This window comes from Phocoena sinus, chromosome X (genome assembly GCF_008692025.1).
Source record: "Phocoena sinus isolate mPhoSin1 chromosome X, mPhoSin1.pri, whole genome shotgun sequence".
In the NCBI taxonomy this organism is placed as follows: domain Eukaryota; kingdom Metazoa; phylum Chordata; class Mammalia; order Artiodactyla; family Phocoenidae; genus Phocoena; species Phocoena sinus.
Window position 1 is genome coordinate 4,116,480 of NC_045784.1, and position 1,153,433 is coordinate 5,269,912.

General features: G+C 43.9%; 4 protein-coding genes, 1 long non-coding RNA gene, 2 other non-coding genes and 1 pseudogene across 8 annotated transcripts; 4 read left to right on the forward strand and 4 right to left on the reverse strand.

Annotated features, from left to right (window-relative positions):
- Positions 1-23,934: 23,934 nt before the first annotated feature.
- On the reverse strand, positions 23,935-24,039 carry LOC116748201. Its single transcript, XR_004348212.1, has one exon. It is a non-coding gene; the product is annotated as a U6 spliceosomal RNA (small nuclear RNA).
- A 14,576-nt stretch (positions 24,040-38,615) lies between these two features.
- Positions 38,616-50,802, forward strand: LOC116747293. The gene is made up of 3 exons (XR_004347979.1): positions 38,616-38,756; positions 39,729-39,732; positions 50,761-50,802. It is a non-coding gene; the product is annotated as an uncharacterized LOC116747293 (long non-coding RNA).
- Positions 50,803-201,047: 150,245 nt separating this feature from the next.
- Positions 201,048-201,487, forward strand: LOC116747753 (annotated as a pseudogene).
- A 1,503-nt stretch (positions 201,488-202,990) lies between these two features.
- On the reverse strand, positions 202,991-203,097 carry LOC116748151. The gene has a single exon (XR_004348172.1). It is a non-coding gene; the product is annotated as a U6 spliceosomal RNA (small nuclear RNA).
- A 48,254-nt stretch (positions 203,098-251,351) lies between these two features.
- Positions 251,352-621,674, reverse strand: PUDP (pseudouridine 5'-phosphatase). 2 transcript variants are annotated; one of them, XR_004348107.1, is made up of 6 exons: positions 621,051-621,674; positions 588,085-588,303; positions 570,317-570,546; positions 491,689-492,887; positions 340,197-340,303; positions 251,352-254,589 (listed from the first exon to the last, which is right to left on the reverse strand). XR_004348107.1 is itself a non-coding variant. In XM_032620277.1 (4 exons), exons 1-4 carry the CDS (start codon positions 621,271-621,273, stop codon positions 551,849-551,851), a joined length of 849 nt encoding a protein of 282 aa, XP_032476168.1. In that variant the 5' UTR covers positions 621,274-621,654; the 3' UTR covers positions 550,642-551,848. The 2 variants fall into 2 exon arrangements, 1 of the variants encoding a protein (XP_032476168.1); XM_032620277.1 differs by lacking the exons at positions 251,352-254,589; positions 340,197-340,303; positions 491,689-492,887 and adding an exon at positions 550,642-552,025 and having other exon boundaries at positions 621,051-621,654.
- LOC116747755 (homeobox protein Mohawk-like) lies at positions 315,261-320,453 on the forward strand. Its single transcript, XM_032620281.1, has one exon. The coding sequence runs from the start codon at positions 319,581-319,583 to the stop codon at positions 320,451-320,453; it is 873 nt and encodes a 290-aa protein (XP_032476172.1). The 5' UTR covers positions 315,261-319,580.
- On the forward strand, positions 620,102-806,209 carry STS (steroid sulfatase). The gene is given in 12 exon segments (XM_032620276.1): positions 620,102-620,656; positions 621,016-621,081; positions 717,113-717,253; positions 720,700-720,821; positions 720,915-721,037; positions 722,496-722,612; positions 722,615-722,918; positions 736,732-736,868; positions 768,225-768,362; positions 781,561-781,720; positions 789,627-789,748; positions 803,196-806,209. Coding segments are annotated over 12 exon segments (1,818 nt in total). The 5' UTR covers positions 620,102-620,642; the 3' UTR covers positions 803,570-806,209.
- Positions 650,322-653,209, reverse strand: LOC116747750 (high mobility group protein B1-like). The gene has a single exon (XM_032620278.1). It carries the CDS (start codon positions 652,443-652,445, stop codon positions 652,014-652,016), a length of 432 nt encoding a protein of 143 aa, XP_032476169.1. The 5' UTR covers positions 652,446-653,209; the 3' UTR covers positions 650,322-652,013.
- Positions 806,210-1,153,433: the final 347,224 nt, after the last annotated feature.

Consider the following 1,153,433-nt stretch of genomic DNA (forward strand, 5'->3'; position numbering starts at 1 on the left):
GTTCTTAGCACACAGTACGCACTCAAAAAATGTGTCTCAAATCAGTATTGTAAAATGAATAAAACTTATATAGAATTTAGATTTATATAAAGTTGAATTGGAATGTGCATATCATAAACTGGTCTTCAATAATGATTCCATTTAATTTTTTAAAGCATGTGTTTATAAAGGAATGTCTCTTTGCATATTATCATATGGATGAGAATGAGAGCTAAGAGTCCTTGTAGTCTCAAGTTATCCTTTCAATGTTAGTAACTGTCAAGAGTCTCTGATGTTCTGACGAGGGGATGGACCGACGAGGGAATGGACTGAGGTCTGAACTCCCCGTAGGGAGTGAAGACCCAGCCGTGACTGGAGTCCCTTTTATTGCACGTTACTTTCCCAAGTTTCCCATGAGACTTCATATCTAAGGAGCCATCAGGAGTATGTCAGCATCAATTACACACAAAGATGACGGAAGTGCTGTCTCACCAACAACCATCAGCATCGTCGCTGAACGTCCTAGTTCACGGTCTTAATTGGTCATCACCAGAGGCTTTGCCCAACACTGTAGCCACCCTTCAACTGGGTCGGGTCCTCTTTCCCCTTTGCCATCATCACTTTAGTAAAATACGGGTGAGTATGATGAAACTTACCCAGGCAGCCAGGAACTTCTCAAGGCTTGGTAGAACTAGAGGTGCTCGGGGAAAGAACTGCAGTGTTTGTGGGTAACACCAAGGCTTTCTAAAGAAAGAGAGAAAGCGAGAGAGAAACAAACGGGAGTTACAACTATTCATATGGAAGAGGGAGAAAGGACAAAAAGAGAGAAACTGGAATTAGTCACATGGAAACATTCTATAATTATGAATCATACATCACCCAGAATCCATTCAGAGATGCACAAAGAATAAAGTAAGATAACGTCATTGTCTCGCGTCTTAAACTCTCTTATCAAATATTATTTTGGAAACGCCCAGCATCTCCTTTTCAAGACTTCTGCAGCTGTGACATTCCTTCTCTGATAAGCATTAGGGGAATGGAGTAAGATTCTTTGTTGCCTAGTTTTATACGTTTTAGCTAAAAACCACAGCAGACAACTTTGAGTTTTACATATTTGGATCTTCTCCTCAAATGCTGGACATGCTTTGTGTTTGGAGAAGCGTCATCTTCCAGAAAAAGAGAGGCTTAAAGGCCAACCAATGGAACCGCCGACACCTGGAATTCTGGCTGCGAGCCGGGGCATGCGGAGGAGTTTGCCAGACCAGGGGGAGCTCAATGACCACATTGGGGTTCTGTAGAAATACTGTTGTCTTGGAATTTCCTGGGATTAGGACGTGCTGGAGAGTTCTGCTACTTTTACTTTTCTGCTTGTAGTGAGAATTTTCATCAGCTGGTTCACATCTCCTGTCTTCATTTGACAGCACTGTTGTTTCCTTGGATTTTTCTTCCTGTTCTCGGCATTTTGTGAACACAGCTTCTAGGTCTAGATCCCTTTCTACGGTGACTGTTCTAAAATGTGGTCTTTTTAATGGATGACTGTGGTGGGGTGGTAGCATTTGGGATGGGGAATCAGTTTTCCCTCCTTGCTCCGTTTTCCCCTAGGTGGCCATGCCTTTAAGGGGACGTTATTTTGATTATCTCCCCAAGGCAATGCTGCCCTGCAGCCGCTACACCTGCAGCTGAAGCCTGTTTCCTCTCATCACGTTTTGGGAGCCACAAAGACCCATGCTCAGTACCGGGGTGCTTTTAATTTTTATAATGTATATAATGTTTATGTAAAACCTTTATTTTATAATTTACATAACATTCATATAAAATGTAAAATCTTTGTTTTGTAATTTATATCCTATTCACACAAAATGGAATGGTTATAATTTATGGTTTAATGTTTAGAACTACATTGTGGGTCTTCAATCCATATTATGGACTGAAGAATTTTAATGGGAGTGGAAGTAACACACCCTCAAATTCCAAATTCTTTGACAGAACTGTGAATTTTCTTTTCATTTCAGAGTCAATAAAACCGCTCATCTTATTGAAAACTGAAGCTAGTAGGTTACACTGCTTGGGAATCAATACAATTCATTTTTGATTCAAAATGGAAAGTGAAAAACAAAAATCAGTGAATTCTGGCATGAGATTATGGGCGTGCAGTCGCAGAGCTTATTAGCTAAGAAGAGCAAGAAGTTTAATAAATAAAATGGGAATGATTTATTATCATCCATCCTTTGGGAAAAGTGTGGAAGAAACGTATTAAAAAAATAAGCAAATGTGAAGGGACTTCAAAGAAACAGCAGCCACCTCCACAGCTATGCTACCGTAACAATGTACACAGCATAATACAAGAGACGCAGAATCGGTATTTTTCAAGTGAGACATTCCACTAATATTTGAGTTCCAATATTTTGACAACTGCCAGTGATGGCAGGTGCCTATAAAACTAGAATAAATGTTGTCATAATATGTTGTTGTAATTTTACATTTATTTTTTCACAAATGGGAACTATGTTTTGGTGTTTTCCGAACAGAAAGACAAATGTTCACCATCCGAAGAACGAAGACACAGCTATGCTACAGAGAGTACTGACCTGGAAGACACGACAGCAACTTCAACCACTGGGGCTCTTTGCCTTAATACCTCTGGCTCGTCCAGTGAACAATACACAGATCAATGGTCCTGCCTGATCACCTCCCCATCATAAGCTTCACGTGCTGACTCTTCTTGCTCTCACCTACCTTCCCTACTCAAAGAGACTCCCGCGTATCTGAATTCTAAAATGCATTCCTAGTTCACGTACCCAGGGCGTTCTATAATAAAATCAATAACCCTCAGACGCACATACATCTGTAGTAAGTATCATACCCAGCGCAGCTGATCTGTAGCATCCTTGATAAATAACAAGTGCTGGCTTAGTATTCAAGAAAAAAAGCAGGTGAGTTTCTATGACTGCACCTCTTACATTGTAGAGAACTCTTCACCTCTAGAATATGACTTCACGGAAGAATCCCTGACCCATCTCTCAGGTGCTATTTTGTCCCGATGTCTTGGCTGCAGCAGGGGTTGCAGATTTAGAGGCATCTACCCCCGGCTGTAACCGTGAAAGTCACTCTCAGGAGAACATTCAATTTTCAGGAAAATAAATGTGGAAGATACAGACACCGGAAAAACGAGCAACATTTACTTTAAGCTGCAACTGCTCTTATTCTGCAAGAAGTCATTTACGTGACGGAGCCCTGTAGCTTTTCCACATTTCTAGGAATTATTCTTCGCTGAGACAACTCCCCCAGAGGCTGGAGAAGTTTGCTTTTATCGCACCTCCCTACATGCATCAGCTCAACAAAATAATTTCTACAGGTCACATTAAGTATGTTCTTAGCCTAAGTGAATGAGAGCTCATCACATTTTAAGATGATTTAAATAATTTGTAAGGCCCCTTGGGTTAAATGGCCACGCCCAGCTATGTTGTAGAACTGGGGGCGAATAAATTATATGGGGGGAAAATGGAGTTGTCATGGGAACCAATGGCTTGAAATAATATCAATATAGTCCCGCCTAGCCTGCACATGAAGGTCAAATAGAGATTTAGTTCAGGGATTCTCGGCTCAGAGCGGTAGCAGGCGTTGACAGAACCACATGTAAGTGGAAAAACCCAAAATCAGGAGGATGAAGATGTGGTCCTATTCCTACTTCCGTTATTTCTTACAGGAAAAAAAAAAAAAAAATCCCATTTTTCAGATAAGCCAACTCATTTTGTAACTCCACACCCTCCCCACGTAATTATTTCTCCTCCAACTTTCCCATCTTCTTCCAGCGCCACTCAAGCCCCTGCCCCATCAATTTCCTCTGGAGCTCAGTTTTTAAATATCACCCTTTCATCCAGACGCTGCTAACCTACTCCAGGGATGTCTAGATGCTCCTTCCTTTTGATCTGTCCTTGTTTTATCGTGTCCACTGCACTGCCTTTTATTTTAATTTTACATCTCTGCCATGCTGGGTATGTGTGTGTGTATGAGGAACATTTATTTATGCAGTAAGACGACATACAAAAGAAAACAAGAAAAGGATGAACGCAGGATTGAGGACAGCCGCTTCCCTGGAGAGAGGAAGAGAAGGAGGTGGGGTGGGGAACCAGATAACAGTATGTAGGTTATTTTTAAGGTTCCGTTTTTGTGTGGTTGCCTCTTTGACGACTATAAACACACGAAGAAATGCATGAGCCCTTTCTAGACTAATGATGAGAGTAGGTCGTGAGTCAAGACTCATGTTTCACATATGTTTTTGGAACTGAGGTCCAAAAACAAAGAAGGTGTTACATTCTTTATGTATTTTCTACTTTCCCATTGGGCAAAGCTCTTCAAAGATATATGACAAAATTCTTAGTTCCTGTGTTAATGTGGGCTAACACTGCATTTCCTCATCTGTCAAATGGGCATAATTACAGCATCTACTTCATAAAGATGTTGTAAGGATTAAATATATTAGTAGAGGAGAAGGTTCTAGAGAAAGACCTGACACAGAGTAGACACTGAAGGAAAGATAGCTCTTGTTCATGGGATTATTAAATGAATTCTGTTTCTGTCGTCATTTAACCCGAATTCTGGAGGGAGACACGCATCTACTTTGGCTCAGGGGTCCTGGAATGTCAAAGTTACATGTGGTGCCATTCTCTTGGTCTCTCTTTCCTTGATGGTCACGACATGTCAGCTGTAGCTCCAGCCATGTCTCCATCGCAGGCAGGAAGAAGGGAAAAGGAGAGAATAAAAGGGAGAAGTCAGCTAAATCCAGTTCAGGTCAAGGCACCCTTGTGGAAGCCAAAGCAATGATACCACCTAGCTTCAAGGGAAGATACATCATGCGGTCCTCTTCTACTGGGAGACATTACCACTCAGAACAAAGCAAGAGGACCACTCAGTTTGAGAGAAAGAACAATGAACGTTGGGCAGGCCACTTTCAAGAGCTCCCCGACTTCCACTCCTATCTAACCAGGCTCGTTTTATCCTGTCCAGCCCCACTGAAGAGAAGTTATAGACCAACTAAGCTTTGTTCTCTTCACCTGCAATGAACACCATGTCTTCTACAGCAAGCACTAGGTCGTGTTATTGGGAGAACTATAAAATTCTACCAAAATGCTCTGGTAGAACTATAAAATTATGAACATGTTCTGTTGGACTCAGCATTTACGTAAGTGCCAACTTATTCTGAAACTGAGCTTCCTTGACACCCAACTTACAGTCCATGCCTGTCTGTCGTTTTTCCCTTGAGGGCTTGTCAGAGAATGTGGACATAGTCTGTGAATATGCCAAAGTCAGAAACCTCTGAATCTGCAGCCTCAACGATTGGGATTTTATGGGCAAAATTTCATTTCCAAGAATATCTATTCTGCCTGAGTAATTTTCTGTGGAGAACCTCAAGCTACAAAAACATAGTATATCAATTGATCGTTTGCCTAAAATCAAGTGGAAACACTCAAAGTTCCCCCTTGTATGAGTAAGAGCGACTCTGCAAAGTGTCTGAATTGTACCTAATATCAAAATGTGAACTTTATTTTATTTATTTATTTTTTTTTTTGCGGTACGCGGGCCTCTCACTGTTGTGGCCTCTCCCGTTGCGGAGCACAGGCTCTGGACGCGCAGGCTCAGCGGCCATGGCTCACGGGCCTAGCTGCTCCGCGGCATGTGGGATCTTCCCAGACCGGGGCACGAACCCGCGTCCCCTGCATCGGCAGGCGGACTCTCAACCACTGCGCCACCAGGAAAGCCCTGTGAACTGTTTTAAATCAATTCTTCCACCGTAGTCAGAATTACGTCCGACTAATGGATTTCCACGAGAATTCTAGGAATTAATAATTTAACCTACCGCTTTTTTAAAAAAATCACTTTTACATACCACTTTTTAAATTTCACTTAATGTTAAAATGAGTGAGACATCCAGATAATTCAAAACTCATGAATGTTTCTTTTGATATTTCATGCTCGTACTTTTGTTTTCTCCAGGTAAGATTTTTATGCACCCATCCAGTGTTTCCTTTATGCAAATAAAACATGAGTAGATAATCCTTTTAACCCCTTTCTAACACAAAAGTTACTTTTCTACATACATTAATTTGCACCATATTTTTTCACCTAATATATCCTAAAGAATTTTTATATACTTAGCAGCATTTTACCTACTAGTTTTCAAACTTTTTAATCTGTCCAGTCCTACTCTGCTAAACATCATTTACCCTGCACACCAACATCCATGGCTTTACCTCTCCTGGGCATGTACTTTGCATTTCTTTCACCTAAAACAGGTTTCATTACCCTTAAAGACCAACAAAGCTAGGCTATGCGTTGCCTCTTACTACCTTAAGAAAGTTTTGCAAGAGATAAACTCCATGAGCACTTAAAAGCCAATCTGAAACATACCTGATAGTAGTCCCAAATCTAAAATGCATTCCAAACAGCAAAAACCGTATGATTTCAAGGCCCTCTGACATTAGAGAATCACAAGCCAAAATTTATGTCTGCAACACTCAAGATACGAAATCAACAATCTGAAGAATATTCAAGGTGCCTTTGCATCAATTTTTCCCTGGGAAAGGTGACAGGGTAACAGAAGATTGATTTTCTTCTACCAATTCAGTATAAAATTGAAAAAACAAACAAAGGTCATTAGGGAGCTATAGGGTAAGTGTTGATCGTTCTGGAAAGTTTAAGGAAGCAATAAGTCATGACTATTATAAAATCACGGCATTGGAGACACATATTTTCTTGCTCATGTATTCCAGAATTCCAAAACCAGGACACGTTCCTGAAAGCTGGAAGGTGACAGTTTTATGACAAAAGGACTCACTGTTTACACACCAGGCAGGGAGGATGTAGAACTCATTTCTGGAAGGGTCTATAACAGATGGAGAGTAGAAGTAGGCATAGAAGGACCGTGATAAAATCGGAGAGGATGAATCACAAGGAACATAGAAAAATAGTGATGATTTATATGTCTATCTACAGACACAACATTACGGTAGGACGTTTGCTTCATCTAAGCAAGAGTCTTTACACAACTGTCCAAGATGGAGCGCCCGATGTCTCGTGTAGTTGGTCTGAACTAGTACCCTGTGTGCTAGGTTCTCATCCAAGGTGTTCATTTCCCTTCAAAGACTGGAGACCCCTCTGTCCCCATCACTGGACCAGGGCTGTGGCTTTGCCTGGCTTCTTGGCAGTAGGTTGGTAAACAGCTCATCTCAGGACTCAGCCAACCTTGGTAGTCCAAGCAAGTATGGCTGGACCAAGGGAGGCAGCTAATGGATGCAATGAGGCTGTAGGTGAGAACATGGTTTCAGAAGGTACAGCTGCCCCAGTCATGCAATCATCCCCAGGAGAAAGAGTTTATTGGGGACAGGATGATGGAAGTGGGTACAAAGAGTTTATTGGAGAAAGATAATGAAAGAATTTGATATAGTTTATTGGGGACAGGATATGGAAGTGGGTACAAAGAGTTTATTGGGACTAGTGTGATGGAAGATGGTGTAAATATTTTTTAGGTACAGGGCAAAGGAAGTTACTATAATTTGTATAAAACAAACATTTTATTGGGAGTAGGATGAAGGAAATTGATAATAGTTTACTGGGGACAGGACGATGGGCATGGTGCAGATATTAATTTCTTAGAGCTCTCACCTGCTGTTTGCTTCTACAGCTAACTCTTGCTCCTAGTAGCTTGTCCCCTTGTGCGTTTTGTAATTTGGGTTTGTGTACTTATGATAATGTGTGCTTTATCTGTGAGAAGCCTTCTGCTCAGTTTGAGCATACATCCTTCTAAGGAAGAGTCACTATCCAGGTGCCAGGCACCCTGTGTCCTCACACACTAGGGCATTTTAAGGTAATCATGTTATTATTGTCTTGTGTCTTCTTAAATGGTGCAAGAAATGTAAGGTCTAACTTCCCAAACTCTGCAACGACAGTTCTATAGTTACAAAGTCTTGGAGGAAACACTTTTCTAACCTGGATTTCAGATCAGAAGAGTAATTTTCTTCTTCTTCTTCTTTTTATAATATTTATTTATTTGGTTGCACCGGGTCTTAGTTGCGGCAGGTGGCCTCCGTAGTTGCGGCTCGAGGGCTCCTTAGTTGCAGCATGAGGGCTCATTAGTTGTGGCATGCAAACTCTTAGTTGCAGCATGCATGTGGGATCTAGTTCCCTGATCAGGGATCGAACCCAGGCCCCCTGCATTGGGAGCACAGAGTCTTAACCACTGTGCCACCAGGGAAGTCCCCTGCGTACATTTTCTTCTTACTTCCTTGTTTTAGCAGGTGGGTTTTTCTTTTCTAGTGCAATGTTTGACTGGCAGAAGAGCCTTCTGAGATCCTGGCTGCAAAAAGGGATCTCAATTTCTACTCCATCCTTGGTATAAGATCAAGGTCTTGTGTACTCCCTTTGTTACAAGTGGAAATGTCTAATCCCCTCAAAGAAGTTTTGAGTCCTCTGAACACTCTTATTCCCTGTCCTGTTACATTTATCCCCCTGGCAATTAATTACTTCCACTTCCTTATAATCTGATGTGCTTTTTTTTTTTAACATCTTTATTGGAGTATAATTGCTTTACAGTGGTGTGTTAGTTTCTGCTTTATAACAAAGTGAATCAGCTATACATCTACATATGTTCCCATATCTCTTCCCTCTTGCGTCTCCCTCACACCCTCCCTATCCCACCCCTCTAGGTGGTCACAAAGCACTGAGCTGATCTCCCTGTGCTATGTGGCTGCTGTGTGTTTTAAAGAACGTTTGCCACGCCTTATCCAGAATTTTTATGTATTCTCCAGCGGGAATGTTGCTTTGGTAGAAACAGTCTGCCATCTCGGTAGCAACAAAAATCCTACACTTCTTCCTGTCCGTGCAACCTGCCTTTACTTCTCCTCCTCACGTTCTTGAGTGAAGGACGCCAGCAGCCTCCCAATGAACTTCACTGACTACAGACTTTTTCTTATTTCTGTCTACTGGCAATGACCTCTGACCTGAATTTTACTGAAGTTTTATTTACGTGCCAATAGCCTGCTCCAAACCTTACTATGCTCTTCCATTGTCCAATTATGGAACCAACTTTTGAGATGTCTAGGTCTATTTCAGTTTTTACGACTCTACTTGGACAAACTCATGTTGACTGCATCTCCATGACTGGGCTCTTTTTTCATCAGTCTGATTTAAGTGAGGTCTCTCAAAACATTCCCTTCTTGTTTTCAGGGCCGTTGGTCATTTTATCCTTTTCTTCGGTGAAACAACTTCTCTTCTTCTTTACTTTGGAGGTAAATCCAAATCATTCTGCGAGTCCATCCTTGTTTACGAGGCTTTTTACTAATCAAGGTAGCTCTGACCCCAATACTACCCTGAAGCATTTCTTGTAATTGCTCCGAAGGAACAGGTAAATACTGAGACTTTTACTGTTTGTTGTTTTATGGGCATTTACCTCATGCTCCCAATTAGTTTTAACTGTAACAAAGATTTTAAACAATGGTTCATTCATCACAAAGTGCCTATCCGAATGTTCACTGTACTTAACAAAAGAGCCACATAAGGCATGCTTTAAGAATGGTCTATGTAAAGTAGTTTGTAAACTAATGTTTAATGATCTCTTTTCTGAGAATGGAGAACACGGCATTTCTTCAATTAATTAGGATACTGCCTGCTAGGATTGGGCACCACTGAGCTCACAGTAGATCCATCATTCAACATGCAGTATGGTGGGCGGGGGAGGTAAAGCATTCTCCATGCTCCCAGATCTTTAGGTCCATTCTTCTCTCCAAGACCATGAGCTCGTCCAGCAGATGCACTGTGTCTCCATGTGCCGTATCCTAAACAGGAGCAGATGACACAGTATCCAAGCTAAACTTCTCTGCCATTTGGTGCCATTCAAGAAAATGTTGTCCAAATAAACAGAGAACAGCAAATCCTTGATGTTTCAGAAATCTAGAAGGTAGGTGGGCTACTTCTCTTTTAATTAATCCTCATTAAAGTTAATTCTTCAGAATGGGTTTGATGAGAAGTTGGGCAGGAGATACTGTGGGATTTTTTTTTTCTCATGAGTAATTAGAGTTCACTCTTCCCTGATACTGAAAGACCGTGGATCTACACACTTCAAGGATCATGAAACAGTATCCACATCCTATATTGCAGCTTAGAGATTCTAAAGAAGACTCATTTGGGTTGACGGAGGGCAAAAAGGAATTACTTAAGCTGATGAGAACCAAAGAATAGGAAAAAAACCGTAAGCAATCTATATTCCTTCAGGAAGGTGAATATACATAACTAACAAAATTCCCTGGTTCTATTTCCTAAAACAGAGCCAAGAAAACAATGCATGATTTGAGTTTTATAACAAGAAGTTATTTAATCCATGCCATTTCTCAGAATCTCTTTGGTCTAAAGGTTGCCAACTTTTACCAGCAGAAATCGAAGATCATATTTGCTTCTCATCAAGACAGACTGTGCCACACCGAGATGCTGAAATATCACCATTTTAGTAGGTTGGGTGCATTGGGGACCCTAGGAGAACACAGAGGAAGAAAATGATTGATTTTAATACACTGTTGGTGGGCGAGGTTGCAATCCCAGTGGCACGTGAGGCAAGCAGACACGGTAACCACAGACGTCATGAATAGCCCCGTGCAGGAAAGTGGCATGGCCGTTGTTTGCAGGGGACTCCAGGAAGTTTCTTTTGTTGGAGCAAAACTGTTTTTCAATACTGAAGGCAAAAGACATCTCTGGTAACAAAAACCCTTTCAATCAACGCTTAGTAAATGTGAAGGAAATGGACTCACGTACCGAGTCAAAGAAAAGAAGAATGTTCTAGGTTGGAGGAACATTTCAATGATGTCAAGAACAAAACAAATTTCATGAAAGAGGAGTAAAGTATGCCTGTCTTGTTAAAGGTAGGACTTAAAAAAAAATTAAATCTCTCACTACAAGGCAATTTTCCTAAAACCTCTCAACATGGGTCTACCTAAATTCTGAGAAGAGTTGTTCTAAACCTTAAGAGACAAAAATCTCCCATGTATAGACAGTATTTTATATATTGCTTGCATATTGTTACATAAAATATTTGAAATACACCTCTTATTCTCACATTATTAATTCATATTAATAACTAATGATAACGATATTGATGGCTAACTTTATATAGTGTTTACTAGGTGTCAGGCACAAATGTTTTACACACAAAATAGTAACTCACTTAATTCTCAAAAGCTCTAAGAGGTAAGTCGTTTTTTATCATCATTCTATAGATCAGGAAACTGAGGCACAAAGGTAAAGGAATTGCCCAAGACCGCAGAGGTTATAAATGATGACATATGAAACCACCACTCTTACTCATTATGCTATAACTTATTATTTAATAATAACAGTAAATTCCCTAATTACAGTATAAAAAAGACATAAATGGAAAGTAATATGTGATAATATAGTGCGTATTTTCACCATGACATAATGAAGTGGTCCAAAGCTTTGGGGGTTAAACTGCTTGTGTCAGTGACTCAACTACCATGAGCAGTGTTGGAATTCTTCTAAAATTGTTAATGACGCTTGGTAAGTTTCCAAACAAATAAACTACAATTTTCCCTCTAATTACTTGGCAGCTGTGCTCTTGGAAAATTCAGTGCCTATTGTAACTGTGCAAAAAAAAAAAAAATAAAAAAAAACGCCTTGAATTTAGATATAAAATGCAGTTAGGTTCTAGGTTCAGATAATTATGGAGAGCTTTTTTATGTAAACAAATACTTAGAGGGATATTTCAAAGTTGTGTGGGAAATGGTACAATTCTTTTTTGCTTTTTTAAAATTACGTTCTGTTTCAATGTTATGGACACTGCAGCACTTTTTATCATTCCTGGCTGCCGCCTGCTAAATGACAGTAGTGACACTAAATTATCGTAACAACAGTAGTAACAATAAAATGCCATAACCATCTTTGAAGAGCTACCGTCCTAAGGAATCAATGGCTAGAATTCAGGATGGCCTGAACTCTGCGATTCTAGGCAAAACGTTGAGTGTAGGTGCATTCTTCTTGGGGAGCTCTCAGTAACTTTCAGCAAATTCTCAAATCATAATTAACATCTATTCCCCCAAAGGTTAAGAACCACTGATCTTGGGTATTTCACGATATTCTACTCTTTCCAATCCCTTTTCCATCTGGTAACCATTCTTTCTGGTTTGCAGAGGACACTCTGCAAGTTAAAAACTTGCATGATTTTGATTTTGACTGTTGCCTCAGCATCCTCAATTTAGCATCCATCATAGACTTTGTTTTTTTTTGGCCGCACCGCGGCATGCGGGATCTTGGGTTTCCTGACCAGGGACTGAACCCACACTCTCTGCAGTGGAAGCACGGAGTCTTCACCGCCGGACCACCGCGGAAGTCTCTATTACAGACTTCTCATTTCCAGTAAACGATGCCAAACACTGCCCACAGCTGCATTAAAATGAGCTAGGACAGGTGCGGTTGAGCACCACCCTGAAGTTCCCAGATTCTGCCGTGATTTTTCTGCTGGTTCTACGTGCAATACAGAGGTGATCTGCAGACTCATCGCTCAAACATACAGTTACATTCGAGGGGCAAGCTGCAGAACCTCTTTCCCCAACCCTTTCCAGGTGCAAAGTCATGAGCACCTCCTTTGAAGGGCAGTACGCACGGCGCTGGCTAATAATGCAACTTGTGTTGGGGCAGAAGCTGGCGGTGTGGACTCTTTCTGGTCTCCGATGATGGTGTCCAGTAGTAGTGGTTATTTGGTATACCAGCTGAGCCACGGCTGCTGCCAGGACCCAGACTATACGTGAAGCCATCAGGGCCAGGTTCAGGGTAGCAACAGGACATTATTGCGAATATGGCAAATGTGTGCTGGAGAAAGGCAGGCTCTGTCTTAGTGCATATAAATATTCTGTGAATTCCTGTGATGGTAGTTTCGCCATTAATGCTATAGTATAAATCCACTGCTATTTATTTGTGTTCGGCCATTCTGATAGATACGTACTGTCCATTTCACGGTTAGGGTCTTCAGCTACCTGTCCAGATTTTGTAGCTGCATTCAGTGGGGGTTACTACGTACTGTTCCCATGTGTTACAGGTTAAATGAAGTCATTAGGGTGGGCCCTGATCCCACAGGACTAGTGTCCTTATAAGGAGAGGAGATTAGGACACAGATACACAAGGAGGGATGACCATGTGAGGACACAGGGAGGAGACGGCCATCTACACACCAAGGAGAGAGGCCTCAGGAGGGACCAGCCCTGCCCACACCTTGTTCTTAGACATTCAACCTCCAGACCGTGAGAAAATAAGTTTCTATTTTATTAAGCCACCCAGTTTGTGGTACTTTATTATGGCAACCCAAGCAGGCTAATCCACCATTTTATTGAGAACTAAAATGCAAGAAACATATATATGTGTATATATATATATATATATATATATATATATATATACACACACACACATATATATATAATTTTTTTTTCCTTGTGATGAGGACCCTTAGGATTACTCTCTGTTAAGAAATATTTTTAGTGTTATGTGTGTGAGAAGAAATCCTTTTTAAGAGAATATATAGCTCCATCAATTCAATAAAATTTATTTCGCAGTCAATAACTTTTTAAACAATTAATCATCAAATTAATAAATTTATGCTTTTGTTTTTGTGTCCCCATTTCTCTCAAGAGACCTAGTGGAATGGTGAAATTATATAGTCACCTTATTCAAATTCCTGTTAACCCAGACACTCCCGAATTCTAATTCCTTTCCTCCTCATTTCTCTCCTTTAAACGGTTAGTCGTTTACAGAGAATATCGAACACCATTCTCTGACAGTCCCCTCGTGTGCGGCCTTCCCATAATGGCATTAACCATCGATTAAAATTTTAAAACGTTCCCTTAATGTTTCACAATATTAACAAAGTCTTTAATCCCTTCTGGAAAGTTAAATCCGTATTTCTTCCTGGTGGACTGTGTGACAGCTATCGAACCAGCTCCCCAGTAGCCAGGCTCCTGGGGTTCCTCCCCGGGCATCCCTGTTGGTCCTGTCAACCCTAATAAATGAATCCTGGCTGAGAGGGATGAGTCATACAACCAACTGGAACACGGTTTTGTGTGGACGGTGACCTGTTTACACACTGTTCCCTCCCAGGGTCGATGGAGGAAGGTACTCAACACGAAGGAGTGAAATTTCAGAGTTTTGATCGGCAGTAGGACTCTCTGTGTACGGAGACTTTGAAGGAGAGATCACAGTTGCCCTAGAGAGAGTTTCCCTCGTGCAGCGACCATTCACGTCCACCCTAAAACGTGCTGGGGTGGGAGCCTGAGGAAGGCTGGAGGCCAGGACCTGGGGCAAGGAGACGATCTCCAAACCATCTATGTGACCTTGGGTAATGCCTCGAGCATCAGAGCCTTGGTTTCATCGACTTGTCTGTAAAAAGAATTACAGGCACCCTGCCTATTTCCTAGTGTCAGAGTGAAATAAAGACGTAGGCATAAAAGTGTTAAGTCCATTATAGAACATTATACAGTGATAAAGCCGAATGACTCCCTCCTAATAATAATTACTAAGTGGTACCTTTTTGAGAATGGAAGCGGGGCTGTTTTAAATTCTGCCTTGTCCTTGACGTCTGGGATCCAGTATTATTATTGTACATTTTTCAGGCATTCTCCTGGTGATTGCATTAGTTCTCCTCTGTAACTGTCAATATGCGGGCAGGCTTCCAAACTCCTCCAAATGCATGCGTTTAGGATAACCATAAATCAACAGATTTTTACTGAAATAATGAGTTCTAATTATGAATATGAAATGGATTAAAAGACAAGACATGTCTACCCAGCAGTTGACCAGATTAGTGAAAAAAATAGGACTTTATGGGGATTTATTGCAAGGATCCATAAATCTGTGCTTTAGAAGTTTGAACTATATATTTTGCACTTGATTTATAAAACCTGCTAATAAATCCAGTTCAGCTTCTCATTGAGAAATCATTATTCTAAGCGTCAGCTCCAGCTTAGTAATGAGGACTTATAAGCCTGGAAAATACGTGTACAAAAGGAACCCCAGGGTTTGAAACTAGACCAATAAATCTTTAAAAAAAAAAAACAACAGAACTTTTTAAAACAAATCCTTACCTTACAGTTGGGATATAAGCGAAAGATTCAGAATTCATGACCTTAAATAGATACAACGATGACCAGCATAAGCCATCACCTAATCTGAATTGAACACAGGAGAATTTCCGAGTGGTAAGTATTAGGAATCACAGCGTGAGAAGTATTATTTTAAATGAACGTTTAAAGAGATTTCTACTTGCAGGAGTTAGTAGGGGGATCGATGCTGTTTTGACCCCTTGCCCAGATCTTTACAGGGCAGATGGAGATCTCTTCCAGCCGTCGGAACTGGGTGCTATTAACAGGTCACAGCTGCTCTACTCTGTAGAGAACTGCCCTTGGTGGAGAATAAGTTGCCCTGCCTGCAAAGTTGCCCCCTACCTACCCACCCTGAAGACCCCACAGCCAAAGACCTCCTGACGTGGGGGCTACAAATGGTGGTCCTTCTTGCTTCAAAGCCGGATGGTACAATCTGTGCTCCAGGGGCCCTGACACCATGACATCAGACCAAGGCTCTATTTTACCAGGGGCTGGTCCTTTCTCATTCCTCTGCACCTTCCTTGCTGGTTTTTCCCTCAGTGAATCAATGGCACTCAAATTCCTGTCTCAGGTTCTTCTTCGAGGGAACCCAACCAAAGACACCAGCTATTTCCAATGATTCTTTACACGCATCCTGCCATTCCAGTTCACCTGGATAACCAACACCCATTTAAGATAAGCGGGATCACCTTTCAAGTTGCAACAAATTCTTTCTTTTCTAGTGAAGCTCCTTGGTCAGAGTCTCAAGATCTGAACGTATCAACAGGATCTTCTTGTTTTCCCATTTTGGAATTGCTCATACAAAATTCAGAGGTGACTGTAAGTGCAATTATTATCCTAAAAAGGGATATTGATGTTTCATTTGGTTTCAGTAAATGAAGCGAAGTCTTGGTCATTTGAGCTTTACGTATTGGTGTCTTTTTTTTTTTTTTTTTTTGCGGTACGCGGGCCTCTCACTGTTGTGGCCTCTCCCGCTGCGGAGCACAGGCTCCGGACGCGCAGGCTCAGCGGCCATGGCTCACGGGCCCAGCCGCTCCACGGCACGTGGGACCCTCCCGGACCGGGGCACGAACCCGTGTCCCCTGCATCCGCAGGCGGACTCTCAACCACTGCGCCACCAGGGAAGCCCTCAGTGTCTGTTTTAAGAAGGGTGAAGACGTCTCCACCTGAAGAAGAGGCTACAACGAGACACGGGCTTCCTGACTGCCAAAGACCCTGTTCCCCATCGCAACTTGGAAGCATCACTAAGAAAATACGTTAAGAGCACAAGACGTTCTGAAATGGGAACACAGCACTTTGGTAGCTAGCAAAACACTTCCCATTACTTGGCCAATGATGATGAATGTAGCTGTGCATGAGGATGCTAACAATGGGGCTTAAAATATTCAATACGTCAACAACGTTCCATACAGGAGCTACTTAAACAGATCCAAGGCTATTGGTGACGCTCTTTGGCGATTAACTTAGAGGCGTCTCACGTTTTTCGTTTGCAACATCTGTATCCCTAGCAAGAGAAACAAGATCTACAGAGCATCTTCTGTCATCCTCTTTTGGCTCTGAGGTGCACGTGCAACTATTATACAGAGATTTGCTTCCGTACATGTAAGAGCAGGAATGGATGTTGAATTTACAGGGTGAGGATGAATCTTGAATGCTAAGTTCAACATGGCGGATTTCTGTGGATATCTGTATCCTCTTGAGGCGCCATCTCGCTCTTGGGGAGAAGTGGAAACCAGTGGTGACTTCTGACAGCACGTGCTGGCTGGGGGAGGATCTCTGGACCACACTGCCTAGAATCAAAACACTGCTTGCACTCAGCACTTCTTACTTGGTACAGATGCCTCTCTGGGCATCGGTGCTCACTGTAAAAACGGGTGTTAAGAGTAACTTCTGGCTCGTGGCTGTTGTAAAGATTAAATTGTGAAGTTAGCAAATGTAGCATACTTAGAAAGCTACGTGATGTGAAACACTCTAAATTCTGTGCAAAAATATTAATCAACATACTAATTATTATATATACATTATTGTGTACTATATTCTATATACATGTATAATTCTACATATTATATGTAATTATACCTTATATATTATAGTTATAAACATTATATGTAATTATAAATTATATAGTGTTATATATTATAATTATACATTATATGTAACATAATTACAATATAATTATCAATTTGTTAATATACAATACAAAATATATATATTAACATATAATATATGAAATATACAATAATATAAAGTATATAATAAATGTACGTATATAAAAAGAGGCAAAGAAGAGATATATAGACATATGTGTACCTGTGTGTTGTATGTATATAAACAGTACATGCAGTTAACAAGTCTCTTGCATTCTTCGTTTTCAAACAATAATGACCTGACAAGGGCCTGTATGAGCTGGTACCATTTCTAGGCTCCTTGTCACAGGACATCTGTGTTCTCTTCTCACACATACTCCCTGAAACATCCAATTTTATACTCCTTTACACTGTATGAAGCATTAGATATGTTCATCACTCCACTGTCAAGATTACTCTACTCAGAGAAAGGAAGAGAAAGTCCAGACTAGAACATCTGATCATGGGAAAGAAGTGACTTAGTAAGAATAGAAAGATACCATGGACAAGGATGTAGGTTTGTTAAATTCATGGATAATGGATACTTACACTCCTGCAACTGATGCTAGGAATGAAATCAGTGCAACTCAACTGCCACGACTGAATCTCTTTATCTAAGTACATGAGCATATGCCCACGTGTCTGAACATATGTCCGAGATTCCCAGGGGCCTTAGTCCTTAAAAAAAAAAAACTTTACATTTTCAAATGGGAAGATCTCTACTATTTATTGCTTGATAGAGTGTTTGCTGATATATAAAAATGACATTTAAACAGAAAAAACCATGAAATGAATGAAAGAGGAAAATAGGAAATTATTAATTGGATATTTCTCATGGCAGTTGAAACTTAGGAGAAACTATGTCACATGAGGAAAATAATGCATGCAATTTTCCTCCTGTTCTAAAAATATGGTTTTGAAAAGATAACTTGAGCTGTTTGATATTTTTGGAATGTAGCCTTGTATGTGCAGGGAGGGGGTGAAAAGAGTTCTGAAGTGGGTGGAGGAACGAATGGTGTGATCAGTTTTGCCGTAACTCCTTCATGCCTTATTTACTTATTTATTTGGTTGCACCGGGTCTTAGTGACGGCAGCCAGGATCCTTAGTTGTGGCTCACCAGCTCCTTGGTTGTGGCATGTGGGCTCCTTAGCTGCAGCTGGCGGGCTCCTTAGTTGTGACATGCGAACTCTTAGTTGTGGCATGCATATGGGATCTAGTTCCCTAACCAGGGATCAAACCCAGGCCCCCTGCATTGGGAGCACGGAGTCTTAAACACTGTGCTACCAGGGAAGTTCCTCATGCCTTCTTTATGTTGGTTTTTAAAACATAATAGCACATTAGAGAAGTACTGTATTTTGAAGTCCCCTGTGTACTTGCCCTCAATTTCATTTCCCTTCTTCTCTTCCCAGCAAACTCAATTTGGTTTTCAGTGTCCTGGATCTCTGAATTGTCTTATCATTCTAATACATATGTGTCTGCCTTTCTATCAATATTTATCTATTCATTTTTGTTTCTTTCTTTCCTTCCATGTATCTATCCACCTACCATCTATCTAATCTATCATCTATTTATATCTATCTATCCATCCATCCATCTCTCCTTCCTTCCTCCCTTCCATATATCTACCCATCTATCTATCATCTATCTCAATCATCTATCTCATCTATCATCTAGTTCTTTTTTTTTTTTTTTTTTGCGGTACACGGGCCTCTCACTGCTGTGGCCTCTCCCGCTGCGGAGCACAGGCTCCGGACGCACAGGCTCAGCCGCCATGGCTCACAGGCCCAGCCGCCCCACGGCATGTGGGATCCTCCCAGACCGGGGCACAAACCCATGTCCCCTGCACTGGCAGGCGGACTCTCAACCACTGCGCCACCAGGGAAGCCCCTATCATCTAGTTCTATCTATCTGATCTACCTACCTACCTACATCTATCCATCCATCATGTACATGTCTATCCAACCACCCTCCTTCCTTCCTTCTCTTTTCTTTCTTCCTGTTTCTTTCTCTCCTTCCCTATATCTATCCATCTACCTATCATCTATCTCATCTCTCATCTATTTATATGTCTCTACATACCTACCTACATCTATCCATCATCTATCTATCTACCACCTACCTATTCATTTTTAAAACTTAAGCAAATGGTATCATGCTGAAGGTCACTTCTTTTATTCGTCATTCAACTTGAGACTCATTAAACTGATACCTATAACTACAGTTTATTTATTTTACTTATAATTATTCCATCGTGGGTAGTTTCTAATTTTTCATTATTACGAGCAAGTTACTGTGAACATTCTTGTCCATACTCTGTGCACATGGCCTGAGCTTCTGTGGAGTAGACAGCTGGCTGGAGAGCTGAGTGCATCTTCAACTCAACTGATGCTTCGAGAAGTCTTCCCAAAGTGGTTTGGTCAATCCACACGCCCTGTAACAGTACGGAGATCCATTTCTGCTTCACGATTTCCTCGGTGCTTGAGACTACCTGACTTAAATTTTTGCCCAACTTGAGGGAGTCTTATTCATGTTTTAACTTGAGTTTCCCTGTCCATGGTAATGCACATGGAATGTTACTGCCATTCAGGTTTTTGTCTTCTAAGTGCTATGCATTTCCTGTTTTCTGTGGAGGTTTTTTCCCTCTTCTTTTTGATGTCATTATCTGTGCCTGCGTGTACTTTTATAAACTCTTACAAACACGTATGTCTAAGTGCTATGCATTTCCTGTTTTCTGTGGAGGTTTTTTCCCTCTTCTTTTTGATCTGTCGTTATCTGTGCCTGCGTGTACTTTTATAAACTCTTACAAACACGTATGTTCATTTACTGTCATGTAACCTTTAGGTATGTGAAGACTGTCGTCAGCATTGGAATGCAAGTTTCAGATTATTATGGATTTTTAGCGGGATGTCTTTAGGATGATGTGATGTCCCCAGCCTCTACTCCCTGCTTTGGTCTTCAAGTCAACTGTGTGTCATAGACATATAATACACGTATATTCTTATACATATGAGCGTATTATAATATATTCTTGAGAGTCGTCATAAACATTTGGGGTGAATAGTCTTCACAGATTCTTGGCTTTTCTCTCTGTTGATGGTATATTTTATTTTGAGAACTATGAATCGTCTGCGTATTCAAATTAACCAATTAAAATAATTGGTTCTTTTTGTGTCTTAAGTTCAGGAAAGACTATCCCTTCACGATGCCGCGGAACTCTAGCTGTTCCGTATCTTTCCTAAATAGCACGCCTGATAAGGCTTTTCCTATAAGGACAAAAATGGGACGACCGCTTAAGAAGATGCCGACATTAAGAGGACGTTATGCTGTTGCTCTGGACTGAGCACATGTGGCTATTACTGGAAGCAGCTGCTCCATAAACACCAAGCTCACCATGATCACATTACACAGATAGATCAGGGGATGTTTCCAAAGTACTTTTAAATCGTTTTTATTTGTTATTACCCTGTGCCCTAGTTTTTTTAATTGGAAAGCATTCCCTCTCTCAGTACTAAATTCCTAATTAAATCCCCAGACTATACTGTGAAATCTGTCCCCACCTTTTTTTTTTTTTTTTTTTTTTTTACAGGAAGTAGACACCATTTGAAGGAGGAATGCGTGCATCTTAATTATGTTGTTCATCTTTGCACAACTAGGAACCCATCACTGGATTTTAGAAAAATAAATTCTCCCCAATCTTGTTCTAAAGGGTTCTAAATTGGGGTTATTGCATTCTATAATTCTATGCCTTGTGAAACAAGCTTTACAGAATTCCCTTGGCTAACCTTGAGTAATAAGACAGTCACAAAAGGACACAGTGGTATGATTCCATTTATACGAGGTGCCGAAAATAGTCAAAATCATAGAGGCAGAAAGTAGAACGGTGGGTGCCTGGGCCTGGGAAGGAGAATGGGGAGGTAGTGTTTCATGGGGCCAGAGTTTCAGTTGAGTGAGATGAGAGTTCTGGAGATGGACGGTGGGGATGCTTGCACAACAGTGGGAAGGTACTCAATGCCACCGAACCGTACACTTCAAAACAGTTACAACGGTTAACTTGTATGTTATGTGTATTTTACCACAATTTGGAATATTTTAACTCCCTTTAAAACCGATCAGTGCACTCTCATTGTACAGAGATAGCATAGGTGAGCAAAAGAAGAAATGACGTCGCCTGAAGAAGTGATTTCCACTGGTCATTCCAGCGTCCTCACGGTTTACGTTGGTCAAGTTTGTACGGGTCACACACAAAAGAAGCAGGCCCTCGCTGAGATATTTTCCATGAGCGTTTTCCTTACTGAAGATACTGCCCTGTAACACTGTGTACACTTAAGGCGTACAACATGTTCTTCTGATATATTTCTGTACTGAGTATGGCCGCCACTGTAACAACAGGTAGCACCTTCATCACATCCCATAATGATCACGTCTTTTCAAGATATTTTCTATGGAATAGTTACACTGCTGCTATTTCAAGAAGTACAGACCAGGTAACGGGAATCGAGTCCTTCGTGTGCTAATTTCTAAAAGCAGGAGTTGGAGAAAAGACAGGCATCATAGCGATGGTTATACCTGGCCAGTATCTTAGAGCTCTTCCGGTCCAATTTCAAACTCCTGGGTGTGGAGTAGAGGGGAAAACAGGTTAACGACCACAGGAAGATCGCTGGTGGGTGAAGAGGCCGGAGATCTGGATCTTCCGACCTTGGGGTTAAAACTTGCTCCACCTTCAACATCCAGAAACCAGTGATGCGTCTTCTGCCATGGCCTTTACTCATCTCCCGTCTCCTGGCACTTTGATGAGATGACACTGGACATCTCATCCATTCTTTTTCTCTATAACATCAATTTTGAGGTTCTGCAGGGCAACTGTTTCCTGACCTACTTTTTCTTTTCTTCGATACTCAATACTTAATTTGACGATGTCGACTGTCTCACACATGAGGATGATTTCTGCAAGAAGAGTTTGGGCGTGCTTTGCTTGGGGCTTCCAAAAAAAACGCACAGGAGTGTCTGTGATATAAGCTGTACCTGTTCAGCAATCTTTAAAACCCGCTACTCGGTAGAGGATCATCAATGCAAACCAGGGAAAGTCTAAAGTCCACACTGGAAACCTGGCCACACGTCTTTTATCCTTGACACTCCTTCTGAGGATTACGTGGTATTGTATATTGCTTGTTGTTTTTCTCTAAATCCTGTCTTGTCGAGGGCAATGTCAAGAAGACAGTGCACAGGGCTGCTTGGCCATCATGCCCGTGCCAGCTGATCCCACAAATCATGTGCCTTTTATGAACACCTCGGACAAAAGCTGATTCTGTCCTCATTGAGTTTAATCAGATCGGTTCCCACCCGCAAGCTCCAGATGGAAAAGCACTTGAAATGATAGTTGGGAGGCGGGGAGTCGGCTGAATCACACAAGGTAACGCATGTGAAGTGATTGCACAAGCTTTAACATGTGGCTTTCAGGGACTGTGATTATGGATGCTATTATTACAATTAAAATCACTACTAATAACATATTTTAGACCATTTTTGATACTTTAAAAATAGGTCTTAGCAAACTACAACCAGTGTGCCAAATCTAGCCAGCTGCTTGTATCTGTGTGTTTTAAGGGTTGGTGAGTTAAGAATGGTCTGAACATTTCCAAATGGTTACATTTTTTTTTTTTTTTTTTGCGGTACGCGGGCCTCTCACTGTCGTGGCCTCTCCCGTTGTGGAGCACAGGCTCCGGACGCGCAGGCTCAGCGGCCATGGCTCACGGGCCCAGCCGCTCTGCGGCATGTGGGATCTTCCCGGACCGGGGCACGAACCCGTGTCCCCTGCATCGGCAGGCGGACTCTCAACCACTGCGCCACCAGGGAAGCCCCAAATGGTTACATTTTAAATGGTTGTATATATGCCTGTGTTAATTTCCTCAACTTTGCATCTTGGTTCACCAAGTTGAATGTCTAAAATATTTACTTTTAAAATATTTAGGATTTTAAAATACTAAAATATTTACTTTAAGAAGAAGTTTGCAGAACCCTGCCTTACATTTATACATATTTAATTCAAAATGGGCATCAAAGGATATTCTACAGAACCTGCAAGGAGCGGGATGAATATTACACCCAGGTCAAATATTATTTTGAGGGCTTCCCTGGTGGCACAGTGGTTGAGAGTCCGCCTGCCGATGCAGGGGACACGGGTTCGTGCCCCGGTCCGGGAAGATCCCACATGCCGCAGAGCGGCTGGGCCCGTGAGCCATGGCCGCTGAGCCTGCGCGTCCGGAGCCTGTGCTCCGCAACGGGGGAGGCCACAGCAGTGAGAGGCCCGCGTATAGCAAAAAAAAATAAAATAAAGTATTATTCTGAGCGTTTGTACAGTAGGGCCCATGTCATTGAAGGATTACAAAAGAAATCCCCAAATATGTGAATGTGCTTTTTCTCTAGAGTCTATAAAACACATTTTGTAACTTAAAAGAGTTTCACTTTTGTTCTGCTCCAGAGATAATTTCTCAAATAATTACTAGTAAAGTGGTTTAGCTGCAGAGAAGTTAATCTTCTGGAGGAAACCATTTGTCATTCTCCTAATATTATTTACACAATTCTTATTAACGTATCAGCCTAATAACTCTCCTTTTTTTTTTTTTTTGGCCTCTAAGCATTTATTTTATTTATTTTTTTGCATTCAGAATCTTTATTTAAAAAATATGGAACGCTTCACGAATTTGTGTGTCATCCTTGCGCAGGGGCCATGCTAATCTTCTCTGTATCGTTCCAATTTTAGCATATGCACTGCCGAAGTGAGCACCTAATAACTTTCTAAACAGGGTGACGGGTAACAGGAGGACGATTTCTAATCACTCAGGAGCCGTTTAAGTCCCCTGTGCGCTTTAAAGCACAGCTACGCATTCCTCAAAGTGCTTGCCGAGAAATTTCCCTCTATTTCGGGGGCTCTGATTTTCAAACATTCACATGTGTCTGTTGCTGAAACATCTTCTCTCACCCAACACTTTAACCCCCTGAGAGAGTGTGCACAGACAATCATGAAAGGGTTTAAGCAAGAAATCAATTCTAGAAAAGACACATATGTTTGGCTTCTAGGTAACACATGTGGCCAGTTTGAACTGAAATCTGTATGAACAGAGACCCCATGAAGGTTCATCATCCACAAAATTCTTTACTCGTTTGTACAGAACTGCTGTTTTACTGAATGTTAACAGCATTTTGATCTGAACTGATAATTGTTTCTATTGCGGTTGTTTCTTCCAGGTATACTATGTCTTAGCGCTGTGCTCTACGTGCAGACATAACAACAACAACAAAACACCCCCACAAACAACCCAATCAAAATATGGGCAGAAGACCTAAATAGACATTTCTCCAAAGAAGAGATGCAGATGGCCAAGAAGCACATGAAAAGACGCTCAGCATCGCTAATTATTAGAGAAACGCAAATCAAAACTACAATGAGGTAACACCTCACACTGGTCAGAATGGCCATCGTTAAAAAGTCTACAAATAACAAATGCTGGAGAGGGTGTGGAGAAAAGGGAGCCCTCTTGTACTGTTGGTGGGAATGTAAGCTGGTGCAGCCACTATGGAGAACAGGATGGAGGGTCCTTAAAAAAGTAAAAATAGAGCTACCATATGATCCAGCAATCCACTCCTGGGCATATATCTGGAGGAAAACCATGATTCAGAAAGATCCATGCGCCCCTATATTCATAGCAGCACTATTCACAATAGCCAAAACATGGAAGCAACCTAAATGTCCATCAACAGAGGAATGGATATAGAAGATGTGGTACATACATACAATGGAATATTACTCAGCCATAAAAAAAATGAAATATTGCCGTTTGCAACAACATGGATGGACCTAGAGATGATCACACTAAGTGAAGCAACTCAGAAAGAGAAAGACAAATGCCATAGGATATCACTTATATGCGGAAGCTAAAATAGGACACAAATGAACATATCTATGAAACAGAAACACAGACATAGAGAACAGACTTCTGGTTGCCAAGGGGGTTGTGGGGTAGGGGAGGGAAGGACTGGGAGTTTGGGGTTAGTAGATGCAAACTATTCCATATACAATGGATAAGCAACAAGGTCCTACTGTAGAGCACAGGGAACTTATTCATTATCCTGTGATAAATCGTAATGGAAAAGAAAATGAAAAAGAATATATATGTATATAACTGAGTCACTTTGCTTTACAGCAGTAATTAACACAACACTTTAAATCAACTATACTTCAATGAAAAAAAAAAAAGAAATGTAATGCAGACATGTAATTTCAGGGCTCACAGGAACCCTATGATATAATGAGCGTCATGTAATAGGAAGAGGTCCGCATGAGAAGACCAAATTCTGTTTATCCATTGCTATCTGTGTCCCTATATGAGTTTGCTCATCTGTAAAGGAGAAAGTAAGAAAGAGGTGATGGTGGTACTAAAAATACCACGTAGTTGAAAGCCTAGACAAGTGCTGGAGGAATAAAATGCACCGATGTATATAGGAAAGCCTTAAAGCTGGAGTAGGAGAAAGTGAAGGAGGTCTGAAAACCTACACAGAAGGGTGTGTCGGGAAGTGCAGCCCAGCTCAGCTCAGATGACACAGTCCAAACCACCCAGATGGGGACTGCACGCTCAGATGGTGAATCTGATGTGTCAGCTTGACGGGGCCACAGGTGCCCAGACAGCTGGTTAGACATTAACTCTGGGTGTGTCTGTGTGGGTGTTTCTGGACGAGGTTAGCATGGGAATCAGTGGATGAGGTACAGCAGACGCCCTGACCCTAGTGTGGGTGGGCGTCACCTAGTCCCTGGAGAGTCTGCGTGGAACCAAAGGCAGAGGAAGGTTGACTTTGCTCTCTTCCTGACTGCGTGAGCTGGGACGTCCGTCTTCTCCTGCACTGGGAGTTACAGCATCAATGTTCCTGGTTCTCTGGCCCTGGGGCACACCCATCTCTGGCTTCTGTCTCACCAAGTCACTGTCACTTCCCCAAAGACGCCCCGTGCTTCGTCACCTCCAGCCCCATCACTCCACTTTTCATCCCTGCATCAACTCCCCTATATATTCTGCCTCACCTTATGAAATCTCAAGGCTCTCCCATCCTTCAGAAAACCAGAAGTCCCATCCTGAAACAAAAGCTGTCCCCTTCAAAGCATAAGAGGTCAGTCACCCATCCAAATCTTCATAAACGCTGTTAAAGGAATGAGCTCAGGGCTTTTGTATGCAACACCCAACACAGGATTTCAACTTTTACCTGCATCGTCCTTGAGCCTTTTAGTGTGTGTTCATCTCATCCTTGTGTGCTCCTTGCAGGTTCCTGCGTGGCAGGGTCCCTGGGTTCTGCTTCCTTGTACACCCCACCCTCTGCAAAGCCTTCCGCAGCTGAAAGGTACACAGTACGTGCCTGTCAACGGACTGATTCATGTTGTGATGGATAAGACCCATTCCCTGGTAACCATTTAAGGGCGCTGAATCTCTCCTGCTGTTAGCAGCCATTCAATAATAATACCCAATCAGCAGAGATCAGAATCTCACCCCTGGTATAAACATTTCTCTAAACGGCACTGTTTCTAGGTCTGCATGGCAGGCTCCTTAAGACAGGACCACCCAAAACTCAAGGGCACACAACGTGTGCCCTGACTGTTAATTTTGTTTCACTGCCGTGCTTTTCAGTAAAGCCTGTATTTTCACATCTTGCTACTGCTGCAGGGTCCGAGAAATACCTCCCTTGGATGGGATGGCGATTTCCATGTTAGGCTGGGGCGAACTGAACCGAGGGCAAGGTCACGGCCTGAACGCACTGGTCTTATAAGAATTACAGGAGTGGCTGTCAGCCTGGGCCTCCCGCGTGTGAGAGGTGGTACTGAGCCACGGGGACCCAGTTGGAGTTCCACAGACAGGGCATCCCCTCTCTTCCTACTCTGCTTGCGTACCTGCATCTCCATCCATTGGGAACATCCCCCATGCACCTGTGCCCTTGTCCACCAGGCGTGAACTCAGATGCACCCGCTCCATGGATTCTGAGACAGGGCTGGGGAATGTCATACAGATTATATAATAGAAAAGGCTTATATATTGCAGGTTGTCACCCCTCCTGAGGCTTTTTAACGCCACTTGGTTCCCCTCATTTTCTTGTCGCTGTTGCTGCTTTCTTTCAGTAACATTCACTTTTTGGAAGAGACCCACACACCTCTGTACCGGGTGGTGCACGTGGCAACGTATGTCATCATTTTACTTACACCCACCAGCCCTAATTTCGGGAGCCCCTTAGCAGCCTGCTTCATTCTAAAAGCCATATGCGATGTGGCCAACTCTGCTTTCCCTCTATATTTATGAACCTATTTTACTTTCAACAATTTTAATTTTAAACATGGCTGATTAGCCTTTTAAGATAATGGTGGATGTAATGGTGTGTAACTGAACATAAGGTTAGAATATTTCCTTTCCAGTCCCCCCCGCACCACCGGCCCCCAGGCTCATTCTGCATGTATCAGGTATTCGGTAAGATTTCTTTTAGCTTCCAGCTTCCAAAGAAATGCCTATGGAAAGCAGAAATGGTGCCTGAGCAGAAACATCTAAAAATTTATTTGGGCATCTCACTAATACCTGGAAATTGGGTCTAATCTAAAAATAATTCGGTCATAGTTTTTTCTTTCTGTCCTTTTGAGACCCCATCATTCTATAATCTTGAAGCCATGCTCACCAATACAAAAAGGAGTATTCTTTTTGGTGCCGTTGTTCGCTCTGCTTAAATCATCCGTTTATTCAATCCATGTCTCAGGAATTACGCAGTGGTGGAAAAGTAGCTACGATTTGGAGGCATGGTGTCTATTAAAAGTTAAGCAAGCGTTCGCCCCTCTTGATCACCAGTGACCTTTTTGTATCTAATCTTTTTCTCGGCACCTGTTAGCAGAGCAGACGCTCTTCACTTAACTACTCAAGGCTTTCTAGAAAAACCAGCTTGCCATGGCCCAACTTCCATAGAACCCAGGCTGCTAGGAAAGCGCAGGGCAATCTGGGCTTCATGCATTTTGGGCAAAGCTCTTACAGCGCACAGGTGTACACAAAGATGCTCCAAACGGGGGCTTTCCTGAAGCTTGAAACTAAACAACAAGCTCCGGAAAATTAACTGGTCACTTGACATTTCAGAAAAGATCTCGTGCAGATACCGATCTGTCAGCTGGTCTCGTTCAGAAAGTTATTGATCCAGCAGTTGTTTATTGATTTTTACAACCACTCCTGCTCTTAAAAAAAAAAAAAAAAAGGAAACAAACCCTGCAACTAACTTACTTTATCTCATATGCGAATAATCCAATTGTAAGAAAAAGCAGGATGCTTCCCAGAATTCAAATCCTTTGCATTTGTCTTATCGTTTCTCTGCTTTACAGTTGTGAAGGAAGCCTAGCTTACCTAGGAGAGGGGTCTGCATGTAGGGCTGCAGCCTCCCTCTGCCGTAGGTTTGGGATATGTACCACACGCAACAGACACAGAATTATGAAAACGGAACCCTGGGCTGTCAAACTGCATCACATCCATGGTGCTCTTGTACGTTCCTGACGAGTAATGCCTCCTCTTACCTTTCTCTGCTGCGCGCAGAATTCTTATGTGGGATTTCCCACAAATACACGTCTCGAGGGGCTACAGGAAGCGGCCGTCTTTCCCAGAGACAACCTGGAGTACTCCAATAGTGGTGCAGTTGCATTGGGTGGAGCTACCAATCTCAAGCCCCTGAACACATCTGCCCCAAGGCCAAGGGCTTCCCGTGGCCCTCTGTCCTCAAAACTGTAGCAGCCCATTGCCCCTGGAAACCCTGTTGGTGTCCAGACTTCACAACGGGGTGGTCTGCCTACTCTGGGGATCTTCTCCTGTTGGGAGGAGACGAATGGTCTGGTGAGCATGGAAGGTTTCTAACCGTCTCCACCAAGAGGAGCAAACGCTGAAAGGCACGTGCGCGTGAGAAGGTGTTCACCGAGACCGGCACGCGCGCGTCCGAAGGGGCCCTCCTAGGCCGCAGAGCAAGACGCCTGATGAGATTTAAGACAATCCAGGAGGAGGCAGGGATTGAGGGGATGCTGGGGAGGCTGGGAGTCCTCCGCCATAATCAGAAATGTGCGAATGACATTTAAGCCCACGAAGGGTCTGGGGATCAAAGGGGTGACAGAAGCAAGGCCCGCGAGCAGGATTTGGGGTGCCAGATGTTTTCATCCAGCTTCAGGGCGGGGAGAAGTGGGGAGGGCACCCAACCCTACAGCCTTTTACAAACGCTAACGAACCTCAGTGGCATGGAGGACGAAGGGCTTCGGTAGCATCCCCCATCTTCCTCTTTAAAGGGGAGGACTGAGGACCACACAGTTCATCATCTCTGAAAGAGAAAGGAATTCCACGTTCAAGATGTAAATCAAAACCCCTTTAATCCCATTCATTCGCTCCTCTATGCAGAGGACCCAAGCTTTGGAAGCATTTTCACAGCCACTCCCCCAAGCCCCCCCCCCCCCCCCCCCCCCCCCCGCCCCTGGCCCGGCACCGAGCAGACAGCGCACAATCGTTGCACATCCGATCCCTACTGATGGGGGGGGCGTGGTTTACGGAGCACGTGCGTAAATTCGCGAATAGCAGTGCATCTTCCAGGGATGCGCAGACACAGAAGGCCGCTCCCGGGAGCAGAGGCGCCTGGGCTTCAAGGATCACGTTTGGCGAAGCGATGTGCTGTGCTGTCCGGCGTTTGAAGGATCCTGAACAGCTTTACTTTCAAGGCAGAGGAGAGCGTGGAGCTTTCCAGGCCTCCCTACGAGCACGGGGATCCTCGGGCTTTCAGGTCTCTTGCTCCTTTTCCTGGCCAAGAATGCCCCGTGGGATCCTTTGAACGCCCTGCCAGTTGCAAAGTGCCCTCATTTTCATGGATGCCCTTGAATGAGCCCATTCACGGAAGCTTTCCCACAGCCCAGAAAGCCATCTGGGCGCGCCCGCTCGGGTTTCGTGCGTCTTGGTGCCAGAAAGAGAAGAGGCACAGGCCTCTGCTTGGCTCCTGAAAGCATTCCTGGGCTGGTGCGTCATGGGTGTGAGAAACCGCCTGAGAGGAACAGAGGGAAAGCTGTCCCCCCAAAACAGTCACCGAACCCACTCTGAAACAAATCTTCTTGGAAGAACCTTACAGGATGGGGAAAGCAAGTCTTTCAGAGACTTAACACTGTTTATCAAAATGGTGTTTATAAATAAGGGAAATGAACGGCAACTTGTCAAAACCCTATTTCTTCTGCAATTTTACGTCCCAAAATATTGATGGAAGGGGTAGGGCTTTTCTTGCATAAACAAGGCCACCTAGTAGAAAAACGTAATGCCTAGACTTTTCCCGAATTATCTCTGTGTTTCTAAAGTCATGGGGGACAGACGGGGGGTTGGAGGGAGCCTGGCATTTAAAGCGTATTGTCACTATTAGGAGGAAAAACAGGTTATTCATTCCTTCATTCATACAAATGTAAGGTGTCTGGCTGTGCTTAGCAGCTAAGGGGGAACCCAGCAGTAACTCGGCACCCCTCCCCAGGGGACTTTGACAAAGTCTAGAGACAGTTTCCACTGTCTGAACGGGAAGGTTGTCACTGGCTTCTAGGGAGTGGAGGCCAGGGATGCTGCTGAACATCCTACAGTGCCCAGGACAGCCCCCCAGGGCAAGTGGCATCCGACCCGGAAAGTCAGTAGTGCCGAGGTGGAGACACCCTGACGCTGAGTAAGGAGGAAACAGCCATCTCAGTCTTTAGGAGTCACTTTGGCAGGTGTCATCGTGATATCAAAACGCAGTTTTTCCTGTCTGGTGAGAACTGTGTGCACCATGCAGAGGAAGGATTATCTAAATATCCCTCATATTTAGATCAGAGATGCAACAGGTATGTTTCAGTGGCTAAAATGTGGCTAAATATGCAAGGTTAGGGAAACTGCGTTTTCTACCTAAATCCTATCTGGATCCCACCCCCTGCCCCCCAGGGCAGAGCCAGCTGGACCAAAACCCAAGCCGCTAAGACTAACGCGTGCTTTGTCTTTGTTATTCTGTTTGCTCCATCCGACCAAACTCCCTGTCTTCCTGTCACATTCCTGTGGTTTGCAGGGTACAAATATCCCCTGCTTGTTCTCTTGGCTGCTTTTGGTGTAATGTCTTTCTGAACCTGTACAGGTTCAGCCGATACACGACACATTAAATATTGTAATTCTACTGGTACCCTCTCCTCTTCCAGAAGTACACCTCTACCTTTTACATCTATTTCTAAATTTCTTGTCTCTGTGTGTATAAGGCATCCCCCCCCCATCCTTTTCCCCATATATTTCTCTCCTAATCAGTGGTAGATAGCGTGTCTCCTTCTAAAGCTCACAGACAATTTGAACATTACATAGGAAATCACATTTCTACATCACCCCGCTTTCTGAATCCTGCAGGGGTGGGACCTTTAATCGCTCTCTGCGCTGCATCGCTTCCTGCCTATTCCTACATATCAAGGATTAACCCGTTGACATGTCATCTGAGGCCACGTGAGATCTGGAAAACACGCGTGTGTCAGTCTTGCCGGCTTTTTACCTCTCGGTGAACGTTCTCTGTTGAACTGAGGCTGTCTGAGGATCTCACACATCAACAGTTCTTCCTTAGCTCTCTGCTCGTATTCTCACCCACAGAATGAGCTCCTCGCTTCCCTCTCTCTACCCAGATGCTACACAGCTTTGAGTTCCAACCCAAGGCCATGGCTTCCTTCTAGTTCTAGCACCTGTGTGGCCCCGGATGATCACAGAATTTCAGAGTTGGAAAAGGATCTTGGGTGTGATCTGCTGCTATTCTTTCCTTCAGTGGGTGAAAGAAAAGTAAGCAAGAGAATGTTATCACGTTGTCAAATATCCGGCCCTAGTACCGGCAGCTTTTGTCCCGAGCTTATTTTTGGCTGCCCTGTTGGAAGGCGGGGACGTGTCACATCCATCTTCCTCTGAAGCTACATCTCACCGCGCTGAGCACGTGATGGGTGCTCATCACTCAGGCACTGCGTGCTTTCTGTGTATGTGCTTCGTTCTTCTATGCATGCTTCTGCCAGAGGAACTCACCCTACAAACCTCATGCCAGGCAAATGGTTAGAGGGATCTGGAAATAAGCGGTGAATTCAGCCATCAAAAGTCAGATTCAAAGCGGGGATGCAAAACAATGCTCTTTCAGACTACTGCTTCTTTGTCTTGGTGGGCAGATTCATTTCTCCTGCCGTGGAAACTGCATTCGTTTGCATCAGCTCTTAGCTGCTTCCCAGAGGCAAACGGCTGGAGGCCACTGTCACCCTGAGATATACTTGCTTAAAAGTGTGCATCCAGTTTACAACCCCTCCCACATGATTCCCTTTTCCCCAAACCCAGCTACTTGCCATTTTTTCCCATCTTCTGACGCTCATTACTTAAATGTGTTGAGTCATGACTTCTGTTCTATTTCTGGAGAGTCGAGCCTCCCTCTTGCCTAAGAGTTATTCTCTTACGTAACACATGAGTTTTGACTCATTGTATGTTTTTCTCAAAGAGAATAGAGAGCTCGTGACTCAGGTGTGGTCATTCTGGTGTAATAAAATCAGTAACTTGTTTTCTAGCTCTTACGTTATTCTGATATTCAGGGCTGCTGCAAGAGCATCTGGGAACTGGTTTTAGGGTATACACGTTATTTCATCCAGAAATTTTAGAATATTCTTTATCTTCTTTAGGGGCCATGGTCTCAGCTGCCGCTCTGTCCAGTTCAGCGTCCAGCTGCCTTCGATCCCCATCTCACGCACTACAGACCTGCTCTTTCTTGAGGAGCCAGAGAAAGGAGGTCTGGGAATTTTCTCTTCGCTCTCCTTCTGGATAGCTCAACCATGCTCCTCTGAGAGCCTCAAGACAGAACCGAGCTTTCAACACCCACCCCAATGGAGAACCAGGCGTCCACTGTGCACATTTGTTATTCTAGAAATCTACCTCGAGCTTATGCAACTTACAATGCTTTTCAGGAGGAGGAAAACCACCCGAAGCATTAACATTTGTAGCCAAACCTCAGCTTGGAAGAAGCGGCCCACAAAGATGCGATCATCCCCAGCAGCTAAGCTTTGCCCTCACCTGTCCTCCAAGCCACTCACATAGTAAGTTAAAATGCATGACTCGTAACCTCCCTGCAAACAGTTCCACCCGGGAGATACACTGCTGCTGCCACTCCCCTTAAGCTGTGAAAAGAAAAGTGCCTACGTCGGCCATTTATAAAAATACCAACAAATAGAATTAATACAGCATCAGCCAGGAATCTGTGTCCCTCCTGAGCCATACTTTAGGGAAGATATACCTCTCTCTAGTTTTTACCCTTTTGTCTACGCAAACTCAATTCCTCTAACACGTACTCATGAGCCATGTCTTATACATGTTTTCTATCCCTTTACTGTGTGTGTGTTTTACACCCAAGAAAATATCATTTAATTTCCAGGTAAAGTATGAGAGAAACTAAAATGATGAAGAGAAAGACCGTGACATGACTGCAACCAATCCTGCTAACTTAGCCCCCAGTTTAACATAGTACTACTACTGGGCTTCTCTGGTGGCGCAGTGGTTGAGAGTCCGCCTGCCCATGCAGGGGACGCGGGTTCGCGCCCCGGTTCCGGGAAGATCCCACATGCCGCGGAGCGGCTGGGCCCGTGAGCCATGGCCGCTGAGCCTGCGCGTCCGGAGCCTGTGCTCCGCAACGGGAGAGGCCACAACAGGGAGAGGCCCGCGTACCGCAAAAAAAAAAAAAAGAAAGCAAAGAAAATAGTACTACTACTACTACTACTATTTGAAAATGTACTTTCATAAATAACTAACCTTTGTCATTACTTGAGCACGGGCTATCTATTTTTCGCAGGGTGAAAGGTCAAGCTTAACTGTCTGTTCGTAGACAGTCTCTTAACTCCTGTTCCATACAGGAAACACTATACCCTGTGTCAGAATTTTCCTTTAACCTACTCCACTTGTGGACCGGACTCAGGAAGCTCAACAACTACTGCAAACCACACAGAAATGCAAGAGCCGGCAATCCCAAAGAATTCCAACCTAAGACATGCAGGGTTTGTTCTGGTCAAGGCAATAGTGAATTAACTGTGGTCTTACCTATTCTTTGCCTGGAAAAGAAGACACCAAACCCAGCGGCATGAACGACCTACATCCTTGTTACCATGCAAACCATGGAACTAAAAGGGTTCTGGTGACAGGGCCAGCACATATTATTTCCAGCAAACACACACAACTGGACTCTAAAAAATGTACATACAACATCATCACTGTGGAATTAGATATGCTTGAACGGGATTTTAAACTGTGATGTAGAACACAGTAAATTCTGAGTAAGTACATTCCTACTAAAATATACCTACCCGAAGATGAAAGAAACTAACCCCCATAATTCGTGAACACTATGGTTAGTAAAGTTCCTTTGAAAATATATGGAACACAAGCATTCATAGGGAACAGAAGTGCATAAATAAGTACATGATATTTTATACTGAGAATAACTGCCTTTCAAAATTTTCTCTGTATTTATTTTACATTGGATCAATTTAAGATGTTTTATGAGAGATTCACTCTATAGAACAGAGAACTATATTCAATATCTTGTAATAACCTATATTAGAAAATAATCTTTAAAAATATCAATATATGTATAATTGAATCAGTTTGCTGTAGCCCTGAAGCTAACACAATATTATAAATCCACTACAACTTCAATTTTTTAAAAAGATAATTTATAAGAGGAACATAATAAGAGGTTAATAAATTTATATTGACTCAAAAATTAATAAACAGATATACTAAAGTTGGTTATTTTGGAAAATATGATCATATATTTTTCTAAAAATTCCCAAATTGATCAAATTCCAGTAACGAGATTTACCTACAATTACTACATTGGCTATTATTATTATTTAATATCTAATTAGTGTTAAGAAAAATAACCTAGGAAAGTCATATATGTTCTTTCTAGAAATAAATAATTGCTAAAACAGAGTAAGTTTCCCCAATCTAAATATAAAAGGGGGCAAGTTAAAAGGTTAAAATCCAGTTTTCTACTTCCAACAAAAAGTGAATGGCTCATTCACAAAAAAGAAAACTGCAGGCCAATATCACTGATGAACACAGATGCAAAAATCCTCAACAAAATACGAGCAAACAGAATCCAAAAGCACATTAAAAGGATCATACACCATAATCAAGTGGGGTTTATCCCAAATATGCAAGGATTCTTCAATATACGCAAAACAATCAATGTGATACACCATATTAACAAATTGAAGGATAAAAACCATATGATCATCTCAATAGATGCAGAAAAATCTTTCGACAACATTCAACACGAATTTATGACAAAAATCCTCCAGAAAGTAGGCACAGAGGGAACCTACCTCAACATAATAAACGCCATATATGACAAACCCACAGCCAGCATTGTTCTCAATGGTGAAAAACTGAAACCATTTCCCCTAAGATCAGGAATAAGACAAGGTTGTCCACTCTCAATACTATTATTCAACATAGTTTTGGAAGTTTAAACCACAGCAATCAGAGAAGAAAAGGAAATAAAAGGAATCCAAATCGAAAAAGAAGAAGTAAAGCTGTCACTGTTTGCAGATAACATGATACTATACACAGAGAATCCTAAAGATGCCACCAGAAAACTACTAGAACTAATCAATGAATTTGGTAAAGTAGCAGGATACAAAATTAATGCACAGAAATCTCTTGCATGCCTATATATTAATGATGAAAAATATGAAAGATAAATTAAGGAAACACTCCCATTTACCACTACAACAAAAAACCTAGGAATAAACCTACCTAAGGAGACAAAAGACCTGTATGCAGAAAACTATAAGACACTGATGAAAGAAATTAAAGATGATACAAAAAGATGGAGAGACATACCATGTTCTGGGGTTGGAAGAATCAACACTGTGAAAATGACTATACTACCCAAAGCAATCTACAGATTCAATGCAATCCCTATAAAACAACCAGTGACATTTTTCACAGAACCAGAACAAAAAATTTCACAATTTGTATGGAAACACAGAAGACCCTGAATAGCCAAAGGAATCTTCAGAAAGAAAAACGGAGCTGGAGGAATCAGGCTCCCAGACTTCAGACTATACTACAAAGCTACAGTAATCAAGAAACTATGGTACTGGCACAAAAACAGGAATATACATCAATGGAACAGGATAGAAAGACCAGAGATAAACCCACGCACACAGGGTCACCTTATCTTTGATAAAGGAGGCAAGAATATATAGTGGAGAAAAGACAGCCTCTTCATTAAATGGTGCTGGGAAAACAGGACAGCTACATGTAAAAGAATGAAATTAGAACACTCCCTAACACCATACACAAAAATAAACTCAAAATGGATTAAAGACCTAAATGTAAGGCCAAGCACTATATAAAACTCTTAGAGGAAAACACAGACGGAACACTCTAGGACATAAATCACAGAAAGATCCTTTTAGACCCACCTCCTAGAGAAATGGAAATGAAAACAAAAATAAACAAATGAGACCTAATGTAACTTAAAAGTTTTTGCACAGCAAAGGAAACCATAAACAAGACGAAAAGACAACCCTCAGAATGGGAGAAAATATTTGCAAATAAAGCAACTGACAAAGGATTAATCTCCAAAATTTACAAGCAGCTCATGCAGCTCAATATCAAAAAACCAAACAACCCAATCCAAAAACGGGCAGAAGACCTAAATAGACATTTCTCCAAAGAAGATATACAGATTGCCAGCAAACACATGAAAGAATGCTCAACATCATTAATCATTAGGGAAATGCAAATCAAAACTACAATGAGGTATCACCTCACACCTGTCCAAACGGCCCTCATCAGAAAGTCTACAAACAATACATGCTGGAGAGGGTGTGGAGAAAAGGGAACCCTCTTGCACTGCTGGTGGGAATGTAAGTTGATACAGCCACTATGGAGACCAGTATGGAGGTTCCTTAAAAAACTAAAAACAGAACTACCATACGACCCAGCAACCCCACCACTGGGCATATACTCTTGAGAAAACCATAATTCAGAAAGAGTCACGTAACACAATGTTCACTGCAGCTCTATTTACAATAGCCAGGACGTGGAATCAACCTAAGTGTCCATCGACAGATGAACGGATAAAGAAGATGTGGCACATATATACAATGGAATAGTACTCAGCCATAAAAAGAAATGAAACTGAGTTTTTTGTAGAGAGGTGGATGGACCTAGAGTCTGTCATAAGAGAGTGAAGTAAGTCAGAAAGAGAAAAATAGATACCATATGCTAACACATATATATGGAATCTAAAAAAAAAAAAAATGGTTCTGAAGAACCTAGGGGCAGGGCAGGAATAAAGGCACAGACATAGAGAATGGACTTGAGGACATGGGGAGGGGGAAGGGTAAGCTGGGACGAAGTGAGAGAGTGGCATGGACATCGATACACTACCCAAATGTAAAACAGATAGCTAGTGGGAAGCAGCTGCATAGCACAGGGAGATCAGCTCGGTGCTTTGTGACCACCTAGAGGGGTGGGATAGGGAGGGTGGGAGGGAGATGCAACAGGGAGGAGATGGGGGGACATATGTATATGTATAGCTGAATCACTTTGTTATAAAGCAGAAACTAACGCACCATTGTAAAGCAATTATACTCCAATAAAGATGTTAAAAAAAACTGAAGGGCTCAAAGTAAAAAAAAGCATGAGGCCTCTTACATAATAGAATATGTGAGTCCTGAAGTTAAAGCAGAAAAACAAAATAAGTGGAAATAATTACGGATTTGGGGCTACATCTCTTTCATATCTTCATTCTCTGAAGAGCAAATGAAATAGGATTATCATTGAATAATATCAGTCAATTAATTAAAGATCCACAATCCAAATGACAAAAGTTTAGAAAGATGAATACCAGTACTGTCCATTTATAATTACCCTGGAGCATTTTTTAAAAAATTATTTAAAGTAGCTAAGCTCCCTGTAATTCCTGTGGGTAATCTAAGAACGGATTAAATTTTCAATTATAAATATAAACATCTGTGTCAGGAAAAAAACAACTTTATAGTTTATGTTTTTCTTCTTTATTTAGGGTTGATTATAAGTCTATTTCTTTTTTTTTTATAAATTCATTTATTTTTATTTTTGGCTGCATTGGGTCTTTGCTGCTGCACGCGGGCTTTCTCTGGTTGCGGTGAGCGGGGGTTACTCTTGGTTGCGGTGTGTGGGTTTCTCATTGCAGTGGCTTCTCTTCTTGAGGAGCACAGGCTCTAGGTGCGCGGGCTTCAGTAGTTGTGGCACGTGGTCTCAGCAGTTGTGGCTCACGAGCTCTAGAGTGCAGGCTCAGTAGTTGTGGCACACGGGCTTAGTTGCTCCGCGGCATGTGGGATCTTCTCAGACCAGGGCTCAAACCTGTGTCCCCCGCACTGGCAGGCGGATTCTTAACCACTGCGCCACGGGGGAAGCCCCTAGAAGTCTATTTCTATCTTGAGAATATTAATGCTTTTATTTTTTAAACATGCCCAACTGAATTAAATCTTACATGTTCTAAGATGATGTGTCAATGGAAATAAGACATGGTATTTTTGTTTGTTTGTTTTTTGGCTGCACCACATGGCATGTGGGATCTTAGTTCCCCAACCAGGGATCAAACCTGTGCCCCCTGCAGTGTTAGCACAGAGTTCTAACCACTGGACCAGCAGGGAATTCCCATGGTATCTTTAAAGTACAGGTTCCAAAAGCCTCGGCACTTTGCCAAACTTAGTACCAAAAGGAACATGCTCGAAGCCATTATCAACACTGAGCTAAACGTCAGAGAGGCTGAACATGGTAAGATGGGGATTAACGTGTTTGGTCTAACAAGTAGGTAGCACAGCAAACATCCGTCAACACCAGCACCCATGTAACAAGACTTATTAAGGACAGCAAGGGCTGCATGAGAAGAAAGCAGCATGTGTGCACTACAGGAAGAAAATTTCATGCCCACAGATGCCTCCCTGCTGGACATCACAGAAGGGTGAACACAGGTAAGACAGATGCTTCCATAAAGTTGGCTGCTAGTATGAAAGGAAGAAGAAAACAAAATGGGCAAATGCCCAAAGTATATAGGTGATGCCCTTGAATTCTGCTGATTCCCGACGACTGACATGGTTGGGTCCCTCCAACATCAGGAACTAAAAAAGCAACCCTGAGCCATTTCAGATAAGCTACACTCAGGAGCGCTCTTTATAAAGTTGATTGTTCTGACATCTGTGATTCCTAAGACCCCGGGGACCGGGGTGAATTTAAGCTTGCCACTCCCATGGTCACCTCCATCAGAAAAGCATATGTTCCAGTCCCCGAGCATTAAAACTGGGCACTAACCTCTTACTTGATGACAACTGCCCTACCTTAGCCCATGACAAAACCATGCCAATGTCATCGACACTCGCTTTCTGCTAAGGCAGGTAAGTGGTCCTCCTTACAGATCCCTTTAGGGAATTTCTGTAGAGTCATTCTCAATGTTTGTGGCATCACACTGGCTGCTGGGACACACTTTTTGTTACTGGGCAGCTTTGAAGAGCCCTCAAGTCTTGGACATCAAGAGAATACCAACAGAACACAGACCAATCTGAGCCTTGATAAACGCCCAGGTGTTCTTAAGTGGCAACGGAGCTTACTCCACACTAACACGGGTCTGGTCTTACACTGAAAGGTAATTTGGACACGACTGGTCAACTGAACGCGTGATTCTTATATGAAGCTACCCGCCTGAGATTAGCGATTACAAAGAAACAAAATTACTTCTTGTTAAAAACCCTACAAATCTCCCTATTTGATGTGGGATCACCTAGCACCAGACTCTGTAGGCCATGTGAAAATATAGACCCCGTGTTGTCTTCCAATTTTTAAGAGAAACATAAAATCAAATAAAATCAAAATTTAACCAATTTAAATGCTAATAAATTACATTTATATAGATAGCAGCTGTCATCAGGGAAAAATGGGTAAAGGGTACACAGTATCTCTGTACTTTTCCTTGCAACTGCATGTGAACTTATGATTATTTCAAAAAAAAAAGAAGAAAAGCTTACGTTAAGAAAAACAACAAAATACGCCAAGACACATATTAATCAAACTGTCAAAAATTAAATAAAGGAAACATATTAAAAGCAACAAGGGAAAAATAACACGCAAGGGAATCCCCATAAGGTTAACAGCTGATCTCTCAGCAGAAGCTCTGCAAGCCAGAAGGGAGTGGCAAGACATACTGAAAGTGATGAAGGAGAAAAACCTGCAACCAAGATTACTCTACCCAGCAAGGATCTCATTCACATTTGATGGAGAAATTAAAACCTTCACAGACAAGCAAAAGCTGAGAGAGTTCAACACCACCAAACCAGCTTTACAACAAATGCTAAAGGAACTTCTCTAGGCAAGAAACACAAGAGAAAGAAAAAGCCTACAATAAAGAACCCAAAACAATTTAGAAAATGGGAATAGGAACATACATATTGATAATTACCTTAAATGTAAATGGACTAAATGCTCCCACCAAAAGACACAGACTGGCTGAATGGATACAAAAACAAGACGCATATATATGCTATCTACAAGAGACCCACTTCAGACCTAGAGAAACGTACAGACTGAAAGTAAGGGGATGGAAAAAGATATTCCATGCAAATGGAAAACAAAAGAAAGCTGGAGTAGCAATTCTCATATCAGACAAAATAGACTTTCAAATAAAGACTATTAGAAGAGACAAAGAAGGACACTACATAATGATCAAGGGATCGATCCAAGAAGAAAATATATCAATTGTAAATATTTATGCACCCAACATAGGAGCACCTCAATACATAAGGCAAATACTAACAGCCATAAAAGGGGAAATCGACAGTAACACAATCATAGTAGGGGAGGTTAACACCCCACTTTCGCCAATGGACAGATCATCCAAAATGAAAATAAATACGGAAACACAAGCTTTAAATGACACATTAAACAAGATGGACTTAATTGATATTTATAGAACACTCCATCCAAAAACAACAGAATACTCATATTTTTAAAGTGCTCATGGAACATTCTCCAGGACAGATCATATCTTGGGTCACAAATCAAGCCTTGGTAAATTTAAGAAAACTGAAATTCTATCAAGTATCTTTTCCGACCACAACGCCATGAGACCAGATATCAATTACAGGAAAAGATCTGTAAAAAATACAAACACATGGAGGCTAAACAATACACTACTTAATAACGAAGTGATCACTGAAGAAATCAAAGAAGAAATAAAAAAACACCTAGAAACAAATGACAATGGAGACACGATGACCCAAAACCTATGGGATGCAGCAAAAGCAGTTCTAAGAGGGAAGTTTACAGCAATACAAGCCCACCGTAAGAAACAGGAAACATCTCGAATAAACAACCTAACCTTGCACCTAAAGCAATTAGAGAAAGAAGAACAAAAAAAAACCCCAAAGTTAGCAGAAGGAAAGAGATCATAAAAATCAGATCAGAAATAAATGAAAAAGAAATGAAGGAAACGATAGCAAAGATCAATAAAACTAAAAGCTGGTTCTTTGAGAAGATAAACAAAATAGATAAACCGCTAGCCAGACTCATCAAGAAAAAAAGGGAGAAGACTCAAATCAATAGAATTAGAAATGAAAAAGGAGAAGTAACAACTGACACTGCAGAAATACAAAAGATCATGAGAGACTACTACAAGAAACTCTATGCCAATAAAATGGACAACCTGGAAGAAATGGACAAATTTTTAGAAATGCACAACCTGCCAAGACTGAATTTGGAAGAAACAGAAAATATGAACAGACCAATCACAAGCACTGAAATTGAAGCTGTGATTAAAAATCTTCCAACAGGGGCTTCCCTGGTGGCGCAGTGGTTGAGAGTCCGCCTGCCGATGCAGGGGACATGGGTTCGTGCCCCGGTCCAGGAAAATCCCACATGCCATGGAGCAGCTCGGCCCACGAGCCACGGCCACTGAGCCTGTGCATCCGGAGCCTGTGCTCCGCAACAGGAGAAGCCACAACAGTGAGAGGCTTGCGTATCGCAAAAAAAAAAAAAAAGAAAAATCTTCCAACAAACAAAAGCCCAGGACCAGATGGCTTCACGGGCGAATTCTATCAAACATTTAGAGAAGAGCTAACACCTATCCTTCTCAAATTCTTCCAAAATATAGCAGAGGGAGGAACACTCCCAAGTTCATTCTACAAGGCCACCATCACCTTGATACCAAAACCAGACAAGGATGTCACAAAGAAAGAAACCTACAGGCCAATATCACTGATGAACATAGCTGCAAAAATCCTCAACAAAATACTAGCAAACAGAATCCAACAGCACATTAAAAGGATCATACACCATGATCAAGTGGGGTTTATTCCAGGAATGCAAGGATTCTTCAATATATGCAAATCAATCAATGTGATAAACCATATTAACAAATTGAAGGAGAAAAGCCATATGATCATCTAAATAGATGCAGAGAAAGCTTTTGACAAAATTCAACACCATTTATGATAAAAACCCTGCAGAAAGTAGGCATAGAGGGAACTTTCCTCAACATAATAAAGGCCATATATGACAAACCCACAGCCAACGTCATCCTTCATGGTGAAAAACTGAAAGCATTTCCACTAAGATCAGGAACAAGACAAGGTTGCCCACTCTCACCACTCTTATTCAATATAGTTTCGGAAGCTTTAGCTACAGCAATCAGAGAAGAAAAGGAAATAAAAGGAATCCAAATCAGAAAAGAAGAAGTAAAGCTGTCACTGTTTGCATAGGACATGATACTATACATAGAGAATCCTAAAGATGCTACCAGAAAACTACTAGAACTAATCAATGAAGGTGGTAAAGTTGCAGGATACAAAATTAATGCACAGAAATCTCTTGCATTCCAATACACGAATGATGAAAAATCTGAAAGTGAAATCAAGAAAACACTCCCATTTACCACTGCAACAAAAAGAATAACATATATAGGAATAAACCTACCTAAGGAGACAAAAGACCTGTATGCAGAAAAGTATGACAGTGATGAAAGAAATTAAAGATGATACAAATAGATGGAGAGATATACCATGTTCTTGGGTTGGAAGAATCAACATTGTGAAAATGACTCTACTACCCAAAGCAGTCTACAGATTCAATGCAATCCCTATCAAACTACCACTGGCATTTTTCACAGAACTAGAACAAAAAAATTTCACAATTTGTATGGAAACACAAAAGACCCCGAAATGCCAAAACAATCTTGAGAACGAAAAACGGAGCTGGAGGAATCAGGCTCCCTGTCTTCAGACTATACTACAAAGCTACAGTAATCAAGACAGTATGATACTGGCACAAAAACAGAAAGACAGATCAATGGAACAGGATAGAAAGCCCAGAGATAAACCCACGCACATATGGTCACCGTATCTTTGATAAAGGAGGCAGGAATGTACAGTGGAGAAAGGACAGCCTCTTCAATAAGTGGTGCTGGGAAAACTGGACAGGTACATGTAAAAGTATGAGATTAGATCACTTCCTAACACCATACACAAAAATAAGCTCAAAATGGATTAAAAACCTAAATGGAAGGCCAGAAACTATCAAACTCTTAGAGGAAAACATAGGCAGAACACTCTAGGACATAAATCACAGCAAGATCGTTTTTGACCCACCTCCTAGAGAAATGGAAATAAAAACAAAAATAAACAAATGGGACCTAATGAAACTTCAAAGCTTTTGCAGAGCAAAGGAAACCATAAACAAGACCAAAGGACAACCCTCAGAATGGGAGAAAATATTTGCAAATGTAGCAACTGACAAAGGATTAATCTCCAAAATTTATAAGCAGCTCACGTAGCTCAATAACAAAAAAACAAACAACCCAATCCAAAAATGGGCAGAAGACCTAAAGAGACATTTCTCCAAAGAAGATATACAGACTGCCAACAAACACATGAAAGAATGCTAAACATCATTAATCATTAGGGAAATGCAAATCAAAACTACGATGAGATATCATCTCACACCAGTCAGAATGGCCATAATGAAAAAATCTAGAAACAATACATGCTGGAGAGGGTGTGGAGAAAAGGGAACACTCTTGCACTGCTGGTGGCAATGTGAATTGGTACAGCCACTGTGGAGAACAGTATGGAGGTTCCTTAAAAAACTAAAAATAGAACTACCATACGACCCAGCAATCCGACTACTGGGCATACACCCTGAGAAAACCGTAATTCAAAAAGAGTCATGTACCAAAATGTTCATTGCAGCTCTACTTACAATAGCCCGGAGATGGAAACAACCTAAGCGCTCATCATTGGATGAATGGATAAAGAAGATGTGGCACATATATACAATGGAATATTACTCAGCCATAAAAAGAAACGAAATTGAGATATTTGTAATTAGGTGGATAGACCTAGAGTCTGTCATACAGAGTGAAGTAAGTCAGAAAGAGAAAGACAAATACCGTATGCTAACACATATATATGAATTTAAGGGGAAAAAATGTCATGAAGAACCTAGGGGTAAGACAGGAATAAAGACACAGACCTACTGGAGAACGGACTTGAGGATATGGGGAGGGGGAAGGGTGAGCTGTGACAAAGCAAGAGAGAGGCATGGACATATATACACTACCAAACGTAAGGTAGATAGCTAGTGGGAAGCAGCCGCAGAGCAAGGGATATCAGCTCGGTGCTTTGTGACCACCTGGAGGGGTGGGATGGGGAGGGTGGGAGGGTGGGAGACGCAAGAGGGAAGAGATATGGGAACGTGTGTATATGTATAATTGATTCACTTTGTTATAAAGCAGAAACTAACACACTACTGTAAAGCAATCACACCCCAATAAAGATGTTAAAAAAAAAAAGAATAGAACTGAATCCTACTGAATCTTCAAAATTATATTGAAAAATTTTGCATATACCCAACCTCAGAAGGAAAAACAGAAATTACAAATTTATTTCTTTGAGAGTCAAGAAAAGTACAATATAAGAATGTTTATTCAGTAAGACTTTAGATGAAGCTTTCAAAAGTGAATAAATCCAATAAAAGCTTTTTTTTTGTTTTGTAAAAAAGAAAGAAAAAAAAAGAACAACAACAACAAAATACTGTGAAAAACACCTCAACACTGTTAGCTGGGAACTCTGTAATCTCTGATGTATGAAATGATGGCTCTGGCTGAACTGCCATGATATGACTGTTCTCTTTTTTGTGGTTACTGTTGACATACATTTGCTCTGGCAAATAACTGATCTCATGAAAGGTTTTACCTTTAAATTTGGCAAAAAGCATCTTATATTTGTAATGTGTACCCATGATTCACTGAATGATAAAGTGTGTGGGTCTTGGAATTCCCTACTGGTTCCCAAGGAGGCATGTCCTTTGACACTCTGTAATAGTGCTTTTTAACAAAAATATGGATTTGAGTACAAAAAATGAACTCAGGCTGTGTAGGTAGAAGCTATAAGGGACTCTTACCCAAGGTTCAAAAATGCTTGTCCAGGGCTTCCCTGGTGGCGCAGTGGTGGAGAGTCTGCCTGCCGATGCAGGGGACACGGGTTCGTGCCCCGGTCCGGGAAGATCCCACATGCCGCAGAGCCGCTGGGCCCGTGACCCATGGCTGCTCAGCCTGCGTGTCTGGAGCCTGTGCTCCGCAATGGGAGAGCCCACAACGGTGAGAGGCCTGCGTACCGCAAAAAAAAAAAAAAAAAAAAAAAAGCTTGTCCAAAGCTAACTGTAAAACAAATTAAAATTATATTTGAATTATAGACTTTGTGCATCATAAAGCAGAATTTGGGAATCCACTTTCCCATGCCAAGTCTAAACTTTGTTTCCTGCCGTGTTTATGTAATTTTCACATTTAATAAATTTGGCTGGTCTCTCTGAGGAGCTTCTGGCATCGCTATTTTTTGAGATACATTTTTGACTTTCTAAGTTTGCTCGTAAATGTGTGGAGGATTCCAGAGTTCTGCTGATTTGGATCCTGATGGTGTATATACCTTCATTTGTATATGAGAATAGCAGTTTTATCAGTTCACTTAGTTATGATTAAGGTCCGGGCCATCAGTTCCTATTAGCCAAAATCTAAAAGGTGATAACACCAGTGAAAATGGCCATCATTAAAACACTCTACAAATAGCAAATGCTGGTGAGGGTGTGGAGAAAAGGGGACCCTCCTACACTGCTGGTGGGAATGCACGTTGGTATAGCCACTATGGAAAACATACATGTAGGTTCCTCAAAAAACTAAATATAGTTGCCATATGATCCTGTAATCCCACTCCTGGGTATATATCCAGAGAAAACCATAATTCAAAAAGATGCATGTGTTGGTGGGAATGTAAATTGATACAGCCACTGTGGAGAACAGTATGGAGGTTCCTTAAAAAACTAAAAATAGAACTACCATATGACCCAGCAATCCCACTACTGGGCATATACCCTGAGAAAATCGTAATTCAAAAGGAGTCATGTACCAAAATGTTCACTGCAGCTCTATTTACAATAGCCAGGACATGGAAGCAACCTAAGTGTCCATCATCGGATGAATGGATAAAGAAGATGTGGCACATATATACAATGGAATATTACTCAGCCATAAAAAGAAATGAAATTGAGATATCTGTAGTGAGGTGGATGGACCTAGAGTCTGTCATACAGAGTGAAGTAAGTCAGAAAGAGAAAAACAAATACTGTATGCTAACACATATATATGGAATCTAGCAAAAAAAATGGTTCTGAAGAACCTAGGGGCAAGAGATGGGAATAAAGACACAGATATACTAGAGAATGGACTTGAGGCCACAGGGAGGGGGAAGGGTAAGCTGGGACGAAGTGAGAGAGTGGCATGGACATATATACACTACCAAATGTAAACTAGCTAGCTAGTGGGAAGCAGCCACATAGCACAGGGAGATCAGCTCCGTGCTTTGTGACCACCTAGAGGGGTGGGATAGGGAGGGTGGGAGGGAGGGAGACGCAAGAGGGAAGAGATATGGGAAGATATGTATACGTATAACTGATTCACTTTGTTATAAAGCAGAAACTAACACACCGTTGTAAAGCAATTATACTCCAATAAAGATGTTAAAAAAAAAAGATGCATGTACCCCAATGTTCACTGCAGCACTATTCACAATAGCCAAGACATGGAAGCAACCTAAGTGTCCACTGACAGACGAATGGATAAAGAAGATGTGGTACATATATACAATGGAATACTACTCAGCCATAAAAATGAATGAAATGATGCCATTTGCAGGGACATGGACGGACCTAGAGATTATCATCGAGATGATCACACTAAGGGAAGTAAGTCAGAAAGAGAAAGACAAACACCACAGGATGTCACTTACATGTGGAAGCTAAAAAAAATGACGTAAATGAGCTAATCTACAAAACAGAAACAGACTCACAGACCTAGAGAACAGACTTGTGGTTGCCGGCAGTGGCATGGCTGGGGAGAGACAAGATTGGGAGTTTGGGATTAGCAGATGAAAACTATTACATACAAAATGGATAAAAAACAAGGTCCTACTGTAGAGCACAGGGAACTCTATTCAATATCCTACGATAAACCATAATGGAAAATATGAAAGAATGTGTGTGTGCCTATGTACATATATACACACACACACATTACATATATATGTATAACTGAATTACTTTGCTATACAGCAGAAACTAACACAACACTGTAAATCACTACACTTCAATGTTTAATGTGACTATATACAGTAAAAAGCACGGGAGACTATCGGAAGACGTCACTTGGGAACCGGCAGTAACACTGCTTCACGGGTTAAGGTAAACTTGGTGAAGAGAAATAACACCTAATGCTCACTGGGCACGTACTGCACCAGGCTCTCTGTTAATTATCTTTATCGGCTCATCTGATTCTTTCTTCAATCCTGAGAGGGAAAGCTGTGTCCTACATTTTCTCTCAGGGAGAAGATGAAGAAATTGTGATTCAGATGGGTTAACTGGCTTTCCTAGAGAGACTCTTCTGGGTAGCTGGAACTGACTCCAAAGTTATGCTGTCAAATGCTCCAAAAAGCTGCCTAAAAAATTGTTTCAGTTATTTCTTCATCTCCTTCTCTGTTTAAAAAAAAAAAAAAAACCTCCTACCTCCTTTCACAAAGCGTTTGGGATCCAGGAATATTCCAGAAGATATGGTAAACTTCAAATCACTATAACAATATGAGGCATTACGTTTATCATTTTAAACGTACAGGCAATTTTTTCGTTTATGTTGGAAAATGTGTCTGGTGCAAGAACCAGGACTGGATCTCTTTTCAGAACGCTCTTCCTGGTGGATAAATAATAATTCCACCCAGAGGAGTAAAATGGGAGGCTGGGAAAATGTGATATGCACACAGAGGGTATGTGTGGGTAAATGTATTTCTGCTCCTCAGAGCTCCTGGCTGTAGGGCATACAATACTGTGCCGAATGTAACGTGAAAAACACACGTGTTTAAGTGCAGTTTACTCAGTCTTCCCAAACTTTCCTGGCAAAAGGGGGATTATTTTTTTATGGAATATTAATTTGTTAAGGCTGCTATAACACAGGACCACAGACTGGGCGGCTTCAACAACAGACATTTATGTCTCCCAGTCCCGGAGGCAGGAAGTATGAGATCCAGGTGTCAGCAGGGCTGGTTCCTCCCGAGGCCTCTCTCCTGGGCGTGTACACGGCTGTCTCCTCCCTGTGTCCTCACGTGGTCGTCCCTCTGTGCGTGTCTGTGTCCTGATCTCCTCTTCTTATAAGGACACCAGTCCTATGGGATCAGGACCCACCCTAATGACCTCATTTTACTTTAATGACCTCTTGAAAGACCCTGAACTCCAAATACAGTCATATTCTAAGGTCCTGATTAGGACTTCAACACATGCATTTGCAGGGTGGGCACAACGCAGCCCATCCATAGCAAATACCCACTAACACTCTTCAGAACAGTAATCCTGAGAACACACTGGGCATGCAGGTGTTGAAGACAGCCAAGACTTCCTTGAAGTGGCTCTGAAAATGGTCTGCAGGGATCTGCATTAAGCACAGTGTTTGCTCTACCATCCAAAGCAATCAGTTCCTCTTGGACGTAACTGCCAAGAGCATTAATGAGAACACTCAGGGGTTCCCATAGCGTTCCCTTATCGAGATGGCGTACCTCTTCCTAAAAATTTATTCTCTAACAAACAGACCCTTCAAACAGATCTTCCGTTTCGTGTAAAATAAGAATCTACCATCCAAATATTCACAGCAATGCCGGCACTCTGCCTGTTAACTCAGGATCACAAAACGTCTCCAGCATACTCCTTGGCCCGTTTGGTCAGCCCTTGGGATTATAACTCGAAAGATCGTTAAGTCCCGAGTTCCCTGGGACTATCGGAGGGAGAGAGATGCTTGCAGATGTGCTCTGAATCATGCACCCCTATTAAAGCAATTATTGGATCAACTATAAAGCCAGCTGGATAAACTCGGAAAGGGAAAATCCTCTTAACTTCCCTTCACCTATAATGAGTTCACGTGCCTTCTCTCCTGGAGCTCACATTTACCTGACAGAATGATGTTGAGAGCTGGCCAAGCTTGAAATTACTGAATGGAAACGTCTCATTCTGAAAGTCCACAAGACTGATTCTCCACAAAGCCTTTCTGTGGGAAATAACACGCCGTCATTCAGAAATTATTGGTGACAATAGCTGTCCGTATCACTTCGCCAGGCTACCTACTGGTGGGCTTTTGTGGTGTGTGTGCCAGTGAGTAGCAGATAAGGTGGAGGGAGATTAGAACCCTTTCAGTAAACCGTAGGAAGCTCTTGACAAGAAGAACCCTTTTCTATTCGCAAGGGTTATGAAAGCAAGTTAAGGAATGTCAACTTGTCTCTGCATTCGTAAGAGCAAAAGAGAAAGTTGAAAGTATTCCATGTGGTCCAGCAAGGGATGGAGAAGAAGTGCTTTGCACCTGCTCACTTGGGCAACCTCCAGCAGGAGACTGCAGGATGCCACTTTCAAGTGAGGTCTTTAAAACTGCACGAAACACCTGAATCTCTTGCCTTTTTTTTTTTTTTTTAACATCTTTATTAGGGTATAATTGCTTTACAATGGTGTGTTAGTTTCTGTCTTGCCTTCTTAATGGACCTAAGACATTACCCTTCCCAGGAGAACCTGGATTTTCAAACCGTTTTCTCTGTTTCCCAAAGAACAGGCTTACTCTACCACCAGTTAAGTGGAGAAGCAAGAGTGCTTTTCTTTTATTTCGTAATGCTTTTTACTGATACACTGATGCAAGAACCTGAACTCCACTTTTCAGTCATGCTTTCGCTATAAGTTTAAGCTGGGGGTCCAGCCTCAGAAAGCAAACACATTTTAGACAAAATGATCGTGTATCATGGAAAACGCTGGGAATTTAGCATTCCATTTTCTGGAGAATGTAATTTAGATTGCATTATATTTCTGAAATAGTTTTTTGTTTTTTTTTTTTTTGTAGTACACGGGCCTCTCACTGCTATGGCCTCTCCTGTTGCGGAGCACAGGCTCCGGATGCGCAGGCCCAGCGACCATGGCTCACGGGCCCAGCCGCTCCACGCATGTGGGATCCTCCCAGACCGCGGCATGAACCCGTGTCCCCTGCATCAGCAGGGGGACTCCCAACCACTGCACCACCAGGGAAGCTCTCTGAAACTGTTGAATGTAAAAATTCTCGAATCACTCAATAAGCCTCTACCATTTGTTTGAACCCACTGTATAGGTCTGTCATTTGTTTAGCCTATCTGAATTGATATGTAGGATTTTGTATGTCGGAAAATACAGTTAAGGCAAATAGTTCCTTGTGCGTACTTGAAAGACTATTTTCTTGCATGTAAGTGATCTGAAGCAGTGCAGAATATACGAAAACTACAGGCTGCCTTAAGTGTTATAAAACTGGCCACACACCAAATGCATCCGGTATTCACTGAATCAAAGGTACGTTTTATTTATTTGCCTCCAAAGGTAATCAAAGGTACGTTTTATTTATTTATTTTTCTTTTTAATTCATCTGTATTTGTGACAAATTTTAAAGCGGAATGTGACTTGAGCACTACATTTCCATTGACGAACCTTGCTCTGAGTTAATATAACGTACCACCTTGAAAAGTAACACGACATGTTAGCGATAATATTTACATTGCTCAAATCTGTAACATTGGAAATGTCTTCTCCATCTTTTATTCTCCAATCTACTCTTCTTGTTTGTGACATGACATCAAAGTTAGGAGAATCGACCTTTTCCCTTTCTTGGCGGTAGGTTTTCTCTTCATCTTCGAAGCGCGCTCTCTCTCAGATGCATCCTTTGTTATTTTTATTCTCATTCATTCATTTATTCATATATCCATCCAGTTGTCGAGCCATTCATCCATCCATTTATGTAGCATTTAAGCAGTATCTTTGGGATAGGGAATTTTACGTACCGGATAAACCCAATCATTCAAGAACAGTGCTGACGTCTTTTGTTTTTTTTTGCGGTACGCGGGCCTCTCACTGTTGTGGCCCTCGTCCCGTTGCGGAGCACAGGCTCCGGACGCGCAGGCCCAGCGGCCATGGCTCACGGGCCCAGCCGCTCCGCGGCACGTGGGATCTTCCCGGACCGGGGCACGAACCCGTGTCCCCTGCATCGGCAGGCGGACTCTAACCACTGCGCCACCAGGGAAGCCCAGTGCTGACGTTTTGAGCACTGGAAATTAAGTAGTTAAAAGCAAAACAAACTAGAGGACACATCCCAACTGAGTGTATCAATCAAAACCACATGCTGTCCAATACAGGACTGTTATTGCAGGCTCTATGTGTTGCCTTTAGACGTTGTCTTAACGTCATTTGGCTTCAGAGTAAAGATGGCTTTCAGGTACCTTTAGAAGGTCAGTGATGCCGGGTGATGGTGAAATGGAGGCAGCCCCTGCACCACAGAGAGACCTTCCCAGAAATCTTCTACAGTCAAAGGGTAAGACAGCATTCTGTGCGTCGAGAGGACCAGATGCTTCTGTGGGTGCTCTGTACTGGGTGAAACACGCACCGGGAAAGTAAAAAAACAGGAGCAAATGCAACTCGGCCAGAAGGTGAAAAAGACCTCGAGTCACTGACTATGTGAGAACCCCCCTCAGGCGCGGAGCAGTCGCGTGAACTTGGATCCTTTCCACTCTCCTCAGTTTTCTCAGCTGTAAAATGAGAACTGGGCTGGGGTGTGGGGTGAGCTGGAATAAGAAAGTACAAAAAGGGCACTGGAAGCTGTGATGATTCTGTACCTCAATCTCAGCGTGGTTTGAATGAATACCTTGTCAGACATGAGAATCTGCTGGGACAAAGACTGTTGGCCATTCTTCTTCGTTGGCGTGTATGAGAGACAGACTGTGTTTGGTTATCTCAATACCATATATACCACAACGTGTCGTACCGTCACCTTGTTTCAGAAGCTCTTGCAGTAACAGCGTCTTCTCTGTTTCAGTAACAACACACATTTAAAATTGCTTACCCTTTCCTCAGTTTCTCAAAGTTTGACATTCAAGTTGGTCAGTATAGCAAACAGCGTGGTTTCCATGGAGACTGAAATCCTTCTTTTCTTCCCATGTTTCCGTACAATTAACCACAATGCAGGTCAAAGGGCACAGAAAGCGTTATCTGTGGAACACAGCAGGTTTATTTGGGTCTTTCTTACCACAATTCCAAATGCGTCTTTTAGGATCTTCCTGGGAAAGTGGCATGTGTTGGTTATGCAGTGCTATCCAGACGTACCCTCACCTTCGATCTTGCTAGAGGCTGAATAAAATCAATGAAGCGCTAGCTGAAATCTGAACTTAGAACACAGCCCACCAAATGATGGCTTCTTATGGTTAAACAATGTAGAGACCCGTTATTGTAAATTCTAGTAATTCTACTTTGAAAAACTGTAATAGTTCTAAATGAAAAGCCACTGAAGATTATCATCAGAGATGAGGGACAGGCTTTTATTTCTGGCAATAAAACTAGACTTGGATTTAGAAGAATGAGGTCCTACCTGTGTCACTGACTCTATTTATAACTTCTAGTAGGTCACTTGAAACCTTTCACTTTCACATTTCTCATATTTAAAATAAGGAAATTGCACTAAACCTCTCTACCAGTTACTCTTAGCCTGAGATTTTTTTAAGCCTATGGTTTGGACACTTTTATTTGCAAATGAAACTGAAGAGATAAAATTCATGGTAGAAATTGCATTGACTGCACGGTGTTATACTGTTTTTCGACAATTTGCCTTAAACGCCTCTTTATAAGCAGCAGTGATATATTTATGTACGAAAATTAACTTCACTTGCCACCTCATGTGGAAAGGTAGCATTTTAAGGCCCGTATCAGAAATCTAGAAGTATCCATAAAGGATATATTCCAAATATAATTTTGAAATCTGTAACAGAAGTTCCTTATTTATCATAAAACATATTAGAAATAATTTTTCTCTGGTGATGGATGGAGACAGGGTCTGTGGTTTTACCGTGTGGTAGGCAGAATAATGCCTGGCTCCAAAGATGCTCACATATTAATGCCAGTACCTGTGACAATGTTCCCTCACATGACAAAGGGGAATTCAGGTTACAGATGGAATTAAAATTGCCGATCAGCTGACCTTAAAATAGGGAGATTCTCCTGGATTATCCAAGTGGACTCAAGAGAAGCCTAAAGGTCTTTAAAAGTAGAAGAGGGAACTTCCCTGGTGGTCCAGTGGTTAGGACTCAGCGCTGTCACTGCCAGGGCATGGCTTCAATCCCTGGTCAGGTAGCTAAGGTCCCACAGGCTGTGTGGTGGCCCGGGGTAGCAGGTGGGGCGGGGAGTGGAAGAGGGAAGCAGAAGAGGTGAGAGTGGTGTGGTGTGAGGACTCCAACTGTGGTTGCTGGCTTGGAAGATGAAGGACGGGACCACAAGTCAAGGAAGGCAGGCAGCCTCTAGGTACTGGAAAGGGCAAAACACACATTCTCCCCTACAGCCTCCGGAAAGAAGGAAGTCTTGCCCACACCTTGCTACGAGCCTACTGAGACCATGCTGGACCTCTAACCAACGGAACAGTGAGATAATGAATTTGTGGCTATTTTAAGCCATTATGCGAGTGTCAAGGTATCTGAGCAGCCATAAAGAACTAATACACCAAGCAAATGTGCATGCTTCTGACAGACTGGCCAGCTCCGAACCCAATTCCTCAGGACAATGTTCTTGGTCTACAATCCTGTTAGTCTCATGCCACGTCCCTCCCCCCAACAGACAGAGAGACACACACACACGCACACACATGCGCGCGCGCGCGCGCGCACACACACACACACACACACACAACTTCAAAGGGAGACTTTTGCCTGCACCAACCTAAATTGTGCCTAATCCTGCCTTCACCAGAATAAGCACAGGGAACTCGACTCAGTACTCTATAATAACCTCCAGGGAAAAGAACCTGAAAAAGAATGGATACATGTATATGTATAAGTGATTCACTTTGCTGTACATCTGAAATGAATGCAACACTGTAAATCAACTAGACTCCAATAAAATTTAAAAATACGTATCATTCTTTCTTGATGCGTATCTTTTGTGGAAAGGGCTTGTGTCTGAAGACAGAGACTGGAGACTTTCTTGAGCTCCTGAAAATGTGCCTGTTGGGCTATGAACGTGTGTACTGTTGGCAGGGCTGATCTTCGTGGTGACTCAACCACCTGACAGCCAAGGTACTGGGCTGATATTAGGTCCAAGATTCTCCAGAGATGATGTAAAATGGAGAAAATAGATGCTAAATATGGCTCCTGCACTTACCTGAGAGTCGCCAAGCTAAGTTAGCCTAGGTCAGGTGAGAAAAAAAAAAAAGAAAGGCTATGGGTTTCACCATAATTAATTTAATACAAAGGAACATGTTCTATTCACTACCGTCAGCACTGCGGACATATTTCGCAAACACTTAATTCGTAAATGAGCATTCTGGAAATCGACAGTTTTCACTAATTTGGACTGAGCTTCTCCATCACTTAGCCCCAAGTCATTAATATCATATTGTCACTAATTGGCTACAATACTAATCAGCCTGAGGTCAATTATACACATAATAGAACTCACATGAACATTCTACTCATCACTGGGAATCAAGTCCTCATCTTCATTGAATGATAACTAGTGACGACATGCATACTAATTGGGATATGCAACACTGAGATGAAGGGGGTAGGCAATCCCGTCCTTTATTTTCAAAGCAATCTTCTCTTTTACCACCTTCTAGATTTAAACTCCGTGACTGCGGGGGCTATCTTTTGCTTGCCTTGGTGTCTTTCAAAATGCCTACCCAGTGTCTTGGCTAGCCATGCAAATATTTAAATGGAATTAAAAGCACATGTGCTCCTTTCTGAGTAGAAATAGGATGAGGAAACAAATAAAAAATAATGTAGGCAGGTACCTTCTGATGGGAGGGGGCAGAGGCAGAGAGGGGACATTGGGGATATATGCTAAAGGCTAGGAATGAATAATAAAGATGTATTCTACACCTAATTTGATTCCATTCAGTGTGATGACAAAGGTGTCATTGAGATGTGTTTGTCCAATGGGAAGACTTAGGAAAGAAGCCCTGGTATCCTCAGTGCTCAGGTGAAGAATCCTGCTGCCTCCAAATCTCATTCATATGCAATGTTAGGTCCTCATCTAGATTAGGGTAGCTAAAATTACTAACTTAATTTTCATACAAAGGCAGACCTCGGAGATATTGCAGGTTCGATTCCAGACCACAGGCAATAAAGGAATATTTCAATATAGCAACTCACACAAATGTTTTGGTCTCCCAGGGCATATAAAAGTTATGTTTAAACTAGACTGTAGTCTATTAAATGTGTAATAGTATTATGTCTAAAACAAAACCAATGCACGTACCTTAAATTTAAAAATACTTTGCTGCTTGAAAAAATGCCAGAACAATTACAATCGTAAGGGCGAAGATCACTGATCACGTATCACCATAACAAATACACGTGATGAAAAAATTTGAAATATGGCAAGAATTATCAAAATGTGGCACAGAGACGTGAAGTGAGCAAACGGCACCAACAGACTGACTTAGCACAAACCTTCAATTTGTAAAAAGCACAGTATCTGCAAAGTGCGATAAAATGAGGCCTGCCTGTGTTCAAAAGTCATGGCTTTGATTCTGAGAACAAATAAGCAATGAAGATTTTTAAGGTAAAGAGTTGAAATCACAATCATTAGGTTATATTCTATTTAATGAGACTTTTAGATGTGGTGTATTTAATTATGTGAAAATGAACATTGAAAAAAGAAACTTGAAAGGAAATATGCCAAAAAATATTTGGCACTTATTTTAAGAACTTCAGGAGTCATGAGTGATTGTGTTTTCTGCCTTTTTTTTCTTTTCAGCACCCTTCTAAAGTAACGGGTACTGTTTGTCAAAAGAAAGTAATAATTTTAAAAATTTACAAAATGTACTTTAAAATTTTGAGTATGCAATTTAAATAATCCATGTCACTATATGAAGGACTAGTTCAACAATGTTATTTGCTCAGCTTTAACAAATATTCCAAAACTTTCCAGGACACATAAAAAACTTTGATATTGACCCAAATATCCATATTTAATGTGACAGATACACTTTTCCTTCCAAATATCTAAGGCTTATAATTTAACCCCCTAGTAACTAATTTGGTTTTCTGGAAACTTGTATAGGACTTAATTTATGTTCACAAAAACTGGCCGTAAGAGAAAAAGTGAAATTCAGATAATCACACATATTGAAAACAAACACTTTGTAAGCACGTGGATTAACTGAATTCAACTTGAAAAGAAAATGAGCAGTTTGACTAAAAGCATATAATTGTATGTATTTAAATCATTAGGTACTTATTTGGGTTAAAGGAAGGTCAAATTCAAACAAAAGGTCAAATTCAATGTGAATACCAAGAAGCATTATAACACTGTAACAATTCACCATCTCCAAGTGTCTTCTCAGCTCCTTCCTTCTTTCTCAGTGAAAACACTGGCGATGAGCTGAGGAATCTTACATGCGTGAGTGTACATCTCACACACACACCACAGGAACTAATGTAAAAGGAAGCAAGAGTTTTCACCTACCACATGTTCTCTTGGAAAGTTTTATCAGATAAATGGATTGAGCAATTTTTCTAATGATAATTATCTTTTTTCAAATATTTACCATCCAGATACGTTGTTTCTCTATGGCATGGCTTGCTCTGAAAGCCATCACTGATAATTCCAAGATTCTCCAGAGATGATGTAAAATGGAGAAAACAGATGCTAAATATGGCTCCTGCACTTACTGTGTGATATTTAAGCTTCTCCAGGGCAAGCACCTCTCTGGTTTATTTTCTGCTGTATCCACAGCAACTAGAGCAGAGCTTGGAATATAGTTCAAGAAAAACGTACTGAATGGACAAATAACTGGAGCTATCCAATAATACTTTCTGCAGTTAGGGAAATGTTCCACATCAGTGCTACCCAAAATGGTAGCCACTACAATTTTCACAGAACTAGAACAAATAATTTTAAAATTTACATGGAAACACAAAAGACCCCAAATAGCCAGCAAAGCAATCTTGAGAAAGAAAAACAGAGCTGGAGGAATCAAGCTCTCTGACCTCAGACTATACTGCAAAGCTACAGTCATCAAAACAGTATGGTACTGGCACAAAAACAGAAACAGATCAATGAACAGCATAGAAGGCCCAGAATAAATCCACACACTTATGGCCAATTAATATATGACAAAGGAGGTAAGACTACACAATGGAGTAAAGACAGTCTCTTCAATAAGTGGTGCTGGGAAAACTGGACAGCTACATGTAAAGAATGAAATTAGAACATACTCTAGAACACTATATACAAAAATAAACTCAAAATAGATTTAACTTAAATGTCGACCAGATACTATAAAGCTCCTGGAGGAAAACATAGGCAGAACACACTTTGAAATAAGTCACAGCAATATTTTTTTGGATCCGTCTCCTACAATAATGGAAATAAAAGCAAAAATAAACAAATGGGACCTAATTAAACTTAACAGTTTTTGCACAGCAAAGGAAACCACTGACAAAATGAAAAGATAACCTACTGAATGGGAGAAAAGATTTGCAAATGAGATGACTGATAAGGGGTTAATATCCAACATATATAAACACCTCATACAACTCATCATCAAAAACATAAATAAATAAATAACCAGATTTTAAAATGGGCAGAAAAACCGAATAGACATTTTTCCAAAGACGAACTGCAGATGGCCAACAGGCACATGAAAAGGTGCTAATCATCAGGGAAGTACAAATCAAAATTACAATGAGATACCACCTTATACCTGTCAAAATGGCTATGATCAAAAGGAACACAAAATAACAAATGTTGGCGAAGGTGTGGAGAAAAGGGAACCCTCGTACACTGTAAGCGGGCATGTAAAATGGTGCAGCCACTATGGAAAACAGTATGGCAGTTTCTCAAAAATCTAAAAACAGACATAGCATATGACCCAGCAATTTCACTCCTGGATATAAATCTGAAAGAAACAAAAACATTTTTTTTTTTTTTTTGCAGTACGCGGGCCTCTCACTGTTGTGGCCTCTCCCGTTGCAGAGCACAGGCTCCGGACGCGCAGGCTCAGCGGCCATGGCTCACGGGCCCAGCCGCTCCGCGGCATGTGGGATCCTCCCGGGCCGGGGCACGAACCCGTGTCCCCTGCATCGGCAGGCGGACTCTCAACCACTGTGCCACCAGGGAAGCCCCAAAAACACTAATTTGAAAAGATACATGCACCCCAACATTCTTAGCAGCATTATTCACAATAGACAAGATACGGAAGCAACTTAAGTGTCCACCAACAAACGAATGTATACATGCCTGCACATACACACACACACAGTGGAATACTACTCAACCATAAAAAAGAATGAAATATTGCCATTTGCAGCAATACAGATGGACTTGGAGAGCATTATGCTAAGTGAAATAAGTCAGACAGAGAAAGACAAATACTGTATGATACCACTTATATGTGGAATCTAAAAAATAAAACCAACCAGAGAATATAACAAAAAAGAAGCAGACTCACAGAACAAAATAGTGGTTACCAGTGGAGAGAGGGAATGGGGAGGGGTAATAAAGGGATAAGGAATTAAGAGGTACAAACTATTAGGTATAAAACAAGCTATAAGGATGTACTGTACACTGCAGGGAATAGAGCCAATATTCTACAATAACTATAAATGGAGTATAACCTTTAAAAATTGTTAATCACTATATTGTACAACTGTAACTGTACAACTGTAACTTACATAAGCAACTATACTTCAATAAAAAATAAAAACAATAAATTCTAATCATAAAAAAGCCAATATGGGGCTTCCCAGGTGGCGCACTGGTAGAGAGTCCGCCTGCTGATGCAGGGGACACGGGTTCGTGCCCCGGTCTGGGAAGATCCCACATGCCGCGGAGCGGCTGGGCCCGTGAGCCATGGCCGCTGGGCCTGCGCGTCCGGAGCCTGTGCTCTGCAACGCGAGAGGCCACAACGGTGAGAGGCCCGCGTACCGCAAAAACAAACAAACAAACAAGAAAACCCCAATATGGTAGCCACTAGTCATATGTGGCTATTGAGCCCTTTAAATGCAGCAGATGTAAGCGAGGAACAGTTTTTTAATCAAAGAAAATTTAAATGGCCACATGCAGCTAGTGGTTACCATAATGGCCAGGACATGGCTAGGTGTTTACACTTGGTATTTTTAATACAGGAATGAAATGTTTATTTTCTCTTCCAGTGACTAGTCTATGTGCATTTAATTATCTCATAGGAACACTTACCAGAAAACGCTAGTAAAGGAAAAACCAAATCTTACTTTAATACGATTCATTAATGGTGTTTGTTACCACACAGAAATTTTGATGAATCCATGTTTCTTTGGTGACATATTTATATTGCCATAGTTAGAAAGACCATCTCACTCCAAGATTATAAATTCTCCCATCCTTCCTTCTAGTACACTTTATGGTTTAATTGTTTATATTTAAATCATTGATCTATTTGGAATTTATCCTTGTGTATGCTCTGGGACATAAGATCATTTTTAATTTTCCCATGTGGCTAGCCAAACATCCCAATACATTATTCAAATTTATCTGTTTCCGTTGATTGTTTCCGTTGATTGTGCTAGCTATTGGCGTCCAAAATTCCTAAATGCATTTTGGCCTATATCTGAACTGTCAAATCTGTTCCCCTGGTCTGCCTCTGTGTCTTTTTGACAACATCATGTTTTATCACTGAGACTTTATAATATACTACAATACTACTTTAAAGGCTTTTCATCATCCTCACTGTTCCTGTTTTTCAAAAGTTTTCTAGTTATTCTTCTTTGTTCGTTTTTCCATAGGTTCTCCTAATTGGTTCTTGTTTCTCTGCGTGAAAGTCATTTATTTTTATACATTATTTTGTATCCCACACTGAATTGCCAAACGGCAGGCTAGGAAGACAACACTGCCATTCATATCACAAGCAAAGGGCTGAACTTAGTCTCCAACCTAGGAAGTGATAATTACAAGACTGGCAACCAGTAGATGGCAAAGGACATGAACTGACAGTTCACAGAAGAAATACGGGAATAAGATGGATTTTGAAGAAGAGAAGGGATGCTTGTTAAAATAATACAATTATTAAATAAGCAAGTGTAAGTACGGTAAGATACTGTTTTCAATCTGTCAGAGGTGGTGAAGGAAACAAGAGTACATCAAGGGTCCATCAGTTCCTCCAGCGGGATGGCTGTCTTTCTTATTTTACCTGCACCCAACTTCCCAGTGCAACATATGTGATAAACAGCTACACATACATCTCAAGAAGAACATTCTGTGTGCAATTACAAGTGCTTGGAGGCTGGCTTCTCAGCTGTGGACACCTCAGCGCCTTTAGAAGGCAGTTTCTGGGGAAGGAACACCACCTTGAGACCACTTTTGCTGGGACACAGCCCATAATCCTATCCCTTGATGCCGTTTCTCTCTCTTTGACGGAGAAAAGAGAACCAAGCCTGCTGTATGTGGAAAATCTGGATGTCTCTTAGCCATTTATCACCTTCAAAGCAACAGCAAATGTTTTCTTGTCTCATTTCTGCCAGTGCATGGAGCTCAGAGGAGCGGCTAAGTGTGGCAATAAAGAGGAGAGACCAGGCTGGAAGAAAGGAGACCATTTGAAACTGTGTCGCCATCAGGCAGAGAAGCTGAGTACTTGGGAGAGAGGGGTGGGATGATTGGCAAAAGAGGACCCTGCTTTTGCCCATCCAGAGTGTAAAGAAATAGTCATAACAACAACAGCAGTAATAATAAACAGGTAAGATAAACTGGTGGGGGAGCATGATCACGATACCCCCAAGATCTCATGGACGTGGACTGTGGCTTTGATTTGATAGAGAAGCCACATTTAAAATGCAGAGACCCAAGCCAGAGTAACAAGTGCACCAGAACTGCACTCTCCAATATGGCGGCTAGTCATCCCAAGAGGCAATGAAGCACGTGAAAGGCGGCGAGTCTGAACTGAGGTGGGTTGGAAGGACCAAATGTGTACTGATTTCAAAGTCTGTGAAATATCTGCTCAATACACTTTTAAGATTGATTACCTGTGGGGAGATGATAATACTTTGGATACACTGGGTTAAGTAAAGCATGCTGTTAAAATCAATGTCACCTATCTTACCTACATTTTTTTAGTATGGCTACTAGAAAATTTAAAATGACACATGTGACTTGTATTACATTTCCACTGGACAGATATCGTATGATATTGCTTATATGCAGAATCAAAAAAAAAAAAGGATACAACTGAACTTATTTACAAAACAGAAACAGACTCACAGACGTAGAGAATGAACTTACAGTTAGCAGGAGGGAAGGGTGGGGGGGGGAGGGATAGACTGGGAGTTTGGGATTGACATGTCCACACTGCTATATTTAAAAAGGATAACCAACAAGGACCTACTATACAGCACAGGGAACTCTGTTCCATATTATGTAACAATCTAAATGGGAAAAGAATGTGGAAAAGAATAGATGCGGGCTTCCCTGGTGGTGCAGTGGTTGGGGGTCCGCCTGCCGATGCAGGGCACACGGGTTCGTGCCCCGGTCCGGGAGGATCCCACATGCTGCGGAGCGGCTGGGCCCGTGAGCCATGGCCGCTGAGCCTGTGCTTCCGGAGCCTGTGCTCCGCAGCGGGAGAGGCCACAGCAGTGAGAGGCCCGCGTACCGCAAAAAAAAAGAATATATGCGTGTATACATAAAAGTGAGTCACTTTGCTGTACACCTGAAACTAACACAACATTGTTAATCACCTGTAGTCCAATATAAAATAAAAAGTTAAAAAAAATAAAATCAGTGCCATTTTATTTACATTTTTTTTTTAGTATGGCTACTAGAAAATTTAAGATTACACATATGACCTGCATTACATTTCCATTGGACAGCACCATTCAACGTGACCCACACTGATTAATTCACTTCTCTCTTCAGCTCAGTTACTCCTGGCTTTGCCCCAGCAGGCAACTCTGTGTCTCATTTGGGGCAGGAAGATGGTGTAGGTCCCCTTGGGTGTTCATGGATGCATCCCTAACTGTATCCCCTGAGTACTCCCTCTCCAGTGCACTTCCTGTGCACCCCGTGTCTCTTTAAAGCCCTGACTTTGTTCCCTTCATATCAGAAGTGTTCTCCTGAAGTCATCAGATTTATACCTTTCCTGAATCATGTGCTTTACCCCTTTCCATATATCTCCCTTCTGCTCCATACTCTGTCTCCAACATGCTTTCACCCATTACAGAACTGTCCCATCTTGGAGTGAGAAAGGAGGTGTTCTAACATCCCTCCTCCCTTTTCTCAGTGCAGAAGACTTGATCTCTCTCAAGACAAACTGATCCCCCCAGAAAAACTTCCTTCTAAAACCTTTTTCGTGGGAGTGGATGGAACACCTGAAAGATGTTGGGTGCAGGACTGGGATTAAAACCTGGGTTTCTAGAACCTTCTTCTCAAGTCCATTCTACTCCTAATCTACCCCAGGTGTGCGTCTACTTTATAAGAGTGGTGAGGACAGAGCCGTGACCCCTGCTGGGATATCCAGGGCCAAGCTCTGGCAGTCTTCCTGACACTGGCCAACTCTTCAAACAGCTACAAGGCCTTTCCAAATGAGTCGGGGGCACAACTTTGTAAGTAAATTGAATGTTGATAAGACATCAGAATTCGTAAAATTCCCAGAATATATTTTAAGCATTTCTCAAAAAAAAAAAAACACACCGTTTTTTCCTGGGAGAGAGAGATCTGGTCACTACCCTGTGGCATGTTGCCAGCTTTATACTTTTATCAATGTTGGCCTCACTCCAACCAGATCTTCTTTCCATAAATAAAATTCTATCTGAAACACAGCAGTTATTGTAACATGTTGGCAGAATTGTCATGGACTATTTTATTTTAAGGAGACTTTAGAATACAATTTTTTACATCTGGTAAACCTACAAATGGTGGGAAATGACAGTTTTTGACATCTCAACGTCTCTATCCACCCATTTGAACCTCTGCTTGGCCAGCCAGACACGACCAACGGGAGTGTTTTAATCTCCTGTTGAAATGTAGATCTTAATTTAAATGTTCCATCCAGAAGGGACCTGTCTGAAGTAGAAAATTATTGTGAGACTTTGGTTTCTAAACACCCATCTTTAAAACATAATTAGGGGGCACACATGGCAGAGCTCTGAGAAAGCAGTTACCTGCCAAGGGTATCAGAGCAGACATTCTAAAACTTTGTAAATCACAGTTAATATCATCAATCACAACACATCTCCTCCTTGTCAGATGTCTTCATCAGCTCAGGCTGTCCTAACAAAGTACCACAGACTGCAGGCTTAAACAACAGATATTTGTTTTTCACAGTTCTGGAGACTGGAAGTCAAAGATCTTCGTGTGGGCAGGTTTAGTTCCCAGTGAGGCACTCTTCCTGGTTTGTACAGCTGCATTCTTGCTGTGTCCTCACGTAGTAGGGAGAGAAAGCACTCTGGTCTCTTCCTCTTCTTATAAGGACACTAATCCCATCACGGAGACCCCACCCTCATGACTTAAAGCTAATTAAATCCCAAAGGTCGCACCTCCAAATACCGTTTACTGGGGATTAGGACTTCAATGTATGAATCTTGGGGAGGGAGACACAAACATTCAGTCCATAAAACCAGGAAAAGTGGGTGAAGACAGAGCATGTCTTAGTTTTTTTTTAATTCACTCTTTGGAAGTCTGAATAATGCTCCCCACCCCCGCGACAAATATGTCCATGTCCTTTTCCCCAGAGTCTGAAAATATGTCACCTTACATAGCAAACGGGACTTTGGAGATGGGATTAAGTTAAAAATCTCAGGATAGGGAGATTTTCCTGGAATATGCATGTGGATCTTTATAAAAGGGATGCACAGGGGTCGGAGAAGATGTCATGGTTGGAATGATTCAGGTCCATGAGCGCAGGAATGCCAGCACATGAAATACACCAATAGTAACAGGTGTATGCAAAATCTTCTAAAGCAAAGGCATCAACTAGGAATGGAGTGCTCGTTATGGATAGATGTGGGAAGGACGGAATATAAAGTAGAATTAAGCAATAAAGGAGAAACTGGTTTTAGGAAGACTGACAGTCTAGATGGACAGAATGGAAAAAGCAAATAGAAGGAAGGTAGTGTTTAAAGAAATTCAGACAGAGGAATTAGTACTTGATGCTGGCAGGTCTTTAAGTGCCAATGATAATCAGTTCTATATCCACTAAATATAAGCATAACACACAGAAACCATAGTGCAGTATCAGTGTAATTCAAAATAACTGACTGTCCATGCACAGAGAGACAGCACTGCTTGCGTGAGTGCATGCTGTGAAGTTACGATGTGAACCTCCAGGAAAAGCAGGAGTATTGGAAAAGACCTTAGCACCAGATCTGCTGAGAGGCACCTTTTTACCACGAGGGCTTCCTTAGGCTGCACCTCCTGAATATCTGTTTCTCTCCTCTGGAGTGATGTGCCCTCTGGGGTAACTCGGGGGGATCTGATCCTTTTACATCTTGGCATTTCATTCATCAGCAGTGAGGTCTTCAGCTGTTTGTGTCTTGGTCAGAATCCCCGACCTTCTGTACTCCCATGCAAGCAAGGCTATTTTTGCTTCCGGCCTTATTCTTAATCATTCTTGCTGTGTCAGAGATTTATTTCTTTATTATTTTTTTAATGTTAATGACCATTATTTATTGGGAAGTTGATCTCTGCGGTATTAAATATCTTTTTTTTTTAATTGGAGTATAGTTGCTTTACAATGTTGTGTTTGTTTCAGGTGTACAGCAAAGTGAATCAGATATATATATATATATATATATATATATATATATATTTTTGTAGATTCTTTTCCCCTATAGGTTATTACAGAATATTGATTAGAGTTCCCTGTGCTATACAGTAGGTCCTTGTTAGTTATCTGTTTTATATATAGTAGTGTGTATATGTTAATCATACAGAGATTTAAACAGTAGAAGGCTAGCAGTTGTTTAATAAGGACTCTTCAAAGGGGGCAGGGGACAACACTGATTTGCAGTGTTTGCCAGTTTCTGTGGCATCACTACTCCCACTGTGGCTGATTTCAAGCTACTAGTGCGAATTGGCTGAGTGGGGAGATGGGAAGAGAGGGACCCAGTTGTTTCGTGGGGACCACCCAAAGTAAAGCAATGCCAGATATCACTGACTGAAATCAAATCGCATAGGACCTCTTAGGAAGGCTACCTCTAAACACATGGAAATCTGAGGAGACTCCATCACCTATAGTATAATGGCAATAAACTTGTAACTGTGAGGTTCTACACTGGCTATCTCAGTATATAGCTTGGACACTCACAAAAAATGCAATGCACACAGCACAGAATCGTGCTGATGGGTTTCAAATCTGGTAGTATACACCCACCAGCACCGATGTGCATGAGATTTACAGCTTTTCTCATGCCAAGAAGTAGCTGGCGCTTGTCATCAGACACGTGAAGAGGAGAGGAATGTGGAAATACTGACAGCCTTATAGCAGTCTACTAAAATTAGAGCCACGCTCCAGGCAAAAGACAGATAATTCACGCATCAGAGTAAATCCGACTCAGGTCTCACTCAACACATTAGGGCATCCACGAACAACAAACAGGCTTGAAACACTTAGACCTTTTATCCTTTACAGGAAAATCTGGCTTCCAGATAAGCATTTATATGTGTTTTGAAAAGGCAGAAAGTCATGCTTCTATTACTTCAAAGGTATTTTCAGGTGACTTTAAAAAACCTCAAGAAAGATGTCAAGGAGTTGGATTATTCCTTCATTTTGTTGGTTTTAGAGATAGTGGTTATTTGGCTAAATATATTTCTATGTGGGGACATTACACCAAACACACATCAATGACAAAGAGCAGCCTGGCTGAGTTAAGGGCAGGGAAAATGGTGGGTTCTACGAAGTTACCACGTGCAGTGGAGACGGTGGATTCTGACGGTTGAGTGCCCCGGCACTTCAATGCAGTACCTAGACATACACTTGTTTCTTTGCAACTTTAGAAATGTTTTCTTTCCCTCCCAAGCACACACCATTCTTTGTACTCTGTACTGAAGATCAAGAACTAAACACTTTGCTTTTATGTCCCTCCCACGGCGTACTTTTAAATTAAGTTGGTCTCTGGCTATTCTACATATCGTAATCATCTGAGTTTAGTTTTCCCAACCATAAAGCCTACAGCTTACCAACATACTGTCAGATGCTGCCGAATGCTTGGAAGCCAGAGCCATTAACTTACTCGGCATGTGGATCTTCTCCTGCCTAAGATAAGTGATTAGGTCTGTAAGCTTTTATAGCAACTTGTTAGACTTTTCTTAGGAAATCACGGTGAATTTCTTTTTCTTGGTCATTTTCAAATAATATGAAATGATGGGAATTAAAAAGTAGAATTTTAGACCTAGGATGCCTTGAAATTAGGGTTTGTTTTTTTTGTTTTTTTTTTTTTGCGGTACGCGGGCCTCTCACTGCTGTGGCCTCTCCCGTTGCGGAGCACAGGCTCCGGACACGCAGGCTCAGCGGCCATGGCTCACGGGCCCAGCCGCTCCGCGGCATGTGGGATCTTCCCGGACCGGGGCACGAACCCGTGTCTCCTGCATCGGCAGGCGGACTCTCTACCACTGTGCCACCAGGGAAGCCCCGAAATGAGGTTTTTAAGACCAAGATACAAATAGGTGTTATGAAGGGTATATAACCAGTGTCTTAAGTCAGGTTTTCTGGAAGAAGGATTCTGGTGCATGTGAATTTTTGAGGGAGAACTCTCAGGACGAGGGCAGGACAGCAGAAGAGGCAGGGGGTGAGGGAAGCCAAGGTAGACATGGTCCAATGTGGAAGTGACGGTCCCAGGTGGACATGTACTTCAACCGGATCCCACAGGGAGGTCTGGGGCATGACCTGCATCTCACAGTTAGGACCATGAGCTTAGTCTGTTGTGCTGCTATCACAGAATACCATAGCCATAGCCTGGGGGGCTTATAAACCAAGATGTTTATTTCTCATAGTTCTGGAGGCTGAAAGTCCAAGATCAAGTCATTGGTAGATTCAGTGTCTGGTGAGAGTTTGCTTCCTGGTTCATAGACAGCATCTTCTCCCTGTGTCCTCGCATGGTGGGAGGGGTGAGGGAGCTCTCTGGGGTCTCACTTATAAAGACACTAATGACATTCATGAAGGACCCACCATCATGACCAAATCACCTCCCAAAGACTCCACCTCCTAATACCATCCCACTGTCAATTAAGTTTTAGCATATGAATATGGGGGGACACTAGCATTCCGTCTATAGCATCCACCTTGAGGCAAAAGTGCAACCTTCTGTTCCCCAGGTTCAGCCTGTCATTGGCTGCAGGCTGCAGGTGTCGGTGGGCTGAGCAAAACCTCCACAATGAGAATGATGTTCGCGAAGGATTTTAGTAGCGAAGAAAACTGGTTATGATGTATATGAAGGAAGAGTATACAATAGTATACAATCTTACCCAGGCACAAAAATACGGTGAACCCAGAGGAGACAGAAATACACCAAAGTGTTATTAGTGACTGTCTCTGGAAGGCACATGACTGTCATTGTCTGTAATTTTCTGTGTTTCCAATGTTTTCACAGTGGATCTTGTATAGTGAATAAGAACACACACTCAAGACGTGTTCAAAACCTTGCACAACAACACAACTAAGGTCTGACTTACCAACCTTTAGAAAAGGGGTTGGCAAACCATGACCCATGGACCAAATCCTGCCCACTGCCTGCTGTTATAAACAAAGCTTTACTGGGACACAGACATGCCCCTGCGTTGGTACCATCCATGGCTGCTTTCATGTGGCTGCAGAGTTGAGCGGTCACAAATGAAGGCCATGAGGCCTCGCCAACTCCTGCTTTACAGCACTGTTCCTCATCTGTAAAATGGGGTAACAGTCCTTATCTCACAGAATTCCTGAATGGTTTCAAAGAGAAAACGTAAGTCAAGAGCTAACTCTACAGATGGCCAATAGGCACGTGAAGAGATGCTCAACATCACTAATATTAGAGAAATTCAAATCAAAGCTACAATAAGGTACCACCTCACACCGGTCACAATGGCCATCATCAAAAAGTCTACAGATAACAAATGCTGCAGAGGGTGTGGAGAAAAGGGAACCCTCCTGCACTGTGAGTGGGAATGTAAATTGGTGCAGCCACTGTGGAGAACAATATGGAGGTTCCTCAAAAAACTAAAAACAGAGCTACTATATGATCTTGCAATCCCACTCCTGGGCATATACCCAGAAAAGATGAAAACTCTAATTTGAAAAGATACACGCACCCCAATGTTCATAGCAGCAGTATTTACAATAGCCAAGACATGGAAACAACATAAATATCCATATCAACAGATGAATGGATACAGAAGATGTGGTACATATATATATATATATTATAATAAACATAATATATATTTATTTATACACACACGTTAGCACACACACACACACACAATGGATTACTCAGCCATAAAAAAGAATGAAATATTGCCATCTGCAGCAACATGGAAGGACCTAGAGATGATTACACTAAGTGAAGCAAGCCAGACAAAGACAAATATCATATGATATCAATTATACGTGGAATCTAAAATATGACACAAATGAACTTATTTACAAGACAGAAATAAATTCAATGACACAGAAACAACCTTATGGCTACCAAAGGGGAAATGGGGTGGGGGGGATAAATTAGGAGTTTGGGTTTAACATATACACACCACCATATATCAGATAAACAACAAGATCTTATAGTATAGCACAGGGAACTATATTCAACATCTTGTAATATCCTATAGTGGAAGAGAATCGGAAAAACGTGTGTGTGTGTGTGTGTGTGTATATATATATATACACACACATATATATATATACACAAATAAATATAGACACACACATATATTTATATATATGTGTGTGTAACTGAATCACTTTGCTGGATATCTGAGACACTATAAATCAACTATACTTCAATTTAAACCTGCTGCATAAAAAATTTTTAAAATAAATAAATAAAATTCAAAAAAAAAAACCCAAACTACACTTCAATTTAAAAAAAGAGCTAACTAGGGCTTCCCTGGTGGCGCAGTGGTTGAGAATCTGCCTGCTAATGCAGGGGACACAGGTTCGAGCCCTGGTCTGGGAGGATCCCACATGCCGCGGAGCAACTAGGCCCGTGAGCCACAAGTACTGAGCCTGCGCGTCTGGAGCCTGTGCTCCGCAACAAGAGAGGCCGCGATAGTGAGAGGCCCGCGCACTGCGATGAAGAGTGGCCCCCGCTTGCCGCAACTGGAGAAAGCCCTCACACAGAAACGAAGACCCAACACAGCAAAAATAAATAAATTAATTAATAAAAAAAAAAGAGCTAACTCTACTTTCCCTGCGTGGTGGTCACATCTATCTCTGCCACTATTTTCTAACAGAAGCACAGCTAGTCCTAGTGCCCTCTTATTACAAAGAATAAAATGACACCCAGAGAAGAACAGTGAATCACTTACATCCCCGTTCATCTCCAGAGGCTTGTGGAACCAGACACACATCTGACTCTCATACAGCACCTTTTCAATCGATTCATGACCCTCATGTACTAAGTGGATTATTTATTTGCATGTGTACCCAAGGCTCCCTCTGGAAACATACAAAGTTGCTTATATAGGTTCATTAAATCTTGATATCATTTTATCTTTCATATAGGACTGATCTGCTCAAGGATTTTTTCATCATTTGTGGACAATGTGGTTTTTAAGGTAAATCCTACCAAGTGATTTGTGCTAACGATGTATGAATGTGTTTCTTCTCTATATTGTAAAAAGATATAACTTTCTGTGAGCATATTTATGTAGGAATCTTTTGCTAGAAGAAAGAATGTAAAGCACACCAGAATTCACTACTTGCGTTCCTAAAGGGGAGGGGGGAAGGGTGAGCTGTGACAAAGCGAGAGAGAGGCATGGACATATATACACTACCAAACGTAAGGTAGGTAGCTAGTGAGAAGTAGCCGCATAGCACAGGGAAATCAGCTCGGTGCTTTATGACCACCTAGAGGGGTGGGATAGGGAGGGTGGGAGGGAGGAAGATGCAAGAGGGAAGAGATATGGGAACATATGTATATGTATAACTGATTCACTTTGTTATACAGCAGAAACTAACACACCATTGTAAAGCAATCATACCCCAATAAAGATGTTAAAAGAAAAAAAAAAAAAGAAGGTACAGTATCATGCTTGGGGATTCTATCACATAATGCTGTCCTGGAGAGCAAAGGCCATCTGTAACAGACATTTTATTCAGCTGTTCCTACTATAATCACTGGTCCCATACATGTAGGCATGAAAATAAAAAAAAAAATCAATGTGGCTGAATGAAGTATATTTCCTATGTCTTTACTTTTCACATAAAAATTTCATCTGGGGAATCTTAAGTATGAAATGCAGGTGGTTCTAAAACTATATGAAAAGGTGCCTCTCAATGTTGTTCCCATTTCTGTTCCTCCAACAAGCTGTTATCTTCTCAAATAACTGAGCATCTCAGGAATGGTAAGTTATAATGGCTTAGGATGTACCAGAAGAAGGGCAGACCAGAGTTATGATGCATTCGGACATGGACGGCAGGTCACATTTGGAAACAGGGTGCCCATCTGTAAACCATGACTCCTAGATGCAAGGCACCCCCTAAGAAATCTGTCAGTGAGACAGTCCCTGTATTAAATGAGCACAATATTTTTCTAGAAGATATAAACGGTTTCAGCAAATACCTACAGTACTGGGAATAGGTGATACCTTCAATGAGTTCTATGACCATGACTGGGTATTTCTTATTTTCCCAGGTTCTTTACTAGAAAGAGAAGCAGAAAACCCCATTCACTCTCTTCTGCTTGACATTACAAACTGTCTACATTAAAAGACTTCAAAATTAGAAAAGTAACCAATAGGGACTTCCCTGGTGGCACAGTGGTTAAGAATCCGCCTGCCAATGCAGGGGACACGGGTTCGAGCCCTGGTCTGGGAAGATCCCACATACCGCGGAGCAACTAAGCCTGTACGCCACAACTACTGAGCCTGTGCTCTAGAGCCTGCGAACCACAACTACTGAAGCCCGCGCGCCACAACTACTGAACCTGTGCGCCACAACTACTGAAGCCTGTGTGCCTAGAGCCCGTGCTCTGCAACAAGAGAATCTACCGCAATGAGAAGCCCGCGCACTGCAACGAAGAGTAGCCCCCGCTCGCTGCAACTAGAGAAAGTCCAAGCGCAGCAACGAAGACCCAATGCAGCCAAAATAAATAAATTTAAAAAAAAAAAAAAGAAAAGTAACCAATAAATAATTGAAGAACTTCTCTCCTTGGTATAGGGGGAGAGGCTGGGCTTTGCATCAGCCAACCAGATGTGAGTACCATATTGGACATTGTTTTACCCTCCTGCCCCTGAAGTTAGAGGTGGGGAGAAAACTTAAGACCACAAGCCATACCAGTGAGCTGGGTGAACGGTTTACAGCAGCCTACTGTCCACACACTGAGAATATCTTGGACTCTTCCATGTCTCAGCCATCCACTGGGTGAGTGATGGAACTGCGGTGCCAGGTTAATGGTGAAAGATGGTATGGACCTGCCACAGCACAGGCATCTCAACTGAATTCAACTCAGCAAATAATTATGGCATATCTATTACGTGCCAAGCTATGAGTTAGACACTATGGGGTATTCGAAGATGGCCAGACACTGACTATGTCCTTAAGATGCTTATGAAGTTGGTGGGCGGGGGGAGCAGAGAGAACCAGGGTTATAAGGAAACCCAGAAAAAGCTTCCAAATGACTACCCTTAAAGTATGGTGGTGAGTCAATGAGGAACCATCCAGGAAGAGTGTGTATCACAGAGGGAATTGAATAGAGGAGATTTGTAACATAGGTGATCTTGAGGGATGGTGAGGAAACTCAGAGACTAGCAATAAGAGAAAGCTGCCACCACCCTGAAGCTGGAGGGTCAAAGGTGAGGAGCGATACTGGGGATCCCAGTGGAGGCTACAACCATGGAAGGGGCAGGATTTTGAGTCATGGGGGAGATACACCAGGAGAACGGTGAGAAATACACTGGATTCCCCCTTGCTCCCATCAGCCAACCTCCCGTTGGTGTCATGTAGGAGGAAGCCCGGTGCCATGGATCCTGGGAAACACTGCCTGCAGGGTTCAACCTCCCTATGATGTGCAACAGAGCAGGGAAATGCAGAGGAGGGGAGGTGGGGCAAAGAACCCCAAGGCACACAAAGATGCACAGTGATAAACAAATACAGCACGGTGGAAATCCAGTCAGAGGAGCTGCACGAAATGCGAAAAAGGCTTCCAGGATTCTAGCCTGTGGAGAGCTTTGTGTCCTTTATGACATCAGTGCAGAAATATTTCATATATTGTAAGGAAATGAGAAGTTCCTATAACATTTTTGCAAAGAAGAGATACAGATGGCCAAAAGGCACATGAAAAGAGGCTCAACATCACGCATCATTAGAGAAATGCAAAGCAGAACCACAATGAGATATCACCTCACACCTGTCAGAATGGCCATCATCAAAAAGAACACAAATGACAAATGCTGGAGAGGGTGTGGAGAAAAGGGACCCACCCCCCAGCCCCCTACACTGTTGGTGGGAGTATAAATTGGTAGAGCCGCTATGGAAAACAGTAAGGAGGTTCCTCAAAAAAACTAAAAACAGAGCTGCCATGTGGCCCAGCAATTCCTCTCCTGGGTATATATCTGGAAACAAATGAAAACACTAGTTAGAAAAGATACATGAACTCCAGTGCTCATTGCAGCACTATTTACAACAGCCAAGACATGGAAACAACCTAAATGTCCATCAACAGATGAATGGATAAAGAAGATGTGATTATATATAAATACATATATACAGTACATATATATATATATATATATATACACACACACACATATACAGAATGGATTATTACTCAGCTATTAAAAAGAATGAAACTTTGCCTTTTGCAGCAACATGGATGGACTTGGAGGGTATTAGACTAAGTGAAGTAAGTCAGAGAGAGACAGTGTACGATATCACTTATACTTGGAATCTAAAAAATACAACAAACCAGTGAATATAAACAACAACAACGAAAAGCAGCAGACTCACAGATACAGAGAACAAACTAGTGGTTACCCGTGGGGAGACGGGAGGGAAGAGGGCGAGATAGGGGAACGGGGATAAAAGGTACAAACTGTTAGGTATAAAATAAGCTACAAGGATATACTGTCCGACACTGGGAATACAGCCAATATTGTCTAATAACTATAAACGGAATATAACCTTTAAAAGTTGTGAATTACTATATTGTACACTTGTAACATATATTATTAATACTGTATATCAACTATACTTCAATTAAAAAACCCAAAAACCAAACAAAAACCAAACAAGAAAACAAAAAGTACCTATCAATATATTTTATCTGAATCCAGGACCTAGGAAAACAAACATCCAGCACACGTCTTAAGGACCATCTTTAATCGGAGTTAAGTTTACCATCTAAAACATTTACCACTTTCTTTCCCTGCTCTTGCCTTTGGCCTCAGGTCACTGTCAAATGTCATTCATCCTGATACAGGAAAAGATGTACAAAGTTGAACTGGACAAAGAGTACCCTGGTTGGTTTTATCTGCCATCTGGTCGAGTTACCTAGGTTCTAGGCTGCATCTAGACTGTTGCGTTTAGGTCTCTATAATTTTTCCAGCTGGAGGAGATCTATTTTAAGTAACAATCATAATAATTTAGCTTGGTTTCATGCTGTTTTCCTTATCGGAATGACGCAACATGTTCCACATTATTTCCATCAGCTGAAAAACATCTTGACAAGAAAAACTTGTGTGTATTCTAACTTTCTCTGGAAAGGGCTGGATAGTAAATATTTTTGGCTTTGCAGAACATACAGTCTGTGTTAGAATTACTCAACTGGGCCATTATGGTGTGAAAGCGGCCATAGGTGATATATAAAGAAATGAGCATGGCTGTGTTCCAATAAAACTTTATTTACAAAAACAGGCTGTAGGCTACAGTTTGATGACCACTCATCTAGATGTTATTAATTAAGTGCCTATACATATGCAGGTGTATCTGTGTGCAAATATCCACGAGCTAGTCTTACTCTAATAAAAAATAAAAAGGAAAGTAAGGTTGTCCATGTTGACTTTTAATAAAATCACTAGTGTTAAAAGAAGGTATTTTCCATGGACTTCCAAGGCCGCCCTTCAAGATTAAAAGTCTAATGGGTCATTCTTTAATTGGTTTTGTTGCTTTATAATGTTGATTCTTTATGTTAAACACATACATGTTACAACGGTATCAGTCAGTCATAACAATGCTCGTTTTACACACTGGAAACTAAGACTTAAAAAGAGCAACTAGTTTAAAAATCCATTGTTATTAAGGGTGAAAATTCGAATCTGGAATAAGATCCACAGACAAAAAGTTTCTGTACCTACTATAAAAATACTCATAAGGCTAGTTTTGTGATGCATGTTAAGCATTTCATGAGAAAAACAATTTAAGATCTGTTCCCTTACTTCATAATATTTAGTAATAAAAGAAGAGACGGAAACAGATGTAATTCCACTTACAAGTATCCTTAATATGGACAGTGGGACACCAAATGCCAGGACGGATATGTAGGAAATCCATCACTCATTCGGTTTCCACTCTGGGGAAAATGAAGTAGATACCTGAACTCCAGCAGCACTGAAATGACATCCCATCCACGCCAACTCAATTACCTGGCGTTTCTGCTGGAGAATTATGTGCTCAGGAAAGCTGATACGACGAGCTGTGTTTCACCACTTAGCAAGATCCAACACTCAGTTCAATGAGCTGAAATTAACTGCCTCTCCCCAGCTGGTGAAGAAGCAAGCTTCCCAGACCATTTCTACAATAGTAAGGTGAATTAATTTGTTTCCACACTCGGAGGAATCTGTCTCTCTACCCACCCAGGGCTTCCTTAAACTGCAACTAGATTCTCTCTCCTCCCTTGACTAGTTTTTAACTTAAAGAAACAATGTAGCTTGAGGGCAAATGCGGGGGGGTGGGGGGTGATTTATCCAAGGAAGAGGTGAAAACCAGCACTGTCTCAGATATTGTCAGAATTACTGAACAATTTGCCATCTGGGTGTGGAAGAAGAGAAAAGATGCATTTCTTGGCTTTCAATGATTTAAGAACTTTTTAAAGGAAGTTGTCAAAAAGACATTGTAAATGCTCTAATGTGTTCTACTTTAAGAATCTGGGTCTTGGAATTGATAAAGGAGATGACAGATTGACATTTCATTTTACACAATTTGAAAATTGATGACGTATAATTTACTGGGTTGATGTTTAATCAATTTGAAAAAATCAATGCATGCAAGAAAGTATAATTATCGAGCTCCTTCCCTCATACTGTTGTGCAAAATATAAAGGTAGGTGCTCCTTACTCTTCTAAGGAGGAGGAATGGGAACGATGTTTTGTACACAGAGTTTTTGTTTTTTTTAATGCGTACTGTTTCATTTACATCCCCAGCAATCTCAGGAGGCTGGTGTCGTGATCCACTTCTTACAGGTGAGAAACTGGAGAAGCCGCATCGCCACACGGCTGAGTTATGATTCAGAATCCGGCTTGCCTGACTCAAGAACCTGTGTGCTCTGCGTGATGTCACATGGCTTCGTGGTGGAGAGGAAAATGCACGTGTGTGCTCGTGGGAATGTATGCGGAAAGTGCACACACAGACACACACGCACACAAATGCATGACCACCAAGCACAAGAGATGGGTAGCTGCACTGGCTCTGGCAATATTCCTATCTGAGCTGGCTCTCAGAGTGGATGGAGAGGAATCAATACAGAAGCCAGTCACCTAAGTTATGAGAAGCGGAATATTAGTATTTGATGGCACTAACGCACGGGGCCGGGAAACTCAAAGAACATGGAAGCTTTGATCTGATCAGTTTGGCTGGAGCCAAGATCTGTCTTGAGATACAGAGGTTTGAGTCTACAAGGGGACAGGGATTTGAATCTTCAGCGTAAAGGACACTGGGCTTTAGATAAACATAGTATTGGGAGGAATTATCAAACTCACATCTTTGAAAGTCTCCTTAAGATCTCATCAGAGTATATTTCAGCCCACCGAAAATTTTACTTTTGTGCAAAATTATCCCTTCATGATGGCATTAGCAGAGAAAGATCCATTCTGTAACGGCTAAATTTTAGAACCTACAAAAGAAGAAGTCGTATTTTAGAGAGTGGAGGGGGTTTTGTACTATTTGATGAAAAAGTCTTAGCTAGACCCACATGAAGAAAAATTCCAGTCTAAATATATGGAAACAATTCCAACATGGAAACTGTTGGGAATCACAAGGCTTACAGAAAGTGGGAGCATTGATTCCACGAGCAAAACAATGGGCTTCTGCCTTAGGAAAAGATTCCATCCTGGAAAGGTCATTCCATCCTCCGTCATCAACTTGCTATAACTGATGTAGGATGAAGACCTACGGCTTAGCGAGCAAAAGCTAATTCCGATCTCGTGACTTGAAAAATAGAGTTCTTCTTGAAAAATATGAAGATGCTGAAACCTGTCTTGGCTATCTGATTCTCGAGTGAAGGTGACCTTCAATTAGGAATGCAAAACTCCACTGCCCGAGTGCCATCAGAAAATAAAACAATACAGAAGAAAAAGAATCCCGGGCACTACCACCTGAATAACAGATATGACTGAACAAGGACTGCTGAGCCCACTGTATCCACCCATTCGACATTTTTACCAAGAGGAAATCTTCAACAAAAAGAAGACTTAAAATTACGACATGCTGAAGGCTGTGACACTAGAAATGACCTTTAGAAAGAATGTATTTTCTCTTTCACAATCTCTTTAATAATTCAGCCAATGCTATCTCCAGTCCAGAGGATGTTTTAATGTGTGACTTAAATAAGTGCTCGATAATCTGAGTCAAAACTTGGTTGTGAAAATAAAGGCAGGATGAGAAGTATTTAGGAAGAAGGTAACACAGCACACAAATTTTTATAACTTTAAACTTGTAGGAACTTCTGCACGTTTAGTATGTATTTACAGGCAAGTCTAGACACAACTGGGAAATATTTTCAAGGATGGAAACAGAAAGCTACAGATGTTATACTGGCAATTATCTGAATTTAACCTATGTGCCTCAGTAATAAAGCTACAATATAGATTGTTGGTGAAAAGACTTTAACTGCTTACTACTTTTCTGATGTTGTCTTATTTAAAAATTTATTTTATTGAAGTATAGTTGATTTACAATGTTGTGTTAGTTTCTGCCATACAGCAAAGGGATGCAGTTATGCATATATATATTCTTTTTCATTATGGTTTATCACAGGATATTGAATACAGTTCCCTGTGCTATACAATAGGACCTTGTTGTCTATCCATCCTATATATAGTAGTTTGCATCTGCTAACCCCAAACTCCCAATCCTTCCCTACCCCACTCCCCTCCCCCTTGGCAACCACAAGTCTGTTCTCTATGTCTGTGAGTCTATTTCTGTTTTGTAGATAAGTCCATTTGTGTCATACTTTAGATTCCACATACAAGTGACATCATATGGTATTTGTCTTTGTCTGACTTGCTGCACTTAGTTTGATCATCTCTAGGTCCATCCATGTTGCTACAAATGGTATTATTTCATTCTTTTTTTATGGCTGAGTAATATTCTGTACCCATTCATCTGTCAAAGGGCATTTGGGTTGTTTCCATGTCTTGGCTGTTGTAAACAGTGCTGCTAAGAACATAGGGGTGCGTGTATCTTTTTAAATTATATCAATAGTTTTGTCCAGATATATGCCCAGGAGTGGGACTGCTGGATCATATGGCACTGATGTTGTCTTTGTTTTGTGAATATTGTGAATGGATCCCCAGATTTTGCTTGCCCAACGTTCAAGGTTTTGACAGCCGTATGGGCACATTATTAAATATATGTATGACTATATCATCATTCACATGAGGATACTAGGGTCTGAACTTAAGTGCTTGATTCTGAAAGCCAAGCATGCTCTTTTCTCTTTCACCACAACTCCTTTCAACATAACATGCATACCCTCTGTGAAAGCTACAGATGCTAAAATGTCCCAGCATAAATGCTTGACCTTGTAAAAAGGGAGGAGCATGTACTGAGTCCAAGATTTCATCCATGGAGTGGGCTGGGCATTACATGGCCATTACTATTAAATCCTTACAGCCACCCTGTAAGGTGAAACAAGTCAGCAACCTTCCAAGAAACTTGTCTGACTTCAGGTTGGTCTATAAGAAAAGTCCCATTTTGCCTCATACTATGTGTTTTGAAAACTTCTGAAAGGTGTGGTCAAGTGTCGTGTAGGTCTTACAGAAAACTGTAGCAATCTGGGGCAAGAGAAGCCACGTGAAGACCTGAGATGTCTAAAACTGAGCTACACGTTGAGTTGATCTCCAGTCATGGCTAAACTGATGCCCTAAATTCTTTACGTTTCAACGAGAAAATGTTGTCTCTGGTTCCAGAGTCAGTTAGAGGCCAATGTGTGATTCAATTAAAATATCTTGTATGTCTTTCCCTTTCTTTACATTTGTTGAGAAACAGAATGATAGAACAAGTCACTGCATACAAGCCTAACTTCCCAGCATCTCTGTCCCCACTTGAGTGTACACACATCTTCAAAGAGAATCTCGTAGAACAAATGCAGAAACAAACATTATCTGACTCCTGGCATGATTTTCTCAAAATTCCCTATGTAGGACTCTTGCCAAAAAGCTTAACCTGAGTCTAATCATGAGAAGGAAGCAACGAGACAAATCCAGGTTGAGAAGCAGTCTATAGAACAGCCGCGAACATGGACTCTTCAAGCCGGTCAACTTTTTAGAAACACACCAAAAATTGAAGAGGGGCAATCTGGATTTATAGAGGGTAAAAAGACATGACAGCCAAGTGCCAAGCATAATTATTAACTGAAGCTTGGGTTTATATATAAGTATATCCAAGTTATTTATGTATATGTGCTCTGTATCATATGTATGAGATTTTTTGATAAATGGAAATTTAAAATTTAGATATTATTGTATCCATTTTAAATGTCTTGGATGTGATCATGGTATTACGATTACATCGGAGAATGCCTTTGTTCTTAGGAGATGCACACCAAAAGTATTTATCAGTAAAATGTCAGTACGTGTAAATGATTCAGAAGGCTCTGAATATACATACACATGTATATATACGTATATAACTCATATGTGCATTATATATGTATTTTATGTATATTTTATATATAGATATACGTATGAGAGGATGCATAAGCAGAAATAGAAGGGAGAAATTAAATGTGGGAAAATGGTAAATATTAGTAGTGACTCAAGGAAGTATATGCACGTGTTCATTGTTTTATCACTGCAATTTATCCATAGTTTGAAGTTTTTCAAAATAAAAATGTTGTGGGGGTAATGAAATGAAGATCTGATACTCACAGAGAAAAGCCTAAGTGAAAGTTAATAAGTGCTTTTCATAGCAGCTGTTCTCTACACTTTGAACTTTGGTTACACCATATGGTCCACATATTTTAATATAACTGCAATTGTTTTCAGAGGTAGTAACGCATTACTCTTCTGTCTTCAATGGTGATTTTTTTTTTTTAGCTCTGATGTGGCTTCTGATCTGGGAAACATTTATTCTGAGGCAACGCCTGTGAATACGGCGGGTAATCAAAATGGCACCAGAACTTGGTAGGGAGAGAAGGGAAAGAGAGTTGGAAAATTAAACGAAGCCTCTGAGTTCTGGCATAATTCAGAGACTCATGGTCATGGGACACTGAACAAGTAATTGGATCCCTGTGCTTCAGTTTCCTTATATGCCTGGTAGTGAGTTGACACAGTGCATGTACAAGTGTGTCACAATGGTTAAGTTTGAGATAAGTAATGGGGCTCCTAAGTGTCATAGAGATGATGGGTAAAACAAACATTAGCAAACTGGGAAATACTGTCTTTGTTAGGGTCTAGACTTTTCTCTTCTTCCAGTTTTACTGAGATATAACTGACATACGGCACTGTGTAAGTTTCAGGTGTATGGCATAATGTTTGACTTACACGCATCATGAAATGATTATCATCGTAAGTTTAGTGAACATTCCTCATCGCATATAAATACAAAATTAAAGAAATAGATATTTTTTCCTTGTGATGAAAACTCTTAGGATTTGCTCTCTTCACAACTTTCATATATAACACACAGCAGCATTCATTATATTTACCATACTGTACATTACATCCCTAGTACTTATTTATCTTTTAAGTGGAAGTTTGTACCTCTGAAGCAATTAAACTGATTGTTTTGGGTATGCCATGTGTTGTCTTTTAAAAACAATTTATACCAAAGGAATTTTGAAAATAGTGGGGTAATGACAACACTAACAAATTACACTTGGATTCATGGCTTGGGTCCATTATTTAAAAGAGTTCCATTAAGTGATTCATCATGCATTTATGTAGGATTACATTTGTATGAACATATGCACTTAGGTTCACAGTGATAAAAGCTTCAAGCATATGTGTGTGGGTTTATCTCTGGGCTTTCTATCCTGTTCCATTGATCTATACTTCTGTTTTAGTGCCAGTGCCATACTGTCTTGATTACTGTAGTTTTGTAGTATACTCTGATGTCAGGGAGCCTGATTCTTCCAGCTCCATTTTTCGTTCTCAAGACTGCTTTGGCTATTCGGGGTCTTTTGTGTTTCCATACAAACTGTGAAATTTTTTGTTCTAGTTCTGTGAAAAATGCCAGTGGTAGTTTGATAGGGATTGCATTGAATCTGTATATTTCTTTGGGTAGTAGAGTCATTGTCACAATGTTGATTCTTCCAATCCAAGAACATGGTATAACTCTCCATCTATTTGTATCATCTTTAATTTCTTTCATCAGTGTCTTATAATTTTCTGCATACAGGTCTTCTGTCTCCTTAGGTAGGTTTGGAACAGGATAGAAAGCCCAGAGATAAACCCACGCACATATGGTCACCTTATCTTTGATAAAGGAGGCAAGAATATACAGTGGAGAAAAGACAGCCTCTTCAATAAGTGGAGCTGGGAAAATTGGACAGGTACATGTAAAAGTATGAAATTAGAACACTCCCTAACGCCACACACAAAAATAAACTCAAAATGGATTAAACACCTAAATGTAAGGCCAGACGCTATCAAACTCTTAGAGGAAAACACAGGCAAAACACTCTAGGACATAAATCACAGCAAGATCCTTTTTGACCCACCTCCTAGAGAAATGGAAATGAAAACAAAAATAAACAAATGGGACCTAATGAAACTTAAAAGCTTTTGCACAGCAAAGGAAACCATAAACAAGACCAAAAGACAACCCTCAGAATGGGAGAAAATATTTGCAAATGAAGCAACTGACAAAGGATTAATTTCCAAGATTTACAAGCAGCTCATGGAGCTCAGTAACAGAAAAAACAAACAATCCAATCCAAAAATGGGCCTAAATAGACATTTCTCCAAAGAAGATATACAGATTGCCAACAAACACATGACAGAACGCTCAACATCATTAATCATTAGAGAAATGCAACTGAAAACTACAATGAGATATCATCTCACACCTGTCAGAATGGCCATCATCAAAAAATCTAGAAACAATAAATGCTGGAGAGGGTGTGGAGAAAAGGGAACACTCTTGCACTGCTGGTGGGAATGTGAATTGGTTCAGCCACTATGGAGAACAGTATGGAGGTTCCTTAAAAAACTACAAATAGAAGTACCATATGACCCAGCAATCCCACTCCTGGGCATATACCCTGAGAAAACCATAATTCAAAAAGAGTCATGTATCAAAATGTTCACTGCAGCTCTATTTACAATAGCCAAGACATGGAAGCAACCTAAGTGTCCATCATCAGATGAATAGATAAAGAAGATGTGGCACATATATACAATGGAATATTACTCAGCCATAAAAAGAAATGAAATTGAGATATCTGTAGTGAGGTGGATGGACCTAGAGTCTGTCATACAGAGTGAAGTAAGTCAGAAAGAGAAAAACAAATACTGTATGCTAACACATATGTATGGAATCTAAGAAAAAAAAAAAAAAGGTCATGAAGAACCTAGGGGTAAGACGGGAATAAAGACACAGACCTACTAGAGAAAGGACTTGAGGATATGGGGAGGGGGAAGGGTAAGCTGTGACAAAGTGAGAGAGTGGCATGGACATACATACACTACCAAACGTAAAATAGCTAGCTAGTGGGAAGCAGCCGCATAGCACAGGAAGATAAGCTGGGTGGTTTGTGGTTTGTGACCACCTAGAGGGGTGGGACAGGGAGGGTGGGAGGAGGGAGATGCAAGAGGGAAGAGATATGGGAACGTGTGTATGTGTATAGCTGATTCACTTTGTTATAGAGCAGAAACTAACACACCATTGTAAAGCAATTATACTCCAATAAAGATGTTAAAATAAATAAATAAAATTTAAAAAAAAAGCTTCAAGCAATTTCCTAGAAGTTGTCAAGCAGTGGGATATTCATGAAGTGAAGTGGGGTGAAACTGAATAAGAGTAAATAGTGATTCATTAGGGGTAGAATAGTGGATACATTTGGGCAGATGATGAGATTTTACAGAGAAAATAAGTATATGCAAACTGTCTGGGGAATCGGCAGGCTATCCAAGTAAGAACTCTGCAGAAAAATCCCCTTTAGGGCGATAATACCATTTTCATAGTCATTAATTAGTTGCTTTTCTAAGGGCAGTTCTTCCATAATCATCAAGAATCCCTCTTGGTTCAAATACCCTTGAACCTTAAGACTTAGCTTTTAGTCTTTTGAAATCAGATTAGAAGACGGGGTTAGCAGACATAAGCTATTAAACAACAAGGACCTACTGTATAACATACAGAACTATACTCAATATCCTACAATAGACCATAATGGAAAAGAATAGGAAAAAAAAATGTGTGTGTGTGTGTGTGTGTGTGTGTGTGTATATATGTGTGTGTGTGTGTGTGTGTGTATCTGAGTCACTCTGCTGTACAGCAGAAATTAACACATTGTAAATCAACTATACTTCAATTTAAAAAAAAGAACAGAAGTACAAAATATAGCCACACTCTTCCCAATATGTAGCTGACTTTGTTATTTTCAAAATCATCTTTCCACACCCATAAATATCTATGAAGCAGAAACAGTATATTTTATTAATTTCTCCTTATTCCCTATTTTATTTCACCCAATCTGACTTCTGTATGCAATGCTCTCCAAATTCCATGCTTGGTATCTGATTCTATTTTAACCAGCCATGTCCAGAGAACCCCCTTCCCGCCATGGCTGGGATGTTACTTTCCTTGAGTGAGATCACATGGACCCATGTGAAGGACTCATACATAGGCAGCTGACCTGAACATCTCCGGGGCTTTCAAGTCACCCACCTACTCTGGGTTTTCCTGAGACTGACGGGGAACCACAGCAGGAAAACCAGGCAAAGCAGATTCATGTCAGCAGGGAGAAATTTCTACCAAATCAAGACACTGTCAAAGATGGATGCCCATCAACTGACGCATGGGTGAACAATATGGTGTATCCATGCAACGGAATATTATTTGGCCATAAAAAGCAATGAAGTACTAATACATACTACCACAGGGATGGACTTCGAAAACATTATTCGGAGTGAAAGAAGTCAATCATAAAAGGACAGAATAGTACGATGCCATTTACATGAAATGTCTCGACTGCGCAAATCCGTATAGACACAGAGAGTAGACCAGTAGTTGCCTAGGGCTGAGGTGCATGGGGAAACTAGCACCGGAAATAAAGGAGGCACACTGTCTTCCTGGCAGGTCATGAAAATGTTCTAAAATTGATGGCAATGGCGGTGGCACAACTCTGTATATATTCTAGAAGCCATCAGACTCTATACTTTGAATGGGTGAATTGTATGACTAGTGAATTTTATCTCAATAAAGTTGTTACCATAAAAAATATATTGAAAGCAGCCTTTGAGGCAATGTAAGCAGAACACTGAAAGGAGAAATTGGTGATGTTACTCAGTCTCTGATTTTTTATTTCTGAAGCCAATGACTTGATGTGCTAACACCTGCAAGATACACACCTGCAAGGCTTATAAAAGATGTTTATGGTGAGACATAAATGTCCACTGCTCTGCGGGGACTCTGGGTCGCCCACGCTCTAACTGCTACCCCAAGCAGAGCTGAACAATCCCGTTTATTGTCTCGGACACCTATACATGAGAAGCAGGGGCACTGCTGCCCCGAGAAAGCTGTCTAACACGGATGGTGTGCGTCTTCCTTGATTTTTTCCATGCTACAAAATGAATCCATTTCACATGCTGAATATGTAAAACAGGAAATTCAGTTTTTGGTCAATGCATTTATTTTTCAGTCTCAATTTATAACGGTTTGCTTAATAAAATTAGTCAATGAAAGGGATTTTGGTGGGACAAATGTAGACATTAGCAGATTGAGCAACGGTGACAGGCGCAATCTTACTGCAACATTAGTTTTCACAAATTTGAATTAAATGCTCCCAGGACAGTGGAAATAACCTCCGAAAACAAGAGTCCTTGGGAACAAGCTGGAAGAACGCTGTCCTAATTGGCACATTTGCCATTTACTTTTGAGTACCTCCATTACGGTTTCCTTTTCTTTAAAATGAGTCTGCTTCTGGTGTGCTGACCTCATTTTTAAACTCCATCTCTCCCTCTCTCTCTCTCTCTCTCTCTCTCTCTCTCTCTCTCTCTCTCTCTCTATATATATATATATATATATATATATATATATATATTATATAGTCAAAGGGTCCATTCCTGAGAGATGAAATAAAAAATATATATACATATGTGTTCATACATTATACATGTGTGTATATATTTTCTTATTTCATCTCTCAGGAATGGACCATTTGACCATAAAGCATAGAACAGAAAATTTTATAAAACATGATTTTTTGCTATCAGTAACCATACTCTTCATTTTAGCTGTAGAATTTTGTATCGAAAATTGGATTTGTTCACACAGAATCAAAATGAACCCATCAATCATGCTTAATTTGACTACCATGAATTATACACGCCCTCTATACACACACACAACACACGCACACATGTTCATGTGTAACTTTTTTTATTGGTCAAAATTTTTGGGAATCTCTGAATTTTGCCTTCTCTGTGCACATAACTTGAAGAAAGCATCTCTTGGGTCTCAGTTTTCTTCTCCCTCCTACTGTCACTCCCCTCCCTCTAGCTGTCTCCTTTGTTTTCTAAGGTTATACCGGAGACTCCTAAATGGTCTTGTTTTGGGGACTTCCCTGGCGGTCCAGTGGTTAAGACTCCGTGCTGCCACTGCAGGGGGCTCGGGTTTGATCCCTGGCCGTGGAACTAAGATGCCACGTGCCACATGCCACAGCCAAAAAAAAAAAGAAAGAAAATCAATTGTATTTCTAAGTGGTCTCGTTTTCAGTCCTGCCTGATCGAGCCCACCCTACCTTCCAGGGTCAAGCAAAGAAGCTCTTCTGAGACACGCACTTCACCAGGTCACGTATTAGCTGAGACACCTTGCTCACTTTCTCATTCTTTATGTCCGGGGACCAACACCCACCCCTGCAACTGGCCAGTTCTGCTCCAATTGTGTAATCCCAGCCCTCTGAGCACCACTGTCCTCTCACACTGTTTTCATTTTTCTTGAGCTTTTTCCCCTGCTCTGAGACGTTTTCCCTGGGAGTGGTGGGGTTTCCATTCCTGATTGGGAGTAAAGAAACAAAACAAAACAAAACAAAAAAGAACAAATCCCACCTAAATGCAGAGCTTGACTTTCAGCTGTTTCAGGAAGATTTTCCCATCATCCCACTGTCCCCCTCTACAGAAAACTCCATCCTGTATGGCCACCGTGCCCATTTAGATATTTGCTACGTGGTGTTTTACAGTTAGCTGTCTTTCCAATTGACCTTTGGAAAGGTGAATTTCCGTCCTGTCCTATGTGAAAGATCCATGGCCAGTGATGCTTTTCATATATTATTTGCACTCCTCTTATTCACGCACAGAGTATGTGCTGCACCCACACCTGTCAGTGTGACGGTGTAAACAGCTATCCCAGAGCTGAGTAAGAGGAAACGTTCGCATAACTTTGGCGTCCTTGCAATGAAAGAAGAAAGCACGTTTGGGCACAAGACTAACATCACATTCAGGGAGGCCTAATTCCTCTGCAATTCCTTATGTGACAAAAGGGGGGTCAAGTACCAAAACAGTGGCCTCATATGACAGTTTTTTCTCCGTGTTGCACTGATATGTGAAAGTATTTTCATTCAGTGCTGCCAGGGATCTCTGGGGAGTATTCCTTTTCTGTGCCTCCGCAGCAAATTTTCTTTTTTGAAAAAATAAATAAATTTATTTATTTGTTTACTTTTGGCTGCGTTGGGTCTTCGTGGCTGCGTGCAGGCTTTCTCTAGTTGCAGCGAGTGGGGGCTACTCTTTGTTGTGGTGCGCGGGCTTCTCGTTGCGGTGGCTTCTCTTGCGGAGCATGGGCTCTAGGTGCGTGGGCTTCAGTAGTTGTAGCATGCAGGCTCAGTAGTTGTGGCTCCCGGGCTGTAGAGCGCAGGCTCAGTAGTTGTGGCGCACGGGCTTAGTTGCTCTGCGGCATGTGGGATCTTCCCACACCACGGCTCAAACCCGTGTCCCCTGCATTGGCAGGCGGATTCTTCACCACTGTGCCACCAGGGAAGTCCCCTCCATAGCAAATTAACACAAACTTAGCACCCTGAAAGGACAGCCATGTATTAGCTTGCAGTGTCTGTGGATGAGATTTCCTGGACTAACGTGGCTCAGCTGGTCCTCTCCTTTGAGTTTCACAAGAATACAAAGTGCAGGCAGGGCTCTGTTCTCTGTGGAAGCTCTTGCTGGGGACGCATTTCCAGACTCATTCGGGCGACCGGAGGAACATAGCTGTACGAATGAGGCTGTTTGCCGGCAGGGTTCTTAGCTTCTAGGTGAGCTGAGAACGGACTGCATAATACAAGATATTGTATTTGGACGTCAGCTGATTAAATCTTAACTCCATCTGCAAGGTCCCTTCTCAGCAGTGTCTAGGTTAGTATTTAAGTGAATCAACAGGAAACATGACTCTTGAACACATGTCTTTTTAAGTTATGCAAAGATGGATATGGCTAAACCATGTCCAGAGACTCAAGAAAGCCAAAATTAAACCATGGATGGCATGCGAACAGAAGCCACAACCAAGATGGGGTACGTTGATCAGACGGGTTGGGCCACGCGACCTCAGACTGAGAAGAAATGCACATCTAGCTGGAGGGGGAAATACAGAAAGCAGTATGAGACAGTGGTTGCACCTGTATCCCCTGCTGTTCGGCTCTTCTTGAGGTGTATCAAACTTCAGGCCATGTGATATGTTCTCTTATCTCCCAGTGTTTTCCTACGCTTTCCTCTCCACCTGGGCGGTTCTTTCTCTTGAGATGTTCGTGGCGATCCCCAACTCACTCTTCCAAACCAAGGTGGTCCTCCCTTTCCTGAGACCCCTATGCTGGCCCTCTCTGGGCAGAGTGTGCCACATCATTTGCAGTGTCACCCCGCCAAGAGATCCCCACTTCTTTTACGTGTAACATGTGCGCTGGCCCTTTGTGCCTGCCTCTCTCTCCTACGCGACTGTAGCTCCCTTCTCTTTATTTCCATATAGACTTTCATTGGTTTTTGAGATATGGGAGTCACTAAATCAATATTTGTAGAATGACGTGTTATTCTCCACAGTGGTTATTATCCACATGTGATTATTATGTTGGACCTTTGGTGGTCTCGTAATAAACCAAAAGTTTAACCCATTTCTTTAGGGATAAATGATTTCGTGGGTAACAATAGCAGAAAAATACAATTTAATTTAAATATTTATGGTATATTAACACGCTAAGTCTAAGTAGGCAGAAGAGGAATGCTGGAGAAAGCCACAAGTTGACTCCAGGGGGAAATAAAAACCCACTTGTGCTCTGCAGAGTTGCAGCTAATTTGCTGTGACAAATACAATCACTTGGTGACAACTCCAAGAACAAAGGATACTGCCACTGGAGTCTTAGACCTTTAAGAGCTGAGATTACAATACACTCGACCACGAAGGCTGTGCGGGGAAATCAGATTTTAGAAACTCTCCCTGTAGTCCACTCAGGTGGTTTTGAATCAGGTCTTTGACACAACGAATATTTTACCCAGAAGAGGTGCTTACCACTGCACAAAAGCATTTTAAGTACCTTCACATCCGCTTTACACATTGGCCTTTGGTCCCCTTTGTACCTGCTTAAAGTATGAGGAGGAAACATCCATGATTTCAGCACTAGGGCAGTCAAGAGCTTGCCTACTCATTAGTTAGTTTAAGGGCTCCACCAACTGTGGGCACCAGGTACAATGACTGTTGAAGGATAAAGATTACATAGGTGCGTGTTTATTTTCTGCCGATGCTATAAGAAATTACAGCAAACTCAGGAGCTTATAGCAAGCCCCACAGCTTTTTTGAAAATTTATTTTATTGAAGTATAATTGACTTCCAATGTTGTGCTAGTTACTGCTATACAGCAAAGTGACTCAGTTATACATATATACATTCTTGTTCATCTTCTTTCCCATTACGGTTTATCACAGGACATTGAATATAGTTCCTTGTGCTGTACAGTATGACCTTGTCGTTTATCCATCCTATATATAATAGTTTGCATCTGCTAATCCCAGACTCCCAGACCATCCCTCCCCTGCCTTGACAATCACACGTCTGTTCTCTCTGTGAGTCTGTTTCTGTTTCATAGATATGTTCACTTGTGTCATATTTTTGATACTACCTGTGATATCATATGGTATTTTTCTTTCTCTGTTTGGCTTACTTGACTTAGTACGATAATCTCTCTGTCCATCCATGTTGCTGCAAATGGCATTATTCTGTTCTTTTTTATGGCCGAGTAGTATTCCAGTGTGTGTGTGTGTGTGTGTGTGTGTGTGTGTGTGTGTGTGTGTGTGTGTGTGTGTGTGTGTGTGTATCGCATTTTCTTTATCCATTCATCTGTCAACGGAGACTTAGGTTGTTTCCATGTCTTGTAAGCCCCATTTCTTATCTCACAGTTCTATAACCACGAAGGACAGCTGGTTCAACTGGGTTCCCTGCTCTGGGATCACCGGAGGCTGAAATCGAGGTGGTAGCCAGATCGGCTTCTTATCTGGAGGTTCTGGGGGAAAATTCGTTTTGAAGCTCAGGCAGGTCGTTGGCTAAATGCATGTCCTTGTGTGGAACTGAGGTCGCCCTTTCCTCACTGGCTGTCAGCCTAGAGTTGTTCTCCAGTTCTGGACCCATCCCACCCACCACCCACCCCCATTCCTTGGCTCATAACCCGTGTCCTCCATCTCCAAAGCCAGCCGCTGCTGACCTACCCAGTGTGCTTCATGCTTCAAATCTCCCTGCCTTTTCTTCTTTTCTTCTGCTGCATTTCTCTGAACACAGCCAGGAGTGGTTCTCACTAGACTGAGCTACTCAGACAATCTAGGATAATCAGTCCATCTCAAGGTCCATGGTCTTTCTTTCACCTACAAAGACCTCTTTGCCATAGAATTCATTTGCCAGAGTATGACAAATGGAGTGGCTTAAACAATAGAAATGTGTTGTCTCACAGTCCTAGAGGCTGGAAGTCCAAGTTCAAGGCCTCACTCCTTGGAGTGTAGACGGCCCTCTCCTCCCTGTGTCCTCACACGGTCATCCCTCTGTGTGTGTCTGTGTCCTAATTTCCTCTTGTTATAAGGACACTAGTCCTGTGGGATCAGGACCCACCCTAGTGACCTCATTGTACCTTAGTTCCCTCTCTAAAGACCCCATCTCCAAACACAGTCACATTCTGAGGTCCTGGGGGTGAGAATTTCAACCTGTGAATTTGATGGGCTGTGGGGACACAGTTGAGATGACAATAGCCCACGGAACATAACATACCCAGAGGTCCCATGGATTAAGACGGGACACTGGCGGCGGTGGGGTAATATCCAGCCTCCCACAGAGCTGAACTCTTGACAACCAGCAAACAATTAGGTATATAGTGAGAGGTAAAACCTAAGAATTCCTGAGATGGTTCTGAAAATAACAGTACAAGTTTTCGCGGACAGCTTCATGATACACAAGACGACCCTGTGGTTCTAGACCTCCTAACGGAAGGGCACCCCGACATTTACGTGGGCTAACTTGCCAGTTCGGCACTGGCTCATAATGGAACCAGTCAACTATGACCTTGGATATCTTGATATACGTAAAAACCCCTTTGTGTCATTATGTTTAGTTTTAAATAATCTAAGTTTCACGTTATTATTCAGGTTGATACCATCTGGTAAAGAGACCCCTGTGTCTGATACAGAAGCTCTAGCTAGCTGGGACAATTTAAGCTAAAATGGGGATTCGCTACCATTAAAGGCTGAAATTCAGTTCCTCGGAGGTACCCAGCCACCTTTCAAGAGCTCCAGAGCACGTGTGCCCGGTGGCTTTAACCCTGGGCAACAGATACAGAACATTTCCAGCACCACAGTCAGTCCTGTTGGACGGCCCTCGTCTAGACAGTAATATTATGATTTTTTCATGATGTGATTCCCTCAAGGTTACGTAACGTGATTAAGGGTATTACAATCCATATGTTGATGTCTTATTAGGGCAATATTTATGATGACTAATTTACACAAAGGAATAATTATCTACTAAATACAGACTAAAGAGACGAAGGCTGCCATTTATGTTGAGGATGCCAGCCAATAAGGAAAGGTAATTGCCGAAGATAGATGTGTCTGTCTCCTGCATCTGGTTCCACGTTCTGACAGATTTCCAGAAACGTCAAGCCGGGTTTCATCACTGATAATGGATTATGCCATGCAGACTCCCAAGCTCTTGGTTTCCAGGTGACTGCTTTCAGACGTGATCTTCTTTGAAAACAAAGTTCAAGTAAGAGCTGGCAAACTGTGAAAATCACCTCCTGAGGCAGACACAGGCAGGGCTTTCAATAAATAGAAAAAACTTTCCTTCAGAGCACGTTAGCACAGCCTCGGGCTTTTACTATTTACTCGGTGGCCAAGAGCTGCGAACCACCATGAAAGCCCTTCAATTTCATTTATGTACAGACACCTCTAAATGCTTAAATACGTTGTTTGTTTGTTTGTTTGAATTCACATACCCAACAGAGGCTTTAGAACAATTTTTAAAGTTGGACACCTCTTTAAAACAAAGGACGTTTCTGTACAAGTCCTGGTGGTAATGTATGGATTTGCCTTGGATATCCAGATATTTGAATTACTTGAGTATAAACACAGCAGTGGGGCTCGGAGAAGAGGCTGTTTGTATTGATCTACGTGACAATGTTGGCAGCTTATGGTCTGATAAATATCTGTGTGCCTGGATGTTTGGTGAACTCACTGCTCGTATTTATAAAGTATGGGTACCGTCCAAACGTACAGGCGTGTACCTAGCTCTCTGGATGCACTCACCCTACATGCACAAACTTGGTGGAGAGGGATCTTCTGCTCCATCTGAATGGGAAGTCCTGGTCCATCGTGATTCTGCCAGCCTCCCTTACTAAACAAATACAGCACTGAAGCATCTTACCAAACTCCAAATTCTCTCAACACCAAGAGATCCTTGACTCTACAAACTCAAGCCCAAGTGACTTACCCCTCTGTTTCCAGAGGTGTAGAACAAAGCTCCAAAATTAGAACTCCAGGACCTCAGATCCTAACACCACTGTCTCTCTGTTGCGTGGTTCAGTAAACCATCCAACTACTCTGAGCATCTGACAAAAACTATAGGTGCAAACACCTATCATGCAGGGTCCTTGGAAGTACTAGACAATGAGAATAAAGCACCAAGGATGCCTGCTCAGAACATACTATAACCCACGGTAGGGGTCAAAGGACATTCTCTGTCAAACACCAGAAAGTAAATATCTTAGGCTTTGTGGGCCATTCGATTTCTGTTGTTGTGTACTCCGCTCTGCTACTGCAGTGTTGATGCAGCTACAGACATCCCGTCCACAAATAGCTACAGCTGTGTCTGCCTTCTGGGGGGTCCAAAGCGAAGTTCTGTGGTGATCATCTGGAAACAAGACTAGAGCTTCCCTGGTGGCGCAGCGGTTGAGAGCCCGCCTGCCGACGCAGGGGACGCGGGTTCGTGCCCCGGTCCGGGAAGATCCCACACGTCGCAGAGCGGCTGGGCCCGTGAGCCATGGCCGCTGCGCCTGCGCGTCTGGAGCCTGTGCTCCGCAACGGGAGAGGCCATGACAGTGAGAGGCCCGCGTACCGCCAAAAAAAAAAAAAAAAAAAAAGACTAAATCCTGGAAAGTCTTTGGTCCACAGATCATGCGCACTCCTTGTACACACCACACGAAAAGAATCCTTCCAGGATACGTACGATGACGGTGACTTAGTAACACCCTTGACTCGATGACAATAATGACCGGGATAATGCTGACGAAGCTCTTGATACTTGCCAGACGTGTCATCTTCCCAACACGAGGAAGGAGATGGAAGAGCATCTCCATTTTACAAGTTCACGAAAGGAGAGGGGGACAGAGGTGGTCCGTGGACGTGCTGAGTGGTCATGTCAGGAGCCCAAGCGCTGAAGCCCTTGCACGACACTGCGGGTTAGTCAACCCTGGCTCGGACTACACTGCCCGGTGTGGGGACAAACATCAGGTACGTGAGCGTCGTAACCTCTCACCAAACGTACTTCCTGGTCCTTCGCTCACTGCCATGTGATCTTGGACGGGAACTTTACTATCCGGTGTCTCTATTTCTTTACTATAAAAGTGACAATGAAGCAACAGTATGTACCTCGTAGGGCTAGACATGAACAAGTTGATTTTTTAAACGCTCAAAAAAATCACTGCCCGTGGTCGGTGCTTATAAATATTAGCTACTAGAAGGTGGTTGGATGCATGTGTCTGCAGCTTGGTGAGAAGCAAGGACCAGGGATCTAAATTTGGTTGTCAGCCCAGAGAGATGCTACGTAAGGCCATTAGCCTGGGTGATAACTCCTCTGGTAAAGGGGTAACTAGTTTCTCCGTTTGTTAAAAAAAAGAAAAGAAAAGAAAAAAATGGAAGAGTGACTCTATGGGAAAAAGGAGAAACACGAGGCTTAAAACCATAAAGCTGGGGCGCAGAGAATCAAGCCTTTTCCAACGGAATGTCTTGTCTGGGAATGGAATGATCTCTCCACGGCTACCCCATTTAATGTGTGTGAACCATGGTCCTTCTCCCTAGTATATGGGTTTCCTAAGGCTTCTGTCACAAATTACCGCAAAATCAAGGTGTGGGCAGGGTTGGTTCCTCCTGGCGGCTCTGAGGGAGAATCTGTACCATGTTTCTCCCCCAGCTTCTGGTGGCTGCTGTCCATCTTTGATGTTCCTTGGCTCGTAGGTGCATCAATCCAACCTCTGTCTCAAGCTCCACGTGGCCTTCTCCTCTCTGTCTCTCTATCCAAATCTCCCTCTAATTTCTCTTATGAAGATACTACTCATTGGACTAAGGACCGACCCTACCCAGTATGATTTCACCTTAATTACATCTGCAAAGATCCTACTTCCCCAAAAGGATATATTTGCAGGTACCAGAGGTTAGGACTTGAACATTTTGGTTGGGGGGCCGGGGTGGGGGGGACACAATTCAACCAGTGCACCTGGTAATCACCAGCTGAGATCATGTTTCTAGAAAACACGAACAAATGGTATAAACATGAACCCTAAATCTGTAACATCAAGCCCCACTTTATCACCAAGTGAACATTATCACAGCTGGGACTGGAAGATCTAGTCCTTGGCAGTTAAGTGAAGAAGATAGGCGAGAGCTAAGACGTGGAGTTAGACCTTCTCATACTGGAGGGCCAGGTAGGTGCAGACCCGGCTGCCTGCCTGGCTGGGAGGAAATGGGAGGTGTGGATAAGAGGATCATTCATCAGTATCACCAAAGAGCACAGGAGGGCAGCCAGTGGACACAGTGCGTGCTGGGCGTTAGCAGGGCCACAGGCAATGGTCCATGTCCAAGACCCAAACGTGGCTGTCATGAGTAAAATGGAAACATCAAGGCAGGACCCCTGTCTTGATGGGTCCAGGGTTCTAAGGAAAGCAGAGAGGGCTCGGGCAAAGGTAGTGGTCGCTGGGCCTGGAGCACAGGTGGGGACCCTGTCTTGGGCCAAAAGCCAGTTATCAAAGCAGGAACGGTAGTCACAAAGGATGACAAGACTGAGTTAGAAGGTGAAGTCTTTCAAATCTTTCTACCTAAAGTGGAAACTGAAGAACAAGGTGATGAGAAGGAAAAGTAACGAACAATTGAATGTGCAAAGTCAAGGGCAGCCACATGGCAGGGCTAAGTGTTGGAGAGACTGGGGATAAATCTGGCTTTGCAAGTCTTCCTTTTATCACCAAAAGCCCCTGGGAAAGTCTTCTCTGGAGCTTTCCTGACATTCTGAGAAAGAGTCAGAAGACCATGACCCGCCCTTTGTCTTGGGTCCTTGAATATCAATATCCTGGTGTCAACCTGCAAATCAGTGTGGAAAATAAGGGCACAGCATAAATTCTTGAAAGCAACGCTCTAAAAATAAAATGCAATGGAAACTCATGTTTTAAACATGGACGGCTCTGGCACCACGGCAGCCCTCTGATATAGATGCTTTGCTGTAGGGTGAATTAATTAATTAATTTGCATCAGGCCTCCAAACTCTAAGTGCTTCTTTCTAAACTCATATGCATTTGTTTGTTTCACAAACAAGTCTGTGAAACAGAAGGCAAAGCAGGACAGCAAGCCCCGCCTTGTTTAGAATCTGCTAGATGGCTTCAGTTCGGCAATCCGTACACCAAATCTTTTGACACAGTGGATTTTAATGCTTCATTGAAACATTTATTTGTCACTGGGAGGGATCCAGAATTCAGTACTGAATACCCCTTTAAGATATTTATTTTACGCTGTGGATACACTTGACATATGGTGGTGCAGAAATTTCTTTTCGACTTTGCTGTACGACAAATTTGTGGATGTTCAAGGTCACTGTGATTAGTTATCACTGATGAGAATGTGGATTTTTATTCAAAGTTTTACTCTTTATACTACACCAGACGCTCATGATATGGAGACGAATATTCCCGAAACCCTTATCCTCAAGAAGCTTAAAGACACAGATGGGAAACACACTAAGAAATATTTACACAGTATGGTTTAGACCAGGGATCTGCAGGCTGTGGCCTGCAGGCCATATTCAGCCTGCAACCTGTTTTGTATGGCCTGTAAGGTAAGAATTTTTGAAACTAAAACCTGGTTCTTTGAGAAGATAATGTTGATAAACTTTTAGCCAGCCTCATCAAGAAAAAAAGGGAAAGGGCCCAAATCAATAAAATCAGACATGAAAATGGAGAAGTTACAACTGACACCACAGAAATATAAAGGATCATAAGAGACTACTATGAACAACTATATAACAAAAAATGGTCAATCTACAAGAAATGGAAAAATTCTTAGAAAAGTACAATCTCCCAAAACTGAACCAGGAAGAATCAGAAAATATGAACAGAACAATTAACAGTAACGAAACTGAATCAATAATTTATTTTTCATTTTTTTAGCAGCACTGCACAGCTTGCAGGATCTTAGTCCCACCAACCAGGGATTGAACCTGTGCCCCCTGCAGTGGAAGCACAGAGTCCAAACCACTGGACCGCCGGGAAGTCCCAAGAATCAGTAATTTAAAAACTTGCAAGAAACAAAAGTCCAGGACCAGATGGCTTCACAGATGAATTCTACCAAATATTTAAAGAATTAACACCTATCCATCTCAAACTATTCCAAAAAATTGCATGGCAGGGAACTCTTCTGAACTCATTCTATGAGGCCAGCATCAGCCTGATACCAAAACCAGACAATGATATCACAAAAAAAGAAAATTACAAGGCAGTATCACTGATAAACATAGATGCAAAAATCCTCAACAAAATATTAGCAAACCAAATCCAACAGTACATTAAAAGAATCATACACCATGATCAAGTGGGATTTATCCCAGGGATGCAAGGATTTTTCTGTATCTCCACACCAATCAATGTGATACACCACATTAATAAATTGAAGAATAACAATACAATCATCTCAGTAGATGCAGAAAAAGCTTTTGATTAAATTCAGCATCCATTTATGATAAAAACTCTCCTTCTGGAGAGGGAATCTAACTCAACGTAATAAAGGACACGTATGACAAACCTACAGCCAGCATCATACTCAACGGTGAAAAGCTGGAAGCAATTTCCTGTAAGATGAGGTACGAGACAAGGGTGCCCACTGTTGCCACTGTTACTCAACATAGTTTTGGAAGTTCTAGCCATAGCAATCAGAGAAGAAAAAGAAATAAAATTAACCCAAATTGGAAAGCAAGAAGTAAAACGGTCACTCTTTGCAGATGACATGATACTGTACATAGAAAATCCTCAAGATGCTACCAGAAAACTATTAGGACTCATGAATGAATTCAGTAAAGTGGCAGGAGACAAAATTAATGCACAGAAATCTGCTGCATTTCTATAGATTAACAACGAACTATCAGAAAGAGAAACATCACATCAGAAAGAATAACGTACCTAGGAATAAACCCACCTAAGGAGGTAAAAGACTTGTACTTAAAATATTTTTAATAGTTTGAAAAAGACTGAAAGAAAAATAGTTTTGTGACATGTGAAAATTATATGAAACTCTACTCTCAAGACACAATGTGCAATCATAATCTGTGGTATTTACTCAAAGGCGTTGAAAACTTAAGTCCACACACACACAAAAACACTGTACATGGATGTTTGTAGCAAATTTATTCATAATTGCCAAAACATGAAAGCAATCCAGATGTCCCCTTCAGTAGATGAATGGATAAACTGGAACATCCAGACAATGGAATATTACTCAGCACTAAAAAGAAATGAGCCATCAAGCCATGAAAAGACATGGAGGAATCTAAATGCATAGTATCAGAAAGTGAAAGAAAAATCTCAAAAGGCTGCACAATGTATATGATTCCAACTCTATGACATTCTGGAAAAGGCAAAACTATGGAGACAGTGAAAGATCAGTGATTGTCAGGGGCTGGGGGGGAGGGATGAACAGGTGGAGCACAGGAGATTTTTAGGGCAGTGAAACTACTCTGCATGATGTTATAAGGTTGGATACATGTCATCATACACTTGTCCAAACCCACAGAATAAATGACACCAAGAATGAACCCTAATGTAAACTATGGGCTTTGGGTGATGATGTGTCAGTGAAGGTTCATTAATTCTAACAAATGTACCATCTGATGGGAGATGCTGATAATGGGGGAGGCTGTGCACGTGTGACGGCAGGGGGTGTACAAAAAATCTCTACACCTTCCATTCAATTCTGCTGTGAATCTAAACACTCTCTGAAAAGTGGCTATTAAAAACTGTATGATCGGGGCTTCCCTGGTGGCACGGTGGTTAAGACTCCGCCTGCCAACACAGGGGACATGGGTTCGAGCCCTGGTCTGGGAAGATCCCACATGCTGCAGAGCAACTAAGCCTGTGAGCCACAACTACTGAGCCAGTGTGCCGCCACTACTGAGCCTGCACTCTAGAGCCCATGAGCCACAACCAGTGAGCCCACATGCCTCAACTACTGAAGCCTGCACGCCTAGAGCCCATGCTCTGCAACAAGAGAAGCCACCGCAATGAGAAGCCCTCACACCACAATGAAGAGTAGCCCCCGCTCGCCAAAAGCCCACACACAGCAGTGAAGACCCAACACAGCCAAAAATAAATAAATAAAATAAACGTATAAAAACAAAACAAAGGGCTTCCCTGTGCGCAGTGGTTGAGAGTCCGCCTGCCGATGCAGGAGACACGGGTTTGTGCCCCGGTCTGGGAAGATCCCACATGCCGCGGAGCGGCTAGGCCCGTGAGCCATGGCCGCTGAGCCTGCGTGTCCAGAGCCTGTGCTCCGCAACGGGAGAGGCCACAACAGTGAGAGGCCCGCATACCGCAAAACAAACAAACAAAACAAAAAAAAACCTGTATGATCCATCCATATCTCTGGAAATGACCCAATTTTGTTCCTTTTTATAGCCGAGTAATATTCCATTGTACATATGGACCTTACAGACTGTCATACAGAGTGAAGTTAAGTCAGAAAGAGAAAAACAAATAACATATATTAATGCATATGTGTGGAGTCTAGAAAAATGGTATAGATGATCTTATCTGCAAAGCAGAAATAGAGACACAGACGTAAAGAACGAATGTATGGATACCAAGGAGGAAAGGGGTGGGTGGGATGAATTGGGAGACTGGGATTGACATATATACATGATCGATACTATGTATAAAATAGATAACTAATGAGAACCTACCGTATAGCACAGGGAACTCTACTCAGTGCTCTGTGGTGACTTAAATGGGAAGGAAATCCAAAAGAGAGGGATATACGTGTACGTATAGCTGATTCACTTTGCTGTACAGTAGAAACACAACACTGTAAAGCAACTGTACACCAATAAAAATTAAGAAAAAAACTATATGAAACTCAAACATCAGTGTCTGTAAATAAAGTTTAATTGGGATATGATCACAGTGATTCATTTATACATCACCTGTGGCTGCTTTTGAGCTACACTGGCAGAGTCAAGCATCTGACACAGAAACCACACGACCTGCGAAGTTAAAAAACTGTAATAGATGTAGTACACCTGCAGATGTCTCTCTGTCAACTTGCACACCTAAGTACAAGTCACTGTCCAACTGTCTCTAGAATAGATCTGTTAGGAAGGCTCACACCAGAGACTTAAACAAAATGAGTAAGTTCCTTATGTCAAATGGTAATGAAAATGTGTCAAGGAAGCTGAAAGGCACACCTACGTTCCCCGCTTTGAGGCGTGAGCAGTTAAAAGGCATCCAACCGGATGTCAAGCACTGCAGCATCTACTTATCCACAAGGCAGGACCAAGACGTGCAACCCGACTGCACAGAAACATACTGGGCTTCTCCATGGTCCAACGCAGAAAAAATATATTGAACCACAAATAACGGATGACCAGATTCTCTACGCTGCTCCCAAAGATGACGAATGATGGTTTGTTGGGAGCCAAGAAGTTTTCGCCATTAGAAGATGGCCGACACCCTGCTTCTCTTCCTGCTTAATGAGATAAAAGCCCGCGCCTAAAAACGAAAGCCCGCGCTTCCAACGAAAGCCCGCGCACGCAGCACCAATGATAATTTGCCAAGTACTTCCCTTATTCTGGATCCCGCCCCCCTTTCTCTGTACTGTATAAATACAGCTACTGCAACAATAAAGGTTTGAGGCTTGATCAGGATTTTGTCTTGCCTCCATTCTTTCGCGTCTCCTGCCCCTTCTTCTCTTTTCAACCCCTACAGGTTCCTCCTCGGACTCACAAGGATTTGTCCTGCTGGTCGGGACTCCCGGGGACGCCCGGGGCCGAGCACAATGGTTTGATTCCCCAGTGGGAGTTACTTATGGGTGCAAAGCTAATCAGGGCCTCAGGACCAGGGCCTCGCTGCCTGCTCCTTGCTCAGGCGGCCAAATTTCTTTCTAGGTGAGAAATGCATGGGCCAAGAAGCATAAAGCGCACAGGTGTGAAAGGCACCTTGTTACACTGGCTCTCCTGGAGGAAATCCTCGGGGGGCCCAGCTCAGTCCTCCACGTGTCCTTCACTTGGCTTACGTGGCTCTGTAGTAAGGGGCTGGCAGGCACCATCAAGGGGGAGGCATTTCCTTCTGGGACTTTGACGAGAACAGGAATGACCTTAATTTGACATGTATAAACCACAGCAACTGGCTACCAATGGCTTAGTCACGGAAGTCAGCTCGGCAGAGGTCAACTAAATGGACCACACCAAACGGACATGTCTTGGAGACAGGAGGGATGCTGCTTCGCCCAAAATTTGTGTATCCTTACATCCAGGGCGAACGTCTTTCCAAAGCAGAGGCGCTTTTTAGAACACAACTTCAGCAGGTAGTTACTGCAATTGGCTGGGAGGGGAAAGCAAGGAATTGGAAGCAAATGCTTTCTACTTAAAAAAAAAAAAAAAAAAAATCCAGCCCCTCCCAAATGCCCTTGTATCATATTGAGACAAGGTGAAATTTATATTTTGATTATGTGAATGCTCCCCAAAATGGGATGCCACTGTTATCCATAAGCTACAAAAGCTCTGTCTTATCTCCCTTACTGAATAGGCAATGCAAAAGTCCAAATGTGATTTTGGTTCATGTATTTTTCTTTAATGACAAAGGCAAAATGGGGGGAAATGTGTGTGGTAATAATGTAGCAGCCTCCCGCGAAGTTTCTGCCACGCGGGAGGCCTGTGGTTAACAGGCGGCCTTCCTCTCTCTCTTTCCCTCCAGCAGTTCTTCCTGCTATGCTGTCCATCTCCCTGCCCACTCTGTGCTTTTGTCCCTGCTGGGTTCCTGCAGCTCCTCTGCGTACGTACGGTCATTGCTTTATTCGGCAGCCACACAAATGGTATACCCTGCGTTAGTGGGTAAAGCAGTTACATTCCTAATCAAATAAAATGAATGAGCTCAGGAAACAGACTAGATAATTTCTTGTTAAGAGCAAGCATCCCTTTGAAAAAGACCATAACATGTCTCCAGTTTTGTGTGCCAAATGGGTCTCTGAATGAGTCTAACCCATTTAGCTATTTTTCTGAAAGTGACAGGTAATGCTTCTCCAAATAACTCAGTTTATGGGGGTGGGGAAAGAAACGTAAATCATCTGAACAAGTGCATCAAGTATCAAGCATATGCCTTCAGATCTGCCGGACTGCTCACATCCAAAGCATATTCTTGTCTTCTTGGAAGGAGACCTGGATATTTGTTATTCATTCGGTCAGTTTTAGCACGGTTCACCTGCAAGGTTGAAATCAATTTTTCATCCTTTGTGTAAGTTGTACTAAGTTTCTCCTCCAAATATTTTTCAACAAGCCTTGCACAATGAAATCATAATACCTATAAATCCTCTTCTCTAAGAAGGTACTGGGATTTCACCTGCTCTTCAGTTGAAGATTTGCGGGCCATCTCCATTAGAGATGAGTTACTCTAAATAGGACCCAGGCAGTTAATCCGTTGCCATTAAACAGGAGTCAACTATATACTGTGCTGGCCTGCAGAAGTGCAGATTTTCATACTGACAACTAAACTCTGCTAAATCTACTCTGTAGATTGTTGATGCCGTATGTGTTCCTCAGTGCACAGAGCCACCTGTAATATTTTCAAGGGTTTCATTAATACCACCTTGGAATATCGGTCTGAATGTCAGAGACAGGAAATCAGAACAGTATGAGAAGACCCATTTCTACAGGCACACGTGGGTAGGAGGTAATACTTCATTCCTACGGCGAACATTCCAATTGCTTTCTCTGGAATTTATGCTTTATTTGCTGGTGAGGAAATGCCTCTTTAACTATATTTAAATGGAGGTTGCATGAATATTTAAAATGATGGTACCAGCCAAAGGAACATTTTCCTTATGGAATGAGCAACAGAGAAATTCTCCACTCGACTTTCTCGGTAGGGTGTCAAAAGCCGTAAGCCCCTTCTCTTGAAACGCTGGTATTCAACATGCTAGTTGTTAAAATAAATAGATTGGGAATAAAAAGCCTAATCCCAGTTTTTTATACTACTGCATTAAAGAGACTATTAGATAGACCCACCAAATATGGAAAGCTATCACCTAAACACTGAAACCAATTTAGCAGAATGACCACTATGATGACTAGCCTACTCTTGGAATTTTTATGCGCTGCATCCTCAGAACCCCCATGCCAGTGGATTGCGACAATTATCTCTGCTTTGCAAATAAGGAACTGAGCCATAGAGGTGTCAAACAATTGCTTGGAATTCAAACGTAAGTAAGGCAAGGAAATGGGTTATGAACCCAGGTGTGCCTAGTGGGCATGAACTCCTAACCATACCTCAAATTGTAGAGCCTGACAATATTAGGGATTTCGTAAAAAAAACTGCGGTAAACACTTAGTAAGTACCTGCTGTATACAAAAACACAGGGGAAAAGACTGTGCATCTATGGGCAAGACAGAAACCCTCCCCTTTTTTTTTTGCTTTTTAATATTTATTTATTTGGTTGTGCTGGGTCTTAGTTGTGGCAGGCGGGCTCCTTAGTTGCAGCACATGGGCTCCTTAGTTGTGGCATGCGAACTCTTAGTTGCGGTATGCACGTGGGATCCAATTCCCCGACCAGGGATCGAACCTGGGCCCCCTGCATTGGGAGCGTGGCGTCTTAACCCCTGCACCACCAAGGAAGTCCCAAGACAGAACCCCTCTGAAAGCTTATGAGGCATGGGAGAGAGAAATGAAATCAAATACTTGTAGAATATAATTTTGGTCAATAAGAAAAAACATGTAATTTAACTAGGATATACATTCTCTAAGGATTACCATTAACTATTTTTTTGTGTTTGTTTTAATGAGACTATCTTAATCCTGCATCTATAATATCAACGAAATTTTTATACTTCTATTTCACTGTATATAAAGTGATTCCTGCCCTGCCATTAGGTTCATCCATACTGTTGTTTTAGATTCCATACATGTGCATTAGCATATGGTATCTGTTTTTCTGTTTCTGACTTACTTCACTCTGTATGACAGACTCTAGGTCCATCCACCTCACTACAAATAACTCAATTTCATTTCTTTTTTATGGCTGAGTAATATTCCATTGTGTATATGTGCCACATCCTCTTTATCCATTCATCTGTCAGTGGACATTTAGGTTGTTGCCACATCCTGGCTATTGTAAATAGTGAACATTGCGGTACACGTATCTTTTTGAATTACGGTTTAAAGACGCAGATGTAGAGAATGGACTGGAGGACCCAGTGGGGGAAGGGTAAGCTGGGACAAAGTGAGAGAGTGGCATGGACATATATACGCTACCAAACGTAAAACAGATAGCTAGTGGGAAGCAGCCACACAGCACAGGGAGATCAGCTCGGTGCTTTGTGACCACCTAGAGGGATGGGATAGGGAGGGTGGGAGGGAGACGCAAGAGGGCGGGGATACGGGGATATATGTATACGTATAGCTGATTCAGTTTGTTATACAGCAGAAACTAACACAACATTGTAAAGCAATTATACTCCAATAAAGATATAAAAAAATAAAATTTTAAAAATCACGGAAAAAAATATATATATTGTAGTTACTCATCACTTCACTCCCATTTCTTGCTTGCCAGTCTCAACTTGTACATCAATTTTACTGACAGCGTCTTGCAGACAGAAATTAGAGCCATGACATTCACATCCAGTAACGGAACCCAGGGAAAGGCATGGTACCCAGTGAAGGCTGCACCGGTGTTGATGCTGACGCTGATGCTGGCACTGATGCCGCTGGTTACGATGAGGTGGATGAGGCTGACCACCACCAAGCAGTCACCCTACATTCAAAACCAAAGCTGATGGGCTTCCCAGGTGGCGCAGCGGTTGAGAGTCCGCCTGCCGATGCAGGGGACACGGGTTCGTGCCCCGGTCCGGGAAGATCCCACATGCCGCGGAGCGGCTGGGCCCGTGAGCCATGGCCGCTGAGCCTGCGCGTCCGGAGCCTGTGCTCCGCAGCGGGAGAGGCCACAGCAGTGAGAGGCCCGCGTACCGCAGAAAAAAAAAACCCCAAAAAAACCCAAAGCTGAGCTCACCGAATGGCTGACTTCTTTACCAGAGATGGGCTCGCCTACTGAGGTCTGTTTCTAAGCATGGTGGGGGAAAAGTCATCATGACCAATTCCAATTTTCTCAATTTCTGGAACAACAAGAGTTGGACTGTTTGATCACCATCAGATGGTGTCCTGGTTGGAGCTTAAGCATCACATAGAAAAAGCAACCTAAGCATTGCCATACACATCTGGAACTAGCGTATAAAAGGAGATTCAAACACTGTAGTTTTAAAAATGTCATTTATGTTGCTGGCCTCCACAGTGTAAAGTATTGGTAAGTAGTATTTCTATTAGTCCTGCTCTTTTTTTTTTTTTTTTTTTTGCGGTACGCGGGCCTCTCACTGCTGTGGCCTCTCCCGCTGCGGAGCACAGGCTCCGGACGCGCAGGCTCGGCGGCCACGGCTCACGGGCCCAGCCGCTCCGCGGCACGTGGGATCTTCCCAGACCGGGGCACGAACCCGTGTCCCCTGCATCGGCAGGCGGACTCTCAACCACTGCGCCACCAGGGAAGCCCCAGTCCTGCTCTTTTATCTTTAGTCAGGAATTGAGTTAGGGAGAGTTAGTGGTCCTGCAGTAACTGTGGTAAAATATGGATATTATCATTTAAACTGACTTCTTGCTGCTAATATGTCACTAAATCTTGTAGCTACATATTTAACCATTAATTAGGACACAGAGGTTCAATGATTGCATAATGACAAGCTTCTACCCCCACTGCTCCTGATTTTTTTAAACACAGAATTAAAGGGAGAAATCTTTAGGGTGGATAACCACTGAAGGATGTAATAGTAGGTCAGAAACAGATTAAATGTCATTAGAACCAAATGTTACTAGAGGCAAAATCCTTCACGATGATGGAATAATTTTAGAAATACAAACCCGGTAGTATGCACTCGTTTGAGATTAAAGGTATGAACGGGTAAGTGTAGGGATTTGTGACCAATATAACCAGCACTATTACAAATTTACAGGAGGTAACAAGTTACTTTCAAAAACTGCAAGGTTGAGTGTGAATCTGGGGAAGAATGTAATTATTAGCTATTCTGCCAAATGTACTATCTCTGCAAATAAAATACAATGTTATTCACGCTCTATCTTTAGTCCTCCACGTCTGCACTTGCTATGGGGTAATGATGACTGAAGGCTGGCATGATTCATCTTTCACCCCCTCATTTAAGTGTGACCCATCTATTCCTCTTCCTTTACTTTCGTTTCCTGCTTTGTTCCACCTGTAAGGTGGAAGGACCCTTCACACAAGAAAGGCTGCAGCTTCTTTTACACAGAGGGATACCCCACCTGAGTACCTTAGATTTCTTCAATTGGAAAATAAACCTTTTCTCCTGTTTTCTAAAGTAACTGAGGAGTTTTCCAGAAAACCCCATGGATAAGGCAATGCCTGAAGGCTTGTGGTGAAAAACTGAAACAGGAAAAAAAGTTTGTTTGCATTTTTCCGTAAGATGTTTCGGAAAAGTCCAAACGAACTTTTTGGCCAACTCAATACATAGGATGTATAAACAACAAGGTCCTACCGTATAGCACAGGGAACTATATTCAATATCCTGTGATAACCAGCACGGAAAAGAATCACTTTATAGCAGAAATTAAGACAACACTGTAAATCAACTATACATCACTAAAATAAATTTCAAAAAAAGATCTGTTCCATCATATTTCTCTGTCTCAATCCCCATGCTCCCCTTGCTCTGGTACAATTCTGGGGTTTGTCCTCTAGAACCACGACAGGTGGCTGTACAGATTCATCTTCACCTTGTCTTACCCTGAATCGCTCATTTTCAGCCTTTACGATTGGGCCCAACACAGCCACTCGCACCCAGCTTCTTAAGAGCTTGCTCTGCTTACAGCCTTAACATCTAGTTTCCCACTTCTGTTAAACCAAAGGAGACCGCCGTTATTTCTTTCCCTACACATGGAGTGCACTCCCATCAGCCCCAGAATCTCTGATAGACTTACTTCTCTGGCATGTAATGTATCACCCTCTGCTTCTCTTGTATCTAACAAGTCAACTTTGTAGAAGTCCAGCTCAAGAATTTCACATCAGTGTGGTCAGCTAAGACCCTACTGAACCAACAGGTGTCCAGATAACAAGAATAAATGCCAATGAACTACCCGAAGTTAGACAAGGATAAATACAAGCACACTGATTCTGGAGAGGAGTTGGCACTTGGAATAAACAAACCCCAAGATGAGATTTCCATTCTTGCAAATTTTAGCCTAAGAGCATGTCACAATGAACACTGTCAGCTAAAATTCTAATAGAAAGCCCACCACTGTTCTGGTCAAAAGAAACAGGAGAATACTCTAATTTCATTCTTAGAACATTCTCTAACACCACATACAAGAATAAACTCAAAATGGATTAAAGACATAAAAGTAAGACCGGATACTATAAAACTCCTAGAGGAAAACATAGGCAGGACACTTTTTGACATAAATTGCAGCAGTGCTTTTTTGGATCCGTCTCCTAAAGTAAAGGAAATAAAAGCAAAAATAAACAAGTGGGACTTAAAAGCTTTTGCACAGCAAAGGAAACCATCGATAAAATGAAAAGACAACCTACTCAATGTGAGAAAAAGTTTGGAAATGATATGACTGGTAAGTGATTCAACATATATAAACAGCTCACACAACTCAACATCAAAATAACAAACAACCCAATTAAGAAATGGGTGGGGGCTTCCCTGGTGGCACAGTGGGTGGCAGTCCGCCTGCCGATGCAGGGGACGCAGGTTCGTGCCCCAGTCTGGGAGGATCCCACGTGCCACGGAGCGGCTGGGCCCGTCGGCCATGGGCGCTGAGCCTGCGCGTCTGGAGACTGTGCTCCGCAACGGGAGAGGCCACAGCGGTGAGAGGCCCGCGTACCGCAAAAAAAAAAAAAAATGGGGGGAAGACCTGAAAAGACATTTTTTAAAAGAGGACATGCAGATGGCCAACAGGCACATGAAACATGCACAACATCACTAATGATCAGGAAAATGCAAGTGAAAGCCACAATCAGGTATCATCTCACACCCGTCAGAACGGCCATCATCAAAAAGAACACAAATAACAAATGTCGGTGAGGGTGTGGAGAAAAGGGAACCCTCGTACACTCTTGCTAGGAATGTAAACTGATGCAGCCACTATGGAGAACAGTATGGAGGTTTCTCAATAAACTAAAAATGGAACTACCATACGACCCAGCAATCCCACTACTGGGTATATATATCTGAAAAAAGCAAAAGCACCAATTCTAAAAGATACATGCACCCCAAAGTTCAAAGCAGCACTATTTACAATTTATATATATAACACAGTGGAATATCACTCAGCCATAAAAAGACTGAAAATTTCCACTTGCAGCAACATGGATGGACATGGAAGACATTACGCTAAGTGAAATAAGTCAGACAGAGAAACAAATACTGTATCACTTATATGTGGAATCTAAAAACTGCAACAAACTATTAAATGTAACAGAAAAGAAGCAGACTCACAGATACAGGGAACAAACTAGTGGTTACCAGTGGGGAGCGGGAAGGAGGGAGGGGCAAGATAGGGGGAGGGGAGTAAGAGGCACAAACCATTAGGTATAAAATAAGCTAAAAGGGTATACTGCATTGCACCCAGAACATGCCAATATTTTATAATAACTTTAAGTGAAGTAAAAATTTTAAAAACCGTGAATCACTACATTGTACACCAGCAACTTATAGAATATTGTACAACAAGTATACTTCAAAAATATTGTAGGGAAAAACAGAAATAGGAGAATGAAACTTTGAGGTAGTGGAACAAGCCCAAATTCTACATGCTGTTTCAAGCCTTCCTTCAAAATTCTGCTTGCTTCCCTAAAATTCACGCCCCAGGACTGCACTGCTCTTTAGCACACAGCCCTTGCCATTCTGTGGTTATGCAACTTCCTAAGTGTGTCTTCTCCTTTCTCAAAGAGGTTGTGTGTCAACCTAAGGAGGACAAGGTAACACCTTGTTTCATTCTTTTTCTACTACATAACATCCTCTATCTGCTGCATTCTCTGTAAGTATGTACTGATACACATCAGAGGCTTTACCCTAGCCTGGAACTGGACAATTACTACATCACCAATTCATAATGTAAGTAAAGAATACACAGTTCATTGAAAAAAAAATACCACAACAATGTCTACAAAACTTTCAGGATCGGAGGCAAGTTAAAACATTTGTTAAAACCATAAACGTTTTTTAAAATGGATAATCTGCATATTTGAGACCAAAAGTAAAATTTTCTGGATGGGAAACCATGAAGCCTTGTAAACATAAGTAGAGTCCTTTCCTCTGAAGTCTATGTGGCCCCCGAAACTTTGGGAAAAGTAGAGACAGCACACACGGAAACTTCACCTTTGAGTTACAATTGAATCTAGTCACCTTGTTAAACTTTCCCATAATCTTGGAACCAAGTTGTATTTTTCCATGAACTTATCGCGACTCATGGGGATCAACTGAATATGCCTGTGTGGTCCACATAAAACCAAACTACCCCTCGGAAAGAGGGGGTCACACGTCTAGTGTTCCAGGCAGAACTAAGAATCACAATTCATAACTTTATCGGCAGACACAAAGACCAGGTGGATATTTATGAAGGCTGCAACTCCGTAAGGAGCTCGAAGTTTAGTTTCACGCTTTTGATTTATTTTTCCTGTAAAGAGCGCACACTGGTGTGTATTTAGGTATTCATTCACTAGAGCCCTGTGCTGGAACATTTTCCCTAAGTCTTTATTTTTTTCTCTCGCTTCTTTCTCAGTGATCTTATACAACCCTCTGCGACACGACTTACGCCTTTGAGTTTATTATTAATAACGCTAAGAGGGTGCTTTGCACCTTCACATGAAGCTATTTTCCACTGTGGATTGTATTTATAAGCCTTGATCTTGGAAGGTTCTCAAAGACAGGAGACCTTGTTTTGCAATTTTATATTTCAAGATATTTTTACCCCAAGTGCCTGATCTACTTGAACCATCAGCCTATTCATCAACTGTAACATTCCTTTCTTTCAAATATCAAATAATTTCCTTTAAACATCATTCATGTTTTTAATGGAGGGCCACTGTTACTGTAGGTCAGATTCTAGGGAAAATTTAGCAAGTCTATAATTTATAAAGGAAGAAAGAAAGAAGAAATCCACTGCTCACAATTGAAAACAACAAAAAAGTGCCTTTCAATAAAAAGCTGGAAGCATTATGTTTTCCCAACTGCCCTTGCGTCCTTCCATGGCCATCACATTACTGTGATGAGTCTTGGAAATGAATAACTACCTGTATTACACTATCCTTTTATTTTAGGGATAGACAATATCCTCAAGCTAACTGGTTTTCTTGGACTTTGATTATCTGCCACCATAAGCAAAGAGCTCTGCCTTGCTTAGAGCAAAGGCTCAGCATCAGACCCCCATCTTTGTACAGAAGACCCAGTTCTCCAACATGATTGGCAGCTGTACTCTATTGGGGCATCGAGTCCTGTCTGCTCTCTCTGTACAGTGAAACATGCACCTCTGTCTCCAAATCTGCTGTAGACTGCATGTTTGTTTTTCCAAAATTCATGTTGAAATCTAACCCTCAATGAGATGGTATTAGGAGGTGGGGTCTTTGGGAGTGATGAGGTCATGAGGGTGGAGCCCATATGAATGGGATTAGTGTCCTCATAAAAGAAACCCCAGAGAGCTCCCTCACCCCTTCCAGCACACGAGGACACAGTGAGAAGACAGCTGTCTGTGAACCAGGAGAAGGGATCTCACCAGACACTGAACCTGCCTTAGTCTTGACCTTGGATTTCCAACCTCCAGAAATGAGAAAAATACTTGTATGTCTTTTATAACCCACCCAGCCTATGGTATTTTGTTAGAGCAGCTCGAAAGGACTAAGACAGAACCTGATGCCATTTCCACTGCTTATCCACAGATGATTACAACCAGACACCCTGTCCTCCCTGCAAGCACTGAAGGCCCTCTCTCTGTGTGGGCAAGGAGGGATTTTTGGAGATCAACACCGGTTGCTCACCTGGGTTCTATATGCTCCCCATTCACTGCAATGGGATCTGACTACAGGAAACTTGCATGGACAATACCGCCTCCTAATCTCTCTCTCTCTCTCTCTGTCCCTCTCTCTCTCTCTCTCCCTCTCTCTCTCTCACACACACACACACACACACACACACACGCACACACACACACAGTCTAGGGGAAACAGCAGGAGTATCCCCTTTTGCTTAATCTCCTGTTTGTCTATAGGGCAGACCTCCCATGAACATTTCCACACAAAGCTCCTCTTGGCTTGCTGGTTCTTCCCCCTGGCAGGAGCAAACTCTTTTAAGCAGCATGTACTTCACGGCACAATGTTGTTCACTGGCCAACTCGTGGTTAGTCCTTGATGATAACACCTCTCAGGAATGAAGCCATGCCAGATGCTACACTAAATATTTTACGTGTTTAACCCTATTTGCTCCTAACATCCATATTGTGGGCATTTCTACCTTTTTTTCCCTCTCATTTTACAGTTGAATGCATTGAGTTTTAGAGAGGATAAATGGCTATCTCAAAATGATACAGCTAAAAAATAGAGCTGGCATCTGACATTTGTGTTCTAAATGGTCCTGTATCCTTCTCACCTAGAGAGTCCCTGCGACTTAAACCTACGATATTCTGATTAACAAGTTAAGCTGTTCACTGACAAGGATATTTTGATTATTTCTGGAAAAAAATACCTTTTATGGGCACAGTCATTGCAGCTTTATGCTACCCAGTGTACGTATCTAAATAATTCAGGAAAGATCCCAGGTGAATTGTGAAATTCCCTCCCTTTGTTTTTATTTCAGTCATTCTTTGAGCGTACCACTGCAAGGCTTTGCATGTACTTCAATGAGATGCTACAGATCAACTCACTCACGCTTCCTATATTGTGTACTTTCCAGAAAATGGTATTTTCCCCATCTTCGTAAATCTAAATGAAGCCTCCTTTTGAACTTCAGTAATTCTTTCTTAATTGACCATCGTTGGTTAAAAAATTCACTGTTTTAGAAGAGTGGATAGTTCAGTAATATTCAAAACATTCTCAAATCATCATTATGAAGCAATGATGTTGGTGTTATCTTTACGGCAAAAACAGTTATGTGCCCATGGCAACGCTACACCGCCTCTTACACTAGATTTTGAATGTTGATTTATATGGCAGAGAAAATCGTATTATGTTTATTTTTTCATTTCACGTTGAATTCATCTTTTAACTAGTCACCATTTAATGTGATCCACATAAACTCATTTTTCTCCCATAGGCATATAATATTAACAAGACTGACTACTAAAAATGTATAATACCGTACAACCAATTTTGTATTTTCTAGTTATGCTATTCTCATAAAAAATCTTCCTATACTAGGTCAACGTAAACTATCGATTGGACTCTTTGTTGAACTATATGTAGAAATTTACACTGTTTTCATATTTTTAACTTTCCCTTAGAAGTTATCTATGTTATGAAATTAGACACTGCTAATACCTTTTATTGACCCCATTTAAATTTACCCAGAGAAGAATGCATTTACCTATAAACTTACTCTCTTTGAAGATGGAAAAATACAGAGGTACTATACTGAATGGGATTTAGGAGTCATATTGCACTGAAAATAAGTATCAGCTAAGCTTGCACTTTCGAAGTGAAAATGTTCCTTAAGGTTTAGAGTTTCAAGAGTATCCCAAATTTTAGAGTGGAGTTTTTGAGGGAAAGAAGAACTGTGAGAAAAACCCTGAAAACATTTTAAACAGAAATACTTTCAGTATTACCTAATGTTTCTACCCAATAATAAAGGAGTAAACATTTTTAATCTTATGTCAAGAGTTTGGGGATGACCTTGTATGGAAATATGCATCCACTGGTATACCCTTGAAGCAATGCACTTGTTTAATAGAGTTAAATGAGATAATACAATGAAACAAGCAAAAAGATGGCTTGTAGCGATTCTTGGGGCTCAAATTCTGAGAGAGGCATCGCCAGGGTCAACTCTGCTGAAGAACGAAAGCGACTGCAGGACACCACTTCCGCACCTTGCGCTGAGCAGCATCACTTTATCATATCCAATCCAGACAGCACAGACGGTGCAAAAGCATCATATGCAGAGTTTGCCCACATCCCGCTGCTCTGCTGCTTCTTAACACCTACATACGCGGCACTGATTAGTTCCCTGAAAACACTGAGATGCCGTTTTTCTCCTTTGTAAAGCACACGTATCACTGGACAAAATATATGTGAAAATAATATTTCTGGTGAAGTGTACTCTACGTATTGCATACCCAAAACCTGGGTCAGCGGTGCAGGGAACAGGAAGAAACATCCCTGACTCTTTGAGAGTAAAATCTCTAGAGGGAGGGTAAGCTCACGTCTGATCAACAACGTCTTAGACATGAAGCAAAGTTCCAGTCCAAGTCTACTCCTGAGGAATGAAGCAATGAGCACCGAATTTCCCCAGAAAACATTCCTTATGTCTCCACTGTCACCAGGAATAAGGCAGGAGCTCATGCAGTGACCAGCTGTGGCACCCAGCAGCTCACCTCACAGCGTTATGGGAAATGCACAGATTAACCCTATTAGTACCCCAAAAGGAGCTCTTGTTATTGAGACCCTATGAAGGATCCCCTCATGCAGCAGGAACTGTCTCGTCTTACGGTGTGTACGTGAGTGAGTCTCTGCACAAGCTTCAGAGGGCCTCCGGGAACCCTGAGCACTGAGGAAGAGCTGTTTAGCACTACAGTAAAGAGCTGCCCGGCAGAAACCAAGAACTGGGCTGCTCTCCTTAACAGAGCAACACGGGAAACGGCATCCTGGAGTTCGGTTTGGGTCAGAAAAAGACACTTCGAGACACTTTGTGAGAAAGCAAGTTTGCTTTTAAAAGGGTAAGATTGAGCCCCAAACTCGGTTCCTATCGACATTTATAAATGCGCTATCGACCACAAATTTATCAAAAATCTTAACTTTGCTGAAATCTTTCTTGCCTGGCTGGAACATCTCCCATCATGAGGAATTGCATGGCTTTGCCTACTCATGTGAAAACAGACAACTTTGGGGGTGGTCGTACCAACATGATATCCTTCCCGTTTGGTAAAGGCAATAATAGAGGGTATTACTTCTCTATTCTCACATGACACATTACCCCAAAATGTAGTGGCTTGAGACAACGCACATGGATTATCTCACAGCTTCTGTGGTCAGGAATCTTGGCCCAGCCTAGCTGGGTCTTCTGACCACAATCATCTGAAGGCTGGACAAGGGAGGGACCCACTTTCCAGCTCACGCAGTTGTTGGTAGGATTCCACTCTTCGTTTTTCAGGCTGAGGGCCGCAGTTCTTTTATGACTGTCGGGCAGAGGTTCCTTGACTCATGGGCTTCGCACACATGTCAATGTGTATCATCAAAGTCTTCAAGCCAAGAAAACAACAGAAGTAGTCTACTACCAAGGTGGACGTCACATATTACTTTTATGACCTCATCACCTCTGAGTATCCTATTCATTAGAAGGAAGTCTTCAGGCCCCATGCACACACAAAGGGGAGGAATTACACAAGGGCATGAACACCAAGGAGGTGGGGATCGCCAGAGCCATCCTAGAAGCAGCCCACAGACCTACCTCATGGGACTGACAAGAGTATTCGAACAGATAATCAATGGAAAACACTTAGCACTGGGTAGATAACAATCAATGCCTTAATGCTCTATGCGGGACACACATCCTTTGCATTTTGAGTTCTTTCTCAGTGTTTCGGATGCGGTTCTAAGCAAAGTTACAAGAAAATATATTGGGAAATCATTTCCAATACCTACTTCATCCCCTCAAATGAAATAATACTCACCACGGCAATCAGATTTTCTTACATCTATTTATAAAGTGTTGGCTTAAAACGATAACAAAATGAAATAAAGCAAAAAAAAAAAAAAGTTCTATGTCTGTTTAGCTCACAGGAACGATAAATCCATACCAAACAGTGTATACTTAGAGATAAATTCCAATAATGGATGACAGACAAGCGTATCTACTATACAGCTGTTTACTGCATGTAATTTTAAATTGGAGTCATCATTAGGTTTTCAAAAAGTTTATAAGAAAGTACATGGTCACAGCAGAAAACACTGAAATGGTTAATGACGCAAACAGAAGTCTGCAACATCAAGAAAAACACGTCTTGCTTTTTTTTTTTTTTTTTTTGTGGTACGCGGGCCTCTCACTGCTGTGGCCTCTCCCGTTGCGGAGCACAGGCTCCGGACGCGCAGGCTCAGCGGCCATGGCTCACGGGCCCAGCCGCTCCGCGGCATGTGGGATCTTCCCGGACCAGCGCACGAACCCGCGTCCCCTGCATCGGCAGGCGGACTCTCAACCACTGCGCCACCAGGGAAGCCCACGTCTTGCTTTTTTAACAGCTTTATGCAACTGTAATTCTGAGACCATACCATTCACCCACCTAAAGTAATGTACCTCTAGTGGTGGTTTTCAGTGTATTCACAGACGTCTGCTACCATTATCAGAATCAGTTTTAGTCAATTTACATTTTAACATACAACCCCCTAGCCACTTTGTCTAGGCGTTAACATACATTTTTATAACCTGAATTTGCACTTAATATGCAGTGAACATTCCCCACGTCCATACATATTCTTCAGGTGCATGCTTCGTAACAGCTACATAGTCACTGAAAAAAAAATCTTATTTCTCTTGATGGTCTACTGTCTGCCAGGCACTTCTTCGAGCAACGGATTTTGTCATTTCATTTTCACAATCATCTTACGAAGTGCTTACTGTTCTTTACAGAGAACTGAGGGTCACAGAGAAGGTTAAGGTTCTCGGCTACAGCTGTCAACATGGTGAGTGGATGAGATGTTCTCACCGAAGGGATTGACTCCACTTTCTTCACACGATACAGTGTCATACGGGTGGCTAAGCCAATGGTGTTGAAAATTTAATTGGTTTCAAATTTTGAGGTATTTTCCCTGTATCAGCTGTCTGATGGTGCATAAAAACCTACCCCCGCAAAGGAGCAACTGAAGCAATAATTTATCTCATAGATTCTGTAGGTCAAAAAGCTCGGAGTACCTTAACTGGGTCTTCTGGCTTAGGAATTCCTACGAGGCTGCAATTAAATGTCACCTGGGGCTGGGGTCTTATAGGTGGGAAGGATCCACTTCCAAGCTTGCTGACATAGTATCAGCAGGGTTTAGGTCCTCACGGGCTGTGGGACAGATGTGGCATTTCTTCTACACGTGATCTTCTCCACGGGACAGGTCCAAATATTGCAGCTGGCTTCCCTCAGGGCAAGCAAAGCAGACATGATGCCCAAGATGGAATCCCAGTCTCAGAAGGGACCTCCCATTATTTTGTTGTGTTCTTTGTATTAGAAGAAGTGACTTGATGCAGCTGAAACTGAAGGTAGGTGACAAAGTGAGGGTAGGAATATTAGGAGGTGGGGATCATCTGGGGCCATCTTGGATGACGCCTATCACAACAACTAGTGCACATTTGTAAATACATACATATATATACACACACATACATGTGCACATGTGATTATTTAGGAACAGAAGCAGCCAGCTAAGGTGTGTGTGTGTGTGTGTGTGTGTGATTAATATGCATTGACGAAACGACTACAGAGGGCAGAGAGGTAGCCTCTGCACATTCACTTAATCCCCTTTCTTAATGCCACCCCAATTTTTATTTCCATATCCATCCCTTATCCACATAGCCCATATACCCCAATAGAGCATAAACCTACTCACACCATGGCTGTGGTTTGCCTCAGCTTGAAGCAATCAGCACATGGAGGGCGGGCACATGACCCAAATGGTCCAATCAGAGCTCATCTTGGGACTCTAGCTTCTTAGGCATACATAGGAGCACTTCCTCTCTTCTGTGGACACAGTGGTGTTTGGTGTGATGGCTGGATTGCAACAGCCATTTGGCACTATAAAACAGAGCAGCCTGAGAATGAAGCCAACCCTCAGAGCAAGACAAAGCCAAAGGGGTCTCAACAAAAATGGAACACAAGCTTCTGGATAAGCCAGCCTTGAAAATTGCACTACAACTGAATTCAAGTTCTACGTGACAATGTATCAATACATCAATCTTTTTGAAAGCCAGTTTGAGTAATTTTTCAATATAAATTGAAAAATTTGCCATCCAAAATCATCTAAATAAAGAATAATGTCTACAGAAGCCGTCTGCTACAATTCACACAACTAAAATGCTGGGTGAGCTGAGCCACTGACAAAAAGACGCAGAGAGAGAACTCTTCTATTCTAGGTTGGGACGTCAATTAGCACTAATGTGTACTTATAAAACACCAGTTAAATCACCACCAATTATTTCTTGGGACTCAGCTTCTGTGCCCATCAAGGCATAGGGGACCTGGGAGGAAACATTCAGGGGGTGTGGGAGTGAATTTGCTACTTCCTGAAGGTCTCAGAAATGCCTAGAAGCAAGAGATAAGGTTATACTGAAACAGGACCACGTGAAATCAGAGTGGGGGAAACACAGCTTTTCTAAGAGACACTTTGATGCCTATGGAATAAGTATTCAATGTGCAAAGGGCAACTCCATTCTCAACGTTATGAGACCAAAAATAGTCATCTTTATCTCCTTTCTCCCTCTCACATTCTTCAGTTAAGGTCAAAACTTATCCGTAAACTGACCACTTCTCACCACCTCTCCACCCCAACCTGGTCCTAGCCTCCATCAAATCTTCCCCAGTTTACTGCGGTCACCTCCCTAACAAAGGTCCCTGCATTGACCTGCCACCTGACAGTCTATTCCCAACTCAGCGGCAGGCTAATTCTTTTAAAATGTAAGTCCATAATGAATCGTTAATTTCATTAAATCCCTTGAATGGCCTCCATCTCACTCTAACTACAAGTTAAATTCCTTACGATGGCGTTGAAAGCCCTACTTGGCGTGGAATCCTGGTACTTTCCAGTCTTGTCTCCACCTGCTGACTTCGCTCCTCCTATTCAGCTGTAATATCCCCCGTGCTGTTTTCTAAACACACTAACTACACGCTCGCTCTCTGCACTTGAGCTTGGGGTCCATTTACCTGAAATGCCAGCCCCCAGGTATCTGCGTGATTTCCTCACAGGATCCGCGTGATAAACTGTGCCCTCACAGGGTTGTTCATGGGGTAATTCTGGATATATATCACAAGTTTTGTATAATGGCACCTATAAATCTTTATAGTTATAAGTCCATGATATGGCTGTGGAATTATGAAGGCTCCCCTTGATCATGGGACAGATATACTCTATATTATTTTATGGTTTTGAGAAAAAATTTTATATTGAAGTACAGTTGATTTAAAATGTGTTAGTTCCAGGTGTACAGCAAAGTGATTTGATTATACACATATGTGTATATATATGTATATATACGTATATGTATATATATCTTTCAGATTCTCATCCCTTACAGGTTATTACGAAATATTGAGTATAGTTCCCTGTGCTACACAGCAGGCCCTTGTTCATTATCTATTTTATATATAGTGTGTATAATGTTTACTTGAAATATGAAGAAATATTTCGGACATGCAAAATACACATCAGCTTGTTTTGTATGAAAGATTCACTAACATTGTAAACTGAGCTGGAAAGCTTTTGCCCTTGTTACATTTCTAAAAAATTGATTAAAACTAAGGGTTTGCTCTTTATACATCTTCTGACAAGATTCACCTGTAAAACGGGGCATGGTGCTTTTTAGAAGGGGTAGAGTCTGTTTCTGACTCCTAATTCAACACAATGCTGTTCCTGGTCACCATGACCAAGGTAATCAGGGACTTGTCTCTATTTCTAGAACATCATGGGAAGTAAAGAGAGAAAGAGGCGTGCTACAGCTGGAAGAAGTCATATTCTGCAGTTCAGTGAGCAGTATCACATTTGCAGTTCGATAGCGTGAAATACACTGAGTTACCCACGAGACAGGTGGATTGGAGGACCAAAGTTAGCCACAACTGTTTGCCCATGGGGATGTCTTCTGAATAGTCCCTGTTTGTCCTAAGAGGTCAGTTCTCTAGACCAGAGTTTCCTTGGAGTAAAAATGGGTATTTGGACAAAACTCCACTTCCCAATTGATGCCTGTTATCCTAACACAATTCTAAATAGCATCCATTTTCACTCTCAAAATCATCCTCCTTTGTTTGATCAGCTACATATCATACGGGTACCTTAGAACTGGATGACTTCTACAGTTCTCTTCATATGCAAATATGAGAAATTATCTTTAATATTCCTTCCAACTAACTTCATGTGTGCAGTAAAAAATTTCACATTGTATAAATCATTAATGATTAACAAACACCATTAGTTTCCTCTTCAGGAAGTTTCAGGCAGTGGATTACAAAGTGATTGAAATTTCATGTGTAAAATTTCTACATTAAGTAGGTTTGAAGTGATTTTATAATTGTATAATTTTAACTTTCTACAAAAATTGTGTTCAGTAAATAGGACACTTATTTATTGCATATCATTTTATAGAAGATGAAAGGTAAAAATATTAAAATGTCTGGCACCAGACAAGAAGACTGGTAATCTATTCTTTTTTTTTTCTTTAGATTTTTTTTGATGTGGACCATTTTTAAAGTCTTTATTGAATTTGTTACAATATTGGCCACACTGCGAGGTGTATGGGATCGCAGCTCCCCAACCAGGGATCAAACCCGCACCCACTGCGTTGGAAGGCAAAGTCTTAACCACTAGACCTCCAGGGAAGTCCCAAGAGTGATAACCTATTCTTGATTCTAAAAGCACTACATTGCTTCTGAAACCAAAGAGGCCATGACAAAAATGACTTCCTTTGTAAAATCATGTTGAATTCCCTGAATAAGACTAACACAGTAGCAAACAAATGATCACTTTTGAATATTTTCCTGAAACATACCAAAAGAAAGTCTCCTCGTCTTCCTAACTTTGAGAGAAATAACCATGCAGCTAAAGGAGGTTCTTCTACCCAAATTTTCTCTTTTCCCTGCATTCTCTTTCACTCCTTGGCCTTCCCTAATGGAACCCATTTAAAATATGCATCTGGGGACTTCCCTGGTGGTCCACTAGTTAAGACTCCATGCTGCCAATGCAGGGGGCCCGGGTTTGAACCCTGGTCAGGGAACTAGGTGCCACATGCCGCAACTAAGAGTTCACAGGCCGCAACTAACGAGCCCGCGTGCCACAACTCAGGAGCCTGCACAACTAAATAAATAAATATTCTAAATAAATAAAATATGCATCTGTTATTTTAAAATATTAGTGCTGTCATTCCTGGGGTCACGAAGTGACAGGTAACAGGAAGACAAAAGATTTGTTTGCGGGGAGCCTGAACCAAGATGATGGAGCAGAAGGACGTGCTCTCACGCCCTCTTGTGAGAACACCAGAATCACAACCAGCTGCTGGACAGTCATCAACAGGAAGACACTGGAACTCACCAGAAAAGATACCCCACATCCAAAGACAAAGGAGAAGCCACAATGAGACGGGAGGAGGGGCGCAAAGACAGCAAAATCAAATCCTATAACTGCTGGGTGGGTGACTCACAAACTGGAGAACACTTACACCACAGAAGTCCACCCACTGGAGTGAAGGTCCTGAGCCCCACGTCAGGCTTCCCAACCTGGGGGTCCAGCAACGGGAGGAGGAATTCCTAGAGAATCAGACTTCGAAGGCTAGTGGGATTTGATTGCAGGACTTTGACAGGACTGGGGGAAACAGAGACTCCACTCTTGGAGGGCACACACAAGGTAGTGTGCGCATTGGGACCCAGGGGAAGGAGCAGTGACCCCATAGGAGACTGAACCAGACCTACCTGCTAGTGTTGGAGGGTCTCCTGCAGAGGAGGGGGGTGGCTGTGTCTCACCACGGGGACAAGGACACTGGCAGCAAAAGTTCTGGGAAGTACTCCTTGGCGTGAGCCCTCCCAGAGTCTGTCACTAGCCCCACCAAAGGGCCCAGGTAGGCTCCAGTGTTGGGTTGCCTCAGGCCAAACAACCAACAGGGAGGGAACCCAGCCCCACCCGTCAACAGTCAAGTGGATTAAAGTTTTACTGAGCTCTGCCCACCAGAGCAACACCCAGCTCTACCCACCACCAGTCCCTCCCATCAAGCCTCTTAGATAGCCTCATCCACCAGAGGGCAGAGAGCAGAAGCAAGAAGAACTACAATCCTGCAGCCTGTGGAACAAAAACCACATTCACAGAAAGACAGACAAGATGAAAAGGCAGAGGGCTGTGTACCAGATGAAGGAACAAGATAAAACCCCAGAAAAACAACTAAATGAAGTGGAGATAGGCAACCTTCCAGAAAAAGAATTCAGAATAATGACAGTGAAAATGATCCAGGACCTCAGAAAAACAATGGAGGCAAACATTGAGAAGATGCAAGAAATGTTTAACAAAGACCTAGAATAACTGAAGAACAAACAAACAGAGATGAACAATACAATAACTGAAATGAAAACTACACTAGAAGGAATCAATAGCAGAATAACTGAGGCAGAAGAACGGATAAGTGACCTGGAAGACAGAATGGTGGAATTCACTGCTGCAGAACAGAATAAAGAAAAAAGAATGAAAAGAAATGAAGACAGCCTAGGAGACCTCTGGGACAACATTAAACACAACAACATTCGCAATATAGGGGTCCCAGAAGGAGAAGAGAGAGAGAAAGGACCCGAGAAAATATTTGAAGAAATTATAGCCAAAAACTTCCCTAACGTAGGAAAGGAAATAGCCACCCAAGTCCAGGAAGTGCAGTGAGTCCCATACAGCATCAACCCAAGGAAAAACATGCTGAGACACATAGTAATCAAATTGGCAAAAATTAAAGACAAAGAAAAATTATTGAAAGCAGCAAGGGAAAAACAACAAATAACATACAAGGGAACTCCCATAAGGTTAACAGCTGATCTCTCAGCAGAAACTCTACAAGCCAGAAGGGAGCGGCATGATACACTTAAAGTGATGAAAGGGAAGAACCTACAACCAAGATTACTCTACCCAGCAAGGATCTCATTCAGATTCGATGGAGAAATCAAAAGCTTTACACACAAGCAAAAGCTAAGAGAATTCAGCACCACCAACCAGCTCTACAACAAATGTTAAAGGAACTTCTCTAAGTGGGAAACACAAGAGACGAAAAGGACCTACAAAAACAAACCCAAAACAATTAAGAAAATGGGCATAGGAACATACATATCGATAATTACCTTAACACGAAAGGATTAAATGCTCCAACCAAAAGACACAGGCTTGCTGAGTGGATACAAAAACAAGACCCATATATATGCTGTCTACAAGAGACCCACTTCAGACCTAGGGACACATACAGACTGAAGGTGAGGAGATGGAAAAAGATATTCCATGCAAATGGAAATCAAAAGAAAGCTGGAGTAGCTATACTCATATCAGTTAAAATACACTTTAAAATAAAGAATGTTACAAGAGACAAGGAAGGACACTACATAATGATCAAGGGATTAATCCAAGAAGAAGATATAACAATTATAAACATATATGCACCCAACATAAGAGCACCTCAATACATAAGGCAACTGCTAACAGCTATAAAACAGGAAATCGAAAGTAACACAACAGTGGGGGACTTTAACACCTCACGTACACCAATGGACAGATCATCCAAAATGAAAATAAATAAGGAAACAGAAGTTTTAAATGACACAACAGACCAGATAGATTTAACTGATATTTATAGGACATTCCATCCAAAAACAGCAGATTTCACTTTCTTCTCAAGTGCGCACGGAACATTCTCCAGGATAGATCACATCTTGGGTCACAAATCAAACCTCAGTAAATTTAAGAAAACTGAAATCATATCAAGCATCTTTTCTGACCACAAGGCTGTGAGATTAGAAATGAATTACACACGAACACATGGAGGCTAAACACTACGTTACTAAATAACCAAAAGATCACTGAAGAAATCAAAGAGGAAATCAGAAAATACCTAGAGACAAATGACAATGAAAACACGATGATCCAAAACCTATGGGATGCAGCAAAAGCAGTTCTAAGAGGGAAGTTTATAGCAATACAATCCTACCTTAAGAAACAAGAAAAATCTCAAATACCTGATCTAACCTTACACCTAAAGGAACTAGAGAAAGAACAAACAAAACCCAAAGTTAGCAGAAGGAAAGAAATCATAAAGATCACAGCAGAAATAAATGAAATAGAAACAAAGAAAATAGCAAAGATCAATAAAACTAAAAGCTGGTTCTCTGAGAAGATAAACAAAATTGATAAACCATTAGCCAGACACATCAAGAAAAAGAGGGAAAGGACTCAAATAAATAAAATTAGAAATGAAAATGGAGAAGTTACAACAGACACCACAGAAATGCAAAGCATCCTAAGAGACTACTACAAGCAACCTTATGCCAATAAAGTGGACCACCAGGAAGAAATGGACAAATTCTTAGAAAGGTATAACCTTCCAAGACTGAACCAGGAAGAAATAGAAAATATGAACAGACCAATCACAAGTAATGAAACTGAAACTGTGATTAAAAATCTTCCAACAGGGCTTCCCTGGTGGCACAGCGGTTGGGAGTCCGCCTGCCGATGCAGGGGATGTGGGTTCGTGCCCCAGTCCGGGAGGATCCCACATGCCGTGGAGCAGCTGGGCCCATGAGCCATGGCCGCTGAGCCTTCGCGTCCGGAGCCTGTGCTCCACAATGGGAGAGGCCACAACAGTGAGAGGCCTGTGAACCCCACCCCCCCAAAAAAAAAAATCTTCCAGCAAACAAAAGTCCAGGACCAGATGGCTTCACAGGTGAATTCTATCAAACATTTAGAGAAGAGCTAACACCCATCCTTCTCAAACTCTTCCAAAAAGCTGCAGAGGAAGGAACACTCTCAAACTCATTCTATGAGGCCACCATCACCCTGATACTAAAACCAGACAAAGATACTACAAAAAAAGAAAATTACAGACCAGTATCACTGATGAATATAGATGCACAAATTCTCAACAAAATACTAGCAAACAGAATCCAACAACACATTAAAAGGATCATACACCATGATCAAATTGGATTTATCCCAGGGATGCAAGGATTCTTCAATATACGCAAAACAATGTGATACACCATGTTAACAAATTGAAGAATAAAAACCATATGATCATCTCAATAGAGGCAGAAAAATCTTTTGACAAAACTCAACACCCATTTATGATAAAAACTCTCCAGAAAGTGGTCATAGAGGGAACCTACTTCAACATAATAAAGGCCATATACGACAAACTCACAGCAAACATCATTCTCAGTGGTGAAAAACTGAAAGCATTTCCTCTAAGATCAGGAACAAGACAAGGATGTCCACTCTCACCACTGTTATTCAACATAGTTTTGGAAGTCCTAGCTTCGGCAATCAGAGAAGAAAAAGAAATAAAAGGAATACAAATTGGAAAAGAAGAAGTAAAACTGTCACTGTTTGCAGATGACATGATACTTATACATAGAGAATCCTAACGATGCCACCAGAAAACTACTAGAGCTAATCAATGAATCTGGTAAAGTTTCAGGATACAAAATTAATGCACAGAAATCTCTTGCATTCCTATACACTAATGATGAAAAATCTGAAAGAGAAATTAAGGAAACACTCCCATTTACCACTGCAACAAAAAGAATAAAATACCTAGAAATAAACTTACCTAGGGAGACAAAAGACATGTATGCAGAAAATTATAAGACAATGATGAAAGAAATTAAAGATGATGCCAACAGATGGAGAGATACACCATGTTCTTGGATTGGAAGAATCAATACTGTGAAAATGATTATACTACCCAAAGCAATCTACAGGTTCAATGCAATCCCTATTAAATTACCAATGGCATTTCTTATGGAACTAGAACAAAACAGCTTAAATTTTGCATGGAGACACAAAAGACCCTGAATAGCCAAAGCAGTCTTGAGGGGAAAAAAATGGAGCTGGAGGAATCAGACTCCCTGACTTCAGACTATGCTACAAAGCTACAGTAATCAAGACAATATGGTACTGGCACAAAAACAGAAATACAGATCAATGGAACAAGATAGAAAGCCCAGAGATAAACCCACGCACCTATGGTCAACTAATCTATGACAAAGGAGGCAAGGATATAAAACGGAGAAAAGACAGTCTCTTCAATAAGTGATTCTGGGAAAACTGGACAGCTGCATGTAAAAGAATGAAATTAGAACACTCCCTAACACCATACACAAAAATAAACTCAAAATGGATTAGAGACCTAAATGTAAGACCAGGCAGTATAAAACTCTTAGAGGAAAACAAAGGAAGAACACTCTTTGACATAAATCACAGCAAGATCTTTTCTGATCCACCTCCTACAATAATGGAAATAAAAACAAAAATAAACAAATGGGACCTAATGAAACTTCAAAGCTTTTGTACAGCAAAGGAAACCATAAACAAGACGGAAAGACAACCCTCAGAATGGGAGAAAATATTTGCTAACGAATCTATGGACAAAGGATTAATCTCCAAAATATATAAACAGCTCATGCAGCTCAATATTAAAGAAACAAACAACCCAACCCAAAATGGGCAAAAGATCTAAACAGACATTTCTCCAAAGAAGACATACAGATGGCCAAGAAGCACATGAAGAGCTGCTCAACATCACTAATTATTAGAGAAATGCAAATCAAAACTACAGTGAGGTATCACCTCACACCAGTTAGAATGGGCATCATCAGAAAATCTACAGACAACAAATGTTGGAGACGGTGTGGAGAAAAGGGAACCCTCTTGCACTGTTGGTGGGAATGTAAACTGATGCAGCCACTAAGGAGAACAGTATGGAGGTTCCTTAAACAACTAAAAATAGAATTACCATATGATCCAGCAATCCCACTACTGGGCATATACCCAGATAAAACCACAATTCCAAAAGACACATGCACCCCAATGTTCATTGCAGCACTATTAATAATAGCCAGGTCATGGAAGCAACCTAAATGCCCATTGACAGACAAATGGATAAAGAGGATATGGTACATATATACAATGGAATATTACTCAGCCATAAAGAAGAACCGAACTGGGTCATTTGTTGAGACGTGGATGGATCTAGAGACTGACGTACAGAGTGAAGTAAGTCAGAAAGAGAAAAACAAATATCGTATATTAACGCATGTATGTGGAACCTAGAAAAATGGTAGAGGTGAACCGGTTTGCAGGGCAGAAATTGAGACAGAGATGTAGAGAACAGACTTATGGACACCAAGGGGGAAAAGCTGCGGGGGGGCGGGTGGTGGAATGAACTGGGAGATTGGGACTGATGTGTATACACTGATGTGTATAAAACAGATGACTAATAAGAACCTGCTGTATAAAAAAAAATAGAAAACACCTATTCATTAGGTTTATAGACAAGCGTGCAATTAAAAAAAACACACACACTACTGTTACCTTGAAAAAAAATAAAACAAATATCTGAATCCTGGAAAAAAAAAAGAACAAAAGATTCATTTGCGGGACTTCCCTGGCAGTCCAGTGTTAAGACTCCATGCTTCCACTGCAGGCTGCATGGGTCTGATCCCTGGTTGGGAAATAAGATCCTGCATGCCATGTGGTGTAGACAAAAAAAGAGAAATAAATAAATAAATTTTTTTTAAAAAAAGCCTTATCTTTAAGAAAAAAGATCTGTCTGCCTTTGAAATTCAGCATGGGCTACCGTTCAGTAAGAGCTACCATTATTCTAAGAATATATCTTGTGGGCAATCAACCAGGAGTAGGCTTTCCGTTCTTTAAGAATCCCAGGGGTCCCATCCCAAACGCAACGAGGGACACTCAGGCTACAAAAGAGATGAGGAGAGTCACAGCTAACTTGTAAAATGTGGTGCTCTGTGAAACTCTGCTTGAGAGGCTGCTCCTTGCTCCGATGAAAACCTGTACTTTATGGATTGGGTGGACTGTCCTTTGCCTCAAAGGCTATTGGGAAGAAGTCATATGGCTCCACTTAATTCACACTCCTGTGAGACACCCTGGGCTGGATCGTACTGGGTACTGGATACATCAATAGACACGTTCTAGGAGATGCAGACCATGGATGGCTCTGCCCTACTGTGCCCTTCTCTGGATGGTCAGAACAACAGCATCTCATTACATGACCAGCTGTGACTGTCACTTGGCCCCTTTAAATGAGGTCACTTACTCACCGTACTGTAACACGCCATTCAGACGTGCTCAAGCGTCCCATCTCAAAAAAAGTGCCCCTAATGGTCAAAAGCAAAGATGCCTGCTGCTGAGAAAGCATTGCCATGGTTTACAGATCGGGCCATGACTCAATTCTAGTCACCTTGTCTGTGGTCACATCCAGATGAACGAGGCTTGCTTAGCAGGAATACCTGGCTGTCCTCGATCCCAATGGTGTCGTAAACTCTGCCTGCAAAGCGAGTGATCTGAGTTTACGTTTGAAAAACTGCATTTTCATCCTAGATTTTACAGGAATAAATGGCAATGTCACCAGTCCCAGATTCTTCCTGGAACCATGATGTTTAGCAGTTTCTTGGTCCCAAAGGCTTATTTCTTACATCACTCAAAGTATCAGAGTCCAACTTTGCTGCTAAGATGTAGGTTCTGGGAAGTACATCAAGGGTCAGTCAGAGCGCAGTCGCCTGCAACTGCTAAAGGATTTTATTTGAAAGAAAACCTTATAGCTCTGAGAGAGTATGAATTCAAACTCAGAGGAGACACGTCATAAAGAAGAACAACAACTCTCGCAAGGATTGGGCCCAGGGTGTTAAAATTGATGTCACCTGGTCAAAGAGAGGGTGTGGATTTTAAAGTAATCTGTCAATGAGGAAAATTACCTGTCTCTTCTTTTCAGTGTCTGCTTTAGAAACAGCTTCAATGTAGGAATCAAGCCCACTCAACTGTTTCTTGTCAGAATGCCCATCATCAAAAAGTCTATAAATAGCAAACGTTAGGGAGGGTATGGAGAAAAGGCAGCCCTCCTACACTGTTGGTAGAGATGTCGATTGGTGCAGCCACTATGGAGAACAGTATGGAGGTTCTTTCAAAAACTAAAAATAGAGCTACCATATGACCCAGTAATCCCACTCCTGGGTATATATCCAGAAAAGACAAAAACTCTAATTAGAAAAGACACATGCACCCCAATGTTCATTGCAGCACTGTTTACAACAGCCAGGACATGGAAGCAACCTAAGTGTCCATCGACAGATGAACGGATAAAGAAGATGTGGCACATATATACAATGGAATATGACTCAGCCATTAAAAAGAATGAAATAATGCCATTCGTGACAACATGGATGGACTTTGAGGGCATTATGCTAAGTGAAACCAGGCAGACAGAGAAAGACAAACACTGTATGATCTCACTTATATGCGGAATCTAAACAAAACAAAAAAAACAACAAACTAGTCAATATAACAAAAGAGAAGCAGACTCACAAATATAAACAACTAATGGTGACCAGCAGGGAGAGGGAAGGAGCGAGGGGCAAATCTGGGGTGGGGGAGGAAGAGGTATAAACTACTAGGTATAAAATGAGCTATAAGGATATACTGTACAACATGGGGAATATAGCCAACATTTTATAACAACTATAAATGGAGAATAACCTTTAAAAACTGTGCATCGCTATACTGTACACCTGTGACTTACGTAACAGTACAGCAAGTCTACTTCAATTAGAATACAAATAAAAGAGAAAAACAAACCTCAAATGTTTTTGCACTCAAATAGCCCTATATTTTCCAGGGATCAAGTCCATTGTCGCTTCATTCATGAAGATGTTCCCGATTTTCCTATTTCGAAGTCAACTTTTTTCTCTAAAATCCAATATTGTGCTATTCCCCTTAAATTGCATGTTTTATACTCTACCTTGAATTATTATTTATCTGTGGGTTTGTTTTTTAACATTAACTATGCCACCATCCTGTTCCACGTTTTATTCCAAAGCTCTTAGGATAGAGTCCTGCAAGCAATACACGGAAAGACAAATAGCTGTTTGATGAATTAATAATTTGCTTCAATGAACCTTCAAATATAAATTTGGAGCAACCTGTAATTATCACCAAGTTTCTCAGATATTACCAGGCCATATAAATAATTGAAAATGTCTACATCACAAAGAGTTTCTGCTATAGCATCATCCAAGAACTCTACTTCCCTCCAATTATGAAAATGGGTACCTCAGGTCAAACCCTCCTCTGCCCTCACTAGAAAATTCATGTCTTTCGGTTTCTAACCCTGCACATCAATAAGGACTCTGCTTGAAGCGACAGGTGGTCGCATTAATCCATTCACAAGGCTTGCTGCTCTGAAATATTTGCAAAATTACTCGTGAAATGTAGGCTGCTTCCTCGCAGAAGGCATTAATCCAAGCAAAAGTCCTTGTCTAATACAACCAATTATCCTTAAGACTAAAGGATAAGCAAACAGTTCATGAATTTGCTAACTGTTTTTCCATTCTCTGGACCTTTATATGGTCTTTACTTGTTAAAGATACTGTAACTAAGGGGAAAAAAAGAACCGCTAACTTCCACTATTTCTTTTACTTTTCTCTGCTTTGTCCTTTTTTCTACAAGTCAACAGAGCATATGTAAAAGAAAAAAAAAACTAGAACATAATTTTGTTCAATGAAAAAAGGTATTTGTAGTTTTTAAATTGACACACAGTATATGTTCACTTATACATCACGTGGTTACGGAAAAGCAAGCGCTAAGGTGATGATGACGACCTGATCGTTGAAGGGGTCTTGAGAGATCTACAGGCCAGGAGGATGCACAGAGAAGTGACGTGGATGCTCTGATAAAATGGGATGGTGATAGAATGGGGTAAGTGCCGGAAGCTTTCTGTCGATGCACACAAGCATCTCCCACACTAAACACGGGCAAGAAAGGGGCAGCTAAGGCATGACAGCAGCGTGAACGTGGCTTCTAGGAAGGAAGAAGGGGAGCGGGAGAGCTGGTGTTGGCAGACCTCCATCCAAGAGAAGAGCTTACGTAAAACCTCAGAAGCAGAACAAGATAGCACATTAATAATCATTAATGGGACTTCCCTGGTGGTCCAGTGGTAAAGGATCCGCCTTCCAATGCAGTGGACGTGGGTTCGATCCCTGGTCAGGGAACAAAGATCCCACGTGCTGCGGAGCAACTAAGCCCACGCGCCACAACTACTGAGCTCACACGCCTCAACAAGAGCCCGCGTGCCGCAAACTACAGAGCCTATGCACTCCGGACCCCACACGCCACGACTACAGAGCCCATGCACTCCGGACCCCACACGCCACGACTACAGAGCCCATGCACTCCGGACCCCACACGCCACGACTACAGAGCCCATGCACTCCGGACCCCACACGCCACGACTACAGAGCCCATGCACTCCGGACCCCACACGCCACGACTACAGAGCCCATGCACTCCGGACCCCACACGCCACGACTACAGAGCCCATGCACTCCGGACCCCACACGCCACGACTACAGAGCCCATGCACTCCGGACCCCACACGCCACGACTACAGAGCCCATGCACTCCGGACCCCACACGCCACGACTACAGAGCCCATGCACTCCGGACCCCACACGCCACGACTACAGAGCCCATGCACTCCGGACCCCACACGCCACGACTACAGAGCCCATGCACTCCGGACCCCACACGCCACGACTACAGAGCCCATGCACTCCGGACCCCACATGCCACGACTACAGAGCCCACGTGCCCTGGAACCCACACGCCACAACTAGAGAGAAGCCTGGGAGCCAAAACGAAGAGCCTGTGATGCAACGAAAGATCTCGCATGCCTCAACGAAGACCCCGCGTGCCACAACTAAGACCCAACGCAGCCAAAATAAATAAACTAATTTTTTTTTATTTTTATTTTTTGCGGTACGCGGGCCTCTCACCTTTGTGGCCTCTCCCGTCGCAGAGCACAGGCTCCGGACGCACAGGCTCAGCCGCTCCACGGCATGTGGGATCCTCCCGGACTGGGGCACGAACCCGTGTCCCCTGCATCGGCAGGCGGACTCTCAACCACCGCGGCACCAGGGAAGCCCTAAACTAATATTTTTTAAAATAATAATAATCGGTAATCATGACACCTAGCAGGACCCTGTGGGGTTCCTGGGCACAAAAGGTTTTCTGTGTCCCCCTGTGTCTTGATTACAGGAAATAGGCTTCATTCAGCCCCAATGACCTTCCCTGAGTTCCAAGGGGCAGGTTCAAACAGATGCTAATCAGGGAAGGGAGGGGATGCAGAGACAAGGGAGGAACAGTCAAAAGAAACAATGGTGCAGCCTGGGGACAGGTCCTGGTTTCACAGAGGGCTGTGAATTTCCCACAACAAGCTGGAAGGGTCCTCCTTCGGATCCATCTGACATCCAACCCACAACCAGGTGGATGTTTTAGGATCTGCCCTAACACTCTAGCCCAGGTAGCTGCTGCTCATTTCCCTGTGATGCATTCGGGTTTTACTTTTGAGCGGCCAATCCAATGAGGCAACAGTTAACAGCTATAGTCAAATACGGCTCCTGAAAGGACATCCCAGGGTCTCCCTGCTGCCCTATATTTGTTTGTTTGTTTGTTTTGCGGTACGCGGGCCTCTCACTGTTGTGGCCTCTCCCGTTGCGGATCACAGGCTCCAGACGCACAGGCTCAGCGGCCATGGCTCACAGGCCCAGCCGCTCTGTGGCATGTGGGATCTTCGTGGACCAGGGCACGAACCCGCGTTCCCTGCATGGGCAGGCGGACTCTCAACCACTGCGCCACCAGGGAAGCCCCCCTGCTGCCCTGTTAATGGTCCCTTTTCTGTCTGTGTCTTATTCAACCCACCATCATCTTAGCTTGACTTCTTTGGCCTTGCCATCACATTGCATGGTTTTAAATATAGCAGTTCCCCCCAAATATCTTTGAGCATCTCATGTCGGATGAATAACTGGCTATCAAAACGAGCGCAGCCCCAACAGAACTCCTGGTTCCCTCCAACACAAACTAGGTATCTTGCCAATCTTTCCTACAGAGTGAATGGCACATCCAACCAGCAAAATAACCCAAAGTCAAGCGCTGTCTCAGCGTCCCTTCCCAAATGTGCTCACATACCCGACTGCTACCATTTTTGTCCAAGCTGCCATGACGTCTAAGGGGGTTCCTGGAGGATCACAGCAGGACTATTTGCAAGCAGTTGCAAGAGTGGTCTGTATCAAACTGTTATTGATCCCACGATTAAGAGGGCTTCCCACAGAAGACAAGAGAGCATCCAAGCTCCATACTGGCATCTGGGAGGACTGCATGACCTGCTCCCTTCCTACCTTTCCCATTAGGACTAACCCCCTTCCCCTTGTTTGCTGTGATCCAGCAAACACCCACCTCCTTCTTCTCTTCCCTCAAACAAAGCTCATGCCTCCCTCAGGGCATCTAGTGCTCTGTCTACTGGCTAAAGGCCCAGCTCCCAGTCCCTCGGATGGCTCCTACTTCGAGCTCGTACAGCCTTCTAAGAGCTCTTGATCTAAAGGACCTCCCTCACCCACCTCATCTTGCCTCACCCAGTTTTATTTTCTTTAACCACACTCAGAATGTCCAAAAGAGCCTGTTCATTGATTTGTTTGCTCCTGTATTGCTAGACCTCCCCTCCCCCACCCACCAGATAAGATAAGATCCATGGAAGATAAGATCATTTAAACTATAAGATCCATGGAAGCAGAGACACCTCCCTCTGGTTTGCTCATTGCTGTATCCCATTACCTAGAGTGATGCCTGGACTTAGAAGGCATGAGATGAATATTTGTTGAATTAATTATTTGCTTTGCCAAAAACCGTCTTCAAGTGTCTCGGCACCCATGCATATGCATTATGCATTTATCTCAATAAATATACAGCCCAGGATGATCACACTGATCCATCAATCGAATGCGGACTGAGACACCACTGATACGTTAGGGGTGTAGAGAAAGTGGTGTTTGATTCTTGGGTATTCTCTTATTAGGTAGCCTCTTGTCTGACCCATCCTCATAGTGGAGCCTAAATCCTACGGGTGCTACCTTTATTGATAAGTTGTTTAATCTAAGTTGCAATAGTCCCCCCAGATTAAATTGCATTTCAAGATCCTAGAAACAGTGCACAGTGCTTCATTAGAACACAACTTTTTACCCACAGGGTGTTATTTGAACCTGCATCACAGAAATTGGTCCTAGGTGACTCCATAACACAGAGAGATCCAATCGTGCAAAGGGGCAAAACTCAATGATTTTACTTCCCGGGTCTGAAGTTATTGGGGTCTTACATTTACTTAAGCTGTTAGAGCAATTCCTTTGTGGTGGAAATGAACTCACTTGCAATTTTATAAAAATGAACATTTCATTTCATGACATGCTCTCTACTCTCTTTCCAGGACGACCATTCTCCCGACGCTGGAAGCTGAACAGCCCTGGTGTGATAACCTGAGTTATGCAGAGCGGTGGGTCCCCCTGTCCCATCTTCCACACAACAGAGAACCTCAGCCTGGAGGTGGTTCAATAACTAATTTAACCTCAAACCTAATTCTTTTAATGATGTATCCGTCACAGCCCCTTAAAATGCCCGCGTCAAATGCAAATGCACAGCTTGGGCTTGGATTTAATTAACGTATACAGCCTTCATTTTACCTTAATGAACCACCATATAAATGGACTGAATACTTATGAAGAGACATAAATTTCAGGTCCAACTTTCTCTATCCATGAAAAATAAAGCCCAGTAAATTACAAAGTTATCGACCCATTGAGATATGTGATATTCTCTTCCCATGACGGGGTTGGGTTGGAGAAGGAGGACCTATGTTGGTACTTGGAAAGGTGAGATGATTTCTACAGAGATCTGTTTGGTTTTGAATGCACTCCCCCTTTCGTTCCCCAGTATGCCATGCTGCCGCTTTCCAGAGCTGGTCAACGCCAATGAGTATAGAAAAGAACTGGATGCTCACAGGGTCGGGGAGCAGAAAGATCTGGGTTCTGGACCCAGGTGTGTTCACTGAGTGGTTCTGGGTAAGAACCCAAATTTTGAGGACTCAGGGTTTTGCCCTTATTGACGTAGGCCTTTGATCAGGACGGTCTCAGATGTTAAACTTCAATTCCCATGAACCAGAGAGTCTCAAAGCTATTTGCTCTTGATTTCTGGGAGTCAGAACATCACGTTCAGTGTGAAAGGACAACTAAGATGGTCTGCTTTGGCTGTTACTTCATAAAGATGGATACTGTCAGAGTAACAGCAATAATGCCACAGAAAGACAGCTGAGAGTACACAGGCCTCATGGCGATGGAGCACAGGCTTATTCGCTGAAGTAAACATGCCAAAACTTAAGGGTTTGTTTAAGAAAACGGAAGTTTCTCTCTTGGATGAAGATATCATACTTGGAGTTTAGGAACTAGGGGAATATTTATTTATTCATGTAGTTTATGTCAGTTTAGTTAAGATGAAGAAAAGGGGGAAATGGGGAGGATTTACGTTCATGTCCTGGACTAAATATACAATTTTATGGTCCCTGCTTGTGTGTGAACAGGAAGGGATGAAACACCTCCTCTTCTGTCAAAGTAAAGCAACATGGGGGTCTCAAAAAGTCTGAATGGGGGGCAGGGACGTTGAATAAGTGTGTATTTTAGCCTGAAAATTCTGGTTAATGAGACATTTAGGCAGAGCTAAGCTAAACTCCGAAGCCGTGGATAGATTTTGCTTTCATGAATTTATTACTTTTTTTCTTCACCAACGACTCTTTTTTTCTTCAATGATCAGAATAGTTTAAATGATAAATTCAGATAATACAGACAAGTATCAAGAAGATTCCAAAAGTCATCTAAAATAAGCATACTCAACATTTAGACAATACCATCTCTACATGCAGATACACACCAAACGTCGGTAAGTCGATTAAATGCATAGAATCCATTTTTAAATGAGGTACGTCATATATGCTTACGAGAAAAGATATGACTTTCACAGAAGAACCTAAAGTGGAGTTAAGTTGAAAATACTGATATTCAGAAAGATATTTCTTCTACTGTACAGTCTTCTCATGAAAAAAAAATCTTTAAAAAGGTTGGAGATACTGTTTTTGTTAATGTCATGTTTTAGCTTTATGGGCAACAACTGACTTCCCCCTATGAAAGATAAAGGACTTTCTACAAATACTTTGCTGGTATCTTCTCTCTCCTCAGCTTTCCAATTTTGTTAATTTTAGTGTCATTTTGAAAAGGGCAAGTTTTGTAATAATCCAATTCAGTTGGTTTTCAAAATTCTCTCCATAATTTTACCTTGGAACTATATTAGGATGGATTCAGTACATACCAGCACCCCTTTTGATAAAGTCTCAATTTCAGAATTATTTTCCCATCATTTGTTTAAATGGTTTCATTCTTCAGTAGGTTTTTTTTTCAAGATATTTTTCTTTGATGTCCATTTTTTAAAATCTTTATTGAATTTGTTACAAGTCTTTATTGAATTTGTTACAATATTGCTTCTGTTTTATGTTTTGTTTTTTTGGCCATGAGGCATGTGGGATCTTAGCTCCCTGACCAAGGATCAAACCCGCACCCCCTGGGTTGGAAGGCAAAGTCTTCACCACTGGACCACCAGGAAGTCCCTTCAGTAGAGTTTTTAAAGATGATGTCACGGTTACTGTCAGAGGTCCTTTATAGACCAAGGACCATTTTGAAGACCACATTCTTTCAAATAATATCCATTGCTCCATTACACTCCGACATCGAACGTCTCCAGGAAAACGTCCAAGGCCAACCTGTTTTTCTCTATGTTACATAGGACTTATTTTTCTCTCCAAATGACTCTATGGTTCTCTCCTTATTTTTCCGATTTGGCAACATCACTAGGCTAGGTTTTGGTGAGAGGTTCAGTGTGTAACAACTGTTCCTAAACTAACTTTTGACGACTAGATTCAAGTGTCCCTTTATTTCAAGAAATTTCTCTTCTATCACATCTTTTTTTTGGATGCCTTTATATTTCATTCTTAAAAAAAACACACACACACAAAACTTTATTTTTTACATTTTTTACACAATTTTTAAAGGTTACACTCCTATTACAGTTATTACAAAATATTGGTTGTATTCCCTGTGTTGTACAGTACGTCCTTATAGCCTGTCTTACATCCGATAGCTTGTATCTCCCATTCCCCCACCCCTAAGTTGCCCTCCCCTCCCTCCCCACTGGGAACCACTAGTTTGTTCCCTATATCTGTGAGTCTGCTCTTTTTGTTATATTCACTAGTTTGTTGTATTTTTTAGATTCCACATGTAAGTGGTATCATATGATACTTGTCTTTCTCCATCTGACTTACTTCACTTAGTATGATAATCTCTAGGTCCATACATGTTGCTGCAAATGACATTATTTCCTTCTTTATTTTATGGCTGAGAAGTATTACACTGTGTATATATACCACATCTTCTTTATCCATTCATCTGATGATGGACACTTAGGTGGCTTCCATATCTTGGCTCTTGTAAATAATGCTGCTATGAACACTGGGGTACATGCCTCTTTTCAAATTACTGTGTTTGGGTTTTCTGGATAAATAGCAAGGCATGGAATTGCTGGGTTATATGGTAGTTCTTTTAGTTTTTGAATGGAATTTTTCTTCTGTTCTCACCTTCAGGAACACCACTTATGTACACATTATACCCTCTTTGTCTCTCATTGCAATTGTCCTCCTGATTCTGAACATCTTTATCCTTTTTCATTTTGAGTGACTGAGTCAAACCTATCCTCTGCGCTGCAATATTTTACTCTTTTTAAGTCTATTTTATGATATTCCAAAAGGCTTTTTCAACCTTCGTAATTCTTATTTTTCCTCTTTCATTTCTTTCACTAGCTTTAGCAACTTCATTTACATACTCCTCTATTGTTTTGTAATTTTTTTGGAGACATTTTCCATCTTTCAATGCATTTTAAAAGAGAAATCATGTATTGAAAATTTGTTGCAGATGATGAAGAAGTAATTGTCTGAAATCATCATTTCCTTAAGTTTATTGTTCATTTCCTTTTTGGTTATTTATATTGCTTGTTCCCTTGTGTGACCCCGTCTCACCTGCTTTCTCTGCAGTTTAGACAATTTTCTGTTGGCTCCCCTTTCATTTGGTCTTACCTTAGAATAGGTAATTAGCAATGCAAAGGGTCTGCCTTGCAGGTTTGGTTCACTTTGTTCCTTTAAACTCCCTCTTTTCTGGGTACGTGCCCCGGTCCGGGAAGATCGCATATGCCGCGGAGCGGCTAGGCCCGTAAGCCATGGCCACTGAGCCTGCACATCCGGAACCTGTGCTCCGCAACGGGAGAGGCCACAAAAGTCAGAGGCCCGTGTACCGCAAAAACAAAAAACAAACAAAAAAAACTCAAATTATATGGGCTTCCCTGATGGCGCAGTGGTTGAGAGTCCACCTGCCGATGCAGGGGACACGGGTTCATGCCCCAGTCCGGGAAGATCCCACATGCCGTGGAGCGGCTGAGCCCGTGGGCCACGGCCGCTGAGCCTGCGCGTCTGGAGCCTGTGCTCTGCAACGGGAGAGGCCACAACAGTGAGAGGCCCACGTACCGCAAAAAAAAAAAAACAAAACAAAACTCCCTCTTTCCAAGTCAGTTCTTTGCCGTTGGGAGCAGGTCTCTTTCAAGATTCAAGAGTTCAGGGAGGGCTTCCCTGGTGGCGCAGTGGTTGAGAGTCCGCCTGCCGATGCAGGGGACACGGGTTCGTGCCCCGGTCCGGGAAGATCCCACATGCCGCGGAGCAGCTGGGCCCGTGGGCCATGGCCGCTGGGCCTGCGTGTCCGGAACCTGTGCTCCACAATGGGAAAGGCCACAGCGGTGCAAGGCCCGCGTACCGCAAAAAAAAAAAAAAAGAGTTCAGGGAGCTGGTACAGATTATAGGGAGACTTTATCCCATAGTCAGTAGATACAGTTGTAAACTTAAAGTTAAGGATGCAATCATCTCAGCTTGCTTCACCTCAGGCAGCACCGTAGAGGCAGGAATCTAAGATCTATGGAAACGATGGGAGTGACAGCTTTTTAAAAATGGAAATGCTTTCCTCATTTTTATTTCCATCAACATAATTGCATCCTGAGCCTGTCCTAAGCATGTCTCTGCTAGGAGGAGGTGGAGGGAAGTTTACAGTCAGATTTCAGTGTTGAAAATAGGATTTTGCAGCAAGTGACAGAGTCCTGACAGACAGGCTTTGTTGAGAGGAAGGATTTCCATGTGCCCGTTTGCATTCCTCTCTAATTCAGGTCTCTGACACTTTTTTTCCTAGGAGCTATTGATGCTGATGGAGGACAGACTGTCAGTACCTCCGTCTCCTTGGCTAGGTTGCACACTTAGCCAGGAAGCAGTTCGTCTACTGGCCTGGAGTTCTCATTTCTTGGTTTCTTTGAAGACAAGGTTTTCTTCCATTTACTTTTTGAGAAAGGGATGTAAGTAAAACAAAAAATGCCTTTATCATATTTAAGACGAGTAGTGGATTTTTTTATTTAAATGATTCATCTTAGAAGAAAGTCTGTAAACGCTTGACTTTTCACACCTAATGATCATTTTAAAGTGGTTCCTACATTTCTACCAGAGATATTCACAAGTGCCCACAACACGTCTGTGACTGTCCTGAATGTGTGTCAGTGAATAAAAGAGCATGGTTACTACCTTCTTATACCAGCGTAGTTTGAATTCATCTTCTCCACAACTCCCAAGATCCCTTATTTCTAGCAGAATTAGCTTTGTAAGCCAACTTGCCATTCTGCACACAAAATATCTTTCCTCGTGTGAAACAGAATTGATTCCTCCTTGAAGTTAAATAAGCAAATCTATATTTGAGGAGTGCCAGCTACGTTCAATACCCCTCTCTCTCTTCTTCAATCCAACCCAGATTCATTTCCAAGTTACTGTCCTTTCTCATTTTATATCTGAGATTATATATATACATATAATTTTCAAATCATTTCTTTACATAGTTGATTCTATTGAAAGGAGTTCTTCATTTATATCTCTCATGTATATTTAGAATGTATGTTAGCATTAAGCATGCTTGGCATTCAGCAATGAGTTTAAAGTGAATCAGATATTCAATAAATATTGATGGACGTTCCATAGTTTTGGGGAAGTCTGGATGTCCAATTTGCAAGAAGGAAAGAGCCACTTTCCAGACACATTATTTTTTCCAATTTAAGGTCTTAACTGACATGATTAGTCTAGAATATAGTAATTAAGATTTGTTTGCTTTAGTTAATAGTCATGAAAGCACCAATGTTTCTGTTAGAAAATTAAGCAATTAAGATGACTATTGCTCATTACGGATGGCAATATAAATGCTTATTTCCAAGGGGGAAGAGTTCTAAATATTTCATCAAAGTGCCTAATCATTTAATTGGGAATCTTGCCTACTGATAAACAACGCTTAAATCATGCAGATATAAACACACTGCATTGTTTGGAAAATTGCATCAATGTTGAATTTGAGCTTTTTTAAAAATTTATTTTATTTACTTTTTAATTCTGGCTGCATTGGGTCTTCGTTCCTGCGTGCAGGCTTTCTCTAGTTGCGGCGAGAGGGGTCTACTCTTCATTGCTGTGTGTGGGATTCTCATTGCGGTGGCTTCCCTTATCGTGGAGAATGGGCTCTAGGCGTGCGGGCTTCAATAGTTGCGTTGCATGGGCTCAGTAGTCATGGCACGAGGGCTCAGTAGTTGTGGCTCACGGGCTCTAGAGCACAGGCTCAGTAGTTGTGGCGCACGGGCTTAGTTGCTCCGCAGCACGTGGGATCGTCCCGTACCAGGGCTCAATCTCACGTCCCTTGCACTGGCAGGCAGATTCTTAACCACTGTGCCACCAGGGAAGCCCTGAATTTCAGCTTTTAAATGGAAAGAAAGTATTCTAAGTAAAGAAAATTACTACTCTCTAAATTCCTCAGGCATGTCTAAAAATACCGAGAAAATGAAAGAGCATGTTGTTATTAGGGCTGAGGTAAGTCTGGCATAGACTCAGGAAAAGGAAAGAATACAATTTAAAAACAATCACAACTCCATTATTTGGAATTTATCCTAAAGAAATAATCAGATTTATGAAAAGACTTGTATATAAGGATGTTTACTATAATTTTGCTGATAGTAGTGAAAATCGGAAACAAGGGCAAATGCTCAACAAAATGAAATCAGCTGAATAAATTCTGTGGTACTCATCAGCCACTAACAGTCAGATTAAGATACGCATCACACTGGAAGTTTTTTAAAGTACAGCATTTTATTGTTAAAGCAGGATGCAAAATTATACATACAGTATGATCCTAAATTTGTAAACATTTCCTAAGATGTATATATCACATATCATATTTAAATATACATTATAGGGACTTCGCTGGTGGTCCAGTGGTAAAGAATCTGCCTTGCCACGCAGGGGACGCAGGTTCGATCCCTGGTCAGGGAACTAAGATCCCACATGCCGCGGGTCAACTAAGCCCACGTGCCACAACTAGAGAAGAGAAAATCCACTGCCACAACTAAAGAGAAGCCTGCGCACCACAACAAGTGCCCATGCGCTGCAACTAAAGATCCCACATGCCTCATCAAAGATCCCACGTGCCACAACTAAGACCTGACACTGCCAAAAACATAAAACTAATAAATAAGTAAATAAATCAATAAATATAAGCATTCTTGGCCAGCTCCGGTCTCCTATCTCAGGCTGACACAGCTGCTTGTGCAAGAGGAAGACACACTAAAAAGGAAAAAAGAAAACAAGGTGCAATATGGAGTATTCTAGAGTATGTCCGAAAGAGAAAAGTCCTAAGGACAACAGAAGCAGGGCATGGAAAGTGGGAATGATGTGTTGGACCGTGGAGGGAAAGCCTTGGAAAGTTCCCTGAGAAGGTATGTGTGGAGTAAAGATCCAGACGGAGGTCGTGAAAGACAGAGAAAAGAGAAACAGCAGAAAAGAGAAACTAGGAGCGGGGAACACACCTAGTGCCCAAGAGAAGTGTGGCGCCTGAGAAGGGTGAGAAGCCTTCTGCCATTTAGAGCAAATGAGTAAAGCTATCTGACACACATATTCCTAGGATCACTGACCAGACAGTGCTGCCAAGAGAAAGCTCCCACTGCATGTGCCAACCTGCCCCATCGGTCTTTCAGAGCTGCCCGATATTTGGTATACGCGCCAGCATTTTCCAAGTTACTCCCATTTCCCCAAATCCACTTTGTTCTTGACTACACAGTACCTCTGGGCATCCTGGTTCCTCTGGTGCAAAAGTTGTGGTTTCCACTCTTTGATTAGCCAATTCCGACTCGGGCACTGAAACCACCAATTAGTGTTGTATTCTTTGTCATGACACGAATTGGTTTTTATTTTAGCATCTTTTTACTTCTCTGCCTCTCATCTCAGACGGTGAGTGTTTTGAAGACAAGAACTCTTCTCAGAAGAGCTAATGGTCATCCACGAATTAAAAGGAAGAATATTTGGAGAAGACCGCAGAAATCCCAAAACCAAATCTGGAAAATGGCAAATAGAGTGCTCAATAGGAAAAAGAACAGATCACTGGAAAAAGACACCCAGAAAGGGGAGATGGTAGATGGAGGCCCCTTGTTAATTCTGCAAGTGGAACAGACATTCCTCTGTCACCATATTAGTTTATCCTCCTATTATCCCTCCACAGACCTGGTCCAAATTGCATGCATCAGGAGTCCTAAGGATGGGAAATTTGGTAGGAAAGAGGGCTGTGCGAGAACCTTGGGATGACTGGGTTTCTCAGAGATGTTTTTACTGGTCAAATTTTTGAGGGCTTTGAGGGGCTTTTAATTTTGAATATATAAGGTTTGTCAACAGGAAGGTAGATCTTTCTCCTTATTACTTGGACCACTTCATGCCTTCTCCTTGGACAACATGAGACCCTGAGACCTGAGGATGTAACCCCGAGGAGACAGGGCCCACTTTCCCTGTTCAAAGTCGCAATCCTAAAGAGGAAGTTGTCTGTGAATTTTCATCCAGTTCAGCAGAAGTGGAGGCTCTGATGATGATACATGGCAGAAATGAGGACAGTGCATTGGGCTGAGGCTCCCTTATCCTTTGTCATTTTTTAAAAAGTAATATATATTTATATTTTTGGCTGCACTGGGTCCTCGTTGCTGCACACGGGCTTTCTCTAGTTGTGGCGAGTGGGGGCTACTCTTCGTTGCGGTGCACGGGCTTCTCATTGTGGTGGCTTCTCTTGCTGTGGAGCACAGGCTCTAGGCGTGTGGGCTTCAGTAGTTGTAGCATGTGGGCTCAGTAGCTGCAGCTCGTGGGCTCTAGAGCACAGGCTCAGTAGCTGTGGCGCATGGGCTTCATTGCTCCATGGCATGTGGGATCTTCCCGGACCAGGGCTCGAACCCACGTCCCCTGCCTTGGCAGGCAGATTCTGAACCACTGCACCACCAGGGAAGTCCCACCCTTTGTCATTTTTAACATGACATGGCAGACAGTTCAGGACACTGAAGAATCACAAAATATAAAGAAATATCAAGCTTGTTTACCACGCAATTCCTCCACAGAGGCTTCCATTTACGGATTATGGGGGTCCAGCTGATCTCTAAATTAAGAGGTGGTCCAACAAGATGATGGACAATTTGAGAAGGGTCTTACTGTACACACTGATTTTTATTCTATTAAGAAAACACTGCACAACATAACTGAATTAAAAGTACTCCTGATAAACTTTTACTTAAAAACGCCCATGTTATAATTCATCGTTCTCTCAAAGGTTTCCTTTTACTGACAAGTAGGTTCAGATTTTGTTTTTCTAATGTATTTGGATTTAAATAAATTCACTCAGTAAGTTCATACTCCATGGTATACACAAGAGTCCTCTGGCATTCATGAAAAATAAAAGTATTGTAGAACACATTAAAAAAAAAGTGGGTATTGAAAATGAAAGGAAAGTTATGGTTTACTCAGTGGTCTCCAAGTACTTCGTTTAATCAAATGTTTACTACTGGTAATCTCCCCTACTCTCTCATCCCACAAGACTGTTCATTTTGCTGGTTCTGGGCTCCACTTTTAATCAGTTCGGGCACTCAGTACATGCACTTAGGGAAATAATTTCCCTATTTCTATTTTCTCCTACTGCAGCAAAAGAGGAAATGTTTCCATTTCTAAAAGTTATTTGAGATGACTTCCAGTGAAGTGGGTTGTGTAGATGTATGGAAAGTAGCATGAGTGTATTTTCCAGGGCAAGATCGTTCTCAATAAACACTCACATTTCCCCCTTGTTTTACAATTTTCAAAACCATTTCACATACATTATCTCATGATGAGATTCAATCCAAGGAGAAAATTAACTGGAAATACAGTTATTTCTATGATTTGAGCAACTCTGTTATTTTTGTGCATTTCTCTGTACCAGTGAACACACAGGGTAGAAATATAAGTAAACAATTTACAAATATTTTAAAATGCCATTTACAAAACAAACAAACAAAAAAAGACACTTTGGCTGAATGTCCATATTTCCGTATTACGAAGCAGAATTTTCATATTATTTTTGGTATTCAAGATACACAAACTGTCTCTATCTTGATGTACAGAGATTATATATATAGTTATACATAGAAATTATACATGTAAATACATTCTAATTTAATTTTTAAAATAAGGAGCAAAATTCTTGAAACGAATCTGAAGAATAATGAAGGGATAGACTTGTGACTAGATATATACATATATACATGTATATATAATGTTTTATTGGAGAAAAATTAGAAAAAATTCTGATTAAACAATTTTCCAAAAACTTCAGCCAATATTCCACGTTAGAGATAAGAACTGTAAATCTTACTTGAAGTTTTAGTTTCCCAGTCACTAAACAATATGTTTGATTGTATCTGTGTTTATAATCATATATAGTATTCTCTTATATGGCAAAAATGAACAGAACATTGTAAATCAACTCTACTCCAATAAAATAAATTTTTAAAAAAAGCACAAGGTGATACCATCACACATGTGAATTTAAGATACGGGTTATTTAATTAACCCATATCTATCCTGGGGAGGTAAACTCATGCTGTTACTTTGCTACTGTAAACCTCCTTGGGATTATGTATTTCCCTATTTGTGCTATTTTCCTTTGGGTTATATTTCTAAAATTATGTCTACAGAGACAAATTTAAGACTTTTTAAAGGCGTTTTATTATATAATTCCAAATGGCCTCCCAGAAAGGTTACATAAAATTATTCAAAGTGTCCAAGAGTACTACTCTTTACCACATAACACCACCCACATTTTCTATTGTTTCTTGTAATATGTTAACCTTGTCGTGGAAAATTTACACAGTGTTTAACTCTAAGCATTGTTTATTAGTGAATTTAAATATAAGACATGAAACACCACAAAACTCCAAGAAGAGAACATAGCCAAAACATCCTCTGACATAAATTGTACCAATGTTTTCTTAGGTCAGTCTCCCAAGGCAACAGAAATAAAAGCAAAAATAAACAAATGGGACCGTATCAAATTTACAAGCTTTTGTATAGCCAAGGAAACCATAAACAAAAGACAACCTACGGACTGGGAGAAAATATTCGCAAACAATGCAACCGACAAGGGCTTAATCTGCAAAATACACAAACAGTTCACCCAACTCAACAACAAAAAAAACAAGCAACCCAATCAAAAAATGAGAAGACCTAAATAAATATTTCTCCAAAGATGAAATACAGATGCCCAACAGGCACATGAAAAGATGCTCAACATTGCTAATTATTGGAGAAATGCACATCGACACCACAGTGAGGTATCACCTCACACCAGTCAGAATGGCCATCAACAAAAAGTCTACAAATAACAAATGCTGAAGAAGGTCTGGAGAAAAGGGAGCCCTCCTACACTGCTGGTAGGTATGTAAACTGGTGCAGACACTATGGAGAACTCTAATTAGAAAAGACACATGCACCCCAATGTTCACTGCAGCACTATTTACAATAGCCAAGACATGGAAGCAACCTAAATGTCTATCGACAGATGAACAGATAAAGATGCAGTGGGGGGCTTCCCTGGTGGCGCAGTGGTTGAGAGTCCACCTGCCGATGCAGGGGACGCGGGTTTGTGCCCCGGTCCGGGAGGATCCCGCATGCTGCGGAGCGGCTGGGCCCGTGAGCCATGGCCGCTGAGCCTGCACGTCTGGAGCCTGTGCTCCACAACGGGAGAGGCCACAGCAGTGAGAGGCCCGTGTACCGCAAAAAAAAAAAAAAGAAGATGCAGTGTGTATATACACACACACACACACACACACACACACACACACACACACACAATGGAATAGTACTCACCCCTTAAAAAGAATGAAACAATGCCATTTGCAGCAACGCAGATGGACCTAGAGATTATCATAGTAAGTGAAGTATGTTAGACAAAGATAAATACCATATGATATCGCTTATATGTGGAATCTAAATATGGCACAAATGAGCTTATCTACAGAAACAGACTCACAGACATAAAGAACAGACTTGTGGTTGCCAGTGTGGGGGGTGTGGGCGACGGATAAATTAGGAGTTTGGGATGAGCAGATGCAAACTATCATATATAGAATGGATAAACAACAAGGTCCTACTGTATGGCACAGGGAACTATATTCAATATCCCACGATAAATCATAATAGAAAAGAATATGAAAAAGAACATATATATACACGTATATATGTGTATGTATATATATATATATATATATATATATTAAAAAAAACTGAGTCACCTTGCTGTACAGCAGAAATTAACAGAACGTTGTAAATCAACTCTACTCCAATAAAATAAATTTTTAAAAAAGCACCAGGTGATAGCATCACACTCATGTGAATTTCAAAGTTTACACAGACTCACAATAGTGAGTGCTGCTAGGATATGAAATGGTGGTACCCAATGGAACTTTTTGGTGATGATAAAAGCTTCTCATCTGTGCTGCCAAATATTGGGGCCACATGCAGCCGCTGAGTACTTGAAATTTGGTTACTGGGACTGAGGAACTACATTTTAAATTTTATTTCATAGTCATTAAATTTAAATGACCACATGTGGCTGGTGGCTACCATATTGGATAGCACAGATATAGAACATTAGGGGATCGTTGGGGGGAAGGGTGTAAATTAATACCAGCTCTTTGAAACATGTACATACAGTTAAACATACATATCCCTTAAGAGCCATCAATTTCACTTTTAGGGATATATGCAAAATGGTGCTCGCCAGCATTATTTATAATAGCCGCAAATGGGAAACACATCGAATGGTGTCAAAGGTAGATTCGATCAATAAATGATAGTATTTTTTGTATCATGGAACACCTCGTATCACTGAAAATAAACTAACCACCACTCAGCACAACAGCACTGGTGGATCTCACAAATGTAACGTGAAGCATTAGAGATCAGATGCAGCAGCGTATTCTATGATTCTAGTTTTATAAATATTAAAAGGAGCCTAAAATAATCTGTGGCATGAAAAGTCATGATTGGGAGAAGTGGGCAGGGGATGAGTTGTTGGGAGAATCTTCTTGCAATGGTCAACTTTTTGACCAAGGAGATGCATACACAAATTTTTCACTTGTGATAACTCAAGCTTCGTATGTATGATGTGTGCACTTTTCAGTTATATACGCTCTATTTTCATATAGACAGTGAACACAAAGCAGAGAATGACATATTAGCAACATACTAATGACATATAAGATTATACCGTAGTGTCAGAAGATGTGAACATCAACATGTAAAGTTGTAAAAAAAAAAAAAAAAGTAGGGACCCCTTCCCTAATTTATCTTAGGTATATACAAAAGTGGTATAATAGATTTTTAGAGTGCTGTTTGACTAAGTATAACATAAAAATTGTTAAGTGGTAAGAAAACATTATGTTATTGGTTTCATTGGCAATGTTCTCTTTCAGAGAACCAGATAAAAGTGGCGTGTCATACGACCAAGCTTCTTTGGGTTCAAGGAAATGTAGTATCTACTTTATTTCTGAGGTTTCCTAAAGCAACATAAGACACCTCCACAGAGTGGGCACCATACTACAGGATGGGTCATAAACCCATCGTAAATCAAATGCTACTCCCATCGAGGGGAGATCAGAAGTGAAGGAGTTGGGAAGCAGAAGAGGTGACCAAGGAGGCCCGCAGTAAGCAGTGGTTCCCAAAGGGAATTTGACGGGTATGTAAATAGGAATAAGAAGGGAACTTTCCTCGTCATTCCATCAAAACTCCAGGGAAGTTTCTCTGTCTCGTTTTGTCGCTCCTAATGAATCATGGCAACTAAATTAACTATTTTGCCCAAGGGGTGTCTTTGCCTATGGGTGGGTAAAGACAAAGACAGATATTTAGCAAAAAAAAAAAAAAAGATTGTTATTGAAAACTAGACTTACATGTACCTTGGTAATTCATTCAGAATAGCCCTTTTAGGTTGTCACATATCTGAAAATACTACAATGATTTACTGAAAACATTCACCCCTGTGTCAACTGCAATCCGAACTCCAAGTTTGTATTTTAAATGTCGGTAGGTTTGGATTGTAGAAACCAGGAATGCCCATAGACTGTTTCACCTGAATTCACGATGCTTTGTTTTATTTATCCTCAAGTCAACTGGACTATCTTTGACAAGCTCGGCATCATGGAATATATTGTGTAAAGACCTCTCGAATCTTGAGTCGGTGTCTTTTACGATAATTACAATGTCCGAGGAGTTTTCAGACCCGGAAGGCATTCGGTGATATTTTAGCCTTGTTATTTCCATTCTTCTTCTGACAAGAACTTCACCGTATGAAAAGCACCATTGTTTTTGAATTCCATCATGATCAGCAATGGAAATGAAATCCAAAGAACGCGTAAACTTTATCCTGCTTTTTTCTCCCCTGACCTTTCCCAACTTCTGCTCAATTTGATGTAAACAAAGGCGGGCATTCATGATCATATATTATCAGAAATTTTATTCTGTGAACAGCAAAAGCAAACACACCCTTCTAGACATTTGCACTGGAACACTGGTAGGGGTCTCTCAGGATGAATTTCCCCATTTATACTTCCAATTAGATGCGTGATTTTGTTCACGTCTTTATCCCCAACTGCACCCCGGTGCGGCCCAGTGTCCACGGAAAAGCTGATGGCATCTTGGAGTGTCTGACTGAACCAGAGGCAATCCCTGTAATCTTGCTATTGTTCACCTCAGGAGTTGGGTGTGCTATGTGATTCTTGCTAATCACCTGAGGGACGTCTTCTGCAAGGGTCACAGGAGAGTGTCCTCCTAACTATCAGAGACGCACAGAAGAGATGTTCTCTTTGCTGCTACATCACATCTCTCTGGCCCGAAGCCAAGCCTGTAACTCCAAAGCTGAAGACAACCAACTCCCAAGATTGCAGAGCAGGAAGACAGAAAACACCTGGATTCCCGATGACCTCACTGAGTGGGTTGATTCTCTCACCTGAAGTCCACCTTACCCCTGGGCTTCCTGAGAACTAAAATCTGGACCTACCTGACCAGCTTATCAGACCCAGTGTCTGGCAGGTGGATGGAAACAAAAGGAGGGCAGTTTATCATAGCTGACCAAATACAGTACCTATCCCTATGCTGAAATTGTTTGAAATGAAACATTTATTTCCTAATACACTTGACCTGTTTATCTCTTAAAATACTTTTAAATAATGGGAAGGAAATTCAAGCAAGTAACAGATATTGTATGCTAAGTCCACAGATGCCCACGAAGCCCACCGATGACCATTTGATTAGCTCTATGACCTTAAAGGATGAAATTCCCTCCACTTTGATGAGAAGCAAACCAGGCTGGCTAAAACAAAAGATGATGTGCCCGGCTGAGAAGCAAGGCAGAACCAATTTTTAGAAAAGCAAATGTTTCTCTAAGATGTACTGGTTTGTATCTGACAGAATATCTACAAAACTTCTTTCGTTCAGTCTTGGCCAAACCCTTTAAACAAATTAATTTGACCAAAGAAGCAGCTTTTTTTCCCCTAAATGAAGAATGTGTCCCTGAAGACGAACAAGACAGGAAATGAGTAGCTAAAACTGTTTCTAAAGGAGAGTTCATTCATTTCATATAATTCTGGGGTAACTATCGTATCCAGGGTACTGTGCGAGGTCCCAGGAAATCACAGATGACAAGTTCCAGATTCTGCCATCCGTGGAGACAGCAGGGGTTCCTATGCAGAGAATAGAGAGCTCGTGCCCACGTGGACATTTATTTGTGCACACGGAGGCTGATTATGTGGAGCCACAGAGGTATCCTGCATCGCGAAAACCGGATGACAGGCCAGGGTCAAGTCGGTAGAGTTTGGCAAGTCCAGAACTAGCCTGTTTTGACTTCCTCAGCTGACCGGTGTATTCACAGCCTCTCTGTCTGCTATGGACTCAATGTTTGAGCCTCCACATTAAGTCACTAACCTCCCAATGTGAACATGGTTAAAATCAAGGACACTTGCCAAACAACCAAATAGGCAAAAATACGGTTCAAGGCCTAGAGAAGATGGAGAGATGATTTCTAGCTGGGGTGACTGGGGAGGTTGATTGGAGAGCAATGTGGGCTGGGTTTCTTCCCACCAGGAGGAACATATAAAGCAAACAGGGTTGTAGAAGTTGGACCTCTTCCATCGGGCGGGTCCTTCCAAAAGTGTGTTCCACTTAATAGAGACCTTAGAATCCTTCCATGTTCAAAGCATCCTGCATTGACAGCACTCGGTACGATGTACCCTTCTTTGAATGATCGAAGGCGCACTAGTTCATTCAAGGTTCTGAGAAGTCCTGCAGATGGGGATCTAGAATTTCCCAACAGAATTTCTCAAATGCATGACGAGTCATGAAAACGAGTCTTGGGAACGATCTTGTCATTATGGTGAACCTGGCAATGACTGTGGGCAGGAACGTGATATTCTGGGAGAGCTGAAATTGTGGGGAGCTAGACTCAGGGAATTAGGTGCCTGGTGGATGACTCAAGATTGGCCAAAAGAAAACACCCAAAAAACAAACAAAAACTAAACAGTGCTCAGTTTGCCACTGCTTTTCTCACTGTAACTTAGTAGATAACAATCCCAGAGATTTAACAGACTTTGCGTAAGTGTGAAATTGACAGGAGTAGAAACACAGTACAGACCAAATTAAAATAATTTCTATTTCATTTAGATGTGGCTGGTCTAATGACAAGACCCACTTTAAAAAAATCATGTTTACTTAAAATTTGTCCGACAGTATTTAAAGATAAAGACGCACATCAGCAGCAGTTTCTAGGGCTGGCCGAGAGCCTAGTCCGCTAAAGCATGACCACACACTCCACAAATTTCTACGCCAATAGAAGTTGCCACCCTAGTCTCAAAATTCTATGGAGATGGTGTCCTTTGTTGGGTTTGAGCTCTGCTTTGGTCTCGCATAAATCTTTGACTTGGGGAGGATTACTGATCTCACAACCAAAGCCAATAAGAGTGAACAAAATTGAGGTGGGCTTATTAAACCAGGAACAAGAGAAGGATCCTTACAATAGATATGATCCTTGGAAATTCTGCACGATAAATGAAACACAGAGTGGAAGGAAGAGGCACAAATATTGGAAATGACAAGGCAAAGTTGGATTTATTTACAGATGCTATGACAGTCCTCCTCGCCAAAGCATACGGGTCCACTCTTAGAAGGTTAGGCACATTGATTAGTTCCAAACTATTTTAATCTGTTTCCTCTGTCAAACGTAAGTAAAAAAATACTGAAGCTCTTGAGGCAACAGGACACAGAACAGAAACCCAGAGATGCACTCCGTGGGAGATCGTTTCCACCAGCCCCAACTCATGTTCATGATATCAGGAACCACCCTTCACCTGCGGCCCCTCCTCGGTCAGCAGGACAGGTGAAGGAATTTGTCCTTTTTTCTAACAGCCCTGGAAAACCACGGAGGATTGAAGCAGGTACGGCCATGATCTAATTGCTGCTTCAGACAATTCTCCGACTATAGAGAGAAGGTTGGCTTATGGGGAAAAGGCCAAGAGCAGAGAGGCCAGCCAGGAGGAGGTGTTTGCTCCAAAGGAGTAGAAAAAAATAATAATTATTATTATTAAATGAAAACTGTTTCTCTATTCACAGCACTTCCGACACCCAACGTGTGGCTCTTCCACACCGAGCAGGTCTCCAGTTCTCCTGGGACACCAGCTGGGTGCCGTCCACTTCAACTCTGATAGAAGCCCGGGGGCGCGCAGACCTCACGGGGTAACAACTCGGTGCCCCAGGACGGCTCCCACGTCAACCCCAAGCGCAGGGACTGGGTCCCCAGGCCGCCCACACTTGTGTCCGACAAGGCTACACACGGAGGGTCCCCGTGACGCCCTCCTCAGAGAACGCAGGCAACACGTGGCTGACTCACCCGTTTATCAGAAAGGGATGAACAGCCAGAGAGAGCGGTGGAGGACGAGGCCCGGGGGTGCCCCCGAGCGCGGGAGCTTCTGTCTCCGTGGAGTTTGCGGGGCGTCACTCTTCCAACGTGCGGACGGGTTGCCCAACCCGGAAGCTCTCGGAACCCCTCAACGTAGAGACTTCACGGGGCTGCAGCCAGGAACGACTGTCGAAAGCCTCGCGCAACGTGAGCCGCTCGAGCCCCGCCCCCTCTGCGCTCCGTGGCGCCTGGGGGCGGGGCTGAACGGGCCCACCCTCTCGTCACGTGGTTGGTTCCTCGGGGCAACCGGCCCGCACCTCGCAGGGCTACGCCTCGGCGCAGATTCGGGCGCGGCGCGGCTCGTTCCGAGGGTCGCAGGGTGCTCCTCTGGCCTGCGTCACTCAGGAAGCTCCTAGGGTTTCGGGAGCTCTGCGCCGGGAACCAGGAGGTCACCGTGCATTAGGATGCGCCCTAAATCCAATAATAAAGGTCCTTATGATAAGAAAAGAGGACACAGAAGAGGAGCCGCGTGAAGACGGAGGCAGAGACGGGACGGATGCGGCCACGAGCCCAGGGACGCCTGGAGCCCCCAGAAGCTGGAAGAGGCAGGAGGGACCCTCCCCTGGAACCTCTGCAGGGAGCGCGGCCCTGCCCACACCTGGATCTCAGAGGTGTGGTCTCCAGGACTAGGGGAGGATAAATGTTTGTTGTTTAGAGCCACCTGGTCTTTGGTAATTTTTTGCAGCAACCCTAGGAAATTAGTACAGCCCTGTAGTATATAACGGAATGTTTTTTACTCCATACCTTACCTCTTTCAGGGGTACTTACTTTTTAACTTTTAGTTCCAATTATTTTATAAAAGACTCGGTAATCAAGTGAAGGGTGGAAATTCAGATAGCACCACGCAGGTAGGGAGATTTTTGTTTGGAAGAGCGAGCCTTTGTCAGCACACCGGAAATGCTGCTACTTAGGAGAGGAGAGAGGTCCTCCTGACACCTCTGCCTGACCCCTTGGTTCACAAGCACAGGTTACAGGTGAGCTGCATGTACAGCTACAAGAACCACCTGTGGGTGATTAAACTTGCCAGATGCCTGGGATGTCCATGTAGCTAGTCCTCTAATGCATGCCTCTCGTGTCTGTATTCCTAGTTCATTTTCAAACAAGGTAAGAGAGATTTTTTAATTAATTTTAATAAAGGGAGAAATAACCTCTACTGCACAATTCAAAGAAGACATAACGGGTGTGATGGCAACACCAGCAGCGGTGCCTACACCGATGTCATTCTTTTCTTAAATTCATGGTTATCAAAGCCAGAGTGAAAATATTGTAAAATGCCGAGACGTGGATAATTAAACAATACAGATTTTGAGAAGGAGAACACCTTGATGGAATGAATCATTATGAATCAGCAGATTGAAGTATAGAATTATTTGAACTATTGAATGTAACGATTTAGTTAAACTGGGAGAAATATATTGTAGGAAGTGGCTCTCAAGATGGGGTGCCTGGACCGGAAGCCTATCAGCTGCACCTGGGAACTTGTTAGAAATGCAAATTCTTGGGTGTCACCCCAGACTTGCTGACTCAGACCCTCAGGGGAGCCCAGCCTGCTCTTTTCTAACAAGCCTTCCTGGGGGGCCCATGCCACCCTCTGCTAATATGTGGCTAGAACGGAGTCATTTACCCTTCTATCTCTGCAAGCAGTGCTCCAGAGAATACGACCATGGTAGAAAAACAACAGGACACTGCCCCTTAAGAGAATCAAACATACAACCTTCAAACGGTTTATTAAAGAGACTGGCAATTTGGAAATCTGCCTTTTGTTCTGAATCCTTAGTCACACAGATGAAGCATGTACTTGAAAGGCTGGCAGAGCAATTTGGCCGCTGATAATTTAATTGGGCTGCTACCTGGTAGAGCGCAGTTTGCTGCATGAGGGTCCCCAGGGTGATGGCTGCCTGGAGGGCGGGTGGGGGGTGGGGTGGGGACCGGGAATCAACGGTGGTGGTCTCCCAGCCAGAAGCACATGGGAGCAGAGTTGCCTCTATTAGGCTACTTATCCCCTGACCTCCAGGAAAAGTCATTAGTGGCCCCAGAGGAGCAGACCAGCTTGTTTCCAGAGCCACATCCTGGGAGCTGCGCCTCCCCAGCAAATATCTGGATGACTAGAGGGGGATAGACAATTCCAGAGAGACGATGAAAAGCGTATTATCCGTTCTCTCCACAGGAAAGAGTGATATCTATCAGTGGGTTCCATGTCCCAGTTTCACAATCTTATTTAGGTTTCAAAAGTGCTTCGCAGACCCAGCTGTGTGGGTTACATAAAACCTGCTGGGCTTCTTACCGGTGACAGGCATAGCACATGTCAAAAAGCATGCACGTGAAATTAAATTATCTCTTTGATAATGGCAGGATTGCAAGCAGAGAATGAAACTTGTTTTCTCATTCGGTTATGCCAGAAAGGCTCCATTCCACTGAGCTGTCTCTCCCCCTTTCTCATGTGGAAATCATATGGAATATTTGCATGTGTGTGTGTAGGGAGTGCTTTGAACGGTCATCTAACGGCAAGCAAATGGAAGTTACATTGACTTCTCCGAGTGTGAGAGAGAACTGAAGATAGGCAAGAAGCTGCTGGGTCAATTGCAGGTAACTGAAATTCAAAAGTGAATTCTTTCCTTTGACTTAATTATGATACAGGACAAAGTGAGGAGAAGCTTGGAAATCTTGAATATTGACATTCAGTTTAAAAACTAATGAAATTATATGTTTCAGAAATCTATAAACAACATAGATATAGCATCTCTCTTTCTCTGTCTCTCACACACACACACCTTACGTCTTTAATTTATATACATACAGATGACTGATACTATGGCTCTGAGTATGGTATTTATAATGTAATACATGTGATTTTGACTATTCTCGACATTCTTTTTCAGAAAAGGGACACAAATTGGAAATAAATTACATTTATACATCCATATACACTCTTCAAATATGCAATCAAAATGAGAATATTTCCTGTGAGACTAAAAATAATAAAACTGTATGTAATTCGAGAGGTGGGGAAGAATCTTAAAATGAACATTAAAACATAATAAAAATACAGATAGAGTCTATCCCAGAACGCGTGCATTGCTCTCCCAGAATACGGTTTCAAAGAACGATGAGAGAAGATGCTTTAGAGAGAGAGTATAATGATTTTAGGAACGAAAGCAATTCCCAGGATAGGTCTTTCAGGGGAAGGAGCTGGAATTGTACCTTAAGCAAAGTTTCACTGTCCTGTTGGTCTCTGGGGCATCCCTGGGGTGGACTAGACCTGCCCTACCCGGTTAGAAGGAGCTCATACAGAATCAGTCTAAGACCTACGTCAACTGATGGAGGAAACGCAAAACATGTACACAGTGGGATCTTTGTACTTTCTCCATCGATTAGGTGTCACTTCTTGCAGTTGATGGCTCTTTCTACCTTTTGAATTCTGGGTGCATTTTTTAAGCACCAAGAGAATGTTTAATCTATTCTTAGAATTCAATGGCCACAACAAAAACCGTATATCAAAACCCCACAGCTACCATCATACTCAGCAATGAAAAAGTGAAAGCTTTTCCTCTAAGATCCAGTACAAAGCAAGGAGGCCAACTCTCACCACTTCTCTTCAACAGAGCACTGGAAACCCAAGCCAGAGCAATGACGCAAGGAAAAGAAATAAAGGGCATCCAAATTGGAAAGGAAGAAGTAAAATTATCACTTATCGCAGATGACGTGATCATGTAAGTAGAAAACCCTAAAGACTCAACCAAAAAACTCTAAAAACTAATAAACAAATTCAGTCAATTTGCAGGACAAAATCAACACACAGAAATCAGTGGCATTTCCATATGCAAATAATAAACTACAGAAAAAGAGAATTAAAAATAGCCACAAAAACAATCAAATACTTAGGAACAAATGAACCAAAGAGATGAAAGATTTGTACACTGGAAATTATAAAATAATGATTGAAGGAAATGAAGGAAGATACAGATAAATGGAAAGGTATTTACGTTCATGAGTTGGAAGACAGAATATTGTTAAAATGTCCATACCACCCATAGTGATCTACAGATTCAATGCCATCTCTATCAAAATTCCAGTCGCATTCTTTGTAGAAATCGAAAAAAAAACCCCAACACTCCTAAAATTCATATGGAACCACAAAGACCCTGAGTGACCAGAGCAATCTTTCTCTAAGGAAACTGTGAAGAGAGAGTATATACAAATTAGGAGGCCAGTGATGAGAAGCGCCCCCCATCATTCTGGATACACTCTGAAAATTGGTACAACTGACATTCTCCCAACAAGCCCCTTCGTGGAATATGCTTCACGTTCTGATAGCCTGAAATGATCCTTTAAAAGCCAGGATTTCAAACTTGATGTAGCTATGTTATTTTAGGTAACATCTAACAGTAAATATTCATGACCGATAGAAATGATTTCCTTAAAGGAAAAAAAAAATAAATGGAAGATTTCATTGAAAATAGAAATTGGTTCTAATCCCAGAACAAAAGGGATTACATGTAGGAATATTGAATTACAATAAATTTTGGCTTCCAAGTATACTGATGGTTTGCGGATAGAAATATTTCAAAGGCTTAGGTTTTTTGTCTCTGCCTGACATTTTCAAATGAATGGATCTGAATATTTTGTAAAATTTCAATAAAGTATCATCACGAGTCTATTATTTCTTCAGATTCATTTGTAATAATTAATGAGGTTGGCACATAAAGCTCCATTAATTCAAAACAGACTCCATGAGTACAGGGGAGAGGGAGTAACTTTTTTTTTTTTTTTTTTCTTTTGCGGTACGCGGGCCTCTCACTGTTGTGGCCTCTCCCGTTGCGGAGCACAGGCTCCGGACGCACAGGCTCAGCGGCCACGGTTCACGGACCCAGCTGCTCCGCGGCATGTGGGATCCTCCCGGACCGGGGCACGAACCCGTGTCCCCTGCATCGGCAGGCGGACTCTCAACCACCGCGCCACCAGGGAAGCCGAGGATTAACATTTTGAGACAATTTTTTTTTCTCATCCCACAAATGGGTAATAAATAATGAGGATTCTGGAATTCCGTTAGGCAGATTTACATTAATCCCACTTTTTAGTTAAAAAATATGTGTTGAGGCCACAGCAGTGAGAGGCCCGCGTACCGCAAAAAAAAAAAAAAAAAAAAAAAAATGTGTTGAATTAGCACATTGCATTTATCGCCAAGGAACTTACATAAAAACCTTTCAATGTCAATTATTTCACTTTTCATATATATATATATATATATATACATATATATATACACATACATATATATATATATGAGAGAAAGAGAGAGAGATTTTGCTGTGGTTCTTGAGCACTTCTGAAGTTGTCACTAACTAGAAGGATAAGCAAGGAACACAGCAGTGTGACTGCATAAATCATACGGCTGTTGCCAAAGAAGAAATCATATCGTCTGGCATCTCCACACCCTATATCCATAAATATTGATATGTGTACATATATGACGTCATACATTCCTCCACAAACTATTTATGTATGATGTCATATCTATATATCTACATACCTCGCTATATATGCATAGAAAGATAGGGAGAGAGATAAGATAGATAGATTGCATAGATAGATCTGTCTATATATTTATATATACATATTTATATAATGTAAATATATAGAGATGTAGCTATCTGGGGACAGCTAGATCTCTATTTGTCCTATTGTCTCTGTTCCTCTGGAGAACCCAGATTAATACGACAACCTTTGCTTTTTATTCCTGAACAAATTTGAAATGTTTACATATAGTTTCGTCATCTCTTAGTAGAGATGGAGACAAGACTGCAGCATTTCTTTCCTTTTCCCTGTTGCTGACTTTCTATTAATGAGAAGCCCTAAGTAGCTCTGAGCAGGTAATTAATCATGAACCACCAAGTCAAGAGTGTTAAGCTTGTGAGTGGTGACTGCAGAGAAAAATATCTTGTGGTTGCCCATTAGAAATGCCTTTCATTCCAGGGAGACCGAATTGGGCTTTCAGACTGTTCATTCGAGTCAAGTTCAAGCCTGTGATTGCGCTAGAGAGCAGATGGGATCCAGGCCCGAGAAGGATTACTGGATAAGGCAGGAGAGACTTGTCCACGGTGGGCCGTGCTCAGAGAGGAAAGAGCGCCTGACTGGCTCCCGTCCAGGGCTCTTAAGCCCACAGCACACTCTTCGACGACGTGCGCCCTGTTCTGAATCCGCACCAAGTATGGCCCCTTGGGCTGCAAGTGCCTCTGTTTAACTCTCTTTCTTTCTCTCTCCTCCTTAGAGGAGAAAGGTGAGCTTTATCTAGCTTCAACAATGTCTAATAAATAAACCGCACCTACTTGAATCTTTCCATGATAGATGCCGTTTTCCCTTTTGAAATGGTCCCCTTCAGGTACTCTTTAAAAAACAACAACAAAAAAGGAAAACAAAATATAGGGAACGCCAATGATTCTCAGCCTTGGGGTGAGTTTGTCTGTCCCCCCCAGGGAGCACTTGGCAACATCTGGAGGCATTTTTGGGTGTCACAACCAGGGGGCATCTGATGTGTACAGACCAGGGATGCTGCTTTCCATCCTACAATGCATACGATGGCTCCACAACCAAGAATATATATAAAAAAAATAAAGTTAGTGAGAGAGTAGAAAGAATAAAAAAGGACATAGAATTCTGCCAAAAAAATTTTTTTTCAGTCCAAGGTTGAGAACCTGTTGGACTCCAATCTCCCTAAATCTAACTCACAGTGGAAGAAACATCAGAACAGAATTGATATAGTCACATAACCCTTGACGAACACAGTCACTTGTAATAAACCTAACATGTAGATGGGATTCTTGCAGTGCCTAGAATGTTTAAAACAATTTTGTACACATCAATTCAGTTGCTTTATTTTAATGAACCTTTAAAAAACCCCAATCACGTGCCAGGACCTGAGTGCACAAAGGTAAACACAATAAATAAAATAAAATAGAATCATCGTCAGAGACGTCAGAGACGATGCTTGAAGCCTGGCACAGGAAATAACCCTACACACTACAGATCTGTCTGACTTAACAACAGGGGGACTCCAGGCTCCGTGTAGCCAGGAGAAGGAACTAACTACCTTCAGGAAGCTTGAGCATCTTCAAAAAGTTGGTGCCTTGGATATGGGCCTTGAGGGATTGGAGGTACCAGATGAAAGAGGTTAAAAGAGGGAAGCAAACGCAAACTCAGTGAGTCAAAAAAAAAAAAAAAAAGCGGCATCTTTTGAGACGTGAGAAGGTAGTGAGGCTGAGATCTAACTCAGCGGGACGGGGAAATGAAACACAGGCTATATTGTCATGGTTTTAACTGTGATTGGCAGCCTGGGAAGTGCACACACTGACCTCAGACACCACTTTCCGAATGTGTGTCAGGCACAAAAGCAAGGGCCTAAGCAAATATTTTTTTCTCCTATTATTTTGCAATAAAAGAGTTGGTTTCTGTCAATCTTTGGATGTCTGGCAATGATCTCTTTCATTCACGTTTAATTTTCTTTATTTTTTAACTTCAAGAAGCGTAAGATGTAAACAGCTTTCAGGAGATGTTACACAAGCCGGGTGATGCTTCTCGGAAGCTGCATGTGGCCATGCAGGCACCCTGTTGGGTTGCAGGGGCGGTGTACTGTGGAGAGGGGTTAAATTAAGAGACAGATTTCAGCCGAGCAAGCCAGGCAACTTGGTGTATTCTCACGCGGGTATTCAGGCTACCCCCTAAGACTCCAGTCTTGCCTTTGTGTCTGGGTTAAAGATCTCCGGGTTTCCTGGGAGAATGTTTTATTCCTTTCATGAGTTTCTACAAGTTACTGCTCCTGGCCGAACAGCCCTCCCTTCTGTCTCAGAAAGAGCTTTGCAGCTGAAACCTGTCCATCAGTCTGTCTCCCTACTGCTCTGTCCTACGACCAGAGGATGTTCCTAAAAACCAGCTCTTGGTTACTTTGCAAAGTCCCAGAAGGACAAACAAGTGATAAGGACAAAAATGAGCAAGCAGGTAGGAAAGAGAGAAAGAGAGAGAGAGAGAGAGAGAGAGAGAGAGAGAGAGAAGGGAGGGAGGGAGGGAGGGAGGGAGGAAGGAAGGAGGGAGGGAGGGAGGGAGGGAGGGAGGGAGGGAGGGAGGGAGGGAAGGAAGGAAGAAAGGAAGGAAGGAAGGAAGGAAGGAAGGAAGGAGGGAGGGAGGGAGGGAGGGAGTGGGGAGGGAGGAAGGAGGGAAGGAGGGAGGGAAGGATGCAAGGGAGGAAGGAGGGAGGGAGGGAGGGAAGGATGGAAGGGAGGAAGGAGGGGGGGAAGGGGGGGAGGGAGGGAGAGGGGGAGGAAGGAGTAGCCCAGCTCCTCAGCCCTACTCTCCCCTGCAGTCTGGGACCTACCGCCCTCCTCCATCTATAGCTGTGATGCCCTTGCCTGCTTCCTCTCTCCAGCTCTGAGAGCCAGGCCACCTACTCTGCCCTCACCAAAGGTTTGTCCAGATCCGTTTCTGCACCCTCCAAGTCCAGCCAGGCCTGGATGAGCTGACCGTCTGTCATCCAAACAAACACAGGGAAACGCGTGACCTGATCTCTGCTTGTAACAAGTGACCTAAATCCAGTGGAGCCTGGTCCCATCCTAGCCCCTCCTCAACCGCGTTCTTAGTCTCCCATTGGCCACTTACTTAGCAGAATCAACAGAGGCCACTGAGCTCTGAGAACCACTCCAACGGGAATCACTGTCGCCGAAGAGGCCGCCCGCACGTGGACTGCAATAGATGCTCCTGCCCTGAGATGCCGGGCAGCTTAATGCTTTAGCCTCTCATTCACCAGACATGCTACGGAGCCACACACATTTAATGCTCTGTCGTCAAGCTCTGTATTCAGAGGAGAGAGTAGGCAGGAAGCAATGTCTCCAAGCGACAGGCTGGTAAAGGTGAGCGAGTGGACGTACCTGGTGGACAAGTTGGGCTGTAGTTACAGTCACGTCATGCCGTGTGTCTCCACATCACTCTTCACAGAACTCAGAGCAGTCAGATGTCATCTCTTTTTGGCTTGGAAAATTCCTGCAAACCAGCACAGAATTGTATTATGAGATTTAGGGAACCATTATTACCAAGAATGTGGTTTTAAAAACATTAGGTAGTAGGCTAAGTATTACACGTCCAAGTATTGCATGGTATAGATTTAGTTAGATATAGATACACAGATACATACATAGATACAAGATAGATGATAAGATAGATAGAAAGAAAATGGACAGATGGATGGATAGATAGATATGATTGGTAGATAGATAACGGATGATTTATATAGACAGGTAGATAGATGACAGATGATAGATACATAGATAGATACATAGAATAGATGGTAGGTAGATAGGTGATGGATTATAGATAGAATATAGACGATAGATAGATAGATAGACAGATGACAGACAGATATATGAGAGAACAGATGACGGAGTCGTATCCTTAATGGAATGGTAATGTGATGGGTAAGTGATTGTAAAGCAAAAATGTAATATCAGTGGAACTATAAAAAGCTATAGAATAATATTATGAAGTGAGGCTTACATGAGCATTCTCTCAAAAGACGCTCTTTTTACATGTTCAACCTAGACTTAAGTGCATCTAAGGCACCACAATAATTGACAGCAATGACAGCAAATTCCTAATACATCTCCTGCCTTGTCAAGGAAATATTAAATTATGAATTCACTCTGGACCAAAGTGAGATTAATTGTAGCTTATAGCTGGGTAACGTATCGGTATTTATTTGGGAAAAGATCCCAGGGGCTGCCGGCTTTCATTTGGCTCTAAAAAGAGAACGGTATTGGGTCACACTGTGAGGAAAAGAACATTTCAGGAAGTAAGGTGATGGGGATGGCTCTTATTTCACCTTTCTACCTTCGTTTTTAATTTTAACTTGCTTTTAAACTTAAAATAAAAGTAATGCATACCCATGTTAGAAAAAAGCTCAGAAGAAAAAAGGGATGTGCAAAGAATAAAACATGGTCGAAACCCAGACCAACAATCAGTGTACAGGTGTGTCTGTTTATATACTTAAGTATGCATATATGTGTATATACCTATTATTTTTCCACAGGTGGAAGATATTATACACATTCTTCTGTACTTCATTTTCTCTTTAAACAGTTTATCTGGGAAAACTTTCCATTTCATCATCCATATATCATTGCATCAAAGTAATCTTTTTTGCGGAGGTATCATACTTTATTTTACTAATCTTCAGTTATGTCCACCTAGGTGTTTGCAAGTCCTCCGTTTTATACATCATGCCAAAAGGAGCCTTTTTATCTGTTGAGCTGTGCACATATTTGAATATATGGGTAGCATAAATATCTAGATTTGGAATTGCTAGATCACATTTCTTTCCGAAGAGATCACGCCATTTTATGTTCCTAACAATAGCTTCCGTTTCCCCACATCTTTGCCAATACTATATGTATTTTCAAATACTTTGAGCTTTCTCAAAACAACAGGGTAAAAAAATATGTCTATATATCTATATCTAATTGTTTTAATTCTCCTGTTAATATTATGAACGTGGTTGGACAGTTTTTCTTATGTTTATAAGCAAATAGTATTTATTCTTCCATGAAATATCTGTTCCCGTCCTTGGTCCACTCTTTCTGCTGGGATCTTGGTCTTTCATTAAATTGTAAAAGCTATCAACAGCAGGCAAACGTGGCTTTGTACATAATATTTTGCATGATTTTCTACTTTTGTTGTTTCTTGCTATTTATGCAGGAATTGTTGGGTTTTGTTGTTCAGTTTATATTACCAAATTTATCAATTTCTTTGTTATAGTGTCTGGATTTTTGCTTTCCTTAGAAATGCCTCTGATACTCTAAGATTATTTTTTTTAATATTAAAATATTCAGTAAAATATTAAAAATATGTTAAAACATACCCCTTTTATGTTTAAATCTTTGGTTTGTGTACTATTTCCTTTGTTGGAAGGGGTAAACGTACATCCTCCCACCCCCACAAATTTTTAGCTGTTTGACACAATGTATTGATACATAAGGGGTGGGTGATTGTTTTAGGTGTCCTGGCTTGGTCTGAATTGCCATCTGTATTAAAAATAAAATTTTAGTATGTACTGGGGGCAATTTTAGGATTCTCTATTCTTCTATTGATCTGTCTAATCACACATCTCTACTGAACTTTTATTAATATTGTTTAACACCATGCTTTGATATGTACTATTATGGTCTACAAGTTCATATGTATTAAGTTCCCATGGAAAAACTGCGAGGAAAGTAAAAAAATTTCTTAAAAAGCAAGAGCATATATTATGTTATAGATCATCTATATAGTACTGAATAAAATTACTGAATTTTCTTCTTGTTTCCAACAGCTTTTTAGATTACATCAATGTTTTCCACACATACACTCCCATCTGCAAATTACCGCATTTCCTCCTTCCTAATTTGTATTCCCTATTTCTCTCTTTTGTCTAACTGAATTGTGCAGTAATTTCACAACAATGTTAAATCATAACAAATTGGGCATCCTTATCTTACACCAACTTTAATAGGGATCTCTTTAATGTTTCCATACGAATTAAAGTGCTGGTTCACAGCTGAGAATACTGCTTGTTCATAATAAGATTATCAGTCCTTTTTCATTACGCATTTTACCCGGAGGAGACACTGAATTTTATCAGATCGGTTTGGGCACATACCGACCCCATGGCTTTCGTCCTCTGTGACTTATTATCATGGTGCATGGCATTCACAGATATGGAGCCATTCTTGCATTTTATGAAATGAGTTTTGAGGCTCATGGTAATTTTGAAATTCAACAGTACTACAAGGCATTTATTCTTTGGCATAAAGAATATGGGTGTCAGGGCTGCAGGGAGACCCTGACGTGAGGGTCCTGGGATTCAGAATGGAACCGTGTTGAGTTATCTCCACTGTGTTGGGTGAGTTGATTTAACATCCAGCCATTTGCTCACCTGAATGGCGGACACTGGGCACTAGAAAAAGAACAAGACACAACCCATTTCTCACCTCTCGGAGCCCAGAGGTTACCTTTAGTCTCACTTTGCTCATTAATAAAGCCATTTGGGCTTGTTCTTCTTCCTAGTTCTCTAAGACTATTTTTATTTTTATTTTTATTGAGGGCTTTTAAACACATAATATTAATTATACTTCATCTGAATGAAAAGGGTGGGAACCCCCCAAACATGTTTTGACCAAATTTATTTCAGCACTTTGGAAATTTGGAGACAAAAGCCTAATTTTTTCTTTTTTTTTTTTCTTTTTTTTTTTTATGGTACGCGGGCCTCTCACTGTTGTGGCCTCTCCCGTTGCGGAGCACAGGCTCCGGACGCTCAGGCTCAGCGGCCATGGCTCACGGGCACAGCCACTCCGCGGCGTGTGGGATCTTCCCGGACCGGGACACGAACCCGTGTCCCCTGCATCGGCAGGCGGACTCTCAACCACTGCGCCACCGGGGAAGCCCAAGGGGGTAGACATTTTATTTGCACATTCCTGCCACTCCCCCTTTCCCTCCCCCCACAACGTTTGATCACATTTTCCTTTAAATGTTTCTGGTGAAGCAGACTCTGAAATATTAAACTGAGCTCCTCCTTCACAAAATGACAAAGAATACTAATTATTCCCAATGACTACCCCATTTAAACACACCATAAGAAAAATGCTGAAAAAATATAAAGAACGAATCAACTATAATTCATTGGAAAAGCATAGCATTTATAATCACTTTTGAGTGACCAGTAGTAGCGCCACCATAGTCCCACATTTTCACTTTTCAACAAGGAACATAACTAAATTCAGAATTTTTGCTTTTAGAATTATTTTTAACTTTGAGAATTAAAAAAAAAAAGCTTTATGGACTTTTCTAATACAAAATATAAATTAATCATAGTGGTCTCACGTTGCACATGCTGTATTACATCCTGGGGATAGGGTAGGAGCATGCCTGAAACACCCACTGAACTTATACCCCAGTGGAGAGACAGCAGTCATTAAAGACACGGCCACACAAACCAATAAAAAATAATAATGTGGGAAACTATGGTTCAGAAGAATATTTATAGGGATCACTGCAATTCAGACCCAGAGATCATTCTTCCTTAGCAATAGTATGAAGAGTGAAATTTCAGTGAATAGTCTTAGGATAGCCTTAGTTTAGTGGTCTAGACAACAAGCAACTGAAAATAAGTGCAATAAAGCAGATGCATGTATTCTTCTCCCCAAAACTCGAAACTTTTGGCACCATATTCTTATGAAACGTACAGGGTTTATTCATCCTTTCTGCTCATTCGCTCATGCGGTAATTTGTCACGCAGTCCTTCATCTGTTCACTCACCAGGTGCTTATGGAGTGAGAGGAACATTATCTAATTCCAGGGGTACAGGAATGAGGTCAGCATTTCCTCTGAGTGCCTAGTCCGAGAACTGGGGCGATAGATTAAAATAGTCTAGTTCTACGTAGCGGATGCAGGACGAGGGTGTGTAGAAAATGCTATGAGAGCAAGAGGGTCCAGTAAATGGCGAAGCCAGTGAGGTGTGCAGAAAGTGTCACAGTGCACCCAGCATGCTCACACGTTGCTGCTTTATTTAACTGCAACATCTGCCCAAGGACTTAGCACCAGTTCACAACTGTGGAGGCGATGTCTGCAGAAGTTGAAGGACTGGGCTCAATGCACACATCCAGCAAGTGGCCTATTCTCCCCTATCAGAGCCATCTACCTGTCATTACATGACACCACACCGATTGTGTTCATCTACAATAAGCATTACCTGCGCAAGCCATTAAGGCGAAGTCCGTAATGTCTCCTGCAAGTGCATTTTCTCCTTGATCTGTTACGTGATGGAGGTCACCGTCGGGCATTCTTTGCTCCAATATTTAATGGACGGGGTTAAAAAGGATCTGATAACACAGGGCAGTGGCATGGAATCAAACTCCGGTTGGCACATGGAGTTGTTTTGTGCAAAAACAGAAGTCTGGATGACTGCTTTTATCACCGTCAAGTAACTCTTGACTGTCTTAACGGACCTCCTTCTGAAAACGCAACAGAAAAAAGCAAACGGATGATGGTCCCGAACTGGCAGATACACGTTTCTTTGGATTCCAACTCCGCTAATGGTGACTGATTCCTATATAAGGCAGTGGTGAGAATCACACAGTGATAACAGGTAAAGGACATGGAAAGCTTGGACTAATAACGTGGATTCTGCGTCCAACACTGAATAGGTCTGACTCTCATGATCTAGCTTCGCCCTTGACACACTAGAGAAAGTCTTCAATTAAAAATTAAAATGCTCTTTACATTCCTGTGGAAACACAGACATAAGAGTTGGGATACATCCCTAAAGGGTACTATTATGCATTATTCAAGTTTACCAGGCAATCGTTTGCTTTATATAACTCTGGCTTTAGCTTTTAAAGGTAATTCTGGAAAAGAAACTGTGCTGTATTTTTACCTACAAAAGTTTACTTTCATGAGAGCAAACTAGTTTCTGGCCTAAAAATTTCATTTGAAAACAGCTGAAAGAAGATCAAGGAGGAAACGGAAAAACAATGATCCCACACTCTGTACCAACATTGCTAGATGCTTTTTTTACTCTATTATTTGAAAAAATATTTTTGAGACAAGCTATATTTTTTTGGATGAACTCCTCCAAGGTTCTCTCTGTGGTTATGGTTCTTGTTTACCACCAAATTGAGTGATAACGTTCTAGGTACAGGAGCAAGATGGGTGGGTCTTTGGAAATGACCCTTCCACTGAACCCCTGAACTTTGGGGTTCTCACCTTGGAAAGTACCACCTGATGGTTCCTCCAGCAGACCCACAAGAAATGCCCAATCTAGAAATCAAGAGCATCTTCTCAGAAATACAGATCAAAACTACAATAAGGTATCACCTCACACCAGTCAGAATGGCCATCATTAAAGAGTCTACAAATAACAAATGCTGGAGAGGGTGTGGAGAAAAGGGGACCCTCCTACACTGTTGGTAGGCATGTAAATTGGTGCAGCCGCTATGGAGAACAGTATGGGGGTCCCTGATAAAACTAAAGATAGAACTACCATATGATCCAGCAAACCCACACCTGGGCATGTATCCAGAGAAAACTCTAATTTGAAAAGACACATGCACCCCAATATTCATAGCAGCGCTCTTTACAATAGCTAGGACATGGAAGCAACCTAAGTGTCCATTGACAGAGGAATGGGTAAAGAAGATATAGTACATATATACAATGGAATATTACTCAGCCTTACAAAAGAAGGAAATAATGCCATTTGCATTTGGGATTAGCAGATGCAAACTATTACATAGAGAATTACATATAGAATGGATAAACAACAAGGTCCTACTGTACAGCACAGAAAACTATATTCAATATCCTGTGATAAACCATCATGGAAAAGAACATGAAAAGAATGTATGCATATGTATAACTGAGGCACTTTGCTGTACAGCAGAAATTAACATGACATTGTAAATCAACTATGCTTCAATAAAATAATTTTTTTTAAAGAGCATCTTCTCGGATGTTACTGGGGTTTTCTTAAAATACGGAACTTTATTAAATCTGCTTGCCTTTGAAACTAGATGGGTACAATTGAAATCTTTCCTCTTGAGATGTATCCAAGCACATTTTAATTGGAGTAAGTGACAGATCGAATAAAGAGAAATAATGTTCTGCTAACAAGCATTATTATTACTGGTATTCTTCATAAGCCTCTAGGGGATCAGGCCAAACAGATGTTTCTAATGATCACTTTCAACATATACAGAAATATTTCTGTCTATATTCTGAGGTGTTCTCTGCTTTCAGCGATTCAAAGAACACGGCCAGCTTCCCTGGGGTTATTTATTGCTTCTTTTTGCAGTTTCATGTCCCATGGAGTAAGTCCTAACACAGTGATCAAGGCATCATGACTAGTATTATTTATCTAAATAGGGAACTTTTATCCTCAAAGTTGGCAAAATGTTTGAAATACAAGTAACTACTCAAAAATGCATTGAAGCAGGTTTTTCATTTCTTACTTTACTCTGTTAACCAGACTTTAATTAAAGTAAACCCCAGGTATGAGTCCAACCTGTAGTTAAAGAAACTCATATATGAGTGCAGGTAGCTGGGGATAAGATGTAATAGCACCTCGACATCTGTGAGATTGTATTAAGTGAGTAAATACACAAATCATGAGAAATACAGACTCTGCTTCATTCAATCCTCGAGTAACTGACTGGATCATTTTATGGGTAAGGAAAACAAGGTGTGCAGAGTTTGAACAACATGCCCAGAGTTGCACCATATAATAAATAAAGCCAAGACAGGACCTTCATTTCCAAAACTGGGCTGTATCGCAAGTCACGGCGGTCACATACAATTCTCTCCCCGTCCAAAGTCACAGGCTCACGCAGGTCTGTGTGGTGTACTGGCAGGGGGAAAACTCCAAGAGGAAACAGTTTTCTCTGCTAAACCTCTTTTTCAATCTTACTTGTAAAATTATTTTATTTATAAATACTTGGGGTAAAAAGAATGCATGGAATAAGGGGAGAAGAAAATAGAAGGCATTTATTATCAAATAATAAATCCTTGGGATTTTTACGGATTAAAAATCTAAGACAGATACCAGAAAAAAAAAGGAAATGATACCCAAATGGCCAAATACACACACACACACACACACACACACACAAACATATATAATATTTTAAATATAAATGTTTATATATTACAAATATGTTGATTTATGTTTTTATATATTATACATGATGTCTAAGATACAAATGTTCATATTATATATATATATATATATATATATATCTTTTTTTGCTCACGGTGACTTTCATGTTGTATGTTTCTCAAATATATATTTATATACATACACATATATATATATTTTTAAAGGGTACTCAACTTGGTTAGTCTTAGGGAAATTAAAATTAAAACCACTACATACCAAAATGACTAAATTACTGCAATTTGGAAAGACTAGAAATAACAAATGTGGAGAAAATGTGGATTAGCTGGACATTCACCAATGCTTGCTGACCCCAAACCATATTTTAAAGAGAAATTCTCAAAATGGAGCGAGTGTTCCCTGCCACCAAGGCCATGAAAGAATCCAGTCCCCTACCTCTTTATGGAGCCAACTAAGAGAAGCGTCTAAGCAAATACTGCATTTGCTGTTTCACAACAGAAATGACAGAGCTCAGACCCAGAACTGCGTTCAGATTTAATCATCCCTAGCTAAAACCAATCACTGGCTGCGATTTAAATCAATTTTCTCTGCATTAAAACTTCATGGGAAAGAGAATTTCCCTCCTGATAACCTGCATCAACAGACAGTAAGTGAAGCTCACACAGAAAAAACACACAGGGCTCATACCATGTAGTTTCTGTCACACATACACGGGCTCTATTTTATGATATCTCTCAGCTGAAGAGGAAATAATCCTTCATTGTATCTTGCAAATGACAGTGTACAAGTTTTAAATAAAAATTAAAAAAAAAAACAAGCATGTTAGATCTGGTTTCTTTCCTGCTGGCTCTTCAGACTTCTATGCGCCCTTTGCTGTCATTCTGTAATGAGCTGTTAGGAAACATTGTGACACTTTCCACCTCCAAGAGTTACCCATCACCTTAGAGCCAAGAGGGAGGTCTGTTATTTGTCTAGGATTTAACTATCCCCATATTTCTATTGTGTGTTTCTTTTCCTTTCTGGATGCGTCAGGTAAGACTTACTTTATTATAAATGACCCATAGTAAATTTGACTTTAGCATTGGATATTGTAAAGCAAACATTTAGCTGACTGATGCATATACTGTGATATTCTCACCTTTTTCATTTTCGGTTAGAAATGACCTAGAAAAGTTATTGGGGGAGAGACAGTTACCTCTATGGGTCTCTGAAGCAGTAGCACACATCATATGTCATTGGTCCTTTCCATCTGTACAAAGAGAAACCTATATTCTTAACAAAAATTTACCCCAAGTGGTATTCGCAGCTCCTCTGAAGCTTGTATACTGGGATAGAATCTCCCTTCTCTTTTCTTCTTTTTAGTAAGAGTCTTTGCCTAATGAACAAATGGTTGTGATTTATTTATTTTCAATGTTTTGTTCATTTATTTGTTTTACTAGATTCTGAAACACCTTTTATATCAGCTAATATTGCATTAGCCTGCCTTCCAGAGGAAAGCCAAACTAAAGTGATTTAACTGGAAAACACTTATTTTTGCCAAATAACAAAAAATAGGTAGGTAGGCAGTCTTAAGGTTCAACATAGATGTTAAGGACCCAGGTTAATTCTATCTTCCTGCCACTCCAACCATAGAGTTTGGTTTTCTTCTTCATGATCATACAATGGCTGCTTCACCTCCAGGATTGCATCTGCATTCCAGGCAGACATCCTCATGAAGTTTTATCAGATAATTCAGGAAAGAAGCTCTTTCCAGCTGATACATCTTCACATGCCCTGCTACTAGCTCTTCTCAAGAAAACCCTGGGCTTCCCTGCTGGTCTTAGAGAGCCTCCCAGAGAGGAGGGGGTGGGGAGAAATTATTTTGCAAGCATCACATCTTGGACTCAGTTCAGAATCCTAGTGTCTCCCTAGACATATCACGTTTGTTTATTCCCCCATGCCCCTCTGCTTTCACATCTGATGGTCGGTTTGCCTAGAGGAGTGATTCTCAAGCTTGAATGAGATAGGACCACTTAGAAGACTTCTCCAAACAGATAAATGGATCTGTTCTCTGATGGATGGATCCTGAGAAACTGGATCTCTAATAAGTAGTAGGAGGTGCTGATGCAGTGGGTAGAGGTCAACCCTTTGAATAAAAGCACCCTCCCTCTCAATCAGCTATCGTTCAATAAAACAAAACAAAATAAACAATAAAAGCCACCTTCCTCTACCTTTCCTTCTCTACCCAGATTCTACTTATCTTTTAAAATAAGGTCAGATTTCCCGCCCTCTATGCTCCTTTCCCCAAAGCTTAGAAGGACGGCCTTGCATTTCCCCCATGCCTGCATCATGTCCTTAGACTTGATTTTGCTACACTCGTGATCAATTTCCACATCAGACCTCCACCCACAGGGTCTTACATCTTGGTCTGCTCGCTGTGACTTTCCTTCATGTTGTCTGTGTCTCCCAGTGGTCAGGGCATCTCTACGGTTGAGGGTCTTGATGGATCAACGGTGGCTGGACTGTATCAGTCAGGCCAAGAGAAAACCCTTGTGGTGCAGGCAGAAGTCTGAATCCCACTACAAGATCCAGTGACTCCCCCCAAAAAGGTGGGAGCAGGAGGTTGAGAGGACTGTTGGCAGCCTGGTACACATCCTTTCTGCATTGGATGCACAGAGGGGGTGGATGGCTTCTCTCCGTGGAGTGGGGACCAGAAGATGCACTCTGGTCCCAGCACTAAGGGTCTCCCGCAACAACTTCAGATACATCTCCTCCCCATCCTATTCTTTCCTCTTCTCCCCTCCTCTCCCTCCTATCTCCCGCCTTTCTTTTTCTTCTTTCTCTTAAAATTCTTGCTTTTCCTCCATCTCTTTCGCCTCCTCTTTCTTCTTCATATGATTGATCTCTGATTTTTTTTTTAATTGACTGATCTCTGATTTTAGCTTGCGGGGGGGCGGAAATGCAGGAGGCTAGCCACCTGGGAAATGAGACAAAAAACCCCAGCAGGTGAAGGTACCTGCACAGCAGGTTTACAGGTCAATAGGTTCATGGACAGGGTAGCCGCTCCCCTGTGGGTTTGTGGCAGGCTGGCTGAAAACTCCTGGATAACTGATGCTAGGAATCACTGACCCTGGAGAGGGCCGATCTGAAGCCTCCACCCTGCTCTGGTCCCCTTCTAACACAGACGGCACCCCGTCTTCATTGATGGATGTGGTCTTAGGGCTTCAGCCTGTGGACTAACGCTGCAGCTGGCTATTCCAAGAAGCGGAGGAAGAAGGGCTGCAGGGCTGGGCCAGTTTTTCTGCGGACCGTCTTGCTCTATTGTTTGGTTTTTGCTCCGTTCCTTTTCCCTGCAAGCGCTGGCGTGGTCTCCTGTCCGCTCCCTTCTGCCCTGAGCCAATCTGGGGTTCTTTTCTGCTTTCCTTTCCTTCTGGTGCCTGAGTGCCTGCACCTCCCTCAAATTCTTTGGTGCTACCATTCACTTTTTCCTCTTTTCCACAGTATAATGGATTTATTATCCTCTTCCTATCACTTATTTTCATTTAGAGACATTTTCCCAGGAAAGTGAGGTAAATATAGATGCCCATTCAATCAGAGTGAAAAACAGGCCTGCTTTTCTTTGAGATAAATGAGTGGGCTTGGAATCGCTGATTCAGTGAGGATGCACATTTTATGAAATGTGGGCACATACTTCCACAATGCTATCCAGGAAAGAGTGTGTTTATAGGACCTTGGGCAGGGACCGAGACTCTATCAATACTCACTCATCCTTTGGATTAATATTGACTAAGTCCTACTGTGTTTCAGGAATATACAGTAGAAAAAAATATGAATCTCACCTTCCTGACACTGATCTTTTGGTGAGAGAAAATTAAATTTTAAAAACAAATCCATTATGAACTGCCAGTATATACCTCTCCTGGGTCTGTATCTGAAAAGAAATGAAAACACTAATTAGAAAAGATACATGCACCCCTATGCTCATAGCAGCACTATTCACAACAGCCAAGACATGGAAGCAACCTAAATGTCCATCAACAGATGAATGGATACAGAAGATGTGGTACATGTATACAATGGAATATTACTCAGCCCTAAAAAAGAAGGAAATGATGCCATTTGCAGCAACATGGATGGACCTAAAGATGATCATACTGAGTGAAACAAGTCAGACACAGAAAGATGAAGACTGTATGATCTCACTTATATGTGGAATCTAAAAAGTACAACAATCTGGTGAATATAACAACAACAACAAAAAAGAAGCAGACTCCCAGATACAGAGAGCAAACTAGTGGTGACCAGTGGGGAGAGTGCGGGAGGGGTAGTTTGGGGGGAGGGACTGGGTGGTACAAACTATTGGGCGTAAGGCAGGCTACAAGGATGTATTGTACAACACGGGCAATAGAGCCAATACTTTGTAATCACTGTAAATAGAGTGTAACCTATAAAAACTGTACAGCAAGTTTTTAAACTTAAAAAGACAAACCAACCAACCAAATAAACAAAAAAACCCCACCGAATCTGGTATGTAACTATGTTATTACAAATTATGATAAAGGTCATGAGGTAGAAGTATTGGATATTATATGTCAAAAAAGAGCCCCACTCACAAATATTGGCCATTATATATTTTAAATGTTTAACAATTTTGTAGGCAAAAATTACTTAGAATTATACTTCTACTTTATCTACCTTTGACTTCTAATGACATTAAATATTTTGTCTTATTTATTTATTTAATTTCCTTTCTGAACAGGCTTCAAATATTTAATCTTCTTTTTAAAGGCTTTATTTATTTTTAACATTTATTTACTTTGGCTGCACTGGGTCTTAGTTGTGGCATGTGGGATCTTTAGTTGCAGCATGCACACTTCTTAGTTGTGGCAGGTGGGATCTAGTTCCCCGACCAGGGATCGAACCCCAGCCCCCTGCACTGGGAGCACAGAGTCTCACCCACTGGACCACCAGGGAAGTCCTTAATCTTTCTTTTATGTGAGCAACTTTGTTTACTGATTTACAGGAGCAATCGATAGATTAAGAATTTTAACCTTTTTTCTCGGATAAATGTTGTGATAATCACATTTCTTTGCTTTTTATCTACTTAGCTTTATACTCAAAATTCTTTCAAGCACACACTAACTTTACCGTCAGTGTAAAAGCTTTCTCTAACACAGCTCAAAATAAACCTTCATTTATGTTTTCTTGTCATTCTTTTACACCTTCCTAAATAAGATTCGTGTCCTCCCTGGATCATTTTGGTGTGTGGTGTAAAGTGGGGATCTATCTTTTGCTCCCTTCCTTCCCTCAGCGGTTGGAGATATTGCCTTTATATTTTCAATATCCACAAACACGGGCACACACCTACACCCCCTGCCCCGACTCCACGGGCTCATTTCTCGGTGTGTTATTTTCATAACTGAAGCTATGCTATGTTCTTGTTAACATTATTCTGATCCTTTTGTCTAGTTCTTCTAACATTTGCCCCCATCTGTAAGCACATTCACAGCAATTCTGATCCACACCTTTGGCTTCAGCCCTCTTCCACCCCAATTTCCTTTCCTGAGTTCCTTTTTAAGTTAATTTCTTGCTTGTTGGCATTACATGTCTAAGCACGTTATTTTCGGGAGAGCACGGTCTTTCCCTGGGCTTATGCTGGTACCTCTCATGAGTAACCATCTGGCTGTGGGGAGCCCTCCAGCTTCTGGGAGACGTTTCCCCTTCAGGTCAGAGGTCTGGGGTGCCCAGCACGGTTTACACTCTTCGTACAGTGGGAGGTGTTCGCAGGATTTTACTTGGCCCTGGGGGCGTCCCTTTGATCTGGAGCCTAAGATTGCTTCTTTGGTCAAGTCTTCTTCCTGTGCTTCTGTGGCTTCTGGTTTGCAGGGTGTCCTTAGACCTAGGTAGGAATTCTGAGTCGGCCATCTATCTACTTTTTACCTATCTTTCTGTCCATTGTTCTCTCCAGTTTTCCGCTTTCTGGGTTTGGTGTTACTTCCTCATAATTGTTTTTTATTTTGACAGTTTGGTTTTCTTTAGCACCCGTCTGCTGCTGTTCACTGTCTCCACCACTTTTTTTTTTTTTTTTGTCTCCCTTCTTTAATCTCTGATTTCGATTTGCTTCTCCATGACTTTCATTTCTAATTTATATAGACACTTCCTCTTGAATAGTGTGTGTGTGTGCGTGTGTGTAAGTTGAGAAATTTTCAGATAGTTACTCCTGCTTCTTTCAATCAGTTCTGGTATATAGATAATCCCTTTGAATGAGGCAAGTTTTTCAATTTCAATTTTTAGCTATTTATGTAGAGAAAATCTGAGTGGGTTCATGGAGCTGAGATGTCCAAACTCATACTGATACTCTAGCCTGAAATCTCCAAATATATTTTTAACATAATGGGGACCAAATGTACATATTTTTTTATATCCTGCTTTTTTCACATAACATCAAATCATAAGCATTGTTTCCTTCTGTGGCTACACTACATACATCAAAATACGATTATGTTCTTCAGTCAATTTACATTTTGCTTCCAATTTTTTTGGTATAATAAACAATACGACGATGCCCATTCATGCACAGAAATCTCTTAAGTGCACTCTGACAGTTCCTTTAGGAAATATTCTTAAAACTGAAATTACGTGGTCAAAAGTTATGAACATTGTAAAGACTCAATGTCAGCGCTCAAGTAGCTTTCCAGGAACATTCGAAAAGGTTTCCAATCCTACTAAGAGTATATCAGCTGTCAGCTTGTTAGCTAAAACGCTTTTCCTGTTTTCCTGCTATAACGCAGGAAGTTGTTTTTCATGCTAACAGCCACCTGCTTTTTTTTCTTCCCTTTTCATTTATAATTTGTGTCACTTGTCCGTTGTTTTGTTCTGGTATTAGGTAATTTCTACTTCTAAGTGCTCCTATAGGATGATAAACTCTTACAATATCTATTTTTTATATCTAACCATGGATTTTCATTTTGTGGAAAGGTTTTCCTGATAAATTTGGTTTCAAAAAATTTCATCATCTGGGATTAGTCAAATCAGCTATGCTTGAACTATCATGACCTGGGATGGTCATATTGGTGTCTGTCTTTATTACTCTTTGTTGTTTTGGAAATAACTGTCTGTGGGGATGCAGATATGATTCTTATAAGTGTCACAGCTATATTTTTGACAATGAAAAATTTCCTACATTTCTACTTCTATCATTTATTGCAGCTGTTTTTCTAGAGTTAAAAAGGATAAAAAAGAAAAGCACAAAAGGCTGGTTAGCTCAGTATATGACTTGATTACACTTTTTGAGCCACTGAATCGACAATGATGTGAATCTTAGTAGGTCAATCATGGCCCTTTCACTCACTTTGACTGTTTGTTTATAATTAGCAAGGAATGTCTGCTTTGGTATTATTTTCTCAAAGCCTTCAACTTGTTGGGCTTACATTGAGTTAAATTAAGTATACTTTTTATACTTTATACAGAGCACTTTTGCTGTGCTCTGTATTTTGCATTCTGTGCAGGATTGGTTACAAGAACTTAACCAACAGACACGTAAAAATGGAACCATCGGTAGTGTAAAACAGTGTTTCCCAAGGTACGTTTCTTGGACTAATTTTCTGCAGGTGAAATAAGTGTGGGAAACACCCATCTTGGAAGTTCTCCCATATAGACAGTCATACTGACCATGAACATACGCAACACCCTGGCATCTCTTGGTGAAGAAGGCTGTTTTAACTTTTTAACCCAGCACTGTCCAAACGTACTTGTCCACAAAGCTCTCCTTTCCTTGTGTATGTTGTGTATGTGAGTACGTGTGTGTAAAACACCTACCAATATCGTGAAGGATTATCAGCATACAGGCAGAATTTGGGGAAATGATTCTCTACATTGTAGCCCACCAATAACCTCAAAATTTCCCTCCTCCTTTACTGAAATATACCCGCCCCAAGCAAGATACGTTAAAAATATATATTGCAATAGATTTTTGTTGCAATGTCAAAAGCACATCTCAACCAGTTCACACCAGACTGCTTAGGTATTTTTTTAAACGCGTGTTGGTTCCCTAACACAGCCTGGCTCCGACGTTGTCACCTTCCCCAGATCCTTCGTGACTTGCAAGACACCAGCAAAGAAGATTTTTCTAGGAACCCTTGGGTCGTCTTCACTGGGAACCAACAGTCTGAGGAGACACCAGACTAAGCTTTCTATGGGCTTTTTAGGGGTGGGTCAGTTTGGTCCATATCCTAATGCTTCAGGGAAATCTGGAGCATTTCTGGGAATGTACCTGAAGTCAGGGAATGAGAAATCGGCATTTTGTTCTCCATGTAGAAGTGCACCAGCTCCAAACCCGCCTGCAGCCCAGTACTCCATCGTTACATGATGCTTGCTGGAAGTTTCTTGTACAAAAAGTAATTTTCCCTATTTGACATGGTTTTGTGTTCATTAATTTCCCCCCTGTACGCTTTGCTGTGATCGCATTATTTTCCTCTTCCAACGTTCGTATGATATTTTAATAGATTACCTAATATTGAACCATCGTCGCATTGCTGGAATAATGGCCATTTGGAAACAGTGTGTCTTTTCCGACCGGTGCATCAAGATTGCTAATGTTTTATTTTTATTGTCGCCTTTGTACGCTTCACGGAAGTTTAATTATTCTGTTTTTCGTTTGCTTCGCATTTAAAAATATCCGTGTTACAGCAGCCTGACATTGTGGAGGAAACATTCTTTAAACTACACTCACAGAGAATCCACAACAACGTGGGAGTCGGGTGTAACTGGAACTTGAAATTGAACTTGTAACTTCAAATTTTCATAGAACTCGCCCTTCAAATAAATCAGATGTCATGAAATTTGGAGGATATATTTCTTCACTACCTTGTAATTGGCATTGTGAAACTGATGAGTTTTTCTCTCTTTTATTGAGTTAATATTAGTAACACTTTTTTCTAGGAAATAAGCAGCTTATCCTACATAAATAATTTGTGGTAGTAAAGTTTATCAGTATTTCCTTTTGTGATTTATCAGTAGTACCTGATCTAACGCTTAGGTACCTTAACAAGGAATGATTTCATCAAAAATCCTCCAATTCCTGATGGAACAGAGTGACTTCAATGAGGAGAATATCTTCTTCCTTCTGTAAGGACGCCATTTCTTTGCACCTGAAAATTAATAATCTAATACTATCATGATTGTTTTCAATACTTTATTTATTTATTTTTTTAAAAAGTGAGGGCTTCCCTGGTGGCGCAGTGGTTGAGAGTCCGCCTGCCGATGCAGGGGACACGGGTTCGTGCCCCGGTCCAGGAGGATCCCACATGCCTCGGAGTGTGAGCTGGGCCCGTGAGCCATGGCCGCTGAGCCTGCGCGTCCGGAGCCTGTGCTCCGCAGCAGGAGAGGCCACAACAGTGAGAGGCCCGCGCACCGCAAAAAAAAAAAAAAGGTGGATGGGAAAAATAAGATGGAAGGCTTTTAACTCATCCAGTTGCTATTCATTACTTACTGTTTTAACCTCAAGGCAATTTTCTTAGCAGTTTCATTTCCAGGCTGTCATTAAGGAAATGATCTTATCAGAGCCCCCTTTCCATTATGTTCTAGTGACAAGTAAGTGCTGGCAGGTGTGTCTGGACAGCAGCGGTGCAGATGAGCCCCGACTATTAAACAGAAACCTACAGGAAGACCCAAGCGTTAACAAGAAACTCATTCCATGCTAACACGGAGAGTTTGACTCTTGAGAAATGCGTGAAGGAAGATCTTTTCTATGTGTTTACGTATAACTGAATCACTTTGCTGTACACTGAAACTAACACAACATTGTAAATCAACTACACTCCCATATAAAATACAGTTTTTTTTTTTTTAAAGGAAGATCTTTTAGATGAGGTCGCAGTAGCTCACGCTTTGGGGCAGCCACAAACCTCTGACCCGACGGAGTTGGGAGCAAAACTCAACTACCAACACGACATTGGAAATCAGCTATACTCCAATAAACATTAAAAAAAAAAAACCAACTCAACAAGAACAGTGTTCCTCCATTTGAGCAAGCATTGCAAACACCTGCAAGGCCCCACCTGCAGAGGTTTGGATTCTGTAGGTGGAAGGCAGGACCCTAGGAGCTGCATCTCTAACCAGTACCCAGGTGACGCTGATCCGAGAGCCACAGTCCGAGAACCATTGAACACGGCTACTTCTCAAGGCTCCTTGAAGAGGTAGGACTTTTTCCAGATGTGTTCAGTGTCCTTCCCCTCTGAAGTCATCACGTCATGGTTAGAGTGGGGCAGAAACCTTCCATGGACACGGAGAGCTACGGATTGGAACTACCCCGTAGTTCTTTAGCTCATGAATTCTCGATTACTCCCTCTGTGAATAACCCAGCGGCCCTAATCATTGCTCTTACAACGCTGACATTTCATCTTGCAGAAGGGATATTGTATTGTACTTTTAGATAAGTCTCTGTGTTCCAATAACCTTCTGGCACTCAGACTTGCTAGGTTACCTTTGCTGTAGGACTACACAAAATGCTCACGAGGGTGTCAGAGAAACCTCTTGTCCACAAATACCTCCCTTCCTAGCACTTTCTGCATGCTACCCTGACCCTAGCCAAATGTCATGCTGTCTCCATTCTGACTGGTGACTCACTGTCATCTTTACCAATTCCATAGTTGTGGGCTGGACTTCCTTCTAGGAGCCTGTCTCTTGACTCAGAATAGCTACATTTGGAGATTCCCAGGCAGACACTCTTATGGATGGTTTACATGTGGGGGCTTTGTTTTTATTTCTTCTCTATCACGTATCTACACATTCCAAGAGAGAAAATCTCATGAACAGCATTGAATCTGAGGCAGTTCAAAACCCTCATAACTCAGCTAATTCATTCCCCCTCCAAGAGGCAGTAAAACACAGGCTTCTTCATGACAAGTCTCTACAGACATTCATAGAATAGTGTAAATCCTTTCATTAACACGGAAGTTAATATTTTTGAAGTGCTCTTAAGTATTCTTATCTTATAACAAGGCCAAGGAATCTAGACTGGGTTCATAATTGACCTTCCTTTTTTTTTTTTTTTTTTCGGTACGTGGGCCTCTTACTGTTGTGACCTCTCCCGTCGCGGAGCACAGGCTCCGGACGCACAGGCTCAGCAGCCATGGCTCACGGGCCCAGCCGCTCCGCGGCATGTGGGATCTTCCCGGACCGGGGCACGAACCCACGTCCCCTGCATCGGCAGGCGGACTCTCAACCACTGCGCCACCAGGGAAGCCCTTGACCTTCCTTTTGAATACAAAGCTGCTGAAAGACTATTCTTTTCATCTATCAATACTTAACCGCTGTTATGTGGGGCTTTATTTTCCCGACCCTGTTTAGGTCAAATAATTTTGAATCAAAAATAATGACCGGGGGGCTTCCCTGGTGGCGCAGTGGTTGAGAGTCTGCCTGCCGATGCAGGGGACGCGGGTTCGTGTCCCGGTCTGGGAAGATCCCACATGCCGCAGAGCGGCTGGGCCCGTGAGCCATGGCCGCTGAGCCTGCGCGTCCGGAGCCTGTGCTCCACAACGGGAGAGGCCACAACAGTGAGAGGCCCGCGTATCGCAAAAAAAAAAAAAAAAAAAAAAAAAAAAAAAAAAAAAAATAATGACCGGGCTTCCCTGGTGGCGCAGTGGTTGAGAGGCCGCCTGCCGATGCAGGGGACGCGGGTTCGTGCCCCGGTGTGGGAGGATCCCACATGCCGCGGAGCGGCTGGGCCCGTGAGCCATGGCCGCTGAGCCTGCGCGTCCGGAGCCTGTGCTCCGCGACGGGAGAGGCCACAGCCGTGAGAGGCCCACGTACCGCAAAAAAAAAAAAAAAACACAAAAAAAAACCCCACAAAAACGAATGACTATTCAACTAGAAGATGTCCAGATAAAGAGATCACTTCGGTCATTTTCTTGAGAAACCCCACATACAACATTACTTCACTATCTTTCCATGGAATTGTTGGTACTTTTGGTATTTATATCCTGATTTTTTTTTTCTTTTTTTATCACTCTCAGTTTTCCTTTGTTTTCCTTTAGACTCCAGATTCCATGAAGTCATTCTATGGTGTATATCAGAAAGCCCTGCATACTGGAGATTGAGTAGGCTCATTTAAGGTTCCAATGACCTAGGATAATTTTTAGTAAACTTCCCTGCTCTACACAATGGGGAGGAAACTAGATTGCAGAAGATTGTATGGCACACAGTCCTGAATTCTGATCATGGCCTTGGTGTTTACTGTCCATAGAAACTTGGGACAAATTACCAATCTGACTCATTTCCAGTTTCTTCTGCTACCAAATGGTGACAGTAAGACTATTTTCTCTGTCTGCCTAGCAATTTATTTTTTCTGTAAAAACAAAATAAGACCATAACTCTACAAGGACTCAGTAGATACTAAAATGTCATATTATCACAAGCTGGGTTTTGTAGCTGGCCTGAGGCATATTCTTATGTATCATAGCTAACACCACGCTTCTAACCACGTCTGAAGAATGACAGAACAATGAGAATACCCACTCATGGATCTCTTTGATGTGAAAATTTTTCATTTCGGTCTCTGTCCATACTGGGAAATGTTTCTGCTTTTTCTTTACGCTTCCACGAAATTTTTTTTAAAAGCACTGGCTTGTTTTGCATTGTATGATGAGCTCCAAGAGTTGGGACAAATAAACATTCATGCAAACATCCAAATGGATTCATTTATTTATGGGGTCAGGGATGCTCAAGGTTATCCTTGTATCCAAGAACAACTGTTTGGGGAAAGATCATTAAACACTTTAGTACAATCTCAAAACACCCTCCTTGTTTTTCTAAGGTCGATGTGTAGACACGGAGTATGCAGCACAAGATGGTCAACAAGTGATGGAATGGGGGTTTGGATCACAGAGAACTTCTGATATGAACCACTGCTAACCTTGTATTTAGCAAGAGACAGTAGGAATGCAAACACCCCTGTGTGCCTACAAGTGATAGAGCTTTGAAGTACTCAGGTGTGTAGACTCAATTATTCTGAAGCTTTGTGATTAATTAGAGATTTAGAAGGAAGAAATGAAAGACCTTATATCTATCTAGGCTGTATGAACATACTCACCTGCTTGGTGCTATTAAGAATTTTTGTGAAAAATCTTATGTTTTCCTCCTAGAGCAATTTCACAATCTTGTATTCTCAGACAGTCAAACACCTCATTCCTCTTGACGGGCTCATTAAGCCCCCCTAACAGACCTTGATAAAACAGGGTATCTCCTTACAGTTTTCTATCATAATGAGTCATTAGGGGAAACTTGAGGAGCTCTACATTTTCAAAGGCAATACTGTATCCACGAACTGTATTTTGAAGAAAACCAGAATGTATGTAGGAAATAAAAGGAATATATAAAACTCTCTAATGCAAATCACTCTCTCGGTGGTGTATTTAAGCTCAGTTTTTACTTAGATCAAAATCTGGGATTCAAAGCCATGATTCCGTGAACAATGGCCATGTTAGAAATATGTACTGTGTTGCTTTTTTTTTGGTCCCTGTGCACATTCTGATGAGAAGTCCCCATATTTAGATTTGTTTTGTCAGTTCACTTGCACTGTTGATTATTATTATTACTTTAACCCGGGAGTAGAGTGAGTCATGATTAACGGCAGAATGCTGGGAATAAAAACGTAATTGTCAGTTGATGTACGTGAGTGGCATAAGATGGTTCCTGCTGGGAGTAAGTTTTACTCTAATGTAAAAAAGTCACTCAAGTAACTTGTGCTTTTCAATTAAACTCCGTGGCACAATAAAAGGAGCAAAATATGGCTGCTGGCATTGCATTAACGTTATGAATATACCCTTAAATGAAAATTGCCCATGTAAGCACAAACGGGTATGGGAAATCTGAGTGTAGGATGCAATTCTGAAAATTGTAATAGCCACTCCGTTACCAAATAGAGACAGATTTCAATGTTGTCATAGTTCGTGCCAGCAAGTATTAGGTTTAGAGAAAGAAGTTCGCAGTGGAACCCAAGAATTGAAATAATCTATGTGTTATGGGACATTTAACCTGGTAAAACTATCTTCTAATAGGGCACAGGTCAGAAATGTAAGAATCAGTCCATGATGGCCCACTTGTGATCACAGCAGAAAATCACATCAGTTTTTCCTTAGATCGTCTATGGATGGAATGGATTCATACAATGAAGTAGTGATAATTAATACATATGAACTACAGACCTCAACCTGAATAACTTTAGTAACACAACATTATAAACCAACTATACTCCAATTCAAAAAAAAAATAAAAATAAAATGGTAAAAAAATAAATTCTACATGTAAATTGTTAAAAAAAAATTTACCAGCCATAACACTGAATTAAAAAAAAATAATAAAAAAAAACAGCAAGTCTGGGATTTCCCTGGCGGTTCAATAGTTAAGACTTCGCCTTCTTATGCAGGGGATGTGGGTTCCATCCCTGGTCGGGGAGCTAAGATCCCACATGCCTCGTGGCCAAAACACCAAAACGTAAAACAGAAGCAATATTATAACAATTTCAATAAAGTCTTTAAAAATGGTCCACATCAAAAAACATATTAAAAAAAAAAAAAGCAAGTCAAAGAAATTGTCCAGTGTGGTCACCTTTATATAAATATCAAAAGCATGAAAAGCCAAATAACATATTTATCTTACTAGTATATGGACCTATAAATGCCTATATACCATATGTAAACCTATTTGAAGTATCTGATACTTCAAGCACATTTGAAGTTCATACAGATGAACATGTACACGAGGCGATGGGAGAAAACAGGAGAAGCACGCCTCCTTCAGCTTTGGCTGCTCAGTGAAACCTTCCGGCAGAAATGCGAAGCTGGGGCTCTGAGTCTTCAGAGAAAAGTGCCACGTGGAGGAGCAGTCTGGGACGAAGGCGTGGAAATGGGAGGGAGACCACAGCGCCCTGGGAGGTATAAGAAAGTCGATGTGTAGGGCTGGGGTGTGCGGGGAGATGATGAAAGGGGATGGTGAGAGACGAAGGATGGAATGAACACGCGGGTGAGATTTCACTCCACATTTCGTGAGTATTCAGTGTGTCCCGGGCACCGTTTAGGCGCAGGTTGGGGCGTGGCGGCTGTTCAGATCCAAGGGCAAAGGGTCTGACCTTACGGACTCGGAAGTTACATCCTTGAATCATTTTGCTTTATCTTATTTCATTTCGGACCCTCCCCATCCTCAGCCAGGCATGCTGGCGACAACCTAGGGAAGATTCAGAGGAAGGCAGAGGCCCACGGCGGGGAGGCTGCGTGCTGTGCAGACACGATGCACATCTGAAAAGAGCAGGCGCCCGGCTGATGACCAGGCAGCAAGGACTCCGATCCTTGGTTAAGACGAACCCCAGGGAAACAGGTGCGGTCAGAGGAACCCCTGGAGGTGGGAGTGTGCCTCATATTATGGTGAGAAGAATGTCACTGGACACCGAATAGGATATAATGGGGGCGAAACTTCTGATCTAATTTTGACACTTCTACTCAGCAGATCTCAGCCAAATTTGCTGTCTTTTTTTATGATAAGAAAGCGTAAGAAAGAGAAAACATCGTGCCTTGGCTAAAAAGATACTGTGGCCTTTTAAGACAATAGCATATGCACGGACACACACCACTATATTTAAAACAGGTAATCAACAAGGACCTACTGTAGAGCACAGGGAACTGTGCTCACTCTTCTCCGATAACCTACATGGGACAAGCAACTGAAAAGGTACAGACACATGTGTGTGTGTCACTGAATCACTGTGCTGCACACCTGAAACGCACACAACATTGTAAATCAACTCGACGCCAATCTAAAATAAAAACGGAGTTAAAAGAAAGACAATAGCATGCAATGAGACGGTGACAAAAGAGGAGAGAAAAACACCCCATGGTGAATTGTTTCCATTTGGTGTCAGGGAAAGGTTTAGTACGTAAGAAGGACAAGGTCAATTATAGATTCGGTTGAAGATTTAACCCAACTACAAGAAGCGGTCAGGAGAAGGGCAGCCTCAAGCGGGTTCTCTGTTAAAATTGGACTGTGTATTATATTTTAGATGGAAAAGGACACGCCTATTCAAATTACTCTGCAGCATTCCTAGTCAGAGGTGTTAGGACCAGAAAGCACCATCCATGTCCAGGGGCCTGGAACGGAAGAGGTGATGTCTACCTGCATGAATTCAAGCCTCGTGTGTGGCCAAGGGGAGGTACGGAAATGTAGCCCAAGGAAAGCGCTGGAGAAAATAAAAAGATTGATTTCTCATAGTGGACACAGATGAGAAGCAAAGGAACATGGTAAGGATGAAGGGGACGCAGATCAGAAAGAGAACAAGAGGCAAAACAGATTTCCTTCAGAAAGAACAATGGCCCCATTGGATACCATACTACAGAACTCATCCAAGGGAGGTAACACAAGCCTGGGTTATTCTGCTTACATTTTTCAAAGACCGTGGCTCAAAATATGGATGTTCATAACTATGAAGAATGAATTAAAGCATCCCCAGTATGTGACTGTGCTTGAATCGTCCATGGTGTAGACATATGCAATTGTGAGAAGAGGAAACAGGACCAACCCTTTCCAATCATTATTGTAAGAAACTAAAGGTATAAAACCAGTACGAGAAGAGCACAGCCCGGAAGGTTGCATGTAAGAATGCACACGCCAGTTGAACGTACTTATAAACTACAGTTACAGGAAAAGTCAGTAAGCCTACAGGAGCATCTCTGCCAAAGAATGGAGTCGGGCATGTAACACTCAGAAAGCTAAACACAGAATTACCCAGCGATCCAGCAATCCCACTCCTAAGGACATACCCTAGGGAAATGAAAACACCTCCACGCAAAAATGTGTACATGCATGTTCATAGCAGCATTATTCACAAGAGTCCAAAGGTGAAAACACCCCAAATCTCTATTAACAGATGAAGGGATAAACAAATCACGGTATATCCGTACAATGAAATATTATTCAGTCTTAAAAAGGAATGTAACACTGATACGTGCTACAGTATCCATGGTTCTTGAAAACACGATGCTCAGTGAAAGAAGCCAGTCACAAAAGGACACAGATTGTCTGATCCCATTTACATGAGACATGTGCAGATTTACACGTTAAATCCACAGAGAGGGAAAGCGGATTAGTGGTTGCCAAGGGCTGGTGGGGAAGAACACAGAAACGAGGCGTGACTCCTGAATGGGTAGAGGGTGTCCTTTTGGGGCGATGAAATTATTGTGGAACCAGACACTGGGGATGGTTGCACAACACTGCAAACCTATGAAATGTCACTGAATTGTACACTTTAAAATGGTTCATTTTATGTTATGTAAACTTTATCTCATTTTTTTTTTTTTTTTTTTGCGATACGCGTGCCTCTCACTGTTGTGGCCTCTCCCGTTGCGGAGCACAGGCTCCGGACGCGCAGGCTCAGCGGCCGTGGCTCACGGGCCCAGCCGCTCCATGGCATGTGGGATCTTCCCGGACCGGGGCACGAACCCGCGTCCCCGGCATCGGCAGGCGGACTCCCAACCACTGCGCCACCAGGGAAGCCCTATCTCATTTTTTTTTTCCAAATGAAGCTCTCCTGTGTGCCACAGAAATAATATGAAACAAAACCCAACAATCTAGTAGCATCTAAGGAATACAGATAAAAGCTTAGAGAGCATTTTTTTAACAGTTTAAGACAAACAAAGGAAAAAGAATACAAGTCCTACTTTTAAAATGCCAGAGAGTGAGTTGCAGGATGTTTTTTCCTGTTAATTTCAGCTTTATTTACTTTGTAACTCTTTATGGTAAGATAATTAGAGGCTTCTTGAAAATTGCCAAAGTGTTAGTCAGGAGAGTTCTGTATACCCTCCACACCACTTTTTCCAACGTTAACATTACATCATCAAAGGACAATGATAATACCAGGAAATTATTGATAGGACACCATTAATTAAATCAGAGATCTTAGTAAGATTTCTCGAGTTTCAGTGCTAGCTTTCAGTTATGAACCGGGATTCCACATTATGTTTAGGGTCTCCTGCAACCTTTGACAGTTCCTCGGTCTTTCTTCGTATTTCATGACCATGGGTGACCCCCTTTGGAAAAACAATAGTCACTTATTTTGTATCCTGCCTATGGGGTGTGTTCACAAGCTATAAAGATCTCCAAAGAAGACCTCAAGTATTTTAACATCCAGGGACTCATCTGAGAAATGGCTGTCCAGGAAACAGGCGGAAAGAAACAGCAAAAGATCAGATTCAGGGGGCTTCCCTGGTGGCGCAGTGGTTGAGAGTCCGCCTGCCGATGCAGGGGACACGGGTTCGTGCCCCGGTCTGGGAAGATCCCACATGCCGCGGAGCGGCTGGACCCGTGAGCCATGGCCGCTGGGCCTGCGCGTCCGGAGCCTGTGCTCCGCAACGGGAGAGGCCACAACAGTGAGAGGCCTGCGTACCACACACAAAAAAGTAATAATAAAATAAAATAAAATCTTTCTTCTTCTCCTCCTACTTGGAAAATGAATTCTTTATATCTTAAGGAAAGCCCTTATGTTCAAATGATTAATAGTAGTTTAGTTGCCCAATGCTCAATTTTTCCCATCTAAGATAGCCTTTTAGCCCAGAACATTTAAAACATTCGCACCTGAAACACTAATACCTCATCCATTTAAAGGGAAAGACACAACCTTTGGGAGAATATTATAATCTTCCAAGTGTTTGTATGGAGACAAAAACTCTGTATCTATGAAATTGCCCATCATTTACAGAAATATGATTGAAAATATTGGTCTAGAAATGGAATTAAAGAGCACGCAGTTTTGTGGAGTGGGATGATGGTAAATATAAGAATACTGAGGTAGAAACGAGCTTTGCCACTTCAGCTGTAAGCACTGAAATATCACTTGTACTCTAGTAATACTGGGTTGGCCAAAAAGTTCGTCTGGGTTTCTGTAAGAGGTTACAGAAAAACCCGAACAAACTTTTGGGCCAACCCTATGAGATGTATTACAAAAAGCATACTGTTATTGCAATTTAGGTGGAAGACAGCTGGAAAATGAAGGAATCAAATATTCCCAGCTTCCTGTGGAATATATGCCAGAGGTGTAACCACTGAGTAGATTCTCAGCTGAGTAGAACTTTCAAAGACATATTTCACTCTACAAACTAGAAGCTGTCCAATTTTATAATCTCCGGTGAATATTTTCATATCCCTGAGATCTGCTGAGCTTTGGAAGGGTTGATTATTTTTTCTATCCCATCACAGCTTTGGGGGAAAATACTGTTACTTTAGAGTTGATACCTTATTTATCTTGCTCTGAGAAAGAAGGATTTACATGTATTATGATGCTTTGAAATGATTAATTAGAACTGTTACAGAAAAACGGAGTGCCTGGGTTCCAGCCACGAAGCAGACAGATTACCATTGTGCCGTTTAAGTAATACTTTATAAACCCATTTGTCACCCAGAAGAGATGTCACATGTAATCTGATTCGTTGGAGGTAGTGGATTAGGTGAAATGTACTTACATTTTCAGTAACAAGCGCAAAATAACTAACTTAACCCATTGGAAAACCGCATTTTTATCTCTTAAATCTTATTACACTCCCCAGGGCCAACAGAAGAATAGGTATTTGTATTTCAACTGACATCTGGAGGGGCTAATGTCACGATTAACTACCACAAATTTTAGTCACACCAGCCCCGTTTAGGCAGTTTGCTTGACATAAGAGGACCTGTATGGCCATATCCACAGTATATAGTTATCCACATATGCACTTGTGGCCTTGTGTCAAGGAAGCGTTTCCTTACTTGAGACAGATATTATAACTAGGAAAGCATCTACAGCAAAGGCTCTGAATGTCGGATTAACCAACAGTTCTTAACAACCTTGAATGGGCAAAGCAACATGCAGTGGACAGTTGCCATATTTTGGCTTCTTAAGATCTACCACTTCTGGAGGCTGGGGAGACCAAGATCAGGGAGTTACCATGGTTACGCTCTAGGGTCTGATGAGCCCCTCTTCCTGCTTCATTTCGTGCATCCTCGCATGGCAGAGAGAGACAGGGAAAGGAAGCCAGCTGTCTCCTCTGATGTCTCCTGTTGGAAGGGAGCTAATCCCTTCATGACGGCTCCACCCTCATGACCTCATTACCTCCTAAAGGTCCAATCTCCAAAACCCATCACATGGGGGATCAGGGTTTCAACGGATGAATCTGGGGGTGGGGGGCACACAAACAATCAGTCCATAGCGGCATCTAAATGTCCTTTGTGGGAAACTGTCTTGCTCCCATTGCATGTAAACTGAGAGCAAAGGTAGATCGAGTTGGGACTTCCCTGGTGGTCCAGTGGTAGAGAATCTGCCTTCCAATGCAGGGGACGTGGGTTCGATCCCTGGTCAGGGAACTAAGATCCCACACGCCACGGGGCAACTAAGCCCACATGCGGCAGCTACTGAGCCCACGCACCTCAAAGAGAGAGCCCGCGTGCCACAAACTACAGAACTCATGCACCCTGGAACCTGCGCGCCACAACTAGAGAGAGATAACCCGCATGCCACAACTAGAGAGAAATAACCCGCATGCCACAACTAGAGAGATAACCCGCGTGCCACAACTAGAGATAACCCGCGTGCCACAACTAGAGAGAGATAACCCGCACACCACAACTAGAGAGAGATAACCCGCGTGCCACAACTAGAGAGAGATAACCCTCGTGCCACAACTAGAGAGAAACCCAAGCAGACCGCACGCCAGCACGAGAGGATCCCGCATGCCTCAACAAAGATCCCGTGTGCTGCAGCTAAGACCCAACGCAGCCAAAAAAAAAAAAAAGGAAAATAAATAAATAAATATTTGTAAAAGACCTATTTAAAAAAAAACAAAAGGCTGATCAAGTTGACCATCTCCCTTTTCGGAAACCAAATGGGACAGATGTACCCTCTCCCTGAGAGGTGGGCATCTGACCTAAGCCCCTCCATTCAGGGCATCACCTCTTGAGCACATGGCAAGGATGAGATGGATGGTCGAAACACAGTCACTGCAGACCAGTCTGCTGGAGGGAAGGCTTCCAGAGACCTCTAGAGACCTCTTGGTTACCCCCGATCCCAAGTGTTGACCTCCAACCTCACATGGATCTCATGAACCTTCTTGATAATCTTTCTACCAAATTGCAAAATGAGCTTCATTCGCTTTCAGCCAAAACCCAAACTGATACAGACATGTCCAGTTGGAAAAGATAAAAATCTGGAACACTTGCATATAACTCATCTCACGGATATAAATTTCATTCATAAAGCATGACTGTAAAGGCAAACTTTACAAGGAATTAAGTCTCTCTCATTTTAAAAAATTGATCACGTTCAACAAAACACTGGATGAAACGCTAACTCGTGTCACTTTTAAAAAGGTAAACTTTTATGTTGATTCCATGTAAATTTCAACGTGAAGATGGCTGTTGGCTGATTTGGATTAAAATTCACAATTGTGGCGTTGCCTCTGGTGGGTCAACATGAATGCCGGTTTTGGCCATCCAATGGAGGGCAGCTTCTTGTTTTTTTTTTTTTTATAAGCAGGTTCTTATATTTTTTTAATTTTTATTTATATTTATTTTTGGCTGTGTTGGGTCTTCATTTCTGTGCGAGGGCATTCTCTAGTTGCGGCAAGTGGGGGCCCCTCTTCATCGCGGTGCGCGGGCCTCTCATTGTCCCGGCCTCTCTTGCGGAGCACAGGCTCCAGACGCGCAGGCTCAGCAGTTGTGGCTCACAGGCCCAGTCGCTCCACGGCACGTGGGATCCTCCCAGACCAGGGCTCGAACCCATGTCCCCTGCATTGGCAGGTGGACTCTCAACCACTGCGCCACCAGGGAAGCCCTAGCTTCTTGTTTTGATTGCAACCGAGGATTAAAACCATGTCAGAAGATGGTACTTGTGGAATAGAATCAGAATCTCATGGTTCCCTCTGCCAGGTGACAACAGTATGTGTCAAATAACAACAGGGTTCTCCAGTGAACCTTTACTTGAGGCTATCATTCCTATTTAGTTTCCTGTATCTCCAATCTTAACCTTTTCCCCTGTGTTCTCCAAAATAAATAAATAAATAAACTAGTCAGAGAAATATTTACAAAGAGAAATCTGATCATGACCATGACTTTGACATCTTCCCATATCTTTTAGGATGAGCTCTGAAGCCCATACCATGACTTTGAGAATATGGTCCCTGCTACCGCCAAGCCTCCCCTCCCGGCACCTCTCCCTCCCGCGGTCTCTGCCCACTTCACGCCCTCCAGCCACGTGGCATTTATTTCTGTGCCTCTCACATTGTGGGGCTCCTGCCACGTGGCTCTTCTAGCCTGAAGTACCCTCAACCTCACCCCCATGCCTCCCAATCTCACTCCCACCTCCAACACCCACATTTGCAAATTTCCACTCATTCTTCCTGCCTCAGCATATCCTGTCTTTTCCCATTTTCCTTCCACATCACTGAACACCCTGCCGTTTTAGTTTCCCTGCTTCTCTTCTAAACTGTAGAGCTCACCTGGCTGTATCCTGTAGTGGAAAGTAACAGGGGTCGCTCATTCACCATTATATGCCTAAGACCTAGTGTCACTCCCAGCTCCTAGCAGGTGCCAAGAAACGTATTTGTTAATGGCACATGACTCGGCCATAAAAAATGAAATACTGCCGTTTGCAGCAACATGGATGGACCTAGAGATTGTCATACTAAGTGAAGTCAGTCAGGCAGAGAAAGACAAATATCATTTGACACTGCTTATATGTGGAATCTAAAATATGATACAAATGAACTTATCTACGAAACAGAAATAGAGTCACAGATGTAGAAAACAAACTTATAGTTACCAGGGGGTGAGGTGGGGAGGGATAAATTGGGAGACTGGAATTGATATATACACACTACTATATATAAAATAGATAACCAATAAGGACCTACTGTACAGCACAGGGAACTCTAATCAATACTCTGTAATTACCTGTATGGGAAAAGAATCTGAAAAAGAGTGGATATATGTGTATGCATAACTGATTCACTTTGCTGTACACCTAAAACTCACACAACGTCGTAAATCAACTCTACTCCAATAAAAATTTTAAAAAAGAACTGTTTGTTGTCAGCGTCCTGTTGCAGGAACAGCAAACCCTGATCTACCGATGAGCTGACAGATGGTGGGACCACCGCTATGGCCTCCGTCCATATCCTCAACCCTAAACGACTTCTGAGAGTACCACCTCTGTCACACTTGGGGAAAGAAGTCCGCCTGTTTACCAGGTATTGGAGGGTAGTTACTCCAGCAAGATGGGCTCTTTGTCACCCTCATAGAAACGTTATCATCACCCTGCCTTAAACTAGTGAGCACTCCCCATCACCGCACCGTACACAAATCCTACCACAGAGCTGTGAAAATGAAAAGGCTACCTCTACGTAAGTCAGCCTAGCACAGGACCCTGAGAACGTACACACACGTAGCTGTAACAGGAGAGAGCTACCCAGGCCCGTGGCACACGAGAGGAGCTCTCTCAGTCACTGCGAGATGGATCAGTGTTCTACAGGGATGTTGCTACCTTGAAATGTTCCGTGATTACATTCTGGGAAGCACGCTCCTTTCTGCACAGTTTTGCTACGAGAACATTTAAAATCTCTGCTTAAAAAATGGGGCCAGACTGACATGTTTTATGTGAAATAATTAGGAGAATTTGAGAAGTAGTAATTTTGGTAATTACCAAATAGTGTGATTCTTTCCCAATAAAGCATATGTCAAATTACATAAAAAAAAAATCACTAGGTTGTTCTCCCTTTAAAAGATTTTACATATGCAGAATACAAGTTTAAATATGCTAATGATTTCTCCCGGTATTGTATTTAAGTAATTGTTTTTAAAAACAAATGAGGGCTTCCCTGGTGGCGCAGTGGTTGAGAGTCCGCCTGCCGATGCAGGGGACACGGGTTCGTGCCCTGGTCCGGGAAGATCGCACATGCCGCGGAGTGGCTGGGCCCGTGAGCCATGGCCGCTGGGCCTGCGCGTCTGGAGCCTGTGCTCCGCAACGGGAGAGGCCACAACAGTGAGAGGCCCGCGTACTGCAAAAAACAAAACAAAACAAAACAAAAAACCACAAATGAGCTCATTCACTTCTTCCTGTGAAATTTCAAGCTCTGAAAGTTTCTTCTGATCTCTCCCCAGTGATTGTTTCAGACAAAAATCACATTTTTTTTTGCAAAGAAGTAGCATGGGAGAGGGTACGGGAAGTGATGCCGAGGAGTTTTGCTCCCGTGTGAAAGAAAAGATTTCTGTGCATCTGATTCGTGTAGGTGACGTTTTCCATTATAGGTCTTCTAGAAAGAGGCCTATTTGTTCTGATACGTCATCCTCATTCATCCCTGTGAACTCTGTAAGTATTTATCAGCCTTCTCATGCTTGTCCATATGTTGTTGGTAGCATGCTATTCTTGCAATACAAAAAATACCAATACAGAGCTGATGTCACAAAGCATACGGTTTCATGTTCTGTTTTGTTTATACTTCTGAGTGACAGGGATCATTACTGATTTGGGCCAATATAAATAAATGCACTCCACAGCCGTGGACAAATGAAGAGAAACTGGCTGAGGCAGGGGGAGAATTTAGGCTTTCTTCATAAATGATCCCAAGTGTCTACCTGAGCTAACTGGGAATGAGCTTCCCAGGGTAATCGAAACAACGAAAGAGACGATAAAAGTTACTCTCCTGCTATTCCAGAATGGGAATGTCTGCTGGCTCGGAGTCACAGAAACAAGAAAAGGTGGAGATAGTCTCTGTTTGTGTGAAATACAGACCATAGTCTCCACACACCTAGCTCTCAGAGAACAGTGGAGGGCTGAAGAGTTTTTGCTGAATAAACACTCCATGTCAAGGGACTGCAGTAGCCTCGTCAAAGGCTTGCTGTACACAAGTCAACGTTGGGGCTCAAAATTATGACACTGATATTAAGACAAAGAAACGCTTATATTTATAAATCATTTGAGTGATAAAGTGGTACTTCCCAGGAGAAGTAGCATGCCTACTGCTAAGGACTGAATTGTGTCTCCCCAAGTCCGTATGTTGAAGCCCTAACCCCCAATGTGATGGTATTTGGAGGCGGAGTCTTTGGGGAGTAATTAGGTTTAGATGAGGTCATGAGGGTGGAGACCCAGGATGGGATGAGTAAAGAAGAAGGAGGAGGGGCAGGAGAAGGGTGAGGAAGGCGGGGGGAGGGAGAAGAGGAGGAGGGGGAGAAGGGGAAGGAGAAGGAGAAGGAGGGGAAGCGGAAGGGGAGGGGGAGGCGAAGGGAAGGGGAAGGGAAGGGGAAGGGAAGGGGAAGAAGAAGGGGAAGGGAAGGGAAGGGGAAGGGAAAGGGGAAGGGAAGGGGAAGGGAAAGGGAAGGGGAAGGGAAGGGGAAGAAGAAGGGGAGGGGGAAGGGAAGGGGAAGGGGAAGGGAAGGGGAAGGGGAAGGGAAGGGGAAGAAGAAGGGGAAGGGGAAGGGAAGGGGAATGGGAAGGAAAGGGGAAGAAGAAGAGGAAGTGGAAGGAGAAGAGGAAGGAGAAGAAGAAGAATTCTTTCTGCACCATGTGAGGACACAGCGAGAAGGTGGTCATGTGTGAGCAGGAAGAAGGTCCTCACCAGAACTCAACCGTGTTGGTACCCTGATCTCAGGTTTCCAGCCTCCAGAACTGTGAGCAATAAATGTTTGTTGTGAAGCCACCCAGTCTGTGGTGTTTTGTTATGGCAGCCCATGCTGACTGAGACAAAATAATCCCACAATGAATTGAACACACCCACCCTCAGGTGCCCTCAGCTTTATAAATGCAGGGGTATCGGTGTTCCAGGGAGCCAGACCATATCCTGAGTTCAGCGCCCAGGTTGACTGTCTTAATAGATCCATAAACATACTGACGGTAAGGGGTGGGAGTGATCAGGGGTACTAGTCACCTGATTATGCAGAAGAAGAAACCGGAGGCCAGAGTGGTTGAGTGACACGGGTACCATCACACAACTAGTTAATGGCAGAGACTCAAACAGGACCCGCCCTCCTGACTCCCAGCCAGTATGGTTTCAACTACACTACAGCACATTAGTCCTGGGCTTTCCCTCTGTAGATGATGATGTAGAGAAGGTTTCAATAATTCCACTCACCCTGTATATGAGCAGCAGCCTATGGGGCCTTCCCAGTACAGACCACTCCATCCCCTGCCTCTTGTTTGTAGAAACACTTTCGCCTTCTAGGCCTTCCCCAAGTCCCAAAGAACAAATTTAATCATAGAAGTGAGAAATGAAGAAATAAAGGAAAACGATCAAGCAAAAGAAATTAATAATAGTTTAGTCATTAAAGAAAGCCAAGGACTCCATTCCTCCAAGGACTATAGATCATATTCCGAGCCACGTCCTTTGAGCTGTTTTGCAGATACTGAAACCTCCACCAGGGAAGAAGTCAACTGCATGCTGCCCACCGGCACGGAGACCCCAGACCGGCTGGAGCCGGAAGGCTGAGGATGCCAACTCCCGATGACCTCACCACCAACCAATCAGAACAGTGTCCACCAGCTGATCACACAGCCCACAACCCCACTCCCTCACCCTGTCTTTTAAACCCTTTCCCTGAAATCCATCGGAGACTTTGGACCTTTGGAGCATGGGCTGCTTGCTCCCCTTGCTCGGCCCCTGCAACGAACACTGCGTTTTCCTTCCCCACAACGTGCCGTCAGGAGGCTGGCTTTGCTGTGCGCGGGTGAGTGGCGCCAAGTTTGGTTCAGTAACAACCTGACAAATAAGTCAGTATGTACGTGTGTGTATGCACGCAGGACTCTGTGTATATAAGCACATCCATAGAAGTATGCACGTTTGAAAGACATGAATACAGGCCCGTTTGATAACAAATTGCCAGGAGGTAACGTTAAAAAAAAAGTCAATCCTAAAATAAGAGGAAGGTCACACCTGGATGCCTAGATCCGCTGGACTCTTGTCCCTTTCGGTGTTTCCTGCCACCAAATTGATCATCAAAAACAGAGAAACTCAACAGAACGCGTGTGACAGATTTCACTCCTTCTGTCATCAGTTTCCCTTTTGAGTTTTGGGAGACCAGACTCAGCTAACGACCCGAGAGTGTTGAATATGTACACTGTGCCATATTCTTTAAAGCTCTCACCGCACCTAAAGCTCACGACGGCCGCACAAAGGAAACACCACCCACGTTCTAGTTAGCAGATTAATAGGTCCCTCCCTCATGGGGGGCATAGAGCCCAGTAGTTTGAATTCAACTCCTTTTAATCTTCACAAGACTGACTGCCCCTAAAGCCAGAAAGTGCAGGATTTATCCCTGTGTCTCCCGAAATCACTGGTAAGCTAAACGCTCTATGCCTTGGATTGAGGAATTAAGAGCCTCTTTCTATTCTTTACTGCTTAAAAGAATGCTCTCCAAAATCGTTTCCAATATATGGGGGGCAACACGGTATGGCGGGTAAGACTCTGGGCTGTGACCTTGGCCCTGTTTACAGCACCCACCCGTCACCCCGCCCTGTTAGGTCTCTCCATGCGGGAACCTGCTCACACTGTTTCATGTTTTTGTCATCTTTGGTCTCAGCTCCTGGGGCAGAGCTGTCCAGGGATCCATCTGCCTGCTCTTGACTTTCTTTGTGAGGAAGGACTTTCTCCCATGTTGAGTCAGCTCTTTAGAAGGTAGGTCCAGGTGCTTCTGTCCTACTCAGAAAGCCCAAGGGGACAGTTTCTCTCCTCTCTCCTCTCCCAAGTTAGGGGACAGGTGTCTGACCTGAGCTACACCCATCCAGACACCCTCCCCAGGAGCCATTTTCTCATCCTGGCCTCATCTTCCCATCCTACCCCAAAACAAGGATTCCTACCCATAAAATACTCATGGGGTATATGTGAGGACACCTCCCGGGAGATATAATCTTACATATGATCTCAGGATGGAACGAAACGTTCTTTCTACTGAATTTTCAAAGGCACTGTCATTCTTTTTTGAAAGGATGAAGGCGTTCAAAGGTCTGAGAGTTCAGGCAATCGTTGGGCATCACCCCTCGGCGGAGGCTTTCATGAGCTGGCACCGTAAAGGTACACAGGCCGGCAGGAGAGAACAGAAGAAAGAGACCCGACGCAGGCTTGGCCGGAGGCTGCTTCAAGGGCCCCCTGTCTGAGACACACTGGCTCTTAATAGCTGGGGAGTAACGTGGTGACCAGGACAGAAATCAAAGTCAAGGTGGTTCCAAGGGGAACAGAGGTCAAAATGTCCACTGAGCAAAGAGACCGGGGGAAAAAGGCCAATATTCTGGGGTGGCACCTAGAGCAACAAGAAAATGATACCCAGGAAAAATGGGGGGAGATGGATTATCACGCATTTTGTTTAAAACCCACTCTTAGTAAGGCAGGCAGTGAATCCAGTGAAGGTTTGAGCATTCATGTCGTGTCAGGAAGGGTGCCCAGCCAACTGGTAAGACGCTGAAGCAGACGCCCTCCGTGTTCAAACCCTAACCACTCAGTTCACCAGAGGGGCGACCAGCTGTGGCTTCGTGGAGAGCCTTGCAAAGGTTTCCGAAATCTGGGTACGTGACAGGGAGCACGAGACTCCACGGAGCACCCTCCTATAGAGTTTCCTTTTGAAGATAAAGGATGTGGTTCATCTAGAGAGAGACAAAGCGAGAAACAGAGATCAGTAAACAGGAAGGGAGACATAGAAACAGAAAAAGACAGAGAGAGACAGGCAGAACCTGCACACATGGGAGGTCCAGAAGACGTTTCAGGCACCAGGCACCATCTCACATGCCTCATATTTGCACATAGGTTATGTTTTGTCTCAGAATTAAACCGTCAAGCTCTGCGCAAAGCATTTTTTTTTCCCCACGTGAGTTCAAACCATAAGTTTCCAACATGTGTTTCCGCTCCTCCAGCCGTGTCATCAAGCAGCCCATCTAACTGGTTACATCGATTACAAACCATCGGTGGAAAAAAACAGCCACAGGGGTCTCCAGAGGAGTTCTGGACTTAAGGAGTGCGTCCTAAATCCCATGGCCCTTGTCTAGACCAAGAGTCAGAAAACATTTTTAGTTTTTTAAGGAACCTCCATACTGTTTTCCATAGTGGCTGTAACACTGTAAAGAAACTATACTCTAATAAAAATTAAAAAATAAAAAAAAGCGTCAGAAACCACGTTGCCAGGTGATCGCGATAGAGCTTTTGTAACCCGGCGGTAAATCAACTCCGTGTGTTCGGGCCGGTACTGACGGGGCTGCCAGCTTCACACGGGAGTCCCTCTGCATGGGACTATCTCTGCCAGAAGGGTAGGGCTGCGCGCTACACCGGGGGCTGGTGTGGTCTGCACACTCAGGGGAGTGGACACCCTAGGCATGACCCTCACTGGCTGAGGATATTCAGTGCAGCTTCCCCTCCCCAGAGCAGGGTGGCTCTGAGGTAGCTACTACCAGTCCCCCAGGGAATCTGCAGTTCCACTGAGACCCAGTGGCCCACTGGGGTAGCCCTCGTGGATGCACTCATTGGTGTGGGAGGTTGAAGTCTAAGATGTAGCCCGAGATCCCTTTCTGCTGGTGTAGAGTGCGTTCCTCTTGAGAATGCGTGGAACCTGTGAATATGGTGAATATCACTGTCTCTCTTTCTCTTTTTTTAAATAACCTATTATTAGTTTTAAGTTGTGGTACAAAACACGCATAACATAAGTTGGACCATCTTAACCATTTTTCAGTGTGCGTTTCAGTGGCGCTAAGTATATTCACGTCGCTGTACCATCATCGCCACTGTCCCTCTCCAGAAGTTTTCCATTTCCCGAAACTGAAAATCCATACCCATTAAACACTAATACCACGTTCCCCCTGCACACAGCCCTGGCAACCACCATGCCACTTTCTGTGTCTATGAATGTGATCCTCTACATACTGCACTGAGGTCGAATCACACAATGTTTGTCTTTGTGTGTCTGGCTTATTTTACTGAGCATGATATCCTCCAGCTTCACCCATGCTGTAGCCTGTGTCAGGATTTCCTTCTTAGGGTTGAATTTTATAAATACTGCATTTCGCTTATCCACTCTTCTGTCAGCGGACACCTGGATTGCTTCCACCGTGTGGCTGCTGTGGACAAACATTACTTTTAAGATTTTTTTTTTTTTTTTAATGCGGTACGCGGGCCTCTCACTGTCGTGGCCTCTCCCATTGCGGAGCACAGGCTCAGCGGCCGTGGCTCACGGGCCTAGCCACTCCGCGGCATGTGGGACCTTCCCGGACCAGGGCACGAACCCGCGTCCCCTGCATCGGCAGGCAGACTCCCAACCACTGCGCCACCAGGGAAGCCCAAACATTACTTTTATAATCCTGTGGTTTGATTTCTACCCCCATGCAAAGGAATACCGAGGCTGAGGGGGTGGCGTAACTTGTGCACACAAGCCGAGAAGCAGCTTCCACACCCAGGACTGTCTGCTTGCACCCCCTACCCCTTTTCTCTCCATCTTTCCGTACTTTTTATTCCTACGGAAGGGTGTTGTTGTTGTTTTGCTGTTGTTTGTTTCAGCGTGAGGATCAACAACGTGAATGCCACTCTGTTGGCTAGGTTCCTCACTGGTTGACTTTTGAGTCCATCAACTACCCTGGGTGGGCCTGACCTAATCAGAAGAAAGGTAGAGTCAAAAAGATAGGATCCTACAGGCCTGGAAGAAAGGAAATAGCCATGATGAGAAACGACCAGGGGCTCATATGGCAGGGACTGCAGGAGCTGAGTGTGGTCCCTGGGCCACCCTGAGCAAGTTTTTGTTTTTAACCTTGGTTTGTACCATTAACATTCACACTTTCCAGAAACGTGTTGCCCTGAATGGTAGGGAACTTCTCAGGCTCCTAGATGTCTCCACTTTATGTCTATATTGTTATGGGCAGTGTGACTCTGGATGTCCCATAGGAGAGGCTGTAATCCCCCTCCCCGCTTTCCTGCCGTGATCACTGACTCACCCCGGAGGAATCGGCGTGGCAAAGGCTCCTACTTAGAATCACGGTCTCCCCAGTCAGCACACGCTGCACTAAGCTTCAGCGGGTCCCCGGCATGGACAAGTGTCCATAAACAGAACCTCGATAACCTCAGATCCTAAAAGCGTCGATGGACCTTTGTAAAAACCACGGTGCCTGTCCAGGGTGGGCGGCACGGCAGGACCTAGATTTTCTCTTTTCTCCAAGTAGTCACATACCTTGAGGTGCAAGGTGTGAAGTAATTAAACTTGGTTTTGTCGCAACATGGTTCTGTGACAAAAAATTAAAAAAAAAAAAAAGCAAGAGGGTGGTGTGAAAAACAAGCCTATTTTCAGCTCTGTGTTTTTAATCATCTGCTCTCACCCCAGGGGGCCTGCATGGGATCATCTGATTTCTTTCCCAAGCAAACAAAACAAATGAGAAGCAGTTCAAGCCTCCTGGTTTGCCAGCCCCTCATTCTATTTCCGCGTCTTTGTGCCAATGGTTGAAGGATTTCAAGGGCCTCTGGCAGCATCCCAGGGATGGGGGGTATGGGCCATATTTGGGATTTTCAAGGAAAATCAAGTTCAACAGAAAGGAAACAGCCTCTGTGGCTCTTCCAATTCTTTAGTTTGGAAGGCAGCCTATCGCCAAGACCTGGGAAAGAAGTGTTGGTGTCATCAGGATGCCAAGCATTGGGGTCTGTGTGTGCTTCCTGTGACTACCACCTGGATGTCTGTAAACAAGGGAAGTGCATCCTCTCCCGGTTCTGGAGTCCAGAAGTGCAAAATCAAGGTGTCCGGAGGCCTGCACTCCCTGTGAAGAAGGCTCTAGGGGAGGGTCCTTCCTGGTTTCTGGTGGCTGCTACAATCCTTGGTGCTGACTAGCTTGTGGCCCCCTCACTTCAATCTCTGCCTCTGTCTTTGCTTGTTCTTTTCTGTGAATACTTCTGTCTAAACCTCCCTTTCCTTCCTCTTATAAGGACACCAGTCACTGAACTGAGGGCACGAGGATGATTTCCAACCAAGACCCTTAACTAATGACACCTGCAAAGACCCTCTTTCCAACTGAGGTCCCATTCTGAGATTCCCAGGGATGTAAACTTGGGAGAGGACCCTCTGCAATCCACTACGTGATGTCCCTCTCCGTCTCTCTGTCACCTTTCTGTGGCTCTCACCTTGTCCTGACCCCCAAGGAGCTGAGAGGTCGTCTCTGGCAGGAGGAATGAAGAAGTGTGCTATTCCCAGCACAGCGTGTTATTTATAGAGTGACACTGCCCGGGGATCACATGCCTGCCCTGAGAGCCCTGGGATCACACGTCAGCCTCAGACATCAGGACAAAAGTTAAAACCCGCAGCAACGGGTTGGGGAACTGGCATCACCACGGCCGGGCTGGTGCTTCTCTGATTAATGAGGCCGACAGCAAAATACCAGGTCTTGCGTCCCCGTAACCGGGTATTGTTCTCCCACGAAAACGTATCAGCTCTGTCAGAAGCTTTGCCCCAGTTCCTTCTCTTCTCATTTGTGTTTTTTACCTTCAGGTTGGAAGGATACTTAGCAGTCCCCCTTCCCTGCTGAGTTCCTTTCTGGGAGCTGGGTCCCGGGAATCCGCAGCGCCTGTCCATCAAAGGGACGCAGATACAAAAGGTCTGCTCGGGGGCTGCCAGCCAAACCCAGGGCGGCCGTTCCGGTGCTGAGTGCACATTCAGGCTGGATTATCTCCGCTTTGGGGGACGCTGGTAGACACCAAAGGAATGTGTCTAGGACGTCACGAGATCTCGCGGCTGGTGGGCAGAAAGCAGTGGTGCTGGCAGCGACATGCCAGCCACAGCACAAAAGCAAAGAGAGACCCAGTGTATATTTTGGCCGAGGACGAGAAACCAAGGGTGATCTCTGCGGAGCCGCGGGTGACACAATTGCTGGTTTCATCTTCAGCGGGTATTGATTCAAGCCCACTGAATGACACTCAGGCATGCACGGGGGTATCACGGTGATGGAGGAAAGTGTGAGAAACGCGGAGCATTTTCCTGCCTTTCTGGTAACAGATACCTAAGAAAACCTGATAATCATAGTGATTGTGGTAAAGCTGTGGGCATATGTAGTGATTTTCTTTATAGGATCCTGCCCTTGGCTTAGAGGGAATGCATCCTTTTATTTCTCCTCACTTGGGTCTCCATCTTCAGAATCCCATCCCTCCAAAGGCCTACCGGTGCTCTTGTCCTCCCAGGCTGTTTGAAGATCAGCCGCCATCATGAACGACACAGTAACTATCCAGGACCAGGAAGTTCATGACCGACTGACTACTTCAGTGGAAACAAACGGGCATCGATGTCCTTCACCCTGGGAAGGCAACAGGACCTGAGACAAAAATTTGGGGAAAAAAAACTAGCCGAAATGCATATACAAGACCGCACCAGATGTCATCTTTGTATTTGGATTCACAACCCATTTTGATGGTGGCAAGACAACTGGCTTTGACATGGTTTATGATGCCTTGGATTACCTGGAGAAGAATGAGCCCAAACCCAGGCTGCAAGACATGGCCTGTATGAGAAGAAAAAGAGGTCCAGAAAACAGCGAAAGAAACTCAAGAACAGAATGAAGAAAGTCTGGGGGACTGCAGAGGCCAGTGTTGGTGCTGGCAACAAGAGGAGTAAAGATTCTGCCGTGGCTGTATCGGTGGAGATGTGAGCAGCCTTTTATGAGAGGATTAATAAACTAAGATCTTTTACATGCCCCCCCCCAAAAAAAGGTCTACCTGTAATCAAGTTGGACGGCTTTTGTGGCCTTAAAAGTGCTGACTTGACTTAAAGGTGCACACTCTGATCTCCCCACTCAGATCCGAGCAGATGTGTGGTTAGATCACAGAATCACCGTGTTCTATTCCCTCATTTATTCCTGCATCCACTCATTCAGTATTTTCTGAGCACATGCTACTAAGAAGTTGAACATTTATGGAGGGTCAAGCAAGTGTAGGCAATGAGCTAGGAGCTGGGAGGATAGAGTGCAGTAAGATACGTGGTTACGAGAGAGAAGGCATCCCGCAAGGTGCAGGCATTGGGGAAGTAAAGCAGGGTGGCCTGAGAAAGGCTGGGAGGACAGAGGAAAAAACCTAGAGAATGTGACTTTAGACCCAAACGATAACTGAGAGGAGAAGAAGCGAAGGACATTCTGGGTGGAGGCGTCAGCATGCCAACGGCCTTGAGACATGTAGTAGTCAGGATAAGCTAGGTTATGCTGCTAAAAAAATAATCCATAAAATATCAGGGGCAAATTGCTACAAAGCTCCATTTCTTTATATATATATATATATATATATATATATATATATATATATATATATCTTTATTAGAGTATAATTGCTTTGCAATGTTGTGTTAGTTTCTGCTGTACAACAAAGTGCATCACTATATGTATACATATACCTCCATATCCACTCCCTCTTGAGCCTCCTCCCTCCCTCCCTATCCCACCCCTTAGGTCGTCCCAAAGCAGAGCTCCATTTCTTACATCACAGTCTGATGGGAGTCATGGGGTCTCCCTGTGCCCTGGAGCTACGTTATCTGGAACACGTGGCCTCCAGAAACACCTTGCAGGGAAGAGAGGGAAGGAGGACATGTACTGGCTACTTGCCATCTGCACCTGGACATGACATGTGTGGCTCTGCTCACAGCTCAGCAGGCAAAACTAGTCCCCTGGCGCTACCTCCTTACACGGTGGTCTAGGAAATACAGCTGAGCACATGAGATTTGGTGAGCTAACTGTCTAAGCTACGTGCCATGAATGACTTGTACCCCACCAAATTCACATGGGACTGTATATCGCCGTAATGTGACCGTATTTGTTTGTTTGTTTTTCACGTTGTTCACACCTATACTGCAAGTTTGGAAATGCATATTTTCAAGCAGCCGTACAAAAGTATTCATGAAGAATGCATAATCTCTGAAAATTGTGAAAACATCCCTGCTACCAATACATTTCCAAATACAAAACTGACTACCGTATTGTTACTTCTGTGTAGCAGGAGAAGTTCATGCACTAAACAGATAAAATTCTTTAGGTGTGAATGGTATGAATGACAGTCTTCTTTTTTTTAAAATTTCTTAGTCGTTTGGGATCCTTAAGCATGCAAGCCTCAAAGAGGAGGGTCCACGAAGGAACAAGGGTTGTCTTACGGCAGCTAGTACAAGTATGGAACGCTTCGCGAATTTCGCAAATTTGCGAGTCATCCTCGCACAGGGGCCGTGCTCATCTTCTCTGTATTGTTGCAATTTTAGTATATGTGCTGCCGAGGCGAGCATACTCATGTGGCTGTATCTGGACATGGGGTTTTGCGGGAGGTAATTAAAATTAAATGAAGTCATGGTTTGATGGGATCAATGTCTCCCACAGTTCTCTCCTTCTCTCCCTCCACTGTGTGAGGACACAGCAAGAAGGTGGCCCTCTGCAAGGCAGGAAGAGGGTCCTCACCAGGAACCAAGTCATCTGGCACGTCGATCTTGGAGTTCCAACCTGCAGAGCGGTGGGAAAATCACCTTCTATTGTTGAAGCCGCTTAACCTATGGTGTTTTGTTATGGTACCCGAGCTGACCAGTTCTCTCTCACACCAGGCAGGAAGAGGCTGGCTACTTTGGGAGCTGAAAGCCAGACCGAAGCCCTGGGGGCCAAGGGAGTGAGAGAGAGTATTCCATCAAATGAAGCTGGAACAGGAGTGGAAGCCCATGTCATGCAGTGTCACAGGGCCATTGTGACAAGTGCTTCAAGCGTAACAGGAAGAGAGCAGAGGGGTGGCTTTTGCAGGTTTCAGAATCTCTCCCGTAAGCCAGAGTGGATCTAGGGACCATCTTCCTGAGGATGAGCAAGGTGGTTTAGGTGGGGGTCATGGTCATAGAGGGAGATGGGTGGGTTGAAGAGCTTTCAGGAGCTGGAGGAATGGAACCCAGAGATCGACTCTACACTGGTGTCGAGCAAGAGAGAGCGAAGGAAGTACCCCACCTTCCTAGCCAGAGCACTTGTGGCGGTGCCCTTGACCAACATGGGGACCAGGGGTGCGGGACAAGTCTGCTACTGGACACCAGTCTAAGGGAGGGAGGGTTTCCAGTCAGAGAATCCACAACGCACACCACTGCGGGTCTCTCGCTGTCACTCTGCCAACACTTGTTGTTGAACAAATGGATGAAAGCAAACAGGGACGTTAATAAAGCACACGCCTTCCCCATGGGTTGTGTTCCGGGTGAGGGTGAGAAGCAAGGAGAGAAGTGCATTTGTAAATTAATTGATGAGGAAATTCCAGTACGGTGCAGTGGTTAGGACTTGGTGCTTTCACTGCAGGGGCCCAGGGTTCGATCCCTGGTTGGGGAACTAAGATCCCGCAAGCCATGCGGCACGGCCAAAAAAAAAAAAAAAATTCAAATCATAAATTAATTGATGATTTCAAGGATTTAGTCTTTAGTAGGATGTTGTTTCGTCTTAGTCTCATTTCTTCTTCTGTGGTTGACTTCTAGTTTCATGCCGTTCTGTCACGGATTTAGTCTTTGCACAGACATGTTAAGTAACCTCTTACGTGCCAGCCAGGCACTGTGTGAGGCTCCAGGGCTTAAAAAAAAAAAAAAAGTCAAATAATATGCCCGCCTTCCCCTGAGTAACTTTATAGTCTAGAAGTGGAAAGGGACAAATAAATAACAAATCATAACGTGGTATAATGACAACTAGCATGGTGTGGTCAGGATGCTGGGAAAGAGCTGCGAAGGGGCAGCTAAATAATTAGGGTTCGGTAAGGTTTAGTGAAGGCAGACTATATTGAAGGGAGTTTTGTTGAAAGAGGAGGAGTTGGATAAAGAATGTGGGAAGGGTGGTTCGGACAGAAGAAAGGGCAGAAGCAAAGACAGAGAAGTGTGAGCCAGCAAAACTCAGCAGAGACTCATGGGTGAGGCTGCAGGTAGGGCTGGAAGCTGCCAACCCTCAGACTGCAGATGAAGAGTTAGGACGTAGAAGGCCAAGGGCGTCACTTGGGAGAACTTCCCGCAGCAGAGTGATCCAAGTTACAGCGATGAGAGTGACTGGAATGTTGGAGAAACACACTGAAAGCCAGATGGAAAGTACACTGGAGAAAGACGACGAGTGAGGAAGTTAGTGGCAATCCAGGTGGGAGGAGCTGAGACTCTGGATGAAGCCCAGGGCTGTAGACATAAAAGCAGAGAGAAGAGAGCAGACTCGAGGGATATTAGAGACAAGCACAATCTAGGATTAATACCGGGCTTGGGAAGTGTGGCGAGTGAGATAAAAATGTCCAAGTCCTAATTTCTGGAACCTGTGAATATGTCACTTTACATGGTAAAAGGGGCTTTGCAGATGGGATCAGGGCAAAGACCCTGAGATGAGGAGATGGTCCTGGATTATCCAGGTGCCCCGAAGTCATCCCAGGGGTCTTTAGGATTGAAAAAATGAGGCAGGGGCGTCAGAATCGGGGAGAGATGCAGATGGTATGGTGTTGGCTTTGCAGGAGGAGAAGGGGGCCATGAGGTGAGGGATGAGGGCATCCTCTAGAAACTGCAAAAGGTAACTGCTGGATCCTTCCCTTGGCCCTTCCTTAGGGAAGCAGTGCCAGGGACAACGACAAACTGTCTTTGACACACATGGGGTTTGACGGGGACATGCGTGGTGGGCAGCTGGATATTGGTCCAGAGTCCTGAAGCCAGATCTGGGCTGAGGATAGAGATGGGAGCCAGGCTGAAGCTTAGGCTGTTTGAGCCTGCCTCTGAATGCCTGCATGACTGCCCGCTGGCTGTAGAAAACCAAAAATAGCTGCATCTGTGCAAGGCTACTGATCAACCGTGTGTGGGCGCCCTTCTCACGCTGGCTGACACGGATGCCATGTTGTTGAGGGTTCGGAGGAAAACAGAAGAAGTGAGAACGTTTGGGGAAGCATCAGTATGCACGTGCCGAGCAGTGGTTGCTTCAAGTATTTTAACCCATCAGTCATTCTTTTTCCACCCAGACAAAATTTTCCTAGCCTCCTATAAACGCGTCGTCAAGTCCTTTGTATCCTGAACACCAGGAGAAGTCCCTGTACGTTAGGGACGGTGGCCGCAGAGGAAAACAGGCAGAAGCGGAATCAACAGAGCAGTGGGTGCAGAGGGAACAGAGCAGAGCTACGGGAAGGAGGTGGAGAAGGAGAAGAGGCCCACCTCGGCACTGCTCTATGGTCGCAACATCAACAGGTGCGTTGCCTTCTCCAATTTCAGGTTTGTGCTACATGGCTGACTTGAGGTTTGCTGGATACTGGGCTCCTGCAGGCACCCTAGTGCGCCCCCGTGTTTATTCATTTCCAGGTAGATCCTGGCGCAGGGGCGGAGGGTGGTACATGCACACACACACTTGTTTACCCCCATGCCATCTACACGTGCAACACGACTTTGTATATTCTCAGAGTCCTTTCAACTTGGGCAGCCACTCACGCTTCCAGTAGCCACAGTCACCAGGAAGCCCTACTGTCCAACAGCCAACTCAATCTGATCATTCATGCTCCTTGCCTCAGACTTCTACACCTATGACTTTACAGGCCCTGAAACAAAAGACAATCTGTAGGTTCTAACATGGTCTATATTTCCTCATTCAAAAAAAAAAAAAAAAAAAAAGATGAGGGCAGAGTGGGAAGGGAGGGCTGTGCTTCTCTCTAGGGCAGGGCTCCTAAACTCTGGCACGAGTCTGAATGCAGCCTGCCGCTGTTTTTGTAAATAAAGTTGTATTGGCATAAAACCAAGCCCAGTTGTTCCTGTGTTGCCTGTGGCTGCTTCCATCCTGCAATGGTAGATCTGAGAAATTATGAAGAGGCTCTACAGCCCTCAAAGCCTAAAATATTCACTAACCGGCCCTTTACAGAAACTGTCTGCTGATGGCCCCTATAGGGAATCGAGTCTTGGAGAGCAAAGAGGGTAGCCAGTTTCCTCCTCTGTGATATGCTTTAGATACGGCTGTTTAGTATTTGCACGATTGTTACAATATTGATTACACAACCAAATAATAGAGAACAAACTTCAAGGCATTCACAGGCGCTGAGTGGAAAGAAACACAAAGGCCAAGCCAAGAGCAATGAAAAGAGGCAGAAAGAATGAGTTCTACCCTAAAGAAGAATAAAACACTGAGAAAAAATATTCACTTCCATAAGATAAATCTCTTCCCTACCTAAAAACGTCTGCCTGGACAGCTAGACAGAAGCTTCTACTTATGTTCAGGTATGCCCAATGTGCTCAGAATCTATGTCAGGATTCTGACTCCAATTTCCTTCTCCAGCATTTTTCTCTGTGATGTGAAACTAATGAAGTCTGGCGTCTTTGCAGTTCTTGAAAAAGATTATTGTTTTCACCATATCTAATAACACCTTACGGGCCTTTTGCACTGAAAACAAAAATATATCCTTGCCTGAAAACATCGATATATATTCGACTACAGTGTGGGTATTAATTCTCTGTGTTTACAGCAGCAACTTAAAAATGATTTCACTTCCTCTAAAATTTGATTATGTATTTGAACCCAGCCCACTCCAGCCTTGCTATGAAAATGGTGTGCTATGGTACACACATGTCTTTCTGGGGCATACACAGCGTGAGAAAACGTCTGTACTGATGCTGGGTCAGACCTACCAATTTGGGTGATTTCGTATGCCTCTAATTAGTTAAGATCTAGTGAATACACTTTCGCAGTGGTTTCTAATTGATGTCCACATTTGAGTGTATGTTATGTCAGTCCTGAGAGGTGGATGTCAGCTCAGAAACTTTGGTAATATCTTTTTTTTTTTTTTCCCATTCTTTAGCTCCTGCTTTGTGCGTGATAATAGCCTTTAAGAACACAAAACAGTGCAGTAGCTCTTCTTCAGTGCCAGACCTTAACAACGATAACCCTCAGCAAGGAATTCAGGGAGAAATACACTTTCAACATTTTACAAGGTCATGGAGTTACCAGTCACGTCCATTTTTCTTCATTTGTCGTGAACGTTCTAACTGTTGTATATTACCAGGCCGTCCCCATTTTCCTATTAAAATGCATATCAGGATATGGAATCTTCAAGTATTATGGGGTAAATTTTTTTTTCTATTTCTGGAAAATGGACCATTGGGATTCGTTATTCAATGCTAATGTAAGAAAAAAAAATCTCATTTACTCAATGAAAAGAAGAAAGTGGTCATAGACAAACGTGCGTGGGGCCTGGGATTGGAGTGAGAAGGTGAAAAGCAAAGCAGAAGTGTCCATGGTACCATAAGGTTAAACAGGGGAGAGGAAGCAGTTAACACAGACAGGAGACTGAGTGTTTTTCACCAAGGCTGCCTTAGGCATATAGATGTGTCCAACTGACTCCTCACGTAATAAATTTCTCTGTTCTCCACTGTTCTTTTTTCAAAACTAAATTCTTTATCAAGAAAAATACAAAGAGTAATGGAGGGTGTAGAGAAACAGGCCAAAATAAATGAAGAAATGCAGTATGTTTCTGGATGAGATTATTCAATAGTGTTTACATGTTATTTTTTAAATTAATTCGTATTGGAGTATAGTTGATTTACAATGTTGTGTTAGTTTCTGCTGTACAGCAAAGTCAATCAGCTGTATGTATACATACATCCCCTCTTTTTTGGATTTCCTTCCCATTTAGGTCACCACAGAGCACTGAGTAGAGTTCCCTGTGCTCTACGGTAGGTTCTCGTTAGTTATCTATTTTATACATAGTATCCATAGTGTATATATGTCCATCCCAATCTCCCAGTTCATCCCACACCCCCCTTTCCCCCTTGGCACGTGCTATTTTTTTTTTTTTTTTTTCAAAATGAATGTATGTTTGACACAAAGCTAATGAACGTCACCATGGAATTTTGGGGTTTGTTTCTCGGGTCACAAAATTATTCTTCTGCTCATCTGGAAGAATAAATGCACAAAAGCGTCCTGGCAATTTCGGGAAGAAGGGCAGTGGAGGATGGGAGAGGGAGAACGAATTGTCCCGCGTGTAAATCTGCAATTATTTAAACAGTGTGATATGAGAACAGCCACGGAGAGACTGACTGATAAAAGTAAGAGGCACAAGAAGAAACACACAAAAAAGGCACGTGTGTTTTAGACAACCTGGTGCAAAGTAATGAATATCTGGGTTGGCTACTTAGGGAACAATAAAATTCATTTCCCCCTAATTAAACACCAGAATTAACTATAACTGTTAGAACGCCTACTTCCATTTCAGGACAGAACAGCGCTCTCACCCTCATAATCAAACTTATGTTCGAAACACACTTTTCAAAAAAATCATCATTTTTTATTATAAAAAAAGATTCGCGAAAAGCTCAGGACACAGAGGAACACAAGAAACTAAATTCCAAAAAGTAGCAAGCTCCTTCCAGGAAAGACAAGACTCCTGTCGGCTTTGATCTTTGTGGAAGTGGTCAGGGTGCGAGGACCCTGTTGTAGGTGTGGGTAAGGAGCAAAGAGGAGTACAGTTTTAAAGCGTGTGGGCTGACGTGTTCGATGGGAAACATGAGGGAGTCCTAGTCTCAGTACATACTTCGACCACCTGCTAAGTGTGTCCCAAGAATCTCTGCAGAGGAAAGACATAGTCTGCTCCATGTGGGTGAGGTGGGAAGAGAGAGGAGATAAATACCATGAGTTCTCGCCCAGGTTCAAGGCAGCCTCTTTCAGAAGGTAGGGATCAGGGCAGTGGATCTGATGCAAAGTGTACTCGGGCATGCCTGGGCTTCACAGGGTATTAGACAGCAGCCCTCCAAAGACAAAGGCAGTGTCACAGGGTGGGGGGACTTCTCCAATGTGAGAGACAGAGCAAACAGACACCCCGAATAGCATCCTGATGGTAAGTGGAGAGACCGATCTCACGGTTAAGAGAACTGTGCACTTCACGGAAAAGCACAGGGATATCTCTGGCGCCCTACCAGAGTCAGATCCCAGGCCTGACTCAAGATGAAGTTCCAACACTGTCCTGAAAACTTCTGAGGTCACCAGTGACGTGAGTCACAGGGTAGCTAGTGTATTGCCCCACAGGCCTCAGAAGGTCTCTTCTCCGCTTCCCCAGTCTCTCTTCTATTTGCATTTCAGTTTTCAGACTTTCTGTTGGAGTCGGAAGTGAAAGAACAAGAATGGCGGCAGAAGGAGGATTTGGAGACATAATAACTGGGAACTTTCCAGAATCGATGAACGATGTTGACGCATAGATGGATGGTGTTCAGCAAACCACAAACAGGAGAAACACAAAGGCAATGACACCTGACAATTTCCTAGACAACCCTGAATACCAAAGATGCAGAGTGAATCTCGAAAGCAGCTAGGGAACAAAAAAACGCATCATACACGAGCGCGTGACATTCTGAATTACGGCTGACTTTTCGCCAGAAGAAACAAAGAGGCCAGAAGCAATGGAAAGGTATCTTCAAGGTGATGAAAGAATAGTGTCAACTTAGAATGACAGATCCCGTGAAAATATCCTTCAAAACTGAAAGTGGAATAAAGACGTTTTCAGGTACAATGAAAATGTAGACCCACTCCACAAGACAGGCTAAAAAATACAAAAATAAAACGTCTGCAGAAAGAAGGAAAAAATACCAAATAAGAGCCCAGTTATGCTAAAGAAAAGAATAGAAAGCAAAAGTGTAAATGTCTGGATAAATATAAAATAGCTTTCTTTAAAGTATCCATGTTGTTCAAGTGTCTTTTAAGAAGCATTCACTGTTTAAAACAAAAATGACAAGAATGTTTTGTTAGATGTATAGGCTATGTAGAAGTGGATTGCAAAATAATGAGAATGTAATGGGCAGGGAGGTATTCCGTGCAATTATTCTCCTGTAAGGTCCTTATGGAGTTTGTGCATATTTCTGAAAGTAGTATAATTTTTTAAGGTGGACTTTGCTACATTAAAGATAAGTATTGGGGTGTCTAGAGAAGTGCTTTTCAAGAGCTAGAGGGTAACGAGACACCCAGAAGCTTCCTTTGTGTCTTTCCAAGTAGGGTAACTTTGTTTCCTTTTTCATATTTCTCAATTTTCCAGATTTTCTACAACAAATGTAAACATTTTAGAATAAATATTTTCAGTAAGTTCATTGTCTTCTTGAAGGGCTTTTTGTACCTTTTTTTTCCCCAGGATTGAGATCCTTTACCAGCTTGTATATAAAATGTGCTCTTCTAAATGATTATTCCAGAATTGGCCTCGAAAGCAGTTCCGAATAAAATTAAATATTGTATTAGAGTCCCATAAAACAATTCTAATTGGGCATGTGCTGGAACAAACAGATTGTGAAAGTTATTAACACATGTTTTAGTATTTTTCTTACCACAGTGCCCCCCGCCATCATCTCTCTGTCCTGCCTGTTAGTCACTTAGTTGCCCACTCAGTTATCAGATCAATGTCGCTGTATCCCAGTGCTTGTGTTCAAGACACCCTTATTTTACTTAATAATGGCTCCAAAGCACAAGACTAGTGATGCTGGCAATTTGAATATTCTCTGATTGTGTCTGATTTATAAACTTAACTTTATTGTAGATAGGTACATATAGGAAAAAAACATCATACATATAGGGTTTGGTACTACCCGTGGTTTCAGGCATTCACTGGGGGTCTTGGAACGTGTCCCTCGTGGATAAGGGGTGACAATTGTGTATGTAGATATACAATATATATACTGTATTCCTAATATATATACAATATATATACTGTATACCTAATGCAATATACTGTATTCCTAATATATATACAATAGGTATACTGTATTCCATATATCTATATCTATATATATCTACAGTATTCCCAATTATTTTCTAGATTGACCCAATCCGTCTTGACTTTTGCACCTCTGCAAAGCACACTGATAAGAATGGACTTTTCTGATATTTCTTCAAAGGCTTCCATCTTCCAGGGACACATTAGAAAATCTATTATACTCTAAGTTACCCAGGACGGTAACTGGTAAAAAAGAAATCTCTCTGTACCCCACACCTTCACTCCATCAAAAACCAAAATAGTGCTATGATTGCTCTTACCTGACCTACTTTAGTGTCGAACCTATAATGACCTAAATTCTTAAAGTCCTAGGCTTGGAAGGAACTTTGGAGGGTTTTCCCAATCCGTCCTCGTAACTTTACGCAGAATCACACGTCCACTGTGCTGGATTCATCAAGGCTACGCGAGGATTTCCCACCACTAACTTGGGGTTGTCTATCAGGTTTGAGGAAGGTGTATGGCTTTTTATTTTCTAGTCTGAAAGGTAATATGACAACTTTATCTAATAACGCTATTTGGTTATGTAGTTATAGAGACAAAGAAGGATAAAGCACAGGCCCCTTGGAATTGTAATTTTATCTGTCACACACAATAAGTCTGTGGGTACTTTATGGTACCCATTTCTAAGCAGCACGATTCTACTGAAAGCTATTCAAGAAGTACAAACATCCTTAAAAGGCTACGAGCTGATCTGGTTGCGTGCCAGCCTGGTAGATACCCAGGTCCCCAAGTTTTACTTCCTTTCCTCGGACACGAGGTGTTCACGCAATTCTTTCCAGTACTTATAAACCTGACCCCTTCCTTCATCTCAGTCACATCCTGTTCTCAGCCTTCCCTCTCTCCCCAACTCAGATCCGTGATTATCACCTAACTGGCAGGTTCCAACCATTTGCCTTCAACTCAGAATTCAGAGAACCAGCCTTGACAACTGAACACGTGGCACATGTGTCTCGTAGGCACCGAAAACTCCGTCGTGTTCAGGATGGAAGTGATTGCTCTCCTCACCAGCGTTCCTCCCCTCCTGCATCACTTCTCATGCAGAATCAGCAGGCTCCTTGGACTCAAATATCCAAATACTGTGTGCGTACATAGGTTTGTGTGTGTGTACTTCTTTTCAGCTTCGTTCAGGTTCTTAATTTCTACTGCAGACCCCCAACTTCAATCCACTGTCTCCTGCCTGTACTGTTGCAGAAAACCCTTATCTTGGTAGGTCTAATCCCCCTTTGCTTGTCCCTAATCCACTGTTTTCAAGAAAGTCTGAGGGACATTTTTAAAACAAAACTTGGATTGTGCCATTATGCTGCTCAAAATCCTTTCAGTATGTCTTTTTTTTCACGTTAGGATGGAGTCTAAAAATGTTCAGAATGGCCTATAGGCCCCACGGGATCATTCATGCCCCCACCCATGTCCTCCAAGACATCACACCGGAATAGTATAATGTTCTTGAAGAGACAACACAGCTTATACATGGGATCAACTTTAAATGTTTTTCAGGATCTAAGCAGAGCTCCTGGTGTCCTTTTTCGTAGCTGAAAATTGAACTTCCAGGTGGTCTTTGCGGAGACAAGTGTAGGATGGCCTGCTGCCGATTTCCCAAGAGAAGGCAGTCAGATTATGAGTTCAGATCACAAGCGCGCTGCAGAAGACAACTGGAACACCTTGGCACGAATTCTAGAAGCTGAAGATTCGTCATGGAATCAGAAAGACTTCCTCTAACCTGCCCTGCCCTCTCCTCGCACCATTCCACAAACACTCTGGCCACAACGTGGGACATCACCACTTTTCACCATGTAAAATACCCACATACGGGATGGAGAAAAGCAAACAAAAAGAGTCTTATGGAGATCATGCCCCCGAAACAATATTGACCACTGTACGTGTTTGCTGGGGCTGCCGTAACAAAGCACCACAGACGAGGCGGCTTAAACCCAGCAGACGTGTATTCCTGCCAGTCCTGGAGGCTGGAATCTGAGATCCAGGTGTGGGTGGGGCTGGTTCCTCCTGAGGCCTCTCTCCTGGGCGTGTAGACGGCCGTCTCCTCCCTGTGTCCTCACGTGGTCGCCCCTCTGTGTGTGTCTGTGTCCTGATCTCCTCTTCTTATAAGGACACTTTTCCTGTGGGATCAGGACCCACCCCAGTGACCTCATTGTACCTTTAGTTCCCTCTTTAAAGATCCCATCTCCAAATCAGTCACATTCGGAGATGACTGGGGGCTAGGACTTCAACATACGAATTGGGAGGGGGGCAGGACACAATTTAGCCCCTAAAAACCACTGTAAATGTTGCTGGAATTCCCTATGCTTTGTCCGACAGCCTGCCACTAAGCATTATGAAAGCGATGAAAGCGTTCTGATAAATGAGTGTGGCCCTGTGTTGACCTTTGGATTCACAGGGCAAGCTTGGAGACATAACTGATTGACCCGAATTCCTATGAATGTGACGTGGTGACTGATTTGGCTTCTGAGTGTTCCGAGTGAGTGTGTTAAGCTGTGTTGGCGGCATGTGACTGTGTGTGTGTGTTGTATAGAATGTCAATGACCATCGGTGACACCGGCTCACCATCTTATCACCTGGATTCACTCCTTCAGAACGCTGAATGAGAATGTGTCTCGAAACTCTGGACATGGGAAAATTTGTTTTCCCAAACCCGAGTCTCTGGTCAACACATTAAATAAAACCAGAAAAAAAAATCTAACCACTTTTCAGAACAAAACTTTTATTAGAAGGAAGAGTCTGAAAACATAGACCCACCGTTTGATACCTGTGCCTTCTACTGGCCATTTAATAGCTGTCATGGGGGTGCTCGAGGGACAATTGGTGCAGACTCACAAGACAGAAATGAAAATCAGGGCCATGTTATTTCCAAGCAGATGACTTTGGGGAAGAGGCACTTACCAGTTGACTGTGATTAGAAGATGAGCTAACTATAGATTTAAATAATCTCTAACCTTCAGAGAAGTCTAGAGACCATCCCCTTTTGTAAGCTTAGGACAGCTTGACAGAGAAATGCCAGTTTGGGGAAACGTAAAGACTCGCTGCCACCACTTATTAATTTTTACGAGCAAAATCGTGACAAGTCAAAGTGGCAGCTCTTACCTGTCTCGGTAGGTTAGTTAGTGCCATTCAGGTTAGCCCCCCTCTGTGAGCCCAGTGAGCACCCAGCTTACGGTTGATGAGAACCTTGATGAAATGGGTATTTTCAGAAGGATATCTTTAGAGTTTAAAGTAAGTTCTGAAATTAAAAAAAAAAATCTTTATTTTTGGAGAGTTTATCTCCTCCACCTGTACCACCTGTTTGTTCTCACTTGATCCCCATCATAATCCTCAATTTGCTGAATCACAGTTGGTTGCCGTGGAGACGACTGCGATATCACAAACAGGATTATAACTTCAAGTGCGGAATAAACAGCAGGCACACTGAACTCTTAACAAACAAAATCCTGTTATTATGCAAATAACCTTCAAATAATCAAGGGTAACCCAAAATGCATAATTTTCTTTTGTGGGATTTTTTTGTCCCCCTTGGTGTCACAAAATGCATCATCATCTGCTAAATCCAATTCTAAAATGAAAAATGTCATAGGACTTCAAAACTGTATTCGAGAGTGGAAGACCCTACTCTGTGACAACAACAAAACTCCTCATCAGTAGGTTGCTAAGAACATTTTAGCAAAGATAATGACGTGTCCAAGTTTAACCAGAGAAGCTTTTCAGGATCAGAAGGGTAATTACAATCGTGCTAACAATTGTCAAATTAGAGGTATAAAGGTAAAGGACTTACAGCAGATATTGCTACACCCAACGTGGCTTCTGAGATTTGAATAGTTGCTGCTCGCTAACGCTGACCTCCAACAGAGATTAGGATGGTTTCTAGGACACCAGGAAAGGCTCCTCTGACCAGAAATACCATTCTAGTGAATTTAGAACAACACCTGAATCGGCCACGTGAGTCAACATGTATAATAAACAGAAGAAGAATGGAAGCAATATTCACTGAGAATCTATCAGCAGGTATGGTGGCAGTAATTGTACGTAAGGTCATGGAGGGCTCACAGTCGTCTGGACACACACACACACACACAGCCACTCATTGTCTGCATTTTTATGTGATTTTAAGGTTTAAAGAGATTAAGGATCACATTCTGTCTGTGGTTAACAAGTTCTGGAGCCGGTATTTAAACCCACACTCAACAACTCCACTGCCTAACTCAAGCTACACCCCAAGGCTCAAAATCTTTGTGAAAAGCCACAATTATCAGTCATTATCACCTGGACTCCACATACTTACGACTGTTTGGTTTTGGCTAAGGAGAACATCAAACTCCTCAAAGTAAGAGAAGGAGGGATCAGTAAGTATTGGGCTGGACCAGGGACACAAACCAAATGGAGTATGGGGCTGGGAGACAAGCTGCCTGTAGGATTCGCAGCCCTGGGCAACTTTGCTCCAAGCACCCTGAGGTAAAGTGCTATAACTAATTATTTCAGGGTCACAAGTAGTCTTTTCATGCCTCTCTGAATCTTGGAGGCTGACGCAGTAGAACAGAGGCAGGCGGATTTTGCACTGAGGCTAACTCCTCTGCCATCTTGATGTGGTGTCCGTGGGCCCGTCTTCCCGTACGGAAAGGACTAGTAAAACATAACCTATAGGATAGGCATTACTTCCTAGTTCGTTTAAAACAGAGCATGAAGTGGCTTCCATTACAGTCTCGTGGAGATTTCCATTGTTGTTCATACTGAGAAATAAACGAGTTTGTAAAGGAAGGAAAGTCGGGGATTCTACTAGTGTTTCCGGACCGAAGTCTAAAACTTTCTTTTTGAAAGCGCCATTTAGAGTAGTTGAGAAATTGGAACCGTGGCCAAGAATTCATACCTCTACTAAGGAATTCCCATTCTTTGTTTAAAAATACTTATTTATGGTTTATTGAAGTGTGCTTGATTTACAATGTTGTATTAGTTTCAGGTGTTACAGCACAGCGATTTAGTTATACACACGCATATGTCAGTTTCTCTTCGGGGTCTTTTCTACTATAGGTTATTACAAAATATTGATTACAGTTCCCTGTGCTATATGGTAGGTCCTTAGTGTTTATCTATTTTATATAAATAGTAGTGTGTATCTGTTAATCCCCAAATCCTAATTTATCCCTCCCCCACACACCTTTCCCCTCTGGTAACCATGAGTTTGATTTCGAGATCTGTGAGACTGTTTCTGTTTCGTAAATGAGCTCATTTTTTCCATTTTTTATTAGATTCCACATAGAAGTGATATCATATGGTGTTTGTCTTTCTCTGTCTAACTTACTTCACTGAGTATGATCATCTCTAGGTCCATCCATGTTGCTGCAAATGGCATTATTTTGTTCTTTTTTTATGGCTGAGTAGTATTCCATTGTATACACGTACCACATCTTCTTTATGCATTCATCTGTTGATGGACACTTAAATTGCTTCCATGTCTTGGCTACTGTAAATAGTGCTGCTATGAACATAGGGGTGCACGAGTGCTTTTGAATTAGAGTTTTCTCCAGATCTGAGCCCAGGAGTGGGATTGCTGGATCATATGGTAGCTCTATTTGAAAAACTCCCCTTCTTGAGCTACAGATGATTGCCCCCGGCACTAATGAGGATTCCATTTTCAGCGCAGGGTCCCAAACTCACCATGGTGGCCTCTACACTTTAGGAGTTTTCCTGTGTGTTCTGCCACTAGATTGGCACAGCACCCAGCCCTGGATTACGTCCATCGTCAAAGGAAAGAATGAGCAGGACAAGTCTGCACAGCTGACGGGAGCCCCACCCCATGTTTCTTCAGACACCTGGTCTGTCCAGGGAACAGATCCCCTGGCCCCCTCGCTGAGAGGACGGCAGGACTCCTGGCAGGCCAGCCAGCAGGGTACACGGCCAGCGTTGGCTTTTCCTGACCACTCTGATGTGTTTGTGTAGAAAAGAATGTTTTCTGTGAAAGGTTTCAGTCGGCACTGCAGGGACCTCTGTCCCTCGGCTGCCATCGTGGGGAAGCAGGGCCTGCCCCCTGTATGCGCCCCGTGTTGCCCAGAGAACAAGGAAGGTCAGCGGATGAGCTGGAAGGGGCTGGGTGTATTGGGATGATGTGAACCTGAAGCCATCCTCGAGGATGTGCGTGAGGATGATGTATAATTTGGAAATCAGCAGATTCGCCTCAGGTAATTGAGACAGGGTGTGCACCTTCAGGTCTCTTGTATTCCTTTTTTGTGCTTTTGTTTTGTTTTAGGTGCGTCTTGCCCTGGCCCTAAGTAAACTCATGTGGCCTTTCAGCCCCTTGAACATTTCACAACCTGGCCCATACCCATTGTGTTTTCCATCACTGGTCCAGCCCCATATCCTGACCATGCTTCTTCTTCCTTTCCCTCACAGTGGTGGTGCTAAAGGCTCTCCTGGATAAAAGAGTTGCCAGTTATGAACTACCAAGCCAACATGATAATGACTGATAATTATGGCTTAATCCATACAGAGAGCACCGTGGCTCCTTAACAGCCTTATTGGGCTGTGTAACCTCCACACCCTTTATTTCACCAATTTTAAGTGTACGTTTACAGCGGCTTTTAGAGTATTTACAGGGTGGTGCAACTATCACCACAATCTGATTTCAGAAGGTTTCCGTCACTGCAAAAATATTCCTCATTCCCTCCGCCTCATCCTGCCCTCAGTCCCAGCCAACCACCAGACTACATTCTGTCTATAGATTTGTCTTTTCTGGGTATTTCACATACATGGAATTACCAAACTACACTCTGTCTCTACACATTTGTCTTTTCTAGGTATTGCTAGCCTATCACCAACCTACATTCCATCTCTATAGATGTGTCTTTTCTGGGTACTTCATATAAATGGAATCATACTATATATATTTTTTAATTGTGATAAAATCCACATAATATAGAATTTACCACGTTGACCATTTTTAAGTGAACAGCTAATTGACATTAGGGACTGTTGTGCAACTATCCCCTCATCCATCTCCAAAACTTTTTCAACTGGCAAAGCTGAAACTCTGTACCTACTGAACAATAACTCCCCCTGTTCCCCTTATCATATATGTTTTTCAGTGACTGGGATTTTTGTCAGAATTCACCCGTGGTGTAGCGTATATCGGTACTTCATTCCCTTTTATAGCTGAACGATATTCCATTGTATGGATAAACCTATTGTCTATGCATTCGTAAGTTGGTGGGTATTTGGATTCTTTCCACTTCGATTTGGCCAGCATGAATAATGGCTGCTATGAAAATTTCGCAATTCATGTGCAAGCTTTTATGTGGATAAGTGTTTTCATGTCTCCTACTTAGACACCTAAGAGTGGAAGCACTGGATCAGAGATTAACTCTAGGTTTAACACTTTGAAGAACTGCCAGTCTGTTTCATCAAAACAGCTGCACCATCTTACATTCCCAACTGAAACACGAGGGTTTTAATTTCTCCACATCATCATCATTTGTTATTGTCTTTCATTGTAGCCATCCTGGTGGATGTGATGTGGGATCTCATTATGGTTTTGATTTGCATCTGTGGGAAGGCTGATAAAGTCAAACTTTTTTTTTTTTGTTGTTGTTGCGGTACGCGGGCCTCTCACTGCTGTGGCCTCTCCCGTTGAGGAGCACAGGCTCCGGACGCGCAGGCTCAGCGGCCATGGCTCACGGGCCGAGCCGCTCCGCGGCATGTGGGATCTTCCCGGACTGGGGCACGAACCCGTGTCCTCTGCATCGGCAGGCGGACTCTCAACCACCGCGCCACCAGGGAAGCCCCACAAACATTTTTTTTTTTAATGTGCATATTAGCCCTTCATATATCTTTTTTGGAGGAATACCTGTTAAGTTCCTTTGCACTTTTAACTTGGTTATTTACTCTTTTGTTATGGAGTTATTTATATGCCCTGAATAAAGTCCCTTATTGGATACATGACTTTGCAATACTTTCCTCTGAGTTAAGTTGTCTTTTCACTTTCTTGATGGTGTCTCTTATTTATTTATTTGTTTGTTTGTTTGTTTATTTTTGGCTGCACTGAGTCTTCGTTCCTACGCGCAGGCTTTCTCTATTTGCGGCGAGCGGGGGCTACTTTTCATTGTGATGCGTGGGTTTCTTATTGCGGTGGCTTCTCCTGTTGTGGAGCACGGGCTCTAGAGCGCAGGCTCAGTAGTTGTGGCGCACCGGCTTAGCTGCTCCGTGGCATGTGGGATCTTCCCGAACCAGGGCTCGAACCTGTGTCCCCTGCATTGGCAGGCGGATTCTTAACCACTGTGCAACCAGGGAAACCCCATGATGGTGTCTCTTAAAGAGCAAACGTTTTAAATTTTGATGAATTCCAATTCTTCTCTTTATTCTTTTGTCACTTGTGCTTTTAGTGTCTTATCTAAGACATCATTGCCGACCCCAAAGTCATGAAGAAATATTCATGCTGTCTTCTGAGAGTTTTATAATTTAGCTCCTCCCATTAGGTTTATGACCCATTTTGAGTTAAGGTTGTATCTGGAACATCCAACATAGGCACCACGTATATTTATACGGGGAATTTACCTGCAGCAGCGAACCCACTGCTAATTAAACAGCACACACAAAATACACATTTTTGGACAAGTGGATATTTTATATGTGCAGGTTCCATAACCCTGACTCCCCACGTGAAACTTCATTCTTTATTTGTAATTAAAATGCAAGAGGAAGGTAGAATAAGATAGAGGTAAGAACTAAACGTGTATCTCCGTATCTCCTCTTCTCAGCATGCTGTACGAAGTGCAATTCATCTTTCTCTCTTAAACCTCTTCCATCATTTGAGAAGGCACGTATTCAAACAACAAACTCTCAAGGGTCAAAAAAATACCTACTCAAACACTTGGTTTGAATGCAATCAAAACAAGAGCTAGCCTCTTCAAACAACACTGAACATGTGCGGAATTAATAATAATGTCTTGTAGCATGAGTCCTACAACCGATTCTACCCCAGCCAAGTGTGGAAATGCAGCATGGTTTGGAAAGCAGGAAGAAGCAGCCATGGCGAAGCTGCGCAAACCACTTAGGGAATTGTAAACGATGCAAAATTGATGTCTAGTCCAGAAATTAGGCAATCATGAGTGGATTGGGCCCACGGGAAAGGCAGGCGTGTGAATCTCACACCATCAGACCCCTCCTTCACACCACTGATCACTTGACTATCCACATGATTTCAAGGGTAAATTGCCAAGAATTCTCATTTAGTTACATTACTTCAAACAGCCTATGCATAGTTTTATGATTACGATCTCGACTTGAAAAACAGAAACAGAACGGGAATGAACTCCCTAGGAAAGCTGTCCTTAAGTGCATGATTATTCCACTTTTCAAACCTGAATGCATCCTTTATTCCAGCCTTCCTACCTGATAAGAATTCCTTTCATACACCTGATTCAACAACACTGTGGAAAGTCTCCACTGTAAACCCTCAGATGCATCACCGAGTAAGGGAAGGTGCTTCTCCCACCAGCATGTCTGAATGTCAATGTTGCTAAACCAGAATCCACTTAGCTAAGTGCCACAAATCCCCCCAGATGCAGACATGGCACGTTGACATGCTAATTGGAACCACTGACATAATTCTTCTAAGAGGGAATCCACCTGGGATTAACATAAACACACTACTATATGTAAAACAGATAACCAACAAGGACCTACTGTCTAGCACAGGGAACTCTACTCAATATTCTTTAATAATCTGTATGGGAAAAGAATCTCAAAAAGCATAGATGCATGTGTATGTGTAACCAAGTCACTTTGCTGTACACCTGAAACCAACACAACATTGTAAATCAACTGTACTCCAATAGAAAATAAAAATTCAATTAAAAAAAGAGGTAATCCCCTTGGCCAACAATATTCCAAGTTATGTGGCTGCTAATAAAACTGGATCAGCTGGAGGTGAACAGCTTCATTTGGATGGCAAAGGTGTAGTCTGAGAATCAACACAGCTGACATATTAGGATCAATGTTTCGAATCACCTCCGTTCTCCTGTTTCTCCCTTCTATCCCATCTTTACAACTTTTCCCTGGGCAGGTCTATTTCCCAGGTCTTTCTCTGGATCTTGATTTTTAATCCTGAGTTAGAATTGAGGGCACTGCCCTCCACCCTGTCACACGATGGACGGCAACAGCTCTCCTGGGGAGAATGAAGGACGCGTGTAAAAATTCTACTTCATCTGTTCTCCTGAAGCCACATATTAAAGAGAAGCAAAACACCACCCCCGCTGAATGCAAAACACCAACCCCGCTGAACCCTGGAGGACGTTTTCCCCACCTGACATTTTTCTGCACTTTTACGATAACGTGCCTGCAGAGTCGGGAATGCTCATTTCCAAGAGATTTTTCTTTGTTCTATTATGACCAGTGACAGAGGGCTTTCGTCAGGGGTGTCCATAACTCACTGTTACTTGCTTCCAAATGAACATTTCAGCTCCATATCTGATCAACCAGCATCTCTCCTTCTCTTACTGAGAGTTCTTCAGAAAGAAAGCCACCAACTTCGACAAGTAAAGGTGGAAACCTAGTTATTCTGTCTTTTTTTTTTTTTTTTTCTATCTCTTGCCCGAAGATGTTTTGCAGACTGTCTACATTGGGCTTATGTATACCAGCTTTCTGACACTCTCTGGCCCCATTTAGGATCTTGTAGTAGGAACTGATGTTTCAAATGGAAGAGTTCATAATGCTGCATTAAACAATATTCCTTCCTCTTTAGAAAATTACTTTAGCTTTACACCCACGTCCTCCTTCAAGAAATAATATAGTAGATGTGGTCCATGTAGACAATGGAATATTACTCAGCCATAAAAAGGAACGAAATAAAGCCATTTGCAGCAACACGGGTGGACCTAGAGATGACCATACTGAGTGAAGCAGGTCAGACAGAGAAAGACAAATATCATACGATATCGCTTTCATGTAGAATCTCATTTTTTTCAATGATATAAATAAGCTTATTTACAAAACAGAAACAGACTCACAGATTTCCAAAACAAACTTATAGTTACCAGAGGGGAAACGGGGGTGGGGAGGGATAAATTAGGAGACTGGGATCAACATAGACACACTACTATATATAAAATAGATAACCAACAAGGACCTACTGTACCGCACAGGGAACTCTACTGAATGCTCTGTAATGACCTATATGGGAAAAGAATCTGAAAAAGAGTGGATATATGTCTATGTATAACTGAGTCACTTTGCTGTACACCTGAAAGTAATACAACATTGTACATCAACTATACTCCAATAAAATTTTAAAAAAAACGAATAATATAGTAAACTCTTGAGACAAAGGAGGCAAGGGAGAAACCAGGATCTAGGAACTTGCTGCTTTTCAAGAGTCTTTTATAGCCTGGGATTCTCTAGAGCAGTGCTATTGACCTTTGGGGCCAGATAACTCTGATGAGGGGCATCCTGGGCACTGTATGATCCTGAACTGCATCCCTGGTCTCCACCCACCAGATGCAAGAAGTACACATCCTCCACTTCTGACAATTAAAAATGTCTTCAGACACTGTCCTACAGAGGGGAAAATCAAGATTGGCTGAGAAACTTGCAGCAGTGCCTACGATGTACGGACCCAGAGGATATGTAACTCCACAGCTATCTCAAAGTTCTCCCTTCCGATATAAAACTCTTTTCCTATGTGATGCCTTCATAAAAACCCTACTGATACGTACTTCTGAACTGCTTGCCTCAAAAAGGCGTGATCTTGTTCTGTCGACTTCACACTTGGAAGACATTCAGGTGGTGTAGTGGCCAAAAATGTTAGTCACTTTTTAAACTAGAAGACCCTCATCCTTCCTTTCTAAAGGATAACCAGCTGCTTATGTTTTTTAAAGCTCTGCTGGGAATTAATGCGTCTCTGTTCAGGACGCATCCATGGTGAAGGTTCTGGAATCCCTCTGCTGTATTTTGGTGGTGGTGTTCCTCTCCAGTATTAAGAGCTGGACTGAATTTACAAGATTGCAATTTAAGGAGATTTGTGATTGCGCGGTGTTTCCTGACACGACTTCCGGCATCCAAAACGTGTTGCTTAACCAAACCAATTCTCTGATTCGCTCACTATCCCCGTGCCCCCCAGCAATTCAGTTCAATCCGGACAGCGACCCTCAGAGCTGGCTTAGAGCCCACACATGAAGGGCTCAGTCTCACAAGCCTACCCCCATCTCAGACACCAGCTGCAAATGCGGTGCCCCCAAGGCTTCTGCCCAGCCAACCATACATGGGGGGAAACCCTACATCCCCCATCTCAGGTTCAATGATTTGCTAGAACAGCTCAAAGAACCCAGGAAAACACTTTATTTACTTTTACCAGTTTATTATACAGGATACAACTCGGGAACAGCCAAGTGGAAGAGATGCACAGGGAAACTTATGGGTCCCTGGGGGCATGGAGCTTCCGTGGTACCCCTCTGCCAGCCCATCAATGTGTTCAGCACCCTGAAAGCCCCCCAAATCACACTGTTCAAGAGTCTGTACAGAACCCAACCTCCAGCCTGCCTCTCCTCTCCAGAGGTCACGTGTGGGGCTGCAAGTGCCAACGCTCTAATCATTTGGTCCTTCGGATGACCAGCCCCCATCCCGAAGCCATCCAGGGACTCCACCTCGAGTCCCCTCATTAGCATAAACTCAGGTGTGCTCCAAAGGGGCTTCTTATAAATAACAAAAGACACTCCTATCACTTGGGAAATTGCAAAGGTTTTAGTAGCTCTGTGCCAGCAGGCAAAGAGCAAATTTTTAATTAGTTAATTTATTTCTGGATATACCACAGTGATAGAAACAACTGCCTGATCCAGGGACAGTATGCGGACCCTGGACCCTGTCGACAGAAAGGACAGAAGCCTCCGCATCTGCTGATTACTGCTCCTACCACTGAGCTGAAAGCAACCAGATGCTGGGTCTCTCTTGTCCTAACACTTCATCACCTAAGTTTATCTTCCTGCAGAGAACAGACGGCTGGCTGCCAAGGCGGGCAGGGGTCGGGGAGGGAAGGACTGGGAGGTCGGGATTAGCGGATGCAAACTAGTACATCGAGGACGGATAAACAACAAGGCCCTGCTGTACTACTGTAGAGCACCGGAAACAATATTCAACACCCTGTGATAAATCATAATGGAAAAGAATACAAAAAAAAAAAAAAAAAAAACCAGTGTCTATACATGTATAACTGAGTCACTTTGCTGTACAGCAGAAATTAACGGAACATTGTAAATCAACTATACTTCAGTCAAAAAAAAATAAATTTATTGTCCAGCTCCTTTTGCGTTAGAATGAATCTTAGCCTTTGGGGAAGAACCACAGTCGTTTGGACAATCATTTCCAGACGTCAAGGCTTTAATGAAGTAACACACTGAGTCATTTGGTTGGCTGTACTTTCTCCAAAGGTTCCTTCCTTATCATAACGGCTGGTTTCAAATGAGTATCACAGACCACCATCTCCTCCTCGGCACACTATTTTAAACGACATAACATAGAACCCGACATACCATTTTTCATGTAAAATAACAGAATTACAAACAAACCAAAAAATCCCATTTGGTGGAAACACCATTCGCATAAAAGATGTATGGAAATGAAGTCACAGAAGGTACGGCAAGTACAGTTTCCAGGGGCTTCATCTACTCAAATAACTGTAATCAATGCTCAGAGTTCTTTGTATTTACGACGCTCTGCGGAAATCAACGCAGGGGAAGCACTCTTCTCCAGGGATCATGACCTTATCTTTATCCAAATGCATCTAAGTGTTAGCAATTGCATCTTCTGAAGCTAATTTTAACTATTTGTTGCCCATTTCCCTTAAAAAGAAAGAAATTATCCAATCCCACTTCTGGATGTAGATCCTCCCAACTTCAAAGCAGGATCTTGAAGAGCTACCTGTACTCCCATGTTCCTTGTAGCATTATTCACAGTGGCTGAGAGGTGTGAAGAACCCAAATGTCCATTAATGGATGAATGGATAAACTGGTATATATTGTATGTGGTATATATTGTACGTAAAACAGAATAGTAGTCATCCTTAAAAAGTAAGGAGACCCTACAGGTGCTACAACATGGATGAACTTTGAGGCTACCATGCTCAGTGCAATATGTCACTCAGTGAAAGACAAATACTGTGTGATTCCATTCATAAGAAGTAGTTGGAATAGCCAAAGTCATAAAAACAGAAAGCAGAATCATGGCTACCAAGGGCTGGGGAGGAGAAGAAAATGAGGGCACAGCCAACAGGCATAGATTTTCAGTTTTATAAGATGAAAAAGTTTCAGAGAAGTAATAGGGACTCTCGTTCATCGCCGGGGGGAAGACAAAAATGGTACAGCCACTTTGGAAGACAGTTTGGTGGTTTCTTATAAAACTAAACATACTTTCGCCATACGATCCAGCCATCACGTTCCTTGGTATTTATCCGAAGAGTTGAAAACTTATATCCACAATAAAACCTGCATGTGAATGTTCATAGCAGCTTTGTCCATAACTGCCAAAATTTGGAAGCAACCAAGATGTCCTTCAGTACAGGAATGGATACGTAAACTGTGGTCCATCCAGACAATGGAATATTATTCAGCAATAAAAAGAAATGAGCTAGAAACTTAAATGCATATGACTAAATGAAAGAAGCCAATCTGAAAAGGCTGCGTATTGTATGATTCCCATTCTATGACATTCTGGAAAAGGCACAGTGATGGTGACAGTAAACAGATCAGTGGTTGACAGGAGTGCAAGGGAGGGATGAACAGACACAGAGGATTTTTATGGCAGTGAAAACATTCTGTATGATGTTATAATGATGGATACATGTCATACACTTCTTCACACCCATAGAATGTACACCACCAGGACTGAACCCTAATGTAAACTGGGGGCTTTGGGTGATGATGCTGTGTCAGTGTAGGTTCACCAGTTGTAACAAATGTACCCTGTGCTGGGGATGTTGATAATGGGGCAGGCTGCGTATATGTGCAGACAGGGGGTATATGAGAAATCTCTGTACATACCCCTCAAATTGTATCGTAAAGCTAAAAGTGCTCTAAAAATGGTCTTAAAAATACATACATATTTAGTAGATTCACTGTTAAAAAGTTCCAGAGTTCTGTTGCACAGCCATGTGAATATACAGTACTGAACTGGACACTTAAAAATGGTTTAGATAATAAATTTTATGTTGTGTGCCCTACTACAATCAAACATTTAAAAAAATGAATAGGAATACAATGAATTGTACTTTAAACGAGTGAGCTTTATGGGATGTAAACGGTGTCGTAAAAAACATGGTAAAAACTCACTAGGAAAAAATTGTGAATTCTAGAAGGTGTTCTTATCTACTTACATGACTCTCATGTTTTTCCTGTATATGTATATGTATCATGCACATATACATATAGTTTTCAATAACTGTCATTATTCCTTTAAAAAGACATAGGGAACTTATTAGTTTTAAATACACATCAGTATTCTAAGCCTCATTTCCACGCCCTGAATTGGAATTGTGGCTTACGTCAAGGAGGAGAAAACTTTTCTTATATCCTCTTAAGCTCTGTTCTAGAGACCTGTGAATTAAGCTGACAATCAACAGATCAGCAAGAGAAAAGACAGGTTTTTACATAAAGGAGTCCACCAAAAAATGTGAGTCAAGGAGACAGAATGGGGGGCTTATACAGCATCTTAACGGGGTGGGGGATGTGCGGAGGGGCAGCTATGGGAAAACCAAGGACTGTTCAAGAAGATAAATGGGCCCTAAGGAGAAGAGATGGGGGGCATGATAGCTAAGCAACCATGTTCTTTTGGATGTGGGGCCCACCTCTAGTCTTTGGAGATAAGAGTCCATCTTCCCTAGTGGTTCCTAGAGAGGGCATTTTTGACCATGCAGTTCTTCGGAGTTCTTTGTGGAGGTTTTGATTTTAGACAGATCAAAGAGTTCAGGGGGGAAACAAAACCCCAGCTTATTCTCAAATGCCTTCAACTCATCTTTTTCATGTCTCAGCGGTGTTTCTGGACCCTTTCTCCCTAGTGGGGATCAAAGCCCCTTTGCGTAGCAATCGAGCCTTTGCATTTACCGGTGGTCACCGTCTAACCTCACGACGGCCACGGCGGCGTGCCAACACTGGGCCCCTTGTATCGACGGCACACAGTGGGGAGTTGGACATGGAAAGACAGGGTCACGGTATCGAACCCGGAGTCATGGGATCGGGGCCTGTGAACAGCATCTAGATAGGAGTCTCAGGGGAAGGGTTTTGAAGAGAGGGAAGCTTGCACACAGGACGCAGGGCTCATGTCTACAAAGTCGCTGCCAGGTGCAGAGATGATGCTGCATCTGTAGCGATGCATGGGATTTTAAGTTTCCATTCACGGCACTCAGGAGTCCGGGAAGCATCCGAGCGCGGCTGCGGTGACACGAGTACGCTTGAACGTTCGTGATGGCACGCGGACGGCACGCTCTCACCGCCCATCCTACGCTAAGATCCCCAAGTGCTGAAACCCCATCTCCCGTCACCTACGTCTGCCCCCAGGTTTCGCACAGAGGAGAGACTCGGCTGTTGCCTTCTCAGCCTGTGGCCAGCATTAGAACGTCTGGTTCCCTCGGTGAAAGACACACACACACACACACACAAAAAAAGTGCCAGAAAACGAACGAGCTGATTGCAGGTGAGCTATTACAAGACAGGGAACGTTCATTTAAGGAGGGACATCTCAGAGAAAAGGACTGGAGCCTGGGCGTTCGCAAAAGCAAGCAGACAGGGTCATTGTCCTCGGCGTGCGCCAGTGATAGGGGAGAGTGAGGCGACTGTTCCCTGGGGCTATTCAAGGCAGGGGGGGCCTTGACCGTAAGCCCAGTGCTGGAATAGACAGCGTGGGGGGGATGCGTTGACCCTGGCTATTCCGAGAGCTCAGGGCTCAGTTAAAGCTGCACCTGGCCACCTTGGTAGCCAGTCTCCAGGGTGCGCACGGAGCGCCACCTTCAAGCTTCCAGAGAGATAGAAGCCCGGGTGTCCCCAGAGGCGATTACCGTAATTGCTGGAGGAGCCTCAGCTGTCCACACGCTACACAAACTCTTCGCGTTTGAGGCTGTCGTTGAATTTGAAAATCACACTTTGAAAAACTTCTTAAAATTCCTAGCTTATGACTGATATTCCTGAGATCTTACTAAGCAGATTTGTAAGGCAGGACCAAACGTGTTAACTTCCATCAAGATTTTCGTATAGATGAGCTGTTAGGGGTGTCTTTATCGATAGTTTTCCGTCTGCCTGCGGTGGGCTTTTGATCTACAAACGTAGGAATTCACCCCGTTCCATTCTCTTAAAAGCCAAAAAGACAACTACTATATGTTCATACCTTAATACCCTATACGACGTAGTATATCCCTGACTGCATAGAACTGCCATTTTCCCCAGGCATTGATGAGAGTTGAATGTTTTCTTACAAGATTACACATCTGATATTTGGGGCGAAAGTCCACAGAATGGCTTCTGTTTCTGTCCACACAAAGGCTTCTTCCTCCCCCCGTACCCATCCGCTCGTAGAGCTGGACACTGGGGATATTTTCATACCCCCCCGCAGGACCTGTGGTGTCATCCCTTTTTGTCACAATGCCAGGCGAATTAGGATCCAAGAGAGCAGCATATTTCTGGAAGCCAAACCGCTACACCCCAGGAGAGCCAGCCAGATTTAACGGGTGACCACGGACACACATACATCCAAATGAAATGTATTCCCAACTGCCTTCTCCTTTTCTGGGTCCCCCAAATGCTCTGTCCACCGTGACATCAGCTGGCACTCGGTCTAGTGTGAAGGAGGGACAGCTGGAGTGCAAAGAGACAGCTGTCCTAACCAGGTTTGATAAAATATCTCACCGGGACAGCATTTCTTGCCGGTCACAAGCTTGGATCAGCTTGACCCCTTCCCCCAGCTGATAAGCTAAGAGGGGGATGTGTAATTCTTCCCAAGAGGCAGGAGACACTACACTTATCTCAAAACATCAGTCACGGAGGACCTAAGTTTTAAGGCGGAAAGTTAATTCAGAGGGAAACGTGATCCACGAGAGAAGCAGTTCCAAGGGGAAAGGAAAGTTCACAAGAAACAGAAAGGAAAAAAGAAAATATCAACTCTCCATGCCACCTGTGGAAGATTCCCTTTCGGCCCAAGAAGGAGACCTCATGCTGTATTCTCAACGTGTTTCAGAATTCCTGGACACTGGGCAATTTTGTGTGCATGGGTGCTTACTTGGTTGCTAAGGAGATGACACCTAGGAAAAAAAAGTTCCCTCTGGAGGACAGTGGAGAGTCGGCAGCTCCCAATCCATGTCAGGGCCAATATCAACTATGATCTTAATAAGCATTGATGCTCCGTCCTTTTCCACAACCCAATAACACAACTGTACTTGAAGTGGCTAAGCTCACGGAAGGGTGAAGTCATTACACTCATAATAAGATATAAAAAAAAATGAACACATTCTAACAGTTTTATTTAACTAGACAACTGAGGAATACAAAAGTCGACGGTATCACTGGTTCCGAGGAAAAATTTTTTTAAAGGATAAAATTATAGGCTGGGAATGTTGATGTCAAGGTGCATATGGAAAGTCAAGTGGCTTTTCCCCAGGGTGTGGGACACAGCTAATTAAACCTGATTAAGCCCAGAGGGAACAGGACAGAATTTTTGGGTCTCTAAGAAGTCTTTTGCATTGCTATCTGTCACCCACAATTTAGGGAGCTGTAAAATAGTTCAGGTAACTCAGGAAACTGCTGTGCATAGGCAATGCATAGTCTTCTTTGAAGCACTTTCCCCCCCCCCCCACCATTCTGCATCCCTAAATTCACATCCCAGGGAACCTCATTCTTTCAGATTTGATCTGTGTTAAATCCCACACCATTTTCCTTCTGAATACCATGTGACTCTCAAGTTAAACTCGTGTATTTTTAGTAAATGACACAGAACGTAAACACTCAAACGTGCAGTGTCTCTTCCAAGAAAACAATCAGACTTTGGAACTCTTAAGTGCGTTGTGAATACCCAATCTGCCCAGGAGTCTTCTTAGAACCCACCACAAGTGACTTTGAACAACCTCACTGGCGGCAAATTTATTTTCCTCATGTTCTAGTTCATTTTCTGGAGCAATCAAAAGCCATTTATGAGTAAGTTTAAAAAACAGGTGGGATGGATGGACCTAGAAATTATGATACTAAGTGAAGTAAGTCAGACCAAGAAAGACAAATACCATACGATAACACTTATACGTGAAATCTAAAAAATGACACAAATGAACGTATTTCCTAAATAGAAATAGACTTGCAAACACAGAAGACGAACTAATGGTTACCAAAGGGGAAGGGGGGAGAGGGATAAATTAGGCGTTTGGGATTAAAATATACACACTGCTGTACATAAAATAGATAAACAACAAGGACCTACTGAATAGCACAGGGGACTATACTCAATATCTTGTATATATCACATCATTTATATGTATGTATGTATAACTGATCACTTTGCCATGCGCCTGAGACACTGTAAATCAACTATATTATACCTCAGTTCAAGTATATCAACTATACTTCAGTTAAAACACACACACACACAGCTGGAAAAAAAACACTGTGGTTTCATGAATAGAAATATACTATAGAGATCTTCCTCAACTTACAATGGAGCTGCATTCCGGTAAACCCATTGTAAATTGAAAATATAAGTCAAAAATGCATTTAATACACAAACTACTAAACATCATGGTTTAGCCTAGTTTACCTTAAATGTGCTGACAACACTTACATTAGCCTACAGTTGGGCAAAATCATGACACAAAGCCTATTTTATAATAAAGTTGAATATCTCATGTAAAACACACACACACACACACACACACACACACGCGCGCGGACTCCAAGCTGAAGAATAACATTCTGAATTTAAAAGCAAGGAAAACTGTCAGTGTAGCCTAGACGGGGTCGTCCCCTTTTGAACCAGTAACATTTTCCCCCAATCTGAAGGCTTAGACAGGATTGTCAGTAACATAAAAAAGTAAACCCTATGTGGTCCGACCACTGTAACCTGTAAAGTATGCACAGGGCAACATTTGTGCTTCCACAGGAGCCGATGCTCTGTTTAGACCACATTCTTCCTGCTAAATGATTCCGGTTCTCTTCATAGCCTTGCCTCGCCTCTGAGTGACTGCACAACTCAGAAGGTTCCAAATGACCGAGAGTACTGCAAAATAATTCTCGTCAACAGACACGAAAATTCTGCCTTTGGAAATTCAGTTGACTTCTCTGCCCCACAAAAATGGAAGTCAGTTGGCTTCCATTTGTCCGTTCATGTCCATGCTTTTGACCCAGAGATAGGACGCTTCTTTGGATTGTTCTAGGACGGAGTTTAACAACCTACCACTGGTTCACTCAGCAGTAATGCGTTAAATGCCATCTTGAACATCTGTTCATTTTATATCTATCTGAGAGTCGTGGTTTTACCTTTTCTTTGAAAATTATCCTTTCAAAGACCTTTTTTTCGTAGAATGGACTTGTCTTTTGGAAAAGAAGCATAGCAAAAACTTCCCAAGGACGATTTATTGACAAAGTTCCGCCTAGAGATGTATTTCAAATTTCCATTGAGAAAACAATCACAAGATAAAACTCTATTTTATGATGCTGAGCTCCTGTCTTGGAAGAAGTTTGTCAGTTTCCTGACCTTTTTGGTTTCCTTACAGTGCAAACTCCAAACGGAGGTTGAATGTCAAGCTTGTGATAAATCTTTTTTTAAAAACTGATAATGCTTGTCAGCAAAACCGTTTTTGGTTTGCTTTGGGCTGTTAGTCCTGTCTCACTGTTGGGGTTCAGGACGTGCTACCCCAAAACATGACACGTTGGCATATGGAGTATTTTAAACTGAAGGAGTTTGAGAAAAGGACTGAAGCAGGAAGGTCACACTGATGTCTTCCTCCCACCCCACCCCCCAAGCTTGCTCTTCTTCCCTAAAACAGGTCATTAAACTCCCATGTGAGAGGCGCCCTCGCTGCACCAGGAGGAGAGAAGACATTCTCAACACCAGAGATGGGGATTTGGGGGCTGAGAAATCTGTACAGAATAAACCTTGTTAAACTAACCCTCACCTTCCCAGTTACTTCATCACCCTTTACTACCCCAAGCCCAAACCCCTTTGTCTTGTCAATTCTGCACAAATTTATTGTCTGAAAGGTATACCAGCTTCCTGCCCAGCTCACTTTCTCGGGTTTTCATTCTCTTGTGAAGGCTCCCAGGTAAACATTTAATAAAATGTGTATGCCTTTCTCCTGTTGATCTCTTGTGTCTGCTTCATTTTCAGACCCAGCTCGAGACCCGAAAAGGGCGGAGAATTCTTCCTCCTTTATACTGTCATAGAAATATTCTCAGAAGTCAGACCTCTTGCCATCATGTGGTCCTTCTCTTGCTGTTTCCTTCAAGCAGTCGGTAAGAAATCTGGCCGCGGCTGGGGCACGGGGTTTCTGGGTGGAGACCCAGACCATTAAAAGGGGACCAGCTGGGAACTGACCTGAAGCTTGGAGAAGACATCTCAGCTGCTAACGCCCGCTTGTGTCCCAGCTCTCGGGAGCCACACCTTGGTCTCCTAAAATTGCCTGGAGGAAAAGCTACGGGCCGTGTACTCATCTGGAGAAGTGGATTTTCTTCCGAACTGTCTGGTTGCTGACAGAATTCATTTCTTTGTGGCTGTCGAACTCAGAATCGTTGGCCTCAGAGAGACTCTGCTGTATCACGTGTCTTGCCTCTAAAGCTTCTCTGAAAAGGCTGAGTGAAGTGGTCAGGTCCACCCAGGGCAATCTGCCTACTGATTTACTCAACGTCTGTGTTTGGGTTAGGGACCTTAATCAGCTCTAAAATATGGTATCTACTAAAAACCCTTCACCTCTGCTACACACAACCTAATCACTGGACTGACATCCATCACATGCAGAGACCATGCCTACACTCAAAGGCAGGGACTATATAGGATGTACAGACCAGGGGGTGGAAATCTTGGGAGCGTCTGTATCATTCTGTCCCTTGCAGTTGTCAAAAAATCAGATATTCTCCTAGAGATTCTGTGCAGTGCTATAACAGGACTGAGAAAATCAGTTTTGTCTATGACTTGAGCAATGTCAATTTGATTTTAAAGGTCATCTTTCTTTTTACCTTCACCCAAAAGACTTAATTAAGCTGCAGTTACCTCTAATGAGAGATTTTGCTGGTGGCTGAGAAATGAGCAGCATGGAATAACCGTGCTCCTCTATTTTTAACAAAATTCTTCTGCTAGCTGCTAATTTGCTTTATTCTCGGTAGAGTTAACTCAGGCATTCAGTGCAATAGACTGAATGTTTGTGTCCAACCCCACCCCCCCGGCAAAATTCATATGTGGGATTCTGACCCACATGGGATGGTATCAGCACTGGGGTCTTTTGGAGGTGATCAGGTCGTGAGTTCCCATGAATGGGATTAGTGCCCTTATAAACGGGACCCCAGACAGTGCCCTCACCCCTCCCACCATGTGAGGACACAGCAAGAAGACGGCCATCTATGAACCAGAAAGTGTGACCTCACGAGACAATAAATTTGCTGATGCCTCGATCTTGAACTTCCCAGCCTCCAGAACTATGAGAAGTAAATGTCTGTTGTTTAAGCCTCCCAGTCTATGGCATTTTATTTTGAATTTTATATTCTTTTAATACAGCATGTTCTTATTAGTTATCTATTTTGTACATATTAGTGTATATATGTCAATCCCAATGTCCCAATTCATTTTTGTTATAGCAGCCTAAACTAAGATATTCAGATTCAGGAGAGAGCGCGTAACTCTTGGAGGATGAGATAGTGTACTTGTCCAAAACAGCAAAATAAAAGAACATCATGCATTGTTTGTATTTATAGCTGAGTCTCTTTACCATCATTTAAGATTTCTGAGTGAAGCACTTTGGTACTAGGTATGACTCAGGAACGGGAGACGAGAGTATAGATGGTGGGATTTGAGATCGGCGAAGGACCATATACATTTCCACTCAAGTACCTTCATTCACGGATGAAGCACTCGAGGCCCTGACATGGCAGGGCTTCCCACTGGTCACAGAGGGAGTGGGTTTGGGATGCAACAAGACCCCGATTCTCAGAATTCCAGCCCCCTGAGTACTCCATTCTGCTTCTGTCCTCTGTTGCTGAGGGATGATGACCTCATACACTGGGAGGTCTGCACAGCCAGGAAGTGCTAAACGTCGATGCTGGAAAGTAACAGAATCCAACCTCTCTATGAAACTATAGCATATCTGTACTTGGAATTCTCTGAGTGCAACTCTAGCCTTTGGACCTCAAGAGAGACAGGATGACACCTGAACGCCAACCCCAAGTCAACAATGTCAACAAAAGCAACAAGGTCATAGGGAGACTCAGCTCAAGCGATCATCAGGAGGGTGGAAGCAGCAGGAAGGCGGGCGGGGGTGTCACATACGGGTACACGAAAAAGGTGAGGGTCCCTGTGGTCTAGAAGGAGGGAAAATGAAGAGCTGGGACCACATGGTTCCCTCCTATACATTCAGTCTCGCCTTAGCACAGGTTCTAGGTACATCAGGTTCTTCACCTGGATTCAGCTTCAGACCAACCTTCGTCCTAATTCTGCCAGACTCGTGTTTCAGTGCCCGTCACGGGAATACTGCCCAGTTTGTGAACCCAGTTCTCTGCTCTGCACCGTCTCACACACCTGGGTTAACAACGCGAGCCCTGTCTGGCTCCTCACGCCTCAAAACTTTTCTTGGCAACTTGCCTAGTCACCCAGTTTCTCCAAAATGGGGGCTTTGCTTTCTTCTTGCTAATTTTTTTTTTTTTTTTTTTTTTTTTACCAGAAAAGTCCTCCTTCTAAGCCATGGTGATCAAACTTGACTATGTATATGAATCCCATTGGAGTACTTGTTAATTAAAACACTCACTGCTTTGCAGCAACATGGATGGACTTGGAGGGTATCACGCTAAGTGAAATAAGTCAAATACTGTACATATCACACGTGGAATCTAAAAAATGCAACAAACTAGTGAATATAACTGAAAAAAAGCAGACTCACAGATACAGAGAACAAACCAGAGGTTACCACTGGGGAGAGGGAAGGGGGAGGGGCAACACAGGGGTAGGGGGTTAGGAGGCACAAACTGTCAGGTATAAAATGAGCTACAAGGATATACTGTCCAACATGGAGAATATGGCCAGTATTTTATAATAACTACAAATGGAATATAACCTTTAAAAACTGTGAGTCAATATATTGTACACCTGTAACTTATTCAATATTGTGCAACTATCCTTAAAACATTTTTTAATTAAAAAACTAATTAAAACACTCCTTGCTGAATCCACTCCCTCCGCCCCACCTGCCCCATCCCGAGTACCTGACTGACGAGGGGCGGCTTGGGCTGAGAGTCTGCATTTCTAAGGGCCTCCCAGGAGCTGGTGAGGCAGCTGGTCTGGAACCACAGCTTGGGAGCCACGACGCTACGAGGCAACATGGCGTCACCGGACATGAGTTCCGCTGAAGCTAACCTTCTCCAGGTGATCGTAGCGGGTAACCCTATGCCTTCCCCACCTCCGATCTCCAATGCTGTAAGGCAGGCAGCATTAGCTCCATCCTATCAATGAGGAAATCGGGCTTGGAGCTACTGAAGAACTTTCTCTCTGCACAGAGTTTACAGAAGGCCAAATCAGGATGCCAGCTGAGTGTCTCCCACTGTACTGTCACGCCAAAGGTCAACTCTCTTCTTTTAGAATCCGGCTTCTGACAAATGTCCGTTCCCTTTCCTCTTTCCATCTCTTTCCGACGCTCCTGAAAGCAGTGGCTCACAGGCAGTCCACCGGGAGCCAGAACAGGACCCCAGAGATCAGTCGTTTTGGAAGCCCCGAGTTCAGGTTCAGCCTGTCCTCACCCATCAGAGACCACGTTGCAGTGGCTCTTGGACTACCTTCTAGACGTCAGCCAGCGTCTGTCTGCCCTTGTGAGGTGGAGAGGCATGGTTTGGAGAAGGATCCAGTTTCACAGCTTTCCCTGATTGGCAGGTAGAGCCACCCAAAGGTTAATTACGCCTCATATCTCCAGGTGGCCACAGTTTAGAAATTAGCAGCGCGGGGTGAGAAACGGGTAGTTTAGCGCTGCAGTAGCTGCCCAGGTGTCCTTTATGGAAGTTGTCATAATTGATATTTTCTGGGTGACTTTTCAACTCATGACCATTGTACATTAAAATGGACCCAAGGGCCTTCCCTGGTGGCGCAGAGGTTGAGAGTCCGCCTGCCGATGCAGGGGACAGGGGTTCGTGCCCCGGTCCGGGAAGATCCCACATGCCGCGGAGCGGCTGGGCCTGTGAGTCATGGCCGCTGGGCCTGTGCGTCCGGAGCCTGTGCTCCGCAACGGGAGAGGCCACAACAGTGAGAGGCCCGTGTACCGCAAAAAAAAAAAAAAAAAAAAAAAAAAAAGACCCTAAGCACTTATCAACGTTGAGAAATGTAATCACTCACAGAAATTCAACAACTGAACCATCTCAAGTTAATTAGGTCAACGGCAGTTTAGAACTTTGGGTCGACAGCAGCGTTCTCTGTTTGCAGGAGCGCAGAGAAACGCCCATCTTGAAAGGAGGATATGGCAGGGAGAAAGGATGCTTCCCGCGTGGAAAAGGCATTCCGTGACTCTGCGAATGAGGGAATGTGCGGGCCGGCGTCTCAACTCCCATCCGAGACCCCTCTCCACCCAAACAGGACAGACATTCAGACTGCATAGCTCACTGAAAATGACACGAGGAGAAATGACCAGAGAGAGAACTGGAGGAGGCTCCTTTTTATCCTAATTTTGTCCCTGCAGAAACTGGACCTAGCCATTAAAGGTCACACAGACTCCCTCTCTCATTCAGCAACATGTAGCACTTTGCCATTTCCCAATGCCCTGCTGTGGGGATTTTCTTCCCCCTGAATGAACCCAATAAGTTGTCAGAGCAAAATGTCCTATTTAGGTATGGGAGCACATTTGGTTCAATTTCCTACTTTCGATCTATTTTTGTTGTACCCTCATTGTGTCACAAGAGCCCACGGAGCTTTCCAAGACAAATAAAATTGTTACTCAATGATCTTGCGTTAAAAAAAAAAAGTCATACACGTTATTTATATGTTAATTACATACATATATTATTTCAATAGATAATGTATTTCTTGAGGGTAGCCTGTATCACAATTTTTTATCCTAAACACCTTAAAACAAGATTAAACTGCCACAGATAGTTAACACACTTTTTGTTTTTGTTTTTGTTTTTTTTGCGGTACGCGGGACTCTCACTGTTGCGGCCTCTCCCGTTGCGGAGCACAGGCTCCGGACGCGCAGGCTCAGCGGCCATGACTCACGGGCCCAGCCGCTCTGCGACATGTGGGATCCTCCCGGACCGGGGCCCGAACCCGCGTCCCCTGCATCGGCAGGCGGACTCTCAACCACTGCGCCACCAGGGAAGCCCCAACACACTTTCTGAACAAATGAATAATTTAAAAAAAATTTTATTGAAGTATAGTTGATTTACAATGTTGTGTTAATTTCTGCCGTATGGCAACGTGATTCAGTTATACATACATATACATTTTTTCATATTCTTTTCCATTATGGTTTATCACAGGATATCGAATACAGTTCCCTGTGCTCTACAGTAGGTCCTTGTTGTTTATCCATCCTATACATACTAGTTTGCATCTGCTAATCCCAAACTCCCAGTCCATCCCTCCCGCCCCCCCACCCCTTTGGCAACCAGAAGTCTGTTCTCTGCGTCTGTGAGTCTGTTTCTGTTTTGTAGATAAGTCCATTTGTGTCATACTTTAGATTCCACACACAAGTGACGTCATATGGTATTCGTCTTTCTCTGTCTGACTTACTTCACTCAGTATGATCATCTCTAGGTCCATCCATGTTGCTGCAAATGGCATCATTTCATTCCTTTATGGCTGAATACTATTCCATTGTGTATATGCACCACATCTTCTTTATCCATTCGTCTGTCAAAGTACACTGAGGTTGCTTCCAAATAGTGCTGCTATGAGCATGGGGTGCACGTATCTTTTTGAATTAGAGTTTTCTTTTCTTTTTTCGATATACACCCAGGAGTGGGATTGCAGGATCATATGGCAACTCTATTTTCACTGGAACAAAAGAAGATTTTAATTGCTCTGTTGGTTGTCAATTTCAATGTTCTCCCCCCTCTTCCATGAACTAATTTATCTTTATTTGGAAATAGGGTGACCATGCATCCTGGTTTGCTGAGGACTTTTGGGGGGCTTAGCATGGAAAGTCCTACATCCAGAGACCCACATGGTTGGTGAGGCTATTTGGAAAGATTATGCTTTCAGCTTTTTACATTCCTTTTCCCAAATTCTTGTGAGTTTGTTGCCCCTACACAAACTCTTCCAACTCCTGTATCTCCAATTTGTCCTAGCTATAGAAAGGAACCATGCATTTCTCTCACTGAACAAAAGCCCCCACTAGTGGTCTGGGGATCTACATCCTTTGGAGAAAAATGTGTCCGTTAGAGGAACCGAAGGAGGAGGAGATAGACTATCCCTGTTATAAACGAGAGCTAAAGTTCAAGTATTAAACAGATGCATATTTACTGGGTTTGCTGTTGACAAATAGAGTGGTAGGAGTCCACCATCTTCCTCAGGTTCCTTTTTTTAAAAAATATTTATTTATTTACTTATTTATTTTTGGCTGCGTTGGGTCTTCGTTGTTGTACGTGGGCTTTCTCTAGTTGCGGTGAGCGGGGGCTACTCTTCCTTGTGGTGCGCGGGCTTCTCACTGCGGTGGCTTCTCTTGTTGCGGAGCACGGGCTCTAGGCGTGCGGGACTCAGTAGTCGTGGCTTGCAGGCTCAGTAGTTGTGGCTCACAGGCTCTAGAGCGCAGGCTCAGTAGTTGTGGCGCACGGGCTTAGTTGCTCTGCGGCATGTGGGATCTTCCCGGACCAGGGCTCGAACCCGTGTTCCCTGCACTGGCAGGCGGATTCTTAACCACTGAGCCACCAGGGAAGCCCTCTCAGGTTCCATTTTTAAATCTGAGGCTAAATAGTGTCACTGTCAAAAATCCTCTCCAAAGATGTATGTGCCTAGTGACAGAGGCCCTGAGGAAGAGTCTGTGTGTGTCCTAACGAGGCTGTAACAAATTCCCGCAAATGCAGTGGCTTAAGACAACACCAGTGTACTTTTGTACAGTTCTGGAGGTCAGAAGTCAGATGTAAGCTTTGATATATAAGATGGATAAAAAACAAGGTCCTACTGTAGAGCACAGGGAACTCTGTTCAATATCCTGTGATAAACCATCATGGAAAAGAATCTAAAATAAGGAATGTATAACTAAATCACTCTGCTGTACAGCATAATGAACACAACATTGTAAATCAACTATAGTTCGATTTTAAAACAAAGTCGGAAACGCATCTCGCTGGGCAGATATCAAGGTGCGGGGAAGGCTGTGCTCTGGAGGCCGCGGGCAGAATTTGCTCCCTTGCCTGTTCCAGCTTCTGGAGGCCGCCTGCATCCTCTGGTTCGTGATCCCTTCACAGGCAACAGCGTAGCGTCTTCCAACAACCCCGTGCTTCCCGTGTCACAGCTTCTTCTCTGACTCTGCTGCCTTGTGCCTATAAGGATCCTTGTGAGCACATCGGCAATCCTAGATAACCTCTGCCTCTCAAGATCCTCCTCTTAACCTCATCAGCAAAGTCCCTTTTGCCTTGTAAGGTAGCCCACTGGCTGACTGGGGGTGAGGACGGGCATCTTTGGGGGGCATTATTCAGAGTCGCCTTGGCTTTGCTCAGTGTTTGCTGACCCCAGAAGACAAGATCGTGTCAGGTCTGAAAGCATCATCTGAACGGGAAAGCGGGACACACTTCCATTTTTATCACAGACCCATGTCCTTGGGGCTCTACCAAAGCTGACACTCATTCTTTTTCTGAAAACTGAGATAGAATGGACATTTAATATTGTATCTGTTTTAGGTGCGTGACATAGTAGTTTGATATAGGTATATATTCTGAAATGACTCCCACAATGAGTTAACATATATCACCTCATATACGTACAATTTTTCAAAAGATGTGGACCACATCAATGTGGACCCTTTTTTAAAGTCTGGATTGAATTTGTTACAATACTGCTTCTGTTTTATGTTTTCGTTTTGTGGCCGCGAGGCATGTGGGATCTTAGCTCCCCAACCAGGGATCGTACCCACAACCCCTAGCGTTGGAAGGCGAAGTCTTAACCACCGGACCGCCAGGGAAGTCCCTCGTTACAATCTTTTTTTTTAAGTTGGAAAGAGAGCTTTTAAGATCTACTCTCTTAGCCACTTTCAAATATACTGTGAAATACTGTTAACTATAGTCACCATGCTACATCTCAAGGACGTATCACTGGAATTCTGTGACCTTTGACCCCCTTCACCCGTTTCACCCACGAGCCCCCACCACCACTGGCAACCACCAATCTGTTCTCTTGTTTCTATGAGTTTTTTTTTTTTTTTTTTTAACATTCCACGTGTAAGTGAGGTCATACAGTATTTGTCTTTCTCTGTCTGACTTATTTCATTCAGCTTAATGCTCTCAAGGTCCAGCCATGGTGTTGCAAATGGCAGAATTTCCATCTTCCTCATGGCTGAATAATATTCCGTTTTATATATGTACCACATCTCTTTGTCCATTCATCTGTTGATGGACTGAGCCCACGTGCCACAACTACTGAAGCCCGCGCACCTAGAGCCTGTGTTCCATAAAAAGAGAAGCCACCGCAGTGAGAAGCCCGCGCACCGCAACGAAGAGTAGCTCCCACTCGCCCCAACTAGAGAAAACCCACGTGCAGCAACGAAGACCCAACGCAGCCGAAAATAAATAAATTAAAAAATAAATGAATAGATTGTGCACTTTTAATATGAGAAAAAAATTTAGGCTGTTTCCACGTCTTGGCTATTGTAAACAGTGCTGCTGTGAACACTGGGGTGCAGGTATCTTTTCAGGATAGTGATTTTATTTCCTTTGGATAAATACCAAGAAGTGGAATTGCTGGATTATCTGGTAGTTCTATTTTTAATTTTTTGAGGAAACTCCATCCTGTTTCCACAGTGGCTGCACCAATTTACATTCCCCCCAACACTGCACAAGGGTTCCCCTTTCTCCACACCCTCTCCAGCATTTATTATCTGTCTTTTGGATAAAAGCCATTCCAACAGGTATGAGGTCATATCTTACTACGGTTTTGATTTGCATTTCCTGGACGACTACTGACTGAGCACCTTTTCATGTACCTGTTGGCCATCTGTATGTCTTCTTTGGAAAAAACGTCTATTCAGATTCTCCTCTGGCACTCATTTTTAACTGACTCATTAGCTCCTGAAGCTAAGTCACGAGAAGATGGAACTCATTTCTTTATTGGTCTAAATGCCTCATCTTGCTGAACAGACATTAAGAGAAGCATCCACCAGTGACAAAAATTTTATCCCTTCATCCAAAGAGTGCATTCCCAAACTGAATATTTTAGCTTTTTATCCGACCTTCACTTAGCTGTTTTCTCAAGGTGAGATGCTACTTACAGATCTGCAACTCATCTTAAACTACTTTTTCTGATGTCGCTAAAGAAAAGAAAAAAGTCCCAAATAGCAGAAGAATGCAAATATTAGCACGCTGCTCATATTCAACTGTTTCTGACCTATAAAAAAATCTCAATTTCATGTAGCTCAACCTGGAAGTAATTCATTAAATGAGAACTTGCCATTTACACTGTCCTTCAGTATAAGAACATGAATTGAGAGAGAGGAATGATGGATATTTTGGTCTCATTGTCTGAAATGGTTTGTATTGAACTCAAGAAGTATTGATTCATTGATTTACTCATTCTTTCAAGGAAGATTTATGAATATTCACTGCGTGTCCATAAATAGGCTGTAATGTGTGGGTACAAAAGAAGGATGAACACAATCTCTACCCTAAAGAAAAGATTCAGTGTGGTCTGATTCTGGCATGTTCTAGAAAAGGTGGTGATCTCAGGAAAATGAGCACCTTTCTATACTTCTTTGCCACAGTCTTGGAGTATTTTAAGAGCCCTAGAAGATATTACCCAGCTTCTTTCTAATTTCCAGTTAAAGATACAAAAATTAGTACAGTATGAAGAAGTCGGGCTGGACATAAAAAAGAGCTTCCTAATAATAAAGCAAGTTCTTCTCTGAAAACACATAAGTTGTCTGTTTTCCAGGAGAGGGTTAATCTCTGTGTGGCTCCTTTTTGAGCACAGACAGGAGATAATAACATCTCAAGGTTCCTTGGCTGTGTTCTGTGATTCTCCAACGCATAACATTTTTACCCCCCATCCCCGTGGGGAAAAATAAAGATATGGAATAAAGCACTTTTACAACTTTGATTAACTTTACACAGAAGGACGAGATCATGCATTTGGAAGGTGAACTTGGGATTTGTAAAATGATGAGTAAATTTCGTAGCACCATAAAGAATAATGACCCTGCTACGGAAAACGGTAAAGGGACGACAAAACGTCTCCAGCTCTTCATTTTCTGGGGGAAAGAAAAAGGCTTAATAATGATTATTAGAGTTTATAATGGGATTTAGTGGCTGCCTGTGTTTTGATTTTCCAGGATTAGCGCTCGGTGCCATAATTGTAATTCCTCCTGAGCGCAGACTGCACTGCAGTCACCCAGACACTTGATTCCTTCTGAGTGCCAACCTCTGCATCCTTTTCGGGCTGATTTGAAGGTAATGAAACAATCTATGTTTGGGTGTTTTGCAGAGGGTTTTTTATTTTTGGCTCAATGTTAACTATACATTTTTCCTGTGGTAAATGCTGCTAACGGCAAAGGAGTAGAATGGATTTTCAGGAGAAAGTATTTGAAACCTGACTTGACTGTAAACAGTTTCATCTCATCTCCAATCCCCAACTCACTGTAGAGGCTGACGAGGGATAAATGGAGAGACAGACTGTATTTGCCGACGTCTATTCAAAGGCCGTCAACTATTTGACGGAGAGTACAGGACACACCTTAGGAGATTCCCCCATCTAGGCTGCAAGGAAATAGAGAGTTCTGTACAAATAGAGGCCACCTTGGGAGCACAAGCAACACAGCACCTTAAGATGCCAACTGTGGGACCCTCATATGGCAGGTCTAAAGGTTCACAGGGATGCACACTTGTATAAACTGAGTCCCTGCTTCTACTTTAGGTCCCTATACGAGTTCTCTCCTTTTCATTCTCACCTGATTTCTGTTTGGTTTGTTCATCATTCTGTTGGTTTATTTATTTATTTTCTACATATATTCTATGTGTCTTTCTAAGCCACCTTAAAACCTTTGTGGAAAAAGAGAGATAATGAATGGACGTATGGATGGGTGGGTAAGTGGGTGGATGGACGGGAGAACGGATAAATACATGGATGGGTGGATGGATGAATGGATGGATGGAAGGATAACAGGGTGGGGTGGATGAATGGATGGTATATTTATGAATGGATGGATGGATGATTGGAAAGGTGTATTTGTGGAAGGATGGATGGATGGATGGAAAGATACACAGGTGAATGGGTAAATGGATGGATGGACGGATAGCTGGAAAGGTGGATGGGTCAATAGGTAAGTGGGTGGATGGGTGAGTAGGTAAATGAATGGATGGGTAGATGGAGAGATGGACGGGTCAACAGGTAAGTGGACAGATGGGTGAGTAGGTAAATGGATAGATGGGTAGATCTGTGGATGGATGAATAGAAGGATGGGATGGATGGATGAATGGAAGGAAAGGTGGATTTTTGGATGGATGGATGGATGGATGAATGGATGGAAGGATGGATAGACAGGTGGATGGGTGGACAAATGAATGGATAGATGGAAGGAAAAAACTTAGATGGATACATAGATCAATATATGGATAGATGGATTGATAGTGGGTGGATAAATGGACAAAAAAGAACCCTGAAAGAATACACACTCAGGTCAGCAAACCTCTTGGCTAAACGTTATTTTCTACCACGTGACGGCTTGTCCCGTCCTTTCCTTCCTCTCCACCGTTAACAGTGCCATTGCTTTAGTTTAGTTTTTCATTCATGAGCTCTCAAATCAATTCTCATTCTTCAACTCTCTTTCCTCTGAGAAGCTCCTGTTTCTCATGCTCTCCTCGCTTTTACCAGAATTTAGGCACCCCCTTTTTTCTATGCCCAAATCATCTTGAATATAACTCTCTTAGAGCACATGCCATACCCTTTGTCCTCCTTCTGTCTCCTCTGGCAAGCAGTGGGGCCTCTTCGAGGCTCTTGTTTCTGTCTTATCTTGGTATCCCCACTGCTGCACATACGGTCCTGCATGTCGCAATGACAGAAGGCAGCGTGTGTTAGGTTTCTCCCGTCTACTAAGTGTCATTCCATCCCCACATCAATCATAAGTGGTAGGTATTGATGTGATTCTTATTCATAATTAAGGAAGTTCGTTAAGGTTCAGAGGGGGTTGGTGACTTGCCTAAGATCACAGAGCTGAGAAGTGGTGCAGTGGAGGCAGAAATCTAGGCTACCTGTGACTCTAGAACACACATTCTTCATGCACGATAGTGTCCCAAGTGGGTGAAAACTGGTGCTGGGGAGGCAAAAGGAATAATACTCATTTTACGTACAGAGGTCAGAAACACAGAACAGAGAAGCAGCATATCTGTTCAAACGTCATGGGGGGTGGATTGGGAACAAATGTGTGAAAAAGTGCTGTAGTGTACAATCATGAAAACACACTGAGAACTGTTCACAAGAGCCAGGACATGGAAACAACCTAAATGGCCATCAACAGATGAACGGATAAAGAAGATGTGGTCCATATATACAATGGAATATTACTCAGCCAGAAAAAGGGACGCAATAATGCCATTTGCAGCAACATGGATAAGCCTAGAGATTGTCACACTAAAGGAAGCAAGTCAGACAGAGAAAAACAAACTCCATATGACATCACTTATATGTGGAATCTGAAATATGACACAAATAAACATATACACAAAACAGAAACAGACTCACAGACATAGAGAACAGACTTGTGGTTTCCAACGGCGGGGGGAGGGATTGGGAGTTTGGGGTTAGCAGATGCAAACTAGTATATATAGGATGGATAAACAACAAGGTCCTACTGTATAGCACAGGGAACTATACTCAATATCCTGTGATAAACCATAATGGAAAAGAATATTAAAAAGAACCTATATATATATATATATATATATATATATAACTGAATCACTGCTATACAGCAGAATTAACAACATTGTAAATCAAATGTACTTCAATTAAAAGAAAAAAGGCTGAGAAACGCTGGGTTACACCATTCACATCCATCTGTGGTTGCATGCTGCCTATCGTGAGGGGATGGAAGAATGGGCTTGCCAGCGCAAGGAATGTAGCTTCAGAGATTCCTTCCTGGACCTCGGGAGTGTGGTGAGGAGACTCCCAAATGAACCCAGCTCTTGATTTATGCCCCTGTTTAATCCCTTCCTTTGAGTGTGGGCTGCCTGGTGACTTGCTTCTCTCCAACAGAATCCAGCAAAGACAATGGATGCACTTTCATGATTCCGTTACATACGAGAGTGACTTCTGTCTTTCTAGCAGACTCCTTCTCTCTTGCTGGCTTGTGATGAAATAAGCGACCAGACCACAGGAGAGGTCAAGACAAGACATGGACGGACAGCTCCAGGTAACAGCCAGCAAGGACTCTCTCTCTCTGTCTCCCTAGTCATCTGCAAAGAACTGAATCCTGCCAAGAGCCACATGAGTTTGGAAGCAAACCCTTCTCCAGTCAAGCCTTACGGGTGAAACCCCAGTCCTGGCTGACACCCTGGCTGCATCCTTGTGAGACCCAGCTGAGCCGCACCTGGAGTCCTGACCCTGATGTACGGAACCTACGTGATGATAAAAGTGTGTTGTTTGAAGCCGACGATTTTCTCGTAACAGATTACACAGCAAGAGAGCACTAAGACAAGGAGTTTAAACTCCTTGGCTTGAAACCTCGAGAAAGCGAGACCCAAGATATCAACATAAATGAAAAGCAGATTCTGTGAGTTTGTTTTCACATCACTTGACAACATCTCCATGGATCTGAAGCAGACTTGAAAGTTATGTTTGCAAGTGGTTATGTTTGACTAAAGGTGTAGGGAGACCAGAGTTTACTTGCTGAGAAGTGGCAGCTGAGTCCTCCAGAATCATCCTCCACAACAGTGCTTGAGTTGTTATGTGTGTGCGCAGATCTATATACAACTGAGTGCTAGATTTCTTTAGGTAATGGTGGTTACTTAGTCAGCCAGCTAGGACAGTGTTTTATTTGGGAGACCAGCATCCCCTGATAGATGCCAGTCAGCTACCAGCCCAGGGATTGATAGATGGAGGACACACAGGCACCCATGGGTATGAAATAGTTTGTTACACACGTAGAAAACAGCAAGAGCATTTCCCAAGGAGAAGGGCTGAGGTCTGAGCCAGAGGGAAATGACAGCAAGGTGGGAGGGAAGTTCTGGGTTTCATTGTGTTAGGTGATCCAACCATGGTGAGGGTTTCTGTGTGCACAAGTGTTAGGATTTTCCTGTCTTGAATTCCCCCACCATCTTCTAGGCAAGTAGCTCCTAATCTTTTTTTATTGGCTTGTCCAGCTGTAGGACAAAAGAGAATGAGGGAAGGGTCGAGTTTGAAAGCTGTCAGTAGTCAAACATCAAAAATGGAGTCTCATATCTTTTCCTGGAAAACTCCTGCTCACCCTTCAAGACCCAGCTCATATGTTCCCTTCTCTGATGAAGCCAGGTGGAAACTGAAATCATGGGAGTCATTCTCTCCCCCACCCCCAAAATCTTCTTAAAAGTATTTACCTTGTTCTATGTTTTAATGGAGTCAGACCCTTGATTACAGTGGCCACCTAGTGACAGGATATATTAAAATAATAAGTGAAACATTATACATGGTATGACTGGTCAGGAATGGGTGAGATTATCAAGTGTTGATCTAGACTCAGTAGAGGAAGGTGGGCGTCACCCACATGCAAGGATTCATAGGATCGCTGTCGAGACAAGAAAACAAGCACAGGAACAGAAATGAGAGCAGAGTCAGGATGCAGAATCCTTGACGTGAATCTAGAAGGCGCTGTTGTCACACTGTCCGTTTTCAAGTTCTATCCTTATAGATAAGGTGACCACACGCCCTGATTCGCCTGGGGAGGTCTTGACTTACCCCTGTTTCTCCAGCACATTTACGGACCAGTGTTGCCTTTCCCTCCCCAAAATGTCCCAGTTTGGTTGAGAGGTTGAATGCGTTTCCTCTCATCTTGCACATGCCTAGAAACCACTGTAATCAACCACAGAATCGTAAGGGATTTGGAAAAAGCTGGTTTCTACCCACCTTGATGGACCTCATCATAGAAAGCAAAGCAGTTCAACGTCCGCTGTGATTAATATCAGCGGATGATTTAGGTGCCACGAGCATGAAGAACTGTTTTATTTGTTAGACTACCTGGACGCGAAATCTCGGGGGTCTTCTAACAATAACAGCTGACCGGTGTACAGAGCTCTGTGGTCCACGAAGGACTTTCACCTATTTGTCTACACTACTCCGTGGTACATAGAGCACTTTGCCGTATTTGTCTCCATCAATCCAGAAAAACTCTGTGTGTGAGGCAAAACAGGCATTGTTATCCCCAATTTAGAGGTAAGGAAATTGAGGTTCAGAAAGGTGGGCAGAAGGACAATTTACCAAATGTGAAGGATACAGAGTTGATCCTGGGGGGGTGGGTGTTCCTATCACACAGACTTCCCTGGCGCACGCTTCTCAGATACACCTGCACTTCTAACGCGTGTCTCTGACCTGTCTTGACAGGAGAAAGATGGACATTACACACTGGATGCAGGACATGCGTGCCACACTTTGGTTGAGAAATAGCATTTTCATCATTTAGAGGATCCCTGTGAGGATTCATTACAGAAGGTTCTAATAACACAGAACATTTGCAAATGTAACTTCCCTCTTCCCAGAGATACTCAAGGAAGAAGAAGAAGAAATGCTTTTGTATTTGTTTGACTGTCCTCATTCCGTTGCCCTAAATAGTTGCTCTGCGATGCCCCTATTATTTCCTGAACCTCCACGAGCACAGCAAGGTCTGATGATGGGCCTACGGTGCTTTGAACTTGCTTTTCGAATCTCAAAGCTCAGCCATTAGAAAGGTGGCCACCACCGAGCTATCAAAGAAGACTGCCCCCGCCAGGAGCAGATCAGACATTCCTCTTACCCCAGTTGTGTGGCTTTGCATGGAAAGGGTAAGGTGAAGGGAGATAAAAGGAGTAGACCCTTCAGGGGTTACTTGTAACTTGTGGACTTATTTGGTTTACAGGAGATCTCCAAAATGTTCTCTCTCTTGGTTGCACTTCAAAAAGGACATGGCCTGTTTCCCACTGCATGCTGGACCCCCTGGGTCCAACAAAGTCATCTCAGATTTTGCCAGCCAAATCGTCTTTCTATCCACTTTATTTCTCTGTCATTACTGTGCCACCCAGATCCTGGAGAGGCCCGTGAGCGCTGAAATAGGGAGAGACGCACAGATTTTGGGTAGCTACAAATGACTCAGAGCCACTGTGTTGTTGACTCAGAGGGTCATTTACTCTGACCTCTTCTGACATGGACTGTGTATAACATACTTTTTGCACAAATATACTCCCAGTTGTCCCAGGGACGCAAACTCCCAGGAAAACCCAGGAGGCAACAGAAAGGAGAGGAGCTTAGTACATTTATTGGAAGCTAATTGCTTGATTCACTCAAGGGCTGCCCAGCTGCGGAAGTCAGTGGGGCACTGTTGATAGCATTTGCTGAATTTTCATCTTGACTTAGGGAAACCCCAGGATGCCCCTGGGAATTTGGCCTCTGTAAAGACTGTACCATATGGTCCATTTGCATAGACATAAGTTTGAGTTTTGAGCCCTTGGGCAAAACTTTCCTAAATTCCTTTCTTGCTCTTCTTTCCGTTTCCAGCAAACAGAGGTACAGGGGAAAGCCGCTCCCCTTTTCTCCCAGGCCCCTCATGGCAGGATCTGCGCAGTATGGTCAAGACCTTTCTCTCTGATGATCTGTTCCCACCAGAAACAGGAAGGAAAGACACATAGTCAAGGGGCTTCGCTCATACAGTGGAGGACATTTTTTTTTAATCTGTAAAGTAAATGAACAACTTCCTTTAGTGCCTTTGGCCCTAGAAGATCAGCCACCTGTTCTAGAAGGTCACAGGCATAAACGTGAGTCAGTGAGCTTCAGGCCGAACCGTGAGCAGATGTGGGCTTTGGCGTGAAAGCGACACGGCCTCAGACGGCCGACTGGAACATCTGGCCCCCAACTGGCCCCTTGCCTCTTCTGTCAAAGCAGAGTAATGAATGAAAATGCCGCTGCCCATTACAGATGGAAGAGTCCCTCTAGCTCTCTATTAGTGAGCAGTCAAGGCATTTTTGTTATCTCCGTTGACCCCCAAACCCCCAAGAAACAGAGGCTTCCCAGTAGTCACCAAGACAACCCAGAGAAGACAGGTGTCTTGAGCTTGTAGGCTGAAAGCAGCTGTTTTTTTTTTTTTGCGGTACACGGGCCTCTCACTGTTGTGGCCTCTCCCATTGCGGAGCACAGGCTCCGGACGCGCAGGCTCAGTGGCCATGGCTCACGGGCCCAGCCGCTCCGCGGCCTGTGGGATCTTCCCGGACCGGGGCACGAACCCGCGTCCCCTGCATCGGCAGGCGGACTCTCAACCACCGTGCCACCAGGGAAGCCCTGAAAGCAGGTGTTTTGAACCAAGAGGTGAAGTGCGAGAGAAGGCCATGGAGGGTACGGAAGCCACCAAGTCAACTGGCAGTGGGAGAGAAGGCAAGCATCCTATACGGCCCAGGATGCGCCCACACTCCATGGCATCTTCTACAGGGCAGGGCGTCTTGACGCCTGCTGGGTTCTAATTTGAGGATGTCACCCCCCCAAGACAAGCCACTGATATCATTAAAACACAATAGCTATCCTAGGGTTGATTTCTCTCTTGAAACCAAAAACATCTATGTAGTAATCTCCCCGTGTGTTAGACACTACAGAAATCACAGCCAGCAGGACAGGTGTGGTTCCAACCAGCGGGGAATGAAAACGCAAACGGGTTGTATACAAAATAAGGAGCCTCACCAAAGGAAAACTAGGGGATTGTAGGGGGACATATAGAAAGGGAATCTTACCGAGACCACAGAAATGGGAATGGCTTTCAGGAGAAACGGGCGTTCGTAGGCCTTGCGCCAGCCCCGCACACATGTGACCCTTTTAACCCAATTTCAGGCAGTTCAGTGCGTTGAACTAACGTGTACACGAAACCTTAGGCCTGGAAGTGATTTTGTCCACCAGGCACAGCTACCAGGAAGACAGCCCTGAAGTCCTGTTTGGTTTTGCTTTGGGGTGGAGTGGGCAGCAGAAGGTAGGAGAAGGACACAGGCACATTTAAGGCAGTGGGGCAGGGAATCGCAGAGCATGACAGAGAGCCCTGGGGGACTCAAGGAAGGGCCGGGGGCAGCACCGCTGACCACAGACTGAACCTTCCTATTCTGCCCGGGCCGGGGGCTTGGCTTCTGAGTGTCTGCAAGCTTGCCTTCTGCAAAAATCCCAGCTGGGAACTTGCACAAGCCCTCCTCCTGGCTTATCCTCTCCGCGGAGTCAGAGCTTCTAGGTTCTAACACAGTAAACAGAATCTTATTAAGACATCTGTCTAATGTCAACAGCTTATCTTCACGGGAACACTACTGCAAATCCACCCAGCGACAAAACGAGTGTGTACAAAGAGCGAGCGGACGGCCCCTTGGAAAGACATTCCAAAAAATATGGGTCACGGAGAATGGCAGCGAGGGACTGGAAATGATTTTCGATCTAGACCTGGAAATAGTGAGATGACCACTGGAGGCTGGTGGATGGGTCGTAGTCTATCAGAGACCTCCGTGTTTATCATGGAAAGAGGGCACCCTGGGGTGGTTCTTAAGCAGTGGCATCTACACATTTTCTGCATTGTCTTTGTCATTTTTGTGGCCTGGGAGCCTCATTTTCTAGAGCAAGGTTCCTCCCCTCTACTGCAACTCCCTGAGTGCCACACCTGATTTTTTTTTCCTTCTTCTTCTTCTTTTTCTTACTTCTGAAATGCTCTGTTTGGGCAACTTCCTTGCTTTATCCCTGCAATGCCAGTCCCAAGCAATAGCCACCTACGCCTCTCACAAATCCCTTGATAGAATCGCAGATCACGCTCAGCCTGGAGGTGCTGTTAGCACAGCTCTTGTCTGCTCCCTTTCCTGTTTTCCCAGTGGTGTATAGAGAAGTGTTTGCTGCTGGCAATGAGGACGCTGCCTTGTTATGTTGGGTAGATGACTCAGGCAGTTACATGAGGTGACACACCACCACTGCTGTGGGCAGCCCACCTGTTTGGAGTGAAAGGGGAAAGGTGTGATGAATCTCTCGAAGCAAACCTGCCCTGGAGGATGGGGAAGACCCATCGCCTCCGAGTTACTGGCTGCAGGAGCGTGTTGAGAAAATGGTGTTCTCTCTCTCTCTCTCTCTATCCCCACATGCATTTAGAGTGAAGCATCTCTGAGGGTCCATGGTCACCTGTAGGATGGTCCAGATCGATGACGAGGCCAAGCTGTACCTCCCAGTGGTGCACAGCTACGGGCACTCACAAGGGGCTGTAACTGAGTGTAAGCCCAGCTTGGACTCTCCCTTCCAAATCCTCTCTTCTTCCATGGCCTCTGGATTCCAGGGGAGGACAGAGGCGAACACAGACGGATGATCGTAGGACCAGATCTACCGCTTTGGCTTCTCCCTAAAAGGAGGTGGGGATTTGCATGTGCAAGACTGAAAGAGGAAATGCTCTTCCAAGAGACATGAATCTAAAGATGGGAGAAACATTACGGGCTGGTGTCTTCCCCTTGCAATTTAAGGACAATCATAGGAAGTCTATGGCTTTAAAACATTCTCCCCTTGTTATCTGTTTCCTTGCACCTCCCTGTCGTACGTAACAGCCTACACATTATTGATAAGAACTAATGCCACAGTACCTATAGCAACAACTCAATAAATTCGGTTCATTGTTACCTGACAGGTGGTAGGTAAGCTGCTTACACAGCTGGGCAGCGCTACACACAACTGTAATTCTTGGCATGTACCGGCTCAGGCTTGGCAGTGGAGGGTAGGGGATTAGGGTTAGAAGTGTCCTTTCATAGTCTACCTGCTTCTGTTGATCACATGGAAGGACAACATTCTTCCCAGGGCTCGTAGGGACCCGGAGCTTCAGGTGAGGGTCAGCAGCGGGGAAGGTAGTCAGTGATGCACATAAGAGCGAGAGGCTGCAGGACCAGCCCTGTATTTAGGGGGCAGTGGTGGCGGAGAAGCCAAGACAGCGGTAGGCCTAGAGGACACCCCTGTCTTTCCCTAACTGTTGGAGAAAGGTAAGCCCCTCGAATGATGAGGACGATGTTTTCATTCGCGTGTATCAATTAATTTCCATCACGGTCTTATAGGTGCAAGTACGGTAACCCTTATTTTAAAGACAAGGAAACTGAGCCCCCAAAGGATATGTGACTTTCTCCAGGATATGCAGTCACCTGTGTTTTTATATGTAACTTAAGTCAGAAGAGGGGTGTTATTTCCTACGGATGATTGAGTTTTGCCGGTTTAAAATGCTGACCCATATTCTTTCTTATCGGATGATTCTTAGCACTTGTATTTAACAAAAGCTTAACTGAGAAACCAGTGTCCAGAGCTTGTACGAAATACAATCATTCAGCGGCCGGCAAATTGCCAATTTCTCTAGCATCCATCGCAATGTAGTTTAAGAAAAACCTTCATCGCCCAAACCTTTGCTGGCTACTTCTAATGAAATGGCTCTTTCAGAGGTAATCTCTCACTATCGTTTACAATACTGCTTCTAATACCTTCCCCCCACCGGAGTGGAAACTATAAATGCTCGCTATTGATCTTCTTGTTGAAAAACGGCATCGTAACAGGTCGCTTTAGAAGCTTGAATCCATCAGAGAAAAGCACGGACAGAATTTAAATTATAGAAAACTGAAGGTAGCTGATTGGATTTTTAGTCTATTAAAAAAATAATAAACTTATTCATACGGACAGTTTTTCAAAGTCTTTCATCCTGTGTGGTCTCGAATCCACGGTGAAATGTGGGGTTAATTCTAAGGTCTGTTGGGGAAGGAATAAAGAGAATGGGGCACGTGGAGGGGGGAGTCTCATGAAAACCATTTCAATAAGAAATAATCTGATAAGTGAGAAGCGTAAACGTCTGGAAGGTGGCCTCACAGAGTCCTGAGTGAGTCCATTTAGTGATAAATCAGGACTCTCCAGAAGGAGGTAACTGCATTAGTCACTCTGCAAATAGACATAAAAGACTAGCCTTTCTTGGGTTTTTTGTTTGTTTGTTGTTTCTTTAGCATTCATACCAAGAAGACAGTTAATGAGTTTCACTGACCCTATTCGTTAAGAGTAAAAAAAAAAAAAACAAAAGTAGCAAATTACAAAGAAACATCTCCATTATGGAAATCAGCCTAGGGAGAACAGAGTGTGTACACACTGCCTCAGTCTCATGCACACGTTCGTTGGAAATCACTCCGCACACCAAGTGTCACACGTTTTTATGGGGACAGGAATGAGCTGAAAATCAGGCAACATGGAAAACCGTACATTGTACCCTTTTAATGCTGGCTAAAGCTAAAAGGGAAGAGAAAACTCCAGTGGGCAAAAAAAAAAAAAAAAAAAAGAGGAAGAGATGGAAAAAAATTGAAGATTATAAATCTCATAAAGATTTTGGTTTACCTTTGTCTTGTGATGAAAATGAGTTTCATTCAAATCCAATCCTTCAGTCCAGGATGTGGGTGTCTTAGATCAAGTGGCATCAAAAAGTCAATAAACTTTTCGTTGATGTATGACGTACCGAACAAAAGTGCACAAATCATACCTGTATGGGAAAATGAATGATGGCACGGTGAACACAGACATGTCACCACCATCCAGGTCAAAAAGTCAAGCATTACCTGCATCTGAGAAGCATCTCCCAGTGACCTCCCAGTAATTACCACTCCCCATGCCAAAAAATAACTGTTTCCTAAATTCTAATACCATAGATTCAATTTGCCTGTTTTTAAACTCTATATAAATGGAATCCTACGGTATTTATTACTCTGTCTAGCTTCTTTCATGTAACATTACAAGCTGTATCTATGTTGTTGCATGGGGCGGTTCATTCAGTTTTTAGTTCTATGCAATATTCTTTTGTATGAATACACCTCAGCTTATTCATTCATCCTACTCTTGATAAACATTTAGGTTCTTTCCTTTTCTTGGCTTTAATGAATAGTGATGCTGTGAAGATCCTTGGACAAAACTTTTGGTGCAGGTATGTAGACATGTATGTCAAGAATGGAACCAGGTATCTCTATGGTCAGTTTTCATAGATACTGCCAAACAATTTTCCGAAGGGTTGCACTAATTTATACGTCCTCCCACCAGCATCGTGAGTGAGTTCCAGTTGCTCAATATCTTTGCCAACACTTCCTGATATCAGTCTGTCTATGGTAGCCGTTTTGGTGGTTGGGCAGAGGTCTCTCATTCTGGTTTTAATGTAAATTTTCCTGACGTTCAATGAGGCGGAGTATCATTTTCATGGGTGCATCAGGCATTTGGATGCCCAAAGTATGAGGTGCTAGTTCAAACCTTTTGCTCACTTTTGAACTGGGCTGTTAGTTGGTTATTTTTTGTTTTTGTTTAACTTATTAATTTGTAGGAACACTTTCTATCTTGAGGATAGGACAATTTTGCTAGTTTAAAATGCTGTTGGGACTTCGCTGGTGGTCCAGTGGTTAAGACTTTGCCTTCCAACATAGTAGATGCGTATTCAATCCCTGGTTGGGGAGCTAAGACCCCACAGGCCTGGCGGCCAAAAAACCAAAACATAAAACAGAAGCAATACTGTAACAAATTCAATAAAGACTTTAAAATTGGTCCATGTCAAAAAAAAAAAAAAACTTTAAAAAAGTAACTAACGAACTAAATAAAATGCTGTAAATATCATGTCATAAACCTGGCTTTTCTTTTTACTCTTTTAATGGTGTCTTTTGCAATCAGAACACCTTGCCAGTTTATCGGTCTCTTCCTTTATCAGGAGAGTTTTGTGCCCCGTTAAGATAGCTTTGACAATTGTGGCGTGTCTGATGGCAGTCTGATTATTTGATCTCTTTGTTTGTTTCTCTTTGTGGTCAGCAGGATGGACTGTCTGAGAGAACTAGGCAGATGTTGCTGGAAGTGTAACTTCAATCAAACAGTATTTTGATTAAACTACAATGGTCCTCAATGCGTTATTTTTTTAATCAAATGAATCTTGCTTTCCCTTTGCCTTTCAACTAACCAAACTGAATTCCTTTCTCTTAAGGCTCTGTCCTGTAATGAAATTAAAATATATTTTACAAATAATTTACTCACTGATAATTTAGTACAATGGAGTTATGAAATGCATGTCATTTTTCATTGTATTAGGAATATGAAGTCAATGAAACAAAAATTTACTATGTTAAGGTAGAAAATAAGGTATCAAAAGGAGAAGCTGGAGAAAATGAAGGACAATTTTAGCTGACTTCAGTAATGGGCAAATTGCAAAATCCTGCAACAGATTGCCTGGGGGAAAGGATGAAATTACTCATTCTATAGCAGCCTGGATAATATGAGTAAGAGCTATTAGAAGAGTGAACACAGCAACAATCCAATAACTACTGGTCATTGTTAACACTGGCAGGTGAGTTCTTGCCTTCTGCCTCCTAGTGATTGCTGGGAAACTTTGCCTCTACAGGTGGACCAGTCCCTGATGAAGAGTCTGACACCAGCGTGCATTGTTCACACAAATAAAATCAGACAGGCGTTTTGAAGAATGATGCTATTAACTTTAAAACACTTGGATTTGGAGAATATTTCTTCTTCCTAGGTTTATATCACTCATATGGAAAATCAATCATGATTCTACATATATTCTATAGATTTAATTTGGGCATCTCTTATACCCCTTTTTTTCATAGAGTGATTATTTTCATAGGTTTTTAAAATTGAAATACAATATGGCTCTTTAATGAAGGAAAGATGAAGAGAAGTATTATATTCTTTATGTAATCAAAATGTTTTAAACCAGGCCAAAGAAAACATAAATTATTCAAGGTTATGACTACCTTTCGACAGCAGCCCTGGGTTCCATCCATGAAAGCATTAAATCTTCCAAAATGTGTGTGTGTGTGTGTGTGTGTGTTTTAATTGTACTGCAAAAAATCTTAGCTTTTTGAAATAGTTTTCAGGTCAGATAAAAACTGACCAGTCCTCGCTCTGGCAAATAATAAAATCTGTAGCAAGACTAAAGAAATGATTTGTGGTGGAAGACAAAATAAATGTAGACATTGGATAAGAGGTATTTCTTCCTTCATCTATACTCAAACCTACCATTTATGTGCGAGTTTAATGAGGTTGGTGAGTGTTATGTTCATAGATGTGCTAAACCATATAGGAGTGATACATGCCTCCCATTTAAGGCTTCATTTGCACCTGGAAACTTTACTCTTCAGGACTAAAATGAACTTTATTCTCAACCTCACCGATGTTATTATTTTTTTTTTTTAAAAAAAAGGAGGCAGGGGATACTGGCAGAGTAGGAATAGCAGAGGTGACAGAGATGAATTCTAGCGTCAGAGTGGGCTTTAAATAAACAGAAAAGAGAGATGTGAGAGAGAAATGCAGGAGTGTATCTTCTCTATGGCACCCTACTCTGGAGAAATTCCTTTGGTGTCGATATGTTTAGCTTTCAAAGAATCACATACACCTAAATGTCAAGGGGTTTGTGTGTATCTACCCAATTCAAAATCTCTTTCAAGGTTGCTGGCAGACAGAGGCAATTTTCCAGGCGATCAGCTGGAATTTCCCACTTTTATCTGAAGGAGAGGATAAAAATTCTTGGAATCTGGGATGTCCTGATCCAGTGGGTGCTCAAGTCTTCTCTCTGCAAACTCTGGTTTTCCAGTTTCTTTCTTTTCACTTAGGGAATTTCTAAGCCAATGGATTGGAAATAAATAGAGAAAGAAGCATATGCTTCTTTCAGGAAGTAAAGCCATTGGGAAGAAGTGAATAAAAATCCTTGCACTTGGAGAAAGGGTCATGGCAGTGAGGCAAAGCCCAGTCTATGGGAGGGAACTGGCCCCTGTGGGCGGGAGGGAGCTGGATCCCTGCAGAGCTGGCTGCTGCCGCTCATGAGACAGGGCATACGTGATCACCATGGAGACACATCACCCTGGGCATCAGGCAGGGGCAGCCAATAATATGGCTTTATATGAGTTGGGTTGCTTAATTAGGAAAAGCTATCCAATACCTTCATCTTCAACCAACCAAGTAGTGTCCTTTGGAGAAACAGTGTTTAATCCTAGTTATAAAATAAGAAGATATTAAGCATGGCAATGGAAGACCAGGTTAATAAAACAGTGGATCTTGCAACAGAGAAGCAACAATGAAAACCAGACATACTGCTCACTCAATAAATAGTGATTAAATACCTACTTGAAACAGGTGTCTTGTTTGATAGACATATTGATAAGCGCTTTCACTTACATCCTGGGTCTCTAAAACCTAATTGTACTTGAGTCCTGTTTATAAGAGTTTTAAAGAAAATTAATGTTGGGAGCTGAAAAGTGAATATGGCATTTTTCTCCATGCCCCAATACTTTTCTCTTTTTTAAAAAATTTATTCATTTTATTTAGTTATTTTTGGCTGCATAGGGTCTTCGTCGTTGCACGCGGGCTTTCTCTAGTTGCGGCGAGCGGGGGCTACTCTTTGTTGTGCTGCGCGGGCTTCTCATTGCGGTGGCTTCTCTTGTTGCGAGCACGGGCTCTAGACACACGGGCTTCAGTAGTTGTGGCAGGCGGGCTCTGTAGTTGTGGCGCATGGGCTCAGTTGCTCCGTGGTGTATGGGATCTTCCCGGACCAGGGCTCGAACCCGTGTTCCCCGCATTGGCAGGCGGATTCTTAACCACTGTGCCACCAGGGAAGTCCCCCCCGCAATACTTTTCTAAATAAACAACACCATGCGCATATGTTTTTCAGGCCCTGACACAGTTCCTGGTATCTTACTCTGTCCTGGAAATCTCTTCAGAGTGAAAACAATCTTTTAAAACTCAAAGGATAATTCTGTTTCTAAAACACCTACTTTGTGCCAGGAAATTGGTTATGCACTTCATCTCGCTTATTGATTATAGTTTCAGCATGATCCTGCATGGTGTGGACTGTTTATTGTGCTTTACAGAAGAGGGATCCAAAGAGGAGATGATTTAAGGTTTCTAAGCTTCCAGGGAAGGACCTGAGAATCTGAAGTCCGTGGATCTTATTCCAAAAGCTCTTTCTTACTTATCTACCTGAAACAGATTCACAAACGGGTGCTCAGTGAATGCACAGAGTAACTGCCGCAGGAGTTTCTTCCCTCCCCTTTGTTGACACAAACATAGGATTACGTTTCACGACCGTCACTAAACATCACAGCTCTCAAATGTGAACAGGCACCAGCATCAGCTGCGGCCGGGTCCACGAGGTTTCTCTCTGAACAGCCACAGAATAAGTATTTCAGATCCTGCGGTCCATACAGTGTCTCTTGTAACTGTTCAGCTGTTGTAATGTTAAAGCAGCCATACATCGTAAGACGTGACAGGGCGTGACTGTGTCCCCCTAAAAGCATACTCATGGACACAGAATTTCATACGGTTTCCATGCGCTGCAAAATATGATTCTTACATGTGACATTAACATTTGAGATAAACATAAGGTTATTTTTTTCTTACCATTTTTTTTTTAAATAAAGAGATGGCTGATATAAATATAAGCCTTAGGAGTATCAAGGAGATCATAAAGACTTCTGGGAGGGAGCAGAGAACTTAGAATTTTCTCTTATGGAAAACTGTCTTTCATAGTACAATTTATAGTTTTTCCGTTACCAGTTTTGTTGTTCTTTCTTGGCATAATTCAGTACTTCAATGTAATTTTGTTATAATTACCAAAAAAAATATGATTCTTCTTTTGATTTTGTTTGTTTCCCCAACCATTTAAAAACAGAAAGGCCAGTCTTAGTTTATGGCTGGAAAAAGGCAGATGGTGCTTCAGATCTGGACTTCTGGGCTTCGTTTGCAGACCCTGACCTAGAGGGGTTATTAAAACTAAGATGCTGGGCTCCACCCCAGAGTTTCCCGTTCCTTAGGACAGGAGCTGTCCTGAGAACTGCATTTCTAACAAGCTCTGTGGTGGGTTCCACCCTCAACCGAATGGTGCAGGAAGATTAAGAAATCAAAAGTGAGTCACTTGTAGGTCAACTCTTGTTCAAAGCAGTGATGTTTCTGGATAATTTTCCCATGTGCCTGTGTCCCACACCTGTTTTCTTTAATCAAATCAGCTGCTTACATTTGAAAAGTGGGATATTTACAGAAAAACACAAGCTTCTGACTACTCTTGAAAAATGCAGAAAACATTGTAGTGTTTTCTACATCGAGGGCAGTGTTGACCCTCGATTTCTACATGGCAAACCTTGCAGTCAAGATGGCCCCATGAAACAATGCTTACAGCTCTCCATGGTCTTTACGTAGTCTGTCACTCACGTCGTTACCTTTTCTGGCCCTGGGACCATTTGCCTTCACAATCCCTAAACTCCATGCATGGAGAAAGATTACTGTACCTTACATCAGAGGACTTAAATTTAAATTACACCTGCTGGGACGAAGGGAGAGAGTGGCATGGACATATATACACTACCAAATGTAAAACAGATAGCTAGTGGGAAGCAGCCGCATAGCACGGGGAGATCAGTTCGGTGCTCTGTGATGACCTAGAGGGGTGGGATAGGGAGGGTGGGAGGGAGACGCAAGAGGGAGGAGATATGGGGCTATATGTATACATGCAGCTGATTCAGTTTGTTATACAGCAGGAACTAACACACCATTGTAAAGCAATTATACTCCAATAAAGGTGTTAATAAATAAATAACACCTAATTTGTGTTGCGCACCTAGCCATACATTTCCTCTCTCTATATAGTATATCACACACACAGACCCATGTATGTATACATACACACACATATATATGTATATGCATATATATGGTTAATACATATATAATACTACATATAAAATTATGTACAGGTAATTTCACTAATATATACACCGACCAGGGAGGTGGGCATGGCTACCTCCATTTTCTAGGTACACACAGGGAATCACAAAGGTCATACAGATTGCTTAAGGGTACCCAGAAGGACAACTGAGTACCAAATCTGCCTGCCCCTAAACGGTATGGCCTCTTCTATATATACTAACCCTCCCTCTCCAAGCGCAGAGCAAAAGAAATATTTCCTGCGGCATCTGCTCCCTACAAACATGAGGTGTGCCTGCCACCTGTTAATCGTGGTGAAGAAAAAACAGAGCAGCGGATTATTTACCAGAAATAAATATCAAATTAAAAAATTTTTGTATCATTATAGGCTCACGGTTTTTTAAAACATAGCAATAACTTGTCTAAAGAATGCTGTGCTTTGCAAATCTACTGTAATATATTTTATTCCCTGACACGTAATTGCCTACCAATCAGTTTTGATTCTCTGCTCTTCATCAGGCGATATTTATTTGAAATATCTCTGATTTGGTTCTCCAAAGAACAAGCTGTGTGCTGCCTAGGAGGATCAGACGGCTGTTTCGCGGGTGATCAGCCATGCTATTTTGAATCACCATGGGAGACAGGTTCAAAGGTTAGACGTCAAAATCTTTTCAGAGATTCGTTAGTTTCCGCATAGCTAGCAAAAAAGAAGCGGCAGAAATCAGGCATTTAAAAGAGAGCTATAAACGTAGAGAAAAATGACCATGATTAGCGATTGTTTTCATCCACGGGGATGCCGTAAAACTGTACCTAACATACGCTGCTTTATAATACATGTATAGCGTACAAACCAGTATGTTAGGTGTACTTTGTGTACGTGTGCACGTACTTTGTATACACACATACAAATTCACATATAACATACGCATATATGTATATATACATATATATATGACAAAGAGTATATTTTAGATGCACTTATTTATAACATGTGGATTAAAAGAGTTGCGATATAGATATTAATGCATATGTAATATACACTACCTATAACATATATAATATATATCACAATTGTTTTAATCTATATAAGTTATGAAAGTGCATCAAAACTATCCTCTTTGTAATACATATAAAACAGAGTATATGTATTATAAATGTTATGTATTTTTCATAAGTATAACACAGTATAACATATATTCTTATATTCTTATTCATATACAATAGTTAAATGGTTTTATATATGTTTATACATATTACAAAGAGGATATTTTAATATTTAATAACATATAGATTAAATAATTACAATACGTACCATGTTATATATATAGTATAAATTATATATGCATTGATATATATATTGCAATTGGTTTAATTCTCATGTTATCAAAATGCATCAGCATGTACTCTCTGTAATATATATATGTAACAGAGCATAACTGTTATGTAGGAACACACACACACACACACACAGAGTTCACCTAACATATACTGTTTTGTAATCTGCATATATTACAAAGCAGCATATGTTAGGTGCACTTGGCTGAGCTCTGTAAGCACGTAGTAGATGAACAGTCACGTCACCCCCAGAAGGTGCTCCTCCAAGTTACCAACTTGCAGTGTGCGGCAAACACACGAAAACTTGCACCAAAGTGTCTTCACCCCCCACTTCCGTCACTTTGATTTGAAATAAAAGGAGAAATCCTTTTATGTAAATATCTGGAATCTTTAAAGTGAAGAGATCATCAGCTGGAAGAAAAGCAAAGATGTGAATTGAAACGTAGTAACTTTCCCAGCAGGATCCATGCGTCTATTTACCATGAACATTTTAATTTGTACAACACTTCTGCTGCCTTTGCGGAGAGAGCTTACTTAGCCCCCATAGTTGGAGCTCAATTTCTTTCTGGACTTGACAGATCAAAAGGCGTGGTATTTTTTCCCAGGAATCCTGGCATCTTGTACTGTTCACGCCATTCCAGCCTGTCATGTTTGTCTGTGAAAGAACAGGAAACTGCTTTGAGGAGATGCGGAAGGAGGTACATGTGACTGACAGTGTTCACACTTAGAATGAAGGGAATGGCCATATTTTAGATTCCACATGTAAGTCATATCATGTGGTATTTGTCTTTGTCTTTCTGACTTGTACATCACTTAGTATGATCATCTACTTCAGTTTAAAAAAAGGACCTCCTGTATGTATAGCACAGGGAACTCTACTCAATACTCTGTAATAACCTATATGGGAAAAGAAACTGAAAAGGAATGGATATATGTGTATGTATGTATAATGGAATCACTTTACTGTACACCTGAAACTAAGACAACACTGTAAATCAACTATACTCCAATATAAAATAAAAATTAAAAAAAAGAATAAAGGGAATGGCAGGAGACAGTGGAGGCTGGAGATACATCCTGTTTCTCTGCTGGTTCAATTAAAAACATCGTGCCAAGTGCTTCCATGATTTAATGCAGTTTGTCTTTTATCTACTATTGGAGGAGTTTGTGTTTGTCTATATATGGAAAGTATAAATTCTCTTTTTAGTTTTCAAGGTAGTAGAGGTACTTAGGTGCAGCGACAAATTACTGTGAATGGATTCTTTGCAGGTAAAGTATTATTAGAGTGATGGCCCAGAAGTGGTGAAAACAAAGATTTTGAAAATTCAAATAGGCTGACGTAGAGAAAACCATACATGATCAAATTCACAATGTCTAAGTAATGTATAATTAGGCTATATTTTCCCAGGACAAAAGCACTGAGTTTTGAAAAGGAAATCTTAAACTTTTGCTTTAAACACATAATAAATACTGAAAATAACTACGTTTTCATCTAAACCATGGTAAGCTTTTAATGACAGACATTTTTGTGCATTTCAAGCCCGAAGGCCTTCGCGGAAAGTGATTTTTTTTTCTCTTGGTGCTTTTAAACATGCTTGACAGTTTGCACTTTGCTTGCAGACCTACCCTCCAGAATTCCACCAGCTCACTCCATCTAAGTGTTGCCAGTTTGGATAAGTATTATGAGAAACTGAGCAAAAGGCTCACTTTAGCATGCAAATCATCGCCTTGGTTACTTGACCCTGAGATGCCAAGAACAAAGCCAGTTGCTCAGCTGAATTTATTACATTTAAACTTATTATACAGTCTCAGCTTTTAATTTTCTTTCACCAAGATGAGCAACTTATTCACTCTGGCAAAGTCCACAGAGCCTATATGCTTTCGAATCCCCTGGGCAGGTTTCCTGGTCTGTATTTTAAGGTATAAACAAAGTTCTCTTCATATGAATACGTAAAAGTTTTTTCACATTCATTATTTTATTTACAAGGTCACTGAGCTAACCTTGATTTTACTGCTGACGAAAGGTGAGCTGCAGAGACCAGGGCACCTGGACCTTGTCAGGCAGGTACAGCGTGTCAGGGCTGGACCCCAGGCCTATTTCTTTTGACCCCCGATCCTACACCCCACGGCTGGTTCTCCTACACCCCACGCCTCTGACACGGTCAAAGGCCACGATGTTAGCATTCCATTGTCCATTGAATGAGTTTATCCCACTCTCTCCTGACATCAAATTCTGTCTCCATTCTGGATCAGACCTCAGCTCTACTCTTCATGGACTGATTTAGTACATATTCACCCAAAAGAACAACTAGCAGAGACACAGACGTACCATGTTTAGAAAATCTCTAGTTACGTAACCGCTATGGTTTGCAGAGGTGAACGATGCACATAGATAGCTACAGACGCCCTTGCATTTCTTCAGGGTCCTTCTAAAACGACATGCCTGGCTCTGATATCCATAAGGGAATGAACAATCTGGAACAACCCCACAGAAACACTGGGGCCCCAAGCAAGGTGAGATGGGTGCATACCATTTGAAATCTGTCCCCCCAAACAGGTGGGGTGACTAGGGAAGATGAGGAAGGGTTAAACACTTGGTGGTTCCTCTGAACACCTGGGGTCCACACATTTCGGTGGGGGGTAGATATTCTCAAGTTCATCACCGTGAGCAGGAATCTGAGGAATTCATTAGGTGGACACATTACGTTCCATGCTCCTCAAACCTTCCTGTTCCTTGAGTCTCCTGGAGATTTTATCACACGGAACATTTGGATTCAGTAGGTCTTGGGCAGAGCCTGAGAGCACCTCTGATGATCTCTCTCCTCGACGCCAGTATCCTTGACCTTTGGACCATACTTTCTGTGGAAGACTGTTCTACAGGGTCCTCAACAGTGGTGTCTGGAGGGAAATGCAAATAGACTGACATCCAAAATGGGAAGATGCCCAAGGACTTTCCAATGATCCAGCATCAAGTGTTAATAACATCAGCGAATGTGTTTGTGAATTACGGCAAAATGCTTTCATAGTCAATGCTCGTTTCAAGCTCAAAATGTCTTTGTGAAATCAATAAGACAAACATTATTTCTTCCTATTATTTTCAAAAAAAAAAAAAAACAAAAACAAATGAACACCTAAAGGATAGTTAAGTAGATGGAGAAACATCATACCATAGGTTAGTGTCTCCTGTACTCTTAGCATTAATTTTGGGATTTTTCCTTAGATGGTTTTCTGTCTCCCTAAGCCTAGTCACAATTTCTCTCCATCTACAGAAGTAAGTGTGATGGACCCTGATGAAGCAGACTTACTTGTTAACTCAAAACCAAAAATAGGGGTTTAGCTAGAAATTGCCCTCAGGAAAAAAAAAATAAGTTTTTCCAGCAAAGGGCGATTATTATATTTGCTTCAGGACACCAGCAACTCATGCACACCACAAAAGCAGCATCGAAATCCCCTGTCACTGAGAGAGCAGTTATGTGCTACAGCTGTAAAGTATGAACTTGTTATTTCGCTTGTGTTACCCAGGACTTCACTGCTGGATGGACAGAGAAAGAAGTAGAAAGTTCCCCTTATTGCATAAGCATGGTCCCCTTCTGAGGACTACCTAGCACTCCTTTCTTCTGCATCAAAGAGGCATAGCTATTTTCAACTTCAGGAGGGAGGAATGGGTCAAGAAAAGGGAAGCTAAGAAGAAAAAGCCAGAATAATGAGCCCCTGTGCCCTTGTGACTTACATAATCTACCAAAGGGAGCTCAGTAGGAACCAGAGAAATGGAGTGGAGGCAAAGCTGGCGAAAGTAGGTTTCTAAGGATCAGGAGTTTTAAACACATTGGCACTCAACGGCTCTTCTTTGAGCTATGTGCTATTTCTAAACGGCATGGCTGAGCGATTCTGTGATTTCTTTGGTCCGCAGAGTGGTATAATACATATAACACGCTGTGCAGTCTTTCTCAGTATCTCTGGGTCCCTCTCTCTTTGGGAGAGGGGAGATTCTGGCCTAGGAACAAATTAAAGATGAGAAGTTGATACTGAGGCTTTAATGGCACTGAAGCCTGAGGAAGTAAATCTTTCTTAACTGAAAAAATTCAAAATAGCAGGGAAAACTGGTGTAGTGGAAACATTGTACTGGAAGTCAGGAAACGAAAGTTATTTTTCAGGTTCTTTTACTTAATCACTATTGGGTAAGGTCTTAGCTTTGCAGACACTCGTGATAGAAATAAGTCATCCATTGAGAGTCAGGGCCCAAGCATTCCCATAACCATTTTGCATATATAAGCATGTAAGTATATTGTGGGGAGCCCAAGCTTTGGAACTGATAGATGGATAGATGGACGGATAGATAGATATGATAGATAGCTAGGTAGGTAGACATGATAGATGGATGGACGGATGGATGGACTGATAGATAGATACAAAGACAGATCAGAATATGCCTCCCCAAATATGCTACTTTGGCATTGTTAGACCCAAACGGTCTCCGAGGGATTCCAACTCGCCCAAGAACCGCCAAGAGTCGAGAGCCGTTGCAACACGCAAGAGGTTTATTAGGAGCCGATGCACCGGGGTTCCCTGAACCTCACGCAGGAGGCCGATGGGGAACCCCTAAAAGCGGAATCACATACTTTTTATAGGTTTATTTACTCATAGGGCGGGTATATTCTCACAATGATTGGGTAAATGTGGTGACTTTTGAATTCATTGGCTTAGGAACTTTTGCCCCACCTTCTGGCCGTTACAGTTGTTCGTTCATTGTGGCGGTTAGGGCGTATACCTGTTACGGGCAACTGGAAAATTACCCGCTGGCTGGAAAGTCCCCGTCAACTGAAAAACTCCAAGAATTGGTTTCGATAGGGAGAAGAATTGGTTTCGATAGGGAGAAGGAGTGGCGCAAGAGGTTGGTTTACGGGAACAAGTGAGGGGGTGGAAAGTCCCTAAAGGCCCCACAGCATAAGAATTATTTTAAGATGAAAGCAACTGAGAAGTAGCAGATGCAGGAAGAACTCTCTGCCCTTCCCCCTTCTGCCTAAAAGAAGGGCATAAATTGCCCTTTGAGAAGGAGACATAAATTTCCATCTGTAAAGGTGTCCTCTCCCGTACCAGAAGACGTGAACGACTCTTCTCTGCATAACAAGCCTTACTAAAGAACCCTTAACTACCTTAACTAGCAAGAGCTATACCAAGAACTACCACGCCTGGTCTTCTTCCCACAGTTCCCCACCCCTAGGAGCCCAAACACCTTTTCCTTTGTCTGCTCACTTCTCCGTAATTTATCACCTTCCATTAAAATGGTACACGAAGCCCACCCCACACCTGTGTAATCACCTCTTTGGGTTTTTATTTCTTTCTGTGCAGCCCCTGTCGACTACAAATCGGCACTTGCCCTCTACCTCTACAAGGATTAAATCTGGAGCCGCTGCAGCTGGTGGCCTTCAACACCCCCTGAAAGGAGCTCAGGGTGGAGACCAGGAATGAGGCCCGCTGTGCTCTGGGAAAAACTGGCAGAACACGTCCTCACATAGTTAGATATTTTCAGGAGCCGATTTTATGAGCCCGATTCCTGCATCTCCTCGTGTCTAGGAAAGCACTAAAATCCTTCCTGTTGACGTCTGCTCCTCGGGACTAGCAGAAACATTCTCCAAAAAAATATGTGCTTGGGGACTTCCCTGGTGGCGCAGTGGTTAAGAATCCGCCTGCCAAGGCAGGAGACACGGGTTCAAGCCCTGGTCCGGGAAGATCCCACATGCCGCGGAGCAACTAAGCCCGTGCGCCACAACTACTGAGCCTGCGCTCTAGAGCCCGCGAGCCACAACTACTGAGCCCGCGTGCCGCAACTACTGAAGCCCGCACGCCTAGAGCCCATGCTCCGCAGTGAGAAGCCCGTGCACCGCAGTGAAGAGTAGCCCCCGCTCACCGCAACTAGAGAAAGCCTGTGCACAGCAACGAAGACCCAGCACAGCCAAAAATAAATAAATGAATTAATTAAAGAAAAATACGTGCTTGATTGCATGTACTCCCCCTTCACCAAAATCACATATATACTGACCTTCCCCCCCGCCCCCCACCTCTTTGGAGCAGTTGCTCAGAGCTAGCTGAGATGCTGTCTCCTGGGCTATAGTTCTCATTTTGCCCCAAATAAAACGTAACTCACAACTCTCATGTTGTACATTTAAGTCGGCACCCCCACGCACATGAAAACATTAACATCGATAAAGAAATCTGTCTTTCTCCTGTCAATCTGTCTTTTGTCAGTTTAAGTCACAAGCTTCAATAAACAGATTGTAAGAGAGCAGAGGAAAAAGTTTTTTTCCCTCCCACAGTTGGGGGTCGGGGAAGAGAGAGAGAGAAAGAGAGCGAGAGAAACACTGATGGATGGATGGATGGATGGATGATACTTAGAGAGGCAGACAGATATAGACAGAGGGGTGATAAAGAGTCCAAGTTCTGTTTTCTGCAAAGGGTTATTTTAAGGACTAACTAAGATAATCTATATCCATTATTATCTACCATATAAAATTTATTACTATTTTTAATGGTATTTACATTATTAATCCTGAATAAAAATCTTCACTTATGAAAACGTTTTTCCTTAGGCAAAAAGTTTTGAGTAGTGAATACAACGACAAAGCGCTGGGAAGTGAAGGCATTTTTCGATTGTTTTTAATACTCAGCTAGAAATGTAACTATTGAGGAGGAACTCCGAATACCTGTTAACTGTTACAAATGAAGGCTCCCTTTCGGGACTTCAACCCCAAATTCTGCTTCCTGCATGGTTTAGATGCCAGGGCCGGTCATCTTTAATAAGAGTCTCTGTTCAATCCACTTGGCATCTCCAAGACTCCACATTTCAAGCACAAGACCAGGCACTAAGCTTGTCTGTAATGACACTCAACGAGGATGAATCTCTGGACCAGCCATTAAAAGTATCTGGCGCTAGATCTCTTTCAGGGCCACCATGAACCAACAATCACTTTTGGAAAATGTCTCTACATTCTTTGTATCTCAGACTTCTCCACACCCAACATGTTGCATTACCACTGCCCCACACTGAGACATTATGAATGTAACAAGATTGTTACTGTATGTTATCTTCTTCTACAACAAAGAGAGAGCTGAGTCAGCCTGGGGGCATGTACTTGCACCTCTATTCCAACCCAGACTATCATGCCATCCCAGAGCACCAGTTCTGGTCATTTCATATCCCTTGCTCCAAGGATGATGGGTCCATATTGGGCCAATGAGTCACAGAAAGAGATTTGCTGGATAGGGTTCCTGGGAAACAGAGGCCAGTCACTCTTTCTTCATCAGGATGTAGATGGGGAAACTCTGGCTGCTATTGGCAACTGCCTACTGCCATGATGAAGCTGATGCTCTAAAAGAAGTAATGGAGGGACTTCCCTGGCGGTCCAGTGGCTAAGACTCTGTGCTTCCACAGCAGAAGGCACAGGTTCGAGCCCGGGTTGGGGAACTAAGATCCCGCGTGCCACTTGGCATGGCCAAACAACAAAACAAATAAATTAAATAAAAAATAAAATAAAAGAAGTAATGGAAGGGACCCTGATGACACAGTCGAACTGTGGAAGCAAACTTTTCTGAGGCCTGCTCTTCCCTGGACTTGTGCCAGACGAGACAGTGGCCCTGGCTGTTTAAACCAGGTTGAGTAGATGTGTCTGTTCTTTGCAGCTTGTAGCCTCCCCGTGGATATTTATTATTAAAGTATCTTCACTTACTGAGTTAACCTTTACTGAGCATCTACTATACGATTGGAACTTTAGGGTAGTAAGATGCACAAGGCACAGTTGCTCCTAAGACCTTACTATGTTATTCATCCCAAGCTCATTTTTGTTGGAACTGCAAATGGTTCATTAGAAAAGTTGCCCCTTTGCAAGTTAAATACCTTCCCAAAGAGGCAAAATATTTTTCTCCGTAATTTAGCTGAAAACGTATCAATGCATGTTATTTTATGTCCAATAGAGTTAATTAGTTCATTTTTATAGTCCAGTAAAATTATCCAAGGTAGTTTTCTAAGTATCTTTTTTTCAGTGAGTTTTCATTGGTGCCTTTATTTTTTCTTTCATCTCAAGATGGACCCAGAAACAACAGGAGCTAAAAGTATCAATATGTATAAATATCTATGCTGAATTCTTAATGAAATAAGCTATAATAACCACAGGATAATCCCATCTTTTTAATACATGTAACATGTATAGAAAGATAAATTTATGTATGTATACATATACAGCTGTATGCTTTTGCATTTACTCTTATCTTCACAGTAACAGATCGTTTGCAGAATAAATCTGTTAATTAAATCTGGGGGCTTTAAACGAACCTGTATTATTTGATTTTTTTTTTTCACAGAAGCATATTTAACATGTGAAATAGCTTCCCCAAATTCTTAGGTAGTATCCAAAAAATACTTAAAATGTATTCAAAGAATACAATTAATTTTTATTGGACAAACAAAACATAATTAACCAGATGAATTTGATGCTAAATTAATGGATCCCAGTGATTTTTCATTTTTGTCTGCTTCTGTAGAGAATCATCCCTTCTATGCCCCTCCAACATATTGGAAATAAGCTACGGTTACATAATTCTCTCTTGCCCTGTGTATTTATTTTTTTGCCTCGCCAGTCTCTCGGTTATCCTTTAAAGTCATCCACGTATCAAGAACCTTCAACAGACAAGTTGAGGACTCACTGTCCTTGCTTAGCTCCGATCATGATGCCTTCCAATCTACAGATTTTCCAAGTTCCATATAGTTGCTATTACAGATTAGAGGGAAGAAGTATGCCATTCTTATCGATAAACGCAATTTTTACCACTAATTTAATTTGAGAACATTTCTGGAGCAAGCATGCCAAATGAAGCAAATTCCATAATTAACTGATTTAGGTCAAGAAGTAGAAACTATTGTTTGCACTGTTTATTTTCACCTTAAGAAATATGTTATAAAACTGATCCTTTATACATCACTGAGGCAGTCTCTATGAATGCTTAACTATCGGTCATATTTGCTAACAAATTCTTCATTTTGTTTGGATTCACAGGTTTCCCTTTGTTTTTGCTAGCATTCATCTTTCTCTTTGGGGATACTGAGACTACTTAAATAGTTCTTTACCTTTTCTATGACTAGAGTTCAGAACACCTGTGTTTATAGCCTTGGTTTAGCCAGAGACTCTCAAACCAGGGCATATCAGAGTCACCTGGGAGCTTTTAAAACTATAACCTGGATCATTCACACCATTTTTGAATGTTAACAGTGGTGTTACTGTATGGTGTGTTTGTTCTCCAGTTTATTTTCCCCCTCTCAATAACCTAGATGTTCTCCCCCAAAATTCACGACATGGGCTGAGTCTGCTTGTTCACTCAGCAAGGATAAACTTCAGTGTTCTTATTCCTAATCATGAAGAGACAGCTCTCTTACTTAAAAAGCCATCCGATAATTTCATTTCCTCCTTCATTTTTTGGAAGGATACTTCACGGAGCAATGTGTACTGAGCTTCTGGAAAATTGTTGACAAATACCACATGGGGAACTGCAGAAACTCCCCCCGGACCTTTCAAAGGGGAAATGATTTGACCATGTGGAGAGAGGTTTGCTCTAAGCCGCCTTGTGCCTACAGTAGCACATGTGTATGCGAGGATCTTTCAAACCAGAAACTTGCGCAACAAGTGAGTTATAATATTCTGAAGGTAAAAATGGATGGGCTTTGGCTATTTTTGTAATTCCCTTAAATTCCATTAAATAAACTTCTGCCGTGGCAAAAGAAACAAAGGAAAAGTAGAAATCACTAATCACATACTATCCCCAGGCTGACTCTATCTTCATACACATTGGTAAGATGGGATGTGTGCCTTTGTCAACCCATTACTTTGTTGGAGGAACAAAATATTGGCATCGAAAGTTTAAAACCATAAAATGGTTCAAGATTACTTAAGTAATCAACAAGAGGTGGTTTATCCATGCAATGGGGTATTATTCTGCCTTAAAAAGGAATGAAATTCTGACCCATGCCACAGATGAATCTTGAAGACAGTGTAGGGAAGGGAAAATAATTTTCCCTCTATCCCTCTGAGTTCTTGGCTGAGACCCCTGTAATAAAAGACAGATGAACAAGAGACAAACAAGTTTACTAACATGTATGCCTCATGCGTACATGGGAGAGACCCAGGGAAAATGAATAACTCCAAGAGGTGGCTTAGAACTCTGGCTTACAGAGCATCTTCAACAAAGAATAACAACTTATCAAGAAAGAGCAGCACAAAGGAAAGCAATTTGAGGTTTCCAAGGACAAACTATCAGAAGTTAACTAACGGTATACAAAGTCCAGTTAGAAAAGTTTATATGGGTTCCTTTGGTGCCACCTCCTGGCTGATAGGGTCTAAAATTATCTCTGGTGATTAACTTTTGTCTTTCCTGGTATCTTTGCAAATCTATGTACTGCTTTTAGGCAAATGGGGGAGTATAGGGAGCTTTCCTTCGAACTGCTTCTTCTCAACTGCCTTCATCTGAAAGTAATTGAGCTGGCACACTTTTTGGGGTGGCATATTTAGCTACTCTTCAACATTGTGCTAAGTGAAATAAGACAGACACCAAAGGATAGACATCGCATGAGTCTATTTATATGTGGTACCCTAAAACAGTGAAATCCATATCGACAGAAAGTAGTGTAGTGGTTCCCAGGGACTGGGGGTGGGGAGGGGCTAGGAAGAAGGAGGAATGAGGAGTCATCGTTTAATACGTTTAGTGTTTCCACAGACATAGAGAACAGACTGTGGTTACCAAGGCGGAGGGCGATGGGAGAGGGAAGGACTGGGAGTCTGGGATTAGCGGATGCGAACTATTATATATAGAATGGATAGACAACAAGGTCCTACTGCAGAGCACAGGGTGCTGTATTCAACCTCCTGTGATAAACCATCAGGGAACAGAACATGAGAAAGAATGTACGTATGTGTATAACTGAATCACTTTGCTGTACCAGAGAAATTAACACAGCGCTGTAAATCAACTATACTTCAATAAAATAAATTAAAAAAAATAAGTATGGAGTTTCAGATTGGGAAGATGAAAGAAGTTCTAGACATGGATAATGGTGATGGTTGCAAAGCCATGTGAATGTACTTAATACCACTGATCTATTAGATCTATCTACTGATCTATTACACATTACCTATGTATGCATATGTATACATATCAATACATATATATGTATTACTGAACCACTTTGCTGTATACCTGAAACTAACACAACAGCATAAGTCAACTATACCCCAATATAAAATAAAAGCTAAATTTAAAAAATGACACTGATCTATACACTTAAAAAAATATTAAAATGGTAACATTTAGGTTGTGTGTATTTTACCATAACTTTAAGAAGATAACCTCAGGGCTTCCCTGGTGGCGCAGTGGTTGAGAGTCCGCCTGCCAATGCCGGGGACACGGGTTCGTGCCCCGGTCTGGGAAGATCCCACATGCCTCGGAGCGTGAGCTGGGCCCGTGAGCCATGGCCACTGAACCTGCGCGTCCACAGCCTGTGCTCCGCAACGGGAGAGGCCACAACAGTGAGAGGCCCGCGTACCGCAAAAAAAAAAAAAGATAACCTTAATACGCATCAGCAGACGTGTACAATGGATTCTTCGCGGAGGGCTGGAATCCAATGAGAAAGGGTGAATGAGGAGGCAGAAATGGTTCTAGCGGGTTCCATGCCATGCATGCTCTAGAACCACGATGGGCGGAGTCTTTGTCAACCACAGGACGGACTGCGACGGAGTAACAAGAACCATGGTTATTGACGTCAGCCTGCAGAGTTGGTACCGTATTTTAAAACCTTGTAGTGACTCTGGAGAAACACCTACCACCATTTTCATAATCCGTCTTCTACATTTGAGTCCATCTTCACCATTCCTCTGTTCATTTTTGGCCGTGTGTCTACCCTAAAGCAAGAAACTCCCACGGGATTTCCAGCAGTCATGGCTGGATGACCCAGAAAATAGCGCTCCCCCGCCCCCAAACAAAAACAAGTTGAATTCCTCAAATAGTTAAGCCGCTCAAACAATTGCCAACCATGGAAAGATGCCTTAAGCAAAGAATGGCCTATCTGTTTCCACATTCTTGAATTGAATCATCTTTTTTTTTTTTTTCCTTTTGTCAGCCTCACGGAAAGAATTCTTCTGAAATGCCAGCTGCCTACAGTAGCCTTCCGGGAGCCACCGTGCCCCAAGCAGTGTGAGAACGGCTGTGTGGAGAGAATTTCCTAAAATAAGACTTGACTGTCTGCCAGGGTGGAAATAGACTGCAGCCTGAGGTAGGACCCTCCCTGTCTCCATCTTGCTTCCCTCATCTGTAAACCGTGGCCCCAAGGCTGTCACGCGGCTCCTGAAAGTGCTGAGGAGATGAACAGGGTCACATGTGGGGGAGTCCTCGGGGCGCTGGGAAAATGTACCGCACACATAAATGAGGTGCATTCTGATAGCAACCTGTGTCGTACTAGTGTTCGTATTAACTATACAATTTAACCCATGGCAGTAATGATAAGTCCTTCTCAAAATGTTTATCCTTTCATCAAATGATCTTTGCAAATAAACCCATTATCAGCTCTTTAACTGTCATTATTCTGATCACGGTCAGTTCAGAGCCATTGCCTCTGTGACCAGGGTCCCCATAGGAGCCTCGGACGATAAAGAACGGCACGAAGCAGCAGGCTGGGGCCAGGGACCCAGGGGCCGCCTAACCTCTCTAAAGGTATCACCTGATGACGCTGACTTCCTGCCCGACCCGTAAACTGCTCAGGAGGGAGGGGTCAGGGCCAATTACTTCCGTTCAAAAGGCAGCAGAGATCCAGAGACAAAGAGAGCTCCCAATGCAGCCAGTCCTCTCCTCCATGCTCTGCACAGGTATCTGTATGGAAAACTCTTGCAGACGTGGCCCTGGACGTGGAGTGCATTCTCCCAAAGCCCTGAAAGATGAGCATAGCTCAGGGGACCTGGAGATCTGAAAAGGAGCGCATCCTCCGAAGCTTTTTGCCAAGCCTGCTAGGATCGTCCTCCTAAGAGATTAGGAGTAGGGGATGTCACTTCCCTCCTCACGCCCCCCGAGGGACTCGGCAGAGGCTATGAAACAAAACCCAGTTGCTCCGCACATCACTCAGCATCTTCCAAGCTCTGCCTCTAACACGACGCCCCACCTTGCCTCCCAGCAAAGTGCACCCAAGGGCACCTACAGTCCAGTCAGGATCCCCCTGAGATATCACACACCGTCAGGCCCTCCAGCACAAGCTGCTACTCCAGATGTCCAGTCTCTCCATGCCCCTGTCTCTGCAAGTCCTACGCATCCATCAAGACCAGCATGTGAGCCATCTCCTTTGGAAAGTTTCTTGATGCCCCAGACAAAAGGAACCTTCCACTGCACTGTGCTCGCGTTACCCAAAGCGTGGCATGATCCTTTCACCCCTGGTCCAGTAGGAGAGCTACTGGCAGCCTTTCCAATCTCAGCAACCTTAGCCAGAGGCATTAGCAACCCCTCCCTGGGCACAGCACAGCGCCTTACTCATGGGCAGCATTCAACAGAAGGTTGCTTGGGCGGTGGATTATCACTGACTGGAGTCCTTACAATGATGGAACGCTGGGCTCAGATCACGGGGCAACACATTCCTGTCAGCTGCTGATCGCTTAACTATTACGGCGGGGACGTGGATACACATCGCTGGCAAATTTCCCTTATTTCCCTCAAACCTGAGGCACAAGCAGAGAAACCGGACATTTTCCAAGGCTGAAGCTGAGACCTGGCCACACACCATATACAAAATCTGGCTAAGCAATCCCAGGCTTAGTGCACACAGGCAGACATAACCATCAGTATCATTGGACCCAGTCAGATGAACGCAGCTCCAGCTGGAAGCAAATAAAAGCTGGAAACAAGAGCCATTGGCTTTGACCCACATGTTAAACCACTGTTCACACGTGTGGTGTAAAGGACGTAAAATGAGAGCTGAGTTAACGACCTCTGGTGCCCCTGGGAAAAAGCGTGAGTCTTTAAAGCAGGCCTCATCTGTTCATCGTGGAATGCCTTCCCGTTACCTCTGAGGTCTTGCAAACTCTAGATTGGCCTGTGTTCCCCTTGGTCTAGACCCAGGAGGAGCTGTCGGTGTCAAATGTTCAAGGGGAAGGCTCGGCGATGTCATCACTATAAAGTGCAGATCAACCCATCGACCCATCTCTCCATGGCCCCATGAACCCACCAAACCATCTCTCCATGGCCCCATGAACCCATCTCTCCATGGCCCCATGAACCCACCAAACCATCTCTCCATGGCCCCATGAACCCACCAAACCATCTCTCCATGGCCCCATGAACCCATCTCTCCATGGCCCCATCAACCCATCGTCCCATGACACCATCACCCCATGGCCCCATGACCCCATTGCCCCATGGCCCCATCATCCCATCGCCCCGTTGTCCCATCAGAGACCAGGAGCTCATGACTGTGCACAAAAGGTCCCGTTTCTTTGTTTGGCTTACAATTATTTTAGTTATCCCATTTCCTCTGAAGCCAATAAGAGGCAAGGTGTGTGTCCAACCTTTTCCCCATCGCTGGGGGTCGTCGCTGTGTGTTTCTTACACACCCAAGGCCGTATTGCTCTAAAGCCCTTGGAAGCAAGCATAGAGCTTGTCATTTATATGCCAAGTCCAGGTAAGAGGGAAAAAGTATGCCGTGTGTGGGGTTGCCCAGATGAGAGGAAGAGATTGTCTTGTTTTTTTAATGCTTCTGCTGGATGGAAATATCACTTGCAGGGCTGAGGAAAAGACTCAAGGTTTCTCTGTGCATTAAATGCTGGGTCTGTTTGGGATTGCACAAAAATATTTGTCTGTCCAATCTGCTCTTCCCTCCCCCAATCCCTTGATGTTCTCTCCCAAGGCCAGGAAATACCCCTGCAGTGTGTGCCATGCTCATGGGGTCTGGTTGACTCAGACACATGGCGTATTCTGCTTTCCCATCTGACCACCCGCTGTCACAGCCCCAGACTATTAACCTACAGCGTGTGCAGCCCTGAGTCTCGCTCTGCCCCTCTCGCTCATCTATAAGCTGCCCTCCAGACTCATAAAATAACTGTGCCCTGCCCACCGCTGCAGGGCTGGGCAGAGGAACTCAGGATGCTATCGAGCTGGTGAGCCAGGACTTCGTGCTGATGACATTAGAAACAGTTCTTTGGGATTCGCAAGTCATTACAGTTTACATTTGAGCAACTCTCTCTGCCACAGGCAGGGGGATGGAGCAGCGACATGATTTTCGCTAGAGCAACAGGGCATGATGACTTGCAACTCCACCACACCATCCAAGGAGTCCAGGGAGATGTTGAGAGTAGCCCCAGAGCTTCGGGGTTGGAGGCCCCAAGCTTCAAGAAAGGCAGATGCCCCAAACTGGAAAGCCTTTATCGGGTCTTTGCAAGAAACACCAAGGAGAGGCTGGTCCTTCTGAGCATGCAAGCTCCTCTAAGCCAGGAATCGTGTCATTTCAGCTCTATGCCCCTGGCAATTAGCACAATGGTGGCCGTTGAGATTCCAAAGGTAATAAAAGATCATGACTTGTGTAGCTTTGTCTTTTCCACTCGAGCAGAGTATCTGGAAATAGGACACCATTTCAAAAAGCTTACACTTAAGTATGTCTCCCAGGAGAGACCAAATGAGTCTGACTCTATCAGGATTAGAGCCTTCCCTCTAAGCGGGCACAGTCAGCCTGGGGCTGGTGGGGTGGGGAGATTGCTGGGGTGGGGCGGCGGGAGGCAGGTTGAGGACTGGTAGCTGGATGGGGGAAGGCCTGTGTGTCGGGCACATTGGGTCCAAGGAAATATGCAGTAAAGGAGCCTTCCAGATGAGAAAGGGAAGGGCAAGTCTCCATAGGGATAAAGTCATCACCTCAAACTGAGAGGACAGAGTATCGAACAGCTCATAGTTTAACAGGAACCTTACCATATGCTTATTACAGGAAATGCAAAACCTAGATTGTCAGTAATTCAACAGTTCAGCAATAACCATGGAAAAATTTATATAGATAGATAGACAGGTGTACAGTAAACAGATACATAGAGATAGTGACAAAGACACAGACATAGATATTTAGATGGATAGGTAGATTGATAGAGATAGAAAGATAGGTATAGCTATAGATAGGTAGATGGATGATAGATATACGTATATATAGATATAACCTATGTAAATATATAAATATAACCTCTATATAATATAGATTGTATATTTATAAGCATGCAAATATATAACCATAGATGTAGGTATATACAGACATATAGATATAACCTATCTACATATATAAATATAACCTATTTAAATATAACTTATACTTTGCATATATGTTGCTCCCTCACGCGTTGCAAACTATATAAAAGTAAAGCTGAGGATCTCCAAGAATAAAATATAAGTACATCTTCAATAGAAACTTCATTCATTCTTCTTTTAACGTATCACTGTTACCCCTCAGATCTCATATGTCCTAAATTGGCTACCTGTTCCAGCTACATACGTAATATATTTCAACAATGGTGTGTGTGTGTCTTAATATATATGTATTATATTTATATACATATTATAATATGCATATATTATAAATGCATACACACGCTTATTTACTGTCCAAAAAGGAGTTCTTACTGATCATTTTATTCTAATTTAACAATTCTAAGTTAACAACCGTTTTCCCATCTCCACAAATACTTTTACATCCGTTTGATCGACCACACAACATTCCACTGTGTGGCTATTATAAGAAAAGAAAAGTTCCATCCTTCTAGGTCCTGCGACGGGGCGCATTTTATTTAATATTTTGCATGCCCACAGGAGCTTTCGTAGGAAAAATGAAGACCCAAAGAAGGGATTGGGCCTGAGCGCTCACATTTTCCTTCACAAAGGAGGATAAATTTGTAGAGAACTGACAAGACGGAGGAAGACAGTGTAAGCGTCTAGGGGCCGTGAATCACGCGGCTACAAAGTATGTGGGGAAACTAATGCAAGATAAGGGCTGTTTCAGGACGTTTGTTTGTGCAGGTCCATTTCGGCACCGCTTTCCAGTTTCTGGTGGAGAATATTCTCTTCCTGATGCAAGGAGGGCACCTTTCTCGTGGGAAATCTTAGGCCCTGAGTTTCAGTGGAAAGGAGGGGGTCAGGGAGCCCTTCGTGCACCTGCTGTTTCTCGGGTACCTTGAGCTCAAAATCATCAATACCCCAAAGCGGCACAATGGGGGTGGCCTGTTCTGAGCCCCTTCGCTATACTTCTATCTACTCGGATAGTGTATGCTACATATTTTTCGGTTTTGCTAAATGTCCTTAATTTTATTTATTTATTTTTGCGGTACTTGGGCCTCTCACTGTTTTGGCCTCTCCCGTTGCGGAGCACAGGCTCCGGAGGTGCAGGCTCAGCGGCCATGGCTCACGGGCCCAGCCGCTCCGCGGCGTGTGGTATCCTCCCGGACCGGGGCACGAACCCACGTCCCCTGCATCGGCAGGCGGACTCTCAACCACTGCGCCACCAGGGAAGCCCTAAATGTCCTTAACGTAATGAGATTCTGCCACTGGCTCTGCCCCAGAAATCGTTTCAAGGCACACATGAAGATCTTCTCCATTAGAGGGAAGTAGGTATAAACAGATTTGCAACATTCGCCGTAAGACTCTGCTGGTACGTGTTTGAGTTGGGGCTGACTGTAAATCCCTGTAAACCGCCTTTGCTCGTGGAATGCATCCCATGAGCGGCTCTTGATCCGCGAGGTGATGTCACTGCAGACAAGCAGGGTTCTCAGGGCCGGACCCCACAGGGAGGCGGGAAGATGCACGCAGCCGTGAGGGACACAGAGCTCCCGGCATCCCTCTGCCCATGGCTTAGGGAAGCTTCCAGAGTAGACTGAGGGGGGCACCAGGCTGTACCACCCACAGCAGAGGACCCAGGGAGAGGCCAGGAGTGCCAGGGTCAGGGAAACGTCTCCTTACGAAACCCCAGGAACGAAGGAGGCTTCATGTTCACAGTCATCACATTTGTGGGTCTCTGCTCGTCACTTCTCACCCAACGAAATGAAGGCTCACGTGCTCCTCCAAAAGAGTACATCTGTACCAGGCGGCGTAAATCATTATGTCCGCGGGTACACACGGCTTAACCAAGTTTCTAGTCTGCCTCAATAGATGTCTCCCCTACTGAGGAAATCAGGGTCATTTGGGCGGAGAGGGGGAGTCACATACGAGCCCGGGAAACAACTCCCTGCTGAACTAACTTATCCAGAACGGCCAGACACCTCATGTACAAAGACGGCGCGTCAGCAGCATTTAGATCTGGGCCACTTATTTACTTTAATGGGATAAAAGGTGAAATGAGCATACTGAAAGGATGCAGATGGGAGGGAGCAAGCCCGCAGAGGCCAGAAGCCACGGTCCCGGTGGAGGGCTTAGCAGGTCCTCCTGGTAACACCGGGAACATGCGACCCTCTCTACGTACTTTGGAAAGAAGCATATGCGTGCACAGGAATAAGTCTGGGTACCGAGAACCCTAAACGCAAATCCTGTGATGGTACTGCACGAGATCCTGGCTTCCTCCTTGGTAAGTCTCTGAATGTCTGAGTTTGCTTTTCCCTTCAACATATTTCACTTTATAATCAGAGAAAGGAGATGTGATTTCCAGAAGAGGGATGGCTGGCTGACCCTCACCTTCCGTAGGAGAAGCGTCAGTGACACACAGCCTTGGGTCACTGGTTCACCACGTCTGGATGAGAAGAACTGTGTTGCCATGTTGTGTGGGGTGAGGGCTGCGGAGGGCACCGCGTGGCGAAGAACTGCCGGTGCTTTTAGGAGCTGAGAGCAGCCCCTGACTGGAAGCCAAGGAGGATATGGCGTCTTCTGTCCTCCAACTGCAGGAGGTGGGCTCTGCCAACAACCTGAGGAGTTTGGAAGTGGCTCTTTCCCCAGTTAAGGTGCCCGTGAGAACTTGGCCCTGTGAACACCTGGGCTGCAGCCTATGGAGACCCTAAAGCAGGGAACCCAGCTGCCTTACTCAGCTCTGGGCTATCACAGCCAAACACCAGGTGCTGGAGGCTTAAACAACAGACATTTACTTCTCCCAGTCCTGGAGGCTGGAATCTGAGATCCAGGTGTGGGCAGGGTTGGTTCCTCCCGAGGCCTCTCCCCTGGGTGTGTGGACGGCCGTCTCCTCCCTGTGTCCTCACGTGGTCGCCCCTCTGTGTGTGTCTGTGTCCTGATCTCCTCTTCTTATAAGGACACCAGTCCTATGGGATCAGGGCCCACCCTAGTGACCTAATTTACCTTCATCACCTCTTTAGAGACCCCCATCTCCAAATACATCTACACTCTGAGGTCCTGGGGGTTAGGGCTTCAGCATATGTTTTTGTAGGAGTTGGGGGGCACACAATTCAGGCCATACCACCACCTAAATTCTGCCCGGATTCCTGACCCACAGAAACTGGGAGATAATAGAGGTGTGTTGCTTTCCCTTGCTGAGTTTGCAGTAATATTTTACACGGGGACAGAAGCCTAATGGAACCTACCTCAAATGGGGTGAATATGCCCATCCATCCTTTCTGCCCCAGAAGAGGTTATAAAACATCCCAGGGCACCTCCCTCCACTTTGGAGCTGGCTTCTGGGCCCACCCCTCCAAAAGGCCAGATTTGGTGAGAAAGACAAATGGGCTTAGGAAAATCACTTACACACGACTGGGTCATGGACTTGGTGCCTGTCAAATGCAAGGGTGAAAATTTACTCCTTTTTTTGAGATGAACATTGAAGTGAACGTTCCAGAACGTGAGAGCCTTCAGAGAAGTCAGGCTGCGTTTCTACAGCCCTCTATGCTCTTATCTTTCTCTCGGCCTGCTCCTGGGAGCCAGTCGAAGAACCTTTCCTTTAGCCATTAGAAGAAGAGCACGCCAGGGAGAATGGTCCGAGAATGCACTTTTTAAGCCTCCCCAAATATGGCATGTTGAGTATTTTGAATTAAACTTAAGAAACAGCTGATGCAAGAGGGACACTCTGACCCTCCTCTTTGTCCCCCTGAAGCAGGAAACACATCTCCATGTGGCATGTGCTCTCCCTGTGTCTGGAGGTTGAAGGACACCCTTATGGCTAGAGGCGGGGAATTTGGGGCCAAGAAACCTATATAAACAAACCTCACGACCTCTTTAACTGACCACCCCAAGCGCAAACTCGGTTTAGATTCCTCACTAACCAAGCACCCAAAGCCTAAGTTTCTTTGTCCTGTCATTTTCTCACAAGTTTATTGTCTCTTTGTCTAAAAAGTATAAAAACTGCCTGCTTTGGCTACATCTTAAGTCCCATTTCTAGGAGACTTCCACGTGCATAGATTAAAACGTGTTTCTTAAGGGACCCCTCCTACGCTGTTGGTGGGAATGTAAATTGGTACAGGCACTATGGAAAACAGTGTGGAGATTCCTCAGAAAACTAAAAACAGAGTTACCATAGGATCCAGTAATCCCACTCCTGGCCATATATCCAGAGAAAACCATAATTTAAAAAGATACCTGCACCCCAGTGTTCATAGCAGCACTATTTACAATAGCCAAGACATGGAAGTAACCCAAGTGTCCAGCGACGGATGAATGGGTAAAGAAGATGTGACACATCTATACAATGGAATACTACTCAGCCATAAAAAAGAATGAAATGATGCCACTTGCGGCAACATGAATGGACCTAGAGATGATCATACTAAGTGACGTTGAGTCGAAGACAAATATGTTATCACTTATATGTGGAATCTAAAAAAATGAGACAAATGAACTTATTTACAAAACAGAAGTGTACTCACAGACCTAGAAAACTTATGGTTACCGAAGGGGAAAGGGGGGGTGGGGAGGGATAAATTAGGAATTTGGGATTAACAGACACACACTACTCTATATAAAATAGATAAACAACAAGGATCTACTGTATAGCACAGGGAACTATATTTAATATCTTGTAATAACCTATAATGGAAAAGAATATGAAAAATAATATATATATGTACACATATATGTATATATAAAACTGAATCACTTTGCTGTACACCTGAAACTACTACAACACTGTAAATCAACTATACTTCAATTTAAAAAATGTGTTTCTTTTTCTCCTATTAATCTGTTGTGTGTCAACAGCCATAAGACCTCAAGAGGGGTAGAGAGGAACACTCCCCGCTCCCGGACATAAATTTGTCACAGTGTGATACTTTAACATCAAATTCCTTTATATTGGCTTACCCCCTACATTCTTTCTCTCTTTTTTGAGAGAGGCCAATCATGACCTTGAATTATGGTTCCCAGCAAGACCTGAGAGACTTTCTTCAGGAAGATCAATTACACATGATTGGAAGAGAAAAGAAAAGCCACAGGCTTGGCAAGCCCCTGTGCAAAGTCCTCCTTTAGAAACCCCGCTGGCTTATTACTGAACGCGACAACCTGGCGGCAAGCATTCTGTCCACGGAAGCCGCCTTAAATGAGGCGAAGATAGGATCTGTGAACGTCCCGCCCACCAGTTCTGCCCCGAAGAGCATCTCCTTTAACTTTTCAGTTGACCTCTGCATCCACCTCTCCCTTTGTTGAGAAAAATGAAAAAGAAAAACGTCTCACAAAAGCGGAAGGTGGAAAACCGTGGTGGTAACATCTGAACATCGCATGACTTGGTTCTGAATCAATAAGAAAGGGCAGGAGAACAAGAAGGACATGGCAGGGAAGGTTCCTGTGTTCAAAAACAGCCAGCTAAATGTTCATCTTTTTTTTTTTTTTTTTTTTTTTTTTTATGCGTTACGCGGGCCTCTCACTGTTGTGGCCTCTCCCGTTGCGGAGGACAGGCTCCGGACGCGCAGGCTCAGCGGCCATGGCTCACGGGCCCAGCCGCTCCGCGGCATGTGGGATCCTCCCAGACCGGGGCACGAACCCGTGTCCCCTGCATCGGCAGGCGGACTCTCAACCACTGCGCCACCAGGGAAGCCCTAAATGTTCATCTTTTTAAAAACAATGAAAGATTCAACCCTGCCTTGGGCAGGCACCTAACACGCCCACACTCACATTTGTTTATTTACGAAAGAAATCTTCACCGAGCACCGACTGTGTGAATGTGTAGGCACTGCTCTAGGTGTGGTGGGTACATGAATAAGAGGATGGACCCTCCTCTCCAGGAGCCTGAATTCTGGAAGACAAAGCAGCCCATATCACATAAGCGAACATTGTCCCAAATCCATCCAGCCTGCCATGTATTCTCCTAAAGGCTCACTTATCTTTGCTAATGTAAAGAAACATTTTTTAAAATTTTATGTTGGAGTATAGTTGATTAACAATGTTGTGTTAGTTTCAGGGGTACAGCACAGTGACTCAGTTATACATAGACATTTATCTACTGTTTTTCAGATTCTTTTCCCATATGCGTGATTACAGGATACTGAGTAGAGTTCCTTGTGCTCTACAGTAGGTCCTTGTGGGTTATGCGTTTTAGATATGGGAGTGTGTCCATGTCAATCCCAATCTCCCAGTTCATCTCTCCCTGCGGCATCTTTCCTAAATTTTATTTGCATTTCCACAGGTGCCTTTCTCCTCCCCTCCTTCTCCTACAAAGATGGTATATAAGTGCTAAAGTCTAGCCACTTCCCCAAGCCACTTGCTGCATGAGCTCCCATGTGTGTATGTACGCCAGTACATTTTGTCTTTTCTCCTCTTAAGCTGTCTTTTGTCAGTTACCTTTGTACTGCCTTAGTTATAGAACCTATATGGGTGGAGGAACAGTTTTTCCTCCTGGACGTGATTAACCACATAACAGTTTAAAGTAGAATTTTTAATACGCGAATGACTTGAACCAAAAGCCACATTCAACACAAAATACCATGTGATACAACTGAAGACACACCATCCACTCAGATTTCTATGGGAAGGGCTAGCCAGGCAATTAGGCAAAAATGTTCAAAGCAACGGGAAGAGTGTAGAGAAGGTGAAAAAATCATGACGCCCAGACATGATTGTCTACAAAGAAAATCCAAGAGAACCTTTAGGGAATCTATTAAGAAGAGCGTTCCACAAAGCTGCGGAAGACAAGAGCAATATAAAAAAAAGCAATTTGCATCCCTTTATGCCAGCAACACATAATTAGAAAACAGCACTTAAAGCGCATTATATTAAAAATATAAACAGATTCAATTATAAAATACCTAAAATGCACCTCTCATAAAACATGAAAGCCCATTATGGAGAGAAACGAACAACTTTATGAAGAACATAAAACAAGATGTAACAAATGAAAAGATAGACTTTGTTCACTAAAGGGAATATGCGAGATCTTTAAAGATGTTTATCATCTGCAAAGTAAGCCATCAATTCAATGCAAAGCGCCTATCATAATCCCAATAGAGTATTTCTTTACACTGGAAAGGATGGTGATTATTTCACATGGAAGGTAAGTGTTCAAGAATTGCCAACACTATTTGGAAGGATGATAAAGTTAAGGCAATTCTCCTACTAAATAGCATGAAAACTGGATACATTACAGTAGAAGTTTTATAGTAATTAAAACAGTGTGACACTAGATAGTCAGACTGACTAAAGGAACAGAGTAGAGGAACAGGCAATAGGTGAAGGTATAAATAGAAACCCATAACATGGCAAAAATTCAGAGCAAAAGGATGGGGGTGGGGTGTGGACAGGCCATTCAGTAAATGGTGCGGGAAAACTTTTGTGTACAGATGGGGCAGAAAGGGATGATAGATCCCTGCACCGCACTGCTAAAAACATCTGCTGAATAAAAAAATCTACTTGAAAAAAGATGTCCTACATGTCAATAAGAAAAGAGAACACTTGAGGAGAAAATGATCAAATAGTATAGGAAGGTAATCTATAGTGAAAAGGATTGAATAACTAAAAGCGTTAGGAAAATTTGTTCAAACTCTGAAAATTAAGAAAGTATGCCTTTAAACAACAGGGAGCTAGCATGTGATACCAATTAGATTGGTTTAAAAATTACAAGAAAATGGGCTTTCCTGGTGGCGCAGTGGTTAAGAATCTGCCTGCCAATGCAGAGGACACGGGTTCGAGCCTTGGTCTGGGAAAATCCACATGCCGCGGAGCAACTAAGCCCATGTGCCACAACTACTGAGCCCATGTGCCACAGCTACTGAAGCCTGTGTGCTTAGAGCCCGGCTCCGCAACAAGAGAAGCCACCGCAGTGAGAAGCCCGAGCACCGCAATGAAGAGTAGCTCCCGCTCGCCACAACTAGGGAAAAGCCTACGCACAGCAACGAAGACCCAATGCAGCCCAAGTAAATAAATAAAATAAATTTATATATTACAAAAATTACAAGACAAGGCAACACCAAGTGTTTTCAAGGCTGCAGAAAATGGAATCTTTCACACTCCCCTAAGTCTGAAATATTTCACTTTTTTTAAATGTAATAAGCTAGGATGATTGGATATAACAAAACATGTTGATGGCAGACTTCATTCAAAACTGGAAAGAAATCTGTTGCTTTCTCCCCCTCCTCCACCAAGAATAGCCTTATTTTTTTTTCTTGGATTTTAATCCTTTTCCCTTAGATTTTTATTTTCATGAAGCCACACGACCTAAAACATAACAGCCTCAAATAAAAGCAGCTTCACATGTAATTTAATGTGCAGTAATGTCAAAAGTCACATCCCAGGCCGAAGACTAGAAAAAGTACCATTTTAGCATTCTCTCCAAAAAGGCAGTTCCTGAGTTACAATATCTATAGAACGAAGTGGCTATATTCAAACCTTGCAAGGTCAAGGAATAATAAAACCATCTCATTATGCACTTACTAAAATGAAACAAATGTACACCGCACAAAACTGACGGATATCTGCTGTTTGCAAACGTATGCTCCACAATTTTCTTTCCCTTTTCTATTTTTCATAACATTTTCATGATATTTGAAAAGAAAAACACAAAGACACGCGTAAGAAACCATCCAGCCGCCAAAAAATAAGAATAATTAAAATAAAATAACTAAAGTCTTAGACAAGAAAAATCCTGCCAGAAGGTGCTCATTGCAAGGTGAAGTAAACCTGTGATTTCAGGACTTAAATGAACTCAGTTTGATCATTTAGTTGTTATACTTTAATAATTCATCAATTAAATATGGTTCAAAATGCGACAAAGAGTCACTCTTTTATGCAGAACTGCTTGACCGGATGTCGGTTGGTTAAATCTTGGGGAAATATTTGTGATGGTAACGATCCGCTCCCCACGCAGCACCCCAAACCCTGCTCACCTACATGGATCCGGGGAACTTTGTTCAAAAAGTCTATTTTAATCGACCCAGCTCTGTGATCTGACAAAGTGGAGCCTTCCGAACACACACCAGGCATTCAAAATGGGAAAATACTTATTTTTAAATACATGGACAACGGAAGGAATGGCGGAGCCTGTCCCGTCCCCTGTGAAGATCACTGCTCGCCCATGGTCTGCAGACGTTTCTTCTTGGGGTCAGTGTGGCTGGTCCGCAACGACATGGCCATGGGCTGTGAGGGACCCCGCAGCACAGGTGTATCCCTTCGGGACAGCTAAGAAAATGGGGATCTTGGGCTTCCCTGGTGGCGCAGTGGTTGAGAGTCCGCCTGCCGATGCAGGAGACACGGGTTCATGCCCCGGTCCGGGAAGATCCCACATGCCGCGGAGCGGCTGGGCCTGTGAGCCATGGCCGCTGAGCCTGCGTGTCCGGAGGCTGTGTTCCGCAACGGGAGAGGCCGCAACAGTGAGAGGCCTGCGTACCGCAAAAAAAAGAAGAAAAGAAAATGGGGATCTTTCCATAAATGGGTGGGATGTGCCCTAAGTTCTGATGCCACCCAGGTATTTTCAATCCTCCTCCTAGCTTCTGAACAAAATAAGCAGGGAAGTGTCCCCTTTTCTCATTTTCTCCACTGCAGTTCCTCCCACCCTGGCTGATTTCTCCATCCTACTTCAGAGAGGTAGGAGGCATGAACATCATTGGTCCTTCTTCTTGATCATACTTAAGAGGACAAATTTTAACAACACTTAGGAATTAAGATATTTATGGCCCCGTGTCACAACATCATCTCTGGTACATATGTTAAGAAAATATATTCTAACGCAAATCCTAACATGATTTACATCCCTTTCTTCTCAAGTGGAGACAGTCATAAAACACACACACTTCAGGAAATGTCACCCACATACGAAACCAGCTGAAAGAGATTTGTTTTAATGTGTAAAGACACTGAAAATACATCACTCATAAGTCTTCCTGGAAATAAATAAACTTTTGGAGATGTACTCCAATAAAAGGAGACACCAATCAAAAACAGAAGTTAAAACTAACCATTAAAGGCACAATAAGAGAGGCGGCTAACTACAGGGGAGCTAACGATAGAATTAAATCTAAGTAATGGTGATAAATACCACTGCAAACCCAGTGTAAATGTTAAAATTCTTGAAAGAACTTATACTCATGGGATAAATGACGATGAAATAATTTTTTAAAGGTAGGAGCATAATCATTTGGAAAGGAGAAGAAACAAAGTGAAAGCATGGATCAAATTTAATGCATTACAAAATGAAACAGTAGTTGAACTGATTGATAAGTTCAAAACGGAAATCTGTGACTCCCCCTAAGAAACTTCAGGAAGGAAAAGATAAAGTTAGAGATGGGGTGGTACAATGGATAAGGAGGGTGGGAGAGAGAGAGAGAGAGAGAAAGTTGTAGAACCTTGGAATTGGGAAATGGGCTACAACCATAGATAAGGAAGAAATTAGTCTTAAAAGTACTTAATAGAGGGGCTTCCCTGGTGGCGTAGTGGTTGGGAGTCTGCCTGCCGATGCAGGGGACACGGGTTCGTGCCCCGGTCCGGGAAGATCCCACATGCTGCGGAGCGGCTGGGCCCGTGAGCCATGGCCGCTGAGCCTGCACGTCCGGAGCCTGGGCTCTGCAACGGGAGAGGCCACAACTGTGAGAGGCCCGCGTGCCGCAAAAAAAAAAAAAGTACTTAATAGAACACCATTCTATGAAGTTTGCAAATCCGTACGAAATCCATGCTTAAAATATACATTCATATAAAGAAAATTTAGAGAAACCAAAAGGACCAATTATCATAGAAGAGATTTAACATATATAGTCAAGGAACGGGGCTTCAAAGAAGGCAAGTTTTCCCTTCCACAAATGACCTGTTCATTTCTTTGCACCTTTTCCATGGGATGTGCTTTCTTTTCATGTTGTATCCAGGTGGCTTAGTGGGTCGGTTGATGGTGCTTGAGAAAGATGAAAATAGTCAAGGTGGAGAAGAAATCATTTAAAAGCCAGATGCCTTAGATGCCTGCTCTTTGTTTTAAAACCACTGTGGTTTCAGCATGGGGATTAGCTAAAGAATTACGTGGAGCTACCTATCTCAAAAAGAAGCAGGTACCCCTCAGAGAGGGTGGTCCAAGGATACAGATGACCCAGGATTCAAAAGGTAGTTTGCAGCTGAACAAACAGATATAGAATTTGAGCTATTGATGTGGGCATGAAACCCAACATGTAACACCTGTAGGTAAGTCAGAGTAAGCATATATGGTTTCTCAATGGATCAGATAACGATTTTTAAGTTGTAAAAATAAGCAGAGAATGTTCTACAACTCCTCCAGTTTGGCTTCCTATTTTAATGGTGTGAAAGTGTTTTGGGGATCTTCCAGAAAGCTTCCATGTGTGCACGACAAGCTACCAAAAATTAGAAGATGCCTCCACAGATAATTGCTCCTGCGATCTCAAAGTTGTCAGAAAAAAAGATTTATTAGTATTTGAGGATAAAAGTCATTACTTCTGGCAGATGCCATGAAAAATTTAATTGACTCATTTTTGATAACCTGTGGCCACAAGCTAATTCATTTGCTTGCTGGGGAATGCAGTCAGCCAATAATTTATTCTGGGAAGTTTAGAGAGAAAATTTACTGCTTGGAAATCATGCTACTATAATAGCTTTACAGAGTATTTCTCCTAGAGCCAGGTTTGTCACTGATAAACCCTGCCATAAAAATGTTCCAAATTTTATCTTGATCGTGCTCTGCGATGAAGAAACTTTGTAGCAAAATCACTTTTTTCCCCCTATAAGCTAGAGGGGGCGTTTTGGGTTTGTTTTCTGGGTTTGTTTGTGTGTTTGTTTGTTTTTATAATGATGAAACATCTAGCATCCCTGCAATCTCCATCCCTGAAGATATTGATGTATTCTTTTATTTATCTATCCATTTATTCATTAAAAGACATTACTAAACCTTTACTATAAATGAGTTAGCATCTAGTAAAGCTGACATTAAGCTCTTTAATCCCTGAAACCAGCACTAACTGTTTTACAGATGAGAAAACTGGGGCACAGAGAGGTTAAGTAACTTGCCCAAGGTCACACCGCTGGTGAGAGGCAGAGCTTGAACTTTTAATTTTAGAGTGCTTTTGCCTTCACAGAAAATTTGAAAAGCTCGTACAAAGCATTCCCATGTACCCCACATCCAGTTTCCTCTAATGTTTACATCTTACACTTCCAAATGGGATAATAATAGTCACTCACCAAATTGGCAAAGATTAAGACATTAAAAATATCGTTGGAAATATCGTGCCAGGTTGTTCCTGATCAACATTCAAGATGCGTATGTCCTTTGAAATAATAATGTCATTTTCATAGTATAGCCTATGAAATAAGCCACATACATACTCACCTAAATACGCAAATAGGTTTATACAAGGATTTTTTATAGTCATTGTTTCCAGTAGCGAAAAACTGGAAACAACGTAAATGCCCATCAGTAGCATTATATGTTAAAGCCTCAGGTCCTTGATACTCTTTGAGTTTCTGGGTATCTCAGTGTGATGACAATGAAAAATGCCCAAGACAGATTGTTAAGTAAAGGAGAAGTTTCTTAATAACACTGGGAGATCCCATTTGTGTCACAAGAGATTTTGTAAATTTTAAAAAGAGCAAAAGCCCAGAATATGTATGGAAAGATACACTACTAATTATTAGAAGATGGTACTTCTAGAAAGTAAGATGTAGTAGGTGAGTTACTTTATAGGAAGGAAGGGAGGGAGGCAAGATGGAAGGAGGGAGAAAACTTTCTAAATAAGATGGCTGGGAATATAACTGAATAAATGAATTAATAAAGTTGTAACTTGAGTACTCTGATAAATTTGTCCCACATTATTTTCATTAATCATATATTTTTTTTTACAAAACCAGTGTAGCCGTTGAGCACCATTTTTCTTTCTTGCACTGTAGCTTGACTTCAAAGATGCATTAGTGGTTCACCGCCAGGAAAGGATGCTAACAGCAGCGGCCGAACAGCAGCGGCCGGCACTGACCATAAATACACATTTCAAAGAGAGTGATGGCATCGGTCTCTCCGACTGCATCCTAGGAGGTGGTACAGAGCACAAACAGGGGAGAGATGGCAGGGCAGTGAGAAGTGACAGGGATTGAACTGTCTGTTGAGCGCTGGACCGTGGTGGATTCAAGCCTGTCCTCTGACCTTGGAAAAGGGCTCCCCCGATCACGCGTGAGGGCTCATGCACTGCAGGGAAAGGGGACTGGGGACTCTAAGCTCGGGAAGCAGGAACCAGGAGGATCTGGAGGCTACGCAAGCAGAGCAGGAGGAATTGAGACCAGAGAGGTGAGCAGATACGGAAGACACCCAAAGGTGCAGCGCCTCGGACATCGCGGGTACTTGGACCCTGACCCCGGAGACATGGTGGCCATTGCACGGTTCTGAGAAGAAGGTGGTTGAAAGCACCCCCGGCTACTGTGCTGGGAGGTGACACAAGTCAGGAGGTTCCTGCCATATCCTGGGAGATGGGGTCTCTGCAGTTCAGACCAGAGGCTCCGCGGAGAGGTTGCATTCTGGGTCTTTTTTTTTGCGGTACGCGGGCCTCTTACTGCTGTGGCCTCTCCCGTTGTGGAGCAGAGGCTCCGGACGCGCAGGCGCAGCGGCCATGGCTCACGGGCCCAGCCGCTCCGCGGCATGTGGGATCTTCCCGGACCAGGGCACGAACCCGCGTCCCCGGCATCGGCAGGCGGACTCTCAACCACTGCGCCAACCAGGGAAGCCCTGGGTCTATTTTGAAGACTGACATTCAGAGAGACACTATGTCCCACCAAATTCATGTAGGAAGGTGGGGGGAATCACAGTGTAAACTGGGATCTGACTTAGAGCAAAGCCTTTAAGTAAGTCAGACAGAGAAAGACAAATATCATATGACACGATTCTATCCATACGGCATTGTTTCAGACGCTTTCAGTGACCAACTGACCCAGACATTGCAAAGTGAAGGGAAGACGTTTGTTTCAGATTTTAAAAAAATGATTGGAGTGATTTAAAAATTTTAAAGAAGGTGGAAAAAGTAAAACCTCCATAAAAACAAAATATTTATTTTTGCCCACCTCTTTTCTTTGTATGTTTACTTATTCTACGCAGATATCGCATGTAAATAAATTCAGACATAAAAACTGGAAAAAGAAGATGTGGCACATATATACAATGGAATATTATTCAGCCATTAAAATGAATGAAATAATGCCATTTGCAGCAACATGGATGGACCTGGAGATGATCATACAAAGTGAAGTCGAACAAAGACAAGTATCAATTGATATCACTTTTATATGGAATCTTTAAAAATAATGACACAAATGGACTTATTTACAAAACAGAAACAGACTCACAGACTTAGAAAGCAAACTTATGGTTACCAAAGGGGAAAGGTGCAGGGGGAGGGAAAGAGTGGGAGTTTGGGATCAGCAGATGCAAACTATTATAAAGAGAATGGATAAACAACAAGGTCCTACTGCATCGCACTGGGGATTTTGCTCAGTATTCTGTAACAACCTAAACGGGAAAAGAATTTGAAAAAGAATAGATACATGTGTATGTATAACTGAGTCACTTTGCTGTACACCTGAAACTAACACAACATTGTTAATCAACTATACTCCAATATAAAATAAACATTTTAAAAAAAGCCCACCATGGTTAATATCATCATCTATCTACCTGATGAAGAAAGAAAATACGGCCAGTACAGGGGAAGGCTCCTGTGTCTGCGTGTGCAGTCAATCAACGGCCACTGTTCTGCACGTAGCAGTGATCCCCTCTCTTGACCTAGCTTTTCAGTCTGCTGCTTGCACTGATTTATACATTTACGATAAAGGATGATCCACATTCCACTCACATGTCTCAGGCATGCAGCCCGTATGTCCACGCGCCTACAGAATCTCTTCTAGGTTCCCAAATGTTATGCTGTGGTCTATCCTGTGCATTCCAGAATGCTTCTGTCCCTGGTATTTTTGGGAGGTTCATCCGTGTGAATACTTCAGCTCTTGTTCATTCACTTTTCACTGCTGTGTTACAATCTGTGCGTGGCTCGACCACAATTTATTTACACGCTTCAGATTGGATATTTAATTTAATTGGCAATAAGCGTTCTCCCATAGGTATTCCCCGTGCAAACAGGTGAAAGGTAAGACCTCCGAGGAAATTTTACTGGGCGTCCCCCAACTGCTCAACAGCAGTTAAAACTCCTACTTTCTTGTTTGCCTTTTGGAGTGACTGAGATTGCTTTTCTTCAAGTGTTTCCCTTAACTGGTTCGATTTCTCTTATTTTTGCCTTTTTTCTCTTCTTTGCCTTTGGTGTCTGCAGCTTGAATGCATCCGAGAGATGTAGATTTCTTTGCAGCAATCTAGGCGGGAGTTGTGTCTCTGCTCTTTTCTAAATTTACTACAAAATTCTCAGCTGTTCTCTCTTTCTCCTTTTTTGATTTTTTTCTTCTGCATCTCCAATGAGTCCTATAGAAGGCATTATTTTATCCTCTATGGGTCTTCATCTCTGTTTCGTATTTGACAAGACTTTTTCTCCTGGTGCTACATTCTGGATAATCTCATAGGAAGCATCGTCCAATGCTCACTGATATCTAATTCATGGAGGTTTCCTTTTATTAATATCTACTCCATGAAGGTACTTTGAAGCCAATAATAATATATTTCACTCGCAGAGATTTATTTATCCTTTCCTTCAAAAAAAAACTTTCAAAAACGTACTGAGTTTCTATGGTATTCTAGATGGGGAACAAAATGGGATTATTACAATACAATGTGATACAATTCACAATGGAATAAGAAATGTTTAAGAAAAGACTTTTGCCCCAATGGCTTTTAGACCATAGTGGAGGAAATATAATAAACAAACAAATATGAAAAATAAATAGATGGTGTAGTAGGCAGAATAATTCCCATCCCTTCAAGAAATCAGGCCTAACGAATAAGAACCTACCGTGTAGCACAGAGAACTCTACTCAATACTCTAATTACCTATATGGGAAAAGAATCTAAAAAACAGTGGATAGTCATATACGCATGGCTGAGCTGCTTTGCTGTGTACCCGGAACTATCACAACATTGTTAATTGACTATACTCCAATATAAAATAAAAAGTGAAAAAAGAAAACCCCAGTATATATGTATACCTGATTCACTTTGCTGTACAGCAGAAACTAACACAACATTGTAAATCAACTGTACTCCTATAAAATTAATTTAAAAAAAGGAAATCAGTTCCTAATCCCCGGAACCTGTAAACTCTATATGGAAACAGGGCCTTTGAAAATGTGATTAAGGGTCTTGACATGGCAAGATTATCCTGGATTAACCAGGTGGGCTCTAAATGTGTCACCTGTATCCTTATAAGAAGGTAGAGAGATTTACACACACAGGGAGCGAGATAGTGTGAAGGCAGAGGGGAGAGAGATTTGAAGATGTTGATTTTGAAGACAGGAGGGATGTGGCCACGAGCCCAGGGACGCCTGGAGCCCCCAGAAGCTGGAAGAGGGAAGAAGGGCCCTCCCCTGGAGCCTCTGGAGGGAGCGCGGCCCTGCCCACACCTGGATCTCAGACTTCTGGTCTCCGGGATTGAGAGAATGAGTGTCTGTTGCTTTAAGTCCCCGGTTTAGGGTGATTTGTTACAGCGGTCCTGGGAAACAAGAAAAACAGGTGGCAAAAAATACTATGAAGAAAACTAGAGGGGAGACAAGGGGTGCTTGGGGTTGCGATTTTATGTAAACTGGTGAGGGAAGCCGTCTCTGAGAAGGTAATGTTTGAGCAAAGGCCTCAGAGAGGAGGGGGATAGCCAAGCAAACAGCTGGGGAGAGCCGCCCTGGGAGGGCAAGCAGCAGGTGTCAGGGCCCCGAGGGAGGACCCACCTGGAGTGCTGGAGAAGCGTCTCCAAGTCCAGCGTGGCTGCGGATGGGTGAGTTAGGTGGAGTAGTCGGACACGGGCCACAGGGGTGACGGTGGGGACCCATCGTGCGGGCCCTTGCACAGGACTGGGAGGGCCTCAGATTTCACACTGAGACAAGAGTCTACTGTGGGGTTGACACATGTATCCTCTACTGTAAAAGCACGAGTCTGCAGGCCAGGTTTAGAACAGCCTGTGGGGTGCGGTAGTGACGCCAGTGCTGACAATATAATAGAAGAAGAAGAAGAAGAAGGAGAAAAAGAAGTAATTGTGTAAATATAAATTAGTATAAACAATGTATTAATATAATAATAAATATAATAATGAATAACAATCACTGTTATTATCCCAAAGGAGATAATTGCGGAAGTTTCTAGAAGGGCAGTGGTGGGCGTCATGAGAAGAGGTCATATTCTGGGTAAATTCTGAAAGTTTAACAGATGGAACATGAGGTGGAGAGTGGATGAAGGTTCCATCATGACGGCCAGGAAAACCTGGGCAAACTCTAGAAAATGGACGTGCAGAGAGTGGCTGATGCATTCTGATCTGCCAGCCCACATCCTCTGCTTCAGCCCGTGGACAAGAGTGTTTAGACACGAGAACCGATATCTGGCCCCAAACTAACAAGGGTTCTGCAGATTATCAAACCATGATGGAAGACTGTCAACCATCCAATGGGATCGCCTGGTGCCCTGTGTACTGGTTTCTGAGAAAGTTTGTGAAGTTTCCTTTGAACTCAGGTCATGATTATTTTTTTTCTAGATCGGTAGGCTTGCAACCTCGTCTGTGGATTAGAATCACCTGGGAAGCTTTTAAAACTCTTATACTCATGCTGAAACCCATCCAATTACTCCCCAAACTGCAAGGGTGGGACTCAGGCATATGTATTTTTTACAGTTCCCTTTAGACGCTTTCCCAAACATTTCAGGTCAGTTAGTCTTTATGCCCTACACCGTTGGTCCTCAACTGGGGGGATTCCACTCCCCAGGGACACTTGACAATGTCAGGAGACATTAGGGCTGCAATAACCCAATTAGCAACTATATCGTGGAGTCCAGGGACGCTGGTCAATATCCCACAATGCAGAGGACACTCCCCGCAATACAGAACTATCCAACCCCAAACGTCAGTAGTGCCGAGGTGGACAAACCCTGTCCCCAACCCCGGGAATTCTGTTATCGCATTAATGAGTCCACGAGTAATAGCCAGATTCTTAAACATCCTTCTTTTACCACTTTTGATTAGAACTGACAATCTGAAGGTCGTGGGAGGGCATGGTGGAAGCAGGGAAGACAAGGATACAGAGTGGAAACACCTGGGTTGAATCACCATCTCCCGCATGCCTAAGTGGCTCTAGGAAGTAGTCAGGTGGACAGTTAGTGGTTTTTGAGAGCAAGGAGAACAACTCTTGGCATGCTCTTTTCCTTCCTGAATTATGTTTGTGAGAGGTGAGTTAATTATCTGTTAAATCTTATGGAGACGCCAGGTGTTGAGGTCGAGGGCACCGATGTCTTTGCTCCTTCAAGGTTTGGAACACGGCGCATCAGCACCGAAGGGCCTGCTCTTCACTGACATCATGCACTTGGGCAGAGGGTGCGTCTCCACGTGCAAAGATGGCCCGGCCTCCTTCTGCAAGTTGCAAATGACTGGGTGGGACTCCAGGACGACGTCCTCATGGGGATTTGCGTTTCTGAGGATGGACCTCCTGACTCTGCTTTTCTGTGTGTGGGCAGTCGACTCTTTGGAGTGGCCCCAGTGGGTTATCAGCTGGGGAGAACTGAGCCCCTTGGAGCGGGGCGTGGGGGGTGGCGCTTTTTGGTCTTTAAAAACTGGGGGTGGGAGTACTACTGACATCTAGTGGGGGGAGGCCAGGGATGCTGCCCAACGTCCCACAATGCATAGTACGGTCCCCCATGACCAAGAAACTGGATATTAGATCGTATAATGGAATTATTATATAATTATCTTAGGTATAATAATGGTATGGTGATCATGCAGGAGCATGTCCTTATTTATAAGAGGTGCATATTAAAGTATTTGATGTCTACAACTTAATTTCAAATGGCACAGCAAAAACAAAGAGCATAGATGATAAACACACCAAAGGAAGACAAATATTAACAATTTTGAATTTAAGTGGTGTGTATATGGTGTTCCTTTCCGTATCCTTCCAAGTTTTCTGTATTTTGCTTTTTTTCCATAATAAAAAAGTTGTAAAATATAAAAGAGAAAGAATAATCCAGCCCAAATGTCAATGGTGCTGAGGTTGAGAAGCCCTAGAAAGAGAACAGTAGGATAAAGAAAAAGATGAACGGCCCTACTAATAACCTCTACGATGCTCCTTATCTGCTGTCCTTAATCATGCACTTCCAGTGGGTTCTACAATAAAATGCTGAGTGAACTTGGGATGGAATTGAACACCTAGCCACCCTCTGAGTGGTATTTTAGCTTCCAGTACTTGGTAGCAGGGAGTGCCCACTAAATGTTCATCTCGTTTCTTAACTGGCCTATTAAGACTCTGTGAACGGTTGCCATGAAAACAATGGTTGGGCTTGATTTGTGCCAGAATTTCTAGGGCACATTTGGACATTGAAACCTGTGCCAGGGTAACCCCCACTATCCCCAGTTCCATTGCTGTGGTCACCTCATCCTGCTTGGCCCAGTCCTGTTTCAGTTTTAGGGCTGAAAGTCCCAGGTGGGACTCTCCCAATCCTGGGGTCATCCTACATTCCTTGGAACCGGCTTTTCAGGTACTGTTTTTTCTGGAGGGGGAGGTGCGGATGTTGCATTTGCAAATCCTCCCAAAGCCTAATCCGGGGATTAGCATGTACCCACCCAGAAAAGAAATGATCAATATCTCTTGTCATGTGATAGGCGCTTTTTGTATACACAGTTGGTCTCTTTACTGGGGAAAGGATCATATCCTGAACAATTACAGACGCTTGTTTTAAAAATACTGCAGCCTTCTCATTGTAAGATTAAAGTTTATTTTTATACAAGTTGATAAAGCTCCAGGACTACCAGAGATGCCCCTAAGGGTAAGACTGTTAACAATCTAAAGCATCTCTTTTGCATCCCTCTTAGTATTGTAACTCACTTTGCATCCTCAAATGGAAGGTCATACACCACATTTCATTAACAGCCCTGTTAATAGCCGGAATCCACCACAGAAACCCCTGAGAAGTCGCCCACAGTGGCTCCAGATGAGTTCACCCAGTGAAATGTCATCTCCGCGGTACCGAGAGGGTGGATAATAATCCAGCCAGAGTGCCCAGCATCTTACACTTTAAAAACATCTCATCAAGGCGTTCTAATACAATGCACTTATGCACTTGATAGAGGGGTTGCCATTTTAATGAAAAAACTCAGCGGTGCACCTTTTCAAACACCCTAGTCATTGCTACCTCCAGCCGGGTACCTGTTTGCCTCTGCAGCTAAGGCAGTGAAAACCTGATAAATTCCAACGCACCTTTGGAGGATTATCTGTGTGACATCAAATATGTTATGTTAGATACCCAAAATATACTCCTACATCCATATGTATAGAAGTGGTGACGTATGTAACTAAATGTGTGTTATGAATTCAGTAAGAATTCAATATATGTACATGTATACATGTGCCTGTGTGTATATACACAAACATATGTGTGGGATATATATACACACAGATATGCAGATACATGTAGGCATAAATAGATGAGATAGATATACATATATAACGGAGGTAGATACATACATACATATGTAGACAGATAGATAGATACATACATACATACATATATATATATATATAAAAAATTCCATGGTATAGCCTGAAGTTTTTAAGTACAAGTAAATTCCTGATGTCAACTTGCTTTCATGCCCTTTTTTTTACCTCCTCAAAATAGAATTCTGCATGCTAGTAGAAATACTGCTCATTTATTTATTTATTTATTTATTTATTTAGCGGTATGTGGGCTATTTATTTAGCGGTATGTGGGCCTCTCACTGTTGCGGCCTCTCCCGTTTGCGGAGCACAGGCTCCGGACGTGCAGGCCCAGCGGCCATGGCTCACGGGCCCAGCCGCTCCACGGCATGTGGGATCCTCCCGGACCGGGGCACGAACCCGTGTCCCCTGCATCGGCAGGCGGACTCTCAACCACTGTGCCACCAGGGAAGCCCTCTCTTTTATTTTTAAGGTGGATGTCTGGGAGATACTGGATAAGTAATAGGGAGATGACATAAGTGGATTTACTGAATTAACTCGCAAGCGTCTCTTTAGATTTGGATATGAGGAAGATTAATTTAGGGCAGGGTCAGGACACTGCAGTCCCCAGGCCAAATCTGGCTCACTGCCTGTTTTTTATAAATAAAGTTTTAATGGCACACGGTCACACCCATTCATGTAGGTACTGTCTGAGGCACAGCTGAGCATCTGTGACACGGACTTTGCGGCTCAAAAAGCCAAAATATTTATTACTTGGCCCTGTACAGAAAAACTTTGCCTACCCCTAAGTCTGACTAAAGAGAACCAAGTTCTATTATTTTGAAGAATAAGTAGTAGGGAAACCGAAACACATAGCTTCCACTCAGAAGCCAAGCCACACACCCTCAAACAGGCTGTTTTCGAAAATTAAGAAAAGACAAGACCCTTCTTTAAATCCTGTGGCTTTTTTCCTTGAAAAGTGTAAGCTCTGTGGTTTTGATATCACAGCATAGTAATTCAAGGTGTTTCCACTGGGGTCCACTGGATGAAGGATATAGAACTTTCCTGTACCATCATTTTGCAACTTCCTATGAATCTGTACATTTTTTTAATAGGAGAAGTTTTTAAAAAGTGAACTCAGTTCCATTTTTCTCTCTTGTTACTGGGATGACTGTCTCCTTTATCACTAACATGGTTCCTATATGACATGGTCAGCTAATGGCAGGCCCATCAACAAGGCATTATGAACAAAATTCCTCACTTGGATGTTACACCAACCACTGTGGCCGCAACACCACAGGCGAACCTTTACGCATTATCTCCTGTTTAGCAGCGTTGTACCAGGCGCTGTAAAGCTTTCTTCCACAAGTCTTCCTCCCAAGAACTCCGTGAGGACTCACGCATTCCATACCATCCTTGCTTCATCTTCACATCCAGATTTTCATTGCTTTTGTTTTCCACATCTTATTTATTTTGTTCCAGTATGTTAAGTCCATACATGAAGCCAAAGTCAATCCACTTTGCAACAAGAGAGCGTACGTGTTTATAAACAGTTCAACATCCGAATAAGCAACGGTTTGCCGCTACAACAAGAAGCGCAAGAGTCCAAATTAGAAGGTCTGATTCTCAGCGTCAGCTCCACCATGCACTAGCCATGTGGCTTCAACCATCCAACGGCAACCACAGTTTCCTCAAGTGTGAAAGGAGAGGGGTCCAACTCAGCAGGATGGCCTCTGAGCTCTACAACGCTGATCCATGGCTTCTGCCAACAGGGGAAGTCACTATGACAGGAAGTAGAATAGCACAGAATCAGGAATCCATCTTTCTTGCCCCATTTTTTTATTGTTGGTCAGTTGAAATGGGCACGTCTGTGTGGTCATGGGGAGGAACCCCTGTATACTTCAGGAGAATGGTCACCCAGGGCATCGTGGTGAACCTAACCCTCTGACGTCTTTGAGCTACCTCACAGAGGTCAAAGATTGCTGCATCCCACCCCCAGCACCTGAAAGGCTTGAGAGAAATGGAATCTAGATATTTGGCTGTACTGCTTCCTGGAAGATTTAATACCCTACAAGATCTAGAAGAGAACAATTCCTTCAGTTATATGAACACCCTCGTCCCCTTAAATTGCCTAGAAAATGTTATCTACTCTGTATCATTCCTAAAAAAGCCAATTGGCAAGACTGAACAAGAACCTTAAACATGTTGGATGCTCTACAGGTAATTCTGTTCCTTGGATTTTATGCTCAAGGAAAGAATCTGCCATGTGCAAAATGCTTTACACACAAAGATGTTCATAACTGAACAATATACAGTAGCATAAAACTGGACACAATCCAATGTTCAAAAATAGAAAAGGGGGATACTTCCCTGTCGGTCCAGTGGTTAGGACTCAGTGCTTTCACTGCCAGGGCCTGGGTTTGATCCCTGGTCAGGGAACTAGATCCCGTAAGCCTTGTGGTGACCAAAAAAAAAAAAAAAAAAAAGATTAGAAAGGGGGTTACATATACAGTGACATACATGCTTGATGGAACCTTTTGCAACTATTAAAAATAGTGCAGAATAACGTGGAAAAATACTTCTTTGCTTCCGACAGTCACTGAGTCTACATTTTAGATCAGGCTGAAAAACATACAGGGTGACTGGAATATTGAGGATTGCCTTAGCGCTCAGCGCAGAGCACGAGCTGATGAGCCCGTAGGTGAAACGCCACTGTGTTTGGGTTCCTCGTGTCTGGGGTCTTGTGTCTGCTGCCTCCATGCAGGAAACCATGAGTCCACTGAGCGATAGCCCCATTCCAGCACCTTCTTTGAGGTGAACTGTTTGGGAGCCTTGGTCCCTGTGGCCAGCGTGCTCAATGCAAGTGAGTCAAGGTGCAAAGAGAAAGCTCTGTGTAGACAGCAAAGGTCAGGCCACAGAACTCATTAGTAGGCAATTTTCAGGACAAGTCCCGCACCTCCGTGGAAGTCACTGAGGGATCTCTTTCTGAAAGCAGCCAGTGGGTCTTTTGAGAAATGTCATTGACAACAGTTTCCTGGGTGTCATGTCCTGCTTCTTTCATGGGCCCCTAAGACTGCAACAGAATCATGGCATCTTAGCCTTTAACACCGAGACGAGACAAATCAACAGCTGGTCAGTGCGACAGTTCTGTTTTCATGTGACCATTGTCCATGCTGTGTGTGTGTGTGTGTGTGTGTAACTCCTTCAGCAGCATGAAGAGGTACACTTCCACACTATACACGACTTAGAAATGTGACTCTTGTGGCTTAGCCTTTCTATACCTTAGGGATGTACAGGATTTTTGATGCTAAAATATCATTCAGTGTTAAGAAGCCCAAGTCTTTCGGTTCACCAAGGAGAGGACATGAAGAGCTGTGGGAGTTGGACTGGGTACCTTTGATGCACACAGCCCTCTGGATCCCACTGCGCACCAGCTTGGAACGCACACCTGTAGACATCCTCTAGGTGTGAGTGATGCACCCTTTTCTTAGGAGGGAGCAAGGAACATCGTAAGAGAAGATGTAAATGGAGTCAGTTTGTTACTGATTAACACGGAGTATCTCCTGGGGACAGATCTTATCACGAGTCACCTCCTTACACCAAATCTTGGACTTCCTCTTGCCGGTCAATGCCCTCTGGCCAAAGACCACCAGGAACAGAGCAGCAGTTGAACAAGTGCTTCCTAAAATGCACACATTTTCTACAATGGACTTACTTCAACGCTGGGACTCTTCCCCCGTGACTTTCAATCAGTAGAGAATAAAACTCAAATTCCTGGTATGGCACGCAAGGTTCCCCATCACCTGGAGCTCACCTTTCTGGCTCACCTCTGCCCACTCCCACATATGTCTCTGATGCGCTAGCCCAGGAATCAGCAAACTTTTTCTGTCAAGGGACAGAAGGGAACTATTTTAGGCTTTGGGGGCCATACGGTCACTGTTACTATAACTCAGCTCTGCTACTGTAGCGTGACAGTACCCATCGACCTAACAAATGATACTTAACAACCGGTGTGGCTGTCTTCTAATAAAATGTTGATGGACAGTGAAATCTGAGTTTTGTATAATTTTCATGTGTCACAAAATGATGGTCTTCTTTTGACCTTTTCACCCACATATAAAGGGGAGAACCATTCTTAGCTCAATGGTCCATAGTTTGATGAGTCCTTTCTAGCCAAACACAATGACACTAAGTGGCTCCCTCAGGACCCCATGCTTGGCACTCCTGGTCAGTCTGCCAGGGACAAACTTTCCAATCTCATTCATCGGAAAGGCTTCTTACTCATCCTTCAAGAACCTGCTCAGATACTCAGGGCATTGGATCTTAATGGCTCTGAGGTATCTCAAAGGAACAGGATTATACTACAACCCTTTAAACTATACCATAAATGGAGTGCATTGACCTCAGACAACAAATTCAATACTTGTGCCCACACTTACTTCTCTGTTTCCTTCCTTAGGCTGGTGAGTGGCTTGAGACTGGAATGTTTCATTTGTCATTCCTTAGTACTGCACCTTCGTCAACACAAACCTTTTCGTAAGGCATCAATGAATAAATGAATGAAGGATGCCCCGTGCTGGGTGTCAGGTTTCCCCCTGGATCCAGGATGGATGGGAGCAGTGTCTATGCCTGCGTTTGTCCGATTGACCCATGGATTGGACAAGTGCGTCACACATATTTTTTCAACCATATTCTCAAGAAGTAAGGTGCCACATTCTGAGTCATCTTGACCCTTTTGGGTACATACATATGCATGAAACCCCTGTCAATATTTAAATACTCTTTAGATACAAATAGACATTAGCCAGTTGTTGCCCAATTAACTACATGCATCATTTTGGAGGATTTTCCAATTAGTGATGAGTATATGGGTCATTGGATAATGTTAATGAGACAACATAATCGTTTTAAAATACATAGGAAATAATACCCACTTTAGAAAGGTATATTTAAGCATCAGTTTAATCTTTGAGGTACTTAGGAAAGTGCCCTGATGGGAATAATTTAACAGGATCATAATACTCAGTAAAAATCCTAACTATTCTCTGACTCATTATTAAAATTCAAGATTGCAAAGCACCGTATACCAAATGATGTATTTTACATAATGACTTTCTTATTCAATTTTTCTAATCTCTATTTTTCATCCCCTGGGTTTTTTTTTTTTTTTTTTCCTCAGTAATTGTCCAGAGCTTTAAATAAAAGAATAGTGGTGATTGAATCTTCAGGCATCTTTATTTTTAGACTCACATCATGAAGTCTGCAGAACGAGAGGCAGAGAACATAAGAGAAAAGTATGTGTGAAGATGGTATATGAAAATCGTCCTAAGTTATTACGTGTCCTTCAGTTCATCAGGCTGAAGAAGAAGCGGAAAACCTTGGAAGGGAAAAAAAAGCTCTCTCCTCTGTTCTGTGAGGCGCTACGTTTAGATATTAGGATTTGTCCCTTTGACACCTGGGGGCCTCATCTATAACAGGCTGCACACATACGTGCATTCAGTCATGTTAATTGCATGACCAGTTCTAGGGTCGAGACCTAGTAGAAACCCTTTGAGTTTGTGATGGATTAGGGGACCCCAATCACCACCCCCTTACCACATTCATACTTAGTCATCTCTCACACAGAACCTCAAGCCCTGATCTGATAATTCTCAGGTTTCCCGCAAGCTTCTTTTATGTTCAACCCTAAAGGTTTAATACAGAGCCTTCTTGCACAACCATGGCTATATTACCGTTGACAGGATAATTCCTCAGACCCAACTAGTCATACCCCACGCGCCCACTCTTCACAAACAGTGCAGGCAGGACTGCGCTAAACACCACGGAATCGACTCACTGTTCTGCATGTCTCAGAACCCCGAGGTGCCTCTGCAGGCAGAGCCTGAACAAATGCAAAAGATTCTAGGAGAGCCCGTTGTGTGAACACGTAAGGGTTAGCTTAAAAGCGTTAACTCCCTTCCAGAAGAGAAAGGCACTTTTATAAAGAAAACAAGTGCCCATTGTGTATGCACTCACACCAGGTAGAAATCTGCCCTCAGAGAGGTCATTATGGTTGTGTCTAGAAGGTCACTGATGACTGACCTTGACAATGGCTGTAACTGAACAGTAACAACAGATGGAAGTGGGTTAAGGAATAAGCAGGAAGTGAAAACACTGTGGCTGTGAGTGTAGACGATTTTGTGCACGTGCTAAAACTGGAACAATACTGATTGACGATATGCGGCGAGCGTGCTGGAAAGCACAGAGAACTCGTTCATTTATAGATGCTCCGTTCTTAAAAAGGTTGGCGATAAGAGAGACGAAGAAGATGAAGGACGGGGACCATCCTGCAACGTGATGGAAATTACAGAGCAGACGGGGAGACTCTTATCTCTGGTCCAGAGTCCTCCGGAGACCAGAAAGAAGAAAGGACATGCGTATAGACTGTTCTGCAGGAGACATGCAAAACCAAGGAAGGTTATTCTTGATAATGATGATTTTCTCCTTCCATGAGAAGTCTGACCCAGGACTGGGAGTGCTGGATGAAGCCGACCCGATGAAAGAACAAGGGGACGAGAGAGAAGCGGGCGGGGATTAGACCGTGATGGTCTAGACAGGTGAGAATAGCAACTGAAGCTACATCGCAGGGGAGATGGAAAAGAGGAGTGGTGGGAAAGAACTTAGGGACTCATTCCGGGCGAACAATTAATAAATGACGATTGAGGCTCCTGAAACAGTAAATGAACCTTGATGAGTTTCATATGAATGCTGAGTGTTAGGTGCATGTTCGATATTCTGTTACCACGATGCCTTTGCTTATGACGTGGGAAGCGAGACTTTTATGAGATATTTCTGCAACCACACAACTCCTCTGTCTAATAAGCCACTTGAGAATCAGCTTCCTGCAACCTGGAACGTAATGAACGTGTCGAGTCACTAGCACCATCTCTTACGCTAGAACCCTCTCACCACACTGTGAAAATTGCCCTTAAAAACTGGCCACAGGGCTTCCCTGGTGGCGCAGTGGTTGAGAGTCCGCCTGCCGATGCAGGGGACGCGGGTTCGTGCCCCGGTCCGGGAAGATCCCACATGCCGCGGAGCGGCTGGGACCGTGAGCCATGGCCGCTGAGCCTGCGCGTCTGGAGCCTGTGCTCCCCAACGGGAGAGGCCACAATGGTGAGAGGCCCGCGTAACACACACACACACACACACACACACACACACACACACACACACAAAACTGGCCACAGACCACAGAGATGTCATGCATTACTTTTCTTCTTCCCTTTTCTTCCAGCAATGATTTTTGCCCTGAGGCATGGGGGTTCGATTACGAAACAGATATTGACTAAAGCATGGGCAGACGGCAGAAGCCTGAGTCCGGTATAAAATGAGTAGTGACGTTAAAAGGGCATACTTGGCACGGTGAGAATATGTGAAGGTGATGGATCCTTCTTGGTTGTCTGCAGCCAGCTCGTTCCATCAGGGGCTTGACAAGGTCAAGGCTACATGAAGGGAATTAGTGCAAGTATCCTGTTGGAGTACAGAGCCATTCATGTGCAAAAGGCTCGGTCTGCGTTTACCAAATGTAAAATGTGTAAAAGGGAAGGAGCCCTGGTAAGAATGTTTTCATCACGTTGAATGTGTCTGGGTAATTGCATCTCATGGGGGGACTTTGGGTCACATAGACACTGCTATTCCTGATCAAAGACAGCACACACGTGAGGTCCCTATTCTCTGCTTCCTGACAGGTTGCCACACCCGAGTGTGACATCTTCCACACGTCAGGTGCCTGATGAGTGTTTGCTGACTTAGATCTGAGTTCAGGCAGCTGTATTTCTCTGCTGGAATCCTTGACGGCTGGTTGCCTTGCTGGAAATGGTGGGGTTTTGTGTTTCCCTCAAAGAAACAATTAAATTAAAAGTGTCACGGAAATCATGGGAGGTTTCCATCCCAACGATAAGATGATGCGCTGTAGGCACCCCAGGCGCAATTGTTTAAATCAGTTGTGGTTTGCTAATTAACCCAGGAACCACTTGAACCGAGAGACTGGAAGGGGACGCAGAGATCATGTCTGAACAGTTGCCACAGCCAGCGACACCCTGTGGAGCTTCTAGGTTAGTGACACAATTGCAGTGGTGCCACGATAGCGTAAAGACCTCAAGGAGGCGTGTGGTGTCCTTCACACGCTGAAAGAAAAGGAAGAAATCAGAACCCGTGTCTGGCGTTCTTCATCATTTCTGTTCGTGACTCACTCTGCCAAGCCCTTTGCAAAGTCTCTGGTATCCAATAAAGAAACCACGGTAGCTGTCGATGGAGGAATATTCTGGTCCCTAGTCATGTTTTCATAATTATCTCCTCCAGCTCTCCATTCTATGAATTTATTTAGTAAACAGCCTGTTCATCAATGCTTTAGCAATGAAAACACTGAATACGTCCTTAAAAAAAAAAAAAAAAGAAAATAGCATGAAGCCAAAATTCTCATTAGCTAAGGAGAATCTTTTGGAGGGCCTATCATTTTTCAAGATAGAAGGGCAACCTTTCATCTCCCTTTAAGAGATGCCAGATATATAAAGCCCATTATCAGCCATGCTGAGATGGGTATTTCTTCTGCTTTATCTCAGAAATCCCCATGTTTGTATAAGTGATATTTTAAGTGTGAAAAACCTATAAATCATGCAAGATATTTTTACGGCAGGAAGAATTTAGCTGAGCACTTAAGCAGAAGTGTGACTGGTGTTTCTGCAGCCTCATGAGAGGTTTAGAAAATGAGAATTATGGTCAAGCATCAACTGTATATCTTACACCCTGTCTAGCTGCTACATTCTTTCTTTTCTGTCCAGAGTCCCAGTAGGGTAATCTATACTTCACCTTCCCATTTCCTAACCTCCCCTTCTTCACAACCTCGCATGCAGGTTTATCTTTATCCCTCTACTTAAACTACTTCACCAAAGGAGATTCATCCATGAGATCAGAGGGAAGAAGTTAACGTGGGAACAGTTGCAGGTTGTAGGATAAAGACAAGGACAAGGGATAGCAGCAAACCACAGAGCAAGGTCATCCCAACACATCCTATGTTCTCTCGGAAGTAGGGAGTACATTCTACTCAGAGGAAGGTAAAGGGACGACGAGGGCCTGAGTCCCCGGAGCCAAGAGAGGCGGATTTTGGAACCAACTACTTGGCAAGACACCAAAAAGGTCATAGATCTGTGAGGATTGCTGATGGCATGGGGGTCCTTATGAGTTAGAGGTAAATAGAGTGGTACGATACCAAGTCCCCAGAACACTGCAGTTAGAGGTGGAGAAGCAAGATGGTGATTTTAGTCAGGGTTGAAGAAATTATGGGCAGAGGAAACAGACAAATGTGGATTTACAGGAACTGACAGGCTTGGGAGCAGAACCTAAGGGAAGGGAATAAACCTTTCCATGGGAAGTGGGAGGGCGGGTTGGGCAGCGAGGCTAACCTGGACCAGTCAGAGAGTAGATATACAAATGAGCCCAAAATTCCTCAACAAGGGAGATGAACTGTTTTTCCTGGAAGAAAACTCAAGGAGAAATGATGAGTGTGATAGGTGCCTGTGCAAGAGATGCAATGGGCTATAGCTCTTTTATTTTATTTATTTTTATTTTTTTGGTACGCGGGCCTCTCGCTGCTGTGGCCTCTCCCGTTGCGGAGCACAGGCCCAGTCGCGCAGGCTCAGTGGCCGTGGCTCACGGGCCCAGCCGCTCCGCGGCATGTGGGATCTTCCCGGACCAGGGCACGAACCCGTGTCCCCTGCATCGGGAGGCGGACTCTCAACCACTGCGCCACCAGGGTAGTCCAGCTATTTTATTTTGATGTATGAGTTCCAAAGGCTGAACAAGGTTATACAGGAAATGGCAGACCTTCAAAATGAGACACATCCATTTGAATGAACAATAGGGATTCATGTCATTCGGCAGGAAAACAATGTCAGCTGATGCACGTATGCCTATTAATCCCCAAATTATAAATTTTAAATTTCAGTAACCAGTAAGTTCTGACCTGATGAAAGGCAGGACCTGTTTTTCTGTTTGTTTTTTACTTTCTTTTTTTTTTAACATGTTTATTGGAGTATAATTGCTCTACAACGGTGTGTTAGTTTCTGATATATAACAAAGTGAATCAGCTATACGTATACATATATCCCCACATCTCCTCCCTCTTGCGTCTCCCTCCCACCCTCCCTATCCCACCCCTCCAGGTGGTCACAAGGCACCGAGCTGATCTCCCTGTGCTATGCGGCTGCTTCCCACGAGCTATCTATTTTACATTTGGTAGCGTATATATGTCCATGACACTCTCTCACTTCGACAGGACCTGTTTGGAACAAGTGAGGTCATATGACTTTCTTTTCTGAGTTCCACGTACCAGCCTTCGACCCAATTTAATCCCTCTCCCATGACATCCAACACTTCCACCATTGAGTTGTCTCAGTTAGATGAGAAGCTGTCAATTCCCAAGATGGATACCTTTTTTATGTTCTAGGAGAGACTTTTTGTGGATAATTAAGAGCTGTTTTCTCTGGTGCTGAGACGGATTTACTGAGAGGCATGTTTTCACAGGAACGGCTTTAGTAAATAACTGTGTCAATTTAAAGATGGCCAAGACCACACACTAAGCTCTCAGAGAAACACCTGTCTTGAAAAAAATCAGTGTCAAGCCACCTCGGTTAGTCATGAGACAACAGCAAACACTGCAAACAAGCTCATCGTTTGCTTGGCTAGCAGCCATGGCTGAGATTTAGGAACGCATCCTTCATACAGTCAAGGTGAAATGAAATGATGTGCCGTGGGAGAGCGAGACAAAGACCTGCCGTGGATTTTCTACCATGTTGTGAATCAATTCCCACAGAGCGAAGGGAGACTCACGACCAAAATTCTAGAGGCGTGTCCGTCTACATGGATGGAAGCTGAGCCCTCAGGAAGCCACTGGCTCTGGGTCAGACAAAGGCTGAATGAGACAGTAGCCAGATGATGACAGTGGCTCTGGGCAAAGTTGCTGGGAAGCTGCACCACACAGGTACCTATGGGGCGCGTGGCAAAGGCATGATGAAATGCTGCATCCGGCAGTATGACACGGGCGCGAACTGCAGTGAGGAGAGAGCTACGGATGAGTCAAGCCGCAGGGTTGTTGCGATCGTAGCTCAAGCGGCCGGCCTCAAAGGGAAGCATCACACAGCGATTCCAAGCAGCGGGCTCTGTCCTGAAAAAGGCGTTCACAGCTGCTACTCAGAGGACAGATGACATGGGATGTGAGCCTTGCTCTTGTCTGCGAGTGTCCTACTGAGACAGAAGCTCTGACACACACGTCCTCCCTGACTCTGGAGGGTAATTTTACAGACACACATATCAACTGACTGGAGCCAAAGATTCGCTCGTTCTCTCGTGAGCTGTGTCACTGGGTTGATTCCAGATTTTGGGGTTTCCCATGTCATAAGTCTAACGATATCTTTCAGAAGCCCTATGTACGTACTGGGAGTCAACATCAATGCAATGTTTTCTTTTATTTTTTATTTATTTCCTTACATTTTTTTCCCCAGCCCAAACTCTTTTGTTTTCACCATCATGCCATGAATTCATAGGGAATAGATTCTAACAGATCAGACTTATTATATAGTTGGTTCTCACAAAATGCTCTTCTCTGCATAGAACACGGGTTTTCAACTTCGGCACTGTTGACGTTTGGGACCAGATAATTCTTTTTGTGTAGGGAGGTGTCCTGTATAAGAGGGTTAGCAGCACTTACCCACCGGTAACAGCTGCTAGCACCTCCTCTGCCCTCTCTCCAGGTGTGATGACCAAAAATGACTCCAGACATTGCCAGATGTCCCCTGAGGATAAAACTGTGCCCAGCTGAGACCCACCAGCATGGAGTGTGTTGACATTTAAGTCCCTAGGTGATTCTGTCTTTTGCTTTTATCTTTTTTTTCTGATCAATTCCTTTCATACGCTTCAAGACACTCCCCTCAGCTCCAAGAGAGCTTAATATGCAAAATGCACACACACGACTACTGTTGGCGTAACAAGTGGCCTTCACCGCTTTGTTGACAACTGTGCTGCCAGCAAGTTCCGTAACGTTGTGGATGATTCCCGTTTTGCCATGGCAACATGGGGCACTTCTTGTCGAACAGCCTGCATGCCCTTGATGTCCACAATAGCACCCTGGTCGTCCATTCAGGAGGAAGGGGCCAGAAACACAATGTGGTGTTGACAGAAGCTCCTGTCTCCTTGATCCTTTTGTGTTGCTCCATATTGTTTACTGATATTCATTTACGTGTTTTAGGGGAATTACTGGAGGTTGGTGGATCTAACTGCCAGGCCATGTGACATTCCTACGAAGTGTTTTCAGAGCACCAGCCAGACGGGTTCCATGTCAAGGAACTTTTCTATCTTGGCAGAGAGAACAGTCAAACTTGCTCATCTGTGCTTCCCGCTACCCACTGGAAGTAAGTGTATTCCACTCCCGTCTGTCAGCCAGTCCCTGGGTCGAGTGTGACGAAGTGACTGTGTTTCTTCTGAGTCCTGGAGGTTCTGCCCAACATCTTCCCCCTGTGGTTTTAATCGTCCTGAAGACCCATAAGTGCTAGGAAGGAAGGTAAGAAAGGTGGTGTCTCGTGGGTTCACGCTGACTTGAAGAGGAACCCTCAGCCCTTGAATGAGGTAGATCTGACATGACCAGTTTGCCAAGACTCCAGCGGACACATCCTTCCTGTTAAACTGTAGACCTTGCTAAATCCTGAGCATGGGAGTCCCAAGAATCTACTTTGGCAGAGACAAAGCCCATCCCACTTGCAGCCTGGGGGAAGTTCTACATTCAGATGACCATGGGTTCCATGTTGACTCCTAGATCACTCTAAACTTATACCGAGGCAGAGCCAGGAAAGACCCTTTCTGCAAAGCCGTGGGTTGGAAACCAGTCCCTGTTTTCAAAGTCATGTAAGGTTTTCCCTTGAGGCAGGCACACTTCACGGGCAAAATGATGTTCTTACTCTGCTTTTCTTGCAGTTGTTCTCCCTTATTTTTAGCACAGAGATTCTACTACCTGTGGGGCATTCCTTTTTAAAAAGGACATTTCAGCATCGCAAAAAGAAGCATAAGCACAGTTCACACTGCTCACAGAGTAATGACGGAAGATCATTAACCGATGGGACTTAAATATATCTGAATAGAGCCATGGGGTCGAGGAAGGGTTTGATGCACATTGTAAAGTCGTGGAGTATCCAGTTCTTATATGGCGTGGATGACAAAAGCCGCGGTAGAACTGGGTCCTGGTCCCACTGCCAACCACCTGTGTGACCGAGGGTAAGTTAGTCTTTCTTTCCAGGACTTGGTGCTTTCATTTCAAGGACAGTGTGATGGTTCATTTTATGTATCACCTTGACTGGGCTAAGGGATTCCAGAGGGCTGGGGAAACATTGCTTTCGGGCGTGCCTGTGAGGGTGTTTAGAAGAGATTAGACTGATTAAAGCAGATGGCCCTCCCCACCGTGGGTGGGCCTCATCCAATCCACTGAGGACACGAATAGGACAAAAAGGCAGAGGAAGGGCAACTTCCCTCGCTCTGCTTGAGCTCGGACATCCTCTTACTCCTGCCCTCAGGAACTCTCACGTCTGTTTCTCAGGCCTTGGGACTCGGACTGAATGATGACACGGGCTTTCCTGGTGTCTCAGTTAGTTCAGGCTGCTGCAACGAATTGCCACAAACCGGGTGGCTTACGAACAAGAAGAATTTCTCTCTCACAGCTCTGGGAAGTTCAAGATCAAGACCATGTCGGCATGCGTGAGCTGTGGTGAGGGGCCTCTTCCTAGTTTATAGCCTGTGTGTCCTTGCTGTGCCCTGCATGGTGGAAGGGGTGAGGGAAATCTCTGGGGTCACTTTTATAAGGATGCTAATCCCATTCATGGGGGCTGCACCCTCATTACCTCAGCACTGCCCAAAGGCCGCACCTCCTAATACCATCACACCGGGGATTAGGATTTCGGCACAGGAATTTGGGGAGGACACAAACACTCATGCCATGGCACCTGGTTCTCCAGCTTGCAGAGATCACGGGACTTCTTGGTTACCATAACTGCATGAGCCAATTGCTACAACAACTCTCTCTCTCTCTGAACGTGATTGATACAGATGGTGTAAAATCAGTGCTGACACCCCACGCTTCTTTCGACAGTTCAGTGAGATAGTCCTTGTAAAGTTCATAGGAAGTCCTAGCATGTGATAGGGGGTGAACTTGTGCATTATTCCTGCAGGGCCCTATCCCTTCCTGCTTCATGCCCTCTCCCCTACCATGGCGTAAAAGACAAGGGGCTGAGCCCCTCTGTGGGGACCTACAATGCGTGGTTTTCTTAACAAGCAACACACAAACTGTGTAGCCATTATCTGGCTCCACCAAAAGCATGGACTCCCAGCATCCCTCCTCATTTGCAACCTTCTTGACATGGTTTTCTGGCACCATCATGAACACACCCTATTTCCTTCATTTATGGCCGCACGTCAACTCTGAATGCAGACAGTGCAATGAAGCCTGAGCTTCTCTTGATTATAGGTCCCTGGAGGTTGTAGCACAGGGTGTGATTGCACAGGGCAGCTGCCTTGTCCATCTCCTCCATCCCTGCATTTCTTTCTTTCTTTTCTTTTTAATTGAGGTATAGTTCATTTATAATGTTGTGTTTAATTTCTGTTGTACAGAACGTGCTTCAGTTATACATATATACATTCTTTTTAAAAATATATTCTTGTCCATGACGGTTTATCACAGGATATTGAGTTTACTCCCTGTGCTCTACAGTAGGGCCTTGTTGCTTACCCATCTTATAGATAAAAGCTTACATCTAATTGATACAGCCACTGTGGAGAACAGTATGGAGGTTCCTTAAAAAACTACAAATAGAACTACCATATGACCCAGCAATCCCACTACTGGGCATACACCCTGAGAAAACCATAATTCAAAAAGAGTCATGTACCAAAATGTTCATTGCAGCTCTATTTACAATAGCCCGGAGATGGAAACAACCTAAGTGTCCATCATCGGATGAATGGATAAAGAAGATGTGGCACATATATACAATGGAATATTACTCAGCCATAAAAAGAAACGAAATTGAGCTATCTGTAATGAGGTGGATAGACCTAGAGTCTGTCTGTCATACAGAGTGAAGTCAGTCAGAAAGAGAGAGACAAATACCGTATGCTAACACATATATATAGAATTTCAGAAAAAAAAATGTCATGAAGAACCCAGGGGTAAGACAGGAATAAAGACACAGACCTACTAGAGAATGGACTTGAGGACACGGGGAGGGGGAAGGGTGAGCTGGGACGAAGTGAGAGAGAGGCATGGACATATATACACTACCAAACGTAAGGTAGATAGCTAGTGGGAAGCAGCCGCATAGCACAGGGAGATCAGCTCGGTGCTTTGTGACCGCCTGGAGGGGTGGGATAGGGAGGGTGGGAGGGAGGGAGACGCAAGAGGGAAGAGATATGGGAACATATGTATATGTATAACTGATTCATTTTGTTGTAAAGCAGAAACTAACACACCATTGTAAAGCAATTATACTCCAATAAAGATGTTAAAAAAAAAAAAAAGCTTACATTTGCTGACCCCAATCTCCCACTCCATCCCTCTCCCAAGCCCCTCCCCCTTGGCAACCACAAGTCTCTTTTCTATGTCCATGAGTCTGTTTCTGTTTCATAGATAGATTCATTTGAATCATATTTTAAATTCCACATATATGTGATATCACATGGTATTTGTCTTTCTGACTTCCTTCGCTCAGTATGACAATCTCTAGGTCCACCCGTGTTGCTGCAAATGGCATTATTTCATTCTTTTTTAAGGCTAAGTAATATTCCACTGTGTATATGTACCACATCTTCTTTATCCATTCATCTGTCGACGGACATTTAGGTTGCATGCGTGTCTTGGCTATTGTAAACAGTGCTGCTATGAACACACGGGCACATGTATCTTTTTGAATTAGAGTTTTGTCCAGATATATGCAAAGGAGTGCATCCCTGCATTTCCAGTCCTTGGAACAGTGTCTGCTGCAAAGCAGGTCCTCAGGAAACATTTGCCATGGAAACAACTAGCTATGCCACTTGACTAGATAACTTCTGAATGTCCCAGGGACACCTGCCTGGACTGTGAGTCTATATTCTTTTTTTTTTTTTTTTGTGGTACGCGGGCCTCTCACTGCCGTGGCCTCTCCTGTTGCAGAGCACAGGCTCCGGATGCACAGGCTCAGCGGCCATGGGTCACGGGCCCAGCCGCTCCACGGCATATGGGATCTTCCCAGACCGGGGCACGAACCCATGTCCCCTTCATCGGCAGGCAGACTCTCAACCACTGCACTGCCAGGGAAGCCCTGTGGGTCTATATTCTGATTGGATGTTAAAAATATTCTAAGAGGATTTCCCCTAGGGGAGCAGGAATGAGATGCAGATGGATTTGGAATAGAGGAAGGCCACACAGCAAAAAAGGGAAGCTACTTAAAGCCATTGTTCCTCCCCCTCGGATAAGGGAATCGTGGCCCAACGAACTTTACAGGGGTCAGTGCACGTTAAGGAGAAATCTATTTTTAATCATTTTTGACATGGTTAAATTTTCTGTTGAAAACATCTCGGTCACAACATTGAGGAATCTCTTGGTCCCTGAAATGTTAAAATTAAATCAGTGGTGTTGGAAAGCATAGTTCCAATATAATGAATATGTTTAATATTTTTCCCCGTTGGGCTCAGAATAGAACTTTGAGAAATGTCATACCTGAGAAAGACTGTTGGGAGAGAGAGGGGAAAACAGGAAAAGAATGAGTAAGGAAATGAATGAAGGATGTCCTCAAAATAGATGACAAACATCCCTGAAAGAAGAAAACAAATGATGGAGAAAGGAAATAAATTTCAAAATATGGAAAATGAATCCTTAAAATGCCTGGACAAAGAACCAGCTTGAGAATGATTTTTTAGAAGAACATTTTTCAAAGTAACGTTACTTATTACAAGAATAATGCTCACTCATTGTAAAGCATTTAGCAAATACAGAAAAGCGTACAAAGGGAATAAAAATCATTCAAAGGCCACCCTACAGAGAAAAGCATTTTAATATTTTTGGGTATTTCTTTCAAGTCCTTTTTATTATTCTAAAAATGGTTTTAGATCCTACCTGTTTTCCAATTGATATTATGTTGTGAGTGTTTTCTCATGTAAAATTGCATTTGAAAACACGATTTTATTTAAGGGGAGAACAAACTGAAACCCAAGGGAATATTGACCAGCATGTTTTTTGTGCAGTTCACAAGCTAAGAGTGGTTTTTACCTTGAAATTAAATAGCTGAAAAAATAAAAATGATATTTCACAACACATGAAAAGGATATGAAATTCGGATTTCAGTGTCTATAAATGAAATTGTATTGGAACACGGCCTTCCCATCCCTTTCCACGTTGACTATGATGGCTTTTGCCCCATAAGGGCAGTTGAGTAATTGTGATGGAGACTGTATGATTAAAGCCTAAAGTATTTACTATTTGGCTTCTTACAGAAAAGGTTCACTGACCCCTGAGCTACATAATTACATAACCTCTGCATATATCGTAATTCATATGTCTTATCATATTTACATCCTTTGTAATGAAATGTTCCTTATTATTGAGCACTGTGGAATTTTTCCTTGCTATTTCAGGGAACACTGTTGTGAATTTTCTTGACTTAAATTATGGTGGGCATCTCTGAATATTTTTCTGGGTAATTAATTATGGATCAAAGGTCATGGATATTTTTACACCTCTTGATGTACTGTCCTCCAGAAAGGCATAGAGAGTACATCCTGTTTCATGCCAAGGATGCTTACAAGAAACGGGAGCTCTGAACTGGCACCATGGTGTTTCCTTACGTGGAGGTTTATCATCTCCAACCGGTGCAGAACTAGGGAATTACTGGCTGGTGTCTTTCTCTCTCTAGAATCCTTTCAACGCTTTCTCCTGGTGCTGGTAGTTGGTAGCTAGAAAATGATCCACATCCACCTGTTGCACGCACACGGAGTGCAGCAAAACTTTCATCTTTACACACAACAGACACTTTGGCCAGTAAAATAGGCAGTCAAACAACGCAGGCATCAGAAAGTAGGGCAGTAACCACAGAGAGATCCCTGCTACAGCAACGGAACAGACAGATTGATGAGGCGAACGGTTCATGGAGCAGAATGCAAGGCAGATGGTTCCCCATCGTGGGCTGGGCGGCTAGAATTATAAGCAATTATAAAGAATTCAAATTTCAGTGCACAGCAGACATTTCCACTCTATCCACAGAGCGTCTGAAACAAAGGCAAGGCTGGATACCATCATGGTTTGGGTTGTTAATTTCACGGGGGGGGAAATAGTGTATCAGCCATTGGTCTTATTCCCGTTAGTTGCCCATTTTTCTAACGGGGAGTTCACTGGTTTTATATGGATCTGAGAGACCTTTCTGTATTTTAAGATAATAGATGCTTCTCTTCTAAATTCAATTTATGCAGGATTTCTATGCATTTTCCATGGGTTTTTGATGTGTGTGACTTGTAAATGGAAATCATCGGATGAAGCAGGGTTAAACAAGGCTGTTTAAAGCAAGACTTCTCAAAGCCTTTAATATGATCTGGTGAATTGTGAATCAGCAAGTGAGGAATTAAAATGAGGCTTTTGCCAAAATTATTGACCATGGGCAACTGTGTTTATTACCTGTCTTTCAGAATATGCTTTAATCTGTTTTGTGCTGAAAATTTGGGACTCTGTGGCAGGAATCAGGAAATGTATGAGAAATATTCTAAAAGAGACTAAATAGTATTGAAAAACAACTAGCATTAATTACAGATTCCATAAAATGGCGAAATACAATATAAATAACAGTAAAACAAGTTTTCCTATGTATAAAAAAAAACAAACTAATTTTAAGATATTACCTGAAAAGGCCCCACCCCGACAGCAAAACACACAAACAAAATCTAGAAATAAACTTAATAAGAAATATGTAAAAGCTATCTAGAAAATCCTAAAACTTTACTAATGAATATAAAATTAGACTTGTAGAAACAGACAAAAGAGCATGTTCCAGGATTTAAAATATAAACATTTTAATTATGCCCATTTTTCCCAAATATATTGCAGATTTATATGACAATAAAAATCCTTAATGGATATTTTTAGGACCTTGTAAGTTTTTTGCCCAAAAGTGATCTGAAATAATTAGTAAGTGATCCAATCTGTGAAAGCTTTAAAGAATTAGTAAGAGAAAACTAAGGTCAGATAACAAAATATTTTATGTATAAGGAACATAGAAGATTCACACAGATGTAGCCAAGAGATACCAGAATCCCTCTTTGTGCATACTCTGTGAGCTGTATCTCCCAATTAGAGACAACATAATGGACACAGTCCCTGAAGGACAAGAGACAGAGGGTGAGGCTGAAAAAACCTTGAAGGAATAACGGCCGAAAGCTTCTCTAGTTTGACAAGAGATGTAAACCTACAAATTCAAGAAGCTGAATGAATACCAAAGAGGATAAACCCCCCAAAATCCATGCCAAGATACATCTTAATAAACTCCTGAAAGCCAAACACAAAGAAAAATCTTGAAAGCAGCCACAAAAAACAACACCTTACCTACAGGGGGAAAAATTCAAAGACAGCAGATTTCTCATCAGAAGCCATGGAGACCACTTGGAAGTGGCACAATATCTTTTGGATGCTGAAAAATTCTTCAGGAATGAAAGGGAAATTAAGACATTTTCAGATGAAGAATATCTAAGAGAATACATCCACAGCAAACCTACACTAAAATGCTAAAGAAATTTTCTAAATAGAAGGGAAATGATAAAAGAAGAAATACTAGAACATCACAGAGGAAAAACAACAATATGCAAAAATTTGGATGCTTTTCTTCTCCTTTTGAGTTTTCTAAATTACACTTGAGGGTTGAAGCAAAAATTAGAACATTGTCTCATGTGGTTCTAAGTGTCTGATGAAAAAATGCACAATATAATTATAATATAAATGGGTGAAGGTAAAGAGAGATAAGACTTCTACAGTTCACTAAAACTGGTAAATGGTGACATCAGTATACCGTGATAGTTATGAATTTATAATATAATACCTGGAAAAACCACTGAAAAATTATATAGAGAGATACTCTAAAAACGCTATAGATAAACCAAAATGGGATTCCAAATAACATTCAAGCAATCCACGGGAAGGCAGAAAAAATAATACAGAAAAATGAAAAACAGAGGTAACAAAAAAGTAGCATAATTTAGCCCTAACATATAAAAAATTATATTAAATGTAAATGGTCTAAATATTCCAATTAAAAGGCAAAGATTGATATTCATTCATGTTAAATACTCTGAAAAGGCTGAGATTCTTTGGGGGCTGGCTGGCCGGGGCTAAGAGGAGGAACCCGAGCCCTGCGGAGCTCCCGGCGGCCCGGCCCCAAGGCGCTGTGGCCGCGCCGCGCGGCCCTGCCTGCGCACGCCATGAACACCATCATCTTCAACAAGCTCAGCAGCGCCGTGCTTTTTGAGCACCACAGGGCTCTGGAATGGGAGCGGGGTGGCAGGCCCTATGGCGGCGTCCTGGACAGTACGCACGCTCACCCCGAGGTGGGCATTATGGACGGCGTGCCCCTCAAGGACAACCCGGGCCTGAGACACAGGAGGACTGGGGCCCGGCAGAATGGCGGGAAGGTGAGGCACAAGTGGCAGGCCCTGCAGGACATGGTGCGGCCCCTCAAGCAGTGGCTGCACAAGCACCACGACAATCCGTACCCCACCAAGATGGAGAAGATTCTCCTGGCGCTCGGCTCGCAGATGACGCTAGTGCAGGTGTCAAATTGGTTTGCTAATGCAAGACGTCAGCTTAAGAATACTGTTCGACAGCCAGATTTAAGGTGGGCCTTAAGAATAAAGTTGTACGATAAGTATGTTCAAGGAAACGCTGAGCGGCTGAGTGTAAGCAGTGATGACTCATGTTCTGAAGATGGAGAAAATCCTCCACGAAACCCCATGAATGAAGAAGGCTATAATAATCCAGTCCACCATCCTGTGATTAAAAGTGAGAGCTCAGTCATAGAAGCTGGAGTGAGGCCAGAGTCACGGGCCAATGAGGACTACGTATCGCCCCCAAAATACAAGAGCAGCTTGTTGAATCGTTACCTTAACGACTCTTTGAGACACGTCATGGTCACAGATGCTGCCATGATGGGAAAGACAAGGCAGAGAAGCCATTCAGGATCTTTTAGTTCCAATGAATTTGAGAAGGAATTGGTATCTCCCTCATCGTCAGAAACGGAAGGCAATTTCATCTATCGCACAGACAGCTCTCAGAGGATCGAGGTATTAAGGTGGTAAAGTTACTTTTTCAAGCTGCAGCAGCCTTCTTCACCTGGTTTGCTGGCACATCTGTGGCTTTGGAGATGCCTCTGGCTTTGTCACGTGGCTGGGCTTCGGAAGAGAGCTTCGTACTCCCTCATTTTCCTGGATTCCCTTCTCTGACTACATGTTGAATTTGAGGAACCTGCCCTTTCTAGAATGATTGTGGATGCAGTTTTGCATTAAAAGCTAATGAGGCCTTAAAAAAATACTCTGAAAAAAGTAGAAATAGAGGGAAACATTCTCAACTGTATAAAAAGAAGCTATAAACTACTTTCAGCTAACAGTATACGTAAAGGTGAAAAGCTGAATGTTTTCACCTAAAACAGGGAACAAGGCAAAGATGCCCAGGTTCACAACTTTTATTCAACAAAGTGCTGGAAGTTCGAGTCAGTGCAGTAAGAAAATAAAAGACATATAGATCAGAAAGGAAGAAATAAAACTGTTCTAAGACCTGACACCAAAAGCATAATTCATATAATAAATAATTGATTTTCATCAAAATTTAAAACATTGGCTCTGTTAGGAGGATGAAAAAACAAACTATAGAGTGGGAGAAAATACTTGCACACCATATACCTGACAAAAAACTTGTGTCTAGAATATACAAAGAACCTTCAAAACACAACAGTGAAAAAGCACAGTCCAGTTATAATATGGACAAAAGACATTAAGAGACATTTCACTGAAGAAGACATACAGGTGGCATATAAGAATATGAAAAGATGTTCAACATTATTAGCTATTAGAGAAACTGCAAATTAAAACTACAATGAGCTATCACTCTACGCCTATCAAAATGGGTAAAATAAAAAAATATCGACCAGAGCAAATGCTGGCAATGATGCAGAGAAAATGAATCCCTCATACATTGCCGGTGTGGATATAAAATTGTAAAGCCACTGTGTAAAACAGTGTGACAGTTTCTTAAATAACTGACCATGGAACTAACATAGAACCTAGCAATTTCACTCCTGGGCATCTATCCCAGAGAAATGAAGACTCATGTTCGCATAAAAATCTATACACAAATGTTTAAAGCAGCTCTATCTGTCATAGTCAAAGAGAGAAACAAGTTAGATTTACTTCAGTGGGTGAACGGATACAAATTTGGAATAGTATTCAGAACTAAAAAGACAGCAAATTACTGATACACAGGACAACCTGATGAATATCCAGAGAATTATATGCTGAATGAAAAAAAGCCAATTCCAAAGGTCATGATTCTATCTACATAATATCCCTTAAATGACGGTACTGAAGAAATGGAGACTAAATTAGTGGTTTCCAGGGGTTAAGGAGAGGGTGGGGGCAGGAGGGGAGTAGGTGTGGGTATCAAAGGATAACATGAGGCAGCCCTGTGGTGATGGAAATATCGAACATCTTGACTCTATCAACTGCCCGGTGTACCACAGGTTTGCAAAATTATACTGTTGCAGGAAACTGGGTACATCGTACATGTGATGTCTCTTTCATTTCTTACAATGCTAGGTCCATAATTGTGTCAAAATAAAATGTTTATAATTAAAATAAAAAGAATAAAGCTACTGTCAACTTAGCAACAAAAGAGCCTTTAATGAGATGGAAGAACGTGCATGTTACGTTCACTTAGATGGTATATATTGCTTTAAAAACTGTAACAATACATCAATGCTTTATCAGGAGTGTGAGACTTTTTCTTCACTGACTTTATTTTCCATAAAGAGGTTACATTTAAAACTAGGAAACTGTACTCACACGGCCCAGCATCGCAAGGCTGTGGGGTCGTTATTTAGCGTAGCCAGGCTAATGTCACATAAAGAATCCGGTCAACAGGGACATGTGTGGGTTCATTGTTAACAAACGCGAACCAGTGCCATTACTGTGTGACATGCATCTGCCGGCGAAAGCGCTGCTTCAGAGGCACGCTGACATTTGTCCATATCTTCGCTTTATTATGGAATGAGCTCATTAACGAGGCCCCACATTGTCCTGAAGGAAGACCTCACAGAAACAGAAAGGGGAACCGCTTTCTGTTTTATTTTCCTCATTAGTCGGTGCTGAATGTGGACTGCACGGCTGGATGGGAATAACGATGCATTTTAATGGGCTCACCTTGGTCCTAATGAGGACTTAGGACAATGCCCCTTCACCCTTAGTCACAGGTGCCCTTTGTCCACACTGGAACACAACCCACGGTCATTTCACGCTCGGCCACGAAGCACAGATGGACTCGGAACCAGCACCCACAGCCCAACCCAGAGGTGCATCAGGAATGAGAGAGTCACGTGTGCTTGAAGATCTCTTTCATGATGGAGTGGACATCGTGGTGGGGAGGGAAAAAGGCGGTTCAAGTTCTGTCGGTTTAAGCCTTGAAGAAACTGCTTTGAGGCCCCATCAAGGTCCACCTTCATGCTTCTCTGTGGACAGTTCTTCTGTACATGTGCTTCGAAACCCCGTGATGGCAAAGTCCATAAACCAGGTGGTTCTCATTTTAGTCTGGCCAGAATCAGGGTTGCCTTGGAGAGCACTGCACTCACCGGAGTTTCTGGGTTTGAACAGGTTTCCCACGTGTCCACTTCCCCTTATATGTGACCTGTCCCCGCTCCAGCCCACCTGAGAAACTAACCTATCAGGCAAGCTTAGGGCACTGCTGAGAGTATGAGACGGGACCACATGAAATCTGCACTTCTGCACATCAGAAATAACTAAGTGTTGGCCGTTTCATGTGGTTCATCCCAGGGGGTTCTCCGTCCGGGCAATTTTGTCCTCTCTGGGGACACTGGGCAGGGTTTGGACCTGTTCTGTGTTGTCAGAACTGTGAGGGGGTGGTACTGGAATCTGGGGGGTTGAGACCACGGCTGCAGCTAAACATCCTCCAGTACACAGAACAGCTCCCCTGCCCACCCACCCAGGCCAACACAAAGACCCACCCGGTCCCAAATTTCAGCAGTGCCAAGGTGAAGAAACCCTGCTTTAGTTCCTGGAATCACAAAACGGCAACCCTTGGGCCAAAGATAACCCCTGCAGGTAGTGTTGTTCGCACTGTCTCTTTCTCCGTGCTGCATGGTAACTAGGCAGAACTGAAATTCTCGTTACAATGAGCCCGGTCCCTTCTGTATGTGATCTGCCTGGCCCCTGGATGCATCTCGGTTTATAACTCTCTGATTTCAAAGAAGCATATCCTAAAATTAGTGGTTCGAAAGTGGGCCATGCTGCACTCCTGTTTCCCCCTCCCACTCCAGGAGATAACTGGCTGTGTCTGGAGGCACTGCTGGTTGTCACGACTGGGGGGACAAGTGCTCCTGGCGTGTGGGGGGTGGAGACCAGGGATGCTGTTCCACACCACACAGTGCAAAGGACGCCCCACATCAGAGGGTCATCGGGCCCCAAACGTCAGTCGTGCCGAGGTGGAGAAACCTAGGTTCTATGCAACGTAATACGGGGTTTAAGAACAGGGCCTTGAAGCCACTCTGCCTGGTTCCAAAGGTCTCTCCACTTACTGGTTGTGTTGTCTTGAGCACCTTCCCAAAAATGGTAGTAATGATGAGTTCTGCCTTAAGGCTGCAGGGGAAATTAAGTAAATATAGATAACTTCCTAGTGTTGAGAACACTGATACTGGCTATTATGACCTGTAAGAATTATTTTTGAAATAAAAATGTCAAGATCCAGAAATCACAGAAAATTCATCACGTATCCAGATTGCTGGAGTTGATCTGAAATCCTGGTTTTTCTTCAGGTTTTTTTTTTTTTTTTTTTCCGTCCCAATAGACAGCATTCCCTTTAACCAACACACACGCATATTCGACAAGTAAATAATTTTTCAACAGGAAGTTCACAAGGGCAGATCATTATTACACAAGTTTTATGTACAGAAAACTAGCTCATCACAGGAAAGCCGTGGGTTTTATTTGCAATGTTTATTCTTGCTCCAGATAAATGGCCACCCTGTAGAAATCAGCACAGGCTGCACGGCACTAAGAGCACAACACAGAAGCCTGAAGTACTACGTTTGTGTGTGCAGGGGGAAGTGCGCGGTTGACCAGCACAGAGCGTGAGGTGCCAGGTGAGTCATGCGCACTGTCCTCAGGATGGGTCTTGAAGCCGGTGCGTGGAAGCTCACTGGTCTTCCCAACAAGCCTGTCACTCCTCCAACCCGAGTCCGTGTCGTCTGCCCAAGATCCGCCATCCTTGAGGGCTTCTGCTTGATTTCAACATGTAAGGAGGGGGCAGTTTTGCAGAGATTACTAGGATTAGACACACAGAAGACAGCTGGAGAGTAAGCTGGTCAATTTTTCTCATTAAGGTGTGGGAGAAACAGTCGGCCGCGTGCTGACGGCCCTCCTCACCTTCGGCAGCGAAGGCAGGACAAGCTTATCAGGTAAGGTCACACACCACGTGGCGGTTCTGCAATTCCTGTCTGGCCCCTCATTAACCCACGGGGGTGGGCAGGGGGGAGCCCGTGACTGTTCATCACTGAGACACCCACGGCAACAAGGCAGGGTGGCAGGAGCCTCCATTTCAATTCCGTGATTCAAACAGACAAACAAAAATCAGGATGATTTTCTTCCCCCTTTCTTGCTTGCTTCTTGTTTATGCTGTCAGGAAGGCTTCATCTGATAGCTTGTGTTTTGAGTTTGTCTTCTGCATTGTTTACGTTTTCCCGTATTTGAGGGAACTGCAGAGGTGTGTAAACACTGCAGCATCTTCTCGCTGCTCAGAGAGCTGCTTTATATAAGAAAAATCACAGGCTCGTTGAGTCTGTCGGACAGGATTCCAGGGAAGCCCGGCAGCTGGGTTCTCAGTCCTTCTTAAATAAATAGCAATTTTGGTGGCAAGAAAACAGTGATGGGAAGCAACGGTCTCCAATCACTTGCCGGGATCCACGTGCCCCCATGGAGCCCAGGCGATCCAAAAGGAAGACATGTTGGAAGCACAGTCTGTTCTGCAAATGATCTCCAAAGCCTTTCCAAAGTCTGCCTTGGGAATGACGAGCTTAAAGCACAGGTGAATGGGGTGACTGAATCCGATTCCTTCCCATTGTATGGGCTCTCTTTTAATTTTGTATGTTTCCCCCATGCCAAATTTTTACCTTGACCAAAGGGAGCTCTCTCCCATGAGAAATGAAAAGCTCAAGAAAATTCTGAATTTCTCCTTGCCTTCCCATCACAAGATATTCATTCACTTTGTAAATTTTATTGAAGTATAGTTGATTAACAATGTTGTGTTAATTTCTGCTCTTCAGCAAAGTGATTCAGTTATACATATATACACATTCTTTTCTTATATTCCTTTCCATTATGATTTATCACAGGATATTGAATATAGTTCCCTGTGCTATATAGTGGGACCTTGCTGGGTATCCATTCTATGTGTAACAGTTTGCATCTGCTAATCCCAAACTCCCAGTACACCCCTCCCCCACCCCCCTCCCCCTTGGCAACAAGTCTGTTCTCCATGTCTGTGAGTCTGTTCCTGTTTTGTAGATAAGTTCATTTGCCATCACAAGATGTTAATAAGGGCTGGGAGAGATCTAGTCCAGAGATCTAGTCCAGATCTGGCCACACCTATTCACTGACCTGTGGTCTCCACAAAGGCAGAGCTGAGTGGATGCAGCAGAGGCTGTATGGCCCGAAAAGCCAAACACATTTACCATCTGGCCTATTATAGAAAAAGTTTGCTGCCCCCTTGTTTTGGAGTTTAGAAACCAGAGGCCCAGAGTGGTGAGGTGACTTGCCAAGACCACACAGGTAGGTAAGGATGGAGGCAGGTGTGCCACGTTTGTTTTCAGGGCTTCGTGATGGATCCACGTCTTACCCTCTCGGTACCTATTGGGGTTGACACATCACACACTGGCACGGTCTACCACATAAATTAACTTAAGTCTATAAGAAATGCCTTTGTCCTATGATAGGCAAAGAAGAAAGAAGAAGATGGACAGGGTGCCAACTTTTAGGTGGGGCTGCATCCCTCCAGCGGTATTTCATGCCACCACTGATGCATGCTGTGTCCATCTGCATGAAGAACAGAATTGTCAACTCCTAAATCATTCAGAACCTGGTCAAAGGATACGCAGCGTCCGGCTGCTTGGTGGGTATGAACAGAAGACCTACACCTGAAAGCAAGTATCTCCCATTAGGTGTCACATGATGAGAAAAAGATGGTGACACCCCATTGTCTGATGACAAAAATCATCAAGGGATGGAAGATTTCGCCGACAGAGTAGTAAGGCTTTGCCTCTTCCAATCCAGCCCATGCAATAGTTAAATCACTCTACATAGTTTGTTGCTTTGCCGTCCGAAATTGTTCCTTTGTGTTCAACACAAACTCCTCCACCCAGGAAGTCGCACCTGCCCCCATCCCAGCTCAGTCCCATCTGCCTTATTTCCCACTCCTCTCTTGTGTGTATCCCAGGCTCAGAGCCTTGGGGCACTGAACCGTCACAGAGGACACCTGAGGAGGTCCCCCTTGGAAACGTGCCACTCAGAAGTGGTACACTTTTGCTCTGCTCCAGAAACCCATTTGTGTGGGATACTTCGACACCACCTGCACTGGCCACCTTCAGTCCTGCACCCTGGAATGCCCTTTCCTTTTCACACATTGCATTTCTGAAGACTACCTGAAATACATCTTCTTGATGAAACCTTGTGCAACCCTATTCTGTTATGGGTTTTATACCTTTTTGATCCATCATCCAAAGTAGACACTTTGTGAATATCTCTCTCGAGGCATGTCTGACCCTCCACTTAAGTTCATAGTCTTTTGCATCTCACCCATTAGACCATCTTAAGGGCAAGAGTTGTTTCCTTTGTCTTTCTAATCTTCACCCCACCATCCACAGAGATGGTCCCCAATGAAAGTTTGTAGAACTGGGCAACAAGAGTTAAGAAAACTTAATGGATTCCTCTTTGTATTAGCCAGGGTGCTCCACAGAAAGAAACAAAACCAATGGGAGATATGTATCTATATGTAGATCTATCTATCTATCTATTTATCTGAAGTTCATTTATATAAGGAATTGGCTGACACAGTTATGGAGGTTGAGAAGTCCCAAAACCTGCCCTCTGCAAGCCAGAGGCCCAGGAAGGGCCTCAGTCTGAGGGTGAAGGCCCGAGAACCAGGGTAGCAATGGTGTCCATCTCAGTCCAAGGACAGGACACCAGTGTCCCAGCTCAGCAGTCAGCCAGAGAGACTGAGAGGGAATTCAACAATCCTCCATTTTTTGTTCTTTTCAGGTCCTCGGCAGATAGGTTGATGCCCACCCACCCAGAGGAGGACCACCTGCTTTGTCCAGTGTACGATTCAATGCTGGTCTCATCTGGATGTACCTTCACAGACACATCCAGAAATCATGTTTATCCATCATAGGTGGATACGGGTTTTTGTTTTTTCTTTTTAAATGTTGATATTTTAACTCTCCCTATCATTTCCTATATTTTCCTATACTTTAACTCACCCCTATCTGAGGTGCATGCAGAAATAACTTCATATGCCGAAGTGTTCTGTTAAGGGCCAGAACTACACAACTGCTGAGCCATGTGAAAGCAGCCGTGGACGGTATGGAAATGAACGAGCATGGCCGTGTTCCAAAAGAAGTTTTCAAAATCAGATGGGGCCTGCATTTGGCCCATAGGTTAGAGTTTGCAGCTCCCTGCAAAAGCTCAACAGAAACTGTGCACGTTCCTAGGAACACAGAACCAAAGGCATGTTGAAGAAAAGATGCCTTCACATATGCCCTCTATCCAGGAAATAAATAAATAGGCAGATGTTAATTTTCTCACTAGAAAGCCTTTTTTTAAAAGACATTTTCCTCAATGCCTGCAGCCTAATAGCAATGAACACCATTTCACCTCATTTTATTTGCTTCTGCTCACTCGTTGCTTCAAACTGTTTGTGAATCACTTGTTTTATGGAACCGTTAAATCTCTGGAAACTAACTGAGCTCAGAAATGTGGGCCTGGGCTGGATATTCTTCTTCTTCTTGTTTTCTTTTTTTTTTGCGGTACGCGGGCCTCTCACTGTTGCGGCCTCTCCCGTTGCGGAGCACAGGCTCCGGACGCGCAGGCTCAGCGGCCATGGCTCACGGGCCCAGCCGCTCCGCGGCAGGTGGGATCTTCCCGGACTGGGGCACGAACCCGTGTCCCCTGCATCGGCAGGCGGACTCTCAACCACTGCACCACCAGGGAAGCCCAGGATATTCTTTTGAGTATATTAAAATGGAAAAAAACTGTCCTCATTTTTCTACAATGGTTATTTGTCATCGATTCATGAAATCTTGAGCAAAAGTGAAAGCTAAGGGGCAGCTTGGGTTTAAAGGGCTACAGATAGAGTCATCATCCCATCTATGAACTAATATTAAAAGATTGACACGTAGCACAGGAAAATCATTTTCCATCACTTCAATATTGGAACCAATCTCATCTTTGCCCTCTGAGGTCCGCATCCACACACCTTCTTGAATGCATTGCATCAGGCTAAAAAGTACATTGCTCTTTCCAGCCATTGCCAGAAAAACAAATTTGAGTATGACTTATCAGATATTCAGAGAACTACAGAGAGGAAAACGGTCTGTCGATAGGACAAAGGGGGCTGTTGAGGTTTTTGTCCACAAGTTCATGAGCTTTCTTTCCTGTCTGGGTAGATTTATTATCTTGTAGAAATTGAGTCATCTCAGCATGGATTTGAAAGATACGTATTAAACATTTTCTTAGGCATTACTTGGGCCAGTTGTAACCTGGGGATATTTGATAGACAAGTCCATGGTGCTGGAGATGAGTGGAAGGCGGAGAATTTTGCAGGCACATGCCCAGTGTGTCTAGACAATCTCACCTTTCCCGTTTAGCTTGACTGTGGGCTGAAATTTCACAGGAGTCTTCCTGGCTTAGGATGAGAAAAGCCACGTTGTAGAGGAATCCTGCCCCTCCCCCCCCCCCAACTTCCACATCCCCTCTTGTCTTAAAGCGGCACATTTCAGTGAAGTCTGTGGTCATTTCTATCTACCGCTTCTCGCTCAGTGTCTTTGGATACTGAAAGATAGGGTCACTTTGGGAGTTTTACAACATTCAAGGTGGTTTCTGAAGTTCTACCGGATGGAGCAGGTCCAAAAGATTCAAAATTGCCCTGAAGCAGCAATTCTGCCATTATCCTTATAGAAAAGGACGAGCACCCGTCAGCGTCGGAAAGTGGTCCTTTGAAAGGAGTCCCACCGTCCAAACGGTTTGGGACAGGAATACGTATCAAACCGTGCGACGCTCACGGAGAGTAGTCAGATGCGGGAGGTTCTCGAAGACTCAGAGATACCCAAGGATATGAATTTCATCCACTTTCTTACAAGCAGCGTTTCTGAAATCCCTAGGACGATAGAAACCCTGTGTCTCGGGAGAAGGAATCATAACTCTTCGCATGAAACGCGACGTTGGAGAGGCCGTGCCATCGCTCCCGTGCTCCTGAAGCGTCAACGGGTAGTAAACCATGCGGATCTTGCCAAAAGTCAGATGGTGACTCAGGAGGTCTGGGGAGGCGCCGGCGGGTCTACATTTCTGACAAGCTCCCAGGCCGGGGGATACTGCTGGGACACAGACATTGGGTATCAAAGGGACAGAGTCCACCTGCTGAAGCTGCCCCTTCGTCTTCTGAAGCTCCATTCACCCCCTTCAAGGCTACCTGAGTTACTGCTCTTGGAATCCCCACCCGGCCAGTGGTTTTCAGCCAATCCCAGCTGCACCTTGGCATCAACCGGGAAGCTTTCAAAGAAGACTCATCCCAGAACTGTGAAATCAGAAGCTCTACGCTGCTGCCTGGACATTCTTTTAAAAGTGAGACAAAATTCACGTAACGTAAAATGAACCACGTTCGAACGTACTATCCAGTAGCTTCCAGGACATTCACAAGGTAGTGCAACCATCACTACTAAGACGTTTCTGAACATTTTCATCACCCCAAAGAAATCCTGTAAGATTAAGCAGTCCCTCTCCATCCCCCCTGCCCTCAGCCGCTAGCATCTGCTTTCTGTCTCGAAGGACTTGCCTATTCTGAACATTTCATACAAGGAGAATGGTACACAATACGGTCTTTTGTGTCTAGCTTCTTTCCCTTAGCCTAATATTCTCACGGTTTGTCCGTGCTGTAGCCTGTGTCACCCCTTTACAGTGAGTACTGTTCCACTGGACACACAGACCACATTTTCCTTATCTCTTGAACTGTTGATAGACTTCGGGCTGTTTTCACCTTTGCTGACTCTGAGTTGCTCTGTTTGTGTACATCTGTTTGAGCCCCTGTTTTCAGTTCTTCTGGATACGTGACTGGGGAGGGACTGTAGGGTTGCGCACTAATTCAGTTTTTCATTTGAGGAAACACCAAACTGTGACAGAGGCTGGACCACTTCGTGCGCCCACCGGACACCGATATTTTTTAAAAGTTCCCCATGGAGTCCGACCGCCAGCCAGTGTTGACAAGCTCCGCCCCATAAGCGAAGATGTCCTTGTCAGCCCTCTGAACACATAATTGTTTAATTCAGTGGAGCCCCTGGACCAGTGGCAAGAGCATCAGCTTGGAACTTGACAGAAGTGCACGTTCTGGGTTCCCACCGCAGACCTACTGAATCAGGAGCTCGGGACGCAGGCAGAGTCAGCCCCCTCTTCACGCAAGTCTCCAAGGCAACTCTATGGTTTCACAACTGATGCCCTACATACAATTTCACAACTTGCAATATTTTCACCTAACTCTCCATCTTGTCCATTTTCCCACATCATGGATCATTATGTGAAAATATAACTTCCCACTTTTATCAATGATATCTTAACACAAAACAAGCCTATGATTCACTTAACCATTCCTTCTGGGGGGCCTTTTGGCCTTTCCCAGTTTTTCCCCAATATAAATCGCGCTCAGTGAATATTCTTGACAATAACTCTTTGCCGACCTCTCTGTATATTTCCTTTGGTTCCATTTAGAATTATGATGAGCAGATCGTAGAGTTTGCACATTTTCCTCCTTACCCTGTGCTGAGTACTTCTTTGGGTACGAGCCCTTCCCGTGGATGGAAATCCTACACGTCACGAATGAGGAAGAAGAAATGAATTACTGGTTACGTTGAGTATATAGGAAATATTGGCTTGATTGTCCTACCAAACCAGGGGGGAGATAAATACAGAGTCACGTTTATTCTCTAAGACTTTTCCAGTCTCCCTCTGTTTCTTCGGTATGTATGATGCTTGAGCCAGGCATTTAAATTCTCCTCTTATTTCTTTATCCACATTGCAAGCGGGGAAACACACTCTGTCTCCTTCCCGGGAGCCGCTCAGAATCAGCAGAGGAGAGGTGCTCCGTGTGGGGAAAGCACTTTGTAAGCGCAGAGCACAGCGCAACGTGTGAGGTGTTTTTATAAGTACATTCACTGCTTTGAACAGTTCCCTCCCAGAGGTGCCCCAATGGAAATATCCTCATTTGCTTTGAGCTGACACTTTCATAAGCCTGACCTATGTGGTTTTATTTGCTCTGAATTCGTAAGCGGCCGGCTCTTTACATGTGCCTATTTGAACACACTCCTTAAATAGCTGGGTGTCAGTTCACCTCAGTTAGATTTTGTAAATAGTGCATTTCTGGCTTTATTTTCCATTTCTCAAAAAAAAAAAAAAAAAAAAAAAAGGCCACGGATAAGGACATGCCTCATTTTTCTATGACCGTACTTGGTTTGGAGTCCCCCCGAAAGTGTGTATGTTGCCTGTATTCTCATTTTTAAACAATTTTACTCTCTCATTGGTTTATATGATCAACAGGCACAAATAAGAAAAAGGATGGGGAAAAAACAGCCAAGTAATAAGCCCTACAAACCTGGGGAGCCTACTATCGGGATATGTGAACTCTACAGAGTTGAGTCAATGTGGAAAGCTCTTCTTTTCTTGATGGTGTGACATAAAATGTAGAAATATCTTAAGTGTAAATACCCTTCCCACTTTGTGAAATCAAAAACCCAAATCAAGCTCTTGGCACAATGAACATTAAAAAATATCCCAGGTATGAGAAGTAACTCACAGTTCTGCTGCAAACTTCTCTGATAACAAAAATATGAATAATTTCTTGCCCTCTCTCTGTTTGCCCCCTGACCTAGGGCGTTAAGAGGAAAAGCTGATGTTCTTGGTTAAACCTTCGTGTTTTTGATGTCCGCTCCTGTCTATGCCCTTGACACACTGTTTCCACTGCATGCATCTTGATGGAGGTTTCCTTTGGGGGAAGAGGTAGCAGAGGAACACACAAAGAAAACAGCACAAAGATCAGTGATGTGCTGGGGTAACATACTTGATACTGCAGTTTCCTTTCTAAACCTTCAGAGCAGGTTCCCTACTTAATGGAAACTCTCAGGCCAAAGCGAAAATAGGTAACAGTGTCCATTTTCACCAGCGGCCGTGAAAAGCCTCGGCTTTCCTTCTAAACGAGGAACATTTCTAGACCCGGAGAGGGGCAGTAAGCAACAATGGACTACAGCTCCGGAAGATACCCATCCCCCATGCCACGAATAACACTCCTCCCAGTAAAGAGGCGTTTTGAAAAGACTATTCTGAAGCACAGAAGAGAAGCTTTCAGGGTGCTGTAATGAGCCAAAACGAAAAGGCAGGGGGGCTGCGAGAAACAGAGCTGCTTATCGGAGCAGGGGGCTCATCTGTCGTTTCGCTCCCTTTTCTCGCTGAAATTCTGGCTCTCCCCAAAGTGTGGAAGCTGGGACTTGCTAAGTGGGCAGCCTTGAAAGGTAAGGCTGAAAACGCCCTTGATCGGCCACAGAACGCCTGCCTCGCGACTAGGATGAAGGTGAGCCACCAGGAGAAAGAGGGATGCAGATCTACCTGGGACCTTGGTCCAGGACTCAAGACTCAGCCCGCTGCCTTGATTTCAGTAGGCGAACCCTGTCCGCGTTCCCCTGTGCGTCTCCGGGGCACTCAGGGCTCGCCCGGAGGGACGTGATGTTTGATTCAGCCCCTCGGAAGCGTCTGCTCGCCTAAGTGTCAGGAGCCGGGAGCAGAGAATCATTTGCATCCGTCCTGCGGGAGGCAGCCCTCCCAGAGCGAGCAGCCCTCGGCTCGGGAGGCTTCCGAGGCGGCGGGGGAGTCCCCGCTTGGTTTTAAACTCAGAGGGGTCGGGAGAGAGGACTGAAAAAAAAAATGAAGCCAATTTCCAACAGACCTGACAAAGGCAGGGTTAGATGAAAACGGTGGTGTTTGTTTAAAAGCGGGGAGAGCGTACCGGCTTACAGCCTTGATCTCACGTTAGTTACTTGGTACTGGCTGCAGCCTGAGAAAGCCGCATTCTGTTACGCGGACGGCGGGGGTCGTCAGCGCTGATGGAGGGTGTAGGAGCGCCAGGCAGAAAATGAATTAGGTCTTGGAATGCCGAACTGGAAAACCCACTGGAACCAGAGCGCGGCACGCCGGCTCCGGCAGGATGCAGACACACTAGGCGCCCGTAGAGCGTGCTTCGTGGCCGCCGCTCGTTACCCGCTAGTTTTAGGCACAGCGCTGAGAAGGTACAGAGCAGGGCCGGGGGAGCGCGGCCGCCCAACAACAGGCTCATTTAGGACCAGCCCCCTTCCCGTGCTCTGCAGCGGCCTCTCTGTGGGACTCGGGAATTGACTATCCACCCTCCTTGTGAACGTTGGGAATGTCGGCCATTCCGAGCACGCTACACAGGGCGACCTGTGCTCTTCGCGGGCAGAAAAGCAGAGGCTCACTGTGCTGGGAGAGCGAAGGCACAGGCGGACTGCGGAGGAGGCAAAGGGCTCTCAGGCCGTTCCCGCCCCGCCCTGCCCTAGGGGTCGGCCTGGAAAAGACTCAAGGGGCCCCCGGGCAGGGAGTGCACTGCTGAGAACGGGGTGCATGCAGGAGGCGCCAGGAGCTAGAAAGGGCTACTGGGTTCCTACACACAGGGATGGCGAGGAGTGCGGGGCACAGGTCTGCCTCACATCTTGCAGTGTCCGGCGTCTGCCGGGCAGGTGGCCTCCAGCACCCTCCACTGCGGCTCACTCGTGTCCCCATTCTCACACTGCCCACCAGCACATCGGCTCAGATCCCAAGCATTTCAGCTGCCCCTGGACCAGTCTGGGCGCCACGTCGATGCCATTCGCGTCCCCACCCAAGGCAAGGAAGGCGTCATCGCAGTGCTGCCCTGACGTTAAGGGAAAGAAAACTGGCCACCCTAATATTCTGCGGTACGTTCTCGTATTTGTGGGACTCACTTGATTAATGATGACAAATGAATCCAACCAAGTGTCTCATCTTAGAAGGATGGGCTAGATGGCTAAATGTGTGGGTACACACACACACACACACACACACACACACACACACATACACACGGCACCAAGAACTATAGCAACAAGGAAAATCCAACCAGGAGAGAGGGAACACGTAAAACATTATCCATTGGGAGGAAATATCCATTCATCAAGCTTCAAACACACAAATCCCACTAGCAGGGAAGGAAGCATTATCACAGGACCTACTGGGGAAAGAGCACTGATTCATCAAACTTTCACGGGCCCGGCATGGCAACAGGTCCAGATGATACCCATGTGGCTTTGAGACACGCATCTCTACCCAAGAGGCTGATCGCAGGGCCCTGTTTTATGATCATTCTGACGCGACTTGGTGCCGTGTGGTGGTTTCCTGGGGTGACCCCGAATGCAACATTCCCCACACGCTCTTGTTTCCAGTTTGGACAGAGGAAGGTACTGACACGTGAGCAAAGAAGGGAAGGTTCCTGGCGTTCCAAGCCTTCTCGAGGTTAAAAGTTAGGTGACTGAGCTGCCTGCCCGATTCCTGATGAGGCCTTTATATTTGTTGCAGGAATAGAAACTACATGTCTTAAACTGTCCAGATGTCTTTCTCTAGGGTGTGAGTTTCATAATCCTCTCTATCTCCTTTGCCTCCATTATAAAGTCCCAGGGGAGTTAATTCCTCTAGGGAACTGGTTCTTAAGTGGGGGGTATTTAGTAAGTATGGGGGGTATTTTGGGTTTTCAACATGGCTGGAGGTTGGGGGATTGCTACTGTTACCTAGTGCAGAGGCCAGAACTGCTGCTAAACATCTTACAGTGCAAAGGACAGCATGTCTGCAACAAAGAATCACCTGGCCCCAAACGTTACCATGTCAGATTCTATTCTAGGGTGGTTACTGATGGATACCAGGACAGGTTGAGCCCTACCTGAAATAAAAGTACCTGGACCTGGCAAACCACTAAGCAGCATGTGGGATCTTAGTTCCCTGACTAGGGATCGAACCTGTGCCCCCTGCAGTGGAAGCCCGGAGTCCTAACCACTGGACGGCCAGGGAAGTCCCAGGAAAAGTCCTTTCCGCAAGTGGCTTATTTGTTCTTATGTGCCGTACAAGCTTTGTGGAGCCCATAACCACACCAGGTCTGCACCACCTAAGAGAAAACTTGGGCTCTACAGAGTGTTACAAATATGCAAGTAAGTCCTGGGAACACGGGTGTATTAGATGTTGCCAGGTCCATGCCTTTCCGCTGCCCGACCCCTTCCCCCTTTTCCTCTGTGCAACCCTGCCTGGAATACTACAACTCCATCCTTGGGCACCAGGCACACTTTTAAACACATGGTAGATTTCTGAGCGTATGTGGTAATGGTCTCTGGCCTAGGACTGGCCTTTCCCTGGTGTCCCATCTTCTAAAACACAAGAGCTGGTCTAGGAGCCCATGAACAGCAGCCTGGTCATCTTTAAAAGTGTCACTGGAAAGAACCATAATTAATAAATGTTCTCGGTGTTATTGTAACTGAGCAGGACCCTATGGGGCCTTCCCGAGACAGTCTCCCACCCCCCATGTCGTCCACCTGCCTCTTGTCTACAGAAAAACTTTCGTCGAACAATAAATTTAATCAGAGAAGCGAGGGAATGCAGAAGCAAAGGAAAACAGTCAAAGAGGACAAAATAATAATAGCTTAGTCATTACACAAAGTCAAAGACCCTTAGTTCCTCCTCAAGGGCTGTAGATCATATTCTGAGCCACGTCCTGTGAGCTGTTTTGTAGATACTGAAACCCCCGCCAGCTGGGAGAAGTTAGCTACATGATGACCAGACTGTAGCCACGACATAGGCTGCCACAACTCTGAGAACTGGCCTCAAATGGGAACAAACTGCTCCTGGAGCTGAAGAGACTAACTGTGCGTAAAGCCATCAAGATGACGCCGGTCAGACCACCAAGGACCAATTTCAAGATGACGGTCAGAGCCGACTGTGCCGCTTCCGCATGGGGCCCCCTGCCTCCCCCTGAGCACCCCCGAAACTCCCCTTTAAAAGCTCTTGCCCACCGATCAGCAGGGGGGAGTTGGCTTTTGGACATGAGTCTGCCTTCTCCCCACGTTGCCGGTCTCCAGAGTGAAGCCAACTTTCCTTGCCCGCTAACACTTGTCTCTCGAGTACGGGCTTTGGAGCAGCAGAAAGCGGCCGGACCTGAGTTTAGTAACATTTTGTGGAATGAGGTTCTCAAACGTTTTCAAAATACGAGATCCGGTTGGCTCACCAGGAAATGTGAGTTCACCTTATCAGAATTAGACGATCTCTCATGATGTTTCGCCTGCTATAAAGCATATGTGCATCTCTTCCAAAAAGAGCCGACGCAGGCCCCAGATAGATCACCAGCCCATCCCCACACTCAGCAGGTCGGGAGAAGAGGGATTCAGTGAGTTCTGGGTTCCCCAAGCCCGGGAATTAGTGCAGGCTTCTGAGCCGCCAGGCAGGCGTTTGGCGATGGAGGTGGATGGTGATAGTTTCCATTAGTGAACACTTAAGTCATGAATGGGATTCTTATTTATGGAACATTAGAGATAACTGCAGTTTTCTTTAGGATTCAGGAGTGGGTTGTGTCTACTTTTAGGCAATTCAGGTGCCCTCGGGCAGAGGTTTTGCAAATGCATTCACATAATCACCTTCCAGCAACTAGATCCTGTGTACTCAGGGCCCTTCCAATCACGGCTTTCTATATACTTCTTATCTTCAGGCGAGGGGTGCATATGTCATTCGTGTATTATGCCGCTTCTGCCCAAGGGTGCAAGTATTGGATTATACAAACAGACATCGGTCCCCAAAGGCAGGGCTGACATCCTGGAATTAGATTCTGTTCCTGGGCCACTCAGGAAAACCATGTACTAGACCCGAGACGATGGAGCTTCTAAGGAAAGGGGACCACTTCCACACCATCAGTACCATTAGCTGTCTGACCCACAGGGGAAGGAACCACATGTGCTCTCTAGTTGTCTACAAATTCTGCCTGTTCCATCTTTAGTTGGAGTCTGACTGCAGGCCGTTATTTCCTCATCGACAACAATACAGACTTGCCTCCTGGTGGGCTGTCAAAGTCCTACTCGATGCATTTTCTGTCCCCACACTGTCCCAGTTACCCTGACTTCTGGGAACAACGTGTATGTCAGGTCAGTGCTTCATGTCTGCAAAGCGCAGAGTGAAAACGAGCTGAGTGTACCACCTGGGTGCACAGCCTCTCGTGTCTGACAATACCAGGAGTATCAGAGAACATCTTTGTGAGCCCACACGACACAGAGATGCAAGGATGGGTGAGATGCACAGACACAGTCAGGGAAAGAATTGAAGGCAAGACTCAGAGGTACAACCGTAACCCGGGGCGATGGTTTCACCGAGTCTTCCGCAGAGACTCATCAGGGCCCCAGGTCTCTTAAATGTCATTGTTGGTGGCAACCATGTAAATATAACGCACGACATTATATTTTACATGATTGCCACCAACTACAACACGTAAACCGCCTCTCAGAGACGCAGGCCATGGCGACGACCATCCTTTCTTCCACCAATTTGCACGTTTTATCAGAGAGTAATTCATTACTTCTGGTTTGATCTGAGTCAACTGGTGATAACTCAGAAGGGTTTTTCCTCTTACAGTCACTATTACCTAATTTTAGAGACAGCCTTTTCCCCATAGGCACCTGCTTAAATTAGTAACTCAAACAATGCTGCGTTACCTGTGGTTTTATTTTGCTTTTAAGATTCCTCCATTCTGCAAATGCTTTACATATGGGTAAGAAAATGCATTAGCTAATTTCCTTCCTACCCAGAGATGCGTTTCCAAGGGATTTTCCATTTCGATATTTGAACCTTCCTCTTCAAATCATATTTTCTTTCCTAATGTTTTTCATTTTCATAGAAATGGACATGCCTTGCACCTTCATTGCATTATCGCCCAGGATGGTGTTCCCATCTTACACACAGCTCATAGGTCGGATACATCTTCCCATGGAACCGTAATCATTAGGTAACTTGACTGTCAAAAAAAGTTCACTTTCATTCCTTAATGTTGCCAACCTGAGTTTTAAGTTAGTTTTCCCTCAATTTATTAACTTGGAACAAGAAATGATCAATATGTCAAATGCTTGCATCTCAGTATGGTTCCATCAGTCCTTCCTTTTCCTGCCCCTACCAGCAAAGAAAAAATCCCAGCAACTTTGTAAGGAAGATGTTTTCTATGTAGCGACAAAATGGCAGCAGCATCTATGATAAACAGATGTGGGTCTACGGCCAGGCGTCCGTATGGCTCTGCTTTCTTACCCACCGTACACGTCTCTCTTTCAAGTTAATGGGACTCTTTCTCTTTCACTCCCATCACATGGAACCGGACATGCCTGGTTCACTGTCCTCTGGGGATGTCCAGATTCTTTCTCTAGAAATCTCATCCCTCCTTTAAGGTCTCAACCAGATCCAACCACCTCCATGAATACGCACTGCCCTGCCCTCTCCTTTTCTAAAACCCTGTAACATTTATGGTACAGGCGACGAGTTGAGTCAACTCAAGGCCGTTCCACTTTTCACTGCCTTCTTCAATAACTATTTATTAATCATCTACTATGTGCCCAACAAAACACTTGGCCCCTGGGACATGACAGTAGAAGAGACGTGCTCAGGGCCTCGGTCTTGGAGTTTTAAGAAACTTGATGCAGAAACAGACATTCAGCAGAGAAACATACAAGGCATTTTTTTACTAATAGGGTGATTCCCACGTCGAGAATAGTACATCTGTACAAGACACACTATAAGAAGCTGTATGGCTTCTCTGAGTGAAATTCCCAGCAGGTGCTCGAAAGAAAGAAAAGAGAAAGAAAGAAGGGAAGAACTAATGAAAGAAACAAAAGGAAAGAAAAGAATAAGACACGGTCTGGGTGAATACTTCCTGTTACTGTGGACAGACTCTGGTTCCTTTTGTCTGAAACAGCACCAACCTTCCTGGGGAGTCCTGCTGTCAGGAGACCTAGCTCTGATTTTAAATATTTCAAACATTCTTTGCCACTTCGAGCGCCTGCACCTTATAGCCTTCCAAGCAGGACAGGAGTGTGAAGGCTTCTGGACACCAGGTTAGAGCACCCAATCCACTAAACGCTGGGCATCCCTCACCTGCCCACCTGTGCACCTTTACTGCTGCTTTCTTCTGGAGCCTGCATTCACTCACATCCATCTTATTGCTGGGACTCGTTCCTAAGCATCTTAGAAAACATTCTACCACCACCTCCTACATCTCGTTAAGTCAACGGAAACCTGTTATATTCCTTTTAAAACCCATGTTTTTCTCAACTTCCTCCTCTGTCCTGTGATGGGGGGCACGTCCAACAGACTCTCTAATTCCATCCCATCCCATCTCTCTCTCTCTCACGGATTCACACTGGAAGATGACAACAATGGTCCATCACCATGTCACTGGTTAATTTTTGTACAGCTTACCTGGTTTATATGACTTCCTCTCAGTAGACAGAGCTCAGAAATGATGTGGTGGCCGCTCGAGTACCCATGCATGAATCCACCAACATGTCGTCAGAATCCTGAATAGCCTAAAACGAAATGCAACGTGAATTATGACAAGAGAACGTACAACTCCTTGCTCTGGCCTCAAATGAACATGTGGCCTTTCGACCTTGGGCTGGTGTCTAGATATAAACTGAAGTACCTCCGTGTCTCACACTGGTAGCTGTGAGCATTGGCACAGATCACCTAGCAAAATGTATTGCGGGGCAAACTATTTAGGTAGAGAGCTGGGGAAGAAACAAAGTATGTCTCGTGGTTGCAGAGAATGTCCCCATTTCGTGATCTGTTGTTGTCATATTCGGTTTCGCTTTCTGTGCTGTGGAATATTATTATTTTCTAAGATGCTGTGGAACTAGCGCTGAATCCAATCCAAATGATGCAACCGAAGGGGAGCAGAACGTGCCACCCCAAGATGTGAGTGTAGGGGTCCAGGATGTGCTGCCCGCAAATGTACCAGCAGGGGTTCAGGACGTGCCATCCCAAAATACGCCGCTTTGGTATATTGATGATTTTGAGCTACAAGCACTTGGAAAGTAGCAAATGCAGGGAGAGGCTTTCTCTAAAGCCCCCTTTATCTCCTAAAGACAGATCCTCCCAAAGGAACCCAGGTGTCATCAGTCCCCTCATGGGAGCGTCATCAACCTGGCAGGCTTGATTCCCATCACAGGACAGGAGTCTAGAGACATAGTTATGTACGTCTGCAGCATAGAGAGGAGAGATGCAGACACTGAGGTGTGGTCCACACCACACCCAGACACACTTCATCCCAAACGGTCCCCCCTCCCATCCATCCTTCTAAGGCCCCATCATCTCTCCTAAAACCCATTTACTCTCCCCAAAGAGGCTCATGTCACACCTCGCCTTCCCCAAAAGCTGCCTAGGGGAGCTGCCCATTTGCCCCTGCGTATCCCCCATGTGGACATGAGCCAGGCAGGAAACGAACTTCTGTGTGTTTCTCCCATTAAGCTGTCTTTTATTACAGGAGTCTCAGAAAAGAACTCAGAAGGGTGGAGGGAAAAGTATTTGTCCTCTGCTACACAATCCTTCATGTAACTGTAGGTGATTATTTTTCCCTGAAACTCTTTTACACAATTTTCTCATGTTTATAGCATAATAACCTGAGAGTAAGACCTGGAACATCATTATTTCTTATTTGCCGAGAACGGAACAGTATGGTCATTAATGACTTTCTTCTCACGACTGATTTTCTTTGATACTTGAACTTATTATATACTTACTGGTCAGTCGTTTGCTTTCATTTTAATCATTGGACTCAAGCAGATTTTCTGGAGTTATTGCCGAAAGCTTGGGAAAAGTTACATTTATAAATCTTGAAGCAGACTGACATTTTCTGCACTTTGTCCACTATGGTTTTGTTCCTGAAGTTTGTGCTTATGAGAGAAAAAGAAACAAACAAAACTAGTTTATATGTAGCCTCAAATTTTTACTTATCCTACTTCATAGGAAGAGAATTAAACCTTCATTCCACAAATACTCAGTGAGCACCAACTCTGTGTTCTAAGTGCTGGGGAGAGGGCAGGACAGATAGAGTTGCTCTTAGGAAGCAGCTAAGCAACAAACCAACCAATAGGTACATGAACAAAATAATTTACATTACATGTGTTTAGTGTGAGAGGGAGTGTAAAACATAGAAATGGAACGAGCCACACGGGTGAGGAGACTAAGAGTGATGCCAAGTTGGCAGATAGAGAAACACTTCTGGACAAGTGGTCAGGGAAGGTTTCCCTGGAGAGAGGACACCTAAGCTGTCTTCATGAGGAGGGGCACCAGGTGGAAGCAGAGCCTGGGGAAGGCGGTCGTGTTTGTCAACAGAAGAGAAGAAAGGATGGTAAAGTCGGAGGCTACTGAGCCAGGGAGGGAGAAAGGCAGCCGGCTCAAGAGGTGGGCAGGGTACGCGGGGCCGCTCGGAGCCCTGGGGTCTTGAGAACGAGTTTGCCTTGTGTACGGGGTGGAATGAGAGGCTACTGGACGGTTCGCCCAAATCACTCAGTCTGCAGTGTGAGCACGTCGTGGCAGGGAAAGCACAGCCGGAAGCGAGACACAGATGAGCCCAGCAAGGCTGAGCGATAAAGGATGTAGTTTTATATCCATGTCATCCCGCCTGGTCTTCTCGTCTGCATCGCTGCTGTGAAGGACTACCCCCTAGAGAAAAGGCCGCTTGCTGCTTAGATGCCCCCTTGGACTGTGGCCAGGCTGGACAGTAGAGATTGTGAGGAGTAATATCAGATGAATTAACAGAGAATGATGGACTTGGGAAGCCTGAAACCCCAGACACATCAGTACTGGTTAGAAAGAAAGCGAAATTGGCCGGACCTTAAAAATACTGTTGGATACCATGTGACCCCAGTGTGTATGTAGCTTCTCTCCTTCCCCTGACCTACTTGTATCTGCTGCGCTCGCTGTCAGCATCCCTACCGTCCACTGCCTCCCCAGGAACTTGGGGGCTTGACCAGCATCGAAAGAAAAAGGTATGAAATAGGAGGTTATGAGTCCCAGCAGGGAAGAACCTAGCTGCTAGAGGCTCTACAGAAGCTGTGGCTTAAAGGGCATATTTATATTCATATAGGATTCACATCATTGTATTTCTCCCTGTTCTTCAGCTGGAGCCCTTTGTTAAGAACGGTGAAGGATCTCCGATGTGAGTGTGGTTCCATTCCAACAAGCCAGCCTACCAGAGCTTCACAGATGATGGCAGAAGACAAGAGACTCCTGGCTCAGAGGCAAAAGACTGTCTGTTCTCACAGTGACAGCAGGAAGCAGAGTAGCAGCGTTCGTGCTGCTCCCCACAGGAAACGTGAAGAGGGCTGGGTGATGCCTGCACACACAGTGGATTGTGTGACGGGAGAGGGACCCTGTGCTTAAGGAACGTGACAGTAGGCCGTAGGGAACGCGATAATAGGCCAGAACACTGATAATAGGCCGTACACCTGTCTGACTGTAACAATAGAGGAAGACCCTGTCTACCTTCCAAAGCTGTTAGCTATACAAACATCCGGGCAGGACCCTGTGGGGCTCCTGGGCACAAAAGCCTTTTCCCGTCCCCCATGTCTTATTTGCAGGATAAAGGTTTCAGCCTCCTAGATCTCCCTGAGTTCCAAAGGGCAGATTCAAACAGTTACTAATCAGGGGAGGGAGGGGATGCAGAAACAAGAGGGGAGCAGTCAAGACACAACAGCACAGCCTTGGGACAGGTCCTGGTTCCTCCTCAAGGAATATACATAACAATATCTTGGAGTTCTTCTGCAAGAACTAAAGCTCCCACCCAGGTGGAGGATGGCAACTTTAGGTTGAGAACAGGATTCCTGGAACACTGCCCTGTTACCTCACCACCAACCAATCAGAAGAAGGTCACATGCCCTGCAGCCCTCACCCCGAATTTTGCAGATAAAAACTTTTCCCCCAAAACCATCACGGAGTTGGGGGGTTTTGAGCACGAGCTACCCGTCCTCCTTGCTTGGCCCTGCAATAAACGCTCCTCTGCTCCAAACTGCAACATTTCGGTTTGTTTGGCCTCACTGTGCGCGTGGCACACAAACTTGTGTTTGGTAACACATCCTTGAAAAGACAGCTCAGAATAGAGGCCGGCACGACCTCTGCTTGCAGTTGATGCAGAAATGCAAGAGATCCCAGATGAACGGTCTCCCCACACCTTTTTAATGTGACTTCTTGAATAAGAAAATTATGTAAAGGTATAATAGAGCCTAGAATACATCAAAAACTGAGACATAATGACTCTTCAGTCCCCATGAAAAATGGGGTGAGAAACTCCCCATGGGTCGGTCTCCTTCCTCAACATTAGAGCTTTACTATTCCCAACAGCAGGTTTCACTGCTGCTTTAGAGCTTTCCAGTACAGTCCTAAAAGAAAACTGACGTTCAGACATCTTAGGGGCTTTCGACAGTGAGTCATCTTGACCATCTGAATTATGAAGTTAATTGCTACCATAACCTCTCTGAAAAGAAGTGAAGCTCAGTGATTCAACATCATTAGCAATCCCAAGTCAATGTCTTCTTCATTGTGTGAGTGCCAGCTTTGTAGACCATAAGAAGCCCTGAATGGAAGGCTATTATTGTCTATCAACTGTGACACTTTTTATATCATTAGAGATGCCTAAGGGATGGAAATTGACGGTAGTTTGCTTTAATTAGGTTCAGAGAGCGTGTGTGTGTGTGTGCACGTATGTGTGTTGATGAGCAGTAATTTTCAGCGAGTCCCTTTGTTACGACTGATATTTTGGACCAAAGTTATTACTTAAGAGCGATCAGGTTATGGATGGAAAAGAACGAGTAAAAAGAAAGATCCAAAGTTTCCTGGACAAAACGGTAAAACACACTAAAGTGCTTCCTCCACCAAACTGTTTTTAATTTTTCTACGCAGTTAGTTTCCACCAGTCTATTAGCTCAACTCTCCTACTTTGGGCATACAGAATTGAGTAAAGAATTCACTTTAAAACATGTTATATTTTGTAGTTTACATCTGGCAGAATCACTGGAGCATCCAAGTCTTTCTAGATTCTGTACTGATATGTGTATGTTTGTAATCAAAGACCAAATAAGACAGAGAGAGAGAGAGAGAGAGAGAGAGAGAGAGAGAGAGAGAGAGAGAGAGAGAAATTAAAGAGGACAGGAAGCCATATCACTCAATCATTCCAAAGTTATTCACCTCATCTGAGCTTTCTGGAACAAAGCAGAGATCATATAAATGGGTGAGATGTGCCTAGTGTAAAGGACGTATTCCTCCAGATTGTTGCAAACGTTCACCGTGTAGCTCTGCCAGGTACACAGCGGATGGTATAATCTCTGGTGCTTCTGAGAGAAACAATTTGAACTCTGTTGGTTTAGGGAAATAATTTTCAACCTAAATGAGGAATTAACTATGGAGGAGGAAAAAAGTTAAATTGTTGAAATGTTAAAAGAATTATGCTACAAATGAACGAAAAAGAACTTGATAAATTAAGAGACTGCAGTTAGAGTCTCCCTAAAGGTTATCTGAGCGACCACCTTCTTAATGGTGGTCATCATACACAATAAATTACACCTATTGGTGATGAGACCAAATTATAAAAGGAATTCACTAGACTGTATGCAACTGAAAATTTGATTAAAACTCATCTGTCTTTGGCTCCTGAGTGAGAACTCAGTGTCAGTTCTTCAAGCGGCTGTTAGCTGCTCTACACAGCCTGCAATGATCTCCGCCCGTGCTTCTCACACCCTTATATACATCTTCCCTGCACTGTTTCACAGTGGGCTTGTTTGACCAATAGGACACTGCTGTTCACACAGTGATGGCGCCTGATTCCCAAGGTCATAAAGTGCATTATGGTTTCTGTCTTGCTCTCTGTCTTGGTTCACTCATGCTGAAGAAAGCCAGCAGCTGCCGTGTAAGGACACTCAGGCAGCCCCATGGGGAAGGCATGTCAAGGATCTGAAAGCTTCTCCTAGCAGACAGTAAGGAATCGTGACCTCCAGCCAACAGCCATGCAAATCAGTGTATTCCAGCTGACAGCATCAGATACCCTGATACAGAGATACCGAGCTCGGCCACTCCAAGGTTACCGAGCCACAGAGACTGTGAGAAAATGAACACGTGTTACTGTAAGGCACTCCACTTTGTGTTGCTTCGTTACACTGCGGTAGATAACTGAGTGGTATAATCACCAACACCATCCTCTACGTTAGGAACGAGATAAAAATATTGAGACTGAAACCAAGCAGGACCCTTTGGGGCCTTCTTGGGGACAGACAACCCCTTGTGTCTCCCAACCCTTGTTTGTAGAAAAGCTTTAGTCTCTGAGGCCTTCTCTGAGTTCCAAAGAGCAAATTTAATCAGAGAAGTGAGAAAATGAAGAAGCAAAGGAAAACAGTCAAGCTAGGGAAAATAATAATAGTTTAGCCACTAAACAAAGTCAAGGACCTTTAGTTCTTCCTCAGGGTTACAGATCATATTCTGAGCCACGTCCTTTGAGCTGTTTTGCAGATACTGAAAGCCCCACCAGGTGGAAGAAGTTACCTGCGTGCTGCCCACCAGGACACAGACCCCAGACCAGCTGGAACCAAAAGGTTGATGATGCTGACTCCCGATGACCTCACCACCAACCAATCAGAAGAGTGTCTACCAGCTGATCACACAGCCCGCAACCCCCCTCCCTCACCCTGCCTTTAGAAACCTTTTCCTGAAAGCCATCAGGAGAGCTTGGGCCTTTTAAACACCAACTACCTGACTCCTTGGTTGGTGCCTGCAATAAACACTGCACTTGCCTTCACCACGACCTGGTGTCAGGAGATTGGCTTTACTGCATGCGGGCGAGCGGACACAAGTCTGGTTCAGTAACAAGACTATGGCTTAGATGAGAAGTATTCAGTACTTCACACATTAGTTGACGTTGGTGTTCAATGAAACTGGTGTCAATGACATTGATGGTGAGACTACTGTACTCGTCACGTGTGCACAATTCATCAGCTGGTGTAACCCCACTCTTGCAGATATTATAGCCAATGTATTACAATGCAGAATCTTTCCAAATGGCAGTAACAGTGGATACTTTTATTTTTTCATTATTCTCACGTGTCCACATTCACACTTGAGAAAAAGATAAAGTAATCAAATTTTGTCTGAATTAGACAAGCTGATTCTAAGATTCACGGGGGGGGGGGGGAAAACATGCAAAAAAGCCAGTAAGATTCAGGAAAAGAAAGTTAATTAAGGGGGAAAATGAAATGGAAGATATGAAAATCATATTTTATGATTTTCCTCACAGATATGAAATCATATTTTAAAGCAATAGTTATTAAACAGTGTGTTTCTGGCCCATGGGATATGACAAGAATATTTATTGCACGATTATTCATAGTAATACAAGTTTGGAAGTAATTTAAAATGTCCACCAATAGAATAATGGTGAAGAAAATTACGGTATACCCATTCAATAAAATGCCATGCAAGCATTTAAAAAATAAAGCATGTCAGTATGATTATGGAGCAATCTCCAAGTGACCGGTTTATGTGGCTAAAATAAGATGTAAAACAGATGACCCAGAGATGTGCTATGTGGTTAACTGTAAAACTTTACTCTTGTTCCTATAACAGATTTTCAGTTCACAATGATGATTCTTTACTATGACATTTCATTCTTATTTACCTAAGGGACTTAGAGGAAGTGTAGACTCATGAGGTGATAGTTTTAGTGGTTCAAATAGACCTAAGTCTTTTAGAAAAAATTCATAACACACTTGGCTAAACTTGCAAAATAAATAAGGCATTTTAAGATCAATGACCTCTTGATATTCAAGACACCGTTGAAGATTTTTTAAGGTCTTTATTACTTTATGTTCAAACACATTACTAAACCAAAAGATGAATAGTATATTTTGCTATCAAAGAAGCCTTGGAATAAACAGGGTAAGACGCTACGTATTTCATTTCTCAAAATGTCTTGGGAAGAGAGAAACAGAAATTGAACATACGTTGCCTTTTAAAAAAATCGTTATTTTTATTCCATCAAAGATTTTTAAGAATTGGGCTTTAAAACTATGATCCACAAATTATTTATAGTCCATTCATTAATATGATTTTAGGAATAACTATTTCTTAATTAGTTTCTCAAGAAAGATGAAATGGATACCTATTTGAAGAGTGCTATACAGAAGACTAGGGGTTTACTGGGGGGTTTTTTTGTTTTTTTGTTTTGGTAAAGTCTCTGAAATCCTAACAGAGGGGAGCTACTTAATTTAAAAGTTGCTCCACTGAAAAACTGGAATTTAGTTAGAAGTAGTATATTCTATACATATTGCAGATGCAAAAACACGCCTGGCATCTGTAACAGCCAGACAGTTGATTAAACTCTCTTCTTTCTGATTCTAGTCTAAGTCAAAACTTCGAAACGATCCTCCCCACTCTGCCTCTCAAAGGGTTAAATGACAAACTTCCATTTATTAGATTTCCCGATGCTAGCAAATCATGGTAAATCTGTATTCCCTACTATCTTTATCTAATGGGAGAAAAGCCTTAATCCTCATTAGAGGAAAAATAAAAGAAAATAGCCACCATAGCTAACAGTCCCTAAGATTAGCTCTTTCAGGTAAATTTGGTTAATATATGTAAAAATTGGCTCTGAGCTGTAATTAGAAACAGAAAGTATTTGTTTGTCGGCCTCTCCCCTGCAAACTTTAAAAAGTTTCCTTCTTTTCTCCTCTGAAATGTTTCCGCTCTCAAGGGGAGTGCTGTTTCCTACCACTTAAACTTGATTTTCCACTATTAGGTGAAGGATGCTCACACAGCATCACATTACTTTCGGTGGCACTAAATTCTACCTAATGCAGCAAGCAGGCCTCTGTTAATGAGGCCTCACATGACAGTGATGGCAAGCCCGCCTCTAAGCGTGGCTGATCGATGCTCATCACTCAAGCGGCTCTGGTGGTCAATTACACGGGCTTCTGAGCAAGGCCCAGGGTCCCTTTCCATTAACAACCCAGACCTGCCTAAAGTCACAAGGCGCGCTTGCCTTGGCATCTCTCCCTCTGTGCCCTGTCCGTCTTTGCCAGGAACCCCCGTGGGGGGTGGCAGGGGAAGCATGCTCCCGGCAGCCACTTCCACATGGCCCCTGCCTTCCAGCTGGGAGCTGACGGATGGGGAGGTCGAGATGCAGACAGGGCCAGCACAGACCTGCTGTTTGACCCCAGGACGCGAGCCTTGTTTGCTGAGGCCCCAGGGCATGAGTACAAGGAGCTGAATTTCACATAATCCAGCTCTGCACTTGCTGAGAAAGGAAAGTGTATGAGATGCCCACACGGTGTCCTTTCTTTCCCGGCCACCGTCCTCCGCAAAGAGCCCTACACATACACACTGCCTTTGGGCCCAGATACCACCTAGGCCAAGGGCTTAAAATGTCAGCCCTCTGTTACATGGTCGAAACAGGTGTCTCCCAGAAGACTGTCACGATGTTCCAGCCCACACTTCTCTACGGGAACCAATGCAAAGTAACGTCGTCATTAACCAAAGGAAATATGTTGTTGCCCCCACAGATACAGAAGTAATTACTGCTGGTCGGGACAAGGGGGGGTCTTGGGAAGGACGGGGTGGGGGGGGGGGGAGAAGGAGAAAAAGGACATGCTGACGGGTGGGGAGTGTCATTGTTTCTTTAAATTGTTTCTTTATTTTGCCAAGAAAGAAAAGAGATGTGGCAGCCCATCCAGTGCCTTGCGCATCATGACAGGCGACTTTCTCCATGAGAACTAATTCACTCTCTTCTGGGCATTGGCATCCTGAATCCCCCCAGAGGGTCTCTTTTCGACAACAGAAGACACCCTGGTCTGAACCACCTCCTGCCGTAGGTTGGCCTGCACCTCTTCGTAGGTAAGTTCAAATACGCAGAAGCCCTTTTTTTCTGGGGCCGCAATTAATTACACCCCGTTAGTAGGTGGTGCTGTGTGCTTCCTGGTGGTGATCTGATTTCAGAGTGAGGGGAAAGCAGCGATTTGGTGGCCACTGGGGAGAGGACATGGCATAAGAAGGAAAAAGACATGGGAGCAAGTGGAGAGTGTTAAGGGGGGGTGAGGGCAACACTGGGTAGCACTGATGCACTACTTCCTTGTCCTCAGACTCTGACGATGAACAGATCAGGAATGAGCGGCTCAAGCAGGACTGTCCGCAGGTGTGTTTGCGTTTGTTTACTTCCCTGGTAGTACTGCGCTCGACACTCACAGCCATTGGTCTGTGCTTCACATCTTTCCTTTACTATACAAAAGCCCTCCGGCCCCCATTGTGATCACAGGACGGAGGCCAACGACGGTACACACTGTACAGGCAGGAGACTGCGCCTCAGAGAGCGCGAGTGGATACACCGCCCTCCTCCAGCCTCCGAGCTGACGTGAGACACTCCAGCCTCACAGCACCTGACTTCCCTCTTGTGTAAAAGGGGCCTCAGAATGCCAGCTGGACAAAGGACTATGCTCCCAACTTCACTCGTGGGGAAACCGAGACTGGAGGAGGGGACAGGCGGCGAGACATTTGTTATGTCCTCTTGCAGGGGGGATCCTTACAGAAACGAAGTGGAAAATGGAGGCAAAGAAAAAGCAAAGATGAAACGCATTTTTCGGTTTTTAGGCAATAAGGACAGCACACGGCCCACCTCATCATCCCTTCACGTCAGCCAAGGGAAGCACGGGAAGAAAGGCAGGTGAGGGATCACAGGAGGACAGTGGTGGCCCTCTTTGGAAGACTGCCTTAGGGAAATCCAACCTCATGCCGAATTTCTCTCTTAACAACAGGATAATTCCTAAAATTTTGATACAAGATTTACATTTGTCCGAGTTTGACGCATGTCTTCACTGGCCAAGGAGACGGCACGATCCTGGTTTACGCTGCTGAGGGATTTACATGCTAGGAGATAAGAGAAATACACTGGGGCGTCTGAGATCCATAGATGAACAGTCTCCACCAATCAATCGACCAGATAATTGCACAACCCTTCACACCTCCTCGCAGAGCCATGGCTTAGAGGGAGACAAGATTGACTTTCTTTCTTGTGTGCCATCTTAATGATATCTGTGAGAATTAATTTGGGGGAATGCGTTCATTATTTTAATGTTGTAATTCGTATTTCTTCATTGATTACTTTGATGTGAGAGAATTGTCTGAAACGACGTGATCCCAAAGGCTCCAGAAGTAATGACACACAGAGGAGTGTCAAGAACGCTGTGAGCTGCAGGAAATGTTCACATGTACACACCAGGGAGGCTGCACACACGTGTGTATACAGACCACGGCTGGTAATCGGGGCAAATTCAGACAATCTGATGCTTCCTCACAGTATGGGGTCCCTTTTCGCTTGGAGTTTATCCATCTGACTGAAGTTCTCTCCCCACTGGAGGGCTCCAGGGAAGGCAGTGCAAATCTGGAATCGGCAGACATGGTTGTGTGCTGTGTTTTTCGTTGAGGTCTTAGAAAAGACATTTAACTTCACAGCGGCTGAATTTTCCCACCTTTCAAGATGGGATCATCGTTTCCGTCTGTCTAACCTCATGGTGCCTGTTAAATGGGGAGAAAACGGTGCCCACATAAGTCTTTAGTATGTGGGGCTGTCCTGGGCATTGTGGGATGTTTGTTTTATTTTATTTTTCATTCTGTTTTACCTGGGTAAAGATGCATAGGCATTTTTTATTTAGTTGGCGTATTGTTGCTGTACGATATTATATAAGTTACAAGTGTACCATATAGCGATTCACAATTTTTAAAGATTATACTCCATTTATAGTTATTATAGAATATTGGCTACATTCCCCGTGTTGTACAATATATCCTTGTAGCTCATTTATTTTATACATAATATCCATAGTTTGTACCTCTTAATCTCCTACCCCTATGTTGCCCCTCCTCCCCTGCCCACGGGTACCGACTACTTTGTTCTGTGTATCTACGAGTCTGTTTCTTTATGATATTCACTAGTTCGTTGTATTTTTTAGATTCCATAAATGCCCTCTGGGGGATAAAACTGTCCCCAGTTGAGAACCACTGCTTCAATTCAACCAGCGTTTCCTGTGCATTTACCACGCGGAACAGGCAGAGCGGAAGCAAAAGCGGATTTTCTTCCTGCCCTCACTGTGCAACGAGGTGTTGGGGAGAGAGAGGCATGACCCTGAATCATCACCACAGTCTTTGCGGTTCTTTTCTCGAATGTGTGTCTCCCTCCCCAAGCTTCCAGCGGCCACACCCTCTTCCCCGAACTGGGGGCATCTAGAGAGTCACCTAGGCAGGCATTTACGGGAGATTTCAGGTCGGGAGGGGAGCAGTGAGAGAAACACGTGCTGGCTGAAGCCCAGGTAGCATGAGTCCTGGGTCTATGAGTGTGTGGTCAGGCTGGAGCAATGGCCAGGGAGAAGGAAGAGGCCCAAGAATCCAGTGCAGGGGTGGGGTGGGGGGGCTTGTTCAGGCTGAAATTCCTCTGAAGCATCTAAGTGGATTATGCTGGTTAGACAGGAGAGTGTACAGTCTCGGGAGTTCTCCAGAGAGACGGGCTGGGACACACGGACACAGGATTCTGTTGGGAGGCAAAGGGTATGAGGACGCGCTCCACGAACCAGGAGACACAGCGCCGGGCTCTGAGAACGCTGAGAGTTACCGGCCACGTGGACGACAAACACTAGGCGATGAAGGGTGAGATGGAGCTGCTGCAAAGGTGGCCCATGGCAGGTTTCTGTATTTGTTTTTTTCTTGAACAGCCTAGATCATCTTTGTACAGCTATGCTCAAGTGCTGTTTTCACTCAAGAATCCCTAAAGGACATTGTCATTGTGTGTGTTTGTTTCTGGTTTGCTTTCACGTCTTTTGCCGTCCTTCTAATTCCTCAGAGAGGTCATTCCGTCAATGGTTAACGGTGGGCGGGCAGAATAACCCTTAGGACCCAGCTCCGTGGCCCCTACGTTGGCGCTCTGTGCCTGCTTTCTTAGGTGTGGGGTAATTGCAACATAATAAGACCATGCATGGGTGCCACTGTCTTACTCTTTTCCCTGATAAGCAAAGCACCCACCTCAATGACATGGCTCACTGAATTACCTGTAAGTTAAAATTTAGTTTTCAGTGTCTCACCATCGGTGCTCTGTGTCTGAGTTTCTCACTTGCATTTGCAAGAGAAATTGTGTCCCTGTTTCTGTGGATTTTGAAATTGAAAGAAGAGGATTTGGGGCATAGTGGATTTTTTTTTTTTAATGCCGGGATAAGCATTTATTCAGGCTACGTTGAGGAAGATTCCTCACCTGGCTCTCTGAGAGGTATTTTTTTTTTTGTGGCTGTGTTCCAATAAAACTTTATTTACAAGATGGGACTACGGTGGATTTGGCACATGGGCAGTAGTTTTGCTGGGCCCTGGTCCAGGTGAGTGGTTGTCAGACAATTATCACGCCTGGGAGTCATTCAGGGGACTGGTGGAAACCCTCCCTGCTGGCCCCACGCCAGAGGCTCTGATTCAGTAGGCTGGGGGTCGGGTGGAATAACGTGTGTTTCTAACAACCTCCCAGGAGATGCTGATGCTGCTAGACCCAGGACCCCACTTGAGAACGAGCCACATTTACAGAGGCGGATAGTAAGACCAGATAGAAGGAAAAACCACATATGCAGTCACACAGCTGTAGAAGGGCAACGCTCAGAACCTGGCTGTCCTGGCTCCCGGCATTGCTACATGGGGCTTTTTAGTGTGTGGATACAGGTAGCGAAGGTGTGGTGTGTAAGGGCTTGTTTTGGGGGCAGACATGTGACATCTCCCTCCAGGACGACAAGCACACGGGAGCCCCACCCTGGAGGAAGGATGGCGGCCGGCTCGAAGGTCAGAGGCGACTCCTGGGGCGCCATCGCAGGACGGTGCAAGAGGACAGATTACTCAAAGCGACCCCCCCGATGGGCTGGAGTTTCCGATCGCCGTATGCAGATAGATGGAAATATATGCGTCTCTATTATAGATGCCGGGAAGCATTTGTTCGCCACAAGAGACAAGTAAAAGTGACTAAACTGGACTATGGAAAAACATGTTCATGAAGCGAATAGCCAAAAAGATCGTACCCGTTGCAGTTACAAAAAGGATGTCTGGTAAAAAAAAAAAAAAGACAAGACAAAAGACGGACATCCCATAAATGAGGAGCAGAGCCTGGCAGAGAGGTGTTCTTAGAGGCAGTATAATCTGTCCCTGACATCCCCTCACTTATCAGCACTGTGACCATGGATCTGGGTCCCAGCCCCCTCATATTGCAAAGATGAAGAGTTCTACCTTAGCAGGTTTTATAAGCATTAAATGGGATAATATGTATCAGGGTGTCTAACAGCATATGGCAAGGCATGTGATTCATGCCCAGGGGAGTCTAGGCTTTCATCAGAAAGTGTTTCAACTATTCATATTTCTACTCTCACGTCTGAAGAATAGTGGGGGATACATCCACGTGCTGTAAAATATTGTTCACACCTTGGCAAAACTTTAGGCATCGTCTCTATTAGAGAACCTATAAAAAGTTCATAAACATGAAACTGGAGCCTGCAGGAGTGTGTATTTTATTCTGTGCTTTTGATGTGTGCCTGCAGGAAATGACCCTTCATATGCAGAAGGCCGCACCACATTTATGCTCTGATTCTGACGCCTGGATGGGGAAACAGAGCTACCGTTTGCCTGAGGTAATTCCTTCCCCGTTCCCCTTCTCTTTCATCCAAAATTGTCAAAAAAGGGAGCATTATAGTAACTACTGAGGTATCCAAGCAGGTTTATGTTCATTATTTTAGCTAGGCATGACGACGGTTCTCCTGGCTGATAGAAATTGGTCCAGTTAAAGGCATTGAAAATATGCATGGAAACTTTTGTACCCTTGGGATAAACTTACAATTTAAATACTGCACTGAGTCTGCAAGCATGTTTGAAGTGCCTTGTAGATTTCAGTGCTCAAGTCCAAGGTCACGAAGATGAACAAGAAAAATTCCCTATCCCCAAAGAGAATATGGCTGCGGAGCTATACCTGGAAACAAATCACAGCAAAGCAGGGTGAAAAGAACTAACCTCCCCAGAGGCGGCCACATGAGAACAACTCCTCGGCGGTTGGGTGGACAGTCACCTGCTGGACATGTGTGTTTGGCATTAGGGACGTGAAGAGACTTGAGACTAGAAGCTGTGTGCATGACCCCATAACCTGTGGCCAAGCCGGACGCAACAGTGGCCACCGCGCCTTCCCCATTCCCAGGCTGGACTCCCCTTTGAACCAGGGTGTTGGCCCATTTGCCTGACACCACTGTGAAACGTCTCTTCTGGCAAAACTATGAACCCCTGTCTCTTACCCTCTCACCAGGTCAAATCATCACGTTTTGATTCTGAGAAATACGAGTTTAGCCTACGTATGGTTGAGATAACGTTTGCGTGGATGCAGCTCTTATTTCTCTCCACATCTTTAACATTTGGGGAAGAGCAGCTGACCCATGTAAGCAGAGACGCGTTGGACCTGGAAACAGGGAGCTTCCCCTACCGGAACCATCCTCTGTGTCATTTTCCAGTGTCAACACTGCCGGCTCAGGTACGCGAGGAGGAAGAAGCTGTAAGTCAGAGGGTCCATCCACACCCTCGGCGTGCACGTGACCGGAGCGCGGCCAGGCGCCCCTGAGCTGCCCTGACTACCGTCAGAAGTGAAACACAGGAAGGGCTCCAGGAAAAGAGGTCCTGCGGAGAGACCGTGCGAGGGGGACAGCGGTGACCAACAGAACGTGAGGAAATGACATGGAGATGTTCCCGCGGGTGGGCACCGCACCAGGAGACAGCACCACGGTGGCCCTGTGACTTCCCGGGGCTTATCCGGGAGAAGGATCTGCAGCTCCGGGTGAGCACCACGGCTGTAAATGACGGTGAGAAAGGCGTGCACAGACTTTAATCTCCCATCCTGAGACTCAAAGCACGTGGAGGGGGAGGCGGCACGGAGACACACCATGCAGGGCTGTGGATGATGTCACACGTGTCACTTTGAACAGCTCATCTTGCCAAGCTGACGCCTCGGAGTTTTGACAATTCTGTCAAACCCTTCGAGTCTTAAGTGAAAGTCCCCGTAATCCCTTCTTTAAAAAAAGGGAAACTGTATTCTTCCTCCAGCATGCAAATGACCTTCCCCAAGACATCCATTTGAAAGTTCTGGGGCAGCAGGCTTGGGCACTGGGGGTGGGGGTGAACACACAGCTTAAGAATGATCCCTTCATTGGGAATATTTAGAGTGATGTCCCTTGAAGGCATGATTTTAATGGAATATTTTATGCCTTTCTGTATGTGTGGGAACCACGCAAGGATGAGAGAGGACTTGCAGTCTGCACAGCAATCAACAACTATAGCCCATACTTTTGTACTTTATCAGGGCACCAAGCGACTTCGGATTTCAAAGAGAGCTCAGTCGAGGCACAAACTGCAAACTGTGCGAAACAGGAGGTTAAAGGCACTGACTCTCCAAGTGGGGAGATTGTTAGTAAAGCAGTTGGAATGGCGAACCCGAGCACCAGGAGAGGAAAAATGAGGAGTTGCTGGGCTGCCACCTGCTAAACAAGAGGATGTGTCACCCATACCTGCCGCTGGAATTTCTCCCCGGGCAGAGGATCTTGGTGCTGCAGCCAGGAGTCAGTGCTGTGCCTCTGAGGTGGGAGAGCCAACTTCAGGACACTGGTCCACAAGAGACCTCCCAGCTCCACAGGATATCAAACGGCGAAAATCTCCCAGAGATCTCCATCTCAACACCAACACCCAGCTTCACTCAACGACCAGCAAGCTACAGTGCTGGACACCCTATGCCAAACAACTAGCAAAACTGGAACACAACCCCACCCATTAGCACAGAGGCTGCCTAAAATCATAATAAGTCCACAGACACCCAAAAACAAACCACCAGACGTGGACCTGCCCACTAGAGAGACAAGATCCAGCCTCATCCACCACAACACAGGCACTAGTCCCCTACAGCAGGAAGCATACACAACCCACTGAACCAACTTTAGCCACTGGGGACAGACACCAAAACAATGGGAACTACGAACATGCAGACTGCAAAAAAGAGACTCCAAACACAGTAAGATAAGCAAAACGGAAAGACAGAAAAACACACAGCAGATGAAGGAGCAAGATAAAAGCCCACCAGACCTAACAAATGAAGAGGAAATAGGCAGTCTACCTGAAAAAGAATTCAGAATAATGATAGTAAGGATGATCTGACATCTTGGAAATAGAACACAGAAAATGCAAGAAACATTTAACAAGGACCTAGAAGAAATAAACATGAAACAAGCAACGATGAACAACGCAATAAATGAAATTAGAAGTACTCTAGATGGGATCAATAGCAGAATAACTGAGGCAGAAGAACAGATAAGTGACCTGGAAGATAAGATAGTGGAAATAACTACTGCAGAGCAGAATAAAGAGAAAAGAATGAAAAGAACTGAGGACAGTCTCAGAGACCTCTGGGACAATATTAAATGCACCAACATTCGAATTATAGGGGTTCCAGAAGAAGAAGAGAAAAAGATAGGGACTGAGAAAATATTTGAAGAGATTATTGTTGAAAACTTCCCTAATATGGGAAATGAAATAGTTAATCAAGTCCAGGAAGCACAGAGAGTCCCTTACAGGATAAATCCAAGGAGAAACATGCCAAGACACATATTAAACTGTCAAAAATTAAATACAAAGAAAACATATTAAAAGCAGCAAGGGAAAAACAACAAATAACACACAAGGGAATCCCCATAAGGTTAACAGCTGATCTTTCAGCAGAAACTCTGCAAGCCAGAAGGGACTGGCAGGACATATTTAAAGTGATGAAGGAGAAAAACCTGCAACCAAGATTACTCTACCCAACAAGGATCTCATTCAGATTTGATGGAGAAATTAAAACATTTACAGACAAGCAAAAGCTGAGAGAGTTCAGCACCACCAAACCAGCTTTACAACAAATGCTAAAGGAACTTCTCTAGGCAAGAAACACAAGAGAAAAAAAAGACCTACAATAACGGACCCAAAACAATTAAGAAAATGGGAATAGGAACATACATATCGATAATTACCTTAAATATAAATGGACTAAATGCTCCCACCAAAAGACACAGATTGGCTGAATGTATACAAAAACAAGACCCGGGCTTCCCTGGTGGTGCAGTGGTTGAGAGTCTGCCTGCTGACGCAGGGGACATGGGTTCGTGCCCCGGTCTCGGAGGATCCCACATGCTGCGGAGCACCTGGGCCTGTGGGCCATGGCCGCTGGGCCTGCGCGTCCGGAGCCTGTGCTCCACGGTGGGAGAGGCTGCAGCAGTGAGAGGCCCGCGTACCACAAAAAACAAAACAAAACAAAACAAAAAAAAACCAAGACCCATATATATGCTGTCTACAAGAGACCCACTTCAGACATAGAGACACATACAGACTGAAAGTAAGGGGATGGAAAAAGATATTCCATGCAAATGGAAACCAAAAGAAAGCTGGAGTAGCAATTCTCATATCAGACAAAACAGGCTGTAAAATAAAGACTATTAGAAGAGACAAAGAAGGACACTACGTAATGATCAAGGGAACGATCCAAGAAGAAGATATTACAATTGAAAATATTTATGCACCCAACATAGGAGCACCACAATACGTAAGGCAAATACTAACAGCCATAAAAGGGGAAATCGACAGTAACACATTCATAGTAGGGGACTTTAACACCCCACTTTCATCGATGGACAGATCATCCAAAATGAAAATAAATAAGGAAACACAAGCTTTAAATGATACATTAAACAAGATGGACTTAATTGATATTTATAGGACATTGCATCCAAAAACAACAGAATACACATTTTTCTCAAGTGATCATGGAAAATTCTCCAGGATAGATCATATCTTCGGTCACAAATCAAGCCTTGGTAAATTTAAGAAAACTGAAGTTGTATCAAGTATCTTTTCCGACCACAACGCTATGAGACTAGATATCAATTACAGGAAAAGATCTGTAGAAAATACAAACACGTGGAGGCTAAACAATACACTACTTAATAAAGAAGTGATCACTGAAGAAATCAAAGAGGAAATTAAAAAATACCTAGAAACAAATGACAATGGAGACACGACGACCCAAAACCTATGGGATGCAGCAAAAGCAGTTCTAAGAGGGAAGTTTATAGCAATACAATCCTACCTTAAGAAACAGGAAACATCTCGAATAAACAACCTAACCTTGCACCTAAAGCAATTAGAGAAAGAAAAACAGAAAAACCCCAAAGTTAGCAGAAGGAAAGAAATCATAAAAATCAGATCAGAAATAAATGAAAAAGAAATGAAGGAAACGATAGCTAAGATCAATAAAACTAAAAGCTGGTTCTTTGAGAAGATAAACAAAATTGATAAACCATTAGCCAGACTCATCAAGAAAAAAAGGGAGAAGACTCAAATCAATAGAATTAGAAATGAAAAAAGGAGACGTAACAACTGACACTGCAGAAATACAAAAGATCATGAGAGATTACTACAAGCAATTCTATGCCAATAAAATGGACAACCTGGAAGAAATGGACAAATTCTTAGAAATGCACAACCTGCCAAGACTGAATCAGGAAGAAATAGAAAATATGAACAGACCAATCACAAGCACTGAAATTGAAATTGTGATTAAAAATCTTCCAACAAACAAAAGCCCAGGACCAGATGGCTTCACAGGCGAATTCTAACAAACATTTAGAGAAGAGCTAACACCTATCCTTCTCAAACTCTTCCAAAATATAGCAGAGGGAGGAACACTCCCAAACACATTCTACGAGGCCACCATCACCTTGATACCAAAACCAGACAAGGATGTCACAAAGAAAGAAAACTACAGGCCAGTATCACTGATTAGCATAGATGCAAATATCCTCAACAAAGTACTAGCAAACAGAATCCAACAGCACATTAAAAGGATCATACACCATGATCAAGTGGGGTTTATTCCAGGAATGCAAGGATTCTTCAATATACGCAAATCAATCAATGTGATAAACCATATCAACAAATTGAAGGAGAAAAACCATATGATCATTTCAATAGATGCAGAGAAAGGTTTCAACAAAACTCAACACCCATTTATGATAAAAACCCTCCAGAAAGTAGGCATAGAGGGAACTTTCCTCAACATAATAAAGGTCATATATGACAAATCCACAGCCATCATCGTCCTCCATGGTGAAAAACTGAAAGCATTTCCACTAAGATCAGGAACAAGACAAGGTTGCCCACTCTCACCACTCTTATTCAACATAGTTTTGGAAGTTTTAGCCACAGCAATCAGAGAAGAAAAGGAAATAAAAGGAATCCAAATTGGAAAAGAAGAAGTAAAGGTGTCACTGTTTGCAGATGACATGATACTATACATAGAGAATCCTAAAGATGCTACCAGAAAACTACTAGAGCTAATCAATGAATTTGGTAAAGTAGTAGGATACAAAATTAATGCACAGAAATCTCTGGCATTCCTATACAGTAATGATGAAAAATCTGAAAGTGAAATCAAGAAAACACTTCCATTTACCACTGCAACAAAAAGAATAAAATATCTAGGAATAAACCTACCTAAGGAGACAAAAGACCTGTATGCAGAAAACTATAAGACAGTGATGAAAGAAATTAAAGATGATACAAATAGATGGAGAGATATATACCACGTTCTTGGATTGGAAGAATCAACATTGTGAAAATGGCTCTACTACCCAAAGCAATCTACAGAATCAGTGCAATCCCTATCAAACTACCACTGGCATTTTTCACAGAACTAGAACAAAAAATTTCACCATTTGTATGGAAACACAAAAGACCCTGAATAGCCAAAGCAATCTTGAGAATGAAAAACAGAGCTGGAGGAATCAGGCTCCCTGTCTTCAGACTATACTACAGAGCTACAGTAATCAAGACAGTATGGTACTGGCACAAAAACAGAAAGACAGATCAATGGAACAGGATAGAAAGCCCAGAAATAAACCCACACACATATAGTCACATTATCTTTGATAAAGGAGGCAGGAAAGTACAGTGGAGAAAGGACAGCCTCTTCAATAAGTGGTTCTGGGAAAACTGGACAGGTACATGTAAAAGTATGAGATTAGATCACTCCCTAACACCATACACAAAAATAAGCTCAGAATGGATTAAAGACCTAAATGTAAGGCCTGAAACTATCAAACTCTTAGAGGAAAACATAGGCAGTACACTCTATGACATAAATCACAGCAAGATCCTTTATGACTCACCTCCTAGAGAAATGGAAATAAAAACAAAAATGAAGAAATGGGACCTAATGAAACTCCAAAGCTTTTGCACAGCAAAGGAAACCATAAACAAGACCAAAAGGCAACCCTCAGAATGGGAGAGAATATTTCCAAATGAAGCAACTGACAAAGGATTAATCTCCAAAATTTATAAGCAGCTCACGCAGCTCAATAAGAAAAAAACAAAAAAGCCAATCCAAAAATGGGCAGAAGATCTAAATACACATTTCTCCAAAGAAGATATACAGACTGCCAACAAACACATGAAGGAATGCTCAACATCATTAATCATTAGAGAAATGCAAATCAAAACTACAATGTGATATCATCTCACACCAGTCAGAATGGCCATCATCAAAATATCTAGAAACAATAAATGCTGGAGAGGGTGTGGAGAAAAGGGAACACTCTTGCACTGCTGGTGGGAATGTGAATTGGTACAGCCACTATGGAGAACAGTATGGAGGTTCCTTAAAAAACTACAAATAGAACTACCATATGATCCAGCAATCCCACTACTGGGCATATACTCTGAGAAAACCAGAATTCAAAAAGTGTCATGTACCAAAATGTTCATTGCAGCTCTATTTACAATAGCCTGGAGATGGAAACAACCTAAGTGTCCATCATCAGATGAATGGATTAAGAAGATGTGGCACAGATATACAATGGAATATTACTCAGCCATAAAAAGAAACGAAATTGAACTATCTGTAATGAGGTGGATAGACCCAGAGTCTGTCATACAGAGTGAAGTAAGTCAGAACGAGAAAGACAAATACCGTATGCTAACACACATATATATATATGGAATTTAAGGGAAAAAAATGTCATGAAAAACCTAGGGGTAAGACAGGAATAAAGACACAGACCTACTAGAAAATGGACTTGAGGATATGGGGAGGGGGAAGGGTAATCTGTGACAAAGTGAGAGAGTGGCATGGACATATATACACTACCAAACGTAAAATAGATAGCTAGTGGGAAGCAGCCGCATAGCACAGGGAGATCAGCTCGGTGCTTTGTGACCACCTAGAGGGGTGGGATAGGGAGGGTGGGAGGGAGGGAGATGCAAGAGGGAAGAGATATGGGAACATATGTATATGTATAACTGATTCACTTTGTTATGAAGCAGAAACTAACACACCAGTGTAAAGCAATTATACTCCAATAAAGATGTAAAAAAAAAAAAAAAAAGAGAGCTCAATCGACATCAATGCAGCATCTTCTCTTGTTAAAGAACTGTTCACAGGCTTTAAAAATGCGTAAGGATCGGTCCAAAACAAATGGAGAAATGACTCTTGCATGGAAAGAAAGCAGGAAACAGAGTGATGTTGGCCGGGGGCTGGGGAAGAGAAGAAATGGGGAGTTTTGTTCAGTGGGTGTACGACTTTTGATGATACAAGATGGATACGTTCTAGGGACTTCCGTGGCGATCCGGTGGTTGAGGCTCCACGCTTCCACTGCAGGGGGCGCAGGTTCGATCCCTGGTCAGGGAATTAAGATCCCGCGTGCTGCACGAGGCAGCCAAAAGATAAGTTAATTAATTAATTTTTTAAAAACAGACGGATACGGTCTAGAATTATTCAGAAAACTGTTCCAGCAGTTAACACCCCCATTACCACCACCACTAAATAGCATCAGATCTTGAGGTGAGAGACAGTGGGTCGATGGACGTTTGTGCTTTTATTTTGGTGATTGCTTTCAAATCATTTTAATGCTAACAGAGAAGAGCTACCTCTAAACAAACAAGAGAATAAACATCTTCCTCTAAATTCCAGAAGGAATAGTAGGAGTGTGGATGGCCTCTGGGGAAGCAGTTGAAAATGGGAGAGGTCATGGAGTAGGACACTTCAGTGTCTTTTCTGTTATAAGCCTTTTTAAACAACAGCTGACCTTTTTATTGAAGTATAGTTGATTTACAATATTATATTACCTGCCGGTACACAGCGTAGTGATTCAATTTTTTATAGATTATACTGCATTTAAAGTAATTATAAAGTATTGTCCATCTTCCCTGTGCTGTACAATATAACCTTGTAGCTTGTTTATTTCATACCTAATAGTTTGTACCTCTTAACCTCCTCCCCCTCCCACTTCCCCTTCCCTACTGGGAACCACTAGTTTGTTCTCTGTATCTGTGAGGCTGCTTCTTTTTTGTTATATTCACTAGTGTGTTGTATTGTTTAGACTCCACATGTAAGTGAAATCACACAGGATTTGTCTTTGTCTAACTTAGTTCACTTCGCATAATGCCCTCCGAGTCCATCCACGTTGTTGTAAATGACAGGATTTCATTCTTTTTGATGGCAGAGTAAATTTTTATTGTATATATATTCAAATTATTTGTGTGTAAGTCTTCAAATACAATGAAATGCAACATCCTTTTCTGATGGTTTCGCACCAAGACCTAACATGATCTTCTGAACTGTGATTATGTCACTCTCTTATTTAAGACTCTTCAGCACAGCTCAAAATGCCCTAAAAGTCTTAAGGCTCTAATGTGGCCTGAGGGATGCTTCCATCTCTCCTCGAGATAGCTCCCCTTCTTCCCTCAAGTCTGGGTTTCCTGTTTCATAGCATGTCAGGCTTCTGCTTTCATATCTGAACTTCTCTGTGCCTTTCTGAAGATGGAGCCTTTCTCTTTTGTTCACGGCTATTTCAGTGCCAACACCACTGCTGAATATTTACAAGGTGAATGGACACTCATGCTTATCTCATCTCCCTGACCGATGAGTCGCAAAAAATTCAGGTTGTCAGAAAAGACACCTCGATGAGGGTTGACTGAAAATGGAAGTAACTCAAGAGTTCTGTTTGCTGACTTGATAAAAATAACATGCTTCCCAAATATGCCTGGTATGTTACCACATTCCTCTCAGGGAAGAGATTCTCCAACCAACATCTCCCCATGCCCACTTTATCCTAAATGGGGGGAAAGATATACTTGGCAAAAAAAAAACAACGTAAGTCTAGGAAAATAAACTGGAATTAACAGAGCATTCACTACATTGGTTACAGTCATTTAAGTTAGAAACTGAAATCCAAAGTGTGGGTATTTAGAGATCTTCCAGGATGGTAAGTTCCAACATCAGTCCTCGGACCTGCTGTATCAAAGAGAGATGAAGGACTTGTCAAATACATGCGACTTGCAGTCTCACTGCCAACTTGCTGGATCAGAATCTCTGGTGGAAAGGCTTAAAATTGGGCATTTTCTAAAATTTCCCCATGTAATTCCCACGGGTATCCAGGTTTGAGAATGGGATCTGGTCCAGCCTTGATGCAAAACTTGGAGAGATGGGTCATTTGGTCTTTGCCTGAAATCCTTAGAGGATAAACTGTTCACTGAAATAAAAACACACAACGTGAGGGCTGTGAGTTTCAGTTTTATTGGGGGACCTTACTGAGGACCGTAGCCTGGGAGACATCTCACATAGCTCTGAGGAACTGTTCCTAAGAGGTACGGGAGGAGCCTGGATATATATGATTTTTTTTTTTTTGGCTGGGAAATACATGTAGTCAAGCATACGTCTTAGTAAAAGATTATTGCTAATCACACACACACACACACACACAGAAACAGAAAACCCCCAGACATTTCAAGTTAATGCTTTTAGTGCTTATCTGTATATGGGAAGATGCAAGAACCTGGGGTCACTGAAATCCTTCCTTAGATGGGCATCTTAATTATCTAGGGGTCATGTATCCGAAACACTGAATACTCCATCCTGTTTTCCCCCTGAATTCCTTTCAGGGTTTACTGAAGGTCAGGGACTGCAGTGGCTAATGATTTGATCCTTGTAGAGCTGGATGGCGGGCAGCAGTCTTTGTTTTACAAAACTCACTGCTTTACATGGAAGTTTACTCTCTTTTCAGAAATCTCAAATGGTTAGAAAGTATTCATGTCAAATTACCTATACCTACACCCCTATAACTTTTATTCATGGGCACTTATTTGCTCTTGCAGAATCAACAGAACAAATCTAAACCTTTCTCATCATTGGAAGCCCTTGTAATATTTGAAAAGGGCTACCATGTTGTATTGATTATCTATTGCTGTGTATCCAATTATCACAAATTTGTGTATTGAATCATCCAATTAGTGACCTGAAACAACAACATTTATTGCAGTTTCTACAGATCAAGGCTCTCCTTCGTCCTCTACCTTGGGAGGGTCTCTCACAGGCTAAAACTCGAACTTCCAGTCAGGGCTATGGTCTCCTCTCCAGAAACCCCCCGGGAAGGATTTACGCCCAAGCTCCCTGATGTTGCTGAAAGGATTCAGCTCCTCATGAATTGATGGACGGAGAGCCTGTCAGTTCCATCCTCTGTTGGCTGAAGGTTGCACTTGGTTCCTTGCCATGTGGGCCTCTCCAATATGGCAGCTTGCCTCATCAACACTAAGCATAGATGGCAACAGAGAGAGCTGAGGGTCTCTTAGCAAGAAAGAGTCCTTGTCTTTAATAACTGTTATGGACTGAATGTTTGTGTCCCCTCCCCCTCCCCCCAAATCCATACGTTGAAGCCCTAACTCCTAATGGGATGGTATTAGGAGGTGGAGCCTTTGGGAGGAGATTAGGGTTAGATGGATGAGGTCATGAAGGTGGGACCCCCATGATGGGATTAGTGCCCTTTAGAAGAGGAGGAGACACCATAGTCCATTTTCCCTTTGCCATGTGAGGACACAGCAAGAAGGCGGCCACCTGCAAGCTAAAAGGAGAGCCCTCATCTGCCATCACTTTGGTCTAGGACTTCCCAGACTCCAGAACCGTGAGAAATGTGTCCGTTGATAAGCCACCCGGTGCACTGGTACTTTGTTACGTCAGCCTGAGCTAAGACAGCAACCTCGTCTCCGATCACTTTTTCCTGTACTGTGTCCATTGAAAAGCAGCCCCCCAGGAGTCCTGCACACACAGAAGTGGAGGGATTTATACAAGGGTGTGAATAGCAGGAGGCAAGGCTCATTGGGGCCATTTCAGAAGGTCTTCCATCACACATATGGTCCTGACTTTTCTTTCCTGCAGATCCTCATTTCACTTAATCACCTCTCATAAAAGCCATGTTTGCGTCTCTTCATTCCCTGCACTGGTCTTTGCTTGCACTGTGATCTTTGGCTGTGGATGTTCTAACATCTCATTCAAAAATGAAAACAAGAGAGGATCTCTCTCTTCTTTCCCCCAGGTCCCAGTTATTTTATTTTAGGAAAGTGTATTTCAATCTGCCCAAAACCATCAAGATATTTTCTGCATAAGTCCAAAAGCAGCTCCTAAGAAGAGATGAGTAGATGTGTGAAAGTGTGTTCTGACACCCACTGTCCAAGGATCCTTCTCGGTCTTCTGGTTTCCGCTTGATGTCTCAAAACCCACCTTATATGTGAAATCTCATCGCTCAAGCTGAGAAAGCTTTGTTCTCCAATAGCCCTGAAGTTTCACATGCACACAGAAGCTCCATAGTGCCACACAGACACCCTCGGTGGCATCCTTTAGGTTATTCTGACCTCTTCCAAATCCCAGCGGTTTGAAAGGCACAAGCTGAGTAAACCTCAGCAGAACCGAGAAAGGTCTATAAAGATGATCTTACAGTTAGCATCGGCTAGAGGATTTTATTTTTAGTTTCCTTTGGTCTTTTTCGAGTCACAGACAGACTACCATTGTAAGGACCCAGCAAAACCTTTAAGATTCAATAGATCTGTTTATCTGCCAGCCATAGGTTCCCAACTGAAAGTGAACAAATTTATAAATATGCTGGGCGCACAGGACAAATAGAACAAACCCTCTGCTTTTCCAATTTCCTCTCTACAAGAGTTCGTGTATTAAAAATGTACTGAATTCGTCAATGTCCACTCCTTCCCTTCCCCACCAAATAGGAATAGAAACCACTGTCATTAACATATTTATTGTTAAATCTATGCAGGACTTACCTTGCGTGTCTATACTATGAATGTGCCTTGGGAATAAACCCAGAACACAGCTAGCATATATGAGCAACTAAATGTCTGCTTGCTTTCTTCCTCTGGCTTGCATCACGTGCCACAGGTAAAACAGAGCACCCAGGTAGTACGGTGAAAAAAACTCACGTGCTTTTGAGCTATACAGTTTTGGGTGTGCAGGTGAATTTCATTAAAGCACTGAAGAAGTGTGTGCAAATAATTCATCCTTCCTAACTCTCCTTTGTTTTCATTTAAGAGATGTGAATAATACATTTTATGATGATGGTGGTGACAGTTCAAAAGGTCAATGAAACAAAGAACAAAATGTATGAAAGTGTTGTTGTCTTTCTCTCTGCTGTTTCTAGAGTTAGCTGTGAAATTCCTTCCAAACAACAAGGAACTAGCGTATAGCCCAGGGAACTATACTCAATATTTTGTAATAACCGATAATGGAAAAGAATCTGAAAAAGTATATGCATAACTGAATCACTTTGCTGTTCATTGAAACTAACAAAACATTGTAAATTAACTATACTTCAATTAAAAAAAAAAGATATTCCTTCTGGAAAGACATTCCTGTTACTGGAGATATTTGGTACGGTGTGCTCAGATCCCCAAAAGTTTAACACTCAAGGGGCATTACTTAAGTATAAACAGAGAATGAAACACTTAGCAATATACTGAAGAAAGGCAGGATTTTGATAAGACTCTAAGGTAAGTCGAGAACATGAAGAAGGGTCTTCTGTCCAAGAGGAAAATGGGATTCCGAAAATTACTCATTGCTTTCCATGAAAGCCCTGTTCCCACAATTATTATTTATCCCCTCAACCTGAATCTTACTAACACTTCTCTCTGCACCCACTGCCCCCGCCCCGCACAAGGGTGGTCCACGTAGAGGCTGCCTCGACTCATTTAGGGCAACTCTAGTGCAAAGATTTGTGTTGCTAACTGACATGTGTCATTTCTCTTTGGTGTCTCCATAGAATGAATGAAGCGACGGAAGAGTGGATTCACTTAAAACCATATTTGAAAAAAAGTCTTCTTGGCTTCATGCTACCGTTTTCTAAAACCAAGCCTGCAGGGGCAATAGTTTGTCTCACTTCACAGCTACGGGGTCTGTGCAGGGAATTCTGCGGTCTCCTCGCTTTTACAGGAGAATTTGTTTTTCAGCCTATATTCGTGTTTAGCCCCAGACTAGGTGTAGTTGGCCGCGTTTGGTGCCTTTGTCGTCTGCATCATCTTTTGAGAGGGGAAGACAGAACACACAGGAAATAGTTTTTTAAAACAACGAGTATCGGCTGCCATGGGTGAAAGATCCTTGCCCTGAAGCAGCAAGACAGGGGTCGGTGCCACGTGTTTGTATCATGATGAGGTGTGGGTCGGCATCATCACAGAGTGTGGGGTGATGTGAGCAAAGACAGGAACAGGGAGATACCCAGAGGGCTGGAGGTGGGGTTCAAGACAGAGGTGAACGACCTTCCTAGGATGGAGCAGGGAGGGGGCCAAGGGGGAGTCACCCTCTTTCAAACAGGAAGGATGAAACGATGGTGCGGAAAGCCTGTGTGCAATTACATCTGTACTCTTTCCAATAAAATTGTGTATGTCGTGGGCATACGCATTACTAAATGAAATTTTCACTAAATGAAATTCTTAAAAATCTCTAAATAAACACGTTTGGGAAACCAACATTTCTGTAGGTTCAAGGAACATTGCAAGGGTGGCTACTTGAAGGAAAGGGAGTCCTGGGAAGGAGGTCTTGGGTGGCGGTCTTGGGGATTCGGAGAGCGACCTGGTTAGAGGATGTGGGAGTGACTAACCACTGCGACTGCACACCATGTCTCAGGACCACATTCGGTGAAAGAAAAAGACCTGCTGGGCGATGTCTTTCTCCAGATGCCTCTGCGCTGCTCTTCAGAGCGCCCTAGGAAACTCGTCAGGCTTTGCTGATCCCAGAGAAATAAACATCACACCTCACCGTGGGGGACAGTGGTTTCTAAGTGAACGGGGAGAATCAGGGCAGAAAGAGACAGCCGTGAGGGAGTCATTCCCAGCCCACCCGCGTGGTCCCGCCACGTGGATCGCTCAGGCCCTGGGCACCAGCAGGCAGGCAGCGGATTAGGTGCTGAGCAGGAAAAGAAGGGCCTGCAGGTGGTGCGATACCAAAGACCACGTGTTCTTCTCCCTTGGGACACTGTGGATGGGGGTGGATGTACTTCCGGCTCCTGCTGGATCATGACGTGAGGGCTTTAACCCCCACCAAGCCTCCTGTAGGGGAGAGGAGCAGTGGGGGGCAGAGTGCCGGGTCCGCCGCATCATCCACACAGGAGTCGTCTAGGCGAGGAACCCCAGCAGCACACCTGGGATGAGGGTACAGGTGTCCTGGACCCTCCTACCGAGTCCTCCCGTTCTGGCCCCAACTGAGTTCTGCCCCGGCTGCTGGGAATGAGAGAGATCCTATCATCACCCGAGACCTCCGCATCACACACAGGACTGATTTGTGAGTTGTGTGTTTAAACCTAAGCCTCATTCAAAGGAGTAGGTGGCAGCTGGGCTGGGCGGTGGGCGGGCACATGACCAGTATCAGCTTACTGACTTGACCTGACTTATGAAAACAAAGTGCAATTCATACTAAGAATTAAAAAACAAACAAACCTTGTAGAGTCAATTCTCGTTGTCATGGCGAAAATGTCTCTCATCTAATACATAGCCTCAACCAAAACATTTGCTGCTGCTTCTACATATTCTCTTGAGCTCATCAGAAACAGTATTCAATATTTTGAAGATTCTCCCATATGTAGACTAGCACCTACTCTTCTTCCTTCCCAAGGGAAGATGATCTTAGCTGGAGCTTTAAGAAATTTCTTATGTACTTTTGAATGGGGAGTCTGTTTTACTTCCTTTTATAACATACCTTAAAAGTATATCTTTATTGCAAAGTTTGACACTGGAGAAAATACCTATATGCAACTTGATGCATGGCTGTAATGAATGTGCAAACTACATCAGATAGTAAGGATGCTAACTTCATTTTTGTCTTTATTCGGGAGCTTAACTGAACGCTTAGAGAGGGGTCTGTCTTATTAGAGAAGATGGTTCTTAACTCGGTCATTCTCCACACTCCCTTCTCTGCACCCAGACCACCAGTTAGGGCCAACCGGAATGCAAGGAGGTATAAGAAAGACTCTTACTGAACAGCAGCTGAAAACGCACATGGATATTATGTGCATATTTATATGCATAAACTTTATGGATATGCAAAGTAGTATAACCTCAAGTGTATATACATGGCAGTGTAAACTTATACACATAGTAGCACAAGCTTACACACATACGTACGTATGCATGGATATACAGAGTAGCAAACAAGAAAAAAAAAGTCAAGAAACCTTGATCTTGAAGTCAATTTAGCGACAAACTAGTTACGTGTCCTAGGTTTGAATATCTAGAAATAAATACTCAGTCTTCCCACTAATCCAGAAACACAGGCACAGGGCTGGCTCTTGATCTTTCTGCTGTTTGATCAAATCACCTGTAAGGTTTCCTCTGTCTCCCCAGAATTTTCCATATAAAGGAAAACCAGAGACACACCATCATCTCCAGGAGAAACTGGGGTCAAGCTCCCCTAAGTGGTCTGGGCGCTCCAGAACCATTCCCCTCTGGTACCATGAAATGTCCTGGACGTGGTACAGAGGCCAGTACCCGACAGGTGTCTGGGAAAGCAGGGGTGTCCGGCAGCAGGGAAGGATGGGATTCTCTGGGACAGCAAGAACCTGGAGCTGAAAACTTTTCCAGGGACTCCTGCCCAGTGGTTCTGTCTTCTGCCTTCAGACAAGAATATGGCCAGGCTGAGGATGAGCTCGACTGTCATCGAGAGAATCCCTTGTCGCGCAACCTTACCTTCCGTAAACCTCAACGTTAGTGGAAATTTTTTCGCATCGGTGACCTAAGTCCATCACTTTCGTGTAAGGGCAAGACTTTCACCTCTTTCTTAATTAGAAAAAAAAAAATGCCCACGTGAGCAGGAATGCCATACACACACGAGCACCCCTAAGGGAGACGGCGCAGCCAAAAGACTCTCCAAGACGCACTGTACCCGCTCCCGCTTTCCTAAGCTCTCCCCCTTTCCACCAAGCTCCACATCCTCACGAAGTACACTGAACACACAGACCAGGCGGGATACCACCAGTTTGGGGCCCACCTGTAACCTGATTCAAGCTCCCAGGAAGGTACACTTGGTGAGTGGTGCTGCCGTGTTAGTGCTGGATTTTTCTCAGGGCCAAACACACTTCTCTGATTTTTACTGTGAGTCGCGCACGCATTTGTGTCCGGTGGCAGTGTGGGGACGCAGACACTGTTTGAACACGTGGAGAAGAATGCTGTGCTCTCAGCCCTGTGCTTTAAAAAGTTATCTATTAACGAGAGTGTCTATCAGTAGACCTATACACATGTACTACTTTTCTACTGCGGTGGTAACAAAGTGCCGTTCGGTGGCTTAAAATAATGCACGTTTATTTTATAGCTTTTTAGGTTACAAGTCTGGCGTGGGTCCCGCTGGGTGAAAGTCGAGGTGCCTGCAGGGCTGCATTCCTTCTACAGGGGGACTCTATTTCCTCGCCTTTTCCAGCTTCAAGAAGCCACCCCGATTCCTCGGCTCAGGGCTCCCTTCTCCATCTTAAACCCAGCGAAGTTGCGTCTCTGGGTCCATTCTTCCATAATCACAGCTCCTTCTCACTGACTCACTCATCTTCCACTTTTAAGGACCCTTGGAATGACACTGGGCCCACCTGGATAAACCCCGACAATCTCCTTAGCTTAAGGTCAGCGGATGGGGCATCTTAATTCCATATTCAATCTTAATTCCCCTTTGCCAGGGAATGTAACACAGACAGTTCCAGGGATTAGGGCGTGGACATCTTTGGGGAGCTATGATTCTGCCTACCATAATACATCGATTCATGTATATCTGGGATGAGACCATGTTACAACACCTTTCTGTAATCTATACAACCTACAACACCTGTTTCATAACACCTAGTTTTACAAGGTGTACTGGAGCAAGCAGGCCAGCTAAACTAAGTGGGATGGATGCACACACCATTTCAGGCTGTAAATGGAGAAGACAGAACCCCCCAACGATACACACACATTATATTCTTGCTTTTTAAGGAAGAAAGATGGTCCTTCCTCCTTTTCCCAGCTCCTCTGCCCTCAGAGATGGCAACTCTCAGGAAAACAAAAAAAAAACAGAGCAAAAAGCACAGAAGGCTGTCAGCAGCACAGAGGGTCCCAGGAAGGACGAGTCCAGGATACAGGATGCTGGATGACTGGGGGTAGGCAGTGCTCTGACATCAATGCACTTGGGGAGCTGGGACATGAACCAAATTAATCCAGAATGGAGAATAAAAAATAATCTATCTGTGGGGTAAGAGTAATGTTCGCAGAAAACAGCATCACTTTGTGAGATAATGCCTGTGGGTGGCAGGAAATACAGCTCTGTCATGTGAACCTGAAATAGTATTAAGCCTCCCCCGGAAGAAGGGATCAGAGAGAAAGCAAAGAAGAAGCCACAAACCCAGTCTGTTGGCACAAATCAGGCCTACATAAATCTCTCTTCATTCAAAGACGTAAGAAGTGAAAATCAACATGGATCTATGAAAAAAAAAAAAAATGTAGGCACAAGGAAACACAGTATCAACCTGAAGATTAAGAAGGACCTACTGGGGCCAAGACGTAATCTGGAATTTTTCTTTTTCTGAACTATAAGGATAAAGCACAAATGTTCTTCAAGAACTCAGGCAGAAGAAGAATAAAAAGAGGCTATCTACAAGGAGCCCAAATCATGGGGTGCTCAGATATTTCATTCGGAAGCCTGGATTCAAAATATCTTTTTCCTAGTAAAGTAGAAAAATTGGTACCCAAAGAAGTTATATCCAACCAGGAAGTCTGTCATATAGAAAAGCAAAGAAGAAAATACTTTTCAAATTTAAAGAATTTTTTAATAACCCAAGTGCTTTTCTCAAAAATAAAATATATGTTAACTCACTAGAGAAGAAACACAAATGTGAACTCAGGAATGGATAAATTACGGAATCCAAAGTGACTATTAATACCAGATAATCACAGTGTTTTATACCAAAAAAAATGTCAAATACAGTTACCCAAATGAATTAAATGCTACAAGTTGTTGCAAATGGGTATATTTCTTGTAACATAATTAGTAAAAATAATTTGGGTTTAAAATCCCGTATTCTGTTAGAAAAGAATATGGAAGTATGAGTCAATGAAATATAAATTGCCCTCATTGGATACAGTAGGAGTTAAAAGACAACCATTTCACTCATGATCTTGAACAATGTAAGTATTAATAAGAATGAAAATAACAAATATTTCTGAGATATTTGTTAAGTGCCAGGCCTTATTTGCAGCATTTTTCATGTAGATTTGTAATATGGGTTCAATTACTGTCTTAGTCCATTTGGGCTGGTATAACAAAGGGCCATCGACTGGGGGTCTTATAAACAACAGACATCTATTTCTCACAGTTCCAGAGGCTGGCAAGTCCAAGATCAAGGTGCTGGCAGATTCAGTGTCTGGTGAGGACAAGCCTCACGGTTCATACATGGATGTCTCCTTGCTGTGTCCTCACATGGTGGAAGGGGTGAGGGAGCTCTCTGGGATGTCATTTATAAAGGCACTAATCCCATTCATGAGGACTCCATCCTCATGACCCAATCACCTCCCAAATGCCCCACTTCCTAATACCATCACATGGCAGGTTACGATTTCAAAATATGAATTTGGGAGGGGGGGACAGCATCAGTCTATAGCAATTATATTCTTGAAAAACTAAAACAGAACCACAAGCATATTTATAAAAGGAAGACCTGCTTTCCAATCTTTGGAAAAGACACAAACAAGTAAGACATAATCATATGACAAAAGATAGAAAACAAAGGCAACAGCAAGACATCCTTACAATCCCACACTAGCAAGGAGACAGAAGTGAAGCCAATCATACAAGTTATTGTGTTGGAATGGAGAAAAGGCTCACTTCTCACCTAAGCAGGTAAAGTCTCTCAAATTGGACTAAAAAAGAAAAAAAGGGAAACATTTGGGGGGAAATTAAAGCTTCAGAAGAGATCTCTTAACCCCTCTGCTCCTAGTTTTAACAAAACCTAGAGAACCTGACAAGAATTACCAAAGGAAACAGAAGAGAGAGAAGAAAAACAGTTGTGATGCTCAAACTAGCAAAGGGCACCAAGGAATGCCACCTACTTCAAGGAAATTCTGCCCTGTTTAGAGCAAACTGGCCCAAATTCAAGAGGCCACGAGGAGCAGCTCAACACTCTTCCTGTTACAGTTATAATTTGGTAATAAATAAATGGGAAATAATCTGGAAAACTGAAACAGCATCACCTATGCTGGACTTACAAAGGGCAGGGTTGTGGCCAGTTCACAAGAGGTGAACAAAGCTCCCCATGACTGGGACGTCAGGCCAACGTGTTAAATAGGGAATGGAAAATCAGTGACGAGTTGTCATTTTTCTCTAAACTGGCTAGTAACAGCAGTCTCAGACTCCCCCAACTGGGGTAAAAAGGAGGATGAAGAGGCTGGGAATCCTGGATCTTGAAGCAAGAGCTCACTGCTCAAGATGAGAACCCATCTATCTGAAGCCATTTCCAGAGCTACAGAATGACAGCAGCAGAGACAACCCAGCAAGAAGCCAGCAAGAAGCTAAGTCCATAGATGAGTGTCTGTCCCAGAAGCCAGGAGCCACCCCAACTTCTTCTCTAGGCTGGAACCCGCGGAGGTCCTATGCTGGGGTGCAGTCTCCAACCTTCTGCCCTCGGTGGCTGGACCTGGACCACTCAGGTGCTGCCCGCATTCTGAGTCTGCCGTGGAGGTCAGCACTTTGCAGGTGCCTGATGCCCATTCCTCATTGTTAACTGGCCTGGGTATGAACCAGGGCTGGGCCAAGATCTGCCTTAGAACAGATCTGAGGTTATCTGGGTCCTCCTAATTTCCCTCTCTCTCACGCACACGCACACACACACACAGGTGTCTGTAGATAACGAACTATCAAAAGTGACCATCTACAACCATGTAAAAATGGGATGATGGGAAGGTAAGGTGAAAAGAAATGCAAAACTACATTTTCACAATACCAATGTTGTTTAAGAAGCATATCTGTAATATACACATATAACTATAATGTAGATGGATGGCTATATAAAGGATAGAAACCTACCTACATACATACATACATACTTGTATAGATACATACATACATTCGTAGATGGCTGGATAGATAGATAGATAGAGATACTGAGATAGAGAGAGAGAGGGAGGGAGAAATAGATGTATATATAGACAGATATTCAGATAACTGTCTATGTCTCTTTGGAGTCACTCATGAACATAATTCTAACAATTACAGCCCAGTGCCCTAGAGAAAATGATCTAACTCTCTGAACTAACGTTTCCTCATCTGTAAAGCAGAAATATTAATTGTATATTCAGCCCATTTCTTGTAAAGATCAGATGCTATCATCTGTCACACACCTGACCCATCAGAGTTTTTCAATAAATAATAGTTTCTGCCTCTTGCAATTTAGAATTATATGTACCCAAAAAGACATTTAAAATAAAAACAAGCAGCATTAAATCCTGGACCATTCTGGAGCCCATGAAAATCAAATCCCTAACTGTAAGTATAGCCATCCTATAATTGTGCATTATATTTTAAGAACGTTGTCTGAGATAACCAGAAGTATTACATAACTGTATTTCTTCACAGAAAAGAAAAACTGGAATACACAGAAGATTAGACCATAAACAGATCTACATTATCTTTTTATCTTTATCAGACAGGGCAGGAAGGGAAAGGAGAGAAAACTGGAGGGCTCATTTTTCATCCGTCGCAATGACCCAACACAATAAGGCATAGGTGCTCCCTTCTCAGTGGGGGGGTGCAACCACCCTGCTGCGTGAGATGCTTCAAGCATCACCTCATCACCTCATCCAGTGCTGGCTGTACAGCTTTCTGCTCGTTCTGCCGTCAATCAGACCCTTTTACTAACGGCCCCGAGGACCCGGTTTCTAAAATACCCGGCAGGAAAAGGTTTAGGAGGAAGTTGCCCTTGTAACTGCTGGTTTGGCTCACGGGTCCCCATACTGTATTTCGTGATATTCATTCATATATAACCTTCATGTGGCCCCCAAGAAGATTCCATGTCTTGACACCCTGGAGTGAGAGCATGTGACTTCACATGGCAAGGGGGACTTTGCAGATAGCATGAACCTTAAGACGGCACTGACCCGAAGACAGGAAGATCACCCTGGATTATCTGGGTGCACTCACGTGGTTAGAAGCAGAGGATGAAGTGGTAGGAAGATGCAGTAGACTGGGAGCCAGAGCAACACGAAGCATGCGAGAGTCTACCTGTGTTTGCCAACTTTGAAGGCGAGAAAGGGTGACCTGAGGCCAAGAATTCTGGGGTCTCTAGAAACTGGGAACAAGCCCAGCTTGCAGCCAGCATGGACACGGAGACTTCTCTCCCACGGTTACCCAGAACTAAATTCTGACATAACCTGAATGAGTGTGGAAGCTGATTGTCGCCCAGAATCTTTATATGCCCTGGGCGCCCAATACCTTGATTTAGCCTCATGACACTGTGATGAGAGACCCAGCCATGTCACTGCTGACCTACGGAACTCGAAATAGTAAACTTGCACTGTTTCGAGCTGTGAAGTTTATGGTTATCTGTTAAGGCAGCAATGAAAAATTAATAATGTAACACATTACAGCACGGAATATTTATAAGCAAAGATGTATGAAAAAAATCTAGTTAAAATGCAATAGACAACAATGAAGTGGCTATTTCCTGAGAAATCTGACTCTTGCCTACGAGAAAAAAGTGTGTTGACTATCCCCAGGTGGAAAGAAAGATTCCCTTGTCTTTCCCAAATGTATAGACTAACTTCACCAGTTATGAATTCTAGTAATAACTAGGTTACAATAATATGAAAAATAATTCTAGAGTATATGTAACATAATATATATATCATAAGTTCTACATTTTAATACAATTTTAAATGTTGCTTTTTATGTACATAACATTTTGCATTTGTTTGCATTTATATTGAACATGCATATTTATATATAATATCCAATAACTTGTAAATGTTATGTTACAGATTTCTAACTTGCTGTTTCACTTCTCCCTCAACTCACCGCCCCCTGCCTTTGTTGCCTGTATTAATTTTCTATTGCTGCTGTAACAAATTACCACAAACTTGGTGGCTTAAAAACCCCAAATGTATTATTTTATAGTTCTGTAAGTCAGAATGCTGATGTGGGTCTTGCTGGGCTAAAATTAAGACGTTAGCAGGGCTGCATTCCTTCTGGAGGCTCTAGGAAAAGATCTGTTCTAGAGGCCACCCACATTCCTTGGCTTGTCACCCCCTTCCTCCATCGCCAAAGCCAGCAATATTTTATCTTTCGACCATTCTTCCATAATCTCCTCTCCCTCTGCCCACAGCCAGGAAGGGTTCTCCAATCTGAGGACTCACGTGATTAGTTTGGACCCACTTGGATAATCCAGTATAATATCCCCACCTCAATATTCGTAATTTACTCACATCTACAAAGTGCTGTTTTCTAGATAGGGGAGCATGGTCACAAGTTCTGGGCATTAGGTCATGGCCATCTGCACTGTGGTCTACAATGAACAGAAAGTCAGCACCGAGCAATGACTTGCTTATAAATTTATCCACAACTGGTCCTGATCAAAAACTCATACGAGGCAGTGTCCCAAATTCCTATTTTCTGTCCTTGCCACCTGTGACCAGATCGAGGCAAAGGAGGAAACAAGATGGGGTCGGAAGAAGTCCTACACGTTGGCCAGATATCCAAACACAGCTGTTACATGTGTATTTTGGAACCACTAAGCTCACTTAATGTTATAAATGTAGTTTCCATGTCCTTATTTCAACAAGAATGTGGATGGTGAGAGGAGAATTGAGTTAAACAATTAGTCTGTGACACATAGAACGTGAGTGTAAGCTTTTAAATGTTGCCCAGAGCATAGATTATCAACCTGGAGATCCTCCAGATCTTTGGGTATATCTTTCACCTCTAGTCAAGAACAAATAATAACCCTGTGGATTGCGGGGAAAGACATCTCTGCCACCCCATCAGGCTTGCTTGCGCCCAGTGAGAGGGGAACTGTCAAGGCAGTTGCCTGAGTTTTAACTCAGGGAAGCTCTGGTGGAGGGAAGAAGGCAGCCACTGCAGTGGATACACGTGAGTGTGGATCTATCTTTTATGGCAGCAGAACCACAGCTCCAGGGTGGAGCTTTTCTTCCTCACGTCAGGCTAGTTTTGTCACACTCGAAAAAACTCTACTTTCAGCAAATTGTGCTCTTGTGTATACACACACACACACACACACACAATTGGAAAGGGAGTTAGAACTCCTGTATCCCACTCCTGGCTCAACCATCCACCCTCTGGATGCCTCAGTATTTCTTTCATCCTTTTTACTTCAAATCCCAAATTTTTAAATGGAAAGTCATGGTGGTTAAGATCCTTGACACTTGCAGCTCTAGAATCTGGAATTCTATAAACGTACAGTATGCTGACCAACTGGTGAAAGCAAGGCTAAACCCATCTGTGGCTCACAATGGAAAACAGTCCTGATCTTTATCACTCTATGTAGCCCATGTATCCTCCCCACTCTGGAGGGAGGATACATGGGCTACCCTCTCCCCAGCAAGGGGACCTGTCATCACAGGAGACTCACTCTGCTTCATAAGATGACAGATACGGTGTAACATCTATCTATCTATCCATCCATCAATCCATCTATCCATCTATCAGAGATGATGTAGTATCTATGTATCTATCTATGTATCTATCTATGTATCATCTCTATATGTAAGAATGATCTCTCCTAATAGATTTTTCTTTCAAGGTCAAGCACAGAAAGACTGTTTAAATGTATCAACCTCTGACCCAGGCAGACAGAACAATCTTAGAGGTCTGAATGGGGATGGTTGAAGAACTTTTGGATATTTCTTTGCTAAGACTATATATACATACATACATATATATATATATATGTATATATATATAATCTCATACATATATATGTGCTACGTTTTATAATTATCTCAACACAATAGAAATTTAAATGTATAATCGAAATTTAAATACATGCATACATGCTCAGGTTCTTATTCAGTCATGCTTTTCTACAATAATAAAGACAAAACCATTTCATCCACCACTCTGTCGCCAGAGTTACCTGTGAATCCAGGACGCCAAGGACAGAAATGACTTATGAGGACAGTTCTTTACCCCTTGTCAGTGAGGAATCATTCACTAAAATAGGCTTTCCAGACCCTTTTTAATTATTTGGAAAGAAAATAAAATGGAATGTAGTGAAGGAGAAAATCCTCCGAGAATGTTTATCCTCCATCTTTAGAATAAGATTTCAAGATCCAGGCGACTTAACCCATTTGCCTCTGCGATTTCAAGCTTGGCCAAGTGCTCAAAATTAGGCAAGTGGATGGAAGCATCCAGTCCCTGCCATCTGTCTCCCAGAATTAAAACAGTCACACGAATAACTCGGACCAAAAATCTCTGAGAAACTTAAGCGAGAATGAGCTAGAAGGACTTCGTGTTGATGACATCTCTCGTTGCCCATAATGGATGGGCGTAGGTATGATATATATATTTAAATAGTTTCCAAATGCTTCTGACACGTTCCACTCCCCCATCCAAACGTCCTGGTTTCACTTAACCCTCATTGTGGTCCATCTGGTAACTGACTCAGACCATCACAAAATCAGCACAGTACATCCAACCAGATAAATAATGCGAGCTGGCTGGAGAAGGGTGAAATTTTGTAATAGATAAAGCATGAAAATGGGAATTTCGCTGCTTGGGGATTGTTTGTTGGTTGGTTGTTATTTTGCCAGCAAAATGCCCTTGTCAAATGCCCTTCTACCCTTTCTGGGCCTCAGTGTTTCTCGGCTGGTAGGATGAAGAAGTTGAACTGCAAGCCACCCATGCTGCGTCAAGCTGTGCCTCTTGGCAGGGCCTCAGTTAGGAGAGTTTCTTCCCTAAGGGTCTAGCTCCCTTTCTGTCAGCAATATCCATCCTACGTGCTTCAAGTCGTCCTGACAGCTGAAGGCTGAGAATGAACATGTGACTGCCTGAGCCTGTCTGGGGCACCACGGCAGGTCCCCTGCACATGTGAAAATGTCCCTCTCGTCATGACGAAACCCCAAGCCCGGGCTTCCTTCAACTCTTCGGTGTTCATGGTACATTTTCTTCATTGCCTCTTTCTCAGTGGTGCATGTTCTAGCTTCTGCATACTAAGTAACATGTTCCATTTCCCAAGCTCTCTCCCACCGGAGGACACCCACCAGGGATTCTGCTTCAGTTCCCACAGGCTGTGCTGATGAATTCAACCCCCAGCGCAACACTGGCCATCTTTCTTATTTCCAAGCAACACAGGTTAAGGGCAATGTTGAGAGCTAACGCAGCCTCCTGCCCACCAGGGACAGGATGGGAAGAGGGAGGAAAACTGTGCCACTGGAGGGAGTAGGAAAAGCTGGGCGTGCTAACCCTGGCCACTGTATCGAAAAGGATTTGAAGTATGCACGTAAATATAAATACATGTATATTCATATGTATGTTGAAACATAAAATATCTCAGGGTCAGTCTCATTTATCAACCTTTCAAAACCCTCAAGTTTATATTTTTTCACTGAAGCAAATATCTATTGTAAGTGGACCGCTGACACTCCTGCAGGTGTAAGCTTAACAAAGCCACTTTAGAGTACTGAATTGTGTCTATCCGAATCACTGACAACATGATCCAGAACACAAACAGCAGTGCTGTCTTAGGCACGTTTAGCTAATAGAATTGCTATAGGTGCACACAACATTAAAACAACAAAAATGTTAAACAGAGATGAATATTAACAACTGAAACAGTTGCATCGGTGGCGTTGTCTCCAAAACACAGAACTTGGGCAGGAAAAAGACATTCAGAACTCGTGTATGGATTATGACCTATGTTGTGAAAATATATCCGTTAAGTAGTATGCACTAACGAAGCTGAAAATGGAGGAAGATTTTCAAACACCACATTTCTTAATAGCTAGTGTTTGGTCTAAGCAACATCAAAGGACTTCAGGATGAGCAGCTCACAGCTTTCACGAGAACCTTTCTTCCAATGGCTTTTAGTGCCGTGTGTTTCGTTCCGTCGGTTAAAGGTCACATCACCGTTGCTAACTTATTTGAGGGGTCTTACAGCGGGTCTACACACTTAAAAAAAAAAAAAACCACTGCTTATTAGAGAAATGCAAATCTAAACCACAAGTAGGTATTACCTCACACCTGTCAGAACGGCCATCATCGAAAAGTCTACAAACAATAAGTGCTGGAGAGCGTGTGGAGAAAAGGGAACCCTCCTACACTGTTGGTGGAAATGTAAACTGGTGCAGCCACTATGGAGAACAGCATGGAGGTTCCTCAAAAGCTAAAAACAGAACTACCATACGACCCAGCAATCCCACTCCTGGACATATATCCAGAGAAAACCATAATAAGAAATTATACTTGTAGCACTATTTACAATAGCCAGGACATGGAAGCAACCTAAATATCCATCAACAGATGGATGGATAAAGAAGATGTGGTACATATATATTGTACAATGGAATACTACTCAGCCATAAAAAAAAGAACGAAATAATGTCATTTGCAGCAACATGGATGGACCTAGAGATTATCATACTAAGTGAAGTAAATCAGACAGGGAAAGACAAACACCATATGATATCACTTATAGGTGGAATCTAAAAAGTGATACAAATTATTTACAAAACAGAAACAGACTCACAGACATAGAAAACAAACTTATGGTTACCAAAGGAGAACGGGAGGGGAAGGGATAAATTTAAGAGATTGGGACTAACATACACACACTACCATACAGAAAACAGATAATCAACAAGGACCTACTGTATAGCACGGGGAACTCTACTCAATATTCTAAATAGAACACCCTATATGGGAAAAGAATCTGAAAAATCATGGAGACATATATACATATAAAATTCACTTTGCTATACACCTGAAACTAACAAAACATTGTAAATCGACTATACTCCAATAAAAAATTTTTTTAAAAACGTGCTCTACTTTTAGTCACATGTCAAATGACTTAAAAATCTCATGAGAGAGCCCGAATTAGAATCATCCGTTTAATTTGCTCCAGAACTTCTGACCCTCTGGAAATCCTAAGGCCAAAAATGCTCTTTTATTTTGCCATTTCAGACTGCTGAGTTTTCAGATGATTTATTATGAAGGGATAGGTAACGAATACAACCATCTTCTTTCACCTGGGGTGTCCGGAAGCTCCCAGAGCTCAGAGGCAGAACATGACACGATTAAGAATGCCCTCCATCAAGGAAGCCTGGACTCTAGCGCAGGACTGTATTGTCCTGGAGCCTCCTGGAGTGTAAGGATATTGGGGGGTGTCCCTCCCTGGGCCCACAACCTTGGAATGGTAACCCTTCCATAAATTCAACACTCCTTTGTGTTCCAGTAGCCAAGATAACATATAAATTCAGCCTCAGGCCTATTAAGAGACTCTTAAATTGGCTCGGGGCCCCTGGTTGGAGGGTTTTAAGGAGAAAAACAAGAGATGAACACCCCATAAAAAAGAAAGGGAGGGCTTCCCTGGTGGCGCAGTGGTTGAGAGTCCGCCTGCCGGTGCAGGGGACACGGGTTCGTGCCCAGGTACGGGAAGATCCCACATGCCGCGGAGCGGCTGGGCCCGTGAGCCATGGCCCCTGAGCCTGCGCGTCCGGAGCCTGTGCTCCGCGACGGGAGAGGCCACAACAGTGAGAGGCCCGCGTACCGCAAAAACAAAAAACAAAAAACAAAAAACAAAAAACAAACAAAAAAAAAAAGGGAGTGCCGTGAATGCTATCCTAGGTCCTGTTATCAAATTAATGGAATTAATGATAAGAGAGGGGGCTTCCCTGGTGGCGCAGTGGTTGAGAGTCTGCCTGCCGATGCAGGGGACATGGGTTTGAGCCCTGGTCTGGGAGGATCCCACATGCCGCGGAGCAACTGGGCCCGTGAGCCACAACTACTGAGCCTGTGCGCCTGGAGCCTGTGCTCCGCAACAAGAGAGGCTGCGATAGTGAGAGGCCCGCGCACCACAATGAAGAGTGGCCCCCGCTCGCCGCAACTGGAGAAAAGCCCTCGCACAGAAATGAGGACCCAACACAGCCCAAAATTACTTAATTAATTAATTAAATTTTAAAAAATATATATTAATAATAAGAGAACCTAGTGGACAAGAACAAACAAACAGTCTTTTGTCTATATCCAAAAAAAGTCACGATAGCTTGAGAAATCAGAGGTTCAGTAACAGAAAGTCAAAGACATGGAAAACAATAGTCCAAGAAAGATGGGTTTGCCCTCTGACCCAATGCAAACGTCTCCCTCCAGATTCAACACTCTCTTAATTAAGCTCAATCCTGTCCACAAAGGGAATTCTGGACCTAAACTTCACTCACTAGCCATCAAAGCAGTTTTGCTGTTCTCCTGCAGGTGAATTTTGCATTCATCTGTCCAAATATATAATAGCATCAAATATTTATAAAAACTGTCTTCATTTCCTATTGCAGCTGTAATGAATTACCACAAAACAGCATAAATTTTTACCTTACGGTTCTGGAGGCCCTATGTCCACAAAAGACCTCAGTGGAGTATAATCAAGGTTTCGTGGGCCTGTGTTCCTTCCTGGAAGCCCAGGGAAGAACTCACTGATGGCCACGCCCAGGTTCCAGAGGCTTCCTGCCTTCCTACAATCCTGGCTGCCCTCCCACCTTCAATGACAGAAATGGCTGGGTTGGTCTTGTTACCCTGCAGGCTCTCAGGTTCTCTCACCTGTCTTCACTTTCATCATTTACAAGAACCACTGTGGTTCCATTGGGTCCACTGGGATAATCTAAACACTCTCCTATTTTAGAGTCAGTTGATTAGCAACCTTGCTTCCATCTGCAGCCTTTACTCTCCTCTACCAGGTAACACAATATATTCACAGGTTCTGGAAATCAGGGCGTGGACATCTGTGCATGGCTACTGTTCTGACACTACTGATACATTACCTTGCCCAAGGATGATACAACAGGAAATACGCCCTAGACTCTGCATCTAGGGCTTCCCAGTAGACAGGGAAAGGAGATAGGATGTAACAAAATAGTGCAGCTACATGATCCCACTGGACCACAGAAGAGGAGATGCTGGGGGCTGGAAAAGTCTCCTTGGGTTAGTGACGTTCAAGGTAAGTCTTAAAGAACAAGAGGACTGTCAGCAAACAAACGGAGATGTGATACTGAGTTCCAAGGAAAGGGCAGAGTATGGACCAGTCATGGAGGCAAGATGTGATGAGCTGAGGTGCAAGTGGGTTTTTATGGCATTTTCTTACTGAAAAATAGAGTGAAATTAAGAAACTGAGGATTTGTCATGCTAGAAACTCTGGGGCTTGTCCTGTAAGATTATAAACAAGGGAATCTCTTTATTTTTTCCCAACACAGTCTAATGGGGAACCTCCGAAAAAAATAAAGTACAGTCGGGCTTCCCTGGTGGCGCAGTGGTTGGGAGTCCGCCTGCTGATGCAGGGAACATGGGTTCGTGCCCCGGTCCGGGGGGATCCCATATGCCGCGGAGCGGCTGGGCCCGTGGGCCATGGCTGCTGAGCCTGTGCGTCTGGAGCCTGTGCTCCGCAAGGGGAGAGGTCACAGCAGTGAGAGGCCCGCATACCGCAAAAAAAAAAATAATAATAAAATAAAATAAAATAAAGTACAGTCTATGTTTGGGAAGAGGCATGGAAGGAGGATGGGGTGGTGGTTTCTCACACCTACCCCTAAGAAGCAGGAAGTATATGGACAATTCCACACAGAAGGAGTCGTAAATAGAGTTCTCGTTTATAAAAGAGTAGGGATGTTGAGAAGCTGGGGGATGAGATGATCAGACTTGCATGTTGACTGACTAAGTACAGGATGGAGAATCGACCACAGGAGGAAGGGGCTGGAGGAAGCAGATCAGTTACCCTACTACACTCTGACTGCAGTCAACACGCTTTTTCTGTCTTCTGATTACAAACAACCTTCCTTTCATTCCCATCCCAAAGTGGGGCCCTTTCTATCCCTAAATGCATGCTTTAATTTGCAAACCAACATTCTAAGGTCCTTCCAGGGCCTGGTAAATAATGTCCTTCAATCCTGGTCTCTTGGTACGTGATGAAATCATCCTGATTCATCTACTTCGATTTGCGTGGGTTCCCTTTTGGAGCATCCTAGCAGGAAGGATTGTGTTCTGTCAACCCACACACGGGCCCCCGTCTTTTCCAAATCCTTACTGAGATCTTGGAAAGATAAGCTGAAGCTTTCTAGAAACAGAAGAAACCATCTCGTGAAATTACAAGCGGTCCCTCCCTAGAAATATTCACAACCATAATGATGGTCGTGAGGAATACCGCCCAAGGAAGGATTGCATGATGGGGAAGGTTCACTCAGCGATCTTTTAGGACAATGCCTCCCAACATGTGGTCTGTGGATGGCTGCCCCTCCCAACGAGTCAAGTATGAAGGAAGAGTAAGCATTCCAAAGCCTGTGTAGTCACTGAATACAGTAATTGTCTGGTGACTCTCACTGAAAAAGCGAGCTTATGTTTTGTAGGTCTTTTTATTTCATCTTTCTCATAACTCACATAATTGGTTTACAAGGCTTGGTCCATGAAACACTGGAAACTATTTCTTTTAAATGTTGCTTTAGCATTGTTTCCACCTCCCCAAGGCTGTGTGTCAGGGAGCCTCAGGTCCACGGCTGTGAGATCCCTCTACGACCTGCCACTTTTCCTCCCTTTCAGTGACCCCTCCCAATCTTCCATCGCTATTGTAGTCACTCTTTGACCTTAGCCTTGGTATCGAAAATGATGCTCCTAAACCCCAGATCCAAACAAAAGCACGTCCTCAAGGTTCTAATTTGTATTCATAGAAAGTTACTACCTATTGAACGTCTAAGATGTTCCAGGCACTTCGGACCACCTCATATACATTATTCTTTATCCTTTAATAACCACCAGGGAAGTGAGCCACCTTATGGAGGAGGAAATGAAGTCCAAGGAGATTAACTGCCCCAGCTGGTTTGGGGACCAGTGCACAACCTTTCCATGCTGCCGCCCTTAATTTATACCGAAGTATCGTGTCTGATTTCACCAAATAATTATAATTCAATCTTTTCCTAGTTCAGGGTCATCATCAATCTTAAGTCCAGTCGTGCTGACCTAAAACTATAAAAATGTTCTACAGGAAGTTCAGTGGCCACTTTTCACGAAACCCTTTGAAGATCTGAATTCTAAGTAGCTAATTGCAAAGGCTCTTTGCTAAACAGTAAAATTAATGATTTCAGAGGCATCATTTAAATAGGATATAAGGGGCTTCCCCGGTGGCGCAGTGGTTGAGAGTCCGCCTGCTGATGCAGGGGACACGGGTTCATGCCCCGGTCCGGGAAGATCCCACATGCCGCGGAACGGCTAGTCCCGTAAGCCGTGGCCGCTGAGCCTACGCGTCCGGAGCCTGTGCTCAGCAACGGGAGAGGCCACAACAGTCAGAGGCCCGCGTACCGCAAAAAAACAAACAAACAAAAACCACAGACAAACAAACAAAAATAGGATATAAATTTTGATAAAAGCTGACTGAATGTCTTTTGCAGAAATCATGAAAATGTCACTTAAATACCCTCACTTTCTCAAAGACAGGTTGTCAGGAATTGACATTTGATGATGCAAATTTATTTTTCAAAAGCAAGGAATAATAATGGACAGATCTGAAACAGAAATGATTTTCAAGCTGTGCCCTGCCACACCCCAAAAAAAGAAAAAGAAAAAAAAAAAACCATTTTGCTTTAATCCAAAGACTTTGAAAAGAATTACCATAGTATCTAAAATTCAGATACAATATGGCCAAGGAGAAGATAAGAATTCTTGTCTCACATTAAAAATCTGTTCTGTTTTCAGACTTGTGGTTGCCAAGGGGGACGGAGAGGTGCTGGGGGGAGAGGGGGAGGGAAGGATCGGGAGTTTGGGGTGAGCAGATGCAAACTATTATATATGGAATGGGTGAACAACAAGGTCCTACTGTAGAGCACAGGGAAATATACTCAATATCCTGTGATAAACCATAATGGAAAAGAGTATGAAAAAGAATGTACATATATGTACAACTTGCTTTGCTGTACAGTTAACACAACACTGTAAATCAACTATACTTCAATAACTTTTTAAAAAATATGTAGAAATCTGTTTTCATCAGAATCTCACTTCTGAGTGACACAAAAAGATCGCAGTCTTATACATTATCATCCTTAAATTCATAGTCACCAGTTGGATATCTTGTATGTCCAGATAATTACAAAGATCTTTACATACATTTATTTCTCACAATATCCATATGCAATAGGTATTGTAACCCCCATTTCACAAATGAAGAAATCACGTGCATCAGTCAGCTATTGCTACGTAACAAACTGCTCCAAAACTCTGTGGCTTTAAATCAACAGCCACTTACTTCTCACGTATCTGTGAGTCAGCTGGGAAGTACTTCTGATCTAGAATGAGATGTCTGATCTTGCGGGGGTTCCATCCTGCATTTGTGATCAGGTGGTGGTCTAGCCAGTGGGCTGGCTAGTCTAGGGGTACCTCTCTTGGGAATCTTCCCCTAGACTGGCCTGGGCTTGTTCCCATGGCAGTGATTGAAGTCAAAGAAAGGAAAGAGATGTTCAGAAGTGCTTTCTGAAACCTTGGATTATATCACATTGGCCGAAGCAAGTCAGAAGAGCAACTCCAAGGTCAGAAGCAAGAGGGGACTACAAGGTGAGTTCTGAGCTGGTTTCTGGATCTGGTCTAAACCTACAACATTTTTTGCCGCACTTAATTTTGCCGCACTTAATTTATACCAAGGGATCATGTGCATTCCCCTCAGACCATTATCATTAATCCCCATGAATTTCAGAGTCATAAAACAACTAACATCCAGCCCTGGTGACCCAACTGATAAAAACACATGACAGGAAGCAGAGCAGAGCTTTTTACAAAGCACTTTAAAGTTCTGAATTGTAAGTAGCTAATTGCAATGGACACAGACTTAGAGAGACTATTATGCAATCAATCTGCTACATTAAGGCTCAGAAAATTTAACAAGTTGTCCATGGTCAGGCAACTAGTAATATGAAACCAGGTCTGTCGGACTCCAACATCTACATTTGCTTCCAAAAAGCCACATTGTCTCTGGTATCCTGTGGTACTAACGGGATGGACTTCATCATCTGGTTTACTTGCTGAAAACTGTGACTACATTATACATGTGAAGGATGAGAGCATTGCAGCTTTGACTGGGGCACTGGGATGTCATGGATGCTGCGTACCAACCCAAGGTGAGAGACAGGATGCTGAATTTAGAAAGGAACCGTTCCCCAACTCTGAGCCCCTCTGCAGATCAATGACATACCAGCAGATCCTAACGTGGAAGGAACGTTTCTTTGGGGAAGTGACAGAGAGAGGAAAGAGCACGGGTTTATCGGAAGCTCTCAGAGACCTTGATGTCGTTCCCTGAACGCACGACATACTGAGAACCGCCTCACTGACTGAGTCTCACCTGTGAATAGAAAGTGGATCTGGGCGTGGGAGCCGGTGGCTATGTCAGTGCTGGCCTGCACCCCTGTGTGTCCACGTGTGCTACCTGCAGGCCAGGTGCTGGATGCCCGGGAAACAGAGCCATCTAGATTTTGCCCAAGAGGATGGCTGAGGAGGCAAGAGCGCTCCAACAGTAAGAATCTCCATGGAGCAGAATGAGATAAAGTTAGAGAAGGAAGCAGAAAAGCGAGGAGATGCATCGCATGCATCCAAGTTGCTGTAGGAGAGACTCTCAATGCAGGAGGGTCTCCTAGGAACCCGCTCCTGTCATGAGAAAGATTTCCTTAAGCTTCTGCTAAGCCCAGTGTGCCAGGCGAAATCATGCCGCCAGAGCTGTCCACATCATAATCCTCAGAACCTGTGACTATGTTACCCTGGGTGGCAAAAGGCACTTTGCAGATGGGATGACGTCAAGAATCTTGAGATGGGGAGATGATCCTGGATTATCCGAGTGGGTAGTTACGGGGTCCTTATAGGAGAGAGGCAGGGAATCAGAGTGGGTAGGAGGCTTTGTGCAGACTGAGTAGGAGATCAGAGTAATGGGGCTATAGATGAGGAGTGTAGGATTCCTCCCTGGAGCCCCCAGAAGGAATGCAGCCCTGCATTCCTTGGTTTTACCTTGGTTTTACTCCCATGAGACTGATTTTTGCATGTATAACTGTAAGATAATAACTTTGTGTTGCTTTAAGTTTGTGGTAATTTGTTACAGTAGCAAGAGCTAACTAATCCCCTCAAAGAACATGCTGTGGAGCCATTCCAATAAGTCAGAACTACTCGAAGTCCTTCACATTTCCAGCCTCCACACCTGACCCCCGGAGATTCTGAAACATGTAGATAGTAACTGGGGGAAGAGAATTCCACCACGACCTCTTCCCAGAGGGCTGGCGGTCTACTAACTACAGTCCTTAGCTCTGGAGGCACAGAGGATGCCTTAGCTTTGAGTGAAACGGAAACGGTGATTAGTATCTTGGACTAGACCTTCTCATAGATGAATCAAGATGTGATACACACACACACACACACACACACACACACACACACACACACACACACACTGGAATACTACTCAGCCATAAAAAAGAACGAAATAATGCCATTTGCAGCAACAAGGATGGACCTAGAGATTGTCATACTGAGTGAAGTCAAAGACAAATGTCATATGATATCACTTATACATGGAATCTAGAAAAATGATACAAATGAACTTATTTACAAAAGACAAAGACTCACAGACATAGAAAACAAACTTACGGTTACCAAAGGGGAAAGGGAGGGGGAGGGATAAATTAGGAGTTTGGGATTAACAGAAACACACTAGTATACACAAAATAGAAAAACAACAAGGACCTACTGTATAGCACAGGGAAGTATACTCAGTATCTTGTAATAACCTATAATGGAAAAGAATCTGGAAAAGAATATGTGTGTGTGTTTGTGTGTGTGTGTGTGTGTATATATATAAATTGCTTTGCTGTACACCTGAAACTAACACAGCATTGTCCATTAACTGGATTTCAATTTTTAAAAAATGGTTAAAACGTAAAAAAAAAGATTGCATTTTTGGACATAACTTGTCCGTAGCCTACTTGTTACCCTAGAAGTGAGCGTAAAGCATGGTAACTGAGGGCCATGTTTCCCCATTAAATAACAGCTGAAGAGGAACCAGAGATACCATTAATGTGCATCTTGAATTCCATCATAACTGTTGTGCATTTTCATCTGATTGGGTAAATGTGAGAAATGGGAGCCAATACATGAATCACATCAGCTCTTTCCATCACCTCCTGGCACCTTAAAGGCTACCTGCACTGCTCTCTCCTTTTCGAATTGAACCAAGGGGAAGAGAAGCAAGATTCACAAATGCCTCTTGTGCATTTCACAGGGAATGTGTACTGAACCCCCCCGGTCCTGTTAGGAGGTGGCCGTTATCCCCGTGTGACCGGTGAGGATGCTGAAGCTCAGAGAGGGGCAGCAATGGTTCAGTGTGTCCCTTTCCAGAGCCAACCTTGACCCCTACCAGCCTCTCTTCACATCTCTATACATGAATAGTACATGGATCTGCTTAAAGCCCACCAACTCCGCAGTTTTCTGTCATCTGGGTTTCCCCCCCTTTCCTTCCATTCTGCCCAATTCACTTATTCAATGCCTCACATTTATAAACACCGATTCACTGAACTCGGGTCTCACATGACCGCCCTCAGTACGGAGGACCATCTACACCTCCATATGACTCCTCATGTATTTTATCAGAAAATCACACAGGTGGCCCTGAGTATCTTTCTAAGCTAGTGTTGGCCCCTCCACCTCCCTCTGGGCAATGTTACACCTCTCGGGGTTCCCCAACATTCACCGCCCCACACGTGCAGCTGCATCCTGGCATGAATACCCTCCAATGAACGGGCACCATTTAATTTCTCTCTTCCCATAGGCTGATGTTTTGGTCCACTTTGGTCCATCTTAGAAGAACCTCAAGAAGACAAAAACGGGACAGAGCTGCTCTCAGAAAACCCAATCGCCTTTAAAGCAATGATACAATGCCAGATGTTAAAATTTCTCTGAGCATCTCCAGAGAAGCGAAAGCAATTAGGCGTCATCCTTGATTTTTTTTCTGTTCAGAATCTCATTACCAAAGACAGCAGACGTGTTGGTGATGATGTACATAGAGCAGGTGGCATTTTGCCACTGCGAAAATAAAGTGTGGGCCGAATTTTACTATACGTTTCCTTGAGGGAGGGAGGGAGGGAGGGAGGGGGAGGGGGGAGAGAGGTAGAGGATGCTAAGTATATAAAGTAAACCTCACTAATTACATTATTTTGAAATGTTATTTCTCAGTCACTAGAACAATGGAGCGTTTGTAAGCCTGTTCCAGGTAAAATGATAAACACTGCTGTACTGACCTCCTATGGTGTGGCCACAAGACAGTACAGCAAGAACATCCAATGTCAACTGTCCCCCTGGCACTGGGGAATGTGAAATAGCATGGGCACTGCCCATGACATACATCCTCAAGCCCAAACTTGGACTCAGGGACAGCAGTTCAGCTCCTTCCTAAATAGCAAAAGACCTCGGCCGTGCCGTGAGTTCCTTAGACTTAGACTAGAACTACGCCACTGGTTCTCCTGGGTATCCGCCTTGCAGACAACAGATCATGGAGCTTAGCCTCCGTAATCACGTGAGCCAATTATAATAAATCTCTCTGTCTATATCTCTTATTGGTTTAGTTTCTCTGCAGAGCCCTTTCTGACACTCCACCCTTTCCCATACAACACCTCCTTAACCATCTCTAACCCCAGACTCCCCCGAAGGGTCTCTGAACATTACTGATGATCCCTGACCACTTCCAGCTCTGAAATCCAGACACTAAGGAAACACACGTGCAAAAGAGTAATGGTCAATGCACAGCACTTCACACAAGCCTGTCCTGTTGACTGATTAGATGCTGCTGGTCTTGAATTAATATTGCAACTGACCACCCTCCTTCTCACCTGCCTTTGTAAATGAATTAATGGCAGACACTGGCAATGCCAACCAAGCATATTTGAAATTTCACCCTTAAATCTGCTCACGGGAGGGACCCTCTAAAATAATCCCACTATCGTGTCTAAATACAGAACATAACATCTCTCTGGAATCGATGAATCACAGACCTCTCTGGGAAATGGCGTAACTCAGAGGAGATGGTTCAGTGGTGTCATGAAACAGAACAGAGGTAATTTGTATCCACATGGGCCCCATTTTCTTGCTGTGGCTTTGATTTTCTACCTGATCCCCGACACCTTTTGCTTTTCTTTTTTCTTTTTTAAAAATTTTTTGTTCTCACTGAGCGACAGGCAGGATCTTAGTTCCCTGACCAGGGATGGAACCCGCGGCCCCTGCAGTGGAAGCGCGGAGTCTGAACCGCTGGACCCCCAGGGAAGTCCCCTGACACTTTGATTTAAATAAGCCGAGATATGGGAACATATGTATATGTAAAACTGATTCACTTTGTTATAAAGAGAAACTAACACACCATTGTAAAGCAATTATACTCCAATAAAGATGTTAAAAAAAAAAAGTCAGATGTTCCGACCCCGACACATATTCAAATTAAATTAAAATTTGTTTGCACCTCGTAATAAACAATTTTAGGAAGGAAACCATGGCTAGTCACTCTGAAATTGAGAAGATGTTCATCTAGCTGCTATTACAGGTAAGGACATATGAAATGAGAAAGCATGCACGTTCATTCCATACAGATCTGCTTGGAACAAAAGCAAAAGGTTAAACTCTGTGGAAATTCAGCAAACATTGATTCACTTGTTCAAAAAAAAAAAAATCACCGAGCACTTACTGTGGGACACAGAAAATATTCTTGAGCAGGCAGAGTGAAGAATAAAAATGTCTGCCAAAGAACGGGGTGGGGACAGAACGAAGAGAAAACAATGTGGTGAACTGGAGAAATCTAACAGAAGCACGTGTTTGGAGGAGCACAGAAAGGGCTGATTAAACCGCTCTCCTGGAATTTCTTCTGAGGGGAGAGAACAGTGGGAATGCAGAAACTTAAATGCACCTGAACACCTTTCAAATTAAGGAGACTTAAAAATGAGATACAAAGTGTCACTTGATACCTGTCCCCTTTCTCCTCTAACCCGGTTGCCATATAATCAGCACAGACCCTGTGCCGGCCTTTGCTGTAGATTCTTCACACACACACAGGATATAAATAATTTGTTTGGCCTTTGTCCCAGGTTCCTGACAAAGAAAACCCTTGGAATTTCCCACGTGATAGGAGTGTCTTTGTCATGCTGATGAATGCCTCTTGCTGGGGCTCCCAGTGGCTTCAGGAAGGAGGTGCTCACCAGAAAGACCAACTTTGCGATTAGATGCTGGGACTTTAAACCTCTCTGCCCGCAGGGACAAAAGGTGGGTGGAGACCGAGTTCAGTCATGTGGCCGATCATTGAATGGTGCCCACCAAATAAAACCTCCGTAAGAGTTCCGGACACTGGTGCTCAGAGGAGCCTCCTGGCTTGTAAACACTTTGCCATGCTGGGAGGGTGAGGGCTCTGATTCCATGGGGAGAGGCTCAGAAGCTCTGGGTTCCTGCCCAGACCGCAGCCTGTGTGCATTCTTTATAATAAAACTGTAATCGAAGTATGGCACTTTCCTGAGTGCTGTGAGTCATTCTAGTGAATATCAGAACCAGGGAACCCTTGAATTTATAGCGAATTGGTCCAAAGTGCAGGTGGCCTGGGGACCCACATAGTGTGGCTGGCGTCTGAAGGAAGGACAGTCTCTTTGGGGGTCTTATGGGGTCTGCACTGATGCCGGTGGTCACAGCCGGAGTTGAACTATGATTGGAACACAATAACGCATACTAACACATTACTCTCTTCACCTTGGCAGGTGGACTCTGCTACGAATCCCACTTTGCAGATCAGGAAACTGAGGCACAGGGTTAATTCTTCAGCTCAAGGTCGAGCCTGGAATTGGAACCCAGGCAGTTCATTTTCAAGCCCACGTTCTTACCGTTCTCCTGGTCTGCCTCCTAATCATATGCGTCTGCTTCAGCCAAGCCCTAGGGACATATATTTATTTAGGTTATCCCCATAACTTCTGATAGAACAGTATTATTATTTCAGTGGTGTGCGGTCTATTGCCACAGTGTTCAACCCTCAAGACAGAAAGCCAAGTAAACAAAAATACAAAGGACACTAAAGTAAAAGGAATAGGCACGAGCACATGGACATCCGTATTGCTGTAAATTGAAGTTATTTCCTTGGAATCTTATATAGAGAGAAATATAGCTGATTTGAACCCTGTAGCCATATTTGCACATGCAGACATTTTCCAATGGGATAAAAGCCCCGACAATCCCATCTCTATTGACTTTAGTATAGAGACATCGGATGAAAGTGTCATCGTTACACCCTCCGCTTCTGCAGCTGGCGCATAACTGACATCTCTGTGGAGGAGCCCAGTTTTTGATCTGCCCACAGGGGTTTTTAGGGTCCAAGTCTCCCAGGCTGTCCCTGCCCTGGTGACTTAACTAGTCCCTGATATATTCACGTGCCACAAAAAGCAAGGCATGTGCGTAAAATCTGAAATCCTGCAAGAATGGAGACTTTCTAATTAGTTTATTAAAGTGGGAGTTTTACCTGTGTGTGGGGCTCATTTTTCTCACCATTACCATTTTCCCCAAAATGCCTTGTAAAGAAATTCCATAATGTTACACAGCAACACCTTACATTACACAATCCTGTATGTCACTGAGGTTACCTACTGTTAAAAATCAAAATCGTGATATTTGAAATGCTCACCTATGACAATTTCAGGAAACACGCATGGTTTGAAATTCTGCCACTAATGGGTTGAGAGTCTTGCCTTAGAAAGTCATTCCCTGGGGAGACCTCCCTGGTGTTCCAGCGGCTAAGACTGTGCGGGTTCGATCCCTGGTCAGGGAACTAGACCCCACAGGCCGCAACTAAGACCCGGCACAGCCAAATAAGTAAATAAATATTTAGGGGAAAAACAAAATATTTAGGGGGGGCAAAAGAAAGAAAGAAAGAAAAAGAAAAGAAACTCGTTCTTTGGGATGTCTTGGTTTGAGTTCCACCCAGGGATCAGACCCCAAGGCAAGAGTGGGGTGCACAGAGTTTATCCACAAGATGATTCCAGGAAATACACGTGAGGAAGCAGAAAGTGAGGTGGAACAGACGAGCAAAGAGGAGGGATTAACAGGTACTGACTGTGGCCGGCGAGTGGGGCTGAGTCATTCTGGGACAAGTCCACCAGAGGAAAGGTTATGATTTTTGGAAACATCACCCCCACGCCAGGAGCGGAGGCTGAAGCATTTGCCCTCCGAGTCCGTCCACCCAGCCCCCAGCTGTCAGCCTGCTGAGAACCGCCCACTACACCCGCCTCTGAACTCAGGGAGGCCCAGGAGATGAGGGCAGGGCATCCACAGCACCTGCCCGGTGGGCTTCAGGCACCACGCTGGAAGTGCTCCCTGGCCCGTCGATTTGGGGTCCCGATTTTCAGACGCTCAGAATGCTAAAGAAAAGTGTGTCCTTCTGAGGGTGCTTCTGCTGCACCGTCCGGATGAGGAAGACCCCAAGTTTATGCTCCTGTCCCCACCCACAGCGTTCTCCCTGCTCATCTCTCCTGCTACAATGGGAAGGCCAGGAGGTGGGCACCATGTTGCCTTGCAGGCAACACGCCTCATCCACAGGAAGCACAGTTGTTATTTTGTAAAACAAATGTGTAAATGAATGAATGAATGGTCTCTAAGTATCTAACTCAAGGGAACAGTAGAACAGGTGCTGAAATTCCAAAAGATTCTCCGTTTATATGCAAGAGTCTGAAAGGAGAGATGAATGACTTCTCCAACCACTTTTTTTTCCATGTCACTTTAGAATTGGACAGCACATAAAATGAGTCATTCAAGTGGTTCATGCAAAGAACCACTAAAAGATACTGAGTGTTTCCCATGATTCCTTACTAACTTCTTAATTCCTTTTGAATCATTTGCTGTACATTCTCTCTACGAAAAGGACCACGCATCAAAATTTCTTGAGGGTCAATTTTGAGGGTATATAGGCAAGAAGCACAGCCATCCTATATTTTAGACACATTGGGGTGATTTTCAGAGGGTTTGTCCCATGATCAGATTTAGAGTTTGGAATTTCAAATATTTATAATCTGTATTGCCAAGTCCACTTGCAAAGGTGAGAAGATGGCATGACGGTCACGTACAATATTAGTTCAAGACTATTGCTGTCCAAGAAAATATAATGAAAGCTACAATTATAAGCCCCATAGTGATATTACCTTTTCCAGGAGATCCATTTAAAAAAATAGAAAGAAAACAGGTGAAGCTACATTTATTAACACATTTTCTATGAACCAATATATCCCATATATGATCCTTTAATATGTAAATATTTTGGAAATTATTGGGATACTTTACATTCTCCTTTTTTGTACTGAGTCATTGAAATCTGCTGTGTGTGTTTGGCACTCAGAGCACATCTCCATTCGGACTGGACACACTGTAAGTACGACAGCCACGTGTTGTGAGTGGCTGCCATACTGGATTAGAGTGCAAAGCTAGCTCAGCTCGTGGTGGACCGTGATGGATGGTGGAGTGGACATTGGTCGATAGGGTTCAGGCCAGAGAAGGGAATACCTTCCACAGATGGTCCTTAGGTTGTAAATTACTCTTTGTGTGTGCCACGCACCTTGCCCGCTCCCAGTGCCATGTAGGCGTTCTCCATTGGCATTCGTATTTGTGTCACATGGTGAAGAAACTGTGCTCTGGAACATTCTGGAAACCTGAGCTTAGATGAAGTGAAATGACTAAGAGAGGAAGCTTTGGGAATAGAAGATATGGAATCCTTGGAAGAAGAACAAGTTGGTCTGTGTCCAGCCCTGCCTTTGGGGAACCACCTACCCCCAACACAATATAGCCCCAGCCAAGAAATGTTCCAATTTCCCACTTATGAGATATTTGTCCTCTGTTCCCCTAATGGAAGAAGGAGGCTGTATTGCCTTCCTATGCCTGCTCTAACAGTAGCATAAAACAACATAAATTTACTGTCTCCCAGGTCTGGAGGACGGAAGTTCAAAATGGGCTGAAATCCAAGTGTCAGCAAGGACTCGTGTATTCTGGAGGCTCTCGGAGGGGATTCTATTTCCTGGTCTTTTCCAGCTACTTGAGTCTGCCTGCCTTCTTTGGCTTACGGTCCCCTTTCATCTCCAAAGACAGCAACGCTGGTGGCGTCTTTCTCAAATCAACTGACTCTCATGCTTCTGCCTCCCTCTTCTTCATTTATAAGAACGCTTGAGATTCCATTGGGCCCACCTGGATAATCCAAGACACTCTCCCTATCTAAGGTCAGCTGACTAGCAACCTTCATTCTGTCTGGGACTTTAATTCGCTGCCAGGTGAGGTAACATATCCACAGGTTCTGGGGATTAAGCCACAGGTGTTCGGGGAAGGGGCATTATTTTGCCTTCCTCAGCTTCCTTCTAGCATAATTCTCTTTTGTTGTGAATGTTGCTGTGTTTCGAGACCATAAGTTCTGAAACAAAATGTCCAACTAAAGCAGTAAATGTTTTCTTCCAGAGCACAGGTTACGTTTAATCTATTGCGAACTAATACTTACTATTTATTTTTCATTCTCATCACAGTTTTATAACTATTGTCACGATCTCTTATAAGTCTATCAAAATTTTTGTTTTAAAATAAGTAGCTGATTTTCTGTTGAGACAACCATCTACATACTATCATCTTCAACCTCCCCATTAAAGTCCTTTCCAGCACACCTTCATAAAACTCATTCAAAGACTGGCAAATGTTGCGTGAGAGCACGGAATGATTTTTCCCATAAGACATGGAAGAAGAGATGCCAAGAAACATTGTAGCACGTTTATTCACTCGGTAATGTGTTAATTTGGGGAACAGAGCAATGTACTCAACACTTAACGTTCTTACCATTAACAACCTCTTCTCCAAAGCTTCCACTATCAGAAAGGTGCATTATTTTTTAAGATTACATGAATGGCTCATTGAATTTTAACTAAGAGCGTAACTTTTCTTCTAGACAAAAGAATTAATTGCTGTTCGATTGGGAATTCCCTCAGATACCTCTATCATGGCAGATATACAAAGAATGGAGCAAATTTACACATACTGCACAAGTAAAACTAGATATACATCTAAGCAATTAAGTTGATTTAGCAAAAAAAAAAACCCACAATTTTTTCCCTTGAGGGGTTAGAGGTAAATTAGTAACTAGAAGTCAAAGAGAAAATGAAATCTGCTTTCAAAACAAGTACCCACGGTGATGGGAAGAAAAGTTGATTTTTCTTATTTAACATTTACATTTTTGCTTTTTCAGGCTAGTTACGCTGTACCACAGAATATGAAGTATTACATGATTAACAAATTTTTAAAATTTTTAAGTAGAAAACTAAATTCAAATATTCCTAGAAGTTGTGTGTGTGTGTGTGTGTGTGTGTTTAATTCAATGTGCTGTAAGGACAGCACACTTGCAAAAGTGTATTTTAAATACTAAAGAAGGAAAATTCATTCCCCACAGATACTTATTTAGCTCCAGGGGTGCTCGTAGAGCTGGGGACACTATTTCCTACAAAAGAGCTTAAAAGTACAGATTGAAAAGGTGTAGAGGGCAGGATGGAATGGAACCCACGTTGACTTGCAGGCTCGCAAGGAAGGGGCACCATCTTGCGATGTGTGTTCGGAGGATGGAGCCCCCTTGTAACTCTCAGCAAGGATGCATGTGTCCAAGGACTGCATGTGCTAGCTGTGCCTCCACCTGCTAGGCAAGCAGACAGACTGCTACAAAGAACATGAGGACCAGGGAAGTTGCAGTCCAAGGAGAAAAGCGTATCACAGACTCCTTCAATTCTTTTGACAAGGATATGTGTGATAGTGTTCTCTACAGTGGACACCATTCTGAGAATGGGGGACATAGCTGTGAACAGAGTGGACCAGAGCCTCAGCGATATGGAACTCACATTAGGGTGAAGAGGAATGAGGTGCCATAGAACGAGAAAGAAAGAGAGACAGAGAGTGAGAGAGAAAGAGAGAGAGAGAGATCACCAAATTTGCTCTACAAATGAAACTTGACCTGGATGAGGAAAATAAGTCCTTTGGGCCCCAGCAGGTGGGTCTGAGGTCTCGTTAGAGGATGGACATGGATTTCAGTCAGAGGTAGGAGTGTGGGTATCCACAGTCTGGGTGTTTCCAGATTCTTTTCACTGATCTCGGGAGGGCACTGATAATATTCCAAATTCTTTCCTGTACTGAATATTCCCACCAGGTTTTACCTTTTCTGATTGCTGAGAGCCCTAAGAAGTCCTCTGAGGATGAGATCTAGGTCATTGTACCAAACTTCCCTGGAAAACACTCTACCCCTACTCTTCAAAGATGTTAGCAATGCTGCAAGATCCCCACTGTTTTCTTGTTCAACAACAAACACATATTTCCCCAATGCTTTCTTTAAGCTTGGTAACACTCCAGGCACTGAAAGTTCAGCAGTGATGAAGGAAAACAGTGACCTCAACTTCACAAAGGTTACACTGAAGCCAGAAGAGGAAAGATGGTGTTGGTGGAGGTGGAGGTGTTGCTGGTAGACATGGAGGTGGAGGTGGTGGTGATGGTCATTGTGATAGTTTTGGTGGTAGAGGTGGAGGTGGTGTTGAACGTGGTGGAGATGAAGGTGGAGGTGTTGCTGGTGGGATGGAGGTGTTGGTAGTAGAGCTGGTGGGATGAAGGTGGAGGTGTTGGTGGTGGAGGTGGTGGGATGAAGGTGGAGGTGTTGGTGGTGGAGGTGGTGGGATGAAGGTGGAGGTGTTGGTAGTGGAGCTGGTGGGATGAAGGTGGAGGTGTTGATGGTGGAATGGAGGTGTTGATAGTGGAGCTGGTGGGATGAAGGTGGAGGTGTTGGTAGTGGAGCTGGTGGGATGAAGGTGGAGGTGTTGGTGGTGGGGGTGGAGGTGGTGGTGAGAGTCACTGCAGTGGTATTGGTGGTGGAGTTGAAGGTGGACCAAAAATAAATAAATTAATGTACAAGAAAAGCAACAGAGAGCAGTAAATGCTAAATAGTACGTGGAATATGGACACCTTGATGCACTGGACCTGGATAAGTACTCTGGACGGATGGTCAGGAAAGACCTCTTAGAAGCAGTGACCTGTATCAAGGTCTCCAAAGCCGAGGGGCCTGATAAAGGGCACCCTATGCCCCATGTTCATGAGTGAGGTTTATTGAACAGGTGTAAAGGCTCAGGTATGTTAGAAATGGCGCAGAGACTTTCAGAGAGAACGTTTATGGTCAGAATACAAACAGGCTGTCTCCCCTATCCTCTTATTCTGACACGCTACAAACATTAGGGATTTATTGTGACAATTTTTCCATCACATCACCTAAACTCCATGGAGGGGAAACGATCCAGATTAGCCTTTAGATTTGTTTTGAAGTTTGCTTTGTGTCTCTCTACTCAGAAGTCTTTCCGTAGGCCTCTAGAAAGTGTTTCCTATTAACTTGCTCTAAACAGGAAGCCTACTTCTTCTGGCATCTTTATATTCTTAAGAATAGCTCTGCAAAAGTCTATGTCATCTAAAAAAATAGCCTTTTTCTAGCAATTTTCTAATTACTGATTTAGCTCTCCTCGTATGTGTTTAAATGAGGAACCAGTAACCTAGTCCTGGGGAAAACTGAGAAATGCAAAGAAAACACAGACTTAGCTTCTCACTCACGCTTCCCTTTTTCCCTTTGTCTTAACAGCCCTCGCTCACTTTCCCAATCTGTTTTCAACTTCACACTACTATCGCCTGGCAAAATGCTAATTCCTAACCTAGTAAAGATAATTACTAAGGTGTTCCACAGTAGACACTATTGGTGACCCATCCAGGAATACTGTTTGCCACTTCACCCTTTGGGGTCCCCACTCCTCAGCTGAGAAGAAAATTGGATGCTAGCAGCTCATAGCTACACCAACTGCTCTCCACCAAATGGGACATACCTGGCAGGTTACATGCCTCCCCAGGGGTGGCTCAGAGGAATGAGGGATGTGAGTGAGTTCCAGTTATGTGTTACCACATGGCAAACCACCCAAGAGTCAGAGCCATCATATTAGGCTCATGAATCATACGGGCTGGGAATCTGGACTTGGCATAGTGAACATAGCTGTCCTGCTCCTTGATGTCTGGGGTCTCAGCTGAAAGCCTCAAATGCCTGGCAGCGGCCTGAAGAATTGGGGACTGGAATACCGAGAGGGTTCTTCATTCACACGCTGGTGCCTGGGCTGGGAAGACTCCAAGACTGCGCTCAGGTGGGACTCGATAGGAACACCTGTATGTGGCCTCTTCATGAAGCTGGGGCTTCCTCACAGCATGGCGGCCTCTGCGCAGTTGGACTTCTTAGGCAGTGAATTAAGACTTCAAGAGTGAGGGCGCTGGCAAACCAGAGAGGTGTGCTTCGGACTTTTATGATCTAGCCTCAAAAATCACACAGTATCCAATGAGTACACAAAAAGATGTTCAACGTCACTGATTCCCTAGGGAAATGGAAATCAAACCCACAGTGAGATGCCATCTCACACCCAGTAGGATGGCTATTACAAAAAGAAAGAAACCAGACAGACAAACAAGAAACAGAAAATAACAAGCGACGGTGAGGATGTAGAAATATCGGAACCCAAGTGCATTATTGGTGGGAATGTGAAATGGTGCACGTGCTAAGGAAAACAGTAGGGAGGTTCCTCAAAAAATTAAGAAGAGAACTACCGTATGATCCAACAACCCCACTTCTTGGTATATACCCAGGAGAAATAGAAACAGAGTCTTGAAGAGAGATTTGCACACGCACGTTCACAGCAGCCAAAAGGTGGAAGCAACCCAAGTATTCATTGATGGACAAGCAAAATGCGGTCTATCCATGCCATAGCATGCTGACACCTGCTACAACATGATGAGCCTTGAGGACATTGCACGAAGTGAAATGAGCCAGGGACAAAAATTAAAAACACCGTATGACTGCACTTATATGAGGCACTTAGAGCAATTGGATGCATAGAGTCAGAAAGCAGAATGGTGGGGCCAGGGACTTGGGGAGGGGGATGCTGATTGATTGTTCAATGGGTATAGAGTTTCAGTTTTGCAAGATGAAAAGAAGTCTGTAGGTGGACAGTGGTGATGGCTGCACAGCAATATGAATGCACTTAATGCCACCAAACTGCACACTTAAGAATTACTGAGATGGTAAATGTTCTGTTATGTGTATGTGACTACAAATAAAATTTTTTTAAGTCCTATACTGTCACTTTCACTATATTCTGCTGGTTGAAGCGATCACAGTTCTGCAGATATTCAAGGGGAGGGGGCTCAGACCCACTTCTTGATGGGAAGGGTGTCACAATATCACAGCTATGTTTTAAAACCACCATGACTATACAATGGAATACTACTCAGCCATAAAAAAGAATGAAATAAGGCCATTTGCAGCAACATGGATGGACCCAGAGATTGTCATACTAAGTGAAGTAAGTCAGAAAGAGAAAGACAAATGATATGATATCGCTTATATGTGGAATTTTTAAAAAAAAGGGTACAAATGAACTTATCTACGGAACAGAAATAGAGTCACAGATGTAGAAAACAAACTTATGGTTACCAGGGGGGAAAGAGGGGGAGGGATAAATTGGGAGACTGGGATTGACATACACACACTACTATATATAAAATAGATAACTAATAAGGACCTGCTGTAGAGCACAGGGAGCTCTACTCAGTACTCTGTAACGACCTATGTGGGAAAAGAATCTAAAAAAGAGTGGGTATAGGTATACGTATAACTGATTCACTTTGCTGTACATCTGAAACTAACACAACACTGTAAATCAACTATACTCCAATAAAAATTTAAAAATTAAAAAGTAAAACCAGCAGGAGGCCCGAGGGGCCGACCCCATGGAGCGAGGTGGGCGAATCCGTAGAAACACGTATGCTCCAGAGCTCCCCAAGGGATCAAGCTGAGGCGACTTCAGCTGCTACCAGAGCCCCTCCACTTTTTCACCCTGTCCCTGCCGCTTCCCTCATTTCCTGGGAAGTTTCTCCTTAGAGACATGCATCAGTAAATGACTTGACCATGACTCTGTAACTCAGGCTATGCTTCTAGGGAATCTGACCTAAAGCAGACTCTGGGATGGAAACTCTATTAAAAAATCAAAAGATCAGTGGAACTTTAGATTTCTGCGGGGCTACTGGGAATATGTTTTGAAAAAGGAAGTCTTTTCATCAGCTCTTTTGAGTAAGCCCTGAAGGATGCCAGCTAGTCACAGGACCTGTGCTAATCACTTCACTGTATTCCTCCAAAAGCCGCACCGGCCACTCTTCCTTTTGACGGGCTGCTCTGAGAACTTAGCAACTCACTCAGGGACGCGGCTGGTGAACCCCAGAAGGAAGCACTGTTGGACGTTCAGGGGTCCGCTCAGAGTGACCAACTGTCCTTGTTTGCTCAGGACTAAGAGGTTTCCCCAGATACGAGCTTTGCAACAGCAAATCCCAGGAAATTTCCACACAAACCGGGCTGCCTTAGGTGACCGAGGGCCAGCTTGCACTCAGCCCTCAGGACGTCTAGGATTCTGTAACCCTCACGTTAGCACGGCTCTGCATACATGGACTCGTTCCCTACGGCTGCCTTAACAAAGAGCTGCAAACTGGGTGCCTTAAAACATCCTAAATTTACGGTCTCCGTTCTGCAGGCTACAAGTGTGGAATCAAAGTATCGGCAGGATTGATTCCTTCTGGGGTCTTCCTCCTCTGTTGCCACACAGTCTTCCTTCTGTGTCCAAGTTTCCCGTTTCTATTTATTTATTTATTTTTAAAGATTTTTTTGATGTGGACCACTTTTTAAAAAGTCTTTACTGAATTTGTTACAATGTTGCTTCTGTTTTATGTTTTTTGCTTTTTTGGTCACGAGGCATGTGGGATCTTAGCTCCCCAACCGGGGATGGAATCCACACTCCCTGCATTGGAAGGCAAAGTCTTAACCACTGGACCACCAGGGAAGTGCTTAAGTTTCCCCTTTTTATAAGGACACCAGTCCTATCAGACTAGAACCCACCCTAATGACCTCATTTTAACTTGATTACCTCTGTAAAGACCCTTTCTCCAAATAAGGTCACGCTCTGAGGTACTGGGGGGTTAGAACTTCCACATAAGAACTTTGGGGGTGGATGAGAGACACAATTCAGCCCTTAAAAACGCATAAAGCCAAAGGTCAACAAGCACAAAATCAATATGCTCACATATCTCCCTCCCACAAGCTTCAATAATCTTCTTGGACAAAACACACTCAACAGAAAGATAAAGGGTGAGTTCTACTGCACCACTCACACCAGTGACTGGAGTACACCCCATCTGGGACATCGAGAAGGGCAGCCACTTAGCGTGTCAGTTGAATCAGGTTGTGGGAATTCAGAGGGAGACCTGGCAGCCCTCAGTACCTACTGGAACTCCCCACACCCTGGAACGTATGGCTGCATTAAAAATTAGCTCAGGGCTTCCCTGGTAGCGCAGTGGTTGAGAGTCCACCTGCCGATGCAGGGGACACGGGTTCGTGCCCCGGTCCGGGAAGATCCCACAGGCTGTGGAGCAGCTGGGCCCGTGGGCCATGGCCGCTGAGTCTGCGCGTCCGGAGCCTGTGCTCCGCAACGGGAGAGACCACAGCAGTGAGAGGCCTGTGTACCGCAAAAAAAAAAAAAAAAAAAAAAAAAAAAAAAATTAGGCCAACCCAATCAATGAAGTGCATTACTTCTGGAGTTATCTACACCAAAGCAGGCTCAGTTACATCTGGAAGGAACAAACATCCTAAGCTCACTAGAAAGGCAATAAGTCAAGAGTCCACAAAGTACAAAGGAAAGCACACATGGACTTCCAACAGTGGAACACTGGTTATCAACTTTTTGCATGAAAGTACTTTGAATTACAATCTAGGAGAACTTGGATTCATTCCTGACTTTGATATTTAATATTAAGTAGCTTTTTTAAAACCATTTTTAAAATTGAAGTATAGTTAATTTACAATGCTGTATTAGTTTCAGGCATACAGCAAAATGACTCAGAGATATATACATATGTGTGTTGTGTGTGTGTGTGTGTGTGTATTCTTTTTCATACTCTTTTCCATCATGGTTTATTACAGGATATAAAAAATAGTTCCCTGTGCTACACAGTAGGTCCTTGTTGTTTACCTGTTTTATATATAGTAGTGTGTATGATATTAAATAACATTAATCATGCCATCTTCTTTCTGGTGTCTGAGTTTTCCTCATTTGCAAAATAGACAGCAAGGAATCTATGTTCATCTTTAGTTCTAGGATACTGTGAAAAGAAGGCAAATGTCAATAATATACATTTTTAAGGAAATTAATCCTTTCAGCTTAGTAGCTCGCCATCGAGTAAACGTTTGCTTCAGTCAATGTTGACACAGTGATGGCCTAAAACCATGCATCCATCATCAAAAAACGAGTAGTTCACCCCCAATTCATGAACAGGATTTCATTAAGTCTACATTCAAATGGCTCATGGTTTTTTTTTTTTTTTTACAAAGTCAGTCTACTAAATGAATCAGTACTATGACCAAATAATGAATTGGCAATTACATAATGTCATATCCTATGGACATTAAAAGTGCGCTGGGAGCAGAAAACTCCAGCATCTATTACACTCACCCTGTGTTAGACATCCATCAACATCCATGGGCAACAGGTAATTACGTACTTTTTACTGGCACTACAAAAACTGGTTGTCATTCAGATGGATGGAGTAACCAGTTTGTTCTAGTACCTTGCCATTACATCAAATTCCATTATACCCTGACATAACCTAAGAATATAGAGCCATTTTTCCATTAAGCAAAACACTAATCAGAAAAATCGACATTTAAACACCTAGAGTAGAATTCAAGCAAATGCCACGGCTAGGGTTTTCCCCCACACGTACGGAGCATTTACTGACTCACAAATGCTGACTGTGCACCAGCCGCTTTTGCCCCAATTCTAATTTTTGGCCCCATTCTACGACGGATGTTAAAAATACCTTATGCACTTGATGCGGAGGCTGTTGTGTTAACTACCTGATGTGTATCCAGTAGAAACAGAAACCAAGAACCTTACCTGATGTTATTAATAGGGGTCACCAATCGTTGGTTGTTAAATTCCCCATAAATTGTTTCAGACCGAGTATAGAGGAAACGGACCACCAAGAGAAAGGTAAGTATTTTGAGAAGAAAGGTTGTCTAGCCAGACAATTCCGTTATCAAGTATAGATGTCAGTCAAAGGAACGTACAGGGTAACAGTCAGCTGCCCAGGAGAACGCTCAGAGTAGGAAACTGTAGGGTGTGTTTCCACGCAGCCAATGAAGGGTGAAGTTGTACCACCCTGGTGAGGCACGCAGATGCCAATCAGGTATTCTAAATGGAAAGAGATGTGCGCCCTTTCTTCCTATCAGGTCAATTGCCTTTTACGCGGCTATGTTCCCCACTGCGTTTCCTCACTTGTTTTGCTGGTACCAGTGACTAAATTCCTTCTGGGAGTCTAAAGTAATAATCCTGTTTCCCTCCAGAAGACTCTGTAATATCCTTTCCTCTGAGAAACGACACTTGTTTGGGTACTGCAACTAGAATTTCCAAATCTAAGAACTCCCTCTCTTTTCAATGCCTGTTATGACTCAAAGACTTGGAGAAAGATAAGAAATATACATGTTGGCAAATTTCTTTTTTTTTTTACTTCCCAGCAATTACTGTTCATTTAACTAGTGTTTGAGCACTGCAAATTCAAATTCAAAATAAAAGTGAGGTAAGAAATGATTTTCATCAATTGTACCTCCCACCTCCATCCCACATACACCACATCCATGCAACCTTGATTTTGAATAAGTGTGTCTGCTGGATTCGGTTGCAGATATCAGGCACCACACTCCCTCTCTCTCTCTCTTCTGCAGCTAACAATTAATACAGAACACGTGCTTACAAATCACTAGTTAGGTCTCTACAGAGGACTCCGAGACCAAAATTACAAAAACAACCCTTCTCTTGGGATCTGATGGCTTGGCCACAGCTGGGGGACCAGGTGTCTGCCTCTATAACCAGGTGTCTGCCACTGCACCTGCCAGACCGCCCCTGGCATGACTGTTTTTCTCCCCACCTGCCTCAGTTCCTAATGCAGGTCTTAAGAGAATGCCTCTGATGGATGGACCTGAGTCATATCCCAAAACCAAGCTGCATGGGAGTCTGGGAGTAGTTTTTGGCCTTCCAGCCTGTGCTTTACAGGATGACATACTTGAAGCATATATGGAATAGATGCTGAGTCCATCAATTATCCTTAGCTTCCCACGTACCTATGTGTGCAGGCTTTTTCTCTACAAAAATGTTTGTTATCTTCTCAACAGCATCGAGTCTAAGAGAGCCATTTGTTCTGGAATTTGGGATAATTTTAATCCGTTTGCCCTTTAAATTGTGTTGTGTTTAACCGGGCAGAGCTGTACAGTGAAGGCCTGACACAATTCTATATTTATTTGAACTCCTGTCCCTGTGGGTACACTTTCAGAGGACATGACTCTAAATGATTCACCCTCACAGAAGAAAGGGTATGAAGCAATTTAAAAAAAAAAAAGCCTACAGTACCAAAAATGTTCTCTGGACCACATCTTAGGCTTCCGAGATTTCAACATGGGAGGGAAGTCTGCAGCGCCGGGGTAGAGGAGGGTCCACGACCTGAAAAGCCTTCCTTTGGGGCTACTGAGGAAGGATTAGATTGCCCTGCAAGCACCGCGTAGCAGGGTCCGAGGCGGGTACGGGGAGGAGGGCTCAGCAGGCAGCTGATGAGCGCCACTGATGTGGCCAGTTCAATAAGCCATACCCACAGGCATCCATCGGGGAGTTGAGAAAGCCCCTCATAGACAGGCCCTTCCCAAGGGCTGAAAGGCGGTGCCCGAGCTTGTGAAGGAATTCCTCAGTCCAGCCTTCACGGGTGCGGCCAAACCTCCTGGATAAAAGCCGCTTGTTAGATTAAGGGTTCTCAAGCGCCGCCTCCCCAGATCCTGGGCTGCGGCTGAAGGACCTGCTCCCTACTGCCAAGTGATGCTGAGGAAGGTGGTCCAAACATCTACGGTAGAGAAATTGGACAACAACATGGGGAAGGATGGAGGAAAGTAATTAAGGTTAATGGAAGGGAAGAACAGAACCTGCTCCAGTTTCAGATTTTTCTCTAAGAGAGAAACTGGAGTTGAGTTGACTGTGGCGCAAAAGGCATTTTTCTGCCACTGGCCTACTAGTGATTGTTTTGCATGGATTCTGCCACTATCCTTTCCTAGGCATCTGTTTTGCATAGTTCAAGTGTAAATAAAAGAGCAGTGTTGTGTAAACGACAGAACCCATTAGGTTTCTCTCTGAATCTGCCCATCTTCCATTACCATAAAGAAGATGAAATTTCCGCCACTGAAGGACCATCTAAGGCATCTGATTTAGAAGGTTTACCCACGTTTCTCGGCTTGTCTTGATGGTGTATGTTACAAACCTTTCAGCACAAGGCACTGCCCAGGTTTTACTTAAGATTCCGTCAGATATCATTTAAATCAGCAATCACACACAGGAACGCAGGCCTGCTTCCAACAGTGGTAAGAGCTGGCTGGGTATAGACAACAGTGTCTATTTTCCTTCCAGGGCATCGAGGCTTATGTCTCACAATGGAGATCAAGAGACCCTTCGCGTTAAATCGCTGGAAGCTATGTGCACATGTTCAGAGCTGTTGCTCAAAGTCTTGATTCTTGGTTCAATCACAGCTTTCTCTTTTCTCAGGGCATCTCAAGAATCGGGGTCAAAAGTAATGAAGGGTGTGAGGGTCTTGAAAATAATTTTCTACGGTCAGTGTCACAGTGCAAAGTGTGTATTGAATATCTTACTAGGTGGAAAAGGAATATTCTACATGAAAACCTAAGGGCATGTAACATTTACCCTCAATCACTGGAGACGGTCTAAATCCATTCCACACGGCCCGGGATCATGAAACCCCCCCGGGTCCCCGTTCTGCATGTAATAAAGCAAGAAAGCAACGGGCAGACAGGATGCAGCTCACAGAGAACTCTGGGTTGCAGCATTTTGGGAGAAAGAGCTGTGACCCACCTCATTGTGCCAAGATGAGGTGACGGTCCTATCACAGGACACTATCCTATGCGTTGGTTTGAGAAGATGACACTGAATTTTGCTGCTGAAGTTCCTCTCTCTGCCATTCAGCATGTGCTCTGGAACTAAGTATGAGACAGAAAATGTAACTATACACACACATGTGTATCATGTGTGCTCAGTCCAGTGCAAGAGCAACTGTATGGGGTTCAGAAGATGAGTCTCAGTTTAACTCTGCTTCTCACGGTGTCATTTCAGGCCTCTGGGTCTCAGTTTTCTCATGGGAAACAGATGGATTAGAATTTATTTAGAACAACTGGGGAATCTTCAAGGTTTTTTTCTTGTTTTGCTTTGTTTTGTTTAATGTCTTCACCATTTAAAATACTGTCCAGCCCAGAATTCAAGATTGCTGGAATGGCTTCCCTTCAAATCTTATTGCCTTAGTTTTGTTTTGTTTTTTCTTTGATGAAACAGTGAAATATATTTCCACATGACTATTTCTTGTTTACTTGTTATTTCCCAAGCAGCTTGGCACCATTAACCTACCTTATCCTAAGTCTGGTACAGAGTGTTCTGCAAGTCTACAAACTCTGTTGATAAGAGGTTTCTATATGAACATGAACCTTCAAGAAGTAATGTAGAAACAGAAGCTTATTTTAAATAATAAACATACAGAGAGAATCTGCAAATCACACAGGACTGCAGCTAGTGTCAGATGACTAGAATTACAGTTTTGGTTCTGCCACTTACTGTATGTGTTAGTCAATTCATTTATTCATTTAGCAGATATAAACTGACTGGTCCTAGGGATTTATACTGTAAGCGTCTTTGCCATAAACATCTTTGCCGCAAAAACATCTTTGCTGCAAACATCTTCACCACATAACTAATTGGCCATTAAGGCAATTCTGCCGTAAAAGATAAAATAACTGGTTGACAGTTTGGTTTTGACAATTCGGTTTCATTTCTCCATTGACACAGCACTCCCATGTTTATATCACATAATCTGAAAGACGCCAAGGGCCTCGAAGGCCCAGAGCTGAACCCACATTTCCCACAGAACGTAGTCTGTTGAGGGACATGACGATATAACAAGAACACACAGCAGTGCAGACGTGTTCACAGCTCAATACGGACCTCGGGTACAAATCTGCATCCTAGTGTTTGGAAACTGACACCTCTCTTAATGAAGAAAGAGATTTTAGCACACACACACACACAAAGTGTGATGCCGAACGCGGAGACAATCAATAGGCAAAAAAATATAATACTATGAATGCAGGACGTGGAAGACCAGTCCTTCGTTCCGGGGTCAGTGGGCTCCTTTAGAGCTGATCTAACCCAAGTCCACATCCTATTACAAACACTCCACAACTCAAGACAGCAAATGCAATTTTCTGTAAGGAGCAGCTTCCAAGCTGAAGTGGTTAAAGGATGACAAGGCTCACGTCTGCTCACCAGGAATCTGGGAAAAGCATCTCGTAAGTAGATGGGAATGTGCTTAGTTCAGTCCTGACGCTTTGCTCCCACAAGACTCTGTTTATAATACTTCTGCCATCACCTGAATTATAAATAAATATGCTCTGATCCAGGAGCTCTTAAATTGGGTGTTCCCAGCTTAGGGTGTCTGCAAAGCCATCCCTTGGTGAATGGGAAGAGATGTTAGGATTTCCATTTCATATCTAATGAGTAGGCTCAAAGTGGAGGTTAGTGTTGGTTTAAATCCACATCAGTGCATCTGCCGTCATGCAGTTCTGTAGCTGGTCCAGGAGGTCCTATGTCAGGGACCGAGGTGCCACGCTTGTTCTCCTTTACTTTTATTTTCAGCAACTCGCGACCCTTTGCCACGTTACAAATGCCCGGGTGACAGAATTTAGTGATGATGCTCCCCAGTGTTAATAAGATCAGCCCTCAAGAAATGCATGAGGGCTCCTGCAGGGACACCGAGACTCCGCACAAGTCACGCAAGCACGAGCCGACAACGGGAAGTGCTGCGGCGAACACGCCTCTTAGCTCTCGTCAGCACACGCTCAAATGAAAAGCAACGGCTTTAATCAGGCCTGACAAAATCTTCGCTCTCCATCCAAATGAAATTCTGAATTTTCAAGGCTACTGAAAAGCATTATCTGCATCCACTGTTGTGAATGAGGAATCCTGACGCTACGGTACAGCGCACGCAGAGACTAGAGCATGGTCTGACGTGTGTATGATTTATTAAAAACAGATAAGCCCACGGGGACTTCCCTGTTTCTCCGTGGGGGCATGTGTCCACAAAAGTTTGGAGAACATAGTGCTAACCGCTCCCCGTGATCTTTACGACGAATGCAATGATGAGTTGTCGTCTTTGAATTTCACAGCTGTCTTTGAGTTTAGGTTGAACCCTAGGAAAGTAACGCTATGCAAGCAATTTTGGTCTGCAAAAACAGCCGTTTCCTGAGTTCAACTTAATAAATACAACACCCGGAGTCAAGGTCGATGAATATTTGAGGGTCTTGTTTATAGAGTCCCTGAGCTTGGTGCTAGGTATACGATGGCTAACAGAACATCTCGTCGCCATCCCCATAAAGCCTTGACTCTCCTAGGGAAGTCACACAATAAAGGTTAGGACCTTTTACATCACAACCTGTCTCAATGCATAAGGAAGAAGTGGTTCAAAAATTTCTACTCTGGTGGTTGAGAGTTTTACATCCAATGAGAAACAGTTTGAGGCAGGTGCATACTTCAATGTGTTCAGTGCCTACTAGAGCAGAACTAGTTTCAAGGTTATCTGAAAGGGGTTGTTATGAAAACAAATGTAGTCCTTCACCAGCCCTCCTCTCCACCCACCCAACAAAAACTGGAGAGGGATTATGCAGACGACCAATGTTTATATCAGCCCAGAGGCCAATTCCAGCCCATCAGCTGTTTTTATAAATCAAGTTTTCTTAGAATATGGCCATGCCCACTTGATCTGTAGGTGAAGAATAATCTTTCCTCTGCCCTTGTAGGTTCTGTCACTGAGGCCTGTGAATTAAACTGATAAAAGACAGATGAACAGTACAAAGGGTTTATTTAGGCATATAGAGGCCTTCACAGAAAAGAAATGAATTCTCAAAGAAGCAGTTAGACTTTGGGACTTATATACCATTTTGACAAAGGGTGATAAATTATGGAAAGTGACTAGGAAACATATGAAGGAAACTAACAGAATATGACGGTTATTTTAGCAAGGTCTGTCTGTGCAGACTTATCTTGGTATCTTGTCTCCAGTGATGAGAATCACTCTTCTCTTTCTGGAACAAGAAGGCACGTTTCTTGCAAGAACTTTATGCCCGGCTTTCAGGCAGTTAAGAAGTGGGCAGTGGACTCTTCCTGCATCTGCTGTTTCTCAACTGCTTTCAGCTCAAAGTAATCCATATGCCAAAGCGGCATATTTTGGGGTGACATGATCTGGTCCCCTTCAGTTTACGTATTCTCTGTATTGTTTTCATGCTTCATCACAAGTAGTTAAGACAGAGACCAGATAGCCCACAAAACCCAAAATATCGATTCTCTGGTCCATTCCTGAAAAAAGTTTGCTAGCCCCTATTTATATAATGGCAGAGTACCTTGCAAGAGGAAAGGAAAAAAAAAAAAAAAAAAGGTAGGTGGATTACAGGTAAGGTGCTAATCCAAAACAGAACTGGAGCTCAATAAAACATACGTTTACACTTTTCTTAACGTTTTCTATCACCCTTCTAGGAACGTATGAAATGACTTTTGATAATGTATAAATGATCATTTAAGATTTTCCAAGATTTGAAGTTCCAAATGTTTTTCTGTTATTTAAAAAAAAAAAAAAAGTGTGTTTTGGCCTTCCCATAAAGCAGAGAAACAGAGAAACAGGCATGTGGTCCATGTTATATTTTCTATCAGGGCTCTCTGGCCATCAGCATCTAACTGTAAAATAAACAGCTGTCCCAAAATACCTATGCAAATATGAACTCATTCTTCTGATGTAATTTGCATTAAGCTGAATCATTTCCCAGAATAAATTCAAAAGGTATTTCATTTTAAACCCTCATTACTGCAGTTGTTCTAGAAATAGGTCTTTACATAAAAAGGCAGGTCCTTTATTCATTTATACAAAGTTCTTCAGGAGGCTGCTAATTGAAGTTCTGAAGGCAGTAAGTTCAATTCTTGTGTCGCCTGCCTTGATAACGGATGAACTGTTTACTTTGAAAGGAACAGTAAGAAAATGTTAACTTTGTTCCAAAGAAATTCTCAAAAGCATAATGGAGTACAGATATACACCATTTTCCTCTGGGCTCTACTAGGTACTCGTGGTCCAAGAAATGCTTATAACTGACAGGCTTCCTTCCTGAGTAAGCTTTATTCCTTACTTTTATTTTTGAATGGATGGGGTCCTAGTTTCTTAACTCATTAAAAAGACTTTTCTCATGCGTGAGCAAGGACTAAATCAAGGGCCCCAGAATTACTAAATCTAAGACACAAAGAGCTGAACAGGACTAGGGAATCCCTAGGTCTCTTATTAAATGGCTGGAGGTTGTGAATTTAAAATCCAATCATTCGGCTGTTCTCTGATGAAGCCACATGTGTTTTATGACATAGCCTTATTCTGCAGAAAATGAAGCTGATGACATTTTGTTGACGTTAGAAATAGACATTTTTCTGCATCAAGGTGGAGCCTCCCTCCAAGGAGGATCTTAATTTCTTAAAAGTGGCAAGGGGTTCGCTCCAAATATAAAAACTATTGCCAAGTGCACTTTCCGTTCTTGTTGGTATATGTTTCAGAGACTGCTTGGATTGATGTCTGGAAAGAAATTGTCCTCTTTTGTTCTTTCAATGGCAGAAAAATCTAGATGGCTTCATGGCACAGCAGGAGGGATAAATGAAGATCTTAGGAAAGCAGAAGTCCTTGACGCTGGCCACAAATAAGAAACTCCTGAGAAGTTTTTAAAATCCCGTTGCCCTGGCCACAGCCTGAAATCTCTGTGGGTAGGACCCAGGCATCAGTATTTTTACATTACCCAGGTGATTCCAACGTGCAGTCAAGTTCCAGTTCCCCCGGGGAAAGGAAATCACACCATCAAACTTCAAGGCCATGGAAAGAACATGAACAGACACGTGAGAAAGGACCTCCTCCTTGTGTGTTTTAGTCACTTGAAAACAGTGGTTTGTCAAAATACATCTTCAAAAACATTGGTCTGAAACACACATCTTTACCCTTACTTGGGGTCTACCATGGCAAAGAGTGCTGAGGGTCTGCCAATGAGCCAGACTTGTCAAATTTGGGAACTGCAATGTGGTAGAGTTAGGATGAGCTTGCCTTTGGGGAAAGAGGCTGCAGGATTTTATAGCCACGGGTTCGAAATAGTCAAGAAGATGGAGGTCAGGACTTGAACTCAGTGACATGACAGAATCTTTGCCCAAATTGCAAGAGCCGTACGCGGGCCTCTCACCGCTGTGGCCGCTCCCACTGCGGAGCGCAGGCTCTGGACGCGCAGGCTCAGCGGCCACGGCTCACGGGCCCAGCTGCTCTGCGGCATATGGGATCTTCCTGGACCGGGGCACGAACCCGCATCCCCTGCATCGGCAGGCGGACTCTCAACCACTGCGCCACCAGGGAAGCCCCAGACCCGTGTTTCTTACCGGCAGTTCCCCAGGAAATACATCCACGGCAACATTAAACCCAAACTGTTCTTTCTGAGAGACAACACAGTTCCAAAATGTTAATTGCTGTTATATGACAAAAGTTTGAAAATCGAGACAGTGCAGTGAGCTAGCATGAGATGTTAAAATTCATCTCTGAAGGAAGGAATAATTTCTCCTCGGAGCAAGCCCGCCGCTAATGTGGAACACAGTGTGCAAACCACCGGCCGTGCCTCTCTGGTTCCACGTGGGAAGGAAGATGGCATTACATTTCGCTTAAATGGCCCCCGAAAAGGCAATGTACCACGTGTGGGCGAGCATTTCATTATCCAGAGGAAATTCATCTCACAGGCACAGACCCCACAACAAGACATATCACGGTCGATAGTATCTGGCATCCTCATCGACAACTCCAGGAGAGCTGCCAGCGTCTGAGCGTAACAAAGGAGACCGACATCGCAGCCTCTGGCTGAACGCGAAGCGGCAAGGCCCTTCCCAACACCGTTTCAAGATGCCCTGCCTCTTCTCAGCCAGAGCCCCACCAACGAGAGCCGGCATCGCCCGCAGGAGAACGCCACGTAACGCACTCTGGACAGAAGACGGGTTTGAGAGTTCATACTGATTCCGCTGAGGGGAGAGCCCAATGTGCCCATAGTCTCAGAAAACAGAGTTTTGGAAACACAAGACGAAATTAAGCATGACTCACCGAGCTGATTACCCAGGACACACACTGCTAATCGTTACACAAGATGCATTCACAGTACAATGAAAAAGCCTGAGACTCGCCAAATGCAAATGTGACTCCAGCTTCTTACGTTCACATCTCCTGAGTCAGAGAGACTGCGTGCATCCTTTTTTTTTCTTTTTTATAAATTTATTTATTTACTTATTTATTTTTCCTTTTTTTGTGGTACGTGGGCCTCTCACTGTTGTGGCCTCTCCCGTTGCGGAGCACAGGCTCCAGACGCGCAGGCTCAGCGGCCATGGCTCACAGGCCTAGCAGCTCCACGGCATGTGGGATCTTCCCGGACCGGGGCACAAACCCGTGTCCCTGCATCGGCAGGCGGACTCTCAACCACTGCGCCTCCAGGGAAGCCCTATAAATTTATTTATTTATTTTTGGCTGCGTTGCGTCTTCGTTGCTGCACGTGAGCTTTCTCTAGTCGTGGTGGGCGGGGGCTACTCTTCATTGCGGTGCGTGGGCTTCTCATCGTGGTGGCTTCTCTTGTTGTGGAGCACAGGCTCTAGGAGCGTGGGCTCAGTAGTTGTGGCTCGTGGGCTCTAGAGCGCAGGCTCAGTAGTTGTGGTGCATGGGCTTAGTTCCTCCGCGGCATGTGGGATCTTCCCAGACCAGGGCTCAAACCTGTGTCCCCTGCACTGGCAGGTGGATTCTTAACCTCTGTGCCAGAAAGAGGCGCAGAAAGTTTCTCCTTTCTGTATGAATGTGACAGGAGATACAAGTGTGTCCTTAGTTCTTGGACGTCTGTGATGTTCTCTGGCTCTCTTGGTCTCTCCCGCACTTCCTATTACCTTCCTCTTGAGTGTGATACGACTGATCACTGTGTCTGTGATCTTCTCTCCGGCTCGGCATGAGTCATCTCTTTCCCCTAGACTTTAACTTGGTACCCTGCACACTCAACAAATATTTATTGGATGGATGTGTGAATAAAGCAGTTAAGTATCCTTTTTTCTTCTCAATCTATGTTTCCAATCTGTTTTACCCTTATTGACTTAATGACCTTTATGTTATTTCTGGACCTTCCTCAAGATTCATGGCTCAGCTCTCTCCCATCTGTGGAGACCTCATCACTTCTCATGCATGAAGTTACGAGCAGGAGAATATGTGGGTGCAAAGACTTACTAGAGGCAACAGAGACAGGAGGAGGGAAGGAGCCACCTACATGGAGGGATGTGATTATACCGGTGTAATAGGGAAGAACAAACCTCACTCCATATTAGATCTGTTCCTTTATATTCTAACCTTTGTGCTCTGTTGCCTGTCCTTAGTCGCACTGGCTCTGCACCTTTTGTAAAAGAACATTGCCTGTAGCCTGAAATATACAGGATAGCCCTTTCTCAAGGCTCTGACCTTTAAGAGTATAACACTTTCCCATTCACACAGAGATAAAAATTTGCAGAATAGAGAATACCATTTGTCTTGTTGGAGGTTTATAGGAGCAACGTGACCTGACCTACCTGCACAGACGGAAGAGCAAAGGATTCCAGCACCAAGAAGTTGGCATCACCTATGCACGCTTGCCTTTACAAGTGCTTTGCTGAAACTCTTAGGAGAGTTCAGGGTTCTTGGGGCACGAGCCACCCGTCTCCTTGTATGGCCCTGCAATAAACCTTTCTCTGCTCCAAACTGCGATGTGTCAGTCTGTTTGGCCTCATTGTGTGTGGAGCACACGAACTTGCTTTCAGTAACACAGGCAGTACTGGGGAAGTGTGAGCAGAGAGGACCTGAGACGGATGTCCCGGAGCTGGGAAGTGACTTCTTGGCAGCAAAGGAAGCCTGGATGTGAACTGCAGGTGAGCGCAGCTTGCAGGGAGAAGCAACACCCGTGGAGGCAGCCAGGCAAGGCTGGAGACGGAGAAACAGTGTGCCATCTGGCTCTCGGCTAGGGTTACCATGCGCCCGATTCCACAGGCCTTGCTCGGCCCGGTGCTGACTCTGTACCCCACTGGGGCAGACCAGGACTGGGCTGTGCCTAAAGAAGCGCACAAGGCAAAGCGTACGCTACAATCTTCCAGCCCGTGACCGTACGTACATGTGCAGCGATCACTGCCCTTTGACTAGCCAGGGCTTCTGGAACTTAATCTCCTTCCATCGGCTCGTGCAAAGCCAGCTGGTCCTCATTGTTTGTGCGGTCGGCATTGGCACACTCCACACTCTCCTATTCGCTGACATTTGTATGTAACCCCGACAGCAAGACTGTGTCACTTCCATAGTCACATACAGACGTGAGCAGAGCAGTGAAAAGTTCGGGTCCCCCAACATACACATTTCTAGCTGAGGTCCGATGACGCAAGGCTCCACCCTTTTGTTTCAGCTCTCACACTACAAACAACTCTTTTTTTTAAAAATATCTTTATTGGCGTATAATTGCTTGACAATGGTGTGTTAGTGTCTGCTGTATAACAAAGTGAATCAGCTGTACGTGTACATATATTCCCATATCCCCTCCCTCTTGCGTCCCCCTCCCTCCCACCCTCCCTATCCCACTCGTCTAGGTGGTCACAGAGCACCGAGCTGATCTCCCTGTGCTATGCGGCTGCTTCCCACTAGCTGTCTACCTTCCGTTTGGTAGTGTATATGTGTCCATGCCTCTCTCTCGCTTTGTCACAGCTCACCCTTCCCCCTCCCCGTGTCCTCAGGTCCATTCTCTGCGTCTGTGTCTTTATTCCTGTCCTGCCCCTAGGTTCTTCAGAACCATTTTTTTAAAACAACTGTCTTTTCTGCAGTATATTCAGAGCCATGTTTTGTTGCAATTCTGTGCTTTGTGTTGGTGATTTCACTAAGACGGCCCCCAAGTGTAGTGTTAAGGTGTTGTCTGATGTTTCTAAGCATAAGGTGGCTGTCTTGTGCCTTATGGCAAAAATATGTGAGTTAGAAAAGCATCATTCAGACACCAGTTATAGTGCTGTTGCCCGTGATTTCAATGTTAATGAATCAAGTGTATATTAAATAAGGTGCCTTTAAACGGAAATACAGATAAAACGAGGTTATGCATTGACTGGGTGATGACAATTTTGGGACCACAGGGTCCAGGGGCCCAGCCCTGCATTTCCCCAGGGAGTATGTTTAGTACTCAATTTATAGAACATCACAACCATGAATAACGGTAATCACCTTCGATTCATTTTCCCAGTTGTTTTTGGGAAATTTCCCCCCCTCAGTCAGGCAAACCCCACATTTCATCATTATGCCTTCTTAGGCATCCAAACAGCTGCCCCTTTTCCACAAGTCTCACTTCAAGGGGTCTCTCCCCACCTTCTCTTTCCATTCTCAAAGCTCTCCCCTCGGGACTTCCCTGGTGATCCAGTGGTTAAGACTTTGCCTTCCGTTGCAGGGGGTATGGGTTTGACCCCTAGTCGAGGAGCTAAGATCCCATATGCCTCACAGCCAAAAAACCGAAACATAAACAGAAGCAATATTGTAACAAATTCAATAAAGACTTTAAAAATGGTCCACACCAGAACAACCTTAAAAAAAAACGCTCTCCCCTTTTGCGGGCACTTATCTCACAGCTGAATTCTATCATATATTAGCTGTTCTCCCCAATCCCTAACTCCCGCTCCCTGTAGCCTGGACAAGCTATGGCCTCTGCCTTCGATGTCCTCACCTTTCCTTCCTCCCAGGGAGGTGTGACCCCATTTGCAAAGTCCAGCTGAAGGGCCACCTCCTCCGTGAAGCCCTCTGTGATGCTTACATTCCATGATGAGCCCTTCTTGCCATAATCCCAGAGCTCCTGCAGCCCCAGGCACTGGTCTGATGAACCAGTGGAGCCAACTTCCTTGTTAATTTCCACAGATCACATGGCCAAACCCTCCTTAAGGGCAAAACAGTAAACTCATAAGGCTTCTTGAGATCATCCACAGCACTTTGCGTGGTTACTGATTAAACTTTTCTCCAGGTCGAATCGCATCAAGACTTCTAACAACTAGGGTTGCCTTCTGAATAAAATACAGAATGCTCAGTTAAATCTGAATTACAGATAAACGACATTTTTTTTAGTATAACTCTGTCTTGAATATTTCATGAGATGTACTAAAAAAAATGACTCCTTGTTTAACTAAAACTCAAAGTGGGCATTCTGCACTTTATTTAGGTAACCCACCCACTACAGATTTAATCCCCAATACTTTCTTGGAATGAGCTACTTTCTAAGGAACTACAGAAGTAGCAGACTCTTGCCTTCTAGGTGTGAAGAGGGGGCATAGGGAATAAAGAGATTTAAGCCGTAGGGAGGAAGCCATACTCAAAGGCAAATGTATGTAAACAATTCTGTGAGGCTAAGAGCTGAGGAAGCACAAGATATAATTCAACTCAGGCTGCATGACTGATGTAGGTTTCAAGGCCATGGCCTTATTAAGCTGACTTTTGAGAAGACATGGATTTTCAGAGAAATGGGGAAGCCAGGTGTATCAGTCACCTGCACCTGCTATAACAAGTACCACAGGTGGGGCGGCTTAAAGAACAGACATTTATCTTTCCACTCCTGGAAGCTGGAAGTCTGAGATCAAGGTGTCAGGAACACTGGTTCCTCCCAAGGCCTCTCCCCTTGGTGTGCAGACGGCCGTCTCCTCCCTGTGTCCTCACATGGTTGTCCATGCGTATCTGTGTCCTAATCTCCTCTTCATACGAGGACACCAGTCCTATTGGATTAGGGCCCACCCTCCTGACCCCATTTTACCTTAATTACATCCTTAAAGGCCCTACGTCCTCCAAATACAATCACAGTCTGAGGTCCTGGGGGTTCGGACTTCAACCTATATGAATGGCGGGTGGGAGTGTAATTTAGTCCATAACACCAGGTGGATGTCCTCGGAGAAGACAGTATTGTAAGAATAATCATTCATGTCTCACTTTTCCACATCAGTGCCATCTATTCATTTATTTTTACCAATTATTCCAAAACTATATTCCCACGTTGTCAACGACAGAGCCTGACCTAGTCACAAAGAACTATTAAAATGTCCTGCTCCAAGGGCCGGGGGGGATAAAAAGAACCCTACTTCTCAGAGAAAGGTGTGAACAGAATTACTTCATCATGGTTATTTAAGGCAGTATTCATGCAGGTTATGATGACAATTCCTTACGATGGAAACTTTTGGCAGTAACACCATTCTACACAATCAGTATAAACTTATGTTTATGTAAACAATGTTGGAGCCATAAGACTAACTCTAAATTCCCAGTAAGGGAACATAGGTACTGTCACATATTTGGAATATTGGTGGTTTTTAAAACACGTTTTGCTAACTTTATTCACAACAAGCACCCCGTGGCCCACCCCCGCCCAAGTAGGACATAGAAACTGTTCTTTTTTTTTGGCCGTGCTGTGCGACTTGCGGGACCTTAGTCCCCAACAGGGACTGGAACTGGGCCCCAGCAGTGAAAGCGCAGAGTCCTAACCACTGGCCCGCCAGGGAAGTCTCCATAGAAATTGTAATGCAGTGTTTTATGTTTCATGACCAAAGCTTCCAAGCCTTCAGCTCTCAATTACTTAAGTTAATCTGCCTTGGCCCTCATTAGAGTAAGATTTGTGAAACAATGCTTATTTCCTGAAAACAAACCTAAATGGTTTGTGGAAATCCTTCTCTGGAAAGGCTCCCCTTCTCTTGATGGTGCCTGGAGGAACTCATTCTTCTCCAAACCAAATCCTCAGTTATTGCATTAAAGAATGCGTTGGTTTGCTTCTTTGTTTCTAAATCTGTTTACATACAAAGTCTTGAGATAGCATGAAAAAGTGAATGACATGTTTAGAAGTTCCTTTTCCAAAGGCCGCCTTGGAAAAGAGGACCTGCTTGGTTCTCAGAAGGACACGGATCCTGTAGCACATTTTCCAGATGGGACTTCTTGTTTATGAGATGCTGGCCACCAGAAGAGGGTGTGACGAGAGGGTAGGGATTCCACGATAGGATGTTTGTCTGTCCCAAGGATTTAGGCTTTGTTAGTTGTGAAAGTGACTAAAAATATTTCATGTTTGTAAGAGAAGACAAAACAAAAAACGCAGACCATTTAATGCCTTACCACTTTGACCAAATATTGTGTATTACTGCACATTTTATATATATACATATGTCCTTTATATACGATTTCTCTGGAGAAGTAAAGCCAATTGCCAATGGAAAACTGATTTTTAATTTTAAGGTCCAGAATCCCCGCTGCCTGGCATGGAAACTATAAGGAAAAAACATCCATTACTGGTCCCCAAGGAGTGAGTAAAATGTCCAAATTCCTCAGTGTGGTGAAGGATAGTGCTAGGAGGTGGGCTCTTCGTACCTGCCATCAAAAAGTTTTCCCTAAGAGGGAACTCTTTTATTTTTTTTTTGCGGTACGTGGGCCTCTCACCGCTGTGGGCTCTCCCGTTGCGGAGCACAGGCTCCGGACGCGTAGGCTCAGCGGCCATGGCTCACGGTCCCAGCCGCTCTGCGGCATATGGGATCTTCCAGGACCGGGACACGAACCCGCGTCCCCTGCATTGGCAGGCGGACTCTCAACCACTGCGCCACCAGGGAAGCCCTAAGAGGGAACTCTTGCCTTTCCTTATCGGGTGTGGTAGATGGAGGCCACTGTCACAGCAAACACTTGTGTTGAATCCACGCCTGTTTATATTCTAGATTGCGGATGGACTTCTTTTTTTCTTTAGAAGCAGATTATCAGACAGGTTCTCACGCATGGAGCTGTCACCATTGATTTACACCTCCATCCCCTCTCCTCCCTCTAAACTGTCAGTCATCACAGAGAGAAGACACTTCCGCGTGCCTTGAGAGTCTGGAGGAGTCTTGTGTCCGGAAACAGAATAGTCGATGTGAACAACGGATGAAGTAAAACAGTACTGTGGTAAGTTCTGGATTTAACATCGTTCAATTAGAAGAGGAAGTGTTTTCCTTTGTCTGAACGGAGACCTTTTCACCTGTGCATCTTCCGTTAACACAGGGCAGAGTGAACAACGTAACGTGTCTATTCGGCAAACCTGCATCTGGCTGATGCCCGAGCTCTAGTGCAGGGGTCTTGGGATTAGAGCCATTTTAGAAGCTGGGTGTGTAATTTCACTCTGGGATGGGGTTAATCGGCTTTCTCCCCAAAACATGACATAGCTGCAGGCTCCTTTCCCCATGTAAACCATTTTCACTCCTGCAGTTAAGTTGCAGTTGGTTTTTTATTTTCTGCTTCGCAGAAGATGCCTCGAGGGTCCTGGACTTGGAGTTAAATTTTTATTGTGACTCTGGTGTCTGCAGATGCAGAATTTTCATGCTCTGAGCTTTGCTGGCCTTTGTCTCTACAGAATTCCAGGAATGGTAGATGTGACAGGACAGGGACCATCTAACAAATTAGGTTCTTTTGTGGACTTCTGCAAAGTACAATGACTGAAAGCCCGTTGTTCACAAATTTCTGCTAAATATTTTACGAGCTGTTTTTTTAAAAAATATATTTTATTTTATTTACTATTTTAAAGTGTTTTTGGCTGCACTGGGTCTTTGTCGCTGCACATGGGCTTTCTCCAGTTGTGGCGAGCGGGGGCTACTCTTTGTTGCGGTGCGCGGGCTTCTCATTGCGGTGGCTTCTCTTGTTGCGGAGCACGGGCTCTAGGCGTGAGGGCTTCAGTAGTTGTGGCTCGCGGGCTCTAGAGCGCAGGCTCAGTAGTTGTGGCGCACGGGCTTAGTTGCTGCACGGCATGTGGGATCTTCCCAGACCAGGGATGCAACCCGTGTCCTCGGCCCTGGCAGGCAGATTCTTAACCACTGTGCCACCACGGAAGTCCCTTACGAGCTGTTTTTTAAAGCCAGGTTTAAATCCCGTATTTCACCAGGTTTACTAGTTTGCTGATATAAAAGTTTGCATTTTAGATGGGGGTGGTGGTTGTCTACACTCAGAAGGCAGTGAAAATCGAGAAGGACGGGCCCACTTCTTGTCCTAATCCTCAGGTGGTACCTGCCGTCCTGGACCTTCCTGAGGACGCGTGGATAAGCCAGGAGGAAGGGAAATAATACATCTTAGAGAGAGAACGTCACCCAACTGCTAAGTAATTTAAACACCATTTGGATATGAAACCCAACACAGGTTGTGAAGGAGACTTCTGGTTTCTGGGTCACATAATTTAGCATCGCTTGATTTCTTGAATGCATGTATGATTCTGAAAATTAAAATACACGTGTGTGTGTGTGTGTGTGTGTGTGTATGTGTGTGATCTGACAGACACTGGAGCAGGCTGCAAATGCCTATGTATTATTTAATATGAGAGAGAATGGGGCATGGGGATTAAATATTCACTTTCCTCTCATGAGAGGTAGTCTGTCTTAGTTCCACAAACAGTGTCTCAGGTCGGATGCTTGAGTTCAAGTGCAATAAGAATGGAGTCCATGATCTTGGGCAGGTCATTTTACCTCCCACTGCCTGAGTTTCCTCTCCTGTAAAAGAGGATTCCACAGGGGCTTCCCTGGTGGCGCAGTGGTTGAGAGTACGCCTGCCGATACAGGGGACACGGGTTCGTGTCCCGGTCCGGGAAGATCCCACATGTCGTGGAGCTGCTAGGCCTGTGAGCTATGGCCGCTGAGCCTGCGTGTCCAGAGCCTGTGCTCCGCAACAGGAGAGGCCACAACAGTGAGAGGCCCGCGTACCGCAAAAAAAAAAAAAAAAAAAAAAGAGGATCCCACATCTACCTGGGAAACTGTAAGCTTTTCGTAAGTATGTTTATATAGAAGATGACACGGATAAATCCCACACGAGGAAATGAGGAAATGCATTCCATCAATAGTAGGTGCTCCAAGGCTTCCTTGGAGGTGCAGTGGTTAAGAATCCGCCCACCAAGGCAGGGAACACGGGTTCAAGCCCTGGTCCAGGAAGATCTCACATGCCATGGAGCAACTAAGCCCTTGTGCCACAACTACTGAGCCTGGGCTCTAGAGCCCACTAGCCACAACTACTGAGCCTGCGTGGCACAACTACTGAGCCCACAAGCCACAATTACTGAGCCCACACACCTAGAGCCCGTGCTCCGAAACAAGAGAAGTCACCGCAATGAGAAGACCACGCACCGCAACGAAAAGTAGCCCCTGCTCGCCGCAACTAGAGAAAACCCACGTGCAGCAATGAAGACCCAACACAGCCAAAAATAAAAGCAAATAAATAAATTTAAAAAAAATAGTAGGTGCTCCTATTTACAATAGCCAAGATATGGAAACAACCTAAGTGTCCATTGACAGATGAATGGATAAAGAGGATGTGGTACATATATACAATGGAATATTACTCAGCCATAAAAAAGAATGAAATAATGCCATTTGCAGCAACATGGATGGACCTAGAGATGATCATACTAAGTGAAGTAAGTCAGACAGAGAAAGACAAATACCATCTGATATCACTTCTGTGTGGAATCTAAAATATGACACAAATGAACCTATCTATGAAACAGAAAAATACTCACAGAAATAGAAAACAAACTGATTGTTATCAAAAAGGAAAAGGGAGAAGAGGAATAAATTAGCAGTTTGGGATTAACAGATACAAAACAGTATACATAAAACAGATAAGCAACAATGATTTACTGTATAACACAGGAATAATATTTAATACCTTACAATAACCTATAATGGAAAAGAGTCTTAAAAAAATGTATGAATCACCGTGCTGTGTACCTGAAACTAACACAATACTGTAAATCAACCATACTTCAATTTTTTAAAAAAGAGCTCAAGAAAGGCCCAAAACAAGTAGGTGTTCATTCTGTTAGTTAATACACTGAGATTATGTATTAAGGATATTCTTGTAGGAGACTCTGAGAGAGCCTTCTGGCATCCCTCCCCTGTTATGGCCACCTGTAGTGGAACTGGATCCAGGAGATAAAGAGCCGCTGGGAACCCCTGGACACAGGAGCCCATAGCTGTTCAGGGGCCCTGTGAGCTCTGGGCATCTTCAGCTACAATGCAGGGCACCACGCCCTTTGGAGGCACCCGCACGAATGCGGAGAGAGCACGTAGCTATCTTTCCACGCACCACACCCTTTTCCTTGCCAAAATGCATGTCAATATCGACCGAATTCAGCAGTTTTCCCAAACATCAGAAGTTCTAAAACACAGTGAAAAGCGAAACCCGCTCACTGGTTTTCTGGCCTTGCGTTAAACAACCTCTGTGACTGCTGAAAAGGCTACATTTGATGGGATAAAGGATAAAGGGTTCATCTTCCCGCTCATCAAATGACGCAACCCTGGTTGCCTTTTAAAAGCTAAAGCAGGGCTGGCAACTGTTTTCTGTCAAGGGCCAGACAGGAATTATTTTTGACGTCACGGGTCACATGGTTTCTGTTGCAATTACTCAGCTCTGTGGCTGTAGCGTGGAAACTGCCATAGGCAGTTTAGGCGACGCGTACACACCTGGGGGTGGCAGGACGCCAGTAAAGCTTTATTTGTGGACACTGAAATTTTAATTTCATGAACTGTTCATGTGTCATGCAACATTCTTCTTTTGATTTTTGGAAGGCAGCTATGCTCACCACTATACCAGCCATGCACATGGTTCTTTTGATTTTTTTTTTTCAATCATTTAAATACAGAGATAGCAACCGATCTTAGTGCATGGGAAAGAATGCTGAAAACAGGCGGCTGGCTGGATTGATTGTGGGCCACGACTATCTAAATGACAGAACTCATGTTCCTTAGCATGAGATTCCAGGGCCTCTGAGGTCTCTCCCTCCCACTTTCCCAAGGACGGCAGTCTTCCCTACCCTTTCATCCTCACTCAGTTTAACCCTGTTCTTCCAGGGCTGGCTGAAGACCCACATCTTCTGTGAAGCCTGTCCAGCTCCCCCTCTAGCCCCTCTAACCACATTTATAAACATGTGTAAGAGCGTTCAGTGTCATACACCCCTTATAAGGACATGGAGAAAGACCAATCATGGTCCATTGCCTTCTCTGAGCCTCTGTTTCCTTGCTTATGAAAGTGACACCATCATGCATATCTAATAAAACTGTTGTTATAGGGATTAAAAACAGACAATACACTTAAAACACCCAATACAGTTTTACTGTGGCATAGAAACTCATAAAATGGAGCTGTGATATAGATAAGAATGATGGTGCTGGTGACGGTGATGGTGACGGTGATGGTGACGATGGTGAATGGTGATGGTGGTGGTGTTGATAGTGGTGATGATGATGATAGTGATAATGATGGTGGTGATGGTGATGATGAGTTGTAACTTTACACAACGACTGCAGTTGATCATGGAGCTTTGTAAACTTGAACTATTGATACCCTTGCATGCTAAAGCTGACTGTGCTTATATCAGATGTAAAACCCTTTTCAGATTAAAAATGTTCAAAGTCCCAAAACATGTCTCCCTCTCAAACTGCTACTTCAGGCTTATATGGGGGAGAATTAAGATATTAAAATCTATGTTTAAGATACTAAAATCTAGGACTTCCCTGGTGGCGCAGTGGTTGAGAATCTGCCTGCCAATGCAGGGGTCATGGGTTCGAGTCCTGGTCTCGGAGGATCCCACATGCCGCGGAGCAACTAGGCCCGTGAGCCACAACTACTGAGCCTACGCGCCTGGAGCCGCAACAAGAGAGGCCGCGACAGTGAAAGGCCTGCACACCGCGATGAAGAGTGGCCCCTGCTCGCCGCAACTAGAGAAAGCCCTTGCGCAGAAACGAAGACCCAACACAGCCAAAAATAAATAAATTTATTTAAAAAAAAATTAAAATGTATGTCTCTAGTCATTTAGCAATGACTGGAGACATCTTGCCTGTCACACCTGGAGGAGGGGAGTGCTACTGGCATCTAGTCAGTAGAAGCCAGAGATGCTATGAAACATCCTACAATACACAAGACAGACTCCAACAATAAAGAATTATCTGACTCCAAATTACAATATTAATGAGGTTGAGAAATCCTGTCCTAGAAGAGAGGGAGAAAAGGGGAGAGAGAGAGAGACAAAGAGAGACAGAAAGAAAGAGAGACAGAGAGAGAGATAAACTCCTATGTGCATACTCTTCTCTTTAAGTAGATTTCTTGGACAATCCAGTCACTTTCTGTTCTTAATTGCTATGGTCTAGAAGGGACCCTTTTTTTAAAAAAGAGGGGACTAAACACTAATGATGCAAGGTTATACCAGATGACCAAGAATTTTAAAACTGTCCCATGAGGGTGGAAATAGGAATTGTGCCAAATCAAAGGATGATGTCTTGGCAGCTGGACAACTTTCTACTAGAGGTACAGCAGTCTATCTCTCATGGGAGGAGATGACATAAGATTAGAACAGATGTCAACCCATTCCTAGACATAATTGGGAATAGGAAACCAAGACAAGTTTTCTCTTAACATGACTGTAAAAACATTCAAGGAAGCACTCTGTACAAGGGAAAGCCGAATAACTGAGCCCTGGTGCATCCAGGAGCCCAAGAGCAAAAGCAGAGTTCCTTATAAGCACGCCATCCACAGTCAAGCTGACGATTATCAACTCAGGACCACCCCTATGCTGCCATCTTGTCTGTGTGGTTATTCAAACCTGTGTCGCTACTTCACTTTCCATATGCCCGTTTTCTCTCTCTCACTGGATGACAGACAAATTAAAGGAAAAACGCAGGCTTTACACTTATTTGTACGCCTCAAGGGGCACAGCGTGACCTGCCTTACCATTGAATCTGCTTAATAACACACTTGGCAATAATGATTCTCCACTCCTCTGAAAAGCAACCAGGACAGTTTTCCTGATAGTCACACCATCATTACAACTTCAAAGTCACTGGACGTGAAGCGTCACTCTAAATAACTCTACCTGAACGTAAGAGGCAACCACGTCACCACAAAGACCCTGGGCTGGTCAGGGAAGGGGGTGCAATAGACAAATACTTGATTCCAGCATTTTAAACATTTCTAGGGAAAGGGAGCTGGTATCTTGGAGAGCGAGAGCTGCACAGATGCTGAGAAATACTCTTTTCTGACCCTGAGGTTTTATACTTGGGAAACTGAAATCGCAAAAGTTAAATTAGATGCTTAAAGCTGCACAGCTCTTATGCACCAGCTAACACCAGGGGCCAGTCCACAGGTCCCCAGTTCAGCTCTCTTTCCGCAGACCAGGGCTTGTCAACCCAAGCTCTATGGATACATGGACCTGGATCATTCTCCGTGGTGGAACTGTCCTGTGCACTGCGGGGTGTTGAACAGCATCCCTGGTCTCTGCCCACCAGATGCCAGTAACAAACCCCTCCTCCCAGCTGAGGCGACCAAAACTGCCCCCAAACGTTGCCAAATGTACCCTGGGGGGGCGGAATTGCCACTGGTTGACAATCACTGTCCTAGACCTATCTTACCTTGACTTTAATAGCTAAAAAATGCTTCTAAACTAAGTGACACATATTTTAACACTGTTACATTTCTATGATCCAAAGGCTTTAGCAAAAGAGCACAGTCTTCTTCCAGGGAAGTCCTGCCATGTTAGCTTCTTTTGAAATCCCTTCCTTACGTACCTTTTTCGGTAATACCTATACGTATATAAAGCCTTCGTATCTCCCTTGCACTTCCTAAAGAATAACTGGTCTCACTTTCTCTCTCCTCATTGAAGAAAGCAGGGGTCTCAATGGCGTACAGACAATGAGAGAAGGATCGAGAAGGAAAGGGTCTATTTATACAAGCGTGGGTACAGAGCAGCAGTACTCAACAGGGAGCGCGTCTGCCGCCCAGGAACCAGTTGGCCAGTTGGCAATGTCTGAGCACATTTTTGGTTGCCATGCTGGGAGAGGGTGGGTGGCAGGGGTGCTGCTGGCGTCTGGTGTGGAGAGACTAGGCATGTTGCTAAACATCCTACAATGCACCAAACAACCTTCAACACATGCAGAAAAGCATTATCCACCCTCAAATGTCAGCATTGCGGAGGTGCAGAAACCATGGTCTAGGGTAACTGCGATAACCAACGCCAGTGGCATTCCAGGTGCTTTCACCCTCTGAGCCTAAGTCGGGGTGAGGACTTACACTGGAACGGTAGAGACTGTGTAGGCTCAGCCGTCTGGAGGGCAGCAGGGGCTCTTGGTTGAGGGGCTGAGCCAGCATGAGATGCCCAGAGAGGAAGGCAACCAAGGGGGTGATCTCCCTTCCCCCTTCTCCCCGCTGCCCTGTCCAGCTGCGGCTCCCAATCGGCCAAGCCCCCCAGGAAGCCAGAGCGCCAGAAGCCTTGTTGATGGTGTTCATGCACGTCAGCCTACCAGGGGCAGAGAGCAGGCCAGGGATGAGGGAGAGCTTGCCTGGAGGGAAAGTGCAAGCCCTTTGAGACGCTCAGATTTCTAAAGATTCACTCATCTCCTTGCTGTTGGAGCCCCACTTGTGATCCCTGTATGCCAGCCTTCCCCGTCCATGGCCTTGGGGTCCTCTTGGTCGAGCTCATCCTTGAGTCCATCCACCCAGAGCCCCCCTCCTCACTCCACCTCCTTTGCAGAGATCCTTCTATCCGCTGCCCCCATGTTTCTGAAATTGGTCTTTGATGTGCATGGAGGAGCCAAGTCCAGCAGTCGTGAAAGGGACACCCTGGATATCACACCGTGCAAGGGTCTTTCTTCAAGAAAATACGGGACTTGACGTGAGGGGTCTTGGATGTGAGTTACAGCTCTGACATTCGCTGGCGTCTGAATGCCTGATGCGTCCTGGCTGAGTGATCACAGGCTGCCTAGTCCTGAAGTGTACTCACTGGTGCAGTCAGGACGATACCGCTAACTAGCAATGGTAAAGATCCGGCCGTGACATCTGCACGGCAATCAGCCCAGAGACGGAAACAAAGGAGACAGCAAACCGTAATGACTATTTGCATGGTTATAATCAAGAAACGAGGTCCAGAAACGTTCTTAAATACAAAAGCACAGTAATGACACTTATTATTTTCAATAGTGTTAGACCCCAAATCTAAGGTATACTGGACTATTTTGAAACCATTCGTCAATAATATTGGTAATTTTCCCCTCCGATAATACTGTATTGACAATTTTCCCCTCTAATTATACTGAATTGGGCACTTATTCCCTCTGGTAATATTTCTTTAAAGAAATTTATTTATTTTCTTTTGGCTGCCTTGGGTCTTCACTGCTGCACACAGCCCTTCTCTAGTTGCGGCGAGCGGGGGCTACTCTTCGTTGCGGTACACGGGCTTCTCATTGTGGTGGCTTCTCTTGTTGCAGAGCACAGGCTCCAGGTGCACGGGCTTCAGTAGTTGTGGCTCGCGGGCTCTAGAGCGCAGGCTCAGTAGTTGTGGCGCACGGGCTTAGTGGCTCTGTGGCATGTGGGATCTTCCCGGACCAGGGCTCGAACCCGTGTCCCCTGCACTGGCAGGCGGTTCTCAACCACTGCGCACCCAGGGAAGCCCCTCCCTCTAGTCACATTGAACTGTTTTTTTCACTACAACCCTTAGGAAGCCATCTTTGTGTTTTCCCGGTTAGGGCATGTTATCCGTGAAGGCTGCTAATCATATCCTGTCCATTATCTTCCAATGGCCCCACGGTCCAGGACACACTTCAAACAGCTCAATGTGAGATCTTTCACCATCCAATGGCTTGGGGGTGAGATGTTGCTTCTGTAGAGATAAGCCAGTTTGGAAACGCCTAGTTTACCACCACAGCTGAGCATCTGGCAAGCTGCTGGATGCTGATTCTCCTGCTAGGTAGCCCTCTCGGCTTCCTACCCTAGGACATGAGATCACTGACATCAGCAGACACAACTTTCCAATAACTCAGTGAAAAATTTGAAGCACAGCTCCTGGGGACAGTAAAGCCAGAAACCAGATGAAGACAAGAAAAGGAGATAACGACGTGATTATGGATTCCCTCTGGGGCTGCGCTGAAAAGTGCGTTGAGTTTGGAGAGATGGTGAGATTCTATATAGGTGTTCGGCGCAGAAAGCCCCAAGGAAGGGTGATTCTTGTCAGTGCCGGCTCCTGCTAGAGTTACGACATACTGTTGGGTGCACTTGGGAAGCGGATGCGTGGGGCGTGGTGGAGAAGCTGGAGTGAGCAGAAGTGAAGGCTGAAGAGGACCTGAAACTGCTGGGGAAGAGCCTGAAGCCGCAGACGGGCTGGCAGCGTAAATCAAGGGCAGAGCAGGGTCTGAGTATCCCAGTCCAGCTCCAGATGGGAAAAATGAGAGCCTGTGCCCAAAGACTTGGATGAGCCCATGTGAGGAAGTGTGGGACCCTCAGATGGAGCACACACACCTCCAGGCGCTTCTACTGTGGGGAAAAGGACGAAACCTTATGCAAAGGCAAGTCTGTAAATGCACCGGCCCCTTCCTGCTCTCTGTGTCCCTGGCTCACCAGGTTTGTCTCTGTCTTTTTTTTTCTTTCTTTCTTGTATTTGGCATAGAATTTCTTTTTTCCCAGCTTTATTAAGATATAAGTGAGGTATAACTGACACATAACACTGTGTAAGTTTAAGGTGTACAGTGTGTTCATTGGATACCTTTGTATATCGCAAAATGATTCCCAAGATGGATTTGGACCCCGTCTTAACCACTCACCAAAATGAAGTCAAAATGGAATTAGGATTTAAACATAAGACTTGAAAGCATGAAACTCCTGTCAGAAAACACAGGGGAAAATCCCCTTGACATTGGTCTTGGCAATGATTTCCTGCTTTTGACACCAAAAAGGCATAAGCAACAAGAGAAAAAAATAAAGTGGGCCTACATCCAACCAAAGAGCCTCTGCACAGCAAGAGAAGCAGTCAACAAAATGAACACACAACCTACAGCATGGTAAAAAATATTTGCAAATCATACATCTGATAAGGAGTTAATATCTAAGACAGACAAAGTATTCAAACCACTCAATAGCAAAAAAGCCCAAAGCAACCTGATTAAAAGATGAGCAGAGGACCCAAAAGGACGTTTTTCTAAAGAAGACATGCAAACGGCCAATAGACACATGAGAAGTTGCTCAACGTCACTCATCACCAGGGAAACGCAAATGAAAACTACCACGAGATGTCACCTCCCACCTGCTGGAATGGCTGTCCTCATCAGGCTTGTCTTTGCATCTCTGTGAATGGGCTACGCAATCTCTGCTTCCTTGCTCCCTAGACAAGAATCCTCTCCTCTGAGCTGTTCACAGGGCTCATGCCCTGACTTCACCGGTCTCAAACTTCACTTCCTTGTTGGTCCCCTTGCAACTCCCATTCTCACCTCTGTGCATCACTCCCCGTCCTTTATGCTTTGTATCCTTTTCCCAGCACTTTGCAGGACCAGCTATGCTATGGATGGATTTTGTGGCAACTTTCATGGAAACTTCACGAGGGCCAGAGTTGTTTTGTTTATGGTTACAACCCCAGAAGAGAGTATTCCCTCAAACCTAGCAAGGACCCCATAAAGAGTCATTAAATGAACAAATCAGACCAGGAGCAAGGTCAAATCCCAGATAATCTCACCAATGGAAGGAGAGACAAACTGGAAACACAGGTCTAGCCATGGCAAAACGGGCTGACACAGGTGAGGCAGGATAATTTCTCTCCAGCTTCACCACAAGACCAGGGATGGATGAGAGGGTGCAGAATACCAGCTCCTGAAGGGAACAGGGCATAACAAGGAAGACAGGCAGAGAAGTGGGAAGCAGGGGCAGTGTTCCGTGAGCTGTAGGTGCCTGTCCCATGTCCACATTCCACGGGAGCAGGGGCCCTGCCCCGTTTGTTCGCTGCCCCCTCCCCAGAGGCTGGCTCAGGGTTTACCCCTATCAGATACCGGCCAGTGTGTTGCATGGATGAACGGATGAAAGCGTAGCTGAGGACCCTAGTGGCCTGTGGTCTCCGGCACTATGGCAGGCAACCTCTACATCAGGGCCAGGTGGGAAAATTCAGGCACAGATAGGGGTGCATGCTCAGATGGGCCTCTTCTTCTTTTTTTTTTCGGTACGTGGGCCTCTCACTGTTGTGGCCTCTCCCGTTGCGAAGCACAGGCTCCGGATGCACAGGCTCTGTGGCCATGGCCTACGGGCCCAGCCGCTCTGCGGTATGTGGGATCTTCCCGGACCGGGGCACGAACCTGTGTCCCCTGCATCGGCAGGCGGACTCTCAACCGCCGCGCCACCAGGGAAGCCCTGTCCTCTTCTTTGATTCCAGGGAAGGGAGGTTCTGTGGGCTGTGAAGGAGCCGGTGTCCTGCAAACAGCTGGAGTGGCATTTCAACGGGGCAGAGACTGACAAAACCTGAGTGCTCATAACACATGCTAGTCTACGTTTTGGTCTCCACAGTTCTGATTATTGAAACAATAGATGCAACCATTGAGGGTACAGTCCACAAGACCACCCTCTCTTCTGATGCCCACCTCAAGTTCAGAGGGCCTCAAGACCAGCCTTAGGGTTAGTAATCTGCCAGGAAGACACACAGAACTTACTGAAAGCTGTCGTACTCGTGTTATCACAGCTAAAGGACACAGATTAAAATCATCCACAGTCACGAGAGCAGGGGGCAGAGTCCCAGAAAGTTCCACATGAGAACTTCTAGCTGTCCTCCCCCGAGGAGTCTCGGACAGCATCAACTCCTCCCGGAAATGGTGACTGAGAACCGGATACGCATGGAGCGCGGCCAGCCAGGGAAGCACACCCCAGCCTGCGTGCCCATCTTGACTGGGGCTCCATCAGGTAAGCGTGGTCGACTGCCCACGTGGCTGGGCTCAGCCTCCAGCCCCTCCAGGGATCCTGCATGACCCACACACACAGTCCCCTCGCCCAGAAAAAATTTCTGTCCGCAATTTTATGTAATTCATTCCAAATCATTTTCTCTGCTTATACTTGCAAACATAGTTTACAACACGTTTCAAACCCTCCCTTTTCCTCTTAATATCATAAACACCTTCCCCCGTCAAAAAATCATTTCTGTGTCATAACTTATAACATGAATGTATCAGAATTAATTTTGTCAGCCCACTAAGGCTGGGCATATAAACTGTTCCTTTGTTTCATTTCTATAAGGGATACTTTGACAAATATCCTGGGGCCTATATTTTTTAGACAAACCATGAATAATTGCTTAAAGTTGAATTTCTAGAAATGGAATTACTGGGTCAAAGTGATCGATATATTTAAGTACTGTTTAGATTATTAGTGACTCACTCCTTTTACCCCTGGATTCACACTGGATTACCTGGATTTACCCCTGGATTTTACCCCTATACACTGATGTGTATGCGGCGAGCCGCCTCCGACCAGCAGAATAACGAGCCGCCACACGCAAGATTCTTCTCGTATCACACTTTATTGGAGCACAACTTGGTTCAAGAAAGATGGAAAGAGGAAGACCCCGAGCTTTGTTTGCAGCGGCTTTTATAGCGTACTAAGACGCGTGGCGACTTGTTATTCTGCTGGTCGGAGGCGGCTCGCCGCAAGTGGTGCCGAAACCCGGGAATCTCGCACCCTGCATGGAGGACCGATTCAGAACTCGACACATGGAGTAAATCGGTGGTAAGTAGTCCAACTCAGGTATGTTTTTTGCTGCAATAGGGCCCGAGATTTTTATTTTCGCTTTCGTTCTCTTCGTAGCTGTCGCAATTTTTGTCTGCGTGTGGCTACGGTGCCATCAGCCCGACCGAGTGTGTCTCCCCTGGCCATTAGATAGGTCAGAGATCTTCCCACTTTAGCAAGTTGCTCATATATGAGAGTGAACTATGGGGAATAGTTCATCCGCGGAACCAGCCGCTGGATTCCATGAGCCCATCCAAGCTCTTCTGAACAGCCGAGGACTTAAGCTTTCGCATAAAACTATTAGTAAGCTATTGCAGGATATTGATGGTGCCGCCCCATGGTTTGCGGTGTCTGGAAGCCTGACTGTTCCATCTTGGGAAAAACTGGGGAAGGACTTGGCTGATCATCACAAAATGGGGGAGCTCTCTCGAGGCACGTTTCCGTTATGGAGGATGATACATTCGTGCTTAAGAGAAGGGAAATGCGAAGATATTGTACAGATGGGCCGTAAAGCTCTTAGCATATATCAAGATAGTGCATCAGAAAGCGAAAACATAGGGACTACGGTAGATAGGCCTAAAAATCCTAGGAAAAGGAGAGAAAAACAAATAGAAAAATCGGATGCAACGTCAGGATTGTATCCACTCTTAGATGAATTTAAAGCGCTTTATTTGTCTCAGGATGAGTTAAACCCCAAGGAGGAGGCGGATTTGGAAGAAGCAGCTGCTGAATATGAAAGAGGACGATATGGCAGCTCCCCATGTGCTCGTCCGCCATTTTGTGCCTCTGCGGGTGTTAGTCCGCCATTTTGTGCTTCTGCTAAATCAAAAGCTTTAACATGTGCTCAGACTTCTGCCTTTATTGCTAATGCCCCCCCTGGTGCTGCGGTCCGGGAACTGCCAAAGTGTACATTTATACCCAGAGAAGCCTGGTCTCAGGTGCCCACAGCCTTCCCGGTGTTTGAAGACCCAGCCACGCGTCAAAGATATTATGAGATGGTGGATCATAAAATACTTAAGGATCTTGCAGAGGCTGCTAGGGGATATGGGGTTACTGCTAATTATACCTTGATGCTATTGCAGCGCCTTACGCGAAATGCATTGACGCCCACAGATTGGCATGATATTGCTCGTGCTTGCCTGTCCATGGGGCAATATTTAGATTGGAAATCAATTGTGGCTGACTTGGCGTACAGCCAGGCGAGAGAGAATGCCGCCAATGGACAACCTGCCTGGACTGCCGAGATGCTGCTAGGGCAGGGCCAATGGTTAAATAATCAGACGGTGTTTCCGTTAGAGGTTTATGGCCAAATAAACCAGATTGGCATGCAAGCGTGGCGTGCCCTCCCAAATAAAGGAGAAGTTACAGGGAATTTGACTAAGATTATACAGGGAAGCACCGAGTCATTTTCTGATTTTGTAGCTAGGATGATGGAAGCTGCAGGAAGGATTTTTGGTAGCGTAGATGATGCTTTGCCGCTAGTAAAACAGCTAATTTATGAACAAAGCACAAAGGAGTGCCGTAGGGCAATAACACCTATTAAAGGAAAGTCTTTGGAGGCATGGATGAAGATGTGTAGAGAAATTGGAGGGCCTTTATCTAATGCAGGGTTAGCGGCAGCAGTAATGGCTGCCACCAATAATACAAAGCCCTCGGGAAAATCAGGGGTTTGTTTCCAGTGTGGGAGGCCTGGACACATTAAGAGACAATGTAGAGAAATGAGCAAAAAACCAAATATGCCACCTCAAAAGACTCCAGGAACCTGTCCTAGATGTAAAAAAGGGAAGCATTGGGCAAATGAATGTAGATCCGTTAAGGATATTAATGGACAACCCATCCCGTCCGCAACAGCGTTTGCAGATTCAAGGAATGCTTATGCCTCCAGTTCAAAAAACGGGATGAAGGGCCCCCGGTCTCAGGGCCCGAAAATTTTTGGGGCCCACGAGAAGGTGAGTTTCCAACCACCCAAACCCCGAGGCGAGCCACGTCAGGATCCGCAGGGTTGGACCTCCGTGCCGCCCCCAGAATGGTACTAACAATGACTATGGGTGTACAGCCCGTGGAGACCGATATGAAAGGACCACTACCTACAGGGACGGTCGGATTGGTGTTGGGCCGATCCTCCTCTGCTCTAAAAGGGCTTATAGTCTTACCCGGGGTAATTGATTCTGATTATACTGGAATAATTAAGGTTATGTGCCAATCCCCAAAAGGAGTAGCTATTATAAATCCTGGTGATGGAATTGCCCAATTGTTGGTGTTGCCATCTCTTCATGAAAAATACCCTGCTCGCTCCAAGGACCGAGGAGATCGCGGATTTGGATCTACTGGGGTTGATCTGGCCTGTTTATCATTGTCTCTTGATGATCGTCCTATGATGGATTTAATTATAGAAGGAAAGGTATTTTCCGGTCTGGTTGATACCGGAGCTGATCGCAGTATTATCACTGCCACCTACTGGCCACAATCCTGGCCTTTACAGACCTCCTCTCAGACCTTACAGGGTTTAGGATACGCCAAAGCACCCCAAATTAGCTCTAAAACACTGACCTGGATTTTTGAAGATCAGAAAGGAAAGTTTCAACCCTTTGTGGTTGAAGGATTGCCACTTAATCTGTGGGGAAGGGATGTGCAAAGCCAGATGAAATTAAAACTTACTAATGATTATTCTGAGACTGCACAGCAAATGATGTTCAGATCTGGTTTCATACCAGGCAGAGGAATAGGTAAAAATTTACAAGGTACTGCTACTCCTATAGAAGCTCAGGGAAACCCCTGTCGCAGGGGGCTGGGTTTTTCTCAGGGGTCACTGAGTCAATGATTCCTCTTACATGGAAGACCACAATGCCCGTGTGGATCCCTCAGTGGCCGTTGTCTAAAGAAAAGTTGGAGGCAGCATCACAATTAGTGGAGGAGCAATTACAGTTGGGGCATTTAGAACCCTCTCAGTCACCCTGGAATACTCCTATTTTTGTTATTAAGAAAAAATCAGGGAAATGGCGCTTGCTTCATGATTTAAGAGCAATAAATCAACAAATGCAAGTCATGGGACCCGTACAACGCGGCCTGCCGGCTTTAACAGCCATCCCACAGGGGTGGCCCATTATTACTGTTGATATAAAAGATTGCTTTTTTTCCATTCCATTGAATAGCAAAGACAAAGAGAGGTTTGCTTTTACATTACCCTCAATTAATCATGAACGACCTGATAAGAGGTATCAATGGGTCGTGCTTCCTCAAGGTATGGCCAATAGTCCTACCATGTGTCAGCTTTATGTTGACACTGCCTTACAGCCAGTACGGGATAAGTTTCCGGATGTTAAAATTATTCATTACATGGATGATGTTTTGCTGTCAGCTCCTAGCATGATATTGCTTGAGCAGGTTTTAGGAGATTTATCTGTGAGTTTAGAGACTAGAGGGTTATATTTGGCCCCTGAAAAAATTCAAAAGGGAGACGCCATTAATTTTTTAGGAGCTGTTATAAACAAAACCAAAATAGTGCCTCAAAAAATTGAAATTAGAACCAGTCATTTAGTAACTTTGAATGATTTTCAGAAATTGCTTGGGGATATTAATTGGATTCGACCATATTTGAGTTTAACTCGCTTTGAATTACAACCTTTGTTCGCTGTATTGGAAGGTAATCCTGATCTTAATTCCCCGCGTCAGATGACCCCCGAGGCCCAAACAGCTCTTCAGAAGGTGGAACAGGCTCTTATGAAAGCACAATTACAGCGTTATGACAGTACCTTGCCTATTTGGATGTGTGTTCTTCCAACCTTAGGATTTCCAACAGGTGTTCTTTGGCAAGATGGGCCCTTGCTTTGGATTCATACTAAGTCCCTGGGGATGAAGACGCTGTCTCACTATCCATCTATGGTTGCTGAGGTTGCCTTCTTGGGTATTAAACAATGTGTTTCCGCCTTTGCAATGTTGCCGGAAAAACTTGTAATTCCCTATACTAAGGATCAAATAGAAATATTAACTGCTACCACCTCTGAGTGGTCTATACTTATTTATACCTTTTCTGGAACTATTGATAACCATTTGCCCAAGAGTGAAATTTTGAAATTCATTATCCAGCAACCTGTCATTTTTCCAAGGGTCACTGTAGAGCGACCACTAAATGATGCCCTGACCATTTATACGGACGGATCAAAATCCGGAAAAGGGGCTTATATGGTTCAGGGTCAGCATCCTGTCGTTATAGACTATCGACCTGATGCTCCTCAAGTGGTGGAATGTCATGTGGTTTTGGAAGTTTTTCAACGATTTCAAGAACCCTTTAATTTGATCTCTGATTCATTGTATGTGGTTAATGCAGTGAAACATCTTGAAGTGACCCCCCATATTCGATTATCCAGCACAGTGGCATCCTTGTTGGCCGGGATAAGGTTTCAGATATTGCGCCGCCAACACCCCTTTTATGTTACCCATATACGGGCTCATTCCCTGTTGCCTGGTCCAATGGCAAAAGCCAATGAACAAGTTGATGTGGCAACACGTGTTTTCTTATCCTTGGATCAAAAGCAGCAAGCACAAGAATTTCATGAGCTATATCATGTATCATCTGCAGTGTTGAGAAAGAAGTTTTTCATTACTAGAGCCGAGGCCAGACATATTGTTAAGTCTTGTTCCACTTGTGCCCAATTTTTGCCGGCCCAAAAGACTGGTGTAAATCCCAGAGGTTTGTCCCCAAACGAGCTGTGGCAGATGGATGTCACTCATGTTCCCTCTTTTGGGAAGCTCCAGTATGTTCATGTATCTGTGGATACCTATTCCGGGGTGGTACATGCTACCCCTCTCTCCGGAGAACGGGTTCAACATGTTATTACTCATTGCCTTGAGGCCTGGGCAGCCTGGGGCAAGCCTGCCAAACTTAAAACAGATAATGGCCCGGCTTATAGTTCCAAGAGTTTTGCTCTTTTTTGTCAAAAATTACAAGTAGAACATGTTACGGGCCTGCCTTACAATCCGCAGGGCCAAGGTATAATAGAGCGAACCAATCGCACACTTAAAGAATTGCTTGTAAAACAAAAAAGGGGAATAGCGGAGAATTGCACCCCTAAGCAGAAATTGTCGCTTGCCTTATTTACTATTAACTTTTTGAATTTACATGATGAGAAAGAAACTTCTGCTGAACGCCATATGATATGTGAACAAAAGGATTACGGCAGAGTGATGTGGAAAGATGTGTTGTCCAATCAATGGAAAGGCCCGGACCGCGTTGTCATGCGGTCCAGGGGATCTCTTTGTGTTTCTCCACAGGATCAAGATCCGATTTGGATACCATCAAGATTGACAAGGACCATTGAAGACGACCATGAAGGGGATGTCGTGTTGGACGATCGTGATAATGCTTCCCCTATTACAGGCGGAGAACATGATATTTTGGGGGATTAGCCGTACCTGGCCGGTTCCTACACCGGTCCATTCCCAAAGCAGAGTGCTTCCAATTTTCTATTCTACCAGTTGTGAGATGAATACAGCCTGTATTGTACCGTCAGAGGCTGACTGGGTGCTGTACAATGCTACAAATTTTATTTTAAACAATGCCCTTTGTTTTAGTTGGAATGCCTCTGTGGATTGCATTTATTTAGCTCGAAAAACCTTGACTGCCTGGAAAAATCCACTTAAGGGGAATCAGGTTCCTTTAAATATGCTAAATGAAGCCTTAACCAGTATAACACAGGGTCACAACTCTGGCTCTGGTATAGGAAATTCTAGCCAGGAGGCTGTGAATGTTTCTACCCGTGTTTTGAGGCATGAGGGCGTAGTACCCCTACGGAATAATGCAAAAAATTGTACGGAAATTAATAAGACCAGGATTGCTCCTTATTGTGTACCCATTGTTAATACGCCTCCAATTTTTACTCCTTGTCAGGAACAAACTTATGCTAGATGTCAGTTTGCTTCTGGATTTCAATTTTCCCCAGAGTTGACGTCTTATATAGGGAGAAAAGAGAAAGGTGATAATCAGACAGTCTGGTTTTTTGAAGGGTGGTCCTTTTTTTCTTGGCTATTAAGAAATGAAGTGGGGGCGAGTACAGATATTTCTCCTTTTGCTATGTTACAGGACAGCAATGGTACCCTTTTTAATGCTAGTGGAGTGGTAAAAAGATCTAATGGGACACGATATAAGCTCAATGTGACCTCTTATAAATCTGTTTTGTATAATTATACAAGAGCAGCGGCCTTGGTTTGTGTGCAATCGCCATTTTTATTTTTATTGACTAATGATAGCCAGGGCTGTACTAACGACAGCATATGCTGGTTATCGCAATGCTGGAACGGCTCTATAGTACAAATTGCTTTATTTGTTAGGGTACCCACCTTTGTGCCCATTCCAGTTCAGGCAGACCCCAATAATTTTCCCCTTTTGAATTTAATACGCGAGAAGCGAGACCTTGGCATAGCCGCTGCTATAATTACAGCAATTACGATTTCCGCTGCTGCAGCAGTTACCGCTGGGGTGACTATGGCCAACCAAGTACAGACTGCGCAGACGGTAAATAGTATCGTGTCCCAGACCTCCCGAGTTCTAGAGAATCAAAACAAATTTAATAGCCATTTGATGAATGGGATTTTATCACTTAACCAGCGAGTAGATTTGCTGGAAGAAGCCGTGGAAGATGTTTATAGCATTTTACAAGTAGGATGCGTACAGAAGCTGGAACATTTATGTGTTACACCCCTTCCCGTTTCAGATGCCTTGAACCGGAGCGCTGAGATTGGCAACTTTTTAAGAGGAAATTGGTCTCGTGAAGCTGAATTAATGCTGTTAAATCAGAAGATACAGATTAAAACTTTGAATGCCACCAAATTATATACTGTTACGCTTGGGGATTTTACTTCCTGGCTTTCTTCTGCCTTTTCCTTTTTTAAGGAATGGATTGGTTTAGGAATGTTTGCGGTGTGCTGCATAGCGGGGACTGTGGTTTGCTTGTGGTTGGTATGTCGATTGCGGTCCCGGTCGAGACGTGAAAGGATATTGTTCACACAAGCATTGGTGGCCATTAGTAAAGGCGACTCCCCTGGCGCCTGGATCTCCATCCTGAATGACCCGTAGCGGTTGCCCTTGCACAAAGAGGTTTTGCAGCCATTGCACCTTTGATGGGAATCGCGAGGCGACATCAGCCCCTGCACTCCGCGGCCCTTGTGGACATTGCACGACGGGGAGGGTGATAAGCCAGCTTCTCGAACCAGCCCTCGAACAGTGAGCACCCCATGGGGTGAACACTTGTACGGGTAACATTCGAGTCAGCACTTGGGTCAAAGAAAAAAGGGGGAGATGTAGGGCGCGCAGTTTCCTGCCACGTTGCAGAGAATGCTCATGGGGGAGTAGCCTGAAGGCTATGTGCCACACATGCGCCATGGCAAGCCAATATGCTAATGAGGGATCAGAGATGCAACCAATCAGTTGCTATGTGCCACACATGCGCCATGGCAAGCCAATATGCTAATGAGGGATCAGAGATGCAACCAATCAGTTGTGGATATTGCATATCCTGTTGGGTTAGCCTGCCAACCACAAGTCGCCACGCGTCTTAGTACGCTATAAAAGCCGCTGCAAACAAAGCTCGGGGTCTTCCTCTTTCCATCTTTCTTGAACCAAGTTGTGCTCCAATAAAGTGTGATACGAGAAGAATCTTGCGTGTGGCGGCTCGTTATTCTGCTGGTCGGAGGCGGCTCGCCGCATGTGTATATGATTTGAATTGGAGAAACTAGCATTTATCTGCATGAGATAACATATATTTAATACCTACTACATTTTGGATCTACAGAGCTTACCAAGTTATGGAAAACTCACTGTGGAAAACCTTAGAAATTGTCCTCAAGGAAACATTGCTTAAAGTGTTTTAAATTACCAAGAGCCTTTTTTGGGGAAACACCTTCCCAGTCCTGGTTTTACCATAGTCTAGGCATGTTAATAATAATCTTTTTACAAATATATCAAGATTATTGAGACAGTCATATAAAAGTTCTCTTGCATAAAAGATTGATTTTCTAATTTTCAAAAGTGCATTCTTTTCCATCTCACAGACTCCAATCCTCCATCAGAAACTTTCTTGAAAACACATCGCCTAAAAAGTATTGGCTACCTCTACTCTCCTGGGTTGTACACAATCTCCAAGCTTGAGATCCTTTCACGGATGATGAAATTCCAAATATGTGGTATGTCACTCTACATTTAAAGAGAAAATATTTCAAGAAGCAATGACAAAGTTTCATTCCAAATTCTCTCAGCTGGGAGCCTAAAAGTGTTCCTAAATGGTATTAGTTTTATTCCCTCCCCCAATATCCAAATCATATAAGAGTCACATGAGTGAAGTGTTTTAAAATACACGTCAAGATTCTTCCCCCAGCAGCATAGTTCTAAATAGGGAAAAAATAAGGTGAGATACACACAGGACATAGTAGAGGACCAAGAAGCTAAAACGGCCTAAAAAGAAAGAAGGACAACACATTTTTGTTTATCTGCTTTAGCAATTAACGTCTGTAACCTGCATACAGAACCGTGGACCTAAAACTCTGACAGTGACAAAAGAGATGCGCTCAGGAAAATATTTCATTTCCTTTTGTGGATGCAGCCAGCTGCAGAAATCTGTTTGTTCTTTTTTAAAATAAATTTATTTATTTATTTTTGGCCGTGTCGGGTCTTCGTTTTTGTGCACGGGCTTTCTCTAGTTGTGGCGAGCGGGGGCTACTCTTTGTTGCAGTGTGTGGGCTTCTCGTTGCGGTGGCTTCTCTTGTTGCAGAGCACAGGCTCTAGGCGTGTGGGCTTCAGTAGTTGTGGCACGCGGGCTCAGTAGTTGTGGCTCGCGGGCTCTAGAGCACAGGCTCAGTAGTTGTGGTGCACGGGTTTAGCTGCTCCTTGGCATGTGGGGTCTTCCCAGACCGGGGCTCGAACCCATGTTCCCTGCATGGGCAGGTGGATTCTTTTTTTTTTTTTTTTTTTTTTTTCGGTACGCGGGCCTCTCACCGTCGTGGCCTCTCCCGTCGCGGAGCACAGGCTCCGGACACGCAGGCTCAGCGGCCATGGCTCACGGGCCCAGCCGCTCCACGGCATGTGGGATCTTCCCGGACCGGGGCACGAACCCGTGTCCCCTGCATCGGCAGGCGGACTCTCAACCACTGCGCCACCAGGGAAGTCCCCCAGAAATCTGTTTTGACAGGGAGTCTCAATAGCATCTCTTTAGCCTTGCAGAGTGTCACGCACATTTTATTTTTAGTGCACTCAAAGAAAACAGTTTGGGTGCATCGTTGAATATATTTAAGTTGCATGCAACGGCCAGACAGGAACAATGGTCACCATCTGAGACACACACACACTGCACCAGGAGGAAGCTTAGACAAGCTTTTAGGCAAAATTGTTTGCTCATATGTCTCCAACATTGAATATAACATGTATTTAATATGTAGTACATTTTGCATCTATAAAGCTTCCCACGTTATGAAAAAAGCACTACGGAAAAGCCTAGAAAGATACCTCTCCCTTCATTTCCTCGGCCCAGTGCATTTTCACAGACTAAACACGTGCATATTCTGTGTCCCCATTATAAGGATGCTCGAAGAGTTCACACACTTGAATTGAAAGAACTCACAGGGATCCGCCTGGATTCTCTACTCTGTGACCTCACCTGGATATGAAAAGAACTGTCTCAAAATGTGTTGACAATCTACCAGGGATTTTTTTTTTTTTCTCGTTGTAATACAAAAGTAACTCTGTATTTTAAACATTGTAAACATACAACTAAAGGCACAGAAGATAAATGCATAAATCTCAATCGTGTTCCATTCCTATATAGAGTAACATAAGCTCCCAGTGTCACGTGTTTTCAGAAATGTGTCATTTAAATGAAGTCCCCTTAACCGTGTTGAGACTGTTTTCGGCTAAGACAGAGAACTAGCCTTTACATTTCTCCACTGCCATTCCTAAGTAGTTCATTTTGAAGGGATGCTGTGAATAGTTACTCACTTTCCCATAGGTGTTTTTCTGAAATCTGCCTTTATGTGCCCAAGTCATAAGTGCATCATTTGCTTTCAGTCATTATTAAAAAATTAAAAAACAAACAGAGTAATGATAAACCTTTTTGCTGCTATCTTGCTCCAAAGGTTTCAGCATTTTAAAGGAATAGAAGGCAGCTCACCACTATACCACCAATGCAGACATAGTAAACAAACCTACGGTTACCAAAGGGGAAAGGGCGGGGGGGGAGGGATAAATTAGGAGTTTGGGAGTAACATATACACACTACTATATATAAAATAGATAATCAACAAGCACAGTATTTTGTAATAACCTATAATGGAAAAGAATCTGAAAAAGAATGGATATATGTATAACTGATTCACTTTGCTGTATAGCAGAAACTAACCCAACACTGTAAATCAACTATACTTCAATTAAAAAAAATTAAAACTGGAAAAAAAAAGTAAACATGTAGGAGAATACAAAATGTATGAGTTTTTCATAGCAAATATAATCTTTAAAAAAGAAGGAATGGATATGTATCTCTCCTCAGTGAGATATGTTTCCCTTTGTATTTGTAAAACATTTCAGCTGTAAGCCCTTTCAAATGAGTTAATGAATGCACCCTGCCCCCCACTTCTGCACACATACACCAGCTTCAAGGGATGCTTCAGTGACCTCTGGCTGCACTTGTCTACCTTAGAGAAAGGAGAGACGGAGAAATGACAGGATGGAAGGAGGCAGAGGGGGAGGAAAGAAGAGGAAAGAAATGAAGGATGTGACTATATAAGAAAATATAATTATCTGGACCGCACACTGGAGCCTTGGTAATATTCTGTATCACAGCCTCTTATCCACGTGTATCAGTCTAGTCTCCTGAATATATGTGAAGACCCTTGAAAGCTGAGACCACCTCTTGTCTATTTTGCTAACCCCACCTCACAACAAAAGAGGCGTTCGATTAAGTATCTGATTAAATGAACCTCTTTTAAGCGGAAAACATTCAAAAGTTTCTCATAGGGATAATTCTGACTCTGATACACCGTTCATAATAGCATCTCTCTGTTAAACGATCACTGCCCTGGGTTTTAATCTGTGATTTTACTTAATATTCCTAATCTCTGCAGCAGGATTATTATTGCCATCTTTCAGAAAAGGAAACCGTAGCTCCATTTAAGAGGCCGTCGGGAGCTCCGCCAAGGTCATCCAGCAAGAGGCTGTCCGGGCGAGGAGTTTAACTCATGTTAACCTGGAACCGAAGCATTGCACTGCTGCATCCCTCGCGGACATGCATTTCCCCAGGTCACCGCACCGGCTGTGCTTCTTCAGGCCACTCCCCCCGCGTGCACATACAGCGCTATCCCTCCGTCGTAGCCGTCACTCCAAACAGAATCGACACGATATGCATATATGCATATATATGTGTCTGGACATCATTTATATATCATTTACATATATCCTTTATATATATTTCATATAGCCATATACATATCTTCCTATGTATCCTTTAAATATATATATCCTTTATATGCATGTATCCTTCATATTTATAGGTACCATTTATATATATATATCCTTTATGTTGTTATATCTTATATATATCTTTATATATATATATTCTTTATATAGCCTTCTTTATATATCTTTATATACATATCCTTTATATACATATATCTTTCTTATTTATATGTATCCTATATATATCTATATCCTTTATATATATATTCTTTAGATATCCTTTATGTATACATATACACCCCTTTATATATATCCTTTAAATATATATATCTCCTTTATATATTTATATCCTTCATATTTATGTGTATGCTTTATATATCTATATCCCTTATGTTTATATATCTTATATATATCCTTTATATATATGCATATATATCCTTTATATTTGTACACATAGCTATATTCTTTATATATACATATAAAGGTGATTTGTTATGAGCAACTACGGAAGCGGAAAAGTCCCACTATCTGCCCTCTGGAAGCTAGAGGCCCAGGACAGCCAGTGGTGTAATTCAGTGTGAGTCTGAAGGCCAGAGACCCAGGACAAGCAGTAGGATAAGTGCGAGTCCGAGAGCAGGTGCAGGCCAATGTCCCAGCTCTGCCAGGCAGACAGAGAAGGGCACACGCCCCCTTCCTCCACCTTTGTGTTCTATGCGGGCCCTCAGCAGACTGCATGAGGCCCACCCACACCGAGGAGGGCCATGTGCTTTACTCTGTCTGCCGAGTCAGCACTAATCTCTTCTGGAAACACCCTCCCAGACACATCCAGAAACAACGTTCAGCCGAAGATCTGGGTACTCCATGATCCAGTTAAGCTGACAAGTAAAATTAATCATCCTACCTATGTCTACCCATTTCTACCCAGTCATCAATCTGGTATGCACTTTACTGGCTTACACGTGCATACACACACACACACGCACACACGCATGTACACATGCATGCAGACACACACGCAGAATTATCCTGGAAAACTGGATCAACAAGTCTGGGACTCAGGCCTTGCCTGTTGAACTGTGGTTATTATGATGTGAAGCGGTGCTGAGCCTGACCACGGTAAACTCTATGTCCTGCTTCCCGAAACCATTCACTCTACCTTATTCTGTTCCCTTCTTCTCACACATCCCCAGATTTCTTTGCAGCTCAGAGTAGTCACAAGAACCAATCTACATGATGAGATAAAAAAATAAATAAATAAAAATGGGATGATTCTCCATCTTATTAAGTTTAGCAAGAGGCTCAGACTCAGCGCATTTCTCTCACCTCTTTACACTTTCCCCCTTTCTTCCTTCTTGGAATGTGGATGTGATGTCTGGAAGTGCAGCAGCCACCATGTGGTCGATAAGGCCAAGAGCCACATGATAAAGATGGCAGAGCAGGAAAACAGACGAAGCTTGGGCTGCTGATGCCATGGGCAGGGCTGCTGAACTAATCTTGCAAATCCATAACTTTGTTCACTGATGCAGCTACTGTTCTGATTTGATTTTGATATCTTTTACTCAAAAGCTTGTCTACTTTGAAGAAACTTTAATGTGTGAATTAGTGTTAATATTATCCATTGCTTTCATTCAATGCTGATTGAAAAACATTTATAAAACAAGGTTGCAGGGGCTTCCCTGATGGTGCAGTGGTTAGGAATCCACCTGCCGGTGCAGGGGACGCGGGTTCGAGCCCTGGTCCGGGAAGATCCCACATGCTGCGGAGCAACTGGGCCCGTGCACCACAACTGCTGAGCCTGTGCTCTAGAGCCCGCGAGCCACAACTACTGAGCCCGTGCGCCACAGCTACTGAAGCCCATGTGCCTAGAGCCCATGCTCTGCAACAAATGAGGCCACCGCAATGAGAGGGCTGCACGCACTGCGGCAAAGAGCAGCCCCTGCTCCCTGCAACTAGAGAATGCCCGTGGGCAGTAACGAAGACCCAATGCAGCCAATAAATAAATAAAATACGTTTAAAAAAAAAAAAAAAAAAAAACAAGGTTGCAATTAATAAAATTACTATTTCTATGTCTAGGCAGAGTTTCTCCAGGAAAATGAAACAAAAAACATTCAGGATCCACCAAAAAAAACCCCTTAACATTTTGTTCATTCTATGTTTATGGAAAATATGCATTAAAATATCTTAAAAACATGCAAGAGGCAAACAAAAATGCCAGCTTTTTTCTCCTTACATTTTATTCATAGCACTTTGATTCTAAATTAAAGACTTTCTACATTGTGCTGACAAGTTAGCAAGTTTGAAAACACCATGTTAGTAAACAAATAGCAAAAAACCAAAAAGAAAAAAAAAAGCACACACACACACAAAAACAAGAGAAATCATTGAAAAAAATTCTCTAAAAATAAACTAGGGATGGTATAAGGGGCACCAAGCTGTGGATTCAGACTTATAATTTGTGTTCGTTCAAAACGAACACAGTGTTGCTTCAAACTTCAACGTGCAATGCCTCTGTAATGATTCGAGTGGTAAAATGTTAATTACCTCGAAATAGAACTTAATGATCTGGCTCTTAAAGAACTCTTGGGTGAGGTTGATCATTGCAACTGTATAAAGTCACCTGAGCCCTCGTTTTGTGACCACTCTAATGAACTGCCAAATCACCCCAAGCAAGGAAAGGCTCATGGGGTGATGGGTAGTTTGGGGACAAGCAGGGAAGACAAACAGAATTCTGTCCCCTGGGTCAGGGCATGAATTCGTACCAAATCACCGCTGAAGAGTAAACCAGAGCCCTTTGGCTAAGATTTGCACCATCTCACCTCTAACCTGTGCCAATCCTTAACCTTCCTTCTGTAACATTTTCTGTTTCCTAGTAAGCCTGAAAAGGATGTGTTAATTATGGAAGATGCCAGAGATACTGGCCCTTATCAATCTGCTCTTGACTTGGCTTTGATTTTCCACTGCACCTCACTCAGCTTTTTGCACCTAAGCAGTTGACAAATGCATACTGAAGGAGGAAATCTCAACATCTAAAATCAGAGTGCTAGAAGTACTGTGATCCCGTAATTTTCAGTAAAAGCTATGAACCTCCCAGTGACATGGGCATTTGTAAGCCAGTCTCAAAAACCAAATCCCATTCTGTCCAATTTGTGGACATTCGGGTCCTACTGTGTGTCAGCCGAAAGGCAGTGCGGCCCCCCAATGCAGATCATCGTTTATCTGAAATGCTGAAGCGTACATGACATGCCATCATGACCTGCAGAAAATCTCCTTCCTTTTCTCCCTGCTCAACGTAAGCAGAAAATCTTGATGCAACGGTACGGTTCTCGTTCAAATTCAGAAGTGAAGTGACGCTTCTCCTAAATTCTGTTGCATTGCCACCTGTTTGGTTTATCTTGTTGCCTTCGTGAATTCAGTGATAGAATTAGAAAAGATGAACTTTTAAAACCAAATGAAAATTTAGAAGAGAAGACTCATGAAAACGGAGGCTTCTATCTGCATCCTTTGAATCTCAAACGTCTTTAGCTTACACTGGTCTTCATGCCAACTGTGGGGCTCTAAGTGGGTCCCCAAAGTTCCTTCCCTGCCCCCACTGGTCTTGTCCTACACACGGCTCAGCCACTCCCTTCTATGGCTGAACGCTTTACTTTTCAATCAGCAACGGTGCCTCTTCTACATAATATAAATTTCATACATCCCACCCTGGACCATATCCTCCTATTTTCCTACTGTCTCTCTCTGGAGCCCGAAAGTTTACAATCATTGCACGCAAGGAGATCCTTCCAACCATTGATCCTACCATCTTTTGTTTTTCCTCACAGCCTTCAGCAACTCTTTTTCCGGTTTTCTATTCTAACTCAGGGCCAAACGTGACAACGTCCTTTCCACATACCCTCTACTTTCTTGCCCCAACCTCCTCACTTCCTTGAGTTCATCTGTCACGCCAAGCACTTCAATCCCGCCACCCACCTCCTCTGTGTTGGAACGGGAATGCGGTTAGAACAAACCAATCAAGATTGTGCTGCAGGGTTTCACGTCAACTGGGATCCCAGATCCCACAGGAGTCTTCAAGGCAGGCTGGTGGGCGTGTTACCTTGCTCTGCACCTTTGGTTGCCCCCATCCCCTCAGGGACTTTCTCACTGGACCCTTACAGTTCCAGCCCCGCCTCCATCCCCACTCTGGGTTCACAGTACCGCTTCCTCCTCCCCAGAGAAACACGGAAGGAGGCAGGAGAGGATGCGCACAGGTTCCCAGCACCCCGACACCCCGCTCCCTGCCCCTGCCCCCCAAAGTGCCCCTCTGCCCCGTGCGGTATCACCGTCTCTCCCCCCACTGGACCAGGCCCGTCGGCAGGCAGACGTGCTACCATTTCTCTCATCCTAAACCAAAGAAATAAAGCGCTCCCTGAGCCCTCTTCAGCCTCCAGCTACCGTCACGTTCTTCTTCGGTCCTTCATTCCTCACCACGAAATGCCTTGAACGAATCATCTTCAATCATGTGTCCAGTTTCTTTTTACTCCTTTCTCCTGAATCCTCCCCAGGCCCTTCACCACGACCGTCACGCCCAAAGATCTCCCCGCCGTCGTGAGATCCAACAACCTTTTCTCACGCCCCAACGGAGCGGACCTCTGAGAGGCATCGGACACCTGGACTGGCCCTCCGCCCTGAACTGTGTTTTTCGTCCTCCCCTTCTGTGTCCCCTGGATGTCTGGGTGGCCCTGCTCTGCCTGCTTTCGCGGTTCCTCCTGTCCCTCCAACCCTGCACCTCTTCTCTGTCTGCACTGATCCCCTGATTCAGCCTCGTGGTTTCAATACCTCCTGTACACAGATGGCACCCACATTTGGGTCTCCAGATAGACCCCTGCTCCTGAATTCCAGGCATACACACTCATCCCTGTATGAGGTCCTCACTTAGACACCTGACGGCTGAGCTGAGACGTATCCCAAGGTGAGATCTTGCTGTCCCCCAACAAAGCTGCAACTCTCGCTCCTTCTGCGAATGTCCGTGCTGTTCTTTCCTCCCGGCTGCTTGGCCGCACACCTGCCTGTTACCCTGACTGCCCTCTGTGTCCCACGGCCCCATCACGTGCGTCAGGACATCCATGCAGATGTATCCAGACTGGACCGCCTTCTCACCAACGCCCTGACGCCCGTGTCTCTCCGACGGCGGGGGGAGCGGTGGGGGGCACCACAAGCATCTCCTGTGTGGTCCCTCTGCGCCCTCCTCCGCCATCGGCTGTGCCATCTCTTCGCGACAGCCCACTGAAACGCGAGGACTTGCTGTGAGCCGTCTCAGCTCACAGCTGCCCCACCGGGCTCCGTCTGCTCAGCTTAACTCAGACTCTCAGGGCCCTGCACTGTCTGGTCCGCGGTCACTTCCAGGGATGCTCATCTTGAGACCCACGCACTCCTCTGATGCTTCGGCCACCCCCCTTTCCTGCTCCGCTGGCCCCTAAGTCACCCCGTCCCCGCAGAGCCTTCCACCTGCTCCTGCTATGGCCAGAGCGGCTCTCATCCCCAACAAACATGTGGCCTGCTTCTGCTGTCATCCAGGGCCCCTGAAAATCCTCCACCTCGGGGTTCTTCACAGACAGCTTGTGTAAACGGTCACCCAGAGCCCCGACACTGTGCCCCGCCCCTGCCGATCTGCCCTCCTTGGCGCTCAATTCCATCTAACATACTGTAAGGTTCACGGATTTAGCAGGGCTCTGACCTGGCGCCCATATTAGCAGGTAAGCCGCAGGCTGGCAGCACGTCTGCCTGCGTTGTTCACTGCCCCATCCGTCACACCGGTGACTATTGTTGAACGAATGCTGGGTACCTGTCGAAAGAGCTGCCAGAGTGGAGGGCGGTGGCGTACGAGGAATACAGCTGGGGAGCCCAGAGATGACAGTCTGCATTACTGAATTTCAGAGCTACTTGCATTTTTCTTTAAAACGTATAATTTAGATATAAACTACAGCCATCAAACGGGCTCGAATAGATTTGTCCTACTCTACCAGCATTTGGGTATTATAATCATTTGCCCCCATGACTCGGATTTGGGTGTGCACTTCTCAGATGCCAGAATGTTCCAGGAAAGAGCAGCTCTGTTGTGTTTGAGATTGAAATATCTTGGCAAATATTATGATCCCCAAGTCGAAATATGATGCAGGACATGTCTTAGAAAAACAAAATGAAGGGGACCTTCAAAGTGTCGGAGGAGTAAGATGTGAAGATCACCTTCCTCCCCACAAATACATCAAAACTACATCTACATGTGGAACAACTCCTACAAAACACCTACTGAACGCTGGCAGAAGACCTCAGACTTCCCAAAAGGCAAGAAACTCCCCACGTACCTGGGTAGGACAAAAGAAAAAAGAATAAACAGAGGCAAAGGAATAGAGACGGGACCTGCCCCTCTGGGAGGGAGCTGGGAAGGAGGAAGTTTCCACACACTAGAAGCCCCTTCAGTGGCAGAGACAGGGGTGGGCAGTGGAGTGAAGCTTTAGAGCCACAGAGGTGAGCGCAGCAACAGGGGTGCAGAGGGCAAAGTGGAGAGAATTCCCACACAGAGGATCGGCGCCGACCAGCACTCACCAGCCCGAGAGGCTTGTCTGCTCACCCGTCGGGGTGGGCAGGGGCTAGGAGCTGAGGTTCAGGCTTCGGAGGTCGGATCCCAGGGAGAGGACTGGGGTTGGCTGCGTGAACACGGCGTGAAGGGGGCTAGTGTGCCACAGCTAGCAGGGAGGGAATCCAGGAAAATCTCTGGACCTGCCTAAGAGGCAAAAGGCCATTGTTTCGGGGTGTGCGAGGAGAGGGAATTCAGAGCACCGCCTAAACGAGCCCCAGAGATGGGCGAGAGCTGCGGCTATCAGCACAGACACCAGAGATGGGCATGAGATGCTAAGGCTGCTGCTGCAGCCACCAAGAAGCCAGTGTGCAAGCACAGGTCACTATCCACACCTCCCCTCCCGGGAGCCTGTGCAGCCCGCCACTGCCAGGGTCCCATGACCAGGTACAAGGTTGCGCACTCTCACCACAAGTATTCAACATAGTTTTGGAAGTACTAGCCAGAGCAATAAGAGAAGAAAAAGAAATAAAAGGAATCCAAATCGGAAAAGAAGTAAAACTGTCACTCTTTGCAGATGATGTGACACTTTACATAGAGAATCCTAAAGATGCTACCAGAAAACTACAAGAGCTAATCAGTGAATTTGGTGAAGTAGCAGGATACAAAATTAATGCACAGAAATCTCTTGCATTACTATACACTAATGATGAAAAATCTGAAAGAGAACTTAAGGAAACATTCCAATTGAACACTGCAACAGAAAGAATAAAATACCTAGGAATAAACCTACCTAAGGAGACAAAAGACCTGTATGCAGAAAACCATAGGACAATGATGAAAGAAATTAAAGATGATACAAACAGATGGAGAGATATACCATGTTCTTGGACTAGAAGAATCAACATTATGAAAATGACTATACTACCCAAAGCAATCTACATAATCAATGCAATCCCTATCAAACTACCAACAGCATTTTTCACAGAACAGAACAAAAAATTTCACTATTTGTATGGAAACACAAAAAACCCCGAATAGCCAAAGCAATCTTGAGAAAGAAAAACGGGGCTGGAGGAATCAGGCTCCCAGACTTCAGACTATACTACAAAGCTACAGTAATCAAGACAGTGTGGTACCGGCACAAAAACAGAAATAGAGATCAGTGGAACAGGATAGAAAGCCCAGAGATAAACCCACGCACATATGGTCACCTTATGGTTGATAAAGGAGGCAAGAATATACAATGGAGAAAAGACAGTCCCTTCAATAAGTGGTGTTGGGGCTTCCCTGGTGGCGCAGTGGTTGAGAGTCCGCCTGCCGATGTGGGGGACACGGGTTTGTGCCCTGGTTCGGGAGGATCCCACGTGCCGCGGAGCGGCGGGGCCCGTGAGCCATGGTCGCTGGGCCTGCGCGTCCAGAGCCTGTGCTCCGCAACGGGAGAGGCCACAGCAGTGAGAGGCCTGTGTACCTCCCCCCCAAAAAAACAAAAAAAAAGTCGTGCTGGGAAAACTGGACAGCTACATGTAAAAGAATGAAATTAGAACACTCCCTAACACCATACACAAAAATAAACTCAAAATGGATTAAAGACCTAAATGGAAGGCCAGCCACTGTAAAACTCTCAGAGGAAAACATAGGCAGAACACTCCATGACATAAATCACAGCAAGATCCATTTTGACCCACCTCCTAGAGAAATGGAAATAAAAACAAAAATAAACAAATGGGATCTAATGAAACTTAAAAGCTTTTGCACAGCAAAGGAAACCATAAACAAGACGAAAAGGCAACCCTCACAATGGAAGAAAATATTTGCAAATGAAGCAACTGACAAAGGATTAATCTCCAAAATATACAAGCAGCTCATGCAGCTCAATATCAAAAGAACAAACAACCCAATCCAAAAATGGGCAGAAGAATACCTAAATAGACATTTCTCCAAGGAAGATATACAGATTGCCAACAAACACATGAAAGGATGCTCAACATCACTAATCATTAGAGAAATGCAAATCAAAACTACAATGAGGTATCACCTCACACCGGTCAGAATGGCCATCATCAAAAAATCTACAAAGAATAAATGCTGGAGAGGGTGTGGAGAAAAGGGGTGGGAAAAAGGGTGCACTGTTGGTGGGAATGTAAACTGATAAGCCACTGTGGAGGACAGTATGGAGGTTCCTTAAAAAACTAAAAATAGAACTACCATATGGCCCAGCAATCCCACTACTGGGCATACACCCTGAGAAAACCATAATTCAAAAAGAGTCATGTACTACATTGTTCATTGCAGGTCTATTTACAATAGCCAAGACATGGAAGCAACCTAAGTGTCCATCAACAGATGACTGGATAAAGCAAATGTGGCACATATATACAATGAAATATTACTCAGCCATAAAAAGAAATGAAATTGAGTTATTTGTACTGAGGTAGATGGACCTAGAGTCTGTCATACAGAGTGAAGTAAGTCAGAAAGAGAAAAGCAAATACCGTACGCTAACACATATATATGGAATAAAAAAAAAAAAAGGCTCTGAAGAACCTAGGGGGTAGGACAGGAATAAAGATGCAGACGTAGCGAATGGACTTGAGGACATGGGGAGGGGGAAGGGTAAGCTGGGATGAAGTGAGAGAGTAACATGGACATATATACACTACCAAATGTAAAACAGATAGCTAGTGGGAAGCAGCCACATAGCACAGAGAGATCAGCTCAGTGCTTTGTGACCACTTAGAGGTGTGGGATTGGGAGGGTGGGAGGGAGAGGCAGGAGGGAGGGGGTATGGGGATATATGCATACGTATAGCTGATTCACTTGGTTATATAGCAGGCACTAACACAACATTGTAAACCAATCATACTCCAATAAAGATGTTTTAAAAAAATGAACAAATACCGAGGAAACCTGTTTTACCTTCTATTTCAATGTCCTTTATATTCTGCTTTAAAGTGAGACATTTCTGCCTATGATTAGATGATTAAAGTTACCCTTTTCATAAGGAGAAACTGAGTCACTCCTCTAGATTCGATATCTAAACAATGCGACCCAAACACTTGGTTGTAAATATGCTGGTACACTAAGTCCCCTACATATGAACAAATTCTGTTCCTAGACCGTGTTCATAAGTCCAGTTTGTTCGTAAGTCCAACAAAGTTAGCCTAGGTACCCAACTAACACAGTCGGCTATATAGTACTGTACAGTAATAGGTTTATAACACTTTTCACACAAATACATAAAAAACAAACAACACAAAAAATAAAGAAAACATTTTTAATCTTACAGTACAGTACCTGGAAAAGTACAGTAGTCCAGTATAACAGCTGGCACACAGGGGCTGGCATCGAGGGAACAGGCCAGAAGAGTTACTGACTGGAGGAGGGAGAGGAGGTGGGAGATGGTAGGGCTGAAGGATCGTCAGCAGTACGAGGCGGAGGGCGAGCTGCAATTTCACTCGTGCCTGACGTTGATGGAGCGCATGTCCACATCTTTGAAACTTCTCAACTTGAAGGTTCGTGTATAAGGGAGTTAGCTGTAGCCCGGTGATTAATTTCTCTCATCTTTCCTCCGTTTTTGTTTTTTTCTCTTCGTCTCATATGTTGATATGCCAGAAGGCAAGGGTTACATTGCTTAATTTGTGCTTCTCTTCTTCAAACTCTGAGGCTCAGGTGAATTCCAGTGCCCCATGCAGCCCTATGTCTCATAAACAAGTGGCGTGAAAGGGTTTGATCTTTGAGTAAAAGGTCTGAGCGGCAGAATTTGGAAGGGCAAAGCAGCAAGAAGAGTGGATTCTCAGGCTTCCTTGGGTAGGTTCCATCGTGGCCGCCATGCTCCTTTCCAAGATGGCGCTACATTTTAAGATGGAGTAAATGCTCCCTCCTTGCCAGACGAATCCTTCAAACCAATTCTGTGCCTGTGTCTGCTCTCAGCCTTCCGGTAACAGTCAGACAGAAGCGAGCTACTACGGAGTTAGTGTGTCTAAAAATATAACTGAGTAAACACACAATCTGAAACACAAAGGAAGCGAGAATTATGGGCACATTTAAATGGGAACAGCAAAACTTAAATTACAGGTCTGAAAAGCGTGGTTTTTTCTTTGAAGCCTTTGTTCTCCTTTTCTTTTAAAATGATGCGAATTCCACGAAAACGGAATGCAACACAAAGCCTTTTAAAGGGAAAAAGGAGGAAGCCCAGCACTAATTCAGTTTAATTAATGCCATCCTGTTCTTTAGTCTACAAACAATTATTGAAAGTGCAAGATGGCTATATATGACTTTCCTAACTATTCTCTGTTCTTTTACAAAGCCATTTTATCACGCGTCTGTTGCTACCAAGAATGGAATTCTAAATTATGCCAACGGCATTTCTGTGCTTTCTATAGAATGACCTCATTTTTACAACTAGTCTGGAGAAAGTGGGGCGTTCTGTTGTGCCCTTTGGCTTGGCTTGCCCAGGACGAGTCTGATAAACTCTCCACCAACATCTCTAAAATCATGCTTTTATTATTTTTTTTAAAGTAACCGGCACCATTTCTTCCAACAAATGGTTTTAGCCATGGCCACCAATGGATACTAAGAAAAAGATTCTTTATAGTGCCTCTAACTCTACAAAGAACTAAAATTACTACGTTCTGGGCAGTAGGATGGCAGGATCACGAAAAGCTCCTTTGTTTTTTTCTATGAGGTGTTTGATAAGTGACTTTGAGAACTCTGGGAAGTAATTTCCTCCGCTTTAAGGAAAAGAAAGTCCCCATGTTCCTCAGCAGATAAAGCTCTCACTGACAGGGTGACTCTTAGAGCTGGGACCCTCAGTTGGTCTTGGCACTTAGAATCCTCTGAAGCCATCAATTTGATTCAAATACACTCTCTCTTCATCTCACTCTGTGGGCAACTCCAGACCGAAACAGTTCTCTTCAACCTTTCCAACTTAGATGCCCTCACTACAGCACAAAGTGATTCTTGGGGTGTGTAGAACAACACGTGAAATCTCGTTGAGATCTTACATTTTGACTGAAAAATTCAAGTAACTTTGTCATTCCATCCCATAAGAATATTCCAATATGAAGTGTAATATAAAATTAAAATTGTAAATTACCAAAAAAAAAAAAAAAAAAAAGACACCTCCATGAGGCAGTGTCAAAAATTACTTCCCGGGCTTCCCTGGTGGCGCAGTGGTTGAGGGTCCGCCTGCCGATGCGGGGGACACGGGTTCGTGCCCCGGTCTGGGAGGATCCCACGTGCCGCGGAGCGGCTGGGCCCGTGAGCCATGGCCGCTGAGCCTGCGCGTCCGGAGCCTGTCCTCCGCAACGGGAGAGGCCACAACAGTGAGAGGCCCGCGTAACGCATAAAAAAAAAAAAAAAAAAAAAAAAAAATTACTTCCCACTTATCATGCAATAAAATTGATCCCTCCCCAAAAACGTGTGATAAATTTCTTCCCACTTCCCATACTTGACACCTCCAAAAATGGAACCATGAATATCCTATAACTTTGTGTACTCCAAATCGCTCATGCCTCAGGGATACGTGGACCCAATTTGAAAACTCTGGTCGTACAGAAACATTATTGTATTTAAATATTTATTTCTGGCCAGTGGTGTCAATCATGTATTGCACAGATCAGAAACCAGAGGCCAACATCACGTTACACAGGAATTACACTGTATGAGGGTTGCCGTATTTATTTAGCAAATATATAAAATGCAGGAAACTCAAATTGTAAAATCAGATAAACAACAAATTGTTTCCGTGTAAGTATGTTCCACATTTATATGAAATTCAAATACAACTGGGCACAGTGTGTTTTACCTAGCAACCCTATTTTGTACTGATCTACCCCCAGAATGACACTTTGCCAAACGCACACTCCTTAGGGCTCTTCCTGTCCCAAGCCCTACATAAATCTTCTCTCGTATGACGTGATGATGCATCCTTCCCCATGACGGGGCTGTGTGTCCCACAGTGCATTGGTTACCGAGCATTTCCTTCTACCGCAGGGGACTGTTAACAACAGCAACTTTTTAGTTTCCGAGGGGTGTAGGGAGGAGCAAAGGGACGTGGTGGAAGGGGCACCGGGTGAAGAGTACAACCTTCCAGTTCTTCCTCAGGGCAACGATGACCACAGCCCACCTGTGACCCTCCAATGAGACCAAGGCAAGGAGGGTGATCCCCTTGATGAGGTGAAATGGAAACTAGGAGGCTGGGGGCTGTTTTCTCAAGCTTGCACGTGTCAAGGTCCCCGCACTAAATCTTTTGACCTTGCTTTTTCCTTCATTTTTTCTCCTGGAACCTCAGTGCGATGCTCAGCTCCAGTGGCATCCCGAGACCCGGCGGATGGGCGCCATGGTCTGCACTGGGTGGTAGCTCCCTAAACGCTGGGTGGAGCTCTGCACACATGGCGCCCTGGCCTCTGAGCTGACTCGGCCATGCCCACCACGGCTGGGTGTCGTCGTTCGCTGATCCGAATGACTCTTAGAACGAGCGACTGTCAAGAGTCTTCGGTTTCCGGCTTATACAGCTGGAGGGATGGTGGTCCCGTTCACAGAGACGGAGCAGGCTGGAAAAGGACCAGGTTTCCAACTTCGTATGCTTAGTTTTAGACTCGCTGAGCTTGAAAAGATGTTGAGGAATCTGGGCAAATGGATCCAGAGCTCAGGAGATGGCATGGCAAGTGTCATGTTGAAGGGCACAGACAGAATGGGTTACATCCTGACTCTGCCGCATCCCAGGTATGGACCTTGCCAAGTTACTTCATTTTTACTTGCCTCTGTTTCCACATCTGTCGAAGGGGAATCACAGTATCAGGCTCTCCCTCCTCGGGATCCTATGAGGAGCAGGTACATTGAACATCTGGAGTAAACACTCTGTGACCTTTCAGGTGGATCACCCACAGCTGCTTTCCCAGTGGAGCTGTGAGACTGGGTAAGACGGCCTGGGCACAGGCCACAGAGCCAGAGGAGGGGAGGGCCCAGGACAAAGACATCTGCAGCACATAAAGGTCTGGCAGAAGGAGCCTCCAAAAGGGACAGAGAAGGATGCATGGGAGAGGAGGGTGGTGTGCTACCGGGGACGTGGCCAGCTTGCTGAGAAGTCCCATAAGAACGAAGCTCTGAAATACAGGTCTGTGTCAAGGAGCAATTCAGAATTACTGGTTTCCCTTGTTGAGAACTGTTTGGGTGGCGTGGAGGGGCCAGAAACCGGCCCGGGAGCGAATGGGAGTCAGCAAATGGAGAGAGAAGCTTCCTCCCGAAATGAGGAGAGAGAAACACCAAGGACATGAAGGTGTGAGCTCGTGTTATATTTAAAAGCAAAAATATCGAACGTTAAGGGAATAGTTAGGTAGATTTGTTATACACCCTGGGATGAAAGTGTACGGAGCCAGGAAACTCAGGGCTTTTGCCGTTTCTGCTTCTGTTCCTAATTGCTACCGAGAAAGTCATTGTAAATCAGAAGATTTAAGGGAGGCAGCTCTCACGTGCGGGGATCTTGAAATGTGGAGAAACTCAGCTGGAGGGGAAGCTCTGCTGGACTTTTGCAGCTGTGGGCAGGACCCAACCTGGGGTGCCCAGAAGACTCGGCCCGAGATAAACAAGATAAATCATTTTGCTCTGCACTTCTTTTCTTCTCAGCTGTGGTGAGGAGATTCAAAATCTCCCTTGCTATTCAAATAACATTTTTACTGATTAAAGTGCGAGCTTAAAGATATTTAACTCTTATGCAGCTTCATGCCCAAAAGCTCTTAAATTAGTAAAAATTAATTCCGTGAACACCTCATGTAAGCTTTAATTAAATACGTGTTCACAAATAACGGTATGTGTGTGCGTGTTCATGTGTGCACCGTGCAGAAGAACTTCGTAAAGCCAACTTCCAAAGCCCCGCCTGTCTTTTGTGCTCTGTGTGGCAACTTTGTACGAACTCTGCACTGCAATCAGAGAGCGGGGCCGTCCAGGCAGGCTGATGACTTCATACTGAACAGGAGAAGGCAGCTCATCTGCGCTCCATCACGCGTTACGATCAAGCGCCTGAGCGGTGATGGGTGGTTCTTGCCCGGAGGCCCTGTCCCCAACAATTACACACATGAGGCACGAGTTTCTGCAGGTCCTAATCGTGCAGGCTGGTGTGCAAGGATTTTTCTCTTCTGCCACTTTCTTGGAAAAGCACATCTCATACGTCATACTTGCTAAAGGCCATCCTTTCATCTTTGCAGAGTCAGCGTTTGTTCTGCCGGACTGCCAGAAGGATTAGAGGTGGGATCCAACCTCGCCAAGGGGAGGGACCCTTTCAGGTCAAGGGTCACATGAATTATGTCATTTAAGAACGACCTTCATAAAACAACTTTTTTTCTTGCACACCAACCCCGCCAAAGCTAAGAGGTGCAAAAGTGAACACTAAACCTTTATGCAACTGTCATATTTTACTTTCAAATTCCTAAGCGCAATTATCCATTATGTCCCAGAAAATTGGTAATAACTAAAAAAAGCAGATAATGGATAAGTACTCTGGCAGACCAATTAAAACGTATGCTTAAAATTATCTTTTTGCAAACTTGTTCTCAACTTTTGGGTTCTTCTGAGTTATTCAAACCATGACTTTTTGTCTCTAAGTTCTGTCCCTCGTTTTAAGCAATCTGGTGAAATCTTTACAGTTAAGGAAGGGGAAGAAATGCAATTTCTCTTCCACTGAGATGAGAGAGATTTTTATCCTTATCAACAGTCTTGCCAGAGTTGGGAGGAAATGTGTTACCATCTATGAGAGGCTACATTAGAGGTGTCACAAAAGCCATAGGATTAGAGAATCTTTTATTCTAGCATGAATTTCCTAGTTCTCAAAAGACATATTTATTGTTACAACTTGGAGATGCTATTCCATGAAAAAAACATAAATAAAACTCAAGAGTTCTAGATAGCTGTTAAAGAAGGAATCCCACAAAGATCTTTCCAGGGCTTCCCTGGTGGCGCAGTGGTTAAGAATCCACCTGCCAATGCAGGAGGCACGGGTTCGAGCCCTGGTCCGGGAAGATCCCACATGCTGCAGAGCAACCAAGCCTGTGCGCCACAACTACTGAGCCTGCGCTCTAGAGCCCGCGAGCCACAACTACTGAGCCCACGTGCCACAACTGCTGAAGCCCGCGGGCCTAGAGCCCGTGCTTCGCAGCAAGAGAAGCCACCGCAATGAAAAGCCCCCACACCGCAACTAAGAGTAGCCCCCGCTCGCCACAACTAGAGAAAGCCCGCGTGCAGCAACGAAGAACCAGCAAACACAACCAAAAATAAATAATAATAAATAAAATAAATATTAAAGAAATCTTTAAAAACAAAAAAGATCTTTCCAAAACACAAAGATTTGTAAACCATCATTTCTACGTATGGCATCACTGACACTGAATTAGCTCTTCCTGGTACATGGTTGTGTTCACTGAACTCAAGAAATAAAGGACATTCTGATGAAGAGGTCTGAAAGCATGGAGACGGAATCTTGGGCCTCTAACATTTAGCCTCTTTTAATTTCAAAAATAAAGCTTTTAAAGCTCTTCTGGGGGGCTCAGCTTGATTCATGGTTTACAGCAGGGGTTGGCACACTACAGCCCAGGGACCAAACACGGACCCTCTACCCTGGTTTTTGAATAAAGTTTTACTGGCACAGAGCCACACGCAATGCCTTACATACTGTCTATGGCTGATTTTCTGACTACAGTGACAGAGTCATTATGACAGTGATGGGTGTTGGTGAGAATCAGTGAGGTCAGGCCAAAGTGCCATACTTACAAGAACCAAATTACAGGAAATAAGAGATTGTTCGTCAGCCACAAGCTGGGACAGAGCGGTGCAAACTCTAGCTTCCTGAAACTTTAAAATGACAAACTGTATTTCATACAACCTAAGCCCCATCAGGGAATGACCTTGTGGGTAGCAGGGGAGGGGAAAGTGGTCTGCTTGTCATAAGGGAGCTCACTTGAAGATGTCTATGAGAAACGATCCAACAATTTGTTAAATATTTTCTTCTCCAGTTTCCGACGTGCAGTGCTTGTCAAATCACAGAAGAACGGTTTCCTCTTTGGTTTTTGTTGGAGGGTTCTCATAACAGCGAGTACCCTCCCTCAATTTCTCCTTCCACGAGGCTGGCGTGCCCCGGGGTCTGGCTCTTTTCGATTCTTTCTCTCTCCCTGGGCTGCACTGGTGATCAAAGCCTGCGTGGCACTGTGCCCTAGCCCCACTGCACCGTGAGCTGTCTGCACAGCCCCCAGGAAAGAAGCTCTCAGCCTGACTGTCCTAGACTCTGGGGCCAGTTCTTCTCTGCATGGGAGAAGGTCGTCCTTTTCCATTAGGGGGGACTATCCCAGTCTTAGGTGTGGGCCTGGAGGCAAGGAAACCTGTGGCACTTGCTTTGGTCCCAACTCAAGGTCTCCTCTGGGCTGGGCTACAAGAGTGGCACGCAGAACTTTGGTTGTGGTCCATTAGGGCTCCCTGTTGGGGTTTGGGGCGAATGAGAGTCGAGTATTCACTTTCCAGCCACTGTGTTCCCAGCTTCTGTTTGGTGGGGAAAAGCTGAGGAGACAACTTAGCATCCCTGGATATATACGGGAGGAAAAGATTTCCCTCTACCCTCTTAAGTACAGTATGTGAAGGCTGCAAATTAAACTGATAAAACACAGGTTAACACTAGAAAGGGTTTATTTATGCATATGGAGGCCTTCATAGAAAAGAAGTGAAGACCTTAAAGAAGCAGTTAGACTCAGGAGCTTATATGCCATTTTAAGAAAGGGAAAGAACTTGTAGGTGAGTGACAAGAGAAGGAAAAAGGGTTCGGCCTTTTTGGGGTGGTAAGCTGTGGGAAGGAGACGAATGGAAGACAAGGGTTATTATAGTGAGGGTTGTCCGTGCAGGGTCCACCTCGGTGCTGACCTTCTGGGTCCAGTGATGAGGGCTGTTCTCTTCCTGGTACTGGAGAGGGCAGGAGGGGGAACACCTTCCTGAAGGGAAAGTCACGCCCTGCTTTGGGGCGGGCAGTGCGAGGGCACAGGGCTCTCTCTCCATTTGCTCCTGCTTAACTGCCCTCAGCTCAAATCAATCCTTATGCCACAGTGATACATTATTTTGGGGTGGCATACTCTGACCCCCAACTCAGCTACCCTAAGGATGAATCGTGTTTCCTGAAAACTGACGTCCACGCGGCATCTCAGAATGTGACCTTATTTGGAAGCAAGGTCTTCGCAGTTGTAATTAGTGAGGGATCTGGAGATGAATTCATCCGGAACTTCGGGTGGGCCTCAAATCCAGTGACTGGTGTCCTTACCAGAAGAAGAGAGGAGACAGAGAGACACACAGGGAAGACGGCCACGTGAAGATGTGGGCCGAGACTGGAGGGATGCTGCCACGGGCTGAGGAGCCAAGGATGGGGCCATCTGAAGCTGGAGGAGGCAAGGAAGGATTATTTCCCAGAGCCTTCAGAGAGAGCAGGACCCTGCGGACACCTCGGTTTTGCGACTCTCGGCCCCTGAACTGTGAGAATAAATCTCGGTCGCTGAAGCCACCCATGTGGATCACTTTGTTTTAGCAGCCAGAGGAAAGCTAGTACACAAAGGGGCGTCTCATCAAGATGCTGTAGTAAGTGCGTGCTCGCATGCCCATCTAGGGGCCCAAAATCCCAACGCAGGGCTTCGTAGTGAATTCTTACACTTTTCACATGTGCTGGGAGTAGGAGGGCTTTTATATAGGACGTACATTTTAAGACTTCCATACATATTCCCAGATTCTGCTGCCACCTACACATCTGCACGTAGTCAATCACCAGGACTTCTAAAAACTGTGATACAATAATAGAACATTTCCTCCTTTGCCAATTAGCTTGTCAGCAGTTACTTTAATATCTAAAATATTTTAACGGTTTCTTTCATCTCGGCAGAAAGTCTTTTCACCCAGGGGGCTGTGACTCAAACATGTACTTCAGCCCAGAGGCGAAACTATTTCACTTATTATCCCATATTTTTGTGATTTGGGTCTTTGTGACTGTGGATCACAGGCCTGGAACTGAATGAACATTCTAACCAAACGCTTGAATGTAAAGTGTTGAGGAAGCAGGCAACATTCACCCCAAATGTTAGACATTCAGCCAGAGAGGCGACGAATCAAACCCTGACATTCTGGGAGACCGTGTTTTTATTACGAGCGGAAATATTCAGTGGGTAGTTGTTATCTCTACTCACAATACCTAAAACGCAGGAGTTTGAGGTTGGCATTTCAGCAGTATAGAGCAATCGCCTTTGAGCACAAGTTTTCAGCTCTCTTAAACGGTACCACATTTTCAACACTTCACAAAGCATCCCACACACCAGCCACTGGAGGCAGACATGGATATTTTATTCTCCCTCAATAGGACGCTTAAACACATCCACTCCCTTCCATTCAAGGCTTTATGACCTAAGGCTATGCCTACGTCATTTAACCTGAACAGAGACGGGGAAAAATAAAGAAGTCCAGATTCACTTCCTTCAATTTGGTCATTTTTGTGGTACAGGCTTGTCCATTCCAGGCTCCTGTTACTGTCCTGAACGTTTCACAGATCTTCCTCCACTTACAATGGGGCCATGTCCTTATCAAGCATTATAAATTGAAAATACTGTGAGTAGAAAGTGCATTGAATACACTTGACCTAGCAAACATCACAGACTAGCCCAGCCCACCCTACCTGTAGTCAGAACACTGGCAGTAGCCTAGAGCGGGGCAAAATCGTCTAACACAGAGCCTATTTCATTCTAAAGTGCTGAAGGCCTCATGTGATTTATTGAACAAACACTGTAGTGGAAGTGAGAAGCAGAACGGTTCTAAGTGTTAGGGACGTTCTCCCTGTGATCCCAGGCCGACGGGGAGCGGCCGCTGCCCAGCATCACGACGGAGGATGGGCTGCCTCTCACTAGCCCTGGAAAACACCAACGTTCTCAGTCTGAAGCACGGTTTCTACTGAATGAGTATCGCTTCCCCCCACCGTAAAGTCCAAACCCTGTACGTTGGGGAGCGTCTGTACTTGTTTCTGTTGACTAAGTTGATCCAACGCTGACACGGAGCCCAACGCATCTTGGGCCAAGAGCTGCCCCTGGAGAAGTGTGGGCTTCAAGTTCTGTGCCTGGGCATCTTCCTCAGAGTCTCCACTCCTGAGGCTCTTCGGGCACCCACCCCCATCCCGTTTACCACCCCAATCGTTGCCCAGGAGCCCGTCAGGCTGATCCTATTGTCTCTCCTTGTCAGGCAAGTGGAACGATTTGATCTGAAGAGTCTTGGGAGACGAGCGCCCACCCGTGAATGGCCACTGCCTTTAACGTGAAAGGAAACGATGAACTTGGTGCTCTGCTCCAACCTCGCAGACCCGGTCTGTTCAAAGAGGAACACATCTGGTGGCACTTCGGTTCTGGCATTAGGCCAGAAAAGCAGCACTACGGCCCAGAAACACATCCGTCTGCTTGTATGCAGGTGGACGCATACACTCTGCATGCACGTGAAGCCACTGATGGTGAGGGACACGGACGGTAAGCACTTCCCGAGAGCGGGGAGGATGCGGCCAAGAGAGTGATACACACAGGTGTGTACTGATATGGGTCCAAAGGCATCACTGCCCAAGGGCAGTTAAGAAAAGGCCATATTATATCCCCATATATCCTAGTATATTATATTAGAAAGACCTCTAAGCTATATGCACAACAGAATATTTGGGATGACTCCACATTATGAGAAAAATACACTATATGTTCTGACAGTATATTGTATGTTCATACTAAAGGGTCTGGAAGAACACAGACCCGATATGGTTATTACTCCAGAAAGGTGAATTTTTTTTTTTTTTTTTTTTTTTTTGTGGTACGCGGGCCTCTCACTGTTGTGGCCTCTCCTGTTGCGTAGCACAGGCTCCGAATGCGCAGGCTCAGTGGCCATGGCTCGTGGGCCCAGCCGTTCCGTGGCTTGTGGGATCTTCCCTGACCAGAACACGAACCCGTGTCCTCTGCATCGGCAGGCGGACTCTCAACCACTGTGCCACCAGGGAAGCCCAATATATCTTGTTTTTTTAAAAAGTAATGACTTTTCTACAGCGTTTTTCTTCAAACATAAAGTGTTTTTTTCCCCCATTTTATTGAAGATGAAATGGGAATTCTTTTTTTTTTTTTTTTTTTTTTTTTTGCGGTACGCGGGCCTCTCACTGCTGTGGCCTCTCCCGTTGCGGAGCACAGGCTCTGGACGCGCAGGCTCAGCGGCCATAGCTCACGGGCCCAGCCGCTCCGCGGCATGTGGGATCTTCCCGGACCGGGGCACGAACCCGCCTCCCCCGCAGCGGCAGGCGGACTCTTAACCACTGCGCCACCACGGAAGCCTGAAAGGTGAAAATTTGAAAGGACTGGGACGAAGGCTGAGGATGAGGAGACAGTGATTTCCGATGTACATTTGCATTTCTGTATTTTTTGCACTTTTTGTCATTAAAAACAAATATTTAAACACTGTCTTAAAACCTATTTGTATTTTACCTGTTTTTAAACTATAACTACTAGGAAACACTAATTGAAAAAGTGGGCAAAGAAGATGAAGCAACAATTGATGAAGGAACTGTGGTTGATAACACCAGAAAATCAAAGAAATGCATATTTAAACGATGAAAATGTAAAAAGTAAAATCTATGAAGATTACAAGAGTGGTTTTTTTTGAGTTTGAATATTTCATTCTATTGAAGTATAGTTGATTTACAATATTTTATTAGTTTCAGGTATACAACAGTGATTTGATATTTTTATAGATTATATTCCATGTAAAGTTGTTATAAAATATTGGCTCTATTCCCTGTGCTGTGCAATATTTCCTTGTAGCTTATTTATTTTATACATAGTAGTTTACACCACTTAATCCCCTACCCTTATTTTGTCCCTCCCCCTTCCCTCTAAGAGTGTTTTTGATTGGGGTCCCAAAGGTTGTCAGGGTGTCAGGCATGGCTACAGGGATTTCTATACCTTACTGGGAAAAGCATAAATTGACAAAACTGAAAGAGAAATACTGCAGCAAAGAAATCATACAGTTATGTACACCCTTGAACTCAGAAACTCAACCTCTAGAAATTTATCGGAATGAGATAAACACAGATATAAAGAATCACGTGACTACAAGGTGATTGTAGCAGAATTGCCAACACCTTAAATGTCCAATGAAGTGAAAGAGGTAAGAAAAACTTTGCAATATTCACATGTGGAGGGACGTCTGGCCAATGACAGCAACAGTAGAGGGTATTCGAAGTGTACAGAAAGATGGGAATGATATATAAAAGACTCAAAAAACCCAAAACCCACAAAGCAGTTTTACATAATGATGCCATTTTGTGGGGAAAAGAAAAAAAAATTCTCCAGGTCTTGCTACATTGAAGCGAGTATGGGAAATGTGTACGTCGATCATACCAGGGGCAGGATCACAGCTCATCTCCACTGTGTTCTTTAGCCTTACAGTTGTCTTCTAACTTTAAAAAGAACACGTACTAATCTGATGCTTTGAAACGGAGATGATATTTTAAGAGTTGCATCACACAGACTTGGTCTAAAGTCAGCACACCCAACAGGGCAGACTTGAGAGCAGGGTGGCCTCGGATGGGAACGGACATACACCACACAGAGTTATCCCATTTTGTCTCTAAGGTGGACCCCAAATCTACTAGTCTAAACAGTAGCCACTTTACTGGGCTTTCAAAAACGTTAGCTCATTCTAATTGAATGTAACCCAGTGAAAATTGTAGACCATACCATTCTTTTTTTTTTTTATAAAGCAGGTTCTTATTAGTCATCCATTTTATACACATCAGTGTATACATGTCAATCTCAATCCCCCAATTCATCACACCACCACTCCCACCCCCCCGCCACTTTCCCCCCTTGGTGTCCATACGTTTGTTCTCTACATCTGTGTCTCTATTTCTGCCCTGCAAACTGGTTCATCGGTACCATTTTTCTAGGTTCCACATATATGCATTAATATATGATATTTGTTTTTCTCTTTCTGACTTGCTTCACTCTGTATGACAGTCTCTAGGTCCATCCACGTCTCAACAAATGACCCCATTTTGTCCCTTTTTATGGCTGAGTAATATTCCATTGTATATATGTACCATGTCTTCTTTATCCATTCGTCTGTCGATGGGCATATAGGTTACTTCCATGACCTGGCTATTGTAAATAGTGCTGCAATGAACATTGGGGTGCATGTGTCTTTTCGAATTATGGTTTTCTCTGGGTATAGGCCCAGTAGTGGGATTGCTGGGTCATATGGTAATTCTATTTTTAGTTTTTTAAGGAACCTCCATACTGTTCTCCATAGTGGCTGTGTCAATTTACATCCCCACCAACAGTGCAAGAGGGTTCCCTTTTCTTGACACCCTCTCCAGCATTTGTTGTTTGTACATTTTCTGATGAAGCCCATTCTAGCTGGTGTGAGGTGATACCTCATTGTAGTTTTGATTTGCATTTCTCTCATGATTAGTGATGTTGAGCATCTTTTCATGTATTTGTTGGCCATCTGTATGTCTTCTTTGGAGAAATGTCTGTTTAGGTCTTCTGCCCATTTTTGGATTGGGTTGTTTGTTTTTTTAATATCAAGCTGCATGAGCTGTTTATATATTTTGGAGATTAATCCTTTGTCCGTTGATCCGTTTGCAAATATTTTCTCCCATTCTGAGGGTTGTCTTTCCGTCTTATGGTTTCCTTTGCTGTGCAAAAGCTTTGAAGTTTCATTAGGTCCATTTGTTTATTTTTGTTTTTATTTCCATTACTCTAGGAGGTGGATCAAAAAAGATTTTGCTGTGATTTATGTCAAACAGTGTTCTTCCTCTGTTTTCCTCTAAGAGTTTTATTGTGTCCCATCGTATATTTAGGTCTCTAATCCATTTTGAGTTTATTTTTGTGTACAGTTAGGGAGTGTTCTAATTTCATTCTTTTACATGTAGCTGTCCAGTTTTCCCAGCACCACTTACTGAAGAGACTGTCTTTTCTCCATTGTATATCCTTGCCTCCTTTGTCATAGATTAGTTGACCATAGGTGCATGGGTTTACCTCTGGGCTTTCTATCTTGTTCCATTGATCTATGTTTCTGTTTTTGTGCCAGTACCATATTGTCTTGATTACTGTAGCTTTGTAGTATACTCTGAAGTCAAGGAGTCTGATTCCTCCAGCTCCATTTTTTTCTCTCAAGACTGCTTTGGCTATTCGGGGTCTTTTGTGTCTCCATACAAATTTTAAGATTTTTTGTTCTAGTTCCATAAAAAATGCCGTTGGTAGTTTGATAGGGATTGCACTGAATCTGTAGATTGCTTTGGGTAGTATAGTCATTTTCACAATATTGATTCCTCCAATCCAAGGACATGGTATAGCTCTCCATCTGTTGGTATCATCTTTAATTTCTTTCATCAGTGTCTTATAGTTTTCTGCATACAGGTCTTTTGTCTCCCTAGGTAGGTTTATTCCTAGGTATTTTATTCTTTTTGTTGCAATGGTAAATGTGTTTCCATAATATCCATAATTTCTCTTTCAGATTTTTCATCATTAGTGTATAGGAATGCAAGAGATTTCTGTGCATTAATTTTGTATCCTGCAACTTTACCAAATTCATTGATTAGCTCTAGTAGTTTTCTGGTGGCATCTTTAGGATTCTCTATGTATAGTATCATGTCAACTGCAAACAGTGACAGTTTTACTTCTTCTTTTCCAATTTGTATCCCTTTTATTTCTTCTCTTCTCTGATTGCCGAGGCTAGGACTTCCAAAACTATGTTGAATAATAGTGGCGAGAGTGGACATCCTAGTCTCGTTCCTGATGTTAGAGGAAATGCTTTCAGTTTTTCACCATTGAGAATGATGTTTGCTGTGGGTTTGTCGTACATGGCCTTCATTATGTTGAGTAGGCTCCCTCTATGCCCACTTTCTGGAGACTTTTCATCATAAATGGGTGTTGAATTTTGTCAAAAGCTTTCTCTGCATCTATTGAGATTTTCATATGGTTTTTATTCTTCAGTTTGTTAATATGGTGTATCACATTGATTGATTTGCATATATTGAAGAATCCTTTCATCTCTGGGATAAATTCCACTTGATTGTGGTGTATGACCCTTTTAATGTGTTGCTGGATTCTGTTTGCTAGTATTTTGTTGAGGATTTTTGCATCTGTAATCATCAGTGAAGTTGTAGACCGTAACATTCTTAATGGGACAGTGGTTAAGGTTACAGAAAAGTGCTAAGATGTGGGCGATCCTATTTGTCCTTCAAATAGAACAAGACCCCAAGCACAGTACTCTCCTTTAGACTTTCACATGATGCTGGCTTTCATGGCCAGCCTCTTCGAAGGAAAAGGAGGAAAATTAGAGCGTGCATGACTCCCTGCCCTCCACGCTTCTGTGACTCCCAGTCGCAGGGAAAACAAAGGAAGGGGTCCCAGATGGAGCAACACCCTTTCTTCTAGCACACAAAAGGACTAGTTTTACATTGACTCAGGAGAGAATGTGCATAAAAATTTATCCTTTGGATCTGCTAGCTATCTGCAGGCTTTAGGAAAGGGGAGTAAAGGACTGCATTTCTCCATCAGTGTTTGAATGAGGGTCCTGATGTTATGCCAATATCTTGGTCTTAGAACAAACCTCCTCGGAGGCTCTGAGATGATGAAGAAGCCAGAGGGTGGGGAAACTGGTCTTCCCACCCCAGGGTCACACTCCCGAGACCCACCCTGGTCTCCTTTGCTCCCTCCTCATTTCATGGGTGGAGGTGGCTGACATGCCATCTTTCATATTTTGGAGTGAAGCTTCTCAAACTTTAATGCACCCACAAACCCACCAGGGGTCTTCTTAAAATGACAGATTCTGCAGGTCTGGGGTGGGACCCGAGACTAGGTTTCCTACCAGCTTCCACGTAAACCAATGCTGCTGGTCCCAGACCACGCCCAAATGGGAAGGTGTCCAATAACGTAAGAGGAAAAAGTAATATTTTCTTGCCTATGAGAATTTTCCGTAGTTTCATATGTTCAATTCATGCCCTATTTCTGCATGTAGTCACTTTTTTATCCCAGAATGTAGACTGGGTGATTCCAACAGAATGAAATGTTCCTGAAATCAGTAAAACAATAAAGAATTAGATGTTCCAGGGCGTTGGAATCCATCAGTCTGGAAGCTGAGGAAACTGTCTAATTTCATGGAAACTGAAACAACTAGGCTGTCATCACGCCCTCTGAGGACACAGGACAAAAAGATGATTTAAGACCACAGTTATGATGCGCCAGCTTGGCGTTAGGAATGGAGGCACATAATACTGGCATTTCCTGGGTCAATCCTTTATCATTGCATCGAAGCAAAACACTGAGACATTAAGTCAACGTATAACACCAGGATATAACAGGAAAGTGTAAAACAAAAGCCATTCTTTCTATATATATGCATACATCAACAACCCAGCAGAAAGAGGTCCCTTCATCTGACTCACTCAACATAATGGACATTCAGAATTGTTCCGCTCGTCAATTTCCATGAGACCTCCACTCACACCAAACTATTTGGTGAATTTTTTTCTGCAGACTTTATCAAAGATACAATAAGGGATGTGGAGCGGGTTACAGTTCACACGTGTCACAGCTCATAATCCTCCAGAACTTTACTGCCTTGTGTGTCTTTTAAAGTTTGCTCTCTCCTGTCCACGCTCCTTGGATGATCTGCACCCTCTCAACGAAGCAAGGCCACCACACACAAATGCCCTAGCAAACTCCATGCTCCGCAAAACCAAAGGGTGCTGCTCCCCTTCCTGTGGCTATTTATCAACCACGAACTGTTTTTCTTGTGTGTACGTGTGACGGTTAAGGTTACGTGTCAACTTGACCGGGCCAAGGGATGCCCCGAGAGCTGGTAAAACATTACTTCTGAGTGTGTCTGTGAGGTTGTTCTGGAGGAGATTAAGCATTCGAGTGAGAAGACTGGGTAAAGAAGATCCACTATCACCAGTGTGGGTGGGCATCATCTAATCCACTGAGGGCCTGAACAGGACAAAAAGGCAGAGGAAGGGTAAATTCCCTCACCACCTCTTCCTGTGCTGGCATGTCCATCTTTCCCTGCCCTCAGATTTTGAAGCTCCTGGCTCTTGGGCCGTTGGGCTGTGGGACTTACACCAATAGCTTTCCAGATATCAGACCTTTGGCCTCAGGTTGAGAGTTAAACCACTGGCTGTTCTGGTTCTCGGGCCTGAACTACATCACCAGCTTTCCTGGTTCTCCAACTTGCAGACAGCAGATAGTAGGACTTCTCGGTCTCCTTGACAATGCGAGCCAATTCCTGTAACAAATCTCCTCTGACATCTAGCTATCTATATACCTTACTGGTTATGTTTCTTTGGAGAACCCTGGCTAATATGGTCGGTAAGGTCTCCTCTCCCACCCAAGTTGCTAATAGCTTGCAGGAGTCTCCCTACAAGAATCCTATAAAGCAAAACTTTCTTTCATGTATTTTTTGTTTACAGAAATTGCTTTCTGTTCCCCTTAGGGTAATGTCAAACTCCATGAATTAGTTGTCTACATACCAATGATCTGCAAACTTTAACAGTCTAACACAACGCATACTTATTACCTTACAATTTCTCTGGGACAGAGCTCTGGTCGTGGGGTAGCTAGATCTTCTGCTTCAGGGTCTTTCATGAGGCTGCAATCAAGGTGCTGGCCAGGGCTGGGATCTTATCTGAAGGCTCCAGTGGGGAAGGATCCACTTCTAAGCTCACTCACATGCTGTTGGGAGGATTTAGTTCCTCACGGGCTGCTGGCCAGAGTTAGACTTGCCATTTGGAACCTTGCCGTGTCTCAACACAGACACTTTTTTCCAAGAGAAAGAGTCTGCTGCAGGATGCAGTCCCAGTTTTATACCCTAATCACAAAAGTGATTTCGCATCCTTTGCCATATTTATTTGTCAGACATTATTCTGAGTGTTTCTGGGAGGATGTTTTTGGATGAGATTAACAGTTAAACAGGCAGACTGAGTGAAGCCGATTGCCCTCCCTAATGTGGGTGGGCCTCGTCTGATCAGGTGAAGGCCTGAATAGCTCCAAAAGGCTGACTTCCCCCCTGTAAGAAGGGAAGTCATGCCTAACTTCAATCATACCTTCTGTATTAACACTCACTAAAAATGCCAGGACATTCCGGTTGCCCTTGATTTACTAGAGAAGAAAAGGTTTGAAGCACCAGTAACTGGGAAGTATTTGGATTCCCTGTGGGAGACGATACATCTCAAAACAGAAACCTGAACATAATTACACTCTTAGTGAGTATGATATACAGGAGGTATGGCTGGAGTCATCCTGGAATAATATTGCTAGATTGGGGTTTTATTCACGCACCCGGTGGCCTCATCTCTTCTTCTGTTGGGTGTGGCCATGGAAATGCCCATTGTTGAGAACTTAGAATCTCAAGGGGAGTAGAGTGGTGTGCTCAGCAGTACAGTTATTTGTACAGCCCCCGCTGAATTAGGAACAATTTTGCTTTCCTGAATACTTTCCTCCTTGGCTTGTATTTTTAAGTCAATGTTTTGTTTTGGAATGATTTTAGATTTACGGAAAAGTTGTAAAGATAGCACGGAGATTTCCCATACATCCTTCACCCATTTACCCTATGGTTAACATTTCACATAACGATGGCACGCTGGTCAAACCAGGAAACCGACCATAGGACATCACTGTTCACTGTACTTCAGACTTTACGAGGACTTTCCCAGTTTTTTCCAACAGTGATGTGTTTCTGTTCGAGGACACTACAGTGCATTTTGTTATCGTGCCTTAGTCTCCTTTGCACTGTGACAGTGTCTCAGAGTTTCCTTGTTCTTCATGATCTTGACAGATATTTTTTAGAATGTCCCTCAATCCGAGCGTGTCTGATGCTCTTCTGAATATTAAACAGGAGCTATGGGTTTTGGGGAATAAATCCTCAGAGTTGAGGCACCCCTTCCCATTGCATCATATCATGATTTCCACATGACTCACCAGGGACGACATAAACCATGATCAGCTGGTAAAGATAATTAGTGTCTGTCGAGTTTCTCCACTGTTAATCACTCCATGTTTAGTGCAATCACGGGATTTTTAAAAAATGCATTCGTTTTCAAAATGCCTAAAGTCATGGCTATTTCTTACTTCTATGGAGTTTCTTTTTTCTATTTTCAATTTATTTCTAATTCAATTTCATCTTTGTTGTTTCCTTTCAGAAAAAAAAAAAGTTCTTAAACACCATATTCCTCATAGAATTCTGCTGAAACCTGGAGGCTATTCTTGGTTGGGATGAAAGGAGATCTGTCTTCTGAGCATCTCTAAGGTATGATGGAATGCCATAAATATTTCATATACGTTTCCTACTTACATTTCACAAGAGCCCTCTACATTAAATATTAACAGACATTTTTTTTCAAATGAAGGAACCAATTTTCCCAAGGCCCCAATTAAAGACAGAAAGTAATAAAACGGGTAGGAGAGAACCCAAATGCTTAAGCCAGAAGGTTTACGATCACCCACAAGCTGTTCAAATTTGACTCTTGCCCTTGTACTACATAGACTGCTCGCCCCCCCAAAAAAGAACAGGTCTATGCCCTACAGCATAAGCATTTCCTAAACATGAGTGCCTTGAATATTTGCTCCTGCAGACCCCATGCTCCAAGTGGTCTCCCCAGATACCACTTGTCCTGCAAGCTTAGCTGAAGCCCACCTCCTCCGGTGAGCTCTCCCTGACTATGACACCCACAACAAAGTTTCCTCCTTGTGCTCAGTGTGCCCCCTCTAGCACTCAGTGGCCCTGGATGACATCTGCCCTCCCCTGCTGCCAGCTTGTCAAACGGGGTCAGCTAACCCTGCACCATGCCTTGGGCAGGATACGAGTGCCAGCCCTGACGAGCAGTGCCTGTGTGCTAACAACCTCCTGGGAGAGCCCTCCAGCTTCCTGGCTGGAGCCCAGCATTGCACCCTGCTCAGCACACCCCAGCTCCTGGCTCAGCACACCCCAGCTCCCCTCCTGGGGCCTCCCCTTGCATTTGCCTATGTGCTCATGAAAAAGTTCGCCATCTGCAAAGTTAGAGGGGGCTTTCTTCAAGACTGCCATCACGTCTGATGCCAACCGCAAGCCCTGGTGGGTGCATGTCCCAACATCACTATCAGTTCAATAATTCGCAAGAAGGACTCACAGGACTCAAGGAAGCTGTTGTGCTCATGGTTATGGCTGACTACCAGCTAAGTGATACAGATGGAAGTCAGCCAAGAGGAAAGGCTTATAGGGAAGTGTCCAGGAATGCTGCAAACATGGTCCATCCAGAGTCACAGATGGGTTACATTCCCAGCCAACACGTATGGAGGACTGCCAACCAGGAAAGCCCACCTCAGACTGTGTCCAACTTTTAACTGTGGCTCCATCCCATAAGAGTGATTGACGGACCCCATGACTGAGCTCACAGTCCAGCCACTCAGGATGTCAGGCTGATACTTACAACAAAGGCTCCCGCACTATGTCACGTGGTTAGGTGTTCTGGCATGGCTGGTCCCCCCTACCCTAAATCAGTTACACTATCCAGTGACCCAAGCCCCCCAAGCAGGCAAAGACGCCCTGTCAGGCAGGACATTCCAAGGGCTTAGAGCTCACCTCCCAGGAGCTGAGGGGCAAAGGCCAGATCTGTTTCTGACCAAGATTAAATTCTTGACTACACAGTCTTGGAGACCTTCATCCTCCTTTTTGACTTTTAGCTCTGCAAGCGTTTCTCACCATAACCAGAATATGTGGGCACACATACACCCAAATGTTGACAAGGATGTTTCCCCTGCCATGCTGGGATCGTAAGGAATTTTTTTAGTTTCTCATTTATACTTTTCTACTACATCCATATTCTCTTCAAGAATGGTTGCTTCTATCATTAGGTTTGAAAACGAATTTTAATGAGGCTTTGTTCCACATGTTGCTCACCCAATTTGCTCACTATGTGCTCCATGATTTATCCCATCAGTGAGTCATTTATATAAAATAATATTTTCAGGGATGTATGCTTTTTTCCTTCCCTGAATGATGTGGAAAATAACTAAACAAAGATATGTTAAGGATAATCTAAAGTCTCCTCATTAATTAGAACAATGTATGTTTTAAAGTACAATCCCGTATACGGAAAACAGTAGAGGTTTCTCAAAAAACTAAAAATAGAACTATTATATGACCCAGTAATGCCACTCAGGGGTATTTATCTGAAAATAAATGAGTAAATGAATAAACGAATGAAAAATGGAATCACTAACTTGAAAAAAAAAACCATGTACACCAATGTTCATAGCGCACTATTTATAGTAACAATGAACTGGAAGCAACTTAAATGTCCATCACAGATGAATGGATAAAGAAGATGTGTTATACACACACAATGGAATACTACCCAGCCATATAAAGGAACAAAATTCTGCCATTTGCAGCAACATGGATAGATTTGGAGGGCATTATGCTAAGTGACGTAAGTCAGACAGAGATAGAGAAATACCATATGATATCACTTATATGGGGAATCTAAAAAATACAACAAACTAGTGAGTATAACAACAACAACAAAAGCAGACTCACAAATATAGAGAACAAAACTAGTGATTACCAATGGGGAGAGGGAAGGGGGGGCAAAATAGCAGAAGGGAATTAAGAGGTACAAACTACTATGTATAAAATAATAAGCAACAAAAATATATTATGCAACACAGAAATCTCTTTTTTTTTTTTTTTTGCAGTATGTGGGCCTCTCACTGCTGTGGCCTCTCCTGTTGCGGAGCACAGGCTTTGGACGCGCAGGCCCTGTAGCCATAGCTCATGGGCACAGCCGCTCCGCGGCATGTGGGATCGTCCTGGACCGGGGCACGAACCTGTGTCCCCTGCATCGGCAGGCGGACTCTCAACCACTGCGCCACCAGGGAAGCCCAACACAGAAATCTCTTGCATTCCTATATACTAATGATGAAAAATCTGAAAGAGAAATTAAGGAAACACTCCCATTTACCACTGCAACAACAAAAAAAAAAATACCTAGGAATAAACCTAACTAAGGAGACAAAAGACCTGTATGCAGAAAACTATAAGACACTGATGAAAGAAATTAAAGACGATACAAACAGATGGAGAGATAAACCATGTTCTTGGGTTGGAAGAATCAACATTGTGAAAATGACTATACGACCCAAAGCAATCTACAGATTCAATGCAATCCCTATCAAACTACCAATGGCATTTTTTCACAGAACTGAAACAAAAAATTTCACAATTTGTATGGAAACACAAAAGACCCCGAATAGCCAAAGCAATCTTGAGGAAGAAAAATGGGGCTGGAGGAATCAGGCTCCCTGACTTCAGACCATACTACAAAGCTACAGTAATCAAGAGAGTATGGTACTGGCACAAAAACAGAAGTATAGATCAATGGAACAGGATAGAAAGCCCAGAGATAAACCCACGCATATATGGTCACCTTACCTTTGATAAAGGAGGCAAGAATATACAAGGGGGAAAAGACAGTCTCTTCAATAAGTCGTGCTGAGAAAACTGGACCGCTACATGTAAAGGAATGAAATTAGAACACTCCCTAACACCATACACAAAAATAAACTCAAAATGGATTAAAGACCTAAATGGAAGGCCAGACACTGTCAAACTCTTAGAGGAAAACATAGGGAGAACACTCTATGACATAAATCATAGCAAGATCCTTTTTGACCCACCTCTTAGAGAAATGGAAATAAAAACAAAAGTAAACAAATGGGACCTAATGAAACTTAAAAGCTTTTGCACAGCAAAGGAAACCATAATCAAGACGAAAAGACAACCCTCAGAATGGGAGAAAATATTTGCAAATGAAGCAACTGACGAAGGAATCTCCAAAATATACAAGCAGCTCATGCAGCTCAAGAGCAAAAAAACAAACAACCCAATCCAAAATGGGCAGAAGATCTGAATAGACATTTCTCCAAAGAAGATATACAGATTGCCAACAAACACGTGAAAGGATGCTCAACATCATTAATCATTAGAGGAATGCAAATCAAAACTACAATGAGAAAAAAAAAAAAAAAAAAAAAACTACAATGAGGTATCACCTCACACTGGTCAGAATGGCCATCATCAAAAAATCTACAAACAGTAAATGCTGGAGAGGGTGTGGAGAAAAGGGGTGGGAAAAGAGGTGCACTGTTGGTGGCAATGTAAACTGATAAGCCACTATGGAGAACAGTATGGAGGTTCCTTACAAAACTAAAAATAGAACTACCATATGGCCCAGCAATCCCACTACTGGGCATATACCCTGAGAAAACCATAATTGAAAAAGAGTAATGTACTACAATGTTCATTGCAGGTCTATTTACAATAGCCAAGACATGGAAGCAACCTAAGTGTCCATCAACAGATGAATGGATAAAGAAGATGTGGCACATATATACAATGGAATATTACTCAGCTGTAAAAAGAAACAAAATTGAGTTATTTGTAGTGAGGTGGTGGGACCTAGAGTCTGTCATACAGAGTGAAGTAAGTCAGAAAGAGAAAAACAAATAGCGTATGCTAATACATACATACTGAATCTAAAAAAAATGGTTCTGAAGAACCTAGGGGCAGGACAGGAATAAAGACGCAGACCTAGTAGAGAATGGCCTTGAGGACACGGGGAGGGGGAAGGGTAAGCTGAGACGAAGCGAGAGAGTGGCATGGACATATATACACTACCAAATGTAAAACAGATAGCTAGTGGGAAGCAGCCGCATAGCACAGGGAGATCAGTTTGGTGCTCTGTGACCACCTAGAGGGGTGGGATAGGGAGGGTGGGACGGAGATGCAAGAGGGAAGAGATATGGGAACATATGTATATGTATAGCTGATTCACTTTGTTATAAAGCAGAAACTAACACACCATTGTAAAGCAATTATCCTCCAATAGAGATGTTAAAAAAGAAAATAAAAAAGAGAGAGACATGGAATGAACAATCATTCAAACATACCAGGTGGGCTTTGAGAATTGATTTCAACATATGTTGAAGCTCTTATAAAGAAACAAGTCAATTAATGCTACTTAATCTATTTCTCAATTTTAGTACCTGGTGATGCTGAGGTAGCATCAGAAATTCCTACTTCTACATTTTAATATGATTTTCAATAATTATATTTTAAGATACCGATGCCATCATCATTACATGGTGTGTGCGGCAAAAAAATAGCTCAATAAATGTTTGTTAAATAAGTGTAGTAAACAAATAAATGATCTATGAGTAAATATATATATATATATATTGTTCAACAGAGGGAATATAGCCAAAAACTTTTAAGTATAAATGGAATATAATCTTTAAAAATTGTGAATCACTATGTTGTACACCTGAAACATATAATATTGTACATCAACTCTACCTCAATAAAAAAATAATAAAGGACGATAACGTAAATGTACACAGGTAAACCACATAAGCATTTACAAGGTGCACAAATATACATATATATGTAAAAATAATTAGACATAGCTGTAGACTTAGAAGCATTCTGTGGATTGTGTCACGTGTAAACATGTAAGACTCCTCAGCCAGCGTGGGAATGGGAGTACTCTCCTTCCTGTCTTGCCTAAAGTTCCTTTCTGCCCACTCCATGCTGTCACTTCTTGGTACAGGATGCATTCTCAAGTGGGGACAAGAACACCCCTAAGGGGCAGAGATTGGTTCTTACTATTTTTATGTATAAAGCACAGACAGGCATGCAGCACGTGAACAGATACACAGTGTAACCGTGGTGTTAAAATTTCACGGGAGGGAAAGGGTACCATTAGAAAAGAAAACGTCTGAGAACTGGAAGCAACTCCTCCGTGCAGTCCTCCCGGATGCATTGGTCCTCAGTCTGGACTCCTGACTTGGCCCTCCCACTTCCTGAATTGGTTCAGGCATACCCACAATGCACTGCAAAGTGGAATCGAGACTGTCCGCGTGGTGGTTATCTCCCCTCCAGCGGGACGTCCACCAAAGCGTCCTTCGAGTCATCTCTACATTTGCAAGAAGACAGCCCTGCCTCTCTTACAGGGTAGGGGCTAAATAACCGTTTCATGACTAAATGAACAAACCAGCTCAGAAACAAAGGTTAAGGATAAAAACAAGTCACAAGGGGCACCGCCCCTACCTCCGTGCCTGTCCGGATGCCTGAGAGCAATACAGTGTTTGGTAGAAGCATTCTTCATGCTAAAAAGAATAAACATGCCCCTCGTAAATAATACAACAAGCAACTGCTTTTACACAGTGAAAACCTACTTTCAAGGAGTCTGAAACATGCTAAGAATTAATAAAACATTTTAAAATGTACTCTGTAATTTGAGTACAAAAAGGAAAATCGATTAATGATTCTGAAAGAGAGAACAAGTGGAGACAATTATTATAATTTTGCATCTATTGAGAACCTCTAACAGTCTCGATGCTGTCAGGCTCACAAAATCCATTCCCCAGGCTAGGGAGGTGTAATTTTTAACCACCGGTAGAGATGTCGCTTGCCATTGTTGGACCACTGTTTTAATTTGGCAGGGTCTGCCGCTGAGAGATTGAAAATAAAGTCAAATAAAATAGCACATACATTCTCATTAAGTTGCCTAATTCCATAAAATGTGTTTGATTGAAATCCTATAGCCCCGTGTTGGAGTCTAGAAGAGCCTTCACACACAATAAACTCCAGGCACTCACAATCGTAGGTATTAATGTCCCGTAGTTCTGTCTCATTTTCAATCAATCCTTCCCTTTGGGCCGCAGACAATTTGATAAAGTCCAGTGTTTGGATTAGATTCTATTATTTCTGCGACATGAACCTTTCTGCTACACAATGCAGTCACTTTGGAAAGTTCTTCTTTAGTTAAATGTGTCCCAGAGTGTACATCTAAGTGAGGACAGTCGTTCAAAGATGCAAACTTCTACGCCATGAATTTCTGCCAGTGGTAAAGTTTCCTTCAGTTTTGCCATGGCCATTGCAAAGGGCTGTCTTGGTTTTAGTTTCTCCTTTTTCTAGTTCCATACAAGGTTGATATTTAGAGTGTTTCAAGTTTGCTTTATATGGTTATTGTTGGTCTCATTCTATGTTTTCTGAAAACTCCATCCCTAGTCCAACTCCATGTAAATAGTTTCGTCTCTGACTGATAGGCAAGGATGTCTCACCTCTGTCTTAATTCTTCATTCTGAGAATAAATGTTTGCACACCGATTGAGTTAGGAAGCATTTGACGTGCATTAAGCTACCCCCGGCAGGACAGACAGAAGACGTGGGTGCTGTGATCATCCCCAATTGACAGACCAGAGCTGGTGCTTCCGAGGAGGTTGAGCTGCAGGTACAGGCAGAGCGGTTGTGGCCAGCTCAGACGTGGTCACTGCCTCCTGCAATGGAGGGCATGTGCCGCAGGGCAGCGGAGCCTCTGTTCCACACGGTCACTCGGGGATCCAAGTAGTCACACTCCCTGCGGCTTCAAGGCACAGCCCGCAGGGTCCCCAAGGGCGTCAGTGCTGCCACCGGCTGGGAGGTACAGGAGGGAATTCTCCTGTTGGGTCTGGCACCCTTCACTTCTGCTCAGCTCGGCTTCTGCCTGGGAGGACGGGGTCACACGGGCACACTCCCTGCCAAGGAGGCTGGAAATGGGTGTACAGGACCGAACCGAGGCATCGTGGAGGACTGACTATCGATGCTGATTGTCTGCCACTGCCTGAATGCCCTTGGATAGATTTAACTGGAATGGATTTAACTAAATGGGTCAAACGGACCATTTCCTCATTGCAAACATTTCTTTTTTCTTTTCTTTTTTTTGTGGCCACACAGCATGCAGGATCTTAGTTCCCCGACCAGGGATGGAACCTGGGACCTGGCAGTGAAAGCGCTGAGTCCTAACCACTGGGACGCCGGGGAATTCCTGCAAGCATTTCTTGAGAGAGGACAGGGCCGTCGCCGCGTTCAGGCCAATACTCTACCTGCCAGTGTTTGCTTTCCTCCAGCACCATCAGGCTCTTTGTCTCTTGAGAACAGGAGTGATCCCAAAGGGGTGAGCTGTTCCATGAGAGGCTACGGTATAGGGCACGTGGACAGAATGAGCCACGTCAAGGGTGTACGGAGTTGGGGGAGAGGATGTTCATTTGCTTTTGCACAGGGTTCCCAGCACCAGAATCCTGGCGGCACTGCACCAGCCTAGGGACCCACGCCTTGCAGTTACTTGGAAGTAGGTACCTACTGGGCCCCACCCAGTAAGAGTGGCGGCCCCTGTAGGTCATGAGAGACATTTAGAAGCGAGATAACCATCTGTCCACACACACATTCCCACACGAATGTTCACAGCAGCGTGACTCACGACAGCCCAAACACAGAAACTAACCGAGTTCCATCATCTCATGAATGAATGAACAGGACGTGCTCCATCCCTACAAGGCAGGGGCACTATCTGATCACAAAAAGGAATGAAGTTGCGACACCAGCTGCAACGGGGATGAGCCTCAGAAACAGGAAGCCGAGTGGAAAAAGTCAGGCACTGAAGGCCACAGACTGTAGGAAACGCCCAGCAGTGGCAAATCCAGAGACACGGAGAGGAGACTGGCTATGCGCCAGGGGTGGGAGTGAGTGCTGTTGGGGACCGGGTTGCTCTGGGGGAGAATGAAAACGTCCTAAAATCGACTGTGGTGATGGATGCACAGCTCTGTGAATTTGCTCAAAACTACTGAGTCGTAGAGTTTACGTGCGTGAACTGCATGCTGTGGGGATTACATGCCAATGAAGCTGTTATAAAGACAAGCAATGAAGTGCCTGACGGGGGCGTGCTGTGAGCTTGTCCCAGTGGGGCGCTTCTTCCTGGAGACTCCTGGATGCCCTGGGATTCCCACAGCAGCCTCCACCGGCAAAGTAGCCGTCTCCTGACCGTGACACAATGGCATTCCCCGAGACAGGATTACACACAACATTCCCCTGTACATCCTCAGCTGCTTCCTTCACATGCCAAGTGCACAGATCCAGCACACCCAAGGGGCTGAGAATTTCTATCGATGTTCCCACCAAGATCCCTACCCAGGGTTCACCCAAGACAGTGCTTGTTTTAGAGAGCAAAACCTTTTATTTGTTTATTTTTGCTTCTGCTGAGGTTTAGTACCTTTTTTTGTTGGTGGTGAAGTATAGTTGATTTACAACCTTGTGTTAGTTTCAGGTGTACAGCACAGTGATTCACTTATACATATCTGTATCTGTATAGATATAGATATTCTTTTTCATATTCTTTTCCATTATGGTTTATCTCAAAATACTGAATATAGTTCCCGGTGCTATATAGTAGGACCTTGTTGTTTATCCATTCTCTATATAAGAGTCTGCATCTGTTAACCCCAAACTCTCAATCTATCCCTCCCCTTCCCCCTCCCCCTTGGCAACCATAAGCCTCTTCTCTACATCTGTGAGCCTGTTTCTGTTTCATAGATAAGTTCATTTGTGTCATATTTTAGATTCCACATATAAGTGACATCACATGGTATTTGTCTTTCTCTTTCTGACTCACTTCACTTAGTATGATAACCTTACTCTAGGTCCATCCATGTTGCTGTAAGTGGCATTATTTCATTCCTTTTTTATGGCTGAGTGGTATTCCACTGTGTGTGTGTGTATCACATCTTCTTCATCCAGTCATCTGTCGATGGACACTCAGGTTGTTTCCATGTACCCAAGACAATGTTGAACTTTACCCAAACCCTGTGCTCCTGGGAAACAGGGGAGGTTAAGGAATTGCTCCATCCTCTGTGTCCTGGAAAACTGCTGACTGCAAAGAACCTTCCTTCCCCACCTGAGTTAGACAGAACTCACAGATGTTCCCTTTGGGCACCCAGGACAAGGCCCGACACAGACCCTCCAGATTCCCATCCTCTGTCTCATAAATGATGTCCTGAGTGGCTTGTCCCCACAGATGAACTGGAACGAAATGCTTGTGAACCAAACTTGGGTTCAGCCTCTCCCTTTGCCCCCCAGGACCTTGAACTTTGGCCCACCCTCAGTCTGAGCCAGCAGCCTCTCACCCCAGCACAGGGTGCTCTTAGGAAAATATTCTCTGGTCTACATTGGATCATGCCACCCTTTCACCCCACTTCCCTTTGCCTAGTTCCTTCTAGACTACAGGTCAAGGGAATCAACTTTGCTCCTCCTATAAAAAAAGAGGATCCCCTTTTGCTAACTGTTGCTTGCTGACCTTATAGATAGAATGTTGCCCCAAATGCAATAGCCCCGCTGCCCCTAATGCCACAGTCTCTTTCCCTCCTTCCAAGAACTCTTTTTGAATAAAAGTCTCTCCTTACTAAGTCCGGATGTGTTTCCTTTTTTTCTTCTGACAAGCACAACCCGTGTGGGACTTTTAGGGTTAAATTCACAAAGGGTTCCTCCCAACGTCATTGCAAGTTCCGACCCTGGCGTGCTTTTTCTCAACCCTGATGGAATCGATCTGTCAATATGTCTCCTTGCTTCATCTGCCGGCATCCCGTCAACCTTTCTGTTTTCTTTTAACGAGCTGAATGAGCCCCCGATAAACAGATTCTCAAAACATAGTAATGCTTGCACAAGTTGTTTAACGTGGAGCTTTTGGAAGAAGGCAAGGGTGCTTTCTGGTAGCGACGGGGCTGACAGCGTGTAATGAGCACTGTGGCCACCTGTAACCACAGCGGATCACAGAGGACACATCCTGGGCTCTCGCATCCCCGCTGAGCAGGGCGTGTAGGGAACCATGTTCTCTCGGAGTTGGATTCTTCTCTTGGGCCTTTCTTCTCCTTCACCAGCTGATCTGTGCCCAGAACTCCTCCTTGTTGGCTGAGTTACTTTTTATTTGGCACTGTCTTGAAACAGTGAGCGTCTATCAGTGCATTTGTAGCCAGTGACACCCTGGCCACTGCTGAGAGATGTAGCAGGAATCTGTTTCATCACACGGACCGCTGGAAGGGGGAGACGGGGTGGCTGGGAGGTGAGGACGAATTCCTTGGGCAGGGCACAGCCCCTCCCTGCTCAGAGCTGGAGGTGAGGAGTGATTTTCCACCACACAGGGGCGAGGAGGGGCCAGGAGCCCCCGTATGGTGCGTGGAAATGTTCCCTCAGGGAAGTCATCTGGGCTGTTGGTTTTGATCCCTTCACGCTGGACATTTTGTGGGCTGTTCTGAAGAAAGAAACAGGTTCTACAGCCATCACTTCAGTCTCCTGGAAGCTGATTCCATGCATGAGGGAGGAATGGAGTACTTGGTGATGGTTGGCCAGGTTCTTCATCCGTCCTATTTTCCTCCGAAGAAAACGCAATTGTTCCCACCATGCAGGGATACATGACTGGCATTAGCACGCCTGCTCTGGTACTCTGCCGAGAACTGTGCTCCAGGACGTGGACGGGGGACCTACATCTATATTACAGGCAACGGACAGCTTTATTGACTAGGCAGGTGCTTTCAGATAAAGTCTTTTGCATAACATAAAGAGCAAGTTACTCTTTTCACATGACAGTAATACTCTTAGTCAAAACCTCTTTCAATTGAAATGGCATTAGCATATATCTTATTTTCTGGAAAATGTATTGGAAACTGCATGAGAAAGGCACATTCTATATGTTTTCTGGAGAACTAAGATATTGGATAAAGAGGAAAACCAACTTGTTATGCAAAGACCTGATTCCCCACTTTGGGGGATTCAATGACTCAATTGAAGAAATGGGTCTGGGGCTCCTCTGTGTTTAGAATGAGGCACTGTTCAAGTAGCCCGGGATACAATGTTGAATAAGACATGGTCCCATCCCCCAAGACATTTCTAACCCGCTTTTACAAACATTCCAGTCAAGAATTCCCAACTGCCATGCAACTTTTTGTTTTTGTTTTTGTTTTCCCTCATAATACCATGCAATTTTAGGGCCTGGATCTGAAAACACTGACAAGAAACAATGAAAAGAAAACAGTGACATCTACTTGGACCCAGACAGTAGTCCAAAGAATCATAAGCTAAATAACTTTGTCCTCTGTGTGACGTTTTCTTGATTATTTAAAAAACCAGGAGTCGATGCATGTTTTCTGCACTAAATGGTCACGACCCAAGACTCTCTTCTTTGATTTAAGGCTCTTTGGGGTCACTGAAGTGTCATTTGGAAAACTGCTTCCTGACGCATAATGTTATGGTAATGACACCCTAAAGCCCGTGTAAGGGCTCTGCCAAGAGAGCTATCGATTTATCTCCTTCCCAGTATTGTTTTAAAACAAGAGGCAGCTGGGGGTCAAGAGAGAGACTCTGGGTTATAAGAGGCTTAATGCAACCCTAGGAATTTTTTTGTTTGTTTTACACACTTGAGGGGAGAAAGGTTGTTCATAAATAATCATTTACAGAAACAATTCGAGAGATGCAGAAAAGACACATTTGTCTTCCATCTGAGCCTAGGATTATACCCTATGTAACAATGTAGGTGAGGGAAAGAGTAGAAAGTGCTGGAGTATCGGGGTTATAGCGAGAATCCAAGAGACCTGGATCAAAGCCCAGCTGTGCCACTCACTGATTATATCCATTTGGGTTATAAATTGGAATTTTTCAACTTAGTCACCTCACATAAAGCAAAATTACCTGCCTCAAAGATAGCTGTGAGGATTCAATATAATATCGCATGCAAAGGCCAAGGAACAAAGCCTGGTACATAGTATAAACTCAGTAAACTGTAGAGATCATTGCTACTGTTACCGTTGTATAGGAGTTCGACACAAAGTATTTACGCATGAGGTGCTGGGTAAGGTGCTTGCTCTCTGTACTTGAGATGGCGTGGGTGGTGTGGGTGGTGTGATGTGATCATTAATTTTATGTATCAATTGACTAGGCTATGGGGCCCAGTCATTTAAATGTTAGTCCACATGTGGTTTTTTTTAGATGTGACTACATTGAAATTAGCAGACTCTGAGTAAAGCAGATTACCCTCCCATAATGTGGTTGGACAGGGGATGGTGGGATGGTGGGTGGGTCGTATCTAATCAGGCGAGGGCCTTAAAAGCAAAGATGAAAATTTCCCAAAGAAGAAGCAATTCCCTCTCAAGGCTGCCACATAGAATCTCTGCCTGAATTTCCAGCTTTCCGGCCCACCCTGCAGATACCAGACCTGCCAGCTGCCACCATCACATGAGCCAACTCCTTAAAATAAACCTCCTGATGGATACATAGATACAAATGGATACATAGATACAAGTACATCTATCCATAGTTACAGATGTAACTACAGATAGGTATCGCTGTCCCTACTACCTATCGATAGCTACATCTACACCTATCTATCTACAGAGACAAAGATGCAGCTAGCTAGATAGATAGATGAATACAACAGATCTTCATCTATACAATAGCTAATTGTAATTCTATTGAATCTGTCCATCTATCTATCTATCTGTCTCTCTATCAAAATCTGCCTCCATCTCTCTCTCTATAGCAATAGACAGATTTAGCTATAGCTAGATAGACACAAATTCCCTGATCTCTACATCTGTATCTATAGAGATCCTCTTGGCTCTGTTTCTCTGGAGAACTTGACTAATTCAGGCTGGGAGACTGACAAGTAAATAGACAATGTGAATGCTCTGTGGTAGGTCTCAGCACAGCACAAGGTGCTATGGGAATGTACAGAACAAGATTGCTCTTTTTGAAGCCCGGATTGAATAAGCTGCCCGAGAAGACAGTTGAAAACGAGAACAACCTTTAGTGGGTGGACACGAGGGTCGGAACCCCCAAGGACACAGATGAGGGACAACTAGAGGATTAAGAAGATAAAACAGTGTGATGTGAAGAGGGCATGGAAGCCCAGGGGGAGAGCTCTCCGAAGGGCAGTTTTCTTCCTATGGGAATACCACAGGGGGTGTAAGTTAGAGACTGGGAGGTTTGCATCTGGGATTTCAGGAGGGTCTTGGCACTGCATGAAACTTAGATGCAAGGCATGGCCATGGAGGTGGCTGGAGGGGAATGATGAAGATCCTGTGGGTGAGAAGGGCAAGAGCTCAGTGAGTGCCGTTCCCCGGAGGTGCTCAGGGCAAAGATAAGCGGCCACCCAGCGGGGAGCAGTGCAGGGTAGCGGCAGCCTCAGGGAAGGGCGGATGGTGGAAGAGACGGCGGGTGAACAGGCTGAGAGAGTGGAGGTCCTCAGTGTAAAGGTAAATGTCCTGGAGATGGGAGAGCAGCGAAAGGCTGGGTCAGGAGCCAGGGCGGAGGGGCCGGAGCTCAGGAGACACAGGCGGGCGCAATGACCAGATGGGCCCAGCTGTCCGGGGCTTCTCAGGAAGTCCTGGTCCACTGGTCTCAGCCTCAGATGCATGCTGGAACCACCCGGGGAGCTTTTCAGATATTGCTGCCAGGGCCCCACCCCAAAAATGCTCTTGTTGCTAGCCTGTCTCCCTCCTTGATGATTTATGTGCCAAGACTATCTTTCATCATCACCACAATTGTGCCCACGCATCCCCGCACTGGCTAACGCTGTTGACTCACTCCCAGGATCTACTGAGACCAGCAGCTCCACGAGTACATTGCCCTGTACACTGACTACGCTTCTTCAACCCCCGGCAGGGCTCCAACAGACAGCCTGGTCCCCAAAGCATCTGTGAAAAAACCCCTCCATGTGGACGTGGAGGGTGTGGACGCCTCCAAAATCACAGAAAGGTGAGATACCCGATTACCAACCAGCCAGCCACCCACAGAAACTCCCCTGAAGGCACTTGCTCTTGAGGTGGACATGGGCGTTGCACCTCATTTGTCCACAGATGGCCTGTGGACACCTCCCTCCTCGTGGAAGGGCAGTAGAAACTTCAGCATCAAGCCTTCAGAACGTAGATGCCAAAGTGTAAAGTGCAATTATCTAAGAAGAGAGGGCTTGGTGCAAAACATCGATCCGCCTCCCCCAAGCCCACAGGGGTCACCGTCTCTCGGCAGCTGTATCAAGGGTGACTCTATCATGGTGAGAAACCAAGGGGGTATGAAAGAATGTCCCCACGGGAGGGAGGCCCATTCTAGGAACAAAGGCAGATCTCCCAGCTCTTTGGAACAGATATCTTTGCAAAAGCTAATTAGCCTCTAAACCCTACTCACAACTAAGGCACACAATCTATTGCATCTGATAACATGAAAGGTATAATCATACTTTCCAAGCACAGAGTACTCTCACCTGTTTAAGCAAATCTGAACGGAAAAAAATTGTATCGTTTTACAAGTTTTTTACTAAACACCCGTAGCTCTAGACAACAGATTTTGACTTAAGTCAGAGATGAGCTCCGTTCATCCAACGTTTAGCCATATTGTCAAATCAGGTTTCGGAAGGTATGCTGCTATTTACAGCTAAAGGTGGATACAGCACTTACTTAGTGTTGTGGAACTCTGCAGAATGCAAGAAGGGACCTGCAAAGGGCCTCTTAAAATAAATATGTCCTTTTTGGCAGAAAATATCATTGTAGGGTCCCCCATGGGTAGGGGAGTGGGCAGTGCACAGAAGATGGGCTGACACTGCATTTGAGAGTGGAAAGAATACATCCAGCATGCAGAGTAGACTGGGCTTCTCCTACTGGGCCATACGTGCTGGGCCTCTTTGCATTCACCTTCTAAAATGAAACTTCCCCAGACAATAATTATTCATGTTTTCAAAGAAGAGAATAACCATTGCTCTCCTGGTGTCTCCAAACTCAGAATTTCAGGGTCTAATTTAGACGTACTCACTTAACAAGCCAAGCTTTTATCCATAACATAAGACTAGAGGAAAAGAGAGAACGATTTTTATGATGGGTGGGGTCAATAGATGTCACAGAAACTTCTAGATGCAGCCCCAGTCTTGCACCCCTAGGGTCAAGGCTGCACCACCAACAAGATGGTGGTCCAAGTTCACGGGGCCGCTTGGTGGCTCCATTTACATAGGTGCTGCTCCTGGAGCTTTACACAGCAGCTCCTATATAATTCTGGACATTAATATGCTCAAGGCGACTTGAGAATAGCCCTTTGGAAGTAAGGTTCAGCATCACTGTCTCAGCTACTTCCTTGGGGAATTCTGAACGTGGGTTCCATTAAAAAAACAATACAGCAGCAAAGGGGCATCCTACCACTGCTTCTTTGGAGATTTCACTCCCACATGATACCTCTTGCATGAGAATCAAAGCTTTTCGTGTACCTACCATTCTAGGAGCCCAAATACCAAGGTGAAAACCCTCCCATGTGATTGTTTGAGCACAGAATACAAACAAAATAATTGGCAACTCAAAGGGCATTTCAAACACGCGCCAACACGGAACCATGCGAAACAGGGAAGGTTCCTGTTTGTAAATTCCGACTACTCAGACAGACTTTAAGGAGTCATATCCTAGGCAACAGAAATGTGCTCCGTAAAAGAAATCTTCCCAGAGGCTTTTCCATATTTGCCACAGTTAAGCTTACATTTAAATAAACGCGGAGTTTCTTACCTGTCTACCAAGTGGTCCTTCTGCAAATCAGCTCCCTGCTCTCCACGTCACTCCACAAATGAGCAGAAAGAACCAGATCTCATTGTGGGGACCACAGGCTGTCCTCCTCGTGGAAGGGCAGTAGAAACTTCAGCATCAAGCCTTCAGAACGTAGATGCCAAAGTGTAAAGTGCAATTATCTAAGAAGAGAGGGCTTGGTGCAAAACATCGATGGCCCGCAAAGAGGAAAATGGCATCTTTGACTGAGAGTCAATAGTACACACATTCATGGAGTTTCTTCCACAGAATAGAGACTGTTTCTATGTTGACACACGTCTTTTGTACCTTAAAGAATGATCGAGGAAATACATGAGACACTGGAGTGCGTTTATGGCAGTCATAGGGTAAGTCATTGTTTCCATGCGCTGTGGTTTGAGTCTGTGATCTTGGACACGTTGATCATCACGGCAGAGGGGAGATACAAGTACTGACAAACTCTCAGCAGCACATAAGCTAGGACATCCCAGAGGTGGCTACCCGGGGTCTCTGCTTGGGGCCCCACGTGATGGGGCTCCCAGGTCAGTGATTCGAGGAACCAAAGGCAGGTAGTCTCTCCATCACCTGCGGCTAGAACGCTGAGGCCCTTACCCTACCAGGCCATAAAAAGCCCCACCATGGCAAAGAGAGTCAGCACAATGAAAAAGGCATGGGATCCGTATCGAGAATATGAACCTGGGCTCTGCCATTTTGTGGTGTGGTGGCCACGGACTTGGCAGGAATATGGTGAAGGACCTCCTGGAAATTCTTGGATTCCGGGCCCTCAAGATCTCCTGTCCTGGCAAAACAAATTCTCCACGTGGCCCAGCCCCACTAGCCTGGACACCGAAGTTTAGGGCCAGGGTCCTAGGTTGTCGTGAAATGGTCCTTTCCCCTGATGAGCCCTCATGCAACAGGTGGCCCTTAAACATTGCTTAAAGGATGTGAGGCATTCGGGAATACCCCATAGCTATGGTCTCCAGAAGATTCCAGTAAGAGAGGAAACTCTGTCCGCCTTCTTTACTTTTCAAGCCCAATTCTGTAGAGTGCACCGCGCCCTCTGTACATCATGAGGTGTGACATCCTAGAGGCCCTTTGGCTTTTCAGTGATCTCTTTGATGGAACCCAAGATGGCCTTCATGCTGAATTCCATCTTCAGTGGGCAATATCGTATAAAGTTCTCGCTGAAAGAAAAAGGAAAAGAACCAGAATCAACAATGGAAACGTATCTGTTTTACTCTGTGCTGTTTAAATTACTGGAATAAAGAAAGTAACCTTAAGTTTAATTTTAGTTTTAATTTGCTTTTAATAAACTTGTCCAGATTGAATTTACCACTAAAGCATGAGAAAATAGCAATAATTGACTCCATTTAGGTCAAATGTTGGTAATGATGTTTGATCAAAGGCAGATCATCTAACAAAAGAACAAATGACAGTGATCCTCCCAGATTAAAAACAACAACAAAGAAGACATAACAAAACCAAAGGGGGAAAAAAAAAAAAAACTCTCAAGAATCAATTCTGGGCCATCTGAGCCACAGAATATTTTTACAGGTTGGGATGGTAAGTCATGACAGTACTATGAAGAGACCGAAAGCAAAAAGGTAAGGCTTTTGATACGGCTGAAAATGTGGACTGTATTCCACCACCTTGGTTTCCTGTCTCTTGATAAAGAGGCCTGCATTCAATCCTTTCCCAAGTCCATCCGCCAGCCTCACGACCCCTTAACTTCAGATGTCCAGAATTGCACCTCAAAGTAACGCTAAATAGGATTGCTTGCTGAAGCTCTGGACCAGCTCATTGCAGACAGTGCCGGGATCACATATCAAGGAACAGGCAGAGGATAAGTATCGTTAGACATGAAACAAAGACTCAAGACTCATGGCTGAGAGTTGCTTCTAGCTTAATACTAAGTTATTTAATATTTACTGTTATAAAATGTTATAACAATGTTATAACAAATAAAATATAATGTAATAACTTATGTTATATTATATAACACTGTTATCTTCCAAAGTATGTCTTCTTGCAGCTAAATCAGCAGACAATTGGTACAATCCGACCGCACCAATCAGCACACTGTGATTAAAATATTTCAAAATAAACACAAGGCAGGAGTTTTGGAAAGTGCCATTTTTCATTTTGTTTAGTTCTTCAGTCATAGTTGGTCATTGCCCTCCCCCGCCCTGATCTAGATAACACTAACAAAAATATGTTCTCCACGACTCAGCCTGTCCTAGACATATTGATGAAGAGATCAGAGGGAATTGTTAATTACAGAGTTCTAGACTGTAAGTTTGCGCCACAAACTCCTTGCAGATAAAAATGAAAGTAATAAATTAGCTGTCACCACTTTGGAGATAAAGACAGTGGCATCTCACCGTCATGGGCATTGCTTTATAGGCACAAATGGCATATTTGAGGAATGAAATACGAAGGGGGGAGATATGCACAAACGAAAAATAAGGTTGCTGAATTCACCGTGGGTGAGATATTCCTTGGCGCAAAAGAATTGGTTGCGCAGCTGTGATTCTGCAGCAGTGCCTGCATAGAAATGTTTAAAATGTGTTTTTAAGTGCACATGCTCCTAGAAGCATTTTACTGAAAGATGAAACACAGCACCTGCTCTCCTGCTCCGTCACCCTTCTCAGAGACAGATCCAAGCATCTCCAGGTGAGTAATATCCATGAATTCTGAGGTTAGTGATGGAAACTGATGCTCCATCCCTGCTGAGAACGAGGAGTGACTGCAAGTCCAGGACCAAGTAAAGGTTGGACCCCAACAGTTCAGGCTGGTCCTCAGTGATGGTTCCAGGGTGAAAGGCACATCTTTAACATTGGTATCACTGTTATAACTCTTCATTTATTTTTATCTTATTATTTTTCAATATACTTTTAAAATTTCCCCATAAAGTCTTTTCACCAATTTTTTTTCTATTCATTACTAATCGTTTATATTTTGGGGACTTGTGCGAAAGATATTTTCTAAAAGCGTGGTGTGATCTAACAACTGCCGGCATATAGATATACAAGTGATGTGAATATTTATGTTGTGTCCAGCAACCTTGATAAACCCTCATCGATTCTAACAATTCATCTAAATATTCTTTGAGATCTGAGGTTTTCAGGGTAGACAATGAATAAGCTCTGAAGGATAACAGCCTCTTCCTTCATAATGTCCATAGGTCTCATTTTATTTTTTCTTACATCATTGAGCTGGCCTTTAGTACTGCCAACGCAAAGCTGAATGGGGGCTGTAATGGAAAGCATTCTTACTCCTGGTCTTAAACAGGAATACTTTTGCCTTTTCACTATCAAATATAATACTGAGTTTCAACTCGGTTTTTTTTTTTGATAGATATTATTTATCAGTGTAGGAAAGTTATTTTCTATCCCTAACTGCTAAGGATCTTTTTTTTTTTAATAAGTCAGGAATAGATATTGACTTGATCAAATGATTTTTCTTCATCAGTTAAGATAATCATACAGGTTTTTCGCTGGTAATTAATAGACTGATCTTTCTAATGTTGATCCAGGTTTGTATTACTAGGATAAATCCATTTTTTTCATGATTATTATTCTTTATAGCTTGCTAGATTGTTTTGTTAATATTCTGTTTAAGATGTCTGTCTCTATATTTAATAGGATTTATTCTCCTTGGATAATTTAGTTATTAAAGTTAGGCAGTTTCAAAAAAATGAGTTAAGTTTGTTTTCTTTGTTCTCTGGAAGAGTTGTAATAGTTTGAAATTACTTGTTGATTGTTAGATTTAACATATAAAACCATCAGGGCACAGGCTTTTCTTTGGGGAAAGTTTTCATTTTTTGTTTGTTTTTGTTTTTACAACTAACTCAGTTTTTATAGTTTATTTCTTCTTGAGTCAGTTACATTTTTCTAGAATTTTGAACATTTAAGTTTTCAACTTCATTGCTATACAGCTGAAAATGCTATCATTTTATTATCGTCTTGACCACAGAAGCATCTATACTTTAAAAAAATAGTTTATATTTGTTCTCTCCCCCACCACCTTCTCTTTTCCACTCCTCCCCTCCCCTCCCCCACCCTTCCCTTCTCTTCCCTTTCCTTCCCTGTCCCCTATCTCTCTCCTATTCAGTCTTGCCAGAAGTTTTCCAGTCTTACTAATTTATTCTTTCTGACTTGTGGAAGTTTTAATCTGTTGTTCTTTTCCTAACTCCCTGTGCTAGCTGTTCAACTCACTGATTTCCATCCTATTCCTGTCCTCATATAAACATTAAAGGCTTTAAATTTCCTCTCAATACTGCTTTATTGCATTCTCCTTTAAAAAGTATATAGTGCTATTATTGTTTATCTATATTTTCAATTTCCTTTATGACTTCTTTTTTGACCCACACAGTTGTTCTTTTTTTTAAGGGTGTGCTTTAAAATTTCTATATGGAGATTTTCTATTTATCTCTTTGTTCCTGATTTCTAACTTAATGCATTATGGGGAGAGAATGTGACATATCCTATGAGCGTGATGAGATTTACCTGATAATCTGCTTTATGAACTGTGTTCAATTGTCAAAATTACTCCTTATATTGTATTGAGATACGTATCTTTCGTTTGCAGGCTGCAGTGTCCTTTTGCCAACATGAAACGCATGATTTCTTTTCATTGTATTTTCTGTTTTAAAAATTTCCACAATATAGGGCAGTTATTGAATTGCTGAGCAATGTTAAAAGAAATTCATTCAAGTATGTTGACAGAGTGCTTAGTACATGCTCATCATGTCTGTACACTAGGCATTAAGAATACAGGGATGACAGAGACTAACACAGTGTTTGTCCCCACGGAGTTAACTTAGCATCCAGATGGGCAGAGAGATAAGTGCTCACATAGTTATTTAGTTATTGTTGTGTTAAATGTCACAGAGTAAAGTCCAGTGTGCTATGATGCAGGTTCTTTCTGAGATCAAGTACAGTGGCTACAGCATGCGAGTCATCACTAGCGGTACTCAGAAGTCTTGGCACAGAAACACCAAAGAGTCACCCAGGAATATGACTCATCAAGTACAGGTCTATCCCTCTAGCCTGCTGTGTCTCTCCTCCTCTCCCCACTCCTTATCTCCACCAGTTCCTAGTGATTTGTCCTCTTTTCCTTTTCTCCCACTTACCCGTTCATTTTTTGGTTCCTAACCACCATAGTGGTCTTTCTCTGAAAACATGTCACGTACTGGATGCTTGGGACAAACCTCCACAACTCTGCAGGTGTGATCTGTTCAGCAGAGTTTCTGATGTCACTCACACTCCATCAATTGGTTTTTTCCAAACCAAAAGTTACATGGTTTACCAAATTTTGCTCTTAACTGAGGATGTGCATATATAAATATGAAAGAATATTTTAAGTAGTTACCGTGCTCTCTGTTATTATAATGAATGCAATCATAAAATGAGGTCCAAAGTAAGGTCATTTCCATTTCTGTCATGTTCAACGTCAACATTCATTTGTATTGTAATTGTGTGAGGTGTGAGACTGTGTGAGGCTTTTTGTGTGTGTTTTTGTTTGTTTGGTTGGTTTTGGTGTCTGGTTATTTTTGGTTTTACCATCAATCAGCCCTGTCCCCACAAGCTGGTACTTGAGTGGCTGGTGTATCTGAGCAAAAAGTGGCACTATGCTGCTATCGGTCTCCATCTTGTTAGATTCATTCCACTGATCCAGGCCAGCAAGTCTCCTCTGGACCTTGTTCCTTCTTTTCTCTTTTTCATTCCTGTTTCTTTTGGTCTCAGTTGTGCCATTCAATGTATTCGCTAATCACTACTGTGCACCCCTGATCAGCAGGCTATCCCTTGCCTTGTCCAAGTCTCCCCAGCTGAGATGGCCAACAGGAGGGCCAGAGGGAGACTATGAGAGACATACTCCAGCTGCACATCCGTCCCTTAGTCATCAGTTTCAATAATGTTAAGTTGATCTTGGTTGATCGCGGTCCTCAAGGCTAGGACTGAAAACACTGTCAAAACTCTGCTCAGATGGAGATCGTGTCCTTCAAGCCAACTGCATTTCTTGTATTTATTAGTCCAGTGAAATGAGTCTTGGCTGGCAGGACTGTTAACGATGAGCCCACCCTGACTCACAGTGACCTCCACTTTCGTAGTTAAGTGCTCACCAACCGCCTTTTTAAAGACTCCGTCTCCAAATGACGCTCAGGGAGGACACTAAGCTCATGTTCCCTCAGAGCTTTGGCTTCCACAGCGATCTCAAGCGAGTTCTAACCACCAGCTCCAGCCTCCTCTTCTCAGCTGTCCCCGCTTGACCTCTTGCTGGCAAACCACCCCATCTTTCTTGGTCATACATTTGTGCAATTCATCTTCTCCTTGGTCTTTGAAAAATCAGAACATGTGTTCACTTTCAGTCTTGGGGATGGAAATCTCTGCTGTCTTATAATGATTTCTCAACATTACCAGTGATGATTAGTCCGGACAATGCATAAGCTCTTTTGAGAAGCAGCTTATCCAGGCTAGAAAATATCTCCTCCATAACTAGGTTTCCCTTATAACCTCCTTGTGGTCTTAGGATTTTAAGGTTCTTCTAAATGTTAATTTCACAATTACTTGTAACTACCTGACTTCTCAAAGTCAGAGAAGAGGAAGCAAAAATGAAAGTCCAAGAGATACTCCCCCTTGTGAAAAAACTAGGCAATGGTTCTTAGCACTATTTAAGTGATGGTACATCTGGAATTTAAAATACTGTCTGTTTGTACAGCACAAGCTAGCACAGCATTGTGAAGCAATTATACTCCAATAAAGATGTTAAAAAAGTAAAAAATAAAAAATAAATAAAATAAAATACTGTCTGTGAAACGCCTTGATATAATGAAAGACCATGATCATTGGTAGCTATTTTCATCTTACAATTTGGCCAGCCAAAGGTATTATATATGACAAGTACTCTAAAGCAGGGGTCCATAACCCCAGGCTGCAGACCGGTAGTGGTCCATGGCCTGTTAGGAACCGGGCCGCACAGCAGGAGGTGAGCAGTGGGCGAGCAAGCGAAGCTTCATCTGCCACTCCCCATGGCTCCCCATCACTCCCATTACTGCCTGAACCATCTCCCCTCACCCCCGGTCCGTCGAAAAACTGTCTTCCATGAAACCGGGCCCTGGTGCCCAAAAGGTTGGGGACCGTTGCCCTAAAGAACATACAAAAACTACAGCTATAAACAAATACATATACTCTCCCAACACAAGATATCAAAGTCATCCCATTCTGGGATTTTCTGCTAACACAGACATACCTCAGAGATATTGCAGGCTCAATTCCAGACCACCATAATAAAATAAATATTGCATTAAAAAACTAAGACAGATTTTCTGTTTCCCAGTGCATGTAGAAGTGATGTTTACACTACACTGTAGTCTATTAAGTGTGCGATAGCATTATGTCTAAAAAAACAACGTACATACGCCAATTTAAAAGTACTTTATCGGGACTTCCCTGGTGGTCCAGTGTTAAAGAATCCACCTTCCAACGCAGGGGATGTGGTTTGATCCCTGGTCGGGGAACTAAGATCCCACATGCCGCGGGGCAGCTAAGCCCAGGTGCCACGACTACTGAACATGCATGCCTCAACTAGAGAGCCCAATTGCCACTAACTACATAGCCCACGCACTCTGGAGCCCACGCACCACAACTAGAGAAGAGAAAACCTGCACACCACAGCTAGAGAGAAGCCCATGCACCGCAATGAAAGATCCCACGTGCCACGGTGAAGACCCTGCGTGCCACAACTAAGACCCGATGCAGCTAAATAAATAAATAAATAAATAAATATTTAAAAATAAAATGAAATAAAAATACTTTATTACTAGAAAATGCTAACCATCATTTGAGCCTTCAGCGAGTTGTATTCTTTTTGCTGGTGGAGAGTTTAACATGTTGCAAGAATTACCAAAATGGAACACAGAGAGTCGAAGTGAGCAAATGCTGATGGCAAAATGGTGCCGATAGACTTGCTCAATGCAGCATTGTCACAAACCTTCAAACTTTGTAAAAAGCGCAATGTATCTGTGAAGTGCAATAATATGAGGTCTGCCTGTAATTGCTTGCTTCCTATTTATTTATTGAACAGAGGAGGTTAGTACTTAAAAATAAGAGAAGGCGGGGACTTCCCTGGTGGTCCAGTGGTTAAGAATCCACCTTCCAAGGCAGGGAATGCAGGTTCGAGCCCTGGTCGGGGAACTAAGATCCCACATGCCATGGGGCAACTAAGCCCACGCGCTGCTACTACTGAGCCCATGCACCCTGGAGCCCGCGCACCACAGCTAGAGAGAAGGCCGCGTGCCACAACTAAGGCCCGACACAGTCAAATAAATAAATAAGTATTTTTTTAAAAAAAGAGAGAAGGCAGAGGATGCCAAACAATTAGGAAAAAGAATTATGAGAGGAAATATTTAAAATTGAGACTAATTTGTTATTCAAGTTAATTCTGGTGAGCTGTGAAAAGACTGTGGCCATCACATAGTTTTAGAAGCAAGGATCCAAGGCAAACTTGGCGTGCACAGGACACCTACTAAGCTAGGTGGGTCCCCAAAGCTTCCATTACCTACTTGAGACAAGCAGTTACCCGAGTGGAGCTAGTTCTCACCTATTGTTCTACTTTGGGAATTAGGGGCTTTTCTGAGGGAAAAAGTCAGTAAAATCCATTATTTATTTCTTATACCCCTCGATCTCTATTTCATAAAAGGAATAACGTCAGATTCACCTAAAGAAAGACAAATGTTTGCAGAAGGCGGACAGATGCGAAGTGCTCCAAAGCAAAGGAGAAGTAGTTAGATGCCATGGGATGGAGAGATTTTTGATTTCTCAAGTTTGTTACTGCCTATATATTTCCCCCTTACAGATTACCACTTAAGCCCTTAAATAACTAATGAGTGTATATTCCTTTTTTCCAGGAGTATCATGGAATTGGCACTCAGGAATGACGGTCAAACCATAGCTTAGTTTTGGGGACAAAAAAGCAAGAGAAACACCAAGAGATGGAAAGGACACTGGCAGCTATAAAGAATAAATAAGAACTCTACTTTCCTGAGCCCTGGGGGGTTGGGGGGGGTGGCTAGAGAGTAATACTCAGCCAGACCCGAGAAGTATGTGTGAAGGTCTCCCATATTTGGCTAGCAAATCCGAAAGGACACAGGTAAGGTCTTCTCTCTGAGTTCTGGCTATAATATTAACTGAAAGGCCCTTTTGCTACTTTTCATATTTTGAGATGCCTTACCTCATTCTTGGCTTAAGACTTCCTAATACTTCTCTTGAAAATTTCTGCAAAAACTGTATATTCCTTAGTTGCTTATATGCCCCTCCTGTCATATTAAGTCCATGTTCTCCTGATGTCTAAGTTCATTTAGAGGGCTTCTTCCTGATTTTTGTTGAAATGCCAGCCTACTTGTATTCACTACTATATTTGCCATTGTACTGTCATGTTCTCATTTTTGAGAAATGCCTGTCCATTCTCTGTTCTTGCTCCACACATAAATAAATGAGTTCTTTTTGATTGTCATCTTTTTTTTTTTTTTTTTTTTAAAGAAAGCCACACCTGTCTCTGAAATGAAGACTTCCTCAAAACATCCCTGTGAGTCCATGAAAAGACTGTGGATTCCTCCCTGGTTAGGTGATCCTCATGTTATTCCTGGCAACTCTTCTTTTGCATTATCTTCATGTTTTCCTGCTGTGTCTCCCCTTCTGTTTGTGAGAGGACCAATTATACCTACCTTGCACACTCTGTGCCAGTGTCTGCTGTCTCCTAGCATTTTTTCCTGTCAGCACTTTGCATTGTAATACGTCCCCGCTCACAGTCAGCAGGGGTCTCCCTGCCTCAAAAATCCAGCATTGCTTTTCGAAAGGGTGCAAACAATCACCCTTTCTGCTCACCAAGATCAGCATTGCAGGGTCGTTACCGTCGGTAAATTCTCCTCCATCATGACGTGTGTAGCCTGCACCTCACAAAGGTGCTGCATCTGAATGTTTCCCTGACTGATCCTGCTTCTTTTCTGCATCCTGCCCTTTGGTCCCCACTTTGCCTTTTCAAGCAAGGTTTTGCCTTTGGGGCTTTACCACCTATGCTGAAGACTATATTGGAGGCGTTCCCTCTCCCTCAGTATGCCCCCTTCACACTGCCCAAGTTTTACTTTAATTGGCAGCGTTTCTTCATATACTGTGGTTCAGCATCTGTGTGGTTATTCACCTCATCAAAGATGGGATTTAATTTTAATCTTTTCTTTCTCTTCATTGTTTTCTATTCCTTTAGTCAGGAAAGAAGAAATATCAATAACTAGGCTTATCAATGGAAAACTTGTTTTTGTTTGTTTCTAAAATTATGAAGGATAAAATGAATATAACATGCTTCTTCTCCCTATTGTGACTGCTGTACAATTTCATACGGATTTCTTATATGTTTTTAATATTTTATTTTATTTATTTATTTTGGCTGCATTGGGTCTTCGACACTGCGCACGGGCTTTTCTCTAGTTGTGGCGAGCAGGGGCTACTCTTCGTTGCGGTGCACGGGCTTCTCATTGCACTGGCTTCTTTTGTTGCAGAGCACGGGCTCTAGGCACCTGGGCTTCAGCAGCTGTGGCGTGTGGGCTCTAGAGTGCAGGCTCAGTAGTTGTGACGCACGGGCTTAGTTGCTCCGTGGCATGTGGGATCTTCCCAGATCAGGGATTGAACCTGTGTCCCCTGCAGTGGCAGGCAGATTCTTAACCACTGCACCACCAGGGAAGTTCTATGTTGTTAATATTTTACTGTGTGGTCTATTTCCCCTACTAGACTGCCAACTCCATCAGTATTGGTCCATCTTGCGTATGTTGGTTGAGCGAGTTGAATCAGCCCAATTAGAGAAAAGGCCTTGTGATCTGCTCCCTTCATACAAGTCCTTGGGGTGACAGGAGCGATATAAATTTGGTCACATTTACTTTTGTATACAAGACTGACACTATTAGGATGATTGATATCATTCTATATCACTGTTATTCCCCTCCATTTTCAAAATGAGCTGCTATCATATCTACTTCAAATTGACTCCATCTGAATATGAACAGGTACATTTGACATAATGAGTGTAGTTTGGTCAGGTTCTAGGAAGGACTTTTAATTTCCTTTATTTCACTTTCCATGGAAGCCTTTCTTTCATGTCCTCCTGTTTATTTTTACAAACCCAGAGATACCTGCTGGGCCACGAATAGACTCAGCTTGGTTATACCTTGCTTCATATTTTCGGCATTCTTTTCCATCGTCCTGTAGATAAATTAATATCAGAGAATTTGGGAACAGGAAGTAATCCTAGAATCTGTCAACTCCCGCTCCTTTACTTTACCGGCTGAGGAACAGAGGCCAAGATGCTGCGAGACGCATGTAAGTTCTCACAGCTGGTGAGCAGTAGAGCTCATTTTCCTGAGATCCAGTCTCATGTTCTTTCTACTACACCCCCCTGCCTCTATTTTGAACTTGAGCATCAGCTGAGTAGAAAAGTACGTCTGATGTAATTGCAATTGTGTCCTTGGAAATATACAGCATCACCCTCACACTCAACAACTTGTTGGCAGGGATCCAAACTTCTGTCTTACCTCCAAGTAAAAGTAAAATATAATGTATGTCATTAGCACAAATATGACAGGTAAATTCAGGGCACGCTGAAGACTTCATGTTTATGGTGATGAACATCTTTTTTTTTTCTTTCACGTAGATGTCCTTTCTTTATGTTTACCACAGTTTCAAATTCCTTTCTTTGCAGAAGATGATATACTATAGCAGAATATTTTTACTTTGTCACTCACTTTTGTTTTTCTATTTTAAATGATTTCTTAAAAATATATCAAATAAATGGTGAAGATAATGGTTTGAGGAAGGTTATTTAAGCAGCTGACTTTGGCAGTCACAAAAAAGACACTTAACTACAGGGTAGGCAAGAAAATACAGACAGACCAAAATTCAAGTGCAAGTGATTTGGGTTTGGGTGGCCAGCTGGGTAATAATAGCCAAAATGCAACTCCATCTGTGGGAATCGGAGAGGAAAATACTTTCCTTGAGCACAAGAGTACCGGCAAGCCGTGTACTGCAGAAGCACGATGTTGAAAGGGTAAGGGACTCATGATACTGTAGGCACTCCCAGAAGCCTAAGCCCGATGGCTTTGGCAGCAGAGAGAAGAGAGAAAAGCCAAGCAGAGGCAAATGTGAACAAAACAAGCGACAGCCATCCACGCCACCCTTATAAGCACAAAGAGGCAATAAACCTGTCAGCGGGGCTTTCCGCGCAGAGTCTCCCCAGGCCAAGATGTAGTAACAATCAAAGGAGCTTTCCAGGCTTACGTTCTTTATGCTTGGTGCTAAGCATCCTGGGACAGCCGCACATCCCATGTCTCCTATCTGATGGTCTCTGCCCATTTTGGGGACACACCAGTCCTGATGTTCTAACTTGACATCTTCAGTAGGACAGGCTGTCCCTGCCATTGCCCGCCCCGGTGGCACTGCCATTTCTAGCGAGGCGAGGTCTCCCTCTGCTTCCTCCCCACCTCCCCTCGGCTGCTAAGAGACCCAGCTGCTACCCTCTCCCTCTCTGGAGCTTGGAAAACCCTTCCCTTGTTCTGATGGACATGTTGGAAACAGTTAGCAGGGGGTGGGGGGTAAGAGTCAAACCTCACAGAGTGCTTTTGGATAGGAGAGAGAGATTACGAAACTGGAACTTAGTTTTCTACCGATGCCTCTTTTTAGAATTTTCTACTATTTGGCTAGAGACTGCCAAGGTTGGTTCTAAGGAGTGATTTTTCTCTTAACTAGAGACTGAGCTGGGCACTTCATGCTAAGAAAAGACATGGTGCTTGTTCTTGAAGTACCCCCAGGCCATTGGGACAGATGGACAATAGACAGTGCTCAGGGATGTTAAAGGATGTTAAATGGTGGAATGCCACCAGAGCCGAGAGGGGAGCAGCCGGTTCAACCTGGGGTTAGGGAGGGGCGCTTGAAGACGCGATCCCTTGAAGGGGCTCAGGATTTAGACCTCTGTCTAAGCATTTCTCAGGAAGCAGAAAGAACAAAGCTGGGAAATAACACCACGTGCATGTGTGTATATATGTGAACCCTGGTAGGACATTTGGTCCTATCCAGAACATCCATAAGACATTTGGTCCGTGCCAGAAGGTCCTTGATATTTGGTCTCTCCAAAACATCCTTCAGCATATTTGGTCCATGCCAAATGGCTCTGGACAGGACCAAATATCAAGGACCTTTGGGTTTGAATCAAACGTCTCCATGGATGTTTTAGACAGAACCAAATATGACGAAACATCAAGGACCTTTTGGCATGGACCAAGTATCTCCATGGATGCTTTGGACAGAACCAAACATGAGCAAATATCAAGGACCTTTTAGTGTGGTGCAAACGTCTATGGGTGTTTTGGACGGGACCAAATATGACCAGATATCAAGAACATTTTGGTGTGGAGCAAATGTCTTATGGAGCAAATGTTTTATGGATCCAATGTCTTCTTAAAAAAATATTTATTTTATTTACTTTTTTGGCTGCATTGGGTCTTAGTTGCTGCACGCAGGATCTTTCATTGCAGCGCGGGCTCTTCATTGTGCCACACGGGCTTCTCTCTAGCTGTGGCGTGTGGGTTTTCTCTGTCTAGTTGTGGTGCGTGGGCTCCAGGGCGCGTGGGCTCTGCCGTTGTGGTGCGCGGGTTCCAGAGCGCGTGGGCTCTGTAGTTTGCGGCATGCGGGCTCTCTCGTTGAGGTGTGCGAGCTCAGCAGTTGTGGCGTGTAGGCTTAGCTGCTCCATGGCACGTGGGATCTTCATTCCCCGACCAGGAACTAAACCCATGTCCCCTGCACTGGAAGGCGGATTTTTTACCACTGAACCACCAGGGAAGTCCCTATGGATCCAGTATCTTAAGGACATTGTGAAGAGGACCAAATGTCTGCTAAGTCAGTGAATGTAGGGTGTGAGTTGATAGGAGAGTGCCCTTTCGCTGGGAGTCAGTAGATTCTGCAGTGCAAGTTTGGGTGGGTTTGCAAGGAGGACTAAGACAGCAGAAGTCCGCCTTCGCCTGCTGCCCCGCGTCCCAGAGGAAACGGGAGCTCTGCCCCGCTTTCTGCCGCTCTGAGGACAACCACCACGGAGGGCCGGCTGCTTCCCTGGGTCCGTGCTCTACCTTCCACCAACCGGCTGAACAATCTCCATTTTCACCTAGGACTTGGTTTTTCCTCCTCCTGCATCATATCCTTTTTTTTTTTTTTTTGCGGTACGCGGGCCTCTCACTGTCGTGGCCTCTCCCATTGCGGAGCACAGGCTCCGGACGCGCAGGCTCAGCGGCCATGGCTCATGGGCCCAGCCGCTCCGCGGCATTTGGGATCTTCCTGGACCGGGGCACGCACCCGCGTCCCCTGCATCGGCAGGCGGACTCTCAACCACTGCACCACCAGGGAAGCCCTATCCTTTTTTATTTATGTATTTAATGAAAACAGCAGTGAGGAACGATGTAGAACTGACGGTGAAGTCAGGATTTTGGCTCCCGAATTTCCACTGTGTGACTTTGAGGAAATGACTCAACACCTGGGTGCCTCAGTCTGCCCCAAAATGAAGCGGCGATTACAATACATCTCCTGGGATGAAATGAAGTCATCTATGACCAGATGTAACAGGTGACCAGCGAGAAGAAGTTTATTGCTGCTCCCAAGTGAATGGTGCTAAACGGAAGCGCTAGACCCGGGGTCGGTGACATTTTCCCAAAGGGCCAGAGAGCAAATATAAGGACCTTTGGACTCCATTTCAGCTATTTCTGCAGCTCTAGCAGGAACACAACCATGGACAGTAATAACTAAGGAATGCGTAGGATTGTGTTCCCACGAAACTTTATTTACAAACACAGACAGCGGGCCGCAGTTTGCTCACTTCTGTTCGATCGATAGAACATTTCCTTTGGGTCGTGATATCCGATTCATGTTATTAGGCAGTTCGTCGTAGTTGCTATCACATATATAACATCAATCCAGCACCCCTGTGGGGTAGGTATCAACTGTCTTTCCTTTTGCAACAAAAGCCTCGTGATGCTAAGTAATGGACTGAAACTCACATGACCAAGCTGGCTGGAAGATGAAACCCCCTTGTGGTTAATCTCCATGGCCGGGAGCTGGTTCCCTTATGGTGTTTCCTTCCTAACTTGGTGCTTAATGTTTCTTGATGACGCTGATGTTCTCTGAGGAAGACAGATGTCCATTCTTCCTGTGGCTCTGATATTTCTAACCTAGCCTCTTTCTTCAGGCCACCTCTAGGCAGGCTGGATTTTGCATTTTTCTTTGCAGGCTCGTTCAGTGCACACCTTCTGGGCTTTCTCTCCTCTCTTCTCTGTGAATCCATCATGCCCTACCTGCATAGCACTCACAAGTTTTATTCTCTTTGTTGGTGACTTTCAGTTTTTGAAGTTTCCACATTCAGTGGTGACTGCCCCAGAGTAGACTTCTCAGCCCTTAATTTAATTTTGCCTGGAGAGGAGACGTAAGGTGGGGTCTTGGCAGCTGGAGGAAAAGGTGGTATTCAAACTCTCTGATTCGTAGGGGCTCAACGGCCCATCTCTGCCTCGGGTCTGAGGCTGCAAATAGAATTCTGCTTTCGGGACATTCGAAGGCAGAAGAAAATACAATGTGAACCCAATTTACTGTCTTCTGACACCTCTAAATCTATAGTTCATATTTGGTAGTCTTCACCACCCTCGAGGGCTGGCAGCGCCCAGGATGTGCGTGTTGTTGGAAAGCCCAAGAGAGAACTCTAAATTCAGAGCCAGACGTCACCACACAAATAGCAAAAAGCAAAAGTGAAGTTCAGACCACAGCCCTCGGCAACTTCCCAAGTTTTCTACTTCCTGGTGCGGTTATGCCTTTAACATGCTTTCAAGGGCGTCCCTTCTTCAGGGGACAATTTATTATATCTATATGACAGTACAAGCCCACTTCTTTCTGTCTTCTCGGGCCCAAGGGGGCGGTCGTAATCCGCCGGGGGTTTTGCTGTGATAGAAGCCTTACTGGAAGAGTGTGTGGGTCCCCTGGGCCGTTTGGGGTTGGAGCCGGCAGGTGTGCTCTGCATGCGAGAGCTGAGTGACAAGGGACACACAAGCCCAGGCCAGCTGGTGGGGCAGCTGGGTTGCTGCTTCCGGGGGGGTGGGGGGGGTGCCGGGGGGGCTCCCAGCATCTCTACAGGGACGAGGCCACCTCCAGAGTGGCCAGCCTGGGGACAACTTCCTGAAGGCTTTTGACACACCAAAAGCACTCTTAAAATAGAACTTGGAGAGGTACCAAGCACATTCATTTTAGAAAACACTAGCCCTTTAATAGCCAGAAAGCGATGACATGTAACAAGGATGTAAGGGCCAGAAAGGCACTGATTTCTCCATTCTGTGGATTCAGTGGGCCCGTTGCTATTAAACCACCCAACTTTTGTTCAAGTGTTTCTGGGATAATGCTGCCGAAGCAGAGCCCTTGGGTAAGCAAACCGTGGAACTCAGCGAGTCCTTAGATAGAATTCTGGTCCTTGAGGCAGGGTTTTCCATGGATTTACAGGCAGTATTCTCCTGGTCAAACCCTGGGTTTCCTGGAGGACAAAAGAATTTGGCTGTTTTTCAAGCCTGCGGTGAAACAATTCAATTAATGTAGCAGGGGAGGGGTGGGTATCTCTCTGCATGTTACTAGTTGACTCTGATTCAGGGACACTTACTTATTTATAGGAATTTAGAGAATGGTAGGAAAACCCTGAACTAAAATTTAACCCAAGTAAAACTCCTTAACACATTTCCCATTTAATTTTTCTGCATAGCACTTAGAGCACTATATATTTTACTTTTCTTTAAAAAAATGCTTAACAGCTTTATTGAGATGTAATTCACATAAAATTCACCCATTTCAAGTATACAAGTCAACGGCTTCTGGTAGATTCACAGAGTTTTGCAACCATCACCACAGCCAGTTTTACATCATTTTCATCACCCCACAAAGAAACCCTGTTCCCTGTAGCCATCACCCCTACCCATCTGTGCCTCCAGTCCTAGATAACCATTCATCTAATTTCTCTCTCTGTGGATTTGCTATTCTGCACATTGCAAACAAACAGACTCACACAATATGTGTTCTTTTTGTGCCTGGCTTCTTTCACTGAACATGTTTTCTTGGTTCATCCACACTGAAGCGTGTCAGAGCTTCATTCTTTTTTATGGCTGAATAATATTCCATTGTATGGACAGATCACATTTTATTTATCCAGTCATCCATTGATAGACATTTGGGTTGTTTCCACCTTTTGGCTCTTGTGAATAATGCCGCAATGAACATTTGTATCCAAGTTTTTTTGTGTGTGTAGATGTCTTCATTTCTCTTGGGTATATACCTAGGAGTGGAATCGCTGAGTCATGTGGTTATGCAATTTTCCCCACAATAACAAAAATCGGGGAGACTTAATGGTGAGAGGTAGACGGAACAGGGTGGAATTCAGGAGGTGCTGGCAACCTTGCATTTTGAGATGGTGGCTCAAGTGCTGTTATTCCCAATTCATTAACCACTTACTTTGCAAAGATTCAATATTTAAGTAAAACCATACTTAATGGGGAACCATAAAAAACTAGAAGACAACATATGAGCCTATTTTTACAATGCAGAATTTTTTTTTTTTGTCTGTGTTGGGTCTTTGTTGCTGCACGCGGGCTTTCTCTAGTTGTGGAGAGTGGGGGCTACTCTTTTGCAGTGTTCAGCCTTTTCACTGCAGTGGCTTCTCTTATTGCGGAGCACAGGCTCTAGGGCACGTGGGCTTCAGTAGTTGTGGTGTGAATGCTTCAGCAGTTGTGGCTGCAAGCTCAGTAGTTGTAGTGCATGGGCTTAGCTGCTCCGTGGCATGTGGGATCTTCCGGGATCAGGGCTCGAACCCATTCCCTGGAATTGGCAGGCGGATTCTTAACCACTGCGCCACCAGGGAAGTCCTAACCAAGATATATATATATATATATATATATATATATATATATATTTTTTTTTTTTCTATTCTCAAGTCCCCTCGTATGATGCCATTGGTGGTCCAGGTTCCTGATGTTTTTTTAGGCTTCTAAAAAGCAAAGGAAGGAATTTTTTCAGTACATGCCATTCTTTTATATTTCTGTACCTAGGCAATGAGCACATACCTGCTGGGTTTTTTGAAAGGGGGATTGGGGTAGATAGGGAAGAGATTTGTGGAGAGGTTGAAAACTTCAGCAAGACTTCAAGACAGCAACAATGTTAACAGGGATGATCTACAGATGGCAGAGTTATTGGTGATTTACAGTTTTACATGATGTCCTATTGGTTCCAAGCTTTTTATGGTGAGAATGGATGACCTGTGTTACAAACAATAATGAACAGAAATTATCTTCTTTGCATGCTTCTCCTCTCACGTGGATGGAGATTGTGCAGAGAGCAGGAACTCAGCCTCCCGTACTGTGTCTCAGCCTGCCGTGCGGGGCATTTGGAGATGCCCTAACATAGCTGTTGATCCAACAGGGTAAGTCAAATTTCAGTCCTACTCTTCCATCCATCTAAAAGTGTAAACTTATAATAATGATGCACAGTCCCTCTCCATAGCTCTGCTTTCGCGTATTCTCAGTGAGCAACAATTCTGAGAGCAAAGACGACTAAAAAAAATCCTTCCTCACACTTCTCCTGCAGACTTGGATATGCTACTTATTAAGAGCAAGTAATAAGTAGCTTTTCTTTGTTTAGTGAGTGCTTCTGTAGCACACGGTATAATTCTCAAGGAAGCCTAAGATATAGGCATTATAAGTGGGACTGTCCCCCTTTACAGATGTGGGTAATGTAAATAGATTAAGTAATTTTCCCGTGATGATGTACGTGATAAAGTACACTAACAAATTTTCAACTGTTTAAACTCTCTCCCTCTCTCTCTCTCAGAAATATATATATTTCCGAAGTCTCCCTTAAGGCCCAAGTCACTATTATGTATCCACCCTGGAGGAATTATGCTGTAGGGAGGCCGTTGTGTTGGCGTCAATTGTTTCTTAATCTCTGTCTGTCCATCCTCCTCACCGAGCTCAGTCAAAGCCTTTACATTTGTGACTTCGGTGGGTGCCATGGCCTCCTAACTCACTTTGCAGCCTTAATCTCAGCCCTCTCCACTCTGCCTTGGGCAGAGGTCTGTGCTGGGTCGCCCTGGAATTCCTGACTATTCCTGTCTGGCCCATCTCTATGTTGTTCACCGAAGTGCAGATCCTCTGGGAAGCTTTCATCAACCTGTATTAGTTTCCTGCTGCTGTAACAAATCCTCACAAATGCTGGCTTAAAAAACACACAGCCCTTGGGTTTCCCTGGTGGCGCAGTGGTTAAGAATCTGCCTGCCAGTGCAGGGGACACGGGTTTGAGCCCTTGTCCGGGAAGATCCCACATGCCGCAGAGGAACTAAGCCCGTGAGCCACGACTACTGAGCCCATGAGCCACAACTACTGAAGCCTGCCCACCTAGAGTCCGTGCTCCACAACAAGAGAAGCCACCACAATGAAAAGCCCACACACCACAAAGAAGAGTAGCCCCCACTCGCTGCAACTAGAGAAAGCCCACGCGCGGCAACAAAGACCCAATGCAGCCAAAAATAAAAATAAGTAAATAAATCTATTATTTAAAAAAAACCAGGATATTATAACTGCTGGCTTATCTTTCTCCATCTCTTGAGTGGGAACCCCTAGCAGAGAGGGGTAGGTTGGCATATTTGCCGAGGAATGAATGAATGAATTACTGTGCTTATTTTTGTGTTGACTCGCATTTTTTCCACCAGTTGAAACTGGGTTCAACTAACTTTGTAGGATGTGAAGAGCTCACCAAAATTTTCTTTTCACGCAGTTTTTGGCATGCATCCCCACAGAGATAAAGTCACTACAACCAAGATTTATAGCTTCTTTTCTCCGTAAAGCTTTATGACTCTTTTAGCTACTTCAGTTAGAGTATCTAGAAATTGGTCTCCGGGCAGCTGAGTTAGGTCATAGCTAAGGAAACTGTCTGGACGGGTTTGCCAGGGAGTCCACTGGTTTATCCTTGCTGTCCTGCTAACTATTACTGATGCCCCCTTTCACTCCCAATTTTGATGATAAATTACAGTCGGTCTACAAATCTTAATATTTTTAACATCAAATACATCAATTTGCTTGGGGGTAAAAAGCAAAGGGGGAGTAAGTCAACGAAGCATCTGCAACAACCCTAACTACACACGTGTCACTTCCTTTAAAGCTTTGAACAATCCCCATGATTCCTGAAAAAGTTAAGGACAAGAAGAAAATTATTACCAGTTTTCTTCTAAGAAGTGACAGGTGTTCAAGCCAACCTCAAATGTCAGTATTTCCACTTGCACATTTTGTGTCAAAGGACTGAGATTATTTCTTACGCTCTTGTTGGCTAAAGACTGCCAAGAAGGGAACTCAGTTTCATTGACACGTGGCTGCAGAACTCTCTTACTTCCCAGGAAGTATAGAAAATGTTAGCTTTGGACAGGGTCCAAATGGACGGGCAACACAGGTGCAGGAAGACCGAGGTGAAAGGAAAACCAACTGCATCCTTGAAGGGAGAGACGGGAGGGGAGGAAAGCCAGTCTCAGAACTTAGAAAGAGAACACATCTGCCAACGACCCAATTTAGCAACGCAGATCTCGCACTGAATCCGGGACCAGACTATGCAACGCTAGAGAATAAAGGAAAGGAAATGGAAAGAACACGTTCAAATATGAGACCGGGTATGGCAGGTCCGTGCAGAAAGATGCTCCTTGGGTTCACATGAAAATGAATAAATGCAGCTTAAAATATCTGGAAACTGTGGGAGGGGGTGGTGTAGGAGATCTGGAATAATCCATTGCAAGAACTGGACCAATTTTCTTAAAAAATGACGACAGTGGGGAAAAAAAGTAAGACATTTTTCAACGATTCTAAAAATCACTTGTTCAAACACCAAAAAAATGGCATGATGAATGTCTACTGTGAGTCAGATCTATCACGTTGGAGCTGGGCAGCATTGCCGAGAAGGCTGCTTGTGCCTTCCGAACAATTAATAAACACAGACTTATAAACAAAGACTGAGATGAAATTGTTCATCCAACCCTAACGTTTAGCCCATTTTTCACACTTGCCTATACAACGTATACAACCTACCACAACATGAGGATCATAAATAAGGCTTGTCTTTTGTTTCCTTAAACAAATCATATATCTATATCTGGTCTCCTGACAGAGCTATGACTCCACATTAAACAGAAGCCTAATAATATTTGAAAAACACTGATTTTATATTTTGATGGTACCCAGGTCTTCTGCTACATATGTGGAAAATGGAATTATTGCTAGAAACATTATTTAAGGATTAGGCGATGAAAGCAGTATTAAGAGGTCAGAAAGTTCTTTCTTCAGAAAGGAGCTTATCTCGATTCATTCAAACAGCTTCATGCCAGTTTGAGGTCCTTCCACCAAATTTAAATTGCTAAATGAGAGACCCTGTGTGGCCCGACACGGAAAGAAGGCAAAATCTCATAAGCACGGGAGATAATTCCAGTATCTTCCTCAAAGTTCTGGCAAAAAGCAAAAAAGGAAGGGAGCCGTCAAATTATTCAGTCCGAGTGCTTATGATGTGTGTCCCAGTGCTAGATACAAAGTGGAAGAAATCGTGACTCTTATCCCCATGGAGGTGACAGTCTTGCTGGGGCCAGTAGTGGGTGGTCAGCGTGACCTGCTGGGGCCAGCACTCACTAATAAGACACAGACTTCTGTGTCCAGGGCTATGACTGAAACCTACATGACCTGACGGCCATTCAGAGAAAGTACTGTTCAATTCAGCTCTTTGCAAAAAGGACTATTTTGGGCTCTCCCCTGGTGGTCCAGTGGTTAAGACTCCACCCTTCAAATGCAGGGGGTGCGGGTTCGATCCCTGGTCAGAGAGCCAAGATCCCATGTGCCATGCAGCGCGGCCAAAAAAAAAAAAAAAAAAAAAAAACTGACACACAGTAAACTGCATGTATTTTTTTTTTAAAAAAGGACTACTTCGGGCTTCCCTGGTGGCGCAGTGGTTGCGAGTCCGCCTGCCGATGCAGGGGACGCGGGTTCGTGCCCCGGTCAGGGAGGATCCCATATGCCGCGGAGCGGCTGGGCCCGTGAGCCATGGCCGCTGAGCCTGCGCATCCGGAGCCTGTGCTCCGCAACGGGAGAGGCCACAACAGTGAGAGGCCCGCGTACAGCATTAAAAAAAAAAAAAAAAAAAAAGGACTACTTCTTGGAGAGGATCACGTTTGAGGGTCACGTTCGAAATAGACCTTTAGGAGTTGGAAAGATTCTACAAGGAAGGACATGGAAAGAAGAAAGGTCATAATGAGCAGAGGCACTGAATTGAGGAGAGGGGGAACTCTTTAAAAACTTTTAAATTTTGCTAAAGTATACAAATCATAAGATTTACTCTCTTCACCATTTTCTTCCGTTGCGGAGCACAGGCTCCGGACGCGCAGGCCCAGCGGCCCTGGCTCACGGGCCCAGCCGCTCCGCGGCATGTGGGATCCTCCCGGACTAAGGCACGAACCCACGTCCCCTGCATCGGCAGGCGGACTCTCAACCACTGCGCCACCAGGGAAGCCCTCTTCACCGTTTTCAAGTGTACACTTCAGAAGTATCAAGAACGCTCACACTGTTGCAAAACCATCCCCAGAATATCTTTCATCTCATGCAAAATGGAAACTCCGTGCCCGTTACACAACATCACCCCCATTTCCCCCCCCACCCCAGCCCCTGGCACCCACCCTTCTACTTCCCGTGTCTGTGAATTTGAATGACGCCAGGTGCCTCAAACTGTATAGGCGGAATCACGCAGCATTCCTTGGCTTATTTCACGTGGCATCATGTTGTCTGCCCGTGTTGCAGCATGTGTCAGAATTTCCTTCCTTTCTAAGGCTGAATAATATTCTACTGTGTGTATACATCCCGTTTGCTTATTGCTCATCCACTGATGGACACTTGGGTTGCTTCCACCTTTTGCTTATTGTGAAAAAGGCTGCTATGAACACGAGTGTGCAAATATCTCATGGGGACCTTGCTTTCACTTCTTTTGGAAAATACTCAGAAGTGGAATTGCTGGATCGTGTGGTTACTCTCTTTTAATTTTTTGAGGAACTGCCAAATTGTTTTCCACAGCACCTGCACCGTTACCCATTCCCACCAACAGCGCACAAGGGTCCCAAACTTCTCCACGTCCTGCCAACGCTTACTAGTATTTTTTTTAATAATAGCTAATATCGCAGTGAGTTGTGGGATGGTATCGCACTGTGGCTGTGATTTCCATTGCCACTGATGATTAGTGATGTGGAGCATCTTTTCATGTGCTTTCTGGCCATCTGCATATTTTCTTGGAGAAAGTGTCTATTCAAGCCCTTTGCCCCATTTTTTAATCAGGTTGTTTGTTTTCTGGTTGTGAGGTTGGGTGGGGGGCGTGTATCTTTCAATACTAGTTCAGTAAGGCTGGGTCCCTGAGTCCACGAGAAGCTGCACCAGACGTTAAATCTGGAAATGTGAGTCTGAGTCAGACCATGGATGGGATGGGTTTGAATGTCTGGCCCAAGACAGACTTTCGATTTCATCGGAAGCCACAGAGAGTCCGAGGGCAGGAGCGTGTCCAGACTGCTCTCTGACTCGGGAATTTTACTCTGACTCCTCATGGAGGAGGCTGGAAGGAGGGAGCTGAAATAGACGACAGTGCCTTAAATTGGGGAAAGGTATTTCGAACATGCCATGGTCACCCTCGAAGAGCCGGCTGGCAGAAGGCAGAGAAGGGCATACCGGCCAAGACAGAGGGCTCCAAAGCCCGAGGGTCAAATCCCAGTTCCGTCATGTAAGGGCGTGCCTCAGTCTCCCCACAGGATCACCGTGAGGGTCAGTGACATCATACACAGAGTACACAGCAGTGCAGACACACACCACCTCACCTATTACAACACCAGCCACAGACTGGGGTCAACGCCTGAGGCTGTGAAGGTAAACGCCTGCTTGGCAAACTCCCTCTCCTCACTGAATGGTCTTCCCAACGATGAGGCATCGCAGAAGACACCTGTGCTACCCACCGCACCCTGCTCATTTCACAAGATTCAGACATAGGAGCACAGCAAGCAGGGGACTTAGCTTCAACCACTCCCCATTTCCCCCTGCAGGCAAATCATCTGCCAGAGAAGCAGGCACAGAGGTCCAAGACCTGATGCCAGCCTTGGGACTGACTCTGCAGACAGGCTTCAGGGTTAGTTCTTTAATCTCCATTCTGGACTAAGTGAGGGTCGTCTCGGAGCTGCTAGATGTAAAAGGACTGCGGGGATTTTTATCATTAATGAATGATTATCTTTGAAACCCCAGAAAGACATCTAAAAGCCAAAGTCTGATAGGTACACAAGAGCTACAGACGTACAATGAAATTTTAAATTATGATAAGGACTCAATGGGGAAAAAAGCGATCGCTTTCAAATAGAATCCCAGGGCAGTGAATCACTTCTAAATCGAGACTTCCTATCTTATCTGATGTTGCCTTAATGTTGGCACAGCTTAAATCTAGTTCAAGGAACATTTACACGATTCCTGGCAAGACTCGGGAAACCCTCAGAAATAGGTTGTCCTCTGTGTCAACACCAGGCGGCTACGCTAACAGCACATCCTCTCTCTACACCCCATTAAAAAGCGATTTTCGATATCTGTTTTTTTCACTGGAGGTAAAAGAAAATGCTACATAACTGCTTTATTTGTACTGCTGTTTCTTGCAAATTCTGGGCCTAAAGTAACAAAAAGGGAGATAAACATTAAAATGGTGTTCTTTCTTCACCATGACCCAGAATTTAAATGAAATAAAATAAAACCATGCCTTAAAATGACAATCAAGAAATGAATCAAGCCTAAAGACAAGTCCTGCATTCAAGGTTATTACCCAAATAACCTGACACTGTGGTCCTGAAACACTGAAATTAACACTTGGGGCAGTGGGTATAAATAATTTAGGAGGAAGAAAACAATTCGTCTTTCACTGAGGAGTTTGCAATGTAGCCTAATACCAGTCAGGTCAAGAAAAAAATCGTTGTTTAACTATTAACATTTTTTAATACGTGGTTCCATGAATTTGTTGAGAGGGAGAAGAAGAAAGAGGCATCCTTGAAAATAATGACACAGATTTTTTAAATAAAATCACATATGATCCTATTAAGAAAAACAGAATCCCCCTCCATCACATGTGAAATAACTTCAGAAAGGTGCAAAGCAAGGTAAAAAAGCCTTAGAGTATTCACACAAAATCTGATACAGGCAGAAATAAAAAACATTTACATCATGTAAATGTTGGGTATTCTGTGTCTCTGAAGTTGGGATTTGGAGAACTTTCCTTAGTGGAAGGGGTTTGCAATAGTCTTCCTGTGATTCAAAAGAATACAGGGTCATGATCCTAAGTTATGAAGGAAACGAGAAAATTTTGATAGTTTGAGGAAAGCTGTGAGGGAGTACCTTCGGGGGCGGGGTAGATACTTAGAATGGTGAAGAATTTTTTTTATTCTCTCTGTAAAAAAGCAAAGCAAAGGCAGTTTGAAGAAAAGACGTGCATCATCTACCACTTAAAAGGAAGCACACTAACGACGGTATTTGTTTAGCTGTAAGGGGTAGACCGTTAATTCTGTGGCCATACAGACAGAATGGGAAAACTGCAGGCAACAGACTCTAAAAAATACGAATTACTCCAGCAAGTGGCTGTAGATGGAGATCCAAAGTGAGTGTATAACTAACCTTATTGCTAGGAACATCCCTGGCTTGGCGACATTACCCACTTTGGAGGGGGCTTAGGAGAAGGCTCCATCTTCTTTGACATTTATTTGGACTGGGTGAGAACAATAACCAAATTTTTAAAAAAGAAGAAGAAGAAGACATTCCAGATGTGTAGAATTCAAGCTGGAACAGTTCTGTCCCCTGGATGTCCCAAGGTCAAATTTAACGTGTCTCTGTAGGGAGGCTCAAACGTTTTGGGATAATGAAAAAACCATCATGTGAATTTCGCCCCTTCCCTTCCCCTCCCTCCCCTGGGTTCCACCAAGGCAGTGAGGTAGAGAGCAAACAGCAAGTGACGATGCAATGTGGGTTGACGCGTTCTGAGGGACCCGGGCAAACTCATGAGCAGGGACCGTGCCCTTCCTCACAACTGCGCACTGAACGATGATTGACAAGGAATTTGAAGTTCACCCCAGTCACGTGCTGACGCTCACATTCTCACGGCCGCCATGCTTCCCAGTAGCCTCTCCTCTGGAACAGTCCCTGAAGACATATTTGTCGAGGACCCACTGGCATTTTTAGGGCAATTGGAAAACAACTCAAGATGCTCAAGGTCTAGCGTGAAAGAAGACAAATCACCTCCCGTTTCATGGGGTACCCCTTCTAGGTCTCAGGACGTCTTCTCACCGAAATCTGCTGTCCCCCAAGCCCCACGTTCTCCACTCCTTCATTCACTCTTCATAGGCCCTGAGGGCCAAGGCTCTGCACCATCTTGATCACACACCATGCTGTGCATGCTGCCACCAACCCACCATGTGGACGCTGCACCCTGAAGTTGGAACCCAACTGCAACTCGCTACGTCCAACCGCATTACAAGCCTTAAATCTGACCCACTGCTCTGTCAACAAGGTGTAGAGCCTCACACCGTCACACGAGGAACAGTTGTTGTCTCAAGGGATTCCATGGGGATGGCCCTAAGTCTTCAACCAAAGATGCTGCTGACGGAAACAAAGAGCACAGCAGTCTTGCGGGAGTTTCTCAAACCTGCTGGAGAGCTTTAAACGAGACGGATGCTGGATCCCACCTACAGAGATTCTGAGTTGGTGCTGTGCAGTGGGGCCTGGACATCAGGATTGTTTAAAACCTCCCCAGGCCCGTCTGACATTCACCCAAGCCTGAAGCGCACGGCTCTGCCAACGTGTGACCAGCCTCTGCTCCCCGCCCCCTCTCAGGGATGCAGGAGGTCGGGTTGCTAACTCAACGCTCAGTAGAGCTCAAGGGCAATCCAAGAGGGTGGGTGCTGTTGCCACAGAGAACCTGGAATCGGGATCTGATTAAATGTTTTAAACAACGCCAGTGCCGAATTAGCAATGCAACCATGATCAGTGCTTCCGTCCCTGGTTATGAAGACTCCGCACTAGGAACTGCTCACTAGGTGGATAACGGTACAGTGAAAAGAGCCCTTTGGGTCCCGTTGTTAACACGGTCATTCATTAACCTAACAGTCCAGGCAGTTGAGGACACTTCTCCCCTGTGTTTGGAAGCCCCCTGGAGACCATGCCAAATGCACACAGATGCTGAGAAAGCACTCACGAGAGGGGGGCGGAAATGTCTAGTTTTCTTCAAGATCTTTACTTCCCTCCACTTGTGTTGCCTGTGAAACAACAGAACGTTCTCTTAATGAAATCATGAGTTTGGTTTTGTTTTTATTTTGTTAAGATTTTTTTTATGTGGACCCTTTTTAAAGTCTTTATTGAATTTGTTACAATATTGCTTCTGTTTTATGTTCTTGGTTTTTTGGCCACGAGGCATGTGGGATCTTAGCTCCCCGACCACGGATCGAACCCGCACTCCCTGCACTGGAAGGCAAAGTCTTAATCACTGGACCACCAGGGAAGTCCCGAGATTTTGCTTTACAAATTCAAACATTGACTGAGGATGGTCAGTGAGAAAGAGCTTTTCAGCTACTGTGTCTGGCAGTGGAAACACCCAACACCTTATGGATGCTGACTTTTTTTTTTTTTTTCCTGCGGTACGCGGGCCTCTCACTGTTGTGGCCTCTCCCGTTACGGAGCACAGGCTCCGGACGCGCAGGCTCAGTGGCCATGGCTCACGGGCCCAGCCACTCCGCGGCATGTGGGATCTTCCCGAACCAGGGCACGAACCCACGTCCCCTGCATCGGCAAGCGGACTCTCAACCACTGCGCCACCAGGGAAGCCCCCAATGCTGACAATATTCTTGCCATTTTGCTGCCTGTCTCCCTCCTGCCCTCCCTTCCTCCCACTCTCCCTTTCTCTCTCTCTCTCTCTCTCCTACCCTCCCTCCGTCTCTCCTTCCCTCTTTCTATCACAAGTGAAAGTACATCTTGTTAGCCATCCTTTCCTCCCGTAATGACTGCTTTCAGGGCTCAGCATCTCTCTCCTCACTCCATCAGCAGGAGACGACCTAGGTCATGAAGTGTGTGGGGAGGGGCACGTGGGAAGGAGGCGTGGCTGGGCGGCAGCCCCTCCCCTGTCCTGCAGCGCCCGCTCCCTGCACTTCCTCCCGGGAGGGAATCGGTCTGCGGCTTCCTTTCTCCAGAGCATGTTCCCGCTGACCCTGTCTAGAGCGATTCTTTGGATTCTTCAAGAGCTCCAAAACTACACACATGATTTCAAAAGAACCCAAGTAGGATCTACCACAGAAAGGACTAGATTGCTGCGATCTGATTCCTAAGAATCTGTGACTTTTAGGAAGGTGAGCGCTCAGTCTAGGATATAGGGATTTTCATTCAGGTAATGTGTGTCTTGAGAGTGAATACTACAACATCAAGCATATTCTACCAGCTGGGGAACAGAAGTGTGTGTGTGTGTGTGTGTGTGTGTGTGTGTGTGTGTGTGTGACAGAGAGATTGATTTATGCGTACAAATATACATATCAAAGCATTTATTTATTTCACAAAGTTGTCTAATATAACACAGTCTAAATTGAGCAATTCTCTTCTATTTCTGAGGCTACTTCTAATTCTTCTCTGTCCCTCTGGGCAAAACCACTTAAACCTTTAATCTCGGTTTCCTTTGTGGGAAAATGGGGATAATAGATACCCCCTGGCCATCTGAGAGCAATGTTTGGATGCCAGCCGTTATTCGATTATATGAAAAGAAAGCTTTGGGCTTCTGGCAGTTAGCTGCTCCATAAATATTATTAGCAAGCTCCGGACATTTTACCTTTTGAAACTGACATGTATTTCTCTTCTACAACTTCCTGTCTTTAGCCCCTGGACACATGTTCCCAATAGCTCTCTTTCCAGAGATGCACTTCGCTCCGCGAGAGCAGCAACGGTTCTCCGCTCAGAGAGCTGCTGCTGAGTCTGAGGAGAGGCGTGCTGTTCCTTGGAGTCAGGGGCAGACAAGCTGCTGGTCCCGAAGGAAGACCTCCCAGTCACGGCTGCTGGGAAGGGTTAGGAAGTAAGGAGATGGTCCTGCGGAGGTGGCTGTCCACCTGGAGGGACACACGGTGCGGAGAGTACAGAAAGTGTGCAGAGTCGGTGGCGCACAGGTGATGTATGGAAAGGGGCAGAAGACAGCAATTCAGACCTGCACACTCAGGGGAGCTCTTGTTGATGCCACGGCCCTGTATGTGGAGATTATTCCACAGAAGTAGCCAAGCTCCTAACCTTCTTTACATGTAACAACCTTTTCTACGAATAGCAAACATTGACGAGGGTGTGGAGAAAAGGAGCCCTCCGACACTGCTGATGGGAATGTAAATTGGTGCAGCCACTATGGAGAACAGGATAGAGGTTCCTTAAAAAACTAAACACAGAGCTACCATATCATCCTGCAATTCCACTCCTGGGCACGTATCAGGAGAAAGCTCTAATTTGAAAACATACATGCACCCCTACGTTCACTGCAGCATTATTTACAATAGCCAAGACGTGGAAGCAACCCAAGTGCCCATCAACAGAAAATTGAATTAAGAAGATGTGGTATGTGTGTGTGTGTGTCTGTATAATGGAATATTACTCAGCCATAAAAAAGAATGAAATAATGCCGTTTGCAGCAACGTGGATACACTTAGTGAACATTAAGTTTGGTGAAATAAGTCAGACAGAAAGACAAATGCTGTATGATATCACTTATGTATGGAATCTAAAAAAGAATACAAATGAATGTACATGCATAACAGAAACAGACTCATAGTATAGAAAACAAACTAGTGGTTACCAAATTGGGGGGGGGGCGGGAATTACGGATATGGGATTAACAGATATAAACTACTATGTATAAAATAGATAAGCAACGAGGATTTACTGTATAGCACAGGGAATTATACCTAGTATCTTGTAATAACCTACAATGGAATACAGTCTGCAAAAAAACAAAACCCTGAATCACTATGTTGTACACCTGAAACTAACACAATTTGTAAATCAACTATATTTCAATTAAAAAATGTAATGACCTCTGTTGATCTCAAAGGCATCTTCTTCTGCTAGAAGTGTTATGCATTCAACAACATGGAGAAACACCATTTGTGAAGATATACATGTGTGTGTGAGAGAGAGACAGAGAGAGAGAGAGAGAGAGAGAGAGAGAGAGAGAGAGAGAGAGAGAGAGAGAGGACCGAGGGAGGGACAGATTTCCTTGCTCTGTGAGTAGCGTTCACTCTTACTTTTCCTCTTCAGTTCTGTAAATGAGGACTGAATAATCAAGGGGGCATAGAGGGGGCATAGAATTAAATGGTTGACGCTGTTTAGTGCTCAAAGATTAAAATAAAAGTACAATTCACAAGACTTGTCCTTGATTAGTTTTCAGGATGTGGCTGGGAACCGGGGAGTAAAAAGACGCCAGTAAATTCTTGACCCTGTGATAACAGGGGCTCCCTCTGCCTCAACAGAACTGGCTTAGAGAATCCCACAGGTCATGCAGCAGTCCTGCAAAAGGATGACTGACACTTGGACTGATTTTCCAAATGACAGAATGGAGTGATTTTTTGAAAAAAAATGATATTCCTAGAATATGGAATCCACTGAATCTGATATAAATGTCAAGGGAATAGGCCAACAGCCAGAAATGAAATTAGAGGAACAAAGTTAGGATAGCAAGTAGGTGCTGGTTTCCTTTGCTACCTTTAGAGCAAAGACAGTAATTTGGTAATACTGGATTTTGGAATTTTTTTCATGGGAGTAATTTCTGTTTCCTCAGCTTTGTGGTGTATTGCCACCAAGCTAAGCTGATTAAAACAGAGTGCTGGCTGTGGTCTCTTCTAGGATATTTAAGCTCTAATCCATGCCCACAACGAGTCATTTCATGACTGTCTGGTCACAACATGAATCAGGAATTTGTAAAATTGGAAAGCAGGAGTGACTCTATTCAAATCTACTGGAGTGTCTGTTCAAAGCATCTAACTTGGTAATGATGGGTTACATCATAATCTTTGGTGGGGAACAGACTCCGAGAATCTTAAAATTGCAAAGGATCTTTAAGCTAATCAAACACTACGTCTCAACTAGTATGACCGCCCTCCTGCAACCTCACAGGTCCCATTTCCATTCAAGGATTTTTTTTTTTTTTCAGTAACTCTGATGTACCCCAAAGTTGTGTTGGATGCTAGGAATACAAAGGTAAGACATGATTAATCTCTGTCCTTAAAAAACTGACAAACTAGTGTGGAAGACAGCCAAAATACAAATATCTAGAACATTCTAGAAACAGGATGGAGTACAAAGGAGAGGCATTTAAAGCAACGTTATGGCATTTTACCCATCTTGGTGTATCCGGAAGGTTATCATATGTCCAGGGACGGGAAGTCAAGATTTAACAAATTCCGACATTCCAGTGGTAATTAACAGCAGTTTTTAAAACCTGTTTTCTAATAATAAATCAAAATCTGCCTTTGTATTACTTTTACCCCCTTGGTCCCATGTCTATCCTCAGGGGTGACACAGAACATGATTAAATCATCACCTCCCTTTTCTTAGTATTCAGAAGGCAAAGATTAGAGAAGGTATTCCAAATTCTTGACTGGAATCGACCTTAAGCTCACTGCTCTGCAGTGATCAATCTCAAAGGAAGTACACGTGGGAAACTTAAAACTTCCCGTCATGAAGATGCTCGCGTAGCTCCCAAGCCACCACTAGTGGGCGCTCCCGCCCACAAGCCGTAAGTCGTATACCTTTGGTGGGTTGGGACAGGAAAAGAGATTGAGTTACAGAGAAAACATACAAACGGCTAACAGGTACATGAAAATCATCAAGGAAATGGAAATCAAAACCACAGCGAGACACGACCTCACACCTGTTCGGATGGCTCTCATCAAAAAGACAAGAAATAACAAGTGTTGGTGAGGGTGTGGAGAAAAAGGAGCCCTTGTGCACTGCTGGTAGAGATGTAAATTGGTGCAGCCACTGTGGAGAACAGCATGGGGGTTCCTCAAACTATTAAAACTAGAACTACCATACGGTCCAGCAATTCCACTTCTGGGTATACATTCAAAGGAAATGAAAACAAGGTCTCAAATATCTGCACTCGCGTTCAATACAGCCTTATTCACAATAGCCAAGATGTGGAAGCAACCTGAGGGTCCATCTATGGATAAAGGGATAAAGGCACGATACACACACACACACACACACACACACACACACACACACACACAAATATTATTCAGCTATAAAAGAAAAAAAAAATGAAATCTTGCCATTTGCAACACCATAGATAGATCTTGAGGGCATTATGCTAAGTGAAATAAGTGAGACAGAGAAAGACAAATACTGTATGATCTCACTCCTATGTGGAATCGAAAAAGAAAATCCTAAGTGATAGAGACAGAATAGAGCGGTGGGTGCCAGGGGCTGGGGGTTATGGGACATGTGGTGATGTTGGTCAATGGGTAGAAACTTCCAGTTATGAGATGAAGACGTTCCAGGGATGTACTGTACAGCACGGGGATGGTCATTCACAACGCTGTCTCATGGACTGCCAAGTTCCTGAGGAAGCCAGTCTTCAGTGTTCTCAGCACAGGAAGAGATGACAAGTATGTGAGGCGACAGAGCTGTTGGCTAGCCGTACTGTGGTGGGCATCTCACAACATACATACATCAGGCATCTCACAACATACATACATCAGGCATCTCACAACATACATACATGGGCATCTCACAACATACACACATCAGGCATCTCACAACATACATACATCAGGCATCTCAAAACATACATCGGGCATCTCACAACATACATACATTAGGCATCTCACAACATACATACATCGGGCATCTCACAACATACATACACGGGCATCTCACAACATACATACATCAGACATCTCACAACATACATACATCAGGCATCTCACAAAATACATACACGAGCATTAGACCGTAACATCGTATGCCTTCAGCTTACACAATGTTACACGTCAATTATATTTCAATACAGCTGCAAAACATACACTGGGAAGCACAACTTGTGAGTCCTCCTCGTCTTCCGTCCCCCCGTTTCAATAATCACATCAACAGGAACTAGATTCCGCCGTGAGACATTTACTGAATTCACAGTCAATACAACACTACAGAGGACGGTCCTGCAGCCTCGCCCCTGTGCTACTCCCACACTTGGCTTGGTAACCCAAAGGCTCCTGGTACAAGGTTTCCATGACTGCGGATGAGGACGTGATGGCGCATCTGTCCTCTGTCCCAGGAGCATCCTGTCGGGTGCTGGATGGTGGCGATGTCGGCACTGGGGCCACGGGCTGAGCATCCTTTCTATTGGCTGTGTGGGCAGAGGGACACTGGAGAAAATGTTGGAAACAATTATCATGCATCAAGGACTGGCCAAACCCTGGCCATCGGGACTCTGACCACAGGGCAGTCCAGGATATTGTATCTATGTTCAAGATATATCCAACAGAATCCAATAATGTCCACCCCCTGTAGTGGTGGTGCTCTGGTCCCGTCCACCATCCACCATAACCTCTGGCTGTGAGTGCTGCCCAGACCCCCAGCTGACAACCTAGCTTCAGCGCTGACCTCACATGTCCTCTGGATAGAAGTCACATGGCTTTGGTCTCCTGCCCCAAACCCTCTGTATCAGCCCCACTTCACCCAGTCAAAGACTGGGACACCAGGCATTTCCATTTCATATTATTTTGTATGCATTATTATTTTTGAGGATCCAGAAGAGTTTAAACTAACAGCACACCAGTACTTTAGGTCTGTTTGAAGAGCTCTGCTCACGCTACTTCAGAAAGGGCCAGGAATAATTAGTAAACAAAGGTTCCTGGTTTGAAGGTTGTTAAGACCATACAATTAGCGTACATCACAAACCACGGCACAGGTCCCCTGAGAGTTATTGTCAAACCTCCCTTCTCAGGCCCCTGCATCCCCTCGCGGAGGGGACCACGGACCCGAGAAGATTGCAAGTCCTCAGTTCTACATCTCAGTTGCTATCATACATTGAGTTTGCCCTCCGCTAAAACAGCTTTTGCCATCAGGGCTGCAGGAAATGAGCACAGATTTCATTTTACCTGCTGTGCAATTGCAGAAAAAGCAAGCCTTTACTTTGCCTGGGAGGCTGAGATTTCCTAAGAGTTCTTCCCCAAATTGGATGCTACATAGGACCGATTTTATACATGCCCACCTGTACACACACCAAGGCCTGATGTACGCTCAGGGTACAAACCCACCCATTTCCTTTTCCCCGAAAGAAAAGTAACAGGAGTAAATGTGGAATATTCGTTTTACTTTGTGGTCTTCAGTTTAAACGTAGATAATTATCCATAAGGAAAAGAATATGCAATTGTACTTTTACTCATAATCTCCAATGTGTCTTGTGACGAGCGCACTTTTGCTGTACTAGGCTAAACATCTTCCAGGTATTACACAGCAAAGGTAATTCGAGAAACTGAACATATGCTTTTTTGATATCTCAGCACCCTGGAGAAAAACCAAGTGCTGCTGAGTGACTGAAGAAAACAAAAATGTATCTTTTACAGACCAGACCATATACATACTCATTTCTGCCCTGGTGATGTGGCCAATTAACCCTGGAACACAACTGGCATGTGGTTTTCTTCTACCTTGAGACTGTCTTTACTATAAAAGGACAAAACTGATGATTAACGCTAAGTTTCAAGAGACCACATCCTTTCTCTATGAGTTTGCGCCAATAACAGCAAAACTAACAGAAAGCTGCAATTGAAATAAAAGGCAGTGTCTTATTTGTATATTTAAAAAAAAAGGATGCTTATTTGACCAGAATACCACTTGCAGGTAGCAAAGACTAAAATTCTGGCCGTGGTGGAAGCAACAGACCAATAGAACCTCATCAAGCACCCTCAGGTTCTCGTGGCCTCTCTAGGGAGGCTGGTGGTCAGAAGCGGAGCCAGGAAGCCCCCGCCCTGGCCACTCACCAGACACAGCATGTGGGATGCCCGCGTGGCTTCTCAGAAACCATCAGGCCGCGGCACAAAATGGCTGCAGGCCGTTGTCCCCTGGCCAGGCCAAGCTGGGGGTACAGCACCACGTCCAGTTGCTAACACACACAGAGGGGTGCATGCGTTTCAGCTCGTGACTGGATGGTAGGCACTGGGTGGCCCACTCACTATGGTCCACTGGCTGCCACCTGCGGATGGCCATCACCAGCCGAGAAGGCGATGGCCAGCTTTCCCACAGCAGACGGGCCCGGGGGACAAGCACATGCCCCTAACGGCAGTTCACCTTTGTTGGAGCATCTTCTTACTATCACTTTGGGTGAGGAACTGTGTCCCGATGGCAAAGAGCAGTTTAATATGACAACTGGTGGGGAGATGAACGTGTTGTCTTAAGCCCTCGTAAAGGCAGTACCGTGTGTGTGTGTGTGTGTGTGTGTGTGTTATGGTCACGCTGTCACAATTAACTGCGCCTTGCCGATCGCCACCGTGGTGCTGAAACCACAGGAGATGTTCTTCACCTTTTGGTCTCAGTGGTAACGGGGGACGTGGTCAATCAAACCATCTCACGAGGGAGACCGAGGGAGGAAGGTGGGGCGCTGAGTACAGCGAAGGGTTTACGATGACAAATCACTGCAGTTCTGCAGAGAAAGACCCCAAGGCTTTCGTTGAACGCAGACTCGGTGTGTGTCAGCTGACTGGCTCACTTACGGAGAACGCTGATGAACTCGTAGGCTAATCTAAGTAAAGACGTGCAGCCTTTATTTCCTATCTCAGCTCAGCGTCACATTCAAACAGAAACCAGCTCCGATATCCAGAGAAGTCTGAGAAATAATTTAATACTTTTTTTCTCCAGGTCCATCAAAAAGGCCAATATTTTCGTCTTTTCTAGCTGCAGGTGGTATCCTGCTCAAATAAGCATCCTTCTGTTATAAAGGTGGTGCACTGCCTTTTATTTCAACAGCAGCTGTATGGGAATGTTAATTTTGCTATTATTGGTGTAAACTCATAAAGGAGAAAAGTTAACCCAATGGGCCACCTGGATTGGGATCTAATTCCTTAGCAACCTAGAAATAAGTAGATGGAAGGGCTTGTGCTACAGATCAAAGACCCTCGGAGACCAAAAACAAATAGAGTCCCCACACAAATGCCTTTAAACCCCCTCTACCTCCTTACGTTTGATCAACTTGCCATCCCAGTTACCTAACAGGGCCAGGGAAGATGTGTTCTGCATAACCTGTCATGAACCACTGCTCAACCCTTGATGTTCGGAATGTCTACGGTAAACAGTTTCGGGTTGCAAATTTGCTTAAAATTATACACAACCCCACAGGTATCTGTTTAATCACGTCTCCATGATTTATTACTGTGGAAAGCTAATTTTATACTCATATTGTCAAAATCATAGCTACAGATGCAGACGTGCAGGTTGGCTTTGAGGGCGGAACCGGCAATGGCTGGGTATAATTTTGGAGACCTTTGCTGGAACATCACATGTGCAAAATGCCTGTAATGCCTCGTTTTTTGCTACTTGCTGAAAACTCATAGAAGCAAGTGAAGGATGGGCTACTGCCTAATTTTCAAGACAATATAATATTGCTGATTTTATGCAAAATTAATTACAGAATTAAAGACTGAAGGATTCTTTGCAGGTGGCTTTATCATTCACCCGCAAAATCATTGTCTCTCCTGTCACTGTCAGCATCCTCAGTTTATCCTCATCATTCCAAACACTTCAGCCACACAGTTAACAAACTGGACTGTAGACATCATCTCATCAGCTTTAGTGCATTCTTCTCCCTTCCTTCTGCTGCGATAAAGGAGAAATCTCCCCTGTTACGTCATCCATCTGTGGTTAATCATACGTGCAAGGGCATGGTCCAAAATCTACAAATGTTTGATCCATAACTAGAGGAGTTCTGAGGGCAAAGGTGACACAGGACATGGTTGTTTCAGAGCTTTCCTTAATACTTCTGAGGAGACTGAGATGTCTGTTATTTTGGTGCTTCCTCTTTGCAATGAAGATATTCATGGTATACTACTGTATATCATGGGGATCAGACAGGAGTAATGGAAAGACTTCCACTTCTGGCTAAGAAGGAATAACAGGGACTGGATTAACTCTCCCACCTGAAAAAACCATTAAAACAAACAAAATATTGGAAATGGTGATTTTCAGGGTGAACCAGGACATCAGACAATGAAGAACCCTGAGAGACAGGAAACAAGATGAATGCTGTGACTGCCGAAGGCTCTGGAGAGTTTCCAGGAGGCAGTGCAGAGATGGGGAACTGAGGCAGAGCCTCTCAGCGTGCAAGAGATGGACTGAAACTCCAGGGAGACCAATGTGACTGGAGTCAGTGGAAGAGAGTACCAAACAGGGGAAATATGTGCAGAGAGGGAGCGTCCCAGAGACCTTCCCAGAGCCTGCCTGAGGACCAGCACGCGAGGGTGAGGAAACTCCATGAGGCCAAGGAAAGAATCACCTGAAATAACTAGAGCGATCAGTGTGCCAGGGCTGGCAAGAGTGCCTGTTTCCACCAGCCAGACTGTGACGTGTGGGGCACTGAGTATTCAGAAAGGTCTTGCCTTCGTAATGGGGAATAATTAACCCTAGACTGAGCATTGCTCTGAACCTTCCTGTCAAATCATAAAAGTAAGACCCCAAAGTGGCGAACTGTTTCCAAGTAACCTAACGGAAAACAGTATACCTCAAGAATATTTACAGGAATGCAAAGATATCTAGTATCTAAACACATAAAAACAGAATGTCTAGCATCCGATCGAAAATTTCCTGGCATGCAAAGAAGCAAGAAAAAATAACGCATGACTGAAAAAAAAAATCAATTGAAGCTGACCCAGAACTGATGCAGACATTAGGTGTGCTTTTAAATCTCAAAATTTAACTCTCTATTTCCTTCCCAAAGTGTTGTGGTTTTAAGTTTATATATGTCTATGATCCACTTGGAGTTAATATCAGCATGTATGCTTATTTGTATACATTGTTTGTAGGCATGGATCAAAGTTCATTTTTTTAATATGAATATCCAATTGTTCCAGTATCATTGGTTGAAAAGACTACCCTTTTGTTACTGAACTGTCTTTGTATCTTTGCCGAAATCAGTTATCCATACATATGTGGGTCTATTCCAATCTATTGATTAACTATCTTAATGCCGATATCACACTCTCTTGATTACTGCAGCTTTATGACACATCTTGAAATCAGGTAGTGTCAGTTCTCCAACTTTGTTCCTTTTTTCAAAGCAGTTTGGCTATTCTGAGTGTTCTGAATTTCACCATGAGTTCAGAATCAGCTGGATAATTTTAAAGAAGAAGACTTTTAGGATTTTGAATGGGATTGTGTTGAATCTATAGATCAACTCGGGGACGGCTGACATGTTAACAATATTGAGTCTTCCAACCTATGAACAATGCATAGCTCTCCATTGATTTCGTTCTTTTATTTCTCTCAAGAATGTTTTTTAGTATGTTCGTTGTTTTTATTGTTTTGTTTTAGTTTTTGGTTTACTGGTTTTGCACATTTTTTCTCAAATGTATCCCTGAATATGTGATATATCTTTTATTGGAGACTAGTTGATTTACAAGGTGTGCCAGTCTCTGCTGTACAGCAAAGTGACTCAGTTATACACATACATATATTCTTTTTTCATATTCTTTTCCATTATGGTTTATCAGTGGATATTGAATATAGTTCCCTGTGCTATACATTAGGACCTTGTCTTTTATCCGTTCTAAAAGTAATAGTTTGCATCTACCAACCCCAAACTCCCACTCATCCCTCTCCCTCCCCCTGCCCCTTGGCAACCACAAGTTTGTTCTCTATGTCTAAGAGTCTGTTTCTGGTTTGTAGATAGGTTCATTTGTGCCATATTTTAGATTCCACATATCAGTAATATCATATGGTTTTTGTCTTTCCCTTTCTGACTTACTTCACTTAGTATGATCATCTCTAGTTGCATCCATGTTGCTGCATATTCTGTTCCTTTTTATGGCTGAGTAGTATTCCATTGTGTACATGTACCACATCTTCTTTATCCATTCCTCTGTCAGTGGACATTTAGGCTGTTTCCATGTTTTAGCTATTGTGAACAGTGCTGCTGTGAACACAGGGGTGCATGTGTCTTTTCTAATTAGAGTTTTGTCTCGGTATATTCCCAGGAATGGGATTGCTGGATCATATGGTAGCTCTATTTTTAGTTTTCTGAGGAACCTCCATACTGTTTTCCACAGTGGCTGCACCTACTTATATTCCCACCAACAGTGCAGGAGGGTTCCCTTTTCTCCACAACCTCTCCAGCATTAATTGTTTGTAGATTTTTTGATGATGGCCATTCTGACCAGTGGTACCTCATTGTAGTTTTGATTTGCATTTCTCTAATGATTTGTGATGTTGAGCATCTTTTCATGTGCCTACTGGCCATGTGTATGTCTTGTTTGGAGACATGTCTATTAAGGTCTTCTGCCCATTTTTCGAGTGGGTTCTTGTTTTTTCTTGTTGCTGTTGTTGTTGAGTCGTATGAGCTGTTTGTGTATTTTGGAGATTAAGCCCCTGTCTGTCACATCATTTGCAAATATTTTCTCCCATTCCATAGGCTGTCTTTTCATGTTTTTTGTTTGTTTGTTTATTTATATTTCCTTTGCTGTGAAAGAGCTTCTAAGTTTGATTAGGTCCCATTTGTTTATTTTGAATATGTCTTTTTTTTTTTTTTTTGCGTTACGCAGGCCTCTCAGTGTTGTGGCCTCTCCCGTTACGGAGCACAGGCTCCAGACGTGCAGGCTCAGCGGCCATGGCTCACGGGCCCAGCCGCTCCGCGGCATGTGGGATATTCCCAGACCGGGGCCTGAACCCGTGTCCCCTACATCGGCAGGTGGACTCAACCACTGTGCCACCAGGGAAGCCCCGAATATGTCATATTTTTGATGGTATTGATTTTTATATACATTTCTGATTGTTCATTGCTAATACATAGAGATAGCAGTTAACTTTTTTGGATAATGAACTCTGTTAAACTCAACAAATAGTTCTAGTAGCTCTTTTGTATATTGCATTGGAGTTTTGATCATGTGTCTGTGCTTAAAGATGGTTTCACTTCTTCCTAATCTGGGTGCCTTTTGTCTTCTTTTCTTATGGCACTGGTTCAAATCTCTAGTACAATGTTGAACGGAAGTGGTGAGAGTAGACATCTTCATTTTGTTCCTGAACTTGTCCAGTTTCACCATTAACAATGATGTCATCTTTAGGTTTTCAGTGCACGTCCTTTATCAGATTGAGGTAGTTCCTTTCCACTCCTAGTTAGCTGCAGGGTTTTCATCCACACTGGATGTTGGATTTTTTTAAAATCACTTTCTACGTTTATTGAGATGGTCACTGTGTGTGTATGTAGTCTGACAATATTGTAAATTATGTTGATTGGTTTTCAACTGTTTCTAAACAATCTTACATTGTGGCTTAGTACTGTGACGTAACCTAGCCTGCTCTGGCTGTGTGTGTGCTGTTAAACAATGACGGTATTCTGTTCTACTGTGACTCACGTGACTGCATGATAGTTCTTTACTACCAGGGTCACACCTGCGTCTGAGCACTGCCTTTAGAGGTGATTGAATGAAACAGGAGTAAGTCTGCTCAGTTATGAAGGGCTCCCTTTCATGGCTGTGTGATTCTGGTTTGTATCCTAGGGTGGTAGCCACTGGCATGATTTCTTCATTGCCTCCTTGGGGGAGGAAGGCAATCTTCCCCAGTACTCAGCTGACTGTTATGGTTGTTTTTCTTACTGTGTTTTTGTTCTTGGCAGCCATGGTCAGCCCGTGAGAGCTCCTCCTCTTCTCTGGGGTGTATTCAGGGCTCACTTACTCTCTGCTGTATGCACCCTGCTAGGTGTTAGCCTTCTCTCAGTCTGCTCTATACATTTATGCCACTCACTGGAACTTTCATTTTCCAAAATTGCACTTCCACATGAAGTCGTCTCTAAGCAAGGCTTCTCTCTACATTTTTCACGCAATCTTCCGTGACTGTAAAGATGCTCCAAAATGCTGAGCGTGACGTCATAAAATTCAGATGCACAAAAAGTGACCGTGGAAGGTGGCAAAGGGTTGCCATTGTGCGGACGTTAATGAAAACTCCCCGCTGGGAAGCTTTGGACACATCACTTCATCCATCTGCTCCTGACTTTTCTGATCCTTAACTCCTTGGCAAATGGGGTATCTCGCAGTCGGGATGAACCTTGAGCTTTCAGAGGTCTCCCAAGTTTCAAATGCCCTATTTCAAGAGCAACCTGCATCTTTGAACCCCAGGGGAGACAAGCTTGTCATTTCAGCCTTCCCTTTATTTAAAAAGGTAATCTAATCTGTGCTAATTCTCCAGTGCACAGCACTTAAGTCAAGGCATCATAGGAAGACCATTAGGTGTAAAGTGATAAATATACTATGTCAACTTTGAAAATTGATTTAGCACTTTTCGCTATAAAAACTTCAGATTTCTCAGGTAAGCAAATAGACGCTTTCGCTTAACTGTTTTACATCATCAGGTATCAGTTCTCATGATGGGGGCCGTGTCATCTACTTAGACGTGAAAGGGAAGGGAGACCAGAAACCCCTCTCTGAATGGTGATTTCTGTTGAGGTTCTAAATTAGCGTGTCAGCCTCCCACATAAATCCTCACGGTCGTAGACAACAGAGACCGTCTATTCTTACATTGGATTGGGAGGTCTATATTATGTAAGCTCTCAAAACTATAAATGTGTATTTGTTCTGTCCACCTAGACCTTCCAACAGCACCACCAGCCTGCCCAGGCCGTCGAAGTCCCCATATGCATCACGGCACCATATGAAGGGGGAAAAACCCAGCAGGTATAGCGTCCCCTGTTTACAGAAAACGTGGTAAGTCCTGTTGGAAAACAGACTCATAATCTGAGGCCCACAGACTCACAACACCCTTGCTTGCTCTCCTGAGGTCCTGATCATTCATTTCTTCCCCCGAATCTTGGTTCCAAACCCTTCTTACACAGTGTGTCAGATATCCAGCCCCATAATTACACTTTGGGGATTGGGCACAGCACAAACTCAGTTCACCTTCCTTGGACTTGTCCACTGCACTAAGATTCTGCACTCCTTCAGTCTCCACCAGTGCTTTTCTAACACAAGTGATGTGCACCCCACCTCCCAGCCCAGGGGACATTTGGCAATGTCTGGAGACATCTTTGGTCGCCACAGTTAGGGGTGGGTGCTCCTGGCATCTAGTGGGTGGAGGCCAGGGAGGCTGCTCAGTACCCTACAGTGCACAGATCGTCTCCCACAACAAAGGATAATCTGGTCCAGATATCAGTCATGCCGAGCTTGGGAAACTCTGATCTGTCTGACTTGGAAACCAGAGATTCTCCTCCAGGATTGAGCTCTGACCCGTAACTCTATCTACACAACTGGGATGCAGATACCTAAATCTTTCCAGCCTTTCCGCAAGAAACCTGATTACCCTGCCAATGCTCACCAGCTGGAGAATGATTTCATGTTTCTCCTGGTTTTCTGGAAACCCCTTAGTGCCTTCCCTCAGATATCCACGTTGCCCAAACTATGAGTGAGCGTGACACGCTGTGTTAGGATGCCCAGCTTCTCATGCCAGAACCATTCCCAGCAGACTGGCTTCGGCTCATCCTCCCACGCCAGCGCTGCTGCCCTCTCCCGAGTTCCCAGCAGGTCCCCCACCTGAGCTTGCTTCCCTGGGATGCAGCAGTGGCCAGGGGCCAATATCTTACAAAGCCAGTTTCAGATGTCCTTTCAAAGGCTGCCTGCCATCAAGTGAATAAGTAAACCTTTGCTGAAGAACGCATGTGTGTAGGGGTCATCTAATATTTTCACTGATTTCTTTGAGCCTATGCTAAGAGAACTTTTTCACACTTCATTTGCAAAGTGAGAGAATGAGTATCTTCCGAAGGAGGAAAATATATAGCTCCCTTTTTATCCAAAGTGAAATCCATGAACATGTATTACTGAGCAAAGACACCTCAACAGAGACAAGAAGATTCAAATGACCGGCAAGGTACCCCACGTAACTGTAACAGAAAAACCTGGCTTTTTTGCCCTTTCGTCAAATTATTCTGACTAATCACAAGATCCTACAGACATGTGAGTCCTACAGGCTGGAATGAGGTCTCAACTTTTCTAAGGGGTAAGACAGCCACATCAGAACAGAGGATGCTGAAGCAGCTGATCTTTGCAAAGAAGGAAGGAGAGAGAACTGGGTCAGGCCAGGCGGACAGGAAGAGTGGAACTAGAGAAATAAGCTTCACCAGAGGAAGACAGCAACAGGGTGGTTACTGGTCTTAGTTCTACCGTCATAGTCAGGCAGCTGCTGTCGGCCACAAAAGGAAATGAGAAAGAAGGGACACTTGAAATTCGCACACCTGCCAGGCTGGGAAGATCCACAAGCATTGTATTAGTTTGCTCTGGCTGCTGTAACAAAGTAGCACAGACATGGGGGGTTAAATAATAGATATTTACTGTCTCCAGTCCTGGAGGCTGGAAGTCTGAGACCAAGGTATCAGCAGGGCTGGTTTCTCCTGAGGCTTCTAACCTTGGCGTGTAGATGGCTGTCTTCTCCCTGTGTCTCCTCACAGGGTCGTCCCTCTGTGTGTGTCTGTGCCCTAATCTCCTCTTCTTATAAGGACACCAGTCCTATGGGATTAGGGCCCACTCTGATGACCTCATTTTAGCTTCATCTCTTCTTTAAAGACCCCATCTCCAAACACGGTCATATTCTGAGGTTCTGGGGGTTAAGCCTTCAATGTACAGACTGTGCAGGGAGAGTACAAAATTCAGTCTGTATCAACATACTTCTAGTGGTGGCTCCATAGTTTGTTTTGAGGCAAGGGGACACCTGAACAATGACGAATAGAAAAGACACTATATAAGTAGTGGGATCCTCCCAGGCTAGAGGGTGCCCCCCAGGTACACCCTACGAGGGTGGGGAGCTGAATCTGTCAATGCCTCTCACTGAGCACAGGGTGATGCGGGTGGTGGACACTCACTCACTAGTGCGGTCGGTGTCAACTTCCCATTCATTTTCTGCACAAAAAATTCAAAGTTCTATTTGGAGGATTTTTCTCCATGGTAACCCAAAGAGGTCAGAGTCATGCAACTGTTTAGAGGAGAGGTATCCAAAAGAGAAGAGAATGTCATTTCTACCTTTGCTACCTTCTGTACAAACTTCTAGCTTTAAAATAAGTAAGTCATAGGCACGTAATGCACAGGAAAAAGAGAGAGACAGAGAACGTCATCGCCACCTTTGGTACCTTTTGTACTAACTCTTAGTTATACAATAAATAAGTCATGGGGATGTAATGTACAGAAAAGAGAGAGAGAGTCACTTCTAGCCCATAATGTGAAAACATACATCTCTTGGAGATCTGGGGTCTAATTACCGTTGTAGGGTCATGGGGGTACTTCTCATAGATAGTTTCAATTTATGCAAATATACACAGACATACATACATGCGGAATTGTAAAAATTACAGCACTGGCCATGTCCTCACCCCCTTTTTTTAATCTTCAAAATCACATTTCTGGACCCAGGCTGTGAAACACAAAATGGAACAGCTCCTGTCTGATGGGTTGGCACTATGCTGCTCATGAAAACGTGTAATGTCCAGCTGGGATTTTCATTTTTTACATCAGCAGGGCTAATTCTCTATTACCAGAGACAGGGTTTTAGTTTTGTTAGGGAGTGAATCCTTTTTCTGATTAGGAAGTTACTAGATGTCAAAATATGATGCTCTCTTGATGGATTCAAGTAGGTTATGTTTATGGGGGCAAGTATGTCCAACTGAGAGACAACAGCAATTTCGTGCTTGGCACGTTACTTTGAAAGTCTGGAATAAGGGAGGTGAACTTCCTTAGGACAAGGTGAACTCACAGTTGAAAAACCACTCTGAGAAATGTTATGATTAAATATACTGAGAACAAAAAACTCTCTGAACACGAACGCCCATAAAACGCACAAAGCCTCCCAAGACATCCTAGTTTTTGGATTCTGTTCAGAGTTCACCGGCATGCAAATTTTTTCACTTCTTTCGATAAAAACTTACACGTATATGAGCAACTGTTTGTAATGACATTTGTAATAAAAATAATTGTAAGCTCCTTTCAAGCAAGGGCTTTATGAATACGTTAAGTGTGGAACGAACGCATAAAAATGCAAATAATGCATTGTGAAACGAGGCTGGCATGAAATGTCAAATATAACCACATTCGTGCATACCGGTTAAAGAACTAGTGCTTTAATGTTAAATGTTAGAAAAATCAAGTGAGTCCATTTTAAGGTTAGGGAAGACACATAGGATTCCTGAATTGTTCTCGGTTTAAACCTAATATTTATTTTGTTTTAAAAATCCTTAGAACCTTAAAATGCATATGGCTAAGTGAAAGAAGCCGGTGTGGAAAGGCACCACATGGTATGATTCAACTAGATGACCTTCTAGAAAAGCCAAAACTATGGAAAGAGTAAAACAAAAATCAGTGATTGCCAGGGGTTAAATGGGGAGGAGGAGTGAGTAGGCAGAGCACAGAGGACTTTTATGGCAGTGAAGCTATTCTGTCGATACTGTAATGACGGACACATGCCACTGTACGTTTGCCCAAACCCACAGAACATACCACACCAAGAGTGAGCCCTGATGTAAACTGGGGGCTTTAGTGAATTATAAGGTAATGATATTGGCTCACCAATTGTAACAAACACACCACACTAAAGCCAGATGTTAATGACAGGGAAAACTGGGAGGGGGACATCTATGGGAACTTTCTGGACTTTCACTCAAGTCTTCTATAAACCTAAAACTCTCCAAAAAAGTCTATTAATGTTTTAAAAATCCTCTCCCATTTTTGGCTTTCCTGCTCAGCAGCCTGGGCCCCTGCACCCTCAGCGGGCTGCACTGAGCAAATGCTTGGCAGTGCTCTATTCCCACTCTCACAAATGACACTGGGCATCCTGCCCCAGACACCTCGGAGTTTGTCCAAGGGCAATTATGTCACTTGACCAGAACTTTAAAATGAGGTTCAAGTGGTCAGATGGAGAATGGTGCCGAAATTATTGGGTGACCAGAATCCTACGAGCAGGTCAATCTTCCTAATAATTGGAACTTAGCCACAAGCCGCTGAAAACACATTCCCAGGTTCTTCCTCACCTGGCACGTAAGAGCTGAGCTCTGTGCCATGACAACTGGCCGCAGCCAGCTCGTCCGTTCTCACACTTCCTCGGTGCCCTGTTCTCACAGACGACCGCCCTTACGGGCTCTGACACGGTCCTGTCCCTTCCCACCTGCGTGTTGCCCTTCACCCCGGCTCCGGCAGCATGTGACCTGTCCTCACTGCCTCTCCACACGCCCTGTGTCTCCGGAGACCCCGCTCAGATCCTGCTTCTTCAAGGAGCCTTCCACGCCCACCCAAGTTCATCCCTCTGACCCCACCCTGTTCTGCAGAAGGCCCTGCACTTCCTTTGGGGTTTGCACACACCTCGCCATCACACCCTGCCTCTTCCTGATGGAACTCTGGCTTATATCCTACAGAGCTGCTTAATGCTCCCTGTTCGTGCCTCGGACCAAGAAGAAAGTAAGTTCCTGACTAAGGGACCTTTTCTGAGCTGTTACTGAGAATTCCTGAATGTCCACCCTTCGTACAGGAGTTGCCTAAGTAACATTGGTGATTTTTAGTGTACTGAAATACAGTCTACCGAAACATTCTACGGGATATATATTTGGTCAAGAATGGATAAAAAGTATTCTTATTTTGAGGTAATACACATAGTCTGCAAAAATTAGGTTGACTGTTGTCATCAGCCGTTTATGCAGTTATTTTATGAGATGAACGAGCGTGGAACATCAGTTTGAATTACTGGGTTTTCCTTAAAATGAAAGAATGGGAGTCTACTTCTAGTTCTTCTGGTGGTTACCTGCACCCACTTAAATGTATTTGTCGCTCTTTTACTTGTTATCAATTTAAAAACAGTGTCTATTGAATGCCTGAAATTAAACATGAGAAAAATCAGCATGCCCTTCCTCGCACTTCCACGTTCAACTGCATTTCCTCGGATGATGTTTTTATTAGTTACGTCATCATCTCTACATTGTCATGGTTGATAGCATTTACTTTCTTCTCTGTGACCCTGATTTCCACAGGTTTCACCTTAGTTTTACACTTAAACACATCTTTTAAGTTTACAATGAATCTCTCAGACACGGCTTCTCTTGGTTGGTAAGAATTCAACCTCTTTCTGTTTGTTTTCTTCATGAACCTATATTCCCTGCAGTGGTGTCTGTTTGGACATATCTACTTGTATCTTTTAAAAGGTATGGACAGTTTTGGTTGCATTCTGGGACATACAGTCTTTCCTTCAGGTCTTTTTATATATTGTTCCACGTTCTTCAAGCATTTCCTGTCTGACATGGAGAAATCTTAGCTTCCCAGATTTTTTTTTTCTGAATATCTATAGAATTTTTTCCATAACTTAAAATCGCAGTAATTTGCTAGACTATTTCTTTGTGAATTAATCTATGTAAACAGTGCCTTCGGTTTCACTGTGCTATTTCTGTCTCCAGGTTCAAATTTCCCTGTATTTCAGAACGTTAACCGTGAATGCACCTTTGACTATTTTGTTCCTGTTCGTTCATTGTTAATGTTGGCCGGGCACCGGTTTAAAGGTGGTCCAGCTCTTCTCTCTGCCTCTCCTACTCACTTTTCATTCTCGTTTCTTTCCGAGGCTGCCCACCTACTTCTCATTCCCATCTAATGTATTATCAGCTCCTCCTTCAACCCTTATATCTCTTCTTGAAATTCTCATTTCAGAGAAACACTATTTTCCTTAATTGCTTTGATTTCTCGGACGTCTCTTTGTTCATGGGCTTTGCTGGCTGTGGTATGTGCCTTTATCCATCATGTCCTGTTCTTTTTTTTTTTTTTCCTTGCAGCATCTCTTCAAAGGCTTCCGGCCAGCTACCAGCTTTTAAAATCATATTATTTCTCATGTTTGAAGGAGACATCTATGAGGGCCAGGCACTAGACTGAGCAATCCCTGGGGGAATGGGCAGAAGGGTGAGCTAGGTAGGGTGATGGGCCGCTGGAGTTTCCGGCTGTGGCTCCATGGGTTTTCCTAACTGCACCGGGCCAGTGGGTGAGTGCTGACAGCAAGCTGTCTGGGCTCAGCCTGAGGCTGTGCATTTCGCAGAATGTGTCACAGTGCTTATCTCACCTTGACCTTACTATCTTCACCAGGTAAGGATGAGCAGTTGCTCGGCTAGGTGACCTCTTGACTTCTCCACTTTGCCAAACCCACGGTCTGCTTTGAGCAAAGGTGGCCTGTTGGCTTTTTTCTTACGAATTCTTTGCCCACCCCCATCCTATGCCAGGATGGAAGCATGACATAGGGAGGCTTCCAAAACCGGCCCGCGCACCTTGACCCTACTCTTCTAAGCAAGGGGTCATTGCTTTTCCTTTTAATGTGCGTTGCCCACTTTGGGTAACTCTTGAGTTCTGCCGTTTCTGCCCGAGTCACGCAGAAAAAGACGGCTTGTCTTGGTGTCCCCATCAACTTCATCCAATTCTCATGCATTTGGCCATCTTTCTGCATGTACTGTGATCCAGAAGATGCCTAGTTTCATCAAAGATAACATTTTTTTTTGTTTCTTATTCTCTTGGTTGTGTTGGGTTGGTTTCATAGAAGAAATGGGATAGAAATATGTTTATGCAACCATTTGAAATTGAAAGAGTAATTCCTTCCTTTAGAGCCACCTCTTATTTTTCTCCCCAGTGAATTTGATACCACAAGGGAGGGGGGGACTTGAATGTCTAACATACTTATATTCAAAATGTCACATCTCTTCTGCACAGGTCTGCCTGTCCCTGTCTCTCTCTCATACACACAGAACATTCTATGAGGATATGATGGCACATTTTAATGCTATATGTGGACAGTCTGTGTAAAAATACTACTTACTAAATAAGGATGAATGGAGAATTTAATTCCTTATGGAGAATTTAAATTCTATCAGAGGAATGGTATGTAGCCATAGTCATTTTTTTCTTTAATTCAAAACAATTAGGTTGCATAGGCAGATACCCACATTCAATTTTCTCTAAACTATTTTGATTGAAATGTACCAAAGGAAAGATAGACAGAAAGATGGGTAGATGATGGAAACACAGGTAGATGACAGATCGATCGATCGATCTCGGTATGTAGACGTATGTATAACAGTTATTCCTGTCCCTACGATCATTTCTATTTTCTCCTTTTCCCTCCAATTCCCTCCGTAGAAGGCACCTTCTCTGTCTGACCTCGACATGCCCTTGCGCAAAAGTCTGTAGGCCCAGATTAGCACAGCAGGTAGTTACATGAACAGCAGGGAAGGATCATCAGGGGCGTGTGACTTAAAGTTGGCAACAGGAGAAGGGTTCCGATTTGTTGTATAAATCAGCCTCAGAGCCCCCAAGAGTGCCACACGCAGGCACTTCTTTTCATTTTCAGGGTTTAAGATCACCTTTTAAACACAGTTAAAACGAGGCAAAGTGTGTAGATTTCTGAAAAGAGGTTAAAGAGAGATGGTTTTGATGCCTCTTGCTTGTAGTAGCTGTGACTTATTTCAACAAAATAAAAGGTTTAGAAGGAGAGAGGGTTACCCTCGCTCAGTGCGTAGGGAAAACATTCAACACTGAAAAATACACCAGCATAAATCTCAAAATTCATACCACTATGGTTGGGTGGAAATTAATAGATATCATTTAGTAACTTTATATTATCATGGATTTGTAGTGAACTAAAACAGGGCAATTTTAGGGGAAAAAGTCATACACTTAAGGGAGAAATAAACCCTATGTTTAACTCTGAGCTCCATATATCCCCTAAGGATGGATATTGTTTTCTCCCCTGACAGCCCTTTCTTTCTTAATGCAGAAAGGTTTCTTTTGAATATTTCACAACAGACATTTTTTTTAAGGATGGCATATTTGAGTCAGCCGTCACCACGGCTTATTTGAGAATTAATCTGATACTTCTAAGTTTATTTTGGAACTTTCTTAAAATAGTGTGTAACAATGTTAGTTTGGAAACGACTATCCAGTGGTGAGTTCAAACAGTTTATGAGTGCTGTTGTGGGTAAGTGTATACATTGGGGGTATAATACTGGCATTCTCCTGGGAAAACTCTGAGTCTGGTAAGTGGAGAAAATGGTGCAGAATGATGTTTGTTTTCTAAAGTTTCTGCAAGCCACCATCCAATCTGGATTATGATTCGGAAGACTAGCCATGCCAATCCTAAAAGGTGTAAGTCAATTTCTTTCTGTGCGCTCACCCACTCCGAACCTCAAGGTAAGGAGAGCGGGTGAGACACAGCAAAGAACATCACACAGACATCTACCATTTTAATATTTTATCCAAAAAAGCCCGAGCACTCAGCACGGAGGAAATCTCAGGACACTGAACTGTCCGCCCTCTGGGTTGCATTCCCACCGAAGACATCAGTCTGGAGACAGAGTCTTTTATGAAGTAGGGCTGCAGAACCAGCCCCATCTCTACTGCCCCAGGAAAAGTGGTCCAGCATGGCGTCATCCTCATCTTCAGACCCCAGACATGAGCATCTGTGCCATCCTGGAGCTCGGAGTGTTCCCTAGGAGGTGGCTTAGGGCACGATGCCCCAGCCCAACCTTCGCCCACCGCTGAGAAGAGCCAGTTGAATGCTGCTACGGTAGGGGTGGACACAGAAGGACACGCTGCCATGGAGAAGGATCCCCACAAAAGGGTTAAAAAAAAAGATGAGGGTGATGTGCTTCCCTGCACTCTCCTGGAGAGCCCAGGGCACCTCATTCTACAACCTGATCTTGCTGGCTTTGTGCTGCCCACGGTGGCGGCAGGCTCGCTTCCGGCACCCGGTAACTAAATAAAAGGAGCTGGCACTCGGGGCGGCCATGAATGCCCACGGTCAGCCGCCAACCTCTCCAAGGTCCCACGAAGTCCCCACTCAGACCTCCTTCCTCTGCTGCCGTGCCTCCTATTCAAAAGCCTTCACTGTCATTAACCCGCCTCTTCTTTCCTTGCATCGACATGTGATTCCCGCTGATGAGCGGTTCTCAGCTAAAAATGAGCAGGAAGCGCTCTGGTTAAAGAGGTTAAGAGCGGAAGTCGCGTTCCCCAGGACATTTGCGTTTTTACAAGGGGGATGCATGGACACATGTGGCAACATCACCATGGAGTTCTGTGCAGAGAGACAGGGCAGGAATGAGCTGGGTTCAGTGCAGTGAGTGAGATTTGGGGTCAGAAGTATTTGTCGGGGGCTTAAAGCATACACGCACGTGGCTGCTTCCTCGGCTGTAAAAAGACGTCTGTTTTGATGAGCACGATGTGAAGAGCTAGGGAGGACGGAGGTCTGAGAGACCTTTAGCTACTTGGCTGTGCTGGATTTGCAGGATTAAATGCACTTTCGGGGTAAATGCCAAAACACTTCATGAATTCTTTCCTCTGTGCTTGCCCTCCACCCGGCCGGACTCTCAGCCTGTTCTGTCCTTCCCCTTCTCTCTGGGGTCTCAAGTTTTGAAAGAGAAATTTCAACTCTGTCCACCAACCAGGATTCCTCGTTCCCTTTAGGATCAAGATAAAATTACTTCACAGAACTCTACCATCTGGAGTTCTGAAGCATGTCCTTCTCTAACCACTTTGAATTGTTCAGTCCACAGAAAACTCCAACAAAGACGAGAGACTCCCTCCTGGATCCTTTTTGCCCTGGAGAGACCACCCTGTCTTTGCTCTCCTGATCAGTAAAACTTCTCGGGAATCTTCTCCACTCATGGTGCCAAGCCCTTCACCTTCCATCTTCTCCAGTCTGTCCTTGGTCCCCAGATCTGATCCTGTCCAACCTCAGGTAACTAGACCTTATGTCCACTTCTCTGCAACGATCGTCCTTGGTCTCTTGGCAGCATGTGAAGGTGGACTTTCAACTTTTATGAAGTTCCAATCACTTCCCTTTGACCTGTTTTCACTGGACACCTTCTTGTGTTAGGACCCAGATTTTCCTAAAGCTATGCATTTCCCTCAAAGCCAAGCTTTGGCTCATCTTGACAAACTATCACCAGAAATAGACTATAAACCATGAAGTGATTTGAACTCCTTCTCTTTTACTTTGTCTCTTCTGTTGGTTCTTCTCACCAACATCACTTATTGCTATGTAGGCGAATGCTATCAATATTTTATTTTTAAAGATATTTTTTAAGCCTTTATTGAAATTGTTACACTATTGCTTCTGTTTTGTGATGTGGTTTTTTTGGCCACAAGGCATGTGGGATCTTAGCTCCCTGATCAGGGATCGAACCCACACCCCCTGCGTTAGAAGGCGAAGTCTTAACCGCTGGACCGCCAGGGAAGTCCCTATCAATATTTTAAAATGCACATATTTTACATTAGAAAATGGACTGAGTTCATCGATTCATTTGGCATACTCTAAATCCCCAGTTGAGATCTTTAGCCATCTCTTGTCCAAATTACCTAACTTGCTACAAATACAGGAAGCTCCTTTTATGCGAGCTAATTAGAGGAACGCGTATGGGTGTTGGTAAAAGGTACGGATAACACTGGAATCTGGGATTTTATCGTAGAGCCAACTTCCACAAAGCCCTTCTCTTTTGATGCCTTCTGTAGTTTCCTCCTTTTGACTATTATGACTAGTGCTACAATGAACATCTGTGTATAAGTTTCTGGGTGGGCAAACTTTTTCATTTCTCTTGAATACTCACCTAAGAGTGGAAATACTGGGTACTGTATGGTCAACCTATATTTTGCTTTTTAAGAAACTGGCCAAGCTAACTTTCACTGCCTCCTGACTCAAGCGTAAATGCCGCTTCTGTCGCAAGGCCCCCTCCTTGACCCTACGAGACCAACTTAAATTAAATGCCCACTGCTGTTCTCCCTCAGACACTGTTCTTCTACCTCACAGCCATTGATAGCAAGTTGCAATTGAATCTTCCTGTGTGTGGTTCCTTGCCACGTCTCCCACACTAAATTACACGTTGCCTGGGGGTCAGAGCATGCCCATCTGGTTTACCATCACTAGGAAACAAAAGAGTCACTGTTTTGTTTTGGGTGACCCTAGTTATCCACCCCCACTAGAGGCATTGGGTACCACTAGTTATCCACTCCCCCTACCCCCCAGAAATCTTGGGATATGCTTTGAGCTACTCCTTCCAAAGAGCTCTGGCCAGAGAAAGGCAGGTGAGTGTTCATAGCTAACAGGAGGGAGTGGACAGCACGCGGATCTGCAGGGACTGTCACAAGACCTGAGCTGCCTATCTGAGACCTTCATCAGGACTCGGGGGTCAATGCTGCCAACAGGCTCAAGGCTGACTTCCACCATCCTGGAACTCAGGAGGCAAGTTCTCACTGGATGCTGTCAGGGTGGCGGGCGTGGGAATGGGGTGTATGGACAATTACACAGTCAATTACAGTTTGGAGGGAAATAATCAAGGTCCAGAAATGAAAGAAGTCGTCTCAGGGAAAGGAATGATAGATGGAAAGCCTCAGATCCTAATCCTTGAGAGGACTTTAAAAACCTACCCTAATAATAACCAGATGCTCTTCTGAAGGGACCGTGAGCCTCGGGATAGGATGACTATCCCTGAAAACACATGCAGATGATCGCCGCCTTAATCTGGCCTTGAACCGGCTAATGACTTGTCTCATCGACATGACTGTGCATTAGTAAGGAAATGAGCAGAGAATAAACAGCTCATCACTGGGCCTGATGAGTGTTTGCCAAGAGAGAGCACTCAAGAATGACATTTCAGTGTTTTCTTTTCCGAAGGTAGCTTGAGAATACCGGCAACCCCAGTAATGAGGAAGCTGTCTCAGGCACAGATAAGAGGTAGCATTCAAAGGGCTTCATATTTTCCCACTTAGTGGGCATCTCAAACTTGTTTAAGGAAAATATTCTTCTTGATAAAAATGGATGGTGCGGCTAAGGCTGGAGGGTGTTCTGTGGGCTGCCTTAAACAGCGTGGGTCCATGTCCAAATGCAGAGCTGCCTGGGCCCAGGCGGGACCCGTACGAGGCAGGTCTGCACCTGGAGAGTGGTGATGGGTCACCAAACATCCCTGACACTTTAATTACTAAAAGTCTTCTTTCTTCCCCTGTGATTAAAGGCAGCAGTGCTGGGAATGATGAAGTCTCCCGGAGTGTGCCGTGAGGATAACTTGTACCTTTAACCCTCAGCTCCACCCCTGGCCTCTCAAGTTATGCGCCGTGATCGTGCCTCAGGTTCCCCAGAGACTTAGGATGCAGAAAGGACTCTCAGCCACTACAAGGAGTGGATTCAGACACAAAGAGCAAAAGCAAAGGCGCAGAGATGTGCGTTCATAAAGTGCCTAGCAGCTCATGAGCAGCACCCGACACGTTACATGACCTACTTACGCAGAAATATGGAGTCTTTTGCAATTTTCAAGCGATCAGCATATGTGAGTACTCTGTACTAATTGAAAGTGTTTTCCACGAGCTTTTCATGTTTCGGCAACTGTGTGTCTGTCTGCCTTCCTTCTGTAAGTACGCACTTTCCCACCGGCAGGCAAGCTGAGCTGGGCGCTTCTTGGTTCTGCCTGCACAGAAGGCACAGAGCACGCGCCCTGGGCAGAGGTGAGGAGGGGGTTCCCTCCAGGGACCTGGTTCTGCTGGTGTTCCATCCGGGTCCTCTGCTGATCCCCTGCTTCTTAGGTCCCGTGGTTCTGGGGGTTTGTGACTTCTGGTGTACTTGATTCCAGGGGGTCAGTCTCCCCCTGGATGATATCAGTGTGCCTAGCTTCCAGTCTAACGGAGAAATCTTAATCCTTTTTAGGTGCGTGTACCCTGCCTCCAAGTCATTCCTCTGGCCCAGCCGGCACTGGCTTCTCGCCTGTCCTGACGACGCAAGCTCCCCAGGTCCTGAGCCCTCGCTTCTGGTGGTGCAGCTCCCGCCTGGGCGTGACTCACTGATTACAGGGACTGCTAAGCCTTCTCCTTTTTGTTGGATTAGACGGAGAGGACCGAAAGAGGTGAGCCTGGGAATATGGGAAGAGATAATGGCCGAGGAGTTCAGGGAAACATAAAGCAAAGCACAGACTCAGGGAGAGGTACAAAGTCCAAACAAGATCAAAACAAAGGAAGCCATTCCTCAGAAGACTAAAGACCAAGGACAAACCCTTAACAGCAGCTAGAGAAAAGAGGCAGATCACCTTCAAGAGTAGGAACAACAGCTGGTTGTTTAGTCAAAGCTATGAAACTCAGGTAACAAGGAAATCACATCTTTAAAGGGTGAAACAAAATTAATCTCAAACCAGAATCCAGGATCCAGTGAAGACATCCTTAAAAAGAGTGGTGAAATAGACATGTTCAGAGAAACAGTTGAGAGAATTTGACATCATGAGACTCATATGTAAACATTAAATGGCATTATTCATTGACTAGAATTTCTAGAAAGATGATATGAAAGCTTATTGATAGTAGGAATCCTTTTGGTTCCTGACTTTTAAACGGAATGCCGATTTTACCACCAATTAGAGCATTGACTTGGCTTACAGAGAAATAGGTATTCTTTATAATAAATATCTATCCTCATCCGATTAAGACCTTGAATATGGAATGTATGCCAATTCTTTCCTAAAGTGGATTTTGAAAACATAGCACTTTAAGTGACTCTGCACAATATATGAATACCCATCCCTCTGACGAGGTTTTCAATAAGCAAATGTATACTACGGCATGTTTCCCAAGGTCTCATGTTTATTAGAAGAGATGTAAAATGACGTCATTTGCAGCAACACGGATGAACCTAGAGATTATCATACTAAGTAAAGTAAGTCAGACAGAGAAAGACAAATACAGTATGATATCACTTATGTGTGGAATCTAAAAAAATGATATTGTACAAATGAACTTATTTACAAAACAAATATACTCACAGACACAGAAAACAAACTTATAGTTACCAAAGGGGAAAGGCAGTGGGAGGGATAAAATTAGAAGTCTGGAATTAACATATACACACTACCATATATAAAATAGATAACCAACAAGGACCTACTGTCTAGCACAGGGAGCTATACTCAATATTTTGTAACAACCTATAAGGGAAAAGAATCTGCAAAAAGTACATATATACATATAACAGAATCACTTTGCTGTACACCTGAAACTAACACAACACTGTAAATCAACTGTACTTCAATTTAAAAAAAGAGAGATGAGAGAATATTACGATTCTTAAATACTCCTTTATACAGTAATTTTCATCCCCTAGAGAAACACACGGTTAACATATTGGTAAAACCTGAAAACACTTTAATGTAAAAATACTCATTCTCACATACAGTGCTGTAGAAAGCCGCGTGGAGCTTGGGAAGCATTGCCATTTGCAGTCAACAAAAGCAACATTGTAATACCATGCCTTAACACCAAGCGGGCGGCTTCAGAGTCTCTAAACAGCTCTGTGACAGGCACCCACCACGGTGCGGGGGCCCATCCTGCCCCTTGTCAAACAGGCTTGATGCTAACCTGGTACTGAAAAAAGATCTGGAAGCAACTCAGATATCTTTATGACTGAAGTGTAACAAGAGAAATACCCTGAGATGTGTTCCTATTCAGTGTTACGTGACTATGGAGCCTGGCATATAGTAAGGGAAAAACAATCCTAAATTAGTTCAATCTGGATGACAGTTTTTCTGATGAAGATAGTTGCAAGCAAGAGAAATATCCAATGACTAACGAAGGTGACAGAAAGCAAGTACTCCACTGTACAAGATACGATCTGTTAAAGAGAATCACGAGAAACCAGAACATTTTGAGGCATCCTGAAAATCTGCTTTCAGTGTGAGCTGCTCAGACAACAAATATCCTCGGTAAACCAAATATCTCCAACCAACAAAAACTAGTGGAGAATGCCACATGGACTCTGACATAGGAGTAACTGTAGCTGCCGTTTTATAAATCTTCCACGATGTGCTAAGGATTCTCATCCCATGTGTGACCTCAATCAATTCTTTACACCAACACTGCAAAGTATTCAGTAACCCCATTTCACAGCTAAGGCATCTGAGGTGGAAAGGGGCAAAATAAAGTGACACTACTAGTCAGTAGCAGAGCTTCGATCTGAATTGAAGTTGGCCTAATTTGAACCCCCTTGCTCTTTAATTCTCATTTTCCCTTTACAGAAGATGATGATGGTGATGATAATAATAATAATAACAGAAATAATTCTAAAGACTGTTGGTGCTAGACTTAGGTCAGAAAGCCTTTATATAAGGCCAGGGAGGTTTGAGCTTTATCCTGTGGAATAGCAGAGTGTAGACAGTACACGATGTTAAGCAGAGGAATTAACACCAATAGGCAAAAACTCATTATTCTTTGTTATAGAACTTGTTATCGTGTGCAAGCTTGTTTTTAAAATGTGGAAACAGCATTCAAAGCATGCCAAATTCAGCATCAAACCATCGATGATATTCAAAGGTATGTGCACTGAGGTTTCTAAACACTGACTACCGTGGCAGAGCAGAAGTAATTCCTATTTCTTAGTAAGTCAATTGTCTTAAGCGTTATGTGGGTGTCTTCCAGACCTTTTCTCTTTTCTATAAATCACTGAGCTCTAACTGAAGACTTATTAGGTGGAAAAACTCTAATAAGTAGTAATTAGTACGTTCTTAAAAGTGTTCACATGTTTCATTTAAGTGGGATGAAGAAGAGAATGACCGTGTCATCTCTCGGTAGCTATCATCAGTACCGAAAATCCTTCTGAAGGACAGGTAACATATGAGCAAAAAGGTGCAACTTAGGGCACAAAACGGCGTAACTTCTATTAATCCCTGAAGGTCCTAATGGAACACACTTCAAAAGAGCTAAGAAAGTAAGACAACTACTCTTTAAACTTTCTTGGCAGCAGTCATTCTGGTCTAACTTTTCATTATTATACCTCTATGAAATTGATGGATTATTCAGTGGAAAAACACCAGTGAAATGTTGTATTGCTTCAATTGCTTCAATCAGACTCACGTAGAAAAATAAGAAAGAATATGTGGGCTTTGACCACACATCCGTATTCCTCTTTTGTACAAAAAAGTACAAAGTGTTTGTCTGCAGAGTTGGCTAAAACCACAAAAACACCACCACCACATTTAAGACCACATTCACCCTAGAGAAAAACTGACCCTGATCTACATCATTAAGAGGCATTAAACCTGTTTGTCTTATTCATGCAAAATGGCTTAATGATTAGAAAACAGCAACACAAATATTTTGGAAGAATGAGATACCAAATCACGTACGTGACCATTTCACTGAGAGCCTTTCTTTGCTGTACGCAAAGATAGCATGGTTCACCTAAAATATGTAAATGCCTACTATATATAAAATAGATAACCAACAATGACAGCACAGGGAACTATACTCAATAATCTGTAATGACCTATAATGGAAAAGAATCTGAAAAGGAATATATATATATAAAATCAAATCACTTTGCTGTACATCTGAAACCAATGCAACATTGTAAATCAACTACATTTCAATAAAATTTTTCTTAAATATGTAAATGCCACTTTACCATGTGAGCACTGTGTGGGTTAAGAGAAAAGAAAGTCAATCATGTATGTTTTGCATTTATGTTTTACATTTGTTAGACGATAAGTTTTTTTTTTAAAAAAAGGTAAAATCATACTCCCATACAAATAAAACATGAACAAGTAAGTGTCAAAACTTTTATTCAATTAAACACACTGGTGAGGGAACAGTAGGTTGTTACAACTGATTCCAAGGAGAATTCAAAGAACAGACACGTATACAGCAATCAAGAATGTTGAAATGAATTTGCTGAAATGACGTAAAATTGGTCAACAGCCAGAGACAACCATGCACAATTAATCATTCCCCCTGACAATCACATACATCACTATCACCTTTCTAAGACTCACAGAATTGAAAATTAGCTCAAGGACAATCAATAACAGAGAACACCGGGGAAGGCCAGAGGTGGGGTGTCCACCAGTGGAAACACCCTGTGATTGTATTGTTCCCATTTTCAATGCGTCTCACTATATTCCCATCACAAAAGGCTGAGTAAACCTACTAAAAGCAGTTAATCACCAAAGTGTAATGTCCAATAAATTGTTCCAAAAATGGGCTACGGCTCTCGGTGGTACCAAGGATGCACTCTGAAATCTAATTCTATCTGCATCAAAGAATGCATTAAAAAAATAAATGTTCTTAAAGGAAATGATTTCTCTGAGGCAGAAAACATTCTCAAACGTGGATATGCACCGTGATCTAAGATGTAGGCTACCATTATGTTCACACTGAAAGGAAACAACGGAAGATACAGTTCACAGTCAGTCTCTCAGTAGAGGTCCACAGAGATTCAAGGGCACATAAGGAATGTCAACATTTGCTGATAAAGAGAATGATTTATGAAAACCTCATCCTTCATGCAGATTCCCACTCAGATTACAAGCCAAACAGAATTACCATTACCACCTCAATTTTATTAGTTGCTAGCACATGTTAAGATGAAACACTGAGGAGACTGACACGGTACACAATGTATATAACTATAATAAATATGTACATACACATATATACATAAAAGCATATACATATATGTATACATATTTTACATTTTCCAGCCAGGGTTGAGAACAACGAAGAAGAAAAAGAAATGAACCCAAATTATTCGAATACTAAACATGACTATTCAAGCGACAATTTCCATCTGTGTTCTGGGCTTTCTGTCTGTCACGTTACAGTTCATTGACCCTTTAGAGAGTGTGGGCCAGGCCCTCGTGGGATGAGAAGGCTTCACCGGCTGAAGGACTGTTCACGTGGAGGTCTGGGAGCTGGGCTTTCCTCTACCCTTCTCCTGGGCAGCGTGGGTCACACGTGTGGGCGCAGGAGCCTCTCACTCGTAGGGCGGCAGACCGAACAGCTCGGGCTGGAAGTCCTGCAGGGAATCCAGCACGAGGGTGGCCTTTGTGGTCAGGTCTCGGTTTAAGTTTCCGTCGGGAACCATGACCACCTGCATCCCAGCTGCGAGGGCGGCCTCCACCCCATTGGGAGCATCTTCAAAGACCAGGCACTGTGGGGTGAGGAAGAAAGAGAGGGTTGAGACGGCCTTCTCTGTAACCACACGTCTAGACTGGGCTTTCACTGCCCGCACCACTGTCAGCTGAGTCAGCTCGGTGTTCTGCGTGACACAGAAACGGAGTGGAGGCTGTCCGGTTTATGGTCTGTGGGGAGGAGAGGGCGCTGGCCCTTCTGCGGCCCGAGTGTGTCCCACCACGTCACTTTACGGGGGAGGGGTCCATCTTGGCCCCAAAGTGCTACCGAAATGTGGCACAGCTGAGTGGAAAGACTGGATTCTCGGTTTACAAATTTATTTTAATTGAATCATAAGAATCTGTTCAATTGATAATTGACCATGCTGAGCATGAGAGGAAGTTGTGCAAAGTAAGAAAAAATACGCTTTTTAGGTGTAAAGTGACTTCAGAGCTGGCAATGTTTCAAGTACTGCAGTTTGGAAATTAAACCGTTAGGATGTTTTGGTGAAAAACTCAGCCCCTGGGGGTACCCGTCACACACCAAAAATCTCCCAAACACAAAGATTGAGTACAAGGTGCGGTACCTGTTTCAGCTTATTCAAACACCACCACTAAATGGGAGTGTCTGTGCCCCCGTTCGCGCCAGGAAGCTCCTCAACGTGCCATCCTGTGACCATCGCTACTGAGAGTTTCATGTCAGGACTCGCTCCAAATGCGAGGCAGAAGTCTACCCAGTGGTGAACGGGTGTGTCACCTTTTTATCACCTTCCCTCCGAGGAGAGCACCCACTGAGAAAGTTTCCCTTGGCTCCTGGAATCCCACACTGAATGTGAAAGCAGCTTTAGTCTTTTCCATTAAGATTCTGTAGGGGCCGGACATGTATAAAGAGGGCTCCTCCCGGCACCTCTGAGATGCTCTCCTGTGCCCCTTCTTCTCCACGAGTGCCCGAGGATGCCCGGGGGTGGCCCAGGTTGGACTCTGACAGTCTCCCCCTCACGTCCTCCCAGCCCCCGGCCCCCTGCCATTGATCACAACGACTGCCCCCAACTTCACTTCATAGGTCGCTGCGGTCCCAGCCGCATGTGCTGGTGACCTGGAAACGGCTCCTGGGTACCAGCTGCCAGGTGCAGCCTGACACTAGAAGGTCTGCATCCTCTGATGTCTTTAAGTCAGTGGAAAACGTACAACACACACAAACACATACACACGCTCTCACACTCTTACTGCTGGTCTGCTCTGGAACAGGTTCACTGACTTTTTTTCTTTCCCTCCCTCCTTCCCTTTCTCCTGGAGGCTGAGTCCTTTATGAGCTGACTCCCCCCAGGGCCGAGGTGAGGACCGAGTGAATTACTACTCGTCACGACAACAAGCCAGCACTAGGCACCACAGAGAGCGGGCTGATGCCCAGGACACAGCGCTGAACTGGACGGTCCTGGGCACACGGAACACCCAGTCCCACTGCCTTCCTGTCAGGCTTCCTGCGGCCCCCTGTCTTGTTTCAAGCTCTCTGCCTCTACCGAGAGAAGACGGTTTCCCTCTCAGGGGGGAATGACTCCGCTTAGGCCGCCGAGGTGCCGTTTCTTAGTTATCTCATTCAGAGAGTTCCTGCTGGTGACGTTTCTGTCCCTGACTTTTTAAAGTTATGACCTGACCGTATTCTAAACGTCCCTGTTGTTTTACCTGGGACCATGGACAGGCACTTAAATGTCACCTGCTGACATGTTGTTCTTTAAATATGTGAGAGTTTTAGGCTTTGTGCAGGCCGCCTGTGAGCTTTCAGTGGAGCGGAGGAAGAGATTTTGTTGACTCCTTGGCGTAACGGTGCTTGGCTCCAGTTGTGAAAACAGCTTTTTGTATTTGTGGGAGGCTCCTTCCAAGGAGCATGTGGGCAGGTGTGAAGAAAAGGTGGTGGATCAGAAACCGTGGCACTGAGCAGAACAGGGGCCCAAGACACCTGTCCTCATCTGAGAACAGTGGTCAGCCCACTCACACCTGACAGCTCACCCGCATGCCCTTTAAGCTCCAGGAAATACAGATGAATGTCCACATGCTCTGTCCACATGCCGTTTAAGCTCCAGGAAATAAAAGGAGGAACGGTGGCGTGATCGGGAAAAGCTCCGTAGGTACTTACGGCTAATACAGGCGGCGTCACTGACACACCCTGTTTCTGAAGGTTTCACTCTCTCTGCAGGCGCGCACCGTTTATTGGTTTCTGTTTCCAATTTATCCTTTGTCCCCACCTAATCCTGGAATGAATCACCCCAACGCAGCACGGAGATGTGAAACGCGATGTTTAGGACACATGCGGCAGAGTGAAGGGTGGCAGGCGTCAGGGAGGCCAGCCTGAAGGACAACAGGCAGGAGGGATGTGTGAGGCTTCTGCAGCAGGAGGGCCGTTGGAAGTGTGTCCAGGCAGATAAGTAAGGCTGGGCGCTCGAAAGGACTCAGGGCAAAGCCCGGCAGACAGGACGGGGAGTTTGCACACAGCCTCTTGATGCCGACTGTTCTGAAAGGTCAAAAGCGATTGTAGTCTGTGTTGTAAATATGGTCAGAAGAATAGCAGAAACCCTGATTGTATACATTGTGTCAGGAGCTCCTAAAGTTCCTTTCCTTTGCCTCCTCTCCTGTGGCCAACAAACGCCTTCCACGAGCACCAGCTGGACCCTTCCCGTGGGTCAACAAGAATCCGAGAAGTGCGGAGAAGTTAAAAGAGAACTTGACGTTTTTAAAAGCAGACTGTGATAGGGAAGAACAAATACGACTCCATATTGGATCTGCTTCTTTAACTTTAGCCTTTGTATGCTATTGCTTTAGCTTCCAGTTAAGAATGTTGCCTGTAGCCTGAAATACACAGGAGAGCCCATTCTCAAGGCTCTGACCTTTAAAGGTGTAACACCTTCCCATTCAGGTAGAGATAAAAAGTTGCAGAACAAAGAATACCATTTGTCTTACTGGAGGTTTACATGAACACCGCGACCGGACCTATGTGGACAGTTGCACGAACAAAGGATTCTGGCACCAAGAAGTTTGCAGCGACTATCCACGCTGCTTCTTCAACTTGCCTCTCAAAATGCTTTGCTGAAACTCTTGGGGGAGTCTGGAGTTTTGGGGGGCATGAGCCACCGTCTGCTTGCCAGGCACTGCGGTAAACCTTTCTCTGCTCCAGACTCCAAAGTCTGAGTGCTGCTTGGCCTCAGCGTGCGTCATTGGGCACACACGCCTGCGTTTGGTATCGGAATCAGCCAGTGCATTGGAGGGTGTATGATACAGGAAACTGGACCCCTCGGTCCCTCTGCCCCGGCCTTGCCCTCCTCACACAAGCTGAATAGAGCAGCCAAATGCAGGGCAGGAACCACACACACGACGCGGATCCTGCGGAGGACAGCACCAGCGATGGGTCCAGGTGGCCGACCCCAGCCCTGGCAGCACACGGACAGCACCGGGAATCGTAGGGCTTCCCCTCCTTCTTACAAGGAGCAGAAATACAAAGCAGAACAACTAGATTTTGGAGCACCTGTGAAAATGCCTCAAAAGGTTTTTATGTGCTCCTTATGCTGTGCCCTGATTCCTAAGACCTAATGGTCTCCTGAGGACCACTCGTAGGGAAAGTTACCCAGAGCCTAGAATCGTGGACACTGTATGAATAGTCACCGCACGGCTTGTCTCTCTACTGAAACCAAAGAATAAACCTTTGAAAGTTACCTGGAAAGACTATGCCTGTTCATAACAGGACTTAACAGTCATAAAACCACTGAATCATAACACCACTGAAAGACATAAGCTAAAGCAATACAGCTCACACCTTACACAAACAAAAAGGAGGAAGTATGTTTTCCCGGCAAGTACCAAAATATGTCCGGGCAGTTTCTAAAGGCCACATGTGGCTAACAGAGCCTTTGTCTCTCTTCTTCCTTTTCAACACTTCATTGTTCCCTCAGTGACCAGACCAGCCCTTCCCACCCAGAACTGACTGGTTGCACCTAACCTTAACTCGCTCACACCTACTTGTAAAGCGTGACTGGAGATGTGTACTTTGGTGTCTGCCGAAGAAATGTCCCTGTAAGAAAGGCTCTGCAGGGGCTGCAGCAGGTGCAGAGGCCAGGGGAGTAGAACGCCTGCCCTCCCTCGCCCACCTGCACCTCGGCCCTCGGCCCAAGATTCTGTGGACGGGTGTGGATGCAATCGTTTCACCAGTGGAGTGAGTTTTGGGCACAGCACACATAGCAGGTACCCCAGGACACACTTCCAGTACTTCAAGGAAGCTGCCGGTCAGGAGTACTCTTCTCACAGCTTGTGCTTGGCTGTAAGCAGGCAGGGCTGCGGGGAAGGCGCCCTCTCACGGTGCTGGGCCAGGAGTGAGTACATGAAGACCGCCTGCTGAATTCGCGGAGGTGGCGGAAGCGCCCTGGTCGGGACTCAAAGCAACACAGGGGCCGCAGAGTGTCACCCTCGAGGGCAGCGGCCAGCCCAGCCCTCTCCTGTCACTGTCATGGCTGAGGGATCTGAGCCTGGGAAGCTCAGAGGTGAGCTGAAGGTCACACCAGCAGGCAGGTGACAGAATTTGGGAACTGTGCCCGGGTCTCCAGAATCCAGTGTTCTTTTTCACTTTACCAAGCTGAAAGCTAAAATATATCTGAATTCCATCTCCAGGAGAGCAGATGAGCTTAATTAAACTGTAGCTTGAGGGGTTTAATTTAGAAAGAATGACATTTCCAACCACCAGGTGGGTGAAGGGAGTATTTCAGGGGCTTATAGCTCACAGAGGTGCCGAACCCACTTCTCTGAAGGTGCTCAGACTCAGGAGTGCCCTGTAAGGCAGCCCACGTCCGCGACCTTCGCCCACGCTGCTCGTCTGAACCACGGGCTGGGGGCGGGGTAGCTAGGAGGTACTTCCAACAGGAGCATCAGGGAACTAAGATGGCTCATGTGGTAACTATGGAATTGCACAGAACTGAACCTTTGTCTGACGGTGGCGGAGAGAATGCAGGGAGGTGGACGGGATTAGGGAGATCCTTCAAAGGCAACAGGGAGTTTGATGGACAATGCCCTGGACGTTGACGCAAAGGAGAGTCCGACCTTTCTGATGCGGAGGGCACTGGGACTGCCGTTTTGGTGGAGGGAAAGAGAGCTTGCTTTGTGACAGCCTGGGTTTGAGTCCACTGTGGGAGGGTCTGGCAGAGAGATGAGGGGCCTGCCTATGCCGTGGGTGAGCGGAGTGGGGCTGGGTGTGAGAGGAGGGGGGCTGGGTGTGAGCAGAGGGGGGCTGGGTGGGAGCGCACGGGGGGGCTGGGTGTGGAGTTGCAACCAGGAGGAGGGAAAATGGGAGACAAGGAGGGGCCCGAGACAGCCTTGCATTTCTCTGAGATGAGCAGACGGCCCAGGAGGGATGGAGCTTCAGCGACAGTGGCGGGCAGAAGGGGAACCAGGTAAGGCAGCAGTGGGGCCAGGTGAGCTGCAGCCCCAGAAGCAATGTTGGACCCGTCTGCTAGGTGTGTCATCAGATGGCCTGGGGCCCCCTCCCCTTACTTCCAAGGGATGGTTTATACACTGGGTTCCCACACGTTCGGAGTTATGGCCCTCACTGTGCTTTTCCTCATCAGCTCAGGCCAACAGGGACTCATCTTCAATCCCATGCACCTATTCCCTTCAGGTCCAGACCCACCTGAGATGACACTTGATAACTAATTTTACATTTCAAACAAGTACAAGTGTACATTTTAAGTGGTACACTTTTCTGGAACTAGTGAACTTTTTCCATGTGATTACATCGTCTCTAGGGAAGGAAGCTCTTCCTTTTGCTCAGTAACACACAAACTTTGACATGAAGTCACTCTGGTTCACTCTGAAGCCTCTCAGGGCCTGGCATTACGTGTATGCAAATTTAAGTACCCCCTAAAGCAGCATCCATGATTTTTCACTGTATATAAAGCCATGGATAATCCAAATCTAAGCACTAAAACAGTTTTCAACTAAACCACTACTTTTAAGTTGAAACTTCCATTATATCACTTTTGGCAGTAGATTTGATTCCATACATTAATTTTAGAGTAGCAAGTTCAATTTTCACACTATGAGGCATGAAAACTTTGAGGAGGTCTTAAAGTTTTTTGATTAACTTTTTATTAACAGTGCTCATATCTAAGGTTTAAGTTTTACTGGTCTCTTGTTCTTTGTCAGTGAATTACCCATAAACAAGTACCACAATATTGTGATATCAAATATGTATACACTTCATTGCATGTTTACTTAAATAATAAACCTTTAAGTACTGTTGTAAAAATGACTGAAGTTTGCATGTGTTTTGCTGTTTATTACTACTTTTGTTCATATTCTTCATCTTTTTATCTATCCATCCATCCACCCATCCACCCATTCATCCATCTATCCACCATCCATCCATCCATCCACCCACCATCCATCCATCCAAGCATCCACCCATCCATCCATCCCTATCTACCTACCTACCTACACACCCACCCACTCATCCACCTATCTATAGGTAAAGCAGATTTGAACTGTGCTGTGGTCTCTACATAAGTGTCTGATGCTGAGGTCAGTATCCCCTGCACACTGCAGAGTTGCTGTCTTACTGAATTAATTTTAGTCTGAAAATAAAAGAATAAAGCCAGTACTGAGATAAACATATGCATAAAAAAATCCTCTAGAGTTACAGGCTAGATACATGAATGAATCACACCACTAAATGGATTCCTTTTCCTTTTGAGGAAAGCCTTTGAAAAATGTAGTATTTAACAACTTGGCGGGCATGGGCGGGAAGCTTCCTAAGGAATTCTCTGTCATTTTATTCATGAAAGCTACATCGCGAGGCCCTCTCGTCGTCCATCTTAAAGTATGTGCGTGTAAATTAAGTGCTGAGCAAAGGACTTCAAGATAGCTCAAAAACCTTTTTCTCATTTTCTCTTTTAACAATACAGATTCTGTGTTCACCACTTTGTCAGGAACCAATGAAAAGCCCAGCAAGGCTCTCAAAGGCTCTGAGTATTTTAAAGATTCATAAAACAAGTGTTATTTGTTTCTAAATGGTCATCAGAATACTTTCTTTCATCTTCCTACCTCCTCTACATATTCAAGTAAATGGGCAAAATCAGTGTTTTCCTCGGCCTTCTGCACGATACTCGTGAAACACAGGTTTGACTCAAGGTCCCTATTAGTTTCACGTGTTGAGATCTAAACTATGACACCAGCCTTGAAGATTATCCCCCTGCATGGCTACCATGTCGAAATACATACTACGGGCCGAATTGTTTTCCGCAAGATTCAAACGTTAAACCCTAACACCCAAGGTATTTGGATACAGGGTCCCTAGAATGGTTTTCAGGTGAAATGAGTCCCAAGGGCACCCTCATCAGAGAGGGTTAGGGTCCTTCCAAGAGGAAGGGGAAGCTGCTCTGTCTGGCCCTCCCCTTGCGCTCACCTGAGGCAGAACCTGCCAGAACCCTCCTGTTGGACGTCTGGCCCCCAGAACCGCGAGGATACGCGGGCTGCTGTTTCTACCCCCCAGCCTGTGATGGTGCGCTCTGGCCGCCCAAGCACACTATTACAATACGTCTAACAGTGAGCTGTGTGTCATCTCCAGGTAGCACTCTCTCGGAGGAAGAACCACTCGGAGGTTTCTTAGATCACAACTGCTTGCAGTTTGGGGAAAGGAAATAAATGTTTCCTGGATGACCTAATTCCAAAAATGCCTAGAAGAGCAGAAGCACAGCACGTTTTGTCTGCCTTTGGGCATAGCTACTGAAGAGGCTTAAGCCATAAACAGAATTATCATAGGACAGAGGGCACCTTTGAAGACCTGCCTAAGTGATTTTTCCACTCCGCCTGCAAACGTCGTGTACAGGAGAGGCTGACAGTTACTTTGGGAAGCGATACACACGCAGGGAAAGTCTACGTAATTACTGGACCTGGAGGGGGTTAAACTCTTCGTTCCCAAGCAAGGGGACGGACAGGCCGCTGTTCTGGGAGTTGACGTGTCACTGCTGCCGATGCAGGAGGCCTCTCTTCAGTCCTCTGGATGCGAACAGCTGTTACTTATGGCCCAGCCACCTGTTTCCAGATGATGACAGGCCTATGAAGGCAAGGCCCTCCAGGATTTACTCTCTGGTACTTACGCTCTTTACTCGCCTGAATCCTGAGAACCCACTGAGTGCCCACCAACCAGATGAAAGCTTTCTTTTACACACAACCATAGCTAATTCAGCACTTCTGGAAGTGAAGATGTGCTTAGTTCCAGGGGAGGCTTCTGATCTTTTTCTTCATCTCTCAATAGTAGTATTAATGTTCATTTCTAAACATCCATCAACAGAGGAATGCATAAAAAAGATGTGGTACATATATACAATGAATATTACTTGGCCATAAAAAAGAACGAAATTGGGTCATTTGCAGAGTTGTGGATGGACCTAGAGACTGTCATACAGAGTGAAGTAAGTGAGAAAGAGAAAAACAAGTATCGTATATTAATGCATATATATGGAATCTGGAAAAATGGTACAGATGATCTTATTTGCAAAGCAGAAATAGAGACACAGACTGTAGGGAACAAGTATATTGGATACCAAGGGGGAGAGGGGTGGGGAGGAATTGGGAGATTGGAATTGACATATATACACCACTGATACTATGCATAAAATAGGCAACTAATGAGAACTACTGTATAGCACAGGGAACTCTACTCAGTGCTCTGTGGTGACCTAAATGGGAAGGAAATCCCAAAAAGAGGGTATATACGTATACGTATAGCTGAGTCACTTTGCCGTACAGCAGAAACCAACACAACATTGTAAAGCAACTGCACTGCAATGAAAATAAAATAAATAAAATAAAGATAAACTGTCTACTAGGACGTCATTAGGTACAAGGTTTCCAGAATGTTCTTTGATGCAGCGGTCCAGAGAGATCGACTGCAAAAAGGAGATTCTTTACATTGAATGAGGGACTGGAGATTCGTGACATACAAAAATCAGCATAAAAAAAGTTTCCGGAAGGACTGCCCTGGATAAACCCATTGTTTTGAGTTTGATGGAGAAGTTTCGCAAATGTGGAAATGTGTTTTCAGAGAAAACCAATGAATGTCCCCCGTAATTAGTGCTCTGAGGAATACATCTGGGAAAAACTTCAAGAAGATACACCTGACCATGGCAAAATTCACGTTAGTGCAAATCAAGTCCTTGGCCTTGTCTTCTCGGAATGGTCTGAATCCTCCCTGTACATAAGAACGTTAACTTAAAACGCCTATAATGAATAAAATCAGATGATGCAAATGCTCACTTTGAACGTCAACCAGCTCTGGCACTTGGGTTACGCTTTTATTTCACTAGGAACGGAAGTGCGTGAAGACGTAAGGAGCTCTGGGCAAAGGGTACACAAGAGGTCGCGTGGTCAGGTCACCCCGGAGGGGCAGCGGACACTGTGGAGACGCATGAGGTCCCTGAAGGTGGGCGCAGAGCAGTCAGGAAGGCATCCTGGGTCCACGTGGGCCAAGAAATGTTCTCAAGAAGTATAAACAGCAAGCCCTGAGTTTGCAAGTCTCTTCTTGGGGTTTACCAATGCGGGGGTGGGGCATCTACCAGCCAAGGGTCCAAGCTGACCCGAGCCCTCTGCATCGTGTGGATCCCTGTGTGGCCACAGAACCACACCCTGGTTTTCTGCTTCTTGGACACTGGGCAGTGGACACTCAGCACGGTGGGGTGAGAGCCACAAAAACTACTCAGGACCGGGGCGCTCTGTGGTCCTCCAGGGACCCCAACACGTGCCCCAGGGACCCTGTGCAGTAGGCGTTTTTAGCTGCTGGTAAAAGAAACAGTGCAAGTACTATTTACCTTCAAAACAGACTATAGCAACAACAGCAGTGTTTGCAGGCAGAACAGTCAAGTAAAGGACCAATAAATATAGCATTGTATTAGCTTTCTTCCTCTACCTTGAGAATATATTAGTGGGGTGAGAATGTTTCATATCCCATGCATTCACCTTCTTATAGACTTCAATCATTTCAGCCCCTGACTCAATTTTAGTGTCTAATAGAACAGGGGCAGTGAAGAGCTCCGACTCACAGGCACTGATACGTCATCCCAACTGGGTGAGTCCTGGTCCAGCCTGGACCCAGGCCTGCCTGTGAGTGTGGCCGCCAGCCTCCTGGTGACCAAGAGCACCTCAGGACCTGCAGACGGGGCAGTGGATCAGCAGCCAGGTGCTGTGCGGAGACTCTGGAAGAATCAGGAATGTGAACCCCTACGGAATATGATGTAGAAGCAGCAAAGAACAACGTAGAGGGAGAAAGTCAGCAGCAGAGGGCCTGGGAGAAGCTTTATTCCTGCAGCAAATGTCATTTCTAACATTTCTAATATTCTTATCTCCGTCTTATAAGTGGGAAAACTGGAACTGAGAGTAGGCACTGCAGTGGGCAGACTGGTCCCCAAAGATGCCCACCCCTGAAGCCCCAGAACCTATGAATGGGGTCCCTTACACGGTAAAGGGGACTTTGCAGAAGGGCTTCAGGCTATGGAGCTGGAGACAGGGAGGGTGTCCTGGCCGAAAGGCTGAGGGCTCCTCTAGCCAGGTGTGCCCCTAAAAGCAGAGCGCCTTCTCTGGCTGGAGAGGGAGAGATGCTGCAGAAGGAGTGAGGTCAAGCATGAGCAGGGTCGGATGCACCAGTGCTGGCTCTGTGATGTAAGACCCACTGTCAGGACCAGAGCGAGACCTCGAGGGGTTGAGGGCGGAGCCCAGGACACCCAGCTAAGAGACGGGGACTCCAGTCCTACCTATAAGGAGATGGGTTCCACCAGCCACCTGATGAGCCTGGGCATGGTCCTTCCCTAGCGCCTCCTGGGAGGAGCCCAGCCAGCCAACATCTTGGTTTCATGCCTGTGAGACTTGGAGCGGAGGACCCAGCTATGCCAGGCCCGGAATTCCAACCTATGGAACAGTGACATAAAAATCTGCGTTGTTCCAAGTCCCCAAGCTTGTGGTCATTTGTTAGGGCAGAGGTGGAAAGGAACGTGGGCAACTGGTCCAATGTTAAGCACCGAAATTCACATTTAAAATTCACAAAATTCACCTGGCTAACTGTGGGGAGAATAACACAGTATACAACCGGCACACCCTCTGATTGTGCTAGGAGGCCTTCGGCTAATAAAACAAACCATGCTCTAATCTGCTGATGGTCCACAGAAAGGACCCTGGCAAGAAACTCCCAACCCAGTGGCCAGTCTTCTTTACTTGTGCAGAATTCACATCCCCGTTCCTTGTGCATTCACCTGGGGACCGATGCTGCTGTGTTTTAGAAAACAGGGAGGGATTCCATCTTCATCCAGTTTATGCCCAAGACTCTTAGAATTAGGAGAGCTTTGAAGAACTGGTCCAAGACCCCCAGCATCCCTCAAAGAGATCTGGATCCTCTTGCCAGCATTTAGGACAAGCTGTTGCCAAGTCTGGACTTAAACAAGGGGGAACCAGTCATCCCCACTGGCCTGGGATTAGGTGGGTCCCTGGAACACGGAGATTCAGAGCTAGCACTGCACAGGATCTGGCCGATGGCGAGGACTCAGTCACCCTAGTTTAAACAAACAAAGTGCCGGGGATGTAGCCACTGGGGACGCCCTCTAAAAAAAACGGAAGATCACCCTTGAATCTGTCAGATGCCGTCCGTGGAAATTACTGGGGACTATTAACTCAGTATTTGTTTAAGCTAGCATACGAGTAATCCAGTGTTTCTGAGGTATCTTGTTCATTGTCGCTGCCTAAGAAGCCTTTGCAGACAGACTTTTTTTTACCCCAATACAGCAACCCCCCTTCCCCGCTGATGACAGGCTAGTAACACAGAAGGGGAAGCTACGACGGAGCCCCGGGGTCACCAGCGAGGGAGGAAGCGGCCGGGCAAAGGGGCGCTGTCAGGAGCCAGGCAGAGCGACACAGAATCAGAGCTAATGACACGAGCACACACGCGGTTTATAGCTTTACAAAGGCAAAGCTGGGAACAGAGGAAGACGTTCTTCTTAGCCCTGGCAGTTGAGTCATTGCTCCCCGACCCTAGCAGAACTCTGTGTGTCTATGAAGGTTACCTGTGGGCACGACTATTTAATTTTTCACAAATCCAAGATACAACTCATCCTTCTCAGTGTCTGGAGCCCTGTCAAATTTTCATTCTGTGATGGTGGCTTAAAATAGATGGGTTATATGTACATGCTGTTACGAGGGCCTAATGAGAACCATCATTCTTTCGGACTGCCAATATGTGAAGACTGCACAACCACACGTACAAACACACAAAGAACAGAGAAAACACGTGGTGCAACACAGGGATCACAGCTCCTGGTGCGGTCTGGGGTGGGGGGCGGGGGGGTCCCTGGGGCTGGCATGGGACCAGCTGGCTCAGGTGGGAGCCAGGCCAAGGGCTCCTGGAAAGCAGGACTCCCTGAGGCCCCGTGGGAGATGAAACTGCTTGGGTGAAGGCAGGACTTGAGGTCATTCAGAAATGCAGAGGCCAGGCAGCTCGGCAAGCGGAGGCCTTACCGCTGGCCAACCAGAGGCTGAATATTCACAGGAAGAAGCAAGAAAGTGACGATGGGGAGTTGGGGAAAAAAACAGGGACCGCTCGGTGGTGAAGGGGGCCCAGAACATGCCACGGGAGCTCAAGGATTATTCTGAGCTGAAGACATGGGAGAATCAACAGCTGCAGGGCGAGGCTTTTTCTAAATTCTCCTTATCTTCCTAAAAGCAGAGCCTCCCTAAAGAATTCAACTGCCATAAATCCCCTCCCCAGGAGTTTTACAACCCGGGAAGGCTGACTTTTATGGCTGAAGAGAAGTCTGCACAGGTCAGAGCCTGGATAAGAAATTGTGTAAACAGACATGTCATGCAACTACCACGTCTCGCACCTGTTCTCCTAAGAGCCCATTCATGTTTCCTAAAAGTCGTCTCTTCTACCAGAAGCGCCGCTCTGTCTCTCCCCAACCCCTATTAAGATGGTATATAAGCCCCAGGTGCTCACTGCCTCTTTGAGTCGTATTTTTCTGGGAACTGCCTCATGCTTACACAAATAGAAATCTGTATTTTCTCTTGTTAATGTCTTCTGTCCGTTTAATTTACAGGCCCCCAACCACAAAACCTAAGAGGGTACAGAAAACGTTTTTTCCCCCCTCGACAATGGAATTTCAGAAAGCAAGCAACCTAGTCCACAGAAAGTCAGTAGGGATACCAAGCAAAGGCAGGCTGGATGAAAGAAAAGATGTGTAATGGGAGGAGTTATGAAAGGAATAGTTGAGATCTTTTTTTTTTTTAATGAAATAAGGGAGGGCCTGGTACATCAGGTTGCAAGAGACGTGAAATAATACCAAGACCAGTGACCAGAGGCCTCCGTATTTTCCTCAGTGGTTCTGGGTGACAGGAGAAGACGGGCATGAGGCCTGGGCAGCAATGGCCAGGGATGTGCAGTCTCCCTGAGGCCCCGAAGGTGGCTGACTATGGCCCGGTGACTCTCCACACCGCCAGGAGAAACTCAAGCACCACTATGCCCCTAACGGGGTGTTCAGAAGTGAGACACTGACTAAAGAGTATGCAATCCCCCAAAGACAGAAGCGCAGCTCATCTCACCTGGCCGCCAAGTTTTAACTTTCTTTTCTTTTTTTTTTCTAATTTTATGTATTTATTTATTTATTTGTTTATTTGGCTGCTTTGGGTCTTCGTTGCTGCATGCAGGCTTTCTCTAGTTGTGGCGAGCGGGGGCTACTCTTCGTTGTGGTGTGTGGCCTTTTCAGTGCAGTGGCTTCTCTTGTTGCGGAGCACGGGCTCTAGGCACGCGGGCTTCAGCAGCTGTGGCTCGGGGGCTCAGCAGTTGTGGCTTGCGGGCTCTAGAGTGCAGGCTGAGTAGTTGTGGCGCACGGGCTTAGCTGCTCCGCAGCATATGGGATCTTCCCGGACCAGGGCTCGGACCTGCGTCCCCTGCACTGGCAGGCGGATTCTTAGCCACTGCGCCACCAGGGAAGTCCTGTTAACTTTCAATCTGCCAGAAGCAATGCACCCACTTGATTCCCATTATTCTGGGAGGTGAAGTAGCTCTTCCAGCAGTAACACCTGACAGCCTACACCTGTCTGCAGACTTTGGCCATACAGACAATACACAATAAAAAGAGATACAGAGAATGATTTTTAAATTAACATGTTTCTTTGTCAAGAGATTATGTAAAATATATTAATTGCCATTTCACATATTGAAAAGTCAACTCAGGTGATGACTTCTGTAATTGAAGAAATGGTCTGAGTGTTATATGATGAAGACATTGTACAGTTAATCAGAACTCAAGTTAAAATACATTTGCCATTTTTTAACTCTCTAGGTATATAAAGGCTTAATGTGCGAGACTTTCTTCAAAACAACACAAAAAAGTAATTCAAAAGAAAACTCTGGGGACTTCCCTGGTGGTCCAGTGAGTACGACTCCGCGTTCCCAATGCAGGGGGTTCCGGGTTCGATCCCTGGTCGGGGGAACTAGATCCTGCATGCGTGCCACAACTAAGAGTTCACAAGCTGCAACTAAGAAGTCTGTGTGCCGCAACTAAGAGTCCGCACGCCACACCTTAGAGATCCCACGTGCTGCAACTAAGACCCGGGGCAGCCAAAATAAATAAATAAAATGACCGTGATTCTTTAAAAAAAGAAATAATTGTTCATTAAAAAAAATCCTGAAATTCAGCTGTGAACATTAACAAGAAAAATATGTATCCAAAGTAGTGATTGCCATGCTTTTAAACACTGATTTCAGGTTTTACTTGTAATGTACTAGTAAATATCAACACAAGCAATCCTGTGTAAATGATGGCATTTTTATTTTGCAACAAAGATGTGCATTTTTGCGGCGAGGCACTGAAGTGGCAGAGCACACACACCCAGGGGGGCTGGGGTGACTCCCGACTTGTTCCCTCAACCTGCCCTGGACTCTGAGCACCGTCGCTCCTGTCTGCAAGCCTCCAGAAGCCCAGGTGCTGTGAAAGCTGGGGCAATGATAACCTCTGCCCTGCGGGGCCCCTGGGATTCAGTGGGGGCTCCCGTATGCCAGGTCCCCCCTTGGCATACAACAAGTATTCAGTGAGTACGCCTGAGCATGAAGATGGGTTAAAGTGACTTTTGAAGATGGCACCGTATTTTTGCATATCTTAAGCACAAAAGAATGATACATAAATAACTTAGGACATTTGCAATGAACACGTGCTGAATGCCAGCTCTGTTAGGCATTTTCTCCTAGTAAAACGGTGACTAACGTGACAACATAAATTCCCCCTTTTATGCTACTTGTGCTTTACTACAGTCCTATTAGTACTACTGTACCAGATTAATTTGGTGACACGCACAGAATCGTAATTCCCGACGGCAACCGTGACTCTCTCTAGGGACTTGATAACTGCATGAAATGCCCTTCAACTCCGAGGCTCGTCACCCCTACGTGCTGGCGCCTGCACTGCATCAAAGAGGAAGCGGCAGGACACGACCTAAGAGCAGTCTCATGCTTCCATGAGCCTCTCTGCAACTGCTTCCTGAATCTGGAAGACAAATGCAAGTACAAAACGGGTGGTGGGCCTCCACAACCAGGAGCCGATCAACACTGTCCTTTCCTCCTACAACAGGCACATCTGAGGAAAACCCAAACACCTTAACTGTATCTGCCTAGGAAGCAGGACAAGACAGGTTTCATTTCTGCAAGACAAACAGCTGCGTCAATAAGTGTGGGTGACTAACAAGGGTAACTGGTGGAGAGCGCTTCTAGGAGCGAGACTACTCCTCAGATACGCACGTGCTTATTTTCCTTTGATGTGCCTAGAACACTGTCACCGTGGACAACAGGGATGTCCGAGCTCTGCCTCGGCGCCTCGGCGTCTCACCAAGGGGAACTCCCGCCCGTATAGACTGGAGCCGCACAGTCGTGCCCTCCTCTCCCGCAGCTGCTTTGCAACTGGCCTCATGCAAAGCCGGCGTGTGGTCTCCCCATAAACTTGGTTCGCACACACACTTGAAAACCTGGCAACGCCATGTTTCCATGAATAGGGTGCCCGGCAAAGGAAGGACTGCCTGGAGTAGAAAGAAAGGCAGCACCCTCCTCCCTGAACATCCAAACGAAGGAGGACACGACGGGTCAGCATCTCATCTTCTCAGCTGCGAAGACGGCTACAAGCAGGCGCTCCTAACTCTGAGCTGCTCTGGAACCAGTCTGCTCAGGGTGGCACCTCACTCTACCTGCACCACACAAAGAAGATGGCCCTTCTAGGAGGAGGGTTTTATCACCTGAAGGGATGGGAAATTCTTTAAGAAGTTCTTAGGGAAGGAGAACGCATTTGTATGGAATCTGTCGTAGGATGGCAAACACGTGGACACAAAGATGTTCTGATGTAAGAAGCAGAACCACACTGCAGGCAGGACCCGTCCCACCAGCCCTGAGGCCTCATCTTTGACTCTGTGGCTTAGTGGCTGGGCCATCACAGGCTCCACCCTGGTCATGCAACTGCTGAGTTGAATCCGTCCGCATACTTGTACTGCGAGGAACGCACTGCCGCCATTGCTCAATGACATGCAATGATTCTTCTGGCTGTCGCGTAATAAAAAATATATATATTTGGCCTTTGCCCCTGGTTTCCAGTACAGAGCTCCTAAAACCCTTGGCATTTCCTGGGCAATCAGAACATTTTTCATTATTTGTAATAATCTCCTTTCAAGCACATGTCAGCTTATGCTAATGAGTGACAGTCCTGGGCCCCAGATGCCTTCGGGATGGGGGCTGGTGGACAGAAAGACCAGGCAGGATTACAGCGCTGCAGCTTGCACCCCACCCCAACCTGCAGGCCCGGCGATGCAATCAACAAAGGCCCATGGTTTAACCAGCAGTGCCAGGTAATGGAGCCTCCACAGAAAGCCCTAAGGTTCTTGGAGCTTCTGAATACAAGGGGGTGCTGGGAGGGTGGCGTGCCCAGAGAGGGCATGGAAGCGCCAGCACCCTGGCACCCAGACCTTAGGCTAAGCAGCTCTTCCACCGGGCTGCTCCTGAGCTGTACTCCTAAACTAGACCAGTGAACGCAAGTCGCGTGTTCCGAAGTTCGGTGAGTCATTCTAGTGAATTATAACAACCGGGAAGGGGGCTGTGTGGGAACCCACGTCTGTGGCCGGATGGGAGAAGCACGAGGGGCCTGGGTACCTCGTCGGAGGCTGGCATCCGCAGCAGGGGCAGTCTCGGGGGCTGAGCCCCCAACCCGGGGGTCGGCGCTGACTCCAGGTCCTTAGCGTCAGAAGTGCGCTGAATCGTGGGACGCCCAGCAGGCGTCTGAGAATCAGAGGAAGCCCGAGGGGTTACACAGTTCGACGGCCCTTACAGGTTCAGTGTAGTCAGTTAGGCCCCGGGCCCAAAAAACACATCACTCCACAATGTTTGCCACTGTCAGCTGCATCGGGAGGCAGGCTTCTGAGTAACCTTCCCTGCGCTCGTGGTTAGTGTGGCAAAGGCCGCGTTAGTAACAGGCAGACGGTGAGAAGATCTCTCACGGAAAGGCTCTTCCCTGCACCCGTGCCCCACGAAGCACGGCACCCTTGGATGCAGGGACCAGGCAGGAGCACCGTCACCCCGAGGGACGCCCCGCCTGCTGTGGACACACGTGGGTCACCAGCAGCAACCGCTCTCGAGAAGCCCCAGGTGTTCTGGAATCTGCCTCTGCAGGTGGCTGAGGCTTCTTCCCCCTCCTCCGTCTCACCAGCCCCCATGAGCCGCGCAGAGACTCAGCAGAAGCGAACAAGCCCTGTCGCACACTCTCAGCACTCTTCCTGGGCTCAGACACCACCTCCCCAGCTCCAGCACGGACCGGCATAAGGAAGCAGCCCACAGAGGCAGGACAGAGCTCCGCCTGCGGCCCCCTGGCAGGGGAGAAACCGAGAAGCGTTTGGGGGGAGGGGTGGTGAGCGTTGCCGACTTACGTCTGAATTGCTGAACTGCAGGGAACGTGTGTGTCCAAGGCTGCTCGTTACAAATAAGGACACCGTCGCCATGCATCACTGAAGGCCCACCTTCCCTGCAAAGTGCCCGTCAGGCAGTGCTCTGCGAAGCCTAGGCTTTCTTACATTCGGGCACCCCAGACAATTCTGGCCGGGACTCACTGGCCAGGTGACTTGGGGTGGCTGCACTCAGCCACAAAACGAAGGGATCTCCCCACGCACCTTCCACCCGGTGACCCCACTGCCCTCTCCTTGAGTCCTCGGGAGTGCCGCGCAGCAGCTGTCCACGTGGACACAGAGACCCTGCGCCTGCGCACGGCGTAACCTGCACGCCCGCTGCCGCTTACCTGCTCCACGGGAGCGGCGGGAGAAAACCTGCGGGCGCACGCCAGGAAGATGTCTGGCTCCGGCTTCCCACTCCTCACTTCGGGGTCATCGCCGAGGACGACGTGATGGAACAAGCTGAAGAAGCTCTCGTGTCTGCTGGTCTTCATCTGGAAGGATGCGGTCCCTGAGCTGGTGGCCACGGCACAGGGCACGCCGTGCTTCCGCAGGTGGTGGATCAGCTTCTCCACACCTGGGGGCGGGGCGGGGGGGCGGGGCGTCAGTGATGATGGGGAGCAGAGGTACCGGGCGCAGGCCTCCAGGGACACTGCGCCAGCTCTGCCGCCCTGGCTCTGCTGCCTCTGCCCAGACATCGTGTGAGCTCACACTGTCCTGACAGGGGTCGTCAGCACTGGGGCATCCCCACGCAACAGAAACGTCAGAGAGCGATTCAGGGCTCAGCGCTAGCACCTCCCAAAGTAACAGAGGTGACGGTACCGGGATGCTGCTGCTGTGTTCGTCAATCCTATCAGAGCCAACCCAGGGAAGGGCCTCTGCACTGAGTACACAGGGCTTCGTTTTGTTTTGTTTTAAAGCAATGAATACACAAGGACTATGCTTTTGGCGTTTTCTGAGGAAACTCTGTATTGTACAGAAAGCAATTCAGCATTCCTCACACTGCTGGACCCTGAACCGGCCCCCATCAGAGGCTGAAGGGAAAGGTCGCTGCCGAAGCAAAGCTGCAGGACCACCTACCAAGGGGTCAGACAGTGAAAAGGCTCTGCTTAACGCAGTGAACGATAACAACAACACGCCACGTGAAAGACACGCTTCCACGTTCCTACCAACGGTGGTGGTTAAGTCCAGGAAACACGTAGGTTAATGTATTATCCTTGGAGCCAATTAAGAGGCCGCCAGTTATAAGAAATGTGACAAAAATGACAGTACTTTCCACCTTCAACACACCCGATTACAACAACAGTAATGTCTAAATCCACACAAAGGTTTATCTAAAATAGTATCTTAAATAATCAGATAATCACGGCTGTTTCAGTCAGTATGTAAGGCGATATCCCTAGTTTCTCAATTGCTACAGAAAAGATTGACACGTTTTTCGATACCTGAACCCATTCAGAAAGGCAACAGATACTGTGATCCTTCAGAGAAACAGTCCTATGAGCTGCTCAGAGGAAAATGTGGCCCTCAACTCCACGCCAAGACAACTAAATCAGCAAAATCTAGCACTTGGATGGATGTAAAAGTCAGTGTCCGACATCCAATCAAAATTACCATGCTTGCAAAGGAGGAAATACAACCCATAACCAGGAGAAAAAGGCAATCAATAGAAATGAACACAAATATGGAAGAGATGACGGATATCAGCAGATACTGACCTCACATAACAGCTTGGTAAATATAATTACGCCCAAGTCAGGGACTGTCAGAATGGAAAAACAAAAATAAAAGTGAGACCCAAATACACGCTGTCTGCAAGAATCTTACTTTAAAGATAAATACTCAGATAGGTTAAAACTAAAAGGATTGAAGGACCTCCCTGGCGGTCCAGTGGTTAAGATTTCACCCTACAGTGCAGGGGGTTCGGGTTGGATCCCTGATTGGGGAGCTAAGATCCCACATGCCTCGTGGCCAAAAAACCAAAACATAAAACAGAAGCAATATTGTAACAAATTCAATAAAGACTTTAAAAATGGTCCACATTAAAAAAATCTTAACAAAAAAAAGGATTGAAAACTATGTATTATGTCACTACCCATCAAGAGTCAGTGTAGCTGTACTAACAAAAGACAAGTGGACTTTAGAACAACGAATGACGGTTAACAGGGATAACTAGGGATGTTTTGTAATGACAAATAGGTCAATTCATCAAGAAGATATAGCAATTCTAAATGTGTATGCACCAAATAACAGACCTTCAAAATACGTAAAGCAAAAACTCAAAGCACAGAAAGGAGAAAGATGTTTGAAATTCCTCTCTCAGTAATTGACAAAACAAGTAGACAGAAGATAAGTATGGTACTGCTGACTTCAAAAACACTATCAAGCAACTTAACCAAATGGACATTTATATAACACTTCACCCAACAACAGCAGAATACATATTATTTTCAAGTGCATATAAAACATTCAAAAGACAGAATACACTATGAGCCAAAGAACAAGTCTCAAAAATTTTTAAGTAACTGAAATCATACAAAGTAATTTCCCTGACCATAGGAGAATTAAAAGAGGAATGGTATTTGAAAAATCAAAAACTGGAAGAAAGAAAAGAAGATCTACAATCTAAGATTTTATCTTAAGAAAGTAAAGAGAAAAGAAAAAAATAATAAACTCCAAACAGAAAAGAGAACATAGAAAACTGATTAAACCAAAACCTAGTCCTTTAAAAAGATCAATTTAATTGGTGGGCTCTTAGCTAGACTCATCAAGGGAAAAAAAAAAATCCAAGTTTATCACAGTGAAAGAGGGACAGCACTACAGGTCCTTAAAATCATTAAAAAGGATACACAAAATATGACAAGCAACTTCACATCAATAAATTTGCTAACTTAGATAAAATGGACACATTCTTTGAAAGCTAGAAAGCTCACTCAAGAAGACGCTAATAACCTAACTAGCCCTAGGTCTATTAAAGAAATTGAATCTGTAGTCAAGAACCTTCCCAAATCTAGGACTGGATGGCCTCACTGGTGAATTTAGCAAGCATCTCAGAAAGAAAGAAGAAATAAAGAAACCGCAAGAAATTGGAGGGAACGCTCGCTTCCCAACTCATTTTATGAGGCCAGCACTTTCCTGATACCAAAGCTGGACAAAAGTCACACAAGAAAACTACAGACCTGTATGACTTCTGAACACATATGCTTCATTTCACACTGAAAGGAATTTCCAACCAGTGTGAAAGTATTCTACGTGAAGGGTTTCTATGGGGTGTGAATCTATCATGTGAAAACATGAAAAAACCACAGCATTCAAGATTGTTTGCAACAAGCACTGATTAACAGCATGGAGAATTACACTTACCGGTTAAATTTCAGTAAAGAAACCCTTTACTTAACGGATGAATTAAGATGGATGAAAGAATGCCTATAAACAAACAGACATCCAATAATCACCTCTGTCTGGATACGGTGATTAAAGTTGAGTATCAACGTGATTTGAATTTAAAACAAAATATTCAAATTGTATCACACAATAGTAAACCAACATATTAAAAAATAATGGAGCATATTTAAACAGATGCTTTCTCTAAAACCTACTGGAAAAAGAAAACTTTGCTGGAAAAGTTCTCTGGTGCTACTGATTTTAGAAATTTAAATATAGTTTATCTCATTTTAGCTTATCCTTCTAACATTTCTAGTTCTGTGAACATTTCATAATGTACCTAATGTAACAGCACAGTACTATACATAAATAAGTACACACCAATAAGCCTAGATTGGAGTGAGTACTCAACATTTTTTTTTTTTTTTTCAGTACGCGGGCCTCTCAGTGTTGTGGCCTTTCCTGTTGCAGAGCACAGGCTCCGGACGCGCAGGCTCAGCAGCCATGGCTCACAGGCCCAGCCACTCCGCGGCATGCGGGATCTTCCCGGACCGGGGCACGAACCCGTGTCCCCTGCATCGGCAGGTGGACTCTCAACCACTGTGTGTGGCTCAGTTTTGTCCACTGTCACACAGCAATGATTAATGTTCCCGGTGGTGGAGTTGTGAAGGAATGCCTGTAAAGGGGCCTGCACGTAAAAGCACACACAGGAAGGTAAGGCCCCAACAGATGTTAGCCATGGTCACCACCATTACATCAAACTTCAGGTTACAGTCAGTAATGAATCACTCGAATGTCCTGATACATTATTGCCTGACTCCTTCAGAAATTCTGTATCATTCATTCATTCATTCATTCATTATTTTTTAAGTGAACAAAAAATTTTTGTTTTTAAATCAGGGAAATAATCTTTTAAAAAATTAGGCCTATTCTGTTTGGGTTTGAAAAACACACACACACACACACACACACACACACAAACCTGAAACACTTTTGTATCCTTTAAATACTGTACACCAACTTTTTCTTACTCAGTCACTCTGAGAAGTAAAAGACTGAAAATGTGAAAGGAGTTCTGTCCTGTGGAGAAGCTGGTTCATTAGGTACATAAATGAAATCCACTCAACAGCTTGTAGCCTTGGTGTGCTTAAGTCAGTTTCAGGGCAGGGCAGGAAGACAGACAGCTCTTGCTACAAAGAAGCCACACTCACAGGATTGACCTACAGGGGAAGAAATAAGGAATGTGGAGCTTCAGGGATCCTGATAGAAGAATGTTTCCATTTGACTTCACCCTAGAGACCTAAGATTGGTGAGAAAGGACACAGAGGCTGCCACAAAAATGGATTTGAAAAAGGAAAAATGCAGAAAAGATAGCGGACATGAGTTCTTTCAGGTGGTGCCGTGGAATTCAAGCGTTGAGTGGGTATATCCATGAAACCTCTAACTAGCTCAGGCATCATTTGTAACACTTCACCCTGAACCCAGCGAGGGTTCACTCCCGGGGGGAGTGAACAGGACTCAGGGGCAGATGATACCACATAGCAACAGACACACTGTGTGTTTCAGGAAACACAGAGCAGCTGCTGCATCTAGACCTCTGCAGGGACGCACAGGAAGGTGAGGGTCATGTCACGGCGTCAGCCCGGGGGCTCAGCCTATGATGCAAGCTCCCAGTCACGTGGCAGGGGAACAGACACCCACACTGTCCTGGCACGGGTGCACTGTGCAGGGCTCTGCTCAGCCCAGACCTCCACATGTGCGTTCCTCAGACAAGGCTTGGCCCCTCCTCACCCCGACTCACATGTGTAAGGGCGTAGGCAGACCACCTCTCCTAGATGCTGACTGTGCCCCTGCCTGAAAGGTGAGCAGCCCAACACCACAGTGTTACAGGTCACAGGGATGCCACCAAGGGCGGTGGGTCAAACGGTGGCCCCCCAAAGATATGTCCGAGTCCTAAGCCCTGGTGCTTCTGAACATGAACTTATTTGGGACAAGGGTCTCTGCAGATGTGATGAAGGACCTCCAGAATGAGATCATCATGGATTTACGGTGAGCCCTAAATCCAATGACCGGTGTCTTAACTCTGTTCCTGCTGTTATAATAAAATACCACAGGCTGGATGCTTTATAAACAACAGAAATTGATTTCTCACAGTTCTGTGGGCTGGAATTTAGATCAAGGTTCTAGCAGATTCAGCGTCCACTGAGGGGGCCCTCTTCCTGGTTCACAGACGACTGTGTACACCCTGTGTCCCCACATGGTGCAAAGGGTGAGGGAGCTCTCTGGGGTCTCTTTCATAAGGGTACTAACCCCATTCATTGTGCTCCACCCTCATGATCTAATCACCTCTCAAAGGGGCCACCTCCTGACACAATCACACTGGGGCAGGGGGGGCGGAGTTAGGGCTTCATATATTATGAACTTGGGGGTGAGGGGGGATGACAAACGTTCAGGTCATGGCAACTGGTGTCCTTATAAGAGGAGAGACACAGACACAGAGGAGAAGCCACGTGAAGATGGAGGCAGAGATGGGAGGGAGGCGGCCAAAAGCCCAGGGATGCCTGGAGCCCCCAGAAGCGGCAGGAAGGATCTTCCCATGGAGTCTCCGGAAAGAGTGCAGCCTGCCCACACCCTGATCTCAGACTTGTGGCCTCCAGAACTGTGAGAGCATAAACCTCTGTTGTTCTAGGCCACCAAGTTTGCAGTCATTTGTTACAGCAGCCACAGAAACTGTGCCCCCAAGGACCCAAGGTAGCAGCACTGGTGGTGGAAACTAGAAGCTGGGGCCTTGATTCTGAGAAGACGACATAATTCATGACTATAAACATGAACGTGTGCTGGCAATGTTTCAGCAATTGTTAGCAATCAAGGGCAGAGCTCAAGAAAAAAAAAGGAAACACACACACACACACACACACACACACACACACACACGGGAAGAGAAGCCTAGCAGCTGTTCTCGGCATCAGTGGGAAGAGGCTCCAGGAACCTCCAGCTGCCACCTCAGACCCAGAGACCAGGTCACTCCGCTGGGATCAACAGCCAGGAGGTGCGAGGGTGCTGGGAGCTACAGGAGCAGGTTCTCAGAGGGGGGATCTTGACACCTCTCCCTCCTTACAGGAGACCTTTAGCAATGCCCGGATTTTAATGTCACTGTGGATTCCTAAGGAGCGCTTTGGAAAGGCATGATCACAGGGCATGAGTTCACATTCCAGGGCAGATAGGGGAGACAAGGTCCGGCTGACTCACCCTGAGGGTCGCCCTTTCCAGGGTGGACTCTAATTAGGATTCTTACCTAAGTATGGGAGGATGGTGGGGACAACCAGACATTCCACCCTCCTTCCCAGGGCAGGATTTGGAGAACAGGCCCATCAAAGGCAATGACAACTCAAGTGAAGGGTCGCCTTCCAAGACGAGCAAGGCCCAGGAGCCTGAAATTTCCATCCGCCCCATAACACACTAAGAGGGACCTGACACGATGCCTTCCCAGTCTACCACTGTATTTAGGGCAGTGGTTCCCCAGCAGAGACAATTTTGACCCCCGCCCCCCGGGGCATCTGGCCAAGTCCAGAGACACTGTTTGGTTGTCACAACTAGGGGAGGGGGGGCTCCTGGCTCTGGTGGGTGGAGACCAGGGATGCCAGTCATCATAGGCAGTGCCATATGCAATGTTCTCAGTCAGGGCAGTGTAGGAATGGCCTAGAAGTCCAGGGGTCAGATTCCTCACTCTTCAGTTTACTTCTCCAAATCTGCATCCTCACCTATAAAATGTGAGTAAGAACAATCCTGCCTACTTCACAAAACGAGTCTAAAAACTGCAGATGACATAAAGATATAGGAAGCATGTTCAGCTTTCAACTCCTACACAAACAGGAGATGATGGAAAGAAAGGTGGGTGCCTTCTAAGCAATGCACATCAAAAATGGATTGATTTCCTTCACCTGATGCGTCCAATAGAGACGAAAGCAGCGGAGTGCATTACTGCGGCTATCAAACTAATCTGAAAGTGATCAGCCCAATTTTGTGGGGACCAGGACAGTCAACTGAGATAATTTTCCACTGTCAACTATTTTTTCCTTGCTGCCATTCTGCAGAAGTTTCAACACTGTGGCCAGAGTTTCTGTGCATGTTGTTTTTTCTGGGCATTATCTCAAATATAAAATTCTTTCTTTTAAATTAATTTATTTATTTTGGCTGTGTTGGGTCTTTGTTGCTGTGTGTGGGCTTCCTCTACTTGTGTCGAGCAGGGGGCTACTCTTTGCTGTGGTGCGTGGGCCTCTCATTGTAGTGGCTTCTCTTGTTGCGGACGGAGCATGGGCTCTAGGCGTGCGGGCTTCAGTAGTCGTGGCTCACGGGTTCAGTAGTTGTGGCTTGCAGGCTCTAGAGCCCAGGCTCAGCAGTTGTGGCGCATGTTGCTTCGCGACATGTGGGATCTTCCCGGACCAGGGCTTAAACCCGTGGCCCCTGCATCGGCAGGCAGCTTCTTAACCACTGTGCCAACAGGGAAGTCCTCAAATATAAAATTCTCGGTGTTATCGCCTATGTCCTCGGGAATGGTCTGTAAGAAAACAGAAACTCTTTCCCTGTGTTCCTGTCTAGGCTGCTGCAGACATGCCGAAGGCACCAGCGCCTGGAAGGCCGCAGCAAGCCCCTAGTGAGGGTCCCCTCCTTTCCATGGGTATCTCTCAGAGGAGGACTCTGTGGTGAGGTGCTGGAGCCCCACTCAACATGCCATGACACTGGGACTAAGGTCCCACTGAGTGTGTGCTCAGGGGGGCATGGAAGCAAGGCCCTTCCCCTAGTGGCTGTGTGACTCGGTTTGGGGGAGAGGAGACAGGCACAGCTGTGACATTTACGGAAAAATCCTTTGTACAGCATGCAATTACCACCATTTTCTACCTCGCCTGTCCAGGAACTTTAACAAAATACAACTTCGTAATCTGTGAACGGCTTCTGGTAGTTAAAAACAGAAACAATTTTTTTTTTTCTTTTTTTTGCGATAGGCGGGCCTCTCTCACTGTTGCAGCCTCTCCCGTTGCTGAGCACAGGCTCCGGACGCACAGGCTCAGCGACCATGGCTCACGGGCCCAGCCGCTCCGCGGCACATGGGATCTTCCCGGACCGGGGCACAAACCCGTGTCCCCTGCATTGGCAGGCGGCCTCTCAACCACTGCGCCACCAGGGAAGCCCGGAATTTGTTTTATTGTGGTAAAATATCGTGAAGTTTGCCATCTTGTGCATTTTTAAGTGCACAGCCAGTGGCATTCAGGAGCTTCACCTTGTTATGCAGGGGTCACCACCAGCCATCTGGAGAACTCTCTCACCTCCCCAGACAGAAACTCTGTCCCCAGTGAACACTGCTTCTCCCCCGCCCCGCCGCGGTAACCTTCACACCACCTTCTGTCTCTGTGACTCTGACCACTGCAGCTGACTCCTGTCAGTGAAATAACACAGTATTTGTCTCTTCTGTCTGGCTTCTTTCCCTGAGCACAATGTCCTTAAGGTTCACCCGTGTTGTAGCCTGTGTCAGAATTTCCTCCCTTCTTAAGGCTGAATAATATTCCACTGGAGGAATATAAGACATATTATTTATCCAGTCATCCATCAGTGAATACTTGGGTAGCTTCAAGTTTTTGGCTATTATGAGTAATTGCTTTCCATTCTTTAAAAAATACAATATTTTTTATTTCTTGAAAAGCAAGCCACAGCTGAAATATGTTGTCTGTTGTGCACCGCATCCCCGAAATAATGCTGGGAGCAGATCTTCCAAGATTGAAAATAAACAGACTAATATACAGCTGACCACTGAACAAGAGGGGTTTGAACTGCGCGGGTCCACGTACAGGTGGATGTGTTTCAACAGTAAACACTACAGCACTACACGGGCCGTGGTGGGTTGACTCGGCAGGTGAGGAGGAAGTGCAGACACGGAGGGCCGACTATAAATTACAGGTGTTGTCCCAGGTTCAAGTGTACCCGTACTGTCTGTGCACACACTGCGTCCCCACTGCTGGGTGGGTCGTCTACGGGAAAGCTGTGGGATGCGGGGCAAGCCAGGCGGTCCCCTGGAACCTGGCCGTGTTCACTGGGACGACAGGTCACTCCTCACCCCACACAGGTGCCACCCACCCCGAGTCCGCACCTGTGCAGTCAGCACCTGCTCCTCAGACACCCAGAGCCTGTCCAAGCGGCTGGAAGCCACTCTCCTCAGCTGCCGACACCCGTGACTAAACCATCATGGCCATCTCTCTACCCATTTTCTCTCCACTGAATTGAGAGGTCTTTCAGTAAGGACTTCTTTTATCCATGATCTCTTCCTCCCAAGTATTTAAAAATCCACAGGGGAACCGCCACGCATTTAAAAACAAACTGCAGCTCGTTCATTTGAGAAAAACCTTTACGCCCACAGTTAAGTAATAGCTAGAATTGCAGGAAGACAAGACATATATCTTGTGGCTTAGTCTAGGATGTCTCTGTTATAATTTAGTAGCAATTCAGGCACCTGGCAGTCTTTGAATGCCAGAACATTTAAACCAGGAAAAAGGAGTAACGTCCATGTACATCATCAAATAAGTCAGTACTCTACAGGACAAGGGGAATCAGAATTGTAAAGGTCTGTTACTGGCATTACTGACCAGCAAATGATTTTGAAGGAGCGTGGCATCATGACTGTGGTTTGTTACCACGTCCATACTCAATATTCTCCTTTCACTGCTGTTGTGATTGATTTCATGATGAGAAAAGCTAGGCGTAACCTGAGACTCACACCTTCTCTCTGTATGTGCTGTCTGCTGGATTCTTTTTATGTTTGCAATTCTACAGCTTCGGTGCTTAAGTAATAATAACTCTTGAAACTTCAGTTCCAGTCCTGGTTTGTCAGGTGGATGTTAATTTTTGCCAGTACCACGTCACACTGTCACCTCACATGGGACTGGGGTCCACTGAGACCTTCTGACTCCACCTTAGGTCAAGCCCTCAGAGTCCGGTCCTCCTCCCAGCTAACTCTCCCCTGCTGTCGTCATCATGTGCCATAAACCCAGAGGAATTCCCCCCCACCCCGCATAGGTTTCCCTCTGGCACATCATCTCTTCAAAACTCCCACTGGTTCTAGAAGCAGCAGACAGCTTAGCTCAAGACTAAAGACCTAGTCGAGCCGAAGTCCTTGCCTATTTCTCAGGCACATCAGTAAAAGGTTCAGCTTTGAGCCGCCTCTATCTCACATGCTCTCCGCAGTTTCCCCAAAGTTCAAGCCCCCGTCCCCAGCACAAAGCTGCCACTGCTCTGAGAATATTCTGCTTCATTCTCCTCCACTGCCCTTCCACCACTCTTTCTGAATTTCTTTTTGATGTAGAACTATACGTTACTGTAGATTTCTGCTTAAACGGATATGCACATATCCGAAGCTGACAATACACACCTTTCTTCAATGTGCCCATGAGCAGCCACCCAGCCCCAGATGCCCTTAAGGACTGAGTAAAGGAAGAGGGAAATTACAGGATGACCCTAAGGAAATGAGTGCCTTCTTGCCAGGACGGCGGACCGTGTGTTCAGAGAGTGGGGCGGCAGGAGCCGATAATGTCTGCTAATAGCCATGGGGGACTAAGGGCATACGACACACGCAGAGTAAAGTAGAAGAGAGAAGCAAAAGGCGGGCGGTGCGGGGGTGGAGACACATAATTACCCAGGCCAAAGCAGGCTGGCAAGGAAGAAACGGGCTTGGGTAGAAGTGGGACTGGGGCCCACACCACGGAGAGCGGTGTCCACTTCGCGGCCGGGCTGTGGTCATCAGGGGCGCTCCGGGAGAAGAGCACAGGTACCTGCTGTGCCCTGGCAAGGCCCACTCTCCTGCCCAGGGAGTCCCCACGTGTGCCGCTCTCCAGCTTATGTCGGGGGGCCGCACTCCACGGCAGACACAGCCGAGTTCCTGGTTTCCCGAGGTGACCTGGGCTGCAGAGCACAGGGAGGCTCCGCTGATGGGAGAGCGGGGACTGGCCGTCCCCAAGCCGCAGAGGCCTGGGCACCACAGCCTCGGCTGCCCAGGGGGCCGGGGATCAGCGTGCACTTCCGCTCTTCTGCTGGGTGACCTCCAGAGTAGGAGGGGAGAGAAAAACCCGAGGGAGCGTGGTGCGGCGGGGGGGGGGGGGGGGCTGGCACCTCCGAGGGGCCTGTGTGACGGGCAGTGCGTGGGCCATCGCTCCTGGGCTCGGCCTTGTCCCCCTCCTGTCCACTGGCCCAGATGCCACGTCCTGGGCTCTTCTGTGGGAAATCCCCCCATCCCAGCCCGTGAAAACGAGCAGGAAAAGTAGAAAGCCAGGCCAACAGGAGAACCTTCCAGGGGGTTTCACACCAGAAGAGGCACCGACTTTATGACTGGCCTTCTACACCAGTTACTCTCGCTGAATTATGCCAAAATACATCATTTCATCCATCTCAAAGAATCCATGACTGAAGAAATGTGCTTCAAAACACAACGGAGGTACCAGCATCCTTCATGGGGACCCTGTTAAAAAGGTTTCCTTACGTCCCATGGCAAAAGTTTTTCTTACGTTAGGCCACATACATTTCAATACTTCTTATCAAAAAGTTGTGCCACGATTCAGATGTCTCTTCCCAGAAAATAATTAGATCTTTCTCTGACCTTCACCCTATATTTCATCAGTAAGGCATGCGGTATATGCCTACAGAACATACTGGTCAAAAGTATCTCCCTCCTAGATCATTCATGACCCACTTCAAGGAGAGGCATCCACAGCATTCCGTCATTAGGCTGCTGATAGGAAGGTAATCAAGTCACTTGTGCCTGGCCTTCAAGCCCCATGGGCCAGCCCTACCCTCCAAGTGGCTGGACCCAGGCAAGGACACAGCCGCGTCACTATCAGGGGCTAACTGCCTGGTGCCTGGCCCAAGGAGGGCACACCTCCTTGATCATAATCAGGGCCTGCTTCCCCTGGTAACTGGCCCAGGCAGACATGCCTGGATCATAATCAGGGCCTGCTACCCCTGGCAAACTGCCATGCCTTCCTTGCTAAGTACCTGCTGGGGCCACAGCTCTCACCCTGAACTGAGAGTTTCTTTCTCAAAATGAAGGATATTGAATTCATAATAGACCGTCCCTACAGACAGCCTTCTTTTCTAATGAGCTCAAGATGCCTTCCACAACCTAAAATGCCCCACCAGAAAATACCTTCAGAAAGAAAAGAAATGGAAGTCAAGGGTTATGCTATCATCCACAGCTGCGTGATGGTAACAAAGCGGTAAGTGAACAAGATGAAAACCTAGACCTAGAAAGAGAGCAGCGGTGACTTTTTCTAGTTATAGTCACCACACCCTGGTCTCCCCAGGAGGTCACCTTTCCGGTGGAATTCAGGTTTGGCTCAGATAAAAGAGGGGATGGGAGGAATGCAGTAGGGGTGGAAACTAGGGGGCAAAGCACGTCTTTTTGGGTAGACAACTTGATCTCTGTCCTTACTGTTTTTGTGACTAACATGTTACAGAACAGAAGCTCTAAGGAAAGGTGCTTCCTTAGGTTTCCACACGGCCCTTCCTTCGGCTCCACAGTCCATCCTGCCTTTTTCCTCCTGTTCTTCTTCCCCTTTGGGGTGCGTATAATTACCAAATACTGCTTGTCGTCCTAACCCACTCAGAACGTCCAGTGGCACCTTCTGACCTCCGTCCCTGGTCTAACCCAGCACCCCAGCACGATTTTACATGTCTCCTGTCTGGTGCGTTCTTGGGCTTTTCTTTATACTCTTGTCATCTTCTCACGCTTAGCTCACCTCCCAGTTATGTGTGTGCGAACGACCTGTTTTCAAGGAGACACTTTAGAACCACTGGTAAGTCCTCACTCTCAGCTGTGAGGCTAGTAAAAGTTTAAGTATACACAAAAATTCTTAGGCTAAAAAGCCAGATTCATAACCTTGATCAATCAGTAAATAAAGAGGTCCTCTACCCCTCTTGTCTAGAAGAGGCGAAGGAGTAGCACAGAAAGAAGAGTCATCACAATGAATGGGGTTAGTGAGTTCTGTAGGACTAAACTGTCTTTGAAGAACCAGTTCCTGCCTCACTTCTATGGTGGAGGTGTCTGGATTCAGTTCTCTTCTGTTGCTACCTACGATTAGCACCTTACGTAACTCATACCTAGTCACTGGGAGAGACAAATGAGGACACTACAATGACTGGATCACCAAGCAGATTTCATAATATAGACTTGTTGGCAATCCAGCCAAACAACCAGACTAGCTGAATGAGACATAATGTTTTCTTGGAATTGTAGTATAACATATCTCAAGTAAATCTTAGAATATAGGACAAAAATTCTAGAAGGAAAACCACTTGAAAGGCTTGGGTGGATGAGGAAGAAAAAGGATATTTACATTTCTAAAACATCACAGGCACTTTGTATGTTAAACCATGAAAGAGACTCCAGGTCAAATATGAACTGTACAGACAAATCCTTAGCTGGGTTAACCAAGAAAAAAAGAAAACAGGACTCATAACTACAATCAGAAATGAAAGATGGGACATTAAAACCAATGCCACAAAAATAAAAAGGATTAAAGGAGAATAATATGAAAAATTGTATGCAAATACTGGATAACCTAGAAGAAATAAAGATATACAACCTATCAAGATCAAAGCAAAAAGAAAGAGAAAGTCTGTTCAAACCTCTAACTATTAAGGAGATTAATTCAGTAATGAGAAACCCCCCAACAAAGGAAAGAGGACCAAATGGATTCACTGGAGAATTCTACCAAATTTTAAAGAATTAATACCAATACTCCTCAAACTCTTCTCCACAATTAAAGCTCATTCTATGAGGTCAGCATTACCTTAGTACCAAAGCCAAACAAAGAAACTATAAGAAATTGATACAAATATACTCAGCAAAATACTAGCAAACTTATTTAAATAGCACATTAAAAGGATTATACATGATGACCAAGGGGGAACACAAGGATGGTTCAACATACGAAAATCAATGTGACGAACCATATTAACAAAATGAAGGACAAAAACCACATGATCATCTCAAGTGATGCAGAGGACATTTGACAAAACTCAGCACCCTTTCATGATATAAACACTTAAACTAAGAATAAAAGAAAACTACCTCAACATAATAAAGGCCATATATGAAAAGCCCACAGCAACATCATTACTCGATGTGAAAAGGCTGAAAGCTTTTCCTCTGGGATCAGGAACATGAAAAACATGCTTTCTCTTGTCACTTTTATTCAACACAGCACTGCAAGTCCTAGCCAGAGGAAATCAGGCAAGAAATCAAAGGCATCCACATTGGAAAGGAAGAAGTGAAGTTATCTATTCACACATGACATGCTCTTATACGGAGAAAAGATTCCACACACATACACAAAACTGTTAGAACTAATAAACAAATTCAGCAACATTGCAGGATACAAAAATCAACATGCAAAAATCAGTTGCATTTCTATACACTAACAATGAACAACCTGAAAAGAAAATTTAAACGCTTCCATTTACAATAGCATCAAAGAGAAATAAAAGTTAACCAAGAAGGTGAAAGACTTGTACACTGAAACAACAAAACACTGCTGGAAGAAACAAATAAGAAAGACACAAATAAAGAAGACACACATAAATGGAAAGACATCCCATGTTCATGGACTGGAAGACTTGATACTGTTATAATGTCCCATACTTCCCAAAGTGATCTACAGATTCAGAGCCATCCATATCAAAACTCCAAAAGCAATTTTTGTAGAAATACATAAATCCATCCTAACATTTATATGGACTCTCAATGGAACCTGAAGCGCCATAAACAACCTTGGAAAACAAGAACAAAGTTGGAACAATCTCACACTACCTGATTTCACAACACATACAAAGGTACAGTAAACAAAACAGTGTGGTGCTAGCACAAACACAGACATATAGACCAATGGGATAGAATAGAGAGCCCAGAAAGAACTCCTCACACATATGGCCAAATGAGCTTCAACAAGACTACCAAGACCACTCAAAAATGGGGAAAGGACGGTCTCTTCAACAATCTTGTGTTGGGGAAAGCAGATATCCACGTGCAAGGAACAAAGCTGAACTCTTACTTTATAGCATACACAAAAATTAACTCAAAATGGATTAAAACCTAAAGGTAAGAGCTAAAAACTATAAAATTCCTGAAAGAAAACATGGGAAAAAGCATTATGACACAGGATTTTTTTTTTTTTTTTTTTTTGCAGTATGCAGGCCTCTCACTGCTGTGGCCTCTCCTGTAGCAGAGCACAGGCTCCGGACGTGCATGCTCAGTGGCCATGGCTCACGGGCCCAGCCGCTCCGCGGCATGTGGGATCCTCCCGGACCGGGGCACAAACGTGCGTCCCCTGGATCGGGAGGCGGACTCTCAACCACTGCGCCACCAGGGAAGCCCGACACAGGATTTTTTTAATATCTTCAATATGACACTAAAGGCACAGGCCAAGAGCTGGACACAGCCAAGTGGGAGTACATCAACCTTAAAAAGTTCTGTGTATCAAAGGACACAGTCAACAGAGTGAAAAGGCAAACCTATGAAATGGGAGAAATATTTGCAAATCATGTAATCTGATAAGTGGTTTATATCCAGAATTTATGAAGAATTCCTAGAACTCAACAAGAAAAAAACAAATAACCCTATTAAAAAAATGGGCAAAGGGGGCTTCCCCGGTGGCGCAGTTGGTTGGGAGTCCGCCTGCCGATGCAGGGGACACGGGTTCGTGCCCCGGTCCGGGAGGATCCCACATGCCACGGAGCGGCTGGGCCCGTGAGCCATGGCCGCTGAGCCTGCGCATCCGGAGGCCTGTGCTCCACAGCGGGAGAGGCCACAACAGTGAGAGGCTCGGCGTACCACAAAAAAAAAAAATGGGCAAAGGACTTGAATAGACATTTCTCCAAAGAAGACATACAAACGGCTAACAACATATGGAACAATGCTCCGCGTCATTATCATTAAAGAAAGCCAAAATCAAGAGAGAATCACTACACACACATTAGGACAGCTACTATCAAAAAGACAAAAAATGACAAGTGTTGGTGAAAATGTGGAGAAACTGGAACCCTTGTGGGCCGTTGGAGAAAGAATAAAATGGTACAGCCAGTATAGAAGATAGTTATGGTGGAGCTTCAAAAGACTAAAAACAGAATTACCCTTATAATCCAATAATCGCACTTCTGAGACCATACCCCAAAAGAAATGAAAGCAAGGTCTGAAGAAATATCTTGTATATACATGCCTCACAGCAGTGGTTTTCACAACAGCCAAGAGGTGGAAGCAACAGAGTTATCTATAGACAGATGAAGAGATAAACAAAATGTGGTCCCTTACAGTGGAATATGATTCAGTCTTCAAAGGGAGAAAATCACATGCTACAACATGGATGAACCTTGAGGACATTTATGCTAAATTTTAAAAAGCTAGTCACAAAAGGACAAATACTGTATGAGGCACCTAGAGCAGTTCAAATTCACAGACAAGAAAGAAGAAGGGTGGGTGCCGGGGGCCGGAGAGAGGGAGGAATGGGAGTTAGGGTTTAATGGGGACAGAGTTTCAGCTTTGCAATGTAAAAGTTGAGATGGAGTGGTGATGGTTACACAACAACTTCAACATTCTTAACACTACGAACTGTACACTAAACATGGATAAGATGGTAAATTTTAAGCTGTTTCTTGCGACATACGGATGTGTTTCCATCACTAAAGTTTGTCAGGATTACTGGGTGTGCAAACAGCCCAGAGGCAGCTGATGAAGGGAGTGTGAATCGCGGTGCTTGTACCCGTGCGTGAGGAGTGTGTGTGTGTAATCCAAGAACAGTCCACATGGTTTCTATGTGACACAGGCAGCGGTATTAGCAGGGCCCTTTGACAGAAAGTTCTCTGGTTCCAGGGAATACTCAATCTGCCCCTCTGGATACGTGTACAAATACAGATAACAACACATGTTTCAAAAATGATGATGACTCATATGAATACAATTCTGAATCCAAAATTACTGCTAAACTGTAAACTTTTTCTCCCTTAGCACCAGGAATTCTAAAGACTGAGTTGTCACCTTTTCTCCTAGAAACATCTTAAAATAATACTTCATTTTTAAGTACTTTTTGTCCCTGTAATCTAGAACATTCTTGACCTTCTCACTTGTATTAAGAACCAGTGGGCAATTCCGTTGTGATCAACCTTCAGTTAACACGCCCCAAGGGAGAAAAATCATCTTCCCTTTCAAAGGAAAACAAGTAAAGAGAGCGATAAAGGCCACACAAACAGACATGTCAGAACAGAATTATGCCTTTAACTTAAAAAAAAAAAATTAAACTTCTTTGGGGAGATTTAGGTGCTTGCTTACCATCAACATGTTAAAGTTTGCATAGCTGCTGAAACCTTAGTCAGTGTTATCTGATTGTGAAAAGAAAAAGCCTTCTGTCAGGGATGTAATCTTTACATAATACCCATACAAACACAATGCAAATGTTTTTGGACCTCAGGAGTCAGTGAAAGGAACGCATATTCTTTTAAGAAGCCTTTAAAAAGACAAGATTGAATCGCAGCACACAACAGCATCCACCAAACTCTCTCGAGCCCCTCTGAGCCTCACAAGGAAGAGAATTTTCCAAGAAGTTATCAAGACCAAAGGACAACCCTAGCATGCCCCGCATGAGTCTGTGAGAGTCACTACTAAGGCGAGAGACACGATGGCGAGCATGGCAGAGGGCGGCACCTGGCATGAGCGCGGCGGTGGGGAACACCTCCTTCAGCTTCGCCTGGCTGGCTTCCACCAGCTCCTCCTTGGACGTCGGGAGCTGCAGGGTGTCTACGATGATCTGGGCCGCCTCCAACGCCGTCTTACCCATAACGAGGGACTTCACATCCCAGCTGTATTTCTTCCCATAGCGACCGCAGACTGCCTCAAACACCACTGAGTACAGCCGTTCAGTATCTGCAGACACAGTGAGACGAAGACACAGAGGCTTTTAGGGTGCACGCGGTGGTAAGGCCAAGTCTACATCAGAGAAGCACGTGTGTTCACAGTGCAGGTCAAGTTCAGGGCAGAAAGCTCTCTCGGGGAGACTTATGGACGTGAGGGAGACGTTCTCAGGCCATGGGGACCAGACGATGCCCTGGGCAGCCTGCTCTCTGCTGCTCGGGAACGTTACAGGCTGGCCCAGAAAGGAAGTCTCTAGTACGGTGAAACTGCCTTGTCTACGCGCGCGCACGCATCTGGGCCTGAGCACGCGCTTGACACCCTGAGCTGGTCCTCCCAAGCGTGCACCGTGACGGCAGCACGCGAGGGTCTGTGTGCGAGCCCTCTGCTGTTAGGGATGTGCCCTGAGGAACTACTCCCACCCGGCAGGAGCGCCTGGCCGCAGGCGGAGCAGTGAAGTGCCTACGCGAGGGACAGACACTGCGCGCGGCTCTGAGTAGGAACACACAACTCCTGTGCTTCTCGTTCCTCTCACGGGACCAGATCCCTCATGGCACTTGTGTCATCAGGCATGAGGGGCGGGGGGCTTCGCCCACCAAGCCTTCCTGCAACAGCGGCGCCATTTCCTGCAACGTACCTGGATGCTGACGCTCTGTGGTGAAGGGATCATTCCCAGGAGGCCGCCACCCACCCCGTGGCTGCTTCTCCCGGCAGCTCGACCTGCCCTTTCCCCTCCCCACCCACTAAATGTGTCGTGCTAGGGCCTCCCTGTAGGCTGCTTCCCGGACAAGCCCTGGACCCTCAGCCCCACGTGGCATGCTTCAGCCTTGACGATGACCCAGCAACAGAAAGAGCTTTTCTTTCTCCTCTGCTTTTCAAGGCAAAATCATCTACAGCTGCGTATCAAGTACGCTCAGCGCTTTAACTCTTTGGGTCCTCACTGTTCTACCACGGGCTGGATTCTGGGGGGACGGTATAAGACACACAACAAAAAGATCTCAGATATCCACCCTCAGACATACTCGCCAGACCCGTGCTTGGGCATGACCCTGGGCTGGGTAATACATTCCAGCTTTTGTTTCCTTTTCTTTTTTTGGTACAAAAGAAGGTGGGACTTGAGGAAAAGTCTTCCCGGGATCCTTGGTAGAAGCAGCCAGCGTCTGCATAATAACCTGAGTGGTTCTAGTTTTTCTAGAACCATGCTGCACTTAATCTCCCTGAAGAAGTCCCAGCAAAGAGGGAAGGGCTGGTGCACCCTCCGCTGGACGCTGAGGAGGGCTGCCTGTCACACACACCCTTTTACATCCTTCTCGCCTGTGAGCGGACACAGAGGGAGGGCTCTCGGGATGGTGCGGGGGAGATGGATGCACTGGCAGGGAGGCCGTACATTTTACCTTCTACACGTGAGCACTTTTCCTCTAGCGGTTGAGAGAGAGAGAAAGACTGACAAAAAGACATCGCCGGCACCCAGCGAGTGAGAGACCACTGATGGGTTTGCGAAGGCTAGGGAGTGCCAGGAAAGCAGCAGAGGCCGGGTGGGGAGTTAACATGAGGGACTCGTGCTGAAGCAAGTGGACGGGGAAGGAGAAAGGAGCATGAAAAAAGACTAATTCTGAAGACAGAAAACAGCTGTACTCTTTAAAAATGCTTCAAGCAGCGTTTATTTAAAGCTGAAGCTTTTAATTTAAAAGGCACAGAACGGTGGGATTATAAATCTGTAGGAGACTGTGCCGACAGCCACTTTTCTTCACAATTTAGATAAAATCACCTCAAACCCTCGGTGGAATAAGCGAGGATCTGAATGCATCGCCAAGCTCCTCAGACCCGGCAATGAGTACGCCAGCTGACGACAGCGTACGATCAATGAAAGGGACAGCGTTTTGAAAGGAAAAGGTTCTCCAGAAGCTAAACTAAAATGAAGCCGCATAAAGTAGCTGTGCTCTGCGCCGTGCTTCTCGGTTATTTTTCACAGGAAACTCACGTGGTTTTCCACAGGCTACGTGCACACAAGCTGCTCCCTTACTCAGGTGTGTTAGGAAAGTACTGCAGGTACACGAGAACCTCAGCCCTGGGTAGTGGGGGGGATAGGATCCAGGCAGCAGTCCCAGCAGGTACAGATGAAGGGATCAGGCAGGCAGTGACACGAGGGCATCGGACTGGGCGGGGGGCAGTGAGGGAGGTGAGCGGACAGACTCAGCCCAGAGGTTGGTATTTTCATCCGAGCTGCGGGCTGGGTCCCCAGGTGGGAAAACAGAAGGCACTGACGTTTAGGGTCACTGAACTGTTACTATAAAAGGCATCACCACACCTGGAAGGCCTCTCTGTTTCGTCTGAGGCTGAGCTTCTGTCGTACTATGCTTAGCAACAGCTTTTATCATCGAGAACGTATTTAAATGCTGGCTGAGTCCATCCCAGACTCTGAGGACGGTATCCATTTGTGTTTCAGCTTATGAAGACGGAAGGCGTGAGCGTATTTCCCCACTTCTCTCTTGCACGAAGCTGCACCTAATCCAGTTCTAAAGGCATGATCCGCATTATTTAATGGCAAAACCCCTCAATCAACCCGAGAGTAAGAAGCATGTAGGGTAAGAGCTGGCTTGGTTTCTCGGCCCACCCCATCTCCATTTCTGTACCACACGGACACAAAGCAAGGGCGTCCTGATCCGAGAAGAGCAGCGAATCCCCAGCCTGGCCACGCTCTGGCTGGACGTCCCAGGAGGAGCTGCTTCGCCTCGGTGACCTTCGGCTTCTGCCAGGGGCACCGTGGGGAGCAGCGGCCGCCTGCAGGCCCAGGCGTGCCGGAGGACTCTGGGCTGGGAGCCGGCCCCGCGCTCGGAAGCCCGGCTGGCCTGGGTTGGAGGCCCTGCCCCGGAGCTGGCCAGCCGCTGGGAACTCAGGACATGTGCTCGGCACCCCACTGGGCCTTAGCTTACCCGTCTGCACCCTGGGGGGTCTTCCCACGGGCACACACCTGCTAGGCGCCTGCGTCAGCTGAGCGGGTAACCGGCGCGCAGCTGTGAGCACGGCGCCTGGCCCTGCCTCCCCGCCTCTAGGGCCATCTGGGGCACACGTGCCCTGCAGCGGCTCCGCGGAAGGCGGTCAGGGAGCATCTGTGAGCTCAGAGGAGACGACGAGCTCTGCTTTCCCTGCCTGCACACCACAGCTCCCAAAACGGCAAGGGCTGCTGCATCTGACAAGTCACAGGGCCTCGTTCCGGGTGCTTTACTTTAAAAGGAAGTGGTAACCATTTGGGATTCCCTCCCACAGTGTTACACATTCCCTAGCTTCACAAATACTTGTTAACTGACCGCCTGGCCTAGGACAGGCACACTGACGCCGTGTCCCCAGCCCCATGATCCATAAACTTCTGGAAACGGAAAAGTTCTCATTTAGCAGCAAAACCAGAGTCAGTTTTAATGTTTAATATTTGGGACACTTAGCGTGAACCTTCTTGTGCTTCCCTGTACAAACACCAACAGGCTTTGGATTACGGATGCTGCCCCAGGCCACCGCCGCCGCCCCCCCACAGAGCGTACATATCATGGAATCAATGCATTCCACTTTAAAATAATAATTTAAAAATCGAAATACAACTGGCTCCTCCGGTTTTGGAAACAGACTGTGGACCCACACTGATTAACGCTCTCCAGTCAACTTACACCTTCCATATCCTGTACACCTTGAACAAAGTGAGATAATGCTTCTCAGCACTTAATATATCTTGAGAATAGTCTTACTTTCCAATTACTAAAAAAAAAAAAAAGGAGGGCGAAGGTGACCTAAAGACACTGTTTTGTGCTACAGATAGTTCTTTAACGATACAACATACCTTTCCACGTGGAAAGGCAGAAGGGCCCATCTCGGGCTAAAATCAAATTGTCACAGTCTGGCAAACAGGGAGTTGTGGAAGGGGAAGCAGACTGATGTAGCCGGCTCCGTGCTTCCTCTCACCCAGAAATGGAGCAGTCTTCTTCAGTGTGGTAAAAGCTACATAGTTTACACGTGAAACGGCTTTAACGATAAAAAGGCAGCGCACGCCACGGTACATTCTGATCAGAGTGGTGGTGCCATTTTTCTAAGCCACCGTGGTAGTATACAGTAGGTAATCAATCACTGAATACACTCCTTGAAAAAATGCACTTCTTTTGTTCACCTACCACTGGTTTCCCTAATCCACTGGTCCTCAAAGTGTGGTCCCTGGACCAGGAGCGTCAGGAACGCAAATGCTTGGGCCTCAGTCCAGACCTACTGAGGAGAAACTGGGTGAGGCCCAGCGCTGTGACCCCAGATCTGCTGTGTGTTTTATCAACCTCCCCCTCCCACCAGGAGGAAACCAGGGTGTGCGTGCCTAACACGGGAGAATCACTGACCTGACCTGCTTTTACCAAAGCTCTGTGCTCTGCAGTCAGCGATTTTAAAACCAGATCAAGTTTAACCAAGAAAAGCTTGATTTTAACGATTACACGCATAGATCTATTAGCAGAAATTAAAGAAAAAATAATCTACTTATACTTTCCTCTGTATTGCATCCCATGCATACTTAAACTTTTTTTTTCTTTTGAAGAAACATGTAGCTTGCAGTAAACTACAGACAACTTGATTGGAACATACTATACTGAAAGGATTAGTGAACTGGTTCATCTCTCTCCCAAGTGGAAATCGAGAAGAAGAAGGATGTCTAGCCCTGGGACCACAGAACAGGAAGCAACAGCTGTTGCTGGGGCCCTCGGTTTGAGAACAACTACTGAGACCGACACACTTGCTCTCTGTGCTTTCTAGCAGGGGATCCTTGATTTCCTCCAGTGACGAAGGACCTCACTGGAAAATAAGCGTCCGTTCCCAAAAATGTACTCTTAGGTCAAGCGGCACAGCCATCCTACAGCCTAAGCTCTAGATGACGAGAGCCTGCAGACGTGGCTGGTGCTTCTCAGGAAGACAGGAGGTGAGCCATCCGACCCGGCGGGCTCTGCTGTCAGGGGCTGCCCAGGGCTTTTCTTGACTTCTCAGTGCTCCCCAGCTTGCTTAATAATTTCTAGCACACTCATGGCAAAAAGTGTTTCTGCAACAGCTGTCTGATGCTGTTCTCCATGCTCCCAGCACACGGCACGAAGCCCAGAGCCTCTATTGGAGCCATGCTTGGCTCCGAGTTGCCTCTGCCGTACCCCTGCCGGGCCAGCTGGCCAGGGCGTCTACCAGCCTCACCGGCCGCTGTGACGAGCAAGGCCAAGGTGGAAGAAGGTACCTGCTAAAAGTGCCGGTCACCCCAGGTGCGGTGGAAGGGCACCGGTGGATCTGGAGAAAGGCAGAAGAAGGTGTGGACATACCAGGTTCTGAGAGGGGCTGGCAGGGGCACAGCCTGAGGCAGGAGGCCCTACAGGACAAAAGGCCCTTCCGGGAGCCAAGAAGGACCCGCCGGTGCTGAGCGCTAGCGGAGGCGCCTACGCCTAGCTCTCCGCGGGAAGACTCGGCCAGCGCTTGGCTGAGCAGCAGCAGAAAGGCCAGCAGGGTAGTGGACAGCCCTCCCGGGAAGGGGGCCGGCCGCAGGGACCGCCTGGTGGAGGCTGCAGGGCGGGGACCCAGGAGGTGGCTACCATAAGCGGGACACGCGGCATGGCTGGTTTGGGGGCGTATCTATCTGGCTTTCCCTGGCCCATCCCACGTGGGAAGCTACAGGCACAGAGCACTGATCGCTGCAGGGTCCGTGGTCCGGACGCTCGGGAGGCTGTGGGTCGGTGCACGGCTGGCACGTCCCGTCTCTCGAGCGTAAGGCATCTGCCAGCTGCTTGCTTTCTCACTCTTAGGAGTCCAAGGTCCAGAGGCCACTGTCCTCCGAGTCAAGACAGCCCCCCAGCAGGCTGCGCCGGCCCGAGAAGGACAAGGGTCCCACCCGCAGGGGGCAGACGGCTCCGTCTCCAGGACAGGACGCCACTGTGGAAAGCCACCGGGTGAGCAGAGCAGCTATGGAGACTGTGCGAGATGCCCCAAACATTCCAGTCCCATTAAGGGAGACAGGCACTGAGCCGGTCAAAGACCCTGGGCCACACGCTGGACCCACGGGCCCTGCATGGATGGCCCTACGTCTCCTCCTGGCCACCTGGCCCTCCACAAACCCACCCTCAGCATGTTCCAGGCCGGAGGTAGGACCCCACTCCCTACCTAGCTCCGTTCACCTCTCCCCTGGGTGAAGCATTCCTCTTCACACAGGTGCATCGGGCACATTCTCTGTGAGAGGCACTGAAAAAACGTGGTTAAGTGAGACAGAAACATCCTTGCCAAGTTAAATACAGAACTCAGTGATCGAGACTGAAAAGCTTATTAAAGTTTGCTTGGGGGAAAAAAAAAAAAGGAACAGCCAAATACCTGCAAGGTAAAGGAAGCTTTGCAGAAAGAGTGGTAGAGAAAAGGCAGTATGTAAATCAGAGTATTTTTCTCAGCTCAGAACTACTGATATGTGGCCCTCTGCTATCCACAAGGACCTGGACGTCCAGGAATGTCCGCTCAGACCTGAAAACAGATGCCAGGCAGAAGCTACGTTAGACACCGAACCCAGAGGCCTGGCATTCTGGGGAGGAGAAAGAAAACAGGACGAGGAGAACACAGATGCCGCCTCCAGCAAACACTGCAAGTCTCCACGCGCTGAGGGCACTCAGGTGCTCTCTCCAGGGGCCACCAACACTGCGTGTTGTTTATACACACAGGAGAGGCTTTCCTAGTCTGTGCGGTTTAACCTTTACAAATGAGCTTGCATGTAAGAGGGAACACATCCTCGTGTTTAGGAATGTACAAGACCGAAACGAGTAATTAACAAGCATGAAATTATCAGTCCGGGTAATATGTGCTTCAAATTTAGCAGCCTGCTTGCTCTAGCAGACTTAGAGGAAAAGTATTTAAGGGTCTGATGTACTGTTGCCTGTGGCTGGAAGCTATCAGTTTTCAACTGTAAAGAAGAAATAATAACTCCTTAAAATGAAGATCGGTAATAATAATTTAACTGGGTGATCACTTGTAAAGTAAAAATCTTGATTAGTATTCAGCATGATTCACTGGCGTTGTCAATTATTCCCTTTAATAGGTATGGGTATTAGTCAACTTTTTTTTTTTCTGGTAATCCATAATAAAGTTTAAGGAAATCATTTTAAAAATGAACTGGTTCAAAAAATGTTGCTGGATCATATGTTATCCCTATGGAAACATATCTGTACTGGAGGAAAAAAAAATGAACACTGACCCTTAGACTCATAAACCTAAATGTAAAACCAAAGCTATAAAACTTCCGGAAGAAAATACAGGAGACCATCTTTGGAACCATGGGTTCTACGAAGGCTTCATACACAGAACACACAGTAAGAACCCTAGAAGAACACATGGATAAAGGGGCTTTCGTCAAAATTAAAGGACCCCAGGAAGAAAAGGCAGGCCACAAAGTGAGAGAAAATACACACACACAGACACAACTTACATGCAGAATCTATAAGGAGCCGCACTTTACAGCTCAGTGGTGACACAAACAACCTGCAGTAGAAAGAACAGCAGCCCCGCAAAGATGCACGTGCCCTGATCTCCAGAACCTCTGAGTAGGCTTCATGGCAAAATGGACCTCGCAGGTGTGTTTAAGCAAGAGTCCTGAGGTGGGGAGATGACGCTCCAGGATCACAAGGATCCTTCCGAGAGGCAGGGAGGAGGGTCAGAGTCAGAGGAGATGTTGAGGGCAGAAGCAGAGGTCAGGCAATGCAGGGTCACAATAGGAAGGTGGGTGACCTGTAGAAGCCGGAAAGACAAGAAAACTCTCCTCTAGAGCCTCCAGAAGGAATGCAGCCCTGTCAACACCTAGATTCTCCCCCGTCCAAGACTGCTGTGGATTTCTGGCCTCCAGAGCTAAAAGATACGTCACTTTGTGTTGTTTTAAGCCACAGGGTTTGTGATAATTTTTTACAGCAGCAATAAAAGTAATACACAGCCCAACATAAAAACCACTTTGGATAACAGTCTGGCAGTTTCTTACGAAGTATACAACTATCATACAACCACTAGCAATAAAAAGGAAAAAAAATAACATGAATCCCATGAATGAGTTCAAAAACATGATGCTCCATGCAAGAAGCCAGATTCAAAAAGGAGTACATTCTGCAAGATTCCATATAAAATCCCAGGAAGTGCAAACTCACCTGTAGTTTCAGGAGACTGACAGCTACCGTGGCAGGGGCATGAACAGAGAGGGATCGCGGAGGGCCACAAAGATGCTCGTGGGAGCTGTATCCTTACATTCCTTACCTCGAGTGTGCACATGGTATCGCGGGAATTACATGCTAAAACTGATCCATCTGTGCAGAGTGAACTACCCCTGAAGGCCAATGTGATGAAAGCGTCCTGACTAGACTTCTCGAGGTCTGCTCAGAACAAGGAGAACCAGGGTTTGCAGCACAAGAAAATGAAGACGTACCTGGAATTCCAGGTGGCCAGACTGTTCCTGAACACAGAGACACTCCTGGGGTCAGCCTATCAGTATGAGGACGTGGGGACAAAGGACAGGGTGCGTGAGACGGCTCTCAGTCAACCAAAAGGAAGGCTGTCTTTTCGAAAGCGTGACGTCTGTGCCCAAGGAGGGAAGACTTAGCAGCGTTGTCCCCTATCTCTGGCCTAGGAAGAGAGCAAGACTTTCTCAGGATTTAAGGTATAAAATGAGCTTTCCCTGAGGAGACACCATTGTGATGGATGCGAACAATGGCCTCTGAAAAATAAAACTGGAAAGACTCCTACCTCACTCCTTACTACTGAAGTAAATGAAAAGGCCAGACATCACAGTCGGAGGTCAGGGCCTGACTCTACCCAAGGGATGCAGGCCGGGAAGACCATCCTAAGAGGGCCGACCAGAGGCTCATCATGCTGCCTGCCGAGGGGCGCCGACAGGCAAGGGAGGTAGCTGCTCACACACAGTGTGCGTGTCCCCTGAATTCCTATGTTAAATGCTAATTCCCCATGTGATGGACGCTGCTAGGAGGTGGGGCCTTTGGGAGGTGGTGAGGTCATGAGGGAGGAGCCCTCCTGAATAGGATTAGGACTCTCCTAAAAGAGACCCAGAGAGAGAGCCCCCCAACCCCTTCTGTTACGTGAGGACACAGAAGGCACTGTGAACAGAGATCGGACTCTCCGCAGACACCAAATCCGCCTGACCTTGGTCTTGGACTTCTCCAGCTCCAGAACTGTGAGAAAAACACGTGTGCTGTATAAGCCACCCAGTCTGTGTACTTTTGTTAGGGCAGCTGGAGCAGACTGAGGCAGAGTGATGGCAGGACTCCTTCACACACGGAAGGACTGGAGAAGGACAGGCGGGCACTGTCCCACACGACGAGCAGTCAAGAAAAACGTGATCTCTGCAGTAGCTACCAGTTCCAGCGCCCCGGATGCCAAGTACAAACAATGATGAGTCTTCCAGGCAAATCCCAGATGCCCCTGCACACCTGCCAGGTCAACTCCAGGTGTCCCCTGTTAGTCAAGGGGTGTGGACAAACGGCCTTCCACCTACCCACCCCCATAATCACACTGAAGCACTTCACGTGGAAAACACAGGAAAAACAATTCCTCTCCTCGTTTTTTGTTCTTGTTTGTATTTCGGCAAAGGCACAACACAGACAAAGAAGGTAAGGAACAACTCAAGCTTCTCCGCAATATTTTACTTAGACTGCGGCGAGGTAACAGCAAAGCCCAGCTACGCTTCGTTCCCCAAAGTTGTTTTCTTTTTCCATTCCACCACTGAAACTGGTGATGCATCCCCTGCATCTAGGCTTTCCCTTGTTCACTGTCTCTGCTTTTTGATCACCCATCCTGTGGCCCTGGTCTTCCTCCCACCCTCAGAGACACTGAAAGTGACAGGAAAGGCGAGGCATTGGCGACAGCCGGCCCTGGAGCCAGAGGCAGTGGTGGGGATACCGAACAGGCCCCAAGAAACAGAAGAGCAGGGCGGGCAAAGTCAGAGGCAGGGGGGCAAGAAGCACAGAGGACGTTTACTGAGCCCTAACAAACTGCAAGATTAGGAGACATACCTTCTAAAATGGGGAGAAGTTCAGGGAAGTAAGTGTAGAATTTGGTAGTGATGATTAAGGGCTTTTCAAGTTAAAAATCTCCCAAACTCATCCATGGAAGTCAGTTTACCGATTATTTTGTGATATTTAACAGTATGTTACTGATACAGAAATGCTATCAGGACAGCTTAAAAATAAGAGATTCTTTTTAAACTTTTTTTTTTAACTTCTATTTTTAAGCTTTTAAACAAGGCATACTGAGTTTCCATGACTTCTTCCAGGTCAGCGAGCTCACCTAGGGCCCATCCAGGGCTGAAACCACGGTCTGCGTACGAAAATCCCAGGAGCTCCAAACTTTAACTTGGCCTGGCACACGCTCCTACAACTCACGGGTGCCGGGCACTCTGACTTCAGCCGCGGTTCTGCCAGGTGTGGGACCCTGACCAGCGGCACGGGCCTCACCTGGGAGCTGGTGGGAAATGCATTCTCGGACCCGCTCCAGAACCACAGAGCCTGGGGCGCCAGCAATGTGTGTTTGCACAAGCTCTCCACAACAGCCTGACGCCTGCTCGAGGGAGAGAAGCACGGACCGAAGTTTCGTTAGCATTCCTGGCAATGAGATGACACACAGTGTCTCCTATCATCACTACGGCTACTGAAGTAATTAGTAATAGCCAACAGTCAATCACTGGGCACCTCCCATGGGATCTGTGTGTCCCTGAGACCCATGACAGCCCTCCTGATATGTACAGGATTACGCCATCCCCAGTTTTTAGATGGGCAGACTGATGCTCGGGGTACATGGTCCATGACCAAACAGGAGGTAGAGAAGGAGTCAGCCTGCCCTCTTTGGATGTGCTGACTCACGCTCTCAGTCGCTACGCAAACCCGTGTCTCCTAGGAGGAGCTCGTGTCTGCCAACACCTGGCTCACAAATTTTCATCCCCATAACCCTGTACACCCTCACTTTGCAAACCTAAGCTCCGGGTTTCGGATGTGTCCCTGTTTCCTGCCTTCCTGTTGCAAAAGACGAATCTAGAAGCTTATGGCAGCACCACTTCTGTGGGGCACTGGCTGACCGTGAAGACACCTTATTCAGGTGAGGGGATTCAGTGAAATGGTTACCAGTCCTGCCCTGAGCAAGCTGTCAGCTGAGGGCTTGTCAAAGGTAAGATCTCTCCAAGGTTTCTCTTAAGACTTGGAGCAGAATCGACCAAAAGTGGGCACAGAGGGTTCCACGAGGTCACTGATTCCTACAGGGACCTGTGGCTCAGGACACCAGCCTGTTCCTTTCCTGCAGAGAACCTATCACCTTACACCAAAATTTTCTATGAGTGCAACCCTGGGCTCTTCCACCTGGTAGAGTAAACACAGGTAACAGCGTCCGGCAAAATCGAACAGCATCTGTAACTGAAGAAGCAAAAGGAAGATGCTGTTTTCACTCGTAGAAGGGAGAGCCGCTGGAGAAACGCAAGACCAAGGCTGAGTCGGAACACCACACACAACATGTCTTTTTGTGCAGGGAAATCCAGGAGGTGGGCGTGTGAGTTCCACGTGCCCGTCGCTTGACCAGGGGAAAGCGGGCTACCCTCAGGCTCGTGACAGTGGGGGTCCCCCATCAGGATACTGAAAATTCGCCCTGGAATCTGGAGGCTGAGGGAGAGCTTGCCTCAATTACAGGAGCGGAGGCTGGGCTGAGGGCAGAGTGGAGGGGACTGTGTCCTCCCCGGAGTGAGATGCTGTCTTGCCAAGCACGGCGTCCTGGGGACCCTGGAAGCCTCGGGAAGCTCTCTGCCCATGGAGGAGGTGCCGTGAGTGGGGACAACCAGGATTTGCGTGCTGGCCTTGCTGCTTCCTGAAGATGTCCCCTTGTCAAAGGGACAAGCGCACTGGAAACTCAGTTTCCCTGTCACCCAAGGCTGTGCCGGGAGGATGAAAGGTGCCATCAGATGTAAACTGTCCAGAGCGGAGTTATGTGCTCCGTCAAGGATGTTCCCATGAGATGCAGCGGGAGATGGAGAAGGGCAGGTAAGGCGGGGCTTTTCTGGGAGGGTCTGTCTGCAGAGGGTGCATGTGAGGACATCCGGGGAGAGGGGACGGTCCATAACGGAAGCACGAGCAACAGGAGAAGGGGCCCCCGGCTGGGCCTTGTCTTAGGGAGGACATGCCGTGCCTTTCATGTCCCCAGTCCCCTCTGTCCCTGGACACAGGGCACGGGGAGCAGCAGCATGGGATGGCACAACTTTCTCCAGGGAGTTTCAGGAGTCAGGCCTGCAGGCCATGCTCCTCTGCTACTTCTCATTATGGGGCAGTGGGCTCGAAGGGGCAATTTCAGAGTAGAGCAGAGGCCCTGGCCCCCAGGGGGATGCCCACCCAGTGCATGGACAGGACAGCGAGGCTCCTCGGAGGGAACGGCCCACAGGGAGGCGGCTGGGGGCAGGGCAGAGGCACGTGGAAGGGGCTGGGGCTGGGGGAGGCCCACGTGGCTGACAGAACGACGGGCCTGCTCCCTCTGAGGGTGCTCTATGTGCCACGCGGTACGGGGGCCCCTCCTGCAGCTGTGCGATGGCAGGGAGGATAAAGAGGCCCTGGTGTGGATTCACAAATTCGGGAGAGCCACAAGGTCTTCCAGCTGAGCTCTCCAAAGAAGGGTGAGTCTTAAATCCTGCAGATACTGGGATTAAGATACTGTTTTTACAAACTTATGGTTACCAGGGGGGAAGGGGGGGAGGGACAAATTAGGAGCTTCGGATTAACACATACACACTACTTAAAAAATAGATAACCAACAAGGACCTACTGTACCGCACAGGGAACTCTACTCAGTACTCGGTAATGACCTACATGGGAGAAGAATCTAAAAAAGGGTGGATGTATGTGTATGTATAACTGATTCACTTTACTGTACAGCAGAAACTAAGAACACTGTAAATCAACTATACCCCAATAAAAATTAAAACAACCAAACAAGATACTGTTTTTACATTCACTGGTGCAGAAAGCTGATATACCTAAAATGAGGAAAGAACCCATACAGACACTGAGTGAATCACTCTACACTATATATGTGACCACATGTGCAGAAACGGCTTTTCCAGTTAGTTTTTTCTCGGCACAGATGGTGATGACCTCTCCCTCTCCTCTCCTGTATCCTTCCTTCCTTTCTCACGTTTCCTACGTGGATGTTTCCAAGCAGAATCTCAGAAGGTGCAGAGGCTGACTAAAGACCGCCTTCCTGTTTCCTGTAAGGAGTCAGCAAGCACTGCATGGGACAGCACATTTATCAGGCCCTGTTTCTGAATCACGGCTCCATCAGCATGCGTCATCCTGCTACGGATTCTGTGCGGGGCCACACCGGCCTGAGCGTGGCTGAGCGTGAGGGTGTAGGGCTCCAGGGCTGTGCCTCCCTTACACTTGGGATGCCTGGGAAAGACTGGGCCCCCATGGCGGGCTCAGGTTTGGATTCTGACCACCAACTTACACACTAAAGTATATTCAGAAGGTACAATGTAAGACAGCGTATTCAGAGTACGTAACCCCCCTTGCTGTGGAGCCCACGCAAAATTGCAATAGTGAATCCGGGTATAGGCAATGCTCAATGACTTTCTCCAAAAAGACTTCTCCTAAGGTCAAACTGAAACTATTACTAGAGTCAGGTTATGATTTTGTATCTATTTCCCTTCTCAATCAACTTTATTTTCCATATTTGAATACAACTTACCAAACCTAGAAAAGTTCTAACTTGAAGGTGGCATGCATCCCAGGAACTATAATAAATTTTTACTTTTTGTTTTGCAAAGTATCATCAAGCAAGATTTGGAAACACTTAAAAATGCAGTACGTTTTACACACAAGTGTTTCTTGATTCACTACCCAATGACCGATACAAGAATTTCCCTGGCAATCTTACTAAATTATGCTAAGTTACTTTAAAATGAGATGAAGGATAGGGATGCTATAACCTTTTTTTTTTCTTTAATTCCTTGAAGTGATGGTTTACAATCAGGGGTGATTCTGCCCTTGGGGGACATAAAAGACAAGATAAATGTGTTTTTTGCTTGTGAATCGTTTTTTCCTATCTGATTTAAAAGATAACTGCATAAAGCAATAATTATAAATCTCTGTTGATGGGCACATAACGTATGAAGATGCAATCTTTACAGCAATAACAGCACAAAGGAGGATGGGAAAGGAGATACATAGGACCAAAGTTTTTGTATACTATTTAAATTAAGCTGGTATTAACGCAAACCAGATGGGTGTAAGTTGTTAACTGTAAATACTCAGAGCAATCACTAAGAAAATAACTAAAAAAAAACAAAAAACAAAAAAGACAAGAGAATTTAAAATGTACACTAGAAAATCTATCTGGTTAACATAAAAGAAGGAAGGCAGTGATGAAGGAATAGAGGAACAAAAGAAAAAGACATGGATTTGTTCGTTTTATTTTTTTGATTCCACATATAAGTGAAAACCTACATTATTTTTCTTTCTCTGATTTATCCTCTAGGTCTATCCATGTTGTTGCAAATGGCAAAATTTCAAACTAATATAACACAGAAACTTGGGACTTCCCTGGTGGCGCAGTGGTTAAGAATCCACCTGCCAATGTAAGGGAGACGGGTTCAAGCCCTGGTCCAGGAAGATCCCACATGCCGTGGAGCAACTAAGCCCGTGCGCCACAACTACTGAGCCTGCGCTCTAGAGCCCACGAGCCACAACTACTGAGCCCGCACGCCACAACTACTGAAGCTCGCATGCCTAGAGCCCAGGCCCCACAACAAGAGAAGCCACCGCAATGAGAAGCCCGCGCACTGCAACGAAGAGTAGGCCGCACTCGCAGCAACGAAGACCCAATGCCTCCAAATAAATAAAATATGTAAATAAATAAATTAACTGAAACGAAGCAAAACAGAAACAGGCTCACAGTTACAGAGAACTAATAGTACCACAGTGGAGAGAGGTGGGGGCGGGACAAGATAGGCGAAGGGGATTGAGAGGTACCAACTACTAGCTATAAAATAAATAAGTTACAGGATGTAAAGTACAGCACAGGGAATACTGTTAATATTTTATAACTTTACACAGAGTGTAATCTATAAAATTATCAAATCATGATGCTGTACGCCTGAAACTAACATAATACTGTAAGTAAACTAATATTGACACTTCAATAAAAAAATAAATGCAGACAGAGGGAAGTCTTCCTTACAGTAGAATGCCTGCTAATAAATGCAGATTGATGGCGTCTGACCAAAAAAAAAGACATAGAGAAAACAAATAACATAACGCCATACATAAATCCTCTCTCATCAATAATGACACTATATGTAAAAGGTTAAAAGTAAATTAAAAGGTAAAGATTGGCAGAATGTATTAGAAAAAGAAAAACCACATGATCCAACTATATGCTGTCTACAAGACACACTTTACATTGAAAGGTGCAAAAAGGTTGAAAGTAGGAGGATGGAAAAGATATCCAATGCACACGGTAACCAAAAGAGATCCAGACTGACCACATGAGACAAAGGAGACTTAAGGCAAACATTTCTATTAGAAACAAACAAAAAATTAATAGAAACATTTTATAAGGATAAAGGGGTCATTCCATCAAGAAGATGCAACAACTATAAACATATATGAACCTAACAACAAAGCCCCAGACACATAAAACAAAAACTGACAAAACTGAGGGGAGAAAGGGATGATTCAACAACAGTAGCTGGAGACTTTGATGCCACACTTTTAATAATGGAGAGAACAATTAGACTGAAAATTAACAAGGAATATAAGACCTGATTTAAAACACTTAACTATGTAAATACCATAAACTGACTGGAGCTTATGATAGTATGGAACACTCCACCCAACCATGACAAAATATTCATTCTTCTCAAGTTCACAAGGAGAATTCTCCAGGAAACATGATAAGCTACGCCATAAAACAAGTCTCAATAAATTCACAAAGGATCAGAGTCATACCAAGTATTCCCCTGATCATTGATAGAGTGAAATGAGAAATCAGTAACAGAAGGAAATTTGCGAAATTCCCAAATATGTGGAAGTTAAACCACACACACCTAAACAGTCAGTGGAGAAAAGGAAAAATTACAAGGGAATTATGAGATAGGTTGGGATGAAGGAAAATGCAAACATAACACACCAAACAGTATGGGATATAACAAAAGCAGTGCTGGGAGGGAAGCTGATGGCTGTAAATGTCTGTGTTAAAAACGAACGGTCAGAGAGGTGAAGCACTGGTGGGTCTGAACGTGAGAAAGTGGACCACGAACCAAGGAATGCAGGCCGCCTCTACAGCTGGAAAAGGCAAGTAACAGATTCTCCCCTGAAGACTCCTGAAGGAACCAGTCCTTGATGTGATTAGCTCCTGAGACTGAGGTGGGGCTTCCGACCTCATAATACACTTGTGTTGTCTTAAGCCACTCGGTTTGTGGTAACCTAAGGCAGCAATAGAAAACTAACACAGTAAGAAACTTTCCCCGCCATCTGTTTTTCTTTTTTTCTCATTGGGTTTGTGTACAATGACTCTCAAACAGACCAAGCACAAGAAGAGACCTTTCTTAACGTCTCATTCACAGGTGCCTTAACCACGGAAGGTCGAGGACAGCTGCAGAGAGCTTGTAGAACTATCGTGTGTGACAGCTTCCACTGTGTGTGGAGGTCACCCACCAGGTAGTAAGAACACCATGGCCTCGGCCTTTGTGACTGCTACATCATAATCACACACGTATAAATCTTACTAACCACTGGGCTTTTTTAATCCATGTCATACTGACATATGATGACTTCCTCTTAGCGAATAACTTAAATTCTTTTCAAATTTTAAAAGATAAATAAACATACAATCATAGGGTTCTAGATGGATGTGCCTTTCCCATCTTCTAGAGAGCTAAACCCTCTTGAGAGTTAGTTTCCCCACGCCTCAGGCTTTATGGATTAATGCTAAATCCCTAGTTCTCATGCCTTTTGAATAAACGCAAACCAGAACGTGTCCTCCAAGAATGCAGAAAAAGTTTCCATCTAACTTCACCCTAGAGATCTAAGATGGCTGAGAAAGAACACGGAGGCTGCCACGAAAGTGGATTTGGAAAAGCAAAAATGCAGGAAAAGACTGACAGTAGACATGAGTTCTTTCAGGTGTTGCCTTAGAATCCCATGTGTTGGATGGGTATATCCATCAAACCCCTACTAGTTCAGGCATCATTTCTAACACTTCACCTTAAACCCAGAGACATGCAGTTTTAAAGATTCCCTTCCCCACGCACATCAACAGCTTCCGCTCCTTTCTTCAAGACCTTCCTTCAGTGGCTGCTCCTGCTTCTCCTCTATCTCTACCCTTCCTATGGGTACAATGGAATCAAGTACTGAATGTATCCCCAGTGGTGCGTGCATTAGTATGAAGGCAGTGCCAAAAAGAGTTTTAATTTAGCACAGTGCAAATCATTAAGGAATCCAGGAAATGCACTGAAATGAGAAGAGATAAAGAAGCACACAGTCCTCCTCCTTCAAAGACACACAAGCCATTGTGTCACCAGCATAATTCTTTAGCTGTTATGTGTGTTTCCATTCACTTATTTTTTGGTGTGGGTGGGGTGGAGGAATGTCAGACAACTCAACTGTAAAGAGATGACAGGAGTTAAGACTGGAGAAACTTATGCTATAATCCTGCTGGTACAGCCCTGGGCATCCATGCTCTACCTCCCTGGCCAGTCTGCCTGTGAAGTCTGTAAAATATTGGTCCACATCGCTTGATCTCTTCACAGTATCAAAAACCCTACATTTCTGGGTGGATTAGTTTGCTCTGGCTGCAATAACAAAGCACCACACAGTTGGGGGCTTAAACAACAGAAATTTACTTTCTCACTGTCCTGGAGGCTGCAAGTCTGAGATCCAGGTGTCAGCAGGGCTGGTTCCTCCCGAGGCCTCTCTCCTGGGCAGGCAGACGGCTGTCTCCTCACATGGTCGTGTGTGTGTGTGTGTGTGTGTGTGTGTGTGTGTGTGTGTGTGTCCCCTAATCTCCTCTTCTTGTAAGGACACCACCGATACTGGATTAGGACCCACCCTAATGACCTTATTTTACCTAATTACCTCTTTAAGGACCTTGACTCCAAATACAGCCCCATTCTGAGGTCCTGGGGTTCAGGGCTTCAAAATATGTGTTTTGGTGGGATGCAATTAGCCCACAACACTGAGTTATAGATGTTCATCTACTCACTGTGTCTTTCTATCGAAGGCAAGGGCAACCAATTAAAAGTACCCTTCTATGTCTTGTTTTTTCTAGGTTATTAAGAATGTAACCCAGAAATAAGGGTCAAAATTTCTTCTAAAGAACATCTGCTTACAAGGTATAAATTGATTCACATAGCTCAGATATCATTTAACGCTACCCAGGATTTCTGCAAAGACGAAAAACAGTAAGGCGTGCTTCCCCCTCCCACGCAGCGTACCTTTGGTGACGTGGGAGCTTTCTTGAGCAAAGGAGGCAGAGCTCGGTCACCACAGGTAGAGCTCAACTGACCAAGCCTTCCAACTGCAGGGGCTCTGAGAGCTGAGCAGTGACAGTGCCCATCCTGTTCTCAAACAGAACTGGCTTTTAGTCCAGAGCTCCGAGGACCTGGGAAGTGACAGCAGGTGAGAGGCTGTCTCTCTGGGAACAGGCAGAGGCTGCTCTGACACAGAATTAAGCCTGGCTCCTATTCATTTCCTGACTCGCGTGGGTATATGGCCTTACACGGTGTTACTCCAAGTCAGACAAAGTACACGAAAGAAATCCATCAGGCAATCACGTATTATTTTCATGGCCCTCTCTGGGACTTGCATGGACCTGGGAAGTATACTGAAAGAATGAAAAATTCTTGTCAGGTTCAAAGATTATTGGATTTAGGTGGAAAGACATTCACATATGCCAAGAAACGCAAAATCCAATCAGCTGAGCGGGAAAAGGCTTTCTCTAATGGACAGGCACCTCTCGATCCCCAGAACATTCACAGAGATGTTTAAGGGAAGGCAGGGTGCTGAGGCAGTGTTTGTGTGTTATCTATTACTTTATTACTTGTATCCTTTAATGGAATTTGGCCTACTGGGGCAAGAGTGCTATAAATAAACTTTGAAATACACACTGGAATTACTAATTTTCACTAACAATTTAAGACTACATTATTGCAACTCTCTTGGAACAGTCAAGTGAACTTTACGTTCATCATAAACTTCATTTACTAGGCTTAAAATGATCTCTGGCTATTCAGAAAGGTTCTCCGTGTTAATTCAGACGAGGGAAGTATGGAACAAGGAACTAAAACATAATAGCTTTATAAATGGAGCTTAACAAGCACAAAGGTGTTTCAGTTGATTAAAAAATGTGTAAACAGAGTCAAACACTGTCATGGCCTCTTAACAGTGAAGACTAACGTCAACCAGATTTGTCAACAGAATAAGCAGAAATTAAGTGTTTAAGGGACAGCTAGGCTTTTTTAAAAACCCGGTGTACAGGAGCCAACTCAGCACACAAGCAGCCGCATCAGTAATATTAAGCACCCGTGATACGTGGCCCCCGTGTGTGTCGGTGACGCGAGAAGAGCAGAGGGTGCGAAAGGGCTGGAATCCCAGGGCACCGCAGGTGGAGAGGCGGGGCCCGGGGTAGAATGATGCTCCTGGGTCTCCCAGAATGGAGATTCCCATAATCAGGAGGAGGTGGGTGGGCACACTGGGAAATAAGACAGCTCTATAGGTGCGGGATGGGTTTTCTGAACATGGGTCTGGGTATCTAGCTTCCATCTATGAGATCTATATCTGGGGAAACACGTTCTGGTTATCCGAGTACTGGACGCCTATGTTATTTTAGGCCCTTTTACACGCTAGTGTCCATATGCCAATCAATAATGACGTGGACAAAGTTCAGGCAGCCGTCAGGTGAAAGAGCAGGGCCCACGGCGATCCCTGCCAGAGTAGCAAGAGTATGTACGTGTCGGATCATTTTCTGATCCGGGACAACTGCCACACCCCCCGAGCCAGCTCCCAGCCTGGAAGCCGCAGCCATCCACGCCATCAACAGTGCCTTTGTATGGCACGCCCTGCCTGCGAGGCTGTGCAATGGCTAGGAGGTAAGGCCTACGTTCCTGCATCTGGCACAAGGCTCACCACGCCCCGTCCCCTTCCTGAGACCTCTGCTCCCACCTTTCACCAGGCAAGGAGCCTCTTCTCCAGGCCCTGCTCTCTCAGACTTACACACAGTGCCCTGCTGGCCTGGGATCCTCGCAGCCCTTCCTGCAGCCCCACCCAGCCGACTGCCCCGAGGCTGGGGACGGACCCAGTCTCCCGGGAGGCACCCTGGATCTCAGCCGGCTTCCTCTGCCCAGCTCCCAGGGAACTGGGTCAGCTCAGCCTATCGTGACGAGGCAGCAGGACAGAAAATGTCTGCCCCCTGCAGCCCGCCTCCACAGCACCCCTGCGTGGCCTTGTATCCTGCCCTGCACCGGTCTCAGTACCCGGCGTCTGGTGGGTGGGCCTGCTACGAAAGCCTGTGGGACTCAGGAGCGACGCAGGGCCCTAAACGCCTCTCTCTCCTTGACGGCCCCGGTAGATCCTTCCTGTAACGCTTTTCTGAAATTCCCTTTGAACGTAAAGCTCTATCCCCAGATAAACACTCAACAGCCAGGCAGACGGACCTGGCTACAGGCCGGCAGCGTTAAGCCACATTAACTCCTTGGGTGGCTGGCCCAAATCACCCAGGAGCCAACTCGAAATGCTTTCATGAGGCTCCTCTCAGACTGGTTGAACAAGATGAGTGCCGAGATATGGCTCGAACTTCCAGAAAGGAACGCGTTCGTCGGGCTGCACCTGGCAGACCCAGAAATGATTTACATTGTTTGTGTTATGACCACACAGACGAGCGAGCACACACACACATAACTCAGCACACGGGAGGGGGCATCAGATGCGCAACAGGTAGAGTCGAGGGTTATTTTTATGGGCACAAACGCCTTTCCTCTTGGAAAGTATCTAGGGACCAGCTTACACCCAGATTCCTATGACAAGGGAACGTAGGACCATATCCTCTCGGCAAAGCCTTCTTTACACACACACAATAGGCATGGAACACAGCTTGCAATCTCGCCAACGTGAGCACCAAAATTCAACCGCCGCCACTGACGTTTCTGGAAGTGATGGAACTGTCCGTGAGCACGCCTGAGTCTGGTGAATCACTGCCTCTTTTTCTCGAGCTGCGAGAGGAGGCGGGGGGCAACACCGGTCAGGCACTGCCTCTGAGGTTAAGTCGCTTGACCTCAGTAAGCCTCGCTTCCCTACCTGCAAAACAGGCAAAGCCGAGACGGCCAGCGCGGGGTGCCGTCGGCCTGTTGCCAGGGAAACAGCCGAGGCGGGCAAGGTGCGCACGGCGGCGCGGGGCACGCGGTGAAGGCTCGTGGTAAATATTCACCGTTACCACAGAGGATGGAGATGGAGGGCCTGAAGAAAGGCGACGGCAGCTGAAGGACACAAACATGGCTCTGAATACTGAGGAATCAGTACTGGCATGTTGGGAGGGGAGGCGGGTGGGAGGACCGGAAGATGGGAAGGTCACTGCCAGTCTCTAATGCGGGCGGCTCACGGGGCGCGCAAGACGGCAGATGTGGCCGAGAGCTCTGAGCTCAGCTTGAAACCCGGGGCTTGGGTGCAACCTCTGGGTGGAATAGCCCGTGCGCACTGGGAAGTGTGGACGGAGACCTGAGAGCAAGAGTGGTCACTGAGGCCACACGTCCACAGCCCAGTCCAGGGCCCTGCACAGAGGTGGAGAGGAGGACAGACAGACAAGGAGAAGTGAAGCCATGGAGACAGATCCCCCAGGACAGAGCGGGGCACTGGCCCATGAAGCAGAAAGTTCTGGAAACAATAAGAAAAGATGCTGAGTGGTATGGCAACATGGAAGTCACTGCTCCCTTCGTGCAAATTATGTCCACAGGCTGCAGGAGGAAGGCAGTTTGTGCGCAGGACGCGGCAATGAGGGAGCAGAGGTTTTGTTTATTTTTTAAAATTTATGCCTGAGTTGGGTCTTTGTTGCTGCACGCGGGCTTTCTCTAGTTGTGGCAAGCGGGGACTACTCTTCACTGCAGTGCATGGGCTTCTCACTGCGGTGGCTTCTCTCGCTGCGGAGCACGGGCTTTAGGCGTTTGGCTCAGTAGTTGTGGCGCACGGGCTTAGTTGCTCCACGACATGTGGGACCTTCCCAGACCAGGGCTCGATCCCACGTCCCCTGCACTGGCAGGCGGATTCTTCACCACTGCGCCCCCAGGGAACCCCGAGAGGTTTTGTTGAAATGACAGATGTAGCACACTTTATGCTGAGGTACAGAAGCATCAGAAGAAGAAGAGGAAGGAGAAGGAGCTGCTTACACCCAGAAAAGAATGAAGCCTTTCCTCCCGGGAGGAAGGGAGGGCCAGGGCCGAGCCTGGGGGGAGGCGCCAGTGATGGGAAGGACAAAAGGATGCCTGCAGAGTCCTGCAAACTCGCCCCAAACTAGGGCACCAATGAAGAGGCCAGTGTTAAAGTACACCCTCAAATTCAGGACCCTGACTCTACTCCCAGCCCAAAGAGCAGAAACAATATTGTAAATGTCAAGACAAATACACTGCCCTTATTATTCAGTGTTACAGGTGCGATTACATAAAGATATTGAGTTCACAGAAGGGCCATCTGCTCACTAAGTGAGGATGTTCCTTTACTTGATCTAACAATAAATATTAATGGTATTAAGAAGGGCTGCATCATATATCTCGATGATTAAATCTCTTTTGCAAAGTCACGTTAAACAGTGCCGTAAGGGCCTTGGGTCAGCTAGCACGTGATCTTGGATCTGACTGTTTTTATAACTTAATGAGATGCTGAAGTCCCAGAAGACGTCCTGCACCATCTGTGATGTGCTGAAGGTGGGAGCGGGCAGGACCCTGGGGAGAACACCGGGGGATGGGGAATCTCACCAAGTCAGCAGGTAAAGCAAGTACCCCGGGGCGAGGTGAACCAGGCTTCATCCAAGCAGCACCTAACGTTTTCAGTCAGCCAAGGGGGTTGTGGGCGGTCTCCTCATCACCCGTCTGAGATAAAACTAAAGCACTAGGCATCAGCTACCTGGCCTTTAAGGAAGGACTCCCACTGGCACCTGTACCAGTGAGGGCTGCCCAGCAACAGAGGCGTCCGGGAGTTCTGACATGACACCAGGGCTGCCCACAGAGATACATGATGAAACAACCAAGTAGAAGGGACTGGGCCTGATTTTCACTGGGCTCTCCAGCCAGCTCACCGGGTTGTCGAAACACAGCTCAAATTCGACTACAATTCCACTCTGCAAAGCCAGTCACTTGAACCGACCACTTTAAAAGCTGATGTGTAGTCATCAAGATGTCGGTACCAAGGTCAAAATATACGGCGGCACAAGGCAGTAAGTCAGCTGGTTTGAAGTCTGCCTTGGTTATATGTAGTCATCATGCAAAAAAATAAACGTTGTCAATGCAACCAAAGGAAATGCTTTGCGGTAAGATAAATAAGGGAAATAAGAGATGCAGAGAGAAAACAGGAACGTACTAGGGGACCGACTGAAATTGATGACTATTTTTGGCCAGAACAGAAATACAAGTAACACCTTGCTGGCATAAAACATTTCTTCAGTAACCAAGTGACTTTCCTTTTTTTAAAGCAAGAGCAGAAAGGTTTCCAAGCCACTGAAATTGAGATGAACAAGGGAAAGAGAACCCCGTCTAGGTAGGAACAGGTAGCCCCCAGGGCCCTCACACCAAGGACTGCACCAGCCCAGGGAACGTGGACAACATGCGGGCATCCCTGTAACACCCAGCTCATTACTTCACTCCAGCTCAAGCTCCAACCTCAGGTTTCCCTGGACCTTGGCAGCTGACAAGGAGTAAGGGATGAGAGCAGCCCAGGCCCGCAGCTGCAGACATCTGCTGAGAGCTGCAGGAGAACCAGTCACGGGGGCCCGGGGCTCAGCTGACAGGCTCCAGAGGGACGTGGCTGTCACCAGGTCTAATCAGCACACCGCGTGAGATGCAGGGATCGGTGTGGGTGGCTACTTTGGTAAGTCATTTAGGAAGCTTTTCTTTCTTTCTTTTTTTTTTCTTTTTGAGTGTGATCTCCTGACTAAATATCAGCTGCCATTTTAAGATTCCACCAAAAGAAAATTTGGTACATGAATGTCTTTACAAATCCTGGGGCCCAGGTCCAAGCGCACTGTGAGAAAAAGACAAGGAAGTGGATAGAGAGCATGAGAACAGTGAAGGGGCCTCTTCTTTTCCAAGTGTTTTCTGCTGTCACACGACACCAGGGAATGCACTGCCACCTAAATTCTCCAGGGAGCCGAAGGCTCTGGAACTGTTTATTTTACACTGTTCACACAAATCTTGTAAAGATGTACGTTTTATATTCTTCTCTCTTTAAATAGAATCAACTGATGACTACTTAATAGTTTGGTTTTGTTTTTCAGGGGTTCACGCTTCAGGCTTAATCCTCCCATTCCTTTTTCTTTTTTCAAATACATAGAAAAGTCGAAAGAAGCACAGAAAAGACCCATATAACCTACATCTGTAAGCAATAAACCTAAAAATTTGCAGATACTCTGCCATTTATTCCTTTATACCTCTGCATGCTTCTCCATCAAATAAAGACACTCTTCTACCCAGCCACGACTAGCACCAGAACCGGCCAATCAGCAACGACTGAATGACATCATCTAATTAGCCACTGCTCACCGCATTCTCCAACTGCCCCAAAAATGTATTCTATAAGACCTCCCCCCCCAATCTAAGACCTGCTGCATTTGGTACTAAGGTCCCTTTAGCCTCCTGTAAACTAGAGCACCCCACCCCAGTCATTTCCCGTGACATTTGACACTTCCAACAGTCCACCCAGAGATCTTGCGCAATGCCCTGCATTCTGGATCTGTCCGGTCGTTTCCACGTGCTGTCACCTTGCTTGTTCCTCCGTCCCTCCAAACTAGAAAGGACACCTAGAAGTTCGACTGGACTCAGGTAAACTGCTGTGGCAGCACATGGCAGCCAGCGGCTCCCGCACTGACACAGCTGAGTGGGATGTGTCGCTTAAGCGGTGGCCCCCAGAACTGTCCATCACGAGCATGCGTGTCCGCCTGTGCTGTGTGTCAGTACCCCGTCGGGGTGGCGCTCTGGCACTGTCTGAACACCCTCGCCCCCAATGAACCCAATGGTCTTGGTTTCCACCAGTGCCGCTTGTCTGAAGCATGTACAGTGAGGCCTGCAAGATGGCGACCTGACGAATTCTACCATTCTTTCCATATGTATTAACTAGCATTCTCCTGCCGCCCATGCCTCCCCTCTCTTTTCTTTTAAGGATCACGACTCACAGATTTCTTTTTTAAAAACTTAAGAGTCTTAAAATCCATCACAGTCATTATTCCTTTGATTTCCACTCACCCTGCCGTTCGCCAGTGGGACCCCCTGCCCTGGCTCTGGAAAGGTGCCCACGCTCATCCTGGGTTTCACAGGCCCCAGTCTGGAACTGGCCTCTTCTCCCCAGACTCTTGGTTCCTTTCCTTGTGTGATATTTAGAAATCCAGAACTTGACCGCTTTTAGGCAGCCATGAGTGCTGCTCCGGTGGCGTGGGGAAAACATATAAACGGCGGGGAACACAGAACCACACTGACAAATATACGGCTCTGCTGGAAAGGTTTACGTGGCAAAGTGGACGCGGTGCAGGCAACTGTATTTGCTTTGATGAATGTATGCTTTCTCATGAGTCTGACGGCAAAGGTGGGGATGCCCTTGGACCCCGTGCCCTCACACCCTGGGAGAGATCAGGGCACGTGGCCCAAGTCAGGCAGAGCTGCAGGGATGCAAGGGGGGGGCCCAACTCACAGAGCCACCCTGGCTTCCTGAGGTTGAGCAGCGTCCAGGCAGCCCTCCACTTCCCCGCAAGCACCCCTGCCCGTCTTTCTGCCTCAGGGTTCAGGCCTTCGGGACACACAGGCATTACATCACCGCCGATACCGGGTCCCTCAGGCCCCTGGCTTCTCAATGAAACATCCCACGCGCTACCACGGAAGACAAGAGCTGTCTTGATACAACAAGACTTTACTAGAAGGAGGGCACTGACCACATGGAACATCTACCCCAAGAGGCCGTGAGTTGGTGCAGTATGTTCTTGGCAGAAACGGCTGAGGGAGGCCAAGCGAGGCACGGGCATGAGGTCTGGATCAGAGGGAATACGAAGGATGGAGAACAAGTGAGGTGGCAGTAGGAGGAAACAAGCAGGCCAATCCGGAACGCAGAACATCCTCTGAGAGAACCAGCCTGCACTCTTCCAAGAGTCCCTCTCACGGCGAAAACACAGGCCATGCAGCTAGGGGATGGGGCGAGGTTTCCTAGTTCAAAACGGGCTAAAGGGACATGACTACCGTCTGGAACCCAGTGTGGAAAACACCAGAGTAATATCCACCAGGCAGAGATCATCCTCACCCCCACATTTCAACACAATCGTTAATAACCAGTCTTTCTTTCTTTTTTTTTTTTAATACTACTCTCTGTGTGATAAAAACAAGCTCTTCTCTGCTTCAGAAAACGTGTACTGCTCAGCCATCTGTTCTCCTGGTCTGGAATATCCACTGTCCTACCTGCCCTTGAGAGCACATCCTCCCAGTGATTTCAGTTCAAATGACTGCCCTGCCCCTTCTCCTGTCCTTCTCATGTTGACCGCCAGCAGTTACTCAGAGATTCACGCGTGTTCTGTGTCCCAGCTGGACTCCAAGACCACTACAAAGAAGAGACTTGCTGTGAATCCCGGGCAGCACCCGGCGCAGTATATTCCGAACAGATAAGGAAGGAGTGAACTCACTCCTCTAGAGCTGCGCCGTCCACCACGGCACCCACAAGTGGCTACTTCAATTAAGTAAAACTAAAAAATTAAGAGTTCAATTCGTCAGCTGCCCTGGCAGCATTTCATGGGCCTGGGTGCCCCTGCGGCTCCCGTCCAGGGCGGCTCAGATACAGAACATTCCCTCCACGGCGGGCAGTTCGGCCGGGTGGACATGCTGCTCCAGAGAGCACAAGGGTGCCCGGTTCTCGTCAAGGACACGATGATGGCAGCGGAGAGACGGAAGCCTGCTGCTTACTTTGGAATGCGTCTCCAAGGCCCCAAATAGCTCAGGTACGCAAACTATGACCATCTGCTCTCATTTCGCGTACAGACTGGGCAGTGAGCAGACTGGGAGTCGAGCAGACTGGTTTGCCTCTGGATCCGTCCCTGATGTCTAGGCCTAGAGAGGAGTCAGGGGACATCAACTGGCCAGCCCAGTGCCGGGAGCCATGCCGATGGAACTGCCCTCCAGGCAAGGGCGTGGAGCAGACCATCCTCACCCCAGGTGTGCGCCCCTCTCTGCACAGACACTAAGCTACTGACCGCAGGCAGCAGAGCAAAGGATGTGTGGGAGCCGCACCTTGAAGGAAGGTACCTGCCAAACACTCAAAACGCACGTCGAGAGGTGTTAGGATGGCAGTCCACCTCAGCAAAGCCAAAGGGGGAAGACATTTCTTGAGCAGAAATGCATGTGTGTCACAATTATGTTTTCAAGAAAATTCTCCTTAGACACCCCAAAGGCAATTTTAAACCACAGACCAGCATTGCCCTCCCCCATTTTAACACAATTAAATGAAGCTTTTAATATATGAAATGCCGGAATTATGAGTAACCAGTATTCACATATACCTGACAGTGAGAGCTTTATCTTCTAATGTAAGCCATTCTGCTATAACACTACTGCACCTTCCAGCTACAGGCTATGTATCCATCACTTTTCAAACATCTCAAACAAAGCTGTGAAAAGTCACCTGGGCACCTGTGTAATGAGTGCTTTTGGTGGACGTTTCTTGGGGGCATCATCTCCCTTGCTCTTTTACATTGCATTAAATCTCCGTCTACCCCTGAAAAATAACACAGTGTAATGGATAAATTATAGTAGCTTAAAAAATGAAAGAAAAAAATAAAGGAACAGAATCAGAGAAAGCAGAGAATAATTAGAAAGACAAAAGTGAACAAAGAATCCCCCACACACAGCTTTCCAAGGAGAAGAAAGGAAAAATAGTTCGAGAGAGGAAAAAAAAAAGTTTGCACAGCTAAGATTCTAAATAAAAGCACACAATGAGGGGGACGAGGAAGCTAGGAGGAAGCAAGGAACGGGCACTCTACACCTGCACTGACAGAAACCTGCTGAATATCTTAGTGCTGTTACCAGCTGGACCAAACTCCCGTCGACCTGCAGAATTTTGCAATTTTGATCTCACCTTCCTGTTAATCTAGAAACGGGAGCAGCTGTGGTGCATAAGAACTGCTAACCGCAGGAACACGGGAAAGGCTGACGCGGCTCAGGTCTATTAGGAAGCACGGCCAACGGGACCTGAGTTTACCCACCTCAGTCCCCCCTCGAGTGCTTTCTTATTCCTGATGAATTTCCTGACATTCAACATAGTCCATGGGTAGCTTCGCCTGCCCCTACCAGCATCTTGCTCCAAACTGAGAAAGTACAAGTCAGGGCCCCTTTCTGCGTGGGCTCTGCTCGGCCGCAAGGCCTCAGACTGGCCTCCGAATTTCCGCCACCTCCTGTGCAAATGCAGAAGGGACCTAAATGTCACCTGGTAAGGTGACATCAAACGCAAGCGTGTGCCCTTAGTTCTGGGGGTTGGGGGCAGGGCAGAGAGAAGGGGAACGTGCCGTAGCATAGGTCCCCTGACATCCGTGATGAGACCGCAAGGCACACAACAAGCCAGGGACAGGGTGAGGGTGTCTCTGGGAGCCCCAAGGGCAGACAGTAACCTCACACCGGCCATCCCGAACGAGTGTTTATTCTGCTCTACCTTCCTGAGACTCTCTGGGAATGTCTGGACTGAGTCACATTACAGGATAGGAACCAATGGACGCCGAAAAGCTCATCATCTCCACTTTTAAACCTCATACGTGTTACACAGGGTCAAATACAATGTACGAAAGCTCTTCCGAAAATTCATCTAGGGCGTGTGCTACAGCTGTACAGGGAGATCCTATGTTTGTCATCAGCTTTGTGGAGGTCCCAGCGTCTACAGAAACCAGCGTAGGTGAGGTGAGCCAGAGGACGACGGGTGACAGCTGATTCCGAGCAGACTGGGCAGGGCTGCAAGCTGCTTCGGTCAACAATGGATCCCTGAGCCCCAGGAGCAGCACAAAGGTCCCGCCTCCACCCAGCGTTCACGCTGTACCCTGGGCCCCGGACGGAGAAACGGGCACTTCCATACGGTCTCAAGTGCTATGATTACTATTTGGCAAGCAGGAAGCTGTAGGAGTACAAACAGGTACAAGACAGGGGATCTATTCCTCTACGTGAAGGTGAAGTGGAAGCCAGGTGTCACCCATTAAAATCCTGCCACCTCTGTGTGTTTATGGAGACGTGGTCAATTATAATCGACACTGCAAAGAGTCGTATTTCCCCTCACAGATCTATCGTATTATTTTTCTGCTTATTTTTTAAACATTTGAAAATAAGCTTTTTATTTTTCCTGGCTGATTCTTTAAGGATTTAATTACTGTAACAGACTCCTAGAAAGCATATTTTATGTATACCACATTTTACATATTCCTAATTCTGAATATTCTTAACATCCACCCTCCATCTGGCCCCGTTATCAACAGCAGACATCAGTGAGTTGCTTCCTAAGGCTCTGTACTTGGGTTGTCCCATATGGTAGGCACTGGCCAAACGTGGCAAGTGAACCCATGAAACCTGGCTAGTTTGAGCTGAGATGCCCTGTGAGTGTAAGATACACACAAATTTCAAAGGCTAGGTAACAAAAAGGAATGTAAACTATCTCAACTATTTTTTTTTTACTGATTATGTGTTGAGTAACAATATTTTGGATGTGTCAGGATAGGAAAAAAGTACCATTCAAGTTAATTTCCTCTGTGACTTTTTGCTTCTTTAATGTTGCTATAACAAAATCTTACATGGTGCTACTCCTATCAGATAGCAGGACTGTGGACCACCAACTTTCTTGTCTCTTAAAGAGAATGGTCCTACCTCTTGTACTCCTAACTTCAGCTATTTAATGAACTAGATAATCTTCCCTATTCAGGAGCTGACATAGTATTTCAAACTTGTATCTACTTCCTTCAACATCTTATCCTTGTTCATAAATAATCTCAGTCCCCTTGGTCTGTGTCTCTAAATGGCATTTGAGGGCCAAAATTACTATCTAGCTCACAGCTAACTGTTACCTCTGTCAACAAAAACAGATTCCAAGGATTGAAAGGAAAACAGCATCAAACATTTCAAAAGCACTAGAAAGTAACCCTGGGTTTCTGGTCAACATTTCTGCAAATATCTCCATTGACTTCCTCATTCTCCTCTGGTTAAACAAGCTTCCCCATGCAACTCTTTGTTTTCAGTTTCACTTCCCTGAGAATACAAGGATTGCAGCTACATTAACAAACAGAACTTCCTGGGGAAATGGATTCACAATTCTGAAAAGCAGGCTCACCGAAAAACACCTCATAATAAACTGATGATACGTTGTTATGCAAACAACAGACAACTGAAATCAGGCGCTTAAGAATTACAACAGGTATAATCAAGTAGATTAAATGAGGTAAAGTAGCACATTCTGGAAAGTGGTGTTTTATACCAGACATTTTGTAAAAAAAAAAAAAAAAAGAAAGAAAAAAGCAAAGGTGCATTTCTGATAAAGTTCTGCAAGGCCTTACCGCCTCAAAGAGTCAGGGCGGAATGAGGTAAAGGGCAGAAAACGAAGGGGGAAAGAGGAGCTAGGTCTTATCCTCCCAAAGGCCACTAATTCTTGTTTCTCTGACCAGTTCAGAGGATTGGGTAACAGTGCCAGACCAATGCTTGATAAACTTTAAACTTGCCTTAACTAGCAAAGAGGAGACCCTTGTTGATAACTACCCCTGCAAGCACCACCACATAAGTCACATTCATGGCTCCGGGGAACAGGTATATGTGTATCTTGAGTGGGGATGAAGCATCAAGCTCACTTAGAAGTCTAATAAATTTAATTTTAATGGGACACCTCAGTTTGTATTAAAATTCATAAGACTCGCAAAACATGTTCTCTGGACTTTTCATTAGAGGATAAGGAATTTATTTGACAATTTAACTTGACCATCTTAGCAGGAAAACTCACATCTACAAACTGTACTTACGAATCCCAGATGCTTTTTGAAATTGAGTCATTTCAGATTTAGTAGCTGCATACACTGTTCTACCCAATTAGTTACCTCTATGGGAATTTATTTTACCCCTTAGGAATTCATTCGTTTATATCTCTGGATCCATAAAAATAAGACTGTTTTTCGTGTACCTTTAAAATAAAAAATCAGTGCCATTACTACTGAACCAGTGAGCCAAATGATCATGGGGGCAATGTCACACTCCCCTGTAAAATGAGCACAACATCACTTATATTTAGAATCAAATCGATCTGGAATCATTTCTCAGCTCTGTTCCTTATTAGCTGTGTGACCTTGGGCAAGTAACTTTACCTCTCTGAGTGGTGCCGATTTTGTTTTTAATTAGTCAGGGCAAACATCTCCTCCCACCTTGCAGGATTTTATGAGAGGCAGCTCTGATGTATGCACACCTCCACCAGGTTAGTAGCCTACGTAAAGCATGAAGACATTTTTAAAGTCCTATGAAGCCCTCCGGAGACAATGAGGTCAGAACGCGTTTCCTAACCCTGTAACACCGGGTAGTGTCATGAAACATACGCCCAAGCTGTAAGGTAGAGCTCAGAGCAGTTCTCTGTTGAGTTATAAATGCAGCGTTTCCCACGAATTCTACTTGAATTCGCCTCGGTGGGTAAGTTCACGCCTACCACCATCGACTACGGGGCTGTTCGGCGCACACAAGATTGTTAACCGCTCAAAGCCACAGCACGGGTGTGCACCTCTAACTCCCCGGCACTTAGGTGAAAATGTAGATTCTGATTGGGCAGCTGTAGGGTGGGGACTCGGGCTCTGCACTGCAAAACTGCTGCTCGCCGGTGATGTCCCTGCTGGGAGTCACTCGGACCAGCCAGACCGCTGAGCAGGACTCCTCCGCCGCCTCCGCGCTACAGATACTTGGGTGTGGAGCAGTCGCGGTGGCGTGGAGCGGTCCTGTGCACTGCGAGAGATTCCGCCGCATCCCAGCCGCTACCCTCTGGACACCAGCAAACTCCCACCCTCCAGCTAGGCTGCCCCAAACGCCTCCAAACGTCGGCAGAGGCCCCCAAATCGGCCGGTAGAGGACGCTGCCCTGCAGGATGCTACGAGCAAGGTGCGTGCACCTCTGGGCAAGCCTACAGTGATCCTAGAGGCCGGGGTGCAGACAGGGAAATGGAGGCCCGGCTGCGCGCGCAGCGCCCGCGGCCCCCCAGGCCCGACGCCAACCTCCCGCCCGCGCGGTGGTCCCCTAGCACCGCGCCCTCACGCGCCGCCCCCCACGCACTCCGTCCCCACGCGCGGCGCGGCCGCCGGAAGTAAGTGCCCCGGGCGCCGTCGACGCCTCAGCCACGAGCGCGGCCGGCCTGACGTGGGCCCCGCAGCCCCGCCGCCCGCCAGCCCGGGGACCCCGCACACCGCCCCGCCGCGGCCCACGCCCCTGAGAGCCTGTGCCCCCCGCCCGCTTCCTCCCAGACAGCCCTCGCGGGAGGCGGCCGCAGGCTACTCACCCAGAAGGAGGCCGTCCAGGTCAAAAAGCAGGTGGGTGACGGGACGCAGCGGGGGCAAGGGCGCCGCCATCGTGCCGCCGTCTCGGCCGAGTGGGGGGGGGGGGGGGGCAGGGAAGAGGCTCGCGCACGCGCGCTCCGGGCCTCCCCGCGCGCCCCGAGTCGTGCTGCGCACGCGCGGCCCCCGGCCTCCTCGCGCCCGCGCCCCCGGGACGCACTCGCGCATGCGCGTTCGAGCAAGCCCCCCGTGAGCCCCGAGCTGCTCTGCGCACGCGCGCCTTAAGTGTCCTAGTTTGGTCCCTAAAAAATCGCGCGCCCTGAGCCTCCGCCGCCCGGCGCTCGCCTGCGGCTGGCCTCCTTCCGAGGCTCCTGGAATACGCGACTGGAACCGCTCCCACGCACGCGCGCTCTGGGCCTCGCCGGCATGTTCTGCGCACGCGCGCCGAGGATGGTCACCCCTGCCGTCGCCGCGGGGCTAAGAAGTGGCACGCGCGGGCGCGACAAGTTTGCCCGCATCCACCACCACCATCCCCCCGCCCACGCTCACTTCATACCCGTAAACGGGCTGGGATGCTGAGTCAAAGGGCCGAGCAGAGCCGAGTTCCTAATCTGGGTGCCAATGCCTGGCTCGAATTTGGAAAGGGCATGAGGAAGGAGGGAGGGCGTGGAGGAACGACGGTGCATGGGGTTGATGGAAAGAGTGCATAGATGCTCAGGTTGGCATCCTTGAGAGCCACCAAGTAAATGGGTAGCCAGGTGGCCTTAGTTACGGGGTCCCCGGTGGCTTCGTCCCGGCCCGGAGCGCCCGTCCCTGGACGCCTGGCAGGTTTCCGTTTCAGTTTTGCCCGCCCGGCTCCCTGCGTGCCTCGTAGGGCGCACGCGCAGTGGCGCGCGAGTCCGCATCCTTTGCGCCTGTATCCCCCGAGCATCCCTGGCTGGTCCATTCTCCCAGAGCAGCCCCCCGCCGAAGTTTGATAGGAAAGGGCCGAAATAATAAGACGTTTTAAAATGCCTTGCCGTTTTTGCCTTTATGTCTCATCTGTCTTGGATTGCTACGTGTTTTCTTTTTTTCCCCCAAACTTTCTGAAGGCAACCTGCAAAGCATTCTTTTTTTCCGACCACTCTCAGGAATACTTTCCCACACCCCCGTTTCTATTTAGTGTTAGTTGTCATTGCATATGCATGTTTAAACATAAAGATAGGATCTTTCAAGAAGCAGAAATAAGAACGTTTCAGAGACTTTAAAATCTGAGCGTTGTGTTTCTGGTGAAGTGCGTAAACTGCACTTGGAGGCACCTGAGTTCAGCAAATGTATCAACAATAAGCAGTAAGCCTCTGTGCCTTCGTTTCCTCGTGTGTAAAACAGGGGTGTTAAATGACGCAAGGCAGGTCAAGCTGTTGGAACTGGCAAATAGTATATGCTCAATTCATTTATGTCTTTTTAGAGCTGTCGCTGTGAGACACATTCCCTGTTTTTACTCCAATCATGATTCCCCATTGAGGACCCTGGACCTTAGAGAAGGCAGTTCATCATCCAGTTAGTGGAGGGACTGTGACCCAAATGTGCTAGGCTCCTGTATCAAAGCACCACAGACCGGGTAGTCTCAACAACAGGAAGGTATTGCCTCAAGCCAGAAGTCCAAGATCAGGGGGTCAGCAGGGTTAACGCCTTTTGAGGAAAGGATTGGTTCCAGGCCTCTCTGCTTGGCTTGTACGCAGTGGCCTTATTCCTCTATCTCATCATATTGTGTTTTCTCTATACATCTATTTCTGTGTCTAAATCTCCCCTTTTTATAAGGACATTAGTCATATAGGATTGCCACCCAGACTCATGACTACATTCTAAGTTCATTACGTATGTCAAGACCCTGTCTTCAAGTAAGGTCACACTCTGAGGTACTATGGGTTAGGACGTCTACACTATTTTTTTTATTTTTGAGGGGGACACCATTCAACCTGCAAAAGATTTGTTCCACAAACATCGGGCACATACTGTGTGTCCATGCTCACCTACTGGAACCTTTAGAATTCTTGCTCTCAGTTTCTTTCCATTTCTGGAAACAAATGGACACACAAAGGAGAGAGTTCTTTTTCTCTCCCATGGTAACAATGTTGCATCTGTTCATTGCTTAGGTAAAAGGAGCATTTTTATTTTTTTATTTATTTATTTTGTGCAGGTTTTTTTCTGACAAATTGATTAAGATATAATTCACATACCATACAAATCAGCCATGTAAGAGTGTACATTTTAATGACTTTTAATACAGTCACAGAGGTGTGCATCCTTCCCCATAATATGTCAATGCTGCTCTCTCACTTCATCCCTGCTTCCCCTTCCACTGCCCCATGCTCTCAAGTCTGCTTTCTACGTCTGCATCTTTATTCCTGCCCTGCCACTTTTTTATTCATCAGTACCGCTTTTTTAAATCGCATATATGTGCATTAGGATACAGTATTTGTTTTTCTCTTTCTGACTTACTTCACTCTATATGACAGACTCTAGATCCATCCATGTCTCTACAAATAACTCAATTTCGTTTCTTTTATGGCTGAGTAATATTCCATTGTATATATGTACCACATCTTCTTTATCCATTCATCTGTTGGTGGACAATTAGGTTGCTTCAGTGTCCTGGCTATGGTAAATAGTGCTGCCATGAACATTGTGGTATGTGACTCTTTTTGAATTATGGTTTTCTCAGGGTATAGGCCCAGTAGTGGGATTGCTGGGTCATATGGTAGTTCTATTTTTAGTTTTTTAAAGAACCTCCCTACTGTTCTCCATAGTGGCTGTATCAATTTACACTCCCACCGACAGTGCAAGAGGGTTCCCTTTCCTCCACACCCTCTTCAGCATTTATTGTTTGTAGATTTTTGATGATGGCCATTCTGACCAGTGTGAGATGATACCTCATTGTAGTTTTGATTTGCATTTCTCTCATGATTAGTGATGTTGAGCATCTTTTCACGTATTTGTTGGCCATGTGTATGTCTTCTTTGGAGAAATGTCTATTTATGTCTTCCACCCATTTTTGGATTGCATTGTTTGTTTTTGTGATGTTGAGCTGCATGAGTTGCTTGTATAATTTGGAGATTAATCCTTTGTCAGTTGCTTCATTTGCAAATATTTTCTCCCATTCTGAGGGTTGTCTTTTCGTCTTATGGTTTCCTTTGCTGTGCAAAAGCTTTTAAGTTTCATTAGGTCCCATTTGTATATTTTTGTTTTTATTTCCCTTACTCTAGGAGGTGGGTCACAAAGGATCTTGCTGTGATTTATGTCATAGAGTGTTCTGCCTATGTTTTCCTCTAAGAGTTTGATAGTGTCTGGCCTTACATTTAGGTCTTTAATCCATTTGGAGTTTATTTTTGTGTATGGTGTTAGGGAGTGTTCTAATTTCATTCTTTTACATGTAGCTGTCCTGTTTTCCCAGCACCACTTGTTGAAGAGGCTGTCTTTTCTCCATTGTATATTCTTGCCTCCTTTATCAAATATAAGGTGACCATATGTGTGTGGGTTTACCTCTGGGCTTTCTATCCTGTTCCGTTGATCTATATTTCTGTGTTTGTGCCAGTACTGTACTGTGTTGATTACTGTAGGTTTGTAGTATAATCTGGAATCAGGGAGCCTGATTCCTCCAGCTCCGTTTTTCTTTCTCAAGATTGCTTTGGTTATTCGGGGTCTTTTGTGTTTCCATACAAATTGTGAAATTTTTTGTTCCAGTTCTGTGAAAAATGCCATTGGTAATTTGATAGGGATTGCACTGAATCTGTAGATTGCTGTGGTTTGTATAGTCATTTTCACAATAGTGATTCTTCCGATCCAAGAACATGGTATATCTTTCCACCTGTTTGTATCATCTTTGATTTGTTTCATCAGTATCTTATAGTTTTCTGAGTACAGGTCTTTTGCCTCCTTAGGTACGTTTACTCCTAGGTATTTTATTCTTTTTGTTGTGATGGTAAATGGGATTGTTTCCTTAATCTCTCTTTCTGATCTTTCATTGTTAGTGTATAGGAATGCAACAGATTTCTGTGCATTAATTTTGTATCCTGCAACCTTACCAAATTCATTGATTAGCTCTAGTAGTTTTCTGGTAGCATCTTTAGGATTTTCTATGTATAGTATCATGTCATCTGCAAGCAGTGACAGTTTTACTTCTTATTTTCCAATCTGTATTCCTTTTATTTCTTTTTCTTCTCTGATTGCTGCAGCTAGGACTTCCAACACTGTGTTGAATAAGCGTCGTGAGAGTGGACATCCTTGTCTTGTTCCTGATCTTAGAGGAACTTCCTTCATTGTTTCACCATTGAGAATGATGTTTGCTGTGAGTTTGTCGTATATGGCTTTTATTATGTTGAGGTAGATTCCCTTATGCCCACTTTCTGGAGAGTTTTTATCATAAATGGGTGTTGGATTTTGTCAAAAGCTTTTTCAGCATCTATTGAGATAATCGTATGGATTTTATTCTTCAATTTGTTTATATGGTATATCACATTGATTGTTTTGCGTATACTGAAGAATCCTTGCATCCCTGGGATAAATCCCACTTGATCATTGTGTATGATCCTTTTAATGTGTTTTTGGATTCTGTTTACTAGTATTTTGTTGAGGATTTGTGCATCTGTGTTCATCAGTGATATTGGTCTATAATTTCCTTTTTTTGTGATGTCTTTGTCTGGTTTTGGTATCAGGGTGATGGTGGCGTCGCAGAGCAAGTTTGGGAGTATTCCTCCCTCCACAGTTTTTTGGAAGAGTTTGGGAAGGACAGGTGTTAACTCTTCTGTAAATGTTTGATAGAATTTGCCTGTGAAGCCATCTGGTCCTGGACTTTTGTTTGTAGGAAGATTTTAAATTACAGTTTCCACTTCATTACCTGTAATTGTTCTGCCTATATTTTCTAATTCTTCCTGGTTCAATCTTGGAAGGTTGTACTCTTCTAAGAATTCTTCCATTTCTTCCAGGTTTTCCAAGTTATTTGCATATAGTTGCTTATAGTAGTCTCTTACGATCCTTTGTATTTCTGCGGTGTCAGTTGTAATCTCTCCTTTTTAATTTCTAATTTTACTAATTTGAGTCCTCTTCCTTTTTTTCTTGATGAGACTGGCTAAAGGTTGATCAATTTTGTTTATCTTCACAGAGAACCAGCTTTTAGTTTTGATTGATCTTTGCTGTTGTTTCCTTCATTTCTTTTTCACATATTTCTGATCTGATCTTTATGATTTCTTTCCTTCTGTTAACTTTGGGTTTTCTTTGTTCTTCTTTTTCTAGTTGCTTCAGGTGTAAGGTTAGATTGTTTATTTGAGATTTTTCTTGTTTCTTGAGGTGAGCATGAATCTTATGAATTTCTCTTTTAGAAATGCTTTTGCTGCATCCCGTAGGTTTTGGATCGTCATGTTTCGTTGTCACTTTTTTCTAGGTATTTTCTGATTTATTCTTTGATTTCTTCAGTGATCTCGTCATTATTTAGCAGTGCACTGTTTAGCCTTCATGTATTTGTGTTTTTCACTGGTTTTTTTTTCCCCCAGTAATTAATTTCTAGCCTCATAGCTTTGTGGTCAGAAAAGTTGCTTGATACGATTTCAGTTTTCTTAAATTTTCCAAGGCTTGATTTGTGACCCAAGATGTGATCTATTCTGGAGAACGTTCCTTGTGCACTTGAGAAAAAAGTGTATTCTTCCACTTTCAGGTGGAATGTCCTAGAAATATCAATTAAGTCTATCTGGTCTATTGTGTCATTTAAAGCTTCTCTGTCCTTGTTTATTTTCTGTCTGGATGATCTGTCTATTGGTGTAAGTGGGGTGTGAAAGTCCCCCAATATTATTGTGTTACTCTCGATTTCTCCTTTTATGGCTGTTAGCATTTGCCTTATGTATTGAGGTGCTCCTATGTTGGGTGTATAAATATTTACAATTGTTATGTTTTCTTGTTGGATTGATCCCGTGATCATTGTGTAGTGTCCTTGCTTACCTCTTGTAACAGTCTTTATTTTAAAGTCTGTTTTATCTGATATGAGTATTGCTACTCCAGCTTTCTTGTGATTTCCATTTACATGGAATATCTTTTTCCATCCCCTCACTTTCAGTCTGTATATGTCCCTAGGTCTGAAGTGGGTGTCTTGTAGACAGCATATATAAGGGTCTTGTTTTTGTATCCATTCAGCCAGTCTGTGTTTTTTGATTGGAGCATTTAATCCATTTACATCCAAGGTGATTATCAATATGTATGTTCCTATTACCGTTTTCCTAATTGATTTGGGTTTGTTTTTGTGCATCTTTTTCTTCTCTTGTGTTTCCCGCTTAGAGAAGTTCTTTTAGTATTTGTTGTAGAGCTGGTTTGATGGTGCTGAATTCTTGTAGCTTTTGCTTGTCTGTAAAGCTTTTGATTTCTCTGTCGAATCTGAATGAGATCCTTGCTGGGTAGAGTAATCTTGGTTGTAGGTGTTTCCCTTTCATCACTTTAAATATGTCCTGCCACTCCCTTCTGGCTTGCAGAGTTTCTCCTGAAAGATCAGCTGTTTACCTTATGGAGATTCCCTTGTATGTTATTTGTTGCTTTTCCCTTGCTGCTTTTAATAATTTTTCTTTGTATTTAATTTTTGAAAGTTTCATTAACATTTGTCTTGGCATGTTTCTCTTTGGGTTTATCCTGTATGGGACTCTCTGCACTTCCTGGACTTGATTGACTAGTTCCTTTCCCATGTTAGGGAAGATTTCAACTATGATCTCTTCAAATATTTTCTCAGACCCTTTCTTTTTTCTCTTCTTCTGGGACCCCTATGTTTCGAATGTTGGTGCGTTTGATGTTTTCCCAGAGGCCTCTGAGACTGTCCTCAACTCTTTTCATTCTTTTTTCTTTATTCTGCTCCCTGGCACTTATTCCCACCATTTTATCTTCCAGCTCACGTATCCGTTCTTCCACCTCAGTTATTCTGCTATTGATTCCTTCTAGAGTATTTTTAATTTCAGTTTTTGTGTTGTTCATCACTGTTTGTCTGCTCTTTAGTTCTTCTAGATACTTGTTAAAAGTTTCTTGTATTTTCTCCATTCTGTTTCCGAGATTTGGGATCATCTTTACTATCATTATTCCGAATTCTTTTTTAGGTAGGTTGCTTGTTTTGTCTTCATTTATTTGGTCTTGTAGGTTTTTACCTTACTCCTTTGCCTGTAACATATTCTTTTGTAGTTTCGCTTTTGGTTTTTGGGTTTTTTTTGATGTGTGGGGCTGTATTCCTATCTTACTGGTTGTTTGGTCTGAGGCGTCCAGCACTGGAGTTTGCAGGCAGTTGGATAGAGCTGGGTCATGGTGCCGAGATGAGGACATCCAGGAGGCCTCACTGACTGATATTCCCTGGGGTCTGAGGTTCTTTATTAGTCCAATGGTTTGGACTTGGAGCTCCCACCACAGGAGCTCAGGCCCAACCCCCATCCTGGGAACCAAGATCCTGCAAGCTGCACAGTGTCCCAAAAAAAAAAAAAAAAAAAAAAGAGTGAAAAGAAAAAAAGGAGCAGTACAATAACAAAGAATAAAGTACAAAATAAAATTAGAAAGATAAAAAATATATTAGGAAAATTAAAAATATAATTGAAACATTTGCAACAGTATAAAACAAAACCTCAATAGAAAAAAGAAAAAAAACGGGGGGGTGGGGGGGACAAGCCAAAAGGAGCAGAACAATAACAAAGAATAAAATAAAATTATAAAAATAAAAGATTTTGCACTTCCCTGGTGGTGCAGTGGTTAAGAATCCGCCTGCCAATGCAGGGGACACGGGTTCAAGCCCTGGTCCAGGAAGATCCCACATGCTGTGGAGCAACTAAGCCCGTGTGCAACAACTGCTGAGCCTGTGCTCTAGAGCCCGCGAGCCACAAATACTGAGCCCACGTGCCAGAACTACTGAAGCCTGCGCACCTAGAACCCATGCTCTGCAACAAGAGAAGGCGCAGCAATGAGAAGCCCGTGCACTGCAACGAAGAGTAGCCCCCACTCACTCCAACTAGAGAAAACCCGCACACAGCAACGAAGACCCAACGCAGACAAAACAAAATTAATTAATTAATTTAAAAAAAAATTTTAAAAGGAAAAGAAAAGATTTATTAGAAAAAATAAAGATATAAATGAATCAACAACAATGAATCAACAAAGTAAAACAAAACTCCAATCTAAAAGATGAAAAAAGCAAAAAAACCCAAAAGCCTTGGCTATGGGGGCAGAGTTGAGGTGGGGCTGGAACTTAGGCAGGGGTGGAGTTCAGGGTGCAGCGGGGCCTCTGCTCATGACCTGCGCGGAAGGGGAGAGGCAGCACGTGGAAAGGAGGGCCTCTGGAGTGGAGTTCGGGAGTTTCAGTGTCGGGCCCTGGGTGGGTGTGTGTGGGTGGGGTTAGGTCCGGCACGTTGGAGGGGGTCTCGGAGGGGGGGCTCCGAGTGTAGAGGTGGGGCCCTGGGTGGGGTGCAGGGGTTGGGACTTGGGCTCTGAGTGGCAGGAGGGAGGCTCCCAGGGCAGAGGATTAGGCCCGGTAGCCCAACAGGCTTCCTGGTGCCTAAGTGGACAGGGACAGCGCTGGCTGCATTCCCTTCCGTTCCTCTGCGCCCCCCTCCCCCAGGGTCTCCCCCATCCCCGCGGGACCCCTAACCAAAGAAGGAACTTTGGTTCCTTCTTTGTAGGAACTCCTCCCCTCCCCCAGCCGCCCCTCAGGGGGTGCCGGTCCCTGAGGTCCGGCCTTTACTTGTGCTCCCCCTTCCCTCCCTCCCTCTCCCTCAGGACCTTCGTGGCTGGAGGGGGCCTAGGTGGGCAAAGGATCAGGCCCGGGATCTCAGCATGTTCCTGGGGGCCCAAGTGAGCAGGGGAAACCTGGCCACGCTCCCTTCTGATCCTCTGCCCTCCCAGTGGTTCCCCAATATCCCCCTTCAGGCAAGGGATCCCTTCCCCTCCCCCAGCCCCTCAGGGCTCCAGTCCGCTCCCGCCTTCACTTCTCTTCCCCCCTCACTTCTCCTCACCCCCCACGTCCTACCCGGTCTCTGGGGGTTCCTGCCGTCCCCTTAGGTGTCCGTGGTCCCCCGCCGGTGCCTGGTAGGTGCCCTAGTTGCGTGGAGACCAGAATTCCCCATCCTCCTAGTCCAGTCCACCATCGTGACTCCACCCCCCAAAAGGAGTATTTTTAAAAGGGGGAAAAAAAAACCTCCAACGCCAGGGTGAAGGATTGGAAACAGCAGGGATAATGCAGGAGATCTCCATGTTAGGAAAAGTTGGCTCCTTAGAAGGAGCTTAGGGAGTTGCCTGGGTTTTGAAGCTTCCTAAAGATTTGCTGCAAAAATAAGCAAACACATAGATACAGGTGATGAAGGCATCAGATGTCCTGGTACAGACATCCTTGGAGAGCGTCCCCCTTGCCCTGGTGCCGTGGCTGCAACACTGGGCATGTCTGGGTGGACAATCCAGTTTGTTCACTTCCAGGAACCAAGGTGCTGGCGGTGGGTTCCCCCTTCATAGCGGCTAAGCTGACAAAATCTCATGGCAGTTGTGGAAGAGATGCATTGGGGAACTTCTCCCACAAGGCGTGAAAACACGGCTCAGATAATTTTTTTTTTAAGTATTATTTTCCACACTCTTCAGAAACATCTCTTGTACGCAATGGAAGATGCCTTTCGCTTCAAAACAACAACAAGAAAACTGAATAATGCTTCTTTGTCACAAGGTAGATTGAAAAAAAAATGAAAATGTGCTCTATTAAAGTCGTTTCTCCACAGGTCACTAGCTTTTCATAATTCTCCTAACAGCCAGAGATGGATACACACAGAACTTCTACGAAGAGGGAGGATGGCTTTCTTTCCATGAATTACATTTTATTTTTGCAAAATTGTCTTTTCCCTGTGGCACGATAGCTTACTTTTCCTGACAACTTTAAAATGCAACACAGACAATCCAGTAAACTGTAATACGATGGTGTCGAAAGCTCATGTCTGATGGCACAAATAAAAAGATGATCGTTTCCCACACAATGTGTAAACTTACACATGCCATTTATCGTAAAAGAAAACACATATATACATATACGTATATATGCCACTCTCTGTACAGTCCTGACTTATTTCAGCTTCCTTATTTTGCTGTCTTGGTTCTTCCGTCTATGTGTTTGCTTTGTGTGCTGCATTTGGAAAGCTGCTTAGAGCCCAAGTTATCTTTGGAAGCAGTCCCAGGCCTGCAGTTTGCGCTCAGCAGCCCTGATTTCCTTCCCTAGCTCCGTCTACCCTGGTCCTAGGATGTGTGAAATTCATGGCTGATGCCTGTCTTGCAGGTTACACTTGCAAAGCCCCACAGCGCCTGACCTGAGTCTCAAAGGGCTGTGTTGATTCAAGACCCGAGGAACATTTGGGGCTGCTGGTGGCAGGACCAGTTGGGCTTTGCGGTGAGCTTGGGGATGCCAGGACGCCTTCTCCAGTTGCAAGGGTTCCATGCTCAACTTTCCTTGAGCTGCAGTACTCACATGGGAACAGCTTGAAATTTTAAGGTGCAGGGGACGGAGGACAGACATCAAAGTACTGGTGTCTTGAGTGAAACTTTGACACTCTTTATATATCCATACAATGGCATATCTGTTATATATATATAATATATATTTTAGATATGTATATTTACTTGTATTCCTTATGTATGGATGGATATAACTATACATAAAGTATATCCATATATACATAAGGTATATGCATATATAAAGTGTAAATATACATAAACATACATATTCTTTCTATGTAATAAGATCAAACTAAACAGCACACAATAATAAAAACTTAAGCACTCATGACCTCTTAGGTAAGTGCTAAGGGTAGTTGTCTGTCAGTTTCAGAGACTTGTAAAATTCCTTGTTGTTGTTGAGAGTCACTTAACTAAGAAGTTGTGTTAGTCAGCATGGGCTGCTCTAACAAGGTATGGACCGGGCTGCTTAAACAACAGATGTTTAGTTCTCACTGTTCTGGAAGCTGGAAGTCTGAGATCAGGGGACTGGCAGACTTCAGTTCCTGAGGAAAGACTGCTTCTTGGTTCCTGGATGACTGCCTTCTCTCTGTGTCCTCAGATGGGGTAGGAAGATGGGGGTGGACCTCTGGTGTCTATTCTTTTTTTTTTTTAAAGAAGATGTTGGGGGTAGGAGTTTATTAATTAATAATTTATTTATTTTTGGCTGTGTTGGGTCTTCGTTTCTGTGCGAGGGCTCTCTCTAGTTGTGGCAAGCGGGGGCCACTCTTCATCGCAGTGCACGCGACTCTCACTGTCGCAGCTTCTCTTGTTGCGGAGCGCAGGCTCCAGACGTGCAGGCTCAGTAGTTGTGGCTCACGGGCCTAGTCGCTCCGCGGCATGTGGGATCCTTCCAGACCAGGGCTCGAACCCGTGTCCCCTGCATTAGCAGGCAGATTCTCAACCACTGCGCCACCAGGGAAGCCCTGGTGTCTGTTCTTATAAGGACATTATTCTTACCATGGGGACTCTACCGTCATGACCTCATCTAAACCTAATTACTGCCCTGTGAGTTATAAGAATTACATGTTTGGTCTTTGTTCCATTTCAGGTAACTCCTAAAACCTTTGGAATTTCCTAAGCGAGGAAAGAGATCAAGGTGTCTTTTGTTATGTTAATGAGGTGACTTTTGCAAAGCCCCGAAGTGTGAGGACATATTGCCAGGGGAACCAGTTGTCTGATTAGAGGGTTGGAAGGTTCAGTTTCACCCCCAACTCTGAGGAGGGGAGAGAGGTTGGAGGTTGAATTTATCATACATGGCCAATGATATAATCAATATGCCCAGGTAATGAAGCTTCCATAAAAACCCCGGGTTTGGAGCTTCTGGGTGGGTGAACCCGTGGAGGTGCTGGGAGGGTTATGCCCTAAAGAGGGCATGGAAGCTCCTTGCCCCTTCCCCATACCTGCCCTGTGCATCTCTTCCCACTGGCTGTTCCGGAGTCATGTCCTTTTATAATAAAGCAGTAAACAGGAAAGTAAGGTGTTTCCCTGAGTTCTGTGAGCCACTGCAGCAAATTAATCAAACCTGAGGAGCCGGTTGTAGGAACCTCTTATCTAAAACTGGCTGGTCACATGCACAGGTGACAACCTGGACTTTTGATTGATGTCTTAAGGCATGTGGGCAGGGGGAGGTGTTCAGTGGAGGGTGGCGACTTTGTGGGATGGAGCCCTTACCCTGTGGGATCTGAAGCTATCTCCGGCTAGATAGGTCAGAGTTGAGCTGAACTGTAGGACACACCACTGGTGTTGGAGAATTGCTTCCTGGGGTCAGAAAACTCTGGAATTGGAATTGTTATCAGAAGTAAACTCCCATGGCCCTAATGTATAGCACAGGGATCTATATTCAATATCCTCTGGTAAACCATAATGGAAAAGAGTATGAAAAAGAATGTACAGATGTATAACTGAGTCACTTCGCTGTACAGCAGAAATTAACACAGCATTGTAAATCAACTATACTTCAATTAAAAATAAATTTGAAAAAAAAAAAGAAGTAAACTCCCAAAGATCCCACCTCCAAATACCGTCTCATTGGGGGTTGGGGCTTCAAGCTATGAATTTTAGGGGGACACAGACATTTAGTCCATCGTAGAATATTATCTTTTATTTTGTTCTTTAAAAAATTGATAACCAGGTCTTTTACTTACTTCTGTCCTATGTCGAGTGACCCAGCTGTCCTGGCATTCCTACAACTTTTCCACTTTCGCGCTGAAAGCCCTGCATCACAGGAGCCTTTCAGCCACAGGCTCATGGGGACCCTTTGCCAGCCTTCCTCAGCTGCCACCCGTGGTAAGGTGCAGTTAGAATATGATCGAGCCCACGGCCTCAATAAGGTAGAGAAAGGGTGACAGGCGTGAGCCCACCTCGCCTGGCATTTAAAGCAAGGTGACTTTGTGGTTGGGCTGGTGACTGAAGCAGACATTCCTGTTAACAGCCATGTGGACGTGCCTGTGAGGACCGGAAATACAGGTCATCCTGCAGACCTCTGGCCTCAGGGTCCACGTGGGCCAATGTTCTCTCCCAGACGTGACACCACAGGTGGCCTTTAGGGCGAAACAGCAGGCTTGCCAAGGAGAGTTTGCAGGTGACCACACAGCCTTAGCACATAGGAAGGGATGCAAAGAGATAAGTGTTGAACTGAGGTTTTAGAACCTACAGAAGTCACTCGCCCATGTACCTTTAGTTCAGGGTTTTCCCCCTGGGCATTATATATATTTGGGGCAGGAAGGTCGTTATGGGCTGAATTGTGTCCTCCAAAATTCAGTGCTGAAGCCCGAGCCAGACACCAGGACCTCAGAATGGGACTGTATTTGGAGATCTTTAAAGAGGGGATGAAGGTAAAATGAGGTCATTAGGGTGGGCCCTGATAGGATTGGTGTTCTTATAAGAAGAGGAGATCAGGACACAGACACACACACAGGGACAACCACGTGAGGACACAGGGAGGAGATGGCCGTCTACATGCCCAGGAGAGAGGCCTCAGGAGGAAGCAGTTCTGCAGACACCTAGATCTTGGACTTCCAGCCTCCAGGACAGGGAGGGAATAAATGTCTGTTGCTTAAGCCATCCAGCCTGTGGTACTTTGTTATGGAAGCCCTAGCAAAATAATGCAATAATTTTCACTGGGGGGCGGGGAGAAGGGGTGTTTCTGTGCATTGTGGTATATTTAGCAGCCTCCCTTGCCTCTACCCACAAGATGCCAGTAGCAAGCACCTCCTGTCTGTCTGTCTTATCTATCATCCATTCTTCTGTCTATGCATCCATCTATCCATCCATCCATCTATCCATTCCTCTATCTATCTATCTATCCATCTATCTTTATTTCTATTTGTCCGTGCATACACACATGCACACATACATAGGGACTCATATGTATATGGAATCCCAGTAGCCTAATGAATCAGGAAAGCAAGGTAATAGCTCAGAGGTTCTGCCCTGTGTATGCAGTCACCTTCCCCATGTCCTTTGACTCCAAGAATTCATGACCCAATTCAAGAGCTCTCTGTCCTGGATTCAAGAAGGATTTAAAAAAAAAAAAAAAGAACATACTCCTTGTAAAGCTAAAACATTTCACCGATTCATTTTGACAACATGCTCACTGCTACTGAGAAAACGTGTCCTTTCTCGCTTGTAAGACACAGTTAAGTGTCCTGCTAATTAACACTTTCCTTACAGACACCAGATAAGTAAGCGACAGTCACTTGCCACGGTCTCTCAGCTCCTCGAGGAGCTAGGGTCTGTCTGTCTGGTGGCCAGTCTGCTGTAGTCGCCATCCATAATCTGCCTCTACCCCATCCTCGTTTTCACGTCTGTGAGGTGCGAGTCCCATCCAGCGGAGATTGGGGGTAGGTTGGGCTCGGGCCTGGTGCTCTCTGCGGCCGTCTGTGGACAGGTACCTGCAGTCTGTGCTCTGCTCCAGCCATGGGGGGCTCACAAACCTTGCCCGCACCCTCCAGCCCGAGGAGATAGGCTTCTGCATCACATTCAGGGTCAGGATGGACCCAAGGGGGCACCTTTCCTGACGATGCTGGGAAGTCAAAAGCTCTGGCTTCCATATGTAGCTGGCAAGGGAGTGGGGACCAGGGGATGTGGTCCCCTCCTCCCACCTGTTTCCCCCAAGCCCCGGGAACTCCAGAATGGAGGCCTGACGTGGATGGCTGCATCTGCCTCTTGTGGCGTTTTCCTCCAGGATGCTGTTAGTATTTTGCGGGAAGGTCATTAGTCTTGACCTCCTTTGTGGTCAGAGTACCACCTGGAGGACCTGCCTTCAAGAGAGGAGCCCCGTTTAGTGCTCACAGTGGTAGACGGCAAAAGTGGTCGACAGACCCACGGCATCAGCGCCATCTGGGACCTTGCCAAAGATGCGGACCCCCAGGTGCCACCCGGCCCTCCTAAATCAGCATCTGCATTTCACCCAGGTCCCCAAGAGGTCTAGGCCACTGACCCTCCCCTCCTGGGGCATGAAGGACACTTCGTGGTGGTGTGCAGGCATGTGAGAACCTCGACGTGTGAGGATTTTATGTAGAAAACAGGAACTCAGTTAAGCCTTCCTAGCATTTATTGTGTGTGTGGATCCTGGCCAGTGATCTCCGTGGGGGATGGTCATGTGTCTCTGTGGGTCCTCCAGCTGTCTAGCGAGGAGAGTGTGGAAAGACATCCATGCCCCAGATGAATTTATTTGATTTCAGCATAATGCAATGTGCATATTAGCGTGAAGCATATTTACAGCTTTTTAAACATTTTTATTGAAGCATAGTTGACTTACAATATTATATAAGTACAGCTTTTATTATTTAACTTTTAAACCAGCCTTCAGGAAATGGACAGAGGCCTTAAAGTCCTACAAAAGGAGTAAAATGCAGGTTCAGGTTCTTGAGAAGAAAAGGGAACTTCTGGCATGAGCTTTGTAGCATTCACTGATGAGGGAAAACATGTTTGCTAACACACACAGCGTTCGCACCTAAGTCGATAGCACTGTGCAAAATCACACGTATGCACCGAGGCTGAATGGTCACCCGTGGGGGCAGTGAGGTGCATGTTTGAACCGTACGCTGTTTCAGAATTCCCTCTGGCCCCCAGGCCCTATGACCATGGACACCTGAGGGAGGGGCCTGAGGCTCCCCCCTACCTGCCCCTCGGGAGCGCTGCTCACCGCTAGGACTCCTGATGCCTCTACTGAGTTCTCTCGCCCTCCCTCTTTCCTTCCTCCTGTTGCAGGAAGGGGACCCTTCCAGGGCCTGAGAGTGAGCTCTTGTCCAACATTCAGAAATGAATCGTCCGAGGAGACACACGGGCTGACAAAGCAAGAGACTCTATTGGGAAGGGGCGCCCGGCTGGAGATCAGGAGGGTGAGGGGACCCAGGAGAACTGCTCTGCCACGTGGCTCGCGGTCTCGGGTTTTATGGTGATGGGGTTCGTTTCCGGCTTGTCTCTGGCCAGTCGTTCTGACTCAGGGTCCTTCCTGATGGCGCGCGCATCGGTCAGCCAAGGTGGATTCCCCGACAAGGATTCCGGGGGGTTGGTAGGACCTGTGGACTGGCATCTCCTCTCTCCTTTTGACCTTTCCCAAATTCTACCAGTTGGTGGTAACTTGTCAATTCCGTGTTCCTTACCAGGACCTCCTGTTCTAAGAGAACTCATGCCAGTGGCTACTCTCGGGCCCGGCCAGGGCGGGAGATTTCGGTCCGTGGTTCCCCTGACTCTCCCTTCTCTCCTTGCTCCCTCCCTCTCCCTCTGTCTCCCACTCTTCTCCCCCTCCTGATTTTTGGGTGTGGCTGAATCCTCTGGCCTACCCCTTGCCTCCAGGACCTGTTAGGGGTGGTGGTGTCCACAGCAGACGTGCCCGGGCATCTGGGTCCCTTCTGTCTCCTTCCCAGATTCACAGGAGGGGTGCCCAGGGCCCTGCATGCCGAGTCTCTTGTCCCCGGGGCAGAGTCACCGCACGGCCTCCCTGGCACAGGGGCTACTTCAGATGACACCGCTGGCTTATCAGAAGGGCCTTGATTCCACGCAATGTCTTAGCAAGCCTGTCTGTTCTCAAAAACACGTACTCAAGGCAGATATGGAGAGCCTCCAGGAAAGAGCGATGAGCAGTTCCGGGTTCAAAGTGGCTTTTTTGTTTCCTAACAACTGCAGTGATTGCCACCAGCCTTCAGTGGACTGGAACATGCTCACTACGTTAGAAACATCTCTTACTTCATTCTCTCTATGAGAGAGGCAGGTGACGTAATTATCCTTATCCACGGGTCAGACAGCTGAGAAGGCACAGGGAGGGTGTATCTTGCTGCCTCTCAAGGAACCCACAGGCAGCATTATCTATTTCTATATTCTTCTCTGTGTTTTTAAAGTTTCTTATACTGAGGGTAATCAAAACCACATCCCTAATAGACGACTAATGTGAAAATTAAATACATTCATGATTCTATCTATCCATCCATCCATCCATCCATCTGTCCTGGAGACCACCAACAAAAAACTGTAAGAAAAAAGGAAAAAGAAAGGTCGAAAAAAATAAACCAGAAGACACATTTTTGTTTTTTATTTCTACCATTTGAATGGAAACCCATAATGGCAGCAGCGGTCGTGTCCGACTGTGACTTTATTTATTTGAGCGCCTCTTAGACCAGCCGGGCCCAGAGAAGCAGGTTTTATCCTGTTCAGCCTGACCAAGTGAACCCCAGTTAAACAAAGAGCAGGGGGGAGTGGAAAGTGGGCTTCTGGCCACCTCCTCTCCCTCCCCAAGATGACACAACCCTGGAAGAAACAATGCACCTTGCATCATCCGTCTGAAATCCACAAGCCACATGTCACTCAAAATGCTTCGTACCTGAAGCCAAGGATACTTTTCTCATTTTTTTTTTTTTAACCTAGCATTTCCCAAGCACATCACACATACTCTTTAACAAGAAAGTAGTATCTGTTAACTTCCCATTAGGTTGGATCTCTGCCCCTCCACCATCATGCTTTTAAAAGTGCCAGACTACTGGTGTGCTTGGGGTCCACTGGGACCCTCCAGCTCTCTCTAAATACCAGCTGTCCTGAAGCAGTCATTTAGTACAAACTTTGGATCTGGGCAATTCATTGTGATACCCAGAGCATTGAAATACAAGTAAATTTACGTATTAAATTGTACGGAAAGAGAATCTGAAGTACCTGTAAGAGTGAAGGTTTAAGAATCATAAGAGGAATGGGATATGTGTGTGTATGTGTGTGTGTGTAGACATGCATACACATTTATGTTATATATGTAAATAATCGAGTTGTCTGTGTGATTTTAAACTTGAGGAACAGTCTTTACATAAAATTTAAAGGTATTTAACTTATAAAGACACATATTCTTATATGTTATGTATTAGATACAAATAATGTGTGTGTGTTTAAGAAACTTAAGAGGAAAGGTCATTACATATCATTTAAACATACTTAATTTGCATACATCATATATTATAAGTAACTAGATGTGTGTGTTGTTTCAAGAAACTTGGGTGAGGGACTTCCCTGGTGGTGCAGGGGTTAAGAATCTGCCTGCTAATGCAGGGGACACAGGTTCGAGCCCTGGTCCAGGAAGATCCTACATGCCACGGAGCAACTAAGCCCGTGCACCACAACTACTGAGCCTGCGCTCTAGAGCCCGTGAGCCACAACTACTGAAGCCCACGCACCTAGAGCCCGTGCTCCACAAGAGAAGCCACCGCAGTGAGAAGCCCACGCACCACAATGAAGAGTAGCCCCCACTCGCCACAACTAGAGAAAGCCTGTGTGCAGCAACAAAGACCCAACGCAGCCAAAAAGAAAGAAATAAAAAATTTATTAAAAAAAAAAAACTTGGGTGCAAGTTCCTTCTGTATAATGTATGGTGTATGTGTGTTATGTGTAAATAAAACTGCACAAGCTCAGAGCTGTGTAATAAGTTAAGCAGCATAGATGGATCCAACAGTTATAGTCAATATATTTTGTTCTTTTGTGGGCACTTTTCAATCGGATATGTTTGTTGGCGGCCGTCATATGCACATATAAAGAAATAACATTTAAGAAGCATGTTTCAGCCCCATTTACCCTGGAAGGGCTTCAGGGACAATCATTTCCCATGACTCCCCCCTCCTGGAGTAATGAGAACGTCATTTAAAGGAAGGTGATTTACTACAGCTCAATTTTGGACTTAATGATAAAGCAATAACTTCAAGCCCCGAAAAACAGTATAGCAAGGACAAGGCTGTGATTAGCCCAGCTCATGACGCACGGGCAATGCATGATAATTAAAAACCACAAATGACCAAAAACACCCACCCTGAAATGACTCAGGATTTTACGTCTTCCTCTGCTGATCAGCCACTGTCCACCTTATTTGTAGCACCAGAGGAAGCGTATGTGAGTGGGGTCCACACGCGTGTTGCCCCTTTTCTGCCCGAGAACCTTCCTTTTAGTCTCCACAGAGTGTCTCAGGACTAGAGCTAGGAGAGTGCTTGTGATATTCTAGCATTGCTGGGCTTTGTTGTCATTTTTTATTGAAGGATAGTTGATGTACCATGTTGTGTTAATTTCTGCTGTACAGCAAGGGGATTCAGTTATACATATATATCTGTTCTTTTTCATATTCTTTTTCCATTATGGTTTATCCAGGATATGGACTATAGTTCCTTGTGCTGTACAGTAGGACCTTGCTGTCTATCCATCCTGTACATAATAGTCAGCATTTCTGAGCTTTAGAAGGTGGCACTGGCTTGTTGGAGGATAGCTGAGCCCATCCTGAGCTGCAGAGCTGCAGAGCTGCAGAGCTGAACCTGTACATCCAGAATGCACGCACTTGATCCCGTGCAGAGACAATAGTAGATGACTGTAGATAGTAATAGGCCAGCTGCACAGTGGATCCTGAGGTTCCAGGCCCCGTCCAGGTAAAGAGATGACCCTCCCACGAACGCCATATTGCTCTGGTCCCAGTTGCCTGATTTGCACTGAGATGCGAGTTCCTCTAGTTAATGCCCTAAGGACCAAGCCTTGGTCTTTACAGTCCGTCTTGGAGAATGAGTCACTGCTTCCTAGTCTTTGACTGACTGCATCATGCCCTAGTCCTAGGGTAGAATTTTCCACCAACCCTCTCTCCACTGGCCTCTCCTCTGCAGAGTCCAAAGTGAGGAGATGTGCCCAGTTTTATCTTGAGGGTTACTTTGGTGGTCACCATGATGAGAAGGATGTCAGACATCACCTAGGTTCCACCTTGAACAGTTTCATTACTATGCCTCTGCAAGTCTTAATAAAACAAAACCCCTGCTTCTCCTGGTCTCAGAGCACAGTGGTTTACATAGTACTATCAAGTGCAATCTTTTCACTGCCATTCTCTAAAGTTAGCTCAAAAGGAGCCTTTATTTATGTTCTAGCCACCGTGTCCTGGTCCATTATCTTGTGACTAACCTGGCCTGGAACGCAGCAGAAGAGAGAGCCAATGCTCCAGGCTCGTTATATACTTTTCCGAGGTTGCACGGCTAGCTTGGGACCTGACTCCAAGGCCTCTTTCCACTTACTAAGATAAATCCTTCTGGGGGATTTTTTTTTTTTTAACATCTTTATTGGAGTATAATTGCTTTACAATGGTATGTTAGTTTCTGCTCTATAACAAAGTGAATCAGCTATATGTCTACAGATATCCCCATATCTCCTACCTCTTGCATCTCCCTCCCACCCTCCCTATCCCACCCCTCTAGGTGGTCACAGAGCATTGAGCTGATCTCCCTGTGCTGTGCGGCTGCTTCCCACTAGCTATCTGTTTTACATTTGGTAGTGTATATATGTCCATGCCACTCTCTCACTTCGTCCCAGCTTACCCTTCCCCCTCCCCATGGCCTCAGGTCCATTCCCTACGAGGTCTGTGTCTTTATTCCTGTCCTGCCCCTAGGTTCTTCAGAACCTTTTTTTTTTTCATTCCATATATATGTGTTAGCATATGAGATTTGTTTTTCTCTTTCTGACTTACTTCACTCTGTATGACAGACTCTAGGTCCATCCACCTCACTACAAATAACTCAATTTCGTTACTTTTTATGGCTGAGTAATGTTCCATGGTATATATGTGCCACATCTTATTTATCCATCCATCCATTGATGGACACTTAGGTTGCTTCCGTGTCCTGGCTATTGTAAATAGAGCTGCAGTGAACATTGTGGTACATGACTCTTTTTGAATTATGGTTTTTCTCAGGGTATCTGCCCAGTAGTGGGATTGCTGGGTCGTATGGTAGTTCTATTTTGAGTTTTTTAAGGAACTTCTATACTGTTCTCCATAGTGGCTGTATCAATTTACATTCCCACCAACAGTGCAAGAGGGTTCCCTTTCCTCCACACCCTCTTCAGCATTTATTGTTTGTAGATTTTTTGATGATGGCCATTCTGACTGGTGTGAGGTGATACCTCATTGTAGTTTTGATTTGCATTTCTCTAACGATTAGTGATGTTGAACATTCTTTCCTGTGTTTGTTGGCCACCTGTATATCTTCTTTGGAGAAATGTCTATTTAGGTCTTCTGCTCATTTTTGGATTGGGTTGTTTGTTTTTTTGATATTGAGCTGCATGAGCTGCTTGTATATTTTGGAGATTAATCCTTTGTCAGTTGCTTCATTTGCAAATATTCTCTCCCATTCTGAGGGTTGTCTTTTCATCTTGTTTGTGGTTTCCTTTGCTGTGCAAAAGCTTTTACGTTTCATTAGGTCCCATGTGTTTACTTTTGTTTTTATTTCCATTACTGTAGGAGGTGGGTCAAAAAGGATCTTGCTGTGATTTATGTCATAGAGTGTTCTGCCTATGTTTTCCTCTAAGAGTTTGATAGTGTCTGGCCTTACATTTAGGTCTTTAATCCATTTGGAGTTTATTTTTGTGTATGGTGTTAGGGAGTGTTTTAATTTCATTCTTTTACATGTAGCTGTCCAGTTTTCCCAGCACCACTTATTGAAGAGGCTGTCTTTCCTTCATGGAATACTTTTGCCTCCTGTATCAAAGATAAGGTGACCATATGTGTGTGGGTTTATCTCTGGGCTTTCTATCCTGTTCCATTGATCTATCTTTCTGTTTTTTTGCCAGTACCATAGTGTCTTGATTACTGTAGCTTTGCAGTATAGTCTGAAGTCAGGGAGCCTGATTCCTCCAGCTCCATTTTTCTTTCTCAAGATTGCTTTGGCTATTCGGGGGTTTTTGTGTTTCCATAGAAATTGTGAAATTTTTTGTTCTAGTTCTGTGAAAAATGCCAGTGGTAGTTTTGATAAGGGTTGCATTGAATCTGTAGATTGCTTTGGGTAGTATAGTCATTTTCACAGTGTTGATTCTTCCAGTCCAAGAACATGGTATATCTCTCCATCTGTTTGTATCATGTTTAATTTCTTTCATCAGTGTCTTATAGTTTTCTGAGTACAGGTCTTTTGCCTCCTTAGGTAGGTTTATTCCTAGGCATTTTATTCTTTTTGTTGCAGTGGTAAATGGGAGTGTTTCCTTAACTTCTGTTTCAGATTTTTCATCATTATTGTATAGGAATGCAAGAGAGTTCTGTGCATTAATTTTGTATCCTGCTACTTTACCAGATTCATTGATTAGCTCTAGTAGTTTTCTGGTAGCATCTTTAGGATTCTCTATGTATAGTATGTTATCTGCAAACAGTGGCAGTTTTACTTCTTTTCTGATTTGGATTCCTTTTACTTCTTTTTCTTCTCTGATTGCTGTGGCTAAAACTTCCAAAACTATGTTGAATAATAGGGGTGAGAGTGGGTATCCTTATCTTGTTCCTGATCTTAGTGGAAATGGTTTCAGTTTTTCACCATTGAGAATGATGTTGGCTGTGGGTCTGTCATATATGGCCTTTATTATGTTGTTAGTTCCCTCTATGCCTGCTTTCTGGAAAGTTTTTATCATAAATGGGTGTTGAATTTTGTCAAAAGCTTTTTCTGCATCTATTGAGATAACCATACGGTTTTTATCCTTCAGCTTGTTAATATGGTGTATCACATTGATTGATTCGTGTATATTGAAGAATCCTTGCATTCCTGGGATAAACCCCACTTGATCATGGTGTATGATCCGTTTAATGTGCTGTTGGATACTGTTTGCTAGTATTTTGTTGAGGATTTTTGCATCTATGTTCATCAGTGATATTGGCCTGTAGTTTTCTTTCTTTGTGACATCCTTGCCTGGTTTTGGTATCAGGGTGATGGTGGCCTCGTAGAATGAGTTTGGGAGTGTTCCTCCCTCTGCTGTATTTTGGAAGAGTCTGAGAAGGTTAGGTGTTAGCTCTTCTCTAAGTGTTTGATAGAATTCTCCTGTGAAGCCATCTGGTCTTGGGCTTTTGTTTGTTGGAAGATTTTAAATCACAGTTTCAATTTCAGTGCTTGTGATTGGTCTGTTTATATTTTCTGTTTCTTCTTGGTTCAGTTTCGGCAGGTTGTGCTTTTCTACGAATTTGTCCATTTCTTCCAGGTTGTCCATTTTATTGGCACATAATTGTTTGTAGTAATCTCTCATGATCCTTTGTATTTCTGCAGTGTTAGTTGTTACCTCTCCTTTTTCATTTGTAATTCTATTGATTTGAGTCTTCTCCGTTTTTTTCTTGATAAGTCTGGCTAATGGTTTATCAATTTTGTTTATCTTCTCAAAGAACCAGCTTTTACTTTTATTGATCTTTGCTATTGTTTCCTTCATTTCTTTTTTATTTATTTCTGATATGATCTTTATGATTTCTTTCCTTCTGCTAGCTTTGGGGTTTTTCTGTTCTTCTTTCTCTAATTGCTTTACGTGTAAGGTTAGGTTGTTTATTTGAGATGTTTCCCAGGGGACTATTTACGGTAGCAGGGTAATGTGTCAGCTGAGGGGCAAATACATGAGGTCCTGGAGGAATCTTCAAAGTAGGCAGCGTGGAACCCCGTGAGCTCTGTGATCCAGCAGCAAGGGCATAAAAGAAGAGGAGGGGGCTTGGGAAGAGGTTTCTTTGGCATTAGCCCTGTGCCCCTCCCTATGGAAGGGTGGGCTTCTTGCTTCACCCCAGCCCTGTGAGGCTTCAGCGAGACCCCTTAGAGAGGATGAGGCCTGATTCTGCATCTCTGGTGCCCCATGGGCCTGACTCCTGCCTGAATTTCCAGGGAGGGGGCTGTGCTGGTAGAGGCTGGGCTTCCCAAGGCTCTCAGCGATGCACAGCTAGCTGACCTTGGTGGCCCATGGGGACCAGCAGGGAGGGAGTCTTGCCACCATTTGGACTTCTGCTCCTGGGGGGTGGGGGGGACTCCAGCTGAGAAGGAACTGCAGCCACACCCTCCCCCTACTCCCTACTCCCCCAGTCTCAGGACTTGTCAATGGGGTGGAATCCAGCTGGGACAGGTCCCATGAACTCGTAGGAATGCACTTCAGAGGAAGGATCAGCCCTTCCCGTGGCCTGAAGCCATCTCTGGACAGTACCAGCTGCAGGGGGATGATCTGCCCCTTTGACCTTATCTTTCCCTCCACGTTCCTTGCTGGGAGGGACAGGAGAGCAGCCAGAGGTGCAGTGAGTGATCCATGAAGACACCAGAAGCTCTTTCCTCATTCTCTCCCTTCCCAGACCACCAAAACCACGCGTTCACTCATGGTGACTTACCCTGGAATTAAACCTGCAGCTTTAGAGTTGCACTAGGCGTTGAGTTTGGGGCTTTAAAGCATTCAGTGCCCAGCAGCGTCCCCAGACGTGCTGGAATTTTGGCCTCTGATACTGTGAACCGTCTCTGCAACGAGTAAGTTTTATAGAGACATCCCACCCCCCCTCTAAGACCAGAATTCACCTTTTTTTTTTTTTTTTTTTTTGCGGTACACGGGCCTCACACTGTTGTGGCCTCTCCCGTTGCGGAGCAACAGGCTCCGGACGCGCAGGCTCAGTGGCCACGGCTCACGGGCCCAGCCGCTCCGCGGCATGCGGGATCTTCCCAGACCGGGGCACGAACCCGTGTCCCCTGCATCGGCAGGTGGACTCCCAACCACTGCACCACCAGGGAAGCCCTAGATGTCACCTTTTGATGGTGTCAGAGTCATGCTTATTCAGGTTAAAATAGTTTTTCAGGTTTCACCATACTATCGTCCTGGGTTTCCATGAAGAATGGGAAATACGTCAGCAGCCGCTACATTATGTATTAATTATGTGAGTGCCTGCCAAGAGCCAGAGGCACACAATTAAAACCAAGTAAGGTTTTATTTATTGACGTGGAAAACAAAGGTGGAGATTTAGTCTTTCCTTTTTTCTTTAACCTAAACAAAACGAAATAATGATGGATGGGAGGGGACAGGTGAAAGGAGAAACGCTGACAGTTATCTTTCCCGGGGTACACGTGTCCCCCAGACGTGTGGGCTGAGGCATCCGGGCTCACTTCCTCTGTGCTGCTTTCTGTCCACCAGGCTCAGGGCTGCCCGGCCAACTTCCCCACCCTTGGTGTTGGCCGGGAATGCCTTCCTCGGGGCTCTGTGTGCCGCGTGCCGGGGGAGCGAGACACGTGATAGTCAGGGATGCAGGGCTGCTGTGCTGCGGGCCGTGCACAGGGCATCCGGAACGCAGCACCAGCTGCGCATGGCCTCACCCGCACCCCGGTGCCTCCCAGCGGGGGAGCAGTTGTCCCCACGTGTGACGCCCACCTCCCCACTGCTTTCCAGCACCCTCAGCTTCTCCGCCCACACGTGTGCACCTGCCACACCTGCCTGCTGCGCACAGTGGCGTGGACACTCCCGTGCACACACGAGATGCTCTGAGTACACGTCCGCTTTTTCTCCCCTCTCCCACTTCAGGGTGCCAGCAGGAAAAGAAAGATCGCGGTGCAGTATTCAGAAATGATAGGCATGTCCGTTTGATTACTGCCAAGGTGTGATTGATCATTTCGGGAAGCCCACCTCCCCTCTGATTTATAGATGAGACACTAGGGGCCTGAGGGAGGACCACGTGAAGAAACACAGGTGTTGAGTAACTTTTTTATGAGAGCTTCGCCAGCTATCCGGTGATGACTTTACAGCCTGTGATATAAGTCCATATAACTTCCCCGGGCTGCCCAATGAGTATTCAAAGCCCGGAGTTCTTGGCTGGGGTGCTGTCCAGTGCAGTCAGTGGAAAAGCTGTGTGAGGTCCCTAAGGTCAAGGCACCTTCTCTGTGTGCCGGAGAATAGCTCTGTCTGAAAGCCTCATGAGTTGATGAGTTGGATTTTTTTTTTTTTTTTTTGCTTCTGGGAATAGTTCCTTTGTCTACAGGTCCTCTTTTGTTCCTTTTCTGGAATAGTTAAATAATACATGGGGTAAGAGTTAATTACGTAAGTCGAAGGGCTAAGTGTTAGTTAGCTATGGGCAGATGGAGGTTTGAATTATCTGGCCTGGGACTAATGAAAGTTAGTATGTGTTTTATCTGGAGTGTTACCTTTTAAGAAAAAAAAATCTGTAAAACCACCTGCAACAATTGATATGTATTCATTTGTTTGTTTGCTCTGGAACAAGGAGGTCTTGTGGGAGAGGAAAGCAATTGCCTAGTAGTCTTTTATTTGATTCTTTCTGGATGAAATTCATACCTCGAAAACACCTGCGGGTAAAAACAGGAAACCTAAGAGGAAGTGAGTAAAGAGGTGCACTTTGTGCTGTAGCTTGACTCAAAAGAGAAATTGGGTCCATTAACCCTATAGCTATCAAAGTTTTAGAACCACTGCTTCTGCGCTGGATACAAGGAATATGAATAAGAAGTATTTGCCGTCAAATGTATTCCATGAAAGACGAGCGTCATTCTCAGCTTAGTACTTGCTGCTTTTCCGAAACATAATTTTGAGAAGGAGTTAATAGCAGTTCGACTTTTTTTTTTTTTTTTTTACCTTTTTTCCATGTCACATCTTTCTTTTCTTTCCTTTTTTTTCATACTTAGGAATTTGGTTGTGTTTTTTTTTTTTGGCTGCGTTGAATCTTCGTTGCTGCATGCGGGCTTCCTCTAGTTGCGGCGAGCGGGGGCTACTTTTCCTTGCGGTGCGTGGGCTTCTCATTGCGGTGGCTTCTCTTGTTGCGGAGCACCGGCTCTAGACATGCGGGCTTAAGTAGTTGTGGCACGTGGGCTCAGAAGTTGTGGCTCATGGGCTCAGTAGTTGTGGCTCACGGGCTCTAGAGCGCAGGCTCAGTAGTTGTGGAGTACGGGCTTAGTTGATCCGCGGATGTGGGATCTTCCCGGACCAGGGCTTGAACCCGTGTTCCCTGCATTGACAGGTGGATTCTTAACCACTGTGCCACCCGGGAAGTCCCACACATCTTTATTTTCTGTTCTAAATATACAAGTTCAAAGTCCGGCACGAGCCACTTGAATCCTGTGTCCTGAAAAATGACAACCAGATTTCCTACCTACTTGAGAGGCGTGTACGTCGATCACTGAGTGTGTCCTCAGGACCATGGCTTCCACCACTCCTTGTGGCTACACTGGCTGTGTTTTCGGATGTGCTGTTTATTATTCCAGTGTTTGGCCACGTAGACAGGGTTCGGCTTCTGTATAAAGGAGCTGGGTTAAACAGGGGATGAGCCTGTGGTTCAGAAATCAGCCTGTCCATTCTGCAAATGTACGTCAATTACAGAGACATCAGCCTCTGGGACAGAGTGTCCTTTGCAATGCATGCCATACATAATCTACCTGTTATGAACCAGCCAAATATATTATTTTTTCCCCCAGAGATAGATGCTAAGAAGTGCATGTAACCCCCCCATTCAGCCTCACCCTCCACGTTTCCCTTGTGAATGAATGATTGGAATGAATTACTTTACTTTACTTCTTATCCAGGTATCCGCAGGTTTCCTGTCCACATCAGTTTTGCCCTTTGTGCTCACCCTTGCAGATTGAATCAGAGGGCTGCTAGAAACAATTGCCTTCCAAGATGATGTTACTAAAAATGGTGAAACTATTTTACTGAAAGATTACTCCGCGGCCTGGTTATTTGCCATAGGGCACTCTGTGTGTTCAGTAAACCCATGGCAATACCTGACAGATTATTCCTATGAATTGGTGTCTCCAGGGTCATTCATATTTCCCAACTGAGGTATTGCCCCATATTCATTTATAATGAGATTTTAATATAACAGCTGGTGCCATCAGGATTCAGAACTGTAAAAGCTTTCACTGCGTGGGAAAAAAAAAAAAAGATATAAAGTCTCCCTCTATTTGTATTTAAAAGCGAAACAGTAAATGTCAGGCATCCCTTAAAAGGCTGGATGAAACAGGCATTAAAAGTTTATGGGTAAAAATCCTAAGCCGTGTTCTGCAGACCAGTCGCCACCTCTGTTGTTTTCTTTGCTTCTTGTCTTCTGATTAAAATCCCCACTTTGTTTGGATATTAACCTTGTAAAACTCTATCAGTCAGTCAGTGAACTCTTACCTAGGACCCCTGGGATCCAGGTAAAAAAAGGTGTAGCAGGGCTTCCCTGGTGGCGCAGTGGTTGAGAGTCCGCCTGCCGATGCAGGGGACACGGGTTCGTGCCCCGGTCCGGGAAGATCCCACATGCCGCGGAGCGGCTGGGCCCATGAGCCATGGCTGCTGAGCCTGCGCGTCCGGAGCCTTTGCTCCACAACAGGAGAAGCCACAGCAGTGAGAGGCCCGCATACCGCAAAAAAAAAAAAAAAAAAAAAAAAAGGTGTAGCAATGATGAAACACAATTGCAGTCTCACCTCCAAGGCTGTCCAAGATGGAAAACAAAACTCCGGAAATGCTGCAAGTGCCAGTGTCAGGGATCATTAAATGCCTCTCATGAGCATCAAGTGCTGGGCTCAGCTGGGCTCAGCTAGGGCAGCCGGCTTGACTGTCAGCTATGGTAGGAAGCCTGCAGGTGAGACTGAATGGGTCCCAGGTCCAGTGTTCCTCTTTAGTGGTTCCAGGATGGGGGAGTTGTCTTGTCTCCAGATAGATGGAGAGTTGGGGTGGGGAGGTCTCCTTTACAGTTAATTTGTCTACCCCAGGGTTTCTCAGCTGCAGAACTGGAAGACGCTTTGCTGTAGGGACTGACCTGTGCGTGGAGGATGTTTAGGACCCACCTGCTAGATGGCAGTATCAACCCCCCTCCCAAATGTGACAACCAGACTTGTCTCCAGGTGTCGCCCCATGTCCCTTCAGCTCCAGATGACAACCACTGACCTACAATAAGCATTTAAAATGCACAAGGCACTATTCACAATAGCCAAGACATGGAAGCAACCCAAGTGCCCATCAACAGACGGTTGGATAAAGAAGATGTGGTACATATATACAATGGAATATTACTCAGCCATAAAAAAGAATAAAATATTGCCATTTGCAGCCACATGGATGGACCTAGAGTGTCTTATGCTTAGTGAAATAAGTCAGACAGAGGAAGACAAATACTCTATGATGTCACATGTATGTGGAATCTCAAAAATAATACAAATGAATGCACATGCAAAACAGACACAGAAAACAAACTTATGGTTACTAAAGGGGAGAGGGACGTTGGAGGGACAAACTGGGGGTATGGGATTAACAGATACAGACTACTCTATATAAAATAGGTAAGCAACAAGGATTTACTGTATAGCACGGGGAATTACAGCCATTCTCTTGTAATAACCTGTAATGGAATATAATCTGCAAAAACCCTGAATCACGATGGTCTGCACCTGAAATTAACACAACATTGTAAATCAACTATACTTCATAAAACAATAGAGTGAAATGCATCAGTCAGAGCTTTGCGGTGGAGCAGGGTTCCTCAGCCTGGGCACCACAGTGCTGACTTTTGGGGCTGCATCATTCTTTTATCGTTTTTTAAAACCTCTGCAATTATTAGTTTATTAGTATCATCCAGGACTCAGATGTTCAGTATTCCTCCTGAAGTTACATAAAACAAATGCAAATGGAAAGAATCCAAGTCAAAATTATATAACAAAACAGCACTCCATCACAAAAGCGTGTAAAATTGCAAGAACGCTATTTTAAAACACTGGCACTTTAAGAGAACGATAATCTCAAAAACGACAAAATTGCCAAATTGTTCCCTAAACTGTTAAGCAGATAAACATATGACCCTGATGAATGAGCTTGAGTGTTGTGAAGAAAAATCAAATTCAGATAAATCAGGTAATTCACACTGAAATACAAAGCTTGTCTTCTTCCCTCATGTCTATTTCATTTATAAAGGGGCAAACCATAATATAGGAAAATATACCTGATTTAAAATGTGGTATACGATTTTAAAAGTTGGCCCAATTAATTAAAAAGACCTTTAATGGAGGATCTCAAGTTTCCTAAACAATCCATATTTAGATAAATAGGAGAAGACATTTACAGCCAGCACTTTTTCTCCAGAGCCTTTGTTGGGACTTTGTCAACAACCAGAAAAAAAAACCGTAATATGGCAGTCTTGCATTTTAAGCTCACGCTTTTGAGGATACGTTCTCAGTCTTAAATGTGGGAACTGCAAATATAACTGCCATTACATGGTAATGGGAGTTAAAGGATGTAGAGTCCTCATGTAAAGATCAGAACATACTTTTCTATTAGTCCTTCAAGGACAGACTTTCAAAATGTTCGATTCTAATAATCCCGTGCTGTGAGTAGATTAGTTACTCTTCACTTTGTAAATGAACCTGGGCTATGTGACATCTGATATCCACCGATCAAGATTTGAGTTTTAGTTATGGATGAAAACTGTCTCAATTAAACTTTTATTACCCTCATCATGAGTATGCAGGGTGCATATGCGCGAAAGCTTTTTATCAGCTAACTCTACGAAAGATAAACACTGTAGTAATTCGTGTGATCCAAAATGGGCAAAAGCAAAAGCCTAGCTTCCCCTTAGGAAGAAACTTTTCAGACCTATGAAAAGGACAACAATACTAATAAAAAGAATTGTGTTTACTTAGAAGCATGTTCAGAATGTCAACAAAACAGCTGCAGCTTTTCTTTTTTTTGCAATTACAGGGGGGTATTCAGTTAACAGAACAACAATTATTTCATATAAGCTGCATCCGAGACAGCCGAAGATGAAAAAACTACCATCCCCATATATAAGTAATTTGTGCTGTGCGCCAACAAGAACCTGCTTTAAATTTCCATGCCAATTTACAACCCCCATACTGTACCAGGCAAGGTTAGTGGCTATTGAAAATACCACCAGGACAGGGCTATCTAAAGACACATTCGGTAGTGTGTTAACTATACAAAAAAAGACACTGTACAGTTTAAAAGAAAATCTTACACAGCCTTACATTTCAATATTTTTTCTTTAAAAGGAGTGAGTTGTGTACAGGGGAGTTAAATGCTTTATAGACCAGGAAATAAAAAACTGCGCTGGAACCAACTTATTCATCATCATCATCATCTTCCTCCTCTTCCTTCTTTTTCTTGCTTTTTTCAGCCTTGACGACTCCCTTTTTTGCTGCCTCAGGCTTCCCTTTAGCTCCGTTTGCAGCAATATCCTTTCCTTAGTTTTCCTTCAGCTTAACAGCCGTCTTCTCCTAAGGCTGCTTGTCATCTGCAGCAGTGTTTTTCCACATCTCTCCCAGTTTCTTTGCAACATCGCCGATGGATAGGCCAGGATGCTCTCCTTTGATTTTTGGACGATACTCAGAACAAAACAAGAAAAACGCCGAAGGAGGCCTCTTGGGTGCATTGGGATCCTTGAACTTCTTTTCTGTTTCCCCTTTAGGAGGGATATAAGTTCTCATTTCTCTTTCATAACGGGCCTTGTCCGCTTTTGCCATGTCTTCAAACTTTCCTTTCTCTTTAGCAGACGTGGTCTTCCACCTCTCTGAGCACTTCTTAGAAAACTCTGAGAAGTTGACGGAAGCATCTGGGTGCTTCCTCTTGTGCTCCTGCCGGCAAGTTTGCACAAAGAATGCATATGATGACATTTCGCCTCTCGGCTTCTTAGGATCTCCTTTGCCCATGCTTAATTATTTTTCCTCCTGTGCGAGGCACAGAGTCGCCCAGTGCCTGTCCGGCTCTCACTTGCCCTGGCGCTGTCTCTATGGAGCTCAGTGTACGGCAGTCCCGCATCATTCTTTGATGTGGGATTGTCCTGTGCACCGCAGGGGGTTGAGAACACCTCCACCCTGGTCCAAACCTTGCTGAAGGCTTCCTGGGGAGGCGGAGCATCCTCTGCTTAGCACCTGTGAACTGGAGACGGGAAGGAGCCCCTGGAGGCCTGACGGAAGCGGGAAGAGGGCCCCTGCGTCCTGTCTGCAGCTCTTCCCCCAGGTTTCCTAGCAGCTCTTCACTCTTGCTGGAGGACGCCCCAGCTTGTCCGAGCTGAGTCACTGGGCCAGGGTTTCCTGGGTCCCTACGTGCCACCTCTGTCACAGATGAGGAGACTGTGGGCTTACGTGAGTTCACGGGATTGGCCAAGACACTCTTCAGCGTAGGACGGCTTTGCCAGGGCTGACTTCTTCAATTGCTTTTCTACAGAGCCCTGCCTTCCGATCCACAGCCCTTTGTCTGTAACCAGAAAGAAAAGAAAGAGATTGGAAGCCCAGTGTCTGGCAGCAACGCTTGTTCTGAACCAAGGAATGTAAAACTGATGTACCGTTGAATAGTCTTTCTTTAGCAGACAGAATGCAAATATTCATCGTGTTTATCGCTGCAGAACCATTAATATGTGTGATTGCAGGTTGCTTTCTAAACCTTTGCTCAAGGTACATGGATTACATGATATATTTGAAGATATAGTATGTGTGTGTGTGTATATATATATATATATATATATATGAAGGTAATGGTACATATATACGTATATAGATATCTATATATATGAAGGTAATGGTGAACATATACACATATAGATGCATTATGTCTATATATATGAAGGTAATGGTACATATATACGTATATAGATATCTATATATATGAAGGTAATGGTGAACATATACACGTATAGATGTATTATGTCTATACATATGAAGGTAATGGTGAACATATACACGTATAGATGTATTATACCTATATATATGAAGGTAATGGTGAACATATGCATGTATAGATGTATTATGTCTATACATATGAACGTAATGGTGAACATATACACGTATAGATGTATTATACCTATATATATGAAGGTAATGGTGAACATATGCATGTATAGATGTATTATGTCTATACATATGAACGTAATGGTGAACATATACACGTATAGATGTATTATACCTATATATATGAAGGTAATGGTGAACATATGCATGTATAGATGTATTATACCTATATATATGAAGGTAATGGTGAACATATGCATGTATAGATGTATTATACCTATACATATGAAGGTAATGGTGAACATATACACGTATAGATGTATTACACCTATATATATGAAGGTAATGGTGAACATATGCATGTATAGATGTTTTATACATATATATATGAAGGTAATGGTGAATATATACACGTATAGATGTATTATACCTATATATATGAAGGTAATGGTGAACATATACACGTATAGATGTATTATATCTATACATATGAAGGTAATGGTGAACATATACACGTATAGATGTATTATGTCTATACATATGAAGGTAATGGTGAACATATACATGTATAGATGTATTATACATATATATGAAGGTAATGGTGAACATATACACATATAGATGTATTATGTCTATACATATGAAGGTAATGGTGAACATGTATAGATGTATTATACCTATATATATGAAGGTAATGGTGAACATATACACATATAGATGTATTATATCTATACATATGAAGGTAATGGTGAACATATACACGTATAGATGTATTATATCTATACATATGAAGGTAATGGTGAACATATACACGTATAGATGTATTATACCTATATATATGAAGGTAATGGTGAACATATGCATGTATAGATGTTTTATACATATATATATGAAGGTAATGGTGAACATATATACGTATAGATGTATTATACCTATATATATGAAGGAAATGGTGAACATATGCATGTATAGATGTTTTATACATATATATATGAAGGTAATGGTGAATATATACACGTATAGATGTATTATACCTATATATATGAAGGAAATGGTGAACATATGCATGTATAGATGTTTTATACATATATATATGAAGGTAATGGTGAATATATACATATATATTCCAGTTTTATTGAGTGACAGATCTATAGATATTCCAGTCTTACTCAGATATCGTTGACCTTAACACCGTACACCTTTCAGATGTACAACGCAGTGATTTGCTGTACCATGTGTACTGTCAAATGATGAGCACCGTAATTTTAGTGACCATCCATCACCTCGCGCGGTTACGGTTCTTGGTGGTTTCAGTTGCCGAATGGTGCGTGTGACAGAATGAATGCTTTCAGTGTAGAAAACGACTGTGTCCGTTACGAGTGCCGAAAGCCGTCCTGAGGCAGCTCAGCGTTGGAGGGGGTCTTTGAATCCTTTTAATAAATTAGTTTTGATTTTTTTTTTAAAGCCATTACTTTGTAAAATCCAAAGAATTCTGAGCTCTGAAACACAGCTAGCCACACTTGTTTGTGTCATTTTGAGACTGAGGACTTGGGGTTGTAAATTGCCAGCAGGGCAGGGTTCATTTTTAGCTTGTGGTGACTTTGAACATCAGATGGTGTTTGCACTATGTGGGTGTGTTTTTTTTTCCCATTTACTGTATCATCATATGCTCTCTTATACCCTCAGAAGCAGCTTCCACTGCTTAAAACCTCATGACCTTTCTGCACTGTCCAAGCTTTGCAGTAGTGTGAAAACGCTCCGAAACCTAAATGCGGCCAGAAGAGTTGGGCAGAAGGACTGTGCCTCTTGGACCCTGTGCTCAGAGCTTCTGTGCCCTGTGTGCTCAGGGGGCGGCTTCTCTCCAGCCTGTGCACCTGAAAGGCAAAGAACCCCTAACTCAGATGGACCGTGTGGGTTACGAGGGCCCAGCCTGGTGATCTGTGGCCCTGGACGTACTAAACTGAAAGGCATGTATTGACTTTGAAAAGGCCAGCTATGTGATTCCGTTAAAAAAAAAAAAAAAAGTACCAAGTCCATTTTTGGTTAATTAAGAAGAAGGGAAAATTGTCGTTTGGCGAGCAAGCCTGCATGCCTCTGCGTCAGGATTTCCCAGCCTGGGCACAGTTGATCTGTGGGCCTGGGCGATTCTTTGTCGTGGGATGGGTCTTGTGCATCGTGGGATGTTTAGGCGCATCTTTGGACACCATCCCGGAGATGCCAGTAGCACCTGCTCTGTTGTGAGAACCAGAATGACTCCAGACACCACTAACACCTCTGGGGGGTGGGGCTGGGGGCGGGCGTTGGGGACGAGCTGCAGAGTCACCCCTCGTTGACAACCACCGGGCTAGAAGAAGCATTTAAGAATTAGTAAGACAGAGCTTGGACTGAGAGCACGATGCGCCACCTTGGCACGAATGATACCTGGGGCAGGATCGTTCTTTTGTTGGCAGTGCATTGTGGGATATTCATGTGCATCCCTGGCTTCTACACACTGGATGCCGGTGGGTAGAAGGTCACAGCTTGTGAGCACAGCTGTGTTGCTTGTGGAGCAATGCCCACAAGCTGTGACAACCAAAAAACTGTGTCCGGCCAGTGCCACCTGTCCCCCAGAAGACAAAGTAACTGGGGCTTGACAGTCGTTGGTCTAGGCGGATCTTATATTACAGGTGGGAAAAAATAAATATGTGTTCTATAGGTAGTGTTGGGGCCAAGAGTTTTCCTGCCCCACCATCTTGTCACCCATCGCCTGGGTGACTCATCCAAAGGGGTGTCCAAAGCCATTTGTCTTCCTGGGCATGCCGGGTCATGTCACATAATTGACATCTCCTGAGGCAGACTCATCACGGTCGGCAGCACGCAATCGAGTCCAGGAACTTCTAATTGCAAATGAGTCCAGGTGAGGAGTTCATTAATCAAGGAGGTGATAGTCATAACTATCTAGAGCTAGAGGGTGCACCCTCAGGTTTTTTTGGTTGGAAGTGACAGAAACTCAACGCCCCCTCACTCAAACCCAGAAAGGGAGTTTTTCAGTTGCACAGATGGGAGGGAGGCTCACAGCATCAGAGGAAGAGCCCCAGGAACCAGGACCGTTAGGCCTTAAGGAGCTGAAAATTCTTTGTAAGTCCGACTGATACGACTTGTCACTGCTGTCTGTGGCTGCTGGTGGAGGGGGCCACTGCATCTGAGAGTTGCTGGTTTTGCATCCTGGTTAAATGCAGTGGTGTTATTACCATTTTATGTACATTTGGGAGTGGATGTTTTGGTAGTTATCCATCACTGGATACAAATTACCGCACATTTAAGGGCTTAGAACAACATCCATTGATTATCTCCGTGTCTGTGGGTCAGGTGTCCCCACATGGCTTACCTGGCTCGTCTGCTCACGACGGTCTTTACAAGCCTGCAAAATATTGGCCACAGTCGTATTATCACCTGAAAGCTTGGGATCCCCTTCTGAGCTCATTCAACAGCTTGGCAGAATCTAGTTCCCTGTGGTTGTAGGACTGGGACCCTCAGCTCCTAGGGGCCACCCCTCCCTATAGGCATTTCACACCACGACTGTTCGTTCCATCCAGGCCAGGAGGATTGCAAATCCTCTGCTTGGAGTCTGTTTCCAAGGGATCACCTGATTAGGCCAGGCCTACCCACTTCAGTCTCCTCGTTGAGTTGCACGAAGTTGATTAGAGGCCTCGATCATATTCCTTCACTTTTGCCAAGTCCTACATCTCAGGCCCCCCTCACACACACACACACATCCTCAAGAGGAGAAGATCACACAAAGATGTGGGTACCAAGAGGTGGGAGCCATGGAGGCTATCTTAGAATCCTGCCTACGACAGATGCCTTTTTGTGGCAGGACCTGGGAGCCTAAATAGGATTTGGAAAATAGGTCTCTCTGGACGGCCCTTGCCTCCCTACACCCAGTAGACCCTAGTGACATCCTTCTTCTGTGATCCTAGCTACCAGGTCAGCTCTCCCCTGCCCCCAGCCCCGTTCAGTCCACCCAGGCCTTACAGCAGAAAGTGTTCTCTTATTGGTTGGAAGTTATCACTCCACTGCTGTCTGTGTAGTCCTTTCTTCTGTCCTTACGCAGAAGGTTCATTGGACCCTAGTCTCTGGTCCCTGGGCCACGCTGGTGGGCCCAGATTGTCACCAGCGGTGACCTACAGTCCTGTTTGCGTTCACAGTGGGGGGTTGGCGTTTGTCCACATCTCAGTTTGAGGCTGGAACATCGTGCTGGTGAAATCAGAAGACTTGGTGGTGTTTTTTTAAAAAGTAAACTTCAGCTTGATGTTTCTTTTTTAACGCTTTTTAAAAAAAACTTGGGGTAAAATTCAGCAAATTGCATATTAACCGTTTTAAAGTGTGTAATTCAGAGGCATTTAGTATATCCAGCCACTTTGTTCAGCTGGTACCTCTCTCTAGTTCTAGAACTTGTTCATTATTCCCCCCACCAAAACCCCATGCCCTTTATCAGTCCCCCCCAAACCCAACCTCCTTTCTCTTTACCCTCTACCACTCATCTCCTTTCTGTGTCTATGGATTCACCTATTCTGGACGTTACCTATAAGTGGGATCACACAACATGGGGCCTTTTGTGTCTGGCTTCGCTCCCTGAGCATCACGTTTTCAAGGCTTGTCCACGTTGTAGAACTCTGTTCCTTTTCATGGCTGAATCCTGTAGCATTTTATGGCTGGACTGCATTTTGTTTATCCGTTTACCTGTTGTTGAGCATGTGGGTTTTCACCTTTCGGCTCTTGTGAGCAATGCTGCTGTGAGCCCCGGGTGTGCAGATGTCTTTAACAGTGTGGTTCCGCTTCTTTTGGGTGTACACACAGAAGTGGTCTGGCCAAGTCATGTGGCCAGTCTATGTTTCGCTTTCTGAGCAACTGCCGTGCTGTTTTCCACCTCCAGGTTTAATCTCTCTTCATCGTTGAGGTCCTCATTTTAGATGGTTGTCTCTGCTGTGGCTGAGCAGCCCTGAGAGGTAAAATTACAGCGTCTCCTGTCAGAATTTGTGTTGAGGAAGATGCAGTTTATCCGTGAGAGAGCGCCTGGCAAAGCCTCAGTTTGTATCATGAGCGTTTGTAAGACTTGTTTCTGTCTGCCCGGCAGCCTGTTGGGAAAGGTGGGACAGCCAAGGCTCAGGTGAAATACAAGGAGGGAGGGGCCCAGAAACCAGTCACCTGAAACACAGGGTCACATGGTTCCAAGGTCACGAAAGGAGGCCCGTGGGTCCCGAGAGGCCATCAAACCTGTCCTGGTGGCTGGAGATGGACTTGAAAATCCGTAGGGGCAATTCCTGGTCCTGTTGGGAGTTGCCGTTGGGCGGGGCTGCTGCTGTTCTAGATGGTGGCAGGGATCCCAGGAGTCTCTGAGTTGTTGAGTTGAATCTGCTCCCCAACTTGAAATGGGCCACGGAGCCGGGAGTAAACGGGGTCTTCTGGGACCCTCCCTCCACCTGCCTGTTCTCCATCACACGTCACCTACCTCTCTCCTGCGTCCTGGCCTCCCTCTCCTCTCCACCCACAAAGTGTTATTATCCCCATCCAAGCGTGCTTTGGTCTGGGGACAGACCTGCGTGTCCTGAGGTCCAGGGGATGGAACCAATGGCCCATCACCTTATGAAGATTCAGAATCCAGTTAGATCAGGAGCCTTTCTCTCTGTGTTGACTGCACTAATTTCCATCTCTCTTCCAACCCCATTTCCTCACCCTCAACTCATACAGTTGTGTCCAGTGGACACATTACGAGATTAGGGACTTTATCAAACAGTAGTGTGAAAGTGGCTGAGTGACTACTTACAACTTATTTTCAGCAAAAAAAGTGCTCCTGGCCACTGCCCAAGCGTTCATTAGGACATAAAGCCTCCTAGGGTACGATGGTGTGTGTGGAATATACGTGGCACCTAATTATATATTCCATTAGAGCCATTGGAAGAATCAATATGGTGACTCCAGACAGCCTTCTTTAAAGAATTACATGAATGCCGTACATTCCCAGCCACCTTTGACCATAGCTGCCACTGAAGTTTTCAAATGGAATGTCTGTTCCTGTGATTTTTTTCACTTCTGCATCTTTTAAGCTGAATGAACCTTGTGCATAAAGTTATACTTTGAGTATGATTATTTTTTCTTGGTTCCAATAGTGAGCTAAATTAGAGAGGCTAGTGTCATTTTGACCTGTGATAACTGCATAGCAGGGATATTGGGGATCCTTTCTGTGGCCCTTTTATATTTTCCTACCAGTGTAACAGTTGGTTATTCACCAATTTGCTTGGAATGCTTCCCACAGTTAGTCACTTTTATTCATAGACTTTGTTTTTCAGTAAGACTTTTAGGATTTCCTTCTTCACCAAACCTGGAGTCCCCTATTGCATCAATGCTGTCCCAGGAGAATTTTCCCTGCAGCACATAATTAACTACATTCTCAGCTTCATCAGCATCTCTTGCAGGAAACACTTCTGCTTTTCCTGCAAAGATGCTCAGTGCTGCTTCTTCCTGGGATTCTGGAAGAACAAAAAATCATGAAATGAATTTGTCTCCATGTAGTTGAAAACCAAAACGGATATGCCGTTGCTACATTCATAAAAATATGTTTAACAAATAGGGCTCACTGTCTGTTTTCCATGTATTATATGGTAATCATTGAATTTAAGTAAATTTGATTGGAAAGAATTAGCATCCACCCTTGGCAGCCTTTCAGTGATAAAAAGATGCCTTGAATTAAAAACTTGGACAATTCCATGGAAATAATCTTGAAGATACTGCTGTCTTTGGAGATCTTACTAAAAATCATGACTTTGGACGATCCATGAAGCCTAAGAGTATCGGGTACTCATTTAAAACAGGGGCAATGCAAAGCATCGTGCTTGCCCCCCAGAACCCCGTGCACCTTTGAGCCACCATGCCTGCACCAGATGCAGAGTCTAGAAGCCTCAGGAACCCAGTTGTTGGTAACTCTGGCCCTGAGCCACTGCCCTGGGCCATTCCCCACACTCCGTCCCGTTACACAGTTTACTCTGTGGGTCAAACCCTGTTTGCTTTTCTGTCTTGTTTCTACCCACACATTGTTGACCTTTCCTGAGACCTTAGCTTCTCTCAGCCGTGCTGGCTCCGCATCCTGGTGGGCTGCCTCAGACAGACGCTGGGGAAGGTCCTCCCAAGCGGACATGTCCCTGCCAGGAACATCGGGAGAGAAGTCAGTCACACACACACACGTTCACATTTAGCAGAAAGAGAGAAAAAGCACAAAACATGTAAAAGCCCAACCACCTTATTCACTTTACAGTGGCACACAAGGGCGCTCTGTTCTAAATTTACATATATACATTTTTAATTCAGTCTGTGTTATTTTTCTTTAAGTGATGTAATGCCTGTTTACAAATTTTTTGAGGCTTATTTTACGTATTTTGAAATTCACCCACCGGCACCATTCAGTGGTTTGCATTAAATTACCAAGTTGTGCGATCATCACCATAAATCAGTTTTAGAACGTTTTCATCACTCCAGTGAGATCCTTCATGCCCGTTTGTTTTCATCCCCACTCCTACCCCGTGCCTGAAGATGTTTTTAAGAAGTCATATTTTTCTCAATTTCATCATATTTCTTGGAACCCTGTGATTATTGCCCTCGGGGATGTCGCCAATCATCAGATTCTATCATTCTGCTCCATGACCCTATAATCCTTGTCTTACAAGGTCCCAGAACTAATCGCTCGAGGTTGAGGAAATAAAACTTACGTGTTCTCTACACCTCCGTGCCCCTCACTGCTTGGAATGCTTGTCTTTTGTCTGCCTTTACTCTAAATCGTCTGACCTCCTTCTGCCATTTTCTCCTAACTACTTGAAATTATGGTCATTTCCAAAGGAAAGGTATATGGACCAATACTTAGGTCCTTAAGACTGATTTCCCTTATAAACAAGTCAGTGTCTGTCAATGAGATGATCATTGCTTGTATATCTCAGACTGCTATCATTTGAACAAATGTACAGTTATTTCAAAAGGCACAGCTAATTGTAGGAGTGAGGGAAATGCACTGAATATGGGCAAATTACACAGTTGTAAATAAAATCAAAACTTGAAATCTGGACATGGAAGCATGCTAGGGTATTATTTGGTAAGGATTTTCAAAAGAGAGAAGATACCAAGTGAGATAAGTTGCAATTATACAGTAGACTCCCAGGCCTGGTCCAGGCAGTGAATAATGAGTTCTTACCTATAGATAATGAAACTGGCACAGAAGCCTGATCTACTGGTGATCTGGGACTTTAGCTCCTGGACATCGGCTGGAAGTACTGCCCAGCTAAAAGCTTAATATCTGATAAACTCTCTTCTTTCTGGAAACTTTATCCCACAGATAAAATATTGCTCTGAAATTGACTGTGATAAACCAGGAAGAATTGGTTGGTGAAGCGAAGTGATAGAAATCCTCAGAAGGAAGTGACCTCTTTTAAAATCTATAATAGTGAATGGCCAACACGTGCCCTGGGGTTTAGAGTCGTTCAGATAAAAATAGATAATATCTCCTCGCCAGGGACTCTGAAAAAGGAATGACTCAAGCATTAAAATGGACTCAGACATGAATGTCTGCCATTGCAATCACAAATCCGTAAAGGGTCCAGCGGAGGCGGGAGAAAGCAAGAAATCGGCCTAGCAAAATAGGGTTTCCCTCTAGTGAACCCAGACTTTGAAAGGGAGTATTCGGGAGGTTGGGGAAGGGCAGAGAATCATGAAATGAATGGCTTCAGATCTCCATCATGTCAGGAAGACGAAAAACCCCAAACAGACTCCTCAAAATACTCAGCTGGTGCTCTAGTTCCCAAGTCTACCTGGGCAATTTCCATGCCCTTGGACGGGACAGCATGCCCACTGCATCAGACCTAATCCTTAGAAAGGTAAAAATCCATTCAAACAGCACCTGTATTTTCAAAGTTCTGAAGCCGTACCGGCGGATGTCGCGGAGCCCCACCTGGAATCGGCCCTATTGGCTTTATGTGTCTGACACCACATGGTGCTGATACGTTTCTTGGAGACCATGGCGTGGAAATGCTCACCTGATCCACTGCACAATGTTGACTCACATCCTGGGCTGTGCCTTCGGGATTGCTTGTTGTTTGATCTACTCACACGAGCTGAGACCCCTTTTGCATTCCCCGGCATTTTAAATCCAACCCCCTCCTGGGATCCCCCAGGATCACAGCCTCACAGACTCTCATGGGTAGCAGGAAACTTTGCTACCTCTGAAACTCTGAAAAGTCTACACAAACAAGCAAACTAACTAATTGACTGGCCAGCCAATGGCTGTTGACAAATTGGACTCACCTCTCTCCCTTTAATCCTTAGACTTGCCTTAGATTTTAGGCTGCCTCAGTGATCCCTTCTGGCTTCCCAAAGCCACCTTCTTAATCAATGCTCTTTATCCCATCAGGTCCACGTCACAGACTTTCATCTCTACCTCTATCTAACTGGCTTGGCGTCTCCTGGATCTTCTTTTCCGAGGTCACCTTTGACCGTCTTACTGCCAGTTCCAGTATCTTTTCCTTTGCGATGATTCCCACTTCTGGTTCTTTGCATACCTTTCAGGATGCTCTTTCTGAGCTGCATTCTCTGTTTCTTTTTCCCACCTCTGCCCCTGGAAGTTTCAGTTTACTCACGCTTATGTCTTATGCCCTTGTTTTCTTCTGTTTCCCCTCGCTGGGCAATCTCACCCACAGCCATGGCATCAAATGTCACCCTTAGTCCTGTTTCCTAATTCCCTATCCTGTGCTCTGCTTTCTCCCCTCATTCTAGTATCCAGGGAGACAATACTGGTATGTGAGTGATGGTAGGCACCGTTCCAGATACAAAACCGATATCTCAATCCCACCTTTTCTACATACAAGCTGAGCTGGTAAAAACTTCTGTAAATGTCAGTTTCCCCTTCTGTAAAATGGGAAGGAGTCCTAGAAGATAGATAATTTAGGTTAACATAGATAATACGTATTTACAGTATCAGGATCATAGGTAATATATAGTCACAGTATTAGCTTAATGCCTAGCACATTGGTAGCCCTGGCAATGATATTTTATTGTCTTTTTCCTGTGACATGAGCTACAAATATTTTCCAAACTAGGCATGTGCAAAATTCAACCTTTAGCTGCTCTTTTCCAAATCGCTGTACCTTCAGTACCTCTCGTCTGTGTGCTAGAAGCATTCATGTCCATCCCCCCATTCCCTTATCCAGTAAGTCATCCACCTGGCTGGCTTAGTTTCTAAAGTACCTCTCTGACCCCATGGCCACCATCTGCCGGTGCTGATCTTAGGAGTTTCACTGCAGTGCGCTATTTGGATGCATCCAATAAGGGGGGCGTTTGGGCACCATAGCCCTGTCTGTGGCGAAAGTTCACAGTTTTCTTTCCATCTTCCTATCTTGCTTCTCCACTCACCCTCCAATTCTGTACTTACCTCGTTCTTTGTTCTTTTTCTTAGAAACAGTATTCATGTTTATTAAACGCATTTTTAAAGTATTATTAAGCGTTTAGCTTTCATGAGCTTTAAGGTTTGCTTTTTCTCCCCAGTTCTGCATAACTGAACTTTCAAATCTGCCAACTCCCGCTGAAGTGACTCCACTCTGGATTCTAAGGCATCAACTTCTTGCAGATTTTCCTTTGCTTCTTCTAACACTTCTCCTGTTTCTTCTTGAGAGTGACTGATGAAAACACAGGGAGACCAATCTGACGAGGTATCACTAAGCCGTCATCGTCTGCAAGCATGGTGTCCTCACAAGCATCTTCGAACTTTTGGAGTTGTTTCTTTCTTCACTTCTATTTCTTCCTTCAGCTCTGTGTTTCTACTTATATTCTGTGCAAATGTTTTAGTTTTTATAATCTCCTGTTTAATCTCCTCAAAGCCACATTGATGTCTTCTGCACCTGCCCTTTTTGTGGTGGCTGCCATCTTGGGTGGTTCTTTGTTCTCTAATTCATCTCCATTCCATCCAGAATGTTCCTTGAAAGTGGATGTTGTATTGGCACTTTAGAACCATTTCCATGTTTCCTGGCAACTCCCTGACCAATCTAGTCCCGAAGGACTCACCCTTGGCCCTTTGGCCAATACCCCATTGATACCAAGATTTCACATTGTCCCTGAAGCACTTGAAAGGATTTTATATCCTGGGGTGATCTCCATGGTAAGAGCGAGGATGCCAGCGATGCCTTTTGTACCAAGGGGAAGAAGGTGGGGGTGGAAACCCAGGCAGCATGTTTTTGGAGCAGAGCATAAACGGAAGTTGAAAATCTGTCAACAGATTCCCTTAGGGTCATCCCTTCTCCACATACCCATGCCTCCACAAGTCTTTGTGTCTTCCTAGGAGTCGGTGAGCCCCAGTTGGAAGACTCGTGACCTGGATTATTGGATTCACCTCCTCCCTGGTCTCATTTTCTGCCAAACTTCATTCGATCAAAATCTACCCATTTTGCCTCTGTGAGAGTAATTTGCTCACAATGTGTCTCCGTTTTCTTTGAAAAGCTACCTAGTCTGACTTTGGAAGAAACTCTTGCTTTTGGCCTTCGGATGCTTCCAAAATCTGCTTCCATTTCACTCAGTGAGCCTCACCTTTCACATTGCCTCCGTAAACATTCCATTGCAGGGAGGCCGGCTAGTTTTCTGTGGGCATATCCCTTAGCTATTTCTGCGTTCGGCTCATTAATAGCCAGTTGTGTTGCTTGCTAAAATGAAATTATTACAGAAGTAATAACATTTATGTGTCCCCTAACAAGTGGTGTGAACATTAACTTTTCCTGTTGCCTCATCCCGCATCGATTTTACACAGCAGAAACTTTTTTCCTCAGGTCACCGTACTTGGGGACAGTTCAGGGACATCTGATAGATCAGAGAGAGATGGAGGGTTACGGTGCAGTAAACACATTCCTTCTGTCGACGTAGAACACTTAAACAGAATCAGAATGTTCATTATCGTGGGGCATTAGCCAAAACATAAAGTTTTGCCCTTTCCATTTTTTTATACCTACGAGAGCTTCAACGCTGAGAGGCAGTAATTCTGTTCGGTGATGTAGCACTTCTAAGCTGAGCTTAATTTGGGGGAAGAGCTGTTTTGCTGTCGGCACAAAGAAGGGAATTGCAGCTCCCAGCAGCCTCTCCTGTGCACGCTCCCTACGAGTGCCGAGTGCCACGGGGGCATCACATGGCCCCGTGACCCCAGTTCATCAGTTTTCCTCCGGCTGTTGCCTCTGCCCTTATTCTCTTGAGATAAAACTTTCTGCTTTCTTGACCGACTTCTCGAGAAGGTCATAGTTAGCTTTCTCCAGTCCTTGACCTCCGGTTTTCTCTCTGTTCGCTAGATCTGTCTGAATGGCATTGTGACCTCTTTGGTTTCTAAAACCAACTGGGGGGGTGAAACACCAGGAAACGGCATTGTTCACACTTGTTAAAGTCATTTCCTAGCGAACGCCGGCACCTGATATGAGTTGCCCTCTGCTACCACGGTTGGCCACATGTCAACGGGTAGGAATACTCCCCCTGTGGGGAAAGCTGGTGATGCCACATGGGTAGCCAGAACGGGGTCTGGAAGGAGCCCTGGGAGTCTGCTGCAGTGTCAGCTGCCTTCCCGTGTGACCCTTGGGTCAGGCACTCACCTTTCGCGGGACTCCATCGTCTCACCTGTAGATTGAGGCCCTTTGGATTTTAATTCCTGGACTCTATAGAGTCCGACCCTTTGGTTTGAGCCAAAACACCCATATTCTGCAGAGTTCCCAGGCTACAATTTGAGATCAAATATCTTGAGCTGTGAAACCAAAACCAGGGGTTACTTTAATGAATGTGACTGCACTTTGGGGTAGGGGGTGGTAATCGAGTACTAGGTCATTCATCAAAGTCTTCCCCTAAGGGAGCTGACACGTTCCATAAATCCCCCCAGCTACCCTAGATGAATAATTTTACACTGAAAGCGAGTAATCATGAATCTGCCTCTAAATCTCGTCTTTAAATCCACGCTCAAAAGTTGACAGACTGTCCTCCTGAGTCAGATGCCACTTATCAGCCTGTATATGGTCAGGCCACTCAGTATGGCTGTTCTCTCGTTCCCTGTACGTCCCCTGCTTGACCAGTCCCTGCTTTGCCTACACCCTACTCACAGGACCGTGCTTGGCCCCTGCCCCTTAGGCCAGAGCTGCCCCACCTGTTAGTTTATTAAAGGGAGACATGTGCCCTCGTGACGATTGTTAACCTGAGGGGCTGTGGCCTCCTGGTTTCCCTGGTATCGGATGAGCCTACCTCATGTTTATTCCCCCCATAAATGGTAGCCTCCTTCTCCCCCGCCGCTTGCGGAGATTCTTGCCATGTCCTGTGTGTTCTCTGCTGTACACAGCGGGGGTGTTGCTCCAGGACCCTTTGCTTCTGACGTCCAAGTTCCCCCATCCAGTAAACTGTCGGTGCCGCTGTCGCTCTTTCTTCCGTCTCACAGCTGGGTAGCGACAAAGCTTGTGGGGTGCAGCCCCACAGCCCGTGACCGGCAAGGAAAGCCCAAAGCTGGTGCTTCTCGCTCATGGCCTGCTTCTCAATGCCCTAGCTCAAGCCCATCTCTGTAGAGAAAGGCAGCGGTAGCATCCACTGAGGAACCCTTCATGGTTTAGTCGGCAGGGCCAGTATATCTGCCGACCCAAGGGTGTGGGACTCAAGTCCATGGGCAGACAGCAAAACAGAAGTGGTGTTGGCCATCGATGCTTTGAAAATTCTACACACATCAGTTCAGTAAGTTATCACGGTTAGCATAAAATGTTAAGACTATGAAGACTGGTCTGCCAGCTGCCGGGTCCCAAGGTAAAGTGAAGCCCCATTTCACGATGAAGCGGTCATCGTGAAAATGCCAGTTAATAAGGTGAGGTCATGCCAAGAACGGTTAAGGCTGAGGAATATGAGGGATGCTGTTTTAGGGAACCGTGACCTTCCACGAGGTGTTGACGTAAACATCCCAAGGACGTGTCCTGAGCAAGGACGGGATGCTGCAAAGCCCACTGAAGTGTAAGGATACAGGTGTGTAATGTGTGGCCATCGGCCATTGGTGGAGTGCCCGGCCCACCACCTGACCGTCACCGTCAGACACCTGGCGAAACGTGAGCACACCCCGACATCATGGCACATTCAGGCTGTTTATTGACTTACCGCTGGGCTTGCAAGTCCAAGGCGGTTTCAGGAACCTCGTCGTCATGGCCGAGATGAAGTTTGTTTGTCCCATGAGTTGGTGCTATGTGGATGGCCTTTTTTTTTTTTTAACATCTTTATTGGGCTATAATTGCTTTACAATGGTGTGTTAGTTTCTGCTTTATAACAAAGTGAATCAGTTATACATATACATATGTTCCCATATCTCTTCCCTCTTGCATCTCCCTCCCTCCCACCCTTCGTATCCCACCCCTCCAGGCGGTCACAAAGCACTGAGCCGATATCCCTGTGCCATGCGGCTGCTTCCCACTAGCTATCTACCTTATGTTTGTTAGTGTATATATGTCCATGCCTCTCTCTCGCCCTGTCACAGCTCACCCTTCCCCCTCCCCATATCCTCAAGTCCGTTCTCCAGTAGGTCTGTGTCTTTATTCCTGTCTTACCCCTAGGTTCTTCATGTGGATGGCCTTTTAAAAAAAGGTTATAGTTTATACTTTGTTTCTGTTTCCTAAGGCTCTACCCAACTTCTTGTTACAAATTTTCCCCCCACTTAAATCTCACGTGAACAAATGATCATGTTTATATCCTTCATCATTGATCATAGATTCAGTAATTGAAGGGCTTACGGATGATCACAGATTCAGTAATTGAAGGGCTTACGGATGATCACAGATTCAGTAATTGAAGGGCTTACGGATGATCACAGATTCAGTAATTGAAGGGCTTACGGATGATCACAGATTCAGTAATTGAAGGGCTTACGGATGATCACAGATTCAGTAATTGAAGGGCTTACGGATGATCACAGATTCAGTAATTGAAGGGCTTACGGATGATCATAGATTCAATAATTGAAGGGTATACAGTTGATGATAGTCGATAATTGAAGGGTTTACAGACAATCATAGATTCCATAGTTGAAAGGTTTACAGATGATCACAGATTCCACAGTGGAAGGGTTTACGGATAATGATCATAGATTCAATAGTTGATGGGTTTACGGACGATGATGATAGATTCCATAGTTGTCAGCATTTTGCCATATAGGCTTTATCTATCCAAAATCAATGGCCGTCTTATAGTGTCTTTCATGAAGCAGTTCATCCCACAGTGGGTGCCAGAGTCCTTCAGAATCTAGAGGAGGAGAAGCAGCGTGAAGCTAGTGTACAGGTGTGTGCTTTAGGTGTTGGCTCAGTGTTAATAACGTGCCCTAAAGTGCCTGGAGCTGGGCTCCCCCTGAACCCCAGAGGATGGATGTTCCTTATCGTGGAGTGACTATAACTTGCCGCTACCACCAGGTGTCCGTCATAGCTTTTGAACCAATGTATCTGACTAGACTTGGAAATGGAATGTAGCGTTAGCTCAGAACTTTGACCCCCCGCCCCAACCAGGTCCTTTTACCTGTAACCAGGGGAAATAGTCTTTTCACAAACACAGCCTGTTACAGGTGGGATGGGTAGGAAAGTGCTTTGAACAACAGTGAATGCCTGTGGAATGTATAAGCGTCCTGGGGTTGCTTTACGGATGCTGGTTTAAGACAGGGTAGAAATGAGGAAATTTGGGACAACCTGCAGATAGGAGAAAGGTGGGTGAGTTCTTGATCAGCTCTAGCTTTCCTCCATTTCTCCCTCCCTGTATTCTAGGAGGTGGGTACACTGGGGGTACCCATCCATTGTTGGAGAAGGCTGCTTGTTCTGGGTTGAAGAGTGATACCCTCTCCCCAACCCCCGCTGCCCATCAGTTATTGGCAGAACCTTGGAATGCGACCTTATTTGGAAGTAGGGTCACTGAGGATGTACATAGTAAAGGTGAGGTCCCACAGGAGTCATTTGGGCCCCTGATCCAGTGCGGCTGTGTCATTATAAAGAGACTCATAGAGCCTTGCGGAGGGAGAACGATGGGAAGATACATGGCGAGAACTCCATGTGCTCATGCAGGCAGAACTTACAGTGGCGGGTCTACAAGCCCAGGGACACCAAGGGTTGCTGGCAACCGTAGTCAAGCTGTATATCTTACTCAGTTTGTCTTCACATTTACAGCTTTTATAGAGGTTGATAATTATAATAGTTTCCCACAGCTCCTTATTTCCAGTTCTTTTTTTCCTTTTGGCCACGCCTCGAAGCTTGTGGGATCTTAGTGCCCCCGCCAGGGATCGAACTTGCGCCCTCGGTAGTGGAAGCTCAGAGTCCTAACCACTGGAACACCAAGGACTCCCTCTTCATTTCCAGTTTTGCGTTAAACTTCTGACTTCCCCAAGACTCTTGCTAGTTCCCCAGGAGAAACCTTCAGAACTTGTCGTACAGCTAATTGAAGACATAAATGCAGCAAACATTTAGTGAGATCCCCCTCTGTCTGCTGCTACACACAGCCTTTTGGACAATGGGAAGTACAAAGAAGATGCGGCCTCCATGGGGAGAATGGCTCAGTTGATTTGAGACTCAGGGGCAAAATCGTTCACCCAAGATCGTCCGAGTTATTAAACAGGAGCCTCCCTGTGCTCGATTCCATAGTTAAAGGTTTTACTAGGATAGCACACAGAATAGGTTCTAGGAGATATTAATTGCATCACCAGTATGTAGTTTTGCAAATGGAGATGTTTTCTTTCTGTAGCATACGAGTGAAAACAATTACGTGATCCTGAGAGCCTTCCATTTCTTGAAGTGTCAAATGACCAGCTGACCCTTTGAAAATTACAATATTCTTAGAATATAATGAAGACAGTAACAACCTCCAGAGCAAACCAGAAAATGGCCTGAGTAAGATGAAGACAACACAAATTGAATTTGTTGGTACATTGGAAACTGTCCCCACCCATGGCAAAAAAAGACAGTTCCGTGGTTGTAATTCTTTCCCCTCATTGGGTCAACGTTATTCTGTTTAGCTGATTTATGGAATTTGTTTTGTGTCATAAGTTCATACTCGGCCCCATTTCAGGCATAAATGCCCCTTGGCAGTTGGACTGAGCTACGAAAAATCCTAACATTTTCGACTGTGGGTTTGAAATCAGCCCAGCCTCCCAGCAACATAATTGAGTCTCCACCCTGGGAAACAGGGAAATACCACGTGGCTTTTGTTGCTTTCGAAGGGGCTTCTGTGAGTTAGGAGTGCAGCTGTCTAATTTGGTCTGATTCCAGATGTCGTTGATATATAGTGACATCTTGGTACTCACTCTGATTAAATTCCCAGGATTTCCACAATTGAATATCGATACACAATTTCTTATCTGAAGTCCTTGGAGCCAGGACTCCAAGGACTGGAGCTTGGAATTGAGTTATGCATGCTTTAGAAAGTTAACAAGTGCCTTTTCCGTAGCTCATAGGACCCCCTCAGCAGGTGGTGGCAGCACTCTGAAATCAAACGTGTTAATATTCCTGCAGAAGAATGTATGAATATTTCTCCCAGTGGGATACATGAAGACAACTGCTCTGATAGCTACACTGTATTCAAATACCGGTAAATTCAATTGTATGAGGATAGACCATCAACACCGTGGGTACTTCCTGTCTCTAAGGAAAGCATGAGATGTAGGCAAGTCAAAGTAAGAAGTAGCTGTACACGAACCCGTAACATATGTCCCTGATCTCTGGGTGCTCGAGTACCTTTGCGATGGGGTGCTTTAGAGTCAGCCTAGTACTCTCATCCTGTACTATTTGGCCAAGCAGTGATGGTTAGGGAACAAGGGTCTACAGGGACCAAATGGTCATGTGAAAATCGACCCTCTCAGGGACTTCTTTTATTACGGTCTGTCTTGTCAATCTAGTGTCCTTTCTGAGTGGTCTCTCTTGTGGAGCGAATTTGCCATAATCTCTGGTTCTTGAGGCCAAGAATTAACAGATCACATATCTTAGCCGTATCTGGGTCAGGGGTCGGCCAACAGTTTCTGTATAAGACCACATACATGGTAAATATTGTTGGCTTTGCAGATCGTATGGTCAGCTGTGCAATGACAGGGCAAAAGCAGCCATAGACGGTACATAAATGAACGTGCACGGCTGCGTTTCCAGTAACACGTTATTTACAAAAACAGGTAGTGGGCTGGTTTGACCCGGGGGTCATAGTTTGCCAACCCCTGTTCTACGTGATTTTTTTTTTCCACTGTAGTTCACAATTCTGTGATCATGACCCACCACTGCTAACTTTGCACTTATCAGTATACAATCAACGTAGAGTGGAAGAAAATGTTTATCTGCTCTTCGTGGAATACAGAAACCCGTGGTTTGATAGATTTCATATCAAAGAAGAAATAAGTACCTGACGTGTTACATTTCACAAGAAGTGTGTGAGAGAGCACACTAGAAACTATATTATTTTACAGTTTTGTTCTAGCCTGGCTTGTCTACTCTTGGTATGCTGGTTCTTGGACTACTCGGGGAATATTTCTTAGAAAACTCTTCCTGTGTGGGTGAGGATGAAGAGGTGATTTGAGTTCACATTGCCATCGTCTTGGCTGTTTTTTCACGACCGTCAACCTAAGCTAGAAGACCTCTCTCCCACAGCTTGTAAGGGTTTCTCTGGGATCATAGCTTAGTGGCAAGATAGGGCTGTTTTCATGCGTGTTACATGTATTTTCAGGACTAAAGTTCGTATCAGCTTTTGCCTTTCATGGAGCCCCAGGAAATAGATCCTGGGACCAGATCTGCAAACCTATGGCAAACCCATCGGTCGAATTTCATCCACTGACCTTTTCATCCTTTTCATCTGTTTACCATCTTTCTAGACCATCTTCTTCAAGTAAGAGTCCTCCAAGGCTGACCTTACCTAATAACCATGCTTCTGGGCTATTCCTAATGACAAATACCTTCCTTCTTTCCTCTCACTGTTACTCACGAGGTGTCTTAACCTCCTTTTGATGCTTTCCCAGTGCCCTTGAGCCTAGTGTTTCATGACACTGCAACGTGATACTAGCAAACAGCTGAGGCACGAGGGCTGAGACAAGACGGATGCCTCAAGTCGGTTCAGGTTGGGTTTCACTGCCAAATAAAAAACAAAATATACAAAAATCTTTCGGTTTCCAGGGCTCTTGGTGTCTCAGAATCAAGGATAAGGAACGGTGGGTTCTAACTCCGCCCTTACACCACTGTTGTGATTTTCAGTGTTGTACAACTAAAACCTCGTTTGGGGAGGGGATGAGAATGCTGAAAAAATGACCAAGTAAATGACAGTTGCGACGATTAGATAAACAGTGGGAAGGGTCATGGAGCATGCTTACTGTTAACTCACAAACTAAAGCAAAATATAGGTTCCTAATAATAAAGCAGACCTAACCCCCTGATCTTCAATTTTCTTGTTCTGTGGCTATAACTTGGGTTATAAATTTCATCTCCAGAGACTTTTATTTTCACACAACTTATCACAGTCATAGTGGAACTACCACTCATAATTGGCCGTGCATGATTGTTGGAACACACTGGTGTGACACGCCCCCTCCAGCCCCATCCACGTTTTTGCCAGTCTCTGGCATCACACCCGGTTTAATGATGACCAGACCGATTATCTAACGCAGTTTCTCAGCCTTGGCACTAGCGATGTTTGAGACCAGCTCGTTCTTTGCGGTGCAGGACTGGGTTGGATGCGTGTTTGTGATTGGCAGTGGGAGAGGCTGTTCTGTGCATCATAAGGTAATTAGCAGCATCCCTGGCCTCTCCCCACTGGATGCCAATAGTATCCACACATTTGCGAGAACGAGAAATGTCTCTAGACATCATCCAGTGGCCCCTGTGGGGCAAAATCGCCCCGGGTGAGAACACGCCAGTGTTATTTTGAAAAGTGTGCTCTGCGCATGGGCCATTAGACTTTCCTATGTGTGTGTTCCTCCTGCAGGTATAGTCCCTGGTGGCAATACCACTGTGAGAGGCATTGTGACTTAATCCCTTTAGACGTGTTTGTTCCTCTTCATAAAGTATCAGATGCGGGTCAAAGGGCTTCCATGCTGATCTCTTAAAATCTATTTCCTGTCAATAAAAGGTGTGCGCACAAGAAAGGAAAAGTGATGATGTGGATCTTCCCTGCCTCGCAAGGGGAGTCACCCACGTGTTCAAATCTACGTCCTTACGATCTTAATCTTGCCAACTAATATCCTGGTGAGAGGGCAGAAGAGGTGACCATGCCCAGAGATTCCTTCATTCCTGAAGACAGAGGAGAAGGGTCAACACTGATGGCACACCATTCCTTTTTTTAATTTTTTTCTAACTTTTATTAATTTTTATTGGAGTATAGTTGATTTTAAAATGTTGTGTTAGTTTCAGGTGTACAGCAAAGTGAATCAGTTATACATATATATCCACTCTTTTTCAGATTCTTTTCCCATGTAGGTCATTGCAGAGTATTGAGTAGAGTTCCCTGTGCTCTACAGTAAGTCCTTCTTAGTTATCTATTTTATACATAGTAGTGTGTGTATGTCAATCCCAAACTCCTAATTTATCAGTTCCCCCCCCCGTGTTTCCCCTTTGGTGACCATAGACTTGATTTCGAGATCTGCAAATCTGTTTCTGTTTTGTAAAAAAGTTCATTCACTTATATGTGGAATCTAATTTTAAAAATGGAACAAATGAACTTTTTTTACACCATTTGTTTTCAATAGAACCTAAGATGGAAAGCCATGCCGGAAGATTGATGACAGTTTCAAATGCCATCTCTGGGGGGAAAATATTTCTGGGGTACTGACTGAACCCAAGAAATTGTTGCTGGGAGCTGAACTTCAATAAAGCAAGACTTAGATTGACAAAAATCTATGGAATAGTAATTTTTCTCTAACGTGGCATTCTCTTGTGAATATTATTATTATTATTTTGCGGTATGCGGGCCTCTCACTGTTGTGGCCTCTCCCGTTGCGGAGCACAGGCTCCAGACGCACAGGCTCAGAGGCCATGGCTCACGGGCCCAGCCGCTCCGCGGCATGTGGGATCTTCCCGGACCGGGACACGAACCCGTGTCCCCTGCGTTGGCAGGCGGACTCTCAACCACTGTGCCACCAGGGAAACCCCTTGTGAATATTATTTACCAAGTGAGATTATGCTTCCTATTTTAAAAGGATAAACAATAGATTTACACAAGAAATTGCTCCATGGGACATGCTAGTTTTTGTCTAAATGTCAACAATTTGAAAAAATATGTATATATATTCTTCAGGTTGAAGGGCATTGAGTTGGCTTTTTTTGAGCTCATTTTCAACTCGTGGGTGGGGCTCTATACCAGAGCTCGAAAAACTTTTCTGTAAAGGGCCAGATAGTAAAACATTTTCAGCTTTTCAAGCCAAACAATCTTTGTCGCAACTACTCCACTCAGACTTTGTAATATAGGGGCAAACAGGTAATAAGTAAATGAATGGGTCTTCCAGTATTTTTGGACTTTGCTTTTGGACCCTGAAATATGAATTTCATGGATTTTTCACGTGTCATAAAAATGTCCTTTTTTCAACCGTTTAAAAATGTGAAAACATTCTTACTTGGCTCCAAAAACAGATGGGGGCACAGTCCCCTGCCCCGTAGTCTGTGACCCCAGCTCTGTTGGGAAAATATTTAGCGAGAGCTTGCTATGACAAAGAATTAGCCCTGACCTGTTGACTCTTAGAGCCTGTGGGAAGGACAGATACCAAATAAAATGAAACCACATAAATAGACCATTGCAAATAGTGACAACTGCTATCGCTATCGAGGGGGGAAGAAAAAACAGTGCTAGGATTTGCCAACCGTGGGGCAAATGCTTTATAAAGATTGTATCAATCACAGGGGGCTTCTCTGAGGCGGTGGCCACTCAGCTGACACCTGTGGATGAGTAGGAGTTGGGCGGAGCATGGAAAGAAGAAAACACGCAGGAGGAGGAATCCCCTAGGCCAGAAAGAGCTCGTTTCATTGAAGTGTTTCAGAATGTGGTTATTCGGTGTCCGATTTTTCTTCTTGGCTGAATTCACAGGGTGAGCCTGGTGCACCCTGTTTCTGTCTGCTGAGAGGCACTCACCATCCCCGTTGCTGCTCACGGTGGTCTCGGTAACATAAGATCTGGAGGACAGTCGCCCAAGGCCATCTGACATTGTCGTCACTGTAAGTACAAGAAACGCGTGGACGGGTACTTTGGCTCTGGACATATCGTGGCCTATTCACAAGACGCTCTCCTCGCCCTGACCGTGTGCATCGTCTGCGTCCTGTGGGTATTTGGTGCCCTTTATAACCGTGTTTCGGGACATTACTGTATTGCAGGGGTGACATCAATTTGGAGCTGCCCCAGCTCTCCTTTTCCTTCAGACACGACTTCCCAACAAAAGGTCACTTTGTTAAAGGGGAGAAAGAATGGGGACAAACGTGTTTTCCTGGAGAAGAGCTGTCCTGGGCCCGTGAGGGCACGTACACTAGTCAGCAGTAATAACCAGCGTGTGTCAGAGAATTGAGGGGTGGAGTTTTCTCAGTGTGTGTCGACCTCATCACCCAAGGCACAGCACAGGCTTTCTTCCTGCAGGCTGCCCCTGGTTCAGGTGTGTGTGTGTGTGTGTGTGTGTGTGTGTGTGTGTGTGTGAGAGAGAGAGATATTGCTGGAGACAGGATGAAGGAAGCAGCTTTCAAAGACCTTGCAGGTGACATTCCCTGCTATACACCCTCCTCTCAGACAGAGGCTGCATCTTGATGATACTCTGCCATTATGATGTCAGGGGGGCACTGCGGGTCGTTCAGTGTCCCCACCACCACCAGCAGCAGGCTCGGAGGAATGGGCACGGAAATGCTGTCAGACGAGGTATGGTCCGCATTGGTACGCAAAGGCTCCCAGAGGTGGAACCGTGTGGAGTCAGGGAGACCCAGGCTTTGGATCCCAACTCCCCACCTGCTGGTCTCGTTCTCAGGAAGCGGATTAACCTTTCTGCGCCCGGGTTTCCTCTGTACAGTGGAGATGCACAGGACAGCTTCCCAGGGTGGTTATGAAAAGTAAAGGATGCCCTTTGTTTGGGAGAAGTAGGTTAAGTACCTGATGATCCTGCCAGCCAAGGTGATGGGGTGCAGACAGATATAACCATCTTCACAATGCAGCTTGGGACTCTGGCGTTACCGACGACAGCCCTTCTCCCGCCGCAGGGTGGCTTTGCCCTCCGGGGGAGGCTGGCAAGTTCTGGAGGCATTTTGGGTCTCATAACTTTGGAGGAGCTTGGCTCCTGGCATCCAGGGGGTGGAAGCCAGGGATACTGCTCAACCATCCCGCAATACACAGCACACAACTGAGCGTTACCCTAGCCTCAAACGTCACGGGTGCCACGTGGAGAAACCCTGACCCATACAACAAGAGATTTAACTTAATCCTCTCTTTCTTCTTAGAATATTCAATGGTCTTTTACTTTGAGGGATTAGAGTTAGAATACAAATTAAAGAGAGGAAAAAGACAGTCACCTTTTAGGATTTTTTTTTTTTTTCTGTTAAATTTAAACACAGAAGCACAGGGTTCTCATCCTGGAGCAAACATCCACAGAGGCTTAGAGCCGTGGCTTGTGTTCACTCTTAACGCTGAGCAGCTTAAGAGGTTCATTTTCTATTGTGATTTCTGTAATTTCTGTTCTTCAGAAGGATTGTGTGTTCCTTTTCTCTTTCAGAAACAAACTTTTGGGGGTTTTAAAGAATATTTTCTAAAGTTCTTGTTAATGCAGGAACTGGCTTTGATTTGTGACCCAGCTTTCAAAGCCTTAAGCACCTGCTAAGTAGAGTCTCATTATTATTCCGCTGCAAGACCACTGTATATTGCAGGGAAATACTTCGAGTAATATATTTTTGGGGTTGTTTTAGTCTAGAGGGAGATTGACATTCTTTGGACCCAGCTAGAAGAGCTCAGGAAAAAATGGACAGAGTCAGTAGCTAATTAAAAGGAGGCAGCTGAAAAAGAGTCATGATTCATTCATGATAAATTAATACAGCATGCATTATCCTTTTGTAACAGTCGATGCAAAGGGAGAGTCTTTCAGTGGGGGCTGAAATATCTGTTCCTAAATGCCTGATAACAATATCCATTGTCTCTTACCAGCATAAAGGCGTCCTCACAGGGTATTTTAATGTACTTCACCATCCGGAGTTTGGGGTTCTTATATCTAAAACATTCCCTTTCCTTAAGTGGTGAAGACTTTAATGATAATCAAGGAAATACTTTGATCTTGTCTCTGGTATTTCTAATTCGTTCCCATCCAGGAAAAAAAAAGGTTTAGGGATGTTAAAGCTTTCTTATGAACTAAAAAAGAAAACAGGAGGAAATCTGCTTTTTATGAGATGTCGTTTTCTTTGACGGGACCTGCCAGCAGTCTGTTGCTCACTCTGCTATTTTGTGTGTCTCAGAGAAACTGACGGAGAGAAGGTTCGTTAAGAAGTAAATTGGGACATAAGATAGAGCAATCTGCGGCTGTACTCTTAACCGAGACCCCCAAGAGTGGGGCACCTTGCTGTCACGTACCTCCTCATAGGAGGTAACAAGAAGGGCACCAAAAAGCCGGTGTAATATCCCTGACAGAAAGGTTCAACCTGCATCTGTACACGAGGAAATAGACAAATCCAGACGTACTACATTGTCTATAAGACAACTGAACCTGGATTCTTCCCCCAAAAGTCAGTGTCATGCAAAACCAAGAAAGGTCAGGGCTGAGGGAATGGTTCCAGATTTCAAAAGACCGAGAAACATAAGGGTATCTGAATCTCGAATGGATCCTGGATTGGAAAAAAAGACCCAGGTGGTACAATTATTTGGGGACTGTGTAGGAGGTTTGTTGATTGAATCAGTGTTACTCTTCCTCGTTTTCATGGTAGCGAGGTCGGGGGAAAACTATCCTTACCCTAGGAGACCCGGGCCAAACTACTTAGGGGGTGAAGCGCCATCCTGTATGCAGCTCCCTCTGAAATGTCATGATACACAAATACGAGTACATGCCTTATTCTTTTAAAATCTTCTAATGTAGAAAAAATGTATGATGTATGCCTAGGTCCCTCTGTGTGTGTACACACACGTGTACACATAGAGACAGAAAGCAAGCAAGCAAGTGTGGCAACATGTCAACAGTTAGCCGTCCTAAGTGAAGGAGTAAACCTGGGTTTGTTTTTATTCTTTCAACTATTTTGTAAGGTTGAATAGTTTCCAAAAAACGATTTTTGGGAGAAATACGTATGACGTTTTATTTTGCTTCTCCTTTTTGAAGAGGTGGTTTAGTTCCATTGATTTTTGTCCTTAAAATTTTGTACAGGGCCAGTCATTAGAGGTATGTGTTGTGTGTCCCTGCCTCCAGGGAGCTTCTGCTGACCGTGGGGCCCTCCATATTCTGCTTCCCTTTTGGTGGATCACCCTACGGGGTGGTTGTAGGTTGTGTGTGGCGCAGCGTCATCCCCGTGGCTCTAAAGATGATGAATCCATCTCTTTGTACACGCTAGTTACAAGGTAACTGCGGAGGCTGTCATCTTGCCTTTCCGTGTAGCTTCTTTACATACCGTTGAACACACAGTAGGTTCTTGCCAAGAGGTGCGTTCAGAGTGTGTCCGTGACAGTTCCCATGCCCTCTTCCAAACCTTCCCAGCTCCTGCTGTGTCTGACCTGAGGACAGGGTTCACGTGGCAGTGGTCTCCGCCCTGAATACAGGTGAGGGAGTCGTGTCGGGATTTATGGGGAGAGGCTTCTGGTACCTTTGCCTTCTGTGTTTGTCTCTGCATGATTTCCGCAGCACGATTAACTCAGGTGCTGTGGGTCTGTGGATCCTCGCGTGAGTGCCAGACTCTCAAAGCCCACTGACGTCCTCCCTGGCAAGTGCTGCCCGCCTTCAGAATCGAGAGCAGTGCTTTTGTTCAGCGTTTTGAAAGAGGGCACGTGAAGAAAGAGACAAATATCACTTCTTTGTGGCATCTAAAGAAACGATACAGACAGACTTGTTTACAGAACAGAAATGGACTCACAGGCATAGAGAACAAACGTATGGTTACCAGAGGGGAAGGGGTTGTGGGGAGGGATAAATTAGGAGGTTGGGATGAACAGATAGACACTACATATAAAATAGGTAAACAACAAGGACCTGCTGTAGAGCACAGGGAACTATATTCAATATCTTGCGCTAAGGGGTAACGGAAAAGAATCTGAAAAAGAATATATATACTGTATTACTGAATCACTTTTGCCGCACACTTGAAAGTCACACAGCATTGTAAATCAACTATGCCTCAATATAAAAAAGAAAAAAAGAAAGATAGCGTGTGGAAAGACTTAAGGAACAAGGCGTTCCATTTATAAGAAGACATTACAGACACAATCCAGTCCAATGCTTAGTTTGCTACTTGACGTCCATTCCAGGGAAGACATTTAGAACGTTCAACCCGATATTCAGGGCTTGGCAAACCGTTCCTGTTGGAACCCCGAGGGCTCCGCTGGCTGCTCCTGGGAAGCTCCTTGGGCCCTGGGATGTGGGGAGTGGTCTCAGTTGATTCCACCCACTTGCAGCAGACCCACGCTGATACTCATCTCTAGTGTACCTTCCTACGGACAGAGGATTTGTAAGTAAAAACAGTGGCCCCTGATTTCCCCACCTGTCCTGTCTTCTAAGCGAGGACAGCAGTGAGGCTGGAGCCTGTTCAGTTACTTACATAAAGACGAGCGAGGTCTGTCCGTGGCCTCCCCTGTGTTGTACCCACGATTTCCTTAGCGGCGCTGCTGTCGAGCCACAGGGATTCACAACAACAAAAAGCCTCATGGATTGTCTTGGAGGAGATTGCGGTGATACGCGAAGCTCTCGAATGTAAAAAGCCCCAAAGGCCCCTTGCATCGGCTTCTTTGCTGTCTCTTGTTTCTCCAGCTGGGTGTGGCACACCTTGGGCTAAGCCAGCTTCATCTCCCACGTGTGCAACACACTGGCCTCCAGTGATCGGTCTGCATCCATCAAGGCCTTTCCCACCACCGGGAGCCAGAGGCACCTTCTCAACACCCAGGCCTGATCCTGCCTCTGGCCCTACTAGAGCTCTCCAACGGCTTTCCATCGGAAGGAAGGTGGAATTCCAGAACCACGGCTGGACAGGCCTCTATCGTAGGGCTCCTAACACCCTCCGTGTCCCTCAGGCCCTTCTTGCGCCTGCCTCACCCTTGCTTTGTTTTCCTCTGGGCCTCCACACGAGCCAGCCTCTCCTTGCACTGGGCCTCCAGCTAGTGAGGCCCACACCATGCTCCACGCGCCCTGGTCCCGTTGACAGTGTCATACCACTGTGGATGTATTCTTTGTCCAGTATTGATCTGGATCCTGTCTGTCTTTGCAGATGCTTTGTAAGCTCTTTGAGTACAGGAAACATACGCCTCTCCCTACGGTAGTCCAGCAATTCAGGGTGCCTTGTAGATGTTTAGTAAATCATTGTTGAATACATGAATGAAAAAAGTGGTTCCTCTGCTACACTAATACTGATATTAAGTGATATTCTTTGGATTTCAGTCAACCAAGAAAGTGACGTGCCAAAAAAAAAAAAGGCCTTTCTGATGTGATTTGGCTGCTAACTTACACAATGTAAAAAATGATCTTTGTGTCTTCTGTGGGATTTCTCAGTCTTCCTCTTGGCCAAAAGTGAAGAAACCTCATACCTGTTAAAGATTGTCTCCCACTCGCCAGCCTGGGATTCCAGAGAGGAACAAAAGTATCTGATTCCTGGCACAAGCAAGTACTTTTTTTGTATGTAGTGACACAAACTTTTAAACTAAGGTACGGGAATGTCCTGCCATGTTCCACTGCTTGTATTTTACTCATCTTGCTGACAGTCATTGAAGTGTAGCAGTTCCAGTATTTATCCTGCACGTCAGGTGTTCTGTTTATTTTGATTTTTTTTTTCCTATATGAAGCTCATGTTAAACTTTCCATTTTAGGGGTGTGCTGTATGGAAAGATACTCTACTGTATTGTTTCAAGTATAAAATACGATCTTATTTGAAGTCAATCAGGAAATAATCTATAATCTAATAATAATCAGGGAAAAATCTAATTACAGACATTTTATGACTGCCTTCCAACACTTTATACAGAAACACAAAGGATTGTAACAGCTTATAATTCTTTGTGTTTCTGTATAAAGTGTTGGAAGGCAGTCATAAAATATCTGTAATTAGATTTTTATAATTTTAGGAGTACAATCTTTGAATTTTAAAATTATAATCAATTGGTGATGAGTGGTTGGTATACTACTACTTTAACCTACACCGTTGTACTACGTTGTATCTCTGTACTGCCTTAAGGATATCTCTATATTGCTTTAACCTATACTACTTTATTTCTCTCTTTGTATTAAAATCAACTCTGGATTTGAAGACCTAATGGAAATTTACCAATTTACATTATGTTTTCCTAATCCCCTGCTTTCATGACTTGAAACCTAGGTTCTTTCCTTGAATTTGAAAGTTTTATGAACTGTACATTAGTCTCTAGTTGTTTGGCTTTTTGCAGTTTGTTTCCAGAGCCTGAGGGGGTTTGCTGAGTTGCTTTGAATTGTATAACATTTCATACCAGATGAATGCGGAGCTAGTTGTTTCTAGTTATGTTTCAAGTTTATTTATTGCTACAGTCTAATATTCAGGGAGGGGTTGATCAAATGCATAGCTAATGTACATTTACAGTAATGAGTAGATGTCATTTCCTTACTTAGTTACTTGCGGGTTTCGCTTTTTAAAATAAGCCTCAGCCAAAAAACATCGACTCCAGAATAAATTTATCTTTCAAGGACAATTCTATTTGCTAGAAATAGGAAATTGCCTAATAACGTCCTCACTTTTGGAGACATTATCGTACAAATGCAGAAGATAAGTTTGTGAAGCACATTTAATAATACTGAACATCATACTGATAACTAGAAGTAATTTTGGTTTCCTGTTCAGAAACCACACATGTGAAGTGTTAGAGAACTTCGTAACGTTCCATGATTTTAAAAAAACGACTTATCTTTAGTTTATTTCAGATATTATTGCAAGTCATCTTCATTAGGAATGTGAAGAATTGGTTTAGTCCCCATTCTCTAGTCTCCTTCTCAATAATTGGAAAATATCACTTAAGTACTATTTTTTTGCTGTAACTCTTTCATAATATTAGAAAGCATGCAGTAGCTAAGATGTAATTCCCTTCAGAAAATTTTGTATCGGGCTTGTAGGAAACTTTGAAATTATACACAGTAACCTTAGATTCTGAAATCTTGAATCACCTTACAAACGTCTGTGATGTAAAAAATGAAGGCTGCAGCTTTCCCAGCCTTATTAGTGTAATTAGTCTCGTGACAGTTCTATTTCGAGAGGCAGAAGGAGTGGGATGGGACCAGGCTGCATCCTAAAAGCAATGAAGTGAGTTTCCAGCTTCCTCTGTGGTCTTTGGGCATTTGTTGGGTCAAGTGGGGAAGGATGGGTGAGGGACAGAGGGAGGAGACATGATGCATTTGGGGTGTTTCTTTAGTGACGAGAATGAGCCTCCTACAACAAAGTGGATGCCTAGTGCCGTGGTTCACACCTTTCCCCAGCTCTGAATCCGGTAGTGGGAGCTTCCCTGGGTTCACACCCCCCACAAACTCAAGTCCCAGTAATCGTGCTGCCCATCACACACACTCGCCCACAGCACAGCCCCTCTTGGACTCTCATTTTCCAACCATTTTGCCCCTTTTCCCCTCATCCCCCCCTAAGCCGCCCCACCGTGGAAGCTGTCATTCGACATGTAGTTTGCTTTGCCTCCTACAGTTTGAATGAAGCCATACATAAAAACCGTATAGTGGTCTCAGACACACACACACAGACTTGTGTTTATACATAGTCGTTTCTGCTTTGGCACCCTTGTGGATTCCGTGTTGAGAATGTTCTCCAAGAGGCATGTTTGCGGTGAAATGATGAGTCAACGGCGAAGATACTCCTTTAAGAATGTTCTCAAGATGAAAACCCAAACCCACTTTGTGTTTTTTCTTAGCCTCTCTCTTTCTCTCTCTCTCATGCACACCCAGATTGTTTTTCTTTTTCGTTTCTTTTCTTTTCTTTTGCAGAGTTAGAGTTAAATGTGTCACTGTGATCACTACACAGAAAAGCCATCAGGTTCTTTCCCTGTAGGAACAATTTCACTTGACATCCTGTCTCCTTTCTGGCTGTTCTCTGGAAGGATGGATGTCCTCTTATCATATCCATACTCCTGTTACCACTGCATGCTTCTCAGTAATGATCTACCCATGACTGGCTGGTTCTTTGTGTGTATCTGGGGGGGGTCCCCCGAGAGGCTGGCTCTTTGTGGTTTGTGTGTATTCGGGGGGGTCCCCCGAGAGGCTGGCTCTTTGTGGTTTGTGTGTATTCGGGGGGGTCCCCCGAATGGCTGGCTCTTTGTGGTTTGTGTGTATTCGGGGGGTCCCCCGAGAGGCTGGCTCTTTGTGGTTTGTGTGTATTTGGGGGGTCCCCCGAGAGGCTGGCTCTTTGTGGTTTGTGTGTATTTGGGGGGGTCCCCCGAATGGCTGGCTCTTTGTGGCTTGTGTGTATTTGGGGGGTCCCCCGAGAGGCTGGCTCTTTGTGGTTTGTGTGTATTTGGGGGGGTCCCCCGAATGGCTGGCTCTTTGTGGTTTGTGTGTATTTGGGGGGGTCCCCCGAATGGCTGGCTCTTTGTGGCTTGTGTGTATTGGGGGATCCCATGAGTAGTATTTTATTGTTTGTGTGTATTTTGGGGGGGCGCTCCCACACTGCTTTGGGGCACCGCCCTGGAGGTTTGGTGCATTTGTCTTGGAACACTGATTTAGATGCTTTCCGTCCCATTGTGGGTTTCATGGACATTGATCCGCCGACGCTATAATGTGAGAACAGACAAGACCTTTGAGATGGGGAATCCGAGCCCTCCTCAGGCTGTGGGCTGGCCGTGTCCCTGGCCAGGACGGACCCCTGAAGTCATGCCCACTGTCATCATGGTGTTTATTTCCTCCTTGCAAATCCACAGGGCTCTCAATTTGAAATAATCGCTCTGCCTTTTATGTCTCTCTTTTCAGCAGATACCGTAGGGGTCATTTTCCTTTTTCCAGCTAAACCTACCGAAAAAGAGGCTGGGATAAAGAAATGGAGCTTTACCATTGATGAGGGTTCTGAAGGTGCGGCAAACCCAAGGTTTTAGACCTAGGGTATGTTTGCTGTTGTGTCTTCAAGTTCTGCGCTATAATAGTCAGAGCTTTCTTTCACGAGGGGAAAACTGTAGAGATTAGAAATCTGCGTTAATTCAGTTCTCTGCAACAAGTATTTATTACCCATTTATTAGGTGCTTGTGCTAAAGGAATAAGGGCTTAAAAAGGGAATCTTTTTTTTTTTTTTTTTTTGATTCTGTGACAAGGGCCAGACGCACAGTATTTGGCAGAACATCATTCTTTAACAAATTGAAGTTTTCTCAGTTAGGGTCTTTCAGGCCAACTGGGAGCCCAGGGTCATTTTCTTTTTTATTCCCATTTGTACAAATTATCATATTTGAGGAGTTCGGGGCATTTACTATGACAATGTCTCCTGCGTCAGAAAGACAGTATGATAAAATTGTACTTTGCAGGCTCTTTTTCTTTCCTGATTGCAAAGATAGGTAGAACATTCGATACATATATACAAGAAGGTATAAAGCATCGTGTAAATACCGTTAGTCCTCCTCCCCTAGAACTAATGACAAAGTTCTGTCATCTTTCTTTTCAGTTGTGTATGCACGTCTATACACACAGACACAGAAAACATATATATCCATATATAAATATGAACTTCTTTTATTTGCGATCTTGCTGCCTTTAGTTCCTGTCAGATTTTGCCTTTTCCACCCTAAGCTTATACCCTGAAGTTTTTCTTCACGACAAAATAATAGTCTTCGAAAATCAAGAATTTTAAGGGCGTCATAATGTCTTATTACGTAATTTATTGAACCTTTCCCCAACTCTCCTGGCTTCACAAATTTCTAACTAAGGTTGGTAGGAATATATTGATAAAGGACACGTGCGTTGTGTGGGTCTCTTGATATCTTCACAGAAAACGAAATTGCTAGAAACGCAAACACCAATTCAGAGAGTGTAAAACTGTTGAGACTGTATTCATCCTCACATACGCTCCCAAGCATCCAGGGAGCATATGTGCGATAACATAACCCACAAGCACGAGTCCCCGTTTTCCAAGTTTCAGCCTCATCCTGTCGTTGTGTTTGCCACATTGATAGATTACAAACAGCATTTTCCCTCTGTTTTCCTTTTAATTCTTGATCCCTAAGGAGGCTGGACATTTTTCACGTGGCTATGAATTTATCATGGTTTCCTCATTCATCGCTTGACGTTTTTTAATTAGGATGTTGACGGCGCCCTCCGCCTTGCCATCCCTCTCCTTCTTAGCCAGTTGCTTAGATACCCTTCTCTGTTCTTAGATCATGGTTCATAATCACATATTTCCTTTTAATTACTTTGTGGCCCCCGCCTTGTTTTCCACTCTGGATTCTTCTCCAGCGCAGCCTTTGTTCCATGTTGCTGCAGGTAACGCTGCTGGGCTTGGTCATGTCTGGTGCCCAGATTGCACAGATAATCGGAGAAGAAATACCAGATTTTGGACCATTTTTCCCATAACATAGAGTCTTGGGAACTCTGTGGTCCTCCAGGTGAACACAGTAACGAGGGGTGGGTGTCAGGATTTCAGAGGTAGCTTTGTAGCTTTCATCCAGGTGCACTGCGTTACAAGTCCAGCGTGATTTTGACTGCTCAGTTACCACTGTCCTCTTTTGACGGTGAGAAAGAGGAGGACCAGGGATTGAATTGTTGCAGGTGTTGGTAATCGTGCTTCGCTGTTCCCTCAAGCTCAATAGGATGTCTGCGTCCTGTTCATTGTTCTTCTCTGGGGATCTTGTTCATGAGAGAGCGACAACCAGAAATGTGGTCGTCTGGGCATGAAGGCTCTCTCCCCATCTCCCCACCCTGGGTCGCAGGTTCTGTGGAAGCAGAGACTGTCCGCCTGAACTGCAAATACTTGGCCCGCGATGGGCTCTGTTCCTGGGCCAGTGCAGCTCTGGCCCCCGTGGTTTGGCTGGTTGAAAACTCTAGCTCGGAAATGATTTCCCCTCTGGTTCTTGCAGCCATTGCTTTGCTGTGGCTATTCAAAGACCAAAGCCATCCTGGGTCTTATTTTTGTTTTTTTAGGTGAAACCCATTTATCCTCCCCCAGCCACCCATCTCGTGCTTGGGATGTTTTGTTTGTCCTCAGTGTCCAAAGGTTCCATGAAACGGTCTGTTTTCACTTACCATTTGGACATCTGTTCAATGTGGAGATGCATGTCCTTTGCTTCTGAATCGATGTCTCGTTTGCATCCTGGGTAATTGATCCCCTACATGCTTTGTCTTTCTCCCCTCGTCTGGAATATCCACTGGCTGAATACTGGACCCCTGCTTATTGATATCCCCATTTTCCTATCTTTTCTCCCCTGTGGTCAATCACTTGGCCTCTTTGCTCCATCTTCCTTTGACCTGTCCTCAACCCCATCTTCCCAGCATTCTGCCGAGTCGTCTGACATACGATGCGTTTCCCCAAAGTTCTCACTTGTTTTCTAGATGCACTTTTCGCAAAGCATCCTTGGTTGATTGGTTAGTTGGTCGATGGTTGGGTTTTTTTTGTGTGGTTTTTTTTTTGGTCCTTTTGTCCTAGTCCTTTCTGTTAGAGATCCCCTTCAGACGTGTCGTGGTTCTTAGCTTCTGTTCATAGTCAAAAGGGAGGCTGTGCCACACTGAGCCCGTTCCGCTGCTTAATGGTAGGTGCAGCTTGTTGGATGGCTGGCTGTCATATCCGTGCTCTCCAGGTGTCAATATCTGTGGTCTGAGGCCATCCACGTACCGCAGAGAGGAATCCTGTCTTGCAGAGAATTGGGACCCACACGTGAGGAGGCCCGTGGCTCTGGGGGGGGGGCAGGGTGGCTCACCCCATCTCACATCCCGTCTTCCTTGACACACACTCAGGTTGCCACCTCTTCTGGATGCCTCTTCCAACATGGAGTTGCCACTGTCCAAAAACCTGTGGGGTTTCCTCATTCTGCTCTTGTCTGCTCTCTGTCTGTCTTTGTCCAAGTGGGTTAATAGATTGTAAAGATTTCCTCAGTGGAAGTGGTGTCTAGAGATCATTGATGTATCGTATGAGATGCATCCGCCATTTTGCCCTTGCAGCCCTCGTTGGCTCTCAGCCTCTCTGTAGAACGCAGTATTCTTAGCCCTCCTGTTTGACGAGAAAATTGACACTGAGGATTTTGGAAATTTCCCCAGAATCGCACAGGTCATGTGTTATAGCTGAGGGTGGACCCTCTGTAGTCCTTCTCTTAACTTCATGGTTGCTAATTTAGGCTGTGACACCCATTAGAGATGTGGGGCATTGCCGATGGTCCATCTTTTTTATTTTATTTTTTTAAAGAAGATGTTGGGAGTAGGAGTTTATTAATTAATTAATTTACTTTTGCTGTGTTGGGTCTTCGTTTCTGCGCGAGGGCTTTCTCTAGTTGCGGCGAGCGGGGGCCCCTCTTCATCGCGGTGCGCGGGCCTCTCACTATCGCGGCCTCTCTTGCTGCGGAGCACAGGCTCCAGACGCGCAGGCTCAGTAGTTGTGGCTCACGGGCCCAGTTGCTCCGTGGCATGTGGGATCCTCCCGGACCAGGGCTCGAACCCCGTGTCCCCTGCATTAGCAGGCAGATTCTCAACCACTGCGCCACCAGGGAAGCTCCATCATTTTTGATCTGTAAGAACGGCTATTTCAAATGTGTCATCCTAACTCCGTGATAACAAGATCTTGTCCCATTTCTCAATCATTAAAGCTTTGCTTTTCCATTGCAAACAAACATTGAACTCTAAGGATCCAAAAAGCATTAAAAAAAAAAGGCAGGGGTGTCCCTCCGTTGAATAAGATAGAAATCCTAAGCTGAAGAGCTAACTAACCACAGTTAGGCTGAAACACATTGCTGTGAATTTACTTGTTATTTGATCTGTCGTGCAGATGCAGTGGTTATCAGAGGAGATAATCCATTTGTGTGCGTTGGGCAAGCAAATTCATCTTCTTTTCCTGTAATCCATTTTTATGTAAAGGAAACACATTTTTCAGAGCTGCTGCTTGACTTTTCTGCATTCCTCGGGAGTTGCATGTTTATTTGGAAAAATAAGCCCACTGCTGTCAAATCCCTTCTGCATGCATGTGTGACCTCTGTTGGCAGGGTCCTCAAGTAGTTCCCTGACAGGGGCAAACTCGAAGGATTCAGGCAGAACGGGGAAGTCGAGGTTCAGACAATACTGCTTATGTTCTGTCAATTCAGTCAAGAGAGTCTCTCTTCTGAGCACTTTCAGGCAGGGGAAGGACTGAATTTACAGGTTTCCCTGTTGGTTGAATTCATAAATGTTCACTTTAAACACTGTAATGTTTCTAAATGATGTCAGAAAAAAAAGGTCTTGTACGTAATGATGAAATAACCAAACCCCAACATTGAAGGTTTACCACAGCATGCAGGAATATTGGTAGGTGGAGGAAAATTTAGAGTTCAAAGTATTTTAATGTTATATTCCAAATTGGAGCTTGGATAGAAAAAGCGTCATTATGTACAAAGAAACTTGCATGTACGCTTTCTGGTAGTTTCGTCAAGTCATTCCTGAGTATAAACTGGTCAGGAACGTAGCACAGAACTGAAGAATTACTCTGTAACTTAACAGAAAGAATCATTTACGTGATAACTTACGGCTCGTCCAAGGTTACACCTATCTGTTAAGAGTCATGACCTGTCCACAAATCAATGTGTGCAAATATTTTCTCAGTTCCGCACTGTCCTAGGAGTTGAGTTGGTTGTGGAGGGCATGAGACGAATGGTCTCCTGGCCCCCTGCAGTTCTAGAACAGCAGGAAAACCAGCCATTAAATTGGATGCTAACCTTTTCCTTTCTTTTCTCATTTCCTCCCTGAAGTCCCCCTTCCCTAGGTTCTTCCCTTCCTTTCTGTATTCACTTTCTGTGACTGCTGTAATAATTGCCACACACTTTGTAAAAAATCACCACAACATAGATTTATTATCTTAGGGTTCTGGAAGTGAGAAGTCCAAAGTGGGTTTCCCTGGGCTAAAACCAAGATGGCGGCAGGGCCAGTTCCTTCTGGAGACTGTAGGGCAGAATGGTTTCCTTGCCGTTTGCACCTTCTAGAGGTGCCTGCATTCCTTAACCTCCTGGCTGCTTTCCTCTGTCTTCCAAGCCAGCAGAACTAGCTTCTTCCAATTTCTCCCCGTCTTCCCACTGGGCTCACATTGGGCCCACCTGGCTAATCCAGGACCATCTTCCCATGTCAGGGGCCTTAACTTAATCACACCTGCAAAGTGCCTTTTGCCGCTTAAGTTTTGCCACTTAAGGTAAGATAGTCACAAGTTCTGAGGATTAGGACGTGGGCATCTTTGGGGGGTCGGGACTCAGCCCACCACGATGCCCGTTGTTCTGTCTGCTCTGAGGTTGCTCCGTCCAGACAGTGTATCCTGGGCCTTTATGAGATGCCATGGGCTGTGCTGAGCCTCATACCATGTAGCATACAGATGCAGCTCAATACCTATTTGCAGGTGGTATGAAAAAAAGAAAAGAATTTGATATAGTGATGAATACCACAGATTTTTTTCCATATGTGGGACATGGAAATACATTTGCACACCACATCTCCTAGCCTGAGGTCTCTCTAGCTTTGGGTAGGAAAGCATTTGGTTTAAGATTTATACCCACTATACTCATTTTCTGTTGTTTCACAACAAACCGTGGCTTTAAGGAAGCTCTGTAAGTTATCTCCCAGCCTCTGTGGGCCAGGAGTCCAGGCCAGGGATAGATGCTCCCTCTACGTAGCCTGTCACCAGGCTGACATCTCTTCTGAAGCTCAGGATCCCTTTCCAACTTCAGTGGGGGCTGGAAGAATTCAGTTTCTTGCAGTTGGGGTCTGAGTTCCCCGTCTCCTTGCTGGCTGTCAGTGTCGGGCAACCTTCAGCTCCTAGAGGTCACCCACCGCTCCTGGGTACATGGCCCCTGCAGGCGGTTCTCATCATAGCTATTTGCTTCTCCTTTGATACCAGCTGGGCACACCTCTCGTGACTTCGGAGAGACTTCTGGGCTCCGTACCTTTTAAGGGCTCACCTGATTAGGTCACACCCACCCAAGGTTATCTCTCTGTTGAATGAACTCTGAGTCAACCGATCAGTGCCCTGATTACAGGAATGACACCCATCCTATTCACAGGTCCTGCCCCCGCCCCCCTCAAGGAGAAGGGATTATACAAGGTGTGTATAACAGGGGGGCAAGAATATTGCTGGTGTTCTTAAAATTCTGCCTGTCATACCCACATTTCTCTGGCTTGGGCTTGTGGACCTTATCTCCTTGGAGACAGTTGTACTCTGTGCAAACGACTTTCTTTCTCTTTGCAACCACTGTTTCTTGAATCCCATAGTGTGAGTATGTCTGTGGCATGCTCTTGGGGTCCCCATCATCATTTGCTGAGATTCCCAGTGGCCATCAATCAAGATCTCTCCTGGTGGGGTTCAGGGAGAAGGCTCCTAGACCCACATGGCACTCCCTCTCTCTTTTTTTTCAGTCTCAGAGCTGGAGCATCCCTGCCCTGCTCCAAATGGGGAGAAGGCACCTCTCCCAAGTCTGAAATCCAGGCTGGGATTGAATCCAAACATCTGGATGTCCTTTTCCTGCACCGTCTTCCAGGGCCTCCCCCATGCAGATCCATCACGTACGTCGTTGTCTGTGGGTTCTTGACTCTTGGTCCCCATCCTTGGACAGTCAGCAGACATCAGTGTATATAATAAATTACTTACAGGGCAAAAGTTAAGAAATGCAGGGTAGGCTGTGATCATAATAGGGGTACGCACATAAAACTGTGGCTTTAGATGAAGATTTGAATTGAGACGGGGATGTGGTTATAAATACTTGGGAAAGAACTATGTCTCAAGATAGGCTAGCATCTCTTTGACTTGATCCACTGAGAGTTTGCCGTGTATAGAGGGGGTGTTATATAATGCTGACGTTTGATTCCGGGGATCTTCTTGACATTGGAGTTAGTTTGGTTTTTTTTTAAAGTTTTTTTTGACGTGGACCATTTTTAAAGTCTTTACTGAATTTGTTACAATATTGCTTCTGTTTTACATTTTGGTTTTTTGGCCACAAGGCATGTGGGATCTTAGCTCCCCGAACAGGGATGGAACCCGCACCCCCGGCATTGGAAGGCGAAGCCTTAACCACTGGACCGCCAGGGAAGTCCCTGGAGTTAGTTGTTTTAAGTAGATAACTCATGCACCTGGAGATAATCCCTCTGAGATCACCCAAATGTTTACGTATTTACATACACAGGAGCCATGCTTCTTCCCTTTCGATTATGTGATGAGGCATTGTACTGAACCTAACGATTTTCTTGCTGACAATTACTGTGTTGCAATGAGTTTGCACGATATACTTGTAATCAGCATTAAATGCAAGGCTTGCTATCTCAGTGTCTATGTATCTCCGTTGTTATTGGAGGTGGTACCATTTAAAGTGGTTTCTAAGTGCACAGCCTCGTTACTGTTTCTTTTCTATGTGTAAGAATGATATCCATCTCTGCCCTCAGGAGGGAACTAGACATTACCGCTCTCCCAGGCCAACTGCTTACTATTTCGGTGCCTCACTTGGCTTTTTTCTTCCTACTCCTGCCCACCCCCCCCCACCCCCCCGCAACCCCCATCATGTTAGCTCTAAGGATTGTCATGTAGATTGTTGGTTGACTTCAGCTCTTTTGGACCTTATGGTGTAGAGGACCTCTCTATAATCCTGTATCACCAAAGATAGGATGCTTGTGGACTGTGGATGAGTACCAAGAGGACCGCACACAGAATGGGTGTAGGAAGCTCAGGGCTTGGGGTCCAGTTCCTTTGTGTCAGGTGTGGAGACAGGATCCCAATCACGGAAACTCAGAAGTGAGCCCAGGAGGCTGTTCAGGTTGGCCTTAGAGACCGGCAGTCAGGCGTGGGGATGGCGTGTTAGCAGTAGGGTTCTGTGTGACTGACCTATAGATGGTGCTTCCGCTTTCTGACAGCATGTTGTTTCTCCAACTCTGCAATCTGATTTCTTCCATTTGTTCACTGAAACACCAGTCTTGGGACTCAGCAACCTCCTAATTACCAATTCCAGAGCTGTTTTCTCGTGGACTTTATACAATTTGATAATTTTGACTAGATCTTAATGCTTCAAAGCATAGTTTGTATTTAAGAAATAAATGGTAGGGGCTTCCCTGGTGGCGCAGTGGTTGAGAGTCCGCCTGCCGATGCAGGGGACGCGGGTTCGTGCCCCGGTCCGGGAAGATCCCACATGCCGCGGAGTGGCTGGGCCCGTGAGCCATGGCCACTGAGCCTGCGCGTCCTGAGCCTGTGCTCCGCAACGGGAGAGGCCACAACAGTGAGAAGCCCGTGTACCGCAAAAAAAAAAAAAAGAAAAAAAAAGAAATAAATGGGAACACAGAACAGAAGTTGAAGTCATCCATTATATCATTGGTTTGAGTTTTTAATATGGAAGTAGGTGGAAGTCTTCTCCTCATCTTCCAAAATAACCATCCAGAAATAATCTTTTATTAACATTTTGTTGTTATTTCCAGTAACTCCAATTACAGCTTTCCTAGTAATTGTTTATTCCAGTTTTTAAAAAAATATTAAAAAATTTTAGTCGTGGGGCTTCCCTGGTGGCGCAGTGGTTGAGAGTTCGCCTGCCAATGCAGGAGCCACGGGTTCGTGCCCCGGTCCGGGAGGATCCCACATGCCGCGGAGCAGCTGGGCCCGTGAGCCATGACCGCTGAGCCTGCGCGTCCGGAGCCTGTGCTCCACAACGGGAGAGGCCACAACAGTGAGAGGCCTGCGTACCGCAAAAAAAAAAAAAAAAAAAAAAAAAATTTTATTCGTATCTTTGTCATGTTGTACAAATACAATGTATATGACCGTATTTTTAAAACATAGAAAATATTTTTCTTTTTAAATCTCTTTACTGATTGCATTTCCAAGCTTATCTTTTGTTTCTTTACGTATAAACCGTACTTATTTTAGGGTCTTTGATAATTACACTCTGTGTAATTTATGAGGGCCTGTTTCACTTGCTCTGTGTTTTGGTTGGTTTTTATTCACAGTACTTGTTTGCTTGTGTGTTTTGTGAACTTTCAAAACTATTGAGTTTCTTGTTTTTCTTGAAAATGTATCGATTTGGATACTTTGAGGCTAGATTTTTAGTTTGATTTCTACAGAAAATATTTTTATTTTTTTCAGAATCTTGGCAGAACTTCAATCAAAGGTCATTTTATTTCAATTTTTTGTATCTCATTTTAAAAAATCTTTATGGAAATATCAGCTCTTTATAGATGCGCATTAGGCATCTTCCATATTGGTCTTTTAGGGCCCAAGGAACCTCCTGTGACACAGACCTCCATACCTAGGGTAAATCCAAGGAGATACCTGTAGAGACCACCTGGCAGATACAGGTGACTTGAGCCGGCATTGTGGACCCACCTGTGATTCCACAAGGCCATTGGGAGATGGAAAATGAATGCTGGAAAATTCCATGTCGTGTAGCAGACAGTTGTTTCTGTGTATTTCCTGTGGATCGGTATTTTCTTTTCATCATGGGAGTTTCCTAGAAAGACAGTAATTTTATTTTATTAAAAAAAATCCTTTCAACATTCAGCCTCCCTGAAGAGCCCATAAATAAATGTCGTAGGCAGCTTCATGTTGGAATTTGAGTGGTCGTTTTCTACATTGTCTCTGTGTGATTTTGCTGTAAGTTCTCCTCTGTAGTTACCGGTGAGGGGCCTCGTGCTGTAACTTCACCCACATGCAGTGCCTTCTGCAGATGTGTTCTATCACTGCTGGATCCTTTTGAAGACAAGCTCACAAGACTATGAGAAGTGCTCGCCGGGTTGGACCCAGGCTGGCTCATATCATGTCTTCATTTTGCCATCACAGCCATACATTGTCTGTTCTTATTCTCTGGAGGGGAAGGGGATTGGCAGCTGTTGGGGATAAAGAAATATTTCTCTACCCTTGTAGGTTCTTCAGGCTGGTCTAAGAACTGAATGGACATGAGACAGCTGAACAGGGAAAAATCACACAAAAGTTGAATAACACGTATCCATGGGAGAGACCCAGGAAAACTGAGTCACTAAAATGGCCCAAACCCTCACCTCAAATACAACCTTTACTTAAAGACAAAAGAAGTTGTTGAGGGCAGTGCTTTGGGACTTCACAGGGGAGGAAGGCAATTCATACGGAGGCAGAAACACAAAAGTTTGGTAAATAAATGTTTGCCGGGCCAGGCAGAGATAATGGGACACAGGGGGACTCTGATCACCAGGCCCTGCCGAGTTTCTCCCAGCCCGCCTGGTCCACAGTCTTTGCTGACATGTGTGGTGATGCCCTGTTCCTGGAACAGGCCTTCTACATAAGTTTTCTTAGGCAGTTAGGGAGAAGATCAAAGTTTCTTCCCGGGTCTTTTGGTCTGGGATTGTTTTCAGCTGGAGATATAGTCCGCCTGCCAGAGAGATATTTGGGGGTGGCCAGGTTTGCTCCCCGACACAGGGCCTCCGTAGACCCGCAAGGCCACGCTCAGTAGCCCTGAATAGGAGGCGGAGTTGCTAGTGTGGTGCTGACATGTAGAGCAGAAATATTAGACTGTATTGTTCCTTCAAGCCCATGAGAGCTCTCTGCCAGAGTAACTGAGTCCTAGCTGATCTGACCTACAACCTGACAGGTATGTAAGCAGCATCTCGCGAGGCGGGGCAGGCACACACCTGCACTGATTTTCATCAAAATGAGAAGTGGCATCTGGCTTTCTGTAGATGCTAAACAGCCAGGACGCTACACCAAAGGCTGTGATTCTGTAGTCTGTATGATATGTCGCGGGAAAGGGAGGTTGATTTTGTGTAAAATTCAAACTTGACAAGGGCTCCAACTCTGCTGGTCCAAGCGTCTGCCGCAGCCAGCCTGGTCGGCATTAGAAAAACAGATCCAGTCTCAGTAATGAGCGACTTTTACTCAACAGGTTTATTGCAAAGGGCGAGACAGATTATTGCAAGATGGAAAACACACTGACCATACGGTCTGCAAGAGTTTCAAAGGTTAAGCAAAAAACATATATATATATATATATTTTTTTTTTTTTTTTAACAGAGAGAAGTGAGCCAGGCTGGAAAGAACCAGGTGTGGTGAAGTGGATGAAAGGGTGGCCTGATTGGACAGTAGATCAGAGAATGGTTTACCTGGAGGCCAGCCTGTCCTCAGGAGGGGCTGCCTGCAGGCTCAGGCTGAGGGTGGGACTTGGAGGAAGGAGAGAAGCTGAACCCAAGTTTGGTTCACAAACATCGTGTTTCAGTTGATCAGTGGGGACAAACCGTTCAGTGAATCAGCATGAGACAAAGGATGGGAATTCTGCAGTTCTGTGTCTGGCCTGGCTGTAGGCAGGCATGGGAGGCGTCCACGAAGCCTTACAGGGAAAGGAGGTCATTGTAGTCAGCCCTTTTCCAAAACACAGGTGGTGTGGGTATTTCTTAGCTGTCTCTTGTTTCCCAAGATCACAGGCCTCGGGTGAGATTCAGTGTTGTCAGCCGTAGGACGTCCGCCTACCAAGTTCTTCTTACATTCTTGTTGTTGAGATGCAAGGGAGAAACCATTCAGTGGTCACCCCAAGAGAATGTACATGTAGGCATATCTTCATCACGTGACCTGCACAGGCAGTGCTGTTGGCCAAGCCTTGGCAGCGGAGCGAAACTGGACGGTTAAGAGATACTTGGGAAGGGATATCAAGACTTGGTTGGGAGTTCCTTTTTCCAGTGAGAAGCTCCTTCTGCGAATATGGGAACTAAATTCCCGCTGGTGCAGAAACCATGAATGTGTTACCGAGTTCAAGGTCCTACTGCTCGCCACACGACAGACCAGTGAATCGAGAGACAAGTTGTTGGGACAAGGAATAGCCACTTTATTCAGAAAGCCAGCAGACCGAGAAGATGGTGGACTCGTGTCCCAAGAACCATCTCACTCGGGTTTGGGTGCTGGTTTCTTTTATAGAACAAAGAGGGGGCAGTGAGGAGGTAGAGTAAAAAAGGGTATTAGTTGTTGCATATATCTCCTGGTTCTGGCCAGACCTGCAAAGGGGATGTGTTCATTTCTTCCTTCCTGCAGCCATAGACAGGTGGGCCTGGTCGGGATGTTTCCTGTGAGCTAAGCAAAGGTATTTTAGCTTCATGCTCATTACCTGGAAGGCAGGGGGGCCCAGAGATGGGCCATTAGGTATAAATTTAAGGTATAGGCAAACATCCTTTTAGTGATGAACTTGTAGCAAAAGCAGTAGAATTACAGAGATTAAAGTAGAAGAAACAAATCCAACATGGAGTTAGATTTGTTCTTCCCTCTTACAGACAGAAGGTAAATGAATGGAGTTTCCATCTCCTGGACCCTTTGCTCACATCCCTGACCCGGAGATGGTGCCTGAAGATCGTGAGAACGCCTGTTGCTTTAACCTCTAAACAAACCGAGTTGGGAAGTTCACGGGAGCTACCCGCTTCTGTTGGATATTCTCTCAATACAATTTCCATGTACTTGTTTTTAAAAACTGTTGTTGCTGGGTAATTTCCATTGATTATAATGATTTTCCGGTGAAGCTTTGCAAGAGAAGGTTTAGCAAGGGTTATAAATGGGACTAATTAGTGAGATGCAAACTGCTTTTACGGATGTTTCAAAACTTTCAGATGACCCGTAATGAAATTATGTTGCCAAATTATTTGTTAATTATCATCTTCCTGTCAAGTTTATTTCATCAAACAGACCCCATCCACCATCTAGTAGGCAAAGAAAAGAGGCGTCCTGTGAATAGGTGCCTTGGAGAACACTGGTCTGGTTGGGTTTCTTTCCTATGGCGTATGCGTTTATTTTTGTCTTTCTGCTTCAGTATATCTTAGATGTTGAGTTTGCTTATGGACTGATGGAGTCTCCTGGCTGGGAAGGATTATACTAGTCACTTTGTTCAAATTCCCTGCTTCTCGTTGAAGTAATCCCTCTGCAGTATCCCCAACAGATGGGGTTTTGTGCATCTCCGATAGATGCGATCTGACAGGCTGATCTGTGGTCTGGCAGCTGTTTAAAGGTCGTGGTCCTTATTTTGGACAAAGTCCTAGCTCTCTGCCTCTGAGACAGCCACTAAATTCTTTCTCTCTTTGCAGACAAGCCACTCAAATAAATTGAAAGGCAAGTGCCTTTCGCGCCCTGGGTGAAGTGTTCCCGATTCTGGAGACATCACATACACAACATGGTCTTTGCACCCCTGGGCATCCTGTTTGCTGTCACCTCATAGCCAGGTTGTCCCCCGTACTTATTAGCAGCCATGTGAACTGAAAAATATTATTCCCACTGTGGTCTAATGTGTGAAGTGTCCAGTGTAAATTCTCTTCCTGCTCACCAAAACATCTCCATATGAATGGGTACCAAGCAGTATGAACTTTAGCCTTCATGGCTTTTAAGTCACTCCATGGCTCTACCTGCCTAATGCTTAATTTCTCGTCCATTCAAATCTCCCTCGCAGGAGTGGCAATCACTCCACATCTTAATGTCAGCGTCCTGGTGCCAGGGATTATGGTTCTTAAATAAGTGGGCTATGGGTCTTGCCATTGAATTTAATTTCGCTGATCTTCCTCTTGTGTTCCATTTACCAAGGTCTTTTCTGAGACTTTATTCTCTTCCAAAGCACAAACTCTCCCCCACGTGCTGGATAAATATTCTTGTAGTTCATCCATACACGTCATTGGTATAAATTATTGAACAGAGCCAAGTTGTAGAGCATATTCTCAAAAACCTTTCGCATTTTCTACACACTCTTGGCAAATCAGCACTCCTTGGACCATCTGTTTATCCAGCTACAAGTCATAGGTACTGTCACGTGAGATTTTTGGATCCTGGGCTAGAATTACGGTTCATTCTGTGGCTGATATTATCAGGAGTTTGGAGGCCTGGTGGCTGATTGTAAAGGATGGGGTGGTGTGCTCTGTTCCTAGTGAGTTCTTGATGGTGCCAGGGATTACCATGTGCCTTCCACAGTGCACACAAACCATCTATAGAAATACTCTTTCAAGAATCTCGCAGCAGATACGTCTTGAGGTAACCAGCCTCAAGTTTATCATACCTTCCTTTTTTAAATTGGAGGATCGTTGATTTACAACACTGTGTTTATTTTCAGGGTGTATAGCAAAGTGATTCAGTTATACGTATATGCATCTGTTCTTTTTCAGATTCTTTTCCCTTCTAGGTTATTACAAAATATTGAGTATAGCTCCCTGTGCTATATAGTAGGTCCTTGTTGTTTAGCTATTTTACATATACTAGTGTGTATATGTTCATCCCAAACTCCTAATTTATCCCTCCCCCGCTTTCCCCTTTGGTAACCGTGAGTTTGTTTTCTATGTCTGTGAGTCTGTTGCGGTTCTGAAAATAAGTTCGTGTGCATCATTTTTTCGATTCCACATATAAGTGATGTCACGTGATGTTTGTCTTTCTCTGACTTAACTTCACTTAGTATGATCATCTCTAGGTCCATCCGTGATGCTGCAAATGGCATTATTTATTCTTTTTTATGGCTGAGCAGTATTCCATTATATATATATATATATATATATATATATATATATATGTATCACATCTTCTTTATCCATTTCGCTGTCCGATGGACATTTAGGTTGCTTCCATGTTATTGGCTATTGTAAAGAGTGCTGTGGTGAACACTGGGTTGCATGTATCTTTTCAGATTACAGTTTTCCTCTGGGTATATGCCCAGGAGTGGTATAGCTAAATCATCGTATCTTCATTTTTTTTTTTTTTTTTTTTTTTTTTTTTGCGGTACGCGGGCCTCTCATTGTTGTGGCCTCTCCCGTTGCGGAGCACAGGCTCCGGACGCGCTAGGCTCAGCAGCCATGGCTCACGGGCCCAGCCGCTCCGCGGCATGTGGGATCTTCCTGGACCGGGGCACGACCCGTGTCCCCTGCATCGGCAGGCGGACTCTCAACCACTGCGCCACCAGGGAAGCCCCATTTTTTTAAACTTAAAAAATTCTCTGGTTGTTTTATGAATGAGACCATCACCCTGCATGCCCCTCTAGTTAGTATGTGCACGTCTCTGGGTATTTAGCCAATGCATACAGCTACTCTATGATGATAGTACCGTTTTAATAATAAGGAGCTGCAGTTATTAGCTATTTAATTATGTAGAATTAATATTCTGTGAAGTATCATCACGTTGCTGCTTGACCATGGACCTTCTGGGTTTATTCTTGCTACCGCTATCGGTCAGCAAGTAATAACGAGCTTGAAACTCACAGCAGATTCCACGTCTGAGGATCGTTGCCGATAAGCGTGTCTGCTTTGTACGAGACGCTTTTCAGTGAGGACACCCCAGTGGAATGGAGCACAAAGAACAAAGCTGTATGTGGGGAAAGATGCCTTCAGCTGTGATACCCAGAGTTATTTTCAAACTAACCTTTAACCCAGAGACCGTTATTATCACGAAGCGTCCTGTATTATCTAGATTTTCACTGTTTCCTCTCAGGACAAAGAATGCTCCCCTAAATAGTGGACCCGAAGATAACCTTTTCCTGCAGGCACATCTTCCGTTCAGACCGGGGGGTTCTTTGTGAACTTTGTACCCCGAAGACTGGATCTACTTATATATTTATGTCAAAACTGCTTTTCAGCTGAAGGCAGTTTGAATTACTGCCTAGTAATCCTATTAATTGATTGACAAAGCCTGTAGATACCGTTTATCCAAAAGGTACTACATGTGGAAGACAATGAACGTGCTTAAATTCTTTTATGGATCCTTTGACATATTTATCATCAGTATGGACGTTTTAGGGGCTATGCCTTATCATTTTCTTCAGTTTCATGATGGTTTATTACAGGATGTGGAATATAGCTCCCTGTGCTCTGCAGTAGGGCCTTGTTGTTTATCCATTCTATACATACTAGTTTTCATCTGCAAACCCCAAACTCCAACTCCATCCCCCCCATCTCCCCTCCCCCTTGGCAACCCCAAGTCTGTTCTCTGTGTCTGTGAGCCTGTTCCTGATAGGCTCATTTGTGTTATATTTCAGATTTCACATATAAGTGATATCATATGGTGTTTGTCTTTCTGTACGTCTGGTCATTTTAACAACTGCACATCATATGCTACTTGACATCTAATGTATGTATAGCTATGTGTATACATAGTTTATATATACATATCTACGTATATATGTGTGTTTATACATATATATCTTTAATGATGGACATTGAGTGTTAAAGAATAGCCCACACTGAATTGCATGATATTTACCCCTGGAAAACATCACACCCCCTTGTTTACCCGGCCTCTGGCGCGAGCCACTCTGTCCGTATAGATGTTACCTACCGTAGCTTTAATTAGGTTCAGTTCCCTCTGGCTTCACGGGCTTTGCTGTGGGGTCCACACTTCCTCTTTCACAGAGCTTGGGATCTGAGCCCTGGTGAGGGTCACAGGATTTCGCTCTGCTTTGCAGCCTGGCTGCTGGCTTGTTGGGTCTTTGAGGAAAGCTTCTTGTTCTCTCTCCCGCCCTGGATTTGCTGGACCCGTGTTCCCATCCTGGCTGGGGGGCAGGGACAGGTGCGACTGCCCGTGGCCAAAGCTCAGAGTGCCTGGTCGGGGAGTGCCTGTCCTTTTCCTGCCCCACCCTAGCCATGGCGTAAGACCACTCAGTGGGCCAGTGAAGACTGGTAGGGATACGTCGAAGGGTTGGGTGCAGACTGCTGTCTGCCTGTACCGTCTCGAGTTCCTGATCTTCTGTGCCCACCGGCCCCCATGAAGCCGTTAAACGCAGCTTTCCATTTCAGCTGGTTCCCCCCACTTTTTCCCATTCTCTCCATCGGGGATGAAAGCACCCAAGGGTCTCATCTTGGGAGGAGGCGTCACCACAGCCTGGACTCGGGTTCGTGTCAGTTTCCTTGCATCCTCAGCTTTCTGATGGGTTTTAAAAATGATGATTTCAACGGAGAGTGTCCTGTTGCTGGTGTGAAGGTAAAATGCGGCAGCTGCTGTGGAAAATAGTCTGATACTTCCTCAGTTAGTTAAACGTAGAATTTCCATATCCACTCCACTCCTAGGTGTCTGCCCAGAAGTGAAAGCAGGTGTTCAAACAAAAACCTCTGTATCAGTGTTCACTGCAGCACTTAGTTAAAATATCCCTAAAGTGGAAGCAACACAAATGTCCGTTGACAGATGGATAAAGAAACGTGGCATGGCCCTGTGCAGTGGAATAGTACTCAGCCGTGAAAAGGGATGAACCACTGACACAGGCTACAGTGTGGATGAGCCTTGAAAACTGATGCTCAGTGAGAAAAGCCCGACACAAAAGGCCGCATACTGTATGATTCCATCTATGGAAAATATCCAGAATCTTCAGATCCATAGAGAAAGCAAGTTGGTGGCTGCCAAGGGCGGGTGGGACCAGAAAATGGCACGTGAGTAGCAGATGGGTGCAGGGTTTTCTTTTAGGTGATGAAAGCATTCTGGAACTAGACACAGGTGATGGTTGCATTCCGTTGTGAAGGTACCGAATGCCTGAGCCGTACACTTTTCACTGGTCTGTGTGGTGGATTTGATGGTATGTGAATTTCTCCACGATTAAGAAAGTCATTATGACTTTGAGGCTTTGTGCTTTATCTTGTCAACGTGAGCACTTGGGGGGTCCCTTTGGCTTTCTACCTCTTAACTGGCAGTGAGCGCAGTGCTTTTTTCACATCCTATAACTTCTGTTTCTTTAAACATTTTCAACTATGTACCAGTCTCCTGAGTGGACAGAGGCTCAGTGTCAGCATTTGCATTCTGGGGTGTCGTCGAAGGGTATTTGGGATCCGATGGCCAGACAGTGTAGATCCGGGGAACCAAATTCAGACCCAGAGCCCAGAGGTCTGGAGCTGGGGAAACTGGCGTGAATGGGAAGGTCATGGGGAGATGAACAGAGGGGTGCGTGGGGTGATCCCTGAACACCAAGCGCCATCTGCAGGCTGCATGAGCACCGTGGGCGGGATGGCGCTCTGTTCCTGTACTACCAACTCTTATATTTTTATTTATTTATTTATTGGCTGTGCCACGCGTCATGCGGGATCTTGGTTCCCCGACCAGGGATTGAACCTGCGCCCCCTGCAGTGGAAGCTTGGAGTCTTAACCACTGGGCTACTAGGGAAGTCCCTAAATTTTATACATGCATTCTGCTTAACCAAAGACATTTATTGGACTTCTTTGGATTTGTTTCTTTTAACCATCTTGAGACACGGAGGATGGTTTCAGAGAAAGCAAAGCGACACATGCTTATCTCGGTTGGAGTTTGCATCTTCCTCTGCCTTGGTTTGTTTCTGAACTCTTTCTTCCAAGAGGAAGAGGCTGGGAAGATTCCCATTCCAATGTGCTTTCACTTTTGCCTGGAACCAGTGAGGTGGATACAACAGGGGAGCAGGGTGCCACTCTAATGGGGAATGAGGGGGCTGTGCCTGCTTCCCCAGACCCCAGCCCTGGGAAGGCTGACTCCTTGGGGGGAAAGATGGAGGGCAGGGTCTGGCGCTGGTCAGGGGACCAGGCTGTAAGCCCTGCCGACACCCAAGCACACAGGGCTGTGTGCTGGAGAGTCCCATTGTCTCCTTGTACATGTCGGGCCAGCTCACAGTTCCCTGAGGCCTTGGGGCGAGTTCGCTGCAGACTTACAGCCAAGGACATGGTCATTCCCTCACTTTGGACAAATTTAACCCTGCATCTTCCTCTGGCTGGATTTCATACCTGGGAGAATGTTCTGATGATGATGAGGCCATGCGTTTCAGCTGCACACCATCTTAACGACCAAAGCAATTTTTTTAGAAAAATGCCTTTACCTTCTGCTTCTAGTAAGTGCCCTATGCACTTATTTATAATCTCTAAAAGAACATCAGTGATTCTGTGAGTGCTGGGGAGGGAGTACCCTATCCTCCCTGGAAAGATGGCCAGGCTGATCATCATTTCTATGAAAATGCAGAGGGTCAACTAGCTTGCTGAAGTGTGAGCCTCGGAGTAACAGCTGACCATCCCGTTAGTGGGGATGTCCTACTTGTTTTGAGCCATCTTTGTCTTGTGCCCTAATCTGGTTGTTAAATTGGTCAAGCTTGGCCCAGATCCTAGCAGCTAAAATAATGTTCTTCTTTCTCGTCTCAAGTCATGGCCCTCCTGAGCAGTCCTCACCCCCGTCACGAAAGCTTTAGTATCGCAGGGGGAACAACCCCAGAGGCGTTCTGATGTTTACAGCACAGGTGACAATATCAGGATGTAAAGAAGCAGTTCATGTCTTTTCCAAAGCCCTCACTTTCTCTTCTGCTCCACACTTTCTACTGTGTATTCTTTCTCCTCATGCATTTTCATTCTGTCCGATTGACTATAATGTAGGCCCATTCCTTCATACTGCATGTTAGAAATTTGGGTGAATAAGTTCATTTATATCTTTTTTTTAAAATTAGTTTCCACATATAAGTGATAACATGCGATATTTGTCTTTCACTGTCTGACTTACTTCACTTAGTATGATCATCTCTAGGTCCATCCATGTTGCTGCTGATGGGGGGAGGGATAGATCAGGAGCTTGGGATGAACACACACACACTACTATAGATAAGATATATAACCAGCAGTATATCCCTGTGTGTGTCTAGCACAGGGAACTCTACTCAGTACTCTGCGATAACCTATATGAGAAAAGAACCTAAAAAAGAATGAATATACATATATGTATCACTGAATCACTTTGCTGTACACCTGAAACTCACACAACTTTGTAAATCAACTATAGTTCCACTAAAATTAAAATTTGAAAGAAGAGAAATTCGGGTGAGATTGGGGTATTGTGTTTTGGCCAGGCGATGCAGGAATATGCAGATATCCCAAATCTGTCTTGACTCAGGCTCTGTTCCTCCCCGTGAGGGCCCTGAGAAAACTCTGTGTGTAGACAGGACCTCTGTAGACACAGCAACACTGTCGGCTCCAGCCCTGAACCCCAAAGAACTCTAGCAGGAGGGACTGGAGTCTGCATAAGCCAGATGGCCTGCCGTCACTTCCTCACCTGGAGGAAGGGGTGAGGGAGCTCTCTGGAGCCTCTAGTATAAGGACACTAATCCCATTCATGAGGGCTCCACCCTCATCATGACCTCATCACGTCCCAAAGGCTCCACCTCCAAATAGCATCGCATTGGGAGTTAGCATTTCCACATATGAATTTGGGGAACATGCAGACCTCCTGATCTTAGCCGTTTCTATGTATGCTTTTCTTACAGAATCCTTCTCTAAATCACTCTTAGCATTAGAGAGGTCATCCAAACCTGGCTTTCTCACCCTTCCTTCCATATCCCAGTGTCGTGGTCTATCTGCTCACTATTCTCTGGGACCAAGAACTCTCCAGCTAGGGTGACTCTCCCCAGAATTTTGAGGACCACTCCGGTTACACAGTTTTCTTTGTAGAATTCAGCCAGTTGTAAATGAATGAAAACCTGAGGTGAGCCGTGGTGCGTGGTAGATGATGGCACAGCCCTTAGGATTGGAGGTTGAGCAGACTATTAGGCAGAGCAAGAGAGAAATGGCTTCGTCCCACAGTTGTCTTAACGGTAAGTGCCCTGTGCGCAGACGTGCCACAGATCCTGGGCCTTCGGGATCTCGCTGGAGTAGCTAGAACTGGAGCAGCAAGGGGAGAATCCCGTTTACGACGTCACTCAGATGCATTCCAAGTGGAAGTCTACAGGAGGGGCGTGCATGGTCATAACAAACGCTGTTACAATTAATTCCAGCTGGCTTTATCTATGGGAGGCCTCTCTCTCTCTCTCTCTCTTTTTTTTTTTTCAGTGTACCTATTTGATTTTTGTTTTGGGGGGGGTTGGGTGGGCTTGCATGTGGGATCTTAGTTCCCCAGCCAGGGATTAAACCCCGGGCCCACGGCAGTGGAAGCGTGGAGTCCTAACCACTGGAGACCACCAGGGAAGTCCCAGGAGGCATCTCTTAATTACAGAACTTTGAAACCGCATAAAGAACACTGTTTTAAAAACGCTTAGCCTTCCAAAGTGTAAGAAAGTGCAAGGGAATTAAGCTCTAGCAGGGATTCTCTGTGTTGGTTGTTCCCATTTGTGAATGTGCTAGATTTAGCATAGCTCCATCTCAAAATGCATTTTTCCTTTGCTTTAGAAAAAAATGCAGTTGAAGGTTAAGACAACCTCTTATCTTAAAAGGCAATCCACTCATTACAGAATGACATTTTACTGTGCTGTATACCTGAAACTAACACAGCATTTTAAATCAACTATACTCCAATAAAATTTTTTTTAAAAATGACATTTTATCAAAGCTCCATGATGTAATATATCTTCCGGGTAGCATGAGAACATGATTCAATATTTGCTCACGATAATTACGGATTATTACGTGCAGAGTATGTGAATTGCTAATCTTCCTTTGTCTTAGAAGCGAACCTTTAGTTGTAGACATCTGGCTGCGAGATATTCAGCTACTTAGACTGAAAATAATACATCAGCAGCAACAAAAATTTCTTTTGTAACTTTGGGAAAACACTGAAGTGTTAACTTTTATCAAACCTTGATAGTCATAGACATTTCAACATATGAATACAAGGTGATGTGTATGTGTATGTGTGTAACCTATTTATGAACTGAGATATGTATTTTGGCATACTGCTGGTCACTATATATATGTATATAGTATGTATTTGTCATCCTATATAGGTATGTATAGATAGCAAAGATAGCACTATACAGCTCAGAGTGATCAAACATGTTATGAACAGGTGTATTATATAATTTCAAAATCTCTAGGTGTTCACAAATTTTAACCCTTCAAACAGCCAAAAAAGAGAACTTTCTAACAGTGGTCAGAAGACCAGGGCAAGAGTTAATAGTGATTAACAATTTGGTGTCTCATTTTCTTTATTTGGTCTTTTAAAACTAACTACCATCAACAGACAAATGGATAAACAAAATGTGCTCTATCCATGCAACAGAATATGATTCAGTCTTAAAAAGCAAGGACATCGTGGCACTGCGACACAGATGAACCTTGACATTGTGGTCAGTGACATAAGTCAGATGCAGAAGGACAAATACTGTGTGATTCCACTGGTGAGAGGCACCCGCAAGTCATCAGATTCCTAGAGACAGAAAGGAGAATGCTGGGTGCCAGGGGCTGGGGGAGAAGAAAATGAGGGGTTGTTTAACAGGGACAGAATTTCCGTTTTGCAAGATGAAGAGTTCTGGAGATGGGTTGGGGGGGGATCGTTTTCAACAAGATGAATGTACTTAATGCCCCTGAAATGTACACTTAAGAATGGTTAAAAAAAAAAAAAAGAATGGTTAAGATGGTAAATTTCGTTATGTGGATTTTATCACAGTCAAAAATAATTTTCAACTTACCCAGTGCGTCATGAGTATTCAAATAACGCCACCGTGTATAAAATGAAATAGAATCCTCCCTGCCTGCATACGTGGCCCCGGCCCCCTTTCTAGGCGGTCCCTACAGCCCGCTCTTAGCTGGACAGTTCTCCTCACGTTTGTCTCGGAATGGAGTTGGCATCCCACAGAGCTGGGCTGTGACCCCCGCCCCATCATTCGCTGGCTACATGTCCTCCAGCAGATAACGTCACCTCTCAGCCTCACTCTGCTCATCTCTAAAATGGGCACAGTAACCGCCTGCGCCGTTGGTTGTTAGAAGTAGGTAGCAATCTGTATAAAACGGGCGCCTCCAGGCTAACAGTTTGATGCCATGTGAGGGGTGTGAGTTGTTTTTGCTGCTTTTTGCCGTTGCTGTCTCATTCTGAAGGCTTCTGCTCTTACTCTTCCAACTGGGGTTGAATTTGTATTTGTCTGCTGCTCTGAGCTCCAGCAGCAGGCTCCCTTTCAGCTGCCTTACCTGGTTGGGTCTTTAAGCCATGGCGGGACCGTTGGTACGTTTGCGTGAGAAATTCCCCAGCTTCTGGACTGGGCCGGCAGGGATCTCATCTCATGCCAAACACAGTCACATCTGTGCCATTAAATCAGCCGGAGCCCAGCCAGGGCACCTGCCTTTTCTGTTTCTCTATCTCAAGGTGGACACTCCGCCTTTGCTGAGGTGCCCAGTGCAGGTTGAGGCAGCCAGAGACTGACCCTGACAGTCGGCGGCGGGGGAAATGCTTTTCAGGAACTCAAACAGGATGGGCTGTCACATCCTTTTCAGACTCTGGTTTTTACAGTTTTCAGGGACTCTTCTGCTCTGTGATGATGCTCTCAGAGTCGCTCCCTCTGGTATCTCATTGGAAAACAATGCAGAGTCATTTCCAGGCAGACGTAGAGAAGAACCATCAGATGTGGGCACAGAAACAGGGTGGGCTTTTAGACATGCCGGGAGCCCTCTTATTGTATGGGAACGGAGACCTACACAGACAGGGCGACAGCAGGGGCATGGCGGGGGTGGGGTCCCATCTGCCTTCCTTGCTTTGCTGCCCTCCCTCCTGTGTCTCGCTGCATCAGCTGGACTCAGGAGCAAGGGAAGAAGTGAGTGAGAGCCATGAGAGTCTTCAAACATCCAGAACTGACTGTCTCCCCAAGCGTTCGGAAGATTTCAAATGTCAACAGAGAGGTTGGGCGAGACTTACTTTTTGAAAGGTACCTTTCTTTATTAATACTCAGCACACACAGTTCCTTTAACTGTACTGGGTGTACTTGAGCATCCTGAAAAAGTCACAGACCAGAGTCCCAGCCAGCGTTGCGCAGTCAGTAAAAACTGGGGTTCGCTAAATAAATAAGACGTGAATATTTATATTAGAGAAAACACAAGCAATCTGAATGGGTATTTAAATCTACAGAAACAGCTGTTTAAACACATATTCATTTGGGGTTTTTGCTGCCCAGATGTCAGACTATTTTTCTTCACGAATTTAAAATAGGACATTTATTAGGTAACACTCTGTTAAGCAAATTTCATCGATGATACATAGCTTGGGTTGAACAAAAATGGCATTTCTTCTAAACAAAGTGTGGTTTGCAGTGTAGGTTTTTCTCTGTTTCCAATAAGCCTTTTCCGCATCAAGCAAATAGATCGGGGACATTTTGGTTTTGCTGCGGTAAAGTTTCTGTCGTGTCTGTGCAGTGTTAATATTCTTTTAATGAACAAATTTAATGTAATTACATCTCCAGTTATGAAAATGTTCTTTTCTCTCTCCGCTTCACAATAATTCTGTTTTAGGAATACCTGCCTTCTCAAAAAAGTTTTCTTTCTTGCTTTTTTGCCAAATTAAGGTTGTTCAGAAAAATAATTTAGTTTTTTCAGGGGGGACATTACGCTGTTTTTCAGAAGTTAATGTGCTGTACTCTTAATATCTTGGAGCACTTTTATTTAACTTTTAAGTACGTTTATCAACTAACTCTTTTAACAGTTTGAAACATCTTTAGAAGCACTTTGTACTAATCCATGTTTGTGGGGAAAAAATAAATTCTGGTCACTTCAGACAATAATAATTCAAATGCAGTGGGATTGTAAGTGGCTATTGAGAAACATAAAATTTGAAACATTCTTTATTGGACTAGGTGGTATGTCTCACATTAGTCTTAGTAATATCTACCCCAGACACATTTTGGACCTATAACTAATGATACACGGTCGCAGTGAGCGAACCAAAACCATTTGGCAATTCAGAAATTAATATAGATGTTAATAATTATTAGCGGACTTTTGCCCTATTGGATTTCAATTAAAAGATTTTACACGTAGGGACTTCCCTGGTGGCGCAGTGGTTGAGAGTCCGCCTGCCGATGCAGGGGATATGGGTTCGTGCCCCGGTCCGGGAAGATCCCACATGCCGTGGAGCGGCTGGGCCCGTGAGCCATGGCTGCTGAGCCTGCGCGTCCAGAGCCTATGCTCCGCAACGGGAGAGGCCACAGCAGTGAGAGGCCCGCGTACCGCAAAAAAAAAAAAAAAAAAAGAAAAAAGTTTTACACGTAAACTACCCTCTCACTGAACAGCACAGAAAATTGGAATGCTTTTTTTTTTTCCAAAGAGCACACATGTGTACAATGGGGTCCTTACTACAGCAACATCCTGGCATGGAGAGGATTCAAAATCTTAAACCCCAAATGTTTTCTCCTTTATTGTGCTCTTTGCCAGCTAACGGCCCCTGTCTGTTTCCAGAGAGCAAAGTTGAAGTACCATTCACGGCCCTCTCTTTCTGACACTTCCTGTCCCGTTAGTTACCAGGGTCTACTGATTGCATCTCAATGCAGTTCTGTCCTCCTCTGCTGCCTGTCCCCACCTACTCTGGATACCGACATCTTTGTAGGGTCGTGGCCTTTATCTTCATGTCCACTCCAGCCTGTGCCAATCCATCCACCACAGAGTAGCAGAATGACCACCTCAGTGGAAATCAAACCTGCCTGCCCCCCCCTCCTTAAAATCTTTACTGTCTCTCCATCACTTCTGCATAAAAATGAACGTCCTTCGTGTGCTGACAGTGTCTTCCATGTCTGACCCCTGCTCTTTCTTAGACTTTTCTCCACCCTGTAGTGAGAGATCTGCGTGGAAAAACGAAAACAGCATCCAGGGCACAGAGTCATAGGAGTGCTGTGCATTCAGCTGTTGACACAAGCATAGAAAAAAGAAAGACCTGGAGGGAAACACAGGACCTGAATGGTTCTCTGAATAGTTGGTTTGTGTGTTTTTTCTTGTGTACACTTAGACTATAAGTAAATACAGAATGAAGAAAAATTTATTTGAAAAGAAATCATATTTGATTTTTCTGTACAGTAAAAGCGTAGTAGCCCGAAGTAGGTCTCTGAGTAGCTGGATTTGGGGCTGAGACTTACTTAAGATTCACACAGAGTCTGAGTTTCACACCATTTAATCTCTTTCACCCGTGTCTGCCATAAGAACATTTATTCCTCTTCTGCTATCTTCAACTTTCAATTGTAAAACAAAAATTCATTTTTCACGTGGTGGGTGAGCTGAGCCACGTGTCTTTACTTTTTATTTCATTGATTTTTGCTTCGGGAGTGAGCTTGGTCTTTTTTTCATTAACTTTCATTGGAGTATAGTTGCTTTACAGAGTTGTGTTAGTTTCTGCTGTACAGCAAAGTGAATCAGTCATACCTACACCTATGGCCCCTCTTTTTTTAGATTCTTTTCCCATAGAACCCATGACAGAGTATCGAGTGGAGTTCCCTGTGCTATACAGTAGGTCCTTATTAGTTATCTCTTTCATATATAGTAGTGTATATTTGTCAATCCCAATCTCCCAATTCATCTCACCCCACCCCCTTTCCCCCTTGGTATCCATGCATTTGTTTTCTACATCTGTGATCTATTTCTGCTTTGCAAATAAGTTCATCGGTACCATTTTTCTAGACTCCACCTATAAGCAATATTATACAGTGTTTGTCTTTATCTTTTTTACTTCACTCTGTATGACAGTCTCTACGTCCATCCATGTCACTGCAAATGGCATTATTTCATTCCTTTTTACGCCTGAGTAATATTCCATTCTATATATGTACCACGTCTTCTTTATCCATCCCTCTGTCAGTGGACATTTAGGCTGCTTCCATGTCCTGGCTATTGTAGATAGTGCTGCAATGAACATTAGGGTGCATGCCTCCTTCTGAATTATGGTTTTCTCCAGATATATGCCCAAGAGTGGGATTGCTTGGTCACATGGTAGCTCTATTTTTAGTTTTTTAAGGAACTTCCATACTGTTCTCCATAGTGGCTGTACCAGTTTACATTCCCACCAACAGTGTAGGAAGGTTCCCTTTTCTCCACACCCTCTCCAGCATTTATTGTTTGTAGATTTTTTGATGATAGCCATTCTGACTCGTGTGAGGTGATACCTCATTGTAGTTTTGATTTGCATTTCTCTAATAATTAGTGATGTTGAGCATCTTTTCACATGCCTCTTGACCATCCACATGTCTTCTTTGGAGAAATGTCTGTTTAGGTCTTCCACCCCTTGTTTGATTGGGTTGTTTGGGTTTTATTTTGATATTGAGCTGCATGAGCTGTTTGTGTATTTTTGAGATTGATCCCTTGTCAGTTGCTTTGTTTGCAAATATTTTCTCCCATTCTGAGGGTTGTCTTTTTGTTTTATTTATGGTCTCCTTTGCTGTGCAAAAGCTTTTAAGTTTCATTAGGTCCCATCTGTTTATTTTTGTTTTTATTTTCATTACTCTAGGAGATGGATCAAAAAGGATCTTGCTGTGATTTATGTCAAACAGTGTTCTGCCTATGTTTTCCTCTAAGAGTTTCATAGTATCTGGCCTTACATTTAAGTCTTTAATCCATTTTGAGTTTATTTTTGTATATGGTGTTAGGGAGTCTTCTAATTTCATTCTTTTACATGTAGCTGTCCCGTTTTCACAGCACCACTTATTGAAGACTGTCTTTTCTCCCTTGTATATTCTTGCCTCCTTTGTCTTAGATTAGGTGACCATAAGTGCATGGGTTTATCTCTGGGCTTTCTATCTTGTACCATTGATCTATGTTTCTGTTTTTGTGCTGGTACCACACTGTCTTGATTACTGTAGCTTTGTAGTATAGTCTGAAGTCAGGGAGCCTGATTCCTCCAGCTCCGTTCTTCTTTCTCAAGATTGCTTTGGCTATTTAGGGTCTTTTGTGTTTCCATACAAATTGTGAAATTTTTTGTTGTAGTTCTGTAAAAAATGCCATAATTGGATAGGGATTGCATTGAATCTGTAGATTGCTTTGGGTAGTATAGTCATTTTCACAATATTGATTCTTCCAATCCAGGAGCATGGTATATCTATCTCTCCATCTGTTTGTGTCATCTTTGATTTCTTTCATCAGTATCTTATAGTTTTCTGAGTACAGGTCTTTTGCCTCCTTAGGTAGGTTTATTCCTAGGTATTCTTTTTGATGCGATGGTGAATGGGATTGTTTCCTTAATCTCTCTTTCTGACCTTTCATTGTTAGTGTATAGGAATGCAAGAGATTTCTGTGTATTAATTTTGTGTCCTGCAACTTTACCACATTCTTTGATGAGCTCTAGTAGTTTTCTGGTGGCATCTTTAGGATTTTCTATGTAGAGCATCATGTCATCTGCACACAGTGACAGTTGTACGTCTTCTGTTCCAATTTGGATTCCCTTTATTCCTTTTTCTTCTCTGATTGCCATGGCTAGGACTTCCAAAACTATGTGAAATAAAAGTTGAGCCATGTATCTTTAAATTACTTATATAAATTCCTCCTACTCATTAATAATGAAACATCTTCTTAAAATACATTCATCATGACCTTCTGAGCCACCAGCATGGAAAGCTTTTTTCAGGTCCTCATCAGCACAGCTGAACTTCCCATCTTAAGCTACTGCACTTTGTATTAGTTATTTACTGCTGTGTAACAAACAGCCCCCAAGCTTGGCAGCTCAAAGTGACACACATTTGTTATCTCACCGTCTCAATGGGTCAGGAACCCAGGCACAGCTTAGCTGGCTCCTCTCCTTGGATCAAGGTACCAGCCTGGATGGTGGTCTCATCCACTGGTTCAACACTGGTTCAACAGAGGCAAGCTCTGTTTCCAGGCTCAGTAAGATCCTTGTGGGCAGGGTTCAGTTCCTTGTAGGCTGGTGGCGTGAGAGTCTCATGTCCTTGCTGGCTCTTGGCTGGAGGCCTTCCTCAGTTCCTCGTCATGGGGGGTCTCTCCAATGTGGAGAGCTAATCAAAATCCAGCAAGAAGTAGAGTCTGCTGGAAAGACAGAGGTCATAGTCGTTTGCAGCCTCATCACAGAAGTGATGTCACATCACTGTTTTCATCTTCTGTTAGTCAGAACCAAGTTGCAAAGTCCAGCCATATTCCTGGGGAGGGGATTATGCAAGATGTGAGTACCAGGAGGGGTGTCATGGGGCCATCTTTTAGTTGGCCTCCCACATCTTCATTTAAAGCTGTGTGACTGTACTTATTAGAGTCTACACAAAATTATAATAATGCTGCTGATAACTGCAGCTAACAAGTACTGGCACCTATGAGCCCCTTACTGAGTCATAGTGCTAAGTATAGCATGTTATCCTCACAGTAATCCCCATTGTACAGAAGAAAATGATGACAAAGAGGCTAAGTAAATGTCCTGCGGTTTCACCACTGTGAAGCAGGGGAACCAGGATTGAAATTCATCTGCAGAAGCCACATCTGTCACTTATTTTAGTGGGTTCATGGAATACCTCATTTGACCACTTGGAGCCTTGCAGGATGATTCTGTGTCTCATTCAACCATGAAACCATCACAAGACCATCATAGTGTCTTTTAGCCAATTTTTACGTCGTAAGCATTTGTGGAAACGGATTTGGTTGAAGTGTCAGTGAATGGCTTTTAGCTGCAAAGATGTCGAAAGACAAAAATACTCCTAACAAGTTACATTTGTCTAGTACTTTATCATTTTGGAAACCCTTTATTTCTTTTTCTTTTTCTTAGAAGGAGGGAAAGGGGATATTCTTTTTTTTCCAGCTCAGTTGAGGTATAATTGACAAATAAAATTGCGTATATTTAAATATGGTGATTTGATAGACATATACGTTATGAAGTGATTACCACTGTCAAGTTAGTTAACACATGGGTCACCTCACACAGTTAAGACTTTTTTTTACGGCTAGAGTGCTTAAGATCTACTGTTTAAGCAGATTTCAAGTATACAATCCAGTGTTATTAATTATAGTTACCTTGCTGCACATTACTTCCCAGAACTTATTCATCTTATAACTGGAAGCTTATACCCTTTGAGCAATATCTCCCCATTTCTTCTGTGCCACCGCCCCCCATCTGCCCAGGGCAACCACAGTTATACTCTCTGTTTCTATGAGTTCAACTTTCTTTATTTAGATTCTACATGTGAGTGAGATCGTGTGGTATGTGTGCTTCTGTTATTGGCTTATTTCCTTTAGGATAACGTCCTCCAGGTTCATCCGTATTGTCACAAGTGGCAGGATTTCTTTCTTTTCAAGGCTTTCCATTATATCACATTGTCTTTATCCCTTCATCCGTGCGTGGACACTAAGGTTGTCTCTGTATGTTGACTATTGTGAATAATGCTGTGATGAACATAGGGGTGCGGGGATCTTGGTTTCATGGAGACCCTTTCTTTCCATCTTTTCATGGGAGGTGGGCTCTGTGTCATCAGCTGAAAGTTCTCTGCACTGAAAAAAAAAAAACAGGTGTTTATTTGACTGCCCGACCGCAGAGATGGCATCTTGGTGAAATGTGGATGAGTCACCCATGCAAGGAGGTGGCCCAGGCCTCGTAGCGGCTGGCCTGAGCTGATACGAGACCCTTGACTCCTTATTCTGCCCTCATGCCTCTACTCCCCGACAAAGACAGGCCACCAAAGAGAGCACGCGGGAGACAGGAATGAGAGTGAGCTCTAGAAGAGCGCATTGAATGGTCACGTTTCCCTGGTTCGTTATCTTTAGACAAAGGGCGCCGAGTTTGCCTTTGTGAAAAGATCCTTGAGAGACAGAGAGGTGAGAGGGGAGAATGAAAGTAGGTCAAGAGAGAAAGGTATGGCTGCAAGTTATCCATGCACTGGGGGTGAGGATCCTTTGATCTGGACTCAGAAAGGCAACTGGCAAGATGTCTTTTCGGAGAGCAGAACATCTGATGAAAAGGTGTGGTGGGGAGAGATGTTCCACGTGGACCAGAGACAGATAAGTCACAGGTGAGACAAGACAAAAAGGAATGCTCGGAGCCTAAGGTCCTCTTTGAAGAGCCTCTTTGAGCTTGTTGCCTACATGCCCAGGAAAGCAAGGGCTTCTGTGACCGACGGGGACACGTGATGGCCGAGGAACGTGACCTGTTAGCATTGAAGATGTACTCGTGGGTGCAAAGGAGAAAGTCAGTTTCTCAGATGGGCTGGAGCTTCCGAATCCCTCCACAGAAGCCAAGCTGCCCGCCTATGACAGCAAAGGGAGTGAGTCGTCACCGTGTACATACAGGAGCGAAGGTTTCGCCGATGATTTTACAGATGATGAAGACGGTGATGGGCCGGCGGTGACTCGGTGGTTCTGCACTGGGGGTGACTTTATGCCCCAGGGGACACGAGACAGCGTCGGGAGACTTTTTGGTGGCACAAGTCAGGGTGGGAGGGTGCACTGCAGGCATCGAGTGAGTGGGTCCTGGGGTCCCGGCATAGCACAACTCCCATGACAGAGAACCGTCCCGTTCCAAGTGGGCTCCAGGGATGAGGGCCTGCACATCTTTGGAGGCTGGGCTGTCTTTCTACATCCCACTCTAGGTGAGGATCCGTGTTACGGAGAGCAAGGGGGTGCAGTAAAAGAAGAGGACCACGTGAGGGTGGCTGGGTTGGCGTCCAGGTGTCCTCTGGAAGCAGCACCCATGTTGTTTGCTCCGATGAAACTCTCATGGGATTTCTGCTGCATGTGGCCATCATGCCTCCTGTGGAACCCCACAGCTCCCGTGGGGTTTGCATGTCCCAGGCCCCTTCCCACCCCCGATGAGTTCCTGATGCTGCAGGTTCTGCTAAGGTTTCCTCTCGTTTCCCTAAGTTCTGAGTTCTCTCGAGGTGAGCGATAGCTCAGGTGTGTGCATCCCTCGGTCTGGCCCCTTGTTCTGGCCCCGAGGACGTTGAACCCCACCCAAGGGGATAGGCCTGAGGACGCTTCTGCCCCCGGCTGCTCAGACGCGGGCAGGTTCTGTCCCTCTCCTGAGTGTTCACTTGGTAGTTCCTACGGGCGTCAGAGCAGGAGTTTCAGGTGTGCATCCACCCCCAAAGTCCTCCGGCCCGTTGTTCTTGAAAGGGGTGAAATGCCGGGGCAGGGGGGGTGAGTGTGCGTTGAGATGACAGCCATAGAAGGTGGATGGATTTTCCCTCCCCTCCACAGCGTTTGCTGCCACCTACTAGCACCCAGAGCCGCCCCAGGCTGTGAACCATGTCTTCCTTGAGCTTGGAAAGGTTTGCATCACGCCCAACTCTAAGTGTTTCCCTTTGAAAAGCCGCTACGCCGAAACTCGTGGCTATTTTGGAAAGGATTTGACATTGACAATTAGATTGTCCTGAAATGCCCGGGTTTTTTTTTCAGTGCAGAGAACTTTCAGCTGATGACACAGAGCCCGCCTTCCATAAAGAGATGATTGTGTCTTCATTTTTCTAGACAGAACCTATGTTTTGGTTTGGGGTAGAAAGGAGAGGTCACTGCTATCCAGGGAGAAAGAAGTGTTTGTTTTGGAAACAGACGCACAGGACAGAGAGGATACAGTTCTTCGCCGTGTGATGTCTTAGATGCTTTGCAGCCCATGTCGTCGGGGGTGGCCGGGTCGACAGAACGTCCTATACTGGGAGGAGGGGGGAGGGTCGCAGAGAAGGAGGGTGGGCCGCCTCAGGCCAGCATCCTTCATGTCTCTCTTCCCCTTGCCCTTTGCAGGAAGATGAGGACGCTTTTGCTTCTGCTGCTGTTCATCTATGAGGCCCGGAGCCATGCGGTGTCAATGCCCAACTTCGTCCTGCTGATGGCCGACGACCTTGGCATTGGGGATCCTGGCTGCTACGGAAACAAGACCCTCAGGTTGGGTGACGTGTAAACACAGGGCTCCGTTCACAGGCTGCCGTCCTGGGATGGGCAGCGCACGCTCATAGAGCGCAGGCCACGGGGAAACGTTCAGAGCCCCCCAACGGCGCACTTTCCTGTACGACTTTACGTAGACACACACAGGCGTTAGTAGGCAGGTGTGATGACTTATCTATTCGAATCACTGTTGGATGAACTCAGACGGCTCACTGGGAAGGTATTCATCATAATTCTTTCTTCCTTGCCCCTAGTCTGTGGCTTTTTTCCCATCATCATGTTTCCCTCCCTTTGGTTCGCCTCTTCTGTTTTGTCTTCTGTTTTCGGCCTCTGGCTCCGTTCCCATTGGGACCCAATCCATCCCCCCTTGTCAACCCCTCACTGTCACCTCTGTACCTTCCTTCCACCTCTGGGCCAGGCTGTGCTGGATTCTCAGGCAGACACACCGGCCGGGGACAGATGTCCTGGGGACACGTGTCACATTTGATGGTGTCAGAACTTTTCAAGGGCTAGGGGTGACTACAATGGTAGGGAAAACACAGTGGGAACCAGACTCGGACAGAGGAGGGTGTTTTGTTCCCCGGCCCCCCGGTGTAGGGCTCTTGGGTTTAGAATTAGTCGGTCAGGGTACAGTGGAATATTGGTCTTGGGGGTGCACTTTCTCTATGTGATCATGGGGAAATGTTGACATAACTGTGGTTCTGTGGAGAGCTTCACCTCACACGTGATGAGCGCAAACAAAATGAAAGGAGAGGGTGGGATTCACCAGTATTTTCTCGTAAGAGCTACAGATAATTAGCTGAAGCTCACAGGGACGTGCCGCTGAGTGCCACGGGGTCTGATTTGTGTTCACACCACTCGCTGTAGGTCCTCCTCTTCTGTACAACATGACCGTGCGTCTCAGGACGTCTGTTTCATCGTTGTGTGGCACAGCAAACAAAAATGAAGTAAATTACACTTTTGAGGAGGACCCGGCCCGCAAGGTGCAGCCGAATGTGACGTCACTTCCAACCTGATTCTGTGTGTCAGATGTCACGTGTTATTTTTAGAATGTATGCTGACCTGTGATGTTTGTTAGATTTTGTTTAAAGCACGTGCAAGGATGAGATCTGCACTCAGTGTTCTCTTAAAATTTTAATTGACCACGTATGTTTCCTTCCCCACCTTTTGCTTCGTTTTGTGAAAAGTTTAGATCTCACTGTTAGGCATTTCAGACACGAACCTTGTTAGTAATTTAATTTTTCTTATCGAGGTCACAATTTATTTTTTTTTCATTTTAAGTATCATTTTAAAATACCATATGATATTAGTATTAGATATAATATTAGATATGATATTCCTAAACTTCAGTGAGATAATAGATAACTGTTCCTACTAAGGTGTCTTAATTAAAAAATCACAGTCAAGCCTTTAAGGTTCAGTGTCTGCCAATTATCCAAAAGAAAAACAGGGCTATAAAATCCTAAGTAAGAATTCATATCAATAATACCCTAAATCTGCCTTGTCCTCCATATTAGCATCCAGTTCTTTTATTTATTTATTTTTAATTGAAGTATAGTTGATTACAATGTTGTGTTAGTTTCAGGTGTACAGCACAGTGATTCAGTTTTCTATCAATATATATGTATATATTTATATATATATACTATGTATATATTTATACATACATTTATGTATATAGATATTCTTTTTTTTTGATTCTTTTCCATTTTCCATTATAGTTTATTACAAGATAAATTGTCCTCCATATTAGCATCCAGTTCTTTTATTTATTTATTTTTAATTGAAGTATAGTTGATTACAATGTTGTGTTAGTTTCAGGTGTACAGCACAGTGATTCAGTTTTCTATCAATATATATGTATATATTTATATATATATACTATGTATATATTTATACATACATTTATGTATATAGATATTCTTTTTTTTCGATTCTTTTCCATTTTCCATTATAGTTTATTACAAGATAAAGATTACAGTTCCCTGTGCCCTACACTAAATCCTTGTTGTTTATCTATTTTATATGTACTAGTCTGTATCTGCTAATCCCAAATTCCAATTTATCACTTCCTCCCCAGTTCTTTCTGAAGGACATTTTCCATTTTACGTTTTATAATATCACACCTCAAAATAGTCAGATTTTTCAGTGGCCAGCCTAGGCACTAGGGGGATTAAGTCAAATATACAGACAGCCTCAGTGTTCTCAGCGTCTTGTAATTTAAGGCCAAAGCAAAGTGGAAATGTTGAGAATTAAAGGCATAAGTTAAACTAATAGATGAGCGAGCAGCTTGACATTTCAGTGCAATGCCGTGATCTTCCCCTTCGAGCTATGCATCGTTACAGGACTAGCCTGTGGGCGCTGAACCAGGGAAGCAGCGGCGTCACAACGGAGCAAGATACGTGCCCCACGCCACAGGCAGAAGTCTTGGAGGGGAGTGCCGTTAGCCACTCCGTCCCTTTACAGGGAGGAAGCTGCCGTGATGGGGGATAGGGACTGACATCCTACAGATGGAACAGGCCTCTCCCACAGGACAAGGAGGCCCTGGCAGGGTGGGGGGAGTCCCATCTATGCTCAGAACTGAAGTATAGAAGATGAGCAGCCTGGCAGAGAGGCAGGCGCTGGGGTTCCCACTGGAGGATAAGGGATCGTCACCCAGCATGGACCCAGCCCTGAAGGAACTTCCCCTCTGAATGCCTAGGAAGTCTGGCATGATTTCCTAAGGTGATGGACCACACCAGTCCTGGATAAAAGGTGGCAGGATGGCTTGTCCTGCATAAGGCGTCATCCTAGAAGTCAGCCCATAAATGAGTGTTTCTTTAGCGGAAAAAAAGAAAGACACTCAGAGGGTGTGCGTGTCTCACGGCATGTCGTGTTTGCATGTTGCTGTGTCCCTTTTCCCTGGAGTCTGTGACCCCTTTGTTACCGATCCCTGGTAAATGCACCTGGAGCCCGTCGTCCCTTTCCCTGGACGGTGCCGTCACCCCGTTCTCCCTGGCGCCATGTGGAAATTCGGCAGAGCCTGGTGAGAACTGGTTAGGAGCTTCTCTTTGGCTGTAGTTGGCAAGAGAAGAGTCAGGCTGCTCCCAGAGCTTTCTCGTTTGGGGCACGGAGGTAACTGGTGGGGGACACAGGTGACGGAGGACAGAGACCTTGACCCTTGCCCCTCCCGCTTCTCAGAGCAGCCCCTTGTAAGGACTTGGCTTCTCTCCTAAATCAGCAGCTCAGAGCCCCCAGGGGGGCATGGGTGGGCCCCTGGAGAGGGCAGACCTGGATGATTTCATCCTCAGTGTGGTTCTGCTGTCACTCTGAATCTCAATGCTGTGTCCCTTCCTTCCCCCTGTCCCATCGCAATTTCCCTGGGTAAGTGACAAGCGACTCACTGCACAAAGCCAGAGAGAAGCTTTCTTTCAGGGTCACGAGGGAGTACCTGAGTCTTTGTTCAGGACTCCCAATATCGACCGCTTGGCCAGAGGGGGAGTGAGCTCACGCAGCACCTTGGCAGCATCACCCCTGTGCAAACCCAGCAGGGCTGCCTTCATGACGGGCCGGTATCCCATCCGCTCAGGTACCCAACCTCCTGGTTCCGTCGCTGCGGCCCTGGTCCACCTCCCAGCCCTAGGGCTTCCCCTGTCCTAATGGTGGGTTTCTCCTGGCTTAGGAATGGCATCTCGGTCCCAAGTGGGAGTTTTCGTCTTCTCCGCCTCTTCGGGAGGACTTCCCCACAGTGAGATTACGTTCGCCAAGCTCCTGAAGAATCAAGGCTATTCCACAGCTCTGATAGGTATGGGCAGCCGGGGTGGGGGGGGGTGGGTGTGCGTGCGAGGACCTGGGTGAGTGGGAAATTGGGGAGGGCATGAGAGCAGCCTTCTTGAAGATGAACTGACTGATAGCGTTTGCACAACTGTAAATAGGGGAGAAATTATTTCAATGTTAAATTCAAACACCATGCGTCTCTATGTGCTATTTGAATGTGTAGATGTGTGTCCTTCTTTATGTATGTATGTGTATGCGTGTGGATGGACGATGGATGGTGGATGATGATGGATGGTGACATGGATAACTAATCATGCACACACACAGCATGCAAGCTACACACACACACAAACACACACACCATACCATTGATAAAGGTTTACATTTTACGTTTCAGTACTAAATTGCGTCTGAATTTTTCTCAGTTGACATTCCCACTGATTTATCCCCTGGGTAGGAACGAATCCTTCCCCCCCTTTCACTTGATGAACTTGGGTCTATGCAGGTCATCAGAGGAACCCTAGAACATCTCATGGGAGCAAAATGACCGGTCTCTTTCCTCCCACATTTTGTCAAACCACCATCACTTTTTCTCTTGTGTGAGGCACTCCCTAATTTAGTGATACAGTCACATTTCAATTTTTTTAAATTAAATTAATTTATTTTTTTGCGGTACACGGGCCTCTCACTGTTGTGGCCTCTCCCGTTGCGGAGCACAGGCTCCGGACACGCAGGCTAAGCAGCCAGGGCTTACGGGCCCAGCCGCTCCGCGGCATGTGGGATCTGCCAGGACCAGGGCACGAACCCGCGTCCCCCGCATCGGCAGGCGGACTCTCAACCCCTGTGCCACCAGGGAAGCCCTCATTTTTATTCTGTTTTATTATTTGGCCACACTGCGTGGCACGTGGGATCTTAGTTCCCCGACCAGGGCTCGAACCCGTGTCACCTGCAAGTGGGAGCGCGGAGCCTTAACCACTGGACCTCCAGGAAAGTCCCGTACAGTTCACATTTTATAAGAAATGTTTATAGGTGTTTACAATAATTACTGAGTTATGAGTATGATTTCCTCATGCCTCAGGGGTAGTTTTTACATATGGATTCATTTCCACTTCTCACATTTCAGGGACAAAATCAAGTTGGTTTTAAGACTTTCCTTTGAAGGAAATTTCTTTTAAAAAAACACATGTCCCCCCAAAACGTTGGTATTCATCTATGTAGTTTTGTCCCCTGCCTATGAAGTATGTGAGGTGTGTGTCTTTCATTTTATTTGTATTTTTTCCAGTCACTGAATCCCCTCTTGTTTTCCGGTGGAGAGAGTGGCTCCTACCCTACCGTTTTTGGAAACAGAGGTGGAAACGGTAGAATGGTTTTGGCTGATGAATATGTAGAAAGAGGCCGCTTTCCGGCGTGCGCAACTCAGAAGCTGACCTTCGTGTCGGGGTGCTCGTGGGGACTAAACATGCCACCTGTTTGTTTGTCTGCTCAGGGAAGTGGCACCTTGGCACCAGCTGTCACAACAGAACGGACCTCTGCCACCACCCCTTGAGCCATGGCTTCGACTATTTCCACGGGCTGCCCGTGACCAACCTGAGGGACTGCAAGCCGGAGAAGGCAGCGTGTTCACCAGGGCCTTAAGGCTGCTGGTCTTCCTCCCCCTGCAGGTCATCACCATCACGCTGCTGACCCTGGCCGTGCTCAGGTGGCTGGGGCTCGTCCAGGTGCCCCCCTGCATCTTCTTCTGCCTCTTCTTCCTGGCCGCCCTGGTCCTCGGCGGCCTGCTGTGCTTCCTGCATTACTTCCGGCCCCTGAACTGCTTCCTCATGAGGAACCGTGACATCACCCAGCAGCCCATGTCCTATGACAACCTCACGCAGAGGCTCACAGCGGACGCGGCCCAGTTCATACAACGGTAGGTATCGCCTCCCAGCCTGGTGCTGCCTGGGACACATGTCATATGCTATTTCAGGTGTTTCCATGGAGGTGGAGGAACCGGGGTGGCCTTTTGAGCCATGTTTCCCCTTCTGTGGTTGGGAGGTTTCTCCAGCTGGGCGTGTATTGGGCGGTGGGGGGAGTGGGTCGGGAATTGCCATGACCTGGGCTCCCTGCAGAGATGCTTTGCCAGTTTCCCGCACGTCCTCTGCTTATGAGGCCATGCCCCAAAAATGTCTGGGTGACAACAGGGACCTTAAGGCATCACCACGGTCTTACTCTTCAGGTGTGTGATTAAGAGAGGAAAGGTCATGTGTATTGTTTACTGTAGATGTTATACGATATAAACAACGTGAGGAGATCCACAATATTCTGGGCACGTTTCCGAGCAGAGCAACTCTGAGAGTCAGCTGGGTGAAGCAGATGATCTCTTGTGAGTCTGTTGGGGCCTCTTGAGTTTGTAGTTTTGGTGTTTGCAGTCAGCAAATGGGGTAGCCATCCACGGAGGGCTTCACAGCAGTCTGTCTCAGGAACACTTGCTATTAAAAACGAACAAAATTGTTTTGTTGCCTTTAAAAGTTTAGAGGATAGTCCTACAGAGAAAGGTGGGAACGCGGTGGGAAAATCAGATGTTTGGCCTTGGTGGTTACTTGCCCTGCCCACGAGAGCAGGTCTGTTCAGACACCAGAAAGTGGAGGAAGCTGGCAACATGGCGTGATGAAGGACATATTGATAATTCGATTCTTAAGAGAGAGGGGAAGATGTTCAGCTGGCCAGCACGCTGGTGAACATCTGTGTCCGTGATTTTGAACCTGGAGACACTGTGGAGCTATCAGTGCTCACGGTCAGCCTACCCGTCGGCCCGCACAGCCAGAGGCGGCCATCACTTGAACGGACACCCGCATCGTGGGCGTGGCGCTTGGTGTAGATCTGTCCCTTGTGGGATTGCCTGTGATAGCTCAGTACGTGGTGGCGTAGAAAATTGGATCGTTGGAACTTCCCACAGGTAGACCAAGAAGGGAAGAGGGGAAAAGCTCTTGAATGTAGGTGGAGAACTGTGAGTCCTCAGACTTTGTGTAGGGAGGTGCTGGGGTCCTGGCTGAATCTGAATATTGCCAGTCTTACGTTGAGAAATTCCTACGGAGAGTAGTTCTAAGGTAAGGCTTTGCCTCTCCCTGTTAACAAGCTCCCCTAGAGTTCTAAACTCCTGTAGAACACTCTGAGAAATACTAGAGCATCTGTGGGTTTTTGCTGTTAGAGAACGGCACCATCACTAAGCTGCCTAGGTTTTTCTAGAAGGCGGTGCTAACATGATCTAACGCAGAAGCTTCTGAACTTCGTAAGACATACATTTTACACCATCATCCAATGAGATGTCATACCCAGATGTTTAACTGAAGCAAAAGTTTCCAGAAAGGATTTATTTCTTCCTAGAGTGATAACTTCTGATACTTCCTACCTGATTCCCTGCTGTTTTATTTTTTTTTTTAATTATCTGGTTGTGACACGAAATTAATGTCATGACTCAACAGTGGGTCCCAGTCTGCATGGTAGACAAAGCTTTTACCTCACGGGTGAGCCTTACTGTATTTTACAAGTAAGAGAACGGCCTTTCCGAGGTACAGTGGCACTCTGTGGATGGCAGACCTACCCGTTTAAGCCAGAATACAACTGTCTGCTGTTTGGCAAACTTGCTGAAGCAGTGGAACCCTCTCCTGTCCCTGTCCATTGACTAGCAATCCCTCAGAAACCTGTGGGGAGCGGGTGAATCATACAATGCTCCTTATAAAATCACAGGCTTCAGGAGTGATCCTCAACTTCCAGGGTGAGGCACATCTTGATGGCATGTGGTATTTGGACACAGATGATTGAATCTATAGGCTATATGAATATTCATATGATCAGGAGGAATTTTAATGGGTTCCTTGGCGTATGACTTTGGGACGGGATGGAAACAAATTTGATTAGCCTAAGGGTATTGAACCTCAACCAGTTCATCTTTGTTTAACTTTAATTTCATTTATTTTTTATTGAAGTGTAGTTTATTTACAATGTCGTGTTACTTTCAGGTATACAGCAAAGTGATTCTATTACATATACTATAGATATACTATGTACATATATAAATTCTTTCTCAGATTCTTTTCCATTATAAGTTATCACAAAATATTGAGTAGAGTTTCCTGTGCTCTACAGTAGGTCCTTGTTGTTTATTTGTTTTATGTATAGTAGTATGTATCTGTTAATTGCAAACTCCTAATTTATCCCTCCTCCTGCCCTTTCCCCTTTGGTAACCATTAGTTTGTTTTCTATGTCTGTGAGTCTGTTTCTGTTTTGTAAATAAATTCATTTGTATTATTTTTTTAGATTCCACATGTAAGCAATATCGTATGGTATTTGTCTTTCTCTGTCTGACTTACTTAGTATGATCATCTCTAGGTCCATCCATGGTGCTGCAGATGGCATTATTTCATTCTTTTTTATGGCTGAGTAATATTCCGTTGTATATTTATACCACATCTTCTTTATCCATTCATCTGTTGATGGACACTTAGGTTGCTTCCATGTCTTGGCTGTTGTAAATAGTGCTGCAGTGAACATTGGGGTGTATGTTTCTTTTCAAATTAGAGGTTTCATTTTTTCTGGATATATGCCCAGGAGTGGGATTGCTGGGTCATATGGTAACTCTATTTTTAGCTTTTTAAGGACCCTCCCTACTGTTTTCCATAGTGGCTGCATCAACTCGCACTACTGCCAACAGTGTAGGAGGGTTTCCTTTTCTCCACACCCTCTCCAGCATTTATTGTTTGTAGACTTTTTGATGATGGCCATTCTGACCGGTGTGAGGTGATACCTCATTGTAGTTTTGATTTGCATTTCTCCGACACTTAGCGGTCCAACCAGTTTATCTGGATTGTAATGGGGTTTCTGCAGTTTTCTTCCAGAACTAGATATCTAGGATGCTCTAGCAACACCATAGCGGGAGGTTATGCTTATTGAATGATTTGAAAAGGGTTTAGTCTTTAAATAGGTGATTCTAATGTAAACGACTATTGCCCACATTGGAGCGATGCATAAATTGGCCAGTATTAGTGACAATACTACCACATGTGTACCATGATGTCATTCACACAAAAAACTTCTCATATACATTATCTGAAGATTCAAAGATTTTAAACATCTAGGTAAAATCATCCTTGGGTAACATCGTCTTCCTGTGTTACAGGAGATATCTGATTTGCTGAATTGTTATTTTCGGGAATCTAGAGAGAATTGCCTTAATATGGTACCAAAGAATCATAACAGACTATGACACTATCATATTTATAAAAATTTTTTTCATGGATCTGAAGACATTTAAATGTGTATCTCTTTGACCAGAATGTCCTGAGAAATTTAGGCAGGCCTTACGAGCTCTGTGAGACATGGATTCAGGGCTACTCAGAAGCAGAAGGAAAACCTCGTCCAAGCAATAACAGTGTTTGTGAAGTTTATTCAGATGCTCTTGAATCAAAATTTTCCGATTGAAACCAGTGCTTTATTTCAGTGTATTGATCTAAAAACCAGTTTTGGGGTACACAGCTCTCCCTGGGTTCATTTGTCAAAGGTGATGAGGAAAATGATTTAAGCTCCCATTTCTAACATTTATATTCTCTCTCTGAACCTTGTGGATGAAATGATTTATACTCAGACGTTTGTTCTCGAGATACTAACTTGCGATATGAAGATACAGATGACAAGGGCATAAGGGGATGATGCTTTATTGGTTTGTGACTGTCTCAGATGAAGTCTGCTGAACCAAATTTAGGTACGTGCCCCGGGATTACAAGCAGGTGTTTCCAAGTTGAGGAGAGTGACGGTGTGGAATATATAACTATGCACTCCACGATCCCTCACCCTAATTTACTCTTTTAGGGATAGAACTTATCTTGGGAAGATGCTTCTACTATTAGAGACCTAGATAATTAGCTCAACACATGTTCTAAGCTGTACAGTAATTCGAGACAGGTCATCCTAAACACACTTTAATTAGCAAGAAATCCTTGTTGCTCTGACAGGAAAGGAATGACCTGTAGATTTCTTAGAGATACTTAATCCTCCTTATATGCCCTGAATGAAGGGCCCTTCAGTCATTCCAGCTTTCTCCCTGGTCATGACTCCCATCCATGCTTTGTAAAACAGATCCAGCTTGGGTGCCCAGCTAGGGATGTGTTCAAGTTTTAGCAGATACTGGTTAGATATACGCCGGGCACTGTGGATATACACGTATTCTTGGTCACGTTTCATACCCGTCACCTCTTACGTGCTACAAAAGGACCCTGGGAGATGGGTGAAGAGATGTCTTCTTTTGGAGGAATTTGAGGCTCAGAACTTTGGAGTGAGAGCAAAAGCCCCACAGGGAATAGTAGATAGTGGGTTAGAACCCATACCTAACTCTCTGTGAGGGCTCTCTTGAGCGGACCATAACAAGCTGGCTGCCTTCCTTGCTGCCATATATACTCTGCAGACTTACCAGTAAGGTTCGAGTGTGGATTATTTGGAAGGAGACTAGGAAATTCAATACCCCTTCTCCAGATGGAAGCGTCCGGGTCCCATGCCCTCAAAGGAGAACACACCTGGGAATTCTTAGATAAACTCACGTTCGTAGTACAATCCTTAACCGTGGCGAGGGAGAAGTGGCTGAGTATTCCGAAAAGATAAAGGCTACGTGGTGACGGGTGAAGTTAGCAAGTTAATTTTGTTCCCAGGGTAGTTTTTTAGTTCGGGTTGAACTGCGTTGAAAAAGGTGCGATGTCAGCGGGTGGAAAGAGATTCACGTTTCCAATCGTCCTTCATAGAGAGAGGTGAACCCGGGTCATTTCTGCCACGGCAAGAGCCAGATTTGTTGGCCCCTTCGCTCCCTAAAGTCACTGAAACCGGCGTTTCGTTGCTAGAAAAAGCATTTCAGTTGAAAGGAACCACTGTGTGTTTCTCTGCCAGTAAAGACACCCTCACTCTGAAGAAATATTCCAAAGTGATGACTTTATGCAAACCCACATAATTTGTATAGTTTAGGGTATCCAGATACTGGATTCATAAATGCATATGAAATCTACCAGGAGTGTTCTGTTCTCCAGGTCCTGGTTTATGGGAGTTGCATTGACATTACACACAGACACACAGACACAGACACACACACACACGTGTGTGTGTGTGTGTGTGTGTGTGTGTGTTTGTAGCTTTAAAGCCTATAATCAAAAGTGAAATCAATGCTAACCATTTTCAGGTAAGGTAACCATTTTCAGGTAAGGTAACCATTTTCAGGTAAGGTAACCATTTTCAGGTAAGCTCATTTTCAGATATTTCTTTTGCTTCATGGAAGTGTCCTTTAGGGTCTACCAGAAAACAAGTCCAAAAGCTGGAGATGACATAGAGTTCTACTTTTCATCGGATTCCCCAGAGTTGTAAGATCCCCTTTTTCTAACTTTACCAAGCCCTGATCCCTGACCTCTCCCCACAGGGAAGCCACGTGACATCAGAATTATGAGGAGTATGAGTGACTGCGGGCAGTAACATCCACAGGGAAATGTCCTGCCCTTGGTGGGGAGTCTTGGGGAAGAGCCCCCCACCCCAGACCTTTTCTGTAGTCCGCAGTTTTATAGTAAATAAATACGCCTTTGTACAAGCATCGCTTGTGTCATGGTAACGCCCTCAGCCCTGTGACAGCTGATAAATGTATCATCGGATATCTGACCTTTTATCCTGTCCTAGTGCTGTCAGCGTTTTGCACACTCAGGGTCCCGAGATGCATTTACAGGGTACCTCCAGCCTAGCCTTTCACCTTGCCAGCTGGGCTGTGGTCTCAGTGGCCGTGATGAATAGCTGTGATTGGACACAAAGCTTCTTTGGAGCAAAGGGATCATTTCATTAGTTTAAGCCAGAAAAGAATAGGGGCGACATTGACTTTAGTTCTTGGTGAGAAAAGTAAACCAGATGAAAGATTAAGGGCAACACACAGGGAAACACGCGCGTACAGACACGTTCAAAAGTGAAAAGGTTAAATAATCAAAGAATTGTCTTGTTCAGTAAGGGTAGATGCTACTTGATTGGTTTCCTTTATTTTCTTTTTAATATTTATTTATTTATTAGGCTGCGCCAGGTCTTAGTTGCAGCATGTGGGCTCTTAGTTGCGGCATGTATGTGGGATCTAGTGCTGTGACCGGGGATCAAACCTGGGCTCCCTGCATTGGGAACACGGAGTTTTAACGCCTGGACGACCAGGGAAGTCCCTTAGTTCGTCTTCTACCTTTCATCGGGCAGCAGGACATGAACTTAGGAACGGGGAGTGGTTCTTTGGACGCGCCCCTCCTTCCAGGCTGAGCAAAAGCTGCAGGTGGAATGCGGTTCTGGAGGACGCTTGTCTGTAGCCATCCTGGGTCCAGGCCCACGGCATTCCTACCTGAATGGAGTCTGGATAAAGCACGCTCAGACCTTCCCTTTTTCATCAAACCCCCAGATCTCTTTGGTGCCCCAGGATTATGACCCAAACAGGAGTCAGGAGGTGTGAGCTTTGGTACGTCAGGCGTTAAGGCGCAAATACGCTGAGGCCCCGGCTGGCAAGGAAATGCGTGCTGGGCGGGATAAGGCTTGGGGCCCGAGGGAGCTGGATTTGGTGCAGTGCATTCGGATGGCTGACTCCTGAGGGCTCCTGCTAACTGCTGTCCCGAAGGAGTGCGGGTGGTACTCCCAGCATCCCAACGTTCCAGAGAAATCAGAAATACCGATTTGCGTGTGTGCGGGGGACTATTCCGGGGGATTTTTTTTAAGTTGGACATTTCTCGATTTTTAAAAAATGTTGGCCTGGTTTTTTAGCATTCGGTCCTGATGTTGAGTGAATTGCTGTGTGCTCCACGTCTTAGAAGGGATCCCCATTATACCCACTTCCCTGGTTCCCTCTGGTGAAGCGTGAGGGTGGTCTGCTTACATCCTGCATGTGCTTCTTTCGTGGGTCCAGGCTGGGAGGGAACCTGTAGAATAGATGACCTATCTTTATATCGGGCATCCACCTACTAACAGAGGTATCCCAGACAGGGCAGATTTCCTGGGATGGGGTAACACAGGCAGTCTTGTTTGTTTCCCTTGGAGGGTCCATTCAAGGGGGCACACCCCCATGCTGTTGTACCCCCATCCTTTTAAGGCACTCCTGAGCACTTGGCATGATTACTCAGCCATACTTCCTCTACCTGCTTCCAGGACAAGTCACGATGAACCTTTCGGCGAGGCAGTCCCCACTCATTTCCCACCTGCATTGTCCCCAGAGATAGTCTATTAGGATCCTTGTGTCCACTTAACTGGGCGGGGGTCCTTCTCCAGAGAGGAAGGGGCTCCGTCTAGAAAGCTGAGAGTGGACAGGGCCTCTCGTCAGTTTGTCGTGAGCCTGTCGTCTTTGCCAGGGACCAAGCATAGACTTGAAGGAGGGGGACACGAGGAGGAAGAAGACAAGAAACACAAACAGAAGCAGAAGGAGAAGAAGCAGAAACAGAAGTGGAAGCAAAAACAGAAGAAGCAGCAGAAGCAGAAACAGTAGTAGTTTGGAAATCCATCTTCTTCCCTAGTGTCAAATCTCCTATTACAACGATTTCAATTGTTACTTCTTTGCTTCTACCTGAAGCATAAAGAAATTTGACTTTTTTTCCTACAGATGTTCAATACCTCCGGGTTAGGACACTTAACGAATGAATGCCAGGTAATTTAAAGCCGGAAGCATCAAAGAATCTTCCCACCACCTGTTCCGGAATGGGGCGTGTGGCTGACCTCAAGCCCTTTGATTGAAGTCCAGCTGTGCGTGGAGGGTTGCACCCGATTATGGATGGTGTCTCCAGTCGGGCGTCCTCACTGTACCCCATTGTGGGTACAAAGCCATATAATCTATAGGAGTCACATAGAGTCACAGGCAAGGCTGTCTGTGAAGGATCGTCTCACAAAGAGAGCCCGTCGTGAAGCTTCACAGATGAGGCCATTGTGGGGAAGCTAGGGTGCTTGTGGGGAAGCAGGGGTGCTTGTCATAGCTGGGGGGATGCTAGCATGACTGAAGTCAGGGCAGCATCTTAAATCTCGTTACACAAACCGACTTTCACACCTGGGTATCTATTTCTTTTCCCTCTGTTTTTGTGGGGGAAAGGTGGCTTTCATGGTTTTCCTGTCTTCGTTTTTATATGTAAGATAGAACTTCATTTTTCTGTGGTTTTGAAAATAGCATGTGCTACTTTAAAAAATCAAAGCAGTATAAAAATGTAAAGAAGTAGAAAGTTAAAATTGTTCCCAGGTTTTCCCCCGTCCCAACTAATCGTCATCCTATTAGTGGTATGTTTCAGTTAGCGGTAAAAATCCATATAGTGGGGTTTTTGTTTTAAAAAATGTATTCTGAAGTGTTCAGTGAATCGTTTGGGGCCGCATGCCGTAGGAAGTGTGCTTTTAAAAGCTCACCGGGTGAGTACACAGGTTACGTCTCTGCCATCGTCCACTGCTGTATCTGAATAGCACCCAGGGGACAGTGGCTCAGACGCCGATGCATTTATGGAAAGCACACGGCAGGAACTTCTGGAATCTCTCTCTCTCTCCAGGAGTGAGTCCTGACCCCTACCAGGTTGAGATTCACTCTCCTTCTCTGTATCCATCCTCTGATGTGCTCCATCGTGGAACTTAAAGCAGCTGAGACCAATTATTGATGGTCTTGTCTGAACTGTGGGTTGCTGATGGCAGGAGCCGGTCCAGCTTAGCTTTATATTGTGAGTGCTTGGAGTCACATGGGCAGAATAGATGCGAAAGGCCTGGATGGATGAAGTGAACAGCCAGGTGTGTCCATCTCTGTGCGTACAGCATGGTGGTCACACGGACTCCGGCTGGGTGACTGTTGACAGCGCTACCTGGTTTATGCCTTAGTCTAATCACCAGCATCTGAGGGGTCTCAGGAGGAATGCACAGACGTCCCTAGTTGCATTCCTGTCATTCCCGACGCTGACTCAAATGGGGACACTCGGTGAATAATCAAGGTCAGACTTTGAGAAGAGGAACACGGTATGGAAGACTGTGGCAGACAGAAAAAATAATAATAATAATGCCATAGCCATCTTCTTGCCTAGGTTTCACTCACGCGTGGACGGGATGTAAATCTTTCTGACTCTGAGATTGGAGTGATTGCAGGTTGCCGGGAAGGTGCAGAGCTGCCTTCTGTATTTGTAACAAATAGAGGGAAGGCATGTAGCAGCTGAAAGTTCTATCTTTTCACACAGCGTGCGAGACAGTGGCAATAAATTCTCAAGAGAGTTGTTTACTGAAGTACTCCAGCTAATAAAAAAGGAGCAAAGCAGTTATGGAGAGATCTCCCTCCCGCCAACTTGCCCCAGCATCATTTAGTTTTCAAGGTCGTAGAGAGGAAGAGAGACCTGGGCCTTCTGAACGAGGGACGATGGCCTTTCCTGCACTCTTGAAGGATAAGGCTGAGCAAGGGCTCCTCCCCCCACACCAATGATCAAGCTGTCAGTCACATCTCAGGATGTGTGCAGGGCAGCAATGGCGGATGTCCGTCCAGCCCACACGCCCACGCTGCATTGACCACATCTCTGTTCCCGGAGGGTAAGTCTTCGTGGTTCGGAGTTTGTGCAGCTGGGTACGTCTCCCTAAATGTTCCAGGGTTGGGTTTTGTGTATAAAACCTCATCAATCCTCTTGGACACCTAGCACCTTGGCTGGTATCTGTCATGGGCAGTCTACTGGATGCCAAAGAGATTACAGAAAAATAATTCTGTACATAGGTGCCTATTTATAATCAACGCATGAATGACCCTCTCCCCTTCCACCCAGGGTCCCCCTACATTACAAGACAGAAATCACATCCCATGGTCATTGATTGAGCCCCAAAGGGGTACCTCTTGGACTCACCTGTTCTTCCTGCCCTCTTTATGAAGGACGTTCGTCTTGGGCTCCCTTGTTTGCTTGTTGCCCCCACTTTATCCTTTGTTTTTTCATCCTCACCTCACGTTTTCAAATGCCTTCATCTCGTGATCCCTGTGATTATAAAATGCCAGTAATGTTGATGGCTGCCTCTTTCCTCAGTTTTCTTATTTTTTTTCCAAGCTGTTGGGCGTGCAGTAGCTCATCCTTCTCTGCCAATCACATCCTGCATTTTTTTTTTTTTGGCGGTGTGTGGGCCTCTCACTGCTGTGGCCTCTCCCGTTGCAGAGCACAGGCTCCGGACGCGCAGGCCCAGGGGCCATGGCTCACGGGCCCAGCCGCTCCGCGGCATGTGGGATCTTCCTGGACTGGGGCACAAACCCGTGTCCCCTGCATTGGCAGGCGGACTCTCAACCACTGCGCCACCAGGGAAGCCCACATCCTGCATTTTAAGTTATGACCATGTACATGCTTAGGAAATGGAGTTTTTAAGCTTCCTTGTCTATTTTCCTTAACGCTAAGTCTAAAGATAAATGGGAGAGCAGAGGAGCCTCAGGTGGCAGTGAAATTGTACCCATTCGTAATGTAACTGTCTATTTTGGGATGAGTATGAAGAGTGAGATTTTATGTTCATTTTGGGAAATCCAAGCCAGTTTTTAGCGCCCTAATCTGCTTCTTGAGAAGGAGGTACAGTGTATCCAGTTGTGAGGAAACGTGCGCCCAGAATGACTAGGGTGGAAATTGAACAGGCCACCTGTGTGGCCAAAGTCCATGGTGTCCCATGGCTTAGTCTCACTTCTTTCAGGGTCTTCAAGGGTATGTACCCTCTGAGATAGCCAAGGGATGCCTTTGGTACACACGCTCATGCAAATATCATCAGATCGGATGACAGCCGCTGTGCGTCTGTCTGCACGTGAATATCTCTTCTTTTCTTTCTGAGAGGCAACAGTGAGATTTATACAACAGAGGTGGTGGGTTCTAATTCTCCTGCCTTCAAACTCTAGTTACTGAGAGAAGTGGGGCAAGCCACTTATAACCTTTTTTTTTTTTTTTGGCTATCCTAGCTGTGAAATAATAACAGTATTTCTTCATTTTATACTCTTGTAAAAGAAAAAAAACATGTGACAGAATTCATCTCCCAGCGCTGGAAATACAAAACACTATTCAAGTAATCAACAGCAAGTTGCTGAAGTTGCTGTTTTCAGAGAACAGGAAGTGCCTGACTCACTCATAGTGTGTTCTTTTGTGTTTATTTTCCGTTCCCAAAAGCGAGCGACCTTGAAAGTGTGATACTCAGTAGATGTGAGCAGTTGACCCACAAGTGCGGTAGGAGCTGAAGGAACCCAAGTTGTATTCACATTAGGAAATTGAAAATGAATTTAGAGGAGTGTCATCCATTTATTTATTAAAGGTAAAGTTACGGCATTTGTGAGACCCAGTTGTAAATTTGAAGTGGTTTTGGTTATCATGAGGGGTTAGGTCAGTAAGTAAACAAATACAAGCAATGTTGCTTGAATTAAATAGATTCTTCCTTTAGAACCTTTGCTAGTTGCTTGAATTAAGTAGATTCTTCCTTTAGAACTTTTGCTCAATGGCCAAGATGTCGAACACAGGTTGTGATTCCTCCAAAACAGCCAGAGACTTTTGACTTAGGTTAGAAGTTTGGAGATACAGATCTACATATATAGGTAGACACACACACAGACACATATGTGCGTGTGTGTGTGTGTGTGTGTATAAAATAGTTATACATATATGTGTATATATATTATTTTGTATATATAAAATATATATGCACGCATATATATAATAATACCTGCTGTAGAGCAACTTTTACATGAACGACGTTGCATTCATGAGGCCCAAGTAGTTCACTAAAGGTCTGGGTGGTACTTTTGAAGCTGAAAGAGCTAATGCAATATTTCATTGAATAACAGAGGTTTACGGCAGCGATGCTACCTGCCAGGCGTTGTGCTGGTGCCAGGAATCCACAGATGGAGGTGACATGCCCCAGCCTGAGGTCTAGTGGGAGAAGGAGAGCATATAAGTGATCCTTGGGGAGACCAGCAGATGCTGTATGAGAAATTGCATCCATTCACCCATTAATGCATTCATTCCCTTCTTCATTATGCCCTGATAGCCTTCAAAAGGGCACTCACTCAGTATTCCCTTTTAGCCAGAAAGGAATTGCTGATGGTCGCCTGGAATAAGGTATAGGAGAAGGCTATTGCCTGAAACTGAAACACAGCAACTGAGTGCATTTCTCAGACGTCCACTAGACGTCAAGAGGAAGTGATGTGACTAATTGATCCTTTTGAGCAGACTCAGGTGTGAACCCCCAGACCTCCCTACAGTAACCATGCTGCCTGGAAGTTGTCCCAAGGACCACATGTGCCCAGTGACCTTTAACGCTCCAGGGACTTATAGTGCTCCAGCATCTGTGCTTTCTCAACAATTCCACCAGGCTAGGTTTAGGTGTACTCTGAACTACGAAAAGCTTTTGCAGTACCATCCGTCTCTCTCGACTAAAGTACAGATGGAGGCCAGTTCAGAGGACGTTCCATTCAACTTCCAAAATTCAGTATTGACAGTGGAGTGTTCCTGCCAGGAGACTTGTTCTCTAGGAGAAGGTGGGCAACATGGCGGCACGCAGAGCTGAACTGGCTTTGAACTGTGACTCTAAGTAGTTGACAACTCAATATAGCGTCCTTACTAGGTAGGAGCGTGTGCGCACGCGCGTGTGTGTTTTCCAGAAAGAATACAGTTTTGTAGGTGCTTCGATCCATATAAATTTCAGAGAGAGAGGGAAGAATAGAATTCAAGGAAAAAGTAGGTCAGTCTCCAATACATTTTTTTTTCTGAGTTGTCTCTTTGGAGAATATCTCAAGGACATAGCACATCAGTCTGCTGAACTGTAGAGGGTGCAGTGATTACCTATGGAGAGAGACTTGCCATCCCCCAAGTAAGAGATTCAGTATTCAGCATCATTCAGTGGTATTTTCTGAAGTTTCAAACTGCATCGTGTAATCATAGGTTGATCCTAATCAGAATGGTGGCCATATCTTCTTTATCCATTCATTCGTTGATGGACACTTAGGTTGCTTCCACGTCTCGGCTATTGTGAATAGTGCTGCTATGAACATACGGGAATGGATGAGGAAGGTGTGGTACATATATACAATGGAATATTACTCAGCCACTAAAAAGAATGAAATAATGCCATTTGCAGCAACATGGATGGACCTGGAGATTATCATACTAAGTGAAGTAAGTCAGAAAAAGACAAATATTATATGATACTGCTTATACATGAAATCTTAAAAAACTGATACAAATGAACTTATTTACAAAATAGAAGCAGACTCACAGACTTAGAGAACAAACTTATGGTCACCAGTGGGGAAGGGTAGCAGGGAGAGATAGATTGGGAGTTTGGGATTGACACGTACACACTGCCATATTTAAAAGAGATAACCAACAAGGACCTTCTGTATAGCACAGGTAACTCTACTCAATATCCTGTAATAACCTAAATGGGAAAAGAGTTTGAAAAGCAACAGATACAGGTATATGGATAACCGAATCACTTTGCTGTATGCCCAAAACTAACACAACATTGTTAATCCACTATATTCCGATACAAAATAAAATTTTTTTAAGAGTTCACTGCCATTAAGTCGGAGCTGATTTAATTTTCCTCAGTTAGTATGCTGAATCTGATATTATCATTTGAGACCGAAAAATTACAAATGCCATGTTTTTTAACCAAGGGAATAAACATTTTCACTTTCAGGATAAAAAACAAACAACAACGGTGGCCAACATGTTTATTTTGCTCTTGGATTTTGGGGTTTTTTTCAGGAATGCTAAGACCCCTTTCTTGCTTGTCCTGGCTTTCCTGCACATGCACACGGCTCTCTTCTCTTCGAAGGACTTTGCCGGCAAAAGTAAACACGGCGCTTATGGAGATGCTGCCGAGGAAATGGATTGGAGTGTCGGTATGTGTCCCTTTATCTTCAGTCTGTCCTTCCAATGTGACTGAGGCTTTTCCTCCTTCTATCTTACTTCCTCTGAGTTTCCACCTATGTCCCCAATGCCTTTAGAGACAGCACGTGCTTTTTGTTTTTGTGTTTCAAAAAACACTAACTGTGAAAGGTAAGCAGAATACAAAACGCATCTGAGCCCCGAGTCCATGCTTGTGTTTACCGATGGGTACAGCAGCAAGAGGAGTCTGGGTCTGTGGGCTGGTGATCAAAGAGATGAACGAAGAAAATGAATCAAAGCGTTAATCCTTATCACCACTTATTCTTTTAGCAATTCAATGTGAACAGCCCCTCGCCTGTAGCAAAGTTAGGCGCAGGGTAGATTCGGGAGGCAGAGGACTCGCCATGGGCTACGGCCTTGGTAAGTCTCGAGGCAGTAGCGCTGCGGTCTTCGTGGATGCTGTGAGCCCCACTGTGTTTCCTTCTTCTCCAGCTGTGTGCTTCTTGCTGCGTCTGTGAGGACGGCAGGGATTACCCTGCTCTCTGTGTCCCTTCTCCCTAAGCAGATTACCCTATTTCTGAGAAACGTAGCGTGTTTTTCAGAGGTACCGGTAAGACTTCCTTCTGAGGTTTCCTTTTTATTTCTTTTTATTTTTTTATTTTTTTTTTGCAGTACACGGGCCTCTCCCGTTGCGGAGCACAGGCTCCGGACGCGCAGGCTCAGCAGCCATGGCTCACGGGCGCAGCCGCTCCGCGGCATGTGGGATCTTCCCGGACCATCGGCAGGCAGACTCTCAACCACTGCACCACCAGGGAAGCCCTGAGGTTTCCTTTTTAAACGGTGTCTTGCACATCGACACGAGATCATGGTGACCGTGCTTTCTTCTGCACAGCTAAGCAGTCTCGAGTCTATTCCACAGAGTGTAGAGGAAGACAGAGTATGTGGGTTAAGCAAAGGGATGGAAAAATCAGTGGGTTCTGAACTTTGCATTCAATTCCTATCTATCCCAGAGATGTCTCTTATGGTGACGTTGCTCGCTCCATCTGGACAAAATTGGACAAAATTGAGCAAATGGCACCCGTGAACAGGTTGCTTAAGATTTTTGCATATTTCCTTTCTTTTCCTTTCCTCCCCCCACCCCCTGCCCCTCTTGTTCTTCCTTCCTTTTCTTTTTTTTTTTTTTTTTTTTTGCGGTAGGCGGGGCTCTCACTGTTGTGGAGCACAGGCTCCGAACGCGCAGGCTCAGCGGCCATGGCTCACGGACCCAGCCGCTCCACGGCACGTGGGATCTTCCCAGACCGGGGCACGAACCCGCGTCCCCTGCATTGGCAGGCAGACTCTCAACCACTACACCACCAGGGAAGCCCCTTCCTTTTCTTTTTATGCCCTGGATTGATAGTTTTTTCATCGAGATGTTTTGGAGGTGTTTGAACATGGCCGCAGAGTTTCTTGGTTGGTTTGTATTAAAAGCAAACTGAGCATGATTTGGTCACCAACGTTGGGAATGACAAGAACAAGTTTTGTTTCATTTAAATCTTCTAAGGAGCACCGTCTTTTGGACAAGATGACTGCACCCTTCTTCTAGCTTCTAGCTCTTTCTGTTACTATCTCTGTGAACTTGAGAGATGTCTTAAACCTGTGGGCCTGATGAATTCAGACGAGGTAACTTCCAAGTTTCTTTCTTTTCTAACCTTGTCTGTGATGCTGTCAGATAACAGAAGTGAGCACAGATGCTGAATACGTACTAGGAAAAACAAAACCAGAACAACCTGCCTAATGAGATTCGTAAGAAGAATTCATTATACTTAGGGCTTTGACATACACCCATACAAGCCTGCCTTCTTTTTTCATTCTTAAAACGGTACATGTAAATTAGTATACATTTTCCACACCGTAGTAGTGTAAATCAGTAGAGTACTTCGTGGTGTGAGTCAGTAGAATATTTTATCTCTTTAATGAACGTTATATGTTAGTGTAACAGGTTTCATGTACACCTCTCTGACATTTGTTGGCTAGCAAGCAAACTCATGCTGGTGTCATCACACTTACTGATCAATTTTTCTTTAATTAGAGCAGTACACATGCCTACCCTGACTCATTAAAAAAGTCTAACTTCCAATGTTTTCCTGCTACTGGTCCCTCTTGAATAAAACAGAGAATGTTTTTTAATCTTCGAGATCTGCGTTAGACCCTGATATCATATTAATAGATGATTGTGTTCTTTTTTTGCCAAAAAATAAAAATCCTTCCCTTAAACCATTACCTTCATTTCTCAGGACGTTTCTGTTGTTTTACAAATACCTCTGAGCATTTGGAGGAATATTCCTTCTTTCCAAAATGAGCCTTTTATTGTCACACAGAAGGGGACTGTAGCACTCTGGATAATTATGTAATAAAATAACATGAGAGTACTGGCTTAAAAAGAAACGCTGCTAGTACCATGGGCAGCTGAGCTACAGGATGTTACCCAGAGAGGGCACATCTCTGTCCTTTAGAGCATTTTCTTTCTAAATGTTTGGAGGCAACATCGTTATATGCAGCATAACTTTCCGCACTGTGGGTTTCTCTGTACCTGTAAAGGCAAACTCATAAAAAGAACCTTTCTTACCTAATTGTCCGCCATGGCCAATCTCGCTCCATATCATGGTGCTGGATGGCCTTATTCTTACCTGTGTGATCTCTGTAGCTTGTCTTGTTATCATGACGCAGGAAGGACTGACCGCGCAGATGTGGTGTAAGGTCTATGCCGTGGAGCTCGCGGTAAAAGCTGGCAGGGGTAGCTGAAATCCTGGAACTCGAATACTGCCATGCAGTTCGAGGGGTGGGCAATGTTCTAATACTCACAGCCACCGCCTACGAAGTGTGTGCCCTGCACCCGGTCCGGGGCTTCACAGGTGTCCCCTCCCTTCGTGCTGTCAACAATCAGGGCAGCATTCCTGCTGCGTCAGAGTGGTTTACAGTCAACAGTAAGTCACAGGGAAAGAGCCGGTTCCTTCATTCATCACCTCTAGTAGATGCCATTTGTGTGCCTAACATTGTTTTCTTGTTTTTTTGAGGGAGAATGCAATGATGATGAGACCTTGGCTTAGGAGAATTTAGGGGCTCCTAAGGGATTTAAGATTCTTCCAGTTGATCTTGTAATAACCCAGAGCAGAAAGGAATGAATGAATGTCCCGAGGGAGGTGCAGATAACGCTCGAGTGGTTTCGAAGGGGAAGGGTCTCCGTATGTGACCGGTGGCCGGCCTCACCATTTCAGCAGGGCACACTTACGGGTGAAGCCTTTGGGCAGTCGGGGCTCTATTGCCGAGTCTGACTTTCAGCTTCTCAAGCAGCACAGCTTTGGGGGAGGAACAAATGGGTAAAATCACAGTGTTTTCCAATGCACTCCAAGTATTTTTTCTTTGGGGGGAGGGGGGCGGGTGCGTGTCATTCTATCTGTTGTAATGACATCTACCAGAGACCTGTGAATGGGTGGGGGGCAGAGGGAGCGGGTGGAGGGATGGAAGTGGTTCCCGCCAGGGGTTTGTTATCTGTGACGTGTCCCCGTTACAGTGCTCACAGCTGCAGGGGCTCGGGTGGAATTTGCCTGCCATGCGCTTTAAGTTTGCTCAGGATGAGACTAGCAAATTCTGTAACCTACAAAGAGAATGCAAGTCGAGAACAATGAGGTGAACATAAAAATAAATCTCTGACTTCAAATCAAACCTTTCAGTTAAAAAAAAAATCCCTGCCACTTCTAAGGGTTGGGACCCCGTGGCTTACGTGAGATTCTTTCTTTCAAACAAAAACACTAAGTCTTCTTCTTACGTGGAAGGAACACCGACCTTCTTAGTGGGACCCCGGAAGTCTTCAGGAGTTTGGTTGTCAATTGCTTGGGGTCTGTGATCTGGCATCCCTACGGGCCGTGTCCGATAAGGCAACCTCAGTTTCTCCAGCTAGTGATTTTCCCGTTGGGGCTCTGGGCAGCGCCACTGTCTGTGGGTACAGGGATAGAACAGTGAACCCAGCGGAAGGAAAAATAATGGATGAATTCATGAAAGGCGAGCCGGTGGGGATGGTACAGAATGAATCCTTTTCCATACCTGCCGTGTAGTAAGCCATGTGCCACAGAGCTTTCTTGGCCACATGTCAAATCTGTCTTGGCAAATGGAGTATACATTGGAAAGCCTCATTTAGCAGGAGGTCAGGATGGTCCCAAGAGCCTCGAGAAACCCAAGGAAACTCTGAAAATAAGAAGGCTTAGGGATTGGTCCAAGTCCCTCAAACATACAGCAGAATTCTAACCAGGGTTTGGCTTATGGGACATAGGTCTAAGGAATGATCCGTTTAAAAACGGACTGTTTCTAAAACTCTTGGATTAAAATAGTTGTTGGAGTCTGAAATGCAGTGTACGGTGAATAACCCCTCAGTGACAGGTGCATTTACTCAGGCAAAAGTGCTCTGGTTGAGTTTCTGGAGAAGACATCTTCTTTAGAATGCTGTAGACCAGGCCCATAGTAGGTGCCCAGTAAGTAATTTTTCAAGGTCAACTCACGGGGAGCAGGTGCCTGTAAGTTGTAAGGCCCTGACTGTGGTGCTGGAATTGCTAGGAAAGCATGGCTTTTTCTTACACATGTGGATACTGGTCCAAAACGTGTGGCAGTGGATTCGATGGCTTTGCAAGAATATTAAAAGCAGTCGAGCACCTTGTGACTCAAGTTGTATCTCCATCTTAATCCAGGATAAAAGTTTCAAAATCCACCTCCCTGTTTCTAGTTCTCGAGAACTAACATTGCAATGTCGATATTCTTCGTCCTTCTTCTGTTCCATAGAGAGTGTTATCTGAGCTGTAAGGTTGTGTGTTTCGCTTGGGATTCAATACGTCACTTTTCCATCTTGAATTTTTTAAATGCTCTCATTCTTGATAAATGAGACCTTCTTTAAAACGTGAAAATCTGTACTCCACCGTAAAAAGGAACAGAATTGGGTCATTTGTAGAGACGTGGATGGACCTAGAGACGGTCATACAGAGTGAAGTAAGTCAGAAGGAGAAAAACAAATATCATATATTAATGCATATCTGTGGAGTCTAGAAAAATGGTACAGATGAACCTATTTGCAGGGCAAGAATAGAGACGCAGACGTAGAGAACAAATGTATGGACACCAAGTGGGGAAGGGTGGGGTGGGATGACGTGGGAGATTGGGATTGACATATACTATTGACATATACTACAATAGTGTATCAATATACACTATTGATACTATGTATAAAATAGATCACTAATGAGAACCTACTGTAGAGCACAGGGCACTCTACTCAGTGCTCTGAGGTGACCTAAATGAGAAGGAAATCCAACAAAGAGGCGACATTTGTAAACGTAGAGCTGATTCACTTTGCTGTACAGTAGAAAGTAACACAACATTGTAAAGCAACTCTACTCCAATTTAAAAAAAAAGTGAAAATCATGTGCTTGTTTCTGAGGCATCCTGAAAATGGAAGGGCAGGTAGGCATTCAAAGGAAGGGCAAAACAGGAGGAATCCCCAAAAGAACAACGAAAGAACAGCCAGAGGATGAGAATAACGACGAGGAGAAGTAGGGTCATGGCACTCAGGGGTGAGGAGCATCTCAAGGAAGGAGGATTAGCGCCAACCAGGACTTCTGAGACATCACGTAAGGAAGAGGTGGAAAGGCAGCAGTGCATTCAGCGACCGTGAACTTCAGGATTGCATCAGATTGCAAAGCGAGGGATATTTGAGGAGCTGGCGGTCAATGAGGTTGGATATTCCTTTTCTTTGAACTGAAGTCTAGTTGAGTTACAATGTTGTGTTAGTTTCATGGATATTCCTTTTGAAGAAGCACAGAGGAACTCGAGCACAGGGATGACTTATCAGACTGTGTGTAGCTCAGCTGTTTGGAGACTGTGATTTGAGTGTTGGCATCCACATGTGGGGACTGAGTGATTTCCAGTCCGATGCAGGGGCAGAGAGAAGGATCAAGGAGTTGACGGATGACTGAGATTTTGCCGGGGTATACCACAAAACACGACTGGACGGGAGAGTTGGGTGGTCGTCAGGAGAGCGACTGGGCTGGCAGAGTAGGGGAGGGGGAGGGAGAAGGAAGGGGACTGGTGGCTTGGGAGGTGATAGGTTGGCGGTCCAAATCGGATGGTAGGAAAAGTGTTGGCAGGCTAGGACAAGGTGAACGTGTTTACATTTCAGGAGTAGAGCAATTCCAGCTGTTCCCAGATCCATGGCATGTATTTAGGTTTTTTTGTTTGTTTTTTGGCCACGCAGTGTGGCATTCGGGATCTTAGTTCCCCGACCAGGGATGGAACCCGTGCCCCCTGCAGTGGAAACGCAGAGTGTTGACCACTGGACCACCGGGGAGGTCCCTGCGGCATGTATTTAGGATGGTGAGTGAAAGACCAGGATGCAGTCGTCTCACGTCAAGAGATGAAGTGACTGGGAAGCCAGGGTGTTCAGCGGGCACCTTTGGAGTGACAGGGACACACCAGAGATGGGGACCTTGGCAGTTTATGGCTGGGCGGGGGGGCTGGAGGGCTCACGGTGGACTTTACAGGGAGAAATGCTGAGTCATTAGGGACCACGTGTTCAGGAGCTGAACTTCCAGTTTCATGAGTTAGACAGTCACAATCGGGGCTTGGAAATTATCGCAGGGGTGGGTCACCAGTGGAAGGTCCCAGCTTTTAAGAGGTTTCGGGGAGGAACAGGGGTGGTCCATGTGTTCTAAAAGCTCCCAGCCCTGTGCAGCAAAGCCCCATCTGTCAACTCAGAGGCGGTACTAAGAGCTGGGTGCTCGTAACACGTGGATCGTTGTCACTTTGTAGCCATTGGGCCCGAGGTCATGAGCCCTGCTGGGGGTGCACTTTGAGGTCATAGGAGCCAGAACGTGGAGCGTTCCGTCATAAGACTCTTAAGCTTCTGAAGGAAAGCACGTGTATTGCCCAGTCTTCTACAGCGGAGGTTGGAGGTGGTGGCAATTCTTAAATGTGTTTTTTTTTTTTTAATTTGCATTTTTGTTTAAAAATATGCTCTGCATTAAGGGATGCTCAACGTAGCTAATTATTAGAGAAATTCAAATAACCACAATGAGTCAGAATGGCCATCTGGCCATCGTCAGAAAGTCTATAAATGGTGGAGAGGGTGTGCAGAAAAGGGAACCCTCCTATACTGTTGGTGGGAATGTAAATTAGTGCAGCCACTGTGGAGAACAATATGGAGGTTCCTCAGAAAACTAAAAATAGAACTACCATATGATCCAGCAATCCCAGTCCTGGGCATATATCCAGAAAACACAAAAAGTCTAATTCAAAAAGATACATGCATCCCAATGTTCATAGCAGCACTATTTACTACAGCCAAGACATGGAAGCAGCCCTAAGTGTCCATCAGCAGATGAATGGATAAAGAAGATGTGGTACATATATATAATGGGATATTACTCAGCCATAAAAAGGAATGAAACAATGCCATTTGCAGGAACATGGATGGACCTAGAGATTACCACACTAAGTGAAGTAAGTCATGCAGAGAAAGACAAGTATTATATGGTACCACTTATGTGTGGAATCTAAAAACTAAATGCATTTATGTACAAAAGAGAAACAGACTCACAGACGTAGAAGACAAACTATGGTTATCAAAGGGGAAAGGGTCGGGGGAAGGATAAACTAGGACAAACTTAAAGGAAAAGATTGCTAGATTTAATGACAAAATCTATTATTTCCTGATGTCAAAAGAAGAAGCTAGCCAGACCAAAATCGATTAAAAAGCCTTTGCGACAGCTATGTAAAATGAAAAGAAAATCTATGTGATACAGAAAGAGCTCATACAAAGAAATTGATAAAAAAGATAAGTATCAGAAGAAATGCGTTGTACCCATTTGTAGTATCAGCTCACCACAAATTGCTAGCATTACGATTTCCAAAAAAAAAAACCACCCCCCCAAAAAAACTTTGTTAATGCATGAAAGAGGGCATCTTATTATATTTTTTTATTTTTTAAATTTTTGTATTGAAGTAAAATATTATGTTACAGGTGTACAGTATAGTGTTTCACCATTTTTAATGTTATACTCCACTTACAGTTATTATAAAATATTGGCTATATTCCCTGTGTTGTTCATTCTTATAGCTTATTTTATACCTAATAGTTTGTACCCAGAGAGGGCAACTTTTTTGAAAGTTACATATGCCGTCCCGTATTGATTCCTAAAGAGGTCAGTGTTCTTTCTTTTTTTAATCAAACAACAAAAATACTGTTGTCATTTATCAAGTGGGGTCAGTACATTTTCACAAGCCCCATCCTCCAAGGATGATATGGTAAGGAGCTCCAGCAGCTGAATTTTTCACGAAGTCGCCTCTGCTAACCATACTTCTGAGTTTAGCTTACAAAGTGTATTTCAAATATTCAGCCAGCACTTCTTCTGAATCCCAAGCCGTCAGTGACACAATTATTAAAACTCAGCTCAAGCAACAGCCTGGATCTTATTTTCTCACTGGTGCTTTCCTTCACTGAAAATTCCCTTTTGGAATTTTGAAAAAATTTTAAGTCGTCTGGGAGACAGAGCGAGTGTATGTGTGTATGTGTGTGTTTACACTTGTCCTTTTGCATTTTCTCTTCAACTGCATCCTTAATAACACACCTTAAAAAATGCATGAGTTTGTAAAATTTGCTTAATTCAATAACTTCCGTGAGATGCTAATTCCCCAAAGTGGAAATTGAATTTTTTAAAAAGGAAATGCACCAGTTTATTCCAGACTATCAAATCTTAGCTATATGCTTGGGACGGCAGTTTAGCTCTGAATCAGATAAATTATGACCTCCAGTGCTATCACCGTAATCCCTGGTTACCGAGATAATCAGGAAACAGAGCCTGCAGACAGCATCATCCCTGGGACTTTTGACAGGGTCTGGTATTACAAAAACCTCTGCCTAATGAACAGATTTTTCATTCAAGCAGATCTAGACAGGAGAGAAATGAAATCCTTTCCATTACAGACCGCTGTTTACCTGAATGCAAGATACATAACGAAGTTTTGAAACTTGAAGAAAACATTGAACAGGAAATGATGACAACCTGTACGTGTAAAGGAGTGACTAATACAGACCCACCTACATATCCTTCTCTTTCCACGATTGTCAAATCTATTTAATAAAAAGACAGGATTAAAAAAAAAAACTACTATGCTCAATTAACAAAGATAGACACTAAGTTTCAGGACATGTACCAAAAAAATTAAGAAAATGTGCTGTTAGGCTGTTTGGGAGAGCTTACTGTGAACTTTCAAAATGGAGGGCTTCTGCAAATAGTATATGGGGTATTGTTACTGGAATATACGTTTATTTTTTAAATTTTATTGAAGTAGAGTTGATTTACAATGCTGTGTTAATTTCTGCTGTACAGGAAAGTGACTCAGTTATGCATATATATATATATATTCTTTTTCATGTTGTTTTCCATGATGGTTTATCATAGGATATTGAATATAGTTCCCTGTTCTGTGCTCTACAGTAGGACCTTGTTATCTATCCTATATATATATATAATAGTTTGCACCTGCTAATCCCAACCTCCCAAGCCATCCCTCCCCCACCCCACTCCCTCTTGGCAACCACAAGTCTGTATGTCTGTGAGTCTGTTTCTGTTTTGTAGATCAGTTCATTTGTGTCATATTTTAGATTCCACATAGAAGTGATATCATATGGTATTTGTCTTTCTCTGTCTGACTTATTTCATGTAGCATGATCATCTCTAGGTCCATCCATGTTGCTGCAAATGGCATTATTTCATTCTTTTTGATGGCTGAGTAATATGGAATATATGTTTATTGAGGTTCATACTCCTTGCGGCCTTGAAGGAAATGAATTTACGATACATGAAAATCAAATCACCTATGCCAAGATTTCCCATTGTTGACAGTTTCTGAAGTGTATGTTTCAGTCCTTTGTGAATGACAGGGCATGGGTTGGTGGACACAGTGGGTGTGAAAGATCGCTGACCAGCCCAGAATCATGCTTTCTTCTGTGCCGCTACTTTGGGGCAGTTGTCTATTCCTGCAGGGGCTGTCGTGTATCAGGACGAGGTCACCCTTTTGTTCTGGGCTCCACAGAATTCAAGAGCAGAGTTCTGAGGGCCCTGTCTACCTGCATCTCATATACCCTTTTGTAAGAGAAAAGAAGTCTTTAAATTGTTGTCAGTGTCATCTGGATTTTTTTTTAAGTTGAATGTTTTCCTCACTAGATGTAATGCTTTTTCTGATGTCCAGCGTCATCCATGTTATGCAAAACCAAGTAATGCAGACACAAGCAAGAGAAAGGGACCGCCCCATGTGACCCCACCCCTATTAGGTAACCTCGTTCATGGATCACTCCATAGCTTTCCTGTCTTACATGTTGCCAGTGCTATATAAGACTAAGATGCAATGCCTATTATTGAGAGTGTTTTATACAAACTCTGTACACTGTTTTGCAATTTTCATTTTCCACTTACCTATATATACTTAGGCATTTTTCAGTATCAGCATTTCAATCTTCATGTCCTTGCTCTTAGACTGTGGTTTACTTAATCAGTCCCCTGGGAGAGACATCTGAGTTCCCACCAAATTTTTATTTTTCTGTTTCAAGCAATGCTGTCATGATTATTCTTCTCTGTATCTCTAGATGAACTTGTTGGAGCATTTTTTTAAAGAAAAAATTCCCAAAATTAAAATGCTGGATCAAAGAGTCTTTAAAAATTGAGTTTTAGTAGTGACTGAGTAAAATGACTTACCCTTGTTTTTTCCACAGCAGGGGGACACCCACTGAGGATCTATGAGAATGTTAATTTCCCCATAGTCTTACCAACTCTAGAATTATGATTCTAACAGTGTGATTCTGAAAGTATTGGGTTGGCCAGAAAGTTCGTTGGGGTTTCTCCATAACATCTTATGGAAACCCGAACGAACTTTCTGGCCAGCCCAATATTTTTACTTGTAAGTTTGTCAGGTGGAAAATACTCTTTCACTACTTAAATTTCCCTTTCTGCTGCATGTGAAGTTGAGACTACATTTTAGTCCAGGGTTGTATTTTTTTCTCCTAAGAATCCCCTGTTCATATTTTTTGGCCACTTTTCTGTTGGATTGTGGGTCTTCTTGTTGATTTGTATTGGCTTTTTACATATTAAGGACATGAATATTTTACTTATATGTTGCAAATATTTTTCCTGCTTTTCTGTTTGTAGTTTCATTTTATTTATAGAGTCCCTTGTGATGAATTCCCATGGTCAGATTTGACTGCCTTTCTTTCTTGACTTTGGGGATTGATAACTGGCTAAAAAGGGCTTTCTCTACCCACCAAATTATATAGCATTTGTCTTATATTTCCTCCCATTATGTTTATGGTCTCATGCTTAACAGTTAGGTGTTTAATCTATGGAGAGGAATGTGTGTGTGTGTGTGTGTGCGCGCGTGTGCGTGTGTGTGTGTGTGTCCCCATGAAATGTCATTTGTCCATTATTATAGGTATTGGTCTTGGTTGGGTAGCCCGCCTGGCTGGTGTGGGACCTTGCAGAACTTGAGTAAGACGGGTGTTTGTGGCCCGATGCTGTACCTTGCCTCTGGGCAGCAGGCAGCAGGTCAGGCCCTTCCTTCAGGTCTCTGTGCATTTCACAACAGTGGAGTCCTTACAGCCACTGTATATCAGGTGTCTGTAGTTCGGGGATCTCCTCCCATGGGGACCAGCACGGGACAATTGACAAGGAAGGTCTACCCTGTGAGTGGACATGGGGATCGGCTCACACCTGTCCTGACACCCCCGGGGGTTGGTGTCAAGCATCTTAGGGCAGACAGGGATGGCAGCCACACCCCTTCCACTACCTGTTTCTTGTTGGTGTTACTGTCCCACCTGGCCGGGGTCACAAAGCCTTCAGATGGTGCAGGGGAGAGGTTATCCCCAAATATCCCCAAAGGGAGGTCCCTGCTCTGCTCCTAAATGTCTTTGCGGGCAGTGAGGAGGGAGCAGTTTGGCAGGTGCCATGTTTCCACTTGCCCTCACCTGTGTGGATCCCACCTGCATCCAAAGCTCAAGGTGCATGCCTGGGGTCCTGCTCTGCCTTCCCCTGATGGTCCTGAATTGGTCATGTTCCTTCTAGATGAGTCACCTTTGCAAAGAGAGTTAGGACGCACATTCATCCTGTTTCTAGAATCCTCAAAAAACAGAGTGAAAGCTGTATCGATCTTTACTTTTAGAAGATGGAAAAAAATACGGGATTGTTGGAAGACATTTATAACCATGTTTCTGAGTGTGCGGTTCCAACAAAGGCAGGCAGTTCATGAGCTGAGCCCTTTCTTCCAGGTAAGACAGTTCTCAAAATGCTGTTAGGATACACCCAGAGAAAACCGTAATTCAAAAAGACACATGCACCCCGATGTTCATCGCAGCACTATTTACAACAGCCAGGACACGGAAGCAACCTAAAGGTCCATCGACAGACGGATGGATAGAGAAGATGTGGCACATATGTACAATGGAGTATTACTCAGCCATAAAAAGGAAGGAAACTGGGTCATCTGTAGAGACGTGGATGGACCTAGAGACTGTCCTACAGAGTGAAGTAAGTCAGAAAGAGAAAAACAAATATCGTACATTAACGCATATTTGTGGCATCTGGAAAAACGGTACAGATGAACCGGTTTGCAAGGCAGAAATAGAGACACAGACATAGAGAACAAACATGTAGACACCAAAGCAGGGGAAAGCAGGGGTGGGATGAATTGGGAGATTGGGATGGACATATATACACTACTATGTATAAAATAGATAACTAACGAGAACCTGCTGTGTAGCACAGGGAACTCCACTGTACAGTAAAAACTAACACAATGTTGTAAAACCAGTATACCCCAATTTTTAAAAATTAAGTTTTTTTTTTTAAAAAAGGCTGTTACGGATGGAGTTGCCCTTGGCTGTGTTCAGTGAGAGGTTTGGTGTTGTGTTCCTGCCTCTAGTCCTGGCCCTTGTGGTTTTCACTGCGTCTTCAGACTCCGTCCTGTTGTCACGCCACCACCACCTGGCTCCCTAGCAATACTGATTCTCCCAATAGTAAGCATGTGCATCTTCTCTCGCCTGCCACTTACTCTCTCCAGGTGCCGTGCCTCCGTAGCAATTCCCATGTAGTCCTGTGAGGTGGGGGCTGCATTACCACATTTTACAGATGTGCAAAGCAAGGCACACAGGTGGAACCGGCTTGTCCCAGCAAGCTCTCACAGCTGGCGAGTGGCAGAGGCAGAATTTTGATGCAGGTCCCTGCTGTGACACCCCACATAGTGTTATTGTGACAGATGTCGTCGTGAGACGTGGCTTCTGCATCTTGACGGCAGTGGGCCTGTCAGGGAAGGGCATAGACTTTGGGACCAGAGGCCCGAGGTTCCACCCTACCTGCTCCAAACCTGGGTAAACCGGGGCAGGTTACCTCTCTGGTTGGACCTCTATTTCCTCATTTGTAAAATGGGATGCTAATATTGCCTGTCCAGTTGCAAACTGGTATATGTATATGTACATCTGGAAAGCTTAACATAAACCGTAATGGAAAAGAATATGAATATGTATAACTGAGTTACTTTGCTGTACACCAGTAATCAACACAACATTGTAATTCAACTATACTTCAATTAAAAAAAAATTAAAAAGAAAAACTTTGCAAAAAAAAACACTGCCTCTCTTGCTGGGCCATCTTGGAAACTGTCCAGGATGTGTTAAGAACGCTATAGATGTCCGTTAGGATTATGACAGCTACACACACAACTTTCATTGTGTGTCCGCACTTCACCATCTCTCCTCGAACTATACTCTCTTAGTCTTTTTTGGTGGGAAAGGGGAGCAAATGGCCTTTGATGTCGCGGGTGCCAGTTTCACGTGTCTCGTGACATCCTGTTGGTTTGATGTGTAGCCATGAGGAAATGGAGTTAATGTGACCGAGTTCAAGCTCATGCTGCTCACCGCACAGCACGCCGATAAATAGACGAGTTACTGGGGCAAGGGGTAGCGACTTTATTCGGAAAGCCAGCAGACCGAGAAGGTGGTGGCCTAGTGTCCCAAAGACCCATCTTCCCCAAGTTAGCATTCGGGCTTCTTTTACACTAAAAGGGGAGGGAGTAAAGTCAAACATTTTCTGGTGCTGGTCAGCCTCTGGAGGGGATGTGTTCATTTCTTCCTTCTTGCGGTCGTTCACAGGGGGACCTGGTCAGGATGTTTCCTGTGAGCTAAGCAAAGGTATTTTAGCTTCATGCTCATGACCTGGAGCGCAGGGTCCCCAGAGATGGGCCATTAGGTATATAGGCACCATCCCTTCAGTGATGAACTTGTAATAGAATACAGAGGTTCTTCCCTATTACATCCATAGCATCTTTCTGTAGTCTTTGCCATCTGAGATCACTGAAACATGGCTCTGCATACAGGCTGAAGGAGCTGCATCTCCAAGAAACCCTGTGGATCGGGAATTCAGGGCCGCTGACTGAGTCTGCAGGGAGATAACTGTGTGTGTTTGCAGGTGGTTTCTGGGCTGACCCACTTGGCTGCATCTCTCAATATGGCGGCCGTAGCCCTGGGTTGGGGGCGGTTATGACTTTATGCTTTTCAGTTACCTTAGGATGGAAGCAGTTGGGAAGGAAAGTCTCTTTACGGAGGACTCTATAAGTCATTTGATTTGCTCCCAACCAGTAAAGATTTAAAGCAAAGCCAGGCCATCAAGTAGCATATATCCCTAAACAAACTCTTTCTCCAACCAAAATGGATCCTTGTCCGGTGGGTACCCCAGATACCACTGATGCAAAACAACTAAAACAGAGCAAAGCTCTGTCGTTTCTGGAGTTTGCTGGGTGCTTGCTGCCCTTAACAGAAGATTTCATTTATTAAGGTCACTGACAGCAGATGCACCCATCGGCTCTAATTTACAGAAAAATGTGCATGTTTATCAGTTACTTAACTTTTAAAACCAACACTCAGTGACATTCAGCTCCATGATCTTCTGGCAAAATGTGACTTTGGCAACGCGTTCACATTCCCAGCTCATAGAAAATTGTTAGAGAAGGAGCAGTGTTGTCACAGTATTTTTTCATTCTGAAGTAAGACAATAGCCAGAAGAGAGCAAAAATGACAAGATTCCAGCATTTTCACTTTTAACTTTGATCATTTGAGGGTAGAATTGCCCGTCAGATAACTCTGTCGACACCCCCGTTGCCTGCCCACCAGATTTCATCGGTAACAGCCATCTTATAAATGCATTTATGCATCTGATTTTTAGCAAGTAAACAAGCGGTGCATTAGGATGATGGAAACCTACAAGATAAGCATCTTGGACAATCTTGGAAGCTTTGAGCGCTGACTCGGAGAAAAGTCATTTTGCTTTGTCTCTACAACTTGGCATTTGGGTTTTGCTTGGCGCTGCTTGGCAGTTAAGCCAAGGGGAAGAAGAGAAAGGAAAGGGCATTGCTGTTTATTTTGAAACAGAAGGAATGACCATAGATGCCAGTAGCGTAGATGCTTCCATTCTTTGACACCTCATCCTCATTCGGGGATGCTTCTGTACAAAACAGCTGTTCCACACAGGAGCGAGGCTGGCTCAGACATCATTGGCTGAGGAGGAAGCAGTCCGTTCAACTGGGGTGAAAGAAAGGGAACCTGTCCGTTCTGAAAAACAGTGTGGTATCTTTTTAAAAAAATTCTAAACATATATCAACCATTAACCCAGCAATTGCACTCCTGAGCCATTATCCCAGAGAAACAAAAATATATCTTTAGACAAAAATCTTTACATAAATGCCTATAGCATTTTTGCCTATAACAGCCCTGAACTGGAAACAACCTATAAACAAACAATGGTACATCCATACCAGCATGAAAAAAGGAATGAATTTGTGATACCCACAACCTGGATGAATCTCAAGGGGATTATGCTGAACGAAAAGAAAAAAAAAAAAAAAAACAGTCTAAAAAGATTACCTACTGCGTGATTACATTTATGTAACATTCTTGAAATGACAAAATTATAAAAATGGACGGGATGCCAAGATTAAGGAAAGGGTAGTGGCCAGAGGGAAGTGAATGTAGCTATGAAAGTGCAACCGTAGATCCTTACACTGATGCAAACCTTGTCCATTGACATTGACTGTATCAATGTCAGTATCCTAACTGTGATATTCTACTAGAGTTTTGTAAGATGTTACCATTGGGGGAAACTAAGTACTTTACCGTGGATCTCTTTGTATCATTTCTTACAATCGCCTTTGAATTTATAATTATCTCAAAAGAAAAAGTTCACTTAAAAATTAAATAAATTTTAAAAATTGTTTCAAAAAGAAAGGGAACCTGTGACCAGGGCAGTATAAACAGACTTAGGACAAGCACAGGTTTGTGAGTGCTGACGGCTCCCAGGGTCGAATACACACCCACCTGCATGTGTGTGTGTGTGCGTGAGTGTGATGCACGGAACTACAAATCGTGTGCTACACGTGTCCTTCCCCTCCTCACCCCACACAAACCAGGAAGCCCCTTAGCTCATTGTGGCTACGCAGGGGGCCTCCACTTGCTGTCATCCGGAGCTCTGTTGTGCGTGACCTTGTTTTGCGTGTCATGCCACGTGCCGGGATGCCCATCCTCAGAATGGCCATCTCCTGGGGTAGGGTCTTTATTCTCACAGGAGAAAGGTTTTAACCCCTCTGTTCACAATCTCCCTAGAGTCCCATGTGGAGCATTTCCTAATCCAAAGGGCGATATACATTTGTCTTTCTCTCTTCTTCATTTGCTGCTTGGCAGGTCTACGCGGTGCTGGAGGTGAGGTCACTGGTCAGGGTCTGATCTTCCCGTGCCCACTGTCTAAAGGGTCACCCATCTGCTGTTTAGCATCAGCTTCTCATTCTGCTCTTAAAGCAGCCTAGGGAGAGGCTGGAGGGCTTGCGCTTGTTTTAGGAGGGGGAAGAATGATCTCCAGGTCGACGGCTGCTTAACCGCTGCAGATCAACTCTGCAAACCCTATTAAGTCTCCGATGCTGTCTACACGGCAGAATCAGACATCTACACACTTGGGCTGCCTCCTGAAGTCTGATACTTGAACCCCGTGCCCACTGACCATGAACCCCTCCACCATGTTTATTGGGCTTCTTTACGTGGATCTTTTTAAAGAGGAGAGAAATGGAATCCTAACCTAGAGGCAATGTAAGAAAGTGTGGTAAAGACAAAGGCATGTTATGGCCACAGGGGACATAGAGAGTAGAGCCATTTAATTGGCCCCCTTCAACGCACTTGTATAGGTGGCGGTGTTGAAGTTCTTTTCTGCTCTATTCCTCCGTGACCCCTGCCCCATCCATTTGTCCACCAAGGTGACACATCCCTCACTTGCTGTAGTGAGTCCTGGGCTCTGCTCTCAACGGCATCCATTTTATGTATTTACTTATTTATTTATCTTTTATTGAAGTATAGTTGATTTACAATGTTGTGTTAATTTCTGCTGTACTGCAAAGTGATTCATATATATATATATGTATATATATATATATATATATATATATATATATATATATTCTTTTTCGTATTCTTTTCCATTATAGTTTATCACAGGAGATTGAATACAGTTCCCTGTGCTCTACAGTAGGTCTTTGTTTATCCATTCTCTGTATACTAGTTTGCATCTGCTAATCCCAAACTCCCAATCCATCCCTCCCACATCCCATTCCCCTTTGGCAACCACAAGTCTGTTCTCTGTGTGACTCTGTTTCTGTTTTGTGGATATATTCATTTGTGTCATTTTTGTAGATTCCACATATAAGTGATATACATTTGTCTTTCTCTGTCTGACTTACTTCACTTGGTATGACAATCTCTAGGTCCATGCATGTTGCTGCGAATGGCATTACTTCATTCTTTTTTATGGCTAATATTCCATTGAATATACGTGCCACATCTCCTTTATCCATTCCTCTGTCAGTGGACACTTAGGTTGCTCCCATGTCTTGGCTATTGTAAATAGTGCTGCAGTGAACACTGGCGTGCATGTATCTTTTTGAATTATGGTTTTCTCAGAGTATATGCCCAGTAGTGGGATTGCTGGGTCACATGGCAGCTGTATCTTTAGTTTTTTAAGGAACCTCCATACTGTTCTCCATAGTGGCTGCATCAATTTACATTCCCACCAACAGTGCAGGAGGGTTCCCTTCTCTCCACACCCTCTCCAGCATTTGTTATTTGTAGACTTTTTAATGATGACTGTCCTGGCCAGTGTGAGGTGATACCTCATTGTAGTTTTGATTTGCATTTCTCTGATAATTAGCAATGTTGAGCATCTTTTCATCTGCCTGTTCACCATCTGTATCAACTGCATTAATTTTCAATGCTTTGCTCTTGCAGATGAATCTTTATCTTCCAAAGTGCAATTGTTTTCTCCATTAACCTATTCTTGATTTTATATGTGTGCGTCAGGTACGCACATCTGGAGAGCTTAACGTAAATCGGGGTATCAGAAAATCCAATGATAGGGCAGCAAGAATAAAGGAAATGTATATAATATATCTTTTCTATATATAGAATGGGAAGTTTCTATATAAGGGAAGTTCTCTTCCCTTCCTGTGTGAGTTTCCAGTGAATCTGTATTTGTGACAAAATAGTAAATTTTCTGCAGAAAGAAGTTTTTGCAACCTCAGCTTAGAGATGCAAACATGAAAGGGAGGGCAGTTAGGGTGGGGAGAGAGCGCTGGAACAGGACCAGTGCAGGTCCGCTGATCCAGACTTTTCGCTGTAAGATTTAGTTGGAAATTCATTGTGTAGAACATTGATTTTCATTTTCTAAATTAATTTATCTTATATATCACTAACCTCTGGGTTTCATAAACTCTATAACCACGTTACCATTTTTGCAGACCCCGAAGCTTAATTTCACGTTCTCGGGCCTGAGATGTATATTATTTTACCTTGAATTTACCTCTCAAATTAAAGCGAGTAGTTTTTAACACTCTTTCGTAAATCATTTCCCTAAAGAAGATAGTACCCTAAATTATTGAGGAGAGAAGTTGCACAATCAATCCAAACAGGATTAATAAAATTTCTGGTTACAAAACAACAACAACAGTAAACATTTATTGACTCACAGTAGCTAAACTCTAAAAGCCTTTGGTATATCCTAGTCACTTATTTAACATCTGCCACAGGTTGTTTAGTTGACTCTCCACAGCTGTGCTATGCGAGATTTTCGTCACTGTTGCAGGTGAGAAAGTGAAGTCTGAGAAAGGTGACTTGTGTAAGATTTGCGTAGCCACTTCTAGGCTACACTGCTTCTCAGGAGCCTGGAAGGATTTCTGGTTTGTTGGATTAATTGAGACAGTAGGTTTGTCTCTTCTCCAGCTGCAGCTCAATATCAGAAAACAGACAACCCAATTAAAAAATGGGCGGAAGACCTAAATAGACATTTCACCAAAGAAGACATACAGATGGCTGAGAGGCACGTGAAAAATGCTCAACATCGCTAATTATTAGAGAAATGCAAATCAAAACTACAATGAGGTATCACCTCACACCAGTCAGAATGGCCATCATCAAAAAAATCTACAGGGGGCTTCCCTGGTGGCGCGGTGGTTGGGAGTCCGCCTGCCAATGCAGGGGACACGGGTTCGATCCCTGGTCCGGGAGGATCCCGCGTGCCTCGGAGCAGCTGAGCCCGTGCGCCACGGCTGCTGAGCCTGTGCTCTGGAGCCCACAACTACTGAGCCCACTCGCCCCAGCTGCTAGGCCCGCGCGCCTGGAGCCCGTGCTCTGAGGCGGGAGGGGTCACCGCAGTGAGAGGCCTGCGTACAGCGGCGAGGAGTGGCCCCTGCTCACCGCAACTGGAGAAAGCCAGCGCATCAGCGAGGACCCAATGCAGCCAAAAATAAATAAAATAAATTTAAAAAAAAAAAAAAAAAAAAATCTACAGGGACTTCCCTGGTGGCACAGTGGTTAAGAATCCACCTGCCAATGCAGGGGACACGGGTTTGAGCCCTGGTCCGGGAAGATCCCACATGCCACAGAGCAACTAAGCCTGTGCACCACAGCTACTGAGCCTGTGCTCTAGAGCCCGCGAGCCACAACTACTGAAGACTGCGTGCCACAACTACTGAAGCCCACGTGCCCAGAGCCCGTGGTCCACAAGTAGAGAAGCCACCACAATGAGAAGCCTGCACACGGCAACAAAGAGTAGCCTCCACTCGCCGCCACTAGAGAAAGCCCGTGCGCAGCAACAAAGTCCCAACGCAGCCCAAAATAAATAAGTAAATAAATAATAATTTAAAAGAAAAGAAAAAAAAAAGACAAGACTGTTTGGACCAATGGCCTCCAATGGTTTTCATGCAGCTTCTGTATCCTAGGAGTCCCTCCGTTCCTGTGTTCTTGAGTTTGCCTTGTACACTTTAGACATGTCTGCGTTTGAAATTAAACAGCAGGTTCAGAGAACAGGAGGATGTAGATGTGGGTATCACAGGGCTGTTTTGGATAATACTTCCTCCACCTTCAACCTCTTCCAATTAGCACATTTAATTTGCTAGTTAGATATTTCTAGGCAGAGCGAGAAAAGGTAAATTGGGATTTGGGAGATGGGGTTAAAGCAACGTTCAAATGATATTCCACTGAGAACCAGTATATATATATTTGAAAGGTGAGGTCAAAACGTGGGGCCAGAAGTAGTTTGAATACCTGTTGCTTTTGAGTCATGACCCAGGGAGGGCTCATCAGAATGTCAAATGCAGCAATCCCCCTGAGTAGATGGATTGCACCTGCTGGAATTAGTTGAATTAACCAATCAGATGAAATGACGTCATGTATTTACAGTAGTCAGCATGGCGTCTGGCATGCAAGAAGTGCTCGATAAATGCTAGCTGCTGTTCTTATTATTACTGTTACTGTTACTCTCACTCTCCCTTTCACAGATGGTTAAAGCATCTTTGCTTAAAATGTGTGTATGAGGCCATTACACTGAATAGAAAAATCATAGAGGAGACAAAAGTCTACGGTGGAAAAGGAGACATCTATTTGGACCATCTTGTGGGTTTAATATCATCAGTAGTATTTCACCTTCTATTTGAAATGTTCCCTTTGGACACTTCACACTTCCGAAAGAGCCCTTCTGTCAGTAGCTTTGGTGTTTAGGATCTTGTGGGCAGGCCTAAACTGCTTCTAAGAGCTTGAGCTCTCCCCATAAAGTCAACGCATCACCTCAGAGCTAGACGGATGTTTCAGGGGAGCTGCAGGCTGGCGGACTGGAGGCCCCTTGGATTCGGAACCAAACATAAGAGAGGAGCTTGGTAGGGTGTTATTGTATCCGTGTTTGAATCTGTGATTAATGCACAAGGTTTCTGCAAAGGAAAGCATAATTTTCCATTTTGTATCTTCAGCTTTATAGACGATCAAATCCAATGCAAAAAAACAAAAAACAAAAATCTAGTCCTAAAACTGAAAATGGATATGGATGGTGTAGGAGAGCGTCATAAAATAAGAGCGCTCTGAAGGGCTCGGTTTCCGGGATCATTCACCGTCCGTCGTCTCTGGACATCCTGTGCTCACAGCCCAGCTCAGGCAGGAAGTGTGAGGTGATCCCTCTTATTGCTGGAGAAGTTCTGGCCGACCTCTTTCTAGAGCTTTTCACTGGCTTCCATCACAGAAATGGCCCCATGGGCGTGCAGGCAGCGTCGTTCTCCATCACAAAGCCTGGATAACCTCCCACGGCAAGTTCAACCTGTGGTCATTCCAGAGAGCAAACGAGCTGCAAGCTTTCTTTTCTGCGAGACAGTGAAGTCCAGCAAATAGAGTGGCACAGCTGCATCAAGAGTGGGGAGACCTGTGTTCACTCCTAGCACTGTCCTGTCAAACGATTCCCTGCTGGTCTGGTTATCCGCTGCCCAGGTCAGCCAGCCCGTTGTGATGCTTGTCACCCGGGGAAGCCCTGACCACACACACCGACCACGGAGCCGCCTTCTGACTCACAGGCACACCGACTCTGGTTTTCCCCTAGACGCATGCGTGCAATGCCACTGCACGGACACGGTGACACTCGTGTATGTGCAGGAAAGCGCTGGTGTGCTTGGTGACAATGAGGGCTATTGAGTTATTCAGATTCTCTCCAGCAAATGCAACACCCTGGAAAAAAAACACTTATAATTTAGTGTTAATTGGAGAAGATCAGCTGAACAGAGCCACGAAAGCATCCCAGATGGTTGACAGCAGATGCCAGAGCAGGAGGTACCATCACACATTACAGCTGTGATGCGATGAGGTCAAAGATGGGCTTTATGCAGGAAACCACAGCATTACCATAACAACCAGGTACAACACCAAATAAGGATGCGTCTCCTGGAAACAGTATGAACTCACACAGGAACTAACCCAAGAAGGAAGTGAAGCCAAATCAAGGAAGGGTCATCCATACATAGGCAACATTTCCGTCTTACAGTTTCCTGTTTCTTAGTTACCCTAATAATCCTAATTCTCTATTTTACTGTGTTTAGTTACCATGTATAAAAGTTATGTGTTCAGCGGTCTGCAACTCAAATCTCATTCCTGGTGTAATTCTTGAAATCTGTAAAAGGCCAACCCTCTCCTTTTATTATATGTCAGCAGGTATTAAACATGTCGTCACAGGGAAACTCTCTTCTAAAAGTATGCTCCTCAGATAGGCATCATTTAGGAGCTTTTAAGAAACTCAGGTTCTCAGACCTCACCCCAAACTTACTGAATCAGAATCTTCATTTTAGGTGGGGCAGGGGAGATAAATTAGGAGTTTGAGATTAACATATACACACTACTATATATAAAATAGATAAACAAGGACCTACTGTAGAGACAAGGGAGCTCTACTCAATATCTTGTAATAACCTAGAATGGAAAATAATCTTAAAATATATATATATAACTCAGTCACTTGCTGTACACTTGAAACTAACACAATGTTGTAAATTAAGTATACTTTAAAAAAATTAAGCACTAAACAAATGTTGATCAAATCATTAAAAAAATATATATTTTAGCATGGTTCCCAAGGTGACAAATAAGCTTGCCAAAATTTGAAGGACACTGATATATAATAAGAACATGCTACGGAACCTATATTCTACATACAAGGTCTTGCTTATTATTTTGGTCACCCAGAAGAATGAAAAAATGCATAAAGTAGCCTAATCTGTTCCTTACTATCACATTTGCTTACTTTTCTGTCACTATTTGGAAAATGATTAGGGATAGCTTCTAAACGCGTTTCTAATGAAGTTCTTCTGTATGCACTTAGGAGATGGGAAAGTGAGTGACATGGTAAGAGGGTGATCCCAAAATCAATGGACGTGGGTGAATCTGGTTGAATAGGAAACACACAGGATGTGGCGATGGGTGTGTTGATGTCTATTTCACCGTGGCTGCCAGGGAAGGATTTAGCCTTTGATCGAGGGCCTTCAGACAGGAAGGTTTCAGGACTCCTGCATCACAAGCTTGTGGCAGGTGTGCCTGCGTTCAGCAGAAAGGGCTCCTGACATGGTCGGAGCCTCTCCTCTCCTGCACGTTGTTGTTGTCCTTTTTAATATTTATTTATTTATTTATTTATTTATTTGGTTTCACTGGGTCTTAGTTGCAGCAGGCATGCCCCTTAGTTCTGCCTCACCGACTCCTTAGTTGTGGCAGGTGGGTTCCTTAGTTGCGGCATGCGGGCTCCTTAGTTATGGCATGTGAACTCTTGCAGCATGCATGTTGCAGCATGCATGTGGGATCTAGTTCCCTGACCAGAGATGGAACCCGGGCCCCCGGCCTTGGGAGCGCAGAGTCTCAACGACTGCGCCACCAGGGAAGTCCTTCTTGCTCGGATTTTAGTGGAGGTGGAGACCACCCTGGTCTCATCACTCAGGGTGTGGAAATGCAGTGCGTGTAGCAGCCTCTTGCTCCCAATTCCTAGGTCCTAAAACCATCCTGCAAGAGTTTCATTTTCAATGCTTCCTCGGAACTCCTGTCTGGGCGGCATCTGAGTGAGTCTCAGACTATATTCTGTGCAAACTTTGCATGAGATCCAGGTATAGTAGGGCGAAACACCTCATCTTCTGTTTATTTATTACAATATTTCACTTGCTACTGTCTGAAAATACCCTCGAATCAAATAACAAATGCAAAGCTTCTGAACAAACACCACCAGTTCTCCCCCACGTATCCCCCAAAAGCCAGCACATCATTTTTGTATCTTATGCATTGCAAATAAATAATCCAATCTTTTTTGGTCATATGTTATTTTTCCCTTTGATGTGTAAGCTTTTGTTTGTTTTTGTTTTCGTTTTTGTGGTACGCGGGCCTCTCACCGATGTGGCCTCTCCCGTGGCGGAGCACAGGCTCCGGACGCGCAGGCTCAGCAGCCATGGCTCACGGGCCCAGCCGCTCGGCGGCATGTGGGATCTTCCCGGACCGGGGCACGAACCCATGTCCCCTGCATCGGCAGGCGGACTCTCAACCACTGCGCCACCAGGGAAGCCCTGATGTGTAAGCTTTTGAACTTGATTTTATACTGTAGGTAACCCATATGCTTTCAAATGTCCCGTCTGTGGGATCCCTTGAGCTCCATGTGATGGAGAGGACCACGACTGGTGTTTTTGAAATCTTGACCATTTATTTTGGGAAGAAGCACAAGATCGAGTTTACCTACATTCCATGGACATTGCTTCCAGCTGGAGACATTAATCTATGTGCTCGTTGGCAGATATGTCCCGATGTTTGGCATGTTGATTACGCTTCTAATCCCACATAAGCTAAACAAAGAATTGCCTTTCCAGGGTTAATCAATGATGGCAGAATTTCTCTGTCCCAGTCAGTAGCTGATTCAGGAGAGCCTCGGAACATAGGGTAGAGCTCGCTTTCTGGAGCAACGCCTCATGTTTCCCATGCCGCGGGGAGAGTCATAGCCACCACCAGCTGCTGCAATTAGAAACTCTCATTTATCTTACAATCCTAGCCTCCATGGCAGTATTTGACTTCCACCATTCACCTGTTGATCACAGGAGGGACTTAGCTAAAATAGTTCTAAGGGAACTTTTTAGGGTTTCCTGCGTTCCCTGGGATTACATTGAGTAGGTGGACGGTCTTCCTTAATTATTCATGGTGGGTGGCTGCTTCAGGAGATACTTTCTTTCCTTAATGAGCTCGATGTTTCCAAAAGGGTGAATAGGGACATCAAAGCATTTTGCTTCCACGTTTTGCCTGAGTCGACCTACCTTGTAGAAGAAAAAAGACAGATCTGCTGAAACAGCAAGGCTTCCATCAGGCAAGCTGATTTTTAAAAATTTTTTATTGAAGTATAGTTGATTTACAATGTGCATGTGTATATATGTGTATATATATATACATATATACACACACACATATGTATATACACGTTTTCAGATTCTTTTCCATTACAGGTTATTCCAAGATATTGAATATAGCTCCCTGTGCTATACAGTAGGTCCTTGTTCCTTATCTATTTTATATATAGAAGTGTGTATCTTTTAATCTCAAATTCCTAATTTATCCCTCCCCACCTCTTCCCCTTTGGTAACCATTAGTTTGTTTTCTATGTCTGTGAGTCTGTTTCTGTTTTGTAAATAAGTTCATTTGTATCATTTTTTAGATTCCACATGTAAGCAATATCGTATGGTATTTGTCTTTCTCTGTCTGACTTACTTAGTATGATCATCTCTAGGTCCATCCATGTTGCTGCAAATGGCATTATTTCATTCTTTTTTATGGCTGAGTAATATTCCATTGTGTGTGTGTATAGATATAGATATATAGATAGATAGATCACATCATCTTTATCCATCCACCTGTTGATGGACATTTGGTTGTTTCCATGTCTTGCCTGTTGTAAATAGTGCTGCTATGAACATAGGGGTGCGTGTATCTTTTCGAATTAGAGTTTTCTCCAGCTATACCCCCAGAAGCGGGATTGCTGGATCATATGGTAGCTCTATTTTTAGTTTTTGAAGGAACCTCCGTACTGTTCTCCATAGATGCTGCACCAATTTACATTCCCACCAACAGTGCAGGAGGGTTCCCTTTTCTCCACACCCTCTCCAGCATTTGTTATTTGTAGACTTTTTGATGATGGCTGTTCTGACGAGTATGAGATGATACCTCATTGTAGTTTGGATTTTAGGCAAACTGATCGCTTAACTCAGATTTTTAACTCCATTGTAAGAGCTGAGCTGCACTGAGCACTCCTAGTGCTGGGCTAAGAGTTTGGGATGCAATTCTCTTTCATCCCTTATGGCAACCTCTTCTACTATTACATGTTATCGCCTCTGACTTAGAGGCAAAGAACCCCAGTGAGCAAACCAGGGACCCAGGGCTCAAACCAGTTTGGCTTCTGTCAGGACCCAGAAGCCAGAGCTTGAGCAGTTAATTCTGCATTATAGCACTTCCCTTTCACGACAGAGCTAGGATTCTGCCCAAGCGCCCGAAACCCTTCTCTCCTGTGTGGCACGCCACAGTCCTGACTCCAAAGAGTGGCTTGGCACCCGCTCGTGGTGTGAATCGATGGAATGAACAAACTCTCCAGGACCCAGGCTTCACACCTGAAGGAGGAAGGACCCTGATTTTCACAGCACCAAGTTTTCTCCTTTAGAATGACAAGTTCTCATCTTTTCCAGTGTGCTAGCTCTTGTTGTCTCTGGTTAAATAACAAAGTGCTCTTCTCGAAATGGCTTGTTTCCTGTATCTGTTTTGTTCCAGGAAGAATGTGAGAAAGCTTTGGAAATAAAGCATTTAATTTATAAGCTATCCTGCAGCCCACCATCGGTAATTCAAAACCATCATCCTACGTAAATTGGTATCATTATACCTGGAGAACGTTCTGAAAGATAATATTTGTGGACCTCTGACTTCCAATGTATGGGTCTGAAAGCAAGAATAATCCAGCAGTATTTGTTCCCACAGGAGATTTCTGGGCACAATTTTTAGAAGAGAAATATGTTAGAACTTTATAGGATCAATCTCATGAAAAATTTAATGGTTAATGGGCCCCGGGCTTTCTGAATGAGATTCTGGCATAAGACCCAAATAGTTATTAGGTACAAGGGTGCCTCTTGCAGGAGAAAAAAGAGCCAAAAGGAAATCAGAAATCTGATGGTTTTCTGTGTGTAAACGCATGGTGGCCTCAGCTAGATTCTCTCGTATTAATCCCAGCCCAGTGGTGTGCAGTGATTTTGATGAAAGGGATAAAGTTATCGCTCTAGGCAATGAATCTGAAAAATTGATGGGGACAAAGAAAATATCATGTATCATGGAGCAAGTATCATGGTCATTTGAAGCCTTGGAATTTGGAGGAAGTATCTAGGGAGGAGTGTGAAAATGGGGAAGGATGCAAGATATATTTTAGTAGAAGGAGTCTGTGTCGTAAATGCAGCTGCAGCTTCGACTGGATATGAAAACAGCCTCGAGGGGAATCTGTACCTAGGAGATGTAGCTGGCTTGAGCAAAGGCAAGGGTCACCAGGAGGCTTTGGGAACAAACGCCATCCATGACCCTCTGCGTGCCCCGGTCTTTAGCCTGTGTTTGCTAGGCTTTTGCGAACACGTGTTGAACACATGGATGAGGAAGTCTAGGAGGCAACAGTGCACTTGAAAGGCATCTTTTAAAAATTACTGGACTATTTTTTAATATGTATTTATTTTAATAATGCTTCTTTTTTAATTTTTTTAAAACTAAAAAAAATTTTTTGGCCATGTCATGTGACTTGCAGTATCTTAGTTCCCCGACCAGGGACCGAACCCGGGCCCTCAGCAGTGAAAGTGCAGTCTCCTAACCACTGGACCGCCAGGGAATTCCCAGTAGACTTTTTTTTTTTTTAACAGGTTTAGGTTTATAGAAAAACAGAGTAGAAAGTACAGAGAGTTTTCCTATATTCATTTCTTCTGCACACAGTTTGCCATGTTATCTCTTGTATTAGCGGGGTACCTGTGTTGCTTTTGATGACCCAATATTAATACATTATTATCAATTAAAATACATGGTTTACATTAGAGTTCACCATTGGAATTGCACCTGCTGTGGGTCGGGACAAATGCGTAATGATTACAGCATCATACATGATACTTTCCCTGCCCTAAAAATCCTCTGTGCTCTGCCTCTTCTTCCCTCCCTCCCCTCCAACCTCTGACCAGCGCTGATCTGTTTACTGTCTGCCTAGTTTTGCCTTTTCCAGCATGTCATAGAGTTGAATCATGCAGTATGTAGCCTCTACAGATGGGCTTCTTTCACTTAGCCCTATGCATTTAAGGTTCTTCCGTGTCTCTTCATGGCTTGATAGCTCATCTCTTTGTATCACTGAATAATATCGCACTGTCTGGATGGACCACAGTTTATTCGTCAACCTGCTGAAGGACACCTTGCTTGCTTCCAGGGTTTTGGCAACTGTAAATAAACGTGCTCTAAATATTTACATTGTGTCCATAGAAGTTATCACGGAAGCCATATTTTTTAAAAAGGCATTTCTTCACGGCATTTTCTTCATGCTAAGATACTTCCATGTAATATATGAAAGGTGAATTTCATTTGAAATGGAGGTGCGTGGTTGTATGCCCTTTTGCAAAATACCAATTAAAACACAAGGAAGTAAAACCCTGAATGCTCTGCTCTCTGCCTAATCTGTGTTATTTTATTTGGAAATTACTATATGCACCAAGAGGGGCATTTTTTCTTCAAAGTGTTAAGTTGGCAGGGAGGGGCTTCCCTGGTGGCGCAGTGGTTGAGAGTCCACCTGCCGATGCAGGGGACACGGGTTCATGCCCCGGTCCAGGAAGATCCCACATGCCACGGAGCGGCTGGGCCCGTGGGCCATGGCCGCTGGGCCAGCGCGTCGGGAGCCTGTGCTCCTCAACGGGAGAGGCTACAGCAGTGAGAGGCCTGCGTACCGCAAAAAGAAAAAAAGTGTTAAGTGGAGGTTACATCGCCTTGTTGCTTCTTCCTCTGTGAACTCATTAAACTAATTACCATTTTCAAAGTGATAAGCCTTAAATCAGTGTCAGAGTCAAACTCCCCCAAGCCCAAGTGCGCACGTGGTTTGCTTAGCTGAACCAAATCACAGCACGATAAATGTCTGGCTGACGATGATTTATCATGGGTGACAAATCACTAAAATGGCCCCGTGCATATTATTTTTGGTCCTGAGGATGACATATATGTATATGTCATCACATATACATATACATATACATATGTATATACATATGTATATGTACATATACATATACATATGTATATGGTGTGGCTTCTAGGAATGTTTATTATATGAGTTAAAACACTGAAAAAGTTTGAATGTACTCTAGCCTGTGGCACTGCAATCAAATAGCAAGAATATGTCTGGTGACAGATGACTGGGGTCTTGCTTTCACATCAGAAATCATCTCTGCCACCTCCGTGGAGGGTTGTCTCTGTGGCCTTCTACCCCTTTTCTGGACCAAGTTGGTGAAGGTGCAACCCTGGAGTGCAGGGCCTGTCTCCACGGAGGGCATGACCTACCTGATGGATAGGATTACCCATGTTCAGTTATTATTTCTGCTGCAAAGGACGCCTGGTGTCCTTTTAGAATTCCAGTTGTGTGGTTACCTACAGTGAAGAGATGGTCCCCTGTCGAGACAAGTGATGCAATAGCCACACCAAGAGGATGTGGAAAAGGTTGTATCTCACATATAATGAGGCTTTCTGGGGAAAGCAGGACAGCGCCTAGGCTGGTCTGAAGATGGCTTGAGGGAGATGGGAAAGGAGACAGATTCAGCTTTCATGGTGGGTAGGAGCTGGGGCTTGGATGTGGGTTCCCACATGGAGGTAGGAGCTGGCATAGTTTGAACCTTCCATGGGTACTGGGGGAGGGAGCCCCCAGGCTTTCTTATTAGCTTGTTGGGCACAAGTGGAAGAGGCAGAGGTGAGACTTAAAAGCTCTTAGCTGTCAAACATCAAAAAACGGAGTCAGACCCTTCAGTACCTCAAACAATAACTGCATGCATGGACTAAATTAAATTGGCAGCATGTGAATGTAGCAATCTCCGTGAAAATTGTAAATTATATACCTCTGGTCTGACCATCATTTTCTTCTGATCTGAGAGCAGGTGGTAGCTTCCTAATCAGAGAGTCCGTGTTTCAGCCCATTCTTCAATCTTCAGCTGGCTTCTGTTCTGTTTTGTTCTGTTTATTCTTATGGAAAATTTGAGGCATCCATAGAAGCAGAGAGAAAAGTGCAGTGAACTGCCATATGCCCTGGATCCACACTTAACAACTAATGAAGTCACGCCTGATTTTATTAATCCATGCTCCGTACTCACTTCCCTTCTTCCTGGATTAATTTGAACAAGACAGCAGCCATCATTATCATGTCATCCATGGGTGTTTCAGGATGTAACTCTAACTTTTTTTCCGTCATGTCTTTTTTTTACTCCTCTGTGATTTTCACTGAGTTCATCCACTTAACTCTGCAGGGTTTGAGAGTTTGGGTTTTGCAGTCAGACTTAACTCTTCCTTTCTGGGTCTCTCCCTTGCTAACGGTGTGACTTTGAACAGGTTATGCATCTTTTTGGAGCACTGTTGCCCTCACCTGTGCAACGGAGCCAATGCTCTTTACTCGTAGGGTTCAGTATGATGTAATCAAGAGAACATGGAATAAAGTCCTCTGCAGGCAGAGTGTTCAACAAATGATACCCATTACTCTCATTGTTGACCATGGTATCGTTATTATTTTGAAGGGTTGCTTTATGGGGGTTAGTATACAATGTGAAGTATGGGGAAAGAAGGTGAGGAAAAGAAAAAGGAAAGTGTGAGGAATATTTATTTTCATGATGGACAGTTTTAGACCTGGGTATCTATGGTAAGTATGAAAAAGGTCATTCATCATAAAATAGTTTTAGAGATGTTTGTTTGTATAAGAGGAACAGTGATGATTTAGTTCTTTCCAGTCAATAAGGAAAACCAGTAGACTTCATTATAGCCTCAGGCCAGTGGGTGATTGCAGCAATTTGGCTTCTCTCTTCCGGCATCTTCCTCCAAGGGGCTCGTGATCTTTGAGCCTGATTCTTCTAGAATCCTTTATCAGGTCTCCCTACAGGGTCACCCCAAGATGCCTAGACGTTCAAATGATGCTTGTAGATGATACTTAATTCACTGACTGCATCTTCTCATTGTCTCTGCCAAGAGCCCGGCCACTGTGGCTCCTTCTGATTCTGCTGCATCCCCTGTTGGGATCAGCACAGGAGAGCTCAGTGTGTAAGACCATCTCCTTCTCGCCATGAGAAATTAACAGACAGGTCGATGAGGGCAAATCACCTCCCTTACTTTTGTAAAGATTGCACTGTTTTAACACTGAGTGTTTTCTCCCCTTCAGGGCAGATCTTGGATGTTCTAGATGAGTTGAAACTGGCTAATAACACCCTGGTCTACTTCTCCTCGGACCAAGGAGCACATGTAGAGGAGGTGACTATCAAAGGGGAAGGTCACGGAGGCAGTAACGGAATCTATAAAGGTGAGAAATCTGTGCAGGTGGGAAATGGCACGGTGTCAGCTCTGTGCTCTGCCTGCCCCCCGCAGCTTACCCCCTCATCACCTTCTCCTGGACCTTGGAGCTGTGGTGCTATTCTTCTGCCACTTGAAACATACAGGGCTTTATTGGTCACAGGCATTGAAAACTCAGATGGCCAAAGTGACCATTTCCGCTATGGTCCCCCCAGAACTTAAAAGCACGCATTCTGTGTCCAGACATTAAAATGAGGGTGTTTTCCCCCTAAATGTAAATTCAGCCCCATATGTGTAGTTGGTTCAAACAAGACCCCTTACACCCTCCCCCCACGACCTCTACAACTACAGTTGCTTTAAGCCTGGAAGTTTGTGTTGATTTGTTACAGCAACAATAAAAAGCTATTAACTTGTAGTTGGGCATCAGAAGTTTGAAATGGGTCTCACTGGTCTAAAATCAAGATGGTAGCAGGACTGCATCTTTCTGGAGGCTCCAGGGGAGAATCCATTTCCTTGCCTTCTCCAGCTTCTGGAGGTGGTCACTCTCCTTGGCTCGTGGACCCTTTCTTCCACCTTTAAAGCCACCAATGCAGTGTCTTCAAACCTTCCTCTCTGTCTCTCTCTCTCTCTCTGACCTCTGCTTCCATAATTCCATCTCTTTCACTTACTCTAACTTTCTTGCCTGCAATTTTAAGGACCCTTGTGATTATGTCAGGCTCACCCATGTAATCCAGAGTAATTTTTCCTATTTCTAGACCCTTAATCACATCTGCAGAGTCCCTTTTGTCATGGAAGGTAACCTAGTCACAGTGTCCGGGGATGAGGATATTGACATCTTTGTGGGTCACTATCCTGCCTATCTCCATATGCTACAGCATTGTGGGCTGATGCTTCCTTCCTGACAGAGCATTAGCTAAGCCACCACCAAGATGGATCAGGCTACTTGTCACTGGGGATATTAGATAAGACCCATCTGCTGACCCCAAGTCGCTTATACAACATACACTCTGCGAATATGAGACATAGATACCTGGTTTTATTTTCATGATGGACAGTTTTAGACATGGGTAAATGTGCCCATTTCACAAAGACTTAGGTGAGATACCTCAGAGGGCATATCCGTGCTAAGGGTTAGGACACCACCCGAATCTGCAGTGAATGTGGATTGGATGTAACATGGGGGAGGATGATTAGAGGTGACCATGCAAAAGGCAAAGCAAGGTGTCCCAGACAGTAGGGGCTGCTGAATAAAGCAAGATGAGTGACACATAGGAAAGCGCATTGAATTTTGCTCCCTAAAGCCATGAGGTGCTTTATTCCCCTTTCATTATTCTCTCACATGGATGTTTCACAGATTCCCAGGGACTCAGGAAATCAGAGTTTACCTACAGAGATATGAAATGCTAATCTATGGAGTGCTTTCATCCGTTAGTTTACAAAACCCTGATTGAGCTGTGTATCTGGCACTGGGTTAGAGGCAACAATACGGTCCCTGCCCTAAAGGAGCCCATGGTCAATGGGTTGGGTAGGTGGGTGGATGGTTGGTTGGGTGGATGGTTGGATGTTTGGTTGGGTAGATGGCTAGTTGGTTGGGTGGGTGGGTGGTTGAGTGGGTGGATGGTTGGGTGGTTGATTGGGTGGTTGGTCGGTTGGGTGGGTAGGTGGGTGGCTGGTTGGTTGGGTGGATGCTTGGTTGGGTAAATGGCTGGTTGGTTGGGTGGGTGGTTGGTTGAGTGGGTGAATGGTTGGCTGGGTAAATGGCTGGTTGGTTGGGTGGGTGGTTGGTTGAGTGGGTGGATGGTTGGCTGGGTAAATGGCTGGTTGGTTGGGTGGGTGGTTGGTTGGGTGGTTGATTGGGTGGGTGGTCGGTTGGGTGGTTGATTGGGTGGGTGGTCAGTTGGGTGGGTAAGTGGGTGGCTGGTTGGTTGGGTGGATGGTTGGTTGGGTGGGTGGTTGGTTGAGTGGGTGGATGGTTGGGTGGTTGGCTGGGTAAATGGCTGGTTGGTTGGGTGGGTGGTTGGTTGGGTAAATGGCTGGTTGGTTGGGTGGGTGGTTGGGCGGGTGGGTGGTTGGTTGAGTGGGTGGATGGTTGGGTGGTTGGCTGGGTAAATGGCTGGTTGGTTGGGTGGGTGGTTGGTTGGGTGGTTGATTGGGTGGGTGGTCGCTTGGGTGGTTGATTGGGTGGGTGGTCAGTTGGGTGGGTAGGTGGGTGGATGGTTGTTGGGGTGGGTGGATGGTTGGGTGGGTGGTTGGGTGGGTAGATGGTTGGATGGTTGGTTGGGTCAGTGGCTGGTTGGGTGGGTGGGTGGTTGGGTGGTTGATTGGGTGGGTGGTCGGTTGGGTGGTTGATTGGGTGGGTGGTCAGTTGGGTGGGTAGGTGGGTGGATGGTTGTTTGGGTGGGTGGCTGGTTGGGTGGGTGGTTGGTTGGGTCAGTGGCTGGGTGGGTGGGTGGCTAGTTGTTTGCGTGGGTGGTTGGGTGGGGGTCGTGGGAGGAAGCCTGAGGAGGCCCATGCGATTTGACAAGGGTGTCGACATTCTTGGTACAAGATGCCAGTGGTGCATACAGCAAGGAGAGCCTCACTCGGCCAGCAGGGCCCCAGAAATGTTCCCAAAGGAGACCAGGCTGGGAAGGAGGTAGCCAGGGTGTGCTTGAGCTCTTATCCTTCTACCTCGAGCTCTTTCCACTCTCCCAACCACATACCCTCCTCAGTAGAGCTGGGATGAGGAGAGAAGCACATGGCTTACTCTGCAAACTGGCAGGAATGGGGTAACACCAGATCACACCAGTCCTGAACCAAACAGACGGCGAAAAGGCAGTCTGTCACCCATCCCGATGGCAGCACGTGGCCTGTGAAACCTTATACTTCTACTTACATCCTCGACATGCACATCTGAGTCCTTTCAAATTCTGAGCACTGGGGGGCCGGGACCTTTGTTTACACCTTCGGTTACCTGGAACCCAGGAGGGAAGGATTCCTGTTCAGTGCGGGTCTGGACAACCTCGCTGGATGTTCATACCACTTCCTTTGCTTGTCATCGTTCCCTCCCCAGTGCAGGACACACGACTGATACTCAGCACGGGTGAAATGACTGAGCAGGTGTCTCTACTCGGAACAGGATTAACCCACTCTTTCAGCCAGCCCTCCTCTATTCAGTCTTATTTTCGAGGAGCGAGAAGTGAAAGTATGTATTCCTGTAAAGTAAGATGAGGTGCTTTTGTCGTATTTCCTTGAGGTTATGGACTGTGTGCGGAGAGTTGTTTTTATGTTATTTTATACATGATAGTGTCTCTCGAGATGGAGTCACAGACTGCATTTCATGCACTGGCTCCCCCGTCCATTCATTCCCCCGGTGAGGGTCTGTTAGGTTCCAGATTTGCTTAGTGGCTGCTGCCGAGACGTGTACATAAATCACAGTAATAGAAGTGGTTAGCAAGTAATACGTTATTTAAGAAAGTCACATATATGGTGCGACGGAGCTTTGGTTCAGGGACAGGTGACCAGATGACCACCAGCGATGAACCTGAGGGAGCCTGATGATCAAAAGAAGGAGATGTATTGGCATTTTGCGTCGATGGCTGACTCTTCAGAGACATAAGTGGATGGTGAGGATGAGTCAGAAAGAGAGTGTCCAAGGCCTGAATGATGCCTTGGAACTGGGCTTCTCATACAATCTGAAGAGCAGGCTCACAGCTGCTCCCTGTTTTTTTGTTTTTTTGAGAGACATATTGGACGTGTTAGACATACTTTGTTTGAATGCTAGAACTACCATCGGTGTCTGACACTGCATTAATAGCTCAGCCACCACTCTGTTGCAAAGCATTATCCCTTTGTCAAGTTTAGTTGAAATCAAGTTCCCAGTGAAACATTGTTAACGGTATGATGCTCAAAAAAAAAAAGATGCGGCTTCCTTCTAGCTATGGGTAATGACCAAAGACTTCTCAGTGTCAAGACGCCTTGTTTTCTAAAGCTGTGAACTTGCGTGCACTCCTATGATTTATGCAAACACAGAGAAAGCACACCGTTTGAGCTCACTGATCGAAAGAGCATCCTTTCAGAACAATCCTGATTTGCAGTCTTCATCAGAACTGCTCCAAAAGATCTATACTTCCTCACATGGCCTTCTCTTCTCTAGTCACATCCCATCCTGCCTCACTCTACTAAGGGCACTCCTACTGTCACTTAGGGGACCCCCGAGATAATCCACGATAATCTCCCCATCACACCATCAGTAATGTAATCATATCTACAAAGTCCCTTTTTCAGAAAACAAGGTACAATTCAAAGGTTCCAAGGATTCCAACATGGACATCTTTAGGGGTCATTATTCAGCCTTCCCCTAAAAAAAGAAAAATCTATACTATTTGAGCTCAGTGGTCCCTCTGTATTCCTCAGTCTGTTTCACTAATGAAATCTACGGACCACCTTGGTAGAATGGCTGTGATTAAATCACGACACAGAGTTCAACAGCTAATCCCTTTTAATCGGAGGAACATTAGATTCTGCTGTAGTCTGCATTTCAAAAAATTAATTAAATTTTGTGGGGTTGAGGGGATAGTGACACTACTAGTTTTTTCTCTCTCTCTTTTTTTTCTAATTGAAATATAGTTGATTTACAATGTTGTGTTTGTTTCAGATGTACAGCAAAGTGATTCATTTATACACACACATATATCTATTTTTTTCAGATTCTTTTCCCTTACAGGTTATTACAAAATATTGAGTATAGTCCCCTGTGCTATACAGTAGGACCTTGTTGATTATCTATTTTTTTTAACTTTTTTAAAAAACTGATTTATTTTATTTATTTATTTTTGGCTGCACTGGGTCTTCATTGCTGCGCGCGGGCTTTCTCTAGTTGCGGTGAGCGGGGGCTACTCTTCATTGCGGTGCACGGGCTTCTCATTGCGGTGGCTTCTCTTGTTGCAGAGCATGGGCTCCAGCAGTTGTGGCACGTGGGCTCAGTAGTTGTGGCTCATGGGCTCTAGAGCGCAGGCTCAGTAGTTGTGGTGCACAGGCCCAGTTGCTCTGCGGCATGTGGGATCTTCCCAGATCAGGGCTCGAACCCATGTCCCCTGCATTGGCAGGCAGATTCTTAACCAGTGCGCCACCAGGGAAGCCCTGTTTATCTATTTTATGTAAAGTAGTGTGTATCTGTTAATCCCAAACTCCTAATTTATCCCTCCTCCACTTTCCCCTTTGGTAACCATAAGTTTGTTCTCTGTATCTGTGAGTCTGTTTCTGTTTCACAGATAAGTTCATTTGTGTCATGTTTTAAATTCCATATATAAGTGATATCATATGGTATTTGTCTTCCTCTGTCTGGCTTCACTTAGTATGATAATCTTCAGGTCCACGCATGTTGCTGCAAATGGCATTATTTTATTCTTTTTTATGGCTGAGTACTATTTCATTATACACATATATCACATTTTCTTTTATCATTCACCTGTCGATGGACATTAGGTTGTTGTCCATGTCTTGGCTATTGTGGCTAGTGCTGCTATGAACATTGGGGTGCAGGTATCTTTTTGAATTACAGTTTTGTCTGGATATAGGCCCAGGAGTTGGATTGCTGGATCATATGGTAGCTCTATTTTTAGTTTTCTAAGGAACATCCAGACTGCTCTCTATAGTGGCTGCACCAAAGTACCTTCTCACCAACAGTGTAGGAGGGTTCCCTTTTCTCCACACCCTCCCTAGCATGTAATATTTATAAACTTATTTTCACCTTTTCCCTAAAATATCCTCCCTTAGCTGGGACCAGAAAAACTTCCCTAAGATTTTCTTAGAGTTTAGAGTTTCCATCCTCTTCCTCACAGCTGAAAATTCCCCGATGTCTCGGATGAGAACATCATACTCCTAGCTCTGGCTTCCTTTTCATTCCTCTCCCAAGTCAAGGTCACCCAGCAGGAGGCTCCCCCCTCAACCCCCCGCCTCCCTTTTACTCTGCGTAAAGGCAAGTAATAAATGTCAATGGAGTGGATAAATTAACTCTATAGATGGCTTCTGCAGAAGCATTGGTTGGGTGTGAGGGCTGAGAATCATATTTTCCTGAGCGTTCATGAACGTAGACTTTCTCCACGTGCAGAGAAATGCTTTCCGAATTCCCTGATGCCTGCAAGGAAGGCACTGCAGTTTTCCTTGCAGTGCAAATTCCAAAAGCCACTGGTTGGCTGGAGTCCATGTGGCTTAGGAGTTGCTTCTTACAGTCACTGAGTTTGGCGGCTCTTTGCCTCAGGCAGTCACACGGCTTTCAGAGCAACGGATGCTTTTGTTGGAGAAAAAAAAAAAAAAAAAAAACCCAGCAAGAGGCTCTGGTAGTTTATTGCGGGGTGGTTACATTCAGGTTCATTCTTCAGATTTTAGCAAACATTTTCATCAGCTCCCCAAGAGAGGGCAAAGCTGGCTGGTCTTGCTGGTATCAGGACTTGTGTGCCAGGAGGCATCCCCCAGGCTTCCCCAGGCTTTTCCTCTTTGAAAGAAGCTCACATGTTATCCTCACCTAGCAGTTCATTCCTTCAGTTAAATTCCACTGAGAAGCACGCATATATTGAACCTCCATAGTATGGCAGGCTCGGGGCTGGCTTCTAGGACATGACGACAGCGAACATAGGGTCCCCAGCCTCTAGTAGCTCATATTCTTTGGTTGAGATGGACATCTAAGGAGATGGTTTCAGAATAACAAACTAGAAAGGAAGCTCTGAGAAGGGACGATTAGACGTTGTTCCCCCAACCTGGGAATTCAGAGAACTTCCCAGGAGACGTGGACCTTTTGCAGGCTGATGCTTGGGAGTGTTGGCTGGGAGAGGAGAGGTGGAGAGTTCATTCCAGGCAGGAGTGAGATGCTTTACAGGGAACAAAAAAGCAGCTCAAGGTTGCTATAAGAGATGACGGTGTCAACAAGGGATACTGGGCGATGTAGCTGATGAAAGGTACCCTACATCCACGTTAGTGTGTCTGATAGAATGAAGTAGATAGATAGACAGACAGATAGGGATGGATAGATAGATAGATAGATAGATAGATAGATAGATAGATAGATATGATGCATGGATGGATGGATGGATAGACATAGGTAGGTAGGTAGATAGATAGATAGATAGATAGCTACCTAGATAGATAGATAGATAGAGATAGATGAACAGACATAGGTAGATAGATAGAAATATGTGTATATATATTGTGTGTTTATATATATTTGTATATATGTGTGTGTGTGTGTGTGTGTGTGTGTGTACATATATAGTTATTGCCATTTGGGTAGTAGTTAAAATTGGAGGTCGAGAATATCACCCAAATCCACTCTAAGGAAAGGGTAAAGCAGTGAGAATAAGGATGAGGTGAGGGCTAACATAAGATGTCTCATGTGTTTGGCTGGTGTGATTGGGTAGATAGAAGTACTTTGAGGATTTACGACTCCCAGGCAGCAACTTGGTTCCCTTGTCTTTAGAATTTGAATAATAGGATTGTTATTATAGGAACATCGTAGAAGACTGTTGAGATGACTAAGAAGTCAGTACTGCAAAGTGTGTCCTCAGTGCCCTTAGTGAGGGCAAGGAATACTGTCGTCTGCCAGAGTGCAAGAACTACGATCCAGACGTATTCTACTCACATCTGTATTCTTAGAAGCTGGAATAGTGCCTGACATATTGTAAGAAATTACTTTTGAGTGAATATGTAAATGAAAAACCACTTGAGCTTAGGTTTGAAGGATCAGTGGTTTAACTCAATGAAGTGGGCAGTGAATCAATGTGCTTGTATTGGTAAACCCATTGGTATTGGTGATTGATTAGATATTGGGTTTGAGGGAAGGGAGGACGTCAAAGCTGTCTCTTCCGTGTTTGGCTGGTATGATTCGCTAGACAGAGGTTCCCTTTAGGAATTAGGACTCCTGGGCAGAGACCTGTATTGGGTTGGTGTATGGGATCCTTTAGTGTAAGAAGAGAAGAGGGTCAGGGACCAAGCCGAACATAAAAGGTGATACGGGAGATGATGATCCAACAAAGGAGATACGGAGAGAGTGACAGGGGAATAAGAAGAAAACTGGGGGCGGGGGCGGGGAGGGAAGATCCAGGGAAGAATATGGTTTGTAGAAATGGATGCTGATAAACAGTCAAGTAGAATGTAGACCCCAAGGATCCATTGTGTATATTATACATGTGATGTTCCCATGAGTATTTTTGGTGGAGAGCGAGGGGCAGAGGCTGGCTGGATAGAAGGGGGCCGGAAGGTGAGCAGTTTCTCAGATTCTTTTCAGAAATGTGTCTGTGCAGGGAGATGGGCTGTGAAAGGGGTTGTTTGTCATGGGGAAGGTTGGAGTGTATTTCATTCTCTCAAGTCAGCTTCAGTAGACGGATTGTGAAGGTACAGGGGACACCTGAGAATGTCAGATTTCTGAGAAGATGGTGGGAAATGAGACCCAACATGTAGGAGGATTGATCTTTGCCAGGAGGAGGGACCTTGTCTAGTCTGGCAGGGAATGCGGAGAGCCGATGCTGGTGCAATGAGAAGGGATAGTGGCTGGAATTTGAAGGTGTTCCCAAATGAAGCCTTCTGTTTCCTCTCTGCAGAAGGAAACAGAGTTACCTACTGAAGGCGGGGTAGGGCAGGGCATGGGGGTGACAAGTAGTATTCTGGGGGAGGGTTGACATGCCAGCTGCAGGTGGGGAACACTGGATTCCAGAAACAGGAAGGGACCCCATTTGGTCACGTTAACCAGATGTGCAAAGTTGAGAAGATCTCGATTTACAGAGAACAGATAGATATTTTCATTGAGGGCTGGCATCGTACTGGGAAGGCACGAACATGTGTCAGAGGTTCTCTGGGATCCAGTCTTCTGGCAAGAATGTGATGGAAATGGTATATTGCATGATTGAGCTGGTCATCGGGACCACATAGGATAAAGTTAGCAAACGTCCCGAAAATTGAAGTGTCATTTGGAACAATTGGGACTGTCCACTTAAGTAGAAAACTGAACTACTGAATGATCGCAGTCCTCGACGAGATGACTGCATTGGGTTTTCTTGGGCAAAACGTGTGACCGTGGTACGACAGGGTTCGATATTGCAGAGTTTGGGCCCAAGGCTGAGAAAGCTGTATTGGTAAGCAGAGGTTTGTGGTTAGATAATAGAGTGTTTGGATCACTCACTTTTGAGACGGAGCAGGTGGGAGTGATGTGGTCTGTGGGTGACGGAGGCCAAGGTTGCCTGGAGGGGCATATGGTTGGGGATGTGACATCGGTGGATAAACTGAGGTCTGGGAGGGCAGGGCGTTGATGTATTTCGTGCTAATCGAGCTCATTTTCCTGGACGGAATGCACAGTGAGACTAAGAAGATGAGCTTGTTGGGTAAGACTCTGGAGGAGAGAACTTTCGGAATGCAACAGGTTAGGGAAATGAAAAAGCCTAGCAAAGTTAAGGGACCAAAAGAGGTTGGAAACAGGAGTTTATAACCACTCCCATCTGTAAGGTTCTCTTTTTTGTTTCCCCCAGGAATACTCTGCATCAATTCATCCATTCTTTCGTTCATTCACTGCATATATTGGACCTTCTCTATTTGGAAGGTATTACGCTGTGGACCGCAGTTGATTCAACAGTCGATTAGAGTTTCTTCTCAAGTACTCTTGGTCCTGCTTGGAGGATGAGATGGGATCACATTGATTGTCACACATTCCATAAACGAGAACCTTGAAAAATGCCTAGGAAATGGAGAGTAGGAAGACATTACATGTGGTAGTGGTTGTAGAAGCCTTGATTAAATAGGAAGAGTGTCTTATGCAGGCTTTCGAGGGTTTATAGAAATGATTGGGGGTTGGGGGGAAATCCTGGCAGAGAAAACAGCAACAGAACTTTGCAGAAGGTGGGATAGGATGATTTGTTTGCTGGGGCACTTAGGTGAGACTCAGCTCAACTAAGGAATGGTATTGGCAGGGTGGGCCAGAGCCAGGATGTGGTTACTTTACATTGCAGGCTGAAGGAGAGATTCTTCAGTTTTTCATTCTTGCAGAAGATATGAAGGAGTCCAATTAAGTGAAAAATTAGGGCTTCCCTGGTGGCGCAGTGGTTGGGAGTCTGCCTGCCGATGCAGGGGACACGGGTTCGTGCCCCAGTCCGGGAAGATCCCACATGTCGCGGAGCGGCTGGGCCCGTGAGCCATGGCCGCTGAGCCTGCGTGTCCGGAGCCTGTGCTCCAAAACGGGAGAGGCCACAACAGTGAGAGGCCCACGTACCGCAAAAAAAATTTTAAAAACAAAAATCATCAGTGGAAGTTGCGGTGACATTTCCCCCCTAACACTGAAGGAGTTAATATTACGGAGTATGGTCAGGGCTGATGCACGCACCCTACTCCCCAAATCTAAATTCAGTAACTTTAAGAGCAGGGCTCTATATGTGGAATCTATCAATCAAAAAATTTAAAAAAGGGCTACAAATGAACTTATCTACATAACAGAAATAGAGTCACAGATGTCAGAAAGAAACTTACGGTTACCAGGGGGTAAGGGCAGGGGATAAATTGGGAGATTGGGATTGACACATACACACTACTATATCTAAAATAGATAACAAATAAGGACCTGCTGTAGAGCACAGGGAGCTCTACTCAATACTCTGTAATGACCCATGGGGGAAGAGAATCTAAAAAAAGAGTGGATATATGTATATGTATAACAGATTCACTTTGCTGTACAGCAGAAACTAACACAGCATTGTAAATCAACTATACTCCAATTAAAAAAAAAAAAAAGAAAGAAAGAAAGAGAGCAGGGCTCAGTAAACTATGGCATTTGGGCCAGATCCAGCCTGATGCCTCATTTTGTAGATCAAGTTTCCCTGAAACACAGCCATGTTGATTTGTTGGTGTCTGGCCCTCCTGCTTCTGAGGAGTTGGGCAAGCCACCCAAACCACCTAAAATCGTTACTCCCTGGCTTTTCAAAGGAAACACGTGCCACCCCCTGGCTCAGATGATTTAGCCGTTTGCTGTCTTGCTTAAATAGTCACCTTTAGCTTTTGAAACCGGATCAGTTAACTTAAGGGTGTTCTTCAGTTCTTTACCTTCAAGCAGTGACATGAGCAGATGGCTGCTGTTTGTTTTTGCCCCGATAGCAGGTGGATGATAGTGTGATAGAACCTGGGCGGTTTTGTCACATCTCCCATCTATAATTGGTGGGGTTTTAGTCCCTGGACTGAATACATCGAGGAGGGTGTAAACTATAGCATCTTGGATGAGAAAGACCTTAGTGTGAATTAGATTCGTCACGTGCTTCCTTGCGATTCCCATCAATCCAGGGAACCAGTGTTATCGGGCGGGGAGATGCCCAAGAGGACAAAAAAATGACAAATAGGGTATCGCATAAAACTCTGTGCCCACATCAAGCAAAAGAATGACAAGCATATGCCCTTGCCATTCACAGGCATTTGACCTGCAGGGTGGCAGCATGTGCAAAGACAAAAATAAATAGAAGCGTGGTTTAGAGACAGCTGTTCCTAACGAGAGTCTCGGAGTGAATGGCAGAAGAATTTTCTCTGCACCGTCCTGGAGAGATTAACTCAGCCATCGTCTGTCTGTGGCTTCCTATCACGGCCAAGTGCCACCGGGATGTTAAATGCGTTCATTTGACAATTACTCGACCAAATTTTAAATTTAGACCATGCTCTTTTCTCTGTTCAGATATTTTCAGAGAGAATCCACACTCCTTCACCTGTTTTTCCTGTATCTCCCTTGCAATCCCCTGTCCTTCTCTGCTAACCCTATTTCTCCTTCGCAAACCAACTCAAAGTCTGTTGCCTCAGGGCCCGTGTTCCCAGGGAAGAGGCATCCTCTGTGCTTTTTGTTGGTCTGCAATCAGAGTTATGCACAGCTTGTTACAAAGTCATGGGGAACTACTCCTGGGGAAGCAGCATGTCTGTTTCTCCATCCATCCGCGGGCTCCCTGCTGGAGGGATCCAGCATCTCTGGCCTCTTTGAGCCCAAGGCCGCCGTGCTACTCTCTCCCTTCCCCAAGGACCATTAGTGAGAGACCCTGGGGAGCATCTTCTGTTGACATTGTGACCCACTCCCAGCTCACCCCTCCAGCCCCTCCTGATGCTCCTTTCATGCTCTATTTAGTTATTTTCGAATTGCCTCATACGTGCAAAGCTCGTTTTCCCAACTAAACAGTAAGAGCTACGCCAGTAATCAAGTAACAGCAATGAAGAAAATGGCTATGTTCGGTGGTCTCCTGTCTCTCGGTCTGGGGATCATAATCCCGTGAAATACTCACATCTGACACATCTGGAACGTGTGGCACAGCCGGTGGATCCATGTCCCCAAGGGCACAGAGCTGGTGTTTTCATTGCCTAGGGCTGCTGTAAGAATTCACCACCAGTTTGGTGGCTCAACACAACACAAATGGATGATCTTACATTTCTGCAGGTCCGATGTCCAAACTGGGTCCACAAGGGCTAAAATCAAGGTGTCCACAGAGCTGTGTTCCTTTATGAAGGCTCTCAGGGAGAGAGGCCACCTGCGTGCCTTGGCTTGGGGCACCTTTCTCTCTGTTCAGAGCCAGTGACGTAGCATCTTCCAGTCTCTCTGACTACAGCCTCAGCTGCTCTGATGCCAATTTCCCTGCTTCCCTCTTTCCCTTATAAAGAGTCTCATGTTATATTCGACCCACTCCCATAATCCAGAATAATCTCTCCTTCTGTCGGATAAGGTACCGTATCCCCAGATTCCAGGGGTTGCAAGTGGGCATTTGGAGGTGCCATTATTTTGCCTCCTACCAGCAGTAAAAAGTAGAAGTGGAATTTGAACCCCATGACTCCAGAAACATTGTTAGAAGTCTTTGTTGCTGCGAGATTTGAGTCTCCCTGATGACAGAGTCAGCACTTGTGTCCACCAGGCAATGCTGGCCGTGTGTCATGCATGTAGAGACCGTGACATATATATATATATATATATATGTATATTGGGTTGGCCAAGAAGTTTGTTTGGGTTCTTCTGTAACATTTTATGGAAAGACCCAAACGAACTTCTTGGCCAACCCGATATATATTCTTCACCACAAGAGATACAGTATTGCTTGTGAAATTCTCATTGAATCCATGTCATTAAATCACTAGGTTCTTCCAAATCGGCCACCCCACATTAAGCATTGAAGAGTGCATTGAGGTACGTGTTGGAAAGACGTATAAATCTCCTTGATGCCTCTCCTTCGGCATTTTAGGGGGAAAAGCCAACAACTGGGAAGGAGGCATCCGGGTTCCAGGCATCCTCCGATGGCCAGGGGTGATCCAGGCTGGGCTGGAGATCGATGAGCCAACAAGCAATATGGACATCTTCCCGACGGTGGCCAAACTTGCGGGGTCCCCTCTGCCGGAAGACAGGTACTGTGACTGCCAGGTGCTCGGGGCAGTCTCCTTCGGATTTTGTGGGCAAGGGTGTTCCGATTCGCCTGCACGGTGACATATGCTACTTCCGGCTGGACCCTTTATCCACGCCCAGTTATGGGACTTACTGGTGGGTCCAGCAATGTAAACACTGCTCTGTCCATCCTGTTATCCCAGTGGGAAATAAAGTCCAAAGCCTGAAGGGGATGGACAGTATTTTTATTTTTTTAATATTTGTTTATTTATTCATTTATTTGGTTGTACCAGGTCTTAGTTGCAGCAGACGGGCTCCTTAGTTGGGGCTCGCTGGCTCCTAAGTTGTAGCACCTGGGCTCCTTAGTTGTGGCAGACGGGCTCCTTAGTTGTGGCATGTGAACTCTTAGTTGCCGCATGCATGTGGGATCTAGTTCCCTGACCAGGGATTGAACCCGGGTCCCCTGCATTGAGAGCATGGAGTCTTATCCACTGTGCCACCGGGGAAATCCTATGGGATGGACCATCTTTAACTGAGCTTCCCTCTTTTGGCATTCCATGGAACCTCTCCCCCTCCCTCTCTCTCCTCTCTGTCTCTCTCTCTCTCTCTCTCTCTCATCTGTGCCCATCATCGGCTTGCAGAAGGGCAGCTGGGCAGATGCCCTCTAACCTCCCTTGTTTCGTCCCACACCTCTCCCCCTGGCCCTGTTCACCAGCTCTTTGCTGCAGCAGCGAGAAAGGCAGTTGGGTGCCTAGTCAGGCTGCTTTTTTCCCAGCACGTCTTCATTTAGCGAGTTCTAAATGAAATGTCTTTCTCTTGAATTTAAATACAACTTCTGACGGCATTGCCAGTGGTTTCTCCTTAAGTGTTATTACCAATCTGAAGAGTTCTAAGTGAGGCACACTGATTCATTGTTTTCGTTAGTTGGGTGGCAATCCAGGGTGACGGCAGGCACACGGGCTGCAAATCTTGTTCAAATTCAGCTGCCGACAGAACCAAGAGGAAACTGGAAACCAGAGACGAAAACAACAGCTGAGCCAGAGCTGAGTCCACGGAGAGGTTTACTCACCTCCCATTGGGCGCAACCTTGGTTCACTCTTCATTTTTTTTCTTTTTTTCAAATTTCTGCATTAGGTATACCTTCCTCTCAAAGTACACGCGCACACACACACACACACACACACACACACACACACACACAGATGGGAAAGGCAGAATTGTAGACTTCAGCCCTTCTCAAACTTTGTGGTCTCGAGATTCACGTACACTCTTCCCAGATCCAGGAGCCCAAAGATGTTGTGTTTCTGTGGGCGGTATCTATCAGTGTTTGTCATATGAGCAATTAAACCTGGAAATAAAAGTTTTTAAATGCAAGAGGGCCCAAGCACACATTGCATTGGCTGACAGAGTGATAATGGAGCCACTGGGGAAACCCACCGTAAGCTCATGAAAGAGTGGGGGTACAAAAGGCAAATAACATTTTGAATTACTGCAAAGACAGTTTGAGCTCATAGACCTCCTCATAGGTCTCAGGCATCCCTGTGGGTCGCTGGACCACACCGTCTCAGGGTAGCTGATGCTTCAGAGAAGAGCAGAGATTCCCGGAGCGATACTGCTGTGGCTTCACTGCTGCTGAAGCATTGAAGTTCCTGGGCCTTGATTTCTTCTCCTGCAAATGGGTGCACAGTTGTACAGGATGGCAAGCACTAGAGCATGTCAAGTGCAGAGTAGAGATGCATGAATACTTGCCATTTTTGTTTCACCCGCCATATTGAGAGGTAACAGGTAGGGAAGTAGAGTTGTTTCCACTTACACGTTTCACATCCATCTGGGCTCAGATTCATCACTATGAGGGCTGAAGGGGCTTCTAAGAGCTGCTATTCCAATCAAACTATTCTTCCCCTCTAATGACAGAAAACTTGGCAGGAATAACTCATCAAAAGTCTTTTCTTACAGAAAACTAAAACTCTCACTCCTTATTTTACTTGCTCTTTGGCCCTGGTTCTCTCCCTTGGAATAAATCTGAATAGTTCCATGACCCGTGCACACTAAGTGTTCAGATAGTTTCATTAAGTACATTATTCTCTCATGGTTCATGATATTAAATTCGTTGGTACTCTCTGCTTTCACAGTATCTTTATATTTTTATTATTTTTAAAACATTTATTTATTTGGCTGTGCCAGGTCTTTAGTCACGGTATGCAGACTTCTTAGTTGTGACATGCGAACTCTTAGTTGCGGCATGCATGTGGGATCTAGTTCCCTGACCAGGGATCGCACCCGGGCCCCCTGCATTGGGAGCACAGAGTGTTAACCACTGGACCACCAGGGAAGTCCCTGCTTTCACACTATCTTTAACTGGCTTTCCACCTCACTGGGAAGAGCCAAGGGAAGGGAAAAGTTCAGAGGCAAAGACGAAGATCCCTAGAGGGAGATCTTGCTGCCGGCACCTCGTAGCCACCCCAATCTGAGGCTAATGGGAGTCATCCTGTTTTTCTCCCACGTGCCCATTGAGGAAGGAAGCAGCCTTCCTCCTAAGCTGACCCAAACATTTTGTGCACGAGCCAGTGTCATCAGTGGAACCCATTCTGAGTATTGAAGGTTCTTTCAATGGATCTCACCTGTTAATGGTCCAACTCAACCCAATGATACTATGTCTGGGTTTTGGTCCAAGGCTCTATAAGATGTCATTGTTCTCCAAGAGACAGCACAGATAAGAAAACGGCAGTCTGCTTCCAGGTTGCTCATGGGAATAAAATGATCTCACAATATACTATTTAGATCATGTTAGCAACCAGGTCTAGAAGACGTCCTTGTGTGTCTGCCCTGGGGACGTTGACCATCTAAAGGGATGGTTCTCAGCTGGGGTGACTGTCCCTCCCAGGGGCCGTTTATCAATGTCTAGAGACATCTTTGATTGTTTTGACTCGGGACGTTGCTGGCATCTAGTGGGTAGAGGCCCGGGTTGCTGCTAAACATCCTACAATATACAGGATGCCACCCTCCAGCAAGGAGTGATCCAGCCCAATATGTTGGGAGTGCTGAGGGTTGAGAATTCTGCTCAAAAGCTTATTATTGCTCTTTTACGGAAAATGTCGTTATCTATATAACGAAAACCTCATCAAAACTTTTCAATAAGAGCATCTGGATAATATCCTCATATATATCCATATCCATCTATAAATCTGATACACAGGTATCTACTCTCTCCCACTAAGATGGGTGGAAATCAGCTTCCCGGGTTTCTTGCTTAAGCAATATTAAATTTACGTTTCTCAGGTGAGTAAACACATTCAGAGAGCTGGACCCAGGCTGTATGACAATCACGTAATGAGGTTCCCTCACATTTTGCCACATTTTTCATCGGACGAGAGGAGTTTCGTTCAGAAGACCCCTGTTCTTCAAGTACAGCCTTGTAATTCTCAAGAAGCAAGTGCTGTTCTTGAATCCTAGCTTGGTGAGAAATGAAAAGCCCTTCGATGCAGAGTTTCTGCTTAGGTAAAAAGAGCAGTAGTCCGAGGGTTACACATAGAGATTTTCACTTTGCAGAGTCTCAGTGCTGCCATGAGAATTCTCTAATTCAACCCCGTGGTGTGCCTATATGAGGTTCCTCTTGGCGGTGAATCTTTCCTTCATGCCTACCGTGGCCATCACCCCAGCATATGCAGAAAAATCATTCCCCCTGCGTCTCCAAATAAGCTGATTCTGGACATAAATGGAGGGCAGTCTTTCTTTGTGTTATAAAAGATAGGCAACAAAAATATAATACCTAAATACATTAAAGTGAAAACCTGTCAGCCTCATCTTTGCAAGCAGATAGAGTATTACCATAGTGAGTCTATGACCATGCTCCCTCTTAATGAAGATTGGCATGCCCAATTCTCCTATTCCATAATGAAAATTCGATTTCATTTCTTTTTTCCAAGTTTGGAAAAGAAATCCAAATGCTTGGTATCAGTTATGTCTGGTGAAAGCAAGGGGAGTGGCTTGATTCTCCCGGTAAATTTTGCTGACATCTAGCTAGGTGACCACAAAAGACTTCTTCCATAGAGCACTACAGATACAACAGCAAGCTGTACCCAGCTCAGCTCCATTTTGCAGAATAAAAGTCGAAACTCTTCACGTATGTGTGACGTATAATTGATCTTGCTTTCTATTCACATATGGCAGAATGTTTGATGTTTACGGCTGGAAACACTTTTAATTATGAAAGAGACTTTCTGGGTACTTGGGATTCCCTTTAATTTATCAAAGATCTATGTACTTTCTTTTAAAAATGTTTCCTTTCCTACTCTACAGTGAAAAAAATCACCTTATTTTTTTGTTTGTTTGTTTTACATCTTTTTTGGAGTATAATTGCTTTACAACGTTGTGTTAGTTTCTGCTGTATAACAAAGTGAATCAGCTATACATATACATATGTCCCCATATCCCCTCCCTATTGCATCTCCCTCCCACCCTCCCTATCCCACCCCTCTAGGTGGTCACAAAGCACCGAGCTGATCTCCCTGTGCTATGTGGCTGCTTCCCACTAGCTGTCAGTGCTACTCTCTCACTTCGTCCCAGCTTACCTTTCACCCTGACCCCATGTCCTCAAGTCCATTCTCTACGTCTGCATCTTTACTCCTGTCCTGCCCCTAGGTTCATCAGAACCATTTTTTTTTAGATTGCATATATATGTGTTAGCATATGGTATTTGTTTTTCTCTTTCCGACCCATTTCACTCTGCACAACAGACTCTAGGTCCATCCACCTCACTACAAATAACTCAATTTCGTTCCTTTTTATGGCTGAGTAATATTCCATTGTATATATGTGCCACATCTTCTTTATCCATTCTTGTGTCGATGGACACTTAGGTTGCTTCCATGAATCACCTTGTTTTGAATATGGCAACAAGTGACTCACCTTGTGCCCCAAGTTAACCTCTTTTTCAGTCCCCCAAGCCTTTCCCTTCTGCTGTGATCCCCAAATCCTCCCCAGAGTAGACCAGGCACAGGTGGGTCGGAGGGACGTCCCGAAGTACATGGGTCACTGACTCAGCTGAGAGAGATACAGCACATTCGTGGGGGGATGAGGTCACTGTCCCCTCAACAAGTTCCCCAAACATGTTCTTTTCAGTTACGTGAGAGTCATCGCATGCTCTTGAATTTGACCTGAAATTCAGACATGAGTCTCCTTGACACTGAATTGTTACTATCCCCATGGTTGCCATGAGTCAGGGGCCCAAAGAGAATCATCTCACTTTCCAAGTTAAAGGCAATCTCAAATGAGCACATTTTTCACAGAATCAGGCAGACACCAGGGGAAAAAAGCATCCAATTTTGTAGCCGTGGCTGTCCTGCAAACGTGCTATGAAAAGTTGAATTTGTTTACAGAAAAGGCCAATCAGACGATTTCCATAGGGAAGCGGCGATGCTTTGCATCACTTTGAAAGTGTAGGGGCCCTTCTGCCACGAATCGTGATGTTGTACAAACATTTCCACCCCAGCCATCCCAAGTATTTTGATAACTCAGACACCGTTTAAAAGTTTAGCTCAATAGAGTCACTTTCCATTTTTCATGGCAGAAATGAGCCTCTTTTTGACAAGCCATATTTCTCCAGCACTGTTCAACAGTGGTTTCCATCGCAGCGTGATTTATTGCCGGCTTCCAGGAAAGGGTGCGTTAGGTATAGGACGGAAAGCAAAAATGAGATCAGTCTCTGCATTGCAAGAAAAAAGAAGTTTGCAGAACAGACTTTGCTTCCCTCCTTAAAAAAAAGAGACAAATGTGCTTGGAAGTCAGAAAAAAAGTCTGTGAGATTTACAGTGTTCTTTTTGTCATTAAATCCCCCTTTGTGGGATCAGGCCCAGTTCAGTTATGAAATACCAATCTTAAGAAACCAGTTCTGTCTCCTGGGTTCTTAAGTGCTGAGTTTTGTGGGTTTATGATGAAAAACATCTTCAAGAAATGAGCTAGGCATTGAGTCAGAGAAACAGAGATTCACTCTCACCCTCGAGCCATCGTGGAAAGGCCTTCTCTCCACGTGGAGCTAAAGGTGGTGGAGAGGTGTCGGGCCCATCTGTCCCATCTCTCACCTTCAGGGTTTTCACCACTGGGGGCTTTTTATGCTCAGGTCCTCCTCTCTGCCCCTCTCGCCTCATCCCTTGCTTCCTTTCCACCTACTTAGGCTCTCCTAATCTTAAGGACTGAGTTTTTCTTGAAATTCACAATATCGGCCATTACAGGATAGAACTAGTATTCGGAGAACACACTGCTTCTGGATCGAATCATCTCTCTACCTTGTTCCTCTCATGGAAGATGAGAATCAGGCTTGGAAAGTGAGCCAATTCTGTCTTTTGTTCTTATTTTTAACTTACAATAATAGAATATTTTCAGTTCCGTGGACTTGTACGGAGTGCATGATTAATAACTAAGGTGGGGACCAGAGAAGCAGTCAGCAGTAATTACATGATGGGATTTTTAGCGACACCAAAATAAACCACAAAGAAAAAAGAAAAAAAAAAAAACTCAAGGGATGTAGGACCTCTCAAGGGTGCTTACCCACATTATATAAGCAAGTTAAAGTTCCGGTTTCTCAATTCCTCATAGTAGGAGGGGCCAGGGATGGAGTGTTTTGGGTTTTTTAAAAGTTTTTTGTTGGAGTGTAGTTGATGTAAAATGTTGTTAGTTCCAGGTGTACAGCAAAGTGATTCAGTTATACATATACACATATCCACTCTTTTTAAGATACTTTCCCCCATAGTTCATTAGAGTACTGAGTAGAGTTCCCTGTGCTCTACAGTAGGTCCTTATTAGTTATCTATTTTATATATAGTAATGTGTATATTCAGTCCCAATCTCCCAATTTATCCCTCTGCCCACACCTTTACCCCTGGTGACCATAAGTTTGTTTTCTGCATCTGTGACTCTATTACTATTTTGTAGATAAGTTCATTTGTACCCTTTTTTTAGATTCCGCATATAAGCGATATCATATGATACTTGTCTTGGAATGTTTTTAATCAGAAACGGAAAACCCTCAAGTTCAACAATCTACCTCCTTCCAAGTAGCCTTCTGCCCCAGGTTTCGGTGGCAGTGGCCTAATGGTAATCAACGACTTCAATTTCTCTAGTGGCTATTAATGTATGTTTCACTCAAAACAATATAGGCTTTTTTCCTTTATGTAACATCTAAATAGTCTTAATTTTGCTCCTTAGCAGTCGTATACAGTTATTGCCTACCATCTGGAAAGTTCCCCTTCTTGGCCTAGTTATAGAAGAGATATATTTACCTTTGAGAACGTAAACATATGTGTAATGTGTATATGTGATATGTAAATGCATGTGAGTACGTTTACATCTTCGGGGTATTTAATATCATCATTATTATTTACAAATCACATCCCTGGGACTTAGAACTTCATTTGCATTGAAGTCCATCCAATCTAGATTGCCCCATGCTGTATATTATCTTTTTTTTTAAAACTCAGATTGTCAGAAATTCTTATTTTCTATAGATCCGTAGTTTGTGAATACACTGTTTGCCAAGGCAATAGGCAGAAAACTCGGTATAGGAGCAGTAGCAGGGGAAAGCAGTGGAAAGCACGGACGCCCAGTCAGCTGGGTTTCAATCCCATTGGCTCTTACGACACACGTGGAGTTGGGTGAATCACTCCATTTCTTCATCCCATCATCCTGGAGTGATACTGGTCACAACTCACGGTGCTGCTTGGAGGATGAAATGAGTTCATGCATGAGCAGAGCTGGCCTCCCTACCTTGCATACGGCGCCCAGTGTGCGTCAGTTAGTGTCCTGGGTTGGTTACTTCATTACCACGTTGTAGCTCTATCATGCCCCCATTTGCTGGAAGGACAGCGCAGACATAGGGAGGTTTTAGCCCAAGGCTGATGTGGCCCCCTGATGCCCACCTGCTTTATCCCCCAGGATCATCGATGGGCGTGACCTGATGCCCCTGCTTCAAGGGAGAAGCCATCGTTCGGATCACGAGTTCCTCTTCCACTACTGCAACTTCTACCTGAACGCCGTGCGCTGGCACCCACAGAACAGTGAGCAGACGCATCTTTCTTTCCATGCTTGTAGGGCTACGTGCAGTCACAGCCATGGGAACAGAAGAAACTGCAAGAGGGCGTTGCTCTCATGAGATGCCCGAAAGATGCTCAGTTTTGCTTTCTCTGTCCTCCTCCGCATTCCTTCTTCTCTGACGCCTCCCGGTGCCCTGGTGGTCCAGGCAGGGCGTCACACATTGCCGTGACACGTGCTTGCAGCTTCCTCAACCTGGGAGGACTTCCTTTCTTTTCCCTTCCTGGTTAATGCTTATCCATCCACCCCAACCCCCCTGAAAGCCGTCTTCTCTGCCTGCTGTCCTGTAGCTTTTGCGCTGGCACTGAGTGCCCTTGAGATGTTTACCCGACCTTATCTCCCGAGCCTCAAAGGTAGGGGTCGTGACTCATCGATCTGTGTTTGGTCACGGATCGTGTGTATTTGCTAGATGTAGACATTTAAGACAGAGTTCAAACGCTTTGATGTTATCATGGGTCCCAAACCCAGGAGTGTTGTAAATCGTGCACTGTATCAGTGACGGGACCTTCTTTGGGTTTTCCAACGGCGGATACAGGGGTGCATTTCTAAAAAGCATAAAGGACCAAGTGGAACCAAGTGAGAATCGTCGGTGTAGTGATAGGTTCACATCTGGTTTTCACGTATTTAAACTTAGAATTGCAGTAAGGCTCACATCGCTAAGATGCCTAGGAGTCTATGGGAATCCAGCAACTATTACACCCCTGCTGTATATCCCAGAGGTAGAGGCTGATATTGGACTTTGAGGTTCCTCTTCAGTGGGAGAATGACACTCCCCACTTCTCTAGTGTGTTTTGGGATTCTGCTCCCAGAGGCGAGATTCTCAGAGCAGCTTGTTTATCCCCTGCAGCTGATGACTTTGTAAAAACTCAGGTGACTCTGATACTGGATTTCAATGTACCCCTCACCCCATTCTGCTCACCCAGTCAATTTACCAAAGACATCATTTAAAGAGCAGCTGCTCCATTATTCTTAGAGTGGAAAATTATAACCCTTCCATTACCCAAAGAGATCACACCAGGTTTACCCTTCAACGTTTATACTTTCAATCTGGACGGCTTCCTTGAGATAGCTTCTGGAAGACCAATATGGCAAAACCATGGATGCACGATTCTAGGCCCAGAGGGACCCTATTTACGTATCTCATCAATGTGTCCATCATTCCTAACACCCTTAGGAATGCTGTCTCTTTTTAAGATTATCGGCAGCATTTATATCTGAGCCATCTCATCATAAATGAGAGATGTGGTCCTCGCCACTTCCTCTTATACGGAGCCTGCGAGAAGCGTAAAGAACAAAGTCTCGGGGGACTCTTGTTTGTTTAAAGAAGGATGATATCACGTCCTGAGCCTTGCAGAATTGCATTTAAATAAAGCCAACCCCCTCGAGTTAGAGGAGCCGGAAGAAACCTATTGGGTCAGGGGCTGGAGAAGCACATTATGTGGAGGAGTAAACAGAAAAGGGACAGGAAGAGGCAGAAAATAGGAGTAAGTGAGAAAAACAAGACCCAGATTCTGACAGGCAGCTGGCCTGGGGATAAAGCTTGCTTCTAAGACAACACACAAGTGACATTTTGTCTTAATGCAGTTCCTTACTATCTTCTCTATTGAAGCAGCAGCACATGAGGAAAAATGACGGTGTCTCCACACCGGAATCATCCATCTAGCTAAAGGGTCTCAGGAAACCGTGGGTTTTATGAATCGTCTCATCTACTTTTCAGATTATGCCTGAAACTCAGTAACAATGGTTGCTGCCTTGGCTGTCACACATGGCTCCATGGCTGTTTGCTCAGTATTTCATCTGTTCATTTGTTGTACACGTATTTATTGAGCACCTACTAAGTGGCACCTTCTGGGCTAGGCTGCGCACCTGTCAGTGAGCAAAATAGACCAAATTCTCTGCCAGGGAGTTGCTTACCTCTTAGCTCAGGACGGGCTGAAGGCTGTGCAAACAGCTGGGAATGCACAGGTGTGTAAGGAAGTGTCACCCGTGTGTGTGGAGTTACCTGTCAACTGGAGAATACAGAAAGTAAACTAGTACTGGTTAGAGGAGATGACTGACATCGTCTCGGATCTGTGCTGGTAGGAGTTTATGGTAATCAGTACACAGGAGACACTTCCCATAATTGTCAGTGGTAAGAGGGCTGCCTCCTGGCCTCCAAATACTTTGCTAGAAAAGAAGAGAGACATTTAGGATCAGGGTTTAGAAATGTAGCGTCAGGGCAGCAGTGAGCTGGAGCCACCTCCGGATGGCTCAGGCATCTTGCCAGCTTGTTGGGAAAGCATTGCTACCTGGAAGTCAGCCAGGCGGCGAGCACTGACACCCTGGCAACTGGCAGACGTAGCAAACGCACGCCCTGTTCCTCGCTCAGAAAGCACAAGCTTACCGGCAGTAAGTACGCTGGTACCCGTAAACTAGAACTGAGTGGTGGTGTGGTTAAGATCCAGTTGCCGTTTGTCTTGATCAGTTGGACGCCTACATGTTACAATTCCCACCTTGTTACTCATTTTCCCAAAAACTTAGAGCTGGAATGCTGTTTCCACCCTTTTAAAACATGAACCCCTTTCAGCTTTTATATACAGTGTCTTCTCTATAATTGAATGATTCTCTCATGATAATGTTTCTGTAATTTCGTTGTCTCAGCAAATTGAATGGCCTAACTTAATCATCTCATATCCTTACGCCCACTGCATTTTAGAACTCACGAAAGTGTTATTAGGACACCGGTAACTTTTCTTGCATTACAATGGGAATTGTGAGTTTAAATTTACTGTTCCGCGTGTATTCAAAAAGTTTGGCTTTAAGTTTTGACCTATGAAGCAGTGGTAGTAAAAATTCAATGTAATGACAACTTGATTTTATGGTAAAATTTATCTTAAAAGACTGGTAGTTAGCTCTGAGATTCTGCTGCAGACTTTCGAGCCGATGAATATAAGTCTGTAAACTAAATGCTCGCACTAGTGTGAGAGTTTCCAGGCCAGCTGGTCGCACAGAAATCCATGGGATGTGGTTATGCTGGTGTGGAATCCAAGGAGCCCCATAAATCCTGCTAGCTTTTCAATTCAAGTTTGTTGGAAACTTCTCTCCTGTGACTTCTTTTTAAAGCATCATTTGAAAAACCTCAGTAGTGCACCTGAAGCGTACATTGTTTATAGAAAAACGATAAACAATTTTGACTTTTAAGGCTTCAAAATAAGTTTTTAAAATCTTAAATCACAACAAAAAGCAGTAGGAAATTAGGATTCATTCCAAAGAAGTTTGTTTATATCTAGCTCTTTTAAATGTGCCTTGTTTTGAAAATAGGAGATAAGTGAGGTTTAAAATTGCAACAGCATTACAGTAGTAATTGAGGACAAATGCTTGCTTTGTTCACTAAGATTTTCACCCAGTTAAAAAATTAATTTTGCCTCTAAAATGCACCTAAGGAAAGAGAGAAGATTCTAATTACAGCTGCCTATGTCTCAGGAGTTGATTGGTGTAAGAAAGGCTATGCTTAGTTTTTGTCTTTATTAATGACTTCAGTTCGTGTTGGTGATCTGATTCCCCTTTGTCTGATTATCGGAAGTTAAACCTGAAGGGTCAGAAACAACAAATCGAGGGCCGAAGCTGAACTCACGGGGGCTGTGGCATTTTCAAATGAAAGCTGCAGAGAACTTTCCTGTACTCCAGCTTACCTTAAGAAGGAGAAGCCCTCGCCCAACCAGAACTTTTGTTGCAATTAAGAAAAAGCGCATATACGTAAATCACTTCAAGCATATATTTCAAGTCTTAGGATTTCCTTTTCCTTTTGGTTGAAAATCTCGACCAAAGGCTGCATTCCCAACAGCTCTTGACCTTTGCGATATTCACCCACTAATTCCTTCACCTGCCTTCTCAGCCTCGTATCGCGGGACGTGTGTGTGTGTAATTGTAGGAACGCAGGGTGATGTGTCCCAGGATGGACGGAATCTGCTTTGCCCACAACCTAAGAGAAGGTGTGATGGTGATATAGGAGGATGGAAAAGGTTTCCCGGAAATTGTGTTCAAAGTTTATTCAATTTGTTTTATCTCATTATCACTCAGACGCTTCAGTAACGGGCTTATCGTCCCAACCATTCATTTCCTTTAATGGAAAAACACCGTCTATAAATGGATTTTTTTTTTGTTTTCTCCCACATGTATTTTTATATGGCACTTCCTATTACCTTATAAATAATATTAGACCATTTTTGAAACATACATCTACTTTTTTTTTATTGGAGTGTAGTTGATTTACAATGTTGTGTTAATTTCATCTGTACCACAAAGTGACTCAGTTATACATATATACCTTCTTTTTCATATTCTTTTCCATTATGGTTTATCACAGGATATTGAATATAGTTCCCTGTGCTCTACAGTAGGACCTTGTCGTTTATCCATTCTATATATGATAGTTTGTATCTGCTAACCCCAAACTCCCAATCCATCCCTCCCCCAAATCCCTCCCCCTTGGCAACCACAGGTCTGTTCTCTACAGACATCTAATGCTTTCCGACTAAAGTTTTCACATGTCTGACCTAAGATTACATTAATTCTTGGACGAAAAACGTGTCAGCCATGACTTCTGTTCATTTGTCGCAATGCAACCTTGCTTCCTTACAGAGACAAAATACATCAGAATGGGAGTTTCTTTCTCGAATGCCCAAAGCGCAGTGTTTCTGAACGAGTCCTCCAGTGTTAGCTCAGCACCCAGCTTATTCGCAACTACCATAGGCCACTTCTTCTGCCCTTTCCCCCCTGACGTACTCGCTCCTACTGATTTTCTGCAATATTTTGCACATCTCTGTTCTTCGATGTCAGCGTGGGGCATATGTCAGTTCTCACAGTATTCCTGCTTGTTTCTAGCTCCGTCCTGATTAGCTTCCATCTGCTAGCAGACCTCGGCATTTTCTATGGGAACATTTTAGTTCTAACCAAGGCATGTTGTAGTGAATATTTGTATTAAGTATTTATATTAGGTATTCATATTTATATTAAATATTTGTGTCTTCCTCACCTTCGGATCTTCTATCCACAAATGTTTTGTGGGTGGTTTTAGGCTCTTCCCTCTGTTACTCTCTTATTCTTTTTTTATTTTTAACATCTTTATTGGGGTATAATTGCTTTACAATGGTGTGTTAGTTTCTGCTTTACAACAAAGTGAATCAGCTATACATATACATATGTTCCCATATCTCTTCCCTCTTGCGTCTCCCTCCCTCCCACCCTCCCTATCCCACCCCTCCAGGCGGTCACAAAGCACAGAGCCGATATGCCTGTGCCATGCGGCTGCTTCCCACTAGCTATCTACCTTACGTTTGGTAGTGTGTTATGTCCATGCCTCTCTCTCGCCCTGTCACAGCTCACCCTTCCCCCTCCCCATGTCCTCAAGTCCGTTCTCCAGTAGGTCTGTGTCTTTATTCCTGTCTTACCCCTAGGTTCTTCATGACCTTTTTTTTTTTTCTTAGATTCCATACATACGTGTTAGCATACGGTATTTGTCTTTCTCTTTCTGACTTACTTCACTCTGTATGACAGACTCTAGGTCTATCCACCTCATTACAAATAGCTCAATTTCGTTTCTTTTTATGGCTGAGTAATATTCCATTGTATATATGTGCCACATCTTCTTTATCCATTCATCCGATGATGGGCACTTAGGTTGTTTCCATCTCCGGGCTATTGTAAATAGAGCTGCAATGAACATTTTGGTACATGACTCTTTTTGAATTTTGGTTTTCTCAGGGTATATGCCCAGTAGTGGGATTGCTGGGTCATATGGTAGTTCTATTTGTAGTTTTTTAAGGAACCTCCATACTGTTCTCCATAGTGGCTGAACCAATTCACATTCCCACCAGCAGTGCAAGAGTGTTCCCTTTTCTCCACACCCTCTCCAGCATTTATTGTTTCTAGATTTTTTGATGATGGCCATTCTGACTGGTGTGAGATGATATCTCATTGTAGTTTTGATTTGCATTTCTCTAATGATTAATGATGTTGAGCATTCTTTCATGTGTTTGTTGGAAGTCTGTATATCTTCTTTGGAAAAATGTCTGTTTAGGTCTTCTGCCCATTTTTGGATTGGCTTGTTTGGTTTTTTGTTATTGAGCTGCATGAGCTGCTTGTAAATTTTGGAGATTAATCCTTTGTCAGTTGCTTCATTTGCAAATGTTTTCTCCCATTCTGAGGGTTGTCTTTTGGTCTTGTTTATGGTTTCCTTTGCTGTGCAAAAGCTGTGAAGTTTCATTAGGTCCCATTTGTTTATTTTTGTTTTTATTTCCATTACTCTAGGAGGTGGGTCAGAAAGGATCTTGCTGTGATTTATATCATAGAGTGTTCTGCCTATTTTCTCCTCTAAGAGTTTGATAGTTTCTGGCCTTACATTTAGGTCTTTAATCCATTTTGAGCTTATTTTTGTGTATGGCGTTAGGGAGTGATCTAATCTCATACTTTTACATGTATCTGTCCAGTTTTCCCAGCACCACTTATTGAAGAGGCTGTCCTTTCTCCACTGTACATTCCTGCCACCTTTATCAAAGATAAGGTGTCCATATGTGCGTGGGTTTATCTCTGGGCTTTCTATCCTGTTCCATTGATTTATCTTTCTGTTTTTGTGCCAGTACCATACTGTCTTGATTACTGTAGCTTTGTAGTATAGTCTGAAGTCAACTCTCTTAATTCTTGAAACGCGTCATCTTTTTTATGTGACCACTGCATGTCTTTTGAAGACACACTTGATAACAATACCCTGCACCCTTACGTTTATTCTATATCTCCTGTCTAGCAGATGCTCTGCTACGCTCTTTGCATATGATGCCTCTTTCAATCCTCCTTATTAAAAGTGAATTTGATTATATTCGTATTAGATTTGGCCGTAACGGAAACAAAAAGTCACGGTAGCTTATATCAGAGGGAGGTTTCTGTATTCATCTCGTGAGTGAAGTCTAGCGGTAGGTGGTCCACAGAGTTTCAGGGATGCAGACTCCAAGCTCCGTCCCACCACCTGGAGGATGCAGCAGCTTCTTCTGCATGGAGAAGGGTGATAGTGTCCACCTACGGGCAGCAGGAGGGAGCAATGGATGGAAAGAATGATGTTCCCCAGGCCAGAAGTTGGTCACCTGTGCACACCTGGTATCAGAGGAGGCTGGGCAGTGTAGCCTTCATTATGGGTGTCCGTGTGCCCTGGTGACACCCCACAACTGTGGGAGCCTGAGGATAGTTTCAGTCTCTACCAAAGTTATTTACAGATGAGGACGAAGAGGTGTCAGAGGTCACAGAATAGGCGTGCAGTAACGAGTTGACGCCAAGTTGGTGCTAAACCAACACTGGCTACTTTGAGAGTCTGCCCTGTGGTAAATTGGAACTTCTTCCCCCAAGACAATAAGTTCTTTTATTCACACTCACAAAGATGATTCTTCTTCCTCACTGTTGTCTCTCTGGCCATCTCCACAGCCCCATGGACTGTTTCTGGAATTCATGCGTGTCCTCTCATTCCCTAAGTCCACCCATCCTTGGGGACCTCAGCTCTGGTCTCCCCTGGATGAACTCTGACCCTGATCCACACCCTCCCACTGCCGCCATGTCCACCCTGCACATGCCTCTGTGTACACGCTTTCTTGAAGGCAAAGGTGACGTGGAGACACCCCGTGGAGAAATCTCTGACTTCCTGGCTCATTTATCTGCCGTGACCAAATGTCACCAAGCAGCCTGGATCTCTGGCTGGCTGGAGCCTGTGTTGGCACTGAGTGATTTTAGGCAGGACGCCCCCAGTGGCTCTGGAGGAGAGACACACAGAACATACCGGGCTTCCTGTCTGCGCCCATGCCGGCTTCCGTGGCGGCAGCTGGCTTCTTCCCTCTTTTCCGGTGTCTTCCCGTTCATCCCGTCGGCCCGCTCATCATTAATTTACCAGCACATTTTTATTGAGCATCTGTTCTACGTGAGGCCCTGGGCACTGGCAGTTCACAGATACATTCACTCTTCTATGTAAGGCCCTAGGTACTGGGCATTTATCACACGTGGGAGGTAACAGTTCTTGTGTTCAGAGAGCGAGTAACCTAGAAAGAAATGGAGTCCACAGACGGTGGTAGCCCTTCAGGGCTGAATGCACGGTAGAAACTGCTGAGAGGTGCCAGGAAACAGGGGTAGCTTCTGGCTGGAGACCTGGACAGGCTCACGGAGGAGGAGTTGTCGGACCTTGAACAATGGATAGGATTTCAACACACAGAGACAGTGAAGGGGGTGGGAGACTTTAGCACGCCTTGTGTACCCACTCAGTTGCAGGATTCATATTTCCGTCCCCCCAAATGCAAAAAGAAATGCTTAGTCAAGGGGAGTGTTTTGCTTTCGGGCACTTAGGCACGACTCGTGGAGCTAGGGTTCCTCTAAATCTGAATTTAAAAGCAGGTGCTCTGGGTCACAGCCCTTACCTGCTTCCTCTTCTTTCTCGGTGTTTTTGTATCTTGAGTCTCAGTGCAACCAGCGCAGGAAGCTGGCAGAACCGGGTCTATAATCCATGAGCCCAGTGCTGGGTCATTGAGGGTCTGGGCTACAGAGAATGGGTGGACACGAGTCTCAGGGCTCAAGAACAAGAGCCCTTGGGTGCGCACTTCTCTGGGAGCATGTGTGAAGACACTAGTGCCCTAGGTGGCTCCGTGTGGGCCCCCATCCTACAATCTTTGGGTCTAAGACAAAAATGTGGCATTGATGTCGGGTGGCTGGCTCAGGACAGGGGAACACGGCTGGGGGACATCGTGGAAGCAAGGAGGTCGCCATGAGCGTGGGGACCTTGGGGTGGATTTTCAGACGTCCGTCCAGGAGATGATATCAACATTACTAAGGGGGCAAGCTGAGGGTCCCAGTGGGGTGGTATGGGCCGCTCACAGTGGGAAAACACAAAAGTCTTTGAAATACTTCTAGAAGGACTCCAAGATGGCGCTGTGTAGTGGGAAACACTGCTAAGTCCGAAAACCCCAAATGACTCTGGGTGGCTTCTGTATGTACGCAGAATCCTCCAAACATCCAAAATAAATCTTGCCAAGACTAGCTGTTCAGCAAGATTCATCCAAGGATGTCTCAATCTGAGTGATAAACTAAGAGCCAGTGTGTTGAGGCCATTTAAATTTTGTTGTCCGTGTTCTTTAAGATTCCTTAGGAGTAGGGGGGAAGGTGTCTTAGGACTTGTATTACGGTGGCAACAGGTTTAAGAGCATAAAGAAACTAGTGTTTTTGTCTGAGATTGACGGCAGCTTTATATTCAAAGCGCACGCAAAGGTGGCTATTACTATGCACCTGGCATTGTTCTGAGAGCTTTACACATGGGCATGGATTGTTAACCCCCAAAGCAAAGCCCCGAGGCCGGTACTATTATTATCCTCACTTATCAGAAAAGGAGCTGCGGCCCTGAGAGGTTAACAGCCACGCCCAGCATCCCACAGCTAGGAAATCGCAAAGCTGGGATTGGAACCCACACTGTCAGAGCCATCAGAAAGGGGAGGAGAGTTCAAGCAGATCGTAGTCAGCTAGCCACCAAGACAGGAAACACTTCTGAGCTCAGAGACGAAGGATGTCTCCCCTTGATGCTGGTCATGGCTCCAGACCGACAAGAATCCTCGCATGAAGGGAAAAACGCTTTGCAAAGCTGACTGGTATCTGTTAGGCAGAACTTAGCATCTGATGTCTGCAGAAGGTCGTTCCAGTGCCGCATGGACAGAAAAAAACGGGCTTTGCATTCTCTCTGTTTCTGTTCTTGGGGACCCTGTGTGCTCAGGCTTCGGGTTTCTCTGTCAACGGACCTCTGAACCCTTTCTGGTGGCTGAGTCCCTGGGAGTGATCAAAATCACAACAGCTGTTCCTGTCCTGGGCTCTCACGCCCCTCAGATCCCCAAGAAATCCCAGGAACCCACTGCTTATTTTAATTTGGATGAAATAGCTGTTTTACGATTACACTTGGAAGGTGCTGAGTTCAGGGTCTAGCTTAGGAGTCAAGTTTTTCTCACTTAAACTCTATTTGCCTTTTTGTCAAAGGACTGTGAACTTTCTTTTCTCATGAATCCTCTCAGTTTTTTTCCAGTGGTGATTTTGCATAAAAATGGGTTTCACAGGTAGGTAGTGATCTCCACAGCATTTTTTTTTTTTTTTTTTTTTTTTTTTTTTTTTTTGCGGTTCGCACGCCTCTCACTGTTGTGGCCTCTCCCGTTGCGGAGCACAGGTTCCGGACACGCAGGCTCAGTGGCCATGGCTCACGGGCCCAGCCGCTCCGCGGCATGTGGGATCTTCCCGGACTGGGGTGCGAACCCGTGTCCCCTGCATCGGCAGGCAGACTCTCAACCACTGCGCCACCAGGGAAGCCCTCCACAGCATTTTCTATGGCCTTGACAAAGCAGCCCTCTAACTGTATGTCATCTTTGTCCTCTAATAGTCACAATTATTTCTGTTAAATTTTGGAGTGTATTTTAAACCTAAGTCGAATTATTGTTCCCATCACTACTTTTAGACTGTTTTTTTTTTGAAAAAAATGTTCCATTTAATTTTCCTGCGTTCTCCCTAGAAAATGTAATAATTGCTTCCTCTGGTCAGTGGGCCTCAATTGTAAGAAAGATTCAGATCCCATGGTGGTCAAAATATTTATCTGTGACAGAGGTGAGACAGAAGCACTGGAATTTTAACAATAGAGAAAAAAACTTCTTTAACTCAACATTTTTTTAGTAGTATATGGAGAGATCCAGGATGGAATACATTATTAAAATAATTTTGGTAAACAGGAATAAATAAACCTATTAGAAATATAAGGTCACACCAGGTGCCTCCTGATTTATCACATGATCTACTGATTTACTTTTTTTCTGTTGAAATGACACCTTTGACAATGTCGATTCCTGGGTTTTTGGTGAGCAACAGAACAGACCCTGAAGTAAGCCTTCGTATCTTATACACCTACATGCAATAAAATGCAGCCCAGTTTCTCTCATTTGAGCAACTCCAAAGCGGTCTAAAGAAATAATACAGAGAATACTCAATGTATCTTTTTATAAAAAGTTTCAAAAGTCCAAATTGCGCTATGAAAAGGCAAACACCCCTATAGCTTACCCAAGAAACCTTCAGAAAAATTAGTTCTTCATTCAGCACTTGTCCGAGCTACATTGCCATACCACCGCTGCCCCCTGTGAGGGTACTTGAGGTTTATTTACTGCCTGGTCCTTAAAACTGCCCGCCCGTCAGTTCACACCTGGGCAGGACAGAGCACAGGTGGCTAGTGACGGAATCTACGTGCACGGCTTTCAAAAGCAAGCGGGTAGGGCAGGCCCTTAAATGAATTTGTTCCGGGAGCCTGTACTCTCTTGGGGTTTTAAGCACACCAAGACTTGACTCGAATGTCAAGTTCAAAACAGCCACCAGATTTGCAGCTTTGGGGCCGGAGCAGAAGAGGCTTGCTTCCCCAGGCTTCTGTCTGTAACAGCCTCGGCCCCGCTGACCCTGACGGAGGACAGATTCTAAGTGGCTGCAGCTTCTCGCTGCCGAAAAGGCTTCTGAAGGAGATCTAGGGGTCAAGGGGAATGAGAGGGGGGGACGGAAAGAATTTGAAGGTAACCTGCTTCCTCTTTACCTTCTGCTGGAGAGGGAAAGCAGACCCTGGAATTCTTCCTGCAGCCTCGCAGCCTGAATTCATCTTTAGAAAGCAGGTGCTGAAAGTTGTGTAAAGCGACACAGCCTGTAAGTGCCATCTCTCCCAGCATCAACTACGCGATGGACGGGAGGATCCCCGTTATGGATCCCTTCAGTGTATTTATCTAGGCCGTATGCACATTGCTTGTCTGTGCTGACCGGTTCTTCCCCAAACCAGAGAGGTTTAGTCACCTTTGAATATGCCTGTCTGAGGTCAGGGGCAGTTTGGGGAGAACGTGGGACCCATGGCAATTGTTTTCTGTTAATTCCATTAATTTCTTTTGCATTTGGATCCATGGGCCACTCGATACCTATAACTACAAAATCACCATCTCCATGCAAACAAATGATCGAAGTGAATCATATAGGTGTGTGATGCTTTCTAGTGGGACAGTCTCTATGGTTTTATATAAAAAAGCTGAAAGGATAAAGCGAAGAAGGACATTTTCGGTCTGCACCTAATTCTGCTTGGTTCGTATGTGTTAACTCTGTTTTGATCTGCCACCTTTTTCTACCCAGGAAACACTTTTTAGACCTCTGTCAGAGCTTGTGTGATGAGTAGTCAGCTTTCAGAAGGTCATAACATTGTAGGATAAACAGGAAACCAAAGATCTCACAATTATTTGTCGGTAAATTAATTTTTTCTAAAAATGGCAATATTGGGTGTTTAATGGAACACAGAAGTTACATTTTAAAAACTATGTAGCCATCCTACTCTGGGGTCAAATTGGAATTTTTAGCACCTTTATTAATGTATATTAATATATATAAGGTATATGTGATATTAAGGTATCACATACAGAGCATAGAATTCCAGTTCAGCCATTTTTAGTAAATGTATAGAGTTCTACGACTATAGTCAAATCTAATATCAGAACATTTTCTTCACCCCCAAAAGATCATTTCTGAAACCCAGCTGCAATTTCTCCCCATCCTCACGCCCAGCCTCACTAAATTCTGGATGGGATGCGTCTGGGCTTTCTTAAAAGGGAGGAAATCAAATGTTAGCTGAGGTCCTAGCGTGTTTCAGATGGTTCCTGATGGCTATATGTATGTGTACACGTGTGTACATGTGTATGTGTGTGTGTCGCGTTTTACCATCTCACGTACATATTAGCACTGAGCCTCCCTCTTCCCTCCGCTTTGTTTTAAACACAGGCCGCGAAGCTTAGCATCTTGAAGTTGGAGAACAAAAATGGTCAGAGCTCGGAGCTTAGAATCTGTTAGTCAGTGTGTATTTGCTGAGTGCCTGTCCCAAGTTTATGAGACTGAACTGTGGCAGTCCTCTTAGAGTTCTCTGCTCAAACTATTAGTAAGGTTTTTTCCTTTCTCACTAGCTTCTCCCAAGCAATTAGGGGTTGGGAAAAAGATGGAAGAGGGAGAGAGAGGAAGAGGGGAGGGGCAAGAGAGAGAGAGAGAGAGAGAGAAAGAGAGAGGGAAAGAGGGAGAGATGGACCAAGGAGGAAATGCCACAGTTCTAATATGGTTAAATTTGCATCCTAACAGCTATTGCATAATCGGCTTCGTCTCTTGTTCTGTCGCAGTTAAACAGCAATGCACGGGGTTGTTTTTTACGCTATGTCTCTTACCCTTTCGCGCCTTAAGCATGAGAAACCCATTCCGTGCGTAATCGAGTGGTAGGTCTCTGCCTTCTTGCACCGCACGGCAGGGTGATTTCTGTGCATTTTCTCTTGGGGGTGACTCTGATGACCCTGTCCCCACGAAACCCACTTCTGTCCTTGTCAACCACAGGCACGTCCATCTGGAAAGCCTTTTTCTTCACACCCAAGTTCTTCCCCGAGGGCGCCAACGGATGCTTTGCCACCCACGTGTGTTTCTGTCATGGGCAATACGTCACCTACCACGACCCGCCTCTGCTCTTCGACATCTCCCAAGACCCCAGGGAGAGAAACCCGTTAACTCCGACGTCACAGCCCCGGTTTCGGGAGATCCTGGAGACCATGCAGGAAGCGGCAGCCCGCCACGCTGAGACCCTGCAGGACGTCCCCAATCAGCTGTCGCTGGGGAACCTTATCTGGAAGCCGTGGCTTCAGATGTGTTGCTCATCTTCAGGCCTGTTTTGCCAGTGCGACTGGGAGAAGCAGGTTGGGAGAGGAAGCCATTAGCCACGTGCGTCTGGGGGCGCCTGGGGCCACCCCACCTGCTGCATCACAGACGAGCTCGGGGAGCGGCACTGAGTGAAGCCAGCCCTGGCAGCTTCCACCCCGGGACTCAGATCCCTTTTCTCTGTCTTCTCACCTGGAGGCGCCATCAAAACCCCACATTTACACCCTGGGGAAAAAATCAGGGTTTGCAGTATACAGAGGCATAGACATTAGTCACATCTTCCAAGGCCAATGTTATATGAATGCGGTAAGCGGGACTTCAATGAGTCTGGCCGACACCAGTGCAGACGGAGAGCAGGAAGTTGCACAGGTAACTTGTTCATCTCTCAGCCAATGCATGTGATCCACGACATAAGGCCTCACTTACTCCACAAGCTGATGTGATGCTGTGGCCACTGTGATTCCCCTTATAGCGCATCACAAAAAAGAATAAAATTTAAAGAGTGTTTACTAAATCTAACACATGCAACGTTATAATGAGTAAAAGACCATCTTGACCCCATCATGGATGAAGGTAAGTTCCAATTTGGTTATCGGAAGGCAATTACTGTCAGTATTATTTGCAATAATATGAAATACTATTCATGATATATATGTTTATATATATACAGTTTCTTCGAGAAGTTTACAGTATTTAGAAGCTTATCACTATTTAAGTAAAAGCAATAGAGGCTCACAGCTCTGTCTGTGCTGCAGCCTTTTGGTGAAATCCCTCAGGAACAATAATGCCAAGACAAATCTCTCCTGTATGGATTTGCATCCCATAATTTGCAGCATTCTACTTGGGTTCTGCTGTTTCTTTGGTGAATGGAGGTTCTGAACTCAAAGGCCACTTCAGTGATGCTGCAGTCCCTGGAATCCCTTCTAACAGGATCCAGAATTTTTGGCATGTAAAATGTGCGATATTTCATGGGGGGAGAAGGACACAAGCAATCCATCCACGACCCATACCCATGAACGTGACATCTTGAGTTCTTGCAGAATTTAATGAAGAGAGAAGGTGGTTCATGTCCGTACGTGCCCGTACACATGTCCGTGTTTTCTGTGGGCTGATCCTGTGGCTAAGGAATATCTATGCCTCCACCATGAGATGTGCAATTTTGTTTGAGTTCCATTTCCTGCAACCTCAGTAACGCAGGATGAGGCATAACCCGATCACGTCGGAGACTGGGGGTTAGGGGCACAGCTGGCGAGAGTTCCAATGTCTGAGCCACCAGCCCCTCCTGAGGAAAGGATTCACCTGTGCAGAGAGCACTTAGGTCACCTTCAGGCGCTGAACATCCTCCAACAGTATCATGCAGATTCCTTTCCTGTACTGATCCCTCCTCAGGAGCTGTGGTCCATCTGCCTCCCATTCATCTCTTTCGGGAACATGTCTGAACATCTGCTCTTGGCTCAGGGCTTTCTCGATCCCACAAGAGTGCGGGTCAGTGGAATACCCCACCCCACTGGTACCCTGGCCCCTCCGGGCCCTTTGGAGAAAATGTGTACAGTGTGGCTCAGGCTTCCTGACAGTGGACTCTCACTTCCTCTATTTGTCTCCACTGAAGAATTTCTAAGATCCAGCAGCATGTCCCCAGCTCCTCTTTAAGGAGGCCCAATTTCAGATTTTTAATCCTTCTTTTTCTTAAAAAAGAGAAAAGATTCCCGCCCACCCACCCACCCCCCGCCCACTCCCTGGGAATGGTTTAAAGTTGGAAAACAAACAGGATTCTTTGTTTTAATGCGGATTTCTCATTGCAGAAATTGCCCGAAATCTGTCACATTGTTTTAGGAAATAGTCTCATGAAAGAATGCACCAGCATGTTACTAATGTGTTAGGATTATTGCTATTATCATACGGAAACTATATAAAGCCGCTTACGAACTCAGGTTTGAAGATGATCACGTTTACTCAGAATTGAACATACTCAATGCAGATGGACTTTTACAAAACATTTTATGATGTAAGAACATGTGTTTGAGGGTGAAATAACTTGAAGGAGTTTTATAGATGATGTGAATACATAGCTTTGTGTAGAATTAATTGTTTAACCTATACAATGGTAACAGCCAATGAAGAATCCATATACCTCTGGAGGTACAATGAGCTTTAAAGTATTTGCCTCAAAATAACTTGGGTCACCCTTATGTTTCACGATATTTGAAAATCAGGTTTATTTGTCATAATCATAATTACCATAGACTTCAGACCACTGACTATCTGAAAGTTTTGCTTGGAATGTACAGCAGGAAATTGGAATTCCCATCGGTGTGGCCTCTTGAGTTGTATGTGCAAACCTTAGTGAGTTTTGAAGCTTTAAACAAATTCTTTTTTAAAAAACCTTTGTATTTCTAGCATTTCGTAGATGTTAAAGGCTAAGCAAACACTAATCTATAGACAGGGCACTATTTGACAATGTCAGTATCACTGCATGAAAAGCAAAATCACAACCTACCTATCGAGGTAATTAAGGATTAAAGAAAGGAAACAGATTTCAGGTAGCCCTGAAGGACATCCAGTGAAGGATAAAGAAACAGGAAAAGTACTTGGCATCTGTCTGAACAATGCAATCTGTGAAGTCATCGCCTCTGTGCAGGTTTCCCAGAACCTTGTCCTGATGTTAATGCAAAAGTAAAATAAAAGTTTCCTTGGCAATTAAACATTCTGTGCTGTCGTGCCGTGCTTTCCCCCAGGACTCAATTCAGCGAGCGTGTGGAGTGTTTCCTATGTTTGGGGCACGATGTTAATTGATGGGGAATATGGGTTTTAGTTCAGCAAATATTTATGGAATGTCTGAGGCTCCGGGGAGGGGTAGGAAGTGTAGAGATGGCTAAGAAATAAATAGCCCATGACTTTCATGATTAGAGGGCAGGGCAAGGGCCAAGTTATCCATCTCGCACACGGCCTCTTTTCAGGGGCTCACAAAAAAATGTCTAATGTCTTTTTAATGTCAGAAACAAAAACTGAACATTTGGGGTTGAAGATCATAGGTGCACAGGTACCAACGCAGTCGTAAAATAGAATTCTTTTGTGTTTTAATATGGTTTATGTTTTTATGTAACCTGTCTTTATCTTGAATCTTATGCATATGTTTCCTTCCTGGACCTTGGAAGTCTTAACCGGTCCTGGACCCAGATGAAGCAGCTTCTTTGCTCAGCAGATGTTTGGGGCAGAGAAGGGTCTAAATTTTGATACGACAAACCTTGCCCTCTCTTCTCTACCTTTCGACTGGGTTCCCTAGGAAGGCAGAAGTGGAGTCAGACTAAACTGCTGAAGCCATGAGAATAAGGAAGGAATGCAGTGATGCTGGGGCTTAGGTGGGCTCTCACTGACCCAGCCATTCTGGATAAAAGCTAAACCATGCCCGTCGGGAGGCGGGCTGACCCATGGGTCGTAGTAGGGAGAGGTGTGCGTGGATGAAAGATGTTGCTTTGCACAGGCTCCTGTGTGATACACGCCAAGCTTCGTCACCTCCTCTTTGGTCCTGAGAGGATGTAAGGTGTGATGTCAGTGACCAAGTGCCTCGTAAACTATAGCTGCCTGACTCCCCTCACCTCCCATCCATCTGGGCTGCCCTGGCCTCAGACAGGACCGTGTGGGTGCCCTGGCCATCCTTGGTGTTCCGATGCCACGAACCGGGTCTGTGTTGCTACACCTGCCTCTAGCTGACATCACTTCCTACCATCTCTTTGTGTGATGGGCTACGGGTTAAGTGATCGTAATTTACCAATATTTAAGAGTGTCAAATATTATGTTAGAGGAGCTGTTTCAATTAAGGAAACGTCCACTTACCTAATTAGAACACAAGCAACTTGAAAACGACCCATGTGTTCATGCAAAGGAAATACTGTCATGAAGCAATTTCTCAGTTTTCTGAGAACTCAGTGGACCTTACATCTAGGAGAGCCTCAGATGTTTGCCCTAAAGGTGGTTCTCCTCATGAAGTTCAGATCCTCTAAATGACCTCTCAGGGTACTGCTGTTTATCTTACCCATCTTCAAAGAAGCTGATTGTCAAATGAATGTATAATATATTCAAAACAGAAATAGGGCTTCCCTGGTGGCGCAGTGGTTGAGAGTCCGCCTGCCGATGCAGGGGACACGGGTTCGTGCCCCGGTCCGGGAAGATCCCACATGCCGCGGAGCGGCTGGGCCCGTGAGCCACGGCCGCTGAGCCTACGCGTCCGGAGCCTGTGCTCCGCAACGGGAGAGGCCACAGCAGTGAGAGGCCCGCGTACCGCAAAAAAGCAACAAAAAAAAAAGAAATAGACTCACAGACATAGAAAACAAATTTATGGTTACCAAAGGGGCAAGAGAGGGGAGGATTCAACTAGGGGTTTAGGATTAACAGATACACACCACTATACACAAAATAGATAAAAAACAAGCATTTACTATATACCACAGGGAACGATATTCAATATATTGTAATAACCTGTAATGGAAAATCTGAATATATATATATATGAGTTACTTTGTTGTACACCTGAAGTACACAATATTGTAAATCAGCTACACTGCAATTAAAACAAAAAAAGGCAGATTGTATGGTTTACCCAATGAGCAAACATAATGACTTTCATATGGTGGTCTGGGATATACAATTGGGCTCCCTGGTTATATGAGGATCGCAGGTTTCAAACTGTATTACCTGTGCTGAGGGATGGTGGTATTTTTCTGAAGGCCCAATTTCCGATGAATATATTATTATAAATATGAACTGTGAATTGCCTGTCAAAATTTATGTTGTCTAAATTTAACACAGGGTGCAAAACTAAGTCACACACAAAGATATGACATATTACCTAGTGGGCAGGGCCCCTCAGTAACTGCAGGTGAAGCAGAAACTGTCTCATAGCTCTTACATACGGTTTCATTGCAATGGGTATCGGGCAAGAAGACATATCCCACTTCTTTTACCTTTGGGACCACAGAGACACTCAGGCCTGGCCGGAAGTTCCCCACACCATCCTCTGTGTGTAGCTGCAGAATGCAGAATATCCAGGTAAGGACTCTGAGATGGTCCTAAGGAATGGTGATGCCATGACGGTAATGAAATAGCCTGGATCCCTGAGTCACCACCTGGGGCAGCTCCAGAGAAACCCCTCTCCCCTCATCCACAGGTGGCTGTGACCTGAACAGGATCTAATCTTTTTTTTAAGCCACCGAGATTTGGAGGCTGTTAGTGCAACAGCAGCTGGGGTTACTTACCTTGACTGATAACGCTAAGCTTGGCCACATTATGTAAGCTTGACGTTCTGTGATCATTTTTTGGATTGCAAAAAGATTTTTCCGATCTACTGATGTTGCTTTGAATAGAAGCCTATGCACTCATTTTTAATTTTGATTTTATGATGGGAAGAACCCTTAACATGAGATCTGCCCCCTTAACAGATTCTTCAGTGTACAATAGAATATTTTTAACTACAGGCACAGAATTGTACAACAGATCTCTAGAATGTATTCATCTTGCATAACTGAAACTTTATACTCGTTGATAGCAACTCCCCATTTTCCTCACCCCGCCCCCCCCACCCTGCCCCTGGCAACCACCGTTCTGCTCTCTGCCTCTATGAGTTTCCTCATATAAGTGGAATCATGCAGTATTTGTCCTTCTGTGACTGACTTATTTCACCTAGCGTCTTGTACCTAAGATTCATCCATGCTGTTTACTGAAAGATTGCCCTCATTTTTAAAGTTCAAGGGTGTCTATTATTAAAAAACAAAACAAGGGCTTCCCTGGTGGCACAGTGGTTGAGAGCCCGCCTGCCGATGCAGGGGACACGGATTCGTGCCCCGGTCTGGGAGGATCCCACATGCCGCGGAGCGGCTGGGCCCGTGAGCCATGGCCGCTGAGCCTGCACGTCCGGAACCTGTGCTCCGCAACGGGAGAGGCCACAACAGTGAGAGGCCCGCATACCGCCAAAAAAAAAAAAAAAAAAAAAGAAAGAAAGACAAGCCGTAACATGAGTTGGTGAGGGTGTGGAGAAATTGGAACCCTCTACATCGTTGGCGGGAATGCAAAATGGTGTAGCAGCTGTGAAAAACAGTATGGAGATTCCTCAAGAAATTAAAGATAGAACTACCATAGGATCCAGCCATCTCACTTCTGGGTATTTATCCAAGAAATTGAAATCTGGATCTCAAAGAGATATCTGCACAACCATGATCACTGCAACATTATTCATAATAGCCGGTATGTGAACAGAATCCTAAATGTCGGGCTTCCCTGGTGGCGCAGGGGTTGAGAGTCCGCCTGCCGATGCAGGGGACATGGGTTCGTGCCCCGGTCCGGGAAGATCCCACATGCCGCGGAGTGGCTGGGCCTGTGAGCCATGGCCGCTGGGCCTGCGTGTCCGGAGCCTGTGCTCCCCAACGGGAGAGGCCACAACAGTGAGAGGCCCGCATAACGCCAAAAAAAAAAAAAAAAAAAAAAAAAGAATCCTAAATGTCACTAACTGATGAATGGACAAGGAAATGTGCTACATGCTTTAATTCTTTAAAGACTGTCAACCGTATGAAGGTGGGCAACAGAGAAACTTAAAGATAGAAGTATACTGGACACTACCACTACCTGCCTACAGCCCAGAATTGTGGAGAGGTGATTCTGCAACTACAGTGTGAGTGAGTGAGAAACAGAGTTGCTTGCTTTATACAACCAGCAATTTGATCATTACTTAAAGGTTGAGATTCTTTCTCAAAGTGGAATATTACATTTTGCATCATGGATTATAGGAAAATAGCAGATTTCCAAATATATATGCCTAGGCATGATGGTATTTCTAAGAGTAAAATCTTCTAATGAATACCTTTTTATAAAATATTCTGGCTAGCAGATATTTGGTCCTGTCCAAAACGCCCAAGGACACATCTTGGTCCGCACCAAAAGGTCCTTGATATTTGGTCCTGTTCAAAATTGTGTGGCACGGACCAAATATCTCATGGACCTTTTAGACAGGACCCAATTTCAAGGACCTTTTGGCATGGACCAAATGTCTGATGCACCAAATGTCTTACAAAAGTTTTGGACGGGACCAAATATCCTGCAAGGAATGTTTTTTTAATTCCCTGCAAACTTTATCACTTTTGAAATACTTTCAAAAATATTTCCTGTGAATATGTAAAAGACTCCTGTGAATGTGATATTTTATTTTGTTGATCAGATTTTAGTCTTAGAAAAAGATCAAAAGGTGATGTAATGTTTTTATGCCAACTTCTTTCAGCAACCTTTGAAATAATGCCGTGTAACTAATGTTTAATATTTCCAATTAATCCATGAGATGCTTATTTCCTGTGCTTTTCTTTAAAAGTCAGCATTGAAAACATTCAGTTAACGCAGAGTATCAGTTTCGTGTTAAAATCTGAGGGGCATTTCTGCAGCAAGGTTTGAGAGTGGCGTTGTCTAGTGCCTCTCAGCGAAGGTGACAAGCGCCGTATGAAAAGGCTGGGAGAAGTTAAGAGTTTGAGATAATTCAGAAAAGGGCACTCGTGGCATTTTATCAGGCGAGGCAAATGTATCGGGTCAGTAACTGCTACGAGAGAGAGGTATGAGGCAGCCCATCCATTAGAGCTTGTATCAGGGAGACGTATTCCCAGCTGTAGCATCAGAAGCAGAGGTAAAGTGAGTTTCTGCAACACGTTTCATCATCCTGAAGGTGAGGTGGGAAACGGTCCCAGGGCCCATGCGTTGCTGTGATAGGCTGGCATATGCGATGATGTTTGGTTAGACTCACGCATCCCAGGCTTGATTCCAAGTGCATCTGTGCATTCATTAACTTAATCTTCATGCCATCTCTGTCAGATAGATGTTATGATTGTCTCGTTACAGGTGAGGAAACAGATATAGAAAACAGGATGTAAACAGACTGCTTTATGCTCAGATTCATGCCGTGATATTTTGGTTAAAAAAAAGTAAACGCATAGATTTCCATGGTCTCCATGTATGACTGTGCATGCTGTCTACTGCACGACTCCAGGGGTGACATGAACACACCACCATAGGAAGAGTGCTTTCTAAATTTGTCCAGTGTGCAATGTGGGCCACCATATGTAGCAGGCTTGGTTAGATGGTGACATTGTACAAAGAGCTGGATATGTAAGTCATTGATAGAACTTATTATTTTCACTGGCCTGCCAAGGAACACAGGAAGGTACCGCGAGAATTCAACCCACACATTGAATCTATGAGCTGGCCTATAGACTCGAGACATTTCCAGACAAAAGAAGCAATCTGAGAATACTGACCGTTAAAATGGAGTTCAGATTAGTGGAGCTGGTTTACTGCATTTAAAGAAACAGGCATGTGGTTTTGTGTTTGTTCATTTACTGTTTACAGCCCTCCCTGTGGCGCTTGCTAAGGGTTTGTGGCTTGTTCCACGGTCCAAGCACATTTAAACTTGTGTTTTGGAGGAAATGTCACCTGTCACTTCAGAGCTGCAGCATCGGTTGTCAGTATAAAAATTTCCCAGCACTCTTTCCACATCTCAGATAGAGGCTGGTCCCCCAGACTGGTCTCAGGGTGAGGATGACACCAAACAGAGCCCCAGATGACCCACGATGACCATATAGGGTGAGCAAGGAATAATCCTTTGTTCTTAAGTGACCAAGGGCTTAGATGTTGTCACTGCACCTTTAAGTACCTTCTTCTTGACTAACTCATGTCACCACTCTGTTTCTGCAACGGAATAATGATTAAATTTTGCCAGATACTTCATCACTCATTTTTTTCCCTTACAGATCAATCTGCTAAGGAATCCTGGGGCATTTTGAACACTGGAATGGTTGCGGCTTAAGCAGGCTTAGAAAGATATTTTAGGTAGTTGGAAGAGAGGAAAAATGAGGATGGCTTTGGGCCAGGATGAAAAACAAACAAACAAAACACAAAAATTAACATTTACGCTGACTGAAGTTTCAGAAATGTACACATCTCCTAACCTTTCCTGAGTGGGCTTTAGGGAGGTAAATAATCACCTCACTGGGTGACATCTTACAGGGCATGGAAATTTATCAACGACTGTACAAGTTAAATGTCTCTGCTTTAACAATAACAACAAAGCCTACATTTAGTGCCATGTTAAATATGTTGAAAATGTTTCATCTTGTTTAATTGTATGTTTAAAATTTTTGACACTATATTTAAAGTAAAAAGAATATATAGTAGGAACAGTGATATATTTTAAATGCCAGTAAACCATCTTCTGACCTTTCATCCTTTGAATTGTTTGCCCTTTTTATTTTCACCCCAATAATGTTTAGTGAATTCTGGTGCCAAAAAAAAAAAAAAATTATACAGTGTTCTTGTTTTTCCATGACAGTGTTTTAAAGGGCGACTTGTGTTAGGGAAATATTTAAAGCCATACTGCATAATTTCCATCACAGCAAGGCAGTGTTAAAGATTTTCCAGGGCTATAAATGATTCTGCTCATGTATAGTTGTTTAAATTCAACAGTGATGACAATTAGAAGAGAATGACCAAGCCGAAATGAGACAGTGACTTATATGCATTATAGTGGGGGCGGGGGTTGGAAGCGAGAGGAAGATAAGTGTTCAGTACAGAAGCAAGCCTTAATCATCCCCACTTCTGTTTATGGTGCATTTCTCTTAAAAGATGAAAAAGTAGAGGTCGGAGGACTGAAGTTGCCGTGGGTCGCAGTGTGGCAATTCTCCCGTAATAGACCATCTTCAGTGATTCTAGATAATGCATGAGAAAGCACTTGATGACTGCTTCTGTCCAAACAACTATTTAGCTCCGGGGCAGACAGAAGAGGCAGAATTTCAGACCTTCACCTCTCACTGTCTTGTATGTCTAACACGTGCAGGAATCCAGTGTCAGCTCATCACTTACCGTGCTTTAAAAATACATATTTCTCTGCAAAAGATGGCCTCTGTGCTTCTCTGCTCCAAGGAAGTTTTCTAGAAGTACAAGAAATCCCTTCCGAAGATGTGGAGATTTATTCTAGGAAATGACAATGCTTTTGAATTGTCTTTCGATGAGATCTGGCCACGAGCAGGGTCCCTAACAGCTAGATGGCATGCTGCCCTTTCTAGAAATTAATGGCCGTGACAAAACTGTTTCTGCAGCAGCCCCGGCGAATATGTTAACGCGTACTCAGGGAATGGCCTACATACTAAGCGTCGCCCATCCAATTTGAAACATTCAGCAGTAGCACGGAGCCAGCCCTGTCCTCCGCTCTCCTTCTGGTGTTCATCTAGACCAACCACTTTGGCTCAGCTTGTCATTTCTCCTCTTTGGAACATAACCACAGAAATTTGCATGCTCTGGACGGAAAAGAACTTGACCGAGTGAATGAATGGGACTCTAAATCACTAATTTTGAGGACTGCATTTCAACATAAAAGAATTCAATTTCTGTAATGTAAGTCACGCCAGTGCCTGAGAAGGGAGGATGGTGACAAAGGCAGCTGAATTGTAAGGCACCGTTACGATTAAACACGATTATTTAATAGAACACATTTAATTCTCCTAGCAAGAGAGGGTTACCCAATTAGAAAGTGTTTTCGTCAGTACCATATTAAGACCCATTCTGATGTATCTTTCCTGCTGTTTTAATTGTAGTGTGTAAGGTCAAATGCAAACTGCAGTAGTACCCTAAACCATTTCCTAGTTGGTCGTTAAATATTCCTGAACCATAAAATATGGATTTGCCAATGTAGGGGGTTAATCACATTGCCCCAGAGTTTCTTCTATCTTGGCAGATAAGTACAGAGTTCTTTCCAGCATGGAACTCAGCTCTCCGATTACTGCGTAGTCCATTGTAGTTGCCAATTACTTAGGTGTTAGAAAAGCAAGACATTTTCATCATGGACTTGGACACAGAGCAGACTATGCCTTTTGATTCTTTACATTAAAAGTGATGTTAGTAGAGATCATTTATTTGTAATTCGCATGGGGTCGCATTGTGGTTGTGCTGACAGGAAGATGCTTTCACTCTGCCCTCGGAAGCCTCAACACTTTGAAATGAAAGGTTGGAAGGAAATAACGTAATGTGTTTCCTGAGAGAGGCACAGATGAAAATTGACATTTTAAAATCCATTCTCATCAGTGTTATTCCAAATGGAAAGACAGGATGGAAAGACTGCATGACAGTTGCTAGCCATAATTGGTTTAAAGCACTATATTGTGGAAAACGGCAAACAAACACAAAAGTAGAAAGACTGCAGTATTGAACCCTCCGTGACCTCATCCCCAAACTTCAAACACCGTCACCGTCGTGCTCATCTTCAAACACAATTGCACTCACAATATCCCCTGGTGGTCCAGTGGCTGAGACTCCACACTCCCAATGCAGGGGGCCCGGGTTCGATCCCTGGTCAGGGAACTAGGTCCCACCTGCCGCAACTAGGACTTCGCGTGCCGCAACTAAAGATCCCACGTGCCGCAACTAAGACCAGCGCGCAGACAGATAAATATTTTAAAAATAAATAAATAAACATAAAAGTTTGCCTAGTCATCCCTGATCAGAACGTAACCATTTTAATGTTGCAAGATAGACTATGTAAACGGCTACATTTTTCTCCAGAGTATCTGTATTTTCATAGGAGTAAACAGTAAAGATGAGGAATAGACAGATGGTATCAGGGTTCTCTGTGTGTCACACCATCTCAAAACTTAGCGGCTTCATACAATACCCACTTACTTAGCTCCTGATTTTGTAGGTTGACATTTAGGTGGGGCTCAGTGGGGTGAGGATTATCTCCGTGGATCTTGGCTCCAGCATCTGTAATTGGTGGATGAACAGCTGGGGTGACTGGTTTATTATGGCTTCATCCGTGAAGGTTGGCAACATCCAGGGCCCCTCTCCATGTGGCTCCCTCATTCTCCAGCAGGCTGGTCCAGGCTTGTCCTCAAGGCTGCCGTTCCGGTGCTTTCAACATCAGAAGGCAAGGGCAAGCCCAGGTGCAGAGAGTTTGCAAGCGTCTGCTGTTGTGTGTTTGCCACTTTCCATTGCAGACAGGTTCCGTGGCCAAACCCAGATGCAAAACGTTGATAAGTAGACCTCCGCACTTACAGGGCATGATTGCAAGTTCACATTGTAACAGGATGTGCACACAAGGGAGGGGAAATCTGTGGCTAGCGTTACAATCTACTTCATAAAGTTTTTTTTTTTTTTTTAATTAATTTATTTATTTTTGGCTGCATTTGGTCTTCGTTGCTGCACGTGGGTTTTCTCTAGTTGCGGTGAATGGGGGCTACTCTTTGTTGCGGTGCGTCGGCTTCTCATTGTGGTGGCTTCTCTTGTCGCAGAGCATGGGCTGTAGGCACGCGGGCTTCAGTAGTTGTGGCACACGGGGTCAGTAGTTGTGGCGCACAGGCTTAGTTGCTCTGCAGCATGTGGGATCTTCCCGGATCAGGGCTCGAACCCGTGTCCCCTGCATTGGCAGGTGGATTCTTAACCACTGAGCCACCAGGGAAGCCCTACTTCATAAAGTTTTATCAATGAAAGCAAAAGGAAATGATATGGACAGCAGTGAAAACGGCGGAGTAAGGACCTCCAAAATTTCCCTTCTCCATAAAATCAGTGAGACAGCTAGAAAAAGTTGTCAGAGATAACTTTTACAGGAATCTGGAAATTAACCAAAGGCTTGCAGCAAATATTCGAGGAAAATGGTTGAATCTCAGTAAAAAAAACAGTAAGCTTGGTGGTATTTTAACTTGCCGAGTGCGATCCATCATTCTCCAGCCTTGAAAAACAACATCCCCCGGCTTCCCTAGCAGGCAGCAGAGGGAAGGAACAGCCTGGACTCTAGCAAATCCTCATTCCTAAGGGATGGTTTATTTGTCTGTTTTTTGCCCTGACTTGGAGCTTGCCTAGTGCAAAGAGTCTTTACCTGGAGAGAATAAAGGCTTGATCCCTGGTTGGGGAACTAAGATCCTACAGGCCGCATGGTGAGGCAAAAAAAAAAAAGTTAAAAAAAAATAAAATAAAATGCTAACTATTATGAGATGTGAATTGTATTGTAATAAAAAAAAAATGAAGTCCATTATTTCAATAACTTAAGAAATAAGAAAGTAAAGTAGCTCTCTTTTAGCCTTCAGTGATTCAAAGTTGACTCTCTACATGTACTTTATAGCAAAATTGTTTAACTTTTACACCATCTTTAGGATGGAGTCCTGGGCTTTTGATGGTGTTTTCTGTTTGTCTGTTTTTCGTTTGCCTTGATGAGCAAACCCCAGCTATGTTCCAGCTACTCTTCATGCCTTGAATGCCCCCTTCTCTACCCACTGACTCGTCTCCCCAAATTGAGGAGTCACGTTTTATCTTAGAATTCTCGGTTCAGTTATCTCCTCTCTAGGAAACATATTGTTTCCCCATGTTAACGCATAACCACTGCTATTGTGTTCTTCTGTAAGATGTGGATTCAACGAGATGGGTTTTAGACTTCTAGCCCCTTGAGGGAGGAACAGATTTTTACTCATCTTTACATCTCATGTGAACAGAATGATGCCTGAAACCTTCACAGGAATTTTTCATCTTCTCTGGACACTGGGAAGGTTATACCTGCCACCATCTCTGGAGCATCGAACTCGAGGCCAGTCCACCCTGTCCATTCTCCCACCTCTCTGCACACGTTGCCCAACCAGCTTAAAAACAGAGTGGTCCCAAAGGAGTGGGAAACTTCCATCCACACAAAAGCCTGAACAGGGATGCTTACAGCAGCTGTATTCATAATTGCCAAAACATGGATGCAAGCAAGGTGTCCTTCAGTAGGTGAATGGAGAAATAAACTGTGGGCCATCCAAACAATGGGATATCATTCAGTGCTGAAAAGAAATGAGCTATCAAAGCATGGAAAGACATGGAGGGACCTTAAATGCTTATTATTAAGTGGAAGGAACAAATATGAGAACACTACATACGGTATGATTGTAACGCTGTGACATTCTGGAAAACATAAGACCATGGAGAGAGTAAAAAGATCAGTGGGCACCAGGGGATGGAAGGGAGGGGTGAATAAGTAGAGCACAGAGGATTTTTTAGGGTGGTGAAACTATACTCATACAGAATAGATACTATAATGGTGGATCCTTGTGTCATTATACATTCGTCCAAACCCATAGAAGGTACAAGACCAGGAGTGAACCCTAATGTAAACTACGGACTTGGGGTGATGGTGACGTGTCCACATAGGTTTATCAGTTGTAACAAATGTACCATCTGGTGGGGGGGTGTAGATAACAGAGGAGGCTGTGCAGGCGTGAAGGCGGGGGGGGTGTAGGAAATCTCTATACCTTCTGTTCAATTTTGCTTTGAACCTAAAACTTCTCTAAAAACTAAAGTCTTCAACGTACACATGCACACAGCGTAGTGATCATTGGGCTGCAACATGACCCCTTCAGCTCCTCCTGGATCCCGAGGGACGGAGTGAAGTCTCCTGTCCAGAGTGTGTTTTCTGTTCCTGACTTGAATCTAGAACCCAGGGAAAGTTCAGAATCTGCTATTATAGGATATTCAACCCCAAGGAAGAGCCATTCCCACTCCAGGGAGTGTATCTCACTTGCCTCTGTGAACAAGACTCCCCTTTGGAGCCCAGCAGAGAGTCCAGTGTGAGCAGTGCCCCCAGGAGGTGTGCACTGTGGCCATACTCAGCTCCAATCCATTCCCCTTCTCCAGATCTCTGGGCATCTTTGTCCTACTGTCCAGCTTCTCAGGGGCTCCACCTGACAGCTTCAGGTGCACAGATTCTGGCCACTCTCCTTGATCTGCTTCTGAATATTTAACCTGGCTCTCAACTTTCACCCTCAGCTTTCCTTCAGTCCTCCAGTTTGGCTCATGGGTCTCAACTCTGCTGTGGCATTTCCCCCACTGCACATAATTATTCCGTTTGAATGAAAATTTGTGGCCCCTCCCCAAGTCATGCTCACTAGCTGCTATGATTCTCTCTTTGCCACCCCCCCATCCCTACATGAGTCTTTGTCAGAACCTCTTTATGCCTCCTTTATATGATCCAATGATTTCTGCAATCTGAAAAAATTCTTAATAAGTGAAGGTGAAAATATGATCTTTCAAAGAAGGACACATTTTTGGACACTCTCCTCTTGAGAGACCTCTAGCAGCTCAGCTACCATTCAGAGTGGTCCAAACTACCCATGTAAAAATGGCTCTCTTAGAAAGAATTGTTCCATAAGAATCACGCTGATCTAAAGTTATGTATGCAAAGTATGTATTTAATTTCTCATTAACCTAAAAATCTCAATGAAATAACTGTGTCTTGTACATTTGTATCCACTTCTTCCTTTAGTGGACAGTATCTAATTTTTCTTTGTGCTACTTTGAAATAAATATCTCATGGAATATCCAATAATAGCAGATTCTGAACTCTCCCTGGGTTCTAGATCCCAAATGATATATTGGTGTATTTGGAAAGTTAGATTTGTAGCAGTAAAAAATCAAAATGCAAACTTAACTAGCTCTCGGAATAAAAATAGTGGAGCAACAAAGCAAAAAGTACTTTTTTTTGCAGATAACACAGGCTTAAAATAGCTAAACTCATGTTGGGCTGGAAGATAATAATAGGAACAAGGCCTTGGCCTAATTAAAATCATTCCAAAAGCTACATAACATATATTCAACTTTCAGGTATCTCAGAGATCACAGAATTGGGGGTTTGTGAGTGATAATTAAACTTTAGCTGTAGAATTAAAGCCTTAAAAACTGGCAAAAAGGGCTTCCCTGGTGGCGCAGTGGTTGAGAGTCTGCCTGCCGATGCAGGGGACACGGGTTCGTGCCCCGGTCCGGGAAGATCCCACATGCCGCAGAGCAGCTGGCCCCGTGAGCCATGGCCGCTGAGCCTGCGCGTCCGGAGGCTGTGCTCCGCAACGGGAGAGGCCACAACAGTGAGAGGCCCGCGTATCGCAAAAAAAAAAAAAAAAAAAAAAAAAAAACTGGCAAAAAAACAATTTTTATGCGTTTGTTCTACCCCTTCAATCAAATTGATTGTTTACTTCTTCCTGTATTGTGTGAGCTGTTTTTGCATTTGAGGGATAAAAGACATGAAACAATTTTTCTAAGCCTTGTTGTTTTGAAGAAGGTGTAGGTTTTCTAAGTAGAACTGGTCTGAGCTATAATGTCCTCACTCTGGCATCCAGAATTGAGCGCCTGGCTGTTAATCACTTACTGAACTGCTAGAAATATCACAGAAGGACTCAATTTTATATAGATTGCTAATTAATGAGCTTCAGAAGTTTGGTGACTTAGAAAAGTAACATTTCTTAGGCACTTATGATGTGGTTACTTTCTGTAAATACCGACATACCTTGAGCATGTGGCATTCAGTGGTTCTGGTTCAGGACAGGCCTTTACTTGAATGGCTTTATTTTCATACCCTTGTCAGTTTCTTGGTTTTGAGGCCATTTGTTGGCAGTCTTTGGTCTTCTGCTCTTTGATGCAAGTGCCTTGTTCTGTTTAATTCCATGTGTCAGAAAAGCACAGGATTAGACCTTCAGATAAATACATCAACTCTGGCCCAAGACCTGCAGACTTTGGCTTGGCAATGGCGATGTATTAGTCAGTTATTTCCATAATAATGCTGCATAACAACCAGCTCTACTCAGTGGCATAAAAATACACATTTGTTCTCCTGCTCATTGGTTTGTGGGTCATCCAGTGTGGCTCTGCTCCATGTGTTGCACTCAGGATCCAGGCTCAAGGGGCAGAGGACAGAAGCACCCAGAGGGGCAAGAAGAAACACATGCTGCTCTTCAAATCTGTCCCTGTAACAGTCATTTCTGTTCACATTTCACTGGCTGAAGCAGGTGGCAAGAAAGTCTACTTCTCCCATAGGTAATTTTCCGTGGCTATGCAGTGAATCACCACCAACTTAGGAGCCAAAACCAATACCCATGCACCGATTCACAGTTCTGTAACCTAAAGTCCAGCACAGTTCAGCTGGGTTTTCTGCCGTACATCTCACAGCGTGGAATCAGTGTATCATCTGGGACTGACTATAGTTCTCACCTGCGGCTTGAGATCGTCTTCCAAGCTCGGTGGTTATTTGCAGAATTAATTTCCTTCTCATACTTTCCACGTGGGTTCCTCCATTTTTTTAAAATAAATTATTAATTTATTTATTTTTGCCTGTGTTGGGTCTTTGTTGCTGCACACCGGCTTTTCTCTAGTTTTGGCGAGTGGGGGCTACTCTTCATTGCGGTGCGCGGGCCTCTCATTGCGGTGGCTTCTCGATGTGAAGCATGGGCTCTAGGCGTGCAGGCTTCAGTAGTTGTGGCTTGCGGGCTTAGTTGCTCCGTGGCATGTGGGATCTTTCCAGACAAGGGATTGAACCCATGTCCACTGCGTTGGCAGGCGGATTCTTAACCACTGCACCACCAGGGAAGTCCCAGTTCCTCCATTTTTAAACCAGCAATTGCAGGTCAAGTCCTTCTCTGCTTTTTGTTCTATTCAGTCCCTCAACTGATTGGATGAAGCCCATCACAGTGGGAGAGCAATCTGCTTCACTCAGAGTACTGATTCAAATGTGAATCTCATCCAGAAACACCTCACAGACACACCCTGAAAATAACGTGTAGCTAATTAGCCCAGCCAAGTTGATACATAAAATTAACCATCACAGAGCATGTCAAGTTCATGAGCATAGCTGAAACAAGTAGGGGGAAGTGGGGCTGGAGGCGGAGGACAGGCAAGGACCACAGTGTGGGGAGTCTCACTGAAGGGCTTGTCCTGTAGTCTAAAGTCATTGGGAAACCATTAGAGGATTGTAATAAGGGCAGAAGTCTGATCCCATTTGAAAGACCATTCTCAGTGCAGTGCAGAGAAGAACAGAGTCTTTGGTGTAGCACTGGAGAATGTGAAAAGTAGACAGATTCAAAACTTCTTTAGGAGATGAAGTGGTTAGGACTTGGTGGTTTACTAGATGTAGAAGATGAGGGAAAAGCAAGGATGCTTCATACTGTGGGACCCAGGACAGTTGTAAAGATTTTGCATGTACCCTGGGGCACTGCTTCTCAGTTGTAATCTACAGACTGTCAGGGTGTCTGTGAGTTCTCTATAGAATTTTTTATATTGCATTCTCAGTTTTTTAAATGAGGTTGCTAACAGCACTATGCTTTTATTTATTTATTTAAAAAAATTTTCTTTGGCTGTGACACACAGCTTGCAGGATGTTAGTTCCCTGACCAGGGATCAAACCTGCACCGTCCGCAGTGAAAGCGTGGAGTCCTAACTACTGGGCCAGCAAGGAATTCCCACATTCTCATTCTACTGACAGTACAGGGGAAATATTTTTTAGAAATGACCTGAACATTCTGGGTGATCTGGCCAATGACCCCCTGACTGAGTTCTGTCATCTTATTTCAGAGGCTCCATTTGAATGTGCGTGAACAATTACATTAGTGTCCTCTGGGGACCATGTCACGTCCCAGTGAGCTGTTGGCAGAAAGGTTTGATAGTACATAATTCAACAGAAAAAGTTTTGAGAGAAAGGAGTCACCACCAGCTCTGCAGCGATCGCAAATTCAGAAAATCTGTATTTCAGAAATCGATGTCATGAGCAAGGAGGATTCTTAGGTTGCAATAATACGTACAGAGTCTATATTAAAAGACATCATTTCTCGAAACGTCTCAGAAGGCCACAGGATATGGCTTAGAGGCTACATAGCAAGGGTCAGTGCAGCCGGGAAGGATCCGTGTAGCAGATACACCGACTACTTCTAGAGAAAATGTTGCTCGCCACTGACTGACCTCCACTTCCTGATGTCTAGGGACTAGGGACTGAGCCCTGGAACCAATTCCCTCTGCTCTTCCCAGCATACACACACTCCTTGTAGGTTGAGGTGCATAAGCGCTTCCAGAGCCCCCTCCGAGTGTGTGTGGTTGGTGGAAGCAGGTCATGGTGCGGTCTCTTCAGGTTTCTATTGCAGTGTTACCTGCCCTGACTCCACTGGTTTTCCTCCTCACCCTGAGTTATTCTTCTTCATAGCACTTAGTTGGCACCACCCAGTTGATGGCAGTGCTTCGTGGACCCTCCTGCACCCGGCTGGAATGTAAGTTCCACACAAGTCAAGACATCACAGCTGTGTCCCCAGTGCCAAGTGCAGAGACTGGCACCTAGAAGACAGTCAGTGAGGCTGTGGAAGAAATATGTTACTAGTTAACATAAAATCAATCCATGAATTAATAAAACAGAAGAATGAGACCTAGAGTAGGAGTATGCAGGGTGTGTGGCTGGGGCCACCACGACCCTCTCCAGGGTCTAAAGGACAGATTCTGTGAGAGAGAGGGGTGTGGGGGGATTGCCTCAGACTAGAACTGAGGTCATAGACACGGCCAACCAACTCTGCTTCTCCATCCCACCCAGGGATCAGAACAGTCCCTGATGGGGTCTCTCTTCTTTTCTCAGCGATTAGCCCAGAGGAGGTAGCTAACAATGAAGAGAGTGATTGCAGGGGTGCAGATAGAACTCCAGGGAAGGTGACGGTTGAGGACTTCCTGGGCGGAGAGGGAGATAAGGGAGAGACATCAAGAAACACCCAGGGAAAGGGACAAGCTCTCTCTTAGGTTGGGTGATCTTTTGAAGGGCTCAAGGCCTCCGACCCAAATGAAATGTGACTTACACAATATTCAATGTGGCTGGTTTAGGACTGGCTTTCTGTTAAGACTTTCTCAGGGGTTCAGAGAAACCCTCCCATCCTGTTTTTTGTCATCCTTCAGATGCCGTTTTCTGAGACGATTCACGAGCATGTTTTGGAATTTGGACCATGTTTCACTTTCATTTCTTTTTCTTAAAAAGATTTTTTTGATGTGGACCGTTTTCAAAGTCTTTATTGAATTTGTTACAATACTGCTTCTGGTTTATGTTTTGGTTTTTCGGTGGAGAGGCATATAGAATCTTAGTTCAAACCTGCACCCCCTACATGGGGAGGCAAAGTCTTAACCACTGGACCGCTAGGGAGGTCCCTTCACTTTCATTTCACACTGGCTAGAATGCAGTCACATGACCAAACTAAGCCACAAAGTAGTCTGGGAAATGTAGTCTTTATCAGGGTAGCTCTGTGCTCAGATAATAATTCTATAATTATAAAAGGGGTGTGGAATAGATATTGGCGCCACTGGCAGCCTCTGCCGCCCTCCCTAATGACCTACATTCCAGCCTGTCATCAGCCTCGTTTCCACTGTCATTTTAGTTTCATACATGAGGGAGTAATTATTGTCTCTATTTACAGGTGAGAAAAAAAGGTACTTCACTTGAGGGAGGTAGTTTTCAGCAGGTGGATAAAGCAGTGATGGAACTGTGGGCAGAAGGTTGGAGAGGAGCGTGGCAATTGCAAGCCCTTTAATGTTCTCACGCCTACATGCTGATGTATGTGTGTACCCCTGTGTGTGTGCATATGAATGCATGCACGTGTGTGTGTGTGTCTGTATGTGTTTGAGGATGCTTTTGTGTGTGTTGTTTATGAAGGCTGAAAATTGGAGTGTAAGGAGGCAGGCCTTGAAAGGTTTTAAGAAAGGGGCTAAAATGCTTCTCAGAAATTAAACTATAGCAACAGCAAACTCTGTGCTGCACCCCCTTGGTGCCCTCAGAGCCTACGTGGTTCAGTTGAGTGAAAGGATGACGGGCAGAAAAGTACAAGGTTTTGTCCTTAAAGTAAGTCAGTCAGTATGTCACCGTATACACAAATGATGCTCAAGCCTATTTTCTTGGAAGGGATAAAATACCCCCTTCTATATATACACTGTTTTGTAAGATGCAGAAATGCTTCTCATGTTTCAGAGAATTATACTTTTTTGTGCTTCAGAGAAGAAAAGTAAAGCATGTACTCAGAATCTCCCTTGCAGGATTGAAAGCATCGTTTTTACAAAAGGCTCATTTTTCTCCTGGGAGGTAGGAGGAAATGACCCTTCTCCAAAGGTGGCCGGCTCCCGTGTCTTCCCTGCCCCTCTCCCACTCCCATCTGCACTCAGCATCTTTACAAGAGGCTGGAGTATCACGTCACAAGGCAAATTTCAATCACATTAGGATTGTAAATGAATTCAAGCCATAGCAGATGCAACAAGTGGGTTTCTGTCTTGAGATATGACATCTGTGCCAGCCATATATCTTGGAGGAAAGACGGCTGTTCCTTCCTTCTCCTTACTGATGCTGAGGCACCATATATAACGCTCCACGATCAAATAAAGGATGGCACGATGGGGAGTGGTCGTGATTATAAATCCCAGGTGTGACGGCACATACTAGATGGATTTCAAGGGAACTGCTCTACCTAGAACTCTTTCCTAGAGCAACCCCTGCCCAGAGCCCCTCTTCAGAGGCCACACCCATGGCTGCATTGGTAACCACCTTCTTCCTTCAGCTCCACGCCCCCTAACTACACATACAAGCTGCTAGGAATAGGAATAGATGAAGGACGCATCTACAGGCTGATGAGAAATGGACCATCTGTCGGGCTGGGTATGAAGGCAGCAGCTGAGCCAGTCCAGTTTCTCGCCAGGAATTTGAACCTCACAGAACCCGAGATTCTGAGGCGTGTGGTTGGAAGAGTTCCAGCTGGGACATCGTGGAGAGTCTTGTCTTGGGCTGACATTGGCAGCCACCCGATGCTGAAGTTAGCAGAGAGAGAGAAGCCGGGTAGATGGAGGGAGACAGTGGGGAGAGAGGATGGAGGGGAACAGATGAGAGAGAAGTGGAGAAGCAGAAAAGCTGAACAGGAGGCGGAGAGAATGAGAGAGAGGAAAAGATATCTCTTCTGCAAATATACGGCTCCATTTCTAGAACCCCCCGGGGTTGGCTTTCCTTGGTTTCCTTTCTTTGCATTGCATGAAATGTCCATGAACTCTCACAATAATATGACCTGACTACCCAACCGGAGTTGTCTCAAGAGGATATCTGATAGTTACCAAGAAACACGAGCCCCACTTTTTTTCAATCAGAATTAGCTAATGCTTATTGCCTGTTTACTGGGTACCAGGCAGCATTCTAAAAGCGTTACGTATATTGACTCCGTTATTTCGCAAAAAGCATTACCAGGCATTTCATCCCATTTCCCAGATGTGGAAATTGAGGGTTGGAAAGGACAGTCCCTTGCCCCAAGCCTCCACGTACATAAGGGTTAGAGCTGCAGTCTGCACGTGGCAGTGTCACTCAGATGTCACACCCTTAGCCTCTGTATTAGCTGCCGATCAGAGAGACCCGTTAGGGTGTATGTCAAGGTGAAGGAAATAAGAGTTTGATACATGGTGTCTTTTTTGTGTTAATTGGTCCATGTATGATGTAAGATTCTCAACAGCCCCAGAACAGCTGTTGGACTTACATTAAGACATGCACTGATACCAAGCCCGGGGTTTGCATCGATTCAGTTGCTGACCACCTCTGGATATTGCTGGAGAGGGGGCAGCTCTACAGGAAAAAGAAAGGAAGCTGTACCCATGGGGGAACAGCTACAGCAGAATCAGGATAAGGAATACGTGTCCAATCAAGGAAAGTTGTTCTCTGGACTGTCCCCTGGCCAAGGCGTGGTTTTGACTGAGTTGGGTGAAGCCAGCAGTCCCCTCTGGACAAAATCCTCACTCATTTTCTTACCCCATACTTCTGTAGTCGTCATCCTTCCCTGGGCAGTCTCTCTCTCTCTCTTCCCCTTTCTCCCTCGTTGCCTCACACTGTTGCAGAAACAAGGGCTTGCTGGGTACCACACCTGCTTTTAAAAGTCCATGGCTACTACTTGTGTGCCCCTGTCCCCGGACGCCCTCCTGCAAGGTGGACGCACATACGGCTGCCACCTTGGAGGGTTGCACCGTGATGTGATGAAGACACACACACACACACGGGTGTAGCAAAGCGATCGCAGCATCTGGAACGTAAGCCCCACACTCTTTGGCGTCCACAAATACCCCGCATCCTTGGCCTGCCCTCTGGGAGACCCTGCATCCCTACTGCAGAGTCTGTCCCATCCGCCACGGCAGCTGTACACCGCGGCCACAGTTTTCACGTCTCCAGGCCTTGGTCCCTTTCCCCTAACTCTTACCGAACTGAGAACACAGAGCTCTGTTGGATGACTCTCCTTCAGCTTTTGCACGCTTCCCCTCGAATCTTCTCTGTGCCCTTGCGTCTTCCTTCTATCTTGGCAGACTCCTTCCAGACGCTCCGCTGTCCTGCTGGGCTCTTCCGCGTTGCAAGGCACTCACCAACCTCTCTCTAGGATCTTGACCCACCCGGATGTTTCCTTTGGAAGTCCAGCCTCTTCCTCCGCACAGATTTCCCTGTCCTCAAGCTTCCCCCTAGTCCTCCCTCCCTGGTCCACGAACGCTCCATCCCATTCCTGGTTGCCTCGTGAAACCTCGCTACGTCATCGTGCAGAAGCGCGCGTGCGTTGGTTTCACCCTCCGTGGACCACCCTCCAGCGTTGAAACACAGCACCTTCCGCCCTCTGCGCTTGGAGCGCCCCTTTCAAAGGGGCCTGGCGCACTCTGGATTGCCAACAGGTGTAGCCACCTCGCGTGTTCTTCCGCGTGGAGTTCTCTAGGCCACGTGCCGCTGCCAAGCAGCTCTTCCTTTTTAAAACCCTCCTTGTGGGTCTGGGAAACCATCCTTCTGAGTTCCCCTCAGAGTTCATCACATCCCTCATTTTCCTCTGAGGAGCTCTCTGTTTTCCCACCATTTCTCCCTTATCCTACCCACTGCTGCCTTTCTGTTGAGTGTAGGGATTTTCCCCTTGAGGTTTCTCATGTCTTATCTTATATTCACTTCCTGGCTATAACTACTTCCTCTTAGAAATGACTCCCAACCCTCCCACCACTCCCCCCTCCACTAGCTCTTACTTTTACCCCAAGTTGCAGTCAGTGCTACAAATTACTCCCTGCACACGTTAAACCCGACCCATTCCGAACAGAATGAAGTAACCTCCCCTTTCCCTGAAGGAAAGAAAACAAAAAAACAAAAAACAAGCAGCCCTCCTCTTCCTTGTGGCTAATGGCATGACCATCTTCTGATTCCTTTAGCCTCAAAATTTGGGAGTCGTCTTTTCTCTCTCGCAAGAGTGCACTGAATTTTTATCGAGTCGTGTCAATTCCACTTTAGAAATGTCTCTTGAACTGGTACACTTTTATTGATTGCAAACGCCGCTCTCTTAGTTTAGGGTTATCATGTCGTGTCTTACCTAGATTATTTCTGATGGATCATCCTTCCTACAGATTCTCGCCCACTCTCATCTATTCTTCAGACAAATGCTGGGACTTTCTTTCTCGATACTCATTCCCGAGCCTTATCTTCCTGGCTCTGTTTCCTCTTCTCTCCATATTTCTTATGTTCTAACCGCATCAGATAACTTGCCGTTTCCTCTCCTTGGCCGCGGCCATATATCTTGACTCGTGCTAACAGATCCCCACTGTTTGGAATGTCTTTTCTCCTTCCCCCAACCACCGAAGTCGGTATCGGTTTTTCTAATCCTGCCATAAAAAATTATCACAAACTTAGCAGCTTCAACCATCACACGTTTATTATCTCCCAGATATATGGGTCAGAAGTTTACAGGGTGATGTCACTTTGTTTCTGTGCGGTGGGTTTCCTAAGGCTAAACTCAAGGTGATGGATGGCCCGAGATCTTATCTGGACTCAGAGGGAGGATCAGCTTTCAAAGCCATTCCGGTGGTTGGCAGAATTCACCTCCTTCTGGCTGTAGGACTGAGTTCCCCGTTTCCTTGCTGGCTGTCAGTCAATGGCTATGCCATTCTGAGCTCATTATGGACCCCTGCATTCCTTGCCATGTTGCCCCCTCTGTCTTCAAACTGACAACAGGACCCTGGGTCCTTGCCATGCTTCCCATCTCTCTGGCTTCTGCCATGTCTCGCCCACTTCAGCTACAAAAAGTTTTCTGGTTTTTAGGGTTCATGTGACTGGATTCGGTCAACCTGTGTAATTCAGGATTATCTCCATATCTTAAGGTCTGTAACCTTAATTACATCTGCAGATGTAATTGTCCTGTAACTTGACATGTTCATGAGTACAAGGGATTAGGGTGTGGACATCTGTGGGGGGCTTACCACAAAAACCCAAAGATCTTTCAAAATGCAAACTCTGTCTCTGGAAAGCAATGTTTGCTTTGTTGCTTCCTTCAAGGTATTATTGTGACATTGTGTTTATTAATGTCCTCTTCGTGCAGTATCTCACTTTGTGCGATATTTAATTATAGACGCTTATTTGCAAGTCTGCTCCTTCCACTAATGCTAAATCACACCAGCTCAGAAAACACCCTGATCAGGGCTTCCCTGGTGGCGCAGTGGTTGAGAGTCCGCCTGCCGATGCAGGGGACATGGGTTCGTGCCCCGGTCCGGGAGGATCCCACATGCCGTGGAACGGCTGGGCCCGTGGGCCATGGCCGCTGAGCCTGCGCGTCCGGAGCCTGTGCTCCGCAACGGGAGAGGCCACAACAGTGAGAGGTCCGCGTACCGCAAAAAAAAAAAAAAAAAGAAGAAAACACCCTGATCACCTTGATATTCACATGCAGAATCTAGCACAGAGCCTTACGTGCATTTGTGAAATAAATTGAGTATGTTTTACAGTAATTTGATGAAGCTTTCTTAAACACTTGCTATATTTGAGGCACTTTGACCTCCAGGTCATGAGCAATTAAAGATGTCAGTTAATGCAAACCATGACAGGTAATTCTTCCTAAGTGTTACTCACATCAATACCTACTCTGACTTACATGGAAGGAGAAACCCCACACACTCATTGTAGTAGTCGTGTATTTGCTGCATGACAAGAAACCACAAACTAAATGGCTTGAAATGACACGCATTTACTGCCTCACAGTCAGTGTGGATCACGGACCCAGGCACTGGGTCCTTTACTGCATGATTTCTCACTCGGCCGCAATCCATGTGTCAGTCTGGGCTGGGATCTTATCTGGAGGTTTGACTGGGGAAAGAGTCACCTGACATAGTTGTTGGAAAATTAAGTTCCTCCCCAGCTGTTTGTTTGTTCCTTTCCAAGCAGGCAACACCAGCATGGAAGTTTTCTTCTTCCCAATATGTGTCCTGAGAAGGCAAAAGAAATTTTTAAAACTCGAAAACAACCAGTCAGAATGGCCATCATCAGAAAATCTACAAACAGTAAATGCTGGGGAGGGTGTGGGGAAAAGGGAACCCTCTTGCACTGCTGGTGGGAATGTAAATTGGTGCAGCCACTGTGGAGAGCAGTATGGAGGTTCCTTCAAAAACTAAAAATAGAGCTACCGTGTGACCCAGCAATCCCACTACTGGGCATATATCTGGAGAAAACTCTAATTCAAAAAGACACATGCACCCCAATGCAGCACTATTTACAACAGCCAGGACATGGAAGCAACCTAATTGTCCATCAATAGATGAATGGTTAAAGAAGATGTGGTACATATATACAATGGAATACTACGCATCCATAGAAAAGAATGAAATAAGGCCATTTGCAGAGAAATGGATCGACCTAGAAATTGTCAGAGTGAAGAAGTCAGAAAGAGAAAAACAAAAATCGTACATCGTTTATATGTGAAATCTAGAAAAATGGTACAGATGGACTCATTTGCAGAGCAGAAATAGAGTCACAGATGTAGAGAACAAACGTATGGTTACCAAGGGGGAAAGGGGGGTGGTGGTGGGATAAACTGGGAGATTGGGATTGACATGTAAACAATACTATGTATAAAATAGATAGCTAATGAGAACCTACTGTATAGCACAGGGAGCTCTACTCAGTGCTCTGTAGTGACCTAAATGGGAAGGAAGTCCAAAAAAGAGTAGATATATGTAAATGTATAGCTGATCACTTTGCTGTACAGCAGAAACTAACACAACATTGTAAAGCAAGTATGCTCCAATAAAAATTTTTTAAAAAAACATGAAAGCAAGATGAAGTTATGATCTTTCATACATCATGATGGAAGTGCCATCCTATCACCTTTGTATGTTCTTTTGGTTAGAAGCACATTACCAAGGCAGCCTACATGCAGTGGAAGGCAATGATGCAAGGGAATGGATTACCAGGAGGTGGGGTCATTGAGGGTGTCTGAGGGTCTGCCTGCCCCATCCATCCTTACAGAGACAGGGGTCCTTAACCACGTGAGGTCATTCAGGTGATTGTAGAGTTCAGTGGGACAGTTTTGAATCAGTTAGATGGAGGGGCTGATATTCTGAGGAAAGTGATTTGGTCGGTCAAGAGAAGATGGATGGGGTCCTTTATTTGTAAAGGCCTTTAATAAGATTATGTAATTGTAGCTTATAAAAAGTGTAAATTATATGACTATAAATGAATGTATTTATAAGTCCTTTATTTATAAAGTTAATAGTCTTCACATCAACGATCAAGATATATCATAGCAGTTAACTACCTTCCCTGCCCACTGCTAGGCATAGGACCCCACAGAGATTTTGTACACGTGAATTATATATATTATTTATCACATTAGAAGTCATAGTGGAGATACCTAAAAATATTTATACATTCGTATAAAAGTAACCGTAATAGTAAACCTATTTCACAGGGACATAAAAACATGTTTATAAAAGATAGCTATAGTTTCCAAAATAAAATTGTTAAATGCAGCATTACTTTTCGTTAAACACTTTTGCAAATATTTTTAATCTGTTTTTAATAATAGCTGGATACTCATAGCTGCTGATGCATTCAGTCTGTAACGATATATTGTTTTGGTTGGTAGGTATGAAGAAAATCTGGTCTCCCGCAGGCATGCTGTTGGAAAAGATAGGATAATTAAATAAGTGAATATATTTAAATAATTAAATATATTTAAACAATTAAATAATTGTGGATATATATATATACCAAAACTTGTCATGGATAGATTCTTACAGGTTAATTAAAAATGTGATCTGAACCTATATCAAGAAACTTTTTTTCCTTTGTGACATCAAAATTCATTTTTAAAAATTGAAGTATAGCTGCTTTACAATGTTGTGTTAGGTCCAGGTGTACAGCAAACTGATTTATATATATATATTTCCCTGTACTATACAGTAGGTCCTCATTGGTTGTCTATTTTATAGATAGTGGTAGGTATCTGTTAACCCCAGCCTCTTAATTTATCCCTCCCTCCCCCTTCCCCTTTGGTAACCCTAAGTTTGTTATCTATGTCTGTGGGTCTGTTTCTGTTTTATGTATAAGTTCATTTGTATCATTTCTTTTAGCTTCCACATGTAAGAGATATCATATGATATTTGTCTTTCTTTTTCTGGTTACTTCACTTAGTATGATAATCTCTGGGTCCATCCATGTTGCTGCAAATGGCATTATTTCACTCTTTTATGGCTGAGTAATATTCCATTGTAAATATATACCGCATCTCCTTTATCCATCCATCGATGGACATTTAGGTTGTTTCCATGTCTTGACTGTTGTAAATAGTGCGGCTGTGAACACTGGGATGCACGTATCTTTTCAAATTATGGTTTTCTCAGGGTACATGCCCAGGAGTGGGATTGCTGGATCATGTGATAGCTCTATTTTTAGTTTTAGAAGGAACCTCCATACTGTTCTCCATAGTGACTGTACCAATGAAATCCATTTTCTTCATCTAGTACTTTGCGTGCATCTTTTACCCACACATGACCTGTAACATTATGCATTAGTCATTTAAAACATATCCGTTCACTAAGTTATGCAGGACTTTCAAATACTCACACATTTCATCATATAAGATCAAAAACTCACATTTAACATCACCACTGATTTTACTGGGAACAAATTTAAGTTTTGGAAGCCCATCAAGTTCATGGTGGCAGATGCAAGGTTTCTAAAATTCTAATTTTTTCCTGAAATCTTGAATTTCTCACTGGCAACAAATACTGTCAGTTGTTTTCCATGAAGTGGCATGCTCACTTTTGTTCATTTTTGAGAAAATGTCTGCCAAACACTCAAGTCTGAATGGCCACAGATTGTCTGTCGGTCATTCTATCAAGTAAAAATGGGAGCTACTAGTTTACCGCACTTCTCAAACAACAGCACGCTTTTTGGTTTTTTCCTGGAGACAAGCATCAAACTTCATCGTGCAGGAGAAGAGCTTTACGTATACCTCCCATTTCTTCATGCAGAATGTTGAAAAGACGTGTACTCAAGATATTTAAGAAAGTCAGCAATGTTTACAGCTTCATCAGCAACATTCTGAAATGAAACTGGCATTCTTCTATCCCAGAGAATGGTAGTGATGAATATTACTACAGTTTGGGATCAGTGCCTTGGTCCAGTGCTAAGGTGCCAACAGTTCTCCCTACTTTTGCACCATCCGTACAATTGTGAACAAGGTGAAAATGATAAATGACATTTCCATATTATTATGAAGGTGGACGTGTTCTCAGGGACCCTGTGAAACATCTCCCAGACTACTGGGGTCCAAGGTCCACACTTTGAAAGCCACTGCTCTGGAATATAGCAAGCAGCATCCTTGAGTGATACTTGACGAGATCACAAAAGTTAACATGTACTTGACTCAGAACTCCTGTGCTCTGTCCCATCAACACTGAAGCTAAAACTCAACTCATCATTGCCTTTCTCTCCAATCACTTCTGTGGACACCAAACCAAAGCAAAACTTCTCAACTTACTGGCTACTTCCAAATTAGCCAAATCCAGGTCTTCAGAGCCTTCTGAGTTTGGGGTGCATTTGTTATTGCCATTGTTTTTAATTTACTTGTAGTTTGTTCATTTGCTTATAGCTTTTATTCATTTACTTATAATAATATTTATGTGTCAGCAGTGTATGCATTTACTTGTTTTGCAAATATCTGTCTGTTCAACTAGATTCAATACCTCTTTGAGGAGTCTGTGCCTTTCCTAGTATATTACACTAAACTTTGAAATATGAAACACTGTGAATATCTTTGTTTTTTGGTTTTTTTTACATCTTTATTGGAGTATAATTGCTTTACAATGGTGTGTTAGTTTCTGCTGTATAACAAAGTGAATCAGCTGTACATATACATATATCTCCATATCTCTTCCCTCTTGCGTCTCCCTCCCACCCTCCCTATCCCACCCGTGTAGGTGGTCACAAAGCACCGAGCTGATCGCCCTGTGCTATGCGGCTGCTTCCCACTAGCTATCTATTTTACATTTGGTAGCGTATATATGTCCATGCCACTCTCTCACTTCGTCCCAGCTTACCTTCCCCCTCCCCGAGTCCTCAAGTCCCCTGTCTACGTCTGTGTCTTTATTCCTGTCCATTCTCTATGTCTACGTCTTTATTCCTGTCTTGCCCCTAGCCATTTTTTTTTAGATTCCATATATATGTGTTAGCATACGGTATTTGTTAAATAAAGATCAGGAAATGTGTACCATCTAATCAAACTGTAAAGAAAGTAAAGATACAGTTAAGCATATAAACCCCATGGAGGATGTAGCTGTCCTTGTGTTTGTAATAACAAAAGAGTGAATTGGAAAGAGAAACAAATGGAAACAATCTTTTAATTCTGTTCTCCTAAAACACACCTTGAAAAGCTCATAAAGATACATCTACCACAGGCAACACTGGCAATTATAAATAAAAGCGGTACTAGAGAGAAAGAAATAGATCTTAAAATGAAAATTGACTGAATAACAACATACGTCTAAAAGCAAGTGCTTTATAATTGCCCTTTTATCAATCCAGTTTGCATCAGGGAGCGCTCTTAAAACATAGCTGTGTTTCTAAATGTTCACGGCCCAGCTATATTCCCATTTTATTTTATTTTTTAAAAATAAAGTTATTTATTTATTTATTTTTGGCTGTGTTGGGTCTTTGTTGCTGTGTGCAGGCTTCCTCTAGTTGCGGCAAGCGGGGGCTACTCTTTGTTGCAGTGCACGAGCTTCTCATTGCGGTGGCTTCTCTTGTTGTGGAGCATGGGCTCTAGGCGTGTGGGCTTCAGTAGCTGTGGCACACGGGCTCAGTAGTTGTGGCGCACAGGTTCAGTTGCTCTGCGGCATGTGGAATCTTCCCGGACCAGGGCTTGAACCTGTGTCCCCTGCAATGGCAAGTGGATTCTTAACCATTGCGCCACCAGGGAAGCCCTGCATTCTCATTTTAAAGCTTGTTTTGCATAATGGGGTTTGGAGATTTGTATAAATTCCTGATTATGGACTGTTTTCTATCCTGGGTGTTATCACTCCACGTCTGAAGCACCGATATGACACCCTGGCAGAGATGGGAGACCTCTGGAGTTCTAGTAACCAGGGTGTGGTGGTGATAATGGGGATGATAACCCCTGACATCTCTCAGAGCCTCAGTTCCCTCTTCTGCAAAATGGGAATAAAAACATTTACTGCTGGATGATATGGTAGTTCTATTTTTAGTTTTTTAAGGAACCTGCATTATGTTCTCCATAGTGGCTGCACCAATTTACATTCCCACCAGCAGTGCAGGAGGGTTCCCTCTTCTCCACACCCTCTCCAGCATTTATCGTTTGCAGATTTTTTGATGATGGCCATTCTGACTGGTGTGAGGCGATACCTCATTGTAGTTTTGATTTGCAATTCTCTGATAATTAGTGATGTTGAGCATCTTTTCATGTGTTTTTTGGCCATCTGTATGTCTTCTTTGGAGAAATGTCTATTTAGGTCTTTTTCCCATTTCTGGATTGGGTTGTTTGTTTTTTTGTACATACAGCTGCATGAGGTGTTGTGTAATCTGATTTTTAAAATGATGTAAATGAACTTATTTACGAAACAGAAACAGACTCACAGAATTCAAAAGCAAACTTATGGTTACCAAAGGGGAATCTTGGTGGGGAGGGATAAATTAGGAGTTTGGGATTAACATACACACACTGCTATACATAAAATAGATAGCCAACAAGGACCTGCTTGTATAGCACAGGGAACTCTACTCAGTATTCCCTGTATGGGGAAAGGATCTGATAAAGAATGAACATATGTAAAAAAAAAATACTGTTCAGGAGTGTTGTAAATGTTAGAAAAAATTTATGTATGACATTTTACACATACTGAGTTCTCAGTAACTGTACCTGTTGTGTGTATGAGGCCCATGCTATATTCTCACATAACCGTTTTCCCCTTTCATTGCTCTCTGAGAAATATCTTTTCTTAAAAATTCAATTCGCCCCATAACTTACCTCCTTCCTGCAACATAACATTCTCAAAGAAATTGCATCAATCCCTAGCGGCACTCAATGACTTCTCACCTCTCCCGCCACACAACTTGACCCTGACCTCATCCGCTCATCCTGGCCTGTGCCTCCGTCCAGGCCTGGGAAGGTCAGGATGGCCATTTCTTCTTAATAAACTCTTCCTGGGAGAAGACCCTACAGGTCCGGTTTCCTTTTGGATAACTCCCCACGGCATGCAGGTCTGGAACCCTCAGAACAAGGGTTGTAATTCCTTCATTTGCACCACTCATGGGAGATCTCAAGTTCCAGGATAAATGTGCCACAGTCAGGCAGTCCTGCTGGGAGTCTGCCGTGAATATTCATGACTAAGGTCGCTGCAGAAGTCTAGGCCCCTCCCTGGCCTTCCTTTGTGCGGCATTCCAAAAGGAGGTGAAAATGCTGTCTAGGAGACTGCTTTAGTTGGCTTCTGTAATTCTTATGCATTATTAATTATCTTAACCAAAAAAAGAAAAAAGAAAACCCGTGTGCACGTCAAGATTGATTAGAATCCTTAATGGAGATTTAATTTAAGGGTTGTTGCACCATACCTTCTACCCAATAGCACTGACTGTTGGAAGGAATGATTCACTGTCTACTAGTTACCCTAATAGTTACACATGAATGTCGTGTCTAATGATCTCAGACAAGCTGCCTGGTAACTGTGCTTCTACACATCCACTTACACTTGCTTTTCCTAATTGAAATTAATTGGAATAAATATGTCAGATGGTTAGATTCAGTAACCTAATTTTAACGGAATGACGCTGCTCTACTTCATATGCACAAGCCTGGCTGTTTTTTCCTTCTTATACGTTGGTCCTTTGGCCTGGCCTTTTAATGATAATGTGTTTCTTCACATTCCCGGGTTCTCAGATCTCTCAGAAGTAGGGTAGGATTCAGGATCTGTCTGCAAGTGGGGAAAGAGCATGGCCGTTTGATCATGTCGCAAAAGTAGCAGAGGCAAAGAGGAATCAAATCCTTCACTCGAACGGGCAGCTGCTCCATGTAGTAATTATTCCATAGACACTGAATAAATACCTCTGAAATAAATACAAGTGGTAGATGAGACTCTTTTAACCTTGGCATTCTGCACTCCTGTGAACACAGCCATAGAAAACTGACAGGCAGGCTCTGGGTGTTCTGAGAACTTACTGCTCATAAAAGACTTATGCATAGGCATGTGTTACTGTATCAGAACGAAACCCAGAACAGGCAATGACCTTGAAAGGAGGGTACATGATTCCTGTATACAAGGGGCTTAGTGGCGTGCCCTGCATGGTACTCTTACCGTGTGGGATACCCTCCGTGGTCATCCAGACATTGTCCCTATGGAATTTGGGGTGCGTTACGTGTGACAGGAGCAGATTCCTGTTCTGTACTATTGTATTGTCATATAAACCAAACCACTCTATTTTGCGCGAGGTTCCCACTGTTGATGGCCAAGGATATTGAGGGAAAAGCTCTGCACCGAGAAAACCGTCCTGAAAGCAACAGTCTTGCACATCAAGCACTCATGTTGACAGAGTCCAGACATATCATCTACGTGTGGATAATCATATCTGAATACCATGTATTATTGTTATCTATGTGCTTATTAACATGTTTCTTGTATCCTATTGTTGGATGCATGGTTGATACACAGGAAGGGCATAGCTTTTGCAGACACTGCTGGTGACTACGGACACACAAGCGTACGATGTCGCTGCCAGCTCTGAAAACACAGCCTGATCTCTTGGGAAAGCTGGACTCTAACTGGATACTTCAAGTTTCTTTGTGCCTGGATGTCAGCGGCATACCCATGTTCTTGCAGCTTATGAAGTCATCAAACATATATCTGACTAGACTTGAGAAATTTAGGGCTATGCATTTGTGTAAGGTTGGCAGATGAATTTGCATCCAAATTGGCTTGAGGGAAATTCAGAAAAACAATCTCAGCAAAGGAGAGAACCGAGCCCGCCTTGTCAGTTACCTGGGTTGTCTGTCTCTGTTTGGCTTGGGATTCGGCCTGTTGGATGAATCACAGAACAACCCCCAAAAGTTAAAGGAAAACTTCTTGAAATCGCTGCAGACTCCTGGGCCAAAAACAAAACGTATGTCAAAATATTTCACACTACCTTTCAGGTGTGCGTGGGGGGAAAAAGTACCTTTCGTTATTTTCTGTGTGGCCTCGTCTTATTGTCAAATCTCCCATGTCCAGTGGTGCTGGGGGAAGGGGAAGAATCTCAAACTTCAGCTTGCCTTTCAGGATCACAAACGCTTCTGGTTTTATACTTTGGGTAAATATCCCGTCAACTCAGGATTGAAACACCCCGCCGCGTTGGAATCCTCCTTCACCCCGACCGAAAGGCTGTTTCCCATCCTCAAAACGGTGTCGGGGTTTGGGGGCAGGCTCTGTAGCTTCTTGGGGGTGGGAAAGAGACCTGGGAAGTGAGGTATCTCTTCTCTCTTCTCGTGCCGCTTCCGGCCATGCCCATGTACTTGCAGTTGGCGTAGCCTGGGGTGAGCTCTCTGGAGGAGAGCGATGCTTCTTGGTCCCTCCCCCGGACCCGCCATGGAGCTGCTCATGGAAGCACCACCTTCGCCGCTCTCTTGCTCCCTAGATTGTGCCTGTTTCCATTTGTTCCTTGTTTTGGGTGTTCTCTTCTGTGGGCCTCCCGTGTGGAGTAATTTTCTCTCCCCATCCAAAAGACAAGCTGATCAGCCACCATTCAGCTCTCTTCCAGGTAGGAATGATTGAATCTCACCAGGGCAAAGGATGAGCACCGAGAGGTTTGGGAGGTTCCTCTGGACCTGTTTCTCAGGAGATGTTTCTTTGTGTGGACAAACCAGGCCACCCTTGCCCTCCACTGTGATTTCCTCTGCCTTGGACATCTATCCCAGCTTTCAGGGTGCTCTCCCCTTCTCCTCAAGGTCTTAGAGGGCTCAGCACGCCCACATCTCAGCTCTCTGTCTCTCTCCTTTCCTCCTTGGTTCTTCCTCCTGACACCGACAAGCCTATATTTCACATTCGTGTCTGGTGGCCTGGTTCGGGCTTTCCATACATTTTAACTTTTGGGTCTCCTCTTTGAGATTGTTTGATGGGCCGAGACTTCCAAGTTTTGCTCTTGGTTTATCAAGAAAACATTTTGAAGTTAGGAAACCATCTTCTTTCTTGTCGATGCCTGGTATGCAAAACGAGAGTATCTCTGAAGATTGAAACACATCCACTTTGCAACCCAAATCGAGCTCTGAATTCTTTGTCCTGGGGCCGTGTGTCTTCTGAAGTAGTCAGATCCGCTGGGTTACCGGATGCAGTGGGCAGGCCCTCATGAACTATAGGGAAGAGACAAATACTTTGCTTTAATATTTTCAATAGACGATTAGCTTTATATACAAATATATGTGTATCTCCTATCCAATCACTGAATCCCCATCTACAGCTAGTTATGAAAATAAGCCAGTTTTACATATTCATAGTTAGGATAAGTGGCAGCTTTCAAGTCTAATCTTCCAGCGGGGAGAGTGACTTGAGAGGGTGAGTAAAACGTAAAGACCTGAAGTTGTCGGTCTCTTCCTTGGAGACAGTGGGCAGAGTGTCTTTATTTATTTTATTATTATTTTTTTTGGCAGCATACAACTTATATAATTCCTGATATGGCAAAGTCATATCCAAAGAAGTTACGGAAATAACCAGGGCAGTAATGTGTTCATGAGATAACACAGTGAGGGAATTTCAAGACATTATGGTCAATTAGGAGATTTTGTCCTCTAAAATAACTCTCTGAGGGCTTCCCTGGTGGCGCAGTGGTTGAGAGTCCGCCTGCTGATGCAGGGGACACGGGTTCGTGCCCCAGTCCGGGAAGATCCCACATGCTGCAGAGCGGCTGGGCCCGTGAGCCATGGCCGCTGAGCCTGCGTGTCTGGAGCCTGTGCTCCGCAATGGGAGAGGCCACAACAGTGAGAGGTCCGCGTACAGCCAAAAAAAAAAAAAAAAAAAAAAAATAACTCTCTGAAAATATTTAGTATACGGGCAGAGTGTCTTGATAGCTTGTCGTGGGCTCAATCCTCGCCCCAGAATCAGAGCTTTCCTCCATGCGCTTCCAGTTCTTTGCTCTTGGGGTCAGGTTATCTGGCCATCCAGGTTTGTCAGCCTTGAAGGGGTATGAGGCCCACCTCCACCCTGATTCCTCGTGGAGGGAGGGGCAGCCTGGGCCCTCAGGCTCGGGGGACCCTAGCCTTCCCTTCTGCTCTAACCCTGGTGTTGCTGAGATCCCCACTTTTCGTCCCCATCCCTGCCTTTCTGCTTGGCTAGAATATCGCCACGTGGCCTCTCTGCCTTCCTGAGAGGATAGGAACTACGAAGCAGGTGATGTGGAGTTTTCGGGGCGGGGGGGGGGGCAGGAGGGGAGGCGCGAAGGTAGGGAGTGTCACACCACGAGGTCTTCCCTCTCTCACTCCCAGCCCCCCTCCCCAGCGCGGCCATGGGATCTAAGACATGTGTGCGTTGCGTCCCTTACACCCGTCCCCCAAATGTTGCAGGAATGAGACTGAGCTCCATTCACAGCCTTTGGTTCACATTCCTGGTTGGTTGAATCGCCCATTCAGTGTATTCGAAAGATGCTCATTGTATGTCAATAAGAAATGATGTGTCGGGCTTCCCTGGTGGCGCAGTGGTTGAGAGTCCGCCTGCCGATGCAGGGGATACGGGTTCGTGCCCCGGTCCCGGAGGATCCCACATGCCGCAGAGCGGCTGGGCCCGTGAGCCATGGCCACTGAGCTTGTGCGTCTGGAGCCTGTGCCCCGCAACGGGAGAGGCCACAGCAGTGAGAGGCCCGCGTACCGCAAAAAAAAAAAAAGTATTCCGTTTGATAGGGTTCATCACTCCACCTCCTACAGCAGCCGTGGTGGTACAGGTCGAACGTGCCGTGTGAGGGCATTTGCTAACACCCTCCGTTTTTCTTCACTTGAATCGTCACTCCTGTTAGCCAGGGAGATTTCTACCAAGGCACGGATACTCTAGCTGACGATGCTGCCCGTTCCTTCTTAGACACATACCAGTCCAAGCGTGCCTGGGATCTTTGTGGATGCTTCACATACCCCCAACCTTTGAGGTCCTCACCAATGGAGCCAGGACGTGGCTTCAGCAGAAAACTGGGCTGCAGTCTTGGGAATCCACACGGAATCCCATGGATGCCCCGAACCGGGCTGTATGACCTCCCTCAGATGGTACTTCATTCTTCAGGCTGAGTCGGGCCACTGTGAAAAGGCAGAGGGGCCTGAAGCAACTCAGAGACCAGTGATAACACTCTGAAACCATTTCTCCTGATGAGCCTCGCTGGTTCTTTAATTCACTCGCTTTGTGAGGCTAGGGCTGGGCCTCGGGAAATATATCTGTTTGGGCCCAAGTGAAACTGATGATCCTGTGGATCAGAAACAGCGGGATATGGGCAAGGTCACATGGTCCGAGACGGTACACGATCTCCTTGACCTCCTGGCTTCCAGTAGGGCTGCAGGAAGAGAGAGCAGAGATTTCTGCCTACTACTCCAGCCACAGCTCTTGGTTGAACTTGGCTGTTGGCTACCGTCCCATCTTTTTGGACCTCCCGGACCAGCATCCTTGTGCCCTCAGAGGTTCTGGCACCGATCAGGCAGAGTCCTCCTTTGGAGGTCCGAGGCCAGTTCCTGAGGTCCCCTCTTCCCGTGCTTCTGGGTCTCATTAACACCATCTCTCTGTGCCGAGCCTAAGGAAGAAAGCTATTCCAGCAGCCTTCACCTCTGCCCCTCCCCTGTCATCCCTCTGTGCTTTTTAAGTACTCCACCACCTTTGAGACTGTCTCGCAATATTAAATTCTCTGCGTTGGACTGACGAAAGCAGTCGGTCCTCTCCTAGCCAGATCTGACACACGCGTTGGCGGCTACGGTTGGAGAAAGCTCCTTCCGAGCCCTGCTGTGTGACAGAGAACAGATTTACGGTGTTCGAAGCCCCCGTATTCCCCCCGCCCTGTGCCCACATCCTTTCCCATGTCACCTTAGGGTGGACCCGTCTGTGTGTCCACGGGACGTGATGCAGGCAGAGGCTTAAGGAAGCATTTGTGTGCCTCCGTTCCCTCTATCTCCCTGCCAATACCGTGGCGCAGCTGAGCCCACGCTCTGAGGGGTCCCAGGAAGAGGATGGAGCAGAAGTAGGGTGCCGAGTCACCCCAGTGAAGGTCATGTGGCTCCTCCAACGTCCAGCCAAAGCCCACATGGGACAGTAAGCCTGCACCCCAGATGCATGCACACACAGCACCTGCTTACTTCTGAATGGATGGAGGGTTACCCAGCCTTCTTGTGGATAGCAGAGTATCCCACAGCCTGGCTCATTCACCTGCACGAGGGCATGGAACAGGTGCCCCTGAGTTAGCTCTCTGGACCCTCTGCAGACCTGTCCTGTCCTCACTTAACACTCTCGCGCTTTATGCTGAAGGGAGACCCACAGCTCCTTCCTAGATTTCCGCACGGCCTTCTTGGCTTTTGTCAAGAGCCTTTTGTGTCAAGCCTTTTGTGTTCTCATGGCCTCTTGTGCACCCTCAGGAGAGTTATCTGAACGTCTCTTCACCCGTAGGGGAGGTGAGTGTCCTCCAGAGGTCTCCTCTGCGAACTCCCCACCTTTCTTCACATTTCCGTAGGATGCTCATGGCCGCTCACCTACCTGGCTCAGAGCCGTTGGCCAGTAAGCCCTTCCGATAATCACCCCGATGTTTCCTAGCTGCCTCTCCCGCCATGCGGGCCTCTGATGTATTGCCTTGAATGCACCAAGTGTGACATTAAACTTGTATCAATGCTTGTCCCCTAAGGGGAGGGGTATTCTCCACTCACTTCCAGACTTGCACACTGAGCCTCGGTCAAGCCTACAGAGTTCATTCTGCTGAGGCATAGATGTGATCATACCTTCGTTCATTCAACAGACGCTTTTCAGGCGTTTATATCTATGTGCCAACAGGTGTCTATTGAAGCACCGTCTGTGCTGAAGTGTAGCGTGGTGGGAAAGGTAGGGACCATAGACGCATGCAGATGGAGAGGGGCGTGTCAGAGTTGCTGGATAGAAAGTGGGCGGCTTCTGCCAGGCAAGGAGCACAGAAGGCATCAGGGGAGTCTTTCCTGCAACCTGAGTAATGCCTTGAAGGAGGCATATGAGTCAGCCAGATCAAGATGTGGAGAGGGTAGTCCAAGCAGGGACCTGAGCAAGGGGCAAAGGCACGAGGTGTCTCCAGGCATCAGTAGACAAAGTGAGGCTGGAGACCCACCACGAGGACAGGGCCATTCCAAGGAGTTGTTTCTCATTGTGAAAGAGATGTGTAGTAGGAAGTTCCTATCCGCATTTCAAAGAAATCACATCGGGAGCATTGATAGAATGTATCAGCTTCAGAATCTCTAAGAGTGGTTCTAATCAGGGTGGTTCTTCCGCCTAAGGGGTATTTCCAACATGTTGAAGACACAGGGCCGTGTGTGAACGAAGAAGGGGGCCCTCGCCAGACACACCAGACCCGCCGGTGACTTGGTCTGGGACTTCCAGCCTGCAGAACAGTGAGAAATCAATTTCTGCTGTTAATAAGCTGCTCAGTATGTGGTATTTGTTACAGCAGCAGAACAGACTAAGTCACATTCACTGAGCCACTTTTTTCTTAGACTCAAGTTTCAAGAGAGAGAGACGAGGTTGACCAGCCATCCAACCGTGCCGGGCTGCATGGGAGGTAGAGTTCTCATTTCCGATATACGTGTTGATGTCCTGTTGTACACACTGGTCCTTTACACGAGGATCCCCCCCTGAGCTACTCCCTGGCTTGGAGGGAGGTCACCAGTGTGCTGGGGGACAGTGATTCTAGCCTGAGTACCCACAAGAAGCTGGCCTGCTCTCCTTGCTTTGCTCTAACTACAGAAGCCCCTCTGATCCCTCCAGCCCCCTGTCCCAAGACTAAGTTTCTTCTAAAGGAACATGACACCCTGCTTACTGTTTCGTACCAAGGGGTAATATTCAGGTAATATCAGACCCTTCCAACGAAGTGTCTGATGTCCGGTTCATCTGGGACATTCTGGTTCCTATAAATAGGTTTCTTTACTGTGGGACTTCTTAGACCTTTTTATTTTTGAAAATGCATTGTGAAGATCCCAGCAGGAGATGTGTTACAAATTGTTTCTCAATGTACTTCAATAAAGAACATGGTTTTCACGTTCTCTATTAATTGCGTGTTCCTGTGTCTTTTTCCTGCTATCCCCTCTTACTTGTGCCTGGTTTCTTTCTGTTCTCAAACAACGGCCAACTTGGGTGATCATTTCAGTGTCTTCTCTGACCCCTACTTAAGAAAAATTAATCACACCTGTCCTTGTAAAATCTCTGTTACAGACCGACCCAAGCATGTTGTATCCATGTCATTTGTCCGTATCTCTGTCTCTTTGACTAGAGAGATTTTCTCTTTCACTTTTTGTGTCAGGGAGGACCTTGTTCTCATTCAGCTTTTCATCTTACCTCCCCTCACCTAACTGGGTGCCTGTATCTGGCTCACAGAGTGTTTGGTTTTTTATTGAAGTATAGTTGATGTACAATATTATATTAGTTTCAGGTGTGCAACATAGTGAATCACAATTTTTGAAGGGTATATTCCATTTAGTTACTCAAAAATGTTGGCTGTATTTCCTGTGTTGTATAATATATCCTTGTGGTTTATTTATTTTAGACATAGTAATCTGTACCTCTTAATCTCTTACCCCTGTCTTGCCCCTCCCCCCTTCCCTCACCCCACTGGTAACCACTAGTTTGTTCTCTATATTTGTGAGTCTATTTCTGTTTTGTTATATTTATTCATTTGTTGTATTTTTTACATTCCACATATGTGATAACATAGAGTATTTGTCTTTCTCTGGCTGACTTATTTCACTTAACATAATGCCCTCTAAGTCCATCCACATTGTTGCAAATGGCAAAATTTCATTCTTTTTCATGGCTGCATAATACTCCATTGTATACATGTACCACATCTTCTTTATCTATTCATCTGTTGATGGGCACTTGGGTTGTTTCCATGTCTTGGCTGCTGTAAATAGTGCTGCTGTGAAAATTGGGGTGCATGTACCTTTTCAAATAAGTGCTTTTATTTTCTTCAGATATATACCCAGGAGTGGAATTACAGTGAGTATTTTTAAAGTCAGACTCAGAATAAAATAGCACTGATTCCTCAGACATTATGAGTCAGGGCTGCTATGAGAGTGAGAAGGAGGTGGAAGTGTGGCACCACTTCCCATCACATCTTTCCGACTTGTCGTTCCTGGGCAGTCAAGCCATAGTCAAGCCCAGTTACTTGGGATTTATCCATCATGTACGTCCTTGTCAAAGTTCAGCTTTCACTCTTCTTTCCAAGCAAGGGCGAGTTCAGATAGCTTCCAGTGACCCTCTGTCTTCTTTCTCTAAGGCTCTTCCATCAGACTCCAGCCCTCTCCTGGTACAGCTCCTGGCCCACTGAACTCTTAGACTCGGGTTCCCAGGAAGGAAGGAAGGAAGGAAGGAAGGAAGGAAGGAAGGAAGGAAGGAAGGGAGGAAGGAAGGAAGGAAGGGAGGGAGGAAGGGAGGAAGGAAGGAGGGAAGGAGGGAAGGAGGGAGGGAGGAAGGAAGGAAGGAGGGAAGGAGGGAGGGAGGGAAGGAGGGAGGGAGGGAGGGGGAGGTAGGGAGGGGGAGGGAGGGAGGGAGGGCAGGAAGGAAGGAAGGAAGGAAGGAGGAAAGGAAGGAGGGAAGGAAGGAAGGGGGAACTAAATGAAAAGCATCTGGCCAATTTTAAGGTCACTTTAACTTAACTGCAGGGTTTTGCTATCTGCTCTGCATTGTTGTTAGCAGTTTTATTCCCTGTTCTCATGCTGAAAATTGTGGAGCATTATTTTTATTGTTCAGTGTAACCTGGCAGGGATTCGGACACTGACCTAAGAGCCATAGTTGATTTTAAACGTAAAATACGGTCGAAGAAAAAAGCCATCTTATGCTGAGCTAGATTTTTCTTGAATGTGACTCCTCAGTGTGACATAGGAAGCTACTTGGGGTCTTTGTGCGTCTTCTCCTCTCTGTGGATAGTAATTCAGAGATGGAGGAGGATAGTTCTATTGGGCAGCAAAGAACTCCATCTTTCGGGGGCTTCATCCCCCTTTTCCTACCCTTCTTCGCATTCTGTCCAATTTTGGGTAATCCTAAACCTGATCATTGATTTTTAAAGAAAGACATTCATTAAAAAGAAGAAATTTTGACTTCTTTTCACTCCCTTTGTAAGTCATGCAAATAGGAATCTACATTTTCTAGCTTCTTCTGAGACACTGAATTGTTAGAGGAGTGGAACGAAAAAGTGCATTTGGGGGGGTGTTAGTCAATTTCAAGCATTTGCCCCTTTGTGTTGGGCATCCAGCAGCCTTTCTGAAATGAAATAAGAAGCATTACACTGAGAAAATTCCTTCAGCATCAGTGAGAGACTGTTGACTACGTCTAGGAAGAGAGAAATTACTTGTTATGAATAGGGGTTCTGTCTGTCATTAAGAAGAAATCAGGAGGTAAGAAGAAAAGAAGAGGGAAAGGAAAGGAATGGAATGGTAGTTGGAAGAATAGATCAAGGAATTCATTACTGTATACTTTATGTATTTCTCATGTATGACTTATTTGCATTTAATGCTTCTATTATTTGGGGGCAGGCACAGCGTCAGTGAAATCTATTAGAGATACATATTAAAGGTCTGTGCTGTAATCGATGCAACATTCATTTTCTCAGTTTAAAATAGAGAGGCAATTTTTTTCCAGGCCCTCTTGTGAGACTCTGGAACAAATCAACACCCTTTACAAATATAATAAGCGTGCTGCAAGCCAGCCAGTGATTTGTTTGCTCACGTCTTCCCAAAGGTTTTGGACAGGCAATGCACAGATCAGTACAGTTCTCAATGGAACTTCAGTTGACTAAAAGCTTGACAAATGAAATAAATCCAAATGCTAATAAAAGAAAAGAAAATGTTTCTTACAACAGAGAAGATACAGGCATAGACACACACATTTCACCCACAATTTTTGTTAAGGAGGTATGTTAGCATTGCTTTGCCATTTTTCCAAAGTATTACGGAAAGAAATGGATTCTCTCCACATCACGTGCCACCAGGTAGCTTACACCTTGCTGGTGAGACAAACAGGCATTGCTCTTGCAAATCTCGTCCTCTGACACAACTCTTATGAAAGTAATAATAAGTGATATCTAGTGTCTCTGGAATATTTGTTATGAGCTATGTACAAAGCAATTTAATAGACTATGTAACCTCTTTCTCATGGTAGAAAATATTGCTTTCCTTATTTTTCAGATTATGCTATCCATAGAACTAATTTCTTTCAAATAATAAATGCTTCTAGTGAGAGGATTCCAAATTAAGCCAAGAACATTTTATGCTGGCAATCAATTTATATTAGTGTATAAAAAAATCAATTTATATTAGCGTATAAAGCAATTAATGCATTTATTCACTTGTTGACTCATCAACTTTTTGGAGTACCTAGAATTGTGCCTGGCAGGCAGTATGTGCTCCATAAGTATTTGTTGAGTGAATGAATGTGTGAATGAGTGAGTTAGTCACAGGGCTCGGGGGGGAAAAGTTGACCCCAATAGGGATGTTGTCCTCAAGTCTGATATTGGGTATCTACCTTGCACCTGAACGGCAGCAATAGAAGATAGAAAGGGCATATAAAAGGGGAGTTCTTTGAGAAAAATATAGCTTGCAGGTGGGTGACCAGAAAGGACTAGTGGAAGAGAGCATATTTTCATATGACCAGAATGGGGGTCAGGAAGCCAAGATTTGTAAAAGAAAAAGAGAATGCATTTCCATGTGGATTACAAATGGCTGGAAATTCAGCAAGGGAAGACCTTGTGGAGATGAGGCCATGGTAAGAATTCATTCTATTAGCCAGGTAAGGAAGCATCCCCTCAAAATCCATTTAAGGAAATCTTTGAACATTCCCGTTAGAATGAGTACGATAGGCAGAAAAATGACCTCTCCCTGCACCCCGGAGATGTCGATGTCCTAATCCTCAGAACTTGTGAATGTGTTACCTTGTATAGTGAACAGGACTTTGCAGGTGTGATTGCATTAAGGAACTTGCGCTGTAGAAGTTATCCTGGATTACACCCACAAGGGTCCTTGTAAGACAGAGGCAGGAGGGTCAGAGGAAGAGAAGATGTGAGGACAGAAGCAGAGATCAAAATGATGTGACCAGGAGTCAAGGAACATGGGTGGCCTCTAGAAGCAGGAAAAGCCAATGAAATGGATTTCAGACCACGGCCTCCAGGGGAGCAAGATATTGCATGTGTGTTAAGTTAAGTTAGCCACAAAACGCGTGGCCATTTGCTACAGCAGCCATGGGGATCGAGTACAATAAGCTAAGCTCTTAGACAGGCATGCTTTTTCTCTTCTCATGTCCTTTTCTCCCCGCCATGTCCCCCGTTCGGCACGATAAAGCAACCTTGGTAGCTCCAGAGTGTTAAATGCAGTGCCCTGATTCATATGGACATCCAGGAAGAGCTGTGTTTAAGCTTGAGCTGTTTTAAGATATGGCACGGCAGCCCAACCCTCTGAATTGCATCCTCTTTCTGATCATTGGCCTGCTGTTGCTATGGCATCCAGATAAAATGCTTCAGATGCTTTTTTTTTTTTCCTGAGGGCAAAACACCATCAGCTCACATATTCCAAGAAAGATGTGCCACTTGTCATCTTTATTCCAGGAATACAAATGTGCACATTATTATTATATATATATATATTTTTTTTTTTTTTACAGAAGTGTGTATGTCAGAAAATCATTTCGATGAGCCTTCAAAATATTTGGAAGGAGATGCAGTCGAAAATGCACAGCTCTTTACATTGATTGTCTTAACCTTTGGCTTGCTAACCTTTACTTTCCTATTTTCCCGTGGAAACTCATCAATTGTTTCTGCAAAAATATAAAAGACATTAGCAAATTGGACAGCATCTGTGTTCTTATCTTTCTTCCATGTCCAGGATGAAAAATGACTCTTTTAGATCATCATCAATAATGATATTTTCTGAGTTGGACAGAAACGCACCATCAAACTCATAACCTTCAAGGATTCACCAGAAGACATGGATGATGTGCTGCAGTTTTGTTTTTTTAAATGACATATACACGGTTAGGGTCTTTGGTTGAGTGTGGAAAACATCACAGATTCTTTAGACTTCTGTGAAACTAGAGAGATCCAACTGTGTCCCAAATTTAATGAAAAGTTGTCAGGATTTTTTTCAACCCTGTGTGAAGCAGCACAGACCCAAAGATGTATTGGAGTTGGTTCCTGATTTGGAACTAGGACTTGTGATAGAACAGAAATCATAGACACACAATCACTGCAATGCAACCTTCTTGATCCTGAGGCATAAATCAAACCCCCAAATCCAGACAGTCTTATCTTTAACTCACTTTAAAGCTCAACAGAGATGAGTGAGCTTTGATCTAACAAAATTCCTGTTCTCCAGGACCACAGAGAAATTTTGTGCACATGCTTGTGTGACTATGAATAAAGGCGATCATGTCTGGGATCCCGCTTTTTGTAATTGTCCACAAAGACAGATGAGGGCGAGAAACAAGTGCCTAGTTAGAAAACATCACAGGGTATCCACATAATGAACCTGGTTCACCTGGGTTTCATTTGTTCAAATGTTCTAAGGTGTAGATTTGAAGATTTAAAGACACAAAACCTGAACTATTGTAGGAACTTTCCAAAATACTGGTCCTAAAAATGTCCTGTATTCTTTGATTATATAATGTCTTGGTTTGTTCAGGCTGCTATAACAGAATATCATAGACTGGGGACTTAAATAACAGACATTTCTTTCTCGTGATTTTGGAGGCTGGAAGTCCGAGGTCAAGGCCCTGGCTGATTTGGTTCCTGGTGACGCCTGTCTTCCTGGTTCATAGATGGTCACCTTCTCAATGTGTCCTCACATGGTGGAAGGGGTGAGGGAGTTCTCTGGGATCTCTTTCATAAGGACACCAATCCCATTCATGGGGGCTCCACCCTCATGACCTCATCACCTCCCAAAGGGCCCACCTCCTGATACCATTACTTTGGGGGTTAGGGCTTCAACATTTGGATCTCGGAGGGACACGGACATTCCGCCTATAACAAATAATGAGAAGAGAAGGACAAAGTAGGACAAAGTAGAAGAGTATCAAGTGCACATCAGACATCCAACCTGAAAGGAAAGGTGTTAGGAAGGTACGCTCCTTCATGGTGTGTTCAGTACCTTCCTAGATGGTTGATAGGTGTCGTGCACGTTGCAATGGTGCAGTCAGGTTGGGTTAAGATTGTTTGTGCTAGGTAAGATCTTAGTGTGGGTGCCAAAAACTTCTGGGCAAGAGAATTCCCATAAAGTCCACATGATTAAATATTAATATCTGGGAAAACCCAAGGAAAAATTAAGGCTGAGGGTGACATATTCCACAATAACAGTGTGAAGATTGAACTCGTCTGTCAATAAGAGAAAAGTAAGGAGAACCTAAAGCTATTTTGGGTAAAGCAGCCCAGAGGGCAGGATTCAGTATCTTTCTGCTAATCACAATGATGTTTTGTGAAGAAGGAGGCAAACTGTGGGATATGGTTTTTTATCTGGTATCCAACCGTTTTTGTATACATGATGTGATTCATCCTGATTTTCATTTTCAATACCCGGTCTTTCTGTAAATGTTGTAGTTTGGGAATTTAAGCAGGGAGTGTCTCCATGGAGGACAAGACATATCAGTATCTATGTGCTGATGTCCAGAGGGTTCTGGGTTGGCAACACAGAACCACGGGACCTGGGCAGGAAAGCCAGGATGAAAGTGGAGAATCAACGCATATGCGGGGCTGGAGGAAGCAGCGTGTCCCCTCGGACAGGGTCTCCGGGGACATTGGAGAGGGTGCCCCACCTATGCCCCAGGCTGCATCTTGGCTGGAGAGGTGTGTCTCCTGCCAGAGAGAAAATGTAACCCCCCTGTGCTTTCTCCACTTCTCTCATCGTAAAACAGGGAGGCCCAGCTGGGAGCCATGTACTGTGTGGCCTCTTACCCTCACCAGCCCACCCTCAAAGTCCAGCAAAGGCTGCGATCAGGAGCTAGGATAGAGCGTAGGTACGTCTTCTTCATGTGGCAGTCTATCTGTGGTTCTCTTGCTGGTCTGGCACTGAGACCGGCTGGCACCTGGGACCCTTTGCTGCAGTGCTGTGATGCTTGCACCTGGACACACCTCTCCTCCAGCAACAAAATACCAAGGAACTATGTGGGACTAAAAATAACTGCATGCGTGTGCACAGGTAGGGCAAATTCTGGACAAAAGATACAAAGAGACCAAAACACCCAATTGCCACTTTTGAAGAGCCCGGAGCAAAAGCAGAGTACTACGCATGCCCCCTGCACTCAACACCACCAAAGGGGTGGGCAGACCACCTAAGCCTCCCCTCCAGCCCGACCCCTGGACACACCCCTACCCTCACCCCATAGAAGGAACCAGCTTGCACCCCCTTGGGGAGCAAGCGAGCAAGAGAACCTGTTGTTTGTTCTTGTGCCCCTCCCCGCCCCCTTCCACCCCCACCCCCCACCCTCCACCCCCCACCCCCGCTGCAGCAGGGGCCCTGATAAAGCCTTGCCTGGATTTCTTGTCTGGCCTCTGATCAATTTCTATTGACTAAGGAAGGCCAAGAACCATGGTTGGAAAGAGCAGTGTGCATCCCAGAAAACCTCCGACTCCCTGTGATGCTGACGCCCACCTACTCTCGGGAGTGGCCTGTGGTCTCTGGGCTCACACTGCCCACACTTGCATCCCGACTCTTCTCTTTATCACCCCTGCAGTCGGGAAAGGTTTGTGGACTCTTTCCTAGGGTTCACGGCTCTCATCCACAAAACGTGGCCGATGCAACAGTACCTCTCGGATGGCATTGTTGGGAGGATGAAAAGGGGGAGGTTCCCAGATGGTGCACAGGGCCTGCTGTTAGCAGTGGGTGCTCAGCCAGCACTCACCATAACGCTCATGCTTACGGTACAGCTGGTACTTCTGAATCTCACGCTCCGTGGATGGCGAGGAATAATCTCCTAGTGTAGGCCATCATGTGACTGCTGTCCAGTGTGGATGGGGATGGGGGGAGTCGCCTCACTTTGCTGGATCATCCACTTAACTTCCCCAGATCTTCTCCATTTTCTTCTTGCTCTGTGCCCTGGGAGGCTGACCAGTGTGGACAGTATCTGTGGATGCTGTGTTTCTGGCTCTAGGATGGTCTGACCAAATCGGAGGGAGGGAGGGAGGGAGGGAGGAAAATGAGAACGAGGGTGCCTCTCACTCTGGCTTTCTCTCTCTCTGTGTGAGGACATCTGGGGCTGGAATGGCCCTCAGCAGAAGCTGGCTGTCTTCTCAAGTGGCTGCTGCAGACGCATCTATGTCTCCCCAGAGGTTGGGAACTCTGCCCTCGCCAGGGTGTGGAGAAAGCTCCACTGCTGTTCCTTCTGAGCTCCTTGCACGGTTTGCGGTTTCGCTGCACACATTTCTAATTAGACCATTAATTAAAACAACGAGAAGAGGAATACAGTCCTTCCACGGATAATCCCAATTTGAAGATGCTCTCGGTGTGTCTTCAGAGCAATTCTCATTCTCTTATGCTGTCTAGTCAGACACACTTTGGAGGTGATGGATTACTCACAGAACGTGGGTTTGCGGATGCCAGGCTCTCAGGATCAAATGTACTCGTCTAAAAGGCTGTGGCATATAAAACCACTGGTAAACATTAAGGTCTGGCCGTACAATCATTTCCCTGAGCTGTGTGTTGCAAGGTGATGCATTGAAGCACTGTCTGTGGGTTTGGGTTTTTGGGTTCAAGCATTGTCAGCAACCACTTGGATTAAATGAACCCGCACTAGACGTCTGATCACAGGCATAATGCCACATGCATACACATAAGTATTTTGAACATATAGCATTTTAATTTTCCTGGATTGCTCACACTGAAATGTTACCCTTCGTTGCAACTTGTGATGGTCATTTGTACGTCCAGCCACGTAGATATAGCAAATACACTACTTCTGTTGTTTAGATGTGTTATTTAGGTTCAGAAACGTCTGGAAATTGTACTTTGAAAATTTTACACGAATGAAATAAGGGAGGAGATTCTTGGGTTTCTCCCAGCAACTGTAGGGAATCCTAGTACATTCTTTCCCTGGTTTTCTTTTTATTTTTTTTTTGAATTTTTGAATTTTATTTTATTTATTTTTTTTATACAGCAGGTTCTTATTAGTTATCCATTTTATACATATTAGTGTATATATGTCAATCCCAATCCCCCAATTCATCACACCACCCTGGTTTTCAAAGCCCCTTTCAACCACTGTATTTCTGTCCATCATACAGGATTCTCATTGCGTCTAGCCCTTCTGGTTAAGATAGAAATCCTAAAATTTTCTTCTTATCACTTCCTACTAGCCCACGATGCTGGATTTCTGGTTGAGTGCTGGAATGATTGGCCAGTTATTTTAGGGTGGGGGAAGGGATAGTAGAGGGACTGCTTTCTGTATCTGAATTGAAAAGCAATCCAGGGATTTCCTCTGAAATGCCTCAGAATTGTTCTCTTGGCCCAGAAAGAACCTGATAAAACCAGACTTTTAAGGGAACTCAAACATTTAGCTCTAGCTCTTTGACACGGGACTATGTCTGAGGCAGTGTGTTTCCCAGGGCATGTGTAGAGGACAATAGTTTATTCCGAATTTACCCCTACCTAAACCCTTTACCAATTTCTGGCAATAAATGTGTTTCCTTAACATCAGGTGCATTCAAAACCCAATGGGAGCACTATAGGGAAAATGTATTTGACTTTAGAAAATGAATTGACAGGTAGAAACAGGAATCAGTAAAACTGCCCCTACACCCCAAGCTTGATGCATTTGAGAGCAGGATATATAATTTTTTGAGTTGTCAATATTTTTTGAGGTTACACAGGGGGTGAAAAATGCTTTCTAGAAAGCAGTTCTGATATTCTTCCATTGTATTTACACATAACATGTATATTAAGATAAAGGATAGATTCCATATTACAGATTCACCTTAACTTTTATAAGAGATTTATCAGAAAATGTTATATGCAGAAGGCATTGGAGGCATGGAGTCTGTATGCATGATGAGCTGCCTGGTTACCTCTTCATGTTGTGTGTGAATAAATTCCACCTAAATTCATGTTCTGGGTGGTTCTTTTCCTATTTCACCAACAGATAATCGGAGCAAAGTCTCGATAATCAAGGTCCTCAGAACTGCAAACTCTCCTTGGTTCCTGGTTGAGGGCCATAGTAAAACGCTCTCTAAAGTATTTAGAAGGGGTGGGATGCACACACTTTCTATCATCACTAACAGCATAGAAGTTTTCACGCTTTATGAAGCCATTTTTCATCCCGGTGCAAATTTCAGCCTTTAGGCTTGGCTATAAGTCAGTGCCTCTTACTAAGACTAATTCAGCCAGGGTTGAGTTTGGGGAGTCTGTCCTAAGGAAAGAGTGTTTGTGAAGGAGTGGGAATGGATAGTGTATTCGTTATCTACTGCTGCATATGACACATAACCACAAACGTAGCCATTTAAGCGAACACCCATCTGTCATCTCAGAATTTCCGTGGGTCGGGAATCTGGGAACAACTTAACTAAGTCTTCTGCTTGGGGTCTCTCAAGGTTGTAATCAGGGTATTGTCCGAGCTGTGTTTTCATCTGGAGGCTCAACTCGGGGAGAATCGGGTTCCAAGTCCCCTTAGCAGAAATCATTTCATTGTGATGGTACCCTTGGCAACGTGTCTTGTGAAGCCAGCCACTGAGAAAGGGGGTGGGTGGTTTTGCTGCTTGGATGTTCTGGGTAGTCCTGAGCTCGCTTTGAAGGATCTCAGCGGATTAGGTCAGGCCCACCCAAGATAATGACCCTTCTGATTAATTCAAGGTCAACTGATGAGGGAGAGTTCAATTATATCTACACACTCACTTTATTTTTGCCACAAAACCTAGCAGGGGAGTGATACTGCATCCCCTTTGCCGTGGTTAGAAGATCTAAGGCTCTGCTCATATTCCAGGAGAGAAAATTCTACGAGGGCGTGGAAACCTTGGACAACATTCGAAGGGGTATCCGCCAAAGATAGATACCCAAGCTGCCACTCCTCTCCACCTGGAGCTGACCATGGGGCACCTTAACAAAGGACCACTGAAAAAGAGCTTCGTGGTCTTTTTTTTTTTTATTGGAGCGTAGTTGATTTACAATGTTTTGTTAGTTTCAGGTGTACAGCAAAGTGAATCAATTATATATATATATATATATATATATATATATATATCCATTCTGTTTTAGATTCTTTTCCCATATAAGTCATTATAGAGTAGTGAGTAGTGTTCCCTGTTCTATACAGTAGGTCCTTATTAGTTATCTATTGATTTTTTTTTTTTTTTTTTTTTTTGCGGTACGCGGGCCTCTCACTGTTGTGGCCTCCCCCGTTGTGGAGCACAGGCGCCGGACGCACAGGCTTAGCGGCCATGGCCCATGGGCCCAGCCGCTCCGTGGCATGTGGGATCCTCCTGGACCGGGGCACGAACCCATGTCCCCTACATCGGCAGGCGGACTCTCAACCACTGTGCCACCAGGGAAGCCCTGATATTTTATATATAGTAGTGTGTATATGTCAATCCCAGTCTCCCAATTGACCCCTCTTCCCCCTTACCCCCTGGTAACCATAAGTTTGTTTTCTGCATCTGTGACTCTATTCCTGTTTTGTAGATAAGTTCATTTGTACCCTTTTTTTTTAGATTCCACATATGACCAATAACCCATGATATTTGTCTTTCTCTGTCTGACTTCACTTAGTATGATAATCTCTACATCCATTCATGTTGCTGCAAATGGCATTATTTTGTTCTTTTTTGTGGCTGAATAATACTCCATTGTATATATGTACCGCATTTCCTTTATCCATTCCTCTGTTGACGAACACTTAGGTTGCTTCCATGTCCTGTCTATTGTAAGTAGTGCTGCTGTGGACATTGGGGTGCAAGTATGTTTTTGAATTATGGTTTTTCCAGATATATGCCCAGGAAGTGGGTTTGCTGGATCATATAGTACTGAGCTTCGAGGTCTTTAAATGAGGTGTATGGACTGGCTTCATAAAATCCAGGAGGCTCTGGAGGGGTGTACAACATTCTGTACACATGCCTATTTCTGGGGTTTTCCTGGTGAGGCGTAGGTCCATGGTTTATATTTGTTTTCCCCATGAATACTGTCTTAAGACCTCTCTCCAAATACACACGGAGGGAGAATTCTCCAAAAAGCTCTCCTGTCTGGGAAGGAGATGGAGGAAATGGTGGTAGCATCTTCCATTAATGTTGTGTTAAGTGTGTCCTGAGTAAAGAAGAATCCTGTCTAGATACTGGTTCTTGCAATGCGCTTCTCACCACCTTTCTTCCCTCCCAAGGTCAACAAAATAAGAGATTCTGTTCTAGACAATTCAGGTGTCTTTCGACTGTATGTTAGCCTTTGCCACATTCACCGTCCATGCTATGCCCAGATTATAGCCACTTCACTTTTCTAGGAGTTCATGACATAGTGACCACCAGATTTCAGATGGAATAATAAGGAAGGAAACCAAAAAAGGTCTGGTTTCCAACCAATGAGTTAGTGACTTTCTATCAGAAGGTACTCAGTTATTGCCCTTTCCTCTGCTTCAGCCCATGATCTATAATTATGGCACGGGTACTTGCTTTTCCTCTCTCCGTATTCTGAGATATGGGCCTGGCTGGTCCTGAATCAGCAGGTGTGCTCAAGTGTCCTGCAGCCGTCAGCTGAGCACTGAGATTCTTCTGTTTATGGAACAGCTTTCATGGGCAGTAGCTTATCTCAGCGTCACAGTGGTCCTCAGAATTCATCCGTGCGTATTCTCATTTGACCGATGCCTCAAAGTCATGCAGCTGATCAAGACAGCTGATGAGGTGTTTTAAACCCAGAGAGGCTTGACCTAAACATTCATGATCTCTCATGAACCAGAGCTATCAAACTGGGGTTTAGGGACTCCTGGAAGCCTTTTCGTTAAGTCTGAAAACTACTCCATGTGATAACAAATTCTTCCCTCTGAATTTTTTCTTTTGTTTAGAAATTCATTTATTTATGGTTTCGTTGTGGTGCCCAGGCTTCTCGTTGCAGTGGCTTTTCCTGTTGCAGAGCACAGGCTCTAGGTGCGCGGGCTTCAGTAGTTGTGGCACGTGGGCTCAGTAGCTGTGGCTCGTGGTCTTTAGAGCACAGGCTCAGTAGTTGTGGCGCACGGGCTTAGTTGCTCCATGGCATGTGGGATCTTCCCGTACGAAGGATAGAACCCATGTCCCCTGCATTGGCAGGCGGGTTCTTAACCACTATGCCACCAGGGAAGTCCCTCCCTCTGATTTTATAATCCATCAGTGGTTCTCAGCCAGTGGTGATCTTCCCACCTCCCTTCCCCCGCGCATCCCAGGTGACACGTGGCAATGTCTGGAGACATTTTTGGTTGTCACACTTCAGGGACAGGGCTGCTACTGTTCTGGAGTGGCTAGAGACCAGAAACTATGTGATACATCCCCCAATGCACAGGACAGCCCCCTACAGCCCAGAAGTATCTGGCCTCAAACGTCAGAGAAACCCTGCCCTACATTTTGACTTAATGAACTCTGTTTCTCAGACACTGCTTTTAGAAAAAAACTGCCCCTTTGCTATTTTGCAGTTGTTCCCAGGACATTAATATTCACCACTGCCAGCCATAGCATTCAATCTACTTCATTTCTGAGATTCTTGCCTCTTAGTTGTTTTTTTTTTGTGGTACGCGGGCCTCTCACTGTTGCGGAGCACAGGCTCCGGACGCGCAGGCTCAGCGGCCATGGCTCACGGGCCCAGCCGCTCCGCGGCATGTGGGATCTTCCCGGACCGGGGCACGAACCTGCGTCCCCTGCATCAGCAGGCGGACTCTCAACCACTGCTCCACCAAGGAAGCCCCACCTCTTAGTTCTTTTCAACTCTTTGTTTATGATCTTTCCTGAGGGTAAGTGTTTTGCTGCTACAAATTTTTGTTGTTCGTTATTTCTCTGTGTTTTGCTGTTTATCCCACAACTCTGGGATCCTTCTAAGGAGTGCTATGTAAAATAACAATAGTGACGATGTTTGCAGAGTTCTTATCCTCAGCAGTTTCAGGAGCATCATGAAAGAAGACACAGGGAAGCAAGTGACAAAGGAGTTTGTTTGCATCTTCCTGTTCTGTCTATAAATAAGCACAGGCCAGCTTTCCTCCTTAGTGAAGCGTTCATAGATTAGTTTTTCCGCATAAGTATATGCGTTTAGTGCTTGAATGTATTTCACCCTTGGATGAATTCAATTTGTCTTCATTTCACAGTTTATTCTGTTAATTAGAAAAAGGTTATAAGATTAATAACTAGTCATTGCTAATGCATTTGGTGGACTACGCTATCAGCTTGACGAGGGGTTACCCCTCCACACAAAATGGACATAAATGATCGGTTCATATGCATCGTATCAAGTGTTTGATGAAGTGAACTGCAGAGAAAGTGCTCAAGACTACAGTGGTCTTTTAATGATTTTCAAAATCACCCAAACATCAAAAATGCAATTATATTCCATGTGCATAATAAATGGACTGTCTTGGGAAGGGCAAGCTGTTATTAATTGAGATAATGCAAATCATGAGAATGGATTCTAGTGATGGATTCTAATAATAACAGCAATAGTATTAATACCCATACCAGCAAAACTTTATACCTGTATAGGGTTTTACCATTGCCAAGGGATTTTCACATGGATACACACACACACCCTCACACACACACACACACACACACACACACACACAGACTTTCGTAGCTAGGTTATGCACTTTTTTTTTCCCATAGCAGTTGAAAAACTGATTTAAGATCATGTATTAGGTGGAAGAACTTTCCTGATGGTCCAGTGGGTAAGACTCCACGCTCCCAATGCAGGGGGGCTGGGTTCGATCCCTGGTCGGGGAACTAGATCCCACATGCATGCCGCAGCTAAGAGTTCGTATGCTGCAACTAAGAAGCCTGCACGCTACAGCTAAATAAATCAAATAAATAAATTAAATAAATAAAAAGACCATGCCGACTTCCCTGGTGTCGCCACAGTGGTTAAGAATCCGCCTGCCAGTGCGAGTGACACGAGTTCGAGCCCTGGTCCGGGAAGATCCCACATGCCATAGAGCAGCTAGGCCCGTGTGCCACAACTACTGAGCCTGAACTCTAGAGTCTTGTGAGCCACAACTACTGTGCCCACATGCCACAACTATTGACGCCCGTGTGCCTAGAGCCTGTGCTCCGCAACAAAGACAAGCCACCGCAATGAGAAGCCTGTGCACTGCAACGAAGAGTAGCCCCCACTCGCAGCAACTAGAGAAAGCCCACGTGCAGCAATGAAGACCCAACGCAGCCAAAAAAAGAAAAAGAAAAGGAAGCCTTGGGTCCCCTGCTTTAAAAAAATGACCATGTATTAGGTGAAAAACTGGAGTTAAACCCTTTCCTACTGACTTTGAGTGCATTTCTCTTTATATTATAGACCACACCAGTTTCTGGGGGCAGAAAACAATATTTGCAAAATTATAGAGTTTGGGTGTAGCATATTAAATCAATGAGTAAAGAAAAAATTAATAGTGTATTCAGAGAGTTGACAAAAAGAGCTCTGATGAAATAATGACACCCTTCCCCATTCAGCTGAGCTCTGGCACTGCCTGCAAATGCTTGAGAGGAAATGAAACACAGAGGAAGTGAGTCATCGTTAATTGATGTCTGGCAGCTTTGCCATAACTAAAAAGAGGGCGGGGAGCCTCTCCCTGACTTGTGATGGCCTTCTTGCTATATCTTTGCACGGTGGAGAGAGAGAGAAACTGGGAGAGAGCAAGGTGTCTATTGTCTCTTCTTATAAGGACACTAATCTCATCATGGGGCCCCACCCTCATGACCTCATGTAACCCTAATTACCACCCATAGTCCTCCATCTTTAAATACCAGCACATTGGGGCTTTCAGCTTTACCGTATGAATTTTGGAGGGATACAGTTCAGTCTATGGCAATGTCTCTGCTTATCAATTTGGAGGCAACCACCATATAGTAGGTGATTTCAGAAAATAGATCTGATCAAGGATTATTTCATGTTATATTTAGAGGGGTCTGATTTGCCTTTCAGGGTATCTGCACTCATGAATTCCCCAACCATATTATATTATATATCTCATCCCATAATCATCTCATACCTACTGAGTAATTAAAACATTTTTAAGCACCACACGTTTCAATTGAAAAGACATAACATTTTGAAAGGTGGAGAAGTGGCTGCCACTAATTTTCTGCTCATTAGTATAATAAAAGAATCATTTTTACAGGGGAAACTGCACAAGGATGTTGGAAATAGTATTTAACATTCTGACATTTTAAAAAATGTTTAAAAGTTTCCACTTAATAGCTAATAGTACTACCTTAATTGAATGTTACTTTTTTTCTGACAATTTCAGACATTATATATCAAGGCAAGATTTAGAAACAGGAATGCCATATCTTTCTGTCTCATAATTGATAAAACAGTTGGTTTAGCAAAACGGAAGGGAAAACAGTAATAGTTTCCCATGGTCTATATATTGTGGAAAGGAATTCAGCTAGACTTAGTGGTGAGGTCTCCTTGGATGATCAGAAAATACTGCTTAGCTGTTGGTGCCAACATTGGGAAAGACAGATTTTAGTTGAAAAAAATGGCAGAATAATATAAAGCATAGGACTCTGTCATGAAAACATGCCATGCAGAGGAGTTATAAGTAATATTTCTGAATTTGAGTTGAGAATGTTTGAATAGAGACTCCATTTCTGACACTCCCCGCAGTCACGTGACTTTGGGAAATTCTCATAATAACTTTCATCATTGTTTACACATTAGTGATAATACACACCAACTACCATAAAGTGTTGATAGAGTACCAAATGAAAAAACAAAAACCAAAACACATGTTTGAGTAGAAAAAACAATGCAAATGAACAAAAATAAGCAGCGAACAGTTATAAAGTGACCATCAAGCAAATTTCAGTTTTATAATGCATTTTCTTATCTGGAAGGAAAGATGACTGCAAATTACTTGGTTAGGTTTTCACTGAATATTTGGTAATGACGTGGCGTGTTATGATATTAACCTTGTGAATTATCACCATCGGATGATATATGAAGGACTCACACATCTGCAAATCTTGCAGCCTGAAGACAATTTCATTATTTGCTATAAAGGAAAAAAGAAAATTAATTTTTCCCCATCCTTAAGGCATATCTGTAAGTTTTGAAGTAGAAGGACTTCATCAAAATTATGTTGCAGTTCCAATCTGTGTATTACCCGTACTAAATCCTGAACTAAATCCATCTGTTATCCAGGATGTTGGTGCAATAGGTAATGTGATCTTTTTTATTTTAAATTTTATTTATTTTTAACATCTTTATTGGAATATAATTGCTTTACAATGGTGTGTTAGTCTCTGCTGTATAACAAAGTGAGTCAGCTATACATATACATATATCCCCATATCTCCTCCCTCTTGCGTCTCCCTCCCACTCTCCCTATCCCACCCCTCTAGGTGGTCACAAAGCACCGAGCTGATCTCCCTGTGCTATGCAGCTGCTTCCCACGAGCTATCTATTTTACAGGGTAATGTGATCTTGACTTTGATATATAGGTCCTTTTCTGAGACCATGATCTTATTTCTACTTTCATTTCCAGGAGTTTAAAGATCTGTTGGGATTGCAGGGAAAGGAGACCTTGTAGGTTGCTATAAATACACTGGGTTTGGCAGTCTAGATTTTCAGGATTGAAAACCTTAGTGGCTTAAAACGGCACACATTTTTTAAAAATTGAAGTATAGATGATTTACAGTGTTGTGTTAATTTCTGCTGTACGAAACAGTACACATTTGTAATCTGACCATGTCTGTGGGTCAGGAGCCCCGGCATGGCTTCGCTGGGCCCTGAAGCTCTGTGTCTCTCGCAAAGCTGCAATCAAGGTGTTGGTTAGGGCTGTGCTCTCAACTCAGGGTTTGACTGGGGAAGGATCTGCTATCAAGCTCTGCAGTGGGTATTGGTAGGATTCCGTTTCTCAAGAGCTGTTAGGCAGAGGGTTTGCTCACTGTTAGCTGGAGGCCACCCACAGCTCCTCGCTCCGCGACAGCCAGCATGGAGTTGAGGGTCTCCAACATGGCACTCTGTGCCAGCAAAGCCAGAAAGAGAGTCTTCTGGCAAGATGGAAGCCACAGTCTTTTGTAACCTAATCATGGAAGCAACACCCATTACCGTCGCAATATTCTGTTTGATGGAAGTGAGTCTCTAGGTCCCAGTCCGGACCCCAGGAAAGGGGGTCACACAGGGACTTGAATAGCAGGAGGCAGGCGTCACTGGGGAGCCTTCTCAGAAGTCTGCCTTCCACAGATGTCCGCTCTCACTCATGCATTCCCAAAGTGAAGATAGTGAAGACCAGTGACATGAGTGAATGGGCCAAGTTTCACCGCAGGTTAGCAAGACGGCATGGACTGAAACGTTTCTCCTTAGTGGTATGTCCAAGATGTACCTACGTTCTCCTGCCTTTGGGTGTCCGTGTGTCCCACCAACATAATGATGCTAACGGCTGAGCAGGAATTCAGACTTGGACTCGCCTCCTTCTGGCTTCCAACGTAATGGTGACAACACGTAGAAGACATCACGCAGGTTGCCCGTCCGTCCGTCCCAGGATTCCATCTCATTTGCTGTGGATGCGGAGACCCCACCTGCATTCATGACCTTCAAAGCTCTGTAGCAGCCAAGAGATGAGAATTTCTTTTAAAACTGTGCTTCTGTGTCAGTTCTACAAACAGCCTGTCACTGCCTGGAGTGATAACCTTGGAACTGGAACCACAGATCTGCAAACCTATTCAGTTGCGTGGTTTCTGGGGAGTCTGAAATTACGGTGCTTTTAGCTTGTTTCTTTTTTTTCCTCCTAACACTAGAAAACTCTTTTACGATTGCTTTCAAGTCAAAGAGTTACACTGCCCTGTGTTCCGAGGATGTGCCTTGCTTGTTTTCTTTTAGAGTAACGTCATCCCCCTACTTGGAAGATGATTGTTTTCGGGAAAATGACAAGGCCCCAGATGCCGCAGAGACTAAACTTGGAGGTGGCCATGTCCACCGTCCTGCCTGAGGGTTGATTGAAAATTTCTATTTTCTTAGGTAAGAATTTCTGAACAAGGAGGATTTAGCTCCGTTTTGTGGGAAACCAGCCAGTTAAGCTTTGTGTCAACTGGTTATGGGTGCTTTAGTCTATGAACACAATGGTGGAAAATGCCAAGTAGAAGGACAGCTTTGGTTCGTTTGGGAATTATCCCTAGTTTCACTTTCCACCATATTTGTCTTGAAGGGCGAGATACAAAATGATGGCTGTATGGAATTTCTTAACTCAGTTCACTGTATTTGCTGTTTTTCTTCCCAGCTTGACTCTCCACTTCTTCCGTGTCCCCCTTAGCACATTCTGGTGAATAGACACATCATTGTGTGTATGATTGATGTATACTAAGTACCGTGTCTGGGCCAAAGTCTGGGGACACTAAGCCAAATTAGACCTGCCTTTTCCCTCAAAGAGCTTAGAGCTTTGAGCTAGTCTGATAAGGAAACTGACAAACTACAAAGTGAAAAGTCGTAGGAAACATGAGCTCGTTGCTATGCAGGGTAACTTGCGGTTGAGTAGGCAATGAAATGTGAAAATTTCTTCATGGCAAAGCAAACAGTGCTGTGCACTGCTATGAAACGTTTCAAGAATTAATGTTATTTCTATATGATTGGCAAAAACAACGCACGATTCATTAAAGAGTAGGAGAGGGGACTTCCCTGGTGGTGCAGTGGCTAAGAATCTGCCTGCCAATGCAGGGGACACAGGTTCGAGCCCTGGTCTGGGAAGATCCCACATGCTGCGGAGCAACGAAGCCTGTGCGCCACAACTACTGAGCCCGCATGCTGCAACCACTGAAGCCCGCACGCCTAGAGCCCGTGCTCCGCAACAAGAAAAGCCACTGCAATGAGAAGCCTGCGCACCACAACGAAGAGTAGCCCCCACTCGCCACGACTAGAGAAAGCCCGCAGACAGCAACAAAGACCCAATGCAGCCAAAAATAAATAAATTTATTAAAAAAAAAAAAAAGAGTAGGAGAGGGCCAGGTCATGCCAGGTCCTGTATGCTAAGCTAAGGAGATTGAATTTTATCCTGAATATGATAGGAGCCATTGAGGGACAGAGAATCTCAGGGATGACTACCTAGAAAACAGATATTTAAGCGGCAACTGACGGAACATCCATAAAGAAGGTGAAGCCTGGGTAGACAGAGAAGTTGGAGGTCACCTCTTAAGGCGTAATCACGCCAAGACTGACCGATGGAAGACTTAAGAAGGAAGAAGAGGAGATATGGCAGGCTGCTGTATCTGGCACAGCCATCTCAGTGAGCACAGGTGAAATAATCACAAAGAAGTCTCCTCAATGGGACTAAATAGGTGACAGGTTATCTGGTCAAATCTCAGTGTTTTGAGAAACACCAAGAAGCAGTCAGAATGCTGAAGACACTTCCTATAAAGACATTCATGGAGGGACTTCCCTGGCAGTCCAGTGATTAAGACTCTGTGCTTCCAATGCAGGGGGCTTGGGTTCGATCCCTGATCTGAGAACTAAGATCCCACCCAAAGAAAGAAAAAAGACATGCATGGAACCATGACAACTTGAACTTTGATGAGGCTGGAGTGCAGGGGCAGAGGTGAAAGCCCTGGGTTCCTAGAGTCTGATAGAACACCTGGCTTGACAACGTTGAGATCACTCAAGGTGAAAAGGAACTGGGAAAAAAGGGAATAAATCTCCCCCACCTTCAACCTTAAGAAGAGTGCCTCTTGTTTTGGTGCTGTGCAGAGAGAGGTTGAACTACCTTTCACGTTTCCCCCAAATCTGTGTGATGCACTATTGGTCAACTCAATACAGGTAATCCCAATACACAACTGATAAGATAAGAACACCCCATCAGGAATGTTACCAGAGAAAGACATGGACCTTAACAGTGTTGCTTATTGGAACATGTAACATGGAACCTATACATCTGCAGGTTTTTCTTTTAGAATTCTTGTTTAAGGATAGTATGAGTATGAGGCAACAGCTAACCAGAATTCATTCACCCACGACCTACTTTCAGCCTTATTTTCCAAGCAGTCAGATCCTACCTAACAAACTGTATCTTTTATTTCACGTATTTTTGATTCAAGGAGTCCAATAAAGATATTAGTTTCATGTTGAAATGCAAATAAATAGAATACAAACTGAGGCAGTAAGGAAAGGTTTTCAGAATGACACTAGTAAGTTAAACCAGCACTTTGAATTCCTGGGATAAAACCACTTGGTTATGATGAGATATCATTTTTTAATACACTGGTAGATGTATTTTTCTAAAATTTTCTTTAAGTTTTTATTTTGTTTGTTTTGTTTTGTTTTTGATCCATTGAGGGAGACTGGCCAATAAGTTTTCTTTCCCATGCTGCCTTGTCAGGTATTGGAATGAGATTATGTTAGCATCATAAAATGATTTATTGAGTGTCCCCTTCTCTGTTCTCCATAAGAGTTTGAATAAAATTTCACTTAATTGTTCCTTGCATGCCTTATAACACTCGTTGAGGAACCCATGTGGGACTAGCATTTTCTTTCTGGAAATATTTGACTGGGAATTCAGTTTTCTTAATGCATGTATAACTCTGCGTATTCATTTTAGTCTCTCAGTTTTTGTTTTTTGTGTTTTTTATTTTTCAGTACGTGGGCCTCTCACTGTTGTGGCCTCTCCCGTTGCGGAGCACAGGCTCCGGACACGCAGGCTCAGTGGCCATGGCTCACGGGCCCAGCCGCTCCGTGGCATGTGGGATCTTCCCGGACCGGGGCATGAACCCGTGTCCCCTGCATCGGCAGGCGGACTCTCAAAGCACTGCGCCACCAGGGAAGCCCCTGGTCTCTCAGTTTTTAAGTTACCTCTTTCTAGAGGTTTATTATCTTAATGTTTTTCCTGTTATCTCATTAATGCTGCAAGATCTTATGGTATTCCCTTTTTCATTCCTAATATTGGTTATTTCTACCTTCCCTCTCTCCCTGACTATTGATCAGACTTGCTAATCTGCTTATATATTGGACCTTTTGAAGAACCAACTTCTGGTTTTGTCAGTTGAACCTGTTATATATTTGTTTTCTACTTAAGTAAATCATGGTCTTATCTCTATATGTCCTTCCTTTTGCCTCCTTCCTGATTACTTACTAATTTTTAACTTTTTAAGATGGTGATGAGTTTATGAGTTTTCAGTCCGTCTTCTTTACTAATACACACTATTTCCCTCAGCGCTGCTCTAGCTGCATCTAAAATATTTGCTATGTATTCCTCAGATCATACATTTAAAAATGTCTTCTAGGGACTTCCCTGGGGGCACAGTGGTTGAGGGTCTGCCTGCCAGTGCAGGGGATGCGGGTTAGAGCCCTGGTCCAGGAAGATCCCACATGCCGCGGAGCAACTAAGCCTGTGCGCCACACCTACTGAGCCTGCACTCTAGAGCCCGTGAGCCACGACTGCTAAGCCCACGTGCCACAACTCCTGAGCCCACACGCCACAACTACTGAGCCCTCACACCTAGAGCCCGTGCTCTGCAACAAGAGAAGCCACTGTGATGAGAAGCCGACGCACCGCAATGAAGAGTAGCCCCCACTCGCCGCAACTAGAGAAAGCCCGCGCGCAGCAACGAAGACCCAACACAGACAAAATAAATAAATAAATGAACTTTTAAAAAAAGTTTTAAAATTTCCATTATACTTTCCCCATTTAGTTATGGATAATGCAGACTTTTAAAACATTTCCAAATATATGGAGTTTTCAAAGTTAATTTCATAGTGGTCAGAGATCTGTACTGTGTGTTTTCAGTCTTTTGAAATATATTGACTTGGGTTTGGTGTATCAATTTATATGAAAGTTTTCTGTGTGCTTGCAGAGAGTGTGTAGTTTTAATTTTTAGTGCGATTATATATGTCTGTTAAGTCAAATTCACTCATTGAGTCATTCTGATCTCCTCTATTCTTACTACAATTTTTATCTGCTGGCTCTTATCAATTACTGGAAAATATATATTAAATTTCTCCATGATCGTTACAGATTTTTCTATAACTCCTTTTAGTTCTTTCAATTTTTACTTTATGTATTTTTAGCCTTTGCTATGTTTCTCTCACCATATAATTTGTTTATCTTGCAATGAGTCATATGGGATGCATATCTTTCAGTGACTTGGGTGTTTTATTTTCCTTACTGTAACATAGGTTGGAGGTGTTGGAAGTAAAAACATTTCTCTTGTATAACCAGAATACACAGGTCAATATGAACTAATCCCTCTGGAGAACATTTTGGCCATTTCTTATAAAGTCAAGTGTACAACTAGCCATCCTAATCCTGAATATTTATCCAAGAGAAATAAAAGCACAGTATATATCCACACAGACTTTTACCTTAAGGTTCATAACAACTTGATTTGTTTTGGAAAATGCAGAGTATCATATGTCTGCCATTGCAGAATACAAATATCTGTTTGTATTTTTTTTTTAATTTTATTTAATTTATTTTTTTATACAGCAGGTTCTTATTAGTCATCCATTTTATACACATCAGTGTATCCATTTCAATCCCAATTGCCCAATTCATCCCACCACCACCACCCCGCCGCTTTCACCCTTTGGTGTCCATACGTTTGTCTCTCTGTGTCTCTATTTCTGCCCTGAAAACCGGTTCATTTGTACCATTTTTCTAGTTTCCACATATATGCGTTAATATACAATATTTGTTTTTCTCTTTCTGACTTACTTCACTCTGTATGACAATCTCTAGATCCATCCACGTCTCTACAAATGACCCAATTTCATTCCTTTTTATGGCTGAGTAATATTCCATTGTGTATATGTACCACATCTTCTTTATCCATTCGTCTGTCAATGGACATTTAGGTTGCTTCCATGACCTGGCTATTATAAATAGAGCTGCAGTGAACATTGTGGTACATGACTCTTTTTGAATTATGGTTTTCTCAGGGTATATGCCCAGGAGTGGGATTGCTGGGCCACAGGGTAGTTCTATTTTTAGTTTTTTAAGGAACCTCCATACTGTTCTCCATGGTGGCTGTATCAATTTACATTCCCACCAACAGTACAAGAGGGTTCCCTTTTCTCCACACCCTCTCCAGCATTTGTTGTTTGTAGATTGTCTGACAATGCCCATTCTAACTGGTGTGAGGTGACACCTCATTGTAGTTTTGATTTGCATTCCTCTAGTAATTAGTGATGTTGAACAGCTTCTCGTGTGCTTTTTGGCCATCTGTATGTCTTCTTTGGAGAAATGTCTATTTAGGTCTTCTGCCCATTTTTGAATTGGATTGTTTCTTTTTTTTAATATTGAGCTGCACGAGCTGTTTATATATTTTGGAGATTAATCCTTTGTCCGTTGATTTGTTTGCAAATATTTTCTCCAATTCTGAGGGTTGTCTTTTCGTCTTGTTTATGGTTTCCTTTGCTGTGCAAAAGCTTTGAAGTTTCGTTAGGTCCCATTTGTTTATTTTTGTTTTTATTTCCATTACTCTAGGAGGTGGATCAAAAAAGATCTTGCTGTGATTTATGTCGAAGAGTGTTCTTCCTATGTTTTCCTACAAGAGTGTTATAGTGTCCGGTCTTACATTTAGGTCTTTAATTCATTTTGACTTTATTTTTGTGTGTGGTGTTAGGGAGTGTTCTAATTTCATTCTTTTACATGTAGCTGTCCAGTTTTCCCAGCACCACTTATTGAAGAGACTGTCTTTTCTCCATTGCATATCTTTGCCTCCTTTGTCATAGATTAGTTGACCATAGGTGCGTGGGTTTATCTCTGGGCTTTGTATCCTGTTCCATTGATCACAGTATATATCCACACAGACTAGTACATTTATGTTCATAACAACTTAATTTGTTTTGGAAAATGCAGAGTATCATATATCCTCCATTGCAGAATAGAAAGATCTGTTAACAAAGGAGACTTGAGAGAAGCGGACTCTAAATTAAGGCAAGTCCGGGAATTAGACTGTACAAGAAAAACACCTGGATAGAAAATCCCATTATCACAAAATCCTAGTTTTGTTTTCAGTGATTATGTCAGATTCAAAGAGAAAGATGTCCTTTTTCCAAACACAGCAACAGTTTAGATAGAAAATACGTTTAAGAAAGATACAGGAGGTAGAGGAATTTATGATCTAGGGCCAGGGCTGACAATGTCTGTGAAACTGATTTCATGGTAGACTAGGATTAGATTTCTCATGCCTTTAATTTTAGGGGAGTAAGCTCCATTAACTTTGAAGTTTATCCTATTCCAATTCTCAACCGATGGCATGATCATTGAGAACTGGAAGAAATGTGAAGACTTTTTATTTCTGCAGTCGACAAGAAGCAAGAGTGCTTTGTGTTCAATCTGCATCTTCTTTTTCACATTATTTTAGGAGGGTATATTACTAATAATTTCACCACTTGTTCTATATGTTTTCTCCAAATATTCATATATCTTCTAACATTTAATATTATCTGAAAAATGTAATATGGTCTGAAGTTTTACATTTTAATAGATTACGGTCTTATACAATTCGAATTTTCCTTTATGTCTGAAAATTATTTTCGTGATTCCTGAACGTTTTTTCCCTTTTATGAGTGATACCTATGTGTGTGTACTCATATTCATATTCATTTTTATAACGATGGTTCTCAGTCCACTCTGTCCCCCATCAGAGGAACTTCTGGAAATTTCTGGAGGGATGTTTCACTGTCATGACTGGGAGGGGGTTGTTACTGGGAGGGGATCTTTACTGATGTTTACTGGGTAGAGACTGGGGTGCTTCTCAGCATCCCATGATGCCAGGACAGCCCCACAACAAGGAATCGTGTAGCTCCCATAGGTCAATAGTGCTGTTGTTGAGAAACCCTGCTTTAGAAATTGTTCTTTCTAAATCTTCCATTGGCCCATTTGACTGGTTGGGAAGTCAGCAGATACTTGAGAGGTCAGGAAGTCTATAACGACAGCTCTCTCACCTACAATTCTGAGATTGATTAAGGTATGAAAGAGAGAATAGGATTTAGTCCTTAAGAACCAAATGATACACCAAGACAACATGTAACAACATAAAAGAAGGAGAAGCCGGTGTGGGCAGCAGGAAATTTAGCAAAACATTTCACTGGGTAAAGAATGTGTGTTCTGGGGTTTCCCTGGTGGCGCAGTGGTTGAGAATCTGCCTGCTAATGCAGGGAACACGGGTTCAAGCCCTGGTCCGGGAAGATCCCACATGCTGTGGAGCAACTAGGCCCGTGCGCCACAACTGCTGAGCCTGCGCGTCTGGAGCCTGTGCTCCACGACAAGAGAGGCCGCGATAGTGAGAGGCCCGCACACCGCGATGAAGTGTGGCCCCCACTTGCCACAACTAGAGAAAGCTCTTGCACAGAAATGAAGATGCAACACAGCAAAAATAAATAAATTAATTAATAAACTCCTACCCACAACATCTTCTTAAAAAATAAAAATAAAAATAAATTAAAAAAAAAAAGAATGTGTGTTCTGGGACTTCCCTGGTGGCACAGTGGTTAAGAATCCATCTGCCAATACAGGGGATGGGGTTCGAGCCCTGCTCCGGGAAGATCCCACATGCCGTGCAGCAACTAAGCCCGTGCGCCACAACTACTGAGCCTGCGCTCTAGAGCCCGTGAGCCACAACTACTGAAGCCTGCGTGCCTAGAGCCCATGCTCTGCAACAAGAGAAGCCACCACAATGAGAAGCGCAAGCATTGCAACAAAGAGTAGCCCCCGCTCGCCTCAACTAGAGAAAGCCCGTGCGCAGCAACAAAGACCCAACGCAGCCAAAAATAAATTTTAAAAGTTAAAAATAAATAAAATTTTAAAATGTATTAAAAAAAAAAAAGAATGTGTGTTCTAGGGGATTCCCTGGCGGTCCAGTGGTTAGGACTCGGTGCTTTCACTGCCCTGGCCTTGGGTTCAATCCCTGGTCCGGGAACTAAGATCCCACAAGCCGCGTGTTGCAGCCAAAAAAAAAAAAAAAAAGCGTTCTAGAAAATTAAAGAAATGAAGGATTATGATTTGAAAAAATAGACTAAGTCATGTTACAATTCTGTTTAAAACCCAGAAAGGGCTCTAATTTCAATAACATATCATTTTCCAGAGTCCTTTTTTCATGCCCAAATCTCCACGAGCTCTCCTTCACCATTCTCATAGAACATCTTGACTTTTCTTCACCGTGCTCACAATTTGAAATTCTGCTTTTATTTTTAAGTCTTGGATGCCCCCCTTCTCCAGGAATCTTCCTGAGGACACAGGTGGTTTTTTTGTTGATTTTTTTTTGGGGGGGCCGCGTTGGGTCGTCATTGCTGGGCGAGGGCTTTCTCTAGTTGCGGCGAGCAGGGGCTGCTCTTCCTTGCGGTGCGTGGGCTTCTCATTGAGGTGGCTTCTCTTGTTGAGGAGCATGGACTCTAGGTGTGCGGGCTTCAGTAGTTGTGGCACGTGGGCTCAGTAGTTGTGGCTCACAGGCTCTAGAGCGCAGGCTCAGTAGTTGTGGCGCACAGGCTTAGTTGCTCCGCGGCACGTGGGATCTCCCCGGACCAGGGATCGAACCCATGTCCCCTGAATTGGCAGGCGGGTTCTTAACCACTGCACCACCAGGGAAGCTCCGATTGTATCAGTGTTGATATCCTAGTTGTGATAGTGTGCTATCATTTTCCTGGATGTTCCCATTGGGAGAGATGGGATACAGGATACAAAGGAAGTCCCTGTATTATTTCTTACAACTACATGTGAATCTATAATTATCTCCAAATAAAAAGTTTAATTTAAAAAGTGGATGGCAGGGACTTCCCTGGTGGTCCGGTGGTTCAGGCTCCGTGCTTCCAATGCAGGGGACATGGGTTCGATCCCTGGTGGGGGATCTAAGATCCCACATGCTGCAACCAAAAAAAAAAAAAAAAAATGAAGTTCAATCCCTAGCAGCTTCCTCCTGGCTTAGTTTGCATTTGTTTTCTTTGAATTGCAAGGTCTTTTGGTTTTTTTTTTTTTTTTTTTTTTTTTTTTTGGTCTTTTGGTTTTGAAGAGTCTCTCACTATAACCCTGACAGTCCCAGCATCATAATTATTAGTAGTTATCTGGATACCTTTACTAGACCATGACTGCGTCATGTTACTCCATCATATTTCCAATATTTTAGCTACATTCTATTTGGGAAAAAAATTGTACCCCCCCCCTTTTTTTTTTGAACTTTTGAATGAAGATCCTATATTTCTCTCTTTTTCTGGAAAACAGTGTTGAAAATATAATGAGGTGGGAGGTGGTATGTGTCAAGACAAGTTTTGTCCTAGATTTTGGTTACACTTTCACCCTCTCTTGTCATGGCTAGGCACATCCTCTACGATGTTCAAAACCCAAAGTGGGAGATGTGTTTCCTATTAAAGGTTCACCAATGCTATGCTCTTCCTAATTCTTTGAATTTGCTTTTGATTCCTGAGTCTCGCTTCTCCATGTTTCGTAAGAAACTCTTACTATCTACCTTTCTTTCTCATCAAATGAATTTCTAGAGCCCTCTTACCTTTTGGTAGTATTCTCATCTTAAAATATGATTGTTTTCTCTTTATTTTCCAATTTAGACATCCTTCACAGATGTTTCACAGCCTTCATAGCCTTCTTTCATTTTCCACATCAACCTCTGCTATTGCAAGAGAACTGTCCCTTGGGACTACTTACTTTTTATATCTCTGTGATTCTGCTGTAGTCCCATCAAGGGGGTCCAGTGATGGACTGCAGCCCGTGGGACATGCTTCAAGCTCATTTCTCTCTGAGAGTCCAGGACTGGATTCATTGGGGGTGTGACCTGAGCTCAGAAGGACCCCTCTGTACAAGGACCCTGTGCTTGGTTTAATGTTCTTCTGCCACTGTCTTGAAAATTCTTAATAATTTTGGACAAGGGGTCCCACATTTTCATTTTTCATGAGGCCCCTCATTCAGTTTGCTGATTGCCCACCCATTTCACCAACAGTCCAAACTATGTAAAGCACATTGAGTTGCATACTTGTGTGTGGCTTTTACACTCTTCCCTCTCTCCTTTTTTTTTTTTTTTTTAATATTTATTTATTTATTTGCCTGTGTCTGGTCTTAGTTGCAGCATGCGGGATCTTAGTTGCTACATGCAGGATCTTTAGTCGCTGCATGTGGGATCTAGTTCCCTAACCAGGGATCGAACCCGGGCCCCCTGCATTGGGAGCACGGAGTCTCACCCACTGGACCACCAGGGAAGTCCCTTCCCTCTCTGTTTTTTTTTGCGGTACGCGGGCCTCTCACTGTTGTGGCCTCTCCTGTTGCGGAGCACAGGCTCTGGATGTGCAGGCCTAGCGGCCATGGCTCACGGGCCCAGCCGCTCCGCAGCACGTGGGATCCTCTTGGACCGGGGCACGGACCCGTGTCCCCTGCATCGGCAGGCGGACTCTCAACCACTGCGCCACCAGGGGAGCCCCCTTCCCTCTCTTTTAATATGTCTTGAAACCTTTCTCTAAATTTCCTTCCTACTCTACCGTTAAATATCCTTCCCCCAATTATTGTTAATCATTTGAACTGTGCAATTTATAGATGGTTAAATAAGCTACAGCTAATTCACAATATAAATAAGAAAGAGTATTTTTTAAAATGGATTAGGGTGTGGTGTCCTTATGAATAGTTAATGACTTTTGTTATATATTTCTTTAATGTCCTGAATATTTTATCTGGTATTACAATGTGGCTTTAAAGGACTAATCTTCTCTTTCCTTAGAATTTCTTCCATGGACTCATTACTTATTTTATGCTTAGATACTTTTTTTTTTGGCTGCCCCGTGCAGCATGTGGGGTCTTAGTTCCACAACCAGGGGTCGAACCCGTGTCCCCTGCAGCAGAAGCGAGGATTCTTAACCACTGGATCCCCAGGGAAGTCCCCTCCGCTTAGATACTTTTGTATATAAAATTAACTCTATCTTTCTTTCGATTCTCATTTCCTGTTTTGATAAAGAACGCCACTTTCCCCCATCACAGCCCCAGGTTGCCTAAGTCAGGACCCCAGAATCATCTCAGCTAATCCCTGTCTTCATTTCTCAGCCCAGGCAGTCACCACAATTGATAGCATCCATGATCAACATCTCTTGAATGTCCCCTTTTCTCCATCATCGTTACTACCTTCTTAGTGGAAGTATGTTCATTACAGCAAAGTTTTCTGTCTTCACTTTCTGTGTGTCTGTCTCTCTGTGCTGGAGCCAGAAGGATCTTTGGAAACCATCAACCTTGTCATTCCTCTACTTGAAATCCAGGAGACATTCCTAATTTCCTTTGAGATAAAGCTGCAAACTCCTTAACATGGGATTCAAGCCCCAGGTGAATCTTCCTCCTGTCAATGGATTGCTATACAATTTCTATACGATTATCCACCTCTGACCGTGTTCACTTAGACATTTCCCCTGCCTTTTTCTTCCTGTGCTAATCCCTCCTCATCCTGAAAGCCTCGCCCTAGCCTTTCGGGGAGGCTTTACTCTTAATGTCTCCTGTGCTGGTTACTGGTCTCCTCACGTGTCCCCATGCCGTCCTGGGCTTACCATTCTCCTATATACTTGATCTTATGTTGCAGCTCTGTTCGTGGGGCTGCTGTATCTATGAGGCCACGTGATTCAGTCAAGCAGAAATGATCTCTTGTTGAACTCTTGAGTCTTTTCTGCTCAGCACGGGAACTGAGAGGGGTGGAGAGTGAGTACACGCTTATGGGAAAGCTCTCTTGGACTCCCTTTGTAGCTTGCTACTATAATCACGCTGAATTCATTTCATTCAGACCCCAACTCTTTCTACTTGAAAACCAATAAAAGCAATCCTCTTTGTCTAGATAAACACTGACAGGAAGTATAACAATTAAGAACCTACCTCCCGGACTTCTCTGGTGACACAGTGGTTAAGAATCCGCCTGCCAGTGCAAGGGACACGGGTTCGCGTCCTGGTCCAGGAAGATCCCACATGCCGCGGAGCAACTAAGCCTGTGCGCCACAACTACTGAGCCTGCGCTCTAGAGCCCGTGAGCCACAACTACTGAAGCCCGCGTACCTAAAACCTGCACACAGCAACAAAGACCCAACGCAGCCAACAAAAAGAACCTACCTCCCACCAAATAATGCAAGAAAATCATCTACTCGACTTCTAAAATACCAATCAAGATTCCCCCTACGCTCAAAGGACCTTTACAAAATACTATTCTTTACCCATTTATATATTAATAATAATATCTTCCCCAGACTGAAGAGAATGTAAAGCTGTTACATTCATAATAAGTAATATGTTTTCATTATTTACATACAAATCCTTGAGTTTTGAATTAACAACACTTGAAAGAGACCTGTTCACAGAAATGAAATTTGAATTGTAGATCAAGTGACACTTTGGAAGGGCTAGGTCTAGGTCACGTTGTAGCTTTTCAACACCACCGAGATTTAATTTATGTAGTGTCATCGCAAAGAGAGAACTCTAATGGCTTTTTGATTATTCTCAACTTCCAAGAATAAATGAGAGGGAGACCAGTTCCCAGACAAAGAAAGAAAACGTTGGAAGCTGAGTAGAGATAATTATGCAGCAATGCCCTAGTGAAAGTATCTTAGGACATGGGAATGTGCAGTACTTTTCTGCCCATCAAACCTAGACAGGAGAACACAGCCATCGTCCTTCTTCCCTTCCCAGCCATCACGCCTCATCCTCAAAGTTTGGTGATCACAGGAAGTCATGGAGAATTTGGAAAGCTATCGTTACATTTTTAGGGAAGCTTGTTGGGCTGTGGATGACAAAGAAATAGTAGAAGCAATGTGTCATGTCTGTTTACAGAGGTCAGAGATAGAGTACCTTTGACACAATGGCTTCAGAAAAATCCATGAAAAAAAAACATGGTCCAGAATAAAATGTTGTAAACATTGTGTGATAATAGGACGATCTTTTTTTAAATTTATTTTTTCATTGAAGCATAGTTGATTTACAATTTTGTGTTAATTTCTGCTGTACAGCAAAGTGACTCAGTTATACATATGTAGACATTCTTTTTTATATTCTTTTCCATTATGGTTTAGCCCAGGATATTGAATATAGTTCCCTGTGCTCTACAGTAGGACCTTGTTGTTTATACATCCTCTATATACAATAGTTTGCATCTGCTAATCCCAAACTCCATCCCTCCCCCACCTCCCTCCCCCCTGGTAACCACAAGTCTGTTCTCTGTGTGTGTGAGTCTGTTTCTGTTTCAGAGATAAGTTCACTGTCTCATATTTTAGAGTCCATATATAAGTGATATCATACCGTATTTGTCTTTCTCTGACTTACTTCACTTAGTATGATCATCTCTAGGTCCATCCATGTTGCAGCAAATGGCATTATTTCATTCTTTTTTCTGGCTGAGTAGAACAATATTTTAAGCTTATGTCTCTTCGGGCCTGTTTTGGGGAGAGAATGCTGGCTATACTTCGCTCTGTAAGCACTGACTGCCCTGTTACCTTTGCCCTTTGACCCTAAAAGTGGATGTTGAGTAAAACATGAATTTCAAAGGCAGCTGCACTTCAGACGTGGTTCTTCTTAGTTATAGAGTATAAAGCTTGTCTGAATGCTCATTTCCTTGGAAAACATGTAACTTGTACGTTCACAAAGCAAATGCATACTATTTGTTAGTAAAAAGTTACTATTGGGCTTCCCTGGTGGCGCAGTGGTTGGGGGTCCGCCTGCCGATGCAGGGGACACGGGTTCGTGCCCCGGTCCGGGAGGATCCCACATGCCGCGGAGCGGCTAGGCCCATAAGCCATGGCCGCTGAGCCTGCGCGTCCGGAGCCTGTGTTCCGCAACGGGAGAGGCCACAACAGTGAGAGGCCTGCATACTGCAAAAAAAAAAAAAAAAAAAAAAAAAGTTACTATTTATTGAATTTTTGTAGTAGTCTAGGGACTAGAGATTTGCCATGAAAAGGGCTAGTCTGAGGGGCCTTAGAGATAGGGAGAGATCCAGTTTTGTTCCAGTGAAAGTAAGGATGAAGAACAGATGGTAGACCAAAGAGATACGTTCTAGAAGCAAAGAAGAACTACTCAAAACCAAAATGTTGCTGTTATTCTGACGAATCCAGCACATGGAGAAAATAATTAGCCTTTCTTCCAACCATACTCACGTCCCGGTAACAACTTTATAAGGAGAACCGTGGGAAAATTCAGGCATGTGCATGTTTTTGTTAAGTAACATGGTTTAAGCCAAGACATAACGTGTGAGACTAACAGGAGAGAGAGCTAGAGCAGCCAGGCACACTGTAATGAAGCTACTGATTTGGGAAACTCTTGCTCTTAAATCCTGTGTTTCTACCCAAGTGTAAACGTTTCCTTCAGCACCAGCTTGGAATGAAGTTCCATGCACGTTTGCAGGACCTTCTTATGAGATGTCTGAAAGTACCAGTTTTCTGACTGAAAGTATGAAGATTTTTATTCCCTGCAAATGTCCATTTAATGTCAACGATGCAGGGAAAGGCTTACACTTATGCACTTTTCAAACCCTTGAGTTACAGGCCCAAGGAAACAGTTGTGTCGCAAGCGAAAATAACTATTCCTAGGGAAAGAAGAATGTAACATATTTAGTTAGGTGGAAGGTCCTTCCAGTACCTAATACTTATTTTATTTAACCCACTTCTAATACTTAAGAGGTACATGTGTGTGTGTTCATACTTTCTGTCCCAGACTGTGAGCAAAACTTTCCTCTAGTTCAGTCTCTTGTCAAAAGCTTAATGTCCCATTTTTTTAAGCCATCGGGCAAGGCTCCTTGGCTTCACATATGGTGAATAGAACTGCTGGTACTGGAAAATGTTCACATCAATGTGGTCTCAGAAATCGTCTTGAGGAGAGTTCCCTGGTGATCCAGTGGATAGGGCTCCACTCTTTCACTGCCGAGGGCGCACGGGTTCAATCCCTGGTCAGGGAACTAAGATCCCACAAGCCACGCATGGTGCGCCCCCGCCAAAAAAAAGAAGTGGTCTTGAAAACCACAGTTTTGAAATGCTGTGGACAGAATGCTGGTTTTGTTCTCTGTTCGGTGCTTCCTAAAACATTCCGTTACTCGGAATGATGAGAGTATGTACATGATATATATAGAATGAGGTTGAAAATATTTATTTGTTCTACAGTGTGTGTTCCTTCCATTGCCTTTGATCTATTTCTACCTAGACACCTTTGATATCTCCTCTTCTGTGGTCAGAGTTGTCACTTCTGTCACCATCTCTCTCACCTCCTTTCCAAGCAATACACATTTGTGCAAGAGGCTGTGATAAGGCAGCAGGTGAGGCAGAATTAGGAAAGACGTCAGTAAGGTGACCCTGTGCTGAAAAATGGCAGAAATGTACAAAGATGGACAACCCAACCATCGCTATGCGGATGTCAAGAAAGGCCGTAGAAAAAAGGCTAAAAGGCAAGAAACATTAGCAACTCTGACTGTTAAAGTGTCTCAAGAGGCCATGAAATAAATCGCCTCTAAGCCCAATGGAAAGAAAGTAAGACTGTTGCATACCTCAAGTCCGCACAATCAAATCCCTTCCCATTCCTCTCTAAAGCACATGGCATCCTAGCCGCTGCAGGATTTGAAAACGGACCCATGACATCAGTTTCTGCAGGGATATAAAAAGGAAGAGATAGAAAACGTGATACATTTACATGCTGGTGTTAATTGTGGATTTCCCAGGATCTAAGAGAATGTTTCATTCTTACAGCAACGCTTAAAAACAGAGAGTTCACATCTTTTGCTTGCGACCCAAATTCTGCTATTACTAAATATTCAGAATACGAATTTTCCATGTTTTTTTTTAATCGGAATTCCAAGAAACTAAATAATGCAGGAAAGGGGGAAAATTCCATGGGAATTAATGAATATCTTTTCATTAAACTTTATAATGTTCCAGTTTTATGTCAGCAGATTATATATTATGCAGGGTTTATTTGCCATTGATTTATAGGCATTTTATAGTTTAACGGCAAACTTTTTATCTTTTTCTAAAATTTTTTTTTTTAATTTTTATTTTTTTGGGTGTGTTGGGTCGTCGTTGCTGTGTGCAGGCTTTCTCTAGTTGTGGCGAGCAGGGGCTACTCTTCGTTGCGGTGCGCGGGTTTCTCATTGCGGGGGCTTCTCTTGTTGTGGAACACGGGCTCCAGGCGCGAGGGCTTCAGTAGTTGTGGCACATGGGCTCAGTAGTTGCAGCATGCGGGCCCTAAAGCTCGTGGGCTTCAGTAGTTGTGGCACATCGGCTCAGTATTTGTGGCTCGCAGGCTCTAGAGCACAGGCTCAGTAGTTGTGGCACACGGGCTTAGTTGCTCCGCGGCATGTGGGATCTTCCCGGACCAGGGCTCGAACCCGTGTCCCCTGCATTGGCAGGCGGATTCTTAACCACTGCGCCACCAGGGAAGTCCCTCCATGTCTTAATTATTAATTTTTTAATTCTCCTAGTACCCAATAAAATGTTAATGTTGACTGAATTATAATAGTATCCAACCAAGGGAAGCATACCTGCTTGGGAGGCTTAGAATAAAAATGAAATCTGAATAAATGAATACATTTATTAAGAAAAAAGTTAATGCATGTATTTATTCTTTTTTTTTGTCCTTTTATAGTTGCTTCTATATTTGCAAACGATAACGTGATTGTACATTTTAACAATGGAATTACAGTACACATTTCTTTTATTTTTTAAAATAAATTTATTTATTTTTGGCTGCGTGGCGTCTTTGTTGCTGCGCATGGGCTCTCTCTAGCTGTGGCCAGCAGGGGCTACTCTTCGTTGCGGTGCACGGGCTTCTCATTGTGGTGGCTTCTCTTTGTTGTGGAGCACGGGCTCTAGGCACACAGGCTTCAGTAGTTGTGGCTCGCAGGCTCTAGAGCACAGGCTCAGTAGTTGTGGCGCACGGGCTTAGTTGCTCCGCGGCATGTGGGATCTTCCCAGGGCCAGGGCTCGAACCCGTGTCCCCTGCATTGGCAGGCGGATTCTTAACCACTGTGCCACCAGGGAAGTCCACAGTACACATTTCTTACCTGGAAAAATGTCATTTCATTAACAGTTGTAAGGTGTACTATTCATGGAGTTTAAGATTTGAAATAATGTTAATAATGCTAATTGCTGAGACTAGAAAAACATTAATATTAAAATTAAATATTAATCACTGAAGGACATCAATAGAAAACAATCTGTGTCACAATTCCAGGCATTTGCAATTAAATCCTATTTTTTTAAATACACAAGAAAAATGGAATACAGAGGATGGTGACGGTTCAGTGTTATACTATTCATCACCTTAATCTACTTAATTCTAAGATTCATGTTCCTGTACAGATGTAACTCACTGATTAAAATTCAGTCCTTCCCTTGCCTCCCCCAAATGAAGAAGAAATCAAACTCGATTGCACCTTGGACATTTCACAACAAATAGCAATAACAAATATTTATGTTAAGCAGGCAGTCCTTCATCTGGGAAAATGAGTATGAACACTGATAAAGAACAATATAAATTATGGAAACAAAAGAACACAAGACCCCATAGAAATGTATCATTTAGCATGATTTATGTGTACTTGCTGTCCCTATAAGGTAGACAGCTATTCAGACCTAACAAAGCATCTCTAGGGAAAGAGCGTGTATGAGAAATTCACCAAACATCTGCGATTATCCAGCAAGATTAAGCTCACTGTCAGTTGCGTTCAAAGAACCTTCAGGAAGAATCAACCTTTAGATCGTGTTTGTGATGGACGCAAAATCAGTGAGTGAGAATTCGGTAATGGACTGATGGCAAAGGTCAGGAATGGCCACACCACGTACTCATATCTGAAGGAGGTAAAGAGATAGCATGTCAGAATCCACAAAAGAGAGATCAGGAATCTGCGTGGGTAGGTATCGTTTCGGCTTGAACACTTCCTTGCAACACACTGAAGGTGAGGAAGGAGCTTCCCAGACCTCAGGCGTAAGGCCTCTTTCTACAGCTCTGTCTTAACATCAGCAGGGGATTATGTTAGATTTGGATTCAGAAGATCAGGGATGGGCCTGAGACTCTGCGTTTCTAATAAGCTCCAAGGTGGTGCTGATGCTAGTTATCTGTGAATCATCAGAACATTGTCATAAGGAGAGAGGTGATACTGAGATGTTGACCCACTCTGCCAAGGGGATGGTAGGGTAGGGCTGGAGCCCTGGGCCACTTCCGGCCAGGAGGAGCCCTGCTTATCAACACCAGTGCGGCACAAAGATGTGATCATTTTCTCAATGAGCTGGACAAGAAAATGATGGACAGGCGCACCATGACACCATGTTATGGCTCTGATGCTGAGAAGTGTACAAGTTGAGGGAGAGGAAAAGTGATGAATCGTGGTGCCCTCACAAATATTTTTTAAAAAGGAAGGACAGATAATTTTGAACAAGAAGGCATTTGGGGACATGTTGAATTTGAGGACCAACTTAGGTGCACAGGTGGAGGTGGTCTGTGTGTGTGTGCTAGGCAGAATGGTGGCCCCCATGACCTTCAAGCTTTGGTATTATGCCCATGGTTATATTATGTTATGTGGCAAAAAGGGGCTCTGTGGATGTAATTAAGGTTACCCATCAGCCGGCCTTAAGTAGGGTGATTATCCTCCTGGTTTAGCAGAGTGGGTCCCGTGGAATCACAGGAGCCCTTAGAAGCAGAGAATTTAGAAGAGAAAGAGATATGGCAGAACGGCAAGCCTCAGGGAGTTGAAGCGTGCGAAGGGGACACGGTGCTGTTGCTGGTGTGACGATGGAGCAGACAATGTGATGAAGGTGCAGGCAGCCTCTAAAAACTTAGAGCAGCCCCAGAGGACAGCCAGCGAGGAAACTGGGACCTCAGTCCTAGAAGCCCAAGGAGCTGGATTCTGCCAACCACCTCGGCGAACCTGGAAGCCATTCTTGCTTAGAGCCTCTGGATAAAAGCCCAGGTCAGCCAATACCTTTCTATCGGCCTTGACCGTGGCCATCTGAACCTACCCAGACTTCTGAACTACACAACCACGAGCTAAGAAATGCTCTCAGGTCCTAACTTCGGGCCTATCTGTTACAACAGCAATAGAAAACGAATGCGGCAGGCCCCACAAGGTACAGGGGTCATGGTGAAGTGAGGGTTCTCTACACAGGCAAATACAATATTGAATAAGGAGAAGGAAACACATGATTTCAGTGGAGCAAGTAGAAGATGAAAAGAAAGAAAAAGATCCTTCAGAGGGAAGAAGCAAGCCAGGACTCCAGAGGTGCTGAGCCTGGATCCATGGGAGGAAAAATGAATACAGAAGAGGCACAGGTGAAAGAAGAAAGGGAGAGCGTTGGGAAGGCCAGCTGGGTGTACGAGTGGGCAGGTCAAGGGTGAGTTTTGAGGTATATTTTGTCAGAGCTCTAGAGAGAAGGCTCAAGGGTTAGGGGTTAAGCAGGGAGTGGGTGGTGACCATAGTCAGGCATTGAGAGCATATATACTCTTCCTCTCATTGGAATGGTATAAGAAGCCAGATAAAGGGGGGAGAGCACATGTGAGGGAGCACAGTAAAGAGATGTGCTTTTTTAAGCGATAGAGAAGCTCCCATCTGAATGTAGACTGCAGGAATTGGTGGGGAGAGGCAAGGGAGGGGGTACAGGTGGAATCAGGAATTGATGGGGAGAGGCAAGTGAGGGGGTACAGGTGGAATCAGGAATTGATGGGGAGAGGCAAGCGAGGGGGTACAGGTGGAATCAAGGCACTTTGCTGTCATTCAGTCTGGTCTCATGTGTTCTGTTTCGCTCCACCATCCACCCACTTTTTAGGGCTGATTTCAGGTCCATCCGCTTAGTCTTGAACAACCATCCTTACGCAATGGAGTGCCATGTTTCCTTTGCGTTCTGAGCCTCCAGATCAAGCCACAGACCTCCTTTTCAAGATTTCCCTTCTAGACTGCCAGCATCCTGATTTCTGTGTGTGTTCTGCCCAAAGGACCCCACTGTACCTTTTCCTCACCCGTACACCCCCAAGTATGCCAATGGCACTGTTTCCTTTGTGCAGATGAAGAGACATGTTCTTTCTGTGCTTCAGGGCTTCTCTCAAAACTCCCCTTCCTGCAGAGACTTTCATCCAGTGTATAAAACGGCAATATATGTTGGCAATTTATACAAAATGGCCATCCTACATCCCAGCTCAGCTCTCCTCACACCCCTTCTCATCATATCTATATCCATATCGGTGTCTGTGTCATTGTCTCTTTCCTGACCAGAATATTAAATATATGAACACATGAGAGCAACTTTCTTTGATATTCCCAGTAGCTAGAACGGTCCCTAGCACACGGTAGGCACTCAGAAATATTGAGTGTACGTTAGCTGAGCTATGTTGGTTTGTAGAATGGAGTCCCGGTGGTATCGTAAATTCGGGAAGAAAATAACCTAAACTTTTCACCCTCCCTGCTCCAAGCCTCCATCACAAGACATATATACTTGCCTGCTTTCAAATACTTTCTACACCTTTTCCCTGATGGCAAGATTGAGTTCATCCATTCGTGGAAATCATGCAATATTGTGTACCAATCTTGTGAGGAGTTCCGTTCTTACTAACCTGTTTTTCATCATTATTTTTTTTAACATCTTTATTGGAGTGTAATTGCTTTACAGTGGTGTGTTAGTTTCTGCTGTGTAACAAAGTGAATCAGTTATACGTATACATATATCCCCATACCCCCTCCCTCTTGCATCTCCCTCTCACCCTCCCTGTCCCACCCCTCTAGGTGGTCACGAAGCACCGAGCTGATCTCCCTGTGCTATGCAGCTGCTTCCCACTAGCTCTCTATTTTACATTTGGTAGTGTAGATATCGTGATTATTTTTTGAACCCAAAAAACCCATCTCACCTGAGTGCTGATAATTATTAGTTGTTAGTTAATATACATCTTTAATATTGGGCGTATACATGTTACGGGAATACTAGATATTTTCTGTATTTGTTTTCCATCAAGAAAGAGGAGGGAAGTTAGGAAAACTGATTTTTATCCACAGCACTGAGTATATTGAGTCATTTCAAGAAATGGGTTTACTTCTTGAAAGCTACTACATTGCAAATAGAGGCAGGAACCTATCCTATGGCCATAGCCCTTGGAAAGCTGTGAGAGGAAATTAAAAACTTCTTAAATTGGGCAATAAAATTGATAAGAACTAAGAAAAGCTAATTGAGTCACTTTAGATTTGCATAGTCTATCAGGAAGATCATTTTTAATCTTATAAAAGAATATTTTATGGTAAGGTCAATCACTGACCGTATATACTCAGAAATACATATAAAGAGAATTTTTTGCAAGAAGGTCAATCAGCGAACATAGATACTCAGAAATGCATGCAGTCGGGCTTCCCTGGTGGCGCAGTGGTTGAGAATCTGCCTGCCCATGCAGGGGACACGGGTTCGAGCCCTGGTCTGGGAGGATCCCACATGCCGCGGAGCAACTAGCCCCGTGAGCCACAACTACTGAGCCTGCGCGTCTGGAGCCCGTGCTCCGCAACAGCAGAGGCCGCGACAGTGAGAGGCCCGCGCACCGCGATGAGGAGTGGCCCCCACTTGCCGGAAAGCCCATGCACAGAAACGAAGACCCAACACAGCCATAAATAAATAAATAAATAAATAATAAAATTTTTTAAAAAAGAAAGAAATGCATGCAGTTAAGAAAAAAAATGACTGAAAGACATAAACATATTGACTGAAAAGAGACTGGGAGTTGGAGAAATATTTCAAAAGTTGCTGTCTTTGAAACAATAATATTTCAAGAAGGTTGCAGTGACAAGTATTTGTTATAAATATTACCTCCTTGTCTGAGCATGCGCATTCATGGCTTCAGCTTTTGCAAAACAAGAGATGCCAGAAACCCGAAGACAGGGATGCACATGATTACAGAAAAGTCCACTGGACTGAGTCATCAGGGGACATTGGTCTGGTCACACAAATGTGATATGGACTCAGTCACTAATGAGAGATTCGTTACCTAAAAGGCATTGGAAAACGTGCCAAATTTATGAGTGCATGTCATTAACCCTTTCAAGTTAGCTGTGTCCTTTATGTTTCCAGCTAGGAATGACATCCAAGGAGTTTGGACTCCTCTTATGACTTCTTGAGTAAAATGAAGCTCTATATTAATAAATGAGAAATAAACATTTAAATCCACCCATGTGCCAAGTATGAACTTTAGCCTACAAGCTCAGGAAGGCCCATTTCTATCTGCCATTCCTGAACATGGACAACTAAAATGAATATGGTAGCCTTTTATCTCCTTCCACATATTTTATTTTTGTTTCTTGTTAATATCTCCGGAAGCATCCACTTGGTAACCTTAGCCATATGCCCTTACATATGTGAAAAACCTGCATAATAAGCCCTTGGATTGATGCTTCTTTGGGGATTTGTGCTACAAACTGTCAACTTGTAATAGATCAACCCTGTACACCACCTTGGACCCTCAGCATCAATAACCACACCAGAAGATGCTGGCCTTTTGGACCAAAGGATTATAAATACCTGCAGGATTAACTGGACGATCTAATTTGCATCATCTGGTCACAATGTCATGATCCATGCAAAGTGACTGTGTTTTAAATGTGAACATTTTCATCTCAAAATACTAACATTTAGAGTACAGTAAAAGCAAACCTCGCCTAATATCTTTTGCTACTTTTTTCTTTTGAGATACATATTTGGTTTCAGTAACAATGTTGAGATACGGTGGTGTAAAAAAAATAACACAATTGCTATTATAATTTGAAAAACTTTGGAAATGTTTCGTGCTGTGATACTTTTGAAAGAGGATTATATGACATTGAACGAACGGTCAACACACCATTTATTCTTTGGAAACAGATCCTGTAATCTGTGTCCAACTGAGCTCCATTTTCCCCTGGAGAGATCTTGTCCACGTCTGTATCCTGAAAGCATAATTGGTTCAGTCACCACAATAGCCAGTCTCCACATAACTGGGCAGGAAAAACATCCTGTTGGAATGGAACTTCCGCGTGAAACAAAGCAGTCTGTATCCACTCTCCAAGAGGTGAAGTGAGGTAGAGGGAAAGGAGATGAAACCAAAACTAAAGATGGGAAATTGTAAGAGAATTAGATCACAACGTGCATCTAGATTTTGTTCCTCTCTCCCCTCACTTTCCTGGGGTTGGTCACAAAATGTGACTTCCTTAAAGCAAATACGAATAAGTGTCCAGTTTCTTGAGAAGGGGTTGGAAAACGGGGATGATTATTCTCAACTTTCTCCCAGTGTCTCCCTTGTAAAGTTGCCATTGTCACACTAGTGTTTTCCCAAAATGCAGGATCAGAGTCACTTAAATAATGAAGTCGACTTTAGACCTGTTTCCGCCATTCCCTAAATATTATTCTGCTGAACCATACGGCATTGCCAAGATTCAGCCATGACAATTTTGTATGGTTCAGCATCTCTGTCTACAAGTGAGTTGAATTAATTCAGAGAAATACATGAATTGTCTTTAAAACAATGAACTAGGGGACTTCAAGACAGTCGTGTTTTGCTTACCATCATGGTACAGGCATGCTCAGTGTTCCTTGCCCCGGGTGGTAAGCATTATAAATATTCCAGTATTTATACTGGAATTATAAATATTCAAAGGCCATGCCTTTGAAGGTAGACTTGCTCGCGTGACTACTTCAGACTTTTCATGATGAAACACAAGCGGAAGGGATGGATGGACATCGCTTCTGGGCTGAAGACATCACCTTTGCTTGCCTCTTTAGTCATCTGCTACTACAAAGCCTCATGCTGAGACGATTGAGGACATCGCAAGATTGCAAAGCCTCCATCAGTCAGGCCTCTGAGTCACAAGGATGAACAGACTCTCTCTGCCAGCCACACTGGGGAGAGTGTGAAGAAGAAAGAAACCTGTGTTTTACACCAAGGAGATTTCAGAGTGGTTAGATACTGTCATATGACCTAGCTTATGGTGAGTAAAGGATCTTTGGGGGACATTATTAGGAAGGCAGCACTCCATAATGCTTTCTGTGGATGACAACTTTTGACTCAGCATTTATCTATCCATAATTTGCAGGGCATAAATGGGCATTCCAAAAATCTCTGGCTGGTCTCAGAGATTAGCATCCACTAGAAACCCTATTTGGAAACATCTTTTCCTGGGAGGTTATCAAAACTCCTGACATTATGAGTTCTGAAGTAGTTGAACCCTTTCTTGCTTAATAGATGGCTACAATGGGTTTTTGTCAACTCAGAAACCCTTAGAGGGTAGGATGGAGGTCTTTGGAGTGATACACAGTTCCTGGTTATGTCTGAACAATAAGGAACTACAGTTAAAAATGTCTTGAGCATTTATAAACACTCCCAGTAGCAGAGGGAGGAGTTATGGGAACATATGTGTGTGTATGGCTGGTTCACTTTGTTATGGGGCAGAGGCTAACACACCATTGTGGAGCAGTTGTACCCCAGTGGAGATGTTAAAAAAAATAAAAAATAAATGGCACTCAGAACTGACTCTCCAAAGTCAATACACAGAAAAGTCATCTTTTTGGAGTGAAGCTCTTTTGATATGTTAAATTCCAGTATTAAACACAGCTGTCATTTCAGTACACAAGGTTGAGGACTCAGGTGAAATTAGGATCATGACCAAAAGGGGAAAATTAAGACAGGCTTCATGGAAAGAGGAAAGAGTTGATCTCAGTAGAAAATAGAAGAAAATATGAATTTATGCAGAGAATATCCTCCAAGTGATGTCTTTTATCCCCAAACGGAGATAAAAAAACTTTCAACTACTCTATTTTTAGGTGCAATTATAAATATAGTATAATCCTCTTTTCAATTTTAAGAAATCCAGTAGACAAAAATCTGACAACAAACGCAATAGAAATAAACCCAAGCTGCATAGTTTGGGGCAGATAAAACACTTTTCCACAAAACCTCCAGGACCAAACAACAGAAGCTTTGAACTGTTTTTTGCTACTATCTTTAAGCAAGCTGTAGATCTCGTAATCACCTTTTTAAAAAAATTCCTGTTTTGTGATAATAACGTCTCTTGACAGCGTTTGTTTTACAGCATAATTTACCAATCTCATTTTAAATTAAAATAATAGTCATTTTAAAAGGATAAAGGGAAAAAAGAGAGCATAAAATGAGTTAGAATTGTTTAATCTGGACAACAGACCTGGCTTTCTTTTTGGAGAAATCTGATTTTGCATAAAGAGAACTATTTCTTTGAGCAGAATTACTGCTTGGAAACACTTGAATTATTTGTGTCAACTTTAGAAAACAAGTTTAGCTTGTTCAAAACTTTTATTCATGAAAATTAAATGATTGCATCACCTTGAAGAGAGAGGCAATTCGAGGATCCCTTAAAGAATGTCAAGACTGAGACTTCCCTGGTGGTCCAGTGGTAAAGAATCTGCCTGCCAGTGCAGGGGATGCAGGTTCAATCCCTGGTCAGGGAACTAGGATACCACATGATGCGGAGCAACTAAGCCCACGCACCACAACTACTGAGCCAGCACGCCTCAACTAGAGCCCACGCGCCCTGGAACCCGTGCGCCACAACTAGAGAGAAGCCCGCACACTGCAATGAAAGATGCCGCACGCCTCAACGAAGATCCCACGTGCTGCAACGAAGACCAGACGCAGCCAAAAATAAATAAGTAATAAAAAGTCTTTAGAAAAAAAGAATGGCAAGATTATGACACAGGTAGAATTTGTCTCTTCTGTCATTCCCCTTCATTTCTTGAGCCAGGGTCTGTGCCTTGAGTACTGTTCATAAACAGCTCAGAGGCCCCCAAAAGCCATGTTTTCCCATCGTGGAATCTTTTTCTCTGGTCTCTATCCTTTCCTACGTTCCCTCAGGGTCCTGTTTCAACTAGGCTGATGACAAGATGAGATTAGAAACTGCTAGTCTAATGAATGCTCTGCTGATTCCAGGACCGTAAGGCTTCCCCCTGATGGAATTTGCCAGTTTTCAGAGCTCTGAGGTTTTAACAGGGGCACTGGCTTGTGACAAGGGACCTGGTCCCACCTTCACCTCTGGAGAGCGATGCTCCATTTCCCCGTTGCCGAAAGTGCATCTTGGCGGCGGAGGAAGTAGTGAAATGATCAAAAGAGGTCTTTTCCTTGATTTTACTTAAAGGAACTTCTCTGGTGGCTTAGACACTGCTCTGTGTAGCCCCAAAGGCAGAGAGGTGAACAAGCTGATGAGGAAATAAAGGAGGAAAAGACGTAGGATGTGTAGACAGGGGCCATGACTAAGAATGAAAGGCATATTCATTAGAGTGTTGCTTTGGCATTCCCAGAGAATGTGGGTGGGTGCTGCATGGGTACAGGCAAAAAGGAAGAGTGGATGCCTTGCAAACAGGTATGCAGAATACCTGGAAATATGTACCTTCAGTGCCCGGAAGCTGTCTTGTGTCCTTTCCATGTAAGATTGCCTGGGCTTCGAAGTTATTACAAAGGGCTTGATGGAACCGGTATGGACACAGCATATAAGATTAAGGCTTCCCTGGTGGCGCAGTGGTTGAGAGTCCGCCTGCCGATGCAGGGGACACGGGTTCGTGCCGCGGTCCGGGAAGATCCCACGTGTTGTGTGGAACGGCTGGGCCCGTGAGCCATGGCCGCTGAGCCTGCGCGTCCAGAGCCTGTGCTCCGCAGCGGGAGAGGCCACAGCAGTGAGAGGCCCGCGTACCGCAAAGAAAAAAAAAAAAAGACTAAGTCATTTCAACACCAAGTGGATTCCAATCGCTTACCTCCTCCAACTTGTTTCCTTTACTCAAAATAACACTGTCTTTCACAGGAACCTTTTTCTTCGTCTGTTTACTGAGACGATCTCTCTTTTCAAAGTCCTAACAGCATGGTAAGTAAGCATCGCATTTTTCACCCCTCCTTGGTTTCTACGAAGGAGAATGCTGCTGCGTTGTAGAATCGACTTCACTGAGCGTCTGATAAAGGTCTAACGTTATTCTGCGCAAAAATCTTAAGACCTGGTTAGTTTTTAATTTTTTTCCAGATTTACGTAAATCGTATTAAACAGTCTTCATTTACCCTTAGTGAAGATTAAGGAATAAAATCAATATGATAGACTTGAAAGGCAAGTGGATTTTGAATGGGTCCAAAAGCATGAATGTGATGGGTGTCTGAGGTGACTTAAGTGGCTGAAGTTCCCAAAGTTTGAGTCTACGTGGAATTATGCCAATTTGATCCCACTGTGGGAGCAATGGCTCATAGCCCTTGCCTTGTCCGTGGGGAGTCAGCGGCCTCATTCCTAGGAAGGACAGAGCTCAACCACCCGTCTGACACAGGAACCTAAGATTCCCATCTGCAATTATGCAAATCCATCTACTGTTGACACAAACACCGGCTGTTGATTGTTGCCCTTGGACTTTGCATTTGAATACTCAGAGACTGCCTTCCCGTCTCTCGGTATCTACCTCTCCTGTGCTTTCTCCTAACCCTTTTCAAGCTAATTGCTTTGCCTGTAGTATAATCTGACATCAGAGAATAACTCAAGTATAAATTGCCCCACTTCTCAAGAAACGTGCACGGCTGTATAATTGAAACCGTTTCAGGTCTTTCGCCAGGCTCTTACGAAGCACTTGGGTTTAGTCTATTTTTATTTATTGCTTGGACTGGCACATCTCTTTAAGAGCTTCCCGTGTCCCCAACAGAAAGAGGGTCCTTTTGCAAGAACAAAGAGGGGAGATACCTGCGGTGTGAGTGAGGAAGGAAAAGGGCTTCTCTTCCTGATGGAAATGGGAGCTCAGCTTTCAAGAGAGTTTCACGGATGCCTGGAATTGGTCAAAAGCTGTCAGAAGTGAGTGATGGGAGCTGGACCAATGAGTACACCCTTCCTCTATGCTGCGGGCTGAATTATGTCTCCCCCAAATTCCAGTGTTGGAATCCTAACCCCCAGGACCTGAGAATAATGTGATTGTATTTGGAGAAGGGGTCTTTAAAGAGGTAATCAAGTTAAAATGAAGTCATTAGAGTGGGGTCCTGATGCAATCTGGTGGATGTCCTTGAAGCCCTTCAGTTGCTGGTATTATGTCAGAGCAAACTAACACACGGATGTGTGTGTGTGTGTGTGTGTGTGCGCTCTGAATGGGCTCTGTTTAATCACTTAATCTTTTTCAAGTCAGAGAGGAAAGCAGAAGAGTCTGTGGGAGAGATGAGCTAATAAACGGGTATTGTTTTAATACAGCCGCTAAATCTTCAGTAATTTGTTACAGCAGCGATAGAAAATTAATACAGATGTGTCTGTGTAATTTTGGGTCTCTGCCTGTTGACCCCAGATATTTAATCTTCCTCCACAAGATATAGTCTGTGGGCCAGCAGCATAGACATCCCCTGGGAGTTTGTTAGGAATGCAGAACCTTGGGCCACATCCGAATCAGAATCTGCATTTGGACAAGATGCCCCAGAAATCTGATGTACACGCAAACCCATTCAGAGATCCGACCACCATGGGGAACTGAGTTCTTATCGTACGCTCTTAGCTATTTAATGACATCCTGAGAGGCTTCCAGCACTATCTGGATAAACTAAATCTCTTAGCTACACCACGGAGGAAAGAGTAGGTTATGTAATATTTCTCCATATTCACCTATTTGAAGCCCTCTTTAAACGTGTGTCATCTTCGTTGTCACTTTCACTGATGGCGAATCTTCTGTTCCTGCCATAGCGACAGGAAGTTCCCGGGATCCAGACTGACTTCAACCTGAATCTTGGCATTTTCAGTTTCAAACCTTTTTCTCAGCGAAGGCCAGTCCAGGCAGAGCTGGCCAGTAGCTGTTCTCCAGGAGTTAGGCCAAGAACAGAAGTTGCAGAGTATTAGCCATTTATAAAACCACCGTAATCTTCTGCGTTTCAACATGTAAGCCTCTCCTCGTCCTGGAAGTCTCTGTCTCTCTCTCTCCCTCCTGTCAGTTGCGGAAGTTTATTATCCTCGGACTCCAGCCAACCCTTCTTTTCTCCCTGTTTGCCAGCTCCTTGAACCCTGAGTGATCACCCCTCTTGGACAGCTGCTCTGGTGAATTGGTGGACCTGGTAAATCAGCAGCAGTTCTTTTCTCTCCTCCGTGTTACCTCGTCTTCATAAGACTCTCAGAGATGCTTTCCCACCCAGATCCTCGATGTTACCAGCAGCAGTAGGGAGGCTCAGTCCCTATTTCTGTCCTACATGAGATCACATCAGGTTAGATTTCCCCACCCTTCATTTTTGTTTTCTCTGTTCACTACCGCACCAGCTGGGTAGTTTCCCTGTTAAGTAGGCTCTCAGGCATCCTGACTGTGAAAGGTTCAGCTAAAAGGCTGCCTTGATCTAGCATTTCAAGAGGTCCCATGTTCCTAATTATACTTTCCTATGGGCAAACCCATGTAGATGTGCGAATAAAAGCAAACTGACTGCAGCTCGACAAGTAAATCTGATGAGTAATCCAGGTAAATTTGGGATTCATCTATTGTACAAAAACTACCTCTGATGCATGGAGAGGATATTCATTTGATATGAAATTATCCTCTGATTTCAAAAATTGTAAACTGCTTGCTGGTTTTTTTTTACAGTAAATAACTAGTGTTACTTAAGTGTTCACCTTTATTAAAAGTAGAAACCAGGAGTTATTAAGCTCCTACCATGATGAAGAAGACAGTCCTTTTGGGGTGGAGATCATGTTCTAGGCGTGATGATTTAAGCAAATACACAAGGCTCAACTTGTTGGAAACTCTAGTGGATGCATTCGTTAAAGACCGTGGCTGAAATGAGTGCTTTTGGGTATTCACGGATGGGAAGTGGAGACATCAGGGATGCTGAAATTATACCACAATCAAAAATAAAAATAGTTACAACTTCTGTTCATCAAAAGACAACATTAAAGGAGTGAGAAGTGTGTGTGTGTGTGTATATATATATATATATATATATATATATATATATACATACTGAATATATAAAGAATATATAAGTCAATATCAAAAATGTAGAAAACTCAGTTGAAAGATGGGGTTGAATAGGCACTTTTTTTTTTTTTTTTTTTGCGGTACACGGGCCTCTCACCGATGTGGCCTCTCCCGTTGCGGAGCACAGGCTCCGGACGCGCAGGCTCAGCGGCCATGGCTCACGGGCCCAGCCACTCCACGGCACGTGGGATCTTCCCGGACCGGGACACAAACCCATGTCCCCTGCATGGGCAGGCGGACTCTCAACCACTGCACCACCAGGGAAGCCCTGAATAGGCACTTTAAAAAGAGACTGTCTAGGGAATTCCCTGGTGGTCCAGTGGTTAGGACTCAGTGCTTTCAGGGCCACAGGCCCAGGTTCAATCCCTGGTCGGGGATCTAAGACCCCACAAGCTGCATGACTTGGCCAATAATATTTAATAATAATAATAATAGATGGTCTAAATAGTCAATAAACCTATTAAAAACTTCCCAAGTTTATTAGTCATCAGGAGAAGGCAAATTGAAACCACTGTACAGATACCACTATACAACCTCCAGAATCTGCGAAAATGAAAAAGACAGACAACATCAAGTGTCGGTGAAGATGTGGAGCCACGGGAACTCTCTCAGGGGGTATAAACTGGTCAGGTGGGAAAACTGATTGGAGGTACCCACTAAAGTAGAATATCTACCCTAAAGACTCGGCAATTGCATGCTTAGAAATCCACACATTTCATCCACATCCACACGGAAAAGAATGTCTGTTTGTTTGTTTCAGCAGCACTGTTTATGATCCCCTCAAACAAGAAACCACCCAAATGCTCATCCATAGTAAATGGAATAAGCAAACATTCAGGAGGTCTTGACAAAGGAAGAGTCTTCTGGATCTAGGTAGTGATGAGTTGAATTTCATCCCTGGAGTGGTCTGAGTTGACTACTGCTCCTGTTAGCACCATGCATGTTCCTTTAGTGTAACACGCCTTGTATCACCCTAGGCTTGCTTGTTTATCTATCTGGTTAATCATCAATATATTTCCCGTGCCAGACCCAGTGCCCAGCACAGAATGGACGTCTGTAGGACTGCCTGAGTGCGTGTCTACTGGTAGAAAAGTAGAACAACTTCTCAGACAGTGGAAGCATGGCCTGCTGTTTTTCCCTTTGAGCTTTATTCAAAGGGTCCTTTAAACACTTTGAAAGGGGATTGCATTACAAGAGAGAACATCTGCCAGTGAAGTCTCTAACACTTATGTTGGCTAATTGGATTTGGTGACTGACAAAAATAAATGGGTTTTGGAGAATGAGAACTGAAGGTCTCTCGTCCCCATGTTAAGAGGCATTGTTAGCTGGTGGTAGGACACATCTTAGATACTGGAGTCCTTGGCTAGTGTCCTTGACCTCTATTTACTTCTTCTGAGAGACAGACTCTTCAGTGGGGGACCCTCATCTCTGAAAATGTCTCATAGTCTGGAAAGAAAGCCAGCCCTCTTTAAGAGGAGGAGGTGATAATGATCACTGTTTATTAAATAATAATAGTGTAATAATGAAGAGCTTTGAGCTGTCTCCTCTGGAGATATGGAATTCACAGCCCTGATACACAAAAGCCACTTATAAAGGAATCCGTATAGAGAATTCTTGTGCTTCATTTGAGCCATAAAACTGCCTTTTTTTTAATTTTTTTTTTTTTTTTAATTTTTTGGCCTCACCATGCTGCATGAGGGATCTTAGTTCCGTGACCAGGGATCAAACCCATGCCCCCTGCATTGGAAGTGTGGAGTCTTAACCACTGGACTGCCAGGGAAGGCCCCTAAAAACGCCTTTTAAAAAAAAACAGAAATCCTGGGACCTCCCTGATGGTCCAGGGGTTAGGCCTCTGTGCTCCCACTGCAGGGAGCACAGGTTGGATCCCTGGTTGGGGAACAAAAGATCCCGCATGCTGCAAGGTGTGGCCAAAAAATAAAGTAAATAAATAAACAGGTAAATCAAAGGATATCATTTTTTTTAATATTTAAAAAATAGAAATAAAAAAAAGAAATCATCGCCTAGAATCCTTGTGTCTAATCTGAGGTATAACCTCAAAAGCTGGAAATGATGATATATATCTTGTAATAGGCTGAGTCCTTATTCTCAGATTTCCAGTCTCTCCATCTTCTCTGTTGTGGTCAGGGTTGTATGATTTCTCTTCAATTATCTCCCACCCCTTGAAGATGCATTTCAAGATCTCCCATGCAGGGGAAGACCCTTTGTTGTTCTCATGATCTGCTCTAAACAGAAAGCTGGCCCCAACTGAAGCTGGGGCCCAGGTAGCAAAGTCTCATCCTGGCTTGTTCCTGGAGATCTTGGTTGGACTTAGGACCCCAGGCAAGTAGGTGAATCCTTGTGACCCAGTTACTTGACTTGTATAAAGAAGGCGCTCTGCTAAAGAGCTCACTCCATTGTTGACATTGGGCTGCTGGCCACTTTCAAGCCCACCTCTCCCCTGCCCCCTTCTGTCCACACCTGGGCAGGCTGATGAGCCTGCCCAGGTGTACCCTCCTTGCCCAGGATGGGAGGTTTAAACTATGCAAACAGTAGTACCGTGTTTAGGAACCCTCACCCCAGGATCACAACCTAACCTTATAAAAGCTTTCTCTGCTCTCTCAAGCCTTTTTGTACCCTCTCAGGAGCCTGCCCTGTCCTCCCTAGAAAGCCTCGTGATGTGAGTAGAAAACCTTTTCATACATTCTTCATGCACGTGGCATCCTCTGTCTTTTTTTTTCAATTTATTTTTTTGGCCATGCAGCATGTAGGATCTCAGTTCCCTGACCAGGGATCGAACCCGAGCCCCCTGCATTGGAAGCATGGAGCCTTAACCACTGGACCACCAGGGAAGTCCTCCGCGTCATCTGTCTTGACCACTAAACCAACTTGTGGGCAGGAGGGGGTCCAACCCCCCCTGTGGAATGACTCTAACAGATGGTCAATCCCAGCCCCGAGGAATACCACGGACGAGCCCAATATCATTTTGCAAAAGAAGCAGAATGTTACTCCTTTGAGCCAAATAATGCGCTCACCCATCGATTTTGGAATAACTTGCTTTTTATGGACTTTCCAATAGTGATTTCTTTTATTTACTGACCTTTCCTTAGATGTCCTCTCTGGGGAATTTTCAGCCCGAAGTGATCCTCTTTCATGTGAGCTGCCGTAGTTTCTTATTCATCGCCCTCTTAAACAGTTGATTACAGTTAAGGTAATACATCTCAGCGTTTTGGGCATGGCGGTTATCTACCCATCACGCGGCAGTGCCGCCACGATCCATGCTCACTGAGTGTGCAAACGGTTCCGTTTTGAGCCCACATAGCAACGATGTGATAGGGGCACATGCTGTTCATTTCACACCAAGCATTTTTTGTTAATTAAAAAAAAATTTGTTTTGCGCCAAGCATTTTTGCGGACACATTTAAGAAGGTGCCTTGCTCTTACACCCCGTGTATAGGAACACATGCTTTCTTGTCCGCTAATACTGGATAAAAGAGAGAATGGGCCTTGAATATGGCATAGCCAAGTGTGTTATGGAAATAATGGCAATGCTAACCTCTTATTTATAGAACTATTAATGTGTCCTGGCCATTTGGCCAAGCTCATTGCAAGTAGTAATTCAAATGACCATCACAGCAACATTATAAAGTATATACCATTTTTATATATATTTTTAATTGGACTATAGTTGATTTACAATGTTGTGTTAGTTTCAGATGTACAGCAAAGTGATTCAGTTATATGTATACATATATGCAGTCTCTCTTTTTTTTTTTTTTCCGGTACGCAGGCCTCTCACTGCTGTGGCCTCTCCCGTTGCGGAGCACAGTCTCCGGACGCGCAGGCTCAGCGGCCATGGCTCACAGGCCCAGCCACTCCACAGCATGTGGGATCCTCCCAGACCGGGGCATGAACCCGTGTCCCCTGCATCGGCAGGCGGGCTCTCAACCACTGCGCCACCAGGGAAGCCCTCCAGTCTCTTTTAGATTCTTTTCCCATCTAGGTCATTGCAGAGTATTGAGTAGAGCTCCCTGTGCTATACAGTAGGTCCTTATCAGTTATCTATTTTATATAAGTAGTGTGTATGTGTCAATCTCAATCTCCCAATTTATCACTCCCCCCACCCCCTGATAACCATAAGTTTGTTTTCTGCATCCGTGACTCTATTTCTGTTGTGTAGGTAAGTTCATTTGTACCCTTTTTTAGATTCCACATATAAGTGATATCATATGATATTTGTCTTTTTCTGTCTGACTTACTTCACTCAGTATGACCATCTCTAGGTCCATCCATGTTGCTGCAAATGGCATTATTTCATTCTTTTTTATGGCTGAGTAATATTCCAGGGTATATATGTGCCACATCTCCATGCCCACTCGTAGTGTCTGCACTAGTCTGCTGTTTTATTAGACTCCAGGCTGACTCCTAAAGCCCCACTCCTGGAATCTACACCCTTCTCGCGTGTGTAGACAGACCCTGTGACTCGTTTTGCACCACCAGAATACAGCAGGGGCCGTGTGCTGCCTCTTCTGTGATTATGTTAGATAAGATTGTAAATTCCCTATTGCTCAGAGCCTCTCTCCTTTGCTGGCTCTGAATGAGTATGCTGCCATGTCTCAGGAGCCCCACATGGCAAGGAGCTGAGAGCTGTTCAGTCAACGGCCAGCAAGAAACCGAGGCCCTCAGTCTTCCACTTCACAAGGAACTGAACTCCCTGAGTTCCAGCAACCACGTGAGCTTAGAAGTCGGTCCTTCCCCACTTGACCCTCAGATGAGAGCACAGCCTTGATTGCAACATTGGACAGAAGATCCAGCCGAGCTGTGCCCGGATTCCTGATCCACAGGAACCGTGACATAATAAACGTGTGCTGGGGTAAGCCACTAAGCTTATGGTATTTGCTGCACAGATATATATAATCAATGCAGTAGGGTTGGCAGTGTAGAGAATCGCATGATTCTGAAAGCGTCTTCTATCACTGACAGCTTCATGGCTGATCCCTTTTCTCTTGTTCTCTTCCCTCTCAATTCATCTTAAAGCATTGCTTCTTCAGTGCTCTTGATCCTAAGAATAAACCGAGGGTGCTTGTGACGTGAGAAGATTTCTAACTTTTTAGGACTCAATGAATTTGGTTAGGAGTCTGGAATTTCAGCAACATGCTTGCGGTTTTCTTTTGTTCAGGCAAGTTTGCAAAGCACTGTCGCAGATTTCAGCAGTTGGTCTTGACCTTGGTTGTAGTTTGAATTCCTATAGCATTTGTTTTGTTTTGTTTTCTTTTCTTTTTTTAAATTTGTATTGGGGTATCGTTGATTTACGATGTTGTGTTAGTTTCAGGTATACAGCAAAGTGAATCGCTTATACGTATACATATATCCACTCTTTTTTAGATTCTTTCCCCATGTAGGTCATTACAGTGTAGTAAGTAGAGTTCCCTGTGCTCTACAGTAGGTCCTTATCAGTCATCTATTTTATATATAGTAGTGTGTATGTGTCAATCCCAATCTTCCAGTTTATCCCTCCTCTCCCCCTCCTTGGTAACCATAAGTTTGTTTTCTACATCTGTGACTCTCTGTTTTGTAAATACGTTCATTTGTACACTTATTTTAGATTCCACATATAAGTGATATCATATGATATTTGTCTTTCACTGTCTAACTTACTTCACTCAGTATGACAATCTCTAGGTCCATCCATGTTGCTGCAAATGCCATAATTTAATTCTTTTTTATGGTTGAGTAGTATTCCATTGTATATATGGACCACATCTTCTTTACCCATTCATCTGTTGATGGACACTTAGGTTGTTTCTATGTCCTGGCTATTGTAAACAGTACTACTATGAACATAGGGGTGTATGTATCTTTTCGAATTATGTTTTTTTCTGGAAAGGGTATCATTTTTGGATGTGGTAATGGATTTTAAAGCCATCGGTATTCTCCAGGTTTGCCTGGACAACATTTTTCTGTTCCCAAGTGTCTTAGTAGTTTTCCAGGCTTAGCACGAGGAAGAATCTACTCACCCCATCCCCATCAAAGTTCAAATTGTCATGGTTCCATGAATATCTTTTTTTTTTTTTTTTGGCCGTGCCACTTGGCATGTGGGATCTTATTTCCCTGACCAGGGATTGAACCCACCCCCCCTTCATTGGGAGCGGAGTCTTAACCACTAGACCTCAAGGGAAGTCCCTGATGTGTCTCTTTTGGATCCTCTTGAAAGCCTGGAGAAGGGGCAGACACACAAACACTGCTCACCTACTTTACACCCGCCGAGGCCCCTTCCATCTCACCGGGAGTGACCACTTACAGAGCCAGAGCGTGGGCTGGCTTCTTTTAAAACGACATCACATTAGGTGGATGGAATTAAAATACTTTTTCTCCCTTCTCCAATTAGGTTTTTAAAGGCAGTCGCAGCACTTAGCACAACTGACTTGATTTTGGAAAACGTGAGGGCATTTTGAACAACCACAGAAGAACGCCATGGGAGGAGGTATCAAGCACCCACGTGGACCCGCCAGGCACTATAAGGGCAGATACCAATGAAAAGTAAAGGACTTAATTCTCCCTTTTAAAAATAAGGGATGAGATGGACGTCCCTGGCGGTCCAGTGGTTAAGACTCCGCACTTCCACTGCAGGGGTCACGGGTTCGACCCCTGGTCAGGGAACTAAGATCCCGCGTGCCACGTGGCCAAAAAATAATAATGGTAGTTAAAAATAAACAAATAAACGTAAGGAATGAGATGTCCTTCTTCCCTTTTCTTAGAATATTTACTTTATTTTACTTTAATGGGAAGTTCTTTCTTCTCTCTTCGAAATACGTGAGCGCCAAACAGCAGCAGTGGTAGCTGACTACTTCACTAGAGGAGAATTTGTCCACGGGCTAAGCAGCCTCAGTTTGCCCCTAAGCGTTTCATTTGAAATAACCGTGGCATTTCTGTCAGGCGTGGGCTGTTCATCCCTCAACTTTCCTGCATCTGACAACAAATCTGTTCGAAGGGTTCACCTTGCAAAGAAGCAGGCAGGGTTCTTTGCCCTGGTCGTGGTCTTGAGGGACAGAGGTGATATTCACTCAGAGACTGGGCTAAGCCTGCGCGAATGCGTGTCTGCATATCTTGCTGCACGTGTGCATTTAGGTCTTTAGAAGATCCAACTGTTTCAGCCGCAAAAGCCAGAGGACAGTGTCACTGAATTGGTCGTATGGACCCCCACTTGGACGCTAGCCCGGCCGAGACCTCCTGCCTTGGCGGGGAAGGTTCTTTTCCCTTTCGTATTCGCGCAGCCAATGACGAAACCGTGCTGAGACTGAAACAGGACACGCTTTATTCAATGGCCAGAGAATGGAGGAGTGGGAACTTGGTTCACGGGTCAGCTTCTCTTGCAAGAAGGTGAATAAGGCAAGATTTTAAAACCAAACTTAGCAAGGAGGAGGCATATGCATTGGTTTTCTGGCAAAAGGCAGGGTTTCTCCAGGAACTGGGGTGACACCTCTTTTCTGCCCTTGTAGGGTCCTTTGGCATCTGGGTCAGAAGCAGGTCGAACCATCATGGCACAGTCGGGCAGAGATCTTATTATTATAACAAGATGCCAATGAGTTGCAGGGCAACTTTCGTCCCACTATTGGAGCCGACCCAGCTTGCACAGGTTTTCATGTGGTTGGACTCTCTCTTTCCTGCGATGTAAACACAGCTAGAGGATACAGTTGATTTCTGTTTTCTCCACGTTCACCCAGAAGGAGGGGCAGGGGTGTGCTTTTGGGGCCACAGCCTTGGTAACAATACCTGGAAAAATGACTGTGTCTGGCCCTGGATAAACGATCAATCACCTTCTCTCTTTCTCACCCTCAGACCCCTGCCAATCCTGAGACTTTTTTTTTAATGCATCACCACCTGGAACAATGTACCCATTTGAGGTCCTGCCTGTGATCTTGGCCCATACATCCAATGTAACGGACGGTGGACCATTTCTTCTGAGAGGCTCTGCAGATGCATTTGTGGTCGGCCACAGGTGTCCTTCCCGTAGGAGGCTTTGAGGCAACCTTGGCGGGGAACAGGCCACGGTCATTGCAGGCCCCTGATCTAAAAAAGTGGCACACTCCTATGACATCACTCGTAAGCTGAAGTGGTGTAAAGTGAAGAAGCAATTACCCTAGGGCACGTCTTGCTAACAGACGCACAAAATAAGTCGAGATACAGCAGAGATGCTCACAGGCACAGTTCACAGCTCTGGTGGCTAGATGCTGGGACGCTGAGTGCGGTTCCCACGAGGGCAGCTTGGCAGGGTTGTACACTGTCGCTGGAATGGCTATTGCCAAACAAGCAAAGGATAATCACTTCCTGCCTTTTCCGATAAAATCGAAAATCTCGTGCGGATTTCTTTCGGGTGTCGAAAACAAGTACTGGCAGAGGTCTTTCGTTAAAAGCAAGGTGATGTAAAGTGAACTTGGGAAAAGCCAGGAGGGAGGGGGGTACATGGGCATCTAATTAATGCACATCATTTTATTCAAATACTTTGAACCTTTTAAATACTGACTTTAAGCTATTAAGACCTTATCCTCTCTCTAGCATCCAGTGCTTATGTAAATTTGCATAAGAGTAAACTCAGTTTGAGCTATTCTTTGAAAGAATATTTGACAGTCCTGCAAGCTCCATTCACAGATGTAACCGTCTTTTATTGCCTTGTTTTTAAAAACCCAGCCCATTGTATCCCATTAAGCAAGTGCTTTTGTTATTTTGCCCTCCTAATAATTAGATTTAGTTCATTAACATGGATGTCTTAGACCTTTTTTTTTTTTTAACCGTGAATTTTGCATTTACTGATGCCCAGAAAAGAAAATGCAAACCTGAAACTACTCTCAAGCAGGGCCCTAGATTTAATTTCCTTTCCCGAGTTCATTTTCGGGAAAGAAAAACTTTTCTGCTCCCGTCTTAGTTTCGATACCTGGGAGTGTGTGAATTAAACTAACGAAAGAGGAACAGAAGAAAAGGCACACAATTTTTATTTACATTTGTGTGCACAGAAAAGTAGTGAAATGCAAAGAAATAGTTAAACTTGGGGGCTTATATACCCTTTAACAAAGGAAAGATGGTTTGGGCTTGAAGGGATGATACGTTGTGGGGACTTGGAAATGGGTGGACAAGGAATGCAGGATACAGGCTGTTTTAGTAAAAGGTCTGTTTATGTTAACTCACCTTGTGATCCAACCCCCCTTGAGTGAGGAGAGATGCTCCTCTCTTCCTGGGGGGAGGAACTGGTGAATTTTCTCAGAGGGAAATGTATGCCTGCTTCTAGGCTGATAAGGAGAGGGCAGATAACTCTGCATCTGTTGGTTCCAAGTTGCCTGGAGCTCAAAATGATCCTCTGGCCAAAATGGCATATTTTGTGGGTACCATTTTCTGATCCCCTTCACTTTTTTTCTCTGTATTCAGTTGGTAATTGTACACTCTGTTTTTAGTCTTTCAACCTACATATTTAGCTATTAAAGTCTAATATGAATCAAAGGTCCCCCCAGCCCGCCATGGGAATCTTCAACTGTTCAGCTCCACTTATTGAAAAGACTGCCTTTCCCCCACCTGAACTGCAGTGACACCTTTGCCCTAAATCAAGTGTGGGTCTCTTTCTGGACTCACCAGTCTGTTCTCTTTGTCTATTCTTGAGCTATGACCATACCCTCTTCATTCCTGGAACTTTATACTGAGAGGTTGACTATCAAATGGACAGTGCCCACCAGCTCACATACAAAAATAGAACTTGAGTTAACCCCAAAGCCAAATCACAACCTCTGCAGAAATTGACCCACAATTGTCATTACCTGGTCAATGTCTGCCAATTTCCCTAAATGTCAACCTTCTTCCAACTTAGAACCAACCACAGAAAGTCACGTATGTCCCCCCAGGCTATCACCTAAGATGTCCTGCTTCTACTCAGCCTGCCCTTAGATTCTTCACACCAACAATCTCCCATCAGAGCTCACATTCACTGTAAAGCTTTCCCACTTCCCTGCCTGCCTTTGGGTCTCAGTCAAATGCAGATATTCCTGGGACCATTATAAAGAAATTGTGACTTGGCCACACCGTATAAATTCTGATAACAAACTTAATCCCCAGGCTGTGATTGTTAGGGAATCTTGGCTTTATGCAAGGATTCCAAACAGCACTTTCATTTTTCAGACCAAATCCTTGGACTTCTGCTCTCATCACAGAGACCCCTTAAATATTTGACTGGCTCGTGATAGCTAGGGATTGGAAGACATTTATCAGGGCAAGCGGCCCTCCCCACGCTAACTCACCTCAGTGACTTGTGGTCTTTCATAGTATCTAATTCTTAGTCACCAGCTCAGATTTGCTTTAAAAAAAAAAAAAGGTTACATTTCACATGCCATTTTATCGTTTCTATACTGGGAGGGGTTGTTGCAGCATCCAGTTGCCCATGGGAATGGAGGCTCTGTACCTGTAAAAATGTTTTTTTTAATTAATGTTCCTAAGTTTCACAAAAAATTAGGTAACACTGCACCATGTAGTTACTGGATTTCTCCCTATAATTTCTTCTTTCTTAAATAGTGGAGCTTTCATGAAACAAACTGACCGTACCCCCAAGCTAAAAAAGGATATTTATAAAACTGAAGAAAAAATATTGCCAGAATTTTCTTCTCGGAAGACGTTTGCTTGGATTTATATTTACTCATGTATATATTACAAAAATACAATATTTTTTCTTAACTGTGTGAGTAACGGTAATCAGAAAAGGTTTTACAAGTTATTTTTGTGAAAAGGGCTGTACATCCAAATTAGAATGGATAGAGCCTTCTGACTTTAAAATTACATTGCAAATACATAGATACACACATGTTATTGTTACTTTCATGTTTTATAAAAATTTAGCAGCATTATCTTTTTTTATGGACAAAGTTTTTTTGTTTGTTTGTTTTGGTTTTTTTTTTTTTGTCCATGTAGTACATCGTGTGGAATCTTAGTTCCCCCGACCTGGGATTGAACCCAGGCCCTTGGCAGTGAAAGCAGCATGGAGTAACTACTGGACCACCAGAGACTTCCTTTTTTTTTTTTTTTGGGGGGGGGACAAAGATATTTTTATAGCCCACTGATTCTCTCTCTGTGTTCCAATTATAGTGTTGATTAATCCAGTAGCTCAGAACATTACCTCTTCAATGAGTAATATCAGTGTTATAAATCATATTTTTATTTCCCATTCACTAACTTTTCAAATATTTCTGGCTTAGAATATGTTTTTTCCCCCTGTATTTCTTTTGGCTTCTCTGTGAAACGTTCACCGCGGTTTGTAAAACCTGAAAAACGGTGGAGAAGTTGGTTTTGCCTGTGATGGCGTCACTGGCAGTGTGGGCATAGAAGCCGTTAGGTTATTCTGTTTCCTTCCTCCCCTTCCTCCCTTCTTTCTTTCTTTCTCCTCCATCCTTCCTCCCTCTCTGCCTTCCCTCCATCATCAGACCATGAGGCCCATACACTGGGTACCTCTAAGTACGTTGTGGTTTGGGTACCATATTAAGTAGCCTAAGGCCCCCAGCTGGTGCATTCTGCTCTGTTCTGTGGTTAAAGCTTCCACCTAAGTCTTGATTACCTACCACACTCTCTGTTTCATTGGCCGTAAACTGCTCTTGCTGTACGAGTACACAGTGGGCACAAATGCGTCCTTCGTATGCCCTGTGCCATTCGGGCCCACATCGTCTGATGGGTGAGAACGCAGAAGCGCACACTCTCTGCACAGCACAGAGTAGGTACTCAAATATTTGTGTAATGGAGAGATGTGATGTTGGAGAGCCCAGGGTTTCAGGTCTTCACATAAATACTGCTTTTCTTCCTAAGCGGAGAGAAGAAGCGACACTTCTCCGTGCCTGGTGTGTCCTTCCAATGGTAGGTGGACAACCTGCAACTTCTCGTGCCTCTCACGTACTGCCTGCCCCCCTCCCACCCGCACTGAGTGACTTGCCTGCATTTTCTCCATCTTTTTCCCTTTCTCCTGGAAGCCAGCAGCCAAGGGGAAGGAGACGTTCTTCTCTGTTTTTAAGTATCGTGGCTGTCAAGGGGGCAGTCGTGGAGGGAATCCTAGCTCAGACCAATGTTGGCTGGAACCAAGTGGCTGAGTCTTTCCTAAGGGGTCAGTGGTAAATGGCGCCCAAACAAAACCCAGGTGATCTGCCATAGCAATGTCAATAAAGGTAGCATTTTGGTCTCCATATACCTCATTAATTTTCTTAATGACTTCAGAACTTGGGTGGGGAAGTGAGGTGCTATTGACTGGTCCCCTTTGACACTCAAAGACAGAGTCTGGTGTTATGTGATTTTTCTTCTAGTAGGTATCCTATAACAAAGTATACTTTTCATCCACAAAACAATACATGTGTCTGTTACACCACGAAGTTATATGTTTGTGTGTGTACACACACAGAGGACTGGGTATATGTGTGTTTCATTCCTACTCTTCTAATGCTCATATTATAAAGTGTATCCACCAAATAGTTATCCATACTGGTGCCAGACATGAAACTCTCGTTTGTGTCTTATTTAGAATGGCAGTTCTTGGTTTCTTTTTCCTTCAGTGTAAGGTAGTCAACCAAACCATAACTTGCAGTGGCTTTCTTTCTTTTCGCTTTGTTATATTTATTATGTGTGAGTTACATCTTTAAGATTCAGGAAGCCTCAGAGTTAAAAGTAAATTATATAAACTGAGTGACAAAAAGCATTGTGTATGCTGGTCAAAATGTCAGTTACCTAAATAAAACATGACACTCAAGTTATGTTTACATAGAGGGCCATAGGCCAGTAGCTCAGGATGGCAACACAATTTTGTTTAATAGAATCAACTGTGATTATCAATAAATTTTATAATCTGCCACGCCTTGATGTTTTGTTTGAAGTAACTTTTTGAAAATGTTTAAAATTAGGCAAGCATGCATTCAAAATTTTCAAAACGTTGTAACTCGGGCTCTTTACACTAGATTAATAATTCTGTGACTGTTGATGACATTGCTAGAAGTTAAGGATTATAGGATCTGATTTCTCTTAATACCTGAGAGTTATTAAGATCCCAGAAAATAATTTGCACCTATTTTCTTACAGGACAGAAAGTTAATTGCTTCCTCTCTTTTGAAAATCTCTCTTGTACATACTTCTCTCTACAAATATCCTTCAAGTTTGTATTTCCTTTAATAGAGACACTATAGGGACTTCCTTGGTGGTCCAGAGGTTAAGACTCCATGCTTCCACTGCAGGGGACACGGGTTCCATCCCTGGTCAGGGAACTAAGATCCCCCATGCCTCACAGTGTGGCCAAAAAATTAAAAAAAAAAAAAAAAAATAGAACTTAAGTTGTTTGAAATGGATCTTGTAAAACAAAAGAGAAAGCAAAATACTGATACAGCTTGCAGTGATAATCTACATGCCCCAAATCATATGCATGAAAATAAATGCCGGAAGCTGAATTCTAAGTAAATCAACTCTCTCAAATCTTTGCTAATGAAGAGATAAACTGCTAACAAGGATTCAGAAGAAAAGGGTGGCCTTGGTTTCACTGGAATTTTATTTTTGACTTTGGTATTAAAATGAAGTTCCCAGTTATAGTCAGCCTAAAGTGACATAAAATTAATTTTTCCCTACCAAGAATACATTTAATTGGGCAGAAGTGGAACAAAATCAAGGGGCTGGTGGGCAGTTCATTGGCACTAATCCAGGGCCTGGGTAGTCTTCCATATACATCATTTACCTTGAGAAAATGAAGTGGCTTAATTATTTTCACTAAATATTGTCTGGTATACAGTTAGTTATACATAGTGACTGTCTGACAAATTGTGAATAGCTCTTCTCAGAGAATTATAAGTAAACTAATATCAATTATTTATCTGTTAACATTAATATGTAACCTTAATATATAACCTTAATATATAACCTTAATATGTAACCTTAATATATAGCCTTATATCTGTTCATCTATATATGTATCTCTCTCTATCTCTTTCTATCTATCCATCCATCCATCCATCTCTCCATCTATCATCCATCCATCCATCCATATATCTATGAGTATCTAGCATCTTAAATAACAGAAAGTTACAGACACAGTTGCCATGTTCTTTGTACTATTTCCCCATTCATTCCCATCCTGCCTTCCCCCCCAAAAAATATGGATCCTCAATTTGGTATTTATTTTTTGCCTATTTGTCTTTAAAATGGTGCTGTGAATTAGGTATCCAGAAAAAAATACATAGACTTGTTTTACATGATTTAAAACTTTACATAAATGCTATTATACTGTGTATATACTTCTGGTACTTACCATCCCCGCCCCAATTTTGTTAGAGACTTTTGTACGTTAATCTATCTGTAGTTGACTCATTTGATCTCCTACACAAATCTTCCATTGCATGAATAAACAACATATGATTTTGGTTTTCTACTGATGGAAAATTGAGTTTTTTCCAGTTTTCTGCTGTTATAGGAAATGTCTCAAGGAACCTTCCTGAACATGTCATTAGGAACACATATGAGTTCTTCTTTAACCTATATAATTGGGAATGAAATTGCCAGGAGAGCTCAGAGGGCAGTTATATCCCTGTAGTGCTCTCCAATGTAGAGTTTGCACAAACTCCTGACAACTGAGATTGACACACTTTTTAATATTTGCCAATCTTATGGTTATGAAATAATACTTTATTGTTGTCGTTGTTTTAATTTATTTGTTTATGGTTGTGTTGGGTATTCACTGCTGAGCGCGGGCTTTCTCTAGTTGCGGCAAACAGGGGCTACTCCTCATTGCAGTGCGCGGGCTTATTGCAGTGGCTTCTCTTGTTGCACAGCACAGGCTCTAGGCACGCAGGCTTCAGTAGTTGCGGCACGAGGGCTTCAGTAGTTGTGGCTCGTGGACTCTACAGCACAGGCTCAGTAGTTGTGGCGCTCGGGCTTAGTTGCTCCGCGGCGTGTGGTATCTTCCCAGACCAGGGCTCAAACCCGTGTCTCCTGCATTGGCAGGCGGATTCTTAACCACTGAGCCACCAGGGAAGCCCTATTTTATTGTTGTTTTAATTTACATTCCTCTGACTACTGGTGCAGTCAAATATCTTTTCATATGTTTATTAACCAGTTAACTATCCTTTTCTGAGAATTTACTGTTCGTATTCTTTGCACATTTTTCTTCTTTGGTTTTTGTTTTTATCAAAAGTTGCACACACATACACACAGGTATATGCATATTATTGATACAAAATATTTTATATAATACATATTTATACAATATGTGACCCATAATATATATTTGTATGTGTCCTAATTATATATTACTATCACAAAACTTTGATCAGTTTTATACACAAAAATCCAGTGTCGACTGTGGTTTATATTTGTGTGTTTTTTTTTTTTTTTTTTTTTTTTTTTTATTTGTGTGTTTTGATTATTGTTGGTGAAAGTTATGACTAAAGAGTTTTGTTGTAGTTTTGAGGTTATCAACATAGTAATCATTTTCTACTTGATTTGCATTTTTTGTCCTGGTGAAGAAAACTTTCACTACACAAAGCCGTAGCATTTTAATATATGTGCTTCTAGGAGGTTTAAAGTGTTGTTTTTCACATTGGGGTCCAATGGATTACATTGTCTTTCAAAAGAACACTCTTTCAAAACCATCTGGCTTCTGAAGTCGTTAAGAGTCCTCCAATCAGATAATTAAGATGCAAGAAGCATTATCAGAGTACAGGAATGGAAAATAAAATGTACGTAACATGCTCAGGCTTCATCGCTCATAAGAGTAAAGATAATCACTATAAAGTATCGTTAAGAACCTGAACAGGAGCAAACAGAGAGGTGGGGCAAAGTTGCCTACGAGGAAAGAATTTTGATATCAGCAACCTGCCATTATGCAAGCACTTAGCACTGCGCAGCAGTGAGCTTGGCGGGCGGGATGTTTCCAGCTAATTCCACATGCAAATCCCTCCTGTTTAAGGGTCTAGGACATTTGTGCTGAAGCCTAGCTGGAACGTTTGTTAAATCACTTTCCTCTCATTCCAGCAGAAGAGCACCATCTGATAATTTATCTCACTTCCCAGGCCCGTCATAACTTGCACAGGGGGGCTGAGCTGAACACAGGCCCCCGTAACTAAACTTGGTTTCTTTCTCTTGGCTACTGTGTACTCTGACATTTTGTTTCATATATTATTCTGTATCATCATTCTAAACCAATTTACCAGGGTCTGGTCGATGCTGGGTAAATAAGATAGAAATTGTATTTTTGAGCCAGTTCAGACAGTATTGATCCAAGAGCAGAGGTAATCGTATTAATCAATGGAGGTGCTACCCTTTTGGCCATCTCAATCACTGGTCAGAAGCAGCCGGAAGGATCTTTGTGATTAAGAATGATCAGGGCCACCATACACAAAAATACACTCAAAATGGATTTAAGACCTAGACGTAAGGCCAGACGCTGTAAAACTCTTAGAGGAAAACACAGGCAGGACACTCTCTGGCATCAGTCACAGCAAGATCCTTTTTGACCCACCTCCTAGAGAAATGGAAAGAAAAACAAAAGTAAACAAATGGGACCTAATGAAACTTCAAAGCTTTTGCACAGCAAAGGAAACCATAAACAAGACGAAAAGACAACCCTTAGAATGGGAGAAAATATTTGCAAATGAAGCAACTGACAAAGGATTAATCTCCAAAATATACAAGCAGCTCATGCAGCTCAATATCAGAAAAACAAACAACCCAATCCAAAAATGGGCAGAAGACCTAAATAGACATCTCTCCAAAGAAGCCATACAGATGGCCAAGAGGCACATGAAAAGCTGCTCAACATCACTAATTATTAGAGAAATGCAAATCAGAACTACAGTGAGGTATCACCTCACACCGGTTAGCATGGGCATCATCAGAAAATCTACAAATAACAAATGCTGGAGAGGGTGTGGAGAAAAGGGAACCCTCCTGCACTGTTGGTGGGAATGTGAATTGCTACAGCCACTATGGAGCACAGTATGGAGGTTCCTTAAAAAACTGAAAATAGAATTACCATACCACCCAGCAATCCCACTACTAGGTATATACCCAGAGAAAACCATAATTCAAAAAGAGTCATGTACCACAGTATTCACTGCAGCTCTATTCACAATAGCCAGGACATGGATGCAATCTAAGTGTCCATCGGCAGATGAATGGATAAAGAAGGTGTGGCACGTATATACAATGGAACATTATTCAGCCATAAAAAGAAACGAAATTGAGCTATTTGTAATGAGGTGGATGGACCTAGAGTCTGTCATACAGAGTGAAGTAAGTCAGAAAGAGAAAAACAAATACCGTATGCTAACACATATATATGGAATCTAAAAAAAAATGGTTCTGAAGAACCTAGGGGCAGGACAGGAATAAAGACGCAGACGTAGAGGATGGACTTGAGGACTCAGGGCGCGGGAAGGGTAAGCTGGGACGAAGTGAGAGAGTGGCATGGACATATATACACTACCAAATGTTAAATAGCTAGCTAGTGGGAGGCAACCGCATAGCACAGGGAGATCAGTTCGATGCTTTGTGATGACCTAGAGGGGTGGGATAGGGAGGGTGGGAGGGAGACACAAGAGGAAGGGGATATGGGGATATATGTATACGTATAGCTGATTCACTGTTATACAGCAGCAACTAACACACCATTGTAAAGCAATTATACTCCAGTAAAGATGTTAAAAAAAAAAAAAAAAGAATGATCAGTGCCAGATAATTCTTATAATGCCTTGTAAAGAAACCCGCTTTACCCTACCCATGAGTTGGCCTGTAGCCAGTCTGGAAAATCCGAGAAAGTGCAAGTGATTACAGTTGTCGTTGTTCCATACCTAGCCTTTGGTTCTCTTCCTGCAGATGTGTGCTGCATTGCATCGAGATGTTTGTGTAAGGTTCCGGGGTCCAGCTAGGTCAGCATGGGCCCGTGGTATTTGGAGGTGAAGCAAAGCTCCTGAGAACTGGCCCAGTGCCTACTACAGCACAGGGACTTCGCTCACATTCCCCACAGGCAAATCCTAGATGGGGAATCCTAGGATCCGGGGTAGGGGAAGCCAGCAAGGGAATGAGGCGGGACAGGAAGAAAGAGAGAGACGAAGGAGGGTGCTTTCTGTAAAGTCCCAGCTTCAGCCTGATCTCTGCAGAGTGCTGGGACATAAACAGCATCTTTGAGGACTTTTTTGTTTGCCTGAAGGTCAGGGAGCTGGGCATTTATACTTACCCCCCTTCAATCGTCAGCTACAATTTGGGGCTTGTGTGAGGATGATGGGGTGGAGATGTCAAGTGGGAAGGGCATTTGGTCTCCTAGCACATCTCTGGGTTCCAGTAGCCCAAAGACAAGAGGTCCCCTGATGAAAGAGGAAAACAGCCAAAAGGTCTGAGAGGTGGGTGCACAGAACTGGCCAAAGGGATCCGCTGGGAACGTGGCAGAGCAGCAAGAACATTGGCTAGAATGTCACTCAGTGTTTGTTGAACTGAAAATGCATTTACCTCTAGGCTCTGCAAAGATGCAGTCTGTGGCTATTTGAAGACTTCAAACACGAAGGAAGGAAGGGAGGAAGGGAGGGAAAGAGAGAGAGAAAGAAAAAGATGGAAGGAAGGGAGGGAGGGAGGGAGGGAGAGGAAAGAAAAAGATGGAAGGGAGGGAGGAAGGGAGGGAAAGAGAGAGAGAAAGAAAAAGATGGAAGGAAGGAAGGGAGGGAGGGAAAGAGAAAGAAAAAGATGGAAGGGAGGGAGGGAGGGAGGGAGGAAGGGAAGGGGAGAGAGAAAGAAAAGGAAGGAAGGAAGGAAGAGATAAGAGAAAGAAAGGGAGAGAGAGAGGAGGGAAAGAGGAAGCAGGGAAGGAAGGAAGGAAAACAGAAAGAACAAAAGAAAAGAAAGAAGCAAAGGAATGCACCAGAAATCCATTTTCATCTCAAATATCTATTGCAAGGAAAACAATTCCTTGTTGATGGTTTTCTCAGCAATCATCCTTGAAAAAAATTGCCTAAATCACAGAATGTCCTTTTAAAAATAGGTTCCATCAGCTGTGTGTGGCTGATTGAATCTGGAGTTTGTAGGAGGGAAATGGGTTGATCAGAAAACACAGAGGGGAATTAATTTGGCATGAATTATTGACGAGATTTATGTAGTGGCAGAAATGATTATAACTTGGAAAGCAGGCAGAAAAAAGCTGAATCAGAGGGATTATAATGTAATCAATACTCCAGTGAACAGGTTGCCCCGGAAGCAAACAATATTCTATGAAGCATATGGTCCAAAAGCAATGACAGCGTTTCTATTTGAAAAGAATTCAGAAGCACGATAATTTCCCTGATAAAAAGTTTTAACAGTTGATTATTGTCACCCCCTTGGATGGAGTTTTAGCTTGATGCTCTTTTATTATTCATTATTATTATTATTGCAGAACAGAAACTGTTCTAGCAATTAGACAGAAGTGCTATTTCATTTCTGCAGTTTTATTGCTTCCTCATTCCTTATCAGCGTTTGGCACTGCAGGGCAGGAAGTGGAGAATTACAGCTCATGGGCCAAATCCTATCCACTGCCTGCTTTTGTAAATAAAGTTTTATTGGAACACAGCAGCGCCTGTTTTCTCGATGCATCGTCTGGGCTTGCTTCCGTGCACCAGAGCAGAGGTGTGTAGTTGTGACAAAGACCTTATATGACCAAGTAAGACTAAATTATTGACTATCTGGCCCTTTATAGATAAAGTTTGCTGACCCCTACATTACAGCATGGGGGAGTTCCAAGACCTGCAGCACCCCCTTCCTTCCTCAACTGTTTTTTTCAATATCCTGGGAAAGTATAAAAGGTCAGAATTGATTTCGAGAAAGACAACAGGTTCTACTGTCTAATCTTTTCTTTAGGAGTCTCCAAATTTCATAGTGAAAGAAGACTGAAAAGAAACACATCCAACTCTAAAAAGCGGTTTATGTCTGGGTAGTAAGGTGACAGATGAATTTTATTTTATTCTTGGTACATGTATACATTTTCTGCATTTTAACGATAAACTTGCAAGAATACCTTCTATAATAAGAAATATATGTTTTTAAAACCTACAAACTTGTAAAAATCTCAGAGGAGAATTCAGTCTCCCCAATCAGTAGGTGGGAGGGAGGCTTGGACATAATCAAAGCTTAATGAGCATCTTCATTGTTAAAGAAAAATTTACGTGTTATCCCACAAGCATGTTTTGATATTGTGATTTATAATATGAAATATAGATCTGGTCTTTGCTGCGATTTCTGGCACAGAGCTCCCCAAACCCTTGGAATTTCCTAAGTGATGAGAGCTATCAAGGTGTTTTCATGCTTATGGAGTGACTTTTGAAATGCACCTAAGGATGGGGCTGGTTGCCAGGGTAACCAAGCACGAATAACAGAGGATCAGAACTTTCAGTCCCACCCCCTGACCTCCGGGGAGGGGCGAGGGAGCAGAGGATGAATTAGTCCCCAATGGTCAATGATTTCATCAATCATGTGTACATAATGAAGCCTCCAGAAAAACCCAAAAAAGGAAGAGGTTCGGCGAATTTCCGGGTTGGCGAACACGCGGAGGTTTGGGAAGACGGCAGCCTGGAAAGGGCATGGGAGCTCCGAGCCCTCTCCCCATACCTTGCCCTCTGGATCTCTGCCACCTGGCTGTTCCTGAGTTTTATCTTTCGTAATGAGCCGGTGATTCGTAAGTAAAGGTACCTCTGAGTTCTGTGAGGTGTTCTAGCAAAATAATCAAACCCAGGGCAGGGGTTGTTGGAACCTCTGATATATAGCTGCTAGGTCGGACTTGTGATTGGCTTCTAAAGTTTCGGGGGCTGGCGAGGGGACAGTCTAGTAAGACTGAGCCCTTAATCTGTGGATCCGACCCTATCTCCAGCTAGATACTATCAGAATGGAGTTGCAGGGTAAGACACCCAGCTTGTGTCTGAGAATTGCTTGGTAGAGTGGGCAAACCCCACACCCATTGGAATTGGTGACCAGAATATTACAATAATTATCTGGGTTAAGCATTTCCATTCTTACTTCAGAAGGCTTGTATAATTTTCCAACACAGCTGTGTTTGCGAGGGACTTATTATGGGTTGGATACAAAACTAGCTTTAAAGCTCATGAACTTTTCAATATTTCACCTGTAAAAATTATCAAGTCCTAAATGAATTTGATAAATAATTGAACAAATAATACGTCGCCAACACAGCAAGAGCACAACATTGCGCTCCTGTTGCGGCACTATAAATTACCAGGAAAAAAATATCTCCAGATAAATATACTGGCAAATACTAAGTCATAGGGTAATTGAAGTAATTTTAGAGTGAAAATCTCCATTGCACATGTTTCTGTTAGGTGGCCATTCATATTCATAAGTAAATAATTGAAGGTGTTTAAATAGACATTTGATTATGGAGTATATTTTCACAAGTGCCTAAATTGGGTGAGGTGCTTGCCTCATGTACTTAAAGTAGGGTTAATAATAAGATTTTCTAGAACAGCGGTTCTCTAACTTTCTTCCGTTCAAGGTTAGCTTTGATACATTGGAAAATGCAGTCAATCTGACTGATTTTCGTATCACAGGACTTTTCGGAGCCTTTATCGGATTATTGTTCTTTGTGAATGTTCAGGAGAGGTGTTGATTCACAGTTTTTCTAGGGGCGCTATTTGGCAAAGTCTGAAGACACGTTTGGTTGTTACAGTTTAGAGGGAGGTGGTGGTATTGTCATTCAGTGGGTAGAGGGCAGGGGTGCTGCTAAACATCCTACAGGGCCCAGGACAACACGCCACACTAAAGAATTATCCAGCCGCAAATGTCAAGGGGCTGGAAAGCGCCATGGTTGCGAAATCCTGGATTGAGAAGGGAGGGATTTGAAGAAGCTACTTATTACATGGCCTTGAGGCATTTCGCTGAACTCGAGGGCTCTAAAAAGTGCTGTGTGAGGAATTAAACCAATGGGGCGGGACTGTGAACCTGGGAGGTTGAGGAGTATCAGTGTCTGTGTGATGAATCCGTGATTTGGTGAAGCAAGTATGCGTGAGAGTTGAAGATATCTCTGTGAAATACCATCTGATCACTGCCTGGAAGCAAGCATTTCTGGGGACATCTGGTCAACCAGGGCAGATGGGTCCAACAGTAATCTATTGGGTTGGGCTAAAAGGCTCTAGGCTAACCAACACACCCTAAGTAGAGAAGGTGCCTGGAAAAAGCACTCACCCTATTAATGTTGATTGTAGGACAGAGTGATTGAGATCCAGGAGTCGTCTCCAGCCCAGTTCCAGGACAGGAGTGTCAAACTTAGAAGGAGGCAGTATCTGGATGACATTGTCTGGCCCAAGGGAAGATAATAATGGTTGTGAAGTTTACATAAAGGGACGTTTACGTTTACTGGGCATTTTGCCTCGTGCTCACTGACTGTGAAATGTAAAAGGAACACTTCACTAAAATAGGAAATGCATTGGGGCACAAGCAAAGCAGGGTTGAGATCCTATGACCATGTTTTATACAAAGATAGCAAGTGCCTTCTTCCATCTTCCTGCTCCTTCGGACTGCAGTCCACTGCACAGGGTAGGTTTCAGGTGTGCTCTGGACCCATTCGGTGGCTCCTGGCAGTCAGTAGGAGACATCGGGGGTGGCCATGAAGCAGAAGTGTCACTTGCTGTGTCCGGCATACTTAGGGCGGACCTGCAGCATTGGGCTGGGGGGAGTGATTTGTTGTTGTTTAATTTTTGTTTTATGGGAGTATAGTTGACTTACGATGTTGTGTTAGTTTCAGGTGTATAGCAAAGTGAATCAGTTATACACATATCCATGCTTTTTTAGATTCTGTGTTCTTACTAGTTATCTATTTAATAGTGTGTATATGTCAATCCCAATCTCCCAATTCCCCCCCCCCCCACTTTCTCCCCTGGTGGGAGTGATTTGTTTTTGAGTTCTCTTGAGATGAACATCTGGAACTCCTAGAAAAACAGGTTGAATAACTCAGATGGAGAGAGCAGACCAGTAAAACCTAGGTCATGGCTAATTAAAAAAAAATTTTTTTTTAGTTGAAGTGTAGTTGATTTACAGTGTTGTGTTAATTTCTGCTGTGCAGAAAAGTGATTCCGTTATACGTACATTTTTCTTTTCCATTATGGTTTATCATAGGATATTGAATATGGTTCTCTCTGCTCTACAGTAGGTCCTTGCCGTGTAGGTCATTGCTGTTTGAGTGGAATCTCATCTTGACTCTTAGGAACATGAAACCAAGGTAATTCAGTTTAAGTTTTGATTAAGTATGGACAAACAGAAGAATAAACTGCAGAGAAACAAAAGCTGGGAAAGTTGTAGAGCTTCAGGAAATGTCTGAATTACTAAGTGGGAGTAACTGCTTACCTGGCAGGATATGCTCAGATAAAACAAATGTCATTATAATTGTATTGATACATGGATTGTTATGGAAAGAATATGCATACCACATCCATCCTGTCCCACCCATCTTTCTTCATCTGCGTGCATTCATTGAGCACCACCTGTGTTCTGAGTACTGTAAGTCCCCTACATACGAACGAGTTCTGTTCCGAGAGCGCGTTTTGAAATCCGATTCGTTTGTGAGTCCAACAAAGTTAGCCTGTATCCAGCTAACACAATTGGCTATATAGTACTATACTGAAATAGGTTTATAATGCTTTTCACACAAATAATACTTAAAAAACAAACAGAAAAAATAAAACATTTATAATCTTGAAAAGTACAGTAGTCCAGTACAGGGGCTGGCATCGAACGAACAGGCAAGAAGAGTTACTGACTGCAGGAGGGAGAGGAGGTGGGAGATGTAGAGCTGAAGGATCGTCAGCAATAGTAGATGGAGGGCGAGCTGCAATGTCACTCACTCCTGACGTTGCTGGCACAGGTTCTGGTCCCTTGATGGAACCAGATGCACGTTCGCATCTTTGAAAGTTCGCTACTTGAAGGTTCCTATGTAGGGGACTTACCATACTGTGCTCCAACTTGGGAGCATAAAAATGAAGCACATTCTGTACCCTCTGAAGGTCGCAATACATACTGAAGGACAGACGTGTACAGTGGCAGGCAACATGACGATGGCCATTTTGTCAGACTGAACACGTGTGCTTTAGTGGACAGTGGCACGATGATTTCTGATTATATCGAGGGAGGGAATTGTGACCCAGTGGGGCTTTACTGGACAGTGGAGGTTGATAGAAGTATTCTATTCCAAGAGAATAGAGAAGGCCGATCACAGAGTTATAAAGGTCCACTGCATATTTCCGTTACCTGCCCGACATGTAGTGGGGCCAGTGTGGTTGAGAAGGAGTGGCCCGAGGGACCTGGTAGGTGGGGCTGGAAGTGCAAGATGGGGCCATTTTATCAAAGGTCTCCGAAGCTATGCGCGGGAGGGTGTGTCTTCAAGATACACGGGTAACACTTTGTCTTTACATCCCATTTTGAGTTCATTTTGGTCAACATAAATTATATTTTTATAAATATATTTATAAAATATTTAAAATATATATAAGAACATAATTTTTGGTCAACATAGATTATATTTATATATATCTATTAAATATTTAATAGATATTATATAATTTTGTTTTATAATTATATAAAATATCATTTTGTTTTCAATTCAGGTGAAAAAAACCATTTCTTCTTTCTTTGCCGATTTCTTCTTTACATTCCTGTTAATGAACAGATGAGCCCCTTCCCAGGCGAAATAAAGCTGAACACACACAAACACCCAGAAGTCTGTCCTCTGCATTGTAATTTCCAACGGGGAGTAAGGCAATCTTTCAGAAACAACTGAATTGCTGGCAGCAGCCGTAACCTTGGACCAGTGTGCCCCCTACTCAGAATGCAAATGTACTTCCTTCCAAAGGATCCCACAAACAAAATAATAGGTTTCCTGACCTCTTGGCAGTCACACAACATGCAGATGTTCACATTGCTTGGGTGAGTTATTTCCACCTGTGAGTGGGATGTGCTCACGTATTCATTACACCCCAGTGCAAAGATGAAGAAACAGACAAGCTGAAATGGCTTCTCAAGGTCAGACAGTCCACGCCATCTGCAGGTAAAGAGCGTAACTAAATCTCAAGATTTCAGGCTTCTGTCTGGAATTCCTGAGGTGTGTCATCACACCTTGCCACACGCAGCCCGGCAATTTGCTAGTTATTGATTTCATGCTAAATAGAAAAAGGAGAAGCCGTATTGACTATAAACACAACAGTTTCAGAAAATCCTTAATCTGTTGTGTTGCACTGATAGTAAAGTGATTAAATGTCTCTACCCAGTGTGCTAAGGGGAATGGGATTTATTGATAGGTGTAAGTTTAGGTCAATGTAGATGGGGGAGAAAAAGGCTGAGTTTCTGTGTCTTTTCTGTACCCTCAAGGCACTAGACCAAGGAGGTGCCAGGAATACTGTTCTGGATAGGTTGGGGAGAATCATCCATCCGGAATGGTGCCTATAATCTGGAAAAGAGAGCTTGTGTTCATCAAATTCATCCACTGAATAGTTTGGTGAATAACAGCGCCATCAGATTGACTCATTAGAAATAATATGACAACCAAAGACACTTCTCAATGTACTTATCAATACTTCCAAGTTCAAGGATACATGGAGGCTGACTGAAATATTTCTTGAGACATCTGATATCCAATGTATTGAACTTTCTTTCATGAATGCAAATTCTTTGAATTAAGAAAAAATTAAATATTATTTTAGGGGAAAGTTGTTTAAAACTTCTTGGTTCAAAGCTAAACATTATACGTATTTTCCCAATATTTGGTGGCATTTATAGTTCATTACATACAAATAATCTTATTTACTTAATAATTTTTTTTAAATTGAAGTATAGTTGATTTACAATGTTGTGTTAGTTTCAGGTGTACAGCAAAGTGATTCAGTTATACATATATATCTATTCTTTTTTTTTTTTAAATATATCTATTCTTTTTCAGATTCTTTTCCCTTATAGGTTATTACAGAATATTAGGTAGAGTTCCCTGTGCTGTACAGTACATCCTTGTTGGTTATCTCTTTTATATATAGTAGTGTGTGTATGTTAATCCCAAACCCTTAATTTATCCCTCCCATCCCTTTCCCCTTTGGTAACCATAAGTTTGTTTTCTGTGTCTGTGGATCTATTTCTGTTTTTTGTTTGTTTGTTTGTTTGGCTGTGCTGAGTCTTTGTTGCAGTGCACGGGCTTAGTTGCCCCAAGGCATGTGGGATCTTAGTTCCCCGACCAGGGATCGAACCTGCGTCCCCTGCATTGGAAGGCGGATTCTTAACCACTGGACCACCAGGGCAGTCCCTATTTCTGTTTTGTATATTAGTTCATTCGTATCATTGTTTTTAAGATCCCACGTGTAAGTGATATCATATGATACTTGTCTCTTTCTGACTGACGTCACTTAGTATGATCATCTCCAGGTCCATCCACGTTGCCGCCTTAATTTTGTTTTCTACTCTCCTAATACGCTCTGGGTTAGACCGTCGAGTAGGGCTGTTAGACCCAAACGGTCTACGAGGGATTCCAACTCGCCCAAGAACCGCCAAGAGTCGAGAGCCGCTGCAACACGCAAGAGGTTTATTAGGAGCCGATGCACCGGGGTTCCCTGAACCTCACGCAGGAGGCCGATGGGGAACCCCTAAAAGCGGAATCACATACTTTTTATAGGTTTATTTACTCATAGGGCGGGTATATTCTCACAATGATTGGGTAAATGTGGTGACTTTTGAATTCATTGGCTTAGGAACTTTTGTCCCACCTTCTGGCCGTTATAGTTGTCTGTTCATTGTGGCGGTTAGGGCGTATACCTGTTACGGGCAACTGGAAAATTACCCGCTGTCTGGCAAGTCCCCGTCAACTGAAAAACTCCAAGAATTGGTTTCGATAGGGAGAAGGAGTGGCGCACGATAGGGAGAAGACTTGGTTTCGATAGGGAGAAGGAGTGGCGCATGATAGGGAGAAGAATTGGTTTACGGGAACAAGTGAGGGGGTGGAAAGTCCCTAAAGGCCCCACATTCCCCCCTTTTTTTTTTGTAACTAATTTCAATCATGGAATTTCAGTTTCTTTTTGCGAGTTTTGGTATTGTTGCCTTAGCATTAAAACTTGTACCGTACTAATGCGTTCTCTAATAAAGGCTATCAGGCGATTCAGAATGCATGGTCCAAAAGTTAAGAGCAACAATAAAATAATGAGGGGCCCTAACAAGGTGGAAACTAAAGTAGTAAGCCAGGGAGATTTATCAAACCACGATTGAAACCATCCTTTTTGATTTTTCCTTTCCTGTTGTCTTTTGTCCAGGCGCTCCCTAAGTTTGTCCATAGTTTTGGTAATAGCCCCAGAATGATCAATATAAAAACAGCATTCTTCTTTTAGTGCAGCACATAGTTCGCCCTCCTTAAGGAACAGCAGATCTAATCCCCTCCTGTTTTGCATTACCACCTCTGAAAGCGAGGTGAGGGATTCTTTTAACTGAGTTATGGAACTTTCTAATGCCCGGAGGTCAACATCTACAGCTTGCCCTAAGGCATCATAATAGTGGGGTTGTTGGATGAGGGCTGTTGTACCCGTTCCTACCCCGGCTGCCATTCCTAGTCCTAGGAGTACAGCCAGGGTGAGTGTTATGGGTTCCCTCTTAAACCTTCCTCTGCCCTCATATTCATCTAGAAAGGATGAATCTGAATGATAAATGAGTCTGGGGACCAGCTGAACTAACACACAAAAATCGGTTGAAGCTTTAAGGACCTCTAAAGAAATGCAGGGGGTCAATCCTGTGTTACATGCCCACCATCCATCCGGAGGAGGGAGGAGATACCCTGAGCCCTGTGGGAGGCTTAAATTGGCACAAAGATGTCGGTGGGACGAGGGGGGCGTTCCTACACATGTACCGTTTCCTAATACTGAGGCCAGGGTCAATTTACTATTTCCTTCTTGTTTCCATCGACATTGATCTGGAGTGTTAACATTATTATAATTAGAATTATATCCTATAGCATCATAATAAGGGGGGAGGAGCAGCATAGCAAAGCCAACATGATTTGGTAGCCTCCGGGTTTGTGGCATTTAAAACCTCAAAAGCCGCCTGGACCAATGAGAGCATTCGGTCCCGGGGGGTCTTGGGCTTGATTGTTATTCCTTTTGGCTCAGAAGTTTGGTTTCTTATCTCTGGTAACGCTGTGGGAGGGGCCAAAGGTAGCGAAGAGTGCCCTATCTCAGGGTTGGGGCTTATAGGAACTGGAGTAGGGGTTTCAATTTTTAGTTTGATGGTCATTAGTAATCCATCATTATATCCTTCTTTATAAAACCTGATTCCCCATGAATGGCCATTTATCCAGTTTTTATCCTTTTTTCCTGGTTCACTAAAAGAGATCTTAAGGGGATGGCACCATTTAGTACATTCAGGCCTATAAGTTAAGGGGTTGGTTGGGTGTGTATAATTGGCTGTCACCTTAATAAAGTCCCAGCCAGAGGTGGGCTTCCAATAGGTGTCTCCTGTGGTTTCACACCCCCAGCTTTTACAATAAAAATGTTCCTTTCCCCCACATTGATAATTTAGGGACCTATGGCGATGAAATCCCGGGCATACATAAAAGGTAGGGTTGCTAAGTTTCTGTCGCGTACCCGAGTTTTGGCAGCCGTATTGGCCGGCCCGACCGGGTATGGATGGGGCATTTTGACGATCATGGGAGTGTGCTGTGTCCCAATTGGGAGCTCCTATGGCTAATTTACAAACATCGGGGAAAAGGTCTGGCCACCAGGTCCAAGGAGCAGCAGTATGGCTAACAGACCATATTACATCTCCAGTTTGGGAAATTACCTGCCAGGTTAAATGCTGGGGCAGGTGAGGACTAAAATTACTCACAGTCAGTAGGGGTAACAAAGTTAAAGTTATAAATCTGATGATCGCAGAAGCTTGAGCTTGAGCGGGTTGCTGGTCTTTTGGGCTCGCCATTCCGATGTTGCAGATGCTGGTGCGGCCTTCACGTGTGAAGCGTGGATCCACGCAGCGATGCCGTCTACCTTTATAGCCGTGGGGGTGGTGAGCAGGACGATGTATGGTCCTTTCCACCGAGGCTCTAGAGTCTGGGTTCGGTGCCGACGGACGTACACGGAATCTCCGACTTGGAAGGGATGAGCCTCTGCTGGTGTTCCTGGTCGGTAAGCCTCTGCCAGCTGGGACCACACCTCCTTTTGGACCAACTGGAGTCCCAACAGCCTAGCATATAAGTCAGTGTTATTCTGGCAGTCAGGACTTAATTTCTCCCTTAGCGTAAAAAGAGGAGGTGGGGCCCCGTATAGTATTTCAAATGGAGTAAGATAATAGCGGGAGGGGGTATTTCTAGCCCGGAACAGGGCTAAGGGAAGGAGCACCGTCCAATCTGTACCGCCAGTCTCTATGGACAATTTAGTTAGGGTCTCTTTTAGAGTTCTATTCATTCTCTCTACCTGTCCTGAACTCTGGGGTCTATAGGCACAATGTAATTTCCAATCAGTCCCCAGGTATTTGGCCACACCCTGACTTACCTGGGCGACGAAGGCGGGACCATTATCTGATCCTATTACCTTTGGTGCCCCGAACCGGGGGAAAATTTCTTCTAAGATCTTTTTGGCCACCACAGTAGCTGTCTCCTTCTTCGTCGGGAAAGCTTCTACCCATCCTGAGAAGGTATCTATAAAAACTAGAAGATACCTGTTACCGTACCTTCCAGGGCATATTTCAGTGAAGTCGACCTCCCAATAGGCTCCTGGGCGGTCTCCTCTGAGCCTTTTTCCAACCTCAAGTTTTCCTTTATGGGAGTTTACCTGTTGGCATGGAATGCACTCTCGTGCAATCTGCTCAGCTAATTTAGTTAGTCCAGGGGTATCATAACCTGTCTTGTGTAGTAGGGACACCATCTTTTTGGTTCCCAAGTGTGTCCATCTGTGAATCTGTTGTAGCATGGATTTTGCTTGTTGAGGAGATAATGTTCCTTTAGTTATGGCTGGGGTAATTGTTCCCCTATCATTTGGTTTCCCAGGACTCTCATCTGATAGTTCTAGTATGATTTCCCGTAGAGCCACTTCTCGTGCCACCCTATCTGCCAATTTGTTGCCTCTTGTCACCGGGGTATTGTCCTTCTGGTGTCCGGGGCAATGAATGATGCTGACTTTAGTGGGGAGCATGAGGGCAGCTAGCAGTGCCACTATTTCTTCTTTGTTTTTAATTTCTTTGCCCGCCGAGGTGAGCAACCCTCTTTGTTGGTAAATGGCCCCATGGACATGGGCGGTAGCAAATGCGTACCTACTGTCCGTATAGATGTTTACCTTTTTGTTTTCTGCTAGTTCCAATGCTCTAGTCATGGCGATTAGTTCAGCCCGTTGGGCCGATGTCCCTTGCGGTAATGCGGCTGCCCAGATGACCTCTTTCCCGTCTACCACGGCAGCTCCCGCCCGACGCTTACCTTCCTCTAGGAAACTGCTTCCGTCAGTAAACCAGGTAACGTCGGCGTTGGGGAGGGGCTGATCCATCAAGTCTGGTCTGCTACCGTGTGCTGCAGCCAGTACTTCCTGACAATCATGGATGACGGTAGTGCTTTCCAGGTCAGGGTCGGGTAGCAAGGTGGCCGGGTTGAGTCCTGTGGCTGAGGTAAACTTAATACGATCTGAGTTTAACAGCAGGGCTTGGTAATGAGTCATCCTGGCATTTGTTAGCCATCTGTCGGGTGGCTGGCGAATTACACTTTCTAATGCATGGGGGGCTGTTATCGTTAGGTTCTGCCCCAAAGTCAGTTTGTCAGCATCTTTGACCAAAGCGGCCACCGCGACGATTATTTTTAAACAGGCGGGCCATCCTGCTGCCACAGGATCCAATTTCTTTGATAGGTACGCAACCGGGCGATTCCAGGGGCCCAGTTTCTGAGTTAGTACTCCCTTTGCAATACCTTTATTCTCGGCCACGTACAGATGAAAAGGCTTAGTGATCCTTCCCCCGTTCCTTTTTTTAGGGCATTCTCTTGCCCAATGACCTTTTTCTTTACAGTAGGCACATTGGTCCTTGTCTAATGGCCGCCTTCTATCCGTTGTTCGCCCTTCCTGTCTATTTCTGTCTCTACTGTTTCCTCCTCTGACTACAGTGGCCAGTATCTTACTCAAATGTCTTTCTTGCCTCTTATCTCATCTTACCTCACGAGCCTCTTGTTCCTTCTGCTTTCTTTCTTCTCTTTCTTCTTCTTCTGTCTCCCTCTTATTATATACCTTATCTGCCTCTTTTACTAAGTCCTGAAGGGAGAAACCTTGTAGGCCATCCAGCCTTTGTAACTTCTTTCTAATATCAGGGGCCGCCTGGTCAATAAAGGCCATTGCTATGGTGGCCTTATGTTCCTCAGAGGTTGGATCATAAGGAGTGAATCGTCTAAAAGCCTCCATTAAGCGTTCTAGGAACACGGTTGGCGATTCCTGGGGCCCCTGAGTTACCTCTCTTACCTTAGCCAAATTCGTGGGGCGCCTGGCCGCTCCATGGAGACCCGCCACCAGAGCCTGGCGATACATTTTCAGGTGCTCCTTACCTTCCGGGGTATTAAAGTCCCAATTCGGCCTGACGAGTGGAAACCCGGCATCAATCTCGTTAGGCAACTGGGTAGGTTGTCCATTGGCGGCTAACACATTCTTTTTAGCCTCCAGGAGAACCCGTTGCCTCTCCTCAGTTGTGAGGAGAGTCTGGAGGAGCTGTTGACAATCATCCCAGGTGGGTTGGTGGGAGAAGACAAGAGACTCTATTAAAGCAGTAAGAGCCTGTGGGTTTTTAGAGAAAGTAGGGTTATGCATCTTCCAATTATAAAGATCTGCAGAGGAAAAGGGCCAGTATTGAAGGGGTCTATTCCCGTGGTTATCGGGGGGGCCATATTCTCTAAGGGGTAAAGCAGTAGAATCTGGGGAAACAGCCCTCTGGCTTCTGGTGCCCGCCGGGGGACCCCCCCTTTCCGCCATAACAGGTGGCCCTACTGGTGCGGAGGGTTGTGAAGCTGGGGGTCCTAGGGGCGACATGGGATTTAGGGCCGGAGGATAAGGAGGTGGGGAATCTAGAAGAAGCAAATCAGACTGCAGGTCAGGATATATCGCCTTTGGCGGGTCCGGGGCAGCAGATGACTTTTCCGTGTCTGGGGTTTTCTTCAGGGCCAATATCTCTGATTGTGCTGGAGCGCATGCAGACGTGCCTGTTGAGGAAACAAAGGGCCGGACCCACGGAGGCGGGGAGAGAACTAGATCTTCCCAGACCAAGATATATGGTATCTGGTCTGGGTGTCCGTGGGGTCCTGTGTTAAAGACCCTAGACTTGACTAGCCCAACCTTATCTAACAAAAAAGATCCTTCGGGTGGCCACCCTGTCTGAAATGTAGGCCACTCAGAGGTACACAGCGTTTGCCATTTTCCTTTCCTTACTTCTACCGAAAGGTTGTGGGCCCTAGCCCTAACTTCGGTCCAGTGGCTTAGGGTAAGAGAAAGAGGAGTCGTCATAGTTTGTCCCATTGTCGTCCGTCAAAAGAAAGATAATAGTACAGAAAAACAATAAAATTTCAAAAGACACACATTGATATTGCCGCCGCGAACTTAAACCCGAAACCAACTCAAATTCAGATGGCAGCTTATATAACCTGCCAGAACCAGCCGCCGCGAACTTAAACCCGAAACCAACTCAAATTCAGATGGCAGCTTATATAACCTGCCAGAACCAGATGAAGGGGAGACAAAATTTGTTTCTCCTTCCAGATGGACCACCAGGGCGTCCCCCGGGGCCCGTGGACACCAGCTTTCGGCACGTCTGCCTAGCCAGGAGTCCAATACAGATTCCACAGCAAGCCGGTTCGCACGGCTTTTTCCTAATGGCGGCTAGCAACAAACAAACGACAAACAAACAGACAATTGGGCTCGAGCCTACCTGATACCTCCGACTCCCGATGTTCTTGTGACCCGGGGGCGAGTGGGGATCCCGGACGAGCCCCCAAATGTTAGACCCAAACGGTCTACGAGGGATTCCAACTCGCCCAAGAACCGCCAAGAGTCGAGAGCCGCTGCAACACGCAAGAGGTTTATTAGGAGCCGATGCACCGGGGTTCCCTGAACCTCACGCAGGAGGCCGATGGGGAACCCCTAAAAGCGGAATCACATACTTTTTATAGGTTTATTTACTCATAGGGCGGGTATATTCTCACAATGATTGGGTAAATGTGGTGACTTTTGAATTCATTGGCTTAGGAACTTTTGTCCCACCTTCTGGCCGTTATAGTTGTCTGTTCATTGTGGCGGTTAGGGCGTATACCTGTTACGGGCAACTGGAAAATTACCCGCTGTCTGGCAAGTCCCCGTCAACTGAAAAACTCCAAGAATTGGTTTCGATAGGGAGAAGGAGTGGCGCACGATAGGGAGAAGACTTGGTTTCGATAGGGAGAAGGAGTGGCGCATGATAGGGAGAAGAATTGGTTTACGGGAACAAGTGAGGGGGTGGAAAGTCCCTAAAGGCCCCACAGGGCCATAGTAATGGTAATGTCTGACCGTCTCCATTGAAGGGTAGACATTTCTGTGCTGTTCTTCCACATTGCTTCCCCTCCACCTGCCCTATTTTTTCCCCATTTTTATCTTTATTTATTTGTTTATTTTTTGGCCGCACCGTGTGGCATGTGGAACTTCCCCGACCAGGGATTGAACCCGTGTCCCCTGCAGTGGGAACGCAGAGTCTTAACCACTGGACTACTAGGGAAGTCCTCCACCTGCCCTGTTTAACAACGGCCTCCCATGGGAGAGCTGCTCGCCTCTGGGGAAGGGTTGCTCGGTTTTAGGATTTGGGAACCAGTGCCATCTTGTTCGTGTCCTCTCCTTGTGAGCACACGGGCGGGATATTCTCATGCACCATGGTTTGGTAGGAGGGCCTGGATATCTTCAAGTCAGGAGAGGCTAGTCAGAGCCCCACTGGTCTAATTTAACCTGTACTAGAAAGCGAGGATTTTTGTTAGCGTTACTGGACCGGCAAGAGTATGTAAACAAAGCTAAAATTTTTCTTACAGCATTTTTTGAAGGATTCTGGCGAGCTTGGTCGTTTCTTAAAGAGATGAAGACTTATAATCATTCAGTTAATGAATAGTCAGTTAAAATGCGGAATCATATAAAAAAATGTAAGCATACTTCAAACAGTGCATTTAACTTTATAGAGATATAATATATTGATTTCTTGCTAAAAAAGAAGAGAAGTGGTACTTAATATAAACACATTTCCAGAAAATCCGTAATTGCTTGTGTTGCATCTATAGGGAAGTGATTAAATTTCTCTTTCCAATGTGCTAAGGGGAATGGGATTTATCAGTAGGTTAGGTCAATGTGGACAAGGGAAAAAAAAGAATGACTTTCTGTCACTTTTCTTTACCCGTAAGGCACTAGGCCAAGGAGGTGCTCGGAATATCGTTCTTGGATAGATTGGGGAGAATAATCCATCCTGGAATGGTGTCTATAATCTGGAAAAGGGAGCTTGGGTTCATCAAACTAACTATATATGTTATAATTAATTATACACTAATTATATATTTATATATAATATATAAAACAATATATAAATATAAATGAATATATAAATAATAAATATATGTACATATAATCATATATACTATATATATATATATATTTACATAGCGTAGAGGCTAGCCTGTTTGCTACCACAAGAGTTTAGCATGTTAGCAAATTAGCCAGAATATTTTACAGAAGGAATGGACTCTGTTGATTAGTCTGACAAGATGATTAAATTGAGGTCATTTAAGAGAATTTTTATTGTGATAATAGAACTAATAATTTCTGATTTGAGTATTTTTGTTGCTTCTACTTCCTCTAAATTAGGAATCCTGGAAGAGAGCAGAGGATTTTAAGGATGAGACAACCTCCACCTTTCAAAATATATTTTTTTATTTGATCCTGGGCAGTTATTATTTAGTTCATAATAAGTTGGCTGTGGGTGTGAATTGCAGAATGAGAGATGCCCAGTTTTGTTCTGTTGTCATATAACTGGTTTGACTCCAAAATTGTCTGATAAGTTTCCCAGGCAGCAAGTTTCACAAATGTTGAACAAACACAATTTGACATTATAGGAGAAAATTCATGTTTCTATCCATCTGTTCGCTGAAAGAAAAGAGAGGGGAAAAAATCCCTCTAAAGAGAATTTTGAGTAAGGTATTTCCAACACGTCGTGCAGGCAGATGACCCATGTTTGTAACTTCTACGTCTTGTGTAGCATCCCATGACTCCCAGTCCTGATAAAATACAAGTACAGAGCTACATTCACAAATACGTGTTACAAGAGCTGACAGTGATTTCCCTGACGGTGTTCTCCTTAGGCTTGTTGCTTGGGTTAGATTGAATACAAATGCACTGAGCTGGATCCAAGCCAGGCATGGAGAGAAGAGGGGATGATGCACCTTCTCGTGCATCAACCTCAGCTCTACCTGTTAATTAAATGGAGACCCTGTCATCATCAGATGATGAATCAGATGCGGATGATTCCAGGGACCAATAGGAATCTTGCCTCCCCTGAGTTTCTCAGGAATGATAGATACTTTGTAGCTCTGAATCCTGATGACAATTATTAGTGTAGAAATCAGCTGATCCTGGCATTAACAATGCAACTTGTGGTTTTTGCCGTGATCACAGGCAGCTCTGATAAATATAAAACGTGAATTTGCTTTTCCTCTCCTACAAGAAGAGATCAAGGATGATTAGATCACTGACAATTCCTCCTTCCTCCCTCCCTCCCTTCCTTTTTTCTTTTTATCTTTCCATCCGTCTGTCCATCCTGTCTCTTACCATTTTAAGTAGATCACTAGTATTTCATTGAATAAAATGTACTATAATTTATTTAGCCGAAACTATCGATGAATATTTAGAGTGTTTCTAAACTTTCTTTTCTGTTTTAAACAAAAATGTGATGAGGATGTTTGCACATCTGTTTGAACCTTTGTCTGATTGTTTTCCTGGGATACATTTCTAAGGTGGATTTGTTGAATAGATGGGCATGCACATTCAAGATTGTTTATACGTATTTCCATCATTCTACCGTACATCTATTGACATTATATACTGATATTAGGTAACGTCAATTTTTTTCATCTTTGTCAATCTAGTTGTGGACACAAAGACATTTTTTGATCCATATTCATGAGGAAACACTTTTTAAAAAGTCAACTCTTTCCTTGCAAGAAAAATTTTTAAAGACTTTTTCTCTTTGTCATAGATGAACTATTTTCTTTTCCTTAGTATTGTAATGATCCCCGGTGAGCTTGGAGTTTGTCTTGATCATACTGAAACTAAGATTTTGTTAAATTTTATTTGAAAAACAGGGCTCATAACTAGGGAGAAGTAAGTTTCCAGGGCGATACTATTCTTTATTAGTCAAGAAGCTTCCAGCTCTGAGTCTAGAAAACTGAGCAAGTTTTTTCATGTAGCTCAAAAGTGGAGACCTTTGTGTTCAGCATTCTCTGTTGAGCTCATTATTATGGAAATATATAAAAAATTAGGGTGGGGCTTCCCTGGTGGCGCAGTGGTTGAGAGTCCGCTTGCCGATGCAGGGGACGCGGGTTCGTGCCCCGGTCCGGGAAGATCCCACGTGCCGCGGAGCGGCTGGGCCCGTGAGCCGTGGCCGCTGAGCCTGCGCGTCCGGAGCCTGTGCTCCGCAACGGGAGAGGCCACAGCAGTGAGAGGCCCGCGTACTGCAAAAAAAAAAAAAATTAAAAAAAAAAAAAAAAAAATCACGTGTAGGGCTTCCCTGGTGGCGCAGTGGTTGAGAGTCCGCCTGCTGATGCGCGGGACACGGGTTCGTGCCCCGGTCCGGGAAGATCCCACATGCCGCGGAGCGGCTGGGCCCGTGAGCCGTGGCCGCTGAGCCTGCGCGTCTGGAGCCTGTGCTCCGCAACGGGAGGGGCCACAGCGGTGAGAGGCCTGCGTAACGCAAAAAAAAAAAATAAAAAAATTAGGGTGACTTAAGCATTTATAATTTTCTTAACAAGAGACCATTTCATCTATTTTAGTCATTCATTTTCATCTAGCCTGTGTATGAGAAAAGAATAAAGGTAGCTAAATCATTCTTTGAAAGCATATTAATTATTAGAAATAAGAAATTAAGAGCACTATAAAGCAAAATGAAATTAACGGATGTTTAAAATTTGAAAAAATGTTAAAAAGTAGTGTTCTCCAGGCACTAGGGTGAGAAATGACATTTTACTTGGGACTTTTGTAGAAGTCTATTTCCATGGTGTGGTCAAAATGTTTGTGTTTTGGGTTTTTTTGTTTTTTTATATAACACTGATGAGTTTGGTAGGAAGATTGAGTCTGAATGACAGTTTCTGAACTACAACCTCAGGGGAGTTTGTTGGGGCCCATACATCCGCAAAGCAAGGTAATATCTGAGGAACTGTGACAAAGTTCCTATGTAGACTCAGAGTCGCTCCAGGTGAAATAAAGACAATAGAATGTCAACTGTAGCCTGAAGGGGGATAGCAGATATCCTAGGGCAGCCCAGGCTGTAGGAGGTAAGCATGGAGGGAGCAACGTCTTCCTGCAGGCCAGACCCTGGGGCTGGGGGTCAAGGCAGGGTCGGACACTGATGTCTTTGGGGACCAGGTAGAGAATCCTCAAGGATGGGATTGTCTGGGTGGGAACTCCAGGTGGTGTGGAACAGGTGTGCACTCAGCGTCAATCTACGGTTGCTGAGTAGAAATGCTGGCCGTGTGTTTCTAGACCTTCTGCTGTTCAAGAAAAGATTCCTTTGTGATGATGATGATGTTATGACCCTGACCACTTGTTCCAAGTACGGTCATCTAAGACCATTGCCTTCTTTCCATTATTTATTTTATTGTATGTTTTTCTGGACCACACACCAGCATCAAGTTACTCGGGAACTATATGGACCTATGTGACTGTCTATCCAGGGTGCCCTAGATCTTTAACCAAAACAATTTTGGAAAAGGAAGGAGATCAAAGGTTCAGAGTCTCATCATTTACCTCTTTTTTCCCCTGATGACATGAATGTTATCAAAGGCGCTCTTGTTTGCAAACAATAGAAATCCTGTTACACATGGTCAACAAAATGAACAGAATTTATTACAGGGATGCACAGCATCCTTCAGAAACTGGTAGGGGGATGTAGAGCAGGGTCTCTTGAGGAATGCAACGATGCACAGCAACGATATTAGAAAACAGGCCTCAGCTCTCCCTCCCTCTTCTCACATGATCTTGGAGAGAAAAAAAAAATGCACTTTAATGAAAAACTATGCATCAGCTCTCCTGCACTCCTCCAGGATGCTGGCTGTCATCCTGTTCATTGTCTCTGAGCTGTCGTGCACCTCTTTGTAAATTGGAGGTAACTGATAGATTTACAAACTGTCCTGCTCAGCAGAGTTTTAAGTGACCACCTCCCCGCCAAAAGGAGTTGCCTCCATTTACAGTTCAATTTCCTTGCTGCATACAACCCATTTTTGCCACTCTCACTGCCCACTTTGAACCAGTTATAACATCTGTCTGGGTGTCTCGTTGGTAGAGTGAAATAAAATCCTCAGCATGTGTTTGTTTTTTATCTGTGGTGAGAGTCATGCTTTTACATTTTTCTGAAAATCATCTTTCCCTACCCTGCTTTTACCAATTCTGCATGCTCACGGAGTGAGGCTGTTTCATCCCTCTAGTATGCTGACTTTGCTGGACCTGGGTTCAAAGGAACAGTGCCTCTAAATCTCCAACATCAGGAAGCTCCAACTTCCTGATGGAGAAGAATATGTTTGTATGTCTCCCCTGGCATCATTCCTCTCTGGGTATAATTAGGATTGCCCAGAGGGTGAGACCTCCTAGTGCCAGCATGTTTAATGGACTCACCTTAGTATGTTGGGATACTGGGGGAGAACTTCTCAAGAGAATGTGTCTGTGGTGTGCACATGTGTGTGCCCCTGGTTCTGGGAATAGTTCTTGCCCAGAGCAGATATGCAAACAAGCGTCGACTGCCGCAGACGTGAAGGTTGTAAAAATAACTCGTACATGCCTTACAGAATTGGGATATCCATTGGAGGGAGAGAGGACTTCCAACAGGAATGAGCACTGTTCATTCATTCATCTCACAAAACTTCATTAAACTGTGTCTGTTTTGCTTGAGACTCTGGTATAGACCCAAGGAATGCCGATGTAGACATGTGAGTCGCTATAATTCACCTTAGAGCGTGATAAGTACTGCAGAGAATTACAGGTGTGTGTCTGGGAGTGTGGAAGAGGTGAAAAGGGCCTCCTGGTCGACGGAATGAAATAAGGCTTTATGGTGTAAATAGCATTCGGTGTGGACCCTGAATCAGAGATCAGATTAAAACTTGTGGCATTAGGGGAGTCGGGGAGGAAGACATTTCCCTCTACTGTTCCAGGTTCTTCTGGCAGGTGTAAGAATTAAATGGACAGGAGACAGGTGAACAGGAGAAAAATCACATAAAATTTTAATACCATGTATACATGAGAGAGACTCAGGAAAACTGAGTCAGTTTCCAAAATGACTGAACCCTGCACCTTAAACGCCATCCTCAGCTAAAGACAAAAGAGGATGTTAGGGGAGTGATTTGGGATTCAAAGAGGAGGAACACAATTCACATGGGATGGAAAAGGAAATTCTATAAACTAGTGTTTGCAGGACCAATGCAGACAGTGGGACACGGAGTGGACTCATCTCCAGGCCCTGCTGAGATTCCCCACCCGACATGGTCCATATTCTTTGCAGACATGTCTGGTGATGCGCCATTCCAGGAACAAGCCCTCTGTCTAAATTCTCTAGGCAGCTGAGGGGAGGTAAAAAGAAAGACTTCCTGAGACTTCTGTTTCTTAAAATAAATCAGCCTAAACTAATCCTCATTCCAAAGAAGCACATCGGAGGGGGATGAGGGAGGGCAAATTTTGCTCTGCTACAGAGGTGGAGGGGTGTGTGTGATGAGGGTAGAAGGGTACCAGGTGTACTTCCATAGAAATCTCTGCATTTCCTGTAGCACACCCTTCTGGGCTGTCTGCTTTCTAGTGCTTGTTTCATCGTCTTTTAGATATTTTGTATCTCTTTTGAAATTGTAGCTAGCTGACTGTGGAGTTAGACTTTCCTCCTCCCAGTGAAAGAAAAATACTTGCTTTTGAAATTGTAGCTAGCTGACTGTGGAGTTAGACTTTCCTCCTCCCAGTGAAAGAAAAATCCTTGCTTCCTTTGAAATTCGGTTCCTTTACTCCACATGCATTGTTGATTTTTCCTTGCCACAGGTGGTAACATCTTCCTGCCTCTTTCCTATAGGAGTGAAATGAAATCTTTAATGCCTATTTATTTTATATCTGCATGAGAGTCACAATTTTTACCTTTTCCTGTAAACTTTATATTTTAACACATGGCCACTTGCTACATTCTTATTTTGTTGTGGTTTGTCTTTCTCCACTTAGCTGCCACGTAACTGTCTCCGGTTTCAGGAAACCATTTCATATTGGATGGGATACTTTTAGATCCAAAGTCCTGTCCCCAGAAGGAGGACTCTGATTGGCCCCCGTGTGAGGGAGGAAGTTTTAAGACAAAGGTGGTCATCTGTTTGTGTTTGCACTTAGAGCTGGGAGTTGTGTTCGTACGTTGGAGTCACTTCAGCCTAGTAAGCTCTCGATTAATCACTGTGTGTCTGGAAATTCTGATTTTTGGTGTCTGATTTATTGCTTTGATGTAGACGGTCCCCTATGTAATATAAACACAAGATAAAGGCAAGATAAGACTCAAGTTACAAAAATCTAGGAATCCTTTTAATTTATGATATCATATTTTTTTCCCCCAAGGAAGCTTCGAACCTGTGAATCTAATAAGCTTCCAGCCTGTGAATCTATGGTATCTAATAAGATACCATAAAGCAGACTGAAGTAAATTTTAGGAGAGACATATTTGGGACTTGCTACGTCTCCAGAGCCACATTCTTTAAACTGCAGGAGTTCTTCTGCTTCGAGTTTGGTATGATAAGAATTATTTCCCATTTCTGCTGGCTGTTTTATCCTCTTGGCCCTAAAAAACCATTTATTGTTTATTTATTCCTTTGCAATTCTTGAATTGAGGTAGCAGTGTAAGAACCTTTTCCATCCAACCTGGGAGACAATTTGATTGCTCTGTTCCTACGGAAGCACCTTCACATTAAATCTGGGTCCTGAGGTCATGGAAGATTGAAAGGCGCCCTGACCGAGGAAAATCTTCTAGCAACGTTTCAGTTATTCATTGGAAAGTCAGGACACAGCAAATGTAACCCTCAGGTAAATGCAGCATCATCACTAAAGTTTCACAAGATAAACTAGCAAAAGCACAAAAGACAGTGGATTTGAACTTAAATAATTCTCTAATCCATAGGCACATGGTGTAGGGGTAAGTGATGGATAAGATGGCTTAGGAGGAAGAACGAGACGAGACAAGAGAGTGTTTTTATTTCAAATGCTATCAGTGGTTGTAAAACATAATGTGGTCTCCAAATCTCTTTTCATTGGATGATATGAGTAGGGAAACTGGAAGAGTTTGTGAAAACTGATAAACCATAATTCAGATTTTTGGATTTCACCAAATCAGTGCTGTAGTCCATCCCTTCGTTCCCTTTTTTATGTAAGCACGTGTCCACGTCCAATACATATTTTTTGAAGTGAAAGGAAATCTTTAAGGGTCAATGTCCGTCTAAAAGAAGGAAACAGTGAAGCAAGCAAATCAAAGAAGAAGTTTGGGGTTTTGTTCTTTTCTTTTGGAAGGTGAAGCCATCAAGCAGATTGCAGCAGCGTCTTAAACAAATGTAGACATACTACAAATGCATTTTCTGTGTTGAATTCATTGAAAATACATTGGGTGCTGAATCTCATAAAACTGGCAACTGGAGATTAAAATAAATGCAATGGAAATAAATTCATGTTTATTGCAAATCTTGTAACCTCATGTTTATTGGTTTGCATAATCTATTTAATATTTATGTATTCATCATTTTTTTTTTTTCTTTTTTTTTTTTTGCGGTACGCGGGCCTCTCATTGCTGTAGCCTCTCCCGTTGCGGAGCACAGTCTCCAGACGTGCAGGCTCAGCGGCCATGGCTCACGGGCCCAGCCGCTCCACGGCATGTGGGATCTTCCCGGACCGGGGCACGAACCCGTGTCCCCTGCATCGGCAGGTGGACTCTCAACCACTACGCCACCGGGGAAGCCCCTCTAACATTATTTTAAACACAGAAAAGTTGCAAAAATAGTACACAGAACTGTATACATTTTATATAGATCCACCAGTTGTTTACATTTGGCTTCATTTACATTTCTCTCTCTCTCTCTGTCTCTCGTCTCCAGATCACTTGAGAGTAATTCCATGCTCTTTTATCCCTAAATATTTCAGTGTGTTTTTTAAGAAGAACAAAGACGTCCTTCTAGATAACTAGTATACATGGTCAAAATCAAGAGATTTGACCATGTACAATATTCTATTATCTAATCCACATTCTGTATTCAAATTTTGTCAACTTCACCTATATATATATATATATATATATATATATATATATATATATATATATATTTCCCAGCGCCAGATCTAATCCAGTATTACATACACATTGCATTTGGTCGACTTTAACCTGGAAATTCCTTAGCCGGTTATTTTTAGACTAGCCCCCTATGGCATTTGGTGACCAACACTTAATTGAGATATTCAGTTGATTCCTTACTGAGCTACAGGCATGGGTGATGTGGAATATCTCGTTATAGGTCCACCTTGAAGAAAACAAATAAAAATTTAATAGTCTGGGTCCTCAGAGGGGGCCTTGAGATTGGAAATATATTGATAAGTTACCCTGTTCCCCACGGCTCTTGCACCAGGAGCTCAGAAACTAGATTTTGTTACTGCACCCAGAGCTCACATATTTAACAGACAAAAAGAGTAAAATCAACCCCTGGGGAACTAGGTAAGTGGAGGCTAGTTAAGGAGCTTCTAGTTTGCCCACAACTTACCTTGTTCTAATGATTTACAGATTACAAATGAGCATCTGAGGCTCTATTTAATTTGATTAGGTTACCTCTATGATAGGTACTATGATAAATAGTGCATAACTGCTAAATATGAAAATGCAAGAAAGGAACATTCAGAGGCAGAAACAATTCTTGTTTAGGTTTCATGAGATATGAAACTGTGATGCCAGTTTAATTGACAGTAATTTGCCTCATCATCATCCAGGTAGCACCCCACCTTAGTGCAAGACAAGAAACTCATGTGATGAAGGTCTCTGGATTAAGAGCAGGGCTGAAACCAAGTCCCAGGAATACCTGTGTTAAGACCAAACCCTGGTTAGAGGGGATTGATAGTTTTCTTGAGGTATGCCTGTATATTTGCTATTAAAGTTGCAATGCAAAACTAGTGCATACTGTATATTTCATGGGTTGACCTCTTCTCCATGTATCTTTTTTTCTTTCTTTTTCAAAACCCCCTCGTTAAGATTTTTTTTTAATTAAATCGATTAATTTTATTTTACTTCTTATTGAAGTATAGTTGATTTGCAATGTTATGTTCGTTTCTGGTGTACAGCAGAGTGATTCAGTTATGTATGTTTATTCTTTTTCATAGTCTCCCATTATGGTTTATTACAAGATATTGAGTACATTTCCCTGTGTTGTACAGTAGGACCTTGTTGTTTATCTATTTTATATATAGTGGTGTGTGTCTTTAAGATTCTGTAAGTAAACTGAGATAAGCCAATAGCCTTACGAACACTCCCCTAGTGCCCAAATATCATAGGCCAGGTGACAAGAGCTCATAGAACTGGTGGCCCAAATAGTAGTGATTCCCTTCTTGACCAAGTTATGAAAATAAAAGAATGTCTTAAGACCAGGAGAGCTCCTGGGAGAGGTGAGGAATTCCAACGTAGCCCCTCCTAGGGAAGCAAATCAATCCAACGAACAGTTATTGGGTGCTGCTGTAGTTGTTTGGTTAGCAGGAAAGGCAGTCCTCTTTCCAGAATGCAGTGGGTGAAGGGAACGTGGCCGAAATGATGTAGATCATCATCAGTGATGTAGCGGGTACCAGTTTATGAGGGTCCATGGCGGTAGTGGTAAGGAGCTTGAACTTTTTCTAAGACAGGTGAGAATCCACTGTAGAAATCAGACACATACATTTATCCTTAGCTCTACTGCTCCTCTGTATTTATCTAAAATATTTCTACTGCGTTCACAAATGTGTAGAAGAAACAGGAGGACAGAATGAATAAAGAGAGAGATCTTCAGGCAAGGAAGTTACTAGGTTGTGATTCATCTGGAAGACCAGCATAAAAATTCATACCAGAATCGATCAATTTTGGTCCTACCAAGGACAGAGGCGAAGGAGTCAGGGTGATGGAGTGTGAGGTGTTCCTCTTAACCTTGATGTAGGGAAGCGAGATAGCAACTGAAGTCAGCAATTTCCGTGACTTCTTCCCTCTGCAAACATGTTACCAGAGGGGTTGGGCTTAGGACAGAATGTTGGAGAATGGAGGTGCTTGGTAGCGAGGCCTGGGATTTCTCAGGGAAGATTAAGAGGTAAGAGCTGGGTACCAAGAGCCCGGTGAGTTGAACGTTTGTCTCGGTATCAAGGTGTGGGTCAGAGAAGCATCACTGTTGAGAGCAACCATTCTGCTTCTGCTTTGCTCACATTCTGTGTTCCATTTCTACTGCTGCCTCACCATAACAGGTTACCACCCACTTAGCAGCTTCAGACCACATCAGTTTATGATCTCATAGTTCTAAAGGTCAGGAGTCCTGGTGGGCGTGGCTGGATTCTCTGCTCAGGGTCTCACACACCTGAGGCCAAGGTGTTAGCTGGGCTGGGCTCTGACCTGCAGGCTCTGGGGGAGATGCAGCTGCTCGTCTCATGCAGGCGATGGACAGAATTCATTTGCCTGTGAGAGCAGGACTGAGGTCCCTGGTTCCTTGCTGGCTTTCTCCCAGGGGTCATTGTCAGCTTCTGGGGGCTACCTACATGCCTCGGTTCATGCCCCCTTCATCTGCAAAGCCAGCAATGCCATACCAGATCCTTCTGGTACTTTGAATTTCTCTCATGTCCTCTTCTCTCTCTGCTTTGAAGGACTTAGGTGATTGCATGAACCTACCTGGATACTACCTTGATAATCTCTCTATTTTAGTTAGGGTCAACTCATTAGTAATCATAATTATATCTTTTAAAAAAATATTTATTTGGCTGTCCCAGGTCTTCGTTGCCGCGTGCGGGATCTTTTTTAGTTGTGGCATGTGGACTCTTAGTTGTGGAATGCATGTGGGATCTAGTTACCTGACCAGGGTTTGAACCCGGGCCCCCTGCATTGGGAGCACAGAGTCTTAGCCACTGGACCCACCAGGGAAGTCCCCATAATTATATCTTTAAAGACCGTTTTGCCTTTTTCACAGGCTCAGGGATTAAGGCATGGGAACTTCTTAGTAATTTCAGTTCTCTGGAGCACAGATTTCAACCCTAGTGTTTCCCTTGCCTAGATGCATGATTGGGGGCAGGTCTGCATTACTGCTCCTTAGAGTCCTCAAATGTGAAATGAGGAAATAGTGGCACCTCCACCCTGGGATGTTTGAAGGATGAAACGAGATAATAGTTGCAGATCAGTTAGAATCATGCTTGACCTGTGGTCAGTGCCCACTGAGCATTTCATTATTTTAAAGAGAACGCAGACAGAGTCAGAATCTAGAGATGCCTTGCCGATCAGAAAAGAATGGGAATCAAAAGTTGAGGTCACTCGTTGGACAGAGGGTCAGACTAGGTAATGGAAACAGAAACAAATTCCTCCTGCAGGGGAGTTGAGATGATATGTGAGCAAACAAGCAAACAGAATGATTTGGGGTAAAGTTGAGTGTCAATGAAAAAACTACGACAGGGGTGATCCAGGGAGAATCCCCTGCTTAAATGGCTGCTACTCTTACGATTTCCTCCTTGGAAAAAGCTAGGGGCTGATTGGGGGCGGGGATGGGGGTGATGGAGACACAGCTGCTTCCTCATCTTATTGAGGGACCATATTTAGGATGCAGACTTCACCTGGAGTGAATTGTGGGTGTGAGAAAACCATCTGACAGCCACATCTTGGCTCTGGGCTTTCCATGGAAACGTATTCTCTAGGTATTTCTCAATTTACAAAGCACCACCCATAAATCCCACCAGTGAAGAGTTTCAGAGATCGACTGTGAACCTAGAAGGGTAGAAGGAAAAAGATTTTTCCTCCCCTACTTGCCAAAGAGACCTTAGAAATTTGTGCATTAATCCAGACTGTTCATTCACTCTGCCTGAATTTTAACAGATATTTACATAACTTTATGATTTTGGTGGTTTGCGTTTCTTCTCTCCTCTCTTAAAAAATATCTGCTTCATTTTGTCATGGGAAGGTCTGCCTCAAGGATATATGAATTTTTCAAAGTTATCTAGAGATTCATTGAATGTCCTTAGAACAAGGAGGGTGAATAAATTGTCTGGGGTTTTTTTTTGGTGTCAAGTATCAACTCTGTTTGTTCAGGACCCAAAAGGAAGACACGGTGGGGAAATGAGGTCAATGGAGGCCGAACCTTTCTTAAGCTTCAGGGAGGATTTAAAGTTCTCTACACGATAGAACTTCTAAAAATAAAATTAAAAAAAGACATTTTTATTAGATTTTTCTCTTCCTTTCTGTGACTTCCATTAGCTAGAGTGCTGAGAAAAAGTTATTGGTTCTATGTTCAGAGAAAAATGGAGGGTAATTCAGCTACATGTGAAAATTGTCAAACTTAAGAACCTCTTGGGGAAGGCACTGAGAAATAGACATAGATATTAAAATATAATAAATTGAAATAGAGAGTATATAATTATATATTATGCTATAATATGTTGACATGTTACAGGATATGAAATATTAATATAATGTTTTATATAGTATAGATTTATGATGTTATAACTTATGATGCCAGATATATATATATTCTTGTTATATAACACTGCATATATAACATTGCAGTGCTTTTGAATGTAATGTGATGTTATATACGGTATGTAGTGCTTTTATATGCTACATGTGCATACATGTAGATATGATTTAGGTATGTATAGTATGATGAACAGCAATGTCTTTTCCAATTTTTGTCAACTATTCGAGATAATCCAGGGTCTAAATGGATCATCTTTAGAACCATTTCTATGCCTTTTATGTAAATGTTGTAAGTAACTTTCCAAGAAATGGGCCATGGAATAAATTAATTTTTCTCTGTTTTGGGGCTCTATCTTTAAATTCTGAGTCGACAGCAAAGATAAGAGTTACTGGAATCTTCCCTGAAGATAAGCTAAGCATTAGACCTCGTATGTCTCCATGCAGTATCTTTGTACGTTTTCCACACAGAATGCACACGTACCTAGAAAAGAGCCTGAAAATGGCCACCAGCTTCTTTCTCTCTGCGACCTGCATCCTTGCAATCATTTTCCGATTAGTTGTTTTCAGGCCCAGCTCCCGGGCAAAGAGCCTAGAGTTGCAGTGGGCAGCCTGGGGTGCTCAGGCCGAGGAGGAGGGCGTTGCCTGGGGTCCTGGCTCTCAGCATCCCGTGGAGAGTTGTGCGTGGGCCGACAGCAGGTGCACTGGGATCTGTGCTCTGGGCCAGGGGCTCGGGGTACCCCAGGGAGGGTGTGAAGTCGCAGTATTATTTGTGGTGACTCTGTTTGTGGAGAGCAACCCCCTGCAGAGCCCTGGAGGTGCCAGCCTGCAGAGGAAGCTGAGTGTCAGTGCTGGTCACTGCAAGGCTCCCTGTCTTGTGGGTGGGAAGTTACACGTACGCCAGGCCCTCTTGGGCAGAAAGAGGGAGACACTGTCCCCCCCGAGGTCACTGCCAAGGAAAGAGGACACCTCTGGCTCCGTCGTCCCATAGACAGTCCATCTGTTTCTCCACTTTAACTTTCGTAATATAAGGACATAAGGTGAGTATTTGCTCTTAGCTCCTTTAAAAATATTCCTCATTCACAGCAGTAATTATCCCCCAAGTTAACTGCAAAAGAGGTTAACGCCTACTCTGGCTTTCCCACGTATGTGAACACGGTAATTCCTAGTAAGATGCCCTGACCTGAAAGAGTTCTATTCATTTCATTTATGTTGAAATTCAATATATCCGTGATCCTGAAGAGAATAATCTTGATGCAAGAAATATACACTTTGTGCATCTGATTATAAATACTAAATTCACCTTCTAATCCAGATTTGAATGCGGGCTTGTGTGGGAGAGAATCCGAGGGAAAGAGAGAGAGGAACAGTCGTGCTTTATTTCATCTGAGTGTTCTCTTCAGGCTTCATGGGATATGATGCCTTGTTTTCCCCTAAGATGCAAAACAATTTCTCTTTCTTTCTCCACATCATTTTGAGCTGACATGAAAACCCTGCCAACTAAAAAAAAAAAGCGCAATGTGAGAGTTGTGAGTTAAGTTTTATCTGGGGCAAACTGAGGACTGTAGCCTAGGAGACAGCATCTCAGACGTCAGATAGCTCTGAGAAACTGCTCCCAGGAGGTAGGTCAGTATAGATGTGATTTTGGTGAAGGGGGAGTGCACGCAATCAAGCACATATTTTTTGCAGAGGTTTCTGCTACCCTCCTGCAGGTTACTGCTAGTCCCGAGGAGCAGACATGAAGAATTTTAGTGCTTTTCTAGATAGGAGGAGATGCAAGAACTGGGCTCATAAAATAGGGTCCTGAAAATATCTAACTACCTGAAGACCCGTTGTGCCAGTTTTTGCCAGAGCACAGAGTGTGTCATTTCTGCTCTCCTCCCTGAGCTCCTTTCAGGGGGTGTTGAAGATCAGCAGCAGCGGCGGGTTATGATTTAATCCTTGTAGAGGGAGATGGCAAGTGCCAATTTGTAGTTGACAGCTCTACCATCTCTTGTTTCCTTTTGTGGCTCCTCTGAGCCAAGGAAGTCAGAACTTGCTACACCTGAAGTCTGATTTCTTGTCCCTGCTGCCTCCCTCTCCCCTCCCCTCCCCTCCCCTCCTCCTCCCCTCCTCCTCCCCTCCTCCTCCCCTCCTCCTCCCCCTCCCCTCCCCTCCCCTCCCTCTCCCCTCCCCTCCCCTCCCCTCCCCTCCCCTCCCCTCCCCTCCCCCTCCCCCTCCCCTCCCCTCCCCTCCCCCTCCCCCTCCCCTCCCCCTACCCCCTCCTCCTCCTTCTCCTTCCTCTTCTTCCTCTCCTTCTCCTTTTCTTGCTAGGGTTTACTTTTCACTCTTTTCTTCCCCAATGTAAATCCATCCTCCCTGAAAACACTAGTCAAATACAATGTATTTGGTAGGGTGACTGTCTGTCCTTGCATACAGGGTGCTGCCACCTTGTACTGGTCTTGTAAGGTTCCATCAAGGTGACTTCATGGAGGTGAGGGAGGAAATTTATCTCTTTATGTAGATAAGTGTCTCTTGGGTGGTAAGAACTGCCTCTGGAAGTAGCTCTCTTCCTGGCATATGGACATCTTTGCAAATGGGACATTCCTTTATACACATTTCTTTACAAAAGGGGAAATTCATGTACTCTGTGTTTAGGCAACTTGGGAAACGTAAAGAGCTTTTCCTGAGTCTGCTGGCTCTCAATTGCCTTTAGCTCAAAAGAACTTATATGGCAAAGGGGCATAATTCTAGAACCCTTGAACTCAAACTACTGGGGCTTGTAGGAGAATTTAGGAGTTGCCTGATGGGAAATGCAGAATCTGTTGAGAAACAGATTTGCTTCATTTCATCAACATATACTTATTGAGCACCTACTATGTGAATATACCTCTCTAGGTGGGAGGGACCATACAGCATTGCAGGGAGAGACACAAATTCCGGCCCTGCCAGAGCTGATGTCACTCTATATGTATTGGTGAGGGAACGGGGGGATGATCTTATTCACAGACGTATAGATTTTAATCACAACTGGCAATTTTTATGTGTGTAGCTACCTGCAGCTGTGCACCGGCATGAGGTGTGTAAGGTTGCTTGTACAACAAAGTGGCTTTCATGTTCTCATTTATTTTCTTGGGAGCTTTGCTGCTGCTTGAAAATCTATCTAGAATCTTCATTATCCACTCAGCTTTCTTTTTCCTCTAAGGTTTTCTTGGTTCCAAATTTCTGTATCTCCCTGGGATTAGTAAATACCTTAAAATAGATTGCATGTAAAAAAGAAATGCAACTTCGTTGTTTGAAAATGGGATTAAGAAGCATCTCCTCAAAACTACCTCAGATGTACCTGTCAAGGTGCATAGCAGTATGATTTATTCTGTTTATATTAAAGGAGCCTTTGGTGGCAAGGGGTAGATACCTAGCATAAGCCAGGCTAATCAGAAAAGGAAATATAATTTTCCCTCTACCCTTCTGAGTTCTTGGCTAAGCCTCATTGCAATAAAAGACCGATCCACAAGAGAACCACAAACAGTTTATTAATATGTCTACCTCATGTCGATGTGGGACATATCCAGCGAAAATGATTAACTCTGTGATAGAGACTAAGCCACCAGCTTACATACCATCTTCAGCTAAAGACAGAGAAGTAAGAAAGAGAGAGAGAGAGAGAGAGAGTGTGTGTGTGTGTGTGTGTGTGTGTGTGTGGCATGGGGCAGTCATGGTGGGGTTACCATGGAGATTACAGTAAACAAGGGTAAGGCTTGTTATGCAGATTTAACTTGTTGCCTTTTTCACGGATAAGATTCTGTTGTGAAGTAGCGTCATCCTCTTCCTGGTACAAAGTGGGTGGCACCCTTGCACATGAAGATCTCCTTTATAAATGTAAACTTCCCTTTCAAAAGAGTCACTTCTCTGTTTCCAGAGCTCCTCTCCTGTCTGCTGCTTCTCAAAATAATCAGCTCGAAGAAATCCTTATGCCAAAGAAGCATATTTGGGGCGGTCTGTTCTGCTACTATACACAAACCTTCTCTGAAGGACACTTATTAGACCTGCTGCGACGATGTCCCACCTCTGGGGCAGGTGAACATATCAGAGGAATGAGTCATCGTGATTAGCCAGGTCCAGCTCTCAGGAGCATCCTTTGGAATGGGAGATGGATGGACACCTGTACTTGAGAGTCCTAACAGGGCTCATGGATGTTAATGAAATACAGGTGGGTGCCTGCACCTGGTGGTCCCACCAGAGCCGTTTAGGTTAGAGGGAGGGCCATTCCTCAGTGGGAAGGTGGGGACCTGTACACATGTCACATGCCTCTCACTCAGAGTCAGTACATCATTACAGTTCATAGCCGTCGGCCCCAGAGGCAGAATGCCCATGTCTGTCTAAGTAATCCCACCCCATCAGCCACAGTTTGCCCATATTAAGATGTGCATACAACGTGCCCTATCTCACTGTGCTTCCGTGAGGGGTAAGGCGGACAAGAGTTGTAGAGTGACTGACACAGGGTCCGCTAAGCTAGAGTAACTCATCAGTCGGTGCACCGTTGATTATATGACATTCCTGGTGCTATTATGATCGCTCCTGTGAGCTGTCTACTCCCCAGATACTCACTCCAAGTTCTGACGGGTTTCTAATGACTTGTGAGAAGACGGAGGTCAGGGCAGTTACCTCTCCTAGGGTCCAATGGCTCACCTCCAGTTCCCCTCTCTTGTTTAGCAGTCGTGGTCCAGTGTCTCCTTCCATGCTGCTGAGTGGTCTGAATAAAAGATTTGGTACCTTCAATCCAAAAAGCTCATCCCTTTGTTTTTCCTGAACATGATTATTTCAGATTTCAAGGAGATTTTCCATGGCCCTAATAGGCCAGGGTGATGTCCAGACGACTTTACCATCTTATGCTGTTAGCTAAACCATTGGGATGTTTCCTACTAGCCTTTGCTATCCCAAAGTGGACTTGAAACCTATAGGCGGGTGATGAGAAAACCCTGACATGGGTTTGCCATCTCCTTCACGCCGGGATGGTTCATTTTCTCACTGCAAAGCATACACCATGAACTCTGACAAGTGCGTGGAGATTTTATGGAACCTAAGAGGCAGTCATTTTCTCCTTTTTTTTAATTGAAGTAGAGTTGATTTACAATGTTGTGTTAATTTCTACTGTAGAGCAAGGTGATTCAGTTATACATATATTTTTATATACATTCTTTTTCATATTCTTTTCCATGATGGTTTATCACAGGCTATTGAATATAGCTCCCTGTGCTCTACAGTAGGACCTTGTTGTTTATCCATTCTAGGTATTATCGTTTCCCTCTGCTAATCCCCACCTCCCAGCCCGTCCCTTCCCTAACCACCCCCCTTGGCAGTCATTTTCCTTCTATGTGAGGAGACTTTTTCTTGTAGCAGAACACATAGAACAGTGCACAGTAAGTGTCCAGCTTGATGAGTTTTCACAAAATGAACAGATTTCGGTCCCCACCACCAAGATAAGAAGGTAGAAAATGACTCTCTTCCAGAAAGCTCCACTCATGGCCACTCTGAACCATGGTACACTCTCACTGCCACCCCGAGGTAACACTATGCGACTGGTGTCACAATGCATTAGTTCTGCCTGTTGCGTAACTTAATATCAGTGGCCTCGTAGAGTAGGAACTCTCTGTGTGTCCCTGTGTGTGTACGTGCCTCGCTGCTTTCACTCCACATGGTGTTTGTAAGAGTCATCCACGGTGTGTCCAGCTACCGATCGTCCATTTACACCGCTATAAAATAGTACTTCACTGAATATCCATTGTATTGTTCTTTGAATGTTTTATCTCTCCCTGTACTTAAGGTCTTTTGCTAGAACATATACCAAAGGATTTGTTTTTATGAGAAAAAGTGTATGTGTGCTAAACATTATGAGCCCTTGATTGTTGGGGAAAGTTCTGATACTGTTTAATAGTTAGGCTGTAAAACTCTGGTGTGGACACATTTTCCTTCTGAACTTTGAAGCCATAGCTTTCTGTTTTCGAGCCCCCAGGGAAGTGATGAGATGTGTTTTTAAGAAATATCATCTCCTTCTCTCTGTCAAAGCTTTTAGCCTTTTAATCTTCATCCTTGTGGTGCTGGGTATTCATTCATCAGAATGTGTTGTGGTGTGGCTGTTTATTCGTTTAGGTGCCTTCTTCTCATTCACTCCAAAGTCAGAATCATTTCTTCGACAAATGATCAAATTATTCTATGATTTGATGTATTGCCTCTCTCTAGTTTCTTCATTCCCTCCTCTGGAAAACTCTCCTCAAATAGAAGTAAGGAAAATGACTGCTAAGGGCTGGGTGGGGGGGGTGGTTAGGAAAAGTATGGGCTGGGAGGTGGGGCTTAGCAGAGGCAAACTTATACCTAGAATGGATAAACAAGTTGCTACTGTATAGCACAGGGAGCTATATTCAGTAGCCTGTGATGTGTTACTTTCTTGATCTTTCCTATGCCTCCAATTTACTTTCTATTTCTTTGTCATCTTTGCTCTATGTTCTGGAATATTTTTTAAAATTTATTGAAGTATAGTTAATTTACAGTGTTGCGTTAATTTCTACTGTACAGCAAAGGGACTCAATTATACATATATATACATTCTTTTTCATGTCCTGGAATATTTACTCCGTTTTATCCTATGGGATCGTAGATCTGTTCTTTAGCTGTCTTCATTCTGTTATGAGACTTTGGGTGAACTATCTAGTAACTATCCTTCACTGTTCCATTTTTTTAAAATAGCATTATGTCACTTTTCTATGGAACATCCTTATGAGTGTCCCTGAAGATACTAATTAGGTTTTTAGAGGATTTTCCTTATTTCTTCTGTTATACCTGACTTGCATGTTTTTAGTTGTTCTTTGGCATCTTTTTTTTAAAAAAAAAATTATTTATTTACTTTATTATTTATTTTTGGCTGTACTGGGTCTTAGTTGCGGTATGCAGGATCTTTAGTTGTGGCGTGCTTGCGGGATCTAGTTCCCTGACCAGGGATTGAACCTGGGCCGCCTGCATTGGGAGCTTGGAGTCTTACCCACTGGACCACCAGGGAAGTCCCTGTTCTTTGGCATCTTGAGAATGACTTGGGTGTATTTTTATTCTGCTTGTTTGTTTTCCTACTAGCCGGTCTTTGACTACTTCTATTACTGAATAAGAGCCTGGGTTCATGTAGTTGGCCATAGTGACTGCATTCCCACTGTGTGGTTCTATTTCTTACAGACTTCCGTCAGAAATGGGATGACAGGTCCTGTCCACAGGCAGATTTTTCTGAGGGGCCCCATGGAGGTCACACAGGCTCTCTTAGGATCCCAACAAAAGCAAAGGGAAGGATGAGTTCACAGAGGTGAGGACCCTGTGTATTTCACACCCCCCCCCCCCCCCCCCCCCCCCCCCGCCGTGGTAAACCTTCCTTCAATTAATTTGTTTCCTGTGTCCATAGAGTGATCTCAGATCACCTTGGTTTTTGCCCTTCCTCTCTTCTTGCGCCCTCAGCTGCATTAAGAGCTCCTCTGTGAAAATCTCACAATATTTAGAAGGCGGGTCTGGGGGCTTTGGCTCAGGACAGGTGCTGGCAGCTGCTCCATAACCATAATGGGGTGAGTGGCTATCTGGTAGACCTCCATGTACCCACCCCCACCCCCCATGATTCTAGCTACATAGTATCTCTGGGTCCCCCACACATCACTTTCTAAGGTTCATTTATCATTTATCTACCCATAGAGTCTCATTTCCATTTAGAAATGTTCTGGGAAGATGGTAGTACCCTTTCATCTTTTGACCCTTCCGTGGTGTTGGCATTTATTTTATCTTCTATAACATAACTGTTACTTCAGTAGGGTAACCAGGAGGGAGGGAGGCAAATGTGTGCCTGCACTCACCACATTGAACCAGAAATTCCATCTGCAAGTTGTAATGAGACTTCCAGACTGGCCAAATAGATGGCCTATAGCTTCCTTAAATTCCCCTTACAAAATATTTATCCTCAACTAGATGATCAGAACTTATTTTATATCCCTGATTGACAGTGATTGTTTTATGATTTTAAAATATTTAGTCAAAAATATTTGTATTTCTTGGTCCCAAAACAAAATTGACCACATTGGAAAGTGGCCTTTCTCAATGCTGCTTCTAGGTCTTTAGAAGTTGGACCTACATCCTATTTTATTTTGACTTATATTTTAGAATCAATTCTTTGACCTGTTGACCCTGAGATTATATATCCAAGTATTTCACTAATCTTTCTTTCATTGGCTTATTCCGTTTTTTGTGGTTTTTTTTGGCTTTTCTATTTCACCAGCCCAACTGTGCACACAGCGTAGGAGCAATCATTATTTAGCGGCAGAAGACTGACCTCGTCTTTATCAGGAAGCTTAAGTGTTATGTGCGGGTAGATTCTGTTTCCGCTAATGAGGATACAGTAAACCTCACTTCATTTGCAAGTTCTTACCCTTCCTCACACTTAACGAATAACATGACTTTGTCATATTGAGCTATTTCTCCCTGTTGGATTCCATAGTTTTGTTAGGGAACTTTGAAATAGACAAAAGGGCAAAACATTTCAGTAGAAGGTCGTTTTCCTGTTGCACTTTTGAAGTTGTGTAATCCCTGAAGCAAATTGATCTTTATAAAAATGCTTTAAAACCACATTCCATTTTATATAATATGGCCCCTTAGTAAGAGCATTTCACCAAAAATAGCAAACTTGAGACTCCACTGAAACAATGGTAGTTTCTTACAAGTGGGACTCTTTCAGTAAGAGAAGCCCTCTTAACTCTTCCATCATTGGTGAATATTCTAAATCAATCTGACCTAGGATCTCAATCCTTGAAGATTTACTCACCAATGGTTTCTCAACATTTAAAAGTAGCTTTTGCCAACTAATAGTGCTGACAGAAAAAGCAGTTCACTCAGATTATGACTTCCTTGAATTACCTCAATTTATCTCATCTAGCAGAGAAGAGAACTAATCTATTTGGAACTGAAAAGAGAGTGTAATTTGGATCAGAGACTAATGGGTTAGGAGCCTGCCTGATTCTGAACTTAGCTGTGAGGACAGTAGAGTTGGTGGTCAAACCCACTGAACAGTAATGAAATGTTTTATGCTATAGGGCGGGGGGGCAGAGAAACCCATCCAAGCTCAGGGTAGAGGAAGGTTCCAAACTTGATTATCATGTCTGGTGGGATTATGATGGCACCCTCTTCCCTCCTAAGAGCTCGTTAAAAGATACACCAGTCATAAGTGCACCTAGATTCTCATATAACTTGGATTCTCCTCTAAAGCGCTTCCTTCCTCAGAACCTCATTCAAGACAATTTCCTGATCCTGTTTCTTTATCTTGGTCTTCTAAATTCCAAGTGATGTTTTTACCCTCCTTAAAACCCTGAACTGAGGAAAATTTGACTAATATTAAACATGTTTCTATGGCGAGACGCTAGCCCAGTAGACTCCCCTGTCACACTGAGGACCTGCTTGAGAGTGAACCTGATGGCGCATATAAGGAATTGCTGTCCCTGTTTTACACAGTGCCATAAATCATTCGTTAAAAATCATCCTTTTTGGAATCAGTAATTTCACATTGTTCCAGTATACATAGGCCAGTTCTTGGTCAATGGTATTATCGAACCTTTGAAATTTTACATGGAATAACTTTTCTACACCTTAGCGTTTAAAGGAGATTTCGGAAAGCCTACTGTTGTCAATCAAGTTGCTGGGTGACCTGGAGCTTCTTGCTTATTCTTCAACTGATATTTCGTGTCTTAGTACATCCTTCCATGGAACATGGACACAAATGTTGAGACTAGTAAAGGGCATTACACTTTTCAGAAACCACAGTTGCATGGGAAAAATAAATGAAACACAGCCCCCAGATTTTTCTGTTAATAAACATGCAAGTTGTCAATATAACAATGCAACCAATAGTCCAGTGTATTAAATGAGGAAAATATATGTTTCTTATATTAGAAAACTGGTTCATGCACATTCTCAGGAGTAATTCAAAATGTTTTCACTTTACATTTGGATAAGGGAAGAAGCACAAAGACCGCAAAGAAAAGTGCACTTTAATAAACCGTGCACTTATTCAAGCAAAGAAGATGTAACATTTTCTTAGAGGACATGTCAAGATTCATAAAATCACCTGGGCCGGTTGAGGGGGAATTTATTCAGGTGGGTGTAATGGTGATAGCCACTTTTAGTCGGCAAACCTACTGTGTTTGGGACTTGATTGAAATTGTCCTTCACCCTTATGGCCACCCTGCAGGTGGATCTTACTGTGCACATTTTAGAAATGAGAAAATGGATGTTCATGATATAAAAGTTATTTGCTGGAGGTCTGGTATGTGGCAGCTTCTCATACAAGACTCTCCCGTCAGTGTCATCCGTGGGGTTTGTATTAAGTACCCTTTGTCAGGAAAATATGATTAGGGGAATGGAAGTTGTGAATATGTACCACACAGGCCCCTGAAAGGTTATGGAAGGATTTTTAAACTTTGCTAAAATGTGCCAACATACGTAACTAATGCACATACCCCTTCCCTCTTACCCCAAAGGATTCTGGAAAGGAACTCATTCAACTGCCTTTATTCATCTTTTTTTTTTTTTTTTCTTCAGTTTTCATTGTAGCCATTCATTAAGGCATGCATTCTTTCATTCATTCAACAAATGTAATTAAGTGTCTGCCGGGAGTTAAGAGTCCTACCCTTCTACTTTATACATGGCAGCTGAAACAAGGATTTGCTTTAAAATGGTAGGCTTTTTTAAAAAATTGCAAACAACCCAACCCATTCCCTGCTACAGTGGTGTTACTTTACCACATTTAGTTAATACCGGTGTCTGAGTTCTTCAATCACATGCCACATTGTTTAGGCTATTCTATTGGGTCAGTTTGTTCCTCTCAAGTGTGAAATATACCTTTTCGTCTTTTCAGTACCTCAGAAAGCAAAACGCTGCCGCTTCCATCCTATCTTGTAATTATTTTGAAATTATTTCCTTGAAACACTGTCTTGAGTGTTCTGAGAATTCTGATTTCAGACAGCAAGTATGAATTTGGAAAGCTAACACATGTGACGGTGGTTTGGAAAACGTATAAGTGGGGGGAGTTAGAAATCAAATGAGGGTACATGAGGTTTTTCTCACCACATCACAGACCCTATTTGTGAGTTTTATGCCCTTTTGGGTCTTGTAGCCATCGAGAGATCCTGGCTTGCGATTTCATCAAGGGAGGAGTTTATGGAGATTTATTTAAAGGGAGGTGCGGTCACTGGTAATTTGGGTTGTATGAAGTGGCATAATTCCAGAGGAGAGGACCCGGGATGAGAGGCAGTACAGTCTCTGGTCTGGAAGCCATGGCTCCGAATCATTGTAATTGTAGATGAAATAATAATTATTTGAGATCGTTTGCTAATCAGCAAAACCTTGGAAGTGGCTGCCGACAAGCATCAGCGAGGTATTAAGGTGAAGGGCTGAATTTGCATATGCATTTACACTTCGATCATTGTTTGCAAGATCCCCTCTCTAGAAATAGACTTCTCTTCTTTCAATATGCACAGGAAATCAAAGGCGGGGAATGGGTAACTGCAGCGCAACAATAACGCTTAAAACAAAAAACACAGAATCTCCCTCACATAGACCATTATCTAATGATGCTCTTGTCTTTCATTACATGACAGGCTCACCTTATGTTTTTAGGTTATTAACCGTAACTAATTAAGAGTTGCTTTTTGCCATCTCCGATAAATATTGAAGTTGGGAACTCTGCGAACACATTCGATATGCCTGTCAAGGCGTGGTGTTGTCCATCATATAATAAGTCAGAGTCTGTGTACGTTTGTTGAATGGCTCGTTCTAACACGCAGAATTGGACATTACCCTTTTACAGTAGCAGTCAAATAGTTTACCTTTTTTTTTGTTTGTTTTTTGTCTGCGCCATGCAGCTCATGGGATCTTAGTTCCCTGACCAGGGATTGAACCTGCGCCCTTGAACGTGAAAGCACGGAGTCCTACCCACTGGACTGCCAGGGAATTCCCAAATAGTTTATATTAGGTGAACAGAATGCCAAGTACAAGTTTTACATAAGGCTACAACTCTAGTTCTACCTAACTTAACATGTGGATTTCAGATTTAAAGTAAAGCTTCACTGAAGAGGGGACCCCCGGAGAATACCCCCCATGATAATATTTTAGAGAGAGCATCTTGATTTGTACACACTAAGCATGGAACGCGTCACGCAGACCATGCCTTTCATCAGTTGTATGTCCTTGGGCAAATCAATTTGCCATTCTGTTCTTCATTTTAGAAATGAGGACATTCTGTTCCTCATTATATGGAAAATTAAAGAATCAGTCCCAAACACCACCAAGATCTCTTCCAATGTTTAGAGCCTCTAGGAATTACGGTAGTAACTTACATTTACGATCACCCTGAAAGGCTGTTGGTTTGGCTAACAGTTGATCTGCAGTTTATCATTTCTTTAAAATCTATTTTGTTCTTGTACATACATTACTAGCCTTAACTCGTCATCGTTTTTAAGTGGTGTGGCTTTGGAAATGAACTTGAGAGACTTGAAAACACAGACAGTGGCCAGACCATATATGGCAATAGAACTCAGACCTGTCACAGACTCAAGCAATCAGCTCTACACAGCTTCTCCAACAGAATGGGTCTCTAATGTTTTGGCCTCTCTGCCAATCCAGGACCCACCAGAGAAGGGGAAGGATGCTCCCCAAACTGACACATGAGGTACCCCCTTTCTAGTTATCTGCCTCCAGGCCCTCAAGCTAATAGCCTCCAATCAGTGCACATCTGAATCCATCCCTTTTCTCCTTCTACTGTTTTCTACTCTGCCTGCTTTAGAGAATATTACAGATTTAGGTGATGGTGGCTGACTCTCTTTCTATAGCAGGCTCTGAAAACCAGCTTCTGTTTGCTTTCATGGGGCAGGGGGAGTGTCTTTGTGTATTTCCCCAAACTTGAGATGGTTCCTAATACAGACAGATGCAAGGAGGGCCGACTGCACTCCTTGTCAGCATTATAGTTAACACGAGTTAATTTCCATTTTGCACTATAGTTGTTTCTATCTGAGGGAAACGGGGAATAAGCCACATGAACTTCCTCTCATAGAGTAAAAAAATAATGTTTTTTTTTTTGTTTTTTTATGAATAATTGAGAATCAGTTTCTCAGGAAGCCCAGCGTTGTTAGTTTTCGTTCTTTTTTTATGGCCCCCTCTGGTATATCTGAAAAGCCGAGCAGAAACGTCAGTCAGCAAGGCAGAGACATGGATGCAGGATTCCGGGGGTTGGGAAAGCAGAGGTCCATGGCCAGCCCATTGCAGAGTTGACTCTGTATAGAAACAAGCTCTGAGGGTAATCTCTAATACCATCCCAGGGGAGATTTTAGCAATCGGAAGGCAGTTTATCAGATGGTTTTGGAGAAGGGACAAGATTCAGGGCAAGTCTGTACAGCTGAATAGCTTTGCCCTGTAATTTGTTCCATCTAAGCGGAGGCAGGTGACCATCAGCGTAGTTAATGCCAGGGGCTCTTTGTGTGGGGTTATTCTGTCTGGGTTTTTATCCTGCTGCCCCAGGTGATCCTAGGCACAGACCTCTGAAGGCTCTCTCCCTTATAATACGGTTTTCTTACCTATGGGCATCTGTAGGGAAGGGAATAGAAGATGAAGCAGTCTGGTTAGACACGTGTGATGTTGCTTTGTCATCCACGTTTCTCGGAGAAACTGTGAAGGTCCTTTGGTGTCGTCTGTTCTGAAAGACACCCCTTGGTCTCTCCAGGAATTTCACTGGAGTGGGAGGTGGATGCTTTGAAGAAGCAAGGCATTGCAGTGTTTAATTCTAAGGCCATTTAAGCAAAGAGAGACTCGAGCACAAGTTGGGAATTTGATCTCTCAGAAAGGAAAAGACAGACAATGTTTCTGAAAATAAACACTTTTGAACATAAAACAGAGAAATGGCACGAAAGCAGTCTTCTGTGTTTGAAGGCCATTTCCGTTTCTGTTTCAACCGCTTCTTCAGATAAAATTACAGCGGGGCTTGTTTCTCTTTTTAACTGTTTCTGGATAGTCACCCCAAATCTTCGGCTACTGACTTTTGAAACATTGCTTACAGAAAAGATATTTCTAAAACATACTTCTCTTGTATTTCTTTATAAAAAGAAAGGCCAGTAGGACATTAATTTTGTATCCGTCTAGCCAGCCATACTACCAGTTAATATTAAAAGTGGATCAGAGGGCTTCCCTGGTGGCGCAGTGGTTGAGAGTCCGCCTGCCGATGCAGGGGACGCGGGTTCGTGCCCCGGTCCGGGAAGATCCCACATGCCGCGGAGCGGCTGGGCCCATGAGCCATGGCCGCTGAGCCTGCGCGTCCGGAGCCTGTGCTCCGCAACGGGAGAGGCCACAGCAGTGAGAGGCCCGCATACCACAAAAAGGAGAAAAAAAAAAAAATAGGGGTGGGGGGAACCTTGGAGCTGGCTAGAGATTATCCAAGGTGGGTCATGGAGCGCTCCGCTACCACAGTGCCAAAATCAGAGGGGAAGACAGGAATTCAGTGTTCAGTGCACGTGAGTGACAAGGCTCACTTGGTTACATTCTGTTGATGAGATAAACATATCCTGTGTTTGAGAAAGTCTTAAAGGAGGCCATTAAGGCACAGTACGTGCATAAGGGAATTCGGTATCTGGTTTGTCAGCTAGGATGCATGAAAGTAAAAACGGAGACCTACGGTTGGAAAAGTGAGCCTGTCATGGGCCTGGATTTCACAGTTATGAAGTCAGGACTTTGTAGGTGAGGGAGGCGTAAGGTCAGGGAATTCTGTGTTGTGAGAGAATAAGCATTACATTCTAACCGTTAAAATTGGGAAGTAGCTTCACCTGTGCCGCTCCGGTGGCGTTCCAAGCAAGAGAAAGAGTAGAGACAGACAGCGGCTGGAGAAAGGTGTGTTCTAGTTTGGAGGTGGTTCATATTAGGGCAGAATCCGACTGAGGAGAGTCAGAGCAGCCTTCATGAGAAATTTGAAATTAATCACTCTGAAAGGTCGCAGGTGAAGAGAATTTGTTTTGGCCGAGTTAGATGATTTTGTAAGTGACTTTGTGAAAAGAAAGTGCGGGTTTGTAGTTAGTCACCAATAAAAAAATGTATGAAGCCAGCTCATTCCCTGGATCAAAAGCATCTTCTACTGAGTCAGCCCAGTCTTCTCCAGAGCGACAGTATAGACAACCACCAGCCAGCACACTTGTCCAGCTCTTTCTGTACCACGAGCGTTTTGATGTTCTGGTGACTGGAGTGCCTGTGCCGTTAAAACTGCCATTAACAAGTGTATAGGACGAGACATACAAGTTAGCTATACGGTAGGTACAAAATCATTTGTCATTGCCTATCCAGTGAGATTAGACACTGACCAAGGTATATAACCCTGAAGGCACCTCCACCCAAAACAGGACCACACCATTCGAATAGCTCAGAAGGAAAACCAGCTTTTGAGATGACGGCCAGTGCCCTGGAATACAACGCTCACATCCTCTCTTAGTGTAGTGCGTTGAAAGATTCGGCTGTCAGCTTCCTTTAGCTTCATTTGCCTTTTAAATGAAATCACCGTGTTACTTATTTTGTCAGTATGGTAGCTTCTATATTTGTGGCTCTCTGCACTCATTTTGTTAATATTTCTCCAATTTCTTTTTATTGTTTACTGACGTGTCCTGTTCCTGAAGTTGAACAAAGCATTCAGTAAGAAAGTCCACCTCCATTTCCCTGGAACATGCCACACGTTAATTAGTCGTACTTCTCTGAGGGTCAGTGAAGTCTTATATCCCAGTCAACTGTCCATAGTGTCTTGTGTATTGATTTCCACTTGATGTGCTGCTTTCTGCAGTGCAGGAAGGCATCTTGTCTCGTCAGCTGAACTCCTTTCTCATCCAGTTCTCATTTACCGGGTGTCAAGGGGGTGCTTCAACAGAGCTTATCCCAGCTCCTTCAGTGTTTTCAAGACTCCTCTCTTGCAGTGTAATGACATGGTGTTACGGTAACGCGTGTCTGCAGCTCTCTGCCGCCTGGCCTGGGAACTCTGTGGGAGGATAAACCGTATGGTATTTATTCTTGCATTTTTCTCCTCCCATCCATCTTTCCCTGAGCCCCCATACACAAGTCCACATGCATACCATATGCTGCATTTCTGGACTAGCAGAAGATATTCAGTAAACACTTGTCCAGTGAATTGAATAATGGCACCAGATACAAAGTATACCTGTTTCTCGGGCTGTTTATAATCTGATATAAGCATAGTGGCCAATGGCAGGTCCAGTTAGGTACATAAATATGCTCTTCCTCTTGGTTAGTGTGCTCAGGCTATGGAAAAGATGTCAGAGAAAAGGGACTGTCTGTGAGAGAATTCCTTAGCTGGAAGATGCGTTCATTGCCATTCTGTTTACAGGATATATCTTCTTGTGTTTTTCTTTTCTTTTTTTTTAGACATATCTTTATTTTATTTTATTTTCGGCTGCGTCGGGTCTTTGTTGCTGCGCGCGGGCTTTCTCTAGTTGCGGTGAGCGGGGGCTACTCCTCGTTGCGGTGCGCAGGCTCCTCATTGCGGTGGCTTCTCTTGTTGCGGAGCATGGGCTCTAGGTGCGTGGGCTTCAGCAGTTGCAGCAGGCGGGCTCAGTAGTTGCGGCATGTGGGCACTAGAGTGCACGGACTTCAGTAGTTGCAGCACGTAGGCTCAGTAGTTGCAGCACAAGGGCTCTAGGGTGCATGGGCTTCAGTAGTTGTGGCACGTGGGCTCAGTAGTTGTGGCTCGCGGGCTCTAGAGCACAGGCTCAGTAGTTGTGGTGCACGGGCTTCGTTTCTCTGTGGCATGTGGGATCTTCCTGGACCAGGGATTGGACTCGTGTCCCCTGCATTGGTAGGCAGACGCTTAACGACCACACCACCAGGGAAGTCCCTCTTCTTGTGTTTTTCATGTTGAGTTTCCTGCAACCCTCATCAGAATGCTTCTTGCTTTGGAAAGAAAAAAAAAAAAGTCAAACATCTTTAATCCATCAAGCTAATACTCTGTAGACCCCAGATCGTGTGTCCATGGAGACTTCAAGGAATGGGACCCAACTTCCCCTAGAAGAACCAGACCTAGAAATTAGGCAGTAACCTCACTCTGCCTTGAGCCATTTAGCTTAGACCCAATTTCTGCAAGGGAGTGATGCACCTTACTTAAGTCCCCTGTCCCCGAACCCTGTAGCACCTCTGACTGATACTCTGCAATTCCGCACTTGATTACATCTAGTCTTTTCCTTCTCACTCATCCCTCCTACTGTGAGTCTTTTTTTTTTTTCACACACACGCACTGTATTTTATTTTTACAAGAGATAAATCAACTGACACCAAGCATTGTAGATGGCCGACCACGACAAAAGCAGCAATGATTGCAGTTACCAAACACGAAACACACTCACATACTATGAATCTTGAATCTTGATTCTTACTGTGTGTTTCTTGATAAGGTGTGCCTTACCGTGGATTGGGAGGGCCTGGCAGAGCCCTGCCTACACGGCAGTGTTTCAATAAACAGTTGTCGACTGATATCACGTAGGGCATGAATTATGAGGTCTAGCAAACGGCGAGGTTTCATTTGCATCGTTATAAGCTGAAGACTGACACAAGAAATGAGGCGCAGAGCTAGTTCAGGACCGCTTTGCCTGCTACCTTTTGTGCTTAAAGGACCATCCATGGGAACTACATTTAAGTGTCCCCACATCGACATTTTCAGAAAATAACTCGTAAGTATTGTGTCAGGAGTTAATAATAACATCCACACACTCACGTGGGACTGGGATCTCCCAACACGTTCAATTAAAGGTGCTCGGAGAGTGTTCCAACTTTGGGCTAAACACCTGCCTCGTACCCGTAATCCAGGGGTTCTTAGCATCACGCATAACCTTTAGAGGGTCTGAGAATCACCTGATAGTGGATAAAACTGTGTGTGTGCACGTGTGCATGTAAAGGAGCCATATACTTCCTCAAATTCTCAAAAGTGTTTCTTCTAAGCATACGCCAAAGAAAGCACCCATGGTGGTTCCCAAGAGAGCTGTTTTTTCTCTGGTCTGATTTTAGAGGTAAAGAGAATGTCACTGTTTGGTCAGGATAAAGGACCACGTAGAGCAGATCTGATCTCCAGGGTTGTTGGAAATCCAGCCTCTGTCTTCAGTGGTTCACCTAAGCTTTAACGTGTGTTACGACGCTCAAGGTTGGGAGGGTTCCTTGGTATCTATATGCTCTAAGGTCAAGAGAGGGAGAAAGTGAAGGGTATAGGAAACGGTCTTTGCAGCATTCACTGCTACTAGCAAATATCTCCGTGTTATCCGAGTTGTCAATTGGCCGTGCTGGTCAACACGCAAAAGGGAGATCATAGAAGCCATTAGAGCTTTGCCTTTTCTCTTTTCTGAACCACTTCTGCCTTTCCCCTGGAATCCATCCTTAGAACTCAGTTCTAAGAGTTCTCCTGGAACCACTAGCCTCTTGGAAGATGTCCAGTGATGAATTTTGGCATGAACACTTCCTGTACATTCTGCTCTTTCCTGAGCCAACTTCATTCAGTTTCTCCAGGCAAGCAATCCTTCTACACCGCCTCCAAGTCCATCACTGCAATAAATCTTGAGTATATCTATTCCTATATAGTTACTAGGAGTGTAATCCTGTTCATTCTGGAGATTGGACGATGAGGATGCGTGACAAAGATTTTGCATTCACTCGGCTGCTTTCCCAAGATGCTTTCCTGACCCGAAGAGACTGTAGCCGACTTTGCATATGCAAATGCTTCGAGTGTAGTAGGAGACCAGGCATGCATCAAGACGATTTTCTTAACATCAGACATGGGCCTCTAAAAATCTCTACAATGAGGGCTTCCCTGGTGGCGCAGTGGTTGAGAGTCCGCCTGCCGATGCAGGGGACCTGGGTTCGTGCCCCGGTCTGGGAAGCTCCCACGTGCCGTGGAGCGGCTGGGCCCGTGAGCCATGGCCGCTGAGCCTGCGCGTCCGGAGCCTGTGCTCCGCAACGGGAGAGGCCCCAACTGTGAGAGGCCTGCGTACCACAAAAAAAAAAAAAAAATCTGTGCAATGTAAGAGCAATTAGGAGGTAATAATTTCCAAGGGAAGAAAAAAATACATCTTATGTAGTGAAAAATATTTGTGGGAACTGGGCTCTCCCAAGGTATTAAGTTGGGGTTTCTTATTAACTGTCACTCATGGACCCCTGGGAGTCTTCAAACTTTCTTAGGGGTTAAGTCAAAACTGTTTTGCTAATAATGCTAAAGTAATATTTGCCTTTTTTCACTGGGTTGGTTTTGTGCAATGCAAAACTGCGGGTACCTTAGCACAAATTAATTCAGTGATAGTAAAACTCTGTATTGTTTTAGTCTTTCTGCTGCTTCTTTTTTTTTTTTTTTTTTTTTGCGGTATGCGGACCTCTCACCGTTGTGGCCTCTCCCGTTGCGGAGCACAGGCTCCGGACGCGCAGGCTAAGCGGCCATGGCTCACGGGCCCAGCCGCTCCGCGGCATGTGGGATCTTCCCGGACCGAGGCACGAACCCATGTCCCCTGCATCGGCAGGCAGACTCTCAACTGCTGCGCCACCAGGGAAGCCCTTTGCTTCTTTTTTTTTTTTTTTTTTTTTTTTTAAATATTTATTTATTTGGCAGTGCCGGGTCTTAGTTGCAGCACGTGGGATCTTCATTGAGGCATGGGGGAATCTTTAGTTGCGGCATGCATGTGGGATCTAATTCCCTGACCAGGGATCAAAACCAGGCCCCCTGCATTGGGAGCACGGAGTCTTTGCCCCTGGACCTCCAGGGAACCCCTCTTTCTGCTTATGTAGGTAGCTGGCAACAAGTCTGTTTCACTTCAGAATGTCCTCAGTGGAGTACGAAAGAATCTTAATCCTCATTTCTGGGGTATATGCCTTCTCAATAGTCTGTATGACAGAAGGGGAGGTGTGTATCAAGTCCTGATATAAGAATATCATGGTTTTGGTGAGACGGGGCACTCGTGCCATTATTTGAGTTGTGTGGTGAACTAGACACCTTTTTTCCGTGGAATATCATTTTCCCTTGACTGCTAGAGAAACTTCAGACTTGAGGATTTGGAAGACATGTTTTTGGAAGTGAACAAATGAGCTGGTCACCCCAAGGGTAACAACTGACAGCAATTATTCCCAGTGATAACGTTCAACAGCTTCCCAGTACTCACAGACTATTCTGAGGAGATTTGTGGTGATTTTAACAAATGAGATGTTTAATGCTACGTGGTACCATGTGTGAATATTTAGAAGATCTTTATAATGTTCGGAAGCAGTATTTTGAAAATGAATCACGCATGCTGTTATAAAATCAGGCCTGGCTCAAAGATCCACTGAAAATGCAAGACAGACCTATGCTTTTTAAGAAGACAGGATATGAGAAGGTCCTTTTCAGGTAATCTTTAAGAAACGACTCATTTTCAGAGTTTGGATGAAGCATCAAAGAAGAATGTCCACAGCACTCTGAAAAAAGGCGTTTCCAACTACGTGTTTGTACAAGAGTGGATTTCATTCATAGCCCTCCAACCATGACAACAGATTGAGTGCAGGGACGCACGTTAGAATCCGGGCGTCTGCTAGGAAGCCAGGTATTAAAGAGACTGCCAAGAGCACAAAACAGTAACTCTTCTCGTGTCTTCATTTTGTTCTGCAAAATCTGTTTATTTTCCACAGATACATTATTTATGTCTTGACAATAGCATTGCTAAGTAAATATTATAGGAACGTCTCAGTTTTCATTTCCACTGGGCTAAACCACTCAAGATACAATCTCCCAAGCTGCCTCTAAGGATGTCACAGGATCCCGAGATGATAGAGTTTGAGAACTTGTGGTGAAATAGTGTTCTGTAACAGAGATGATCCTGAACCTCAGCTGGGGAGCTTTACATGGATGGAATCCTTGGCTACCTCTGAAAATTCTAATTCTGGGGCATGGTTTGGGCCAAATGCCCTCAACCCCAGCTTTAGTCAGTGGAGTCACGAGAGGCGTGACTTTGCAAATAAACTTGAGATTACAGACTGTACCATGCATTTTTTTAAAATCTCAAAGCAAATACCAGTATATGGTTTCTACACCTCCTGGTTTTTAGATGTATTAATGTAAGTGGGCGTGGTCGTTATTTTGGAAAGTTGTGAGTGACCTTTCATTGTTCTTTCATGGGTCTTGGTTGCTAAGTTATCTTTTCAGGTGGGGAAATTGATCTTTTGTGATAAGGCCATGTGTTCTGTGGGCTTGGAAGCATGTTGGTTGGATCTAATGCTCTGAATATAAAATACTTTTGTTTAAATCTCCACTTAGTTTATTCAGTCAGGCGTAAAACTCAACTGTTCTTATTTACCAAACTAGTTATGAGTAAACAAGAACAGCTTGTTAAAAACTATCATTTCAATTAAAGAAAACGGAGTACTGTTTAAAAGACATCGTTTCTTTGCGATTCCTATGCTGTTCATTTTTTTATGTGAAACTGAGAACTGGACATGCCCGATTTCTTTCATCATCTAGAAAAAGAGTAAAATTACAGTGAACTGGCGGTAGGGAGAGGGCTTGATAATGTGATTCAGGGAGAATTTCCAGAGGTAAAGATTTATAATGAGGATATTGGAGAAACAGAAATACATCCTGAAAAAACAAAAAAACCCACCAAGATTCAGTATGATTCAAAGCACGTTGACACCTACAATGTGTTCCACCCCAGGACTATGACAGAGATGCATTGAATAGAGTTGCTTTCTTTTTTTTTTTTTTGCGGTACGCGGGCCTCTCACTGTTGTGGCCTCTCCCGTTGCGGAGCACAGGCTCCGGACACGCAGGCTCAGCGGCCATGGCTCACGGGCCCAGCTGCTCCGCGGCATGTGGGATCTTCCCGGACCGGGGCACGAACCCGCGTCCCCTGCATCGGCAGGCGGACTCTCAACCACTGCGCCACCAGGGAAGCCCGCTTTCTTTTTTTAAAGAATGTTACGGCTAAAGCAAGAATTGGACTTCTCTGGCAGTCCAGTGGTTGGGACTCCCCGCTCTCGCTGCCGAGGGTCCCGGTTTGATCTCTAGTTGGGGAACTAGGATCCCACAGGCCACACAATGCAGCCAAAGAGAAAAAGAAAAAAAAGCAAGGATTGGAAAGCCACAGAGAGTCACACACAATTTGAAATATCCTAAAAGTTTTTCCAAAAGTTGACCATAAAGTGTCATTGTACTGTGGAAATAAGGATAAAGGATGCTACACAGGAAACACTTATCAACAGCAACAAAGTAAGAGGTAAAAATGTGGGAGTCGTAAAAACACTATAGGGCAAATTTGATAAGAAAAGAAAACTGAGAGGGAAGAGTAAGACCATCTCAGCAGATTTAGAGGATTTTAGTTCTGAAAGAAAGAGGGAAAGTGGGTGGAGTTGGCATTGGATTTTTAGGAGAGACCACGATTAGCATTGAACCAAAAAAGTCATCTTTGAGATATTGCTGTGGAAACAGAAACAGAAGCAGAGATACTTGGGTCTTGGAGTAGATTTTGAAAGAATACTACTGTTCTTTAAAGCTGCGAGGCAGGAATTCTCAAACATTTCCAGAACCCACCTTTGTATTTCATGCAATTCGGTTCCATCTCCAATTATAAGCAAACAAAGCAATTCCTGGCTGGTGCATTTCACAAACTGAGCAGGAAATGCAATTCCAGGTGATAACCCGGCAGAGGTGAAGAGTCATGAATGACTCCCAAAGTCTTTTTTTTTTTTTTTTTTAACTTTTTGTCCATGTGGCATGGCATGCTGGATCTTAGTTCCCCGACCAGGGATTGAACCTGCACCCACTGCAGGGCAAGCGTGGAGTCTTAACCACTGGACGGCCAGGGAAGTCTCCCAAAGTCTGTATTTTTATGGTGAGCCCTTGAAGTTCCTCCAAGTGACCTTGTGGCCTTGTATTACAGAGAAGTACTTCACTGAACACCCACAGAGTGTGAAATGTTGATAAGATTCACAAAAACACTTTGCACCCACCTTTAACCTGGAAGAATTTAATGGGATACTGTGAATTACGATGAGTCCAGAAAATTCATCCATTGTTGGACCAGGCTAACTGGTCCATTTCAGAATCAGAGCAAGAGTTTCTGAGCACCATAATATTAGAGGAACATCATAGTAAATGCTCTTCAAGTTTTTAGGGAAGTGGTTTCTGCCAATGGAGATGATTTCATGGCTCATGACGTTGAGGATTTCATAGTGTCCTATCATTGTATCTAGACATGGGATTGCACACTAGACATGGGATTGCACACTGGACCCTAGGACTAGATAACTTAAGGCATTGTTTTCTAGTTTACGGTATGCTGGGTTTTGCAAATCTACTTTTATGTAGCTTGTCATGCTTGGGACAGAAAACATGCTTTGTGATAATAATTGATCCCCTTTCACTAATTAGCTGTGAGGAACTGTCAACTCTTAGATTTGGGATATATCCAAGTAATAATAATTCTATAATAATAAATGATTTAATTATTTGGGAAATATAGCCTTTGTCATTGAAAAATGCAGAACAAAACAAAATACGCACCCCTTCCATTTTGAACTGTATAGAGTATCACAGACCTCCCAAACCATTTAGAAATGCAGGCTAATGTAGAGAACGCCTTAATTTAAGAAAGTGTTTAAAGTTTAATGGAAGAATAATAAAGAAAATATTCAGTTCAACTTACTTGATTATGCAGGGGAAATAGATGAATTTCTAGGAAAGCATAACCTTCCAAAATTGACCTTCACAAGGTATAACAGAAAACTTTCATAACCTCTAAAACAATCTGTTATTAAAAATTCTGGTAGCTGGTTTTATGGCCGACTGATATCTATCCTTATTTAATTAATAATTCTGATGTAATTTATACCAGTGGTGTGCCAGCATCATAGCATCACCTGGAAACTTGTTAGAAAAGAAAATCCTTGTGGATCACATCAGTATAACTGAAAGGAAACTTGGGACGGTGCTAACAGGCTTTCCAGGTGATCCTTATGCATGCTAACATTTGAGAGGTCTGCTTTATTTTATTTTTCCATTTAAATATTGACTTCTTTTTGTGTTTTTTTTTTTTTTTTTTTTTTTTGCGGTACGCGGACCTCTCACTGCTGCGGCCTCTCCCGTTGCGGAGCACAGGCTCCGGATGCGCAGGCCCAGCGGCCATGGCTCACGGGCCCAGCCGCTCCGCGGCACGTGGGATCCTCCCAGACTGGGGCACGAACCCGCATCCCCTGCATCGGCAGGCGGACTCCCAACCACTGCACCACCAGGGAAGCCCTATTTTGTGGGTTTTTTAAAATAAATTTTTATGGGAGTATAGTTGATTTCCAGTATTGTGTTAGTTTCAGGTATACAGCAAAGTGATTCAGTTATACATATACATATATCCGCTCTTTTTTTAGGTCCTTTCCCACATAGGTCATTACAGAGTGTTGAGTAGAGTTCCCTGTGCTCTACAGTAGGTCCTTGTTAGTTATCTATCTTACATAAGTAGTGTATATATGTCAATCCTAATCTCCCAATGTGTCCCTCCCCCCCTTACCCTGTTGGTAACAATAAGTTTGTTTTCTACAGCTGTGACTGTATTTCTGTTTTGTAAATAAGTTCATTTGTACCCTTTTTTTTAGCTTCTGCATATAAGTGATATCATGTGATATTTGTCTGTCTCTGTCTGACTTACTTCACTTAGTATGATCATCTCGAGGTCCATCCATGTTGCTGCAAGTGGCCTTATTTCATTCTTTTTCATGGCTGCATAGTATTCCATTTTAGGTATGTACCACATCTTCTTTATCCATCCCTCTGTGGATGTGCATTTAGGTTCCTTCCATGTTTTGGATGTTGAGAGCTCTGCTTTAAAATATTCTAGACAATAGTGTAAGGGAGGAGAAATAATTTTCCCTTCTGAAGTCTTGGCTGGGAACCCTGTAATAAAAGACAGATTAACAAAACGACAACATGAGTTTCTTAACATGTCTACCTCTTGCATACAAGGAAGATGCCCAGGGGAAATGTGTAACTCCTCCAAGTGGCTTAGAAGTCCAGCTTGTAGAGCATCTTCAGAAAAGAACAATGAATTTTTGGAGAAATGGCAGAAAGAAGGAAAGCAGTCTTATGCTTCCAAGGGTGGAAGTCAAGGCTAGTGAGTAGAATTTGTTATATAGATTCTTCTGGTGCCTTCTCTGGGCTGATGGAGTCTATAGTTGCCTCTGGGATTAATTTTGTCCTCCCTCATAAAGCTGGAAATCTATGTCTTGCTTTCAAACAAATAGTGGAGGACAGAGAGTTTTTCTTGTATCTGCTTCTTCTCAGTTGCCTTCAGCTCAAATCAATCCTTATGCCAAAGTGGCATGATTTGGGGTGACATAATCTGCTCCCTTTCAGTAGAAAATATGCAACTTTTCCAAATTCATTTTATTCATGTATGGCAATAATTTAAAAACTGGGCGTTATCATTTAAAACTGCAAAATAGAATAATGTCCTTTATGAACACAGATGAAAAATCCTAAATAAAATGGTGGCAGACATCACATAGGTTTAGCCCCAAAGAATAATATAATCAAGTAAAACTTATTTCATGAATGAAAAAATTTCAACTTCAGAAATTATATGAATACAATTAATGATAATAAAAATTGAAAGAGGGGCTTCCCTGGTGGCGCAGTGGTTGAGAGTCCGCCTGCCGATGCAGGGGACACGGGTTCGTGCCCTGGTCTGGGAAGATCCCACATGCCGCGGAGCGGCTGGGCCCGTGAGCCATGGCCGCTGAGCCTGCGCGTCCGGAGCCTGTGCTCCGCAACGGGAGAGGCCACAACAGTGAGAGGCCCGCGTACTGCAAAAAAAAAAAAAAAAAATTGAAAGAGGAAAATCCAAGTAACTACATAGATATTTGTTAAATAAAATAGTCCTTACCAAAAAAAGAAAAAGAATCTGGACTTCCCTGGTGGCACAGTGGTTAAGAATCCGCCTGCCAATGCAGGGGACATGGGTTCGATCCCTGGTCCGGGAAGATGCCACACGCCGTAGAGAAACTGAGCCTGTGCGCCAGAACTACTGAGCCTGAGCTCTAGAGCCTGCAAGCCACAACTACTGAGCCCATGTGTCACAACTTCTGAAGCCTGCATGCCTAGAGCCTGTGCTCTGCAATAAGAGAGGCCACCACATGCATCTCCCATATAGCTGACTCACTTTGTTATAAAGCAGAAACTAACACAACACTGTAAAGCAATTATACTCCAATAAAGATGTTAAAAAATAAATAAAATAATTAAATTAAATTTAAAAAAAAAGAGAGAGAAGCTACCACAATGAGAAGCCTGCGCACCACAACGAAGAGTAGCCCCTGCTCGCTGAAACTAGGGAAAGCCCCCGTGCATCAACGAAGACCCAACACAGCCAAAAAAAATCTAAGTGAAACATATATGGAAAACAAACTGCTTAAATATGATGAATTTTATTTACTTCAGATAACAATCATCAATCAAATAGTGAGATTTTGGAAAATATCTATCCCGGTTAGGTACAGAACTGTGACATCAGTTTTCATTACTATTGTTAAACTCGCTTTGTTTAGTTTCAATAATAAAACACAGAAGACGACAATAAAATTTATTTTAATATTAGATCAAGAGACAAAATGATTTATATTTGCAGACCATTTGGAGACTAGTAAAAACAAACTAGAATTAAGCCAATCCTATCAGGGTAAATTAACATCAGTACAAGTTGAATACACAAATCAATAGATTTTTTTTTTTCTGCAGTTGTTAATAATCTCTTAGGAAAACAATGAAAAAATTACCAACTCATAATAATGCTGAAAATGGTTTGCTCACAAAGCTAAATTTAATAATAGGGCTTTAGAATTTATATGTATTTTGTTAAGTACAGAATAAATCCTGAATATATGTAGACATAGTCCATTGTCCTGGATTTGAATATCTAATTTTATAAAAACACAAATATGTCAATTGAATGCATACCAGTAAAATCCCAATGCATGGGGAGGAGAGGAGGAAAAGCATTAAATATTCTTCACGTTCCAGTAATAGCCAAGGATATTGTGAAAACAGAATAGTGTTTGTGCAATGATGGCTGTGTGTTTGGGTGCTGATGTAATTTATCAGAAATTAAAATTTACCATAAAGTCCCTGTTAATTAAAATAGCTAATATTAGTGAAGAAATGGATAAATACATTAATTAAGTGTAAGTGATTACTCTGTATGAATATGCACATACACACACATACACAGACATTCAGTACATAACAATTAATGCAGATTAAGTACATATGTAATCAAGGCAACAGTTTAATTCAGTAGCAACAAACTAATTTTTTGCTAAATGGCTCTGTCATCATTGGCTATCTAAATGGAAAAAAAACAAACAGACAAAAACTACATCCAGCCACATTTATAAGCAAATTCCAGATGAGTTTTATAATGAAAAATATATACTATTAGAAGAAAATTGAACAGACTAACTTATTGATTCTGGAGTCACCTTATTACCAGCTTTTTGTTATGCAGCGAATACTTTTTTCCTATTTTTAAGTCATTTTGTTTTGGGTCTTCCAGTGTTAATTGAAAGCATCTTTATTGCTACGTTGGACGAGAAGAAGCATTTTCTGAGCCTAAGTTCTATAGTCAACAAGCTATAAATTATATTTTAAGAAACTGTAAATACAAGTTATTCACAGATAGTTGAAGTCATATTCATTTAAGGACAAAAAGGAGAGACAATACTTCAAGTTATTTGATACTCAAAAACCTCAGTAAAAAGACAAATCTTCCTGTCCTCTTAAGAGGTCTTGGCCATGTGAGTTGTGCCATTAGCATGAAATAGTACAAAACAGGGAAGTGATAGGTGAAGGATGCTAATAAAAGGATTTGTGAGTCAGTACAAAGAGGGAAAAAAAAAACAGGAAATGACAATTTACAGCTTTACATAATGCAGAAAAGAGTTTTGAGTAACCAAACAAAATGCAGCAGACCACAGATTTATTGGCAGGGGAAGGGAATGTGGGTAAAAGGACTTTTTGTTTGTTTGTTTGTTTTTTAACCAAGCTGGATTAGTGACAAGTAAATTAATGGCCTTGAAATTGCTCTCAGTAGTTCAACAGTATTTCCTGAATATCCAGAGAGTGCCGGGCTGTGAGTTGAACTCTGCAATGACACAGAAGACAAGTGAACAGTCACCAGTTACATAGATGTGTGTTTATTGCATACTGGGGAAGATGGATGTCCCATTCTTGAAGACGATCATATCCTAATGGTCGTCTTAATTTAAAACCAGCAGGTTTTAGCACAGATGATTCACATTTGTATCAGAAAGAGAAACGTAAGGAAGGAATTATGGAAACTTCTGCTTCTGCTTATGAAGGATTAAGTGCTAAGGAAATTGCCTTCTCACTGTAATCAATTCGAGAGCTGGAAAGATACAAACAATGGTGTTCAGACTTTGGACACCTGGCAACAGGACTTTGATCCTTGAGATAAGGGACCTAACGAAGTAAGCAGTCAGTTGGCCCCAGCTTCCTGTCCAAGCCAGTTTCTAGACCTCAGTTCAAGGGAGGAGGAAGCTAAACATGTATTTGTGCTGAATTGAGGTCACAGAGACCTGGGTTCAAAGTGTGAGGAGGCTGAGATTGCCAGGATTTACAAGGCGCAGTCATGGGGAGGAGGGACCAGCACACAGAGGGAGCTCCGAGAGCTGCAGTGAGGTCTCTGGGTCAAGACTCTGCTTCTGTGTCTACACTGAGAGTAGAGACCCAGCAGAACTCACCCAAGGATGGGAGTCATTCACATCTACACCAGCCAGAGAGGAGACACCTCAGAGTACACAGGGCTCATCAACAGTGTCAGGGACAAAGCCAACAGGCAAGACAGAGACTGGGAGAAAACATTCCTAAAACAAGTATCTGACAAAGGGCTGAAATTCACAGTGTATGAAGAAGACTTACACCTTGATGATAAAGACGCGCAGTACAGTGTTTTAAAAGACAAAAGACTTGGGACTTCCCTGGTGGTGCAGTGGTTGAGAACCCACCTGCCAAGACAGGGGACACGGGTTCGAGCCCTGGTCCAGGAAGATTCCACATGCCGTGGAGCAACTAAGCCGGTGGGCCATGACTACTTAGCCTGCACTCTAGAACCCGCGAGCCACAACTACTGAAGCCTGCGTGCCTAGAGCCCATGCTCCGCAACAAGGGAAGCCACCGCAATGAGAGGCCCACACACCACAACGAAGAGCAGCCCCTGCTCGTCACAACTAAAGAAAGCCCATGTGCAGCAATGAAGACCCAACACAGAAGAAAGGAAGGAAGGAAGGAAGGAAGGAAGGAAGGAAGGAAGGAAAGAAAATTCTATGGAAAATGTGGGGTGGAATGAAAGGAGCTTGGCCAAAATGACTATCCACTGTAGGGTTCCATCCTTGTGAGGTTCTGGAAAAGGCAGGACAAATGTTTGTTGGAGAAAGTGTGAGCTCAGCATGGGCTTGATTGTGGTGGGCATAGAGCTGGACTGCAACTTGACAGGAGGGGACAGTCTGGGAGGCCTGTGCTCTAGATCCGGGTGGGGTTCGGTCCATACAACTGTGTGCTCTTTTGTCCTCATCAATGGCATCCTTAATACTGACCTATCTCAGTGGTACCTGGTTTCCCTGGACTGAGGCAATCACTACCTGCCATCCAGTCAACAATTTTCTCTGCAGTGACTCAGCCATCGACTGTATTCCCTGGGGTGAGGAATCACACTGTCATGTGGTCATGATTGTGTCCCCTGCACCAACGCCATCTTGACTATGGTCCCTCAACTGATTCAGTCATTGATTATTTATCCCTGGGCTGACTTGGTTATCAACTCTTTTTCCTTGCCTGACTGGGTGGGTCATGGACTATGTTCCCTGCAGTGATTCCTTTGTCATTGTCTTCCCTGGACTGAGAGAAATATTGTCATTTCATCAACTGTTTTCTATCCTTTTTTAGTTTGTTTTTTTGGAATGACACTATCATTTATTGTTATCCTGCATAGGGGGAATTTTTATTTTGTCGTCAGGTGTCGCCCCTGGGTTGAGTTGGTCATTGACTGTTTTCCCTGGATTTATTTAGTCATCAGCTGTTTCTCCCTGAGTTAACTTGGTCATCAACTATTTCCTCCTGGACTGACTTGGTCATTGGCTTTTTTCCCTGGACTTACTCGGTCATCTACTATTTCTCCCTGGGATAACTTGGTGATAGACTCTTTTAAACTGGACTGACTCGGCCCTTGACTACTTACCCCTGGACTGACTCGGTTATCGACTTTTTTCCCTGGACTGACTCGGTCATCGACTATTTTTCCCTGGACTGATGCAGTCATTGACTACTTACCCCTGGACTGACTCAGTCATCGACTGTTTTCCCCTGGACTGACTCGATCATTGACTACTCACCCTTGGACTGACTGTAAGTTAACAACTGTTTCTCCTGGACTGACTCTTCATTCACTCTTTTCTCTGGACTGTTCCCTGCAGTGTTTCCGTTGTCAGTTGTCTTCCCTGGACTGAGAGAAACATTGTCATTTCCTTATCTGTTTGGTTCTTGTTTTAGTTCGGTTTTCGGCAATGACACCATCATTTATTGTTATCCTGTAAGGGGAGAATTTTTATTTTGTCATAAATACCGTCCATGAATTGATTTCATAATTTATTGTTTCTCCTGGACTGAGTTGGTGATTGACTCTTTGCCCCTGGGTTAGCTCTGGTCATTGACTGTTTACCCCTGGGCTGACTGGGTCATCGACTCTTTTCCATGGACTGACTCGGTCATTGGCTGTTTACCCCTGGACTGACTAAATTAACAGCTCTTTCCCCTGGACTGACTCTTCATCTACTCTTTTGCCTGGAATGACTCAGTCATCGACTATTTTTCCCTGGGCTGACTCGTTCATCAACTATGTACCCCTGGACGGACTCGGTTAACGACTCTTTTCCCTGGAGTGGTGTCATTAACTGTTTCCCTTGGAATGACTGGGTCATCATCTGTCTTCCACAGACTCAGGGGAGCCCTCATTTCCTGCCGTCTCATTATCACCTATTTACCTTGCAGTGATTTGTTCACAGGCTGTTTTCCCTCCTCTGAGGATATTTCAGTCAGTCTCCATCATCAGCTGTTTGCCAGGGACTGACTCGGTCATCCACTGTGTGCCCTGGATTGACTCTGTTGCCAACTGCTTTTCTTGGACTGAGGACTGATGACGCTTCACCATCTTGGTTCCAGTTCTTAAAAGTAGGGGTTCCTGAGAATTCAATATATATATATTCTTATATTCACATTTATGAAAGCACACATACACACACCCGTATACCTGATTTTCCCCCCAGAAGAGTTGTCTCAGTTTGCGTCCCAACGAAGACTATACAGGGGTTTCTCAAAGCCTGTGTGTTCCCAAACTTTAAGTTTTTTCCCCCAATGTGATAGGTGAGGAGTGGTGTCTAAGTATATTTCATGTTTTGCTCATTTGTACAACCAGTTTATTTGGACTTGTTCTCCATGAGTTGTTTTTAACGTTACTTTCCATTGATTTTCACAGTTAAGTATTAAGAATATTTGCCCCGTATCTATTATGTTGCAAATATTTATCCTCAGTGTGCGTGATCTCTTATGACTTAGTGGCATTTTGTGTGTGTTTCTATCCTGCAAATATATTTCTTAAATTATATAGTCAAATGTATCAACCTTTGGTTGTATTTGGATTTTGAGTGATGTTTAGAAAATGTTACCCCACACCAAGTTTATGGGAGAATTAGTTCACTTTTCCTCCAGAACTTGTGTGTTTGCATGGATGTAGGTGTGAATGCACTTAGGCACGTGTAGAGATGCACGTATGCTTAGATACCTGATTCATTTGAAGTTTATACGTGTGTAGGAAGGAGATGGATCCAAATGTCCCGTTTTCCAAATGGTTACCCAGTTGTCCCATCACCTTTTATTAAAAATAGTTCACCTTTGCCCAGTGGTTTGTGATGCCCCTTTTATCAGGCACTGAACTTCCTTATGTTTGTGTGTCTAGTTCTAGATGTTTAGTTCTGTTACTCTAGTCCTGTTGTCTGTTCATGTGCCTATGACACGTTTCACTATAGATCCTTTATCACATTTTTCACACCTCACCAAGGGTTTTTCTGGATGTCCTCACATGCTGGTTATTCCACATAAATTTCCTTGGCAGCTAATCTAACTCCCTAAGACAGTTTCTGAGTTTTTTTTGTACCGTGATAACATTAATTTTATAAATTAACTAGAATTGACATCTGTCGTCCTATTCAAGGATTTTTCCCATGTGTTCAAACCACTTTTTTTTTCTTTCAGGAGGTTTTTGCAATTTTCTATTATAGATTTCTTTTGGTACGTTTCTTTTTAAGTTGATTCCTAGACATATTAACTTCTTAGGTGCTTTTGTACATAGAGTTTTCTGTAATATTAACTACTTTGGGCATGTAAGAATGACTTTTAATGTTAATTTTTATAGCTAATTTATTCAATTATTTTATTGTTTGGATTAGTTATATCATTGATTTTCTAAAATTTCCAGGTATCATCTGCAAAACAATTGGGATTTATTTGTTTTTCTAATCCTTATGCCTCTAGTTTTTTTATTTTGTCCCTTTGCATTAGCAAACATCTCCAGCATAATTTTGAATAGCCATGGAAATATTTTGGGTCCTTGCTTGCATTCTTTGAATGAATCCCACTTGGTCGTGGCATCTTTTCAATGTTGTGTTAGATTCTTTTTGATAATATTTTGTTTAGTATTTAAGCATCAATATTGACAGCTGATATTAGTCTGAGATATTATTTCATTCTTCAGCATGATACTTTTTTTGTGTGTGTGTGGTACGCGGGCCTCTCACCGTTGTGGCCTCTCCCGTTGCGGAGCACAGGCTCCGGACGCGCAGCCCCAGCGGCCATGGCTCACGGGCCTAGCCGCTCCGCGGCATGTGGGATCTTCCCGGACCGGGGCACGAACCCGCGTCCCCTACATCGGCAGGCGGACTGTCAACCACTGCGCCACCAGGGAAGCCCTGGGATACTTTTTAATTAGAATTTAAAGTCCTTCATTATTTTAAATATTTAAAAATAATATAGTTTTCAGTTGTGTATACATCTGACACATTAAAACTCTTACATTGCTCTTATCCAATTTTATCTTTGTATCATGGTGATTTGACAACTACAGTTGACCCTTGAACAACGTGGATTTGAACTGGCAGCGTTCACTTAGACATGGATTCTTTTCAGTAAATACATGCTACAGTCTTACAGAATCCATTGTTGGTTGAATCCATGGATGTGAAACCACAGATATGGACTGTTATATATGAGATATATATATATATGGATTTTTATACAGATTTTCAACCGTTCGGGGGTGGGCCCCCCAACCCTCCTGTTGTTCAAGAATCAACTGTATTTTCCACTTAAAAGTATATGAAAAAACTCTCCTATAACAGTAGGATGTTTTACATTATTATTCTTTCCTGCTTAAATTATTATTTATATTTCATCCTTGCCAAAGAATTTTAACCTCAACTGATAGATATTTTTGAAAATGTATTAGTTATATCAATCCTCTTCTATCTTCACATATGTATCTAAACTGAAAATTACCTTTTCCTAATTCCTAAAACGATAGTGACTCACATGTTAACACTTCTGATTGAGCTTTCATGGCATTTTTATTAATGATAATTTATCAAAACATAAATACATAACATTTTTAGGACATAAGTCTTTATGGAGAATATTTGGGGATGGTAAGATAACAGGAAATTATGCATAGGTTCTAATATTCTCCTGGCCCGAATCATACCAAACTGAACTTATCACATAAGCACCAATCAATTCCGTCATTCCTGGAATCAATTACTGACCCAGCCAATCAGTAGACCCAGAACTTCCACCACTGTTATTTAATCTGGAGTGATTACCACTACCCGGTGAGGGGAAACCACAGTCAGCAGTGAGATAGTTATTGACCCTTTTCTGAAGCCTGGATTACAGGCTACTCACAGTTGCCTGAAACATATTTAAGCCCTGAGTAACATGCTCATCCCACACCCAGTTCATTTAATTAAAAAAAAAAAAAAGTAACTCTATGAAAGTGGAGTTTTATTGACTATTGTGACTATATTAATAAATAAGCCGCCCTATCTAATACAAAAGTATAGATGATTCTAATGGAATTTAAAATGTACATACATGCTTTGTGTGTGTGTGCATGAGATATATATCTGAAAGATTAGAATATAAAGCTGAAATGATGGAAAATGATATTTTAGATGATCATTGTCACTCTCGGGAAAGAGATTTTTGTGGGGAGGGAGAGGGATGGATTGGGAGTTAGGGATTAGCAGATGCAAACTATTAGATATAGAATGGATAAACAATAAGGTCCTACTGTAGAGCACAGGGTGCTATATCTAGTCTCTTGGGATAAACCATAATGTAAAAGAATATAAAAAATAATATATATATATATGTATAACTGAATCAGTTTGCTGTACAGCAGAAATTAGCACAACATTGTAAATCAACTATACTTCAGTTTAAAAAAATTGAAAAGAGATGTTAAGGCAAGTATTAATAGAGACAAAGAAGAAGAATGCATAACACACACACACACAAAATACAGTTTATCCACCAGGAAAAGATGAAAAATTCTGAACTTGTATGCAACTAACAATATTGCTCAAAACAAGAAAATAAAAACCACAAGGAGATATTGGGAAAAAATAAGGAAATACAAAAAGAAACAAGGACAATGGGATTGGAATCTTTACTGTGTTCTCTATGGGAATGTGTTTTCTATTGTTTGTCCCTGTAGGAACTTATGGGAACAGAAGACAGGGGCCCTAGGCCCTAAGGACAAAGTGTGTGTCTTTCATCTGTGCACTGAGAATCATCCATCCCTCCCTGGCTGAGTCCAAAACAGATTGGAAAACAGAAAAGGTAGGAAGCTTCTGTTTTTCTCCCAAATTGTCCTTATTTCCCACCCGAGACTATAAGTCCCTAGAAGCTCAGTCCAGGCAGTAGGGCACTTGCTGGGAGGGACAGCATTAGCTTGGAAATAGCTGAGGACACCCAGATACGAAGGGGCCATTCTCAGTGACCCACGAGACCCAGTGAGTCCTCGTAAAGGTATATACGTTTAGCTAATGTCATCATCGGGGAGCCTGTAGCCTGGAGTACCCCCATGAAGTGTGTTCTGCTGAGAAACCTGCCCCGTGCTGTGGGTTGTTAGCAGTTACCCTCGCGTGGCATGTGTGTTAAGCCCTGAAGACTGTAAACATTGTCAGATTTAGAGAAGGGGTTAATATGAACTGTAGGCACGACCACGTGAATAAGAAGTGGTGATGTTTAGTAATGTCAGAAGTCACGGGACGGGATTGAACAAGGTTGGTTATCACCAACCGCCATGCTCCGGACCCAGAGGAACTTTCAAATGGGCGCAAAACCATTAAAAGGGTTTTTAATTTAGCATTCTGTGTTTCTCAATTTAAAAATAAATAGCAACGTTTAAAGACCGTATACTAAGATTACACTTTTTTTAAAGCCAGGATAAGTTGGCTATATAAGCACTTAAACCTTATAATGGTCATTATTTGCAGTGTGGTTTGTCATGGATCCAGAGATGTGTGAATAAATGCATGCAGGGTAGGTCCTAGTGCGCAAAGAGCTGACCACAGGACAGAGAGTTATACACTAGAATAAAGCAAAACAGAGGCTTAGCAAGGAGAAAGCCTGACCAACAAACGCCCACTGAGAAGCAAATCAGATAACTTCTCCGGTGCTAAGAACAATGCAGGCATAAATGTGTATTTCTAAATATGCACAGAATATCTATCATTGCAAGGAAGTGTAGGATGCATCCAAACAGGACTCTATAGCCCAGACGTAAACTCCAGCCTGGAGCTACTCTTCCGAGTCAGCTCAGAATATTCATCCTATTTAACCAAATAAAACATGGGGAGATACCTTGTTAAAACACATACAAGTTATGGGATATTCCACATAAAGGGTTTACTGGGCTAGGAGAAGAAAAGAGGTCGATGAACATCAAATGTACAACTTTCGCTTACTCTATGTTTTCTAGAGATGAAGTGATACTTTAGCATTTGAATATTACACATGACTCATGAGATTTGGCTTTTTTTTTTTTTTCCTTCTCATCTACAATATGTGACTCTGTTTTTTCTCATCCTGAGAATCATGGCCAGAAAGTCAATCTGTTGTTTTATATTCCTTTCAACTGCCAAGAAGAAAAAAAATTCACTTTTACCTTCTGTTAAAAATCTGTGAAATTCTCACACAGAGTGGATTTTAAAAATCCAGTTCAATTCCTAAGAGAATGATTTGTGCATTAACCAGGCTGAGAGAGAGCAGAAATATTGTAATTCATGGTTTTTAATTCTGCATTCTGGTTTCTCAATTTAAAAATAAACAGCAACATTTAAAGATCATATACTAATATTACAGTAAACACTTAAACACTTTATTTTTATTTTATTTTTAAAATTTTTTTGTGGTGCGCGGGCCTCTCACTGTTGTGGCCTCTCCCGTTGCGGAGCACAGGCTCCGGACGCGCAGGCTCAGCGGCCATGGCTCACGGGCCCAGCCGCTCCGTGGCACGTGGGATCTTCCCAGACCGGGGCACGAAAACCCGAGTCCCCTGCAATCGGCAGGCGGACTCTCAACCACTGCGCTACCAGGGAAGCCCAAACACTTTATTTTAAAACAGGGATAACTTGGCTGTATAAGCACTTAATCCTTTTAATTCACAAAGTGCTTGAAAACTAGAGCATCAGAGCACACCCATATGAAACAGTAATTATGCCCTAAAGAGGATAAACATTGTAAGATTTAGAGAAGGAGTTAATAGAGCTGTAGGCATGATCAGGTTAATAAGATGAGCTGGTTTTTAGTGACAGCAGGAGAGATCCATTTATACGTATATGGAAGCAAAGAAAACACGAAATCAAGGACACATTAGAAGCTGTTCAGCAGTGTTCGTCTTGGTCAGCTTTAGGTTAGACAGTTTGCAAAATCTCAACACTTTCAATGTTAACAAAAACCGGTGCAACCTGAGATTCCTGGTAAACTTTGGTTGCCCTAAATTTGAAGATTATCAAGCATTAAAATAGGTAACCAGGAGACAGAATTCTGCTTCTTCACGTGCATTACTGTCAGATGAGAATTTCTCGCATCTGGGTGTCTAAACCACTTCCTCAGCAGACCTCGGGCATAAAGCCTGCTTTTCTGAGTTCTACTGTAATTGGTTATTCAAAGCGGATCCTTGTAAAAATACTTATTCAGACTTATTTTTTGGTAGGATTATAACCTTTTTTTTTAACATCTTTATGGAGTATGATTGCTTTACAATGGTGTGCTAGTTTCTGCTGTATAACAAAGTTAATCAGCTACATGTATACATATATCCACATATCCCCTCCCTCTTGCACAGATTTTAATTTAGTTAATTTTGATTTAAACTCCAAAATTCTTTGGGGGAAAAATACATCATTGACATACACTGTGATATATGTTTCATGTTTACAGTATTTTCTTTAAAAACAAAAGAAGAGTATTTTCTTGGCGTGTTGAATTTCTTTCTAAATGTGCTGGAAAATGTTGGAGGGATTGCTAGAGCTTGTGACCGGCTATTTATTGGGTGGGTTGGGAACAGGGCTGGGTTAGGGTGAAGTAAAGGATATAAGTGCTTATTTACAGGGCATTTGTGTCTCGTGCAAAAAAAATGTTTTTAATAGGTCTTTATTGGAGTATAATTGCTTCACAGTACCGTGTTAGTACAAAGCGAATCAGCCATATGCATACACATGTCCCCATATCCCCTCCCTCTTGCGTCTCCCTCCCACCCTCCCTATCCCATCCCTTTAGCTCATCGCAAAGCACCGAGCTGATCTCCCTGTGCTATGCAGCTGCTTCCCACTAGCTATCGGTTTTACATTTGGTAGTGTATATATGTCCATGCTACTCTCTCACTTCGTCCCAGTTTACCCTTCCCCCTCCCCGTGTCCTCAAGTCCATTCTCTACGCCTGCGTCTTTATTCCTGTCCTGCCCCTAGATTCATCAGAACCTTTGTTTTTGTTTTTTTTAGATTCCATATATATGTGTTAGCGTATGGTTTTTGTTTTTCTCTTTCTGACTTACTTCCCTCTGTATGACAGACTCTAGGTCCATCCACCTCACTACAAATAACTCAATTTTGTTTCTTTTTATGGCTGAGTAATATTCCGTTGTATATATGTGCCACATCTTCTTCATCCATTCATCTGTTGATGGACACTTAGGTTGCTTCCGTGCCCCGGCTATTGTAAATAGTGAAGTGAACATTGGGGTGCATGTCTCCTTTTGAATTATGGTTTTCTCAGGGTGTATGCCCAGTAGTGGGATTGCTGGGTGGTATGGTAATTCTATTTTTAGTTTTTTAAGGAACCTCCATACTGTTCTCCATAGTGACTGTATCAATTTACATTCCCACCAACAGTGCAGGACGGTTCCCTTTTCTCCACACCCCCTGCAGCATTTATTGTTTCTTGGCTTTTTTGATAATGGCCTTTCTGACTGGCATGAGGTGATACCTCGTTGTAGTTTTGATTTGCATTTCTCTAAAATCAGTGATGTTGAGTAGCTTTTCATGTGTCTCTTGGCCATCTGTATGTCTTCTTTGGTGAAATGTCTATTTAGGTCTTCTGCCCATTTTTGGGTTGCATTGTTGTTTTTTTGATATTGAGCTGCATGAGCTGCTTGTACATTTTGGAGATTAATCCTTTGTCTGTTGCTTCATTTGCAAATATTTTTTTCCCATTCTGAAGGTTGTCTTTTCATCTTATTTATGGTTTCCTTTGCTGTGCAAAAGGTTTTACGTTTACTTAAGTCCCATTTGTTTATTTTTGTTTTTATTTCCATTACTCTAGGACGTGGGTCAAAAAAGATCTTTCTGTGATTTATGTCCTAGAGTGTTCTGCCTGTGTTTTCCTCTAAGAGTTTTATAGTGTCTGGCCTTACATTTAGGTCTTTAATCCATTTGGAGTTTATTTTTGTGTATGGTGTTAGGGAGTGTTCTAATTTCATTCTTTTACATGTAGCTGTCCAGTTTTCCCAGCACCACTTATTGAAGAGGCTGTCTTTTCTCCATTGTATGTTCTTGCCTCCTTTATCAAAGATAAGGTGACCATACATGTGTGGGTTTATCTCTGGGCTCTCTATCCTGTTCTGTTGATCTATGCGGCTGTTTTTGTGCCAGTACCATACTGTTTTGATGACTGTAACTTTGTAGTATAGTCTGAAGTCAGGGAGTCTGATTCCTCCGCCTCCGTTTTTCTTTCTCAAGATTGCTTTGTCTATTCGGGGTCTTTTGTGTTTCCGTACAAATTGTAAGATATTTTGTTCTAATTCTGTGAAGAATGCCATTGGTAGTTTGATAGGGATTACACTGAATCTGTAGATTGTTTTGGGTAGTATAGTCATTTTCACAATATGGATTCTTCCAGTCCAAGAACATGGTATATTTCTTCATCTGTTTATGTCATCTTTGATTTCTTTTGTCAGTGTGTTATAGTTTTCTGAGTACAAGTCTTTCACCTCCTTAGGCAGGTTACTCCTAGGTATTTTATTCTTTTTGTTGCAGTGGTAAATGAGAGTGTTTCCTTAATTTCTCTTTCTGATTTTTCACTATTGGTGTGTAGGAATGCCAGAGATTTCTGTGCATTAATTTTGTATCCTGCAACCTTACCAAATTCATTGATTAGCTTTAGTAGTTTTCTGGTGGCATCTTTAGGGTTTTCTATGTATAGTATCATGTCATCAGCAAATAGTGACAGTTTTACTTCTTCTTTTCCAATTTGTATTGATCTCCCCGGCTCCCCTCCTATGCCCCCAGGACCAATGCAGCAGTGGGGAGAGGGGGTCTTGGGAGGACAGGGGACCGGCCTGGGAGCTCAGCCGGCTCCCAGTGCCCGAGTGGTTGAGGCAAACGCCCTCTGCTCCTCTCCTGCTCCTTCTGGAGGGCCCTTCCCGCCTGCCTCTCCTGATATCCCCAGACTCCCTCCTATGCCCCCAGGAACCAGGCGGCCTGGATGGGGCTTTGGATGGGGAGAAGCGGCTTGGGAGCTCAGCAGCCTCCCCGGTCCGAGTGGGTCAGCGGATCACCCTCCACTCCTCTCCTGCTCTTCCTGGAGAGTCCCTCCCACCTGCCTTTCCTGATCTCCCTGGCCTCAGGGGTGCCCATCCTATCTGGCCTCCACTTCTCCTCCCCTCTCAGTCCCCCTACGTCCTACCGGTTCACTTTAGGGTTCCTCCCATCTCCTTGGGGGTCAGAGTCCCCCACCAGCGGCTGCCAGTTGTGGGGAGAGGGTAACTCTGCGTCTTCCCACACCACCATCTTGATTCTGCCCCTCTCATGCAAAATTTAACTTAGTAATCGAGACAAATATTTAATGCATTTTAAAAATGAAAATTGATGTAAAACATCCATAAAGAATCAAACATCAAGACTCTAAATAACAGGATGGGTCACGTGCAGTGCCTAGCCATGGAGCTTAAGTCAAAAGGAAAATCAGTAATACTGATATTGTCTTTATTTCAGATTTCAGTATTCTATTCAGCATGGACGTTTTGCATTAATTCTTATTTTTAAAAAATATTGAATTAAAATATTTATCTCAATGACTGTGTTTTCTGTGCTCCTTAAATTTTATGCCCAAGGCATGTGTGTGCCTCACTTTCCTCACCCTCTTCCTGGCCCTCGTTCAGGGGGTGGTGGCATCCCCTCTTTTTGTCCCTGTTGGATGCTACTTCTGTACTGAATGTGACACACAGGGTGATAAGCATGATTGGTGCCACACCCGGGTGACACATTTTGGCAAGGAAATCTTTCACCTTGTTTACATGTCTACTAGAAGATTTGGAATTGCAGGTCTGAAATATTCAATTTGCCCTTGCAAGATGTCTTACGATTAGTAGGACCAAAGGGGACAAAAGATAACAGGGCCTACTTGACTGTGGAATGATAGATGAGAGAGTCCATTCGGGGTCTTAGAGGACCCCCGATCAAACTCATCAAATAACAATCTTCCAAGCATTTACTCTGATAATAAAAATAATTGTATTAGTCGCAGCTACTCGTTATTCATCCCGCATACGTATATCAAACACTATGTGCCAGACACTGTTCTTGGTGATAAACATGATAGGAAAAGTATATATACTCTGAGTCGCCAACAGTATGTGTGTGCGTGCTTGAGCAGGTACACGTTTGCACACATCTGTGTACATGTATGTGCATGTACCTTGGGCCAGGTCCCATGGCCAAGATTACAAAGGTGAGAAAAGAACAGAGTGCTTCCTTCCCTCTGGAACCTTTTAGTCTATTTGGGAGAGGATGGTTGGACAGTCCTTCCAGGCAGAGGGAGCTTCATGTGCAAAGACCCTGGGGCAGTACCTGAGGGGGGGGTGGGGACAGAAGTGTTACAGATTCCTATCTTTATCCTAGAGGAAATGAGAAGTTACTAAAAGCTCTTCAGTGGGAGAGGGACACAACTATATCAGTGTTTTTAATTGTGGGCAAGACAGGGGTGGATTTGGGGAGAGGGGTCAAAGAACAGAGAACTTGGTCCATAAAGCAAGGAGGTGTAGACCACGGCTGTGAACTCAGCTCCTCTGGGATGCCAGCCGGAATTCTTTAATGCACTTAGTGAGGTCTTTTCTGGTCAGGGAAACTTGACTTTGGTTGGGATTGAACCACCAAAAAGCAAGGGCAACCATGGACATGGTTGTGCATTGAACTGCGGCTCTTAAGAGGCTCTTTCTGGACCGCTATTCAGATTGCTTGTACTGTTCTTATGCCCCTTTTTGAAGATAGCTGGTCCTTTCTGTGCCTCCGAACTAGCCCAGGTGCTCCCCTACCCACGATAACAGAGTACCTCCAACTCGCTCAGTACTGGAGAGATACAGAAAGAAATATGAAGCGTAGGCAGTGCCCACCAGCTGCTATAACTCTCTCCGCAACCAGAACGCATACTCATGCCAAATAAATAGGAGCAACAATTACGGGCTGAGTTGTACGGTGCCGGCAATTACAGACTGATGAGCATAAATAAAACCAGTACTTGCGTGCACATATTCAGAACTCTGAAATCTGCACATTTACACACAAAGAACAGTTGTCTGAAAGCACAAACTTTTAAATTTTTTTTTTAAGAATTACATTAATTAGGGAAAACATTACATTCCACCTCTGAGAGACATTTTCTTGGACGTTGCAAGGTGAGTGGATGGGGGGCTGATAGAAATCAGGACCCCGATCTGCAAGCGGAATTTGACTCTTTTCACAAGTATTTTATGGGATGTGCCCTATATTTTTAGTGTGGGGTTCTGGGTTTTTGCTTGTTTAAGGACTTAAAGGTTTCTGAAATATTGTTTATATTTTATTTTTTATTGCACTCTGTTGGCTGACAATATATGGACAGACATAAATGATGTGGGGTGCGTAGGTTGACGTGTTAAATTTTCATTATTGTCACTCGTTTGTGGCCGAATACCTGGTTAACTCCAGAACCTAACACAGCAGGCCAGTGCCTAAGTAGCAGAACCATAAATTGCTGTGCATGTTCTGATTTAATAATTTACGGAAGGAGTGAATGTAGGCACACAGGCCTGTGTCAGGCCCTGTTCTGTCACTCACAAGCTGAGTGATTTATTTCACATCTTTGTCAGTTCAGTTTTGTCATCTGTAAACTGGTGAGAATAATAATACCTACACTAGAGAATTATTCTCAGGATGAGATAACTGACCAATGTAAAGAACCTAGCCCATCATAAATATGCCCTAAATGTTAGAAATTATCATTGACTTCTATGCAACTATAGACATGGCATGAATAGCAATAATTATCTTATCATATGAACATAGTCTTCCAGTATGATGCCTTTTAGAAAAGCATTCATATGGTTACCCAAAGTTACAACCTCAAATTGATTGGAGATACTAATTTTTTTTTTAACATTTATTTGTTTGGCTGGGCTGGGTCTTAGTTACAGCATGGGATCTTCATTGCCACATACAGGATCTTTAGTTGCAGCATGTGGGCTCTAGTTCCCTGACGAGGGATTGAACCCGGGCCCCCTGCATTGGGAGCACAGAGTCTTAACCGATGGACCACCAGGGAAGTCCCTGTAGATACTATTTTTGAGTGATCTGACCTTAAGATAGTTTTCACCAACTTCTTAAATACTGAGACAAAGAGATACCCTTGGATCTCTGTTTGACAGCAAAGTGGATCAACTGAAGGTAGTGGATTCAAGAGAAGAACTGACCCTGCTTTTCAAGGCAGGAACTCTACCTAGTGGTATTCCAAACTCCTAGCACAGCATCTGGCTTATAGGGAGGATCTATAAATGCTACCTCATTTACGCTTGCCCTTCCCTTCTCTTCTTCCACCACCTCCAATTGCAACGTTCACCCCATAGGTTAGGCAGAGTGTCTACAAAGACCCTGGCTTACCTTGGGCGTTTCCATCTACTAATGGCAATTTTCATCCAAGACCAAGGCATTCTCTTAAGAAACCAGGTTGATAAAGCATGACCACTGACGTCTGAAAAGAAACACACCAGTAGATAAACACGCCACCTACTGATATAAAGGTGCGGAAAGAACGAAAATGACAAAACCCCTTCTTGAGACTGAAGGAATAGCCTGTAAGCCACTCTTTAAAAAATGATTTCAAAGGACAGACACTTGGCTTCCAGACAGCTTGCAAATGGTCTCTTAATACAGGAAAGAAATTAATTACTTGCCCATGGAATCCCCAGGGTGTTGTATATTGTGTGGAGTAATTCTTTTAGTAGAGCTATGAATGACGTCTTCAGAAAAGAAAACAGAAGCTTCCCTGATAAATTCTGCACAGTCCCCCTTGCCCTCCAAATGCCACGCACACACAAAATGTTGTATTATTTTCAAAAGTGGTTTGCTCACGCCCACCTGAATCTGTTTTTTTCCCTACGATCTTCAGTTCCAGCCAGGAAAGGAAAACATACCTGCACAAGATCAAAGGCACCTAGCATTGGCACGACTGTTGATTTTATTTAAAATGTAAATGCACTAGTGATTTGTGGTTCATAACACACAGTACGGCGTGATGCTCTTACTGTGTGCTTGTTAAAGATATGTGGAATTTGGTTCCCTGACGAGAAATCTGGCACAGCCATTTGAAAAAAAAAATAGTATGTAATCTTGTATTGCGGCTGTGTCTGCTGACTTTTAGAGTTCAACCTTTCTAAAAAAAATCATAAAACTGAAATGAGTCATTTGCTGAATGTGGGAGAAATTTGTCACAGAAGGAAATTCTGTGAATTAGATGCAAGCAGATGGTCATGTTTTACGGCTGCTTGCCTGCTCTGCGGCTGTGAGGGAATCTGTGACCCTGTGAACAGACCAGTGAAAACAGGAATGGCCTCAGTCTCCTTCAGCCAGAGAAGCCAATTGATTAATCTGATTCTTTCTTCAGAGATGAGATGAACAATACAATAACTGAAATGAAAACTGTACTAGAAGGAATCAATAGCAGAATAACCGAGGCAGAAACCAAGATTACTCTACCCGGCAAGGATCTCATTCAAATTCGATGGAGAAATCAAAAGCTTTACAGACAAGCAAAAGCTAAGAGAATTCAGCACCACCAAACCAGCTCTACAGCAAATAATAAACAAACATCTCTAAGTGGGAAACAGAAGAGAAGAAAAGGACCTACAAAAACAACTGAAAACAATTCAGAAAATGGTCATATGAACATACATGTCGATAATTACCCAAAAGTGAATGGATTAAATTCTCCAACCAAAAGACATAGGCTTGCTGAATGGATACAAAAACAAGACCCATCTATATGCTGTCTACAAGAGACCCACTTCAGACCTAGGCACACATACAGACTGAAGGTGAGGGGATGGAAAAAGATATTCCATGCAAATGGAAATCAACAGAAAGCTGGAGTAGCAATACTCATATCAGATAAAATAGACTTTAAGATAAAGAATGTTACAAGAGACAAGGAAGGACACTACATAATGATCAAGGGATCAATCCAGGAAGAAGATATAACAATTGTAAATATTTATGCACCCTACATAGGAGCACCTCAATACATAAGGCAAATGCTAACAGCCATAAAAGGGGAAATTGACAGTAACACAATAATAGTGGGGGACTTTAACACCTCACTTACATGAATGGACAGATCATCCAAAATGAAAATAAATAAGGAAACAGAAGCTTTAAACAACACAATAGACCAGATAGATTTAACTGATATTTATAGGACATTCCATCCAAAAACATCAGATTACACTTTCTTCTCAAGTGCGCACGGAACATTCTCCAGGATAGATCACATCTTGGGTCACAAATCAAGCCTCAGTAAATTTAAGAAAATTGAAATCATATCAAGCATCTTTTCTGCCACAACACTATGAGATTAGAAATGACAGGGAAAAAAACATAAAAAACACAAACACATGGAGGCTAAACAGTATGTTACTAAATAACCAAGAGATCATTGAAGAAATCAAAGAGGATATCACAAAATACCTAGAGACAAATTACAATGAAAACATTATGATCCAAAACCTATGGGATGCAGCAAAAGCAGTTTTAAGAAGGAAGTTTATAGCTATACAAGCCTACCTCAAGAAACAAGAAAAATCTCAAATAAACAATCTAACCTTACACCTAAAGGAACTAGAGAAAGAAGAACAAACAACACCCAAAGTTAGCAGAAGGAAAGAAATCATAAAGATCAGAGCAGAAATAAATGAAATAGAAACAAAGAAGACAATAGCAAAGATCAATAAAACTAAAAGCTGGTTCTTTGAGAAGATAAACAAAATTGATAAAACATTAGCTAGACTCATCAAGAAAAAGAGGGATAGGACTCATCAATAAAAGTAGAAATGAAAAAGGAGAAGTTACAAAAGACGCTGCAGAAATACAAAGCATCCTAAGACACTACTACAAGCAACTCTATGCCAATAAAATGGACAACCTGGAAGAAATGGACAAATTCTTAGAAAGGTATAACGTTTCAAGACTGAACCAGGAAGAAATAGAATATATGAACAGACCAATCACAAGTAATGAAATTGAAACTGTGATTTAAAATCTTCCAACAGGGCTTCCCTGGTGGCGAAGTGGTTGAGAGTCCGCCTGCCGATGCAGGGGACACGGGTTTGTGCCCCGGTCCGGGAAGGTCCCACATACCATGGAGGGGCTGGGCCCGTGAGCCATGGCCGCTGAGCCTGTGTGTCTGGAGCCTGTGCTCTGCAACGGGAGGGGCCACAGCAGTGAGAGGCCTGCGTACCACAAAAAAAAAAAAAAAAAAATCTTCCAACAAACAAATGTCCAGGACCAGATGGCTTCACAGGCGAATTCTATCCAACCTTTAGAGAAGAGCTAACACCCATCCTTTTCAAACTCTTCCAAAAATTGCAGAGGAAGGAACACTCCCAAACTCATTCAATGAGGCCACCATCACCCTGATACCAAAGCCAGACAAAGATACTACAAAAAAAGAAAATTACAGACCAATATCACTGATGAATATAGATGCAAAAATCCTCAAGAAAATACTAGCAAACAGAATCCAACAACACATTATAAGGATCATACATCATGATCAAGTGGGGTTTATTCTGGGCATGCAAGGATTCTTCAATATATGGAAATCAATCAATGTGATACAGCATATTAACAAACTGAAGAAGAAAAACCATATGATCATCTCAATAGATGCAGAAAAAGCTTTGGAAAAAATTCAACACCCATTTATGATAAAAACTCTACAGAAAGTGGGCATAGCGGGAACCTACCTCAACATAATAAAGGGCATATATGACAAACCCACAGCAAGCATCGTTCTCAATGGTGAAAAAGTGAAAGCATTTCTTCTAAGATCAGGAACAAGACAAGGATGTCCACTCTCACCACTCTTATTCAATATAGTTTTGGAAGTTTTAGCCACAGCAATCAGAGAAAAAAAAGAAATAAAAGGAATACAAATTGGAAAAGAAGAAGTAAAACTGTCACTGTTTGAAGATGACATGATACTATACATAGAGAATCCTAAAGGTGCCACCAGAAAACTAGTAGAGGTAATCAATGAATTGGGTAAAGTTGCAGGATATGAAATTAATGCACAGAAATCTCTTGCATTCCTATACCCTAATGATGAAAAATCTGAAAGAGAAATTAAGGAAACACTCCCATTTACCACTGCAACAAAAAGAATAAAAAACCTAGGAATAAACCTACCTAGGGAGACAAAAGACCTGTATGCAGAAAACTATAAGACACTGATGAAAGAAATTAAAGATGAAACCAACAGATGGAGAGATATACCATGTTCCTGGATTGGAAGAATCAATATTGTGAAAATGAATATACTACCGAAAGCAATCTACAGATTCAGTGCAATCCCTATCTAATTACCAATGGTATTTTTTACGAAACTAGACAAAACAATCTTAAAATTTGTATGGAGACACAAAAAACCCTGAATAGCCAAAGCAGTCTTGAGGGAAAAAATGGAGCTGGAGGAATCAGACTCCCTTACTTGAGGCTATACTACAGAGCTACAGTAATCAAGACAATATGGTACTGGCACAAAAACAGAAACATAGATCAATGGAACAAGATAGAAAGCCCAGAGATAAACCCACGCACCTATGGTCAAGTAACCTATGACAAAGGAGACAAAGATATACAATGGAGAAAAGACAGTCTCTTCAATAAATGGTGCTGGGAAAACTAGACAGCTACATGTAAAAGAATGAAATTAGAACACTCCCTGACACCATACACAAAAATAGTCAAAATGGTTTAGAGACCTAAATGTAAGACTGGACGCTATAAAACTCTTATAGGAAAACATAGGAAGAACACTCTTTGACATAAATCACAGCAAGATCTTTTTTGATCCACCTCCTAGAGTAATGGAAAAAAACCAAAAATAAACAAATGGGACCTAATGAAACTTCAAAGCTTTTACCGCAAAGGAAACCATAAACAAGACGGAAAGACAACCCTCAGGATGGGAGAAAATATTTGCAAGCGAGTCAACGGACAAAGGATTAATCTCCAAAATATATAAACATCTCATGCAGCTCAATATTTAAAAATCAAACTACCCCGTCCAAAAGTGGGCAGAAGACCTAAATAGACATCTCTTCAAAGAAGACATACAGATAGCCAAGAAGCACATGAAAAGCTGCTCAACATCACTAATTATTAGAGAAATGCAAATCAAAACTACAATGAGATATCACCTCACACCAGTCAGAACGGGCATCATCAGAAAATCTACAAACAACAAATGCTGGAGAGGGTGTGGAGAAAAGGGAACCCTCTTGCACTGTTGGTGGGAATGTAAATTGATACAGGCACTATGGAGAACATTATGGAGGTTCCTTAAAAAATTAAAAATAGTATTACCATATGATCTAGTGATCCCACTACTGGACATATACCCAGAGTAAACCATAATTCAAAAAGACACATGCACCCCAATGTTCACTGCAGCACTATTTACAATAGCCAGGTCGTGGAAGCAACCTAAATGCCCATCGACAGATGAATGGATAAAGAAGTTGTGGTACATATATACACTGGAATATTACTCAGCCATAAAAAGGAACGAAATTGGGTCATTTTTAGAGACGCGGATGGACCTAGAAACTGTCATACAGAGTGAAGTAAGTCAGAAAGAGAAAAACAAATATCGTATATTAATGCATATATGTGGAACCTAGAAAAATGGTAGAGGTGAACCAGTTTGCAGGGCAGAAATTGAGACAGAGATGTAGAGAACAAACGTATGGACACCAAAGGGGGAAAGCAGCCGGCGGGTGGGGATGGTGGTGTGATCAATTGGGCTATTGGGATTGACATGGATACACTGATGTGTATAAAATGGATGACTATTAAGAACCTGCTGTATAAAAAGTATATTAAGTAAAATTCAAAAATTAAAATAAAAAATCAATATTAACTGTTTTCTTTTAAACATTCACCTCTATATTTTCCCTAAATACAGAAACTGCTTCTTCCCCTTCCTCCACTTCCTCCTTCTTTTTCTTCTCATCTCTTGTCTGTCTTTGCAATAGGAGAGCTTTGGTCACCCCTATTAAGTTTATTTATGCTCATAATGCAAACAGCTGGAATTCTTAAATTCCATCTTAGAAAGGCCTTTAAGTTTCAGGGGATAGGTTAATTTCCTGAGCAGCAATTAAGATTTTTGCTGTCAATCTAGAGGTTTTCTCTCAAGGGCAAATACCAAAAGCCAAGTCCGAAAACTTCCCTGGGATATGTAATTTTTCCAAGAAACATGTAAATAAGAATCATTGTTCATGACCATGCCAATCATTTCTCTTTGAAAGTTCCCAAAGGAAAAATAGACCCATTGTTCATCTTTCAGTCTACAATCTTCAAGTTAATGGCCACAAGTGATGAATTGTTATCGATATTAATACCTATGTGTCTTAAAATCTTTGAAGCATCATCTCTTTATTTTATTTATCCTCTCGTAAATTCTGACTTTGCACCACAGTTTATAACAAGCAACCAATACAAGGAAAACCCATGTCTAGCCTCTCCTGTGGTTCAGGTGCAAACGTGGTTTTCTGCTGACTACAGTGGCAGCATGGTTCATGAGGATGGGTTTTGGCAGTCACTTACTGATGGAACCATATAGCTGCTCCTTTATCAAGCCAGTTCTTCACCGTGGTTCTAGGAGAGTCTCTTGGAAATATATCTTTGGGTCTACTTTTGCATCTCTTCCAAAGGCTATGAGCTATCTATATGCCCCCATAGATCCTTCTCTGCTTAAATTCTGTACAACAGATAGTGTTATCTGCGACCAATTTTCTAGAACAGCTAAAGCTACCATGACACGAACAGTAGCAATGATAGCAAACCTAATGTCTGTTGAATGCTTTATCGAGAAGTGAATACCCAAGTCTTCCCTCTTACGTACCTTAAACTTGCTATTTGGGCATATATAAAGTCCATTATATGAATCAAAAATGTCTTGATAGGAGATGGTCTTGCAGGTTTGACACTGATGGTGTGAAATTCCCAGTGCAACACAAGCTCCATCACCTCCTGGTGCTTTGACTCTTGCCCTCAGAACACTCACTTATACCCCGTGTCTGAACACTGTAGGCAGGCTTAAGAATTTGCCACTCTTAAATATTCTGGTGCAGGACCTTTTTTTATTTTCAGATGAGGAAGAAAATCCCAAAGGGGGCAAACATGTTGCTTAAAGCCTCACAGTTTGCAAGTGGCACAGGTGAATACACTTCCCACTGCATCATTCTATCTTTCCATTTATCTACTGGCAGAATGCATAGTTTAAAGATAGTTACGTGTCGTGTGTGTATGTGTAGCAAAGACACATTTTTTTTTTTTACCCCAGATGTATTCATAATGAAGCAGTTTACTGAAGCAGTTGAGTAGGACATGTTTTCTTTTTAAACATTGCACACTGGGGTGTGAGGGGAGGGACAGACTGGGCGTTTGGGATTAGCGGATGCAAACTATTATATATAAAATGGATAAAAAGCAAGGTTTTACTGTATAGTACAGGCAACTATATTCAGTATCCTGTGATAAACCATAATGGACAAGAATGTGCAAAAGTATATATATATGTGTATATATATATATAAAACTTAATCACTTTGCTGTACCGCAGAAATTAACACAACATTGTAAATCAACTATAATTCAATAAAATTAAGAAAAAAACTGACAAATTAATGTCCAGATTTCTAGGAATATATTTCCCAAAATCTGCATATCTGAAGAAACATTTATTTTTGACATTGTCTATATGTTTTATTATCCCCTCCTTTCTGTATTTGCCTCGCTGACCCACTCAGTAAGAGTTTAGTCAATATGTCTTTCCCTGGCCCACATGCCACTTGTTGACATTTTATGGGAGCACCAACCAAGTGCCAGGATTTGGTTTTCCTGAGATGCAGAGGAAATAAGATTCCAAAAAGCCAAGCAGATTGTCTGTTGCAAAGGTGTTAAGGAGGAAGATGAGGGAATAAGGCTTAGGAGCTTTATTCTTATTTCCTTTAGAGGAATAAGAATAAGCCAAAAGGCCAATGAGGAACAAGGTGCTGAGGTTTACAAGTCACGTTTGCATCAGTCTCAGGTGTATTTGAAGCCTCTTCAGCTATGTACTGCTTCCCCGCACTGACAGCTTCTCTCAATTTGGAAAGATTTTCGGTTTTTGTTTTATCTTAATGAGGATATGAAACTGGCTTCTGGGAGCAATGTTCCCATTTGGTAAATTCCTCAGAGCTTCAGCACTTTTTTTCCCCCCTCCTCTGCTCACAGGACAAGCCCAGGTGTGCTCTTTACAAGCCCAGGTATCCTCTCTTTGTCTTTCAGTGGGACTTCTTTTCCTGAGCAGGTGTCCCAGTGCAGAGGAAGTCGTTTGCCCTGGACCGCACAGGGAAGGATGGAGGAGCGTTAACGTTCAGAAATGATTTGCACCTTAGAAATTTACACCTGAGTATATAGAGCATCTGTTTATATGCTCTTATTCTGTCCATGAGAGTCACACTTTTTTTTTTTCTTTGCCTAGTGTCTTTACATATTCTGCATGGACAGTTTAGTAGTAGGGGTGTTTCAAGAGTGCGTAAGCTAGTTAATAATATGACAACAGGAATGAACCAGCATGCAAGAAACTGGAGTATGTGATTCCTTACTATTGAGATAAGCTCCTGTGCTTTATTCCCTCATTTTCCTGCTTAACACCTTTGCAACAGACAATCTGCTTGGCTTTTTGGAATCTAGTGTCAAATTTCATGTACCTTTCACCAATGTTTTTCAACTTTGGCCCGATCCAATGGAGGAAGGATGGAATAGTCCCCCTGAGAGATTGCAGTAAGATTGTTTTCTAAGATGTTAAACTTTATCAACCCAACACAGAGGTAGAAACTGACATCCTTCTGGTATACTGGATTCATGGAAGACAGAAAGGAATCAAACCTTTCAGACTTTTGTTGAAAATTAAAGTATAGTTGACTTACACTATCCTGTTAGTTTCAGGTGTATAGCACAATGATTCAGTTTTACATACATTTTCCCTTATAAGTTATTATGAAATATTGAGTATAGTTCCCTGTGCTGTACAGTAGGTCCTTGCTGTTTATCTATTTTATATATAGTAGTGTGTATTTGTTAATCCCATCCTCCTAATTTACCTCTCCCTCTCCCTTTCCCCTTTGGCAACCATAATTTTGTTTTCTATGTCCTTGAGTCTATTTATGTTTTGTAAATAAGTTCATTTATATCATTTTTTTAGATTCCACATATAAGTGATATCATATGATATTTGTCTTTCTCTGTCTGACTTACTTCATTTAGTATGATAATCGATCCATCCATGTTGCTGCAAATGGCATTATTTCATCCTTTTTATGGCTGAGTAATATTCCAGTAGATAATACCACATCTTCTTTATCCATTCATCTGGTGATGGACACTTAGGTTGCTTCCACCTTCCAGACATTTTAAAGCCAGTGAAACTTTGCAGAAATTGTAAATGAAGAGTGCATCTCCTATTTGTTTTAGGTTGAATGGGATGGTACATGAGATCCAATATGGTTTTAAACCACTTTGTTCCAAGAACATGAATCCTCACATTGCTTTTTCCCCCTCTCTCTTAGGCATTCACAGTAAAACCAACGTTTTTATAGGGAGAGAATTCAGGTTGCAAAATCTTTTCCTTAGATCTTCTAATTAACAACTAGGATGCAAAAATAAATAATGGAAATTAGTGTGGGAGGGAAGAAGATGATAAAGATTTTCACTTACAAGTTCTCTTTCACTGAAATGTCCACCCTAATCCAGTAAAAGTGGAAGGATCACTTCCCTTTTGGAGTCTCCATATTAATACCTCTTTATATTGGTTATATGAGACTGGCTGCTTTTCTGGAATCTTACAGTGACCTCCAAATTCCTTTATCCTTCTTGTAGTCTGTCCTAACTTCAAATACATCTCTACGTAATCAGTGGAAAGCACTTTCTAAGTCACACATCTGACCTCTGACGATGGTTCTCTTGTTTAAGAACCGTCCGTATTTCCCATTTTCTAAAGGAGAGCGTTTGTATTCCTGTCAAAGATACAAGGGCCTTCACGATGAGCCTCAGTCTCCCTGGAGAGCCTTACCAGTTAAACTCCGTTTTCCATAATGGTCTGTGCCCACACTTTCAAAGACACGTATGTCTGTCACTTTCCTTCTGTCTGGATTAGTTGTTGCCTCCTGGTCTACCTGGGGGCATCCTGTTTTATAACCTAGCTCAAACATCACACTTGCACACCCCAGAAGAATTGTTCTCTACTTTCCTAAACGTTTTGCAGTATCTCCCTTACAGCACCTATTACATTATATTAAACATTATTTATGTAAGACAGTGGTTCTCAATTGGAGGTGAGTCTGGTCCCCAAGGGACAGGTGGCAGTGTCTGGACTTTCTTGGCTGTCATGACTCGGAGGCTCTGGTATCCATTGGGTGGAGGCCAGGGGTGCTGCTAACATCCTACAATGCATAGGACAGCACCCCTACTCCAAAGGATCACCATACACACAATGTCAATGGACCCGAGACTGGGAAACCCTGTTTTATTTACAGCACGAGCCACATCCTAGTCACTTTGGAAGTTTTTCCCTCCCCTTTCCCTCCTCCCGTTAAAGAGCTTGGCACCAAATGGGTCTTCAGGAACTGTAGAACGAAATGAAAATGGGGTTTTCTTTTCAACATTCACATATAAAATAGCTGTGTCCAACGTTCATCCTATGATTAGCCCAGTCTGTTAGGACGTCAGAAGGTTCATTCGGGGAGGCGACTTAAGATGACAAACACAGAGCATATTTTAACTGTACAACAAAGTAGCGACACACTGAGTATACAATAAGCGACAGGGATGTTTGTTAAGAGTGTGATTTGAATGGTCCAAACTAGAAAATAGCCTAAACGCCTTACTGTAGAGGAATGGTTGAAAATCATATGATGGGATATGATGATCTTTAAAAGGCAGCAGGCAGAAGAATATAAACGACATGACAAAACATTCGCATTTATTATCAAGGGGAAAAGTGGTTCAGAATACTATGTGCAATTCCACACATATACACACGCTCCCATACACAAAAGTACATACCAGCACCCACAGACACAGCTAGGAGGAGCTAAATATGAGCTTATCTCACTCACAGGCATTTCTACATTTATCTTATTTTATTTTGTTTTATTTTTTAAGTTTTGGCTGCACTGGGTCTTCGTTCCTGTGCACGGGCTTTCTCTAGTTGCGGCGACTGGGGGGCTACTCTTGGTTGCGGTGTGCGGGCTTCTCATTGCGGTGGCTTCTTGTTGCGGAGCACAGGCTCTAGGTGCGTGGGCTTCAGTAGTTGTGCCACGCAGGCTCATTAGTTGTGGCTCGCAGTCTCAGTAGTTGTGGCGCATGGGCTCAGTTGCTCCGCGGCATGTGGGGTCTTCCCGTACCAGGACTCGAACCCATGTTCCCTGCATTGGCAGGCGGATTCTTAACCACTGCGCCATCAGGGAAGCCCTCTACATTTATCTTTTAAAATTTGTCTCCCTACTGACGCTTGAAATAGCTACAATAAAGTGCAAACTTTTTAGTTGTACTGTTCAATGAATTTTGTTTTATGAAAACCCTGTGTAACATCCACCCAGATGAAGAAATGGAGGAGTTCCAGCACCCTGGAGGTCTTGCCTGTCTTCCCTTCTTGCCAAACTCTCCAGGTAGCCCCGACTCCAACTTCTCTCCCATGGTTTAAGTTCGAGATGTACCTTCTTTTACTTTTCATATTGTTGTCACTGTTGCCTTTTAGTATTTTCAGAGGTTCTGGATTGCATAGCTACCTTATAGGAACTCTATAATTGCAGTGTTATTAGAATGAGAAAAGGAAAGGAGGGAGGGAGGGAAGGAGGAAGGAGGGAGGAAGGAAGGGATTTATAAATCAACCACTGCATTCAAATCTATGTCTTAGCCATCGCCTTTGAAGGATCTTTGGGAGGTTAAACTATTTTGATTTCCTTTAAAGTATTACTTGGTATAAATTTAAGATGTGGCATCATGTCTTAAAAGAGAATTCTTGGGCTTCCCTGGTGGTGCAGTGGTTAAGAATCCGCCTGCCAATGCAGGGGACAGGAGTTCGAGCCCTGGTCCGGGAAGACCCCACATGCCGCGGAGCAACTAAGCCTGTGAGCCACAACTGCTGAGCCTGATCTCTAGAGCCCGTGAGCCACAGCTACTGAGCACTTGTGCCACAACTACTGAAGTCCGCGTGCCTGGAGCCTGTGCTCCATCCGCAACGAGAAGCCACCGCAATGAGAAGCCCACGCACCGCAATGAAGAGTAGACCCCGCTCGCCGCAACTAGAGAAAGCCCATGCGGAGCAACGAAGATCCAACGCAGCCAAAACTAACTAAATAAATAAATAGAAAAAAAGAAGAATTCTTGTACACCTATTTCCGCCCCCTAAAACCAGGTCCTGGTCGTGCCTGATATAACATCTATTTCTGGGCTCTGCCCACAGCAAGCAAGAACATTACATGTTTTTCTCCTTTGTTGGGTTATTTTCTGAGAACATCTTTGCGACTGGCTCCCTGCTGTATCCGTTTAAATTCTTCAGGAACACCCAAACACTGGTAAATATAAACAGTTTGTGATCGCATGAGTGCACACGTCGTGCTCTTGCCGTCATATGCCTGGAAGGAGCTTCTGAGATGGAAGCAGTTTGGGGAAGAGGATATCTTTTCTGTTACTTTGAAGTGTAAACTTACTGTTGTGACATAGCTACTAAAAGAAAAAGGGTGGGGCCCAGTGGTTAAGACCTCACCTTCCAATGCAGGGGGTGTGGTTCGATCCCTGGTAGGGGAGCTAAGATCCCACATGCCTCACGGCCAAAAAACCAAAGCATAAAACAAGCAATATTGTAACGAATTCAATAAAGACTTTAAAAATGGTCCACATCAAAAAATCCTTTTTAAAAAAAAGGGTGTGATGCTGAAGCTTAAGTATTTGCCTGGTGTATTGGCATGAGTTTGAATTGCCTGCATTTAAGTGTGTATCCCAAGTTCAAACGTTCCCATTAAATTAAAATGTGGTCCTGGTAAATTAACTTAAGTTATGCATGGTCTTATACACATACCCCGTTGGGCTCCTTTCACTCAGTCCTGCAGATAACCCTCTCTGTCTGGAGGATTTGCATGGATTTGCATTTCCCAAGACCTATCTTGTTCAGCATTGTCTGACTGCCATGCTAAGCCCTCTCTTGGATATTGGTCTCCTGTGCAAGGATTTCGGCTTTGCATTTAGCTTCCTGAGTCTGGTTTAACAGGCACAGTGAGCAGAGGAAGGCATGGGTTCCTCCTAGAGCTTCAGCACGTGACAGTTATCTCCGATGCTGAAACTTTGCTTTTTAGATTCCTGGAAGTAAAAACCAAATGGTCACCTGACCCCGGCGCCCTTTTGGTCAGGTTCTCATCTTTCTGATTAAGGAGCAGAGCTGTGCCAGAGAAGACTAATTATACCATCATTTTCTTTAGATGGTCCTTTCTATGGCATTTCATGTTTTCTGCCCCAAAGGGCTTCCGTAGGACTTTATTATATAGTCGGTTTGTTTGTAAATGCTGTCAGTGAACTTCACACACGCTCTTAGGATTCCACTTTACTTACCGAGTCTCAGGCTGCTGCTTTGCCTGCGTGGTGGGGCAGGAATTCCCTGGGAATCTCTGCACCTTCAGGGGCAGCCTTTATCTAGTGACTGACAGTGTGCAAATAGAAATATCTCAGCTCCCCTAACCCTGGTGATGTCACCTCCTGTTTTCAAAGTTCTTCTGTAGGAGTGAGTCCACACACACAAAAAGTCACTTTTTCATCTCGAGGACTTCTTCTGGGGAACCCAGTCTACAACAGCATCCCAGTTGACCTTTTATCTATTTCGTTAGAAGAAATGGAGGATTTTCACTGGAAACTGACTGCCATTTATCTCTGAGGAGAGACTAAACATGTTGACATTTTCTTAAAACAATCAGTTTTGCATAAGTAGAGAATTTTTCTGAACCGGATACTTCTTAGAACTGTGTCTTTTGTTCATCCTCCCCTGATATGACATAGTTCAAGTCAATGGAATAAGGATAGCACTTGTCTATTTTAAGGGTCCTTTTGGTGGGGACCTGATAATACAGAGCCAAGGAACTAGCCTTAAAGTCCTACTTACTGTTGAAATTGATCTGAATTGATGTTTGTGGAGAAGAGCCAAGAGGAGACTCGTGTTGGTTAATGGCATGGGGTCCAGTGGGGACATTTCATTTCAGATTAGGAAGGACTGGGGTCTGGAAGGTTTTCATCATCTCAGAATGTTCTACGGGGCAGAGTTCATATAGTTTTTCAACAGTTGAAATCCTAGGAGTACTTCTCTGTTCCAAATGGCTTCCAGGCTGAGGATCCAGAAATTCAATTTGCTTCTCTGCTCTCTTTTTAAATGTTTTAATTTAATCTTTAAAAAAATGTGAAATAGTTTGAAATGCAGAAAAATCCTTTAAAGCTGCAAAATCTCCTTCTCTCCCTTGGGCTCCCCCCTATAGCCTGGCCCCCAGCAGAATGCAGAGTGGATTTGCCTCAAACACACTTTTTCTACATAAAGTGCTATGTTTTAAAGGTTTTCCTGTTTGAGACTAAAGGGCAAAAAACTGGAAGGGTAATTAAAAAAAATAACAAACATAAGTAAATTAGAGAAGTTTGCTTAAGTCTTAACTACATCCATCTTGAGTGTAGAACCTGCCTCTTCTCCCTGCTGTGTTTTCCTCCATAGCATGTATCACGTTCTAGTACACTATGCCATCTACTCACTTATGATGTTTATTAAGAGTCTTCCCTGACCAGAAGCCAGCTCCACGAGCGTGAGGATTTGGGCTTTTTTGTTCATTGCTGTACAAAGACTAGGAGAGTCTCTGGTACATAGAGGGACTCAATTAATAGTTGCTGAATGAAGGCGTGGAATCCCACTGGTGTGTCCTGGCTGCTGTCTGGCTCATATATTTTGATTTGTTTGGACGCTCTCCTTTTAACCTCTACCATTCTGCCCTCCTTTTACTTCTAAGGGTGGAGCTCATTATGTGCTCTTAGGTCTTGGGCTACAGCTAGTCAATGTGAAGAGGGAGGGAATTCCCTGGCGGTCCAGTGGCTAGGACTCTGTGGTGCTTCCATTGTAGGGGGCACGGGTTCGATCCCTGGCTGGGGAAGCACGATTCCACAAGCCACGCGGCATGGTCAAAAAAATATATGTACATGAAGAGGGAGAAGAGGGGTGTGTGTGTGTGTGTGTGTGTGTGTGTGTGTGTGTGTGTGTGTGTGTGTACAGCGGGGTGGAGGGATGGAGAAACCATTGAATGCAGGATATGTAGGGTGAGGGTGGGGTCCTATGGATATATGTAGTTTTAAGAAGCATATTCAATAAAGTGATAGATATTTAGTCTGAAAGATGCTTATTTTTCCATAATGCAAACCACTAGAAGCAAGAAGTAAAGCTGGCCAAAGTCTAACCTGAGTGAAATTCATAGAAGATGGGACATTGCTCCTAAAGAAGGAGCTTCTGAGTATCTTATTATTGATTGATATGCCTGGTAAGAGCTTTCCATGAGGGTCAAAGGGAGGAAAAAAGGGTGTTAACGTTGGGGACACCCCACATGGGTCCTGATGGTGGTTTGTAACTTTTTTCAGCTGATGAAGAGGTTGAAATTCACAGTGTTCTTTGCAGGACTTATGGGATGTTGATATTTCAATCCCATGAAAGTAGTTAAGAGAAATTCTACCATCTGAAAATCTGCCCTTGTTCTCTATGCAGTGTCAGATTTCAGCCAATGGGCACACTTACCTATCATAGGCTGGGTCTGAATTTTTCCTGAGGCTATTTATTTGCTTCTGTTAGAGTGATTTGTCTTTTATGAGCAGACTTGCAGTAGCAAAGTCCTGTGACTTGAGAAAAGGTTTTGGGAGACACTCTTAGAATGCACATTAAAAAAAAAAATTAACTATAGTTGATTTACAATATTGTGTATCAGGTGTATAGCAGAGTGATTCAGTGTTTTACATATATATATATATATATATATATATATATACACACACACACATATATATATATCCAGATTATTTCCATTATAAGTTATTATAACATATTGAATATAGCTCCCTGTGCTATACAGTAAATCCTTGTTGCTTATCTATTTTATGTATGGTTGTGTGTATCTGTTAATCCCATACCCCTAATTTATCCTTTACCTCCTTCCCCTGTGGTAACTAGAAGTTGGTTTTCTATGTCTGTGAGTCTGTCTTTGTTTTGTATATAGATTCATTTATATTATTTTTTAGATTCCATATATAAATGATATCATATAACATTTGTCTTTCTCTGTCTGACTTCACTTAGTATGATCATCTCAAGGTCCATCCTCATTGCTGCAAATGGTATTATTTCATTCTTTTTTACGGCTGAGTAATATTCCATTATGTATAGGTACCACATCTTCTTAAGCCAGTCATCTGTCTTTGGGCACTTGGGTTGTTTTACAATGGATAAATTTAACCCTAGATGAATGCTTCCCTTCCTCCTGTGAAACAGAGAAGGACATCATTTTCTATGGTAGCTGCACATCCTGTGACTTCAGTTTACAGACTAGGTTCTGGGCATGCAATCAGAACAGAATGCCAGACTTCCCTGGTGGTGCAGTGGTTAAGAATCTGCCTGCCAACACAGGGGGACACGTTTTTTTTTTTTTTTTTTTTTTTTTTTTTTTTTTTTTTTTTTTTTTTTTTTAATTTTTATGTTTATTTTTAGAATCTAACTCTCATTCTTTTTTTTTTCTTTTTTTTTTTTTTTTTTCCTGGTACATGGGCCTCTCACTGTTGTGGCCTCTCCCATTGTGGAGCACAGGCTCTGGACACGCAGGCTCAGCGGCCATGGCTCATGGGCCCAGCCGCTCCACGGCATGTGGGATCCTCCTGAACTGGGGCAAGAACCTGGGGGACACGGTTTTGAACCCTGGTCCGGGAAGATCCCACATGCCGGGGAGCAGCAAAGCCCGTGTGCCACAGCTACTGAGCCTGCGCTCTAGAGCCCGCGAGCCACAACTACTGAGCCCGCATGCCACAACTACTGAAGCCCGTGTGCCTAGAGCCTGTGCTCCACAACAAAGGGAAGCCACCACAATGAGAGGCCTGCACACCGCAAGGAAGAGCAACCCCTGCTCGCCACAACTAGAGAAAAGCCCACACGCAGTAACGAAGACCCAACGCAGCCAAAAATAAATAAGTACAATTTTAAAAAAAGAACAGAATGCCAACTGTTAAACAGCGTCTATCTTTGTGTCTAATGGTGCCACGGGGATACTTTTGAATTCATTCCCGATTACTAGGTACCTATGTTTTTGAACTTCCTTGATGTGTAAGCGCTGTGTTCATACTAGGGATACAAGAAAGAGAAGGCCCAGCACAGTCAGAGTCTAACTGGAAAGAATAATTAGTGAAAGGATAAATGAAGTAGATACGTAAATAGATACATACATACATAAGCAAACAGTGAAAGAATAAATTGGAGTGTCTTAGGAAAGAATAAATAGTGAGCAAAGCAAAGAAATCAAACACGTGGCGGGCCCCCTGCCTGCTCCAGGCATGGTCTCCTTGGAGACGGTCTCAGTTAAAAATGGAGGAGTGGCGTTTGAGTCTCAGGGCATCTAGCGCAAATGACTAAGTCTCCCCAGTCTCCAGCGATGCTTGAATATCGTGCTGAACATTCTCCACTTCAGATTCCCTCGCAACTGTCTCCTGCCCTCCTCTGGGCTCCAGATGGCTGACCCATAGTAGGCTGCATGAACAGATCCCTTTGTCCTTGGCTTTGCATCCGTTGGACTGTTGGGGAACTGCTGGATTATCCACAGGGCGTCCAAAGGAGTTTCAGGAGGGAGGTCAGGCTGTGATCCTCCCTGCTCTTTCCCTGTGAGACCACACTAGCTGGTGTAGGGTGCTCCCCGTTTCTGGATTCTGGTGCCTGGTCCCTCAGACCCAGGATAGGAATGGCTCCCTCTGTACCTAAACTCACAGGACTTCCACACCCCACCCTGTGTACTCCCTTACCCTTCCTGAGCCAGTTTCTCACACAATTGTGAGTAATTCTTCACTAAATCTTAATGACTTGTATCCGAGGATGCCGTCTTTTGCTGGATGCAATCTTGACTTTATAAATACCATGCACACACGCACACAAAATATACCATGCACAGAGTGGAACATTCTAACAGGATACCCTGTGCAGTCTCCCCCTCTCCTTGCATACATGTCCTTCCTCTCTCTTTTATTCTTTCCTTCCTTCCTTTCTTTCTTCCTTCCTTTGCTCTGTGTCTTTAGAATAAAGTAGCCAAAAGGTGACAGTGTATAGTATTTCAGTACACAAGTGGCACATCCACACGCAAAGGATTTATCAGAGACAATGTTCTCTTAGTAAGCCAGTTTTATTTCAGCCTCCCTGAGTACATGATAATCAAATTGTTGCCGTTATTGGCACATTGAAAAAAAAATAAGATATAGTAAGTTTAATCCATCTAGACTGAAAAATGTTTTCCTTTGTTTCAACTCAAATACTTAGTGGGGAGAATAAAGAAGCCTGCAGTCCAATGATTAAATAAATGGAAAAACAGTAGGAATGCAGCTTCTCCCCGACTGCTCTGTGAAGTAGTGTATTTTAAGTCTTGTTTCCCACCGACTTGTGAATTGTGTATTAGTCCCATGCTTAAACTCACTACATCAAGCTTAAATTAAAAATAGTTCCAATTCTCCAGCTCTTGATGGAGTTTGAACTTACAACTTGACTTCTCCTTCCTTTTACTAACAAAAACTTTAGTGCCTCTGTCGTAATTCCATTTCATAGGGTTGTTAGTCCAGCAAATGCTGTTTGTGACGTCTTGGGATTGTGTGAATACGGGCTTTCATACCAGGCAGGTTCAGCCAGCCTAGTCTAGTCATAAGAGCCATGGAACCAAGAAGAGGGCTGACAGTGGAGGGATTTATGTCTGTGGACCAACACGAGGGGAGAGGCTCTCTTTCATTGAACGGTGTATATTAAAGGACGCTTCTCATGTACCCCTGCCTGATTGCATTTTCCTTCTCTCTTCCCCTAGATACGTGCACCGTCTTGAACTGTTGTTTCCCATCCTTATTCACATCTTCATACTTTTGTAACAGGGTCGTGCATTCCAAAACGGTGTTTGTTTTACATAGTTTAAGTGTTTATAAACATAGAGTGATACCATATATCTTTCTGCAACTCGGGCTTGGAATTTTATCCTTAAGGAAATGGGGACTCCCTATAGAGATTTCAGCTGCAAAAGGGATTTTGAGGCTGAGTTTCCTAAGAACTCTGTGAAATATTTTAGCCTAATATAAAGACAAGATGATGGACATTAAGAGAGCTTGGGCGGGGGGCTTCCCTGGTGGCACAGTAGTTAAGAACCTGCCTGCCGATGCAGGGGACACGGGTTCGAGCCCTGGTCTGGGAAGATCCCACATGCCACGGAGCAACTAAGCCCGTGCGCCACAACTACTGAGCCTGCGCTGTAGAGCCCACGAGCCACAACTACTGAGCCCGCGTGTCACAACTACTGAAGCCCACGCGCCTAGAGCCCGTGCTCCACAATGAGAGAAGCCACTGCAATGAGAAGCCCACGCACCGCAACGAAGAGTAGCCCCCCGCTCACCGCAACTAGACAAAGCCCCGCGCGCAGCAACGAAGATCCAGTGCAGCCAAAAATAAATAAATAAATAAATTTATTTAAAAAAAAAAAAAAAAAAAGAGCGAGAGCTTGAGGAATTTCCTCGAAGCCATGCTTTCGCAGAATGAGGACAGGACATGAACCAAGCTCCAAAGCTCTTGCAGGGTCTTAGGGGAAGGGCAGGCTTGAGAAGTAAAGCAGATGGGAAGAGATGTCTGAGACTCCGTGACCTGGAGGTCTTCAAGTGCACTGCTGGCTTGGTTCTGGGTTAGAGTGAAGGAGTCCCATTCCTCTGTGTGTGTCTGAGTTACCTGGTGAGATCTGTCCCGGTTGACGGGGTGGTGGACAGGACGTTCTCCATCCCTGAAGCCACGTACTTCAGTAACAGGTCCTGGAAGTTGGAGGTTTTGCCCTTTTCTGTCTAGAAACTTCTGCTATTGGAGCCGGTCTGTGCAGGTACATCTACTAGATAGGCTAGGGTCATCCGTCAGGCATCCCTGTTTCCTGTAGAGTTCAGCAGAGCCACCCTCTCGCTGTCTGTGGATTTCGTCTCTGGCTTTGGTCGGTCCGCTGTGAAGGAGCTGGTGATGTGGCGGCTTCCTGTTTCAGAGTTCAAGATTGCCAACACCCAATAGGGTCAACCTGACTGTACTTCTCACTTCAGAACTTCCTTGGTTATGATCCCCTGCTCGGAAATTCTAAAAGGAACTTGATGGTGTTGAAATTCTGACACCGCCATCAAAAAAGATCACTCTGACAAATACAAGGATGGAAGAATCTTTAAAGATGCATGTAGGGCTTCCCTGGTGGCGCAGTGGTTGAGAGTCCGCCTGCCGATGCAGGTGACACGGGTTCGTGCCCCAGTCCAGGAAGATCCCACATGCCGCGGAGCGGCTGGGCCCGTGAGCCATGGCCGCTGAGCCTGCGTGTCCGGAGCCTGTGCTCCACAACACAGAAGAGGCCACAACAGCGAGAGGCCCGAGTACCGCAAAAAAAAAAAAAAAAAAAAAAAGATGCATGTAGTTGTATAAGGCTGAGTACCTCCTGACAGTGGAATACGGTGTGGTTGCTGACAGTGGAATACGGTGTGGTTGCAGAAAGGGTGACAAAGTGCGTTACGCACCGCTATATAAAATTTCCAGAGAGCCGTTAAGTAGATAAAAGTGAGGGACAGGAGAGTTTATATAATATGCTACTTTTTGTTTAAGAAAGGGGAGTGATAAAATAATTCATACGTGAATGCAGAAACATTAGAAGGATACAGGAGGAGTGGCCAGAAATGGAGGAGGGGGCTAAGTAGGTAGAAGACCGTGATACGTGCCCTTCAATATAATTGTTCTTTTGAAGCATATACGTTTTTACTTATTAAAATACATTTCAACGAGTAAGATCTAATTCAGTTGCTATGTAATTGACATTAATTTCCTATAGTCGATCATTTTGCTATGCTTATGTAAAATGATAACATTAGGGGCTATGAGGTGAGGGCAAAAAGGAAGCGATTATTTTTTCAGCTTTTCAGTAAGATTAACATTCAACTAAATAGTTCAAAATAAAAAAATTTTTTTTTTAAAGATGATACACAAACAGCTGTTAAGCACATGAAAAGGCGTTCAGCATCATTGGCTATGTGAGAAATGCAAATGAAAAGCACAGCGAGACATTATTTATATAGCAAACAGAATGGCTAAAATTTTTAAAAAATGACAACAAATGTCTTACGGGAGAAACTGGCTCTCTTATGTCCAACCACACTGGAATAAGGTTGGACAACTTCTTACAAAATTAAATATGCATCTATCTTTTGACCCAGAAATTCCACTTTTAGGTGTTTACCCATGAAAAGTGATTATGCAAGGACGGTCATAACAGCTTTAGTTACAATTGTCCCAAAGTGGCAACAACCCAAATGTGCAAGAGGAGAAGGGGTGAACTGTTTGTCATAGTCACACGATGCATGTGTTTATTGTATATTGTTCAAAGGAACAAACTGCTGATACATCCAACAACATGGATAAAGCACAGACATAACGCTGAATAAAAGAAACCTGATGCTGAAGAATTCATACCGCACTTATGTGAGATGCTGGAGCAGGCAAAACTAACCTAAGGGGAAAGGAAATACAACTGTGGGTGCCCTTGTTGGACGAGTGGCTGGGAAGAGACAAAAAAGCTTTCTTTTTTAAAAAAATGTATTATTTTTTTAGTTAAATTAATTTTATTTTTGGCTGTGTTGGGTCTTTGTTGCTGCGCGTGGGCTTTCTCTAGCTGTGGCGAGCCGGGGCTACTCTTGGTTGCGGTGCACGGGCTTCTCATTGCGGAGGCTTCTCTTGTTGCGGAGCACGGGCTCTAGGCGCGCGGGCTCAGTAGTTGTGGCTCACAGGCTCTAGAGCACAGGCTCAGTAGTTGTGGCACACGGGCTTAGTTGCTCCGCGGCATGTGGGATCTTCCCGGACCAGGGCTCAAACCCGTGTCCCCTGCATTGGCAGGCGGGTTCTTAACCACTGTGCCCCCAAGGAAGTCCTACATTTTTAAAAAAATAAATTTATTTATTTTATTTTGGCTGCATTGGGTCTTTGTTGCTGTGTGCGGGCTTTCTCTAGTTGTGGCAAACGGGGGCTGCTCTTTGCTGAGGAGGTGCCCGGGCTGCTCATTGCGGTGGCTTCTGTTGTTGCGGAGCATGGGCTCTAGGCACGCGGGCTTCAGTAGCTGTGGTGCGTGGGCTCAGTAGTTGTGGCTCGCGGGCTCTAGAGCACAGGCTCAGTAGTTGTGGCACACAGGCTTAGTTGCTCTGCAGCATGTGGGATCTTCCCGGACCAGGGCTCGAACCCGTGTCCCCTGCTTTGGCAGGTGGATTCTTAACCAGTGCGCCAACGGGGAAGCCCAGGAGAGCTTTCTGAAGAGATGGAAACATTCTGTATGGCACTAGAGTTCTGGATTATGGAGCTACATCCATTTGTCAAAACTGTGCAGTTAATTTTTGTGTATTTCAAGTGTAATACTTGTGTATGCATATTTTATTTCAGAAAAAGGACTGCAAAAATGATACCTCTATGGGAGGTGGGAGTGGACAGAGCTATAGATGACAGATTAGCAAAATACTGGTAATTATTGAAGTGGAGAGAGAGATTCTTGGGATTTCATTACATCATTTTCTTTACTTTTTAGATAGTTGCTATTTTCCATAGTAAAGGTTCAAAATAATTTTAAAAAGCAAAGGAAATACCAGTTCTTTTTTAAAGAGAAGCAGTAGATGTTTTTTTTTTTTCTTATTATGATGGGAGTTTTATGGTGTGTTTTACGCTGACAGCAGTAATAGGGTCCTGGGGGTTGAGGAGAGCATTTGGCAACACAAGATGACAACACAAGTTGCCAGATGACATTGACAATTAAAAGAACATCTTAAAATGTGCAGCGATAAGATTGTAATAAAAGAACGTCAGAAAAAAAAAAAAAAAAAAGAACGTCAGGATCATTGAATCCCAGGCCTATGGAAAATGCTCAGGAAATCTAAACAGTATTTTTGAATTAGCTTTTGGCTAAGAAGACCAAGTGGACCCAAGCTTTTGGCTAAGAAGACCAAGTGGACCCAGATGGTAAGTTAACAGACGTAAAGGGAGACCAGGACTACTTCAAAGCCAGGTTTTCCTTTGCCTTTTCTACACAAGAAAATGGTATTCACGTTTTAAAGGTTAAAGCAAATAGAGTTAGGAGGGATTTAAGCCTTCGATAAGTGAGGAAACAATGAGAGGACACGACTTGATAAAATAAATTCAAACTCAGGGACAAAAGCTGTTAGCTAGTTCAGCCCATTGAGTAATCGTGGTTCACAAGAGAGTATGGAGGGGTAAGAGATGATTAATGTTGACCCAGTTTTTCTTTTTCGTTTTCTTTTGCTTTTTTTTTTTTTTTTTTTTTAAGGCAAGGATAACATTCTGGAAATTACAGACAGGTCAATTAGATAGATGATAATCCTTAACGTTCTAGAAGAGATCCTCTAACAGATGTCTTGAGGGCCCCTAATAACTGAAATAGTGATTTCTAGAAGCTCCATTGGTTTGTTTGCTAAGAGCCATTCCCTGCTCTCCTAGTTTTATGAGAATCCATGGGTATAACTTGTCTGGTCATCAACATGTGATTTGACAGTTTTCCTCTTACTCTCCTGGAGAAGAAGACGCATGTATAAATGAATGTGGGTAAAGCCAGAGTTTTCTGCAACTGTTTATTTACAGGCGGTTGAACAAGGCTGGTGATAATTTTGCCACCCACCGCAAGGCTGCGTGTTTGGATCTCACGCGTGGAAAGGGTCCTGAACTAGTGCATGCAAATGACGTATTTCTGTCTGCAACTATGCCTACGTTTACCTATTCATCCATATCTCTGAGGCTCCATCTACCTAACTACACATCATAAAATTAAACACCTTCTTCCTTATTTACACATTAAAAATTAGCCAATTGCTCTGCTCAGGGGATGGAGTGGCCCTATTGTTTGAATGTTCTGTTTAAGGTTATGGAAACACTTTCTTTCTTCTCTTGTTCTTGTAAATAATGCAAGATTGTATCAGCAACGTCTTCCAGTATTTCTTTTCTTTTTTGGCCACACCATATGGCATGGTATGCGGGATCTTAGTTCCCCAACCAGGGATCGAACCCTTGCCCCCTGCAGTGGAAGCATGAAGTCTTAACCACTGGACCGCCGGGCAAGTCCCCTTCCAGTCTTATTAAATAGAGCACACAGAACAAAAGTTATCACATGCTTGGTGATTCCTCATCTTGCAAATCGTCAAGGATGTTTGAACTTAGGTTATTTGGGAGGAGAGGCAGAGGAGGAAGAGAGAGCTGGGCACGGGGCAGAATAAATAGTGACAACTTGGGGTCGTTACTAGAGTTAGATTTTAATTACTCTCGTACTTTTCATTCTTTTCTGTCCTAAAAGTGAAATTCTAAAGTCATTATCAGAGGCTTCTGGATATTTGTCTTAAGGGCCACCTGTCTTTTACTAAAAGTATTTGTGATGGTTGTTTAAAAAATCAGTTAGTGAAGGTGCTATTCTAAAGCACTACCTTACGATGTGGAGAAAAAATGCTATACACTGTTCACGTACTGTCACATCAAATTTCTATTACTACGTGCACGTAGCCCCTTAGCTAATAATCACCGATGAATTAGAAAAGCAGGGATTTACGATGGCACATCCAACTCCCAGCAGTGTTAATGAGCATTCCCGATGATTCTGCAAGATGAGGTTGAAGCAAATTGCTGAGAAAATACTGACATACAGCCTTCTCATAGTTTGTTTCATTAACATTGTGCTACAATTTTAAGAACCATCTCTCTTTAGTTATCAGCCATTTAGTGAGGAAAATCAATTCTGGTTTTAAGACACCTTCTCACTTCCTGCCCCGCTACCTTCTGACTTGCACTGATTATTTTTGGGTGTGTGATACTGTTGGCAGCCTTCAAAAAGATGATAACTTAGCACATAATTATGTGATGTTTGGAGCAGTTCTCTAACGTATTCCTCGGTTGTCCAAACTGTAATCTATTGGAGAAAAGGAATGGTATTTTGAACTTGTTTGATAATCTCACTCTGAAATATAATTATGATTGAAGTAACTCTAAGAGATACTTTATAATAACAATCTCAATCGTGGATATGATGATGGAGAGAATGTGAGATTCAGGGTCAGAAGATCTGGGCATTTACCAGCTCTGTGACATTGGGCAAGTCACCCCCTTCTTCTAGCTTCAGGTTTTTTCCTCTACAAAGGTGGGAGAATGGTAATCACTTTGCAGGACTGGTGCAAGAGTTGTCCAAGACAATGCATGGGACAGCTGTATGGAGTACATACATAAGAACGTCTTAGCTTCTCTTCATGTTTCATCACTTCCTTTTCCTCCCATTTCCTTCCTTTCCTTTATGTTTTAAATACCTTGCAGGACGTTTGGTGCTGTCCAAAACATCCATAAGATGTTTGGTCCATAAGACATTTGGACCACACCAAAAGTTCCTTGATATTAGGTCACATTTGGTCCTGTCCAAAACATCCATGGCGTCATTTGGTGCACGCCAAAAGGTCCTTCATATGTGGTCATATTTGGTCCTGTCTAAAACGTCCATGGAGACAATTGGTCCACACCAAAAGGTCCTTGATATTTAGTGCCGTCCAGAGCCATTTGGCATGGACCAAATATGCTCTTGGATGTTTTGGACAAGACCAAATATCAAAGATCATTTGGCAAGAAACAAATGTCTTATGGATGTCTTGGACAGGACCAGATATCAAGGATCTTTTGGCCTGGACCAAATGTCTTATGGATGTAGTGGACAGTACCAAATACCTGCTTACCAAAATAAGCTTCTCTTCTCTTGCTGCTCTGAGAACAAAAATTTCCTTAGTTTGTTTTGTGGGCAGTCTTTCAGAATTCACATCTTGACTGCATAATTCATAAACCCTATGCTCCTTTTGACTTACCATGTATAATTTGGTGTTCAAAAGTATCAGAAAAGCAAGTTAAAGCCAGATACTTCAAAGACATGGAACTTATGAGTTTGATTTTGATTTGCTGAATCCAGTGTAGGTGGAAAGTCTCAGGAAGCAGAAATAATGAGGAGAGTTAGAATAGTCAAAAAATAATAACAAAGAATTAATATCAAAATGTAAATATAGGAATGTTAGCAAAGAAAACACATAAAAATGGCGAAATTATGTTAGAAGTAACAATGCCACAGACTCTTTGCTTAAGATCTGTGGGCATCCTGCAATCAATATCTTCTAAAATTTCACTTTCACACCTTTATTAGCCGATTTATGATCTGAATAAAATGTAGATTGAAATTTTTCTTAACCTTAGGCAGAGGATGAAATACTTTCAAAAGGTGGGATAGGCTTATTTGTTTTGTGGGTTTAACCAATAACAGAAATAATGATTTCTGGGCCTTGGTGTTTATTTCTAACACACTCTAGCAGGCTTGAGACCATGAGCGACTTTATATGTATTAAGCCAAGACACCGCTATGGCTTCTAGTCAAGCCTATTGGAGTTGCTGATTAGAAATGCTGAATGTCTAAATTTAGAAATAGTCTGTTGCACAACTTTTGTACCCTTGGATACTGAAAGTATGAATCATTAGTCAGTCAGTGTTCCTGTGATGGTTAATATTATGTGTCAACTGGAGTGGACCATGAGGTGACTAGATATTTGGTCAAGCATTATTCTGGGTGTTTCCCTGAGGGTGTCCCAGATGAGATGAACATTTAAATCCATAGATTGACTAAAGCAGATTGCCCTCCATATTGTGGTGGGCCTCACCTAATCAGGTGAAGGCCTGACTAGCACAAAGGGCCGACTTCCCTGGAATAAGAGAGAATTTTGTGTTTGGTGGTGTTCAAACTGGGACATCGGCTCTTCCTGGTTCTACAGCAGCTCCTGGCCTTTGCATTTGAACTAGGAGATCAGCTGTGCAGATTTTGGATGTGCCTGTCTCCTTAATAATGTCAGCCAATTCCCAATAACAGTATATATATTATAGATGTTCTGTTTCTCTAGAGAACACTTTCATTTCTCTGGAACTACCCTCTCAACTTACACAGGCATCATAAAAATGGGTTAAAGTCTTTTCCCAAAACCCCCAGGTCATAGGTCAGTACAACAGCATTCCATCAGTATAAATGATTCTTCAGGACCTCATTTGGAACGCAGTGGCAGAATTCAGACTTTCTGCTTAGGAACAAAGATCACTTCATTGATTATCTTCATTTTGTGCTCATTTACTCTCATTTAAGTCAACAAACCTAAGCTCAAACGCAACATGCATGAGAGACAGATTATTATCAGATAAGGTTCTTGCATAATGGCACTGACTTGTGTGAAGAACTCTTTGGGGGACTTGGGGAGAGGGTCTGACCTGGAAATATACAGGGGTCAAGGTCAGACACGTATCATCTTTTGAGAAGCTGCTGAGAACTGAAGTCACCCTTTCATCATGAGAAGAAACAGAGCCTTTCTTTTCATTTTTCTCCTTGCAGCCAGAGCCGCCTCAGTGCCATGAGAGACACAGCTGGACAGACCCCAGGAGAGACACAAGAGCTTCTTGTTAGGGGTCGGAGAACTTTTCTGCAAAGGGACAGATAGTCAGCATTTTAGGCTTTGCTGGCCAGTGTTGGTCACAAAGAACTCAACTCTACCATTTTAGTGCAAAACTCACCGTGGCCGTTTCATACACAATGAACATGGCTGTGATTCGATAAATCTATATTTATGGACCCTAAAATTTGAATTTCATATACTTTTCACATGCTATATCATTGTCTTTTGATTTGGGGAAAACTATTTAAAAAAATAAGAACCACCCTTGGTGTACAGTCTGCACAGCGTTGGGCAGCAAGCTGGACCTGACCCGTCGGGTGCAGGTTGCAAGCCCTGTTCTACAGAATCAGCTTCACTGGAGCTTTCGATGTGCAAGTATTCACCGAGGAAAGAAACAGCCCCTTTCCCCTCCCCGGACGGAATAGTACAGAAAGCGCTGAATTTAATGAACACCCCTACTAATATTTTGTCCACATCTATATTTATCTAATTAATATGGTATAACAATAATAAAAACAATCGTGGAAGGAACCTTATTACCTATATGTATACATTATATATACGTATATATTATATATAGTATATGTTATATATGTATATACTATATATATTCGTTTATGGTATCAGTATTTCATTCCTACTCCCCTCTGAAAGGTACCAATCAAAGCCAGTTATAAAACAGTGAAGTTTTAGCCAGATCTCATTATGAGAAACATTATAAAGATGATTGTGGATTTTTTTTTTTTTTTGAGGGGGTCGTCAACCTGGTCTTGGGTGGGCCCCTGAATTGATGTGGGTCTCAGGCTTTTCATCACTAGAAGAGGAGATTGGTCTGGTTCAAATGTAGGCAAACTTCTTCCTACAAGACCAGACAGTAGATATTTTCAGGGGCCATCCCACTTCTGTTGGAACTATACAAGTCTGCCGTTAGAATGCTCAAAAGAAGCTATCACAATAGGGACAGCATGTCATCAAAAGGCAGAGGCTGGGTTCCATTATAAAACGTTATTTACAAACGTAGGTGGGAATCCAGGTTTGGGTCCTAGTTTCCTGACCTCTAGTTAAGATGTTCTTAAAATACCATCACGGACCTGGAAATCAGATGAATGTCGCTTCACCAAAGTGGACCACCAGAGGAGGCCTGGCAAAGCTTTCTCCCTTTAGCTTTCCAAGAAGTCATTTTCATCTTCATTTTATAAATAGAAAAACTGGTGCAAAAGGAGTGCTAGTTGCATGTGGTAATTATGTCTTTCCTTAACTCACTTCTTCCATAAGACGAATCAGGAGCTCAAAGAAACTGATATGTTTTCAAAAAAGAGCAGTGATTCACGTGGAGGTGACTTACAGAGAAGCATTCACTACAATTATTCCATCTCTTATTTGCTGGATATGGAGACTTGTGCATCTTAAATGTTGTCAGCAACAAACTTCATTTCTGAAAATGCTGAAGACAGCATTTTCTGTCTCCTTTCGTTTACAGGGTAAACAACGGGTTAAATTTCAATTCCCACTGGGTCATTTGTAGAGAGGTGGATGGACCTTCAGAAAGAGAAGAACAAATATCGTGTGTTAACACATATATGTGGAATCTAGAAAAATGCTACAGATGGGGCTTCCCTGCGGGCTCAGTGGTTGGGAGTCCGCCTGCCGATGCAGGGGACACGGGTTCGTGCCCTGGTCCGTGAGGATCCCTCGTGCCGCGGAGCGGCTGAGCCTGTGAGCCATGGCCGCTGAGCCTGCGCGTCCGGAGGCTGTGTTCCGCAACGGAAGAGGCCACAGCAGTGAGAGGCCCGCGTACTGCAAAAAAAAAAAAGAAAAAGAAAAAAAAAGAAAAATGCTACAGATGAACCGGTTTGCAAGGCAGAAATAGAGACACAGATGTAGAGAACAAACGTATCGATACCAAGGAGGGAAGGAGGGTGGGATGAACTAGGAGATTGGGATTGACATATATACACTAACATGTGTAAAATAGATCATGAGAACCTGCTGTATAGCACAGGGAACTCCACTTCGCTGTACAGTAGAACCTAACACGTTGTAAAACAACTCTACCCCAATAAAAAAGTTTTTATTTTAAATTTCAATTACCATCCTAACAAACTAGAGTCTTCCTCATGTGGAACTCTAGTTTCTTATTTCATTATTTCTCACATGTACTATTCTAGGGAAAACAGCGTAGAGGTCTATAACTTCAGGCTACAGGAAGCCAAATGTCTAATTATGATCCCAGGAAATGTATTTGAAGTCTCCCCAGAAGCGGCTTGCATTCCTTGAAAGTGCTAAGGGCCATGCCTGAGCCCGTCCACCTTTAGTGAGGGATTCTGACAACCCTCTCCCATATAACAAGACAGTCTCCATGGGAAGGCTTGGAGCGTCTGTGAACACAGGTGTGAGTGTTGTGTAAATGGTTTGCTGGATGGAATGGTATGTGTGTGACTTCCATGGGTCGTGGCTTCCAAGGAAATACACTGTGAGGGCTGAGATGCTCTTGTAAGGAACACACACACACAGCACAGTGGCTCCTGGAAGCTGCTGAATTAACAAAAATTAAACCAACGAAGAAGAAAACCTTGTACGTGAATGGGCGTGGTGATGGCGATGCTCCATCAGCTTAGCACAGTGCGATGCAGAAAATTTCATGGATGCATTTTCTTTATGAAAGAGCTCAGTGAGAATGTCTGCAGGTATTTTAGGCAGATGGAATTGGGAAATCTTTTCTCAAGTTGCCTCTTCAAGAAAGTGGAGCTTGGGACTTCCCTGGGGGTCCAGTGGTTAACACTCGGCACTTCCACTGCAGGGGGCATGGGTTTGATCCCTGGTTGGGAAACTATGATTCCGCATGCAGCAGGGCATGGCCAAAATATTAAGGGAAAAAAAAAAGAAAGAAAGAAAGTGGAGCTTGTAAGAGTTGCAGCAAACCAATCTGGATATTAAGTTGACTGTTTAGTGTCGATTTTTCTTCCAGATGTGTCACATTTTGGTTGATAGGAGACTAAATGCTGATCTTTGAAATTCCTGATTTGGGATGAATTTCTCTAATGATCCATTGAAATGTTTAATGTAAAATCTTAAAATCAATGTGTGGTTTGAGTTATGCTTTAATGATCTCAGATTTTTGGTGTATCAGCAAGTGGCCTGAAGGTGTAATTAACGATGGTTGTTAAATATTTATTTGGTGACTTGATTTAATTTCAGTTTCCTCCACTAGATCAACACTAATTGAAGACTGAGACTTTGTTACCTCAGCATATAGTAGTAGGTACTCAATAAATATTTGTGAAATGAATTAAAAAATGAATGAATGTTATATTTGAATATGACATTAAGTTTTCCCTTATGTGTGTAAGATAATCCGTAAATATTTATTTTAGAGATTTAAGTAGAAACTCCTTGAGTTCCTATTCTTTTATTTCTAAAGTGCTACTCAGAGGAATTACCTGAAAAGAGTCTAAGATCCTTTTAGGTACACTCACATTTGCGTATATAAGTCAAATTTTCATCAGCTCCGTGTTTCCTGTTTGGTTCAGGGTCTATAACCATGTCAAAGGAATTTAAAACATCTGGGTTCTTTTGTGTGCTACTTCATGAGACCTGAGGTTTGTTTAGAGAGTTCTTTGTCTCCTGGTGATTTTTCTTTTCTTTTCTTTTTTTTTAACACCAGCGTAATGGGTGAGGTCATTCAGGGAGAGCATGTAGAACAAAAAACGAAAGGAACCAAGTGCAGAAAGTGTATGTATACGTTAAAATTTTAAACATGCAAATAATTAAATATTTGTCGAGTTCCCAAAGGTCTGGGAATAAAATGAGATAAAAATGAGGCAGGCTTAGTAAGGCTAAAGGGTCGTAGTGGTGTGGAGCATGGGATAGAAATTGCAGCCAGGACCTAATCGTACTAGAGCCAATGAAAGCAGCATAAACCTTGAACATTCTATTCTTTGTCATTTTTAAATTTTAATATAAGAGATAGTCTCTCTTATCTGTAATGTCAAGCACAGAGAATTCATTCATATTTTACAATATTTCTTCAATTTGAAAATATGGAAATCAGTCAATATTGTAACACACCTTAAGCAAATAGGCATCAAACGTTATATTTTAACCTACCAGATTAAAGTTAAAAAGAAAGAAAGTGTCAAGTACTGGTGAAAATAGAAGCAACTTTCATACATACTTAGTAAATTATTATAAAAAATCATTGGGTGGTGTCAATTTAAGTTGAAAATACACCTACTCGATGAGACAGGAATTCCACTCCTAGATATGTATCCCTGAGAAATGAGTGCATATTCCCATCAAAAGATACAGATAATACTGTTTCCAGGAACTGTGTTCATCATAGCCCCAAACTGTATAGACCCCAAACGTCCATCATTAAGATGACGGAATTGTTCTCTATTCGTAACATGGAATATTATATATTAGCAAGGGAATGACTGATTCATGTAACAGTGTGAGTTGAATATCACACATATAATATTGAGCAAAATAAGCAACACAGAGAAGAGTTCTTGTATGTTTCCACGGCTATAGGAATTTCCAAAACATACACAATGTATGATGGGAACAAAAACAGTGGTTAACTCTGGGGAGATGTTGATTGAAAAGGGAGCCTTTAGGTGGTGAGGGAAAAGTTTTATGTATTAATCTTGGACTTGTTTGCAGGGACATATTTGTGTAGAAAAAATTATCAAGCTCTGCTCATGTGCCTTTTTTTTTTTTTTTTTTTTTTTTTTTAAGTATATGTTTAGTTTTAATAGACACTGCTTAGCAGTTTCCCCCCCAAAGTTGAATTGATATATGAAAGTTAGTTACTTCACATCATTGTCAACCGTTGGCATTAACAGTTTTTTTTTTTTTTTTTGGTACGCGGGCCCCTCACTGTTGCGGCCTCTCCCGTTGCGGAGCACAGGCTCCGGATGCGCAGGCTCAGCGGCCATGGCTCACGGGCCCAGCCGCTCCGCGGCATGTGGGATCTTCCCGGACCGGGGCACGAACCCGCGTCCCCTGCATCGGCAGGCGGCCTCTCAACCACTGCGCCACCAGGGAAGCCCCTCATGTGCCTTTTAATATAAGCTGTAGTATAAGTAATATGCACTGTAGTTTAGAATCCATTATTTAAAGTTGAGTGTTTTCATAAAAATATACTCTTTCCTTCTTAATTTCCAAATTGGGAATTTCACCATCCCAACTTTATGCATTTCAGCCATATCTCATGAGGAACAGTTAGAATTAAAATATGTAGATTTTATAAGAAAGAAAAAAAAATCTCCCAGGTATCCCACTGCCCCCTTCGGTTTGCCTTGACAGGAAGTCATTATTTCTGTATGATTGCAAGTAGGGCCGTGTGTTGGCCAAGCCCCAGTTATGTTTCCTGCAAGCCAGTTCAAGGGCTGAGGAGTAATGCAATTACTTCTCAGGGTTTGTGAAGGGCATTTCATATCCACTACTGCTGGACTCTGAAGTCCTTCCTTGTATAGGTTTTTGCCAGTGGAAAGCTAACATAATCATGCAGGATCAGGGGCAGTTATAGGATTTCCTTGGCGTTTCCTTTTCCTAATGAATATGCTCCTTCATTGCCATGGATTGACCTTTGAACACTAATGTAAATCTTATGACTGATTGTTTTATTAATTGCTAGAACCTTGCTCACTGGGGTTTGTTAAGTCACCCTAAGCAAGAGCCACCTGCAATTAATCTTTTTCTAATTCTTGACACAATGGTTTACAATTATTGATTTCTTTGTTTAAAACCGATTAGATATTTTAGTCTTTTACAAACTGACACAAAACTGCGGGTCACCGAAGTGACTGGAGTGTCAACAGAAAAGAGCCCTTAGCCAGCCATCGAAGTTTGGTCTCTAAAGCTAAAATTCATTTACATGCAAAAGTAGCTTTAAGCTGAGAGCATCCTTTGCAAGGATCCAGATTCCACTCACAGAGCTCTGTTTGATCTGTCCCATGTCTTCGGTTGGTGACTGACAAGGACAATTCAGACCTGCCTTGTACCTTATAAATCAGAGCCACCAGGTACAGATTTAGCCCTGTGTATCTCTGTCACTGAGTGTTCAGGACCAGCAACAAGAGAGAAAGTACCCAGGCATCTTTATACGATAGCTATTTGTATTCTGAACCTTTCTCTGAAACACAATGGTAGGCGTTCACGGTCCAAGCCAATGGAAATATGATAATGTGTCTCGTGATTGCGGGATGCATCCATTTCATGTTTTCCTTTTCTCAATTCACTTTGCTCCTGGGAAATGGACCATTAAAAAAAAAAAAAAAGTAACCTCAAGTAGGGCAGGAAATGACAATCCTGCCCGAGAGGAACACAGGGACATCACCTTCGTGTTCTCAAGATTCATACTGTACTGTCTCTTGAACTCTCAGCCTCTTGTGCTCTCTCCGCTTAGTTTCTGCTGACCTTTTAATTCATCTCTCGGACCTCCTGTTGCTCCTGACTGATTTACTGCTCTAGCTCTCTGCCCTGTGGCTTGGTATCCTGCTGCATTTCTTGCCTTCTTTTGCCTGCATTGGCACTTCTGGGTACATCCAACTTTTTGTCACTGAAGTCTTCTGCTAGGCTGCCAAAGCCCCTCCCACTGAAATATCCTAATAGGATGATCTATGAGTTCTTTCCTCATATGGGTCCTGCTGGGAAAATACTTGCTCCACAGTGCTGGCAGATAAATATTTTGCTTTTGAATATGTCTTTTATGTTACCTGGAGATTTAGGGGGAATATATCCTGTAGGAAAATACCTTTAGCCTTACAACTTTTTTCTCTAAGATTAAAAATATGTTCCAGTTAGCTTAATATGCCAGTTAATATTTCTTTATCTGTACTAGAACACATGGCATCCACATATACTTGACCTTTAAACAACACACGGGGTGGAGGTGCTCACCCCCGGCAGAATCAAAAATCAGTGTATAACTTTTTTTTTTTTTTTGGGTGCGTTGGGTCTTTGTTGCTGCGCATGGGCTTTCTCTAGTTGCAGCGAGTGGGGCTACTCTTCCTTGCGGTGCACGGACTTCTCATTGCGGTGGCTTCTCTTGAACAGAGCATGGGTAGGCACGTGGGCTTCAGTAGTTGCAGCATGTGAGCTCAGTAGTTGCAGCACGAGAGCCCTGGAGCACGCAGGCTTCAGTAGTTGTGGCACACGGGCTCAGTAGTTTTGGCTTGTGGGCTCTAGAGCGCAGGCTCAGTAGTTGTGGCGTGGGGGATTAGTTGCTCCGCCACATGTGGGATCCTCCCAGACCAGGGTTCGAACCCGTGTCCCCTGCCTTGGCGGGCGGACTCTTAACCACTGCGCCACCAGGGAAGTCCCAAAAATCATTGTATAACTTTTGACTCCCTAAAAATGTAACTGCTAATAGCCAACTGTGGACCAGAAGCCTTACTGATAACATAAAGTTGATTAACACTTATTTTGTATGTTATATGTCTATCTACTTATATTTTCTGCATTCATGATATACCTAAATTTTTCTTAATTAAAAAAAAAGTATTTCTAAGCTGTGTGGTTCATCTGAGACTTCTTTCAAATTGCTGCAAATCTCCAAAAAATTTTTCCAATATTTTTATTGAAGAAAATCTATGTACAGGTGGACCTGCCCAATTCAAACCCTAGCTGTCCAAGGGTCAACTGTAATTAAAATATAAAGCATCTGCGTTTCTATGATTCATTTACTTATTTTTAAAATTTATTTTATTGAAGTATAGTTGATTGACAATGTTGTATTAATTTCTGCTATACAGCAAAGTGATTCAGTTATACATATATATTCTTTTTTATATTCTTGTCCATGATGGTTTATCACAGGAGATTGAATATAGTTCCCTGTGCTCTACAGCAGGACCTTGCTGTTCATCTATCCTATATATATAATAGTTTGCAATTGCTAATCCCAACTCCCGATCCATCCCTCCCCCGCCACTCCCCGCCTTGGCAACCACAAGTCTGTTCTCTATGTCTGTGAGTTTCTTTCTGTTTCGTAGATAAGTTCATTTGTGTCATATTTAAAATTCCACATATAAGTGATATATATAATTTATTTTCAGATGCCTGTTTACTCTTGTAATGCATTCTACAATGCTAGAACTTTTGCCACTATCAACAAAAGTTGCCTTGTCAAGATTGCCAATGATCTTTCTATTAAATCTAGTGGACAGTCCTTATGCCTCATTTTATCTGATCTATTAACACTATTTGACACAATCGAATACTCCCTCCTACTTGAAAAATCCTTCTTTACTCAGATTCCAAGAAAACATACTTTGCTGATTTTCCTCTGTCTGCTCTGGTCAATTGCTATCAATCTCCTTAACTGTTTCCTCCTCTCTCCCAATTCTGAAAGTTGGAGCGTGCCCCCGTGTTCCTGCCTTGGACAGTTTCTTTTCCGTCTGCATTCACTGCCTTGATGATCGAGTCTAATATCAAGTGTAACTGTTAACTCCGTGGTGTTGACTCCCACTTTGTACCCCCTGACCTGAAATCCAGACTCGCAAATCCAGCTTTCACCTCAACGTTTCCACTGGAATGTCTTACAGGTGTCGCTCGTGTTCTGTGTTAAACTCTCGTCCCCTCTCTTGAAACCTGCTAATGGTCTTCACCAGAGGAAATGATGATTCTTTCCTGCCAGTTACTCAGACCATTGGTTCTGAGTGACTCTCCTCCAGTTTCGTGTGCTTCTGTCCAAACAGTCCCACTGGCAATCTTCTTTGGAAGAATGGTCCTCTGGAAGCACATTGCCCACAATTTTCTAGTCCTAGGAGACGTGCTCTTATTTTCAAGATGGTTTGGAGGGTCTAAGTCATTTGCATTTTCATATAAATTTTAGAATCTGCTTGATAATTCTTACAAAGAAGCTCCTTGTGGTTTATATTTGGATAACATTTTGAATCCAAGGGTCATTTTGGGGGGAATTGACATCTCTAAAGTAAGGAGTCTTAACAATCCATAAAAGTGGTGAATATCCCCATGAATTTATGACTTTGTTAATTTCTCTCAGCAGTGTTTTGTCATTTTCAGTGTAAAGATCTTAGACAACTTGTATTAAATTTACACCTAAGTACTTTTTGTTGAGATGACAGTGTACATGATGATAGTTTTTTAACTGTCCTTTTCGAGTTGCTTGCTATTAACATGTAGAAATACAAATAATTTTTGTATATTGACTTTATTTCCAACGATCTTGGTAAATGACATGTTTGATAGATTATTTAGTATATTTCATCGAAAAATACATCATCTTTAAATATAGTTTGACTTCTTTCTTTCTACTCTTATGCATTTTATTTCTTTTTCTTGCCTTAGAACTTCTGATACAATGTTGATTAGTAGTGGTTAGCGTCTAGACAGTCTTCTTTTGTTCCCAACCTTCGAGATAAATTATAATATTTAACAGTTAAGTACAATTTTAGCCATAGACTTTCATAGATGTTCTTTATCTGATTGAGAAGTTCTCTTTTCTGGCTACTTTGTTCATCACTTTCATGTGTATCTGGTCCTTAGGGGCCATTTCTGGAGATCTGGCTTAAGACAGGTGGGTGTTAGGAAATTGTTGTAAGTCTGATGTGTCTGACATGGTTATGTAAAAATAATAAAGAACACTTTTTAGAATAGAGATTTGTTCTTTTATCTGCCATGCTCTTGAGACACGTACAATACATGTAGCTACTTTAATCTCATAAGGCCAAAATGCTGTAGCACTTTTGACTGTCCTACTTCTGTGTGCTTTTGCAGACTAAACTGTTTATTATTTAATAAATGACCAACAATAACAAACCATCATTCAGAATACATTTTCTGTTATTAGAGAGACAGAGGAAAACGTCCGATCCATGCCATAAGTGGTTTGCAGTCCATAAGTCAGGGAAACTAGAAAGTAGGCTTTTTCTCACCCGTGAAGGCAAGCTGAGTAGGTTACAGATTGGGGAGAAATGTGGTCCTTCAAGGATTCTTGCTGCTTCATCTTGCTTAGGTGTCTACAGATAGTCTCCACTCAGAGTGCGATGAGCTTGAAGAGAACTTCTCTCTTGTTCTGCTAATTCATTTGGATTATGAGTCATTTTCTATCTTTCCTGACCAACAGGCAATCTAAAACGCTCCAGCTAAAGAAAAAAAACAACTTATTCCAAGGGAAATGTGAGCAATTAGAAAGCTACTAATCCTGTGAGATAAATTCTCATTGTTTCACATTCCCAGGGAAATGCCACTGTTTCATGGTGAAATGAAGGTGATACACATAACAAGAAGGACAGCTTGTTTTTAGTGCCCACGCCGCTGTGTTATTTACGCCAATCGTGAACAACAGGAAGAACGGTAAATGAAATCTCCAGGTAATCATAACGTAATTTTATTCAATAGTCAAAGCCTTCCATCTCAATACTTGCATAAACATTGTTACCAAGTAACTAAATTCACTAGGTTCAATGTTGGCTGCTTGAATTTCCATTTCTCTCTGGCCAGTAGCATTATTCACAGTTAATGAAATGGCCCTGAAGGGGGCAGATATAAAGATGATAGATTACATACTAACAGGTGACAAAAATGGAAGGTACATGGATTTTCAACGTGGCTAAGATACAAGTAGGAGCAAGCTGTGACCTAAGGAACAGGTATGTCAGGCTTGAATGAGAAGCTGAAGGAATTTGGAAACACTAGGTAATTATTTCTCACTTGTGTCACTTGAGTGAGAGAGCTTAACTGAGATAGTCCCTTAGCATACAAATTGTAACCGTTTTCTGATAGGGTTGCCAAACTCCCAGTAGTTTCCAGTGTTTCCGAGTCCATCCCTATTTTTCCATCTTTCGACACGAAGCCACAGTCCGAGGGTTCATCCTTTTACACCTGGATATTTGCATAGTCAAGACAGGGCTCCGTTCAGTCAGAATAATCTGGATCACATAGCAGATACTTTTTGCCACTTCAGAAACCCTCGGTGTCTCCATGTTGTTTTTCAGAATGTAGATCTATCGGGGTAAAAATCGAAGCCCCCGTGACAAATGAACTACTGGAATTTCAAACATGGCTTCTCCCGTGTGATATGGCAAGTTCTCTTATTGTTCCCGGCTTATAACACACCCACACACCCCATTGTCACGCCCTTTCTTGTGTTATCTCCTCTTGTGAAATACATTTTGCCGCGTCAGGACAGTTGCTCATCCAGGTCTCCTGCAGCTGGTTCCACTGTCACGTCTCACCCTCCGTGAGAAGGCAATTTTGTCTATCTGCCCCCAGCACTCACAAACCACATTTGGTGTTCCCGTAAAGCTTCATTTATGGTTCCCATCCCTGCCATAATTGGAAATTCATTCTCGGGTTCAAACATTTTGAGTCTTCAGTGACAGTGGAACATGTTATGAGTATTCTCATTAAGTGAGAAGTTTGGAACTGGAGTGCGGTGGAGTAGTTAGGGAGGAAGGGACTTAAACTCATACAGTTGGATGGCCTCTCCGCTTCAGTTTTCAGTGTCTGATCATCAATTTCTTCTGTAAACTACCCTATTGCAGTGCTGGACAAACATAATGAAAATAACAAGTACACAATAAACCATGATTTAAAATTTTTGAGGTATATGTGTATCAACTAAAAAGGTAGCAAAAATGTTCATTCCTAAGCCTTAGCAAGACTTGGGTAGTGTCAGGGAATCTGATTTTATAAAATAACCTCAGGTAATTATGATATAGGTTGTTAAAATACACACTTCTAGAATCACTGAAATAAAAGTAAGCTAATTTGAAATTGGCCCAACAATAGGGGGATGATTATGTAAATAATGGTATCTATTAAATGCAGTGTTGTACAGTCATAAATGTCTGTAATTATTAAAAATACAGCAACTGTTAATATGCTTCAGAAATAGAAACACAACATGATTTGTTTACTTTCCATATCACCAAGTGTTAATACAAACATACTTGAAGAGACAAGTGGTGGTTTAATTGTCACTTTATATTTTAAGCACATTTTTACCCTTGAGCCAGAGTGTCCAAGAGTAGCTCTAATAGTGATCTGGGAACCTTGGACAGCTCCCCACCAGTTGCCTGTGCAAAGGAAAGAGGGAGTCCAGAGTTGGGATCAAGGGTGTGGTCTTTGCATTAAAAAGGGGTGAGTGGATCACACTCATTTATATCTTCTCCCTCCACTCAATGACAGTAAGGGAATCGAAATGACCAAGAGAATAGTAGAGTATATATTTGAATAAAAATCAAGAATTCTGAACATAGCCAACATGTGAAGGAGGAATGGTAGCTGGTGTGGAAGGTAGGAGAACCTCTTTTCTTAGATGTCTGTTGAGGGTTCTTAGGGCAAAGGGTTAATGGTTCAACCCTGAGAGGCTTGTAAATCGGTGAAACAAGGCACATGATGGTTATAAGTGAGACATGGGGTGAAAAATTATATGCATGTTAAATTATTGAATCTCCTCCCCTTTTCCTGCTCCACTGCATAGAATGCTAATTCAGTGCTTGGGACAGAAATGCAGAGATTTGTTCCCTAAAGAAAGTAAATGTGACTGCCTCAAAATTGCAGCCAGCTGCATTCAAAGGACATGATAAATGCATCAATTAACAACATATATATATATATATATATATATATATATATATATATACACAATATATATTTATATATATAACTGCAACAGATACAAGTGAGTAAAGATTTGTATCAAAAACCTATAAAGAATTGCTACAAGTCACTGTAAAAGACAAGGGACCCAATTTAAAAGTGGTGAGAGGGTGCAGATAGATTTGTGGAAGATAATGAGCTCTCCTAAGTTCTCCTCCAAGCGTTACCAAACACGAGTTCTTGTGTCCAATGCACAGCGAGGCCAAACAAACGGAAACATTGGAGTTTGGAGCCGAGAAAGTTTTACTGCAGGGCCTTGCAAGGAGAACAGGAGGCTCATGCCCAAAAAACTCTGAACTCCCAGAAACACTTTTAAAGGCAAGATGAGGGGAGGGGGTGTGGTTGGTTGTTGCAGACTTCTTGGTGTCTGGAATCCTTTGCTCTTGCAGGTGGCAACGTGGTCGATCAATGTTGCTGTAAACCTCCAGAAGAGAAATGTTATTCTCTGTTCTGCAACTTTTTATCACTATATGAATGGACTCTTAAAGGGCAGAGCCTTGAGAGAGGGCGATCCTGTATGTTTCAGGCTATAGATAACTTTCTTTTACAAAAGGTGCGGGGCCAGCATGACTAAGCACAGGCAACGGAGCACAAAGGTTAAAATGAAAGGAACAGATCTAATGTGGAGTCAGGTTTGTCCTTCCCTACTGTATAGGAAGAAACTAGAGGTGGTTAATAGAAGAAGGAAAAGAAGGACTTCCCTGGCAGCCCAGTGGTTAAGACTCCATGCTTCCGCTGCAGGGGGCAGGGGTTTGATCGGCCAGTTGAGGAATTAAGATCCCACATGCTACGCAGCACAGCCATAAATAAAAAATAATTTTAAAAAAAGAAGAAGGAAAAGAGACCAAAGTGGGTGCCAGTGCCAGCTGTATCTTCAGCATTAAGAAATAAAGGGAGAGGAGGGAGAAATAGGAGGAGAAGGAAGACAAAGGAGACAGTAAAGAAATCAGGAAGAACTTCTTAGATAATTATAAAGATGCTCTTACAGTATACTGCTTTGTACTTTGTCTTCTGCCTCTTCTGACATAAAAAAAAAAAAACACTTTGCAGAATAAAGCTATATGTTTATTAAGGTTATTTCCTATAGAACGTGCCAGTCGGTATGTTTAACAGATACGCTATGATTTGAACTTACCTCTAAAGGATAATTTTCTGTAAACACAGAGACAGCCATGGAAATCCCTGTCTTCAAGCCTAGTTGAATATTTCCATAAAAGCTAGCATTACCTGTGTATTGACAGAAAAATTCTGTGGTTTCCCAGGGGGTTTTCCTTTGCTCCCGAAGCTCTGTAACACAGCAGTGCAAATCTCATCACGCAAAAATGTTTAAAGCGAGCCAGGAAACATTCCATCACAGAACTGGCCACAGTTCTTCTCGGAAGTGGGGTGTTTGGACAAACTGTTTCATCTTCCTTGGGCAAGGAAAAACTTCCAATGATCTGAAGTGTGTTTATCCACAACATATGTAGAGAGGTACCTGCCTTACCTTGATTCTTTCTGGTGTCCAGCCTAATAATCTGTGTACCAAAAAGTACTGCAAAGCTCACAGCAATGATCTCGAACTCCAGTGAGGAACTGGGGCTCACAGCAATGATCTTGAAGCCCAGTGAGGAATTTGGACTGTCTGGCCATCATGATTCCTATGGAAATGGGAGAAAATACAGGCAGGCACGCTGTAAAAAATGGCCTCAGTGAACAACTTTGAAAGTAGCTACCTTTGTTAATAGAAACATACTTGAGGAGATGAAAACCCAAAGATTATGCCCCAAGGTAAAGATTCTGATTTTAAACGTCCAAGTATACTGTGGCATCTCTTTTATAGGCACTGTTTTTAATTATTATCCACTTGGGGAACCAAAACCAATTTTCCTAAATGAGAAAAGAAATAGTATTGTTTTAAGAAAAGCTGTTTCATCTCTCTTGGTAGGAAGGGTAGATGAAGGAAATGACCTTGCCTCCCCCTCAATTACTTCATGTTTTATTAGGCTTCCCAGGGGCGTCCTGCACGTATGGTCTGTTACGCTCTACAATAAAGCTCTTATTCTAGAGCACTGCCCTGCTGTCTGACCGCATTTTGGTGACTGCTATGTTTATCTATGAGCCTTGCTTGGAAGAAGATTTGTGAAGTCTGGCTGGGAGCCCTCAGATGTATATTGACTCTTCTTCCGGGTTGGATGTGACCAGGAGTGGCCAGAGTATAGCGAGCCTCCAGAACGAATTTACGGCAGGATGTGCCGTTGATAACCCGGCAGAGTGCTCCCTCAGTGTTTACTATTCAATGGCAGTGATGGGAAGAGGGGCACCGGGAAGTTTCCGGTTCTGCTGAATCCACTGCACTCAAGCAACCTTGAGAAGCAAGGCTTGGCACGGTCCTTTCAAAGTAGGAGTTTATGGGGGAGGAAAGCAGTGTTCCCTCTCCCCTGGAGAGGGAATGATGACACAGGGCAATGCTATTATTTTCTCTGCCGCTGAGGTTTCTGCTTCCTGAACCTTGTTTTCTTGCTTAGGTAAAGAACTGTATCAATTAGGGTTCTTCAAAACAATGGGATATATATATATATAGAGAGAGAAATACACACACACACATATATTACTTTAAATATACATACATAGGACTTCCCTGGTGGCACAGTGGTTAAGAATCCGCCTGCCAATGCAGGGGACACGGGTTTGAGCCCTGGTCCGGGAAGATCCCGCATGCTGTGGAGCAACTAAGCCCATGCGCCACAACTACTGAACCTGCGCTCTAGAACCCGCGAGCCACGACTACTGAGCCCGCGTGCCTAGAGCCCGTGCTCCGCAACAAGAGAAGCCACCGCAATGAGAAGCCCGCGCACAGCAACGAAGAGTAGCCCCCACTTGCTGCAACTAGAGAAAGCCCGCGCGCAGCAATGAAGACCCAGCGTGGCCAAAAATTAATTAATTAAAAATATACATATATTCACACAAAGATATATCATATATGTATGTGTGTGTGTGTGTGTATATATATATATATATGATTTATTTTGAGGAATTGGCTGGAAACTCTGGCAAGAGTTGACATTGTAATCTTGAGTCTCCTTGAGTCTGAATTGTGCCCTTTTAGGGCAGGCCTTCAGGCTGGAAACTCAGACAGGGAATTGACACTGGTCTTGAGTCTGAAATCTGTAGGGCAGGCTGGCAGGCTGGAAACTGAGGCAGGAGTTCTATGTTACCATCTTGAGGCAGAATTTCTTCTTCTCCAGGAAACCTCAGTGTTTGAGCAGGTAGAGCCCTCAACTAATTGGATAAGATTCACCCATATTAAAGAGGATAATCTCTTTTGCTGAAAGTCGGCAGATGGTAGATGTTCACACATCTACAAAGTACCTTCTTAGCAACATCTAGACTAATGTTGGACCAAACCACTGGGCACCATAGTCTAGCCAAGCTGGCACAAAACCTAACCATCACGAGAATCCATGCCATCTTAGAAACAAGCATCAACGCCCCCTCCCCACAAAACAAACAAGAATCAAGCATTTCCAAAAAGGCAGTTCTTGAACAGAAGCCAAATCATTTATTCTTGAACAGTGCATGGCACACCCAGTGGCTGGTCAGCTGGAATGTCTGCTTTTGTAGCTGCCTTGCCTGCCTGACTCTGAACACAAGCCATCTTTAGCATCCATAGCTGACAACGCTTGTCAAATGCAGGTGATCAAACACCTCTAGATAAATAGTGGAGTCTCATAGGAGTGATACTGTGCCCCTGATATTTTAAATAAGCTACTTTAAAGGTTGTAACAGATGAAGAAAACAAATTTATGGTCACCAAAGGGGAAGGAGGGGGGATAAATTGGGAGATTGGGATTGACACATACACACTACTGAATATACAATAGATAACTAATAAGGAACTACTGTATAGCCCAGGGAATTGTGTTCAATACTCTGTAATGACCTATATAGGAATAGAATCTAAAAAGAGTGGATCTATGTGTATGTATAACTGATTCACTTTGCTGCACTGCAGAAACTAATGCAACATTGTAAGTCAACTGTTCTCTAATAAAAAAAATTAGAAGAGTTAAGGCTGTAAAAAAAGGGAATTAGCTATTGGATCTCCTGTTAATTAGAGGACAGGCATCTAGAACAGAACGGGGTACCTGAGAGTTACTAGCACTCTGTTGAATCACTCAGTGAATGACAGCACTTGAACAAATGCAAGAAGGCCCATCAGGAGAGGAGAGCCATTTAGGATTCTTCTTCTAGATGCTGAGGTCTGGGAGGTCTTACTGGGCTGAGTAATGATGGCAAGGGATGGAGATTCATCCGCCAAATGGTGATAAAAAATCAGTTCAGTCCCAGCTGTCCGTGGTTCCTCGATTCATTCTCCATCTGCTCCATTTTCATTTTTTTTTTTTTTTTTCTGTTGCCGGGCCTCTCAATGTTGCGGCCTCTCCCATTGCGGAGCGCAGGCTCCGATGCGCAGGCTCCGCGGCCATGGCTCACGGGACCAGCCGCTCCGCGGCATGTGGGATCTTCTCAGACCAGGTCACGAACCCGTGTCCCCTGCATCGGCAGGCGGACTCTCAACCACTGCGCCACCAGGGAAGCCCATCTGCTCCATTTTGCTCTCAGTTCAGACAGCTCTCACAAGCCTGCTTTCATGGTTGTTTACTTTAACCTGGTGTCACCTGAATACACTTGTCAGGAGAGACACCCCACGGGACCCAGTGTAGCCTAACCGTGGAGCAGGACCCTGCTTTGCTGCTTCCCAATGTGGATGTTTATCCTCTCAGTTTCAGTAATCAACCCAAGATAGGCACTTGTGTCTTCAGTCAGCAAGCAATTATTAAGTCCCTCCGGGGGTGTGGAGCTTATCATGCCCATTCCGGAAGGAATCTAAAGGGATTCAAGAAGGTTTCTGGGCTGGTGTTTAAGCATATATGTCTTAGTTCCAAATCCATCATCTTTATTCTCCATTGGGATGCTGGAGCTGCTGCTTCTTTATCAGCTGGCTCCCTATTTAGTGGTACCCATGGGGGACACCAGAAGCTCTTGGAAGGCAGGAAGAGGAGAGAGAGGATTTACTCTTTCCTGTTGGCTTGCTGGTTTTGTCTCCATCACCGCAGCAATGGTTCTTGACCTGGTGCGTTCTAGTTTCCATGTTTTTCACCTACACATTGAGCGACCAGTTTTCCGGCCCGAGGCTCCTTGTTCTACCCCATAATGGGGGCCCCATGACCACTCCTGCAGGCTCTTCCTGAGCCCATATCCTAGAAAAGGTAAACTGGGTTAGGTAGGATTGTGTTTGTGTTTCGTGCTGTGACATTTATGCATCATGACATAACCACCTAGAATTTTTCATTATTTCCTGGGAGTCATCTTGTATCTGCTTGGAGACAATGAACAGGACATGTTTCAGCTACCCAGCATCCCTAAAAGTGCTGGATCAGTATTTGCTGAGAACGTGAAATAATCTGTTATTTTAGGAAGTCTGTTTGTAAATGTTAGCTTTCAGAAACTGGAATATGCATTCAAACCTCGATGGATAGAAACCCCTCCTTCAACACCTCTCCCTGTCCATTTCGATCATCAATTGAAACAGCTTAGGAAACATACAAGTTTAACGCTGGTTTTAATGGAAAGCTTGTTGGCTTATCACCACAGTTTACAATCAGTACATTGGTGTTCAAAAGCAGGACTGATAAAGGGGGCTTCAGACGTGTCACATCGACTCCCAACATTTCTTTCTGGTTCGGAAACATTTTATAAAAATAGAGTGGCTTCTTGAACGATCCAATTATTTTGTTTGAAGAAAATTGTCCAATTTACATTTTTAGGTAGACACACAAGACATTCTACCTGCGATTTAGGAGTTTTTGATTGAAGGCAAACAAAAATGTACAAAGCTCTTGATGTTAAGAAACCATTCTTGAAATAACATTTTTTAAAATTTTGATAAAACATTATATTTGCCATCTTAACCACTTTAAAATCTACAGTTCAGTAGCATTAAGAATATTCACACAGTTCTGCAACCAATCTCCAGAACTTTTTCTCATTTTGCAAAACTGAAATTCTAAATGAAAACTCTCCACATGCCTCTCCCCACAGCCCCTGGCGACCACCATTCTACTTTCTGTCTCAATGAATTTGACTACTCTAAATAGCTCATATAAGTGGAATTATACAGTATTTTTTTATGACTGGCTTATTTCACTTAGTATAATGTCCTCAGGGTTCATGCATGTTGTAGCATGTGTCAGAATTTTCTTCCTTTTTAAGGCTTATAGTATTCCATTGTATGATGGACCACATTTTGTGTATCCATTCATCTGCTGATATACACTTGGGTTGCTTCCACCTCTTGGCAACTGTGAAAACTGCGGCTGTGAACATGTACATACAAATACCTCTTCAAGACCCTGCTTTCATTTCTCTTAGGTATATACCCAGAAGTGGAATTGCTGGATCACACGGTAGTGCTACTTTTTAATTTTTTTGTGGAATCCCCATAATGTTTTTCATAGTGCCTGCACTGTTTTACATTATCCTACCAACAGTGCACAAGGGTTCCAATTTCTCCACCTCGTTGCCAACACTTGTTTTCTGTTTTTTGATAGTAGCTATCCTAATAGGTATGAGGTGGTAGCTCATTGTGGTTTTAATTTGCATTTTCTGAATGATTAGTGTTGCTGAGAATCTTTTAATATGCTTGTTGGCCAGCTGTATATCATTGGAGAAATGTGTATTCAAATCCTTTGTTCATATTTTAATTGGATTATTTGGGTTTTTTCATTGATGAGTTATAGGAGTTCTTTATGTATGTTGGATATTAACCCCTTATCAGATATATGATTTGCCATTATTTTCTCCCATTTCGCAGGTTGCCTTTCGCCCTGTTGATTATGCCCAAAGTTGCTCAGAAATCTTTAATTTTGTTTTAATCCAATATATCTATGTTTAATTGTATTGCCTGTGAGAAACTGTTTTTAGGAAATCAGAAAATACTTCAAAATGTAGTCATCAGTCTAAGTCGAATAATAAGTCAAATCACTGATTTGAGTGCATGGCACGTTGTAGCCTCCCTCCTATTGGGTGGGCATTGTAACCACTGATGGTACAATGTTTTCAAACTAGATTCAGAAGATACCCAATAAATTCAGTTCTCCTATTCTCTCATCTCAAGCAAACACTACATTTTTGTGGCTGGTTCAGCTCAGGCAAAGTTACACAGTCAAATTTGGTTTAACACCTGTGTATGTGTATAGAAAACAAAACCTTAAGCCTCTGTGCTTTCAACTTTTGCTCTGTGATCCACAGTTTCCGTTTAAAAATAAAACTCATTTTACCGAGTAAAGTTCTTACGATAAGCAAGAAAACGCAATCAGCCATCCCTCACACTAAATCAAAGTAGCAGAGATGATTAACGTAATGACTTTTAAAGTGAATATCACTTTATCATAGTGTATAACCATGCCAGAAGATCCATTTGGAAGTGGCCCAGATGAAATATGCAATAAAGCCAGAAATTATAATTCAAAAGATCTAAATGAAAACCCTCAAGTGTCATTTAGGGAAGTGGCTTTGGATGCACAGTTAGAATACAAATGTCTGTTTGCACCACTCAGCCTTAAGCCTAGGTTTTGTCTCTAATGGCTCTGGTGTCACCTCTGGAAAAGTCTGTTGGTACATAAGCTCCCATTGGGTCCTTTGGGCTTGCTTATAAAAGGATGCTGGCTGATGTGTTTATTCTCCTCTCTGGGTGCCAGGAATAATGAGCTGTCAGTATGATAAGATCCTAGACTCCACTTAAATTTCCTCAGCTGCCCCATCACATCTCCCTCCACGGGAGACCTCTGAATTACATGCTGTCATGGCAAGAGCCTGTGAACTTGGCAGGGCTGCCTTAGCTTCTCACACCTATCCTGCACTTCTTGAATCTAATGCTTGTTGGTTGCTTGCACTTTTCTTTCTCCATGCAGTTCAGAAGCATGCATGGTGAGTGGCTGATTTTCAAGGTGACCCGACAGCAAGTGCTGAATGTCCTATAAATGGGGGTACTGTATTTTGAATTGCTCTTTCTATCTGGAATTTATGTATCTTTATTAAAAAGCTAGTTTTTAGCTACTGGATAAAATTATTTCTAGACTGTCTATTCCGAACTAATTCCCCAGCCCTTTCTGATTTTTCTCATGGAATAAGAAGTCAATTATCCCATTCTTTCATTGAGAAGGACCATGAACTTCGTGTAGTAGTCTCCTCATCTGTTTTTACCTCAATACTTCCTCTTTCTTCTGTCAGTTTTTTGGGATCTATGTCTGTTCTGTCCCTTGTGGTCCTGGTTAGACACTCAGTCCAATAGTGTGATTGTGCTTCAATAATGCTTTATTTACTAAAGCAGGTGGTGACAGGATTTGTCCTCTGGGTCATAGCACATGCATTCCTCGTCTAAAATTATCAATGCGTTGCTCTATTTCTATTGATAGTGAAACATTTTAAAAGAATTAAAATTCAAGTTTTATGAACTATCTCTGATGAGGAGAGTCAATGAGTACTACTTCAGAGATGCATCTATGTCTCATTTCTCTAGTGGAATTTTAAGCTGCCTAAGGGTACAAATGACATTTTCATGTTCTTTGTACCCTTTTCAGTGACAGCATAATTCAGTAGAGAAGGTTAGGGTGGTGAAGCTGTGCCATCCTGCCCAGAGACCCCATCAGGATCAAGGCATCTCATCTCCCATCTTCTGTGTGTTGTATTCACAGAAATTGGTTGAATCTCTCTTCCAGGATAGACCTCATTTGAAGAGAGTTGCCTCACCCAAGGTAGAGTTCCCACTTCACAGGCAGCCTGCACTTAATACCTGGTCCTAGCAAGGGTATAAAGGCTGATCGTCACCGTCACTTCAAGAGTGGATCACACTGAGGGGCTATCCCAGTCCTAGAGATCTCCATCAAATCAGCTGAGGCCATTGATGAAGACCTTTCCCGTCAACTTCTTTGTCTGCCTGGTCCTATATCCTTCATCTCAAGGATGCTCCTTAACTGGGAGGTTTGAGTATGAATTTTGGTGAGACAGGTAGTTGATGGGAGGGGACAGGAAGTGACATAAAGGAGAGGGGTCAGGAAGTATCATAGAAGGAGAGGGCGGTGCCACCAATTGACATACGAGTGGGGGGACAGGATGTGACATAGAAGTAGGGAGAGGGGACAGGAAGTGACATAGAAGCAGGGGGAGGGTTCAGGAAGTGACATAGGAGCAGGGAGAAGGCATAGGAAGTGATATAGGAGTAGGGGGATGGGACAGGAAGTGAAATACAAGTGGGGGGACAGGAAGTGACATAGAAGTAGGGGGAGGAGACAGGAAGTGACAGAAGGAGAGAGGGGGCCATGGAGGGAGGGGTGAGATTAAGGAGGGAAGTTAGGGTTAGATTTAGGGATAAACAAATGACAGTGGTTCTGAAATGTTAGCGTTCAAATGATTATAAAACATTTTACTGGAAAGGTCTGTATTTATACCTCCAGAGTTTAAAAAAAAAAAAATGTTTGGCCATGAGAGTTAATGTCCCTTGATCATAATTATTAAAAGATAAAAGTGAATCCAGCAGGGATTTGGCAAAATTTTAACAGTAAATCATGAGCAGTACTTAATTACATCCTTGTATTAAAAAAATGCGCATTGGTGTAAGAAGGTAGCAATTTTCTGCCATAGCACCATACTCACTTATGATATTTGTGCCATGAATTTGGAATACCACATAGAAATGCATCAGAAACCAACTAAATTCCCAGCTGGGCAGCATTGGCCTTCCTTTTTTAAAAATTCTGCAATGAAAAGTAAACAAATGAGACCTAATCAAACTTATGGGCTTTTCCACAAAAAAGGAAACCATAAACAAAATGGAATGGGAGAAAATATTTGCAAACGATGTGACCAACAAGGGCTTAATTTCCAGAACATACAAGCAGCTCATGCAGCTCAGTATCAAAAATAAAGAACCCAATCCAAAAATGGGCAGAAGACTTAAATGGACATTTCTCCAAAGAAGACATACAGATGGCCAACAGGCACCTGAAAAGATACTCAACACTGCTAATTATTAGATAAATGCAAATCAAAACTACAGGATATCCAGTCAGAACAGCCATCATCAAAAAGTCTACAAATAATAAATGCTGGAGAGTGTGTGGAGAAAAGGGAACCCTCTTGTGCTGTTGGCGGGAATGTAAATTGGTGCAGCCACTATGGAGCACAGTATGGAGGTTCCTTAATAAAGTAAACACAGAGCTACCATATGATCCAGCAACCCCACTCGTGGGCATGTATCCAGGGAAAACTAATTCGAAAAGATACATGCACCCCAATGTTCATAGCAGCAGTATTTACAATAGCCAAGACATGGAAGCACCCAAAATGTCCATTGACAGGTAATGGATAAAGAAGATGTGTACATATGTACAAGGGAATACTACTCAGCCATGAAAAAGAATGAAATAGTGCCATTTGCAGCAACATGAGTGGACCTAGATATTATCATACTGAATGAAGTAAGTCAGACAGAGAAAGACAAATATTATATGCTACCTCTTCTATGTGGAATCTAAAAAATGATATAAATGTACTTATTTACAAAACAAAAACAGACTCACAGACACAGAAAACAAACTTTCAGTTACCAAAGGGGAAAGGTGAGGGAGAGGGATAAATTGGGAGATTGGGATTCACATATATACATATTTAAAATCAATAACTAATAAGGACCTACTGTATAGCACAGGGAGCTATATTCAATATCTTGTAATAACCTATAATGGAAAAGAATCTGAAAAAGGATATATATGTGTGTGTGTATAACTGAATTACTTTGCTGTACCCCAGAAACTATCACAACATTGTAAATCAACTATACTTCAATTAAAAAAAAAAATTGAGAGTGTTCGTTGGTCTTATAATAACCAGAAGCCATGTTACTTGCTTTAGACGGCAATCATGTAGAAAGCAACAATTTTGTGGAACCTGATTTTTAAAAGTGACTATATTTAATCTGCAAGCATCCAGGTATTGAATCAATGACTCTTCTGATTTGTATTCCTGGTAGCAGAATGTCTCCTTATCTCCCAAACTGCCCACACTACATATTATACTAGTGGGTGTGTTTCATGCCTGGAGGAGATTTGAAAAGTGAGGTCATTTAAGAATTTGAGTGTAAGGCTCAATCTTATCTAAATTTAGTAGTTTACCAGAACTTCTTCAGGTCGCTCAGAATCCGTAACGGGCTTCTCTCCATGGGCAATTCCATAAAAACAGCACTTTGGCTGATACAAAATAAATCTAACGACAAAAATATTTTGCAACTAACCAGTAGAGGCAATATTGGCAGCGGCAGTTTGCAAAGCAGCACAGCTAGCTGGTGAGGATGTGTGTGCAATGCCATCGTTACAAAGATTCAAAATCTAGAGATATTTCTAATTGTAAGCCGTTCACTTTTGGTCAGTTTTAAGCCTCTTTCATTTTTTAGGCATCATTTTAGCTCCTTTAATAGAACTGTGATGTGTGCATTTTTCTAGTATTTATTAGAAGTTTTTTATATTTGCAGTCAGCCTCTGGTCTTCTAGGTTATAATTTCTGCACATCAGCCCCTTGCTACCTGCTCGGTTTTGTTACCTTATGCTTTCTCTGTTTATCCTAATTTCCTTCTTTCTAGATGTGAGGGAAAGAGTGTCGATATGGTAAACTGGGATTGGGTGGACAAGTCTGTGTTCATCCCAGTTCTGCCTTTTATGAGTTTATAGACTTCCGTCATATCCCCTGGCAGCTCTGGTCTTTCCAGGTAGAATCCCACTAATCCTTAAAGGTTCTCTGAAGGGAGCAGAAGCTCTGGACCTTTAGTCATTCTGTCTTCCCTTCTCTGGACCTTTTCCTGCTCTGTTATGACTTTATTGAAAAGCTGAGATCTAAGCAGGTACAATATTCTTACTACAGTCTGTTTTTTTTTTTTTACACTTAAAAAAGAAATTGATGATGTCCAAGGTTTTCCTGGGCGAGGGGTGGGAACATCTCCATCCCAGGCAGCAGAAAGGCAGAAAAAGATGAAAGAAATTCATGGAGGACTTTTAGGAGCCAGGCTTAAGAGTGTTACACATCACTTCTGCTTATAAATGACTGGCTAGAACATTGTCAGACATCACTTTCCCAGAATATTTAATATTTCACCAGTGTTTTACTAAGTTCCAATATGTGTGAATACTCGAGAGGTGGGAGGGATGACTCCTTCAAACACAATTCGTGTCCTAACATGAATTTATATGGAACAGGGAGTGGCGGGGGACGGCGGGGAAAAATCTGAGGCTTTATACGAGCATAGACATAGCCTTCGCAAGCAGTGGATTTGAAATTCCACCCGTGTGATTTTGGAGTCAGCTGGAGTGATATAAAATACATTCAGCAGAAGAGAGGAAAGCTTGTGTATGTGGATGGCTCTCCCAGGTAGCAGATATTTCTGGATTCTTCCCATTGGGCCAGGACCATTCTGATAGCTAGAATTGCTGAATGTTTGAGTATGCTGAACTAATTACTGGGCTTTTTTGTTGTTTGGTGGTTGTTTTGAGAAGACTTAATGGGAGATCTATCCTCTTGACCAACTTTTAAGTGCACAGCCTGTATTGTTAACCACAGACACTATGTTGTACAGCAGATCTCCAGAGTCTGTACATCTTGCGTAACTGAAATTTATGCCCATTGAACTACACCTCCCCATTTCCGCCCCCCCCTCAGTTCCTGGTAACAATCACTCCCTTCTCTGATTCTGTGAGTTTCACTCTTTTCGATATGGCATGTAAGTGGAATCATGCAGTATTAGTCCTTCAGAGTCTGGCTCACTTCATTTAGTATAATGTCCTCCAGGTTCATCCATGGTGTTCCAAATGGAAGGATTTCCTTTTTTAAAAAAGAGCGAGGGACTTCCCTGGTGGCACAGCGGTTAAGAACCCGCCTGCCAATGGGGGATTCGAGCCCGGGTCCGGGAAGATTCCATGTGCTGTGGAGCAACTAAGCCCGTGCACCACAACTACTGAGCCTGTGCTCTAGAGCCCGTGAGCCACAGCTACTGAAGCCTGCGTACCTAGAGCTCATGCCCCGCGACAAGAGAAGCCACCGCATAGAGGAGCCCCCGCACCAGAGTGAAGAGTAGCCCCTGCCTCCAGCAGCTAGAAAAAGCCGGAACGCAGCAACGAAGACCCAATGCAGCCAAAAATAAATAAATAAAATTTATAAAATAAGATAAAAAAGAGCGAGTAATATTCCACTGTATGCATATACCACGTAACCCCTGATTTGAAACTAACAGTTGCAGTAGCCCGTGTTATCATTGAGGCTCTTTGAGTCTCTCAGGCAGGTTTGTCTGGGGAAAATGTTCAAGAACCAGAGGTCTAAAGTATTTGTACAAGTAACTTAAGTTTACACTAAGTAAACATAAGTAAAATTCCATTAGTACGTGATATTTGGTTCTCTGCCATTTAAAAAATTCTAAGTTTTTATTCTTGTTATTTTCTCAGTTATTTCCTGCCTTTTACTTAATTGCTCAAATTTTCTTTCTCTTTTTTCCCCTGGGTATTTGAAAATTCTACCAAAGAGAAAATATTTAGATATTTAGTTCTAAAATAACATCACCTGCCCCCTGCCCCTTAGTAATGGTTTAGCACCATTTTTAACACCAGTTAACTTCCTTCTGCATAGATTTGGGTTAAAATGAATTGTTTTTTTAGATCAAGATTATTGCAACTATATTAGTTACAATATAGTATGTTATATACATTAATGTTATATATTGTAACACGTAGTACATATGTTACATTATTTTTCTTTTCTTTTAAGATTTAATTCTGACTGTTGAATTGAGCTTAATCACCATGATAACTGTTTATAAATTAGCCAGGAGTTTCAGTGTTTCATTGCCTATTGACATTTTGATTATACATAGCGCTTTTCTTTGTCTGTGTATTAATTTGATTCATTTATCAGCTTTTTAGTGTTCTTGAAGAGATTTTTTTTTCCCCCCTTTTTTAAAGAAGTGCCTGCATTTGATATACTTTTGAAGTCCTTGCATGACTAAATGTTTTTCCTTGGCTGGTTTTAGAATTTGTGTGTTGTAATCTTTTTGTTGTTGTTTTGGTTTTGTGTGTGTGTGCGTTTTTGTTATTTTTTTCTGTTACCTTTTTGTGTTTTTTGTTTTGTTCTATTTGTGTTTTGCTGTTGTTGTTTTGTGGTTTTTTTTTGTTGTTGTTGTTGTTATAGTCTTAGAAGCCCAGACGTCCATTTTAATTAATTCTGAGTACCCTCTGACACGAAGGTGAACTTTTTTAACAGTATGGCATTGTAGTTTAGCTGAGTTAATTGATATATCCAGCTTCCTTCCTCTTTACCTCTGTACCAAAAGCTATGAAAGCAATTTGATTTGCCAAACTTCTCTGCAGCTAACAGTGTCCATGTGACGTGAGGGTGGCCAGTGGAACTTGGTATCGTCTATCGCCGGCACTTTTTTTTCTTTCCCTTTCCTTTCTACTTGGAGATTTGACACAATGTCTGTAGTTTCAGCTGCCGTTTGCTGACCAGGCACAGAAAGGCCACATCACACCAAAGGCAGAAGGATCCTGGGCCATGGGTGCATTTCTTGAGTAGTTCCTACAATCCCTGCAGTATTTCCAGAGATAAATCCGATCTTACCTATGTAAGTTATCCTAGCAGAGTCTTCACAGCCAGAGGAAATCCCGACACACAATTTGTTGTCCACCCATGTTTGGATCAGGATAAAATGCTAGTTTTCATCTACTGCTACATTTAGGAACGCAGTTATGGCGGAATTCAGCTCTTCCCATTTAAAGACACAGTTCAAAGGTCCTGATACTTGAAAAGTATCAATTGTACTTTTTAAGAACCCATCCATAAAGATATTTTGTAACACATCTGATAAACCCTAGGCCATTCACCTTTTAGAGTTTTGTATTTATGATGATGAAAACTTTTTCAGAGACATAGATTGCTTCACTTTATAAAAGCATTAATGGGTTTTTAGGGGGATGCATTGGTACTTTGTTTTTCCTCTATGTAAAGCCTCATGCGAATGTGTGCAATTACTAGCATGGCCTCCGTTCCAGGTCATTCAGGAAGAAAATGCAAGTTCCTGAGGAGGTGCAATTCAGTACAAAAATACATTATAGAGACCATATTTAAATGGTTTGGTATTGGCCTAATAATTGAGAGATGAATGCAGTTAACTTAGTAGAATGTCAGAAAAATGCCCTGTCAGACATAGGAATTTAGTCTATGAAAATGTGATACATCAGAAAAGTGGATAATTTTTTTTTTTTTTTTTTTTTTTTTACGTGGTAGGGGGACAACTTGAAAAGCCATATGGTGAAATAGCAGAGCTGGATTCCTTCCTTACAATTTGCACAAAAATAAGTTATATATAATTTAAACATTTAACTATTTAAAAGACATGAAAATATGAAGCAGAAAGTTGGAAATGCTCAGTGTTGATGAAGGGGCAGGTAAAGATTGGATTGGGCCAGGACATCTGCTTTTGCTTTCTGGCCAGGTGGCACGTGGGATCCTATTTCCTCCAGCAGGGCTCGCACCTGCGCTCTCTGCAGTGGAGCGAGAAGTCTCAGCCACTGGACCACCAGGGAAGTCCCTGTCTGTGCTTTCTGAGCCTACCCTGGAGACCATCCTCTGCTCACGCTTCAGGTGATGCAGGGCCTTAGGCAAGATCTGACTGCCTGAGAAACCTTGTAATCCATTAAGAAGTGAAGTGCGAGTCGCTGTTTTTGCTCGTTATCAACAAAGCTGATTACGGTCTAACACAATGCAGGCTTACATGATCATTATTAAAACCGAGGAATGGAAACTGTTTTTCAAGTTGTTGAGAGTAATAGCCGCTAGCAAGGTGTTGAAATGAGTGTAGGGCACAACAGCTGTTCAACTCAGTTTTAGAAATGACTTTTGTATACAAAGTACCTCCTTTTAGCAATAAAGAAAATCCTGTCGAAGGGGAGCGTTTAAAAACTGGGTGACAGAGGGCCGCTACTCATTTCCTGAAGCGTTTGGTGATGGAAATTTCGCTGAGAAAACACTAATAACGCTGTTAATACAGTGTCTTTTTCCCTAGGAGCGTCAAACACTTGACACACATTACGTAATTAATGCTTAAATATTATACAGACATCCACAGGAAGTGGGAAAGCAGAGAGGATTGTCAGCCTCCTTGTTGGTTGCAAAATGCATGCACATGTGCATACAGGTTCACGCAGAAAAGAAGGGAACTGGTAAAGAAGTGGTTTCCCCTGGTTCCCGAGCATCAGCACCGTGTCGGGGCAAGGAAGGGGGAGATTAGGCAGCAGCGAGATAAGGAAGGGGAAGAAAGTACAGGAAGAATCGGGAGGAAGAGAAAGTACGAGTGGAGAAGGGCAGGAGAGACGGGATGGAGAAGCAAGAACGCCGGCAGAAAGACAGGTAGAGCGAACGGCATTGGCGTCTCCCCCCGCAAATACCCTGCACGCCTTGGTTCATTCCGGTTGGTTGGGGGATGCGAGTCTTCTTCGTAACCACCTCCCAGGTAACTCTAATGTGCAGGATTTGTCAATCCTTACTCTTCAGTGCTCCACCATAACCTGTAAAGCCAATGCCAGGACCGAAAACCCGCCTGTGGCATTCTCTTCTAAACATCTCAGGTAGCACGCGTGGCCCTTCTTCAGACAGGGAACGGTTTGGGGTGCAAGATTTCCAAACCGTGAAATCAGGAGCTGTAATGACCTTCAGGTGGGACAAGCCTTACCCGTTTTGTGTTTTCTATTGATGGTTGCAGCTAAAGCATTGCCTTTGAGGACTAATTACCTCCTTGGCGAAGGCAGGATCCTGGAATGTATAGCAGCAGAAAAAATCTGGGTTGTACAAGAAATGTGGTTCCACACAGTGGGTACCTTTCATTGAGAACTCTGAAGTGAGCCTTCAGAACTTTGACTGATGATTTTATGAGCGTCTCTGTGTGTAAGGATTAAGAGATAAATAAGTTTATTAAATGGAAAAGTACTTTTTGTCTGGTAAACCATAAATGGCTCTCAGGAGTGTTGGAGTCTGGAATGAAGCTCCAGGAAGCTGAAATTTCTCCAATAAATCAATATCTAATTGATGCTGCCATGACTGCAGGAAATTAATGAATGCAACAGCTTGGAGCAGCTTTACTTCTAAGTCTTTCACTGTGAAGCACTATGAGCCACTTCATTCAATCAGTGATCAGGCCCATGAAATTTAGCCTGAACACCAAAACATCCATAGCTGAGCAGTTTCTAAACAAGCGTCCCTAAGAAGAGTTTAATTAGTATGTCATAGCAGAAGGAAACTTGGAAATGAAGCTCCTTGGTCAGTTTCATGTTTGTAGCAGCAATTAACAAAATCTGACATTTATTTCATCCTGCACTTTTCTGAAGGTTAGTTTGAATGGCTCCATTTCCAGTATATTATTTTGCACTAGAAACAGTGATGAATATTTTTAAATTGAAGTATAGGTGATTTACAATGTTGTGTTAATTACTGCTGTATAGCAAAGTGACTCATATAACAGCAAAGTTATATATATGTACACAGTCTTTTTCATATTCTTTTCCAGTAAGGTTTATCACAGGATATTGAATACAGTTCCTTGTGCTCTACAGTAGGACCTTGTTGTTTATCCATTCTACATATACTAGTTTACATCTACCAACACCAAACTCCCAATCCATCCCTCCCCCACTTGGCACCACCAGTCTATTCTCTGTGTCTGTGATTCTGTTTCTGTTTCATAGGTTCATTTGTGTCATATTTTAAATTTATTTATTTTAGTTATTTAATTTTGGCTGCATTGGGTCTTCGTTGCTGCACGCGGGCTTTTCTCTAGTTGCGGGGTGAGCGGGGGCTACTCTTCGTTGTGGTGCACCAGCTTCTCATTGCGGTGGCTTCTCTTGTTGCGGAGCACGGGCTCTAGGCATGCGGGCTTCAGTCGTTGGCGGCACATGAGCTCAGTAGTTGTGGCTCGCAGGCTCGGTAGTTGTGGCGCATGGGCTTTGTTGCTCCGCGGCATGTGGGATCTTCCCGGACCGGGGCTCGAACCCGTGTCCCCTGCATTGGCAGGCGGATTCTTAACCACTGCGCCACCAGGGAAGCCCCATTTGTGTCATATTTTAAAAGGATCACAGTATCTGCAATTCAAGTTCAAGGGTGAATCTCCCCATCTTGCAATAGTCTTGTACTTTGGTAGCCCACTCACTGTACAAAAGTTAGTCTTTTCCTTCAAGAGGAGTTGAAATGATGCTCCTGTTTGCCGATTTGGGAGTTTGTCTGTAGAATTCCAGTAATTCTCAGTATCAAGTAATACTAAGAAAATACATAATCCAGATCATTACTGGTTTAGTGAAACTCTCATGGTTATTATTTAGCAGCACCTGAAGTTCGTTCTGGCCTCACTATAAACCAGGTGTTCCCAATCTGGGCATGATTGACATTGGGGCTGGATATCTCTTGGTTGTGCCCGGCTGCCTTGTGCTTTTTTTGTGAGATGATTAAGAATCTCTGGCCTCTGCCCACTGGTTGCTAGTAGCACCCTTCTCCCCAAGTAGTGAAAACAAAAAATGTCTTCATACATTGCCAGCTGTCCCCACAAGGGGTGTATGTGTATGTGTGTGTGTGTGTGTGTGTGTGTGTGTGTGTGCAAAATTACCCCATTTGAGAATGATAAAAATAACACACTTACTGTGATGCTTTCAGTTGAAACATATTTGCTATGCCACTACTGATATCCTTGAAATTAAATATAGTCTTATGAGTTCTTCTCAGAAAGATGGCCCCCTTCTCACTCTCCTCTGCTAAATTTCTGTAAAACACACTCGAGCGGGCTTCCCTGGTGGCGCAGTGGTTGGGAGTCCGCCTGCCGATGCAGGGGACGCAGGTTCCTGCCCCGGTCCGGGAAGATCCCACATCCCGTGGAGCGGCTGGGCCCGTGAGCCATGGCCGCTGAGCCTGCGCGTCCGGAGCCTGTGCTCCGCAACGGGAGAGGCCACAGCAGTGAGAGGCCCGCGTACCACACACACACACACAAAAAAAAAGCGTTACTTGGTTTTCATCCTACACATCCCAGTCTCCTTATCTGGGTTCTTTCTATCCTCTGTTAAGACCACCATGCTGTTGTTTCTGCTGGCTTGTCTCATATGCCCTTGAGCAATGGAAAGGTCATTTTTAGATAAAGGTTTACCTGGAAGTTTGAAAAAAAAAAAACAGTATATGACAACTGAAATGTGTTTGGCACTAATTTATTGGTGTGATAAAAATGAAATTGAAGATACGTTGTATTTAAAGACGATTTAGCGTTTACATTTCTTCAGGAGTTCTGCATGGCTTAGTTACAATCTGATTGGAGACCCAGCTGTTGCAAACCCTCGTTTCGCTTGGTTCAGCCACTGAGGGCTCTGTGGTTTCACAGTGTAGCTAGTACCTTTAAGCTCAATGAGGAAAGGGAATAGTCACTTAGATTGAGTGGTGCAAAACAGATCAGCGGGCGGCCAGACCATCTGAGTAGTCAGAATTAATTACCGTGAGAGTTCCTGGAACTAAAGAGGCTGGGTTCATAATTTGACCCTGCCATTACTTGTCTGCTTGACCTTGGACCAGGTTATTTCACCTCTCTAAGCATCGGTTTCTGCATCTTAGAAGTGAGATGATGAGGTGTCTTCTCCAGGGATTTATAAGAAATAATAAAAGACCTGAGCGAAGTGGCTGTGTTTGGAACATATCAGAGGCTTGATAGATGCTACTTTTTTGGAGGGGTGGGGTGGGTATACACCAATGTGCAGGCTCTCTGACTTGTTCTGGGACAGGGACTGGACAGAACAGGACTTGTGCCCTGTGCTTGGCTGAAACCATGGGCATGTAGAGCTCAGGTGGCTGTGGAAGAGGTCGCAGGTGATTGGTACCTAGATTCTGAAGGGCAGCTTGATTTCAACGGAAAAAGTTGGGTCTAGAAGCCGTGCAAAGGATCCGCAGTTTCCTAGTACCGGAGAGTGAGGTGCTAAAAAATATATATATTATTAGAGAACAGTGTGGGATCCCCTGGTTCCTGACACAGAGCTCCTAAATCCCTTGGAACTTCCTGAGTGATAGGCGAGTCTTTTCTTCAAATGAGGCAGTGCTTGGTGAGTTTCTGGATGGGGGCTGGTCATCAGAAAGACCCAGCCATGATGAGAAGCTTGGAACTTAAGCTTCTCCACTGAAGAAGCCCCACCCTCCATTCCCGGGGAAGGGTTGAGGGGCTGGAAAAGCAGTTCATGAGCGATCACACCTTCCTGATGCCGCCTCCCTAAGAATCCCAAGAGTGTGGGGCTGGGGAGCTTGCAGGCTGGTGAACTTGAACACTCGTAGGACGCTCGGCAGCTCCACGTCCCTTCCCACATCTGAAGGGGGGACAGTCTCGTGGGACAGAGCCATTCCCTGGTGGGATCTGATGCCATCTCCAGGGAGGTGGTGTCAGAATTGAGTTAAACGATAGGACACCCAGCTGGTGTCCCAGAATCGCGTGGTGTTGGCAACCCCCCCGCTATCTGGTATCAGAAGTGCTGTGAGTCAGGTGGCCGAGGGCAAGGAAAGCAGTAACACAGAAATGTGCTTCTTCTAAACAGGGAAGATGAGAAACGTTAAACTCTGTGGACCGTGCATCTGTGGTCCTTCAAGATGAGGAGGTATTTCACTGTTCCTGGGCTGGGGCCATTTTTAACTTCTGCTACCTTCAGTGAGGTGTAATTGATATACCACAGACCTCATGTGTTTGATGATTTTTCATCATTTATAGAGTTGTGGCGACCATCACCACCACAGTCCAGCTGGAGAATGTTTCCATCGTCCCAAAAAGGATCACCTATGGCTGAGTGTAGTCAATCCCCGCCCAACTCCCATCGCCCAGCAACCACTTATCTACTCTCTGTGTCTCTAGACTTGCCTGTTCTGCACTCTCAGTGTACTGGAATCGTACACTATCTAGTGGTTCTTGTCTGGCTTTTTAAAAATCAGCATAATGTTTTGGAAGTTAATCCACTTTGTGTCTTTTTTATCCATGTGGTAATATTGGGTGGGTTATTTGAGACACCTGATTTGTCATGTATATGGAGGAGGTATTGATGGGACCAATCTCAGGTCATTTTGATGATGATAAAAAAATAACACGCAAAGGGTCATGGTGGGGGGACTCCCCTGGAGGTCCAGTGGCTAAGACTCCACACGCCCAATGCAGGGGACCCAGGTTCGATCCCTGAACAGGGAACTAGATCCCACATGCCGCAACTAAGAGTTTGCATGCCGCAACTAAAAGATCCCGGAGCATGCCGCAACGAAGATCCCACGTGCCACAACCAAGACCCAGCGCAGCCAAATAAATAAATAGTAAAAAAAAAAAAAAAAAAGTCTTGTTGTGGCATGCAGCTCAAATGAAGAGCTTACCGTGCCTTAGTTTTGTTGTCGTGATTATGATAGTTATAATTATCTTTTTAAAATGCTGTTGGGCTTCCCTGGGGACGCAGTGGTTGAGAGTCCGCCTGCCGATGCAGGGGACGCGGGTTCGTGCCCCGGTCCGGGAAGATCCCACGTGCCGCGGAGCGGCTGGGCCCGTGAGCCATGGCCGCTGAGCCTGCGCGTCCGGAGCCTGTGCTCTGCAACGCGAGAGGCCACAACAGTGAGAGGCCCGCGTACCGCAAAAAAAAAAAAAAAAAAAATACTGTTACCACCAGTCTTTATCCATTTAATGCAAACAGCAGGAGAGCAATGTCTTGCTAGTTGTTCTTCATAGGAACTTTTATCAAATCTGTTAGAGCGATTTTTATAAAATATGTTGTATTCACTGCCTAAAATTCAGAGCCTAAAATTGGTTCCTAATAAACACTTGTTGAGTAAAGGAAGAGAAATGTGGTTGGTGAACCCCCAGCACCTAGCATGGGACCTCATGCATGGTGGTACCCAGGAAATATATGTTGAATGAATTCATATAGAGTTCATAATATTACCTACCTATACCTAGGGGCTGAATGACTGAAAGGCATATGATCCTTTTAGTTTTGATGCTGTGACCCGACGATGTACGTTTCCAATCGACTGTTGTCTAACCAGGGGGCTCATATTTGAAGCAAAGTTCAGAAATTGTTGGAAGTAGTTGTTAAGTAACGAGAAGTAGAAGCAATTCCGATGTGAAATCGCGTATCTTTCCCTTGGCAAGGATAGATGCTGGATCTTGGTACTGTTACCGACCTGGGTCCTTGAACTGTTTAATCAATAGTGAGGGGAGGGGCTTCCCTGGCGGCGCAGTGGTTGGGGGTCCGCCTGCCGATGCCGAGGACACGGGTTCGTGCCCCGGTCGGGGAAGATCCCACATGCCTCGGAGCGGCTGCGCCCGTGAGCCATGGCCACTGAGCCTGCGTGTCCGGACCCTGTGCTCCACAACGGGAGAGGCCACGACAGTGAGAGGCCCACGTACCGCCAAAAAAAAAAAAAAAAATATAGTGAGGGGAGAAAAAAGGTTCTCAAAACTCAACATTTCAACAATTAACTTGGCGTCGTTCTCGTAAAGATGTCTGCGATTTGGCGGGCCCTCAGGTGTGGGTTTCGTTCTCGTAAAGATGTCTGCGATTTGGCGGGCCTCAGGTGTGGGTTTCATTCTGTTTGCGCGTGATGTATGATTGAAGAAAGCTGTTATTCCCGAAAAGCCATCAAAATATAATTAAAACGTTGGCAGAGGTGACGTCTCATCGCTGGCTTTGTTTATTTTTTTAATTCAAAAGGAAACCCCAGTTGTGCCCTGCTTGGTGTGCAATGACCAGAAACCAAGACAGAGAACTCACATACCTGGAAAAAGCACACACGGGGCTTTCCTTGGAAAAGGAGTTGGGTTTCACTGTGAACAAGGCACATAGAAAGAAATCCCAATCTGGATGTGTTTATTCTCCCAAAGAGTCTATCTCATTTGATCCTGATCACCTGAAATTGATGGTTAAAGGGACAATGGAAACTATGCAATGGCTTAGAGGCAACCATGAGCTCTCCTTTGTGGATGGGTCTTCGTGCAAACGGTTCCTCCTCTCGTAATTTACCCGCCCTTGTTTGCATCCATACCAGATGCTGACTCGCTTCAAAATCCTACTTAGTATCATCTCCGTGAAGGCTTCCCTCCCAGACCCCCACTGCAAGTCATTCTCCCCTCCCTCTGTATTTCAGATCTGTGCATGCGGTTAAGGCTTACGTGTTGGTTCTCCTATTCCACTGTAAGATCCTTGAATATAAGGTCCACGTGTTATTCATCCTTGCACCCTTGATTCCTGGTAAACAGCCTAAACTAAGAGATGTCAAGTCCATGCCCATTGAACTGAGTTGTCCTTAAATCACGTTGATGACTATAGGACTTTTTGGAGATATATTTATTTATGCATTTAAATTCCTATCATGTGAAATGGCTGTAGACTTTATATTTCAAACTCTTTGCTCAAACGTTAATACTATGCAGTTGCTATACGAGGCAGCTTTGCTTGAAGCAGTTACGTTATTATGAAAGGAGGCATCATGGCTTCTTTCTTTGGAGAAAATTGAAACATAAGTTTTGGTTAGAATTGAACACGCTTGAAGTTATCAAGGTTTAAATCTGGGAGGTAGGTTTAGGAGAGAGTTTTGTGATTTTCATTATAGATTTGCATATTTTCTGTATCACCTGTAAGTATGAAAAATTTAGCATCTATAATATAATGCATATATCTCAACATCGAGGAGCTCAAAGCACTCTCAGATTTCCTTCGGTGGCATCAACTCCTAAGCAAGTCATAGTTAGAATCTCCTCAAAGGATGACAGGGCTTGTGAAAAGGGAGTGTAAATATTCCAGCGGATGCTAGACTGTTTAAGTTTTTATATAAGTATGCAATGGTTGGAGGTCTCAAGAAGATCCTCGTTCCCTTGGTGAATTGAAACCTACCTAGACAGTTGTGTGAAAAGCTCCTTGGTGAACAATCTTACTGTCTCCTAAAATGTTTGCTTCTGCTGCATCTGGGGAGTTTGGTCAGGAAAGAACCATTAGGGTGTAAAGGGAGCAGCAGCCTGTGGGGCCTTCCCGGGACAGACCCTTCCCGTCCATGCCGTCCACCTACCTTAGAAGAAACATTCTGGCATGCCCCAGACCACTGCATCCCGAAAACCTTACCAGTAGGGCAAGCCAGGAAGTCTTTGTTGAGTTAATCTACCACCTTCTGGCTTGCCTATGTCTTACTAGGGCACAAAAGGAACTTGTCATCTCCTTCTCAGAGTGAGATGTCATAAATACAGTGGATGTGATGTCATAGATGCAGTGGATGAGATGTCATAGATACAGTGGATGAGATGTCATAGATGCAGTGGACAAGTGTGTTGCTGTACAGAATGCCAAGATGACCAAGATGACACAGAGAGCTGGAGGGTCAACATGGGAAGGTGAAATGTTTTTTTTTTTTTTTTTTTGAGGTATGCGGGCCTCTCACTGTGGTGGCCCCTCCCGTTGCGGAGCACAGGCTCCGGACGCGCAGGCTCAGCAGCCATGGCCCACGGGCCCAGCCGCTCCGTGGCATGTGGGATCCTCCCAGACCGGGGCACGAACCCGTGTCCCCTGCATCGGCAGGCGGACTCTCAACCACTGCGCCACCAGGGAAGCCCAGGTGAAATGTTTTTGATCATCCTTGATGATGGAATAATTCTCAAAACGTGACACAGCCAACACCACTTTGACCTGCTCCATTGTATATACTATTTCTAGAGTAGCGGCCTCCATTGGGGCTATTGTCTGGTTAAGTTCATGGTTATTCCCAGTTATTTTCTATGACACGTGGTTTTTGTATAGACTAGACATGTGATTTGAACAAGGCTATAAGGGCACCCGCTGCTCCAGCATCCTTCAAGTTTTCAAATCATGGACCAACCTTTGCAGTTTCTCCTGAGTGTGTTATCGTTATGGATCTACGATCTTGGCCAATTTAGGGGATTCCACATGGCTTTTCCTATTATGATGACCGTTACACTGCAGATCAGAGAGCCCGTATGAGGGCTGTGCCAGCCGTAAGTAGATACATCCCACCTATATACTTGTGAACTAGGGAGAATAACTTAGGAAGGTCTATGGAACCATCAGACACACCATGAGGAGAACTGGGTCAAAAGTCCTTATCTAGGAGTCCTAAAAATTTCTGGGTATTGCATTCTCTCCACAGTTCTGACAGTTATCTGTGCATGCTGTTGTGGAAAAGTAACAGAAATGTTGAGTGTACTTTTTTGCATCATACTACAGAGTTTTTCCTCCATTCAGTGGGCTGTTTCGTCTGTGAGCCGCCCTAACTCTGGAAACTGAGTAAGGGATTGTGATTATTCTAAAGAAGCAGCTGATGGCAGCTTTCCGCTTGACTAGAAGTTCTAGTTTCTTTTTAGTAAGGAAACTGAGAAACACCCCGAAGCCTCACCGTGATCTGTGAGCTACAGATTTCCCGGGCGTCAGGCACGATGACTGTTACTCTGGGGTCATGCCAATTACGGTACTTAGGTTCACCTTGCTTCTGAAGGCTACGTGCTGGCCTCTTCCCTCTGCTGTTCCAGAATCCAATCAATAGCGTCGCTATTTGGGAGTTTAGTTGTGTGGATACACCATCCACCCTGGCCTGCAGGTAACAGCCGCTGAGTAGCTTCCGAATTATGCTGACACCCCCTCCGCTGTGTATCCCTTAGTGCTGTCGTGAAGGGGGTCCTCTGAATTCTCCCAGGGAGAAAAGTGGAGGATATCTGGTTTTCCAGGAGCAGTTCATCCTAGCACCCCAGCTTCTCTTATCCTTCTCAGCCCACTCTCAGTTCTACACCGAGATCTGGCAACGCCACTTTACTTACTGAAGGCCGTTTCTGTGTCCACTATTGCGTCACATCATACTCTTAGGATCAGCTCTGAATGTCCTTCAGAAACTGGAATCCCAAGGCATGAGTGAATGCCGCTGTGCCAGTGCAGCCTCTGATTTAGTATCTAGGGTATCTTCTACTCTGTTCCTCCCGTCCCAGTCCTGTCTTAAGATCCATCTCCCCTCACGTGCCCACACCTGGTCTGGGCAAGCAGCTCCTCTGGGACACAGGCTGCCCGCTTCCGCAGAGAAGGCCTGGTGCAACCCAGCTCATCTGGGGTGGAGCCTGGGGATAGGCCCAAAGTGGTGGTTCCTGCAAGTGTGGTCCCTCAACCAGCAGGATCGACATTGCCTGGGGAAGCTGGAGAAGCACGCGTTCTCGGGACCCGCCCCACCCTGGCTGAGTCAGAAGCTGGGAGCGTGGGGTGCAGCCATCTGTGCTTTAAACTCGCCTTCTAAGCGATGCTCTGTGTGCTGAAGTTTGCAAACCACAGTTCTAAGGAACTCAGAGAAAGAAGGGGGCGCGTCTTGAGGAGGATAAGCTTTGTTTTCAGAGGTACCTACTCCAGGTGAGGCCATCGCAAAGGAAGGATTGGTGGCCGCCGTGTCACCTAGCGGTGGTCCAGGGGATGTGGGTGTGTTGGGATCACCAGGCTAGTCCACAGACACAGGTGCTACTCTTTCCCCATCACGGCAGGCCCGTCAGCATCCAGTCGTCTTTGCCGCTCCGTTCCTGATTACCCGCCCTGGTCATGATTTCCGGCAAAAACTGCCCGACAGCTGCAGACGATGAATCTTCCTTAGCGCTTTGCACGCCGGCTCCTGGCTTTCAGGCCCTGCTGTAGATTGCCGATTAGCCACCCTGAGCGTATTTTCTTTTTGCAAGGCGCCTGACGTTGCTGAAAGCAGCTGCCCTGCCGACCGATCCTTAACAACGATGATTGGTCCGCGTTCCAGGGAAGGGCAGCAGCCGTGCGATCTCCCAAAGCCGTGTCTTCCCCCCACCCCACAAGCCATTGCAGTTTCCCACAGGTGAGAGCACTTGTCACTGGGAGGCCCGTGCTTGGGCAGTGCAGTCTCCACCCGCTTACCGCCGGCCGAACGGTCGCTACTCCTGCAGAGAGAGTAGCTACTCTGGCCCAAGAATCCGCCTCCCGTCTGTGCTTGGATTCCCCAGAAAGCAGAGCCTGAGGCAGAGCTTGTGGGAGGATAAGCTCTAGGAAATTGAGTAAAAGTCACAGCAAGAGTAGAAAACCCAGCTGGCTGCTCAGGTAGACGGGGTATGATTGAAAAGGAAGAATGAGATCATCCAGAGAAGCCCACGGCGGGAGAAATGGGAGAACATTTTCTGCGCCCCACGAGAGCTCGCCTACAGGGTGTTCCCAGCCTTGAGCCAACAACTGCTGTGGTGGTAAGTCCCTTTCACTGCACTGCGTATTTTCTTTTCGTGACATTGGGTCCTCGGTGCTATTGGAAATATACCAGAGGGCTTATCACAAGTGCTGCCTTATGGAAGCTGCTTCTGTAATGGGCCAGGGTGGGTGTAGCGTCGCTCAGTGGGCCGTGCAGTGTGCCAGGCTGATAGGATTACAATTCTTGTGGGAGGCTGTGTGATGACTCGGGGAGAAATCTCCCCTAACAGGGTTGCCCGTGTTCTCAGACCTGAGCTCTCTCTTCCCTCCTTCTCGTGGGGAACGGGCAAAGGTGGAGAATCCAAGTGGTTTTATTGCCTTCCTGCTGCTAGAGTTGGATTTTGTCAGATATGCCAGAAGGCAGATTTCAGCTAAGGGGAGATGATTGTCGCCTTTGTCTGGGTGAGGTTGTGTTCCAGGACCCTGGAAAACAGCAAAACCATGGGCAGTAGGGTCCAGTGTCTCTGCAGCGAGGACCTTATAACAGTGGCGGTCAGCTTCATAACTTGTCGAGGAAGAGATCATTCCCACCTGATCTGAGCCTTTTTTTTTTTTTGACTTAACGTAACAGGTGTTCAGTTGTCTCAAACTGGCCTACTTCTGTCCTCCATGAAATCAATGCTTTTAAAAAAAGAAAAATAGCAATTATGTAGACAGGAAAACTACAGGCTGTTCACTCAGAAAATGCCATGGACCTTTGCTTTATAAATTATCATTATATAAGTCTTGGGAGTTAAGAGGTAGACTGTCCTTCTGCCACTGCTTGGTTGATCTGATTTGATCATTATGTTTTCTGAGGCTTCAGTGTAATGTTACCTAGCTACGGAAATGTGTGTGAATCGTTTTGAATTTGTTCCTTCATGTTGTGTGTGTGTCAGACACAGTTCTGGGTGTGAGGGATACAGGAGTGAACCCGAAAGAGAAAAGACTTCTTTCTTGGATTTAATTTATCTTCATTTTGACTTCAGTTTCCTTTCGAACAATTCATCTGAGAATCTAACAGTATTATAATTTCTTTGTAACCTAAATAAATTTTCCTTCTGGTGTCTCCCCATATCCAGACCCGACGTAACGGGTTATTTCTCGGATTCTCCCGAAATAGTGGTCTTGAAAGCCATCTCTAAGTGAGGACTTGGGTTCTGAAGGAGACTGCTTTGGATTACCCGTCACTGCTTTTCCATTGATCTTCTGTTCTCTGCTCTCTACTTATATTATTTTGCTTTGATTACAGAATCAAATGAAAACTTCTTTGATGTCTTTAAAATAAAACGGCAGTTAGGAACCACGGGTCCCGCCCGCCCAGCCCCCGATAAAGAATATCTTCTGTTGTAGTTTAAGAACATTTTTACAAAGTAATTGACTGAGTTGCCCAACTACAGAGGCATCCCTGAATTAATTTCACCTTTGCTGGTCTGGACTCTACCACTGGATTTATTTCCCAACCTGTTCTCCAGACGTGACACTCTCTTGGTAAAGAGGTGTTGAAATAAGCTGCCCAGCAATCATCTTGTGGTCCTCTTTATTTCATTTCCTAAGATTCTCTGCCATTTTCATCCTCTTGTTCTGGCCAAGGACCAAAAATAAAATATTGTTTCAGTTTTATTTTGGGTCTCATTAGAAAAAAAAGTCAGTTTAGAGCGTTTACCAATATAACCGGTCATAGGCAAAAGTCTATTCCCAGGGAGTTTCTGATGAAATTATGCAAGATACCTAATTTTGTACATAAATTGGAAATATTAGGAAGAGAATGCTGGCCAAATTCATGCCCCTTTCTAAAATTCTCTCCGTGGTATTCTCCACTTATAGTCAAAATATCATCCTCTTTCAAATAATTGTTTACACCTAAATTAAAGGTATTTTTAATGATATGCATATCGGTGTGCGTAAACCACCCAGTCTCCCCGCCACCCTTCATCCATATAGAGAGTTATACAAAGACATTAGTTACGGGCATGTACATTTGGAAACATATAGCTATGAAAAAATGAACGTTTAGAGTAATCTGGCTTTTAAACCCTTCCAAGGTAGAGATTTTTAATAAACTTTAAAGACAATGGCATGAACATTTTCCATGAGACAGCGCACTCTGACCATCTCGGTATTTTCTGCTAATGAAGTTTGTGTTTTAAAAACAACTTTTAGACTCTACATGGCTTACCCAATCCTTAAAGAAATATTTCATTCTTGAATGTAAATTTGAATACTTGTTTCACTTAAAGGTTCCTTTGTAATTAAAATTTCAGTATATATATATATATATATATATACACACATATATAAAATGTATATAAAGTCTATATATAATAACCAATGTATATCAGTATATAATATGTATTATAACTAATTATATCTATACATTATATGGGCTGCATATATTATATATAATGGTGTATATGATAGCTAATATATATTAGTAGATAATACATATTATAATTAATGTTATCCAGATAATTACATATATATCTATATAAAATCTTCCATTCTTACCTTTTCTACAAAATCTTAAGGTGAATTGCCAGTGATGAGTAGAGCAGCTGTGAATCAGAAGTCAGCTGAAATAGCTATTCTTCAACAACCTAGGACAAAACTAGTCTCCAGTTCTCATATACAGAAAAGATTTGCATAATCAAAGAAAGCAGGAAACCCTTGGACAAAGCCAGACATCGGGTAAACTTTCAGCACTTGATAGATTATAAATGGAAACTTATTCTGGCTCCTAGAGTTATTAGAAGATCTAAGAGATCATGCTGGCAAAATTTCAGCAGTACTCTTAATAGAAGAGACAGGGCATATAATTAAAAGGATCATTCCCAAAGAGGTCCAGGCTTCTGAAGCACCTAGTTTAATTAAAAGGTGAAACCACTGTTGATTCAGACGTACAAAAGTTAACACGTTTGGTAGAAGCCCTGTTCTTGTTAACGGTGGAGAATATGACAGGGTGATTCTTTTGCAAATCTTGGCAGAGAAGGAGATTTTTAAATTTTGAGAAATCAAGTGAAATTTGTAGTGATGGATGTTGACTTACTGTGGTGATCCTTTCCTAATTTATACAAGTAGCAAATCATTATGCTGTGCACCTGAAACTAATATAATGTTCTGTCAATTAGATCTCAGGTTTAAAAAAATCAAGTGAAATTTCATTTTTAGAGTCGTTGATAAAAGAATGTTGACAAAAGAATCCATTTTCAAATGCATTTCAGGAGAATTAGTCAATGAAATACAGTGAATTTTAAAACTGTTGAGTAAAATATTCTTGCAAACACGTGACCTTTAGTTTTCTCTGATTATCATTTAAATACGTTTGATAATTTTTAAAGTATTGCTCGTGAATTCCTTGTCTGGTGCTAGGGAAGAATGCTATCTTTTATATTACCGTATGGGAACTGGAAGTTTCGTCATCTCTCCTTGGCTTTTTCCTTCCTCCCTTCTTTCCTTCCTTTTCTCCAATAATATTTATTTAATAAACTACTGGGTATCATAATATATTCTAAAGTTTGAAAGGAGAAACTTGTTTAAGCCACATTATACATCTTTATGAAATATTTTTCTTTCCCCCTCCCACTCTAGGACAGAGCTTTACTTAATTTTAATTTAGCCAACTCTTTTAAACAAAGCTGGATTTCTAGTTTAAGAGCAAACTTGCGGTCAGGTAAAACAGATGGGGAAGGGAACACACAGGCCTACCAACATAAAATGTGAGGAAGGCTGTTCTTAAAGATACCTGGGGTAGGAGAAGTAGTTGAAATTAACATTTTGTGCACTCTGTTGAAAGGGTCAGAACTTACATTTTCAAAATGGTTCTTCATGACTATGGTTGAACACTTTTTCCCTAGAGAGGGCAGATGGAGCTGTGCGATGCTCACTTCTACCCATTGATTTGTTGAACCGGGATGGGGATGGGTGGCAGCTTTTGTTCCTTTGACTTTCTTCCTGGGAGATGTGGTCTGATAAGTGTTTTATGAACCTTCCCCTGTGGCAGGATTTGGGGTGCTAAGCATGGAAAGACCATGGAGGTCCCCACTCTGCTTTCTGACTCAGGCCAATTCCTCCAGAGTAAGGTAGGGACACATTCCTATCCATCCTGCCAGCCCATTGGATGCTGAAGCCTTAGCTGGTGGTCCCCTTCCCCAGCGGCGTCCCTCCAGCTGCGTGGTCAATCCCATCCTTTCCATTCTTCTTTCTGGTCTCAGCTGGGTACCTTGAAGTTAGGGTCTTGGTGTTCACAGTTCTTTTTATTATTTTATTTTATTTATTTATTTTTGGCTGCACTGGGGCTCCGTTGCAGCGAGCGGGGGCTACTCTTCATTGCGGTGCGCAAGCATCTCATTGCCGTGGCCTCTCCTGCTGCAGAGCATGGGCTCTAGGCACGTGGGCTTCAGTAGTGGTGGCTTGTGGGCTCTAGAGTGCAGGCTCAGTAGTTGTGGTGCATGGACTTAGTTGCTTCGCGGCATGTGGGATCTCCCCGGACCAGGGCTCGAACCTGTGTCCCCTGCATTGGCAGGCGGATTCTTAACCACTGTTCCACCAGGGAAGCCCTCTTTTTATGTTTTAATTGAAGTATAGTTGATTAATTATTAGTTTAATAATAATTAACCATATTAGTTTCAGGTGTGCAGCATAGTGATTCAGTATTTCTATAGATTATACTCCATTAAAAATTATTACAAAATAATGGCTATAATCCCTTGTGCTGTACAATGTATCTTTGTTGCTTATCTATTTTATACATAGTAGTTTGTATTTCTTAATCCCCAACCCTATTTTGCCCTTTCCCTGTTTCCCTCTCCCCACTGGTAAATACTAGGTTGTTTTCTATATCTGTGAGTGTGCTTCTGTTTCATTATATACATTTGTTTTATTTTTTGGATTCCATATATGTGATATCATATAGTCTTTTTCTGACTTATTTCACTAAGCATAATATTCTCTAGGTCCATCCATATTATTGCAGATTTTGGAATTTTGTTCTTTTTTTTTTTTTAATTTTTTTTTGGGAGTATAGTTGATTTCAGAATTTTGTTCTTTTTTATGGCTGAGTAATATTCCATTATGTATATATGTGTGTGTGTGTGTGTATATATATATATATATATATATATATATATATATATATATACACACACACACACACATACATAAACCACATCATCTTTATCCATCCGTCTGTTGATGGATACTTGAGTTGCTTCCATATACTGGCTGTCGTAAGCAGTGCTGCTATGAACGTTGCTATGAACATTGGGACGCATGTATATTTTCCAACTAGTGTTTTTATTTTTTTCCTGGATACATACTCGGGAATGGAATTGCTGGATCATATATGGTAGTTCTATTGATGATGTAGCTTGGAATTAAATTCAGTTTTACTTAAGTGACATGGAGACATGACCCACTCCCTAAAAGCAAACCTCTCTTCAGAAGACAGCAACTCTGTTAAAACTGTTTTTATCATGTAACTCCTGGCATCAGAAAGTTCTCCCAAGTAGAAAGAAAGCTGTTCTTGGCAGGACCAGGGATTATTAACCCCAGCTTTGTTTCTGCTTCTCCCTGAATTTTAAAGTTGAATAGATGACGTCATCATCTTCACACCCTCATAGCAGACCTGATGTAGCACTTACTGTATGACTAGCACTGTTGTAGTCAAACCCTCACTGTGACCCCATGAAATGCAGAAAACTCGTGACCTAGAGGGACGATGTACATTTCTCAAGCTCACACAGTTATCAAGGGGCAAAGCCACAATCAGACTTAAGATCCTTTGATTCCACTCTCCATGGTCCTAACTGCTAAACTAATTTTATTTTCATAATCTCTCACTAGGGAGTAGTTAAATGCGTTTGTCATTAAATAAATAAATGTTGAGAACACAGCATCAGTGAAATTGTAGATAGCAGAGCTCTAGCCACCAGAGAATTTTAGGAAAGGAAACGCTGCATTGAATTTAGACCAGACATGATCACTCATTAGTGAGATAATAGGCACAAATGCAGAGAAAAATGTCTCACTGAAGTGGAAACAAAAGCCTTCGGTTCCTCCTTTCAGTAAGGAAATCAGGGGCAGTTCAAATGGATTTAAACTGCTCACCAATGCATGACTCATACAACGCTTGAGGCAGTCATCCTTATGACGCATTTTCCAAGAAAAAGGTGCAGTTCACGCAGGTATGTGGGGAAGTTGGAGGGGAGGTTGATGTTTTATTTTAGAATATTAAAACAAAATAGATATTATATTATGACTGCCACAGTCATTTAATTCAAGGAGGAGAATCATCCTTCAATGATTTGATGAGGGGTGTTCGTGGCAGAGGGTAAGGGGTGTGGACGAAAGACGCTGCATTTTTCCAACCACCTTGAACATGGAAACAAGGATCCCGTTCCCAGCCACGCTCTGTTCCCCGTGTGTTTTGGGGCAGTGGGGAAGGGTGGGGAATACATGAAAAGATTTGTAGAGATTTTTAGATTTGAACTAATAAAACAAAACGACGGGAAGCTATTTTGGTTCAGAAAGAACAGACCGTAACCCAGTTCTTTAACCCAGGCAAGGAAACCCAAGTGTCCTGGAGTCCAAACTTGCCAAAGGACGCGCTTTCTCCCTACTGATGCCAAAAGCTCGACCTCTGTGCGCCGGTGTCTAATCGAATCTCAGAGACAGGGTTTTGGTGAAGTAGAAAAGAATAGCTTTATTGCCTTGCCAGGCAAAGGGGGACACAGTGGGTTCCTGCCCTGGAAAATGATGTGTTCCAACCCAGGGGAGTTTGGTGAGGAGTTTGGCAAGGGTTCAAGGGTGGGGTGTGTGCAGGGCCTTTAGTCCTCTAATCTGGTAATCTTCTTGATGACCTTTTCTGGTTCCTTTAATGTAGCCTCAGGTGGTCTTTCTCTGGTATGAAGAATGCTGACCTCTTAAAAGAGTTTCAAGACATTGTTATGTGTATCCCTTGAGGGGGAGCCGGGACCCTGCCCCAAGGCTGCACTGTTGTTTGTTGACTGCTCCTCTCTGCATCCCCTCCCTTCCTGGACTAACAACTGTTTGAACCTGCCCTCTGAAACTCAGGGAAGGTCATATAGTCTGGAGTCAAGAAACGGGGCGGGGCAGAAAGGCTACCATGCCCGGGAGCCCCACGGGGTCCTTCTCGGTTTCACTACTGTTACCCGAAAACTGGGTTCACGTCTTGGTGAGTGTGGAGCCACAAGACACAACCAGGCCAAATTGCAGGAGAAGGAAGGATTTATGACTTGCAGCATGTAAGGAGAGCACCGGGGACCTTTCCCAAAGCATGTCTCCCGAGACAGCCAAGCTGGAGAAGTATTAAGCTAAAGGTACATGCCTGTTCATGAAGGGGCTTGAGCAGAGGAGAATTCAGCCTGGAATTGGGACAAAGGTTGACTGTCCACGCTTTAGTTGATTGAAGTCACCTGGGTCAGAAAAGGTCGGCACCATCATCACTTAAGTTCTGAGCAGTCTGGGGTCTCAGTGTGAAGTTACCATCCTCCACCTGGGTGGGGGCCTTCGTTCCTGTAGAACTCAAAGATGGATATTGGATTGTGACGTGTATCCCTCGAGGAGGAACTACGACTGTTTTATCGCTGAACTGTTGTTTGCTTTTCCTTTGTTTCTGCATTCTTTTGTCCTCTTAAGCTCATTGATTACTGAGACCTGTTCAAGGACAAGCATTGTGGCCAGGCTTAGATCACAAAATGGCTTAGGCCAAATATGGCTTCTCTTATGTCAAGAAAGCCATGCCTGGTTCTCTTTCTCCAAGGACCCCCTGCCTCATCTGCTTACACTACCACCAAAGCCCAAAGTAGACATTCAGAATCGATCACCTGAATGTCTGCTGCAAGTATGGGATCTTTCCTCATAGTGAGAATGTAGGTGATGTTCTCAGATGCCATATTCTGTGTAGTGTATTAGTCTTAGTAGAAAGAGCCCGAGTTGTACCCTGAGAAGTTCGCCTTGTGGAATTCAGTTCCTCCATTCTTTGCTCCTGTATTTCTCCAACACCAGCAGGATCTAAGGAATATCCTAGTCTGTTGCTGACATTTATTTTTAGGAAACAGAACATCTAGAAGGGAGAGGGTGATAACTTGTGTCAACTGAAAAAGAAAACTGCACAGCCTAAAAATTTGAGAGTTACGTTGTTAGACCCAAACGGTCTACGAGGGATTCCAACTCGCCCAAGAACCGCCAAGAGTCGAGAGCCGCTGCAACATGCAAGAGGTTTATTAGGAGCCGATGCACCGGGGTTCCCTGAACCTCACGCAGGAGGCCGATGGGGAACCCCTAAAAGCGGAATCACATACTTTTTATAGGTTTATTTACTCATAGGGCGGGTATATTCTCACAATGATTGGGTAAATGTGGTGACTTTTGAATTCATTGGCTTAGGAACTTTTGCCCCACCTTCTGGCCGTTACAGTTGTTCGTTCATTGTGGCGGTTAGGGCGTATACCTGTTACGGGCAACTGGAAAATTACCCGCTGGCTGGAAAGTCCCCGTCAACTGAAAAACTCCAAGAATTGGTTTCGATAGGGAGAAGGAGTGGCGCAAGAGGTTGGTTTACGGGAACAAGTGAGGGGGTGGAAAGTCCCTAAAGGCCCCACAATGTTTTATTTGGGGACCTTAATGAAGACTATATCCTGGGAGATGGTGTTTCTCAGATAGCTCTGAGAAACTGTTCCAAAGAGGTAAGGGAAGAGCCAGGATATATAGGAGTGTTTGCTGGAAACAAACAAACAAACAAATTAAAACAACAACAACAAAAAACCACATGTAGTTGAACATCAAAAGATTACTGCTAATTGCAAAAAAACAGACCTCTCAAGTTAATGATTCTTTTCCGTGTATAGGAAGAGTCTAGGCTCATTGAAATCATTCCTTTGATCTGCATCTTAACTGTCTAGGGTCAGTAGTATCCTGTTTTTCTCCCACCTGGATTCCCCTCAGGGTACAGTAGCTGATGACCTCATGGCCACAACGTCCTTTGTTTACTGAAATGGCAGACAACCTTTTTTGTCCACCTTTGAAAAAGCTGAAACCGGATTCAACCCTGCGTTCTGATGATGTGAGAGGCTTTCCAATCTTACACATTACCCATCTCCTCCTTGGGTGGAAATCCTGCTTACCTTTCTTGCACTTGGCTCTCTCATAGCAGGTGACATTTCTCTGTCATTAAAACACCCAGAAGAAAGACAAAAGCATGTTACGTGGACTTTACTTTTTTTTTTTTTCCTGGAATCTGTCCAGATTTTCAGCAAACGCCATGGGAAAGGAGCCCTGAGCTTATGCTTAGAACCAGCAAATTTCACCAGCAAAACAACCGCAGTGCTTCCTTCCCTGTATCCTTGACTTTCTGACTGCTTTTGATTTTGAGGTTTGATTCTGTTTTTATGTAGACTTATCTTTTATAAAAATTAAGCAGAAAGTACAGAGAGTTCCCATTATAACCGCCTAGGTTTGATTTTAATGATGATGGAATCTTTTATTTTCCTTTAGAGAAAAATAGAAAAGAAAGACTAATCCTATTTTCCACCAGGGTGGAAGAGGCAGCTGGCATAGCTATCCGACGATGGCTGATGCTTGGCGGCCTGGAGTGGACTTTTAGCCCCTCAAGTAGGAACTTTGTCCCCCAGGGCGTCTTTTCCTTGTCCCAATTGACCGCTAGGTTGGACATTTTTATTATTATGGTTTCCCAAGAGTGTCTTTTCCTCCCTCTTAGCCACCATTGTATCAGGTTCTATGTCTACAGACCTTTTATGACCTGATGGCAATTTCTCAGTAATTGACAGAACCACCTGTAATATCAAGTTATTGTCGTTAAAAACAGTCTGTTTCCATGGCAGGAGTTATTACATTTTGCAGAGAGGTGCTTCCCAGACACATAAGTCATTGAAGGCCAAACAAAAGAGCAAATAAACCACTTGGCATGGGGTTTGGGGGGCAGTGGGTGGAGGGTAGGGAGAAGACAGAGAAGCAGCATTAGACAGGGGAACCTTTTCAAACTCAGGCCACAAGCTCCATACTCCAGGCCGGGGAGTGTCATTATGCCCTGACCGATCCCAGCCTGCTTTTAGAATTCAGTTTTATTTCCTACTGTTTGGAGCCTGCAAGTCCATTTCAGTGAGGAGTCCATCAATTGCACCTCATCTTTAAGCACGCTCTTTTTTTTTTTTTGCTGTACGCGGACCTCTTACTGTTGTGGCCTCTCCCATCGCGGAGCACAGGCTCCGGACGCGCAGGCTTAGCGGCCATGGCTCACGGGCCCAGCCGCTCCGTGGCATGTGGGATCTTCCCGGACTGGGGCACGAACCCGTGTCCCCCGCGTCGGCAGGTGGACTCTCAACCACTGCACCACCAGGGAAGCCCTAAGCACGCTCTTTTGAGTGGCTGTATTGGTCTTGAAGACTTGCCAAGCCTGAGATGATTAGCAAGACATGACTGTCCCGTTATAAAGGGAGCTGCAGACCCAGAACGACAGTGGTGCAGATTGCAGCTTTGAGGCAGCATGGGGAACGTTCTCCTTTAAAACCAGGCCTGTGGGCTCAGGGTTATCAGCCACACAAGGAGAAAAATGTGGACCCTGCTCTCCACTTGGGAAAGAAAAATTATAGCACCTGCAAAAGTAGTTTACAACGGACATCGTCATCTTCCAGGGTCAGGAGTATCAAAGATGCTTTCACCTGTGGCTTGCATCCTAAACTGCTTTGTCAATCCCTGTCCGTACCTTTAACTCCGTGCATTTGAGTTTTTCCTAAAGCCAGGGACGAGCCATGCTGGAAGAAGCAATTTTATGACAGAGACCTTGTCCTAGCAGAAACCCCGACCCCGGGAATTCTACCAGAGTGGTTATACAGTGAAAGCTCCGTGGTGAAATGAAATCAAGTCATGGAGACTTATAATTATGTAGCCAGTGAAACAGGAGACGATTCTAGGGAAAATGAACATGTTCCTCTTTCGGTCTTTTTTTTCCTTTTAGACATGGCGTTATTGACTCAGCTGGGGATGTATGGAGAAGCCAGTGCTGTTTCCTCACTTATGTCACTTGTAATTACATGTTTTTGTGGTTATTTCAGCCCGTGACTCATAAATCGTCATTTACAGTTAACCAGTTCTTCATCACAGGGCACTTCCAGTGGACAGAGCCATTGTGTTTGTCGTCATACATAGAACACTGTCCTCTGTCAATAGACACATATGAGGAAAACCTTGAACTTAGAATAAAAATGTTGCCTCCAGGCCTCATCGAGATTCAAGTCCAAACGTCTTCTGTAAAGGACCAGATTGTACATTGTTTAGGGTTTGCTAGTCCAGGAGCCTCATGCTATGTGTCTGTAGGTGAAAGCAGCCCAGACAGTGCAGAAGTGAATGAGGTGTGGCTGCATTCCGGGGAGCTCAGAAAAGGTGCCGGCCGGGTGTGGCCCCCCGGGCTGCAGTTTGCCAGTCCAACCCCTGTTGTAGCCCCAGTATAGAAAGTAAATGTCCCTTCAGGGCCCACCTCTGAACTTCTGCAATGACTGGCTTAGAAAGACTCTGAGAAGTTGAACTCTTTGGGGTCATGTACTGGGATGGAATGGCAACAAGTCTAGCTAATGGTTACTAATTACTTCATAAGCAGTAGACTGGGTCCTGAGACTTAGGTCTCCCCCCAGAAATACAGAGCAGGTCTTACAATTATTGATCCCATTGTACAGGCTGAGAAGCTGAGGCAAAGCGACACTGAGTAGCTCTTTCGAAATCACACAGGTGAGAGGTGGCTGTCTGTGTATGGAGATAGGAGAGCGTGAGGGGTGGGGGGAGTAGGATTTCAACCACGACATTCGATGCCCAGCGAACACGATGGACAGAGAGACCACAAGCTGTGGGTTAGTTCCTCCACACTAGCCTGCCGTTTGGAATTGTTTTTCTAGCTAAGTTGGTAATGTTTATCATTATGATCATATCTGTGCATATACACACATATGTATGCATATATGTATATGCGCATAGATATCTGTATATGTCTCTTTTTAAAACTTATTTATTTCTGTCTGTGTTGGGTCTTTGTTGCTGCATGCGGGCTTTCTCTAGTTGCGTTGAGCAGGGACTACTCTTTGTTGCGGTGCACGGGCTTCTCATTGCGGTGGCTTGTCTTGTTTCAGAGCATGGGCTCTAGGTGCGCGGGCTTCGGTAGTTGTGACCTGAGGGCTGAGTAGTTGTGGCTCGCGGGCTCTAGAGCACAGGCTCAGTAGTTGTGGTGCACGGGCTTAGTTGCTCTGTAGCATGTGGGAACTTCCGGGACCAGGGGTCGAACCCATGTCCCCTGCATTGGCAGGCGGATTCTTAACCACTGCACCACCAGGGAAGCCCCTATATGTCTCTTTGTGTGTGTGTATATATGTGGGTGTATATATATATATATATATATATATATATTGTATTTACAAAAAGTATTCTATAGTTATTCCTAGTTCTTAGTTATTCTAAGTTATTCTAAGTATTCTATAGTTATTCCCATGTGGCCTAATTGCTAATTTTTATTTATCGAGCATCATTGTGACTAAAAGAGCCTTGAGTATACAGCACGTGACATATATACATAAGTAGATATGTGCACGCACATATATGTGTATATGTCTCTACGTGTGTACATGTGTGTGCATGTGTGTATATGACATCGATTTACAAGTACTATTCTATTTATTGTCATTCCCATGGGGCCTGAATTTTATTTACTCATCATTGAGACTACAGTAGCCTTGAATATTTAAACAGCATGTGAGTCTGGAAGTGGGAAAAAAGGTATCAAGTATTTGACCTTAATATTCCCTGCGTATTATTAGTCTGAACAATTTGAGGAGAAAATCCTGGTGGGCAGGCACACATGCACAGATATGCATATACAGCCTCCTAAATTTCCTAGTGGGGGGAAAGTCATGAATTGTAACTCAAGTGATCAAGATGAACTGATGTTTCCAGGTTCCGTGAACTATTTAGTAAAATGATTCTTTAGGAAAATTCCTCCACACGTCACTAAATAGCTATGATTCTGGTATCTCTCCTACAGCTTTTCCTTTTTTCTGTTTTCTTTTCTTTTTTTAATTACGTTTATGCCTCTGAGTATGTATTTATCCATGTCTTTTAATCATGTATCTGTTCATTGTCTAATAATAATAAAATGGTATAAACATAATGCATACATTCATAGTATACTGTTTTCCTTCTGAATATTTCATCACAAATATTGTCCCATGTGACTGAAAATTCCTCATAAATGATGATTTTTTGGGGGTGTGGGGAGGCCCACCAGGTGGCACGTGGGATCTCAGTTCCCTGACCAGGGATGGAACCCCTGCCCCCTGCAGTAGAAGTACGGAGTCTTAACCACTGGACCACCAGGGAAGTCCCCATAAATCATGATTTTTAATTTTCACAGTTTTGTCCATAACTTGTTGGCCACAAATTATTTGGTCTTTTAGAAAAATTATGTGATATTAAGGGTAACTTATTTTTGCTATCATCGTCAAAGCCATAATTGTTTATTTAATGTCAGGCTCAAAAAACACCGATTATTGTACTGTTTGCGTTATGTTGAAGGAGAAAGAAACAGATGGTGGAATTTAAAAACGATAGCATAGGTTAAGGAAATCTCTCCACGTTTCTAACTCAGAGTGTTTTGCTTTCGCGTTGTGTTTTAAAAGGTCATATCAGTGTTTATTTGCTTTTACCTGTCCAGCTGCCTTTCGCCATCTTTGGGATCATCCTCTGTTTGCGCACTGCGATTGAAATTGAAGTGTGTTTGTTCAGAACACAATGACATTCGTTTGTCAGTTGCTGAGGGCGTCATGGCTTGAAAAGGGAATGAAGTAAATAGAACAGGAAAACAGGTCTGTGTTCCAGGAGGGGATTAGCACATTATGGGCATTGGAGAGTAGTATGTATTCAACAGATTTAAAAGTTCCTGATCAATGAAGATAAAGATTGCTTTTCAGTTGTGGGTGGTGTATCCACATCACACAGTCTGACATGGCCTCAGTGCTAATCTGAGTGCTAATATAAAACCAAATTAAAACACACCAGGTCAAGAGAGTCCCTGAGGGTTTGAGTTCAGAGAAAGTGCACATGGAAGTTAGTATGTTTATTTCTGTTATGCACGCATTACATATGTGTACACACATATGCATGGCAATATATTATCTATATATTATCCCTGTATCTGTGTACATAAAATGCATGACAAGCACCTTTGATGGTGTGTGCTGCGGTTCTGCACCCAAGCTCATCTCAGCTGTTTACGATGATCCTAATGAAATTGCACCATCAGAAGCATGGCCTTGCAGTTGTTGGTTATTCTGGCTGGTCTCAGAATTAAACGGACATGAGACAGATTAACAGGAGAAAATGAAGCAAAAGTTGAATAACATGTATACATAGGTGAGACCCAGGGAAACCACAATGGCCCTAACCCTCCCTTTAAGTGCCATCTTCAGCTAAAGACAAAAGAGCATTTGGGGGATAGTGATTTGGGACCTCAAAGGGGAGGAGGGCAGTTCCCATGGAGACGGAGAAGCCAACGTTTGTAAACAAGTGTTTGCTGGGCCTGCAGAGACAGTGGGACACGGAGTGGACTCATCTCCAGGCCCCGCTGAGTTTCCCACACCCAACCTGGTCCATAGTCTTTGCAGACATATTTGGTGATGCTCTTTTCCAGAAAGAGCCCCTTTATCTAAATTATTTTAGGCAGCTCGGGGTGGTCATAGTTTCTTCCTTAGTCTTTTGGGCCTTGATTATATCAGCTCAAAATAATCCACATGCCGAAGAGACATAGTGTAGGGATGGCAAGTTTTGCTCTCCCCACACAGTCTTGGCAGTTGTTCCCTTTTATAGTAAATGGATATAAAGTGTCTGGGGATTTCCCTGGTGGTCCAGTGGTTAAGGCTTTGCATTCCAGTGCAGAGGGTGAAGGTTCGATCGCCGGTCAGGGAGTAAGATCCCAGATGCCTCGTGGCCAAAAAACCAAAACATAAAACAGAAGCAGTATTGTAACAAATTCAATAAAGACTTAAAAAATGGTCTTCATTAAAAAAAAAACAAAAAAACAGTCAGAAAATTGTGGTCAAAAATCTGGGGGCAATCTGGGAGAACTAATGCCTTTCTCAAAAACTATGTGAAACAGGGAAATAAATCTTTTATATTAGACCCAAACTTTTATTATTTATATTAATTAATTTATATTTATTATTATATTAATTAATTAATTAATTAATTATTATTTATTTATATTAGACCCAATAACTTTTATTATTGGCCTGTCCCAAGCCGCCGCCCTCCCCCCCCCCCCCCAGCCCCCATAAGCAGCCATCAGGACACTGAGCTGGAAATAAAAAAGGGAGATCACCCTGAGGCTTTGATTTTCCTGCAGAAAAAGGTTTTAAACTCTGAGAAAGGGAGTAGAATGCAAAATATATGTGACATTTACGTATGAAACGGAAGACTTGGAAGAATTGTGGATACTTCATTGTTTTAGCACGTTTACTCCTCCGCCCCACCTCTCAATTTAGTCCCCTTGGGGTGACAGCCCACTGCTTAAGCCTGAATCCTGCCTGCTTGGGTAATACTGTTTCCTCAACTCTCAAATGCCGATGGTGCCAGACCTCATTTCACTTTGTCAGTTGTTGGGAGGATTAAATAAATTAACACAGATCGGGTGCCTAGAAGGCCGCGTGCACAAGGACGTGGTGAGCATTGGACAGTTGTCATCCATCACTATGATACGTAACCCACAGACGTGCGTCTTGGGTCACGGGGCCTGCAAGTGCTGGATGTTCGTCTTCAATCTCCCAGCACATACGGTCTGGAGGAAGAGACAGCCTCTGAGCAAATGAGCGCAAGTACAGCTCCTTTAAATCTGAAACGGTTAGGAATTTTCTGGGTGATGGCTGTGTACATACTGGGGGAAGCTACGCTGACCTCTGGTGCCTGAAACTTTCAAGAGCTGGAGGTCGTTAGTCACACCCACAAAATGCCAAACGAAGATATTTTGGGCTGGACAGGAGTGTGTTTCTTACCAGAGAATAGTAAGAAAAAGAGTTCATCATATTTAGCTTCTGACGTTGCAAACGAAGGGGCTCAGAATATGCCACCCCAAAACATGCCACATCGGCATAAAGATTATTTGGAGCGGAAGGCAGTGAAGAACAGTAGATACAGGATGTCCCTGGCAGTCCTGTGGTCCTTGGTCAGGGAACTAAGATCCCACATGCCGCGCTCCAGGCCAAAAAAAAAAACAAAAGAACAGTGGACACAGGAGGAACTCTCCCCTCTTCCTTTCTGCCCAAAAGCAGGCCATACGTTATCTTTATAAGGGTAACACATTTTCCTTTGTAAAACTCTTCTTCCAGATGAAGAGAACAACTCTTAATCCTGGGAGATGACGCATTACTGCAGAGGGCACCAGCTTCGTTCTGTATAACAAACCTTACTAAACAACCCTTAAGTTTCCCTCAGACATTTACCTTCCCATGTATTACCACCCCCAGAAGTTAAAACTCTTCTTTCAATATCTAGTCACTTATCCACAGTTTATCACCCTTGGTTAAAATTATAGATAGGTAGATAGGTAGATAGGTAGATAGATATGGACTTCCCTGGTGGTCTAGTGGTTAGGACTCCATGCTTCCAATGCAGGGGGCACCGGTTCGATCCCTGGTTGGGGAACTAAGATCCCGCTTGCCACACAGAGTGGCCAAAACAAACAAACAAGATACATATATTATATATAAAAGCTCCTGGGTCTAACTCACTCTTTGGGGTTTTCATTTCTTTTCTGTGAAGCTCTGCATACAGGTAAAATTATGAACATCAATAAAATCTGTAAACAGTTTCTTTTGTTAATTTGGGTTTTGTTGCTTTAATTTGCACGTGCCAGCTACTGAACCTAAAAGGGTAGCGGAAATGTTTTCTTCCTCTCTTACAGGAGGAAGAGAGCTGGACTGATTATCTTTGGGCTGTCGTGGGTGTCCCTGTGGTGAGGGCTGTGATCACTCCCACCCCCAACACACTTGCAAAGACTGGGCTAGCCTTCCTGGCGAAGGCACCAGAGGGAGGACAGGGTCCGTAGTACCAGGAAGGGTAAATTCAGGCCAAGCCTGCTGGAGAGGACGACCAGATCCTGACTGGGGCTGGAGTGACCAGCTCTCCACGTTTCCATGGAGAATGCCAGCAGGGCAGTAGTGACCTGGCAGATACTCAGAATGTACTGCCCAGGAGACCGTGGGAGCCAGAAGAGGCTGTTTCCAGGCACCTTGACTATTCCTGTCCATCCTGAGCCAGGATAAATCAATCAATCTCTCTCCCCCCCCCACACACACTCCTAGATACTCATACAGTGGTGTTGTTCAGAGAATAGACCATTGGGAGGGAGGGAGGAGACCCTCCTAACACATTCCAAACCAGATTGGATTAAAGGATAATTTTCCTCTGCAACCACGTGGGTACGTGTGCGTATATACATTATGATAGAATATAGCATAATATAATACAATATGAGAGAATGAGAAGGATATACTTTTTTGCTGAGTCTCCTAGTCCATTGGAGAGTGCAAGAACTTTTGAGGAAAACCTCATTGATTTTCTTTTTTTTTTCCTAGCCTAGTAGAGGCCGTCCTTGAACCAGGACTGTGAACTCTTCCTCTTAGCATCTCATGTGCCTGGGACAGGGTTGTCCACAGACCAGAAATGTCTACATCACCCAGGAGGCTGTCAGAAGTGCAGAATCTCATGCCCTGCCCCAGACCTCCTGAGTCAGACGTGATTTCTAATGAGATCCTTGGGTGATTTGTATGCTCATCAAAGTCTGAGAAGCGCTGCTCTACCTGGGGATCAATAATCGTTTGCAGAAAGAGTAAATAAATGTATACATGAATAAATAATTGAATAATTGGAGCAGTTAAGAACTAGCGAATTGTATGTCTTTTTTTTAATGAATTTATTTATTTTTATTTATTTATTTTTGGCCGTGTTGGGTCTTCGTTGGTGCGCGCTGGCTTTCTCTAGTTGCAGCGAGCAGGGGCTACTCTTTGTTGCAGTGTGCGGGCTTCTCATTGCAGTGGCTTCTCTCGTGGAGCGTGGGCTCCAGTAGTTGCGGCACGTGGGCTCAGTAGTTGTGGCTCACGGGCTCTAGAGCACAGGCTTAGTAGTTGTGGTGCATGGGCTTAGTGGCTCCGCGGCATGTGGGATCTTCCCGGACCAGGGATCGAACCCGTGTCCCCTGCATTGGCAGGTGGATTCTCAGACGCTGCGCCACCAGGAAAGCCCCTATGTCTTTCTTTACTCTTATTTAGAATGCTTAAATTCACAGGCTGCGTTGCTGGCTTTTGCATCAGGTTTCTTTTAAAGAAAGGGCTTCCTATTCCCCACCAGGCTTCTTTCCCAACTGGACCACTTGGGCGGTGGTGATGGAGCTGGGTGCCTTCTCTGAGCCTTGTCATCCGACACGCAGGTGAAGCCTCAGTCTATGAATTTTAGCCGCCGGTTCTTACAGAATCTAGTCCTTAGAATCTGAGCATTGACGACCATGTGACATGCTTTAAATTCCCTTCTCATAGCTGCCTAGACTTAGAATCGCCTGCCTTGGACTCCTTGCTGTAATAGCTTATGTGTTGTGTTTTATTGGGTGATTGCATAATAAGAGGGCCCATGTACTTGTTTGCTGACACCTAGCAGGGTTTGTTTAATGCTGTGGATTATTTTGATTTACATACAGCTTCTGAGGGTCAATTGCTCTGTTCTTATGAGCTTTCCATAGTTGTTAAGTGTGTGAGATATTTTATCAGTTGTACACATGGGAAAAAAACCTGAGTCTCAAACTTAAAAAAAAAAGCTGCTTTTTTATTGATATATAATTGAGCTATAACATTATATTAGTTTCTGGTGTAGAACATAATGATTCAGTATTTGTATATATTGTGAAAGGTCACCATAATAAATATAGTTAACGTCCGTCACGTCACATACTGTCATGAATGGGAGTATTTCTTCTTTCTCATGGCTAAGTAATATTCCTCTGTGTGTGTGTGTGTGTGTGTGTGTGTGTGTGTGTGTGTGTGTATGTGTGTATACCACATTTTCTTTATCCATTCACCCATCAATGTACACTTAGATTATTTCCATCCATAATAGTCTTGAACTGTTATTGCGATGTCTTTAGCAAACGCCTCTAAGATATCCTGAGTTTATGCACAGGCTCCAGTCCTTCCTAGTTGGGCGGTCCAGGTTGAATTACCCTCTTTATTGGTGATAGGGCTTAGAACCCTGACAAGTATATGGAAACAATGTGAGCTCTCCTCTCATTGTTATATTCAATCACTCTTGGATTTAATGAGGTATGTTGAGCAAGTAATAAGAGCTGGATATGAAGGATGTACAAGTGAGGAAGGTCCTGCCACTGTCTCTGTGGTTCTCACGTTTGTGGGGAAGATGCTCTTCTAAATGACCAGTACTGAAGTGTCACACCTGACAGCAGTGGGCGTGGAGTGCCCTGGGAGTGTAATGGCAAGGGCTCTGAACCACCCCCTACAGACGTGAGGGGGCATCGTTGCAGAAAAGGGGTCATTTAGGATGGACTTGAGATGATCAGCCTGGATTCTCCTTAATCCTCTCCCTGGATTCAGCCTGCACAGGAAATCCTAATCACTTTTCCATCAGACCAACAGCTCAAGTGACTTACAGTCCACAGAGCCATTTGAAGTGGGGCTCATGTTTAGGTCATTTCACTGTCCTTGTCCCCAAGTGAAGAAAGGCTGATTTAAAAAAAAAAAAAAAAAGACAAAGACTTCCTGGGTCCCGATTATCATGTTAGGAAAACAGCCTTGTCCAGTTCCTTTATCAATAAGTGCATTCTGTGTGTGTATTACTTAGTCACTTTGCTGTACAGCAGAAACTAAGACAACATTGTAAAGCACCTATACTCCAATAAAAATTAATTTCAAAAATATAAAAAAATAAAGTGACAGTCTTACTCAAAAAAAAAAAGTGCATTCTGCACCCTTCATGCCTATCAGTTCTTCCTGAATACACTGTCCCCTCAATCCTTACCTTTTTTTTTTTTTTTGCGGTACGCGGGCCTCTCACTGCTGTGGCCTCTCCCGTTGCGGAGCACAGGCTCCGGACGCGCAGGCTCAGTGGCCATGGCTCACGGGCCCAGCCGCTCCGCAGCATGTGGGATCTTCCCGGACCGGGGCACGAACCCGAGTCCCGTGCATTGGCAGGAGGACTCTCAACCACTGTGCCACCCGGGCAGCCCAGTACTTACCTTTTCTGTATCACTTGAAATGCTTTTTTCTTGTGTCTTCCCAGACAAGGGAGATTGTTCTCTGTAGTAGAAATGGGGCCTTCTTTGGTCAGTACTTCTGAACCTCGTCCATGCTTACTTTTCTACAGGACCAAGCAGTGAAGCTATACATTAGTAGTTAGTAGTAGTAGTAGAAAGCAAACTTCAAACAGAACAAAACATAAAATGGCACAACAAGAAAAATGTCACTCAGCTCTGGCAGTGGATGCAAATACCTTCACAATGATGTATAGCTGCATTTTAAAATTATTTTTAAATCTTTTTAAAAAAATTATTTATTTTTGGCTGCGTTGGGTCTTCGTTGCTGCACACGAGCTTTCTCTAGTTGCGGCGAGCGGGGGCTACTCTTCGTTGTGGTGTGCGGGCTTCTCATTGCAGTGGCTTCTCTTCTTGCCGAGCACAGGCTCTAGGCGAGCAGGCTTCAGTAGTTGCAGCACGAGGGCTCAGTAGTTGTGGCTTGCAGGCTCTAGAGCACAGGCTCAGTAGTTCTGGCACGCCAGCTCAGTAGTGGCTTGCGGTCTCTAGAGCGCAGGCTCAGTAAAATGCCTGCAGATTGCAAGCAGCTGAGTCTGGGTCCAGGGGCAGAGTGTCTGTTCTGAGTGGTCTCTGGTGTGTGTCAAAGCTGCCCCAAACTCGCTACTTTAGCTTTCTTGTTGCCAGACACCTCCTTCCTTTTAAATGTTTGTTTTTCCCACTGAGGAAAGAAATTTGGTGTTGAGATATAATGGCTAGGAGAGTAGTCAAATGAGTCAGCTAAATAGAGCTGATCGGAGACATAGGCTGGGAAATCATTCAAGAGATTTGGAAGAGAACAGTCCTGTCCATGGGGAGTGGGAAGATAAATGTCTGAGGTCCACACCTCCATCGTTTTGAAGCCTTAAAGGAACAGGCCCTTGACTTTTTTAAGTATAGCTAACCCATCAATCAACCGAACAAACCAACATAGAGACTCCAAACTGACACTGTTCTGTCTTGAATCAGGAGGAGACCATTAAGAATATTTACATTCACCCCTTAAAGATCTTTTGTTTCCTCTAGAGCTATAAAAACTCACTTTCCTGGGTATTAATTGTAGAATATTCACCCTGAAAGGTGTTTTAGAAAACTTGTTACTCGGGCCTGTCAGTTTACAGAAAGTTAAACGTAATTAAGTGTTAGAATGAATGTAATGCGTAGAGATACACTGGCTGTGTCAGAAGATATGAATATTTCTTAAGGTATGTGGTAGGTGTGGCCACTTTCCTCTCTAGGAGATGATACCCATATTTCCATAAGCCATCATAGAATGTTGCCGTCTGGCATTTCTGTAGGGGTTTTCTCTGATTCATTGTCTTGGGGTCAGTGGTCTATGAATAGAACAATGACGTTTAATTAGGTCCCATTTGTTTTTGTTTTTATTTTCATTAGTCTAGGAGGTGGGTCAAAAAAGATCTTCTGTGCTTTATGTCAAAGAATGTTTTCCTGTGTTTTCCTCTAGGAGTTTTATAGGATCTGGTCTTACATTTAGGTCTTATGGAGTTTATCTTTGTGTATGGTGTTAGGGAGTGTTCTAATTTCATTGTTTTACATGTAGCTGTCCAGTTTTCCCAGCACTACTTACTGAAGGGGCTGTCTTTTCTCCATTGTATATCCTTGCCTCCTTTATCAAAGATAAGGTGACCATATGTGCATGGGTTTATCTCTGGGCTTTCTATCCTGTACCATTGATCTATATTTCTGTTTTTGTGCCAGTACCATACTGTCTTCATTACTGTAGCTTTGTAGTATAGTTTGACATCTGACACAGTATTGTGAAGCAATTATACTCCAATAAAGATCTATTTTAAAAAAAATAGAGCATTGAAGTCATATGAGTTAGGAAGTAACAGAATGGATCTCATTCCACTGTGAAATATCTGATGTGTGCTAGTAAAATGGATAGCTGAGGTTTCAGGGATACGGTGATTGCTTCTTTCTCAAGCACTGGTGTCCTGCCACTTGTGCCCAGTTGATATTGGTGAGTTTTCCACACATAGACATAGGGCATGGTTTTTTTACCTGTGGCACTGCCGACATTTGGGGCTGGATCATTCTTGGTTGTTGAGGGACTGTTCTGTGCTCTGTGGGGTGTTTCATAGCAACCCTGGTCTCTACTTACTAGATGCCTGTACTATCCCTTTCTCATCAAGTTATGTGTCCAGGAATTGCCAGATGTCCCAGGGGGAAGGGGGCACAGTCATCCCCAGTTAAGGACCACCGGTTTCAAGCCCCGCCACCAGCCCTCATTTATCTTGTTGGAGAACTGACATATGAAAGCAATGAAACCTTGTGAAAGTTTGGAGATCTTTTCCTAACCTAAATTGTGCACCATGTTTGCTCTGCAGGGTGTAGACTCTGCCTGTACTCTGTGTATGTGTGTTGGGGGATGGTGGGTGGTATAGTCTCTTTTCCTAGGTAACATGTGGAGGAATCAGAGCTATAATGTGTGAATTATTCCAGCAATTTAAGTCCGAAAAGGACTGCTTGACAGGAAGTGTTGGATGAGACTGGACAGACGTGACCAGGGTGCCCCAAGCTAGGACTAGCTAGGTCAGTACCAGGGTGTGGGTCATTCCTCTGGCAGGCATGGCCAGCAGCATCAGATGGGCTGACTTGAGAGGGAGAAGTCGATATTCCTGACCCCAGCCTCACATTCCAGAAAAACCAGTTGTACCCCCAGGAAGAATTATAGTGGGGGCTTATGTGTTTGCCGTCTTTTCTTTCTGCATTCAGCTTCCGTCAAATTAGCACCTTTTTTTTCTTTCAGGGGAAGAATAATAATTGGATAATCTCATCAACAGTGAGCTCTTGTGATAAAGCATTACTTCTTCTGGGACAGAGTTTGGAAACAGTAGTTCAAGGAGCTACTTAACAAAGGTTGGGTGAACTGAAGAAAATATTTATCGAGTCCTGTCGGGGAGGAAGCACATTTTACCCTTCTATGTTTTTCTGACCTAAGAATTAAATGGACATGAGACAGATGGACAGGGGAAAGTCAAATTTAATTGTGTATGTACTCCCACTCACATGAGATTTAGAGATCCCACATTCCGGAGAGGCTCAGAGACAGAAGGGTCAAAGGAGGTCTGTGCACCACCCTGGGTGAAGGAACGGGATGGGGCCTATGGTTCCAAGGACAGGAGGGTCATTCTCAGGATGAGAAGAAGAGTGGATGTTGGGTAATTAGATGTTTTCCCTGCCAGGTAGATGGGGTTGCTTAGCTAACATTTATCTCTGGGAATAACTCTTTGGGGGAAAAAATAAACCTCTTAAATTATTCTAAGTAGTTAGGGAGTGGTAGTAGTTTCCCTTGAACCTGCAGAGCCTTGATTGCCTCTGGCGCAAAATAATCCCCACTCAAAAGTGGCACATTTCAGGGAGGCTGAACTCCTGTAGTCCCTTCCCATGTACCTGAAAGGCAAAGATAACTAAAGTGTGGGAATCTGAACCACAGTGGCATACAGTGGGGGTGGGGTGGATTGCATAGGAGCTGGAAGCATCTTAGGTTAGCGCTGGGTCCACCTACACCTGAGGATGAACGTAAAAGAGAAAGGTGGGGAAGCGGGGTGGGGAGGGAATCTGAGCCAATTAGATGATCTCACTGAAGAGTCAGTGTTTTAAGCTCTAAACTGATCTTCTCTGCAGTTGCCCACTAAGACCTACAGCCAGTATGTGGCTACTGTTTCTGTTCAGATTACTTTGTAAAAAACTGTTGTGTATCTTGTACCAATTACTCGTACGTTGGCTCCCCTTCTGCTGCAGTATAACAAGAGTTGTTTCCCAGTTGAAAAGGCTTAGGTCTAATTTGGATGCGAGTTCCATTCCCTAACTGTAACGGAGAGCTATCTGCCTGTTGTTTTCAGAAAGGGAAGCAGACAGGGTAAAAGCGTGGTCCGTTGGGTGTCAGGTGTTTCTGTATAGAAGTAGTTCACTAACCCACTGACGCCTAAATCCGTTCTCATGGTAAAAGAACACGTTTTATGCTTGGACACGCCTAAGTCCGTTCTCATGGTGTAAGAACACATTTTATGCTTGGACGTGTTCGTGATGGATTTTGTCCTGCAGTGTCTCTCCTGCTGAGGAGGTGAGAGGGAAGGTGGGAACTACACAGTTAATACAGAAGTGCTGACTCAGCCAATGGGACCAAAATAGGCCCACGGAGTAGGTGGTTCCTTCCCAATAAAGACATTTGTCATCACAGACAGGATCTAAGCACAGAGCAGGAGAGCTTCTGAGTGATGCAGAGAGCCTGGGGACAACAGTGAAGCACGCACGCGCGCACACGTGCGCACACACATCCACGTGCATATACACATCCACGTACAGTCCTTTTTCTCTCTCTTCTTAAAGGATGCTTTCTTTGAACTTGTAGGGGAGGACAGATCTTTTTTCCTTCTACTCTAGTTTCAGTGGCTGTGAATCAAGCTGGTAAAGACAGATTAACAAGAGGGGAAAAAACCCAGTTTTAATGCACTGGTGTTTCACAAAGAGAAACACGGGTTGAGGAAGAGGCAAGATGATTGAGGACTTTACACCATTTTAGGCTAAACTAAGAAAAAGGGGCTTGATCTTCTGGTAGGCAGGCTCTGGGCAGGGGAGGGGAGGACACGTATGATAAACAAGGTCGGGTCTCCTATGGAGACTGGAGCCTCTCAGGGGCAAGAAACGTCTCCAGGAGCACCTCTCTTCCTGGTCAGAAACGTCTTTACAAGTGGGAATTTTCTTTATCAAAGTAAACCTCCTATCCAAAGGGGGGAACTTATATACTCTATTTGGAGTCGCTTAGAGGGATGGAAAGAGCTTTTCCCGTGTCAGCTGGTTCTCGGTTGCCTGTAGCTCACAATAATCGCTATGCCAAAGAGGCTAACTCTGGTGTGGTGAGTCCTGGCAACCTTCAAACAGCACAAGGGAAAAGGCACTTCCGTGCATACCAGGACCTTCACAGGATAGATATCCCAGGGCAGAAGGCACACACAGTATATGATGCAGCTTCCTGCCCTGAGCAAAGGGCAGACGTGGGCACTGTAGACCCTGCTGCATAGCGGCGTAGGGTGAGGGGCTGCACCCCTGGTGAGGGGTCCACGTTGTCTCTTGACTCAGGAGGCTTTGCATCAGAGGAGACACTTTCCCTAATAAGCTCAGAGACCCTGCACAGGCTAGCGCTGAACTCAGATGCACAAGGAAGCCTCCTGGCTATCCACCAAATGGGAAATTCCCAAGACTACATGAAACTGGTCTTCTCCATAAAGATTCTCCCAGGTCATTTTGGTATCGGTAGCTCATACTCTGCGCCCATAAAAAGTCTCACTGTGGCTCAGAGGAGCACTAGGGGGAATGTCTTAGGTGAAGTGGTAGGGTCTTTCTCTTCCTTCTGTCCATGTTGACTTCCACCTACTCGGCAAAAACCTTCCTTTCTCTGAGATCGTGGAGCTGGAGGTTAAACTGTCAGCAGCTCAAGCAAAATGTTTTGATTTGATGGCGCTCAGGCTTTGAGTTGTATCAGGAAGAGGCTCAGAAGTTCCGCCATCGTTCCATTCCCTAGTTCATGTCTCTGTAGAGATGTTCTCACCCTGACCCTGGTCCAGGGATAACATCACACCTTGGAAAATGAAACCCACTGAGTCATCGGGGCGGGGAAGACCACGTGTCTACCGTCTTCCGTCCGAGGGACACATTTCACACAAGAAAAGGGTGGGTCCCCCGCACGTACCTTCCAGTTAGACCTCCTTGTCGCAAAGCAGTTCCTCAAACAAGGGATTCTGGGACTCAAAGCAAGACGGTAAATCACACAAAGACATGAGTGGATACTCTCCCCTCTGGCTGTAGGAGATTGGTGGACAGGCACACCACGCAGTGGTCACTTAAAGTGACCGCTGAGGGCTTTTCTAGGGCCCCTGTGTGTTCCTGTCCTGACTCACTGTCACACTCTGGGGGACAGCCACTCTCTAGTCAGTGGAGATTTTGTTTTCTTTTTGTAACATGAGGTATAAGGACTCTTGATCAAGCGCAGTTATGGTTTTCAGTCTGACAAGTGACCATACTCTTACCCTGTTTTATCACCGTGCCTCTCTTGATGGTCAAGCTCTAGACAAACATTTAAAAGTTCAGGGGGGGCTTCCCTGGTGGCGCAGTGGTTGGGAGTCCGCCTGCCGATGCAGGGGACACGGGTTCGTGCCCCGGTACGGGAAGATCCCACATGCCGCGGAGTGGCTGGGCCCGTGAGCCATGGCCGCTGAGCCTGCGCGTCCGGAGCCTGTGCTCCGCAACGGGCGAGGCCACAGCGGTGAGAGACCTGTGTACCGCAAAAAAAAAAAAAAAAAAAAAAAAAAAAAAAAAAGTTCAGGGGAAAAGGCCAGGTACAGTATTACTGATCCACAGTTCTACTAGAATCTTTGCCCACGCACGGATTTTTTTTTTTTTCTTTTCTGGGAAAAATCTTTTCCTCGAAAAGGGTGACTCTCCAGATTATGTTGATATAGTGACACAAATACTGCAACAGAAAGTGAAATAAAACATACAGAAAAGGTTTAGCACTCTGCTGATTCTCCTTTTTTTTTTGAAGAAGATGTTAGGGGTAGGAGTTTAGTAATTTATTTATTTGTGCTCTGTTGGGTCTTCGTTTCTGTGCGAGGGCTTTCTCTAGTCGTGGCAAGTGGGAGCCACTCTTCATCGCGGTGCGCCGGCCTCTCACTGTCGCGGCCTCTCTTGCTGCGGAGCACAGGCTCCAGACGCGCAGGCTCAGCGGCCATGGCTCACGGGCCTAGTTGCTCCGCGGCACGTGGGATCTTCCCAGACCAGGGCTCAAACCCGTGTCCCTTGCATTAGCAGGCATATTCTCAACCACTGCGCCACCAGGGAAGCCCTGATTCTCCTTTTTGAAGTATTAATTACTGCAAAATCGTTCACAGTCATATTACCTGAATATTATTTCTGATACGATAAATTTTAAAAACAGGCAGTTTTAAGGGCATCAACATCATGAACCCTCTGGTTCCAACGCGTCTGGGGTCTGCATGCTTGTGGGCAGCACACATTTAACTTCTTCCGCCGGGTGGAGGTTACAGTATCTGCAAAGCAGCTCAAAGGACGTGGCTCAGGAGATGATCTATAGCCCTTGAGGAGCCAAAGGTCCTTGACTTTGTTGAGTGGCTAAACTGGTATTATTTTCTCTTGCTGACTTTTCCTTTGCTTCTGCATTTTCTCACTTCCCTGATTAAATTTATTCTTTGGAACTCGGGGAAGGTCTAGGAAGTAAAGTTTTTCTACACACTAGAGGCATGCGGAGGGCACGGTTTGTGTGTGTGTGTGTGTGTGTGTGTGTGTGTGTGTGTGTGTGTGTGTCCGGGGGGGTGTCTGTCCTCTGAAGGCCGCACAGCCACAGCATCCTTCTCAGTTAGAGAAGGTCCATCCTGAAGGTACTGCGGTGATTTTCTCCCATATATTTTCATTTCAAGAAACTGGATTCAGCAGCCCAAGGTCATTCCATACTTGGTATGAGATCCCCTGGAAGCTGAAGACACAGAATTGTCTTCTTGCCTCTGTTCTGTTCTGTTAAGTGTTGAAAGATAATGAAGAAGTACTTGGCGTAAGAAGGAGCATTCCTACTTTTTCTCTCTCTCATGGAGAAACAAAAACCGAAGCCCGGCGGTACTTATTTAACATTCTCTGATATATGGCACCCCGTATTTTCTCTGTTAAAAGGGAAAAAAACAAAGATTATTAGGACACAGTTTGTGAGTTTCTGACAAACAACCTCATATACCACTTACTTTGCCAGGTCTGTCAAAGTGAAATACTTTTGGAAATAGAAGTGGCCATATTTTATGTGTGCTTAGTTTAAAAATGGAGTGAGTTTCCTTGAAATATGATTTCCAAGTTTTGAAGTCATTATGCGTGAATGCACGCCATTCTAAGGCAAGAGGCCTTCTAAGGGAGAGACTGTTGGCCCAAAGATTGGGGACACTCGTGTGTCCATCCTGTTTTGTCCATATTTAGTAAGCGGCAAAGAGATCTCTTTTTGTCAATATAAATGTCCTTTTTTAAGATTACTCTTTACAGAATTGTTTCTCTTCATAATACTCTTTTCCTCTGTGAAGTAGTTTTAAGAAACCATTACTCTCCTCTCTTTAAAAAAAAATTTTTTTGTAATTACAAGATTCCTGGCATTAAATATTAAAATTTCATTTTTTTCCACTTTGACCAGTTTCTTTTTTTTAATAATTTTTAAAAATTTATTTATTTTTGGCTGCCTTGGGTCTTTGTTGCTGCGCGTGGGCTTTCTTTTTTCCAGTTGCGGCGAGCGGTCCTACTCTTCCTTGCGGTGCACAGGCCTCTCATTGCGGTGGCTTCTCTTTGTTGCGGAGCACAGGCTACATTAGTTGTGTCACGTGGGCTCAGTAGTTGTGGCTCACGGGCTCTAGAGCACAGGCTCAGTAGTTGTGGCGCACGGGCTCTAGAGCACAGGCTCAGTAGTTGTGGCGCACGGGCTTAGTTGCTCTGCGGCATGTGGGATCTTCCCGGACCAGGGCTCGAACCCGTGTCCCCTGCATTGGCAGGCGGATTCTTAACCACTGCGCCACCAGGGAAGCCCCTGACCAGTTTCTTAAGGTATTATAATGATTACAAGGTAAACTATGGAGTTAAACTGCCTGGTTAGTAATGTTAGTTCTGCCATTACTAAATGTATGATCTCAGGCAGGTGACTTACGTTCTAGGTTATTTTCTTTTGCTGTAAAATGGGGATACAACAAGGAACTATTTTATGGCTGCAGTGAGAATTTCAGGAATATATATGACGTGCATCAAAATGGGGTGCTGTGAGCGCTGCAGAAAGAGTTTGCTGTTATTGTTATTTCATAATGCACCTTTCTGACCTTTGCTTTGCAAATGTAGGAAATCTTGACAAAGATTCTCTTCTTGGCCAAACTCTAGTCAGACCCCTCTGAGTCAGACTGCGCTCCATCCTTGGGCAGGTCCTCCAGGAGCACAGTTTTAGCAAAAATTCTGTCACGTTGGTTTAGCTAGAATCTCCCACCCTTGATATCTGGTCACTCCCCTCAACTCCCAACCCCCGCCAACCCGCAGGTGCTATCTAATCACCCTTGCCTGCCCGTCAGCATGAAACACATTAGGTCTGTTTACAAAGGATTCCCCTACCCTCTTGGTGATTTTCCGTCCACCCCTGACCCCACCCCTGCCACCCCCAAACAAACACTCCGCTTCCCGGCTTTCCTTGTATTTGGAGTTGAGGCCAATCTCTCTCCCCTGCTACAAGACCCCATTGCAGTGGTCCCTATATATTCAAGGCAGTCCTTAAAGTCTGCCTTGCCATTTTAACAAATGTCACGAATAATTATTTTTCTTTAACCATCTTTATCTTAATCCTTCCTTCTTTCCATTTTCTTAACCTATCAAAAATTTGGAATAGAATTACCATATGATTCAGCAATCCCACTTCTGGGTCTGTATCTATAGGAAACAAATCATATCTCTAAGAGACACCTGCACCCCCATGTTCATTGCAGTATTATTCACAATAGCCATGGTATGGAAGCAACCTACATGTCCATCAACAGATGAAAGGATCAAAAAATATGGTGTGTATATATATATATATATATATATATATATATATATATGTACCATAGTCCATGGAATATTATCCAGCCTTTAAATAAAAGGAAATCCTGTCATTTGCGACAACATGGTTGGACTTGGAGGATATTATGCTAAGTGAAATAAGCCAGAAAGAGAAAGACAAATACTGTAGGGTTTCACTTCTATGTGGAATCTAAAAACCAAAAAAGTTAAACTCACAGAAAAAGAGAGTAGAATGGTGGTTGCCCAGGGACAGGGGGTGTGGGAAATAGGGAAGGGTTGGTTAAAGGGTATAGACTTTTCAGCTGTAAGATGAGTAAGGTTTGTGGATTCAACGTATAACACGGTGACTATAGTTGACACCACTGTACTGTATAACTGAAATTTGACAGAAGAGTAGAACTTGAATGTCGTCAGCAAAATAATTAAAAAGGTACATATTTTTGGTGATGGACGTGGGGAAATCCTTTCTCAAGGTATACGTGTGTCAAATCTTCCCATTGTGCTCTTTCATAAATATTTTACAGTTTTATTTGTCAATGATACCTTGGCAACGCTGAGAAAAATAGAATCACTAAGTGCATTTGGGGTCGTGTTGACCAGCGCACTTCTTCAACGTTTGGTTTGTGTTCCTTCCGCACTCTAAGAAGTGATTTTGTTTGTTTGTTGAGTCAACATAGGGGAGTGACTTAAATTCAGCATCGATTTTTTTCAACTTGAAAAAGAGAGCAAAATTACAGCCTTACTTTGGGGAAAATCAAAGATAAAGGCAGGCAAACCCCTTGCCGGTGACACACACTCTCTTTACCGACCCATTTATTTCAAAAGTGCTGGTGTAACAGAGGCTGCCTCTGAGGGCTAGGGGTGCGGAGCCTTTTATTAAATGCGTTTACTTCCCCGTTTCCTGGAGGACAGCACAGGGTACGATTCATCTCTGTAGACTCAGTTTCCAGCACTTAATAACAATAAATGATTCGTATTTTAACTCAACACTTTAAGAGCTGTTCTCATCAGCGTCTTCCGGCCGAAGTACTGCGAGGAGTTCAGCGTCTACTGACGGGGTTGGGAGGCCCTTGAAATCAAGCGTTAAGGAGTGAGGCACCCAAGGGACTCTGTGCATGTTATGGCAACGAATAAGAGGCTGATTGCAAAGAGGAAGATCAGAGACAAGGAGAGAAGAGCTGGAAGTTAGCACAGGGGCCCCGGAGAGAAGGATGGGATCTGAACCCAGGCAGCAGAATGGATTCATGCAGAGAGGAGGGAGCAGGTTCCAGGGCTCATCCAAAGAGTAGAAAGTAGAGTCAATCCTGGCTGTTCATTTGTCAGAAAGTGTGGAGGGAGGTGGAGGGGAAGATGTCAGAGGACAAGGTCTGAGTTTCTCCTGCATTCAGGGTGAAATTGGGATGGTTTCTGCCAATCCAGAGGACACTGCAGGGAGGGGAAGTTTCCAGAACACAGGACAGGTATTGGCGAGACGTCCAAAGATAACATCATAGGTGAGCCAGTAGGTCAGGTGACACGTCTGGGGAGATGGGTAAGTCATCAACCTGTAGGCTGAAGAAACCAGTGAACAGGAGCGTGGGGCCAGAAAAGAGTCAGAACAGAATGCCACAGTGTGTCATTTCGGAGGGTTTGGACAGTTTGATGGGAGCGGGTGTACGGAAGAGAGACATCTATGAGAGACCAGAATGGAGCCATCAGGGCAGAAGGGAGGAAATGAGGACACACAGACCACAGAGAAAGGAAAACCAGTGTCGTAGGCAGCCATCGCTTCAAATACACTGACCGAGGAACAAAATATACCTGTGTTATTCATTTATTTTATTATGGTATAATTTGCATACAGGAAAAGCCCATCGAAGTGTTTGGTTTTGTGATATTGACAATTACGTACCGTTGTACGACAGCACTCCATCCTCCCCCAGACGACACAGGGCCACCGTTGACCTGCTCACTGCCCGTACAGCTTTGTCTGGGCAAGACTTTCACGTAAATGCAGTTACAGAGGATTTAGTCTTTGAATGTGTCTTCTCCCACTCAGCATCGTGCATATGAGATGGGTCCACACTGTCGCATACATCACTTTCTCCTGCTTTATTTCTGCCATAGTGTGAATGCACCACAGTCTATGTATCCATCCCCCCCAAGTCCAGGGGCATGTGGACTGCGTCTGGTTTTCTGTCTGTTAAATTTAATTACGAAAACCTTACTGGTAACCAGCGCAGAAGATGTTTTAGTGCAGTGGAGGACGTGAAAGCCAGCCGTGGGAGTTGTGAGGACACTATGGCAATTAGAGATGAATATTTCATGAGATTTGGCTGTGAAGTGAGGGATAGCCAGAGATCTGTAGTTCCAGTGAGAAACAGGGTGAAATGAAGATTTTTGTTAGTTTTATTATAGGAAGATAAGGAGTATTTGAGCTGGTGGATGATCTAAGGGTGAATACAAGGTTTTTTGTTTTTGAGTTTTGTTTTTGTTTTGCTATTACATGATATAGACACACCTGAAAAATAAGTTTAGTAATCAGCCAAACTGTCATTTAAAAATAACGGGGCTTGGGGTAAAGAGTTGGGAGCATGTTTCTCAAAACCTTTTGAACTTTGCAACCTGAATAATGACAAATAAATACAATTATATCAAACCCACCAGCAAATGAAAAAGACATTTACAGTGTTCATTTTAAAAGGATGCCGGGATGAGTGTAGAATATTATCTTAAAGAATGGTAGCTTGCTAGGGCGCGGGGGGGATGCATAGAAGGTTTTGGAAGACAAAGAAAAATGTACACAAGTCAGGGAGAAACAGGTAATCATGTCCCAGGTGAGTGAATGGCTGGCTCCATGGGCCAGAGAGAGAATGCAGAGAGAATGGAGCTTGTGTACATTTCCCTTTTTTCCTGTGGTTGATGATTTCAACTATGTTCGCATACTTTCTATTCCATGGCTGTGACTCGCTGGTATGAGACATTAACCTCTGAAATAAAATTTATATGAACCAATGCACCTTCCACATTCTACTGACATCATTGCTCTGGTGGTCAGTGGCATATGAGCTAATTCACGATACAGAAATAGGTGTGTATCAGTAGAAAGAATGATCTAAAAGTTGCAGAAGAGAAAAGTTTGATGCAGTGAGATCCCAAATAATGTAGCATCAGATAGAGCCCATACCGGTAGTTGTGATTAATTCCTTACGCCTGAACTCTTCTTATTAGGAGGCATCGAGGTCTACGCCACAATTTTACAGAAGGACCATATTCAGTAACTTACATGTTCTCAAGTTTAGTTCCTATGGTTACTTGGCAACATTTTCAATTTTTGAAATCATTATCAACCATTTTCGTACATTTTCAGTCCATAGCTCACGAACTGCACTGTAGGTGCGGGGAAATCATAACGTGATGAGTCTAAAAAACTGCTGGTAGATGATTTCATGATGGTCCCTTCTAAGTGAGAGTTTCCATCTGTTCTATTGTTTGTGACATACCTCGTTCAAGAATAAATTTAATTATCATCTCCAGCTTGTCAGGCAGAATCAGGTACCTTCCTTCAAAGAACAGTTACCCCAATTGCAAAAAGATGGCCCCATATTGCAATGGCCACAGAATGAGAGGGGTTGGGGCTTCGTTTAGACTGACCACACTCCTTCCGTGTTTCCCCAGACCTGCCGCACTGTGGGTAAGCAGGAAAGTAGAGGTGAAATACGAGAGCCCAAGACCATCCAAAGAAGAGCGTGGCTGACTGCATGGCACAGACGTGCGTGGAGAGCTGGCGTGATGAGAGAGGAAGGCTGCGGCCTGGGTGAGAAGCACACTCGGCTCCCAGTTCTGACTCTGCCATTTTCTAGCTGCGGGAGTTGGGTCAGTTTCAGCAAAGTGTGGTTTCTGTGGACCAGCAGGCTTCGCATCACCTGGGAGAGAGCTTGTCAGAAATGCAGACTGTCAGGCTCCACCCCAGACCTCCTGAAACAGAATCCAAATTGCACCTCTACACCCGAGTGGTGCGTGTGCACATTGTATTTGGAGAGACACTGGCCTAGGCTTTCTGAACTTTAGCTTCCTTAATCGTTAAAAAAAAAAAAAAAAGGAAAAATGGTCTACCTGTAGAGATAGGAGGGCTACAAAAAGGCATGTGAAATGCTTAGCACATAGTGGAGATGCAGAAATGGAAGCCATTAATAATAAGAGTCAAAAGATAATGCAGCAATAAGTGCATTAGATGTTGGAGAGGACTAACTGTAGGAAGGAACAGTCTTGCGCTCGCTCGCTCTCTCTCTTTCTCTCGCTCGCTTCCTCTCTCACTCTCTCTCTCACTCTGTCTCTTGCTCTCTGTCTCTTTGCCAAGCTGTAGCAGTGGAGTTTCTAGATTGTATTTAACTCCAATTCTGGCAGTGTTCGTCAACAGAGGGCTTTTCACCCAGGGGACATGTTGCAATGTCTGGAGACATTGTTGGCTGCCATGACCCTGACCTCTGGGAGAGGAATGCCACTGGCATCTAGTGGATAGAGGCCAGGGATGCTGCTAAACATCCTACAATGCACAGGATATTTCCCTACAACAAAGCATCATCGGCCCCAAACGTTAATAGTACCAAAGCTGAGAAATCCTGAATTACGGTAATCTAGAGACATCTCTTTCTAGAAAGGACGTATTTTGCAAGTGCAGGTCTTCCAGTAGGGACACACATGAATAATCTGTAGATATGCTCAACACGTAGACTCTGAAGTCGGATCATGCATATTACTCAGCTAAAGGAATCAGGAATGAATCAGAAACTTTCTTAAATAGTTTTGTCCCCATCTCTAAGTAGCCGTTGTATTAGTTGTCTTAAAGATAAGTTGGTACAGTTCTTGTCCGCAAGGGGATTATAGGAAAAATTGGGGTTTGAATGCAATACACAGATGCGATGATGGAACCTGCAAGAGATAGTAAATCAAACACTGAATTAATATTTCAGACCAGGGCTTATCACCTTTAGGCACAGAATCCTGTTAGCGATGTTAATCCTCAACTTGATTTCATGCACGCTGGTTGAATATCAACTGGAGAAGTATTTCATTTGCAACGAAAGGTCAGGGTTCTGGGTCATAAAACACAGTCTGGGTGATAAAAACACGTCAAAGGATAAATGTGGCTTCTTTTATTACCTCAATTTTGTGCCCAAATTTCCCTTGCTGTTGTTCTTTTTATGAATTTTTTTTTTTTTTTCCCAGCGTTACGCGGGTCTCTCACTGTTGTGGCCTCTCCCATGGCGGAGCACAGGCTCCGGACGCACAGGCCCAGCGGCCACGGCTCACGGGCCCAGCCGCTCCGCGGCACGTGGGATCCTCCCGGACCGGGGCGCGAACCCGCGCCCCCCGCATCGGCAGGCGGACTCCCAACCACTGCGCCACCAGGGAAGCCCGAATTTTATGTTTTTAATGGTTTATTTATAAGCAGAATGCTGTCCCCAGTTGGAGGAACCTGTTTACTAGTAAATCAGTAAACTGTAAACACTGCTATAAAGTAAAGAATGCAGTTGTGATAAATCAAACGTGAAGAATTCGAGGTGTCCCAGAAGAGCATTTCTGGTAGCTGACATCAGCTCGCTCAAATCCTGCACCCATGAATCAGTACTGTTTGCCTGTTTATGAGCCTTGCAAAACACAAATATCCTTCTTGCTGCTCAGCACATCTCTCTAGTAATAAACAGGTAATTGGTTTTGTCCCGTTATCCTCTGTTTATATCACTCTTTGCAATAATCACATATAAATCCATAGGCTTATGGCTTCCTTTATTATAAATTTTTCATTAGTTTAACTCCTCATGTTTCCTTTCTTTTTCGTAGAGCATAGCCAAAATATTCACAACAAACTTCGCAAAGATATCTTTGCTTCTTGTATATAGTATAAGTCCTTTGTTATATTGACTACCATTAATTATTTCTTTAATCCTATAAGTGTACTTAACATTTACGATTCATCATTTTATAGATACTGGACGGGGTATGGAGAAAAAGGAACCCTCCTATACTGTTGGGAGGAATGTAAATTGGTGCAGCCACTGTGGAGAACAGTATGCAGGTTCCTCAGAAAACTAAAAATGGAGTTACCATGTGATCCTACAATCCCACTCCTGGGCATATATCCAGAGAAAACTCTAACGGAAAAAAATACGTGCACCCCAGTGTTCATTGCAGTGATATTTACAATAGCCAAGATATGGAAGCAACCTAAGTGTCCATCAACAGATGATCAGATAAAGAAGATGTGGTACAGGGACTTCCCTGGGGGTCCAGTGGTTAAGACTCTGTGCTTCCACTGCAGGGGGTACGGGTTCGATCCCTGGTTGGGGAACTAAGATCCCACATGCCCCATGGCATGGCCAAAAAAAAAAAAGATGTGGTACATATACACAATGGAATACTACTCAGCCATAAAAAGAATGAAATAATGCCATTTGCAGTAACATGGATGGACCTAGAGATTCTCATATTAAGTAAGCCAGACAAATGCAAATATCATATGATACCACTTATATGTGGAAACTAAAAAAATGGTACAAATGAACTTACTTACAAAGCAGAAATAGACTCACAGACATAGAAAATAAACTTATGGTTACCAAAGGGGAAAGGGGGGGAATAATTAGGGGTTTGGGATTAACATACACACACTATATATAAAGAAGGTAAACAACAAGGACCTACTGTATAGCAGAGGGAAATATATTCAGTATCTTATAATAACCTATAATGGAAAAGAATCTGAAAAAACACAGACGCGCGCGCGCACACACATACATACGTACATATAACTGAATCGTTTTGCTGTACACCAGAAACTAAGACAACATTTATAGTAATTTCACTATACTTCAATTTAAAAAACGGTTAATAAAATAAAAACTAAAGATACATTATTTTTCCTTCCACAGAGGACTCTAGGAAATTCCCAATACAGAGGAGCAACTCCACTTCAAAGTGTCACGTGAAAAACGGCATCATGGTAGTAGGAGAATCTTCCTTAAGGTGAGAAAGCGTCTTGGAGAAAGAATGCACAGAATTTTCGTACAAAGAAAAGTAAAGTTTCTACCATACAGTACACACAACACTCAATAAAATGTAAAATGAAATGAAATGTACGTTAAAATTAAGGTGAGAAGGAATTGCAAAATTTTAGGTAAGAACGCGTAACGTTTTGCAAATGCTCAAAATATTTCTAACCAGATATTTTCCCTACCTTGATAATCATCAAACTAGTGTATGCTTTTCTTTATCAGCCTCTTTCTCTCTCTCTCACTTTCACTCTTTTTCTCTCTGCTCATGAGACTCTCTAAAGACCCATTCAGAAAATATCTGTTTTTCCTCCATTTGGCTCTGAGCTTGTGTGAAGCAGACATTGAACTCCGGACGCAGTGATGAACTGCCTCTCCAGCTAGATACACTTTTAGCAGACATCGTGAAGATAAGGTTTCCATGTCTGCCTGTTGGGTTGGGGCTGTTGTGTCTCTGTTTTGGGTGTTTGGAGTGTTGTATGGGGTCTCTGTCTTGGACGCTTACGGCGACATGTGATTCTTGTATAGGGGACAGGGAGAAGCCCAGTGGGATCCCTGGAACGGCAGCCGGGTCTGGATGAATGACGACAGTCTCCCCCTGTCTGGGTAGCACTGCAGGGCTCGGGTGGCTTCTGGTGGCCTCCTTCCACCAAGTAATGAGCCCTAGTGAATAGGAAAGCTGCCTACCATCAAGAGGGACTTGAATAGGTAGGAAAAGATGCAGGCGAAAGATACCATGTGGGCCTGTAGGTTCCATTCCTATTTCCTGTCTTGCTCTGTCTTACACAGTTGCCTGTTTTAATTAAATACATGCTCTGTCTTATACAGTTGCCTGTTTTAATTAAATACATTAAATACAGTTGCTTGTTTTAATTAAATACATTAAATGGTAGGGTATGTTGGCAGTGGTGGTTACTATCTCACTTACCACCCATGTAGTTGAACATCACCGTGGGATCTAGATAAATCCGGAGAGCACAGCGACATCTCAGGACACTTGGCCAGGTGGTGAGGCTGTGATATCTCTTTTCCGGAGCAGTTCTTATCGTACCTGACTACTACGTGTTAGGCGGTGGACAATTTTGGAAGTGTGTCTCTGAAGACATGGGTTTTCTGGATGGTAGAGAGGCAAGGAATTTTCTGGGAGTTTTTGCTTTGATCGCCTGTTATCCATTCACTTGTTGCTCTCTCAATGATAGCATTCTGGCTTCTTTTTTCCGGGGGATGAGCTAAGACAACGCCCTTAACCTTCATGGGATCCTGAGAGGGTGAACAAGTTACTTAAATTAGGGCGGCTGGAGTCTCTCTTTAGGGACTTGGCTATTAAACAGAGCACAGAAAGGGCTGCAGTGGATTCATCCCAGGAGCTGTACCCAGAGGAAGCAGTCAGCCAGTCCCTGCTGCCGGCATGTTTGAGATGCCTTCAGTCCTTGTTGGACATTGGCTCTAATTCTCTCTGACCTTACTTTACTTTATTTTATTTTACTTACTTTATTTATTTTTTTAATTTTTATTGGAGTAGAGTTGATTTACAATGTTTTGTTAGTTTCAGGTGTACAGCAAAGTGAATCAGTTATACATATAGCCACTCTTCATAAGAGTCTTTTCCCATATAGGTCATTACACAGTATTGAGTAGACTTCCCTGTGCTGTACAGTAGGTCCTCATTAGTTATCTGTTTTATATATAGTAGCATGTATGTGTCAATCCCAGTCTCTCAATTTATCCCTCCCTCCCCTTACCCCTAGTAACCATGAGTTTGTTCTCTACATCTGTGACTCTACTTCTGTTTTGTAGATAAGTTCATTTGTACCTTTTTTTAGATTCCACGTATGAGTAATGTCGTATGTTTTCTGTCTTTCTCCTTCTGACTGACTTCACTCAGGATGATGATCTCTAGGTCCATCCGTGTTGCTTCAAATGGCATTATTTTGTTCTTTTCTATGGCTCAGTAATATTCCATTATGTGTGTGTGTGTACACACACACACACACACACACACACACACCCCACATCTTCTTTATCCATTCCTCTGTCGATGGACATTTAGGTTGCTTCCATGTCCTGGCTATTGTAAATAGTGCTGCAATGAACATTGGGGTGCATGTGTCTTTGCGAATTATGGTTTTCTCCAGATATATGTCCAGGAGTGGGATTGCTGGGTCATATGGATCATTAGTTTTCTTTTTTATCCTCTTAAGTTAGCTAGCATTGGTTTCCATTGCTGGGACTAGTCCATAAATCTGAATTTACTGATTCCTCATCACTGATTTCAACATATTACGGTTAGTTAGGTGAATATGAATTACTTCACATCAATTTTCAGTCTGGTTGAAAACATTGGATTGTCCATTTCCTTCTTGTATTTTTTTCCATCGAGGGGGAGCCAATGTAGAGTATGGTTATTCTTATAAAACTTTTATTTGTTTTAGGAATTGCATTAATAACTGTAAAGGTTTAAAATGGAAATCAGAACACTTAGTAATACATGTTTTTCCAACAAAAGACTCAGTAGAAGCCATGGGGATTTATTTAACACTGTAGGGGAAACAGCTGTGGTGACGGACAGCATTAGTATTCTCGTCTCCAAGTCACCCCCATGGAGTGAGGTAGGGCTCGGCATTAAGTCAGAGGCAGAACAGTCATTCTGGTAACAGGAGGGGTAGGAATGATTGCAGGGCAAACTCACTGCGATGTATCATAGATGAGGCCATAGTCATCTAGACCCAAACTGATGGGACCATCACCACTGGTAAAAATTGAATCAGAAACCCCCTGTGTGGGCATACATACATCACCACATTGTCATGAATTAAGGGAAGATATGGATGACTGATTAAGTTTGTCAATAGTGCGTGATAGCTGATTTCTATGCAAATCAATTTAATGACTGTTACGTGAGTGGACTTGATGGGTTAAGTATGACTGTTTTATCTTGGGAGATTTCACAGGATGTCATTATGTTTTTGGTGTTATTTTAAAATTTTTATTGGAGTATAGTTGATTTACCATGTTGTGTTACTTTCTACTGTACAGCAAAGTGAATCAGTTATACATATATCCACTCTTTTTTAGATTCTTACTATGTTTTACAAACATTTTTCCTCCCCAGTATTTTGAAGGTGTGGCCTTTTGGAGTTGCTCACCTAATGTAGAAACAGAAAACATAGGTATTGGTGAATAATAAGCCTGGTGATAATTTTTGGAGGTCATCCCTTATAATCTGGGTAAATACAACCTTGTTTAGGGAATGTGCTAACAGTTACAGCAGGAACAGTTACACTTCTCATCTTGTCAGCTCTTCCTCTGGATTAATGACCAGAGGAGAAATTCTTGGGTCACCATCAGAAGAAACAGGGGTTTAAATCTAAGAAGAACAGAATGTTAAACGTTTACATTGCACTCCTCGTGAATCTTTGGTCATCTGTAAGAAACCATTGTGCAGCGGTGATGAAGTGACCAGCTGGAGTGTCAAAGGGAACAGCCTAACAGACTGGTTACTGGGATAAGTGGATACTGACTGATAGGTTGTATTGATCCATGGCCCATGGACGTGCTTTTTGTTGAGGCTCACAACCTTAGAACATACATTCTCCTGTAAATTCTGCCGTCACACGGATGAAGTTGTTTATATGGCTCTGTTGGTGAATTATTCACATCTTTAGCAAAAGGAGTTTAGGTCAATTGAAAAAAAAGAGAAACAAAAAAACTCCCAACTGTGATTAAGCTAGTGTCCACTTTAGAAAGCTCATCTAGGCTTATATTTATTCTCTTTCCATTTTTATTTATTTATTTTTTGCGGTACGCGGGTCTCTCACTGCTGTGGCCTCTCCCGTTGCGGAGCACAGGCTCCGGACACGCAGGCTCAGCGGCCATGGCTCACGGGCCCAACCGCTCCACGACATGTGGGATCCTCCCGGACCTGGGCATGAACCCGCGTCCCCTGCATCGGCAGGCGGACTCTCAACCACTGTGCCACGAGGGAAGCCCTCTCTTTCCATTTTGTATTGGATAATATAAGTTGTTCAGGGTTAAATCTAAAATTTGCTCAGATTTTTTGCCCCATGAAAACTAACGTCTCATCATTTACTATTTATTTTTTAACTAAAATACCTATGACTCCTATGAGTTATGAATCAGTTTGTTTGCATTGCCTCAAATGGACATCCCTTTCTTGATGAATGTGTAGGATCTCCATTCTCTTTAGGGTGGACTTGTCAGATTTTAATGTTGGCGTGAGTTCACCTGAGGATCTCCTTAAATCACAGATTCTAAATCAGTTGTGGGGCCTGGCCTGAGATTCAGTATTGCATACAAGTTCCCAGGTGATGTTGCTTCAGTTCCTTGGAGTAGCAAGGCTTAGGTCTTTGTCTGCAAAGCATCAGATATCAAACATTTCAGGCTTTATGGTCCAAAAGCAGCCAGAGACAAGGCAGAAACAAATATGGCTATATTTCAGTCTGCATTTATTTATGGACACTAAAATTTGAATTTCACAGATTTTTCACATGTCACAAAATGTTATTCTTTTTGATTTTCCCCAAACATTTGAAAATGCAAAAAAAAAAAAAAAAAAAAAATCCTCAGCTCATGCAGTGTATAGAAGCAGGCAGCACGCCAGATTTGGCCTGGAGCCATAGTCCGTTGATAGCTGTTTTGTCAGTATTGGGTGTTAGGTTGAGTTGTCAGCAAGAACTGCAGCAGGCCCGGGTAAGGAGCATTGCTTTCTGTGCCATCTCCAGATGGGATTTGCTTTGAGGAGTTCTCTGAAGGAGTAAAAGATTTCTTATACATTAAAAAAAAAAAAAAAAAGTTATCCTGATTATCTGTCCTGGGAGAGTAGAGAATAAGGCCACATTTGTATTAACACATATTTATCTTAACTCCTAAAATTTATGTTTAGAGCAGATATTAACCATCGGTTGGAGTGTTGTATATTTAATATTATGGTACGATCAATAAAACATATAAAATACTCATAGCAAGATTTATAGAAATGAGTCATTGTCTAGTTACAGTGTGTGATTGGAGCTTTATGTGATGGCCATGATTTCTCCTTACTCAGTATTTCCATGTGTCCACACTGCTACTGCTAGGACAAAATTATACCTTTCTGTAAATCATTATATTAAAATTTTGAGTCTCAGAGTATACTTAGCTTGGGGAAATGAGAAGGTCCTATTGTCCTGTGATGTCCTGACAGTCTCGCACCCTGAGGATGTAGCAGTGGGACCAGACCAAGCCAGATTTCATTCCTTTGACCTTGACTGTGTAGCATCCTAGCTTTCTGGGGGTAATGTAGCTTGGAGGACGCAGAGACGCGTGGCTTAATCCTGTAGGAACAGAGACTATGGCCATTACAGTCTTGGAATCCAGCAGACAGCATGCCACTTCATCAAATCTAAGAACGCAGATTGAGAGTTGTAGCTTTATTTAAAATACCGCTAAGAAAAAATTTTAAATATCACTTTGACTATGCCCGTCAATGGTTAAAGACACATACTAATTTCATATATGGTGCTTAGAATCAATGAACTATAGTATTTAAACCTCAGGTGCACACTTAGGTGAGAATTATCTAATTTTTTCATTCATGTGCGATGAAGGTTATGACGATATTCTGGCTTAAGAAACATCTTTTTTTCCTTGCTTTATTTCCTCCTAATAAAGGTATTTTCTGATGAGTAAACAGAATCTCCGACACGTGGGATATCCTATCTGAGGGCACTCAGATACTGCATTAGTTAGGGAATTCTAGCTGTTAAAGCACATGCGAACATGTGTAATGACTCCAATGCGTGATGGAACTTCATTTCTCATTCCTGTAACGACCACGGCGGGCGTGCATGATGGAAAGGCAGCTCCTCCCCAAGCAGGCATTTGGGACCCACAGACCTTGCATCTTAGGAAGCCACTGGTCGTCTGTGTGTAGCTTCCAAGTTCTCAGTGCTGTGACTTCAAGTGGGTGTAGTGCAAAGGGTATGGGGCAGGGAGGGGGGCTTTGGTCTTCTGGAAGGTTTTCTTGGTGTCGCCCAGCAAGTCTACTTACACTCAGCTGGAACTCAATCACGTGGCCCCCACCTGGAGGAGGAGTCCGGGAGTGCTGTCTTGCCTGTTACCAACAAGAGAAAGGTTACTTACTACTCAAGCTAGCATCCTTTAGGTTTCCTTTCTCTCCTCCTTGACTGGACCCTTTCTAATCTTTTTAATGTCTACACTCACCAAGTTCTACCCCAAAGGAAAAGATCACCAAGATCAAGGATTTAGGCGATAATACTCTTTTTCTGCCTTTCTACCCTCCTTTATCCCTCTGCAGCTTCTTTTAATTTCAGTGCCAGGAGACGGGCAATTCTGAATTTCATTTCCTGCCAGTCTATGAGAGCGCTCTTTAAATTATTCAGGGTAATATTTCTTCCCACGCTGGGAATATGATCTTTGTTTTAATCTCCCAGCCAATTTTGTATCAGCTAGTGGAACTTGTAATATTTTAGCCCCTCGGGAATTTTAGTGTCACGGGTTCCGACGCCAGTTTAAATTTGCCTGAGGGGAGGAGCTGCTTTCGGAAGATCTACAGGCAAGTTCAGGCATTCCATCCGTGCCGCAGGTTAAAAGCCCATGACTGCAAGAAAAAAAGCCTAGCTGTACGTAGCCAGCACTAGAAGAAAATTGGCTCATTTGAACAAGTGACTTGGAGAATAGATGAGACTGCCAAAGATGCTAGAGTGTTTTTGCCTTCCCTTTTCCCCGTGGCACGCTCTGAATACATTTTCTGTTTCTGATCCTGGGATGTGAATAAAAGCCCATCATTGCCAGCTGGTGGGGAATCAGGCAGGCAGGCAGAAGCCCTTCTCCCAGCTCTGGATCGTTATATAAAGGTCTCACTGAAGGGCTCTGAAGCCTCAGCCATCCAACCCTTTGGGTTTGTGCTAATCTCATTCAGCCTGTTGCTGTGATGCTGTAATGAATCAATTATGCAGGTGCCTTTGTAGGGCTGTGTACTACAGAAACAGTGTCTCTTCAGGGACCGCAAGGGCAAGTGTGGTAACACAAAGGTGCAGGATAAAAAGTGCAAATGTTGCTCTTATACATAGAAAACCTTCAAGGTTTGTCACAGAAACTATGAGAACAAATACATGACTTCAGCCAAGTTGCAGGATATAAAATCAACGTGGAAAAATCAGATGCTTTCTATATGTTAACAGTGAACACTCTGAAAAGGAAATTAAGAAAACAAACTCATTTAAAATCACATCCAAAAGAATAAAATACTTTAAGAATAAACTTAAGGAAGTGGAAAACTTTGTGTACTGAAAAGTACAAAGCATTGATGAAAGAAGTTAAAGAAGATACACAAAAATGGAAAGATCTCCCATGCTCAAGAATTGGAAGACTTAATATTGTTAAAATGTTCATACAACACAAAGCAGTCTACGGTCTACAGATTCAGTGCAACTCCTATTAGAATTCCAATTGTGTTTTTTTGTAGAAGTAGGAAAAACAAATTCTAAAATTCACATCATATGGGATCACAAGGGACCCTGAGTAGCAACAACAATCTTGAAAAAGAACAAATCTTGAAAAAAGATTTCAACCTTGAAAAAGAGGAACAAATTTTGATGTCTCATGCTTCCTGATTTCAAAACATATTACAAAGGTACAGTCATGAAAACAGTGTGGTACTGATATAAATACACACGATATGGGGAAAGGACAGTCTCTTCAACAAATTCTTCTGTGAAAACTGGATATCCCCTTGCAGAAGAAAGAACTTGACCCCTTATCTTATATGCAAAAATTAACTCCAGCTGGATTAAAAATCAAAACCTAACACTTAAAGCTATAAAATTCCTAGAGGAAGATATAAAGGAAAAGCTTCGTGACACTGGAGATGGCAGTGAATTTTTAGCTATGACAAAAAAATAATACAAATAGCTCCTGGGCATTGAATTAAAGACTGCAGGGCAATTTTAGACCCTTTACTCTTGTTCTTTCTGGAGAACTAGCTTGCTTTTTTTCTGTCTTAAAATTCGCAATTCTGAGGACTATACTGCTTACGTCTCTTTAAAGGCTACCAACAATGCAAACCTGTTGCAATTTTATTAGAAGTACAAAAAAATAGAAGTTTTTGAAAGTTTCTCCTTTTTTTTCCTTTTCCATTATAGTTTTTTTACAAGATACTAAATATAGTTCCCTGTGCTATACATATACAGTAGGACCTTGTTGTTTGTCTCTTTTATATATAGTAGTTTAAATCTGCTACTGCCAAACTCCCAATTTATCCACCCCCTCTTTGGTAACCATAAGTTTGTTTTCTATGTCTGTGAGTCTGTTTCTGTTTTGTAAATAAGTTCATTTGTATCATTTTTTTAGATTCCCCATATAAGTGATATCATGTGATATTTGTATTTCTCTTTCTGACTTACCTCACTCAGTATGACAGTCTCTAGATCCATCCATGTTGCTTCAAATGGCAAAATTTCATTCTTTTTATGGCTGAGTAATATTCCATTGTATATATGTACCACATTTTCTTTATCCATTCATCTGTCGACTTAGGTTGCTTCCATGTCTTGGCTCTTTATATAGTTCTGCTGTGACCATTGGGCGCATGTATCTTTTCCAATTAGAGTTTCCATCTCTTCTGGATATATGCCCAGGAGTGGGATTGCAGGATCATATGGTAGAGAGTTTCTACTTTAGACTGGTTTTTTTGTTTGTTTGTTTTGTTTTTTTTCAGGATCGATTGGGTCATAAATGAGGCTCACATATACCTTTCATATTGTTTAGTCTTTTATTGGGTATAAAGCAACACAATTTCTCTAAATTTCTTTGTGGGATGATAGTACAAAATGCTAAATAATAAGACTGAGGCTGTGACACTCTCTATGTTGTAAAACAACTATTGAGTCTAACCTATGCATCTTGGCTGGCCTTTTTTCGTGGCAGTTTGATGTCTTTTTTTGTTTTTTTTTCTTGCGGTACGCGGGCCTCTCACTCTTGTGGCCTCTCCCGTCGTGGAGCACAGGCTCCGGACGTGCAGGCTCAGCGGCCATGCCTCACGGGCCCAGCCGCTCCACGGCACGTGGGATCTTCCCGGACCGGGGCAGGAACCCGCGTCCCCTGCATCGGCAGGCGGACTTCCAACCACTGCGCCACCAGGGAAGCCCTTGATGTCACTTCTGAAATGGTATGCAGGACGCTCTTTTTTGGATGTGTTCTGGTTTTTCCTCATCCATCTTCAACTGAGAGACCAACACAACCAAAAGAACATGACAAGCAGAATAAGAAGATCTGACTCTACAACCTCCTAAATTTGCTCCGTTGGGAAAGAAACTCCATGTTGTGACTCTCAGAAGTGTGAAACAAAAACAGTAAAAACCTAGCATGTGTGGATATTGTTAGGGTAAACAATAATTAGGTATTTGAAGGTCCAGGCCGTATATGTCAAAGAGCCTCAGGCCCAGACTTTGAGGCCAAACGCTGCAGATATAATCCTATGATTTCAAAGTAGACCCTCTCATCTTTTCATCCATGCTTTGTACCTGCCGTGAAGACAAAGAAAAATAAACAGACAGACACACAAGTGTCTTAGCCCTGGTTCTCTAAGAAGAAACCTTAGGCACAGTGCTGGCTGATGCTTTGTTGGAAGCAGCAATCACGGGCCCTGAGGGAGCAGCTATAGGGAACGGACACAGCAGAGAGCAGGAAGCAGAGGTAGCTGGGTTTTCTCACCACTGCTTCTCTACCTGCCCAAGAGATGAAGCTGCGGGACAACAATGGCTCAGGGTGGCCAGTGTGGCCAGTGTGTGCTTTGGAACAGAAGGAGCGAGAACTTTGTGTGCTGACTGTCTTCCATCTCCCACTGGTCCAAGGTGCCCTGGAGGGTGTTGACATCCGCATCTCTATGTTGCTACCCTGGCCTCTTTTAGGAGCTGCTGGGGCCTGATGGTTCTACCAGGTTTTCAAATGCTGGGAGAGGCCTGAGATTGGGCGTGCGGTTGTCAGTCTCAGGTGGTGGGATCATGCGGGTCTACCACGTGAGCAGAAAGTTATGGGAGATTGGGAAGGGCGAGAGAGTCTGTGAGAGCTCCTGGCATTGACCTGTGTATCCAGTGACTGTTAATTTCTGCCTTAGTCATTGTACTGTAGCTTGTAGCTTATTTGTCAGAGGTTACTGAGGGTCTTCTGGCTTGGCTTAAAAGTGCTGTGTGGACCAGCCCTCTGTTAGGTTTTCTTTGCACTAATATATGTCTAGTTGGCATGTAAACACAATTAATATATGGGGTTATGTACAGGATTATGAGAAGAAGCATGCCAATTATGTAAAACAATGAAAAGTACCACTTTAATTTTTAGTGTAAAGAATACGTAAAACACCAAAGAAATCTTTCGGAACACAACATAAAATTATTACCGCGTATAATACTATTTTAAGTTAAATATTTTCCTTGTAACCTATTAGTTTTTGCTCATTCAAGTATTGTAGTAAAGTTGAAATTTGCACCTCTTCTCAAGCATCACAGTTTTTGTTTTTGTTGTTTTTTTTTTTGAATGTTCTAAAAGTACTCTCAACTCGCTTGGGAATTTGTCCTCCTGAAGGCAATGTTAAGGGCTTAAACGTTCCAATCAAAGCTTTTGTGCTGATTAAAATGGTTTTTTCAGGTTAATTCAAGTCTGTCAGAATATATCCCCACTCTCCCTCTTTTCCTAGATAAGAAAATATCTAAGATTAGAGGGAACTTAAAATGATCTGATACTAGGGCTATTTTATTAAATGGTACTCAACATCGGTCACTTGTCTTGATCTCAGTTGTTTGTTTGTTTTTACCATAATCAATAATTTTTCCTTGAATATCTTCATTTGATCATTATGTATGGAGGCATTACATTGCTTCCTTCTAATGAATCATCTGTGTTAGGGAAATTATCTAAAATGTGGGTTTGCTTGTTAAATTATATTTTCCTGATGAACACATAGCGTTTTTATTTTAAGACATTAAATGGATGATCAAGGATGGTGTTGTCTGGCATATCTTACTGCTATAGGTGGAATTTGATAGGAGGCACTAGGTCACCATTAACACACTGGGAGCATCTTCCTGTCAGTTAGAAGAGTGGTATTGCTGACCAATCAGAAGACCTTTGTCATCGACTTTTTCCGTGATCACCTCCTAGGTCGTAGGTGAGGAGTCCTGCACCTTCCGTATATGCATCTAAACACATACATAAATCAGGGTTGTAGCAGAAAGCCAAGTATGTCCATTTTTTTTGCCCAGTTTTCGTTGCCATTCAAATAGGTATTTGGGAAACTGTTCACAACATACTTCTGGCGTCCAGGGAAATCTAGAGACTGTAAATTCACCTAAACATATTTGCCGTATTCATACTGTCCCATGGGACTGCTGTCCTGTCCCAAGTGCACCTTCCACCGGGCCCAGAACCAGTTGTGGTCTGCTTCACAGAACCAGCAGAGCTCGTGGCTGTGTGTCTGAACAGCAATAACTCTAACACCCATAATACTTTACGGTTTACCGAGGGTTTTTGCCATGCGTTTGGTAAGCGTGTATTTCCAATTCTCTCTAAAAATCCTGTGTTCAAATATCTAGACCGCGGTCAGATTCTGTGATAGAGTGTGTCACCTGTTTGGGGTGAGAGAAGGTTTCGTACCAGTGAATCCTCACACAGACCCTATGGGATTGTGTCTGAGATAGGGAAGCTCTTCACTGAATCCTAAAGGAACCCCGTGAGTAGGAATCTTTGATGAGGACTCTAAGTTCCACAGAAAATAAGTAACTTGTCCACGTCCAGCTTGTTTATACATGCTTACCCTGGGAGTTAAACTTGGCGCTCTGTCCCACCCCCTGCCCCCCCAATTTGGCCATTTCTACTCTACAAATCCACACCAGGGAAATATGTTTCAAAAAAGCATCCTACCCATTAGAATTGAATTTTATCACCAAACCAGAACACCTCTTTGATGATGCGTTAAGAGGGAAGTGCGTTATTATTTTTTTGAACTCGAACACTCTTGTTTGTTTTATTGAGATATAGTTGATTTACAATATTATGTAAGTTTCAGGTATACAAGATAGTGATTCACAATTTTAAAGGTTATACTCCATTTATAGTTATTGTAAAATATTAGCTGTATTCCTCGTCTTGCACCGTATATCCTTGTAGCTTATTTATTTCATTCATAGTAGTTTGTTCCTCTTACTCCCCTCCCCCTGCGTCTGGGATGCCTGAAAGTAAGCCCGACTGGCCTTTAAAGTCCAACCGTCTGGTAGCTCCTCTTCCCAGTTCAGGACCCCCAGGCTGTGGAGCCCTACGTGGGGCTCGGACCTCTCACTCCTTTGGGAGAAACTGTACAATTGCAATTATTCTCCTTTATCTGGGTCACCCACCCAGAGGTATCGGACTTGACAGTGTTGCAACTCCTCCCCTCTTACCCATCTGGTTGTAGTTCCTTCTTTATATCTTTAGCCGTAGGAGATCTTTTCTGGTAGGTTCCAGCCTTTTTCATGGATGGCTGTTCTGCCCATAGTTGTGATTTTGGTGTACCTGTGAGCGGAAGAGAGCTCAGGGTCTTTATGCTCTGCCATCTTGACTGATGCCTGAATAGTCTCCGGAAGATGGATGGTGAATGCAGAATATTCTCTGAACGGATGAGAGAGAAGGGGTGACTAGCTGATTCGAGACTGTCCGTAAGGATGGAAGTGTTCATTTCTGAACCTGCTGTCAACATAGCATCTATCCAGTCCAGAGGATAGTTCAACCCAACTTTGATTTTAACCTAAAGAGATGTAAGGGGGAAGTGAAAATGTTTCCTTGGATGCACCATGAAATGTGCACCTGGTGCTTGAAGGCTAGATGCTGGGTGCTAACAGTTCTCAGGAACCGACATGTCCCAACTGTGTGAGCAAGTCCGTGCATCGAGACAATCCAGAGACAGGCTGATTTTTCGGTATCAAACAGCATGGCAAGGCTGTGCTACTGCTGGGGCACCATATCAGCATAATATGACAATCAGATGGCGAGTGTAGGTGGATCTGATGTCTGGGAGTCATGGTCCAAAGAGGATCTAGATCTTCTTGGAAAGGGCTGTAATCATGAATCACAAGGCTATACCCTCACACATGTCTGCTAGAATAAGCCATCTCTTGCCACGCTTGGAGCTTTTCAGCGCCTCTCATACACAGGGATAGCAACCGACAGCAGGGGCGGTATGCCACGTTCATCATTTCACCTGAAACGTACTTCTAGTCATATGAGGTATTCTCATTTGACCGCCGGAGGCAACGCAAATATAGTCTCAAAAGGCTAATAATTGTAAACTTGACTCACCTAGAAATTCACTTCATGGAGTGCCCAAGTCAGGTATGGGACGCAGGAAGTAGCACTTGGAGATCTCTCCCTTAATTTCATTCTCAACACCAAGAGACCTCCCATTTTGCAGAAATGGCAATATTTATGGAAAGGGTCGAGTGGAGATGAAATAATTGTGTCGTCCAGCTGTGCAGCAGGGGCATCAGAACAAGAAGCAAGAATTGATTGCGGGAATCGAGTGATCTAGCGAAATGACAAGGAGAGTTTGACCTCCATGTTTGAAGGCAGGGATGTTAGGATGATGGTTTTTAAGAGCTTTCCTGGCCCTTTGGTTTGTGATTAAGGAAGATGGCAAAGCAGGAGGTCGTGAAAAGCAGAGTTTTGGGAGAAAACCATACAGCATGACTTTCATCCTTTAATGTACACGCACGTCACCTAAGGGTCTTGTTGAAATGCACATGCTGGCTCATTTGGTCAGGAGTGGACCCTGAGAGTCTTTATTTCGCCTAGAGTTGAATGCCTGTCTCCATCCAGGTTTAGATGAGGCAGTTCTTGGGAGCAGGGACATATGCTGCTGGGCCGTGAGTATTTGCACCTTCCGAGTTCTTGGCGGTGCCAAATTAATGTCCAAAGTGGTTGTACACTCTCCCCAGTGGTTGTACACTCTCCCCAGTGGTTGGCGTGTTTCCACCAGCGGGCTCGGGAGTCTTAATTCCCTCATATCCTTGAGACTAGTGTTCTCCTTGGTGTTATGAGGATAATCGTACATCACAGGGTGGTTGCTGACAGATGGAAAGGCAAAAATAGATATGAAAGTACTTTGTGGAATGTGTGATTTATAGCTGCCATTCAGTAGTGTCGGCCCCCTCTCTTAGTCTTTCATGTGCTTTCATAGCACACGGAACACCTCTTTGCTAGAACACTTATTTCGATCTATTGAGATTCCATTATTTACAAATGAAATTATGGAGTTCTGGATACCAAAGGCTCATTTACTGTTTGTTATATGCCTAGAACTCAGCACATGGTATTTAATGGCTATCCTTTGAAATAAAAGATTAATGGTATGAAGTTATATGACTACACTTGAATATCTTAGGATATTAAGGCATGTAAAAGTTGTCTGGTAACAAATGCTTCTTCATGAGATAAGTTACTTTAGTTTAAAACAAACATTATCATGAACTGTTACATATATATATAACACATATATGGAATATACGGTTAGGGTCAGGGCTAGGGGTTAGGGTTAGGGTTAGGGTTAGGGTCTCCTTAGATGGATTGCCGCTTTTCTCAGTAGGCTCCCTGGGTTTCAAGTGTGATTTCTGAAGTACCTGCTGTGGTGGATTCAGGCAATGGTGGAAAATGAGGGTCATTTTCGGCAGCGTTCGTAGGCTGGACAATTTCCCCACAGGTGAAAGTCTGCTGTCTGTGGGGTGGATTAGAGTATGATTTTCTTTTCTTTTTAATTATTTTTTAATCAATTTTTAATTGAAGTATAGTTGATTTACAGTGTTGTGTCGATTTCTGCTGTACAGCAAAGTGATGCAGTTATACATATATATGCATTCTTTTTTTATATATTCTTTTCCATTACGGTTTATTATAGGATATTGAATATAGTTCTCTGTGTTGGACTATTTAAAATAGTCCCGCTGTGATATACAGTAGGACCTTGTTGTTTATCCATTCCGTTTGTAAAAGCTTAAACCATACAGCATGATTTGCATCCTTTAATGTACACGCACGTCACCTAAGGTTCTTGTTGAAATGCAGATACTGGCTCATTTGGTCAGGAGTGGACCCTGAGAGTCTGTATTTCCAGCAAGCTCTCAGTGATTCTGTTGCTCCTGGACCAGGAACCACATTTTGCATAGCACGGGGTTCGGAGATGAGGATGCAGTGTGAAGGAAGAGGGCTCTGAGGGAAAGGTAGCGTTCCAAGCTAACGGGATGGGGGTCAGAACTGATCTCCATCTGTCAGCAGGATAAGCAGTGTAACACAGTGACACGGGTAGAGACTTTGAGGTCAACCAAGCCTGGACTGAGTAGATATTACAACTATATCCCAAGAGACGTGCTTCCTTTATTCCCTATGAAGGAGTAAAGGCCCCTCCCTTATGCTCTTCACGTCATGCGGGGCCCTGTGACTTGTTTTGGCCAATATAATGTTGACCAGATGTCTGTCTTTCCATATATAATCATTTTCTTGCCAGGGTACCACTCACTGCTTGGAATGTGGTCACCAGACCCCAACGTCACCAGGGAGTGATGGGTATTCAGATCTGAGACCCCACCCCCAAACCTCTTGTATCAGAAGCTTCACTTGAGTAAGCTCCCAGGTGATTTGTATGTGTGCTCAAGTTTGAGAAGTTCTTCTCTAGACCCCTCTTATTGTGAGGGAAAATGGGAGAAGATGTTGGTGCAGAAGTGACCTAAGTCCCAAGCAGACTGGAGTGGACAGCTACACAGAGGGCAACTGACCTGGAGCATTGCCTGGACTTTCCTTAAGGAAGAAATAGATTTTTGTTGGTTTGCACTGCTGAGATTTGGGGATTGCTTATTACTGACATAGTCCAGCCCATCCTGACTAAAACGGCTAAAACTGCAAAATCCAAATCTTCATCTGGAAGGTTTGGAGATATTGACCACATTAGTTAACTAAGCTTAGTTCTTGTTTTGTAAAACGGAGGTAACGATCTTATTGGGCTGTTACGGAGATGAATACATTTGCGCAAGACGCATAGATATATATAGTAGGTAGATACACAATAAGATTTAAAAGATAGCAATTATTTTTGTTATTACTGTTGTTGGAGTGTCCAGAACTCAATATATTAGTGAGGAAGGGAAAATTCTAGGCCATAGGTCAGTAAACTACAACCCCTGGGCCACCTCTGGCCCCTTGCCCGTTTATGTAAAGAATGTTTTAATGAAATATAGCCTGATTCATTCCTTTATCTATCTTTATGGCTGTTTTCACAGAGATTCTGTGGCCCACTAAGCCCCCAATACTTAACTTCCTACCCTTTTACAGAATATCTTGGGTGACTCCTGTTCTGTGTCCTGGTCTAATATGGGGTGAAAAAGGGAATATCCGTGATTTTACTTGCCATGTGGGCATATGGACTCCTTTATGGTTGCAGGGATGGGGAACATGTGACGTTTGTCAAAACGATAATCAGATGCAAAACTGAGAGTCCAGGACACCAGAGTTTAATAACCCCCAGGTCACATGTTGGGTCAGATCGGATATGAGATTTATGTAAAATGGGATCTATACACGGTGTCCTCATATATGTGAAATACAATATATGGATTTATTACGGGAGGAAAAAAATATTCCTCTTTAGTTAGATGGTCCTTCCCATAGAAACGAAAATCAAGAAATGACAACCATATTCCCCCAGATGGCAGATTCCTTTATAGCAGTTATGATAAAATCTGCTGCTCTATTGTTTTCATCCTCTGAAAGACACTGGCTCTCTTAAAGAGCCACTCGCAGGCTGTAACAGCAAAAAGAACAGCAAAGATTTCTCGAAAGAGCTGTAACTAAAGTATGGCACCATTTCAGCATTGTGGAAGCAAAGAGCAATAATCGAAAACTAGAAAACTAATGGCAGGGGACATGCCTCTGAGCACCTCTCCCGCCTGGACCACCTGCTGACTCCGCTGCGTCCTTGCTGCTCTCGTAGCCTGTGGCCAAAGAAGTAATGGTATGTAACGCCCAACCTAATGGAGGATAAAATACAGAGGCAAGAGGAGAAATGGCACGGGGTAAATCCTTCCCAGCTTCAGAGACGGGGATCTGTGTCCACAGTGGGAATCATGGTGATCAGCCAGCTGATGGCACAAGGCAAGCCAACTTAGAGAGACACGATGTTCTTTTCTTTCCTTTTTTGCCACCAACTCTCCATCTCTCTTTCTTAGTGAAGCATCGCTGTAACTCTCTTTTGGAGAAGCACATCTGCTAGACTGTGTGCGGCTCTGGTGGGGCTGTGAGTACAAATGACCTTTCTGACCCTTGTCAAGGAATGAGCATCGACCACGACTAGGACGGCTGAATGTTCCCCTGGGACACCAAATCCTGTCTAGACTAAAGGAGGAGTGTTGATTCTCCTTTGTCCCAGCAGTGGTCTGGATGTGTGCGGGAAATTATTATCTCCTGCTACATAGAGTCCCTGGAGCTGCCCTATGCCTTTTCATTTCTGCCCTGAATTTTTGGTGATTCCTTGAATTTCATGCACTACACCCATTCCTGTTCAATCATTTTCCTTTTTCTCTCCAGTTTGGAATAGTTCTGTTGCGTACAGCCAATAATCCTTAACTGACACACATAAATACCGAAGTGTTCTCTTTTGCTCTTTTTTTTTTTTTTTGTGGTACGTGGGCCTCTCACTGTTGTGACCTCTCCCGTTGCAGAGCACAGGCTCCGGACACACAGGCCCAGCGGTCATGGCTCACGGGCCCAGCTGCTCCGCAGCATGTGGGATCTTCCTGGACCGGGGCATGAACCCATGTCCCCTGCATCGGCAGGCAGACTCTCAACCACTGCGCCACCAGGGAAGCCCTGCTCTTTTTTTAAAATATAAATTTATTTAGTTATTTTGGTTGCATTGTGTCTTCGTTGCTGCATGTGGGCTTTCTCTCGTTGTGGCGAGCAAGGGCTACTCTTGATTGCAGTGCGCGGGCTTCTCATTGCAGTGGCTTCTCTTGTTGTGCATCACGGGCTCTGGGCATGCGGGCTTCAGTAGTTGTGGCATGCAGCCTCAGTAGTTGTGGCTTGCAGGCTCTAGAGCGCAGGCTCAGTAGTTGTGGCGCACAGGCTTAGTTGCTTCGCGGCACGTGGGATCTTCCCGGACCAGGGCTCGAACCGGTGTCCCCTGCATTGGCAGGCGGATTCTTAACCACCGTGCCACAGGGAAGTCCCCTCTTTTGGTCTTGATTCAACAATTCTGTGGTTTCTAGGACAAAAGTTTAAGGATGCATAGTATGTGTTACAGTCTGAATCGTGTCCTCGCCTCCCACAAAATTCATATATTAAATGCCTAACTCCAGTTAGGTACAGCACACCTCAGAGCACACCTCAGAGTGTGCTGTATTTGGAAACAGGGTCTTTTAAGAGGTGATTGAGGTTAAAATGAGGTCATTAGGGTGGCTCCTAATCCAATAGGATGAGTATCCTTATAAGAAGAGGAGATTGGGATGCAGACACATAGAGAAGGATGACCATGTGAGGACACAGGGAGAAGACAGCCATCTGTACTCCAAGGAGAGAGGTCTCAGGAGGAACCAGCCCTGACAACACCTTCATCTGAAACTTCTAGGCTCCAGAGCCATAAGAAAATTAATTTGGTTGTGTAAGCCATTCAGTCAGTGATGCTTTCCTATGGTAGCCCTAGAAAACGAGTACAGTGACCATCACCTTTATCTGATAAAGAAGCAGCATTATTAGCATGTAAGTACAGGATCTGCACTGTGGGACATGTTTCAAAGGATCATGTTGCTTTCAAGGTTCTAACCCTGTGATTATTGATGATCCGGTGTAGTTCAGGCCAATATTGGCAATGAGTGAACATGTGGATAACATACTGTGCAGGGCAGTAGGGTTCAAGGCTATGGGAAATTCTCTGCTGGAATGAAAATAACTCTCAGTGAGAATTCTCAATGAATTCCTTGTTCCTTTTTCTGAAGGATTTAATGATTTTTAAAATGCATATTCTCCGGAAGGTGGTGTGTCTTATTCCGTCTTCACTGGAAAACAGAGCCAGAGGAAAGGATTATGTTTAGATGTTTTATTCTGAAGGTGCAGAAAGGGTGAGGGGAAAAAAGAAGTGAGGCTGAGCAGGTTGCAAGAGGCTCTTTTACTGCACGGGCTTCTACTCCACAACAGATCGTGTAGATACACAGATAACATCTTGTATAGATAACAACTTGGATAAATAGTTGTACTTACTCAGCCTGGTGGGTCGTCTGCAGGCAGAACAGAGACGCTATTGGAAAGTTACACTGTAAATTTTGTTTTGTTTTGGCCGTGCTGTGTGGCTTGTGCGGTCGATCGTAGTTCCCTGACCAGGGATGGAACCCGGGCCGTTGGCAGTGAAAGCACAGAGTCCTAACCACTGGACCACCCAGGAATTCCCTGGAAGATTGGAAGGAATTCATCTGTTGAGTCCCCTTCTGTCTTCTTTCTCCCACTGGTGGAAATTTACTCCACAGAATGCAATTCTCTTTATCGTTTAGCCAGGAGGAGGCACAGAATCCAGGAGACATCTCCTTGGTCCCATTCGCACAAAGAATTGTTCGACCATTGCAGTGGCTGAACTAGAACAAGAAGTGGATGGTCCAGGAGGTCACAGGAACCTGGAGAAACACACAAGTTCTGAGAGCTGAAGAGTAGAAGTCCACGTTTTACCCATCACTTCTATTTGAGTTGGGAATGGGTTTATTTAAAGGATTATGCAGTAAAATTTTAGGAGCCAGGCTTAGAAATGCTGCCCATCACTTCTGACTACATTCCATTGTCCAGAACTACGCCAGGACTATATTCCATTGTCCATTGGCCCCATGTCATTATAGGAGTCAGGTGGTAGCTTTGTGTCTGGATGCAAAGGCCACCAGGGTTTGGAGGACATACAGTTATCCTTCTGCAAGGCCAAAGTCACACTGATAATAGCAGTGCTTTGAACCTCTGCTCTCTACTGTACATAATGCAAGTTGTGGAATAAAGCCTTTACAATTATTGGGTGAAAATGCGGTTGCATCCCTGGGTAATATTCTTTGCTGTTGAGAGAATTCTTTCCAGTGTTTGTGACCTTATATAAAAGAACATTAATGACATTAGAGAGGGCTTAGGGAAGACTATTAAAGAAGATTAAAGGGATAAACTACATGCAGGCAGATTAAAGGAACTAGAGTTGATTAGCCCAGACTAAATAATGACTGAACAGGAGAGATGTTCAGCTCAAGAAAACCTGACCACCTCAATTTAACTTCCTCACTTCCAAATCCAATGAAAATGACCAAAGCATATGTAACCGAAGAATAATCTACTTCTGGAGAGTGGCAATTGGTGTGTCTCACATGGAAAACATAGATGAGGAAGGACAGTTCCATCCAAGGGCATTTGACAGGTGAAGGAATGCTTCACCCTAGACACACCCTTTATAATACAAGAGAAGAGGGCTGGAATCCAGATGCAGCTTTGGCCACAAAGAAAAGTGAAGTTGCAGAAAATCTGACTTGTCTTTTTTTCCCTGTTTCTTATGAAAACTGGATTAAAGTTGGGAGCCAACTAAGGTGTGTCAGTGCCCAGCTCCCCAAACAGAGGAAAGAGAAAATGAAACATAAACCACCTTCCATAGCGATAAGCAATGAAAATAGTGACTGTGCAGACATTTAAATATCCATAAGAAATCTTCTCAAGGGTATTACAGGGTTTGAGGGATTATGGAACAGTAGTCGTCATGGGAAGAGAGCAACCATAGGTCGAGAATGGGGGAGATTAAATGGAAACGGGGTCTGAATATTTTAAATTACAGTTAGAGCAGGGAGGTGTATGTGGGGTACTTAAAAAGGCGAATTGGAAGGTGAAATCTAGAAATGATCCTATAATTCAGATTTTTTTAAATTAAGAGATGATGGGCTTACCTGGTGTCACAGTGGTTGACAGTCTGCCTGCCGATGCAGGGGATGCGGGTTCGTGCCCCGGTCTGGGAAGATCCCACATGCCGCAGAGCGGCTGGGCCCGTGAGCCATGGCTGCTGAGCCTGTGCGTCCGGAGCCTGTGCTCCGCAACGGGAGAGGCCACAACAGTGAGAGGCCCGCGTACCGCAAAAAAAAAAAAAGAAACCTTGTGCCCGTTAACCGTCACCCCCATTTCTCCCCCTCCTCCCCGCCCATTCTCAATTAAAGTAGGTTTATCCCTGTATAGTCCACAACTGTGTTGCCCCTTTAAAACATAACCCCATTGGGGCTTTCCTGGTGGTGCAGTGGTTGGGAGTCCGCCTGCCGACACAACAGTGAGAGGCCCGCGTACTGCCAAAAAAAAAATTAAGAGTTGAAATTGGTGAGGGGAGAGATGTGTTATAGAGCTAGTCCAGAAACTCAACATGACGATAACAGGACAAAGGAAAGTAACCTTAGGAATAATAGAGCCAAAAGCCCCTGAGAAAGGAACTTTCAGGTTTTATAGCGAGCCCGACAAAGTAAAAGACATCCATGTATCCTGGTGATTTTCTTTCTTCCTACCAACTTTAAAGAAAAAGATCCTATAAGCTTTCTGACAGGGTAAAAACATTAATGGAAGATAGTACACAGAGGAAAAATAACCAAACTTCTCCCTTTGACAGTCAATTCCAGAACACAATATGGCAAGAGATAGGATTAGGAGAATAAATGATTATGACATGAGATTTCCATATTCATTTAAGATATTCATTTATAAGGCTAATAAAAACATGTTCAGGGGCTTCCCTGGTGGCACAGCGGTTGAGAGTCTGCCTGCCGATGCAGGGGACACGGGTTTGTGCCCCGGTCCGGGAGGATCCCACATGCCGCGGAGCGGCTGGGACCATGAGCCATGGCTGCTGAGCCTGCGCGTCCGGAGCCTGTGCTCTGCAACAAGAGAGGCCACAACAGTGAGAGGCCCGTGTACGCAGGAAGAAAAAAAAAAAAACATGTTCATAAAGAGGATGGTACTTATAAAGTTTAAGAGCCACGTATTTTGTCCTGAAAGCTACTTCAAGAAATTCTGTAACTCCTGGATATTCATGATAGATCAAGCTGCTCACTTATCAAGGTACCCCAGTACTAAGATGAGAGAGTTAAAGAAGATATATATCCATAGGGATTAAAACAGAAAAATGACTAGCCGATGAAGAGTTAAATATTTTTGGAGCTTAAAGCATGTGGATGAATCATAACTCATGAAATAGACCAAAGTTGAAGCTCTTATCCTAAAGCAGGCAAGCTGATCTTGCACAAGATGACCCCCCAAAGGCTCAAAATTTAGACACAATGCTACTGCCACAGGCAAGGCTAGACTTGGACTAGAAGTAGGATTGGTCAAACGTTTGTACATGAAATAGATTTCAGAATCACCTGGTTCCCATGACTCCCCTCTGTGATTCTGGTATAAATCTATTACTGTCTGGAGGGTCTGAACCAGAGATATTCTGGATTTGAAACAGTCATACAATGAGGCTTAATTCAAAGTCTGTGTAAACAATGGTGAGTCCAATTGTACACATATTAGACTCCTCACTGAGGCTTTTTCTCTTTTTTTATATACGTTTTTCTCTTTGTTTCATTTTTTGTAGTTTTTTTAATTGCTATACCATCAAGGTTGCTCGTCTTTTCTTCTTCTGCAGTGTCTAGTCTCCTGTTAACCTGATCTCCTGTATTCTTATCTCAGATGTTGTCGTTTTCACCTCCATAAATACGATTTGAGTCATTTGTATATCTTCAGTGTCACTACCTCACTTGTCAAACACACAGAATACAGTTACCATAACTGTTTCAATGTCTTACTCTATTGTTAGTCATGGGTTAGTTTCTATTGATTGATTTTCCTATCATTTTGTTTCTCTGCTTCTTTCTGGAAGTTTTCTTCTGACCTATGTGATACATAAATATGGACGAGAGATAAAACTGATTTTACAGCTATCATCATCATCATCAGTGGAATTTTGTTTCATTCATCAATATTGAAATAATTATCTCCATACTATAGGTAATAGCTAGAAAACGTGTAATGCTGAAACATACATTTGATCTGTTCGGAGATGCCTATCCCTGTGCCCACCCATACAGCACCCCACAAGGCATTTAAAATGTAATTACTGGGGAAGGACAACTTCTGCACCTTTTTCCAATCCCCGCATGCTTTACGCTCACTGCACCTCAGACCACTGTGCTTTTTTATTCTTTATTCCAAAAATACCTTGAGCCCCATGTCTTCAGGGGAGCAAACCTGAGATTCTCCTGTCGCTTGGCTGCCTTGTGAATAAGCCTTCTGTTTGCTGCAAACCTTGGCATCTCAGCATTTTGTTGCTGTCTGTCAGGCAAAAGCAAGCTGGTTCGGTACCACTAGGATCTCAGGAGTTCACAAATGCCGTATGGCTGACAGGGTCTTGGTGCTGTGGCCGGGTGTCAGGCCTGAGCCTCGGAGGTGGGAGAGCCGAGTTCAGGACATTGGACCACCAGAGACCTGCCAGCCCCACGTAATATCAATCAGTGAGAGCTCTCCCAGAGACCTCTGTCTCAACGTTAAGACCCAGATCCACTCAACAACCAGCAAGGTCCAGTGCTGGACACCCCATGCCAAACAACTAGCAAGACAGGAACACAACCCCACGCATTAGCAGAGAGGCTGCCTAAAATCATAATAAGGTCACAGACACCCCAAAACACACCACCGGACACGGTCCTGCCCACCAGAAAGACAAGATCCAGTCTCATCCACCAGAACACAGGCACAATTCCCCTCCACCATGAAGCCTACACAATCCACTGAACCAACCTTACCCACTGGGGGCAGACACCAAAAACAACAGGAACTGCGAACCTGCAGGCTGCGAAAAGGAGACCCCAAACACAGTAAGTTAAGCAGAATGAGAAGACAGAGAAATACACGGCAGATGAAGGAGCAAGATAAAAACTCACCAAATGAAACAAAGGAACTACGCAGTCTACCTGAAAAAGAATTCAGAGTAATGACAGTAAAGATGATCCAAAATCTTGGAAATAGAATGGAGAAAATACAAAAAAACGTTTAACAAGGACCTAGAAGAACTAAAGAGCAAACAAACAATGATGAAAAACACAATAAATGAAAATTTTAAATCTCTAGAAGGAATCATTAGCAGAATAACTGAAGCAGAAGAACGGAGAAGTGACCTGGAAGATAAAATAGTGGAAATAACTACTGCAGAGCAGAATAAAGAAAAAAGAATGAAAAGAATTGACGACCGTCTCAGAGACCTCTGGGACAACATTAAATGCACCAACATTTGAATTATCGGGGTTCCAGAAGAAGAAGAGAAAAAGGGTCTGAGAAAATATTTGAAAAGATTATAGTGGAAAACTTCCCTAACATGGGAAAGGAAGTAGTCAATCAAGTTTCCAGGAAGTGCAGAGAGTCCCATAGAGGATAAATCCAAGGAGAAACATGCCAAGACACATATAAATCAAACTATCAAAAATTAAATACAAAGAAAACATATTAAAAGCAGCAAGGGAACTGCAACAATTAACACACAAGGGAATCCCCATAAGGTTAACAGCTGATCTTTCAGCAGAAACTCTGCAAGCCAGAGGGGACTGGCAGGCCATATTTAAAGTGATGAAAGGGAAAAATCTGCAACCAAGATTACTCTACCCAGCAAGGATCTCATTCAGTTTCAACAGAGAAATGAAACCTTTACAGACAACCAAAGCTAAGAGAATTCAGCACCGGCAAACCAGTTTTACAACAAATGCTAAAAGAACTTCTGTAGGCAGGATACACAAGAGAAGGAAAAGTCCTACAATAACAAACCCAAAACAATTAAGAAAATGGTAATAGGGACATACATATCAATAATTACCTTAAATGTAAATGGATTAAATGCTCCAACCAAAAGACATAGACTGGCTGAATGGATATAAAAACAACACCCATATATAAGCTGTCTACAAGAGACCCACTTCAGACCTAGGGACACATACACACTGAAAGTTAGGTGATGGAGAAAGATATTCCATGCAAATGGGGATCAAAAGAAAGCTGGAGTAGCAATTCTCATACCAGACAAAATAAACTTTAAAATAAAGGTTATTACAAGGCACAAAGAAGGACACTACATAATGATCAAGGGATCAATCCAAGAAGAAGATATAACAATTGTAAATATTTATGCACCCAACATAGGAGCACCTCAATACATAAGCAAATGCTAACAGCCATAAAAGGGGAAATTGACTATTATAAATATTACATATCTTTTATATTCTCTAACAAGAAAAGTGCATTGAAAAACTCTGCCTCTCTCCATCCCTACCTCCTTCCCTCTCCCTCTCTCCCTCCCTGTCTCTCTCTCTCTATCTCCCTGTCTCTCTCTCTCTCTCTCTATCTCCCTGTCTCTCTCTCTCTCCCTGTCTCTGTCTCTCTGTGTCTCCCCTCCCCTCTCTCCCCCTCTCTGTCTGTCTCCCCCCTCCCACGCCTCTCTTTGGCAATTTGGCAATGACCAATTCAGTTTATTTGGATAAACTCAAGGTCCGTGTTCTCCCTAAACAATGTTTGTACACAGGAAAGACATTATTCTACTGCCATTTTATTCATTCTTGTGTCTCATCTGAGTGGTACAGTGTTTTCCTGGTCTGGGATCCTTCAGTAATGGTGTGCGGGGTTTGCATGGAGGCGAGTATGAGGGCATGCCTTTTCATGTTCCAGAAACATCTCCCCACCTTTTCATTCATTCACCACCCTGAGAGAGACACCCCTTCTTCTGACCGCTCATGGTCTTATTCCTATTCTTGTTCTTTTTTTCTTTTTTTTGCGGTACAGGGGCCTCTCACTGTTGTGGCCTCTCCCGTTGCGGAGCACGGGCTCCGGACGCGCAGGCTCAGCGGCCTTGGCTCACGGGCCCAGCCGCTCCGCGGCATGTGGGATCCTCCCGGACCGGGGCACGAACCCGTGTCCCCTGCATTGGCAGGCGGACTCTCAACCACTGCGCCACCAGGGAAGCCCCCTATTCTTATTCTTGAAGTCGTTTATTAAGCCTTCCAATCTCCTGCCACCCTTTCCTTTTCAATCTCCACTTCCTTGATCATTTTCTGCCAGCCTCATACTTTATTCTCCTAGCCTTTCTCTTGTAGCACTGACAATTTTGATGCATAACATATCATGCGTGCCCTTCTCTCTTCCTTGAGCTTACCATGCATTTTCTTTTTCACCCATGTTACCCATTTCTCAGCTCTGAGTTGTTTATTTCTCACTAGGGAACACAGCCGTCGAGTCCCTTGTAATTTAGGCTTACATACTTCTCTCACTCCCATTCTTTACCATGATTTTCTTTTCATGTTTTATATTTTTTTCTTAAAACTAAAGGATGTCCCCAAGCCTCCTGATCACCACTCATACATCTGCCTCTCCCAGTAATCCCACCGCATCTGCCTCTCTGGCACTATGTTATCCGTTCATCCATTTAACGGATTCTTCCACGTTCCTATTTCCAACCCTAATTAAGACTGAGTTCCCGTTTTCTCCTGTTCAATCTTCTCTCCAGAGACCAACTTTCAGTTGTGACTGCTCCACATGGAGCTATACAACTGCAATTCGGTGGGAGAAATGTAAAAAGTAATGTATGGAGCCTCGAAAATCTGGGTGTCAAAATCCAAGACATGTTTCTAGGTAAAGTAAAGCAGACTTCCCTCTGCTCCAATACTTTCTTTGTAAATGCTCCAAGATTCGGAATAGAGATTCCATTTTCTTTCCCTTACTACCTCTCTGAAGCGATGATAAAAATAGATTTCACTACATGCAGGAAAGTAAGCTGTTAATTCTACTGGATGCTTTCCCGTGATTTTCTCTCAATTGCCTCCAATTTTATTCCAATTTATGGTCACCCTCAGTACCCCATCTTCATCTCTTTATACAGTATCTTTAGCCTGTAGTCAGCTCCATACAAACTCAAATGTTAAACGTGCATGGTGAACCAAACACACGTCTTCAAAACTTTTCCTCTAGTACCCACTATTTTTAAATAGTTTTGAAAAGCATACTTCCCCACCTATTTTAATGTTGCCACCTAAAATGTTCAGATGCTGGGCCCTGGCAAACCATTTCATTATCAGCATATTATGTATGTATGTATAGATACATCAAATATATTTCTGCAGAAGTGCTGGACTAGCTGATTCAGATATATTGAGGAAAAATGTGTACTATATAATGAAGTTTGTAAAAAACAATCCCTAATCTTCATGGTTTGATCCAAAAGCCAAATTGGACCTATTGCCTACCAAAAAATGGGATTCCACTTTTCAGTTCAAATAAAGGTGTTGATTTTGTGAGGGAGCAGTGTCATTCTAAATTCTGAAAGTTGTTTGATCAATGAGGCGTTTTATCCTTGGATGAAATAAAACACTGCCATGAGGAGGGTGGAGCAAAATGAAGATAATGAGTTGCTTGGAGAATGATGACCAGGTGTTGATGCCCTTTCCGTCGTCTGCATGGCACTTGGGAGGTGACTAGAGTGAGTATCTGTCACAGATCTTTCCCCTGAAAGACGAACCTCCATTGCCACTGATTCCATCTGGATGTCCCGTTGGCCCTTCAACCTACGTCGTCCCCTGGGCATTCCTACCATCCTCTGGCCACCCTGACATCAACAAGAATAGTCCAAGCATTACCTTGGTTAGATAGTCAAGGTCAAGTACAAGATCGAGGTCATTGCCAGCAATAAGTCAGGTTGCTCTTCTGTCCCCCATGGTATGAAGTGACCAGAAAGACCCTTCACCTCTGTGGTCTTCAACCCGAAGCCCTTAACCCCTACCTAATCATGAGAAAAACTTCAGGAAAACTCGAAATAAAAAATTTTCTACAGGATACCTGCCCATTACTTCTCAAGGCTGTCAAAGGTTTGAAAAACAAGGAAAGTTAGAGAAGTGGTCACAGAGCAGAGGAGACTAAGGACAGAAATATGGAATTAGAAATCCTGATAATGTACGGGATTTGTTTAGCACGAATATGCAGTGTTGGCTTTTTACTTGTGACAAATGCACTATAGCTACGTAAGGTGCTGAATTAGAGAAATGGGTGAGAGGTACACACTGCACTATCTTTGTAACTTTCCCATAAATCTAAATGTATTCCAAAATTAAAAGTTCATTTAAAAAAAACCCCAAAAAAGGAATAGGAAACCTTGACTCTGAGGCTTTTGCGTCAGTTTTGCAGCTGTAACATTACTTCTGTTTGGGAGGTGTTTCTCTGCCCGGGTCATCAAAGCCCCAGTTGACTTCCCACCCATCCCTTAGGATATTTGTTCTCAAGCTTTATTGCCACTCTAAGTTCCATGCATGCAAGGATAAGTGGGATTTTGTTTTTTAATTTTGCATGTGCATCCAAGGATATGCTCTTTTTCTAAAAATTATCACCCAAAGTCCATAGTTTATGTTGGGTTCACCTTGCTATTATACCTTGTATTATACCTAGGACAAATGTATAATGACATGTATCCACCATTACAGTATCATATAGAGTAATTTCACTGCCCTAAAAATTCTCTGTGCTCCACCGATTCATCCCTCTTTCCCCCCCAGACCCCTGGCAACCACTGAGCTCTTCACTGTCTCCATAGTTTTGCCTTTTCCAGAATGTCATCTAGTTGGAATCGTACAGTGTGTATCCTTTACAGATGAGTTTCTTCGCTTGGGAATACGCATTAAGGTTCCTCCATGTCTTTTCCTGGCTTGACAGCTCATTTCTTTTCAGTGCTGTGTAATATGCCATTGTCCGGACGCTTTACAGTTTATTTATCCATGCAGCTCCTGAGGGACATCTTAGTTGCTTTCAGGTCTTGGCAATTATGAATAAAGCTGGTGCAAGCATCCACATGGATGTAAGTTTTCATCTCCTTTGGGTAAATATTAAGGAATGAGATTGCTGGATCGTCTGGTAAGAGTATGTGTCGTTTTGTAAAAAACCACCAAACTGTCTTCCAAAGTGTCTGTACCATTTTGCATCCTCTTTGCTGTTTTATACACTTTTATCTTGAGGACCTTGAATGGCATCTGGTGCACAGAGGATAGTAATAAATATTTGTTCAGTACTGAATGATAAGAAGCACCTGGGCCGTGTATTTAAAATGTGCATTTTCCCAGCCAAGTCCCTAGAGACTCTGATTCAGTGGGTCTGGAGTGGGTCCCAGGAATCTGCCCGTGTATCAGTGCCGGAGGATGCGAGTGTGCCTGGCCTGAAAACCACGCTTTGAGTATCACTGCTTTCCGAGCTCGCTCTGGCGAACTTCCTTCTGCTGCCTAGTCGAAGAGGAAGGTTCTCCCCACTTCTGAAAAAGGTTCCTTCCTGGTTTATGCCATTCATACATCACTGTTCTGAAGTTGCTGCTAGGTTGTCTTGAAAATAAACCAGGCTGCTACGATGGGCGATGGAACTGTGCTTCATTACCGAAAAATATTTAGTTGAATGAGAATTGTTGCATATAAATGTGAATTCAGAATGGAGAACTCTGGGGAAGCATGGGAGACTGCAAGGTTGGAAGGGATACCTTTTTCAGACATAATGTAGACAGTTGAATCCTACAGAAGTATTCAACAGCGCTTTCCTGCAACATGTTCAAAACTTGCGCAGGTAAGAGCCGTAGGAATAGTACACTAAAACGAGGCCTCGTGTTACGTAACCACAGTGCAATGATCAAAATCGGGAACCTAACACTGATCTAATACAATTGTCTCTCTGGAGACTTATTCAGATACTGCCAATTGGAAGAATGATGTCCAAGTTATCCTTCAGCTGTTCTTTTAATCTGGAATAACTTCTGAATCTTTCCTGGTAATGTAGGACTTTGACACTTTTGAAGAGAGCAGGTTAACTCTTTTGCAGAATGTCTTTAATTTAGGCTTCCTTGATCTCTCTTTAGGATTAGGTTCAGGTTAGGCTTATCTTTTTTAATAAAAGTTTTAAGTTTACCAGGGATATACTTATCTCCGCAGTGCAAGGTCCCAATCTTAATGGAAGATGGGGGGCTAAAAAGTGTTGGAAAACTTTCAAGATGAAATTCTGATTTTCTGTAAGATGAAAGATTTCCGTGAGGAATAAAAGAACTGTGTACAGTAAGAACCTTTCTTCATTTTATCTGTATTCCAAACTGGGAGCACAGAGACGAACACATTGCTGAAATGTATCTTTTTGTTTTTTAAACTTTTATTCCCTCCCCCTCTGCCTCTTTCCGTGCCACCCATTTGTTGGGGGAGCCAAGCCATTTGCTGTAGAATATGCACATTCTAGGTTTTGAAGAATGTTTTTTTCCTGGTGTCTTTTTACATGGAATTCCTCTCCATAGACTAAATTGTGCACGGGTGACAGAAATATCAAATTCTGCACCAGATTCTAGAACAGTTACTTAAGCAATTGTCTTATAAGCATTTGGCAACAATGAAGAGGCACTTGCCAAACATTAGCATGGATTCATTAAGGACACATTTTGCAAGGTTCTGTCCATTTCTTTTTCTTGATGCAAGACTAGGTAATTCTTTAGTTACATTGTTTCTGGTGATCCTGGGCAATCCTGTGGTTACATTATTTCTGGATTTCAGGAAAGTGGCATAATTTTCCTTTTTTTTAAATTGGGATATAGTTGCTTTACAATGTTGTCTTAGTTTCTGTTGTACAGTGAAGTGAATCAGCTATAGGTATACATATATCCCCTCCCTCTTGGACCTCCCTCCCATCCCCCCCCCCCCCCCCCCCCCGTACCACCCATCTAGGTCATCACAGAGCACTGAGCTGAGCTCCCTGTGCTCTACAGCAGGTTCCCACTAACTATCTATTTGACACATGGAAGTGCACATACTTCAATCCCAATCTCCTAAATCATTACCCACCCCCTCCCCCATGTCCACACATCTGTTCTCTACATCTGTGTCTCTATTCCTGCCCTGCAAATAGTTTCTTCTGTACCATTTTTCTAGATGCCACTTCATGCGTTAATATACGATATTTGTTTTTCTTTTTCTGACTTACTTCACTCTGTATGACAGACTCTAGGTCCATCCACGTCTCTACAGATGACCCAGTTTCGTTCCTTTTTATGGCTGAGTAATATTCCATTGTATGTATGTACTTTGTAATGATAACATCCACTGTCTCTCGAGCACCTCCCCTATGTCAAGAACTTTGTAGATACCATCTGAATCTCATGATTGTGAAAATCAGAATTCAGGAACCAGGCAAATTTACATTCAAATCGCAGCTCTGCCTCTTTCTACTATGAGAGCTTGTGTGTGTGACTTAACCCCCAAGTCTCAGCTTTCCTATCTGTAAGGTAGTGATAATGATAAGACCTGCTTCAGTTCGTATTTGTGAAGATTAAATACTTTGGAAATTAAATGCAGGTGAAAATCTTAATATGGTGCCTCACAAGTAATAAGTTCTCAGTAACTGCTTTCTGTTAGCATCGCTATCACACAGCTGAGGAGACTGAGGGTCATAGAAGCTACATATCTGGAATAAGGTCTCCAGTGCCAAGGTCATTACTGTAATGCCTTCTTTCCTCCTTGCAGACAAGCCGAAAGAAAACGTGAGCTGGGAAACAATACAGATTTGTTTCAAGTAGAATAACCCTGTGAGGTTCTAAAACAAGAGGAATCAGTGCCAAAAATAGAGTGTGGTGTCTACATCATTGCTATTGGGCCTTACCACCATTTCACCCTTCTGAAGGTGCATGGAAGGTTGTTTTACAAATGGTAGATGAAAAGAAACTACTCCAGATAATGGTATAAATGAATTAGGATTAAAAAAAAATAACATATACAATTCAAATTTAACTTATGAGATTTAATTAAGCAAACATGCATATTTCTGACTTGTTCTCCAAAGAGCAAAACTTTACGAAAACCAGGTAAGTAAAAAACAACAACAACAAAAACACCAGATGAGTTATTGTTAGGTTTTGAACTTGCTGTGAAAAGTAATAGGGGATTTTTGTTCAACTGTCTGAAGCCCTGTCTGCCCTTCTGTGAGATTATGGTTTCTGCATGTGCTAAAGGCCCAGGTTCAGGGATTCAACAAGACTGGGTAACACTGAGGCCCTCCATCTTTATGGTCATCGTATGGAACTGAGGGAGAAAAACATGCAGCCTCGAAGTATGAGCTGTGATGTCACCAGCTGGTGATCAAACAGGAAATATGGTCCAGGTCCACTTTGGAGAGAACCCCTTGGGGCTTTTTGGTGCCACCTGTATCCTGGTGAAGTAGACTACTCTACACAGCCAATCAAGGAGAAGACAAGGGGAATGCAGCTTCACCATGGCCATCCAGTGAAGGTACATCTAAGTGCTTCTCTCCTGCCTTTCTGTCTGGACATCGGAAGAACTATTAATAGTACTGGACCTGAAAGTCCTCCTTGATTATCATGGTGGTGCTCTGGGTGGAGATAGCTAAGATTGTTCCAACACTGGTAGTCCCACAAAATACGGAATTATACCGAGATGTTGTTATAGGGGAAAATTCTGTGATGGGCTGAATAGTTTTCCCCAAAACCCAGACGTTGAAGCCCTGATGCCCCAGTACAGTCATCTCTCTACCCACATTGGGATTGTCTTCAGAATCCCCTCGGACACCATAATCCATGGATGCGCAAGTCCCTAATATAAAACGTCATGTACAGGACCTCAGAGTGTGACTGTATTTGGAGATGAAACCTTTAGAGAGGTGATTAAGGTACGATGAGGTTACTGGGTGGACACTACTCCAATCTGACTGATGTCCTCATAAGAAGAGGAAATTGAGACACACAAAGAGACACCAGGGGCACCTCGCACAGAGTAAAGACCATGTGAGGACAGAGGCAGAAGACAGCTGTCTGCAAGCCAAGGAGAGAGGCCTCAGGACAAACCAACCTTGATCTTAGACTTGTGGCCTGCAGACCTGTGAGAAAAGAGATTTCTGTTTTGTAAGCCCCCCAGGCTGTGGTATTTTGTTATAGCAGCCCGAGCTGACTAATTCACCTTCCCAGTTTGTGTAAACACAGAATGATTTCATGTTGAAACCCTGTGATGGTTAACTTTAGGTCAACCTGAGTAGGCTAAGAGATGCTCAGATCGCTGCTAAAACATGATTTCTGAGTGTGTCTGTGACGGTGTCTTTGAAAGAACCAGGCTGAAGGCACTTTGAAGGGCATAGAGGCTGCCCCTCCCACCTCCCCATCCGCCTTTTCTCCACACCTGTGGCCTTACTGAGAGCAGGCGGCCATGAAGTACAGTCTGCAGGTTTAACCTGGCCCCTCATTTTTAGGAAGGCTGCCTGCTATCCACTTCAGGATATCCGCTTCGATTTCAGGATCCACTAAGGTTTGAGGTCCACATAGGGAAAATTACTGCTCTGAATTATCTGAGGAAAGGAAGCCTGTACAGCCCAGATCCATGACTGAGAAATCCCCATCACTATACGTGGCAGACAGTACTGTGCTTTTCGACAAACCAGAGTTTTTCCCAGAGTGGGTGCTCTGTGGTGGGTGACCCCTCGCATGAATGAGGGTCACACCAGATCCAAGATTCTGAGAGCCCCACCATGTGTAGTCTTCCATTCATGACGCTGGAGCCTTCCTCCTGCCAGCAAATCCCAGTGCAGACATCTGAGGACCACCTCTTCTGAGCCAGAAGCATCTCCTCTATTGTTGGGTCGTATCGTGCAGTGTGATTATGGTTGCTGAAATTCGGCCTCTGTATTACCAGTGGTGGATTAAGTCTTGGAGATAGAGGTTTGGGTGAAGTAGAAAGAAACAGCTTTATTGCTTTGCTAGGCAGAGGGGGCCACAGTGGGCTAATGCCCACAAGACTGGTGTGTCCCGCCCTGGAGGGTGTAGTGTGGAGTCTTACAGTGTTCGAGGAGCAGGGCGTGGTCAGCTTACGGACACTCTTCTGATTGGTTGGTGGTGAGGTCATCGGGGGTCGGCATCATCAACCTAATGGCTCCATCTGGTCTGGGGTCTGCGTGCTGGTGGGCAGCATGCAGTTAACTTCTCCCGCCTTCCACCTGGTTGGGGTTTCAGTAGCTGCAAAACAGCTCAAAGGACATGGCTCAGAATATGATCTATGGTCCTTGAGATAGAACTCAACGTCCTTGATTTTGTTTAGTGGCTAAGTATTATTATTTTGTCTTGCTTGGCTGTCCTCCTTTCTTTCTGCATTTTCTCACTTCTCTGATTAAATATATTATGTTTGAATTAATTATGTTCACTATTTTATATTGGAGTATAGTAGATTAGCAGAGTTTTGATAGTTCCGGGTATACAGCCAAATGATCCAGTTATATAATACATATACATGTGTCTCTTCTTTTTCATGTTATTTTCCCATTTAGGTTGTTAGGTAATATTGAGCAGGGTTCCCTGTGCTGTGCAGTAGGTCCTTGTTGCTTATCCATCTTAAAGATAGCAGTGTGTGCCTGTCAATCCCGAACTCCCAACCTGTCCCTTCTTTTTTTTTTTTTTTTTTTTTTTTGCGGTAAGCGGGCCTCTCACTGTTGTGGCCTCTCCCGTTGCGGAGCACAGGCTCTGGACGCGCAGGCTCAGCGGCCATGGCTCACGGGCCCAGCCGCTCCACAGCATGTGGGATCCTCCCAGACCGGGGCACGAACCCGTGTCCCCTGCATTGGCAGGCGGACTCTCAACCACTGCGCCACCAGGGAAGCCCCCTGTCCCTTCTTTGACTGAAGTTTTTCTACAGACAAAGGCAGGCAGAGGTGGATGGGGGCCTATTCTGAGGAGGCCTCACAGGGTCCTGCTTAGGTTCAGCATCAGCAGGAGAGCCATCGGTAAGGTAACTCGGACCCTTGACAGTAGACTAGACGCTTAGAATAGCTAGTGCCCTATGTGGCTGGGATAAGACCTTGATATCTGTGCCAGCCGCCTGGTCCCTAGCACACTGGCCAGCCATGAGTATTTCTCAAAGGAAGTCTCATACCAGTACAATGAGGAGTTATCCACTGGGTATTTTTCTATCTCAGTCCCATGGAAGGCAGAGCATGCCGTGTGTAGATCCTCAGGGAAGGCCTATATTTCCTCGTGAAACCTCCACGGGGATCAAATTCTAACTCTCAGCTGTCACGTGGGTGGGCTCCTTTTATGACAGTAATGGCAGCCCTGAGTTCCTGGTGAAATAACGCATCACCTGCAAAAGGACAGCGGAGGTGGACGCCATGATGGCTGTTCTTAGGTGTGCCCGCTCACAACGCGAGGCAGAAAGTCATACAGAGATTACGGAGATTGCTCTGCAGCAGCGGCCCTATAATGAGCCTTGTACAACAATCCCTTCCGCCTTTTGGGTCTGAGCGAAGCACCCAAGTACTTGAACTCAACACTCCCGGCTGAACTCCATCTGCCATCAAAGCCGTTGGAGAGTGCATTTCATTTGCTCCCATTTTGCCAAAAGGTCTCGCGTCAAGATAGCTCTGATGTCTTTGCACTTCTTGTGCTAAGATACGGGCGTGACTTCAGATGAAAAGCCACAATCATATCCATTCGGGGGTAGAATCGGAACGAGGGGAAAGAGAGAGGGGGAGAAATTTCTGCTTTAAAATGTTGCCTTTGTGCTATCTTACTTATCTTTGAGATGATGGTGAAAAACTGAGATGATGGAAACGGACATTAGCTTTATCATTCAGTGAAAATTTTTATAGATTCTGAAAATGCATACTTAATAAGGATCAAATCCATAAAATATTTCTCCTTTCTTTAAATTCCGGTGACCAAATTTGTTAATTTAAATTTTTGTCTATTTCTAGACCTGTTTTTCCCTAGGCAGGTAGGGCTGAGAAGAAGAAAAGAAAATGATGACTTTGAGGTAGTTCTTTGTCTGATAGTTTTAATGTTTTGTTAGATAATGTCATGCTACATCTCGTAGATGGCTTGGAAACAGACACACACGCACAACCCCATATTGATTGTAACATCTGTATAACATTAATGGAAAGATAAAGTATAAGGGAAAACAAGATCACAACTTGTTTTAAATCCTAGGAAAGCTATAATTCAATTCACTCTTAAGTATTTTGAGAGGATGTCATAGCTGTGTCAATATATTCAATTAAGTGCTGTTTCAGTGACTACAATTCATTTGTACTCTGAAATTTCTGATGTTGTATTCACTTGAAATATACACAAATTACTTTAATTTATATTTGATCCGCCACCCACTGGGTTTGGATTTTCATTTCCTTTAGTGGAAATCTAACATTTTATTACAAGAAAAGTGTGTGGGTTTGTACCAGTGATTGCCTGTAGGGGTGAATCACTTAGACTTTATCTCTAGCTGTGGTAGATTGAAGATATGGTCACACATTTTTGGCAGTTCCCAAGAGATGGAAGCTCTTTCCCTACCCCTTCCATTGGGACTGGCCTCATGGTTTGCTTCCAGTGATGCTGTTAAAAATCCAAGCCTGAACTTCTAGAAGCTACATAGCCTCCCCTTCTGCTTTCTTTGATCCTGTTATAACGTGAACAAGCCCGGGCTCCCCTCCTGGAGGAAGCGAAACCCTAAGGACAAGGGGCAGAGCTATTTTACCTGTCCCAGCCGAGGCCCCAGAAATAAGATGCAGAGATCCCACAAGCCACAGAGTTGAGCCATCTCCTCTGAGCCCCACCCAAATGATCACCCCACAGTATCACGAGAAAAATAAACAATGGCTGTTTTGAGCCATTACATTTCGAATGTATGATTCTGCATCTCTACAGAAATGAGACAGTATCCCTCACCAAACATGCCCAAAGAGTTCACTACAAAATAAATGTAGGCAAAGGCTGATCAAAGATAACAGCGTTAATTCAGACCTCAGTTCATGTAGAAACTGCAGTTATGTGCTGATATTTGCTCTGTTCTTTTTGCAGTAAGGTAAGGCACAAAATTATCTTTTTTTTAGAAGTTTGATCAAGGAAGGAAACAAGTTTGTCAGATACATTTTTCTTTCTGATGCCAGATTTTAAGAGGGATCTGTCTCATGGGCAGTTTATATAGTAGCTATGTTGAAAATACAAAAAAAATGTTTTTATATGTCTCATTCTAAAAACAGATGCTTAATAATCAAAGGGAGATAGTCTAATCTGAGAGGGGTGAATATTTCTGAGGACATATTTCGGTCAAGGAACCACTTAGAAAGTATAAAGTTTATGTGCGTTAATATGCCACTTAAAATACTTTCTCCAACAGATGCATAATTTCAGTTGTGTTTTTGTAAGAAGTTGTTTACTGAATTCCACATTGTCCAGTTTGTCCCTGGATTAATGCCTCTAATAGAATTATTCTGCAGGTAATGGAGTTGATGTTTTATTGTTGAAAGAAAGATCTTTACTTACATGGTGGTCAAGAAAGAGAATCAATCCCAATTTTTATCAATATGTGTCTCATGAAGCGGTAACCGTTCAACAGTGCGTGTGCTTATTCACTTGAGACTTCTCATTTCTGTGACTTAGAGCAAGAAGGTACTATTTTGGCTTAGATAGTATTGTGCGTGGGTTACCCGTGGATCGTTACAAATGTAGAAGCGCAACTGCGTCGTGTTTTGGTGGTTCCGGTTTTGTGCATCACAGTGTCCCAAGGCAACTGCCAGGATGAATTAGGTATGGGGTCCGCCCTGGCTTGCCCGCACTCCTGTTGAATTAAACTGTGAGAAGCATCTGCTCTAAACGACGTTTTGTAGGGTCTACATAGCTGTTCTTTTCTAACAGTTATTTTGCACCATATTCAACTGTTCCATGAGGTATAGAGATTGCATGAGCTCCCTGATCCGTCATCCTTTCCTGCAGGCTCACCCTTCACAATGGGAGTTTGTGGCTCCTTCTAGCACAAGGTGGGAGAGATTTCCGCACCCCTTGGTAATAAGTTTGCCCCTGTTTACTTGCTGTAGCCGGTGGGTGTCCGCACTTGTGATATAAGCAGAGGTTTTGAAAGGGCTTGTGCTTTTCGGTTTGCTGCCACTGCTCACCCGTCCTGAGAGCGTGCCTGAGCAAGCTTGTTGGAAATAAGACATCTATGGTGACATTTCTCAGCTGACAGCCAGACCTAGGCAGACCCTGTGAGTGAAGTCAGTAGACAGCAGAGAACCCAACTGAACGCAGTCTAAAGATCCACCCTTCTGCCTCTTTAGCTAGATAACTGTACTTTAAGCCACTGAGCTAAGGGAGGTTTGTTATGCGGCTTTATGGTGCTGCTAGATAAGTGATCTTTTCTTCAGCATGCTCTTGTTTGATTGGCAATACACTGAAATCACCCCCCCCGGAACAGAGTATGTGCATCTTATTTTTTGCCATGTGTGCGGGCATGCGGTCAGTCCATCTTTTGGTTAAATGAATAAACTTAAGTTATTATGAGTTAATATAACATCCTCCAGCCCTCATATATTAACATAATGTGTTAATAATTATAACAATTATGTTACTACAAGAGGGGCAGAGTTCCATCGTTTCACACCATTATGAGGTTGACAGCTGTGTCACTGAGATGAAAAGTGGGTTTAGAGGTTATCACTTTTGAGGCATGCTGGTACTACTGCATCCTGGTGTCCTGTGGAGGAAATCAACTAATAAAGGGGGAAAATCTTCAAGATATCTTCAGATATCCTTAAGAACACCAGGAAAGTGGCTGCTTAATCAAAGCCAATAGAGAACCTGCATTCATGGAGCTTACATTCTTGCTCGAAAGATAAAGCAATAAAATGGACATTGACTGTCGAATCCCATGGCAGTGTGGCCTGCCTTTCTCTGCAGCAAAGGAGCCCTGGGTTCAAATCCTAGCATGACCATTACTTGGTTTGGGGAAGGTGGATAAGATTCTTAAGTTCTCTACGCATCAGCTTTCTCATAAAAAAAAAAAAAAATCAGGCTATTAATATTGCTTCCATAAGAGTTGCTTTGAGAAATGAATCAAACGGCATATTCAGAATGCTTAGCAGGGCACCTGGCAGATACTTAACTGTTCGGTAAGTTGTAGTTATTATTATTAAGATGGCTTGCTGCTCCTATGAACCTGAAAACTCAGGAGCAACAGTTTATTTGGAACAAAATTAGTATAGCATTCTGATGAGCTGTGCGGAAAAGCAATGAATCACAATATTTGTGATATAGAGAGTTGCCTCTCTTTGAAAATGGGGCAGATTTTTAAAAAAATATTTCATCCTAAGGGACCCAGGCCCAAGGGGTTAGAAGAAGCACGGCAAGGATTGAGGTGTCTCATTGGAAACCAGATGTGGACACATCTGGAGAAAAGAGATCATCCAGAGCAGTGCTCAGGTGGGTTATTCATCATACAGATTAGAACGGACCCTGCAGACAAAGTTACTGATGCTCCCAAATCATTAGTGATTTTTGGAATCCCACGAAGACTTTAGGAACTATGGAATCACCGACTTTGGTATATATTAAATAATCAAAATGATAAAAATAATTATCCATTAGGAGAAATGCAGAAGATGTAGAAAAGTGAAAACAAGAAGAAAAAAACCCCAGAAATCTCTTTTTTCAGAGCATCAACGTTATGGTGTGTTGTCTCCCAATCTTTACTCTTCTTGACATTTAAAGGAGAGCCACAAACTAAATTGGAAATTATTCCACAGAAACAGAACACTTTTTTTTTTCCCCCTGAAAACAAAACAGGTGTTATTTCATTGTCGGTGACAGAGAAAGCTGAACAATGAATCTCAGAGTCCAAACAAAGCATTTCAGAAAAATATCAGAGCTACCGTCTGCGCCCTTAAAATTGCTGTAATAGACCTCGGCATTTTTGAATCTTTGTTCTACTAAAAGGTGAGAGGAAAATGTGCACAGGTGACTGACACAAGCAAGATGGTATTAAACGGCCCTATGTTAGTGGGTTGGAAATACGCTGATGAAATAGAAGTAACACAATACCTTGATTAGAAAAGAAAAGTACTTACTCGGGTCTCTGTTAGAAACAAAGCACAACTCTGAAATTTGCTTCCGTTTTGAGTTTACGGGCGCTCCAGCTAATCTCTTTTCTTCCTTAGGGTGTTTGAAAATGATCCGAGAATGCTTCCCATCAGCATAATCCGTGGATCGTAGTGGTAGAAGTTTATTCGATTCCCTGATAGCCGTTCTCATTAGGCACATGAGACTATAGTGGTTGCCTCAAAGTTCTGTCCAGGTCCCTCATAGGTTATGGATCCAAAAGGAGGTGGGATGCAGTACATACTGACCCGAGCTGGGAAGGCTGTTGGAAAGCTAACGGGGCAATTGCTCTTTTAGGATTTTAGACTAACTCAGTGGATATTGGGTGGAAATAGATGTCCTGAGCTGCAGTGACTCGCTGGGACCTAATAAAAACAGCATCTTGCCCTGGAGTGATGTAACTTGGGTCATGCCGTATACTCCTAGGTCTCCAGCTTGATGGACATCCGCCCAGCATCTCGATTAGCCAGCTCTGCACGGGCACACGTGCTTCTGTGGTTCTGAGTGCACAGCCCAGAACACTGAGGACCAAACAAACCTTCCAGTACATACGGGAAATTGCTAGTGAACCACTTCTGTGACCGAAGATTTAAGCCATATGAAGGCAAGAGAGGCCTATTCATCATCCCCACCCCTGCCTCCTGCAGAGGCAATGCAACAACTGAAGAGAACTTTTCAGTGCATGTGCTGAAGACGTGAATTTCTCTTTTCATTCTCTGTAGGGTTAATTTCCAAAGATACAGCAGAATGTAACAGAACAATGAATCAGTGCCTGGAAGATCCATAAGTCTTAACGAAGAGGCCTGACTGGTCACCTGCCAGATGACAGAGGAATCCCTCTTCCAGTCATTGCCTCACCTCAGATTTACAAACAGCTATTAAAAGTACTGAAGGGAGGTTCCAAGTCACCAGCTTTAAAAGGGGATATTCGGACCACTCATAATCCTGTTTTTTTCTAGCCAATACCTTGTTTTTACCATATATTAACTGAGTATCTACTTGAGTCCTTCTGTGTCTTTTCTATCAACACACCATGGTTTTGGCACTTGTTAATCTGTGTCCAGTCAATAAATTTGTTTTTTACTGGGGTATAGTTTCTTTACAATGTTGTGTTAGTTCCTGTTGTACAACAAAGTGAATCAGCTATATATGTACGCATATCCCCTCCCTTTTGGACCTCCCTCCCACCCCCCGTCCCACCCATCTAGGCCACCACAGAGCACCGAGCTGAGCTCCCTGTGCTATACAGCAGGTGCCCACTAGCTATCTGTTTTACGCGTGGTACTGTATATATGTCAAACCTAATCTCCCTATTCGTGCCACCCTCCCCTTCCCCCGCTGTGTTCACATGTCCATTCTCTACGTCTGTGTCTCTATTCCTGTCATGCAAATAAGCTCATCTGTACCATTTTTCTAGTTTCACATATGACTTAATGTATGATATTTGTTTTTCTCTCTTTTCTTTTTGAAAAAAATTTGAATTGGGGTATAATTGTTTTACAGTGTTGTGTTAGTTTCTGGTGTACAGTGGAGTTCCCGGTGCTACACAGCAGGTTCTTATTCGTTATCTATTTTATACACATCAGTGTATCCATGGCAATCCCAATCTCCCAATTCATCCCACCACCACCCCTCACCCGCCGCTTTCCCCCCTTGGTGTCCATACATTTGTTCTCTACACCCGTGTCTCTATTTATGTTTTGCAGACTGGTTCATCTGTACCATTCTTCTAGATTCCACATATATGTGTTAATATACGATATTTGTTTTTCTCTTTCTGACTTACCTTCACTCTGTATAACCAGCTCTAGATCCACCCACGTCTCTACAAATGACCCAATTTCACTGCTTTCTATGGCTGAGTAATATTCCATTGTGTATATATGCCACATCTTCTTTATCCATTCATCTGTCAGTGGACATTTAGGTTGCTTCCGTGACCTGGCTATTGTAAATAGTGCTGCAGTGAACATTGGGGTGCATGTGTCTTTTTGAATTATGGTTTTCTCTGGGTATATGGCCAGTAGTGGGATTGCTGGATCATATGGTAATTCTATTTTTAGTTTTTTAAGGAACCTCCATACTGTTCTCCATAGTGGCTGTATCAATTTACATCCCCACCAACAGTGCAAGAGGGTCCCCTTTTCTCCACACCCTCTCCAGCATTTGTTGTGTGTAGATTTTCTGATGATGCCCATTCTAACTGCTGTGAGGTGACACCTCATTGTAGTTTTGATTTGCATTTCTCTAATAATTAGTGATGTTGAGCAGCTTTTCATGTGCCCCATGGCCATCTGTATGTCTTCTTTGGAGAAATGTCTATTTAGGTCTTCTGCCCATTTTTTGATTGGGTTGTTTGCCGTTTTGATATTGAGCTGCTATCTTGCCCCTCCCCGCTTCCCTCTCCCCACTGGGAACCACTACTTTGTTCTCTAGATCTGTGAGTCTACTTCTTTTAGAGAAAAGACACTATGTTGCTGTTGAAATATTTGAAAGTCACATGGTGGCGGGAATGAACTCCCCCTTTTGGATTCCAGAGGCCAGATGTAGATCTCATGGGTAAAAGTCACCAGGAAGCAGAAGTAAGAAAAACATGAAAATATATTAAATATAGGAATTGTATTAATAAATACAATGCTATTTCAGAAAGAGCATGGATTAACATGTTACAATTTATATTCGGTTTTCCAAAAATATCGGAATAATTTTCATAATTGTATTTCTCATGGTGTGTACCACTTAAGAAACGTTCAATAAGTACTCTTATCTTTATTCTTGAAGTTATTACTCTTATTTTATTATTAATTCACAGTTTTCCCAGATATTAATCAAGTCTTGGCAGACACAGATTAGGTATCGCTTATTCACTTCATCATCACCAGTACTAAGCATATTCCTGATACAGAAGAAATTCATTAATATTTGTTAAGTAATAAATAAAAAGAAAATAATGAAAGCAATGTAACCATTATCGCATGATGGTTAAAGAAAGATAAAAAAACATTGGAAGCCATGTAGGGAGAGCGGGATATAATTATATTAGGAACCACTGTGAACCAATCACTAATATGGGACAATACGTTTAGTCCCCATGAACCTTTCTGTAAGATCACAGGAGGTGTGCTGCCAGCTTACACTGAGACGCTAGCAAAGATGTCAACGAGGTCCCTCAGGAGGGTCCCAGGTGCTTCTATTTAAATTAGTCCTGGACTCCAGGAAACACACAAAAGACTTAGGAGAACAGAGTCTTAGGGTGACCTGTGTGTGTTGTGTTAATCTAACAGTATGATGGAAATCTTTCTGCTTTTAGTCAAATTGCTTGTTACATAGAAAGAGTTTCCTTAAGTAACTGGATGCCCGAGAGCAATGACTGTTTGATCAACATTTTGGGTATGGGTAAACTAGTCTACAGGCTATATTGGGTATGGGTAAGCTAGTCCATGGACTTTACTGGGTATGGGTAAGCTAGTCCATAGACTTTACTGGGTATGGGTAAGATAGTCTGCATTCTCCACTGGTTATGGGTAAGCTAGGCTATGGACTTCACTGGATATGAGTAAGATAGTCTGCATTCTCCACTGGTTATGGGTAAGCTAGGCTATGGACTTCACTGGATATGAGTAAGATAGTCTGCATTCTCCACTGGTTATGGGTAAGCTAGGCTATGGACTTCACTGGATATAAGCTGGTTTGTAAACTCCATTGGGCATGGGTGAGTTAGCCTATGGAGTTAACTAACTGGGTATGGGTAAGCTAGTTCTTAAACTCCACTAGGTATGGGTAAGCTAGTCTGTAGACTTCACTGGATATGCATAAGCTAATAATCTATAGACTCCATTGGGTATGGGTAAGCTAGCCTATGGCCTTTCATGAAAATTGATTTATCTATGTGGGGAAAAATGCACAAATGAACATGAGTAAGTGTCAGGATGAGTCAACATTCCTGGGGACAAGAACCTGAAGAAAAGGGTCAGCACTGCTGTCCACTGAGAAGGAGAATGAGTCTGTCCACCAAGCTTTTTCCTACTCATCGGGCACAAAAAATGTGGAACAGAATAACCATATAACCAGTGCTTACTCATGTTTAAGTACTCAGAACCACCAGCAACTTCCCCACTCTCCTTCTAGTTGCAAATAATAATAATAACAACGATAACAATAATAATATTAAGTCATTATAAGAAGCCCTTTGGCAGATGGATTCTCGGATAAATTTTTCCCAAAAATGAGTGACTGGTTAGAGAATGATTCTTAGAACACATGGTGATTGATAGTGTTGGGGACTTAGGAAGACCGAAAGAAATTTGGCCAATGACATTAGGTTCCAAATAAGCATACTGTTAATTCGGAGGTTTTAATAGAGGACAAAATTCATTTTTTTTTAATTGGTTACCTCTTTGACATAGGTATTCTACCAACTTAGTGTTTGTAATATATAGAACATTTTGATTAATGTATTTATAATATTGATTATAGCTAGACAAGAAATGAATTCAGACATTTAAAAGTCAGACATTTAAGACTTTCTTATTTTTCAACAATGAAAAATCATAATAGATTAGAATTAGTCTTTCATTATAACATGTCAGTGTTGCTTCTTAGCTCAGTTTTTTTTTCCTCCTCTTAGCTTTTTGGTGGCTAATTGATTTCTCTGACAAACTGTCTAAAGAATATTAGACTCAGTAAATGTGAAGAAACTATTTAGATCATGTTGGTCTCAAGAAAAGTCATGAAAGTCTGATTATGTATTTCCTATCTTCACAAATCCTTCTTAGTTAATTATGTTCCTTGGCAAAAGCTTGTTGAAATGAGAGGTTATTTACACCTCTGTTTTAGACGTGTCGTCGGTTGCATTTTAGGCTCCCTGGTTTGTGGGTTTTGAGACGTGCTAATTGTGTAAGAAACCAGGTCTGCTCAGTCTGTAACAGCAGGCAGAGACCATTCAGATACGAGTGGGTTTGTAATGGAGTTTACTGAGTGCTTTATTTTATGTAGTACTACGTATTTAACTCTCTGCCAAACAGAAATTGTTATCCCATGTATCTGTTGCAGAAGGATGGAAGTTGTTTAAAAGACAGTATACCTATTATATGTTGGAATTGGGAGTCTTTTATGGCATTACAATATCCCAGGGAGGGAGAGGGTCCAAGTTACTAGACTCATTTCATGGTATCACTGAGTCCTCACAGATCAATTTAATATTTGAACGTCATTACTGTGTCTATTTCTCATGCAATTTTAGGCTCCTGGTGTGTAACACAGGGACACAGTCAGGATTTGGACTTGCAAAGACAGCTCAGAAAAAACATTAAGGTTTAGGAATAGAAGAAATTACAGTGGTTAGTCAACTACTATGGACTATTCTAGAACGCTCTCCATTTTAAAGGTGACCAGATCCTAAAGATGGAGTGAAGCATACTCCAAGTGATGTGGACAGCCTTAGATTGTTTCAGAGCTCCCATTTGTATATTTATCCAAAAAGTATACAGAAGTTACAGACACATTTCATTTCTATTTCCAGTCACCTTTACCCAAGTTGTTTCCTGCCAAGAGTACAGGTTGTCACAGCAACATGGAAATCCACTGGAGAAGGACTGACCCTACCTATTAGGAACCTTAGCCCTAAAATAAGCAATATTCCCTTTTCTCTGTTTTGGTTTGGAACACAAAATCTACAGCTATTTAGAACCACATATAGGGAATTCCCTGGCAGTCCAGTGGTTAGGACTCTGCGCTTTCACTGCAGGGGGCACGGGTTTGATCCTTCGTCGAGGAACTAAGATCCTGCAAGCCATAGGGCACAGCCAAAAAAAAAAAAAAAGAACCATAAATGCTTTGTTAAATAAAAATTCACAAAAGTCATTCATTTTGTACAAATTGATCATAATCATCACCATAAAGTAAATAAATCTCACGATCCTTTTTATCTGCAATATTTTCTACTGCCAAGAATATGTTTCTTAATCATGTTCTTTGGTCCTGTAATAAGAAGTCAGAAAAAAAAAAAAAAGGCACTCAAAAAGGATTTGACTTAAGACACTCTTGATTAATTCTATTAAAATAATAATAAGGTAGAAATTTCAAATACATCTGATTTCATCTTACTGGTATCTTTTTCTTTCATTTTTAACGGCAGTTATTGTTTTCTTTCTAATTTGACATGCAAAACATGTTCACTGCAGACAACTGGAAATACATAAAAGCATAAAGTAGAAGATAACAATTATCCATAATGCCCACCCCCCAGAGATAACCACCATTAGCATTTTGATGCATCTCCTCTCAGTGCCTACATATATATATTTTTTTTATAATTGACGTATAATTGACCCAACACTATGTTATTTCCAGGTGTGCAACATAGTGATTCAATGCTCCTATACATTACAAAATGCACCGCAATAAGTCTAGTTACCATGGGTCACCATACAAAGATATTACATTATAATGGACTGTATTTCCCATGCTATACATTTCATCCCTGTGACTTGTTTATTTTATAAGTGGAAGCTTGTACCTCTTGATCTCACTCACCTATTTCCCTCACCCCCTTCTCCAACTCTGGCAACCATTTGTTTGTTCTCTTTATCTATATGCCTGTTTCTGTTTTATGTTTGTTCATTTGTTTTGATTTTTTTAGATTCCCCATTTAAGTGAAATCATACAATATTTATCTTTCCCTGTCTTATGTATTTCATTTAGCGTAATACCCTGTAGGTTCATCCAAGTTGTCGCAAGTGGCAAAATTTCATCTTTTTATGGCTAATGTTCCATTTTATATACATATATAATGAAATATTGCTAATATTTATGTATCACATCTTCTTTATCCATTTATCTGTTGATGGACACTTAGGTTGTTTTCATATCTCAACTATTGTAAATAACACTGCAGTGAACATAGGAGTGCATATATCTTTTCAAATTAGTGTTTTGTTTTCTTTAGAAAAATACCCAGAACTATAATTGGTGGATCGTATGGTAGTTCTATTTCTATTTTCTTGAGGGACCTCTATACTATTTTCCATAGTGGCTGCACCAATTTACATTCCCAACAGCAGTGTAGGAGGGTTCCCTTTTCTCCACATCCTTCCAACTTCTGTGATTTGTAGTCTTTTTGATGATAGCCATTCTGACAGATGTGACGTGATATCACTGTGGTTTTGATATGCATTTCCCTGATAGTAGTGATGTTGAGCATCTTTTCACATGCTTGTTGTCCTTCTGTATGTCTTCTTTGGAAAAAAGTCTATTCAGATCCTCTGCCCATTTTAAAATTGGATTGTTTGTTTTTTTGAGGTTTAGTTGTATTTTTTTTTTTTTTTGGTATATTTTGGATATTAACCCCTTCTTGAATATATCGTTTGCAAATATCTTCTCCCGTTTAGTAGGCGGCCTTTTTGTTTTGTTGATCGTTTCTTTCCTTGTGCAAAAAAAAAAATCTTTTTAGTTTGATGTGGTCTCATTTGTTTATTTTTGCTTTCATTTCCTTTGCCTGAGGAGACATAGAAAAAAATATTGCTGAGACTGAGGTCAAAGATCTTACTGCCTGTGTTTTCTTCTAGAAGTTTTGTGGTTTCAGGTCTCACACTTAAGACTTTAATCCATTTTGAGAGTTTATTTTTGTGTACAGTGTGAAAACATTGTCCAGTTTGATTCTTTTACACGTAGCTGTCTGGTTTTCCCAACACTATTTATTGAAGAGATTGTCTTTTCTCCATTGTATATTCTTGCCTCCTTTATCATAGACTAATTGATCGTATAACTTTGGGTTCATTTCTGGGCTCTCTGTTCTTTTCCATTAATCTGTTTATGTGTTTTTGTGCCAGTATCATATTGTTTTGATTACTGTAGCTTTGTAGCATAGTTTGAAATCAGGGCATGTGATGCCTCCAGCTATGTTCTCCTTTCTCAAGATTGTTTTGACTATTTGGGGATCTTTTATGTTTCCATATACATTTTAGAACTATTTGTTCTACATCTATGACAAGTGCCATTGGCTTTTTTTTTTTTTTTTTTTGTGGTACGCGGGCCTCTCACTGCTGTGGCCTTTCCCGTTGCGGAGCACAGGCTCCGGACGCGCAGGCTCAGCGGCCATGGCTCACGGGCCCAGCCGCTCCACGGCATGTGGGATCTTCCCGGACCGGGGCACGAACCCGTGTCCCCTGCATCGGCAGGCGGACTCTCAACCACTGAGCCACCAGGGAAGCCCGCCATTGGCATTTTGATAGGGATTGCACTGAATCTGTAGATTGCCTTTGGTACAATCGTCATTTTAGCAATACTGATTCTTCCAATTTATGAGCATGGTATACCTTTCCATCTGTTTGTGTCCTCTTCAGTTTCTTTCATCAAAATATGATATTACAGGTAAGGTGTGGATGAGTTAAATTTGGAGAAGTGATTTCTGCTGGATTTCATTTTGCCTGGAATTTTTTGTTCTTAATCACATAGTTTGTGATGTGAAACTTTAGACATTCTTGCACATATAAGAATTTAAGATCCCAAATACAGAATAATTATTATTCTGTATTGAAAGATCCCCATTTTGGCACTCTTATTATAGAGCCATATTTGTTAGGTCAGGAATATGTAATAATGCAGGTGATAAGAATTTTTTTATTGGAATGATGAGATAAATTATGAAAATTTTCCTCCCTGGTGCTTACATTTGTTTGTCTCAATAAATGTGTGGAGCTCTTGGGTTTTGTTATTAATATGGCAAGGGGAAACCCTCTTGCTTTTAGCAAATTTAGGGGAAAGTTCCAATCCAAGAACTTCTCTGTGAATAACCAGATAGCTATTCATCAGGCCCACCCCACACCTGAGTCACTAGTTACTGTTATGAGAGCTTACATCTGAACTTCCTTTTCCAGATATTCATGGAATATCAGTGAGATTTGAAAAAAATGAAAGAAACTCCGGAGAGAGGGACCCAGTGTTAAGGAGAAGATTCCACAGAGGCTTTTTTTTGTCTGTTAATCTTTGTGCTGTCCCCTTTCCCAGGTGGAAACAATACTCTGTGTAGTGATGAGTTACATAATGAGGCCAACTTAGTTTTCATAAATTTGGGATCTTGTTAAAAAGAAACTCATTAAATGGGTAAACTCAGACTACTTTTCTCAGTTTATGGTCCCTAAAAGTGCTGAATTAGTGAAATAATACTCTGTACACAGTGGAACCACTAATACATATCATAGGTTTATATTGTACTATATAAATATATATAGTGTCATGGGTATATGATTATATATGTATACATCATATATAAGATCTACATAGTATATACACATACATCATATGTATATTACACTTATGTATATATTTGTATGTTTATATGACATGATTATATATACATATATATGTGTGTGTGTGTATGCTAACATATATATATAATTCTAAATACCCCCAAATTTTAAAGTTCCTTTGGTTTAATATTTGTTACACATATTTCAGTTCAGTGGACTTATTTTTCCTTTTCTTATCTTTCTTGTGCTCTCTCTGTGTCTCTTTGCAGCAATTTATGTTAAGATTTGATAGTCTCAGAGTCCTAAAATACCATAATACTTAAATCCAGCCGTTTTAAAAGTTTCAAAGAGAGCTTGTAGAAATTATTTTTAAAATATAATACTGAGGAACAATGATGGACTTTGTCATTTGATAGCAAGCTTTAAGTTAAATCAGGCCCTTGTTTCATTGTAATGGAAATATGTTTACAGATTATTTTCACTCTTTGGACTTGTAGATGAAAGTCTGAAACTTCCCCGTCATGTTCTATCTGGTTGCCTAATATACTATGTCTTAACATGATGGTGTGAAAAGTTCACAGCCCACCCTTCTAAACTGCCAGCCATATGTATTCATAGCAGTTCATATAAAATATATGTGTGTGTGTGTGTGTGTGTGTGTGTGTGTTCCTTAGAAAGAGAGTGTCAGTGGGTTTTTTTCATTTGCTCTTTTTTTAAACTTAAGCAGTTCATCTTCAGGTTTGGAACAAAAGTTTATTCCCTGGTAGCTTTGCATGTGAGGGAATGTGAAGTATGCATTATCTTAGTGCAAGGCATCCAGAGCCTTCGAAGACATTGTACTGTGAAAAGTCTCAGAGACACTCAGGGTAGATCTGTGAAATATTCCACTCTTTTGTCTTCTGTGTAATTATAACATCCTGTACTCTATTTTGAGAACAAAAGATTCTTCTAAAGCAGAATTGTTTATCTGAAAGATTTCTAGAGATAAGCAAAAAATGGGAAAAAATCCTCTAACTCATATACACTACATTTAGCTAATTTGTACTGTGGTGTAGGGCATATAGGTGCCAGTCTGCACTTTATAATATTTATGCCCAGTGTGAAAAAATGAGTTTACTCAGATTAAAAATATAACTGTGCATTTGAAACCCTCCTCTTTTAAACTTTTCCTTCCCCAAGTGTTAATAAAAGTTTAGGAGAATTTGTAGAATGTAGATTTTTTCTGCCCGGTTGTTATCATTATCATCTTTGATAGCAGTGATATTTCACACTCTTTTGATATTTTTATTATACACATGTGGGATATGAAGGAAAAAAATATCTTACTGCTATTTTGTGTATTTTTTTTTTTTCGGCATGCGGTCCTTTTTTTCGGCGGACTCGCAACCACTGCGCCACCAGGGAAGCCCTATTTTGTCTATTTTTTTCCTGAAAAATGCAACAGGTTGCTCATGAAGGGAGTTTAGTTGTAATAACATTTTACTGTGTTATTGCATGATGATTGCACGAGGTGTTCATTTCTGTCACAGTAAGGGAACGTGTGTCCTTGCTGTGCCCTCCATTTAACTTCAATCTCATGATGACATGTTTTGAACAAACACCTACTTAATTTCTGACACTGATGTCCCCCTGCCCTCAACTCACAGCCCCTGCCTGGCCGCCAGAATTATTAATACATCCAGTGATGGCCGGAGGGAGTTATTAAGTGAAACTCGAAGATGGTTAAAATGGCTCAGAGTACAGCAACATTTCCCCATCACTTTAAAAATATTTATTAAAGTAAATAAATCATGTCACAGAGCCAGATGCTTTCCTTTTTTTATCACAGCAACCCAGGTTTTTATTGCGTTCAGCGTAGACACAAGAATCAATCCTTGGGGGGAAGACTTATTTTTTTTTTTGCGGTACGCGGGCCTCTCACTGTTGTGGCCTCTCCCGTTGCGGAGCACAGGCTCCGGATGCACAGGTTCAGCGGCCATGGCTCACGGGCCCAGCCGCTCCGCGGCATGTGGGATCTTCCCGGACCGGGGCACGAACCCATGTCCCCTGCATCGGCAGGCGGACTCTCAACCACTGCGCCATCAGGGAAGCCCGGGAACACTTACGTTGACTTTTACTCAGCTCATTAATGAGAGAAGTTACCTAAAAACAGGTGCCTGAAATGCTTCTGGATCCTGAGAGCCGCTTGGGTATTTCTTCTCGTGCCAATGGGAAGAAACGGCCAAACGAGATGACACAACGTGGGCAAGCTGGCAGCAAACACCCCTCGTGCACACATACTCTTTGGAGCATGTGATGTAATGGATGGGCACAGAGGTATCAGAGGCTGATTCTGTAGGAGCACAGACTCGGAGCATCTTCTGTTAGCACATTCGCACGAGGTGGTGGTGTAAGGCCGCCGCATTCAATGTGATGTTTATATTCACGTCAAACAAATGGCTTATGGCGACTTCACTCGTATACATTCAGTGTCACATTTGTGTTCACATCTTCTGTATGTAGGGCTCAGCCTTGCAGCTCCATATGAAATAATGCTTGAGAACTATTTCATGCCCATGCAGAGCTTGTGTCTACACTCAGGGTGCGGACCGGCATCTTGGCCGGAATCCTGTGTATAAGCTTCCCTTCCTGACGACTCCTTCCTCCTCCAGGGGCTTGCAAGTGGCTGGTGAGTCTAACACCCGCCGTCATGTATACAGAAGGCTGAGGAGACTTGGGCTCTGGGGTCCTTACCCCTTGATCTCTCTCTTCCCTTTTCTCCCTGGGGCATGCCATTTACCCCCTCTGTCAGCAAGTCCAACATCCTCTGATTCAGTCTCCGGTGTGTCTGAGACCTTCTCTGGCACATGTAGTTCTGTCACCACGCTCTCACCGTTGCCGCTTCCCCTGGAAATGCTGCTCTACCTGAAAACCAGTATTTGCATCTGTGCATTCATGAGAGCTCCCCTGGCTGTCTGCCTGAGGTTGTGCTCACATGTTAATGTCCCCTCGTGCACCGAAGTTCCCGAAGTACCCTGTGCTCGTCTTAAAGCGGATGATCCTAAAGAAAGGTCGTCATCCTCACTGCAGTTCAGAGGGTGAGAATTCCGAGTTTAGGGCTGATGTCGGATGTTTCCATAAAGGACAGCTGTTTAGTCCTACACAGATAATTGTCGATAAATAAAGGGCTTGGTAGCCCTTTGAAACATATATGGACCGAAAACAATTTTATTTAAAAGAATTCTTTTTTTTTTTTTTTTTTTTTTTTTTTTTTTGCGGTACGCGGGCCTCTCACTGCTGTGGCCTCTCCCGCCGCGGAGCACAGGCTCCGGACGCGCAGGCTCAGCGGCCATGGCTCACGGGCCCAGCCGCTCCGCGGCATGTGGGATCTTCCCCGACCGGGGCACGAACCCGTGTCCGCTGCATCGGCAGGCGGATTCTCAACCACTGCGCCACCAGGGAAGCCCTCTTTTTTTTTTTTTTTTTAAGAAGATGTTGGGGGTAGGAGTTTATTAATTAATTATTTTTGGCTGTGTTGGGTCTTCGTTTCTGTGCAAGGGCTTTCTCTAGTTCTGGTGAGCGGGGGCCACTCTTCATCGCGGTGCGCGGGCCTCTTACTGTCGTGGCCTCTCTTGCTGGCGGAGCGCAGGCTCCAGACGCGCAGGCTCAGTAATTGTGGCTCACGGGCCCAGTTGCTCCGCCGCATGTGGGATCCTCCCAGACCAGGGCTCGAACCCATGTCCCCTGCATTAGCAGGCAGATTCTCAACCACTGCGCCACCAGGGAAGCCCCTAAAAGAATTCTTTTAAGCTGAAAACGACCTAAATACAGGATTCCCCAAATAAACACACACACACACGCACTTTATTAATGTAACATAAATGTGAATTATTAAACCAAACAATTAATAATTATTTAGCAATTACGAACAGAAAATAACCTCTAAAGTCACAGGGGACCAAAACGTGCTCCCATGAGTAGCTTGTGCACCGTGAGCATCACGAAAGCATACAACGAGGTACCGGTGTGCCCTGCAGGGATTTGATTGACAGATTCCTCAGGTCACTTACAGAATGCTTTCTCGCACGTGATTCTGCTGAGAAGTCATGCAGTAGCATGGCGGGAGGCGGAATCTCTGCTCAGCGTTTAGGGGGCTTGGCCGGGACCCCAGAGACAGCCCACATGAAGACCAGGACGTGGGCCGAGCTTCCTTGTTTCCTCCAGAACTCTTGCCCCTTCCCCCATCAGCAAAGCCTTGCGAGGCTGTGATTCGGTGTCTGGCCCTGTGTGCGCATCGCTCCAGCTCTGGACGGAATCTTTACACACCTGTTCGGTGCTGCTGACATATCTCAGCGTGGACACATTATGAAAATGACGTGAAGGCAGCAAATCATTCCCACCCCTGGCAGGCCATGCAGTAAGCTGGGGACATTTAGAAAAACTCTGATTCCAAAGCTCCACCCCCAGGGCTCATGCAGTCAGATCACTGAGCAGAATCACACATCCAAATGGGGGAAGAAGGGCTTCCCTGGTGGCGCAGTGGTTGAGAGTCCGCCTGCCGATGCAGGGGACACGGGTTCGTGCCCCGGTCCGGGAAGATCCCACATGCCGTGGAACGGCTAGGCCTGTGAGCCATGGCCACTGAGCCTGCGCGTCCGGAGCCTGTGCTCTGCAACGGGAGAGGCCACAACCGTGAGAGGCCCGCGTACTGCAAAAAAAAAAAACAAAAACAAATGGGGGAAGAAGACCAAGATCGTAGTCCGGAGGTGACTGGAGTTTCCCTCGTCCTCTTGTCTCAATGACCTCCTCTACCCATACTGTCTGTTACCTCTTGGCGAATCCGTCTCTGTGATCAGTTCATTGGCTGAAAGGATGGGAAGGCTCTTCCAGGTTTCCAGTCGTTTTGTACATTAGAATATTGTTAGGCAGTCCTCTCCTGGGAAAGACCCGGGGAATATCCCCAATGACAGAGGTAGCAAGATATGTTACATGACCCTGGGCTTTGGGTTCAGAGCCAAGTTCCAATCCTGGCTGTGTGTCCTGCAAGGAAATTCACTTTTCTCATCTACAAATTACGTCTTACTTCAGTGTGTTTATGTGAAGCTGAAATGCACAGAAAATGTGAAATGTGATTCACAGTACCTGTTCAATAAGTATTAGTGCTTCACAAATCTCCATTAGAGACCAGGAGAAGTTAGCTGATACCCTGTGCTTTTTTTCTTTTTCTTTTCTTTTTTTTTTTTTTTTTTTTGCAAGAAAACATGAAATGCAGCATACAATTTATTTCTTAAGCAGAAGAAAAGGAAGATCCAAGTTGGGATCTGTTTTATGCACAGATTGTTTTTAAAAGTATTTAAATATGCCCAGTTGGAGTCTGAGTCTCTGTAATGTCCTGCTACTTTTGAATATTTCATAATCAGTGCTGATTATTAGTTGCTCAGTTAAAGGATTGGGAATGATAGTCAGAAAGCAGACGTACTATTCATGGTACCCTCTACTCTTGACCTACTCTTAAAAGCATATCTGTGTCAAAAATCTTACCCTTGACTCTGCATTCAAAGGACTGTCCTGTAAGGTATGTGGGGTATACTTACACACACACACACATACATACACACATATCAAAAGTTCACAGTTATTGATTTGTTCACAGATTTTTACTCATGAAGACCTTTGAGTAAACAGTTTGAATCCAAATTGAAGGCACTCTTGTAAAGTTCTTAGAACTGACATTAATGAAGCTTCCTGGTAATTACTATTTTGCAATCTTTTGCTTTTAGTTCTATAGTTCTGGTTAACAAATACGCTTTTCCCTTCCTTTGTTTTACACATATGTCTGATTTCTGTGCCTCAGTAAGAATGCTAACAGAGTTATTTTTTCCCTTCTGTGAAGAATTTTCACAGAGCTACAAAGGAAATATAGAAAATAGAAGACAAGCTACTGCATGGAATCAAATTCATAAAAAGCCCTGCCCTAGTATTTCTCCAAATAGCATCGGCTGTAGCTTTTGGCAGAGGGCTAAGCTTCTCTGATGATTCAGTGATACCAGCCACCCTCAGTTTCTCCCTGCCAGATGTAGGATGGTTTACTTTTCAAGTAGGTCATGAAACACGCCATTTAGAAAGCACTTGGCCCCACTGCACTGTGCAAAGGATAACATGTTACAACGCAGAGAAGTCTTTCCTAAAGGGGTTTGATAGTTAAAGCATCACGGTGCAGTGATTCTTTCTCACAAATCTGCCTTGCAGAATTTGTGGTTCACATTAAAGGACAGTCTCAAGGAGTAGCCCTCCAAAGGTTGCCAGGTCTGAGGGGGACTCCTGCTGTCCTGTCACGTTGTATCTGATAATAGAACTAAATTCAGAACTGGGTATTTGCTATCCCACATCTCAGTTAAACAGAATCAGTTATCAGCACCACGTGCGCCATGAGCAGGTTTCAACATGCATTAACCACTTATTCACCCATGAGGTATTGCACGGGTGATTTTATACTGTACTAGTAGAAAGCAGATGTCCTAGGCGTGATTTGGAGTAAGAGCCTCCCCAAAGGTGTCTCAGCCTGTGCACCGTTGCCGTTTGGGGCTGGATAACGTGTTCCCGTGGGGCTGTGTCGTGCACCGCAAGCTGTGGAGCAGCGTGCCTGGCCTCTCCCTTCAGTAACCTAGCCTCCTTGTCTGCTTCGTGATAACCAAAAATGTCTCCAGTCATTGCCAGTAGTCCACCAGGGAACAAAATTTCCCTTGTTGGGATTCAGTGTAATTCTCAATTCACTGATTTTTTAAAAATTAATTAATTTATTTATCTTTGGCTGCATTGGGTCTTCGTTGCTGCGCGTGGGCTTTCTCTAGTTGCGGCGAGCGGGGGCTACTCTTGGTTGCGGTGCGCGGGCTTCTCATTGCGGTGGCTTCTCTTGTCGCGGAGCACGGGCTCTAGGCGCGCGGGCTTCAGTCGTTGTGGCACGCAGGCTCAGTAGTTGTGGCGCGTAGGCTCAGTAGTTGTGGCACAGGGGCTTCGTTGCTCTGCGGCATGTGGGATCTTCCCGGACCAGGGCTCGAACCCGTGTCCCCTGCACTGGCAGGTGGATTCCCAACCACTGCGCCACCAGGGAAGTCCCTCCATTTGCTGATTTTTAGGTTAACATGCTAAGGCTTTCCACGTGGTTCCAACGGCAGCTGAGTTTGCGAAGCAGTGTTCCACAAGCCAGGAGCACTGATGTTACACCGGAGCTTGTTGGACCTCCCCACACAGTCAGAATCAGAGTCAAATAATAGTTCTCAGAAAAAACCAGAAAATCATAGGATATAGAGATGGCTGCCCAACGGCAGCCTTAGGTGTGGGTGTGCCGAAGCACGGGAAGTTGATAATAAAGCAGGCATGTTAGCAGAGAGACATGCAGGCAGGTGTCACCGTGGGTGCAGTGTGACTCGAGCTTGGAGTACAGCCGTGGCCGAGGGTGTGTCGTTCAGAAGGTAGACGGACGTGCTGCCAGCGGGTGAGGTCCCACTGCTCACTCACAAGGGCTGAAAGTTACATCCGCCTGGGGGCCCGGGGTGGGAAGGACAGGGCATCCCATTAGGACGGAGGCAGCTGGACACTTGGGTGACTTGGTGTGAGGGCAGCTTCCCCTGCAGGTCAGCGTCCGGGGGGAAATACGGAAAACGTCTCCAACCAGAAGCTCACAAGATAGACAACAGAAGGCTAGTTGCTGGGACTCATACAGCATAGGAGAGTCTGGCTTGCCAAAAATTTGAAATAAGAAATTGAAAGGAATTACTATTTGAATGCATATATATGTATCTGTATACCTAGATACATGTATATATATGCACATATGTATTGGTATATGAATAATACTCTTGTCTATGAATATGCATATGTGTATATGTACATCTGTTTATGAGCATATATGCACACATATATCTCTCTTTATACATACTTACATGCATGACATACCAGGTGTTTTTACATGTGCAACCATTGAATTTTCACAGAAATCCTGTGGAGCGGTCCCCATATACAGTGGAGGCAACAGAGACTCTGAGAACTCAAATAATTTATAAGCTAGTAAGTGACAGAGCTGGAAATCAACTCCAAAGTTGTTTTTAAAAATGTATTAATGGGCTTCCCTGGTGGCGCAGTGTTGAGAGTCCGCCTGCCAATGCAGGGGACACGGGTTCGTGCCCCGGTCCGGGAAGATCCCACGTGCCGCGGAGCGGCTCGACCCGTGAGCCATGGCCGCTGAGCCTGCGCGTCCGGAGCCTGTGCTCCGCAACGGGAGAGGCCACGGCGGTGAGAGGCCTGCGTACCGCAAAAAAAAAAAAAAAAAAAAAAAGTATTAAGTTAACTTACCTGTGTGCATCCACTCCTTGATTAGAGCGGGAATGGATTCCAAACTAGGGACAGGCACATACTATTAATTAATGCACAAAAGAGAAGTGTAGGTTAAAAAAAAGAGGAAAAAGAAAATATCGGTCTCCCGTACTTATACCCAATGGCAGTGCTTCCCTCTGGAGAAGTTGCCTCGTGTCCAGAACTGCATTTGTGATGAGAATTGGTCTCTGATCCTTCAGGCAATGCTGACAGTTAGGTATGACGCTTTCTCAGTTTTCCCATGAGGGGACTGAGGCCTGGGGAGGTTAAGTTGCCCCTGGTCACGCAGCTAGACAGTGGCCAAGCGCCCTCCCCTGCTGCTACCTGGAGGGTCTGTGTCCTGCGGTCTTCGTCAGTCTGCAGTCTGAAACCTGTGCACCTTTTCCTCCAGAGAACACACCTGTTCCCAGCCTCTGCTGGCCTTGCCCCACCTCCCAGTTCATTCCCATCTCCATCCCCACCTCGGGCTCTGCACATGGATTCAGACACGTGCTGCTCTGTGGGCTTCCCTTTCCCCTTTTGTCACCCTAACTGATGTTGCAAGGAAACAGTTGGCTAGAGACCCTGCGCTCATGCATCCTCTGCAAAGGGCTGGCGGATCAAGAGCCTCGTTGTAATAAGAGCGAGATGCCTGGGTGCAGCATCCTCTTTTATGTCCCGCAATACGGTGCCGCTTAGAGGCATTACTGTGAGAAGGAAGATGCAGTACCTGTGGCAGGCTGGAGCCCTCACACTGTTTAGGATGTTATTAAGTAGACCATTCATCCGCCGGGAGCCCCAAACCTCCCTGTGCCCCCCTCTGCTTGACGGACGTGTAAAGTATCTCTGACTTTCTACCGGCTGGTTTTCTCTTTCCTTTTACTTTTCACCAGACTGATATTGGGCGGGCTTATTAAGTGGTCTGTAATTCTGTTAGCGATCCTTTTGTGCTTCTAGATGAAACATCCGCCCCCAGCCTCAGCCCCTGAATTGAAATATCGCAGCTGATCTGAATAGAAGGATCCCTAGGGGCCTGAAAATGGAGCCAATCTTCCTAAGCTTGGTCCTGCAACAAATATGTTGCCCTCCACTCGCCTGCCGCAAGCCCATTTGAGGGTTGACGTTGGGAGGGTTTCTGCTGCACGTGGGAGGAATATCGTTTCACTGCCCCAGTTGGTACCTACTGCTGTGACACGGCTCAGTTATTAAATAGTAAAAAAAAAAAAAAAAGTGCAGAAAGAATGAAGATGAGATTGGTTAGAAACTCTAGGGCTATTCTTCCATTCCATGACTCTCTTGGCACTCTTGCTAGATAAAGTGTGAGTCACAGGGGCGTTACTTTTGTTTTCAATGATCCCCGGTTCCCAGGTGAGTTGAATCATAAATGGCAGTAGCAGCGCTGGCCAAATAACGTGTCTTCAGGGGTGTCCTGATGATTTCTGCTCTTGTCTTGGTCCTTTTGGGGATGCTGTAATGGAATACCATAGACTTGAGTGGCTTATAAACAAAAGAAATTCATGTCTTACTGTTCCGGAGGCTAGAAAACCAAGTCCCTGGCAGATTTGGTGTCTGGTGAGAGCCTATTGCCCAGTTCATAGATGGCCGTCTACTCTCTGGATCCTTGTATGGTGGGAGGGGCAAGGGAGCTCTCTGGGGCCTCTCTTATTTGGGTACTCAACCCATTCTGAAGGCCCCACCCTCATAACCTTCCGAACGTTACACCTCCCAATATACCATGCCGTTGGGGAAAATGTTTCAACATATGAATTTGGAGGAGTCACAAAATTTCATTCTATAGCAGTCCTTAAGGCTGGGTTGGCATCTTGGTACCATCTTGAAGGAGAATATGATGCATTGGAAGTCACAGACAGACAGGAAATAAAATAAGAAGTCTGCCCCTACTGCCCTTGTGGGCAACAAGCAAGAGGGGAAGCCAGACAGTGATCAGAAAACAGGACCCTTGTCTTCCTTCTTCAGGTTGGAGCTACATAAACACTGAGATGGTCTGAAAATGTCCTGGGAGGTTGCAGCCGTCTCTCTGGTCTCTGCTGGGGATATGACCAGGCTCTCAGAGGAAGTCAGTTCTTGGATAGTCTGATGTTCTCACATGGTTTGAGAAGGATGGGGAGATACTGTCTGAGCCTGTGTCTTGATAAGTTGGGGGCGAGGCGTGTGGCTCACCTGAGCCTTTGTGTGACAGGTAGAGGTTCTGAAATTTTCTGTACACTTTAATGAGGAGGTACAGAGGAGCTGAGAAGACCAGCGGGTCAACAGAGGCTGGAGAGAGGAAGGGAAGGTGGCCATGTACAAACTTGGGGACCAGGGACATAGACCTGGTACCAAGGGCTCCTGGGCACGTCCTCCCTGAAGGATAGACTTGACAGATGTCACTGAGTTCAGGAACCAGACCACACAGGCCCTTGCCCAGCAGAAAATGAGGATTCAGGGCATCCATATGGATGGACCCAAGGCTCCCTCTCCCCAGGGCCATGAGGCCATGGTACTTTGCCTACACACGTGGGCATTATCTTGCAGAGAAACATTGGGCTGTGGAAACAGGAAAGATGGAGACGAAACGGAAGAAACTGTCCTACTCTGAGGTGATGGGTTAAAGTTTATGATCACCTCCCCAGGGTTAAAGTTTATGATCACCTCCCAGTCTTCACGAGGTCAGAACGATTTGATCTACTTTTCAACAAGTAAATTACATCTGAATGTACTGTACTTGCACATCTGAATGTAGCATGAGGACCTTCTCAGGTGGAGAAGAAGAGCTAAATGGGATGCAGGTTCCTAATCTCAGCCTCTGAGAGTATGCAAATATGCAAAATAGGAACCAACAAGTAACTTTTTCAATAAAGCCCACAAAGGAACGTTGGCATTCAGGTCGTGTTTCTGTGAGAGGTTGAAGAGAATTCAAAGTTCGGTCATATTCTGCAGTTCCAGGGGAAGAAGGGTGACGCTCAAGATGCCGACAGGCACGATTCTTTCCGGGCTGAGAAGTGAGGTGTAAGGCTCCCGTGAGCTCTGTCTGTCAGCTCTTTCCAGACATCGCGGGTCCCATGCCGTCTTTATGATAGAAACGCTGCAGTGCTGAGGATCAGAGTGAACACTGAGGATTGCATTATTAAAACCATATTTTTGCTGAAGACTTTTACCAAAATGAAATGTCTCGCTCCTATTGGTCTTAGGAGAGATCTGGCTAGTTTCAAACATCACGATTACAGAACTATGAAAACACAGTCATTTATGTATATATTTATGTATATATATATATCAGTGGAGCTTGCACACAGATTTCTTTCCTGGGATGACCTTTAAAAATGCATACCTTGGATTCAAAAATAATCTTTTGCAAGACATCTCCAAGTATCTAGCTTAAACATGTGATGCTTTGCGAAGTGCTTTGCATTTCCCTAATGGTTTAATTGCTAAGGGAATCTGTGCCATCGTCCACATCATAGTTAAAAGCCCTTCGTTTTCTCAGATCCACGCTGGGTAAATATTCCATTTTAACTACATCCCATTTAGAGGGAGAGTCAGAAAGGCCGGGTGCAATTTTAGTTTTAATAATTTTAGATGAGCACAGGACATGCAAACGCCTTACTATTATTGTTCATTCATCAAAACCTAATTCATTGGAGGAACTCGGGGTCAAGTTCACAAACTCAAGTTACAAAACTGCTCAGCGGCACCCGGAGAGCATTTTCATTAAGTTAGGAACTTGTAAATTGGAAACTTGGAAATTTTGGAAGAATGAGTAAGGCATTCGCTCTTAATGGAACATGGCTGTATGTGGAAAATGAGATTGTTTCAACCATATGCACCCATGAGCTTATACAAGCTGAACGTAACTCAAAAAACCCAATAAATACCACACAGCAGAACAATCTAGCTCTGTAATATTTGGGGATTCTTTTGAAGAATTAGGTCCAAAAAGCATGTGGCAGGTATTTTTTGATGGGAAGGGAGTAAAGAGGGGCTCACTATAATTTTGAACATCAAAATTATATGTGGTCAGTCTGTATTGACATGACAAATTATTGATTTAAATTAACATACAACTTATTGCAATAAACGATTGAAGAAATAAATGGGGGAAAGTCAAATCTCCTGTACAGAAAAATTGCAAGTAATTTATGTAGCTACTATGGCCTCATTCCAAAAATAACTCTCCACTCCTTAAATGTGCCTTCCTTCCAAGGAGGTCAGTGTGGAAAGGGGGATAAAAGAGTAACATCACAGTGGAAAAAGCTGACAACCATGACCTCAGCCAGGTGATCGAGGTCATTGACCGGAATGGGGGAAACGTCCCCGTTTCCCCTCTCACATTCTTGTCACTAGTTACCAAATTGTAATAAACTTGACACAGTAATAAAATTGACACACGACAGATTAACAGAAGGAAAAGAAACACATTTTGATTTGTGCACACGGAGGTCTTGTAGCCATGGGACCTAAGAAGTGGCCAGAGCAGGCAGCTTTTATACTTTTTAGACAAAGAACGATAAGTGTGTGAAGAATTCATAGGACAAAGAAAGACATATAGGCTTTGGGTGCTCAACTGGTGAAGAATCTAAACAGAGTTTGGGCTTGGGGTGATCAGTTTAAAAAGTCACGAGGTTTGTTTCTGCAGGTGTCTCAGCCTCGAATTCCCTGTCTCTGGATAAGGGTGTCCTTTTACCTCCAGATGCAGGGAGGATACGTTTCACATGAGATGTGTTTTCGGCTTCAGGGCGACAGAGGGGAGGGTCAGCGGTCCCTCCTGTTTGCGCCATTTCATAAGTAACTTTAATTCAAAATACTTGGTATGCCAGGGAGGCATAGTTTGGGGTGACCTGCCCTGGACCCCAACATCATCATCAGCCGTGATATCCTGTACCTTTGATATGATGTGATGAAAATGGCACTTCACCTCTCTGTTCTTCCTCTCCCAAACCTGTAATCTATAACCTTGTCTAATCTCGAGAGAAAAACAAACCCAAATTACCGTACATTCTCCAGAACACCTGCTCAGTACTTGTCAAAACTGTCAAGATGTAAAACACAAGAAGAGATGCAGAAATGGTCACAGCTAAAGAGACATGACAACTAAGTCTCACGTGGTGTCTTGGATGGGGCATTAGGGTAAAAACAAGGGAAACTTGAATAAAGCATGGACGTTAGTTAAGGATAATGTGTCTACATTGGTTATTAATTGTGATGACTGTCACAGTGGAGATGTCAATAACAGGGGAAATTGAACGTGGGGTGCATGGGAACTTCCTGTACTATCTTTGCACTGTTTCTATAAATCTAAAACTATTCTAAAATTAAAAAGTGTGTTATAAAGATAATAAATGTAAAAAGTTATATGTTGTCAAAAAATGGAAACAAATAAAGGTTTTCTGCAAAGAGCTGCTCAATTTGATGTCCTCCATTTCATGGTGCTCTTGCTGTTTTGTTTTTGGGTTTTTTTCCTCATAGTAGATCACAAACATCCTGCACCATCTTGCATGGCTGCCGGAGCTTTTAATTATGTAACTGGTGTGCTGTAACTGTTGTCATGGGCAGTTCACGTCTCCTCCACCATGTGGGATACTACTTCAGTGTGTTACTTATAAGCGCCCTTCTGCCCTTGAGTTTCTTCAGCACTGGACAAATACCTCTGCTTTTGTACTCTGTTTTCTGCCTTAAATCACACCCTGTGTGCCTAAACCTCTCTCCCACAGTTTTGTAACGACGGAGAGACACAGTAACGCTCATCTTATTCCCACGGTGCTTTGCCTAATGGGTAATGGCGGGTGCTCTGAAAATATTTGTTCAGTGAATGTGCACCATGAATTTGAGGACCTTAAAACCATTACAAAAAAGAATGGCGGTTCCAAACCCTCAGATTTTACTTCTTTCATCTTTATTTTGCCAGGTTATACTTTTCGAGCTCTTTTAGGGCGATGGGTAACTGTCACCTCATTTTTTTTTTTTTTTTACAATAAGGATTTTTTAAAAAAAATATTAGACTATAGTTGATAGACAATGTTGTTAGTTTCAGGTGTACAGCAAAGTAAATCTGTTATACATATATCCACTCTTTTTAAGATTCTTTTCCCATATAGGTAATTACAGAGTAACGAATAGAGTTCCCTGTGCTCTACAGTAGGTCCTTATTCGTTATCTATTTTATATATAGTAGTGTGTATATTGTCAATTCCAATCTCCCAATTTATCCCTCCCCACCTTTACCCCTGGTAACCATAAGTTTGTTTTCGACATCTGTGACTCTGTCTCTGTTTTGTAGATAAGTTCATCTGTACCCTTTTTTTTTATTCTGCATATGTGATGTCATACGATATTTGTCTTTCTCTGTCTGACTTACGTCACTCAGTATGAAAATCTCTAGGTCCATCCGTGTTGCTGCAAATGGCATTATTTCATTCTTTCTTTATGACTGAGTAATATTCCATTGCGTATATATACCACATCTTCTTTATCCATTCCTCTGTTGATGGACATTTAGGTTCCTTCCATGTCCTGGCTATTGTAAATAGTGCTACAGTGAACATTTGGGTGCATGTATCTTTGAATTATGGTTTTCTCTGGATATATGCCTAGGAATGGGATTGCTGGATCATATGGTAGCTGTACCATATGATTTTTTAAGGAGCCTCCATACTGAAGGTTTAACCTGGCAAAATATTTTTTCTTTCATCTTTATTTTGCCAGGTTATACTTGTGGAGCTCTTTTAGGGAGATTGGTAACTGTGAACGCATTATTAAAGATTTCCAAGGAGGACAGTTCTACAAGATTCTACAGGACTCCATTTCAGAATATTAAATCTAAAATGTATCCAAAGAAACCTCTCCTCCTCTCTAGCATATTTTTGAGGGTTTTGATTCATGTGCCCATAGATGCAGCAGAAGGAGATGGTAACTAGGAAACCAGGAGGCCTGTTCTTGGTACACCTGAGCCGGCACCTGGGAGCCTCACAGAAATAGCTGGGGGCTACCTTGAGAGAGGCTAATTTCTCGCAGCTGGGCTGGTGGGAAAGTAAACTATGACAATCCTGGCATTAAAAATAAAGTTCTCTTTGTTGTGATGGGCTGTTGCTGTCTGTAGCACATTAATTTAATCTAGTCTTTGAAGGGGACCAAAACGTGCCACCCCACAATGTCTCTTTGGCATGTGGATTATTTGGAGCTGAAAACAATCAAGGCAAAAGACTCGGGAAGAAACTTTGACCTTCCCCTAACTGCCTAAAGAATGTAGACAGAGGATCTGTTCAGGAAGAGGGCCATCACCCTAGATAACCAGAATGTGAACTAAGTGTGTAGACTTAAACTTTGTGCTAACTAGAACACCCTGTCTTGTGGCCTATCCAACATGCATTGTACATCTGCTCTAACCATTAAAGAAAAGGATGTGTTGTCCAGAAGTAAAGAGTGTCCATTTTGGGCTTCCCTGATGGCGCAGTGGTTGAGAGTCCGCCTGCCGATGCAGGGGACACGGGTTCGTGCCCCGGTCCGGGAAGATCCCACATGCCGCGGAGCGGCTGGGCCCGTGAGCCGTGGCCGCTGAGCCTGCGCGTCCGGAGCCTGTGCTCCTCAACGGGAGAGGCCACAACAGTGAGAGGCCCGCGCAAAAAAAAAAAAAAGAATGTCCATTTTGAAGACAGAGATAAATGCGTCCCTTCCTGCGAGGCCATTGCTGATCCACCTTTGATGGTTAGACCCCCTCCCCGGGTGCCAAGGCCATACTGCCTCGCTGTGTATGTGCTGATATATCTTTTTGAAACCTCGAAGGAATGTGCCCCCGAAATGTCTGATGTTATTTGTTCTGATAAGATATAAAAATATGCTGAACACCATGCTTCTTCAGAGCAGTTCCTCAGCTAACTGAAAGGCTGGCTCCTGGACCAGCTTGGCTCAAAACAAAACAAAACGAGAAAACAAAAACAAAACAAAAAGCTGCTTTTCTTTTCCTATTATAGATTTATTGATTGTTTCTATTGAAAACGGCCATGAGGGTTTTCCATATTTTTGCTACAATAAACAATGCTGATTTAAACATGCTTCTTCTCTTCTCGTGTGCCTGTGCAAACATTGACAGAGACTTGTTCCTCTTAGGAGTGGGATTGCTGAGCCACTGGTGTCTGGCTGTTCAGCTTTACAAG

What these genes read in the sequence shown, in the direction of transcription:
- LOC116747755 (XM_032620281.1), top strand. Translation starts at nt 319,581, where the DNA reads ATGAACACCATCATCTTCAACAAGCTCAGCAGCGCCGTGCTTTTTGAG.
- PUDP (XM_032620277.1), bottom strand. Translation starts at nt 621,273, where the DNA reads ATGCGCGAGTGCGTCCCGGGGGCGCGGGCGCGAGGAGGCCGGGGGCCG. An exon ending in CCTGGACGGCCTCCTTCTGG is followed by an intron (nt 588,304 to 621,050) that starts GTGAGTAGCCTG and finishes CTGTGTCTGCAG; the next exon opens with ATACTGAACGGCTGTACTCA. An exon ending in CCGCCGCTCCCGTGGAGCAG is followed by an intron (nt 552,026 to 570,316) that starts GTAAGCGGCAGC and finishes CTCACCCCACAG; the next exon opens with TGCCTGGTCTTTGAAGATGC.
- LOC116747750 (XM_032620278.1), bottom strand. Translation starts at nt 652,445, where the DNA reads ATGGGCAAAGGAGATCCTAAGAAGCCGAGAGGCGAAATGTCATCATAT.